This window comes from Triturus cristatus, chromosome 8, assembly GCF_964204655.1.
Source record: "Triturus cristatus chromosome 8, aTriCri1.1, whole genome shotgun sequence".
NCBI lineage: Eukaryota > Metazoa > Chordata > Amphibia > Caudata > Salamandridae > Triturus > Triturus cristatus.
The window spans coordinates 922,302,435-923,455,867 of NC_140591.1; the positions used below are offsets into that span (position 1 = coordinate 922,302,435).

The 1,153,433-nt window shown below is 46.1% G+C and overlaps 2 protein-coding genes across 7 annotated transcripts in view; one reads left to right on the forward strand and one right to left on the reverse strand.

The window, feature by feature from the left end:
- The first annotated feature begins 87,100 nt into the window (after nt 1-87,100).
- LOC146805265 (von Willebrand factor A domain-containing protein 5A-like) lies at nt 87,101-758,180 on the forward strand. 2 transcript variants are annotated; one of them, XM_085622439.1, is made up of 19 exons: nt 87,101-87,241; nt 107,412-107,477; nt 226,100-226,302; nt 343,471-343,693; nt 382,076-382,248; nt 409,231-409,345; nt 410,198-410,367; nt 438,950-439,038; nt 447,765-447,909; nt 458,063-458,142; nt 497,091-497,205; nt 526,909-527,067; nt 597,811-597,914; nt 598,030-598,238; nt 598,997-599,116; nt 633,706-633,774; nt 712,799-712,971; nt 720,890-721,016; nt 757,732-758,180. In XM_085622439.1, the coding sequence occupies exons 2-19, from the start codon at nt 107,429-107,431 to the stop codon at nt 757,809-757,811; spliced, it is 2,403 nt and encodes an 800-aa protein (XP_085478565.1). In that variant the 5' UTR covers nt 87,101-87,241; nt 107,412-107,428; the 3' UTR covers nt 757,812-758,180. The 2 variants fall into 2 exon arrangements, with proteins under 2 accessions (XP_085478565.1, XP_085478566.1); XM_085622440.1 differs by having other exon boundaries at nt 87,106-87,241; nt 633,709-633,774.
- Nucleotides 758,181-973,852: 215,672 nt separating this feature from the next.
- Nucleotides 973,853-1,153,433, reverse strand: part of RIOX2 (ribosomal oxygenase 2) — a 766,429-nt gene continuing 586,848 nt past the window's right edge. For all 5 annotated transcript variants that reach the window (XM_085622446.1, XM_085622442.1, XM_085622444.1 and 2 more), the window contains 5 exons: nt 1,146,787-1,146,889; nt 1,126,507-1,126,672; nt 1,051,950-1,052,038; nt 1,030,829-1,030,936; nt 973,853-974,087 (listed from right to left, as the gene is read on the reverse strand). In XM_085622446.1, the coding sequence (XP_085478572.1) occupies nt 973,929-974,087; nt 1,030,829-1,030,936; nt 1,051,950-1,052,038; nt 1,126,507-1,126,672; nt 1,146,787-1,146,889 (625 nt within the window). In that variant the 3' untranslated portion in view covers nt 973,853-973,928. The remainder of the gene's footprint in view (nt 974,088-1,030,828; nt 1,030,937-1,051,949; nt 1,052,039-1,126,506; nt 1,126,673-1,146,786; nt 1,146,890-1,153,433) is intronic.

A 1,153,433-nucleotide genomic window follows, 5' to 3' on the forward strand; every position in this document is an offset into this window, starting at 1 on the left:
GCGTGCAAAAATGTCGGGGCAATGGAGGAGTGAGTCCCTAAGTTTCCAGGAATATGACGGTCTGAGAGTGGAGGGAAACTGCAGCATCGCTGTGAGGGCAGCATGGTCTGTGAGTGCCTGAGGTGTGATCGTCGAGTTCTTGGTGATCGGGAGGAGGGAGCGAGTCACTAGGAAATAATCGAGTTGTGCGTAATTCCCCTTGGCATGAGAGTAAAAAGTATAATCGGAGGAGCAAGGGTGACGGTGCCGCCACAGGTCTACCAGCCCCAGATCCTGCAACCATTGGCGATGTGAGTCGGAGATTGCCCCTGTCTGACCCTGCCTTTGTGCACAGTGATCAAGCTGTCCATCGAACACTATTTTCAGGTCACCCCCTATAAGGACTTGGGCGATCGAATATAGAAGTCAAGTCTCCTATTGCCTTGTGCAAGAAAGTCTCCTGCCTTTCGTTGGGGGCGTATATGGTGGCCAGCGTTAGTGTGTGTCCTCTTATGGTCACTGAGTGCGCTAGAAGTCTCCCTTTAATCTCCGATAGTCTAGCCCCTAGTGTCCTGGGAATGTTCGCGCAACCAGGATGGTTACTCCGGCCTTCTTAGTAGGGAGGGAGGAGAAGTACTGGTGTGGGAAGGCTTTAGAACGCATCTTATGGGTATCACTGGCTAGCAGGTGAGTCTCTTGTAACAAACAAATATGAGCCCCAGAGTTTTCTAAGTAAAACAGGATGTCTCGGCGTTTAAGTGGGTTGTTGAGCCCTTTTACGTTGAGCGTGAGGAACTTGACATTCATCTGTGTGGTGAGTAAAAAAGGGGGAAAGCTACAAGTTGGGAGTGTGCAAGAGGTAACCTAGTTGCAGACGCCCTATTCGGGGTGCATTCAGAGTACGATGCCAATGCCATGTATAAGTTGCCGCCTCGTGTATGCATTTGGAGAAGCAGTACAAGGGGAAGGAGGTCCCAACAATGAAAAAAAGGTAACCCCATAGCACACATAACTAAGGAACAATACGTAAGTCAAAGTCAATGTCCAGAGCATCCTGCTCTTGGTAAAGGGAAAGAGTGGGATTTGTGGCTCAAAGCTCCCCGATCCCACATGTGAAGGCCCATGCGAGTCTCATCAGCATCCTCTTCTAGGGGCAAGGTCACATGGGCAGTGCACCAAAGTGTAGTGTAGTTGGCAGACGTCCTCTCTTACTCTGATGATACCCCAGTGAGAGATGACAGCACTGCCTGCCGTTCTTTGGCCATAGTGTTTGGGTTGGGTCGCGACACCGTGCTCGGGGGCTTGATGGTGGTCCAGCCAAGGCTGCTTCGGCGCCTGCGAGGGCGCGAGTTCTGGCTGAGTTTGTCCAGGGCGGGTTCAGCAATGCCGAGGAGTTTGTAAGCCACAGAAGTTGAACGGATTTGCTGTAATTCTCCTTTATAGACGAAAATCAGTCTAAACGGGTGGCTCCATGAATATTTTATACCAGCCCCCTGGAGATGGAGCGTAATTGGTCGGAAGGACTTGGGTTTGAGAAGCGTAGAGGCGGCCAAGTCCTGGAAAAGCATAGGTTTCTGTCCTTGAAATGTGAAGTCTGGGTTTTGTCGAGACTCACAGAGGATCCTCTCCTTTAATTGGTAGTCATGAACGCAGGTCAGAATGTCCGCCGGAGGCGCAGGTGCCGCTCGTCGCGGGCCCACCCTGTGAGTGCAGTCCAGCTTGATCTGAAACTCCGGGGTTTCTACCAAGAGAGGTAAAGGCCCCGCCAAGAGGGCTTCGATATCGCCATCGCCATCTTTGTGCGCCATGCCGCAGATGCAGATGTTGTTCCGACGGGACCTGTTTTCTAAGTCCTCTGTGTGGGTCTGCAGGTTCAGATTCTGCTCCTGTAGCCAGAGGACTTCTTGTTGAAGGTTCTCAATTTCTTCATTCCGTCCTGCCTCATGGTCTGCCAGGGTATGGACTGACTCCCCCAAGGAGTCTACATTGTGACGTACATCTTTTAGGTCTGCCTGGAGTTCGCGCTTCATTGTAGCCAGATAGTCCCGGAGAAAGGAAAAGAGAGACCCCAGGAATGAGCGGTTGACCGGGGCCCCTGGGCCTTCATTCTCCTCAGGGTTATCCACGCGTCCCGGGCCTGTCTGGCTTTCGGGCTGTTGGGTGGACTTGAGCAGTTAGTCCTTTCTGCCTTTAGGAGCCGCAATGGCGTGCGCGCATTCTGGACCCCCCCCGCGTGTGTAATGGCAGAGTGCACAGGAGTCTGTTGCAGAAGGGGACCACAGAGAGGTGCCAGAGGGCAACTTCAGGCTGCTGGGTCGCGGCTGTACGTCTTCTCACTCAGGCCCACATGGTCCTCCCGTCCTCAACAACGCCACATATGCGGGAAAGCAAGCAGGAGCTGACTCTTGGGGCCTAATCGTCGCTGCACTGACTTGGTTTCCCTATCTACTCAGCCACAGTACATAGGCAGCTCACCGATGTGGGCCCCCGTTACCCCCTACGGCCAGAGACATTCGCTTCTGCAAAGGACGACGTGGCTTGACCTGTCCGCTGGGCTGCCGGGTCCACTGGGGTGCTGCGATTGGGCCCTGCTAACTGGCGCTGGTTATCTCCCACCTAGGCCACCGGGCAAGACCTGAGTCTCTATCCGGGTAGGAGGAGCTCTGATCAGCGGTGTAGGTTCTGGACTGATCGGTGAGCAGGGGGACCCGACTTGACACCCCCACATTGCACGCTCACCTCTGTAGTCCTGCGAACGCAGAGGCTGGAACTCAGGGCCCTCCTATAGCGGGTGAGGCAACGTGCATCCTCTCTCCTCCCTCCACCGTCGCCAGTCAAAGCCGGGCTGATCTGGGTCTTCCAGCGGCTCCTCCAGCGGCCCCTAAACAAGGAGGCGCCGTCAACCGTGCACCAGTTGCTGGGTCTTGCGTGGTCCACAGGCACGGGAACTCCTCCTCCTCCCCCAACAAGGTTGCAAAGATGAGGCCTTCGCCCAGTGGCGCTGCTGGGACACCGCATGTCAGTGTCCCCCGTACCTCCCTCGCGCTGCCAGGCAGGATCTGCTGTTGCGCTGCTGTAAGGGACACTGCTTGATTTCACGCAGCAAACACAAGGAGATGATGGACGGAGTGCTGAAACTTTTCAGACACTCACCCCCAGTCACAGATCTGGGTTGAATCCATCATCGTTCTTTAGCTCACTTCGCCACTCCAGTTCAGACACAGCTATATGCAAATCAGTCTTGACCCTGTGCCTCATGGAAACAGTCCAGCGCAAACTGCCAAGCCATGTCATCCCTGGTCCGGAAACAAGCATCCTGGGACCGGTTTTGGGCTAACAGCCCTCATCAGCCAGGCTAGCTTGAATCCAGTAGCAAAGTGAGCAAGGGACCCACGTCTAGGCATACCCTGCCAACTTAGGGTGAACAAAGCAAACACAATGAGATGATGGACGGAGCGCTGAAACTTTTCAGACACTCACCCCCAGACACAGATCTGGGTTGAATACATCATCGTTCTTTAGCTCACTTCGCCACCCCAGTTTAGACACAGCTATATGCAAATCATTCTTGACCCTGTGCCTCATGGGAACAGTCCAGCCCCAAATGCCAAGCCATGTCTTCCCTGGACTGGAAACAAGCAACCCTTGACCGGTTTCGGGTTAACAGCCCTCCCCTCATCAGCCAGGCTAGCTTGAATCCAGTGGCAACGTGAGCAAGGGACCCACTTCTGGGCATACCCTGCCAACTTAGGGCGAACAAAGCAAACACAAGGATGTGATGGACAGAGCGCTGAAACTTTTCAGACACTCACCCCCAGTCACAGATCTGGGTTGAATCCATCATCGTTTCTTTAGCTCACTTCGCTACCCCAGTTCAGACACAGCTATATGCAAATCAGTCTTCACCCTGTGCCTCATGGAAACAGTCCAGCCCAAACTGCCAAGCCATGCCATCCCTGGACTGGAAACAAGCAACCCTTGACCAGTTACGGGCTAACAGCCCTCATCAGCCAGGCTAGCTTGAATCCAGTGGCAAAGTGAGCAAGGGACTCACATCTGGGCATACCCTGCCAACTTAGGGCGAACAAAGCAAGCACAAGGAGATGATGGACGGAGCGCTGAAACTTTTCAGACACTCACCCCCAGTCACAGATCTGGGTTGAATCCATCATCATTCTTTAGCTCACTTCGCTTCGATTTGCATAAGGCTGGGTCCAAACTGGAATAACATGGTGAGCAAAAAACAATGGATTTAGGCCCAGATCTCTGTACTGGGGTGAATGTACGACATTGTTCTGCGTTATGTTCATCAATTGTTCCTTTTGTTTGTGTCACCTCGAGTGGGGCGGGTATGCCCAGACGTGGGTCCCGTGCTCTCCATGCCACTGGAGTCAAGCTATCCTGGCTGATGAGGGCTGAAAGCCCGAAACCGGTCCTAGGATGCTTCTTTCCAGTCCAGGGAGGACCTGGCCTGGCAGTTCGGCCTGTACTGGTCCCATTGGGCGCAGGGTCAAGACTGATATGCACATGACTGGCTCCAAACAGGAATGGCATGGTGAACAAAAAAAACATGGATTTAGGCCCAGATCTCTGTACTGGGGTGAATGTATGACATTGTTCTGCATTCTGTCCATCAATTGTTCTTTTTGCATGATTTCACGCAGCGGCAGCCCCCAAAGACTCATGGCGCGGCAATCAATCCTCCCTCTCGGGAACGTTGAGGGCTCCTCTGTACGCCCGGCATCTCAGCGTGGCGCTCCCTCTGCGGCAGTGTGGTCGGCACTGGAGTGGACGAGCCACTGCTTCGCTTCTCTGTGGAGCGGCACAGCGCCGGGTTGGTTCTCCGCCAATACCAGCACTCTTGCCTCGCTAAAAGTGCTTTAGTGGGCCTGGTGGGAGCGGAGAGCTCCGGATATACGTCCTACCAAGATGCCATCTTGGCAGCCGAGTTGCACATTTTAAAAGAACGATTACTTTTAATAAATGTCTCTCAGTGATGTAATCTGATGCAATAAAGTGAAATATTAAAAAATACAAATTCTTGAATTTTAGAAAGGCTTTATCATATTTCGGCATGGTGTTTATTGCATGGTTTACATTTGTCTTTTACATTTTCTAGGCAATCAAGTGACACCATAAACTTGTCATGGCTCTAATTCTTAATTTATTGGCTGTCGCACTTCTAATTGTGAAACAAACAGAAGAGCAGCCTTTCAGTTCTCTCAGAAGACCTCCCCTCCTCTTCCCCTCTGCATGTTTGTCAATCGCACAGCTTGCTCCCATCACAGTGCAGGACATGTCTGGCCCCCTTCCCAGCTGGGTTCCTTTATCTTCCTTGGTGTGCCATTCAGCAACCGGCATACTGCCTTTCATACGTGCACCTTTTTAAAAGATGTGCAGTTACAATTTCAGATACTGATTGCTCTTTAATGTTTCTGGATCTGCCTGCACGCTCTGCGAAAAACTCTGGGTGCTTTAAAAAGCAGGGTGGCCATGCATGCCAACACCCTAGAGGGAAAATAGGCCAGGGACCGCCATCATAGCTGCAGCCTTAGATGTCAAATTAGTGATCGCCTCAGTTTGCTGGTGTGCCCTGCTGAAGGAGATCTGATTTCAAGAAAAGTTGCAAAGTTCAAACGTAGAAGGCTTCTTCAAGACTGACGGCGAGCCGAAGCGTATTGACATAGAGACCTACCAGGGCACAGAATTTGGACTGGCCCTGTTCTGGACTTTTCCACCATTGTCGAAGACTTCTCTGGGACCCTGCTCTTCAGCAACCCACCATTGATGAAGCCTGCTTTGGATTCAGCTTGTAGCTTACCCCGTCGACGACTCATCAACAACAACTTTTCCTAAAAAAGAAATGTCAAAGTCAGATGGTAAACTTTCCACCGGGATGAACATGGTGCCTGTATCTGACCTGTGCTCTATCGTCATAAATGTTTTGCTTTGACTGGGTCTAGCACAACCAGATGACCACAGTAGGCACTTTGTGCTTTTTTGGTGGCATTTTGAATTAAAACTTTAAAAATTCATATCTCTGGTTCTACGTATTGGATTTTTGTTGTTTTGATGTCTGTGAGAAAGATAAGCCCGGCCCCTTTCACTTACCTCAGGTTATGAGGGTGAGTCCGCTTTCCGGTGACCGTGACCTGGTTTCCATCTGTGGGAATAAGAGAGACAGGACACTCATTACCGCTCCAGCCGTAACTCCAGCATATCACGTGTTACAGCAGGAGGGAAGGGATCTGCGTGACAGACAGAACCCATTCATGAAGGAACCAGGAAGTAGGATACAAGCAGGAAGTTAAAGGACAGAGAGAGAGAGGAAGGACGAGATCAGAAGAAAGGAAAAACTCACCACCTGCATGGAGCAGCAGGAGGACGCCGCCAAAAACCCACAAACCGGTCAGATCAATTCCACCCCAGTGGAGAAGGCCCGGGAAGACGCAGAGATGGTGGAAGCCCCAGAGAGGTGAAGCAAAGAATGGTGGAGCCCACAAGAGGACGCTGAAGTGCGGCCGCAACTCTAGAGAGTTATGGCAGAGTTGGTAAGTCAGTACAGAATGGGTGGGCAGCCTATAGGGGTGGAAGGGAGGCAGGGCATGGTGGTGGACAGGAGCACGGATCAATTTTAGCGTCAGCGGCCATATTAGTTTTTAGGCCCAAAGGATAACTTAAGCAAAACAAACACAAAAGAGTAATTAATACATAGAAATAATGAATCTAATGTTAACCCCTTACTAATCCCTCTATGTGTATGTATTTATCTAGCATATAGTGACATTTAAAGCGTTCATATTCACCCATTTGTTGTCGCCTCGGGCAACATTACAGAGACATCTATTCTAAATGCACATTAACCCATTCAGGGTACTGATATAGAGAAAGAAGGAAGAAATGGTGTGTGTGGAAAGTAGGATTTTCTGTAAGGAATTGTCCTAATCTTCTTTAAGTGGCGGGAACATAGGAGACATACGAATTTTGGAAATTCGTAATCCCTACCCTTTATTGATTGGGGTTTTCTTTTGTACTGGTTTATTATTTTTTTGAAAAGGAAGACCCGTGTCAGGGTTTAACCGTGGCGCCTACCTAAAACTACATTTCCCATGAAGAATGGGGTTTGAACTACCGTTCCCAGTAGCCTTTGCGGCAGGACCGGATATAGGGAGGCAAGGCGGTGGAGAAAGCGTACATCAGATTCAAGCTGCGAAGCGTATTTCATCCACGCTTTATCGGCCCCTATCCTATCGTGAAACAAGTCAATCCGGTAGCGTACAAACTGGGGCTGCCTTGCTCACTACGGATCCATCCAGTGTTTCATGTGCACTTGTTGAAAAAGGCGTTCACGTCCCAGAGGAGCAGGCCCCCGCCGGTGGAATCCGACGGAACCCTCGAATACGAAGTACGATCCATACGTGACTCGAAGTTGCGTAGGGGGGTGCTTTGGTATTTGGTCTCATGGAAAGGTTATTCAGTGGAGGATGACTCCTGGGAGCCCTGGAGTAATGTGCACGCCCCAAGAGCCATAGCGTCCTTTCATCGGAGGTTTCCGTCCAAACCTGGCCCTAGGAGGCGCTTGGGAGGAGGACGTACTGTCAGGGTTTAACCATGGCGCCTACCTAAAACTACATTTCCCATGAAGAATGGGGTTTGAACTACCGTTCCCAGTAACCTTTGCGGCAGGACCGGATATAGGGAGGCAAGGCTGTGGAGAAAGCGTTCGTGATTTTGTGGACCTCAGCGGGAGCGGCTGCTCTCGGTACTGGTGTTCTGGTGTTACCACTACGGTCGAGGAGCGTGTGCAGGTTCCCAGCGGTGTACAGGTATCATTTGGTGATGAAAGACTCGTAGCGTTTTTCCGCATTTAAAGGAGCGCAGGGCTCCAGTAGGTGATTCAAAGCCTGGCGAGTGGCAGAGGAGCATAGCTAATGTACTGACCGTTTGTGTGGATACACAGGGGTACTGGCTGGGTTTCTAGTCCGTAAGAGTCATAGTTTGGTGAATGCAAGTGGCGGAGTGTTAGGGGGGAAGAAGGAGTCCTCTGCACTACCGTCACGAATTAAAGCCCCCCGTGGTGGATTACAAGTGCCAAAGCGGACGGCAGTAGGTTAAACTCTACGCCCTACCGTGTTTGGAGGACAGGTGATCTGGAGGGAGTTTGTGACGGCTACCGGTGTATATGACGTAATATACGCCGGGGGATTTCTTTTCATATCTATGTAGTGCCTTGGGTGAATCAAGGAACAGGATATTATCCAAGACTTGAACACTACGATTGATCACATTGGAAGGAATAGTTCCATGATAGGGAGGGTATGTGGAGCACTGTATTAATTCATATCTGTGAGTCAAAGTGCGTTATAAGCCTTGCCAACTAATGGGGTTTCTTATGTTATGTAGGGAGAGGAAATTACCAGGAGAGATCCTTCGTTGTGAAGCTACTAAGCCGAGTCTGCTCAGGTGACATATTACTTTTAGCGAGACCTTACCGAGAGTAGGGTGTAGTCAATGAACTAACCTGTGTGTTTTGTTTTTTCAGCTTCCTTTCCCTGCTGTACCTTCCTTTCCCCTCCTGCATTTTTTTCCCTTTGTTGGGTTTTTTCCCTCGCCGTATCATTCAAATACCCTGTATAACTATATACGTCAGGGTGGTTGGAAGGTCCGGAGGTGGAGCTTATTGCTGCGACTGGATCCTGCAGAGTGAAAACCTGACAGATTCACAAACCCAAGAATTGCATTCTGCCCGGTTCAGTCGCAGAGATAATGGCGTCCATGGAGGATGTGTTGCATGCGTTAGTCCTGGTCCAGCAGGAATTGGCGTCGGCTAGAGCCGAAACCACTGCTTTAAGAGACAAAGTAGAACAGTTGTCTAGGAATCCTTTTAATGCCTCTTCTTCTGCATCTTCCATTCAGGTGACGGTGCCTCCACCCATTCCTTTGGCCACCCCCGAAAGGTTCTCAGGTGACCCTCGTAAGACCCAAGTGTTTTTAACACAGATCTTGTTACACTTTTCGTGTAAACCGGCATCATTCCCTAATAATCATTCTAGAGTGGCTTTCGCCATATCCTATCTGGCAGGGGACGCAGCCAATTGGGCTGTGCCTTTAGTTAAGAACAACGATCCTATTTTGTCTGATTGGGCAGCCTTTAAGGCCGAATTTGAGAAAGTGTTTGACCGTAGAGCCACAACCTTTAGTGCTGACAAAGAACTTTTGGAATTAAGGCAGGGAAAAAGCGAATTGATCACGTATTTGACTACCTTTAACCGTTTGGTGGCCGAGGCTGAATGGGCGGAGGAAAAAAGAATGTCTCTTTTTTACCAGGGATTGAAAGAGGAGTTGAAAGATGTAGTGGCACAAGTGGACCCTCAACCTACCACGTGTGTGGATATGATCAATTTGGCACTAAGATTGGATAGTCGTATGACAGAGAGAGGGGGCAGTCGGAGACGATGGGACAGGGGGTCAGTTAGTTACGATCGGTCACCTCGTAAACCAGTGGGAGGGCTAGAAGGCAGTACTGAGCCTATGGAAATAGGAGCTCTGCGAGCCCCGTTATCAAAAGAAGAGAGAGAAGTCAGGAGAACACAGGGTCTCTGCATGTACTGTGGTCAGAAGGGGCACTACGTTAGAGAATGCCCCTCTAAACCCAAGACCTCTAGTGCCAACAGATTTAAGCGTGTCGTGGTCTCTTCCCTAGCGTTTAATAGGGCACAGTCTGAGAACCAAGGACCCGGGGCTGAGGGAGGACATGAATGGAAACTTACCTCGTTAGCCACCCTAGGGATAGGGGAAACTGAGTCGCATCTTGTCATAAGCATGACACTCGAATGTGAGCAGGAGACCCATCAGGTTTTGGTAATGGTAGACTCAGGTGCCACGGGCAATTTTATAGACGAAGGACTGGTGTCCCGTCTGGCCTTGCCCCGTATACCGAGAGAGAACCCTGAGGAAGTCTTAGCGGTAGACGGGCAGCCGTTGAAATCAGGTCAGATAACGGAAAGAACAAGTGAGGTAGGACTCTCTGTTGTGGCACAAGGGAAGATGCATTCTGAGATGTTGACCTTAAACATCATTGCAGCTCCTCAATATGAGGTTATTTTGGGCGTGCCATGGTTGTTTAAGCACAACCCTGTTGTAAATTGGAGGACTAGGACGCTCCGTTTTTTGGACGAGTTTTGTTAGGATCATATGTCACCTAGTCCCCCTGTTCACATAGTTGTGTTAGCTACTCCTTACTTGGCAGCTACGGCCGTGGAAACCAACGTTCAACTCCCTGTTGCATACAGTGGCTACAGTGATGTGTTCAGTGAAGTCAGGGCGGAAACGTTGCCTCCACACAGGGAGTACGACTGCCGTATTGATCTGGTGGAGGGTGCCACAATCCCAACTTGCAGGGTATATGCCTTGTCTGTACCGGAAACGGTTCATCTAAAGGAGTACATAGATCATTACCTTCGCTTGGGATTCATTAGGCCTTCCCGCTCCCCGGCAGCCTCTCCTATCTTCTTTATCGCGAAGGCCAATGGGGATTTAAGGGCTTGTGTGGATTATCGCGTCTTGAACAAAAACACCGTACGCAACCGTTATCCTCTCCCCCTCATCTCAGTGTTGCTCGACCAGGTGAGGGAGGCAAAAATCTATACCCGTTTGGATTTACGGGGGGCTTATCACCTGGTCAGAGTACGTGAGAGGGACGAGTGGAAGACGGCGTTCAAGACGCGATATGGCCTCTACGAGTATTTGGTGATGCCGTTTGGGCTTTGTAATGCCCCGACGGCCTTCCAATTTTTTATTAATGATGTGCTGAAGGACTATGTGGACCGTTTCGTGGTCATGTATATCGACGATATCCTGATATACTCCCAGGACGAATCTTGTCATACAGAGCATGTGAGCCGAGTATTGGAGAGACTGAGGGAACATTGCCTGTATGTGAAATTGAGTAAGTGTGAGTTTGGTGTACATGAGGTGGAGTTCTTGGGGGTGAACCTCAGTCCTAAGGGGTTGCAAATGTCGGATCAGAAGGTCCGGGCAGTTCAGGAATGGCCAGCCCCAAGAAACGTGCGTGAAGTGCAGAGTTTTTTGGGGTTCACCAATTATTATCGCCGGTTTATCGTGCAGTTTTCTCAAACAGCGGTCCCAATCACTCGGTTGTTGAGAAAAGGGGTATCGTTTGTATGGTCCAGAGAAGCCGACGAGGCATTCACAACCTTAAAGAAGGCGTTCACTACAGCTCCGGTGTTGGCTCACCCGGTAATAGAACATCCCTTTGTGGTGGAGGCCGACGCTTCGGAGGAAGCGATAGGGGCTGTCCTATCTCAGCGAGATGCGCACACTGGCTATCTCCATCCTGTGGCATGCCTGTCAAGAAAGTTGAGCCCTGCGGAGGTCAACTATACGATAGCTGAAAAGGAACTTTTGGCTATCAAGCGGGCTTTTCAGGAGTGGAGGCAATATCTGTGGGGGGCTCGCCTCGCGGTAACAGTATACACCGACCACAGAAACCTTCAGTACATGACCTCGGCTAGGCATTTAACACAAAGACAAATGCGTTGGATGCTTTTCTTTGCCGAGTTCAACTTTGTGGTAACCTATAGACCTGGCATTGACAACAGGAAAGCAGACGCGTTGTCTCAACAGGCTATTATTCCGGCCACACAGGTAGTGTGTGTGGTTCGTGCTGAGAATTTCCTGGAAAGGGTTAAGAGTTCCAGGTCTTTGGTGGCATGGGAACGATGGGCAGCTGAGAAACCCGGAAGGGTGGTGAGACAAGGGCTGCCTTTCCAGGGAGAGAGTCTGTACCTGCCCACGGTTGAGATACAGAAAAAGGCTTTTGGTTGGTGTCACGTAACGCCCATGGCAGGTCACCCAGGAGTTACCAAGACAGTGCGTCTGCTGCAAAGACACTTTTGGTGGGACTCGTTGGTGAAAGATGCCAAATTGTGGGTATTGGAATGTGAGGAGTGTGCCAGAGCTAAGGGGGAGAACACAAGAATGAAAGGCCAACTAATGCCCATGCCCATGCCTGCTCGCCCGTGGCAGAACTTAAGCCTGGATTTCATTACAGGAATGCCCTTGGACAAGGGATGTACGGCTATCCTGGTGGTAGTAGATAACCTAACTAAAATGGGTCATTTTCTCCCATGTAAGACTCTTCCCACGGCTAGCCAAACTGCTCAATTACTGGCTTCTCAAGTCACTCGGCTACACGGCCTTCCCCAGGTGACAGTGTCTGACAGGGGCCCGCAGTTTGTTGCTCGTTTTTGGAGAACTTGGTGTCAGGCATTGGGGATTGAAGCAGCACTGTCAACGAGCTTTCACCCGCAGACAGACGGGCAGACTGAAAGGCTTAATCAGACTCTGAAAAAATACCTGCGGTGCTATTCTAAAGAAGCACACGAATCATGGGTGGACTTGTTATGGTTGGCCGAATTGGCTTATAACAATGTGTGGCATAGCTCGACGGGCATGTCACCCTTCAAAGCCAACTACGGTTATGACGCAAACATCTCGCCTCTCACCATCCCTGTAGCAGTGGGAAACCAGCCGGCGGTGATGGCTCGCCTACGTATGTTGAGGAAGGTGCATAGGGCAGTACACGCACATTTGCTGAAGGCCAAAGAGGTGTATAAGCACTGGGAAGATAAGCACAGGAACCCCGGTCCTCAGTTCCAAGTGGGAGACAAGGTGTGGCTGTCCACCAGGTACATCAGATTCAAGCTGCGAAGCGTATTTCATCCACGCTTTATCGGTCCCTATCCTATCGTGAAACAAGTCAATCCGGTAGCGTACAAACTGCGGCTGCCTTGCTCGCTACGGATCCATCCAGTGTTTCATGTGCACTTGTTGAAAAAGGCGTTCACGTCCCAGAGGAGGAGGCCCCCGCCGGTGGAATCCGACGGAACTCTCGAATACGAAGTACGATCCATACGTGACTCGAAGTTGCGTAGGGGGGGGCTTTGGTATTTGGTCTCATGGAAAGGTTATTCAGTGGAGGATGACTCCTGGGAGCCCTGGAGTAATGTGCACGCCCCAAGAGCCATAGCGTCCTTTCATCTGAGGTTTCCGTCCAAACCTGGCCCTAGGAGGCGCTTGGGAGGAGGACGTACTGTCAGGGTTTAACCGTGGCGCCTACCTAAAACTACATTTCCCATGAAGAATGGGGTTTGAACTACCGTTCCCAGTAGCCTTTGCGGCAGGACCGGATATAGGGAGGCAAGGCTGTGGAGAAAGCGTTCATGATTTTGTGGACCTCAGCGGGAGCGGCTGCTCTCGGTACTGGCGTTCTGGTGTTACCACTACGGTCGAGGAGCGTGTGCAGGTTCCCAGCGGTGTACAGGTATCATTTGGTGATGAAAGACTCGTAGCGTTTTTCCGCATTTAAAGGAGCGCAGGGCTCCAGTAGGTGATTCAAAGCCTGGCGAGTGGCAGAGGAGCATAGCTAATGTACTGACCGTTTGTGTGGATACACAGGGGAACTGGCTGGGTTTCTAGTCCGTAAGAGTCATAGTTTGGTGAATGCAAGTGGCGGAGTGTTACGGGGGGAAGAAGGAGTCCTCTGCACTACCGTCACGAAGTAAAGCCCCCCGTGGTGGATTACAAGTGCCAAAGCGGACGGCAGTAGGTTAAACTCTACGCCCTACCGTGTTTGGAGGACAGGTGATCTGGAGGGAGTTTGTGACGGCTACCGGTGTATATGACGTAATATACGCCGGGGGATTTCTTTTCATATCTATGTAGTGCCTTGGGTGAATCAAGGAACAGGATATTATCCAAGACTTGAACACTACGATTGATCACATTGGAAGGAATAGTTCCATGATAGGGAGGGTATGTAGAGCACTGTATTAATTCATATCTGTGAGTCAAAGTGCGTTATAAGCCTTGCCAACTAATGGGGTTTCTTATGTTATGTAGGGAGAGGAAATTACCAGGAGAGATCCTTCGTTGTGAAGCTACTAAGCCGAGTCTGCTCAGGTGACATATTACTTTTAGCGAGACCTTACCGAGAGTAGGGTGTAGTCAATGAACTAACCTGTGTGTTTTGTTTTTTCAGCTTCCTTTCCCTGCTGTACCTTCCTTTCCCCTCTTGCGTTTTTTTTCCCTTTGTTGGGTTTTTTCCCTCGCCGTATCATTCAAATACCCTGTATAACTGTATACGTCAGGGTGGTTGGAAGGTCCGGAGGTGGAGCTTATTGCTGCGACTGCATCCTGCAGAGTGAAAACCTGACAACCCGAATATTATTTGAAGCACTCCTGCCCAGGTCTTTCAACCCTCCACGGCCATACTTTAGTTTCACAAACGGTGTGGTGACGGGTAGATCGAAAACCCCTAGACAGCGAGAGGATACACATATTTACCGCTCCTTTATCTCTCCTTCTCCGAGCCTCCGTGAGGTGCCATTTGAGAGAGGACAATCCTAGAAGAGGAAGAAGAAAGAGAAAAGGGGACATTGACATCCTGACGTTGCATTTCTGTTTTCCAAAATACCATTGAACCATGATCATCAAAAAGTACATTCTGGCTCTGCGCTTGTTTATCCGCCCAGCCCTCCCACAATGTCATTTTATTTATTAAAATGTACTCTATTTTTCTAAATTGTTTTGGGATTTTTTTCTGTGTTCTATTCTCACTTTATTACTGTTTGAATTCTGAATAAAGCCTGACAGCTTTGGGCCAAGCTACTAGAGGGTTAAGCACTGATTTATTTAGTGACTTTTCTCAAAAATGACTGAGATTATTATTCGAAGTGCGTTCTCACATCGCTCCACTAATACTCCAATTTCTTTCACCGCTCACCTAACATTTCATACCATCTGTCCCAGGCTTATGCTCCCTTACTTCCTCTACCCCTTAACACTAGTCCTCTTAGGGATGCCCTTCTCCTCTGCTTTATTGCTGCCCACTCTCCTAGCCTATGTCCTCTGTGCATATCTCGACGGGAGAATCAAGTATTTTTTTAATTTCCCTCAAGCAGTGCAAGTATAATGAGGCAAGGAGAGAATACCTATGCAACTGTAACCATTAGTGGATTGTAATGTGACAATCTTATTGCAGGACTCTCCATAACAAGGATTTAGGACATGTTTTGCCCATGGTAACCTCACTAGTGATGTGTAATGCTCTCCCACCAAAGGGCGAGTGGCCAGAAAACTCAAAGGGAGTTTTTTTTTGTGCTTCTCACTTACTCAGGCATACGAGCAGAGGTAACACAATGACCCCTTAAACCAATGTGTGGCATTACAAAGTAGTCATGCCCAAATTCTCCACAATGTGATCAAAAGACCTACATGCAGCCCTTCCAATACAAATGTTGTCTCAGGTAAACACACTGTAAGTTCTGTGATGGCGCGTGGAAACCTAGGTAACGGGGAAATAGACGAGACCCGTACCGTTATCCTCCCTTCGTCACAGACCAAATATCACACTAACGCTTTCACACATGCAGTCATTGGTGGGGCCCATAACACCAACATTCACACGTCACTTCACACTGGTCTGCACATACAGGAGAGATGAGCGGTTCCAGCGCTCAACATGAAAGGAAATACCTTATGACCTATAGAAAGAAAAGTAATTTACATATCTATACATTAACACCCTTTCTCCTGCAGATCTCAATCTTAAAAGATGAAGGCACTCCTCCCATGTGATCGATGGATCCAATTAGTTGGATTGGTTGACAATGATTTTAGAACCAGCTAAAACACATTTCAAGATTTGGACCTCACCTCCCTCAATAAATCACAAACGCATTACTTGTTAATCAATACATTGTTTATCTATTTTATCGTAAAAGTTAAATTTGCATTTAGAGAGTTTATATTAAATTTCACATACATCACAGAACACCATATTTACCTAATCTGGCTATCGGGCGTCCTCTAAGTCATTAATTTGTCAAGATCAAATTGGCTGTCATTCAGTCCATAGCAGCAAAGTTCTTCGTGCAGCACGCTACAGTCCCAAAAACTGGACAAGACCAAAGACGTGCAAGCACCAGTCAGTGCCCATAGATTTAAGAAAGTTCGTAGTTCATTGATTATTGGGCAGCATTCAGTCCGTCAAAGATTCAGGAACGCATCAGTCACCCTAGGGAGTAGCGTCACCGTCGTCTTCGTCTCGCAAAAAGCAAAAGGAAAAAAAAAAAAAAAGAGAGCAGTTTTCTCTATTCTACCATGTTATTTATAATGAAAAATGAGGTAAAGAAGATACAAATGATAAAATTTGGGCAGTCGTGATTGGTCGGTTTAGATCGTCCGGCAGAGTCTTTTCGGAACTTAGTACAGTTCAAAAATCACATCACAAAGTCAGTCCGTTCTAGTTTTTTGTTAAGAGTCCATTGTTATTCAGTTTGGCTGCGATCCCACAGTGGCACAGGTCATGACAAGGCCACAGGGATGTTTTGTCGCAGTTGCGCACTTCACTCCAAACCTCGTGGAGCAGTGACCATCATCTAGTGTCGCGTCAGCGGCCATATTGCTTTTTAGGCCCAAAGGATAACTTGAGCAAAACAAACACAAAAGAGTAATTAATACATAGAAATAATGAATCTAATATTAACCCCTTACTAATCCCTCTATGTGTATGTATTTATCTAGCATATAGCGACATTTAAAGCGTTCATATTCACCCATTTGTTGTCATCTCGGGCAACATTACAGAGACATCACAAAAGCAACATATATCATGCGTCATTCTATTTACTACATATACTACTGTTAATATGCGTACGGATTTTAGTCATAAAGGTTATTTGGCCATGCAAAATGCAAATCCCATGTATAATTTTGTAAATTAATAATGTTGATTAGAAAACATGAAAAACTCATTTAATAATATTATGTTTAATAGATTATTTAATTAGTATATTCATGCAGAATGGGGGGGTATACAAAATGTTGTACTACCCGCTCCATCAATCCCCCCTTTGGTGATTTTATCACCACACCATTAAAAGTTTGTATTCATTTTTCATGGAGTCGAAATTAATTCTTGCTTTAATTTACATCTCTGTTTCCCCAATTTCTTCTCTTCTGGCTGTCTTATACATATTTTCTTTCATCTCCTCTAATTCTACTTCTTCAAACTCTCTCTCTTGTCTCTTATTCTGTCTTCTTTTCAAATTTTCTCCTTTTAATTTTTCCTGGATTTTCTTTCTTTTATGACATAGACATCCTAATCTTAATATTAATACTATAAAAATCACACATGTTAATGGAAATAGGATTTTACCTAAAAAGGTACTACCTAAGTTTACTAAGAAATCTTTAATAGAAGATATTTTCTTCCCAATGTTTTCCCAAACACTTTCAACCTCCAGTGGTGCAATTTCCTCATGCAGATCAGTTATATTTTTAATGTAAATTTTCAAATCTTTACTTTCATCTGGAATGTAAGTACAACAATGTTGAACTTTCAGCATTCCACAGACTCCACCCTCTTTTGCCAATAATATATTAAGGGCAAGTTGATTTTGCATTACCATGGCACGCATGGCAACCATTTCAGCATTCACCAATAAAAATCCTCCAGCGGTGCTTGTTGACAAGCGATCCACTACTGTTGATAGCCTTCTAATTTTATTTGCATTCAGAGATATTCCCACTGCTGGTATCAATGCTCCAAAGATGTCACCTACAATTTCTGACCAGGATTCTCTCTTTCTACGTGCTAAATAACTACCCAACTTATGTACACCATCTTCTCCTCTTCCCATGTGGAATATCTTTGGAAAGACCAGCCCTACATAACATGTGCCATACCAATGGTCTGGCAAACGATAGTATGCCTTGTTCCCGCAGATAAAATATAACCCAGGAAAAACTGGATCATTTCCTCCTTTAAATCCCCATCCACCCATGATTCGGTGTGTATCATGGCACTCACTGTTACCTACAAAGTAATTATCATATGCAGTTTGATTCCTTCTAATACATCATTTTCCTTTCTGAGGCCAATCTAAAGCCATAGTTGGACTAGCTTCTCCCTTCAAGTGTTTTTCCATTTCAACATCCCAGACTGTCTTTTCCAATTTTTCCCTCAGATGCTTTCTTTTGCATTTTCAATCTCCTTTCTTCAACCATATCCAAGAACGTCTTTTCCTCTTTCTTTAAACTGCAAGTCAGAATATTTCTAAATATATATTCTAATGTTAGTTCTTTAGTCTCTAAGAAAAATTCACCTAATACCTTTGCAGGTTTTACCTTATTTAGCTTGTTAATTGAAGGTACTTGTGAAAATATGTTACCTACATCTGAAAAATAATATTCTAATTTCCCTGTTTTGTAAAACAGACTAGCTATTACACTACATGTTATTCCATAAGTTACTGGAAGGTGGTGGTATGTCACTCCCTCCGATACTGATGCAGGTAACTGCATACAAACGTAGCAGTCCCTTACGTCCATTGTCTTTACATATTCATACAGTAATTTCAAAAATACATTGTTAGAAAAATCACAGTTATAGACCTGTCTTTATGCAAATAATTCCTATCTATTTTAGTTGAAAATACCCTTCGATTCTGTTCTATATTAGTTTTGTTTTCACTATGTCGTTCTTTTGTGTCTATGGTAACCTTAAATGAGATCATCAGAGCTAGTACACTCCACAGAAGCATTAGTAATCGGGGGGGAGGGTGGGGGGGCGCTAGGTGGCGCCGCGCAAGATGGCCGCACGACTGTGAGGCTCCTGCCGCCCGGCGCTTTGATTCATCCTTTATCCTGCCCGCAGGAGATACAGAGGGCCGCCGCCGATTGTGCCCATGCCCTGGCACTGAGTGCACTGCCGGCGAGAGTATCGGGTGGCTGGAGGGCCCCGGCCGCCGCGGAGGAGCTGCTGACGCCGAGCCGCTACATTGGTGGGACCGCGGGCCGAGTGAGACGTGGCGTGCGGACCTGCGCGAGCCCGCGGCTGCACACGAGGTGACTGGGCCTCTGAGACAGGAGGCGAGAAGTCGGCAGCTTTGAATGGCCATGGAATAGTGACTGCCCCAGGTGAGAATCGGGGCTTTGGCTGGCGAAGCCTGAGGGTGCATAAGCTGTGGCTGAAAGCGAGAGTGGCCGGACCTGTAATTCCCCCGAGGGCCTGATTTCGGTCCTCCCAGCCTATATTAGGAGCGGAGACGGCTGGAGCGGCGGGACACGGCTCCCTGTCCGGGTGCTGAAGGCGGGGGCAGCGGATGAGAGGTCGTGGGGTAGCACTTCCCGGGCCCCCACCAACACCCTGAACATTTGGCGAGTGATCTTGCCCTCTGGGGGTGCGAAGCGGGATGTGGAGGATTACATCGGCGTTGAGGCGACCCAGGCTCCGGCTTGTGGGCTGGGTATACCGGGGACCCCCGAGAACTGGGGAGGAGAGCGGGCCACGCGGAGGGGGCCCCGGGAGGCATCCCCTTGCATCCCCAGGCTGAAAAAGGAATAGGGACGTGCACAAGTGACTGCCCTCCAGTGAGAGGAACCCACGGGTGTGGTCGGCCGGCGGGGCCAGTCAGAGGTTCTGACAGACCAACAGAGCGGAGGCGGACAGCTGCATCTAGCGCCGCCACATCCCGGGGGATTGAACTTACAGGGCATTGCACAGCCCCCCGGTGGGAGCCAGAGATGGGCAAGACTGACACCAAGCAATCGCGTCTCACGTTTGAGGCGAAAAAGACAACTCGCGCTCCGCCTGAGGAGCGAGCTGCCTCGGGGTAGACGGGCCCCGCTGCTGAGCCCACCTAAAACGCGGGGGACCTGGCGTCGCTCCTCCAAGAGGTCAGGCAAGGCTTTGCGACGATGGCTGAAAAAATGGATGGCATGTCCACGCGCATGGATGCCATTGTGCACAAATTGGACAATCACGAAGACCGCCTCCGCGAGGTGGAACGCCGTATCTCAGATACTGAGGATACCTCCACTCAGGTCTCCACACAGGTAGCGCAAATGGACAAACTTTTGAAACTTATTGCGGCCAAGAATGAGGATTTGGAAGCGAGGAGTCGGCGCAATAATATTTGCATTCTTGGTGTGCCGGAGACCACCAACACTGGCAGACTGGAGGAGTACGTGGAGAAATTATTGACCTCAGCTATCGGAAGGAAACATCTATCCTCTCAGTTCATCGTGGAGCGCGCCCATCGGTCCCTGGAGCCCCGCCCGCCACCGGGGGGCACGCCTCGCCCCATAATCGCTAGGCTCCTCAACTACAGGGACCGGGATACTGTACTTCGTGTGGCTAGAAGCAAGCAGCAACTCAACTACGAGGGAGTCACCTGTCCGGATTTTACAGCCGCAGTGCAGGAGGACAGGTGCAGGTTCATGGCTGTCAAAAATAAGCTGCGACAGGTACAGATAGACTACGCCTTGTTGTACCCGGCTCGCCTCAGGATTACCCATCAGGGCAAGCAGAGGTTTTTTACTAATCCGCAGCAGGTGGAGGACTTCCTAAAACATCTCAAGTGCGCTGGCGGCGGCCCCGGCTCGCCGTCCACTTCGCGGCGCTCCACCTCGCCAGACTGAAGTACACCACCATTGGTGAGGCCCTGACCGAGGGACAGTAAAGAGAAGCGAAGGTCAGGGGTGGCGAGATGCAGGTGGACTTTGCAGTGCTTATTCTGGGTGGCCTGATGTTGTATCGGGTTTGCATAGGGCACACCTGTGGGCCTGACATTCAAGGTTGCGCCGGGCACCTCCCCTAATCCCATACAGGGCTTGGCTGCCTCATCACCCTTGGGCTCTGGGGGAGAGGTGGTCCCGGATCGCCACCTAGGGTTTCCCCACAGCGGGAAACCCCCTTTGGTTTCTTTTAGCATGTTCAGAAATGCATTTACGAAGTTGTTGTTTGATGGGAGGGAGGAGGAGGGAATAGGAATTCTGGCAACTTGGGGCTGCTTCAGTGGGAGGGGGGAGGTCATCATGGAGTTTTTTTACAGGTTGGGGGGCACACGACACAGCACTACGTCTTGAAGGACAGAAACACAATTGACGTTGAGAGCATGTTCATAGCACAGACAGTTATCCAAGGGAGGATTGGTCGGGCCCTCTACCCCGCAGTTACGGAGGGGGCACTCATTTCTTGCTTTGCCCGTCACACATGGAGGACACAGAAGCTAGGTTGACCGCATCCCAACTAGGGGTTATCTCATGGAATGTTCGTGGCCTGGGGGACCCTAGGAAGAAGCGGCAGGTGCTGGCATATTTGGACCGTCACCAGATTAACATAGCCATGTTGCAGGAGACGCACATCAACCCCACAAACTCCAATACATTTGCCACTAAATGGGCGGACCATAGGCTGTTCTCTTCATATTCCTCCTATGCGCGTGGCATGGCGATCTTAATAAAGAAACAGACGCCATTTGTTTTGGTGGTGTCTGTAGCGGACTCGCAGGGGCGCTTTGTTATTGCATGGGATAGATTGGGAGCAGACTCCGTTACACTGGTTTGCTGCTATGGCCCCAACTCGGACACACCGGACTTTTTCACCACACTTTGGGGTAGGATCGTGGACATAGGTTCTACACATATCATATGGGGGTGACTTCAATGCCGTACTTGACCCCGCGCTGGACAGGTCCAACCCCAATTCCCACCATTACAGTCGCACTCAGGGGGTACTACAAGATATTTTGGAGGAGGGAGGGCTAGTGGACGCCTGGCGACATGTTCACCCTCAGGCCAAAGAAGGCACAAATTTCACGACACATGCAGCCACCTGGGTCAGATTAGCTTACATTCTCCTCACAAGAGGACTGGCGCCGACCGCAGCCTGCCAGAACACTCTCAGATCATTGCCCAGTGAGAATAACGCTTCATCCGCCGGGATATGACAAACCCAGGCCTAGTTGGCGATTGCAACCCACAGCACTGTTGGACTCAGTGTTCCAGCATGAGCTGGGGGAAGAGATACGAGACTTCTTTCAACGGAACAAGGGCTCGGTTGATAACATTGAAACGATTTGGGAGGCCTTTAAGGTAACAATACGGGGGTTTTGCATCTCTAAAAGCTTTTGGGTGCTCCGGGATATACTAGGGACGTTGCGGACTCTGGAAAAAAACCTTAAGGTATTGGAACACCGAATGGAGCGGGGTGAGGGGGGAAAGGTGCAGGCTGACTTTCGTGCATCTCTGTCGGAATACGAAGAAACTGCGCAACGTGAGTCGAGATTCCGGGGGCGGTACTGGGAGGCCCGCAGGTATGGTGAGGGAGAGAGACCGGGGCGGGCCTTGGCTGAGGTGATCGGACGACCCCGATTCTCCGGTTACGTTTTGGAGATCTTGGGTCCTGCGGGGACGAGACACAGGGACACTTCACGTATACTGGATACGTTTACCACGCACTATGCCGGCCTCAACACCTCGCAGCGCAGTGGCTCACTGGATCTTGATGATTTTTTGGGAGACGTTGCGCTGGGCTGGCTCTCCGACACACACCGCGGTTTTCTCTACCTACCGTTCGAACTCGACGAAATACGAGAGGCAATCATGACTACGCAATCAGGCAAGGCACCGGGCCTAGATGGCCTCCCTATTGAATTCTATAAAACATACATAGACATAATGGCTCCGGTGCTTAGGGAAGTATACGAGGAATCGATGGAGGGTGGGGAGCTGCCCCGATCAATGCGAGAGGCACTAATAGTTTCACTTCTGAAACCAGGCAAGCCTAGCGACTCTTGCGACTCGTACAGACCACTCTCCCTCATCAATTGCGATATGAACATTTTGGCAAAAGTCATTGCCATCAGGGTGTCGTTGCTACTGGATAGACTCGTTCTTCCCGCTCAGTCAGGGTTTGTGCCGGGATGCGACACCTCTCATAACCTGCGCATCCTCTTCTCCCTGTTACACACTGTTGATCCGGAGCTACAACTGGCTGCGGTGTTCCTAGACGCAACGAAAGCGTTCGACTCAGTGGAATGGGACTACCTGTTCGCGATACTGGGACGGATGGGGTTCCCCCCTCTCTTTGTATCTTGGATTCGGCTGCTGTATCGCAAACCCACTGCTACGGTGCTGATCAATGGGCATCTGTCTGAGGCCTTCCCCATAACCCGGCGTACACGCCAGGGGTGCCAGCTTTCCCCCCGCTGTTTGCAATAGCACTGGAGCCATTAGCATCCAGGCTGCGGCAGCACCATGGGGAAAAAGCGTTCCGATGTATCCAGCGTCAAATACAAGTGTCCCTATACGCAGACGACATTACACTATATGTGAGAGACCCTCAGCAGAATATCAATCCACTGCTCCGCGAGTTTATTACTTTTGGTAGAATATCCGGGGTCCATATCAACTGGGGGAAATCGCAAGTCTTCCCGCTGACGGCGGCAACCACCAGGTTTGCTTTAGACTACCCGCTGGCTTGGTGCGATTCTGATCTGCGGTACCTCGGGATACAGATTTCTAAGGATCGCGATGAGCTGCTTCGCCTCAACTATGGCACTGCGATGCAGCGTCTCTCTGATGCTGTCACCAGATGGATCTCGTTGCCCTTTTCGTTCGCTGGACGGGCGTCCTTGATAAAAATGGTGGTGCTCCCACGATTCCTATATTTATTTTTTAATATACCATATCACCCCGGGAGACACTTCTTTAAGACTCTTCGGTCGGAACTCATCAGGTTGCCTAGGGCGGCAAATAGCCCACACTTAAATGGTCTATACTAACCCAACCTTATGCTCAGGGAGGATTCGAAATTCCAGATTTTGAAATATATTATCTCAGCGCGCAAGCACATTATGCATATCACTGGATTCGTCCCTCTCCATATATGCCAAAGGTGGCTGCGGAGCACTGGCTGGCGGACCCTATACCACTGGACGGAATGATACAGGCCCCAAGGCGCACTCGAGACATCCCACCCAACACTATAACATGCACAGTAGATGCGTGGCATGACATAGTCAGAGTATGTGGGTCCCCGTGCCTATACTCCCCGTGCCTATACTCCCCGATGCTCCCGCTCTCCTACCATCCCGGTATGCCGCTGTTACAGGAATGGGTATTTCATCACATGCGCGCACGAGTGCAGATTGTCACATGGGGAGATCTCTTTCGGAATGGCAAGTTTTGCACGCTTGCGCAAATGTTTGGTGAGGCCTCTCCCTCGGCCCTAGATACATTTCTATACATCCGGCTACGGCAGGGCCTTCGCACTATCTTCCCGGAGTTTCCGCAGGAACCCAAAGTCTTTGCACCATTGCACCAGATGCTGGGGTTAACAGACGGCAGGCACCTAGTATCCCGACTTTACCATAACATACGCACACACTATACGGGGACCCATTGCACGACAAGGACCCAGTGGAGTGAGGAGTTGGGAAGTGAGGTGACTGAAGAGCAGTGGGAGTATTGCTGCCTCCAAAATGCAAGGGTGGCTGCTAGTGGCAGATTGCGAGTCATTCATTACAAGTTCTTACAGCGCCTTTACTATACGCCTGCTAAAAAGTTTCGATTCGTGCTGGCGGATAATGACAGGTGTGAAAGATGCCGCTGGCCAGGTGCGGGTTTTCTGCACTTGGCATGGGAATGCCCGAGTATACTGGATTTCTGGACACAAGTTTTCCAGGCTCTGGGGAGGATGGTGGATACATCTGTGGAGAGAGACCCCGTGATGGCGCTACTAGGTTACACTGCACACATCCCTCAGGCGCATCGCAAATTCACTGGGGTGGCTTTGCTGTTGGCCAGGCGCAGAGTGGCTTGCAGGTGGGGTAGGGGGAGGGCGCCTAAATTCAAAGATTGGATTGCTGACCTGATCTATTGCCAGGGACAGATGGCGACCTATGCCGAGACCCTTCCGTCGGTGTCTAGACCAAAAGATATTTGGGGACCCCTTCAGAATTACCTGTTATTGAGTTTAGGGTTATATCCTAATATAATAGGGTTATATCCTACTATACTAGGGTTATATCCTACTATTTTAGGGTTATATCCTACTATACAAATCATCCAACCGACGCCCCTACCTTAGATGGTTCCAGGGTTCCGCTTCTTATGTTTGCAGACGATACGTTCATTTTATCAAAAACTCAATCTGGTCTGCAGAGGGCCCTGGATCGATTCATGGTGTTTTGCAATGACCATGACTTGGTAATTATGTTGAAAAGACTAAGTACATGGTGATGCATCAACATAAAAAAATCAAGAGTCAAGTGTCACTGGATGGCACTCCTCTAGAACAGACCGATACATTCCCTTATTTGGGCATTACAATGAATAGAAAGCTATCTTGGAAGCCACAGATAGATTTATTTGTTCTGAAACACAACCAGCTTGCTGGAGCCATTCTGAAAGAATTCAGAGCTTCCTATACAAAATCAGTGGGACCTGCAATTGCTCTACATAAGGGTAAAGTTAGAGCATCAATCATATACGGGGCGCAGATTTGGGGCTTTGACAACCTATTGCCGCTAGTTAAAGCACAAAACAAGTTCTTGCGATCACTTACGTCCCTCCCACAATCCACCCCCATACTGCCCTTATTGTTAGATTTGGGGTGTAGGGCATTTAATGAGGAAGCTGAGTATAGACCTCTTTCCTATTGGAGAAGCTTGCGGACCACCCCCTAGTTGCTGTCGTATGCCAATGCAATTTGGTATATTAAGAATCTCGACACGCAAAAGAGAATTGCCTGGCTTCAAAATATTAAAAAGGGCTTGACTGAAATGGGGTTGAGCCATTTGTGGGTGGATCCTAGGGGTAATCAGTTCCCCAGCAAGCTTGAGTTCAAAACCTTCTATTGGGAATTTAGGATAAGAAAACTGTGGTCTGGTACAAACAGTAGCTCATTATCCGGTCTCTTCTTGGATCACAAACTTTTTGGTAGCTTTGAACCCTACTGGAACTTCATTTCCAAAGTAGGAGACCGTAAACTATACCATCAGTTTAGAGTGGGGTCTCTCCCGCTCAGTTCTTTCAGCTACAAGTGGAAGGGCGGAACAGATAGATTTTGCCCTATCTGCAAAATACAGGTTGAGTCTATCGCCCATGTCTTGTTTGCGTGCCCAGCCTTTGCTCTCCCCAGGAAGATATGGCTAAAGCCGATCTGTTCTAACTTAGGCACCAGATCACATAAAATGGCTATGCGTCTTCTGAGAACAAACACTCGAGAGGACATAGTTGTTGCTCTAGCCAAGTTCCTTAGTTGGTCTTGGGCCATACGTAGGGTCCAGGTTAACAGGAACGATCCCTTATTGCTTTCTGTTTTAGAATCCTAGATTCACCTAGTCCTGTTATACCTAGTTCTTTTTATTCTTTTTATTAGACAATGAAAGATCTCTACTTTTTACATGGTTTTAGTATGACCTCTTGGGCTGGTCCCATTTGGAGGGTTTTGTTGTATTTGTTTTATGTATATCTCTTTTTTATTATCATTGTATTGTATCTTTCATGATGTAACAATCGAATAAAGATTTGTTGACTGACTGACTGAGTGCCGCGGAGGTGGCAGACTCCCCCACTTTGGAGCAGGATACGGGGGTCTAGGGGGGAGGCTTGTTTCCCCTGGGCTATCACTGACACACAAGCTGCTCGTTGTGGGGGGAGCTGGGGGGTTGTTCCCTCGCAGTGCAGACTACTCTCAGTTGGGGTTCGGGGCACCCCCTGGTGCTTGGCACCGGTATACAGTGGGAGGGGGTCGGGCGGTCTCCCAGAGGAGCGAAGGTAGAGTGTATAGTCCACATGCTATATGTTTTTTTTTTGTACCGTACAACACTATCCGGATATTGCAAGGAAAAGATCCTATGAAACAGGGTGAGATGTGTATAGCCTATGAAAAAAAGAGACGGGCGTGAAGGCCCCCTGTGGGAATGTGTGGCCAGGTGGGGCTGTGATCGGTGTTCATTTGCTTGACGTCCTCGCCTTTTGATTTACTCATGCTGTGTCATGGAATGTTGTAATGTGCAAAAATGTTAAAAAATAAACTTTAAAAAAAAAAAAAGCATTAGTAATCCTGTACAACAACAACACATTTTACACCATCGCTTCAAGAATACACATCTATCTTTTCTACTATCTGTGTTTGCCATTTTTGTAAGAATGATCAGTGTCTTTTGACCTAGCCTCTTCTACTTCACAACTAGTTTGTCTAACCCAAGGCTCTAAGCACCTACTTGGTTCTACCAGTTTTGTCTTTTTCTGTATTTTATTGTCTTCTCATTAGCAGCATTCTTGTCTTATTCAGTTTGGCATTTGATCATCCTTCACCTTTCCTTCGCAATCTTGATACAGAACATCCTGAACATCCGTTTCTTCTCCAATATCGGACAAGATAACTCTAAGGATTTCCGATTCTTCGTCTTCCTCAACCACTTCTGGTACAGTCACCTCTGGGTTTCCTTGGATGTCCGCCTCTTCTTTTATTTCAGGCAGGGCCACATACGTCCATTCCGGCGACTTATACTTCTGGTTAGGTTTACTGGTTCTTTTGCTTTCCTCTATTACAATTATTTCTTCGTCTTTTGATTTTTCTTGACTAGATACTTCATTCACCTGTTCAGCTCTTGGTGAGTTTACTCGTGTCAGTCGATATCTCAGCCTTTTTATCTTTTTATCTTGTTCGGCCAAATTTCATATCTTGCCGGCCTTTTCAGTTTACTTCCTTTACCATTCTTTTCAGTTCTCCATGCTCTCTTTCTCAAAACTCGACCTTCTGGTACTTTGTCTTCACTTTCCTCCGTTTCTGTTTCAACTTGCTTTTTACTTTCAACAGCTTTTCTTTCCACCACTTATTTTGTTTTCCCTACTTCTGTCTCTCCTCGGGTATCTTGCGCACAATCTTCCTGCTGACTACTTGTCCCTTCCTCTAGCTGGATGTTGGAGTTCCCTACACCTCCTCGGGGGTCTTCCGCAAGAATCTTTCCCTCTCTCTCTCTGTATCTGGCACCTGTCCATCTACCTTTATTATTTCAGGTGGAATCTCTCTCAGTTTCTCATGTGGAACTTCCTTATCAACAATCTCCTTAATTGTCTTTTCACTGTCTTTATCTTTTCTTGAACGTAAAGTTACTTGGTCAGTCTCTGAGTCTGAGCTGGTATCAGAAATCTGTAACCTTCTCCTTAAAGAGATACTTCTAGGGGCAAAAGTCAGATCTGGCTCTGTTTCCACCCTTTCAGGATTTTCTCTTGTTCTTGTTTCTTCATCATTCGATTCAGAACTTGTTTCTGATTCATCAAAATATTCTCTCTCTTTGTTATCCACTGGATTTGGAATTCTCAATGTGTGACTAGCATGGATCCAGTTCTTTATTCCGGCACACTTCACAGCTGTTGTCGTGGTCAGAATCACCTGTCGTGGTTTTCCCCACCGTGGGACCAAACAGTTCCTCCTTCTGTTTTTTATTCTTACCCAGTCCCCTGTGCTCAGATCATGAGCTTGCTTCTTTTCAAGGGTAGTGGCATCCGCCTCAGCCTGATGAAACACAGAATGAACTGCGTCAGCCAGGCCCTTACAGTAATCCAACACCAAGTCATCAGTTATAGGCAACAGCTTGTTGACTAGTATGAATACATGACGCATTGCTCTTCCCATGATGATTTCATGGGGACTCAACCCTGTGGTTCTGTCTGGAATTGATCTAATAGTCATGAGTACTAGAGGCAAGACTTCAGGCCATTTCAAACCTATGGCTAAACACATTTTACCTATTCTGTTTTTGATGGTACCATTCACTTGTTCCACCACACCAGAAGCCTCTGGGTGATAGGCACAATGTAATTTTTGCTGTACATTTAATGATTCACAAATTAATTTTACGATCTCATTATGAAAATGTTTTCCTCTGTCTGACTCAATTGTTACTGGGAACCCGAATCTGGGAATGAATTCCCTCAAAAGCAATTTTGTCGCTTCTTCTTGTTGGGTATGCTTCTACCCATCTAGAAAACAAACAGACCATTACTAGAACATACCTCAACCTATTGCAGGGAGGCATTTCAATGAAATCAATCTGCATTCTGGTGAAAGGCCCTCCTTCTCGACCTATTGTTCCTAGACTTACCACTGTTTTTCTTCCAGGATTATACTGTTAACTTATAAGGCATCTTTGACAAAGACTCTCTGCTACAAGTCTGAACTTTGCATTGTACCAGGTTTGTTTAAATGACCTTATCATGGCGTCTCTCCCTATGTGTCCCTGTCCATGATACATCCGTGCCATGGCAGATACTATGCTATCAGGCATAACTGGTCTTCCATCCCGATAGACCCACACATGATCCTTCTCCCTTGGTGCACATCCTGCTTTTACCCACTGCTTCATTTCCTCATCTCCTGCTTCTTCCTGAAATTGCCTCACTTCCACCCAGGTACCCACAATGTTAGTAAACATTAGGGTGCAAGAATTCATATCTCTCTCCTTCGCCCGATTTATAGAATTCTGATTTCGTGCACAGTATTTCGGCCATATCGTTGGCATATTTGTTGCTGACTGCAGTGTAATCTTTTGATTGGCTATGTGAAGCACACTTTACAACAGCCAATTGCTTAGGCAGCTGTATCGCCTCAAGCAACTTCCCAACCACTTCAGCATTCTTTATGGGAGTTCCACTCGAAGTCAGAAATCCTCTCTGTAGCCATATTTGGCAAAAATCATGGACAACACCAAACCCATACTGACTATCAGTTATCACAGTCACTCTCACATTCCTTCCTATCTTGCATGCTCTAGTCAAAGCAACAAGCTCAGCTACCTGGGCTGATTTTACTCCCTTCAGTTAGGATGCTTCCATTACTGCTGCAACAGTGCATACTGCATATGCTGCACTCAGCATTCCATCATCTGTTCTCAAGCAAGAACCGTCCACAAACATCACAAAATCACTTTCTGGCAACGGTACATCTTTTATATCAGGACGTGGTTTGGTACAGAAATCGAGTACATCCAGACAATCATGATCCACTTTGTCTCTGACTTCAATATTCTCAGCATCCGGCAACAAAGTTGAAGGATTCACATTCAAGCATCTCACAAGGCTCACATTTGTTGCACCTAATATGACTTTCTCATATTTGGTTAGCCGACTATGGGTCATGAACTGAGTGCGACTCCTTGTTAAAAGGATTGCCACATCATGAGGTACAAACGCTTTCACAGGCTGTCTCATCACAATTCCTTCACTCTGTTCCAAACTCTTACAGGTAGCAGCCACTGCTTTCAGACACCCAGGTAAGGCTGCAGCTACTGGGTCTAGCATAGATGAAAAGTATGCAATTGGTCTTCTCAGTTTTCCATGTGTCTGTATTAATACAGAGAGTGCACATCCATTCCTCTCACTGCAGTACAATTCAAACTCCTTTTCATAATCAGGCATACCTAATGCTGGCGCTTCACACAAACCATCTCTCAATCTCTTAAAGGCTGCCAATTCTTCTTTATTCAACTCAATGGGATCTCTCACATCACTTCTCGTCAAGCGTACCAAAGGTTTTGCAATAAGGGGAAAACCACTTATCCACTGACGACAATACCCGACCATTCCAAGAAACATTCTCACCTCTCTTTGCGTCAAGGGGGCTCTCATTCCTTTTATGATCTTGATTTTGTCTATTGTTATTTTTCTTAGTTCTTTGTCAATGTTATGGCCTAAATAACGTACTTCCTTTTGTCAAAATTGTAGCTTTGATGGTGACACTTTAAGTCCTCCATCAGCCAAATGATTCAGCAAGGGTATGGTGTCCATCACCCAAGCTTCACGAGTTTTCGACGCCACAAGCAGGTCGTCGATATGTTGTACTAACACTGAATTCTCGGGCATTTCTAGGCTTTCTAAGGACTTTTTCAAAATCTGATTAAATATTGAGGGGCTTTCTGTATACCCTTGTGGGATTCGACACCAAGCCAAAATAAGTTTGCCAAAACGAAACGCAAATATTTGCTGGCTGTCATGGTGCAATGGAATGGAAAAGAAAGCATGGCATAAGTCAATCACTGTATACCATTCTGCATAATGGGGAATCATCTGATACAAAATCACAGATGGATTTGGTACAATGGGACAACATGATACAACAATTTTGTTTATCTTTCTCAAATCTTGTACTATCCTGAACTTTCCATTACGCTTTTTCAGTCCCATGATTGGTGAATTACATGGACTACTCATTATTTCTCTCAAAATGCCTTGTTTTGTCATTTTCTCGATTATACGAGTAATTCCTTCAATTATTTCAGGTGTCAGTTTATATTGAGGAACATTTGGATAGCTTATTCCTCTTTCACTGTTATTTTTACTGGGTCCACATTTCTCATTAGTCCTACATCTTCTCCTGTGAAATCCCAGACTTCTGCTTTTACAGTCTGTTTCAATTCTTTTGGTAATTCATCAGGGTTAAATACAGCATAGGCTTCAGTAATTTCAGTTTCCCTATTTGCCATAGTAATTTTATACAGTACGTCATCATCAGGGGTCTCAAATGCTATACCATCAGGGGTACAAAATATGGTGCAATTCATTTTGCGCCAAGTACGCACTCTTCTTCCTCCCCTCGGCACCGTCAATAACCTTCTTCTGGGGAGGAGCCAAGATGGCGACCGGGACGGCAGCGTAGGCTCCCGGCTCCGTGAACCTCAGCATCCCGCACAGATATCCTGCATGAGATCCTTAGCCTGCGCTATATGCCCGTGTTGGTGAATGAGAGCGGCAACCGATCGTGTGCCTCCGAAGTTTCTGGCGGCGGTATCGCCGGAGAAATGTCCATTTGAAGTTTGCGGCCTGTGCAACCCTGGAACCGGGACCTCGAGTGGACAACATGGCCGGGCGGCAGTTCAACAACAGCGGCCTTTGGTGACTGGGTGGAGTCGGACTACCGGAGCGGTGCGAATATCGGCCTACATTTCGCCGTGGTCGTTCCTATCACTAAGCGTAGCGGAACGAGTGCATGCCCGAGGTGGCTAATCCAAGACTTTCCGGTGATGCCTCAACCTTCGCCTGTGAGCTGCCCGGCCGCCGCCCGTAACTCACCCGGATTCTTGCGGGCTGCTTCCGGATTTTCGCGGGCGCAGGTCCGTGGTGGGGATGACTGTTGCCCGTGACCACACACCGGATATATTTTTTGCCTGCCCCCGAAACCCTGTTTCCAGTGACATGGAACTTGAGGCGCTTGTCCCTGAGTCCTGGTCCCAATCTGGGTTGGACCTACCCGGCGGCCATCTTGACAGGACGAAGTCTACCATCCTGTACACTGGGTCGCAGCAAGATTGGAAGTGTGCGACTATGAGGAGCGTAGTGGAGAGAGCGCCGGGAGCTGTGCTGGGGTATGGTGATCTTCTCGAGGCTCTCGGTGCCCTTCATTCCACCTTGGTCCACGGCGCCTGGGTATTGGGAAGTAAGCTTGATGGGGTGGCATCGGCGTCGGAGCAGTTGCGGCCTGCCTGTCCCCAGGTACACAGGGACTTCCTACACTGCACACGGGAGGACAGTGTCGTGGCCGCCCCTGTGAATAGTGACCAGCTGGAGACTCCGGACAGTATACTAACGTGTGATCGGCTGGCGGTGGGTCCGGTCTGTTCCGGAGGTCTTGGCCCTGAGTGGGGGGTGGTGGCCTTCTCCCGTGCGCGGCCTCCGGCGACCCACGCAATATTCAAGCAACGGTCGCCTGCTCTGGCTGATTCCACCTTCCTTGACCTTGTGTGCAGTGCAGATCCTGGGGCAGCACTGGGAAAGACGTCCCTCCATGCTGCTGACTGTGTTGGTATTCAGAGACTTCCACCCTACCTGTGTGTGTCGCTTCCTGGTCTTTTTTGGACGCTCCTCTTCTTTGTAACATTGGACATGGCACTGGGCCGACGGGTATGCATGGGTAGATTCGCAAAGAGTGGCCAAGGATAAGGCTGATCCTTCAGAGGTGGTCATCCAATAGGCGGGCGGGCTCAGGGGTTGCGTGCTCTCACGGCATAACTGTTAGTGTAATAGGTGCATAATGCTCCCCATTTTTCTTTGACATGGTCGATTTTGTGTTGCTTATTGTTTGCTTTGGGGGAAAACGTATTGTGCGGGAGGGAGAAGCCGGGGGCATGTTTTGAAGGCCCTCCTCCAGTTTATTAATATTCTCTCTACCCCCCCGTCTGGTGGGGTTTCTTTTCTTACTCCTCTTTCCCTGTTTCTTCTATATTTCGGGTCTGGTTCCGGGGCGACAGGCACACTGCTGGGGGGGGGGGGCGTACTCATCTGCAGAGGTGCAGGGTGGGGGGTTGGGGGAGGGGATCCTTTAGTCTTTAACCCTTCTTTTTCCATGGCCTCCTTTTTCTTCTCTTATTCTTCTTTCTCTTTCTTTTCTGGGATCAGCATGGTAGAACTCCTCCGTTGTTAATCACTGCTTTTTCATGTGTGCCACAATTTCCGTGGTGTTTTCTGGGTTTTAGGGCAGGGGACTGCAGGCGCAAATGGCCGTGATATTCCTCCACATCCTGAACTTTCTGTTTCAGCGCCATTGATTAGATAAATTGTTGTTTATTGTTGACGTTTATTATTCTGCCTGTCATTTTTCGCTGCTGGGAAACTGTTTGGCACCTGATCCTTCCATCCTCCCTTATTATAAAATGAAAACCTTTTGTATCCTGGTCTCCTACTTGGGCTGTTCAGTGGCCGAGAGAATACTAGCATGGAGATTCTGCTCCCCGTGGTGCTGGCTGTGATTAAACTGTGATTTCTGTTACTCTGACTGCTTAGCGGCCGGCCCCGGGGGTTGTAGGCCCATACTTGTTATTGGTTGAAATGTCAATAAAGGTTTTTCAAAAAAAAAAAAAAAAAAAAAAAATAACCTTCTTCTGACTCACTTGCATCGCGTTGTAGCCAATACTGCGAAACAGCGCTAGCGCGCGGCAGCTTAGTAACCTGTTCTTCGTTGTAGAATCCTGTCTGATTACTGTATTTCTGTGAGTTTACGCTCTGTGGAAAAGGCGGTTTTGGCACCTGATTCTGTTGCGTAACAACCTGCTGCTGTCGCTGTGGTTGACCACTCACCTCATTCTGCACCTGTGGATTCAATGATGCATTTTCATTATTAGTACTTGGGGGAAATTTACACTCGGATTTCCAATGCCCTATTCTTCCGCAATTATGACATGGCCATTTCTTTTTAGCTTCTTCTATATTAAAATGTCCCTTACCTTTCCCAGGAGTGAATTTTGGTCTGGGTCCTGTATTATTTACTTGTTCCATTGACTGAGCTTCTTGTCTTTCTGCTACCTTTACTTGTGCCCACATAGCTTTCTCTTTTAATTTACGCTGTTTGGCTTCAATTTCATCACTAAAATATTTTGCATGTCTTAATACTTCATCTATTTTCTTATTTTGCCAATCTACAGTGTGTTGCTTGATCATTTCACTAATTTCAGGGTGTAGTCCATATACAAATCTGTATAGAAAATGACTTAAATCCTTTTCGCTCAAATTTTCATCACCACTGAATTGCTTAAACACAAGAATTAACCTTTCATAATATGCGTATACTGACTCCTTACTTTCCTGATGAGTTCGGTCAATTTTTACCCAATCAGTCTCTTTGGGAGGTACTTTGTTTTTCAAAAAGGTAATTACTTGTTCATATTTCTTCATCACTTCTGGGTCAGGGGCACCCATCTTTGGATCTCTAGGGTATTCTTTTGTAGGCCAATCTATTACTATCTTACACTCTGTCCATAAATCTGCTGGTACTATTATGTCAAAGAGGCTGTTTAAATCAATCCACAAAACTTTTGATAATTTTACAAACATGTCCACTTGCCTATACCACTCGACTGGCTTTTCGCGTAGTCGAGGGAAATCATTCGTAAATGACAAAATATCTGGCCTGGTCCAAGGAACATGTACATATCCTCCTCCTGGAATTTCTCTCATAGGGCATTCTGTCACTACTTTTTCTTTCTCACTTACAGGAAAAGCTGTTAAAGTTTTATCTGAGGCATCATCTCGTTTTCTGTACCATCTGCTCCTCCATTTATCCACATCTCCCCATTTTCTTAACAAGATTATTATTTCCTTAATCTGACTTATTCGTCCTGTGGTATTCAAATTTTCAATATCTTTTTCAGTGAAATCTATTAAATATGTTTTTTTTTTTTTCCAAAACCTTTTTGAGCATGAAAAAAATAACACACAGCTCTACGCCTACATCCTGAATGAACAGGCCGGCAGCGACAACGTGCAGTGCAAGAATCAAGAAGCGCAGGTTGAAAAGCATCGACTGAAATACACAGCATGTCGCCTACAACCCAGACGGGCCGGCCGCGTAGTGTTGGAAGTTGAGCTGTTTAAGAATGCAGTAGTAAGTAAGCATATCCGCAAGTGGTATTCAAGCATGAGGTACATGAGGTTTCATTCAACTTTAGTAACAAACCAAAAACAAGTGCAATATGGACTGTTCCCTCCCAGAAGATACCCTCCATACACAGTATGAGGTATACAAAGGTAGTGCGGCGTGGTGCTGTGAGGGCAGTACCTCCTGCCATGGAATGCAGACGATAATCAGAGTAGCGACGCCCTGCGCCCCACAGACCCATCAGATGATCTGGGAGGATGTGGCTATGACCCAAGTAAGAAACGCGCCGTGATGCTACTGCCTGTAGTGCCGTGTATTTTACGCCATCGCGGGGTGGACTCCGCCACACCCCGATCCCAGGGGGACGGGAGGTCCGCCGCTCCACTCTCCCGTGTCAGCGGATGCTCCCACGGGACGTGTGTAGCCCTGCCATTCGTACCCAGAACGCAAGCCATTATTTTTTTTTTTTTTTTTTTTTAAACAAACTTTATTAGGTCACAGAACACAATGCAGTCAATCCCCGTCCCCCATAGTCCTCCCCCCAGCCAAATCAGGACATCTTGCAATAATCACCCCGGCACATAAGCTACCTCTGTACAGCATTCACCCCAATAATGTCCGTGCTACTAGGTAGTGCATCCACAGGAGTAATCCACCATGAGTGTGCGAGACAGCTAAAACACCCAACGCAAGCCATTATGTATGGGAAGCGAGAGGAGTGAGGAAGGGGAGGGGATCAGTCAATGTCAGGTGCCAGGCGCTGGAGCCAGCATGGAGGGCCGACCGCCCATCACTGTGTTACTATTCGCGTCAGTAGTGGATGCGCCTGGAACCTGCGCCCGAAGGAGATACGCAGCAAGGGGGCCCCAAAGGTCTCTGGGGCGCGACTTGTGTGGTAAAAGGTCTGAATAATTATGCAGTTGCTCCTGCCAAGTTGTCATCGTATCCAGCCAGGTTTTGAATTTAGGCGCTCGCCCTCGTCCCCACCGGCACGCGACGTAGCGCTTAGCCAGCAGAAGTCCCAGCGCGAAAAATTTCCGGTGTGTCTTAACAGCGGGGTTGGAGTGACCCAGCAGGGCAATCCTAGGGCAAGGCGCAATGCTTACCCCAATCATGTCAGAGAGAGCAGCAAACACCGCTACCCAATAGGCGGCCACGGCCTGGCACGCCCATGCTAAGTGCATGAAGTCTGCTCCTGGCCTTCTACACCGTAGGCAGCGATCATTGTCCCGGAGTCCGAATCGGTACAACTTGGCAGGGGTGTAGTAGAGGCGATGTAGAAATTTAAAGTGAACTAGCCTAAGGCGAGCATTACCTGTCACCGCATTGGTATGAGAGCAACTTTCTTCCCACTGAGCATCTGACAGTGGCTCCCCCAGATCTGCGTCCCAGCTGGCGCGTGCGCGGAGAGGGGGGGGAGACGGGGCCGCCTGCGCGTGTTTATATAACATGGAGACCACGTGTGTCGGCGTTCCCTTCTGCAACAGAGCATGGAGTGGCGCCACGGTATCCGGCTCATCCGGAAAGTCAGGCGTGACAGCCCTGATATTTTGCCGGAGCCGAACATAAAGGAAGGTATCCATAACCGAAGGAGTATTGTCCCCGAAGAAGTGCGTTGCCGCACGAAAACTCCCCTGGTGGTATAGATCCCCCCAAGTGTGAATCGCGAGTTTTGTGAGCAGCCTACGGCCAATCTCCTCACGGGTAACACTCAGTCTGGGATCGTGCGCCAGAGCCATGCGGGGGGAGTATAGGAATTTCACGTCCATATATCCCGCCAATCGTTTCCAGGCATTGACCGTGCAATCGACTGTGGTGGGGTCTCTATGTTCTATGAGTGCTGTCGTGTATAAATATCCGGAGGGTTGCTCTGGCCTCATATATCCATCTTCAACTGCCAGGTGCGCCATAAAGGGAGGGGGCTGGAACCAGTAGGCGGCAAAGTGGCCCTGTGCGCAGTCATAATATCGTTGAAAGTTGGGTACATCAAACCCCCCTTGGTGATAAGGCAACATAAGGGTCCGCAGGCCTAGTCTGGCCTGCTTCCCCCCCAGACAAGTCGCGACAGCTGGGAGTTGAGAGCGCGAAAGAAACATGCGCCAGGGCTGTATAGTATGTTGGTAAAGAGGTACAACAATTTGGGAAGAACCACCATCTTAATCAGCGAGATCCGACCCGCCATTGACAGCGGGAGGCGAATCCACCGCGTAACATTGTCCGTGAGTTTGTCTATGACAGTCCCGTAGTTGGCTCTGATCAGGGCCTCCCGATTTCTGGTCACCTGAATGCCCAAGTATTTTATCTCGTCCGATTCCCACACCAGGGGGTAATCGAGAGGGAACTGCGTGGTGTTGTCAGTCAAGGGGAACAGGGCTGACTTTGCCCAGTTGATTTGAATCCCTGAGATGGCTCCGAATTTGGTGACCTCGCGAAGCAGGGGATTCAGGTGTTCACGCGGCTTATGCACATATAGAGTCATGTCATCTGCATATAGGGCAATGAGGAGTTGGCGCTCTGGATAAATGAGAGCTCGGTGTTTGTGATGCTGCCGAAGTTTGGCCGCCAGGGGCTCTATGGCGATCGCGAACAGAACCGGGGAGAGAGGGCACCCCTGCCGGGTACCCCTGTGGATCGCGAAGGGGGGGGAGCGGGCACCGTTGAGCAGGACAGTTGCTCGAGGCTGGCGGTACAACAGCCGTATCCAATCAAGGAAATTGAATGGCATGCCCATCCGCTCCAACAAGGCCAGAAGGTAATCCCACTCCAGGGAATCAAACGCCTTGGTGGCGTCAAGAAAGACATCGGCAGCCTCACTCGTAGGGTCAATATCCTGCATCACCGCCTGTAGCGTGCGCAGGTTGTGGGAAGTCGCACGGTTGGGAACAAACCCAGCCTGGTCCGGGAGGACGAGGCGCTCCATCAGAAGGTTAAGGCGCGTGGCTAGGACCTTCGCCAATATCTTAACGTCCGTATTTAGTAGCGAAAGGGGCCTGTACGAGTCGCATTGTTCCGGTGGTTTACCAGGTTTCAACAGTGACGTTATGAGGGCCTCTCGCATCGTGGCCGGCAGGGCACCCTCCTCCAGTGCAGAGTAGTACACCTGCTTTAGAATGGGGGCCAGCACATGCTTGAAGGCCTTGTAAAAGTCAATCGGTAACCCGTCCGATCCCGGCGCCTTGCCCGACTTCATGGACATTATGGCGTCCGTTATTTCATCTAGTTCTAGTTCGTGATGAAGGAACTTCTGCTGGGATGGGCCCAGCCACGCAAGCGCAGTGTCGTCAAGGTACTCATGTAGTACGATCGGTGTAGTTCTGTGGGACGTGTAAAGTTTAGTGTAATGGTCTGTGAGGACTTTGAGTTGGGCAGCAAGATCCCGCTGCGGGGTGCCGTGTTCATCAAGCAGGGAGGTAACGTAGTTATGGTACCTGGGGGGGCGAACTGCGGAGGCCAACGCCCTGCCAGGCCTGTCACCCTCTCCATACACCCTAGAGACAAAGGGTCGCCCCAGAAACTTGGATTCTTTGGCTGCAGCTTCCGTGTATTCATTTAGTTTTTCTCGGAGCTGTGCCGCAGTGTCAGGCCCCCGTTGGTTCCGTTCCATTTCGCGCTCTAGCTTACGGAGGTCACTCTCCAGCCTGCGCAGATCTCCGCGCAGAAACTTAAGGACACCTCCCCCCTTAGCTATGCACCAACCTCTTACGGTGACTTTAAACGCCTCCCAAACAGTAGTGAGGCTAGATACGGAATCAATATTACGCTCAAAAAAGTCTTTTATGTCTTGCTCTAGTTCCGCCTGAAACACGGAGTCCGTGAGGTGCGCAGGATTTAAGCGCCAGCTCAGGTACGGGGATACCTCAAGGGGAATACGTAGGGACAGCAGGACTGGGGAATGGTCAGAGAATGTGCGAGCAAGATGAAACGCCTCGCCCAGCCAAGGAGAGAGGCCCGGCGACAGGAATATGTAATCAAGACGCGCCCAAGTTGAATGTACTGCGGAGTAGTGTGTGCCCTGCCGGAACGAGGGGTGGCAATGCCTCCAGGCGTCAACTAAGTGGTGCTCATCCACTATGTTTACCAACGCGCGCTGTGTGTTTGTGTAGTGCGATGCCTGCGGGCGTGACCTGTCCATTGCAGGTATGAGAGCAGTGTTGAAATCCCCCCCCAGTAGGATGTGGGGTATTCCTAGGGTCTGGATCTTGCCCCACATAGTGAGGAGCGCGGACGGGTCATCCGTATTAGGGCCATAGTAACACGCAAACAGTATTGTATGTGAGTGCAATGTCCCCCACACCATGCAGTACCTCCCGCCAGAGTCCACCTCGGCCCCCGCAAGTGTAAACCCCACCCCGCGTCTCACTAGAATGGTCACTCCCCTCGCGTAACTCGAGTAAGACGAGAACACCCTACTATTAGCCCACCTCGATGCAAATGAAGGGGTTCCTCCGGGTTTTAAGTGTGTCTCCTGGAGCATGGCTACGGACACTCCCTGCCTGGACAGGTAACTCAAGACCTGCCTCTTCTTTCTTGGGTCATTTAATCCTCGTACGTTCCAGGAGAGCAGCTGGAAGTTAGGCACAGGGCGTGTGTCAGCTAAGTCCCCCATTCACCCGGATAAAGGCATGTGTGGCATGTATTCATAACTTGTAATTGCACGTAGCACTCAGTATCACAGTCCAAACCTAGGTCCCGTTTAATTACCCCACCCACTCGACTTTTCATACCCTGTCCTGAGTCACCGAGAGGCCCAGGAGAAAGTCGGAACAGCCACCCACCCACACCGGCAACCCCAACTGGCCGGGTACACTTTGCCCACCCATCCCCATCCCCCCCATCAAACCCAACGTAACAAACAGAACAATGGCAGTAACCACCCCTGCCTTAATGAGGAAAGGGGTGTATTGGGGTGCGCCCATTGGGGAATCGAAATCTAGGGGCACCAGACCTGCCAACCACCTCCCTACTTACACCCACGGGAACCCAGAAATACTCCAGGTCCACAGTGTGGGACGGAGGTGGGCGACCGGGCACATAATATGACAGCGATCAATTCAATTGTCATGTTCTTGAAAAACAGAGAGGTACCTCACCAGGAGTGACGTTGGCCCATTCGGGCAAGTCCAGCCACGGCAGCAAAGTGAGCAAAGGGGAGCATCCCCCCGACTCATTCAGTCCCGCTGCTCCGTCGGCGAGAACGATCGAGAGCGCCGCGGCTCCGCGCCCTCTTTGGCTGAGTCCCTTTTATGCTGTTTGAGGAAGTCCTGCACCTGCTGCAGCTGTTGGAAAAACAGTTGTTTGCCATGATGCAAGATTTTCAGTTTCGCGGGGTACAGCATTGCGTACGGAATCTCCCGGGCCTGCAGTTTTTTCTTAACCCCAGTAAATTTCCGACGGGCTTCCTGCACAGATGCGGTGAAATCGGGGAAGAAGGACAGCGTAGTGTTGCAGTAACTCACTGTTCCCATCTCTCTCGAGCGCCTGAGCACCACATCCCGATCCCTATAATTAAGGAAACGCGCGATGATGGTCCGCGGCTGGGCGCCAGGAGGGGGGCGGGCAGCAAGGGACCTGTGTGCTCTCTCTACGATGAAGTGTGGGGAGAAAGACTCCCTTCCAAATAGTTCAGCCACTAGGTTCTCAATGAAGATCTCCATTTTCCCAGTATTGGTGGTCTCCGCAAGGCCGAGGATGAGAACGTTGTTGCGACGGGACCTCGCTTCTAGGTCCTCGTTCTTGTCGGCGATTATTTTGAGAAGCCGGTCCATTTGTGTTACATGTCGGTCTGTGGATGTGGCGCCGTCTTCCAGTGTGGAGATCCTGTCCTCAGTCTCTTTTATGCGGGCGTCATGCTGGTCCAGTTTGGCAACCACGCCATCCAACCTGGTAGTGATGGTGTCAATCTTGGAGTCTATGGTCGACAGGCTTTGTTTCAATCCCAGCAGGAGAGATTTCCAGTCTTCGTCCGGAAGGCCTGCGGCGGAGGGGCCAGGCTCGGGCGCCGTCGCGGGGGCTTTTTTGGTGTCGAACGGTAATTTGGACTGCTTAGCGTCATTGCGCCCCATGGCGCCAGGAATACGACCTGCCCCGTTCACCCCGTAGAAAGTGCGGGCGAGGATAGAGCACGCAACACCCGCGGGGGCCCCGCTCGGGACCAGCCAAACCACGTGGGCGAATAGGGCCGATGCAGCTCCCAGGCCCACCCCAAGGAACACGGCCACTAGGGGCGCGGCCCCGCCGGCCACCTCAGGGGTACCCCGCATGCGGCCGGTCAATCAATCAGGGAGGGTGGGGGGGGGGACCTCGCAGTCGGCAAGCCAATCTTGGCCGGACCGCACGAGGCAGTATCCCCAGGCCCGTAGCAGGCCGCAGCAAGCGTCAGTAAGGCAGCAGGGGGGGGACGTCCGAGGCGCGATTCGCCCGCCTCAAGCGGCCCCACAGCGTGGTCCACCGCTGTCGGCCCCGGCCCCCGGCGCGGTCCGTAGTCCGTAGGACGGGGTCTGGGGCGCACACACCTCGCAACCGGAGGATCGCAGCCCCCGCCTCTCACCTCCGCGGCGGGGGGGCAACAGCAGACGGTCCGGCCCCTTGGTCCACCTAGCCGGTCAAGCGGTGTATAATGCTCCGTGCAGGTCTGAGATCTCCGGCCTCTCCTAGTGTGGCCTCGCAGCCAGGTCCAGGCAAGCGACCACACGTTCAGGGGGGAGCCACAGCAGTCCGAGGCGTACCCAGCCTCACGGCAACACAAGCAGCTGGCAAGCCCGCGCCCAGGCGCAGGCTCCGGCAGATGAAGGGGCAGCGGGCGGGAAGGGCCCCCAGGGCACCCAGGTCTCAGAGGGGTCCCCGCCTACCTCACGCAGACTCCCACGTCAAGGCGGGGACAGCCGATGGTCGTCAGGCACAGCTTCCAGCTCCGAGGGCCGGGATCCGCCCGCGCCGCATAGGCCTCGCAGCACCGGGCTCCCGTGCAGAGCGTCCCCCGCCAGGTGCAGGCCGCGGATGAAAACTCCCCTCCACCCGGATGAGCAGTAGAGGATATCTGGGCACTCCGGCCGTCCCAGCGGTCGTGCCGGGCACCGGGACGTTGCGCAGGGCACAGCGGAACCAGCCGTGGGGGTGAGGTAGAGGATAGCGCTGTCAGGATGTTGAAGAGGATAGCAAAATCGTCCGGTCCGGCGGGAGCCTCACTCGCGTGCGGCCATCTTGGTTTGGCGCCCTCTAGCGCCCCCCCTTAAATATGGTTTTTGTAGAGCCTCTTCCTTTTCAATATCTATACCCATTTCATTTGCTACTTCTTCTAATCTTTCATGCAGATGTTTTGCTCTCCAAGTTATACTTTTGCACAGAAATAGTAACTCCACATCCTGATAAGTTTTTAACTTCTCTTTGGGGATGGTTCCTACTATTAATTCTTCCAGCGCCATTCGTAGCTTGGCCACATCTATCGATTGGGATTCTCTGTCTTTTCTCTGTAACCTCCTCAACCATTCGCTTAATTCTTCTGAAGTAGGACCCACTGGTTTCTCTTCATTACTTCGTTCTAAGTCCTTTGGAGTTTCTAATACTGATTCCATAGTCATTGTATGTTTTTCTGCTTTATTTGGACTTAATGTCAGGTTTCTTGGAACATTTGGATCGATTGTACTCATTGTTTGTCTCCATGGGTTTTCATCTGAACTTTGCTTTGGTCTCTCAGTCTGTTTATTACTGTTATAGGGGACTGTTAGACAATGTTCACTATCTTTCTGTTTGTCAAAAATAGGTATCACAGGGCCTATAGTCACGGGGAACAGTCACAGCTTCTAGTCAATTCCCTTATCTTTTCAGTTAATTCTAAAGTTGTTTTTGCTAATTCTGCCGAATATTCGCCACTCACTTTATCATCTGATCTTCTCTCTATCTCTCTAAAGGAATCATTTTCCCCTAGTTCTTGGGGTACTGGTTCTGTCTTAATGATTCACAAAGTTTCTCTCATTGGGGCACTTGGTGTCAATATTTCAGATTCTGGTTGATACGGGGGTGGATTTTTATAAAACATGTCGTCAAGAACATCATTCTCCGATTCATTCACTCCATATCCTCCTGATTCTATATTATGTCTCTTTTCCGTACATTTTCTACCTCGAACTTCTTCAGCATTTCTTACAGGAAACAAACCATCAGTCATACTCGCATTTCGCCACTTCCACATTCTGTCATCATGATTTTCATGCCCATATCTACCAAACATGTATCTATATCTTCCGCCACTCCTCTGTCTCTCTCTGTCATGCATCTCATCTTCCCATTCTGTCAGTGCTTCAAACTGTGTTGGTCTAGGTCTTGGTTCTAGATTCATCATTTTCTCTCTCAAATTTCTCAAAACCGATAAATTAAACGAACCATGCTCTGGAAATGCCAAAACTCCATCATTCTTCGTGTACTTTACCCAATTATCTAACCAAATACAAGTATGATATCTGTATTTCGTAACCATAAAGGATGTGGGTGTTTTTGGTGGGGGAAGCAACTGTCCCTCCCTAGTCACAATTGGTTTATCCTTTTTAAATAATTTCTTGATTTTCCCAAACCAGGACTTTTTCTCCTTTTCAGGTGGATCGTAATACATCATTTTTGTCTTCCGTGTATCGCTAGTCTTTCCTTACAACCGTTCTGTTGTTCTAACCAATCGTAGCGCGACTCACACTAACGCACCAATCCGGAGCGTCTATGTCACTTCTGCAATTCTCCAATCCCAGCGTGTCTCACACTTACGCACCAATCATCAGCGTCTACGTCACCTTGTAATTCTCCACTCCTAGCGCGGCATACACTAGCACATCATTCAGGGGCATCTACGTTTCTTACTGACTAGCCAATCCCAGCGCGGTTTTTCCCGACGTCAGCTTTTCTCGCTGTCGCAGCTCCTGCTGATCCCTCCTTTACAAAATGTTATCGGTAACTTTTCTTCCGTTCTTTTTATTTACAAATCTGTTAGTAACGACATAAAAATGCCACCATTGTCCGCTTTGCTTACCAAAGAATAGTTAATGACCTTTCTCACGAGAATTCCATCTTTCCCGAGAGCAACGTTTACCTCTGCCCTACTACGGTATCCTTACTTCCGTTGATAAAGTAGCACATCCCGCTACCTTACCCTTCTGGCAAGCATTAGCTAACGGTTCCTCCAGAATTAAGACACCTAGTTGGAGACCCAATGCTCCTGAGAAATAAAACCAGAGTTTCACAATTAACCTGAATGCTATTTCATTCACGCACTTTCATACGGACAAATGTAGTACATTCACACAGAATTCTGTCTTTCCCAAGAACAGCGAACAGTCTGTTCTACTACAGAATTATGACACACGTTAATAAAGTAGCACTTCCCTCTACTTTATCCTTATAACAAGCTTAGGGAACACCTATTACCTTTCCAGTGATAAGCGTAATCAGAGTGCCTTTTGGACTCCTGGTACCTAAGACCAAAATTTCACAGGTGACCTTCGCTACCATACACTTCTTTCATACAGGAGATGTTTCTAATAGCAACATACGACGATGTTACCGAATCGAACCCAGACAATTCGTCGTGCAACTTCAATCGTTAAACGTTTCCCCTGTGTACCTACAGGGCAACAACAACAATTCCATCTTTCCTGAGAGCAGCGCTTACCTCTGCTCTACTACAGAACCGTTACAAACTTCCGACTTCCTACATCCCAGAAGCCGTGCAGACAACATAAAACTTGACGCGACTCAACATTGAGTGTTAATACATAAACCAATACCAATCAATGATCAATAAATAATCTACAAGCAATAATCATCGAACCAAAACACTAAAAACCATAACTCTGCAACCAGAAAAACTGATGGCGCGTGGAAACCTAGGTAACGGGGAAATAGACGAGACCTGTACCTTTATCCTCCCTTTGTCACAGACCAAATATCACACTAACGCTTTCACACATGCAGTCATTGGTGGGGCCCATAACACCAACATTCACACGTCACTTCACACTGGTCTGCACATTCAGGAGAGATGAGCGGCTCCAGCGCTCGACATGAAAGGAAATACCTTATGACCTATAGAAAGAAAAGTAATTTACATATCTATACATTAACACCATTTCTCCTGCAGATCTGCACTCCTCCCATGTGATCGATGGATCAAATTAGTTGGATTGGTTGATGATGATTTTAGAACCAGCTAAAACACATTTCAAGATTTCGACCTCACCTCCCTCAATAAATCACAAACGCATTACTTGTTAATCAATACATTGTTTATCTATTTTATCGTAAAAGTTAAATTTGCATTTAGAAAGTTTATATTAAATTTCACATAAATCACAGAACACCATATTTACCTAATCTGGCTATCGGGCATCCTCCAAGTCATTAATTTGTCAAGATCAAATTGGCTGTCATTCAGTCAATAGTAGCAAAGTTCTTCGTGCATCACGCTACAGTCCCAAAAACTGAACAGGACCAAAGACGTGCAAGCACCAGTCAGTGCCCATAGATTTAAGAAAGTTCGTAGTTCATTGATTATTGGGCAGTATTCAGTCCGTCAAAGATTCAGGAACGCATCAGTCACCCTAGGCAGTAGCGTCACGTAGCGTCACCGTCGTCTCCAACTCGCAAAAAGGAACAGGAAAAAAAAAAAAGAGAGCAGTTTTCTCTATTCTACCATGTTATTTATAATGGAAAAATGAGGTAAAGAAGATTATAAAATTTGGACAGTCGTGATTGGTCGGTTTAGATCATCCGGCAGAATCTTTTCGGAACTTAGTACAGTTCAAAGATGACATCACAAAGTCAGTCCGTTTTTGTCAAGATTCCATTGTTATTCAGTTTGGCTGCGATCCCACCGTGGCCTTGCTTGGGAACACTAAGGCACAGGTCATGATGAGGCCACAGGGATGTTTTGTCGCAGTTGCGCACTTCACTCCAAACCTCGTGGAGCAGTGACCATCACCTCGTGTCGCGTCAGCGGCCATATTGGTTTTTAGGCCCAAAGGATAACTTAAGCATAACAAACACAAAAGAGTAATTAATACATAGAAATAATGAATCTAATGTTAACCCCTTACTAATTCCTCTATGTGTATGTATTTATCTAGCATACAGCGACATTTAAAGCGTTCATATTCACCCATTTGTTGTCGTCTCGGGCAACATTACAGAGACATCACAAAAGCAACATATATCATGCGGTATTCTATTTACTACATATACTTCTGTTAATATGCGCACGGATTTTAGTCATAAAGGTCATTTGGTCATGCAAAATGCAAATCCCATGTATAATTTTGTAAATTAATAATGTTGATTAGAAAACATGCAAAACTCATTGAATAATATTATGTTTAATAGATTAATTAGTATATTCATGCAGAATGTGGGGACATACAAAATTTTGTACTACCCGCTCCATCACCTGCTTGAGTCACTAATCCTAAAATTAGATCACTCGCTCAACACACACGAGAAAAAAAACAGTCAATCCTGGTACGCAATGAAAGACCTAATGGTTCCAACCTTGTGTAGGTGAGAGGCTTTTTAGAGAGACAAAATACGCCAAAAGTTGATTCAATGGATGAATAAATGGTATTGGTCATCGTTAATATTGTACAGCCTTTTTTTGGGAGGGCTATCTGATTTCAAATACATTGTGGATATGGCCCAATATTGTGATTTTAGGTGGAGGCTGATTTCCATCTATATCGGTACAGAGGAGAAAGAAGCATAGCTCCAAGGTGAGATGCAGTAGTGAAAGCAACTCACAAACATATGAATGCTTACTAAGTTTCATGATGAGAAAACAAATTGGAATCAACTTATGCAATACCATACGCATGTTTCAATAGATATCAACTTATTGCGGTGTGAATGGGAGAAAATGTACTCAGCCTCAAAACGGGCCTTTTTACTGGTTTGGATTGCTTTTGAAAAGAGTTAATGGTCACAACACTTGCTACCAACATTGTTGGCACATGTTCCAATCACTTGGAACTGGATTTTAAGTAATGAAACATCACTTCATTAAATGTTTCTTGGACACCTTTTGAGTTCCACAGTGTAAGATACTTTGGGGCTTATTATGATGTTGGAAAGGCCGACATGGAATGGCTGTTGGAAACTGACATCATAATCTCGATGGCGGAGCCGCATTCGTTAAGGGATTATGAAGGGTTTCCGACGTCCTGATAGGCTCAAAGCATCGGACGGTCCCTCTGCCCGCTTCCTCCGACCTCATGCATTGCAATGCATTGGTCAGACCGCAGCAGCAAATGGTGGTCAAACCACAACCGATGAACCGTTAGATGCGGGCCGACCGCCATCGTAATCAGCCCCTTTATGTCCTGCTCTTTTGCAAGTTGATGGATCAGAGAACTGCCTACAGTGACCAAACACATGGTACATAACCAGGAGAAAAGTGCATACACAACAGAGAGAAAACGTTGCACCAGATCCAGTTTGCATTTTGTACATCCAAAGTATTGGACAAACCCTCATGCATTACATTGCAACTAAAACCATTTGGGAACGTTGTTCCAGTCTGTATTTTTAAGTACTGTGGACAGTGCAGTCATAAACTAACTTCCCAATCGGGTTAAAAAATGTACTTACCCAGAGGGCCTGCGGCGGTGATCCGGTGAGTGTGGCGCAATCGGGGCCGAAGCAACACGGAGTAGCCCCCACCCCCTAGCCTAACTAACACCAGCTGCACTAGCTAGTCACAGAAGACAAGGCGGCTGGGAGCACAGCACAGACAGCTGCACACTCGCAAGGAGGGACCGATCCAGCCAGGGAGGGCCATACGTGGGTACGAGCGCCCGTTGACACTGCCCCAGAGACACCATAGCGCACTTAGTGGCGAGGCGACTCTAGGCCTCTGAGAGACTGGGGAGACCATCCGGGTGGGGCACTCCTGCAGTCAGCGCTTTGGGAGATTGAGGGGGCGAGCCTGCTGTGCCCCAGGAGAGGCTGAAGAGCCCCACGACACCTGCAAATAGCGGCGAGTGAATTCGCATGGAACCCCCATTGACAGACTGAGCTGAGCCTGCCTGAGACAAGGGAGGGCCCCAGAGTGCGTGATAGACCCCACTTGCGTGGATACCCATACAAGACGATCTGGGGGAGCGTGGCTCTGGGAGGTGCTGAAGCTAAACATCCTGTAAGGTGCCGGAGGGGTGCCCGCCGTTCAGGGACAAGGAGGGAGTGGAGATTGCCCAACCCCTTAACAGACCTAAGACGCCGCGAGTGCCAGAGGCGGTGGGTGACGCCGGCCTTCGCGGCAGCATTTGAGAGCAGCCAGATGGGGCGCACGAAGGGACTAGGAGAAGGTCAATTGAACCAAATCGACAAGTACACAGACGCCATGGGCCACGATGTAGGCGCCTCGGGAGGGCTCAGGGGCAGGGAGGTGAAGATCTCGCCCAAGACCCCTTGTTGAAGGACAAACTTCGGGCCATAACAGAATTCCGAGGAAACCTAGAGACGGAATTCGACACAGTGACGGAAGAGGTTAACCTCCTCAGAGCAGACTTTCGTAAAATGTCAGACAAAATGGCCTCGGCGGAAGCCGGCATCGATGGGCTACAAACAAAAGCCAAGCACCTGAAGGATCAGATCCTGTACTGACCAAGATGGACATCTTAGCTCGCTTAGAATATCAGGAAGGCAGGGCCAGGCGCAATAACATTCAGGTAGTGGGAGTGCCGGAGGGCGTGGAGGGTCCATCGGTTGACCTCTTTCTGAAAGACCTGATCATGAATATACTGAAGCCGAGACACCTCTCCAAGTTCTTCTCAATTGAAAGATCCCACCTCGCACTGGGGCCGAGGCTCAAACCAGGAGCTCCCCCGCATACGATAATAGCGAGCCACCTCAACTACCGAGATAGAGATGTAATCCTGCAAGCGGCACGCCAGAAGGGGGATTTGCAGTATGAAAAGGCCACAATCCTGTTTTTCCCCAACTTCACGCTCCAGGTGCAGCGGCGAACCTTTGACGCCGTAAAACTAGCCCTGCGTGACCGGAACATCAAATAAATGATGCTATTTCCAGCTAAATTGAAAATAATTGCGGAGGTTAAGACCTTTTTCTTCACTTCGGCAGAAGAGGAAAGCGACTGGCGGGAAGGTTGGAGAGTGGTTGGGAGAAGGGGAAATAAGACTCAGCGACACGCCCCTAATGAGCAGAATGAAGGGCAAAGATGAGACAACCAAGATGCCGACACCCCGATGCAGCGGCAGAGGCCAGATAAGTGACTATTGCTAGGGCACTAGAATTGCAGAATGGGCGGCGCTGTGGGGGGGGGGGGGTGGTATATCAAACCTGCTGCAGGAAGCGAGACTCTGGGAGTAGCCATAAAGACAATATGGCTGGGATAACGGACTGGTGCTGGACTAGAGACATAAGTATGGAGATGCACCCTCAAAGAAGAATGGGGCATTACCTATCTGGGGGTTAGATGTAGCATAGTGTGGCAGGAGGCTGCCGGGCACCCTGCTACAGGTTTTACCATTACTCAGTTTGGGCGACAGGCCTGCATGTTGGGGTGGTGGGAGGTTTTTTACTCACCGAATAGCGCATCTACATTCATGCACAGTGGGGCGGGAAGGGGATGGGAGGCAGAAGAGACGACCGAACGCAGGACACTACTGCTAGGGTGCGAGTGGGCCCCACACAGCTCAAGGTCTGGGCCTGGAAAGTGAATGGTTTGGGGAATAAAATCAAACGCCCTTCGGTAATGCAGCATATTAAAAGACATGCCCCAGATGTCATACTGCTCCAGGAAACACACATTAAGGGTAACAAATACAGGACGTTGGATCGCTTTGGTTACAAACTCATGGCCCACTCGGGGTATACCACCGACGCCAGGGGAGTGGGGATCCTGATGTGGGAGGCCTTCCCGTTCATAGTAGAGAGGGTCTGGTCCGATGAGGTGGGCTGCTGCGTGGCTGTAACAGGGAGGTGAGAGGGACGTTGCATCAATTTCTGTTTTATGTTCCCCTGAGGCTTCAGAGAATCGTTTTTCCAATGATTAGCACGATCCTGGTGGGACCACTGGTGGGCACACTCCTGGATGGGGGCGATGCGAACGCAGCTCTAGATCCAGAGCTGGATCGATCGAGTGCCACGACCAGTCAGAGAGATGAGGGGCTCCTGGCCAGATTCCTGTCGGCCCTGGGGCTGGTGGACACTTGGAGGGCGCACAACCCCCAACAGAAGCAGTATACATATTACTCAGCGCGTCACGGATCACTTTCTAGGATAGACTATCTTTTCACACAGAGTGACAGGGTGGGTGACTTTTTTGCACCTGTACACCTGGCTTGGGGCATCTCAGAGCATTCCCCAGTGGGGGTTACAGTTCAGGGGCCGCAAGTGAATAAAGGGGCGTTGCCGAAAATAGACCCTTGGAGATTGAGAGACCCAGTATTGAGGGATAAAATAAGAGAGGGAACAGAGTTTTATTTCCAGGAAAATGCTGGCATGGAGGAGTCTTCTCAGACAATCTGGGAGGGTTACAAAGCAGTGATTAGGGTCCAGGCACAATCACTCATAGGGGGGCAAAAAAACGAAGAGCAAAGACATATATGATCCCTAGAGAAGGAAGTACTCCAGATAGAGAAGGAGGTGACGGAATGGAGTGACTCAGACCTGCTTCACGCACTGGCCTTGCGCCAATACGAGCGGAGAGTGACAGCAGAGGGCGCGGCCCGGGGGCATGCCTTGGCAGTGCAGCATCGCATCTATGATGTGGGCAATAATGCATCTAGATTGCTCGCATGGCTTGAGAAACGTGATAGGGAGTGGACATGGGTTGTGTCGGTCCACGATAGGGAGGGCATGATGCACACTACTAGCGCGGAGACCGCAGAGGCATTTGCCGCATACTACGAGAAGGTTTACTTGCCAGTCAACACGAGGTCGGGCAGTGATTGCATTGAGTTTTTGAGAGATTTATTTGCTACCTGAGACAACAGCAGAGGACAGAGAGGCCTTAGAGGCTGACATTACGGATGATGAATTGTCAAAGGTGCTAGGATCCCTCAAGGTGGGCAAAGCGGTGGGTCCAAATGGACTACCTGTTGAGTTGTTTAAGGGTGTGGCCTCCAAAATAGTGCCACCATTGCGCAACATGCTGCAGGAAGGATGGGAGGAGGGCCAACTACCAGCAAACTAGCAGACGGCCACTATAGTGGTAATACTTAAACAGGGGAGACCACCTGAGCGCTGTAGCTCCTACAGGCCAATTTCCCTCCTTAATGTTTAGATCAAGGTCCTGGCCAAGGCTTTAGCAAATAGGCTGATTCCAGTTATTACTAAATTGATCCACTGGGACCAATCAGGCTTTATGCCGAATAGAAGTACTCGGCACAACCTTTGCCGGTTGTAAGGGGTGTTACACATGACAAGGGGCCCCGCGGGCCCGCAAACAGCGCTGATGGCGCTAGTTGTGTCGATGGCCTTCGATAGCATTGAATGGCCATAATTGTTTGCCGTGCTAATGAAGCTGGGATTTGGCCCCAACTTCTGCAGATGGGTGAAACCCCTCTATCAGGATCCAATGGCCCAGGTACGAGTCAATGGGGTGTTTTCCCGGCAGTTCCGCCTGCAAAGGGGCACGCGACAAGGGTGCCCCCTATCGCCCCTGCTGTTCACCTTGGCGCTGGAGCCACTGGCGAATTGGATCAGGAGAGACCCTATGATATGGGGCATTACAACACCAGGAAGCTGGGAAGATCGCATATCGTTATATGTAGACGATATCCTGCTGTATCTCACGCGGCTGTACCACTCTATTGCCAGGGTACTCCACATCTTCGAGCTATTCCGGCATTACTTGGGTTACACGATTAACTGGCCCAAATCTGTGGTGTTTCCACTGGCAGGAGGGCCCCCGCGACTGCCGTGGCGATGTACAGCGCCCATAGTTCTGGAGGGTTTTAAATACTTGGGGATCCAGGTGGTAAGAGACCAGCTCATGTTTTTTCCAAAAGAATCTTAACCCCCAGCTGGAGAGACTTCAAAACGATGTACAACATTGGCGATCCCTGCCACTGTCTTTAAAATGATGGCGCTGCAGCGCTTGCTGTACATCATGCAAAGTACCCCGTATCCTATATCGCCAATGGGCTTCCGAAAAGTCACCCAGGAGATTCGGGAACTACTATGGCAGGCGGGCACGCCCAGGATAGCCCTACATAAACTGCAAAGGGGAGTATACGATGGCGGACTAGCGATACCAGATGTAAGACTCTACTATTGGGCAACGCAATTGCAGGTGGTCAATGACTGGGTATACTCTGACAGGGATGAACCAGCATACAGGGTGGATTGAGGCCATGCCGGCAGGGAACTGTGAGGCGCTCCTGTATGCACGCCAGAGGGACCCTAGCTGGCCCCCGCACACAGCAACAGTAGTGACATGCTGGAAGGAGGCGAATCAGGCTCTGGGGTGGCAGAACCGATTAACCAGTAGAACACAGCTGTGGCAAAGTGCTGGGTTAAAGGAGGTGTCCTCGCTCCAAGGGTTTTCAAGCTGGGAAACCATAAGGGTAGAGAGACTGGGGGACGTATGGCGGGAGGGGGCCCCACTCTCGTTTGAGGATCTCCAGCGGGAGTTCGGACTGATAGAGGCCCAGAGGTACAACTATTTGAGACTCGGGCATGCACTGTTGGTGCAGCTGAGAGGCGATTCCTCCCTTCCTGACCATTCCCCGCTGGAAGACAGGCTTCTGATTGACCTTATCTCTGAGAAAGCAATTTCCACAATTTACCGTAAATTGATGAATAACCTGCCTGAGCACTTGACAGCCCTGAGGGTGGCTTGGACGGATGACCTGGGTAACATAGACAACGAGGAGTGGCAGGAGGCACTCCAGGGCCCTCGCAAGATCGTAATACGAATGCGCTTTCGCTTGATTCAGCTCTGGCTTTTGCATCGCTCCTACTACTCCTCAACACTGCTGCACAAGATTGGCAGGGCACCATCACCGCAGTGCATCCGAGGTTGCCAGCATGAGGGCACGTTCTTCCATGTTCTGTGGGAATGTCCTAGGATAGCGCAATTTTGGCGCAGAGTCACAGTGATAATGGCCAATGTAGTAGGTGCTGAAGTGCTGTTAGACGCAAAATGGCTTCTGCTTATAATTAACGGGGAAGTGGTCTGGCCCAAGTATGTCACCATATGGCTTGTACTGGCGGTGGGGATTGCGCAACGTAATATTGCTAAGGGGTGGGGGGCATCACACCCTCCTTCAGTCACAGCCTGGGAGAGGACATCGACTGGTGCCAGAGAGCAGAAGAAACTGTATATAAGAGCAGGGGTTGTATGAAGAAATGGGAAAAGGTGTGGGCCCCATGGCGTGCTTACAGAGGAGTGCTGGAATGCCAAATGGACATGAGAGTGGCTCCAGATGTCCAGAGAATAGTACCCTGTTAACGATGCTCCTTTTAAATTGGCAAACAAAGTTTTATCTCATCCCGACAAATGTCCGCCAAACCTATGTAAGGAAATCTCCAATGTGCATGTGTTGGAAAATGTTAATATGCTGTCTACTGAGCGTGTTCTATAAAAAGAATTTAAAAAATAAGATAAAAGCTTATTTTCAGGGAAGAATGCAAGCTAGTCTCAAGCTAGATGGCTTCCCTGTTCAAAATTATGGATAGCAGTAGTTTCCCTTTGCTCAACCTTGTATCCCATCCAGGGATTTTGAAATAATGACTAGATAAGCAGTGAATTATAATGGCACTATAACTGCCAGTGTTTTATCCTAATCAAAAGCAGGCAGCCTGTGTTGGAGCGTAATACTCCTGAGTTTTAATTGTATTTGAGAAAAATATTAAATACTATTTATAGACCAGAGTGAAGCATAAGTCGGCAACTAAGTCTGTCCACTTACTCATACCTTAACACACCGACTCACACATTGTTGGGTTTCGATTGTCTTAATAAAATCATATGAGGAAAATGGAACCCCGCGTACTACTGACTGAACTTTATTTGTAAGTGAAGTCTAGTTTATGGGTATCTATACCTAATACAAGGAGAGGCTATAGCTTACATAAGCATACTGAAGTATCCTCCATTTCAAATGAATCAGGTACTCAGGCAGGCAGTTAAAAGATGTTTATTCCTTGAAAGAAGATCCCATCCATCAGCCAGCAGATCATCAGATAACTGACCTTTACAGAACATTGCTATTTACAACAGTCTATGACATCATGAATTCCAACATGACATGGACATGGCTCACATAGCCTAGCAACATCACAGTGTGGAATGCCACACATCTCCCTTCCTTATAAGAGAACATACATGTAAATAACAAAGATTTAAGCACAATGAGAAATGATGAAACACAATGAAAAACTTAAGTTAAGTTAACTTAACATAACCTTAGTACCTAACATCTAACCAAGCTACCCTAAATACAAACTACCACACATCATCACCCTTCCTTAAAAACACCTTTACAGAGAAAAAAAAAAAAAAAAAAAATTAAATCAAACAAAATCAGCAAGGTAACTTGGTTTTTTAACCATCCTTGAGGATATTCTTTGTGAGTTGAACTTCTTATCCTCAACACCCTTATCCAGATGTAGATGTGAACCTCCATTATCAGAAACCAACCCCCTATTTTGATTCTGCATTCTATTACACACCATTACTCTATTTAAATTCCAAATACGATGGTCCTGCGTTTGAATGGCATTATTGAACGTTTTTATTACTTTAATAGGCTTCATGAATTTTGGAAAAGAACTTCCCAACAACCCAGGACATCTAATCCTGACCCAATCACCAATGTTTACTTTAGTTTTCTTTACTGCATGTTTCACATCAAAGTATGCCTTTCTTGATTCTGCCTTCTCTTCCTCCACTCTCCGCATACTTTCCCCACTACACCTTCTCTCCTTGCCTTTTGCTAGTTCATACTTGTTAACCCAAAAAGGTTCAACATTAGTATTGGGCACCCTACCACGAAACAACAAAAAAAGAGTCTTCCCAGTTGTTGCATGTGGGGCTAACCTGTACTCTTCAATTTTCCCAATAACCTCCTTTTTCCAATCCAAATCCACACCTTTAGCCAATGCAATGGTTTCTTTAATAACCTTATTGAATCTTTCCACCATCCCATTGGCTTCAGGATGATAAAGCGCAGACGTCTTGTGAACAATACCTCTAGCAGATAAAAATTGTTCCATTTCCCTAGAAACAAGTTGAACACCATTATCAGACAATATTGATGTTGGCAGGCCCTCTCTCGCAAATAAACTCTTCAAACATTCAATCACCTTAGAAGTATTAATTGTTGATAGAAAGAAAATTTCAGGCCACCTTGAGAACATGTCAATAACAACCAAAATGTAAACCTGCGATCCTTTCTCATGTATAGGACCAACAATATCCAAAGCAATTTCCTGCCATGGACCATTAGAGCGTTTCCTCAAGACCATAGGTTGCACATGAGTATACTTATTCTTATCACTAACTGCACAAGCAACACAGTCCCTTATGATTCGCTCTATCATTCTGTCCATTCCAGGCCACCAATAAGACATTCGAAGTCTTTCTTTACTTTTCGACAAACCTGAATGAGCCACATGCACTAAATCAATCAATTCTTTTCTAAGATTAGTAGGAGGAATCAATCTTGTCCCCCTAAACAGTAAGTTATTATCTACTGATAGTTCATTCCGTATTGCCCAAAATGATCTGGTACCATCTGACCCGTTTTTTCTAGAGATCCACCCTTTCTTTACCAATGATGCTACCTCACTCAATGTCACATCATCCTCCAATTCCTTCAACCATCTTTCTTCTGAAATAATCTCATGGTCCACCAAACAAACCATTTCATCATCCTCCTCCTCATCTGAACAGTCTTCATGCACGCCACTGTTAGGAACTAAGCGTGACAGAACATCCGCAACTCCATTTTCAATTCCAGGAATATATTTTATATCAAAACTATACTCCTGTAAACCAATAATCCATTTAGTTATCCTTCCAGAAATAAGGTCTAAACCCTTTTTACTAAATATTTCTATCAAAGGTTTGTGGTCTGTATGAACTTCAAAGTCCAAACCCCACAAGAATTTCTTCAACTTCTTCACAGCCCAAGATACCGCTAGAGCTTCCCTTTCCACAACTGAATATCTTGTTTCTGGATCTCTGAGACTCCTAGACAAAAACATGATTGTACGCATACCATCAACCCCACGTTGTTTCAAAACAGCTCCAAGGCCTTTTTCACTTGCATCAGTCACTAAGATAGATTTACTTGCAGGGTTGAAACTTTTTAATGAAGGAGCCTGACTAAGTTTCTTCTTAATAGTCACAAATTCCTTCTCACACAGATCTGACCATGCAAATTCCTCACCTTTTCGCAATAGCTGCCTCATGTTCACTGTTGCCACCGCAAAGCCCATCACAAATTTTGCATAATATTCTATCATGCCTAAAAATTTCATCAATTCAGATTTATCAGCAGGGGAACACATCCTCATGATGGTCTCAACTAAATCAGCTTTAGGTTTCACACCTTCCCCAGAAATACTATGTCCCAGATAATTGATGGTGTTCGATCTAAACTTACACTTCTCCACCTTAACTGTAAGATTATGTTTGCACAAACTGCTCAGAACAGATTTTAACCTAATGTCATGCTCCAAGTCATCTTTTGCAAACACCAAGATGTCATCCTGGTATACACATACCCCTGGGAGATCTTTTAACACCCTATCCATTACCCTTTGAAACACAGAAGATGCAGACACCAATCCAAACGGCATCCTTCTGAATCTAAACGTGCCAAAGGGCGTGATAAAAGATGTGTAGTCCCGTGATGATTCTTCTAGTTCTATTTGATGGTAGGCTGAGGTAAGATCTATTGTGCTAAAAACTCTAGCCCCATCAAGTAACGTCAACAATTCTGTAATGTTCGGCAATGGATACCTATCCACCACCACACATTTGTTAAGTTGCCTTAAGTCGATGCACAAGCGCAAATTCCCATTGGGTTTGCGTGCTGCCACCACCGGAGCCAACCATTCTGATCCCTCTATTTCCTCAATAATTCCGCAACTACTCAACTTCTGTATCTCTATTTTCATGTCTTCCCTAACAGATAATGGCACACTTCTCACTTTACAGCACACTGGAATTGCATCACCTTTTAATTGAATTTTATGTTGATACCCTTTTAGACAACCCAACGTTTCCTTAAATACATTTGGAAACTCCGTCTTTAAATTGTGCACATACTCCTCATTCACGTTCCTTCCCACAGATTGAACTTTGTCTCTTAGCTGTATAACAGGATTCGCATTGGGATCTAAAAATACCCCTAGATCACCCTGATGAATCCAGCTAATGATGCTATCTCCACGTTTTGACACATAAATTTTCCCAGATACCATCCTATCTTTATATTCAATCAATCCCACAAAGTAACCATGTAGTTTTATTGGATCACCACCATATGCCAAAGGAATGATGTCCGGTTTTATTAAGGTAATCTTTCCTTTAAGCTTTGAGTTGTAAAACTCATTGGAGATGATGGTGATCTTTGCTCCAGAATCGAACAGAACCCTAGTTAGTTCCCCTTCCACTACAATCTCATCATAGGGGCTCGATTTGTTGTTGCCTTTATTTTCAACTTGTATTACTATTTGACCACAAACATGATCCTCCAAATCAAATTGTCCTACCTCTCCTTGGTATATTTCAACTTCTTTTACCTTGGGTTTAGATCTTGTTTTGCATAAAGCCGTGAAATGCCCTTTTAACTTACATTTGGAACATGTTTGATTGAGAGCTGGACACCTTTTGTCATTTGCGAGATGTCCCGCCTTACCGCATCTGTAACACTTTCTTTCCGGCAACCCCTTCTCAGGATTACTTTTCGCTTCAACATTGCGATTATCTGTCTTAACTTTGACTACTTCAACATTAGACCCCTTTTCCGAGTCCTTCTTTATCACGGCAACACATTTTAACGAGTGTTCAATGCGCTTGGCAATCGTTAACACCTCCTCAAGGGTTGGTTCATCTTTTAACCACAATTCCTCCCTAATTTTCTCAATGGAGCAACCAAACATGAACTGATCCCTAATGCGTTCGTCAGCCAAATTGTCAAATTTACATGAGGAAGCCAGTTTTCTTAATTGCGTTATGTAATCCTCAATTGTTTCATCAGCGGATTGCATCCTTTTAGCAAATTGATATCTTTCTAAGATTGTGCTGACTTTAGGGAGATAATGCTTGTCGAGTTTCTTAATGCATACTTCGTAATCATTCAGTGTACCCGCCTCTGAAGCTGAAAGCTCAGGCAAATGATCAAATACCTCCTGACCTTCAGAACCTAAACAGTGCAGAAGCAGCGACGACTTTCTTTCTGCGCTCAAGGAGGGTCCACAGACTCTGGCATACCTCTCAAAGACCACCTTCCATTTTTTCCACTTGATGGGAGGTGACCCAGGACACGACAAGAAAAATGGAGCTGCAGTAACATTTTGCATGTCTACGAATTGTCACCCTAACTAATGCAAGCAACAGTGAAGTAAATAACAGAAATGTAAATATAGAAGATAACTCCTTTACATAAACTCTTTTGTACTTGGAGACATATGTGAGTTGCTAGTTTTTATAACAACTGTAAATCCTTACTTATTTAGTAATATATATATTTTATCTGATGACAACCGTCGAATCTAATTATAGTCAAAGCATCTTCTCTCTACTTATATTCTAGTAGAAGAAAACCCAATAAAATAAAATTATACTCTACAATTTTCAATGCCTCTCTCGTTTTGCACAGCCCGTCATTCTTCACTTGTGCTACTCACTTACAATCAATAATAACAACGACAGCGACAGTGTACACACTCGATGAATTCCGGTCGTTGTCAGCGTTAGAGAGCACTGTTTCTTGAGTTCCGGTCGTTGCTATGATACCGTAAACAAGATGGCCACCACGCACGCGTGATGCGTGATGACGATTTCCGTAGCACTCGAAACCAGCAACGATGACGCAGAGGAAGGCAGGGATTCAAGGTTCCAGAGTCGAAGCAAGCAACGATGACGCAGAGGAAGACAGAGATTCAAGATTCCAGAAGCTCAGATTCCACTCGAAGCAAGCAACGATGACGCAGAGTAAGGCAGGAACTCAAGGTTCCAGAGTAGAAGCAAGCAACGATGACGCAGAGGGAGGCAGAGATTCAAGATTCGAGGTTCCAGGTAAGAAGATGCCGCTTCACCTTGGCAACAAATGTTTATCTTTGAATGTATGCACGCTCAAGAGAACGATGTTAGCCTCCAATATCTCAAATAAACACACGATGGAGACACGATGACAACGTTGCAAGGCTCTTCAGGGCAACTTCGCACACAAGAGTTAAATCCGATTCCCCTCACGTGCTCTGCCAAGTGAACATGGAACCGTTTAAATGAGCAAACGAGCAAATGAGTCAAACGCAGACCGCAATAATGTTATGCCATGCAGATTGATGCAATAACGGAAATACCACATAAAGTCACAAGATGCACTCACACGTCTTGTAATTGGAGAGAGTCTCGTGGCACACAATGATGTATTGAATACACAGGCAGGCAGTTAAAAGATGTTTATTCCTTGAAAGAAGATCCCATCCATCAGCCAGCAGATCATCAGATAACTGACCTTTACAGAACATTGCTATTTACAACAGTCTATGACATCATGAATTCCAACATGACATGGACATGGCTCACATAGCCTAGCAACATCACAGTGTGGAATGCCACACATCTCCCTTCCTTATAAGAGAACATACATGTAAATAACAAAGATTTAAGCACAATGAGAAATGATGAAACACAATGAAAAACTTAAGTTAAGTTAACTTAACATAACCTTAGTACCTAACATCTAACCAAGCTACCCTAAATACAAACTACCACACATCATCACCCTTCCTTAAAAACACCTTTACAGAGAAAAAAAAAAAAAAAAAAATTAAATCAAACAAAATCAGCAAGGTAACTTGGTTTTTTAACCATCCTTGAGGATATTCTTTGTGAGTTGAACTTCTTATCCTCAACACCCTTATCCAGATGTAGATGTGAACCTCCATTATCAGAAACCAACCCCCTATTTTGATTCTGCATTCTATTACACACCATTACTCTATTTAAATTCCAAATACGATGGTCCTGCGTTTGAATGGCATTATTGAACGTTTTTATTACTTTAATAGGCTTCATGAATTTTGGAAAAGAACTTCCCAACAACCCAGGACATCTAATCCTGACCCAATCACCAATGTTTACTTTAGTTTTCTTTACTGCATGTTTCACATCAAAGTATGCCTTTCTTGATTCTGCCTTCTCTTCCTCCACTCTCCGCATACTTTCCCCACTACACCTTCTCTCCTTGCCTTTTGCTAGTTCATACTTGTTAACCCAAAAAGGTTCAACATTAGTATTGGGCACCCTACCACGAAACAACAAAAAAGGAGTCTTCCCAGTTGTTGCATGTGGGGCTAACCTGTACTCTTCAATTTTCCCAATAACCTCCTTTTTCCAATCCAAATCCACACCTTTAGCCAATGCAATGGTTTCTTTAATAACCTTATTGAATCTTTCCACCATCCCATTGGCTTCAGGATGATAAAGCGCAGACGTCTTGTGAACAATACCTCTAGCAGATAAAAATTGTTCCATTTCCCTAGAAACAAGTTGAACACCATTATCAGACAATATTGATGTTGGCAGGCCCTCTCTCGCAAATAAACTCTTCAAACATTCAATCACCTTAGAAGTATTAATTGTTGATAGAAAGAAAATTTCAGGCCACCTTGAGAACATGTCAATAACAACCAAAATGTAAACCTGCGATCCTTTCTCATGTATAGGACCAACAATATCCAAAGCAATTTCCTGCCATGGACCATTAGAGCGTTTCCTCAAGACCATAGGTTGCACATGAGTATACTTATTCTTATCACTAACTGCACAAGCAACACAGTCCCTTATGATTCGCTCTATCATTCTGTCCATTCCAGGCCACCAATAAGACATTCGAAGTCTTTCTTTACTTTTCGACAAACCTGAATGAGCCACATGCACTAAATCAATCAATTCTTTTCTAAGATTAGTAGGAGGAATCAATCTTGTCCCCCTAAACAGTAAGTTATTATCTACTGATAGTTCATTCCGTATTGCCCAAAATGATCTGGTACCATCTGACCCGTTTTTTCTAGAGATCCACCCTTTCTTTACCAATGATGCTACCTCACTCAATGTCACATCATCCTCCAATTCCTTCAACCATCTTTCTTCTGAAATAATCTCATGGTCCACCAAACAAACCATTTCATCATCCTCCTCCTCATCTGAACAGTCTTCATGCACGCCACTGTTAGGAACTAAGCGTGACAGAACATCCGCAACTCCATTTTCAATTCCAGGAATATATTTTATATCAAAACTATACTCCTGTAAACCAATAATCCATTTAGTTATCCTTCCAGAAATAAGGTCTAAACCCTTTTTACTAAATATTTCTATCAAAGGTTTGTGGTCTGTATGAACTTCAAAGTCCAAACCCCACAAGAATTTCTTCAACTTCTTCACAGCCCAAGATACCGCTAGAGCTTCCCTTTCCACAACTGAATATCTTGTTTCTGGATCTCTGAGACTCCTAGACAAAAACATGATTGTACGCATACCATCAACCCCACGTTGTTTCAAAACAGCTCCAAGGCCTTTTTCACTTGCATCAGTCACTAAGATAGATTTACTTGCAGGGTTGAAACTTTTTAATGAAGGAGCCTGACTAAGTTTCTTCTTAATAGTCACAAATTCCTTCTCACACAGATCTGACCATGCAAATTCCTCACCTTTTCGCAATAGCTGCCTCATGTTCACTGTTGCCACCGCAAAGCCCATCACAAATTTTGCATAATATTCTATCATGCCTAAAAATTTCATCAATTCAGATTTATCAGCAGGGGAACACATCCTCATGATGGTCTCAACTCAGCTTTAGGTTTCACACCTTCCCCAGAAATACTATGTCCCAGATAATTGATGGTGTTCGATCTAAACTTACACTTCTCCACCTTAACTGTAAGATTATGTTTGCACAAACTGCTCAGAACAGATTTTAACCTAATGTCATGCTCCAAGTCATCTTTTGCAAACACCAAGATGTCATCCTGGTATACACATACCCCTGGGAGATCTTTTAACACCCTATCCATTACCCTTTGAAACACAGAAGATGCAGACACCAATCCAAACGGCATCCTTCTGAATCTAAACGTGCCAAAGGGCGTGATAAAAGATGTGTAGTCCCGTGATGATTCTTCTAGTTCTATTTGATGGTAGGCTGAGGTAAGATCTATTGTGCTAAAAACTCTAGCCCCATCAAGTAACGTCAACAATTCTGTAATGTTCGGCAATGGATACCTATCCACCACCACACATTTGTTAAGTTGCCTTAAGTCGATGCACAAGCGCAAATTCCCATTGGGTTTGCGTGCTGCCACCACCGGAGCCAACCATTCTGATCCCTCTATTTCCTCAATAATTCCGCAACTACTCAACTTCTGTATCTCTATTTTCATGTCTTCCCTAACAGATAATGGCACACTTCTCACTTTACAGCACACTGGAATTGCATCACCTTTTAATTGAATTTTATGTTGATACCCTTTTAGACAACCCAACGTTTCCTTAAATACATTTGGAAACTCCGTCTTTAAATTGTGCACATACTCCTCATTCACGTTCCTTCCCACAGATTGAACTTTGTCTCTTAGCTGTATAACAGGATTCGCATTGGGATCTAAAAATACCCCTAGATCACCCTGATGAATCCAGCTAATGATGCTATCTCCACGTTTTGACACATAAATTTTCCCAGATACCATCCTATCTTTATATTCAATCAATCCCACAAAGTAACCATGTAGTTTTATTGGATCACCACCATATGCCAAAGGAATGATGTCCGGTTTTATTAAGGTAATCTTTCCTTTAAGCTTTGAGTTGTAAAACTCATTGGAGATGATGGTGATCTTTGCTCCAGAATCGAACAGAACCCTAGTTAGTTCCCCTTCCACTACAATCTCATCATAGGGGCTCGATTTGTTGTTGCCTTTATTTTCAACTTGTATTACTATTTGACCACAAACATGATCCTCCAAATCAAATTGTCCTACCTCTCCTTGGTATATTTCAACTTCTTTTACCTTGGGTTTAGATCTTGTTTTGCATAAAGCCGTGAAATGCCCTTTTAACTTACATTTGGAACATGTTTGATTGAGAGCTGGACACCTTTTGTCATTTGCGAGATGTCCCGCCTTACCGCATCTGTAACACTTTCTTTCCGGCAACCCCTTCTCAGGATTACTTTTCGCTTCAACATTGCGATTATCTGTCTTAACTTTGACTACTTCAACATTAGACCCCTTTTCCGAGTCCTTCTTTATCACGGCAACACATTTTAACGAGTGTTCAATGCGCTTGGCAATCGTTAACACCTCCTCAAGGGTTGGTTCATCTTTTAACCACAATTCCTCCCTAATTTTCTCAATGGAGCAACCAAACATGAACTGATCCCTAATGCGTTCGTCAGCCAAATTGTCAAATTTACATGAGGAAGCCAGTTTTCTTAATTGCGTTATGTAATCCTCAATTGTTTCATCAGCGGATTGCATCCTTTTAGCAAATTGATATCTTTCTAAGATTGTGCTGACTTTAGGGAGATAATGCTTGTCGAGTTTCTTAATGCATACTTCGTAATCATTCAGTGTACCCGCCTCTGAAGCTGAAAGCTCAGGCAAATGATCAAATACCTCCTGACCTTCAGAACCTAAACAGTGCAGAAGCAGCGACGACTTTCTTTCTGCGCTCAAGGAGGGTCCACAGACTCTGGCATACCTCTCAAAGACCACCTTCCATTTTTTCCACTTGATGGGAGGTGACCCAGGACACGACAAGAAAAATGGAGCTGCAGTAACATTTTGCATGTCTACGAATTGTCACCCTAACTAATGCAAGCAACAGTGAAGTAAATAACAGAAATGTAAATATAGAAGATAACTCCTTTACATAAACTCTTTTGTACTTGGAGACATATGTGAGTTGCTAGTTTTTATAACAACTGTAAATCCTTACTTATTTAGTAATATATATATTTTATCTGATGACAACCGTCGAATCTAATTATAGTCAAAGCATCTTCTCTCTACTTATATTCTAGTAGAAGAAAACCCAATAAAATAAAATTATACTCTACAATTTTCAATGCCTCTCTCGTTTTGCACAGCCCGTCATTCTTCACTTGTGCTACTCACTTACAATCAATAATAACAACGACAGCGACAGTGTACACACTCGATGAATTCCGGTCGTTGTCAGCGTTAGAGAGCACTGTTTCTTGAGTTCCGGTCGTTGCTATGATACCGTAAACAAGATGGCCACCACGCACGCGTGATGCGTGATGACGATTTCCGTAGCACTCGAAACCAGCAACGATGACGCAGAGGAAGGCAGGGATTCAAGGTTCCAGAGTCGAAGCAAGCAACGATGACGCAGAGGAAGACAGAGATTCAAGATTCCAGAAGCTCAGATTCCACTCGAAGCAAGCAACGATGACGCAGAGTAAGGCAGGAACTCAAGGTTCCAGAGTAGAAGCAAGCAACGATGACGCAGAGGGAGGCAGAGATTCAAGATTCGAGGTTCCAGGTAAGAAGATGCCGCTTCACCTTGGCAACAAATGTTTATCTTTGAATGTATGCACGCTCAAGAGAACGATGTTAGCCTCCAATATCTCAAATAAACACACGATGGAGACACGATGACAACGTTGCAAGGCTCTTCAGGGCAACTTCGCACACAAGAGTTAAATCCGATTCCCCTCACGTGCTCTGCCAAGTGAACATGGAACCGTTTAAATGAGCAAACGAGCAAATGAGTCAAACGCAGACCGCAATAATGTTATGCCATGCAGATTGATGCAATAACGGAAATACCACATAAAGTCACAAGATGCACTCACACGTCTTGTAATTGGAGAGAGTCTCGTGGCACACAATGATGTATTGAATACACAGGCAGGCAGTTAAAAGATGTTTATTCCTTGAAAGAAGATCCCATCCATCAGCCAGCAGATCATCAGATAACTGACCTTTACAGAACATTGCTATTTACAACAGTCTATGACATCATGAATTCCAACATGACATGGACATGGCTCACATAGCCTAGCAACATCACAGTGTGGAATGCCACACATCTCCCTTCCTTATAAGAGAACATACATGTAAATAACAAAGATTTAAGCACAATGAGAAATGATGAAACACAATGAAAAACTTAAGTTAAGTTAACTTAACATAACCTTAGTACCTAACATCTAACCAAGCTACCCTAAATACAAACTACCACACATCATCACCCTTCCTTAAAAACACCTTTACAGAGAAAAAAAAAAAAAAAAAAAAAAAAAATTAAATCAAACAAAATCAGCAAGGTAACTTGGTTTTTTAACCATCCTTGAGGATATTCTTTGTGAGTTGAACTTCTTATCCTCAACACCCTTATCCAGATGTAGATGTGAACCTCCATTATCAGAAACCAACCCCCTATTTTGATTCTGCATTCTATTACACACCATTACTCTATTTAAATTCCAAATACGATGGTCCTGCGTTTGAATGGCATTATTGAACGTTTTTATTACTTTAATAGGCTTCATGAATTTTGGAAAAGAACTTCCCAACAACCCAGGACATCTAATCCTGACCCAATCACCAATGTTTACTTTAGTTTTCTTTACTGCATGTTTCACATCAAAGTATGCCTTTCTTGATTCTGCCTTCTCTTCCTCCACTCTCCGCATACTTTCCCCACTACACCTTCTCTCCTTGCCTTTTGCTAGTTCATACTTGTTAACCCAAAAAGGTTCAACATTAGTATTGGGCACCCTACCACGAAACAACAAAAAAAGAGTCTTCCCAGTTGTTGCATGTGGGGCTAACCTGTACTCTTCAATTTTCCCAATAACCTCCTTTTTCCAATCCAAATCCACACCTTTAGCCAATGCAATGGTTTCTTTAATAACCTTATTGAATCTTTCCACCATCCCATTGGCTTCAGGATGATAAAGCGCAGACGTCTTGTGAACAATACCTCTAGCAGATAAAAATTGTTCCATTTCCCTAGAAACAAGTTGAACACCATTATCAGACAATATTGATGTTGGCAGGCCCTCTCTCGCAAATAAACTCTTCAAACATTCAATCACCTTAGAAGTATTAATTGTTGATAGAAAGAAAATTTCAGGCCACCTTGAGAACATGTCAATAACAACCAAAATGTAAACCTGCGATCCTTTCTCATGTATAGGACCAACAATATCCAAAGCAATTTCCTGCCATGGACCATTAGAGCGTTTCCTCAAGACCATAGGTTGCACATGAGTATACTTATTCTTATCACTAACTGCACAAGCAACACAGTCCCTTATGATTCGCTCTATCATTCTGTCCATTCCAGGCCACCAATAAGACATTCGAAGTCTTTCTTTACTTTTCGACAAACCTGAATGAGCCACATGCACTAAATCAATCAATTCTTTTCTAAGATTAGTAGGAGGAATCAATCTTGTCCCCCTAAACAGTAAGTTATTATCTACTGATAGTTCATTCCGTATTGCCCAAAATGATCTGGTACCATCTGACCCGTTTTTTCTAGAGATCCACCCTTTCTTTACCAATGATGCTACCTCACTCAATGTCACATCATCCTCCAATTCCTTCAACCATCTTTCTTCTGAAATAATCTCATGGTCCACCAAACAAACCATTTCATCATCCTCCTCCTCATCTGAACAGTCTTCATGCACGCCACTGTTAGGAACTAAGCGTGACAGAACATCCGCAACTCCATTTTCAATTCCAGGAATATATTTTATATCAAAACTATACTCCTGTAAACCAATAATCCATTTAGTTATCCTTCCAGAAATAAGGTCTAAACCCTTTTTACTAAATATTTCTATCAAAGGTTTGTGGTCTGTATGAACTTCAAAGTCCAAACCCCACAAGAATTTCTTCAACTTCTTCACAGCCCAAGATACCGCTAGAGCTTCCCTTTCCACAACTGAATATCTTGTTTCTGGATCTCTGAGACTCCTAGACAAAAACATGATTGTACGCATACCATCAACCCCACGTTGTTTCAAAACAGCTCCAAGGCCTTTTTCACTTGCATCAGTCACTAAGATAGATTTACTTGCAGGGTTGAAACTTTTTAATGAAGGAGCCTGACTAAGTTTCTTCTTAATAGTCACAAATTCCTTCTCACACAGATCTGACCATGCAAATTCCTCACCTTTTCGCAATAGCTGCCTCATGTTCACTGTTGCCACCGCAAAGCCCATCACAAATTTTGCATAATATTCTATCATGCCTAAAAATTTCATCAATTCAGATTTATCAGCAGGGGAACACATCCTCATGATGGTCTCAACTAAATCAGCTTTAGGTTTCACACCTTCCCCAGAAATACTATGTCCCAGATAATTGATGGTGTTCGATCTAAACTTACACTTCTCCACCTTAACTGTAAGATTATGTTTGCACAAACTGCTCAGAACAGATTTTAACCTAATGTCATGCTCCAAGTCATCTTTTGCAAACACCAAGATGTCATCCTGGTATACACATACCCCTGGGAGATCTTTTAACACCCTATCCATTACCCTTTGAAACACAGAAGATGCAGACACCAATCCAAACGGCATCCTTCTGAATCTAAACGTGCCAAAGGGCGTGATAAAAGATGTGTAGTCCCGTGATGATTCTTCTAGTTCTATTTGATGGTAGGCTGAGGTAAGATCTATTGTGCTAAAAACTCTAGCCCCATCAAGTAACGTCAACAATTCTGTAATGTTCGGCAATGGATACCTATCCACCACCACACATTTGTTAAGTTGCCTTAAGTCGATGCACAAGCGCAAATTCCCATTGGGTTTGCGTGCTGCCACCACCGGAGCCAACCATTCTGATCCCTCTATTTCCTCAATAATTCCGCAACTACTCAACTTCTGTATCTCTATTTTCATGTCTTCCCTAACAGATAATGGCACACTTCTCACTTTACAGCACACTGGAATTGCATCACCTTTTAATTGAATTTTATGTTGATACCCTTTTAGACAACCCAACGTTTCCTTAAATACATTTGGAAACTCCGTCTTTAAATTGTGCACATACTCCTCATTCACGTTCCTTCCCACAGATTGAACTTTGTCTCTTAGCTGTATAACAGGATTCGCATTGGGATCTAAAAATACCCCTAGATCACCCTGATGAATCCAGCTAATGATGCTATCTCCACGTTTTGACACATAAATTTTCCCAGATACCATCCTATCTTTATATTCAATCAATCCCACAAAGTAACCATGTAGTTTTATTGGATCACCACCATATGCCAAAGGAATGATGTCCGGTTTTATTAAGGTAATCTTTCCTTTAAGCTTTGAGTTGTAAAACTCATTGGAGATGATGGTGATCTTTGCTCCAGAATCGAACAGAACCCTAGTTAGTTCCCCTTCCACTACAATCTCATCATAGGGGCTCGATTTGTTGTTGCCTTTATTTTCAACTTGTATTACTATTTGACCACAAACATGATCCTCCAAATCAAATTGTCCTACCTCTCCTTGGTATATTTCAACTTCTTTTACCTTGGGTTTAGATCTTGTTTTGCATAAAGCCGTGAAATGCCCTTTTAACTTACATTTGGAACATGTTTGATTGAGAGCTGGACACCTTTTGTCATTTGCGAGATGTCCCGCCTTACCGCATCTGTAACACTTTCTTTCCGGCAACCCCTTCTCAGGATTACTTTTCGCTTCAACATTGCGATTATCTGTCTTAACTTTGACTACTTCAACATTAGACCCCTTTTCCGAGTCCTTCTTTATCACGGCAACACATTTTAACGAGTGTTCAATGCGCTTGGCAATCGTTAACACCTCCTCAAGGGTTGGTTCATCTTTTAACCACAATTCCTCCCTAATTTTCTCAATGGAGCAACCAAACATGAACTGATCCCTAATGCGTTCGTCAGCCAAATTGTCAAATTTACATGAGGAAGCCAGTTTTCTTAATTGCGTTATGTAATCCTCAATTGTTTCATCAGCGGATTGCATCCTTTTAGCAAATTGATATCTTTCTAAGATTGTGCTGACTTTAGGGAGATAATGCTTGTCGAGTTTCTTAATGCATACTTCGTAATCATTCAGTGTACCCGCCTCTGAAGCTGAAAGCTCAGGCAAATGATCAAATACCTCCTGACCTTCAGAACCTAAACAGTGCAGAAGCAGCGACGACTTTCTTTCTGCGCTCAAGGAGGGTCCACAGACTCTGGCATACCTCTCAAAGACCACCTTCCATTTTTTCCACTTGATGGGAGGTGACCCAGGACACGACAAGAAAAATGGAGCTGCAGTAACATTTTGCATGTCTACGAATTGTCACCCTAACTAATGCAAGCAACAGTGAAGTAAATAACAGAAATGTAAATATAGAAGATAACTCCTTTACATAAACTCTTTTGTACTTGGAGACATATGTGAGTTGCTAGTTTTTATAACAACTGTAAATCCTTACTTATTTAGTAATATATATATTTTATCTGATGACAACCGTCGAATCTAATTATAGTCAAAGCATCTTCTCTCTACTTATATTCTAGTAGAAGAAAACCCAATAAAATAAAATTATACTCTACAATTTTCAATGCCTCTCTCGTTTTGCACAGCCCGTCATTCTTCACTTGTGCTACTCACTTACAATCAATAATAACAACGACAGCGACAGTGTACACACTCGATGAATTCCGGTCGTTGTCAGCGTTAGAGAGCACTGTTTCTTGAGTTCCGGTCGTTGCTATGATACCGTAAACAAGATGGCCACCACGCACGCGTGATGCGTGATGACGATTTCCGTAGCACTCGAAACCAGCAACGATGACGCAGAGGAAGGCAGGGATTCAAGGTTCCAGAGTCGAAGCAAGCAACGATGACGCAGAGGAAGACAGAGATTCAAGATTCCAGAAGCTCAGATTCCACTCGAAGCAAGCAACGATGACGCAGAGTAAGGCAGGAACTCAAGGTTCCAGAGTAGAAGCAAGCAACGATGACGCAGAGGGAGGCAGAGATTCAAGATTCGAGGTTCCAGGTAAGAAGATGCCGCTTCACCTTGGCAACAAATGTTTATCTTTGAATGTATGCACGCTCAAGAGAACGATGTTAGCCTCCAATATCTCAAATAAACACACGATGGAGACACGATGACAACGTTGCAAGGCTCTTCAGGGCAACTTCGCACACAAGAGTTAAATCCGATTCCCCTCACGTGCTCTGCCAAGTGAACATGGAACCGTTTAAATGAGCAAACGAGCAAATGAGTCAAACGCAGACCGCAATAATGTTATGCCATGCAGATTGATGCAATAACGGAAATACCACATAAAGTCACAAGATGCACTCACACGTCTTGTAATTGGAGAGAGTCTCGTGGCACACAATGATGTATTGAATACACAGGCAGGCAGTTAAAAGATGTTTATTCCTTGAAAGAAGATCCCATCCATCAGCCAGCAGATCATCAGATAACTGACCTTTACAGAACATTGCTATTTACAACAGTCTATGACATCATGAATTCCAACATGACATGGACATGGCTCACATAGCCTAGCAACATCACAGTGTGGAATGCCACACATCTCCCTTCCTTATAAGAGAACATACATGTAAATAACAAAGATTTAAGCACAATGAGAAATGATGAAACACAATGAAAAACTTAAGTTAAGTTAACTTAACATAACCTTAGTACCTAACATCTAACCAAGCTACCCTAAATACAAACTACCACACATCATCACCCTTCCTTAAAAACACCTTTACAGAGAAAAAAAAAAAAAAAAAATTAAATCAAACAAAATCAGCAAGGTAACTTGGTTTTTTAACCATCCTTGAGGATATTCTTTGTGAGTTGAACTTCTTATCCTCAACACCCTTATCCAGATGTAGATGTGAACCTCCATTATCAGAAACCAACCCCCTATTTTGATTCTGCATTCTATTACACACCATTACTCTATTTAAATTCCAAATACGATGGTCCTGCGTTTGAATGGCATTATTGAACGTTTTTATTACTTTAATAGGCTTCATGAATTTTGGAAAAGAACTTCCCAACAACCCAGGACATCTAATCCTGACCCAATCACCAATGTTTACTTTAGTTTTCTTTACTGCATGTTTCACATCAAAGTATGCCTTTCTTGATTCTGCCTTCTCTTCCTCCACTCTCCGCATACTTTCCCCACTACACCTTCTCTCCTTGCCTTTTGCTAGTTCATACTTGTTAACCCAAAAAGGTTCAACATTAGTATTGGGCACCCTACCACGAAACAACAAAAAAGGAGTCTTCCCAGTTGTTGCATGTGGGGCTAACCTGTACTCTTCAATTTTCCCAATAACCTCCTTTTTCCAATCCAAATCCACACCTTTAGCCAATGCAATGGTTTCTTTAATAACCTTATTGAATCTTTCCACCATCCCATTGGCTTCAGGATGATAAAGCGCAGACGTCTTGTGAACAATACCTCTAGCAGATAAAAATTGTTCCATTTCCCTAGAAACAAGTTGAACACCATTATCAGACAATATTGATGTTGGCAGGCCCTCTCTCGCAAATAAACTCTTCAAACATTCAATCACCTTAGAAGTATTAATTGTTGATAGAAAGAAAATTTCAGGCCACCTTGAGAACATGTCAATAACAACCAAAATGTAAACCTGCGATCCTTTCTCATGTATAGGACCAACAATATCCAAAGCAATTTCCTGCCATGGACCATTAGAGCGTTTCCTCAAGACCATAGGTTGCACATGAGTATACTTATTCTTATCACTAACTGCACAAGCAACACAGTCCCTTATGATTCGCTCTATCATTCTGTCCATTCCAGGCCACCAATAAGACATTCGAAGTCTTTCTTTACTTTTCGACAAACCTGAATGAGCCACATGCACTAAATCAATCAATTCTTTTCTAAGATTAGTAGGAGGAATCAATCTTGTCCCCCTAAACAGTAAGTTATTATCTACTGATAGTTCATTCCGTATTGCCCAAAATGATCTGGTACCATCTGACCCGTTTTTTCTAGAGATCCACCCTTTCTTTACCAATGATGCTACCTCACTCAATGTCACATCATCCTCCAATTCCTTCAACCATCTTTCTTCTGAAATAATCTCATGGTCCACCAAACAAACCATTTCATCATCCTCCTCCTCATCTGAACAGTCTTCATGCACGCCACTGTTAGGAACTAAGCGTGACAGAACATCCGCAACTCCATTTTCAATTCCAGGAATATATTTTATATCAAAACTATACTCCTGTAAACCAATAATCCATTTAGTTATCCTTCCAGAAATAAGGTCTAAACCCTTTTTACTAAATATTTCTATCAAAGGTTTGTGGTCTGTATGAACTTCAAAGTCCAAACCCCACAAGAATTTCTTCAACTTCTTCACAGCCCAAGATACCGCTAGAGCTTCCCTTTCCACAACTGAATATCTTGTTTCTGGATCTCTGAGACTCCTAGACAAAAACATGATTGTACGCATACCATCAACCCCACGTTGTTTCAAAACAGCTCCAAGGCCTTTTTCACTTGCATCAGTCACTAAGATAGATTTACTTGCAGGGTTGAAACTTTTTAATGAAGGAGCCTGACTAAGTTTCTTCTTAATAGTCACAAATTCCTTCTCACACAGATCTGACCATGCAAATTCCTCACCTTTTCGCAATAGCTGCCTCATGTTCACTGTTGCCACCGCAAAGCCCATCACAAATTTTGCATAATATTCTATCATGCCTAAAAATTTCATCAATTCAGATTTATCAGCAGGGGAACACATCCTCATGATGGTCTCAACTAAATCAGCTTTAGGTTTCACACCTTCCCCAGAAATACTATGTCCCAGATAATTGATGGTGTTCGATCTAAACTTACACTTCTCCACCTTAACTGTAAGATTATGTTTGCACAAACTGCTCAGAACAGATTTTAACCTAATGTCATGCTCCAAGTCATCTTTTGCAAACACCAAGATGTCATCCTGGTATACACATACCCCTGGGAGATCTTTTAACACCCTATCCATTACCCTTTGAAACACAGAAGATGCAGACACCAATCCAAACGGCATCCTTCTGAATCTAAACGTGCCAAAGGGCGTGATAAAAGATGTGTAGTCCCGTGATGATTCTTCTAGTTCTATTTGATGGTAGGCTGAGGTAAGATCTATTGTGCTAAAAACTCTAGCCCCATCAAGTAACGTCAACAATTCTGTAATGTTCGGCAATGGATACCTATCCACCACCACACATTTGTTAAGTTGCCTTAAGTCGATGCACAAGCGCAAATTCCCATTGGGTTTGCGTGCTGCCACCACCGGAGCCAACCATTCTGATCCCTCTATTTCCTCAATAATTCCGCAACTACTCAACTTCTGTATCTCTATTTTCATGTCTTCCCTAACAGATAATGGCACACTTCTCACTTTACAGCACACTGGAATTGCATCACCTTTTAATTGAATTTTATGTTGATACCCTTTTAGACAACCCAACGTTTCCTTAAATACATTTGGAAACTCCGTCTTTAAATTGTGCACATACTCCTCATTCACGTTCCTTCCCACAGATTGAACTTTGTCTCTTAGCTGTATAACAGGATTCGCATTGGGATCTAAAAATACCCCTAGATCACCCTGATGAATCCAGCTAATGATGCTATCTCCACGTTTTGACACATAAATTTTCCCAGATACCATCCTATCTTTATATTCAATCAATCCCACAAAGTAACCATGTAGTTTTATTGGATCACCACCATATGCCAAAGGAATGATGTCCGGTTTTATTAAGGTAATCTTTCCTTTAAGCTTTGAGTTGTAAAACTCATTGGAGATGATGGTGATCTTTGCTCCAGAATCGAACAGAACCCTAGTTAGTTCCCCTTCCACTACAATCTCATCATAGGGGCTCGATTTGTTGTTGCCTTTATTTTCAACTTGTATTACTATTTGACCACAAACATGATCCTCCAAATCAAATTGTCCTACCTCTCCTTGGTATATTTCAACTTCTTTTACCTTGGGTTTAGATCTTGTTTTGCATAAAGCCGTGAAATGCCCTTTTAACTTACATTTGGAACATGTTTGATTGAGAGCTGGACACCTTTTGTCATTTGCGAGATGTCCCGCCTTACCGCATCTGTAACACTTTCTTTCCGGCAACCCCTTCTCAGGATTACTTTTCGCTTCAACATTGCGATTATCTGTCTTAACTTTGACTACTTCAACATTAGACCCCTTTTCCGAGTCCTTCTTTATCACGGCAACACATTTTAACGAGTGTTCAATGCGCTTGGCAATCGTTAACACCTCCTCAAGGGTTGGTTCATCTTTTAACCACAATTCCTCCCTAATTTTCTCAATGGAGCAACCAAACATGAACTGATCCCTAATGCGTTCGTCAGCCAAATTGTCAAATTTACATGAGGAAGCCAGTTTTCTTAATTGCGTTATGTAATCCTCAATTGTTTCATCAGCGGATTGCATCCTTTTAGCAAATTGATATCTTTCTAAGATTGTGCTGACTTTAGGGAGATAATGCTTGTCGAGTTTCTTAATGCATACTTCGTAATCATTCAGTGTACCCGCCTCTGAAGCTGAAAGCTCAGGCAAATGATCAAATACCTCCTGACCTTCAGAACCTAAACAGTGCAGAAGCAGCGACGACTTTCTTTCTGCGCTCAAGGAGGGTCCACAGACTCTGGCATACCTCTCAAAGACCACCTTCCATTTTTTCCACTTGATGGGAGGTGACCCAGGACACGACAAGAAAAATGGAGCTGCGACGAGGATTGGATCTCCGCGGTGGCCTCTCCGAAAGAGGTGGCCATCCCGGCTCGCCTTCGTTTCGTCCAGCTCAAGATCCTTCACCGGGTCTACGTGACGGGGCCAAGGCTTTTACGTATGGGTTTTGCCGGTGATGGAATGTGTAAGCGTGGCTGTGGTGCGTTGGCGACTTTCATGCATATACTGTGGGAGTGCCCGAAGGTGGAGCGATTCTGGCGTGGTGTGCATGAGGTTCTACGAATGGTTACGCGTGTCGCGCTGCTGCCTGAAGCGAGGAGATGCTTGCTGAATGTCTGGGAACCAAATGACTACTCGGTCCCGCAGGCGCGGTGGGTGACTCTGGGATACATGATAGCCAAGCGTGATATTGCCCAATTGTGGGGATCCCAGAGGCCCCCTGCGGTGTCGGCCTGGAAAGAGCATATGGATTGGTGTATGTTTCGTGAAAAGGTGGTGTATGTGGCGAGGGGTAAGCCTGGGGCGTGGATGAAACTCTGGGGCCCCTGGAACGCCTACCGCGGGGGTATTTGTGAGCCGCCGCTGCTACCGGCGGCCTCGCCGGCTCCGTCTCCCTAGATGGCGCCCCTCCCTTGGCCGCGGGCGCGCGGTCCCCCAGTCCCTGATCTACTCCCGTCCCCCTCTTCAGAATTTTGCTGCTGGTTTGGATCCCCCACTTATGGAGCACGTGTTGTCACTTTGGATCGAGGGTTGCCTTGCGGTTGTGGTTTGTTTCCGTTGTTTTGCTTTAAGAAAATGGAACCGTACTGTGGGCATGGAGCTGTGAGGCCTGCTCCATTGATCACTCCTGTCTTCCTACTGTGCACCGCTGAGAAAGTTTTTTGCTGTATATGCTTTTGATGCTCTAGCGGCCGGCCGGGTGGTTGTAGGCCCATACCTGTAACTTCTATAAACTGCAATAAACGGTTTCAAAAAAAAAAAAAAGAAAAATGGAGCTGCAGTAACATTTTGCATGTCTACGAATTGTCACCCTAACTAATGCAAGCAACAGTGAAGTAAATAACAGAAATGTAAATATAGAAGATAACTCCTTTACATAAACTCTTTTGTACTTGGAGACATATGTGAGTTGCTAGTTTTTATAACAACTGTAAATCCTTACTTATTTAGTAATATATATATTTTATCTGATGACAACCGTCGAATCTAATTATAGTCAAAGCATCTTCTCTCTACTTATATTCTAGTAGAAGAAAACCCAATAAAATAAAATTATACTCTACAATTTTCAATGCCTCTCTCGTTTTGCACAGCCCGTCATTCTTCACTTGTGCTACTCACTTACAATCAATAATAACAACGACAGCGACAGTGTACACACTCGATGAATTCCGGTCGTTGTCAGCGTTAGAGAGCACTGTTTCTTGAGTTCCGGTCGTTGCTATGATACCGTAAACAAGATGGCCACCACGCACGCGTGATGCGTGATGACGATTTCCGTAGCACTCGAAACCAGCAACGATGACGCAGAGGAAGGCAGGGATTCAAGGTTCCAGAGTCGAAGCAAGCAACGATGACGCAGAGGAAGACAGAGATTCAAGATTCCAGAAGCTCAGATTCCACTCGAAGCAAGCAACGATGACGCAGAGTAAGGCAGGAACTCAAGGTTCCAGAGTAGAAGCAAGCAACGATGACGCAGAGGGAGGCAGAGATTCAAGATTCGAGGTTCCAGGTAAGAAGATGCCGCTTCACCTTGGCAACAAATGTTTATCTTTGAATGTATGCACGCTCAAGAGAACGATGTTAGCCTCCAATATCTCAAATAAACACACGATGGAGACACGATGACAACGTTGCAAGGCTCTTCAGGGCAACTTCGCACACAAGAGTTAAATCCGATTCCCCTCACGTGCTCTGCCAAGTGAACATGGAACCGTTTAAATGAGCAAACGAGCAAATGAGTCAAACGCAGACCGCAATAATGTTATGCCATGCAGATTGATGCAATAACGGAAATACCACATAAAGTCACAAGATGCACTCACACGTCTTGTAATTGGAGAGAGTCTCGTGGCACACAATGATGTATTGAATACACGACGTTGAAATTACCTTCCTTCAGGTTCTTTAGGCTCTCCCTTGTGGTAAATCCAATTCAGAAATGCGCTTCTCCTTACACAAGACACATGTCCTTAAAAGATGATAAAGAGATGTTCCTTCTCTCTTTTTTTTTTTTTTTACGTGAAAAAAAATATAAAACACATAAGAAATCCAGCAAATTTTGTTGAGATCTTCTTTGGGAAACTCCTGAGCCGACTACGCCAGTGAAGTATCCTCCATTTCAAATGAATCAGGTACTCAGGCAGGCAGTTAAAAGATGTTTATTCCTTGAAAGAAGATCCCATCCATCAGCCAGCAGATCATCAGATAACTGACCTTTACAGAACATTGCTATTTACAACAGTCTATGACATCATGAATTCCAACATGACATGGACATGGCTCACATAGCCTAGCAACATCACAGTGTGGAATGCCACACATACATATCCCTAAAAGCAATTCCGTTGCCAATAGCCCACATCGGAAATGTCCACATGCTTGGTAAGGTTGTCATTGAGCGTCTCCTGATGTGAACAGCTTACCCTCCGGAAACAATGTCGAAACAGGATGTGACTTGTGTCCCCTTTACCAACAAGATTGCAACCTCCCTTGCTAGAATGCGGGTGGCCTGTAAACCTCTGTTTTTTTCTGTGAACAGTACAGAGGGTAATATCACTCCAGAGCCCTATCAGTCATTTTTGGGCCCACCAAGGAATTTAAGGAGACTGAGAAGAGTAGTGTCAGCATGTCGCACTCCTCTCAGAAGTGAGAGGTGTGCTGGGGCCATTATATTTGAGTTGCTGACCTCATCCCACCAACTTCAGGGAAGAGAGCCGGACATGTCATTGTCATTGAGAGGGACACTGGAAATAAATATAGCACAAAGAGGGAAAAAGAAAGATTGCATGCATGTGCTGTACGAGTCATCCATTCAATTCAATTCAATTCTTTATTAAGATTTGGAACTCAAAATGAAGTCCACTTAAAAAAAGAATGTCAAGGATAATGACAAGGGAAGACAGAATAAGCAAGTTTACATTATATATATAAAAATTTGAGGTTGGAGGCTCTTGTGTTTCTCTAACAAATCCCTATCCCACCCGCTCTTTGTAATGTGGTAGGGATTATTCTCTATTCTCTGGTGGCCGCATCCAGGGAATGCTCATTAGGAGGCCTAAACTCAAGACTCTTCATAAAATAGTCAAAAGTGTTTTGGCACTGCAGCACCCTCAGAAGTGACTCCTGTGGGGCCTGACAGGCCCGTATCTAGTCTTCCTGTCTCCATCAGCAAGAGGCTTGCAATGTCCCAGTGAATGCCCTGACTGTGAGAACTCACAGTGCTTCGTTCTAGTTCAGAGAGTCAGCTGCACGTGGATCTCTCCTGAGGATACACTGCCGCCTCCAGCAGTGATTGCCGGTGCTCCAGTGCTCCACCTACGCTATATGTATTGCGCTCCCCACGGGGGTGGGTGTTTGGGAATGGATTCCCACACTCTCTGCTAGCTGGTCCTTGTGATGCAGCAATGCACTCACAGCATTGTCCTCAATTTCACGGGGTCAACTCCGGCTCAATCATTGTTGCTTTGAGCTGACCTATGGTTAATCGCTGCTCACATTTATCGGGCAACCACTTAGATACAGGCAGCCCCATCTGGCATATGGGTTTGCCTTAGCATTTTTAGTCAAGCCGTCGTCACATACCACACGGTAGTATGTACCACGGCAGCCCCTCCTGGCATACAGGGTAGCCGCTAAGCCTTCCACAGGCTTTGGCCCTTCGTATCCAGTAGTACGTTTCTCAGCAGCCCCTCCTGGCATACATGATCGCTGCAATGAGCACCGCACAGTTTTCCCTCAGCTCGCACAGTAATCTGCTCACGGCTCTCTTCACAGCTGCTCCTTACCAACATCCGAGGGTCACCTTCTGGAATCTGCACATCGCAGTGACCCAAACGGTGCAGCAGCAGTCTCCTCAGACCTTACACTGGGAGTCCACTCGGATGAGCTCCCCACTGGACCTTGATCCTCCAATGCTCTCCTCTTCCCTACAGAGCACACAGGTCTTAGCAACCAGGCTAGTGTTCCAGAGCTTGTGGTCAAAGTTTCCCTGGGCGATGTCGCCCCACCCAGTAGGGAGACTAGCAGTCCTTGGCTCCCAAGTCCTGAACACCCATCTGGCTGCTTGGCTGCTTTGGGGTATCAACCTTACCTTCTTATAGTCAATGTCCAAATACCAAATGTGATTTAGGGTCTGGGTCTTTAATGTTTTATGTTGGTGTTCTGCTTCTTTCCAAGTGTACACTTTTCTCTCTCTTCTTCCTCTTAACAATCTGTCTGTCACAGCAGGAGAGACTCTGAAGCTGATAGTCCCACAACACGGGCATGGGAGTGACTAGAGATCACACCTGGATGTCAGCCATAGTAATATGTGCATCAAAAGGTTAATCCAGGCTACAGCCCAACGTTTCATGATTCCCTGATCAGCCCAGCTCCTTCCTGAGATCTGTCCAGGACCCTTCTTTGCAATCTATCTCTGAATCAAAGAGCACACTTTAAAATGTACAGGGGAAGTCTCTTGCACTTCCTTCCTCCAGTCTGTCCCACCCAGCTCACAGGAATGTGGCAAAACACAAATCTGTCTGGGGGATTCCGCTACCCCTCATTTCTTCATCAGACAGGCCTGGGTTTCCTAAAATGGAACCTAGGGTTCTCCATGTAATATATCATTCCAGGCATACTCGCACTCCGCGTATGGACATAGCACATACAGTAGACAGTGGATACCGACATGCATTGTGCCATCACAGACACACATAAATTCAGCCCATTCATTTCATTCTATGTGCATTGTTCGGGAATGCAGAATTTCTGTGTTGAGCCATGGTGTGTTACTTGCATCACACATTGCCAGTACACATATTCCCCATTTGCACACTTCACAACATTTTCACCCTTCTTGTATTGTACTTCCCACAAACACACATACACCCAGCACGTTTTCACTGCAAACACACCGCACAGCACCATATCGCTCATGCAATGTATTCTTCTCCGGTGTACATCAACCCAGTATACAACCTCACCATGCATGCACTGCACAGCATTGCTCTATGCTTGTACTGTACCCTTCCCAGGCACACATACATCCAGCGCAGAGACACCACTCCTGCACTGCACGGAACTCTACATCTAACTGATGTAGGCCAAGGGTGACTTAAGCACACAGAAGCGGAACTTTAAAAAGGTGAGTGTGCCTGTAGGACTCACTCCAGTGACACAAGTTAAAAAGAACCTGTTCACTACTACTGAACGAATAGGTGACGTTACAACACATGCGATACATCGCATACCATTACAACGCAAGTCGTTACAATGGGGCGCTGGATGTTGGAATAGTATAATTTACTATTCCAACTCCAGTCTGTGCAACAGTAGGGAAGGTGTTTGATTTTAAATCCAACACCTTCTGCCCTCTACAGCAAGTCGTTGTAACGGTTTGCGACATAACAACGCGGTCGTTGTAACAACCACATTGTAATGGCATGCGATGTAAGCAATGTTTCCCCTACACTACACTACACGGTATGCTGCCATCACAGTGCTTGTGCTGCTTAACTCTTGGTGAAGGTAATAGCGTTTCACCACTATGAGGGTATCGCTTTGGGCACCACTCCAAGTCGAACAAGACCGCAATCCATGAGACAGGTCTATATTATCGCGCACACGCATGATCTGTGTTTGCCAATGACAACAAAAATCTGCATTAGGTATCCAGACAACAATACAGTTGGACACTCCAGGCAGGGGTACATGTCCATAACCATGCAGAGGACTTTTCTGTCACAAAAACCATGAAGAGATCTCATCAATAGCAGAACGGGCAGCGCAGCAGGCACTCTTGTCACATCATCACGGAGTACAGGTACCAAACCACAACAAATCCTTGTCAACAGGACAGTCAGAAGCAGTATCTAGGGACATCCAAGCACGGCGAAGGTACTCAAAGCAAGCAGTTGACTTATCCTTCGAAGAGTCCGGTTCTGTAGAGGAGAAACTGAATTAAAGGAGCTGCGACATTCAGGAAGGTGGAGAAGAAGAGGTGAATACTTCTGATCACCAACCACAATCTTCAGAGAACAATATAGACATTTTGGGGCATACAACTGCACGAGAGTGTGAAAGAATAAGGGTGGGAAATCGGCGCAGAATAAGATCTGCAGTGGTGGTTGTGCATGATAGAAATGGGTGTGGTACTTTAAAATTTGGGACCGCGTAGGAGGCATGGCCCTACCCTGCCTATTCCGGTATCAGCGAACCGCGAATGGCCAATGCAGTATGTACAAGTGTTTTGCATAACGTTTCATCGATAAATTCACTTTGTATACGATATTACACATTGACTTCGTGGGTTCCATTTTGGAGTGGTAGCCATCTTATGGTTGCCCTCACATAGGCTGCGCATTAAGGACATGCACAGGCCTTCAGAACACATGTGCCTTCTATTTGACTTCTCTGTGACCTGTGCAATTTGGCTCCACCGCCCCAGGTCAGTCCGGTCTCACGAGCTCCCCGTCCTACGGCCACCTGTTATTAGCATCAGGGTTTGACACACCATAAAGCCTTTTCATCCCACACAAACCTCCGGCTAATCTCTTTCACACCTGACTCTTCCTGCTTTATGGCTTGTTTTACCAACAGGAGGTGCCCGTGTTTATTGGGGTCTGCTGATATCTGATGAGGGATCTGAGCCTCGCTGGGTAAATAATTGTGGGCTGGCTGAACTGGAATGTGGGATGGTCATCATGACTCTGCCTTTTCGTTTGTAATGTATACACATGAATGACCATATCGTAAAACGAGGAATGTGTGCCTGAAGCATGATATTTTGTATATAAGGAGACGACTGTTTTTGTAATGTTGAGCAGTCTCCTGAGAACATACCCGTGTGTACTTCTAGGATTGCTGTTACTGGCTGCAGTCAATAATAAAACGATCTTTGACGCCACCGCAAGACTCTGTGTTTCTGTGGTCCAAGACAGGAAGAACTCGAAGTCATAGGGTGCTACCCCTGGCACCGCTGGGTTCCTAAATAACCCAGTACTTCATGGGCATATTTAAAGAACATGGTGATGTGTGGGAATGGTCCACAGTAGAGGGAGAAGGGGAGGTCCAAGTGACAGGAGGACACAGACTCAATGATTAGCAAAGGCAGCATAGCTCAGAAGTCAAAGAAAAAGCATCATGGAAGCGCAAGGACAGGCAGCAAACAAGTAGCCAAAAATGGCTTAGAAAGGGAATTACGGACCAAAGAGCTTCACACCATTCCAAGGGGAAGATTGGTGAATAGGAAAAGTATGGTGATTGGGACAACAAAGAAGCGCAAAAGTAAGATAACGTGCAGAAGAGATAGAGTGGTCAGTATTTGAAAAAACATTGTTTGAGTCAAGGGAAAAATATATAAAAGACAAAGATCGAGCAGAGGTGGAAACAGTCAAATCAGCAGATAATGTTAACAAGGATGGGGAAAAAGACCAGGAAGGACAGAGAAAGGAGAATGCAAAGAATAAAGGCGGAGGGTTATAAGATGCAAGGGTAGGCATAGGTGGGATAGGGACTCCTAGTACACCAGTAGTCCATATAGAAGGATAAGGACAACAAAAACAAAGACAATGGGGGGATGTACACATGAAACTGCCCTACATGCGGGGATAAGATGCTTAAGGTACACATTTGCTGGTAAGTACCAAACAGAATATATGGGCTTGGGAGTACATTGAGATAAAAAACCTCTTAAACAGAGACATGAGATGCAAAGAGTGGTTAAAGGTGGAGGACAGGGAGTTGGCAAAAAGACTGCATACCTATACAGATACATAGACAACTACATTCACTATTTATGCAAGCACTAGATGCAAAAAACAGCCAGAAGGATGAGTTGGGCTGTGGAAATATTTCGAGATGATCAGGACAGCCAGTGTTAGCTTAGGCGTCCTAGCATGGCCCACATATGATGAAGAGTCAATTAATATTTGGATCTTGAAAAAATGATTGCAAGTATACCACAGAGGTGCAGGGTATTTGAAGCGCGGTTTCACTGAAGGTTTCAGAATCTTATAAGTGGGCCAAAAGTCAAAAGACGGGTGGACAATTTAAAATCTTATCGAGAGAAGGATAGGTTGATTCAAGAGAAGCCGAACAAAGAGATGACAGGGGAGCAGAACGGCGTGGGCATCTGAATCTCCATTGTTTGATAATCTGATTATATCACTGATTGGTTTGTTTCCTATAAAGGTGGAAGAAGAATATAGCCTGAATCATCATTTATCATAGCCAGAAAAGTGTCAGTAGTATATACTAGAAGGGCAGTATATATGATCAGAATTTGTGAGACAGGAGCAGAAATGGCAAAAGCTATTTTTAAGTCTGCTTCCTGACTTTTAGCAGTCCACCCACATTACATGCCTTTGTTAGGCATTCAATTTCAGGTCAAGTGCTATATTGATAGAGCAATGTCCATGAAGTGTGCAGTAGATTGTGCAGTTTAAAAAAAAAAGACATTCAGCGCATTTTTTAAATGGACAGTAAAGAAGGTGGAAAGGTCAGAGCATGTATTGCCCTTTCTTGGTTTCCTCGTGATAGGAGAGGGTAGCCTCTATGGTGAGTGTTTACGGCTCTTAAAATCATTTAAAGGGCTGACTGATCATTTGAGAATACCACTAGCTAAAGAAAAGCCAGAAGGCCCTACTAACTGTTCGACATTCTTTTTTTTTTTAAACAATTTTTATTAATAACAAAAAGAATTGGTTCAGACATTGTACAGAAATCAGTGGCAAGGCAAGATAAAATCAATACATTGCTTCGCAACTTATGCAGGGTCAAGGATACATAGAACTTCTCTCACCAGATACCATAGCAGTTATTACAGTGAATACATCTTTACCTGGTCTAAAAACATTCAAAAACAGATATGTGGTACAAGTACTGAGTCGCACTAGTGTTGGATGCCCGGTGAAGGGGTCCCCACAGTCCGATCCAGCGTATTCCTTAATGTTCGCCTCTCCCTCCTCAGTTCCACCGTGGAAGAAATGCAAATATCACCCCTATATTTATTCCACTTTCCTATTTGTGGTCCCACTTTTTTGGGGCAGCCTCGTCCCTTAAATACCATTTTTCAGGCAACCATGGCATAGTCCATGTCGGTTGCCCAGTCCCTTACCCGTGGCAGCGCATCAGTCCCCCACTTCTGGGCAATGTTGCGTTTGGCTATGGTCCACCCCATGGCCGCCCATGATTGTTCCGTCTGTGTAAGATCAGTTGCCTCCCAATGTTTGACATTCTTAGGCATAGAACTGGGCTCAGTAGCTATGGAGTCATGATTGTCTGCTGACAAGAGTAAAATATTACAGGTATTACTAGAATATGCATTATGAACAAATGTGAACTGCATCTAAATCAGTTGATATTAGATCATCTCAACTTTGTGTGCAGAGTGAAATGAAAGGAGCATCTAAATCTCATCATAGGGTGGGCATATCTGAGCGAGTGAGGGAGGATTTTATGGCTGTGGCAACACTGTTTGACAATTTATAGCGGGTGACGCATGGCAGCATAATGATGGGCTTGACTGGACACTGGAGATATTTTCTGATGCGCTGGAAAAGGGAGTTTGGAAAGAGAAACAGTGTTGTGAATACTGCACTGAAAACTCTAAGAAAGAGATTTACAGCATTGCTTTTGTGGAACTTTTTCCAGTATTGGAGGCTGGTAAATTATAGGGCAATGAGCTGTCAGGGAAAAAGGTTATGATTTACATAGACAATGAGTCAATAGTTCATGTCACAAATTGACAAACTACGAAGGATTGGCGTGTCCATCGCTTGCTATGGCAGTTTGTCCTATGTTGGTAATGGAATATTTTGTTTAGAGTAAAACATATTCTGGGGTTACTAAACCAAATAGCTGATGCTCTAGTTTCGTTCACAGTGGGAGAGGCTCTGTGGTTTGGCCCCAGGAATGGATATCAAGACAACAGCAGTCCCAGAAGAGCAATTGATTAAGAGCGAGAAGTCTGATGGAGGGCTAAGTTGCAAATTCAATCTGGAAGACATCCTGAACAGTGTGGCTTCAATTTGTGCAATCTTTAGCCCAAAGCTAGGGAGTAAATGGGTTTAAGATTAAGACAGGAATATACAGAGTGCTAAGTTGTAGCTCTGATTGACAGAGGATGCTCTCCAGTTACCATAGGGGGAAACTGGTCCGTATAGCCATTTATGGCAAACTGTTTTTGGGGTTTCGAGCCGGTGAAAGAAGAATTGGTATGGAGGATTTTGAAAGAAGAATTGGTATGGAGGATTTTGGAAGGTTCGGCGGGGAAGAGCAAAAGATAAAGCTGATAAGCAAAGGTATCTTTTGAGGTGGTAGTGGTTCACGAAACACACACATTGCACTCACTTGGGAATTCTTTCAGTTTCGTTTAGTTTTTACATCGATTATTTGGGGCTTTAAGGGTTTCGGAGATGGTTGGCTCACGACCTACATGAGGAATTCAGAAGTAGGATGTGCAGATACAAAGGAGTGAGTAATGTCTATTCTTAATGAGGAGTAAAACGGATCAAAGAGGGAAGTGCCCTTGGGCATCAATGGGTAAAGCTGGGGTTGAGAACATGACGTGGGGGAATTGAAAAAAATGTTGAAGAAAAGAGGATATGAAAAGGGACCACTATATGCACAGGGAGATGGAAGTAGGGTGACAGCATGGCAAGTTGTGTATGTTTTATGATGTTGTTTAAGGAGTGGAGCTTACGAACACACTCTTTTAAGATAGGTGTGGCAATGGTGGGATTTCAGAAAGGGATGGACGAGAAAGAGTTCAAACACTTGGGTAAGTGGTGGAGTGATATATGAGACCATAAAGACAATAGTTTATAATAAATGTTTAGCAATGGATGGGAGTTCGTAAGGAGACGCTCCATACAGTGCAAGCAACAAGTAATACTACTGGGATTGCTTGGGAATAAGGCTGTATTTAGAGGATTTGATAGAGGGGACGAGATGGGACCAGCTGATGTCACGACTAGGGGAAAACAAGCAGTTATGGGAAGAAGCAGACATATTCATATAGATATCCTGGGCAGGTTTTTTTCTTTCAATTCTGGGACCTGTAGACCTGCTTTATAATGAATAAACTAGCTACAAGTCCCAGAATTCAAAGAAAAAAGAACCTGGACTGGAGCAGCTTATCACACATGACCTGTACGTATTTTGGCTGCCTGTTTACGATTTTTATTTTATATTATTGCTTAACTTCCTCGGCTTTGTATGTGAAATTCACTTTTTGTCCTGAATTTGTATCTTGAATTTTTGCTATTTATACGGAAATATAATTGTCACTGTGCCTTGAATTTGCTTCCAAGTCAGGCGATCACCCTTTTATCTTGATTAAATGTATAGTCAGTTATGCGTCAGATGGCTGGGAAATCAGGGAAGGAAGGAAAAAATTGCGTGCAAGGAAACGGCTTCTTTCGTCGCGTTACAATGTTAACATGCACTGCTTTTTGGGGCTTTTAAAATCAAGACTCTTTACCTCCTAAATTGAGAGCGTTGTCATGTATTCTACGGCCGCTATGTTGATGTCAACTGAGAAAGCAGTGCACTTTCGCAGCTCTTGGCGTCTGCAAATTATGCGAATTTCTCTAGTAATCTAATGTATTTTACGCTGTCAGAGCGCGGTTTAGGTCGGTATTTTGCAGACACTCCCAGATTTCACGGAGTTGATATTTGGCAGAGAGTCCCTACTGCAGTGGGCGTGGTTTGCCAGTAATATAGTGTAACATAATAACCCGTAGAAGGAAGAAAGGTCCCCCGCCCAATCTGCAGAACTCTTCGGTCGAACAAGTGTGAAATCAGCGGGTGCGTGTTCGGAGAGCTTTACCAGGTGAGACTCGGATACACAGAGTAGGTTTAATCCGGCTGGAGGAGGAGGAAGAAGGCAGAGATGAGTCTGTATCTGCTCCAAAGTCGGCAGCTCTGGCAGTTAAGACAAGGAAACTTGAGCGGCCTCCCCCCACCTCATCCTCACCCCCTCCCCTCTCTACCCCCTACCCCTCCCTACCTCCTCTCCCTCCTCCCCCTTCTCCAAAGTACATGGAGGAGCGCTCATGTCAGGGTAATGTGCTGAGGGGGCCCCAGAAAGATCTCCAGTGAACACTAACTACAGGGTATCCATCCTCGGATTTACGTTTAAAAATCAGTGTTTTATGGCACTTGTAGTACTCGGAGCGAAATTAGACAAAAACTAAAACCAAAAACTGAACCATTCAAATTGAAGGTATAGGGAACCCGAAATGCGTGTGGGTCCCATGGTCCTGGGCAGGGCCGGACTGGGAACATAAAGCATCCCTGGGAAATGTTGGCCGAGCAGCCCCCGTACGGGGCACAGCGAGTGCAGCGAGCGAGCCTTACCACTACAAAGAAGGGTTTTCTGTGGTTCCAAACCCCCCAGGAAAATTTGGGGGAAATGGTGCATTCTCGAAAACATTTGTCATTATATATATATATATATTCGTCTTCGCTTTTAAAATATAGTAATTGATGACCTTACTATACAGGATACGACAATCTTTATTAGAGCTCTAAATGATTCCCTCTTTATCACAAACAGTGCCTCTTAACTCTCCATAGCCCCTCTCTCAGGTGTATTTCATTTGTTTTAAAGCACCCCTCATACAAGTGTAGGATGTCGGAGCACTACATCACACACTCAAACAGGGGCAATGAATCCTACGTGTGTAAACCGGTGTATAGAAAATGTTACATAAGGAAAAGGTGTAGGATTCCCATTTCATCCATACTGGTAGACTTTTTCTAAAAGTGCTTGGTCTGGAGAAGGACAAACTCACGATTTAAAACATAACACAATGGCTAGGGTTTACATTGATAATAAGAATTTATTTGTACCCAAACAAACCTTTTTTAGCAACATCAGGATAATGAGAGGCTGGGAAGAAAAGATAACTTTCCCACCTGTACCATGCGGTTTGCGCGTGTCTCTTTGATGGCAGTTCATAGCTCACCGTGCTAGATTATGATTGTAACTTCTGAACTGCAGAGTAACTAAAGAATCTCTGTGACAAAAGCTATGCACATAAAAGACTTCTCTTTGATATGCATGGTACACGCTGTTTGCAGCAGGCATATTAACCCTCTGCGCTACCTTAGATGAGTCAAAACTGTCACTAGACAAAACTCTCATCTCTTTCCACAGCCCAACTCATCCTTCTGGCTGTTTTTTTAACCTAGTGCTCGCATAATTAGTGAATGTAGCTGTCTATGTATCTATATAGGTACGCAGTTTTTTTGCGAACTCCCTGTCCTCAGCCTTTAACCACTCCTTGCAAATCATGTCTTTGTGTAAGAGGTTAAATATCTCAATGTACTCCCAAGCCCATATATTTGTTTGGTACTTACCAGAAAATGCTACCTTAAGCATCTTATCCCCGCATGTAGGGCAGTTTCATGTGTACATACCCCCCTCCCCCTGCCTTTGTTTTTGTTGTCCTTATCCTTCTATATGGACTACTGGTGTACTAGGAGTCCCTATCTCACCTATGCCTACCCTTGCATCTTGTAACTCTCCGCCTTTATTCTTTGCATTCTGCTTTCTCTGTCCTTCCTGGTCTTTTTTCCCATCCTTGTTAACATTATCTGCTGACTTGACTGTTTCCACCTCTGCTCGATCTTTGTCTTTAATATTTTTTTCTCATGACTCAAATTATGTTTTTTGAAATTCTCCAGCAGTTACTTTAATCACCAAAGTTTTCTTGACACTTATTGTTTCTGGAAAACTGCTGGATATACAAGGAACTTTGCAGTGCTTTTAGAACAGTACGGTCAGTCTGGCCTTGGTCCTGAGTGGCTTTGCCAGCGTGTGCTTTCCTTGGAGTTGATGGGTGCTCTCCGTAGACTTGTGGATACTTCGCAGGAACACTAACCACTTTGGATTATATGCAGCCCTATGTTGTGAGGGAAAAGTTAAACGGGTCCTATCGTGAATAATGCAGTGCTGGTTTAAAAAAGAGAAAGACTAGAGCAAGTAATTTTTTTAACTGGGATCTTGTGACTGTCATGTTGTAAGGTGTTATATGCTTTCTGTATGAATCCTGGTAGGGTTCCCAGGTTGCGCAGTGTGTTCCTTATTTAGTTGGTCTCTGTGGTGGAAGTTGCTACCTATGAGTGACTACGTGCATCAAGTGTGATGCCAGGCAGAGTTCTGAAGTTAAATGTACGAGTAACTTATCCAGTCCAGATTTTAGGTCTAGCTACAGACGGCTTTAGAGTACTGAAAAACCTTTGATGCCAATTATTTAAAATGAGTGTGCTTTGGATCTGCATCCTATTGGTTATTTGGTGTATCATTTCACCTCCTAGGGGTTGCTTGCAATGTAATTTATGAAATATTATTTTAAATCTAAAAAAGACACTTAATAATCAAACATTGATTTTTTTTTTCGTATACATACATGCATACACCCACACACCACAGTTACCGCCAAGATTATTAGTACCATGACGACTAGAAGTACTAGCATTACCACCACTTTTAACATGAATGATATTACCACCACTATTGTGTTTGCTTTCAATAACTAAACCAATATTGTCAAAGCAAGTTGCTGTGGCTTCACGTTGGGTGCTTTTTGACCGCCCCCCATTCATATTTTTCAGCCTTACATAGCTGCTTGCAGGTGTGCATGAGTTATAAGTTGCATAAGGTGTTCGGGGAAGGATTGAGGGATGTCCAAGATCGAAGTGGAAAAGGAGAATAAAATACTAGCACATGAGGAAGGGAAAGGATGAAAAACACCACCTCAATCAATTTTCCACAGTTGCCTTTTTGTAAATACTGTGTGATGCAGTACGCTTTTTGTCGTGATTAAGGCTTCCAGAATACTACTAACCATGAACTGTGCATTTGTCTTATAGAGACTTCCTGTGTCATACGCTAAGTGCTGCATTCCATAACACTGTAACCACACGTTGCTGGTCAGAACATGGAAACACTTCCCACTTAGTATAAGAACCAGGACAACTCCGTTCCAGGCACACACCCTACATAGTGTAATATGTGCCCATGTGGGCAAGCGCTTCAGAGTAGAAGAGGGCAGTAAGCACTACATTATATAACAGTACAAAATACTCCAGGAAAGAAGTTGGTGCTATAGGTAGCTGCCTTGGTGGTCCACAAATAACTGACATTGGCAAAGCCAATAGATCTCGCCTATGCGAGAGCTATTGACTTTTCCAGTATCTTTTAGCGATATTGCAGAGCACCGCGATTGCTGTGCTGCATGGGTAAAAGTAAAAAAATGTTTTTTAACACTGATGTAGCCAGCGCTGACTGCATTATAGCACTTTTTTTCTTATGGCAGATGGAGATGTGAGAGAATGAGCAAAAGTAGGAAGGGAATAAGCAACATGAACAACGGTTGTATTAAAAAAAAACAAAAAAAAAACAAGCGCTATGACTTGGTCAGTCCTGGAGGAATGAAGCAGCACAGACGATGGAAGGATGGTAAATTGGAAGTAAGACACAGCATGGACAAGGGGTTGTCCGGGAAGGAGGAACGCAGACATTGGGAGGGAAGAAACAACATGGACCACAAGGAAGAAGAGAAAGAAGCAGCAGCAACATGGTTAATGAGGAAGAAGAAAGGAAAATAGTACCCGAAACACAGCGCAAGCAGCGGAAGGACACCAATCAAAGTCAAGCAATCAGTACTTTGGTCTTGCTTTACACTAGGAAGAGTAAGTGAAACTGGCACATACTGGCCAGTTAATAAGCAGTAAATAAGAGGGACAGTAAAAACAATGAATGGTAAGCAATGGGTAGGCTTCAATCCCCTTGTAGTAAACAATATCTCTCCCAAGCGACAGAACATATGCGCTGTTCTAGGCGAGACCTAAAAATGAAACTGGAGATAGAAGAAAGGACTGGGGAATAAACAAAAATGAAAAAAGCCATGTGTAGAGAAGGTATAAAAGATTGGTTTCGGTTAGCTTAACTTTAAAGAAATTGGTCCAGTGCTGGGACTTGTCAGTTATTATGATGTAAGGAACGTACTTACTGTATTATTTTGTCTTGACAGTCTTAACTGATGTCAAGTTAGTCTCTTGACCTCAACCTTAAATTTGCTAACTGTGGATGCAAAAAGACCTGCGTTGCTTCAGCTCCATCTTTTCATGGATCACATTGTGATCCCGGGATATTAACTCTCTCGCCTCGTGGAGTTCATTACATAAAAAAATGTTGAGCCTTCACTACTGATTTTGAGGAACTCAGTCCACAATTTATCACGTTATAATCTTTAGGTCGAACCTAGCGCAGCATGCATGCGCTGCTCGACTTTTTGTAAGGGCTTTCAGAAATCTCCCCTCTCGGTCGCACACATGCTTTTTTTTTCTCCCGGGCTATTGGCCTTTGCGTGCGTCTTTTTAACAAAGACAGCACGCAACTGGCCCGCCTTTTTGTCCCCCATGTTCCCGTCCACGGCCTAATGCTTGCGGTTACGCGCAGCATATGTTTCCAATTATCGTGGCCAGACGCGGGCGCGATAATTGGAAACATATGCAGCTGCTCGTAACCGCGCACGCACACCAGCAGTCTCCACTCCGGAAAATAAACCCTGCTGGGCCCGCCCTGCTCCGCGCCGCAGAGGTGACGGGCACAAATCATCCTCACGGCATGTTAATGACATTCGCTGTTAACACATTTTTCTCGTTACTGAAATTGCAGGGTTCGACGTAATTGGGATACAATTTGAACGTTTTCTTGAGGTATGTAACTATAAATCTGCGGGATTGCGGGAATGCAATTCACATGGTGTGACGTACTTAGGAGAATGATTAGTGAGGATCTGGCACGCGCCGCAGCAAGGGAGCTTTTATTTGTGGCACACTTCAATAGGCTCTAATTTATACAGCTTTCTATGCATAAAATGCTTGTGGTTACTTTAAACAGCTTTAATGGGTTGTAAAATAATTGACATTCGCAGCGCATACCCCTTCACACAAGGTGGCCACCTAACTCTTAACAAGCATTTGCAATGCAATAGGTCTCGCATTTACGCGAGCTTAAGCTATCAGCATTGTAAATGGCAATGCCTTTTATTTATGTTTTAAAAACAAACACATAAATAAAAGGCATTGTCATTTACAATGCCAATAGCTCAAAACCGCGTAAATGCGAGACCTATTGCATTGCAAATGCTTGTTTTTTCTTTCTTCATTCGTACTGGAGAACAAACACTGAAAAGAGAGAAAAGCTTTACGCTAGCAGGGAAGCGGATGTCTGTACCCGAGACGAGAGCAGCGTGTTACGCTTTTCAGCTTCTTAATATAGTGAAAACAATTTAAAAGTTGTTACAGTTCCTCTAAGCATTTTAACGGGGATGGATGAAAGCCTAAATCAGCCCTGTCGTGTCAGGAATCATTGTGAATCGAAACTATCTCCCTGGCTGATTAAGGAGTATAGTGTATTTATTACTGGCTTCATGGTACATGCATACAACAAGAAATACACATCACCAGCCAAGAGGCCGCGTAAACGTCAAACACACTTTCCAAACATAGTCCAATAACATAAAACCCCAAATATCTCCAAGATCTTTCTTCGCGATCCATAGCCGCAGCGTGTCATTGACCAGCTGGACTCCGATGGGTGAACAGCCCAGAACGGTATGGAAAGGACGCCCGCTCTACAAGGACATACAAGTGGCAGAAATATGCTTATATAAATATGCCCGAAAACAAACAAATGTAATACATGCCTGAAAAACGCACCAATTCCTTATCTAGTACAACTCTTAATCCCTCCTATTGTTTAAACAACGCTGAAAATTCTAGAACATTTGCTATCAGGTTATTTTTATATTTTATTTATGGCAAATTACAAAATATCCATATTCTTGCGATGCATACAATAACATTGGCTATAGGCGTTACATTCAAAATAATGCGCAAATAAACGAAGCGTCGCACATTTTTCAAATTAAAGGGAAATGGCTGTGATTAGTCAAGCTTCTCGGAGGGGCTCAGTCTAAAGAAAAAAATATAGCTGTCTCCAATAAACTTCTAGTATTTTAATAACATGCTAGAACCATTTAGTCAAGTTTAGTTGAGCGATTTGTATGCGTATATATAAGGATAAAAAGAAATCAACCGTCCCACTCTTACTATATATGCACAAAGGGAAACAGTAAACCCAAGATGGGACTGGCCTCCCAGACGTGTCTTGCATTTGGCACTCAGCAGTAAAGCCTCCATCAGACCTCTGTAAAGTCGCCCTCATTTGGGGGGGTTGTCTCCTATGATTGGGTCACAGAAGCCTGATATGTGACAAGTACTGTGGTGTGAAAGGCAGTGGGTGTGGGAGGAGGGTGAAAGGGAGAAGAGGTGAGCCTGGACAGGAGTCTGAAAATTGAGCCTTGGTCTTCGAGGCACTGTATTGATTCAGTCACAACATATGTACAACATGCCTCATTAGGGGTAGTAAGCGCTACATAAATAAAATGTATTTTATATGTAAACACAGGGCTCGGGTTGCTGTATAGTACACAGTAACCAGCCCTAAAAGTGTTTTCTAATGTAAGCTACAAGCAGAATAGTGAATGTGAAAGTGTTTGTTACCCTGGTCAGAGTAAAGGTTTTACTTTACACAATACATTCTTGAATCCGATGCCAAGAGGTGGCTATTGAGGCTTCAACTTTACACGGATACAATAGCAAAATATAAATTGGTGATAGCTGAGTGAGCTGTCCAACCTGCATATTACTGATTGAAACCATGTAGGATAGCTGAGCGGGTTCACCATCTGTCCGAGTTCTGTGTGTAACCTGAAGGGCTGAGCGAACAGATCAGAAAGTTTGGAGAGTTAATGCCTCTGGCGGGTGTGCTGTAGGGCATGAGGTGCGTGTGCTGAATCTGTCCAGGATGTGCTCAGTCTGTTAATATTTCAAGGTAAAAAATGGTCGTGTTTGTTTGTTGCAATGTTTCTCTTCACACTGTACACAATGGCTGCTGTCTGCCCTGCAGTGTGCGCCTTAACCCTCTGAACCATCTTCCATACAGACAAAGTTGGTAAGAAGTGTGCCAGTTAAGGTAGGTATTCATGGTAACATTCCTACTGTTGAACTCCGAAGGCAAATGAAGGCCTTACATTCAAACCATATTGAGCGACACAACCATGCAAAATCGACAGGATATAGTGTAAAACAAGCTGCAATTTCAACAGCGAGAGCACCAGAGGCCTTTGCATCAGAGCGGGGCCTGGGAGTGCGGCATCCAGTGAGCAGGGCACCCCTGTTGCAGCAGCTCCGATCGGAGCACAACAGCTGGTCTTTTCCGGCTACAGCCAAGAAGGAAATGAAAGTGGGCACTGGAAATGGTTAAAGGAGAAGCGGAGATTGATGATTGTTAAAGGGGCAGCCACCGGCCATTCAGATGAGTAAAAGAATAAGGACGCCCTGACGTTCTAATTTGTTCAGACACGAATTGCTTGAAACACTGCTTATTCCACCTCTTAGAAACCCATGCCTCCAAAGCAACGAGGTCAGCCCGTGACCCCGCGCGTTCATGACTTGTTAAGGGAATTCCCTTCACACACACGGATAGGGGACACTCTTGGAAACAAAAGGGAGGAAGGGGTTAAGGGTGGGTGCACGGTGGGAGGGCGACTCAGTGAGGGAAGCAGAGATAAAACACAACAAGCGGCCGTGCGGCCGCGAAAGTGAAAGCAAACCAGTGCTTTCAGGCTGCCAAATGGTGCGTGCGCCCGGCGCACATGCACTGTATTTGGAGGCCTGAAAGCACTCGTTTGCACTTCCAAAACTCGCTTACTATAAGTCTCGCCAGAGCAGCGCTAAAGCGCTAGCTCAGACGAGACCTAAAAACTTGAGGGAGGGTCGGACGGGTAAATAATACACTATCCCTGCCAACCGGTGTGTTTGTTAACTGGTAATCTACATGGATTGACAGGACTATCCGTCACCGTACTATAAACTCGCTCCGCCCTCTGCACTACTGGCCAATACCCTCCCCTTCCGTCCCTGGACCCTACCACCTGCCTGTAAATCCCGGGTGGCCCACCCCCCAAAACCCTATTGTCATGCTAGCACACCCACAACTCTCCAGCAGTTCACGCAGCCATCAACCACCCTGCTGCTCTCCCTCCACACCATTGCACTTCACCGGTCACTCGCAGTCCCGTATCTCTCCCTCAGACCTCTCCAAAAGCTCTCGCAGTCACCTGTCATCAGAGTTCTTCCTCTGTTCTCTCACTTGTGATTATCTACCTCAGCTTAAAGTTACCTCTTCTGCCAGTATTTCACTCACTTCTCCTGTAAGAAAATGTCAGAGACTCAACCCCTCCGGTCAATAATATAATTTGACTCCTACCAAAGGCAATAGATATCACTTTCAAGACCTTATACATCTTTAAACATGCAACACTTTAGATTACTGCACGTAAGAATATCTACCAGATAACTAACCACCTACAAAATACCGAACGCGAGACCTATTGGCTATGCCAATGCTTGTTACATATTATTCTAGATAAATGGCATTCTTCGTTTTGCTCCGTATCCCCAGGCAACCGCTTTAAAAAGAAAACCCGCGGCAGGATCCGTGATATTCATTGTATATGGAGAAATCTGGACACCTTATCTCTGTAGTGTAACTGTTTCAAAGCAATACAGGGGCTTTCAATGTTACAAGTATTGCCAGGTTTCTGTTGGTTCTGAACTATTGCAGCTCTCTGCCTCCCTCTTTCCATAATTTCTGTATCACTGTCTCTTTCTCAATAAATATTCACCTTTTAAACTAACACTCCCTTCTTCCAACCATCTCATCTTTCTCTCACTCTCATTTGCAGTCCCTGCTTTCCTCCCTTTCTTCTTGCCCTCTTTCTCTTACATGCCCCGACCCCCATTGAAGGTTTTTACAGTACAAATCAACTCTGATGCATCTGCAGAAAGCAAACAATCTACTGCGCCTTTGAGCTATTACTTAATTCCTACCTCCCAGCTTGTGTGTCTAGCCACACCGGTACTCAGACTTAGCCGCTGTTGCACTTGTTACCTTGATGCACTATACATTTAAATTGTGTAAAAGGGCAGCGTTGAAAGGCCTTATGCTGTGCAGGCAGCTGTGGCATTCTTCCCCCTTTTTTCTGTTTTTCTTCTCCCATTTTCTTTCATAGCTTAGAGTTAACTAACTGGTGGTGTTCCATGTTGTATATTACTTCACCAGCAGAGCACCAGGCTTTGTTGGACTGCATAGTGGAGGGTATCTACAGAATCCTCGCCTGGCTACGGTGAGATTGGTAGATGAATGGTATATTATTCCCCAGACCTTTTTACCTGTGCTGTGTGTAGGGGGAAGTGTCTGCCAAAACTCTTTTTAAAATTTGTTAATTCCCTAATAACTAGATTTCCTCGTTTCCTCCAGTGTATGATAGTTTGCCATATTGTTGGTGTTATATACGGAGATCTTGTGTTTTATTTATAATAATTTGTATATACTGCTGCTATTCTATGAGATAAAAGTATACTTTACCAGTGCTCAATTTGCAAAAGATTGAGTGCCAGGTGGCAGAAGCTCTGCTCAGAAGCCCGTAGCCAGGGCAAGCAAACAGAATACCAAGGCTACATAGTCTTGAATCCACTTTATGCCTCCTAATCCACTACTAAACACTCCTTGCCCTTTTAGCTTACTCTTGCAGGTTCCTACTTTCTCCCTTTGCGATGGTTCTTCTGTCTTTCTCTTCGGACATTAGGTGTTCGAGGTTTTTGAGGGAGTGCAGATGAAAGTTGGCTGACTGGACAAGTGTGTTGATGTGTTGGATAAAGTGATTTTATGGTTGTTTAAGAATCCAGTCATATTATGATATTTTGTGTGATTGATGCAGAAAGATCAATTGATGGACAGAATGCAGAGCAATGTCAAACATTCACTGCAGTACACAGATCTGGGCCAAAATCCGTCATTTTATTTGCTCCCCATGTCATTCCAGTTTAAACCCAGCCATATGCAAATCAGCCTTGACCCTGTTCCCCATGGGAACAATCCAGCCTAGGTCCTCCTGGACCGGAAAAGAGCATCCTGGGAACGGTTTCAGGGCATCACCCAGGCCAGCTTGACTCTAGTGGCATGGAGAGTATGGCATCCACGTCTGAGCATACCTGTCCCTCTCGGGTAGACAAATGCAAAAAGATCAATTGATAGACGGAATGCAGATCAATATCAAACATTCCCCCCAGTAGAGAGATCTGGGCCTAAATCCATCATTTGATTTTTTTTTTTTTTCCTCCCCATGCCATTCCAGTTTAAACACAGCCATGTGCTGATCAGTCTTGACCGAAACCCGTCCCAGGATGCTTGTTTCCGGTCCTCTGAGGACCTGGCTCGACAGTTGGACTGGACTGTTCCCATGAGCAAAAGAACACAGGATTAACCCAGATCTCTTGGCTGGGGGTGAATGTATGATTTATTCAGCATTCCATCCATTTGTTTGCATTGCTCTTTTCGGCCTAAGTGAGATGGGCATGCCCAGACGTGGGTCCCTTACTCACTGTGCCACTGGATTCAAGCTAGCTTGCTGATGAGGGTTAATACCCTGAAACTGGTCCCAGGATGCTTGTTTCCAGTCCAGGGAAGACCTGGCTTGGCAGTTCAGGCTGGACTGTTCCAATGAAGACCAGGGTCCAGACTGATTTGCATATGGCTGGGTCTAAACGGGTGGCACGGTGAGCAAAAGAACGATGGACTAATTGAGATCTCTTGACTGGGGGTGAATGTATGATTTATTCAGCATTCTGTCCATCACTTGTTGCGTTGCACATTTTGGGTGATTGAGGCATCAGTCTTGCATTCCTTAATCATTGGAGGGTTGAATATTTTCTTTTTTTATAACTGAGAAGGAATTCCTTCATGAAGATTATCCTTTTTGAGTAGTTAACACATGGTGGATATTCCTTGCAAGTAATAATGTATCTCCACCTTCCATGCTGTTGGAGCAACCACAACCGACATATGCCTCAATGGCCCCCCAGTAGGTTTGATGGTGTTTTAATTCTTGGATGCAGTGGCATTCACTGTGGGCATGTGTAAATCAGATGCTTGTGTAGAGAAAAGGTCTGTTCTACCAGCAAGAGTTTCACCCCACTTGAAATAACTAGTCTAAGACCTTCCAAAAAGTATTACTTTAATCATTTGTTATCTCTCTTCCTTGCATAGCAAGCCGCAGAAGACCCAAAATACTTTTCTTTGTTTGGTTGTATAGTTAGGATTAAAAGATGGCAAACCATTTTACATGGATCTGATGGTAAGCCAGGGCCCACTTTCCCTTAAGTACTGTCCCTTTAGAACCAATACCCTGTTCTTGTTTGGACCTTTTGAAGGAAGTCCTAAAGCCTGCCCTCAGAAAGGCAGCGTTCCAGAAGTTGAACATACTGTTGCAACTACCATTGAGGAATGGCCTACACCTTGAGCTCTAATATAATAATCAACTGCTGTTTTACGTGAAAATTGTTCAGTAAGACTGTTCTGTTCCATGTGAAGAGGAGCTATCCTGACTCAGCTGAGCAAAGGTCCTGATGAATGAGATTTTCTTAAAGGGACTGATGCAAGGAGAGATCATGTCCATGAGCCATGATGACCTGTAGTCTGTCTACTCTGGATTTAACCTGACTCGTACATGCGCCACCTGCATCACAAGAGGTTTGAGATTTGATTGCAGATTCTGAAGGTCGATGTCTGCTTGTGCACCTGCACTGCCTTTTTGACCTGTTTCACCCCTATATATCCTATATACAGTTCCTTAGTCCATTATTCAGTGGTGTTATTGGGAGAGTGGGTGAATGAGATAACAACAAGCCTGTAGAATTAGTGATGATCTTGTATATCCTTCTTTCCAGCTCTTGGCTAATTGTAGTTACTACTTTTCATCGAGTTTCCTGGGTGACCGGTGCTGGCTACGTCCACTGGAAGCTCCCAGACCTGGGAGCGCTACCATGCACTGAAAATCTTGTCAATGGCAGACCATTGCAAAAGTACAGCACCCTAATATTATGTACACCTTTGTGCCATCTTATTTCCTGCAACCCCCACTCCTTTCCCCACCCTTGAAACAATGAATGGAGGAGAGATAAGTATGTAATTCCTCCTAGTCCTTTCTTCTCCAACCCCCTGATCCCCCCCCCCCCGCCCACCCCCTTCCCATTGCAACATAAGGATGCCGCTCTATCTCGGACACCACTTCGACTTGGGACTCTACCCATTATCTTGGCCCGGCTTGTACTCTTCCCTTAGTGGTTTTGGAATCCCCAGTTCTCTTCTGGGTGGTGAGATTTTGATTGTTGGTGCTGCAGTATTTCCTTGGGTTCAGTGAGCAACCTTACCTAAACCCCATCTTGGGAGGCAGTAGGGATAATGGCTATTGGATAATATCCCTTTTGATGCATTGTCAAACCTTGTCTGGCATCCAGCGTCTATTTACTTCAGCGTGGGAATCAACATATCAATTACAACTAAGTGGAACATTCTACAGGTGTATGACACTTTGATGTGCCTTACTTGAACTGTTGTACCGTTTCTCATGATACATAAATATCTATTATTTTGTCTGTGGCTTTTCTTGGTTACATTGACATTTATTGTGTGTCAGTAGTCTGTTGTGTTAGAGTTCCGACCCTACTGACATCTCAAAGAGTAGTTATCTCCACACAGAGGATCTTAATGGGATAAACAATACCAAAAACGTACAGATCCGTGGTATTTGCAAAAATCACAATTTGTACGTTTAGCTGCTTAATCAAACCAACAGGACAGCAGTCCTATATGCTCATGAATAGCTGTTTGTAGTGAAACCACCAAAAAAGATCCTTTTAGGACAAGAACCCTCACTCACCTGAGGGTGACATGCATCAACATTGGGTTCCCTCCTCACACCTGGACTACAAGGTCTATGATGTGAGCTACAACTCCCCAGAGGGGAGGAGCTGAGGTGTTTTACAAAGATGATTGGAAAGGGGTAAGTGAGGGGCAGATTGCAAGAGAAGGGTTAGGGTGACGAATAAAACTATCTCCAGGGGTCCATGTGAGCGTTATTTAGTGGCCTCGGGGATAGAGTTTAAAAGAGGACTGGGGATGGATCAAATATATCCCTCTCAAGGGTCAACATGTTTCTGCCCATAAATGGTCCCATACAGCATCCCGGGGCATTCATCAGGACCTCAACGTTATATATTCACTCTGAAAATACTTGTGATAGTGAAAAGATAGTTAAAAAAACAATATAAATATACTGGCCACCAAGTGATCAAATCGTCCAGATTAGCAATGACCCTTATTATTCTGTGAGGACAGTCTTTCTGAAAGTGAGAAGAAACAAAGGTCATAATTCAGTTGCCATCGTGGTATACAAGGATATCAGGCTGGAGGTGTACTACTCAAATTATCTCATATCTATTAGAGATCAGCATAGCTTCACTTAATTGTCCATGATTGGTCTTACCTAATGATAAGAGATGTGCAGACCACTCTCAAACCACCGGGTACGTCTTGTAGTGCTCACTAAAAGGTAAGGTGCATGACAATTGCAGCCAAAACATGCAGAAGTGTGTAAAGTCACAGACTATGGCACAGTTAGTCAGGATGTATCTTACTGTTTATCTAGAAAAATGCACTGTCATATCAACAGTGGTGGTATAGATATCAACACTTTGTAATCAAATATATATGTCTCATAATGGCATATTCTCCACATAAAAAAGGAGAAATGGATTCTCTTTAATAATTACGATATTACTTGTAATGCCTAAACATCGGAAAGAGTTAGGGAGTTAAATCAGGGTACAATTGCGCTAACTGCAAATCATGTTTGCTAGAAATACATGATCAAGCGGCACGTAGGAGCCCGAGATTAGCGTCGCTGTCCCTGGGGCTAAGCCTACATCGAAAAAACAGCTCAGTACAGATCTTACAAAGCGACTAGATTCCCGCTTACCTCAGTTGGCGATTTCGCAACCACACAAACATCCCAGTGAGAGTCAGATTCGACCGCCGTCTGCTTCCTGTTTGAGGATGCAGTGTGTGACGTGTTACATGCACTACGCCTATTGTGTGCGTTGCGCTCGCGTGACTCCCTTATTGGTAATCTTGGGACATGTAGTCCCAGTAATAGGTGGTGATTACAAATTGTTCTAAAATCATTTTACAATGATATTTGTCTTAGACTAGAATAATGTATGTTCCTGATTCTAAATGCACTCGTGGGAACTTGTTGACCCTTGAGAGGGATATATTTTAAACTCTATCCCTGAGGCAACTAAATAAAGCTCACATGGACCTCTGGAGATAGTTTTATTCATCACCCTAACACCTCTCTTGCACTCTGCCCCTCACTTACCCCTTTCCATTGCTCATCTTTGTAAAACACCCCAGCTCATCCCCTATGGGGAGTTGTAGCCCACCCCATGGACCTTGCAGTCCAGGTGTAAGGAGGGAAACCAATGATGAAGCATGTCACCCTCGGGTAAGTGAGGGTTCTTGTCCTAAAAGGATCTCTTTTCTGGTGGTTTAATTACAAACAGTTATTCGTGAGCATATAGGACTGTTGTCTTGTTTGTTTTATTAAGTAGCCAAACATACAAATCGTGATTTTTATCTCAGAGTAGGCCATGGCTGCTCAATCATGGACAGTTAGCTTTACAAAGTTTACTTGGTCAATCCATTTGGTGTATTCTCATACTCAAGGCTTGGGGTGCCAGTGAGAAATGACCTCTCATAATATTGCCCAAGATCACGAGAAAAGAAACCAAATGAGCCACCTGGGTTTGAGATGGCATTTAAGGAAGCAATGACACTTTTACATGGAATAGATCATGTGACGGGTAATTCTCATATGTCTGCATCAGCCTGTTCGTCTCCAAGATGTGGATGTGAGAGAAGGGCCTTAAGGATACTCTCGTCATAAAACATTTCCTTGCTTGTTGGGTGTGGCTCAATAGAGGTTCTGTTACATTTGGTCAGGGCTTGTCGTATCCATATGCCAGAGTGGAGCCCTTTGCCAGCATTTAACTGTTGTGGATGAGGATAATCAGTCTTTCATAGATGGAGCAAAAGGAAATTACTTGCAAGTTTCAGGTTGAAAGTGTGACATCCTATCCACAGTCACTGTCAATTGGCCTATGTCCATGGAATACTGGTACCCTTAGAATTCCAGTGCAGTCTCTGAGGGATCTGGGAGTGTAACAACAGTTGGGGCCCAGGCTGTGGCTGAGGTGTAAGCAGTAAACGTAAATTCACGCTTCCTCACGTGTGAAGCTTCATTATTGAGCTCGACTTGTATTTTCGCACTGGCAATAAGACAAGGTTTGCCACCCCATGCTACACCTCAGCATTCTGGGGAGAAGATAATCTAATAGAGAAACTGTTCAGTCTGAGAATTCCAGGGAAGGTGAACTTTGGCCACAACATAACCTGCATGAGTACCTGTCCCCTGGCTTCTCACTGGTGAGTGTTAACTGCTGAGTTTTAAGCAAACAACTGCGAGGAAGGTGGGTGGGAGTTGGTAACTCGTATGTCATTCTTGTGATTTGGTGTTTCTGAGGGGGAACAGAGTAGAAGCGTTGAAGTGCTTTAGCATGCAAAAACTGTGTGCTTGGCTCTTGCAGCCCCGCAAGCATCTTGTGATTCTTTTTTTTTATCAAATCTTTTTTGTTGAGTTTCATGAAAAGGAAAGAAACCAACAAGTAGCGTCATGTCTCCGCAGGCACATATCACAAAAACATACTTTAGTCCCAAAACACATGGCATATATGGCAGCATCTGTAAACAATAAATGTCAATGCTTTCCACCCTGGTCTATATTACATTCATCCTCATAGGTGTCTTGATCTCTATCACTGCCTCCCCCTCCCTGTGTCCTCCAAACAAACCTTACCGTGTTCCATTGCTTGGAGCATCCCCTGCTTTTCGGTATTGTCTTCTCAGTGGTCTTGTACCAGTCCATATAATTTCACCAATCCTGTGGCCTCAGCGGGTCTGCGGCCCCCACTTTTGAGCAATATTTTCCCAGCTCAAGTGGGAGCCATATTTGACTGTATCGAGGAGGTGGATCCCCCCCCCCAAACATTTAATATGTAACATTTGATTATGTCTGGCAATTGGTATCCTGTGGTCGTGTGCATCATATCCCTAATGGCGGACCAGTAAGGTCTTATTTGTGAGCAGTCCCAAATATGTGTGTGTTAGAAATGGGGGTTTCAAGTTGGCAGAGGTATGCACCTTGTCCAAGTAGGGATCCTTCCTTCTAGTCAGTGTAAGGGGAATGCTCTTATGAAATAACCCCTGCTCACCCCCTTGGTAGCTTGGCATGAGCAATTTGGCTCATCTCAGAGGCAATTTGTAAAGCATTTGCACACAACATACCGTAACACAGTGAAAACTGTACAAAATGACGTCATACCAGTTTTAGAAAAATAGTTAACATTTATCTGTGTAAAACAAGGCCAAAACGATGAAAATCCAACATACAATAATCAAAATATGAATATTGCAAAAATAGACTTAAAATAAAGTTCCTTGAAATCAATAGCTCTGTCTGGGGCTATGCATCATGAACTAACTAATCCAACAGTTTAGGGCATTGCGGGCCAGCTATGGTGTTGGAAGACCTACAAACAGTACCTTGGAAATGCAGGGTGTCGTGGACCCTGCGATGAGCTCTGAAGAGGCGGTGTCTGCAGGCGTCCGTCTCGGTGGTCAGTGCAGGAGTCGTTGGGCCCTTGAAGTCCCGCGTGTTGCAGATCGAACTTTGTGAGGTTGAAGTCGGGAGTGCCGCAAGGCATCGGGCTGCGGAGCGATGTGTAGCGGTGTGACGTGCGGTACCCTCAGGTCGCAGTGCAGGCTGTGGCTCGGTGACAGGATCCACTATTGCCGTTAGACCAGGGGCGCAGTGCGAAGTGGGCCGGTACTCGTCACGGTGCTGGTAGGTCATGGTCCAAGCAGCAGGGTTGTTGTTGCTGAAGCACTGTAGTCGGTCGACGATCTGGAGTCAATAGCATTGGTATGCCAAGGCTGTGATGTGAGGCGGTGCATCGAGTAACTTACGAGTGGTGCCCCCAGGCTCAGCTGGACTGGGAACCAAAACCGGCCCTGACAAAGTGCTCGGCTGGTCCCGCTGGGGGGTTGGGGGTGCGGCTGCCGGTTTTCGGCCGATTTTGTTACAGGGCCGATTTTGCAGCTATGCTGCAAAAACGGCCCTGTAACAAACGGTCCCCAGGGGCCCAAAACCGGCCCCCACCTCTGCGGCGCACCGGGGGATTGCCCGGTTCCTGCTACGGCCTGTCTGGCCCTTCCCCCAGGCTATGGTGCAGGCAGCGGTGTCAAGGTTGTCGTGGAGCATCATCTCTATAATAACAGGGCAGTGATGTGAAGCGGTGCGAAGTGCGGTACCCTCAGGTCATGGCGCGAGCAGCGGCTCAGTGGCGGCATCGGATAGTGTTGTTGGTGAGACCAGGGTTATTTTGGGAAGTGGGATGGTGCTGTCAGAGGTGCCAACAAGTCACGGAGCCAGCAGCGGCATCATTGATGCCGTCGGGTTGCTTTTTCTTCTGTTGCAGCACAAAATGCAGTTTCCAGTGCTGCTAGCAGATGATCTTGAAGTCTTTCCTGCATGCATCAACACCTTTTTACTAAATGATGCTTCAAAGAAATGGTACCTTAAATTTCACAGTTGTTTAGCAAATGTTCTTTCGTTAAAAAATTTTTTAAAGCAAATAATTATCAATCTTGCTTTCAGGTTTTTACATATATTTGCATCTAATCAGAGAGCATCCTGAAAGCATATATGTAGCCTCATATTGTTAAACTTTGCAAACGCATGAACACATACATTTTTATACTGGAGCCACTGTCAGTAGTGCAGTCGGAACTTGCAACAATTCCGTACAGAACTCACCCTAATAATAAAGGTTTTGTATTATTGAACAATAAATAAAAGTTCGAACAGCATTAATCTATGGACACAAATCTTACCTTGACTGCAGACAGTGCCCTTCCCTTATCTATAATGTGGTACTGTAATCTAGCAGCCAAAGGGTTTGTGCTGCAGGGGGTTGGGCCCGCTTGTCCCAAGGAGAAAAATAAGCATGAAAACTTGTCCTTGACCACCAAACAAAATGTCCTGGGCAATCGGTTATAGGAATTCCACATCCCTGAACTCCATGGGTGGAAAATATGTTTAGTCAGACAGCAACAAGTCCAAGCCATATGTCCGGATGAGTGGGCAAGTGACGGGCCCCCTATTTTATTTCAAAGATTATAAGATCAAGTGAGCTTCAGTCGTTTCTTTGAAGTGTGGTGATTTTGTTACTGAGACCTTTTAGAAGAAGGTTTACTTCTCTTCAGATTGTTTCCCCTTACAGGTATTCAAACCTCCCAGCTATTTATGCATGTAGTTGCTTCTCAAATGTTCATTGTGTTGAAACTTTTTCTTTTCCTTATTTTATTCAATGTACGTGTTGTCTTCACATGCAATGTTCTAATGTAAATTCTATTGCTCTTTCAGGTTCTTAATGTCATTGTTATTGGCTCTATGCTGGAATATATTTTTATGGGTGTATATATCTTTCTTAATGTATAAAGAGGGAGATGTGTGACATCCTGTCTACAATCACTGTGGCTTGGCGACAGATAAGTCGTTTCAGAGACAATGAAAGCACAGTGTGTTCCCCCTGGAGTATGAAGCTTTAGTCTGGGAATGGGTGAAGGACATGCCTGAGCTTGAGAGACATCTTCACCATGTAGTAGGAATGCTCACTGCTGGGTTTTTCCAAATACTAAGTGCTAAAATAGTTTTAGGCTGATTTGTATGTGTCTAGCCCACTCAATAATGTGGGACCATTGACTATTAACCCCTTCAGTGCCCGCCCCTTTCCCCGCCCTGTGCCGGCCGTTGCATTAGCGGGCGGGGTCTATGACGAGCTGGACTCGTCATGGGCACAGCGCTACCGCGGCCCATGACGAGTCCAGCTCGTCATGGGCACTGAAGAGGTTAACAAGGAAGTAATTGACAGCTTGTGCTTTGTCGGTCTGGATTGTAGCCCCTCCATCACTTGTTTACCAATTTGGTAGTTGTTGTTTGCTTCCAAATGCAAGTGTACATCTGGAGACCCCAAGACCAAAAGGGAGACTGTTGTGAGGTGGATCTACTGTGAGATTCCAAAACAGGTGTAAAGCAGAGACGGCACCTTGGGCTCCCAACCTAGAGGAACGGAGCTGAAAAACGAGAAGGGGCAGTCATTAGTTGAGAGATAGCATGCGAAGATGATTTCTATGTGTCCCGGTTACTCCTGAATCCATCACAAGAGCCCTGACAGCGGTGGAAACTAAGGCTGGAGCAAACAGTGGAAGGTGCAATATGAGAGATCAGCTTCATCAACCAGGGGTAGTTTCAGAAAAGCTGCATGCTCAGTGATGATTGGTTGCAGAACAAACAGAACTAGTACATGCGGGTGCCCTGAAACCGAGGAGTCCTCTGTGTAACTCCAGCTCCCTGGGCCCACCACAGAAAGTTGTGACACTGTGTACTTCTGTTAGGATACAATTTAGCCTTTGTATAGCAGCCTGTAACCTTTCATTTTGCGTTGTTAAATTGTAATTCTTCATGTGCTCAGAAAGCCCCTAGAATCCATGGATCTTTGTATGGAGGAAAAGGAATTATTTTTTTAGAACTGCATAATCTTTAGTAGCTGGTGTGTTATACAAAATTACCTGTGATAGTCATTTGAGTTCGAATGGAGAAGTCCTTGAGAAAATGAGAGGCTCGGAAGATCTGTTTTCTCGTCGTCACTTAATACCTAATGTTTTAAGCTCTGCAAGATCAGGTGCTACAGTTTCCAAGTTAGCCCGTTACTCCCTCCTCTGGTCTTTCTCACTCCCTTCCCTTGAGATGGCCCTGTGCCCTTGTCCCTCTCCCATGCTTGATGAGCGATAGCTGCCTGCCGACTCAGACAGATAATCTGCTTCTCCATTCGTTTCGTAGATCTATTGGTATCTACCATGGATTCAGCTTGTCAATGTGGACTCCTGACTGCCTCCAAGACTCCAGGTAAGACCATCGGCCCTGTTTTCTGACAGAGGGTGGGGGGGGGGGGTATTCTCTCCCTCTGTGTCTCCCACTCCCTTCCTCTCTCTCCCTCCTCCAAGGCTTCAATTACTGTTCTATGCATAATGTGTATATTTACTTGAATTGGCTCTCCCTGGTGCTGCTCGACAAGGTGTGTTGGAGTAAGAACAGGCTGAACTGCATTCTTGTCTCTTAACGCGCAGGGTGAATTAATATTGCCCCAGGGCTGTTAGATTACTTGTGCAGTGTTTGACGTTTGAGTGACGGGGAGGGGCTGGAAGCAGCAAGTAAAACGTATATCATTCTAGCAGGATCTCTTATGCTTACACACCCAGTCTCTGTACAGAAATCCCCGAAGTGTTTCTGTAAATCAGTCTTACAACTTCAACTTTCGTTGGTGCACATTCTCTTGCCAGACGGGGCTCTCCTCATCCCTCTTGATTGTGTGCACGTTCTATGTATAGGAAAGCTGTCCATAGTAAACCAATGGCGCACAAGGTCACGGTGGGCGGAGTGATTACATAAGGGGAGGGGTATACGGAGAATGGCGGAGTTAGACCAGTCTGTTAAGGTGTGATTCACGGTTGCGAAGGTAAGCTTGAAAGAGAATTTGAAGGCATGCACGTAGGCAAGGCATAGACCTATAGACGGAGTGCACAGGCATTCCAGTGATTCAGGCTGTGAAGGTGAAATGAGAAATGTTAACTTTGTGTGAGCAGGAGAGGTTGTGAACAAGGAGGAGCCGTTAACAATATCAAAGTCATTATTTCTAGCTAGTTTCATGTTTCATGCCGCAAACTATATCAGTTTGGATTACGGTTTCTTGCTTTCTGTAGTGCATTTTAAGAGGGCATTTACTCTGAACCCCATCCTCTGAACTCGCGGAAGTTCGAATATATCTATGACCATGCAGCAAAACACATTTATTTGATAGCATAATTGTGGTTCTTTTTATCTATGGCTATCACTGAGACCCATTAGCATGGATGCCATATTCTTACTGTGATAATTCACTCCTATGATATAGCGACTGTGTGTTATGAGGTTTGCAACGCACCGTTGCTATGTTATAAAGGAATTCCAGGATGCTCTGATTGGGCTCTGGGAAAGCCTGTCGGAGCAGCGCTGGCATTTAGTGACTTTATGGAGGAGAGGGAAGGCTCAGAGTGGTGGGGGCGGGTGACTGAGGTCAGTTTATTTATTCATTTTATTTTTTATATTTGGTACAGAAAGGCGAGGCCATGTTATGTGTGACTCCCCTATGCACCCTTTGCATAGCAATTGAAAGCAGGGGTAGAATATTTTGGGGGCGCACACCATACATAACTAAAAAATGATACATGTGTAAAAAGCAAAATACGGGGATGTTTTTCACCTCATGGGTTCTGAGTGACATTATAGACAACTCGAGCTTCATTCTCGTCTATTTCAGCTCTCTCCGAACCCCTCGTGAAACATCCTCAGAATTCACCGTTACCCATCAATAATTCTTTGTTCTGTATGGCTCTAGTTGAGAGCCACTAGCATAAAAAACGAATCAAATGCAGTAACTCACTGGTATGACGTAGCAGCAGTTTTTTCTCCCCAAGGAGTTTCATATAGCCCGAACTTGACCCGAAGGTATCCGGTATCAGAGCGCTTAACATGAGCACCAGTTGCGTTACATAAGGACACTTTCATTTTTTTTTTTTTGTTAGGCATGGGAAGATAAAGTGATTTGCCCAGAATCATGGAATGTTGAGGGCCATTGCCGAGACTCGAACCTGGTTCCCCAGATTTGAGGTTGGCCGCCCTAGCCGTTAGACCACATCTTTTGCTACATCATAAAGGATGATGAGATGCGGGATGTTTGTCAGAACAATGGATATAAAAAACATAGGTTAAAGGGATGTTATAATTAGGTGAAAATATCAGTTATACTTTAATGTTTCAAACTAACGAAACCTTGGAAATTCACCCTTTGTAATCTTGTCAAGTAACTGTAACTCGTGCCCTAAAGTAAGTATAACCCTTGCCATGCAAAAAGTGTTTTAAAGATTTATATTTTCATGGATCATTATCAATGTGCAATATGCATTTTCCAGCATAATTTTACAGCAACAGACTAATATAATGGAATTGCCTTTCACACACACTTTTTGTGATGTATAGAAGTGTGTTTAATTCTGTGAATATACCATCTTGAACAAGATGGAAGTCCTCTCTGTCCCTCATTTGTGAGCCCCCCGCCCCACTCTTGTAAACATCCTCTCCCCACAGGCTCCACAGCATACAGTCAAGCTGAGGTCATCTTAGTTTCTTTTCATTGCTGTATTGTTTAGCTTACAATGAACTATACACGGAGCTGATAAAATAGTTACTTGTAACTATATTTTCTGTTTCTACACGGGACCAGTTACCTTAAAGAAAGTCTTGTTGTCAACATGTCAAATTTTGTTCGAACATCTCTGGATGACATAAGCATAAAGGGTGCTGAATAATTATGTCATTATGGATGTTATTAATACAGTCATTTAACATGTCATGAGTTATGTCATATGCAAGGGTAGAAGCAGCGCATGGCGAATGCACGAATTATAGTTACTTTTGGGCGCGAGCTATAGTTACTTCAGATAGCATAGAGGGCACTGAATAATTATTATTAAAATGTGTTTGTTCTTAGGTGCTAAGGCAATATGCCATTTTTCTGTGTGCTCTGATTTGTTGAAGAAATTAGACATTTGCTCACACTGCAATGAAACTATGGAACTGTTGATTAAATATGCAAGAAATATAAAAGTGCCTTGATTTTGGGGGTGAGCCAAAGATTTCCTGAGCTTTCCTATGTTGCTAGGGAGGCTAACCAATTTTCTAATGATTTTGCTACCCTTGAGACTTTGTATATTTTCTGACTTTGGCATACTCTGTATAACTTTGCATCTGAGTGCTTTAATAGCATTGACGTTGTACTAGATATTTTTGAATTTTTGTAATTAAACCCTTTAATTTTTAATTGACCTAGAACTCAGTTATTGAGTGGGGATCCATTCAATTTGCTTACTGCATTATTTAATTGTTTTACTCTTTTGATTGGATGTTTGGCGATGTACCTTAACGCAGTCACACATTGCCTCATGAAATTGAGTTTTAACACCACCTCTGGTCCAATAAATGTGGGAGGTTTGATACAGGTACATTTTTTTGGGGGGGGGGGGCTGAATTTTGGGGTGCAATTTTGCTCTGACAATGCAGAGTTAACAATAATGTAATTTTAGATGTTATTATGGATCTTATCACTGCAGTCCGTGAACATGTTATGAGTTATGTAATATGCGAGGGTAGAAGCAGTGCATGGCAAGTGAAAGTTACTTTAGGGAACAAGTTATCTTACTACCCCCCCCCCCCAAAAAAAAAGCCTAGGGGGTCAGGGTACCCCTACCTGGCCCTCTTATATCTTATTCCGTTTTATATTTAGGACTCTGGGACCAAGTTCCCGATTCCAAAGATGGAGGCAGCAACTTTTCCTTTAGGTTTCAGCCAGGCCAGTACGTAATTTAAGCTGGTGGTTTCCAGAGCTCGGCACCAGCACTTAATCATCAAAACTGTTGCTTACAGCGCAAACTCGATCCAATTGTATTGAAGCACTTTTCTTGGGCACCAGTTAAGGACACATTCATTTTTTGTAGGCACTGGGAGATTAAGTGATTTTCCCAGAATCGTAGTATGTTGAGCCTATGCCGAGACTCAAACCTGGTTCCCCAGCTCCAAAGTCAGCAGCTCTGGCAGTTACACCACATCCTCTCCCCAAGGATAGGGTTTCATGGTTTGAAGTTAGTTCTGTTACAGACTCCGCTAATAGGACCAATGGGCTGGTGCAAGCTGCCTCCTGATGAAAGCCCCAGCACTTATTTTTTCACAAATTAACCACGGCAGCTAGCCAGTAGCAACACATGGTTGAGCTTGCGGCTCCTCCTTGGCGTGAAATATACATAATTTTGAGCCTTAATTTCTCAAAAGCCATTTGACAAATTTACATCAAATCACAAACAAAATTGTTTTCTGGATCAATATCTAGCTTTCTGCCAAATTTTGTGTAATTCCGGGCAGCCGTTTATGCTATAGCTGTGTCTAATATTCCTATGGAAAACTGCCTGTAGAAAATGAGATTTGAGAGCCCCCCGCTCCTTTTACTCGGTCCCCACTTGATAGATCACCGTGAAACTTTACAGGAAGAAGTTTAGGTGGATGAGACTTGTTGGGGAAAGTTTTGTGAACATTTGTCAAACAGGCACCAAAGGTATTAGCAAACCAAAAAATCTATTTTCTATGGAAACGTGAGCCTAACTATAACTAGCAAGGGTAATATACATTTGTATTTTTGACACTGACGAGAAGCTATGTTATGTATGGCTCCCCCATTAGTTCTCTGCTCCTGCATAGTAGCTGAAACAAGGGGAAGATTATTTTGGGCGTCATACTTCACATAAAATTATAGAGGGGTAAGATGTGAATTATGGTAATGTTTTGCACCTCTGGGTTCTGACTGAGATCGTAGACCACTCGAGCTTCACTCTTGTCTATTTGATGTCACTCAAAACCCTTTCCTGAAAAACATTCCTGTAATACACTCTTACCTATCTATACTTCTAAATGTTATGCATGGCTTCCACAGTAAGTCTCTGTCATCTACACCAGATTCTTAATCTGGTAACTCACTGCTGTGACGTATCAATGGCTGATGAGAGAGCTCATCACCCACTCTTGCTACATCATAAAGGCTTCACTCTTATTGTTTATTTAATGTCACTCAAAACCCCTTGGTGAATAAACATCCCCGTAATTCACTGTTACCCATCTCTATGTCTGTATGTTTTGAAGCTACATTACATTCAACGAACCTCCTTCACCAAACCTCACCAACCAGCTTGGCAGCATCAGTCTCTTCTGTGCATTAAAGAGGTTGGAAATGTTGTTTTTTTGTTTTTGTTTTTCTGGATGCCTAGGTTACCTTCTGCTACCATTTTCTCTCATTACATAAGTGCTCGTATGACCCACCACCAGCAGCTTCCTGTCCACTAGCTTAATTTCACAGTTCCTGGCTTGCTGCAGATTTCTAAGCTCAAGGGATGCTATAGCTAAAGTTGCATTTTTCTTCACGATACTATGGATTTGAAGGGCTTGAAGTCTTGATAATTTTTGCTTTTATGTTTCTTGTGTGATTTTCATTTGCGCATAGACCAATAAAATGTCTTTTAGGGCACACGATTTCTTGTTCTTTTTTCCAAGCTGCTATAGTAGGTCTATATCCAACAGTGATGTGGAAACTGCACGGAGAAAGACCAGTAAACTTGTTAATTTAAGCACTCCAAGGGTTGTGTTCTTCTTTGATGAGCTATCATTGGTGCAATTTGAGGGGACTCTTATCGACTACAGTACCAGGAGCTCTGACAAGGTACCTACCAATGGCAGGATTCTCCACTAATGTAACCACACTGCAAAACAAAAATAACAGCTCTTGTTCTGAGTTTCTCATGTCATCTACTCCCACCACTGCTCACTCTTGAGGTGCCATATTTACCTAAAGATACAGAATTCTCTTCTGTGATAAGACACTATTGCTGGAAATGCTTCTGAATTGTCAGTGTGATCTTATAGTACTATAACATTTTTTGGACTTTCAAGTGGGCCTAATAACAATGCTTCTTTCTTGTAATTCATTCACTTACTAGCATGTCTGGAGAGTAGTGTGGAAAAAGACAGAATAGGTCTATAGGTGAGCATGGAGGTAAGTGCACGGGTGGTGTCCAGTGCACTTGCAGTGCCAGTGTCGAAGTTGGTTAGAAAGGTGTAGGGGAGAGGAAGGTGTACAAGTCAGCAGACACACAAGTTAAAAACATAGATATTGGAAATGCAGATGGGTGTCTCATTATTAGTCCAACTTATTGATGACCTACTCCAAAAAGTTAATGGAAGAAGGCCCAATCATTTTCCATAGCACATAATGTCTGTTGCATCTTGTTCACCATTTGACACTTCAGTGCAACACATTGATCAGTCAGGCTCATTCTCTAGAGATCTCAAGCGGCACATCAGTAAATGCTAAGGACAAGATTGCATGCTAGGAGAAGATCACAGCAGCTGAAAAATTTGGCCGTGTTGGAAATGGGGGTCTCTTATTGGTAGTGGCTTGCAACATGTCTAAGTAGTGACTCTTATTCTAGTCAGGGTAAAGGAGTTGCACACCCCAGATAAGCCTGACTGCTCCCCAGGGGGTGAGCAGAGGTTATCTCAGAGGCAATGTGTAAAGCATTTGTACAGAAACACACAGTAACACTGTAGAAAATGCTACAAATGGATATCACAGCAGTTTAAAACTGTAACCAATCTTTATCTAAATAGAACAAGACTAAAATGACAAAATAACAACATACACAAGCAAAGGTGTCACTTTTCAAAGTTAAACAGTTCAGTTCATCAATCTATGGATGCGTCACTTTTATCACATAGTACCTGGGATGCGTCAAAATCAAAGACTAAAACACACACAGGGGCGGTGAGGTACCAGAAAAACAAATGTTGTGTTGGTTCCTCATTTCCAGGGGAGGTGATGGAGTAGGTTCCTTACTGCCAGGGGAGGTGATGTGTCTGTTCCTTACTGTAGCGCAGAGGAGGTGATGTGTTGGTTCCTTACTGTCAGGGGAGGTGATGAGATGGTTCCTTACTGTCAGGAGATGTGATGCTTTGAAATCTGGACACGAGTCCTTGGTTCCTTACTGCTGGGCAACGTCGATGCTCAAGTTGGTGCACTGGTGCGATGCCTAGAAAATCTGGACATGCTGGGGTCGATGAGGTGAAGAAACAGAATATCTATTTATCCTATTTGCAAGCAGGTGATGGGTCGATTTGTCTTCAGCCGCACATCAGGGCCTGCGTTGAAATAGAAGCGAATATCTCAGACGTCGGAGACACAATGCACAGAACTCTGGCTGTGGCGATCTTTTCAGCCACACAGCAGGCGCTGCTTTGATTCTTCGACCACAGCGATGCGTTGGATTTTCAGCCACATAGCAGTGCTGCGTCAGGAAAAACATCAGCTGAATGTCGATGCATGGATTTTCAGGTTTCTTTGCAGCAAAACCACCTCCTAGGGCCCAGAACTAGGCTTGGCACCACTTGGCAGGTCAGAGCTCCCAGTAGAGGAGTTCACTGGCTGCATTTGAAGTCTTTGATGGCCCGAGACTTCTTAACATGAGGCAAGCACACACAAGCCCTTGGAGAACTTTGGCAAGCAGGATACAGAAAGCAAAGTCCAGTCCTTTCACTCTCCAAGACAGAAGCAGTAACCCAGCCAAACACAGAAACAAGCAGAGTGGCAGCTCTCCTCCTACAACTTCTTCAGCTCTTCTTCTTGGCAGAATCTTCTCATAGTTCAGAAGTGTTGTGAAGTTAAGGTGTCACAGTACTTATGCTAGTTTCTGCCTCTGAAGCAGTGGTTAATTTGAAAAGAAATAAGTGCCGGGGCTCTCGTCAGGAGGCAGCTTGCACAAGCCTATTTCTCCTGTTAGCGCTGCCTAAAATAGCACCACTACAGAACCATGAAAGTGGGTAGAGGATGTGGTGTAATGGCCAGAGCTGGGGAATCCGGTTTCAGTCTCGGCGTCAGCTCAACATCCTTTGATTCTGGGCAAATCACTTAATCTCCCCATAAATGAATGTGTTGTTTACTTGTGCTGGGATGAGCACCGGAAACCACTGGCTCAAATTAAGCATGCTTTGAAGTAGGCAAACATCAAAGAAAAGTCTTTGTAGTGCACAAGACCCTGCTTTTCCCTGACCTGGCTCCAGGCACACTACAGGGGGTGGAGAGGGCTTTGTGTGAGGAAAGGCGCAGCCCTATTCAGGTGTCGGTGACCACTCCTCCCGCCACTCTATCTCAGGAAGACCCATTAGCCTGGTGATGGGCCATCAGGATATGCAGGGCACACCTCCGCCCCCTTTGTGTGGCTGTTTAGAGTGAATGCACAAACAGCCCAACTGTCAACCTCCCTCAGACTTCGATTTCACAGGCAGGCAGAGGCACAGAAAGGCAAAGCTAGAAAATTACCTCTTTCTAAAAGTTGCAATTTCAAACACACAATTTAAAGACAAACTTCACTAACAAATGTATTTTTAAATTGTGAGTTCAGGGACCCCAAACTCCAAATCTGTATCTCTTCCCGATTGGAAGTTACACTTGTAAGAGGTTACAAGGCGGCTCCAGTAATAACCTATGGGAGAGATAGTCCTTGCAATACTGAAAAACGAAATGAGCAGTATTTCGTGATCAGGACATGTAACACTCACCAGTACATGTCCTCCTTTTTAAATACACTGCACCCTGCCCATGGGGATACCCTGGGCCTACCTTAGGGGTGCCTTACATGTAATAAAAGAGAAGGTTTGGGCCTGGCAAGTGGTGGCACTTAAAAATGAAACCCAGCGTATGGATGAGACGGGATGAGAAGTGACTTAAAATTGGAGTACGTGAATTAAATATGGATTATTATGTAACAAATGGTATACTAATTTTCGAGCTGTGCAACGTGGTTTGGGGGTAATCACGCCCCAAAGTAATTTTTTGGTTTAAGAATATATGCCACCAGGGCAAGGCATTCACCCAGTTAGCACGCAAACCTGATCAACGTTTGAGGACGAACATGGACGAACTTTGAACTAATTGGTGTGCATCCCATTATCTGTTCAAGTGGTGGCACTTGCCAGGTCGATATGGCAGTTTACAATTTGAATTACAGGCCCTGGGTACACCTGGTGCACTTTACTAGGGACTTACTAGTAAATCAGATATGCCAATCCTGGATAACCAATCACAATTTACTCAGAGAACATATGCACTTTAGCACTGGTTAGTAGTGGTAAAGTGCCCAAAGTCATAAAGCCAACAAAAACAGGTCAGAAAAAATAGGAGAAAGAACGCAAAAAGGTTGGGGATAACCCTGCAAAAAGGGCCATGTCCTACATGCGGCTTACCCCTAGTCTGGGCGCTTTGTTTATCTATGATTTTCTCCACTGTATGATCCCTACTTGGATGAAACTGTTGAGAGAAATACACTGAAGTTCCATCTTTCCATGCCCATCCTAAATCATCTTCCTAAGCGCTTTAAATCCCAAGAGCTCTGAAATACTTTCTGACACATAGATGGTGACTTCCTGATTCTTTATGATGTTCAATACAATCTTTTTACCTGAGGTTCTCTGCTTAGACTGTCACATCAATGATGTATGCAGGCCCCTCACAAGTTATCTATATTTACTCTTTCATGGTTCCCTTATAGTGCCGGAGATTTATTTACCTTTTACAATAGGAAAGTGCCCACACCAACCACCTATTTCATGAGCTGGCTACTTTGAGTACGATGCAGTTGTCTACTTTTTATTGATACATGACCCAATAAAGGACTAATCGCAAGATCTGATTGACCAATAAAATCCCTGTATTTCTGTTGTCCACAGCCTGTTGGTCTTGTGGTCTCCTCCAAGACAACATCTCCAAAATGCACTACACTATTGACCTCCTCATTACCACTGGGCAAAGATACCACCCAGTTCACCCAAACTATGGGCGTCATATATTTTGTCTCCACCACCTTGCCCTCTGCCAATTCCATGACAGTATTCGGACACAGAAGAAGACCTAAATGCGAATGTGATTTAAGGGATAGGAACTCACAGAGCATGGCACCCTATAACCTATGTGATGGTGCATTTATATGGAAGAGCTTTAAGTTGGCGCAGTCCTTGTCAACATGAGCCCCCGTTTGTAGTTCTGTGGCAATCTTGATGTTATTTCCAGGAGCCGTCATAATGTTACCCTTTATTATTACCTTCAGATTCACAGGGTTAGTCTGAGGGCTGTGGTAAATGTGGAACACTGTACAAACTGTCTACACAGGGACAGCAAGTCAGGATGGATGGAGATGAGGCCTATTTTTACTGGTCTGTAATACTGAAATCCTACTTTTATCTTGTTTGCAAGCTGAAAACTTTGAAATCAGTTGCACAAACTGCTTGGGGAACGTTACTACTGTGCATCAAAGATATTTTCAGTGGGTATTGTTCACACCCTCAACGAAAGGTCCTGTCGGAATGAGGGACTTGCTGTTTTAGATGGAGTAACAATGACACTTTTTACCACCTTTTGATTCTGGTGAGATTCTAGCAGCCTTTTTCCCGCCAGAAACGATTATCCTTAATTCCCCCATGAATTATTGTTGTATCACTCAGTTACTTTGAATTTGTGGTAGTGCAAAACAATTACTGTAATATCTATACTGTGCTTTTTTGTTGATATCGTTGCTCTTTACATGAACCTGAAGAAAGAAGCCATGACACTCCATTTGTGTAGAATAATTGATAGTCTCTTGAAAGCGTTAAAAAAACGAGAAACAAAATATGGGTCTCGGGTATCAAAAGTTACAGAACTGCCTGGTCATGGTGTCGTGACTGGTACTGGAATTTAGTTACATCTGTTATTTTTTTGGCTTTTGAGGTAGCATTAGCTGTCTAACCAGTCTATTGTTTTTCCAAAAGAAACTAGTCTATGAGATATAAACATAGAGGGGTTGATGGGCTTCTTCTATTCTGGCTGTTCTGGGATTACTATCTTACTGAATTTCGAATACGCTTGCATGTTTCTTTGCTACTTGAAAAATTATGGCACGCTACTGAAATGATGTACATTTCTTTGTACTCTGATTTTTGAAAGTTTTTGTACCATGTATGCTCATGAACCATTTCTGTAATGCTATTTGGAATCTTGAATCACATGTTAATTAAACCATGTATGTGCTATGATTGAACCTCATTGGTACAGTACCGTTTATTTTGGAATCATTGGGGGGAAGTTGTAACTGTCAATAAGGCTGCGTTAGATTGTTCACTTTTCACTATACTGCGTGACACACTAATTTGTTATTTGGAGTGCCGGGATAGTACGCTGTTGAAAAGTATGTTCTAGCCACCAGCACCCTTTCTTGGGCCTAGTGGACTCTCGCATCCTAGGTAGTGGGATGCTCTTCTATCCGGATGGGCACCTTAAAACTGTTCTAGCTACTAGGGAATAGATGTGCGACCTAATTCCATCACTACCTTGTCTTGGATGATTGTAGGGCTTCATCTATTGGTCTGTTCATTTGCCATTCACATTTTAATTCCTACCCATCACAGCCCACTGCATGGTACAGTAGCTCAGCCTACTTTACAAATTGGCTTTCTCACCTTGAGTGAGTGGACAAAGCCTGTGCTCATTGTTCAAATCAGCCAAAAAATGGTTCTTTTCTCTTCACTGATAAATCGGGTTCAAAGTTTTTTTTATTTTTTTTTATATATATATATATATAATATATATTTTAACTTATAGCACAGACTAGCTGATTTTTTTTATTTGTTTGCTCATTCGATGCCCAGATAATAGTTATTTATTTTCTTTCGCCTTTTTTAAAGTTACTGTTATAAAGTATTGAAGTGACTTGAAGCAGTTTGAGCGCACAACTGAAAGGCTACAACACTAGTAAAATGGCCACATCAGATATATATTTTTTTATTGCACACATATGGTGGCCATGGTTTGGTCACTATATTTTTTTATTTTTTATTTTCTGGCCTATGCTTACAATATAAAAAGTAATAATATTTAAAAAAAACAGCAGTCGTTCTAGTTTGTGAGGGCCAAATCTATTGGCTTTGCCAATGTCTGTTGTAAAAAAGAAATTCTGTTTGTTTTTAATGTGAAGAAAGAACCTTTTTTTTAATACATCTCTCCACATATGTTATTGTTAACGTTTTTTTCTAAATATGCAATTTGGGTTGCAAACTATTTTTGACTACTAATGATTTTTATAATGAATATAGCTGTAGCAGATTAATTAATAATGTTGCTCATGAAACGATTTTATTCAAATTTTTAGAACAGTTTATTAATGTGCTTTAGTTATGCCACATTTTTACAGAATCCATTTTGAATGAATTCTGGTTTATTGTTTTGCTTATCTTGCTCTTGCACCTTACCCCTGCCAATCAATGAAACTGTGCGAGTCTTCTCTCCTCAGTTTACGCGGAGCAAAGGACACTATAACACAATTGGTTATTTTCCTTGGAGAATATGTAATGTGAATGAAACCTTTTTTTTTTTGTGTTCTTTTTTTTTGTTTGTTTTTGATAATCAAATTTATTGGCATTTGAAATAAACGAAATATACAAAGACAGCATGAGCGTGTACACATTATCAAAGTCCATTGACAGTAGGCAGCGGGGTGTCAGACCTGGAAACAAGACTCCCGAAAAGGCCACCTCGCGGATGTAGCACAACGGAAGAGAAACATGCACAGTAATCAAAACAAGAAATGTAGCCACTCGCCCCAAACCTTTTCAAACTTCTCGGGACATCCCCTGGCCTCAAAGAGGGGTTCTTTTTTTGGCCGCGCACCAATCCACCCCTCAATGCCATTTACGCACAGTAGGGGGATTGGCCTGGGACCAGGCAGACGCAATGTCTTGTTTAGCCACCGCCACCGCAATCGCAGTGCCTAAGAAGCGTTTGTCGGCTCTGGAGCCATCTAGGCCAACGAATACTCCTTGGAGAAGACGCAAGGGATCGTGGGGACCTAACCATCCCAACGTCTGCATGAGCTCAGATTCAACACCCGCCCAAAATGAGTCAAGTAGAGGACATTGCCAGACCATGTGAAAAATCAGCTGGGGCGTGGTTACACCATGTACAGGCTGGGGAGAAGCGTAGGTTTGCCCTGTACAGACACACGGGGGTGAGGTAGGCCGTGTGAAGATAGTAAAGTTGGACGAGATGCAGCTTGGAGGAGGTCGTCAGGGTTTTGGGAGCCATGAGCGCGTCTCGCCAATCTGCTTCTTCTAAGGGACCCAACCAACCTTCCCAGCGGGTGCGCAGCAAGTCTAGGGTCGCAGGGCCATTATTTACCAGGGAGAGGTAGATCCATGACACCCCCCCTCTACCCAAGTTCCCCATCATAACCTGGGCCTCTAGCAGGCTGAATTCAGGAAGGGAGGTGGCTGGTGGGATGTGTGCACTAAGGGCGTGTCGGAGCTGAAAATATTTATAGAATTGGGTGGTACAGAGGGTGTGACGTTGCTGCAGGTCGGAAAAGGTTCTGATGTGATTCCCCCACCCAAATGTCCCCAAGGAGTGTAATTCCGATCCCACTGCCGAAAACCCTGAAGGGCCGATGTCTCGTGGAGCCAGGTGCCATACCACAGGGGTGTGTTCTGAGTGAGTTTCTTGTCCCAGCGTGTGTAGCGCAGAGCAAAATGCCAGGCCGTTAGGACTGTTCTAGTGACAGGTGGGATGGTTTGTGGTATGGGAGCCCCGTATAAGTAGGCCAGAAGATGCGGAAAGTCCATAGCCTTGAGCTCTGTATGATAAACTGGGTCGGACCAGCCGCCAGCGAACCAGTCGTGAGCGACAATCAAGACCTTTATAAAGCACGCTACTCACCCGTGAGGGTCTCGAGGCGCTGGTGGGGTGGTGCTGCTGCTACTCCTCGAACAGCCAGGTCTTGAGTAGCCTCCTGAAGGTAAGTAGGTCTTCGGTTCACTGTAGGAGGATGGGGAGGGTGTTCCAGGACTTGGCGGCGAGGTGGGAGAATGATCTGCCGCCAGTGGTTGCTCTCTGGATGCGGGGGACGGTGGCGAGGTCGGCAGAGCGGAGTTGGCTGTTCGGGGTGTAGAAGGTGAGTCGTTTGCTGAAGTATGCTGGTCCGGTGTTGTGGAGTGCTTTGTGTGCGTGGGTGAGGAGTTTGAAGGTGATCCTCTTGTTGACGGGAAGCCAGTGCAGGTCTCTCAGGTGGGGTGTGATGTGGCGAGGGATGCCGAGGATCAGGCGTGCAGAGACGTTCTGTATGCATTGCAGTTGTTTCATCAGTTTGGCCGAGGCTCCTGCGTAGAGGGCGTTGCTGTAGTCCAGTCTGCTGCTGACGAGGGCCTGGGTGACTGTTCTTCTAGTGTCTGTGGGGACCCACCTGTAGATCTTTCGGAGCATGCGGAGGTTGTTGAAACAGGAGGATGAGATGGCGTGGACTTGCTTGGTCATGGAGAGTGTTGAATCGAGGATGAATCCCAGGTTGCGTGTGTGGTTGTTGGGTGTTGGTGCTGCTCCCAGGACGGTCGGCCACCAGGAGTCGTCCCAGGCAGAGAGGGTGGAGCCGAGGATGAGGACCTCCGTCTTGTCTGAGTTCAGCTTCAGGTGGCTGTTCTTCATCCATTCGGCGACGGCTTTCATTCCTTCGTGGAGGTTGGTTTTGGCGGTGAGAGGGTCCTTGGTGAGCGAGAGGATCAGTTGTGTGTCGTCAGCGTAAGAGATGATGTTGAGGTTGTGCAGTCTGGCGATGTGGCCGAGCGGGGCCATGTAGATGTTGAACAACGTCAGGCTGAGGGAGGATCCTTGGGGTACGCCGCAGATTATCTTGGTGGCTTCGGATCGGAAGGGGGGGAGGCGGACGCACTGCGTTCTGCCAGAGAGGAAGGAGGTGGTCCAGTCCAGTGCTTTTAAACAATAAGTTTAGTGGCCAGATAATAGGGATGGAGGTTGGTCACACCCATGCCACCGTCAAAGGGAGGGATCCGGCATCGAGCCAGGGCGTTAGGTGGCCTCCCACCTCCACACAAGAACCGGGTGAGTATGCCATCAAACTCGCGGATCCAATTACCCGGAAGATGATGGGTAATATTTTGGAGAATGTATAGAAAACGGGGGAGAATCATCATTTTAAAAGTGCACCTCATCCGAGGGGGTTAAGTGGGAGAGTTTGCCAGCGTTTGAGATGAGCCTTAGCCTTCCTGACTCGCGGTGTAATGTTGAGGGCCCATTCCAGCTCCCGGAGCAAGGTCACCCAGATCCCCAAGTATTTAAACGATTGTCATCGCAGGGGGATTGTCGACTGCCAGTCGAAACAGGCCCTCGACGGATGGAGGGGAACCAGAATGGACTTCGCCGGATTGAGCCGTAAACCCGAGATATCTTCAAAGGCACGGAGGACCTCCAAGCATCGCGGGCCAGAGTTCTCCGGGTCGGCTAGAAAAAGGAGGACATCATCCGCGTAGAGGGCGATTTTATCAATTTGATGGGGTTCCCAAGACCATCCTCGAATTTGGGGGTCATTGCGTATGAGGAAGGCCAGGGGCTCCATCGCCAGCGCGAATAAGAGCGGTGAGAGAGGGCACCCCTGACGGGTGCCTCGCCGGACAGAAAAAGCTCCGGAGAGGGCACCATTGGTCTCGGATAGAACGTCTAAAAAGGGGACCGAAACCCATTGTGGCAAGAACGTCCTCCAATAGCCCCAATCAACCGTATCGAAGGCCTTCTCAAAGTCGATGAGAAGCAGCGCCAGATACGGGGTGAGTAGGTGGCGGTGGGCAAGGGCGAGGTGGAGGCATCTTATGCAATGCCAGGGACCACGGGCAGGCATAAAGCCATATTGATCTGGGTGGATCAACTCGTGCAGTAGGGGACGAAGGCGTCGAGCCAAGACAGTGGCAAATATTTTCATCTCGGTGTTGATGAAAGAAATCGGGCGCTAATCCGTGCAGGAGAGGGAGGGCGGCTGGGCCTTTGGAATGACCACGACCGTAGCCACACCGGTCTCTCAGGGAAAGGAGCCAGTCTCGACCACATGTTGGAAGAGATCGACTAAGTGGGGGACCAGTACATCGCGGTATGTCGCGTAGTATTCCTGAGGAAAGCTGTCTGGCCCTGATGTCTTTCCAGAGTGTAACAGGGAGATAGCTCCATGTATCTCCTCAGGGGTAAAGGGAAGTTCAAGGTCTGTGGACTCATCCTGGGCAAGGCAGGGAAGCTGAACCTCTGCCCGTTCCAGCAGTGCCGTCAGAGAAGCCATAGGGGGCCGGGCTGAGTAGAGCTGGGCGTAATAGCCCGCGAGAGCTTGGGCGATAGCTTGCGAGGTACAGTGATGGGTAATGGCAGCATCACAGACTTCAGGGATAATGCGGTTAGACTTGGAATAGGAGATCAAGTTATGGAGCAACATTCAATTTTTGTCGCCCCATCTGTAAACGCGGGCCACAGAAGAGCACCACAGCATCTTAGCCGAGTCTAGGGAGACCTGATGGATCTCCTCCCGGAGCATCGTGAGCTGCCTAGCTGAATGAGTGTCATCTGTGTCACCTGGGTTCAATTCCAGCCATGCGGCCTGAGCCTCGAGCTGAGTCAGACGAGCAGTCTTTGCTGCCCGTTTTGTGTGAACCAGACCCCTGGCCACTCCACGTAGGGTAGCCTTGCCAGCCTCCCACAGTGTACCCGTTGAGGGGACTGAGCCCTTGTTGACCAGAAAGTATTGTTTCAGTTCCACTGCGAGGGTGTCCCTGATTTCCGCATCCTGCAAGAACCATGCATTCAACCTCCATACCGTACGCATCCCACCTGAGGCATGCCCCAAACGGAGGGAGATAGGGGAGTGATCCGAGATTCCTTGGGGGAGAATAGAGACACCAGAAACCAATTGACAATCGGTGGCTTGCAAAAGGATCAGATCAATGCGGGAGTGAGTGTGCTGTGCCGCGGAAGTGTGATTGTATTATTGCCGGTGAGGATTCCAAATCCTCCAGGCGTCACATAGGCCCAGGGCGGATGACCAATCTGAGAGTCGTTTAGCTGAGGTGAGGCGCGAGGAGGAGGGGGGTCACCCGTCGTATCAAGGGATGGCTGTATAATCGCGTTCAAGTCACCTCCGATTATTGTCTGACCCTGAGGGAAAGCGGAGATGACCTGTGTGAGGTGCTGAAGAGTAGAGGGCAATGTGGCTGGAGGGATGTATGTGGAAAGCATGTTGAGGATCTGTACTTCAAGCCTACCAGTCAAGGCCACATAGTGGCCTTGTGTGTCAGTCGTCACATGTACTGGGGTGAAGGGTAGACCTCTTTGAGTCAGTATGGCCACCCCTCAGGAGCCTCGTGTGAAACCAGAATGCCAGACCCTATCAAACCCGTAGCGGGCGTGAAACGAACATTGGGTTCCCAGGAGGTGTGTCTCTTTAAGGAAAAGGACGTCAGGCACCTGACGTTGGGCACTCCGAAGGACTGCAGTACGTTTTATACATTCTAACAAACCATTTACGTTCCACGACAAAACGTGGAGGGATTTACATTGGGTGGGTATCTGTGGTGTGGATGGTGCAGGAATAAATAGGTGTGAGGGGGCCTGGGTCCTGGGGGGGGCGACTCCTCGCAACTAAAGTAGGAGGATGTGGCCTGTGCGTAGTGGTAGGTCCCCTGTCGATGGTGGGGGTGCGTGCGCATGGTGAGCTGTCATAAAAAACAAAACCCAATGGCTCAAACGAAGCCAAAAAAAGAAAGGGTCCAGAGGACAACGGCCCTAACTCCCCAACACCCCCGACCTATACTTCCGGAATCGAAGCATCTGTCGCCCTGAGAAGAAAAAGATTAACAATAACAGTGAGCTCATCTAAAACGGTTAGCAGGGCAGTTTGTGGCAGTAATAATGGACCCCTCCATGTAGACGGATTTCTTTTTATCATCAGCTTTTGGGAAAACAAAAAACAAGCAAAACTTTCGGCCTCAAAACCATTTTCCTGAGCCCCCTTTATCAGGTTGCAGCGTCATCTCCAGACCCCGGGAGAGCAGGACTTCTAGAGAGGTCGGAGTCCAAGAGAACAGGGCGCAGTGTCTCAGACGGGCCGAAACCATGGCTCAAGTCAATCAGGGAGTTGGTTTGACTGGGGCCATTAGGTGCCGGAGAGACCCCAGAGGAAACCAGCAATTGAGTCCCTGTCGCAGGCGAACGGGATGGCCCCCTCCTGCGATCTCCCCTTCTGCGGGATCGATTAGGCCTTCACTGTGGTTTGGGAGGAGAGGAGTGCGACCTTGGAGATAACGATAGAGCAGTAGGGGAGGGGGGTCGGGTCCGCAGTGGACACTCTTCCGTGAGCCAAGTCCAGGCTGCCTGTGGAGTGTCAAAGAAGATTGTTTTGCATTGAAAAACGACTCAGATTGGCTGGAAAGAGGAGGCCGTACCGCAGACCCAGATTGCGGAGTTTTTGTTTGACTTCAGCGTATGTGCGACGTTGGGCTTGCACTTCCTTCGTATAGTCCGGGAAGACCATTATCGTATTGCTCTGGTATTTTAAGGGGTCATGAGTTCGTGCCTCCCGAAGGATTGCGTCCCTGTCCCAGAAGTTGAGAATCCGGATGATGAGGGGACGGGACGGCGCACCAGGAGGATGCCTGGGCGCCAGGGAGCGATGAGCGTGTTCGATTGCGAACCACACCGAGAGAACGTCTTTGGGTATCCATGACTTCACCCAGGTCTCCACGAAGGCGTCCGCCTGCCCCTCCTCGACCCCCCTTGGGGAATTCAATAAGGCGCAGGTTGTTACGCCGGGAGCGGTTTTCCCCATCTTCAGCCCTTCAATGTAGTTCCGAGGTTTGAGTCTGTAGGCGGGCCACCTGAGTCTTCAGCTGTCCCAACTCGTCTTCAGACACAGAGAGGCGCGACTCGGCCTCCAATATTCTCGCTGTGGCGTTGCCCAGGTCCTGGCGGATAAGGGCCATGTCGACCCATACCTCGCCAATCTTTCCCTCAACCGATGCCTGAGAGGTACTGATGGCCTGTAGGATTGTCGAGAGGTCGCCGCCGGCGAGGGTGGCCCCCAGTGGCACCCTCAGCCAGGCTCCGGTCAGCGGTAGTGTATTGGTCCATTTTTGTTTGGGTCTGTGGGGCGGGTGTCCTCGGGGTGCGATCTCAACCCATCTCGACTGCGACGTGCCCCAGGTCGTTAAACCTCAGTCAGAGGAGTCCGACACCCAGACCGTCAATGCTCAGGCCCGGGCGCCGAATCAACCCAGGGACCAGGCTCCAATACCAGGGGACCCGTCAAGACAGTGCGAGGAACAATGTCTTTCCGCCGCCCGAAACGGTGGCCGAAACAGGAGTGGAGGCGTCGCCGATCAGCAGTCAGGCCGAGCCTTGCAGGGGGCTTAAAGGCTGTGAAGGCACGGCAGAGTGAGGGGGGGCGGTGCCGGGAGCTCCTCGCCGCTCGGTATGCCCAGCCGATAGCACTGGGCCGATGCCAACCCACGGGGCACCCCAAGACTCAAGCCTCCAGCAGTCCGGTCAGCACTCCTGTATCTTCGCTGGGTGCCCCCAATTGCCGCCACTATGCCTGTTTAGGTAGTGCCAGAGCGAAATGTAGGGGTGGGGGGTGCAGGGCAGAGGACAAGCCCCCTCGAAACACAGAATGGAGCGGTGGGCCACAGACAGACCGGTGGCATGGGGAGCCCACCCCAGTCATCGGAAGAACGTGCACCCACCTCCTCACTTCTTCACAGAGTCTCGTTGGGGGCCAGGCCGTAGGGTACCAGCAGACGCTTCCAGCTCCTGTTCAGGCCAACATCAGCGGGGGAAAACTGCATCTGCAGGTGAGGGGTCCCCAGCAAAGACTTGGTAGGTCCTCGGATTGCCAGTGAAATGGGGGGCACCCCAGCAGCCCCGCAGCCGCAGCAGCCAGGCCCCAGGGCGAGGAAGAAGCCCAGAGGCCCCCAGGTGGGCGCCGCGTAATTCAACGGCGGAGTGAAACAGCCGCCAGCAACCACGAATGTCGGGCCCGTCGGGCAGAGAGAGGGGTGGTGCGGCCGCAGCAGCAGCTTGAGCAGGAGCGAGGGCCGGGTCCACCAGGGAAGCAGTCTCAGGGAGCCTGCGCTCAAACAGAGCCTCAGGGAGCAGGCACGGCAACACACGGGGCGACGGCTGTAGAAAGCAGGGGACCCATGCAGCTGGACTCCGCCTTCGGACCTGGTGGCTGGCACATTTCAGAGGCGGCCGCAGCCCCAAACGCGTCCTCCCGGCACCGCATGGAGGATCAGCAGCAGGCCCGGCCGGGCAAAGGAGGGGGCCGTCCCAACGGGTAAACCAGGGGCCGGTCAAAGTAGCAGTGGGATCCTCGTTGGAGGGGGCCCGTGCCAGTCATCAAGGCCCATGAGTCCCAGGAGGCCAGTCGTCAGTCTAAGCACCGGGGCACAGAAGGGCCTCAGGGTGGTCTGCCGCCATCTTGCGGGGAAAGCGCGTCCGCATCCGAGGTGGGAGAATTGGCCCCGCAAACAGGCAGAGTGGCGTCAAGCACCTCGTCGGGCAGCACAGGACAGGAAGGAGGTCTTGGGAGCCGGTGTGAGGGTATGTAGTGGGCTGATGGCAGTGGATTTTAGCACAGATGACGGAGGGGTCCGGAGCACTCTTAGAGTGCGACCGCCATCTTGACGCGCCACGCCCCCTTTCTTTGTGTTCTTAATGTAAACTTATTCTGCTGGAAGTTGCAATGCATGCTTGCTTGCACACTGATGTATGAGTCTTTGTTTGGAATTGTTTCATATTGTGTTTGACATCCCTGAACTGTGCTGTGGAAGCTAATGGAAGGTTTCCTCTACCTTAGAAATGGGTTAGTGTTATAATCATTTTTGTGACGATCTTCATTGTAATTTCCCAATATATGTTATTGCTAGCCATACCATGCTGAATTTGCAGTTTTGGCTTATCTTGTATTCTCAAAAATGTATATAAAAGCCCCTTGGCTTTAGTGGTGAGCTAGAGACTTTTCATTTTCTACCAAGGACTCTGTCCTGTTTATTTCAGGTGACTTTCTCTTTGCTTCTAGAGATGCTGTTAGTGTTCTAGTGAATTTGATAGAATATTAGAGACTTTCCTTTTCCACAATGGGACTCTGTCCATTTAGCCAAAGCCTCTGCTATTACCTGTCGGAATTTCTGTCCATTCGTCTTATGATTTTGTTTGCTGCTTATTGGGACTCTGAATCAATTTTTATTTCTGACTATGCACTCTGTATCTTCATGCCATTTACTGCATTTTTAGTACATCTTGTTGTGAGATTTTTGTAGGAAGACTCCCACTTTTTATCACCCTAGAGCTCAGTTATTGAGTGGTTCCAGTCAATAATGTGTTACTCTAAGTTGTTGTATGCGCCGGATGTCAAGAGAGGTGACTCTTATCGCTGAATCAAGGATGTTGGTGCCGAGCCGCCAGAGTTAAAATTTGGGGTAATTGGAATAATGGGGTACAGTAAATTTTGGGATTTGGACTCCCACATCATATTAATATCCAACGAAGACCATGTACATGAATACTGCACATTTTCGTTGGCCAATCCCATCAATTTTTAGCAACTCTAGTGCGTATACTAATATACTTTGAATTTTTCCCCAGAAGAATAGTGCCAAGGGATAATTAATGGGCGTGCCATTTTCTCAGGTAGTGAAAATATATTGGTCCACCTTAGCGGGGGTGGGGTGGGAATAGATCCCGCTGTGTTGGGCAGACTGAGGGGCCTAGTACTTACGGTTAATCTGTCTCCCACATGTTCCTGGCTGTGGGGTAAGAAGGAAGGTGTAATATCTGGTACTTAAATGTTGTTTCCAATTCAGTGTCACTTAATTTATTTATAGTTTCTTTTGTATACAAGTTTCTTTCTGTACAATGTATTAACATGTTGCTTGTGTTTGAATGTGCACCATGGTGATAGAACCTGGTGTGGTGATGCCTCTATTGCTATGTGTCAGTTGTACCTGACTTCTTCTCCTGGATGGATGGGATCACTTTTACTGGAATAAACATACTTCTATTTTCCTATATCTGGAGCCTCCTGAACCTCTTTTAAACTTGAATTTTACACTGGCGACGGGAACTAACCTGGTGCCTCTAAAAATGAGACCCTCGCACACAGCTAATTCATCTTTCACCATCCAATACTTTTCACACTCTCCTTTGACTTTCTTGTACCATCCATTCTTAAGTAGAGAGGTCAACTCAACAAACTCTTTATCCTTTGCACATTCATCTCGCCATCTGTTCTCTTTCAACCCACCGGCCTCAATGCTGCAGACCCATTCATTGATGTGATCTTCCTCCAGTTCACACTTATCATCATTTTGTGCCACTAAGGGTGTCAGCAACACAATTCCTAGTACCCGGCAAATATTCAACTTTAAAATTATAGCATTGGAGTGCTACCACCCATTTAGAAATCCTCCCAGATATTGCATCAATTCCCTTCTTGTTGAACACCTGGCACAAGGGTTTGTGATCTGCCTTAACTTCAAATTTAATACCCCACAACACATTTTTTAGTTTCTTAATTGCCCAGTGCACCGCTAGGGCCTCCTTTTCTATTGCGGAGTAACGTAATTCTGCACCCCTGAGACTTCGTGACAAGAATAAAACATAGTCAGATTCCCCATCATTTTGCTGTAAGACACCCCCCAAGCCTTTCTTGCTGGCATCAGTGATAAGCACCGTTCTTTTGCTGGGATCGAAACTTTTCAATTTTGGAGTTTTCTTTAGGATATTCTTAATTGTGACAAATTATTTTTCACATTCATTGGACCAAATGAAATTAACCCCCTTGCAAAGCAGTTTTCGCATGTTGACACACATTCCAGCAAAATCCTTAATTAACTTGCTATAATATTCAGACATTCCCAGGAATGTCATCAACTCTTCCTTATTGCACGGAGAAGCTAAATCTTGGATGGCACTTACAAGTTCAGCTTTGGGCTGTACGCCTTGGCCAGAAATCGTGTGACCAAGGTAATCTATTGAAGATTTTTTAAACTTACATTTGTCCATCCTCACAGTAAGATTGTATTCTTGGAATTTCTTAAAGACCATTCTGAGTATCTTATCATGTTCCTCCTCATTCTTTCCATACACCAGTACGTCATCCTGATAAATCTTCACCCCTGCAACACCTTTTAAAACCCTTTCTAAAGCTCTCTGGAATACAGACGCTGCGGACACAAGACCAAATGTTAGTCTGACAAATCTGTAAGTCCCAAAAGGCGTGATAAAGGCCGTAAGATCTTTTGACTCATCTTCTAGTCTTATTTGATGATAAGCAGATTTCAAATCTACTGTGGAAAAAACACTTGCATCCTGCAAAAGCATCAACATGTCAGAAATTTTAGGCAAAGAATATTTATCAATGATAACCTGCTTATTCAGTTCTCTTAAGTCTATGCATAAGCACAAATTTCCGTTCGATTTGCGTGCGGCCACGACTGTCGCCAACCATCTAGTGCCTTCAACTTCCTCAATTATACCATCTTTCTTCAATTTCTCCAGCTCACCTGTCATTTCCTCTCTTGCTGACAAAGGGACACTGCGAACTTTACAAGCTACAGGGACCGCTCCAGGAATCAGTCTTATATTGTGTAAATAACCTCTCAAACACCCTAATTCCTCTTTAAATACCTCTGGAAATTCTTTCTTTATTAAACCATTGATTAATTAATGCTTACATTGATTTGTAACATAGCCATGATAGGGATGTTAACAATAGTTCTTTTCTTGCAAGCGGTCGTCGTTTGATGCCCTTTGAACTTGTTGGCCCCGTCTTTATGTTGGCCCCGTTTTTATGTTGGCCCCGTCTTTGACAACAATTGTTTGCACTGGATTTAATAAGTGTTCTGTGACAGCGTGTCTTGGGATACTGTTGTGATCACACGGATTCCATTTCTGTTAATAGAAAAAGCATCAATAAACATGAGACTTGCACTGCAACTACACACTTGATACATTTATTGACACAGGCGTGATGTTTCTGAGCCCGAGCATTGCTGACCCCTCTTGAGAGAGCAGCATCAAAATGCGATGTTCATGCTTTGCTTTGGGGTTTAGCGGTTGCCGCTGAGGCTGGCCTCAGTCGGTAGCCCTAGGGCAGGTGCTGCTGTCACAAGCTGCACCGCTGTGTTTAGCTGGTAACTGGGAGCCACCCACGTTATAGACTCTATCTCACAGCCAGGTCCAATCTTACTGTTCATGCAACACAAAAACTTGAAGCACGCTTGCGCCCGTCGTTTTCAAACAACTTACTTGACTTGGTACGGTGGAGCCTGCCAGGACTGGCCTCGGGCGATGCACGTTTGTAGTGCAACTCATTGCACTGCTTAACTCTGTGCTCTGAGACGATGCATTTCTCTGTACTTGCAGGGCCCTTGTTTGGATCGGATCTTGAGGCTGGTCTAAACTGTACTGCTGCCCAGACCGGAGGGGGGCAGCATTGTACCAGGGACGTAACGGGTTGCTGGAAGGGTACTGACTGGTGGTAAGAACTGGCGTGGAGCTTGTATTTATATTTTTATGTGGAACTGGATCCACGTGGGGAGTCAGGGCTGGTCCTAGAGGCAACCGCTTCACTGTGTACATCTGAAAAGTAATTGCAAAGTAACCCAATCAGTCGGACCCAGTCCGTCACTCACCATTTCCTCGACCTGTGCCCGGCTCATATGGGTCACGATCACAAACTGCTTTGGGGTACTTTCTCTGCCATACCAAGAGTCATTGGAATTATGTGGCAGGGTTGACTAAAGTATGCAACATACATAATTGACTAACTAATGCGACAAGAAGAAGCACATTATCTGGTGTAATGCATCACATTTTTTTGTGATAGTATTGCTTCATTATTTTGACATTTTTTCACATGGTAACACTGTCTGGGCACAAATTCCACCTTATTAGTGCCAGTTTTACTACCAGATACGGCAATAAGCAATTGAAAGATGACCAGTCAACCTATGTGAAGGGCCCACTGCACGGGAAAAACCTTTTTAGTAACTTTTGATTCTTTAGAGCTTTTTGAACCTTTTTTTTGTTAAAATCCGCAAAATATGTAGCGGATGATGGATTATGTGGCAAATGCACCAAATCCATAATTATGTGGCAAATGCCACATCTGCAGAACCACATAATTCCAATGGCCCTGGCTATACACCACAGAGCTGCCTGCAGCACCATCTTTACCATGTAGAAGTTACTAAGTGCGTGATATTAGTTTTTTAATGCAGTGATGCCGACACGAGCACTACAAGTCTTGGTTTAACTGCTGATGTGCGGTAATTAGCAGGGCTGTGAATAGCGACAGTACTGTTGCTGCCGAGATAGGTCCCTAAGCCCATGATGAATATTTTGCTACCTTAAAAAAGAACCAACTATTTAGATAAAAAATACGTTAACTGTGACTGTCATCTGCTTTGCAGTGAGAGCTGCACAGCCTGAGGCAGCCAGAATCCCTCCAAAATGCATTGCCTAGTATCACAGCACAACTGTAAAATGAGTGCTGCCACCAGTTGAAATGAACCACTGAGCATGTTATCTTTTTATTGATGATGACTTTCATTGTTTTCTTTTTTGCAAAATAGTTTTATGGTGCTTGTTTGTTCTTGACACATTTCTTTTAAATGTATCTTATTTGTTGGTGTTCGATTTCCCTGTGCTAATGGTTTCTGTTTGCTGGCTGTTTTAAGGAAGCACTCGAGGATAATTGGTTGAAATGGTTGACGATTATTACCATACTTACCAACGCTACCAATTTAGGCAGTAGACTTCTGCTTTTGAGGCAGTTCTACCACCATCTGATTTGTAATGTACACCCTATGTCTTTTCATAAGTCCACAATAGCTTGCAGCCCTGCTGCCCTTGTAGAAACAATCATTGGAAGTGCAATTGGTGGTGTGTGGTGGAATTATGTGGGTTGGATTGGATTAGTTGTGTAATTGTGTGGTGTAGATTTCTGTAGTGGAATTATTTGGCCTGGTGTGCTGTGGAATTATGTGGATAGTAATTATGTGGTATTGAGTGTACCGGAATTATGTGGAGTGGGATTGTGTGTTATGGAGTTTAAATATCTGGAATTGTATTTTGTGTTGTTGAGTGGTATGTAGTGGAGTTTAATTATGTGGTGTGCTTTTTGCTGTTTTTGTGGCAGGGTGTGAATGTATGTGGTGTGTTGTGTAATTGTGAGTTGTATTATGTGATTTGGTGTCAAATTATGTGGTGTGGATTGGAAATGTGTGGATAGCTTTGCCTTTTTGATGATGAAAAAGGACAAATAGGTAGGAGCTAAGCTCCCGATCTGTATTTGGGTGTTAAAAAGAAAATGAAAGTTAGAGATATTGGCGTTGTAAATGTCTCTTACCCATACCTATTGGAAAATAAAGTATCCAAATGGCTCCTTGATGCCAGTAATAAACACACCCCATTTAAAAAAGTTAAATTAGTGCGCCGGGCGGAGGCAAATAGATGGTTCTCGGAAGATCTCAAGACCCAGAAATTGGTCTTGCGTCAATTGGAGAGACAATGGCGTTTGCAATACTCTCCGGAAAAAAGATCACAGTACATAGCTGCTCAGAAAGAGTACAAGAAAAGTATCCTGACTGCCAAAGCAGCCTTTTTCTCTGATCGCATCCTGAAATGCAATAAAAAGTCTAAAGTAATTTTCTCTATAATAGATGAACTCTCCAACCCTGAGCGTACTCTTTTGAAGGCTGCCCCCTCTCAAGGCCTATGTGATTCATTGAATGACTATTTTATTGACAAAATCTCCTTAATAAAAGCTAGTATCCCTACTCATCTTTCTCCTTTGGGCTCCCCCAGTTCACATTGTAATGACAGAATCCTAAGCTGCTTCCCCATCATTAGTGATATGGCCTTTCAAGAGCTATTGGTAGATACTAAATCTGGCGCTCCCTCTGACTGCTGCCCCCCTCACATCTTGAAAGAATGCCTTGCAATCCATCCTGGCCCGGCTCTGGCATTATTGAACAAATCCATTATATCGGGCACAGTCCCCTCGGCTTTTAAAAGAGCTATAGTGGTCCCTCTTTTGAAGAAACTGGGAGCTGACCCTGTGCTTCTTTCCAACTACCGCCCGATTTCCCTGTTACCCTTCTTGTCTAAGATCTTGGAGGGCTATGTAGCAAAATATCTCTCTAATTTTCTAGAGCTGTCCAAATATTTGGACCCTCACCAGGCCGGCTTCCGTCCCGCACACTCCACCGAAGCCGTGATTCTGTCGGCTGTGGATAGCCTACGGGATTATGCTGATAAAGGCTGCCCACGGGCCTTGGTCTTGTTGGATTTGTCTGCGGCCTTTGACACGGTCGACCATACTATTCTGGTAGACCGTGTGAGGAGGGCGGGAGTTCGAGGGACCGCGGCCCGTTGGCTCACCTCTTTTTTGGAGGGCCGCTCACAGGCTGTTCGTCTGGGTCAATTTTCTTCACATCCTCACATTACCACCTGTGGGGTACCCCAGGGCTCTGCTCTTTCTCCCCATCTATTTAATATCTACATGGCCCCCTTGATTAAGTCACTCAAAGACAGAAACGTGCTGGTCCTCAACTATGCTGTTGACCTTCAGCTCCTTCTTAGGGTTGACAGTTCTAATAACTCTATTACGGGATTCCAGGATACTATGTTATTTATTCAAACGTGGATGGATCTCAACCATCTCAAACTGAATCCTGGTAAAACAGAAATAGTCCTCACTGGTGATTGCCATAAGCACTTGGGCCCTCACTATTGGCCCCTAGAACTAGGCCCTCCACCCACCCCTTCCACTTCCGCTAAAACACTGGGAGTACTTCTGGATAGTGATTTGTCATTGAAAACCCAGATCGGAGCTGTGGTGTCCAAATGCTTTTTCCAAATGCGTAAAATTAGGAAAATCCATAGTTTCCTCACCCACGACGCTTTGATCCAAGCCATGATCTGTACGGTTTTATCTCACCTAGACTATTCTAACTCTGTCTATCTGGGAATGCCTCTTTACCTATTCAAGCGTCTTCAGTTGGTTCAGAACCAGTCAGCGCGGTTGATTTTTCATCAACCTAAATGGCACTCTGCCTCCCCACTGCTGTGGAAACTCCACTGGCTCCCTATTTCACAGCGCTGTGTCTTTAAGACCGGTTGCCTTATTTTTAAATCCTTGCATGGCACCAGCCCTAAGTTCATCAATAATTTGATACTCCGGTATTCTCCTTCACGCGACTTAAGATCCGCCCATTCATTTCTTCTTACCATCCCAGACTTCAAAAAGGTACGTATAGGAGGTCGCAGATTTGCCATTCTTGCCCCTAAACTGTGGAATTCTTTTCCGCTTGAAATTCGATCCTGCACTAACCTCCTCCAATTCAGGAAACTCTTGAAAACCTGGCTGTTCACACAGGGTAAGCCTCCGTCAACTTGAGTCCTAGCGCCATGAAGCCAATCGGCGTACGTGCGCTCTACAAATTCCCACTAACATTAACATATGTTATGGATTGGAGTGGATGTATGTGGTGTGTAGGAGCATAGAGCATTTAGGAGGGATGGGGAGGAGTTAGCTGAAGATTCAGTACGCAGATGGGAGGAGGGAAGGCATCAGATGCAGCAAGCAGAGTGAGGCAGCACGTGGGAGGTGACAGAAGGACTGATATTTCAATACCTACATGAATTGATATTCCATTTGCTCATAAGTGCCCCATTTCTACTTCTGCAGACCCTAGTGTTGAGGTGACTTCCACACCAACCAATGGTAACCTATTTGCAGGAATAGCTAAAAGAAAAGCTGCCAAGCTTCATGAAATTCTGATTTAATAGATCACTTGGCTAGCTATTCCAAGAATTAATACTTAAAGAAAGCGTGCGCAGCTCACCCAACCAAAAATACCACTGGTGTTTGTCACGGTTCTAGTAGAATGTGCCTAGGTGCACAGCTGAAAAGAAGGCAACTGCATTTCTTAACATCAGGGAGAAAGAAATAACCCACACACTATGCAAAGAGGTCTCGGAATCTTCTCTGGGATATTGTCACCATACGTGTCAAAAGACAGAATACTTTCACTCCCTAGTTTTATTCAGGTAAAATGTAAGTCATATTTAGATTGTGAAGGGCCCTGTTGGTGTGAGCCCTGAAAAAGAAATCTCTCGAGCTTGGAGAAAAGATGACATATACTGAGCCATTCATTTGGGAGGTAAAATGTTCATTCAGTTTAGAGTCATTCTCATGCCTGCGGAGCACCACCAACGTTGCAAATCTTAGGGCTGCAGTGCGAGGTTTTAATCCTGGCTCCAGCAAGTGTTCATAAAAGGTATGATCCTGGGCACATCTGCTCTGTAAGTAAATATGTGCAACATTGCTCAGTATAACCCAGCTGAATCTACAATATCGGTCTCAGTGGGAGCACACGGACCCCACTGGTAAGGAAAAACAACCAGTGTTCGAGGTGCACCCACTGCATGGATATAGTGCGCTCTACAAAGCGCCCAGAGCTTCATTCAGAACACCGTTTGTGGCACAGTTCTTATGGTTTAGACGTTTAATATCATCAATTTAGGAATGTATCCATAGCTGGCAGTGGTAAGGAAAAATTATAAAATTACGATCGTGCTTAAGTGTAGAGGAATATAAAATAAAAATCTTTCCAGATTTTAAAACGTGGCCTTAATATTTTAAGCACGAACTCCCATGTTTCATTATCTTGACTTAATACTGTGCATTATCCAGTTAACCTTGTTGCCCTCTTTCCTAGTTATCTGCAATAATTTACTATAAGCGCAGCACTCCTACACTTACAGCCATTGCATTGTAAAGCAATCCATTTGGAACCGGCAGCCAAGCTTTTAATATCTGGCGGACGGATCGCCACTGCTCGCTCGGCGGTGGCGATCCGCCCGCCATCGTAACCTGATTTACCCACCGCCAGATTACAATGGCGGTGGGTAACGTGGTGGACGGAAAGTCTGTCCGCCGCTTCTCCGCCATGCGGCAATCGCTCCGATTGCCAGCCGGGCCGACTTGGGCCACTAATAAGCCATATTAGGATGCTGGGATGTAAAGGCCTTGCCGCCATGGAAAGGCTGGCGGGGATTTGCTTTGGGGACCCGTTGCGGGCCCCCGGGTGGTTGGGGGTGCATTTGGGGGCTATCCATGGTACACCCCTCCATTTCCATGCACAAGGTGGCAGGCACCGCGCGGTGCCTGCCACGTTGTGCATGGAAATGCACAACATGGCAATTTGGCATTGGCGCCGCAATGTTAAACTGCATAATGCGACTGCTGGGGTGGCGGTTGCATCCTAATTCGCGGTGCGGGACCGCTGCATGTTTGGCGGCCGGTCCCAACACCGCAGGGATGCATCTTAATCACCCCCCTAGTCTTGTGTAAGAAAGGTGTTCACTCACAAAACGGTTTGTACCAAGTATGCAGCACAAATGGCTAAAACGGTTTATTCCGTGTAAATACTTACTTACATTGGACGAGACCCTCAAGAAACACCTACTTTACAGAACACATTGGGGAGTTTAATACTAAACCCAGGGCCAAAGGGTTAAAGCATCACACCTCTGTAAAGAGATCAACATCGCAAGCTACTTAGGGGAAGCTCTAAAGACCGCATCTAAAGAGGGAGGGGGCAATTAATACACAGTGGAAAGGCCTCTGGCTGGAGTTGAGCTCCATGGTCTGACTCCATTGCTCCCTGAAGAACCTACAGAGAACATTTCAGTGTAGCGGGAATAGCACAGCCGGGTGCCAAAGCTGAGCAGGCACCAACCGGAGCAGCGACCTCAGAGGGGTGGTGGGGGTGGGCGTGGGCAAACTCTGTTGTGGGAGGGGTGAGGTGGTGTTAGAGGCACCTCACCCTCCAGCCCCTGGAACTCTCTTTTCTGGCCCCCCTCTCTTGGCCCGGCACCATCCCCCTCCACCGTGGTCAAAACACTGGGTGTTAAAATGAATAATCAGCTCACTCTTCACTCACAAATCAGTTCCGTGGTTTCCTCCTGTTTCCTCACTCTCCGAACTATCCGCTCTGTCTCCCGCTTCTTCTCTCCCCAGGCACTTAAGATCATCATAGCCGCCCTGGTAATCTCACGATTGGACTACGCCAGGGGTCTCCAACCTTTTCCGTAGTGAGAGCTACTTCTGATCAGTGAAAATCATTGTGAGCTACTAAAGGCAGAGCAACTCGCGAATTGTTCCCAAAGTTCCCCCACGCCCAGCTTAATTGACTAAAGGGCCTCTACAGAGAAAGAGCTACCCATTTAGTGTATGTATGCAATGCACAACATGAAACCAGAAAATCTAGCAATAATCCAGGCTTTCCTCTTCAACAAACTGTGAGATCCTGGCCTCTACAGTCACCAGCTAAGTAGACTACAATCATAAGAAAGTATAGGATCCTGTGGAGCTGTGTAAAGCTACCAGAAAACTGAAAACAATAAATTGCATTTCTGTCTCTCATGCCTTGTCATCCAACACACGGTTCCATCTAAATGCACATCGGTGGTCATCACCCATAACACGAAACACTTCTCACAAAAGAATAACAACACCATTCCAACCACACACCCTACATGATGTAGCTTTCTGACCATGTAGGTACGTACTTCAGTGCCTCACAATTATTGCATCATGTCTTCTTTTTCTTTATTATTACACATGACGGCACCTTGAAATGCTTGAGTTCAGGGTGTGCACTGCACAAAAATCTCCCCTGACAGACTATAAAGGTGCTCCATGCAGTAATGAGCTACCCACATGTATGGTACCCATGACTTCCCTCTTAGTTCATTAATATAGCATTGTCATAAGGGACAGTAGGAGTCCATGACTGTTTCATGTTTAAAAACTATCACTCCTAAAAATGCCTCTCAATGCAGTGATATGATTTGATTGTCTGATGAAATGTTTCTCCTTGTTGGAGAAATACAAGTGGGTAATTTTTAAAAGGTACCTTTTCTGTATGACTTTTGTGTAATTATTTACAAAATGTTCAAATATGTGCAAGGAAGGGGTCATACGCCTAAGCTTGGCTCATGTTTCAACTTCCCCTGGTCATTGGCTGCAGAAAATATAGGCACTACAGGGGGTAGGTACTTTTTGCAAATGGGATGAATTTAAATTGATGTGTTAAGACTTAAGAGCCTTATGTTTATTTTGCCATCAAATTAAATCTTCATTTGAAATTTCTCCCATTATTTCATTAAATTAAAGCAGCGTTTTACATGATTTTTTGTTTATTAAGGTACGTCTTGCATGTTGTTCCTAAGCACAAAACGAAGCCAGGAAGTTATTTTGCATTTCTCTCATCATTTCACTAAAATGTAATGAAAAGAAATGTAAAATGATGTTTGTGGCCACAGCTGCCAAGTTTTCAGGTTGCTTACGTGTGACATTTCTATGTGTTTAGTATGTATATGTGTGACATTTCATTTCCAATGAGTGACTCTGTGAATAACACTATTATGGTTAAAACCAAGCAGTAATATCCATGCAAATAAATATTTATCACAAATTACCCAGTTCTGAGACATGAAATGTTCAGACAAAACCCTTAAACTGATATAAAACCCCTGAAATGGAAGGTCCTGAACCAGTGTCTGACCTTAGAACAGAGCAGGCCTCGAAAAATCGTACAAACATGACCTAACCTGCATGTCAAATAACTTCAATTATTTGCTCGCTCTTTAAAGAGAAAAGTATATTTTTTATTTAGCATCACAGTAAAGTAGTTTAGTGATAGTCGGACATAAACCAACCTCACAAAATGCATTGTCCTGTAAACATTAGTAGAAGGCAACACGGTCTATTTTCTTTAAAAAAATATAGGATAAGTGAAGGTGGAGAAACTTTCTTTAATCCGTTATCAAACAAAACTATTTTGCCCAAGACGTTTCAAGTGAAGGCTCAAATTGGACAAATATTCTCATTGCCACATTTGACAGATGGTTTGTTTTATCTGTGTGCTAGTTGTTCCTAAGTATACAATGTTTTATAGATAAATATGCCACTCTCTGCAACAGTAGACGATTCTATATTTGTCCGCAGGCCAAGCGTAAATCAGAAAGGATTACCCATATAGGCTGCACGTAAGGTTAAGGTATTTCAAACTACCTATCTTAAGACTTGTTATTACCTGAACTAAACATCTCACATCCCTATTTGGTTCCCCACAAAGTGCACCCAGATAATGGTTTGTAGGTTTACCTTAACTTTGTCTTACTCCTGGTGCTTGCTGTGCTGCTCTGCTGGCTCTCGCTTACGGCAGGGGCAGGGGCAGAGGCTCGCTCTCAGAAGGGGGCATGTGCAAGTCGAGTGAAATCATTCAAGGACACTGATAACTGCAGGCATCAGTCATCCCTCTGTGGCAGTAGTCAATTCTGGTACTTTGACGATGGCTTCACGCTAGGCAGAAGCTGCCGAGCCTTTTTTCTTGACTGGGCCTGGGGCTCGGGAGAGTGCCCAGATTGCATGCTGCCTGCAGTGCTGGTTTACGGTGGCTGCAGAGGAGTCTTTTTATGAGGGCTCAGGTCAGTGTTCCCTCCTATTTTCACCAAGCTGCAACCATTGTCTGCCAGGGTGACCCCAGGAGGACTAAATCATTTTATGATGCCTAATCTATGCGGCACCAAAGAGCACGGCTTACTCTGTCCCACATGGCTAAAAGGTGAAACTTAACCCTAGCAGCTGCTGGCACCCGGAATAACAAATTTAAGCTGCCGCCACCAGTGTCTGCACACCCTGTGTGGTCATGATAGGTAGGCAGGCCTTGCCAGAAATAAGAGGAAAGGCACCGCCCCTCTGAATCACACGTAGGCCCTGCCGGGTGATGGTCACTCAGGATTGGATCTTGTTTAGTTAGTGCCGTGATGCACGCTGTGTCAAGCCACGTGGTACCTCTGAGGCGGCAGCAGGGCAGAGAGTCTCAGCTTGATTGAATCACGCACTGCTCACGTCGGGCTGACGCCACCTAGTTTTCTAGAACGAATAAGAGGCCAAAAAGGCCTAAAAATAAACATAATGAGAATGATAGGGTACAAAAGCGGGCATCGGGATGCGAGCTACTGGCAGGTTGTTGACGAGCTACCGGTAGCTCGCGATCGACCGGTTGGAGACCCCTGGACTACGCCAACGCCCTCTATCATGGCATTCCAGCGTACAGCCTGCGTAGACTCCAAACCATCCAGAACCAGGCGGCCAGGCTGATATACAGCCTTCCACGCTACCACCACTCCACCCCCCTTCTAAAAAAGCTTCACTGGCTCCCCGTGAAACAACGCTCCCTTTTCAAGATCGGATGCATGGTTTTTCAGGCCCGCCAGGGCACTGCCCCCGCTTTCATCGCCTCACTAATTAAACCCTATGTCCCCGCTAGAAATCTCCGGTCTTCCTCCAAGTCCCTTCTCCAGACCCCCCGCTTCTCACGCAAAAAGTGGGGCGGTTCTAACTTTTCAACTCTGGCCCCTACTTTCTGGAACTCACTTCCAGACAATCTCCGTTCTGCAACTCAGTATCTCTCCTTCCGTAGAGACCTGAAAACTTTCCTTTTCAGCCAGGCTTTCCCCGCCTAATACTTACTCCACCCTTCCATGGTCCTTTTTCCTCAGTTACTGAACCTCCAGCGCCAAGAAACCGCAAGGTGTACGCCGCGCTCTACAAGTGTTTTAAATTAGAAATTAGAATTAGAGGCAGCACGGGAAGATTACATGTTATGTTTGATTTACTTTCAAGAGATCAGCAATGAGAGATACGTAGGGGAAGCTCTAAAGACAGCATCTAAAGGGGGAGGAGGAAATAAATACACAGCAGAGCTCCAGCTTGGTTATATACAGGGTCCGCAGAGACTTAACGATACATAGTGATTATTTTTTAGGGATAAGAAACATTCTTCCATCTGACATCAGGGTTCCGGAGTGCAACTTGGGTTACCTGTAGAAACAAAGCTCTGGTTGGAAATACACGTCCTCAACAAGGCCTCTGGCTGGAGTGGAGCTCAGCTGTATGCCTCCATTGCTGCCTGAGGGTCCTACAGACCACATTTCAGTTTATTAGTGACGGCCGGGGATGGTACAGTCGGGCGCCGAAGCTGAACACGCACCGACACGAGCAGCAACCTCTGATGGGTGATGGGGGCGGGCAAGCACTGTTGTGGAAGGGTTGAGATGGTGTGGGGGATGGCACAGGGAGATTAAGTGACTAGTGGAGCTGAAAAATGAAGCGGCCACAAACATTTCATGCAGGAAGTTAACCAAGCAAAGCATTTAATAATAAATACATTTTTTAAACACTTACTTTTCCAAATAAAGGAGAAAATTCACATTGCATTGCATATGGTTTCTTCACAACCAAAAACGAATTGTGCCTGACATTTTGTGATATAATAGTGGACAAAATATCAACCAACACTACGGCACCACACAGTGGACATCAGATCCCAAACCCTCCCCCCCCCCCCCCCACCCCCACCCCCATCCGCGGCACCCATTCCAAACTATAATGCTTAAGGCAGTCAATTTATTGCAAACACTCTGAGCAGTAGTCTCACATCGAGTTCCCGCCACTCCGTGCCATGCAACTGTGTGGTCATCACCTCCCCCTCAGCCCACACCCTCCGGCACTATGCCATTATCTGCCTGTGAGGTGAAAACTTGCTTAGCTGCATCCAGGTGTGCTCTCATTGGTCCCTATATGTCTTTGGGGCGGGATGTCGGTGGCATAAGAATGGCATATAACTCTGCGTTGGTGTTGCAGTACACTAGGCTACTCCGCCAGTCTTGTAGTTTGGGGGCCGTCTTCCTGCCCCAGTGGATGGCCACTTCCCTTTTCGCCAGCAATAGCCCCAGGGACACCAATCTCCTTACTTTCTTGGGAATCTGAACTGTATAACCCAAGAAGGCAATTTCAGGAAGGTGGACAAGTGGAATCCCGATTATTTTCCCTAGTGTCTCATGCACCCCCGCCCAGTAGATCTGTAAACGAGGAAAGGACCAAGCCAGATGCAGAAAGTCAGCATGTGGGGAGGTGCATTTTAAGCAGTTGTGTGATTTAGTAGCATCAATCTTGTGGGCCATGGCTGGTGTAAGATAAGCACGGCGGAGAAATTTAAAATGTAGTAACTTATGGCGGCTGTTAAGCGTGATGTCCCTAGTGACCATACAACACTTCTTCCATTGGTTGTCTGTGATCGCCCCATCCGTATCCACCTCCCAGTCCTGTCTAATCTTGGAGTCATCCACAGGGAGAAGCTGGGTGCAGGTCTTGTACATTCTGGAAATGAGGCGTGCGCCACCTGTGTTCTCCAGAACCATACTAAGCGGGGGGAACGAGTCCGGCTCGACCGGGTATGAGGGGAACTCAGTACGCAATGCGGATTTCATTCTGCTCATTAGGAAGCGGGCATAAAACTGCAATCAGAGATTCTGTCGTCTTCGTCTATGGTTAAAACATGACCCCCAGGGAACAGATCGCCCAACCAAACAAAGCATTTAACATGACCAGAGGCAGGCCAACAAAAAAAGAGTGCTTTGGAAGTTTTGTAAATAACCTGAAGGGTAACCGCACATGTAACAGGGACAGTCCTCATAGGAGGTTACAAAAGTAGCAAAGGAGGGACAACTGAGCATATTAACCAAAGAAAAGCAGCTATTTGCGAAGGAGAGTAAAAGGAGGCAATTAAAGCTCATATTCTAGATACAGCATGTCTTGAAGAGACCGTGTGTGCGCTGCCTGGGCATGATAAAAAAAAATGTAAACACCCCCTGCACATTTTAGCAGCATCGGCAGCCCTGCAAACACTTTAAAGAAAATGCTACGCAGTAAATGTAATTATTCTGTGATCACCACGTTAAAAAAATTAACTTTGAAATGCACAGAAGGCTTCGGGCAACTCAGGTGCCACTCTGTCTCCTTAACTGGAGAAAAACATCTGTTTAAAAAGAAAAAATGAAAAACACTTCAGCCTGCTCTGTTTGAAGGGAATACATTGTGCTTTTGTAGTTGTTGAGTGGAGGGTCCAGGGTTAGTAGCAGCGAGTTGAATGTGAGAGGGACAGAGATGGCAACAAAAGTAAGGAGAAGGAAAGGGAGAACTATTGTAACAGGGAGAAACCGCAACAGGGAAAGAGAAAGCAAAAAAACAGAGTAGGAGCAGAAAAACAAATGAAGAGTAGGAAGCAAAGTCAGGAAGGACTAGACAGATCAACAGAGGAGATGACAAAGTGAAAGACCAACAAAGTGTACAGAGCAAAAACAGAAAGTTGGCAAAGGAGAGACAGTTTAACAAAAAAAGCAAGGGAAACCGAAAACCACAGGAGCAAAATATAGACAAATATAGTAACATAAATAGGAGACAGAAGAGAGATGAATAAAAAGACAAATAACAATCAATAGAAGTGAGAGGAAGTGGAAGTGCATTGAAAAGAGAGTGAAATAGAAATAAAAAAGCACTGGGATCATTACAGCTAGAACTGTAGCATGGAAAGCTGGTGAAATGAGTTAATCTCCTCTGTATGCGATAAATGGAAATTGAAATGTTCCTAGTAATTGCTTAGGAAAGTTTCAATTCTATTAGGACTCGGAGGCAAGGATTATGCATAGCTTTCTTTGTTTATTTCTCCAGCAGCCTTAGATAGACTACCAATAACAACTACCTTTCCCATCGAGCAGAGGGGGAAAAACAAGAAACAGAGCAGCTATTCAGGATCCACATTCCCCGTGAAGAGGTAATGATCTGGAATGTTCTTCCTCTTTCTCCGCTGTGATATTGGATCTCATCACCTGTTTGTTTTATGGTCATTGCCTGAGGAATAAAAGATTTGTAATAAAATGCTACACGCACCCTGTGTACTGTCATTATAATTGCTATTGCAGTAAATCATTGACAATAATTTGTTTTGTTAAAATGAATTCCTACTTCTTAAGCAGTAGGTGCTCCATGTAATTTCACCTTCTTACCATCTAAAGGAAGATGCATAACCTGAGGTTTGTGGGTGGGATAATCCTCGCCTCAGAGTCCTTAATAGAATTGAAACGTTTCTTTATGATTGCTAGGAAATATTTCATTCTATGTCAGGACCGGAGGCTAGAATCATGCAAGTTTAAAGCTTAACCACCAAGGAGGCAATATCCACAATTGTTTGAAGTAAAACCTCTTAAATGTGGAATTGGAGGACCAGCCTGCCACATTCATGATGTCCTCGAGCCTCACTCCTGTTATAAAAGCCTAAAAGCCATGCCCTCTCTTGCATTGTAGGCACCCAAAAAGGTTGTCAATCTTAACCTCTTGTGTGAACCAGCTGGCCCATAGGACTATAGTCTGGGAAGTAACCACTTTAAAAGTTTTCCTTAGAGTAATGAACAGTTTTTTCTCCCATAGGTCTGAGCTCCTCAGTGGCATACTCTTAGCACTTCAAACAATTCACTACACATAACTTGGTGAAATCATGGAAGGGCGGGTAAGAGATCACTTTGGTGCGAGTCTTGGTAGACCTAGAGATGATAAAGGTGACCCCTTCAGAGGTCTACGTCCTGCCTAACATAGCAAAAGCTCTAACATAAGATACTCTCCTACCAGACGCCATGCACAACATCACCAGCTTACCTGAAAGTTATTTCCTACTCAAATACTTGTTCTGACCCTAGGATAAAATCGATTTGGAACAAGATTGACATCCCATAGGGCTCAATATTGTGGTTCTGGGGAGAGAGAGAGTTGAGTACCTCTAAACAGCTTACGCACTAAAGGGTGTCCGCACCTCCCCCCCATAAGTTGACCGTCTACTGGGAGGTACCCTACTGATATAGCCCCCCTAACGGTATCAACCAACCGGTAGGCCATGCCTTGGTGAGCCAGTTCCGAGAGAAAATTCAGAATGTGAACAATGCCTCATTCCACAGGATCCACGTGTCCTTGATGACTCCAGGCCAACCATCGTCCTAACGCCGATCTGTATCTTTTTGAAGTCGTTTTTGCCCATGTCTTGAAGATAAGTTTTTGAGCTTGATCTGAAAGGCCAGGGACTTTCTATCTCTGCCAATAATCCCCCTGGCCATTAGAGGTAGACAGTTGTCCTTACCATCTGGTGTGGAAGTCCTTTTGGATTCCGCAGAATGTCCAGATATGGAGGAGACTGACTGGAAAATCCCAGGAAAGTGACAGAAGAACTGGAAACCATGCTTGCGATCTCCAGACGGAGTGATCAGCACTAAGCCCGCCTCCTGACATCTGATGTGCGCTGAAACCCTCATTATCATTGCAAAGGGGGGAAAGGTGTAGCCCTGTTCCCTGCTCCAATCCTGCAGAAATGCATGTGTTGCTGCCACTTCCAGATCCAGCCTCCAACTAAAGTATCTTAGAAGGTAATGATATAATCTGGACGTAAACTGATCTACCGAAAATGGGGCCCAGATCCGGCACAGGATGTTGAACACTGGAGGGTCCAGCTCCCAGATACTCGAATCCCTGTAGTATCTGGAGTTCCAATTCGCCCTCTGATTGTCAAATGCCTGGAAGGTGTCCGCCACCGCCGAAATTTGGTTGAACAAGCAGTAATTCTAGAAGTCCTGAGCAGTTTCTGTGAGGATCTTTGACTTTGTGCCACCCAGGTAATTGATATAGCTGACGGCTGAGATATTGTCCATCCGGAGTAGCAAACATCACTAGGCTCTGTACTTAGTCCAACATCTGATCGCAAATAAGCCGGCCAGGAGCTCCAAGCAATTGATGTGCAGGTGCAGTTTGTGTTCTGACCAGCATCCTCCTGTAGAAGATTTTCTGCACCTGGCACCCCAACCCAGTTTGCTGGCATCCTACTCAATGGCCATGTCTGGTTTGGAACCATAGATTGCCCTTTCATTCAATGTCTCCATGTGACATAGCCATCAATGAATCGCCTCACTGGCCTCCGTTGAAAGAGGCACTAGTTCCGAATAAGTGAGTCCTCTGTGGAGGTGCGAGGCCTTTAGCCTCTGGAGTACTCTGTAGTGGAGCAGCCCAAGAAAGCTCGCTTGTATGGAGGATGAGAGAAGTCTTACTATGTTGAGAACCTGTCTATGGGAGTGTTTTGGACTGGCTAGAAGTCGGATTTATGATAATTTCTTAGTGGGAAGACTGAAGGCGGTCTCCACGGAGTCTATTACAAATCCCAGGATCTGAATTCGCTGTGAGGGAATTATCTCTGACTTGTCTTAATTGATCACAAACGCCAGGTCTTCCAGTAGGGCAATTGCAGATGCCAGATGCGACCTCAGCTGATCAGGGGATTTATTCATCAGGAGTATGTTGTCTAAGTAGACAAAGAGTTGAATACCCTGCATTCTGAGGAATACCATCCCGTGTCTGATCACCTTTGTAAAGCACCAAGGTGCTGAAGGGGAGTATGGAGAACTCGAACAACTGGTGACACCACATGAATTGAAGAAATCGGTGATGTGGCCTGTAGATGGTGTGAGAAGGTGGCTTGGTATATGCTGTCCACTAGTTAAAGTGGGCACCCTGTACCAATCCACATGACCCTTATGATGTATGAGGTCAAAGATAACCTTCATGAAAGTTAACCTAGTGGTAGCTATGGACAGCAGCCTTCAGGCTTAATCTTGAAGGAATGTAAAGCAGCTTGTTTTACCAGAATATCACCTCCTGAATGACTACATGAAGGGGAACCACACAGTAGTTATATAAAAGTATGTATTTATTAATATAACGCTCTCTACTACCCTCTACACGAGGTTAGAACACAATACTGGATCAATAGAACAGTTGTAAGTCGCACACAGCGGGCTCCAGGGGGAGACCGAACCATATACTAAAATAGTGGTATAACAATCGCGACGTGACTAGACACAGTGCCTAGAGCACGTAGAATCACTGGAACCCCAAGGAACCACCCAAGGTGATGACACAGGAGACCCACGGAGGACGGGTGCAGTGAGGAAACACGACCACGTGGTCTGTACAACTCTATGGGAAAGTCGCGGTTGCAAAGTTAAAGTTTAAGGCCCCTTCTAGGAGGACTTTGAGCAAACCCTTCGGAACTTAAGACTTTAAAGAGCCACCCCACCCGTGGATACCGTAGTATCCGAGTTACCTAATCCAGGGAAGCCGGATGCATAGCTCGGAAGTGGCATCAAACTCTCGTCGTTCTCTGTGGAAGGAAGTGAAGAAGTGCTGCTGCTGCCGTGAAGGTGAAAAGGGTCCGGTGCAATCCAAGCCTGGATTCTGGATGGAAGGAACCTGAAAGCAGAGGGGACAGAGTCTGGGTCACTTCAGAACGACCAGGGGCTCGGGAGACGAATGCCACCGATTTCAGGTGCGAAGAAGGGATGCTTGACTCTGCAGCCACGAGGTCCCGGAGGCGTCGAAGGTGACCAGGAGCCAGAGGTGAGCTGTCCCACGAAGGATGTCGAGTGCTGAGGGGTCGGCGTCCAGCGGGAGCACCAACAAGCCTTGGCAATAACAACCCACGCAGGAAGTACAAACAGGTCACGGTGAGGACCAGCAAGGTCCAGGGGACTCTCCAAGCAATGGAGAGTCAGGGCACGTCTGGAGCAACCAGAAAAGCCCACGAACAATCAAGTTGACCCTCAGGCTGAAGGACCATGAGTTGTGCGGGGACCTTGAGTCAGTTTGCAAAGTACGAGCCCACGGAGCACACAGTGTGAGGAGGCTGGAGTTCTTTGGTTAAAATACTGCTCAGGGTCAGGACCACACGGGGTCCAATGCACAAGCTCAGGAATCGCCAACAAGCATATGCACTTGCAAATGGACGCAGTGCACAGGGTTTCGGGTTACGCAGCCCCCACGAGGGATAGTGGCCTCAAACTCGGTGAGAGGGCAGATCGACCTCAGGGACCTTCAGGAACCCACCTCCTGTGTTGCTGAAATCTTCGGAGTCCGCAGGAGCTCAGGAGCAATACTGGTCAGTAGCGCTGTAGGTGCCTGCGAAGCAGGGAGTGACTCCAAGGGAGATTCTTCTTTTGTCTTAAGTGACCCGCAGGTCCTGCACGGAGCCTGTATGGAATCACGGCACAAACTAAGCTTTGGACGGAAAGGGGATGAAGTCGAGCCCAGTCGAGGTCCAGGTGTTCAGAGGGTCGAAGGTCAGTGGTTTCTTCTTTGTAGAATCTTGTCCACGTAAAATCCAATGTCCTGTAGCCAGGTAACCCATTTTATACCCACGGGAGAGGGTTGGACAGATTCAGGGGACCCTCCTAGGGGAGGGGCAGGACAGAGGGGTAGCTACACCCATGTCCTTTGTGTAGTTTCGCGCCAGAGCAGGAACCAATGGCTCCCAGAACTGGTTTGAGCTGGACTATGCACAGGGAAACCAAATGTGGCCCAAGTGCAGACTTTCAGGCACTCTCAGAGTGCACCCATCCAGCCCCAATACACTAAATCCTGTCTGGGAGGTGGTCACACCTCACTGTGACAGGATGCCTATTGTGCTGCCTTCCTCTGCTCGAGCTTGGCTCAGCAGCAGGAGGGCAGAAATGTGACTCTGGCTGGCAGTATCCATTTTGTGCTGTCCGGGTCGAGAAGGCCGGTACCGGGTAGACCGCGCACCTATTTGAATCCGAGCGCGCAGTGTCTTCTTTGAAGCGCGCACACACACCACGAGAGGCAATTATTCATGTTAATGGCAGCGCTGCCATTAACATGAATACTTGAAGAAAAGCAGACAATCTGACCCCCCCCCCCGCGCTCTATTAAGAAAAGTCATGCAGCAAGCCTAAAATCACGATGTGTGCTTTCACAATCATTAACTTATATTAGTGATTGTGCAAGCACGCATCGTGCTGTTGGGCTTGCTGCATGATTTTCTTAACACAGTGGCAGTTTGTGTGCCTTTTTGAAAGTTTTCATGTTAAATGCAGCCCTGAGTGTAAGCATGTTGGGCCCTGCAATTAACATGAAAACTTTCAAAAAGGCATGCAATCTGCTGCGGTCCATTAACAAAAGGCACGCAGCAAGCCTATCAGCACAACGTGTGCTTTCACAATCCCCAATATGTATTAGGGATTGTGAAAGCACACGTCATACTGATAGTCTTGCTGCGTGCCTTTTGATGATAGATAGGGTGACAAGAATTTTAAAGCCAAAAACTGGGAAATTTCACACGAACAGAAAATGGACTACACATAGCTGCCAAGGTTTCAGATTGCTATGTGTGACATTTTCAAAATTTCAGTTTAATTATGAGTGCACTTCAATGACAATGAGTGACACTTTCTTGAGAGCAATGTCTTGCTGCGTGCCTTTTGATGATAGATAGGGTGACCAGAATTTTAAAGCCAAAAACTGGGAAATTTCACACTAACAGAAAATGGACTACACATAGCTGCCAAGGTTTCAGATTGCTATGTGTGACATTTTCAAAATTTCAGTTTAATTATGAGTGCACTTCAATGACAATGAGTGACACTTTCTTGAGAGCAAAGTCTTGCTGCGTGCCTTTTGATGATAGATAGGGTGACCAGAATTTTAAAGCCAAAAACTGGGAAATTTCACACGAACAGAAAATGGACTACGCATAGCTGCCAAGGTTTCAGATTGCTATGTGTGACATTTTCAAAATTTCAGTTTAATTATGAGTGCACTTCAATGACAATGAGTGACACTTTCTTGAGAGCAAAACCAGCCTGGCTCTACCCGGTACACTAGAAGCCCATTCCCAATATGACCCAACCTGCCTCACCCAGTGTATTCAAACACCACACAGCCATTAGAACAAACTCCTTTCATATCCACCAAAACCAACCTACTCCTTCGCAGTCCATCTTAACCACGTTCACATCCACAGTGTTCAGCTCACCTGTGCCAAGCAAGACTCTGGCCAGGTTGAGATGGGCCTAGGGGTTCATTGGTGTTGCTTTGTTGATTATTGCAGGAGAGATGCCGGGCCTGGCCTGGCCTTTCAGGACTGGCCTCAGATTGTATGTTGCCTTGTTATGGGTATTACATGCAGCCTTTGGTCTCTGGCAGCAGAGAGGGGATGTTGCCTGTGTGTCCTAGGGGCTGCACTGAGTTTGAGTCCTAACGTAAACTGCACTGGGTAGCTCTAAGTCTCAGCTCGCTGTCACCCGGGCTGTGATGGTGACCCTGGTGCTAGTACACTGTAAGTGTGTCACGCGATTGAAACGGGGCATGTGGTGAATGGTTGTTCAGTCAACAACTGAACAACATTTGGCAAAATTAACCTGTCCGAGAGGCTGCAGGGGACTGAGGAAATGAGTAGGTATAATTTTAATTAAATTATTTCATATAGCCATCCTGGGCTGTGCCACACTTTCTCAGTTTCCAACACAGTCTACCAAGGGCCTGCAAGTGACTGGCATGGCAGGCTACAGGAAAAAGCATTCATACATGAGCTATGTTTATTTAAATACCACAGTGCTGGGATAGTTTTAGCACGGTCCTCGGTGTGCACAGTCTGTGTTACGGCCGACATCCTTAGGCTGCTTCAAAACATTGTCTGGTATGCGTATGGGTGGGCAGGGTTTACTATCAACATACCGGACTCGAGGTTAGTTGCACCCCGGGGGTCTCACCTGTGACTTTTGAAGGTGGCCGCGACGACTTCCCCTGTGCAGGCCAGGCTGCGGGCAGATGCCACGGTCCAGGACGCGACGACTTGTGCAGGCTGTCTGCTAAACATGAAGTAGCACCACTCCCGCGGCAGCCGCAGTCTGGGGCGGTTTGCGGGCGGCCATAGGCATAATATGGCCGCACGGGTTGGCACAACAATGCACGGTTCTCACTGCCAAATGCAAACTGACTGTCGTGCCACACGCTCGCACAGCAGGCGGCAGGGCGCCTATAGCTAGGTGCGTAATCGGTCTGTCTATCGGACATTGGGCGCAGGGTAAATCAAGCAGACACTGATTCGCTCGCATTGTCATGTGAGGTCAGTGAAGCTGAATGCTTTGCCAGCCCACTATGGGTGAAGTTGTTACACTGTAGCCCCTAAAGCCAGCCCAAAGCTAGCTGAGCCAACCACCAATTCTGAGCAAGCAGGGCTGACTGCGCGGTGCCAGCTTTCTGTAAGTGGTACTAAATACCAGCTGGTACTGGGATTGACATCGTAGGAGTATTTATAAATCAATGACTTTGCATTTCAGTGCGATGATGCGGAGCACCACACTAAAATGCATTAGTCTAAGCCTGATGCGTGGTACTTGGAGAGCTGCAAAAGGCATGCAAGAAATGCAGCATGAGATAAAACTCATAGAAGGAATGTTATGTGGTTGGCTAAGGATAGGACACAACAATGCATTTTCACAGATTGCATTGTGGTGCAATCTTGAATAACACAGACACCTCTCAGGGATTTAGCATTCCCATTTGACAAGTGATAGTAAGGGACACATTGTTGCATTAAAAGACTTTTAATGGAGAATATGCTTTTGAAACCTGTATCCTTTTTAGGTCTCGCCTGATCCAGCACATGTGCTGCTCTGCGAGACATTTAGTTAGTGGATTTTTAAAGTGCTACCAGAGGCTTTTCCTGGCCTCAAGCTTGCGTTCACAAGCGCGTGCACGCGCGCAGCCGCCATCTATCTTTCCTCCGTCTGGCCGTCATGGCTCATAAAGCCTTAAAGCGCTCTCCCAAGCTCCTTGCTCTTCCCCTCCCCCACCACAGAGCGCGTCCCTGCGATCACTTTCGCAGACGCGCGCCCGCTAATTTTTTTATTACCAACTTTGTTTTTATTGAAAAAAAAGAGGTAGCTCAATGTACACAGCTGTGTGCCTACAACCATCCTGGCTGGCAGCGAACAGAGTCGAATCCCATCAAACAAAGACATTATAGCATAGCATATCTCATGCATTTCCCCTCCAATTCCCTGCCTTCAACTCGTCACATCCAAAGTGCCCGCCACCCCACATCCTGTCTAGAGCCGTGTTCGCACCAGCAGGGGGGTCAGATAAGGCAGATGCAGTTGGTGATGTACGCTAATCTCCAACGGGGTTCCCGCAGTAGGAGGCCAACAGAACTCAAGGCCGGGGCTAGTGAGTGCCGTAACCCTGCCCAGGACAAGTAGGTGCTACACTCCGCGCCTGATCTATGCTAAGTTCGTATGCAATGCTCTGGGCAGCTCATGTAATGTAGTGCAGTGTCCCCAAGTAAACGTGTAGTGTTTGAAGGGATTGAATGGAGTAGCGTAGCGCCACCGTGCTGTGTCACCAAGGCACTATCACCTCGCTTAACCTCTATACATCCTGAAGACAGGACAAACTAAATAAACAAGGGGCGGGGGGGTGTGGCGGGGGAGGGCGGCGGAGGAGGAAAAGCAGAACGCCAAGCGCCGCAGCGGGGGGAAGAGGGAAATCCAATGGATGCAACTAGTCTCGCTTAAGCTGAGCCGGCGGCCCCCCAACGCCCCTAGTACCCCTGTGGGGATGTATGCCTGCACAGTGGGAAGATCCGACCCCGGCGCGCTCACCTGGAGCTAGGGACCCTCCAACGACGAGGGTGTCAGCTCCACAGGCCGCGTGAGAATCTCGGAGCGCGTCAGAATAATCTCGTCGTCGAACAGTTTTAAGGCCCGCAGTCTCGGCGGCTGCAATCGTGCATGCTCTATCCTGCCCAAGTGTTCCACCAAGGGAGACCAGAGGGTCTTGAACCTAGTGTCCCTGAACTGGAGGCGGGCTGTAAGCAGCTCCATCGCCAAGACCTGCCAGAGGCGGGCGAACCACACGTTGATGGACGGCGGCTCCGCCTTCTTCCAGTATACCGCCACTGTTTGTTTTGCTGCGCCTAGCATGTGAAGGCTCAGGTGCCAATCTCGACCTGTCATTGCCCGCCGCGACGTTGGCCGGAGGCCCAAAATAATCGTGAGGGGGTCCTCCGGCAGGGGGTAGCCTAGCACCCTTTTGATGTGGCTGAGGACTTCCTTCCAATAAGTAGTCAGACTCTGGCATGTCCACCAAATATGGATAAAGTCCCCTGGCGCCTGTGCACAGCGCCAGCACAGCGGGGACACCTTAGGGAACATCTTTTGCAGTCGGACAGGGGTGTAGTACCACTGGGTCATCACCTTGTAGGCCGATTCCTGTTGGGGGATGCTGCGGAAGGTTTTAGGGATATCGCCCCAAAGCCTTGCCCACTGCGCGGAGGTGATCCCGGAGCCCGAGAGGTTCTGCCACCGCACTTGGTACGGATGTAGTCCTGGACGCTGGGAGTGCTGGAGCACTTTATAGACGCGAGAGACGAGGCCCTTATATGTGCCAAACGTGCGCGCTAAGTGCTCAAACGGGGTGAGAGGCCTCGTGGCCGCCTGCACCAGCGAAGAGCCCTGCACCCAGTGCCGAAGCTGTACATATTGGAACTTGTCCCTGTCCGTCAGCCCAAAGTCCCTTTGGCATTGCTGGAAGGATTTGAAGGTCCCTCCCACAAAGAGATCTCGGATCGTCCGACAGCCACTTTCCGTCCAGTTCTCAAAGTATGGCGAGCGGCAGGCCGGCGGAAACTGGGGGTTGCGAGCTAGAGGGGTGTGTGGCGAGGGGAAGGCGGTGAGGCCCCTGCGGACCGCCACCCTATCCCAGATCTCCAAGACCGTCCTAGTGGGGACCGCCAAATACAGACTACGGTGATGCACCGCCCGGGGCAGCCAAGCGTGGTCCCAGATCGGGCGACAGGTAACTGCCCTGTCCATATGGAACCAAATTTTTTCGCTTTCCCACGCCCCCCACTCCAGAACATATCGGAGGTGCGACGCCCAGTAGTAGTCCATTAGATTGGGACAAGCCAGGCCGCCTCTATCCCGAGGGAGCTTTAATATTTTGTTAGAGAATCGCGGTTTCTTACCTCCCCAAATAAAGGAGATCAAGTCCCGTTGTAACCCTTGGATGTAATGGTCCGGGATGGGAGTCGGCAGAGTCTGAAACAGGTAGAGGATCTTTGGCAGCACGGACATCTTGATTGCAATGAGGCGACCAAGCCAGGAAAGCGGCAGTGCCTTCCAGGTGCGCAAGTCGTCTAGGACAGAGCGCCTGCACTCCGGCCAATTGGCCTGCGTCCAGGTAGCTAGATCCGGTGTCAAGTTAAGGCCGAGGTATCTCACGGAGTCGCTCGCCCATTGATATGGGGTGCTTGTCCGCAGCGCCGCCGCCTCCGGGATCGTGAGATTGAGCACCCAAGACTTGGTGTGGTTAATTTTTAGCCCGGAGGCCCGCTCATAGGTGCGGAGCAGCGATTGTGCGGCTGGAAGCGAGGTTGAGGGCGCAGACAGCGTGAGAAGGAGATCGTCGGCGAAGAGCGCAACCTTGTGGTCACGTCCCCGAAGGGAAATGCCCGTGACATCCGGCGACTGGCGAATGAGAATAGCCAGGGGCTCCGCTACCAGGGCGAAGAGCAGGGGCGATAGGGGGCAACCCTGCCGCGTGCCCCTGCAGATGGGGAATGGCTGCGTAAGTTGGCCGTTTACTCGCACCCGGGCTGCCGGGGCAGCGTATGGGGCCATGATGCGTGCTTCCATTTTGGGCCCAACCCCTATTTTCCGTAAAACCGCTCGAAGGAACGCCCAATCTACCCGGTCGACCGCTTTTTCAGCGTCTAGGGAGAACAGGCAAGCCGGGATACCCCAATGCCTGGCCTTACCCACAATGTGGGCGATGCGACGGACATTGTCCGCCCCCTGGCGTTGGTGGATGAACCCCACCTGATCCGGATCCACGAGGTGAGGGAGGTGTGTACTGAGCCGTTTGGCAAGGATTTTGGTATACAGTTTAAGATCTGTATTCAACAGGGCTATGGGTCGGTATGATGAGCAGAGGGTGTGGTCCTTCCCCGGCTTTGGGATGAGGGCAATCTCAGCCATCGCCATGTCCGGGGAGGGCCCTCCCGAATCCGCGAATGAGTTAAAGAGCCGAAGAAGGTAGGGTTGCAGCTGCGGCAGAAAGGCACGGAAGAACGCCACCGGTAGTCCATCCGGCCCAGGTGTCTTGCCTAGCGGGAGATCTCCCAGGGCTCCCACTATTTCTTCCAGTGTAATGGGCTCCTCTAAGAGCTCGGAGTGATGTTTTACTCAACGGCTCCCATTCACATTCACCCAGGGTCTCCGCGATCAGTGCAGGGTCCGGCGGGTCTCTCTTGTATAGGGAGGAATAGTAATCATGAAACGCCTGGAGCTTCGCAGCTTCAGTGGTCACCCAAGTGCCCCCCGCCCCCTGCAGCTTCGCGATATGGGCCCTGGCCGCCCTCGTACGCAACCGCCGTGCTAGTACTGCTCCCACCTTATCCCCTCCGATGTAAAAGCACTGCCGGAGCGCAAGGAGCGCCCGTTCCGCCTTATTCGTCCTATGTGCCCGTAGCTGTCCCCTAAGGACCGCCAGCCGCCGCTTATGGGCCGCCAACGGGCGGGCCTGATCCATCTTCTCCAGCGTCTTGAGTTCGCGGGTGAGTCTGGTTTCGTAAAGTTGGGCTTCCCGCGTCCGAGCAGCAGCTATAGCCGTGAGGGTGCCCCGTATCGTGGCCTTGAAGGCATCCCATAAGAGGGGGAGGGGAGTCTCCGGCAACTCGTTATGTTCGAAGTATTCCAATATAGCCGTCTTTATTTCCTCCCTGTCTACCGGGTCCCGTAGGGCGTGATCCGGGAACCGGCAGCGGCGTGGGCCGAAGGTACGAGTGGGGCGCTCATGGAATAACACCTCCACGTGGGCATGGTCGGAGACCGAAATGCTCGAGTGTGAAGCCGACATAGTGTCTGTGAGCAGGGAGTGGGAGACAAAGAGCATGTCGATGCGAGAGTAAGAGCGGTGTGCATGTGAGTAAAAGGTGAAGTCCTTCAGCCCCGGGGAGTGGTAACGCCACACATCTACCAAGGTCAAAGCAGTAAGGGATTTTTTCACAGTGGCCGACAGGGCCCCCACGCCATGGAAGCCTCCCCCACAACGATCTAGCTCCGCGTCCCAAACCAGATTGAAGTCCCCCCCCACTATAAGGTCCGAGCTCACCGGGTCAAGATACTCCCGGATTACCCCGCGCAGGAAGACATCCTGCCCCTGGTTGGGTGCGTAAAGATTACATAGCGTGAGCCTACGGTGTCCCCGCGTTAGCTCTACCCTCAGGACCCGGCCCGCAGTGTCTCTACGCACCTGTGTGTCCCCATGACAGAATCCCGCCCGACAGAAGATTGCAACCCCCGCTGTCTTAGTGGCCGCGGATGCCCAAAACCTATGGGGAAAGCGCGGATGGGCCATACGACCCACATCAGCCCGTAGAAGGTGCGTCTCCTGCAGAAATACTATGTCGGCACCCTGTTGGAGCAGATACCTCCAGATCTGATGTCGTTTGCTAGGTGAGTTGAGCCCCTTCACATTCAAAGAGACGACCTTCCAGGTGGGTACTGTAGTCATAGCCATGGGTCAACATGCGCAGTTGTCCCCCCCCGCCGCCCCCAGCCCATCCACAGAGCCCCCCCGCCAGAGGGTTAGGAAGTAGAGAGGGAGAAAAGCGAGAAAGTAGGAGCAAACGAAAGAACCAAAACCACAGAACGGCCAACATGGCCAACAAGGTCTATTCCAGTCTAGGGAGTGGCCAGGCACTTCGGCACAGGCTATCCCGGAGATGTCACTCTCCCAGGAATAGGAGTGGGGGTCCGTCGGCACTGCCGCCATTCACCAAGTCGGGAGGAGCCCCGGGCCACCGCCCGGCATCAGGAGCTGTAACAGCGATCTCAGTGAGTAGGCCGCATTCTCTCTCCCCACAAACGGCTGATAGTCCCAGAGAGGGCCATCTCGCATTCTCAAAAAGGGATGAGCCAGAGTTGCAAGCATGGAAGTTCACTGAGGAGCGGGCTCCTGTGATCCCGCCGGCGACGAACCGGCTTCCAGGGACCGAATGTGGCGTATGATGTCCTGCTTGTCCCTCGAGGATCGACTAGCAGCAGGGGAGGGAGATCGCCCCGCCCGGCGCACCCTGGACCAGCTAGGCTTAAGCGAGGCATGAGGCCCTGCGGCACCGCGCACCGGGCTGGCCGGAGGGGAGTCCGGGATCTGAAGCAGCTGCGCGGCCTCCCTGTAGGACCGCAGCACCCGTCGTCTGGACTCCCAGTGGAAGATGAGGGCGAAGGGATGCCCCCATTGATAGCGAATGTTGAGGTCTCGCAGCTTGTCCGTGACCGGCCGGAAGGCCCGCCTGCGCCGGAGGGTCGTGGGGGCCAGGTCCTGAAACAGCTGGATCGTAGCCCCATTGTATTTGATATCCGTCCTGTCCCTGGTCGCCTTGATAATAGCTACCTTTCGACAAAGAAGTGGACCCGCGTCAGGATGTCGGGAACCAGGCCTGGTCTCCCGGGCGGTCCAGAGACTCGGTGGGCCCTATCCAGAGTCGGCGGAGAGGCATCATCATCCCCCCGGAGTTCATGCAGAAGGTCCGCCACAAATGTCATGATATCCGCCCCCTCCGCTCCAATCGGGACGCCCCGAATGCGAATGTTGTTGCGGCGCCCCCTATTTTCCAGATCCTCCTGCCTGATCTGTAGCTCGACATTCTGCTCCTCCAGGGCCGCTATTCTCTGCCACAAGCGCTCCTGGTCCTCCGTGCGAGCGTCCAGGGTCTTCTCCATGTCGTCAACCCTGTCCCCGAGCTCTCCCACGTCTCTCCGGAGCTCCTTGACGCAGGCCTGAACCTCCGTGCGCAGCGAGCCGATTTCAGACTTGAGGTCCTGCATGAAGAGCGCCATAAAGGACTGCGTCACTGGATCCGCCGACCCACCAGCCCCTAGCGCCTGCGAGCCCGTCGGTGCCCCTCCAGGCTTATTCCAAAGGTCCTTCACTGTGGCATCTTTCGTGGGCGCCGATGAGTCTTTTCCCGGCTTGGTGCGCGTCATTATGCCGGCACACGCCGCCTCCACAGGGGGACCCCGGCCGCAGATCAGGCAGTCCACTCAGGGCCACCGGAGGGCCACCCAGCGTCGAAGGGCGCACAAGCCAGGCCGCGTCGCGTCCAACGTAGGGCTGTCCCACACTCCAGGCCGCAGGCCCAGTCACAGCGCCGCAGCGCAGGCGTTCCAGGTGCAGCAGTGGACCAAGGCCCCGCGGTCCACACCGATACGGTCCGCCCTCAGGGCACGGATGCCGCCAAGTCCCCGGGCCCACCAGGCTCCGACCCGGGGCCTTTCCCACTCTCGCAGGCAGCGAACAGCACAGCGTCAGTAGTACCGAGGGGCGCGCCGTCCCCGCAGCTCAACAACCACGCAGGGGGGCCCGACGGCCAAGCAGTCCCGCCGTCCCAAGTCCCGCTAGCGCCTCACCGCTCAGCCCCCCCCTTCTCTAGTGTCCAGCAGGGGAGGCGATCCAGCATCCGGGGACACCTCCAGCACCCCTTGCAACCCCCGGGACTCCTCTAACTCCGGGCGAAGGCGCACCCCGTCCATCAGGCCTTAAACACGGGCAGGGGTCAGCAGCCACCAGTCCGGCGCTCGGGCACACGGCCACCACCCGAGAAGATCGACCAGCCAGGCCGCCCCCGGTCCGGGGCTCCAGTTCAGGGCCGCAGTGAGATCCCCCGCTCCAGACCTCCAAGTGCTTCCACCGCAGTCGCCGCCACCACGAAGACGGCACTCCCAGAGGCACTCTAGCGTTCGGGCCCACCTCCGCCGGGGCTCCTCCCGCCACCTCAGGCTTTCCTCCCCCTCCGGTGTCCGGGCGAACCGCCACGCGGGCCGATGCCGCCCGCCGACCTCCTCACCTCAAGCGAAGTCGTCCAGCACTCGACTGCAGGGGCCGCAGCGTCGGAGGCACAGGGTCCCAAAATGGCGGACCCGCCTACCGGAGCAGTCTTCCCAGCGCCTCCTCCTCCAGCCGGTACCAGGGAGCCCCGGCCCCCGCTCCCAGACGCCTCCGATCACTCCCAGGATGGCCAGACAGCTCCTCCAGCAGGCTCAAGCTCCCGGGCAGTCCGCGGGAACTCGCACCGCTCCCCAGCGCGGATCGCCCAAGATGGCGGCCGTCTCCTCCGCACCCGGGATCTCTCCTGTGTCCAGCCTCCGGCGCCGCCAGCTGCACTCCTCGAGCCCGCCACGATATTCGGCGGCAGCCCACTCCGGTTCCGCCGACCTCTCGCACCCAGGAGAGGCCGTATACCGGCCGTCAAAGTGCCGTAGGATGCTCGTTTAGCCAGCGGCAGCCCGGAGCTCCAGCAGCCCACGTCTTACTCCATGCTCGGCTTGGCCACGCCCCCCCCGCTAATTTTTTATGTCCTTTTTGCGCGCGCGTTCGCACACAACTCTTGGTCGCTTCTGCACGTCTTGCTCGCGATCACTTTCGCGTGCACCATTTGCTTGTTTGTTTCTGCTATACTTCCTACTGACTTTGTTAAAAAAAAAATATACTTCGAAACATTTTCAGATGATTCTGGATTTAAGTAAATTGTAACAAAAAATGTACATTTGAATTGGTTTTATACAATCAATTTACTGTGCATTCGAGGAACTGCAGTCATCTACGCATAAAACAGCCCTGAAAGGTTATCACGAGAGCCGCCACTGCTTATTACATCATTTCTCTTTTTCAAAATCTCCATTGGCTGTCGGACACTGCCATCTAGCAAAGCCAGTAGGCATCGGGCTCTCAGTACTGAGTTATTGGCTTTGCTAGGGCTTTTCGCTGTTGTCTAACTGCGCAGGCATAAAGACATGCGCTCGCAGGGCAGCCAATCTTAGCAAGGGTTCTCTTCAATAGAACGATTGCCGCCGATGCTGATTAATGTGTTGTGACACTTGCAACTGCCCTGCTACGTGCATGATTTGAGACGCTGTAGATACTAAAAATCAAACTACACTGTTCGTAGGTTCACGGGGCGCATCTACGGGCAACAAAAAAAATCTAAAGCAGCTCCACCCACCCCATGTAGCTGACAGCTCGTTTACGCTCCGCCAATAATTGGAGCCGCTTTGCGAGAAAATTGTTTTTAATCTAACACTGATTTGCCAGAGTCCTACCACTCCAAACTCTTATGCATTCATTGCTCTTTCTACAAAATGTTAGTAGCACGGACTAGTCTAGTCCTACTACTTGGCCGTCCCGGTGTTGACTCGTCCTCTTTCAATGTCCATACCTCTCTCACAGAGCCTGGGTTTAACTCCACAGCTCCTATTCCTCGTCCACAGGACCTGGTTGCTGTTCCACCTGCAGGGATGGCTCATTCCCCTTCCCCCGAACCTCTGGCCCCTCCTGCTCGAGGGTCCTCAGCGTCTCTTCGTCAGAGGATTCCTCTACACCTGCACTTTCCATGCCTGCTCTAAACCTGACGGAACATTTACTTTTCAGTGCTCCGCGTACGTTACTTCCTGTACACTACATACCCTAATTACGCATAAGTGATGGGCTCCTATTGCCCTTAAATTTCTACCCGTGTCCATAACCTGTCCGGAAGTGTCAGTGTCGCACAGCTCTCTTTTGTGAATGGACTTGTACATAGTGCGACCGCTAAGGGTTGCGCAAAGCAACTCGAGAAGATTTCACGTGAATTATATGATTTTAAGACCAGGGATGCTGCTGAAAGTAATTAGTGTGCATCTGACTCATAGATAATACTCAGGGGTTTAAGTGGGATGGAAAAACAGAGTGGGCGGTCTGTCAAAGACAAAGGGGCGTGGTTGATGTACTTAAGGGCATTGCTCAAAAACATGTAAGCTAAAAACCTGCGTTTAGCATATATGGTTTGCTGCCTGACTAATATTTTGCTGCTTCTGTCATTGCATCCAGATATATAATACAACGCATAAAATTACAGCTAAACTCAGGGCCGCCATAGCATCACTCAGCACCGCCACAGCATCACTCAGCACCGCCACAGCATCACTCAGCACCGCCACAGCATCACTCAGCACCGCCACAGCATCACTCAGCACCGCCACAGCATCACTCAGCACCGCCACAGCATCACTCAGCACCGCCACAGCATCACTCGGCGCCGCCACAGCATCACTCGGCGCCGCCACAGCATCACTCGGCGCCAGCACAGCATCACTCGGCGCCAGCACAGCATCACTCGGGGCCAGCACAGCATCACTCGGGGCCAGCACAGCATCACTCGGGGCCAGCACAGCATCACTCGGGGCCAGCACAGCATCACTCGGGGCCAGCACAGCATCACTCGGGGCCAGCACAGCATCACTCGGGGCCAGCACAGCATCACTCGGGGCCAGCACAGCATCACTCGGGGCCAGCACAGCATCACTCGGGGCCAGCACAGCATCACTCGGGGCCAGCACAGCATCACTCGGGGCCAGCACAGCATCACTCGGGGCCAGCACAGCATCACTCTGGGCCAGCACAGCATCACTCTGGGCCAGCACAGCATCACTCTGGGCCAGCACAGCATCACTCTGGGCCAGCACAGCATCACTCTGGGCCAGCACAGCATCACTCTGGGCCAGCACAGCATCACTCTGGGCCAGCACAGCATCACTCTGGGCCAGCACAGCATCACTCTGGGCCAGCACAGCATCACTCTGGGCCAGCACAGCATCACTCTGGGCCAGCACAGCATCACTCTGGGCCAGCACAGCATCGCTCGGGGCCAGCACAGCATCGCTCGGGGCCAGCACAGCATCGCTCGGCGCCACCACCGCATCGCTCGGCGCCACCACCGCATCGCTCGGCGCCACCACCGCATCGCTCGGCGCCACCACAGCATCGCTCGGCGCCACCACAGCATCGCTCGGCGCCACCACAGCATCGCTCGGCGCCACCACCGCATCGCTCGGCGCCACCACCGCATCGCTCGGCGCCACCACCGCATCGCTCGGCGCCACCACCGCATCGCTCGGCGCCACCACCGCATCGCTCGGCGCCACCACCGCATCGCTCGGCGCCACCACCGCATCGCTCGGCGCCACCACCGCATCGCTCGGCGCCACCACTGCATCGCTCGGCGCCACCACTGCATCGCTCGGCGCCACCACTGCATCGCTTGGCGCCACCACAGCATCGCTCGGCGCCACCACAGCATCGCTCGGCGCCACCACAGCATCGCTCGGCGCCACCACAGCATCGCTCGGCAGCACCACATCAGTATCACTCAGCATCACCTTTGCACTAGTACACAACCACATCATCATCACTCCGCAAGACCTGAGTATCATTCAGCAGCACCTCAGCATCGTCTCCGCACCAGTCACCACCACCACCACCACTACCACCTCAGCATCACTCAGCACCACCTCAGCCTGCTCTCGGAATCTGGCATCTGTTGATTCTCCCCAAGCGTCTGGCCGCTTCTAGGGTTATAATACAGGTAATAGTTCCCAACCTTCACCCTCCGATTGTTTATGCCTCCTCAAAAAAATGCTTTAACAAAAAACCATTGGAATAGGCAGAAACAAGTTTCCAGCATTGCAATAATAAAAGAAAACTGAGGACATTTTATATTGTAAATGCTTTTTTTAATATGGTCGTTCAGTTGTACATAATGCCTTCTTGGTCATTTATAAGGTAACTAAAATGATTCTAACACTTTTTTATTAAAACTTTTCAGTATGCTGCACAGCAGCCACACTTCTCTACAGCACAGCCTAAAGACATTGGCAAAGTCAATAGCTCTGGCTAAACACTTATAAGGCCCCAAAGGCGAGACCTATTGGCTATGCCAATGCTTGTTATGTTTGTTGTATGTTGCAAACCTGCCTTAAGACCCTTCATGTGGTGCTGTATGTGTAGAGATGCACTGTATTTTCACTTTATTAAGCAAATGTCTGAGTGATATTTGCACTGATATTTGTCGCTGCACCCATATACGCGGTTGGGTTCTTGGCGCACATAGCCTTGGCTGCACTGCACAGAGACCTGATACTGCTGCACACAAAGAAAAAGAATTTGAGGGAACATTGCCGGTGACCCCACTAAGCTTGCTTCAGAAGGGTGGAATCATACCTCCCACACCAGTTACTGTTGTGAGAGGTATGATTCCAAGGTGTTTGATACCAAACACAATATGTTTCTATGCAGCTGTTTTTGAGATAGCATTTACCGCGAGATTATTATGCACCCCTACCTATATGTCCGCCTGTGTCACAGACAACCCAGGAGAATGGTCTCCGAAGGCTGCGGAGAGGCTCTGCTCATGCAGGGGCACCCTCTAACATAAAACCCAGCTCCCTGCCTTCAGGATTGTTAAGGCCTGCTATAGGGGTGACTTATACGTTTTAAGTGTAGTGACTATAGATATAGTGAAGCTATATCTAATGTAATTGGTGCAAGCACCATCTTACACAGGCTGCAGTAGCAGACCTCTAGTTCCATTTTGCATGGCCTCTCATGGGTGGCATAATACATGCTTCAGCCCATGGGAGGCCTCTGGGGTACCTATGCCCTGGGTACATGGTGTACCATATAATAGGGACTGATAAGGGTACCCCAGTATCCAATCTGGAGTGTACCAAAGTACATGTATGTCAATTTAAGGGAGAACGCAGATAGGCTGGGGTTCTGATTAGCAGGTTTCCCAGTTAGACTAGTCAAAAAACAGCAAAACACCAGGAAAAAAAGTGGGGGTAACCAGGCAGTCAAATGCTACCTTCATACAGATGGGAACAATCAGTTGGGTATCCTTAAGATAGAGGCGAACAAGCCAGTCTCTCAGTCACATGATGTCTCTCAGAAGGTAAATGCCTTCCATATTGAAGTGGTGGTATCACCTGCCAGAATTCCTTGTCCCTTATCCCCACAAGGAAGATGTTGCTGTTGAACCAGTTGGTTTTGAAGAGAGGATCTGACTATGGCTCTCTCGGCCAGAAGGTTGGCAACCTCCTAATCTATGGGTTGTGCTTGGGCCGCTAATAAAACGAGCCTGCGACGGGCGCCACCTTGTACTGGGGATCCGTAGAACTCTATGTAAAAACCCCTTACTGTTTGCGATACCCACGCATCTGAGGTGAGATTAAACCAGTTGTGAAAAAACTGCACAAGCCTGCCTCCTAACTCCACAGATTGTGGGGATGTCGCTCTTACCTGAGTAGGTATTGGCTGCAGCTCTACCCCTGCTGGTGCCTCAGTGGAAATTACCTCTTTTGGAGCCTCTGGAATTGAAGAAGGCCTTGAACCTAGATTGGTCTTGATAGACTCCTTTTCTGGAACACTATCTTCTTTGGGAGGTCTTGTATGAGCTGCCCGCAGAGCGCCTCCTACCCTGCTGTCCCTGAGCAAAACCATGTTGAGGAAAGCTTTTTCAATAACCTCCCCAGCTCCTTGGTAAAGGGGTCCCCGAACAGTCTCACCGGACTCTTCTCTGTGGTGGCGAGATTCACAAATCTATGGTCTACTTTAATTAGAAGGGAGTGGCGTATATCAGTAGAGCGTGCACAATTGGTAGTCCCCAAGAAGACTATGGCACTTTGCGCCCACCTGGAGAGGGTCTCTGGGGAAATGATGTTGCCTGATTGCTTGGTATCTTTCGCCATATCAAGTATCCTGGTCAAGGGGCCAGCTAGATCCAGACGTTTATGCTGACAAGACCATAAGGATTGGTAGATGCTCTTCTTGGAATCTTTGACATATTTGGCCAAGTTGGCCCAGGGGCATTCGACCCCTAACCTATTGCGCACCTTCTTGTCAAGGGGTTTGTGGAGCCGTGCCACCATGTAGGCTGTCACCTTGCCTGCTGGGACCCAGCCAGAGGACCTAGGGTGGTAGATCTCATCAGGGTCTAACATGTCACCCATTAGCTGGTCTACCAGCGTTTTCTGATCAGAGGATGAATTTGCTGGGTCTGACTTGGGTTGGCAAGGCCTCTCTGTGTCCTTAACACCATCAGAGATTGGGGGGGGGGGGCACAGAAGAATTGGGGTCATATTGGAGATGCTGGGTCTGCCATAAAGGGTTTCTGAGTACCAGAAGGGGACACTTCCCCATACTCCGAAATGTGGCTCACTCGCTAGGAAAGTCTTTTTAAGGACATCAAAGGCATTCTCGGAGGGAGGATCTCTGGGGTGTTAAGCTAGTTTGGGCTGTCCTGGAGGTTCTGTGGGCCTAGAAAGTCCCAGAATGTCTCCCCTCTGTGGAAGGGGCTCGGGCAGGTGTTAGCCAGCTCTATCAGTCTCTTCTCCAAGGGTGCCAGGGTTGTACTAATGGCCCTTTGTACAGAGGAATCCACAGTCTCAACAAGGTGCGATTACCAAGGGACATACTCTACCCCCCCCCCCCCCCCGATACACTCATTATTATTCCCTTGATACATACTGGGTCATTAGATCAAATAGGAAGGCCAAAGAATAAATATTAAGGTGCTGAAAGAGTGTTATGACTAGACCTTGAGGGGTGGAATTTGGCAGTTGGAGATCTGATGACTTTGAGAGGCTGAGCCTTTGTGGGGGATGAGAGTTGCCTTGTGTGGTGTTTAAGATGTAACTGGAGGAACTTGGGCCACCCCCTTACAGAAGGACAGACTGTGTGTGCAGTGCTGACTCCCACAGGGGCCTCACATCCCAGGCTCCCAGGGCCGCGCCTTCCGCACTCTGAGACCATGCTGATGCTCAACCACAGTGTCTGTTCCTGTCGCAGGACCGGAAAAGATATGCAAATCCCTTGCCGGCAGGAAGAGAACAGGCGTGATGAAGGAAGAGACCCTCTAGCGTTTGGAGGACCACAGCGACAAGTGCAGCCACCGCAGAGTTCTAATCTGGCTGCAATGTAATCGGAAGCTGATCCTGTGGGGACGGCTGCAAGGAAACTCTCACGGTTAAGATCAGAGGCAAAATGAAGTGTACATGCAAGGCAAAGCCTAAGTTAAACACAATTAAATAAAGGCGAAATAAGCAGTTCTGAGGAGAGAGAAAACAGAGCGCACTTATCTACTGCTGGAGCACTGAAGAAAGAGGAGGAGCATTCCAGATAATTACCTGTTCATAGGAAACATGGATCCTGGTCGGCTGTTCTGTTTCTTAGCTTTTTTTCCCCTTTGCTTGATCGGAAATGTAGTTATCATTGGTTGTCTCTCAGAAGCTGCTGGAGAAATAAAGAAAGTTGTGCATAATCCAATCCTCCGGTCCTGCCATGGAATCTAATCACCACTGCTTTTCTAAGTGGCACTGGATGCAGCAGCCAGCATTCACACAGGATGATTGGTGTCTGCAGTTCCACTGTCACTAGGATGATTCTATTATAACCTTGCTGTAAGTAGAAGAGCTCACTAGAAAGCTGTAACCAGAGAGTTTGCTGGCTGATCACTACCTCGAAGTGCTGTGTAGCTTGAGGGATAGCTCTCTTGTCGTGCCTGAGCAATTTATGTAACCTCTGACAGTCTGATAGCTTGGGTTATAAGAGCTTTGTAGCTAGAGGGGTTGTGATCTGACACCCAAGATCTGTGCAGCCTGAAGCATGGCACTGCTACTTGAGACTTCAACCTGTGAGAGATATGTAAGAGTACAGGTAGCTCTTAAGTTTCAAATCTGAGCTTGTACAATTGTTACCTAAGATAGTTGTGAGGGTTCAGCATTCTTATCAACTTTATTCGGTTTCATATTACATAAAACCATAAAAGCACAATATAAAAACCAGGATAACAATGGTGTGATATAGTAAGTACAATCTCGGGAACAAATCTGTACAAATTCATTATTCGTCATATATGTGCAGGTTGCATCTAAAGTGCCAGACAACAATTATATTAAGATAAAACTAGTAAAAACAGTGCATAAAAGTCGGTAGCTAAATCCACGTCCTATAAGCTATACAAGTAAATGAGGCCACAGATTGTAATAAGAAGCGAGCCAACTAATCACAACTCGCCCTAAGTTTGATAGCAGATTTGAAAAAACTTAAAACATAAAATACAGTTACCCGACAGCATCTGGAGAAACATAAATGCGGGGTGAACTTGTTTAAAGTTGGCCTGTTTCAGGATAGGAATTAAATAGGTTTTTCTCGGGGTGTCATAAAATGGACAGAACATGGCAAATGTATGTAGCATTTCCTGCAGAGATGTTCCGTCGCAGCTGCAGGGCGGGAAAGATTGCCCTCTGTTTGTGAACCTTGGATAAGTAAGAAGTAGATAAAACAGATCGAACCGAAACCTGGTCAGCAGGAATCTATCATAAGAGTTCACTAACCCAAGTAAGTACGGCTCTGCCATCTCTGTGGACCTTAATATAACAAAGTAGCGAACGCTTGGCTTCATGAGCTCCCTCTCCTCCCTTAATGTAGTCTGGTGCGTTCTAAACGCCGTCTTCAGGAGGGGTAAATCAACTTTTCGGATTCCCTCCGGGTTAGAAAAGAGATCTCCTCTTCCCAGATTCGTTAAGCTTCTTTTGATGTAATTCAGCCATGGTATCCTTAGTACTTGATCCAGGGCCAGGCAATCTTTAAGGATTTCCTTAATTAGCGAGTTCCCTACCATGACCCAAAGTGACAGCGGGCTAAAGGCTATCTGGTCTGTAATATAGGGCATTCATAGCTCTTCATGGGCGATAAAACAGGGGATACCCTGGGGAACTGACAGCAGGCGTCTCATTAATTTGTTTTCCGATAGTTGGACATCCTTTACTTCAGCATATCCCCAGATGTCGCTTCCATAGAGTACTTTAGACAAACACTTTGCCCTATAGAGCTCCAGAAGAGCCCCCGCCGGTCTTTTACCAAGTCTCCCAGCAAAATTAAAAATTGCAGCAGATTCCCTGTTAAGGTAGTTTCTCTTGCGGGTAAGTTGTGGGCCCCAGTTCAGTTTATCATCCAGGAGTACCCCCAGTTAGGAAAAAACTGGTGTTTTAGGGATCGGGGTAGGCCCTACCTAAAGATGTAAGAGCTACTAGGCTGCTTACCCAGTTGCATGATATATGATTTGGAATTGTTGACTTTTAAGTCCAAGTTCCCATAAACTGAGCAAACGTGGATAAGATGATTTGTAGACCCCTCTCTGTCCTAGACATCAGGACGGCGTTATCTGCGTATAGCAGAACCGGGAGACCTCGCCGTCCGATCTTGGGATAATCAGTCTCAGTCTCCAGGAGGATATTCTCTAGATTGTTAATGTAGAGATTAAAGAGAACTGGTGCCAATATACAGCCTTGATGGACACCACCCGGGCGGGGAATGGACGAGATACGCTCAGGCTCGACGACTATCGCACTACCGCCTTGGTGTCCCAGTGGAGATCGTGGAGGAAGGAGACCAACTCCCTGTCTACCCTTAAGGCTAACAGGATCTGCCATAATTTGCCCCTGTTTACGCAGTTCAATGCGTATCCATAAAAGCCAGGAAAATTGTACCCCTACGAGCAACTGTATATTTACTGGTTATAAGAAATTGGTTTAAAGATTGTTCAATTGTAGAACGGCCAGGGCGAATCCCATATTGAGCGTCCAACAGGATGTTGTTGTCAGTAGCCCAGGTCGATAACCTATCCAGTAATATCCTACCAACCACTTTTACCACAGAATCTAAAAGGGAGATGGGTGTATAACACACAGTGCTATCCCTATCCCCGTTTTTTAAAGCTGGCACGATGATGGAAGTTGCCCATGATGACTGGGTGCTGAGCCTAGCAGATGTGTTGATATCAGAAGTGAGTACTGGGGGCCCAAAGTGCCACATCCGACAAATATCAGGTGGGATTCCATCGGGGCCCGGGGCCTTATTGCGTGTCAGACCAGTGATACCATGCCTTACTTCTTCTTCCAATACTACTAGTCTTTTTTGAGTACCACCAAGATTAAGTAAGGACGACGGAGCCGTGTCTCCCTTGAACATGACCTCAAAATGACTAACCTATGCGTTTTCGGTGATCTGTGCTTCTAAGACATTAGTGGCCTCTTCTCCAAAGATGGGGCTATTTATGATACTCCAGAACTTGGCGCTGCACTTATAGGTAGTTGCTTCCATGAGGTTGCCCAAAGTTTCTTCCTTCAGGTCCGCCCTGTAATTACTAAGCGCTAGTTTGTACTGCTTTCTACGGATTTTATCCAACTTCCTAGGGGAGGCATGGAGAGCTAATTTCAGCCTCCTAGCAGCGAGCGAGCATTCTGGGTTAAACCATCTAGACCCCCTCTTCCTCTGGGCACCCGAGATGGAACAGTCAATATTAGTTCAAAGGCACGGATGATTGACTCATCTGTCTCTACCTTCGTGTTCTGACAGATCTGAAATTCCTTCTGGCACATCTCCATTAGGGTCCTGCATAGAAAGTCTGGAGAGATATGCCCCCATCTAAGACGTCTCCCTCCGTGCATTACCTGTAGAACCCCTCCTCCTGTGAGCTGTCATTTTAAGTTAAAAGAGGGCCAATTTCCTTTAATACACATGGGATTGTAATAGCTATAACTACTAGCTATTATTGAAAACTCTGAGAGTAGGTAATACAGGGGGATAGAGATTAAAATAAAGTCAATAATCGAGGATTCCCGGCCCGTCCCCTCAAAAGTTGGAATGAGGTAAGCCTAGACTGGGTCAATTTCCCTATTGTATATTGCAAGTCCTGCGCACAAACCAAAGCATTTAACTTCTCCCCCAGCCTGCCATGAACAAACTGCATACCGTCTACAAGAGGGCAAGAGGACTCCTTGTCATGACACTGATCAGGGAAGCTCGGTCGAGGCATAGTTCCCCCCGTTTAAACTATACCTCATGTAGGAGAAACTACAGAGGCCACGGAAACCGCCCGCACAAAAACTACAAGACCCAGAATGCCCTCTACTAGCCCGAAACGTGACAGGAGCAAGGTTGCCTCCCGATTGGGTGGCTATATAAACCCCGCCCCTTCCTTGAAACGGGGCTTGACAAACTTCCTCGTACTTCTAGGAGAAACGAGCACCAGGTGGATGGTGCTTCCCCACCGGAGGTCAGGCGTCTCGCAACTCTTTATGCATCCAGGCTTCCCGAGCCTTCCCGGAGCGGTTTTTGGCAATTACCGACAGAGCGCCAGGTGGATGGTGTTTTCCCCGCCGGAGGTCAGGCGCTTTCATCATGCGGTCTTCCCAGCTGTCTCCGACCCTGCGCAGGTAGTGTCCCGTGCCGAAGCGAAACCCTCCTAACTTTCATTTCAGATTTATGTTTGGCCTTCCTGCTACTAGGTAATTAGGATTAGAGTGCCTGCTTTTTCGCACCCGTTCTAGTTCGCTCTATGCCCTAAGAATTTCCTATATAGCGGGGGAGAGACAAGGTAGTGACTGAAGGCTACCCCACTCTCGTTGTGTCGTCAACGAGTGCGTAGGACAAGCTCAAACTTCACAACTGGTTGGAAGTCTCTCCGTCTCCAAGAGGTCCACGGAGAAAGACATTTGAGGCATAACCTGCTTTGCTTCCTCCCCTATGGCTCTTCCGGCTTATACTTAGTAGACTCTCACAGAAAATCCACAGTAAGTAGGGAAAACCAGGAAGGAGGGGTACTGGAAGCCAGTTAGGAAGTCCCGGGTATCCCTTTCTCACGTAATTCCTTGTTGCTTTCTCCTACTACAGTGCCACCTGCGGAGTGTGACATGACTTGGTGAACCTCCTTAGCCTTCCTTCCACCATCTTCCAGAAGGGTCACGCTGTAGAGCCATCCTCGTTTTCCCCTCTTCCTTTTGTCCCCGGGGCGCCTTAGTACGGAGTGGTTATATTTCCCTCTGGGAGAGGCACGCTTCCGGGAAGAAAGGAACATTCTACTGAACATCGTCCCTGCTGCCATTCATGACAGGTTAGTGGCCTTCTTAGTTGTACCACTAATGGTGCCCTGACACTCCTTGCTAGCCCCTGAGCCCCCCTGCCTTAAAGCTGCACATATGTGTGTGTTGAAGTCCCCTACCAGAACTATGTTACCAGGCTTGCGAGGCAAAGTCATACCATTCGTTACTAATGAGCATAAGCGAGTGACGTTACACGCCTCTGGGAAAAGAGAAGAGGCATTATAAAAATTCAAGTTAGACTGTGGGGCCCCTGAGGAAAAGGATAACGCCTGGAGACACGGATTATCGGTGTTCAATACCACAAAATCACCTTGTAAGCTAAGAGACGCATAGTCTGCAAGTCCCCCTTTTTTTTTTTTTATAATTTTTTTTTTATATTTTTTTAAAAAGAAAAAAAAAAGAAAAACGGGCACCACCCTGCTAGCTCTCTCCCTCCTATCCAACCAAGCGATCAGTTTTCCGGCCTTATCCCCCACATCATACAACCGCCCTTGCTGCTCTCTACTCATCTCTTTAGCCGCTTCCGTGACTAACGCTTTGTAATCTGACTGTTTGAGGCTGAGAACATGCAATTTCTCCTCAGTAACCCCACTCTCCAAGTCCTCCTCCATTACAGCTATTTCCGCTTCCAGGCGGACCACCTCCGCTCTCTCGCACTTCTTAGTATGGGAGATAAGGGACAAGGCCTGCCCCCTGACCACCACCTTATAAGCCTCCCATAGGGAGACGGCCGACGACACCGACCCCACGTTATCAGTAAAGTAGTGATCAGTGGACTTGACCAACTCCGCGCGGATCTTAGGGTTACGAAGATACCAGGTGTTAATGGGCGCCACTCTCCCCTCTGCCCCAGAGACTACCCTCAGCTGCAACCATAGAGGGGAATGGCCAGAGATACCTCGGGCTAAATGACGCACCTCCCCAATCATTCCAGCTTGGGTCGCCGGCATAAGTATATAGTCAAGTCTCGAGAGACTCCCATGGGCCCCCGAGTGAAAGGTGTATTGCGCCTGTCCCGGATGCATCAATCTCCAGCAATCTACAAGTCCCAAAGTGTCCAAAAAACCACCCAACCAGGCCTGAGCCCTAGGGAGATCCCTAGGAGGGTGGCGGTCCTCCAATCCGGAGACAACGGCATTAAAATCACCACCCAACACCAAAACCCCCCCAGGGAGTCCCAGGACCAAACGTCCCAAATCAGCAAACGTAGCAGTTTGTAACCCCGGAGGTACATATACAGCCACGAGCGACACAGTCCTGCCCTCCCATCTCCCCACCAGCGCCACATATCGCCCCCTATCATCATAAAGCACCTCGTCCACTTCCAATGGGAGAGAGGCCCTAACCAGAATGCCCACTCCCCTAGAGCCAGAAGTAAAACCAGAGTGAGCGGCAAGGCGATAGCCCCTCCTATTTAGGGCCTGGAAGGAGTTCCCAATCAAATGTGTCTCCTGCAGGAAAACAATGTCGGGCGAGGCTCGTTTCAAAAACTGCAACACTGCAAGTCCCCCTTTTGAACGTCCCGCCCTCGAGGGAGTTGCAGAGATGTTACAAAGTTTGAAGCCCTCCAAAAAGTAAGTATTGTCAATAGTCTATGTCTCTTGGAGACAGATAATGTTGTGTTTTTTGATCAAGGCGAGCCACCCGGATCCGCAAACTTGGTTGCCAAACTGGCTATGTTTCAAGAGATGTTGTTAAGAGTTGTTACCGCTCGGGTGGCTGCAGTGATTCTCCTGGGTTGGTTGATCCTTTATGTCCGTTTGTAGGAGCACAGTGGTTTTCCTTGGACCCTGTCCACTAAGTCAATCGCAGTAATCTGGTTGACCCAGGGGCTCAAATGAGTTGAATAGAGGGACAGGAGGTGATTGTTGAGACCGTCCCGATGGGGTCGGGGTCACTAATTTCCTTGAATGAAGTACCATAGGTGCAGGTAGGTAGAAATAACCCAGGGGCAGTGCTCTTCTGTAGGAAGGAGGGCCTGTTCTTTTACAGTGGTTAGTGGCATGAAGAATCCTTTCTGCCAGATGTGGTCTGTTAAAATTGATGATTATACAGTCACCATCACAACTCGTATTCGAACCTCCTATCCAGGCCACCCTTCTGAGGGTTCAGCATGTTATATATGTGTAATCTGAGTGAATATCTGTCTGTGAGCCTGAAAGAGCTGTGCAGCATATGAATGTCTTGGAGGTTCAGAGCCTCTAAGATCTGTTTGAATTGAGGGATACCTCAGTTGCATAGCACACCACTGTAACTTCTCTCTGATGTGAGTGAGGAAATGTTCTTTATATGAAGTTTCAGTTTATACCAACATTGGAACAACAGGATAGAACCAAGGCTAAAGCCTGTAGAATGTTGGTAGCCTGAGGTACTGTACTGGTATCCACTGTACCAACCTGTGAAATTCTGTGTAATATTCCTTGACAAATAGCTTTCGTCTCTTTTAAGACCAATTGGTTGCTCAGCTGTGTGCCGCTGGAGTATGATGTGGGTCCCATATCAGATGATGTAATTCTCTGTGATGTCATCATTAGGTTAAAACGCATCTAACATAATTTCATGTGACTCTGTCATTATGCTAATAGTGACTTTAAAACCTGACAAACAGATCTCCTTTTTATGCCAGATTGTTAATAGCTGTGTATTACTTTAACATGTCTAGGTTGGTGTTCTTTGTACTTGGGGGTCGCTCTTGTTTAGATCAGAGGTTTAATGGCTCAGTATGACTCGCCTGCCTGTTTGAAATACAGGAAATGGGTGGTTGCCAACCAGGAAGTGATCCAGGGAGGTGCTTATTTAGCTGTTTGTGGTGAAAACGACGACGGTTTTGCCTTGTGAGTGACGGAATATGTTTTTTTATGTTCTCTTTATTATGAGAAGCAAATAATGATCCATAGATTCTTCAGAATATGTACTGAAGATATCCGAGCTCCATCTGATATGAAAGTGGACAGCTGTTGTGATTGTCCGCACATCTAATTAATACACACATTGAGTAAAAAAAATATAGAAAGTTGCCCAAGGCACATACATGGGAAATCAATACGAGAGTTGAGAGGCAACATGAAAGTTCATTGGAAAATTGTGTCTTGTACATCCTGAAGAATAATTTCTAAATATTTTCCATGTGGCCTCTACACTCTTTTATTGATCTCTGAGATTCAATATTTTGGCTTTGTACAAAACATAAAAATGTGATGATTAAAAGTCTGTTGCCACTGACTTTCTGTTATTCCAACAGGTTCATCTTCCTATCGAAGTTATGGAAACCTCCATGTATACCAGTATTCTCGTAATTGGGAACTTTGTCTTGCGTTCAGTTTATATAGTAGTCATTCACACCTTTATCGAAAGTCTCTTCTATAGCTCTAAATAAGTTGCCATCTAATACTTCAAGGAGAATGATTGTGCAGAAACTGCATCCTGGTGATTGATGCCTCATGGATCAATCACTGCACATTGTAAAGTGCGACTGGGATACTCTCATGGAAACAATGGAAACTGCACGATTAGCTAAAATCATTGTACTTGATTGATCACTTACCTTGGTCTCCTACGGAGTACCATGCAGCCCACTTATAAAGCACTTCAGTGCCTCCTCAAGGGTAGTGCTATATAACTTACTAAACCAAACCACTGCCTTCCTGTAGTGCACTTAATTGTATAGTTGTTACTTTTCTTTCAAGCCCCTCTTCTTTCTTCTTTTGTAAAAAATTTTAAAGACAATTTATGTATTCCAAACTCCTCTTGAACGACCTATGAAGCAGCATTTTACAGAGAACGTTTTCATGACGGGTGCATATTGAACATGCATTACATGTTTGTGTTACAGAGGAGACCACAATACACCAAGGGTGTGGTCATGAGGGGTGGTAGGAATGTATTGCGACCTCCTGTGCCTCACAGAACGGACGCTCCCCGCCACTGCTCTGCCACTTACCTGCCTCCGCTGCCTGACGCCTGATCTCCGCATCTTCTTCCCGCCGCATCTTTTTCCCGCCACTTACCCGACGCCGCTGCCTGCCTCCGGATACCGCCTCCCGCCTCCCAGGTAACGCCTGCTGCCTCCTGGCCGCTCCTCACGCCGCTGCCTTCACTCCTCCTACCTGCTGACCTCTGCTGGGCACCGGGTGGCTTCCTGCCTGCTCCGCCGCTTCCCGCCGTTTTTCCCGCCGCCGCTGCCCCAGGCGCCTCCTCCCACTCCCGCCTCCACCTCCGGCCCGCCCCCCCTCCCTGCCCATTGGCCACCCCGCTCCCGCCTCCCGCTGACCCTCCCTCCCGGCTCCTTATTTATGTTTTCCCCTCCGCGACCGCGCAGCGGACGCGCCTTATGTGCGCCGAAGGTGCGCCAAAGGTAAGCCCGTCTGCGCCCGTCCGCGCCCAGTGCCAGACCCCCTGGTCCCCGCACCCGCCAGCCCCCCCGCAGGACCTACGACTTCGCCACGCTCATCGCACTCAACACCGCCCGAGCCCCCGGATGCTACCAAGCGACCCCACGACGCACCCATGGACCCTTCGTATGCCGTTCCTGCAACTTCTCCTGCCTGCGATCCTGCACCACACCCGCCAGGACTGGAAGCAGCAACCACCTGAAATGCATCCTGCTCAACACCCGATCCGTCCACAGACACGCCATCGAGCTCTGGAACCTCCTCGACACTGCATCCCCAGACGTCGCCTTCCTCACGGAAACCTGGATGAACGCCTCCTCAGCCCCCGACATCGCCATAGCCATCCCGGACGGCTTCAAGATCATCAGGAAGGACCGCACCAACCAGACCGGAGGAGGCATCGCCATCGTACACAAGAGCACCATTCGCATCTCGGCTGACTCCATCGGCACATTTGGAGCTGCCGAATACCTCCACTTCCAAGTCCACACCGACCCCAAGACGACCCTCAGAGGCACCCTCATCTACAGACCCCCGGGACCGCGGGCACAGTTCTGCGATGACATCACGGACTTCATCAGCCCACACGCCCTCGCCTCCACCGACTACATCCTCCTCGGGGACCTCAACTTTCACCTGGAAAACAACAACGACCGCAACTCCACCAACCTGCTGGACAACCTTGCCAACCTCGGACTCAAGCAACTGGTCAACACCCCCACCCACCACGCCGGCCACACGCTCAATCCCATCTTCTCTTCCAGCAAACACGTCTCCTTCAGTCACTCCACCGGACTCCACTGGACCGACCACAGCTGCGTCCATTTCAGCTTCACGAAGAACACGGTCTACCACCACCCGAAGCAGGTCCCACACAGAAACTGGAGCAAGATCACCACCGACCAGCTCACCACCTCCCTCAGCCAGAACCCGCCCGGCTGGGCAACGGACCCTAACACGGCAGCCTGCAACCTCACGCAGTGGCTGTCCACAAGCGCCGACAACCTCACCCCACTGAAGGACCCACTCACCAGGCCCAGAAGCAAGAAAGCCCCCTGGTTTACCGACGAACTCAAGAACTCCAAGAAGGCCTGCCGCACCCTGGAGAAGGTCTGGCTCCTCGACAAGACCGCCGACAACATGGCCGCCCTCAAACTCGCCACCCGCAAACATCACCAGCTCATCCGCACCACCAAGAAGAAATCTCTGAAGGACCGATTGGACAAGAACGCCCATGACAGCAAGGAGCTCTTCAACATCGTCAAGGAATTCTCCAACCCCAGCACCGGCCACAACGACATCGCCCCCTCACAGGACCTTTGCGACTCCCTCGCCTCGTACTTCCACCGCAAGGTCGCCGACATCCATAGCAGTTTCGGCGCTCACCCCCTGCACCCGTCGATCGAACTCACGCACCTGACAGCCACCCTCCGGACATGGACCGAGGTGACCCCTGAAGATACTACTCGCATCATGAATACCATCCACTCCGGATCCCCGACCGACCCGTACCCCCACCACGTCTTCAACAAAGCGGCCCACACCATCGCACCCCATCTCCGAGACATCAACGCCTCCTTCAACACAGCAACCTTCCCGGAGTGCTGGAAGCAGGCCGAACTCAGCGCCCTACTGAAGAAACCAACAGCGGACCCGACCGACCTCAAGAACTTCCGCCCCATCTCGCTCCTTCCCTTCCCGGCCAAAGTCATCGAAAAGATCGTCAACAAGCAACTGGCCGCCTTCCTCGAGACTCACGGATCCCTCGACCCATCACAGTCCGGATTCAGAACCAACCACAGCACCGAGACTGCCCTCATCGCAGCCACTGACGACATCCGAGCCCTGCTCGACAACGGTGAAACAGCAGCACTCATCCTCCTGGACCTCTCCGCGGCATTCGATACCGTCTGCCACCGCACCCTAGTACAATGCCTCCACAACACCGGCATCCAAGGGAAGGCCCTGGACTGGATCACCTCATACCTCTCCGGTAGAACACAGAGAGTACGCCTGCCTCCGTACCGCTCGGAGGCCACCACACTCATCTGCGGCGTCCCGCAAGGATCATCGCTCAGCCCCACGCTCTTCAACGTCTACATGACACCTCTAGCGGCCATCGCTCGCAAACACAACCTGAACATCATCTCATACGCCGACGACACCCAGCTGATCCTCTCCCTCACCAGAGACCCCGACACCGCCAAAGCAAACCTCCACGAAGGGATGAAAGACGTCGCCGAATGGATGAACGACAGCCGCCTAAAGATGAACACGGACAAGACAGAAGTCCTTATCCTGGGTCCATCACCCTCCGCGTGGGACGACTCCTGGTGGCCCCCGGCCCTAGGCACCGCACCCAAACCAACGGACCACGCACGCAACCTGGGCTTCATCCTGGACTCCACTCTTTCGATGACCAGACAAGTCAACGCCGTCTCCTCATCCTGTTTCCTCACACTCCGGATGCTCCGCAAGATCTTCCAATGGATTCCGACCGAGACGAGGAAGACTGTCACCCATGCCCTCGTCAGCAGCAGACTGGACTATGGAAACACCCTCTACGCCGGAACGACAGCCAAGCTTCAGAAGAGACTCCAGCGCATCCAGAACGCCTCTGCCCGACTCATCCTGGACATCCCTCGACGCAGCCACATCTCGAGCCACCTTAGAGACCTGCACTGGCTCCCGGTCAACAAAAGGATCACGTTCAGAATCCTCACCCACGCACACAAATCCCTCCACGACCTGGGCCCAAGGTACCTCAACAACCGCCTGACCTTCTACACGCCAACCCGCCAGCTACGATCCGCGGACCTCGCCTCTCGCCGTCGTCCCCCGCTTCCAGAGAGTCACCGCCGGAGGAAGATCCTTCTCCTACCAGGCGGCGAAAACATGGAACACCCTGCCGGTCCACCTGCGACGTACCCGGGATCATTTCGCCTTCAGGAAACAGCTCAAGACCTGGCTGTTCGAGCAGTAGCAGACCCCTCTCCCCAAGCGCCTTGAGACCCGTCCGGGTGAGTAGTGCGCGATATAAATGCCTGATTGATTGATTGATTGATTGATTGATTGCCACTACTCAAGCACACTGTACTTTTGTGTTTTTAAACCTATTCAACAACATAACCCACTCCTTCATTCACATTGACCTAAGTGGTCTCCTATGGTTTTGCTAGGCACATGTTTTTCATGGCTCTTGTAATTATGGACTGCTGTTGTATTTTGTCTTTATCCCATACGCGATTGGAAATCTCATAGGTTCGTGGATCCGTTCCGAGTTTAGCTAATTTTTAGTCTGCTCCATTTTCACGACAGCCCTCCGGTTTCTTTAAGAGTAAGTCTATTATTTGTTCCTATAATCCAGAGAAAAAAATATTTTCAGCAGACATGTCACACCTTTCCTTACCGCTTGCCATTTTGAACCCAAACATGTGAATACAGACCATTAGCAATGTATTATTTTTTTCATGTTTTTCTAGTTTTGTAAAAACACCTTCCTACCTTATTTTGTTATTCTGCATTCCCATACTTCGGACTTGAGAACAGTTTCTATTGGTCGTTCTTTATTTGCCCTCTGCCCCTTCTCTGTCTGGAGGGCTATCCAGGCTTCCAATACCCACAGTATACTCCTGCGCTGCCCATCACAGTTTTCCAACATATTTCTGCTCTTGTACTCTCCTGCCACAAGATGTGTTCTATTCACATTGGTTAAGTCTATTAGCGTTGATAGTGTTTAGACACTCTTTAAAGATTTATCTAAATTATCCCTACAGGCCATCCTGCATTTACAGAGGAACTTACATACGACAAACTGGATATTGATAAACAGGTAGCACCAAATAAGTATGGAAACCCCTTTTTGCATATATTAAATGCCAATTAATAGGAGATGAACCAATGTATGCTTATCCAAGAATAGAGCAGAAACCACTTTTTCCGAAATATGAGGATTAAATGCTTTTGTTGGCCGCAAGAAATAGGGAAATTGTAGTTATCTGTGGATACTCTCAAAACCAATGAATTTAAAATTAATGACTATGTAAAGAAATTGACTTCACTAACTACAGGACAAAACGTGTGATGTACAGTTTATTTTGCCCTTCACCAGAGGTTTGCTTTCTCTTTTTATTCTGATAGCAGATCCATGCTAAATTATCTGGTTTGTGAGTCGCTGTTAGGAAAGGGCGTGCCTAGGGCATCCTTTCCAAATAGTGAGCTGCATTGGTATGTTGGAATGTTTTGCGACTATGAATGTGGTCGCTAAACATCCACAGTTTGCCACCAATTTCAAATTTTTGGTGAATGATGTAATATCTGACGTCATCAGCAGTGCATTGCGGGGGCGCGAGTTACCTGACCGAACTATAACGCCGGAATTTCTATGGTTTTATACAAGTGAAATGTCCAACTAACTAGAACGTTCCTGAAACCTATGGTTTTTTCAGTGAATTTCTATGTTTTTTTAAATGCTAATTTCTAACTACAACGTGCCTGAAACCTATGGTTTTTTCAGTGAATATATATATACACACACATATATATATATATATATATATATATATATATATATATATATATATATAGATGCGCCCACCATGCACAGTTTTCTCATCAGTAATTTAATTGTGAATGTTGCAGGGATATTATGAATGATGTCATAGAAGATGTCTTGAGTGATGTAATGTGGGGTAATTGGCAGTGCATTTTGAGGACGTGAGTTATAGTTACCTTATATAATTATTTTTTCAAAAAATCTTTTAACTTCAGGACAGGGGATCAAGTCACCGAATTTTGTAATGGCTGCCAGCAACCGTTTTCTCATGTTGATGGCAGCCAATCGGAGTGCTCACTCCCTGGGTAGTGAATTGGCCCAAGGGGATAAAAAAAACTTCCTGGACCAATCAGAATGCTCTATTTTAAAAAAAATGGGTTTGAGGAAATCTCACGAGAATCCCTCGGACGCCACTGTCCAGATATACATAGAAATATATATATATATATATATATATATATATATATATATATATATATATATATATATATATATACACACACACACCAAATGCCATTTGTTGACTGCTGAACTCCATAAAACCGGTGCCTCCATACGTTTAAATGGCCCCATGTTGCTTACATCCAGACAAGGTTTCAAAGAGAAACGGGAGCACTCTGCGGGTTTCTTTATATTCGGCAGTCAAGAAATGGCATTTGGTTTATGTGTTTGATACTGCTAGAACTGCTGCAGCCACAGATCAAATGCCACAAAAATGGAACATTACCAAATAGAATGGTGAAAGCAACTATAACTGCCCCTTCGGACATTAGATACTAATTGGCAAGTGTGCCATGTTCTAACTAATGCCTTAAGCAAGATCACTCTCTGTTATACTTTTAATATGCATACGGCCAGGATTTTGCAAGCAGGGTACATTGTGTGTTGTAGAACCTTTTTGGAGGTAATAGCTACAAAAGTTGTTATAATCGCACTGGCATCCAAGATTTATGAACATTGTGAATTACATGCTGGCGCCAAGACACTACGGAGACAGAATAGTCCGCTGTCTGTGGCGATGAGGTACAATCCAATGAGAGTAATAGTGGACTTATTTAAGATCTTTCACATGACTTTTTGTGCACCACCAGTTTTGTGAAAGGCAGTAATTGCTGAAACACGTCCACCTGGTTGTGGAAATGTGTAATATTTTTCTTAGCATAAGCGACAGCCATTTTGGCTGTGGTGTTCATTTTGTTTCCTTCGTAATTCTTCCGTCCTCTATTGCTCGTCTTTTCATTCTGCTGGTTTGTTATCTATTTTAGTTGACTTCCTGACCCGGCTAAAGCAATGTACGTGCTGAGGGTTGGTAGCTACTAGTGCACATGGTCTTAGATGTTAACTGTCGACCATTTACTGCTGCAATAAGCGTTTCTGCTCCCCTCCCACTTTGCTGACCAAGTGGTTATTCATCTGCCCTTGTTTGCTGATAGTTATTTCTAAACTTATTCGTCCCATTTCTGTTCACATGCTTACATTGCAGAAAACCGGTATAAAAGGGACTTGGTTTGTGAATTCAGTGTACTACCTCCTGCAGCACTCGAGAGTGCTGTGTGGACGTGGTCCCACTCATGAGCGATTAATAAACTTGTTATTTATTCCAACTTTAGTGCTGATCTCTATTTTGTTGGTCTCTGGACCCGTGGACTAGAGGGTGACCCTGCACCAGTGTGCCCACTTTTAGGCACATATCCACAGTTGGCGTCCGACACGTGGGGCCCCATCGTAAACGCGGCCGTCCGAAGGAGTGGTCTCGACGGAGGATCGAAATATCACTGAGGAAGCGCACTGCATGAGGAGACCCTTGTCTTTGCAGGCTGACGTGACTTTTCTGGTTTTCCCGATTTGACCCTCCAGGTGGTGGCTGGTCTCGACTGGCGTAATTCTGTAGTGACCATTACGTCGACCAGAGATCGGTAGTGGGAGTTGGAGACTTCTGTTTGGTAAGGCCCCTGAATGCACTCTTGATTTGTTTGGCCTGTGCTTTTTATTTGGATTTGTTGTTCAATCTTTGCAAAGTTTGAAGGTAGGTAATGTGGAGATTGTTCTCCTTTTGGAATATTTGTTTGGTGTAGTAATATTTTACACAATATTTGTAAAACATGCCTCTTCTCAGCACACTCCGTAGGTGATGTTGCTGCTCTGATGGTATCAAAGTAAGCTTGGAACAAAGTGAGCCGGCTCCCCCAGAAGGGACACCTAATAGAGACATGTATGTCAAATTTGGTATTTCTTCCATAATGTACGGTCCACTATGGAACAAATACACAAAGAAAGAATCCGATCCGCAGTGGCCAGGGAATGGGTCATTTGATTCTAAAAAGGTTCAATATGTAGAGCAGTGTTTATTTAAAATAAAAAGTAGACAGAGTATGTTTGATTGTGTGCGTATGTGGGAGAAAGAAGTACGAGACAGAGCGAAGAGAGCAGAAGCTATAGCAGAAAAAGAACAATGAAAAACAATATATCTCAAAAAGTGCTAGAATTAAAAATAAAGAAAAGAAGGAAAAAATAGAAAAAGAAGATGGGGAACGTCGATTAGAGGTAAATGGCCAGTATCCTATTAGGCGCCCTCTCTATTCCCTACTTGATACGTCTAAGGAAAATTTCATCCTATTAGAACACCCCCCACCCCCGTATAAATTTCCCACTTCAAGTGCCCCTGATGAGGTTTCTGATGACGAGCATTTGTCTTCAGACGACAAAGAACAAGATAAACAAGATGGGCGACACTCGTTCTACTTTGACTAAAGCAGAAAAAGATAAATTAAAAACCGCTGCTAGGAAGGAGGCTCATTGGCCTCACGCTGCATCGCTCATTGTAACTAAGGTCCAACAGTGGAAAAAAACAGAGCAATTTTATTTTGTAGAAAAATTTGATTGGGAGGTAATATTTGAAATATTACGAAAGGAGCAAGAATTAGCTAGTTATCAGAAAGGTGTAGAAACAGTTCAATCCCCAGCACAGAAAGGAGATGCTCCTGTGGATGAGGTTGCACCTGTTAGTAGTACAGTTGCTGTAAAACCTATATGTGAAGCTGCACGCCTCTATGTTCCTCCTAAGGGTGCGGGAACAAATGATGACAAAACTTAGGATGATGCATAGGGGTATTTTATATAGAATTGGGTTTATACTCCTTGGAATAGAACAGATGTGAGGGCTCTTAAGGCTGCTTTGCCCGACCCCCGGAAAAATCCTGTCGCCTTCTATGAGGAGATGGACGGAGCCATTAGCTCTTGCACTATGACCTTGCCAGATATTGATATGTTCTTTGCACTTATTTTGTCCCCGGATATGTGGAGAACAATACGTAAAATAGATGATAATGTAGCATATGGTGATACTTGGGAACATTTAGAACAAATAGATGCGGGAAGGGAGCCTTCGCAGAAACCTCAGAAGGAGATATTAGATCTTCCTAAAGCTATTGTAACTAAGTTAAAGACTCGCATACCCCCTAAGAAAATACATTGGACTACGTTAGCGTCCTGTAAACAGAAAAAGGATGAGTTAGTTTCTGATTTCTTTTCAAGATTTGAAGAGACATTCCATGATTTTAGTGGTCAGTCATTAACCGATGATACGGGTAAGCATTTGTTTGTTGACAAATTTGTCACTAATATGTTACCAGAAATAGCTAGTTGCTTAAAAACCAGTGAGAGTTCTTGGACCACGTCTTCCCCAGTTTTCCTTTTGACTATGGCCCAATATTATGAATGACAGGAATGGGAAGCGACGGGCAGGGAGGATAAGAAGGTTAAAGAATTAAAGACAAAAGTTATGTTGGCTCAAGTATATGGTCCACCATTTAGGGGAGGTAGAAGAGGCGGACATGCAATGTATACACCTGGGGTGCCCCCTCTCCCTTGAGCACATTTTTCCCCTGATCAGTGTGTTTATTGTAAAGAGACTGGGCATTGGCGTTCTGAGTGCCCTCTTTTGCGAGGTCAGCAGTACCAACAGGGAAGGGGTAGTATGAGAGGATGACCAGGGAATTCAGGAAACCGGGGAGGTACAGGAGCTCGTCCCAGGTTTGAGGCAGTTGAACAAGGACCAAATTGTTCTAATACTTTTGATAAACGAAATCAATACCAAATGTCTGTTTATTCTGCTGATGCCCTTGCCGATTCCGATTATGCATAGGGATGCCTAGGATGGGGTAAGGAACCGGTTGAGGTGCCAGTAGATCAAATGGGTCCTTATATTGACACAAACGTCTTGGGATCTACTGATCGGTTTCTGATTGATACCGGGGCTACCCGTAGTGCTCGGTCTAAAAAATTGGTTCCTAGGGCTCACCTGTCCCGCACAATGATAACCTCGATAGGATTCGATGGGACACCTACACCTAGCCTGCTTTCACAGCCACTTGAATTCAGACTTGACAAATTCACTGCAGCATGTCCATTTTTGCTTTTGCTTTCCCCTAACACGCCGGACAACATTGTGGGTATCGATATGCTTAAATATTTCCGTGCTACAAAATGTTGTTCTCCGGAAGGTGTGCGTGTTATTTTAAATAACAATTATCCAATGGTTGAGAGATCCTGTCTTATCAATGAGGATGCCGCTCTGGCATCCTTACCTAGTGTGAAGAAGGAACACTGTTATTGTTATCATTTCTTGCCTCCCATCATCACAAAGTCTCGCGAAAGAAACTGCACATTATTAAACCTTTGTTGGCCCTTTTGACTAAAGACTCTCCGATGCCCCTCCCATGGACTGCTGAGTGCCAGAGCGCCTTCCAACAGTTACGCCAAGCCCTTTGTTCTGCACCAGGTACCCCAGACATGTTGATGAGTGACTATTTGTCCCAGTTAACTGACCGCTTGTCTTCTATTTATCGGCAGGTGCTGGAAGCTCTTCCTTCCTGAGCCCTGCTGTGCTGACAGATCATCGCGACATTTTGGTCACCGAGAAAGCTGTGTCACCTGAAAGACCTGAGTAAGTCTTCCCGGACCACACGATCCCTGGTACATCTAGATATCTGCTTCGATCCAGGATGAAAGACATTTCATCGCTGAAAGACTGTTTGAGCCACTGTCCTGGGTGGTTAAAGACTGCCTACAAAGGGGGTAGCCTTTTAGTTAATACTCGTCTCAACGTTCGTGAAGAAACCAACGCCTGCCCAGGACTTTAGGGCATCATCTATTTTGTTGTTTGCCGATGAAAATGAGCTCGCCCAAGAAGAAGGCGATCGCTGTGACAACGTGCAACGGCTGTACAATCTGCATCCTTGGTCTTACGTTGACTGCTGCTATCATCGCTACTGTAATGTGGGTAGTGGAGGAAGTAATGCCTAGAGCCTCCTTACCTAACATTACTGTTACATCACTTGATGCAAAAGAGCACCATCATTTTGATTTGCCGCAACATGAACAGGGATACCGGCAAAATCTGAGAAACAATTCATTTCTTCAAATGTTGCATCAGACACACCAGCTAAGCAGTGCTACTAACTGTTGGGTTCTTGGCAAGATTCCTCCTCATCAGAACATAAAAGGAATCCCGTGGTCACCGCTGCCATTCCCTCACAATGGCTCATGCCCAGCTTGGTTCAAACTTCTATATGCCTCTAATGAACTAAGTCTGTTACCCCAACGAAGATGGGGACCCACAAGCAACCTGTTTTAAAAAAAACTTTATTTGTGTCTTTTAACAAGATACAACAAAGCAGATTTATATCAGGCAGTGCAAGCTATGCATGAGTAATCAACCTCCATTTCTACATACAATGTCTAACTTCATATCCAGTTAAACAGAAAGTTACAGGTGGTGGTGGCACACCAGCAGTATTAATAATATCCCGATCTTATGTTTACATCAGTTCATAATATCGCATACCGATAATAGCTACTTCTCATTCTCGAGTCCAGTGCCACTTATGGGGAAGTTGTGTTCATGGAATCTTCGGCCAGGAGATAGCCTTGCAGTGGTCCCCAAATGTCTTTGGGTTTAGAGGCAGGAGGCAATAAGTCAGCATACGTTGTAGTCTGCTCTTGACAATACATCAAATCTGCAAGCCATTCCTTAAACTTTGGCGCACGACCCCTTCCCCATCTGCATGCCACCTTTCGCTTTGCCAACAAAAAGGATAAAGCTATGAATTTCCTATATTTGTTAGGCAACTGTTTTGTATATCCTAATAATGCAAGAAGCGGGTCTCTGACCATGCTAATATCGACCATCTTCTCCAGTGCTGTGAACACTTGGTCCCAGTATTCCTGTATTTTCACACATTCCCAGGCTAAGTGCATAAATCCAGCCCCCGGCTGCTTACACCTTTCACAACGGTCATTATCTGCCAACTGGAATCTAAGTTTTTTTCACTGGCTTGAAATACAATTTATGCAAGTATTTAGAGTGTAACACTCGCAACTTACAGCTGGCCGAGATCTGCGCTGTTTGGAGGCAGCAATAGCGCCACTGTTCGTCCGTAATGTCACGCCCCATGTCCTCCTCCCAATGCTGCCTAGCCGAACCAACCACTCGCCCTCCATGTGCATGTATCGTGTGATCTAGTCCAGATACAAGGTGCTTCCCATCTTTGGATCCCAGCATCTGATGTAATGGCCCCAGACATTCTGGTTCCTTCGGGAAGTCGGGGAGGAGCGACCGCATTCCTTGTCGCAGTCGCACATATAAAAACACATCTAGTGGCGTATAGTGCATCTCCTGCATGAACTAATCGAGTGTGCGCAATTGTTCTTCATGAAAGAGATCTCCCCACGTGCTAATGCGAGCCCTTTTACAGAGATCGCGGAATCCCTTCTCCTGCAACAGAGAGAGACTGGGATGATAAGTTAGGGGTAACCTAGGCGAATATAGGAGAGGTATGTTCAGGTGCTTTGCTATCTGGCACCACGCATCGACCGTGCTAGTTATTGTAGTAGCCTACTCCGCTCGAGCGCGCGTCGAGCCGTGTATGAGGCCATTGAGCGGTATTGGTTCTGCAAGCCAATCCTCCACCGCCACTTGTGGCATATAGCGGTGGGGATAGACCCAATAATAAGCATAGTGCACCTGGGCGCTCAAAAAGTACACCTCAAAATCAGGAATGTTAAGCCCTCCTTGATCATACGGCCTGGTCAATATGGACCATCTCAATCGCGGTTGTTTCCCTCCCCAGAGCAATCTAGTGAGCTCAGAGCGCAAGCGTTGAAAGAAGTATTTCCCAGGATGGTAGGGTATATTAAGAAATAGATGAAGAAATTGTGGGAGTATTATCATTTTTATGATAGACGCTCGCCCCGCCAACGAAAGGGGTAGGGAAATCCAGCACGTCACATTTGTTCTTAGGCGCTCCAGAGCTCTGCCATAGTTCGCTCTTATAGTCTTAGCCCTATCCCTGGTTATCTGTACCCCTAGGTACTTTAGCTCAGCTTGGCACCACTCCTGCGGAAAATCAAGTGGGAACTGAGTGGCCGCTTCTGTAAGTGAGAACACCTGAGATTTCCCCCAATTAATACCCACTCCAGACAGCCTGCTGAAGCGTATGAATTCTCGTAATAGAGGATTTATGTTGTCCTGGGGATCTCTTACATAGAGCGTGATGTCATCCGCATAGAGTGATATCAATAACTGTCTGAGGCAACAACGGAACGCCTTATCCTGATGGACCTGCCGTAGCCTATAGGCCAGTGGTTCCACCGCAATAGCAAATAAAAGCGGGGACAGCGGACACCCCTGACGAGTCCCCCTGGATATCAGAAGTCGCTGAGATAAGTGCCCGTTAATCAAAATTCTGACCGAGGGTTGGTGATATAATAACTGAAGCCATGATAAATACAAACGTGGAAAGCCCATCCTCCAATACCCCAAATAAATAATCCCATTCCACTGAGTCAAACACCTTGGTGGCATCCAGAAACACAGCGGCAAGCGGGAACTCCGGTGCCACCGTCTGAATCGGCGAGAACAGGGTCCGGAGATTATGAGATGTCGCTCTACCTGGCACAAACCCAGATTGATCTGGGAGTATTAATTTATCCATAAGAAGGGACAGACGGTTTGCCAACCGACCCCTGCCCTCACCACATCTTCAACAAGGCCGACGCACCCCACCTGCGGGACATCATCAACACCTCCCTCAACACCGCCACCTTCCCTGAGAGCTGGAAGCACGCCGAACTCAGCGCTCTACTAAAGAAACCAACGGCGGACCCCACCGAACTCAAGAACTACCGCCCCATCTCGCTCCTCCCGTTTCCAGCCAAAGTCATCGAGAAGACCATCAACAAGCAACTGGCAGCCTTCCTCGAGACGACTGGTTCCCTCGACCCTTCCCAGTCAGGCTTCCGGGCCAACCACAGCACCGAGACCGCCCTCATCGCTGCCACAGACGACATCCGAACCCTGTTGGACAACGGAGAAACAGCGGCCCTCATCCTCCTGGACCTCTCCGCGGCATTCGACACTGTCTGCCACCGCACCCTAGTGCAGCGCCTCAGCAACGTCGGGATCAAGGAGAAGGCACTGGAATGGATCATCTCCTTCCTCACCGGAAGGACACAGAGAGTCCGCCTGCCCCCGTTCAGATCAGAAGCCACGGAAGTCACCTGCGGCGTCCCTCAGGGCTCCTCGCTCAGCCCCACCCTCTTCAATGTCTACATGAGCCCCCTTGCGGCCATCGCACGCCAACACAACCTGAACATCATCTCCTACGCCGATGACACCCAGCTGATCCTCTCCCTGACCAACGACCCCGCCACCGCCAGAGCCAACCTACACGAAGGGATGAAAAACGTGGCCGAGTGGATGACGACCAGCCGCCTGAAACTGAACACAGACAAGACGGAAGTCCTCATCCTGGGCTCCTCACCCTCCGCCTGGGACGACTCCTGGTGGCCCCCTGCCCTGGGCAACGCACCCAAACCGACAGACCACGCACGCAACCTGGGCTTCATCCTGGACTCCTCCCTCTCCATGACCAGACAAGTCAACGCCGTCTCCTCGTCCTGTTTCAACATCCTGCGCATGCTACGTAAGATCTTCCGGTGGATCTCCACCGAGACCAGGAAAACAGTCACCCAGGCCCTCGTCACCAGTCGACTGGACTACGGCAACGCCCTCTACGCCGGTACCACCGCCAAGCTCCAGAAGAGACTCCAGCGGATCCAGAACGCCTCGGCGAGACTCATCCTCGACGTCCCCAGACGAACTCACATCTCCAGACACCTGAGAGACCTGCACTGGCTCCCGATCAACAAAAGAATCACCTTCCGGCTCCTCACCCACGCACACAAAGCCCTACACAACCAAGGCCCGACCTACCTCAACAGCCGCCTCAACTTCTACGCTCCCAAACGCCACCTCCGCTCGACCAGTCTCGCCCTCGCAGCCGTCCCCCGCATCCACAGAGCGACAACAGGAGGTAGATCCTTCTCCCACCTGGCCGCCAAGACCTGGAACGCCCTCCCCACCGAACTACGCCTGACCCAAGACCACCTCTCCTTCAGGAAGAAGCTCAAGACCTGGCTGTTCGAGCAGTAGCGGACCCCCCCCCCCCCCAGCGCCTTGAGACCCTCCGGGTGAGTAGTGCGCTTTATAAATGCCTTTGATTGATTGATTGACTTTAGCCAATATCTTGGTATCGCAATTCATCAACGACAGTGGTCTATGAGTCGCATAACTCTGGGGGTTTCCCTGGTTTCAACAAAGTGACTACTGCTTCCCTCATTGAAAGGGGCAATATCCCCACCTCCAAGGATTCTTCATAAACCTCTTTTAGCACTGGTGCCATAATATCTATGTAACTTTTATAAAATTCAGCAGGTAGCCCATCCGACTCCGGCGTTTTACCATTTTACTGCATTATTGCTTCTTTTATTTCATCCAGTTCGAACGGAAGGCATAGAAACTCCCGTTGTGTATCACTGAGCCACCCTAGTGCTACGTCCCCCAAAAAGTCATCTAACTCTAGCGTCCCCTGTCTCGGAGATGTATACAGGCCCTTATAATGGATACAAAATGTGTGTAAAATATCCATTGAGTCTAATTTTGGCCTTTCCCCTGGAACCTGGATTTCCAATATTTGCGAGGCAAAGCGGGGACGTCGGATTATCTCTGCCAATACCTTCCCTGGCCTTTCCCCTTCTCCATATCTGCGAGCTACCCAGTGGCGCCCTCTGTGTTTCACTTCTCGTTTCTGCTTCCTCATATTCCGTTAGCTTCTCACAAAAGGTTTTATGTACGTGCCCAGCCCCTCTTACCTCCTCTGTCGTTCTAGACCCTTCAATTCTTGTTCTAGCCTTTGTAGTGTTCGTTGCAAGTCCCGTAGTACACCAAAGCTTTTGGAGAGGCAGAAACCTCTTATGGTCACTTTGAACGCCTCCCATATTACTTCTACACTATCAACCGAGCCTTTGTTCCTTCTAAAGAAATCATGAATCTCCTCCCCCAGCTCGGCTTGAAAGACCACATTCAATAGGGCCGTGGGTTGCAACCGCCAGTTCGGCCTAGGATTGTCATAGCCCGGCATGAGTAGCCTCACCTTCACCGGGCAATGATCTGAGAAGGTTCTAGCTAAGTTAGTCACACTTTGTATACTCGATCCTAGCCCCCTCGACAGCAGACAGTAATCGATCCTTGCCCAGGTCCCCCTATATGAGGTAAAGTGGGTACCCTCCCTCCCCTGTGGGTATAAGTGCCGCCAGCCATCTATTAGACCGCCTTCCCCAATAATGCCTTGTAGTGCTTCCTGCACCTTGTTATAGTGGTGCGGCGCTGAGTGCGATCTATCCAGGTGGGGCTGAAGTACAGCATTGAAATCCCCTCCCCATATTATGTGAGTGGAACCAATGGTAAATATTTTACTCCACAGGCCAGTAAAAAACAGTGGGCTATCCGTATAGGGGCCATAGCAGTTTACAAATGTAATAGTCTTTCCCCAGCCTCCCCCATACAATAATATATCGGCCTTGCGAGTCCTCTGCCATTCCTATCTGTTCAAATCGAACCTGCCTCTTGAATAGTATCGCTACCCCGCGAGCATACGACGAGTAGGACGAAAATAAACGATGTCCTGCCCATTCATTCGCAAAATGACTACCTGCCTTTGGATCTATGTGGGTTACTTGCAGCATCGCCACATTTATTTGTTGCCTGTCGAGGTATGCTAGCACCTGCCTCTGTTTCCGTGCATCTCCCAGCCCTCTAACATTCCAGGTCAGTACTCTCAATGTGCCGTTATCTCCCTGCATCCCCGCCACCCATCAATCCCGACCGGATCGTTATTTGTGAATACTCTGTACCTAAGCAATGTTGTCTTTGATGACCTCCCTTTTCGTACGAACCTACCCACTGCCTTTCTACATAACCATCTTTAAACACCCGTCCCTCCTCCTCCTCCACCCACTGAAGCATCCCAAACATGCCAGAAGTATGCATCCCCTCCCCCCTCCCAACACCCGTTAGCCCTTCCTGTGGTGAACAAAACTCAGCCTCCCCCAGTATATCACCTCGAGAAACAAATACAGGAAGGGCCAAAAGGCAATAACCAAAAAGTGATCAACAGAGGGTATTCCCCGATGGGGTAACGCCTCCAGGTGACTCACAAATTCCTCGAAACCGTTTAGCTGCGCCCTCCTTTCTCTCGAGTGTCTGGACAGTGCTCGAGGGTGGCTGTCTGTGTCCATGTCCCATAGTCATCACTCAATAATTCTCTCTCTGCATGTAGTTCTTTCCACTTGTGTGAATTGCATGGTCCCCGCTGCTTGATCCCAAGATGAACATTAGTGAGGGTCCATAGCCCCACGCGGGACAGCAACCCTGCCGGTTTCCAATCTTTTCACTGCCATCAGTCCGTATTCGGAGAGGGAGATCGTCGCGGATCCTCCAGCTGTGTTGCCGGCTTCGGCTGCCTTCGCAGTTTCTTCAGGAACTCCTCCACCTGCTGCGGCTTGGTGTAAAACGCCTGCTTTCCCTGGTGCTTGACACGAAGACGGGCCGGATACAAGAGGGCATAGTCTATCCCCGCCTGGCTCAATTTTTGTTTCACCGTTAGGAATTTGCGACGTTCCTCCTGCACATGCAGCGTGAAATCTGAGAACATCGTGAAGGGCACTCCCTCATACGTCAAGTCCCTTCGCTCTCTGGCAACCTGTAACGCGACATCCCTATCTCTGTAGTTCAATAGGCGCACAATGATAGGTCTGGGTGTGCCTCCAGGAGGGGGTCTCGGCCCAAGGGAGCGATGAGCTCGTTCCACTATAAAGTGAGGACAGAGTAAGTCCGTGCCTACTACAGCCCTTAGAAGTTTTTCAATATACTCCTCCATCCTCCCCGTGTTCGTGCTCTCTGGTATTCCCAAAACGCGTATATTATTCCTGCGACTGAGTGCTTCGATGTCCTCATTTTTTGCAGCGATAATTTTGAGCAGTTTATCAAGCTGTGCTGTAGTCTATTGTACTTGCTCCGCAGTGTCTTCGACAGTGGATATACGTTGTTCAGCCTCTTTCAACCGCGTCTCGTGACCTTCCAGGGTGCGAGCTATTGCATCCATGCGCGTCACCATGGTGTCCATTTTGCCTCCGATGTCTGTGAACCCCCGCCACATCTCCAACAGAATTGCGTTCAGACCATCATCTGTCGCGGGTTCCAATGTTGCTGGCGCCGGCGCCGACTCCGTCCCTACATCAGACTCTGCTTGAGGCGGTCTAGCCCATTTTTTGGCATAGAATGTGAGCCGCGACTGGCGGGCGTCAGTCTTCCCCATCTGGTCGTTAATTATAGTAGCCGCCGTCTTCTACTAGGTAAAGAATTGCTCTCTCTAGTGTTAGCGTATAGTTAAAACACCAGCCTCCAGCCAGTCGATATGAAGGCACACATCAACCCAGCACCTCAACCTTGTGTAACCGCTTCACCATCCGTAGCACGGAGGTGCCGTCCCAAGCGCAACAAGCAAGCAGCCCCTGGCTCGTCTCGTGCCCAGTTCGCAGGAAATATGGAAGCAGTTCTAAGTAGGCACGCTGATCTCGCGAGCTACCAACAACGGGTCCCCCAGTACGCCATCTGCGCAGATCTTCTGGCTTCCATAGCTAGTTCCCGGTGTAGTTAATGATTAGGTCCAGATCGGTAGGTTCTTACTCTATTCTCCCTGGCACGCTCTCATACCTGAAGATCATCCGCCAATTGAGCCTAAGGCGATGAGCCCTCCACCACGCTCCCTCCGATCTTTGCGACACTGAATGGAGGCTCCCCCTACTCCCGCTGCACCCGTCAAGCGTGATATCACACCTGCCACAGGAGAAAGATGGGCACACACCGAGACACTGTCACCGCCACAGTTCCCCCGATAGCATGTCCCTCAGCAGCGTCTATTCGCAGGCAGTGCCGTGGTTCCCGCGTTGCTCTAGTAATCTTCTTGTCCACATTTAGTGGGGCCTCCTAGTCGTTACCACAGCCTCCGTCATACTTTGGGCCAGAATCATGCCACACGAACTCGCCGCCGCCCCGAACACTGGTAGCTGCAGCGATGCTGGGTATTCGGGGACTGCCACTTCTCAGCCGTTACCTGTGGCTGTCCCGGTCACTCCAGGCCGTCGCGCTCGTGTCCTCCCCTTCCAGTGTCTTTGCCGGGCCGCTTACCCCATACATTGAGGACCGATGTAGATTGCACACCAATCGACGTTGGTCTGGGGATCAATGCAGGCAATCGTTCCTCCTTGGCAACATCAATCGCGCCTTCCTGCCTTTCCAAGCTTCGAAGACCACGCCCCTCGCTTACTCCGCCACACCGCTCCACAGCACAGGAGCGGTCTCCTCGGTCTTCACCTTCAGCTCCCAATCGCCTGCGGAACGGATCAGCAGTCAGTCAGCTCTCAGCTCCGCTAACACCAGCAGCATAGCAGGATCTTTTCACACGTAGTTACGATCATTTTATATCGAATGTGATAGGATAAATATCGGAATGTCGAGAACGCCTGAGGGAGCCTCTGGTCTGGTACCAGTTACATAGCCTTCCCACTACCACCTGTGTTTTTAGCTCCCCCAACCTACCATCAAGATTTCCAATTGTTCGATCACCATGCTGGTAGTAGGGGAAAAGGTGCAATCGATGTCTCTGTAGTCGACCAGACAGTGACCACATGGGAACAATATAGACTTTAACAGAGGAGTCTTCTTCTTCTTTGCTGGCCCAGTACAGAACTGTAAGCTGGTCCGTCGCCTCACCCGTACAAAGGAAGCAGTGATCAGTCTGACAACTGCGGCCTTGGGGAACTTGACAGAAGAACAAGCATCGATCCGCATGGTTGCTTTGCAGAATAGACTTGTTCTAAATGTTATTCTGGCTGATCGAGGTGGAGCATTCTGTATCATCGGATCCAGCTGTTGTGTCTTCACACCGGACAATTCACCTTCTGTATATGCGGTCATCTCCAAACTACACAAAATAGCTACTGAAATGCATCAAGACTCAGGAACATGGACTTGGACTGGATGGTTCTGGAACATATTTTCTATATGGGGTCTAAAAATATTATCGGCCTTATTCATAATTATTGCAATTCTCTTCTCTTGTTTATGTATCCAATGCGGGCCAATGCTTTGTTCCCTCTGTATTTCCACTTGTACTACTTGTCTACCATCTAAAACAAATGTCCAAATTGTAAATGCCCGTTTAGCAATAGACCGAGCAATCAGCGATATGATGTTAATTGATATACATGATGTTTATTGTACCCCTTTTTTTAAGCATAAGAAAATGTCTTAGCCTATGCTGAAAGGGTCGTCTGTGGAAATGTGTAATATTTTACTTCGCATAAGCGACAGCCATTTTGGCTGAGGTGTTGATTTTGTTCCCTTCGTAATTCTTCCGTCCTCTGCTGCTCGTCTTTTCACTCAGCTTTTTTTATCTATTTTAGTTGACTTCCTGACTCAGCTAAAGCAATGTACGTGCTGGGGGTTTGTAGCTGCTAGTGCACCTGGTCTTAGATGTTAACTGTCGACCATTTACTGCTGCCATAAGCATTTCTGCCCCCCTCTCACTTTGCTGGACTAGGTGGTTATTCATCTGCCCTTGTTTGCTGATACTTATTTCTAAACTTGTTCGTCCCATTTCTGTTCACGTGCTTACATTGAAGAAAAACGGTATAAAAGGGACATGGTTTGTGAATTCAGTGTACTACCTCCTGCAGCACCCGAGAGTGCTGTGTGGACGTGGTCCCACTCATGAGTGATTAATAAACTTCTTTTTTATTCCAACTCCAGTGCCGATCTCTATTTTGTTGGTCTCTGGACCCGTGGACCAGAGGGAGACCCTGCACCAGTGTGCCCACTTTTAGGCACATTTCCACATGGTGATCAAAGGAATATAAAGCAACCCACAGAGTGCAACTGTTTCTCTTTGAAAACCTTGTCTGGAATAAATGTATATTTTTCCCCTCAATCCTCAGCTTGCGATTCCTTCCACAGGATTGATGCAGACACCAAATACTGCTCCCAATTTCCATTGCCAAATGTACGCCGTATCGCATTTCGGCCACCACAGACCGCCTTTATCACACAACCTATCCGCCTCCATCTTGTCAAATTTATGTAGTACATCAACATGGAAACTAAAAAAATGCAGAATATCTTCATGCGTAGTGTGGCACTTCGCTTAATTAAAATATGACCAATGTTATAATTCATCTTATGTACAAATTAAGCATTTCTAAATAACCATCTAAATAAGAGGAACCTGGAGCTTTTGATTAGGTCGAGTACATGTACTCCCTTTCTGTAATCGCTAAATACAAGGGTGTGCAGTTCCTGAAACAGGGGAAGGTGGTCAGGTCAGTGGAATAGCCTCCATTTGGAGTAAATGCCCTCACACACCCGAGAGGTGTCATGCTTCATCATCTGGGTGTGCTCCTCTTCGGGCCAGAGCTGCAATGCCCTACGGGCACCCCCGGAGGACACTATGGGGTTTAACCAACTGCTCCATAGGGCTGCACACTACCACAGAGTTGATCTCCATACAGACCCCGTGGAGGAGGACTTCCTCTTAGATACCTTTGACACTACACACAGGGCCACTTCCATTCTGCCCATGCTTAAGTGGGTCATCAAACACGTGCCAGTCAGGGCCAGGGTCATCAATCCTCGCATCGAGAAGAAGTATAAGGCCGCCCCTACAGACCCTACCTACATCAGAGGGCCCGCACCACTAGACTCCCTAGTAGTCTCCACTGCAAGGAAACGTGCAAACTCCCAGGCATCAGGTGAGGCACCACCACCTAATAAGGAGTCCAAACTCCTAGACGCCTCTGGCAAGCGAACTGCATCTCAGGCTGCCAACATATGGCGCATTGCAAACACCCAAGCGCTTTTGGCACAATATGACAGGGCACATTATGATGAACTAGAAGCCATAATGCAGCACCTCCCTGACAAATACAAGAATAGAGCCAACGAGCTAATCCAGGAGGGTAAAACCATCAACAACACCTCCATTCGCTGCGCCCTCGATGTCGCTGACACTGCCTCTAGGGCAATTAACACCAGCGTCCTCCTCCGTAGGCATGCCTGGCTATGAATTTCGGGTTTCAAACCCGAGGTGCAGGCTTCCATCCTCAACCACCCCTTTGACCAGGAACATCTGTTTGGCCCAAACGTTGACGTTACCCTTGAAAGAATGAAAAAGGACACAGATACGGCAAAGTCTATGGGAGCCTTACAGTCGCACCCTCCCAGGCGCTCCTTTCGCCACTTCTCCTTTCGAAGCACCTCCAGAGGCTACTCCTCAGACAGCGCCTCCACTTCCTATAAATCCCCTACACAATCCACCTTCACTAGGGGTTACCAGAGAGGCGGCTACAGGGGTAACAACAATAAAGGCAGAGGCAAAACTAACACCTCCCGCTCTGCCTCCACCCCTGCCCAATGACTTCCCTCCACTCCCCCCAGACCATCCCACTCCAGTCGGGAGCAGAATCCACAATTTCCTTCCTGTCTGAACTACTATCACCTCAGACAAATGGGTAACACAGATAATTCGGTCAGGCTACTGCCTCAAACTAACATCCACCCCCCCCAAACATTCCACCCAAACAACGCCCAATGTCACAGGAACATTTGTCACTTCTAAAGCAGGAGGTAATCTTCCCTCCTACAAAAGAGTGCGGTAGAACTAGTTCCTGCCCACCAACAAAATATGAGAGTTTACTCCCTATATTTTCTCATACCAAAAAGGGACGACACTCTAAGACCCCTTCTGGACCTCAGACCCCTAAGTCACTCTATACACTCGGACCATTTCCACATGGTCACACTCCAGCAGGTACTTCCCCTGCTCTCCCAAAACGACTTCCTTGCCACCCTAGACCTCAAGGATGCCTATTTCCACATTCCCGTTCACAAAGCTCACAGAAAGTTTCTCAGGTTTGTAGTGGACGGTCAACACTATCAATTCAAAGTGCTCCCATTCGGAGTCACCACAGCACCGCAAGTGTTTACCCAGTGCCTAGCGGTAGTTGCAGCACACCTGTGAAGACAACACATCCATGTCTTCCCATACCTAGACGACTGGCTAATAAAAGCCAGCTCATACAACCAGTGTGTACAACACACTCACGCCACTATCCAGCTACTTCACGAATTGGGCTTCACAATAAACCACACAAAGTCCCATCTGCAACGGTCCCACGTAAAACAATACCTCAGTGCCACCATAGACACCTCAAAAGCGCTAGCCTACCCCAGTCCTGCCAGAATAGCAAGCATTCAGGCTCTACGTGCCAAATTTCAACCGGAACACTCTCTTCCAGCTCGAGTGTTCATGCAACTAATAGGAATGATGGCCTCTTGCATCTTCATAATACCTCACACAAGACTCCAGATGCGTCCTCTCCAAGAGTGCTTAGCGCGCCAATGGAACCAGGCCCAGGGTCAATTGACAGATCTGGTGTTGGTAGACGGTCGTGCCCATCGCTCTCTGCAGTGGTGGACCACCAAAAACCTTTCCAAAGGGCAACCGTTCCTGGAACAGGTTCCTCAGATAGTATTGACAGCGGACGCATCGCTCTCCAGCTGGGGAGATCACCTACTACATCACATGCATGCAGGGCAGGTGGACACCTCAACAAAAGTTACTCCACATCAACCATCTGGAGTTACTAGCCATATTCTTAGCCCTAAAGGCCTTTCAAACACAGATATCAGGCAAGGCCGTCCTAGTCCGCACGGACAACATGACAGCCATTTACTATATACAAAAACAAGGGGGCACACATTCTCCACAGCTCTCTCAAGCTAGCACAGAGCATATGGAGATGGGCCATACCCCAAAAAATCTTTCTCCTAGCCCAACATATCCCAGAAGTCCAAAACACTATGGCTGATCTGCTGAGCAGACAAACGCAACAGATCCACGAGTGGGAACTCCATCCACAAGTTCTTCACCCGTACTTTCAAATGTGGGGGCATCCACAGATAGACCTCTTCGCCACCCACGAAAACGCCAAATGCCCAAGCTTCGCCGCCAGGTATCCACACCCATTGTCCAAAGGCAATGCGATATGGATGAACTGGTCAGGCAAATTTGCGTACACTTTTCCGCCTCTTCCACTCATTCTATAAGTGGTGCGCAAACAACACTCCCTCACTCTCATCCTAGTAGCTCCAACTTGGGCCAGACAACCGTGGTACACCACACTGCTGGAACTATCTGTAGTACCGCACCAAAAGTTACACCTCTCTCCATGCCTCTTAACCCAGAACCATGGAGAGATCAGGCACCCGGACCCAGCTCTTTAGAGTACCTGCCATAAAAGCCTTCATGGAAGGCCTCAAAAAAATAATTCCCCCCAGAGTGCCACCCTCACCTGTGTGGAACCTAAACATCGTTCTCACAAGACTAATGGGACCTCCCTTTGAACATCTGCACAAATGTGAACTTCAATTCCTAACATGGAAAACTGCTTTTCTTGTAGCCATCACTTCCCTCAGAAGGGTCAGTGAGATACAAGCACTCACCATTCAAGAACCCTTTCTGCAAATGCACCATATCAAGGTTGTTCTCCGCACTTATCCAAAATTCCTCCCTAAAGTCATTTCTCCCTTTCACCTAAACCAATCTGTGGAACTACCCGTATTCTTCTTGCAGCCACAGACCATTGCAGAAAGAGCTCTCCACACATGTCAAACGAGTCTTACTCTACTACATCAAGAGAACACAACCCTTTCGTAAGACCAAACAACTGTTCGTGTCTTTCTCACCACCACACAAAGGCAACCCCATCTCCAAATCTGGGATAGCTAGGTGGATTGCTAAATGCATACAGATTTCCTACCACAAAGCAAAACGAACGCTATCTGTTCCCCCTAAAGCCCACTCTACACATAAGATAGGGGCTTCAATGGCATTTTTAGGGCACATCCTATGCAAAGCAGCTACATGGTCTACACCGCACACTTTCACTAAACACTATTGTGTAGATGTGAAAACTAAGCAACAAGCTACCGTGGGCCAGGCTGTACTCAAAACATTGTTTCAAACCACTGCAACAGATACTTGTGGTCGCCGCTATGAGCGAGTACTGCTATATAATCTATGCACAGTGTGTAATCTGCAGCTCATATGCCTCGAACGGCAAATGCTACTTACCAGTATGCATCTGTTCTTGGCATGTAGAGCTGCAGATCTACATACGCCCACCCGCCTCCCCGGCTACCTTTTATCTTTTCCAGTTTATCTTATTTAGATACAGCACACATGGGCATCTTCGCTGCTTATTACTACGCTCCATCATTTCCCTGCTGGCGAAAAACAATCTGAGGATGGAGCCGAAGCCCATGCACAATACGATCCTAAGGAGGAGTCACATACCTCGTGACTTCCAAAGACTTTCCAAGAGGAAAAACAACTGCAAACATACGGGCCCAACACCAGATGGCGATCTATGCACAGTGTGTAGATCTGCAGCTCTACATGCCAAGAACAGATGCATACTGGTAAGTAGCATTTGCCTTTCCCTAACATTCTTGTTTGCAAATATAGAGGCGAACACTCACCCGATAGGTTGTAGGTCTAAAGCATACGGAAATGTTTTTCGGAGCAAGTCGCTCACTCACGACCTGGATATGAAGGAGCAAAGCTGGAGCATTTTAAAGGATCAAACAGTCTCTTGAGTCCCACCTGCAAATACAAAAAGAAGCCCTTTTTGGCAAGAGCAAAAAATAGATTTTTATGTTGTCTGCACATACTACAGGATCAAATGATGAGATCCCATGGGGTGAAGTGAATAGGTGACTGCACACAACAATGATTTGACGCCAACAACTCATTCTGACACCCAAGACTGCATGTCCTAATAAATGATGAAAAAAGGATGCTTGACAAACGCTACCTCCCAATGAACTCATTATGACATCTCAGACTGTACGTCCTAATAAATAATGAAAGAAGGAGGCTTGCCAAACGTTACCTCCCAATGAACACATTGACACACACTATATCTTTCTTAGTGCCCCGTCTTTTATCCCTTTGGATATCTTTTGGTGTGACACTGCCCTATGTTGTAATTACGACTTCTTGACCAGGGAGGGGGAGGGGGTGGGGGTTTGAAGGTTTGAAGCACTGCGACTTTTGGTACTGGGGGGGGTCAATATTTCAGCACAGCTGATTCCAAACAAAAAAAGAAAAAAAAAGACTTCTTGTCCGTTATAAAACATAGATAAGAAAGTATGGTTTTTCCGTACAACACCATACATAGGTAAAATGACATAATTCCTTATACTGCAAATAAACGTGCCTAAGGGTTCCTTTCTACTCCCCACAATTGCTGTCTAAACACAAACACTCTGAGACTGACTATCTCCTCCAGTTTGAGTCTTTTTTTGATTGCCTTTACAGTACAGGGCTTTTCCTGAACCTCCCAAAATGGCCGCCACAGTTCACGTTTTAGTCTTCCACAATGCCTACAGGGAATACAGGAACGTGTACATAACCCTCTCATATAGATGGCTACATATCGCAGAGGGCTCCTTATGATAGCCATGTGCCCATAACTAGACTGACATGAGGGTACTTGTGTGAGTAACACTTTTCTATGTGGTAATAAACAAAAATACGTTTTAGCAATTATTTTTTTACAAACAATACTTGTCTGTCCTATGTGACATGCTGTCACTTTTATTCCCCCACCTTTCCCTCTCTTTCAGGTCATTTAAAAAAACAATATAAATCAAAGCATTGTAAGACATAGCAGGGCTGGTTACTCGTTCTGCCTGTACTACTTGAAGAACCAGCCATGCAGTAGTGTAAGATACAGACAAGATTATCTCTCGGTCCATATGAATTGCCAATAGACTCTTTAGGGGCTGGATGAGGCAAGAAACATGTTGACCAAGCATTTTCACAGCATGTATGCTCTATAGGACCATTATATCCCGCTTGAGCTACACTGATTTTATCTAGGTTAGTGAGCCTCACCAATAAAGTTTAGTAAAACCGAGCATCACGAAACCTATTTTAACCACCTCTATCACTTCACTACACTACTTATCACAGTCCACATACCCTCACTCACTCAACTACATTACCAAAAAGAACTCTGCAAAAGAGCCCTTTCGCAGGTGCCCCTCGGGCATTGCAGCGCCGGCCCGACGAGGAGCATGCCCAGATGATGAGGCATGACACCTCTTGGGGTGTGTGAGGGCATTTACTCCAATTGGAGGCTATTCCACTGACCTGACCACCTTCCCCTGTTTCAGGAACTGCACACCCTTGTATTTAACTATTACAGAAAGGGAGTACGTGTACTCGACCTAATGAAAAGCTCCTCTTATTTAGATGGTTATTTAGAAATGCTTCATTTGTACATAAGATGAATTATAACATTGGTCATATTTTAATTAAGTGAAGTGCCACGCTAAGCATGAAGATATTCTGTGTTTTTTTTAGTTTCCATGATGACGTACTACATAAATTTGACAAGATGGAGGCGAATATGTTGTGTGATCAAGGCGGTGATGACACCACTCGGGGTTGTGAAAGAGCATTTACTTCAATTGGAGGTTATTCCACTGACCTGACCACCTTCCCCTGTTTCAGGAACTGCACACTCTTGTTTTTAAGCATTTCTAAATAAATCATGAATTTAAAACCATTGATTACATATTATTACAGTTATATTTTGCACTTGAGCCCAAGTGGGCAAATTCATTGTTACCCTATTCATTGACACTAAACACATTATGTCAAGCATACTCGACTAATGTATGCCACAACTAATGCCAGAATGGGCCATGTTTAACACATGTTACTATTAACACACTTTACTATATAAGAACATGCTTACAAGAGGATTTACAATATGACAATATGTCACAATCTAAGACAGATTCAGATCAAAAGGTGAGACTTACACATCTTTGACAAACATTGCTGATGTGAAAAACCACAAAATAAAGGAACAGAACGATCAAAAAAGCAGGCAAATGATCATAATGAGCTGATTGGGTGTATTATGCTCATATGAGGCTAACTGATATATTACAAATGGTTATAAAGCTCCTCATCACCATTAAGCCCATTTGGGAATTTTGAATCAAGATTAAGAATGTATTTGGTCTTGAGCTGCATTAGCGTTTTAACTCGATCCCCCCGTCTGTTGCTAGGGATAGCATCAATCACATAATATCGCATCTGCATCACATTGCGGTCATGGCATTCTGCACAGTGCCTTGCCACTGGTATTTGTCTGATCGGCATTGGTAATTGCCCGCATGTGCTGCAGTATGCACTTGTGAATCTGCAGCACTGTGTTGCCTACATACCACAGATTGCAGCTGCATGTCAATACATAAACTGTAAGATCAGTCTTGTAGTTAAAGGTGCTCGTGATTTTGCATGGTGTCATGAAAGAGGGTGTGGTATTTTGAACTGTTTATTCCCACAGTACATGCTCTTCGTTTCAAACATTTAAAAAATCCTTTCTTAGCAGCGAGCCAACTTTTTGGCTTACTCACTTCAGGGCTACTCTTCATCAGGGCATCTCTCAATGAATGAAGCCTACGACATGTGATCAGGGTACTTCTAGGAACTAGTGATCCTATGACTGGATCCGATTGAATAATATGCCAGTTCTTCCAAATCAATAATCTTAGTGCCTTATCCTGATTACTGTAAGGCATGATCAATCTGATTTCCCTTTTGCTCTGTTTGCTAACTTTTCTAGCAAAAAGAATTGTCCCATTCCTTTCTATTCACCACCTTTTGTGTTTGTTTTAGCAATGCCTTGCTGTATCCTCTTTGGCTAAATGTCGAATCATATCACTTTGACACGTATCCACATCCACGCTGATGGTACAATTGCGCTTAGCTCAAAGCATTTCGCCATAAGGGATACTTGCTTTGAGGTTCTGGGGGTGGAAACTTGAAGCATGCTATATTGTATTGCCTGTGTTCCTTTTCTATGCAGTTTGATCTCAATGTTGTTGCTTCAAATGAAAACCTCAAAATCTAGAAAATTCACGCTTGATTCACTGATTTGACTGGTGATTTAAATTATTTACATTTTATTTAATCTACAAATGTAATGGCACTTTCTACAGAACCCACCCACACTACAAATAAATAATTGATAAAACATGACCAAATAATCCCATGGCAGTGAATTGGGCCAATTAATTGTGTTTGAGGGACCCTCATGTGATTCCCTTGGGCCCAACTGTATGTGTGTGTATGTGTTGTGGATGTGGGTGTGTGTATAATGTGTGTGTATATGTATATATGTGTGTGTGTGTGTGTGTATATGTATATATGTGTGTGTATATATGTGTATATATGTATATTATATGTGTATATATATAATTTTCCAAACTAATGGTTCACTCAGGTCAGCTCCTGTTTTGAAAGTTTCGGGGTGATTCGTCAAGCGGGGTTGACAAGAAAGGGGGGTCCCAAAACATGTTTTTTCCATGTTAATTTTCATTGGAACTTTAGACAAAGCTACAGCCCGAACTGCTAAACGGAATTACACCAATGGCAGAAATGTAGGTCTTGGTCCAGAAAGCGTGCTTTTTTTAAATGGTGTAAATCCGTTCAGTAGTTGTTGAGAAATTAAAAAAATAGAAATAATATATCTGAGTACCGAGGAGAATTTGCGACTCCTCCCTAGCACGAGCTTCATTCTGATTGGCTGCCAACACTCCAAACCAGGAAATGTTGGCATCCATCTTGTGACTCGGTAACAGAGTCACAACAAAACTGTTGTAAAAAGCAAAAAAACAAGAAAAGGGGGCAGGGTAGAAACACCCTGACCCTCTAGGCCTACTCAGGGGGTCCCACAAGGACACCTAGGGCCCAAAAGAGCATTTTAAAAAATTGGCCGAATTTGTGCTGGAAGCGCGAATCCGGCCGAAATAATAATAAAGCGCAGACTCCCGCTGTTCATTTTCTATAAGCCCCCGGGTGGGCCAGGTCTCAGGGGCAATGTCTAATTATGTAGCGGGGGCCCACGGGAGCCCACGCAGCCCCGGGGACCGCCACCTCCCCAGGGCTTAGATAATTATAAGTGGGGGCTACTTTCTAAAATTGTGGGGGGGGCTCCAGCCCGATCACATGGCCCAGGGACTGTCACCTCCCTGGGGCATTGTTATTTTAGGGTGGGGAGGCCTAAAATCACGCCCCCAAGACCCGGGAAATCACGCCCCCCCCAAGCCCTGGGGACCGCCGCATCCCCAGGGCTAATTTCTAAAAATGGGGGGGGGGCTCGAGCCCAGGGCATACGTAAATGAAGTGCAGGGGTCCGTTGCAGACCCCCCACCCGGGTACCACCACCTCCCCAGGGCTTTGCAATGGAAGGGTGGGGGGCTGCGTGCCCCCCCTCCTGGAGCCCTCCATGCCCCTGGGGACCGCCAACACCCAGGGCTGGCTCCTGCAATGTCCGGGGTGCCCACCCCCGGGACATTTCTGTTTGCCATTGCAGGACGGTAGCACGGCTTTTGCCCTGCCAAAGCAAACACTGCTTTGCTTCTTAGAAGCGAGAGCAGGAAACCTGCTCTCGCTTCCAAAAAGTAAAGCAGAATTGTTTTTGGACAAGGGGAGCTGCATGTCAGGGGAGGGGGGCCACATGGCTCCCCTCCTGGGAAAATAAAAAAAAGAGGCCAGGCCCCAGGAGATGGGGTCCCTGAGGCCAGAAGTTGCCCAGGGGAGGGCGGCCATGCTGCCCCTCTCCCTGGAAAAATCTAAATAATATATATATAAAAACGAGGCCAGGCCTGGGGGATGGGAACCCCAGGGCTAATAGTTGCCCAGGGAAGTGGGAGTAACGAGGCCTCCTTGCAGTTTATTTTTTTATTTTTAAATATACTAAAAGATGGGAAGCCACATAGCCTGAAGCACGTTCTGGGCTTCAGTCTGATTTCATCCCTACTCAGGGGGACCTACTCGTCTGCACCCACAAACTGTTTCCATTTTGATTACCTTCTTTGATTCACACGAGTGCGCTTCCTCTGTTTCTTTTGTGAGCCACACAGCCTCCCTTCTAAAAATATTTTTTTTTTAAAGAAAAGCCGGAATCTCACCGGAGGCCCCGCCCCCTCCCTGCACCACTGTGCAAGTGCACCTCCTGGCACGTTCTGAATTGGTGGATGAAGTCCCCTTCAATCCTCAGGGCCCTTAGGGGCCAACTAGACCACCAGGTACCTCCAGTAATCCCCACACAGTGGGATTGCTGAGAGGTGGTCTGAGGTCACGCCGCTTTTTACACCACTCTGCAAATGCGCCTCTTGGTGCACTGCTGGTTGAGCGATGAGGTCCTCTTGTATCCTGAGGACCTCAGGAGACAAGTGGACTTCATCTCCCGAGCAGCAGTGCACCAGGAGGTACGTTTGCAGAGTGATGTAAAAAGGGGGCGTGGCCTCGTACCACTCAGCAATTCAGCTGTGTGGGGCTTACAGGAGGAACCTGGTGGGCTAGTTGGCCCCCAGGGACCCTCAGGGGGCAAGGGGACTTAATCCCCCAACCAAGAGCGCACCAGAAGGCGTGTTTGCAGAGTGGTGGACAAAGGGGGCATGGCCTGTGTCACCTATCAGCAATCCCACTATCTGGGGCATACTAGAGTTATCAGGTAGGCTAGTTGGCCCCTAAGGACCCCCAGCAGTGAAGTGGACTTTAATCCTGATCCAAGAGCGTGCCAGGGAGCACGTTTGCAGAGTGGGGGGGAATGGGGTGTGGCCAGCAATGAGAAATTAGCAATGCTGCTGTATGGGACTTACTGGAGGTAATAGAAATGGTAGTTGGCCCCCAAGGTTGGCCTTGGGGGGCAACTACCCCTCCTGTTACCTCCACTAAGTCACACACAGTGGGATTGATAAGAGGTCTTCAGAGCCCATACACCCCTTTCTCCACCACTCTGCAAATGCGCCTCCTGGCACAGTACTGGTTGGGGTATTAAGTCCACTTTACTCCTGAGGGACTTTGGGTACCTCCTGTAAGTCCTACGCAGCGGAATTCCTGCGGTCCAGCTCCCTTTCTCAACCACTCTGCGAACGTGACTACCAGTTAAAGAAGCATTTGTAATTTAATAGGTCTCTCATTTGCAAGAGTTATAGCTATTGGCGTTGTAAATGTAAAAGTTTTTTACTAATATTTGGAGTTGTGTGTTGTGGAATTATGTGGTATGTTGTGCAGTGAAATTACGTGGCTAGAAAGTATGTTGTATTTAGTTTATAGGAATTATGTGTTATGGAGAACAATTATGTGGTATGGTAGTTGTGGAATGGTAACCTCCGGTTTAGTCTTCCACAGAAGCTCAACTATGAACCCAGTGAGACAAAAAAAAGAAGGATTCACTGAGTAACACTTATGGACCTCGTCAGAGGTATGAGCAGGGCCACTGGAATTATGCGACTGTTTGGCTGCACCAACCTTCGCACAATTATACATTTTCCGCATTAACCACATAATCCATCATTTGCTGCCTAATCTGCAGATTTGAACAAAAAAGCCTTGTTTCTAGCTCAAACGGCTCAAATGTAACCAAAAATGCAGCAACAAGTGTTACAGCGTGGTGGAAGGTCCTTTGTAAACCTAGAATGGTCACCTATTACTTATTGCTAAATGTGGGTGTTAAATTGGTACTAATGGTGTGCAGCAAGCCAATTGCTTCTTTTTGCACCTCTCTTGGCTCTTTCTGCATTTCTATTGCTTGTTTCTGCACCTTTGTTTCTTTTTCTGCACTTTTTTTTGCCTCTTTCTGCACAGCTCTTCGACTTTCTGCACCTCTTTTTGCCTTTTTCTGCACCTCTTTTTGCCTTTTTCTGCACCTCTTTTGCCTCTTTCTGCACCTCTTTTGCCTCTTTCTGCACCTCACTTGGTTCTTAGAGCACCCCTCTTGCCTCTTTCTGCACCCCTCTTGCCTCTTTCTCATCCCTCTTCCCGCACCTCTCTTGCTTCTTTCTGCACCTCTCTTGTCTTTCTCTAGCCCTCTTCCCTCTTTCTTCACCTCTGTTCCTTCTTTCTGCACTTTTGTTACTTTCTGCACCTCTCTTGCCTCTTTCTGCACCCCTCTTGCCTCTTTCTGCACCCCTCTTGCCTCTTTCTGCACCTCTTGCTTCTTTCTGCACCTCTTGCTTCTTTCTGCACCTCTTGCTTCTTTCTGCACCTCTTCATTCTTTCTGCACCTCTTCATTCTTTCTATACCCCTCTTGCCTCTTTCTCATCCCTCTTCCCTCTTTCTGCACCTCTTCATTCTTTCTATACCCCTCTTGCCTCTTTCTCATCCCTCTTCCCTCTTTCTGCACCTCTCTTGCTTCTTTCTGCACCTCTTTATTCTTTCTGCACCTCTTCATTCTTTCTGCACCCCTCTTGCCTCTTTCTCATCCCTCTTCCCTCTTTCTGCATCTCTCTTGCTTCTTTCTGCACTTATTTTGCATCTTTCTGTACCTCTCTTGCTTCTTTCTGCAACCCTTGTGCCTCTTTCTGCAGCCCTCTTCTCTTTCTGCACTCCTCTTGCCTCTTTCCGCACCTCCCTTCTTTCTGCACTTCTTTTGTTGCTTTCTGTACCTCTCTTGCTCCTTTCTGCACCCCTCTTGCCTCTTTCTGCACCCTTCTTTCTTTTTGCACCCCTCTTGCCTCTTTCTGCACCTCTGTTGCATCTTTCTGCACTACTCTTGCCTCCTTCTGCACCTCTGTTGCATCTTTCAGCACTACTCTTGCTTCTTTCTGCACCCCTCTTCTGTCTTTAGGCACCCCTCTTGCCTCTTTCTGTACCTCTGTTTCTTCTTTCTGCACTTCTTTTGTTTCTTTCTGCACCTCTCTTGCTTCTTTCTGCACCCCTCTTCCATCATTTTGCACCCTCTTGCCCCTTTCTGCATCTCTGTTCCTTCTTTCTGCTCTATTTTTGTTTCTTTCTACAACTTTCTTCCCTCTTTCTGCACCCCTCTTCCCTCTTTCTGTACCCCTCTTCCCTCTTTCTGTACCTCTGCTGCTTCTTTCTGCAGTTCTCTTCTTTCTGCACCCTCATGCCTCTTTCTGCACCCCTTTTCCCTCTTTCTGCATCTTTCTTGCCTCTCTCTGCACCTTCTTTCTGCAGTTCTTTTGTTTCTATCTACAGCTCTTGCTTCTTTCTACACCCCCTTGCCTCTTTCTCTACCCCTCTTTCCTCTTTCTGCATCCCTGTTGCCTCTTTCTGCACCTTTGTTGCCTCTTTCTGCACCTCTGTTCTGTTTTTCTGCACTTCTTTTGTATTTTGCTGCACCCCTCATGCTTTTCTGCACCCCTCATGCCTTTCTGCAACCCTCTTCCCTCTTTTTGCAACTCTATTCCTTCTTTCTGCACTTCTTTTGTTTCTTGATATTTTCTGCACCTCTCTTGCCTCACTCTGTACCTCACTTGCCTCTTTCTGCACTTCTCTTGCTTCTTTTTTTACACCTCTGTTGCTTCTTTCAGCAATTCTCTTGCCTCTTTCTGCACTTCTCTTGCCTCTTTCTGCACTTCTCTTGCGTCTTTCTACACCTCTTGCCTCTTTCTGCACTTCTCTTGCTTCTTTCCTCAGCTCTGTTGCTTTTTTCTGCACCCCTGTTGCCACTTTCTGCAACCCTCTATCCTCTTCCCGCAACCCTCTACCCTCTTCCTGCACCTCTCTTGCCGTAGTTTGTCCACCTGTTCCCTGTTTCTACAACTCTCTTGCCTCTTTCTGCAGTTCTCTCGCCTCCTTCTGTACCTCACTTGCCCCCTTTATGTACCTCACTTGCCTCTTTCTGCAGGTCTCTTGCCTCTTTCTGTAGGTCTCGTGCCCCTTTCTGCACCTCTCTTGCCTCTTTCTTCACCTCACTTGCTTCTTTCTGCACCCCTTTTGCCTTTTTCGGCACCCCTCTCCCCTCATTGTGCAACTCTTGCCTCTTTCTATAACTCTCTTCCCTCTTTCTGCACCACTCTTGCCTCTTTCTTTACCTCTGTTTAATCGTTCTGCATGTCTCTTCCTGCACCCTTTGTGCCTCTTTCAGCACCTTTGTTGCCTCTTTCTGCAGTTCTCTTCCTTCTTTCTGCACCCCTCTTGCCTTTTTCTGTGGCCCTCTTGCCTCTTTGTGCACCTCTCCTAACCCTTTCTGCACCCCTCTTGTCTCTTTTGCACCTCTGTTGGTTCTATCTGCATCTCTTTTGCTTTGTTCTGCACTTCACTTGCCTCTTTCTGCACTGCTCTTGCTTCTTTCTGCACCTCTGTTCCAAATGTCTGCATCCCTCTTGCCTTTGTAGTGAGGACATGGGATTAACTGCAGGCATTGCTAAAGTTAGCGTGAGTTATTAGATGCTTAGAGAACTTTCTGCCTTTCACACATCTAGTCAGCTCCTCGTCTGCACAGCGTGTTCAAGGTCGAAAAGCAATGTAAGCTGTTGATTCGCTTTGGTCAGTTCCACGCCCATAGACATAACATAGAACACAGCTGCACTACTGAAACTCTGGTGCTTTTAATATGGCATTGTATGCGTGTAGCGGCACTTAGAGAGAATCATTCCAACGAAGAAGAGCTGTGTTTGTCCAGAGATGTAAATTCTTGCATCTAAACTTGGAGCGTAGAGGCCTTGTATAATTATAATAAACTAGCTCTTAGCACGGGGAGGGTGGTAAGGCGCTGTAGTCCTGTTTGACCAGTCATTGTAACATGATTTCCCCTTTTGTGCTTTATGGAATTGTAACAATGCTGATTATATTGTCCTTATGCATTTTGCTGCTAGTATTGGCTCGTGTACCTTATTATAGAGCACGTTAGTTAAAATAAACATTTTAAACTATATAGTGTCTCACATTGTGGACAAGTGTGAGTGTCTAAACGAAAAAGTGTTCTTGTTTCCGCGATTCCTGAGAAGGTCGATGTGACATGTTCTAGGATGTCTAATCATTGGTAGCTTCGCTGTAGTACGGAGAACGAATGAGACACTATATCTAGTCAGATTTGGGTTCTGGGCACCAAGGTGAGTTTTTTGGTACACCACTACACACAGAGGTCCTGGTTTCCTGCACATAGTTCTGTCTATGTGCAGAATCTCTGCAACATGGCGCACCTAACGTTTGGTCTGGTACTTGTATATGAGGCACTTTGGTAGTACTTGCACTTGTCCGTGATACCCTCGCTTCTGTTTCCTGGAAAACAGCTGCGAAGGCATAACCTACCTATATTGATGTTTTTATAGGTTTCTTCAAGCTTGATACAATTAAATGTTTTTTCATTCTTTTGAATTACTACCCTATTGCGCTGCCACGCATTAAGTTGTTATTCTTTTAGTCCTTATGGCTGATGTCGATATTGCGGCACATAGCCAGGCTACGCTCCGTCGTCATTTGAACGCATCTGGAGTGCCTAACTTTGGTATAGCACTTATTAGGTCTCGCTGAGTCAGCGCGCATGCGCTGCTCGGAGAGACTTTAGTAAGGGCTTTAAAAAATGCTACCACCGGCTACAGCTTGTAGTGCATGTGTGCGGGTGCGCGCTTCAGCAGAGGCACCATATGGCGTGATTACTGCTGCGCACGCACCACTCGCGCACATGCACTGCAAGCTGTGGCCGGCGGTAGCATTTTTAGCTTGCTAATCACGGCACCAGTGCTTTACTTTAAACATTAAAAATGAAGTGCCGGTGCCGCGATTATAGCAAAGGTAAAGAAATAGAAACAAACATCTATTTCTTTACTTTTGCTATAATCGAGGCACCCGCGCTTTACTTTTAATGTTAAAAGTAAAGCACCGGTGTCGCAATTAGAAAGAAAACAAGCATTGGCATAGCCAATAGGTCTCGCCTTTGGGACCTTATAAGTGTTTAGATATGCAACAGTTGCATAACTAAATACTTATATGGTCCCAAAAGCGAGACCTATTGGCTATGCCAATGCTTGTTTTTGTAGTTGGAGCTGATCCAGCTTTGCACTTTGAGGTGTTTTATTCTTGGGTAACCTTTCCTGCAGTGAATGGAGCTGATAACTTGTTCCATGTATACACTCCCACTGCAACACCTAATGTTTATTGGCCTTATAGGACTCTCGAAGTTCCAATTTCGGCATGGCAACACCGTATTTGGTTTAATGACGACCTACCCCATTCAGTGATTCCGGTCCGTTTATGGTTTAAATGTTTTTAGTGATTATCAAACAAAATTACGTGCACATAGCAGTTTAGCATACATTGCAGTGATATAACCATTAATCGGTTCATTGTCATGCTTCATATGATCAGTGTGTGCATAGCTGAATAACAACCTTGGCCAAAAAGAACTCTTGAGTGTAAAGGAAAATAAACACAAGCCCCAAAAAACTCCTCTTCCCCCCCCCCACCTCCATCCCTCTCCCCCCCCGTGCTCCGCGTCCTCCCCAAAGCCCCGCCAAACTTCGAACGCCCACCTCCCTCCGGAACCTCTGCGATACGCAACAGCCTGAGATATCGGGGGCACGTGACTTTCCTAAATTCAGAGGCCAAGAGCGACAAGAAGGGCTGCCACAACTCCCCATATCTGTCCCCCTCTCCTGCCATGGTTAGTGCTAATTTTTCCATACCCAGGACATACCACAAACGGTGCAACCAGCCTGTGAAGGTCGGTAATTGGGGTGTACGCCAGTGAATGAGTATGTTTTGTATAGCTGACCCTAGCGCGATGGCCATCTTCCTGCCCTTACGCGAGCGCAATGGATAAGTCAAAGGATTGGGCAGCCCTAAGATTACATAGGCTGGGAAGTGCGGTATCTCCGTCTCGAAGTGTTTGTCCACTTCATCCAACACCTGCGTCCAATTGGATTGCAGATGTGTGCATTCCCACAGCACATGAACTAGACTGCCCACCTGGATGCAACCCCTCCAGCACGTCACCTCCCGAGAGCAATCCATCGCATGTAAGCGCTCTGGGTTGTAGTACCAGTATGTCACAATCTTCGTAAAAGTCTCCGTAAGCCCCATGTGGTATGCAGAATGCCGAGCTCTGTAATAGATGTCCTCCCATTCTTTGTGACTCAGTGTTCTTCCCAGTTCCCGTTCCCACCGGCCCCGCTAGGGTTATATGAGTTATAATTTGCAGTTGTTTATAGAGATCGGAGATGAGGTGTTTGTCTGATGTGCGTGTGATGAGCCATCATTCATAGGGGGAGAAGCGTCTATCCCCCCCCGGATTGGACTTGTGGTTGGAGCGCCCAGTGCCTCACCTGCAGATACCGCAACCTCTCTGTCTCCGGCAGCCCAAAGTCTCTCTGCATCTGGGTGAACGAGTGCACCCCCCCCCCCCCCCCCCCATAGGCATGATACAGGAACCGACAACCTGCAGCTCCAGCCTGCGAAGGCGGCCTCCTCCAGTCCAGGAGTGAAGTCAGGATTGCCTATCAACGGGGTGAGCGGAGACGGGAAAGATGTGAGTGAGTGAGTGAGGTTAGTGGCATCCAAAACTTCAAGAGAGACCCGCATATTATAAGAGGCATACAGGTTAGGAGGCCTATGGGGTTTGTGTAAGAAAGGAATTTCCTGCAAAGGTCGCGCCGCCACCGCTTGGTCTTGAAACAACCAATGTTTCTCCGATTCCCATCTGCTCCATTCCACTAGATCTCTTAGTTGAGCTGCTTGAAAGAGTCCTAGATCTGGAACCCCAAGTCCCCCTGCCTCCGGTGCTAATACCACCAGCGCTCGACGCATTCGTGGCTTCCGCCCATTCCAGATAAACCCGGCCAGGTCAGACTGCACCGTTCGAATCCATCCATCAGGCGGACGGAGCGGTATAGTGCGAAAGAGGTAGAGAATCTGTGGGAGAATGGTCATCTTGACCGCCGCAACCCTACCTAACCAGGAGAGGGGATAGTGCCGCCACCTGTCGAGCTCCCGTCGGACTCTGTCGCGCAGCAGTGTATAGTTCGTGTGAACCACTTTAGAAAGAGATGGGGCCAATTGAATCCCTAGATACGGTATCGTGTCTGTCGTCCAACGGATGGGAAGCCGGGTTTGCAAATAGTCTCGGGTGGGACGTGATAACGATAAATCCAGGGCTAAGGATTTCCCTGCATTCACCTTGAACCTGGCAGCCCGAGCAAAAGTATCCAATTCCGCCCAGCACGCCGTAAGAGCGGACATCGGATCAGATAACGATAGTAACACGTCATCTGCGTATAGACTGATTGTGTGGACGAAGCCCCCGAACCGTATCCCTGTGATCTCCGGGTTTAGTCGCATCCTCTGAGCCAGGGGTTCCCCCCTGACCGCAGCTGTGGGGAACTTGTAGCAATTAAGGACGTGCGTGCGGAACCGGTCGCCTATTCTTGCCCACTCCAATACCTGTTCCAGAAAGGGCCAGTGTAAGCGGTCAAACGCCTTTTCGGCATCGATGGCCAGAATCCTAAATTCCCCCGGGACTCGAGTAGCCTTTTCAATAAGATGCAGAATCCGCTTCGTGTTATCTGCCGTCTGTCGTTCAGGGATGAAACGCGCTTGATCCGGGTCCGTGAGGCATGGCATATGGGGGCTAAGGCGGGCGGCCAGTATCCCTGTGTATAGTTTAAAATCTATGTTAAGGAGGGATATTGGGCGATAAGATCTGCATTGTGAACAATCTTTCCCGGGTTTGGGAATTACATCCACATTATCTAGCAGTCCCAGTAGATGACCTGCGTGTCTTGCACACGTCCTTAATCAAGGTGCATGGGGCTCTAGTACAATACGTACAATACGTCTCGCGCAATCTCCAGGTGGGAGCACCTGGGGTTGCTGCGCAACCAACTGGACCTTGCGGACTGACTATTAGTCCCGTCATGGTTAATCCGGTTATGGGCAAGCGTCCACAGAATAAGGATGATTTACCTTACTGGCTTGCTGAGAAATTTGACTATCTGGAAACCGTGTTTACAAATATCACTCCTGTGGAAAAACACAGGATTTTAACTATTAGTTTGCAGAAAGACTTAATACCCGAAGTAACCGATTGTGAAAATTGGGGTAAAGTGTTCCCGGCAGTGTATGCAAAGTGTTTTGGCACACCTTCTATGACTGTGCTGCCCTCCGTGATTAAGCGTGTTCAGGATGAGCATGGACTGGAGGCAGCTGTGGAGTTGGGGATGAGAATTGTAGAAGTATTCGACGTAGTTGATGATCTAATCCTTGCTAACGTCAAGGGAGATGCAGTTAACTTTCAAGTGTCTAATGCTTTGCGCCCTATCCCAGAGGACGATAAGCCCCACAAGTTACCAAAGATTATTGCAGATGCTTATAAAATCATTGGACGCAATAGTTTGGGTGTTAAGCCTTTTGCTAGAATACCAGCACAACAGCAAACTCAGACGGCGCAGTCTAATAAAGACGACTGTCCTATCTTTCCTAAAAAGAATTGGAAAAATAAAAAGCAGGGGAGGCAACATCAGAAACGAGGGTTGCATGCAGAGTCACCTGTACCCGAGACATCTGAGCGCACTTATGATATGCGCGACCGTGTGAGAATTAGGTCTCCTGACAGGTTTCAGGATCCTGATCAGCGCTCTCCTTGTTCTTCACAGGAAACATCGGGCTCACAGGCCAGTGGCGGGGAACGCCAGGAGCGCGGCAGAGGTCGAGGTGCCCCGCAAGGTCGTGAGCAACCTCGTTAGATTGACGTGAAAGGAAGAAAGACGATTTTCCTAGTCAGCGCCCACAGTTTCAGAAAAATAAAGTTGCAGCTTTAACAGTGAGATATGCCACAGACGGTGAGGACCCGGCTCCGGAACCTAACATGGGCAGTAAAGCTGCTAGACAGTGCAGCGGAGGTTACCATAGTGTGGCAAGCACTGCGTCCATTTCTGGAGGTGACAGCAACTGAAACGTTCATCACAGTTGAAACTGCTGACACCCGAGTGGCACCCCCTGACAGATTATATGATATTCTTCTGATTGAAGGTGACATACAGCGTGTGATTAAAGAGATTTTTTGGGAAAATCTGACTTCTTCCTTTGACATTTTGTTGGCAGAGACGGATTGGCCCCCGCCTTTGGTTCTGGCCGCTCCGAGGGGTGAGGAGGTTATACTCCCAAGTTTTTCACACAACGTCTCCAAGAAGCAAGCAAAGGCTTTTGTAGAAGAGTGGGCTTTGGTGCTTGCACCAGCTCTGTACCGTACTTAGGTGGGCTGGGATAAAGATTCTCCCCTGCATGAGATACCATTGCGGTCTATGCAACAGCCATAACCCCAGTATCCCCTCCGGCGGGAAGCGAAAGCCCCAGTTTCTGAGATTCTCGATCAATTAGAGTATCAAGGAGTGATTGAGACATGTGTGTCACCGATGAATAACACTCTTTTTACCGTAACCAAACCCGATGGGTTGTACCGCTTAGTTTTGGATTACCGGCATTTGAACTCTCATTGTCGCACCTTCGCAGTTCAGAACACCCAGAGTTCTGCTCTATTAGACGGTCTTGTACGTAAAAAATATAAAACTACGCTTGATATTTCCAATGGCTTTTTCAGTCACAATCTGTCCCCTGAAAGCAGTCAATGGACCGCTTTTACCGCCAGCGGAAAACAAAAACAATTCCAGGGTTTGGCCATGGGCTATGAAAACAGCCCGGGTGTATTTTCTGCCCATGTCGTCTTTGTTAGACAGCATAGACCCTGATGCGTACTCGGACGTTGATGATCTTTATCTCAAAGGACGACGAATTATGGCTGCATCTTTGTCGTGTGGACCGTATCATAGTTTTGTTTGCGGGCTACGGCTAGAAATTTAACTTTGCAAAATCACACATTGCAGAGTACACAGTGTTGTTCTTGGGCTACGAGCTCAATAATGAAGGTAGAGGCTTGGCACCTCACTTCTTAGAAATGCGCACTTTTGCGTCTTCCTACAACCCTGAAAAAACTACAGTCTTTTCTGAGGTTTTTAAATTTCGGTCGAACTTACATTCCCAAATATGCCCAGCGAATCAAGCCATTGTATGCTTTGATACAACCTAAATTTTCCAAAGCCTTTTGGCTTCCGGAACATTCAGCTATCCTGCAATCTGTGCGGTCTGATCTTCTTGAATCTAAATATTTGTTGACAAGTGATAACCACACAAACCTGGTGATACGTATCGTGCCAGGCGTGGTGGGTTTCACTTACTTGACATTTAATGAAGGTGACACAGTGCTTATTGCTTGCAAATCACATTTGTACACTTCGGCTGAACTGCTGTTTTCCACTGTTGAAAAAGTCTTGACAGCTGGCCAGATGGCGATCCTAAAGAAACGCGCTCTGGCGCAGGGGAAACTCATTTTGGTTGTAACACCATATCCTGCTCTTGAAGCGGTAACAAAAGCAAGTGTACCAAACTCAAAGGCTTTGCATCCGCGCTGGATACAATGGGCTACTTCGTTGACATCTCTGGATGTCAACTTTATCTTCGACTCCTCACTGCAAACACAGGATTTTTTACAGTATGAACTTGTTCATCCTGCTCCTCTGTCAATGCGTCCTTTGGAGGAGTACCATTGTATAATTTACACCGACGGTTCGGCGTAACCGGCAACCGGGTCGAAGCATTCTTATTCAGCAGCATGCGCTATTGTGGCTGGTGCCATAGTGAACGGAGAGTTCAAGTCCAGTGTTGTACAGACACAAGCACTAGGTGACTGTACCACCCAATTAGTAATGCTGCGCGCTATGGTGCTTGCAGTTGAGTTAGCGGATTCGAATGTGACTACATTAATTGTAAGTGATTCTTACTACTGTGTTCAGTCTTTCAATGACAACTTATTCTTTTGGTCTCCAAACGACTATTGTGATTCTAAAGGTAGCGCAATTAAGCATAAAATGCTTTGGATTCGAGTCGCAGATGTTAAAGAACGTCTGCCTCTCACACATGTGATTCATACTCTTGGCCACCAGCGCATAGGAGTACATGCGGTAGGCAGTAGTTTGGCTGATGAAGCAGCTAAATCGGTAGTAGCCACGTGTTCGGTTGCAGCAGTTACAAGATCCATGAATAAGATTGATAATGACATCTTGGCAGCAATAGCTGCTACAGAGAAGGGTCGCAGGGTTTCCCTTCAAAATAATCTTATCATTCAAGTCCCAATAAGGTTCCTTATGTGAGAATTCATGACGTTGGTGACTGGTTGATTCCCAACGCAGACTGCAGACTTTCTCTGATAACAGCCGCACACGAAGGCATGGCTTCGGCACGGCTTCGGCACATGCTGGCGTGTCAGCGACTGTTTATAACTTGCAGCAGCGTTACTGGTGGCGTGGTTTATATAAACAAACCAGTAATTATGTGCTTTCTTGTGACATTTGTCAGAAGATTAAACCATCTACAGTAGCCCGCCCATCACAAACGCAGCTGTGCATTTCTAATAAACTTTTGGATGTGTTTATCTGGATCACTGCGGTCCGTTTTCTTCAGATATTGCCTATAAATTCATCTTGGTTGCAATTCATTCGTGCACACGTTTTCTTTGGGTATGCCCGAACTGTCATCAGGGATTTGCGTGTCTTTGTGGGAATTTTTGCATGCGGCACCTTTCATTCAGACCAGGGTCCTGTGTTCGCCTCTAAGGCATATAAGGCTGCCATGAAGTCTTTGGGGTGCAGGTCAAATTTTCGTCTCCATACAGGCCTGAGGGCAACTCAGTTGTGGAGTGAATGAACCGTGATTTAAAGCAATCCTTGACAGCTAGAGTCATAGGTACTGGCAGGAACTGGTTCGCCCATTTATATAGCATACAATGTGCACTTAATAATCGCCCTAGAACATCTCTGGGTGGGGGGACCCCATACGAATTGCTCTTTGGCATGAAAATGTTTGTGCCCGACCTTGATGGTCTAGACATGGCGGTGGCTGCCGCATCCTTTGACATAGATAATCATTCTGCTATATTACAGAACCTACAAGAGACCCGAGACAGTCTTGCAAAGGAACATTTGCCCTCTGCCACTAATGCAGCCCTGCAGATTTCAGTAGTCGGCTGGCTACCCAAAGTCGGAGACTTGGTCTGAGAGAAGGTGGAGAACAAAAAAGAGTTTGGCCCCTCTTATCATGCACCTGTCCCAGTGCTTGGCGTGAAGGGAACTCGTACAGTCATTTTACCACCACATCCTGGTCACAAAGAAAACAGATACATCTCAGTGGACAATGTCAAGCTACAACGTCTGGCCGATTCTGAATAGTATAACACCAGCGACTTCTTGTCCAGCAATATCCAGAAATCCGGTGTTGGGCGCTTCTGACAACACACAGCGTGACACTGCCATAGAGATGGACTCTGTTACTAATGCCTTGCTAAACCCCCCTGCTTCCAGTCATAATGAAGAAACTGAATATGCTTATCCCACTACCGAGTCATTGCATGGTTTGCAACCGGATACCCTTAACCAGTCCGGTTTTTCTTTTGACTCGACTTCCACATCATCATTAGCCCCTACCAAATTCTCTATTTTTGTCACCTGGTTTAAACAGACTTATTTGCTTCCGCCTTGGACATGCATCTGGTTGATGCTAATCGCCATTTTTCTGTTCATGTCAATTGGATTTGTGACATTTTCTTTCCTTCTAATCAATGGTCACTACCTATCTGAACGCTCTGCTATAAAACTGGTTGATGGAACTTGGGCTCCACACTCTTCTTCTCACATCATGAAAAGAGACCAGACTTTTGTCAACATCTCCGCCTGGCCATACAGTCTGATGATTGGGACGTACAAGCCATACAATCTTTGTTTTCAGATTTGAAGTATTATGCTGCATTTGATGCTGAGGATTTGTATTTGAATACTGCAAATTATGCTGATTTGGTTTTGCTACCAGCATTATGGACATCACTACCTGCATAAAGCGAATACATTTAGAAATGTTTTTATTATACACAGTGGGAACATTGCCCGACTCCTTTGGAAGGCAGCTCGAAGACCCTTTTGAAATAATTTACATATTTTACAGATTTTGATAAGTCAAAACCAGAGTCATTCTATTTTAGATTAAATGCTTCGTCCAATTCTAAAGTGACTCTCACCCACACTAAATTATTGTATTCCAAATCCTTTATTAATAAATTGTCGGTGGGTGGCTATGATCTGTGTAAAGCCACAGTAGATCTTAAATCCGGGGTTCTAGATCCTGGCAGGTGAGGGGCACAGAAGCTTTACATTGCGCGTGCCTCATCCCAACTTTTAATGATTCAGTCTATCAGGCTACTTGTTTTGGATTGGCTACTTCAAAGCAAATGAATGCCCCTACGATTCCTGCTCTGGCTACATATCAGAACTGTAGCAGTCATACCGATTTATTCCATAGAAGACTTGCAATCCTGGTTTACAAACGATACCTTTTAATATTTCGAGTTTAGACCCCCTAGGTTGGTTGGTTTGGCAGACCAATTCTGATGCTTGCCAACTCCGTTTCCAAGACAAGGCCCCTGGCTACACACAGGATAGGCCTGATCCACGTTTTTCTAACACCCATTCGGTTACCACCTTTGCAGTGGGAAAGTTATGTCAAAATTGGTTACAACATTCAAGACTATCATCAGCAAAACAACATTTGTCGTTATCAGGTGACCTTGATTTGACAGATTTCATAAAAGGGCCTGCTGGTCCTAGATCAAAAAGATTTATTTACACAGCTTTCAATGAAATCTAGAAGCTGTCTCAAATTGAAGCTGCTTCACGTTTAAGGGCAATAGACCAGGCTAATCTAGAAAAGGTACTTGCAGTTGTTGATAATAGTATTAACACACTTTCTTCCCGCATTTACACATTGGATAATATTGTTTCATCTGTTGTTGATATTGTACAAGATGAGGTGTCTGTTTTATATCATGGTCAAAATCAATTCCGTTCAGTTATGCAGTTTGCATGGACTTTACAAACTCTGTAGATGGGGAAAGTTCCATGGGATTATTTGAACGCATCATCTTTCGTTTTGCCTTTTAACTTGACAGACAAACAGCAGTTCATGTCCATGAAAGATGCTACATATACTCTTTAACATATTGAAAAGTTAGATCCTTTACCATTCTCTGTGGCCGAAACGTACTCTGCTGTCTGGCTCATCCATGGGGTAATAACTCTGCCATTTTCTTTGTTTAAACTTGGGTCATGCATGAAGCATTATTCGCTAGGACGCTTCGAACCCTTAGGCAGTGCATTCCTTCATGAGGTGTGGTCGTTACCATTCACATACAGATGCCTCCAAAATGACAAAGAGGTTTACCTTACTGGGGAATCATGCGATTCGTCAATAGGTCATTCTCAAGTTTGCAAAAATATACAGTTGCATGGAGCTTGTAACCTTACCGCCCCAAATCTTGCATGTGTTTTAAAGGGTAATCCAGTGCCAGCTATTACACCTACTTTCACTCTGCTTGCAAACGGTAGTTATCTGCTTTTAAATAACGAGGAATGCTGCGGCATGCTTGCTGGCATCCCTTAGATTGTGACAGTCTCATAACGTGTGGTTTGCTGTAAAAATGTACTTTTTCCACCCCTACATGGGAGGCTCGATAACTCGATTTGGCCTTCTATTCCGACCTTGAAGGCAGACTTCAATAAGTTGAGCAGAATAAGAGCATTATTATCCCAAAAAGAAGTTTCGTTCACATCTGCCCGTGAGACATTCGTCCTTCATGTGGCTAACACCCGAACAGAGGTGCAAGCCCTTCTTTTAATACTGACCTCCCCCCACTGCATTTCGGTGCATTAATTCATACCATTTTCAATGCCTTTCATACTACAGGCTTGGCCCATTTTTTCAAAGTTGCGGGCTCTGGCCTTGTGACTTCTTTCCAAACTATATTTGGTGTGATATCGGCATTTATTCATTCTATTTTTTCCAGCTTTTTCGGTGGGTTGCCACTGTTACTTGCCTTAGCTGCTGGAGTCCTGCTGTTGATTTACCTGCTGCGAAATGGCTGCTCCTCCAGTGGCCCTACACTGCCCAGACCGGCTGCAGATGCTTCAAAACCATATGATTGAATGCTACAGTACTCTGCCCCTGGCCACACTCAGCATGGCTTATGAATTATCCTTTCGTTTCATTTACTACACTTGCGTGCAACCAGTCTTCACCTGCTTGGAATATTCATTTGAATGGGCATTGGATCTTTGCCTCTCCAATCTCCTGCACCGGATTTTGATTTGCTAATGAGTTCCTTAGTGTCCCATGAGCAAGAATGTTCCGGTGTTGGGATTAAGGCCTGCGCAGCTGCGCTTGGAGTTTTGGCACAATGGGATATCTGTGCAGCTGCACAGGACTTCCTTCAACGGAGTTATATCGAGTATCACTCAAGTTGTCCTGTGATGGTGCAGGAAGCACCCATAATTGAGGAACACATATGTTCATTCTGTTTACTTAATTGGATGGCGTCTCTTTTTTTCTGATAACAATAACTTCCTCTTGGAAGCTGTTGCAATTTACTGCTCATACACTCTGATGGATTAACTTGGCTGGCGCTCAACATCTGCCGGATATTTTGTTGTTGTTTTGTATGTGTTACCTTTTTACAAGATAATTCTTTTCCGGCTGTGCAAGATTTCAAATTAACTCTCTTTGCCTAAATTTGAGGTCACATCGATATAGATGCTCTTGGTTCTTGCTGCTCGCACTGTCTTGAATTCTGTGTTCTCCATAAACCTCTGTCCGATGGCCTGACCAGGGGAGGGTGTAGTGAGGACATGGGATTAACTGCAGGCATTGCTAAAGTTAGTGTGAGTTAGTAGATGCTTGGCTGCAACTTTGCCGCTTTTGCACGTGTTACTACATGGCTCTGTTCTCGTAAATACTCTGCTTGCGATTTTTCACATGAGAACTTTCTGCCTTTCACATCTAGCTGTACACTGTGCTCCTCGTCTGCACAGCGTGTTCAAGGTCGAAAAAAAAAATGTATGCTGTTGATTAACTTTGGTCAGTCCCGCACCCATAGACATAACATAGAACACAGCTGCACTACTGAAACTCTGGTGCTTTTAATATGGCATTGTATGTGTAGCGGCACTTAGAGAGAATCATTCCAACGAAGAAGAGCTGTGTTTGTCCAGAGATGTAAATCCTTGCATCCAAACTTGGAGGTATGGGGTCCCCCTGACAAAGCCTAGCGGTCTTCTATAATTATAATAAACTAGCTCTTAGCACGGGGAGGATGGTAAGGTGCTGTAGTCCTGTTTCCACTGTCATTATAACATGATTTCCCCTTTCGTGCTTTATGGAATTGTAACAATGCTGATTTATATTGTTCTTATGCATTTTGCTGCTAGTATTGGCTTGTGTACTGCATTATAGACCACGTTAGTTAAAATAAACATTTTAAACTATACAGTGTCTGTTTCCTTACATTGTGGACAAGTATGAGTGTTTAAACGAAAAAGTGTTCTTGTTCCCGTGATTCTTGAGAGGTTCGAAGTGACCTGTGAAAGGATGTCTAATCATTGGTAGCTTCGCTGTAGTATGGAGAACGAATGAGACACTATAGCTAGTTGGATTGGGGTTCTGGGCACCGAGGTGGGTTGTTTGGTACATCACTGCGCACCGAGGTCCTGGTTTCCTACGCATAGTTCTGTGTATGTGCAGAATCCCTGCAACACCTTTTTCTGCACCCCTATTCCCTCTTTCTACACCTCTCTTGCCTCAGCCTGCCCACCTGTTACCTCTTTTTGCACCCTTTTTACTTGTTTCTGCACCTCTGTTGCTTCTTTCTGTACTGCTCTTGCTTCTGTCTGCACCCCTCTTCACTCTTTCTGCACACACAGGGTTACTTTTAAACTGAGCTCAGGCTCAGCAGTGCATACATGCAAGTGCAGGAAAGGGCTGCTGGCCTCTACACTGCCATGCTCTATTATATGCTAGGGACTTGGAGGTAGTTTTAATCCCCCTGCCCTATTCTGTGCTAGGGCCGTACAGGTGAGGTCATGCCAATCACAGGGGTACCCCATCCCAGAGTGCACCCTAGTGTATGTAGGAGTTTTCACTGTATTCTATGTGTCTTTCAGCATTGCACTGGCTCTGGGCCTGGTAAGGCAGAGCCCAGGGTCAGTCAGAGTCAGTTACCACCAGTATCAGTCAGCAAAAAGTTGGGGGGTGTCCAGGGCACAGGATGACTTTGCAACAAGGCCTCTTTCTGCTCCTCTGTTGGTTCTTTCTGCATATCTCTTGCTTCTTTCTGCACCTTTCTTCCACTTTCTGCACATATCCTACCTCTGTAGGCATAGTTAAGAATTAGCCTTTAAAAAACCTTAGAAATTCACTGGAAAAAAAGCAGGTTTCAGAGACGTTATAGATAGAAATTTTCATTTAAAAAACCTTTGAAATTCACTGAAAAAGCCATAGGTTTCAAGGACGTTCTAGTTAGAAATTGCATTTAAAAAAACCTTTGAAATTCACTGAAAAAAAACATAGGTTTCAGGGAAGTTATAGTTAGAAATTAGCATTTAAAAAACCTTAGAAATTCTCTGAAAAAAACCACAGGTTTCAGGGACGTTCTAGTTAGTTGGACATTTCACTCGTACAAAACCAGAGAAATTCGTCCGTTATAGTTAGTTGAGCTAACTATAACTCGCGCCCCCGCAATGCACTTCTGATGATGTCAAATATTACATCATTCATGACATGGTCAGTGACAACATGTTTTTCAGTGAATTTCTATTTTTTTTTTTAAATGCTAGTTTCTAACTATAACGTCCCTGAAACCGATGTTTTTTTCAATGAGAATATATATATATATATATATATATATATATATCACCTCTGGGATTCAGAGCTGTGTGCATAATCTACAGTGCTTTGATTTGAACCCTGGCAGAGATTTATAAAACAAGTCCTATTAAATTGGGTTGTAATTAACTCTAATTATTAAAAGCTCTGGGACGAATCATTATGTGCTCTGTGCATGATCCGTAGAATGTCATAGCCCTAATGTTAAACACACAATTAACAATTTGATTTGGGAGAAATATGTGTCCAACCTAAAGAGACGATGAAACTTAAGTAAGACTGTAATATGATATTTTTATTGGTTTGTATTGATTCCAGAAGGATTCAATGATCTTTGTGAATAAGGGAAATAAGGGGAGGCTAAAGGCACCTACATGCTCCAGACGGGGCATTCAGTGGACTTTCTCTCTGGGATCTGGGACCATATTGCTTGCAGGGTGCAGTTTTCCTGCTGCGCAATGCTACACCTTTAAAAAGGTGTACCAGGGTCAAGCAAGGAAAGGGAGCCCTATTATGATGGGTGCGCTCAAGCTCCACTGGGGGCAGCTCATTCAAGTGAAATACAATCTACGCCGTGTTCCACTGTGCAGGCGGCAACCCGCCTGCAGTTTCAAGGGTGGGGAGAGATCCCTTTTCAGGCGGGTGCACCACCATACTAGGAGATGTCTGGGGGTTTCATGTGACACCTCACTGAGGACTGCCTTCTAGGGGTGCACTGACAATGTGTCAACGTTTTGTGACACACTCGTAGTGCGCCATCTGACAGCTTCTTTGCCTTTGCGCCTGCACCCATAATATGGCACGGGCGCAAGGGCAGAGAGATGCTCATTTGCATGGGGCCACGCTCCCATGCAATTAAAGGCATGCCCTCTCCGTGTAGCGCTGGTGCACATGTGCGCCAGCGCTATCAGTTTTGCAGAATGGGCTGCATAAATGTCTACGGTTCCTTCTGTAATACCAAAGTGCCGTGGGGTGCACAAAGCAGGTGCACTCACCTATTGCGGCCAAAGGGCACTTTGCATAATCCGGCCCCTAGTGTTAATACCTAGTCAAAAACCATTCCATATGCTTTGCTTAATGACTTTGGCGGAGTCCTAATTTAAATACATTCATTTTGCATTGTAGTGTTTAAAAGTCCTTATTTTCTTTTCCATTTCTTACATGGCCTCTGTCTTCCAGTGTCTGCCTTGCCCTGTCTCAGCTCTTCCTAGTATCGTTTCAGTGGATCCTAACCTCCCCATCTCTGTTTCGTTAAAGTTACAAGGTTTTGTAGCAGATATTCCTATTAAATTTGTTTTTGCTGATATGCATTTCTCTTTTTCTCCAGTCCCTCTTAAGAATATCTCAGTAGAAGTCCAGGTGAAAGGATTTGTGGCTGATGTTTCCGCTACATTGAAGTACAAGAATGAGGAGCAGAACCCATTGGAGGCTGTCTTCGTTTTCCCCATTGATGAAGATTCTGCTGTCTACAACTTCGAAGCTGTGGTGGATGGGAAGACGATCATAGCAGAGATTCAGGAGAAAAAGCAGGTAAAAGAGATTACTATCTTAATTGCACTCTTGGGTTTATTTTATTTTTAGATACAGAACATTGATCACTTAAACATAAGCACCATCCATTTTGGGCATTGGGATAGCAATGTAAATTTTGTAAACCTTTGTAACTTCTCCTTTTGTCAGCAGTGTACAGGTGTGACCGTTTAACTGTGCACCAACAGTACCCGAGTGCAATTCCCTACCCTGTGTGTTTTATCTCTTCCATTGCAAATGTCTTTGTTCCTCTCCTGTGTGTTTTATTTTTGTTTACATTTTTTATTTTCATTTTTCAGGAAATGAGTGCAAGTAGGGCTCAACAATTTCCCAGAGAATATAGGAACAACAAGAGGGCTTATGCATGTTAATGCTTTCTGCGAACTCAGCTTATTTCTGCTATACATACATTAAGGTTACAGTGCAGTTCCATAGTCTCTTTTTATTAAAGTCTTGATGCTACGAGATGGGACACATCCACAATCATATGTGTATTCAGCTCATGAGAGACACAAACTTTGATTGATCATGCAGCTTTGATTGTCAAGCAGTCGCTAAGTCAACCCTGGATTAAACAACAGTAGATTTGTCCCAGTTGGCCACCAAGCGCAATGCTTCCATATAAATATTTACTACATATACCAGTCTTTGGCACGTCCAACTGGGATAACTTAAACAAGCATTGGCAAAGCCAATAGGTCTTGCCTCTGCAACATCTTTGCCCATGTTTTTTAGCCACGTTACAAACGGTTAATCAACATGAAAGAAAGCAAGTAAGTAGTGTTTCCTTCACAGATAACTTTTGGGCCACCTCCATTTTTTAAGACATTCTGCAACAAACGTAAAATATGAAAAGTCTCTTCAAACATTTTAAAAATCTATTTTATTCACATACAAAACAATTTCATCTTAGAAGTAGTAGTACATCAGAATAAATCAGTGCAAGTTTTTTTTTTAAGGAATAGTTTTCAAACAGAAATTTTAAAACATTCATGCTTTCACCCATCCTGACAATGCCAATAGTGAACTAAAAGGCATATCAGTTATGTGCATACTTTGGATGGCCTGGGTTGCTATTCGACATGGACAACATTTTAGTAAAATTAAATTTTGGAAATGTTTCCATACAGCACACATCCTGAAGGTATGTATTTTAACATCATATTATATGTAACGATGAACAAGCATTGGCAAAGCCAGTACGTTTCGCCTATTCGAAATCTATTGTCTTTGTCAGTGTTTTTTGTGCATATTGCAGATGACTATAATAAAGATGTGAATAACGGAAAGAGCTGCCAACTTGGGGAACCGGGTTCAAGTCTCCGCATTGGCTGAACATCCTCAAATCTTGGCCAAATCATGTAATTTCCCCAGTACCATAAAAATGTGTCTTTGTGCAATATAAATGGTGCTCTTTTAAAGTGCTGGCTTTATACAACTTGTAAGTGCTTTTTATAAAAGCCACCCATGCTGTGGAAAAAGGTGATCCATTCACTTTTAAGGTCTGCTAGTGTCCTACATGAGGAGAAGATGAAGCCTGAGAGGAAGGAAGCCTGTGAGGAGATAGAGGAAGGGTTAGTAATGTGGCCACAGAAAGCACTAGGACGGCAAACGGTCGGTAGGGAGCGGGGAGATATCAGCCACAGCTGGTTCTGAGTTAAGAGCAGTAGTAAAATACAGCAATAATTGGTATTCAGTGGGTTTCCTAGACCTTTTGGCCCCTGTGCCTCTGCACCTGTGCACCATTCAAATATTGGCCCTAGTGCCTGCAAGTTAATTGCAGTTGTGACTGATTGTTTAGTAGTAAAATGTAGCAATAATCAGTATTCAGCAGGTTTCCTAGACCTTTTTGCTCCGGTGCCTCTGCACCTTTCAAATCATGACCCTAGTGCTTGCAAGGGAATTTCACAGGTGACTGCTTGTTTAATAGTAAAATATAGCAATAATCGGTGTTCAGTGGGTTTCCTGAAGCTTTTGGCCCCTGTGCAACTGCACCTGCTGCACCATTGAAATCACAACCCCAGTGCCTGCAAGGTAATTACACTTGCCTGCTTGTATAGTTGTAAAATATAGCAATAATCTGTGTTCATTAAGTTTCCTAGACCTCCTGGCCCCTCTGCCACTGCAGCTACTGCACCATTCAAATCATGACCCGAGTGCCTGCAAGGTAATTGCACCTGTGACTGCTTGTTTAGCAGTAAAATATAGCAATATTCTGTGTTCAGTGGGTTTCCTAGACCTTTTGACCCCTGTGTCACTGCACCTGCTGCACCATTCAAATCATGTCTCTAGTGCCTGCAAGGAAAAATTAGGAAATCCTCTATATTAAGAAATGTATGTGTTCCGAGAAAGACACAGTTGCAGATGGAATACATAATTATTGTGTAGCTAAACATAAGCACACAAGTTTTTGTAAAATGTGCCTTTAAACTTCTCCAACTCTCAAAACAAGTTGCCACGAATGTCATAAATAAAGCATATGCTTTACACATTGAAGTAAAAAACAAGCATTGTTACATTGTGTTACAATGGGGCCGACTTTTTCCTGTCAGAAGATCTTCTTGTTTGCTTGACAGTGAATGGGCCATTAAGAGTGTAAATTGCCCAAGATCACCATATGTTAGGCTGACGCAGAGATTGCAATACGGTTTTGTGCTTCGCTCTTAAAAAGGCAGTTTACCAAATTAAATAGACTCACCAAAGAAGAGGAATTTTGCAAAAAATATGTTCAATATGAAAAAGTCTCAGCAAAAATGTATATTATTCACATGCAGAACTGATTCATCTTAATAGTACTACGACATAAGACTAGAACAATCTGGTCCGCAAGCGCCCTCCTGATCTTTGCATGCGGCCCCCCTTTTACAACAGGCAAGCATTTATTTACAAGTTAATTGACGTCAAAGAAAGCAAGTAACTAGTACATCATACTAAGTCAGTTTTTTTTGGTAAGTAATAGTTTTCAAACATGATTTTAGAAACGTTCATAATTCCACCCAACCTGACTATGCCAATTGGGAAATCCATGCTCCACAAATTAAAGGCAAATGTTTTGTGCAGCTGAAGAACAAGATACCTTTTGAGATAGCGATGTCTAAAATATTTTTTTTTAAAAGGGCACAAGCAGGCTCCATGGAGAAAGCACGCTGCATTCCTCTTTCCTGGAAGCCCTCTCACTTTGAAGTCACCCAAAAGCAAAATAAACACCAAGCTCCCTCAAAGACACTGCTTGACATTTGACGTTGGTCTTTGAATGCCCAGCAAATGTGATGAGATAAGAACAAGATTTACAGGCCTGTTATTTACAGAAAATGAGTTTGTTGAAGACTACTGTAAACATGGCTTTGGCACGGGGAGGTACAAACTCGAGCTGTAAGGCCCAAGTAAAAAAAAGCCAGTAAATGGAAAGTCAGAAAACTTGATTTATAAACCACAAAGCCAATATCAAACAAATGGTGGAATGCCTTCCCAGGTCCACTTTCTGAAACTCCACAAGATGTCTTTTGCATCCCACACAGCTGCGCTGTCTGGTAGGCTGCAACCTAAAAAGAACAATTTTGTCCGCTTATAGACAATGCGCCTTCAGAGTCATTCTCCCATTCAGAGCCTCGTACATAGGCATCTCGCCTTATCCAGACTGCGAGAGGCTTAATATCCAATGCAAATAGCAATAGTGAATGCTGGCACCCGCTAATCATTTCCCGTTTGTAGACGAAAGGGGGTGGCCATAACACTGTCAACCGTAATCAGTTTGTGAGCACCTTGGCAAGTATTTTGATATCATTGTTAATTCAGCAATAATCCAGAGATTGTCCAGAATTCAGCTGAACCAAAATGGTGGCCATCTAGAGAACCTAGGACAAAAGTGCTTATGCATAGGCGATCTATCTCTTTATTATCGTTATCACTGAGTGTTGGAGTCTGCAACTTCCGATTCAGCGGCTGCTTCATGATTTGTCTGCTGACTAAGTGCATAGTGGAGTTACTGTTTTTATTCCCCTACAGTGTGTATAGTGACTTAATTTAACTTGTTATTTCTCCGCGTTAGATCATTATTTTAGACCGCATAGATCAGAAGCCTTGGCCCACCTGTTCACTGTTTCTAAGCTGTTCTGTCTGAAAATCAAGCTCTAACTCAAGAAATATCGAGTTAAAATAATCCACTTTACACACTGCATGCACATAAATACATGGGCTCAGCTCTGCGCCAGTGCAGCCTATCATAATCCGGAACCTTGTGAGCTTCATCGTCACTGCTTGTCATTGAGCGAGCAGCTTATAGGTACCTGTAGTAATGTGGCAGTCCAGCAGCTATTTTATGTAATCTTGGTACTGGCCAATCCATTGGAGCTCACAGTGACAGGACTACCTTGGTTGTCATGTGTCGGTTAGCAAGCCAGTTTAGTAGTTTGCCAACTTTGTCTCCTATTTCATAGACCTGTCTCTGCTATGCCATCACCGCTTGCGGAACCATGGCCAGCAGACCGAGGGCTAATCTAGTTGATTCAAGTTGTTGAAGTAACACCTGGCCCTAGGAGGTTTAATGCCAAAATATTTTAATTTTGCGACTTCCTGCAATTTTTGTCTAGGTTGGGAAAGGGCAAACCCCCTTTTGCAGTTTGTGCCATAAGCACTCTCATTCATGCTCATGGGTCGATACATAGCAATGTATCTAATTCCATGGGACCATGCCAGAATTTAGTATCAAGCTTGTATGCAGTTTATTGTAAATACATAATTGTGAGAAAGAAGCTGGTTTTATGATGTTGAGTCGGGACTGGACCAAAGCCGAAGTACATCAAGGCATCCCTCAATGCAGCAAATAAAGCTGGTAGGGAGATATGTAACCAGAAATGAGGCTTAGATCAAAGAATGGACCAAGTTGATCACAGCACTAAACGGTACCCCAACTATAGTTGACTCAACCAAATCCCTGGTATCACACTGAACAAAGATCTAAACATATCACACTGGACAAAGATCTAAACATGCAAGCACACATCAACACAATGGCAAAAAACGCTTGTTTTCATCTGAATTACCTCAGGAAACTGAAGCCACTCGGTGATCCCGGTGACCTGAAACTAGCAGTCCAAGCACTGGTCATATCAAGAATTGAATATGGATGCGCAACCCTATCAGGACTCCCTAAGATCTCAACAACACCCCTAAAAGCTTGCCTCAATGCAGCAACTAGACTTATAACGGGAACAAGAAAATACGACCACATCACTCATCTGAAAGCGCTCAGCTGGCTACCATGCGAAGCAAGAATAGAGATTTTCTACTGAAACCAGTAGGGGGGGGGGGGGGGGCAGGGATTGTGACAGTGCGGAGGTAGCAGACGCAAGGGAAAGGAGTCTCTGGGCTCAACTGAGCCCTGAGTGCTGGGGATGGACCCTGTGCACGGACCTCCTGGTGGCATTAGGGGCCATAGACTGCCACTGTGAACATTGCGCGCCCACACCTGCGCAGGATTGCGGTAGTAGCTCTGTGGACTGGACAGGCGGCTTGCACAGAGGCACAGGAGATTGATGGGGGCCCCCTCGACAGGCTCCGGTCACTGAGGACATAAGGCCACAGCTACGGAGGTCCCAGGGCTCAGGTGCACAGGGGAGCACACCTGGGCTGCAGTGGACGGAGCCCGATGACGTAACTCTGGGTGAGGACTGCAAGGACTGATTGCACACGTGGGCCGCATACTCCCGGCAGAGAACTACGCCAAGGGTCGGACATGTAGAGGGCATGAGGAGGAGGTTGCAAGAGAAACCACAGCTAATACCCTGGGCCCTGCAAGGTGCGTGGGATATCCGCTGGCCCACTGCACGACGGGACAGACGAAGGGCATTCCTCTGCAGAAAAGTGGCACGATCTGGATGTGTTTGTCATCTGGGGGGGCTTCCGAGGCGACTCGGCGACGGACTGGTGGGTTCAGGGGTGTGAGCAGCGGGAGCAGGGGTGAACCACTGGGCGCGCCACGTGTACGCACTATCCTTAGTACAGTGAATGCGAGCATAAACTGCGAGTTGGAGCGACCTGCCCTTCCCACGGACTGAACCTCACCCAACCCCTGCCAATCACGGGACTCCGGCATCAGGGAAGCAAATTGCCCAGCGACAGGATGGAGATGCGATGAACAAACTGACAATTGCTATTGCCACTGGCGGGTGACAGGTACCTCTGATGCAGCGGGCGGAGTGATGGGCGTATAAATGCGCTTTTAGAGCTGCCTCCGCTAGCCCGCATTGCTTCTGAGGCAGAATGTACTACACACACGCCGGAAGCCGTGGCAGTCCGACTCGCAGGAGGTCCTGGTGCGAGAGGAGAACCTCGACTGTCGGAGCTCGGATGTGCGAAGCACATAGCGAACAAGGAGTGAAGGAGACCGGGAACTTGCCAGTTGAGGCTGGGATAGGAGGCAACCAAGGGACAAGTACTACTGGGGCAAGCGCATCCGTGCCTGTCGGTTTCCTCGTTGGGGCCCCCGACACGCTCACATTGTTTACAGCAAAACTCACCAAGCGGCAGCTGCGAATGCCCTCGGCGCAACAACACGTGATGGGGCGCATGAGAGCCAAAATGCAGCAGGGACCGCTGCGAGCTGGCAACCTGGACTCTCAGCGTACGAGGGAGGAGAAAGAAGTGGAGCCAGCGTCCGCAGCACTGGCAGCCAAAATGGTTCCGTCTTCGTGGCTGTGGAGAGAAAAGGGACTACACTAGAACAAACCAGGACATCCTTGGAAACGCGGATCAATAAGGTCACATCTGACTTTACGCTTCTACATGCGGACCACCGCAAACTAACTGACAAGGTTGCTGCTCAGGGTCAAGTGCTTCAAGATCTTCAACCGGTTACTCGCAGTCCTGCAGCTGCATTACAAGATATGATGGAGCGGATACATGCCCTAGAAGACAGGGCGGAGGATGCGGAAGGACGCTCGCGGCGAAACAACTTTAGAGTGGTGGGATTGCCGGAAGGGTAAGAAGGCAGACACCCTGAACAGTACATAGAGACCTGGCTGCGAGACCTACTTCCGCAGGGAACGCTATCGAAGCAGTTTGCGGTGGAAAGGGCCCACCAGGTGCCAGCCAAGAGGCCTTAACCAGGAGCCAGACCGCGACCGTTCCTGTTCAAACTTCTTAACTACAGGGATAGAGACGCGGTACTGCGGGAGACACGGAAATTGGACAAACTGACAGTGGGCGGCAGCCGCATTATGCTTTTCCCTGATTACACCGCCCTGGTGCAGCACCGTAGGAGCAACTATACGACGGTGAAACGACAACTCCGGGAGCTAGAGCTCCCTGCCAGGCTGTGGGTAGTGGTGAAGGGTAAAACACACTTCTTTGACACACCTGCTGAGACGTGGGACTGGCTGGAAGAATCGGGTCTCTGGACGGGGAAGAGGCCTCAAGAACCGGAGGATGGAGACACTGTCGGCAGGAGAGGCAGACGCCGACCACGCCGCAGGGCGTACCGCGGAGCAGCGGCCAGAACGGTGGCCCCAAGTCCAGAGAGGATGAGAAAGGAGCGGCAAAATGTCCTGGAAGTGGCCACGATCCTTGGCGCACCGACCAGTCCAGCCTATCGGGACCCTTCTATGCAACAGACGGTGGTGTCAAGTGGAGCATCGACGCCATCGACCGAACTCTCCGAAGAGCTATGTATTCCGGTGGTCACCCCGCAAACTGCGGATGATATCATATGATGAGAAGTCTGATGCCACGAACATTGTAGATGGTCGCACACACAAGTACTGTATTGAGGGCTGTGCTGGTTTGTGTGTGCTGTGGAAGGGGTCGGGGAGGACTGGCGGGACACTGGGTGCTCCTCCTGGTGGGCTGCTACTAGGGCTCTGCCTCATTCATGTCAAACCACATGGTGGGTGCTTGAGGGGGTGGCCTTTACATACACGGTGCTACCTCGTGCCGCCGCTCGAGGGCTGCTGTCTAAGCGAGCTGGGATAATGGGTTTCCATATGGCGCGCCACATGCGTGGGACATGAGGGGGATGGTTATGGCAGGTTTCTTACCGCGCACACACACCCCATCGGGCCACACACTGACCTAGTTCTTTTTCCCCATGCATGGTCACATAGTTTGGACGGACAACATCGAGATGTCAGCCCCACACGTTATGTTCTTGCTAGTTTTTAAGTTGTTATGGTTATCGCAGCCCGATTCGCATGCATTTGGGCGTGCCCGAAGCTTACATAACTACATCCCGCCTCTTGTCCCCCAGAAGATAACACACCCTAGCAATGGCAAGAGTTAATATGATCACATGGAACATACGCGGAATGCACACCCCCTCGCGCAGATATTCCATATTTGTTGATCTTCACAGACACTCAGTCGGCATCACCCTATTACAGGAGACACACCTAACACAGCTGGAGCTCGAACGACTGCGTAGACTCTGGAGGGCCCAAGTGTACGGCACCGTGTATTCCGTGCATGCTAGGGGCACACTCGTTTGGGTCAGGGCAGGTGTCCCATTTGTTAGCACAGACAAGGTAGTAGACCCGGAAGGCAGATACACCCCGGTGCGTGGAATGCTTAATGGTCAGCAAATATTGCTGGCATCGATATATGCTCCGAATGCTCATCAAGAGCCATTTCTGACACGGCTGTCGCAGGTGCTCACACCATACCGTTACCGTTATTTGAGGCCTCGGAATATCTCGCCCGGACACACTCCGATCGTAACCCCTTGCAGATTCGCATCAGATGGGTGGCTGATTGAACCCCTATCCCAACATGGTGACTCCAACCTAGTGCGTTGGAAGACCCTGAGTTCCGCTAGTCATTGGGGACGGCTATTCTGACATACTTTGAACAGAATGAAGGCTCGGCCAGCAGCGCGCTGGTGGAGTGGGATGCTCTCAAAACAACAATTAGAGGTCACCGCTTAGGTGCCACCTGGAAATAAGGAAACCGCTGTCGACGGCTATCGCTCGTATTGAATCCCAATTACTGCAATACGAGTGTGGGGGGGAGGTAGACAGTCGAGCCACCTGGAGGACCTTCGGACGCAACTAGCGGAGCTCCTAGAACGGCTGCGGTGCTATAATTCTGCATCCCATACCGCCCGCACACATGCTACAGCGGACAGAGCGGGCCGCTTTCTCGCTTGGCTGTTGAAGCAAGATAATGCTCGTGCTCAGATTGCGGCGATACGCACAAGGGCGGGAGACCTGGTGTATACGCAAAGGGAGATCCACAAGGTCATGGTGGCCCACTATGCACAGCTGTACCGGTCACACATTCACTGTTCGGACCTCGAACTAAGGGCATTTCTGGAAAGGATCCAGTTGCCCACAGCCTCGGCCGAACATCAGGAGATGCTTAACTGCCCCTTAACCCTGGAAGAGATAGGAGAGGCTGTTGCATCCCTAGCATCCGGGAAAGCACCAGGGCCGGACGGCATACCGGCCGAATTTTATAAAGCCTATCGAGAGTCCTTGGTGCCGCAACTACACGTGCTCTATTCCAAGGCACTGGAGGAAGGCGCACTTCCCCCTTCGATGCGCGAGGCGTACTTGGTGTCCCTGCTGAAGCCTGACGTGACTCGACGGTCTTGGGATCTTCTAGACCGCTGGCGCTTCTGAATGCCGACTATAAAATACTCTCCAAAGTTCTGATGGAGCATTTTGCGCCAGTGGTCTCGGCCCTAATCCACAGCGACCAAAACAGGTTTGTGCCTAAGCGGAGTACGTCCCTGAACCTGCAGAGATTCTTCGGAGTTGCGGCTGAAAGCGTCAAAGAATGACCCAGAGTCGGTTGCCTAATGCTGGACTTAGTGAAGGCCTTTGATTGTTTGGAATGGAGGTATTTGTCGGCACTATTGCAGCACTATGATCTAGGAGCGGAATGTTTACAAATGGTAGGCCTCTTATATAGAAACCCCACAGTACGGGTAAGGTTAGGTCCGTACATATCTGAAGCAGTGCCGGTGTGCTGGGGCACTAGACAGGGGTGCCCACTGTCGCCACTCCTGTTTGCGTTGGCGATTGAACCTCTAGCGGCGGCCCTTCGTGTAATGGGGGGAGGGTATACCGCTGGGAGACGCAACGCATCAGGTGTCGCTATATGCAGATGACCTGCTGGTTTACGTGAGAGATATCGAGCATATCTCGGCTCAGCTGGCCCTCATTCTACGGGATTTTGCAGCTATCTTGGGACTGCAGGTAAACGCCAGCAAATCCTGTATATACGCGTTCGGAGGGGGTAGGCAGGATCCTGGGTACACGCTTAACGGAACGGGAGTGGCGTGGAAGGAGGACACCTTCCGATACTTGGGAATACAAATATACCGTCAACCGCTGGACCTATTTGATGGAAATGTGGGTAGAGCTGTTACAGCTATTAAGTTGCAGATGCGTGTCTGGGGCATGTTGCCGCTGACAGTCATGGGCAGGGTGGCATTGTCTAAAATGGTGATCCTTCCCAGACTATTGTACTACTTTGCCAACCTGCCATTATACATACCGGCGGCCTTTTTTGCCACGTTCTCTAAGCTGCTCCAGGATTTCATCTGGGGGAGTAGCTGACACAGGTTGTCACTAGCGAAATTATATCTACCCACAGATCAGGGGGGGCTGGTGGCGCCCTGCTTAGAGCACTACTACTTAGCAGCGCAGTTGCAATGGATCGCTCGCTGGTTTGCAGATAGGGGTCGAGAGGACACGGTGACGGTGCTACCCCCGTACTCTCTGGAACGGCTTCTTACGCTTTTCCATCCAGCTGTCACACGCGCGACGCAAGCACCGCTCCTCCTAAAGGTGGCGTATAAATGTTATCGCAGAAGCCTATTTCTTACCAGAAATCTGATCCCCTATGCGCCTGCGTTACCATTAGAGGGCTCTCCCAGCGGGATACAGGCACTCATCCCTCTAGCTCTGGCGCGTTGGAGGGAGGCTGATATACAGACTTTAGGGGACCTGTATCGAGACGGCTTGTGGGCAACGTACGATTCGTTAGTGGAGGAGGAGGGGCTTCCGCCAGGGCAATTCCTCATGCACCGCTCCCTAGTTGCAACTCTGACTGCTAAATGGGGGGACATGTCCACGGAGCCAAAACAGCACCTTACCATACAATACCTTCACGTTATGGGGCACTGTAGACACCTGGTCCGCTGGTTTGCAGCGTCTTTACGTGCACACGCAGCGATTACACTGGAGCCACTCCGACGCAAGTGGGAAGCCGATCTGGGTAGGCCATTAGAAGACAGGGAATGGGAGCGGGTGTTGAAGGGGCCAGTGTACATCCCCAGGAATATGAGGCTCCAACAGTCTCAGCTGTTCATAGTACATAGGGCATACCTCACGCCGGAGGCTATCAATAGGTATTTCCACCGGGTGGATGTGGTGTGCCCCAGGTGCATGGAGCCTGGGGTGGGTTTTGTCCACATGCTATGGAGCTGCCACAGGATACGCCCTTACTGGAGCGCGATCAGTGAACTGCTACGTATTCGTACTGGTCGTAATTTGCCCTTTGAATGGGAGGTGTATCTGCTGCACCAGTTTCGTAGAACCTCAGCCATGAAGGTGACATCTAGGTTTCTGGATCTGGGAATAGCGGTTGCCAAACGATTACTCACCAGACGATGGAAGGCCTGGGACCCGCCCCACGTGCAGGCATGGGGACACTCATTTTACGCTTGGGCTAGGGCAGAGGGGACCGCCATCAGGAGGGAGGAAACGTTGGGTTTAAGGAAGGAGCCAATAGTGGCTCAATGGGAAGGGCTACTCCAGGCACTCCAGAGGGGGGAAGAGGAACATATAAGGGGACAGCCTGAGGGGAAAGACATAAGTCCAGGGTAGACGCCAGAGTCAAAAAGTTGGGTGTGGACGCGTTGTTCCATGTTTCAGGTTTCATGCTCCGTACATGGGTCATTCGCAGCAACATCAGGGGAGAAGATAAGTGCCATTGTAGGGAGATAATAGCTTAGTTGTAATGCTGGGTAAGGCTGCTGGGGAAGACAGGATGGGGGGTGGAATGGAGAAATTGTCACTAGCGCCGGTCTGAGTTCGGATTGTTGGGTGTTAACTGTTTTTACACTGCTGTGTCTGTTAGCCAGTTCATGAGAAAATAACAGAAGGACTTCTACACGGGACTCTTGAAACTATGCAGAAATTGAGTAGGGATGCATCCCACGCAGAGCAAGAACTGAATGCTATTCCTGTATCCTACCTGGTACGACGGTTTTGCCAGCGATAGGTATGAGACTAAATATATGTGCGATGGGAACTGGTACCTATAGCGATCTGGTGACACCATGCATGGAGTGTAAATTGTTTATGATGCCTTACAAGTACCTGTAACCTTTAAAATTTCAATCAAACAGATTTAAAAAAAAAAAGTTTACATCTGTTGTCCAGATGTACAGAACCATATCACCAATGTGAACATTGATAGGAAACAACTTTTTTTCAGCCGATGAGTAAATTATTTTACAGAGCATATTAAGAATTCTACAGATAGAGCGAAAATGATGGGAGCATTCAGCAAATAACTCCTTCATGTAGTGGCAAGTCTTCCCTTCCTCTGATGCCAAGCATGACACTAGATCACAATACAGCAACAGTACTTTAGCTCCCAGAATCCAGCTGCATTTGACTGTATGCTTCCCTTTGACCCTGTACAGTGCTCCGCCTGCTTCTGACTAGGGTTGTGCTAATCATATATTGCATATATACATACAGGTCACAGAGTATTTCCATCCACAGTTGCATCGGCCTACAGGTTAGGCTGGTAAACATCCTGGCATCAGAGCAATCCTAAAGTGAGGTTTTCTTTTCGCTAAAGAGGACATTGATGAGCCAGAGGTTATGGTGCCTCCAAACAGTGACCAGGCCTCCTTAAATCCCCCTCCTCCCCCACCACACACTAAAAGCCCTGAGGCTGTCTCATCACAAGTACTTGAAACAAATGGGTGATGTTAACTATCCGTTATTGCATCGATTTTCTGCGAAAATCAATAAATCAAAAAGAAATCAGTAAACATAAGAAAATACCAGATGTAGTGACTCTTCTTGTTGCGCGAGTTAGAGGCTCTCCTGAGAAAAGAAAAAAAAGCTTGCCATCGCGGAGGTGTTTAGTGAGAGTAAACAATGAGTGTAATTTGCTACTGCCTCCTTCCTAGGGAAAGTGACATCCAAAGACTTATATTAGTGCCCCTGCCTCTTAAACGGCGCATTCAAGCTCAGGGTGAGTTATGCTTATTTCACATACCCGACATCACATGCACTGGAAATACTTTCATCTTTTGATTTTTGGGACAACATTTTCTATTATTTGTGCTGAAGTTCTGCATAAGGTATATACAATGATTTTGTTGGTACTGATATCACATGTAAGACGCACAATCCTATTCTGTTCATGCGCTTAAGTGAGTGACTTTGCTGAATATGAATGAATCACTCTTTATGTTGGTCTGCACTATCAACTTACAGAAGATCTGTCCATACCCTACGCAATGAAGAACGTTTCTGGTAGTCGACATTAACAATCTGAAGCATTGGCAAACCCAACGACTCGGATTTCTCATCTCAGAATGAGCTTCATCTTAACTGTGTCACAATGTCTGATGGTCAGAACGGTGACAAAACCTTTGGAAATCATTGCATCATTTGTTATCACAATGGAGGCTTCAAACCAGAGCAGTGTATGAAGGGTTTGATAGTCAGTGGTCAGGAAGTACAAGGCACTGGGAGGCTGGTGCGGTTGTAACATGAAATAGAAGAGGTGTATATGCTATTCATTGGACAGGTGTTCGCTTGTTGGTGGACCGACCATTCATAGATCCTGATTTGATCATAGATTTGGGATCATGTTTGGTAGATCTTTAGATCAAAGGCCAGTTGACCACAACCATAAGCTTCCTCCACATCAGTGCCCTGGAGTTAACAGCAAGCTTAGACTTGAAGACTTTCAGACTCTCATATACTCAGCAGGGTAGTGTGCGTTTTGATAAGCAACATCAGTACATTGTTTTACGGAACAAGCAGAGAGGGACCAAGCCAATTTTTCTGACCCATCATGGCTTTACAGCGTGACATTTGGTGACCCAGAAATAATGTTTATTCAGTCACTCAACATGTACCAGAAGAGCACAAGAAAGGATCATATGGACTCAACAGGGAGCTAGATGCCGTTCACAAGTGTTAGTGGTCATATCATGTTCATGGTATAGGACTTTAGACAAATAGTCTATTGACTGCAAGAGAAACCAACATAAATCTCTCAATAGCCCTGAAAGTACTACAGTTGGCAAGGCCTTGTGGATCATCCTGTGCTAGATGTTTGACTGCCCTTTCACCCAATACTACAACTTGTCAGTATGGGCACCACACTCACCAACTTCACATGCATTTGGAGAAAAAGAATGTGGGCCAGATAGTTTTAGTATTCCCACTTGGTGAACATGCATACAAGAAATTGTCAGTACATCCAAATCTTTGAAGCAATGAACCAAGGTTCCGTTCGTCATAGCAGCCCCAAGTGATTTAGCTCTTGAAATCCTATGGTTTAGGTACTTGAATATTTTGCAGAGACGCATATATAGTATGAAAGACATTAGGTAAGCAGCTAAGATTAGCTATTATGCAGCAGAGTGGACGCTGTTTGAAGCATGTTTTTACCAGATAGAAAGGGACCATTTACAGCTTCCACCTATGGCATATTTTCTCATTGTTTTCAAGGAGTACCAGTCTTGCACTTTAACACTACTTTTTAGAGGGATTCAGAGTATTCTCCCTGATGTCACTTTGCTGTAGGAAAGTAAGCACTGCGCTCCCTCCCCTGATATTACCGCACTTTGAGCCTTTGTATAACTGTTCGCTCAAGCACGTAACTTAGAAAGATCTCTCGTAACGCGAGTCAATTGTTTCTCCTTAAGGGGTTGACACTGTCTACCCGAGCCCTTTTCTAGGATGCAGATGGGAATTTGAAAATGACCTGACCAGTCGCAGGGTAAGATGTCTCCTATTTGTATGATGTTGTCTTTGGCAATGATAAGGTCGTGAGTGGCGCCCATACTGTGTGTAGGACCTTTACAAAGCTGTGAGAGGTTAAGGTCCATTATTTTTTTTGTAACATTTTTATTGACATTTATAGGTTATTGTGACAAATAACAGGAAAAAGGATACGATCCATAGAATTGCATATTAAAGCTCATGCCATCATATATCACTAATCATAGAAAGAGGGGTTGATCAAAAGGTAATTTGTGAACCCTATGGTCTCTTATTGTGTGCATATCATGTGAACTTGGGTATAACATAAAAAGAACTGGGGGATGGTCATGGAATTTTACGCCCGGGCCTCCCTGTCGGACGTCGGAATAGGTGTGTGGGAGTGTCGTGTCGATGCATTGCGGTCGGTCTAACTCAACTTCGATCGGCGAAAGTGTCGTTGTGTGCGATTGTACTGCCGGTGGTTTGATCATGCCACCGGGGAGGGTCTGGCATGGTCGGTTAGGGTCTGAACCTGTGATTGCGGGATCGTTGGTGTATGTATGTCGCCGCCTGAGTCCTCACCAGGAGTCAATTGCTTAAAGCGATGTAGTAATAGGGCCCATTCCATTGAAATAGGGTGCTTGCGTAACCCTCTCACCTCCTCCTCCCGCAGCGCTTCCTCCTCCGCTGCAGCCCATTTGTGTGTTGCTCCCACCCAAGCCGCGAGCGGGGGACCAGTGGGGGAACGCCAGTGCATGGCCACACTCCGCTTAGCTAGCAACACGGCTAGTGAAATAAATCGAGTATGCACCTTATATTGTTTTTGTTTTCGGAAGATACCTATTGCACTGGCCTCCCATGTATTCATGTATGTGAGTCCTGTGAGGTCCCTTAGGGAGGCGTGAATGTGTTGCCAAAATGATCGGATTGTGGGGCAACTCCAGAACATGTGGTAGAAATCTGCGTCCTGTGATTGGCATCTGGGGCAAAGAAACTGTGTGTCTGGATAGAATCGCTGAAGGCGTGCTGGTGTCAGATACGCTCTATGGAGTATGTAGAATTGTATATTTTTAAAGCGTGCATTTCTGGATACCTTCTTGTGGTATTCCAGGGCCTTCTCCCATTCCTTCTCATGGAGTAGGCGTCCGATTTCATCCTCCCAGGTGGTTCGTAAGGTCACTAATAGTTTATTAGTAAGTTCTCGTATGGCTTTATAGAGCCACATGGTTAGGTGACACCCCATTCCCATATGTAAAATCGTGTGGATGACTGGATGTGTGCGTGGTTCCCCTAGCGAGAGATCATAGTACGGTCGGTAGCTTTCAAGAAGTTGACGGTGGAGCAGGAACTGGCCTGGGGGAAGACCGTGGTCATCCATAAGGCTTTGGAGCGGTCTCAGCTGTCCGTCCTCAAAATGGGACTCCATCTCGGTGATGCCGCAGGTCGTCCATATGGTGAGCATATTGGTTGTGTAATAGTGTTCGCGCTTGGGCCACCCGATTAATGGGAATAGAGGGGAGTACAGGGGTGTCTCTGATGACATGCGGTGTATTCTTTGCATGCACTTGCGTGCCACTGCTACCTCTAGGGGATATGTACGTTTTGGTTTGGTGCCGGGTAGCAACAGGCGGCAGAGCTCCGAAATGGGCACCCGATCAGTTATTGTATGTGTTTCATCTGTGTACCTATCTGCCGTCCAGTAGGAGAGCCATTGCAGTTGTGCTGCTAAGAAATAGGACAGTATAGGGAAATGGTCCCAGAGTATGTATAATAAAGAACACAGTCAAAAAGGAAAATTAAGAATTAGAACAACAATACAGGAAGCAAGAGTGTTGTTTAATCACACTCCGCAAAAGTATCATCTCATTTTAGATACTAAACCACATTCAATTATGCAAAATAAGGTGCAAGATAGTGCCCAGGGGAAAGGGGGGAATCGTGTTGAAAGTGATAGTCAGGAGGGGGAGGCAAGTGACATAAAATTTGAACAGTCATTTAGACAACCATGTACATAGAAGAAGACACAGTGCAAAATACACTATTGAAGGTACTGGTGTGGATGATAAGTCGACGTTTCGACCCCTTAAACCCAGGTAGGTAGGTAAGTAGATTAGGTCCTTATTGCCGGGGTCTTCATCAGGACAGGGTGGCGGAGGGGGAAGGGGGGGAAGGCACCTGTATAATGAATCAATAATTAAAAAAGGGACGTAGGTCCTAAAGCGGCATTAAATAGGACTGACAGGGATAAATCGCCATAATTACCCTTAAAGGAAACCTCGAAAAATCCTGGCTGAATCTCAAAAAAAGCGGGGCTGGTAGGCTCCCAAGGTGGAGGACAACAGAGACACCTGAAAATAAAGTGTGAAGGTGAGAGGGGTAGGAAAATCATACAGCTGATTAATCAAGCTAAAATGTAGGCAACTCACTGAATGAAGATAATTCATGAAGGCATAGTTGGAACTAAATCGCAGCCGTGGAACTTAACCATCGGTGAGGAGCGTGAGATAAATCGCAAACAATTGTGACCTCTAGAAAGAAACATATCATAATAGTTTTAGAATAAAAACGCAACTGAGGAATAATAGGTGACAGGACAAGGGACCCAACTCTAAAAGTCGCAAGAGCTAACATTCAAAACAATGGGCTTAAAATCATGAATAAACGTTACACCACAATCGTGGTCAAAACTGTTGTGGAGAAAAACTAATGAGGCCGACACCCGTGTGAAAAGTAGTTGAATGCCTCCAAAGTAGTAAACATCACAGGGTAAATAGATGGCCCGACTGCCAGGAGTTATATTGAGAACCGAAGTGACCATGTATTAAAATAAAGGGGCTGAAGCCAGCTCCTGCACACTGGCCGCTAAAACCGGGGGATCCCCATAGATAAATAAGCGGAGGGAGAAAAAGAAGCTTACCGAAACACACAGAGGGAGCATGAATCAACCCGAAGTGGATGGAAAGTCGCCGCATCTGAGGGCTGATTTATAACGTGGGAAGGACGCCGGCCGCCACGGAGCGTCCCGGGACGGGCAGCCACTAGATGCTGGCAATAGAGGTGTAATGGAAGAAAGACATCCAAAGGGTGTCAGCAAACCATGATTTGGAAAAAACTTGGGACAGGAAATTGGAAAATATAGTTATATTAGGAAGCGTATGCTTAAGAGTAAGGGTGTAAGAGGTCGAAGCGTTAGAAAAGACAACAGAGTACTTTCGTTGATAAAACTGTGAAAAACACATATCCATATAACAAAATAACACGTGATTCAGATGCATAGACCATATCTTCCTGGACGCCCTGAAAAATAAACACGCACTATATTCACGATACAGAAATGTATATCAAATCAAACAATCACAAATAAGTCGGGCAGATAGAAACTGAATTAACATAGGGCATTTCATCAGCATTAATTTGCAGTCATGGCCATGATTTTTGAAAAATAAAGAGTTCAAATGAGTAGCATGAACATCATGGGTATACGAATGATTATTAGTGCAATAAAGCAATGGATTATTGAGAAAGGAAGAAAACCTCAGCAGGGCCATAGCACAGAATCTACCCTTAGAAGAACACTTGATGGAAATTATAGCTCTAAAAGCTGAAGTGGTGGAAGGGTTCGCTAGGCAAGCTGCAGATAACTTTCTAACAAAGAAGGAAGAAACGTATGAACTTAGTGAGAAGGTGGGGCGAGTGTTGGCAACTAGAACTAGGCAGAGAGTGGCTGCAGCTGCAATAAACGAAATTAGGGATGTATGCAGGAATATGGTTACGGATACTAACTTAATAAGGGAAGAATTCAGAAAGTTTTATACAGATCTGTATACCCCAGAGGAACCAGTGAGTTTGTTGGAGGTTGGTAATTATTTGTGTAATATCCCCCCTCCGATAATGTCCGAAGAAGATAAAGAGTTATTAGATGGACCGTTACAGATGGAAGAACTTAATGAGGCCCTCGGTAACTTACCAGGTGGCAAAGCAGCAGGGCCAGATCAAATCCCGGTTGAATTTTACCAAATATTCAAAAATGTACTCCTGTCAGACATGTTCCTAATAATGCAACAAGCGCAGCTAGGGGAATCCAGTCCGGAATCATGGGGAGGGGCTGACATAATTGTAATTTTGAAAAAGGGTAAGCCGCCAGAAATGCCAGGGTCATATAGACCAATCACATTAATGAATTCTGATGTTAAAATATACTCTAAAATCTTAGCAAAGAGGCTCGCGGGGATTATTGAGCAGTTAGTAACCCCCACACAGCATGGGTTCATTCCTGGTAAGGGGACAACACAGCACGTTAGGACTGTTATCACTATGTTTGACGCTGTAGGTATCCTAGGGGGTCCTGTCGCAGCACTTTTTTTAGACGCCGAGAAGGCTTTCGACAGGGTCTCCTGGGATTACCTTTGGCAGGTTCTGAGGTGGTGTGGGATGGGGGAACCGTTTATTAAAGCTATGCGGGTACTCTATAGCACCCCAACAGCAAGAATTAGAGTGAATGGTGGGCTGTCGGATACAGTAAAAATTGCTAGGGGGACTAGGCAGGGATGCCCCTCTTCCCCCCTCCTTTTTGCATTATATCTTGAACCGCTACTACGACGACTCGAAGCTAATCAAGAGATACCACCAATGAGGGTAAACAGCTGCAGTGTCAAGACTTTGGCTTACGCAGATGATATAGCTATTCTGACCCCGAACCCCACTCAAGCTATAACGGAGGTTGAGACAGAGGCCCAGGCATTTGGACAGATATCGGACTATAGCTTAAATAGATCAAAGACGCAGATTATTAAAAATAGCAATACATTATGTAATGATGATAGGGTGGCTAGCTCAGCAGTATATCTAGGGGTGTTATTAACGGCGGACTTAGATAAGATTGTAGAATTGAACCTGACCCCTCTGATCGATAAGGTAAAGAGGGAACTGGAGAGGATGAATAACCTACATCTCTCTCTTATGGGGTGTACCAATGTGATTAAAATGCTGATCCTGCCCAAATTTTTATACTTTTTTCGGGCTATCCCTTTGGTTTTTGAAGGTAAATGGTTTAATCTGTTAGAGAGAGTTTTGAATAGGTTTATCTGGGCGCATGGGAAAACCAGGCGGGCCTATAGATATATGACCCTTCCAAGAGAAAGAGGGGGATGGGGGACCCCTGATTTTAGGTTATATCAAATGGCGGCAGCACTACAATACATGCAGGGGTTGATAGGGGGTCGGGGATTCGACACAGGAGCTGTGACCCTGCCCATAGAGGTTTATTCTATAGTATTGGGGGCAGAGACAGAAAATAACTTTTTAAATAGAATCGAGTTTGGATATCACAAAAGGACTAGATTTAAGACTGTAGGGGCAGCAATTAGGATTTGGAATACTTTCCTTAAAAGAATGGGACTGGGAAGATATAATAGATATGTCAGGCTTTATAAGAATAAGTCCTTCCCTGCAGAAGTTTTTGCTGATTCGACAATGGCGAGGTGGACTCAAAAAGGGATAGTACAGATTGGGGATTTAATGGATAAGGAGGGGATAGTTCAGTTTGCAGACCTTACCCTTAAGTATGGTATTGAGAGCAAGGACTTCTTTAAATACCTACAGGTAAGGAGTTTTTTTTGTCGAAAGCAAGGTGGGAGTATGGGATTTAACACTAACGAAATATTGGAGAAAATAAAAATTGTAGAAGACTGCACAATTAGATCCTTCTACGTATGTCTAGTAAAAGGAAAGCTAGATGATATTGAAAAAGTTAGTAATAAGTGGGTTGGAAAATTGGGGGTGGAGCCCGGAAGTTTTCAAGAATCCTTGGACTTGGGTTGTAGTATTTTGTGTTCGGGCCCCCTGCAATCACAACACTATAAGACTTTGTTCTCATTGTATCACACTCCCACGAGAATATCTAAATGGGGAAGCTCCACTGGCACTACTTGCCCTCGTTGTAATGCAGGTGACGCAGATTTAATCCATATGTTTGCTACCTGCCCTCAGTTGTATACCTTGAATAAAAACGTAGAAGATTTTCTCGGTAATACATTGGGTATACGAATAAAATTGTCACCTACGATGATCTTGTTGGGGATAGACAATCAAGTTGGATCTGAACATAAGGAATTTGTGTTCATTGCTGCCGCAGTTTTGAGGTTGTCAATAGCAAGAGCATGGTTAGACAAGATACCCCCGGGAATGCAAGTATGGCTGGCAAATCTATTATTTTGTTATAACCTTGAGAAAACAATATATGCACGTAAGGGGAAAAGGGGAAGAAGGCTTGGTTTAAAAATTTGGGAACCGATAGCGAAATGGAAAGCGAGTATGGTATTATAGGTTAATGTAATATAATATGAAACACAGTTGTACTAAAGAAGGTACCTGCTGTCTAAAATGTGTTTTATGTTATTTTGTATTGTTTAAACTTCAAACCAGTCAATGTAGAATATTCGAAGATTTAAAACTGACTGGAAAATGTACTAATGTATGATATGTAATACAATGTGTATTTTGTGAGGAAAACAGGATAAAATTAAAATAAAATAAAAAAAAAAAAAAAAAAGGAAGCGTATGCTTAAGAGTAAGGGTGTAAGAGGTCGAAGCGTTAGAAAAGACAACAGAGTACTTTCTTTGATAAAACTGTGAAAAACACATATCCATATAACAAAATAACACGTGATTCAGATGCATAGACCATATCTTCCTGGACGCCCTGAAAAATAAACACGCACTATATTCACGATACAGAAATGTATATCAAATCAAACAGTCACAAATAAGTCGGGCAGATAGAAACTGAATTAACATAGGGCATTTCATCAGCATTAATTTGCAGTCATTGCCATGATATTTTGAAAAATAAAGAGTTCAAATGAGTAGCATGAACATCATGGGTATACGAATGATTATTAGTGCAATAAAGCAATGGACGGAAAACCTTTACAACCCTATCTGCTGGAGCAAACAAAATGAAAAAAGGCATCTAGGGATTGCTTACAAAAGGATGCTGTAATGAAATTATCTAAGAACAGAGAAATAGTTGCTTAGATCTCTTATGCGCCCTATCTATTAAGACAGGCCAATTGGGCATTACTGGGATCGAGTTCATTCAAGCCATTATTGATCGTGTCTAGACGGATCATGAGTTTCGATTCCCTCACAATGAGGAGTGAGGTTATGTCACCTCCTCGTGGGCCCAACTCAATTTTTTCAATGACAAGCCATTGCATTTGGTCAGGGCTGTGCCCCAATTGGTTATAGTGTTCGACCCGGGGGGCCCCTGCAACACGGCATCTGATCCTGCTCTGATGTTGAAGGACCCTTGCTTTTATTTTTTGCTGTGTTTGGCCGATGTACAGGAAGCCGCAGGGACAAGTGATCCCGTAGATCACATTAGTGGAATTACAGTTTGTGTGAACACGCAACGAAATAGGATTCAAAGGAGGGAGCGCCTAGTCCACCCTGTGTGGTGGGTAATTGTAGTTTCTTCAGTGCTATTCTATGTCTGGTAGAACCCCAGATTAACGTACTGAAAAGCGAGTCTAGGTCACGAAAGAAGGTTCTAGGTGGAATCACTGGTAAGTTGGTGAAGTGGTATAATAATAGTGGAACCATTATCATTTTGGCTAAAGCCACCCGGCCAATCGGGGCTAGTGGGAGGCTCTTCCAGAATCCGATTGCGGCTCCAACGCCCGCCAATGCCTTGCGATGATTACCCCCAAAAATGTCAGTTGGGGAATGATAACAACGGATCCCAAGGTACCGGGGTGCTTCCGCACTCCAAGCCACCTGCTGGCTGCACAGTCTAATGTCCTGGGGGGGTAGGCTTGGATGTAGTGGGTATACCGTAGATTTATCCCAATTCACCCTTAACCCGGAGGCTGCTGCGAATTCCGTTAGTGTCACCCAAATAGGAGTTAAATCCTCTGTGATGTCTCGCACGTATATTAAGAGGTCGTCGGCATACATGGAAACACTATGTATGGTGTCAGCTATGGGAATGCCCCAGTGTGTCCCTTCTTGTCGCAATCGTATAGCTAGGGGCTCGACTGCCAGGGCAAAGAGTAGGGGTGACAGCGGACAGCCCTGCCTCGTGCCCCTCCGGACCGCAAACTCTGCCGAGATGCATCGTCCCAGGCGGACGCGTGAAGTGAGCTTGGTGTATAGGAGTTGTGTATAAGCGAGGAGGGTGGGACCAATGTCCGTCCGCTGTAGGACTGAGAACAAATACTGCCAAGTGAGCGTATCAAAGGCCTTCTCGAGGTCTAGGATGAGACAAGCTGACCGGGGATATGTCCCTCTCGCCTGGTCCTGGACGTGGAATATTCGGCGTATGTTCTGGGATGTGCGTCTACCTGGGACGAATCCACATTGGTCCGGATGGACCAGAGGTCGTATAATTTGCGCGCATCTGTCCGCTAATATCTTCCCGAGAAGTTTACAGTCAGCGGAGAGGAGCGTGATAGGGCGGTAGGAGGCCATTTGTTGCGGGTCACGGTGTGGCTTTAAGAAGGTCACGATTACGCATTCCCTCAGGGATCTCGGCAGCTCTCCCTTTTCTAATGCGGTCGCGAACATCTCTACTAATCGAGGGACCAATTGTGGGGAGAAAGTTGTGTAATATTCTAGTGGGAGCCCATCTAATCCTGGCGCCTTGTTACGGGCTAGGGCGTGCAGGGCGCGGGTAACGTCCGTCGATGTTATCGTCGTATCTAGGGCCATCCTTTCCGTCCTCTTGGCTTTAGGTATTGTCAAGGGGTCGAGAAAGCGATCTATTATGGCCTGTGTAGTTGAGGCCGGGTCGTTGTAGACCTCCCCATAGTAGCAGTGGAACGCTAAAAGAATCTCGGCCTGGGAACGCACTAATTTGCCCTGGGAGTCCAGTATTTCTGTTATGGGCTTTACGTCGGTGTCTTGTTTGGCCAGCCAAGCCAATAATGTGCCTGTTTTATCCCTTACTTTGTGCATCCGGGCTGCGTATGATCTAAAGTTGTATCGGCGGAGATCTGCGCAGGCGGCTTGGTATTCTGTTTTTGCTTCGGCTAATCGCTGCGTCCCCTCCGTGGATGTGGTGTACCGTTGAGTGATTGCGGCGAGTTGTTGCTCAGCCTTGGTGAGTGCTTGTTCTAGCGTACGTTTGACCCCTGTAATTTGTTTAATGCATTCTCCTCGGGCCACTACTTTGAATGTGTCCCACTCCACTAATGTTGAGGAAGCTGTGCCTGCATTGTGTGCAAAATAGTCTTGGATGCTACACTCCTGTTCGTGTCTAAAGACTGGATCTGAGAGACAATCCCGTGGCAGATGCCAGGTGGGGACGGGGGCGTGTGGGGGTCTCCAGTTTAGTCGTAGGATATGGGCATCATGATCAGAAATGACCCTGCCCATGTAGTCTGTGTGAGTAATTTTGGGTAAAATCGCTGCTGAGCATAGGAATCTGTCTAGGCGGACACGCAGGTTATGTGAGATGGAATTAAATGAGTACATTTCTGTGGGTGGCGCATTCGCCACGCGTCAGTGAGCGCCCATTGTGTGATCCAGGCCCGGAATCTTTCGGTTTGTCTGCTGGTGGGGGGTGGGAGCGGTCTAGGGCCAGGTCTAGCGTGCAGTTATAGTCCCCTCCTAAATTCCAGGGGATGGAGGCAAAGGGGGCCAGAACCCCGGTGAGGTGATCACAGAATTTGTCTTGTTCTACATTTGGGGCATATATGCTACCCAGGAGTACTGCTTGCCCATCTAGGAGTCCCTCTAGCAGTGTGTATCTGCCGTCTTTATCCACCACCCTCTGGAGCTCTTGAAAAGGAGTTCCCGGCCGAACCCAGATTAGTGCCCTGCGTGCGTACGCGGAGTATGTCGTGGCGCATATGGTTCCACGCCATTTAGCCTGTAGTTTTACCACCTCTGTCGCGATGAGATGTGTCTCCTGTAAGAAAGCTATCCAAACATTCTGGCCTTTTGCATATGAGTACGCTGCATACCGTTTGCTCGGAGTGTGGAGTCCTCTGACGTTAAGGGTAAGGATGCTGATGTCAGTGTGTTGTGTAGTTATTGCCATGGTTCAGTATCAGTGTTTGACAAAAGGGAATCTGTGTCTGGTGGAGTATGATAGTCGAGACCTCCCTGATGGGTGAGGGCACGCGCAACCCAAGACGCCGGTCGTCTATGTATTTCGGATACCCAGGTGTATGCCGTTCCAGGAGTGGGGTTGGGACAATGCTGAACTGGGAAAACGAACTGTATAACTGAGGTCGGGAAACAGTCCCAATACCAGGGACCCATCGTCGGGAACGATACGTCCAAACCTACTCTCCCTAGTGAGGAGGGTGGAACAATATATGGTGGGGGCGGCAGTGTGGATGTGCGAGGCTGGTCGCGAGTCGGGCCTTTGTAGGATCAGTGGGCGTTGCTCATATCGTGCCGCATAATGGCTATGGTGCGTGTATCTAGCTAGTGAGTTTTGAATGTAACTGCCCTCATTGTACTCTCAGCAAGCACATCTTGTGTCAAGAGGGTCCGTGTTTGTCCATCTAGGATGAGGTCCGCTGTTTGAGGAGTGACCAGAGGGGGTGTAACAGAGTCCTCGCCCGACAATGTTCCATCGCTTGCAGTGTCCCCTTCTGATGAAAAAATGTGCGGAGGTCGATCTATGTCCTCCATATGGGGGGACGCCTGAAGATCAATCACTGCCTGTAGGGCCTCTCTTCGCTCTTTCACGATTTCTTCCAGAGTCTTGGGTGCGTATTCTGGTCATACTGTTGGCACTGCCACGTGGACGCTTCTGGGTGCGTCTCCTGGGCCGTGACATTTTAGGGGTAGGATCTCGTGCGGTTTCGGCTCTGGATTGCTTTGGGCATTGATGATCTGCCCAATCCTGTGCTTCCTCGGCGGTAGTGAAAAAGACAGTGGAGCCGTTATGGATGACCTTGAGGCGTGCTGGAAAGAGCAGGGACTACTGGATATTGTTCTCTCGGAGTCGACGTTTCACGTCCAAGAATGAAGACGGTCGTTGCTGCACTGCTCGTGCGTAATCTGGGAATACCATGATCTGCGTATTTTCCACCTGCAGGGGGCCTGCCACCCTTGCTGCTCGCAGCACCACGTCCCTGTGCCGAAAGTGTAGGAACTTCGCTAGCATCGGTCTCGGAGCCGCTCCTGGTGGCGGTTTGCGGGCCGGGACACTGTGGGCGCGTTCCATAGAGAAGAATGCCGACCGGTCCGTCTCCGGGGTGAAGGATTTCACCCATGCCTCCATGTAGTTCAGTGGGTTCGAGCCCTCAATTCCCTCTGGTAAACCCAGCACGCGGATGTTACAGCGTCTCGAACGTCCTTCCAAGTCATCTGTGCGTTACTCCATAATGGTTAGGCGGTGTAGGACCTCCTGTAGCGTCTTCTGGTGCGTCTTGGTTATGGGTTGTAGGTCGGCCACTGTCTTTTCCCCATCTTTCACTTTGTCCGCCAGTTTGCGGTGGTCGTCGCGGATGAGGCTGATATCTGTTGCTAGGGTCCCGAGCCTCTCCTCCATGTACATCTTGGAGAGCTCGATGGCCGCCAGGACTTGGTCTAGTTTGTCCGAGATCGTAGGATCGGTCAGTGGCGCCTCAGCGTTTACCCATGTCCGGGTCTTCGGCATGTTCTCCGGGGCTGTCTCGGGCATTGACGTGTGTTGGGTCACCCTCGATTTTCCCATGGTGGCGGCTAGGGCGATGGCGCACAATGAAAGCGCTGGCGTGCAGAGCGGGGTATGTGGTCCGCCGATAGAAGGCTCCCTGCCGGGACCAGCAGTCCATGGGCCCACGCCCACCGAAGGTCGGGGCGCCGCTGTCCAGTTAGAGAGGGACCCCCCCGCCGATGTCCCCGCCAGCGGCGGGCACCTCCAGAATGGCCTCAACACTCTCCACGCATTGTCCGATGATCCGGGGCGGTTGCGGGGCCGTTGTCACGTGCCTCCCTTTTGCAGTAATGAGCTGTCTATTGCGGTTCTGGAGACTATGCCGCCATGTTAAGGTCAGGCAGCTGTTGGTTCCAATGCACCCTGTTCGATGAGCCGGTCAGCTGTGGGGACTCTTGCTTGCGTGGGGATATGAGGGCGCTGCTCACCTCGTTGTAGCCGGCATGCACCTCACAGAGTCCCCGATTTGGAGCCCTGTCGGTCGCGTTGGATGCCGGGCGCCCTCTTGGGGTCAGGCGCACCATCTGATGAGGGGATCCATCCAGGGGCTCACTGCTGATTTTGAGGGCGAAAAGTTGACTCCCGGGTCCCAAGCCACCGGCGAGGGGGGGCGCCACCCCCGGCTGTCACACCGGTGCAGTGTCCGCTCGCACCACCCGCCACCTGAGAGGGTCCGCATCCGACCCAAGATGGCCATCCGTTCCCCTCGCATCGTCCTGGAGCTGGCTGTGGGCGCGCGACCGGGGATTATGGCGGCCCCTTTCTCCCCAAGACTGAGCTCCAATGCATTCGCCTCCTTCACGAGTGGTCCGCTGGTGCTCGTCCAGGCCGTCTAGACCTACCTCTCGGGACGGGCATCCGCCATCTTGCGGCCAGGAGCCCCGGTCCGGCACCCGCACCAACGCCGCCTGTCCCTTCTGTGGCCACAAGGTAAGGACACCAATGGAAGCAGGGCAGGTTCCGGCGTCCAAATCCGGTTTCGCCGCTGAGAGCAATGCCTGGAAACGGGCAATTTGCGGGCCCGATCGCGGAGCCTCAGCAAACCACGGCCGCCATCGTAGCCAGCTTGGCCACGCCCCAGGTTAAGGTCCATTATTTGATCTATGAAGACCAGATTTTCACCAGGAGGGTGATAGAGTGCAGCATACACATCTTCTTTCCTTTATTCCAGATTTCAGTGACTAGCTGTTCACAGGAGGATAACACAGCACATAGAGATTGTTTTAGTGTGAGGTTGGAGCGATGAATACAAGCAATGCCCCCACCTGTTTTACCCAGTCGGTCACTTCTAAGAATGGAGTAGTCAGGGGGGATTAAGATGTCAAGAACTGTGGAAGAGGTATCATTGAGCCAAGTTTCGGTGATGATCAGAAGGTCCTAGTTTTGCGCAATGATAAGTTCTGAAATATTAGCGGCATGTTTCACAGCTGATCTACAATTGAGTAGCATTAATTTGACGTGCAGATTGGAAGTGACTACTTCTTAAAGAGAGGTGGTTATGTGCAGTAGGTTTTCGATTAGGTAAAGGCCTAGAGCTCCAACTGGAACTAAGAGATGAGCAGAAAGCGGGATGGTCTGAATAGGACAGATTCTGGGATTTGTAAATATTATTACTCTGAGCAGTGGGTGAGATTCAGCGCTTCTCCATCTTCAAGGAAAACTGAAGTATGCTTTGCACCATCTCTTTGATAACCGCAAGATCATGCTTGAGGTCCACAATCTTCTCATCAAGACAGGGATTGTTCATGCACTGATTCGCAGAACTAGCAAGCAAAGGTATGACTGGTTCAGCAGTGAGAGTGGAAATAGTGAGTTGCAAAGGATCATTGGCACAGTTATAGAAGGAGATAAGATCATGCTTGAGTCAGGAATCAGAGAATGGAGTGGGAACAGGGAAAGGCAGAGTGGAGTTAGGAGAGGTAAAGGGTGAAGAATGTAATGAGAGTGGGGGTGATTGTCGGTTACTGGTCATCGGACAGGAGACAGCAACTAGATTCCGGTCCCTGCAGTTGGAAGGTCCCGGGCCTAAGGGAAGAATATCCAAGCCTATTGGGGTGTTAGAGTTGGGAGGGTGCCCATCACTCCCTTTGTTGGAGCGAGCAGTGGGTGACGCAGGGGACTGAGGATAAGAGGGAAGATAATGTAAAGGAGGAACATTGGTAGGGACCGCCGCAAGTTGGGTGGTACTCAGGGCAGTTAAACCCTCACCTACAAGAGGCAGCAAGTGGTTGTTCGGGTTCGTGGTGTGAGGAGTAAAAATATCCTCTGTTAAGTTGGGTAGATCTGTGGTGTGTGTTTTTACAGATTGGAGCGCGAGATAAGGGAAGGGGGGCCTCCTGACACCTCGGGAGCAGACAATGGGTGGCCTGGCATGACAGCGGGTGGAAGGGTTGGAGGTAGTTAGTGTGTTCTTAATCTTTAATAAGGCATAGTTAAATCGCTTGAGGTTTAGGTCCGAGATTTGAAGAAGGACATTCCCATTATTGTAAAGGGAGATAGTCAGCTCAGCCTTAAGGGCCGGGGATGGAAGCGTGGTTAAACGAAAGCCATGTGGAGTTTTGGTCAGCTGTTAAGTATGAAGCATAGAAGTGAGGGCCTTTCTCCACTGAGCTCTTCCGTTGGTGTAGAAGAGGAGATCTGTCATTCTAGTGCCCTTACTGGAGATATATGTGTCAGATATAAGTGTTTCAGGCCAAAGTTTGAATTGAGTTGAGTACCGTTGAGTACCTTCAATGGTACTTGCGCATGACGTGCAATTTTCACACCGTCGGTGGCCTTTGATGAGCGGTAAAGCTAACATAGTTTGTACTGATACTTGTGGACGTTTTGCTTTGGTGTTTGCATTTACCAGTTTATCTTTGATATTTGCATTCCTTTTTAGGGCGAATACTGGTGTTTCTTTGAACTCCTGTAGACCTCTTACTGTCTGCCAGTTCTTTTTGACAATTTTGTTGAATACATTGGTAAATCCTGAGAAGGTTGTGACGCAGACCAGTGGCATATCTTTTTTTGCTTCTTTTGGTATCAATAGGGTTTCCCTGGGGGTGTACCAAGCCCGCTTCATTGATCACTTCACCAATTTTCTTGGGTAGTTTCTTTCAACCAGTTTGGCATTGAAAAAATAGTCTTCCTTTAGTGCAATTTCGCCTAATTCTTAAGAACTGCCTGTATGGTAGATTTTGCCGTAAGTTTCTGACGGAAGCTCGAGAAATGCAGGAACGTGTTTCTGTCCGTTTGTTTTGTGTATAGAGTAGTATATATGGTTCCATCTTCATGTTTGATAAGGAGGTCTAGAAAGTTGATCTGCTCCTGTCTTGAATTAAGCGAGAACTGAATATCTGGGTTCCTATGGTTTAACCAGTTTTGGAATTCTTGCAACGTTTCTGATGTACCCCTCCATAGGAAAAACAGGTCATCTATGTAGCGACACCAGATCTTTATATGGCCATCTAATGGGTTGTTGTTATATACGCACCGTTCTTCATACAAGGCCATAAACATCACCACCATTTCTGGTGCAAAGGGGCAACCCATCGCGGTCCCCCTCTGTTTGTAGAAATTGTTCCTCGTTAAATTGAAAAAATATATATTTTAAACATACCTCAGTCATCTCGACTAGGAATTCAGTTGGTACATTGTGGTCTGGTCCTTTTCTCTAAGAAGTGGTGGAGAGCTTCCAACCCAGCTTCCTGTTGAATGTTGGTGTACTAGCTGACTATATCAAGTGTCACCAACATTTCTGCTTCTTGATCGAAGGGCTGTCCTTCCAGGATCATAATTGTTTCCATTGTATCTCGCAGAAAGCTCGTTGTTGCTTCAACCAGTAGTTTGAGAGAAGTGAAGATATATTTAGCTGGTCGCTCTAGAATGGAATTGACCCCCAAAATCATTGGACTCCGTGGTGGGTTAGTGGCGTCCCTATGAATCTTCGGAAGGACGTACATTCGAGGCATTCTGGGATTTTCGTTGAACAGATATTTTGCTTCTTTTTTAGATATCCAACCTTGTTCTTCTCCTGTCTGTATCAGCTTTGACAGTTTACTTTGTACTATTTTGGAGTGACATTGCAGATTGGGCAGTGAAGGGGACACATGAGTGAAGTGTCACATAAGTGCAAGGTGAGTAGTGTGCTTGTGTGAGTGCAGGGTGAGGTACAGGGTGAACAGCACAAGTGCATTGTGGTGATCACTGTGAGTGCAGGGTGAGCGGGTGAATGGTGTGAGTGCATTGTGATCTCTGTGAGTGCAGGGTGAGCGTGAAAGTGAAGGGCGAGAATGAGGAGAGAGTTGTCTGAATGCAGGTTGCATTCCCAGACACTTGAAATAACTCAGATACAAGTTAAACTAATGCTATAACGGCATTAATCAGGGATCAAGGATGGAGGAACTAAATAATGTGCTGATCCGGCAACAAACTTCCAGTCTTATGATTAGGGTTGCCAGCTCATATAAATAGAAGGCACTTTTAATTGTGTTCTAGGTCTGCTTGAAGGATCCATGACTGATAATTAAAGGGAAACCAAAGGGGATGATGGACAGAGTGTTGAACATTGCAAGCACTCACCCCAAGTCAACTGATCTGGGTTTATTATTATGAAATCTGTTTATTGGCATTTTAGTGCTAAACAGTTCACATGTTACAATGTAGGATCCAATTGGTTAATAATTACATTAAATCCAATGATACATCACTTGTCATGAGCGTAGCAATGAAAGGGATCTGGTTCTACGCCCATTGACCATAAGGGGATAATATTATAGACCCCTATGCCCAATACCATCCTCAAAATATCCCCTTTCGGTATCTTGTCATCAATTGCTACCCCCAAGGGGACTGCTAGCATTTCACCCAATTATCCCGGTCAGGCGCTTACTTCTATTTCGGTAACCATAAGGGAGCGGGGCAAGATAACAACAACAATTGCCCTAATAAAACAAAGACAACAGCAGCAAATTCTGGCCTTACTTCAGCATCTCCCACATGGGCCTCTGTTCCGACCCCCCCCCCCCCCCACCCCTCCCTCCCGCCGTCCCCGTACCCCTCCATTCAGGCCGCTCGCTCAACATCAGCTCTAGTACCCTAAACCTCCCCTAGTCCACCATATTTCGAGCCCAACCTCGCAAGCTAGTTACCTCCCCTCCCCTCTATAAGGGCATCCCCGTCATGGTCCACGCAACGCCCCAGGGTGTCCTCAGCCAGGCGCGTCAGAGCCTGTAAGATTGTGTCCCATTGGGCCGCTATTGGCGTTCGCCTGAGGCCTAGTGTTTCCTCCCTCAGGAGGGCCGTGCTCTCTGCCCTTGCCCACACCAGTAGTGAACTCCGCCACGCTCGCGCATGGGGGGGGATCCGCCGCCTTCCAGCGCTTAGTGAGTAATCGTTTTGCCACCACCAGTCCCAAGTCGAAGAACCTCGACGTGACCTTCATAGTTGGAGTTCTGTGGAAAAGGTGCAATAAGCAGACTGACCATTCGAATGGGACCTGATGACTCGTACATGCACTCAGCGCTCCGTGAACTGCCCGCCAGTATGAATTCAACGCAGGGCAGGTCCACAACATATGGACTAGCCCGGCATCCAGTTCTCCGCAACGGGGACAACCCACGTCCGTGCGACAGAAATACCGGTTGATAGAGGCGGGTGTGAGGTATGCCCTATGCAGAATAAAGTATTGGATTTGGCGGAATCGCATGTTCCTTGGGATCCTTGTTGGGCCTTGCAGCGCCCTGTCCCATTCCTTGTCAACCATAGGACGGGCCAAGTCCGCTTCCCACTTACGACGCAGCGGGGTCAAGTCGGCGGCCGCGTGTGTGCGCAAGGAGGCCGCAAACCATCTGATCAGATGTCGCCCCCACCCCATGACATGGAGGTATTGCATAGTGAGGTGTTGCTTAGGCTCCTCTCTGATGTCGCCCCACCGACTCATCAGTGTCGCTATCAGTGAGCGGTGGCAAAGAAATTGCCCGGGCGGCAGCCCTGTCTCCTCCGCCAATGCGTCTAATGAGAGACGAACACCGTCTCGGTAGAGGTCCCCCAGCATGTAGATGTCCGCCGCATGCCAGTCCCCAAGCTCAATTGAACGCAGCACTCCCCGCCCACTAGGAGAACCCTCTATCGGCATGGCCGGAGCGTATGGTGTACAGTTCCGGGTTAAATAAAGAGCGCGGCGATAACATTTGTAAGCCACCTTTACGAGAAGGGGCCCCGGGCTGAACGCCTTTGCAGTCGGGTGGAACCGCGCGATGAGATCGGCCAGGGAAATGGGGGCCTCCATGGTTGCCGTGTCGTCACGCTCTCTGTCCGCCAGCCATCTGGCCACCCACTGCAGCTGCGCCGCTAAATAATAATGTGCGAAGCATGGCATCGGAAGTCCCCCATGTCCCGAGGGGAGATACAGCTTGGGCAACGCGACTCTATGACGTGCGTTACCCCACACAAAGTCACGGAGCGATCGCTCCAAGTTTGCAAAGAACGCCGCCGGAATGTAGATGGGCAGATTAGCAAAATAATAGAGGAGCCTGGGCAGAATCACCATTTTGGTTAGGGCAATCCGCCCCGTGACCGAGAGGGGAAGGGTGCCCCAAAACCGCATCTGGGCTCTGATCGCCGCTACCGCTTTACCCAGATTGCCCTCCACCAAATCAGACGGTTGCCGGTATATTTGGATACCCAGATAGCGGAAGGTTTCAACTGATCTGGGTTTAATCCATCATCATTCTTTAGCTCACTCTGCCACCCCCGTTTTTGCATATGGCCATGTCTGAACTGGGGTGGTGGAATGAGCTAAAGAATGATGATGGATTAAACCCAGATCAGTTGACTGGGGGTGAGTGCTTGCAATGTTCAACACTCCGTCCATCATCCCCTTTGGTTTTGCTTTGTTCCCCCTAAGTTGGCAGGGTATGCCCAGATGTGGGTCACTTGCTCACTTTGACACTGGATTCAAGCTAGCCTGGCTGATTAGCCAAAAAAACTTGTTTCCGGTCCAGGGAAGACATGGCTTGGCAGTTCGGGCTGGACTGTTCCCATGAGGCACAGGGTCAGACTGATTTGCATATGGCCATGTCTGAACTGGGGTGGCGGAGTGAGCTAAAGAATGCTGATGGCTTAAACCCAGATCAGTTGATTGGGGGTGAGGGCTTGCAGTGTTCAACACTCTGTTCATCATCCCCTTTGGTTTTGCTTTGATAATTAAAGGGAACAAAGACCGAAAAGTCACATTACAAATGAATACATACGTTTTTATTTATAACCCTCTTTAGTGTCAAGACAGGGTCTTTGCAGGCTCTTTAAACAACACATGGCTGGCATTTTTCTTTTGGCAACCCTACTTTATATTCCTTTAAATGAAATGGATTCCCACACTACTGCAGTAAAGGTAAAATACAAATGTAAGGAATAGGCAGAGTGGGGGCCCAGGGGGTACTGGAACCAGAAAAAAAACCTAAGACTCAGTAACCAGTTTACAAAGGTATGTGAATATGCACATGGTCTTTAAAGACATGTGAAAACCTCAGGCGTGCTGGAGATAAGACTCCAGACACTGCCCAGCCGAGCCCACAGGAGCTCGAGCCGCAGCATCCCAGCTGAGACACGACGGGGGGGCTGAAGCCCTTTTATCCCTATGGGCGTTGCGCGCCTGCCTGTAACCATGATTCGATTTTGCCCTCTTTTTTTATTGTTTGCATCAGCAAATACGCACACGCTTTTCATTACACAGAGTAACGCATAGCAAACATCTGCTATGTCTTTCTTGAAACATTGATTTTTAGGCTTTAAGTTCTCTTGTTGGTTAAGGTTGGATAGAAGAGCCCTTGTTGCAACTTTTTAGTCTGCTTCTATACCCTTTTAAAACTTAAAGCCCTTATCTCCTGTGAAGTGACGCAGCAATGAATGCTTGGTTTTGGGTGCATGAAATAAATGTTCAGGCGCGCCATGAACAGCAGTCATCAGAGGCAACGTTATGTATGAGAGGCGAGTTCAGTGAGTTTATTGAGTGGCACACTAACTATCAACAATCGCACTGTGAGCCTTACACGTTCTAACAGCAGTGCTATCGGAGCATCATGTCTGTTTGAATCCTGGATGTTACCGCGCATTCCGTGGTGAATGCGTGCAGGAGGATAGCAGTCACGCAATGCCCATAGGGCTAAAAGGGCTTCCTGATGAAGAGCGGTCCTGTTCCATGAATCGCTTTGTGGGTGATGCAAAGCAACTTGAATGTGGATCTTCTGGCAACCTGAAACCAATGTATAGCCTTCAAGGCAGGGGAGATGTGGGCTTGTGGCTTTATATGTATGAGTAGTCTGGCAGCCGAGTTCTGAATCTGTTGTAGTCTTTTCATAGTTGTTAAAGATGATCCGTTGTAGAGGCTATTGGTGTAATTGAGTTTAGCCCGAACAAGAGCGATAGTAACCTGGACCTTGTGTGGAAATCCCAGGTGGGGGAAGATGTGTTGCTGAGTGTTTTATAGGAACGAGGCTTGATCTTGCTAGTTTGTCCACTTGGGTGTTTATTGGTAGTTTGGAGTCCATGGTAAACCAAGGTTTCTTACTCCCTTATATACTTCAGACGGTGTTCCCAGATCGTCAGGCCAGGTGGCGAGTGGGTCATGATTTTTCCAATCGCCACACATGAGTATTTCCATTTTGGAAGAATTCAATTTGAGATGGCTCCATGTCATCCAGTGATCCACAGCTCTGACACAACTGAAAATGTATGACTTTCCAATGTCCTTGAATCTTTCCAGTTAAAGGAGTTTTTGTGTATCATCTGCATAGTTATAGCATGTGAGGTTAAATTTATTGGTCAGTGCCGGTAATGATTTTTAGGTAAATGTTGAAAAGCATGAGATGATAGAGCCTTGAGGCACCCCTGCTTTTGTGAAGTACTATTTCGATGAGAAATGGGGGTATGGCTGACATTAGGTGTGTTTTGAAGGTAGGATGTAATCCAGTCGAGAGCGTCCCCTCCATGCCGGCTTCATGGAGTCTTTGTATTAGTGTGTCATGGTCAACTGTGTCATAGGCAGCTTAGAGGTCCAAGTGAAATAGTACAGCAACTCCATTCCGTTCAACTGTGTTCTTAAGGTCATCTCAGATGGCAACAAGCGCAGATTGCGTGCTTCTTCCTGGGAAGAATCTTGTTTGGAAGTCTGAAAATGTACGTAATTATCTTCAGTGAATTGTTACATATGGGCGATTGCAGCTCTTTCTATCACTTTGCCCAGGAAAGGTTCATTTGTAATTGGTCTGTAGTTGTCGGGGGTTAAGCCAGTTCAAATTTGTTTTCTTTAGTAATGGGGGGTATGAATGACTTTTTGAGATCTTCTGGAAATATTCCGGTAGTTAAGGAATGATTGACAATTCTTCTTACTGGTATGCCAGCAGAGGTAGTTAAAAGAATTTTCTTGCAGGTTTGTGGTGGACACTGGTCAGAAGGGCTGCGGCCTGGCCTGCTTGCTTTGACCAGGTCCATAAATTCATTTTGTGATATTTGTTTGAAGGAATGTAGAAGCTGGGTATGTGCACTCTAGAAGTGGGCTTTTTGGAAAAGGGTCGGTGCTTGGGGTTTTTCTTTGTTTTAAATAGGAGTCCAGCGTGCCTGCTTTGGTCGTGTAATGAATTGCTGTTTTCTGTGAAATCTTGAGTAATGTGATGAGCTCCTTCTGGGCAATTTGGTTTACAAAATTTGGGGAGGATTTTATAGAATTCTTTATTTGCACATTTAGCATTTTGAATTCTATCTGAATAGTAATGTTCTTAGCTTTTTTGATCAGTGACTTGTATAATCTGTCAAATTTCTGTAGGTGAAGTTTGTCTTGATTGGTGTTTGTTTTGAGGCAGGTATGTTGTAGCTGTTTTAGTTTGTTCTGTTGCGTTGTTCTTAGTGGTATTAGGATATTAAAAGCTTCCAGTAACCACCCATATAGTTTGTTATGGAATTTGTTTCTAGATCTGTACTGATGTTAGTTGTGTTTGCTCCACAGTCGATAGGTGGATGCATTTTAGTTGTGTTGCTTGTGTTGTTTTATGTTGGAAAGCAAGCAAATTGTGGTCTGACAATGTAGGTTTTAGATGATTGTGCTTATTTTTGTACTTGCTGGGACAACAAAATACCAGTGGTGCCAGTATAAATCGGATCAGCAGGCAACCCTTGTCAGGAGACTGAAAGTTTGTTTCAGGATTAGCACATTATTTATTTCCCCCACCCTCCATCCCTGTTAGATGCCATAATAGCAATAGTTTAACTTTTTTTTTTTTTTTTGCAAAAACAATTTTTATTGCATTACTCAATCACAATTGACATACACAATGTAAATCAGGTCAGTGGCCGCCATCGGCAAATAGTGCTATGTCCAAGTTCAATCCGGGCCACTACCAATGCACTGTCCCCAAACCTTCCCCAAAATGAACTCACCCCCCCCTCCCACATGTCAGTGTGCCGAGACGCCCGATACCAGGATAAACCTCTTTCAGAGGTAGCTGTGTTAGGAGCCACGAACCCCCCCCCCCCACCACCACAACCAGGCCCCCAGCAGAAAGGAAAAGGAAAGGGAAAGCCCCTGGCCCCCATGATCAAATCAGCTAGCCTCTCCTCACCCCTAGGTTCCTGCCGGGTGTTCCAGTGCCTCAGGGTCCCCCTCCTCCTCTAGTCCCCACCCCTGGAGGTCTACCACTAGCGCTTCCCATGCCCGGGCCAAGGCCAGAGCCTTGTCATCACTTCCCCGAAGCGCAAGCTGCAGCCGGAGCGTGCCCTCGCTACTCGCCCACTTGGTAAAGGTCGTTCTCCACCTTGTGAAGCTGGGACCCGTCTTTGACTTCCAGTGGAGGGTAATTTCTCTTTTGGCCACCACCAACCCCAGATCGCAAAACTTGCTCGTGGTTTTCGTGCGCGGCATGTGTGGGAACCATAGCAACAAACAAACTCCCATCTCCACCCGCAGGTCCCGCCCCGTCACTTGGGCCAGGCAGCTGACAACCCCCTCCCAGTAGCAGCTTAAAGCATCACAGGACCAAAACATGTGCTTAAAGTCAGCCCCCTCCTCCCCACAACGAGGGCATTGCGGTGTGGGCCCCCCAAAGTACTGAAACAATTTAGCTGGCGTCAGGTATGCCCTATGCAGGGTGAAATACTGCACCAGCTGAAACCGGGCATTACGCGTACTCTTCCATGCCCGTCTCTGCAACTTAGGCCAAGTCAGCTCCGGGATAGGTTTCCCGATATCGGTCTCCCACTTATCCCTCAATGCAGTCAAAGGAGCCAGATGTTCCGTGGCCATTCTCTGATAGAGGCAGGTAATGGCCTTGAGTGTGCCCGCCGCCATGACCACATACTGACAGCCAGCCGCCGTCCGCGGTTCCGAGAGCCCCGCGTTCCAGTGCTTCTGCAACGCCGCCACCAAGGCCGCGTGGAGGAGATAGTCGCCCCTCGGAATCCCAAAGGAGTCCTGCAGCCCCTGGAATGGCTGAAGCTCACCATTCAGATATAGGTCCCCCACCATCTGTAGTCCTAGGTCTTCCCAGTGGGCCAGCCCCGACCAGTCCCCGCCGTGGGGGAGGGCCGTGCACATACCCAAGGGGATCTCCGGGGCGTAGGGGCGAGCAATGCCAGCCCTCCGCAGGCTCCGGTTCCAATACAGCTGGAGCGTGCGCTCTTCGAGCGTTAGTTGTGACAGCTCGAGCCGCTGTTGGAAAACGATAAAGGAGAGCACGTGTCGCGGGATCATTCTGCCCTGCGGACCCTCGGGGCCTCTGAATTCCCGAGCCACTGCCTGTGTGAGCCACTGCAGCTGGGCAGCCAAATAGTACCACTCAAAATCGGGTACTGCGAGCCCTCCCTCAGCCCTGGGCCTTCGCAGCGTGGCTAGCGCCACCCGCCGCCTGCCAGCCCCCCAGATAAAACCCGTGATCATGGCCGTAAGTTTGCGGAATAGTGACGCCGGCACCCAAACCGGGAGCGTGCGGAAAAAATACAGCAGGCGTGGGAGCGCCACCATCTTCAGCAGCGCCACCCGCCCGGCTACCGAAAGTGGGAGAGTGCTCCAGAATCCGATACTGCCCGCCAGGCCCGCCATCGCTCTCCCCACATTCCCCTCCAACAGGTCATGCTGGGTGCGGTAAACGCGCACTCCCAAATACGGCAGACAGCTATCCTCGCAGCGTATCGTCCCCAGGAAGGTGGGGAACCGCTCCCACTGAGAAATGGGGTAGACACAAGTCTTGTCCCAGTTGACCCTTAGGCCCGAGAGGCGCCCAAAGTCCTCCAGAAGCACCCTAGCGCCCCGGAGGGCCCCCTCCGCGTCAGCCAGGAAAAGCAATAGATCGTCCGCGTAGAGGGAAATATAATGGGTCTCCCCCGCAATAGCAGCCCAGCATACGCGCGTCCCATCCGAGCATGGGCCGCCAGAGGCTCGATCGCCAGAGCAAACAACAGCGGCGATAACGAGCAGCCCTGCCTCGTTCCCCGACATACGGGATAGGGAGCCGAGATCGTAGTCCCCGTTCGCACCCTAGCCACCGAATTGGTATAGAGCAGCCTCGTCCAGCGCACGAATCCATCCCCCAAGCCAAACTCCTGCAAGACCCTAAACAGATACGGCCATTCCACACTATCGAAGGCCTTCTCCATGTCAACCGAAAGGGTCAAGGCGGTTGGGTGGTCCATGCAGTCCACTTCCATGATCCGCAACAATCTCCGGATACACGTCGACGTGTTCCGTCGCGGAATAAACCCAGCCTGGTCCGGGTGAATCAGGGTGGGCATGTGCGCCAAGAGGCGCGTAGCCAGAATTTTGCTCAGAATCTTATAGTCCACTGTCAGCATGGAGAGCGGACGGTAAGCCGTCAGGGCGCCCGGGTCCCCTCCTTTTTTCAGGAGCGGTATAATCAACGCTTCTCGTGCAGTGGCGATAGCAATAGTTTAACTTATAGCTGAAACCCTATGCCAGCCGTCAATAAAATGCTGAGTTACTCCAGGTGTCTGGGAATACATTCTGCATTCAGACAACTCCCTCCTCATTCTCACCCTTCACTTTCATGTTCATCCTGCACTCACAGCGAGGACACTGCACTCACACTTGCTCACCATGCACTTACACCATTCACCCTCCCCCTACACTCACACGAGCACACCCTGGATGCCCATGACACTCCCTTCATTTGCCACTTGCACCGCTCACCTTACACTCAAAGCAATCACACTGCACTCACACCATTCATCCTCCTCTTACCCTGTGCTCACACAAGCACACTACTCACCCTGCACTCAGTGACCACACTGCACTTATGCCCCTTGCAATAATCTCACACCGTTCTCCCTCCACTTACCATGCAGTCACATAAGCACATTACTCACCCTGCACTCACCGTGATCACACGGCACTCACCACTTTCCATGCACTCGCACCTTTCACCCTGCACTTACAAGAGCACACTACTGGCCCTTCCCTCATGTGACACTTCACTCACCTGTCATTCTCACTGCTCACTCTGCAATCTTACTCAAACAAGGACATCACTCACCATGCATTTATTCCTCCCACTCTGCACTTTCAACTATGCTCAAACCCATATGTCACATCACTCACCTGGCAAGTCACTCCTCTCACCCTACTCTCACACTGTCACATCGCTCGCTGTACACTCACATATGCACTCCTGACACTCACACAGTACACCCTTCACTCACATGGGCACTTACCCTGCACTGACACACAGCAAACCAGCACAGCACTCACCCTGGAGTCACACCACTCACCCTGCACTTTCTCCTCTCACCCTGCACTTACACGGACAAACCTCTCAACCTGCATTCATGCAGGCACTCTGTCCATCCTGCCTGCACACGGGGGACAATAGTCTGCCAGAACTCATAGGGGCACACCACTCACTCTGCAGTATCTCCTCTCACCATGCACTCATTAGTCACTCTCACAGATCACCCTTCACTCTCGCCGCTCACCCTGCACCACACACCTGCACACCACTGTGCATTTACACCGATCACACCACCATTCACTCACTCCGCACTATCTCCTCTCACATGGCATTCATGCAGCTCACCCGACACTCACATTGGCACATTTTTTCACCCTACACTTGCACCACTCACGTTGCCTTTGCACTCACTCGCACTATTCACCATCACCCAGCCAGCACTTACATGAGCACACCTCTTAGTCTGCACATATAAAAATTGCTAAACTCTCATGAATATACTCATATTTCTACAAAGGCATCCAAAGAATACCTTCTCTTTCTGTAGTTCTAGATCCCCACATAATTCCAATCTGCAATAACGGGGCTGGTGCTAGAGGGGAGAGAAGACTGAGAATTTGGCAGGACGTTAGTAGGGTGACAAGGGGTGAGGCTTTGGGGCAATGTGATCGATTGAGGATCTAGTGACACCTTCAATCATTCCTGGCTTTCAGTTCACCACAATGCTTCATTCTGGAATTTGTATTTTTTTTTTTACATTGTAAGTTGGGTCTCAAAAAAAACCAAAATACAAAGTGTTACTGGATAAAACCCATGGTTGTCGAAGAAGTCAAGCATTTCATAAGATGAGTTGGATGCTGTGATCTTGCATGTTAGAACCTGGATTAATTAATTTACACTTCTGTAACTGCTTGATCCACGCGTGAAACCAGATACAAGCCCCCAAACAGCTATTTTAAGGCAGTGTACTTTTCATTCACATCATACTTCTAACCAATACTGACAAGTCAATATATTATTATTTTTTAATAGCGTATAGAGAATGTTTTATTAAGCTTCACTAAAAGGCATGGCAGGTATGGCAGAAGCAGCAGGGCAAGCTTCCCACCATAAAAGCCGATGTGAGAGAGAGAGAGCGATATGCAAAGAACGTGTAACATGCAGATGGCAGAACCGAGTGTGAGTGGACTATGAGGAGCACTATAAAAAATGTAATATACGTCTGAGAGAGGCTGTGGGTAGACACAGTACACTGTTGGAGAGTGGTAGTAAGGGAATTCATGGAGAAGGAGGATATGGGGAGGAGAGCACCAAAAAAAGACTGCTGTAATGACTGCCACCATCGCTCGAGCTGCCCCCCCCCCCCCCCCCAAAGTTCTGGTCTAGTTGCGACCCTGTTAAGGAGCCTCTCCTGCAGAGCAGGATACAAGCCCGGGAAGCATAATGGATTCCAATTTACTGGCAGGGAGGGAAGCAGTTGTTTGGTAAGGTCAAAATAACATTTTAACTCCTTGGGTTGCTAGCGTGTTTCAGTGACTCCAAAAGTCTGCGTGTTTTGTTTTTTATTTCTGCTGCAGTTTCTGTGAAGTCACTTTTCCAGGTTTCAGTTCAAACTATGAATATCGGTTAATTGAAAAGCTGTGTAACAATGAAAGGGAAGTAAGTGGCTGCGGTGCATGAAGAGACCCGGTACTATCCTAATTGTAAAACGGGAAGTAAAACACATTTAACCGTTAGTCATCATTAAAGTAGATTGCACTGCTGTGCAGAAGGAAACCGGAGAAAATCGTTCACAAATGTAAGCAATGCTGTAAAGTTATAGCTCCAGAGAATCCAAAAATATTGCCTGTTTTTAGCATCGGGCTGTTTCTGCCCAGGTCCTGCATTATCCACTTCACCATAACATGTTCTTAAATAAAAATAAAAAAGCCTGTCAGGTTAGAGTAGTCGAAGGAAACGTGTTATGAATTGCCTGACTACTTCCTGCTTTGTTAAAATCCGACTTGTGGGAAAAGAATAGTTTATTGTTCCATGCTCCCTCCAATCAGATAGCAGAAAATTAGTGCACAGGCATGCAACAGCTAATGACTTAGTGTTTGTCACCCTCATCAAAAAAACTGATTCCAAGATCTCTGCAGTAAAGCAGTGTTAATTCAATATCAAGCTTGTGTGCAGTGTACTGTAAATACGTTATTATGAGAAAGAAGTTGGTTTTATGCTGTTGAGTCGAGACTGGACCAAAGCCGAGGTACATCAAGGCATGCCTCAATGCGTCGAATAAAGCTGGTAGGGAGATATGTAACCAGGAATGAGACATAGAAAGCAAACATCTTACTGTTTACATCTGTTCTTAAGATGTACTGAACCATATCACCAATGTGAACATTGATAGGAAACATAACTTTGTGTAAAATGAGTGCATAGGCATGCTGCAACTAATGACTCGTAGTGTTTGTCATGCTAATCAAAAAACTTGCATATCCTTGCCCATGATTCTAAGGTTTCTGCCGTAAAGCAGTGTTAATCATGCAGTCAAAACATCTTTCCCACTGGGGATTGAGGGGCACAGGGCAGCAAGATGGCCGCACTATAGTGAGGCTCTGCTGGCTTTGCTAAAATCAGCTCAGAATCGTATTGAATGAGTGCACTAAACTTTGAAAACTGATCTGCTGCTGGGGAGTTTGTGCAAACTGCCGCCACTGGAGACAACAAATCCCATTATCTCATATGGCCAGCCAGGGGCGTAGGAGGCACTAAATTTCTGGGGGAGGAGAAGGACAACCTTTGGACTTTCCATCGACCGGATACAATCAACCACTGTCTGAGAACCTTACACTCCGTTAAATGATTACAATCACATAGTTTTGTAGTGAAACATTGATAAAGGTAGGCATGTAGTCACAGTTTGCAAGTATGCTTTAATTGTTATTTACATTCACAAAGTAATTAGACCAAACGCGAAAAAAAACCATGTTTTTGAATTTGACATCCTCCTGCACCAAGCAAACAAAAGTTGGGATGAAAAAGGAAGAATAAACTGAATGCACTTTGCGACATTCCTAAACCTCACAATTCAATTGGACTAAAATTGGAGTGTTTTAGAGACAGGCTACAAGCACACAGAGCTGTAAGAGCAGAGAAATGTTCACTTTGTAAAAGTGGCATATCTAAAATAGTAATATAAAATCCAACCTTACCAGTAAAGAGGATTTATCATTGCCATTCCAAAGATGCAAAACATGGTACAGCTACTCCTTTCTAAACAGGAATTACAGCTCAAAGAAGTGTATTGCTGAATTCCTAATGTTAATCTAAGAGTCGTAGGCATCACAGAAGTGAAAAACAAATGCAGGTGTTTTTCACTACATGGACATTCAAAACTTAAAAGTACGTGTCCTACCTTTTAGTAACATGGCACCTTGCCCTATGGGCTACCTAGGGCCTACCTTAAGGGTGATGTCTGTGTAATAAAAGAGAAGTTTAAGGCTTGGCAAGGGGTTTTTAATACGAAGTCGACATGGCAGTAAAACTGCACACACAGGTTGTACAGTGGCAGGCCTGAGACCTGTTTAAAGGGCTACTTGTGTGGGTGGCACAATCAGTGCTGCACACCCACTAGTAGCATTTAATTTACAGGCCCTAGGTATATGGTATTCCACTGTAATAAGGTACTTATTGGTAAATTAAATATGCTAATTGTGTATACACCAATGTTATAATGTTTTGGGGGAGAAGCTCACACACTTTAGCACTGGTCAACTGTGGTTAAGGGCTCAGAGTCCTAAGGCCAACATAAAGAATCCGCAAAAAGAGGAGGTAAGCAGGTAAATGGTTTTGGGGGAGACCACCCTAAGGTTGGCAGGTCTAATCTATGGTATGGGATTCTGTGTGTCTGAGTATTGAAGTCAGTTGGAAACCTTTTGGAAACCCCTGGAAACGAGGAGAGCGAGAATAGTTTCTCAAACACTGGACGTTTATCGCCTGCTTCCTGCGACTGGAGGGTGGAGAAACCCTTAATGTATCGCAAACTATACAACACAATACAGAAACTTTTGTTGTGTAATCTATGAGAAGCGTTATTGCAGATGGATGCTACGAGTATAGAGTGCACTCAAACCGCATTATCTTGCACAAAAATATAGTAAGCCCTATAAGATAATTTTCAAGTTCAAGAAAACTTTATTTCGGAGTAACTCCATAAAAGTACATAAAATCAGTATAAAACATTTAACAACAATAGATAAAATCTTTAAAAATAATGCAACCACACAGCTAATACATACTAATTACATACATGAATCAGATTGGCATTTTTAAGTATTTTTTCCGTTTGTGCCAGAAAGCCCCCAAGAATTTTGCCACAATTTTCCAATAAGAATAAGCCTTGAGTAGAATGCTCACAAAAATGGGATGTTCAGTGTTTGTGTGGAAGAGAGATGCTTGCCAATGGAAAAAGGCCTGCTGTGTGAGACACGTATGAGATGCTCACAGAAGATAGGTATGGTGAGATATGCAGAATGAGGTGTGTGGCAAAGCTCAGAGGTGAGGTGTTAGTGATGAACACCAGAATCATCGTTTTTGTGTGTGAAGCTTACAAATGAATAGAATGGGTGGAAAGTCACAAATGAGTAGTGCATGAAATGCACTAAAGCACAAAAAACTGTTATTTAGGAGACTCATAAAAACTATAAAAACTATAAAATGCTCAAAACAAGCATATATGCCTTGTGCTAGGTTTAATCGAGCCACAATATTCAGCATTTAATTGAAACAATGATTGAAGGCATGGAGGCCTTGCTCAAGACTATGATGATTTATTTACAAGTGACATTTGGAGAGTTGCGTATCAACAGTGAAATAATCTTTGGGGAACAGTAATTGCTACCAAGAAAAAAGGTCAGATGGGCAGGATAACTGGGATATGGGTGGTGATGATGCTTCAGAAGATGAGCCAAGGGGGGCCAACACCAATGACTCTGCTTCTGAACATGCCCAGGAGGAGTCTGAAGACCCCAACTGGAGAACTCTAGTCCCCCAGGGAATAGCTCTGGAGGCCCTAGAGGTTGGTCTCCCTTTTATTCCTCCTGAGAGGGTACAATGTGTTCAGGGGAGGTCCAGGTCCTCCACAGTTAATTCAACTTCCTCTGCCACTTCAATCGAGACCTCCAGCTCTAGCAAGAGAGAGGATTCTTTAGAAAGGGAATACCACCTGCTGAAAGTTGAGAGAGCCAAGCTCCGAATCAAGAACAAACAGTTGGCCCTAGATAAGGAAACCCTAGAAGTCCAGAGGGCTAGGAAGAATTTGGGATTAGAATCCCATGAGGGCAGCACTAGTAAACCTAGAGTTAGGGAACCCTCATTTGACACTAGGAACTTGAGCAGGATAGTCCTCCTTACCAGCAGGGTAATGACATGCATAAGTGGATCACTGCTTTAGAGAGGGCCTGTATAGTTCAGAAGGTTCCTCAGGGCCAGTGGGCTGCTATCTCGTGGCTCTCATTTGCTAACAAAAATAGAGACAAACTATTGACTGTGGAGGAAGAAGATGCAGATAATTACAAAGTATTAAAGAGTGACCTCCTATATAGGTTTGGGTTAACCACTGAGCAATACAGGGTTAGGGACACACAGAAGGCAAACACTCAAGACTGGGTAGATTTTGTAGATAGTGCTATTAAGGCTCTGCAAGGGTGGATTCAGGGAAGTAATGTGCGCATGATTATGAGGGACTGTACATTTTACTTATGAGGAAGCAAATCCTTAATAACTCAAAATCAGCAACTGCACCAGTACATGGTGGACTCAGATCTGACCTCTCCCCAAGAGTTGGGAAAGAAGGCAGACTAGTCGATCCGCACCAGGATGAAACAAGCAAGATTCTTCTAAGGCCCAAGAGAAAGGTGGGGAGAAATCTAAAGAAAAGAAAGAGTCTTCTGAAAGTCCTCAAAAATCTTCCTCTGGGGGTAGGTCCCATTCCTCTTCCTCCTCTAACAAGAAGTCTTGGTGCTATTTGTGTATGGAAAAAGGCCATAGGGCAAAGGATGCCGATTACTCTAAGTCAAGCTCCAATACTGCTACTACTACTCCTAAACCTCTTAGTGCCCCTAGCAATAGCACTGGTAGTAGTAGTGCCCCCCGTTTAGCTGGATTAACCTTGGGTACTGAAGTGGGTTCTGGCCTAGTCAGGACACCCACTCAGGCTATTTTAGTCTGTGGATGGTGGCACTGAGCTTGCCACCCGTGTTGTAAGTCCCACTAACTTGGGCAAATACAGACAACAGACGCTCATCAATTGTCAGGAAGCTGTGGCATACATGGACACAGGGGCCAGTGTCACTATGGTGACAGAAACTTGTGTCTCCTGAGCAGATTCTACTTGGTAAGATTTATCAAGTGACCAATGCTAACAATACCAGGACAGATCATTCTGTGGCAGTTGTCAATCAGCTGGCGAGGGTAACTGGCTCAAAGAAAGTTGTGGCATCCCCCGACCTACCTGTGGACTGTCTACTGGGTAATCATTTGGCAACTTCAGCCTGGTCTGAAGTGGAATTCAGGACTCATGCAGAAATGATGGACATTTCAGCCATGTCTTTGCTGCCACTAGGGCTGAGGCCAAGAAGTTAGGCACTGAGGGAGCCCTGGATCCTGAAGAAATGGATCAGCCAGCTGCCACGAGGAGCAAGAAGGATAAAGATGTACCCTCCTCTCAGACTCCCAATGAGAATCCGCCTCCTTAGGGAGATGATCTCGGTACCTGTGAAGGAACTCTCCCAGAGGAGCTTGGGCCTGACAAGGCAGAGCTACTGGGGGCAGGGGCCCTTCAAGGGAAGACTTGAGTCTGGAGCAGAAGGCCTGCCCCTCTCTTGAACAACTCGGACATCAAGCTGCTGCTGAAGAAGCCGGGAATGTCAGTGGGTCCCACAGGACCTATTAGGAAGAAGTGCTCCTGTTTTCTAAAAGTAGAGACCCCAAGCCTGGTGCCACCAGGAGGTTGGTCATACCTCAGAAGTTCAGCGGTTTCTTATTGACCCTGGCACACAACATTCCCTCGCAGAAAATCTTGGGCAAAGCAAGACTTGGTGCAGGCTTGTCCCTCACTTTCACTGGTCCTACATGTTTGAAGATAACAAGAGTTTTGTCACTCCTTTGTCACTTGCCAAGCCAGAGGTAAGTCAGGTGGCTCTACAAAGGCCCTCTTAATCCCAGTACCAGTGGTTGGGGTACTCTTTGAGAGGATAGAGACAGACATTGTAGGTCCCTTAAACCCTCCAACAGCATCTGGACATAGTTTTATCTTAGTGGTGGTAGACCATGCCACTAGATACCCAGAGGCTATTTCCCTTAGGACCAGTGCAGCTCCTGTAGTGGTCAGGGCATTCCTGGGAATCTTTTCCAGCGTTGGGTTCCCTAAGGAGGTCTTGTCAGACAGATGTACTAACTTCATGTGTAGCTACATCACTGCTATGTGGAAAGAGTGTGGTGTTCACTATACGTTTAGCACACCCTCCCATCCACAGGGCAATGTGCATATTGAAAGGTTCAACAAGACCCTCCAAGGTGTGATCATGGGACTCCTAGAAAAGCTGAGGCGAAAATGGGATGTCTTACTACCTTGCCTTCTCTTTCCCTAGAGAGAGGTTCCTCAGAAGGGGTGGGCTACAGCCCATTTAATCTTCTGTTTGGACATCCAGTCAGGGGTCCTTTATGTCTAGTCAAAGAAGGATGGGAGCAACCTCTGAAGCCTCCTAAACAGGACATAGTAGACTATGTTCTGGGCCTGTGTTCGCTCCCCGATCTCAGGACCCTGTTGATGGATCAGTTGAAGGAGTAGCCTTGGCGAATAGCATCACTGATCAACAGCAAGCTGATTTTAGACAGGTTCTCAGTTTTCTGGTCTCTTTTCTCCGACACCCAGTCAAACCACCCGGTGTACCCATGAAGTGGACATAGATGACAGCCTGTGAATAGCAACATTTACAGACAGCCTGACTATGTCCGAGATTGCATCAGGACAGAGGTCTAAAATATGCCAGAGTTGGGATTCATTAAGCCTGCAGCTAGCCCTTGGGCTAGTCCTGTAGTTCTTGTACAAAAACCTCACACCCAGGATGGTAATAAAGAGGTTAGGTTTTGTGTTGACTATAGAGGCCTCAGTGCAGTCACTAGGACTGATGGCCATCCAATTCCAAGGGCAGATGACCTGATTGATACTTTGGCCTCTGCCAAATAGCTTCGTACATTTGACCTGACTGTTGGTTATTGGCAAATTAGACTCAATGAGGATGCCAAACCAAAAACAGCATTTTCAACCCCCAATGGGCATTATCAATTTATTGTGACGCCTTTTTTGATTTCCTTTGGTTTGGAAAATGCACCTGCCACATTTCAGAGGCTGGTGAATAAAATCTTAGCATTGGGCCATGATGCATCTAAGTACTGTGCGAGAGGGTGTGGGGACATAGGCTCCTTCTTTCATATTATTTGGTAATGTAGCTACATTCGCAGTTATTGGAAGGAAGTAACACAAATTATGTTGGAGGTCTCTGAGGTAGAGATCCCACTGGAACCGCAATGGCTACTACAGTGTGTGACAGGTGAGATAAGATGGTCTAAGTACACATTGATATGGCTTAAAGTAGCTGCAATAGTGGCAAAAAGAAATATAGCCAAAAAGTGGGGGGCATACAGGCCACCAGATCTCCGGGAATGGGAGGAAGACTTTGATTGGTGCTCAGGGGTGGAGAAAGTAACATACATAGCTTGAGTATGCCCACAAATCTGGGACTCAATTTGGGGGTGGTGGAACACATAGAGAGAATTTAAAAGAGTATGGAGCAATGAAGGAGAAAACAATGCTTGTGTAGAAGATTTATAGAAAATGAAGACTCCTGCTTTCCATGGGCGTAACAACATCAGACGACGAAAGGGTGGGAGACTACTAATAGAATTAAGAATTCATGGTATGAAAAAGTGTGTTTGAATTTATTGAAATATTTGTGTAAGGAAAGATGTACTGAGCGAAATATTAATAAAAAGAATTTAAAAAACAAAAAAAGTCTTAGCCGGTCTGAAAGCCTATAGTGCAGCATATCTAGTTGATATAGCTGTCTTTAGCTTTGCTCACCTGGTCCACATCAGAAATGTACTTGCGGCCCTGCTGAAGGCAGGCCTCACTATCAAGGCCATAAAGTGCCAGATAGGGCAGGGCAAGGTTGTTTACTTGGGCCACCTTGAAGGTGGAGGCCAAGTTCAACCACTGAAGAGCAGAATTCAGACCATCATGAACTAGATTGCTTTCACTACCCAGAATCTGGTCAGAGCTTTCTTGGGCCTGATTTGGTACTACAGAAGATTAGTTAAGGGTTATAGATCCATAGTGGCACCCCTTAGTGAGCTCATTTCCAAAAGAAAGAACCATTCATTGTCCCTACAGATGCTTCTGAGATAGGGATGTGTACAGTATTGGCACAGTTTAATGCAGAGGGCCAGGATCCACCAGTAGCTTTAATAAGCAGAAGTTGACCCCCAGGGAGAAGCGTTGGTCAGCTTCTGAGAGTGAGGTTTTTTCTGAGGCCTGGACCTTGAAGTTGAGGCCATACCTGTTTGGCATTCACTTCATTGTCCAAAGAGTCCATAAGTCCCTCTTATGGTATAAACGGATGAAGGGTGAAAACCTCAAACATCTGAGGTGGTCCATTTCCTTACAGGGGATGGACTTTGCACATAGACCTGGGAGTAACCATGCCAAAAAATATGGACTTTCCAGATATTTTCACTTGGAAAATGAAGACTCAAACAGGAGAGGTTGGCCTCATGTCCTTACCTTGGGGGGGAGGGAGGGGGTGTAGGAAAGTAGGATCTGCTTTCATGGTTACCAGCACTTTTTGAATGGTGAACTGCGCTGTCTCCCCTAAATTGACTCTGCTAAGTACATTGGTACATCCACAATTGGCTACTGGTGTACTCTTATAAGTCACTTGTATGGGTACTAGTGGTACCCAGGACATAGGTACATCAGAGGCTCCCATGGGCTGCAGCATGTATTTTGCCACCCATTGGAGTCCACTTAAACTTGACTACAGGCCTGCAATTGCAGCCTTTGTGAGATGGTGCTTGCACCTCTCACAACCGATATAAGTCTCCTTATATCTGAGGTCACTGCACATAAAAACTATAAGTCACCCCTATGGTAGGCTGGATGCTTGGTTACAAATGTGAGGGTACCCCTGCATTAGCATGGCACCCCTACAAACCCGGAGTCGATTCTCCTGGCTTTGTAAGAGCAGTCAGACATTTTAATATATATAGTGAACATCAGTTATTACGAGATGTCTAACTATATAATGGCTGCACTGGACCCGGTAATGTTTTTTATCAAACATGTTGGAATCCTACCCCAATTCCGGTGCTAGAAGAATGATCCCAAGTACTGGGGGGCTTCTTAGGGGACCCCTCTTTACTCCAAGTAACAGCCTTTCAGGGTCTGCCAGCAACCTGGTGCTGCTGCTGACCACAGACACGATTCCGCCCTCCTGCTGCTGAGCTGAGCTCGAATAGGGAAAGGTAGAACAATAGGGTTCCTGTCACAGGGAGGTGTGACCACCTCCCAGACAGGACTTAGTGTATTGGGCTGGGGTGGGGGCGATTGCCTGTGGCACCAGACTGCTTTGAAGGGCAAATTTGGTGCCTTACTTGAATACTCCTGTCTGAGACAGTTCAGGAACCCCTGGTTTCCACTCTGACGTGAAACGGACAAAGAACAGGGGAGTATTCTCCCCTCTGGCCAGCTCCTCCTCTGGGAGGGACCCCAGAGTCGTTAAGGGCTCCCCCGTGGGTAGGTCCTCAGATTCTTGTGGAACAAAACTCACCACTGAAACCAAGACACTATTCAACCGTTTGGACACTTGGACTTTGTCAGACTTTGACTGCACCTGAGACTGCATCAAGGAAGACTCCTACTGCTCCTGGTCTTGCTGTTCTTCAAGTGTTCTGCGTCGTCTGTGTCTGTGCATTATCCAGATTCTCCAAAAGGCCCGTGGGCATCAAGGACCTCCAAAGTAATCTCCCTTGGCATGAAGGAGTCACTCCCCTGTATCTGCAGGCACCGCAACAAAGCTGACTGGTCAGCTGCTCCTGTCATCCAACGGACTTACAGAGGACCAGCAACACAAGTGGTGGTTCTACAGTTCCCTAGAGACCTGACTTGAAATTTAGAGGACAGTTTCCCTTATCAAAGCTGCTGGGACCAAACCCATGTGCACTGCGGCGACTTGCCGTTGCCAAGGCTTGTTGGCTCTTTACTCCAGAGGTCTTTGGACTACAAAAAGCTTCAGCCTCTAGCACCTCATCACACAAAGATCAGCATCCTCTGCACCATGGGCCTCCATCTTTGGTGAGCTGCCTGAGGTTCTCTTGCGACTCCTGAGCCTTCAGCCTGTGGGTCCTCTCGAGGGTCTTCCTTTGCTACAGTGGGCTCCCCTGCTTGCTTCAGCTTGCTTTAACTCTCCTGCACTTGGTGAGTCGCTTGTATCTTACTGGTCCCAATGTTTGCTTCTTTTTGCTTTCCACGCCAGTTTTGGCTACCAAGGCTTGTTGGTCCTCCCGGTAGACACCGACCACCAACACACAATATGGGACAGCTCGTGCATGGCTCCTGGGCTTCCTAAGCATTGCCTGGTCCTCACAACTGCAGCAACAAGGTCACCGTCTTCACTCTTGAACCTCCCAACATCGGTGACATTACGCTTCCGTGCCTCCTGGTCACTTCCGAGTGGCATAGACTCTGTCCTCTGCTTGCAGGTTCTCTTCTTCAAGAATCCACTCTTGGATTCCACCGGACCCCTTCACATGCTTCTTCAGAGGCATCTTCTTCGAAGTCTTCCATTGTCGTCTACAACAGGTTCTGACGTCACTTCAACCCTATGCACCCTGCCTCCCTGGTGCAAGTAACCTGGTTCTTAGGGCATCCACGGGTGGGGTAACTCTCTAACCTCCCGTCTTCCAAAGGGTTTCTTCAGTGTCCTCTGGGAAGGGTTTTTATTCTGTAAAACTGCAACAGCAACTTCTCCATTGACTTCCATTGGGCACACGGCTGTGTTTCCATTCTGCACACAGTTTCCGTGGGGTTCCTGGGTACTTACCTTGGATAGTTCCTTGTGTCTCCATCTCCTATGAGTCTTCTGATCCTAGTACCGTTCTCCTTGAAGTTTGCATTCCATTTTCTTAGTATATGGTTTGGTCTTCTCCTGGACACCAGTGTATATTTGTGCTACTTAACAAATTATTTTGAAGTATTCTTGTGTGTATTGTTGATATCTCCAGGTAGGAGATCTACCAATGTGTTAGTGAATGTTTTGAATAATAAATAGCCTTATTTTTATAAACACTGTGTGGTTCTTTTTATCTAATCTACACTGTCGATTAAATGTGGTAAAACAAGCTGCTTTACACTCCAAGATAAGCCTGAAGGCTTCTCTCCACAGCTACTACTTTGAGAGTTTTCTATGGTTATCAAAGACCACTAAAATCACCATAAGGGTTGCCTGGATTAGTTCATGGTGCATCACTCCTGAGAGTGTCCACCATATACTAAGCCAGCCTCCTACAACCACCAACACCAGTTCTCCAATATACTTCTCCCACCAGGGCACTAGTCTTAAAAAAATTAAGTGGGGCACTAACCAAGTTAGGCAGTATGTAAGTGACATCACAGTGCATGACATCGCATGTGACATCACAACCCATTACCTCACAGGAAGTGATATCACAAAATTTTACATCAGATTCCTAGACCTCGCATATGTTAAGCAGGTCTATCATGAGTGCCTTTGAGCGCATTACAATATTTAACAAAATAGAGTTTGAGTTGCAGTTGTGTCAAAAAAGTGATGCAACCCTGGTGCAAGATCTAGGTATCCACTTATACATTTATTAATTAAAGCTCTGTCAGAATGAAATTGGCAACAAGGGGGAACGTGGCAGTATATCTGTTCTGCTTAGTTGGTTACAAAGTCTGCATTTTAAAATATCTTATGGGGTTAAGGCACCTGCTGCATAGATCTTTATGTACTCAGTAAATCTCAGGAAATAATAATAATGGTAAGATAACTCTGGAGGTTAATGCTCTTGCTGAAGAGACAGGTGTTTTTTCTAGTCCCAGTTTTGAATCAATGTAGCATAGTTAATATGTCTCACACAAAGCACATCATGTGATATACAGATGACGGATTTTTATTTTATGTAGATGGGTGAGTTATTGCTTTTAACACTGAGATACTTTAGTTACTTGCAGTTCATAAATTGTAATCTTTCTAATATAGCACAGTGAACTTTGAAGGAATGAACATGTGACTCATACACCTTGTAACCCTCACAATCTTAGGTAACACATCCTGTAAATTGATGTACACATATATGATTTGTTGTCAATGTATAATTTGTATGTGTGATTTAAAGCGCTCTGACACCCTGGATTGGGTTGAGTAGTGCTATAAAAGAAATGAGACAAAATAGTGGTATTTAAATTGTTATTTGTGTAAATAGGACAGACCAACACATCTGACACAATGTACCGCACAAGATGTGTACTTAGACTATGTCTAATGCTAATTGTTCTAATTTTCCAGGACAAGGTTCAACTGCTCAAAATAAACATTTCAACAAAACATTAGGCTTTGAGTGGCTGAATTGCGCAGTGTGTAACAGTCAAATAAGGTGGGATCCCAGCTGAGGAGGGGTAAGATGCACTCAACAATCAAGAAACTACCTCTCTTCCTTTGTCCTGTAAATTCAGGCTGCAGGCAGTGGTGAGGAGGAGGTGTGATAAGATTCCTGTAGCTTTTGCAGCACAACAAAAGGGAAGGTCACAAGTCCAGTGCCGAGCCATTAGCACGTCAAAGAACTCATGCTTTGATGTAGCAATGGCCCTGCCACAGACCGAAGGGAGAAGTGAAGTATTTTGTCCCCTCATCCCCTCCACCCTTGTCCCCCATGCTCCCCCACTACAAATTCTGGGGGTGATATATCCCCCGCATCCGCCACACTTCCTACACCCATGTGGTCAGGAATCTGCTAATTGTGCTATGAGAGCGCAGTGCAGCCCTGCTGCCCTGGCGGCACTGAACCTTGGAAAGTGATCTGCTACGGAGAGCCGTGTGCAGTGCCTCTGCTGCTGGAGGACTACAAATTCCACTATCCCATGTGACCAGCAATCTACTAATTGCGCTAGAAAAACTCGCTGCAGCCCCACTGCCCTGGAGCACCGAACTTTGGAAACTGATCTGCTGCCGGGAAGCTGCGTGCAACGCCGCCACTGGGGACTACATATCCCATTATCCCATCTGCCAACAATCTACTAATTGCGCTATAAAGCACCTGCAGCCCTTCTGCCCTGGAGGCACTGAACCTTGGAAACTGATCTGCCAGGGAGCCACGTGCAACACTGCCATCACTGGGAACTACAACATCCATTATCCCTTATGCCATTAATCTACTAATTATGCTATAAAAGTGCAGCACAGCCCTGCTGCCCTGTGGGGGAACAGTACCTTGGTAACTGATCTGTTGCCGGGGAGCCACATGCAACGTCTGCGCTGCTGGGGACTACATATATCCCATTTTCCCTTGTTGCCAGCAATCTACTTACCAACGTTTGCTACTTAGAGCAGAATGATTTACCTAGAGGGAGGGGATGTTGTGTTCTTGCCTAAGGTCTTATTCATGTAATATGGTGTTCGCGCTTGCTTCAATCTAGTGACTATCTTATATTACAACACAACTAAGGTCTTATTAATTTCCATCGCTGTTTCTTAACTCCCCACTGGGGCTGTGACCTATTAACTATTTTTAGGTCTAGCTAGACAGTGCATGCACGGTCTCTTCGAGATCTGCTGCAATCAGTCACTGGAGTTCAAGTCCATCCCATTTCTTGCCATTGCTTTTGATTTGTCTGTCAGTGTCCTTTAAAAATCCTTGCTTGCTAGTGGTCAGTCCTGACTCTTTGTCCCCCATTTCTCTCTTCTGTTCCTCCCACAGAGCAGAGACTTAATACTGTCTCATTCTGCTCTGACTATTTATTTGTTCTTGGGGGGACTATTTTTTTTCTTGGTTTCCTGCTCTGTTACTGTTTGTCTGTGTCTGCTTACATTCTCATAGAACATTCTTCTTCCCACATCCTCTTAATGCCACAGTTGTGTTACTGCTGCCTTCCCCACTGTGGCTCCTGCACGGTTGTTTGTATTTTTGAAATGAGGCTTTTTGCAGTTTTCAATCTCCACCGCCATTTGTGCTTTTTCTAGCAGGATGTTTGCTTGGTTGGGCTTTCTTTTAAGGGGGATTGGGCTTGTTTTTTGGGTATGTCTTGCAAAGGGTTTGCATCCCACCCCCTCTCTTTTCTGGCTTTTCATTGGTTCCTGTGCGGGCCACTTAATTTTCCTCCATTTCTATTGGCTGTTGCACATTTACTTGCATTGACCAATGCTTGTTAAAACTTGTCCCCTTTTGGTAATCTTCATTGTCCTTAGTTCAACATATGCAATATGCTGCTGGCCTGGTAGAATCATGGAGGAAAACTTAAACATAAGTTCTATCAAGCCAGATCTAAAAATCTGCTCTGGGTGGCGTTACTCAAACATAAAACATCATTTGAGCGCTCTTGAAACGTATATATCAGACATAAAGGTGCTGTGGTTTGAATTTTGCTTTTGTTTTGACAACTGAATAAAGGGCCAGACACATACATACAGTCGTACATATTGTCAGGTTACACAATTTGCTGCCCTAACGTAAGGCCAAATGCACAGCGTCATCGTGCTGAACACCCTGAATTCATTAACAATGTGTGACAAGCAGAGCCTGACCCCAACATTGATGCGCAGTGCCCAGATAAGCATTTACAAACGGTCCCTTTTCTGTTCCACCCACGTAATCACTGCCGTGCCAGTTGGTTATACTGGTAAGAGGAGTGGGAGATGGTGCTGTTAGGACTTCGGCAGAGTTGGTTTTAGACTACAGTTACTTGTGCCGAAGGGGTACCTCTGCAGGTCGTTGGATTGTGCAGCAGGGTGGGAGCTGCAGGTTAGTAATTGGGAAAGGGTCTGATTGTCCCCTCTGGACAGAGCTGTATCGGCATTCACTCTCCCTACGCTATTTGACCTTTCCTACGTATACCGCCCTGCCCTCTTTAATAAAACTGTTTTATACTTTGAGGATAGAGCATGTACAAGCCATAAGAAGCACTCTGCTATTAATTTCACGTAGAAAAAACCTTTGTGTCTGTGCAGTGCAGGAGCAATGGCCTAATGCAGTCTACATATTAATACAAATACCCCGTGTACTACACAACTATAGGAGTAAACTGCATGCGCTGCCGACTTCAGAACTAGGGAATCGTCTGTTCAATATCCTGTGATTCTCGGCAATCTACCCGTGCCTAAAAAAATGAATTTGTCCTTGTATAATGTAAAGCACTCGAGTATCCTCAGGTTGAGTTCGTACTATTTAAAAATGAGTTCTAAGTTACTAAGAAAATGATTGTCTTGCACATGCTGTTTCAAATTTATATTTCTAGGTGGCAAAATAAACTCATTGCGACAACGCTATTTTTCAGCTCACGGTTACTTATTTTATTGCTTTGGCTCCGTACATTGTAAAAGACAAATCTGCATAATAACTGGAAATTGAACCGTAAATAAATGGTGCACAGATGTTTGTTTCACGTTTCAATCCACTTCTGGTTCCGCTGCACTGCGCTTCAATTTCAAGGGCAGTGATCAGGAGGACTCTGGAACACCATGCATTTGAAAACCTTTAAGAAAGACTGTTCTATTACGTCCTTCTTCAATGTCTCTGCCCCCACCTCTTTCTTGTATCCTTCACAAGGGTGTCTGATCCTGTTTGTTTTTAGGTCGAGCCTGGCGACACCGCGCTTGCGCTACTCGCTCTGCGAGACATGCTGTATTAGGGTATGCTCTAGCAGCCCCGCCCACTCTCCGTCCATATCTGTGATTGGCTTTGTGTCATCGTCTTTCATAAAGGCTGGCTTCCGATTCATTATGAGGGTTGTTATTCCCTCCTTGGTACCGCCTTGTCTCCATTTGTTGCTGCCCATAACGACTGGACCTTTTACTTGGCTTGACACACGGTCAGCTTTATCTAGGGTGAGCACTATTTTCTTTATGGACACTTATGGGGCAATCGTGGGCTGCTATTTGTATTTGCATCCGGAGTATGGTGCTCTCAACCCAAGACCGATGTGGTAAAATACCTGACTATTGCAGGTGAGTTGTGCAGAACTAGGTAATTACCAAGTGCATGTTCCCACCAGTTCTGCTGTACAATTACGTATCACCTACATGATTGTCTGTTTCACTCTTTGAGAATGTGGTCCAACTATGCTTTACCTTGCCATATGATTTTAATGGCGCGGTTTGTTGTCTTTTGTTTCATCACAGGTTTTACCGGTGAATCTGATAAACTGCTGGATCACTGGTTTTGTATTACACGCCAATGTTTTCGTTCCATTTTTCCTTTTCACTTAGTCCATTCACGTTTAGCAGTAGCCAGTAAGAGATCCTGATGAAGGCCGAGACACTCATTCAGGTCAATAGGCCGAAACATGTCGATCACTTGCCAGTGCATCTGCCTCTAATGTTGGCAGTTACACTACACATTATCTGTTTTTAATCCTAGCACCAGGTAGCAATAATAGAACTTTGTTTGGCTAACCTTCTAGCTAGTTTTAGATCACCAGTTTTTTAGCACTGCACTCCCTACACCACACATCACGCTCTCAGTGGGTTTTATGAAAACCCTCTTCAGGACATCCCTGAGCTCCTTCCTCCCAGCAAATGGGTTGTAGCCTCTCATGACTAGGTATGTGAAGCGAGGAGGTATCCCTATGATGAAGCATGACACCTCTGGTGTGTGAGGGAAACCGTCCTTAAAAGGGAATTCCCCTCTTTTCCCCTCTCAGCATAGTTGTGTGTTCCTACTCACCCGCCTTACTCCGTACCCGAGGGCTCTTTTGTGTGTTTGGTTTATAAGAGTGGGGAGTTTGCCCACGCTGGTCCTTAAACCTCCTCCAGCCCCCTCCTGTGTGACTTCTAACAAAGAAAAAAGCCAATAGGTCAGAGACCTCATTGGAAGAGGGATGTTTGTCCGCGGCTCCTCTCTGTGCTGCCATTTTGAGGCTATTTGCATACTGCTGTTTGTAGAAGGAAAAGAATGGAGTTTTACTGTTGCTGGCTTCGTGCCACCGCAAATGTAAACAAATAGATTCTGGCTTTAAAGAATATTGATCGCGCTGTCAGATTACTGATCACCACTAGCATTCCAGTTGTACCGCCATCACCACATGAAACGTGTCCGAGGCTGGCCCAGCATACTCTTTAAACATTACTCTGTTAGTGCAGCTTAGGTGTTTTTGCATACCCTACACTGGACGTGCGCATGTGCCTATAGATAGATGAAAAGATTAGCTATTGGGCAAACAAGTGGAATGTATTTACTGGGTTTATACTTTCCTTTACAAGTCGTCTTCTATGCTACAGCAGGCTACTGCATCATGCAAAGCGAAGTAGCGTTTTAAAAACTTTATCGGAATTCACTGCATCTTAAACCATAATTGATTGCTGAATTATGTGCTTAGAGAGATGGTATTGTGTTAAGAAAAAATAGCAATCAACATTATAGTGATTTTTTACTGTGCATTTATGTGTAAGGGGCGCATATGTACACCTGACACAAACACTTTGTTTTTCTCAGTAACACTTGGTGGAAATGTTTCCAAACCAACAAAACGCACCCGGTATAAAGCGAAGTACTTTCTCCCTGGGAGACCTTTCACTAATTATTTATGTTACTTTTCCAAATATAAAGATTCTTTAGGGGAGATTGAATTGAAACAATACTTTTTGGATTTCTGTATTATACTGCCATGACCCCTTTGGTGGTGACCGGAGGATCTGATGCCAACCTTCTGTTGTAGGTCACGCGGTTCCAATCTAGTCTACCACCAGCATTTTGGAGGCCCATTGATATTCAAGGACTTTTTGGGGGGGGGTCGAGTCTGCGCAGTGCATGCGCTGTACTGCGAGCAAATCTTTTTATTGAGGAATGGAATAAAAGCTCCCTCCGGCCATTTCCTGCCCATCTTTTCAATTGGCTCCTGTTACAGTCCTTTCAAAATTGTTGCTTTTCACTCGTGAATAGGCTTACTAGTCCCTCCTTGGTACCACCTTGTCTATATTTGTAACCTCACATAACGAGTGTACTTTTTACTTGCGGTCATACACTGTCTGCTTTATCTATTTGGTGAGCACTATTTTCTGTCATGGTAATTAATGTAAAGAGCATACGCCACGTTTAGCAATGGCAGCTTTTTTTGGGGGGGGGGGGGATTATTTGCAGCGCCTTATGCACGCTTTCACTTTAATTTGCATTGGCTATAAATATCCCCCCACCCCCCAACCTCCTGCACAGAGACCGTGCGAAGCAGGTGCTGTTAATCTGCCCAAGCTGTTTTTTTGCTAATTCAGCGCTATAAATTTGAAATATGCTCCGTTCCTTGCCCCATCCCCCCGCTGCACAGATACCCGCGTGTTTTTTTTTTTCTTCACTATTTAAATTTTTGGTTGTTGTCAAGCGCCCCCTGCTGCACCTTCACATTAATAGAGACCACGCCCCTTTATTTAGACGAGCCATGTCTAAAGAAAGGTCCGTGGCCGCAATTAAAGTGAAACCGCAGCATGGGGCGCTTTTACCAAAAAAAACATTTGTCAACTTGAGAAACAAATGCTGTTTTTGGTAAAAGCGCCCCATACCACACTTTCACTTTACTAGCAGCCGCAGACCTTTCTTTAGACACGGCTCGTTTAAAGAAAGGGGCGTGGCTTCTATTAATGTGAAAGCGTGGCATGGGGCACTTGCAAACACAAGCATTTGCAATGCAATATGTCTCGCATTTGCGAGAGTTTAACCTCTTCAGTGCCCATGACGAGATAGTCTCGTCATGGAGCACGGTTTGCGCTGTGCCCGTGACGAGACTATCTCGTCATGAACCCCACCCACTAGTGCAACGCCCGGCACAGGAGGGGGAAAGGGCGTGGCACTGAAGGGGTTAAGCTATTGACATTGTAAATAGCAATGCCTTTTATTTATGTTTTTAAAATCAACATATAAATAAAAGGCGATGTCATTTACAATGAATAGCTCAAACTTGTGTAAATGCGAGACCTATTGCCTTGCAAATGCTTGCTCTTTGTGTTTGTGTAATATTTGAAAATGTTACTGCAGTTCTTCGGGATGTGATGTTGTCTTGTGGCCAGAACTGCCAGCCTCAAAGCTGGGAACGAACGTGGTTCGAGTCCCGACATTGGCTCAGCATTGTATGATTCTGGACGAATGGCCTAATTTCCGTCCCTAATCAAACATTGGCAAAGTTAATAGTTCTCACCTTTTGACTTTGCCATAGGCGACCTTCTGGCTGTGCATTATATTTTTTGAATGTTGCAATAAATAAATACAAATTTTGCCAATGCTGGGTATCTAAAGCCTGTACTCAAAGTCAGTCCAAGAGAACATAGCATCTTCAATAAACCTGAAGAAAACAACAAAAAAATAATGATTGACGCCATTGGAGATTTGCTATTCAGAACTTTAACCAATCTAACCATTGATTTTTGTAAATTACAGACGATTAGTCACAATGTCCATGTGTCATATTAAATATAATCAAATGCATGACATAGCTTTTATAAGGACGAGATGGTGCACATAATTCTTGTTTAGGTCGTATTAAATATATCCCAAAACAACGACCTTTTGTCTCTCGTGATAGTCCTGGCCACCGTAGCTACTGCATAGAACATTTTTTTTCTTTTTTTTAAGAACTTTATTTTTCATTTTACATATGAAAAGAACAAAAACAAATTGGCATTGGTACAGTGTATAAGGCAGACCTTCGGAACAACAGAGGTACATAGAACAGGCAGCAGCATCCGGGAAGAAATGCATAACGGGAAACAAATGCCCTTCTAGACGTAATTCAATAAATAAGGAGCCTGAGACATGTGCCTAACACACACAAGATATCCTAACGTTATTAGTCCTCACTCCTGCATAGAACATTTTAGCATGTTTATAATCTTGTCATATAACTAATTAGGCTTGCAGTGATAACTGTAAGCATGCACTGCATGGCACTCCAAATTCACTCCAAATTCACTCCATTGTGCTACTGGGGTATTATTGTAAGAACTCCTAATAGGCAGTCTCTAACTTGACTCTGTGGCGATATGAGGGGTACTCTAAAGCCCTTATATAATGCTTTTACTTAATGTAAAGAAAGAGTAACATGGCTCAATGCTGTTGTTCCCCACCAAAATATTCGTGGTCATAAATATTGTACCTGCACATTCTCGGACTGCATTACCATCCTTCGGGCAATGAATCACATCGCAGACCAATGGGGGTTAAAAGGTTGCTTTTATTTCAGCAACGACAATTCAATACAATAATACAATCAATGAATTTGCATGTAACCCCACATGAAATATCCCCACTGAAATGTCCCCATATTGATCCCCCATGAATTTTCCCCCGTATCGATCCCCCATGACTTTTTCCCCATCTTGATCCCCCATGACTTTTTCCCCATCTTGATCCCCCATGAATTTTTCCCCCATATTGATCCCCCATGAATTTTCCGCCACCTTAAACCTCGACCCCAACCCCTTAGTTTGTCCCCCTTCCTACCTCCTGCCTCATTCCCCTGTCCCCTGTTTCCCTCTGTCCTAAGCTATTCTGCCTGCCCTAACCCTTCCCGCCTGCCTCAATCCCGTCCGAATCTGCCACCAGGAAAAAACCCTACTGAAAATCAGTAACACAAATCCAGATACCATTTATCCTAATAAACTCAAAGCTAAAAACTTAAGTTAGATCTAAGACAACACAGATCAGTCATCATGATTGCCAACTTAAGACAGGAGTGTCCCACGATCCAGAAGCTTGTCATGTATGCCGGAGAAGAGATTTGACAACCTGGAAAGAAAAAAGAGGTTAGCAAGACCAAAAAACTATGTCTAAAACTCATTCAAATCTCTAACATATCTTAGCAGTTTGCTATCCAACGGCCTAACCTTACAGTTGCTGCAGAGGAAAACCCCCATCTGACCGCTTCCAGAGCTATTCCTACTCTAATAGAATGGGTACCAAATTCTAAAAGATGTAAGACCTAACAAAAGCAAAATTTTCTCGAGACCCCTAACAGCTGTGAACCTGTCAAAGCAGACCCAACCTAATGGCTGAAACAGAAAATTAGTATTTGGATAACTTTCAAATTGTAACCAAGCTGATCATGGGCATAGCGGACCGCTAAGCTTCCGCAATACCACCATAGCTCCTTGTCTTCTTTGGTCTGTTTTAGATGATTCTAAAAGAATATTTAACAACTTAGGTGTGGTTGATACATTGGAATATTTTAGCCCAGGAAAAAACTGATTTTCTTAAACAACTCTGATATCCTAAAAGCTCCAAAGAATAACTATAACATGCAGACTTGAAATAATGAAGCTTCCAATGTGGAACAACAAGGTCTAGGCAGTGTTGGTACAAATGCCTCCCAGTAACGAAAAAATATGTAGGTTTGCACAGCACAGTGCCACATCCCTGTATTTAAGGCCAACCTAGGAAAAATGTTAATTCCCAAATCATCTAGAGAGGGGTCATAACCCTAAAAGTACTTACCATAGAGAGAAATGCCTTAAAGCTTCCCCGCAATGGTGGTTAGGGATACATTCTTATCAATGTTGCTCAGAATAACACGCAGTATGTTGATGTTACGGAGTAAAGAGCCTACTTGATCATTGTTACAACAAGCCGTATATGACTGGAGAAAATTCGCACAAGCCTTTATGTAAGCTAAGCATACGCTGATAACAAAAGAGAGTCCCACCAACATCTTTATATTCATCCCGCTAGAAACCATACCGCCTGAGGAATCAAATCTTTCCTTGGTCTGCTTTGGGTGCCAAACACAAGGAATGCTATTACTGAGAACGAGATCACGCATCTCCTATAATATTGTCCAGACCAGATATATGCTGAACTGTAAACTTTATATTAAAAGCACGCAACACAGCATGACACAGCACACAGCATGAATCTCTGCAACAAGTCAACCAGACGTTTTGCTTTTGCCTTCCTACCAGTTACCAGATCCACTTACAATTTGCTGTGGATATGAAAGGCACTGATTTGCTGCCAAATACTTACTCAAAACTATCATCACTACGATCAAAGAAAGAATTCAAAGAATGAAATACTGCGATTCTCATTAATCCACGCACCCTTTCCGGCCTAAAAACCGAAAGCCAATACCTCCTAGCGCGTCATCATTTTTTTATATTTTTTTATTTTACTAACCATACAACACGTTCGCCCAGAGACCTGGTAGGAAAAAACGTCAAAAAACTTTAAGAAACATTATCTCAAACTCTGAATCAGATCTCATGGACAGAGACGTTCTAAGCCTCTGATGAGGAAAAGAAACGGCAGCCATAGCAACGCCCAACCTCTAAAAGAAAGATCTCCCGGCATTTAGTACCCTGCGAGCAAAATTGAGGTGACCTAGTAACCGCTGTATTCCAAAAAAGAGTACGTTTGGTGACATCCTAGCAGGTATCAGCAAGTGCGCAATTCCCTGCACTTTAGTAACTGGTCTCCTTACCTCCATTTTCACTGCAATAAATTACATACCGAAAAATGAGGCATGTAGAAGATACTTTGACTTCTCTTTAGCCTGAGGCCCGCCTAACTCTTGCATTAAAGATTAAAAGAAATGGAGTGCCTTGACCCACTGTTGTGATCCTTGTGATCGAACAAAAAGAAAATTATCCATATAATGGGACACTTGGGAATGAGATGATCGGAATGAGAAAATCCCTTGCAGAAAAAGAGCTTAAATCCCGGAACAGCTGACTAGAGACTGCACAACCCATGGGCAAAACTTTGTTGACAAAGAAATGTCCTTGAAAGTGTATGTCAAGGAATGCAAAGTCTTGTGGATGAACTGGAAGTAACGTAAAAGCAGATCTAATGTCACATTTTGGCTAACTCCGCTCTTGAGCCGGCCTTCTTACCAGACCAAAAGCTACCTCCACTAAAACAAACTGCACCACAGTATCTTCCTTGGTGATAAAATCGTTCACAGACAAAAACTTGTAGCCCGGAAAATGTTGTATAAAGTGAAAATCTCCCTAATTCTTTCTAGGAACCATTCCCAAAGGAGAATTGATAAGGTTGTGAAGAGGCCAAGAAAAGAAAGGGGGGGGGGGCAGCCAACCTACTCTCCGCAATTTCACAGTGGATTATGAGTTATGACCTGTGGGAATTGTTCGGCAGATTTTAAATTTAGAGAAAACCTGCTGTGTCTAGGACCTTAATAATTTGAGCTGAAAACCTTCTTTTTAAAAACTCCCCCACTCCAAATTCGAAGCTTTTCTAAAAAAAATTTTTTTTTAGTGAAGATAAAGAATTGAAGCTATTAACAAAGCACGGAGATATAAAATGTTGATGGACTGAACAGTACAAAATGCCCATGTTAATGTTAACTACAATTCAAAGGCGTCACTGACTATACTACAGCATAAAGACAATACCACTGCATTATATAGAAATATAACCCTACTGCCTGACCTACGATATAAAGCTAACACCACTGACTCACCAAAGCCATTGCTGCTGATTGACCTACAGTAAGTAAACATTACAAACGTAACTGCTTTTTGACGTAAGGCTGTAATGGGGCGCCCATCCCTCTACCTGGACTAGTAGGGAAACTGGATCTTTGTTCACTAAAAACATTGCAAAAAAGGGGTGTTGACCACATTTGGAACATTCATGGCTATATTTACATGGATCCTTCTGTCAGAAAACCTGTTAGAATTCCAGCAGGCTCCTGTAGCGAAATCTTGAGATTTTGTCGAAGTGCCCGCCCCTCTTAGGGTGGGGAGCAATAGCAAGCCCACTAGCAGTATGCATCGTAGGGAAAGGTCTCCGAGAGATACATCTTTGCACCCATTATTTGTTATCCACGTCGCCCCCAAGGCTTCTCTGTAACTAGGGCTAGACGGGCTCGTAAATCTTGTCATAATGTAGCCGGGCAAAAAAAAAACAAATCTTGACTGAGCCTTTCTAATCGTATCCAAGTATTTAAAATTGAGATTGAACGTTCTGGAAATCTTATACCGTGAAACACTTGCAAAAAACAGAAACTTTGTGGTCCAAAAATCCATATTAATGGGAACCCTGGGTCTTTAAGGAAGCTCCCCAGCCTCCTCCCTAGAGCCTTCTTTGGATTGAATCTTCCTGTACAGTAACATGAAACGCCACCACAAACTCTCCATCCCAAATCTTGTCTTTTGGTATGCTTGTCAAGACATGACCCCAAGAGCATCGACATGCCCGTATATGGAAAACTTTTAAGACCTATGACTCTTGTCCTTACCATCCTTCTCCTTAACAAATTTACAAACTTAGATTCTGTAACAGTGGAGGTGCCTCATTTTGGCAACAAACCTAGCCTCCGCGGCCTTACCAGCAACTCCAGTTGCTTTACGTTTCCTAGAAACTTTTTGAGTAATGAATATCAATCAGCGGCTCACCTGCTTTACTGGGCTTGATTGATGTTGAAAGCTTTTCTTGCTGGCGCACCAGATGCCTTGGAAAAACGCTCCAACTCCTCCAAATCCCTTCAGATTCTTGTATCTGCAAAATATTACTCATTAGTAAATCCCGCCCTCCCAACCCTCCCCTATTTTGAGAGAGAAAGAAGACTATTTAGACAAAATCATCATCACTAGCAATCTCACCCTCTCCCAAATCAGATAATTCATCATCACCAATAGCATGAAACCCCTTGACGAGCCCCACTGCAGGCTGGTTGAGCTCCATCGCCCACGCCACCATCAATTCGTCGGCAGATCCACGCTTTTTGAACTGCATTTTTGTGAGTGGACGAAGGCATCAGAAAAAACCCGCTCCGAGATTTTCACTTTTGCTGACGAGTAGATGAACAGGACGCTTGATACCTATTCAAAAGAGTATTTCTGCACCTGATGCCCTTTTGCAGACTTGTCTTATGGTTGGCCTGCAAGACACTAGAACTCGCAGACATGTAGAAGGAAAACATACAGGACGCTTGATACCTGAAACGAAACAGAACGCTTGATACCTGAAGTGAACAGGATGCTTGATACCTGTTCAAGGCACATCACTTCACCTGATGCCCCTTTACAGGCTTGTATTATGGTTGGCCTGCAAGACGCTAGAACTCGCAGACTCGGATGAAATAGCAATTTTCTTGTCCCTCACCGCTAACCCACATCCATTTTCTTTTTTTTTTTTCTTCATTTTTTTTTTCTTTACCCCTTATGCTCGCCATTAACCCTAACTAAAAAATTCACTTACGCTGCCAACTTCAAAGTTGTAAAAAATATGGGGGGGGGGGGAATAATAGGAATATCATAATTAGTAGTTGAACTTAAGAAAGCAGTGACCAGAACAACAACAAATTTGCTATAAGTCAAAACCCCCCACAGGTAGCGCCATTACCCCATTTTCTACCAAAAACACATCGTGTCAAAAACGGACCCAGCAAGCCTTAGAGCAATAAACCATTCTACTCTGCGTAACAAAGCAGCTGAAAACAAAACTCCCAACAACAGTAAAAACTCAGCCATGATCCCTACACCGCATATGTAAATTACAAAATAATTAATTAAATGGTATAAAGCCAATTGTATAATCACTATGTCGTAATACATTCACAAGCACTTAGAAAACCCCAAATTAACACAAGACATAACAATTTTACCTTCCCGCCAGAAAATTTGAAAGGCTCATCGAAACAAAACCCCAGAAATAAAGATTGGGTCATCTAAAGACATGTTAAAAGTATTTCATATTACTGCTAAAATACTTTCACCATTTTAGGACAAAAAAGCTTTTAACCACTAGATGGCACAGTTGCATTTCTCAACAGTTTACCACCAAATTGAAAACTAAATTAACCCCTTCGCCGCGGCACAAATTTTGCCACGGCGCTGGGGGGGTTCGGGGTGAGCGCGGCGCCGCCATGCTCGTGACGGACCCACTCCGTCATGAGCCACGGGCGCGCTGTGCTCATGACGGAGTGGTTCCGTCACGACTCCGCCCACTTGCATTATTCGCCCGCACAGGCGGGGAATCAGTGCCGCGTGGGCGGAGCGGCCGCAACGGCCGCAGCATGACGGAACCACTCCGTCATGAGCACACGGCGCCCGTGGCTCATGACGGAGTGGTTCCGTCATGAGCAGGCAAGGGGTTAAAACAAGCTCTGAAAACCATTTATAACATCACAATCCAATTAAATAAACAATCTCTGAGGCACAAAAACTGCCGCGCTGCCTCCTACCTTAACCTAGGACCCCCAACTGGCACTAATTAGAACGCGGCGTTTGAAACCGCCGCGTTCCAAAGCAGGCGCGTGCTCGGTCTGGGCACTACCATGCCCGAAGCTGCCCGACGGGGTGGACATTCTTCGAATGCCACCCCCAAGCCCCCAATACACAAGCCCTGGTGCAAGCAAGGAAGGTGGTCCCTTTCAGTGCGGTTGCAAAATTATTTATATGTGCCCCACAGGGCTGAAGACCCGGGCACCATTGGTCCTGCTGCACTAATGGGAGCTCTGCCCCTGCTTCCCCTACTAATGAAGCAATCGCAGCACCGTGCTTTAGCTCGGAATATTTAAAGTTAAAGCATGAGTGCCGCAATTGATTTGCAATGCAATAAGCCTCTGTTTCAACGTACATATCTAAGGGAAAGCTGCACTATCAGAAAAACACATAACCTACTTATATCTAGTAGCTGAAATTATTGTACATATTAAAGTTGGTTATACCGCGCATGGACCACAACACCACTTTGTACATCCTCCATAAACATTCACTGGAAGATGAACTTTCTTGTTATGTTGTCCCTTGAGCCTAGGAGCTGATATTTTTCATCAGACCAAGCATTACATTGGATATTGCTTTGTTCCAACGAGCATTAAGAACTGGCAGTTATTTTAACAGGGCAGACGTGTCCCATGTCTACAAGCCAACTGTGACCACAGCGTGAAATGTGTTTGTACAGTTTGGGATCACACCTCAGTGATTAAAAGGTGTTTATTGTTCCTGACTCAGTGATACTCATTTTATCTTCCTCAGGAGGATGAACGTTTGCCGGTTGCAGTCCTTTAACAAAATAAGTCTGGCCTGGCAGGGCACAGAGGCAATACAGTAAAGGGTGGGCAACTCTAAACTCTTATTTTAGCTGACTGTGCACTCGCTACGGTAAAAGTACGGCGTCTATTTATTAAGTTGATTAACAACCCCAAACTCTAACTTTTAACAATGCGAGACCTACTGCATTTCTGCAATGCAATCGGTCTCGCATCTGCGAGAGTTTGAGCTATTGGCATTATAGGTGACTATGCCTTTTATTTATGTGTTTTTAAAACTAGTAATTGGTGCGTAAACATGCACTTTGTACTTCTAGTACTTGCTTGTGAGAAGCAAGGCTGGCAGTAAAAGAGGCAGAATTACTGCCAGCCTTGCTTCTCGTAAGTCTTACCTTTCATTTCACATAAGTACAAAGTATGTGTTTACGCACTGCTTGCAGGTTTTCAAAACACATAAATATATGGCATAGTCCTTTACAATGCCAACAGCTCAAACACTCCCAAATGCGAGACCTAATGCATTGCAAATGCTTGTTTTTATTCCCCTCAAATAAGTCACACTTACCATTGGGAAGTTTAAAGCATCTGGTCCTGCGCAGGGTGTCGCAAAGCAAATTGACCTCTTAATAGAGGAGGTAAAACCATTATAGGTGCGGATTCTGCTCCCAAAGGCGACCTAGTGGGCAATCCAAAGAAATCTACCCACACCCTTCAACTATTTTAACAGGAAATTGGCCAAGAAAAAAACTTTTAAGACACCCACACTACATGTAATTCATAACACATGAGCAATCGCGCTTTTTCCAACCCTTCGCACACACTTCCCTCTGAAGACCTTTTACCTCATTGTAATCGTATAGATTTGCTAGAGTTGACAAAGGTGCAAGCAACCCCCTAAGTTTCTAGTAAGACTACACCCCCACTTACTGTTTGTCCCTCCCACCTACCCAGCAAATTGTACATTACACATTATAGCATGATGAATCAATTCCTAATTTCCAGGGGCAATAACACCACTAATGCCTGTGAAGCATCATGTAGTCAGAGGAAGCCGTACCTTTTGAGCAGCAACCTAGATCTACCTTGGGACTTTCCACCTCAAAGTTCCTCATTGACACTGGCCTGAGACAAGCTAAAGACCTCGGTTGGAGGCTTTTGAGGCCTGAGCCCTCACAAGACCCCGAGCCAATGAAATCTTTGTGCAACTCTCAACTACCAAAAACATCAAGTGTCCACTCACGAGCTGACTCCTCAGGCAGTATTTCCACTAACTGGGTATCACGTGGGAGCAGCTGTCTTCCTTCATCAAACTTTAATAGTAGACGTTTTCCCCTACTAACTGAATCGTAATGACCAATGTCCCTAAACTCCCCTCCTCCATTAGATATGAAGGAGAGGATTCTATAAAAAACAAGGTCATACTTTGGATAAGACATGTAAGCGGCTGTCATTCAGTCACTCGTGATGACATCATTAGTGCTAGTAGTAGTAGTAGTATTACTTTATTTGATTTGGTTTAAATCATAAAAAGAGCGGCTTAACCGCTAAAACACATAAAAATTGTAAGCAAAGTACAAATTAATAATTATCGTTTTAAAATTTATGATAAAAGCTTTTTTTTTTTTTAAACACAGTACAGTTGGTTCCTTCGGCCTTGTAATAGTGAGTTTAACTATAAGGTATATAGTTCTTATGCAGTCTTCGGGCTAATTGCTTTGCCAGTTCAAGTTCTCTGTCTCTCTTTTCTAGTTCGTTTGCAGCTAGACTCAAGAACTTTAATACTTTGCATGCCAATTGTACAGTCGACCCTCCTAAACATTTTATTACAGCAGATCTGAAGGTCCTTATCTGTTCTTTTTTTATTAATGGCCGCAAAAGTTCTTTCCGTTTGGATAGTAGTATCGGACAAATACAAAGTAAGTGGAGCAGTGATTCGTCTCCTTGTCCGCAAAGGCGGCAGTCTGTTGAGGGCCAGGTCCTTTTCCATTTTGGGATTAGATCTTTGGTTGAGTATACTCCCATTCTCAGTAAGATCAGTTGCTGCTTCATTCGATGTGAAAATGTTTCCGAGAGGTATGATTGTGGCTTTAACATTTTGTATGTTGGCAACACAATCCATGCATTGATTTTCATCGTCAATGAGGCTTTGTCCTGTTCATAAGATATTTGATTAGTTGTTTTGTTGACGATTTGGTTAAACTCCGGATAAGATGGTATTGTGTGCCAGGCTTCCTCTAACTTTAAGGCCTGAATCGATTGCTTTAAGAATGAATAAACTGAATTACTCAATCTGGATTGCCTTTCGACCTCCAGCCAGCAATAGTGTTCCAGAGACTCTTCCTCTGCTGCCCGCATTCTCCAATAATATTTAACCAGCGCTCCTTGTCTTGACATGATCTGTTTTTTTTAGCCCAAATTCTAATCTGATCCGGGCTTGAGAAATATGATGGGGAATTTGAAATAGATTTTTAAAGAGACTGGTTTGGGCGATGTTCAGAGTTATTGCATCCTTTGTATTTAGGAGTTCAGAACCGTAAGTAATTGAAGGTAAAAATGTTGCTGCCACGACCTTTAATAAATAGGTCATCGATCAGTCACTGAGTTTTTTTTGCAAGGTTTTAAATGCAAATAATAGCTGTTTGGCTTTTGTTTTCCGCTGTTCTTGGTATTGTTTGTTCATTAGTGCTAAAGGTCATGCCACAAGCAACCTGAATTTTGACATGATTGAGTTAACTTTTAGGGATGGCAATACGGCTGACAGCCTAGTGGCTATTGAGATCATGTCCTGCCCTCCAAATAATTCTAATATTCAGTTAAAATATTTCTGGACCGGGATTAGTCGGTCTACTGTCACATGTAACACCCCACTTCCTTCATCTGGTTCTTGTCTTCTGTGTGATGTTGACTAATGAGTTCTTCTAGAACTATCATGATTCCAACTTGCCCAACCACACTAAATTCTAACAGCAGTCTCTTGATTGAGGCCCCAAGCAACCATGTATTTCCAGCCAGCTTTACGACCACAGTCACTAAGACCGATTCCACCACATCCACCAGCTCTGCAATTAATATTTAACTCCTCGCCCCCTTAAGCCCATTAATTACTAATGCGATCTCACCTGCCGAAACCCTTTTGACTCCGACGCATGTACTGAACAAGGCCACTACATTACAAAAGCCCTTATTGGTAGCACTCTTCTCGTGGAACGTGGCTGGTCTCAAGTCAAAAATAGCCCAACCTGATTGGAATGAGTTTATTGACAAATACGACATCTGTCTGTTACAAGAAACATGGAGCATAGATTACATTTTCAAACCAGGTTACCTAAAATTTACCTCACAGAGAAAACAAGCCCATTTGGGAGATCTTCGGGCGGGATAACTATTTGGGTTAGAGCCTCATTAATGTGTACAATTTGGCTACTAGACATTTATTGTCCGAATATTATGGGCATCCAATTAATGAATGGGAAAAAAACTAGTGTTGCCAAATTTGACATCTATGCTAGAGAGATTAATGGTGGTCTGGTTTCAAAAACTCTACAATCCCTTGAGGATTATCTGGAAAAGCACCCATCTTCATCTCATCCTATTGGGGGACTTCATTACCACCTTCAAACCAATTGATAGTGATGATGTCAGGCTAACTTACAAAGAGGATGAGAAATGGGCTATTCTATTCCTCAGTTGGACATAGCTCCTATAAAAGGTGGTCTTAAGTTGCTTTGCAGCTAAAGGCTCTTTTCCTTGATGTTGGCTATAAAATCAAAGGACAGTGCCCAAGTTTATTTTATTAGAAAGTCCCATAAAATGAGCTTATCCAAAGCTAAGTGATTGGAATGAACAGAGGTGGCAGGACTTAAAGAAAGCATGCTCTGCTAATGACTTTACCAAATTTTGGTCTTTGGTTACCTTGGGTGGCAATGCTTCTGCACCTGATCCTACAAACTATGTTTCTCCGTCTGATTGGTCTGAGTACTTTAAGAATCTGTACTATGACTCTTAAGCTCCTACCGAGGTGTTGCCCTTAGATATAGGCCCTTTGAGTCATGCAACCCCAATGTTTTGAGTTAACTGATATCAAAGCTTCTCTTAATGCTTGGTCAAAATAAATACCATCGCAAAGGGAGCTCCCATCCCAGGCTCATGGACAGATGCCAAAGTGATACTAATCTATAACAAGCATTTGCAATGCAATAGGTCTCGCATTAGAGAAAGTTTGTGTTATTGGCGTTGCAAATGAAAAAGTACTAGTACAGCACATTAAATCACACACATATGACATGCCTGCAAATAAGCACTAACACTGCACATTAAATAAGACATGCCTGTAAAGAAGCACTAACACTGCACATTAAGGGGCTGCAGTGTTAAGTTGGACAATGGATGCATCCAGAATGGGAGGCATAATACATCTTGTTGACGAGTTTGTTGATTGCCGTCGCGCAGCTGGGTGCGCTTCGTGATCTATTGGGGGGAGTCTCTGCTTTGCCTGGAGTCATTGGAGAGCAATTTGACTGGTATACTGGACATTTTTTGTTTTTTGGTCCACTAGACAATAAAAATCCTGCAGACCACACTGTGTGATCCTGGGCACACTTTACAAATTCTACCTCCCATCCGGTGGCTGAAATGCATACTGTAAAACCCGATAACTGGGCACAATTACGGCGTCCCTGCAGGCACACCCTGTGTGATCTTGGGCATTTATCACATCTCTAAGTACTTTTAAATACTTGAGCTCCGGTTAAACCTTGGACAAAAACACTCATGCATTTGCCCTACCCAGGTGTTTGCTGCTACGTGCATAATAAAAAATTGCGCAACACACAATTGCAATTTCTGTGCCCCTTCCGCACAAACAGCACTGTCTCCAGAGCCAAGGCCGGGGTGTTTCTCTATTCTCATTGGATGGTGGTTGTCCATTTGTTGTTTGGGTTGTTTGGTGTGCTGTGCACACAGCTCCACGACATAATGGAGCATAAGGGAGGTAACCCCGCATCTGTTAAGTGCACGCCTGTCCACCCCACCCCCAGGTTTGGAGTGGGCAAAGGGAGTGGACTGCAGTTTTCAGACAAGAAACATGGCAGGATAAATCTGGTGATGTGTGTTCCCTCTGGCATGAGATCGTCTGTCCGTCTGCTGGCAGTCTGGAGTAACATGGAGGGTCAATATGAAGCATATTTTGTCCCACACTGCTTCACTATATGAAGTCAATTTGAACACTATTGTGGCTAAACAGCATACCACTGCAGAGTGCGACACGTGGCAGTGCTTTTAATGCATTCTAACTAATAAGTATTTTATTCAAATTTGTAAACAGTGCAGTAGGTGAGGGATTATGAGGCACATTTTTAATTGTGTGAATAGCCTCAGCATCGCATAAATACTGTAACCCTCATATGACTATCACAACGGCACACCAAGAAAAGGGCACCTCCCTGGTTGCTCCCCACAATGCCAAAACCTTTACCATACAGCAGCCACAGAAACAGAACACTGTCCCAGCCTCGTACTGCACTACGGTGTAACTTGCTCCTTACACAATGGCCCAAAACAAGATTCCACGCCCGGCATACGGAGATGTGCAAATCTAAATATACATGTATATTTACTAGACCCGACAGCTGCCAGAACATGTATACAAAGCCCTCTGACGACTAACTGATGTGGTGAGCACTATGCAAACCTGTTGTGGGAGGGCTTTGGAGGAGTTCAGCCCTGCGCCGGTGTCCATCTCTAGCTCCGAGCACGGGAGCATAGCTCCCGCCTGATGTACCTCTCTGGTTTGGTTTTTTAGGTCTTGCATGCGCTGCTCTTGCATGCAAGGGCCTTTTGTAATCGATACGATTCCAGATGTGTACTTGGAGCCCCACCCCTCTTTTCCATTGGCTCGCGTCATCGTTTATGGTAAACAATGGCACGTGCTTGGAAATCTGGCTTCTTGGTTACCTCCTTGTCCACTTTTAGGACGGCCCATGTGGACAGGCCGACGCCAGCTTTGTTCCCGTGACGTGGGAGCTGCATTCCTAACAGCGCGCGCCGCACATTAAAGCACAATGTCGCGATACAATATGTTCGCCAGTCCTGGCTCCATCGTACCTTTTGTCAAGACAGCAGAGCCCTATTGATTCCGTTATCATGACTCCATTTCCCCCTAGTCGTCTTTGCAATTCCTGCGCCCTCTTGGCATCACAGTGTTGTCATAACACCCTTGTCTCCCTAATTTCGTCAACCCTCCTGACATCGACAAACTGGCATATCGTGACAGCAGAAGAGATGTGCATCAAATCCTCTTGTTCACATTCCTGCGGCCCTTTCTCCTCTCAAACCCCTCCCGCCCGTGCCTCCTCCCACCGCCTAGAGCAGCGTCCAGGGGTTCTCTGTAGCGCGAGAGCGATCGCCGCTTCCTCTTTGCACAGAAAATTACGTTCAGGAACAGAGTTGTTCCCACTCCTCCGCTTGTCTTTTCTGACTGCGCCTCTTATGCAGATTCTGGACTCCCCCCGCCCCCTTCCGCTGTACGACACTGCCTTCTCCGAGTTAAAGTACATACATCAGGTATGTCTTCCCTTCTGGCCTAGATTGTGACTTGACTATGCCCTAGACTTGCCTGCCAACATAGCTGCTAGGCTACAGCATATACACCAGAGCTGTAGTACCCAAGGCGGATTTCGACTGAAGACTTACACAAGTGAGTGAAGTCTTGCACACATGAGCGAAGCGAGCCAACCTGACGTCCTGTGAGCTGGTTCGGAACATTTACAAACAAGCATAAAAAATGCAATAGGTCTTGGCTTTCAGTAAGTTAAAGCCATTTCCTTTGCTATACAATACCATTAGCAAAGCAATGGCTTTAACTTAATCAAAGGTGAGACCTATTGCATTTTCAATGCTTGTTTTCTTTAGGTTGTGGTACTTGTAGTCCTGTTTCCTAATGCAACTGCAGGAGGGGCTCAGGTTGGAGCGGGTCCTCGCGCATGGACCTGGGACGGACAGCCGCCTGGAGGGGTGTTTTTTGGAAGCGGCGAGGGAGATAGTTGGACATTGACAGGCAGGCATTGGTTGGACGCTTCGTGTTCCATTGGATTAGGGGTATTCTGCCTATTGTCTGGGGTGCTGTGCAGAATTTTCCACGGGGCAGTTGGGGTAGGGTATGTGGCGGTGCCTCTGATGTTGGGTGCGCACCCTCCACACTAGGTTATAGTGAGCAAAGGGAGCGACACGTGTGCTTACGGTGGTGCAACCGACCCCATAGGGGGTATTGTGTTTAAAAAAAAAAAAAGCACTAGACAATACAAGCATTTGCAATGCAATAGGGCTTGGGCTGCAGTGGGAGGAAGCCAGCGCCTCACCCATCTGTTTGCAATCGCGGGACAGGACGTGTTTAAAAAATATATATATTTACATGAAATCACAGTGGATGCGATTCTCCCACAACTTTTTGTGATGCTCGCCTCATCTGCCGACTTGTTTGTCCCTTTCCTGTGTTTCTGTGGTTGGTGCGGCTTCATTGTTTGTGAATAGACGCTGCCGCTATAGTTAAAGCGGACTTCGCTGTAATTAAAATACATACATACATAAAAGCGTGCGGCATGCTGCAATGGTGTGGAACATCATTAAAACGAGTGCTTCCAGCCTATATAACACGTACCATGTAGAAACAAAGTAAAAGGTCCACCCCGTCAGGGGGGTAACAAACGGACACAAGGTGGTTCTTAGGAGGGACTAACAAGCCTACTTACGAATCAGAAGCCAGCATTTATGAAGGGCAATGTCATAAGCCAATGGCAAATATGGGCGGAGAGTGTGAGACTCTTCAAGAACATACCCTAAAACAGCATGCCTTGCAGAGTGAGCAGCGCATGCGTGCTGCCCTTAGGCTCGACCTAAAAAGGGCTATAGAAATCTCCCAGCAAACTACAGATCTATCAGCCATATAGATTGTATCCAAAAGGTCATCAGTTGTCTTGTACTATCTAAAATCCAGGACTGGATTAAGGAAAGTTATATATTAAGCCCCTTCCAAAACGGGTTTCGAAAAAAACTGTTACCATTGAACAAATCTTTTGTTTCATATTAGTATACTGGAAGATGGTGCTGACCAGCATAGGCAACCTTTATGTTGCCTTTGTCGATCTAAAATCCACCTTTGACGTGGTTAAACACCCCGCACCCCCAAGTTATGGCAAGTTCTGCAAAATGTGGGCCTCCTAACATTCTGTCCTTAGTCATACGCTTGCACACCAACAACTATGCTGACATTTGTGGGGGACACAGATAGCTGACTGAGAGGATCCCTGTTTGTAATGACATGGTGCACTTCCTTTCTCAGAATCCTACTGATGCCCCTTCTGTAGCCAAAGTGAAAACCCCTTTTCTCCTATTTGCTATTGACACTATTGATGTGCAAAACCTGCAGCGGGCTACAAAAAACTCCTTAACTGTTTTGATGAGTTTTGTCATAATCCTAGGCTAGAGATCAGTGCAGTAAAACTACATTTATGTCATTTAATCAGCTCAATACATACAAAGGGAGACTAGCATTTGTGGGAACGTTACTTGAGAAGGTGGACTTGTTTGACTATCTGGGTATGAAACTTTCTCCTAATATGACATGGAAGTTACATGTCAATAAGGCGATTGTAAAACATAGTCAGATTCTAGGTGTCCTTCTCAAAGAGCATTGCGCATCATCCAGTAAACCTATAGCACCTGCTCTGCAGATCTATGAAGCCAAAGCTCTGGTCTCTGCCCTTTCCGAAGCAGAACTCTGGGGCTTCACCAACATTAATGAACTGACGAGATCTGAGAATCGTAGCCTACTTACCACCTAGTATCCCTCTATAACCTCCATCAGTAGATTTGGGTATGCAAGTGATTGAAAATAAAGTTAGGCAGCTCCCATTATTGTTCTGGAGGATAATTTGGCCGACTCCTAAGCTTGCTCACTATGCTGCAGCCTTGCAGGACATTATCAAGTTGGACAGATTTAATAAAAATCACTTAGCTCTCAAACATTAAAAAGCTGTTGATTTCTCTGGGCTTGACTAAGCTTTGGGAGTCTCTATCCAGTGACCATATCCCATCTAAAGAGTTCTTGAAAAAAAAATATTACTTCCAATTCAGAATTGGTTCCTTACCCCTGAAATATTTTTACTTGCAAATATGGGGCCCTGACATCCCAGGTATGCCCAGCTTGCAACTCTTTGAAGGAAACTCTTCCTTGTGTTCTTTTTGCTTGTCCAGCTTATGCTCGTCCATGACTCATCTGGCTATCGCCTCTCTGTAGACAATTGGGTACACACAGTTTTTGTTTCTGACTCTTTTTGTCAGGTAATATTGTACCTGCGAACAAATGTGTAGAATCAATGTGACAGTTTTACTGTTTTTTGCTATTTATTTATGTATTTTTAACTCATTATACTGTATACTTTTATGCCCACTTGATTACTGACCCGAGATGCGGGTGAGGATAGGATTTCACTGACAGGCCCTCGCTTCAGTCCACGACTCCTGTGCTTGCGATTGGCTGAGGAGACTACAATCCCCAGCATTCTCAGCCTGGTAAAGGGCCAAAACACATTCCAGAAGTGCTGGAGCACCATAAAACCAACAAGAGGTGTCCCGCAGTGCGGGACTCTCACTTTAGTCTACGACTCCTTTGCCTGCTTCTGGCTGGGGTGAGTACAACTCTCAGCATTTCTGAGGTATGTTTGGTCTTCTATTGAGATCTATACTGCAGTAAACCCGAGCTACCACTCCACTCTATCAGTGGCGCATTCAACTTAGTACAGTGGGGAAGAAGAAGGTTCGGAGCCCCATGCACTTAGCTATGCCTCCCCAAATTCAACATCAATTGACAGAATGCTCCAAAGGGCGGTCAGTGTCATTAGTAACTAGATTAACCTCACTTGGAGAAGACTCTCCCTTGATTCAGCAAATATGGCTGCACCCTTTGCTCAGTCCTCTGTCACAGCCCAGGATCCACCTGTTCCTGTAAGATTATTGGACTTGCCAGCCCAGACACCACCCCTGGCCATGAAAAAGCCTGTTTTCAGTCCCATTCCAGTGATTAAGTGCACAAAACAACTGGCCAAATATAGCCTGAGGGGAACAGCTACCCAGACGGATAAACATTTACGAAACCCATTTAATCAAGTTCCAGTCACAGCAAGGAACTCTTCAACCCCTCAGCTGCAACAAACATTACACTCTCACAGGAATTGTGCTACAACCTTGCAAACTTCTTCCACAACAAGATCGCCAACATGTACAGAAACTTCAAACCCCAACCCAAGGCCACCAACTTCTTAAAGCAATACAGCGACCCCTCTACCACCACAGTTAACTGACTAAGCAAATGGAGCCAGCTAGCCCCACAGGACACTGCCTCCATCATGAACTTGATCCACTTAAGGGCCCCAACCAACCCATGACTTCACCACATCTTCAACCTAGGTGAAGCCAGAATAAGCAACGTACTCATCACCTTGTTCAACACCTCAGTTGCCATGGCCACCTTCCTCGAGTACTGGGAACATGCAGAAGTTCACGCCCTACTAAAGAAACCATCGGCAGACCCCAGTGAACTCAACAACTGCTGACTGATCTCCCTGTTCTTGGCCAAAGTATTAGAAAAAGCCATCAGCCAAAAACTCTCTTCACATCTGGAATCAAACCTCCTTCTCCACTCCTACCAATCTGGATTCTGCAGCAACCACAGCACTGAGACAGCCCTCATCGCAGCGATAGACAACATCCTAGCCCTACTCGACTGAGGAGAGACTGCGGCTTTGATCCTCCTAGACCTTTAGTCTACCTTCGATACGGTCTCCCACCATACACACAACACAAGACTGCACATCATAGGCATCCAAGAAGTCGCCCTCAGATGGATCGCCTTTTTCCTTAATGGAAGAATGCAAAACGTCTGTCTACCCCTCCACCCCACCTTCTCCTACCCAAAGGAAATACTCTGTGGAGTACCCAAGGATCCTCGCTCAGCCCCACCCTCTTCAACACTTTATATGACACCCCTGGCAGGCATGGACAAAACTCAAGGACTCCACATCATATCCTATGCAGACACACAACTCATCCTCTCCCTCTCTGAAGACACCATCAACACCAAGACCAAATTCCACAATTACATGACAGACATCACCAACTGGATGAAGGACAACTGCGTTAAGCTCTGCACATTCAAGGCAGAGGCATTGATCTTTGGAAACAAAACTTTCCCATAGGTAGCATCCTGGTGGCCCTCAGAAATCGTACCTGCTCCTACACCCCCCCCCCCACCCCCCCTCCCGACCACACTATGAACCTAGGCATCAATCTGGACAACAAGCTAACTATGACGACTCAGGTCAACATCGTCTCCTCCTTCTGCTTCTTCATTCTCTGCATGCTTTGTAAGATATTCAAATGGCTACCCCATCACCTAGGCCATCTCCACCAGACAGGATTATGGCAACGCTCTCTACGTAGGGATTGCAACTCTCCTCCGATGACTTCAGACCATACAGAACCTTACAGCCAGACTTGTCCTGGCTCGCCCTAGATAAACCCACATCTTCCCTTACCTCAGAGAAGTTCACTGCCTCTTTGTACAGAAAATATGCCAGTTCAAGCTCCTTGCCTATGCATTTAAGGCCCTACACAGCTGCACACCTGCCTGAGCCTCCATCAGCCACCTGCGCTCCCCGTTCCTTTCCCTAACCCTTACCACCGGCATCCAGCTTGGTTCTTTGCCTGACCAGAAAAATTTGCAAGCTTGTGTACGAGGGCAATTGCATATCTTCCTACCATGATGTTACCAAATCACTCCAGGCGGCCAGATGCAACTTTCTCCCTGTCAAGAATCACCTTCAGAAAGCTGCCATACCATATGTGTTATTATATCCTTCCAGACTGCAGCCTTTGATTAATACCAAGCATGTGTTCACTAGCACCAAGCAAGTGGCCACCTACCTTTGCGGGGCCCGTCGAAATATCCTTGCTCCTGCTAGCAGTGTTGCTCACGATCATGCTAGCGGCACCAACAATGATTGAACTGTACGGGTTCACTGATCAGGTGCTGGAAGTGTGACTACTTAAAATATTTTGGAATAAAACTGAGAACTTTTGGACTACTCAATGCTCCGGGTGTACCATTCCACTTACAAATTGATTCGATTTCTGCTGGGCAATGGTACCCAATTTCTGCAGGTTCCAGCAAAGAAGTGCATGGGGCCAAAATTGATTGAAACTTTGTGCAAAGTGCGGCCTTTTGAGTCCACCGTTAATGTTCTTTTGTTGTTTACACTACTTAATGGCTCTTAAGGCCTATCTGATTGCCCAGTTCTAACTGAATAATAGGGCACTAATGTCAGCGCTTTGCAACTCTTTCCCTGTATGGTTTGTAGTCCATGATCTCAGACATGGCTGCCTGAGCGACTCTTACACACACACACATATATACACTCCACTTTCTGCATGTTGGCTGTAAATTGCACTCTTGAATCCTGCTATGCTAGACCCACCTGTTCATTAGGAACACTATTTCATTTGGCACATTCACCACTTGTAGAAGATCCCTGGACTACCTATATACCATTGCAATATGTTTCCTTTGTTACTATTCCTATGTTTTGGTGTTCTCATATGGGGTTAATTAGAGAGGGGGAGGTACTTATTGATGATTCCAACACAACAATTCTGTCAGTGTGGGTGGGGTGGAGGGTTTACAGTGAGCACAAACTAACCAAAGTAAATAATTTGAAAGCACACACATTATCGCCCTTCATGATTTATAGCCCACTCTTTGACACACTGCACAGTCCATGCTTGGTTGCAGCTGCCACTGATAGTACTGACTTGAATGCTATGATTACGCAACTGTGCACCAGCTGAAGTTGTTAGCTTGGAATGTACGCGGCCATGAATAACCCATGCAGAGCTCGCCAAGTCTTGGCATATTTGATTAGACACAACATTGACATTAGGCTTGTACTAGAAACACTAGTACACCACATCCTGACTCTGTGCTAGGTAAATAAATATGGTAGTAGAGGCTGCCTCCTCATTAGATGCAAGAGGTGTTGCTGTAGTCAGGTGAGGTGGCCCTTTGCAACTCTACACAACAATTAAGGATACCAAGGGTAGAAATGTTTTTTTTAACACAATTTTATTGATTTTGGTATAATTCTTATGTTGTTTCCATTACAGTAGTTTGGTAGCGGAAAAGTATATACTTTACGTCTCACATTTCGTTAACTTGAACATTCCATGTATGCATACATGAACATCAATTTACAATATCTTATATTTTGGTGGATGCATCTCAAGTGCGACAAGTAATAGCCGGTACCACATGTGATCGGCTGTATAAAACGTATTTCTATTCTATACAAAAAACAAATCTACTCAACTATAATCTAACAATTGCTACTTTAAAGAATCCCTCCTTCCACCCCTTTCCCGGCATTCCCACATAGGTAGCATCTCATTGAAGAATTGTGTGTTCTCGTTTATGTCTACAACATACTTGCAATGGTATATATCTATTTGATCTGTATTCTTAGATGTTTTACAGTGTATGGGATTATAAGGGCTCAGTAGCGTCAGCTAACATGGTTGGGGGTGGTGTCTTTACAGTTTGTGGAGCGAAAGATTCTAGTGGGTCTGTAGCCTTCAGTGTTTCTAACATCCGATACCACTGCATAGATATGGGTATTTTACGCAATCCACGGAGTTCTTCTTTCCTAATAATAGCACTCGCCGCACCTCCCCAGCAGGTCATTTCTGCATGCCATGTAGGTAGAGTAGAGAGGCTGATTTCCAGGTCAAGTTTTGCTATGAGAACAGCCATGTCTGCGAATCTGTACCTCACTTTCTGTCATTTCGTACAGAGGTGTAATCCCAGTAGGCAACTTTCCGCTGTTGTCCAAACAGCAGTACCAGTTATATCCTGTACTAGATAACCCACTGCATGCCAGAATCCCTGCAATCGCGGGCAAGGGTAAATATGTTAGTTTACATGGCACCCTCTTGGGTGAATCCATTCCGAATTACCCAATATCAATCGTCCCAATTTTTTCCATCAAATATGGCTGATATTCATACCCATTGGTCCAAATGCATTTTGGTGGGATAGGGAGGCTATCAGCCTAACCCTCTAGCCGCAGGTCAAATGCGTGAGATAGACCTCCCTTTTTTTTTTTTTTTTTGAACCAACTTTAATTGATTTTAACGGTCGTGCAAAAGTCCATACACAGCTTGTTCGCCTACAACCACAATGGCCGGCAGCAGGTGACTAATCATTGGCAGGAACAAAGGCATATGCATTAGCACAAGTAACATTATCTATAGCCCAGAAACCGGCCCCCACAGAGACATTTACTCTCAGAGGCTTTTTGCCTTAGTGGCGTTAAGCCCTCAGTAAACCTCCCGCCCAGCAACCCTGCAGAGACAGCTTATAAAGGCCAGAAGCCATGGCTAACAAAATGTCACAATTGTCCCGGGCCAGCCGGGCAGGTAGCGTTAGGGTAAGACTGCAAGGGCGCCCCAGTCGTGCAATGTAAGAGTCACAGCATGTTATAGCGAATATCGCCTAGAAGAGACGCTGTACAAGTCAAGTATCTTTCATCAATGATGTACAGGGCAGTATGCAAGTCGGCTTCCGGCATGTCTCCCACTGCATGCGTAACTAGGGGTTAAACCCTCCACCCCACTATCCAGCCGTCATGCCAGGGCGAGGATATCGCCCCAATCCCTGCATCAAAGATTGCCAATGCGGCGACCAAACAACCAGGGGGATAGAACAAGGGAAAAGGGAGGGGGTGTGGACCATCGCAAAGGGCAACAGTCATGGCGAGGGGGAAGAGATGTGCGCTCAATTATCACCATCAGATGGGGGCCTTCCAGGGTGTAGTCCGCTAACAGCAAGATCTCCTCCCCTCCTTCCGGGCCGGCTTTCGCTAGTGGATTATGCTATACACCCCCTGCGGTGTTCCAGAACCCCCCCGGGTCCGTGGGATCTAGCACGTCATCGAAGAGCTTCAGGGCTCGAAGTCGTGGCGGCTGCAAGCGAGCATGTTCTAGCCGCCCCAGGTAATCTTCCAAAGGCTTCCAGAGCTTCTTATATTTGGCGTCTCGGAGCTGCAGACGCGCCGTGAGAGACTCCATCGCCACCACATGCCACAGACGAGTAAACCACACGTTTACGGAGGGCGACTCTGGCTTCTTCCAGTAAAGGGCTACTGTTTGTTTTGCAGCGCCCAGCATGTGGAGGCTAAGGTGCCGATCACGACCCGTCATGGCTCTCAGGGTTGTTGGTCTAATTCCCAGAAGGACCACCAGCGGATCCTCCGGAAGGGGAAACCCGAGTACCTTTTTTACATGGCTGAGGACCTCTTTCCAAAAGATTTTCAGAAGTGGACATGTCCACCAAATATGTATGAAGTCTCCCTGCGCCTGAGTACAGCGCCAGCACAGGGGAGAGGAAGTGGGGAACATTTTGTGGAGCATGGCGGGGGTGTAGTACCATTGGGTCATTACTTTGTAAGCCGATTCTTGTTGGGGAATGCTACGCAGGATTTTAGGGATGTCGCCCCAAAGCCGGGCCCATTGGGCAGGGGTGACGCCCGAGCTAGCAGAGGAATGCCATCTCGTCTGATACGGGTGGGGGTCAAGCCGGTGCGAGCGCTGCAGCACCTTGTAGATGCGAGATATTAGCCCCTTGTAGTTGCCGAAGTCCCGCGCTAGCTGTTCGAACTGCGTGTAGGGTCGCGTGGCTGCCGGCATCAGGGACGAGCCCTGTATCCAGTGCCGCAGTTGTAGATATTGGTATTTGTCACCGTCCAGGAGCCCAAACTCCTGCTTGCACTGTGCAAAAGTTTTGAGAGAGTCACCGAGAAACAGGTCCCGTATCGTCCTGCAGCCCGACTCCGTCCAGTTCGCGAAGTGAGGTGTCCGACATGCCGGCGGGAATTGCGGATTTCGCGCAATCGGGGTGTGCGGGGATGGAAAGGTGGTCAAGCCCCTGCTCACCGCCACTTTATCCCAGAACTCCAGGACCGTTTTGGTAGGGACGGCCATGTAAGCGCTGCGATGTCGGGCCGCCCGGGGAAGCCAGTCATGGTCCCATAGCGGGCGACAGGTGACTGCCCTGTCCATGTGGAACCACACCTTCTCACTCTCCCACGCCCCCCACTCCAGGATACAGCGAAGATGCGACGCCCAATAATATTCGAGAAGGTTAGGGCAGGCCAGGCCACCCCTGTCCCGGGGGAGACTCAAGATTTTATTCGAGAACCGTGGCTTTTTCTCCCCCCACACAAACGCGTTGAGCTCGCGTTGGAGCCCCTGTATTTGATGTTCCGGAATCGGAGTTTGCAGTGTTTGAAATAGATAGAGGACCTTTGGCAATATCGACATCTTCACTGTGTTAAGGCGGCCCAACCAGGAGAGCGGCAAGGCCCTCCACGCCCGCAGGTCAGCTAGGACAGAGGTTTTGTACTCCTGCCAGTTGGCCTGCGTCCAAGTGGCCAGGTCTGGAGTCAAGTTAAGACCCAGGTATCGCACTGACGCGTCCGCCCACTGGTACGGGGCCGAAACTCGGATCGCTGGGAGCTCCTCGGCCGGGATCGAGATATTAAGGGCCCAGGACTTGGCATGGTTATTTTTGAGCCCAGAGGCGCGTTCGTAGGTGCGGAGTAGCGAGTGCACCGCCGGCAGTGAGCGTAGGGGCTCGGAGAGGGTGAGAAGGAGATCGTCCGCGAAGAGAGCAATCTTGTGCTGCACTCCGCGAAGGGGTATACCACAGATATCAGGGGACCGCCGAATCATAATGGCCAGGGGCTCCACCACCAGGGCGAACAACAGGGGTGATAGGGGACAGCCCTGTCGAGTGCCTCTGCAGAAGGGAAAGGGTTGCGTGAGCTGTCCGTTAACCCGCACCCTGGCAACCGGCGAAATATACGGGGCCATAATGCGCGCCACCATCTTAGGACCCAGGCCTATTTTCCGCAGCACTGCTCGGAGAAAAGTCCAGTCAACCCGGTCGAACGCTTTTTCCGCGTCGAGCGATAACAGGCAGGCCGGGATCCTCCAGTGTTTGGCCTTCCCAACGATATGCGCAATACACCGTACATTATCCGCGCCCTGGCGTTGATGAATAAACCCCACCTGGTCGGGCTCGATGAGATTAGGTAGGTGAGGGCTAAGTCGCTTAGCTAGGATTTTGGTGTAGAGTTTTAAATCGGTGTTCAGCAAGGCAATGGGCCGGTAGGAGGAGCACAGCGTATGGTCCTTCCCGGGTTTCGGGATGAGAGTTATATCGGCCATTGCCATATCTGCTGAGGGCCCTACCGACTCCTCAAAGGAATTAAAGAGGCGCAAAAGGTACGGCTGCAATTGCGGTAAAAAGACGCGGAAGAACGACACCGGGAGCCCGTCCGGGCCGGGCGCTTTGCCAAGCGGGAGGTCGCGTAGGGCGCCAACCAGCTCTGCCGGGGTGATAGAGTCCTCTAGAAGCCCGGATTGATGCTCACTCAACGGGTCCCAGTGGCAAGAGTCTAAGGCCTCCGCAACCAGCTCCGCCGCAGGGGAGTCGCCAGTATAGAGGGCTGCATAGTAGTCGTGAAACGTTTGGAGCTTCGCCGATTCCGCAACGGCCCAGGACCCGTCCGCCTTCTGTAGTTTCGCGACATGCGCCGTAGCTGCCCGCGTCCACAAACGTCGCGCCAGAACAGCGCCCACCTTGTCGCCCCCCGCATAGTAGCGTTGCTTGAGTGCAAGCAGAGCGCGCTCAGCCTTGTTGACCCTGTGTGCGCGGAGCTGCCCCCGAAGGACGGCCAAACGGCGCTTGTGCGTCGCCAGCGGGCGCTCTTTGTCCATTTGCTCGAGCACCTGTAACTCCCTCGTAAGTTTTGTCTCATAGAGCTGGGCCTCACGCGCTCGAGCGGCCGCCAAGGCTGTGAGAGTGCCCCGTATAGTGGCCTTGAAGGCGTCCCAAAGAAGGGGGAGAGGGGTCCCCGGCAGGTCGTTGTCCTCGAAATATGCCAGGATGGCTGTCTGGATCTCCTCTCTATCCACTGGGTCCCGGAGGACGTGGTCCGGGAATCGCCAGCGGCGCGGCCGCAGCGGGTGGGGATGACCCTCCCGTAGAAGCAGCTCAACATGGGCGTGGTCCGAGACCGAGATGGTGGAGTGGGACACCGAGACGGAGTCCTTGAGTAGTGAGTGCGATACGAGGAGGAGGTCAATGCGGGAGTAAGTGCGGTGGACATGGGAGTAGAAGGTGTAGTCGCGCAACCCCGGGGAGTGGTACCTCCAGACATCCACTAAGGTTAAGGCGGTTAGGGAGCGTTTCACCGCCGCAGACATGGCCCCCACTCCGTGAAAAGCGCCCCCACATCGGTCAAGCTCCGCGTCCCACACCCAGTTGAAGTCCCCCCCGACTATGAGGTCTGTGGTCACCGGCTCAAGGTGTTCCCTGATTATCCTACGTAAGAAGAGATCTTGACCCTGGTTGGGGACATACAAATTACACAGTGTCAGAGCGCGGGAGCCCCACCTGATCTCCACCCGCAGAAACCGCCCCTCCGCATCCCTATGTACCTTGGCATCACCCCGGGATATCCCCGCCCTGCACAGGATCGCCACCCCCGCCGTCTTCGAGGGAGCCGAGGTCCAGAACTGAAGGGGGAAGCGCGGGTGCGCCATCCGGCCCACGTCGGACTTGAGGAGGTGTGTCTCTTGGAGAAGGATGATGTTGGGGTTCTGCAGGAGCAGGTAGCGCCAGATTAGGCGTCGTTTGTTGGGAGAATTGAGCCCTTTCACATTGAGAGAGAGAATCTTCCAGGGAGAGGTGGTGGTCATTGTCATAGAATCCCCAGTAGGGCACCTCCCGCTTGAGCATCCCACCCATACACATGTCCCCCCCGCCAAGGGGAATGAATGAAAGAGGGTACTGAGGGAAGCAAATAAGAACAAATACAACCATGTAAACCTGTAGTCGGCCAACAGGGCCGGAAGAGCCTATTCCAGTCAAGAGAGTAGCCAGGCACCACGGCACAGGCTGTCTCGGAGATGTCACTCTCCCAGAAATAGGAGGGGGGGGTGCGCCATCGTTGAACCGCAAAGTTATGGTGTCGAGGGTCCAGCCCGGGCCGCCGCCCAAGCCTGGGAGACAGCGCCCCGTAGAGGAGACGGCGGTGCGCCTCCGAGTGAGGCGTCCAAGGCGTCGAGCAATGGGGGAGAGATGCAGCCCACAGCCGGCCGCACCTCCAGTCGTCTCAGCTGTCTCAGTTGTGTAATTGCAATCAGGTGAGATGATCCGCAGTGGCGTCGGTCATTTAAGGGCAGAGGCATGTGAGCCCAGCGGCGAGGAGGAGCCCTCCAGGGATTTGATATGTTCGATAATGTCCTGCTTGTCCCGGGAGGCCCTGCTGCCCTCCGGCGACGATGGGTGTCTAGGGCGTCGCACTGTGGACCACTGCGGCTTCACCGGGACTCTGAGTTTGGGGGGGGCGCCGCGCGGGGCTGGCTGGCGGTGAATCGGGAATCTGCAGGAGTTGGGCCGCATCCCGGTATGAGCGCAGCACCCGCCGCCTGGACTCCCACTGAAACATGAGGGCGAAGGGATGGGCCCATTGGTAGCGGATGTTGAGCTCCCTCAATTTGTCAGTGATGGGTTTGAAGTCCCGACGTCGCCGGAGAGTGGTGGAGGCCAAGTCCTGAAACAGTTGGATGGGCTTTCCTCCGCAGAGGATTTCGGATTTGCCTCTGGCCGCCTTTAGAATGGCTTCCTTTTCAACAAAGAAATGAACCCGTGTCAAGATGTCAGGGACAAGACCCGGCCTCCCCATCGGCCCTGAAACCCTATGGGCGCGGTCCAGGGTGGGCGGTGAAGTGTCGTCATCCCCTCGGATGTCATGGAGTAAGTCCGCCACGAAGGACATAATATCTGCCCCTTCTGCCCCAGGCGGCACCCCCCGGATGCGTATGTTGTTCCGGCGCCCCCTATTTTCCAAATCCTCCTGTTTGATCTGGAGCTCAACATGCTGTTCTTCCAAGGTCGCCAATCTTTGCCATAGATGTTCTTGGTCTTCCGTGCGTGCATCCAGGGTCTTTTCTAAGTCATCCACTCGGCCGCCCAGCTCTCCCACATCCTTCCGAAGGTCCTTCACGCATGCCTGGACTTCTGTGCGGAGGGACCCAATTTCCGACTTAAGTTCTTGCATGAACGCCGTCATGAAGGATTGCGTGACGGGGGCTGTCGAGACCCCTGCCCCCGATGGCTCCGCGCTCTGTGATGCTGTGGCAGGCTTATTCCACAAGTCCTTGACAGAGGCGTCTTTGGGGGTTGCCGGCGGCTCTTTCCCCTGCTTCGTACGGGTCATGGTGTGGCCGCGCTCAGGATCGGCCTCACAGTGAATGGGGGTAGCAGCCCCAGTAGCTCAAGGGCCCGCAGTCGTGTGGCGAATGTTCAGCCCTAACCTTCCAGGCTCAGAACCACAGGGGCGCAGGGGTGAGCGCAGACGACAGCGCCGTGGCGCAGGGCGCCGCAATGCAGAAGGTTCTCGAGCCCCAGCTCCACGAAGCGATGCGGCCACCAGGCTACTAGGCTGCCCCAGGTTCGAGCTCCCACGCTGTCCAAGGCCCCGGCGAGGGCCGCGATGCAACTCCAGAGAGGCCCTCCAGCGCTAGGAATGGCCGTCGCGCCTGTAGCGAGCGCCACCAGCAGGCTCCCAGGCCAAGGCGCGGTAGCGGACCTCACCCAGCCCAACGTTAGTCCACCGTCTCCAGGTTTGCGGGCGCAAGCAGTAGGACACAGTCATCAGGGCGCCGGGGCCAGTCGTCCCCCGGGCGCGTTTCCTTCTAGAGCGCCTCCCCGGTCCAGGTCCAGGCCCCGGTCCAGTCGCCGTGTGGGCCAGGCCTCTCCCGCGTGGTTAGTCAAGGTGGCGGCCGGCTTCTCACAGCCCCCGGCGCCCGCCAGGCCACAGCCACACGCACACCCCGCGTCGTTCGCCTTTACCTTCGGGCCCCCGCCTCCGATCTGATCCCTGCGGTCACCCAGGTCATCCGGGAGGTCCCGGCCTACCAGCTCTGGTCGTTGCAGGTGTCGTCCGCCGTTCCGCTCGTGGCTGCTCGGTGGCTCTTCGCTTCCTCGCTCCACAGATGGCCGGCGCCTCCAGGCTCAATGTCCTCGCAAGCCAGCAGGACGACGCTTCGGTCGAGGCCCGGCCGGGCCAGTCCAGGGGCCCCAGGCACCAGCAGCAGGGCCCGCAGCGCCGCCACGCGACAGCAGCTCCACGTGTGCAGTGGGGTGTAGGTTATGGCCAGGTGTCCCCAGAGCAGCCCCAGGAATCCGCTCCAAGTTCCAAGTTCAAGGCCGAGGCCTCAGCACGGCCCGCCTCCTCCGCGGCGCCACGAGGCGGGCAGCCGTAGCTACGGGCCAGGGCCAGCCGCAGACCACAAGATGGCGGCCACGACCGTCCCCGAGCCCGATCCTCCTCGAACCTCCTCGTCGTCGGCCCCAGCCGCCTCGATGCCGCCGCTGCTCTGCCACACGGCCGCGCTGCTCCTCCAGCGGTACTCCTCCCGGGTCAGCCAGGCACAGTCCCACCGCGGCGGGTCCGGGCATCCAAGATGGCGGTCGCGGTCTCTCCCGCCGGTGCCTCGCCTCGTATGTCGCCCCTACTCGCCACAGCCCAAGCCAGGAGTCTCCAAGGCGCCCGGCAGCTGCCCGCTCTCAATGTCCAGCCGGTCCCCCCCAGCTGAATCGTCTCCGCAGCCACTGCCCTGCTTTAAAGGCTGTTTTCCTCGGCGGCGGCCCGGAGCCTCAGCGATGTGCGACTCACATCGTCCGCGGCGAGACCACGCCCCCGAGATAGACCTCTTTTAATAAAGTATTTTTATTGATTTTCAAAGATATTTATCATATCAGTGAAAATAAATAAAACCAAGCATAAACGAGCATTGACAACTCTGTTCACAAAATGATAGAAGGATCCGCCTCAGAACCCCAAAAGCTCAAAATGGTCCCACCATATGTCACATTTTTTGGTGTTTTTTAGGGCAGCCATGGGCTTAATACACCGGTTTCTCAATTTCTAAACACCTGCCATGCATGTACGTCCGAAGCAGTCTTTGATATCCAGCTCTGGGCAATCTCACGTTTTCCCAACAAGGTCCCCAAACCCACAAAGTCTCTCTTAGATCGCCTGCCCCTCAGCCCCTCCATCAAGCCCAGAACTGCAGTCTGAGGGGAACAGTCTATCAGCCTCCCCAACACAGCTGATAAAACCCCTAGAAGTTGGGACCAATATCGTTGTATGACAGGGCGCAACCAGATCACATGTTAGTAATCAGCGGTATTAGCATCAAACCGATGACATGCGGGCGAGGGAAGTTTACCCACATTCCACAGCTGTTCTGGCATCAAATAGGTCATATTGAGAACATTAATTTAAATCAAACGAAGCTGGGAGGAGATGGACAATTTCTGAGCCACCACAAGAGCTTCCCTCCATTCCCCATCTTCCAGGGCCTCTAACAAAGTCTCCCACTGAAACGGAGAGACAGATATAAGTTCGGGGAGGTGGCAACAAGGGACCCATAAATCTGGGAAGACACCCTTGAGGCCCGGAGGGGGGTTGGGACATAAAGACCTTAAACTACATAGGGCTGCACTCTGGGACTGCTCTCAAAGTGAATCGGTGATAGGATAAGGCTTGAAGTATCTGTAAAAAACAGACAAACTGCATATGATGTAAATGAAGTCTGCCTGCAACTTGGAGAAGGGATACATAGCAGAGTCTGGCCATATATCGCCAAGCTGGGAGATGCCAACAAGGTCCTTCGTCCAAACCCCTCCAGGCCCGTCACATGATGGAGAAGAGTGCCCCTCCAAAGAGGGGCCTGTAGTGTGACCCCCCCCCCCAACCCATCCAATTTGTAGCCTCCCACCAGATCCTAAAAACTACCCTGTGAGATCTGGTAAAGCTCGGGGAATTGGAGACCCCTATAAACGATCAGTAATCGTCTCCAAGGACATAAGAGAATATTAAGCGCGATACGCCGGGTCCTCAATGCCCCCTATTGAGCTAGACATTCAGGACCACCAAGTGGGAGGCCCAGTAGTAAAGCCACACCCAGACCCCCATCAAAGGTGGATTGCACACATTTACAGAATGCTATACATGGAACCCTGTGGTTCCACAAAAAAGGACGTATAAGAGCCTGGACCAAGAAAAAACACGCAAGGGAATTCAGTAGGGTAACTACGGTAGAACATACAAGAACCAAGGCAAGACCACCATTTTAGAAAGCGCAAGTCTGCCCAATAGTTTTAGGGGTAGAGATGCACAACGTTGAAGATCTTTCCTCATGTGTCACGAAAGGTGTATATTCAGCGACCGTATCCGGGCGGGAACCATTGAAATATATGTGCCAAGGTAAAGAAAGCTCAGCCGACGAAGGGGTGTAGAGCTGCACCAGGTTTGATTCTGCAAGGGACCTATCAAGGGAATCAGCATGGACTTGGAATGGTTAACCAAGAGCCCAGACGTTTGGCTGTAGAAGTCGAGTATGTCTAAAGCCTGAGGACCGGACAAGGAATTGTGGAGGAAAAGCACCACCATCGGCATAGAGAGAGATGCAGTCCTCCGGCAAAGCATCTCCCCACCAGAATTCCTGTATCTGTGCGTCACAGCGGACCTGCGTAGGCAAGGGCTTGTTTCAAGAGTGAACAAGAGAGGGGATGGGGCAACCCTGTCTAGTGCCCTTTTAAATTGGGTATTCCTGAGAGAGAGTGCATTCAGCCGGATCCACGCCTATGTGCCAGTATATAAGGTTTGCACTGATCTGATGAACTGGGGACCGAAACCCACTTGAGCCATTATATTCCAGTCACCCAAGTCAGATGCCTTCTCGAAATAGAGTACAAGGAAGGCCTTGGAGCCGGTCATGAGATGGCGGTCTGCCACAGCCGCTTACACCCACCGGATACAGTCCCATGATGAGGCATGAAGCCTCATTGATCTTAATGGATCAATGTGGAGATCACACAAAGGTGGCGATTAGCTAGTATCTTGGCATAAAGTTTGAGTTCAGTGTTGATCAGGGAAATTTGGCGATAAGATGCACAGGACTGTGAAGGACAACAATCGTGGCCCCGTTCAGTTCCGCTGGAAACCAGGCATTAAAGAGGGCCTCATCATATCACACCAGCAAATGGGGAGTCAATGGGATCTGAAGCCTCCTGTAATATTCAGCAGGGAACCTGTCTGGGCCGGTGTCTTGCCTGAATACAGATCTGAGAGGGCAGACTCGGCTCCTAATCATTGACATTTGACACATCTGGCATCCAGAGTTGCTCAAAGGTGCATGTGTCTCCACAGTGCACAACTACTGCTTGAGGATCTACTATTGTTTGGTCACCAGGATGTAGCCACTTGTACTACACTAGTTCAACACAAGCTTGACCCCTGAATGACCGCACACCTGTTATCCTTACAATATCCGCTCCAGGAGCGTGGCCCAAGGTCTTTGCATCATCAACGCTGTCCCTTCATGCCGTGCAAGATTGCGTTTTTTAGAGTGAAATATGCTCAACCATACAAGACTATTTTGCTACTAATGAAAAATCAGTGAGCTCCGATGGTATGTTGTGGGATTCCTTTCAGGTGTTATTTAGTGGCATCCGCACCTCTAAGCAATCGGGGATATTGAAGGATGTCATAAGCACATTTGCAGACTGGAGGATGAGATACAAAATTTGGAAGGGGCCCACTGTAGTTCGTTGAGGGGAAGGTTAAGTTTCTCTGTAGTCACAATGGAGCCAGACTGTACATCAAGAGTGACAGACCAAACAAAATGTTCCCCTACCTCCTTCAAACCCCCAGGATGAGTGCAGATATTGTTCATATTAAACATGACAACTGCATTGTCGCATATGAGGCTGATGCTGTCTTGCAAGAATTAGTTAATTTCTATGATGACCTGTATTGCTCCAACATTACCTGTAACACAGCTGAAATCCTCTCTGTCTTTAACACAATAGAACTTGCAAGGTTATTTGATGATAATCGCCAGTACTTAGATGTCTCCTTTTCTACTAAGGAGATCATTCAAATAATCTGCAGTATGCCAAATGACCGCACCCCAGGTTGTGATGGACTACTAGTACCATTCTGGTGCCTTCACCTCATGAGGCCTGATTGTCACAATCCTTAAGCTGGACAAGCTGCCTGACTGGTGGAACTCATACCTCCCGTTGTTGATGATTAACATTGATGATAAAGTCCTGGCAAAACTGAATGCTAACAGAATCCTACCCTTACTTACTAGGTTTATTATACCAGAACGATCAGGATTCATACCTGGGAGATCTATACCCTATGACATTGGTACAGTTTTTGCCTTGATCCACCTTTTAGACTCCAAGATTAATGCAGTTGCTGCATTATCAGTGCCACCAAGGCGTTCGTTTTTTTAAAAACTGAGATCTATTTTCAATAATTGATTGTGTTGTCTTTGGGAGCCATTTGACAACTGGATTAGACTCCTATGGTATGTTGCGGGATTCCTTTCAGGTGGTAATTAATGGCATCCGCACCTCTAACCAATCAGGGATACTGAAAGATGTCATAGGCACATTTGCAGACTGGAGGATGAGATACAAAATTTGGAAGGGGCCCGCTGTAGTTCATGGGAAGATAAAATGCTTGCCAGTCCCAAGAATAGAGTTGAGGAGTACGGGTTTGTTGAGGGGAAGATTACTTTTTCGTCTATGATTTGGCCCTGTCCCATGCAATTGACAAATAAACTGACCTTGGCACCCTTGTGTATGTCTGGAGACCCCAGACTGCTCTCCCTCATCCTATTTGTGCTCGCTGCAGAACTCATGGCTGCCAGGTTTAGGCAATACCACACTGATAGAGACACCTCAGCTTCACCACTAGTCGCTGCATTGTGTCATTGCACACTGACGACATCACCCTATCCGTCAAAGACTGCGCTCTTAACATACCACCTATAATTTATCAGACTTCTATAGAAGGTATCTCTATAAACTGGCCCAAAATTATACATATTCTTCTCACTGTGTCGACACCTGAGTGCCCTCCTCGAATTCCCTTTGAAATTTTGCAACATGTCAGTCAATTACCTTGGGATCTGCGTAAGCAGAGACATTGACACTGTTGTAAGAGAAAACTATGGTAGATATGTTGCTAACCTATAGGCAAAATGGTTGTTCTCCTGAGGTTCTTGTTCTGGAATATACCCATTCCTACCACACAGCACTTCTTCACCCTATTGTGCTCTTGCATAATTAGACTCTCTTGGGCTGGGAAAGAACCACAGGTTAAGTGGGAAACATTTATCCTTCCCTTTGATTTAGGTGGACTATCCGTCCCGGATTACAAGCTGCAGTATTTGTGTGTTCAGGCTCACTATGTGCATTTCTGGTATCACCCTGTACCCTTTCAGCCAAATGTTACTACTAAAATTACACAGCCAGTCCAGTGAGATGAATACGGTCCAATGTATTATCTGGCCTTGGGACAGACTCCGGCGTAGAACTCACCCAACCAGCTGTATGCACCGGGAATTCCACTATCTGTAGAACCCAGATTTCCCCTCACCTGCAAACCCAAGACAATCAAGCAACTCGCATATGTAGGGCTGCGTACTGTTGGTGATCTTTATCCAACAGATAACTTTATCTCTGTGGCCTACATATGAGAATTATCCATGGCTATACTCCGCTCAAAACGTTCCTATGTTATAGACTCTGAGAAATTCCTATTTCCCTATCCTTCCCCTGCATTTGCACCTCTGGCAATGGTAATAGATACTCCGTCCCTCAGGCACTTGGGATCCCTACTATACTGCACTATTCAGAGAGAAGCTCCTGTGTATTTTCTCAACACTGGGGAGAAATGGTCTGCAGACCTAGAGGCACCACATAGCAATGATCAGTGGAGGTTTTGATGCTCCCAGGCTGGTGCCCTTTGACTCAATCACAAGCTTAGACTGACCCAGGTTGATTGTTTGCATAAAAGATACTATGCCTTTGCTTCATGCGTGTGTTTCGGATGCTCTGACCAGGATGCAGACTTCCTCCACCCTCTGTGGATATGCCCTGCTGTTGCAGGGTATCGGTCTGAGAACATGAAGACTCGGTCTCCCGGATCAGCTTGGACGAGGGGTAGGATTCTACGTGTACTGTATCGAGGAAACACAACACTGCACTACTCGGTGTTGTAGTCCGGCCCTGATTCTCTGGAGCCTCCAATGCACCACAAATGGGTGCCTTGGGTTCTTATCAACTAAGTAACCACTTATTAGGGTGCTGTACAAGTGGTAAGTGGTAAGTAGCTGCTACCACTACCAGTAAGTGTGTGAACTTTAAGTTTGTTCCTGATGAATTGCGGTTGACCGAACCGGTGCAAGAAACATGTTGACCATTGTAGCGCAGACCTGACAACTTTACTTCAGGGACGCGCACTTTTTTGTTTGAATCAAGAGTGGGGCCTTCTTTATTAAACTTTTGTTGTTTTGGACCCCTACTACTAGTTTTAAATCTCACTAGTACACACTTCACTTAGGGCCCTCACCCGCACTACACCAACCGGCATACAAGGAATAAAGATCTCTGCCAAAAGGCACCATCAAGGGCGCCGATCGGGGATTGCAGCGCCGCCCCGATTAGGAGCAGACCCGATGATGAAGCATGACATCTAGCTGGCTTTTTCCTAAAGGAGGAATTTCCTCCAGATTCCACTGATTAACATAATACTGTAGGCCTCTTTTCTCCTCTCACACTCTAGGAACAGCATACGTCTCTATACTTATACTTGTTGTTGGGCTTTGTGTGCTGGACCTGTTCAAAATAGCCCGTTCCTCCTATTTATGTAAACATGAAGACTCGGTCAGATATGATCAAAATTACTGTGCCAAGAAACCTCCACTCATAGCTGCTATGGGCAATGTCAAGGACATTCCATTGCATGTCAGGAAGTACACTACTTTGCTACTACTGCTGGCTAAAAGGAGAGTGACAATTAATTGAAGGCAAGGACTTTATCTCTAATGTGCAGACTAGTTGAAGGATGTATTTCTCTTTTGGGAATTCATTCCGTCCTAGGCTAGACCTAAGGACATATGGAGGCTCACAAGGCATACCTCGTTTGACATGCTGAGCATGATTTGAGAGTACTTTAACACTCCATTTGGACAGACTACAAGCTTTCTGCATGAATTTGTGAGGCCTGCCTTAAATACTGTCTGTAACAATGACTGTCATTGCTGCATCTTTCATAAATGCAGTACCTCTGGAGGTAAATGTGGGACTTATTAGAGTGTAAAGCATCTACAAAACACTGAAAGAGCTGCAGGCACAGTCGCTCATCAACCCACCTGCCCGCCCGCGGCGATGGGCCCTCAACTTCGTTCCACAGAGACTGTGGCTCTGAACTCAATCACTAAGGGTATGCAGTCTGCTGGCAGAGGTCCCAATCCTGCTAATACAGCTGCTGTGAATGTTCCGAATCAGTGCATTACAGAGGATCCCTTCCAAAAACCTAGTGCTAATTCTCCCTCATTATCTATTAACATATCTCCTCTGTACATGGGTGGAATCGATTTTTTTCATACCCTGCAGCTCCCTCCAGAGTGTACTCCGTATGTTGTTGTCCTGAATAAAATACTTCCTTTGTGCCTAGTTCAAATTAAATCCACCCCTCAGTTGAAGAACAAGGTGCCCCATTGGCTCAGCTCTGCCATCAGATGTGTTAGAGGCAACACATTTGTTAGTGAAATCATTGCCGTCCGAAGAGTGTATTGGGTGGGAAGAGCGTTAAGCTGCAATCAGGTGAGTGTGGTGTAATTAAATAATGTGCCCCAAAATTGGTGAGGCACATTTTGCATTGATTTGGTGGTCTGCAGGGGCTCCTTCAAAGGATATATCCGGTCCCCCTGGCTATTACTACAAACCAAGAGTAACAATTCTACTTTTTATGTCTCTCAGAACCTTGGGCATAGTAGTATCTTTTCTGTGCCCACCCACAACCGTTTTGCTGTACTTGAAGCAATTGATTGACTGGATGTTTCTGCTTCCTTAGCCATTAACACCCCCTCAGAGGAAAATGTTAGCATTCTAAAAACATTATCCATCATGGCTAACTGTGATACCTACACTCTCTGCCTTAGGGCCAGCAATAAGGTGCGGAGATGCGCTCTGCGTCATTTAGCGTTTGATGCCAGAACACAGGGTAAAGATACGGATAATCAGCTGACCCCCACTGATTCCGCGACAGGCACGCCTTCCAAGGACATTGCTACCCAGCTTACTGTTCTTCCAGCAGCCCCCCCAGCTGACATTGCCCATGTTTGTCCTATAAATGCTATGTGCATTGTCCCCAATAACTTTAAGCAATCTTTAGAACTTAGTCAAGCTTTAAATGATTGCACTGGAACGGACTCTCCAGCATATGATATGACCCTTCTCTTGGAATTTTGCGGGATTGAGTAACAAATTGAGTGACAACAATAGGTTGTCTTTAATATCAAAGCAGTAGATTGTTTGTCTACAGGAGACCTAGCTGGTATCTACTGTGCACATAAATGTTTTTAATTGGTTTTCTCACCTGCCACTGTGGCTTTATCAGGCCATCATAGTGGGTCCCTCTTATCCCTTACAAGTGTCACACTGGCAGCTAAGATAATACAGACCTATCTAGACTTCCCTTTCTTTTAAATTATTTGTCTGCCATTGAGTGGTGAACCACTACATTTTTATCATAATAACTTTGCTAGTAGTAATATACAAATTACTAGCTCCCTTGCCTCAGCTTTGAGGCAATAATAACAGACATAAATTTGATTTATGTTATATTGTGGAGAGGTGATTTTATTTTAAGACTATGTCCTATCGGAGACAATAGAGTATGTGGATTAGAGGACATTGATTCTGGTAATTCCTCGAACTTTGACCACATTCTGTGTGGTGATAATACGAACAGAATCCTAAAGATCCATGATCGTATAATAAGTCTTGATTTGTCCCCTGAGGAATCCTCAAATCAAATATCATTTACGGGGAGGGGAAAGGGGTCTTTGATTGACTTTATTGTACTATCCAAAGCATGTACTGGAATGACAATCAAGTTCCAGGTTGTAGAGTGTCATTTCAGCAATCATAACCCACTTGTCTTAGGACTTGCTCTGGGGTTTCCCCTGACTTCAATTAAGATGTCTTGCCCACTTGAGTACACAAAAAAATAAAAGGGTACGTCACAAGTGGAGGAATGTTGATCCCGAGGCCTTATTAGCCCAACTATTGGAGAATCAGATGGTGCAGGTTATTCAATGTCTTAGCGCCGAAACTGAATCGTGTTTGGTATTGGGGACTATTGATGAAATCTGTAAAAGTGCCTCGGTGCAATTACTGTCATACAAACACTACCAGGTCCAAAGACAAAATAAATGGTTTGATAAGACATGCCTCCGGGCATCCAGAACCCTTAAACCAGGCCCCAGTACCTCTCTTAGCGACCTGGTAGAAACAAGGAAACTTAGAAAGTTCTAAAAAAGATGCCGTTAACTCAAGGAAGGTAGAGGTGAGGAGAGAGACCTGGGAGCAGTTGGCGGCTGTTTTTGTAACCAAAAATGCATCGCAGTTCTGGAAGAGAGTTAACACCCTTTTTTTTTTTTTTTCTACTAGCGCCACTAAAAGTATAGATGTGGCTTTGGGTTGGGCACTTCTCCAAACTATGATTCTAATGAGCAGACACATCCCAGACATTATGCCATAGAGGCAGTCTCAAGCTCAGATGACGAGGGAGAATCAATAGTCTCATTTGGTGATGTAATTTCTGCCCTGAAAAGATGCCCCAGTAATAAAGCACTGCGACCGGATGGGGTCCCAGTTGACCTCTCTATAGATAATACGCCATTTTGGGCTCCAATATTGGTGAATACACTTCAAAGTGCAGTCTGTGCTGTCTCTCCCCCCCCCCCCCCCCCCCCCAAATCTCGGTCCAGGGATATTATAGTCCCAATTTTTAACAAGCATTTGCAATGCAATAGGTCTTGCATATACGCGAGTTTCAGCTATTGACACTGTAAATGACCATGCCTTTTATTTTTGTTTGAGTTTATGAAACATAAATAAAAGGCATTGTCATTTCCAATGCCAATAGCAAAAACTCTCGTATGCGAGACCTATTGCCTTGCAAATGCTTGTTCTTCTTTCTTTCTTAGGTATTCCACCTTTTCCAAAAAGTCAGTGACACAGAAGAGAGATTAAAACAGGACAAAAGCCTCTGCTAGTGTCACGAGGAACAGGAGATGGAAGAATCTCTTCAATTCTCATTACGGGAGGGGTGGGGGGTTGCTGGTGTTCCAACCCATCCAGGTGCGCAACGCCCATTGGGCTCAAAGGGCTTTCCTGGGTGTTTGTATACAATCCTAAAGTGGGGAACCGGATTCGAGTCTCGGCAATGACGCTGAACATCCTGTGATACTTAATCTCCCCGTGACTAACAAAAAAAAAAAAAAAAAATGAATGTGTCCTCATGTAACACAACTGGTGTTCTGTAAAGCGCTCTGATAACCGATACCTTCGGGTCAAGTTCGCGCTATATAAAACTTCATTAAAAAAATTAATAAAAATAAGGTACGTTTCGATGCAATGCCATATACTTGCTTTTGAACGAATGGTCTTTTTGTGAGAACGTACTACATGCATTCGATTGAGGTAAAAATAACAATGTTTTGAACATATCCAAGTGGAAACTGAGTTTTTGAGTCTTTCAATGAGGAACATTATAGCCCAAGGCCTCCACGTGCAATATGCTTTATTGTTGGGTGGCACCTCCATAGAGAACAAGAAAACAAAATCGATCAGCAGTGATGGTGTGCAACTGTGGAATGGACACCATAAGTTTGATTCTCGGCAGGACTGTCTCGGACTGTCATACTTCCGAAGCAGATAAGTGTATATGGTTAAGTAGAGTCAGCTATGTTTATGTGCGGACAATACAAACGTTTGGTGGTATTATTCTTCTTTCTGCTACATGCCTGAGATCCGCACCCCCTGAGGGATCTGAGTCGTAGGCCCCCCGGCGCAAGCTGTGAGGGACAGATGTGAATGGAGCACCCCAGTGGCTTCCTGGAATCTTCCAGACACTCCGAGCCCTGGCAGCTGCTCCGCATGAAAAGCCACTCTGTATTAATAACTTCCTGCAGAAGGAAGCAAAAGGCCGAGAGGGTATCGACTCCTAGCAGCCTGGGTGTGTTGGAGCCCGGCTGCGCGATGCTGAAGTGCTTAGCGTTCATGTGGGCCAGTGTACAGCTATACGTCCGGCCCCCCTTTTCGTAAGACCTTAATTCAATTTGCGCTCTGGACTGGCGTGGCAGCATCGCCCACCACCTCAGTGGGTCGGCTTTATCGCGGTGTACTGTAGAAGGCCTGGATGAATGGCGCGTGCTCACGTGCAGATGTGCACAGTCCAAGAGTAATCCTCAGCACACAGAGCCTAGCGTAAACACCTCAAGAGAACAACTTGTTCCCAGACCGCCAGAAATGACATCACAAACGAATGCCTACAGTTCGTACTAGGCCATCAGAAAAGCACACAGAAATAAACACACATTTTCAAACATAAAAACCAGACCTTACACACAAAAAACACATTCATACAATACTAAAAAAAGCCTACCATACGTATCCCTAGCTCCGTTGAGTTGCTATTAGACCGCATAAATAAGCATGCTTACAAATTAACAAACATATGCTTAGAAATTAGAAGATGGCTACATATTATACATAAGCAAATTTACGTGTTATTTTAACAAAGCTTACCGTTCCTTATGGGGACGGGCCGTTAAAAAATTAGATAGCAGAAAAAAACACAACAATACCAAGTTACAAAATAACATCATAGCTATTACAACTATTGAAGCTGCCGCTATGTTAAACAACTAGACACAAATGGTAACAAAAAAGTGCTCACCCAGGAATTAAGACACCGTCTAATGCCGCAAGTAAAAGATCCAGTCCGGGTGGACGGGGCCAAAAGTAGACAGAGCGGTAACAAGGAGGTACTAAGAAATCTCCTTTACAATAGAAAGACAGTGTTTAGCATGCACAATGACACAAACCAATTAAAGGAAGGGGCGGGGCTTAATCACCATTTCTGAAATCTCCTCGATTACAAGAGGCCTTGCAGAACGAGCAGTGCATGCACGCTGCAACGCTAGGCGGCACCTAAAAAGGGCACGATGCGATCGCCCAATATCTTTAATTGACCCTATAGAAAATTTAAAATAAGCCTTGGCACTGTTGAACAGTGCTTAAACCTGCATTTAATTCTTAACAAATATGTGGCCGTCAAAGAGGGATATATGTTCTTGCCATTTATGGACCTGACTGCAGCCTTCAACAACGTCATTATGGTGAAGCTTTGGATTGGAACATACAAACTGATAAAGGTGCCAACCCTAAAATTGTTCACCTTCTTTCTCAGCTGCACGCAGATGTAGAAGGAAGTATCCGGTACGGTCCTAATAGGGAATGTACCCATACATAAAAGTTAGGAAGGAGTCAGACAAGGTTGTGTACTGGTCCCTTTCCTTTTTAGTCTTTATATTAGTGATCTGGATAGTGTCCTGATAGATGCGGCAGCAGATCCTCCTAGGGTTGGGTCTCAGCAATTACCTGTACTCATGTACGCAGATGACTGCGTGCTTAGGTCAACAATGGGCCACCGTCTGCTGAAGCCTTTAAACACCTTTTTGTAGCTTTTATGACTGAATTAGGCCTCTCCACAAACAAAACTAAATCTTTTGTGGCCACCCTCGGAGCAGGATAACTATGTTTCACATCAGTGGTATGGCCCTCAAATGCGTATCCACATTTACCTATTTAGGGGGCCCATTTGACAGTTAGAGCACATAGAAACATCTGAGAGCCGTGAGAGTTTCCCAGTTTGAACAAGACACAGCTTTCAAACTTTCAGTTTAAGTTTTCCGCGAATTTCGGCTCTATGCCTTTAGACTCCATCACCACCATTTACAAAGCCACACCCATACCTTATAGTCACCTATGGTGTAGGGGTGTGGGGTTATACTGACCACTCACAACTCTAAATTAGAGAAAATAGATTCTTGCACACATTATCACTCCTGCATAGTGGTCCTACTCTGATAGCCCACGAGGAATGGGGCTGCGATATTTTGGAGATGTCGTAAGGATAGCACCACGACCAACTCTGTGTCGGAATGGTTTCCGACCGACTCTGATTCGGGAAGTCCGACCGACTGATTACGATGTCTCTGAACACCGTTCGTTGGGACTCCCATCGACTTCAAAGGGAGCCTGTGTTCCGACCGACAACACAGGCTCCCATTGCAAAACGGGGTGGTTGCGTAAAACCTTGCACCCTGTGGAGGGCAGCCCATGGTGCCTGCCACACCATGCATGATTGGAAAGAGGGGACCCATGGGTACCTCCAAGGGCCACAACCGGAGGACTGCGGGTGAAGGGGGTACTACGGGCCCCCAAAGTTGGTTTCTGACAGCTGATCCGTGTCGGGCAAACCGAGTCGGAAAGGCTGTCCGAATCTGACATTGTAATACGTTGGTTGGAAACACAGTCTGTAGATCTGTACGAGTTGGCTCCAACTGACTCCGTTTCTCCAAATGCCGGTCGGAACTGAGTCGGAAGGACCGAACGGTTACCTACTATCGTAATGGTCGATCAGAAACGTTTCCGACACAGATTCGGACAAACCGATTGCCGTTCTGAGCCTTTCCGACCTACATCGTAATAAGGCCCTAAGTTGTGGTTATCAGTCTGGTCCAGACCCTAAGCAGTGCTAACACAGTCATGACTGACTGTATAAATCTGTCAGAAGCACATAAATTTAATTGGCTATCATGTTAAAAATTAGCTACAAGTCACCAATAGAATCGATTTGTTTGATAACCAGTCTAGTACCACCCAAACGATAAGATTAGCAGTGAAAGACTAACTCCTAGGGTATATAGCAGTGAAGAGGAAAAAGGGCGAGCTCAAGAAGAGGTTGATGGCGTCTCATCTCCCATTATGCACAACACCTGACATTGAGCTATACTTGCTTAGGATGTCACGCCACCAAAGGTTTTATCTATTAAGATTCAGACTGGGTCTGGCTCATTTCTTGGTGTTTTACCCCTCCAATGTGTACGCCGATAAAGATATGATGATGTGCTCATGTAACTCAATTGTCCATCCATCACAAATACATATGGTGTTCTTTTGTGATTTGTATAAAGACCAAAGATCTTGGATATTAAGTCTATTACTTAAGTATTTAAGTATTAGGAAATGTCCTCTCATTTTAAAGATGTTCATGCACTTTTGCACTTTATTTGCTGATGTTAAATCTGTTTTGTTTGATTTTGTGTGTTTTATCGAAACTTTAAATGTTTACATTTCTATGATGCACTTTTATGTTTTGTTTATAAACAGATTAAAGCTCTTATTGACTGAGAATTTGAGTGTATTATTGCTCTGTGGCTACCAATTGCCTTTCTGTTGTAATTGAGACATTGAGCTTGACCCCCTTGCTTTCTGTATAGGGTAGGTCCCCTTTATTAACTTTGGAAACTTAAAGCACAAAACAAATTATTTCCAATCTGATAAAATATCATATTGGGTTCATTTTCTGACCTCTTGCCCTGCATTTTGCAAAAACTTCCACATGGACATTGTGAGTCACAAATACAACTGTAACTCTTAACCTATCGTTAGTACATTGTGATTGGGAGTTACAAAGCCTGTAACATCTAAGAAAAAAAAGTCAAAGTTGCAAATTCCCAAAATCTCCCCCACCAAAGAAAATCCCCACCTGCAAGAAAAGTCTTCTTTGCCTCTGGTGATGTCCTTAGTAAGCCATTGTCCAGGTGCTGTTGTTCAGTTGAGGAACACAGTCCAGCTGTTCCAGGGAACGATTAAGGGCCTACCCGGTCCCTGTCCCTGTGGCTACAGCATACCAGTTCCCGCTGTGTTTCTGTAGGGTGCCTTTACAGGGGTCTCAGCATGAACTGGATTTAGTAGAGATGTTGTGGTGGTGGGGTACAACATGGCACTAATAGCCAATCACCAGCAATGAAAACAAGCATTGGCAAAAGCGAATAAGTCTCACCCATGTGAGATCTATTGGCGTTGTCAGCGTGATTTTAAGTCCAGAATCAAAAAAAGCGCTACGAAGCAGCCAGTGTTGATCGTGTCATAGTGCTTTTTTATGCCATATTGCACAGAATATGTTACTAAAATAAAAGTGGGAGGGGAGAGGAAGCAACACAAGGTGGGGGTAGCAAGTTGCATAACGGACAGCAGGGAAGAGGGTTGTATGAGGAAAACAAAATGAGGGAGGGGTGTGGGAGGAGGGTGGTAATACCAGACTGGGGCATTGGAAGTGGGAGGGATGGGAAGAAGAAATAGTACCGCAATCACAGTGCGAGCAGCGAACGGACACTAATTAAGTTGAATCAGCCTGTGACTGGTCCATGCTTCACAGAAAGAAATGGAAGTGATCCTTGGCCTGTGCTGGCCAGTCAGGCGGCTGTAAAGAAGAGTGACACTGAAGCCAACAAATGGTAAGCAATGGATGGGCTCTTAGCCTTTTATTGTATTAATAGTGCCCTGCAAACAAGAGCTTGTGTGATGTTGCAGGCTTGACCTAAGAAAGGGGACACTGACTATCTGGCATTTGTTATGGAAGCATAGGGGCTAGAGTAATGATTCAAACTGTTCAGGGTTCAGGATGATCTCATCTAGCTATCAGAACAAGATACACATGGATGTGTGCAGATAGTGTCTGCCGGTCTCTTTGGAGATTGACAAAAGGTAGTAAAAGCGGTTTAAGGGGAATATGCAGATCAGTTCGATGTCAGTTGATAATCACTGAAACTTGGCTGACATTTTATGGAGAAAGGACTGGATCTCTTGTAAAATCGGGAAGAGGTCCTCACAATCAATCAATCAATCATAGCATTTGTAAAGTGCACTACTCACCCGTGAGGGTCTCAAGGCGCTGGGGGGTGGGGAATGCTGCTACTGCTCGAAAAGCCAGGTCTTGAGGAGTCTTCTGAAGGTCAGCAGGTCTTGGGTCTGTCGTAGGTGGATGGGGAGGGTGTTCCAGGTCTTGGCGGTGAGGTGGGAGAATGATCTGCCGCCTAAGGTCGTTCTTTGGATGCAGGGGACTTGGGTGAGGTCGGCGGATCGGACCTGGCGGGTGGGGGTGTAGAAGCTGAGTCGGCTGTTGAGGTACGCTGGTCCTGTGTTGTGGAGTGCCTTGTGTGCGTGGGTGAGGAGCTTGAAGGTTATCTTCTTGTTGACGGGGAGCCCAGTGCAGGTCTCTCAGGTGGGGTGTGATGTGGCTGCAGCGAGGGATGTCAAGGATCAGGCGTGCAGAGGCCTTCTGGATGTGTATAAGCCGTTTCAGGAGTTTGGCCGAGGCTTCTGTGTAGAGGGCGTTTCCGTATTCAAACCTGCTGCTGACGAGGGCCTGGGGATCCACTTGTAGATCATGCGGAGGGTGTTGAAGCAGGAGGAAGAGACAGCATTGACCTGCTTAGTCATGGAGAGGGTGGAGTCGAGGATGACCCCTAGGTTGCGTGCGTGGTCGGTGGGTGTTGGAGCGGTTCCCAGTGCGGTCGGCCACCAGGAGTCATTCCAGGCCGACGGGGTGGATCCGAGGATGAGGACTTCCGTCTTGTCAGAGTTCAGCTTCAGTCGGTTGTTCCTCATCCATTCGGCGATGGCCTTCATTCCTTCGTGGAGGTTGGTTTTGGCGGTGTGGTGGTCCTTGGTGAGGGAGAGGATCAGCTGGGTGTCATCGGCGTAGGAGATGATGTTGAGGTTGTGTAGTCAGGCGACGTGGGCGAGTGGTGCCATGTAGATGTTGAACAGCGTTGGGCTGAGGGATGAGCCCAGGGATACGCTGCAGATGATCTTGGTGGCTTTGGAGCGGAAGGGGGGGAGGCGGACGCTCTGAGTTCTGCTGGAGAGGAAGGAGGTGGTCCAGTCCAGGGCCTTCTATTGGATCACGGCGTCGTGGAGGCGTGTTCGTAGTGTGCAGTGGCAGATCGTGTCGAAGGCGGCTGACAGGTCCAGGAGGACGAGGGCCGCGGTTTCTCCGTTGTCTAGCAGGGTCCTGATGTCATCGGTGGTAGCGATGAGGGCAGTTTCGGTGCTGTGGTTGCTGTGGAACCCAGACTGGGATGGGTCCAGGATGCTGTTCTCCTTGAGGTAGCAGGTCAGTTGTTTGTTGATGGTCTTCTCGATGACCTTCACCAGGAACGGGAGCAGGGAGATGGGCCGGAAGTTCTTGAGGTCCTTGGGGTCTGCCTTGGCTTTCTTGAGTAAGGCGTTGATCTCGGCGTGCTTCCAGCTCTCCGGGAAGGTTGCTGTCTCGAAGGAGATGTTCATGACTTTCCGGAGATGGGGTGCAATGGCGGTGCTGGCTTTGTTGAAGATGTGGTGTGGGCAAGGGAGATCCGGAGTGGATGGTGTTCATGATCTTGATGGTGTCGTCGTCGTTAATGTTGGTCCAGGAGAGCAGGCGGTTGGTGCGGATGGTGGTTGTGGGGGCGGAGGTCGCAGTGGTTGTCGGGGCGGTCGAGGCGTTGAAGCTGTCGTAGATGTCTGCGATCTTGCGATGGAAGAAGGTGGCCAGTGAGTCACACAGGTGTTGCGAAGGTGGGATGTCGTTGGTGTTGCAGCTGGGGTTGGAGAGTTCCTTCATGATGTTGAAGAGCATTTTGCTGTTGTGTGCGTTGTTTAGGCGGTCTTTTAAGGAGGCCCTTTTGGCTGATCTGATGAGGTGATCGTGTCTGCGGGTGGCGTTCTTGTGGGCTGCGTAGCTGTCCAGTGTTTGTTCACGGAGCCAGTTCTTCTTCAGCTTTCAGCAGGTTTGCTTGGAGGCCTGGAGGGCTTCAGTGAACCAGCTGGCTTTCTTGCTGGTGTGACTGTTGGAGGGTTTCTTGAACGGGGCGAGGGTGTTGGCGCAGTCGTCGATCCACTGAGGTTGCGGGCGGCGGTGTGGGCATCGGTGGGGTCAGTGGGTGGGCTCTGGGCGAGGGTGATGGTTAGCGGGTCTTCGGTGACTTTCCTCCAGCATCGGCGAGGCATCTGTTTGGTGCAGTGGTGCGTGGTGGGTTTCCGGAAGGTGAAGTGGATGCAGCGATGGTCGGTCCAGTGGAGTTCGGTGGTGTGGTTGAAGGAGACGTGGGGGCTTGCGGAGAAGATGGGGTCAAGCGTTTGGCCGGCGGAGTGGGTGGGTGTTGTGACAAGTTGTTGGAGTCCGAGGTTAGCTAGGTTGTCGGTCAGGGTGGTGTAGTTGGTGTCATTGTGGTTCTCGAGGTGGAAGTTCATGTCCCCGAGGAGGATGTAGTCCGTGGAGGCGAGGGCATGTGTGCTGACTAAGTCGGTGATGGAGTCGCTGAACTGTGGTCGGGGTCCGGGGGGTCTGTAGATGAGGGTTCCTCTGAGGGTGGTGTTGGGGTCGGGGTGGATCTGGAAGTGCAGGTGTTCAGCTGTGCTGAGGGTGTCGTCACTGCTGGTCGAGACTCTGAGGGTGTTCCTGTGGACGATAGCTCTGTTTGTGGGCCGAGCAGGTGTTGGGAAGGATGCATATGAGGTAGTTTGGTTCTTTCCTGGTCGGTGGGTTGGTGGGTCGGATGCTGGTGAATTTGCAGTTCCAGCAGGAGAAGGGTCCTTGGGTGCGCTTCGGGGAGGCCAGGAAGCAGGTGTGCGATCGTCTGGCGTTGAGTGCGTGGAGGGTGCAGGAGTCGTAGTGAAGACGGGCGTCGTGGCTTTCGCGGGGGCCAGGGGTTCTGGCGCTGGGCACGATCCAGGCGCGGACGGGAGCAGACTGGCTTGCCTTAGGCGTGCCTTCGGCGCACCAGCGCCGCAGCCGCTGCGCAGCCTCCATATAAGGGAAGTAGGGAGGCGGGAGCAGGGCGGCGAATGGGTGAGCAGGGGGGCGGGGACGCAGCAGCGAGAAGAGCGGGGAAAAAAACGGGTGATGGACGGCGGGGGAACAGAAGGCAAAGCAGGGCACAGAACTAGCAGGAGGGAGAAAAGGAGAATAGGCAAGCTACAACGAGACGGGTACAATCAAGCAGTGCAGCAGTAATGAAAAACACCAGTACAACCGAAGCAGTACAGCAGCGTGGGGAGCGACCTGCCTGTGAGCAGGGTCAAAGGTCGCTCCTTTCACCGCTGCGCAGCCTCCATGTAAGGGGAGTAGGGAGGGAGGAGCAGCTGGGAGGCAGGAGCGTGGCGGCGAATGGGTGAGCAGGAGGGTGGGGCCGCAGGAACGCAGCAGCGGGAAGAGTGGGGAAAAAAACGGGTGACGGACGGCGGGGGGGGGGGGGAACAGAAGGCAAAGCAGGGCACAGAACTAGCAGGAGGGAGAAAAGGAAAATAGGCAAGCTACAACGAGACTGGTACAATCAAGCAGTGCAGCAGTAATGAAAAACACCAGTACAACCGAAGCAGTACAGCAGCCTGGGGAGCGACCAGCTTGCGAGCAGGGTCAAAGGCAAGAAGCATGCCTTTAATTCCGGAGTTGGTGGTTCTTAGGGGGACTTTTGGTGCAATAATTTGTTAACCCTAAAGTTGTTGCTACTAGAAGAAACCTTTGCAATTAGCCCCTTATGTGTGAGTTGCCATTGGCCAACACTGGTGAGGGTTAAAAAGGCCCCTCTGGATCTTTGCACCATAGGGTTTCCTTTTTAATCTCCAAGGCTCGGGCTGCTTGGGAAGAGGTTTCTGAACAGCCTGAGCCCTTTTTAGGTCTCGCCTACTCAGGGCGCATGCGCTGCATAGGAAAGAGACCTTTAGCTGTCGATTCCCTTTTTGAGGCAAAAACGTGCACGCGTTCCATTGCCTTCAATGGCAACGCGTGCACGTGTGGCGATTCCCTTGCGGGAGCGAGCGGCAGCGCCATATGGTAGCAATTATCGCGCCTTGCCGCTCGCTCTCGCAAGGGAATCGCGCAGGCCCCCTCCTCTCTCCCCTCCTGCCGTGCGAGGCGCGCGCGCTTGTTTCTCTTTCCTGCTCCTTATTCAATGGGTTTTCTCCCTATTTTTCAGTTTGTCCAACTTCTGGCCAAAAATTTCTTTACAACCTTTTGACTGAATGAATTAACTCCTTCCCCTTCTGACGTGAGAGGACTATTTCTATATTTTTCGTTTAGCACATCACTTTCCTTTCTTATTTCCCCTGTCTCTGCCCTTCTCTGTCTTTATTCACAACTTTACAACATGCAGCCACTCTATTCATATTATCTCTTCCTCCTTTGCCATATTATCTCCGACAATCGGGCTTCATTTTTTTCTTTTTCTTTTTTGTTTGCACATTTTTGAGAGTCTGGTAGCTGCACACTGCTGCTGAGAAGCTCATGTGTACTCATTTCCACAACTTCCCTATCATCCACCTTGGATCAACTTCCCCATCAGCCATCCTGGAGCACTAATCTATTGCAATGGGATAGCAAAAGAAATTCTGAGATGGCCACTGCACGAGAGCATGCATTTGCACACACACTGACAGCCTTTTAAAAATAATTGTTGTTATACTTTCACAATATAAATTTCAAGATCGCAGCTGCCTGCATGCATGAACGGACATCTTGTAATGTTTCGACCCATATGGTATGCCACTGCCTGTGTTTTAAATGCAACTTGAAAGTGTTCAGTTCTTGAGTGTGCTATAGACCATCACTGTCCGGTGACGCTGTAATGACTGTAATCTGTACTGTGCTGGATCACTGCAGAAAGCTCCACAGGATGTAAGGTGTCCATCATGAAGGGCCTGTAAATTAATATTCCCCCCATTCAGCCTTTAAAAATAAATCCATTGGCTCACAGTGGCAGTTAGAGGGAAATAAAACAAGCATTGGCATAGCCAATAGGTATCGCCTTTGGGAACTTATAAGTATTTAATTATGTAGCACAATATCATTGGTGCAACATAAACTGTTGGTTGAGTATTCTTTGAGCAAAGCAGAGCGCTTTCAAATAGACTCTGTGCTTGAGAGGGAGCCAGTTTAGTTGTGCAAGTCCTGAGCTTATAGAAGAGTGTTTAGGAAATTTTAATAACATACAAGCCGCAGCATTTTGCACCCTTTGAAACATCCCCAGCCTGCCTTTGGAAACCCCCCAGTAGAGTACATTACAATAATCTAGACAGGATACCAACAGGGCCTGGAGTACCGTCTTCTTGGTTGACTTCGGTAAGAGCCCCCAAATCTTTTGGAGCATCTTTAGTGCTCTAAACCAGGTGCAGACAGTGGCAGAAATCTGACTAACAAGGGATAGGGAAGAGTTAAATGTGAAACACAGATTTTTAACTTTAGGTTTGGGAATCGGAGGGAGCCCAGTTCACTAGGCCACCAGGCAGAGGACCATATCATGGGGCTGTTTCTCAGTCACCTAAACTTCTGTTTTGCCTGCATTTAGTCTCGGGCAGCTGGAGTCCATCCAAGCCGTGAGGTCCACCAGACGGTTCTTGAAATTAGCTGCGGCACTACCATCATCTTGCACCATTGTGATGATTAGCGGAGTATCCTCAGCATAGGACACGATCCTCAAACCATGGCGTTCGATCATGTCTGCTAAGGGACGCAGATCCAGGTTAAACAGGGTTGGACTCAAAGCCAAACCCTATGGCACTCCCTGCTCCAAGGAGATGATTTCCGAGGTGCAGGCGTCTGAATCACCTGAAAGGAGCAATTTTGCAGAAAATCGGCAAATTAGTCAAGGGCTCGTCCCCTAGTACCCTGTTTCCACAGCCATTTCAAAAGAAGGCCATGGGACACGGTGTCCAAAGCAGTGCTTAAGTCTAGCACCACTAGAGCAGCAGTCTTGTCTTTAGCCGCCAAAATGCGTAAAGTCTGAGGCTAGCAGGAGGGTGGATTCCATGGTGTAATGCAGTCTGACACCTGATTGGGTCTCATGAAGGAGTTCTTTCTCATCAATAAACTTCATTAGTTGTTGATTTACATGTTTTTCGATGACTTTAGTAAAGAATAGTAACATTGAAATTGGTCGAAGGTTCTCTGGCTTAGAGGGGTCCAGCGAGGGTTTTTTAAGGATGGGATCTACCATGGATTGTTTCCATGGCCTGGTAGTTGGCCTGATATAAAAGAGAGGTTGAGCAGTGTACATAATGTTAGGACTATAGTGGTAAGCCCTCATTCCAGCATTGCTGGTGAGGCTGGGTCTCGTGGGGATCCCGATTTAATTATAGCAGCGAGGGTGCAAGTTTCCCCTACGAAATGTTCTCTATACTAAAGCAGCATTCCAGTGTGGAAAAGGGTGATGTTCCAGGAGGAGGGAAACTATATTTCTTGACTTTTTCCGTAAAGGAGCTTAGAAGGAGGAGATTTTTCCAGACAAAAAATGAGCAATCTGATTATAGTTGTCGATGGCAGGGGTCTTAAACACTGACACGCGTTCTAAGAACGTAAGCGATTTGACTCTTCGGAAATCTCAAGAGCGGAGTTTTTCGCCCCTTCTATCTTTTGAGCTAAGATTCGAGTCCGAGATAGTCTGATCTGTCTATGGGCACTCTTTGAGCACATGTAAGGAAATGTCTGTATCTGGAATCTGGTAGCTCTTGCGCCATTTATGTTCTAGACTTGCATGCCTTTTTTCTCAGTAAGGGGTCCACCTCAAAACCATTCTGCAGAAGGTCTAGAGCGGGTGATGTTATGTGTTTTCAGGGGGGCTATGGAATCTAAGGCCTCATTAATCCATGCTGTAGTCTGCTGGTAGGCAGCCTGGGGACTGGTGTCTAGGCATAAGGGTCTGCAATTCAGAGCTAGTGTAAAGGTAGCTGGTGTGATCAATGAACGTTTGCGAGCTTTGATTGGGTGTGCTGGTGGCGGTCCAGTCATGGGGAGCGTGGCAAAGATCTGAAAAGGAATAGAAAAATGGTCTGACCACACGGTGCGAATCTGGGGGGGGCTACCTTGACATGGGATGGGTTGTCAAATATGGATCAAGAATATGACTCTGGATAGGAGTAGAGTCCCACACTAACTGTTGGAAGTGGAGCGACTCTAAATCCTCAATAAGGCTTGTGGCTGTGCAGCAGGCTGAGTCGTCAAAGTGTAGGTTAAGATCACCTAGGATTAGAAAGTTGGAATGACGCCGATCGTATGATGGAATGGTGTCTAACAAGGCAGTGGTAAATAAGGAGGCTGGCCCAGAAGGCCGAAATATCAAAAGACCTCAGTGGCTTATGAGAGATAATGAAAAAAAGGTTGCCTTAGAGCTATTTATCTGGACTTCTGTGAGACTGCAGCCAAGATGTTATTTATAGACCACAGCCAGCCCCCCTCCCCTGCAGACTGTGCGTTGAGCCAGGTTCCCAGAATGAAAAGCGTAGTGGATTGCAGCGAGAACAAAACGTCTACGATTTCGAGTTTGTGTTTGGGGAGAGAGCGGCAGTTTAGGAGTAAACATTGAGCAGCCTCGGGCTACTGTGATCACTCCCACCATCCCGCTTTGCTGAGGACCTCCTTGAAAACTAAAAGGGGGACATTACTGCATGTGGTCTGACCTGAGAGCACATTCACAGAGTGACAGCAATTCTCTTTGATTCCTACATCAAGACAGCAAAGTTCTGCTGCCAAATAGTGTATGGTGTCTGAGGTGAACCTGCCAAGAGGCCTAGCCCTTGGCGCAATCCAGGCGCGAATGGGCACAGACAGGCTTGCCTTAGGTGCACCTTCGGCGTGCCAGGGGCGTGCACGCTTCGCGTGTCCACACAGTTTCCATGTGTTTATAGCCTGCCTCCACAGAGGACATGGCTAAAATGCTGATGGAAACAGAGGGCAAAAGAACACCAACTGGAGCCCTGCCGCTCCGCTCCAACCTAGTAGGCTCCCCTCCGAGATGGATCTACCAGGAACTAAAATACAAATTAAAATTAAAATGTGAGAAAATAATAGTGAAAAAGAAATACATAAACTCAATTAAAAAGCCGTCAGGGCCCAACTAAGATAGCCGCTTGCTGGGACAGGAGCCATGCACCTCTCAGCACCTAGTGCGCGTACAAGGAAAGTAACAATGTATTAATCCCACCACTCCAAGAAGAAGCAGCAGGTAGGCGTCACAAGCGCACAGGCAGTAAAGCAGTCCTGGAATCTGCAGGGAGCAACACAATTCCTACCACTCAGCATTCCCCCAAGTCTTCCGATAAAAATAGTACCAACTTGTGTGGGTGGAGCAAGAGACCTTCACACAAAAAGCCCTCAAGTGGTAAGTTGAGATATCAAGCAAACTTCCTGAACCTGCAGGAATCCCCAAAATTCCTACTTTTCAGCATTGCCTCACTTGTGCCAATAAAAAGCTGCCCCACTTGTGCGGCTGGGCCTAATGCAATCAACAGGAACTGAGGAACCAAGGTCACCCCACTCAAAGGCTCCTATTGACCTTGGTTGATTCATTCCTGTCTCTGGCCCTAGACCCAGTCCCACAAGTGGGGCAGTGCTTTTATCAGCACAAATAAGGTAATGCTGGGTGGTAGGAATTTTGTGGATTCCTGCAGGTTCTGGAAGTTTTCATCACATAATTGTATGCAATCTGCATCTTATCCTCCGAAGTATCAGGTTTGCATGGGATTATGGGTAAAACAACCTGATGAGAGACATACTAGTCACTTCATCCTGGATTCCCCTCTGAGTATAGTTTTCAAAACTGTACAGGTTTGCTAGGTTTCCCAAGGTGCCGGCTGATCTAGGGCCTAAAATCCACAGCTACCTGCTTTGCAAAAAGGTCAGTTTTGAGTGGAAAAATGTGATGTATTTATTTTGCATTTTGGGCCCTTTCCTGTTGTGGGCACTAGGTCTACCCACACAAGTGAGGTACCATTTTCATCTGAAGACTTAGGGTAATGCTGAGTGGTAGGAAGTTTGTGGCTCCCTGCAGATTCCAGAACTTTCCATCTCAGGAAGATAAGGACATTTTTTTTTTTTTGTCAAAGTTTGAGGTTTGTAGGAGTTTCTGGGTAAAACAACCTGGTGAGAGCCACGCAAGTCAACCCATCCTGGATTTCCCGAGATGTCTAGTTTTAAAAAATGTACGTTTGCTAGGTTTCCGTAGGTGCCGGCTGAGGTTGGGTCCAAAATCCACAGCTACGTGCTTAGCAAGAAAATCGGGTTAGTCTTAAATGGAAAAATGTGAGGTATCCATGTTGCGTTTTGGGCCGTTTTCTGTTGCGAGCGCTAGATCTATCTGCACAAGTGAGGTATCATTTTAATGAGGGAGCATAGAATAGTAGGATATTTGTTAGTACCAATTGGAATTCACAGCATTTGTGCCTTCCAAATGTAAGGCAGTGTGTAAGAAAGAAGACATTTTGGAAAGTACCCTCTAAATCATATGGACAATGGGTACCCACAAATTCAAAGATGTACAAATAAACACTGCGCCTAAGTTCCATACCTTGTGCCCATTTCAGAAATATCTTGATACCTACTTTCCACTCTACATATTTCACCATATGAATTAGTCTATACTCTGTACACAATGAAAAACCATTGAACGGTGCAGGTAAGTGTTGTGGCTCTGGGTACCTCTGGTTCTTAGAGAACCTACAAGCCCTATATATCCCCACAACTGAAAGGGTCTAGCGACGTAATGGTACATTACATATGTAAATCGGTCATCGTGACAAAAAGTTACAGATGAAAACGTCACATGGCTGTTTTTTTCCTACTAGTTTTCAATCTTTTTTTATTTCAATACTTAGTTTGTTTGGTAAAACTTTGAGAAATCTACACTTGCTGAATTTGGAATGTTGTCCTATTTTCCTAAATATATAGCTTCCCTGAATCACCCTTGGGTTTTACACTGGTTTCCACCACAAATTGCAAGTAGGTTGAAAGCACAAACATTAGGAAAAATGGGCTATCTCTTTTGAAAAATGCCAAAACTGTGGTAAAAAAAGTTTGATTCAGCTCTGCATGTTCCTGAAAGCCCGGAAGAAGGTGACTTTAGCACAGCAAGGCATTCGTTGATGCCATTTTGTATGAAACAATCAGACCCTTTTATTTAGAGCACTATTCCCCTATTTTTTCCCCAAAACTCGAAATGTTGCTATATTTCTGCTGTTGTCTCGGTCTCCTCCATTTGAATCCGCAAACCTTGGTACTTTTAGAATCCCCAGATAATTGGAAAAAAGGGACACAAATTTGGATTGAATACCTAATGTGGATACAAAGTTATGGAGGTCTAAGCACCGACTACCCCAAATAGCCTAAAAAGAAAAGAGCTCAGCACTGGTTGGGGGTGCGGGGTGGAGGGGGGGGGGGTGTTGGAATGGTTAGGGAGGTCTTACAGTTAAGGGGTAATACATTTTTTGTAAATGAAATTATTGGCCAGGCAGCAGGTGACCAGGGAGGGCTTGGAATTAGCTAAGGCCTCAGTGAGAAGGTATGTTACCATAAGTCTGTCTACACAGCTACAGCCCTACCTGTCATTAGTTACCAATGTACAACATTGCTTTGTCCTAACAAGATTCTGATTGAATCAGGTGCCTTGGATTTTAGCTTTTCCCAAGGGATATTCAGTGCCAGGTACACTAAAGCCATGCCCTTGTGACAGTTTCTCGGAACAGGATACTTTGCATATTTTTTTGTGTGTAAATTCTATGCCCCCATTCATAAGAAATTTATACTGCCGCTATTGAGAGAGGCCAACTTTACCTAAGTTAGACCTGCATTAATTTTTCTGCAAATGTTACCCTCCCCCGTGGTGTGCTTCGGGGTCGCAGGCCTTCTGTTAGGGACCATGAGACGTAGGAAGAAGATGTCCTTGCAGTAGCTATGTAACATTTTTTAAATATGGTATTGGTATCATTTGCCTTTTTACATACTTAAGAGTGTTGTATTTTTATCAATGTATAGATATTTGTTGCTTGACTTTTTAAAATGTCTTCTGAATCATTCGCAGTATTTGTAATTATATGTTTAATAGACCTTTTGTAATGGACAAGTGTATTCCCCCTCAATGTGTGAAACGTATTTTAAAGTTTTAATGTGTCTTAATTGTTTACTTTTATTGCTTTTACTTGCCGAATAAATTATTTGTGAACTGAACATTATTTATAATCATGTGTTCATTTTATGTCTTTGTTGTTGAACAAATCGTCTTATTTGGTGTTTTGTAAGCGTTTTAGACAATGTATATGTGGAATGCACTAAAAGAAGTGTTTTCTCCATTGTCCTGATATTAATTTTGGACTCTGAAAGTATTAACGCAGAGATGGCTGCGGTTAATGATCTGCATATACCATTTACAATCCTATACACGAGAACTGATCTCTGATGTCAGTAAAAGCAAAAATCAAACAGAGCGCAACAGTGGACTCACAAAATTGCTGAGCTTACCAAAGATAAACACACATGGCAGTCCGGAACGTTCAAGGGTAGGGCAGCAGAACTTCAGAAAGCCATGCCAAAGGCTTTTGTCCCACCATTTAAGTAAATCCCTTTCCTGCTTTCCTCTCAGGCCCAGGAAACCTACGAGGATGCCATCAGTCAAGGTCAGGAGGCCTTCTTACTGGAACAAGACATCAGCTCTGGAGACATCTTCTCCTGCAGTGTAGGAAACCTTCCCCCTGGCCAGGAAGCATCTGTCACTCTTTCGTTTGTGCGGGAATTGGCATTGGAAGCTGATGGAGCTGTTCGCTTTGTGTTACCAGCTGTGCTAAATCCACGATACACACCACAAGGTGAGAAGTTTTGAAGAAGAAAGTAAAGTGAGAATAGTTTGGGGACAGTTGGGTACATAAAAGCTCCAGTGTGGTTCTTATTTTCAAATATGTTTAAATTAATACTGTCCTTTATTTTTAAGTGTATTTGTTTCATATACATATGTCACGATATTCATAAAGTAATAACTACATTTGTGATATATGCCAGGAGAAAAGTAAATATGTAAACTTTAACTTGACTAGAGCAAATCCTTTCTCAAAAAGTAAGGGCAAACTATAAAAAATGATAACCAGTGGAAAAAAAGCTGAAGTCTAGAGGGCTGTTATAAGACTCAGTGGACCTCAGTCCTGGTATAGTGCGTACCCCGTAGCACAATCTAAGAAATATATGAAAAAATACAGAGGACTCATCTTTTTTTGTAATGCCAAATCTCTAAATAAAAACAATAAATAGGTCTCTGATCGTTTAGGAATAGCTGTCCTTTTCAAATTAAATGAAAACTGGAAGCTGGAGAAAGCTATCTACAGTGCTAATACCAACAATTACCATAATCTGTATATAGACACGACCATACCAATTATACTATAACCTAATAATACCATATATTAGTGTTACTGTGTACCCTACCCCCTTTTTTACTTGATGTTGGTTAGTATTGCAACTTTTTTTGCCTCTTTATAGGCATCAGATATCCATGGTTTGAATACCAGGGAGCTATATCATTTCAGTATTTCCAATCCATTGCAATTAAGTGTTTTGTCATTAGTGATGCTAGGTCTACAAACTGACACTTATTTCTGTCTTTCTTAGGGTGGGTCATCAGACCTGATGGATATTCTTCCGGCTTAAATAAGTTAATCTTTCCTTGTTACCCTGCTTATCATTATTTCACTTAAACCCAATATTCTTTCTTTACTAGGCAGTCCTATATCATACGTAAAGAAAATCATCTTGCTTAACATCTAGGACTGTGTGTAAAGGCATTGATGTAGAATGCCCCAATACTTTTAGAAGTTAGTTACGTTCTATGCAGGTAATTATTTTGTAATCATTTTAGCCTTTTTTTGTGGAGATTTCACCTGATAACCTCATACCCTGCACCGTTCTGTGTCTTATAGTTCTCCTGCTCACTTTTTCATAAGTTTAATCAGATCACATTTGAACATGTCTAGAAGTGCACAGAACAGTAAGATTATAAATTTCCTACTATTCCTGAAAGAAGTTTTAAATGTAAGACCACATGTATTTCTGGTCCATTAGTCTTGCAACTCCCATTTCCTCCTATTCTCATGTCTTCCTTTCCTTGTGTCTGCAGATCTGTGTCCAGTAAAGGAAGTGTTGCATACTTCCTGTTCATAGGATCATGGCTTGCACCCTAAATGTTCTACCCAGTGTCTTGGCCACTTTCCCATTTTGGCATACATCACAGTCATACGTCTGGAACCTAAACCGCTGAAGTTCTCATTCTCCTTATTCTTCTAGCAAGGCCTGGCTGTACACACAGTACCAGGTCTTCTTGCCACTGTTCCCCCATCCTACTCCAATAGCAACTGATTAACACAAATACCACCCTCCCTTTCTGCCCATGTCAAAGATATTATCTCTTCCTTGTTGCCTTCTCCATCCACCCAGCTATCTACTGGAGTTGTGCCCGCCAGGTAATAATGTTTCAAAGTTTGGAGAACCCAAAATTACTTCTGTTGAGTAAGCCTTCATTTCCATAGGGACACACTCTTCTGCATTCATCACCCCAAATCAGGATTCCTAACTAGTGATTTCAGCTTCCTGAACAGTGTTGAGGGAAGTAACATTGGGAGTGTGGATGAGTAGTTATGCAGTCAGGGTAACCACACTCATCTTGAACAATGTAACACTTGCCATCAATACTGGGAAACACAACTCTTCCCATTATCTATGGGAGTAGCTTCTTCCAGACTATATCAGTTATCAGGGCTGTTGTAAATAACTGTGTATCAGGGTTAATTATATGTCGGTTAAAGTTTCACATCTAGGTTTCTGAAGGTAACCTAATTTGATGCGTTGCAAACTGGTGACCCTACATCTGCAGAAGTTATCTGCACTGCTGGAGACAAACTTGTCTTGTCCCAGTTAACATAAAGACTAGACATCTTACAAAAGTCTTGAAGTGCTTGCATCACTGGACGATCATCGATATGCTTATCTCTTAAATAAAGGAGTGCATTGTCCACATATGATATTGAGTGGCTACCACCTGCTATTTGTGTGTCCCTGTCTCCTGATTTCAATATCTCCCTTCCAGTAATCATGAGGGCCCTTGTATTACCATATAAAAGTTCAATCCAGGCCATTAGCTCTTCCTCATTCACAGATTTTCTGAGGACTGCATGTAAATTCAATCTTGCGTATCAAACTTCTTTTCCATCCATAGAAACAACCATGGGGAGACCAGCTGATTCTGCAATTTACTCAAGGAGGTCAAACAATCACCATATGTTGATCAACGTGTTCTGACATGGAACAAATCCACTGTGGTCACAATGGATCAAATCTGGCAGTAGGGGCATCAGCCCTGTCACTAATTTGTTATTTAGGATCTTATCAATCTTCAGGATTAACAACTGGCAATAAGTTCTGTTGTAGTTCAGGAAGGGGCTCTAGCACTGCCTTTCTATTTGTAAGAAGCAGTTGCCGAAACATCTTCGCCTCTCTATAAATCTTCTCTAGTGTCTGGGTGAAAATATTAACAAAAGAAGAATAGAATTTGGCCGGGAGCCTGTCCAAACTAGGGGTCTTTCCAGCAGCTAGGTCAGAAATGACTCCCCTAATTTCTAGTACAGCTCCATGGATTTCGAGTATCATTCCTCGTTCTGGGGAAATCCGTTTCAGGGAGACGTTGCCACTTAATCTGCTAATGCCAAGGTACCTACCTGACCATGACCAGCATACAGATCAGAATAGTGTTTGACCAAGATATGGTTCTTATCTTTTTGGTAATGTACTAGAGCAGTGCTTCCTAAACGTTTTGGAACCAGGACCTACTTTTTAGAACAGCAAACTTTTGAGCCCCATTTAGCTTTAATGGACATGATCCAGGAGTGATTTGTTTTTTAATGTACTAGTAGCCATACTTTCAAAATGCGGTGAAATCACCTAAATAACATACTCTTCACAATTTTTTTGCGTTCATCTCCAACAGCAGTTGTTTGTTAATGTCACGACCTTGACCATGTCCTTCGATATGTTTTAATCGGACTGTTGACAAGACATTGATCTCCCCATACACTTTTCAGAGTGAGATGCTGGTCTGTGGCATCTGTTCAATAAAAGCACAAGACTTCTGAAAAATCTTGGGAGTTGATACCAGTGATTCTAGCAAATTTATAAAACCCTTCTGCAGCAGAATATCAATTTGTGTGTTAAAACGAGACCCAGTGGTGCATTGGAGACTTTCATATATACATGTATATATGTTGGAGTGGTTTACTTGAGCACCAGATTGCACTTTATGAGGTCAGATTCATTTTGGTTTAATCAGGGGAGACTAAGTGATTTGCCCAGAGCCAACACCAGACTCAAACCTGGTTCCTCAAAACCATAAAGTCAGCAGTTCTGCCCATTAGGCCACATCCATATTTCTCAATTATTGTGTGAAATTCATACACAAGTAGGATGACTGTGTATGATCACGTATAGTGGGTGCATTCTCTGGTGAAATGGCTTTGTGAAATAAAAAAACAGCAGCAAAAAGTACTGGAAGGTTCACAAAGAAATGGGGAATACTTGCAGGAGTTTCTTTTAACCCCTTGTTTGCCTCGCACATAGTGGGTGTGTGCCGAGGACAACTCCAAGTTGTCCTCTCACCCTACTATGGGGGAAGTGCTGGTGCTGGGCCACCCTTTTAAAGCCCCCAACCAGGGATGGCAGTGGAAGCCCTTCTGCCTCCACCCCCCAACCCCCATTCCCTCAGCGATTGCGGCAATGTCATCAGAGCGGACCGGGGAAATGCTGGAAGCTATTTGCATCCACCTCGTCAAGAAAAAGGAACTCCACAAGATGAGTCTTTCTATCTGGAGTTTTTTAAAAAAAACAGACACAGGGGGAAAGGAAAGAGTTTTTCCTTTCCCTGTGTTCCTGGTTGGAGTGGATTCCTGCACCACGATCGCCGGTGGGGCCAGGCCCATGGATCAGGACACCCTCCTCCCTCTGCAGATCGCCCGTCTATAGGCTGATCTGCCCTCTGGGGTGGGAGGGGGGTGAGACCGGTGATAATTAGCTTTTGGAGAGTGGCCCCTTTGGCAAGGGTCACTCCCCTTTTAGTTGGGCACATATTTTGCCCATTTCTGCCTGCCTGCCTTGAAGCAGATCGGCCATATTTTTAGACCTGTCTGCCCCTAAGAGATTCACAAACCCACTAGATGCCAGGGATAATTGTTTGCGCAACTTCGGGAGCAGGCCCTTTGGCAAGGGTCACTCCCCTTTTATTTGGGCACATATTTTTAGTCCGATCTGCCACCAAGGGAGATCAGAAAGCCACTAGACACCAGAAAAACTTTATGGGCACGTCGGGAATCAGCCCCATGGGCAAGGGCTGCTCCCTTTATTGGGGCAATGTTTTTGGTGTTTTTTACTTTGAACCATCAGTGCATACTCTCTCTGTAGTGGACACCTTCTGGGCAACACATCTTTTTGGAAACTGGTCACTAAGGCAGTAATATGTGGTATGTTTTGTGTGGATCCCACTATCTTTACTTACCCAGAAGCCCTTGTAAATTTATATCATTGACGAAAACATATATTTTTCTCACATTTCTACGTGGGACAGTTGTGGGCACAAATTTCGTACCACCCAGCGTGTCCCTGAGTTGCCAGAGGAAAAACTGAGCTTCACATGTGTGGGTGGGCCAAGTACCCGTGACAGGAAAGGGCCCAAAACATATTATGGAGACATAACAATAATCTATCACAAAACGCTGTTTAGGTTAATCTTGGGAGACTTGTGGGAACACTGGATGGGAGGACTTCCTGCAGATTCCAGAACTTATCCTCACAGAAATGCAAGGAAAATGTGTTTTTTTTTTTCAGCTAAAGTTTGAGCTTTGCCGGGGAGTCTGGGTAAAAAAAAACACATGGTGAGAGCCATGCAAGTCACCCCACTCTTGACTCCCCCAAGTGTCTTGTTTTAAAAAATGTGATAGTTAGGTAGGTTTCCCTAGGTGCCGGCTGAGCTGGGGCCCAAAATCCATAGCTACCCACATTGCAAAAAGCACATTATTTTCAGTAGAAAATTGTGATGTTTCTACCTTTTATTTAGTGCCCTTTCATTTCACGGGCACTTGGCCTACCCTCAACAGTGATGCACTGTTTGTCTCGGGAGACTTTGGGGAATTCTGGATGGCAGGAAATTTGTGGCTGCCTGCAGATTCCAGGACTTTTCCTCACAGAAATGCAAGGAAAATGTGTTTTTTTAGACAAAGTTTGAGCTGTGCAGGAGATTCTTGGTAAGCAAACCTGGTGAGCGCCACTCAAGTGACCTCACTCTGGACTCCCCTGAGTGTCTAGTTTCAAAAAATGTGCTGTTTTGGTAGGTTTCCCTAAGTGCCTGCTGAGCTGGGGCACAAAATCCACAGCTAGCCACCTTGTAAAAAACGTGCATTCTGCTGGGTGAAATATGATGTCGCCTAGGTCTCGTTTTGGAGTGTTTTGTGTCGCAGGCGCAAGGCCCATCCACATAAGTAGGGTACCATTTTTATCGGGAGACACGTGGGAATACAGAATAGTAGAACATTTTGTTATTACCAATTGAATATCTCTACGTTTGTGTCTTTCAAATGTAAGCAAATGTGTAGCACAGAAGACCTCTTACAAAATACCTTCTGAAACACATGCCAGTATGGGTATCTATAAATTACGAGATGTACAAACTATTGCTCCTAAACTCAGTATCTGGTGTAAATTTCAGAAATACTGAGTTTTCTTTGATACCCTTTTTCCATTCTTTATGATTTACCATAGGAATTGCTGTATAGTCTGTACACAATAAAATAACATTGTAAAGGACAGCTCGGTTGTTGGCTCTGAGTAACTCTGGTTCTTGGAGAACCTACAAACCCTATATATCCCCACAACCAGAAAGGTCCAGCGAATATCACAATATATTGCTTTTTGAAAATCTGCTATAGTAAGAAGTTACAGATGAAAACGTAAACGCGATGGCTTTTTTTTCAACTCAATTTCAATATGTTTTAATTTCAACTGTAACTTTTTATAGGGAAATCTTGAAGGATCTACAAAAGTGACCCTTTAGTGAATTCAGATTGTTGGCTCCAATTCAGAAATGTATAGCTGTCAAGGATCCACCATGGCTTTCACACCTGTCTCCACCACAAACTGGAAGGGAGTTGAAAGCACAAAAAATAGTAAAAATGGGCTATTTCCCAGTAAAATGCCAAAACTGTTGAAAAATTTAGTTTTATGATTCAAGTCTGCCTGTTGCTGAAAGTTGAGAAGATAGTGATTTTAACATTGCAAACCCCGGAAAGGGGGGGTGGGGGTTGTGAGGTCTAGCATTGAAGGGGTTAAAACTGAACTTGGGGACATAGTTCAATGCCTTTGCATCATCGGTGCTGGGACAATTGTCAAAACGGGGGTGCTGATATCAATTTTACATCACTGAAGTCATAAGGATTGAAAAAATCCTACAAAGTGTAGCAATGTACTCAGCAGGTGAGTGGTAAGGGTTTAGTATGTAGCTGATGGTGCATTTAGGAGTACAGTGTCACCAATATATTTCTAAAGTATTGTATGGTAGTGCACTGTCATTTATTTACAGACAGCACATTTTTTATTGAAATAGCCACAGAATTTGCTCAGATATGCAGTTGTATTAATAAAACTATATAGCACACAAATGATAACGTGTGGAAATCAGGTTACAGTGAATATTTATCATTTGTGCATCACCAAGTAAAGTGTCTTGGTTTTTTTTGAGCCTATTAAATTATTTATTTCTATCAAGCTTCAGAATTACAAAAAACGGTGCTTTTTTAGGTCTCGCCTGAGCCAGCGCATGCCTTGCTCTGGCGAGACATTTAGGAGTGGAGTTTTAAAAGTCCGACCACAGCTTTGTGTGGCATACAGTGTCCGGTTACGCGCACAGACACGAGCAGAGGCGCCATCTGGCTTTCCTCTTGCTCGGCCAAGCGTGCGCACCTCGCTTCAATGCCCCTCCCCCACCACAGAGCACGTCTCGCAGTTTGTTTTTTATTACAAAATAACCACTGTTGCTGTTAGCAGCCTCACCAGAGTCCGCTACACACGCGAGCAATTATTACAAACACAACACAATTCCTAGTTAGACAATAACAAATGCAAACAAGCGCGTGCATGCAGAATGCCTTTGACGTGCCAAACATTCAATCCACAAATGCAAAAACCCCAACAGGCATGACCGCATAGGTCATTTGTCTCACATTGGTCTACGCCAAGCGAGAACACCTCCCACAAAACTTTTTGCTGGTACTTATAGTTTTCCGACCCATTTCATTATTGCAGAACCACAAAAAAAATGATTTAATGAATGCACATAGGCCTTTGCGACTAAAGTACCCGGAAGGCCACGTTATCGCTGTTTGCGGCCTCTGGGCTGAGATTGGTATCACAAAGGTCCTTCCATGGGGCAGGGGGCAGCGCGGTAACTTGCAGAGTTTAGATAAACAAGAGACAAGGCCGCACATCTTATCTGCTGCCTGCTCTCTCCTCCTCCTCCGCCTACTGACAGTTGCTATGGTTACCACAGTCGGATTAGCGAATGGCTGCAGGCAGCTGCACCAATCCAGCTGTGCGACAGCCCTGGTTGTCTCGGAAGCAGCCGCTCATTGGGCAGTAGGCATGTAGCGTCACCTACGGGGCGTGGCTAAGGATATTCACATCCTCCTGCTAGTCTCTGCTTGCACCCGCACAAAGAAGTCTCCACTGTGGCATGTCGTAAGGAGGCAGTGGCGCAACAGCTAGAGGTAAGGAGCACGAGGGCAGATGTTGTATTGTATGCCATCGGCGTTAATGTAACTGAGTGAGTTGATGCATCTGCTGTAGAGATCTGTGTTTAATCTGCAGGTCTCACGTTACAAACCAACGCATTTCATCCTTCCGAGGTTGATACTTGGTCAAGGAGGCAACATCGAAAAAAGCCGGCCTCCTCAATCATAACCAATGTTGAGGTTGCTCCTCGTCCTTCTGTATTTATTTTTATAGCGCTTAATACCCCTGACGAGGCGTTGAACCGCTTTTCGGCGAGTAGCACGCTACTCCGGATCCACGTGACATATTCCTTATTTTGTAGGACTGACCATCGTCACAAAAGTATTGGGGAGAGGTATGGACCAAACTGCCATAAATTTGGCTTTAGTTCTACTGAGAACAGCTTCATTGGCAGTTTTAAAATTCATTTAATTATCAGATCGTTTGCTGCAGCTTATATGCACTTAACGCCTCAGGAGCACGGCAGTCCTCCTCACCCCAGCTGAATGGCTGCAGGAGCACAGAATAGCAACGTGTGAATAAATAACCGGCATTGTCTCTGATAGATTGGCTATTTGTGTTGCTATTCGCCTCCTTTTCTTGAACATTCTTAAAAGAGAATGAGAGGTAGGAAGGCAGAGATCTCAGCTCACTAGAAATACTGGTGCAGATTCTGTTAGACGTTCTACGTCAGTGGCCTTGTAGCCAAAATACTGATTTTGGTGCATCAGGAATGACAACTCAATGCATGTTCGGTATTGTATTACAGTGTTGTGAGATCAGAATTCTGCGTGTGTTTAGGATTGCTGTAGTGACATTTGCTTCCTGATAACGTGTGCATTGCTGGGTCCCAGTCGGCCACACCTAGAGTACTGTTATAAAAACATGTTTTTGTATGTGTCGCAGCTCTTTAAAACGTTTTGGAAAGAGGTCTGTGCATGCAAGGAACACTTACCGTGTTCTTCAGAAGATCAGCAAGATTGAACAAACAAAAGCAAACCAAATAAGAAGCGGTTCTAATCCTAGAGGGCACAAAATCACACGGGTTTGCTGCTTTCTTTGCTCTCTTTCACAGTGAAATGTGGATTAGTACTGAATGATTGAGACGCTCGGTGCTTAGAGAAGAGCTGTGAAGGCCAATGAAGGCTCACAGCGTGCCTAATGTAAATAACCTTTACCCCATCGCTACAATGCTCCCACCCCCCCTCCCGTTGTCCGCATTCCCCTTGTTCCTGCCCCCCTACCCACTTGTGGCGACCCGTGAGGGAAACCCCCTCCCCCTCCCCCTCCTGTTGTCCATGTTCACCAGGCTCCCGCCCCCTCCCGCTGTACGCATACCCTTTGATTTGTTTCCGCACCCCTCCCCACTTGCGGCGGCCGATGAGGTGCTCCCCTGCCCACGCGGTACACCACTGTTTGTTAAAAGGCTGAACAGTCAGCAAAAAGCATTGGCAAAGCCAAAAGGCGGGACCTATTGGCTTTGCCAATGCTTGTCTGCCAAGCCGATACACAAGTGGCGCCAGTCGGGTGGGACACTAGTATAAGCAAACCCACCCCCGCCCCAAACCCTATTCTCCTGCATGGCGAAACACTTATTAGGTCCCGTCCGTGAGACCTTTTGGCTATGTCAATGCTTGTTTCCTTTCCTTACTGCTAATATATTCTCAAATAAGGGTGCAGTTGATTTACAGATTTTGTTGTGTGTTACAAAAAAAATTACATCTTACAACCTTTCCTTTCACATCAGAAGTATTGTTACGTACTTCACTTAAAAAACTCTTTTCAATTTGCAGTCATAGTAAGAAAAATAAATACCATTTCCTAGGTTAAAATGAGCAGGAATTTGTAGAAGGCATAGCCTGAGATTTGACCTGTTTCTAAAGCTCAGCAAATGTGATAAGAAATACAAAATATAAAAGCATCATTATTTAGATCTACTTCATGACCCACAAGAAATCGGCTGGTGACCCACCAGTGGGTCATGACCCACAATTTGGGAAACTCTGTACTAGAGTATGAAGGTTCCCTTTCAGCATGTTAATTGCTGTGCTTGTTGAAGGGGAGTTGGCACGTCATAGGTGCCCCCCTAGACTTGAGCTTCTTTTTGAGGTACATCAGTGTTTCATGGTGCAGGGCTTTGTACGTCATGCATGTTATCTTCAGCTGGATTCTTGCTTCGACTTGTAGACAGTTGAGACTTTAATAATGAGAACTAGACGCTTCAGCCAAATCACACCCGCTCTAATCTTGCCACAGCATTGATGGTCACCTTGAGTGCTGTGGTGCATGATTTTTGTAAACCCTAGGGATGCACACCCATATTCTAGTCTACGAATGACTAGGGAGCCCAAGCTCATCACCTCCGTCACCCCCATGCCAGCCTTCATCCCGCCGGGACCAGGGGGCCAGGACTTACAGCCCCAGGCTGCACCGGGCAACCAGCGTCACCAGCAGCGCCAGGAGGCGCAAGATAAGAGCCGTCGTGGGCTCCCACAGCGCGGGACGACCAAGCTCATCACCTCCACACCAGCCTTCCTCCTACTGGGACCAGGGGGCCAGGACTTGCAGCCCCAGGCTGCACCGCGCAACCAGTGTCGCCAGCAGAGCCAGGAGGTGCGAGATAGCCGTCGCGGGCTCCCGCAGCGCGGGACATGCGTGGGCGAAGCCCGGGCCAAGGGCGGGCCCGTCCTTGCCGGCTGAGGCTGGGCTGGGCCTCCCCCTAACATCTCCAGCTTAAGGACCTGGGTTGTGAACTTCAAAGGTACTGTTTGACATCTTGATCCCTATATATTAATCGCCCCATATTTGTGTTGCTTTCGAATCTGTATTACCCCTAAAGATCTGACCTGCTGATCTATACCCTCCTCTACTGCCTATCCGCTATGGGGAAAAGGAAGGAGTTTGAGGCCGGGCTGGGTAGTGCAACTAAAAAGAGATCTGAGAAACGGTCCCAGCCTCCAGGGCATGAAACTGGGGAAGGGGTGTTTGGGGAGAAAGTGTTAGACCCTTTTGACACCATTGTTGCTGATTGCAAGGGGTTGCTCACGTCACCTGCTCTAGCTATAGATACCCGTACCCCTGAAACCATCCCCAAGCCATTCCCCCAACACACATTCCCACCTTATTCAGGAAAGTAGCTAATAAAACATTGCCAACACTAATTCCAGCGCCAGCTCTAGAAATTTCAACAGATCATAACCTTTTGTGTCCCTCGAGTGAAGTGAGTTAGGTGTGTCCTTCCGTGATTGCTACATTGGCCGACCTCCTCCTGAGCAGTCGTTTTGCCCTTCTTGCAGATAATCCGGCCATAAGCAATTCACATATTGATAAGGATCTGGACGATACAAGCATATCCGATACAAGGCTAAATATGCATCCTTTTTTAGGGACCAAGGGAGGCTGCCAATGGATCCACATCTTCCTATTCTGATTTCCAAAGGGAAATAGCTGCATTAAAAAGTTCCATTGCGATCTTGACTACTCTAGTGTCACAAATCTTTCTCAAATTAGAAGAATGTACCAGACCTCAGCCCCCCAATTGTGCCAACCCCACTCAACCACGCCAAATTGAGGATGGGGTCTGTATTGTCTCTCCCTAGGCAAACTGGCCACAATGCCCGGATTTAAAACACTGCCCCCCAGTTTGGCCTATTCGATTGTAACGACAGGGCCCCTGACAATCCACCATTTGTCAATTGTAGGCCTCAGGAGGACCAGGGTGGGAACTTAGGGGTGCATCTAGGGACCTAGTTGGGCATGGGACGCTGATAAAGCAAGCGCCCCAGGGTTTGAATGGAAGCTGTAGTAAGGCGACTCTTCCCTCCTACTTTCCCCAACCACCTCACCCTATGCATACCACTCCCCCGCCTACACCTATTTACTTGACCAATATTCCTAAGGTGGCAAACAGCTCTAGTTACGAGAATGGAGATACCCTTAAAAACAAAGCTATACATTGGCTGAGGCATACCAGAGGCTTTAGATCCATAATAAGGGACAATATTGTCCAGTCCAAAAGATGTGTCCTTGATCACAGCTCAACCGACGCTATAAAGCTCATTTTAGTTAGGGTACATAATCTAGTGGCCTTGGAAGCTAGATCTCATCCACCACCTTTCACAAATATCCAGCTGAAGCTAAACATCCCATCCATAACCGAACGAGTCAAAACTGCTCCCTTGTTTCCTGGGGATTCACCTATTTCAACACTATCTAAGATTGATTTACTTCTTTTTCCACCTTCTGGCAGGGATTTCATGTACAACCCTAGCACAGACTCGGAGCGTATTTTCCCCCTAGCACACACTTATCATGAGGGCCCCTCTCAAGAGATCGTGAACACGTCCTCAAATTTACAGACAGTCCTAGATATTGTCACAGTGCCAGGTTCGAGCGACCATGTGCAGGCTAGTGGTCCAGTCACACCTAGCTATTCTCAAATTAAACCGACTCATCAAAATATCCCACTACCTCCTCAGGTTCATTATTCAATGTCGCTAATGGTAGGACACTGAAAATAGCAACATGGAATGTGGCAGGCATAAGGGGGAAATTTGATAGCCCCCACTGGCTCGACTTAATCAACCAACACGAGATCTGCCTTCTGCAGGAAACATGGAGCCAGACACCCACATACATTCCTGGGTTTATGACTTTTTATAGACAAGCCATTCCATCCAAACATGGCCGGGCATAAGGTGGGCTCCTAACCCTACTTAACATCACATTAAACTGGGATGTTAAGGAATTGGACACCAACAGCCCAGATATTCTAGGGATTAGGATCAATAGTCGCAAGGGCAAGTACATTAATATCTACAATGTGTATGCTAGATGCACTAGAGGAGGCAGCTCCCCAACTCTGCATGCCCTGGATAACCTTTAGGAAGCTAGGTACGACGGCCTTCCCCTAATAGTTGGCGGTGATTTCAATGTCACCTTTGAGCCACTTGATTGGGTTGAGTCTCATGATGTGAGCGAGGTGGATAATGCATGGAGGGTACCACCTCAGGAGCTCAGCCTCATTAAAAAATGGTCGCAAGCAGCCTTGCAGCTGAATACTATATCTCTGGACTATAGGCTAAGGGCTGCCAATGGGAGAACCAGCTCCGAAAAAAGAGGGGGAATGACCTTTGGTGGACCGAACGGGGCTAGTAGGATAGACTATTTACTAGTGGACCTGACCTTAAGGCCTCTGGTAAGGGATATGGTCATCATTCCCTCTTGTAAAAGCGACCATAACCCCGTTAGCGTGACCATCGAGCACCAATGGAGCGAAAGGGGGAGGGCCACTCTGATCCTACTGAGTACTAAGGAGGTAATCCCTACTAATGACGAACGCCAGCTCAAATGGCCTGCTATTATGGCAGATGAACCAAAGACTAAACTAATTAAAAATGATTTAGAAAAGCATCTGGAGATTCTGTCAGCAGCAACTGATGACACGACTACACAGATTAGCTGCAGTATCCAGCATAGTGACTTTTTCAACCATCTGGCTAGTTATTTTTATGTTCACGAGCACAAGACCAGGCCAAAACAGGGGAGACAATTGGGTTCAAACTTGTGGTTCAATAGGGAGTGCAGGGTGCTGAGAGGGAGACTCTCGGCAGCTATTAGAAATAGGTACACACTCAGAATACGAGAAGTAAGAAAGGAATATAAACAGGCTCAATCTAAAGCGAAGAGAGAATGGGATGAAAGGAGATGGGAAGAACTAGGGAAGGCCATCCTGCATCCTGATGGCAGGATGTTCTGGTCCCTTCTATCTAAGGGCAACTTTGAAAGATCGCCCCCTTTGGCTAATAACATCCCAGCTGTTGAGTGGCACAAGCACTTTAGTGACCTGTATTCCCTTATCAACACTCATGACAGACCCCAGTTGTTCTATGATATAGGTCACCCAGTAGGTAACCTTTCTATTACAAAGAGGAAATGTTGTCTTCTATAGACGCTATTATACCTGCGAAAGCCCCAGGTCCAGATGGTATCCCTGGCGACCTGTTCTGTGAGGATAGGGACAACTGGGCAATATACTCTATGATACTGGCCAATGACATTGCTGGCGCGGGGAGGATCCCAGATTCATGGAAAGGGGCTGAAGTAATACCTATCTTTAAGAAAGGGGATAGGTCAATGCCCTCCAACTAACGTCCAATCAGCTTGATCGATTGTGCCCAAAAGGTCTTCTACCCCTCCCTCCTGGCTAAGATCGAGGACTGGATGGATGAGAATGATTTTCTCTCTCCACTCCAGGCAGCATTTTGGCGGAAGACTGGCACAATCGATCAAGTATTTTGTCTTGTTACGTTATACTGGAATGTAGTTGTGTTGGACAAGGGTAGGCTGTAACTTGCCTTTATAGATTTAAAAACAGCCTTCGACCTTGTGCCCAGGGATTTACTTTGGCGGGTGCTTAGGGACATGGGAATGCCCTGGCAATCCTGGAAAACTTAATCAGGTTGCATGAAGAAAGTTTTGCCCGTGTGAGATGGGGGAACCAGGGACAGACCACTGAGCCTTTTATGATCCAGTGGGGGTCCATCAGGGATGTGTTTTAGCCCCAACCCTTTTCTCTCTGTACATCAACGAGGTAGCTGACCTCCTGTGCTCCACACCTGCTGATGCTCCATCCTTGGCGAACCACAAAATTCCCACTCTATTATTCGCCGACAATACCCTACTGATCTCAAACTCCCATGGGCCTCCAGAAATTACTAAACCAATTTAAGGCCTTTTGTGACGAGGGGCTTGGTCATTAACACCACTAAAACCAATCTAATGATGCTGAACCCTCACAAATCCTTCAAGGGTACCTTGTTGTTGGACAACGTTCAGCTTGAGAGCGTCAGTTCATTCAACTATTTGGGTATCAAGATGGCTGAGGGAATGTCTTGGAAGAATCATCTAGGAAAGGCTTTTTTGAAATTCTCACAGCTAACCGGGGCTCTGAGGCTCTGAGGCGGGAGCATTGCCTATCATATACCAAGCCAGTGACTCCTGCTCTCAAATTGTACAGCTGTAAGGCTGTGAGCAATGCTCTTTATGGGGCAGAGATGTGGGGCACAGTCACTGCAAACGACCTCGCAGTTGTGGAAAATAAGTTCCTTAGGAATTTGGTATCCCTTCCTCAAAGTACTCCTCTCAAGCTTGATCTGGGTATCAAGTCCATCAATGACCTTGCGAGGCTTCGCCCACTGTTGTTTTGCCACAGACTGGTCACCACACCTGATCTGGCACCTTATGCTGCAGCCCTTAGCGAGGTCTCAAACCTGGATACCACCATAAAAATTGGCGGGATTAAACATGTAGATGTTCTCTTGTCCAGCATTGGTTTGCCAAATCAGGCTATTGGCCACCCACCACCCTATTCCAGGGGCCATTTAAAACGTATGTATTGGGCGTGGTTTGACCAGAATAATCTTCAGAAAAGACAACACGGTAGCCTAACAGATGCATTTGTTACTTGGAGAGCTATCTTGACATCATCAAGGTGCCAGCTGACAGGAAACTGTATACACAGTTTAGGCACGATAGCTTACCAATTAACACCTTTACTAACTCTTGGCAGAATAACAAATCCCAACCTAAGGGCTGTCCTTCCTGCTCATGTCCACAGGATCCTATAGGCCATGTCTTTTTCACCTGCACAGCCTATGGAAAACCAAGGAGTAAATGGTTAACTTCAGTGTGCAGACAATTAGGGACCCGAAGTTCCAAAGACGCCTTACACATACTAAAGTCAGATGCTAGACCCCTGAGACTATATTTACCAGACAAGTGCGTCTTCATCCCCAATAAGATATTCTTTTATATTGTAAATATCAGATTTTACTTCTATATTTTATGTATTTTAAATTTTGTCTATTGTCGATTCTGAACAAGGGCACTATCTAGGTATAAGGGGTAACTAACCCTAGTTGTTCAATGTATGGGCTGTAATTCTGGTAATTGACTTGTACAATATTTGCTAATGCACCAGCACTTTAACTTTAGCTTTTGAACTACTGTGGCCTTATAGCCCTGGCTCGCTTTGTCAGAGTGTTCTTAACTACGTATTATACGGGAAATTAATTATTCTTGCCTTTCTACGCTGGTTTATCATGTCAATTTGTGTTCTTTTTTTATTTATTTGTGGCCCATTTGACCCCTGAATGCTCTTTTTAACCCAGTATGTACTAATTGTGTAAACACTTGAGACGTGGTATCTCCTGCTTGTGTGTGGGTGCTGGCGTATGCTGCTGCAATCGCGTTTCTTAGCATTATATGTGAACTGCTTTTAAAACTTGAAAACTGAAAAATTGAAATTGAAAAATCGAAATAGTCACTGTTTTTTAGCTGCTGTAATCGCTTTCTTCAACACTATATGTGAATTGATTTTTAAAAACTGAAATAGTTACTGTTTTTAACTGTTACCTGTATTTTTGTGTACGCCGTTCTATTTCCGCCCTGCCCCAGCGATGTCCGCCTGTTAGAGCTGGCCCCGCTGTACCGGGGTCAGCCTTCTAGTTGTTAGTACACGTGCCACTGCCTATAAATCACGCTGGAGAGACCACGCAGCGTGGCGCGCCAAAGGCAAGCCCATCTGCGCCCGTCCGCGCACCGGTCACGCACAGCGCCAGCCACCCTGCCGATTCTGGGAGAAATCTACCTGCTGATTCTACTTATAGGTACTCGAACGCTTTATTACAGGCAATTGGTGTGCAGGGTGGTGTCCATGGGGAGTTTAAATTGAGAGATACGGCAGGGGAAGTAGCTGACTTTATTAAAAGGGACTCTCTTAGATGTGGTTTACTTAATGTTCGGTCTCTATGCAAACACTATATGGAGACGCAGCTGCTGTTAGTCCCACGATTTAGATGTATTGGTGATGACTAAGACTTGGACTCACCCCGGATCTGATTTGGAGCTGGGCTTGGCGTCTCCTCATGGCTACAAAGCCTTTCATAAGCCACGCCCTAGCGGTAGAGGTGGAGGGGTTGAGATTATATTTAAGGAGGTATGGAATCTTTCTCCTATAGATATTGATGAGGTTGAAGGGGTCGAGTTATTGGGCTTTGCTCTAAAAAATCATGTGAACCAGGTGCTGACTGGTATTATTTGCTATAGGCTCCCAGGCACGGCCAGCCTCCTTCAACAGAAAAACTTGATTGTTGTCTTCAGTAATATGGCTCTTTCACACGCCAGTCTACTTATATTAGGAAATTTTAACCTGTGGGCCAATGGGAGCATTGACCCCGGGTATAATAATCTCCTACAATCCTGTATGGATTTGCATCTTCCACAATGGCTGGTAGAACCTACAAATACGGGGGGACATATTCAGGACCTAATTTTCGCTGGGAAAGACTCAATGAAAGTGGTGAATGTTTTGCCGGTTGGTTGGACCGATCATCATTTAATTCAATTTGATGTGTTTAACATTAGGCAGAACAGCCCTGCTATGAAGGAAACCAGATGTCTTCTTAGTAGGGATTGGAAAGGTCTCCTGAGGAAAGCTAGTGCTGCCCCAGTATTCCATCTTGAAGAATCCTTTGACCCTGGGAAACAGGTGGAGGATAATTATGCCACCTTTTGTCTACATATTAATGATCAACTTGACCAGCTTGTCCCACGAAAGCAGGTTTAAAAAGTAGGCAAACCCTCTGCTCCCTGGTATACGCTGAACTGCAAAAGTTAAAACTTGGCTGCAGACAAGCAGAACGGCGGTGGAGGAAGGGGTATTCTGATATAGACAAAGCCGATTGGAAGGAGAAAACCCTCTGCTATAAAAAAAAATATTGCTTCTGCTAAAGCGGAATGTTTTGCAGATGTAATTCTGAAGGCACCCAATAGCTCTAAGAGCGTTTTTAAAATAATGAATGATATCGCCACCCCAGCTGGCACTAAAAATAAGATTCACCCTACGCAGGAACTTTGTGATAGCCTGGCTGCCTTTTTTGAAGACAAGATCTGCAAAATCATTGTAGGGTTGGAAGGGGATAGCACAGTTGATGAGGCTCGTGGTCCCCCACAGGATAGGAAGGAGGACTGGAAGGGGCTGAGTAAAGCTTCGGATCAGAGGCCTCTCCTAGATCACTTTGATATTCCCTCGGTGGAGGATTTTAATCGGATAGCTCTAGGGATCTCCTCTGGTTCATCACTGGACCCTCTTCTCCATAGGATCTGGAAAGCGTTAGGCTCCAAGCTGTTCCCTTTGCTAAGACAGCTATGTAATCAATCTTTGGGTAGTGGGGTGGTCCCCACCTGCTGGAAGCAAGCAGTTGTAACCCCCTTATTTAAAAAACCGTCGCTTGACCCAACCTGTCTTAAAAATTACAGTCCTATCTCACTCCTTCCATACCCGGTGAAGATCACTGAGCGCCTTGTAAGTAGGGCACTCTCCCAGTTTCTGGAGGTAAATAACTAACTGGATGACGTGCAATTCGGCTTCCGCCCAAGACATGGGACGGAGACTGCCTTGTTGACTGTGTTGGACAATCTTTGCGTGCAGACAAGTGTCATTCTGCTATACTGATCCTGTTGGACCTGTCCTCCGCATTCGACACAATCACAAGGTTCTTCTGGAACGATTGGAAGGAGTGGGGTACTGGGCCTGGCTCAGAAGTGGCTTAATTCCTATCTGTCCGACAGGTGTCAGGCTGTGGCCCTCCCGCCTTTTCAGTCTAAGTTCACCAAGATACATCATGGTGTACCGCTTGGTTCTACGATCAGCCCCATTCTTTTCAATGCCTACATGCATCCCTTGGGGGGATGTCATTAAATCCCACGGCATAGGCCTAGTAAATTATGCGGATGATACCCAGCTTGTTCTCTCTTTGGAGGGAGAACAGTCATCCACTGTGGAGAATTTCCATGCCTGCAAGCTGAGCACGGTACACTGGCTGAGAAACAACTCCCTGCAATTTAACGTAGATAAAACAGAGCTCCTTTATATTGCAGGTGGGAGAGTGTCATATCCTCTCCCAGCCGACTTTTGGCCTATTTCTGCCGATCCCCATTGGCATCTTCCAAGTCGGTTTACAATTTGGGAATCTGTTTTAATGAGAAGTTGACTTTGGAGAATCAAGTCAATAAGACCATTGGGAACTGTTTTTCCCTTATCAGGGCCCTCAGGAAAATTCTCCCTATGCTCCCCATACACACTCGCGCACTGGTAGTAAGGAGTGTCATCATGAGCAGGTTGATTACTGCAATATCTAAACACACAAAGTACAGAGGGGTGAAAGGAAGAACCCTCTTCGACCTCCCGCTCACTAATCGAATATCACAAAAAGAAGAGGGATTAGAAAGTTACGTGGAGATGAATAAGTGTGTGGGAATGCACCAATTTTGTAAAACAGCCCTCACACACCGCAAGCTGTGTGTGATGTCATGCTTCATCATAGGGCTGCTACCACACCTCCGCGCCAGCCAAATGCTGGAGGTGGAGCAATGGGGGTGAAGACAATACAACACACAATGTAAAGTGGAACCAAAGGTGAGCTAATGGTGCAGAACAAGTGATCGTAAGTGATATAAAACTGATACCGGGAATTCCTTATTCCAATTTTAATATTGGGTGCCCAGTTCAGAATTTAAAAGACAAAAAACATGGGTGGCAGGTTGGAGAGCTTATAATGAGATTCCAAATCCCCTACTCTGCATAAATGTCGACATGTTTCAGCCAGCACTAAATAATAACCCGTCTTTCCTCAGGTCTTCTCACCACTATAGTTCCTAGGTGCAGAACCTTCCTCCTCCCAATTTAGAGGATAGAAGGAGAAATCACCTCAAGTGGAGTCTGTCGCCTTTCGAGAGGAACCTGTAGTGATTAAAAACAAATGTAAATTGATAGTGGATTATACTCAGAACCACTAGGTGTGCAAATGAGTGTCATAAATATTGTGAATCATGCCCAAACACACGTTAAAAAAATCTCCACTAAAGCATACTCAAACCTCCCCTCGAGCAAAGATGAAGGTGGTTGCTTTCAATCATAATGCCCTATAGCTATTATAGCTATCGGCCATGTATTCCCTGCAATAAGTTTACAAGTCAGGAGGTGTAGTTATATACAATAAACTACCAAATAATTGCTCAAAAGACACCACAAGTATACCCGGCACCGTTCACTTCGCCAAACTTACCGAGTTTATTGAATTTGTAAACTCGAAATGGCGGGGGAGTAAGAACAGCTGCCCACACGCGCACTCTGCACACCTAGTGGTTCTGAGTATATTCCACTATCAATTTATATTTGTTTTTAATCACTACAGGTTTCTCTTGAAAGGCGAGAGACTCCACTTGAGGTGATTTCTCGTTCTATCCTCTAAATTGGGAGGAGTAACGTTCTGCACCTAGGAACTATAGTGGTGAGAAGTCCTGAGGAAAGCCGGGTTATTATTTACTGCTGGCTGAAACATGTCGACATTTATGCAGAGTGGGGTTTGGAATCTCATTATAAGCTCTCCAACCTGCCACCCACGTTTTTTGTCTTTTAAATTCTGAACTGGGCACCTAATATTAAAATTGGAATAAGGAGTTCCCGGTATCAGTTTTATATCACTTACTATCACTTGTTCTGCACCATTAGCTCACCTTTGGTTCCACTTTACATTGTGTGTTGTATTGTCTCCCCCCCCCCCCCTATTGCTCCACCTCCAGCGTTTGGCTGGCGCGGAGGTGTGGTAGCAGCCCTATGATGAAGCATGACACAGCTTGCTGTGTGTGAGGGCAGTTTTACAAAATTGGTGCATTTCCACACACTTATTCATCTCCACGTAACTTTTTAATCCCTCTTCTTTTTGTGATATTAGATTACTGCAATGCCTTGCTTCTGGAGTCCCCAAAATATTTAATTGGGAGACTGCAGAGAATCCAGAATGCAGCTGGCCTTGATGAGACCTAGTCAGTCCTCCTCCTCCTCCCAGGCTCTTGTGGAGCTTCATTGTCTCCCAATTCTGCAGAGGATTCACTTCAAATCCCTCTGTGTTGTGTTCAAGGCACTGCACGGTCTAGGGCCAATACCATTGCAGAATAAATTCAGCTGCTATGCTCCCACTCGCTGCCTTTCGTCTTCCTCAGCTAACTGGGTGAAAGTACCTATGGTCAGAAGAACTAATCTGGGGGGGTAAATCTTTTAGTGTTGCTGTTGCAATGCTCTGGAATAACCTACCCACAGAGCTGTAGCAGATGAAAGGTCTTCTGCCGTTCAGAAAGAAAATAAAAACTTGGCTTTTTCCCAGAATATAATGCCATTTCTGCCCTTGCTACAGGTTTTTTTTTCCCCGTTTCTTAGCGCCAGGATACCCGGTGGGTTGCAGTGCACTCTACAAATAGTCTTTACATTACATTACATTACATTGCAATTGTGAACTGTGTGATTGTTTCTTTTATGGTTTTACCAGCCGAAATAAATAATTTGATGATGATGATGACTAGGGATTGCTCTATGGTCTTGAAATCTGATGTCAGGATGAAAGGTTTTACCATCTCCAGGAGGTTAATTTGGCGAAAAGAACTGTGTGTGGATGTACTGGTCTGGTGTGTGCTTGAATAGTCACGTAGTTACCCAGGGTTATCTCAAGGGATGTTGTCGCTTCTGTGCTTACGGGTGTGCAAGTAGCAATTCAGTTTTTGTGGCATTTAGATTCAGGTGGTTTTGTGACAGCCAGGTCTGGGTTTTCATAACAGTGTTAAGTCAAGTGAAATTGTCCATGGAAGAAATCTTCTACAGCTGATTGTCATCTGTATACACATGGTATGCTAGGTTTGATTGCTTTAGGATCTCTGACAGCAATTCCATATACAGGTTGGAAGTGTGGGAGAGTTTTGATGTATTCTTGACTAACTCCGCTACTGACAGAGTATGCTTTAGATAGGGATTCACCGAGTTTGATTCATTGTTGGCTGTCATGAAGAAAAGATGTGAACCATTTTAGTATGTTTCTAGAATGCTCCATTCTATGTTCAAGTAACTCTAAGAGGTAGTTGTGTTTGACTGTGTTGAACGTTGACGATAGGCTGAGTAAGATACAGAGGGACAAGTTATTCTGGTTCAGTATGTTAAGAGCCTCATCCATGATGTGTAGGATGGCTGATTCAGATTGGAACTTGTCTAATAGCTTCAACTGCTCAATGTGTTGATCTAATTGGTTATGTAAACATTTCTCCAACCGTTTCATTATCAAGGGCAGTTTCAACACTAGATGGCAATTATTTAGATCTGTCTTATCGGCTCCTGTTTTTTTCAGGAGAAGTGTCACTTGCCCTATCATCAAACAGTCTGATGTGGATCCATGCATTAATTATGAGTTTACTATTTATTCCAGAGTGGAGAGAACAATTGAATAAGGTATTTTATTATTGACTAGGGGATTGGATCATTCAAATGCGATGTTGGTTTCATAGATGCTTAAATCTACCTGATCTCATCTTCAGTAAGGGTTTGAACTCGCTCAATGTGGCCTCATTCTTGATCCCAGTGAAATGGAAGTGGCTTCGTCCGTTATTGTGGTTTCTCAATGATCATGGGGTATGTTGGTAGTCTGGTCTTGTACCCTTTCATTATCTGAAGTGATTGCTTTTTATATGTTCAGTAAATTCTCCTTGAAGAAGGTCGCAAAGAATTCGCAGTTTACTTGGCAGGTGATCTTGATCATTGTGGGAATGTAGGCCCCTGCTTGTTGCTTGACAATTTCAAAGAGTTTTCCTGGCCTACTTTAGGCTCTGTCTAGTTGGGATGTGATAGAAGATGTTTTTGAATTCCATATGGTCTTTTTATAGGTGTGTCTAAGCCCCTGTAGCTGTTTTAGATGCCCACGTGAGGGTTGGTGTCTCCATAATTTCTCTGCATTTTTTAGGCTCCTTGTCTCTTCATTTGCTTTGGTTAAACCAAGGGAGGGAGAATTTGTTTTTGTATCTTTTGAGGTGGAGTGGGGCTACCACTTCGCTTATATCTGCCATTTTTTGGTTGTAGTGCTCAGTAAGCTCATGTACGCTTCTTAGTTCACTTGGTGGTGGGATGTTTCTCTGGTATAGGGAAGTCAAGTAATCCCTGTTCATGTTTCTTCCACTATTTTGGTTTGAATGGTTGGCCTCTTACTTTCTCTGTGTGTGAGGTTATGTGGATTATGATTTGGTAATGTTCTGACCAGTCAGTTATGATGATGGAGTTGATGGTAATGACTCTTCCCTTTGTTATGATTAGATCAAGCGTAGCTCCTTTGGTGTGTGTTGCACTTGTGCATTCTTGTACAAGGTTATGATCGGTAGGGAAGTTTTTTAAAGTAGCGACCTGTATGTTTTCCTTGTCATTTCAGTGGAGGTTGAAGTCTCCTAGAAAGACTGGGTTAAGGTGTAATGGAGAGTGTACTGTAATTGTTTCCAATGTTATTTGAGGAACAATATGGTGTCCGCTGGTGGGTGATAGAGAAGATGTAGTTTTGCTGTGAATCTGTCCACTGCAGGCATTTCAATTCCCATGTATTTGCAGGAGGAGGATTTTTTTTTCAGGGTATGACTGTTGTGCAGGGAGTTACGGTTCATCACTGCGAAACCGTTCGCCCTGCCATTGTGGACGATCAAGTCATTTGATGATGAAATTAGGCGGTGCAAGAATATCCATCATGGGGGTGTATGACTGATTTAGCGAGGCATTGGGTCTCCGCCAATTGTCTTTGAGGCCTCTTGGTAGGATTGTAATAGGTCTAAAATGTCCACCTCAGATAAGATGTCTTAGTGCTCTCGTCTGGGTTTATTAGCTAGCGGTATGGCTGACCGTGGTACCATACGGGTGTGTGTGGGGTAGCAGTATGTGGGCTGCATACGCATTTATATCTCTTGTATGGCTTGTGAGGTCATATTTAGGTTAGTAATGATGCTAACCGTTGCCTCCTCACATAGATTTAACTGCTGTTGTGTATAGTGGTCTGCTCCTTGCGTGTAAGCTTTTGACCAGCGTTTCTCAAACAGTGGGTTGCAAGCTGATTTGTTGGGGGTCATGAAAGAACAATAAATTAAGTTGCCTTTATATTTTGGAGTTATCTCGTCACATTTGCCTGCTACAAAGACAGAGGTCAAATGTCATTTTATGTCTGCTAACAAATTGCTCCTCATTCTTTTAATGCAAGGATTGGTGTTTACTGTTCTTTCCCTGACTGCAAAGTGAGATGAGTTTTTAAAGCTAACTATGTGACAATATTGCTGGTTCCAGGGAGAGTGAAAGGAAAGCCTTTTTGGTGTCATTTTTTTTAACACACAACAAAATGTAATGTTTGTAAATGAACTGTTAGCGCAAACTAAGAAAAATTGGGACGATAGTTTATGGTCTGAATTGATCAGTGCAGCCAAAGCGAAGGACCACTCTAGCTTTTAGTGGTTGATATCCAAAGGAAATAGGGCAGGGATATGTAGTAAAGACCTTTTTTTTACATGCGAAAACATGGGTCAGTCATTTCTACTGCCTGTATTCAACATCTATGAGTGACACAGAATTTGAATTGCAAGATTATGTCACACTCCCAATCACAGCTCCTCTACATTTTAGTCTGGAAGACACTCTGTCAGCTATGGATGCGGTAAAACCGGGAAAAGCTCCAGGTCCAGATAAAATACCAGAAGATTTACTGAGGCACGATAAAGAGATCTGGGGCCCCTATGTTAACTTTTTATGTAATTCAGTCGCTGCAGGTGCAGCTATACAAGAATCTTGGAAAGGGGCTGAAATTACAACAATTTTTAAAAAAGGTAATCGCCAAGACCCTTCAAATTATCATCCAATTAGTTTAATAGATGTTTTACAAAAAATATATGCTGGCAAATTTTAAGAAAATTAAATGTTTAGATTGAGGAGAATAGTATTTTATCAATATATGAAGCTGGTTTTAGTTAAAACAAGCACAATTGACCAGGTTTTTAGATTTCTCTGCATGAGTTGGAAATACACAGTGTTTAAGAAGGGTCACCTGTACATCGCCTTTGTCGACTTGAAGGCTACCTTCGACTTGATCCCTAGAAATCTCCTCTGGAAATCCTTAAAAACCAAGGGGTACTGGGGGAAATACTCATGCAAATCATAAGATTGCATTAGGGTAACTTTGCAAGGGTCAGGTGGGGTCCGAGGGGTGAGCATATTGAGCAAATTAAAGTAAACAGAGGTGTATGGCAGGGATGTGTACTGGCACCCACCTTATTTTCATTGTATGTAAATGACATTCCGGAATATTTATTGGGCTGCGAACATGATTCTCCCAAGTTAGGTGGGGTGCCAGTGCCCGCCCTGCTATTTGCAGACAACACCATTCTAATATACCAAACTCCCAAAGGTTTACAGTGTTTAAAAGATACCTTTGATGCATATTGTGAGACAAAGGGCCTGGAAATAAATTCTAGTAAAACGAAATATATGGCAATTAATCTGCATAAGTCTTTTAAAAAGAACTTAATTGTTAAGGGACGGAAGATCGAATATGTGCACAATTTTAATTATGTAGGTATAACCTTGGATACCAAAATGTCTTGGAAAATGCAATTGGAGAAAAGCAAGAGCATTCTACTCCAAAAGTCCTTACCTATAGTAAAGAAACATGAGAGTAGCATGTCAAAGCGGTTTCCCCAGCCCTTAAGGTATATAAGTATAGGGCGCAGTCGGCTTCTCTGTATGGGGCAGAGCTATGGGGACCCTCAAGTAATAGTAATTTTATGGTGGGAGAAAATAAGTTCTTTGGGAACATTTTACACCTTCCAATGCGTACACCACTAATACTCATTGTATTGGATCTTAATGTACGCCGCATGGATCACCAGGCAATTTTAAGACCATTATTGTTCTGGGTGCGACTTCTGGTCTACAGCGGAGCTAGTGCACTATAAAGAAGGGCTGGAGGACATTTTAAGGCTCACCTACGGAGCAGGTCTCCCGTGGTTTAAGCATGTTTGCTCCTGGTTTACTAAACTAGGGTTAAAACATTTCTGGGATGAGCCTACACAATTGTCTATGGGTTCCAAGAAAATACTAAAATCAACCTTCTGGGCCTATATTCAAAACAGTGTGCTACATAATTCAACCATTGGCACATTAACAACACGGTTCCTTCTAATGAAACACATTTGGAGCTTCGAGTCCTTCCTGGGTGAGGTGCAACCCCAACTAGCAAAGTCATTATATTTGAAATTTCGATATGGAATTCTGCAAATAAACTCCAACATATCGAAATGGGCTTGCAAGCAAGGGAAGGAATACATTGAGTGTTGTGCCCTATACCAATCAGGTGCAAGAGAAAACGATTTCCATGTATTATTATTCTGCTCAGCTTATATAAAATCTAGACAGAAATGGATTAAACCGATTTGCCTGTTACTGGGTACGAGATCTTGCCATGAGGCAGCAAGAATACTGATACCTCCCAAAAAATCGTTTTTAGTATTAGTAGGTATTTGTTTGATGTAGGTTTAATAAGGGCAAAGGAAGGATTGACATTTTAGCATTCTGTACCAGAAATATTGTTATTTCAGCTTTTAATCTGTACCTTTTTCTACCATTTTAAGTATAATGTTACTTTACTTGATTGCACTTGCACTTTAAGATTTAACAAGATAATTGGTAGAATGATGTTCCAATTGCACATACTGCACTTAAAGCACTTGCAGTGTTTTTATTGATCGTTTTATTCAAGTAACCTATCTAAAAGAATGCATGCCATATGCAAACAGATCTTGGCTTCCTATAATGGTATTTGCTGCCTCTCCTAAGTATATTTTATCTATGTAATAAGATTTAACTTTATCTGTTTTTATTTAATGGCCTGGCAGTACCTTTTGAAATGTATTAATATTATGATGTTTAAATTGCTATTGTATATCTTTTATGGTTTTTTAAACCGAAATAAAGATGACTGACCCAAAAAAAAAAAAAAAATGAACTGTATGCGTATTTCAGAATATTTCATCAATTATGTAAGATTTGTTTTTCTATAGCTCTGATGTGTGATTTTATCAAAAATTGTAATAAGATCAAAATAAATCAAGATACTTTTAATTGGTGATGCGCAAATTACAAATATTCACTGAAACCAAATTTGCACACATTATTTTTATGCTGTATAGTTTCATTAGTAAATCTGTCTGTGCAAATTTATTGTCCATTTCAATGGAAAATATGATGTCTATAAATGACAGTGCGCTACTGTACAATGCTTTCGTAATATATTTGCAACAATGTGCTTCAAAATGTAACACCAGCTACATACTAGACCCTTACCACTGCCTTGCTGAATACATTAACTGTACTTAGTGTGAAGCTAGGATTTGTTTTACAATCCCCATTACTTCAGTGATGTAACATTGATGTCAGAAACCCCACTCTGAACATTGTTGTTGTTGTCATTGTTGTATAAGCTTTATTTGACAGAAAATGTCATAAAAGCTGTAAATAAAAAATACATTATTTTCTTGAAAATGGAAATAAAAACGTGCAACAATTTGTTTGCATAAGCAGACAGTACAGCAAAGTAGTCAATTAAGCCCTTGATGTAATAATACATATATCCTATTCAAATTGTTAAAAAGCAATACAACAGTAACAAATGCACAATTTAGTTAGTCAAATACGAATCTACGATAAAACAGGATAAAAACAGTCAATACTTCGTCATAATAATGGATCAATAATATACTGAAGGATTTTAAGTTTTCCCTGACATAGCAGTAAAGGTTTAGCAAGTAAAGTGCTTGTGCATAAAAGTTCAAACAAGTATAATGTTGTGGCGTGTGATTATCACTATCCTATTTGGATTAAAACTATGCCATTCTTGAAAGAGCTTTCCACCTTATGAGCCATACTTGTCAAAAAAACTTTGCTACACAGCATGCAAAAAGCAGCCTAGGGTCCGACCTGAGGATACGCAGTGCTGTGTGATGGTCCCGTGTGCCCAGTTGCTGGCAAATCAATTTTAGCCATTTAGTCCGTGATGAGTTATATGCCGGGCAAGCAAACATTACATGGGCAATGCTTTCTGTCGGGGCTTTACAGCAAGGGCAGTCTTTTCCATTGCTTGTGCACCATTTTGCTGTCGCCTCTCCAACAGGGAGAGTTCCAAACCTAAAATGCATGTACAACATTCTGTCCCTTGGTACCTGAATTATATCAAGGAAGGGCTCAAGATGTCTAATTTGTTTATAAGAGTAGAATTCAGTTGTTAGTTGCCCACGTTAGGTTTGCATTCTCCCATTGGTCCACCCATTCCCAGTATAAGCGTACAAGTTCTTCTCTCATTGGGGGTTCCTCGCAATCCCAGCATGCTCAGAGTCCAATGGCTATTAGCGTTTTTTAAATATTGGAAATCCAACCGATTTTGCAGCCAGCGTCTAGGCGTATAATCTCAGTAAGGGCTTCGGTGTAAGAAAGAAGCTCAGGAGTCCACCTAATGCGAGCCCAAAAGAGTACTGGGCGTAGCCTGACTACGTCGCCTATCGACCGCCTGCCCATGTCCAACAAAGGGATAAGGGGAACATATTTGGGTACCATAACCAGATCTCTTAAAAATTTGTGTTCAGATCTGAAGAGTTCATCAAGCTTATCAAAACCCCAAACTTCTGCTCCGTAGAGAGCAAAGCTAACTGCTTTGGCATCATATACTTGGACGGCGGGAGCTACCGGCCTAGTGTGTGAAAGGCGGTGTTCTGTCCCTATTACTCCAGCCACTCGCTTTTGTCCCATCAGCATCTTTGATAAGTGGGGTCTCCAGGACATTTTATCGGAGAGTCTTACGCCTAGGTAATCAAAAGTATCTACCTTTTCGAGGGGTACCCCACCCAGCAAAGGGCCATTCCTATATGACTTGTGGCAGTTAAAGGCCATAAATATGTTTTTTGAAATGTTTATGACCAGTCCGCGATTATCGCAGAAGAGTTGGAATCTATCAATGAGGCGTTGCAGCCCCACTGGGGTCTTAGATATCAGCAGGATATCATCTGCAAACAACAAGGTTGGTATCTTATTGCTCCCTCAGAGTGGGTGAGTCTGCGGGCACCTCCTGGAGAAAATCAACTACCCCATTTGCATATAGGGAGAACAAAGTTGGGGCCAGAATACAGCCCTGTCGGACTCCTCTGTTGACAGGGATGCACTCTGTTTATTGCCCCTGCTCCCCCCCACCTAACCTGGGCAAAGTTTCCCTCATGGAGCCTGATCAATAATTTAAGGATGAAAGGGGGGTATGCCCATCTGACCAAGCGTCATCCACAACTTGGAACTGGGGACCAGGTCAAAGGCAGTCTTCAAATCGATGAATGTGAGATAGAGACTGCCCTTGCCTAGCACCACTACCTTCCAATAGATGAGGAGGAGTCTAAACATTTGATCCATTGTCCCGGTCTTTGGCCTAAATCCGGCCTGATACTGGGAAAGGATGGCTTCATCCTCAGTCCATGATTGTATCCTGTGCAGAAGCACCCGACCGAAGACCTTCTGCATAGCATCAATCAGGCTGATTCATCTATAATTGGAAGGGTCATCCCTAGCACCCTTTTTGTAAATAGGGACTTCTTCGGCGGCCCTCCATGTCTCCGGAACCAGTGCTCCGCTGGCTATTGCATTTGCTAGTAATAGGATGTAGCGTGCCCAATGGAGGAAATCGGCCAAGAAAAGATCTCCTGGCAAGCCATCAGGACCCTCTGCTTTAGAGGGAACAATTTTGCCTATTGCAGCTTCTATCTCCAGTAAGTCAAAATGCTCCTCTTCTACCGTGGACCTGTTTGACCCATCCAATTCCTCTGCTGCAATCGCCTCTGGCGTTGAATAAAGCCCTTTTAAAGTGGTCATGCCAAGCCTAACCAGTGATGTGATTTGGGCATGAACATGCACCTGACTTACTTTCCCAGGTGACCAATTTCCAAAACAGATTGGTGTCTTTAGATGAGCATGCCTCCTTAAGTTGCTGCCAGCGGAATTCATCCCATTCTATCTTTGCCTCCCGCTGGGCTGCTTTATAGGAAATTCTAGCGTTTTTGATGAGCAGCTGGGTTTTCTCTTTAATGGCTGCAGCCAAGATTGATCTTTTTTGCCTGCAGTCTTTGCTGTATCATGAGTATGGGTCCTTGATAGTATTACTGTTTTCTTTGCTCGAGTTTGGAGCTTGAAAGTATGTGTTGATTATGGTGACATAATGCGTATGGGCCATGGAAACGTCCACTAATCTTGTTGCACTGAGGGCCGCAACTTGGAGCTCAAGCGTGCCTGCGATTAGCTCGTGTTTAATACCAGCAATCTTTGCGCCATTCAAAGCTACCTTTTTCCATTTCAGGAACTTTTAGCAGTTTGATAGAACTATATCCCTAGTGGCTATCAGGGGTAGGTTGTTCAACTGGTGATAAGGTGCCTCCCAAAAGGGCTTCAAAGTTAGGCATAAGGGATTGTGGTTGCTCTCTGTGGTCGAGCCCACTATCATGTCGACCAGATTCCCCACAGTTTCACATCAAGGAGGATGTAATCAATCCGGGATGGGCAGCTGGCTCTATTGTAGGTGTTTGCACCTTGCTTATCTGATGGCGACCTGCAACTGCCCTCAGCCCATACTCCATAGTAATAGCATTAAGTTGGAGTACCTGTTGTGTCCATCTTTTAATTAGTGGGAGGTCGAGCTGAGGGACTGCCCATCTATTGTCTTGTTCTTCTATTCCTGTTAGGTGTTCTAGGCCAAGCGTTCAAAGGTGCAGTTAAAGTCTCCTGTGACTTTCAGTCTTGCATGGGGTGAGCAATGAACTAGGCATTGGTCCAGTCTTGCATAGGGTGAGCAATGAACTAGACATTGGTCCAATGCGGAGATGGTGGGTGAGGGCCTGCCTCCTTTTGTCCCTCTTGCGTGACATTTAAAAGTTCGATTATGGGTCCACCCCTTGGCCCCCTGATGCTTAACCACAGGATATCTGGGCTTGGGCTTGTTTGGAGAGTGATTTGGCAGTCAAGGGCAATATTTATCCAGACAATCAAGCCCCCGGACGGGCGCCCTCTCCCTATGGAGGTTGCGGGTGAGTGAAAACAAGTGTAACCAGCTTTACATAATGGGACCAGACTCCGCGACTCCTGAAAAACACAAACATCAAAGCCTTCCACAAGTTGGTTCTAAGGAGGGAGTGGGATTTTACTATTTAAACCCGCCACATTCCATGACACAATCTTCGGATGTTGGAGTGTGGGACCAGAGGCGACACTTTGTGTGGGGATTGGTTGGTGAATAAGTTGATGTTTGCAAGGCTGAATATGTGAGGGTACCAGAGGCTAGCTCTTTTGCTGCAGGGATGGAGGGTCTGCTTAAGTTAGCCCAGCGCTGGTAACTACCCTTGATACGGTTGAAGATGTTAAGAGGAGTCGGGTGGCAAGGGGACTTGCTATGTGGTTAGGGCTGGGTGTTACGATAAGTAAGTCAAAGTGGTGAGGAGCCGGTATCCTGTAGTCAGTCATTAACCTCGAGTAAGGAGGTGCCTGCCAGATGTAGTAGTGGCTGTAAAACAGGTGTCCTGCCTTGCTCGTATGTTGGAGTGTGCCACAATTGAATGGAAGACCCATCAGGGGGCAAGTGCGAAATTCTAGAGCAATGAGGTTTTCCGGCATCTCAGTTTCCTTTAAAGTAATCTCGATGTTATCCTGCTGATGGGGTTGGAGAGGTACACCTCCGTGCTCTAAGAGTATCGTCTCTAATCACTGAGTCACTTTGTTGATCAAGGAGTCCTCGCTCTCGTATGAATTCTTGGTATTGATTTTCGGGACATTGGTCACATAGATTTTTTTGGTTTGCTACGAGTTTGTGATAGCTAGAGGAGGCAACTGATCTCGGCTTCCGTGGGTAAGGGGTTGGGCATGCCGTGGCTGTGAAGCCCTGTGGCTATTTAGGGGTTTTGTTGGGCTGCTATCCAATGTTCCCTCTAATTGTTTTCCTCTGTGTGCGGCAGTGTAAGGTCTCTGTGCGCTACTTCCAAGGCTATGTGCGCCAGGTACCCGACAGTGCGTGTGCAGTGCCAAATATGGCTTATAAAGGGTGGAGAGCACATGTGCAGTATAGAGAAGATACCTGATGTGGACAACAATGTACATTGTAGAGCTCTGATTTGGTGAGTGGAGATGGTGGATAAAAAGTTAGAAAGTGGAATTATATGGAGTATAGGCAAGGAAGTAGACAGAAAATTAAAATACCCCCACTTCGAACCAAAACTATTATGACACCAAGCCAGTGAAGCAATTCATCGGACCCTCCCCAAAAGGGCTTGCTATTCTCTTGCATCCAAGCATCTATCCATTCATCAAATCATTATTCCATCCACTCGCTGATAATCACCATTTCACCTTTACATTCCATCTTCCATTCAGTCTTTCATCCAATATTCAGTCCTTCACCATTCCGTCCATCCATCCACCCATCCACATGCAAATCTATTCATCCATCTTCAAACCTATATATCAAACATATCTTTCCTTTCACTAGGCCATCAATCCTTTCACTTGCCATCCCCCCTTTCATTCATCGATCCTTTCATTAATCCATCCATTCACACTTCCATCCACCCTTTTACTCATCTATCCATCTTTTCACTCCAGCCATGCTCCCTCTCACACATTCATTGATCCATCCTTTCACTCATCTATCCACCCTTTGACCCATCTATCATCTCATCCATCCATTTACCCTTTCACTCATCCATTCATCCTATCACTCTCTCAGTCACCCATCCATCCATCCATCCTTTCACTCATTTCATTTATACATCCTTTCAGTCATCCACCCATCTACCCTTTAATCCAGACACCTATCTACCCTCCCTATCACTCACTCATCCATCCATCCATTCTTTCACTTATCCATGCATAGATCCTTCTTTTCATTCATCCATCCGTCCACTCATCCATCCATCCACTTAGTCCTTCCATTTATTCTTTCACTCATCCATCCATTCTTTCACTTATCCATCCATACATCCATCTTTTCATTCATCCATCCACTCATCCATCCACTTATCCATCCATCCACTTATCCATCCATCCACTTATCCATCCATCCACTTATCCATCCATCCACTTATCCATCCATCCACTTATCCATCCACTTAGTCCTTCCATTTATTCTTTCACTCACTCATCCATCCATCATTCATCCAGCCATCTACCCTTTCACTCATCCATCCATCCACCCTTTTACTCATCCATCCATTTTTCCTTTACTCATCCATCCTTACCTCCATTCTTTCACTTTTTCATCCATGCATTTATCCATCCACTTCTTCACTCACATCCATCCATCATTCATTTACCGTTTCATTCATCCATCAATCCATCATCCCTTTCACTCATCCATCGATCCACCCTTTCGTTCAGCCATCCGTCCCTTGACTCATCCACTAACCCTTCGATCCACTCATCCATTTACACTTCTACTCATTCATTCTTTTGCTCACTCATTCATCCACCCTTTTCACTTATCCATCCGTCCACCCTTTCATCCAGTCATCCATATATTCTCCCTTTCACTTATCCATCCATTATTTCACTCATCCATCCTTACATCTATCCTTTCACTCATCCACACCTCCACCAATGCACTCTTTCACTCAGTCCATTGATACATGCACTCATTGATCCATCCATTTATCGTTTAACTCAGAGGCTCCTTTCACTCACTCATCCATCCTTTCTCTCATCATCCATCCAGCCATCCTCCCTTTCACTCATTCATCCTTCCTCCCTTTCACTCATTCATCCTTCCTCCCTTTCACTCATTCATCCTTCCTCCCTTTCACTCATCCATCCTTCCTCCATTTTACTCATCTATCCTTACATCCATCATTTCGCTCATTCATCCATGCATACATCTATTCACTCACTCATCCACCCTACCATCCATCTATCCTCCTGTTCACTCATCCATCCATTCTTTCAACCTAGCCATCCATCCATCCTTTCACATATTCACCAGTCTATTCATCCATCCTTCCTTTCACTACTCTATTCTTACATCCATCCTTTCACTCTTTCACCTATCCATGCTCCCCTTCACTCACTCACCCGTCCACCACTTCACTTATCAACTCACCTTCCCACCTTTCATCTGCCGAGTTGCAGACAAAAAAGAGCCCCATCAAAAACCCCATCTGAGCTACATCTGCTAAAGCAGGGGGTTCACAACGGCACTGAATAGGGCACACAATGTGGGTAGACAGTGTATGTGGTGAGTAGAGAGCGCATGCAGAGAATGGAGACCAAGTGTCTGGAGGATGTACAGTTTGTAGAGTGGACGCAGGGTCGAACTTGAACAGAAAATAGGCCCAGCCAGTAAAATTAAAGTGGCTCCGTTAATCACGGGCAGTTTTTAGCTTGTATAGCCATTTGTATAGGTATGGGACCAGCATTCGTTTGTGCTTGCTGCATGCAATATTTGTGGTACTAACTGGAAAAGCAACAGTAAAACGTGGCCCACCAGAACCAGAAAACCGGTCCACAAACAGTCCGAAAAATGCCTTACATATTGAAGTATCAGTACAGCCGTTGGTGCAAAACCAGGCCAGTCCGACCAAAAGCAAACTTGCTACAGAAGGCATACAAAGGACAACTATGTGGAAAATAGAGCAGGGGTTCAGTAGGAAGAATGCAAGCTGCACTGGGACGAGAGTGGAATGAAGTGTTGAACCCGAGTGGAGAGCTGTAGGAAAGGTTGAAAAACGTATTTATGGCTTGAGTGTGGTATGCAGAATGAAAAGAGAATGATTATTTATCCGAGAGAATGTTTACACGCAAAAAAAAAGCTCAAGACCGAGAGAGGCATCCTCGTCCGTATTTAAAGTGCAAACCTAGTCAATCTCTCACCTTGGGGGAGGGGCATTGCTGAATTTCTTTTGTTAAAAGGGAGCAGCTCCGGGGCAGATTGTGTGCCTTTGTGAAAGTAATCATGTTAATTTCAGCGCATGACGGGTGCTGAGATTAACATGAATACTTTTACAAAGTCATACAATCTGCTGCGCAGCAATGCCCTCTTAACAAAAGAAATACAGCAAGTTCAGGAGGCACTTGCTGCTGAATTTACCTGCCGCTGTGCGCGCTTCACACACCCCACTGCGCGCTCTAGGCGAGATAGGAGCACGGGCGAGCATGCACGCTCCTTACAGGGAACAGTGCTGCTATCCTCTTAAGCTTGTCTTGGATGGTGAGGTCGGAACTGTTTACTCTTCCAGCTAAAGAATCGATTGAAGCTTGTCCGCAGATGGGAGTGGCGAAAGTGGCCAGTTGATGTGGAGTGGGGTCGTAAGGAATACAGCCTTTACTAGGAAAGGCTGGCTCTTGTGGCACCAAATCTTTGTGGATAGAATGTGAATAATGACTACAGAGGTATCATACTGTGTGCAATATGGATCTGTCTTCAATAATGTTTTGATTAGGGTGGTGAGGCCTTCTAGCATAGTTTTCAAAACACCAATTTCTGCTCTACGTGCGTTTATGTTGAGGTAAGTGTCCAGAGGCTCTATTTTGTTTTCTATGCTGGTCATAGGCGTTGCAGGAAATTGCGGTAAGGACACATTGTCATTGTGTTCATCGTTAAGGTCCTGAAGAGGTAAGAACCTATTTGCGCAATGAATTACAGGTTTTAGCTGAGGAGTGCTAATGCCAGTGCTAACATTGATAGATAGTAGAGGGTTGGGGTGTATCCTGAGTGGTCAATGCTAACCTTTTTGGTTCTGTGGGTGCCCTCTTGGGGGGTTGTCTTTGGAACATTATTGGAACGACAGGGGGGCAGTTTTGGCTTGGGCTTTGGAATTGAGGGCACGGTCTGGTTGTCCACTGGAATGTCCTCGCACTTGTTGATCAAGGTGTCTATCCGGTCGAGAACACAGTTACTGCCTGAATGTTTAAGTATCTTCCTAGCCCTTTTCCCTTTTGCTACTCGATTTCCCCTGCCTCCTACAGTGCCTTCCATAGTTTTCCTCTTCCCCATGTTGCACGCTCAAGGGACTGCCAAGGATGATCAGTATACTAACAGTAAATAAGCCTATACCCTCTGAAAACAATCACGAACAGTCTAAACAGTCAAAATAAGTAAATAATCCCCAGCGGCCAGGAGAAAAGAGAACCAAGAAAGTCAATGGAGTAGTCCCAGGTGATGATTACATATTGGCAACAGGTGGGAAAAAAAATAAAGCAAGATGCACAGTACTTCGTAAAGCAGTCTTAACAGCCAGCACAATCCTGGAAGCAAATATTAAGGGGGTTGCCATGCCTCTTCCTGGCAATGACGGGCAAGGACAGGCCCGCTCTTGGCCCAGGGGCGGCCTGGAAAAGCCCGTGCGCGTCCTGTGCCACGGGAATCCTTGCCGGCTTAAGAGCGTCTCCTGGCGTGATTCTGGCTCAACGGCGGTGTGTGTGCCGCAAGGCTACCTGGGAGCTGCAGTTCCTGCTCCCAGGTGTTGGAGGAAAGCTGGCAGTTCCTGGTCCCGCGGTCGACGTGAGGGTGATGGCAGGTTCGAGAGTGCTACTGCTCTCCGCTGGCAGATAGCAAGAGTGGCTGCGTGCTGATACGGGCTCTGAAAATTGTCTAGCACCGAGTGCAAAGGTGCCAACTATGTCTCGAAGTCAAGTTTTAAAATAAACCCTTGCAAGGATTCCAAAGCAGGGCTCTGGGTGAACCTATCAGGAGTTTTTTCTGTTATTCTTTTTACTTCGCAAAGCCATTTCAGCAGATAATGTGTTCGCTATATGAAATCACACACAATTATCCCACTTGTGTATAACTTTGAACATAAATTGAAATATATGGGTGTGGCCTAACAGCCAGAGCTACAGACTTTGGATCAGGGCAACCAGGTTCGAGTTCACTTAATCTCCTGTCCTTAAAACCAAATGAATACAATTTTACGTAACATAATCTGGTGCTCATGTAAAGCATGCCAATGCCATTTGGCACTGTTCACACTATATAAACTGCAATATGTATAGGGAGTCCAAAATGCTCCACTGAGTCTCGTTTCAACACAAAAATTCATATGAGGCCTTGCCCTATACTGCAGAAGGGGTTTTTCAAATGTGATTAAATCACTGGTATCAACACCAAAATGTTCGAGAAGCCTTGTGATTTTAGTGAACAATTGAGGTTAGAAAGAAACGCAGAAAAATGTCAAGAGTATGTTATTTCGGTAATTACCTGCACTTCGAAAGCATGTCTACTACTACATTAAAATAATTGCTTCCGTCTCACGCCCGTTCAAGCTAGGTGGGTCGGTGAAAGTTAGTGCTTCCCAAGCCATGACCCAATTTTTAAAAAGACAACTTTAGACTTTCTGGCGCTAGCTGTTGGTCTTCTCTGTCGCATGAGTGTCAGTCTAGTTAGTGTCTGGTGGGCTGTGCAGCGAAAATTGTGTGAGTGGTCATTGGACCTCCATGTGCATGAGTCAGGTGTGTTCTAGGATGAGGGAGTCCATCTGCTGGGAGAGAGTGCGGATGACTTTGCTGTGGCAAGGTGCAGAGTGGGTGTCTGTTCCTTCATTAACCTTCGGGTAGATCTGAGTTTCTGGGGTAACCGGCTTCTGTGGTGGACGGGGGCTGGTGTACCTCTTCCCTGCTTCAGCTCGAAATGGGAGTGTATGTGGTTGAGTTGATAGTCTACCTCGTTGGCAAGAAGTAGTTCATGTTGATGAGTGTCTTTAAGACTTGTAAGGGTTTTTGGGTTAGGGTCTTTGTTAGTCTGTCTTCCAACTGACTGTGGCTTCATGGTGCTGAGGTTTTGAGGGTTCCTGTGTCTTGCAGGAGGTCACTGCTCTCACCTGTCTTGGTTGTATTTCTGTTGACCGGGATTGGTGTGATAGGGTTGGGTGATGGTTGTTGATGTGTGGGGCTGGTGCAGGGAAACATGGTTTTGGCAGAATTGTGGGATAGTCAGTAAATCACAGCGAGTGGTTGAGTCTTCAGATGCGGGGTAGGCTTTTAACTTGTAAAAGATCTGGTTGAACATGTCCAGATTCGGATCAGAGGCTAAACAAGAATATTACCATTTCTATAGATTGAAAAATGGGAATTGCAAGATGGTTATTTGAGACCTTGAGGTATTTTAGCTACCATCGATAATTGAAGGGGTGTATTCAGTGACCCTCTCCATGGGGCCGGTTGATATGTGAAAAAGATATGGTCAGATCTTAGGGCTGTTCATGCAGCAGTATGTGTCGGAGATGGATGTTGCGGCTAGCTCTTTCAGCAGTCTACTTGAAATTCTTTGCTGCATTCTTATAGCAGTTAGGTGAGTAATTTATTTTAAAGGAGTTGTGACCCATTTTTTATAGTGTTTTTTAGGGATGGTCCTGTTCATTCATTATTAATCAGCTGTATGCGCCATTACTTGTCCCACTGCGCCCCCCATCTAACTGGACCTATCACTCTGTTTCTTCCATTGTAGAAGCAGGGACAGAAAGCGTAACCACCGGTCTTCCTCGTGCACCCGTAGGAAAACTTCTTTACACTCTTGAAATGAATACCACAGTCCAGTCCTCCTATGGTGTCTCTCGAATCGAATCCAACTGTGGTTTGAGCCCCCTGCAGTACTTAGCTGAAGACAAGACTGCTGCCCAGGTAAGGAAACAGTACCATGTTCTACTTTTCAAGAACCATTATGGTAGATTAATTATTCATTGAATGCAAGCTGAGGTGCTGGATCCTGTTTCTAATTTATACTAATGTTCTGGTAATAGCATGAATGGGACTGATAGCCCACTAGGATATTGCTCCATTACATGGATGGTGCTGGTGTACTTTGACCCTAATCAGCAGATGGTCTTAGTTCCAGTCAGTATTGTTTTTTCTTAGTTATCTGCAAATACCTCAAAGCCTGAGAGTTGAGTAAGGACGTCACAGTTAACCACACCCTGCTATGGAACAAAGGTAACATTGCATATTTGATCCATGTATCTGGAGTGCTTTTGGGGATACCTAAAACTGATGGAATCAGATTTTTCTCCATTTTCATAAAAGGCTGTGCATCTGTGGGAAAATGGTCCATGGGCCAGAGGGTTATTTGGAATTTCTCCAGACACAGAGGCTTGTCTGATGTTCATGGCTCGAATGAGCTATTCACCTTGCTGGTTAATTCTCTGTGCCCACGAATCCAAACTCTAACCATGCCTATCAAATTTATAGGATTTTTCTTATTTGTTTGAATTTTTTTTATCATCTTATTGTTTCCTAAAACAGAAAGCTTAAATGAAAACAGTTAAAATGCATGAGTGATGATACATTATCTACGATTAACATTTCATCTACAAGGTCTACGAGCTATCCCCAGCAATACAGAACACAACATTTAGGGCACGATTCACAAAGGCAATCTGAGACAAAAGTCGAACTTCACGACTTCTGGTATTCACAAGGTCACTTATGAGTTCTGTCTTCACGTTCGCAGTTGGGTCGTACTCTTCAGCTCGGGCCGTACTCTGCACGTATGAAGTGTAATCAATGGGCCGGAACGCAATTTTTACAAAAATGATCATTGGGAATATGTGATAAATGATCGAGGAGGTCATGAAAATCAGTCTGGGCAGGGAGAAGGGTGTGGCTAGACACTGCTTCACAACCCAGAGAAGTTTGATCCTTTGCATTATGGCATTTATCTCATGTTCCTAATGTTCCTTTTTGTAAAAGTTGCCTTCCGGCCCATTGATTATACTTCATCCGAGCCGCAGATTCCGGCCCGGGTCCGGAGAGTATGGCCTGAGCCTGAGAGTACTGCCTGAGGCGGAGATTCCGGCCCCACTGTGAACATAAGGATACGACTCGTAAATGACCACTGTGAAAACCAAAAGTCGTAAAGGTAGACTTTTGTCTCTGATTGCCTTTGTGAATCGGGCCCTTAGTGTCTATCAGTTCTCGGCTTGCTATTTACTTGAAGTACGAGCTTCCTTCCAGTTGAGCGGGACCCCACACATCGTTCTCCATAAGTCCAAGTTCTGTGTATCAGTCCAGACTTTTCATACGTATTTTTTCCACAACTGTCCGTTCACTTATGTGCTTACATCATAGGTTGGGCTCAGGCTCCCTGCCTCCCTGTTGTGTAAACACTGAAATGCTGGTCTTCTTTTTGCTAAGAGCACTGCCAGTGCTTCCAGATTTAAATTAATGTTCCCTTTCTCAGGTTTAGGGTGAAACACCAGGATACGGTGTTTGGTGGTTAGAGCAATCAAATTTCCAGCCATTCTCCCAAGTTGGACAGGTCTTCATTATGAGAACTCTGCACCCACCATATATTTCCGCACCATAAGGAGCATGTCTGCATCTTTATCCATAAGGTTTTGTAATGCATTTTCTGGGGGTCTTGGCACAGTGATTAATTACTGTGCTATATCCTGTATGGGTGCTGTGGTTTACCACTGGTACCCCAGGCACTATTGTACTGGTGCACTCCAATTGGATAGTCAGTTTAATATATTGAGGTACTTGTCTACCTCGGGGTAGCAAGGGAAATTAGTCAAGGCTTATCATAAAGAGTGGAGGGGGATTAGAAACTCAGGCTCAGTATGACACATTAAGTAACACTTAGTAAAGCCATTTTCATTGCTTTATTTTATAGCTGAAAACCAGGAGGGTATAGATTAGTTAAAAAGTATGTTATAACCTTCTTAGACTTTTGCACTAGTTTTCTGTTAACATTGACCCTTTGGGTAAGACTATCCTATAGGACTCGGTCGGGCCGACTTCGGGCTCTTACGGAGCATTCATGTCTATAATTCTTAGCAGAACGTAAACTATCTCTAAAGGACTTGGGAGGTGGATAACGAATACAGATGTGTAAACTTTAGGCTCAAATGTGTACTCTCTTTACCACTGGAGTGCCAAGGGGTGAAAAAAAGGCCAAATATAGTCCCAAGAGCTCAGTAAAATGGATAGATAGGGTATTGAAGTCACGGTCCTTCATGGGAAGAGCACCAGTAGAGAGTTTTCCAGTCTTCCCACAGGACAACAGATAAAATGTGGCCCTGGACTAAAAGTGCTTCTACCATTCTCGATCGCCGTATATTCTTGTTTGGAAGCTGTAGCCATCCTCACTTTGAAACAGGGTAAACGTTGGGAGCCATTAAAACCAACTTACCATGGAACAACTCCATTGTTTTTTTGTTTTTTTTCTTCTAGCATGGACATATAAAGGACTAGCTGGATAAACTGAGGCAGGTGAAGCCCAGGTTCTTAAAATCATGCATGGGACCTCCGGGCAGTTAGCAACTAATCAACAACTTGTCCCTGCCATGGCTTTCCAATTGAGGAGATATAGTTGCCAAGTGCCGTTTCTTTCCTTCACTTGCACGGTTACTCTCCCATTGCACTTTGCCATTCCCACAGAAAGTGAGTGTTAGTAATCGTATCATTACCATTTATATTGGTTAACCCTGCAACGTTTTCCTGGTTTGCATCCCTCCAGTAAGAGCAAAAAGAGAATTGAGAAACTAGAAGAAGCAAGTCTCTCTTTGTTAGAAATTGGGTTACTGGTTGACTGGAGTGTGAGCCCTGGTCAAGCAGCAACCACATTCCTTGTCCGGGTAAGGCAGAAGCAATCTCCAAATTAATCTGTGCTCAATGTTCTGGTACCTTGGCACAGAACAGTCAGGCAACTTTTAAAGTATCTGTGCAACACTTCAAAAAGTAAAACAGTGCAAACACCACACTAGGTTAGAAAAATAGAGCAGAATCTAATAAAAAAAAACAAGACCAAACCAACAAGAGTACAAGCAGTAGAATTAATTTTTAAAGAATAAACTGCAGTATAGCGCCTTAAAGCCATAAAGTGCCAATCTGGTTGAGCTGGACCGGGTCATAAGTTCAGGCCGATAGCGATCGAGCGTGGGTCGGATATGGTCCCAGATTAGTCCGACTGACGTTTTACCTTCTCCAGTTTTGTGCCAAGAGTCCCGTTTGTGTCTGAGGGGTTCGCAAGGAGATTGTTGCGGGAGTCGATTGGCTTGGCACGAAGAGCAGTCCAGGTGTCATGGATGGGCGGGGTGATGCTTCATTTTTTATTTTATTTTTAAATATCTTTATTGAAGTTTCATTTTTTTACTTTTACAAACATACAATTTCGCATTTGCCATTCAATGTAAAAGCGTTGGCGGGGTGATGCACTGATGTTCTACCGCAAGTGGTCGATGCTGCTGTGCAAAGAGACGGGCTGGTGGCAGCTTGTGCTGATATGTAGTGTGAGTAGTGCGGTTCCAATGTGAACGGGCTTGTTTGTAGTTGCAAAGAGCCCACAAGCTTACACTTAAGAGCTCGAGAGCCACACCAAGTGTCCAGGATCTGAAAGACACCTCTTGGGTTCAGGATTTCACTGAAGACTGGCCCAAGAGCCTGTATGTAGCCTGTTATGTCCCTGAGGCACAGATCAGGAGGCAAGCAGACTAGCTCTTTGATTCACTCAGGGTTCAAGATGGGTTGCAGGTCCAGTTCATCTTCCCCAGGTAATAGGGCAGCAGGTCAGCACAGTTAGGCAGCAGCTCTTTCAGAGTAATGTCCAGCAGAGTAACAGTCCATTCAACAGCACAGCAGTTCTTCTTCCTGGTAGAGTATCCACAGGTCCGGAAGTCTACTGAAATGAAACATGATAGAAGCTTCTAGACACTGTCTTTGTAGTGCATGGAATTCCCTGCCTCCAAGCTGGCTCAAGTGACAATGCAGGGTTAAGCCCTTTGTGTGGAGACAGCACATTGCCTGTTCATGTGTAAGTGAGGTTGGCCCCAGCTCCTCCCTACCATCCAGCCAGTGATGGCCCATCCATTCACACCTAACCTCCCATTGTTTAGGGCTGTCTAGGGGAATACACAAAGCCCTAGTGTCCACTACACCCAGTCATGTGACCAGAGACAGGCTGCTGGCAAGAAACTCTCTAAAAGTGGCATTTTTAGAATTGTAATTAAAAATCAGACTTCACCATAAATTAGGATTTTAAATTAGGATTCCAGAGACACCAAACATGAACCAGTGATATCTTCCCACTTGAGAAGTACACTTATAAAAATGTAATAAGGCAACCCCAATGTTATTCTATGGGAGAGATAGGCCTTGCAGTAGTGAAAAATGGTTGTAAAAGTTTTTCACTATCAGTGCATGTAAAACTTAAATGTACATGTGCTACCTTTTATGTTTACATTTGTTATTATTTTTGGTACAAGAAGCATGTACAATATGTACGTCATGCCATATCAATACTGGAATACATCTACGTCGAGCCTCATTGGCAACTTTTCATTTAACAACTCCACATCTCCCAAAACCATCCCCTCCCACCCCAGGTGCTCATACAAACTCTTTATTTCTAACAAAAGTAGATAATTGTGGCCGATCCCAAAAGGGTCACTCCAGTGGCGCAGCAATCTCAGATACTTGGGACAGGTGAGCTCCGTGAACTCCTGTGAGAAGAGCTTAAGGAACTGCTGCCACATCTCTCTGTATGAGTCCCATTGTTGTGTCAATGTCAGTGAAAGCTTCTCCATCTCTAGAAGGTGCCAGTTCTGCTGAGCCAGCGCCCTATCTGTCCCCCAGAGAGCCAGTATGGATTTATGTGTTGCCCCCAATGCCAAAGCTGTGTTGCCCCCACCTGGATTTGAGCTGGAATGTAAGAGGATTGAAAAGACCCAGCACTATGTAAGTGGGAAACCTGGGTAACTGAATGTCAAAATGTGCATCGATTTCCAATAAAATTTCATCCCAGAGCTGCTTTAGTTTTAGGCATTCACATATTATGTGTACCAGCGTCACCCGGGAGTCACAACTTCTCCAGCACCTGTCGCTATGTTCAGAGTTCCCCCTATGGAAATGGACCGGAGTTAATTACCAATATGTGATGATTTTCGTCAGTCTCCATACTGGAGGCATTAGAGGATGTGTGTTGCGCCCGGTAATAGACATCCTGCCATTCGCCTGGGGACAGTTGTCTACCTATCTCCAGCTCCCACGGAGTTGTGCGGGGGTTTTCGGCTCAGGCTCCCCATCCCTAAGAAACCCATACATTTCTGTGATTAGACGCCTGTCTGTGTCCTTACTCAAAAGCCACCTCTGAAATCTTGTCAGGGGTCACTGTGCTGCCTCTCTCACTGCCGGCTGCATCAACCAGTGCCTTATCTGGGTGTTCTGGTATCTTATCTCCCTCCGGTGTTGAACATTCAGCACGCAGAGTCTCAAACAGGATGGGACCCTCCTCGTCAAAGACATGTCCCGCAGACCAACATCCCGGCTGTTGCCAGACCCCAACTAGTTATCGTCCAAGCCTGGGGTAAAGAGACCCCTTCCCCACCACTGGAGTGAGGGGGGGAGGGAAACGATATAAAACCCTTTCGAGTAGCAACTGTGTCTCAAGGTGGTCACGGTGACCAAAGAGATATAAAGGTTCACCGGTGGTGTGTGCGGGCCACTATGCTGCTCCTGCTAGTGTGGAAACTGAATAGATCTGTAGAACCCAAAATCATAACTCCGTCACAACCACCTGAGTAAATTAAGAGAATTCATTTAACGTGCACAGGAGCCTCAGATGGGTGTTGAGTGCTCGAATAGCAGAAGTAAAACATAAGCATTTATAGACACAGACCACAGCATTTCATTATAAGTTGTCTGCGTAACAGGTCATGTCTAGGCCCTCATGTCCCGGCAGGTGGTGAAGAAACATTTTGGGCTCGGAAACTTACAGTAGACTGTTACACAAGAATACGTTGGAAATCACCCTATGTGCACATGACAAGTCCCCTGTATCTAAAGCCAGGCAGTTAACTATTACATTTACGCCCAAATGCAATCACAAAGGTCTACATTATGTGATGTGGCTGAATACACTTTTGAGGCCTACAGGTCCTGTTGCTAATGCAAGCAGGCAGAAATGTAATAACATGGAAATGTACTCTTTGTGCAAGCCTTGCAATGTATCGCATTACAGGCTGCATACTAAAAGCAAAGTTCTAATTCTTATTTAAGGCTTTTACATGATATCAAGCAATTTATTATATTTGTTTATAATTCCCATCATCATTGAATTATCATAATGTCAAATTATACAAAATGGATACCACCATTGTTATCTAAACTTAGCTTCCACACTAGTGCCCTGTCCATTAATAATCTTTCCTTCTTGGATTCAGAGTGAGACCATTCGAACAAATATCTAAGCTGCAAAGCCTGAAAGTAGTGCAATAGGCATGGGACCCCAAGCCACCCTCCAGTGGTATCGCCAACTATGCTCACGGCTCATCTGGGGGCGTCTGCCTGCCCACACAAAGTTCTGCAGAGCATCCTGTAACGTCCGAAGCATCTCTGTAGGAGGTGTTTGAAATATATACAGAATCTTAGGTAGGATTGTCATTTTAAGAGCAGCGATCCACCCCACCCGTGAGAGCGGATACAGCTGCCAACTTGTTAAATCTGCCTTCACCCTCTCAAGCAGGTCACAATAGTTCAGAGAAATCACTTGGATGCCCAAGTAGTTGATGGACTTCGGAGCCCATTGGATCGAAAATGACTGGGACAGATATTTCCTGGTGTCGGGTGTGACTGTAAGATCTAAGGCCTGTGATTTGGCAATGTTTATATGAAATCCTGAGACTGCACCAAACAGCTGCACCTCCTCTAGGACGCTCGGGAGTGCCGTCCTCTGGTCGTCCAAAGAAACAAGGACAATGTCTGCGTATAACATGGTGAGGTGCTCCTCTTCCCCAAAGCGCACCCCTGTGACCTTCGGATTGTCCCTAACCCTCTAGGCAAACTGCTCCATGTAGAGCGCAAATAACAAAAGGGGACAGGGGGCATCCCTGCCGTGTGCCTTGACAGATAGGGAAACAATCTGAGTTTCTACCATTAACTTGAACGAAAGCCATTGGTGTTTCGTGGCCACTAAGCACCCAAGCTCGAAACCGCTCTCCCAGACCAAAGAGTGACAACGTCTCAGCCAAGGAAGGCCAATGGACGTGGTCAAACGCTTTCTCAGCATCGATTGAGAACAACATTATCTCGCGGTTTGAGCGGGTAGCTGTGCCTATCAAGTGCAAAATCTGTTTGGTGTTATCCGAACAATGTCTATTCAGGATAAACCCTGCCTGGTTGGGCTCCACTAGCCCAGGGATTAAGGGTGCGTGGTTGGCTGCAAGGATTCCTGTAAACAACATTGGGTCAACATTTAAGAGGGAGATAGGCCGGTAGGACCCACACTGTCTTTTGTCTTTACCAGTCTTTGGTATAACTGCTATGGAGGCCTCTGCCATCGAAGGGGTAAAAGTGGCCAAACTCATGATAGAGTTAAAAACCCTAATGAGGAGAGGGGCTATCGCCGTGCAAAATGTCTTATTAAAGGCCGCCGGAAGGCGGTGTGGGCGGGGTGACTTACATGGTTTTAGCTTTAGAGATTACCTCCTCAGTCCTTATCTGGACCTCTAGACTAGCAGTCTGATCCTCTGTTAGGCGAGTCACTTTAGCTCCCGCCAAGCAGGTTGGGATGCCGACGGGGAAAGATCCTGTGCCGAGTGCAGGGCACTATAAGAGGACCCGCATCTCTCTGCCACTTGTTCGTCTCACGTAACTAGAGTCCCCTCCTCCGTCTGCAGGGTATCAACTGCTGTGGCCTGCAGTTGGCCCTTGAGTTTGTTTGCTAGTAACCTCCCACATCTGTTCCCACCTACATAAAAGGAGTGTTTAAGGCGCTAGATTGCATATTCTGCATAATCTAGATCTAATCCTGCAAGCTGTTTTCTAGCGGTCTCCAGCTGTCTCCATACTCTAGGTACCCCCCTCCACGGTGGTGTATACATTCGAGCTCTCGCACCTGCTGCTTTAGTTTTGTACGCCTATCCTTCCTGACCTTATTATCCACTACCGAGATAGCAATAAATTCCCCCTTAACACCGCCTTCATAGCGCCCCAGACCGTTTAGATTGGCATATCTGGAGTATAATTGACCTTAAAATAGTTCTCTATCGCTTTTTCTATCTGACAAACCATTTTCAGCATACGGAGAAGAGTCTCATGTAGTCTCCAATTGCTGGCGAAAGTCACACCCTGTGGGAGAGAAAGGTCCAACAAGATTACCAATTGGTCGGACCGCGCACAGGGCTCCAACTCCACTGATGTGGTCACTGCTTGTACCACGCGGGAGCCTAGAAAATGATCGAGTCTGGCATAGGATTTATGTGTGTGAGAGTAGAAGGTATATTCCTGTGTAGTAGGGTGACTTTCTCTCCAAAGGTCCTGTAGACCCATCTCCTGCAACCAGAGGGTCCCTCCTGTGGTGAAAGCTCCCACCGCTCCCTGTCTCTGTGATGAGCGATCTAACCCATTGTGGAATACTAAATTGAGTTCTCCCCCAAAGACATAATGTCTGCTACTGCCCCTGCAGAAACTGTTCCTGACCCTCGTTGGGAGCATACAGGGAGCTTATGATCAGGGAGTGTGGTCCAAAATGAATTAGATACCCTAGCAGGCGGCCTTTAATTTCAGCTGTTTTTATACCCACATTCCCTCAGAAAGAGTGTGAGAAAAGCAATGCCACCCCAGCCACCTTACAGGGTAGAGAAGAGAAACTGCTGGGGAAATGCTCTAGATTTAAGTCTATGCCAATCACTAGCCTGATGATGTGTTTCCTGTAATAAGCTAATGTTGGCTTGAGAGTTTTCCAAATAAGAAAGTATTGTCCTTCTCTTAACTGGATTGTTAAGCTCTTTGACTTTGAGGGTCAAAACCCTCAGGCCTCTCTTTGTAGATGCCATAGGAAATAGCGCTAGCTCGGGCCACCAGGCCCCAACCCCTTCGACCCTCCTCTCCCTGTCCAGTCCAGTGATATCCTCTTTGACCCATACCTAGAAAGTTACGTACTATGCACTTTGTGATGAGCATCCGGAAACAAACCCCAGAACAAAAACCGTAAACAACCATTATCCCTGGATCGAGGAACGGGTAGAGCGATCTAGTCCCAGTCCACTGGAAAAAATGCAAGGATGGTCTGTGGCCATCACCCTCCACTCTTACTCGGCTTCCCCATCTTCCACCACCCGGCAACCCCAAAAATCAATCAGCCTGTCCTCACGTGGGGTCCTTAGCTACAGAGTCCTCTGAGAGCTTGTCAGGTAGAGCCCTCTTCTCTAACACAATGACTGCCGAGTCTGGCCTTGATCTCCCCGTCCAACAGGAACCTGCTTCCACCTCTGATGCCCATCTTCCCTGTGAGCCCTCCTCTCGTTCCTTTTTGCTCCAGCTCCTGAGAATCGATCTGCAGCAGTTCACACTCCTCCACCAAGGAGCGAAAGAAATAGAGTTGGTCCTGCCAGCAGAATATTATTCTGAAGGGGTGGCCCCATGAGTAGGGGATCTTCTTGTCTCGCAAAAAGGCTGTAACAGGGTGAAATTCTCTCCTCTTTTAAAGCGTGGAGGCCACAAGGTCCGTAAATACCTGCAGGGTGTGCCCCCGGAATACAATAGGCAGTGACGATCGGGCCACCCATAGGATCTGCTCTTTCAAAGGAAGCTATGGACGGAGGTCAGAATGTCCAGTCTGCGATGATCCAGCACCCCCATGGCCCACCCTATGGGTTATGTCCAAGTGGATCTCAGTTGCCGGCATGTCCCCTAATATCTGGGTGAACAGCGCTGCCACATAGGCTTCAACACCCCCTTCCTCTGCTTCCCGTGGGGCCCCCTGTATGCTGATGTTATTCCACCTGGAGCGGTTTTCAAGGTCCTCCGCTTGACTGCAGGTCTAATTGCTGATCCGTGAGACGTATAATCTCCTGCTATAGTTGCTCTATTTCCTCATCATGAGAGGTCTCATGGCCCTCAAGGACATACACTTGATCACCAATATCTGTCACCTCCTTCCTTATCACCTGCAGTTCACTTGTTAGGTCTCTCTTGACAACCTGCAGATCCTCTCTGAGACAAGAACAGAGTCTCCATGTAAGAGCGTTTGACCGGGGCCTCCAGCTCCTCACCAGACGGCGAGGCTGCTCTGCCAGCTACCCTCCGAGTCTCCCCTTCCTGGAGTCCTGCAGGTTTCGTAAACCTATCTTTTAGGGTGCCTCTTTTCTTTTCACATTCTGATGCCATCTAGCCGGCCCCGCCAAGCTCACTGCGGAGAGACAAAGACATTCGAGCTTCAGTAAAGCATACTTCACATCACCGGAGGGCGAGGGCCCCGGTCCTCTGTCTCCACTGTGTGCCTCGCGGTTCTTCCCTATGCAGGGGACTCACTCTGGAAGTTCTCCTGTGATCAACTGTTCAGTCAGCTGCCCCACTGGACGTTATTGTGTACCACCAGGCCCTCCACATGCTACAGTCTAGGCCCGCAGGCTCACTCCACTGTTATCCCTCAGCGCTATGCCAACTGCACTGCTCAAAGGGGGGTAGGTGGCAACTCTGGGCCCACTACAGCTCACCTCCTGCTACTGAGCTGCTGCATTGGTAGATGAAGCAAACTGGTTGCATAGATTTGTAATATGTCAGTCCCCTTCTCATTGATGAAATGCTCACGTGTATCAGCAAACGTTTCTGGACATTTTGAGATTGTATCGACTAAAGTTCTCTGCTTCCTCTCTTCAGATGTACTTTTTGCTGTTGCCTATGCACAATTTGTTTTGTGTTATAAGTTGCTATTTTTTTTAAAGAATGTGTTTATTTTTCAATTTCACAGTTGTTGAATACATGGAAAATGTTATACTGAACAACATTTACAAATGTGAAAAAAACTTTATAGCCATTCCACCCCCTCCCAGTGCAGTTTTTAGCGAGATATTACCATCTTCTAAAGGCCTCCAGTAATACAGGTTGTATGTTGCATGCAGTTAGTATAGCAGGCGCCTACATTTTTAGTCCCAGGACCTCTCTCAGACAAGGCACATTCCTTCTAGTCGGAGCCTGAGTCCACCGAATCCTGCCCCCCCCCACTGCTGCTTCAAACTCCTCAATGGTCTCTCTTCATGTGATCAAATCTTTTTCGGCATGCTCATCTATACTACACCCGTGTAGCCTCACCTTAGACAAGGCACATTCCTCCTAGTCTGAGCCTGAGTCCACCGAATCCTGCCCCCACACTGCTGCTTCAAACTCCTCAATGGTCTCTCTTCATGTGATCAAATCTTTTTCGGCATGCTCATCTATACTACACCCGTGTAGCCTCACCTCCTCTGCCACTGCCCATTCTTTCACATCTCTACCCCATCTTTGCAGATTGGGTCCCCCAGTGCCCATCCACGCCATAGCCACTCATCTTTTCGCCAGTAATAGTGCCAATTGTACAAATCTCCATTGCATTTTCCCTCCCTTGCGTTGTTTAAGTATCCCCAATATACAGGTAATGGGTTCTAGCCCCAGCATCACACCTCCCTCCCTCTGTAGTGTCTCAAGCACCTGGACCCGGTAAATGTGAACTGCAGGACATTGCCATCGGGGACATCGATTCTGTTTTGTGGCGTCTATATGGTGCCGCAGCACCCAGGCAGACATATGTGCGGTGCAAAAAATTAAAGTGGCCTACTTTAAACCACGTGTTATATGAGCCCCTTTTTACTAGTCTGCAGGCCTCCTTCCACACTGTATCTGTCATTGGTGCACCCAGATTCTCTTCCTAGGCTATTCTCGCTCTTGGTATTTGTCTAGGTTTTGGGAGACAAGGGTACCCCGATATGTGAACCTGGAGTGATGAGGAATATTTAAAGAACAGTGGTTCTTGTGAGGCATAAAACGTCCAAAAGCAAGAGGGGTGACCAGAGAGGGGCACTGTTTCTTATAAATGAAATAATTGTCCTGAAGATGAACCCCAATAATTGGGTTCGAAACACCGTTTTTTAAAAAGGCATCGCATTGACAACATTATAGTAGAACTCCATAAATGATTTAAACGTCGTTTCGAACCCAATTATTGGGGTTCATCTAAAGGACAATGGTGAGCAAGCTGAAATTAAGCTTGCTCACCATTGTCCTGAAGATGAACCCCAATAATTGGGTTTGAAACGCCGTCTACCACCCCACAACATGAATTCCTCATAACTTTTATAAATCATTTATGGAGTTCTACTATATTGTTGTCAATGCGATGCCTTTTTAAAAAATCCACTATCACTATTTCACACTACGCTTTCTTATTATGTGAGCACTCTAAAATTTAATTTGTTCAATTAAATATCTGTCATCTTTTGACCTACATGACCCTTTACAGGCTTTGTCTCTCGCTCTCTACTAAATTGATTTCATTTATAAAAAACCCGTGCCCCTCTCTGGGTCACCCCTCTTGCTTTTGGACATTTTAGGCCACACTTGAACCATTGTTCGTTAAATATTCCTTGGTATTTGTCTAGGCGTGTCCATAATCATAGCGTTGTACAAGTGGGTTATCAAGTGTCTTCTCCCTCCAAACTCTTGTAGCGTCCTGAACAGGCCAGAGGATTCTAGGGCTGCCGGGCACATAGGTCAAATGTCCCGGACTATATTAATGCTTGCGTAGAGAAGGAATTGACCCCGTCCTACCCCAAAACTTACTTGTGCTGCCTCGAAAGAAATCAGTGTGTCATTAGGGAAAAGGTCTGCTATCGTCAAGCATCCCCCTTCTTTCCAGCCAGTAACATCCACCTCCGAAGACAGGTGGAGGAACACTGGGAGGTCCCAGAACATAAACTCTCTGGCGAAGGGGGCGCGTCTCAGAACCATCCTCACCGCTCTCTCCCAGAGTGCCGCTGTGTTTAATCAAATAAGGGCCTAATCCTTGACCCCTCCCCCCTCCCCCTCCATACAATAGCTGGGGCAAGGTTTTTTTCCTCGCATCAACTGTCAGGAGTTGTTTCTCCCGATTGTTCTCGTCAGTCAGCCAGTGTGCTGCATGTTTGAGCTGGGACGCTATGTAATAGAGTTCCATATTAGGAAGCGCCAACCCTCCCTCCTCCTGTGGCAGCTGCAGTAGCTCTCTGCTCACCTTATTCCTGCCCTCTGCCCATAGCAGTTTTAATAGCAGGGAGTGAAGTTGTTTAAACACTGACCATGGGAGCCTGTCCAGTGAGTGCTGAAGGGCATAATGGCATCGGGGCAGGAACACCATTTTGGTTACCACTACCCGCCCCATGAGGGACAAGGGGAGTGCATTCCAGAAGGTGACCGACCGGGTCAATCCCTCTATCACTCGGTCTATTTTACATTTCTTCCGTTTCTAGGCGGTATGCGCGACTATGATGCCCAGATATCAGAACTGGTCCATCTCCCAACGTAAGGGCATCGGGGGAAGCACGGAGGGGGCCCAATGGTGCAGGGCGCCGCACGGAAAAATCAAGGATTTGGTCATATTTATACGCAGCCCGGAAATGGCGCCCAAGGGATTAAAGCTCTTGAACAAGCATGGCAGCTAAACTGCCGACGCCGTCAGATAAAACAATGTGTCGTCAACGTATAGGGAGATGCTCTCTTCCCCCAATCTGTATCCCGTAGCGACCCATTTCCCTCCTAATTCTGATAGCCAGTGGTGCCAGCGCAAACAGCAGGGCCGACAGTTGGCACCCCTGCCTGGTACCCCTATGGACCGCAAAGGGTGCAGAGGTTAATCTCCCCAGCCTGAACATGACAGAGGGGACGGTGTTTACTGAGTTGAATGCCTTAGCTATATTAATGGATACCTAGGCGAGATCCTGATCACTGTCCTCCACTTCATAAATGACATGCATGAGCCTCCTAATGTTCGTGGTATTTCAACCAGGTATGAACCCGCATTGGTCTGGGTTGACTAGTCTGCCCATCTCCAGCCCCAGCCTCTGGGCCAACGTCCTACACCAAATTTTCATGTCTAGGTTTATCATTGTGATTGGGCGATAGGAGGCCAGGTCCAAAGGTTCTGCACATTTGTTTGGAATTATTGCTGTAATGCCCTCTCAAAATGTGGGGGGGAGGGCCTTTTTTCCAGGGCCTCTGTATAAACCTCGTGGAGGCGAGAAGCCATAACCGCCAAGAATGTCTGATAAAATTCTGCATTGAACCAGTCACTACCCGGCGCCTTCCCAGATAGGAGCAAATTAATGGCCAACTGTATTTCGTCCACTAGTAGAGGTTTGTCAAGGGATCGCCTCTCCTCCTCCCCCAATTGTGGGACCAAGAGATTTCCTAAGTACTCAGCGAATTGCTCTGGGGTATGGTCTCTCTGGTTTGCGTATGCCTGTTCGAGATGTGCTTTGAATACCTCCACTATAGCATGCTGGGTGCATGCCTCCCCCCCCACCCCCACCCCCCTCTGGGATTCATGAGCTGGAGCACCTCCCTATGGGGCGTCTCTCGCTTGAGAATCCAGCCTAGGAGTTGTCCCAATTTGTCCCCCTGTCGATGTAGTAGCTGACAGTATGATGTTATTGTGTATTTTTCCAATCCGTTTTGTGCTTCCGTAACTTGTCTTAATAATTCTGTTTCAGTGTTCTGCTGCCCCTATTCCCCAATCTCCTCCTGCCAGGATTCTAAGTCATGCTCCTTCTCAATGAGTGTCTCCTGCAGAATGCACCACACTCCGAATGTTAGGCTCATGCATTTGGCCCTCAGGACAGTCTTAAGCGCTTCCCATTCTATCGCACGGCTTCCTGCCATAGTCCAGTTTAGTTCAGGGTAGTCTCCCAGAGCTTTGGCAATATCATCTTTCCCCACTTGGTCCTGCAATATTGCCGAGGGGGACCTCCATGAGTAGAGGGTTCTAGTCCCCTTCCCCCCACTGAAAACCTCATGTCACTGGCCCGTGGTCAGACAAGTATATTGGCTGGTACCTGACGTCTTACACTCTTAAAGCCGTCTGATGAGGTGCCAAGACCCTGTTAAGTTTGCTATAGGTTCCATATGTGGCCGAGTAGCAGGTGTACTCCTGCATCCCGGGGTGTGTCCCGCCAAATATCTCTAAGCCCCATTTGTGACATCACTTCTGTCAAGCTTGCTGTCACTCTCGGTTTAGTGAGCTGTTGGGGTGGGCGGCGATCCAGTCTCCCGTCCATCACACAATCGAAGTCCCCCACCCAAAAAGTATCTATTCCCACTGTGGGGGGCATTACATCTCTCAATGTAGCATAGAAAGCCACATCCTATATATGTATCAGTATTTATCTGCCCTCCACGTCCGCTTCCATATATTTCAGCACAAATAGAACCCCCAGGGCTACCCAGATCGAAACTCCCATAGAGAAGGATGAATAAGTGGCATGATATTTCTGTCCCTAGAAATTTCTTCACTAGATTTACTGCTTCAACATCTGTCAAATATATCTACTGTAGACAAGGTATACTAGTATTATGTTGTTTGAGGAACAACAAGACCCTGTACCTCTTTCTGGCTGTGCCAAGTCTCCGTACATTTCAAGTAGTTGGATTATATTTATTAGAGACCTCCATTATATTCTACAGTGTTGTTTTTCTTCACCGCACAATCCCAGGCAGAAAGCAGTGGGGATGGTGTACAGTACGTCATTGCTGATGAGCTGAACACAATCTTCTTAATCATTTCTGCAATTGTGCCTTTCCTTCTGCAACCTACAAATGTCCTGCATTTGTTCTCCTCAGATGCCACAGGTCCAAGAAAAGGTGAGGCACATTCCAGGGAGCTCTGTGATCCTGGTGATGCCAACTTGGTCCTGCCAGGTTTGGCTCTCAGAACCTTCATAGTCACTTTTTGAAAGAATCGCATGTGCTCACCCTGGGGGATGCCCCTTCCTGTCTACAGATGTATGAAATATGCTTCAACCTCCCTACCATAACATAATTTGAGCTTTTGCATCCGGGAGAATGATCATTTTCCTGTTTTGGTTTTTATGCAGTATTCTTGGATGCTGCCAGGAAGTCCTTAACAATAGCACAGTGCAAATGTATGTTGTCAGACTTCTGAGACCCATCTAGTGGTCTTGGGATTCTATTGAAACCAGCTTGGTGAGTCTTTCACCACTACTAATGTGATCATTAAAAATGTCTGACAGGCTGATACACCTGTTCCCTCACATGTATCATGAAACTTTTCTTGAACGTTTATTAGACTGTATCGACTAAAGTTTTCCGCTTCCAGTCTTCAACTGCAGTTTTTAGATCGTGCATGAGACAGCGTGAATGCCCTGTTGCTTTGACGATCTATTGCTTTAAAAGAAGAAAAAAACAGGGGCTTTTAGCCCGCTCATTGCTTACCATTGGTGCACTTTATTGCTGCTCTTATTTTCTTCCATTTCATTGCTGAGTTTGTGTCTATGCATCTCAACTTTATTTAGTCTCTGTTTTTGTTTTCATCCCTGGAGCATGGAGAAAGTACTGATTGTTCTTCTGCACTGCTTGAGCTTGGATTTGTATTTTTTGTGTGTTTGAATATGTATTGTTTGCATGTATTTTTTGCACTCACCTATGTTGCTTTATCTTGCTGTAGATGCTTTTATGTCTCTTTGTTTTTGCTTTTTCGCCGTGGGCGTGCTGCTCCACTCGCTCGTTTTTTGCTTTCTAGATTTTCCAAAATGTCACTTTCCAGTAAGCTGCTTTTCTCTGGCCAGTCTTTTCTGGTGGTTGTATGTCATTGCAACGCATACCTTTACCATAGATACCCCTACTCACCCCTAAAACCTAAAATGTATTTATCAATCAATACCCTTATCCACCCTTAAACCCTAAAAACACCCTTAGCACCCAATACCCTTACCCACCCCTAAAAGTGTGAGAGAGAGAGCGAGAGATGGAGTGTGTGTGTGTGAAAGACTGCGTTGTAAAGGATGTTTCCTTTTTCTGAGCGTCATAACAGCACAATTTACATGTCATAGCATTCCAGGTGCATTTCTCTATAGCTCGTCCTTGTTTTAGTCACATTCTGTGTAATGCTGCCGTCCTGCCCAAATTGGGAAAGCTAACATTTCCCAAGTAATATGTTTTTAAATTGTATCAACTGGAGATATCACGTTTGCCTAAATGCATGTGTATGCATTCTGTTAGCAGTTCATAGGTTGTACGTCTCAATAACACGCCATACCATACTCACATCAGAATATACCATACAATGACAGGCTATGACATTACTATACCATACTATACAATAACGGACCATAAGACACCTTGTTAAAAATGACAAGCCATACTATAACAGACTGTACAACAGGCCATAATGTACTATATAATACAATGAAAGTACATACCAAATCATACTTTATCATACCATAGTATACAATAACAGGCCATACTATAACAGCCCACACCATACCATTCAAGTTCAAAAATACTTTATTCGGTTTAAAGAACAAAAACCATGAAAGCTACAACATCAGAATACAGATTTATACAAGGATAATGTTAAAAATAGAAAAACGACGGTACATATTATAATTCATCCCAGCCCAATCGTTTTCCGAAGTTTAAAAACAATTTTAAAAAAGCTTAAAAGTACGGTGACAGATAGGACAGTTTCCATTCGTTGGAATTCTAAAAAAGCTGGACGACATTGATTTAAATTCATTTCTTTAAGAAATGGTATAATCAACTGCCTACGAGGTAAGGAATAAAATTTACAGAAGAATAAAATATGGATATCAGATTGGAGTGAGGATTCATCACACGGACACATGGGGAGATTACGCGACCATAAATTCGTTACTGGGAAAGTCAGGAGTCTAAACAGAATATTCAACCTAAAGCGAGTCAAAAGAAATTGATCATGATTAGACAACGGCAAGGTTAAATAAGGCTGTACTTTAAAATGGGTTGACACACAGAGGTGCAGCGTTACTGAATTTTTCTTCTCTTCCTCTTGTCTTCTTTTGTCCTCGAGGTATTCCATACATAACTTAGACAGTAGGTTTCTAGGTATATTGACCATTGAGAGTGGGTCTTCATAAAAATGCTGGCATCCAATATTAACGATAAAGTTTTTAACATAATTTAACCAGTCAGATCTGCCAACATTATCCAGGGTTAAAACATCCCGTAGGATGGCCCGGTTCATGACGCACTCCCTTATAGTCCATACCCTGTGCCACAAAAGTATGGGTTGAATTCTAATAATATCAGAAATATACGATAAACCCAATTCAATGTGGCATATGTATGTCGCAACACTTTGGGGGACAGTCAGAATATACCTCAAAAACCTATTCTCAACTTTTTGGATTAAGTCGATGTTGGAATACCCCCAAAGGGCCGACCCATACATGGCTACCGAAATACAAGTAGCTTTATATATTGTTAAAATATCCTTTGTTGGTTTCTTACCCAGTTTTTTAATAAAATTTTTCAAGGCCATTATAGTTTTTTGGAACAACAAGGTTCTGGCCTTGACCGCACTAGACCATACCCCAGTGTCATGGTCCAAGATATGAAAAAGTAGGGACAACTTCCAAGGGAACATTGTTCAAAAACATTCTCTTTTTCTGCTTTCGAGGACCATTTCCACAGTACATGGAGAAGGTTTTGTTACAGTTAACTTTCAGATCAAGACTAGACATAAAGGTCTCAAAAGAGTTAACCAGATTTTGCAGTGCCATAGGGGTGCGGGCCATCAGGACCGCATCGTCCGCATACAGGAGCGCAGGAACAGACCTCCTCCCAACCTTGGGCAAGTCCTCACACTCCTGCAATAAGTGGCGCCCCAGACCATTTATGTAAAGCAAAAATAGGAAGGGGGCCAGGACGCAGCCCTGGCGGACACCCCGACCCACCACAAATCTTCTGGTGCACTGACCCCCGTTACCATAACGGACCGAAGCCGTGGCCCCAGAATATAAGTCTTTAAGAAAGCAGATGATGGGATCTTCCACACCCATTTCTTTCAAAATTGCCCATAATTTGGCATGAGATACACAATCGAAAGCCGAAGAAAGGTCCACGAACGTAAAGTACAAACGTTCGCCTTTAATCCTTGTATATTTAGATTGGAGGATCATTAAATTTAGGCATTGTTCGATTGTGCCGATGCCCTTTTGGAATCCATACTGCAAATCACTCATTAAATCATTTTCCTCAGTCCAGCTTTGTAATCTTGCCAGGACGATTTTCCCCAGGATTTTTATGGATGAGTCCAGGAGGAAGATAGGTCTGTAACAAGCACAGCTGTGTCTATCTCCCTTCTTGAAAATGGGTACAATGATCGAGGTGAGCCAAGACGGATTTAGGCCCCCTGCTAGTGCAGCATTAAAGAGCTGCACCAGCAATGGACCCCAGACCTCAAGGTTTGCCTTAAACAGGCGGAAGCCTTCATTTTTACCCTCAACCTTGGCATCAGATTTACTTCCTGCCTCGCTGCAGTTTTTCCCAATATCGATTTTAGACACATTGAGAACTATTTGAGTTTGTGAGCAGCCCTCAATAGAAATCAAGGACCTATGCACGTTAATGTTGTCACTAAGAATATTAGCATGCCCCCCTAAGGCTAACGATGATCTGTCACAGGAGGCCTTCTCGTGTCCATACACACAATCAAGGTCCATAAAGGCCTCAAAACGATTATAAGTTGGTATATTGTGGAAAGTCGGAGCCGTGCCTCTAGTGGCCCGTAGGGAGTTATCACTGTAATTCGAACCTCTGATAAAGGGAAAATGGTGCCTAGGATAGGAATTGGGTAGATTAACTGATTGCCACGATGGGGTCCAGCTAGGGTCGTAACACGTATAAACAGGCCTACTCATCGGGTACCTTCTTGTCTCATAGTTCTTACAACTTTGGGCCAAAGGGTAAGGATAGAAATAATTTAGATAATAGGTGGAGATGGAATCACTACTACTTGAAACAAACCAGTCCCCAATATGCCTAACGGCTCTGTGATCTTTGAAATTTATAATGATCACGTCACCTAATTTATCTTTGGGGCGAGCCCCCACCCAGTTGCAGCGCCTAACATGTAAGATTTCCCCGTTAATGTGGGCGGGCAGAGGTCTATTATTACTCAGCCAAAAAATAACTTTGTTCCTTAGAGCTTGATGATCTTCCTTATTTTCAAGAGGAAGCTCCGGGACACCCACCATAACAATCACGTATGGGGCAGCTTCCGGGGGTAAATCTACAATGCTATGGGGATACCTGGTTTTATTACTAGTATTTCCTACCTCCCTATCCTTATTGGCTTTGATTGCCTTGTGTTGAGAGAGTTCAATTTTCTCTTCCTGGGTCGAGTTAACTATTTTTGAATCTCCTATTTTACTAAAAGATTCCGTCCTCTTGACAATCTTTGTAGTTGGCAAGGGGGCGGTTGGCGCCTCAAGTTGAGAAGGACAAGATAAGATTTGTCTACTCTGAGTAGGTTTAAGGGTAGCCGCAGGGCATGATGAAATAGATGATGACACTGTCCGCACTTTTACAGGGGCTTTGCTAAGGTTCATATTACCTAAATTACGTGCCAGACCGGAAAGTGAGGATGAATTTTTGTCTACTTTCTTCTCGATCAAATCCAAATGCGTATGTATTCTCGTAATTTTGTCAAAGAGGGGTTTCATAGAAAGTTTAATCAAAAACTCAATTTTTCCTAGAAGGTCCCCCTCATTGATGGCATTACGAGTGACCTCACAGGGTTTGTAAGATCTCTTGCGGTCCTCAAGGTTGAATATGAGGTCCTCGTAGGATTTTCTCTTTGTGGCTTTAACAATGATCCTCCCCCTCTTTGCTTACAATCAAGTTTGTGTAAGGATGTGTTCTTTAGGGAAGGGGAAGAAAAAGACGCAGGGGAAAAACCCGGACAATACGATGAGCCCCCTCCATCGCTGCTAATAGAAAAACTTGGCAACAACTCACCATCTATGTCAGGCGAACTGAAGGGATGATCCAAGCGAGGGCTGCCCAAAAGTCCCCCTGCATCCTCCACCTCCTCTACAACCCCAGAGTTAGGTAGGTCTAGATGATCTCCAGAGGGAGTAATAGGATTGGTCGATAAGGGTATCTCAGATCCTATGCCCCCCGTGGACAAAACTCTATTGTGTTTGGTGGCTAATACTTTGTTTTGAATTACATTCCCCCTATGTCTCCGAAGAGCTTTTTTGAATTTACGTGCCGACTTGACAGATGGCAAGTCCAAATCGGCGTCCGCCTTGGGGTTGGCTAGTTGAGGTACATGTATATTATCATGCACTTGTGCTATTGTCAGTACAGAATTACCTACATTGACAATAGGATCACTTGAGGTGTGTATATCTACAGGGGTGGAAGCCAACTCCTCAGATAAGATGATGTGAGCATCCTTTCCCAGGGAGGCTCTTCGAGCAGAGTTGATCAGATTAACCTTTTTGATTAGATAATTATCCAAGGTGCCTGCCCCTTGCAGTGTACTCGCGTTATTACCCTTTGCCATCAGGTGACGATACAGTTGGTCACTAATTACAAGCGGGGAGTTACCAATTGAACGCGCAGTACGACAACTAAGTACACAACGATCTTTAAACTGAAAGTGATGTTAACAATGATACTTGCACATGCAGAGTCTCTGGCCCAGTCCAGTCTCCTCAGGCCTCTGAGGGCCACAGAGGGCCCGCCCTTTGCCCGGGCTTAGCCCGGCGCCGCCCGCGCGCGTCCCACGACGCCGAGGGAGCCTCTCGAATTTAAGCGCCTCCGGGCGCGCTGGTAGGCGGGACCAGGAAGTGCCACCAAGGACTCTGGGGGCTGTAGTCCCCCCCCCCCCACAGCGGCCAGCGATAGCGATAGTGATGGCGGCGAAGGAGACCACAGCGTTACCGTCCCGAAAGGAATGCCAGGAGTCGTGCACAGCGTCGGGTAAGTTCAGCGATTGCCCCCGCTCCACCGAGGGAGCCTCTCGAATTTAAGCGCCTCCAGGCGCGCTGGTAGGCGGGACCAGGAAGTGCCACCAAGGACTCTGGGGGCTGTAGTCCCCCCCTCCCCCACAGCGGCCAGCGACAGTGATGGCGGTGGGGGAGACCACAGCGTTACCGTCCCAAAAGGAATGCCAGGAGTCGTGCACAGCGTCAGTTAAGTTCAGCGATTGCCCCCGCTCCACCGAGGGAGCCTCTCGAATTTAAGCGCCTCCGGGCGCGCTGGTAGGCGGGACCAGGAAGTGCCACCAAGGACTCTGGGGGCTGTAGTCCCCCCCACAGCGGCCAGCGATAGTGATGGCGGCGGGGGAGACCACAGCGTTACCGTCCCGAAAGGAATGCCAGGAGTCGTGCACAGCGTCAGGTAAGTTCAGCGATTGCCCCCGCTCCACCGAGGGAGCCTCTCGAATTTAAGCGCCTCCGGGCGCGCTGGTAGGCGGGACCAGGAAGTGCCACCAAGGACTCTGGGGGCTGCAGTCCCCCCCCACAGCGGCCAGCGATAGTGATGGCGGCGGGGGAGACCACAGCGTTACCGTCCCGAAAGGAATGCCAGGAGTCGTGCACAGCGTCAGGTAAGTTCAGCGATTGCCCCCGCTCCACCGAGGGAGCCTCTCGAATTTAAGCGCCTCTATTCTATAAAATGACAGGCAATACCATGCCATACTAAACTGTACAATGATTGGCTGTAGCATAACGTAGTTTACAGTCCAGTCACCCTCACCTCCTTTTACCTCTGCCCAACTCAGAACACTCAAGTCACCCTCACCTCCCTTTGCTTAACCCTACCCCTAAGTCCTCAAGTCACCCTCACCTTCCTTTTCCTCTACCCACTTTTATTTAAGAAATAAATCTTATATGCGTGATAAAGTACTGCACGGTAAAGGCTGTTTAAACTTCAGAAAGGACACAAATATTTTTGGGGCACTAGTCAAAACCACAGGGCTAGCGGAATCCCACTGAGACAGCACCGGATTTAAGAGTGACTCAATATAATAATAAGGTGAAAAAATTATTTATTCACCAGGAGTGTGCACTATTGGTTAGCACCCGCCAGCACAATGCCGTTCCAATACTTGGAATATACATATGACAAAACACAGCACCAAATGCACCACTCAATTCATATAATACAAATAAGTCCAAGTCTTCAAAGTTGTACGTATTCCAAAGGGTTCTTCTTTATTGTTCAATTTAAAATGTGAATTTTTTGACAACAGCAAAAGCAGCCGACGCGTTTCGTCCAACTTTGGACTTCTTCAGGGCTAAGGTCGTAGGTTGAAATATAAGCACATATGGTTCTGATTGGCTCAAATAGAGAGTCTAACACAATCCAGTCGGATACGGTATATCCTTGGTATAAGATCACAGTCCTGTATAGGAAAGGAAATGAATAATACTAATTAGAATTTGGGTGTTCAGAAACGATGTTCCTAAGCCATCAATGACGAGCCATAGTCGAATGGTGGGTATAAACGTAAATTCCTCCAATGATAAGAACGAATTTGTCTTATCGTGGGATACCCGATTCAGTATCCAAGAACGTAGTCAAAGGAAAGCGTCCGCCCCGTCCAGTAACAGCGACCGGGGGCACTGTTGGTTGTTTTATGCCCTTTACTATGTTTGGTAGACACCTTTGCCTCTATGAAACTTTACTCCTCTCTCGCCCCCTTATACTTTAGGTCTTGCCTCAAACAGCGCATGTGCTGTTGCTTGCGAGACATTTTGGTTACCTAGGGGGCATAGAACTCAACACTTCGTCACTCTCACTTCCTTGCTTCTCTTTGATTAGCAAATGCTGGCTTCACTTCCTCTTCATATATTTAACCCTACCCAGGAGCATGGCCCAAGTACTGCCCATGCCCAGTGACCTTCCACTGCTCGCAGTTTTTTTTCTCCTTTTACTGGCTCCACTACCTTCCTCCACCCACCCGCATTGTTGCTTGCCCTGGCCCCACCCTCCTACATCTTCCAATTTGACCCTCCCCTGTTTTTGCTTGCCCCATCTTCCCACCCTCTACACCTTCCCTCTTTGTTGCTTGCTCTTCTCTCTTCGTTGCTTGCCCCCTCTTTCCTGCCAGAAAAAAAGCAACCAAAAGTCGTACTAACCGGTTTCACAATGCTTCAAAGATGCAAACGCCACTACACTTCCTGCTCTGTATGGCCTTTTTGGCAGTGTCTTCATGCGGGGCCAAAATTGTGAAATCCAGCTCGGACGTTAGATACTTAAACTTTTATTTGTGAAGGCAGAGAATATTCCCTTACCAAGAAAACAGAACAGGGCCTCTTGTGGTCAGCGTTGGGGCATCATAGCACTTTTGTTTCTAACTTTCAGCCATGTGCTACTGTGCAACATAGCTAAAATAAATTGACAAAGCCAAAAGCTCTCCCATAGACCTGACCTATTGGTTTTGCCATTGCTTGTTTCTATTGTCTGTGCACAATTTTGGGGGAATTGTATGTAGCTATTCTTACACAGGTCTCCCTTTTTAGGTCGAGCCTGGGCAGCGCATGCGCTGCTATGATGCATCCAGTAGTGGAGTATGGCTTTCAAGCCCCGCCCACTCTCTGCCCATATTTTTAATCGGCTTGTGTCCTTGTCCTTCTAAACGCTGGCTTCCGAGTCATTATTAGTCTTGTTAGTTCCTCCTTGGTACCACCTTGTCTGCATTTTTTACCTCCCATAACGACTGGACCTTTTACTGGTATTGTTGCATGGTCTGCTTTATAAGTCGGCAAGCACTATTTTATTTAATGCTCTTCCTCTATTCCACCCACTACCTCGCAGTACGCAGCCCGCTTTTATTTTAATTTGTACTAATGACGCTCCGCTTTAACAATAGCGGTCGTGTTTTTTTATTTATTTTAGCAACGTGGTCCGCCTTTAGCGTTCGCGCTGATTTTATTTATTTTGGTAAGTAGTGTCCATGCGACGCTTTCACATTCATGGAGGCCGTGCCCCTTTCTTTACACAAATCGTGTCTCAAGAAAGGTATGTGGCCGACATTATAGTGAAAGCGCGGCATGGGTGCTTTTACTCCAAACAAAAACCCATCTGTTTGTCAACTTGACAAATGTTTTTTTTTGTCAACGCCTCCATGCCGCGGTTTCACTTTAATGTCGGACACACCCCTTTCTTTAGACTCGGCTTGTCTAAAGAAAGGGGCGCGGCCTTCTTGAATGTGAAAGTGCTGCATGGGTGCTAGTAAAGAAACAAATATTTGCAATGCAATAGGTCTCGCATTTGAGAGAGTTTAAGCTATTGAATTGCCAATAGCTTAAACTCTCGTTAATGGAAGACCTATTGCATTTCAATTGCAGATGCTTGTTCATATTCCCTTTGTCTTCAGCAGTTAATGCCATGCTTTCAAGCTTGGACTTTTCTTCAAATTTTGGGCCTGATTCCGATCTTGGCGGATGGGATACTCCGTCACAAACATGATGTATATTCCTTTCTTTGTATTCCAGGTTCCATAAGATATAATTGAACTTGTAATACAGCGGACGCCACTTTTGTGATGAAGTATCCCATCAGCCTAGATGTTTAATCAGACCCTTTGTTTGGGAACCATGCTCTTGAGCAAGTTTCCCAAAATTGTCAAATCCTTAAAGCGACGGGGGTGGTGTACAACTCGTACTTGCTCTTGACCTGAACACATTCTCTGAGGGCACGAAAGCATACCCAAGATTGCATGAGTGGCATTTTTAAGGAAGGGCTATCTGTACCATCCTAGATGCATTCCACTGTTACTATGCTCTAGAAACTGTTTTCTTCACCAACATAATGAGGCATTATATATCAATGCTTTGCATTTTTAATATGCAATCATCCAGATCTACCACTGCGTGTGGGTCATTTAGTGTTCTCCACTATAGGATAATTATAGGGATCAGGGTTGCCTACCATTATTCCTTCGGGACTGCTCCTTGCCATTTTCTAGGATATGCACTTAATGCATAAATTACTGGCATTCAGTTAATTATATGTCCATTTTCTGATATGAATATCCTGGAAGTTTGGGATGGACCAATCACCCCAAGGCCTGCACTTGAGAAGCCCATCTAAGGTCCACCTGCGCTATTTTATATTGCTTAGCTCCCACATCCATGTCTGCCTCTAGAGACTCTTCATTAGCACCGTCTAAAAGCCCGTGCTATTTTGCAGGAAGCACTGATAACTCATCTGCAATGTGGTGTTGCCATATGCGTTTTATGGTGATTTTCATAGTCTGTCCAATAAGTTAAAGACAACATCTCAATCCATTAAACATAATAGGGGAGTGCCTGTCCTTGCACTGTTACACAGTATAAGTACTTGAAGTGTTCCGTCAGCACTGTGAAAATGTTTGAATTGGATTAGTTAAATTTCTGTGGAGGCTGAATTTATTTAGCCCTCACTTTCTGTAGCTCACTCCATGTTTGAGATCGCTTTACTTTTCTCTGCATTCTTTCTTTTTTGTGGGATTCTTCCCTGTGATGCTTCTCTTTCTACACCCTCGTTTATAATGTTTTGTACCCCTTTAATATTTAATATGCCTGTTTTACGTTCAACTTTGAGTTCAGTTTAACTTTGTATCAACCCCTACTTAACGGCTATCTCTCCTCTCTATTTTTGTCTTCCTCCTATATGTGTCTGTCTCTCCTCCATCTCGGTTTCACATCCTATTTCCCTCATGTTTTTCTTCTCACCCTTATTTTTCCATACACCTTTGTCTGCGAGTCCTATTCCAAGTCTGCTCAGACTGTTTCTATACTTATTTTATTCCTCCCACACTTCATCCTTCTCTTCGCTCATTGACCATCTCACTTTCTGCATCACATGCTTTTTTTCCCTCTCCAGGTATCTTTGACCGAAGGACACCAGTTTGATCGGGATGTGGAGCTCCTGATTTATTATAATGAGGTGAACAAGCCCAGTGTCACTGTGGAGGCGGGCCTACCAAACGCCTCACCAGGTTAGCTTATTAAACACCATTCTGTGTTACCCATTGTTTTATCGTTTGGGACTCGACCTCTTCTTCTTTTGCCTTTCATTTCCACGGCCCCATTTATTCATCTGCACAATCCGGGAGGAGTGAACAAAGACATTGGCTCAAAAGAATGGCATAGCTAGCACTAATTGTTGTTGTTTTTTGTTGGTTTTCATTCCCAGATATGTGACAATTAGATTACTTTTAAAATGGTGTCCTTTTCCCTAATGTGTTTCTTATCATGTCTTGTACTTTCACCAACTACTTTATCTCCCACTTTCGAAGTGCATCTCTGTGCACTCATTCTCTCCTTCTGTCTAACCTGCTGGTAAGAGAGAATGCTGTCTTTTTTAGTTTCACAAATCTGTCCTTTGCTCTTTATTTACACTTCAATGTATGTAAGTTAAAATACTTAATACACTTTTATCTCCACCATATCCCCACTCTGTATTCTTTAAATATTAGCACAGAATAGTTTCAATCCCAACAGACTGGCATTTCTTTTTTTCTGTTTCGGTAAGGTTGTATTTTTGGGCGAGCATTCGATTTATTTGTCACTTATAATTCCTTTCATTTCCTCAGCTTTATTTTTGTTCGTACCTCATTCCTCTCTCCATTGTCATAGCATAAAACTAGCCACTCCTGGTGCCAGGTATTCCTTACCAAAACAAAGAGAGTTAAGTCTCATTCCCCCATCTCAGTTGCTGATTACTGTGAGTCGTCTGTCTAAGGAACGTTGACTAAATATGGAGGTAGCCTACATCGCCTTCATTCTGCGTGTACCATTTAAGCTGTTTTTTTTTTATTAGACTCAGTCTTTTTTTCTCTTTCTTAAAGGTTCCTTGATGGCAGAAGTTGCTGTGATGCTGAATTTTTACCCCAATATCCCAGAGAGTGGGGAACAGTCGAGTTGTGGTGAATTCATTTTCATCGTCGATCGTTCTGGAAGCATGGACTGTGGTATGAGCAATGAAGTGAACTCTCCTCAACGTATTGACAGTGCAAAGGTGAGATCCTTGATGACCTGCTCTTCAAATGAGTCTCACAGCCTAAATGATGTACGGTGCTTTTCTCGAGGCAAACTTGATGTCATTGGGGGGGTATTATGTTTTTGCTACCTCATTATTTTACCTCTGGAAGCATCCACCCCATGTGTCAAAAGAGGGTCTGATGTACAGAATTGTGAAGGAGTTTTGCTGGTCTTTTGTGATCTGTGTCCCCGCCACTGATCTGTGAGGAACCTGGTAGAGATGCTCGTCTGTTTTAATTAGTCACACTGTAATGTGTCCATTACTTAAGAATAATGGCATTACTCCTAGACCTACTCCCTCGCCTTCCTTCTTAACAAGTGAGGCCCTCCGCCTCCCCTCAGACCCACCCCCAGCCTATAGAAACACAGCCCGCCCCCACCACCTCCTGTACGTAAACAAACAGAGCCTACAACTCAGTTGGCCCGTACCGGGAAAGTGGGAGGGTCCTAGAAGGAAGGCGAGGGAGTAGGACTAGGAGTAATGCCATTATCCTTAAGTAATGGATGCATTACCTACCGTCCCTCCCTCACCTTCCTTCTTAACAAGTGAGGACATAGCAAGCAAAAACAGAGACTGACAACTGAGTGAAAAAGAGCACAAATTTAGTAAAGTGCCCAAATCACAACACAAAAATCCCATCCATCTTCAAAGAGGACAAGACACTGGGGCCCAGGACATTATCCAAAAGTTCTAGACCAGCAAATCCGATAGTGGTGGACAAAAGGGGAAGACCAGGTCGCAGACCTACAGATCTCCACTACTGGAGTACCCTGCAATTCAGCCACCGTAGCCGCCATACTGCGTGTAGAATGCCCCTGCATTCCCACAGGAGGATCCACACCTTTCACCCTGAAGCCAAAAGGACCATGGGCCGAATCCAACGACTCAAAGTAGCTGTGGATGGCTTCTCACCCGTCTTAGCCGGACCAAAGTTCACCAACAAAGCATCCCCCTTCTGGAAGGACTCCACCTCATGCAAATACCACAACAAAGTCTACCGCACATCCAAACAGTGCAAACGACAGTCTTCAGCCGAGGAAGGATCAGGACAAAACTCAGGCAAAATCACCTCCTGACTGAGATGAAAAGCCGAATTAATCTTAGGGACAAAGGACGGCACCAGCACCACCTGATTCGAAAACACCTTGCAGAAGGTATACTTACAGGACAAAGCCCCCAACTCACCCAACCGTCTAAGCGAAGTGATGGCAATCAGAAAACAAGCCTTAAAAGTCAAGAGTTTCAACTCGAGCCCCTCGAGGGCCTCAAAAGGAGGGCCCAAGAGGACATCCAAGGCAAGCTGTAAATTCCAACATGGAATGGAATGAACAGGCCGAGGAAAAAGGTTCAAAAGACCCTGAAAACCGAGGCATCAGGCCCCCGTTATCCTGCAAATTCTGCCAGGAGCCACTAAAAGTCTGAATGGCCACCCACTTCACCCGCAGTGAAGCCACCGATAAACCCAAATGGGCACCATACTGCAGGAACTGCATAGCCAAAAAGAGGTCAGCCACAGTAGGATCAACCTCCTTACCAGTACACCAGGCCGAAAAAGCCCTCTAGCATAAGAGAGAAGCGTAGAGGACCTACGAGAAGCCTGCAACATCCCAGCCAAATGGTCAGGGACCCCCAACCCCGCTAAGCCCCGCCGTTCACCTGCCAGGCCGTCAAGTGTAACTTCCTTAAGGTGCACGGGGAGAGCAGGAAAAACCAATGGAGGCTACCACAGGAAGGACCCATTCCAGGTTGCAACTCAACAGGCAGAGGAGAGGTAGCCAATTCGCACAAGGCCACTGGGGTGCAATCAACACAATCTGTGCCCGTTCCTTCCGCACACATACCAGAAAGGCCCGGGCCAGCTGAAATGGATGGAAGCATAAAGAAGACCCGGAGACCAAGGCCGCTGGGGTGCAATCAACACCATCTGTGCCCGTTCCTTCCGCACATGTACCAGAAAGGCCCAGACCAGCTGAAATGGAGGGAAAGCATAAAGAAGACCCAGAGGCCAAGGACAAGTCAAGCCATTGGTGCCCAATGCCCTGGCACACCGACCCAGATAACAAAATAGTTCCACTTTGTCATTCCCCAAGACCGCAAACAGGTCCACTACTGGGAGGTCCCAATGAACCACCAACTGGCTGAACAAGCTGGGAAGTAGGGAGAAATCCTTGGACGATGGAATGTCCCTGCTCAAACAATCGGCACGAACATTCTCCACCCCCCAAATGTAAAGAGCAGACAGTCCCAGAACCCAGACTTGAGCCCATAGAAAAATGTTGCAAGCCACCAAGTTCAAGGACGTGGACCTTGTCCCCCCCTGTCTGATGGCATAGGACTTCGCCTCCAGACTGTCTGTCTGAACCGCCACAATCTGACCCCGGAGAGAGTCCTAAAAATGCAGCAGAGCAAGTCAACTGGCCCGTAACTCCCTCTAGTTTGATGACATCCGAGAGTCCCTTGAGACCAGCACCCCTGAACCTGTTCCGACCCCAGCTCAGCACCCCAACTGGACAGGCTGGCATCCGAAGTTACAATCAGCGGAGCCGGGGATGACAACAAGACCCTGGTCAGAAGATGACTCCGGCAAAGCCACCAGGAGAGACGCTCCCGGATCTGGTCCGTCATCAGCAGAGGAGACCACAGACTCTGGGCCCCTGGACACCACACTGCCAGAATGCAGATGGCCAGGCGAAGGTGAAGCCGGGCACCAGAAACACCACAGAAGCCAAATGTCCCTGAACCCTCAACCACTCCACCGCCGGTGGAGCATCCAGGGACATCAAGTCCAGAACCTGCGTCTTTAAGGAGACCAGCCAACCGTCGGACAAAGTCACAAGCCCCTCCAGAGTCCAAAAACGAGCCCCGATGAAGAACATGTCCCAAGAGGGGGCCAAAGAAGATTTTCCCCAGTTCACCAAAAACCAGTGACCCTGAAGAACCTCCAAGACCCTCTCGACTTTAGCGAGAAACCGAGATTCCTCTGCTGCATGATGCAAAAGATTGTCCAAATAGTGATGAATGAACACCCTTTCCGCATGAAGGAGAGCCATGAGGGGCAACAGGAGAGGACTTGAGGCCGAAGGGGAGAACACAAAACAGAAAATGGGCGTCCCCTATCACAAATTTGAGGAAACGCTGGAAGAGGTGGTGACCGGGACGTGAACATAAGCGTCCTAGAGATCCAAGGAGGCAAAAAAAACCCTCTCCCGGCCGGACCAGCGGAATATTTGCTTGAATGGTCAACATGCGGAAGTGAACAGCTCAAACCCAGGAGTTGACACACTGCAGATCCAGCACAAGCCAAAAACCGTCCGTGACCTTCTGGAGCAAAAACAAAATAGAGTAGGCCCCTGTGCAGACTTCTGACACCAGCACCCTGCAAATGGTCTTCTTGGCAAGCAAATCCCTGACTCCTTCCAATAGTGCCAAACATTGCAGACCGGCGGTCGGAACAGGAGTCAGCCACACACCCGTATCTGGAGGAACCTGCAAAAATCGATCTTGTAACCATGTTCCAGAGTGTCCAGGACCCAGCGATCCGAAATTTCCGGATGTCAAACTGAAAGGAAATGTCTGAACCGACCTCCGACTGGTAGGGAACCCTCCTGACTGTGATTGTCAGGGCCCCTTCTTGGCAGAACCTTTAGGAGTAGAGGCAGCATGCTTGGGAGAAAAACGCGGCTGGAAGCGCCTCTTACGGAAAGGCTGACTGGACTCATGCTTCGGGGAAGACCTGGAGGACCTATTCCAAGGATTACCAGAAGACGAAGCACCCTTTTTATAAGGCAAGGCATGCTTCCGCTCCTTGAAAGCCATAGTAATCATGGCCGGCAACTGAGCCCCAAAAAACGTCTATCCCTCAAAGGGCAATTTCAGCAAAGCCGCCTTCTCCCAGGATCTGCCTTCCATTGTTGCAGCCACAAGGAACGCCGGGCTGCCACCAAGGCCCCAGTGGACATAGCTGAAGCCCTAATAATATCGGAAGAAATGTTGGCACAATAGCTTTGCCTGCTGTTCCATGGCGACCAGGAGCTCAGAACACTCTGAACCATCCTGCACAGCCATGTCCAACTTATCAAAATCCTGCACCAAGGACTGGGCAGAGTAAGCAAAAAAAAGGTTAGTCTTCAGAGCCAAGTTCTCAGCAGCAAAAGCCTTTTTTAAGGCCAGAGTCCACCTTCTTATCCGTAGCATCGGTCGGGGTACAATCCTCCAGCTGAACAGCAGTTTTACCGATCAGAGTAGCCAGAATCTAGTCCATCCGCACATGGTGGGGCAAGGGGTCATCCCCCTCCAACAAAAACAGTTTCTGGAGGAAATGAGGGACCTGAACCTTGACCACCTCACGCCATTCCTGCATCACCATCTCCTGAACCGGGCCCTGAAAAGGCATGCCCAGCTGGGAGTGTTTAATAATCCACATTTGTAAAGCGCGAACAATCAGCCGTAAGGGTCTCTAGGCGCTGGGGGCCGTCGGGAAGATTAAGCAAGCTATTGCCCAGAGTCACATGGTGTTGGGCTAATCTGCCGCTGGCGATCGAACCGTGATCCCCAGATTCCGGCGTCATTCTCCCAGGCCGCGGCACCACACCTCTTCCTAATACTGCGGAAAAAGGGACCCACCGTCTTCAACTAGCTGAAAAGGAGGAAACCCCAAATTGTCCCGCACATGAGCCAGAATGTCCCACATCTCATCCCTGGAGACATACTTTCTGCCAAAGGAGGTTGAAGGCCCCTAACCATCCGAAGGTGACAACTCCGCAACTAAATCAACCGTCCGAGGCCGGGATGGACCAACCGGCAAAGGACGAGCCTGCAGGGCTTTGGGGACAGCCGCCTCAATCATGCCCGGAACTTCCTCCCTGGACATGAGAGGAACGTCACTCCCATCACGGCCCTGCACCCTAGGCCTCTCAGGGGAACTGGAGACTCATCCGAGAAGGAAGAGGACACCACGTTGCTCCTCTTAAATGACTTCTTGCGACCCATGGCAGCAGCAAAATAACATTCCCCAACCAAGAAAACCCATATATAGTCCCAGAGAAATCCCGCCCTAAACCAATGAGGATACGGTAGAAATAAAACCTTCAACCAGAAATAAGGTAATCAGGCCCTAAACTACATAAACGGAAATCAACCCATCCTACCCGTTCTCCAGGACGCTCTTGCACCAGGTGAGCCGGCCGCACTGCGACCATGTCCCGGAACAACAGCCCCAGCCGCACCAGCAAGTGCCCCGCCCCTCGTAAACAAGGAGACTCCAGAGGATCCTGCGCCGCCTGCAGCGTTGCAGAGGCAGAGAGTCAGGAACCGAAGACTCCCCAGTACCGCCACAGAGAGGAAAGACCGAAGGTAAGTCTCACACTAGGGAGACAAAAAAAGAACAGAAGGTGGTGGGGGCGGGCTGTGTCTTTATAGGCTCGGGGTAGGTCTGGGGGCAGGCAGAGGGCCTCACTTGTTAAGAAGGAAGGAGAGGGAAAGACGGGAGGTAATGTCCCTTTCTCATATCTACAACGGGGAATCCAGGAAGTGGTCAAATTGGAACTGTGAGTTCTTTCGTGGTGTATGTTCCGCTGCTTACTCTGCTCTCACAGCATCACTTTTGGTGCGATGGAGAGTAAGTAGAAAAAACCTGCATGGCCTCTGCAGATTGGATTTCCTGTACTTTTCTGTGCGCTTTTTGAGCTCTGAATTACTTGAGAAAATCTACAGTACTTCACAAATCATTTTAAAATATTTCTGCTGCATGACAAGATGTGCACAGTTTTTTCAGCTATTATACTGGTAGTGAACTTTAGCTTATTAATTATAGGTAATTCCTCTGTCTCTGCAGTCTTCAGTAAAACAAGTAACCTTGTTCACAAAATGCAGACTCCTGTATGTCCAGCATTATTGATAATGAAAGAAATTAAAACGCAACATATGTTTTACTGAACCTGGTCACCTGAATTTGTAATTTAGATTTCTTTTTGATGAGATTTAAATATTTCCCCCAGAATTAAAACAAACAAGCTATTTATCTTTGGTTACATTTTTAGTGGCGGATACTCTGTATAACTCAAGATTCTCGCCTTTTAAAGATCGCAAGGTGCCAGACTGGATCAGCAGAATTTCGACAGCAGTGCTCCTCCACTCTTGCAGATGGTGTCATTCTGCTCCACCTTGGATCCATTCTGGCCAAAAGTAACAGAGTGAAGTCTCATATAAGCACCACCCCTACAAAATGAACTCAGTTTCTTCTCTTTCCTTTTTTGCACCCTTAGATGCAGAGCGTGGAACAATTATTGGCAGGATGCTAAAATCTAGCTTGGGACTTTTTAGGTCTCTCCTGACCCAGCGCATGCGCTGGTCTGGCGAGACTTATTGAGAGGGCTCCAAAAAGTGCTACCAGGCCAGCCTAGAGCTACAGTGCATGTGCGCGCGCGCTGTGCTTTGCCGCGATTACTTTGACTTTCGTGGCTGCACGGCCGCTTTGATGTTTGATCGCGATCACTTTCGCGGCCGCACGGCCGCTTGGCATAGCTAATAGGTCTCGCTTTTGGGACCTATTAGCTGTTGCATGGCTAAACACTTATAAGGTCCCAAAGGCGAGACCTATTGGCTATGCAAATGCTTGTTTTTAGATGTTAGAGAGCCCACTCCACAGAACGTGAGGTGGTAGCACAGTGGGAAATCTGCAGTTAGACAGGGTATCAAATGTGTTACAGAAGGTAAGTATTTTGTTCTTCTTATGCTTCTAACCACAGATTCCTCACCTTTTAGACTAGATCTCGAAGCAGTACCAAACATAAGTGGAGTGTTTGATTGTGGTCTCTGACCAAAAAGTTATTTAGTACCAAATGAGTGATGTGTCCACCTCATCAGGCCTTGTTGTCAAGGTATTAGTGCTTCATGAATGTTTTGAATGTTTGCACCAGTGCCCACATCTCAGGTTGCCAGCTATCACAAACATGCACCACTGCCATTGTAGCAGGCTAGGTCCTGGTGGAATAGACTCTCAGGTACTCCGGAGAGGGCTGTTTCTTGGTGAGTGCATAGCAGATCTAAATGCAGAGGCTGTCAACCTTGACACAGTCTTCTTTTTTTTAAATTTGTTTTTTAATTAAATCTTTTTTATTAAACAGCATCGTCAAAATTCACCATTGTAGTGGACAAGCAAGGGCATGACCAATTCCGAATTTTCGATCTGGAACACAGTAAATCAAATAGTATTTTACAGTACAAGACAAATCAAGGGGTCTCAAGAGTCTCAGAGTCATGAAAAGGAGTCGGAGGAGTACAGATATCACCTCTGTAGTGGTTCCATGGCCCCCACACTCTATTCCATTTCCCAGGGCACCCTCTTGCAACATAGACCGACTTCTCCCTAAACATACACCAATCTAGGTACTTCTCCCACTTTCCCAGTGTAGGTGGCTGATGGGCCCCCCCAGTGCTGTGCAATATTCCTTTTCACAATCATTAGTGCCAGAGTTGCCCATTGTGTGGTATAAGAGGTCAGATCCGTAGGTTCCCAAATGTTTAGAAGGCACCTGCGGGCCTCGGGCCGCAGGTCAATATTGAGTACCTCCCGTAAAGTGCGATGTATGGCTTGCCAATAAGACTGTATGTGCACACAGAACCATAAGATATGTATAAATGTGCCGGTCTCCCCGCACCCACGTCTGCACTCCCCATTTGCTGCTCTTCCCATACGTACCAAGCCCGGCCCTGTGATGTAAATCCTGTGCAGAATTTTGAGTTGTACCAATCGTAGCCTTGCCTGGACTGCTACTACTCTCTGGGAGGAGACACCCTCCTGCCAGTCTTCCTCATCCAGTTCTAAGCCGTCTATAACCCATTTCTCCTTCAATGATTGTAGTGGATCTCCCATATTATTAATCAATTTTTTGCAGATCAGGGAGATGGTTTTCTCGGGGGGCTGGCCATCTAGTAATCTGTCCTCCAAGGGGGAGGCCTCCGGCAGTGTGGACTTACTAGTAACGTGGGTGAGCAAGGCATGCCGTATTTTAAGATACCGATAATATTCAGTATCTGTCAGGCGGTACTACTGTTGGAGGGAAGCGAAGGGAAGAGACTGCCAGTGACTTCCCAGCCTCTCAGAGTTCCACAGTGGAGTCGCCATGGTAAGTCTACGATCTCATCCCAGCTGTTTGTAAGCTACATGCCAAACATGGACTGAGTGTGCAGTCGGTCCTTTGAGAGGATACCTGCAGGGCCTGGCGTAGAGAGTTATACCGTACTTAGGTCAGATATAGCAGAATGTCATCTGTGTATAGCGATATCTTATCTTCCCAACCCAGGGACCACCGCATCCCGCGAATCACTTGATCTCTACGGATCCATGCTGCCAGGGGCTCCAAAGCTAACGTGAAGAGGAGCGGAGATGGGGGGCACCCCTGGCGCGTGTCATGGCTCCGTTGGAAAGCTGGAGACTTGCGGTTGTTCACTACAACTTGAGCCATGGGGCAGGAGTATAGCAGGCAGACCCAGCTCTTAAAGTCTGGACCAAATCCCAATTTGTCCAGCACGGCAAAGAGATATGGCCATTCTACCATATCGAATGCCATGGTGGCGTCCAGGGACACCAATATGGCAGGTTCTAGGATAGTTGGTACTCTGCCCAGAACACCATCCAAGCGGCATAAATTGAGGGCGGTATTGCGATGTGGCATAAAGCCTGACTGGTCGGGGTGCACTAGTGTATCAATAACTTTAATCAAGCGCGTAGCTAAAAGTTTTGCAAGGATCTTATTATTATTATTATTATTATTATTATTACAGTTGCTTATAAAGCGCAGCTGACACCCTACGGGTAACCTGGCGCTATGTTAAGATGTTAACTGAATATAGAAAGATCTTAGGTTATGCATTCAGCAGCGATATTGGTCTATAGGACGCACAGCTGGTTTTGGGTTTCCCCTCCTTATGAATGACCACGATATTTGCAACCCATTGATCAAAGGGGAGCATCCCCTTTTCCCTGCTCTCAATGAACATCGAACGGAGGTACGGGGCTATCTTGTCCGGTCTCAATTTGTACAGTTCGATCGGAATGCCATTGGGACCTGACGCCTTTCCCGAAGTCACCCCCCCGTATTGCCTGTGCCACCTCATCGTCTGTGAGAGTAGACTCAAGATATTCGCTATTTTCATCTGAGAGGGTAGGAAGTCTGATATCACTAAGCAATTCGCTGTTTTCGTCATCTGTGTATTTACCAGTTGTGCGGGAACACCGTTTGATAGTGGTCTGCCATCTGATCAGCTATTTCCTGCGGGTCAGTTATGGGGACGGTGTCCTCACCTTGCAACTCGGGCACCAGACGGGCCGCCCATTCCCTCCTATCCAACCATGCAATGAGCTTCCCCGCCTTATCACCATGCTCATAGATTTAGCTCTGCGTGTCTCTGTCCTGTGCCTGTGCTCTGTTCTCAGCTATGCTTTTAAAGTCGTCTTGTTTCAGGTTAAGGAGATGTAGTTTTTCGGGTGCCACCGCCTGAGCTAATTCCTTTTCCACTCTCAGAATTTCTTCTTCTGCTAGTACTAAATCTACCTACTTTCCCTTTTTCTTTCCCACAATCAGGGACAGGATTTCCCTGCGAATAACTGCTTTGTAGGCTTCCCATAACGTCTGAGCTGAGTCAACCGTCCCCTCATTATCTTGAAGTAGTTGTCTGTAGCTCTGTCTATTTTCTTCTGAATTTCCGGGTCCCGCATGTACCAGGAATGAATGGGGGCTATTTTTCCGGCGCTCATGTGACCCAGGACTACCTTCATCCAGACCGGAGAGTGGTCTGAGATGCCTTTACCCAAGTGACGAACCTCCTGGATATTGAATGCCTGTGCTGCCGGGACTAGGATGTAATCAATTTGGGATAGACTATGGTGGGCTCGCGACAAGGACGTGTATTGGGTCCTGTCTGGGTTATGTATCCCCCAACCATCCACCAGTCCCATGGACTCTAGAAAGTCAGGTAGCCACTTCTGTGCGGGTCTGATTTCCCGCGGTGGATAACGGTCAAGTGTTCCAGACAGCACTGCATTAAAATCTCTTCCTATCACTAGGAGGCCTACGGGGAGCGATAAGAGTATAGTACCCAGGTCTTTGAATGCGTCGTTCTGAAGGCCGGGGGGGGGGGGGGGACATACACAGACAAATATGGCCGTCTTGCCCTCCCACGTCCCAGAGACCCCGATATATCTACCCCGTGCATCAGACCATGTGGCTTGCATGGTGAAAGGGAACGAGTTTTTGGTTAATATGCCTACCCTCCGAGACCCGGTAGTAAAGCCCGCATGTGCCACCAACCTATATCCTCCCTTGTTCAGAGCCTGGCACAAGTTCCCAATAAGGTGTGTTTCCTGTAGGAGGATGACATCTGGGGCCTGTTGCCTGATGTATTGGTTGACCATGCCACGTTTGATCTTGTCACCCAGTCCATTTACATTCCAGCTGAGAGCTCTAACCGCTATGTCCCACTATGTACCCATCTATATTGATGCTTAGAAGCCGCTTCTGCTCGGTAACCCTTGTTGGTGCTGTCGAAAGAAGAAACTCTACGTACATTTCACACTGCCCCCGTTCTGCGTTCCGTTATGTTAATGTCGACAAAACAAATACAAACCACAAACAAGAATTCTCAAAACAAATCGACCCTTCCCAACCGCCCCCCTCCCTGCACCCCAGCCCTCTGGGCTTCAAACTGCCCATGATCAAACTTGCAGAGTGCCTGTGGCCCATACACACCAACTGAAAGTAGTAAATTGGGGTACGTGGTGTCCCCCATCACCCCCTACTCATAGTAGTGCCACACTAACTGTCCCTAGATACGGATCAACCATTAGCCTGAATTACATTAGACTTACCTCTCTTGTAGAAGATGTGCAGTGTCTCTGATCGGATCCCCGGCTCCCACCCGCAGCAAGCATTTTCCGGATAAACCTTTAAGTCCACATCACCTGCTGGTCTCAGACCTCCCATCGCCCCCATACATTACCCCCAGTCCTTTGCCTCTCGATAATCAGCGGGCCTCCAACCAGTCTGCTGCCATCTCCGGCTGATCAAAGAACCAGGCTCTGCCGTCTGCTTCCACAGGGAGCCTGGCTGGGAACAGCATTGCAAATTTATAGCCCTTCTCCCATAGTGCCTTCTTGATCCCAAGGAAGGAGCTCCTCTGTCTCTGAACCATCTGGGTGAAGTCCGGAAAAAGGTGATTTCTGCGTTGTCATATCTGAGCAGAGGCCCCGCTCTGGCATGTTGGAGTATAACGTCCCAATCTCTGAAGTTCAGTACTGTGGCGAGGATTTGGCACGGAGGGGCCCCCGGCTCGGACGGCTTCCCCCGGCACTCTATGGGCCCTTTCAATGACAAAGAACTTTCCGAGTCCCTTTGGCTGCAAGTGTTTAAGGATGAGGTCTTCTACAAAGAGGTCAGTAGCCTGCCCCTCTGACTTTTCTGGAACTCCCAGGATACGCACGTTGTTACGCCGCAGCCTCCCTTCGTAGTCATCCATCTTCATTTCTACGTACTTTCGAAAGGTTTGCAGTTCTTTAATATCAGTTTGCACTTGAGACGTATCTTCCACGAGACTCACAGTTGTAAGTTCCAGTTGCTTGATTTTCTCACCGTGTTTGTTCTGTTCCACCCCAAGCAGGTTGACTTCCACTGTTATTGTGTACATCTTTAAGGGTAGGCTCCGGGTCCGATTCAGGATGTGCTCCACTGCTCATACCCGTGGGGGAAGGATCCGGCAGCGATGTCTTGGGGAGAGTGTAATGGTCGAGTCTATTTTGTTGCACCACTTTGCTTCCCCTTGACGATGCCATGGCGTCACTTGTGCCTGTCTCGCCCACACCAACAAGGCCGACCGGGCGGCCGTACAATCTGCCAGGGACCTCCCGGAAGCAAGAGTCTCCCGGCGTCACAGGCAATGTAACCAACTCACTAAGAGGAGGGGTACCCCAATTTAAATATAGGGAGAGCAGTAGGGGAAAAGAGTCAATAACACAAACAGTAATAAAGCTCTACCTTTTCATATATAGGTGGATCAAATAAATCTCACTGATACATTACCCATAGTTGGTTGTCAACAGCCACACCATTGGGAAGAGAACACACAAACAAAATGAATATGTGGTTAAAGATGGTGTTTTTCTCTTTATTATTTTTGTACAATAATTCTATTGATAAATCTACAAGAAACTCATGTGCTTGGGATAAGCAAAAAGATAGATTTTTTGGAAGGATATATACAAAAAATCAAAATGGGCCCCCATAGGGGGATTGGAAGAGTATATATACAGTTAAATAGCAGTCATTCTTATCAAACAACCCATACATCCATACACAGTCAACCAAAAAACATAAAACATACATTTGCTCTACATTAAAATATTTGTAGATATACAGAGGAACAATCTCCTCACAGTATTGAGGTGTCTAAAATGTTAGACACCACTAAATCATGTAGAGGGATACGCCAGATCGAACAAAAGGACACGCCGACGCGCGTTTCGGTGCAATCACCCAATCATTAGGGTGCCACCTTCTTCAGGGCGTTTTCTCTAATCACAGGGGGCCTGCAAATAGGTAAGATTAGAAAAATTGAATAGAAAAAATGAAAAATAAAACTAAAAGATCATATTTAGAGGTAACGCGATTAATAATCAATAATACACATTACATACAGCAATACTAGAATGAAACACATCAATAAATGATAAAGATTAGTTCACTGGTTACCTATAGACCGCAATGGTGTGGCATGCAGATGCTCAAGTTGGGTTTCAAACAACATGACTTGATACTAAACATCTAAACAAATTATTGGTAAACCTAAAAACAACTGCACACTGTGGGTTATCTCTCATAGGGTGGGTAGCCCATGAAGAAACCAAAGACAGAAATCTGAGAAACTGAACGCAAATAGTGCGGAAGAACATAAAGAGAACAGCAGCTCATAATAGAGAGAAACATGATAGTTTGATGTATTGAGTTAGTTGAAGGCCTCACCCAGTTTAAAATTCAGCAGAACCTCGTATAGGGTAAAGCATCTACCACAAGGGAGGTGGTCGGTAGGTCCACTTAGAATAAGTGTCCTAAATCAGGAAAAAACATAAATAAAAAGAAAAAGCATCCAATTAGGGGTTATTTAACCCAAATTGTGCTGGATATGTAACAAAATAACAAAAACAGAATAGATTCTGCTTGCCTTTCAAAATGCGCAGCGGAAGCTATAGTCAGGGTGGCTTCAGGACTGATGAGCTGCCCCAATTGCTGTAAGTGGAGACAGTTAACTCCGTTGATAGCTGGAAAGCTGGATGCAACACAGAATGACACAGATATAAATGAGGGCTAGGGATTAGAAACTTAGAACATCCATTTCGCAGCCGAATATGGTGCGAGTGAAGCTAAATGTTTGCATTTCAGAACTAAGAGAACTCGCTAATTGCTTGCGATTTTAAATGAATAGTCGGAAAATTCAGTCGTACCTTGTGATCGGAAGCACGGTGCTCGGGAGACAACTGAACACGAAGTCGTATCACAGAGAGTTCGATAGGCAATACATCCCGGGAGCAACCGCTCGAATGGAGGTATGGGTAATTGTCGGGGCGGTGAGGTTAAACTAAAGAATGGGAAAAGGGATATGGTCAGTAAACCTGGTTGCTGTACAAATAAATCGTGCGGGCGCACTAGGTTATTTACATGAAAATCATGTAATAGATTAAATTACACTGAACAGTGCCAAGGACAAAGGGGAAAAGGAAAAAATCTATGCGTCTGTTTCTTTACCTTTAGGATGGATTCCTGATATCTCAAGCCGACGTGGGGCAGAGGAAGCGAGGTTCCGAGTGAGTGGTTATCGTCACAGATAACCGCGCGAACAGCGAGTGAAACGCCAAATCTTTAAATACGCCCGTAAACCAGTGGGGAGACGACACGACTGTGACGTAAATGAACATGTGATAAAGTTGTAAGAATAACCACGTCGATTGGCGCTCTAGCTAGGTCGAGAAGGTGAAAGAAAATGACCAGTAAGTTCTCTGATTGGCTGGATACCAACATCAGTCCCGAGGGGAGAAAAACGACGTCTCGGCATGTTGCCGGTAGATCAGTTTCTAAGCAAACATTCCACAGAGTTAAGAGGATGGAATTGAATACGAGGAGAAACAATGTATAAATAAATAAACAGAGAGTCTAGCTCTGTACAAACAAATATAGAAAACGTAATTCAGAAACATAGATCAGAGGGAAAGATGATAGTTTCTGACCAGAAAGAATCAGTCACAAAAGTTTAACAGCCATTAAAGCGATGGCCATAATCGAATAAAATTCAATCAAAAGCTCTGACAGAAAATGTGAAGAGTGTGTCTTATATGTGAATCCCCGGACGAATCAACATAATGAGGGTCAATAAAGATGGTAAAGGCCAGGTCAGCAAGGTGTGAAATCGCCAAAAGAACAGTTAAACGGGATTATAAAATCGCGTTTTCCCATGGTAGTGATTCATTCAGGCCGTTTTTTTGAGAATCAAGAAGGAAAATCCAGAATACCTCACGTTTTTTACGGATGTTAGTGATGTTGGTGCCCTTGTGGCTTTGTATTTTTTCCAAGATGGTGTAGCGTAAATCACTTTCATTATGATTTGCCTCTTTCCAATGGGGAACAAGTGGAGCTATGAGATTGTTCCGTCTGATGTTGGATTTATGCTCTCCAATCCGTATCCTGCATTCCCTCGCAGTTTCCCCGACATAGGGTAATTCGCAAGGACACAAGATGACATAAATACAATTCGAAGTGCGGCAGTTGGTCATTTCACCTAATTCTACCGAACGGTGTCGAAAGTTGATTTTTTCACTGACGATGGCGTTTGCACATGCATGGCATGTTCCACATTTGTGGTGGCCACGAACGGGTTTGCTGCCAGTAATGGATTTCTGCACAAGTGGGGTCTTAAGGCTTGTATATTTGGCCTTAACTAACAGGTTCCTCAAGTTTTTGTTGCGTCTGAAGGCAAATAGAGGTTTTGGAATCCTGGGTGCATCAGCGTCAAGATTAAGTAAGTGCCACTGGGAATTAACAATGTGTCGGATTCTGTTGTTAAATGACGAGTGTTTGGTGATACATATCAGTTGTTCAGTTTGTTTTTTGTCCTTGGGGATAAACAGAGTGTCCCGATTGTAGTAGCGGGCTCTTTTGAAGGCATCGCGTACTACTTTTTTGGGATATCCCCTTTGGGTAAATTTGAGTTTCATCGCTTCTGAGTGGTAAAGGTAATCCTGAATAGAAGTGCAATTTCTGCGCAACCGTAGAAATTGACCAAATGGGATGCTGTTTTTCTGGCTGGACGGATGGAAACTATCAAAATGAAGGAGAGTGTTTCTAGATGTTGGTTTGGTAAATAGAGTAACTTTTAATTGGGCATTTTCGTGTTTAACTGCCACATCCAGGAATTCCAAACTAGTGTTACTAATCTGGGCAGTGAATCTCAGATTGGGGTCTGCCAAGTTGATCCATGATAAGAATTCATCTAGATTATCCCTTTCGCCCTGCCAAACGAAAAAGATGTCATCAATGAAGCGTGCCCAATATCGGATATTCTCATAATATGGGGCCACTTCATTGTAAATGTTCTTTTTTTCAAAGTGCCCCATGTATAGACAAGCCACACTTGGGGCACATGATGCCCCCATACTAACTCCTTTGATTTGATGATAGATGTCTCCGTCAAATTCAAAGTAGTTTTCCTCAAGGACAGTTTTAAGACATTCAAATGAGGAATTTGCTGTTATGTAGTGTCGTCTGGGTTTCCAGGATGTCTTTAATGACCGTGAGGGCATCTTCCTGTGGAATGTTCGAATATAAGGATTCAATATCCATTGACACTAAGAATTCTTTTTGATGGTTAAAGTGAAGGCCCTCAATTTTCGATATAAAATGTCCAGTGTCTTTGACATAAGATTCCAAATTGGTCACCATTGGTTGTAAAAATTTGTCAATGTATTTTGACAACGGTTCTGTCGCTGACCCGATTGTAGAGACAATGGGTCTCATAGGGGGATCAATTTGATTTTTATGTGTTTTAGGGACCCCATAAATAATGGGGAACCTAGTGAATGTAGGGGTAAGATATTCTGCCTCTTGATGGCAGATTTCGCCCCGTTCAATTGCAGTTTCTACAAGACGTAGAATTCTCATTTTGAGTTTGGGTTCAGGATTGTTCAGAATCTTGGTATAATGTTGGGGGGATTTCAATAGATTGTCCATCTTTAGTTTATAGTCATTGGTGTTGAAAATGACAATCCCCCCTCCTTTATCACATGGTTTTATAGTAACTTCAGGATTCTGTTTCAATTTAGTCAGTGCCAATTTTTCTTCTTTGGGTATATTGTCGGAAGTATATGGTGTAAATTTGAGGGCGTTTTGGATTTTATTAAGGACCGCCTTCTCAAAGCATTCCACTTCTTTGCCCACCTGTTCAATGTTGGGTGTAAAATTGGATGGTGGTTTCAGTCCCGATAGGTTATTATTGGGGACAGAGTCCATCGAATTTTGAAAGAAGACTTTTAGTCGTATTTTGCGGAAGAATACATGTAGGTCCTTCATGAGTTCGAATTTGTTGAGATTCATGGAGGGGACAAATGAAAGGCCCTTTGTAAGAAGAGTTTCAGTGAAGTTGTCCATTTGATGGGACGATAGATTGAAGACTGGAATTTTGGTTAAGTTCTCCAATATTGGTTGTGACGAGTACGGATATATCTCTGTGGTTGTGTTGGTTCCTGGAACCTCTGGGCTGTTTGAGGTTCCTGGAAGTTGCCTCTCAAATGAGAGTTTTGATATTTGCCTCGATAGTGGTTTGGATATTGGTTCTGATATCTGGGGCGAAAACCGCCCCTCCGATTCCCTAAAAAACGGTTCTGTCCCTGATAATTATCTGTGCCAGATCGTGGGTTATAATGAGGAGACCCCTCACTGTCTGAATCAGTGGTATCCGAGAACGTAACTACTCGTTTATTGTTACGTTGTGAATCAGAGGTATATTCACCTGATTGGGTATAGAAGTTTTCTGATAGATATGGATATGCTCGCTCTTGGGAGAATGATCTAAAATATTTCCTGAGTTTGTCGGTTTTTCTTTTGAGAAGATATTCGCTAAATGATTCCAGTTCAGATGTAATTTCCTCTAATTTCTTTTTGCCTTCTTCAAGGCCACTAGAAAGTTTGAGTTTCTCCTCAAGTTCTAGTATTTCGACGTTTAATAAACGGATAACTTCTCTTGCTGTTTCCACAATGAGAATCATCCAATCCCGTGCGCACCTGTTGGAAATCAGGGCCCACTTTTCTAGGAATTGCCTGATTTCCACAAAGAGACCAGGGATGTTTCTGACTCTAAGGCCAATGGGGATTGTTCCTGCTTTGAGGTATTCTAGAATGAAATTTGCATGTGCTTCAGTGCGTTTTGTTTTTTTCTTTAAGTTATACAGTTTCGTCCATTCCTCGTTGGGGCCTTTAGACAAAGAGAAAGGTCTATCTGAATCAGTGTTAGGACCTATAAGGCGTGCATAGTCCTCATCCGAAAAACCGAATGTTTTGATACTATCCATAAATGGTTTATTAAGATAGATGAAATGTAGGAGATAAATTTAACAGAGCAGACGGAAAAAAGGAGGAAAGGTGAATCCTCAGAGCTGAATGAGACCGAACATCAAATGGATAAGGGTGACACGTTTCTAAAGGTATAGTCTGAGGTCAGAATGGTAAGAGTAGATAAACCGGATGGAAAAAATGTGCAGTAACGAATAAGGAATGAAATAAATCAAACCGTAAAGCGTGACCCCCCAGCAAGCAAGGCTGGAAAGAAATATCCACTAAGAGGAGGGGTACCCCAATTTAAATATAGGGAGAGCAGTAGGGGAAAAGAGTCAATAACACAAACAGTAATAAAGCTCTACCTTTTCATATATAGGTGGATCAAATAAATCTCACTGATACATTACCCATAGTTGGTTGTCAACAGCCACACCATTGGGAAGAGAATGTAACCAACTCAAACTCGCCGGTCGGGCAAGGCTGTGCCAGGAGTTGTAATGCCTTCAGAGTGGAATTGTATGAGCTGCAGCGCGGGGTGTCAAGGTCAGCACCCCTTCAAAACTGTGGATCAGCTACTGTGGGCTACGACGTGTATAGGGGAGGGCCGCAATCCCCACTGCGCCCGATATCCGAACTCCGCAGAGACAAGCCACCCGGTGGAAGTCTGGACTCTCCCTCAACTCACCACGATGGTTCCTTGCACTCAGAAAAGCACTCCAGCTGGGACCGACCACCCCAGATTGCTTCTATCCGGCTGGGGTCCAAACCTCTGGTCTTCCCTTTACGGTCTGCTACTGATGATCCCCAGCAATGGGCGAAATATGGATGTCCCTCGTCCCCTCCGGAGCTTGAATCGCCCGTTGCACTAGGCGTCAATTCTCACTTGCGTGAAGCCTCACTCCGTCAGGCCGCCATGTCCACTGTGGGTACCTGCTGTAGTGTCCGTCCTGACCTGATACAGTGGTGCCTTCAAGACCTCCTCAATAACACTGGCTTCTGCCCCCTACTGCCTCAGCAAGTCCTCGCCCGCGGGGGCTCACAGGTATGCTATTTTCTGCTCACTCTGGCCTCCACCCCCGAGAGCCCACTGCCGCAGCCTCCGATTAAGTCCAGGCTCTATTAATCCTCAACACCAGCCCAATCGTCAACTGTATTTTAGTCCCCACCACCTGGGCCGGTGATCATTGCCACGGGTTCCAGGCAACTAAAGCACCTGAAGGCGTCTTCACCGCTGCCCCACCAGTTCATGGTCTTATAAGTCTCTGTGATTTGCGGGGCAATCAGGAGGGTTGCGGGGGAGTAACACGCTGCCAACCCTGACCAAGCCTGGCTGAAGACTGCTGAAATGCCAGAAACCGGTCCTAGGAAGCTTGTTTCCGGTCCAGGGAAGGCATGGCTTGGCAGTTCGGGCTGGACTGTTCCCATGAGGCACAGGGTCAGACTGATTTGCATATGGCCATGTCTGAACTGGGGTGGCAGAGTGGGCTAAAGAACGTGATGGATCAAACCCAGATCTGTTGACTGGGTGTGAGTGTTTGATTGGTTCTGATGCTCTGTCCATCACCACCCCCTTTTGTACCGCAACCCTGACCGGGGGCACAGGAACACTCATTCAGCCCTCCGGTCAAAAATTCCGGCCTCCGGATTCCCGCGGGTACCGCCAAGGGTCAAGGTGCTGGATCAATCGATCTAACCCACGGCCGCCACCAGTGCGCGAGTCCCCGGCGTCTCCTCGCTGCAGGGCCCAAGTCCCTTCCGGCTCTGTGCGCGGCCCCAAGTTTCCTAAGTTGCGCCCATTGCGACTCGCGGCTCAGCCCTGACAGTCTTGTTTTGTACTCCCTTCCGTTCTTTGCAACTAAGAAACCGACAAAGAGCTGACCGTATATCTAATGATCTTTGGTTCAATCGGTTTAGAAACTCACCACCTTCTTTGGATCAATGCGATAAGGCAGAGCGAAGAATGCAGGCAAGGTTATTGATTGGCCAATATGGAATGGTGTCACCAGGTAAGGGAGAAACGCTGCCTGGGTCCTCAGCACCAACCTGTCTGGAAAGAAGGTAGGTTAATACGGTTCTACTGACAAGAGCCTGCAGCTCACTCAAATGGGTAGGAAAGTGCCTTAAGGACTAGCTTTGCATAGGTTCGAAGGGACTGCAGATAAGCAATGCCCAAACTTGGTTAAAGTCCCACTGTGAGGGGGGCACAGATGGTTTAAGAGGAAACATGCATCAAACCTGTTTTAAAAAAAAATATTTTAACCATGTCTGTCATTTTTCAAAAACATTTGTACATCTGTATCAGTTGCATACATCTATTATAATTTCTTTTATCATTGTCTGTTTCATCAAATGCACATTAGTAATAAAAATCAAAACAAACATACATTGAAAATGGTCATGTACCTTGTATTGAACAAGGGCATAGTGTTACAGCATGACTAAGGGGTCTCGAACAAGTAGATTTGTTTGTTTTGTTGTTTGCGTGGGTAATGTATGCGTACAGGTGCTGCTATGTCTTGTGCTGCACAGTAGTGCAGCTATCTGGTCTTACCGAATTGACTGTATTTATCCTTCAAACTATTAATTAAACTCATCACAGCTGGGGATTAAAAGAAGGATGTTTGTTCTGGTACATACAGAAAGTCCAGAAGTTTTGATAGGTAACCTTTCACTATGTCTGTTTCTAGGCTTTGTTGCGCTAAGGAGAGACCAAACAAGAGAACATTGGATAGTTTGTCTTGCAAGGTTACAATGTCTTGGGGACCACACCAGACAATGAATATGTCCCAGTGTAGATGGACTTTGTAGAAGGACATCTGGCAGCAAGGATCACATCTACCACCTCGAAGTCCTCTCAGAGCAAAAGCCTGATTAACAGGCAAATGCCAGGATCAGAAGGTCTGGATACCACAGTCACCTGGCTCAGACTGGGGCAATCAAGATGACTTTGACCCAGTCTTTCGTGATCTTCTTCAGACCCCCAGAGAGAGATATCTGTGTGGGCACTCCATTCCAGCCTGAGCATGTCTCCTAATCAGTGGGTTGGAGGAAGCTCCAGTATGCAAAATGTTTGACCCTGCACATTTTTGATTGTGGTGAATAAATCTAGTCAGGGTTCTACCCATTGTTCATTGGCATCTACACCACCTCAGGATGAAGTCGTAACTTGAGATTTTCTAAACCATGTCTCTTCACAGCTTGTCTGCTGTGGTTTTCAGGTACGGTACCAGGTGGCTGGCAACCAAGGAGATGTTCTTTTGTTACAGCAACCTTCAGAGTCAGAGAGCCTCCTGGTACAGATCCCAGGACCTCATTTTGCCCTGCTTGTTACAGGTCCCATGGTTAGACAGGAACTCGTGAGGATCTTTGGGCCAGTGTTGAAGCCTGTACTGAACTTGTTACAGGCCTGGTATCAGATCTCTAGGTGACAGATTGCGTCAGGAAGAGTACCTTCCAGCAATAATCTTATTGGAGGCCCTTTGGCTTTCGGGGGCCCAAAAACGCTCCAGAAAAAGTCCTAAATTCACTAAAGATATGCAGCATGGCCTCCGTGAAGGCCGCTAATCTACTGTGTGGTCAACAGCGGCCCGGGCAACTCTGCTCGTGCCGGGACCATGTGAGGAATCAATTCTGAAACCGAGGACTTCAAAGGAATGCAATGTTGATCTTAATGTCATTGCCCCATCTCTTTAGAGCAAGAATGATGGGATGGGTTTAAGTGTTGCTTCGTCTTTTTGTGTTTTTGCTTGGACTTAGATTTACCTGAAGAATTAGAGTGGGATATGGAAAGTTCGCAGCAACGGCCCAATGGCCAGGACTGAGACTGGGCCTGCAACTTAGATCAAAACTTTGACAGCGAACATTTCTTGTGTTCGGTGATGTAGAGTTTCACCTTCCGGTACCTTGGAGCACACATGTAGCACAACTTATTCTTGATTGGAGACCATGCATCTAAGACTCGTCTCTTGCGGGTCCTTGACCAACACCAGAATCCTATGGTTCCAGCACAGTTTAAAGCCTGTAGTTTTTGGAGGAGACGTAAGACCCTTGCACATTGTCTAATCATTTTGGGAAATTGTTAGAAGAGCCACAAATGTTGGGAACAGAGATCCAGATCGTCTTCAGAAAGCACAAATAGAAAGGAAATTACATCTGGGCGCAGGGGTGACTCTTACAAGGGGCTCTGCTCTGTCACCCCTGGGCTTAACAGAGCCAACATGGAATCACATCCACCCACCTGATGCACACGGATGCACTGTTGTGAAAATTCTCCAGATCCGGCCTGGTGACTAGGAATATTCGAAACGTGAAGAATTTGCTGTTTGAAGCATAATATATAAAGGTTGTCCTGCTTTATTCATGGAGGGCAGGCACATTTAATACTGCCATACTGACTGGCTAAATTGCTGACAGGATATAAAAGTGATCCTGTTCCTCATGCTAAATGGTTTAAAATGCACTTTGAGGTCTTGCACCGTGCTGTTTTAATTGCAAAGAAGACACATTTATATGTGCAGTTAGCATGTCCACACTTTGTATTTTAAAATGTAAAAGTATTGCATCTTTTGGCCAAGCTTCCACGATTACCTTGAGGAAAACAAATTGGTCCCTCCTTAGATGAGAGGAGAGCCACTCCCTTTCCCCTTGTCCTTCTCTTGCTTCTCTGTATCTTTTTCTCCCTGTTTATTTATTTTATAACTCTTTCTGTTTCTCTCCCTGTCTCCCTTTATCTGATGGTACTGCACATATTGGTGAGCTGGGAAGTCTGCGTGGAGTTAGTTCCTAACTTGCTTCTGCATTATGTCTACTCTGAAAGTATGAGGGGGTCCATATTCCCTAGCCATTCAAAGTCTACGCTTTCATCTTAAAGGTCTCCAAAAAGCAAATGCTTATTTCTGTCATCATTTTATACTGTCTGATTTTGTGCATGAACTGTGATTAGCTGCTGGAAAAGAGGGAGAGTAGTAGCAAAGCTTTAGGGTAAATGGAAGATACACAAATATATTTTGACCGCAGTTCATACTTTAATGTGTCTGAAGCCCATGTAGACAAGAGCTGCTGAAAGACATGCTGGAATGAATTTCCACTTTTCAAGTCGTTACAATGTCCATGCAGACTAGCAGGCTGATCACATCTTTCTTTTTCGCAGTGTTTCACATTTTCCCTTGCTTGGCTGCAGTGTATTTGATCGAGTTATACTTTCTGGTTTTTCATGCTCTGAGATGGCTGAATATTTTTCCATTGAGCTTAGCTGTGAGCCCTGGAAAAGTCTTGTCTCAAAATACCAACTTGGCACTTCTGTAAACTATCCGTATTGGATCACCATCAGGTTGGAGGAATCTTTTCACTTGCAATTTTTTGTCACAATTTTCTCCTTACATAGGACTTTAATCACAATATTTACTACGAAATACACATTCACAAGAGTATGTAGTTCATACAGTTTCTGGTACTTTTTTGAGGTGGTGAAGTGCAATCTGATTCTAGTTTACACTCGGCTAACAGGGAGGTTGTGTTTCGCGATGACCAACTGGGCTTTCCTTGAAAATACCTAGGTCCTGAAGTTTGAGCTATTGAGAGTGATCACCTTTTCTCAGACCGAAACGATTTATGGACAGATACGCTGATATACTAGCTGAATTTCTGCCTTCTACCTAAAAAGTACCTTGTGACTGGATGTCATCTGTGTACATCTAATTGCATATGCACTGTTAATGAATGACCTGCTAATGTGGTTGCAGGGACTGGCTAAACAAAATGCATGAGTGCAGTCCCATGTGTTTAAGTGTCTGGTTGATCTGATTACAAGGGGAGGCCAAATAAAACCCTGTTGACAAGTGACGCAATATAAATTCTTCTGACTGATTTGTATCTGTGGAATCTGCAAAATTGTCTCCGTTATTTTTAAAGATGGTTTTATGATGCGATTTACCATCCTGCATTTTCCAAGTGGGCTGGAGCCTTTGGAGTCTAGTTTTGAAAGTCAAGGGTCTCTGCTGGTGCATCTTTCACTTTCCCCAGCTGCTTAGAATAATTGCATCAGGCACAGGGGTCTTCAAGAGAAAGAGAGGGACAGAAAAGCGGGAGTGATCAAAGCGAGATAAAGTGTTTGGATGGAAAGAGAGAGGCAGCAAGGAGAGTAAGGGAGTGGGGCTGGTTTGAGAATTTTTGCTAAGGCTCCTTTTGGTTCTCCAGACTAGGCCTGGTGGCTCTTTGAAGTGTTTGTGTGTCAGGAGACTGCACCAATCACTACACAGATACTGAGGGGTAACTGGTCTGCTCTATGAGCCTTTTTACAACTGGTCTTGAGGAATAGGTTGTTGTTTCCCCACCCCTGGGGGTTATTGAAAATTCTAGGTTATAACGAGATTGATCCTAGCCATCAACTAAGAAATTAAGAATTACTTGAGGGGGGGCGCTAGTGAAACCGGATGCAAGATGGCCACCACTCTGTGAGGCTTTGCAGGCCGGACCGACGATCCAGCATTAATCCGGCAGCTTGGGCAGACATCGTGCTCTAAAACGCCCATTGAGGCTTGGACTGATCCAGTCCGGGCACAGCGAGACCTGATAAATTGAGGAGAGGCGAACTGCGGCGTGGCCAGTGGCAAAATGGCAGCCTGGTGAGGTCACGTAAGCAGGACGCCAGGCTATGGCGAAACAGAGCAGCAAGTGCCTTAGGGTCCGCACAGAGCACGCCACTGCTTTCCCCTCAGGTGGACGATCCAGGACCGGGGGCCCACGGGCACAAGCTGAGCAGCAGATAGCAGCGGCTGCAGAGACTCGGAGGCAGAGGCAGGCCGATCGGCGAAGCAGCTTGGGGGACCTTCGAGTAAGCACGGAGAGCAGGGAGGACCCCTTGTGCTGGGCAGTACGAAGGAGGACAACTGTGCTGCCTGTGTGGGGCTGTGTGTGCGACACATAGAGGAGAGCGGTGAAGAGGCTGGGAGAGACAGGGCCCCGGCCGAGGAGGTGCGGGGAACCTGATGACTCATGTGTGGATCGGAGCAGCAGCAGGCTCTGGAACGGACTGTAAACACGAGCGGCACACAAAACAACCAGGTGAGAAGTGCGGCGGGGGGGACCCGGCAGGAGACGGCTCACGGCCCCCCTGCCGCAAAGTTAAGTAATGCGACAGTGAAGTGTGGAGCGGCGTGGCCGGAACTTTCGGCTCCCCTGATCGGATCCTGAGTGCATCGCGGGCAGCCTGCCCGCCTGTCTGAGTGGCAGCGCCACTTTTGAATGGTCGCTTAGCATCAAGCGAAGTGTGGAGAAGGCCATCTTACAGCTCAGAGGGAATCAGTGTGACTGTGCGAGCCCAGACGGGCAGAGACGAGTCAGTGACTTGAGAAGTGCCCCACATGCCACTCAGAGGTATCTCCAAGTGAGCCTGCAACCACCGAACGGGGACTGTGCATCTTGAGAGATATCACTTAGGTGGTAGGCCTAGTTGAGAAAGGCTCCCGGTGGGGTGTGCCAGATGAGAGAAGTTGATTGCCCCCCATTGAGAAAGGTGCTGGGTCCGGTCCACTCCCCTCCCCCGACAGATATCATTGTGGACAAGTGTTGAACGTAAGTGGTAACGCAGAGAGTGGGGGAGTTGCACCTGAAGTCCCTGGAACTTATTTAGGGAAAGCAGCGGAGGGAAACCATTGCTGGACAAGTGTGGCGCACCCCTTGGGGCACTCAGGGAAGAAGAGAGAACATGGGGAAGACGGACCCTCATGAGCCAAATCTGACCTTTGAGCAGCGCAGACCTCCCCGGAGTGGTACCCCCTTGGAAGTTAAACAGAGGCGCACTTGGGCGCCACGTCCACACAAGGGCTGAACATCTCTGAAATGTTTCAAGACCTCAAGCAATCACTAACGGCCATTGATCAAAAAATTGTCTCAATGCCCAGCAGACTAGACAAGCTAAAAGACAAGGTGTCCAGCCAAGATGAAGGCATCGAACAGGTCAAATAGCGCACGTCTGCGCTGGAGGACGAGAGGGCAGCAGCGCAGGAAAAATTGCTCAGGATGGAAAAAGCCCTGGATGTAATCAACAACAAGATTGAGGACTTAGAAGCAAGATCTAGACATAACAACCTGCGCATCGTGGGAATCCCAGAATTCACCTTCATGTCCTGTGTTGAGGATTATGTAGAAGAAATGTTACGCTCCTTTTTAGGTGATTCCCTGTCTGTGTTCTCCGTAGTAGAGAGTTCTCACAGAGCTCTCGGCTCGAGGCCCCCTGCGGGTGCCCCGGCTAGACCGATATTAGCCCGCCTATTAAATTACAGGGACCGGGACATGGTGCTGGGCAGGGCCAGAGACCAGCAAGAAATAGTATACCTTGGAAATGCTGTATCATGTTATCTGAACTTCACCCTCACTGTACAGGCTGCCCGATGAGCGATTGTGCCTGTGAAAAGGATGCTACAAAAACAGGACATTAAATACTCTCTGCTCTATCCAGCAAAACTACGTATCTTTTGCGCGGGCAAAACCTCGCACTTCACGGATCCCAAGCTAGCCACCAAACTTGCCTGGGACCTTCGCTCAGCCAAGCTGCCCTCCCAATTGGAGAGGAACACCGAGGAGGGAGACCCCCTCTGCAAAAACGACTAACTGCCTAAAATATGCTGCCCCAACGAACATTAATCTTAGAGTTGGAACAGTTAGGCATCTGCTCTTATCCTATTCTTATGTTTGACTCGCCCTTTCAGGATCTCCCTTATTGATTTGATTTGTCTGCCTTATAGGCAGCGGGGGTTCCCTCGCTGCGGCAACTTTGTCTGGCTACCCAGCTTCCGTCAGCTGGGAAATGCCAGACCCTAGTAGGTTCCCCTCAGGGATGTCTCCTATTTTTTCTCTGCTGGTTGGCCACTTGTGGCCGCATTTGGGGAGGGGGGTTGCTTTTCAGCTAATTTGGGTGGCTGTAGTTGGTGTTGGGAGGAGTCACTGGGGACAGGTTAGTTTACCAATATGCTGTTATTTTTCCCTTCCCCTCCCTCCCTTTCTTTCTTCCTCTTCACTGGCCTCCTCCCATCACAAGCTGTTAGACACTGAGCCTAGAGACATGCTACAGAGACTGCAACTGAGAACATGTGCTTGCCCACCGAAAACTTGACTACATTGAAAGCAGTGACGTGGAATGTCCACGGCCTGAATGTCAGCAGGAAAGTGAGGCTGGTCGCTGCCTCGGTGTCACTGCTGCAGCACCCAACTTTGCCATTCTCGGAAGACACAGGAGTATGTCAGGAACTTGGACATTTCCATCTACAAACAGTGGGGGATGTGTTCCCTGAGGGGTCACTCATACCGCCTCACAGAGCGCCTGCGGGGGAGAACACGGGCTTACTTGACAGAATGACATATTATCAGCTCCGCGCCGCATTGCGCGAAAATATTGCTTTGTTTCCGATAGTGCCTCCTGTGTTGCAGGTCCTGGAAGATTTCCTAGGCAACCCGTCACCAAACTCATTACCCGGATATAAACAGGCATGCAGCGCATGGTGCCAATTGGTGTCCCTGAGGCGCAGCGAGCATGGGAGGAGCTGTTTGGATTCCCCAATAGAGGAGGATAAATTAGTGTACTGCTGTGCGCAGGCTAGTGAGTTGTCCCCAAACTACAGACTGAGGCTGATCCACTTTAAGTACATACACAGACTATATAGGACCCCCGCATGGTTTCACAAAGCAGGCTTGATTGAGGATGCGAGCTGCGTGAGGTGCCGAGCCCAAGATGCGACGTTCTTGCTTTTGGCCTGGACCTGCCAGGACATTGCGAGATATTGGGGAAATATATTTGATGTGCTGGAGAAGATGTTGGACTACAAGATTGAGCGCTCCCCCCTGACAGCGCTGCTTGGATACGTGCATACAACGCCGGCAACAGTTAGGAAACTAACGGCTATGCTCTTATTGCTGGCTAAGTGGCGAATAGCAATGTGCTGTAGCCGTCGCAGAAGCCCACGCACCACTGACTAGCTCAAGGACGTGGCGTTCTGCCATGGCCAGCTGTCTGAATATTGGGCGTTCATGCCCGTACAGGCTCTCCCTAGGGACATTTGGGAACTGCTGCAGAGCTATCTTCACTCCCACCCCCAGGATCAGAATGGGCTCCCTCTGTCAACCTAATGGGTTGGTATACTGAGGGCGGGAACCACCTGCGCTCAGGTAATGCGAGAATGTGCAGCCTACAAACATGCTCTTTTTGGAGGCCAGGGACTACCTCTTGTATTCCCACCACCACCACCACCCCTGTACCCCTTCCGCTGATTCCCTTGATCTTCCCCCGGACTCTGTAGCGGGGAGCACAATTTTTAAATTGGACACTCAAACAAACCTCGTAGATAAACGATTGAAACCTAGCGCTATTGATAATTGGAAGTTTAGGTTACTTACATGTACTCTAATAACTGTCCCAATGTAAGCGTATTTGCAAGTGTTGCACTGTGTAATTGTTTGTACCTAATAAAAAAAAAAAAAATACTCGATGAATCTGGAATTTGTGGCCCAATTTGCCCCTTGTAATTCTTTGTTCAGCAGCCAAAATCTCCATGTGAAAGTAAACAGATCTTTGGTCTCATAACTCCAATGGTGCTGGAACTGCTATTACCGTCTCACTCTGAATGAAATGGCCCTATATAATTAGAGTCTTTGTGCATTTCATTCGCATCCTCCTACCAGAACACAGGTGCCTTGGGGGGAAAAAAAAAGGAATGCACATGCTGGACTAGTGCACACCTCATTTGTTACATTCTCTTTGTTTATAGACGGTTCGGAGTACTCTTCACCAATGCTAAGAGATAATTTATTTAACATTGTCACTCTGATCTTTGTCTATCTGGTCTTATCTTCCTGACTCCAGTGACATCTTTGATCCTGCTTCCTGGTCCTGAAACCCTAATACCAGCATGGTCTTTCTGAGCTCATCAGCGGTTCTTAAATCATGTAACTCTGTTTTCCTGCTTCTCTCTTAGGAAACACTGCTGCTTCTGCTCAAAAGTTTGCCTCTTGGTTGTTTCTTCAATATTTTCGGCTTCGGCTCACATTTTGAATCTTTCTTCCCGTGAGTATCCTGTTTGGGAATGTAGTGAATCTGCTGAATTATTGCATGCATGTAGGTAAAAGTAGTAGGGTTTTAGAGGAAAAACCATTCATGGAAACTTTTGTCTTCCTCGTTTGTTAGAAAAGGACAATACTATTAGCGATGAGTGTGATGATTCATTTCCATACAAGCGTTCTTGTGAGGGCACACACTACTAATAAATAACGAATTGCTAGCTTTTTCTGAGTGGAACTGGGATTATTATAAGGAAATATTGTTCACACCATGTGTGGGTTGGAGCAGTTGTCTAAAATAAAGTGAGATGAAGGCATATGAGGGGACCGTATTGCTGAGTAAGGAGTACAGAAAACCATACCCTCCCTCAAACCATGAGGCAGTGCGATCCAATGTGAGTTCTTGACTGCAGCTGAATCCTTCTCTCATGCATGCCCCCAGAGGCTCCTACTTCAGATGGTGGTTTCGTGAGGTGTGTGTCCAAGTGGCAGGCTGGCCAGGGACAAAGGCCCTTCGAGTGTTGTGGCTTTGCACCCCTTATACATGCCTGTGCTATGCGGTATGTCGGAAGACCTTTTCCAGCCGCATGGAGAAACACAAAGTAAGTTTTACTTGTGGAGAAAAGCACTTATGCCGTCTGTCAATGCGCTGTGTACAGATTTAGCAGAGAAGACAGCATCTACCTCTGGCACAGTGAAGGCAGTGAAAGGGAAGCTTGAAAGCCTGTTGAACAGAATCATGGGTGGGGAGGTGAAGTGGAAACAAATGCTGGGCAGTCTTTTGTATGTGTAATGGCTGTCAAAGAAAGCGAGTGAGGCTATGTCCGAGCTACTTTTGTTCAAGACAACTGCTTTTGAGGGCATCACAATGCCTGACGCAAACATTGAGCGCATTGCCAATCTGGGCACTTCGAGTTCCCTCACTGATCCAAATAGGATCTCTGATTAGTGGAGATGAACACATTCGTGAGAGACATGTTGGCGATATGAAGGAGGAAGCAGGAAGGCCTTTGAGGGTAATGGTGGCCTCCACAGAAGATGAGGCAGAGAGGTGGCACAGTAGTAGTCATCCTGATGTTAGCAGACTGCAGAGATAGACACTTGAAGGCTGCAGTCAAGAGGAAAATGGTGATGTTCCACTAGCTCCTGCTTTTCCCTTACTTGAGTCGCAAGAATTTCAGTTGGTAAACTGGCATAGTTGGAGGTAAAAAAATCTCTAGGTGGGGAAGGGCATTGCTGCAATTGTGAATTTCTCAGTGAGGCTAATGGTGAATTTCTAGGGTAAGTGCTACAGGTTCTTGCAAGCAGATTATGTCTGGTATGTTTTATGGATAACTCGCCATTGCCACTGGGTGGTTGAAATGTGGTCTCTTTTAGCTTAACTAGCCTCAGGTTGCCCTGGGTTCAAGTGACCTGGAATTATTAAATTAGTGGGCTGGCAGTCCTCCTCCAGAGCAGGAGCAGAGTTACAGAAATAATGGTTTGTTAGTGATTGTATTTTTCCTTTTTTTTCTGCTACACTTCCTTCTTCTTTAAGTCAAAGAGTCCTTTTGAGCCCTATTTTGTGAATTATGTTGTGTGAATACCTATTGTGGAGTTGTTTGTTTTCTTATAGGTTAAAGGTTCTTTTCAGTGAAAGGTGTGTACATATTAAGTCAATTTTATTTTGTAATGGGATGGTGAGAGTTGGGATTTGCACAGATTTTAAGATGGGACTATATTTTCACTTTCTTCTTGGTGAATAAAAACAATTAAACAGGAGACCCAGTGGTGGCGACGGGCTTGTGCTAGATACTTAGTGACACTCTTATGAGAGTGAGTGAGTGATCTGATGTACAAGAATGGCAAGATTTGACCAACCTTGAAGAAAATAGTCAGGTATGCAAATTTGTGAGGAGGAATAGTAATCCGAGCTGAAATGCTAGTAAGTGAATGCCTGCTATATGTTGGAAACAGTTGGTGTGTATTGATGAAATGTACATGAATGCCTCTGGAATCCTGTGACTCAGCAATTGTGCTAATGTGGGGGAAAACGTGTGGCAATGTACTTTGAGAGATACTGCCAGATTTCTATGATCAGGCTTGCCTGTATTTGGTGCAGTGTTTATGCAATGGGCAAGATCCTGTTACTGGACAGTGTTTGACTACTCATGGTTGAGTACACCAAGGTGTAAATTGTAAGGTGAAGGGAATACCCAATATGACTGAGCCCTGGGGTATGAAGGGATTCCAGAGTTATAAAGTGGGGGCGGGGGATCTAACCCTGTGTGAGTGAGGCATGCATGATCTATTACTCGTTCATAAAACAGGCTGTGTCGCTTAATAATCGGAACAGAACTCATAACTAGTGTGAAGAATGCACAGCAGTGATTTTACACTGCAGGTGTAGATACGGATGTATATGTATGTAACAAATACAGGTGCCTTTTCATTGGAATGTGTAAGGATTCTTTAGATCTGAATATCTGAAAGAGACACATTAGTGATAGATTCCTTACCTTAGAATATCCCCAAGTGTCAGACTGGATCCAGAAAGCTTTCGTCAGCAGTACCCCTGCGCGTCGATAGGCATCATCGTACGGCTCCGCGTGCGTTGCTGGCATCGTATTCGCCGAGATGTCGTCACTGGAGCTACTTGGGCGCGCCCACGCGCGCTGACGTCAGTTCTTTCTTTTTCTGTGCCAGCAAGTACAGATCCGGAGAGAGCATTCCCCCGTCACTTGTTGACTAAGTATTTGTTTGTTATAGATTGTAAGTAAACTTAGCCCTGGTGCATAGGGATACCTGGTTTCAAACTATGCAGAGCCTGTCCGCGCACGATGTTGCTGACGGACCCGCACCGTGAGTGTCTCTTCTGCCTGGGGCGTGACCACGACACAGAGTCGTGTCCCCACTGCCGTGCCATGGCCCCGAAAACTTTGCGGGAGCGGTCCCGAAAGTGGCTGGAGGCCCGGGAGTCAGCCCCACGTCGTTCCCGGTCCCATGGGAGGTCGAGGGCCCGGAGCTAGCACCATCATTCAAAGTCTTCGCACTCGGAGTCAGGTAAAGCGAAGCACAAGAAGTCGAAGACGCCGTCATCGACTTCTTTTGTGACGTCGACACGGTGCCGGAGGGATGTCTCCTGATGCCGATGGGGAACTTTTACCCTTTTATTCGCCCACGTCCTCATCCACCTGTGGAGGAAGGGGAGGACTGGGAGGGGTTTGAAGACCCTCTCGAGTCTGTCCCCGACTGGGATGAGGAGGCGGAGGCCGGTGGCCCGGATTACACTCCAGCGCCTGGTTCACCATCCCCTTCAGCTACTATGAAGGAGAGTGGTACCTTTTCCACGGTGCTACGTAGGGCAGCCGAGGCTCTTGGCCTTGAGCTACCTACTGTGGTTGTCAGGGCCAACCTACTGACTCAAGTGCTTCGGCCAGCCTCTTCTTCTACAGAACCGCTGTTGCCATTTAATGATGCACTTACTGATGTGCTTCTAGGCACCTGGTCCTGGCCCAACAAAGGGGCCCCTGTGGACAAGGTGTAGACCGGCTCCATCGCCCGGCCCCGGGCGACCCTGCCTTCCTCACCCAACACCCTACACCTTAGAGTTTGGTGATTCAAGCCTCGACGTCCCCGAGTGCATTTCCTTCTGCTCTACAGGACAAGGAATCCAAGAAGTTGGAGCAGTTTGGCAAGAAGATTTATTCTTCTGCAAGTTTTGGACTGCGGTCTGTGAACACTGCCTGTCTCTTGGGCCGCTAATCCCATTCTGTATGGGATGAGGTTGAAAAAGTGCTACCTCAGTGTCGGGAGGGGACCGGGCAGTTCGCTCCCACGCTCTTATGGAGGGGAGCGACGCTGCCGAATTCACTGTACATTGTGGTCTTGATACCGCAGATTTGCTGGGTAGGGCGATTTCCACAACGGTGGCGCTCCGTCGTCCTGCCTGGTTGAGGACGGCTGGTTTTTCGGCAGATGTCCAGAATACTTTGATGGAGATGCCCTTCGATGGCACTGCCCTTCGATGGCACTCGCCTCTTTGGTGATAAGGCGGATTCCACATTGGAGCGTTTCAAGGACTCTCGGGCCACAGCCAAGTCCTTAGGCCTTTTGGCTACACGTACTCCTTCCGCTTCTAACTTTCGTTCCTTTCGAAGCTCCGGAAGGGGCGTACAAACACGTTCATTTCAGAACAAGCCTGCGCAGCAACAGTCCCAGCACAGCTGCGGATGTGGGGCTCGGAGAGGCGGGTCACGGGGCCAGCGTGCGGGTCAGTCCACCAACACCCCTGCTGCCAGTGCCTCCACACCTTCCTAGTGCAGACGCCAGTGGGGGGCAGGATTCGTCATCACCTCCTCCACTGGCGCACCATTACATCAGACAGGTGGGTTTTGGAGATTGTTTGTCGGGGCTACCCACTCCCCTTCGAGTGTACCCCCCAGCCATGCCACCGCAGTTCCACCGCATGTCGGGGGATTATTTGGCACTTCTCCAGTAGGCAGTTACAGCCCTCTTTGCCAAGGGGGCCATCAAGCGCGTGCTGACACCAGAAGTAGGTCGTGGTTGTTAATCCCACTACTTCTTGGTTCCAAAGAAGGACAAGGGTCTACGTCCCATCTTAGACCTTCGGAGCGTAAATCGCTTCCTCCGGAAGGAGAAGTTCAAAATGCTCACTCTGGCTCAGGTCTGGTCTGCTCTCGACCCACAAGACTGGATGGTGGCACTGGACCTGCAGAACGCTTACTTTCATATTCCCGTCCTGCCGGCCCATCGGCGTTACCTGCGATTCACGGTGGGCCAGGAGCATATTCAGTTCACCGTGCTCCCTTTTGGCCTTACCAGCGCCCCTCGGGTGTTCACAAAAGTGATGGCGGTGGTGGCAGCTCATCTGCGCAGATCAGGAGTTTCAGTCTTCCTCTATCTCGATGACTGGTTGTTCAAGGCGAGCTCGCCCCACATAGTCATCTCCCACCTCCAGACTACGGCCGACCTCCTGCATTTTCTGGGGTTTTCCATCAATGTGCCAAAGTCGCACCTGATTCCCTCTCAGAAGCTCCCCTTTATCGGAGCTGTTCTGGACACGGCGCAATTTCGGGTTTATCCTCCCGAACAGCGACTCCAGGACATTCGGGCTATAATTCCGATCTTTCAGCCCTTGTCCTGGGTTTCGGTCAAGACGACCTTGAGGCTGCTGGGACTCATGGCCACCTGCATCCTGCTGAGCAACCATGCCAAGTGGCACATGCGGGCTCTGCAGTGGGACCTGAAGTTCCAGTTGGCGCAGCATCAGGGGAACCTGTCCGACTACGTCCAGATCTCGGAGGGCACTGCACAACAATTGCAGTGGTGGCTTATGAATCAGCATTGGGTCAGCGGCAGATCCCTCTCCCTTCCCCAACCGAAGCACACAGTGATGACGGATGCGTCCCTCCTGGGAAGGGGCTGCCACATGGGAGAGGCGGAGATCAGAGGCCTCTGGTCTCCTGCGGAGTCCCGGCTCCATATAAACTTTCTGGAGCTTCGGGCGATCCTTCTTGCACTGAAGGCATTCCTTCCCTCTGTCAGGGGGAAGGTAGTGCAGGTGTTCACGGACAACACCACCGCCATGTGGTATTGCAACAAACAGGGCGGGGTGGGGTCGTGGACCCTATGTCAGGAGGCTCTACACCTTTGGACATGGCTGGAACGTCACAGCATCTCCTTGACGGTTCAACACCTGGCGGGTTCTTTGAACGCCAGGGCGGACAAACTCAGCTGCCGGTGTCTGATGGATCACGAATGGTGTCTTCACTCGGAGGTGGCGCAAGGTCTCTTTCAACAGTGGGGAGAGCCTTGGTTAGATATATTCGCCACAGAAGAGAACGCGCAATGTCCGCAGTTCTGCGTGTTGGAATTTCCAAGGCGGCACTCGCTCGGTGATGCTTTTCGTCACGAGTGGAGCTGCGGTCTGTTGTACGCCTTTCCGCCTATACCTCTTCTACCCAGAGTGCTGAAGAAAATCAGGCACGACTGGGCCCAAGTCATCCTTGTGGCTCTGGACTTGGTTCAAAGAGTTTGGTATCCCGAGCTAATCAGTATGAACCTGGATCCCCAGATCCGACTGCCTCTGCGGGAGGATCTTCTGTCGCAGCAGCAGGGGACGGTTCTTCACATCATCCAGCCTCCACCTACATGCGTGGAGATTGAGCGGCGACAGCTTATTCCATTTGACTTGCCTCCCGAAGTCTGTGATGTCATTCTGGCAGCCAGGCGTCCCTCCACTAAATCGGCATGGTGCACAGCCAAGATTGTGGACCCCCTTTCTGTCCCTCTTTCTGAGGTCCTTTTGTTCCTTCTTTCTCTGGCCCGGCATGGCTCTGCTCTGGGCACTATCAAGAGCTACCTTTCGGCCATTTCAGCCTTTCTGAGGCTTCCAGATCAGCCTTCTCTTTTCAAGTCCCCTGTTGTACAGAGATTCTTAAAAGGCATTACGCATATGTTCCCTCTTATTCCTTTCATAATGCCTCAGTGGGACTTGAATCTTGTTTTGACTTATCTCATGTGTGCTCCCCTTGAGCCGCTTCACAATTGTCCCTTACGTCTTTTGACTTTGAAAACTGCCTTCCAGTGGCTATCACCTCTGCCAGGAGAGTGAGTGAGCTTCAGGCTCTTTCTTGTAAGCCTCCTTTTCTGTTGGTTCATCCGGGCAAGGTTGTGCTTTGTACTAGTCCTTCCTTCTTGCCAAAGGTTGTCACTGCCTTCCACATCGGGCAGACTATCACCTTGCCCACTTTCTTTCCGCCTCCGCACCCTTCCAGAGAGGAAGAGAGGCTCCACCGTATGGACCCAAAACGTGCGCTCTCCTTTTGCCTGAATCGCACACAAGCATTCTGGGTGGATGACCAGCTCTTGTTGGCTACGCAGGTGCCAAGAAAGGCTGGGCTGTTCACAAGAGGACCTTCTCCCATTCTATGGCTAAAAAGGAACCTGAGGTGGGGCTGCGTGCTCATTCTACCATGGCGACAGCAGCTACTACTGCATTGGGACGCGGTGTCCCCCTGCAGGACATCTGTCAGGCTGCCACGTGGCTTCGCTGCACATTTTACAAAGCATTATTGCCTTGACAGTCAGGTCCGGAGAGACTGTTTCTTCGGCCGTTCTGTTCTCCGTGACTTTCTGGTGTAATCTTGTTCGCAGCCCCACCACCGGGGTTGGTATTGCTGGGGTATCTATTCTAAGGTAAGGAATCTATCACTAACGTGTCTCTTTCAGATGCACAAGTTACTACTTGTGTAACAATATATCTGTAAGAGACATTAGTTAGTGATTGATTCCTTACCGCCCCAACCATCCTCCCCATTCTGCGAACTGTTTTCTAGGGTTAAGGTCATGCTTTCGGGCCCAAGATTCTATGCACCAGTGGTCAGTATCTTACATGGCTCTGCGTTCCTGTTGCGGAAAGTTGTGTACAGAACTGACGTCAGCGCGCGTGGGCGCGTCTAAGTACCTCCAGTGACGTAATCTCAGCGAATACGACACCAGCGACGCACGCAGAGCCGTATGACGATGCCTATCGACGCGCAGGGGTATTGCTGCCGAAACCTTTCCGGATCCATTCTGACGCCTGGGAATATTCTAAGGTAAGGAATCTATCACTAACTAATGTCTCTTACAGCTATATTGTTACACAAGTAGTAACTTGTGCGTTAGTCAGCTGAAGTAGAATGGTGGTAGCTGGAAGGACAAAAACAAGAGAATTAGAGATGGTGAAGCATACCATTTGTGGGTTAAGTAAAATACTTTTGTATTAAGCAGACAGCCTTAGTACTGGTAGATGCCAAATTTTCCATGTATGATATGTTACTTGTGATTATAATATTGGAAGAAGGGAGGGTGAGTACACTTAAAAATAGTACTACAGGACTGTAATACTAGGGTATACAGGCTGTCAACGTTTGGCTGAAAGCCTGGTAGTAATACCTAGGGAGCTGCTGAGACATCAAGGTGCAAGTGAGTCTCTTGGCTTGAAAAATACTTGGTTGTTGAGGATGCCATAGTTTGTGGGAGGCAGTGGACTAGTTTACTGCAGAATAGTGGAGTTTCCCCATTTGTGATACGGTTTAATCAACCATCAAATGTAATTTCTCATCCAGAAGTCAATACAAAGATTATTCTCAGTGTGGCACCTACACTTGCTTATGAAAAAGGATTCTTTGAACTCGACCTGCAGGTACGGACACTGCTTTCAAGAAAAGGTTCGACGTACTACTCTTTTTCACTTGGTGACATTTCTGGCACCACTGTGAGGCTTCACCATAACAATATAATACAAACACACACCTAATTCAACTAAATATAATCATAAATACGAACTGATTTAAACAACAGAAAACAGTTGGTAGTGCAAAGATGAATCCAGTATTAGCAATTGATACACAACATTTCCTGTGATATTTTGAGGGATGTTTTCCACACAATGCAATTCAAAATGTTCTGTCATTTTTTTTTTTTTTTTAGTATTTATTTTTTATTCAGCAATTTAATATTTGTTTTCATATTTCACAATTTCTTTTGGAACTTGTGACAGTGTTCTACCGTACCCTGCTTGGGAAACACACTATTAGTGATTGAGAGACACCAGAGCCAAGAGGTTAGAAGGTGATAGGATAGATCCTAGAAGTTACAAAATGGATATTGGTGGTTAAACCAGTTATGCCTTCCTCACTCCTTTGCACTGTATGTGGTCTCTTTTCTTTGTTTATTTTTTTACAGTGAGAGTGTGGAGTACACACAGGAATCCATGGACTCTGCAATGGAGAAAGTGAAATCTATGGCAGCTGATTTTGGGGGCACTGAGATTCTAGACCCTCTAAAGCATATTTACAACCAAGCTGGAAAACCTGGACACCCTCGTCAGGTAAAAGCACTGAAGTGAACGAAAGTATGCAAGCAGGCAGAGCTAAGACGCGGTGTAGTGAGTGTGTAGTTGAGTGATGCTGAGCTGCCCTTGGGCAAGAGAGACTCCAGGAAAAAACAAGGGATCTCAAGAGTGAAGTGGGAGCAAGGGGATGCAGAGCCTGGTGAGTCTACAACAGTGAATGTAGTGGCGAGTGGGAAATCACAGAAGATTGAAAGAAAGACTGAGTTAAGATAATTTTGCAGAAATTGAGAACTGGTAAAAAAATAGGGTCGAAGGAGTAAGAATAGAGTAAACACTGTTGCTGGGAGATAAATGCATGACTGTGAAAAAATGAGGAAAAACAGCCTTGTCAACAAGAACTTGATATGACGTATAAAGGAATAGGAAAGGCATGCATAAATGAATTAAGCTATAGGTAGGAGAGGGTGAGTGTATTGGTTGAAAATGTTCATAGGTTCCTAGAAAAAGGCAAGGAGAAGACAAAAAACTGTTGATTAGAATGAGCATAGCATAAAATCTGATAGAGACGTCTAACCGCAGATTCCTTAACTTAGAATATCCCCAGGCGTCAGACTGGATCCAGAAAACTTTTACTGCAGCAGCACCTATGTGCGCCGGGGGGGGCGGTGCTGTCCGGCTCCGCCCTGACGTTGTCCCCGGACATGACGTCAGTGGAGCTATATATGCCCCTCCCGGCGCGCTGACGTCAGTTTTCTTCTTTTCCGCGTTCGAACGCAGATCCTGGGAAACCAGCAGTTCCTTGCTCTGGTTTTTGGGCCCTCTTGACACCGTGCGTGTCGGGGGTGGAACAGTGTGCAATGCCTTCCGGCTTTAAGGTTTGTGAAGCCTGTGCGCGTCAGATGTCTGGCATTGACCGGCACCTCATATGTATGTGGTGCCTCGGTGTGCACCACGACTCCAAGGACTGTGACACATGCCAACGAATTAAGCCAAAGTCCTTGAGGGAGCGGCACATGAAATTGCTGGCTGCACGGCTGTCTGGTCCAGCGCCCTCTCGTCGCCGCTCTTCTTCTCGGGATCGGGCTCGTTCCCGAGGTCGCTCCCGTGTGACACCAGGTAAGCGTAAGCACAGGCGTCGCTTACGTAGATCTTCTACCCGTGTTGCTACCGGCCATTCCTCTCGTAGTGAGCCAGTTAAAGGCGTACGGCGTCCTCAGTATCCACCCTTCCCGGGTGCGTCTTCGGGCCCCACAGAGGTAGCAGGCACTGTGGCAGGATCATCATCTGCGGGCGTTTCCTCGGCACCGGCTGTGTGCGTCAACTCCGATTCTGACGTGACGCCGACAAGCCAGGGCCCAGAGCATTTCCCTCCCCGTTGATCAGCGCATAGCCCTGTACGGCTCCCTGCGCCGACGTCCGAGGCGGCGCCGGCAACGCCAACCATGGCGCCAGGTACTGCCACAGACTCGGCACCGATGCCTTGTACTCTCTCTATGGAGGTTGTCGGCGTCCTGGCGACTCCATTACAGTGTCAATTCCGGCGTAGAGCCGGCTTCCCTTGGTGGATGATTTCCCCGCCCCCTCCCCCCCCGACTCGGGTGGCTGTATGTCTCCCCCACACACCAGTGCTCCCATCTGCGCCTCCTCCTGTGGATCCTGGGGCTTCCCTGGACTCCCCTGATCAAGGGGCCAGGTTGCAAGTTCCTTGTGTAGCCTGGCCTTCTGGTCAGTCTCTGCCTTCGCCACTCCTCATGCCCAGTGGTAGACTTAGCCTTCAACTGTCTCCTACTGACCATTTGTTATCTCCTACTCGGATGGCAACTGAGTCTAGTGCTGCCTTCGTGTGAGCTATTCAGGGGGCGGCTGCTGTGCTTGGCCCACAACCCCCTATGGTGCCTATACTTTCTGATCCTTTGTTGGATCTGCTCCATTTGGAGCCTGTTGAGGTAGAACCTTTGCTGCCCTTCGGGGACTCACTATTTGACACCCTGCGTGGCACTTGGTCCAGATCCTCTTCGGGTGACTCGGTTGATCGGGCTATTGCCCGTAGGCACCGCCCGACACCAGGTGATCCTCTTTGTCTGTCTCTTCACCCGCCTGCTCAAGGCCTAGTTGTTCAGGCAGCTTTTGATTTGCACTCTTCACACTCTTTACCATTGTTACCTCCCATGAGAGAGTCTCGGTGGCTGGATTATTGTGGCCGCAGGCTTTTTGCCTCCGCTAGCGCAGGCCTCCGGGCTTTAAATACAGCCTGTATGTTTGCACGCGCATCTGCCGCTCTTTGGGACTCAGTTGCTCACCTTCTCCCCTCTATTCCAGAAGGGTCATGTCTCCGCCTTCTTCTGCATGGAAGCTGCATGGCGCAATTTTCCTTTCGGTCTTCCCTGGACGCAACTGACTCTATGGGACGGGTCCTGGCTCGCGCTGTGGCTTTACGTTGCCATGCTTGGCTGCGCGACAGTCGCTTCCCTGATCATATTCGGGATGCCCTCAGGGATCTTCCGTTCAATGGAGTGGATCTTTTTGACCGCCATGCATATTCGGTGGTCTCCCGTATTTTGTCCGGCCTGCGGTAACTCTGGTGGCCGTGGTCTCTGTGTTATTTTCCGTACCCGCTCTGATACTCAGGTTGGGTTTCGGGGCTGGTTACTGTTCACGGCTGGTTAGCCATTTCTCAGTTTGTCCGGTGCAGCCAGTTGGCTGCTTCCTTTTTGTTCAGTCCTCTGACTGTGTGCTTACCCAAGAGGCCACCAATACTGGTTTGCCTTGCCCTATCTGGGGTGTTTGATGACATTCGGTTCAACCGTTGTCTTGGTACGCTCCTATGGAGTCCCTGAGCAGAAGTCCTGCTCGAAGTCCCTTGCCTCTTCCTACAGGATTCCTCGTATAACTTGCCTTATTGCAAGTTGGGTTGGTCTGTCTGTATGGCATCGGGATCCGGTGTGGGTCCCGTGCCGAGTACTGTCTACCTCGCATTGTGCCACTTATGTCGCTTCTGTCTTACTGGTGCCGGTTTCCGCAGAGCAACTTTTCGCAGTTGTGCTCTTTAGGCTGGTATACGAGGTCTGTGTCTTACTGGCTGCAGTCTCTCACGGCTTAGCTGCCATCTGCATCTACAATACTCGCCATGTTTGGAATATGGTTTCTTCTCCATGTTGGCGCTTTCTGCTGTCCCACGTGCAGTTGCGGGTACAAGTTCCTCACTGTTCTTTCACACATTTCTGGGACAACCTGTACTTGTTTAGGCTTTTGTCGCCGCTTCAGATCCTGGCGATCTTTCCCACTCTGGGTGGGTTCATCTCCCTCTTTCGAGTCCTTAACTTTCACTTAGCCTCAACCCACTTTCCATAACTGGGTTCTTTCCTGCTGTTCGTGACCGCTTCTATTGCCTTTGTCTCCCACTGCTTCCACTCCCTTTAGCGCGTCATGCTCTAGTGGTTACCTGCGTTCAGTCATCCTTACGGTTTTAAGTCACCTTATGGACCCCTACATTCTTGCAAGTACTTCATGGAATTCAGTCGCAGACCCACCTCCTCTCTCGGTATGGCTTTGGTATCTATTCTAATTTAAGGAATCTGCGGCTAGACGTCTCTATCAGATAAACGAGTTTCTTACCCTCAGTAACGATGTTCCTGGTAGAGACATAGTCTAGCAGCAGATTCCTTAACGCCCGCCCGTCCATCCTGTTCTGCGAGGACTTTTTCAAGTAGAGGCTTTTCTATACTCACCTCCCTTGCGGTTGCTTGCCCCTTTGTAAGGTGATATACTCTCACTCCAACACAGAGTAATTCATTCTGTTCATAGATCATATGTTCCTTCCAGTCCTTGGCCTGGATTGTAGGGTGTGAAATCCATTCACGCTTTTTCCCACCATCCCGCTTTCCCCTTCTACATAGCCTTATGGTCATTGCCACCTCGACGGCCTTTCCTTCAAATCTATTGGCTATGTACATTGTGGATCTTTGATTGAGATTACAACGTCCCTTTCTAGTGACGTTTTGTGGTGAATTCTCTTTAATCTAAGGTTCCGGACCTGATCTCCTTCATGGTTCTACTTTCAGGATGTGGACTTTCTCTCCTCTGCCAGGCTGTTTTTCCACATCCTTGTCTTCTTTTAACGTTGTGTGAGCCTTCGCTCTTGCAGGGTGGCTCTTCAGAGCACTGCTCTGTCTCACTTGTCAATTTCTTCTATTTTTTCATCATTTTTGCACACTGTTCCCATATTTACACAGTTTTTTGGTGATGGCTCTGCGTTCTGACGTGGAAAAGTTTCTCCAACGCAAACTGACATCAGCGCGCCGGGAGGGGCATATATGACTCCACTGACGTCATGTCCGGGGACAACATCAGGGCGGAGCCGGATGGTGCCGCCCTCTGACGTGCAGAGGTGCTGCTGCAGGAAAAGTTTTCCGGATCCAGTCTGACGCCTGGGGATATTCTAAGTTAAGGAATCTGCGGCTAGACTATGTCTCTACCAGATACATCGTTACCGAAGGTAAGTAACTCTTTTGACAGGAAGAACGAAGGAAGGGAAGTTTAAGAAGGGCTCCTTCCTACAAAATGTAATATTTGATGCTTTTGAGCATCTACAATAAGCAAGATTGCATAAAGCAAATGCAGGAAAAATGTATGCATTGGGTCAGAGGGTGTAAAGAAGATATATTTGTAAGGGTAAGAAAAATGTACAAAGGAGGCATGCCATTTCTTAAGGATTATGTAAAAGTGTAAATAAGGTGCATACAAATGTGTGTGTGAGCATTCAGAATGCACAGAGAACACAGAAAATAGTAACTATGTAGGCTAGTCATTCCAGGTGATACTTTGAAAAAATAGAACATAGAGACAGAGAGGGATGCAGTGGTAGAGCCCCCGCTATGGTGAATGAGGGCCAGCATACAGTGTTGTGTGCACAGACCAAGGGTACAGAGTGTTCAAGAGAACCCATGCATATTGAGAAAATACTTGGGTGAGAGCGATTGTGAGACAATTGGGTCATAAACTGAGGGAGATACTGTTTGGGAGACCTTTGAGAGAGGACTCAGCAAGGTTAGATAGTAAGAGGTCTAATGTAAATGAGGAGAGATTGTACATGAGGTTATAGAGATGGCACAGGAAGTTAAGAGAGTTCATCATAGCATTAGGTGCTGCATTAGCGCAGGTCGCGCTGCCATTGCGCTGTGTTTTTAAACTACCAGTTTTGTATTTTCGTTATTTTGCTTGGATTCTCCCTTGCTTTTACTACTATTCTGCCTGGGTACTCGTCCCCTTACCTGCATTTAATTTTTGGAAAGTGCACCGCTGTTTGGCGGGTCCGGGTCCCGGGGTTGGACTCTTGTGGGCGCCATCTTGGCTTGGGTTAGTGGAAATTTAGGCGGGCGCCATCTTGGAGCGTCCCGACGATCGAGCTCTTCATTGCGACGCCTACTTAAGGCGGACTCACTTGTCTTTCACTCAGATTAGGTGCTGCATTAGCGCAGGTCGCGCTGCCATTGCGCTGTGTTTTTAAACTACCAGTTTTGTATTTTCGTTATTTTGCTTGGATTCTCCCTTGCTTTTACTACTATTCTGCCTGGGTACTCGTCCCCTTACCTGCATTTAATTTTTGGAAAGTGCACCGCTGTTTGGCGGGTCCGGGTCCCGGGGTTGGACTCTTGTGGGCGCCATCTTGGCTTGGGTTAGTGGAAATTTAGGCGGGCGCCATCTTGGAGCGTCCCGACGATCGAGCTCTTCATTGCGACGCCTACTTAAGGCGGACTCACTTGTCTTTCACTCAGATTAGGTGCTGCATTAGCGCAGGTCGCGCTGCCATTGCGCTGTGTTTTTAAACTACCAGTTTTGTATTTTCGTTATTTTGCTTGGATTCTCCCTTGCTTTTACTACTATTCTGCCTGGGTACTCGTCCCCTTACCTGCATTTAATTTTTGGAAAGTGCACCGCTGTTTGGCGGGTCCGGGTCCCGGGGTTGGACTCTTGTGGGCGCCATCTTGGCTTGGGTTAGTGGAAATTTAGGCGGGCGCCATCTTGGAGCGTCCCGACGATCGAGCTCTTCATTGCGACGCCTACTTAAAGTCGTCCTCTCCCGCGCAGCGGGACCGCGCAGTGGGACGCCGTCGCTTAGCCGGAGTCGTGCCAGAGTCCTGCCCGTCTGCGCTCGTCCGCGTCGAGGAAGCGTGAGCGGGGCCTGGACTCTGGCATTTAGTCATCTTACCATCATGCAGAATACCTTGACGCTCAGGTACAATCGCGCCGCTCTGCTTTCTATTAGAGAGAGGCTCACGGTGTGTGTTCATGATCCTGTGCACCCGTTGTCGGGTCCTTATGATTGTGCCTGTGGCAGTTTGTCACTCGATACCCCGTCTGGGGTGCGCTCTGTGGAAAGGAATGCCCCAAATACACGTACTAATATCTCTGAGCGTGTGCTTAGCATCTGGAGTCTGAACGTGAGATCGTTGGTCAAGCACCATCAGTCCTTACGTGACATGATCGGAAAGGACTCTCCTGACCTCATCTTCCTCACTGAGACTTGGCTTCAGGATGCGGACACTGCAATAATCAATCTGGCATTCCCTTCCAACTACACAGTGTTCACTCTTAACCGCACTTCTAGAGGGGGTGGCATAGCTATGGTGATAAAATCTTACTTCCCGGCTGAATGGAAAGCTCTTGACTTACCAGCGTGTGAGAGCGCTTCTTTTAAGGTAGCCTTCAGTCATCAGTTTACACTTAGCGGTATGCTTATCTACCGCCCGCCAGGGAACGACACTGTCTTCAAGGCCGCTCTTGTTGACGTGGTTAGCTCTTTAGCTCCGAGATGTGCCAATTTTAACATTGTAGGCGACCTCAATATCCATTTTGATCAGGGGTCATCAGCACCTATTAATACCTTGCTAGCGGACCTTGAAGCCATGCAAATGATCCAACTAGTTACCTCCCCTACCCACATAGGAGGTCATATCCTTGACCCCTTCTTTACCACACTGGAGCGGGCTAGGGTCTCTGACCCGATGGTGGTAGGCTGGACTGGCCATCTGCTGGTTAAAGTTTCATGTCCTATAGATGACACACAATTTAAACCTGTGGATAGACTGATCCTTAAAAGAAATTGGCATAAGCTCAAACTGGAGGAGTTTTATAAGATCTTGGAGGCGCAGCCCCTGGGCAATCTGCTGAATGTGGAACAAGGATATGAGCAGTTTCGTAACTGGGTCCTAGCCGCCCTTGACTCTCTTATACCGATGCGCTGGTCGAAATGCCATGCTAAAGTTCCCAGCCCATGGTATAATGACACTCTTGCCAAGCTTAAGAGAACGTGCCGGCAAGCTGAGAGGGCGTGGAGGAAATCCTTTGATCCCACCTTGAAATCTTTGTATTTTGCCCAGCTTAAGATCTATCACAGGGCAATCTGTCAAACCCGGGCCGCACACTATGCTTTCGAGTTTCAGAATAGCCCCAACCCGTCTAAATTAATCTTTAAGGTTCTTAAAGACCTTATGGGGAAACGGGCCACCTCGGTGGAAATCTGCACGGACTCTCACTGTGAAAGTCTGGCATCCTTTTTCGTGGAAAAAAAGTGCAGGCGATTTACCGAGGATTTACGTCATCTGTGCCTGGTGCTGAGCAAACTGGTGTGATGGCTACGGTTCATGAAACCCTGTCCTCCCTGCCAGTAATGTCTGACGAGGTCTTCGATACTCTGAGCCTCAAAATTAAATCCGGTTCTCCATTAGATCTGCTGAAGCCAGAGGTATTTAGACTTCTTCCTCCCTTATGTCGTGAGCCTATACTGGATCTGATCAATCTATCGCTCACATCGGGCGTGATCCCTTCTTCCTGGAAGCAGGCAGTGGTCAGCCCAATTTTAAAGAAGCCTAACCTTGACCCCCTATTACCAGAAAACTACCGTCCCATCTCCCTCCTGCCCTGGACCGCCAAGGTTACTGAGGCACATGTGAACTCCATCTTGTCCGCCCACCTTTCTCGAAATAACATTCTAGACCAGAGCCAGAATGGTTTTCGTGCACAACACAGCACCGAAACTGCACTGCTCTTTATGACCGAGCACTTGCGAATGGTGCTGGATGCTGGGCAGACAGTGGCGCTCCTTCTGTTAGATCTGAGCGCCGCGTTTGACACGGTGTCTCACGACATTCTGATCCGGCGCTTGGAGGGAGTGGGAATTGAGGGGATTGCTCTCCAATGGTTTCGCTCTTTCCTCTCGGACCGGTTTTTTAAAGTGGCTATTCCACCTTGTCAGTCCTCTTTCCATCCACTGGGGTTGGGGGTTCCGCAGGGCTCTGCGTTGAGCCCCACTTTGTTCAACCTATATGTGAAACCGCTGGCTGCACTCGTCAGACAATGTGGCTTAACCATGACATCGTATGCCGACGACACGCAGCTGGCGGTGACACTCAGCGGTGATCCCGAGGTGAACGCTCCCAGATTCCGTGCAGGACTCATAGCCGTGGCAAATTGGATGCGAACTAACTGTCTGCAGTTAAATGCCAAAAAAACCGAGGTCCTGATCTTAGGAAAGCAGGCGGAGCTCTGGGGAGACCAGTGGTGGCCTCCAGAATTGGGGGTGACTCCCATCCCAGCTGCCGAAGTTAAGAACTTGGGGGTCTGGCTGGATCCTACACTCTCCTTTACCAGCCACACGAAGAAGGTTGCAGCTACCTGTTATGGTATTCTGCGAGGGCTGAGACCGGTCCTCAAATTCTTCGACCCCCCTACTCGGCAACTGGTGGTCCAAGCCTCCATTCTTTCTCGGCTGGACTATGGGAGTGCGCTGCTGCTCGGAGTGAATCAGGCGGAGGCTACTAGATTGCAAAGGGTGCAGAATGCCGCGGCGCGAGCCATCGTTGGCCTTCCTAGACAGTGCTCTGTCTCTGCAGTTTTGACCTCTCTCCACTGGCTGCCGGTCAGACAGAGAATTAAATTTAAGGCTCTCTGCCTGACATTTAAAATCTTGAAGCTTTCCTCTCCTCCAGCCCTCGCTAAGCTTGTTTCCTCCTATGTTCCTACGCGGTCTCTTAGATCGGAATTTCTCCATCTGGCGGCCAATACATGGTTTAGACTGAGTAGGATGGGAGGTCGCTCCTTTCGAGTATTAGCGGCAGGATTATGGAATTCTCTCCCTGTCCATATTAGAGCCCTGAACAGCCTTACTTCTTTTAGGCGCGCCATAAAAACTTTTTTGTTCCCAACTGCTGACTGATTCCTTCCTCTCCTTCCCAGCATCGATTTGTTGTGTTGTGGTACCTGATCAGGCGCCGGGACGCCCCTTGGCTGGGGCAGCTGCGCGCCTTATAAAAATGACTAACATAACATAACATAAGATGAATGGATGGGAGTATGGTGATAAAAAATAAGCTTAGAACATCTTGGGGAGAGAAGCCACAGGTGGGTGGATCGATCTCCTGGTGGCGAAGAGGTGGTGTTCAGAAGTGGACACTGGTAAGTTGAGTGGAGGAGCTGGTGGTACTAGATCGAGGCAGCCATATGATCATGGGGTTAGACAGTTGACTGGGAGAAAGAAGCAGGATATGCGGAGTGGGCACGAAGGTGCTATGGAGGGGAAGATGAGGCAAGCAGGATAAAGTTTTGAGATGTATTCATATAGCATTTTTGAGGGAGCAGATGTAGCTGAACAATAGAAATGTGCATACCCACATACTCAAGTTTGTTCAGGGTGGAGATAAAATACTGGAAGGCAGCAGTAGTACTCAGGGTAGACTGAACAGTGGGCAGCTTAGTGTACTGGAAGAAGGGTTAGTCTTGGAAGCAAGTAAGTGGGCAGGAAAGAGAACACATAAGTTGTGAGCAAAAGTATATATGCTAGGAATGGGCCACAATGAGTTCACTCAAGGTGCCCATGTCTAGGTTAAGCAACTTAAAATAAATCCTATTTACAGAATGACTTGATTAACTGTCTTTAAGATTTTGTATTTGAAATACTGACCTTTGTAGTGGACATTATTATTTATGGACAATAATATTTAATTATGAGGAGATCCATAGATGTTTTATCATGCAGCAATATGGTTATGCATGCATTATCTGTTTTATATGTTATGAATATTGGAGGGAATTGTTATGGTATTAATTAACTTTAACAATAAAAATTGACTCATGCCAATAAGCACTATTTGTGCCTTGTCCTCGCTTGATAAGTTCTCCATTTCTTCTTCAGCTTTTTGTTTTCACGGATGGTGAAGTTGGAAATACAGCTGAGGTGATTAGTTTAGTTCAACGCAACAACAGCCAACATCGGTTAGTGTTTAAAAATCTTATTGTTTCTTTTTTATAACCACATTTTTCTGTACATTCCTTATTTACACATCTTATGTTCATTGTCGGAATACAATAACCAGGAAATATCACACTTTGTATTTGCTGTCTGTTCAAAGCTCCTGGAGCTATATTTATGTGTTATCAAGAGTCAGGTTCTAGTAGCTCATTAGTAAGACCAGCTGAATTTGGCATCCTATTCACAGATGGTGTTCATATGAAGGAAGTGAAAGTGTCCGAGTCAGCCTCTCTGTCTCGGGCTGCTGTAATTAAGTTGGCGAAAGTTTTCAGAGTGATTATAACTGCTAATGTCTCCTAAACCTGTTCAGGATATTAGAAGACCAACACAAAAATACAGTACTCATGTAAGAGTTTCTGTTACACAGCAGTCCTCTCCTTAGACAACACAAATTCCATACCAATACAATTGCATATACACATTCCCCTTGGCATTAACTAATTACAATAGATGTATTTGCAGGGTATTCACTGTCACCTTGTGTGATATAGATGCAAGCTGCAATCGTGGTTCATAATACCAGTCCGGTTTTCAATTTAAAAGAGGTTTGTTAAATATCTACTCTGTTATGCAGGCAACTAGGTAATATTCAGGGGCATTGGGTTCCATTTTATGATGTAGCATCTTGGCTATTTGGGTGAGGATATTTGTGGTGTTCCAACCTAAATCAAACATTCATAGGTCTAGTGAAGGGGCAGTTTCTACCCAAGGTTTGGTCATTGTACTCATTGCATGTCTGTTTATACCAGGTGCTTTATCAGCCCACAATATCGGTCAGTGGTAGTAGCAATATTGTCTTTCAGGCCCACCAGAATCCATTAAAATATTGTTTTTTTTCCTGTAGGACATACCTCACCAGTCATGGTAAACCCTCACCAATCTCTCACTAGGCTGAATCTGCCCTATTGAGAGGTCAAAATCCTCTCCGATTTCAAGTTATTTAGCCACAGTAAGAATTGCCTTACTTTGTTCTGATCTCAGAGACCACCCAGTATCTCTTAATTTAATCCTTCATGAGTGGGATGGAACCTGCAGCCTTGTTCATATGAACGCTACAAAAGGGAGACCAGGAACTCTCAGCCTCTTAAGGCTGTTGCACTCCTAGGACTGTTCACAGCTCATTGGCCAGTGGCTCAATTGCTAATGCAGAAAGAATGGATAAAAAAGGGAAAACAACTTTGTATATTAGTTTAATTTTCAGTTTGATGATGACATCCACTTATTCTAATTCTATATGAATGACCAGCATACACTGATTTACTTCAGTGTTAAGTGCTCCCAACTGGGACACCCAAATCCCTATGTGATGTGCTGTGATATGTGATCTTTTCAAATAATGGAGGTAATGTCACCTGGGAAGAATCCCAAGTTTTCTTGTGGCTCCTTGCTAAAAAGCATACGTTAGTCCTTGAGTTTGAATTGTGATTGGCCTATGAAGTTTTTCTGTAGTTAATGCCTCTCAAAATAATGACTTCTTGCCACTTAATAAGCCAACTTATATAATGTTAGTTTAGTGTATATAATCTGGAGTAATAATCGCTATCCAGGTCAATCAAGCTACCTTTTGAGCATGCCCTTGAAAGTCTATGGTCTGGGCTTTCTCAAGGATTGCCAGGCATTGACATATAAAGCCTCGGGAAGAAGCTGTTTTTTTATTTTATTCTTTTCATGAACACCCTAGTTTGTTCCTCAGTTCATCTTTAACTGAAGTCAGTATCCCTCACAAATGCTTTACTTTCCCTTTTCATGATATAATTTGATGAGCTCCCTCTCCCCCCCCCCCCCCCCGTCATAAAAAAGTATCTCCTTTTCTGCTCACAAATATCAGGGACATATTAAACCCTGGCAGCTTCATGCATCTACACATGGTTTTCTTTGGCTCCTTAAGATAAGTCCGATTTTAGTCTGCTTTCTGGATGTATGTACATCCTCTGACCCTCCTTTGTTCTTGTCACTGTCATCCATAGTGTTAACTAATGAAGCTTGCCAAGCTTAGTGCATCATGTGGCCCATAGGCATATTATCCGTCCCTAGAAACTCCAGGTTTCAGACATAGGGCCTTATGGGCCTTATTACGAGCACTGCCATACTCGCAGTGTTGTTCCAACCACCACCACCGGTCCACCCGCCATATTATGATGACAGTGGTGGGATCTCCACAGGAACGCCGCCTCTGCCGGGATCCCACAGCGATGGCAGTGCGTAAAGGGGCCTGATTATGCTGACGGTGCTGATGCTGGCACCTGCGAGCCTATTACGACCTGCATATCCACCGCCCTTTTCATGGTGAGACCCTGCCATGCAAAGGGTGGCGGACATGCAGGTTAGGTGGCCACACTGTGCAGGAACGTGCTGCAGACACTCTCATGGCAGTTGTATGCTGTTATGGCTCTCCTATGAGCCTACCACAGCCGTGGCCATGAGACCTCGGCCGCACCGCTCTCCCTGGATTAAATTCATAATCCGACGGGTGAGCTCACCACAGCTTTGGCGGTCTTCCTGGGACTGCCGCGGTGGCGGGCCCATTGGAAAACTGCCAAAGTCGTAATAAGGCCCATATTATTCTTCCTGTTTGCTGTGTGGCTTCTGCGCTGTCGCTGTAGCCTCTCCTCTTCAGTTGGTCAGTGGGATACACAAACAGCAGACTTCTCCACTTCATCACATCCAGTGCAACAATTTAGCCGGCAACCCTGTTTAGACCAGTCATACTGTGTAGGCCCTCAAGGTTCCCTACCTACTGAAACTGTCTGGACTATAGAGAGAGAAACTTTGTTAGGTTAGATGGCTGGTCACTTGTGTTGAGGTCGGACTTGCAAGTTGTTTTTCTCGAGGAAGTCTTTTACTGTCAACTTCGTGCATGATTTCTCCTCCTGCTCAAGGTAATGCACATGTTTAACGGCTCCTTTGTTAGTTAATTTATGCCCTTGCTGCCAACAGACGCCTACCAGCTCAAATTAATCCTAACTAAATAACGACAAAATATACACACAGCTCCCGTGACCGTTGGAACCATCTGAGATTCTATCGAAAGGACAGAATTCACCTGACTTCAAGACTATAGCCTTCCAAAAACCTATTGAGAATGTTCATCTCTGGGTTGTGGAGGGTAAGAAGGACAGGCTTTTTCGAAAATGCCCTCGTGCGGAGCAAAATAAACCTATTCCGACACCCACAAGCATAAAGAACAGGACTGTGCTGCGTGCAACCTATTAAATAATAAGAAGACCTTAAGAAGCAGACAGGACTGCAGATTGGCCCATACCATGGAGATGGCAGTGGAGGCGGAGTTCTACCCAGAAGAAGCCCACCAGCTCCGAACCATCGAGGGTGAGGTAGATGCCGAAATGGCAGGTGGAGAGGGCTACAACATTGCCAGGCCTCACTACGTCACCTCTGACTAATTCAGTGAGGGAGACGAATCAGATGTACAGGTCCAGGACACGACGCCCAAGGCTCCACTGCCAGGGTCGGGGCCCACGTTGAAGACAACACCGCAAGCCGTGAGTACAGTTGACACACGCACACTAAGAAGACATTACATAAACCTCCCCCACCACTCCAAGGTGCACCACAGCCCTCTGGAGCTGGCCGAGAGTGAGCCTGGGAGCTGATACAGGATGAAAACATTCTTGATCTCGATTAGCCATTAAAGGCATGAAGATAATCATGAAGCAGACACCAGGTTGATATCAATGCCAAAACCATTGATTCCGGCACATACATCGGCGTCAGCAAAACCTCCACACTACGCTTTGGCACGGGCAAACATTCTGAGCCACACATGTGACCGATGTTGAGCCATACGGAGCCAAAACACTCCTGGACTCCGACGTAGAGGAAAGAGCATGGCCACTCCTCAGTTCAGAAGAAGACGTCGCCTCCTAAGGTGCTGAAAACAAAGGTGATTTCCTCTGCAACAAAAACGGTGACTGAGACGCACGCAAAAACACCAGCAAACCTATACTTCCAGAAGAAGAAGGCAATGTCTTTGAAGGCTTTAAAGACTTCATGCTGAAACGCTGTCAGGCAGCAGCAGACAGCAGTCAAGAGAAAACCTCTAAACGACAAAGCCAAGACTTAGATATACTACAGCCGTTGCCAAAAAAGGGTGGCAACAGAGCATAGAGCCACAAGCTCCATGCCACAAAGCTACCCAATGTCACCATCCACTAGGTCACCCTCGCCCTTTCATGGAGCACAGGAAGTTATACAGCCCTGACCATGAGAGTTACAACTCAGAGTCACAGGGAGAAACCCGACAAAGCCCAGACCTATTGGATGACTATGATGTGGTCCTTCCAGACACGGACATAGATCCACCTATCCCAGCCAAAGCATCTCCGCTCAATGGCACCTCTACATGTTACAGTGTTATACACCGGGCATCAGAGTTATCGTAAATTACCACTGCACAGTACAGGAGAGGAATGTCCTGGTTGAGACGCTCTCCAGGACAGAGTGCACAGTACAATACTTACCAATGATAGGGTCAATGTGTAAAGTTTCAAAGGAAATTTTCAAAAAGCCAGTGAAATCAAGGGTACTCACACCCAGAATCGAGTGGAAATAGGGTCCTTCGTCTTTAGACCCTCTCTGCATCAGAGGTCACCCTACTGCCAACTCCCTTGTGGTAACTAGGGGGTGCAAAAGAGCAGCATCACAAAGAACTGGGCATGTTTCACCTCCTGACAAGGAAAGTAAGCTCATTGACACAACTGGCAAAGAGGATGCTACATATCATGCCATTCATTTGAGGATTTCAAACTCGGTGGGCCACCTGTTGTACAACAGAGCTACATCAGACAACATGGAACAACTCTTACAGCATCTTCCTGAGCAATATAAAAAGAAAGGGGAAGATTTAGTTGCAGAGGGCAGACAAATATCCAATGCAACAATCTGCTGTGCTCCAGACAGCGCAGACAATGCTGCAATAGGGATTAATTGATCAGTGCTTCACAGACATGCATGGCTTCGCATCTCAGGATTTAAAGCGGAAGTGCAACAACACATCTTAAACGTCCTATTCGAAGGAGAGCACCTCTTTGGTCCGGACGTAGACACACAAAACCAAGAAGGACACAGACCGAAAAATCAATGGAAGCCTTGCAGTCTTCAGTTCAGAAACACCAGCCTATTAGGAGGTATCAAGGAAGAGGGGCCTCAAAGACCAACACCACAGAGACCCCAAATTATCAACAGCAACTGTACCACCAACAATCGGAGAAAGGATACTACAGAAGTGGTTTCAAACCAAGTGGTAAAGATAAGGAAAAACTGCAAAAGGGAGTCTCTACCTACAAACAGTGATTTACCGACCATTTTCCCCCATCACACATCACCTATCTGGGGAAGGCTAAAGCAATTCCTTCAGTTGTGGCCAGAAGTAACATCAGATCAGTAGGTGCTAGACCTTATCAGTCAGGGGTATTGCCTACAACTGAAAAGTCAACCACCAACTATCACACCGCGCAAACATACCCTTAAGTGCTCCTCAAAACGGGGCCATGGAACCTGTCCCATTCACACACCAAGGAAAGGGAGTATGCTCCTTATACTTCCTAATACCCAAAAAGGATGGAATGTTCCATCCCATGAGACCTGTGCCTACTAAATTTACACTTTAAGGGAACAGTGGTTCTGCCACTGTTTAACTTAAACAGGAAACCTTCAATCAATTCTATCTCTCTTATAAGATGAGACCAATCAATTAATGAAAATTAATTTTTACTTCTGTCCAAACCAAAAACGAAAAAACTAATGTATTCTATTTCATGATATGATTTTATATCTTAAATAAATGTAGGTTGGTGTAAACAATTTGAACATATATATATATTCACTGAAAAAACCATAGGTTTCACACACGTTATAGTTAGGAATTAGCATTTAAAAAACCTTGCAAATTCACTTAAAAAACCATAGGTTTCACACATGTTATAGTTAGGTGGATATTTCACTCGTAAAAAAAACCAATGAAATTCCCCCGTTATAGTTACTTGAGATAACTATAACTCGCGCACCCGCAATCCTCTGCTCATGACGTCACATATTACATCACTCATGACATGGTCAGTGGCATCACTCATGACATCACTGATGACATCATCGATGACATCATCCTTGTGATAGAGTGGCGGTCGCGCGAGTTATATTTATCTCAAGTAACTATAACGGGGGAATTTCATTGGTTTTTTACGAGTGAAATATCCACCTAACTATAACATGTGTGAAACCTATGGTTTTTTAAGTGAATATATATATACACACACACACAGAACGACTCTCTACAATGACATTCAGGTTTGTGACGTGAAGTGAACAAAAAAAACAACAATATATATATTTACATATCACAACACATTATATACAGATTACATGAACATATACTCAAAAGACAAAATAGACAGTTTCTTGAACCCAGTCGGCAATTTATTACTTTTCAGTTATTCTGGGTGATCATTAACACTTGACTTTAAAGCGTCAACGTTTCGACCCCTGGGATAAGTTGCGATATTAAAATAGTCTATGTGGGGTCTTCTTCGGGACTAAATAATTGGTCTGTGTGTCGTCTGTTAAGAAAACCAAAAGTAGGTACTTTAGTGCGTTACATGGTTTGGACAGTAGTCAGAAGTGGAGAGACCACTAGTCTCTGCTCACCTTTAGAAGGGTTCCACCCTAGCATGTGTTACAGCACGGCAACTCGTACTCATGCGATGATTGATGACCTGACTCTGATGTATGTTCTCTGGTCACTCGATAATGTTTACTCTGTGGCAAGGCTTCCTATATTATACAATGGGATGGCTGTTATTAGTTGGATATTCCGATTATGTTAACTCAGATACAGCAATTAACAAATTATTTAAAGTTGAAGTAAACTCTAACCTCCGGCGTGTGGCGCACGGGGTTCCATTGATGTATCTCTTTACGATTCAAGAGATGGCTTCTAGGGGCCTTCCGCCTCCAAATATAACTTTGTAGTGGTGTCCAAGGCAGGTTAGTCACCTTTTGGATACTTCTAAAAATAAAAGGGGAAGAAAGGAAAAAGTTAGTGTAAAGACTTCAATAGGTTGGCCAGAGACTCATAACCCATCTTTTCCTCAACGTTCAGAGCTGTCTATTATAGCGTCTTACCTTGGGCTTTCAGTCCTGTCCAAACACTTCCACATGGTGACACTACAGGATGTAATACCACTACTTCAGGAAGGTGACTTCATGACTGTATTAGATCTTAAGGACGCATATGTTCATATACTGATCCACCCCACACATCGCCTGTACTGCTGGTTTGTGGTAAGTGGACGTCATTATCAGTTCAAGGTGCTGCCATTTGGGGTAAACAACTGCACCACATGCGTTCACTGTATAGCTGTAGTGGCTGCAAGTCTGAGAAGGGAAAACATTCATGTCTTCCCTTACCTGGACGATTGGCTGCTCAAGAGTTCCAGCCAACAGAAATGTCTACAGGACACACAGACCATTATTAACCTTTTACACAAATTGGGATTCAAAATAAATGCAACAAAATCTCACTTACTGCTGCTCCAAATACAGCCTTTTCTTGGAGCCATACTCAGTTCGGCCACAGTAAAGGCTTACCACAATCCGCCAATTGTTCTCAACCTCCAGATACAGCTGACTCTTTTTCAGCCACATCGTTGCTTGCAAGTCAAGATGGCGATGAGCCTCATAGGAATAATGGCATCTTGCAGAGGAATGGTTTCATTTGCAAGACTATATATGTGACCCCTTCAGGAGTCTCTATCATCTCAGTAATCACAGGCGGGGAACAACTTGGAGGATCTAGTGGGTGTTGGTTTCACCCAGGGTCCATCAGGCACTGAAGTGGTGGAATACATGGACCACACTAAAGGTAGAGCCTTCAGTGCCTCAGTCCCTCAAGTGACAGTCAGTACACATCAAAGTTATAGAGCTTCTAGCCATACAGCTGGTGCTCAAAGCTTTTCTACCCACCATAACTGTGATAAATGTCCTTCTATGCGCAGACGTTTTGACAACAATGCACTACATCCAAAAATCAAGGAAAAACTCATTACAGCTGTGTCAACTGGCACAACAACTATGGAGATGGGCCATCAGTCACAGAATCCACCTCCTGGTAGAACACCTACCAGGAGTGGACAACTCAGTAGCAGACATACTAAGCAGGACCCAACAAAAAGTCCACAAATGGGAAGTCCCCACTCAAGTCCTACATACATACTTTCAACAGTGGGGAACACCAACAACAGATCTCTTCTCCACAGCAGAAAAAGCAAAATGCAAAAACTTTGCATCCAGGCACCCACATCTACAGTCCAAGGGCAATGCTCTATGGATGGACTGGTCAGGGATATCTGCATATGGTTTTCCTCCTCTCCCACTCATTCCATAACTGGTCAGGAAACTCAGGCAAATGTCACTCAAAATGATCCTCTTAGCTTCAGCATGATCACGACAGACTTGGTAGACAACGCTGCTAGAGCTGTACCTAGTATATCACAAGAAGCTTCCCAACATTCCAGATCTTCACACTTAGAGCAAGGGCAGACCCAGGCACCCAAACACACAGCAACTCAACCTTGCAGTCTGTTTCCTGAGGTCGTAGAGTTTGGGTACTTGATCTTACCACCCAAGTGCATGAACATTCTAAAAGAAGCCTGACTGCCAACCACAAGAGCGTGTTATGTGGCAAAATGGAAACGCTCTGTACACTATTGTGTTGCACACAACATAGACCCTTGCGCTCCATCAGGACAACAACTAGTATGTTACTTGTTACATCTTCAAAAATCACATCTGGCTAGTATTTCCATAAGACTGCATCTAGCAGCACATGCAGAATATCCTCAAAACAGAGGATGTCCATCTCTTTTTCGGATACCAGTAATAAAAGCTTTTATGGAGGGATTAAAAAAGAAATTCCACCACGTACACCACCTGTACCATCATGGAACCGAATCATTGTGTTAACACGGCTAATTGCCACACCTTTTGAACCTATGCATACATGCACATTGCCATTTCTTTTATGGAAAGTGGCTTTCCTCGTTGCTATTACATTGCTAAGGAGAGTTGGTTAAATTCATGCACTAACTATAGATGAGGCTTACTTCCAGCTTCTCAACGGCAAAGCTCAACTACGCACAAATCCAAGGTTTCTGCCAAAAGTAATCTCACCTATTCACTTAAATCAGACACTAGATCTACTGTTTTTCTTCCCAAATCTAGAAACAGTGGCAGACATTTGTAAAGCTGCTGCCTTGGCAAACCCACACACGTTCACCAAACACTACTGTGTGAATGTGCACGCCAGACAACCATCTCTAGTTGGACAAATGGATCTACGCACATTATTTTAATCAAATACACCATCTAATGCCTAAAGCCACAGTGAAAGGAGTACTGATATACAGTCTATGCATAGCATGTGTATCTGCAGCCAACACATTCTATGAATGGCGTATGTTACTTACCCTGTAAGCATCTATTTGTAGCTTGTAGTGCTGCAGATTCACATGCAACCTCCCGCCTCCCTGGCAGATGTAAGATGGTGTCAACAATATACAAAATTGAAGCATGTTCAACTGAAAACACTAACCTAGCAGACTATATCCTTACTCCCTGCATGGGAGGGAAAAAAATACAATCTAAAAAAGGAGCTATTGAACATGCACATTACCTTGAGGGGAAGGAGACATGATGCACAACCTCGGCAGTAAAAGACTTCCTCAAGAAAAACAACTTGCAAAGCCTGGGCCCAACACTAGATGGCAGGAGTGTGCATAGCATGTGACTCTGCAACACTGCATGCTCCGAATAGATGCTTACAGGGTAAATAATGTACCCCTTTCTTTGCATAAACCAATCTTTCCTCTGGATGTTGGCTGCCCAGCACTCACGTGCAGTACAGGGTAGCCAGCATATGTGGGACAGCACTGCATCTGTCCCAGGCTGATGGGCAGTCAGTACTCAAGGGATTGTCTCTCCTCTCGATGACTGAGATTAGGCTATATGGTCTCAACTTCACCCCACTGGGCCTTTTTATTTCACGCATTTGGCTCCAGCAGCATCAAAGTTCAAAGACGAGTAATCACCACAGGAAGAAGACAAAGCCCAGGGAAGACCAAAAGGGAGCAGCTAATATATAGCTGAAGGACAAACTAGATATTGGGGGGTGGGCCGGATTAACCATATGCCCATTGTCTCTCTTCTTTTTCTCCAACTTCCTGTGCCTCAGTGCTAGGGTTGAGATAAAATGGATTGACTTTGGTAAGTCTCAGGACAGGTGGGTCTTTACTCCATGTTGTTCCACTTTAGTTCTGATTGGTTCATAATGACCTCATTGTTGGGTACATGCCATTCTTTTCCAACCACCTTTCTGAATCTGTGATTGTCAGTCTAAGTGTAGGCCATAAATCACAAAGATGAGTCTTTCATTCTCAGGCTCCAGACAATGGTGCCACAACAAATGTCATGTTGCAACATCTCATAGAAAGTTTAGAAGTATTTAGCTTGGTGCAGCATCCTCTTTCCATTCCATGGGAAAATAGGCATGTAAAAAAGTTAAACTGCAACTGTAGTCGCCAACATAAAACATAATGCTGGAAAATGTGTTACTTTTACCTTTAGGAAGTCTCTGGAGTGTCTGCTGAGTATCGAAGATATCTATCCAAAGCTGATGGCCATGTTTCGGACCAATTGCATTGCCTTATTAGAAACTCTAAACTTGAGAGATCCATTCAACTATAACCATAAGAAATTGCCCATTAATTGAATGGATCCCAACAAATGCACATTGAGTCCCTTATACTGTGAAGAAGAAATAGACTGATTCAAGTGATCCAATTAAAAGATAAATCTTAAAGTCAAACTTTTGCTGTTGGCGACATTCATCCTTGTTGATCCAAAATGTTTGCTAAGGCTCCCTAGCTCCTTCTGATCATTAAGCCACCTGCTTATCGTACTGTGACACAATGAAGTGTAAAATGACCTCCTAGATGGAGAAATTAATGGAGCTTTCTGAAATGCCATCCAAATCTGTTCTAAGCCTGTGGTCTCAGCTGCACAGAGTGTACCTCTCAAGTTCCCAGGCATAAGATGCAATTGATGGCAAGGGGGACAGAGGATGGTCATGGCATCTTTCTAGAAGTAAGGTTGACCGAGCTACAATAGTAGTTGCCCTCATCCATATCCGGGGAGGTGAGAGTTTGAATGATAAGAATTGTATCCTTATTAGTTCTTATTACATTTTACCATGATAACTCACAAAGCATTAATCTCGCACTAAATGTAATGCTCATGACCTTGATATTACATATGCAGTTACAAATGTAAACAATCTTAAAGATGTGATTACATATCACGGTATAGTAAACCCATTGTAAGAGACAACTATGAAAGTAACATTATGTTTGTGGGATGTGTAGTTGTAGATGCACATGATCTGCATACACCTGCCATCTACTTTGGGCTCAGATATGTGCAACTTGTTTATCTTTCGAAGAAGTTAAAATCACAAGGCATAGTGACTCCTTCTATGACTGGTAATGGGAATGGACGTTGGCTCCATTGTTAGATTGTTTTTTTTTGCTGTCTGGTTCAGACGTACAACATGGGAGCTCTGGGTTGATACCTCATGCTGTTCGTCGCTCTCAGTACATTCACCCGGCTTAACATAAGCAATCGTCCTTCTGCTTCATTTTCGATTGTAGTAACCTCTGTTGGCCTCTATGACCAAGATCTGCTGTTCCCCATCTCAGGGCACTTGTGCCCTCAGGGGGCCTTTTTGTCCTCGTCTTCCATTAAGAATAGAGCCCCTATGGTGGAAATGGCCCCTTTCCAGTACTGTCCACAGAGCCTTTAAAATACCTCTAGACAGATCCCCATCAGGTCTGTAATTTGTGTCTTTTACTGGGGCACAACAACCTCTCCTAAAGCCTGCCTTGTGTTAAAAACAAAAAAAAGTGCAGTACCAACTGGATTGGCGTCTTACTCAGCGTACAATGTCCCAACACCATGAAGAAGACACCCTGACCTCTTTGGAGACCAAGATGTCGAGTTGGAACCAGAGACCTTGGGCTGCCAGACCCTTTACTTCAACCCGGGACCGGACACGCACTCCAGATCTGAGACACCCATCCAACAGAAGATGTTGAGAGTGAGTATAACAACACATCCACCTCCACCATCACCGATAAGCCGAGCTCTGCCCTTGAGGGTCTCGGGCATTGAGCCACAAAGCCCAGACAGAAACTTCTGGACTGCCAATCATGTAAGGCCATGGTCGGTACAGAATGAAGGCCTTGGAGCCAAGTATGAGCCAACCACTGGCACTGAAGCAGCCACTCCAGACCTGCCACCAACACCAACAACACCTTTAAAGCAGACATCGAAACCCAGTTCAGCTCCCAAGGTTCCTTTGGTGCCTAAAAGCCATTCAGGGTTGGGGTTTACAATAAATGCCACCAAGGCGCACCTACAGTCCCAACATATTAAACCTTTCCTAGAGTTGATTCTCTTTGCCATTGCTGGCAGGGCCCACCCCAAGCAATACAGGGGGCAGGCATTTCAGCCTTTTTTTCAGCCAGGTTTTTTTCTTCCAGTGAAAAATGTTATGTACCTTTTAGGGATGAAGGCACCCTGCATTGTCATGGTTCCCCATTTTAGGCTTCACATGCAACTATTACATGCATACCTTTGTTCAAACTCTTTTTATTTTAGAAGAGAAGGAGTGGTATCATGAGTACAGCAATACGCCTACAACCCTGGAGTGGGCCGGCTGCATGATTGGGCTAGCGTTCAATATGCATAATGAAGGCATCACTTGACATTGCAGTTACGTTGGATTACACAGCAAGTCGCCTACAACCCACACTGGGGCCGGCCGCGTAACGTGACAGCTGTAACAAGTAAAGGCTATGATAGGACTTCGGCATGTACGCAGAGCAGAGATAATCAAACCAACTCTAACAGGAAGGTCAAAGGGAAAGAGAGAGGGCCCCCGAGGGGCAAGGTGTAGAAGAGGAGTAGAGGTACTGCAAGCGAGAAAAAAAGAGCGCTGAGCAAGTAACGCTGGGAGTTGGGAGATAAGACCCAAATTACAGTGCACTTTCGATATGTCTAATTTGGGTAGCCTTGAATGGACAGTTTGTTGTATGACTGTCTTTATCGCTTTTGAACGATGCCCATTGCACATCAGCTCGTTAGGTCGAGCAGTGGCCAATGATCGTGAAATGACATCTAGGAGTGCCCATTACATAAGGGCACCAATCCAGCTTCAAGGATGTGTCTGCTCCCGTTTGTGATATGCATGTGGCCGGGCTTAAAAACAAGGCCGGCCGGCCGGCCTCCTGTGTGCTCTATTGCGTGTTGCAGCTATGGTTGAGATATCACCAAACAGCCAATGCTCCGTGCTAGCCCCTACCACTGCAGGGGCAAGCCCACGAGACACAGCTGACTGGTTTGCTTACAGAAGAAACACAACCACAGCGGATAGCAGTGCGTCGAGTACAAGAAAGCAAAGGGGAGGAGAAAGAAGAGACATAGTGCAGAATAGAGAGTAGAGAAGAGTAGAGAAGGCAGGCGAGAGATAGGGTCGAAGGCATGGCGGAGGAGAAGGGGCAGTAGAGCACTGATGCTGCAAAAGCTGTGGAGATACGGCGCGCCAGCGCTACTGTGCAAGGGGCCGCCAGCAAACTCTAGGGAGTTGCGTGTCAGGCTCAGCATTGGATATGGCAATGGGAAAGTGGAGGCCCCATGAGTGGGGGGAGGGAAGAAAGACAGATGTTACCCGGAAACATGCATACCTTTAAGCCCAGTGGTCACAAGCGAAGGTTCATCTACAAGATCCAGTGTTGGTAAGTTTCCAGTCTCATCACTTCTGCAGTGTTTGAAAGGCAACAACCTATTGCAGGGCAGGCTCTTCAAGCACCCTATCTACACGACAGATCAGCCCAGCAGCAAGAGTACCACATCAACTACCTGGAACTCCATGCCGTTCAGCTAGCCCTAAAGACTTTCTTATAGAGCGGTCAGGGCAAGTTAGTACTCATAAAGATAGACAATATGACAGATATGCATTATCGACAGAAATAAGGCAGCATCCATTTGCAGCATTTGTTGACACTAGCACAGAAGATTTGGCTTTGAGCAATTCATCATCAGATACACCTCTTGGCGAAGTACCAACCCAGAGAGAACAAATACTTTGTGAACCTGCTCAGCAGGACGTATCAACAAGTCCACGAGTGAGAACCCCACTCACTAATCTAACTCCCCTGCTTCCAACGATGGGGGTTTCCGCAGATAGACTTATTCGCTACTCATGAAAACGCATAATGCCAAAGCTTCGCCTTCAGATTCCCACACCCATAGCCCATGGGCAATGCTCTATGGATGAACTGTTGTGAGATAGGGCCCTCTTTCTGCATGGTTGCCCCCACTTTTTGCTGAATTGCTGATGTGCTTTGACTGAGTGTGCCCTGGGCTCCTGCTAATCAGGTACCCAGGGCCTATGTTCTTTCCCTAAAACTGCATTGAAGCCTAAACCCAATTGGCATCTCTGGCCGCAGGTCAGCCCCTGGTAAATGGTACCACAGATACCCAGGGCACTGTGACCAGAGAAGGCCTCTAAGGGCTGCAGCACTTACTGTGCCACCCTTAGAGGTCCTGTACCCTTACACACACACACTGCCTTTGCAGGCGGAGTGTTTTTGTGCAGAACAAAGTGAAGAGTCGACATGGCACACATCCCTGTGTACCATGCCTACAACCCACTGCCCTGGCATAGATCAGTCACCCCTCAAGCCGGGTGCACTATACCAGAGGTGAGGGGACAGGTGCATGAGCCCTGCACCCCTACAGTGTGTAAGTCCATTCTTAGACATTGTAAGGGCAGTGCTGCCATTAAGAGTATTTGGTGCTGGGAGTTTGTCATTACGAACTCAACAGCACCATAATGGCTACACTGAAAAATGAGAAGTTTGGTATCAAACTCCTCAGCACATTAACCCCACACTGATGCCAGTGTGGGATTTAATGAAAAATGCACACAAAGGGCATCTTAGAGATGCCCCCTGAAAACTAACCTACCACTGGTATCCAGGCTGAGTGGCTGGTTTCAGCTGCCACCACCAGACATGTTTCTGGACCCCTGGGTCGAGAGCCTGCTGCTCTCTGGGGCCTGAAACTACGGACATCCTGGGACGAGGTGCCAAGCCTCCTCCCCCAGGATGGGCAGGGTTCATGAAGGGGAAGCTTCAAGAGGCTTGCTGTCTTTGTGAGCTTCCCCAGGCCACTTGCTGCTCTCAGCAACTGGTCGCCACTGTTTCTGACCCCCACTTTGGGCGGGAGAACCAGTGGGAGAAACAAGTGAGGAAGAGAGGTGTGCCCACCTCTACCAACTCCACCCCTCAGGTCGGGGAGGCGAGGTGAAGCACAGCTCTCAGTCCACGCCATCTTGAAGATGGGGGGACTCAGCCAACCAGGGACAGGCTCATGCCCGCCTCCCACTGGAGGGTGGCATAAAAGGGGGTGTACCCACCCCAGGGAAGGGACCCATTGGTCCCTGCCTTTTACCTAAATTCAGTATTTAGGGGCACCCCCGAACCTTGCTTTCTCAAACAAGAACCTGCAGCAAGAGAAGAACAAGAAGGACCGTCCAGCATGTCGAAGCTAACAAGAGGAAGACGCCCACTGACTTGGCCCCGGCTTTACCGGCCTGTCTCCACCTCGAATCTGCTCCTGCGAAATCCCGGTGTGTCCTGCAGCCAGCAACCTTGAAAACCCCGGAGGACCTGCCTTCCTTGAAACCACAAAGACTTTGTCTCCTGTGAACACCAGAATTGTTCATCTGCAACCTCTTGCTCGGGCCGGACACCGCAAATCCGCCCCACTCTGCACCCACCGTCCACAGAGCGAGCTCGAGTGGGCAAACACCACGAGAAGGTCACTCCAGTGATCCTGACCCGAGATCCGGAGACACCTGAAGCCTCCAGCCGACGCCTGCAGCATAAATCTAGAAGGCCCCCCTAACCGCGACCAGGAGCTGGTAAGAAGATCCAACCCCAAAAGGCACCCCTGCACCCGATGCCCCACGGCCTTGTGTGCCCAAACCGACGGTGCCTAACAACCCCTAACTTCCCAACTTACCTCTCGAAGTGTAGGTAGTTGTTGGAGGTTCGTACCCTTCTTAATCATGCAAGGATTTGTGTGGAAATAAAGTTCATACGATGTATTCATTGGACAATAAATAATCTCGTTATTGTCCTGTACAGGCAAGTTGCTGATGGAAAAAGAAAAACAATCGCACAATAACTCACGATCCACCACTTCTTTATTAGCAAAAAAGGCCACTTTATTAAGACAGGTGCCAAATTATAATTTTCTCTAAACACCATTTTTCCATTATCTGATAATCAAATCCCCAAATTTTCTCTGACATCTATAAAAACCTAACCCCCAAGGTAGACCCCAAGCAAAAACAACTCAATGACTCCTGTTGATAGATCCCCCTCATGCTCATTTCCCGTCCCCGTGACTGCGTCCCCCACTTCCCCCGCTGGAGGATGGGCAATCCCGCTCCAGTCTGCCCACCCCCCCAGCAAAATCCCGCCTACCAGAAAAACTAGCTAACCGAAAAACCTGTCTTATCGTGGCAAAAAGAAAAAACTCAGGCCTGGCCGTAGCCAAACCTGGAAGAAAAAACCCCATAGAGGGAAAGGGAAAACACAAAAAGAAACAAAAACAAAAAGGGGAAGGGTGGGTGGGGCAAATTCAAAACCCTTCCTCCCCACTCCCTTGATCACAATGAATTTCCCGCCCCACAGCACCTCTACTTATCACCTCGCCTCTTGCCTCGCGCCTCCCGTCTCGCTAATTAACCCTACCCCGCACCTGGGTGGCCGCTCCCTTGTGCGAAACCACCCAGGGGGAGACTGGCTCGCGCTCCGCTCCCCCTGGGTCCCCTCTTGCACAATAACTCACGATCCACCACTTCTTTATTAGCAAAAAAGGCCACTTTATTAAGACAGGTGCCAAATTATAATTTTCTCTAAACACCATTTTTCCATTATCTGATAATCAAATCCCCAAATTTTCTCTGACATCTATAAAAACCTAACCCCCAAGGTAGACCCCAAGCAAAAACAACTCAATGACTCCTGTTGATAGATCCCCCTCATTCTCATTTCCCGTCCCCGTGACTGCGTCCCCCACTTCCCCCGTTGGAGGATGGGCAATCTCGCTCCAGTCTGCCCACCCCCCCCAGCAAAAACCCACCAACCAGGAAAACCCAGAGAGTTTTCCTGCCCCACCCAACAGAAAATTGTTACCATCTTGCAGATGCGCCCCAAATGCTCTCTTTCCAAATTTGAGCAATCATGCCCCTCAACTCCAGCAAATAAAAAACTTGCCCCATGGTAGACAAATGTACCCCGTCATCCCTGAAAAGATGCCCTTCAGAGCCCCGTATATGGGAATAATAAAGAAACTGTATTCCCACCAACACAAAATAGTCTCATGGCTCTAATAAGCTTCTGGCGCGCTTTCTCTATAGCTGCATGGCTCCGTGCTCCTTTCCAGTGCATCCTCGTTATGAACTCAGTCCCAAACTACCTTGGTGCTTGTCCAATTAGACTCGATGTTTGCTAGAACTTGCTTCATCATTTTATGAGTGTCGGCCCAAGACAAGGCCGCGAGATCATTCTCACCCAAATGAATAATCAGCCAGTCTGGCGGGCCCTTGTTGGAACAACTCATGACCAAATAAGGAAAATTAACCCCCCCCAACGCATACCCCCGTTACCCTACCAACCACTTCATGTTTAAAACCGTGTAGTCCAAGCGATCTCCCACAAATCTGTTGCTCAGCAGAAACGTCGGCCCACTTTACGAAGGAGTGTCCTATTATCCATGATGACTGTTTCACATTTACCAGCCCCGAAGTCTTACCTAGGCAGAAAAACAAACGTTAACCAAATGGAAACACAGTAGAAATAAAAACTTATTTTCTAACATAGTTCTCGCACCCTGGGATTTCCATCTCCCCATCCGACGTATGTCAGTCCATGACCGTCCCAATCTAGCCGCCTCGGTTGCAGCCCTATACGAAAACGAATGTGTTCCAAACATTAAAGGGTTCTCCCCCACAAGAACCAGCACTTTCCCCATTACTGCCAACAATTGTGCAACTGAAATCTGACTCCCTGCTGCATGGCAAAAGATGTCCCCAGAAGAAAAGGAACTAGACGCCCTAAAACCCTCCCAGTCCCTCACTGGACCGCATTGGCCCACTCCACGCCTGTTTAGGAAAACCCAGTTACCCTTACCCAACTGAACCGTTTTTAGAGACCCTCAACCAAATCCCCCGCCTGTGTTCTTCCCGAAAAAACCTCCTCGCTGTTAATCCCCACCCTATGACACAAACCTAGCAGCTCGGATGCCCTAAATGCTCCAAAATTAACCATACAAAACATAGCCTAAACCGGCCGCATTCGTCCTCATTAGAACAGCAAAGTGGCAGCCGCCCAAGCATCCTTTGCAACAAATCAAATGTCACCGGTCAGCGTACTGCTTGTTCCCAGCCCAAAATCTACTTAAACCTTTGAGAACTCTCTGCACAATTACCTCCCCTTACCGGGTCCTTCCCCCACCTCAATTGTCTGTAAAACAAATTCCCAGCCAATTTACCGAAAAAACTGGTATTGTGGGAAAAACCTTGATCCATCAAGTGTAAAGCCAAAACCCAAAAATTACCTGTTCATCAGCCATCCTACCCCTCCTGACAGCACCCGTGTATCCATAACAGAGGAATTCGCTCCATGCTTGCTGATAGCTCCGTCTCGTAGTGTCCGCTACAAAGTGCTCTACCAATTCTACAATTCTTAGTCCCCCCCACACCCAGACACACCGTGGGACCTGAGTCTTGTGAAGTGCGGCCCAAGCAGCCAGCCGGCGAAATTTCTCCCACTGCCACCGAGACAGAGAGTCCGCTATAAAATTGGTGACACCTGAAATATGACGTGCCTTAAAAACAATGATAAGCTGTAAACATATTGAACATGCCAGCACTCAGCAAACGTAACAACTCTCAAACCCTTGGCCTTCTGGCGATTGATCAGCTCTACCACCGCTAGACTGTCGACATTAAACATCACTGAGCGATCCTGAAACTCCTCACCCCAGACATACAAAGTCACTAGTAAAGGAAAGAATTCTAAAATTGCGATACTGCGCCCTTGCCTTAATCAAAGCTCTGGCCAACTCGCGGCGCACCAAACGCCCTTCCCAAAATACGCCAAAACCTTTTGCTCCCACCGCAACCGAGTAAACCTGAACCTGCCAGACCATATCTTTGACCGCAAAAACAAAGACACTCCTTTGAAGCCCTTCAAGAAAATCAGCCACACTCTCAAATCCGCCCTATAGGCTGCAGACATCCGTACTCTGTGGTGCAGAAGAAAAACCCCAGACGTAGCCAACCCCAACCTCCTGCATAAAGTTCTCCCAGCCCGCACCACCCTACATGCAAAAATGAGGTATCCCAATAACTTCTGCACTTTCCTGAGCTCCGATTCGCGCTCCTCGATCACTGATGACAAAAATAAAGAAAATCTCCTGCACCTTCGCCTCCGGCAGCCGAGCTACCATGTACACTGAGTCAATTACCATACCCAAGAAAACCATGTAGTGCTGAGACCCTCCGTTTTGTCCCGGGCCAACGGTACCGATCTCCTGTGCCATACTCTGAAAAGCAGACAAAGCCGCAGGACACTGCCCCGAGCGCTGAGTACCAATTGAACAAAACATTATCCAAATAATGGCATACGAGGGGGTGACCAGAGATGTGAATAAAACGCCACTGTAAAAAAGTGCTAAATGTGTCAGATAATAAACACGAGATAGAAAAAACCCCTTTGGCAGCATCTTATCTATGTAAACGCCCCTGAAATGCATGCCTAACAGTTTCAAATCGCATGGATGGATAGGGAGTAAACGAAAAGCAGACTGTATATCACTTTTAGCCAATCGCGCGTTTCGCCCTGCAGAGCGTACCAAACCCAGTGCATCATCCCCTAAAGCGTAAGACACGCAAGAAACCGCTGTTGATATGAAATCGTTAATAGAGGCACCCTCAGGCCACGACAGATGAAGTATCAGGCGAAACTCCCCAACTTTCTTTTGGGCCCACCCCCAATGGAGAGACAATCAAAGTGCGCATGGGACATTGACCGAAAGGGCCAGCCACCCTACCCGTTGCAACCTTGTACTGCAACTTCTGTTGGACCACCTAGCAGATTTCAGGTTATCCGAACACGTACCCTGACTCGTGCCCTGGACCCTATACGGAAACCCTCTTTGAGAAACCCCACCATAGTCTGTTAGCAGCTGCGGAGTCCAGGTACCCCTTTAACCATTGTCCCAAACCTCCAATCTAATTGGGGTAAGAGCCTTTGGATACAAACTGGAAGGCCTGCCCTCAACCCCGCTGTCCCCTTCCGTGCTTCGCAACTGTTGGCCAGCAAAAACATTGTGTGAGGGGATGCCTGCCCCCCTCCAGAATTCCCCGTCATCTGACAGCCATGTATATTCCCCAAAATAACTCTGAGCTTACGTATAATGTCCAGATTACTTAAACAATGCCACCGCTCTGTCCTGTTATTTTGCCCATTATATACTTGCGTAAATCAAGAATGCCAATGTCCAGTTTTCAATTGTTTGGAGACCCTAGGGCGCCTTTCCAACTCAAATTCTTCCTCCTTATAACCCTCTTTGACCAGAATAACCTGATGCAGCACTTTAAAAACATCCACAAATTCATGTTTCCAAATTCTGTTTTTGGTCTTAATCGATCAATGTGATCCTAAAGTCATACCAATCCCCACATACGGCAATTGTTGTTGTGTTTATTCACGTCTTCCTCTACTAAATCCTGCACTTCCTAACCCTTCTCAGCGACCGTGCATTGCCAACAATAGCGACGCCCCCCACCCTTACAGCATCTAGCAAATTCCCAGGGCGCACAACCCCAGCATGAGCATTAACCCCCACCAACTCTTCCCCCACACCAATGTACCTTATTGCTTTGTGCGTTTAACCCCCCTGTTGCCAAACCGACCACCATCCTGCCGTACCTGTTGGCAACTGGGCCGCTCTGCGCTGTACATCCCGCTGTACCTCCTGTAGTTGAGTGACAGTGACCTGGTCCCGCAGCTTGCTTGGTCCGCTCAAGACGCCTGCAAAAAACTAAGCATACTTTGTTGCCCCAGCACATCCTTCTTACCCTTCATTGATGTCCCATACTGTTTCTCAAAAATCCCCCACCAGCTCCCTCACGCAATTCCCCTTCATCCAAATCATCACTGTCAGTGACCAATACCACGCCATCACGGCAACCCCCACAAATGCCCCACTTCCCCTTGGCATGTTCTGCCAATCCCCGTCCTCCAGTAACCAAATTCCCCTGAACATCCAGCTTGACAGATGAGGTGCCTGCATTAGAAAGGAAATCCGCTCCAGATCCCTTTCCGCCTATCTGCCCTCAGCCGAAGCCGCGGAAAGCCCCAGCTGTAATGGGCGCCTGCCAGCCGACGCTGTTGTGCACAAAAACTGGCAGTGTGTTGCTCAAGCCGCTCGGACTAAGCACTTCCTGAACTCCTGCTGCGTCCCCCGGGACCCCCAACGCACTGCCCCGCGCTTTGCCAGGTGTGCCACCACAGCTCACCCAGATCCACTGACCCACATTGGGTTCTTGCGCCACTGACCCCGCCGTATCACGCAAGCCTCCTCATAGATGCCCCAGACCTGTCCGTTGACAGCCATCCTGTCTCGCTACCGGCTGGCCCCCAACCCCGGGTAACACTATGTGTCCCCATCCCCTATAGCTTTGCAGACCCAGTTGCCCGCTGTGCCTCCCCCGAACCACCCAATACCCGGGCAGGCCGCAGAAGGTTGCCCACCCAGAGTGCTTAAACTGACAACAGGGGGCCCTGATACCAGCGACCCCCCCCCCGTGTGGCACCGGCCCAAATGACCCCCCCCTTGGTGGACTCCGCAGACAAAGGCGGGGGGGGGGCAAGGGCAATATACGGGCGTGTCAGGGCTAACATACTGTTGCCCATGCAATTCTAACAACTGAGCCCTCCCCTACAACAATAGACCAGCAGGCCGTGAGGTATCTGCAATTGCCTGCTCCTGAAAAGCTCCGTGTGAAGTCAGACCCTCTATGCTCCTTGCGCGCTTAACCTGCCTGCCACACAATACCCCGAGCAGCTGCCTCGCCTCTCCCCCGCCTCCCAGCTGAGCACAGTGACCGCCCCCTCTTTTCTCCCCCTGTAGCGCGCTGCCCGCTTATAAAGTCACTTGCGGCCGCACATACCTGGGGCTCTTCAATAGGCTCTCCGCCAGACACCGGTGCCTTCAAAACAGCAGCCCCGACCTCCATAGCCCCCTCCTGCCCTGCCGCCGAACACACGCCGCCTTCAACTGTTTGAGGCGACATACTCACTGCCACCGCCATCGCTACGCCTCCCGCAGCCTTCCTCGTCCAGCGCTCCCAGCCTAACCACGCCTGCTCCGTGACGCCCGGCTCCAGCAGATCAAATCCCTGCCGGCCTCTCATAATACCCGGACGGCGGCGCGCACTTCCTGATGTGACTCCGTCTATACTACACAGGTACGGAGTCGTACAAGGAGTAAAATGCAAATTCAAAACCCTTCCTCCCCACTCCCTTGATCACAATGAATTTCCCGCCCCACAGCGCCTCTACTTATCACCTCGCCTCTTGCCTCGCGCCTCCCGTCTCGCTAATTAACCCTACCCCGCACCTGGGTGGCCGCTCCCTTGTGCGAGACCACCCAGGGGGAGACTGGCTCGCGCTCCGCTCCCCCTGGGTCCCCTCACAGCCGACACGTGTTTCGCCCAGTGGCAGGACAACCGGGGGCTTTTTCAAGGCTGAGTACATAAATTGCAAATGTCCGAGAAGAGCATATGCATACCATAAGGTGCAACATATAATCAGAGTGATTGCAAATAGTGAAATATTAGGAGTAGTAGGTGGGTAGAGGTGTAGGGGTCAAGCAGGAGAAAAATGTGAAAGTGAGGTAAGTACAGAGAGGAGGGGCCGGAGAGGGAAAATCAGAGAAACGGGGATAAGGAAGATAGGATAGAGCAAAAAGAAGGAAGTTGAGAAAGTAGAAAGAGTAGAAGAGAAATTAGGGCAGCAAAATGGCACAGTTTGGAAAAGTACAGATAATACTAAGGTCTAATGACACATAACTTCAAACACATGGCAAAAACTTCATATAGGCACTATTTCTATACAATTTCTGTTGCAGGGGAGAGACACCACATAAGGTTATTAAGCAGGCACGATTCTGTACATCTCAGGCCTAATGACACATCGTTTCAAACACATGGCGGCAATATCATGTGGTCACTATTTCTATATATCGCTGTCGCAGGAGAAAGGGACACACAGAAATGGGGAGCAGGCACAATCCAGTAATGGCGCTCATTGGGTGACATTTGAAATAGTGTCTTGTCAAGCTAGAACATCACGGTACTGTAAAAGCCACAAGAGTGCGCTGACGTAATGACCCATGACTAGGAAGAAATATATGGTACTTGGAAAACCTATGGGAGATGGTCTGAGAAAACATCTAAAACGCACGTGTATATTTGTTTGTAAAAACAAAGTATTTTACCAAGCTCTGACAGCTAGCGTCAAAAAAAAATTGCAGAAAATTAAAGCGGGGGTATGTCAGCTCAACAATTAGAAGGGCACAGTACAAGACAAAACCCAGCATTGTTTATACAGTCTCACCAAGCAAGAAGAAGAGGTTAACGGTATTCCGGAAATAATCTCATTAGCGCTTTGTTTTAAGCTTAGAATTCTCGAAGAGCGAGGAGAGAAGCGCAAATCCCAGCATAGTTTACAAAACTCGCCAAGCAAGGAGAAAAGGTTAGCGTGGTATTCCGGAATTAATCTCATTTGCGCTTAGTTTTAAGTTTAGAATTCTCGAAGCGCGAGGGGAGAAGCGCGCCCCTCCTGTGCAGAAGTTCCAGGATGAGTGGTGTGAGCGCGAACAGGGAACGGACCTTTGTGATAATAACGCATCCCATATGAGCAGGGTTCAGTACTTACAATTCAAGGCCAAGGTTTGCTCTGTGTGATCTGCGCGGTCTCTGCGGTCCAAGAAGGGATTTACCGTGCAGTCATAAGGGGCCGTGTTAAACGGCCTCTCATTAAACGTGAAAAACGTGCACTGTCATCCAGCCGGGAGGGCTCAGAATGGCCATGAAATAAATATGCGCACCGCAAAGCAGGTCAAAGGGGAAACTAAAATACAAAATGCCATCTACTGTATATTTATTTTTTCTTTTTTTTCCCCGCATATTTATATAGCGCGAACTCGACCCGAAGGTATTGGAGCGCTTTACATAGCACCGTATTTACATTACACATTCAGGCACGGGGAGATTAAGTGATTTGCCCAGAATCACAGGATGTGGACGCGACCTCGAGGCTCGAACCCTGGTTTCCTGCACCAAAGTCGGCAGTTTAAGCCGACGGACCACATCCTCTCTATATGTAATAAGTACCCCTCTGCAGGTCTGGGGACATAAGACAAACGGGAAATATTAATACTGGTAGGGAGGAGAGAAAAATAAAGAAAGGATAATTTAATTACTGACGAATTCTGGACCGGAAACAAGCACCCAGGTTCGTCAGTAATAGAAATAGTGACTACATGATATTGTATATAAATACATATACATTTACATTTACATGTGTTTGAACCGATGTGTCATTAGGCCTGAGATATACAGAATCGTGCCTTCTTAATAACCTTTATGTGGTGTCTCAACCCTGCAACAGAAATGTATAGAAATAGTGCCTATATGACGTTTTTGCCATGTGTTTGAAGTTATTGTAGCGTAGCGCTCCAGTTGTTCCTGAGTGCTGCGGGGCATGCTGGGTAGAGGCGCGAGTTAGCGCCAGTGAGCGAGTGAGCCGCTAGCAGAGCGAGCGGGCGGATGCGTCCCGGCGCTCGGTAAAAGTGAAATAAAAGTGACCTCAAAAGTTAACTGTAAGTGTCCTCATTATTTCGAGCTGCACTCCTACAAAATGGCGACAAGGATGGGATAGAAGCAGCGAGGAGCACAAGCAGCCAGACCAGGACAATACCGAGCGTGGCAGAGGTGCATCCATACCGCAGGGGCCAGGGCGGAAAGTCCATGTGGCAGGAGCGACAAGAAAAGCGCCAAACGCACGGGCAGAGCAAGGGGCCACAGAAGAGCCACCAGGCGAGACCGGCCAGCCCGGGGTGAGCACAGTCCAGCAACCGCATGGAAAGGGGCACCGGCGAGGGGATACCGACCCAGCAGTGACCACACCTAGCCGGGCAGAAGCGGGAAGACTCACCACAGCGCCCTGAAGAACACGAGTAAGCAGAAAGTGCGACAAGTGGGGCCACGTGGCAGACCGCGCCAAGGAGGGCGACGCGCAGCCCACCAACCGAGGTAACGACTGAACTGGCGACCCCAGGGGCAGCGAGGGGACAGCAGGGCAGTCCCTCACCCACACACTCAGACGGAGAGGGGGGAAGGCGAGCCCCAGGGAGCCCACCGGACACAGGTGACAGGCGAAGCCCAGCGCAGCGCGGGGGAGACAGGATGTGTGCCCAAGCAACGTCCCTCACCAACCTGGTGCCCTTCCTGCCCAAAAGAGGAGACCCGGCGATGCCATGGGAGGACTGGAAGTGATACTTCCTGAACTACCTGGATGCCTTGGAAGAAGAAGGTGAAGGGGAGTTCTCGAGCGCAAGGAAGAAGAAAATACTTCTACACAACCTTGGCCCGGAGGGCATCAGAGTTTACGACAGCTTAGTGAAACCAACCAGACCAGTGGGCGACGCAGAAGTGTTCCAACACGCGCTAGACGACCTAGATGCCCACTACCGGCCGGTGGTGTGCACAGCCATAGATCGGTGCAATTTCTTCCAGCGGAAACAGCGCAAGGAGGCATCGGTTGATGAGTATGTATCAGCACAACAGAAGCTGGCGTTGACCTGCAAATTCGGCGCACTGCACGATGAACTAATCAGGGACCAGATCATCATGCACACCACCCACGCAGCCATACAAGAGAAGCTATGGGTCAACGGGGATGCACCGCTGAAGGAGGTGGTGGCACTGGTCAAGAAAGCGGAACTATCCAAACGCTGCGCGGAGGCAGCAAAGCGGGAGAGCGGCGACAAAACACCGGTCTGCAGAGTGACAGACAGGAACAAACCGGAAAACGCAACAAAGAGCACGACGGCCAACGCAAGGTTCCAGAGACGATACCCGCAAAGGTCCACGAGGAACCCTAGACCTCCGGGGGACAGCAAGACCTCATGCTACAGGTGTGGCAGCCAGGCACACCAGAGCAACGACAGAGCCTGCCCCGCGTTTCGAGCCAGGTGCGCATACTGCGGCATAATGGGGCACTACGAGAAGGTGTGCCGACGTAAGACCAACAGGAAGGAAGTGAAGTATGTGGCACAAGACCCGGGAGATGACGGAGAACCCCAGGACGAGGAAGAGGAAGACGAAGAAGTCCTGTGCATCGACGACCAGGTGCTGGGGGTGAACTGCACGCGCTCCAAGAAGCCGGCGCTACAAATGGAGATCGGCGGGGTAGAGGCGGACATCGTGGCAGACTCAGGCTCCCCGTACACGATCATCCAACGGACGGTGTGGGAGACGGACTTCACGCCCAAAGTAGGGGACGACCTCTTGCCAACCGACATCCACCCAGTCACGTTCACAGGCGAACCCATACCCATGGTGGGGTACCGTAGGTTGATGTTCGAATTCAAGGGGCGCAGAGCGGAAGGAAAGCTGTACGTAGCGGAGAAGGGGCCGTCGGTGTTAGGATGGATGGACCAAGGGAATTTGGGCATACAACTCAACCCGGGAGCATCCACGCAGGTGATGTCGATTGACGCCAACCAAGCACATAAAGGGTGCAGGTGGAAGACAGCATACCCAGAAGTGTTTAAAGGAACCATCGGGAGAATGACGAAATTCACCCACAAAATTCGCCTCAAAGAGGGAGCAAAGCCAGTCAGCCACAAAGCCCGCAATATCCCGTTCAGAAGCAGGGAGGCTGTCCAGGAAGAGTTGCGGCGGCTGGAGAAAGACGGAGTCATAGAGGCGATCGAGAGCGCGGAATGGCTCGCTCCGCTGGTGGTAGCGCAGAAACCGAGTGGGAAGGTACGCCTCTGTGTGGATTTGAGGGAGCTCAACAAGAACATCCTGGTCGATCAGTTCCCCTTGCCCCGGATCAACGAAATGCTGGCAAAAACGAAAGGGGTAACGTGGTTCTCAACCGTAGACCTCACCTCGGCGTACCACCAAATCGCGCTACACGCTTCCTGCAACCACCTCACGTCCTTCATCACCCCCTTCGGGTGCTACAAGTTCCTCAGGATGCCGTTCGGCCTGGCGTCAGCAGCAGCGGTGTTCTAAAAGCTAATGCACAGGTTATTCCAGAAGGTGGAAGGAGTGCAATACTTCCAGGACGACAGCCTCATCATGGGGAAGTCAAAGGAAGACCACGACAAGAAGCTGCACACGGTGTTGACGATTCTGGGCCAGAATGGGCTCACGGCGGAATGGCAGAAGTGCCGATTCGGAGTGGACTCGGTGACCTACCTGGGCCACGAAATCTGCGGGAGAGGAATCGAACCAAGGAGAGCCAACATGGCGGCCATCAAAGACGCGCCCACGCCGTCAAGGAAAGATGTCCGATCCTTCCTCGGGATGGCGGAGTTTTACAGCAAGTTCGTCCCGCACTTCGTGACGAAAACGCACCACTTGAGGCAACTCCTGAAGGAGAAGACCGTGTTCAGGTGGGCACGAGAGGAACAAACTGAATTCGAAAGCATCAAGCACGACATCTGTACAGCGATCCCTCTGGAAGGGTTTGATCAGGAGGCCTTAACAATCTTAACCACGGACGCCAGTGACAAAGGCCTAGGGGCGGTCTTGATGCAAAGAGCCAGAGGAGGAGAAGTCACCACAGTCAGCTTCGCCTCGCGATCCTTGGCGGCAAGCGAAGAAAAATTCAGTGTTATTGAAAAAGAAATGCTTGCAACAGTCTGGGCGATGGAACGGTTCAGGCAGTTCATATGGGGCTCGAAATTCCTGCTCCGTACCGACCACAAACCGTTGGTAAAGGTTTTGACATCAAGTGGACACGCGCATGCGACTCCTCGGATCGCGAGGATGAGCTTAAGGCTTTTAGACTACGTATACGACGTAGAGTACATCCCGGGATCCAAGAATAGAGTAGCGGACTTCCTGAGCAGAGCAGCAGCTATGAAACCCGCAGACAACGGTAAAGCCTCGGAATGGGAGGAGTACATGGTGGCAGTCACGCAAGATCACGAAGGAGCGGTCAGTGCCCAGGAGTGGGAGCAGGCATACACAGCAGATGAGACATTGAGCACAGTGAAAACCTACGTAACGCGAGGATGGCCGGAGAAAAGGCACCTAGACAGCGAGCTAAGGAAGTACTGGGAAGTACGAGAAGAACTGTCTGTTGGAGACAACCCCGTGTTCCTGTTGCGAGGGGACAAGGTGATCCCGCCGTCGATCTTAGTGGAGCGACTGCTCACTCTCCTACACGAGGGTCATCTGGGTATCACGAAAACCAAGGCAAGAGTGAAGCAGGCCAGCACTGGATGGGCAAGTGGAACGGCACGTCAGGATGTGCGAGCAGTGCAACAGGGCGGACAAGTCACAATCAGTGTTACGACCACCACTGGGAAAATTTCCAAGCCCGTCCAACCCGTGGGAGATGCTGTCGGTGGACATATTAGGTCCAGTTCTGAACGCGGAAGGTACACCCAAGTACGTAATAGCGGTGGTGGACAGATACTCCAAATGGCCGGAAGTGGTGGCAGAGGACACAGCCGACACGGAGACCGTGTTAGCGTGTCTAACAGCCACGTTCGTAAGGGAAGGAATACCTAAAGTGCTGACGTGTGACAATGGCCCACAATTTGTGTCAGAGAAATGGAACGCCTTCATGGCTAGGAACGGGATTGAAGTGAAACACACCCCAATCTATTACCCAGCGGGGAACGGAGAAGTAGAAAGGTTCAACCGGGTGATAATGGGATCCATACAAGCCGCGATAAGCGCGGGGTTAAACTGGGAGAAGGAACTCCAACGCATGCTGTGGGCGTACCACATCACCCCGACCAGCACGGGGTACAGCCCGTTCAAGATCCTACGAGGGAGAGAACCGTTCACAAAGGACAATGTGGCATGGAAACATCTACTGGTGCAAAGTAAATGGTCGCCGGCAGTGGTGAGGCGCAACTTGGACAAGGCACAAGCCGTGTACACAGAATATTACAACAAACGACACAACACCAAGGAGGTAAATCTAGAGAAGGGGGAATGGCTAAGAGTGAAACATGCTACCCTAAAGAAGAAAGGAGAGAGCAAATTCAGCCCCCCCCTACAAGTGGTAGAGTCATATGCCAGGTCGGCCCTGCTAAGCGATGGTAAGGTGTGGTCGCAGGACAGAATGGCGAAATGCAACAGAATCTTGAAATGGGAAGATCCTTTGGATGGAGGAACGCCTGGCGGGGACGACGGAGGCGAGATGGAAGGAGTGGAAGGCCCCGAGGTCGGGGTACAAGGGCCAGTCTCGCCTAGAAGGATGGGAGAGAGTCAGAAGGTTCCGATGGGGAACACTGAAGGGGAAATTAACAGACAGACTCAATCAACTGCCCAAGGCAAGGACGATGGTTGGGCAGGAGAGGCGGGAGCCAGAAGAGAGTCCCCTGCGGGAGGGACAAGAGAGGCTCCTGAGCAAGGACAATACCGCACGAGGTCTGGCAGAGTGATCAAGATGCCTAGAAGGTTTGAGGACTTTGACACGCAGAGCAAGTAAGACCGTGTAATGTTGATCCCTCATATAGTTTGTGTTGTTAAGGTTTAAAGGGAGAGCTATGTAGCGTAGCGCTCTAGTTGTTCCTGAGTGCTGCGGGGCATGCTGGGTAGAGGCGTGAGTTCGCACCAGTGAGCGAGTGAGTTGCTAGCAGAGCGAGCGGGCGGACGCGTCCCGGCGCTCGGTAAAAGTGAAATAAAAGTGACCTCAAAAGTTAACTGTAAGTGTCCTCATTATTTCGAGCTGCACTCCTACAGTTATGTTTCATTAGACCTTAGTATTATCTGTATTTTTCCAAACTGTGCCATTTTGCTGCCCTAATTTCTCCTCTACTCTTTCTATTTTCTCAACTGCCTTCTTTTTCCTCTATCCCATCTTCCTTATCCCCATTTCTCTGATTTTCCCTCTCCGGCCCCTCCTCTCTGTACTTACCTCACTTTCACATTTTTCTCCTGCTTGACCCCTACACCTCTACACACCTACTACTCCTAATATTTCACTATTTGCAATCACTCTGATTATATGTTGCATCTTATGGCATGCATCTGTTCTTCTCACACATTTGCATTTTATGTACTCAGCTTTGAAAAAGCCCCCGGCTGTCTAGCCACTGGGCGAAACACGTATCGGCTGTTTTTTTTTTTTTTGTTTTTTGCATCAGCAACTTACCTGCACATGACAATACAGCGATTATTTATTGTCTAACGAATACATCGTATGAATTTTATTTCCGCACAAATCCTTGCATTATTAAGAAGGGTACAAACCTCCACCAACTACCTACACTATCTCTCTTCCAATGGCTTTTGTGTGTAGCCATTCGTGAGGCACGTACCAACAACAAATTGGGTCTCAAGAAGTGCGTGAATCCCTCTTGCACACCCTGGTTTTACCTTGCACATACCTCTCGAAGTGGTCGTTGCACCCAGAAGACCTTTGTCCCCGAGCCTGCAGTGCCTTTGCAAACCGGAGGTTCCCCATTGAAACCAACAGGGTGCCTGACGTCGAAACAGCACCCTGCACCCGGCCGCCCTAGTGCCGCTGAGGATGCACCTTTGGTGCTACTTTGTTTCCCCATTTGCCCTGAGCTAAAGTCCAGGAGATTTGTTCCCGTAAACCAGTGGCCTGCTTGCCAGCAGCCACCAACCAGAAGCCCCCTATACCCCATTGGATAACATTGGGCCTCTGCACCCAGCCGCCTTTGTGCCGCTGAGGGTGTAACAAGAGTGCATCCTTGACCCTGGGGGAACCCTTGTTCTAACCCCAGAAGCTCAACTCCAAAGACCGATTACTTACCTGGTAACCATTAACTTCATTTCTCTCCATAGGAACCTATTAACTATTTTTCTCTGAAAAATGTTTGAAGTGTGGAGTTGATTTGTATGGAAACCTGAAAAATAACAATTGTGCACAACTGATTTTACTTACCTTTTCTCTAGGAAATGTCCCAATGTGATATCAAGGCATATCACACTGAGTAGAAAAAGTAATCTAAAAAGTCATCTCAAAAGTAAAATAAAAGTAACTTACCTGTAATTTTCATTGCAAAGTCGATACAAAGTATATGTACAGCATTTCACAGTATTGCATTACCAGTAATTCAAACTGTAACCATTTCAAAGTACATTTGCAATTGCATTTCAAACTGTATATTTACTGCAAAGTATTTATTAACTTACCTGTGCCAGGCTTGCATGGTTCTAGAAAATAAAATAACTAAAATAATATTTTATACAAAACAATTGGTCTGAAGTTCAGTCTTTGAGTGTGTGTATTCATTTGCTGACTGAGTGTGTACAACAAATGCTTAACACTGTCCTCTGATACTGCCTTACTGCTCGGCCACACTACCACAAATAGTGAGGTGCTATCTAACTTTACCTCTGCCTACCTTTGGGGATCTACTGGACTCTGTACACACTATACCTCACTTTGGTATAGTATATACAGAGCCAGCTTCCTACAACTGGTCACCGATATTTTCTTGCACTTTCCTCCTCTCCCACTCCTTCTATACAGGGGACAAACAACCATGGTTCTCAACCCTCCTAGAAATGTCTCTCAGTACTCACAAACGGCTACCCAATAGGCCAGACCTTCTCATGCAGGAATACTGTAGGATCAGATACGCAGACCCCAGAAAACTGAATATAGCAATTTGGCACTTGAGGGCTTAGAATTCAGTTACTTGGGCCTCCCACAGAAGGGTATTGACACTCTTAAGGAAGCCCACAGACCTACCACTAGAACTTGTAATGCAGCAAAGTAGATACTGTTTTTCCACTACTGCATTTATAAAACACTTGACCCCCTTACATCGGATCTTTTCAGGATAGTGTTATTTACTCCACCTACAAAAATCAGGAGGATTAGTGTACACTTCCATACGTCTACATCTGGGGGCTATTGCCGCAAGCATGGAAAATGAGTTACATTGATTTCTGCTCAGAATTCCAGTCATTAAGGCCTTCATGGAGAGCCTCAAAAGGGTTATTCCACCAAGTCCCACCTGTCCCTCCAGGTAACCTAAAAATAATACAAGATTCATTGGTCACCCCCATTTGAGCCATTCCAATCCTGTCCCATGCAATTACTTCACTAAGGCATACAAGTGAGTGACAAGCCCTCACTTTACAAAAACCTTTCATTCAATATCGTACAGATAGTGTTGTACTACGGACTGACCATAAATCCCTCCTTGAAAGTGATCACTCCCTTTCACTTTAATCAAACATTTAAACAACCAATTTTTTTCCCTCACCCAGACTCCGTAGCAGAAAGGTCACTTCACACACTGCGTGTCAAAATGGCTCTAATGTACTACATCAATAGAACTAAATCCAAAGTGGATGGGGCATGTTGTCCTTCATCCTGCTCAGCATCAGATGCACAGGAAATGGCCCCCTTTTTTTTCGAAATCTGCTATGGTTGCCCCATTTTCCAAAAATAACCTCAGTTGGCCAGGGTCAACATCTTGCCATGGGTGCCTCTATATGACACCGGTGCCCAATTATGCCAAACACTACATATAATATGCCAGTCACTGAATGTTACTGTTAATGTCATCCATGTACCCTTCTGTCAAAATTTACCTCTGGTATGATTGGGTCAGCATTTTATCATGTTTGTCCACCTATATGCCACACCTTGCCTCCAAGAATCACCTACAGCGTGCTAGCGCCAGGATTTTGGCATGGGTGTTCCATAACAAGAATTGCCTCCATTATGCCTGCACCAGCTTTTTGCTGTGGATGTCCCATATGTCCAGTATAATCTCTAATATGCCAGGTCCCAGTCTGCGAATATTTCCCTCTAACATGCTAACACCAGTATCTTGCCAGGACCAAAAGCAGACTTGTAAGCATAACACCACATTCTCACTCATGCTAATTTACATTCAATAACTCACACTCATTGTCAGCTACTCACTCGTACTCAATCATTTTCACTCACTTGCACTCATATTTACACTCGCACAGTGTCGCTCATTCTTACACTAATTCACTCACACCTAGTCAGTCATACTGACTTGCGCTCATTCTTACTTGCACTCACTCTTACTGTCACTCTATCATTCCCACTCACCATCACTCACTCATACTCATTTAGTGACATTAAATCTCTTTTTTTGCCGCTCCCATTTCTGGCTGTCACTTTCACTCATACGCAAATGCTCACATAAACACACGTTTACACATAAACACACCCTTTTTCGCACAATCTCAATCACAACCATGTACACAAAACACTTTTAAAAACATTTTCCTTACCTGATGTTTGTTTTTATTACACTGATAGTGAATAATATACAATTACTTGCTGTTAGTTTAATTAAAAATGAACTGAAAATATGGATTGTGAAGCTGCTCCTGTCTTCTGGGCCCTGATTTTGTCACCACTGAGGCCAGGTGTTGCAAAGGCAGTGCCAGAAGTTGCATGGAGCATGTGAGAAGTTGGCCTGGCATATGCTGTGCACTAGTTATAGTGGACACGTTGCACCAGTCCAAACAACCCTTATTGATGATAGGTTTAAAGACAACCTTTATTGAAAGCTATCCTAGTGGTAGCTATGGAGAGCAGCCTTCAGGCTAAGTCTTGAAGGAGTGTAAAGCAGCTTGGTTTACCAGATTATAACTTTTTGAATTACTAAATGAAAGGAGAACTTCACAAGGTATACATAAAAGTTACCTCACCCAGGGAAGCCGGGTGCATAGGTGTCAAATGGTGTCGGGAATCGTCGTTGATATCAATGGCGATCTGCTGCAAAGTGCTGCTGCCGGGAAGGAGAAAAGTGTCCGGTGTGATCCAAGCCTGGATCAAAGATCAGAGGAACCTTAAAGCAGAGGGGACAGAGTCTGGGTCACTTGCCAGTGGCCAGGGGCACGATAGACACATGCCCACCGATGTCAGGTGTTTCAGGTGTAAAGAGGTGAAGCTTGACTCTGCAGCCACGAGGATCAGGAGGCGTCGAGGACGACCAGGAGCTGGATTCGAGCTGTCCCACGAAGGATGTCGAGTGCTGCGGTGTCGTTGCCCGGATTGGACCCAACAAGCCTTGGCAACAGCAACCCACGCAGGAAGAGAAAAGATGCTTCGGTGCAGATCCAAGCAATGGAGAGTCAGGGCACATCTGGAGCAACCAGGTAAGCCTAATTAGATTTAAAGTTGACTTTACAGGGACCTACCAGTCGACGGACTAGGGATCGCAAAGGGACCTTGAGAGAAAACTCAAAGGTCCAGCTCACGGAACACTCGTGGAGTGTAAGCGGGCTATCTTCGGTGCAAATGCTGCTCGGGTCAGGGCTACAAGTAGCCCTAAGCTCAGCTGTAGGAGTCGTTGGAAAGCTGATGCTTCTGCAATGGGTTGTGGTGTCCAGGGGCTCAGGTTGCACGGTCTTCCACAAGGGATGCAGGCCTCAGAATTGCTGAGTGCACAGATCGACCTCGGAGACCACGGAAACCCACCTCCTGTGTTGCAAAATTCTTCGGAGTCTGGCAGGAGCTTCAGAGATGCAAACCGGACAGATGTGTCTTTGGTGCCTGCCTTGCAGGGGAGTAACTCCTTTACTCCAAGGGAGATTCTTCAGTCATCTAGTTCAATGTAGATCGTCGAAGTTCCAGGATTCAGTATCAGAGTTTCGTCCAGGTGTAATCTAAAGTCCTGTAGCCAGGGGTTAATTTCTTATACCCAAGGAAGGGGTTGGACAAACTCTAGGGACCCACCTATGGCAGGGTCAGGAAAGAGGGGTGGCTACACCCATTTCCTTTGTCCAGTTTCGCGCCAGATCAGGGTCTGGTAGCCCCTGCAACCGGTTTGAGCTGGACTATGCACAGTGCAGACATTAAAGCACTCTTGGAGTGCACCCACCCAGCCTCAATACACTAAAGCCTGTCTGGGAGGTGGTGACACCTCCCTGTGACAGGAAACTATTGTCCAGGCCTCCCCTGCCGGAGTTTTGTCCAGCAGCAGGAGGGCAGACTCGTGTCTTTGGCTGGCAGCATCCATTTTGTGATACCAGGGCTCTGTTAACTTGTACCTGGTATACCAGTGCTGTCATGTCTCTTCCTCTAGAAGGGTGGGATCATACTCCCACACCAGTTACTGGTGTGGGGGTATGATTCCAAGGTGTTTGACACCAAATACAACAAGTTTCCGTGCAGCCACCCCAAAGTTAGCATTTACCGTTTAGTTATAATGCACTGAAGAGTATATGGTTTGGCTGCGTCACAAACAACCCCGGAATAAAGGTTCCAAAGGCTGCAGAAGGGCTCTGCTCATGCATGGGCACCCTCTCACATAAAACCCAGCACACTGCCTTCAGGATTGATAATGCCTGCCATAGGGGTGACTGATTATATGTGCAGTGATAGGGAGAGATATAGTGAACCTATATCTCAGTAAGGGGTGCATGCACCACCTTACACAGGCTGCTGTAGCAGTCCTGTGGTGTCATTTTGGATGGCCTCCCAGGGGTGGCATAATACATGCTGCAGCCCGTGGTAGGCCTCTGGGGTTCCTATGCCCTGGGTACATAGTATACCATATACTAGGGACTTATAAGGGTACCCCAGAATACAATCTGGAGTGTAACTAAAGTACTTGTAATCAATTTAAGGGAGAAAGCAGCTAGGTTGGGGTCCTGAATAGCAGGACCCCAGCCAAACTAAGTTGAAAACCAGCAAAACACCAGAAAAAAAGTGGGGGCAACCATGAAGTCAGATTCCACCTTCCTACAGAGCAGGCCAGGGGTCGCAGCTGCAACCCTTAAATGACATCCACGTAAAGCTTTAATTCAAGCAATTAAATTAAGGGAGCCGATAATGATCAGGAGTTGTAGAGCCGCATATAAATCTGCTCAAAGGTCAGCAAAGTTAAACTGGGACGAATCTCGCTGGCGTGAGTTATTCGAGGCTTGTGTGGACAGAAACATGTGCCATTTTTGGCAACTCCTAAAATGGGGTAGAAACCCGCAGGCTATGACTCCGGCCAACCATGTTGCACCTGCCCAGTGGGTTAGTTATTTTGAAAACCAGTTTAAGTCCACAGAAACCACCCTTAATGCCTCGCTGCATCTCAGTGATGCAGGTGTATTAGAGTTTACCTGTAGTGAGGTGTCTCTAATTTTAAAATCTCTCCCCAATGGTAAGGCTCCAGGTCCTGACTGTATACTTGCTGATCTATTCCAACAGGATCTGGATTTATGGGTACCCTATTTAAAAAACCTAGCTAATGCCCTGGCTAGTGGTGCGTCGGTTCCGGAATCTTGGTTTGGGGCTGAAATTCTGCCAATTTATAAGAAGGGCGACCGTTCAGCCCCTGCCAACTATCGCCCAATTAGCTTAATAGATGCGGCCCAAAAAATTACTGCTCGGTTGTTGCTGGGTCGCATCACTAGTTGGATTTCCGATAATGACGTCTTGACGCCTTTTCAGGCCGGGTTCCGGACACACGTCGGAACCATAGACCAAGCCCTCAGGTTTACACTTTTATATTGGAAGGAAGTCTACTTAGGGGGGGGTATGCTCTTTGCAGCATTTGTGGACTTAAGGTCTGCATTTGATATGGTGCCTAGACCCAAACTGTGGGAGGTCCTTCGGGAGATGGGTATGCCGGCCGAATATCTGAGGCTTTTAGTTAAGCTGCACACCAACACATATGCACAGGTTAGATGGGGTAAGCCTGGGGAAGTGACCACGAGATTCAAAGTGTCCAAAGGGGTCAGGCAAGGGTGTGTTCTGGCCCCTACATGGTTCTCCTTGTTTATCAATGGAGTAACTAGTTACTTTTCTGACTGCCCGACTGATGCCCCCTCGTTGGCTGGAATGAAAGTCCCCTTGCTCATGTTCGCTGACGATACGCTCCTTATTTCAAAAACCCGACAGGGGCTTCAACTGGCCCTTTCTAGGTTTGAGTTATTCTGCCGCGAACATGAGCTTGAGGTCAACGTGGGGAAGACCAAATTTATGATCCTTCGAGGCCCACGCCCCGTTAAAGCTAGGGTTGTTATGGGTGGTGTAAGGCTGGAACAGACTCCTACATTTACATATTTGGGGGTCACCTTTAGTGACAACCTAAGTTGGGGGCCCCAGATAGAATTGCTTAGTTTAAAGCACTCACAACTAGGTGGTGCCCTATTAAAGGAACACAGGCAATCCTGCACAAAACCCATTGCACCTGTGATACAAATTTATGGGTCTAAAATCCTCCCTGCAGTTATGTATGGTGCCAAGTTATGGGGGTTTAGTAATCTAGACTCGCTGAGGGTGGCCCAAAACAATTTTTTGAGGTCATTGACAGGGCTACCCTCCTCTACCCCACGCATCCCCTTGCTATTCGATCTGGGATGTCAACCCATTGAGGATATGATCCGGTATAGGCCCTTGGCGTTTTGGCGACGCCTATGGACTACTCCGGAGTTATCCCTTTATGCTAAGGCGCTGCATGAGGTAAAGGATATGAGGGGTTCCCATAGAATCCGTTGGCTCTCAGAAATCAAACTTATACTGACAGAAATGGGCATGGGTGACTTGTGGTCCAGCCCTGCGTCGGCTGTCTTCCCCCCCAAAAAAAATCCTTTAGGGAAGCTTATTGGCTATGGGCTTCACACAAACGATACACTCTTTCTACTGGTAGTTCCCTGACCACAATCTATCTGTCTATTAAGGATCAATCATCTCTTGAAGCATATTGGGATGTAATAACCAAAAAGCTGGATCGGAAATTATACCACCAATTCAGAATTGGTACCCTCCCTTTATGCTCCCTCACTTCTAGTTGGACATTAAATGGCACCGACAAATGCCCAACCTGTATAAACTTGGTTGAAACAGAAGATCACTTCTTATTTGTTTGTCCAGCATATCCCCAACCTAGACGAGTCTGGCTGCGACCTGTGTGTCGTGAACTAGGTGTCAGATCAGCCCAGGCCGCTAGAAGGATCTTAAAGACTGATACATCCTCTCTTGTGGTCATCGGTTTAGCCAAATACATTAGTTGGGCGTGGCTTTTACGGAAAAGATGAAATATCACCACTGGTCATATATATTATAGCGTAGCATTACCCCCCTATTGTAGAATGAGTTTCAAGTCGATGTCAAATGTAATGTTTAATACCTTTTTATTATTGATTTTAACCTGTTATTTATTAAATGGTTTTTTACTCTCAATGTTATAAATTTTATATCAATTTGAATTGTATTGATGAATTTTAATATGTCTTTTAAGATGAAACATTCGAAATAAAGACTATTCTGACTGACTTGTTAAATGACATCCATGCATTCTACCTTCCAGATCACTACTTTGCCTCAGTGTCTGCCACTGCATGTAATTGTGCTTTTCTTACAAGTCTAATTGGATGCCTCTTCACTCACTCTACTGACTATCATTCATGGGTGACCTTAAATGTCTCTACTCTCACTTTGAACTCTTCCCCTGTCTTGTACCTCTGCAGGTGCTTTGCCTTTGGAATTGGAGAAGGGGCTTCCACAGCTCTTATTAAAGGCATCACCCGAGCTGCCAATGGCACTTGTGAGTTTATAACTGGAAAAGAAAGGATGCAGCCTAAGGTGAGAATCTGTCCACCTAGAGATAGTGATATCCATTTTTATCATTGCCTGTCATACTTACTTTAAAAATATATATATATTTTTATTAGTATTTTGTTTTCATTGCTTTAACAATAACACCTTTGTTCACATGTACAGTCACATTGTGTATACAGTGTTTCCAATTACAAATGCATTGTATCAATTACATTTTCATATGGGTCAATTATTCACCATAAAAAGCAATGTGTCTAAAAGACAAATTCACGTACGCCTGGAGTCTTTATTTAAAGTCCTGTGTGCTTGAGGGAGTTAATCATAATGATCAGCAAATATATACATTTAATTACATTAAACCTATCACATCTAATACCTACTATTAACCATTTTGGTGGTGTGTCTCCCGGTGTCATCCCACCATGTGTTCGTCAAATATATGTTTGTCAGGGGATATGGGCTGGTCCAATTTGAAAGTCATGTCAAATATGTGTTATTGGGGTATCGGTAGGGGTGCATGTAGTGCTCGTGTGGGGGGAGGCCAATCCAGCGCAAGAGGGTGTCCGCTCAGTTATGGTTCACTCCCTATTCTCACTTCAGTCCTGCTAGTCATTTGATCCTGTTTACCCAGTATTACTTTCTTGTTGGTCTAATACCTCATCTTCTTCTGCATCAAGTTCGTATCTTGTCTCCGTTTGCCTGTCATACTGAATTTTTCTCAGTCTGTCCCTTGCTACATACTCTTTTAACCAGCATAGGAGTGTATGAAATCCATGTGCTCCTACTCAAAGAAGATAATTGTTTCCCAATTCTTTGGTATTTTTTCATCCTCACAACACAGACACAACTTCATACACATGCCACTAACCACCCAACATGCTCAAACTACCACATGCACAATGGCACTAATGCTTGTAAATGCAGTTTCTGCAGTACTCCATGCTCCAGAAATCCCAGACCTAATCACCTGTCATAAACACTACACTCCTTACGGAAACATGGCTCTGTCCCATATCCTCCTACAGTTAGGCATCCTTGTTCCCCCAGGCTATAGCATCCAAAAGGCGGATCACACATATAACAATGGAGCATTTTTTCCATCACCCATGGTCCTGCATCTTAGGCAAGCAGGACGCATTCAACTCCATGGAGCTCCTTGTATGACAAGCTTCACTTTCCTCAGCTCAGTCAGCCACTTTCTGCATTATTTACGGGCCACTTGTTCAGAAAAAAGACTTGATTAACTAATTTTCAGATCTCACCACTTAATCTGGGATTCCCAAACTGCCCCAGTGGATGACTTCAACCTTCCAGACATAAGCATGAAAAAAAATGTAAGCATAATAGACATAAGCGTGAAAATAAACACAAGAGACCCCTTCTCAACTTCATCAATATTCTCTATGTGGCATAGCATGTCACTCAGCCAGTAAACTCAAAGCCACAGCCTCAGCCTTGTCTTCACAACATCACCAACCACTGAATCCAAATCTCACATACACCCAGACGGACAACCTTGCCTTTCCCATATTCCTGCTATGTACCCTGTCAACACACTGAGGGCATCCCAAAAGAGCATTACAAGCCTCTAGATCATTCAAAGACTTCTCCACTGACAGCCAAAAGCTAAAACGTCTCTTGCACTGCCAACTCCACTTCAGTATCAACACCCTTCTAAATGACTTAAATGGTTTTCTGAAAAACCATGTGAACACCCACCCTCCAATGAAAACATGCAGGAGCAAGCTAGACCTTCACACCCTAGTGCTCCAAGATCTTCACCGACAACAAATGCTCCATCTGCAGACAGGAATCAAAATGGAAGAAAAACAGAACCTCCAGTGACCTTACGGCACTGAATGCACTCCACTCAAAACACCGGGAACTCCTCACATCAATCAAAGCAGAGTACAATACTGACATCATCAGTGGAGCTGCCATGAGAAGTAGAACATTCTTCAAAACAATCACACACTGCATCACCCCCCACCTGCCTGACACTCCTACCTCTCATCCACAGACACATACACCACCATCAGCCTCTTCTGTGATAAAATACAGAAGATTTGATGTGCATAGCAACATCAAGTCTGCTTTTTTTAGACCCAGCCCTTCATTTAACAACATGCAATGGTCATCCTTCAAATCCTTGTCTCCGATCTTGCTCTCATATTCAACTACCTTCAAAGACACCTCATATGAAGTTGATAATGTACCCTCATTCTTCATCAAAGCCCTCCCTTGAGAAGCTCTCTCACTCTTAGTCGCCATTGCTAATGTCTACCTCACTCAAAGCACCTTCCCAGTAGCTTTCAAGGCCAGCAGGATTATACCACTCCTGAAGAAATCCAATCTATACACTGATGACCTTGCCAGTTACCGGCCCTTCACTCACCTACCCTTCACCGGCAAGTTAATTGAACAAGCAGTCTACACTCAACTCCCAAGATCACTAATGCCAACCACCTACTGCACAACTATCAACCTGGCTTCAGATTACGCTACAGCACAGGGACAACTATGTTACAGACTGCAGATGACTGTGACCTGAGAAAGATGAAGGAGACCATGGATTGTGATGTTTTTGGACTCTCAGCTGCTCTTGATACCATAAACTATCTTGCTCTCATTCACACCCTAACATCCTGAATGGAATTCACTGTCAACATCCTTGACTGGTTCTCTTTTTACCTATGCAACTGAGACCAGTTTATTCACATGGGCATCACCATGTCCCAGAAGATCTCCATCACCTACAGAATCCTCTTTGTTTGCAGCTTGTCCCCTGTCATCTTCAACCTCTTCTTAGAGCCCCTTGGAGCTGTACCCACCAACATCGCAAAAACCTACTTGAAAGTCTCCTATGCTTAGACATCCTATTTCTCAAACTCCCCCTATTCCTCATCCAGACCTACATGCCCACACCTACCTGAGGTTCAACCTCATCAAGACAGAATTCCTGTTGTATGCCAAGAACAACATGCAGCAACTAGTTGAAACCTGTTACAATGACATGGACCTGGACTAATTCAAACCCCAATGTTCCCATAATGCAAAGTCATTTAGATTCAGCCTGGATACGAACATAAACCTCAAGGAAAACCTAGTAAGAAAACATGGGTAGTATGGTACCAATTCTCTCTACCAAACAAAGTGAAAACACCCCTCTCAAAAGCGACTTCAGGACTACTGTTTGGACACTTGCGTCTGAATGGTAGCATGCTGTGCTCTCCCATATAGGCATCCAGCATGTCTCATCCAGTCCTGAAGAAATGTGATCACATCATCCCCATCCGGATGGAACTCAACTGGTATCACTTGCCGAACCTCTCCATGTTTAAAACAAGCTGCATGAAATACAAGGCCACCATCCTCCCCTACTGGCTGATAAGCTCACCTTTTCAAGTGATTCTCTGCTCCAAGTTAGGAAAGAACTAAAAACGCACCCCCTTAATGCCAATACGTACAACCTGAATTTTACACATAAAGCTCATCGAACCAGAATAGACTTCTTGGATGTAGTTCTATATGTAGAGGACAACAGGATTCTATCTAAACTATATAGGAAGGAAACATCCTGTAATTCAGTCCTACATGCGAGCAGTGCACACCCTAGCTCACAGATCAACGCAATCCCTCTGGGGGAAATGACTAGGATCTGAAGAAACTGCTCAGACCCTTCAGTCTTTGCCTCGGAACTAAACATCTTAGAGGAACGTTTCGTACAGAGAGGATACTCACAAACTGTTCTGAAGAAGGCCAAAACTAAAATACTCAAGACCTCGAGAGAATCGCTGTTACACAACACGCATAGGAAGAAAGGGAAAAGAAATGACAAGCTTGCACTTGTGACTAATTTCCATACACACAGCAATGTTGTTTACAAAATCTTATTAAAGCATTGGCATCTATTACATCTAGACAAATCTCTAACTAAACACATCACCAAGAAACCAATGGTTGCCCATAGGAGGGGCATTACTTTACGTAACATCTTATGTCCCAGCTATTTGCCCCCCAAAGGTCAAATTACGACTTGGCTTCCAAACAAACCGAAGGGTTTCTTTAAATGCTCACAATGCAATGTCTGTCCCTTCGCACTGAACAAACTAATGGACTTCAAATACAACACCCAAGTCAAGTATTCGGTGCGTGAATTTATAAATTGCAACACTTGCTTTGTGGTTTATTGCCTAGTATGTATCTGTGGTCTTATCTATGTGGGTAGTACACTGCGTCCCCTTAAAGAGCGAATACAGGAACATATCAGAGCAGTCAGGAACAACAACAGAGAGTATCCCTTTGCGGTCCTCTTTAATGACTCACATTTGTTAGAGAATATGAAAGATATCCGGTTTCATGGCATCACCCAAACTAAAGTACAACAAAGAGGGGGTGACCGGGTCTTAAGGCTTCGTAGAACGGAAACACAATGGATCATTAAATTGAGAGCGGTAGAACAGGGCCTAAATTTTGATAAGGAACTACATGTTTTCCTGTCGGAGTGATCACTTATATTGCTAGCTTGTGTCACAGAGGGACTCTCTGTCTAAGGAGGAATACTATAACCTGTCTCTATATTGTGGGATCTAAATTAAGAGAGTTACTGTGATGTGCAATGTGATCCTATGTTGTACACTCATGTTGTCATTTCTGTAGAATTGTGCTTAGAATGTTTTCGCTCATGTTGATACACCAACGGAGACCGAATGCAAATAATTCCATATGCAATGATGACATTGACGTTTTCTAGTCTAACTCGCCTGTTGTGGGTGGGTTTGCCCAATTAGCTGAGTGTCCCCCCCTTCATTCATGTGCTGTGTTGTACTGGACGGTTACCTTGAATAAGTCAATACTGTTACTATATGAACTGTGATGATTGCTCTGTTTTCCATCTACAGCATTCCCCAAACGGCCCTACCAGAAAATGTATAGGTGTTAATTGGTAGAATGGCCTATTGAACCTTAAATTAAGGTGGATGGGGGTCTATTTGTGCTCCCCTCTGAATTTGTTATGTGCTATGTTGTATTGGACGATTATCATGAATTAATCAATACCGTTACTAAATGGATTGTAACGTTTGCTCTGCTCTCTGTCTACAGCATTCTCTAAATGGCTTTGTCGGAAAATGTACAGGTGTAAATCGATAGAATGGTCTATTGAACTCTAAAATCTAGGCGGATGGGGGTCTATTTGCACTCCCCTCCTAATCTTTGTGCACTCCCCTCTCCTTCCGCTTTTTTATTTTTGAAACTTCATCTTGTTGTGATATTGGAAGTTTATGCGTTTATGCCATTTTTAATTTACTTTAAATCAATCTCATGCACCACATCTCTTTCACTTCTCTTTTTCACTATTTTTGGGATATCCCACTACTTAAAATATCAGGTCAGTGGTGACCTTATTATATGGCTCACCAATAACCAAACGCATCTCATTTCTCTCTAATTCCCCTACTCCAATATGGCGCCAGTACCGACGAACGATAGTCCGTCTTTTAATGTACGTGTTTGTTCGCTCACTCGGCACAATGCTTCCGTGACTTAATAGGTTTATAAACCAGACCTCGGGCGGGACTACCGGATGCAGGACGGCTACGGACGGGAGGATTCTTAGGACGACAACTTTCTAAGACCGAAGGTACATGTAGTGGTTAGTGTGGGGTGTGACGGGAGGTCCGTGTTGACGTACATTAGTTGCTACACTCGCTAGCAGAAATATTCTGCCTTAAATGTTTTAACTGGATAGCGTAACAACAAGGTTGGCAAATAGAGGAATCATCCATCTTTCTCTGTTTGAGAAATGGCTCAAACTTGTATTAACATTATTTTAAGATTGAAGGTAAATGTAGTGGACAGTGTGGTGTGTGACGGGAGGTCCGCGTTGACGATCAATGGTAGTTACACTCGCAAGCAGAGATTCTCTGCCTTAAATATTTTAACTAGATAGCGTAGTACCAAGGTTGGCCAGAGACAAGTTATTTTTACTATTTTAAAATTGGTATTGAATATGAGGAAACTCACATTTTAATTAAATTAGTTTCTCGTAGTATGCATTGAATGTGCACACTCTGTTTTTCATAGATGTATTTTTACTCGGTTAAAATGACAAGAGACATCTATCACTTCTGGATGTAAGAATCTGTGTTCTTAAACTCTAACGTGTACGTAAGTCACACTTATTTGATGTGTTTACGCATAACTAGGTCTGACAACCTTCAAAATGATTCTTTAGAAAATATTTTATAATTGTATTTTCTGTATGTCTCCCATGCAGTTTCTGCCAAACCGCATCATACCTCGTTTTGTTTACTGGATCTCAACACTCTCCAGGATTTTGGAGGTTTTACACGACCCCATTACAGCACAATACGCTCTACCCCATATTTGAAGCTAAACAAAGGTGAATGTCTAGCTGTCCGATTATAGGTACAGACAATAGAATGCACTGACCTGAGTTCTAGAATTATCAATGCGTTCTCGAATGGACTATCTAATCTTGCAAGGACTGTGCGCTCTCTCTCCTTTTCTAGCTTCGATTTTTGAAACCCCAAGAGATAGTGAATATCTGGAGTCATCGAGTTACTTTCTGGGGACCTCGGAGAAATCTAGGGGATCGGGCCTACTATAGCCATTGCTAACTTTTGTGCAACCATCATAACTGAAGGTGATGTAACAATACAAGAATTTGGACTATACAATGTTTCTATACTTATTTTTTGACTGTTCTCTTATGTTCAGTTACATTAGGGATAAATAGAGGGACCCTTTTAGATCTATTTTGATTCTCATTACAATATTCTCCTCTTCTTTCTCGGTTCCTTAACAATGGAGCTGTTTCTTCTTAACATACTCTGGGAGTGGACACGGACTCACAGATCCTCTTTCTCTCACCGGTTTCTAATTTTTCTTGCATAGCCACGAACACTTTTCCAGTCAGTTTGACTGTGGCACTATGTGGCATGACTATTTCTTCCAAATCTGGAGTTTCTGTTATGCTTTTCACATTACTCCTTTCTTTGCATGTCTTTTTCACTCACTTTTTGGTTCATATATTGAGGGTGACAGTATATATAGGAATCGTTTTTAAGCAGTCTTCTTGCCAATGACGTATAGTGCTCTTAATAATATTTGAATTTTAAAAAAATTCGTTTGGAAAGGGCCGATACAGCAGCTTGTGCATCAATTTCGGGACACTTCAATGTTTGTTTTACTATTATCTTACAGCCTTGAGGAAGTCACAGTGGTGACGAAACGCGCGTTGGCTGTTTCAGAGAGAATACTCTGCGTGTCAAACCTTAGCATTTACAAGAACTGCGAGATTTGGGACATGCATACTAACGAAGAAGAAAATCTTCTCTGTCTGATGTTTTGTCTGATATATGATGCAATATGCTAGATGAAGTGCTCTGTATTTAAAAACCATTAAACTGAACTCACAGCACATATTTGTTTGTTTCCTGATATTCCTCATGTCAATTGGTTTTTCTCTCTATTACTTGGATCGTGCAGCGTATGTGATTAATTTCTAACAAATGAGTATTGTTTGCAATTAGATGAAGAGTGCCGGGGTCTTTCTGTTTACCCCCTTAAAGAACACTGCCTCATTGTGCAGTAACAGTGTACTTCAGCTCCTAAACCCTGCTACCTGTCCAAAAACTTGTTGACTCTGTTTGGCAGTGTATAGCACTCGGCTGCCATTTGACTACATTTGTCTTGTTTAAATGCCATTTACATATTCATGTGTTATCACCTTTATTCCTTCAAGTGTCTTTCACAGAATCTCTTGCACTACACCCACCCTCTATCTCCGCACTTTTCAACATGAGCAGGTGATATAATAGGCTACTCACCCTCATGGACTGAAAGTTTGCTTCTTCCCCAAATCTTTATTTCTTCAGTTCCACTCCTCCCTGGTGTATATCACCCAGCCACATACAGCAGTCTTGTTTGTGTCTAACCAATCCAGTCACTAATGAGCCTGCACGATTGTTTAAGTACTTTTGCATCATGGTGAAGGTCATATGCTGTAGATGAGTTTCATTTTATTTCCCGCATCCTCATTTTGCAGCTCTTGGTTCTTCTGTGGTCTTCTATGCGTTTCCATCTATCACCCCCCTGTACTTTACCAAAGTGCGCTTGTTCAACAAAGTGACACCTAAAGCCATACCCCTGACTGTTCTACTGGCAACTGCCAAGTTTTATTAAAAAATAAAAAGTGTTTTTATTGATTTTATAATAAGAAAAGAGGTATACTTAACTGACTTAGCATGCTATCAGTTGGTTCTAGTTTCTCATATAGCTTTCCTCTACAAAAGACCCCCTTAAATAGGCTATCCCCACCCACCCCATGTGCCTGCTCACCAGAGGTACTAATGCTTCAGCTCCTTGTAGATCAAAGCTTTTCACAGAGGGACCAGTTTCACTTCATACAGTTGCTGTCCAAGCCTTCCACCCCTTCTCCACTTCTAATAATCATAGCCAATAATGTGAGTAGAATAAATCCAGTGACATAAGTGTTGGTGAAAAGTGCTACGCAAACAAATGATGGACGGAATGCTGAGTAAATCATACATTCACCCCCAGTAAAGAGATCTGGGTTAAATCCATTGTTCTTTTGCTCACGATGCCACCCCAGTTTAGACCCTGCCATATGCAAATCAGTCTTGACCCTGTGCCTCATGGGAACAGTCCAGACCGAACTGCCAAGCCAGGTCCTCCCTGGACCGGAAACAAGCGTCCAGGGACCGGTTTCTGGGTATTACCCTTCCTCAGCCAGGCTAGCTTGAATCCAGTGAGCAAGGGACCCACGTCTGGGCATACCCATCCCACTTAGTGTGAAAAGTGCTACTCAAACAAATGATGGATGGAATGCTGAATGAATCATACATTCACCCCCAGTCAAGAGATCTGGGTTAAATCCATTGCTCTTTTGCTCACCATGCCACCCCAGTTTAGACCCAGCCATATGCAAATCAGTCTTGACCCAGTGCCTCATGGGAACAGTCCAGACAGAACTGCCAAGCCAGGTCCTCCCTGGACCGGAAACAAGCATCCTGGAACCAGTTTCTGGGTATTACCCTTTGCTAGAATCCGGGTTCTATGGTTGGCACAGGTAGGTACTTGTGACAAGCAGGGAACCTTTCCTCTAGTCAGGATAAGGGGGTACACTCCTAAAATAACCCCTGCTCACCCTCTAGGTAGCTTGGCGCGAGCAGACAAGGCTTATCTCAGAGCATTATAGGTTAAGCATTTGTGAACACATACAGTAACCAAGTGACAACACTACAAATGGACACCACACAGGTTTTATATTAAAAATAAGGATTCTTTATATAGAGTTACCACAAGACCATTAAACGACAAAAATACACAATACTGTTACTTTAGATGGTAGAAGGTTGCTTAGTTCTCTTAAGTTCTTAAATGCGACACTTTAAGTCAATGTACCTTTTAGATGCGACACGCCGGGCAACAAAAGTGTTGCAACGATGTTGATGCGATGAAGTTTTTGGTGCAAAGAAATAAAGACGTGAAGATCTTCCAGATGCCTTACGCTTCTCTGATGTTGCGAGAAGGCTCGACTCGATGCGTCAGCTACAGCGGCGTCACCCTTTACGCGATGCGACGACAGCGGCCTTGGCAGCGGCACTCTTCTCCGATGTTTGCGAGACGCTTCCGTTTGATGCGATGTTGCAGCAGCGACACCCTTTTACGCGATGCGACGACAGCAGCTCCGACGGCGGCACGCTTCTCCGTGGATGCGAGGCGCTTTTCTTGATGCGGTGCAATGCAACAGCTACGATGGCTGCGATGGCGACACGCTTCTTCCTCGATGCAAGACTCTTCTCTTGATGCGGTGCGATGCGACAGCTACGATAGCTGCGATGGCGACACGCTTCTTCGGCGTTGCGAGACACTTCTTGGTTGATGCGAGACGCTTCCGCTCGATGCGATGCTGCAGCGGCGACACACTTTATGAGATGCGACGACAGCAGCTCTGACGGCGGCACGCTTCTCCTTCTTGAGTCGCGCTTCCAGCTCCTTGCGACACGCAGTCCCTCAGAAGGCCCAACAACAGCAGTAGGCACTTCCAAAGAACTTTGGGGAGCTGGGGGGTGAAGTCTGTTGTTCCTGAGACTTCAGCAGGAGGCAAGCTCTATTCCAAGCCCTTGGAGATCTTTTTAAGCACAAGTTGAAATAAAGTCTTTTGTAGTCTTTCTCCTCTCCTTCAGCAGCAAGGCAACCACTGCAGGCCAATCCCCCAGGTCAGGGACAGTACTCCTCCTTACAGCTTTCCCAGTTCCTTCTCCTCAGGCAGAGGTTCTTCTTGTCAAGCAGGATCTAATTTCTTGGGAGCAGGGTCCCAATACTTATACCCCTAATTCCTTTGTTCCTCTGGGGTAGGGGGCCTTTGCCCAGTCCAAACCAGTTCCTGAGCACTTTGTTGACATGACTCTGACTTTCTATTCAGGGTGCAGGGCAGAGACACCAGCCGCTCCACAGGAGGTGGAGCCAGCATTGTGGTGGCAGAGCACAGCCCTATTCAAAGTCCAGGTGCACTCCTCCCACCCATCTGGATGTCAATCTCTCTATTCACCACCAGGCTACCTAGCCCTGCCCCTCTGGTTTTCCCCAGCCCTGTCACTCACACAAACCAGACAGGCAGATACACATCATAGCAGAGGCGGGCTGAAATGGTAAGGCAAGCAAATACCAACTTTCTAAAAGTGGTATTTGCAAACACAGAATATTAAAATAAACTTTGCTAAAAGATGTATTTTATTATTCTGAGCTCAGGCATACTAAACTCAAATTTCTACCATGTTTCCTGGGTCTGTTAGGATCATAGGATGTAAAAATCCTGACAGCCCATTCTGGCCTATGGGAACAGGTAGCCTTGCAATAGTGAAAAACGAAAATGGCTGTAATTCACTATTAGGACATGCCACACACATCAGGGCTTTTCCTGCCTTATGCTTACAATGCACCCTGCCCTTGGGCCTACCATAGGGGTGACTAATATGCAGTTAAGGGAAGGTTTAGGGACTGGGAAGTGGGTGCACTTGCCCAGTCAGCATGACAGTACCAGACTGCACGCAGGTTCTGCAATGCCAGACCGTAGACACATTTTACTAGGCCGCTTCTGTGGGTGGCACAACCAGTGCTGCAAGCCCACCAGCAGCATTTGTATTTACAAACCCTGGGCACTCCTGGTGCACTTTACTGGGGTCTGACAGTAAAGCAAATAAGCCAATCATGGAATCCAGCCAACATATACATTTTAAATAGGGAGCACTTGCACTGTGGCACTGGTTGGCAGTGGCACAGTGCTCTGAGCAGCTAACGCCAGCAAAACACATGAGGCACAGCGACAAAAAGTGGAAGGGAGACTCACGCCAAGGCGCCAGGTCTAATACGTGTCCCCTCCAGCTGAAACGTGGGGAGAACTACCCTACCCCAGGGAGTTCCTCATCACTAAGGCGGAAAAATCTGGACAGACCGTCAGCATTGGCGTGATCTGTACCAGGGCGATGTTCCACCGTGAAATCCGTACCCTGTATGGACCACCTCAACAGCTTTGGATTCTCACCCCTCATATGCATCAACCATCCGAGGGGCCTGTGGTCTGTCTGAACCCGGAAGTGAGACCCAAACAGGTAGGGTCTTAGCTTCTTCAGCGCCCAGACCACAGCAAATTCCTCACGCTCAATAGCACTCCAGCTCTGTTCCCGGGGAAGTAACCTCCTGCCAAGGAAGGCTACAGGTTGATCTAGGCCCTCCTCATTAATCTGTGAAAGAACAGCCCCCACACCATGCTCTGAAGCGTCTGTCTGAACGATAAACTCTTTGGAGAAGTTGGGAGCCAAGAGCACGGGCGCCATGCACATAGCAGCTTTCAGGGCCTCAAAAGCTTTCTGACAGGTGTCAGTCCAAATCACTTTCCTGGGCTGCTTCCTAGAAGTCAGCGCTGTCAAGGGGGCAACAATGTTGCCATATCCCTTGACAAACCTCCTGTAGTACCCGGTGAGACCTAGGAAGGCTCTCACCTCTGTCTGGGTTTTGGGCGACTCCCAATTCAGGATGGTTTCTATCTTGGGTTGAAGGGGCGCCACCTGGCCGCTCCCAACCCGGTGCCCCAAGTACACCACGGAACCCTGCCCGATCTGGCACTTACTCGCCTTGATCGTGAGGCCTGCCCTCCTCAGCGCCATCAACACTTCCCAGAGGTGGCGCAGGTGTTCTTCCCAAGTGGAGCTGAACACTGCGATGTCATCCAGGTAGGCTGCACTGAACGAGTCCAGTCCAACCAACACCTGGTTGACCAACCTCTGGAAGGTGGCAGGACTGCTGGAGGACTCAATTACCCCGAGTGCAAACATCTTGGAGACCTCCTCCTTGATGCAGGCCCTCACCCTGTCAGTCACCCTGTAGGCCTTGTGCCTCACAGGTGTACTATCCCCAGTGTCCACATCATGGACGCACCAATCAGTGACACCGGGAACCAGGGAAAACAGATCAGAAAATTGTCCCAGCAGCTGGCGACAATCATTCTGTTGCTCAGGGGTCAGGGCGGAAGAGAGGATGACACCATCCACTGACCCATCTTGCTCCTGGGCTGACAGGAGGTCAGGAAGAGGCTCGGTCTCCTCTTCCATTCCAGCATCTGTTGGCAAGAGCATGCCCACTTGGGACCTCTCCAAGTGGGGCTTGAGGCGGTTGACATGAAGGACTCTTAAGGGGTTCCTTGGAGACCGCAAATCCACCAAATAGGTAACTGGACTCTTGCGCTCTACAACCTCAAAGGGACCGGTCCACTTATCCTGGAGCGCACAAGGCTCCACGGGGGCCAAGACCCACACCTTTTGTCCAGGCTGAAGCTCTACCAGAGTGGCATTCTGGTCGTACCACCGTTTCATCTCCTCCTGGCTGGCTTCCAGATTTGCCTCAGCAAGTTGCCTGAGTCGCCTAGTCTGATTTCTGAAGGCCAGCATGTAGCTATATACATTCTGGGGAGGTTTCCTGGGAGATTTCTCCCAGCCTTCCTTGACCAGACTTAGAGGTCCTCTCACTGGGTGGCCATACAGGAGCTCAAAGGGGCTGAACCCTAGAGACTTCTGTGGCACCTCACGGTACGCAAAGAGAAGGCATGGCAAGAGGACGTTCCACTTACGCCTCATGGGTTCTTCCAGACCCATTATCATGCCCTTGAGGGTACGGTTGAATCTCTCAACCAACCCGTTTCCTTGGGGGTGGTAAGGTGTGGTGAACTTGTAGGTTACACCACACTCTTGCCAAAGGGATTTCATATACTTGGATATGAAATTGGTACCCCGGTCAGACACCACCTCTAGAGGGAATCCCACTCTGGAGAAAATTCCCATCAGTGCACGTCCCCCCACGGGGGCCGTCACTGTCCTCAGAGGGATGGCTTCCGGGTGGCATGGTCCACCAGGACCAGGATAAACCTGTTGCCCATGGCTGTCCTGGGGTCCAGTGGCCCCACAATGTCAATCCCCACTCGCTGGAATGGGGTACCGACCACAGGGAATGGCTGGAGAGGAGCCTTCTGCTTCCTCCCACTCTTTCCACTTGCCTGGCAAGTCTGACCGATCCTGCAGTGAGTGTCTGAACTCCTGCGCATTTGGGGCCAATACAAGTGGGTGACCAGCCTTTCAAAGGTCTTGTCCTGCCCCTAATATCCTGCCAATGGCACATCGTGAGCCAGCCCCAGTAGGAAGGCTCTGAAGTCCTGGGGTACCACCAGCGCACGGGCTGACCCAGGCTCAGCAACCTTAGGCTCTGTATATAGGAGGTCGTTCTCCCAGTAAATGAAATGTGACCCAGACTGATCACCTGCGGCCTGGTCTGCAGCCTGCTGCCGCATACCCACGAGAGAAGGGCATTCTTTCTGTGCCTTACAAAAGTCATCCCTGGAGGGCCCTCCTTCCTGCTGCCAATGGGTCAGCTCAGGCAGGTCCCCCAGTTCAGCTATCTGTTCCCCGGTAGGCTCCAGGGCATCCCCCTCAAGGTCTGCTTCCTCCTGGGCCGTGGGAACTTCAGGGGCCAGTTTCCCGCCCCCCCCTGCCTCTTCTCTCTAAGGCTGGTCCCTAGGCCTCCCTCTCAGGCTCCAGGACCTCTTGAGCACCTCTACTTGCTGCCATGGACCGTGTGGTGACACACTCCCAATCCGGCATACCCAACATCTCCAGGTGAGCACTCCGCTCCACCTTAGCCCAAGGTGAGCTCTCCAAGTCGTTCCCTAACAGACAGTCTACAGCAGTGGTCCCCAAACATTTCACTCCTGTGGACCCCCATTGAGTCACTGCTGGAAGCCGGGGACCCCCAAGCAATTTGTATGATTTAAACGTGAAACATTAAAACTGTATTTCGAAAAAATAAACACGTGTGCACATCAAACAAAAACTAGACTTTAATTACTAAAGATTTTAGGATTTTTATATTAAAAATATTTGCAAAAATCGAAAAATCTTAATGAGAAGGTTGGTGCTGCATCTAGCGACTAACTTTTCATTGTTTGGGATTATTTCGCTGCCTGAGGTTCCTCCTTCTGCCAAGGCTGGACTGGAAACCTAAAGTTGCTCTGGCAAATGTTGTCAGACCAGTCCATGTACAGTGCACACCAAGTGCTACGAGTGAGCCTGACCACTACAAAAGGGGCTTTGGGGGGCTTTCCCCATAGAAAAGTTGGGGGGAAATGGTGCATTTTACAAGACATTTGACATTATGTATTGAATTGTATTAGCTTGTAAAGCATAGTAAATAATGACCTTACTATGCACCAGGATACAACAATCTTTTGTCAATCTTCAATGATTGACAATCTTCAATGATTCCCTCACTACTACCCTTCAACAGTGCCTTTCATCTCTCCATAGCACATGTATTTAATTTATTTTATAGCACCTCTCATACCACTGTAGATCGGTTAATAGAAAATGTTACATAAGGCAAAGGGGACTACAAGGTGTAGGATTCGCATGTCATCCATGCTGGTAGGCGTTTAAGAGTGCTTGCTCTGGAGAAGCACAAACTCAGGATTCAGAACATAACACAGGTGTTAGCATTGACTTTAATAATAAGGGTTTTTTTATACCCAAATAGACCTTTTAGCAGCATCGGGATAATGAAAGACTGGGAAACAGCTTAACTTACTAACTTGTACCATTCAGTTTGCATGCAGCTCTTTGACGGCAGTTTATAGCTCACTGTGCTAGATTATGATTGGAACTTGTGAACTGCACAATAACAACATAATATTTGTGGCAAAAGCAGGAACCCACTGAGCTATGCACAAAACAAAATACTTTTTGTTTTTAATGCATGGTAGACATTCTTTGCTGCAGGCATATTAACCATCTGCACTTCCTTAGATGAGTCAAAGCTGCCACTGAACAAAACCCCCATCTCTCTCCAGCATGTACATTAATCACCGGAGTTATCTTGACACTTTCATTGCTGCCCAAAAACTGCTCATTATACAAGGAACTTTTCAGTGCTTTTAAAACTGCTGTCTGCGGACCCCCTGGGAATGTGTCACGGACCCCTGGGGGTCCGCGGAACCCAGTTTGGGAACCACTGGTCTACAGGCATGGCGGGCCTCACAGCTACCTGAAGAGTACCAGAGACCCCCCCCCCACTCAAAGGGAACCTGAGCCACCTTGCAGTGACTCTGTGTTGTCAGCGGCAACAACCGGATAGAATGCTCCTAGGACAACCTGCTCTTGAGACACCAGGTGACACTTGACAGCTGTCACACTGGCTCCTGTATCTCTGAGAGCTTCCACCCTACGGCCATTGATGGTCACCCACTGCCTGTATTTCTTAGTGTTATCAGGCAGCTGGGTTTGGGGGACCATCTCACAGTCTCCTAATGAGACAAGGGACATCTCTGCGAGACCCCACCCACCTTGGACTGCCATCTCCTCCCCCAGGGCTACACTAGCCATCTGCCGGGGCGGAGCACCAGTGGGTGCTGGTTTACCATACAAAGGACACTTTAAATCAGAGCCAAAATGCCCCATGTTACCACACTTGTAACATTTTATGGGCCCCTTTTGAACAGGTGGACCTGTCTGGGCCCCGGTCGGTTTCTGGGGTGGGGGGAGGCTGAGAACCTTTCCCTTGGGGATTACTTTGGGGCCTTGTTGGGAACTCCCCCTGTTTACCCTTGTCCCCCCCCCCACTCTTCTGCTGGGGACCCTGCCCACCTTTAGCGGAGTCTCCCACTGAACCCTTGTGGACCCTGGTACTGACCCAGCGGTCTGCCTCCTCAGCAAGCTTCCTAGGGTTAGTCAGCCTACTATCAATCAGGTGCTGGCGTAGCTCAGGAAAACAATTACTGGACAAGTGCTTAACCTTGCTACCCTTCACCCAACCATCCAGTGCTCTGCAAAAAAAAGTCACATACTCAACATACGTACTGTTTGGAATCTTAGTGCAGCCCCTGAACCTTTGCCTATACAACTCAGGGGTCAACCCATACCTAGTCATCAAACCTGCCTTCATATGGGGATAAGAATTATAATCATCTGAAGGCAAGTCTAGCAGTGTGTCCCGCCCCTCACTAAGGAACCGTCCCCACAACCCCGCTCCCCAATCCTTCTCAGGGACCCGGTGGGAAGACATAGCTACTTCATAGGCTTTGAACCACTGTCCTATGTCATCATTTTTTAAAAATTCTTTTACTACATCTTTGGGTATGTAAACTCTAGATTCTGCAGGCATTGACGGTGTCCTGCCACCAGAGGGAGCAATTTCTAAACTCTGGGCCTTCAGCTCCAACTCCCTCAAAACCTTTTCATGTTCATACTGTAGCTTTTTTTCTTCTAGGGCTAATTTTCTACTTTTCATTTCAAATTCTAACTGTCCACTTAACTTGAGCTTGGTCAGCTCCAATTCATGCATCCTACACTCTTTTCTATCTGCCAGCTCCTCTGGAGATAGACTTTTACTAGAAACACTGCTACCGGCAGGGGAAGGGGTTCTCCTTCCTCTTGGACCCACTGGCCAATCCAGCTGCTCCTCCGCATTATCATTATCAGTGGCATTCCTTGCTTCTACCCAGGCCCTCAGCGCCTTGTAGAACTCTGCCTTGTTTTTACATCCAGTAGTAGAAACCTTGAATTTCCTGCAGAAGAACTTTAGCTATTTTACTGGGTAGCTGCCCAGTTTCTCTTCTTCCCATTCAAATTCAGTATCAACAGAGACTATGGATGCTGCTTTCTCCACCATGGTTAAGCTTGGCAGTACTCAAAAGTAGTGTTCACCAATCACTGTACATGAGTCACAAATGCAAGTCCAGAATCCTCACCGCTGACCACCAATGTTAGAATCCGGGTTGTCTGGTTGGCACAGGTAGGTACTTGTGACAAGCAGGGAACCTTTCCTCTAGTCAGGATAAGGGGGTACACTCCTAAAATAACCCCTGCTCACCCTCTAGGTAGCTTGGCGCGAGCAGACAAGGCTTATCTCAGAGCGTTATAGGTTAAGCATTTGTGAACACATACAGTTACCAATTGACAACACTACAAATGGACACCACACAGGTTTTATATTAAAAATAAGGATTCTTTATATAGAGTTACCACAAGACCATTAAACGACAAAAATACACAATACTATTACTTTAGATGGTAGAAGGTTGCTTAGTTCTCTTAAGTTCTTAAATGCGACACTTTAAGTCAATGTACCTTTTAGATGCGACACGCAGGGCAACGAAAGTGTTGCAATGATGTTGATGCGATGAAGTTTTTGGTGCAAAGAAATAAAGACGTGAAGATCTACCAGATGCGTTACGCTTCTCTGATGTTGCGAGAAGGCTCGACTCGATGCGTCAGCTACAGCGGCTTCACCCTTTACACGATGCGACGACACCGGCCTTGGCAGCGGCACTCTTCTCCGACGTTTGCGAGACGCTTCCGCTTGATGCGATGTTGCAGCGGCGACACCCCTTTTACGCGATGCGATGACAGCAGCTCCGACGGCGGCACGCTTCTCCGTGGATGAGAGGTGCTTTTCTTGATGCGGTGCAATGCGACAGCTACGATGGCTGCGATGGCGACACGCTTCTTCCTCGATGCGAGACTCTTCTCTTGATGCGACAGCTACGATGGCTGCGATGGCGACACGCTTCTTGGTTGATGCGAGACGCTTCCATGCGATGCTGCACGGCGACACACTTTACGAGATGCGATGACAGCGGCTCTGACGGCGGCACGCTTCTCCTTCTTGAGTCGCGCTTCCAGCTCCTTGCGACACGCAGTCCCTCAGAAGGCCCAACAACAGCAGTAGGCACTTCCAAAGAACTTTGGGGAGCTGGGGGGTGAAGTCTTTTGTTCCTGAGACTTCAGCAGGAGGCAAGCTCTATTCCAAGCCCTTGGAGATCTTTTTAAGCACAAGTTGAAATAAAATCTTTTGTAGTCTTTCTCCTCTCCTTCAGCAGAAAGGCAACCACTGCAGGCCAATCCCCCAGGTCAGGGACAGTACCCCTCCTTACAGCTTTCCGAGTTCCTTCTCCTCAGGCAGAGGTTCTTCTTGTCAAGCAGGATCTAATTTCTTGGGAGCAGGATCCCAATACCAATACCCCTAATTCCTTTGTTCCTCTAGGGTAGAGGGGCCTTTGCCCAGTCCAAACCAGTTCCTGAGCACTTTGTTGACATGACTCTGACTTTCTATTCAGGGTGCAGGGCAGAGACATCAGCCGCTCCACAGGAGGTGGAGCCAGCATTGTGGTGGCAGAGCACAGCCCTATTCAGAGTCCAGGTGCACTCCTCCCACCCATCTGGATGTCAATCTCTCTATTCACCACCAGGCTACCTAGCCCTGCCCCTCTGGGTTTCCCCAGCCCTGTCACTCACACAAACCAGACAGGCAGATACACATCATAGCAGAGGCGGGCTGAAATGGTTAGGCAAGCAAATACCAACTTTCTAAAAGTAGTATTTGCAAACACAGAATATTAAAATAAACTTTGCTAAAAGATGTATTTTATTATTCTGAGCTCAGGCATACTAAACTCAAATTTCTACCATGTTCCCTGGGTCTGTTAGGATCATAGGATGTAACAATCCTGACAGCCCATTCTGGCCTATGGGAACAGGTAGCCTTGCAATAGTGAAAAACGAAAATGGCTTGTCCTACCTTATGCTTACAATACACCCCGCCCTTGGGCCTACCATAGGGGTGACTAATATGCAGTTAAGGGAAGGTTTAGGGACTGGGAAGTGGGTGCACTTGCCCAGTCAGCATGACAGTACCAGACTGCACGCAGGGAGTTCCTCATCACTAAGTCGGAAAAATCTGAACAGACCGTCAGCATTGGCGTGATCTGTACCAGGGCGATGTTCCACCGTGAAATCCGTACCCTGTAGGGAAATGGACCACCTCAACAGCTTTGGATTCTCACCCCTCATATGCAACAACCATCCGAGGCACCAGGTCTAACACCCATCATCAGCGAGGCTAGCTTGAATCCAGTGGCACAGTGATCAAGGGACCAACGTCTGGGCATACCCATCCCACTTAGGGTGAAAAGTACTACGCAAACAAATGATGAACGGAATGCTAAATAAATCATACATTCACCCCCAGTTAAGAGATCTGGGTTAAGTCCATCGTTCTTTTGCTCACCATGCCACCCCAGTTTAGACCCAGCCATATGCAAATCAGTCCGGTCCTAGGGTGTTTGTTTCCAGTCCAGGGAGGACCTGGCCTGGCAGTTCGGGCTGGACTGTTCCCATTGGGCGCAGGGTCAAGACTGATTTGCATATGGCTGGGTTCAAACTGGAATGGCATGGTGAGCAAGAAAACTATGAATTTAGGCCCTGATCTCTGTACTGGGGTGAATGTATGACATTGTTCTGCATTCTGTCCATCATTTGTTCTTTTTGCATTTGTCACCCCGAGTGGGACGGGTATGCCCAGACGTGGGTCCCGTGCTCTCCATGCCACTGGAGTCATGCTATCGTGGCTGATGAGGGCTGAACGCCTGAAACCGATCCTAGGATGCTTGTTTCCAGTCCAGGGAGGACCTGGCCTGGCAGTTCGGGCTGGACTGTTCCCATTGGGCGCAGGGTCAAGACTGATTTGCATATGGCTGGGTTCAAACTGGAATGGCATGGTGAGCAAAAAAACGATGGATTTATGCCCAGATCTCTGTACTGGGGTGAATGTATGATATTGTTCTGCATTCTGTCCATCATTTGTTCTTTTTAGGTCTCGCCTATGCAGCGCGCATGCGCTGCATAATAAGACCTTTAGCAATCGATTCAGTTTCTGTCCCAAAAACGTGCACGCGTTGCATTGCTTTTAATGGCAACGTGTGCACGTTTGGCGATTCCCTTGCGGGAGTGAGCTTTAAAACCATCTGGTTTTAAGTAACATATAGATCCTGCTCGCTCCCGCAATGGAAACAGGCGCAGGCCCCCTCCTCTCTCCCCTCCCCCTGCTGCCTCCTCTTCTCCTCGTCAGCGCGAGGCGTGCGTGCTTGTTCTATTTAAAGCACTGTGTATAGGCGGAGATGTGGCATCACGGGTCTGGTTCGAGTCCCAGCGTCGGACAACCTCCAGTGATTCTGGGCACATTACCTCCCAGTCCTTAAAAATATACACAAAACGTGTCCGACCTTGTCTAACGCAACGTGTTCATTTAAAGTCAAAAGTGCGATGCCCTCGGGCCACGTTGGCGCTACATATAAATGATGTGTCCACAAACTCCGGCCAGCCCAGGAAAGAGAGGCGGCACCCCTGGTCGGAGGCGTTGTTAACCAGCAGGGTACCCGAGCCTCATGATGGACAGGCTTCACCCCACGGCTGTCAGCTCAGTGCAGGCACCCCAAACAAGACAAGAAGCTCCGAGCACCCCCTGAGGAGATGCAGGCGAGGGGGTAGGCACCCCAAACAAGACAAGAAGCACCGAGCACCCCCTGACGAGATGCAGTTTCTATGCGCTATTAAATGTCTTTGGGGGGCTCCGTTAGCCGAGGACGCTTTATTTGGCAACCGGGGTTTGCAGTCCTCTTCACCCCTTTATAAAGCTACAGTCTCCGAATGTGTGGGAGGGAGGATGCGCGTCATCTATAGGAGGGTCTTCCCTGCGCAGGCAGACACAGGGAGTGGCAACTGTGAAGTGTTTATCTCCTCGCGATGGCGGTCCTGGGTCCCCGCAGGGAGCGGGGGCCCCCTCCGTGCTGCTGCTGCTCACAGGTGAGCTGCTCTGGGGGCAGTGACAGGCTGTGACACCCCCGTGCCCTCGCTGAGGGCGCTCTAGCTTGCCACAGGAGCTGGGCAAGGCGCCTCCCTCACCGTGAGCAGGGCAGGAAGGAGCACTGCCCTAACACTGCAAGACCCCAGACACCCCAGGAGCCTACCGGTGCCTCCTGCCCCGGGCAGTGACAGGCTGTGCCATCCCGTGCCCCCACCCAGGGCGCTGTGGCCACCCACCGCAGTATGCAAGGCGCCTCCCCTGGGAGCAGGGCTCGGCTGCGGCAGGAGGTCTGCGCTGGGAGGGGGGTTCTGTTAGGGGGGGGTCTGTGCGGGAGGGAGGGGGACATGGGGTTCTGTGCAGGAACCTCCGATGGAGTCTTTCTCTGTCCAGGGTAGGACTGCAGGAGGAGCTCTGTGCAATATTGAGTCTGCAGTGAGGGCTTTAAGTGGGATGAAAAAGGAGTGTGTGTTGGGGAGAGGGGAAGACCAGGACTATGGAGGTAACTACGGATCCTTTCCTAGAGGCGTGGTCTGTGTAATAAGGGCTGGACTTACGGCATGTAAAGTAAACCCCAATCTCCCCAGAGTGTGCACCCGGCCAGTGCTCTGGTACCGCTCTGTGGTGATTGCATCCAGCAGAGCTCACAGTAACGCACATGCATCTAAAACCAGCCAGGCCCATTGGCTTTGCCAATGCTTTTTATGAGTATTAGATAGATGAGTAAACAAAATGATCTTGTTCTGAATAATTGCAATTGAAAATAATTCCATTCTGGAGATATGAGACGGTGAATTCAACACTACTGCAGTGCGAGGATGGGTTATGATCTTCAGAGTGTGTCACTTCTGTTCTTCTCTCACACCACTTCCTGTACTGTCTCCTCACCCTGTAAACCGTTTTCTCACCACAGCCTTCTGAAATCCTCCATCTTGTATCCCACACCTCCTCTCTTTCCTGTGCAGCTGCCTCAGTTCACCCTCTCCTGCATGTACTGCGTTTTTATCTCCTTCAGTTCACCACCCCCTACACACCACACACCCACTCACGTGTAAGCACAGATGCCTTGTATAGTAATGCAAAAATAACAGATGAAGGGCGGAATGCTGAAGAAATCAAACAGCCACTCCCAGTCCCAGATCGTGGCCTAATCCATCTTTTTTAGGTCGAGCCTAGTAAGTACTAGTACTTTTAGTAAGGGGCTTCAGCAAGCTCACCACACGCTTGTGCGTGTGTTTTTGTTTTTCTCACAGGCTATTGGTCTTTGCGTGTGTCTTTCTAAGATTAGAAGAAAGACAGCACGCAATTGAGCAAAGGCGGGTGCATGTCCCGCCTTTGCTCCGCCCACGGCCTATTGCTTGCGGTTACCTGCATGGGCCACATCTGTTTTCAATTATCTGCACAGATGCGTGCACGATAATGCAAAACAAATGTCTCACTGTGGCGCGCGCGCGCGCACCACTAGCGTGCTTGTTATTGAATGTTCTCGCGCTGCTGGTTTAGAGCTCTTGCCGTGTGTGCCTGACATCATTTGTAAACGAGCATGACCTACTGCATACATCTTACCACTTAAATGTTTCTCGTGACCTCCTTGCATACGTGTTCTTTGTATGTTGAAGATGGAAGGATTTTTTTATATATTTCTCAAATATACAGAGCACTTAAAATACTTGGCAAAGGTCTCAACTGTGCTGTATAAAAACAAAAAAAAAGATTTAAATACATTATATTTTCAGACGCTTCTGTTCACATTGCTGTATGTTTGCGTGGTCTCTAAAAGCTGTGACGGGCACCTGTGAGGTACATTTTACACTGCACAAAACGCCAAAACAATCTGCAACGCATTTTTGAAGTGACTCGGAGTTACGGGTGGAGGTTTGCTCCAATGGCAGCGAGGGTTAGCTCGTGGTCAGGCCGCGTGCCCTTGAAGCACGTGCAGGAGATGTGCTCCGAGCCTGGGGTGCGCGTGGTGAACATGGCCCAGTAGAATTTCACACTTTGGCTCCAGCACACCTACCAGACAGCTATGGAGGTGGGTAAAGTCTTTAAACGCCGACCTGCTTAGGAAACGTGATGCCTTCAGTGGTTCTGTCCGAACCCTGCAATCGCCATAAAAATGCAAACTCTCTCCTCTGTGACTGCTCATGCTTCCATTACGCGAGTGTGAGAAGTTGGCCTGGCATATGCTGTTCCTAGTTATAGGGACACCTTGCACCAGTCCAATTCGACTCTTATTGATGATAGGTTTAAGACAACCTTTAAAGAAAGCTATCCTAGTGGTAGCTGTGGAGAGCAGCCTTCAGGCTAAGTCTTGAAGGAGTGTTAAGCTTATTGTTTTACCATAATAACCTCTTAAATAACCAAATGAATGAGTAGCCCACACAGGTATATATATAAAATATATGTATTTATTCTAGACAGAATCCCACAGTCACTTTATGTGGCTAGTGGCAAAGTTACACTTCAAACAAGCATTTATAAACACAATAAATAGCACAGAAATCAATGGGCCCCAGGGGGGGACCAAACCATATACTAAAATAGTGGTATAAGAACCACGACAATTCTACAGACAATGCCTAGGGCATTCAGGATCGCTTGCCCCTTCAGAATCCACCCACTGTTAAGAGGAAGGGGACCCACGGGAGACGCGTGCAGCACAAGAAGTTGCTATCGGGATCACAATGTTAGTCTATGGAGAATGTCGCGGTTGAATATTTAAAGATTAAAGACACTTCTAGCAGGAGTACAAAGTTAAGGCTTGAGACTTAAGGCTTTGGAGAGCCCACCACCACGGGAGTACCAAAGTACCACTGTTACCTGCCCCAGGGAAGCCAGGTGCATAGGTCGATTCTGGTGTCGGGTCGCGGGCTGATTTTCAATGGAAAAGTAGTCCAAACTGCTGCTAGCCGAAAGCGTTGATGAAGTCGTGAAGATCTGAGATGTAGAAAATGTAGAGAAGAACCTGAAAGCAGAGGGGACAGAGTCTGGGTCACGGCACAGTGACCAGGGAGCTCACAGGAAGGAGCTCGTGGATGTCGGGTGCTTCAGGTAGAGATGGGTGCAGCTTGGCTCTGCAGTCACGGGCTCCGGGAGGCTTCAAGGAAGGCCAGCTTCTGGAGGGCGACTGTCCCACGTCGGATGAGGGTCGCTGCAGTGTTAGTGTCCCGATTGGATCCACTAAGCCTTGGCAACCGCAACCCACGCAAGATGAACAAAGCAGCTGCTGGTGCAGACCCACGAGGTCTGAGGGTGCTCTCCTTTGGAGAGAGCGTAGAGCAGGCCTGGAGCAACCAGGGGAACTCTTGTGTTCAAAGATAGACCTCCGCTAGGGCCCACAAGTCGAGAGACAAGGGACCGCGGGAGGCGGCAATTTGGAGTGCGTAAAAGGGCACCCACGGGCCACCGGAGGGGGCTAGGGTGCTGGTCTTTGGCACAATTGCTGCAAAGTGGTTGGCTCGTAAACGGGCCAAAGCACAACTTCCCCACTGGTCAGGGTTGTGTGCTATGCAAGTAGAGGCCGGGGTCTCGGGGTATTGGGGATCTCGGCACCCACGCGGTCCACGGTGCCCAAACTCGTTGAGCACACTCACTGGCCTCTGGGATGCGCTGGAAACCCACCTCAAGGGTTCTGGAAGACGTCGAAGTTCGTGAGAGCAGCGAAGTTCCAACCGGGTCACTTGCAGTGTTTCAGGTGCCTGCCAAGCAGGGGGATAACTCCTTTATCCCAAGGGAGATTTCTTCAGTCAGCTGGGCAGCAGCTCGTCGAAGGTCGGTTCTGTAAAGTTCCAAAGTAGTCTGAGGCTCTGGGGCCACGTTATTCACATATATCCCCAAGATTAGGGGAGTGTCCAGAGTAGTGTCCACCAATGGCTGGTGAGGCGGGAAAGGGTGGCTACACCCTCTCCCCTTTGTGTGTTTCCCGCCTGGGCGAGGGGCAGGATGCCCCTGAACCGGTTCCAAGCGGTGTATGCAGAATTAGGTCTCTGCAGCTGCCTACGTGCAACTCTGAAAGGACATTTGGTGCACCCACCCTGTTCCAATCCACATTATCCTGTCTGGGGAGATGCTAGCACCTCCCTGCCACAGGAGCCCTATTGTCCAGCTGGCGAGGCTGGGGTTTTCCCCAGCAAACAGCCAGCCAGGGTCATGTAGGTGGCGGGCAGTAGCCATTTTGTGTAACTTGTGCACTTTTAAATTGGTGTCTAATTTCTACCGCTTTTCCCATATCGCCCTTCTAGCAAGGGGGAATCGTATCCTCATGCCCATTGCTGGACTGGGCGTATGATTCCTACATGTTTGACACCAAACACGATATGGTTCTGTGTAGCCATTCTCAAGTTATTGCGATGACGCGATCAACCCAGTAACGATTTTACGAAGGTTGCAGAGAGGCCCTACTCAGGTAGGGGTCCCCCCTCACACATACCCCAGCACCCAGCCCTGTAGGATTACCAGGGCCTGCCATAGGGGTGACCTATGAGAGTATATGTGTTGTAATGGTGTGGGATATAGGGTACCTACATCCCTGTAAGGGGTGCTAGCACCACCTTACCCAGACTACAGTAGTGGTCTGGTGGTGTCAGTTTGTGTGGCTGTTCCAGGGTGGCACAATAAGTGCTGCAGCCCTGGTAGGCCTACTGGGGGACCCATGCCCTGGGTACCTAGGGTACCATCTACAAGGGACTGGTAGGGCATGCCCAGCATCCAATTAGGTTTGTACCTAGAGTACTCACATCAGTTTTAGGGAGAAAGCAGATAGGCTGGGGTCCTGGATAGCAGGATCCCAGCCAGACTAGTCAAAAACCACTCAAATACCAGGCAAAAAGTTGGGGGCAACCATTAGTCAGATTCCACTCTCCTACAGTTAGTATAAAACAAATCTTTATCCCTTAAACTTCCGAACTTCTTGGAGTGCTGGTCACATGCCCTGGCCTGCTATCCATTTGTCTGAATGTATCTTGTAACGTGAAGCCTGTCTGACAAAGTAATCTGGTGGCAGATTGAAGCTATGGGCTACTGGCCTGGTGCAGTCTCTGTACTTGTCTGGGAAGTCCCCTTGAATAATCTCCAAGCACTGACACAGTACAGTATTACTTTTTATGATGGCAGTTCTAGTTTTTACTGTAATTAGGAGTATTACTGTCCGCACCCTGTACAGTGAGTAGATATCCCCATGCCCATTAATATTTATGCTGGAGTAATTCTAGCTTTCTGGTGCTTTCGGGGAAGTGAAGACTGGATGCCTGTGCTCTCACCTGTTTGTCTGCATCTGTGTCTTTATTTGTGTTTGACTGTGTGTGCCTTTAGTGCCTCTCTGACTGTGCGTTTGCTTATGTCTTTGCCATAGATATGCCTTTTATGTATATCTATGTGGGCCCTGTACTTCAATATATTTAGGTATACGACTTTCTAGTAGAACATACGTGTGTGTGTGTGTGCGCGCGTGCGGGTGTGTTTGCGGTAATGTCTTTGTGAGCGGTTTGGTTGTTGTTGTGTCTGTTTCCGCTTTCTATACCAAGAAGTTAAATCAGTAGTGACGTCTGCGCTATTATTCTTTTTAGTAGGTGGACAGCGGGTGTACCTTTTTTAAATTTCCAACTAATGCAGCTCCTCCTAATGACGAATGTCCGCTCGAAGCACTTGCGGATAGTTTACCGCACTAGTTTCTGATGTCACTGGTAGAGCCTATTAATGGAGGTGTAACGGCTAGAGCGGAGCTGAGGAACCGGTTCTGGTTCCGGTCTCGGCAGGAGGCTCAACATCCTGTAAATCTGGACAAATCTCTCCGTGCCTAAAATGAGTGTGTCTGTCTGCAACGCAACTGGTGATCGCCTAGAGCGCCCCGATATCTTAGGGTCGAGTTCGCGCTATATAAAAAAAAACTGCAAAAAAAAAAACGACGACGTATTGTATTTATCAACCAGTATTGCAAGTAAAGTTTGAGAGTTCTGAGGAGGAAGGATGCTTTCCATGGTTGCAGAATATTTTCATGTTTTTTTTAACTGTGGTGTTCTGTAAGTTTCCCAGAAGGGTTCGAATTCCGGAAGGTTGGCGCAGTTACGCCAGGCTGCAAGTCACTGCGCACACAGGGTGCCCTGATAGCGCATACTGCCCACAGCACTGTCCATTTCTCCTTGAATTCATCAAAAAGCTCATCAACAAGCTCAAATGGTCTCCAAGTGCACTATCGCCCTATAACACCCCCCCCCCCCCCTAGCGCCCAACGAGGCATTTATTGAATGCAGTTTTATATAGCGAACTTTACCCAAAGGTTTCAGAGCGTTTTACAATAGAGCAGGTAAGTTACAAAAGGTACACATGATTTAATTTTCATCCAGTAAAGGGTTCCGACGCTTTGCAGACCGCTTCACAGACAACATTTACTGCAGCGGGAGCTTCTAAAAGAAGAGGCGCTATAAATGGAGTAGTACATAGTATGCATGTCAGTCCTTGGATGGATGTTCTGCTCAGAATCTCTGGCTGCGAAGTAAAAATAATTTTCTCCCATCACAGAAAATTTCTTCAGAAAACATCATGGCGCTGCAGAAGTAGTGCTCTGCAATAATGTGGGAAGATATATATTTTATTTTACTCCTCATGTCCCCAAAAAGAGCTGCCAGAAATGCTTAAACAATGTCCCCTTGTCTCAAAATACCCAATATACTCTGTCCAAGAAATAATGGTAAATTATAATGTGCCAGCCACTGGTTATCCCAAAGTATTGTTTCTCGTAGATGAGACACAGAGCGTTCTCTTTCGGAAGAATTAGTCCCCCAAAATATCTGTGCCTTAAATGTTGTAAAAATACAGCGGTTGGGGAATAAAGCCTGCAATACAACGTAGCTAAGTCCAAATAAAACAAGCATTGGCATAGCCAATAGGTCTCGCCTTTGGGACCTTATAAGTGTTTAGTTATGCAGCACAATATCCTTGGTGCAACAATATCAACTGTTGCATGGCTAGACACTTATAAGGTCCCAAAGGCGAGACCTATTGGCTATGCCAATGCTTGTTGCATAAGTGTTGGTAGGCAGGGTAGGGCAACGTAGTCCCCAGGGCATGCATCTAAGGGCGATTTTCACTCAACTTCGAAATTTAAAGGCCACTTTTTGTCATACTAATTAGCCTCTCAATATCTGGTATATCCTACGATTGCCAGTGCCACTGTGTCATGTAGGGAGATTCCCTTTTTCTTTCAGTTAATGAAACTGACATTTGTTATGAGTTTATGGCAACTTCTAATGCCACAGCTTGGTTTACAGTAGAAGGTTGTTGTTACCTCCTCGTGTCAGGTTTAAGGTTACTGTTTTGCCATAGCAATAAGTACCTTTGTGTTGATAATGATGAATGCTACTCCAAGGAGTGTCCTGGCACTCAGCACAGGCCAAAAGTGAAAATAGGTCCAGTCGTTTTAATCCTGCACAAAAAGTCAGGTTTTCTGCCATTTTTTAAACACTGCAGCATTGCTTACAGCTCGCGAGTTCAAGAGGGAGCTTATTCCAAGCTGTAGGTCCAAGATGGACCAGTAATCTACCTGCTGCTCTAGCACGCCAAATTCTAGGAGTCGCTGCTAGTAGTCTATTGTCAGACCTCAAGTTTCTTGATGGAAAACAGAAACTCAAACTCGTTCTGAGGTAGACCGCACCGGTCTGATACTGTGCTCCATGAGTGAGCACTAGTGCTTTTAACAGTATTCTTTTTCTGATAGAAAGCCAGTGAAGAACGCTCAAATGAGAGGACATATGCAGTCTAATTGGCAATTTCAAAAGAAAATGAGCTGTCGCATTTTGGACCACCTGACGCTTCCCCAGCAGGTACTGTGGCAAACCAAAATAGAGGCATTACCTTTAGTCCAACATCGAGGTTATCAAGCCTGGATAACCGTTTTTTTTGGTGTTTTTTTTTTGCAGTGAGGACAAGTAGTGTAAGAACTTTTTCAGGGAATACAGTACACTAAAGCAAGAGCCAACCACTGACTTACTTTGTTGCCTAAAAGACAGGTTGTAATCAAATTTGACCCCTAAGTTGCAACTTTAATACTTTCTGGTGCTGTATAAGAAGGTTATGCTGTCATCTCTCTATAGACACGCTGAAGCAGTCGGACCTGCTAGCAACTCTCCTGAGGTTTAATAGAAGCTATGGGTGCTTGACTCGTATAGTCTTAATCGAATTTGCTCTTGGAGATGAAGATTTGGCCCACGCTGTTGCTGTTTATGTGTCACTGAACAGCAGTTTCTTGACATTGCAATATGCTCTCTGCACTTCTGCATTTGCAGGGATTGCTTCTCAATCACTTGTTTAATGCTGTTCTGGCAGTAGATGGCGCCATGTTGTTAATTTCGGCACCATTTTTTCTTGCTTACTTTAAATATTTCCCTCTTGTCAGCTCATTCTCGTCGTAGTGCTCCTTTCTTACTTAACTTATGAAGCATGAGCCTTTTCCCTACAATCTCTGTCATTCCCTCTAATATCTAACCCTACTCTCTCTTTTTAAATCAGGTTCTGAGGACACTCAAGTGTTCCCTGCAGCCAGTGGTGAAAAATGTGTCTCTGAATTGGACCCTTCCCTCTGGACTGGAATCTACCTTATTAAGCCAGGTTCCTACTTCTATCTTTCGGGGTCAGAGGTCCATAGTCTATGCTCAGATAAAGGGAAAGGTGAGTTGGATTTTTGTTTTTTTTGGAGCTAAATGGACTGGCTCTCTCTAATCTCCTATTTATACTGTTAAAACTTGCTAAAACATGATTGAGTACAAGCTCTGAATAGCATACAAAGCTTGCTTTTCTCTGCCCACAAGTCTTGGAAAATCTAAATATATATTTATATATTCAAGAAAGAAGTGACTCAAACAGTTGGACTTGCCAAACAACAAAATATATATGTTCGAGGCATATGAGCTGTAGATCGTATACTTGTACATAGATCGCCATCTGGTGTTGGGCTTGTATGTTTGCACTTTGTTTTTGTCTTGGTAGAAGTCTTTGTAGTCACGAGGTAGGTGACTCCTCCTTAGGACGATAGTGCGCATGGGCATCGACTTCATCTCCAGATTGATTTTTTCGCCATCGAGTTCGGATGTGTATTGCGACGCTCCGGTTCGGGATCGTCTTCTAACCTTTTCGACGCACAATCCTTACCACTGGACGGTATTGTATCGCGTTTTCCCTTTCGACGCGCATCGTAAAATCCCAGTACTTCGATCGACGCTTTGACGTGGTCCGTGAACCCTACCCGCGCCGATCACGCAAGCAGTCCTTGGAACGGACTCCATTTAAAAAATGCCCCGGGTGTGGTGCTAAGTTCCCACACACAGACTTGCACGAGGTCTGTAACCTCTGCCTCTCCCTGGAGCATGAAGAAACCAGCTGCGAGGCCTGTTGATCATTTTGATCGCAGAAAACCATTTGCGACCGTTGGGCTCGACGGCCCGAAATGAGACACGGCACTAGTCCGGTGCCGGATGTCTTTGGAGAAGAATCAAAATTCCAACTCAGCGCCGAAGAAGAAGGGCACATTTCCTTGTCTGAAGCAAATGACTCCGACATGGAAGAGGACTCTAACATCACTCCGGCTCAACGAACCATGAGTAACGAGCCCCAACTGCCCACAAAAACATCAGAGACTCCAGTTAAACCTTCGCCCTCGGGCTTAGGTCGACACCGTGACACTGTTTCAGCCTTCGGGCCTGGCTATGAAACACAAGGACAAACCTTCTGGCTCGGGATTGAGCCAACCCCATCCAGGTGTCGAACTCACAACTTCGGCACCAAAACACTCCGCATTTCAGGCTTCAAACAAGACGTACAGTCAGCACTTCTTAATCAGCCATTTGATTAAGAACTCACCTCTACCCCCCCCCCCACAAACATTCCTCACAGACCACGTCAAATGTCCACAGAACACCTCTAAAACAAGAAGTTCTCTCTCTATTACAAAAACATGCAATAGAATCAGTCCCCCTACCTCACCAAGGCACAGGGGTTTACACCCTCTATTTTCTAATCCCAAAGACGGATGGCTCTCCCAGGCCATATTGGACCTCAGACCACTAAACCTCTACATTCAGTCAGACCACTTCCACATGGTCACTCTTCAACAGGTGCTTCCACTACTTCAACAGGGCGACTTTCTCTCCACTCTGGATTTAAAGGACGCCTACTTTCATATTCCCGTTCACCCTGCTCACAGGAAATATCTCAGGTTTGTGGTAGTTGGTCAACACTACCAGTTCAAGGTCCTCCCATTTGGGGTGACTACAGCCCCCAGAGTCTTCACCAAGTGTCTCGCAGTAGTTGCACGCCACTTAAGAAGACAGCACATTCATGTTTTCTCTCATCTAGATGACTGGCTTATAAAAGCCAACTCACACAGCTGCTGTGTATACCACACACACAAAACAATCCAACTGTTTCACCACTTGGGATTCACGGTAAACCTCACCAAATCCCACCTCCAACCCGCCAACATACAACAATATCTAGGGGCTACAATAGACACTTCAAAAGCTCTTGCATACCCCAATCCAGTCAGGATAAGTGCCATACAAGCACTAAGACAAACATTTCAACCTCAACACTCACTACCAGCGCGAGTGTTCTTGCAGTTAATTGGGATGATGGCCTCTTGCATTTTCATCGTCTCTTATGCAGGACTCCGGATGCTTCCCTTACAAGGGTGTTTGGCACGTCAGTGGAACCAGGCTCAAGGTCAACTAACAGATCTGGTGTTGGTAGACGACCGCACCCATCGCGGCCGTTTCTCGACCCGGTTCCACAGATAGTGCTAACAGACGCATCGCTCACCGGCTGGGGAGCTCATCTTCAAACCCATACCATTCAAGGCATACGGACCCCTCAACAAAAACAATTCCACATAAACTACCTGGAATTGCTGGCAATCTTCCTAGCATTAAAATCTTTTCAACTCCACCTCCTAAACAAAGCTGTCCTGATCCGTACAGACAACATAACAGCAATGTACTACATACAAAAACAATAAGGGACACACTCTCTCCAGCTTTCACACCTAGCTCAAAGCATATGGAGATGGGCCATTCCTCAAAAAATATATCTCCTTGCAGAACACTTCCCAGGAGTACACAATCAGGTTGCGGATCTACTCAGTCGCCAACAACAGCAGATCCACGAATGGGAACTTCACCGTCAAGTTCTGCTTCCATTCTTTCAAATGTGGGGCCACCCAGAAATAGACCTGTTCGCCACACACCAAAACGCAAAATGCCCAAGCTTCGCATCCAGGTATCCACACCCATTGTCCAAAGGCAATGTGCTATGGATGAAGTGGTCAGGCACATTTGCTTACACTTTTCCTCCTCTCCCACTCATTCCACTAGTGGTTTGGAAACTCAAACAGCATTTCCTCACAATGATCCTGTTTGCTCCAACATGGGCTCGACAACCATGGTTCACAACCCTCTTGGAGCTATCAGTAGTTTCTCATCAAAAGCTATGCCTCTCACACAAGCTTCTCACTCAGACCCATGGACAGATCCCAATCAACTCAACCTTGTGATCTGGCACCTGAAGTCCTAGAGTTTGACTACCTTAATTTACCGCCAGACTGCATGAACATCATTAAGTAGGCTAGACGTCCTACCACTAGAGCTTGCTATGCCACAAAGTGGAAAAGATTTGTAATTTACTATAGAAATAACAAAATCAACCCTCTAGATGCTTCCATTCAAGACATCATCTGTTACCTTTTGCATATACAACAATGTAACCTAGCGTATACATCCATTAAATTACATCTTGCAGCAATTTCAGCCTATCTCCAAAACAGACATTTGTCTTTGTTTAGGGTACCAGCTATCAAGGCATTTATGGAAGGACTTAAAAGGATAATTCCACCTAGAGTTCCACCCTCTCCAGTATAGAACCTAAACATGGTACTTACCAGACTTGTGCGTCCCCCATTTGAACCTATGCATAAATGCGAATTGCAATTTCTATCATGGAAAGTAGCTTTCCTAGTTGCGATCACCTCTCGCAGGAGAGTCTGTGAACTCCAGGCATTAACCATACAAGAACCTTTTCTCCACATCCATCATAACAAAGTGGTTCTTAGGACTAACCCAACATTTCTACCTAAAGTCGTATCTACTTTCCACCTTAACCAGTCTGTAGAACTTCCAGTGTTTTTCCCTCGACCAGGCTCAGTAGCAGAACGAGCTCTTCACATGCTAGACGTAAAAAGAGCTATACTTTACTACATTGAAAGAACAAAATCCTTTAGAAAGACTAAACAACTTTTTGTGGCTTTTTCTCCACCTCATAAAGGCAATCCTATCTCAAAAACAGGGATCGCGAGGTGGATTGTTAAATGCATCCAAATATGCTATGCTAAAGCCAAACGCACCTTAACCATTCCCCCTAGGGCTCACTCCACATGTAAACTAGGGGCATCTATGGCATTCCTAGGGAACATTACCCTAGATGACACCTGCAAAGTAGCACCTTGGTCTACACCACACACGTTCACAAAACACTATTGTGTAGACGTGCAAGCAAAACAACAAGCTAGTGTGGGCCAGGCTGTATTAAGAACACTTTTTCAAACCACTGCAACAGATACAGGTAGCCACTGCTAAAGAGGTAACTGCTGTATAGTCTATGCACAAGAATACAATCTACAGCTCATATGCCTCGAACGGAAAATGCTACTTACCAGTATGCATCTGTTCTTGGCATGTAGAGCTGTAGGTTCGTATACACCCATCTGCCTCCCCGGATACCTCTATCTGTTCCAATACTATCTTACTTAGATACATTACAAATGGACATCTCTTTCTATTTCTTACTAACTCCATCATAACCCTTCATGGCAAAAACTATCTGGAGATGGAGTCGAAGCCCATGCGCACTATCGTCCTAAGGAGGAGTCATTTACCTCGTGACTACAAAGACTTCTTCCAAGACAAAAACAAAGTGCAAACATCCCAGCCCAATACCAGATGGCGATCTATGCACAAGTATATGAATCTACAGCTCTACATGCCAAGAACAGATGCATACTGGTAAGTAGCATTTTCCATATCTTATATTTCTATTGCTTGTGTTGTCTGAAGAATGCCGAAATGTTAAGTTATTTTCACTTTAAATTGTCTATCTTATTGTTTTCTAAAAATGACATTTTTATGGTCTCATTCTTAGTGCCGCAGTAGCAGCAGAAACAAAAAACTCCTTATAAAATACCGTCACTATCTCTGGTTGTCGTTTGCACCCGATTTCTACTTTTGTTGTTTTAAATGTGGGATACATGTGAACATTCCTCGTGTTATAATTGATATAGAAGTGAACCAGTAAAAAACACGAGTATATGTGTCCCATTGCTGTCTCCATAGACACTTTGTGTAAGTCCTGGAAATCGCATAGACTAGTAAATAAAAATAAGGGCTAGGCCTTCATCTAGCAGACTTAAAGGTAAAGGAATCCAGAGTTAACTGTTTCTGTGAACATAGCGATGAGGATCCAAGTACTGCTGGCCTAATTCAAAGTGAAGCTGTGACGTCATTGACCTTTTTAATAATCCTATTTCTTGGATACTATAGCCGTTGTGATGAAAGTCCAAAATTGGGGATTATTCAAGTATCAGAAGGAAAGAATTGAGGAGTGGTATAGTGGGGTGGAGCAGGGTGGGCAGCACTTTAGGTACTTGTGGTGTGCTGTGACCAACTATTCGAAATTGCTTCGGTATGGTTTATAAAGGAAATAGAAAATGAGTAGTTCTCCGTAAGCAGAAGTTGGACCAGACCCTTGCCCTAAGAGAGGGAGAGAGGGCAAGAGTCCTGCCAGCGGTCTCTGATGTATGGCTTGCTTCCATTAGGCTAGGTTCAAGTCCACTAATATTGTCATGATAGGTCACTGCTTTGGCTGGGGACTGTCCTAAACATAGAATAGTGCACCTCTTGGGTAGGATAGTTTAAAGGGTGTGATTGTGGGTGGGAAGGAGGCCAGAGCTCCACCCAGCTCCTCTGGCTACTCTGGAAGGTAAATGCAGAGGAAAAAGATGCCTGCTCAAATACATTGTAGAGTAACATGTTTTGAAGAACATCAAACTGTGAATACGTGATATAAAACTAGCAATCAAGTTGAACAACTTTTAGTTCAACAATGTAGGTTTCTGAATAATATCTTCCTTCAGGGAATGTTCCCAAATGAAGTCGAAGATTGGAATATGGCCATTAAATCTGTAGATAAGACTTTTGTAGGAAGATGTCTCCATTGTTTCTTTCAGCCATCATTCATCTGTGGGGATGCATTTGGTTTCATTTTCGTAGGATGTACAGTTTGGCAAATGTTTGTGTCTTGACATGCCTCCTATTCCAGTCTGAGTTCAAGGGGAACCTCTCGGGGAACATGGACAGGTTGTAGAGGAGTGCCACATATATGGGGTGATGAGAAACGAGTTGCTACGGGATCTATTAAGGATGCTTTGAGATCAGAAATATGATAAGCAAGCAAATGTCCATGGAATGTGCAGTATAGCACTTTCCAGGAGTCTGCGTCTACAGCAAAGAGAATCTCAGAAAATATTAGGAATAAACTGCCTGTCCGAGGGCTAATGGCAATCTTTAAGGATAAAAAAAAACGTATCTCAGTCTTGCCTTTTTGAAACCATTATAATGATGCCTCAAAATGTTAGACCATATATAGCAGGTTAGGTCAATCCCAGCCTGTCATTCGATTTTAGACCTGAAAAAGTTTTTACGGAATCTACCAAAAAGGTTTTCTAGAATGCAACCATGTACGTCTGAGATCATACCACTAAAGGGCACTCACATCATGAGGTATGGATGATTTATGTTCTATTATGTGCATTTTTAAACCCTCTATCACCTGGGAGGAAATCATGGCTCTGAGCAGGTGAGATTCTAGCCTCACCTAGGTCGTCGGGAAACTATTTGAAGACCCATGTATTCAGCTTCTTGCAGAACTCAAGTAGGGAGGTAGTAGTTGGTCTTTTCATGCTTTAGGGTCTAATGTAAGAGAAGGCCTGACCTCCGGATCTGGTGCTGCGTATGCGTCAGAGGACTGAACTGAAAAGGTGGGCATAGAAATTAGCTACTCAAATTCTTTGGTGGTTTATAGCAGATGTGTCTGAAATCCATCGGTATTAGACTGGATGGCAGACCTGTTTTCTCTCTGATGTAGTTCCATCGCCTGTCAATGACCCACTTTCTCACCATGACAGTACTGGTATAGTTTGAGGTGTGACAAGATGTACTCTGCACTTGATAAGAATAAGGAATTACGTTCTTATTTGGCTTTTTTCAGTGCTACAAGGGTTCAGTTTATACAGGGCTGAGTGTTGACTGACTTTCCTTACCAAATCAGCCTGTGCGTCCTTAGCTTTTCACTGTCATGCAGCTAAGTTCCTTCTGATGTTTCCCCTGGCACTGGCGTTTGAGCTTGTCCATAGGATCTGGTGCAATGACTAAGAGCTTTCATTGTTCTTCAAATATGTGGTAATATAAGACTGCAGAAGATATTTTTTCTTCACTCAGACGTTTATATACAGTTGTGTTTATCCACCATCTTTTTGTCAATTGGGTGGTCTGGTCAAGATCTAGAGATAGTTGAACCAAGCATTGATCCGATAATCTACCGTCTAACATTGTGGAGTCTACATGAGAGAAGATAACATCCGATTTAAAAATAAAAAAAAGTTGATCCTCGTAGAGAAACCATGTACAAAGGAGACAAATGCACAAATGTATGATCTCATGCACTGGAATTAAGCAACTGACTAAAGTCAACCAAGAAATGCTGCATCAGGTCTCTCAGTAGACCTCTATCATTGTCTTTTTGCATTGGGTCTACCAAACCTGCCTTCCACTGGGTCAAAAGTAAAGTTCCAGTTTTATTATGATACTTATCTTCCTTAACACAATGATAATTCACAGTAGCCTGTGTAAAAAAAGAAAAAAAAGTATTTGTGCCATTAGTTGCATTCATTGAACTCAGTGGTGTATTGAGAAGAAAAGTTCACAAAAATAAATCTGCCTGTTTGATCTGAACAGGTTTTCAGTATCATGACTTGAAACGTCTTCCCGAATAGGAGGGCAATGCTTTCTTTTCTGGTTCCAGTAAACCCAGGTGTCATCGGGTATCAAGGTGTTGCAGCTGTGTATCTTATTCCCAGCCCAATCTCTCTTCATTTTGTCTGACCCAGCCAGTGACAAGTGGCAGAGGCGTAACGAAACTTGAGGGGGCCTCCCTGCAAGGCACGTGGAGGGTCCCCCTCTGGGCTCAATCTGAAGCTCTGCAGCCAGAGTGCTGTGCTGGGGGGCCCCCTGGAGCTTGGGGTCCCCCCGCACTGCGGGGGCCTGTGTTACGCCCCTGACAAGTGGGTCTCTTGTAAGAGAGCTATGTCCGTTATTTCGAGGCCAGATATTACAGATTTTTTTCATCTGGTAATGTTGGTCAGGCCATTTACATTCAGGGCGGGCAGGAGGATGTTTGACTAGTTGTGTATTCAGATTCTTGCAGAACTCAAGAAGAGAGGTAATGGTAGGTCGTTCCACTTTTCAGGGGCAATGTAAGAGAAGGCCCGATCTCCGGATCTGGTCCTGCGAATGCCTGAGATGTATGTAAGTATGAGTTCACAGAGCAGAGGTGTCTGGAAAGCTTGTGAAAATAAATATGACTATTTATGTTCAATATCATGACTTGAAATGTCTTCCTGAACAGGACGGCAGTGCTGCCTTTTCTGATTCTGCCCCACGTGTCATCAGGTATTAAGGTGTTGCAGCTGTGTATCTCATTCTCAGCCCTCTCTTCATTTTCTCTGACCCAGTCAGTGGCACATGGGTCTATTGTAAAAGAGCTCTGTCTGTTATTTCGAAGCCAGATGTGACAGATTTGTTTTCAGTTTGTTTATGTTGGCAAGGCCATTCACATTCAGGATGTGTATAGTCTGTTTCTAAATGTGGGGCGGTTTACATCACTCATAAGTTAAGTTCACACAAGGAAGAATAGAGAATGTGTTGAGCATGAATTCAGGCTGAAGTTAGTAAGCCATTTAGTCTGAGCAATGCAGTTGTGTGTCACTGACCACTTATTCTATTGAGTTTGGGAACGTGTCTGTTGGAGGTATGTGAGCTGTAGATACACATGCTTTGCATACTCCTGCCATCTACTGTTAGGTCCGGATATTTGCAAGTTGTTTTTTTCCGAAGAAGTCTTTCCAGTCACGGGGTTAGGTGATTCATCCTTTTGGTGATAGTGCGCATGGGCATCGACTCCATTGTTAGATAGTTTTTATCCGCCATTGGGTTTGGACTATATTGCTGCACTCTGGTTCGAAACTGTTCTTCTGGTTCCCCTCGGTGCACTGTATCCTTGATGGTATTATTTACATACATGTTTCCTTGTTCTCTGCCTATCAAATCAGTCAACAAATTCTCCATCTTCGATCGAAAACCTCGTGGGCAGCCATCTGGCCTAGCCGCGTCGGGGCAGCCTTTTGCTGATGGAACGTACTCCATTCCTATTCTGTCCTGGGTGCCACTCCAAGTACCCTTGTACCAACCTACATCAAGTTTGTAACTGGTGCCTATCTCCGGAGCACAAGGAGGACGACGGCAATGCTTGTAAATCGTTTTGTTCCAAAAAGACTCTACGCGATCGTTAGGCTCGACGAAGAGAAATGCAACGTCAAAGCATTCAACACACTCTGGATATCTTCGGAGAAGAATCCAAGCAAGAGGAGATCGAAGTGACTGCCGCAGAAGAAGAAGAGGCCTTCTCCATTTCAGAGTCCGATCCTGAGCTAGAGGTCGACCTGGAGTCTGAAGATGTGCCTTCGGGACAAGGTGCAGTGAGTACCGAAGACCCCTTGCCCCTTAAAACCTCTTCCAAAATGCATAAGGCTTCAGCACCACCTCTGCTTTCTGGCCAATGTCGGCACCGAGACAATGTTTCCGACGCCCCGCCTACCAGCTCAGCACCTAAACAAATCGTCAAACCTTCTGGCTGGGGACAGAGACGGACAAAATCATCTTCAGATCCGAAACCATCAGGCTCGAAGGACAAATCTAGTTCGGAGCTGAAACCTTCCGCTCCAATACAAAAACATGCTTCGGAACCAAAACCCTCCACTCAAAACCACGCTTCGGAGCCTAAACCTTCCACTCCCAAGGACAAATTGGTTTTGACGCTGAGCCTCCCTGAGCCTCCAGAATCAATTTAAGACATTCTTAAGGCCAAATTGTACCTTAAACAGAGAAAAATTTACATTAATCCTGATACATATTTCTGCTGAAACACCAGCAAAATGCAAACATCCTCCAGAGGACCCTGCCTATAAGATTCCTCTGAAAAAGAAGAAGGACATGGTACCACGGTAAACAGACATAATATCGAATTAAAAATATCGACAGGACAGAATATTGAGTTTTTAATATAGAATGGTCAGAATATCGAATTGCCAAAATATAGTGGTGAAGAATATCGAAAATCAGGTAAGAAATATCGATTTAAATAATATCGAAGTAAGTAATATCGACAGTAATAATATAGTTGTTAAAAATATCGATTTTTTTTATAGTGTTTTAAGTGTTAGTATATGTGTTAAAAGTATGTATTAATTTTGGAATGTATGTTTGAATATTTTTAAAGTAATGAATTTTATGTTATTTAATTTTAGTGTAATTTAATTCCGTAGCGGGTTGTGGGTTTATAGGGGAATAGGGTGGAAAGTAATTTAATTATAGTACATAAAATACTAATTTTTAGGAATTATTAATTATTTTTAATGTAATTTGGCGTTTTACTTCTGTAGCGGGTTGTGGGTTTATAGGGGAATAGGGGGGAAGTAATGTAATTATTATGAGGTAATTATTAATTGGTGAGAAAAAACCACAGGGCTAGCGGAATCCCACTAAGACAGCACCGGATTTAAAAGTGGCTCAATATAATAATAAGGTGAAAGAAATTGCGTGTGCTGTTGTCAAAAAATTCATATTTTAAATTGAACAATAAAGAAGAACCCTTTGGAATACGTACTACTTTTGAGATTTGGACTAATTTATATTACATGAATTGAGTGGTGCATTTGGTGCTGTGTTTTGTCATAATTATTAATTGGTATTGAAAATTAATTGGTTGTTTAATTATTAATTGTTAAATAATTTGTATTCATTGTTTAATTGATAATTATGTTAATTGTATTAATTTATTATTTGTAGCGGGTTGTGGGTTTATAGGGGAATATGGTGGGAAGTAATTTAATTGTAAATAATTAATTATAGACCTATTTTTTGTATATTGATAATTAATTTATTATTAATGAATTGGTATTAATTTTATTTATTAATTTTTGGTATTGAAAATTAATTGGTTGTTAATTATTAATAGGTAATTAATAAAAATAATTATTAAATATTGTGTAATTGGTAATTAATTGTAATACTTTTTTTGGGTATTAATAATTAATGTATTATTAATAAAATATGAAATTCTTATTTTCCCTACTATTGCACTCACTGGAGTGGGAATAGTAATTTTTACCCCTACGCTATCCAACGCTTTCCCTACTATTGCACTCACTGGAGTGGGAATAGTCATTTTTACCCCTACGCTATCCAACGCTTTCCCTACTGTTGCGCTCTTTGGAGTGGGAATAGTAATTTTTACCCCTATGCTATCCAATGCTTTCCCTACAGTTGCACTCACTGGAGTGGGAATAGTAAATTTTACCCTCCCGCTATCCAACGCTTTCCCTACTGTTGCACTCTCTGGAGTGGGAATAGTAATTTTAACCCCTACGCTATCCAAAGCGTTCCCTACTGTGGCACTCTTTGGAGTGGGAATAGTCATTTTTACCCCTACGCTATCCAACGCTTTCCCTACTGTTTCACTCACTGGAGTGGGAATAGTACATTTTACCCTCCCGCTATCCAACGCTTTCCCTACTGTTGCACTCTCTGGAGTGGGAATAGTAATTTTTACCCCTACGCTATCCAAAGCGTTCCCTACTGTTGCACTCTTTGGAGTGGGAATAGTCATTTTTACCCCTACGCTATCCAACGCTTTCCCTACTGTTTCACTCACTGGAGTGGGAAAATAGTAAATTTAACCCTCCCGCTATCCAATGCTTTCCCTACTGTTGCACACTCGGGAGTGGGAATAGTAATTTTTACCCTCCCGCTATCCACGCTTTCCCTATTGTTGCACTCTCTGGAGTGAGAATAGTAATTTTTACCCTCCCGCTATCCAACGCTTTCCCTACTATTGCACTTACTGGAGTGGTAATAGTAAATTAAACCCGCCCGCTATCCTACGCAAAAAATATTGAATATTTTTAATTAATATTACGTTAATATATGTATTAATTGTTTTTTTTACTTGCATTAATTATTTATTAATGTTAAAGTTATTTAAGTATTTTTAAGAATGTTTCAGTTAATTATATGTATTATTTCATTAATTTTACATTACTTTTAAGACATTTAAAAAATTCGATATTTTGACTAACTATATTTTTTACAACGATATTTTGGATTCGATATTTTTGTACTTACCTGTTTGGAGATAGGCATTCGATATTTTGGCATTCTATATTTTTCCTTCTATATTTTGGTAGTTCGATATTCTCCTTCTCGATATTTTGTCGGTGATCCGGTACGAGCCCCGCTCATCCTGCCCTATAACCCTTTCCACCTCCACCATCTTCTCCACAGTTAATAATTAAGTATCCCTTACACATAACACCTCACGGATCTCCACATACAGATCCAGGTGGGGATCCTATTGAGGAGGAAACATTTGCCTGCAGACCCATGGGGTGGCCGTACATAAAGAGTCCTTAGAAGTAGACATTTTATTTGAAACACTTGAGTCTAAACACAGGTCCAGTCAATCACTCCCCATGCTTAAAAGGCATGATGAGGCATGTTGAGGATCTCTTTAAAGACCTTCTACGGGCATGTATTTTAACTCCAAGAGTAGATAAAAAATACAAACTCTCACCATCAGATCCTGTTTTTATCAAGGGACAATTACCTCTCGACTCCGTAGTAGTGTCCAATGCTCACAACAGTTAATTCACAAACCTCTGGTGACCCACCTCCCCAGACAAAGAATCTAAGCTCATTGATGTATCAGGAAAACGAGTGACTGTTCAAGCCGCTAACCTTTGGCACATCGCAAACACACAGGGCCTACTAGCCAGGTACGAATGGGCACACTAGGATGAAATGGAGCAGCTGCTCCAATACCTTCCAGAAGAACACAAAGCTAAGACACAACAGTTGATTGAAGAGTGAAAACTCATCTTTAACTCCTCAGTCAGATTTGCTTTAGATGTAGCTAACACTGCAGCTAGGGAGTTCAATACCAGCATTCTCCTTAGAAGGCATGCATTGCTTAGGATTTCTGGGTTTAAGCCTGAGGTCCAATAGTCCATTTTAAACACCCCCTTTGACAAAGAACACCCGTTTGGTCCTGTAGTCGACCAATCCCTAGAAAAAATGAAAAAAGATACTGAAGTGGCAAAGTCCGTGGGAGCGCTCCAGTCCCCATCAAATAGGGCTTCTTTTGTCGCTCTTTTTACAGAACATCCTCTTATAAAAGAAATACCCAATTCTCTCCCTCTAGAGGTTTCTATAGAGGAGGGTATAGTGGAAACAGTTTCAATGGTAGGGGTAAAGGCGCCACACCGCGTAACACCCCTTCCACTAACAACCAGTGACATGCCCACACTTCCCCCGATCACTTAACACCTGTCAGGGGAAGACTTCAACAATTTCTCCCCATTTGGCAATCCATAACAACCGACAAAAGGGTGATCGACATTATCTGACATGGTTTCTGCCTGGAGCTTACTACCAATCCTCCAAACATCCCACCTCACATTCACAAACTGTCATCAGACCACTTACAGTTACTCAAACAAGAGGTGCTATCTCTCTTACAGAAAGGAGCCATAGAACCAGTTCCATTACAGTACCAAGGTTCAGGGGTTTACTCTCTTTATTTTCTAGTCCCTAAAAAAGACTGTTCTTTAAGACCAATTTTGGATCTCAGAGTGTTAAACCACTACATACTATCCGGACACTTCCATATGGTAACGCATCAACAGGTCCTTCCACTTCTACAGCAAGGCAATGTTATGTCTATGCTAGACTTAATTGATGCATATTTTCACATCCCCGTTCATTCTGCTCGTCGCAAATATCTCAGATTTGTGATAGCAGGCAAACACTACCAGTTCAAAATATTCCCATACAGAGTAACTACAGCTCCCAGGGTGGTTACCAAATATCTAGCAGTAGTGACAGCTCATCTCAGAAGACAACAAATTCATGTCTTCCTGTACCTTGACGACTGGCTCATCAAAGCCAGCACACACCAAACGTGTCTAGAACACACTTAGACTACACTACACCTACTCCACCAATTGGGGTTCATGGTCATCATGCACAAGTCTCACCTAGAGCCCTCACAGATACAATCCCATCCAGGAGCCACTCTCAACACTCACATGGCTCTAGCCTCTCCCAATGCAGCCAGAATTAGCAATATCCAGACTCTATTGCTGCAGTTCCAAATTGACCAATCCTTGCCTAGCTGGACTTTCTTGTGCCTACGAGGAATGATGGCATCATGCATTGCAATAGTGCCTCATGCAAGACTACACATGTCCACTACAAGAATGCTTAACACATCAGTGGAATCAGTTATGGGTCAATTAACAGATCTAGTGTTGGCTCTCTGCAGCGGTGGAACCCACAAAATGTATCAGAAGGGCTTCCTTTCATTGACCCTGTTCCACAAATTCTGCTAACAGCAAACTCATCCCTCACAGGTCGGGGTGCACATCTCTATCATTAGACAATTCAGGGTCACTGGAATGACAAACACAAGCGTCTCCACATCAACTATCTAAAGCTTCTAGCAGTATTTCTAGTGCTGATAGCTTTTCAGTCTCATCTCACAAGCAAAGTTGTCCTAGTCTGCACAGACAACATGACAGAGATGTACTATGTACAAAAACAGGGAGGGACACACTCTCTCCAACTCTCAGGCCTGTCTCAATTTGGAAATGGGCAATCCATCACAAAATTCACCTTCTGGCAGAACACCTTTCAGGAGTGAACAATCAAAATTCCTGACCTCCTCAGCGGATGGAGGCAGCAAATACTTCATCTCCAAGTTCTCCCTCCATACTTTCAACAGTGACGATACCCGCAAATAGATCTGTTCACCACAGTAGACAAAGCACAATGCACAAAGTTCACCTTCAGGTTCCCATACCCTCTATCCAAAGGCAATGCCCTATGTATGAATTGGTCAGGGCTTTTTGCCTACGCTTTTCCACCTCTCCCACTCCTTCCATTTCTGGTTCAGAAACTCAGGCAGACATCACTCACACTGATTTTGTGATTTTGGTAGCTCCCACATGGGCCCGTCAACCTTGGTACACCTCCCTGTTAGAACTGTCAGTAGTTCCACATCAAAAGCTACATCTCACCTCTTGTCTTCTAACTCAGAACTGTGGAGAAATCAAGCATCCAAAACCTGAGGAGCTCAATTTAGTGATTTGGCTCCTGAAGTCATAGAGTTTGGATATTTAAATTTGCCACCAGACTGTATGACTATTCTGAGAGAAGCAAGAAAACCTACCTCAAGAGCTTGCTATGCAGCAAAGTGGAAATGATTTGTTATCTACTGCAACAACAACAAAATATTCCCCTAGATGCTTCTGTTCAGAACATTATCAGTTACCTTCTACACTTACAGCAATGTGGGCTAGCTTACTCATCTATTTGTTTGCATCTTGCAGCAGTAGCAGAACAGACAGTATTTATCTTTATTTAAATTTCATGTCATTAAAGCCTTTATGGAGGGCTTAAAAAGAGTAATAAGACCAAGAATCCCTCAAGCACCAGTATGGAATCTTTTTTTTTTTCTTCTCAAAACTGTGTTTATTGGCGTATCAAAGAAGCATTTACACATTTAACATAGAATTGAACAGTCTGTCCCATTGAAACATTTCTAATACAGTGTACAGTTTGCTAAATATCGGCCTTTCAATGAGCACTCGTAGGTCTTTTTACATTCTCTTTGGACACAATTTTTTACTCGGCCCCCCCCACCCCCACAATCCTCCTCAACATAACTGTGGTACGTGGATATGCTCTTCGCTTGTTTCCTTTCTATGACCTGTGGAGGCTTCTAGGAGGACAATTAGATAGGGCGTTTTGGTGCTCATCTCCTTTTCCCTTTAGATCTTCCCTGAACTCGCATCATGCTCAAAATGAAATAAGGGTAAGGCTGTGGTGCGTGTGGGGCAGGCAAAGAATGGAAGGCCTATGGAAAGGTAGCCCACCAGAGGTTCCTATATATATTCGAAAATGTTGTACGAGCCTGAGGCGATGTCTGCCATTTGTTCCATCGTGACCGCGGGCCACAATCTGGCATGCCATTGCGTCAGCGAGGGAGCGGATGGGCGCTTCCAAGCAGCAGCCACCGCCATCTTCGCCGCTCCGATACAGAGCCACATCACTGCTCTGTTGCTGCTCGTCTTGTAACGAAAGTTATCGTTGCGTAACCCCAGTAAGATCATGCTGGGATCGTCTGGTATTGGGTATCCTAATACAGTTTTCATCTGAGCCAGATTCTCTGTCCAGAAGGGGCGGATGCTCGGGCAGTCACACCATTTGGGTTTAAAAACTCCCAACAGACCACAACCTCTCCAACACAGGTTTGATGAGTGGGGAAAACTTTTCTTGATCTTAGTGGGATATAGGTACCAGTCATACATGAGTTTGGAGTTCGCCTCCCACAGTCCGATGGAGTGGTTACATCGCAAAATTTCTCGCCACAACCGTGACCAGCCAGGGTCCAAACTGGGTTCTCCCAGTGTATGTTCCCAGTGCGTAACATACCGAGGCTTGACCAGTGTCTGTGCTGCAAGTAACTTTGTATATAGGAAGGAGACGCAGCCCTTGGCCCCACCACCTCTCTTGGCAAATTGCCACAGGGGAGTTAAATCCCTAGGGTGGCCTCCCTTATGGTCGGCAGCATGACCCAGTGCTTGAGTTGGGTGTACCTGAACAGTTATGTGTCTTTAAGTTTAAAGTTGCGTTTGCAGTGCTCAAACGTTTTAATATCCCTGAATTTGAACATGTCCGAAATTGTTAGACAGTCTCCTTGATGCCATGCCTCGTAAGGACCCAAATGTTGTGCTGGGGGAACGCTGGATTGAAGTGAATGGGTGTATGGGGGGAGGGAAACATTGTCCACCTCTTCTGCCTGTTAATGTCATTCCTGACTCATAACGTGGGCTGTGTTGGCGTGCTTAGGTATTTTCTGTGGTGCCAAAGTGAACCCTCTCTATCGCCTGTGTGGAACGTATTTTTGCGGTTAGGGGTTCTCTGCTCAATGCGAATAAAAGAGGTGACAAGCAGTATGGAATTCTAACGTTGTACTTACAAGACTTATGGGTCCACCCTTTGAACCATTACACAATTGTCTTTTGCAGTTTCTTTCATCGAAGTATCCCTTCCTCATTGCAATCACTCCATTAAGGAGAGTTGGTGAGCTGCAGGTATTAACCTTAGAAGAAGCCTTCTTTCAACTCCATAAAGATAGGGTAGTTCTTTGCACCAATCACAGATTCCTTCCCAAAGTAGTTTCTGCTTTCCATCTTAACCAATCAGTTGAGATACTTGTGTTGTTTCCTCAACCTGATTCAGTAGCAGAACGGGCTCTTCACACACTTGACGTCAAAAGAGCTTTATTGTATTATATAGAAAGGACAAAAGATTTTCGTAAAACAAAGCAACTGTTAGTTTCATTTGCACCACCTCACAAAGGCAATCCTATTTCTAAATCTACAATTTCAAGATGGATTATTAAGTGCATTCAAACTTGCTACGCAAAAGCTAAAATAACTTTATTTACACCCCCTAGAGCGCATTCCACTCGCAAAAAGTGGCAAAAAGTGTTTTAGGGAACATTGCTTTAGCTGGCAAAACACTATTGTGTGGATGCACTAGCACACCAACAAGCCAATGTAGGGCAAGCAGTGCTAAAGACACTTTTTTTTTTTTTTTTAAATTTTATAAAAATTTTATTGTGCAGAGAAAAAGGGTACAAGCACGGGCCTACAACCTCCTGGGCCGGCCGCTAGTATGCAGAAATGATCAAGCAGTTCAAAAACAATGACTGGCCCGCAGGGGCTCCGCTAAATGACAGGAGATCAAGCTGCACATAAAGGAAGTCAGAATACACCCTTTTTACATAACTATCAACCAAAGTAAAGAAAAACAAAAAGCAAGGCGAAAAACATTGAAAGGGCGTCTAACCATAGCAGAGGAACTCCACATAGGACCACCCTAGGGTGGTCAATAAAAGGGGGGTCTGAGAGGGAGGGGGGGGCCACGGGAAAACCAAATCTATACTCAGATGAACAGAGTAAGCAAGGAACCCTCAAGGATCAGGGGGACAAGGCAACCTCAGACGTATCCACCAGGGGGGGAGAACAGATAGTCCCTCGATACACATTCCACTGACCCCAGATTCTACCCCACGCCCCCGGTTTACCACGAGCCACATACACCGTCTTCTCCCTGAACATGCACCAGTCCATGTTCTCCTTCCATACGGACACGGTGGGAGGCCGTTGGGAACCCCAAAGCTGCGCAATATCTCTCTTTGCGATCATGTTCCCAAGGGCCGCCCACCGAGCCTGGGCCGCATTATAGTCATTGGGCTCCCACACATTCAGAACACATCGGCGCACCTCCGGCAGCAGAGCGACCCCAGTGACTCGTTTCATAACATCATGCACCTGGCGCCAATATTCCGCCACCTCGCGGCACTCCCAGAGGATGTGGAGAAAGGTGGCACTGAGCCCGCAGCCACGCTTACAGAGCCCGTCGTCAGAAAACCCCATCGAGACCAAACGGGGACCCGTCACATAGACACGATGGAGAATCTTAAGCTGGACCAGACGGAGACGGGCCGGGATGGCAACCTCCTTAGGGGATGACAGCGCAGACTGCCAGTCCTCGTCGTCCAACTCCACCCCATCTCCCGTCCATGCCTCCCGAAGACGCACCAAGAGATCAGCCCGATTATTTATTAGTTTTTTATAAATCAGGGAGATAGTACTGTCGGGGACGTGTCCGTCGAGTATACGGTCCTCGAGAGGCGAAGAAACAGGGACCGTGGTCCCCTCCCCAAAGACCGAGAGTAGGGCGTGCCGAACCTGGGCATAGCGGAAGAACTCCCTTTCACTAAGCTCGTACTCGCTCTGAAGCGCCGCGAAGGATTTAACCGCGCCTTTAACCCATAGGTCCCCCACTCTGCTAATGCCGATCGTATCCCAGTGCTCAAAGCCTTTCGTTGTCCAGAGGCTTCCCAAGCGCTCAGAGGCGAATAGAGGAGTAGCACGCGTCAACCGCTCACTCCAGCCCACAGCTACATTCGCCGCCTTCCACACACGTACCGCAATCCTAGTAGGGCCCGTGAGGGTCCTTCCGGCAGATCGAGAGTAAAGCGCTCTGTTATAGTTACCGCCGGGAAGCAGGAATTTATCCATCTCATATGCCGGGTTCGAGCCAGGAGCGTACGTAGCATGGTTAATGGCAGACAGCTGGGAGGCCCAATAGTACCTTCTAATGTCAGGAAGCGCGATGCCCCCGTCATACCAGGGAAGAGTCAGCTTTGCCAAAGCGATACGCGCACGACCGTCCCAAACCAGTTTCCTCTGCAAACTCTCCACTTCCCTAAAGTAGGCCGCCGGAATGATTTCGAAGGAGTTCTGGAGAGCGTAAAGAAATCTGGGAAGGGACATCATTTTAAACAGTGCTGCGCGACCAAGTGGAGACAAGGGCAACTTACACCACCGAGCCGTGTCCGCCCTCAAACGCCGGAGGGGAGACAGGAGATTCTGCTCATAGCGGACCGCTGGATCCAACGAAACGTATACCCCCAAGTATTTAAAGCCGGATTGAGATGTTTGGATCAGAAGCCGAGGCGGCAAGAGAGGAAGGCCACCGGAGATAGGATACACGCAAGATTTGGACCAGTTAATTACCAAACCCGAATTTCTCCCAAAGACACTTTTTTAGACAAGTGCAACATCTACTGGTTAACCACCACTTTGGGAAAATACTGCTATATAGTCTATGCAAAGCATGTGCATCTACAGCACACATGCCTCAAACGGAATATGTTACTTACCCAGCCAGTATGCATCTGTTCTTAGCATGTAGAGCTGTAGATTCACATGTGCCCTCCCACCTCCCCAGGCTTCTGTAGTTGTTGCAGTTCTCATTATTTACATTATCTACGCATGGACATCTCTTTACTACACTCACGTACTCCATTCTAACCCTCTTGCAGGAAAACAATCCAACAATGGAGTTAGTGCGCATGGGCATCATCACTAAAAGGAGGAGTTACCGTACCTCTTGACTGGAAAGACTTCTTCGAAGAAAAACAACTTGCCAACATTCAGGCCCAACACTAGATGGCAGGAGTATGCAAAGCATGGTAATTTACAGCTTTACATGCCAAGAACAGATGCTTACTGGGTCAGTAACATAATCCTTCTGATGTCTAACAACTGGTTTTGGTATATAGAGGCATGCAGTTTATAATACATATGAAAAAGTACTGTATAATGTGTATTTGATAATTTGTGGGTCTCCGTAGCTGGTGGTTCCACCCTAATAACTGATGAAAAGTTTTCCCTTTATTAAGTTTGCTTTCCCAATAGATTGTCTGAGAATCAATATAATCTCTTCTATATTAAACATATTACATACTGTAAGTATCCATAGAGGTATTATCTATATTAGTAGAAGTTACTCTTTTTCTCAGAAACAAATCTCTAATTTGGAAATACTTAATAACCGCAGCTCTGAAATGAAAATGTATCTTTCAGTTGTTTAAATGATAAACTCTCCGAAAGAGCTGGCCAGTTGTTAGAATTCCACTTTTTCCATATATGGCAGCTATTGATAAAGCTTGATGGAAGCACTGGATTCCAGCATAATAGTGTGTGTGTATTACAATTTGGAGTATTGAGATAACAGTACTATGCCTGCCATGTGTTTAAGGCTGAGCAAATAGCGTTAAAACAGACTTTATTAAAATAGTTAGCTCCTCTGAGGTGGAGTAATGACCTAGGTGCAACCTTTCCTAAGGTTAATTCGTAAATCGATGGTAAATAGATGCTTTCTTGAAAACCCATAGGAGTAGATATAAATAAGAAGTAGAGCCAACATTCTGGCAGTGCAAATCCTCCCCTATCAAAAGATAATTCTAAATATTGAATTTCACATTGTGGTCTACTATGGCTCCATATAAAACTATTAACAACAGAATCAAACTCAGTACACATAACCGAAGAGAATAACTTTCTATATGTATGAGTACCTGTTCTGCAATTGATGGTGAAAGACACCTGATGAGATCCCCACAAAGGTGCAGAGCCTTATTTGTTTGTTACAGTGAGCAGCATAAATGTGAGAATCTAGACCTTTGCTATATTTGGAGTCTAAAACACTAATTTGTACATAGTTCAAAGAAGGTATGTTGGGAATTCTGTTAATCTAGGGGAGATGGGTGGCTTATTGGGTTTTTGGATGGGATTGGTTGCCTTTTCTTTATTTTTAGATAGGTCTTTTTGCTCTTTCTATTTCTTACATAAAGCTCTACATTGTAGGTGACTGAACTAATTTGAGGCAACACCTTTCTATCTTAAATGTTGAAATGACTTAAATGCCTCTCCAAGTTTCTCAGTCTTGTAATACATGTAGAGCTTTCATTGAAGATACAACATCTTGTTAGGGATGCTAATTTTTATGATGTTGACTCAGCCTAAAATACCAATTGGCAAACAATGGCATTCTAAGGAATAATTCTTCTAACTGCAAATTCCTCACCTTGGGAATATTCCCTAGACATCAGACTGGATCTGGAAACTTTAAAGCAATAATCCTGCGTGCCAGTTGGGGGCATAGTGCGGTTTTGCACTGACCTCGATCGGAGCTGAGGTATCCCAAATTTTCCTGTCCGTTGACGACATTTCAGCAAATAGAGGCCTTCAGGGAGGCTGTGCTGTGTATTTTCAGCACCTTACCGGTTTCCTCTGACACTACTTCTGTTCCCAAGTATCTGCAGGTGCCTCCATTTGAGGTTCCACCGGCGGGTCTGACGCCAGTGTCCCTTGAACCTACATCAGGTTGAGCACTAGCTCTAGTGTCTACTTCAGTCCAGCTGCCACCCCTTCCCTTTGCCCAAGCTGGAGGAGAATTTTAAGCCTATTGTGTTAACTGGCTCTGAGCACAATCCACCTCGACCTAGGTACTGCCCAGCTCCTACTAGAGCTCTGTCAACAGGCAATTTTTCTGATTCTGACACTGTGCCCTTACAGCGGGTTGGGCCCAAACTCTACTTAATCTTTTTGCACTGACTCGAACAATGACACTTGTGATGAAAGGGATAATTATCTCCCCTAATATGATGAGGAAAACTGTTATGAAGAACTCCAAGATGCCAGTGGCCTGGATACATCCTCAGATACTGCCTTGAGTCTCCTCCTTTTCCTGCTACTGAGGAAAGCCCCTCCTTTACTGTCATTAGAGCAGCAGAAGTATTAGACCTACAACTTCTAACTATTGAGGTGAAGACTTGTGTTCCGACAGAGGTCCTCCGGGCTGGTCAAGCTCCCTACAGAACTTCTACTACTATTTAATGTGGCCCTTCAGACATCTTTTGGGCACTTGGGTGATACTATGTTTAAGACCACCAGTTATTAGGTCACTCAGCGTCATTGTGCAGCAGCATTTGAACCAGCAAAATTAGTGATCCACTCTAGCTTGGACAAGACAGATTGCCATGGTCAGGTGATAAGTACGAGTGTGGCATTTCGGCACCACACTTCAATGAGGTCTACTAGCTGCTCCGGGGATGTCCATGCATCCCTAATGTACATGTCATTCGGTGTTTCTCACCTCTTTGGCGACAAGCAGATTCGGCACTAAAACAGTTTTAAAAAAGCAGAGGCACAGCCAGGTTCCTTGTGTCTTTCTGCCCCAACAGACAGTTCTACCAGCAGTTTTACCCTCTCCATGGTTGTAGTCATGGTTTTCAGCTTCACCAACGTCAGACCCTGTCCACCAGATCTTTCAGCAATTTCATGTACAAGCTCACGGTTCACGAAGACAATGCCCAGGACAGCAGGGATAACATGCAGCTCAGACTCCTGGCCTACCTGCATTTTTAACTGAAACTAGTTGGCCAAAAGGGCTATAGGGAGCTGGGTGTTACTCCAGTTACTTCCTTGTGCTAAAGAACGACGGAGGTCTTCACCCTCTAAATTCAAGAGGCCCATGTTAGCCCAGGTTCTGTCTGCCCTAGAGCCTAGAGACTTATGGTGCTTTCGACCCGCAGGGCACATATCCTAGACACAGGTTCTACCTGGGGTTCATGGTGAGCCAGGAGCATTTTCAGTTCGCAGTGTTCTTTTTTGGCCGCACCAGTGCCCCTCGAGTGTTCACTCAAGTGATGGTGGTGATTGCAGCACATCTTCAGAGATCAGGGTAGCAGTCTCCTCCTACCTTGATGACTGGCTGCTAAAGGTGGGTAGTACAACATTGAAATATCTTAGAACATTTAGCCCAAACATATTTTCAAAAGTTAAGAACATTAGGGCAATAATATATTAAATGAAGTAGTGTCCATTAGTGGAAAGACATCACCAGCAGAGAGGTGAGGTGGAAGGATTGATTTTGTGGATAAACATGGGTGTAATGAATGACTGTTGTATAAGAAAAATGTGGATTGAGTGATACTGGAAGCTTTGGAGGTAGTAAAAATCTTATGCCATAGTTTATCCCATTGCTGAGTAGAGAGGGTCATTGAGAGGTCTTGCTCCTATGCTGTTTCAATTGAAGATTTTAGTCTATTGGAAATAGGAGCGGATAAAAGTTGATATATGAGAGGGGCTTTAGGATTAGAATCAGAAGATTTATTATATAGGGGAGGCAAGGCAGAAAACATAGTATCAGCAGGAAAGTTTCTGACTAATAAAAATGATTGAAGTTCTTGTGATAATTGCGTGTATTGGGTTAAGAAAGAAGAAGGTATATCATAGCGTTCTTGTGATGTAGTGAAGGGTATAACAGAATTTTGAGATACTAGTTGGTGAACATATAGGATATCCTTTTCTTTCCAATGCTTGAAGTAGAATGATTCATGGCAAAACTTAATGAATCTATTGTACAGAGGAAGCAAGAAAAGCTTGATAGAAGTTAGACCCGAACGTGAACAATGAATGCGGTAGATGTTGGGAATATTTTAAGATGGGGTGTTTGGATATAAAAGTACAATTGGACATAAAGCTAAAATCATAAAAAGAAAATTAATTTAATAGCGTCCAAAAGTAATCCATCTGGGTATGGGGGAGTCTTGATATTGTCTATAGCAAAAATGTGTCTGATTAAAAAAAGCAGTATGATATAGCTTAAAATTTGGAAAGCCTTCCCCCCTCTTCATTTTTTTGGTTTAATTAATTTGGATAGGGCAATACGGGCAGGTTTATTGTTCCAGAGAAATTTGGTACAGAAATAGTTAATTTGGTTAAAATAGTAGTTATTGATTTTAAAAGGTAACATAGAAAGCAAAAAAAAGAATGCGGTACAATCAAACAGTATCCAATCTACCCCACCAGGATGAATGGAGATGGACCAAGAGGAAAGCGAATTTTGAATCTTTAGTTTTAGTGCACTAAAATTATGGGCAAGAGTTTGAAGGATGGTAGGTGAAAACCAGACACCTAGGAATTTATTCTTAGATGGACACCACATAAAGTTAGTATCAGACAACAAAAATTGATAACAGAGGGAATGGCAGTTTTAGAGAAACTCAATTTATAGTCTTATTAATCCATCTCCTGAAAAAGGGTGGTAGGGAGGTTAAGGGATTCGAGAGATATACCAGAATATCGTCTGCATTTTTTTAAGGCATATTTTTATTGATTTTTACAGTAATACAAGTGGTATATCCGACAGTTTTCATCAGAAAAATTGCATCTTCGCATGAACAAAAGAAATCGAAAGGAACTCCCACCCACCCACAACCCCCCAAGGGCAGACTATCGTCTGCATAAGTAGATCATTTATTTTCATAGGAATTATTAAAGGGTTACGGAAAATGCGTTCAAGAAAAGATTTGTGACCGAGAAGAAATAAGAGGAGAGAGGGGACAACCTTCTCTAGTACCTCTGTACAAGTTAAAATAAGTGGATAGAAATCCATTGACCGAAACACAAGCACGTGGTTCAGAATACAATAGCTTGGTAAACTAATTGAATTAGCGGCCAAAACCAAACCAATGAAGTGTTTTGAACATAAATTGCCAATTTATACGGTCAAATGCTTTTTCAGCATCAAGAGATAGTGCAGCGAGAGGATCAGGATATCTTCTCCCTAATATAAGAATATTGGAGAACATCCTAGCATTAGTTGAGGTGAGCCTCCTTTTAATAAAAGCAGATTGCTCAGTTTTAATAAGAAGGGGTATAATGTCATCTAATCTAGAGGCAAGAACTTTTGCAAATATTTTACAGTCATTGTTAATGAAATAGGATGGTAGTTTTGACACAAAGTTTGATCTTTACCAGGTTTGGGAATGATTACAATGTGCGCATCTAAAAAAGAGCCTTCGGGCTTAGAACACAATAGGAAGGACATGAAGAGCTCAAGTAAATGTGGTGCAAAAATAGAAGAAAAAGAAGAAATAAGTTTAATGGAAACACCATCAGGTCCAGGGTCTTTAGGTCTCTTCAGAAATCTGATGGCATTCAAGATCTCCTGAATAGCTATGTATTTTTCATGGAGAGTCATAGCTTCTGATAAGGAGGGAGGAGAAGGAAGACCATAAAAATACCTGGGTATTATGTTCAGAGAGCTGGGTATCTTCTGTGTATTGTGAGTTATGATAGGATTGAAAAGCATTAACAATGTCTGAATCAGAATTTAATAAGTTATTAGTAAGGTCATTATGAATAGGTCCTTTAGTTTTCTTTTCCGATTGACTTTTAAATAGTTAGCCAACATTTTACCAGCTTTATTCTGACTCCCATGATACATGGATTTTATTTTAGGAAGTATGTTGCAAGCATCAATGGTAGCCAGCTTGTTCATAGTGGATTTGGCTTTGATAAGGTCAGGGACATGAGAAGGAGATTTAGAAGAGAAATAAGTGTGTTCCAGAGTCTTAATATGTTTTAGGGTGGAAAGATATTGGGAACTCAACAACTTCTTCCTTCTAGCAGTGTAAGCAATGGTGAAGGCTCTTAAAGAGACTTTGAAAGCATCTTAGTTGTTGTGTACAGAAGTAAAATGTGACTTTGCCTTTGGAAAGATCACTAGCTTTGCTAAATTGAAAGAAATCTCTTATAAAGGAGGTAGCTTCTAAAATAACATTTTGCTCAAAGTTTATTTCTAAGTATCAGTATATCCCTGGCAAATGCAGACAATGGTGTGAAGAATCTTCATTAAAAGCATGTTTGTTCACATACGAACCTAGAAAGCAGATCTCATTCAAAACCCTTGGAGACTACACTTTATCTGCACTTTAGGCATTACAGGCACCAGATGTCTGAGGTACTACCCTGTCGTTTCCTGTTTTCAAAAGGGCAATAAGTAAAATAATGAACCCTGTATCGCTTTTAAATTATCAACAATCTTTCCAAAGGCAAAGTCATGTTTGGCTGGTTATAAATAATTAAAAGCACTCGGCCCACAAAAATATTTGGCGGATACTTAACTCAGTAAATTACAAACTGAAATTCACGCAGCTTCAGTTTGGTGTCATTCCCAGTCTATATTTTCTTCTTAGTTGGTCACAATTGCCAAGCAATCATGGAATGCAGAATTTGTGAATACAAAATTGAATCACTAACTCGTATCTTCTGCACTTGTCAGCCCTAATGTCAGAACACAGAAAATGGATTTGCTCTTTTTTTAACCAGTATCAAATTCTATTTTGTTGCCACTCCTTGATTTTTAGCCTTAAAGGGGAGTATCCTCAGTTTGTGGCTAGATTCATAAGCAAAAGACAAATGTTAAAAGGTTCCTTTCAAAGCCAGACTTATATAGTGTTCTTTTTCTAAATTATGCTGGTTATATATTTCAGCCTTGTTCAAAACAGGTAGAGTGTTGCATAGTGATGTGTGTTAGACCTCACTATGTAGTACTCTCACAATACCCCAAAGATGGTCCTTGGATTCACAATAATAAATCCTTAGCACAGTCCTGTTAGTGTGGCAAGAGCAGTCAGGCTTCACTAAACGAACACGTGCTAAGCATTTCAGAGTAGCAACATGGATAATAAGTAATTGACACGACTCTAAAGAAATCCGACACCAATTTATAAAAATAAAACAGATTGTTCTATTAATTTAGACACCAAAATGAATGCAATCGGATATATATAAACAGATTTATGGATTTTAGAAGAAATTATAAATCAGTGCCAACTCAACTCAATTTTTTTTTATATGATTTTGAACTCGAGGGAGTTCCACATAAAACATACAAAGAAAGATCCAAAACAACAAATTATACAGTTCTTTATAGCAAAATAAAATATGTTCTGGAACCTACCAATTAGAGAACTAGAGATTTTACAGTTCAAAATTCATAGCAGCAATAATCAAGATGAAACATACTCCACGAATAGTAAGAGTCCATAACGTATAAAGTGCAAGTGTGCCAGAGAACATTTATGGAGACAGTTGCGCAAATCAGTTACAGTACAGTGCTAGGTCAGTGCAAGTGGCATTAAAGAATTTAAACACTATTAACAGCTTCAACAGTACAAATTATAATACCCTGAAATTCTACGTATAATGTGCAAATTATGTTCCCAAAAGGGCCATATTCAACATACCAGAGCTAAAAACAATATAGTAATCCTCTCTAAAAAATATTTAAAAATTGTTTTAAAAAAAACTAAAAAAAATTAAAACGTGCTGATTCAGAGGCTGGGGCCAAAAGACAATTCTGGGACTCCACCGCTGTAGTGATGTTATATTTTAGAAACACTGGTCTTAATACATGTCGTAATGGCTGTAGTGGGGGGACAGAGAAATAACATGATTTAAATCCTGCACCCAGTTTCCGCACAAGTCGCAAAGTCTATCCTCCCTGGCTAATCCCTCCCATGCTCCTTTTACAATTCACAAGGGTAGCAAATTCAGCCTTAGAAACAGGATAGTTCTACACACTCCATGGGGAAGATTCCATATGACATATGGCTGAGGTTGTTTACACATGCTACTCTCCACTATTATGGAATTCCTAGAATGCATTAAACAAGGTACAATATCTCCTTTGCGACTAACTTCATAAATAGTTTTTTTTATTAGAGTTTTCAAGACCTGCTTTGGAAGAGGGCATGCTCCACTTTGCCCAATTTTAAACAAGTCTAAGGCATTCTCGTAATTTCTAAAGACAATGCATTTTCCCTTCAGCCATGAAAAGATTTCCTGTTTTAGCGCAGCCCGTATAGAACTCTCATCACTATTCAGTAAGGCCTTACCCCACCTTAAGCTTGCTGTCATGCCAAACAGATAGGTCGAAAGGAACCCAAATTCGAGCCAAAGGGCTGCTGGAGCAGCTGCACAGTCCAGGTTACAAATTTGATGCCAAATACGCCAATCCACCTTCTCAAAAAAAAGTCTCAGTGTTGTTCATCCACTGATTCGCAAGCGTAACTCACTAAGGGTGGGATTTTAATTTTGTAAACCAATAGAACATGTGCAAAATGTCTCTGCCCACAGCATTTATATAGCCTGTCAATTGCGGAGGCCTGAGATATTGCCTTACTTCTGCACTGTCCAATGTGATTACTGCTAAAGCACTTGCTCGAAAAAATTATTCCTAAATACTGGTACAACTTCACTGCATCTTGTTTATCTTTCCCCAAAAACCAGTGCATATTTTTCCTAACCCTGCATTCCCAGGACCTAAAAACCATGATTTTACTTTTGGGAATATTTATTTTAAAAACATATTCATTGGCGTAATGGCCTAGCTCGTTAACTCGCCTTTGTAAACCTATTGGGTTAAATCTATCAGGATGGCATAATCCGCATAGAGTAGCCAGCCAAGTTTCATTGTTCCTAACTTCGGTGGGTCCCCTTTACAGTGCACCACCCTACTGGCAAGTCATTGATATAAAGAGAAAAAAGGAGAGGTGCTATTAAGCATCCTTGCTTCAACCCATTATGGCTTTTCACTTTACTCGACAGGCCCTGGTTCCCTCCCATCAGGATCTGAGTTGAGGAGTGCAATGCAAAACAAGCATAAGTAGGTGCGCGGTATTCCCCAATGCGGCCAACTTCCTGCATTATATCTCTCGGTCAACCCTGTCGAATGCCATGGAAAATCTATTAAGGCAGCATACAAGGTCATACCCTTGTCTATTGGATATTTTTCAATCAAAGTTTGCAGGGCTGAGATGCTATCTAAGTTACAAATATGCTTACGAAAACCCGCTTGCTCTGCAGGTACACGATCATTATCAAAGGCCCAGTCCTGAAGGTGAAGAAGTATAATATTAGCAAATAGTTTTCCGATCACATCCAATAATGCGATCTGCCTGAAACTGGCAGGAGAGGTTTAGGGACTATTTTCATATAATGGTACCACTATGCTTCCTTTCCAAGAGGACGGAATTATCCAGTCTGCATTGTAGTAATGAAACACCGCATAGAGAAAAATAGTCCATGCAGAGCTATTTTGTTCAATATTAGCTATAGGTAGATCGTCCGGGCCCATTGTCCCAGAATACCTTGCTTCTTTAATGAAGTACTCTATCTCCTCACAAGAAGGGGGCCATATGCATTCTCCAAGGGAGACTCACTGATTGACTCAAAATTTAACCCAGCTCTAGTATTTAATGCATTTAACTATGAGATATATTGGATCCATTCAGCATCAGATATTAAAATGGCTTCAGCCTTATTTCTACAGTCACAGTGTTCGGCTAATAGAGCCCAATGTTTACGTGAGTCACCGGAATGTGCAACCTCTCTGTTTAATCCATTTTAGATCCTCTACTCCTCTACGTTCAGATGCCTTCAGTCTCATTCTTACCCGCTTCAGTCTATTGATTTCCCTTTGTCTCATCAATGATGACTGTTAAATTAGTCCCTTACTAAGGAATTCAACTCCCAATGTAAAAATGTTACCACCCGGGAGGTGGCCACCAAGTGGTTAGTACAATTAGCTTGTTTATTACTTCCACATGATCTAAATAAAGTCAAATGGTTGTCAAACCAAACAATGGGATTTTCTTGTGTGGGACCAGAGCTCATATTTTTAACAAGCCCCCTCCCTCCCCCAATTTGGTAAAAAAATGTATTAGACCAAAGAGTACGCCCATTTTTTTATTATACACAATATTATCATTTCTGGTATTCCAGAGCTCAAGCATCTTGAGTTCCAAATTCATATCCACGGAGAGAATGCTGTGGTCACTCAAATTTGTCCTCAGTACCTTAAACTGTGTACATGCTCCAAATAATTGATTAGATACCATGATGTAATCAATTAGTGGCGGCCCTCAAAAGGAATGAAAAGTAAGGGAAGCTTGGAAGTCCTCTGGGAATCTCCCATTTAAAATAATAAGATCAATAGTTCTCACAATCCCCCAAAAGGTCCTCCCTCACCTATCTGATCTAATATGACGGGCAAAATTGTCTCGGATGGTCCATACATCTTCCAGCTCCCGCTTACAAGAAGCCAAAGAGGAGCAATTTGAGATTTTGGTGTTAAAATCTCCCACCATAATCATCAATATGCATTCTTCTGAAGGACTAATTTTATGCACTAAAAGAGAAAATTGAGTCGACAAATGCCCTCCCAGGGGGAATAAATAAGTTTGCCAGTAAAAAGGTTGAGTACTGACCTCCAATAATATTACCCAAAGCCAGTTTTATGCACATGCAGAAATTTGACTGATGGACAAAAACCATAGGATTCCAGTCTATACTGCCGCTAAGTAAAATAGCTAGACTTCCACTTGCATGACATTTTACTGAAGGTTTTTCTGTACAACAGAAAACAAAATAGTTCTCAAAATTAAAATCTGCACAACTTCATGTTTCCTGACAGCAAATTATGTTTGGCTCAAATATCATTAATGAACCTAGCTTGGAGCTAGGGTATCTAAACCTGCCATGTTCCAGGACAGAATTTTTCCCAGGGGTCTACCTCTGCAGCATAGGGAGTTTTATGTTTTCTTTGCAAGCTTTCAGTGAACCAACTACCCAACTCAAATGGGCCAAGTCGTCTTCCCCTCTAGATTCACTGAAACTTTGGTCATCATATCCCGCAATATTAATCACTCTTTTCCCTGTAATACTACCAACCGAGATTTTAATACATTTCGAATTTACATCCCCCTGCTATAAGATAACTCTACCTAAGCCCTGGCAGTCTTTCCTATGGGAATCTATCTGAGCTACAACTGGCTCCTCAAACGGGAGAACATCAATCCCATTTTTCCTAAAATGATCAACATTAGCCAGGATTAGCATTGCAATTATCCTAGAGTTAAAAGTTACTTTGGAATTCGGGAGTCCGCTTAGAGGGTCTAGGAATACTCCTTCAATAACTCTACTTGCTACTAATCTCAGATCCTCAATATCCGATAATATCTGTAGTAGAAAACTGTTAAATGGGCTCAATTCCCTATCAATTCCCTATCAAACAAGGAAACAAAGATCAGAGTGTTAGATACTTGTCCTAACCTAGGTCCTACAAATAACCTATTGCTCTGGCTTAGCTTAGCCCCTTCAGAGATTTGTACTGGTGGAGAAGTGAAAACAGCCCCCCCATCAAAAGACTGCCCTTGATTCAGGTGAATCCGTACAAGGAGAGAATCCATACAAGAGAGGGTTGGGGTAAATCTATCCATGGTCTGCCTTACCTCTTGAAGAACTTCATTTACTTTTACTGCTATACTCTTTGAATCAACCAAGTCTATCCTTGCTTTAACGTTCTCCAATCCAGTGCCCAATCTCCCCCACTTGATATAACCTGTTATCCCCATACCCCTGTGCCCTTTCTATTGTCCATGTCCACCTAGCGCTGGTACTTCTATCATAATAGGGGAAAGGTGACAATTAATTTCTTGGCGCCCCAGCTCCTGAACAATATGAGACCCAACGGTCTTCGACTCATTTCCATTTTGAGGCAGAGTGATTGTCAGGTTCCTCTGTGGCATTAAGAAACCTCAACATTTTTGGCTTATGTTTCTTCTTCTCCTTCTGTACTTTTAACCCATTACAGTCTGAATGAGAGGCACCCTCCCCAGGCAGAACATCATCTAATTTGGCCCTTGACTGATTAACAGTGGGAGGGTCATTTGATGGGCCTATATCCTGAGACATACAGGGGACCCTTTTTTTAAAAAAATTGTAAATTCAGCGGAGAATTCTTGAGTACAGATGCATTTACATTTTCCCCTTGAACAACAGGGTGATGATCCCCTGATTCTGGGAGGAGGAACAGAACATATTATCTAACACCGGGATAAGAGCTGGCGGCATCATATTGATATTGCTACACTTAAACATAGGCAATTGTCTGGTGCTATCTGTACAGAGCACAGAAAATCTTTAACCAAACCTGTTAAACCTGCTTTACAGGTCTATGAAGCAAAGGCTCTAGGCTCTGCGCTTTATGGTGCTGAGCTCTGGGGGTTTGAGAAGGTGGCTGCACTCCAATCCTCGGAGAATACATTTCTCAGGGCTATAACTGGTGTCCCCAAAAGCACCCCATTGTTGCCCCTAAAATATGATTTGGGTAGAAGAGCAGTTTCAGATTTGGTAAAGCTTCGCCCGATTATGTACTGGCGTAGGTTATGGACTACTCCTGTGCTTCATCACTACGCAGAGGGCTTTTTAGACATTATAAGATCTGATGTATACCACAAAATTGGATGGTTAAAATCACTAAAGATATCCCTGACCGAGCTTGGTATGTGCTCACTTTGGGAAGACCATGCGAGAGCACTCTTCCCATCTAAAAGCATTTTAAAGGGCACATACTGGGAGATAATAGCTTCCCGACACTGGAGCAGCTCCAGTGCTGGTTCTATGACTGCTGAATTTTTGGAGGCTAAAATGTATCCCTGTTTAGAACCCTATTGGGACATTATAACTAGGCCTGGAGAAAGGATGCTTCTCTTCCAACTTAGAGCAGGTGCACTTCCCCTCAAAACATTGACAGTCAAATGGGCAGGCGGATCGTGTGATAGCTGCCCTGCCTGTGGTATTACTAAAGAAACTATTGGTCGTTTTTTATTTTCTTCTAGCTCTTATGCGGTGCCTAGGCGTATCTGGTTGTCCCCAATGTGTAAAAACCTGGGGACATCCAGTAGCATTGTGGCTCTTCGTATTATATGCACCAGTACTTTGACATGGATTTCAGTAGCAACCGCAAAGTATTTAGGATGGGTGTGGTCGATTAGAAAGAGATTGCTAGTCATTGACTATTCTCTTGATTAAACAGAGATTAAACAGAGATTGCTAGCCATTTGACTATTCTCTGTTATGCCATCTTTTTCTGCATTTTTATTATGGATGTTATTTTTAAATTTTTCTTATTCATAAATTTTAATATTTCTTAAAACATGCCATTGTAAATAGAATAGTACGTATATACAGGCCCAGTAAACGAGTCAGAAAAACCTCAAGAAGTGTGCTTTGTATCTTGATGTCATCGACTGAAATTTAATTCTATTTTAAATCGTTGTATGTATTTGTTTTATATTGTTTTAGTTTTTCTGCTTTTATGAATGAACTTCGAATAAAGCATACTTTGACTGACTGAACACAGGGATATTTTCGGACAGCCCAGTTGAAAAAAAAACCCTGGCCATCATAAGTTCCCACATGAACTCCCATTTCTATCACCCCAGATAGTGCCACTGTGTTAGTCTGGGATGCCTTAGATTTCAATTCAATACCCGTTTCTGCCTTCCCTAAGCAAGAACCGGCAGAGGTAAGGTGCTGCACCCTCATTAAAATCGGGGACAGTGCATCCAACACATAATCAGAATTAGCAATTGATTTATCTAACAGGGTTAACATTGAGGAGAGAATTCTCTCTAAAGCATAAAGAATATCCGAATTTGCCCTCACTCCCCCATTCCCGTTAACACCCTCATTTGTTAGTTGCCATAAGGCTTGAGACCCTTTATTTGGGGACGCCTCTAATTTCGACAGTCCCAGTGAGCGTGAAAAAGATACACTTGAAGGAGTACTGCTTTACAAAGCTGGGATAAGAAGCGACTGACAGGACGGTCTGATGACTTGCTCAGAGCCATATCTCGGGCTAACTAAGATTTTAAATTAGCCTTCAAAACTTGTTTTTTTCCATATGTAAAGCAATGTCCAGCAATGAGAAATCCTCCAGGTCCCCAGGCTCATTCTGAAACACTCAAGAGAGCTCATTAGGAAAAGACATTCCTGGTACTGACTCTGGAACATTTAAGGGGCCATATGCAGCCACCAGACTCATAGACTCTAGCGTAAACACAGGCTCAGACATCAACTTAGCGCCAACGTGATTTGTTTCTGAATCAGCCTTAATGTCTTCCAAATCCGTTTCCATTTCTTCAACTGCTTCAGTTTAAGGACATTGGTCCATGAGCAGAGTTGGAAGAATAGGTTCCACTAGATTGTGTGTGTTGGAGTTAAGCTGATTTTTTTTTTTAATTATTTTTATTGCAGGAATTAGTAAATCGTTACATAATCGGCCATCATTACATCGCAAGCCGGAGCATTGAAACATAACCCTCCGTCCCCCTCCGGAAGTTGCTTACACAGCCATTCAGCCCACAACCCTGGGGTCGGGCGGCGAAAGTCCATGGGGGCTCAGGAGGTTGTCGAGGTCGGCCCGGAGGATTCGTTGTCCTTCATCTGCTTTTCTAAACAAGCCTATAATTCCAAAAACACCCCCCCACCCTCGAAACCCCCCAATCCCAGAAAACCCCTCCCCCCCCCCCCCCCGCCATCAGCGCGCGGCATCAACCGCAACCGGATCTTCTAGGGGACCCATGGGGAAAGCTATAAAGCTGAGAAGTGCAACCGTCTAACGGGACTCAGGGCGCGCCGCTTCCTCACGTTCGGCATCGCCGGGGGCGCGATACTCCCTAAGGGCCTGCACAAGCATCTCCCACTCCAGCGCTGTCTCCTCGGCCTTCTCGTTACGCTACCTCCAAGCTAGCTGGTATCTAAGCGTACTCTCCCCCGCCGCCCACTTCAAAAATTCGCTGTGCCACCGACTCCCTGTCGGGCCGGTCCGTGCCTTCCAATTCCTGGTCACCTCCCGTTTAGCAAGGAGCAGCCCCAAATCGATGAATTTACTAGATATTTTATTCTTGGGGGTATGAGGGAACCAATGCAGGAGACCCACCGCCGCATCCAACGAAAGGGATCTCCCCGTCGTTTCCTCCAGGGTCTGCCCCACTTCCTCCCAATAGGCCGACAATCCCGGGCAGGCCCACAGCATGTGGAGAAGGTCCGCCTCCTGGGCTGGGCACCTGGGGCACTCCGCCGAGGCCGCCGCAAAATATCGCCTGATTTTCACCGGGGTCAAATATGCTCTATGGAGCACATAATAGTGGACTAATTGAAAGCGGGCGTGGCGTGTGCCCTTCCAGGCTCGCCGCACCAGCTGAGCCCAGGTCGTCTCCGGGATCTCCTTGCCAATGTCCTCCTCCCATCGGTTTCTCAGGGTGGTGAGGGGAGCCAGCCCCTCATTGAGCAGTCTACCGTAAGTTGGAGTTAAGCTGATGCTGGACAATACCCTGAGAAAGGACCGTAACTATGCCCAGCTCGTCTTCTTCAACTGCACCTGAAGGCATCCCCAATTCCTTATTTCTTACCGCTCCACCCCTCTGTCCCTTAGAGAACATGGACAATACAGTGGGATAGGACTTCAAAAGGGACAGATGGGCTTGGGGCTTTTTCCGCCGGATAGCTTTTAGCAATTTGGGGAAACTGACGTAACTGATTATAGGTGCAGCTGACCCTGAAGGAAATCTAAAACTACTAGATCGCAAGTACCTAGAGGGCATCTTCAACCTTAAGAAACTAAGGGGTTCAGCCACAGACGTCCACCTTACTACTCAACCACAGATGCCACTGATGCCAAGAACGCCTTCCGCCCTTCACTCTGCAGCACTTTCCTTCTCCAACAATAAATACCACTTCAGTGGAGTGAAGCGAAGGCTCACAAAGGGCGTAAAAGGACATAGAACTTGCAATAAATATGAACTGGGAGCAACTCCCTCCCAAGAGGCGCAAGTCAGCCCCAACCTAATGCTAGCCACTTCCACACCACCAGAGGGAAGGGTTGCAGCCTAGGCCTAGCCCAGCTCACATGATGCAAGATATAAGTGTTGATACGTGTCAAAAACCAGCCTATCTTGTGACTGCTGAATTCTTGCTTAATACTTGCTGCCACTTGCTGCTTAATGTTTGCTACTTCTCAGTCAAAACTTTATGTACTTTAATCTATAGTCTATAATTATATTTCTGCTCCCACTGCACTGTCAATAACAGGATGACTCTACTCACTTTAGGAGAATGAAGCTATGACTAACAAGATGAATAACAGGATGATATATTTTCAGGCCAAGCCCAAGCCCTAATGATGTTGATTTTAAGCCCAAGCATAGAATGCTCCAACTTGCAATGCATTGAGGGCTAAATGGTTTTAGCCTGTAACCTAGTGGCAGCTAACGACAAGGCAGCTCAGGAGACCAAAATAGTGAAAAAAGCAGTCTCCCTCTTATTTAAAGGAGATAAAAGGGTGCTAAAAATTAGTGCAGCAGGTGGTAGAACGGTGAGGCAAGAAACAGTAGCGGGAGCACCAGCAGATAGGAAATGAAGGCAGGAGCGGGGCGAACCTCACTGATGCACAAACCGAACCGGCCTAACGCTGGCTGTGTCCATGCAGCCGGCAAGGAGCCACAGCACTAGCTTCACTGCTGCCGCCTGCCCGTTTACACACGCCTCCCGAGGAGCGGACCAGGGTAAGAGGGACGAGTGGTCCCTCCGCCTTCAAGCGTCTTCCAGCTCCTCTACAATTTGGCCTCATCCACATCCTGTCCTGCAGGCCACAGAGCGTGGAGCACAGAGCCACTCAACCAACGCGGCTGCTCTTTGCTCTCTCCCATTGCGTCAGGACCCGTTACTCCCGGCATCACTTCCTGAACATCACATCACTTCCACTTCATATGCGGCTCTAGGTGAGATCAGTGCAATTCACTACAGTAAAACATTACCATTGCAATCAATGGGAAAAAGCACTTGTGACAGTCGGTAACTTCTAGGTCAAGTTGCGTGGAACCCACAGGGGTTTAATGTGATGCGGGTCTCAGTACCAAGCCTCAACAGAGAGTTCGATTTTACTTGACCCAAGAAGCCCAGGCGCAGAGTTGTCCTGGCTGTACTTAGTGCTGAAGTGGGAGCTGCAGGAGAGCTGGGTTTATCGCTTAGATGGTGCTGGGGAGGAAATGGATGCAGAAGGTCGACAACAGGGCCACTGTTGTGGTCGGTTGAAGGTGCCCCATGGGTGCCTCTTGTTGCAGCATTGAGTAAAGATGGTGGTAACAGAATTGGTCACCAACAATCCTTGGTAGCGGTAAGGCTAGCAAGCTGATACTTTGACGTCTGGGGGAAAATGGTAGCCACCTGAAACTTGCTGTATGTCGGGACTACACTTCCCACAATGCACTGGACCATCTACTTTTGGGCAATCCCTCAGAGGGCTCTATGGACAGTGATTCTTTGGTTCCGGGAGTCTGTTTTTACCTGCGGGCTGCAGGGGACTACTTCCACTAGTCCAAGGGAGTCTGGAGTTGCCTTTGGTGCTCAAAGGGGTCCCTCTGTCTGGGGAAGAGGTCTTTGGTCCAAGATGAGTCTCAGTCCTGCAGTTGCAGGGTGGCTGCCACAGGTAGAGGTTATCACGCCTTTGCTTAGTGCTGGTCCCGAAGTCGCAGACTCCGGTCTTTGTCCTTTGTTGCAAGTCTTTACAGATCTGAGGTTCTGGTGCCAGGGGTGCCCCATGAATCCTAGATTTAGGGGCATTAGGGGTGTTGGTGCAAGTGGCCAATGGGCTACTAGCCCCAGCGGCTAATCTTCCCTTGAGGTGACCACATCTAGGGGTATGTGTAACCTTTTCTACCCAGAACCCTCAATTCTGCCTCTTATAAAAATGGCAGCAACCTTCCAGGGCCATCCTGTCATGGAGGGAGATATTATCTCATTCCCGGGCAGGCCGTGTTTCTGACTCCTCTGAGTGTTCAAACTGCCTGGCAGGAGGTCAGATTTCTGTCTTGGCTGTAGTAGCTGCAGGCATAGGAAAGGTTGGGGCAACATCTAAGGTAGCCACCTGGGTACATGCTACATCAAACCTGACATTGGAATCATGTCAGGGGTTATGAGGCACGTTGTTTGATGCCAAACATGACCATATTCGGCAGTACCATAAAAGAACTGGCAACCTCAGGGGTGCCTTGGTGCTACCCATGTTATCCTATGGACAGCTGATCACTTATAGTAGTCCTTAATGGAAAGGGCTACTATAGGGACATATAAGCTTGCACTTATGGATCCACACCCTTAATATAATGCACCTTGCCGCCTGGATTCAGGAAGCCTACTTTTTGGGGTGACAGACATATATTAGAGATAGTGCTTTGACTTTGCCTCTCATGGCGAGGGCATAGTTGATGTGGGGCAGTTTGTACTGTTCCTGCAGTCTGCAATGGCCTGACATCTGGTGACATCTGTTTATTTGGGTTACTCAGGGTGGCACAAATAGTGCTTCAGGTCCTAGTGACCCCTTTAACACCCATTCCCTGGGTACACTTTGTAACACTTTACTGGGGACTTATAAGGGGTTTGTAGTCCTTGCTGATTGGGGGTACATAGTTGCTTACATTGTGTTTAGGGAGAGAGCACAGGCACAGGGCCTGAGCAGCAGGCTCCAGTGCACTCTCAGATTCATAACTATCAGCATTGTGGCAAAATGTGTGAAAGTGGCACTTTCTTACAGTCAGCATGCACACTTCACCTTGTATGTTTCCCCATCAGTGTGTGTGTGGTTAGAGGATAGTTAGTTGGGGTTTGTAAAACAAGCTATTAACACCCTGGTGCTACATCCACAGGGGAGGTGGGTTGTGCATGTGATTCTAAAACTTGACAAGTTGCAAACAGGGGGTAACATGTAAGTAACGTTATCCCTTTGTTGCTTGCAATGCCTAATCCCCTTATGGTTAAGGTGAACGAAAAGCAGAAATAGTTATACTAAATAATATTGTTAAAGATGTTTGACCCAACCAGTTCTGTTTCTCTGCCCTAATGTCAACACAAGGTTTTGCAAAATACCACGTTGCTGCTACCTTGAAAATATTAGTGGGATGTTGCCATACATAATAAACCTGAATGCATTGTACAATCCGTTGATTTTTGCCTCTTATCCAATTCCAATATTTTTTTATTTCGGTTGTTCACCATAAAAGGGCAAACTCAAGCATATACAGACAATTTAAAATAATTACAATAGTTTAAAAGAGAGAAGATAAAAGAATTCATCTGACATAGTGCGTTTTAAGTTAAAAAACAATAAAAAGTCAACAACAATCAAGACCTTGGTTTTGCATATTAAGGAAATTTCTCCTAGCATACCACATGAAATTTAGGAAGCGTGAGACCGAAAAGACTATATGAGAATCTGTGTTGTATTTTAAGATTCTAAAGGCTTCAATGCAATGGGTAGTGCCTAAGTTTTTACATAGCTGGACTAGCCATCTCTGTCTTGCTGTGCGATATCCTGGACAAAAAAAGAACACATGAAGTTCAGACTCATCACACATATTACAGGTTGGACATCCACTTAAATTACCCCCTGTCCATTTACATGTGAACGCAAGCAGGTGGAGGCAACCGTGTCGAAACTGTACATATAATTTCCTGGCTAATGCCGGGCGGATGGCATCCAGGCATGCCTCCAGCCTACAAGTGTTTTTAACTTCCAAGAAGAGTGATGTGAGGGAGTCATGAGCGGATTCTGTTTGAAGTTTTGCGGATGAGCTGCACCAGTAGCTGGAGATTATTAGCTTGCGTGATGTACTCAGGCACCCTGTATCAGGGTTATTCCATAGTTATTTTAGGCCTATTTCATGGAGGCCCTCCTTGACCAATCTAAGCCATGGCAACTTCCCTGAGCCGGGGAGTGTCCGAATTTCCAATAACTCTAATCTGTGTTCTTGAAGCTCCGATGTAGCCCAGAGGCGCCGCCAAAATAATAATGGCCTGCAGCCAATTTCCTCAGAAATGGATCTCACCCCTAGGTCCATACGCAGTGGAACCAGGGGGGAGCTGATCGGTAGATTGAGTAGTTGTCTAAGGAATTTGTTCTCGGTGATAACCAGGGGCCTAAGGTTGGAGTGCCCCCAGAATTCAGCCCCGTATAGGGCTGCACTCCTGGCCTGGGTTTTGTATATCTCCATAACCGGGCTCACTGGTTTCTGGGATGTTTCCCTAAAGAACTTGGCCAGGCCACCTGTGGTTTGTGTCATTTTAAGGTTAGATTTGCTAATTTGAGCCCCCAAGTCATATTCTCTGCGAGAGTTAGTCCCAAATAGTCAAATACAAAGACCTGCTCCAATGAGCTACCATTCATGTGCGGGTTTGGACGTGTGGATTTACTGGGGTTAAAAACCATGAATTTGGTTTTGTTGATGTTAATCTCGAGACCCCGAGTCCTGCAAAATTCGCAGAATCCATCTAATTTTCTTTGGATACCCATTGGTGACTTAGAAAGGAGAACGGTATCGTCTGTGAACATCATGGCAGGGATTTGCTTAAGCGCAATTTTCAGAGCGCCAATGTCCTTGCAGGCTCTCAGCGCATCGATCAGTCCGTTTATGTATATGCAGAACAAGGTGGGGGCAATCACACATCCCTGTCTGACTCCCCTATTTACAGGGATGGGCTGCGTTAATTCTCCATTTTTCCCATATCTAATTTGGGCATAGTTTTCATCATGTAGCCTTCTCAATACATTTAGAAGGTAAGAAGGAAGTCCCAAATCGCTTAGTACCTTCCGTAGAGCATCTCTAGGTACCAAGTCAAACACACTCTTCAGGTCAACAAAGACCAGATACAGGCTGCCCCCGTCCAACTGGACTGTTTTCCAATAAAGAAGCTGGAGCCTGAAGATCTGATGGGGGTCAAGACCTTTTGTTCTTCCAGCCATGACTGCAAATGTTCTAAAAGAACCATAGAAAAGATTTTCTGTGAGACATCGATCAGACTTATCGGTCTATAGTTTGCTGGTGACAAAGGAGATCCCTTCTTGAATACAGAGATGATCTCGGCACCTAACCAAGTTGCGGGAAGAGCCATTCCCAATAAAATTGCATTAAAGATTGCCCGAAAATACGTGCCCCTGATCTTGGGTTCAGCCTGATAGAGGTCCCCTGGGATCTTGTCCAGACCAGCAGTCTTGCCAGGAACAATTTTATTTAAGGCTTTAAAGACTTCTGACAGGGAAATCTCAGGAGTGGCAGTCACCGGTCCCGAGTGGAACGGAGTTGCTGGGGTCTGACTACTCTCTATGCCATCTAGTGGAGCATAAAGGGCTGAAAAATGCTCTCTCCAGCATTCAGCCGCGATATTTGGCTCAAATACAGCTTGGGTGTTACTACTACCAGTGGTAACAATGTTCCAGAATACTTTCATATCTTTAGTTTCCAGGGCCAATTTCAGGCTGTCCCACTGATCTATTTCCCACTGGGATTTAGCAGCTGCAATGGTGGTTTTGTAATGTCTGGCTGCTTTTACTGCAGTGTTGCTCTTTGTTTTAATGACCTCTAATAATGCCCTTTTTGCTGCCTGGCAGTCCCCATTGAACCAAGATTGCCTAGGTGTCCTACCACAACCCCTGGTGCGCATTATCCAGAACGTCTCCTCCAGCCTTTTTGTTATGGATTAGTTGATCTTATCAACCTCATCAAGGGATGTGGCAAGGTCTCCAGATTTCACAATCTCCGATAAGGCCTCTATGTTGGGGGTGATGGAATTGAATAAGAGAGTCAATTTATCCAGCGATTTTTCCACCCAGGCCCACCTAACCTTCCGCCTATTGTTTGAGAGGGTCAATCTATGATCCAAAGCGGAAGATTTAACCGAATAATTCCCAATAGGGGGAAAATTAAGTGTAAGCTTTAAGGCATTGTGGTCGCTATCTTGCTGCGGGCAGACAAAATTTTTTGCCAGGGGCCTTAACTTAGTTTCAAGAAAGATGTAGTCTAAGATGGAAAATGACCAGCTCTGTTGAAAGTTTGGTTCCCAGGGAAGTCTGAGCCAAAGCGACCATTACAGGCTCGGAGAGAATACTTTAGAGTAAGCGCCTTGATTTGAAGTGCCAATGGTGTCCAAGCCCTAATGGGAGTAGTGTTGGTCTCGGCGATTGCCCACAACTCGTCTTCCTCAGTTACTGATGGGACCGATAGGTCTTTCAGTGGTTCAAATTGACAGTTTACATCACCACCCAGCACTACCAGTGCTTTATTCGGAAGACTAGCTAACAGCTTATCAAGATGTTCTAAAGTTGCTGTCTCCTGGCCAATCCTAACCGGCCTTGAGTATTCGTTGATTAGGGTGATTGTCAGTTCTGATTTGAACGTTAGTACAAGGCACAGTATGTCTGGGGAGATATGCGGCACTAAGGCAATCCTGCATCCAAGATGACTCCCAATCCACGTGCATAGCCCACCTGATGGCCTACCTCGTGCCTTAGTTACGGCTGGTATATGAAATGTGGCAAAACCCTTGCGAGTTGGGTTCTCCACTAACCAAGTTTCCTGGAACAGTCAGATATCGCACATTTCTATAAAACCCCCCTATCAGGGCAATCAAGCTTATTTTTAATACCAGCCACGTTCCAAGATACAATCTTGAGATTGTTTGCTGTACTAGTAGTGGCTATATTTTGCCTCTGTGTGTTGGTAATTGAGTGGTCTAAAGTTTCTGATGACCCTGGATGATCTATGGTTTTTACCTGAAGCTCATTCGGGGAGTCTGAAGTGAGTATGGTGTCTGACCCCCACGCTGCATTGGCGATTTCTTCCCTCTTTCCATGTGAATAAATTGGACCATGCTGGTGTATATCGGTGCCAGATTGTAAATCCTTAGTGATGATGGGAGCTTTGAATTTGCTGGTAATGGTAGTATTTATGGGAGGTTCAGGGTGAGCTATCACCCCAGTGTGGGTATTATCAATTTTATTTATTTATAGTTTTAAAGAGCGCGGACCAGACCCGTGAGGGTATCAGAGCACTTTACAGGATTGAGGGGGAGGAAAACAAAGTATAAGGATGGGAGGGATCAGATTGGGAGAGATAGGGATACATTATACAGGAGGAGCACGCAGTCTAAGGTCCAAGCTACATGTGGGAGAAAATTGAAGCAGCTCTTGGGGGGGAGGCCCAGGAGTCCAGAAAAATGTGTCATCCGTGGAGGCCGTGGATAATGCAGAGGTGGAGGGTGGAACAAGTCTATGAGTTGATTGTAAAGTATTCATTAGATGAGGTATTTTCCCATTAAGAAAGTTTTGGTCTACTTCTTAAAGTGTGCCAAGGATGGAAGTCTTCTGATGAAGGGTGGGAGAGAGTTCCAGATTCTTGGAGCGGCCCCAGAGACTGCTCGATTATAGGTTTTTTTTCTTCCGGAAGCGTGCTGGCTGCAGCAGCAGGTTTTTGGCGGATCGGGAGATTCTGGCCTGTCTGGATATCACAAGTTTTTGTGCAAGAAATGAAGGTGAATTTGTGTACAGAGCTTTGTGAGTTATGCAAGCCAGTTTAAATTGTATTCTGGCCTCCAGGGGAAGCCAGTTTGAGGTGGGGAGAGATGTGGTCAACTTTTTTTGGAACCCGTTATGAGTCTGGCGGTGGTTTTGAGGCAGGCTTTCAATGGGGCCAGAGAGTTCTTGGGGAGCCCTGCAAGAGTAGAGCATCCATATTCAAGTGTGGAAATGACTAGGGCCTGGGTTGCCATTTTAAGGTCGGACACATCGAGGAAGGGTTTTAGGCTTCGTAGGTAGCTCAAGTGGAATCTAGCCGTTTTGGCCATCGCGTTTATATGGCCATGCGTATTCAAGCTGCCGTCAAGGGTTATTCCCAGGGATTCCGCTGAGTCAACAATGGTAGGAGGGCAGGTTAGTACAGTGATGGTCTTGATCCATTCCTGGATGTCTGGATTTGGTTTGGATGGGGAGATCAGAAGGAATTCCGTTTTGTTTGCATTGAGTTGAAGCTGGTTGGCGGTGAGCCAGTGGACTGTCCGCTTCAGTACCTCGTTTAGGGAAAAAATGTCCTCAGGGGAAGAGATTTTTATGTAGATCTGTGTATCGTCGGCGTACATAAGGTAGGAGATGTTGGCAGCACGAAGCACCTCGGTGAGAGGTTCATGGTAAAGGTTGAAAAGGGTAGGGGAGAGGGTTGATCCTTGGGGGACTCCAACAAAAACCGGAGAGGGGGCGGATGGATCACCGTTGATGAGGACTCTCTGTGAGCGGTTTTGGAGGAAGGATCTAAACCATTCAAGGATGGTGCCATCCAACCCCATCCTGAGTTTGAGGCTTTCAAGGAGAATTTCGTGGTTAACCGTATCAAAGGCGGAGGAAAGGTCTAGAAGGATTAGGGGACAGGTCTTGCCTAGGTCTAAGGCTTGGAGAGCGTCATCAACAATGTGGAGGAGGGTGGTTTCCGTGCTGTTTCCAGGTCTGAAACCTGATTGAAAGTCATCTAGCAGGTGAAAGTTGTTGATGTGTAGGCTTAGCTGCTGTTGCACACATTTTTCCAGAACTTTGGCAAGGAGTGGGATGTTGGATATGGGTCTATAGTTCTCGGCGGAGGCAGGGTCCAGCGTGGGTTTTTTTTAGGATGGGGACAACTTGGCCCGCCTTGAGCGAATCAGGAATTGAGCCCTGTAGGAGGGAGGCGTTGATTATTGAGGTCCAGGAAGGGATGATGGCCTTGGAGGTGGCAGCTAGGCAGTTAGAGGGGAGAGGATCATTAAAGTGATTGTTCGGTTTTAAAGAGGCAAGAATTCTCGAGATAGTGAACGTCATAGATTTTAAATTTGGACCAGTGCGCTAGGTTTTTGGGTGAGGTTTGGGAGGACAACACAGAGAGAAGAGGTGAAGCTGGCTGATTTTGATTTTGGAGGTGGGTTGCGGATTTGAGTTCATTTCCTAGGGCAGAGATTTTGTCACAGAAGAAGGAAGAGAATTCCTTGCTTGAGATTAAGGGTTTAGGTGTTTCTTTGGCAGTTTTCACTAGTTTGTTGGATTGGTGTTTGAACAAGTCGAACAGTTTGCAAGGCCGATTTTTAGCATTCTCCAGTTCAGTTCTGAAGAATTCTTTTTTAGTGTTGAGGATTTTCTTATTGTAGGCATTTCTGGCCTGTCAAAGGAGTTTTAGATGTGCTGCAGATGGGTGTTTTTTCCAGATTCGTTCAGACTGTTGAAGGGATTTCCTCTCCTTGTTGAGGGATCCACTGAACCAGGGATTTCTGTCTTTGATCTGGGTTCTTTTTAGTTTTAGCGGTGCCAGGTCATCAAGAATGTCGGATATGGTGGAGGAGTAGTGGTCCGCTAGGTTTGTGACCGATGTGCACTGTGGAGGGGGGGGGGGGGGTGGTCAGACTCGCAACGAGCTGCCAGTTTCTCGTGGTCGAGGTTCTTGGTGTCCCTAACCCATCGTTTGGGAATCACGGGTTGGGGTGCCCATGATTTGTGGGTGCTGGGCAGGAGGAAAGTGATGGCTTGGTGATCAGATCAATCACAAGGATCAATGGAGATGAGTTTGACTGCTGATTCCTTAGCAATGATCCAGTCGAAGGTGGCACCTTTCAAGTGAGTAGGGAGGGAGCAGTCTTGGGTAAGGGCTTGATCGGCCAAGAGGTCTCTGATGGCATTGACCTGAGGGTCTTTGGGATCGTTCCAATGCAAGTTAAAGTCACCAAGAAAAATGTTGTTAGAGTTTGGGGACACCTTGGCTGTGATGATTTCCTCGAGGAGGTCTGTAAAGGTGTCCTTCTTGCCAGGGGGTTGGTAAAAGTTGTGCAGTTTGCACAGCTGTGAGGTGTTGTTGGAGATGGCGAGTGCGAGGTATTCACAAGAGTCTGTGGGGTCCACCGGCAATTCCGCAACAAGGAGGTTGGAGCGGTAGATACAGGCAATGCCACCCCCTTTTTTTTTTTGAGTGCCTGTCCATCCTTACGATGCTATTGTTGGGCGGGACTAAGAGGTCTTGGGAAGGTCAGTTTCACGGTGGCTAAATGACTTCTTAAGGTCCATGGTCCTTACCACTTGGTGCTCCCTTGTGCAAGGAGGCTGAAATGGCCGCCTGGCCTACCTCTTCCAGAGCCCCAAATCTATTCGCCAGAGGTAAGTTGAAAACGTGGGATTGCATTAGGAAAGGATCCTGACCTGTCAATGGCCTAGTCTGGTGCCAAGTGTTTGGACCGGCTCTAGGGTCAACCCTGTCAGCGTGAAAAAAGGACCTGGGATGCGGAGCACCTTGCCCGGTCAGTGGCCGAATCTGGCGCCATGTGTTGTGTCTAAATGTAAAATTATCCCTGCTGTTAATAGTGGGTTCTAGAGCATAAAAATGGGTGAGTGGGAAAAAACAAATAGCAGAACCAGTTAATGAAGAACAGTTACTATAAAACAATAATTTTGCACAATAGAGGGGTTTCTGAAATTCACTATAACACAGTCCCCCCTGACATCTTTGGGTCTATTACCCACCCAACCCACTCTGCGTGTCAATAGTATTTCACCTGCATTACCAAGGTTGAATTGACTCTGTTAAGCAAACAGGTGTAGGCATTTATTCTTTAGCTCAAGGTGGGTTTCCATCTGACCTACTTTGAGAGGTGGAACTCAGTAAGAACAATGACATAAGGTGTTGAGGCTGGTGGCAAATGTACTGTTGGGAGGTCCATCCCGTCCCTGCTTCTCAGTCGCTTCATCCCCCCCTCTGTCAGAAGATGCTTCAGAGGTGCCCTCATTGTCATGTACACTGCCCCTTACCAGACGACCCTTCTTGCACTGTTCACTTTGGGCTTCTAGAGTAGCAGTTGGGACCCCACTAGGAGTGGTAGACTTCTCTCTAATCTCTGTAATTCCGGGTTCGGTGGAGTCTTTAGTCGCTTTACTGGGCTCTCTTGGCATTATAGAGGGGTTATGCGCTTGTCCTGCAGTAAAAGTACAAGTGGTTAAAATTTGATCCAGTCGGGGGGATAACTTTGCAAGTTCTTCTCTCATGATATTCCCGGATTTGGCCTCTCAAGGATTCCAGCATGGTAGCTACCCGTGCTGGTGGTTGCACATCTGTGGGCTGGGGTTCCCCTTCCGGCACGATCGAGATTGCCATATCGCCTGTGCACACTGGTGAACCATCATTGGGTTTTTTCCGCTTAACCCCAGCCCTAGTCGTCTTGATGGGCTGCCTTGAGTTGATAGGCTTGGCAGAACCCTTAGTGGCTCCCTTCCTTCTGGTGGCCACTTTCGGGGTCGAACCTGTGTCCAACTCTGAGGTCAGGGTCGGATCAGAGGTTTGGTCAAGGACAGATTGTGTATTCGTAAAGTCCGTACTAGTGGTAAACTGTGGGAGGTCCGGGGTCAGTGATAGTCTGCGTTCGGTGATTTCAGTTTTGTTAGCCACAACGCCAGTAGCCCTTTGGAGCATTCAATCGATGGATGTCTGCAGTAAGGAGGGTGGTATAAGCCGCGGGGGTGCGTGACATATGGCAAGTGTTGTCTGCTTCCCCATACCGGCAATATTAGGTATGTGAGATGAGACGAGCACTGTAGTTATCACTTGATTAAGCAGATAGGTGCCCCATCACGCTAGTGTACCAAAGTACTAGGCAAGGGGAGTCAAACAGTCCGAGTTAATAACAGGTGTGGCTAAATAAACAAAGACAGGAGTCACTTACATTTTTGGTCCCAGGGTTCGTCTCGCTGTGGTCGTGGCTGCCCCCTTCCTGATTTTCCTTGGCTCGGATAGTACAGCCAAGACGTGATGCACCGTCCAAGCTTCTTGAAGGTAGAAATGGGAAGGGGCAAGGCCAAGAGAGGGGGCCCAGCCCAGACTTGATCGGCCGCGGACTGGTGCTGCGGGAAGTGGCCGAGCCTTTTATCGTGCCCCTGGGCGCGAGTGCAGCGTCGCTGGGGCTGCTGGAAGATGGTGTTCTGCCGTTTCCCCTCACGGCGCGATTATATGCGTGCTGGCTGTTTCCCTCACGGCGTATGCTGGTGATAGCAAGCCGTTCCCCTCACGGCAGGAAGGTAAGGCCGGTTTAGCCCTTGAGCATCCCCTTATAGAAATGAGATGCCCCAGGTTGGGGGGGGGGGGCGCAAACCAGAGGGGTTTAGTTTTTTGTAAAGACTTACTCTTTTGTACGTGATGAAAGGTTCTTTCACTGACAGGGCCTGGATGTCACTAACCCTGCACAAGGAAGTGAATGTATCAAAAAAGCAACTTTTCATGTATTGGCTGGTAGGGTACAGGAGTGCAGTGACTTATAAGGGGAATTTGAAAGACTTTTCAGGCAGTGTTTTAGATCCCGAGTAAGCACAGTGGGGTGCTCTTGGTGGAATGGTGTTTTTTTCAAATTCTTCCATGAGGTCTTAAATGACAGGTATTTTCCAAACAATTAAGACTCTGGTGAAACGGCTGTTAAAGTTGTCATTCAGGGAGCATTCATTCTCATTACAGTAAGCCATCTACACCCTTGTTGAATACCTAGTTTTTGCTAGGAACCAACCAAGACCTTTTTGTAATGAGATCAAATGAAAATGTTTAAGTTTTGCCTTTGGAAATTGGTCAGGAGTTTCTGCAATCAGGACACTGAAACCTGTTTCCATTTTTAATCGGTCTGGGTTTTGTCCAAGGTCCAGAAAAGAATAGGAAGTGATGCTTTGTTTTTTACTCTTTTCAATGGGTTTGTGAATATTGACTGTTGGATTTGGGACTTTTTGCAGGGTCATCCCTGAACTTTTTGCCTTCCTCCTAGTCTTTTTTTAGGTCTCGCCTGCGTTGCAGCGCATGCGCTGCATGCCTTGGCGAGATCTATTGTCGTTGGTTTTGTGTCGGGCTTCTTTGGAAGCGGGGTTGGTCTCCGCCCTGTCTCCCTTAGGCCCCGCCCACCCTGACTGGATATTTTGCTCACGTGCTCGCGCTTATGAGAAAACACTCTCGGCGTTCGTTGTGTGCATTTTTGGGACAAATAAACAGTGGTGCGATGTTTTAATTTTGCTCTTGTGCTCGCGCTTATGAGACAACACTCGGCGTTCGTTGTGTGCTTTTTTGGGACAAATAAACAGTGGTGCGATGTTTTATTAGCAATGTTTTATAATACTGCCCCTGATCACACCGCGATACAAGTGATGAACTCCTTCACACAGCTGCAGCAAAAAGACTGATTAGTCCACGATCACACCGTAAAACAACAGCGATGCTGTGATTAGCCCAGGATCACCACAGGAATACAGAGTAGGCGCGGGGTCAAGAAAGATTGGAGTCGGGGAGGCTACAAGTGTCCGACCAATGGTCATAGTTAAACTGGGATTAGGAAGGCTTTGATTATTCACGGATCCCACCAAGACCAGGAAGTCGGAGTGAATGTCTAAGTGTCAGATCGAAGCCCGCAGCACAGCGCTATGTAGGGGGCGCGCAGCCTCGCTGGGGAAGGAGGGGGATGATCAAACCAAGTTGGTGTTTGGTCAGCCCAGGATCAAACTAGGAGACCAGGAACAGTGCCACCACGAAGGCCCAATGATGTGGTCGCATTCTCCAGAACAATACTGGATATTTGTCATCGGAGTGCTAATGGTGATCCGGCCAAGGTCACAGGGAAATACAGGGAGATGCTGTGGTCAGCCGTGACTCACCCCCAAGACCGAGGGAGGAATTGTGACCGTCCTAGGGTATACGTTAAGTGGATAAAATACACCCAAAAATTCTGTTTTGACCTCATTTACAGTTCATCCACTAAAGCGTAAACCTGCTTCAACAGAGGGACTCGAAGATCTACGACAGGCACACCTAATAGGCGTTACTATCTACTGAGTGAACTCGCTTTGTCACTGATTGGCAAGCGTGCGAGTGGATGAATGGGAGAATGTGTCCAAACTTGGATGGGTGACTGGATGTATTTATGCATGACCGAGCGAGCGCATGGATGGATCGTTAAATGGGTGCGTAAGTTTGCAGATGGTTGAATAAGTGAGTCAATAGATGAACGGATGAGTGAGTGCCTCGAAGAATGCTCACTTGGGCGAGTGAGTGACTACATGGATCGTTTAATGGGTGAGTGAGTATGCAGATAGTTGAATAAGTGAGTCCATAGATGAATGGTTGAGTAAATGAGTGCCTCGAAGGATGCTCACTTGGATGGGTGAGTGCCTACATGCATGGATGCTGATAGGTTACACCAACCTTATCGGCCGAGGCTTTAGAAGAAATGCCAATGCCAATAAAACAGTACGAATCACTAATGCAAGGCCAGTGGGACTCTTTCAACGTGGCAGGGTACCGTTGTGTCAAACTGCCCACAATCTATACAGAATTACCTCCGCTGTTATGCCAGTTGGCGCGTTGTGCAAAAGTGGCCAGTCTCACGCCACCAGAGTCTACAGTATGCCAAGAATGGCTGCCAGTGTGCCCAAACAAGCACCGTGCTCAAGGTGAGCACAGACCTGTAATGGATGCCAAATGATGCCAAAAAATTCCACCACTGTGCCAAAAACTGCCATCATGATGCTAGGGCCTGCAGTCATTTATGGGGGAGTCACCCTAATGCACCAGACACCCATATTATATATACCTCCACATGCATGCAAACAATGATCCATAGAACACTATAAGCAAACACCAAGCGCAAACCACCACAACATTGAGTCTGCAGACCTTTGCAGAGGGGGTCGGTGCGGAGCAGTCTTTACCTGGGCAGTCTTGAGGAGTTTGGCGGTGTCTGGCCGGCGTGTTGGGGCAGACGTTTCCTCTTCCACGGCCGCTGCTGTTGGCGCTCGCAGCGCTTGATGCAGGGAGCGCAGGACTACGCCTCCCAGGATTCCCTCATCGTCACCGCCCCCACCCACCGGCACTTCCGCGCCTGGAGGCGCTAAATTCAAACGGCTCCCTCGGTGGAGCGGGAGACCTTTGCAGAGGGGGTCGGTGCGGAGCATTCTTTACCTGGGCAGTCTTGAGGAGTTTGGCGGTGTCTGGCCGGCGTGTTGGGGCGGACGTTTCCTCTTCCTCGGCCGCTGCTGTTGGCGCTCGCAGCGCTTGATGCAGGGAGCGCAGGACTACGCCTCCCAGGATTCCCTCATCGTCACCGCCCCCACCCATCTGCACTTCCACGCCTCCAGGCGCTAAATTCAAACGGCTCCCTCGGTGGAGCGGGAGACATTTGCAGAGGGGGTCGGTGCGGAGCAGTCTTTACCTGGGCAGTCTTGAGGAGTTTGGCAGTGTCTGGCCGGCGTGTTGGGGCGGACGTTTCCTCTTCCTCGGCCGCTGCTGTTGGCGCTCGCAGCGCTTGATGCAGGGAGCGCAGGACTACGCCTCCCAGGATTCCCTCATCGTCACCGCCCCCACCCATCTGCACTTCCGCGCCTGGAGGCGCTAAATTCAAACGGCTCCCTCGGTGGAGCAGGAGACCTTTGCAGAGGGGGTCGGTGCGGAGCAGTCTTTACCTGGGCAGTCTTGAGGAGTTTGGCGGTGTCTGGCTGGCGTGTTGGGGCGGACGTTTCCTCTTCCTCGGCCGCTGCTGTTGGCGCTCGCAGCGCTTGATGCAGGGAGCGCAGGACTACGCCTCCCAGGATTCCCTCATCGTCACCACCCCACCCATCGGCACTTCCGCGCCTGGAGGCGCTAAATTCAAACGGCTCCCTCCACGTCGCGGGACGCGCGTGGGCGGCGCCGGGCCAAGCCCGGGCAAAGGGCGGGCCCTCTGAGGCCCTCAGAGGCACAAGGAGGCCGGGCCGGGCCACGTTTCTAGGCGTCAGATATTCGCTCCTGTTTCCTGTTTCTTTGGACTTGGCGAGTTCATCGTCTCATAGAGTTTGAGTGACGATTTATAGGTCAAGGAGCTGAATTATCCCCTTTTTGATTCGTTTTGTTATCATCTGTTTGAGTAGGCGTTTTTATAGTTTGTAATTTTAATATTATATATTAAACATCTCGTGGTACCTTTGAAAATGTCAAAACCCACAACAGGCAAAACACCTTCCTCTGCTGCAACACTAGATAATTATCTGGTGAAAGTTGTTACTAAAATTAATAGTGAAAGACGTAAATCACTGGGCCAGGGTTCTACTTCTTCTTTACTGACCAGTCCGCCCATTACATTATCTCCTCCTACTCAGGGTGTTAGCTGCAGTATTGAACAACACGATCTGGTAAACTCGGCAGATCTAGCTCTCCTACCCTCTGAAACAGCGCAGATTCAGGATAACATGGCCGACCCTAAAGATATCAATGAGGCTCTACTAGAGGGTTCCTTAGCCCCGGCAACTCAGAGTGTTGAGACCTCGCAAGTATACACAAACTAAACGGGGGGTGGCCGAAATTTTAACAAAAAAACAGGCCCCCCACCCACTAATGGGGATAGTTTAAATGAGGTTCTGCCTAACAATGCTACAATCAAAATAGATCCAGAACAAATAGATTGTCTGATTGGCATTTTGGAGGCCAAAATCACCAAGATAGTTGTACCCTTAGTAGTCAAAATTGACATGTTATCTGCGGAAATTGAAAGATTACGAAACCTTCTGGGACCCCGTAGTGACATAACTGCAATTGTTAGCACTGCCGTAAGGGGCCCGAGGGAAAAAAACGAGCCATATAAGCCCCTTAAGGAAGGACCTAGTTTAGTAGAACCAGCAGATGCTGTGCCCCTGACAACTGTGAATAAAACTCCATCTTTAGAAACATGCCCAGGGAGTAAGAGGGGGTCGGCCGAAGTAAGGTCCAGTCGCACGGTTAGTGCACAACCAGACTTACTTCCTGAATGTGCCCCATTTGTGGCAGTATTGACTAATGTTCCACCTCTAATAGAGGGTGGTTTGCTAAACAAGCCAGAATCCCACGAATCTCTAAAGAATAAAACTGTCTCGTGGCTAAATAAAGAGTGTGGGTTCCCCGTTGAGTTATCACGTCAGATATTAACCACCAGGAGAGTCTCATGGATAGGGCGATCACATAAGAATATTAAGGGGGACTGTGTCATCATAAATTTTAGTAGCCCATTTCTAGTTAATAATGCCCTGTTAAGAGCGTCCTCGCTGCCACATACTGATCAGGGTATCACACTTCGCTCACTGGGATATTTCTATAGACATCTTACAAAGCAGCCCATTAATGACTTGCGCAGGGACAGAGAAATTGGTTCTGAAGGGTGTATTGCCCATGGGGTTGCCACATTCAATCGTTATAAACCCCTGAGTGACCTAGACTCAAACGATTGACTTGACTATGGCCGGGACCATCTTACACCTGCTATAGAAGCTCCCACATTGACTATGGAGGAGGAACACGGGTCAAATGAAAACTCAGTGTGCCCTAGGGAGGGTGGTACCCTAAATGTTACGAATACAGAGGGGGATGCCCATGGCGGCACCACTGATGCTTTGGTGGGAGTGTCGGCCCTACGTCTAGGTACGAGGGTCCTCAGTTGGAATATCGCTGGGCTGAGTAGTAAAGCAAATGATCCACAGTGGAGGAACTGTTTAACAGACTGTGAAATCATTGGGTTACAAGAGACCTGGGACACGGAGAACACCTTTTTGTTGGATGGGTATGCGACTTTCTGGTCGGCTGCAGTGGTCTCCTCCATGGGGAGGGCAAAGGGCGGACTTTTAACCCTTATTTCATTAAAACTTGAAGGGATCTATACTAAAGTGGAGACAGGTTCGCCATATTGCCTTGCAGTGGAAATTAAAACTAACTCAATTGGGAATTGGCTTATTGTAAACTTTTATAATTCTTTTGTTAAGAGTTAGCCTAACGAACATTTAGTCAGTCTACATGATTTTTTGGAAATGTATAATGTTAATAGTACGAATCATTATTCGGTTATTTTGCTTGGTGATTTTAATGTTCATTGTTGTATAGGTAATTGTTTTGTTTGGGACAGTTTAGGCCCACCAAACCAAGAAAATATTCATTTTGAACACACCCCGCAGGGAATGTATTTAGAAGATCTGATCGTAAGCAACGATTTGATCTACCCCACCAAATATACAGGAGATATCCCAACCTATAAAGGAAGAGGTCTGGGGTCCACTATTGATTATATCTTTGTGAGTGTAAACTTAGCAAGTAGGGTGAGTCAGTATAATGTTAGCTGGACCACTTATGGTGATCACAACCCTGTGCAGGTGACTTTGTCAGATGATTTAAGGAAAAAAGTAATTCCCATCCTGACTGCTGGAATCCTTGATATATGGCCCACCGATCAAATGCGTCGCCTGAAATGGTGCCGTGTGGTACCGAAGGACTTCAAGGAAAATCTGATGGGAAAGGTTGGGGATGATATGTCCACTTGCTTGAAAGATGGCATCATAGGGGATGAGGTCTTAGTAGCCTACGGCAGAATCTGCACCCAGGTCGATAGTGACCTTAAAAAAGTATGGAAGGGGCAACCCAGAAACGGGGAAAAATGGTTTGATCATAATTGCTCAATAGCCCAACGGAAGTTGATGGTAGCGCTGAAAGCCGTGCCGCCTGACAAAGCGGAAATTGCTGTCCTCAGGAATGTATACAAAAAGGCACAAAGTAAGCGAAAAATTGAAATTAGGGAGGAAGCCTGGAATGAGCTTTTATCAATAGATGTAATTAAGAATAGTGCTAAATTCTGGACTGTGGTTAAAAAGCCTTTTTTCCAGGATAAAAGTAACAGTGAGCTTGACTGTGGTATCCAGGAAAAAAAATGGCACAGTCATTTTAAACAGGTGTATGATGGAAATGGGATGTTGGAAGGCCCAATTTTAAATATGGAGAAATATTCTTTGACCTTCACAGAACTAGAAGTTACACATGCCATTATGCAAATGACAAGTAATAAGGCTCCGGGACCTGATGGAGTCCCGGCAGACCTTTTTAAATCAGACGTAAAAACCTGGTCTAAGATCTTATTCAATGTTTTTGTTAATGCCTGTCAGATGGGTCTGCCCTCTACTTGGGCACGATCGGTTATTATACCCATATATAAAAAGGGCAACAGAGGTGACCCGAGTTGCTACTGCCCGATATCCCTAATAGATTCTTCTGTGAAAGTATTGGGTAGGGTGGTCCTTGGCCAACTGATTGGCTGGCTTGAGGAATCTGGAACACTCTCTATGGCCCAGTACGGCTTCAGAAAAGGGATGGGTACTATAGATCAATGCCTGAACTTGCAACTACTAATAGGTAAATATACGGTGGCTAAGAATGGAGCATTATTGGTAGCTTTTATGGACCTGTCCTCGGCCTTTGACCGTGTAAACAGGTCAAAATTGTGGTCCTTGCTCCTAACCTATGGAGTAGACAAAAACATCGTCTATTTCTTAGCCGACCTGCATAGGGATTTATCTGCAACGGTTAGGTATGATCAACAGGGCAATTGTACGGAAGATATACCTATATCTAATGGAGTCAGACAGGGGTGCATTTTGGCACCCCTGCTTTTCACACTATACATTAATAACCTAGACAATGCCCTAATTGCTTCATGTAAAGATATTCCGCGTGCAGGGAAATGCCTGATTCCCGCACTTTTATATGCGGATGACGCCGCCCTACTTGCAAGAACGGCAGTGGGTCTCCAATTATTGTTACTCTTTTTCGGGTTTTATGAAGGCATTGGATCTAAGCGTACATTTTTCAAAATCGCATGTAATGGCCATTGGACAAAAATCTTTAAAGGCTAAAACCTTTAACTGTGAGGGGCATATACTAACTAGGGTGTCGTCATTCCCATACCTGGGCGTACTTTTTGACGACCAAGGATCCTGGGTAACCCAAATTACAGCGAAAAAAATTGTATTAACCAGAGCAACTCTGCCCGTATTGGGTTTTGCCAGAAAGCTAGGAGCTAGGCCAATGAAGGCCCTTATCCAAATATACAGAGCCAAATGTATCTCTCTAGCCATGTATGGGGCCGAGTTATGGGGCATAAAGAATGTAAAGAACATACAGATTGTTGAAGATAGGTTTTTAAAGAACCTCCTATCTGTCCCGAAAACAACTGCCAATTACAATACCTATCAGGAGCTTGGAATTGGCTTTGTGGAAGATTCTATTGCTGTGGCACCATTACTGAAATGGATAGGCATTTGGTTAAATCCTGACTTACTGCTTAACCGTATCATCATGAAAGATTGTATGTCACTTGACCATGGGTTGTGTATACCCTGGCTTAAATACATCCAGAGACTGGCAATAAAGTTGGGCCGCCCAGAATTATATCACTCACCAGAAGTTCTAGTGAAGGGCTGATATAAAATGGTGCAAGGAAATGTATTTGCGTATAGCCACCATGGATAGGGAAGAGAGTGAGTTGTTAAAGGTAACACTAAGGGCTCACCAGCTATGTAAAACAACACCATCCATGGAACCATATTTAGGATACGTCACAAATAATAACCATCGTTTTTTATTGACTAGATTTAGACTTAACCATTTGCATCTACTCTTCGGAGAACAGAAAGGATGGAAAAGGGTAGAGGATCTTGGCCCTTGTACTTGTGATAATTTCTCACAACAAGATATCATACATTTCCTTTTTTTCGGTGAACACCTCATTGATATCAGGAAACGTTTTATACTCCCTATCTTAAAAAACAAAGGCTTTGTGCAGGTGAGACCTGCCCTTCTCTACCTCCAAATGCTAACTGACGTTTGGGAAACTTTTAACATTGCTAATTTTTTATCAGCAGCTATTAGAATTTTGAGGAAATGAATTTAAAATTACATTATGTATATCCTCTTTTTATTGTGTTTAAAATGGAATCGTTTTTATTTTTCCTATTGAATGTTTTTATAGGTTTTTAGGAGCTATGATTGCGCAAAATGAATTACGTACCTTCAACTGTTTTTATATATTATGTTTCGTAGTATGCTTTTATGGTTTGCATTTAAACCGAATAAAGATTTTGACTGACTGAGTCTGCAGCAAACACATGCATACTCATTCCCACTGCCTTGCTAAACATTGCTATTGTTGTTATTGTGTTACTACTGTGACGTGTTGCTCTGTCCTTATTTCATTGTATTTTGTTATTTTCTGTTCTTATATTTGATGTTTTGTGATGTTATTGTGGTTGTATTGGGGGGATTGTGATATTGGTGTTATGTTTTGGACTGTGTGTTGTTGTGGTATTGTAATATAGAGATACTGTGATTTGTTTTTCTGCCATACCTCAACCACAATCTGCCTGTGGTGTGGTGTTGTAGTACAGCGTGGGGGACACAGAATACTGATAGAGGTGGTAGAGCAGCGGTAGGGGTCATTTGCTGCTATGACTTTGTCATTCAGGGGTAAAGGGGATAGCACCGTGAGGGATGATCATGTGCTGCTGTTAGATGATAGTGCCTTTGTGGTAATAGTGTAATGTAGTGGTGGGAGGTGGTAGCACAGTGGTGTGAGTGGGACCTTTGTTCTCTTAGTAGTGAGACCACACTGCTCGGTGTGGTGGATGAACTCATGACATTGTGAGGTGTGGTGGCGTTGGTGGGTTGATTGTGTGGTGTTGTGTGCGGGGGTGGTTCCTGGTGGTATTTTAGCTGGTATGTTATTGATTGATGTGTGTAGTACAGACATCACATTGCGGTGGTAGTTCAGTGTATGGGGTGGTAGTGCACAGGTGTGGAATAGAGTGGATGCAGATGGCAATTTATGTGCTAAGTGTGATGATGGTGAGATCATTTCAGGTGAGAATGGGAAGGGCAGTATAGCAGTGGTATGTGGCAGTGTGAGGGTGCTGCGTGGTAGAGTCCTACTGTGAGGTGTTTCTCTAGTAGTGGCAGCTAGCAGTGTAGTGATGGGATGGTGGTGTGCGGTTGAGAGGGGTGGAGAGAGGAGGCCATGTGCTGTAGTGTTGGGATGATAGTATGATGATGATGGTGGGCTGGTAGTGTGGCAGTTTGAGGTGAAAGTGTGGGGCACTGGGTTGTAGTGCTGTCTCATGCTGGAATGCCTCACTGAGGTTGGCAGTCCTGTGGAGTGCAGTATGAAATGGAATAAGCCTGAAAGATATTGTGATGATTGATATTAGCCTTGAGGTGTAAAATAGGTCTGATAATGCGACCGCAGCTACTGTGTCAATTTGAAGATCAGTGCATGCGTGATTGCATCATGCACGTTCATCATTACACATGCAAACCTACAGAATGACGCAGGCGTCATTTTTTAGGTCGAGCCTGAGCAGTGCATGCGCTGCTCTGCGAGGCATGCTGTATTAGAGTATGGATTTGAAGCTCCGCCCACTCCCTGCCCATATCTTTCATTGATTTTTGTCATTGTGCTTTGTAAATGCTGGCTTCTGATTTGTTAGTAGGCTTGTTAGTCCCCCCCTTATTACTACCTTGTCTTCATTTGTAACCTCCCATGAGGAATGGCCATTTTACTTGTTGTTGCACAGGATGCTTTATTTAGTCTGTTAGCACTATTTTCTTTAATGAGTTTGTCCTACTGCAGGCACGGCATGCTGTCCTGCAACATTCAGCGTGCAATGCGCTCTTTCACTTTCCAAACAGCTCGGGACAATGTCGGCTGCTTCTTTGCAATGCAATCAGTCTCGCATTAACGAGAGTTTGAGCTATTGGAATTTAAAATGACAATGCCTTTTATTTATGTGGTAATTTTCAAAACAGATCAAAGGCATTGCCATTTACAATGCCTAACTTAAACTCTCACAAATGCGAGACCTATTACATTGCAAATGCTTGTCTGACATGCTGTTGGTGGTTCTAGGACTTTAGCACTGCTGTCCAGTGTAAAGTGCGTGTACTCTCTGTGGTAACCATGGTAAGATTGGTCTACACCTGTTTGGCTTATTTAATTTACCTGTCAGTCCCTTTTTAAGTGGTCTCTCATATACCCGGGGCTGGTAAATTAAATGCTACTGGTGGGAAGCAGCGCTGATGGCGCCACCCACCAAAGTAGCCTTTCAAACCTGTCTCAGGCCTCTGCCATTGCAGGGCCTATGCGTGCAGTGTTACTGCCGCTGTAACGTGGCACCTAAAGTGTGTGCCCTGTCTGTGACCCCCCTTTTACTACATGTCAGGCACCCCTAAGGTAGGCCCTAGCTAGCCCTATGGGCAGGGTGAATTGTAGGTAAAAGGTAGGACATGCACCTTAAGTGTGTGACATGTCCTGGTAGTGACAAACAGCCATTTTGGGTTCTCACTGCTGTGAGCCTGCCCTCTCATAGGAATGCATTGGTGATTCCCTAATAAGTGTTTCAGTGGTAATTCCTGATATGAGAGGAGCAGCATGGTCAAGTTTGGTATGTTTGGAATACTGATAAATGCTACGCAATGGTGTACGCAGATTTATTATCGCTAATTTAGAAATTCCACTTCTAGAAGTTGGCATTTCTGTGTGCTATGTGTCTGCCTGCCTGATGTGGATTGCATGTCTGGCTTTGGAGTGACAGGGGCTGGTGACGTGTGTGTGTGGCTCCAGGGAGGGAAGGGTGAGTCAGCGCTAGGCTGAATGGGAGATCTGCATTTGGAGTAGTGGGAGGATTAGTCCCCTGACTCTGAATAGGTCTGTGCCTGTCTGGGTGAATGCTGGCTCTGCCCCCCTGTGGTGTGTCTGATCACCGAGCCCCCACCTGACAAAGGGGAAGAGGAGACTTGTCAACAAAGTGCTACAAAACCCCCAGAACCAGCTCAGGCTGGTTCCCCCAAGCCCTGTGCCAGGGCAGAAAAAGCAAATGGTGTATAAATATTGGGGCTGTGACCCCATGAAGGTTGTGGTTTCCCTGTGCTTAGGAGGGACGTGCTGCTGCTGGGCCCCAGGAGGAACTGCCACGAGGGACTGCCTCCCTGCTGGAGGGCCCTGTGAGGTGGCCTGCCTGGGCCCAGCCTGTGCCCTGAACATTTTGGGGGCATAGCGCCCTGTGAGCGCTATAGCTTTTATTCCAAGAAGGAATCCTGGTGCTCTGCCGAGCTGCATTCCGAGTGAACCCTGGCGTGGGGATTCCTCCACCTTGATGCATCAGAAGTGGGAGCTCACCCCACAATGGTGACGCTCGAGCGGGAGCCCACCCCACATGGATGCTTCATTAATAGCGGGAGCCGACCCCGCGTTTGTGCTTCTTTAAAGCGGGAGCCCACCCCGCATTTTTGTGCTCCTTTAAAGCGAGAGCCTACACCGCATTGATACCCTAGAAGCGGGAGCCCACACCGCATTGATGCCTTAGTGGAAGGAGCCGCCGTTGTGAGCCCAAGAGTGGGCACGTGTTATTCACAGCCGCGACCAGGAAGTCAGACGCCAGTGCCTGGTTGTGGGCAGAGTTGCAGCCGGAAGAGTGGTGTCGAAAGGAGGACGGGAGCCTACGGCAAGACGTCGACTATTGGTGGGCGGGAGTCTACCCCGCATTCCAGGGCGTTTCGGGCGCAAAGAAGTGAGGAGAGGCCCATGAGTAGGGGCTGCGGAGGCACACTATCGGTGCATAAACCCTGCTGAAGCCGATAGGAAGCCTGGTGAGGGGTGTGGCTGCACCCACGAGAGGAGAGGCATGACCGGAAGCTACCTAGGTGACCGGTACGGAAGAGTGAAGCCGTGCCGAGAGACCGGAGAAGGCTGAGAACAGCTCTAAAGAGCCCCGGAGAGTGGGGGCTGAGACGTGAGCTGTAGGCGGGTTGGTCGAGGCACATTGTCGGTGCCTGGAGCAGTGTTGGTGCTCCCGAGGCACGTGTAGTACCAGTGCCTTACTGATCTTCACAGCTGCGCCGTAGTTGCGGGCAGCTGCAACGTTTGGGCACGTTGATGATAGGAGTCCCGGGGTGGGACTCCAGAGGCACCATTGGTGCCAGTGCTCATTTTTTGCCACATCTGCACCGCGAGAGAGAGCGGGCAGTTGCAACGATGGGGGCATATTATTTTTAGTGCCAGGAAGGGGTGAGTTGCACCCCACGCCACCCAGTGCATTTGCGCATTGGCAGCTATGCCCTGTCTTTCTGGACATAGGGTATTGGAGCCCCAGTGAAAAGCCAGTTGGCCTGAGGTCATTTCAGTGTTTAGGCCAAATGTCATTCTGTGTTTTAGGCTAAGGTGATTTATGCCCAGGGTGTTCATGCTTCTGGTGTTTAGGATAATGTGTGTATGCTGGGGATTTATTGCCTAATGTGGTTTATTCCTAATATGTTTTATGCCTAAGGTGATGCAGACATAATGCATTTGTCGCCCATGCTAATGCTGAGTACAGTCTTCTGCCAGTACTTACTGGTTATGTTTTACATTTGCTACTAGTACTGTCTAAAGGTTCTGACAGTGGCCGATTGGCCCTGTCCTGTGTATATAGTCCCCTGTAAATATTGCCTAGGGCCAGTTGGCACAGTGTATATTGTTTGATTATGATTAGGGCTCCCGGTTTTCCGTTTAAACTGATTTTTACATATAAATACAGACGGAAAACTATTTTTCCGTTGTCTGTATTTATATTTAGAAACTGCAAAATACTAGTAAATTTTGCAGCGCTGCCGTGCTTCTGCCCAGAGTTGCCACACCCCTGTTCTTTTTCTTGCTGCCCCAGCCCTTGGGAGGGAGGGGTGGGGGGGAGCAGACCACAAACCAGAATCTGTAAAAGGCCGCTTTATTGAAACAGGTGCACATAACAATATAATACCTCGGCAACAGCCTACAAAACTAAACCTCACTAATCAACCATTTACCTAACCCTGGACCCCGCCCCTGCCCCTAAAATTTCCTTGAATCCGCCCCCACTTGTACATTACAACATTACTAACAATACAAAGCAATGCATCAATGTATTACCCTATAAATTCAACCCATCCATTAAACAACCTCCCCTGCCTGCCTCTTTACAACTGTCAATCACCCAACCTGTGCAACCGAACTAAAAATTAACCTGCCTACCCTTTCCCTGTCGATAACCCAACTTCAAAAATGATCAACAAACCTCTGCCAACCCTGGCAAACTTCCAATAACCCCCGCACAGCACCTGTTCCAAGCGACAGTACATATCCAAAACCCTGCTCACCTGTCCCAACAAAAGCCGCCAAAGAATAATTACCAAAGAGGGGGAAGAACAAACACGAAGAAAGAAAACGAGGGAGGGAGGGCAGAAACTACACTACGCTAAAGCTCCCAGCCACCAGGTCACCAAACCTAAAATGGTGGCCGGGAGCAGGAGCCCAAAGAATTTATGTTTGGGCTATAAATAAAAATAGCCCAAATCAAATTGGCGGCATGAAGCCCCCCCCCCCCCCCCCTCAAGCCCCCCTTGGGAGGGAGGGGTGGGGGGAGCAGACCACAAACCAGTATCTGTGTGTAAAAGTCCGCTTTATTGAAACAGTTGCACATAACAATATAATACCTCGGCAACAGCCTTACAAAACTAAACCTCATTAATCAACCATTTACCTAACCCCGGACCCCGCCCCGCCCTTAAAATGTCCTTGAACCCACCCCCACCCGTACATTACAAACAATACAAAGCAATGCATCAACGTATAACCCTATAATTTCAACCCATCCGTTAAACAACCTCCCCTGCCTGCCTCTTTACAACTGTCAATCACCCAACCTGTGCAACCGAACTAAAAATTAACATGCCTACCCTTTCCCTGTCGATAACCCAACTTCAAAAATGATCAACAAACCTCTGCCAACCCTGGCAAACTTCCAATAACCCCCGCCACCCAGAAAGAAAGAGGGGGGGGAGAAAAAACTACCCCCCCCCCCCCCACTTTCGTCCCCCAAGTAGGCCAGCTGTTCACAAACTTAAACGGAATGCATCAGGGCGTTCAAACATCTCAACAGCACCTCCCTGATCTCCAGTAAATAAAGGTCCATACCAAGCCTAGATAAATGCACTCCATCATGTCTAAAAAATTCCACTGCCTCAAAACGTATCTCCTTTTGTGTCACCCTTCCAAAACCTAAACTATGACAAAATCTGGAAATTTCAGTGTTCACCTTCCTCCGCGCCCTGTCAATGGCCCTTGGTTTCAAAGCACCCCTCCAAACTCTGCGCGGAACCAACTCAGTCCACAAAACGTGGCACCCAGACCATTGTTCCCTTAAAAGTGACAAGTCCCTCTTCATTGCCCTCAACAGGACCACACCCTTCACTCTGCAAAGACCGTTCTCGCCAAGGTGAATCAACAAAACATCCGGGCACTGGCCCCTCAACATCCATTTATTCAGACAGGGTATCAACTCCTTCCAAAGCATCCCTCCCTTACCCTTCCAGACAATTTTAAACAGACGCTCATTGAAACCCAACATCGCCCCAAAATAAGATCGGCACGCCTGGACCTGTGCCCATTTGATGAACGAATGCCCCACTATCCAAATAGTCAATTCCTTCGCTTGGGGCCCAGCCACCAAACCTGTAATGAGAAAAAATAGAATGAGACTCACAAAAAAGAGGATGGCGCATGCGCCTCCTCCGCATTCCTTCTCACATAGCGTTGAAAACAGTCTGACGACCAGTGCCCCAGCCGCATTATTCCCCCCTCCGAGACCAACCCCTGTTGTGTGCCTCTGTTGCTGCCCCTATCCAGAAAGAATGCGTCCCGTAATGCGCCTCATCCATCGCAATACTTTGCAAAGCCTCCCGCAACACCTTACGCAACTGGTAATCCGTCACCCTGGTCCGTCCCTTTGTAATGCTGAAAAACTAAGTCGTCCCCAGAACCTCCTGACAACGTCCCCCAATGGCGGGCCCAATGTAGCGGGCATGTAGACACTGGGACAGATGCTTCCAACCAGACCACTTCATCTAGACTTCTTTGATCCGTTTTAGAACTGGCCAGCCAAATATGTATCCCCCTCTCCTCGACAAACACATCTTGCCAACGAACGCCCCTTTTCACCTTGTTGCCTAGGAGCTCGGAGACTCTAAACGCCCTAAAAAACATCCACACCATTAGAGTTGAGAACAAATATGCCTCAAAACCGTCCCTGCAGACTGCAGATAACGCTTCCAGTAACCGGGCCAGCGTCTGCCAAGAAAGGAGGCTGCGGGACATACGCTCCCCTCCCTGCTCCCTAGCCCAACCCTCCAGCATCCTCCTCCCCACTTCCCCTGCGGAAGGGGTGTAACCCCAAAGGAGTTTCCCCATGAAAGCAATTCCCGCCAATTTCCCGGCGATGGTCACCCAAGAAAGGCCTCTCTCAATGAGGTCTAGAATAAACTGAATCACATCCTCGGACCGCCGCCAGACCTCCTCCCGCCTACAGGCTCCAGATGCTAAGAAATCCCTCCAAGCCAACTGATACGCTGCCCATGTAGCTAATGACAAAGAACCTACCACCAGTGGTAGCACCCTACGTTGCCTACATACCAAAGATGCTCCGGCATTGGGGTCGGTGTCCTGTTCCCCTCCTTGGCCAGCGCACAGAATCTCCCCCTCTGTGAACGAGACAAAGCATCGGCTATGTCATTGTCCACACCAGGTATGTGCAATGCCCTGAAAGCAATGTCATGTCTGAGGCAACCTAGCACAAAAACCCGCAGCAACTTCAGAATCTGCTCATCCCTTGCGGACTGCCTGTTGATGATCTCCACCACTGCCATGTTATCCACTCGAAACAAGACTCTCTTATTTGCCAACTCCTCACCCCACAGTGTCAGTGCTACCAGTAACGGGAAGAGCTCCATAAAGGCTATGCTCCTCCCCCATCCCTCCATTGTGGGGGCCATTTCTCAGCACACCACCTGCCCTGCCAGTATAGGCCAAAACCGTCCCTGCCTGCTGCATCAGAAAAAATGTGTACGTCCCACTGGGCATCTTCCTCCATGGCCAAAGCACTCCATTGAAAGCATGTAGAAAAACAGACCACATACGCAAATCCTCCTTCACCCCTGCCGACAGGCGGACATGGTGGTAAGGCAAATGATGTCCTGCCAGTGCCCGCCCCAACCACCTACAAAAAATCATCCCCCGCCCTGACCACCCTGCAGGCAAAGTTAAGATGACCTAGTAACACCTGAATGTCCTTTACTGTCACTTTCTGCTTCAACAACATTCTCTCCAGCAACTCCAACATTTTCACTTTTTTATCATCTGGCAAGCGAGCCTGCATTGCCACCGAATCAATTTCAATCCCCAGAAAAGACAGAGCCGTACAGGGTCCCATTTGCTTCTCAGGTGCCTGCGGCACCCCCAGTTCCTCCATGAGGTCATGGAAAGAGTCCAGAGCTGCATGGCACTCAGTGGAGCCCGGGGAACCGACAAAGAAGTCGTCCAAGTAGTACGTCACCAATGTGTGACCTGTGTGCTGTGTAAAATACCACTTCAAGAAAGTGCTGAAACATTCAAATACAGCACACGACATAGAGCTACCCATCGGTAATGCTTTGTCCACGTACCATTTACCTTCAAAATGGATACCCAGAAGATCCCAATCATCTGGACAGACTGAAAGCAACCGAAATGCCGACTTTATGTCGCATTTTGCCATCTCTGCAGTTGAAACTGAGGCCGCCTCCTCATCAATATAATCATTAACGGAAGACCCCTCTGGCCATGATAGATGTTGAATTAATCGGTATTGACCGTCCTCTTTTTTGGGCACAACCCCGATCGGCGAGAGAATTAGGTTTTCCGTTGGCCAATCATCAAAGGGGCCCGCCATTCTCCATTCACGCACCTCTTTGTGCAATTTATCCTGCACTACCAATCTGTGTTCTGCACCTGATTTCAGGTTATCCGCCCACCGTCTCTGCCGTGGCCCCTGGTAGCCCAAATGCAACCCCCACTGAAACCCCTCCATAAGCACCTGTTTTGCCCCCGGATCCCCATACCCCTGCAGGCCCTCCACCAGCTTGGCTAACCTAACTGGCGTAGGATCCTTTGGGCCCAGTACCCTGAGGTCCCTTACCCCCCCTATTGCTCTGGTATTGCTAAGAGGGGCCGGAGGTGCTGGCACCTGACTGCTGCCCTTACTGGCCTCCCTGTGGTTTGGCGCCCCAACAGTTAACAAGAGGATGGCACTTTCCACACTTTGAGCACTCATGCCGAAACTTGCAGTACTCCCTTGTGCATAGGCCTTTATTAAAGTCGCAGCACGCTCCAATCCCAGTTTGTGTCGTGGCCGCACCTCCCACCCCTCCCCGGGTGGGTCGCCCCTGAAAGGGCCGGTATACCAAAGGCAAACCGCTAGCTGAGAAAATGGTCTTACCCCCTATCGCTGCTCCCATCGTATGCTGTCATAAATCAGTGTCCAACTCTCCCTACTTTGCCTCGGGGTCCCAAGACATACGGGCCCGGAACTCCTTGTCATATTGAGCCTTTGCGTAACCACCTCCTGTGATCTGTGCCTTTCCAATTACATCCATGTACCTAAAGATGGCCACGCAGCGTTCGAGAAACTTTTCGCAGTAAACGCTGGCGTAAATCAAAAACGCAGCCGTCCAATTCTCTATAGTTAACGGCACTTTAGGCCGCTTGGCCAACTCATATTCCTCCTCCTTAGAGCCCTCCTTAGACCTTACTTCTCTGTGTAGAAGCTTCAGCATTTCAACGTATTCTCCATCCAAATACGCTCTTTTGTTGCCAGCATTAGATGAGCACCTAAAGGCTTTGTCACTCCCATATATGGCAATTTCTTGATTTTCAACTCCTTACTCTCCAAAGGCTCCTTACCCCCGTCTGTATTTGTCCCGCTCTCTACTTTGGTGCCCTGCGTTATTCCCCCGTCTCCCGTTCCTACCCGCGTATCCTTAACATATTTTCCTCTGTGTAGTCTCCCTTCAATCACTCCCCCACCCCCCTCCCCCCCGTCCCTACAGACACCCTTTTCGGTTTGGCCTGTGTACTACTAGTCTCACCTGGCTCTAAGGATGGTGCCCGGACGGACACCGACCGCTGTGCTACGGTCTCTGTGTGATCCACCGTTCGAGGAGCCCTCCCCGCGGGCCGTGCGCACTCCTAGAATCCGACACCGATGCCCTTCTGTGCGGCGCCGCCTCCTGCAAAATACTAGAAGACACATGAGAGGGCCCCCCTACTCCGCATCCAGCAATTCCCCTTCCTCTGGGCTATCCTCATCATAATCCAACACAATAGGCTCCTCCACCTGGAGCGCATCAGTAGCAAAATACACACCACGGGCCTTACCGGACCCAGCATGCCCTACACTGGCCCTAACGGCCCCGGTATGCACTCCTTGCGGGGGAGCCGACTGTACACGCCGATACTCCCCCATGCGTTGACCTGTCTGAAATTCCAACTTCGCTGGCATGGCAGACCACCTTGCTCTGCTTGACGTTGGGGCCAGTGAGGCCGCACTGGACATTCGTGCGCTGGCTGCGACGGGATCCCTCGCCGGTACGGAATGCGCCGTGCAAGGCTCCACCCACCCTTTACCTCGGTGTAATTGGGCTGCTCCCCGCCCTACCGATTCCGCAGCGCTGCGACGCTCCTTGCCCTGTAAAGAAAAAGTTTGGAATGATGTGCTGGGTCCCTCACTTCTGCACGCTGCGCCTGCCCTCTGCCAGCAAATGCCCCGGTCGACCCCCTCTTACCTAGAACGGACTGCTCTGACCTTCCCCCCCATACCAAGGGTGGAGAATCCCCCCCTTCCTCCTCCCCACTCCACTCCAGCATGGGCTGCACCACAGTGGAAGCGGGGCCCAAACCCCTGCACCCTCCCACTTTTGCTCCTCTGCTTCCTAGCTCCACCCGGGGACCCCCCATGTCACCATCCCCTGACTGTAACCCCACCGGCCTACACACCTCCAACCCTCCCTTAAAAGGGGGCTGAAGGTCCAGCTGTTCCCCGCTACCACGGCCCGCACCCCATCCAACCAAGAAGGAAAAATATCCAGACCCTCCCAAGCCGGGCTCCCTCTGCCAGCTCCAGATCGCACGGCACCTCAGAATCGAGACCCAAAAAATTGCCCCCGGCCCCATCCCCCCATGCCAGGTCCCACGTCCCCAGGTTGGAGGTGCCAGTCGCACTCCAGACAAAATGGGGGGGCCTGCCCTGTCAGCCACTGCTCCCTGACTGGAAAACACCCTTTGGAGATTCTCCCCCCTCCCACCTGAGCCCATTCACCATCCCCCCTAGAACTCCCCCCCTCACGGACCAAGACCCCCCCTCACCGAGCATGGAGGTGAAAAAAGGAGAGGACTACCTGCATTCCCCACAGTGCCTGACTCCAACTCCCCCACAAAAAAAGTACCCTCACATTGCCCCGTTCGTGGAGGGGGGGCCCCACTCCCTTTCCCTCCTCCGAGAAAGGAGCGAGTAGATTCGGGCTTGCCCTACCGCCCGCCTCCTCACCGCTCGTAAAGCCTGCGGGGAAACCCCTCGCCTCCCCGCCCACCTCCCAGCTGCTTCGCCCCTCCCTTACTGACGATCGCACAACACTCTGGCCCAAAGGCGAACCGCCGTCTCCCGCATCATAAGACACCCGCACGGCTGACAGGGAGGCAGCGCGCCTCTTGCCGCCCCGCCTCGCTTTCCCATCCCAGCGGGCGCAGAGCCGGCCCGTTCAACCGGCTCTGAAGCCCGTGATGCCTCCTGCAGCTTCTCAGCTGGCTCCACACGCTTCGCCACAGATTCCCCCTCCAACCGCGCCACACCGCTAGCTGGTCCGGCACCCTCCCCGCTCCCGGTCCGCCCAACAGAAGCCGGGGCCACCTTCCTACCACGTGGGCGGCCCCGTTCACTCACCGGGGAGATGCACCGTCGTTTGGGCGAGGTGCAGGCGGCCGCTGCAACGCCTGCAGAAGCTTGCCGCGCAGGGCGCGCTGCCCCTGGGCCCACGACGAGGTCCATCCTGCCAGCCTCGCTCAGCAGACGGACGGCCTCCAGCACCCGATAATCTTCCATGACACACGATAGGGTGCTCAAATAAGAATACAAATGCCCAAGACACTGCCTACCACCTGACTAACTAAGTACAGAACCACACAAAAATTGCAAAAACCACACTACGCTAAAGCTCCCAGCCACCAGGTCACCAAACCTAAAATGGTGGCTGGGAGCAGGAGCCCAAAGAATTTGTTTGGGCTATGTTTGGGCTATAAATAAAAATAGCCCAAATCAAAATGGTGGCATGAAGCCCATCCCCGCCCCTCCCAAACTGCCCGTGGGGGTGAGGGACTCCCTGCGGTCGTCTCCTCAGCCCCCCCCGCCCACCCCCAAGCCTCCCTTCTTTTGAATTCGTCGTCTCCAGGGCTCCGCCGCTCGCCCATCGCCATTTCACAAGGTAAGTGTATTTCTGTGGCCTCAGGGGACAGATTAATGGCGGCCTCACAGCGACCCAGGACACTAACCCTTGAATGCCGCTCCTGACACTGTCTGTGCTGCTGCAGCCTCAGACTCTGGCCCCCCACGCCGTATGTACCAGCAGCACCAGGGGAGTTCGTATCGTTTTTTTGTTTAGAACAGCAATTAACGTTCATTGATGTGACGGATTAGGATAACTGCAGCTCAGGGATTGTGCATTGTATTCTGTGAGCTGTGCTTTCAAATAGTCAAGATGATGCAACTAATAGTTGTGTTCATCTGGCCCTTAAAATAACGCTCAGTCCACATCCTGCCTGTTTTGTTCACCATTACTACCTGATTATTAACGCGCATGGCTATTAATGCTTCCTCAGACACTGGGCGTCCAGAGTTTGGGAAATGCACAGGGTCGCTTTGCCATGGAAATACCAGATAGCAGGATTAAGAAAAGACAATTCCATGACCTTTAATTCACCAGAGTGAACTAATGATCGGATGTTTCCGAGGGGAGGTGCTGGTTGATATTTTTAGAGCTTTTGTTCTGTTCGTTAAAAGTCCAAAGGCCTTGTTTGGTGGTATATTGGTTGTGTAACACACCTGTGATCCGACACTTCGTGTGGGATATCGTCCCACCAAAATGGGGCTTAAAAGCTCGAAATTACATCAGTAAATAGTAAACAACATTGAACGCTGGTTGCCACCGGCAGTACTTTTGTCTTTTTAAATGTCAGACAATTTGCCCACAGAAGAAGGGAATGCATGGGCACCACTGTACAAGGTTTTCGAAAGGCAAAGGGTAGCCATAGCCAGATGGTTGCAGTGCAAGCTTCAGTAACACAGACAAAACAAATGCAGCAGCGCTTTTACCCTCAAACCCCCCAAACTTCCCTCTTTCATTTAATCAAATGGCGAATTATATTCACTGTTTGAAGCCATGTCTGAAGTGTATAAATGATTGAATATTTGGATGGTCAGTTCATCCATTGTGAATACACAGTTGACAAACCCTCATCTCTTGTGTCCGTGTACAAGCAGTTGCACATGTGTTTTTTGGGAAAGAAATAAATGTGGAAAAATACGAGCTGTAGCATCGGTTTCTTGCTTGTGGCAAAAATAAATGCGGATAAATACAGAAAAAAAGCCCAAAAAATAAATATGGATAAATACAGACGGAAATGGTAAAAAAATAAATACCATAAAACCGGGAGCCCTAATTATGATCTAATGTGTTTTGGATAATACAAAGGCTATCTTTTGTGGTGTGCCTAGTGTGTTGCTGCTGTGTGAGTGTGTTGCGCAAACGCTTTACACATTGCCTAGTGGATAAGCCTGACTGCTCGTGCCAAGCTACCAAGGGGGTGAGCAGGGGTTATCTTCAGCGTGTAACTCCCTTGCCCTGACTAGAGTGCTGGTTTCTGCCTGGCTTAGGCGCATGCCCTAGCCAACCAGAAATCCCATTTCTAACATTGACCTTCTGAAGAAATAACTGGATCCATTATACAAGGCTCGTTTCAGTTTTCTGGATTGTTTGATAACGTTTCCTAAGATAACTTTAGGACTTATTTTGCCAATTAGGTTCTGCTGTGTTGTCATTTAGTGACCTGGTAAGAGCGTTTAAAACTTATTTAAAAAAAATAATAAAATGTATCCATTTCTCCTGTCGTTCTGCTGTCCCTCTCGCTTACTTCCTTGTTACTAAACCAGGTGAATCCGCTCTACCAAATATCTCCTGCCCACATCCTCTTTGATCTTTTCATCCCACTTCACCAATTGTTTTCCACCCCTTTCTCCATGTGTAGCTCAATTCTCTTTTCTTTCTGTGTAGAGTGATGATGTGACAGATGCTGAGGTGTCCCTTAATTACACATTTAAGGATGAGATCTTCAAGAACACGCTACAGTTCCCTCTTCAAACAAAGAACGATAGCAGGTGATCCCTCAGTCATCCAAATCATACCCACGTATTAGTGAATGCTGTGGCTTTCACTTCTGTGTGATGTTTTGCCTCTTTGGCCAATAAAGTAATTATGTATGTTTCACTCCAGACTCACAATTCACCGACTGGCAGCAAAGAATATACTAAGGGACATAGATCAACGAGATGAGAGTGCCTCTGAAGAAGTGAAGAAGAAAATCCTGGAGACCAGTCTTCAGTCTGGAGTTGTTTCGTCTCTTACTGCTTTTATTGCTGTCAATAAGGACCTAAAACAACCCATCCAGGGTCCCTTGACACAAAGAAACATCCCAGTGCCGTGTAAGGAGGAGTCTGGGGCATGCAGTTGGTTTTCAAGCAGGGTGGTTTTGTGGGTGGGAGCATGATTTTCATTATAAATGTGGATGGGTTTGCATGCCGTCAAGTGAGTACGGATGAGAGATAGCAGAGGAGGATGGCAAGTTTAGGGTGCTGTTGAAGCAGATGTCTGGGTGAGTGTAAGAGTATTGATGGGTTTTTGGTAGAGAAAGGCTTCCATGACATGAGGTACGTAGCTGCTGTTCAGTTGCAGACTGGTACATACATTAGGCAGCTGTTTAAGAGGAAAGCATACGTTTTGCACATATTTTCAGCCTTTCACCAGTCCCAGTACCTTCTTGAAATGCTCGTGGTCTCCTTTTCATCCCACATTAACCGTATCCAGTAGCCACCTGGATCATTTTACCCATTCTCTGCTAGGAATCGCAATCCTTTTTTTTTTTTTATCTATGTCTGACTTCAGCGGAGCATGTGTGCTAAGAGTTTTCAGGGGAAGCTATAGGTATAGGGACTTCAAAGGAGGATTATCTATTCTGCTAATTTCTCCCGAAGGTGACCCACCTCGAAAGCCATGCCTGTGAGATGAGATCAAAGCCAGATGGCTCATCTCTTCAACAGGAGGCCATAGGTGATCAGAAACTCTTTATTCACCCTACTCGTCAACCATACCCATAGTCCCCTAAAAGGCATGAAAAAGTAAAAAAGAAAATCGTGTTTTGTGCGAAGCTTTACTTAAGTGTCATTCTCTTTGCTGTTTTCAGATATCCAGTCAATGATGCCACGGTTTCAAATGTCAGGCTTTCCAGTAGCGATGTGCTGTTCTGCGATGCCGCCTATGCCAAAGATGGCATACGACACTGGTTTTATGGCATGTAATCTAGGTAATACGAAAGATTTTTTGTCTCTTGCTTCTGTAGAACTGCATATCGTCAGGGGTTTAACGCGTTTCTGTTACTTTTTCTCTTGATGCTTTGGCGGAGCAAAAATGACAACTAAAAGGCTGCAAGCATAAATGCAGTTGATTTGCGTGTGCTTTACATGTCCCCGGCCTCCCCCTCCCCACCCATCACTTAAAATCAACTTGAGGTGTAGGAGACAAGTGGCTTTCTGTCTTCATAGTAAACCGCAAGAGCTCTTCATTGTTGCATTACTACACATGCCTCTGGATTGTGCTATTACTACTACACGGTTTAAATAGGCAACCTTTGAAACCATTAATGGCTACACAGTCTGTATGCAGAACTATGGACTAGTGTCTTTTTAATACTATAATAAACTAACACTTGCCGACGCTTTTTTCTTACTAACACTCCAGTGCTTCTAATGTCTCTCTCTAATAGCACAGGAGAATGTCAAATTCTCAGTAAGTGCTTGGAAGTCTGGATGAAAGCCTCTGTTATACAGTCAGCTTATTTATCTCACAGGTTTTCTCACTGTAACATAAGCAGCATATTTAACATAGGAGTCCTCTTATATAATGTTACTGCAACTGACTCTGAAGCACTTTCATTAACACACAGGCAGTCTTAAGTCTCTTAGGCATTCTCTTCACTGCTATAGCAAGTGTATTTCACATTTAAGCATTGTCAGTCTCTAACATTGCCTCCAACACTCGGATAGTCTGACTTTTTTGCAACTATTCCTAGAGACCGCGAAGAGCATACCAAGAGCATACCAGAGTCTTCACACTGCAAAGAGCATACCAAGAGCATACCAGAGTCTTCACACCGCGAAGAGCATACCAAAGTCTTCACACCGCGAAGAGCATACCAAGAGCATACCAGAGTCTTCACACCGCGAAGAGCATACCAAGAGCATACCAGAGTCTTCACACTGCAAAGAGCATACCAAGAGCATACCAGAGTCTTCACACTGCAAAGAGCATACCAAGAGCATACCAGAGTCTTCACACTGCAAAGAGCATACCAGAGTCTTCACACTGCAAAGAGCATACCAAGAGCATACCAGAGTCTTCACACCGCGAAGAGCATACCAAGAGTATACCACAGTCTTCACACTGGGAAGAGCATACCAAGAGCATACCACAGTCTTCACACTGCCAAGAGCATACCAAGAGCATACCAGAGTCTTCACACTGCAAAGAGCATACCAAGAGCATACCAGAGTCTTCACACTGGGAAGAGCATACCAAGAGCATACCAGAGTCTTCACACTGGGAAGAGCATACCAAGAGCATACCAGAGTCTTCACACTGCAAAGAGCATACCAAGAGCATACCAGAGTCTTCACACTGCAAAGAGCATACCAGAGTCTTCACACTGCAAAGAGCATACCAAGAGCATACCAGAATCTTCACACTGGCAAGAGCATACCAAGAGCATACCAGAGTCTTCACACTGGGAAGAGCATACCAAGAGCATACCACAGTCTTCACACTGCAAAGAGCATACCAAGAGCATACCAGAGTCTTCACACTGCAAAGAGCATACCAAGAGCATACCAGAGTCTTCACGTGTTTGGAGGAGGGAGGAGTGTGCCACTTGCAGAATATAACAACTCATTGTTGGACATCGTGCTGAGCTCATGGCTTGGTGCCTCCCGCTTGGATTCTTCTGGCGTGTACACATGGTTGCAGTCACCACAAGAGGTGTACCAGGAACAATTTGGGGCCCAGAACATGAAGTGCGGTGGTGGGACTGCATAATTCAGGGTGGCGTAAAATGATGCCATACTTAAATGACTTACTCGTTTTTCAGTCTTTGACATGCTCTCAGACCATATGTCACGAAGGATTTGATTTGACAGACCTAGGCTTTCGGTACTCAAACTAATGCATTCAGGAAGCTGTAGGTCTGGTTCAGACCATTGGATCCAATTGAACTCCTACTCCTGAACAAATGATTTGTAAAGACAAGGACCAGAACAAGATAATTCCGTCCTTGGTGATGCTCCGGCCCATTTTAGTATCCGTCAATTATCTACTAGAACCCACTCTGGTCGGATGGAACTATTTACTTGCCCAATAGCGTGGAGGGACTGAACACAATTATCAAAGAATGCTGTCCGCAATTTGTCATAATCAAGGACTCGAGACTTAATCTCTTGGCTCTCTGGCTTTTATTATCAGCATAAAGATTTGAAGATACAGACTCCTCAATACGAGGCACAACAAGTACATAGGCACTAACACAAATGCTACTCTACGAAGAATCCGCATACGACTAAAAATAACTAAAAGCACAATTTCTAAAAGCATGAGGTAGAAAACTACCAAGCCAATGTCGATATTAGGGACACTGGACCATACCATCTCTGTCCCTACTCTGTACTAGATGTCATCCCTACTTAGCAATCCCTTGAGACCCTCAAATCGAGAGAAAAGGTGTCAGAGTGAAACTTCCTAAGAAGTCTTCACTTAGAGAGCTTGATCTAAAATTGCCCCCTCTAGCTCCTCGCCTAACTCTTCTCTGCTCTGGGCTGCTCTGCTCTGCTCTGCCTCCACCCTCGGGGCGCTTTCCCTAATACAGAACCCCAAATCCCAGAACACGCCCTTTTGCACCTCCTCTTCAGCCGGGTCGTCTTTCAGTAAATTTCCATAGAGCGCTGTCCAGTTCCATCGTCCATCAGGTTGGCCTTGAGTCCCAGACACCGTCCGCACTAGGAGTTACGATTGGCACATTCCAATGCACTCCCATGTCTGGCTTTAACTACATAAGTCAATTCGTGAACAAAGAACTTCTCTACTAACGAGCAACTGTCCTTGCACCTGGAATGAGATCATGGAATGCAGACATACTTCACATCTTTTAACTTTGCAATTTACTACAGCCTAAAACCTCTACTAGAATAAATCCTCTTGGCCTATTGCCCTCGGCTAACATAAGAAAATACCAGGCCTTTCTCCTCAACGATATATGTGAATTCTGGCCACTACTTCGGTTACACAAGCATGTCTAAATCACACTATTGACATTTACGTCTTTCTTTTCTTGTATGTTTAAGCTAAACAGTCTACAATCACGTATTCTAGGCTACACATTTTAACATCGCCTGGAGTTTATATACCAAGCTCTTATGCATTTCTCTAATACATTCACAATATGCTTGTACATAGCTAACACTTCTATTTAAATCGATATAGGTTATACAATTCTTAATACACTACACACAAAATACCTGAGTTCACATTTGATTATATGCGGGTGCCAACTAACCGTGAATATGACGCACCCCTACAATTTTCAACCTTTTAAGCGCTACATCAGTGACAAGGCGTCATCTGGTAACCTGGTACTCGTAGAATGAAAATGCTGAACTCTAGATACACCCTGCTCACAGAGTCCGTGTATAATATTCCGTTTATCACAGTTAATGAGTGCAGGGAGAGTCATGACTCGCAAGGGGTGAAGCTTTGAGGGGGTCATGATACCACTCCCCTTTCTCAAGAATAGTAATACACCGCTTATTAGAGACTATGCATCCCCATACGTAGTTTATGCCATGCTATTTTTCGTTCATGTGCACTGCATTTGTTTTTGTATAAAAGTGATGTAACCAGAACCAGGATACAAGGAATTTAATTTGTGCAGTATGTTAAAAGGGAGAGGTGTGGCGCAGCGGCCAGGCCGGCTGACTCCAGAGCACAGGGCTCACGGTTCGATCCCCGGCTCTGGCGGCAGCTCAGCCCAGCCGCATGTGACGCGGCAGCTCAGCCCAGCCGCATGTGACTTTGGGCCATAGCTCGCTTAATCTCCCCGCTGACTCCAGAGCACAGGGCTCTTGGTTCGATCCCCGACTCCTGCGGCAGCTCAGCCCAGCCGCATGTGACTTTGGGCCATAGCTCGCTTAATCTCCCCGCTGACTCCAGAGCACAAGGTTTACGGTTCGATCCCTGGCGGCAGCTCAGCCCAGCCGTGTGTGACTTTGGGCAATAACTCGCTTAATCTCCCCGCTGACTCCAGAGCACAGGGCTCACGGTTCGATCCCCGGCTCCGGCGGCAGCTCAGCCCAGCCCAGCCGCATGTGACTTTGGGCAGTAGCTCGCTTAATCTCCCCGAGGACCGCAGCACCTTTAGGGGTGACTAGTAAGCGCTTTACAAATACCAGGTTAATTAGTTTAGTTATTTAAAATCACACTGAACATGCCTTGTGACTGTTAGTAGAGTTGACCCTCCGAGTGAAACCTATGCAGCATGCAATCTTTAAGGCTGTAAACAATGTCCTTCCCATGTCATGTCTCGTGCACTACTATTGATCACATGCTATCTACACCCCGGTCATTTAGAGTTGTGCTTATACCATTACAAGTAGTGGTTTGTGAAAGCTAAATAATTTGTTTTCACAAAAGTACGCCAATACAAGGAAAATTGCATAGAACTATATGTAATTACGTGAAATGCAAACTCAGCTCTTAGTGATATATTTTAGCTAAAAATGCATTGTTGCATCCATTTTGGATGTGAGAATGGATTTTGCGCCAAAAAATAGAGCCACAAATACAAGTGGTGCAATAATAGTCACTCACGTTCTGGTCATTCGTGTTGTTCCCTCTCTAACTTTCCTACGAGCATGATGTAATTACACAGTGTGACGTAATGGCATTGTGGGTGCGCAAAAACCCTAGGAAATCTCATTTCGGTGGCACGCCCAGATGTTGGGAGGATCGGGATGGTGGTAACTGCAAATCATGAAACAATTTGTCCCAAGAGGCAAGTTCAAACAGCATTTCAAAATGCAGTCAATAAGAAAGGTACTGACCAAAAAAAATGAGTTCTACAGCAGAATTTAGAAAAATTATGACGTTTTGTTAAATAATTAAAGTACAATACAGTAATTAGAAAAATGCAAATGCATAAAGTACATAGAAATCATTTGCCATGAAGGCTCTCAGTAATGGAAAATACAAAATAATTGCCAAAATCAGAAATAGACTACGTTTTAAATGCGCAGAAAATAATGCGCAGAAAAACCATACAGCATCCCTCGATGCATAGGAAAGGTCTTCTGGCTCCCCTGCAAATTCAAGGATTTATATAGAGTTTTCTTACATAGAAAAGATAAAAACAGAAAAGTCAACATAGTATGAATATTGCTTCAACTAATAATAATTTCACATTCTGGATCATCACTCAGCCGTATTACCTTAACTCTAACCCACTTCATGAATATTCTGACCTAATGTCCGCAGAGGTGCCAGAACAAACTAGCTACTTAACAGAAAGATTTGTGAATACATTCAGTACAGTGTGCTAGCAGGAAGATCCATGGAGATAGTTGCAAAGGTTTTCTTCCAGACAGTTAGCCAGTTCTTTGAGAACAATATTGTCATACAAAATAAACAGTGCACTTTTGCTGCATATAGTGCCAGAAGGGGAATATAAACAGAGACTGAACATCATGATACAACATTGATCTTACATGATAAATGGCGTTGGGGCCTAACTGAGGCCTAGTTATTGTAATCCAGAAAGAACACGCTAAAATACATCATAAAGACTTTGTTTTGATTGCAACAACTCCATATCAATGCACATATATAAATTAAAATGCTATGCAGCCAGTATTAATGTGCAATTTTGCTCAAATATTCAATGCTCAGTCAGCATAGTGGTTTAATTTTGGGAATAGCGCATAACAAGCATTGCCTGACATTGCTAAAATTCTGTAAATTACACTAGCATAATTAACATTTTACCAAGGCCTAATTGCAAGCTGTTTTTGTTTGGAAACAACAAAGCCATACCTCCCCTGCATTCCGTAGTGCATCAGGACACCGACTTCACCCCAGATGCTACAAGTGGTTCAGTGTTAGCAGCATCTCAAGAAACCTTTCAGTGCTGGAGGAATCAGAAACTTTAACAGTGGCATTGAGCACACCTTTTCAACCCCGATCACTTTGAGATCATGCTTAATAGCCTTAAAGTTTAAGGGCAAAGTATCAAAAATATTCACTTTACATTTTGCCCCACTTGAAATAGCAAGTTTCAGTGGTCTGACGAGGACGAGGTCTGCAACTGCTGCCTACCGAGGGATCACGATGAAAGCACCTGTTCGTGTAGCGCTTTCTATTGCAAAAGACCACCAGGCACTACCCAGACCGAAGGAGAGTGCACAGTGCAGTCCTGACGTGCCAGGACTGTACTCAGTCTACATCTGACATGAAGGTGACCAGTTCAGATGAAATCGGTGCTTTCCCCATTCCAAACCAAAGGAGAGCTGACCCAGCACCACAACCATCCACACCATAGTCCATCCATTCAGATTAGGATGGTCCTTCGCCGCAGACACACTGTCTTCACATGGCAGAGCCAGAGGAACGACATCTGGCATGACTGCTGGGTGGATGCCAACGAGGATCCATCGCTAGAGCTGTGCCCTGTGAAGGGTCCTCCGCGCGCACAGGTCTAGTGAGGGGTGAAGCACAGCACACAACCCTACGGCATGTGAAGAGGAGGAGGAAGGCGTCATCAAAGAAAAGCTAAGACTAGGAGGAGCAACCAGTACTTAATCTGTGTAAAAATAATGCTGAGTTCTCGGCAGAGAGTGTTAAGCACTCAGTGACAGTCTGGGTAGTTACACAGTAGGTGGAGAGGAAAATGCAAACCCTCTCTCCAAGACCCCTTGTTCACTTGAGGACCCCCCTTCACTGTTGGTGCACGCCACAAGGGAAAAGGTGCTCATTTAGGCACTGGGGAGACCACATCCCCTGACAAGGAAGGTAAGAAAGTTGATACCGCAGGAAAGTGAATAGTGCTGGGGGTGGGAATGCAGTGGTGCAATGTCTGTTCCTGGGCACAGTTTACAAGCTGATAGGCACCACTAGAAAGAGCTGGAAGAACTATTGCAAAGTCTCCCTGATTTGCTTTGGAAGAGGGCAGAGGAGAATATAGAGGAGAGCAAAATAATTTCCAATGCTAAAAAATATAATAAAGGACACCTATACAGCCAAAACCATGGATGTCCTCCAACACCAAAAGTTTAGTCTAATTACCCAGTTGTGGGCCTGCAGCACAATTACTCTCTTCTATTAGCGATGTTGATTCACTTCCACAAAAAGCTACTGCTGCACCCATTCTTGTTCAGATAGCATCGAGGTCGGTTACTACACCCCAATTTTAGATCACTCAACCTGGTGATTTTTTTTTTTTGTATCTCCCTGAAGAATGAATCGAATTTCTGAAAGAAGCTAGAAAACCTAGTACATGTAAATGTATAGGTATTTATATAGCGCCGACGACCACTACGGGTATCTCAGCGCTGTACTCATACCGCTGAAGGAACCCTTCCTGGCTTTCCGTGTGGAGTGTCCACTCCTGGGCACCCCCATGGTGAGGCCAGGCATCCCAGCGCTGTTGGGGCCGTTGTGGAGATTAAGCAAGCTATTGCCCAGAGTTGCAGCGTGGGACCCAAGATTAGAATAGGCACTGAGGCGAGAATATCCGGTCCGCGGAATTTATAGCCCGAGACCCTGCCGCGACGGGAATCGAACCCTGGTCCCGGACCAGTGCTCTGCATCGAGGTCTGCCGCTCTAACCATTGAGCCACACTTCTCCTACATACTCATGTTGTGCAAATGAGGCACTTACTGACACTCTTGTGGACACTTGGGCAAAATCTTGTTTGTGCCTACCAGAGAATAGACAAGTAGAACATTCCACAAGCCAGTTGCTGGTGACCCTGCTTTCCTTGTACAGTACCCTTCTCTGGAGTGCCTGATGGTACAGCTCTCCACCAGCAAAGTCCATACCAGTTCTTTTCCCTATGACCCTGCCACATTGGGATTAGAAGAGGTTGGTGACATCAAAAAAGAGGATGTTCTCCTTGGCCAGCCTAGCACTTAGATCTTTCAGTGGCAGCTGCTTAATGGGATGCTACTCCCATGCATAATCGAACATTGTGCTTGAACTTTTGCTGGCAGTTCTAGAAGAGTTCATGGCCAGTTTGACTCTGGTCATTCAGATGACCAGGATGCAGAGAAGTATGACATATGCTCTGGGGGGTACCACTGACTGCTTGAGCAGAGTCCTTGCAAGTGTGGTGCTTCAGTGCCACTCATGGATGAGATGCACTGGCTTCTTGAGTGATGATTAGGTATCACTAATGGGCAATCCATTTGTTTGCTTCGTCTCTTCAGAGATGAAGCAGAATCTGCCCTGGAGCGCTTCAAGGGAAGCACTGCCCCCTCTACCTTTCTGCCCCAATGCAGTAGTATTCTCAATAGTTTAACTCCTGCTGAGGCTTTGGAAAAGGCTTAGCTCGCAGATGGCACTAAGGCCCACCTGCACAGGAAAAGACCCTCCTAGTCCATTTGAGTCTATGATCTGGAATACAACCAACAATATCCAGGCCCTCAAGGGCTGTGCACTGCTCAGTCCAGCACCCCTCTCCCTACCTCTACCAAACCGCTTTAGCTTGCCCCCGGCGAGACATGGCCATCCAGTTGGAGGCACAATAAAGTTTACCTCCGCAGGTGGCAGAGCATTATATCTGACAAATAGCTGTTCCAGATAGTCTAGCAAGGATATGTCATACCATTTCTCTCTGTCCTGCCTTATAGTTCACCTATATCTGAGCAACTACCTGAGGCCATTTTGTGCCTGAAGGTCCAGACTATTTTGGTCAAAAGATGGTCCTGGCATCGGAAATATGGACTGGGTGCTACTCCTTTTATTTCCTGGTGTCCAAGAGGGATGGGGAACTTTGCCCTCTTTTAGTCTTTTAGATCTTCATCCTTTCAATTTCTTTCTGAAAAAAGGACAAATACAAGATTTTCACATCTGCCCTGGATTCAGAAGGCTGGATGGTAGTGTTAGACCTCCAAGATGCCTATTTTCATGTTTCCTCCCAGCAATCCCACAGGCATTATCTGCAGTTGAAGGTGGGCCAGGAGCATTTTCAGTTTTTCGTACTCCCCTTCTGCCTTACCCGTGCTCCTTGGCTGTTCACTATGTTATGTTAATTGGACTTATAACAATGGTGATGGTTGCAGCGCATCTTCAGAGTTTGTGGATACCAATCTTTTCTAACCTCAACAATCCGCTATTAAAGCCAGGCTTGCCACAGTCCGTCGTAAACAAGTTCCGGACGACGGTGGGCCTCCTCATATTCTTGGTGTTCTTGACAACATGCCAAAGTCACACTGAACTCCTTCGAAAAGGCTTCTGTTCATCGAAGTTGTTCTGGATACAGTGATGTACAAGCCTTTTCTCCAATTTGGCGAGCCCAACACATTTGGGCCGTGATCCTGATGTATTAGCCTCGATTCTGGGTTTCTGTGAGAGTTGCTCTGAGACTTCTTGGATTCATGCTTCCTGCTTTTACACTATGCCAGATGGCACATGCGGCTCTGCAGTTGGATTTGAATTCTCAATGCCCTAGGGAACGTGTCGGGTTCCATCCAGGTTTTGGATGAGACTGCAAAATAGCTACAGTGGTGCCTGCTGAACTGCAATTGGACTGGCAGCAGACTCCTGTCACTAAACTACCCAGAGCTGATGGTACAGATGCATCACTGTTGGGTTGAGGAGGCCACCTGGGAGAGTTGGGGATCAAAGGAGGGCTCTGTTATACGGCAAAAGTCCACCTTGCATCAATTTGTTGGAGTTGTGGCCATTTGCTTTTCATTGAAAGTCTTCCTACAGTCCATCAAAGGGGGGCTGGTCCAGGCCCTCACAGACAACATTATGACCATATGTTACTGCAACACGCAGGCAAGAGTGGGGTCCTGGCTTCCTTGCCAAAGGCGCTGCACCTCTGGAACTGATGAAGCAGCATAGCATGTCCCTGGTTGTGAACCACCTGACGGGATCTCTATACGGCAAAGCAGATGACCTAAGCCAGCAATGCCTAATGGATCATGAATGACAGCTACACTCTGAGGGGGTGCAGGATGTCTTCCAGCAATGGGGAAAACCCTGGTTCGTTCTATTCACCATTGTTATGAACATGCAGTAGCAACACTTTTGCTCGCTGGAAAGCCGCTCACTAAGAGACTCATTCCACCTAGAGTGGAGCTTGGGACTTCTGTATGCCTTCGCTCCTCTGTCTCTCCTTCCCAGGGTTGTCAACAAGATTAGGGACGACCGGGCCCACGTCATCCTAGTGACTCTGGATTGAGCCAGGGGAGTGTGATCCCCAGAACTTCTGGGCATGAGCATCTGTCCTCTAATCAGGCTGCTGCTCTGGGAGCAGGAGAATCTTTTGATGCAGCAGCAAGGCAGGGTCCTGCACCTGGGCCTGTGCAATCTACAACTCCATGCATGGCGATTGACCAGCAATGAGCTTACAGATTTCGTGCAAATTGGGCCATGGTATCAATTAAAGGCAAGTAAAAAAATGCCTTTTCAATATTAAAGTGCCACTAAACTATAACTGTGCAGGGCCGACAGCAGGGCAACTGTGCACAAAAAAATAATATATATATATATATATATTCACTGAAAAAACCATAGGTTTCACACATGTTATAGTTAGCGGAAATTTTACTGATAAAAAACCAATGAAATTCCCCCGTTATAGTTAGTGCAGGCAACTATAGCTCACGCGACCGCAATCCTCTGCTGATGCTAATACTGTATTTAGACACTTATTTGCCCATGTCTTCTTCCATACATTTTTAGCTATACATATATTACAAATATTTTTTTTTCATAAAGACACATATGTCATCAGCAGAAGATTGCGGTCGCGTGAGTTATAGTTGCCTGCATTAACTATAACGGGGGAATTTCATTGGTTTTTTATCAGTAAAATTTCCGCTAACTATAACATGTGTGAAACCTATGGTTTTTTCAGTGAATTTGCAAGGTTTTTTAAATGCTAATTCCTAACTATAACGTGTGTGAAACCTATGGTTTTTTTCAGTGAATTTGTACGTTTTTTTAAATGCTAAGTTACTTTACGCCATTCGTGGCGTTTGCGCCCACTTAATGCAGTTCGTTCCGTGCGCGCACGGTGCGCTTCGCGCACCGTGCGCGCACATTAAGCACGCGGTGCGCTTCGCGCACCGCGCGCCCACTTTACGCAGTTAGTGCCGTGCACGCACGGTGGGCACGCGGTGCGCTACGCGCACCGCGTGCCCACGTTACGCTAGATGGGCCATGTACGCACGATGCGCTTCGCGCACCGTGCGCACATGGAGGACATATGATGCACTTCGTTTTGAAAGGTAACATTTTAATTTTTCGTAATTTTTATAAGCCATGCACAAATGGTGCCCTTCGGGCACCATTTGCACACGGGGTGGACAGAGTGTGGATAATTTATTTTTTATTTTTTATTTTTTTAAATATTATAGTTTATCTCACATGTTATAAGCCATGAACAATTGATGGCCTTCGGCCACCAATTGCACACGGGGTGGGGAGAGTGAGGATAATTTTTTTTTTTTTCTAATTTTTTACCGTACGCGTACGGTAAGCGTAATCTGCGAAATTAGCGAAAAAAAAAAAATCAGTTTTTGGCCTTGGGGGATCTTTGGGGACACCCTCAACATGGCTATGTGTGTGGGAGCTGTCTAAACAGCCCCTTTACATGTTTTTGTGCTTTGTATTTTCATCATCACTCTCAGTGCGAGAGAGAAAATGGCGGCCGCCGCTTCCTGGTTTCGGCCGATTCGAATGTTTACTAAGATCTAAGAGCCAATCAGAATCGCGCTCGCGCACGCCACCGTACGCGTACGGTAAGCGTACCGTAAGCGCACCGTAAGCTGGCTCAGATATATATATATTGATTTAAAGGCTATTTTCTCAGAATCTACTGAACTGATTTACACCAAACCTACAAAAGGCACTTCCTTGACCTGAGGACTACCTCTCTGCCAAATTTCAAGTCATTCTGTTCAGCCGTTCGGGCTGTAGCCCTGTCTAAAGGTCCTATGGAAAAATGCATGGGAAAAACGCGTTTTGGGACCCCCCTTTTATCTCAGCCCCCGCTTGACGAATCCCCCCGAGACTTTCAGGGTAGGAGCGGAGCGTAGCGCCCCACCTATTTTGAAAAATTCGCGAGGATTCGTCGACCGGCGCCAAAGTTATTCAAAATAGAATGTTGCGGATTTCCTATGGAAACGTGGTCCTAACTATAACTACCTACTGGCGACCGCCAGTAGGTAATATATATATATATATATATATATATATGTATATGTAAATATATTACCTACTGGCGGTCGCCAGTAGGTAGTTATAGTTAGGACCACGTTTCCATAGGAAATCCGCAACATTCTATTTTGAATAACTTTGGCGCCGGTTGACGAATCCTCGCAAATTTTTCAAAATAGGTGGGGCGCTACGCTCCGCTCCTACCCTGAAAGTCTCGGGGGGATTCGTCAAGCGGGGGCTGAGATAAAAGGGGGGTCCCAAAACGCGTTTTTCCCATGCATTTTTCCATAGGACCTTTAGACAGGGCTACAGCCCGAACGGCTGAACAGAATTACTAGAAATTTGGCAGAGAGGTAGTCCTCAGGTCAAGGAAGTGCCTTTTGTAGGTTTGGTGTAAATCAGTTCAGTAGATTCTGAGAAAATAGCCTTTAAATCAATATATATATCTGAGCCAGCTTACGGTGCGCTTACGGTACGCTTACCGTACGCGTACGGTGGCGTGCGCGAGCGCGATTATGATTGGCTCTTAGATCTTAGTAAACATTCGAATCGGCCGAAACCAGGAAGCGGCGGCCGCCATTTTCTCTCTCGCACTGAGAGAGATGATTAACAAACAAAGCACAAAAACATTTAAAGGGGCTGTTTTGACAGCTCCCACACACATAGCCATGTACAGGGAGTCCCCAAAGATCCCCCAAGGCCAAAAACTGAATTTTTATTTTTTCGCTAATTTCGCCGATTACGCTTACCGTACGCGTACGGTAAAAAAATATAAAAATAAATAAATATCCAGATTAACCCCACCCCGTGTGCAATTGGTGACCGACGGTCACCAATTGTGCATGGCTTATCACACTAGTAAAAAACGAAAAGATTAAAAAAAAAAATATTTAAAAAAAAAATTAACCACACTCTCTCCACCCCGTGTGCAAATGGTGCCCGAAGGGCACCATTTGTGCATGGCTTATAACTACTGCGAAAAATTAAAATATTACCTTTAAAAACGAAGTGCATCATATGTCCTCCATGTGCGCACGGTGCGCGAAGCGCATCGTGCGTACATGGCCCATCTAGCGTAACGTGGGCACGCGGTGCGCGTAGCGCACCGCGTGCCCACCGTGCGTGCACGGCACTAACTGCGTAAAGTGGGCGCGCGGTGCGCAAAGCGCACCGCGTGCTCACTGTGCGCGCACGGTGCGCGAAGCGCACCGTGCGCGCACGGAACAAACTGCGTTAAGTGGGCGCGCACGCCACGAATGGCGTAAAGTCACTTAGCATTTAAAAAACCGTACAAATTCACTGAAAAAACCATAGGTTTCACACACGTTATAGTTAGGAATTAGCATTTAAAAAACCTTGCAAATTCAATGAAAAAACCATAGGTTTCACACATGTTATAGTTAGCGGAAATTTTACTGATAAAAAACCAATGAAATTCCCCCGTTATAGTTAGTGCAGGCAACTATAACTCCCGCGACCGCAATCTTCTGCTGATGACATATGTGTCTTTATGAAAAGAAAATATTTGTAATATATGTATAGCTAAAAATGTATGGAAGAAGACATGGGTAAATAAGTGTCTAAATACAGTATTAGCATCAGCAGAGGATTGCGGTCGCGTGAGTTATAGTTGCCTGCACTAACTATAACGGGGGAATTTCATTGGTTTTTTATCAGTAAAATTTCCGCTAACTATAACATGTGTGAAACCTATGGTTTTTTCAGTGTATATATATATATATATATATATATATATATGTGTGGTTGTGTGTAAATATATCTGAAAGAGACACGTTAGTGATGGATTCCTTACCTTAGAATATCCCCAGGTGTCCGACTGTATCCGGAATGTTTTTCGTCAGCAGTACCCCTGCGCGTCATCGTACGGCTTCGCGTTCGTCCCTGGTGTCGTAGTTGCAGAAAGACTGGAGCTACTTAGACACGCCCACGTCCGCTGACGTCAGTTCTTTCTTTTTCCACACCAGCAAGTGCAGATCCGGAGAGAGCAGTACCCCCAGCCAATTTTTGACTTAGTTTTTGGGACTTTGTCTCTGTTTTCAAGTATATATCACTCTACAGGTGCATAGGGATGCCCGGTTTTAAGTCCTGTGCGGCCTGTCCCCGCACAATGTCTGTGACGGACCCGCACCGTGTCTCTATTGCCTGGGGCACGACCACAACTCCGAGTCGTGCCCCCACTGCCGGGACATGGCTCCGAAGACTCTGGTCGAGGGACCGGCCGCGGAGCCAGCTTCATCATTCGAAGTCTTCGCACTCGGAGTCAGGTAAGGCGTAGCACAAGAAGGTGAAGAAGCGTCATCGCTCTTCGCCTTCCCCAAGCTGGTCGCGCGACATGGCTAAGGGTGCAGGTGGCGCCACCCCTGTGGCTCCAGCGGAGCTTCCGCAGTTGCCGATGGCTTACCTGCCCTCTCTGGGTCCATTGGCAACTCCGGCCCAGCTGCAGGAGTTCTGTCAGCCATGGCCCGTGTCTTCGGACCGTCCGGCCCTGCCGGTGTGCCTTCGGGCCCTGTGGGCCCGGCTGGGGGTCCTCATTCTTTGATGTCGCCGGCCCCGATGTCAACGACGCCGAGGGACCCCCATGGATCCAAGCCTGGATCCCCGTCCATGCCAGTTGGCCCTGTACGACCTCCACCGGCATCGACAGCGACGGCGTGGAGCTAGTGCCGGAAGGGTGTCTACCGACGCCGATTCAGACGCCGTTTGGGAACAACTATCCCTATATCCGCCGATGTCCAAATGTTCCACCTGTTCAGCAGGCTGTGGAGGACGGGGAGGGGTCTGAGGACCCTCTCGCAGCTCAATGCGAGTTAGACCCGGACTGGGATGAGTGGCGCACTGTCTCCTTCTACCGTGCTGCTGCAGTGTCCGGTGGATGCTCGGGCAATACATTCCCAAGCTATTGATGAGGGGAGAGACGCAGCCAAGTTCACCATCCGGTGTGGTCTTGACACTGCTGACTCGCTGGGCAGAGCGATTTGAACGACAGTGGTGCTACGCCGTCATGCCTGGCCGAGGACGACTGGCTTTTCTAGGGATGTCCAGAACACACTGATGGACATGCCCTTTGATGGCGCTTGCCTGTTTGGCGATAAAGCAGATTGCGCGTTGGAACGTTTTAAGGACTCACGGGCTACGGCCAAGTCCTTAGGCCTTTCGGTTACACGCACTCCTTCCGCTTCTGCTTTTTGCTCCTTTCGTGGCCAAGGAAGGGGCGCGCAGGCACATTTGTTTCAGAGCCACAGGCCTGCGCAGCAACAGTCTCAGTGAAGCCACAGACGTGGGACCTGCAGAGGCGGGTCACGGGGCCACCGTGCAGGTCAGTCCACAACCCCCCCTGCATCCACTGCCTCCAAACCTTCCTAGTCCGGTGTTTCAGGCCCACAGATGCCAGTGGGTGGCAGGATTCGCCATCATCTCCACCACTGGCGCACCATCACATCGTACAGGTGGGTTCTGCAGCTTGTCCGAAGGGGCTACTCCCTCCCCTTCGAGACTACCCCTCCAGCCATGCCACCACAGTACCACCGCATGTCGGGGGATCACTTGACACTTCTCCAGCAGGAAGTTATGACCCTGTTAGCCAAGGGGGCCATAGAGTGCGTTCCGACGCCAAAAGTAGGTCGTGGTTGTTATTCCCACTACTTCCTGGTTCCAAAAAAGGACAAGGGCCTGCGTCCTATCTTAGACCTTCGGAACATAAATCGCTTCCTCCGGAAGGAGAAGTTCATGATGCTTACACTTGCTCAGGTCTTGTCTGCCCTAGACCCGCAAGACTGGATGGTAGCGTTGGACTTGCAGGACGCTTATTTTCATATCCCCGTCCTGCCGGCTCACCGGCGTTATCTGCGGTTCACAGTAGGCCACGAGCACTTTCAGTTCACCATGCTCCCTTTTGGCCTTACCAGCACTCCTCGGGTGTTCACGAAAGTGATGGCAGTGGTCGCAGCTCATCTGCGCAGATTAGGGGTTTCAGTCTTCCCCTATCTCCCACCTCCAGACTACGGCCGACCTCCTGCATTTGCTGGGGTTCTCCATCAACATGCAGAAGTCGCACCTGATTCCCTCTCAGAAGCTCCTCTTCATTGGAGCGGTTCTGGACACGGCGCAGTTTCTGGTCTAACCTCCCGAACAGCGAGTCTGGGACATTTGGGCTATGATTCCGATCTTTCAGCCCTTGTCCCCTGTTTTGGTTAGGACGACCTTGCAGTGGCGGTCCGTCCATTGGGGGCGTTGGGGCGTTGCCCCACTAAGCACAGTCACTCACAGTCATCATGGATGCTAACATTATTGAAATAAATATTTTGGAAATCGATCGATCGATCGCACGCACTGTGCCACTGACTCGCGCACTCCGGGATAAGCCCGACTCAATGTGGACGGCACTGGGGGCGGGACTGCTGCAGTGAGTGACTGACACAGCGCGAATAGTGCAGCAGGCAGCAGCAGCAGTGTGCGCATGTCAATTTTTGGGCTAGTCATGACTGGCCCGAACATGCGCACACGCACACAATACCAGACCTTCCCTCCTCCCCTAGCGACTCAGTCTCAGACAGTGTGTGGGTGTGGCGAGGCGAGGGACCCTTCATACCGCAGCCCCCGGGTCTCATTATGGGCAGGGAGTAACCCTGCTCTTGGCCCAATCCTGTTGCAGTGCGCTGCTAATGCAGCGCCATGATTGGCTAAGACACCGCGCAGCCTGCATGGTGCCGCGCGTGGGTGGTGGCCGCACTTGTATGGCCAATCACAGTGTGGCTGGCTTATGTGAAGCCAAGCCATGCAGTAGTGATTGGCCATTGATTTCCCGACGCGTACGCTGATACGCTCGCTGACTCGGCAGTCGGCACGTGTCGCTCGTCCCCTCGCCAGTGCTGCCACATGACTCGAGTCACTCACGGACACGGAGTCAGTCACGAGTCGCACTGTCGCAGTCGCCGTTATTCACCTGGCCTGGCAGAAAGGTAAGGCGGCACTGATGTTCTATGCAAATATGCATTGATTTATGATTTTTGAACCTGAATCACCATAGATGGCGGCGCGCCCGCAAGGTTTTGTATTTTGTTTGCTTTTGAAACATGCTCAATTGCCTCCATTGCCTCATGTAACGTAACGTTTGTTAGTGTTTTGAGTGTCTGCCAAACGGCCCAAACCTACGTAGTACGCGGCCGCGGCCTAGTTAATCTCTCCCTCACTCCCACGGTTTTCATCTCTCACAACCGGTTATTTCTTCCCCTTTGACCTTTCTCGACGCTCCCCACACCACCCACACGTCCCCCTCGCGCCTCAGTCCTTTGTGCCCCCCTCCCCCTCTCCATCACCTTAGTACGTTCACGGCCTGTCACAACAGTTTTCTGAGCGGTGTCAGCGCTCGAGGCCCTGCTCGCATTATAAAGTTTCAGGACAGCCGTCTTGCGAGGCCGAAGTGAGCTGGAAGGTGGTACCTTTTCAGTCTGTTTATTCCCCCCTCGGCCCTCGCATTATCGCATACCCTTTCCTCAAAAAAACCCTACAAAATGTGGTTTTGTGCTGCTGAGTCACGCGTTGTAGTGTCATAGATTTGTGTCCAGCGCCTAGAATTTATGCCATTTAGTGCAGTATACCTTCTACTTGTAATTTGTACTCTTTTGTAACATGCACACGTCACCTTTCCTTTTAACGTATCGTTTGCTACCTCTTGTATTTTGTTTGCTTTTGAAACATGCACAATTATTTGCCTCCATTGCCTCATGTAACGTAACGTTTGTTAGTGTTTTTGAGTGTCTGCCAAACTGCCCAAACCTACCCCTGCTCGCATTATAAAGTTTCAGGACAGCCGTCTTGCGAGGCCGAAGTGAGCTGGAAGGTGGTACCTTTTCAGTCTGTTTATTCCCCCCTCGGCCCTCGCATTATCGCATACCCTTTCCTCAAAAAAAACCTACAAAATGTGGTTTTGTGCTGCTGAGTCATGCGTTGTAGTGTCATAGATTTGTGTCCAGCGCCTAGAATTTATGCCATTTAGTGCAGTATACCTTCTACTTGTACTTTGTACTCTTTTGTAACATGCACACGTCACCTTTCCTTTTAACGTATCGTTTGCTACCTCTTGTATTTTGTTTGCTTTTGAAACATGCACAATTGCCTCCATTGCCTCATGTAACGTAACGTTTGTTTTAGTGTTTTGAGTGTCTGCCAATTATTGCAATATTTTACCTCTACTCTACTTGTACTTTGTATGCTTTTGTAACATGCACACATCACTTTTTCCTTTCGTAACGTATCGTTTGCTCCCTCTTGTATTTTGTTTCCTCTTGATACTTGCACAATTGTCACTATTGCCTTTGCAACATGCTCACTTGTACTTTTCTCCTCATGCATCATTACTGTTCCTATTGTGAAGCGCGCTGCTGACACCTTCAGGTAAAGTCCGCGCTATATAAAAACGCATTAAATAAAATACAATAAAGGGGGAGCTTCGGCACCTATCAAAGGACTGACACTAGGCTTTGTTTTTCGTAGGATTTTGGTTATTTTGGTGTCCATTGTAATTGTGAGTCTTCTCTGAGTAGACCCTTGAGCTTATTGTGCGACATTACACATGTACGCTTGTGTTATGTCGTAGAAAATGGTTAAAAGGATGCTACTACTGATAACGAGACTTATGACTTCCAAAGATGTGACAGACGGTCACTACAGGGCAATGACGTCACACAATCCCATGTCGACGAGTACCGATTACCTCTGCCAATATAACCCACAATACCTTTTCTCTTACACAAGGACCTATTTGGAGATGGGAATTGATAACAGTAAAAGAGTTAATCTAGTTTGGGGCTTCTCACACCTATGAGCCGTTAACAGGCGGAGACTAGAATGGAGAATTTCCATGGTTTTATAATCTGACAACAAGGCACAATGCCATAACACGTGTACTTCAAGCAGAACGCGCCGTGTTTGCTTTGGGAGCTGCTCTTGTTCTCAATCTCAACTGCGGTCCAAGCCAAGGTCCCCAAATGGCCAAAGTGTTCCGACCCTACTACTCGACTCTCTATAGTGCTGCAGCTGCTTGCTGCTAGTGGTAAGTGAGGGTGTGAGAGTCACGAGTCGCACTGTCGCAGTCGTCGTTATTCACCTGGCCTGGCAGAAAGGTAAGGCGGCACTGTGACTGATGTTCTATGCTTTCACAAAACATTTGGAGAGTGCCGCATTATTGGAAAGTCAAAACTTTGCAAAATATGGTGAATCCTTCCCTCAGCATGCTCTGCATGAGGCTGTGGAAGCTTATCCCATGCTCAACCAAGAGGACCTCAAAAGTGAGCTGACTGTACTGTACTCAATGCCTGTGTACCGAAATGCCAGAGATGCCAGGGCTTTGCTGACTTTAATTCATAAACTTAATATGGAAAAGACATTTACAGAGACAGTGACTTTACTTAAAATTGTCATAACCACTCCTATGACAACAGCAGAGGCAGAACGATCTTTTTCCGCCTTAAAGAGGATTAAGACATTCCTAAGAAACACCATGCTTCAGGAAAGACTGAATGCTTTGGCAATGCTTTCTATAGAGAGCAAGTTAGTTCAAAATATCTCTGATTTTAACGTTCAAGTAATTGAAAAGTTTGCTGCTCTTAAAGACAGACGTGCTGAGTTTAGATACAAAAAGTAAACATATGTATGTTCAATGCTGCTAGTTTCCGACCACCTGTTTAGTTGTTTGTTAAATAAAAAACACCTGTGAGGTACTCAGAAATGCATTATATCTCAAAGTCTGTTATGAAGCTCTGTGGTTATACTGAATAAGCAGCTACCTATGTTATATGACATGATCTCTTTATTACTGTAATAACTGCACTTTCTTCATTGCTTTATTAACCTTTCTGCTTTCTCAAATTTGCTTGCAAATGCACCATTTTTCCACTCTTTTTTCAAAATTTTCTCGGGGGGAGAACCCCCACCAAACCCCCCTTAGGTTGTTCGGGCTCGCTTGCTACGCTCGCTCGCTATGCTGAAGTATGCCAAACATTTTACGCCCCACCACTTTCAAATGTCACCGTCCGCCACTGCGACCTTGAGGCTGCTGGGCCTCATGGCCTCCTGCATCCTGCTCACCAACCATGCCAGATGGCATATGCGGGCTCTGCAGTGGGACCTGAAGTACCAGTGGCCACAGCATATGGGGAACCTGTCCATCTACATCCAATTCTCGGAGGGCACTGCACAACAATTGCAGTGATGGCTCACGAATCAGCATTGGGTCAGCGGCAGATCCCTCTCCCTTCCCCAACAGGAGCACACAGTGGTGACAGATGCGTCCCTCCTGGGATGGGGCTGCCACATGGGAGAGGCAGAAATCAGAGGCCTCTGGTCTCCGGCGGAGTCCTGGCTCCATATCAACCTTCTGGAGCTTCAGGCGATCCTTCTGGCACTTCTTCCCTCTGTCAAGGGGAAAGTGGTGCAGGTGTTCACAGACAACACCGCCGCCATGTCGTATTGCAACAAACAAGGCAGGGTGGGGTCGTGGACCCTATGTCAGGAGGCTCTGCGCCTCTGGACATGGCTGGAACGTCAAGGCATTTCCTTGATGGTTCAACACCTGGCAGGTTCCTTGAATGCCAGGGCGGACAAACTCAGCTGCCGGTGCATGATGGATCACGAATGGCGTCTTCACTCTGAGGTGGTGCAAGGTTTCTTTCATCAGTGGGGAGAGCCTTGGTTAGATCTATTTGTCACTGAAGAGAACGCGCAATGTCTATGGTTCTGCGTGTTGGAAATTCCAAGGCAGCACTCACTCGGCGACGCTTTTCATCGCGAGTGGAGCTGCGATCTATTGTACGCCTGTCCGCCTACACCACTTCTACCCAGAGTGCTGAAGAAGATCAGTCATTCTTGTGGCCCCGGACTGGGCTCGAAGGATTTGGTATCCCGAGCTGCTCAGTATGAGCATGGATCTCTCGATCTGACTGCCTCTTCGGGAGGATCTTCTGTCGCAGCAGCAGGGGACAGTCCTCCACCCGAACCTGTCCAGCCTCCAACTACATGCGTGGAGATTGAGCTGCGACAGTTGATTCCATTTGACTTGCCTCCTGAAGTCTGTGATGTCATTCTGTCAGCCAGGCGTCCCTCCACTAAATCTGTATACGCCTGCAGGTGGAACAAATTTGTGGCATGGTGCACAGCAAAGGCTGTGGACCCCCTTTCAGAGGTCCTCTTGTTCCTTCTTTCTCTAGCCCGGAAGGGCTCTGCTCTGGGCGCTATCAAGGGCTACCTTTCTGCAATCTCGGCCTTTCTCAGGCTCCCTGATCAGCACTCTCTTTTCAAGTCCCCTGTTAATAGATTTCTCAAAGGCATTACTCACCTTTTCCCTCCAATTCGTTTGTGATGCCGCAGTGGGACTTGAATCTGGTTCTTAATTATTTGATGTCGCTCCCTTTGAGCCGCTTCACAACTGTCCTCTTCATTTACTAACTTTGAAGACTGCTTTCCTGGTTTCCATCACCTCCGCTAGGTGCGTGAGTGAGCTCCAGGTGCTTTCCTGTAAGCCTCCTTTTCTGTCTGTCCATCCGGACAAGGTTGTGCTTCACACTCGCCCTTCCTTCTTGCCAAAAGTTGTCACTGCTTTTCACATTGGGCAAACTATCACCTTGCCCACTTTCTTTCCACCTCCACACCCTTCCAGAGAGGAAGAGAGGCACCACCGTCTGGACCCAAAACGTGCACTTTCATTTGACTTAAATCGCACACAACAGTTCCGGGTGGATGACCAGCTCTTTGTTGGCTACTTGGGCGCCAAGAAAGGCCAGGCATTCTACCAGGGCGACAGCAGCTACTACTGCATTGGGATGTGGTGTCCCCCTGCAAGACATCTGTCAGGCAGTCACCTGCACCACGCTGTACACTTTTACTAAGCATTATTGCCTTGACAGTCAAGTCCGGAGAAACGGCTTCTTTGACCGTTCTGTTCTCCGTGACTTTCTGGTGTGATCTTTGTTCGCAGACCCACCACCGGGGTTGGTATTGCTGGGGTATCTATTCTAAGGTAAGGAATCTATCACTAACATCTTTCAGATGCACAAGTTACTTACTTGTGTAACGATATATCTGTAAGAGACATCACACCACAGCATTTGATGATAGACCGATTAGAATCCAGGGTCATCTCACGTGTCGTACAGAGTTCGCATGTACATTTTGAATTGCACCTGCCAACTCAAGTACGTAGGGAGTACTAAACTCCAGGTGTTTAACCGCATCTTGCAACACCTACGGGCTGTGGTCAACTCTGATCCCAACTACCCAGTTGCCAGGCACTGAAAGCATGTTCATAATAACAACTTGAATGACCTTAAATACCCTTAAATACTATGTGATAGGATCTGTACCCAAGTCCTTACATGGTGGTAACAGGGAGAAAGAGTTGCGCCAGTTGGAATCACAATTCATTGTTTTATTAGACACTCGAATGCCAAACAGACTTAATACGGCGGAAGACCTTCACAACTTTTTGTGAATTAACAATGAATGTTTTAATAACTTGGTTCAAACTGCGTAGTCTCTCCTGAAGGTTCTAATATGTTATTACATTTTGATCCGTGATTTTTAATGCACTTTAACCTTCAACATTGTATATACATAGAACGTTGTTCTTGGTTTTTAACCCTGGTTTTAACTCTGATCAACCAATTATTCTGAGTTTTCACTGAGACATTGTTGCATGTGTTGGTTGATGCTGTCTTATATGTTGCCAACCAGGCACATTTTGTCATAGTATTGCCGTCTTGCATTCAACCGATGTGTTTATTGTGCACTCGCACTTTATTTTGTAGAGATTCAAACAATGGCTAATATATTTGCCATCCATGTTTAGAAATGTATATTTTGCACAGGTTTAGCCTATTTACACTATTTTGCACTTGCACTTTAAAACTTTGCACTTTATGGGAGAGCCCGGATCAATTTTAAGTTTATGAATTTGTCATGTAGTGACAGCCTATTCTATGCTTTAGGACTCAAGTAACTATTTAACATACAGGGGTTAACATGAACAACGATTATGGTTGTGATGAATCGGGCATTTTGCTTTTTATTCATATTACACCCTTCACAAACAGTTATTAATACCGAGTTTTGTACTCTTTTATCAGTCAATTATTTATTTGTGTTAATTCAATTTTAATTATCTTTATTTCGATTTAAAAAACCATAAAAGATTACATTCAATTCATATAAAAGAATCCTATAATTTTCAGAGGGTACCCCACCCGACAAATGCACAATTGTTGAGAATCAATGTCCCACTACTCGACCTTTCTTGGATATTTTAAAAACCAAATAAATATTAATAAAATCCCGTCAATAAATACATTTAGTAATAGGATGGCATTTTAACAGTAATTAAACTCATACATTCATACAACCAGTACATATTATGATCTAATCAATTAGTGGCTCTGTCCAGAAATATACAAGGTTCCATGGCATACACCTCAGATAGTACATGATAGGGCATTGTCCCTCCAGTGCAAAACCAGCAAGTATGAGGCTGAATATAAATTCAAATAAAACACACACAGGTTCCTACAAATGTCTAAAATGTCAGTCCTATTCTCTTCCTTGTTAAATCAACCCCAAAGAGGTATCTACTCGCACTAAAAACTACTGCTTGTGTCGTATCTGATCGCAGTATTCTTGCCGCTTCATAACAGGATCTAATGGCCAAAAGCTGACAAATCCATTTCTTCCTGGAATATATATATATAAGCTGGGCAGAAGAATAGCACATGCAATTCGTTCTCTTTTGCACCTGTGTGGCAAATAGCACAACAACCGTCGCTTACATCCCCATCGCTACGTGACCATTTTACTGTATTTGCATTTATCTGTAGAACACCGTAGCGAAATTTCAGATAAAGAGATTTAGCAAGCTGTGGTTGTATCTCGTCTAAAAAGGACTCAAATTTCCCATTTGGTTTTATGGAAAGAAACCTTGTGGATAAAATGCATATTTTTGAGCTGTGGGATGAAATATCTTGATTAAAAGCCCAAAAAGTCTGTTTCAACAGTTTTTTTGAGCCCATCGACAATCCCCGAGGGTCGACCCAGAAGTGCTTCAATCCCAGTTTATAAAACAAATCACGAATGTGGTTTAATCATGGCAGCCTTGTACCATTTTTAATTCTAAAAACTTCCTCCAGGCCTTCTCTATAATGAACAAGTTAATCTGTTGACCACAGGCGGACCCAAAACATTAGTGGCCGTAAAATTGCCTGAAAATCAGTGCGACAGATATTTAAATCCATCACTACTGGCATTAATGGTGTACGCATGGGTAAGTTTAACAGTTTCCTAAAGAATTTATTCTCGATCATCCTAAAAGTATTCTTTGTTACGTGGCCCCGCAGTTCAGCCCCATAAAGACATGCAGATTGCCCCCTATATTTATATAACTCGAGTGCAGGGGAGACGGCTTTAGACAAACTATTCTCATGCTTCCTTATTATTGGCACTGAGTTTTATATTAATATAGTTTTACTTTTTTCCAACTGTGATCTCCAATTCATTTTAGAATCCAATGTAATGCCTAAATAATTTAAATTTAGCACATATTCTATCTTCTCATTTTTGACAGTTAAATTTAAAAACAAAGATTTGTGTGGATTAACTGCCATATATTTCGTTTTGGTAGAAGTTATTTCCAAGCCCTTCGTTTCACAGTAAATTTCGAAAGTATTTAATAGGCTTTACAGACCATTGGGGGTTTGTGATATTAAAATTGTTTCATCTGCAAATGAAAGCGCAGGTACTGGCACCCCCCCTAACTTGGGAGAATCATGTTCGCAGCCCAAGAGATATTCAGAGATGTCATTAACATACAACGAAAATAAGGTAGGGGCCAACACGCATCCCTGCCTTACCCCCCTTTTTACTTGTATGCGGTCTGTGAGTTCACCATTTAGACCCCATCGAATCCTTGCAAAGTTATCCTCGTGTAGTCTTATAATCTGTACGAGGATTTCCCCTGGGACACCCTGATCTCTTAGTGATTTCCACAGGAGGTTTCTGGGGATGAGGTCAAAGGCTGCCTTAAGGTCCACAAAGACAATGTACAAATGGGCTTTCTTGACTGTAATGTACTTCCAAATTATACAGAGAAATCTAAAAACCTGGTCAATAGTGCTAGTTTTGACTCTAAAACCTCCCTGATATTTGGTTAAAATACTGTACTCCACAATCCAATTACTCAGTTTATTTAAAATTTGATGTGCATATATCTTTTGTAAAACATCAATTAAACTAATCGGTCGATAGTGCGACGGGTCATGGTGGTTACCCTTTTTAAAAATAGTTGCAATCTCTGCCCCCTTCCACGTTTCAGGAATCGGTGCACCTGCTGCAACTGAATTACATAAACAATTTATATAAGGAGCCCAAACTTCTTTTTCATGCCTCCATAAGACACCTGGTATCTTGTCTGGTCCAGGTGCCTTCCCTGCTTTTACTGCGTCTATTGCTACTATTGTTTCCTTCATACTGAAACATAGTAGAGCACTATTTGGACAGATTTCACAGTCTTCTTGATTATAATCGGTATCATCGTTAGAGTTATGAAAAATGAGTTACCCAGGTTTTTGCATCTAAGAAAAGGTCCTTATTACATTTCCCCTTTTTATTACCCTTAAATATCAAACGCCAAAAGGTTGATTGATCGTTTGTTTTGCCTGCAATAATCAGCTTGGTCCAAATGTTACCTTCCCAATTTTTTCTAGCCTGGGTTAATACCCTCTTGTAACAAATCCTTTTTTCCCTTAGGGTTACTATATCTTTTAACTTTGTTGCCTGAATCAAATCTTTTTTCGCAACACGGCATTCTTTATTATACCATGGGTTCTCTAGTGTAGCTACCTCAGAAATTCCTTTTTTAAATTCCTTTGGAGCCTTACCTAATATTGATCATAATTCTTCTATCAGTCTGTCATACATCTCCATGATTGGAATCTCTGTTATTGGTAGGTTTACTTATGGGGAAACTATTTCTACATAAATATCCTAGATCTTTTTCATAGCCATTTCATTTCCCATTACCAAGGGCCATCTAAGTGCTCTGCAATTGTTAATTAATAATGGCTCAATTGGACAAGAACTGGAATTGCTTTTCCTTAGAGGGCTTAACTGAAAGAGGGAGGCTGCGAGCGTCAGACATAACGGATAGTGATCACTCTCTGTTCTATCCTCAATTACTAGATCACATACCATGGGCCACAAGGGAATAGATACCAATATATAGTCTATACAGCTTTTAATGCTACCCCGTGTGAATGTCAGTAAATTTGGGCTGTCAGATGGCAATCGCCCATTACAGGCACGTAGACCGTGGCCTGAGACCAGCCTTAACAACTGCGCAACGGCACATGTGCACGATACTACTGGGCTACTGTCCAGTTGTGGAATGTTATTAGCTGAATCCTCATCCTCAAATATTTTCAAATCCAACCACAGGTTCAAATTTGCAGTTGAAGTCGCCCCCCCACAATTATCAAAGCACTCTGATTGACCGTGGTTAGAAGTTGATCAGGATGTTCAATGACTTCAGATTCCCTACGTGCTATGTTCGGTCTACTATACATGTTAAAAATGTAGACTTCCCTTTTATCAGGTGCTAAAAACTTTATTCCCAAAATATCTTGGCAAGCGGAATCGATTTGCTTAATATCAACACCTAGAGTAGTTTTTATCCAAATAGCAAGACCTCCCGAGGGCCTTCCTCTAACTGAGGGAATAGCAGCTATACTAAAGGTTTTAAAACCTACCTTGTGAGGGCTTTCCAAGGCCCAAGTTTCTTGGAATAGGACTATTTCACTGTGTCCGATATAATCCTGCCATATTGCATCCCTTTAGTTTCTCCTAATCCCTGCAATGTTCTATGAAATCAGTTTTATCTCTGTTTTACATTCTTCCATATTTTGATCACAGTTTATTTCCTCATCTTCATTTTCTAATCTTGGGCTTTCCTCGCAGTCATTAATAAGGTTACAAATAAGGTTACCATTTATGACATCCTCCTCGCTACACTGAACTGTTAGATCCGTCTCAACATACACACCATTTGTGTCTGCCATACATTTTAATATTCCTTCAGAGTTCCTACACAGTGCGTCATTCTGACTATTATTAAGGTGGCCTATCTGATCCTTTTGGCAGATATTCATACTTTGTTTTCCTGGCTCTCTTTTTAGAATACTAGTGAGAGTTCCTACGGCTACCTTGTCAGTAGTTATAGGTCCCAAGTCGTTAAGGGCAGTTACAATACTAGTGTGAATTCCTGCAGCTACCGTATCAGTAACTGTAGGCCCCAAATCTTTAGGGGCACTTAACAGTATCCTTCCCTGCTGGGCTTTATATAATTGTCAGTCTTGGAGATCCAGATCTGACAATGCTTGAAACCTATTAGATGTCATAATTGGTGGAAATCTAATAACTTTGTTCCCATCTTGCGGTTGGTAAAAATATCCTAGAGGGAGTATACTGATCCCAGTGTTAGGGGAAGAAGTTGCATCACGGTGATGTAAAAGGTAATGGACCATCTTTGGCCTACGGAAATTAACGACTATGCAGTCACCCCTTATACTCTTAGTAGATTGCCCTATCCACCCTACTCTACGAACCATTAGAATCTCATCGATGTCCGAAGGATGAAAGTTCTTGTGTTTCGTCAACCAGTCAACAGTTTTGTTCCTTAAATCATTCCAATTTTCTTTCTGCCCTGCCCTTAGTGCAGGGACCCAAGCCAAAATCAAAACATAAGGACACGAAGCTGGAGAAAGACGTAGTATCTCCATATTAGGAAACGAAGAGCCGTTAGATTACTCTTCTCTCGGGCACCGAATAGGGGCACTCACACCGACAAAAGATGTTACGTTTCCACTTTGAGAACCCTGCAAACCTTATGCGTTCAGTCCTTCAGATAATGCCCCCAAGCATTTTTTTTTTTCCCCATTGCTAGGAGTGGGGTTATTCACATGGTTATCAATTTTCTCATCATGCATAAGCGATGGGCAGCTACCCACCATTAACCTTGTATCGTCCCTTTCCAATCTAGTTAGTTGCAAATCCACATTATTGCAATTTAAGATTTTTATTGCAGACTCTAGAAGGCTAATTTTTTCCCACAATAAAGCAATTTTTTTTTCAACCAAATCGCGGACATAAGTTAGAGCTGCTCCCAGCCCTGGGTCATTTAATCCCGTACATAACTCGGTCATGACTCCATTGGTGTTAATAACGCTTGACGCTAATAAGGGCGGTATCATCTCGGTCTGTGTACCAACTGAAGTAGTTTTCGCAGGGGAAGGAGTGCCATTATGATTACAATTAACACAAGCATTCTTACCACCATTGCCACCATTACTACCCTTACCCTTCGTTTTCTTTAACCCAACCCCCCGCTTTCCTTTATCAGACAGAGCCTCAGTTTTTCCAGTCCCCACATTTTTTGAGGCTCTAGTCCTAATCCTAGTATCTCTGCTCGATAATACTGGAGAATTTAAGGCCATATCAGAGGGAGGTTGGGAAGGGGTAAGTGGGACACTTGTAACAGTTCTAGACACGCTCTCTTGGACAGTAACCCCAATGCAGGTGAAGGAATACCAGTTATTAAATGTCTCTGGAATGTAGATGGGTCCAAGGAAAGGCGTCGCTCAGTCAATTCGATTTCATGAGTTAGAAGTGACTCTGCCCTAACCAAGAAAGCGTCTAACGTGCCAGCAACCCCCTTACGTTTATCCATTCTAACACTACTTAATATATTTAACAAACCAGGTATTCTCTATATTTTTGCACAGTACCTTGGTTCTTCAATAGGTTACAGAGTTTTGCAGGTACGAAGAATAGGATCCAAACTTTTCAGGGAGGTGGCCCAGCCCAGCCTCCTTCCTGACTGATGGGCTCAGACGTGCCCGCCCTTGGCCCGGGCTTCGCCCGCGCGCGTTCCGTGCTGCGGGAGCCCTGGCCCCCTTTTAAGCACCTCCTGGCACGCTGGATGCAGGACGCGGCGTGAAGCGCCGCAAAGGGTGATGTGAAGTGTAGTTCTTCCGTCCGGTCGGCCCTTGTCCACAGCAGGCGTCCCCGGTACTCCCCAGGTCACAACGATGTCAGCAGTAGTGGTGGCTAAGAACAAGATACTGGGTTCCCATGCTGCGGGAGTCCTGGCCCCCTTTTAAGCACCTCCTGGCGCGCTGGATGCAGGACACGGCGTGAAGCGCTGCAAACGGTGATGGGAAGTGTAGTTCTTCCGTCTGGTCGGCCCCGGCCAACAGCAGGCGTCCCCGGTACACCCCAGGTCACAACGATGTCAGCAGTAGTGGTGGCTAAGAACAAGATTGTGTTAATTAATTTTTAACCTGTATTTTGTCGTTAGACATTAACTGGTTAAGATTGTGACACATGCATAGATATTACAAGGCAGGTTGATGGAATACACAGTCTTTCTTTTATTGTGATGGCTCCAGGGGAGGTGATTCTTAAAATGTGCACTCTATATAAATGTTTTGATTGGTCCAGCGTGTCATGTGATCAAGACCGCGGAAATGCGGTCGAAACGCGTCAGGCTGGACACTAATCTTCGTATTTTCATGATGCCGAATTAATTTACTTTCACCATGCAATAAAGCACTGCTTTTTCAGAACACGCTGTGGTCCGTACCTGTTTGTCCTGGTGGCATATCAGGAGTGGGGATATCGCACTCTGCAAATGTGCCTCCTGGCACACTAAGGGCTGGGGGGTGAAGTCCGCTTTACTCCTGAGGGACTTTGGGGGCCAAAAAGCTCTCCTGGTACCTCCTGTAAGTCCTATGCAGCAGAATTCCTGAGCTCTGGTTGGAGGCCCAGCCCCCTTTCTCGACCACTCTGCAAACGCGACTACCAGTTAAAGAAGCATTTGTAAATGTAATAGGTCTCGCATTTGCAAAGTTAGAGCTATTGACGTTGTAAATGTAAACGGTTTTTACTAATATTTTTGGGAGTGGATGTACGTTGTGTGTAGTGAAATTATGTGGTATGTTGTGCAGTGAAATTATGTAGATAGGGAGTATGTGGTATTTAGTGTATAAGAATTATGTAGAGTGGGATTATGTATTATGGAGAGTAATTATGTGGTATGGTAGTCTGTGTTGTGGAGTGGTAACCTCAGGTTTAGTCTTCCTCGTTTCCATAGAAGCTAAAGAATGAACTCAATGAGACAAAAAAAGGAGTCACTGAGGAGCACTTATGGACCTAGTCAGAGGTATGAGCAGGGCCACTGGAATTATGCGACTGTTTGGCTGCACTGACTTTCGCACAATTATACATTTGCCGCATTAGCCACATAATCCATCATCTGCTGCCTAATCTGCAGATTTGAACAAAAAAAGCCTTGTTTCTAGCTCAAATGGCTCAAACGTTACCAAGAATGCAGGGACTAGTGTTACTTATCCTTTGCAAACCTAGAATGGTCACCTGTTACTTATTATTAAATGTGGGTGTTAAATTGGTACTAATGGTGTGCGAGGTGCTTCTTTCTGCAACTTTCTTTCTTTTTCTGCACTTCTCTTGCCTCTTCCTGCAAATCTCTTCTACTTTCTGCACCTCTTTTGCCTCTTTCTGCACCTCAATTGCCTCTTTCTGCACCTCTCTTGCCTCTTTCTGCACCTCTCTTGCCTCTTTCTGCACCTCTCTTGCCTCTTTCTGCACTTCTTTTGCCTCTTTCTGCACATCTCCTGGTTCTTTCTGCATCCCTCGTGACTCTTTCTGCAGCCCTCTTCCCTCCTTTTGCACCTCACTCACTTGTTATTCCTGCACCCCTCTTGCCTCTTTCTGCACCCTTCTTCCCTTTTTTTTGCATCATTCTTGCCTCTTTCGGCAGTTCTCTTGTCATTTTCTGCACCTCTATTGCTTCTTTCTGTACCTCTGTTGCCTCTTTCTCCACCTCACTTGCTTCTTTCTGTACATCTGTTGACTCTTTCTGCACCCATCTTGCCTCTTTCTGTACCTCTGTTGCTTCTTCCTGCATTGATCTTCCTTCTTTCTGCACCCCTCCTGTCTCGTTCTGTACGCCTCTTGCCTCTTTGTGCACCTCTCTTCCATCTTTCTGTACCTCTTGCCTCTTTCTGCAACTCTTTTGCTTCTTTCTGCACTCTTCTTGCCTCTTTCTGTACCCCTCTTACCTCTTTCTGCACCTCTGTTGGTTCTTTCTACACTGCTCTTGCTTTTTTTTACACCTCTGTTGCAAATTTCTGCATCCCTCTTGCCTCTTTCTGTACCCCTCTTCCTGCACCCACTTTGCCTGTTTCTGCAACTCTCTTGCCGCAGTTTTCAATTGCTAGTTTGTGCACCCCTCTTGCTGCACCTCTTTTGCCTCTTTCTGCACCCCTCTTCCCTTTTTCAGAACCTCTCCTGCCTCTTTCTGCAAATCTCTTCTACTTTCTGCACCTCTTTTGCCTCTTTCTGCATCTTAATTGCTACTTTGTGCACCCCTCTGTGTCGAGCTCAGGACCCCTATATGCCATACCCCCACTACCTCTCCCGCCCTGAGTTCTGAAGATCAGGAATGGCTGGGCCAATGTTAATCTAGTGGCACCGGATTGGGTCAGGAGAGTGTGGTACCTGAAACTCCTGGGCATGAGCATCTGTCCTGTGATCAAGCTGCTGCTGCGGGTGCATCTTCTGTCACAGCAACAGGGCAGGGTACTGTTCTTGGCATGTACAATTTGCATCTCCATGCTTGGAGATTGAGCGGCAGCAGTTTACCCCCTTCGACCTTCCTCCTGAGGTCATGGATGTGATTGTGGCAGCAAGGCATCATTCCACAAACCCATTACATACTAAGTTGTAAGAAGTTTTTATTGTTTTGCTGTAGACCATCAAGAGCTTGCTTTGGGCACTTTTAAGGGCTGTTTAATGGCTCCTTTGGCTGTTTTGCAGATGCCAAATCAGTCTTCGGCATTCAGATCACCTGTTTTGATGAGATTTTTGAAAGGTTTACAACATTTGTTTAGACCAAAATCCCCTGTGATGCTTCAGTAGGACTTGATCTTAGACCTCACTTTCTTGTTGTGCACCTCTTTTGAACCACTGCACAGTTGTCCCTTGACTTGTGACCTTGAAGACAGACTTTCTCATTGCCATAATATTGGCTTGAAGTATGAGTGAGCTTTGGGTTCTTTCTGTCAATCCATTGTATACCAACTTCTTCTGGGATAAGTTGTTTTTTATTTCTCTAACTTAATTTCTACCAAAAGTGGTATCTCCTTTTCATATCTGGCTGACTGTTAACCTTCTGGCATTCTTTCCTCCACATCGTTCCTCTAAGAAAGAAGAGAGACTCTGCTGTTTGGACCATAAAAGAGCATTAAGCTTGTATATAGATCGTACCAAGGACCATCGAGTGGACGATCAGCTTTTTATGGGGTTATCCAGAGCAAAGAAGGGTAAAGCAGTGCAAAAACAGACTATCTCCTGATGGATTGTTCCTTGCATAATGCATACTAGCAAAGTAGGAGCCCCCAGAAGCCTTGCAGGCTCATACCACTTGGGCCAAACCCACAACCACTGCATTGGCATGCCTGTACACACACTTCCATGAAGCACTACTGCCTCGAAAGTCAGGTCTATCGGGGCATATTGCTCACTCGGTCCTGCTGGACTTCTTGGTCTGAGCCATTTCCTAGACCCACTACCTGGGGAGGTACTCCTGTGGTATTTGTGCACAAGATGAGTAGTCAGCTGTTACAAGTATCATTAGAACAAGTTACTACAGTAACAATCTTTCTGGTGGATACTCTACCCGCAGATTCCTCACTCATCCTACCGTCTCCCTGTTCTGAGGATTGGGCTTTTTTCCTTCATGAAAGGTCTCACATTTAGAGCTCTGCATACGGGTTACCCAAATTTACTCCGGGCGTAGACAACCTAGAAAGCAACTGACGTCCATTCGCATGGATGGCACTTATAAGTGTCTCTATTAGTCATGTCCAGAGCTGACTACGTCAGTGCCAGCGTGCAGGAGAACTGCTCTAAAGGTTTCAGAGACTAGTCTGATGCCTGGAGAATATTCAGAAGGTGAGATTAGATAGAGTTACCGGCAGAAAGAGCATTACTGAAAGTAAGCAGCTTGTTTGTTTTGAATGAAAGCAAAAATGAGCTTTGGTGTGGAATTCTTGCTCTCTGGCACCAAATGACATAGTATTTAATCAGTTGTATTGGATGTTTGATCAGTGGTGTAAATGATGAAATGCCCCAGTCTTCCAATAGTATCAGTCTTTTGTTGCAATAGTTGTTCTTGATGAGGAAATAAAGTTCCTTTCCATCATTTTCTGGTCTCATCCAGTTCTTGGTGCTCTCAGTTATTTAAGTTAAACTGCAGGACATCTGCCTGCTGTACCGATTTCCTTAACACATTTGCATCGAAAGCAGAAAAAAAGTCTCTCCAGCAAACTTTTCTTCAGGTGAACAGGTGAAGCACTGGTATAATACAACAGTCTTCTTGTGTCACTTGGTTTGATGGATATATATGTATGTATGTATGTATGTATACAAAGAACCATCCCTGTTTGTAGCATCTAAGAAAGAGAGTCTAGCTGTCATGCATGCAAAACACTAAGTTCTTGTTTCGTGTATTCACCCAGACCGATATTGCCACTCTAGATGACTCAAACGTCCACAAAAGCCACCTCAAGAGAAACAGATGTCCTGTTTAGGCAGATCTACTTTGTTCTGCCTTTTCTACCTTTTGTTTGCCTTCTTCCATTTTGCTCCATATTTCTTCTTTAAGTCGCTTATTTTCTTTAATTTGCTTTATGATTTTGAAGCAGCCAGCTCATTGACCCTGTTAGTCTTTAGCTGGGCAAAACTAACAGTTACTTAGTTATTTAAGTTTGCCAATCTAGAACAATTTTGATTAGGAACACTGGTCTCTCTCTCTTATATATAGATTATGCAAATTCTCTATATGCAAGAATCCCCGCCCTAAGCCAAAGAATTTTAATCCCGACTATTCATCACATTTGTAGACGGGAATAGTTTTTTTTCTGGCAAAACATGTCCGAACACTCTGCTAATTATTAACTCTGTTGACCCATTTATCTGTGGATTTGGCAGCAGCGACCTCTGGGTCTCAACCAGGCCATGTGATCCGCACACTCTAAAACGACTTTTTGGGGTAAAATTGCTGTGTCTAAAAACCCTTTAGTGATATAAACCAATGTCATACACCCTTGGTGTTAAGGGTGCTATATAAAACAAAAAACGATAAATGAAGTTTACATCCTCAATTGTGCAGATGGTGACTAGAGGGTACAATAGATTTCCTGCTATTTGTGAAGTTGAACCAATTTGTTGGTGAAATGTCTTTTTTAATAGCAATTTTCATTCTTTTTTTGTGGTTTCAGCAGAGAGTGCAACAATTGATGACGCAATGGATTATAGCATGCGAGTGGCCTACATGGACGACGAATCATGTAAGAAGGGTGTGTTTTTAGGGGGAACAAGAGATGAATGACGTCTGTGAAGAGTGACCAAGGAGTTTTCAAATTCCTTTCTAAATAAAAAGACGGTGCAGTAAGGAGATCAGACAGAAGAAATGCTAGGTCGCATATGCAAAGGTATCTTTGGTCAAACCAAACCCTTGTTCTGGAGCCCACTCTTCCAGGAGCATGTGGCAGCAATGGAAAAGTATTTAAAATTGTTAGAGGAGAGACAAAAAAGGCCTAAATATGTGTATTTGATAAGTAATGCAGGACGAACACGAGCAAAAATTATCTTTTACTTTGTGGATGAAAATGACGATATATTATGTTATATTGTACCATTGAGTTATTTTAATATAACAAATACTTCTAGTGATTTGAAACTACAAATTCATAGTAGCAGTTGCTATGTAAAACGTTCTAATTTACAATGTTGCTGTATTATGTCATTGAGGATAACTTCAGGTGTTGAGTCAAGCCCAGGAAAAGAATAAGCAATAGAAGTTGTGTGAGGACGGCAGAAGAGCTACCTAGATGATCATATGATTTGTTGTTCAAGCTGAAAAGGATTTTTAATTGCTAAATGGTAGCTAAGACTTAATTTAGCACTTTGTATGATGTGAGAATTGTGTGAGATGGTGGCTGAGGACATGCCATAACAAAGCACCTTTGACAAAGGATTGGCCCCCACACCCATATATGCATACTGCAGAGGTGTGACTTCACATCTGTAATAGAGTATTAGAAATTGGATTACTGTTTAGCTGAGCTATGCACCCAGGCCAGGCAGAAACAACCCCTCTAGTCAGGGTAACCTAGATACACACCAAAAGATAACCTGTGCTCACCCTCTGGTAGCTTGGCACAGAGCAGTCAGGCTTATTGAAAGAGGAAATATGTATAATATTTGTGCAATAAACACACAGCAGTAACACAATGAATACACCACAAAAAGACTCCACACAGATTTAGAAAAATAGAGATTATGTATCTTAGTGAAACAACCCCAAAACAACAAAAATCCAATCAGTATAAGTCGAGATATAATTTTTTAAAGATTAAATGCACAAACAGTGCTCAGAAGTCACCAGCGTTTAAAAGGTTACTTGTGGTCTCAAGGAACCACTACAAATCCAAAGTTCAGGCTGACCATGATGGAGGGCAGCCGGCTACAGGATCCACACAGCACCTGCTGAGAAAGTACCTTGGATGGACCTGTGTCGACGCTGAGGGCACGATGCATGGATGTTTTCAACGAGGTCGGGTTTCTGCGTCATTGAGCTTAGATGAAGTGAAGGCAATGCATTATCATCGAGCCATGCAGAGCATTGTCGTTTGGTCGTGCAGGCTGTAGAAACAACTTTTGTCGAACAGCCTTTCCCTCGAAGGTCGATGCGTCGCTTCGGATGGGCGCAAAGGTGACGATGTGTCCGTTTCATAGCAAAACAGCTGCAGAACCCACTTCTGAGGACCACAACTTGGAAAGGGCACCTCAGGAAAGCGTGGGCCTCACAGAAGGCAGGGTCCAGCAGCACCAGCAGAATTGCAGAAAGCCTTAGAAAATAGGATGTGTGCCAGTAAGCTCTTGGAGAACACTTGGAGGGAAGGCAGAGTCCAGCTCTCTTTCAGCAGAGTCAGGGAGCAGCAGGCTGCAGGGCAGCAAGGAGAAAAGCAGCCCTTCCAGAAGAGCAGTCCAGTAGAGTCCTTTAAGCAGCACAACAGTCCTTCTGACAGAGGTTCAGTTCAAGATCCAGAAGTGTCTAATTTGTGGGTGTCAGAGACCCAGTATTTATACCCAAAAGTTCCTTTGATGTTGGGATGACTCTCTGATGTGCAGAAATATCCCTCTCAACCGAGTCCAGTCTGCGAGGCTAACTGTGGGGGGTAAATCAGTGCTCTGTGTGTGGACATGACATTCCCTATTGAAGTGTAAATGTTAGCCCCTCCCATTCCTCCCTGCCCATGAAGACCCATCAGAATGCAGAGTGGTGCTCAGAATGCAGATGACCCTCACCTTCTTGTGTTTGTGGCTGTCTAGAGGGAATGCGCAAAATGTAGCTGTCCCCCACGCCAGACCTGTATTGTAGAAAGGCTGTCTGACGCATTGAACAGTAATTGGAGGGAAATGTCCACTTTCTAAAAGTGACATTCCTAAAACAGTAATGTAAAATCTAGCTTCCCCGGTAAGGAGGTTCTATCATTACCGTTCCAAAGAAATGAAACCTGAAAAAGTTACTCCTCTCTGATCAGGAATTACAGCTTAAAAGTGTGTTAAGGAATTTAGAGTGCTGGCCTATGAGACGGGTAGGCCTCACAGTAGTGAAAAATGAAATTGGCTGATTGTCACTACCAGGACATGTCAAACTTAAAAGTACATGTCCTTCCTTTTACCTACATGGCACCCTGCCCTTATGATTACTTAAGGCCTACCTTAGGGATGACTTACATGAAATAAAAGGGGAGTGTAAGGCCTGGCAAGTAGTTTTAAACACCACACCAAAGTTACAGTAAACTCAACACTCAGGCACTGAATTGGCAGGCCTGAGACAGGTTTGAAAGGCTACTTCTGTGGATGGCCCATTCATGACTGCAGGCAATAGTAAGATATGAAGTATAGGCTCTGGGTATATGGTATTATGGTGTACTACTTTACAAGGGACTTACCAGTACAACAAATAGGTCAATCAGGTATACACAAATGTCATCATGTTTAGGGGAGAAGCTCATGCACGTTACCACTGGTCAGCAGTGGTAAAGTGCTTAGAGTTCTAAGGCCAACAAAAATAATCAGCAAAAATGAGAGGTAAAAAGGCAAAACGTCTGGGGAAAGACCAGGATGACATATCTAATATAGAGGTTGACACAGTCTGTAGAGAGTCCCAGTTTGCGCCCTTAAAAACTATCCCACCTTGAAAAATTTGCACCACGCATGGGGGAAACTCTAATCAATGTTCACAACTTGAGTTTGCCAATTTTGTTCAGATTGGTCAAACAGTTCAAATGTTATGCGGAGGGGGCAATCTTGTTGCTTTCCTATTTAACATGAATTTTTAAATGTTTAATGTTTTGCAAGGATAACTTTAAAACCATGGAATGAAGGTTCACCTGATTTTAATGCCATGGTAGCCCTTTTGTCATTTTCCCTCTTATTGGTTTGGTGATTTTTCATCCATACGTTTTGAAAATGAGTGTCCAGTGTGCCTGTACTAGTGCTGTATATAATCTATATGTTAGCAGACAGTGATTCTAAGTACGGTTACTGACTGCAGCATGCATGCTCCAAATAATTACATGCGTGCACTCAAAAATAAGCTACACATTTGCAACCCTCACACAGACACACAAACTCTTGCACGTACTGTTGAGGTGATCATGGAATAAGCCCATCACTTGGCAGGCTCGCCTCTACCCGCTCACATTCTTTGCCAGTATTGAGGACTGTGAACATAAGCTAACTCTCACCTTTTACATACTCAAACTCCTAACAAACCATAGAGAAAAACACACACACAAAAGAGGTCAGCATGGGTGGAGAACATGCACTCTTGTGTCCAACTCTTGCTTCTCATGCACTCATTATAGCAACAGCTACTTAATGAAGATTGTAAACATTATCAAAAGAGACAGTCCCTGGAAAGGCGCATCTGACTCCCATCACTTAGACACACAAATACATATATATTGATAATTCTAAACATTGACAAAATATACTCTCACATTTAACAGATGAGCATGACTCTCACAACTCAGACACTCAAACACACTTAGGTGCTACAGCACCCACATGTTAATAATTTCAAACATTGGCAAAACACAAGTGTCAGCTTGGGCAAATGCTACATCTTGGTTGGCCAAACCCTCAATCCCCACAGAGTCAGACACAGCTAACAAGTTGTGATAGGTGTTGGATACTTAAGATAATGAACTATAAAAAACAATTCAAACATAAATGAATAGTATGATAGGCGCGAACAATCCCACACCCAGACGGCTCCCATCCCCCACCATATACCCTTACGGATTGTATAGCTACCAAATATAGACAATGGTGAACATAACAATCACACATGTATGTAGCTGAGTGGGGCAGGTGCCCTGGGAGGCCTGACTTTATTCACTCAAACACATAAACATTTGTCATAGGCACTTGAGCACCTTACAGTTCATGTTTACAAAACTCCACAACCAGAATAGTCATAAACATCTGTGTCTATGACAAAACATAGAGACCGTTAGCTGGTGGGGTGAGGGTTGGAAGGGGCTATAAGGAGGAAAGGCAGCTTGACAAAACTCTATGTCCCCGCTCAATGTGGCACAAGAGATATGTGGCTAAAACATTTTCCCACTCTCCATCATTTGCTGCACCTAGCAGAGGCTTGTTTGGCAGATATTGCAGACCATAGATCAAGAGGTATAATTGCCACCTACTCACAGGTTTGTCTGATTAGAAGAACAGCTGCTGGCCTGGTCAATTATCTGTGCGATTGCACCAGCAGGCGGCACAACAGAATGGTATGGTCTACAACCATTCTGCTCTGCAAGGGTATGGTGTGGTTGGTCTAAACCAACCTGTCTTTGTCCACAAAGACAGACATTTCAAAACCCACTCTGTGGACACACACTGCACAATATGCAATCTCAACGTTGTGAGTACATGTGCCTTAGCATACTGGTCATGCCCAAATCATGTGACTTTGTCAGTTTCACAAGCGTTAGCACATTCACTAAAAACACTGCAATATATCGACTCTGCTAGTCTATTCTCCAATGGCTGAAAATCATCCATAACCAGAGTTAAAGACATCAAGCAGCAATAGCCTGTGCTTTATCATTAGCACTGTGATGGAAACAGCAGGCCTTGCAACTTCAGCCAATGACCCCACAGCCATGGGAGTCCCTGCAAAATCATTCTCTCATTTCTCTAGCGACACAGGCAAGTTGTCCAGTGAGAAACTGCAGAACTAGCAGTATTGTCTCAACAGTTGAACTACCTTGCTGCTAAACAACAATGAGCTGGACTACACAGCTTCTTCTACTTTCTTCATGTAGCTCTTAACACGTTTACATTTTCATAGGGTCTGTAGCTAAAACTGAAGTTCTCTTACTAGAAAAAGACATAGAAATATTCTTATCAAAAAATGAATCGAAAGCTCAACAAAAACAAATTAATCTTCTTCTTTAAATTCATATGCATATCATGTACACAATTTTCCCAAGAAAAGGGCCGACGCAGGCCCAATCTGTGATGCTTGTGGTGAGGGGCAAAACTCGCAGTTTATATTAATCCACAGAAAACACCAAATATGAGAGCACTCATGTAGGTGTATGATTCCATCATTTATTGATACAAAAGTGTAGAGGTGGCACTCAAAGTGTTTTGGCTAGATGCTTTGATCACAGGTGGAGAAACCGACTAACAACAGAGAAATTAAAGTGACAAAGTTTAAGCATTGAAGACCGACAAATCAAGCGCACCCCATGTTGCTAACGGCACCATGTGGGAATGATCAAAATGTTAATATAAGTATACATCTAAACTGTATAATTGAATGTATACAGAGCGGTCAAATATCTTGTATAACAGAAAATACATTTCAAAGGCAAATTCAATTTCAAAAGCTAAAATAAATAATCTGGCTAAAGACTAAATGTTATAGGTTAACTGAAAATTAACTACATACAAAATCAACCAAACAGTTGAAATACATTCTAAACCCAAAAGTAAATGTTAATCAATAGAGCCCCATGGACACATAATTACATTCCAGAGACACAGTATGAATCCCACAAAAAAGAATTAGGCGGACTAAGAGTAAGGGACAAAAACTGGACCAGGGAAACTATTTATAACCACAAGTAAAACTGTCCCATCACATTAGTAGAAAAATCAAAAGAATGCTCTTATACTCATTAATATAGAGGTCACTTTCAGTATCCTTCTTGGAAAGTCCCATAGTATAAGGCCCAAGTGGACACCCTTCTAACTAAAATAAACACACATAACCACATAGAATTAGTGAATTATTGTAGACCGTAATGAAATCTGAACCTATCCAAGTGACATCGCCTCAACAGTCTGTAAAAAGGAAACACAAAACTCTCTCTCCTAGGAAAATAGTTCAATACAGCAGCTAAAACACAGAATGGTTATTACCTATAAACAACCAAGTTACTAGAAAAAGCTCAAGAGAAGAAAGCAACACACTTCGGTGCAGCTAGTGACAAAATAGTTAGAATGCTATTGATCTTAGAAAGGTTCCCACATATATACATCGGTGCCCTGGGGGAAAACTTCTTTATCATGGTTTAATACGAAAGGTGCCTTTGATTCTAACTTTATAATGTACCTTGGTTCAAGGCCTCAAAGGGACAGTGCTTTATCACCTTCTTTGGCTTTTAACTGAACTTATTGAAATTCTTTGTGATTGACAAAGTCAGGATTGCTATTGTGATGTAACTGAAAATGGCGAGCTACTGGATAGATCTCTTTATTGCTCTCTATAGCACGCATATGTAAAAGCACTTATTTTTATTTGCTGAGTGAAAAGTACTTCCTACATACCTCAGAGAGCAGGGGCAGGAGAGCATATCAGCAGAGAAATCAGAGTTGCTGCTCAGATGTTTCTTAATACCAATAGGTACAACCATATGTAAGGAAAAATAGTCCTTCGCATTATCACTGTATTTACAGACTTGTTACAGGTCAAAAATATCCTGTGATATTTGAACCCTCAGCCTTGGATTTAGATAGGATTTCTGTTTTCGTGAGCCTGTCTTTTAGGGTGTAATGTTCCGGTGCTCTCCCACCATTCATCCAATTTCTGCATTAGAACATACAATATGCCAATATTTTCTCCATATGTTGCCAATCTCGCTAGAATTGGTATTGTATGTCATGATGACCCTGAGCTTCTCTAAATAGTTTAGTTGTCCTTTGTCAGTTCCACAGGGTGAAAAGGATATTTTCTATCCTTCAACCTCACCTTCTATTTAGCATTCCCTAGTACACTGTTGGGGTACCCTCTACTTTTGAAATGATTCAACATATGGTCTTGTTCTTCAACAAAGGCATCATTCTCACTGCAATTTCTTTTAACCCATAAAAATTCCCGATAGTGAATATTCCAAATCCAGTTCAATGGGTATCCACTCTTAGCATGTAATAATCAATTGCCTGCCTCCTCCTTCCAAAAAATGCTAGTGGTAATCTTATTGTTGATAATTTTAATCCTAATAACCAAATAATCAATGCTGTCATGCCCAATTGTACTAGATAATTGTAGGTTATAAATATTATCATTAAGGTTCTTCACAAATTCATTAGCAGTAGAGGGATCCCCTTCCCAAATGACAAACAATCCAACAATGCATCTACACAAAGCTGTAATATGCTCATGAAAAGGAGTTGTGAAAACCCCAGACTACCTGCTCCTCCCACCAGCCAATCCCCAAATTGGCATAGCTGGGGGGTGAATCAGGTGCCGATAGCAGTGCCCTGTGTTTAAACATAGGTCTTCTCATTAAACAAATAAAAAATGTTGTTAAGGCAAAACTCTATCATGGCCAAAAGCATCTCAGTTTGTTGATAGAAAGAAATTGGTCTGGATCCTAAAAATATGTTTATAAGCAGTCAAACCAAAATCGTGATTAATGCTGGTATATAACAACTTGGGATCAAGTGTCATCAGGGCATATTTAGAGTTCCAATATATGTCATCAATACGCTTGAGAAAGTCATGACTGTCATTCAAGTACAAAGGTAAGGTAGACAAAAAACAATATACTTAGAGGTTTTCTTTAAAACACTACCTCTTGATAAAATAATGTGTCTGCCAGTAGGGTTCACTTCATCCTTTTGGACTTTAGATAGTAAGTACAAATTAGGTATAGTCTGAAAATTACATCTCAGGAAATCAAATTTCTCAAGTTCAGTCAAGCCTCTGTTTCCCCAATCTATCAGCCTGTTCAAGTATGTGATGCGTGCCTGAGTATAGTCAGATCTAGTAGTGATCATATACCATCTAGCGTCAGCGATCTGACCATAGGCTTCCTCAAGATACAGTTGTTTTGGTGAAATAACCACAGTCCCTCTCTTATCAGCAAGATGACGTATAGTAATAATTATATATATATATATATATATATATATATATATATATATATATATTATCTACTGGCGGTCGCCAGTAGATAGTTATAGTTAGGATCGTGTTTCCATAGGAAATCTCAAAATTCTATTTTGAATAACTTTGGTGCCGATTGGCGAATCCTCGCGAAATTTTCAAAACTAATGGGGCGCTCCGTTCAGCTCCTACCCTGAAAGTCTCGGGGTGATTCGTCAAGCGGGGACTGAGAAAAAGGGGGGGTCCCAAAACACGTTTTCCCCATGGATTTTTCCATAGGGACTTTAGTCGCAGCTACAGCCCGAACGGCTGAACAGAATTATGTGAAATTTGGCAGAGAGGTAGCCATAAGGTCCATGAAGTGCCTTATGCAGGTTTGGTGTAAATCTGTTCAGTATTTCCAGAGAAAATAGCATTTAAATCAATATATATATCTGTACGAGCGCAGGGTGCACGCACCGTGCGAGCACCGTGCGAGCACCCTAACGTGCGCGAGCGTAATTCTGATTGGTGGTTACATGTTAGTCAACGTTCGAATCGGTCGAAATCAGGAAGTGTCGGCCGCCATTTTGTTTGTTTTCAGTGCGAGAGTGAAAAAGGAAGGTGGCGAACGTGAAAAGGGGGCAGGGTAGAGAGTTCCTGACCCCCTAGCCTTGGTCAGGGGGTCCCTGAAGGACCCCGAAGGCCAAAAAAAAATTTGTTTTTTTTTAAATCGCGGGGGTGCGCACCCTGAAAAACTCAAACGTTATAGTTAGGAATTAGCATTTAAAAAACCTTGCAAATTCACTTAAAAAACCATAGGTTTCACACATGTTATAGTTAGGTGGATATTTCACTCGTAAAAAACCAATGAAATTCCCCCGTTATAGTTAGTTCAGATAACTATAACTCGCGTGACCGCCACTCTATCACAAGGATGATGTCATCAGTGATGTCATGAGTGATGCCACTGACCATGTCATGAGTGATGTAATATGTGACGTCATGAGCAGTGGATTGCGGGCGCGCGAGTTATAGTTATCTGAAGTAACTATAACGGGGGAATTTCATTGGTTTTTTACGAGTGAAATATCCACCTAACTATAACATGTGTGAAACCTATGGTTTTTTAAGTGAATATATATATTTTCACTGGAAACAACAGTTACTGGACGTTTTGTTAGGCTCAGGTTTCCCCCGTACAAAACCAGTGAAACTCAGCAGTTATGGTTACCTAAGCTAACTGTAACTCGCCCCCGCAATGCACTGCCTATGACCTCACATATTACATCACTTATGACTTGGTCAGTGACATCACTGATGACATCATCCAGGGACAGTTTAAAAAAAAATTGAGTGTTAAATATATATACCAAGGTGTATTGGTGAATTAGTGAGTGTATGAGTGCCAGCATGGATGATTCAGTGGGTGCGTGACTCACTGGTGCATGAGTGATTAGGTGTGTCAGTGAATGTATCTCTGAGTAGCTGGTTGTTTGAATCTCTCTATCAGTTTGTCAGTCTGTGTCTAAGTGGCTGTATGGGTGATTGAGTAGCTACGTGAGTGTCTGTTTGGGTGAGAGATTGGTTGTCTGAGTACCTGAATGGGTGCCTGAGTGTCTGTGTGGGTGGGTGACAGTGTGTGTAACTGCATGTATGGATGAGTGAGTGGGTGAGTCGGTGGCTGTATGGATTAGTGAGTGTGTATGTGAAGGGCTGTATGAGTGACTGAGTGTATATATGGCTGTGTGGGTGAGTGAGCAGATATGTCAGTGGTATATGGGTGAGTAGCTGGGTATGTGAAAGGCAGTATAGGTGAGTAATGCGGTATATAAGTGACTGTATGGATGAGTAAGGAGTGAATGCGAGTGCGCCTGTATTGGTGAGTGTGTGCTTGTGTCAGTGACTGCATAGGTCAGTGAGTATGTGTTAGTATCTGTATGAGTAAGTGAGTTTGTGTGTGTGGATCTGTATGGGCAAGTAAGTGGCTGTGTAATTAACTGTATGAGTTAGTGAGTGTGTGAGTAACTCTATGGGTGACTGACTTAGTGTGTGAGTGGCTGTATGGGTGTATAAGTGGTTATGTCGGTGGCTGTATGGGTGAGTGAGTGGATGTGTGTGTAGATCTATGAATCAGGGAGTAAGTATCACTATGGGTCTGTGAATGGTTGTGTGGGAGTGGATGTATGAAAGGTTCTATGGGGTTGTGAGTGGGTGCGTCCGTGATTGTGTGTAATGATGTCATCAGTGATGTTGCAGTGATGTCACTGACCATGTCATGAGTGATGTAATATGTTAAGTTATAAGCAGTGCATTGCGGGGGCATGATTTTTAGTTAGCTCAAGTGACTGTAACTGCTGAATTTTTCTCGTTTTGTATGAGGGAAACCAGAGCCTAACTAGAACATCCCTGTAAACTTTTGTTTTTTCATTGAATTTCTTCCGTTTTTGAAGTTTTATTTCCCAACTATAATGTTGTTGTAATCTTAGTTTTTTTAATTGAATTTCCAATGTTTTTCAAATTGTATTTCCTATTTATAACGGCTCTGTAACCTGTATGTTCATAACCATGTATTTCCTCCAGCTGATTAATAAGTGTAGGTTTTTGTTTTCTTAATAATGTTTTATAATCTTGACAACACCGCGATTTCCCCAGTGACGTCGCAAAGGGCGACTGTTTTTGAGGAACTCTGTAACATATTTATAGACCAATATTAGAAACCAGTTGTTTACTAATGTAGAGTTTATACTTGAGTTTCTGTAATGGTCGTTTGAAAAAAACACTTCAATGTGGTGTTTTGTGTGTTCAGGGTGACTGTACATCACAGCGAAGTCTGTAGTCGTGAAGTATGTGTGTTTTTTTAAAACTGGGGAACACATACTTACACACATTTTAATTAATATTTGACACAAGTCGTTTACTGATATACTCTCCAGATGTTAATTTTTGGAAGAATTTTTTAATAAATGCCTTTTACTTGGTGTTTGCGTGCTCACGGTGACGTCGTTAACCACGATGACGTCGCTAACCGCGATGGACTCGTGTTTTGGTGAAATTTGCAATACATATCTATGCATATTACATTGTATGATGCACATTAGAAGTTTAATATGAGTCGATTAAGGCTTATGTTTGAGTAGTTGTTTTCAAATAAAATGTTATTTTGTTCAATTTCTGGTCTTCACGATGACGCGGATCATCGCAAAGATTATGTAACCAGGAAAGAAAGGAATATGATTGGATGGTACACTTTACAATTATAAGATTGGGAAGATTACACCCATACACCTTTATGGTTCATTCTCTGGGAGCACTTTAATGTGAGGAGATGTAGACAATTTACTGGTGTAATTATCTCTACTTTCTCCTTCAAATGGCAATTCGGCCACTAGAACAACACCAGGTGGGAGACGAACAATGGCAGGATGACCAAGAAGTGTAGAAAGTACACTCTGAGGGAGTCTGAAGAAAAGAGGAGGCCTCAGAGAAAAGCTACATCGCATGAGAGTTCTTTACGATTCCTTCTGTAAAATCCAAAATTGCAGCAAAAAGTTTGCAATGCACAATTTGTGATAAAAAGTTGTTGAGCGGCACAGCAAAAAATATTCTTGTGTAACAACCTCAATGCCCTACCACCTCTCAACTTACCACAGCAACCGATTGAAAGCTGCAAAGAAACAACGAGAGCCTGAAGGACCATCTACCTCTTTAGCAAGTGCATCAACACCCGGAATAAGTTTGCCTTCAGAAGTGCAAAGACAGTCTGAAGATATGGTTTCAGAACTTAGCTGGATGGTGACATATCGTATTGACTGTGGAGTTGTGGTTAGTGCTGGTGAGCAAAGCATAACAGCTCTCCGCAACACTTGCAAGACTCACAAATGTTGATTTTGTCTTTGGGTCCTCGAGAGTTTTTTCATGATTTTAAGAGCTTCTTCAAGTTTTTAATCTGCCAGTTGCAGTTATTTTGTTGCATCAAATTAATTTTTTTAAATCACTAAAAAAATCTCAAAACCTTAAAAAAATTTTTTTTTACAGTTTTAAAAAATTGCATGAATGAATGAGTGTATAAGTATGTCTATAATCATTACAATAGTGAATGGCTGGTGTATCGATGGTTGCATAAGTACAGCAGTGGTGTTAGAAAGAATGCATAAGTAATGCTTGGATGATTTAATGAGTGGTGGATGGATGTAGAATGAGTTCATGAGTCTTGTAAGCATGTTAGAATTAGTGCATGAGAGGTGCATAGATATTAAAATTAGTGTATGTGGTGGATGGATGATTAAATGAGTGGTGCATGGGAGATTGCATGACTGCATGAGTGGTGAATAGATTGTATTGTAATTGCATTTATATAGTGCTTACTACCCCTGGAGCTCTTTTCCGGTGAGTGGCACGCTACTCCGGAACCCATAAAAGATTAGATGTGAATTAGTATAGTGAAATAACAAATACATTTGAGCAGTGGCTACATTAGTCTGGTATTTGGATTGAGACGGATAGTAGAACATTAGAGGAGGGAAAAGGTTTGCATTTATTTAGCGCTGGCTACCCTTGATGAGGTGTTGAAGCCGTTTTAGGCGAGTAGCATGCTACTCCGGAACAAAAAAAGGATTAGTGGTGAATTAGTCTGGGGAAATATGAAATTAATTTGAGCGGTGGACATGTTAGTTGGATTAAAAAAGATAGTGGAGGGATGGATGGTTTAATGACTGCATGAGTGGTGCATGGATTATTGCATGAGTGGTGAATGGATGTTAGAATGAGTGCATGAGTGATGCATGCATGTTAGAATGAGTGTATGAGACGTGCATGGATGTTAGAATGAGCGCATGAATGGTGCATGCATGATTGAATGAGTGATGCATTAGTCACTGAATGACTGAATTAGTGGTGCATGGATCTAATAATGACTGGATGAGTGGGATATGGATGAATGAATGAATGCATGAGTGGTGCATGGATTATTGAATGAGAGCATGACTGGGTTATGGATGATTGCATGAGTGGTGCATAGATTGTTGAATGAATGCATGAGTGGTGCATGAATGATTGCGTAAGTGGTGCATGGTTGTTAGAATGAGTGTATGAGTGGATGTATGGATAATTGAATGAGTGCATGAGTCATGTATTGATGGTTGAATGAGTGGTCTTCCTTTTTCAATGAGTGCATTAGTGGTGCATGGATGTAAGAATGAGTGGGTCAGAGTGCTGTATGGGTGATTGAATAAGTGCATGATTGGTGCATGGATGATTGCATGACTGCATGAGTGGTGCATAGATGGTTCAATGAGTGCATTACTGGTGCATGGATGATTGTGTCAGTGCATAAATGGAAAATGGATGTTAGAATTAGTGCATTAATGGTGCATGCATGTTAGAATGAGTGCATGAGAGGTGCATGGATATAAGATTGAGTGGATTGTGCATGAATGAATGAGGAGTGAATGAGGTGTGCATTGATGATTGAATAACTGCACGAGTGGTGCATGCACAATTGAATTAGTGCATGAGTGGTGAATGGCTAATTGAATTTGTGCTTCAGTGGTGTGTATATATATTAGCATAAATACAAGACACATAGATGGATAATTGATTGACTGCTTGACTGGTGTATCGATAATTGTATGAGTGCATGAAGGGTGCATGGATGTTTCAGTAACATGTATGAGGGCTTGTATGTGTGAGCGAATGGCTGTATTACTTTACTTATGACTAATGAATTTGTCTGATAGAGAAGTGATTTGAGACATACAATCTCGCTGAACTCCACCCACTGTAAAAATAAAGGCCACATTTTAGTATTTGATCTTGAAAATTACAAAATTATACCAACATACTTTTTTTTTATACTATAACATGTTAATACAAAATAGCATAAACATTATCATTATCTCCTTTTTACTGTTCTCAGCTTTCACACTTGTTTACTATAAACAGTGGTCTTTATGAAGCATCATCAACGAACATTGGGGAAAAAACAATCGATGGATTGTAAAAAAAAAAAAAAAGAAAACAATGTTTCATTGTACATTTTAAAAATAAATACTATGCATAACACTCACTACAATTCACAAATTATTGGCTTTTTCTAAAGTTAATGCAATAATCTCAAGAAATGTTGGTTTTAACTGTTTCTTATATTGTCATATCTGGTACAATATAACATATTATTGTGAAGCAGCCACTATTGAAAACATAGTTTCCTCTGGCCAAATAATATGGAAAATGGTGGTGCTCCATATGCACGAAATATGATCCAGTACTTTGTAGAAAGTCTTGTTGGAGAAACAAAAGGGTTATTTTAAATTTCAAGACCGCTTTAGGTGGTCAGTTAAGACTGCTGCTATTAAAGTATAGCCACACCGTATTTAACTGTATTAAGAGTATATAGTGTTTAAATGTTAAAGTGTTTTGGAGAGCGTAGAAGTACTGAAGCATTTCCAATATTTTAAAGAAATTACCTCCAATAAGCCGAATAATGTCTAATAAAGCATAAATGCTGTAATAAAAAATACTGTACACCAGGTTTATTTAGAAATAATCCTCAGAACTTTGGTTGAAGAAATAACTGATATGAGTTTGGTATTTTCTAAGGTAGGCTTGGTTTTAATTTTAGATTAGTGTCATTGCATTCAGTCCATCATCCAGAATGGAATCTTAAATACACAGTATATTGTCCAGTTCATTGTCATGAAAGATGATGGCATAAGTAGTAAAAGTTCTTCCTAAAATTGATATTTGTCCAGCTACAACGGTTATTTCAGTATTTAATTTTAAACCATCTGCTCATAATCATTGTAACATTATTATAATGTATTTTCCTGTTCTTTGCAGAAATAATGTAGATAGAAGTTCTGATTTGCAGTTTGAGCAGGTCATATTTTGGTTTATCGTTTTTGGTCAATTGCTAAAAAGGTACAGTTTTACAGTCTGGTAATGTCAAATACAGGGAGCATTCTGAATTGATTACAGTAGTAGAGGTGAATTGACAATCTTCACATTTATGGTCTCATTTGTAACTTAATCCAAATAAGTTATGAATATTTACTACTTCTTCCTCCAGTACTCCTAGTATCATCAAAGCATATTCTTGTGCATCTTGTTCAATATTGAGAGTAAATACTATTGATCCAGTTCACATATCTATAAGATGTCGTAATCCTGAAACAGAATGTATTTTAGTTCTGTCACTGTGTGAACGTTAGAGCAAACTGTAGAGTGCATGGCAAATTCTCTTATTTCTTCTATGTTCGATTTTAGTAACAACATCAGGCAAATGGAATAGTACATTTACATGTTGTTGAATCTGTAACCTAAAATGTGTTAATCATTTACTAGTTTCCTCTTCTTTGATTGTTGAAGACTTTCCTTCGGTACTTCCTTTTGTTCATCATCTATATTCTGTTTTGTAATCTTCTGCTTTGGACTGATGACTCATTTCTCATAAACTGGGTACTGGTCTAAATGAGGAGCGAATACGCTCTTCAACCGATTGTACTCCCTTAAGCAACTAGCGAAGGCACTAATTTTTTTCTCATCAATCAAAGGCAAACCGGAAAAAGTTCAAATTCATGATAATGCAACATATGTAATTCCTTCTTTAAATATAGTACTTCCAATGTTTTACAAAACCTGCATCCACGCTTAACCCTTGTGATTAATGGATTGTTACAGCATATGCTATTGACACCGGAAATTGTCTTAGCTGCTTATACAAGTCTTTTACTAGCCTGAAACGTACAATGAAATGAAATTAAATTAAATATTTATAAAGCGTGCGGATACTCACAAGGAGTGTCCCGGCGCTGAATGCATCAACCAATCTGCTTGATACTGTCAACCTCATCAAAATGTTTACCCAAGAATTCCACTTCATCTCTGTTTGCATAATTAACAAGGACTCATCTGTGGTAAATAAAATAAATATTACCGGACTGAATTTCATGCGGAATCTTAAATTAAAGTAAAATAGCTCAAAATAACGAGAGGCAGAATCCGTGGTATAAGAGGTTTCTAATGGGCTTTATTCCATTCAAAATGGCCGACTCGAGTCGCGGCCCTCAGGTTCCGTCACCACGAAGGTTCAGGAAGTGAAGTACAATAATTTATTAACAGACATGTATTTTTATAATAAGTACATTACAATGAAACGAATGTAGAAGGCGTAACATTTGATAAGAAAAATGACGTGACAGTGACATAATCGAAACTAGGCGTAATAAGGAATAAAAGAAACATGATTGGTTAGAATTATCAGACATAGGTGGATCTATAAGATAATACTTGGCATAGATGCGCGCGCGGCAGCATGACGTGTAATTGACGTGCAACTAGGGGGTGAAGGGGACTTGACATTTAGCTCTACATGTGGAGACGAGAAGTCTGGGGTCAAGTCATCCTAATCCCAAATCATATCTAACATCCTATGTTTAAAGAACTATGTTATCCACAAGGAAGAGACTCTCGGACAGAATCTATTCTATACTGACTGTGTGCGTGTACAAGCGTCTAAGTGTCTATATGAGATGCGAGGGGCAGAAAACTTTCCATGGCAACAGGGCTATGAATCACTTGCAGGAGGACGGAAAGGCTGAGTCCTTTGCTTGTGAGCTAAAGGAAATGTTTACCTAAATCACTGGACAGGAATGCATCGGCTGAAGAGTAAAATAGATAATTCGAAGGTGAAATACAACTTCTTGGCAGACAGGCGAAAACTGGCCGAGGCAGGCACCGTTAGCTGCACAGGGAGTAGGACAAAGTTCATGGATACAGATGCGAGCTCAAGCTGAAGCTGTCAGAGACAGAGAGCAGGGAAAGGCTTTGAGGACAGAATCGGGCCTACTTGCCTGAACTGTAAAAATGGAGTAACTTAGCCATATAAAGTCGGTGGCTTTTCATACTTAGGAATCGAATATCCAACCCTGTGATGGCGGATCTGACAGAGAACATGTCAACGGTAGACACACATATGTTTGCGTCTTAGAAACTGGAACTGGAGGGAACATACATGTACTTGTGACATGCATATAGAACCGTTGGGGTCCAAGATAGGGGACATAACTGATCAGGAAAATCCACATTTCCACATTCCCTCCTTGTCCCCTTCTTGCCCTTCACGAGACATCAATCTTCATCATTCCATTGATTTGCTCATGGAGCATCATTTCTTCTTCCTTCTTCTTCCGGTATTTTGAACGAAAACCTTGATGTGGAATACACGATGTGGCACACAGACCACAAATCGCTGGTCCACATTGCAGGCATAGACAACAACTGAAGAGCATAAGAAGGCCAATACCTAGGAAGGATAGAACTCTCCATCCCCAGGCTGATATCACACTCCTAAACCACCCGGACCACGTCCAAGTGCCTGGATTCTCGTGTATCTGGCTTACAATCTTATGAAGGCGTGTTATAGCTTTATATACAGATGGCGAATTTTCTGGTATGAATATGCAGCAGCTGGATCCGATGACCCTGCAAGCTCCGCCCCTATCGGCCAGGATGACGTCAAGGACAAGACGATTCTGGAGAACAACAATTCTCATCACTGATTGTTCCTCTGTCAGATTGCCTAGGGCGGCTATAGTCTCGTTTACTACAGCTTCAAGAGTCTTGGTGAGTCTGCGTATCAGCTTACTATTTGATATAGTACCTATATAGGGAAAGATACCTTTATTGAAATCTACATACTTGTCCCATGATGTCTCAGTATAATCGACAACTGGGAGATCTCTTTGCTCTCTATTGTGTACTAAATGAACATTTCGATAATAATCAGGGGGAGCTAGGAAAACAGGTGGCAAAAGGAATGCTATGTAACAGGTACCATCCCAATCTAGAGGCAGACGCATATATGCAGTCTGACCACATATGAAGTAGGAATGGCGAGAAACTCTAAATGAAGATTTACCTTGATCACTATATTCTACTGTAGTAACGCATTGGCTATGGCCCATGTGTTTGGAACCAACTTTTCTAACACATAATTCACCCTTAACTGGAAATACTGACATAGTGGGCAGAATTAGTTCAACTTCGGATTTGACATTCAAAATCATAAGATTAGGTGTAAAATTACCTAATTTATACACTTCATTTTCTAGATCAGTTCCTGTTCTACTGAGGTGACCCTCCTTATTAGGGTGACAGACTTTGAATAAAACTAGATTCAGATTTCCCCATATCCAATGTTGTTGATAAACTGCTGTGTCTGGGTCTATGGAATTTAATAAACTAAACCATGCTCCACAGGAGCCATTGTGTGTGAACGGATGTGGAAAGAAAGGCAGAACTCCTTTGTTATTCTGATAGGGAGGGAGTCGGCCACACACCCAACAATTGGTCGCATTACTAGTCTGATGGGAATGATGTAACATACTAATGAATGTGTTATTGCGCAGCGCAAGTCTATAGGATAATTCATGTGGCGGTAGGTCACTAAAAGAATGTTCATCAGTTATATTGAAAACACGTTTAGAAACAGGATAATACATATGCAACAATATACTTGCAGTAACTATTAAAAAACTCAATAAAAACAAAATTAATAATGTCACAATACAGTGGTTACGCAGTAATTTACAATAAGCATGTCGTTTCATTATGATTCTGGACTCTACATGATTCAGACCTAAGGGGTACATGTCGGGACAGATTCAACCGCTTCACCTTGGAGAGGACTTAAACAATCAAATCGTCCGACAGTTTAGATCTGGACCTGAGTTTCTGTTTATAGAGTTCGGTGCTACTGGCCTCAGCCAAAGGTAGCTTTGAGTCTATGGGGGAAGACACACGGGCAGTACTGTCTGTGTCAGGAGGAAGTCCATGAAATTTTTTTACGTGACTGGAATGAATCCACCCTTTTCGTCCCTCGATCTTCACGGCTGTTCTTGTGGTCAACAGGACCAACTTGGGTGCTTTCCACCGGGGCTCCAATTGACTCTTCCTGTCGAAATTTCTCACAAAGACAAGATTACCCGGAACAACGTCATGGGGTTTCGCCTCAGTGTTGTCGGGAAAGGCTGCAGCTACCTGTGAACGAGAAGATTGTAGTGCAGACATCAAGGAAGCCAGGTAATCTGTCAGCATATTACAGTCAACATCAGTTATTTTACGTGGTATAGGCGTCCCCCACATATTCGGCGGTCTACCAAAGATCACCTCATACGGGGATAGCCCTGTTCTAGAGTGTGCTACCATTCTCATGTAAAAGAGTGCAACTGGTAATGCTACTATCCAGTCGACACCTTTCTCTCTACATATTTTGGACAGTCTGATTTTCAGTGTCTGGTTATGTCTTTCTACGAGACCTGCTGCTTCGGGGTGTCGGACACAGTGGAATTTCCACTGATATCCCAACAGGAGTGAGACATGTTTCATTAATTCGGATGAAAAAGGCTGACCGTTATCTGAATATACAACACGTGGTAAACCGTACCGTGGGAAGAATTCTCGAACTAGCTGCTTGGCAGTAGTCGAGGCAGTGTAATCTGATACGGGATACGCCTCTGTCCAACGGGAGAGAGCGCAGACAACTACGAGGACATATTTGAATCCTCGACAACGTTCCATCTGAATATAATCCATCTGGAGGACTTCAAAAGGATGGTCAGGAGGCTGAAATCCACCCTGCTCTACGGGAACACTCTTTCCTGGATTAAACTGACAACATATCATACAGGTACGAACTTTTTGTTTAGCTGCTGCTCGTAAATGTTTGTTGAACCAAATGTGCTGAATGCTGTCTAGCATAGCCTTCTCTCCTAAATGTGCTGGACTGTGAACTGTAGCTATAATGGCTTGAACCATGGAATCGGGGAGAAACCATACAGATTTCTCCTTCGTCATCCATCCTTGATCTGTCTGGATCCCTCCTAGTTCAGTCCATTTCTTTATTTCTTCTGCTGTGGCATGTGTCTGTATGTCAATTACGTCAAGTGTGGGATCCTTAATTGTCATACACTGTGTTGGTGTCTGAACTATTGGCTTTGTCATGTCTAATGTGCGATTCTGAGCAGTCTGTTTAGCTGTTCTGTCAGCTAAATCATTGCCTTGAGAAATGGTATCAGTAACCTTCGTGTGTGCTTTACATTTCATAATCGATATAGCAGTGGGTAGATGTATTGCGTCTAACAAGGCATGAATGAGGGGTCCGTGCTGAATATGGGCACCATGGGACGTTAGATAACCTCTCTCTCGCCACAGCACACCGAAGTCGTGTACAACTCCGAATGCATAACGTGAGTCAGTGTATACATTAACTTTCTTATTTGTGGCTTGAATACAGGCTTGCGTTAGAGCAATAAGTTCTGCTGCTTGGGCTGACAGAATATCTATACAATGTGTCTCAATAACTTCAGTGTCTGTTGTGACTGCATACGCGGCCACTAAATCTCCTGTACTTGCTCTCATGCATGATCCGTCTACATACAACGTCAGGTCTGGATCTAACAATGGAACGTCTGTCAAGTCTTGTCTAGGTTTCGTCTTTATTTCAATGATTTCAACACAATCATGAGCTAGTGGGTCTGTTCCAATTACAGGTAATAGTGTAGCAGGATTCAATGTATTACACCGTCGGATCTCTATGTGTGGTTGAAACAATGTCAGTTCATAACCGGTAAGTCTTGCTATGGTCAAGTGTTGCGTTTGTGTTCGGTTCACAAGAACCTCTACTGCATGTGGTACTTGAACTGTCAATGGGTGTCCTAATACTATGGCATCGCTTTGTCTGATTGCTAAAGCTGTCGCTGCCACTGATTTCAGGCATGCAGGCAAAGCCTGAGCTACGGGATCTAATGTACTGGAAAAATAAGCACATGGCTTGCATGATCCTGCTTGATCCTGAGTGAGTACTGACAAGGCAGTACCTTCGCGTTCTGTAACAAAGAGTGTAAAAGGTTTGCTATAACATGGTGTTGCTAAAACAGGTGCTTGACATAAAGCTTCCTTTAGGCTTTCAAAAGCTTGTGTATGTTCCTGAGTCCAAGGGAGAACAGTCGATGTGGCTGCCTCCTGTGTGGTTAACTGAATGAGTGGTTTTGCTAGAAATGCGTACTGAGGGATCCACTGCCTACAATATGAAGTGAGGCCTATGAAAGCCCGCACCTCCTTCTGTGTCTGGGGTATTGACATGTTAGCAATTAACTGGATACGATCTGGTGTAAGCTGCCTTCCCTCCTTGGACAGCGAGTGACCAAGATAAATAACTCGCTGAACACAGAATTGCAGCTTAGAAGGGGACACCTTGTGCCCCTTGTCGGCTAGGAAATGTAAAACTGTCAGAGAAGCTTTTTCACATTCTGGCTCGCTTCTCGCGGTGATCAGCAGATCATCGACATATTGAAGCAGTGCAGTATTGACTGGCATGTGTATACTGTCAAGTTCTCGTTTCAGTGCTTGGCTGTAGATGCTGGGGCTTTCTGTAAATCCTTGGGGAGCGCGTGAGAATTTAAAGCTGCGCCCATTTAAACTGAATCCGAACAAGTATTGGCTTTCCGGATCTATTGGGACGCTGAAAAAGGCATTCTTGAGATCAATTACAGTAAAGAATGTTGCTTCGGAATCAATTGCTGTCAACAATGATGATATATCAGGGACCACAGGGAATTGTGGTACAATACACTTGTTTAGTTCACGCAAATCAATAACCAATCGGTATACTGGCGGAGCAGTAGGATCAGTTCGTTTAAGAATCGGAATTATCGGTGAATTACATACATTGGAGTCTGTTTCTACAACTACTCCCTGGGCAATTAGTTCATCAATGATTTTCAACAAAGCCACTACAGCATCATGCGGTAACTTGTATTGTCGCATTCGTGGTAGTACCACTCCTGCTTTCAATGTAACTCGATAGGGTGTAATGTTCATGCAGCCAACATCCGTAGGGCCTTGTGCCCATAGATGTGCTGGTAAAATCTGTAGTCGGGGATCCATGTCTCTAGACACATAGTGACCTTTAAAATCACGCAAAAACAACCTTACTCCTTCCGGAGAACAACATATTATGGCTCCTAGTGCTTTCAGAGTTTTAATTCCTAACAAATTTTCTGGGCATGATTTAGTAAGCAATAAATCTGTAATTCGTGTCAAAGGTCCTATCGTAAGTGGTAGAGGCTGTGATACTTCATTAACAATAGGTTTTCCTGAAAAACCAAGGGAAACATTTTGAGAGCCTGAGAGGGGTGCCCCTGGAACTTCACTACGTTTTATGGTTGTTCGACTTGCCCCTGTATCGAGTAAGAATTTTCTATCTTGACCTAATAATTCACTATGTACATAAGGTCCTTCTTGATCTACCGGAATCTCGATAAGCGGTAAGTCAACTTCCCTCTCTAGGCTGGTTCATGTGTAACGCTGATACTCAGGGTATTCATACTGTGCAGTCTGATACATTTGTTGTGTTGTGGTTTGTGTGGCAGTAGCAGGCAACGGTGGTGCAGCTGGCACAAACTGTATGGGTTGCTGTGAGGCTGGCATAGACTGTTGCTGAACTGGCACGGACTGTCCATGCTGCATAGCTCCTTTTTCATTCTGATCTTGTCTAACTAATCGTGGTCTCTCTTTTGCAATACCTGTAGCTATATTTCGTTTCAGGACTTGACAATCATGTACATAATGGCCTAGTTGTTTACAGTAATTGCAGGTTCCTTTTACAGGAACTGCAGAATCACCAGAATGTGTCACACCCTTTTTGTGACCATCTGCTGGTACTGTCTGAGAAACTAGCATTTTCATTTTTGTATCCTTCATGCGTCTATGCTCGTGTTCTTGTTCATCCCTAATTCTATTGTGATGATACTGTAACATTTGTAGCATTTGCGACGGAGTGTTACTTTGCCAGGTACTCTCGAATTTCAATATTCTATTCTTCACTGGAGGCAATGCATTTTCCACTAATTTTGTCACAAATAAATGTGGATATGAGTCACTACTTGCTTTTATACCACTATTTATACCAAAACATTTTTCAAATCGAGCATAATAATCGCTTGTGTCTTCATCTTGCTTTTGTTTACAGGCTGTGATTGCACCCCAATCTTCCTTTTTTGTAGTTAATAAACGTGGCAGTACCTGTACTAGTAAACCTGGTAATAGTTTAACTTTATCTCCGAGCCCTGAACCTGCGGCTCGGCCCCTTTCTTCCTCTGCTAATGCTGTCCAGTCTATCTTTTGGTCTCCCACTTCCCACTCTTTTTCTTTCAGTTTTTCATATATGCCAGCAGGCAAAAGCACTTTTAAAATCGTCATAATATCAGGAAAGGTGTACTCTCCCATCAGTAACATGTCTTTAATTTCTCGGTGGAAACCCGCTGGGTCTTTGTCATGACTAGGTACTACTTTCTTCATTTCTAATAATTCCATTTTTGATATGGGTGTGTAAACAAATACACGGTGAAACTCATTGTCTTCGCCTTTTATTGGGTGCACTTCCCGTAAAGGATTTTGTCTATCCATGTAGTACGGTGCTCTTTCTCTGGGGGGCAGGGAGAGAGAATCTGGATTTACAAAAAGGACGTACTGCTTACGTGACACTAATATCTCTTTAATTAGCTTGTTACTAGAACCTCTCCATCTGTACGTAAGTAGTTCCGTTAATATATCAGGTAAAGGACCAGGGTCAGCATGTTGGCTCTTATATAATATGAGGAGTTGCTGAATCATATAGATTCCAGCTAAACGTTGTTCATCTGTACTGAGGTTGAGAAACGTGTGTGCTACGGTCTCATCACCGTATTTTTCAGGACTAACAATCCAGTGAACGGCTGATCTGGCTAATTCTTGCTCATCCATGGAATCGAGGAGGTGATAACCCCTTCGTTCTCGTAGTATTTTATCTGCGGCTTGAAACGAATGTTCAGGAGATTTCAGATTTATTACAGGCGTCGGATACGTTCTGCTATTATTTGGACATACAGAGTGTATTGGATCAGAAAAACATCTAGTATTTTCACAAGATCTTCCTCTGCCTACATAGGCTATGGTCTCTGACTGTCTTGCAGAGTCCCCTGATTCGGACACTTCATCTTGCTCAAACTCGTCTGTTCCCAATCTCTCTTCATGAATACGCTCTATTTCTTTACGTATTTTTCGGCACATGGCTATTATACAATTTTGCTTATCGTGTCTCCCTTCTGATATATTCTGACTCCATCTTGTAAGAATAAGCATTGCATTCCGGTCTACCCCCGGACGATCTTGATTTCTGATCACACAGTTTATGAGGAAACGTAACAGTTCCCCTTGTATCTCTACCTTCTGGAATTCCATAGCTCTGTTAATACATCCTGGATCTCGTCCTGTTTGAACAAAATGATATATGTTATCTAGATGCGTAGCCATCCCTGGTAACCTTGCTAAATACTCTGCGGCTCGTCTGATACGTAATGATGCCAGGACCATTTCGTCCTCTTTACCAACCACCGGGTCATATCTACAATTTACAAGAAGTTCCTTAAGCGTACGTTCATTTACGAACTTAGGTGTACGTGAATGTGCTGACTCTTGAAAAACAAGTTTATTTATTCTAGGTGGTGTAAAAATACTGCTAGCACCTCCCGTGGCCCCATCTGGGGCGTCGGGTGTGAAAGGGTTCGTCGAACGTGATACAGCAACTATGGGCGTCGATACCCCTGTAGAGTCGACTGCGGAGACAGATGCGGAAACAGATGTGCTTGCCGAAGCTTGCGTCGGGACTTGCTGTTGCACGGGGACAGATACCTGATCCTGACGTTGAACCCCTCCGCCAGACGTTCTATGTGGTGTGGCGTTAGCATACTCGGGGGCTGCATCGTCTAGATATGAGGAAAGAAAAACATCTTCTGCGGTTCTGGGATGCCCCTTTGGATGTACCTTAATTGGAAATAATGGGGGTGGCAAGTCTTTTGGCACCTCCGTAACAGCCTTAGGTAGTCCTTCGGCTAGAAGGGGATACATACCATTCATAAGAGCATTTCTTTGTCTATTTACTTGTTCTGATTTCACTCGGATACCTTCCTCAATTAATAGATTTTCTTGAACTTTATTTGAACTTTCTTTACTCCTCTCTTCTTGTCTACGTGCTTTTTCTGTTCGTCTATGAGATTCTTTACGCCATAACTCAACAGCGTCTTTCTGTGACTGTCTGACCTTTCTTTTCCATAACTCTTCCTCCACTTTCATGATGCACTCTGCATCCCAGGTTCCCGCTATGGGCCACCTTTGACTTTCCGGTAATCCTTTGGTATAATCTACCCATAGATCAAGAAACAATATGGCATCTAAGCCATGTTTATGGTACATGAAATGTCCTGGAGTGTCTCTAGGAGGAATAGGAACTGCTTCTTCAAGCACCCCTTTTCTGGTAGTAATCTGTCTTAACTTCGAGAAGAGCGGCATATTGACAACTGACCTGATACTTACTCTTGAACTTGCTTAATACGAGAAACACAATAATGAACAGTGAACAATGAACAGTCATTCATACCACAATATGCAAGACATTTTCTGAATACTTTAAACATTAAACATTAAACATTATAACAATGATCGACAATGATGACAGTCTGCCTAACTAATCACCACGCTGAATTTTTGACAATAACTGAATACTTCGGAATACTTGATATACTGCTAAACAGTACATATACACTGCTAAACAGTGCAGACCGGATTTGTGTACCCAAATCCGTCTTGACCGGCACAACCTATGTGCGCGTCAACACGCCTCCCCGGCGATGGTACTCACCGAGTAGCTCCTTGAAACGGAAGGCCTCAGAGAATGGACAGGACTCGATAACTGCGGACATCGGACCCTCTGGACGTCGGAATTTCGGAAAACCTGGTGGGCCTCTGTATACCTCGGATCTTGCTCTCTCAGCTAGGCTCTGGTCGGGATACTTCGCACTTCTCACCGCCTCGTCTGGGTTGATCGCAGCCTCAGTCGCCCCCGCTTGACCGGAGGGAGCTTACAGGAAATCCTGCTGGTACGCGTTTATGGTCCGTCCAGCTGTGGCAGGAGACCGGGCCTGCAACGCACCGCCGGCGCGTGAGATGAGAAAGTGTCCCTGTTCGGGCGCCATTATGTGGTAAATAAAATAAATATTACCGGACTGAATTTCATGCGGAATCTTAAATTAAAGTAAAATAGCTCAAAATAACGAGAGGCAGAATCCGTGGTATAAGAGGTTTCTAATGGGCTTTATTCCATTCAAAATGGCCGACTCGAGTCGCGGCCCTCAGGTTCCGTCACCACGAAGGTTCAGGAAGTGAAGTACAATAATTTATTAACAGACATGTATTTTTATAATAAGTACATTACAATGAAACGAATGTAGAAGGCGTAACATTTGATAAGAAAAATGACGTGACAGTGACATAATCGAAACTAGGCGTAATAAGGAATAAAAGAAACATGATTGGTTAGAATTATCAGACATAGGTGGATCTATAAGATAATACTTGGCATAGATGCGCGCGCGGCAGCATGACGTGTAATTGACGTGCAACTAGGGGGTGAAGGGGACTTGACATTTAGCTCTACATGTGGAGACGAGAAGTCTGGGGTCAAGTCATCCTAATCCCAAATCATATCTAACATCCTATGTTTAAAGAACTATGTTATCCACAAGGAAGAGACTCTCGGACAGAATCTATTCTATACTGACTGTGTGCGTGTACAAGCGTCTAAGTGTCTATATGAGATGCGAGGGGCAGAAAACTTTCCATGGCAACAGGGCTATGAATCACTTGCAGGAGGACGGAAAGGCTGAGTCCTTTGCTTGTGAGCTAAAGGAAATGTTTACCTAAATCACTGGACAGGAATGCATCGGCTGAAGAGTAAAATAGATAATTCGAAGGTGAAATACAACTTCTTGGCAGACAGGCGAAAACTGGCCGAGGCAGGCACCGTTAGCTGCACAGGGAGTAGGACAAAGTTCATGGATACAGATGCGAGCTCAAGCTGAAGCTGTCAGAGACAGAGAGCAGGGAAAGGCTTTGAGGACAGAATCGGGCCTACTTGCCTGAACTGTAAAAATGGAGTAACTTAGCCATATAAAGTCGGTGGCTTTTCATACTTAGGAATCGAATATCCAACCCTGTGATGGCGGATCTGACAGAGAACATGTCAACGGTAGACACACATATGTTTGCGTCTTAGAAACTGGAACTGGAGGGAACATACATGTACTTGTGACATGCATATAGAACCGTTGGGGTCCAAGATAGGGGACATAACTGATCAGGAAAATCCACATTTCCACACATCAGCCAGGCTAGCTTGAATCTAGTGGCAAAAGGAGCAAGGGACCCGTGTCTGGGCATACCCTGCCAACTTAGGGCGAACAACGTAAACACAAGGAGATGATTTTTTAATTTATTTTTTCCTCATTTGTGCAATAAACAGGGTTTAGGGAGGTATGAAGGGTCTCACTTCTCTCTATGCTGACTTGAGTCAGTTTTGGGTTCTGAAGGGCCCTTCGCTCCGGCAGACACCTATCATCCTATCCCATGAGTTCCAAGGAGGAGACTACTTTCTGGGGCCACCAGTGCAGATATCTTATTTATGAATTGTTGCTGTATTGCATAGTCATTGGACATCATTCTTGTTCTTTGGCCCGTTAGTTCCCTAGTTATATTTCATCTCCCAGATGTCCCAAAAACTTGTCCTCTTACTTTGTGACCCCATTCTATCCATTTTATTAACTCTGGACCGAAGTTAACCACTCCCCTTGTCTGGGCGAAATATTGAGTACAAACTTGATGCAAATCTCTCGTCTAGCCAGTAATATGAATATAAAGAGTCGATTTCTATGTTACTGCTTAGTTTCGCTTTCTCTTCATTACAACTCAATACCCCAATTATTACTAAATCCATACTTACCTCTATATGTTGGCCCATCACCTTCGTATCTTACCCACTTCGAGGCTCACCTGCAGCAGAGACCCGGAAGTACTCGGAGTCAAAAAGCATTGTGGCTACATGTGAGACCAAGGTGGTTGGGGCGGGAGAGGCTCTGTTCTCTGTAGAAGATGTTCTACAGAGAAAACGTGAATTGGTAGTGGACATCTTGAGATGGTCTGAGGGGGTCTCATGTCCTTACGGAGCTCCTGTTAATCAGTGGGCTCGCTGAAATTTTTAATGTTATATAAGGACGATCTTTGTCAATTTACTACAATGGTCAGCGTATCTGCAATAGTAGCCATGATGCAATCATTATGGAGGGTCTTATGACAAGCTTGACATTCTGTGTATATTGAGATGCGTTCCATGTAATAGTGGTTTAACTATTCCCAGTAAGCTGGATTCCTGCGATGTCTAGACCGGGGTGGTCAAAACCTAGGTTCGCATACAGTCCGGCGTAGTATATGGTCAAACTAATAAAAGTGACTATGGTGCTTAGGCATATAGTGGAAGTAGTTGGGAGAATCTTAAATCAATCAGGGTATTTAGTTGATAGGGGAGGGTGCTCTATTGTAGTCTGTGGTAGGCATGTGAGGTCACCTTTTCAATATGATTGTTGTATTTTGATTGTCAAACTACCCCCAGTAAAGGAAGTGGCCATGGTATCTGAGCCTAGTTAGTCTATGGTAGTGATAGGGCCGGATTCTTGTCTACTTAATTATTCTCAAGAATGCTTTCAGGTCGCCAGGATCTTTTTATCTGCCAGATAGCGTAGAGGGGATAAGCACAATCACCAAAGTATATCTACCAGCATTTGACCTCATTTGGAAAGGACCACTGACTCCGAATCTAAAATTTGTAAGATTTTATTACAACCAAGAATAGTTGAACATACAAACACCTCAAGATCAGGTGCAAAAGGTAAATGGGCACTAATACAAAAGCAAGTCTACGCAATATTCTCATTCGGCTCAAAACAAAGAGAATTACCGATTCCAAGATCATCAAAAAGGCAATTGTCAACCCAATATCTAAATTTGGATACATCAGTCAAAGAAACCCGATTAATCTGTCCCTACTCTGCTTCTACGGTGACATCCCTACTTAACAATCCCATCCCAGGCACCAAATAGAGAAAAGGTGTCAGAAGTGAAGACTTCCTAAGAAGTACACTCACTTAGTCAGAGCTCGATCTAAGATGCTCCTTCTACCTTCCCATCTCAGCCTCCTCTGCCCTTCTGCCGCTCAACCCGCGGGGCACTGTCCCTAATACAAAATCCCAAAATTACAAAACACGCCCTCGGCACACCTCTTCAGCCAGGTCCTCCCTCTGTACTTTTCCATCAGAATTGTCTCCCATCCAACGACGGTTGACTTGAGCTTGGGTCCCAGCCGCTTCTCCACTTCATGTATCATCTTCGCATTCCGATGTACTCCCCTGTTGGCTTCTCACGGCATTCTACCTCCTAAAACAAAGACCTATTCTCGCTAACGAGCTAAATGTCCTTGCACCTGTAACAGAAACATGTGAACGAGAAACCCATTTCACAGATTTACGGTGATAGATTTTCCTGCAGGGAATCATTTTCGGCCTGCGACGTTGGCTAACATAAGAAATGGACAGGCCTTCTCTACCATTGTATATACGATCAGGCCTCTACAAGTTAAACACATTATTGAATTATACTCTAGGCATTAGTTCATAAAATCCATATGCACGAGTAAGCAGTTTGCACATATATATGTAACCTAGTACACGTTTAACCTATTACATTACATTGCACCAACCTAATCATTATGCGTTTTGCTGAATACAGTCACAATAGCTTGTAACATTGATCTCCACAACGTTATTACATTTCTAATCACATCTAGGTTAACTTTACAACAACATAATTCTGTGGCACCATCTAAAATACATAGATTAATATGCGGGTGCTAGCTAACTGTGAATATGATGCACCCCGACAAATTCGGAATCTCATGGCGCTCTATCAGTTCCCCCCTTTGATGACATCCGTCATCACACTTCTACAAACTCATTCCCTTGGAGAAAGAACCGACCTAAACAGTGCTTGTTGCCATTCTGCCCTGTCGGAACCTCTCCATTCTCTTAAGATTCTGGTATTGACTGTCCTGCAGTCTGATCATTCGCCTCTCATTTGCTCTGAGAGCCCTTTCAAATCGGTTTCCCCGATACCACTTACAAGCTCTGATGAAACCCCACAAGCAAACCACACAAACCACCACAATGATAAGGGGTTTCAACACAAATCCAAGAAATCCCCTTCCCAAGCTCGCAAACCAACTTCCAACACGTCCAAATCCCTTGCCAATCTTTTCCCACACACCCTCTTCAGTCAACTCTGCAATCTCTTGGTGAATCGTGGTGATGTTATGTATATATTTCTCCAGATTCTTGCTTTTATCAGGAATATACGTGCAGCATTCCTGAACTTTCAACAATTTACAGACTCCACCCTCTTTTGCCAACAATACGTCTAAAGCAAGACGATTTTGCAAAACCATCGTCCGTATCGACAACATCTCTCCATCCACCAACAAGGACTTCGCAGTATTCATTGACAACTCATCAACCACAGTCGCCAACTTTCTTATCTTCACGTCATTCAAAACCACACCCAAACTTGGTATCATTGCTCCAAAAATATCGCCAATCACTGCTCCTGCACCAGCAGCTCTCCGTACTTTAGAATGATATCCTGTCTCCAGAAGATTCAAATCTTCCGCATGGTAAATCTTTGGAAAGATGATGGCCAGGTAACATGTACCATACCAATTCGCAGGCAATCACACATAGGCATTTCTTCCGCACACAAAATATACTGTTGGAATCACCTGCGCCGAACCTTGCAAAAAGTTCTTAGCAGAATCTTCCATAGTAAAGGTATGGTCACACGTACTATGTCCCACTGGAACTTTGTCATAATAGGTCTGAGGACGTCCAACACACAAATTCCCCCTCTGTACTTGGTCTACTTGGTCTAATGCTATAGGTCCATAACTTCCCTTGGATCTGTGTAACCTCTCCTCCTCAGTCCATTCTACCTTACTCCCTCCTGCATTTCTGTTCTGGGTTAGTTTTCTATATCTATCCTCAACTTGACTAATAAACTTCTTTTCAGTCTCAGACAATAAGCATGTCAAGTTATGTCTATGAGCATAATCTGTATCTAAGCTCATAGTCGGTATAAAGTAAGTCCGAAGTCTATCTTCTGACTTATAATAATCATACTTGTTCAAATGCTTATATGCATAGGAAGCACTGTATCATAATTAGAAAATAAATATTCAAACTGTTTCTTTCATAGAAAATGCTAAGCAGTAAGCTACAAGAGATCCCATAGGTTAGGCGTAGGTGATGGTATTTAATACCCTCATCTACAGAAGAAGGTAGCTGCATACACACAACAATCTTTCGCATCCATTGCATCAACATACTCATACAACAGCCTTGCATAAGCATTAAGCTTAAAGTCCCCTTTAGACAGATCTACATGAAATCTATGACTTTCTTCAAGCAGCAAAGCTCTTCGAGCTCCTATAGTGACCTTTTTTTGGCTAGAGGTGGTAGGTGTAGGTGTCCCCTGTACCTCCCCCTCCTGCCCCGGTGAAGCAAAGTATGATGCTACAACTATCGCCACTATAGCAGCTATCACTATCCCTAAAAGTGTGCCTATCACTAGTTTAGCTCTACGATGGGTTTTTCCAGCATTTGCCATCTTTGCAAAGTTATCAAAATTGGGTTCTACAGCAACGTGTAAATGTCTCTTTCTCATCCGAGTATTGCTTGTCAAACTCAGTTCATACGAACCCTTGAAGCTGGAAGTCCCCTATCAGTTTCAGTTCCTTGTACACGCAGTCCACAGAAAAGACTTCCCCAACCCTTTTCAATGTCTCGATGTGAAGTCCCTAATTTTATTCTTCTTCCACTAGGGTCTAGGTTATCTTCTTCCCTTGAACTCTTATGTACAACAAAAGTTCTTTTCAGTCCAGAACAATGTTAGGCCCCAAAAGCTCTAGAACACCTTGCAAGATTTCAAGACGAAGTACCACCAATTCTTGAGGCGATGGTATAACAGCAAATGTTGGAAACGCCAACCTGTCCAGAATCAACTCACGAACTTTACTCAGAAGTGGTGGATTCGGAATATTGATGGTCAGTATTCCTTCGATTTCCAATCCCGGAACCTTCAGCAATACTTCTATTTTCAAGTTAGGAGAATTGCTGACCAATGTCAGGGATCTTAACCTCCCTGTGCTCGGTATTCCTGGCATCAGTCACAACGTACGTCCACTCTGGGGATGCGTACCTCTGACACGGCACTCTTGCCCTCCTTGATAGTCTCAGGCTACCTCAAGCTTGTTCTTCGTCACTTTGCTCAGATTCGGACGACTCTGAAACTGGAGCAAGTTCTCTTCCTGGTGCCAATCTCAAGTTTACCCGTCTCTGCTTCACGGGCCAAACCTTTTCTGCTTCTGTGATACCTCTGCTCTCCCTTCGAATACCCTGTGCACTACTTCCTTGTTCTGCCAAATTTGACTCTACTCCGCCCACAGCAACACTTTCTCTGCCTGAGTCAAATTCGGAGCTTCGGTTTGCGCAGCCTCTTTCAGCTCGATCTAGTGCACAACCAACTGCATTAGCGACCCTTACAGCTTGACTTGCCCTCTCAGATGGCTCTGCCACCTCAGCTGGATTTTCATTCACGAGAGGGGCTGTATCTTCCAAGGGTGCTGGAACTCTGTGGGTATGGGGGGCATGCACCCAGTTCGGCAAACCCCCACACTTCACTGCCGTGTTCGTTACCAGTATCACCTGGTATGGCCCACGCCAACGAGCGTCCAGTCAACTCTTCCTCACGTGTTTGCGCACAAGTACCCAATCCCCTGGGCACAGGTCGTGGCACAGGTCACTCGCGGCTGGAACAACTGCTGCTTGCACCTGCTGAGACACAGAACGGACTACGTCAGCCAGGCCTTTACAGTAGTCGAGAATCAAATCATCAGTAATGTTAAAGCAGTGGCAGGTATCCCTGGCAATCTCATCGCTCTTCCCATGAGTATCTCGTGTGGCGACAAACCAGTTCTCCTATCGGGACCACTACAAAGACTCATGAGAACTAAGGGTAGTGCATCAGGCCAATTCAAAGATGTCAAAGAACACACTTTTGCCATCCGTGCCTTCAGAGTCCCATTAACTTGTTCCACAATCCCAGAAGCCTCTGGTCGATAACTGCAATGCAACCTTTGATCCACATTCAAAGCGGCACAAAGCAATTTCATGATTTCACTATGGAAGTGTGTTCCTCTATCTGACTCCAAAGAGGTCGGAAAACCGAACCTCGGGATGAGCTCTCTCAATAACAGCTTAGCTACAGTGAGTGTGTCACACCTACGTGTTGGGTAAGCCTCAACCCATCTTGAAAACACACATACTACCACTAAAATGTACCTCAACCCATTGCATTTTGGCATCTCAATGAAATCCAACTGTATCCTGTTAAAAGGTCCTCCTGACCTCCCAACGTGGCTCAAAGTCACAACCGTCCTCTTTACTACGTTCATCTTTTGGATTGTACCAAGTCTGTCGAAATACTCGCATCATAGCATCTCTACCAAGATGTACTGCACCGTCAATCAACCTTGCCATTGGACTCAACAGACATTCTGGCAACACAGCTCGTCCATCACTCGAGACCCACACATCTACATCTCCCTTCTCACATCCTGCTCGTATCCAACTGTCTCGCTCCTGGTCAGTAACTTCATCCTGCACCCGTTTTAGTTCCTCCCATGTATCAACCATGGTCAACATCATGCTAAGATCGGTTCCTTCTTGGGTCCTGTCTACATGTTCTTCAGTAAATATGCATTCATATTCTGCACAAAATCGGGCAACTTCATCCGCGTAGCTATTACCTCGCGACACAAAGTCGTTTCCCTTACTGTGTGCAGAACATTTAACAACTGCAATTTCCTCTGGACATTGTAATGCTTCCAGCAACTGTCTCATATATTCTCCATTTCTAATGGGTGAACCCGAAGATGTCATGAAACCCCTCTGTGACCATAACTGTCCGAAATCATGAACAACACCAAACCCGTACTGGCTCTCGGCATAAATCATTATCCGTATCTGTTTAGCAGCCACACAGGCACGGGTTAAGGCGATGATTTCAGCCACCTGTGCGGAGTATACTCCCTCTAAACAAGCAGCTTCAACCACCCCTGTGAGAGTACATACAGCAAACACTGCTCTCAATCGACCAGCACTGTCTCTTAAGCATGAACCGTCCACAAAAAAGATCTCATCAGGGTCAAGGAGCGGCTCGTCCACAATGTCTGGTCTCGGTTTGGTGCACAGTTCAGTAACATCAAGACAGTCGTGATCCTCACAATCTTCATCATCGTCTACATTTGGAATAGGCAACAATGTGGAAGGATTTAAAACAGAGCACCTCCTCAATGTTACATTCTCGGCAGCAAGTATAACTTGTTCATAGCGAGTCAATCGATTGTTAGTCAGGTGCTGTGTCTTAGTCCTCGTCATTAACAGTTCGACAGAATGTGGTACATAAACTGTAAGCGGATGACCCATCACAATACTTTCACATCTTTCAATACTGACACCTGTTGCAGCAACGGATTTGAGACATCCGGGCAACGCAGAAGCTACTGGATCTAAAGTAGCTGAAAAGTAGGCAACTGATCTACAGACACTTCCATGACTCTGAGTCAAAACTGCCAATGCACAACCTTCTCTTTCGCAGCAGAACAATGCAAATGCCTTGTTGTAATCAGGCATTCCCAAAGCTGGGGCGCAACACAAGGCTTCTCTCAGCTTCAAAAATGATTTCAAACAATCTTCGTCCAATGGTACCGGATCACTCACATCCTTACGTGTCAGCCGTTGTAATGGCTTCGCTTCAAAGGAAGAATTGGGAATCCATTGGCGACAGTAGCCAACCATCCCCAAGAACATTCTGACCTCTCTCTGCGTGGTAGGCACGGGCATTTTCAGAATAGCCTCAATGCGATCCACTGACACCTTTCTCTTGCCTTTCTCAATCCTATGTCCCAAATACTGCACCTCACTCAGGCAGTACTGCAATTTATTCGGGGACACCTTGTGTCCGTTTTCTGCCAGATAATTCAGTAGGGCAACAGTATCGATCCTGCAGGCGTCTTCAGTTTCTGACGCAACTAGCAAATCGTCTATGTATTGCACCAGAACAGAGTTCTGCGGCAACGCAAGACCCTCAAGGTTCTTTTTCAAGATCTGATTGAAGATAGACGGGCTCTCTGTATACCCCTGTGGGATACGACACCATGTTAACACACGATTCTCCAGCCGAAAGGCAAAAAGAAATTGGCTTTCCTCATGTAGAGGAATCGAGAAAAAAGCTTGACACAAGACAATCACTGTGAACCATTCAGCTTCGCATGGGATCTGAAACAGGATCACAGATGGATTCGGTACTACCGGACAACATGGAACAACTATCTCATTGATTTTTCGCAGGTCTTGGACGATCCTGAACTTCCTACTCGGTTTCTGTAGTCCCATGATGGGTGAATTACATGGACTACCCATAATTTCCTTTAAAATTCCCTGCCTGATCATTGACTCAATTACAGGTTTAATCCCTGCAATCGTTTCAGGTGACAAATTATACTGTGGCGTCCTAGGGTATTCTACATTTGGCTTAATCTTGATTTTCACTGGGTCTATGCCTTTGACCAATCCTATCACTTCTCCACTGAGGTCCCAAACGTCAATTGACACGTAATCCCTCAGGTCAAATGGAAGTTCTTCCACTGTCAAAGCTGGATACATCTCTATGCACACACGCTGATTCGCAACCTTAAAGGTTGCATCATCGTCCTTGGTCTGTACTTCTACTCCCCTGGGTGTACAATAGATGGTACAGTTCAGTTTGCACAACAGATCCCTACCTAACAGACAAACTGGACTAGAATCACACACCACGAACTGGTGCCGATCTCTAAAATTTCCTATTCTCACCGGAATGGGCTCCGTCAACGGGCTGGTTATCCTCTTGTTGGCCACACCAACAACTTGAATGGTCTGTCCCGAAAGGGGTAGGTCAGGGACCACCGCAGATTGTACAGTAGACCGAGTAGCGCCCGTATCAACCAAAAAGGTTGTAGGGTGCCCATCGATGTCCGCTTCTACAAAGGGTCCCCTCTGATCTACCTCCAAGACTGCCCCTATCGCGCAGTCCTCTTCCCTATTCAAGCACAGTCGTGTCAGTGGGTCCGGACTACATTCCTCGCTCCCCTCAAGCATGGGCATCTGCAAATGAGTTTGGATTCCCTGTTGCATATTCTGTGTCCTAGGCGGTTGAGGAACCTGCACCTGCAGACCGCCATACCCCCCCTTCGACCATTTTTGGTCGAGTCACTGTAGGGACCAGGTCTGTCACGGGAACCTGATCTATCTCTTCTCCTCCCTGTTGTATCTGGTTATACTGATTCAACGGACACTCGCGTTTCCAGTGTCCAATCTGATTACAAAGATGACAAGCCGTGGTCTTTTTCAGTGTCACCACGTCCATCCCCGTCTTAGGATCAATCGACTTCAGTCTTCCCTGACTTTGGACATTCTGATTTCCTCCCTGGTTATTTCCCTGTCTTATTCCCAAAATCCCTCCATTTGGTTGTCCCTGGGCTGTTTGCATCTGCATCTGCACCAGTATCAACTTGTCCTTCAATCTCCTGTGCTTTGATTCTATCTCGTCACTACAGTACCTAGCATACCGTAAAATCTCATCCACTGGCTTATTCTGCCAACAAATCAAATGCTGCTGTATCATGAGACTAACTTCTGGCCTTAATTCCAACACGAATTTTGACACAAATTGTCCCATGTCCTTCGTGTCTAACACATCTAGTCCACTATACTGCTTAAAAGCCTGCAAAAGCCTTTCATAGAATTCATGCACTGTTTCTTTCGGCTCTTGTACTGTCCGATCTATCTTGACCCAATCAATATCCTGCGGCGAGATTTTCGACTTCAGCCATGTGATCACCTGATCATGCTTTTTCATGACTATAGGTGACGGACCATTCGAAACTGGGTCTCTGTCGGGCTCTGAAGTTGGCCACTCAATAGCAATTTTGCATGCCGTCCACAAGTCGCTCGGAACCACAATGTCAAACAATGTATTCACATCAACCCACAACACCTTCGAGATTTTGACAAATCTATCAACCTGCTTATACCACTCCACCGGTTTCTCCCTCAACCGGGGAAAGTCATTGGTGAATGCGGCCAAGTCACCCCTACTCCAAGGTACATGCACATAGCTTCCATTCTGCACCTCTCGTAAAGGGAAATTCCCTACCTCTGTCATCCCTCCACCCGGGGGTGGTGTCTCTTCTATCACTCTCCTAGAACTTTTCCTTTTGGTCCATTTTTCCTCCCACTTGTCAAGCATGATCCATGCACGCATTGCTATAATCAAATCCTTAATATGAGTTCTCAAACCCATGGCTCTTTTCTCTTCCAATTCCTGATCGCTATACTGCAGTCTATGACTTCCTTGCAATAATTTCGTCTTAGATATATCCACATCATACCTTCTCGCCAATTCTGACAATTTCTCATGTGCAGTTCGTGCCTTGCGAGTCACATCCTTTGCTACAAAGAGTAACTCATCTTGTTCGTACATGCATGTTCTCTCGAGAGGCAGATTTCCACTTATTATCTCATCTACTTCTGCTTTTAACCTTACAACATCTACCATGCTTCCTTTCAGAGCTCCCTTCAATATTCCCCGACAAGCCGTTCCATTTCGCTCGTCCTGGTCACTTTCCTGAGACCTGCTTTCGTCTGACATGCTCATAGGAACCGAACTATTCACTATCGTGCCTCGTCCGCTTTCTGCAGTTCTCTCACTCTGACTCTGGTTCCTTACTGGCGGTGTCCACATTCTCAAATCTGACCTCGATTCGGCTAAGGACCTCGGCCTTACTGGTCTCACCTCTGTCTGTCCCCCAGAGGAATCTGCTGTAGCCGCTAATGGCGTACTCCACTCTATGGGCTTTGGGGTTTGCTCCATTCCATTCTCTGATCTATTTCTCTCAACCCCACTCCTAACACCCACAACGGGCTGCACCAAACTTCCATCTTTCTCTTGATCGGGGTCATAAACGGAAACAATAGGCCCAATGGTAACCGGTACTTTTAAAGCATCCGGTAACCGCACACCTCTCCCAACCTCTGTGCTGACTACAGGCTGGTTTCTAGCACTCTCAGCTCCTGAAATCTTTCCTTCTATTCTCACCTCCGACTGTGTTGGTACCCCACTAGTCCCTTCTGACTGAGCCGATTTTTCCCAGCAAAATCAAGGTTGTATGGAGGTGGTCTTTCAGACAACAACCTCTCTAACAGGCTATTGTCTGTCTCACTGTCGTCATCCTCATCCGTGCTCTTCAATTTTGAACTTTCCGTTTTCACCAGTAAAGGATATAACCTGTCTTCTTCAATCGTTTGTACTCTTCACCTCTTCTCTTCTGCATCCCATGTAGCATTCTGAAATGCCTTAATTGATTTTCTCACCCTTTCCTGACTTCGATCTCTTTTCCTGTCATGGGCTGCCCTTATCCACGCATGCAATGCTTCAAACTGTGTCGGCCTCGGCAAAGGTCGTAATGCCGCCATCACAGATTTCAACTGATACAACACTTCCAACCTAAATTTGCCATATCGCGGGAAAGCTAACTCTCCTTCATTCTGGGTCATTTTATGCCAATTTTCTAGCCAAATTATAGTATGCAAACCCACTTTTCTTGCCATATAATGTGCTGGAGTATCCTCGGGAGGAGCCTTTTCCCCCCCCCCCGAGTAACCACATGTTTGTCACCTCTACACAATTCTCTGAAAACTTTGAAACACTTCATGATGGTCAAATTTCGATCGCACACAATATTTTCGTTTACTTCCTGATGTCCAACCCTCCAATCATAGCGCGACTCACACCAACTGACCTATCACAGCGCGGCACCTCCTGACGTCACCCTTCCTCCGCTCGCAGCAGTTCCCCTCCTTCACACTCGCGTCTCACCCTTGCATCTGTCCCATTCATACGCTGAAATAACCGTTTGTCCCAAACAAGTTACTTCTCTGGCTGTCCATCCACAGCCTCTGACTGTCCGTCCACAGTCTCTGACCGTCCGTCCACGGTCTCTCGAAGTTGTCGACCTCGGTTGGCAAATGTCCGTCCACGTCCGGCCAAACACTCACCTCTGATAGGTTACAAATACTCAAATTCCACGTACTGCAACCCACGTCCAGCTTCGGTTACTCACGCACTCACACATTCGCTCCCCCTATCTCGGTCCAGGTGATCGATGACGTCTCACGATACCCTTCAGTGGTCAACAAAATCTACCTCGGGTGTCTTCTACACCACAATCGCTTAAGCTACTCGTCGAGCCTAAGACTTTCCCGGGCTGCGCGCGCTCACAGCCTGATCTCACAATCACTCAACACTCACTCCAACTCCGCAAGACATCACACCATCAAAACAACACCGCAATCTACAAACATCTCACTCTATTCATACTCACTCCTCCTCGAACTTCTGCTTTCCGCCGCACTGCTGCTATTCTCCATCAATCTCCATCAGCCGCCGTCGTCGTCCGCTGCTCGTCATCCGATGAATCACCATCACTTTAACTTCTCTGGGCCTCAAGTATCACTTATCTCAATCTAGATCTCCTCTCACTATCGGAAATAACCATCCTACTCTGCTACCAACTGATAGGGCCGGATTCTTGTCTACTTAATTATTCTCAAGAATCCTTTCAGGTCATCAGGATCTTTTTATCTGCCAGATAGCGTAGAGGGGATAAGCACAATCACCAAAGTATATCTACCAGCATTTGACCTCATTTGGAAAGGACCACTGACTCCGAATCTAAAATTTGTAAGATTTTATTACAACCAAGAATAGTTGAACATACAAACACCTCAAGATTAGGTGCAAAAGGTAAATGGGCACTAATACAAAAGCAAGTCTACGTAATATTCTCATTCGGCTCAAAACAAAGAGAATTACTTATTCCAAGATCATCAAAAAGGCAATAGTCAACCCAATATCTCAATTTGGATACATCAGTCAAAGAAACCCGATTAATCTGTCCCTACTCTGCTTCTACGGTGACATCCCTACTTAACAATCCCATCCACGAAATAGAGAAAAGGTGTCAGAAGTGAAGACTTCCTAAGAAGTACACTCACTTAGTCAGAGTTCGATCTAAGATGCTCCTTCTACCTTCCCATCTCAGCCTCCTCTGCCCTTCTGCCGCTCAACCCGCGGGGCACTGTCCCTAATACAAAATCCCCAAATTACAAAACACGCCCTCGGCACACCTCTTCAGCAAGGTCTTCTCTCGGTACTTTTCCATCAGAATTGTCTCCCATCCAACGACGGTTGACTTGACTTTGGGTCCCAGCCGCTTCTCCACTTCATGTATCATCTTCGCATTCCGATGTACTCCCCTGTTGGCTTCTCACGGCATTCTACCTCCTAAAACAAAGACCTATTCTCGCTAACGAGCTAAATGTCCTTGCACCTGTAACAGAAGCATGTGAACGAGAAACCCATTTCACAGATTTACGGTGATACATTTTCCTGCAGCTCAAACCCTTCCCAAGGGAATCATTTTCGGCCTGCGACATTGGCTAACATAAGAAATAGACAGGCCTTCTCTACCATTGTATATACGATCAGGCCTCTACAAGTTAAACACATTATTGAATTATACTCTAGGCATTAGTTCATAAAAGCCATATTCACGAGTAAGCAGCTTGCACATATATATGTAACCTAGCACACGTTTAACCTATTACATTACATTGCACCATCCTAATCATTATGCGTTTTGCTGAATACAGTCACAATAGCTTGTAACATTGATCTCCACAACGTTATTACATTTCTAATCACATGTAGGTTAACTTTACAACAACATAATTCTGTGGCACCATCTAAAATACATCGATTAATATGCGGGTGCTAGCTAACTGTGAATATGATGCACCCCTACAAAATCAGAATCTCATGGCGCTCTATCAGTAGTCATGTGAGGGAAGCCCTCCAGTATTTTTTGGTATTGTGTACTTGGCAGGCTATCCTAAATCGGATAAATTGCTATGGTATCTGAACCTAGGTCGTCGGGACCTCCAATAGCTGCCATGTCATTTACTCATTACAAATGCTCATGATCACCCCAGGAGTTCGTGATGGTACAGATTTAATGTTCAAGAAATGAAGTGTGGAATGGGAGACTCTAGCCCTCTTACATCATGGTGCTCTTCCCACCTCGATATCTGGCTCTGAGTTCAAAGAGAAGTGTCCCATGTAGTTTTAAATGTTACAATCAAACCACGGGTTGTCATAATTTAGTCCATGTATATGGCTTTTCAGACTGAACACCCACCGTTGTTCTTTCGTGAATAGCAACCACTGGTCCCAGTGGTCATTTGCCTCTAGTATTGTTCATCTAATGTCATCTGGAGCATGGTTGATATCTGCAAAGTGTGTGGACATCTAAGTCATAATACACTTACACCGGATGTTGCTGCTGTTTTCCATGATTCTTGTTTTGATAGGTCTAGTGGTCATCCCTACATATTGAAGATCCCATGGGCAGGTAATGAGATAAATACAATTTATTGTATTGCAATTGGTATGTCCTCTCTGAACCCATGGACGATTTTCTCCAAGGTTGATGTCTTTGCTCATTTTAGTCAGTTTGCATACTGTGCAGTTTCCACATGGGTAGTATCCTTTTATTGGCGGTAGACTCCAGAGGGTCTGTTGGGTAGTTTTCTTCGTTTTCAGTGGGTGTGTGTGGACCAAAAGATCTCTTCGATTTTGCATCCGTTTGAATGCGAAGCTGGGGTCTGGAATCTCAAGGGTACCTCTTTTGAGAATTGATCACTGTTTTTTCATGATCTTCTGGAACTTGTTGGATGAAGGTGAAAAAGTCGTCACACAGGTAAGAGGATTATTCGTCGTCTTATTTTGTGTCTCCAGTAGGTCTTCACAATGATTATTTCTGGCCATTTTATATGCCCGTTTGACTATTCTCTTCGGATAATCCTGGGTGGTCAGATTAGTACAAAGTTCTTTAGCTTGGACATCATACTCCAGGAGGGTATCATAGTTGCGTCTTAAACAAAGAAACTGACCAAAATGGAGATTATCCCTAAGTGCTTTAGGATGATGGCTCCCGTAGAGTAGGAGACTGTTGTGATCTGTAGCTGTTTTATAAATTGTGGTTAACTATCCACCATCACTACGGGAAATGAGGAGGTCTAGAAATGGTACTGCTTTCTTTTATATGGTCCGGGTAAAGTGTAGATATGAATTGAGACTGTTGATCCAGGTGCAGATAGTTTCACATGTCCCTATCTCGCCATGCCACAGGATCAATATATCATCAATGAATCGTTTACGCATTCTGATGTCACGATATGGGTTGGTCTCTGTAGTGATGTGTTTGTTCTCGAAGTCAGCCATATAAAGGCAAGCTAGGCTAGGGGCAAAGGTGCTCCCCATAGACATGCCCTGTATCTGGTGCTGTAGTGTCTTTGAGGTACGTATTTGTCTCTGTGACCAGAGGTCTGAGGAAGTGGTCGCAACATTTGCTGAGTTGTTCCAGTATCGAGTTGATACCTTAGAGGAATGGACGTCCTGGTGGTGGTGTAGGACCTTTATGAAGCTTCAGTAGTATGTAGAAGTATGGTGTTCGGGGCATGGAATTTATGAGAAATTCTGACTCTTGTTTGATAATCCAGCTTTCTGTACTTGCTTCAGTCACCAATTCTGTGATTTTAGTGGTAAGTCTGATGGTCGGATCAGTGGTGAGAGGGCGATAGTATTGCTCATTTGTTTGTCATAAACATTCCTTGTCAGAAGCAGGTGTTGACATCAAGACTATTGCTCCTCCCTTATCCACTGGTTTTATAGTGATACTGGGATCTTTGTTGAGATTTTGGATGATGTTCCTCTCCCTGCTGGACAGGTTGCTGAATCCGGGAGGATGTTTGAGAGTCCCCACTTCCTTAAGTACAGCTTTCTCAAAAGTGATCACTTCACAAGTTACCATTGTTGCCGTTGGTGTGAACCTGGATGGTCTTAATAGACAGTCACCGTCACGGCTGATACAAGAAAAGATCTCCAACAAAGAGCCCTCTCGCAGGGCCCATAGGGCATTGCAGCGCTGGCCCCACGAGGAGCAAACGCCCGATGATGAAGCACGACACCCACAATGGTGTGCGAGAGCAACACTTCCCAATAAGGATGATCCCCTTGGAACCATATATTCCAACCACACCTTTTCTTTAACGTTTTCTATACCCTCTCCACAGAGGAAAAAGTACCTACACTGATTAGTAGTGTATTCGACCTCCAATATGGTCATTGTCAAATTGCGCATAGGTCCCGTTCTAACACGTACATTGACTATCCATGGCACTTTGTGCTTCTTGGTGATATTCTGCTTAAAACTTAAAAAATGCATATATCTGGTTCCCCTTATTGGATGTTTATCACTGTGGTATCATTTTGTTTATCTCTGTTTTTTTTAATTCATTTTTGGATTTTTAGTGTTTTGCATTTTGACTTTTATTGTTTTAGTCCTGCATAAATACTTTACATATTGCCTCTATGTTGTCAGTCTGCTCTGTGCCTAAGCTACCAGGGATTTGAGCTCAGATATATTTAGTGACTTTAGTGATTCACCCTGACAAGGATTTTGCTTATTAGTTGAGGTAGTTACTTATTTCCTATAACCAATTTCTTACACTTGTCCTTTGCAGTTTCTCGCCCAGATGATGCCTTTTCAGTAGCCATAATGTCCCTTAGGTGTATGAGTGGACTGCAGGCCTTCACATTACTAGAACCTTTCACAGGGTTGTCCTTAAAACCAACCCTTATTTCCTACCTAAGGTGATCACTCCTTTCCACCTTAACCAGACAATTGAGCTCCCATTTGTTTTCCTCCAGCCGGACTCTGAAGCAGAGACAGAACTTCATATATGTGATGTAAAGTGTGCTCTCATGTAGTACATAGACAGGACCAAATCCTTCTTTAAAACACTGCAGCCTTTTGTTGCCTTTGCACAGCCTTGTAATGGTCAGCCTATATCTAAGGCAGGTATAGCGTGGTGGATTGTCAAATGTATTCAGACATGTTACCTTAAAGCTAAAAGAGCCCTACCTGTCCTCCCCACGCCTCACTCGACCCGCAAAAAGGGCCACCACTATGGGTTTCTTGGGAACATATCCATAGATGACATCTGTAAAGTTGCCACGTGGTCCACTCCTCACACCTTCACAAATTATTACTATGCAGACATTCCGACAAGACAACAGGCTAGAGTAGGTCAGACTGTCATAAGTACCTTGTTTCAGACCTCTGCACCATCCACTGGCTAGCCATCGGTTAGGGGAGTACTGCTTTACAAGTTGTTTCAGAGCATGTTTATCTGCAGCCACATAGGCTATGAATGGATTATGTTACTTACCCTGTAAGCATTTGTTTATCACATGTAGTGCTGTAGATTCGTATGCGCCCAGCAGCCAGTGCTTTTTACAGACATCTTCAATCTACATAATTATTTACAAGCCACACATGGTCACTACACTATCCTAGTCACTACTCTATACCTATTCTCATTCACTATGCGGAATCCAATCTAACAGTAGACTTGGTGCTGATTCTTACCATCTTTGGCCTTTAATCAGGCTATACAATAAACTGGCGTAAATCCCACATATATAATCTACAGGACCGACTACCGAAATTGCCCCAAGACTGTGCAGCGGAAATAGTCACTGAAGGCTTCTTCTATCTTGGGCTTTGTGACCACTGACCCTGAATCATTCTGCATGGCATCTAACACTGGAGGTCTCCCCCACTTACGCATCTGGGCAGAGCTGCACTTTTTACAGTTATGTGCCTACCCCGTTTTCTTTGTCTTGCAAAACTCAACATACCCTGTCCATAAATCCTATTTTAAGAAAATCGAGAGCGAGATTGGGGCATTTCTATGCGGTGTAGGCTCTGAGTGGTTAGCACCAGACAAATTGACTAGGGGATGGTCTGACGGGAGAGTGGCACTATCTAACATGCAGAAATATTATTGGGCTGCACAGCTGACTACTATTAATGGCTGTGTCTTTGGGTTCACAGAGGAACCAGCCTTCCAGATGAAAAGGCTGGTTCATCAGCCTGGGAGGACATCTTAGGGCCCTCTATGATACCCCTCAACACCATACCCTTCAGCGCCCAACTGCAATGGTGGTAAGCCTTTGGTATACAGCCACACTGGCCTCGGGCTGGAAGGATAGGATCACACAGGCTACACCCCTATTAGACACGGCGGCTCTGGGTGCACTGAGACTATTGGTAGGCTATATTAAATGGGGCATGAGTGGGCGACTTGTGGAGCCATGGGGATGTTATCCCCCTCACAGACCTGCAGCATGACTGTTAACTGATGCCCGCCAAAACATAGTGCTACATACAGGTCCTCCATGCCCTGAGGGTGGCACTGCCAAAGGGAATGGTGCTATCTGAGTCTTTACAACCAGAAGACAGATTATTAGATGAATACATGCCAGGTAGGGCCAGGTCACTGGCGTACCAGACGTTGCTTAACAATACTTCAGATGCTCTTACACGATTGAAAGAGCGCTGGGTCACAGAACTGGGAAACCTAGAAGACGATGAATGGGTGCAGGAGCTGGCATCCCCTAGAGAAGTGGCTATACAGTCAGGTTTTTGCCGATTCCAATTTAAGTTACTCCACGGCTCCTATTACGCACAGACCACACTGGTTAAAATGGGTAGGGCAATGACTGATGCCTGTCGAAGAGGCTGTGGCCATACCGGTACCTTTTATCATAGGATTTGGGACTGTCCAGCATTACAGGGCTTCTGGATGTTGGTGATTGCCTGCCTGGGTGAGGTTTGTGTGGTTCCCCCTCACCGCCTCGGTGAAATGGTGTCTATTGAATGTCACAGCATTACTCCGTATGGAAAGAATATGGATCACCCTGGGGTTGGTGGAGAGGAAAAGGAATGTGGCTGCGTTGTGGGGTGCAGAGCAGCTACTGCAATTGGGAAACTGGAAATGTGATATGGACTGGTTCATGCTACCTGAGATAGTGGTGTATGAAGGCCAATGGTGCTCCCACAAATGTTATGTTAACCCAACTTGTATAGCGCAACAGCTGCCTCAGCGAAGAAGCGTCCCGGCGCTGACTGCAACAAGACATAAAGGCTAGAGCCTAAGCCAGGGGAGGAAAAGATAGGTTTTGATAGCCTTCCGAAACATCAGATAGTTGTCCAGACAGCGGATCTGGGGGGAAGGGAGTTCCAGAGTTTAGCTGCTAAGCTGCGAAACGACCGCCCCCTGGCACGTATACGTTTTACCCGAGGGACGATAACCAGGCATTGCCCCATGGAGCGCAGATGGCGCATGGGTGTGTAAGGCACTAACAGATTGGCCAGAATACCCGGGGAAGAGTACTTCAGAATTTTAAAGGCCAGGCAAACGACCTTGAATTCAGTACGCTTGGCCATAGGCAGCCAATGTAACCGTCGAATGGCACCAGTTGTCGGGCAGCTTCTAGGGAGCCCAAGCAGGAATCTGGCTGCCACATCATTTTGAACCCTTTGCAATGCATGACCTCTGCCTTATTTACCCCCAGGTAGTGCGAGCTGGCATAGTCCAGCCTTGACAGGATAGCCACTTGGACAATCATTTGTCGGGTGGACGGGTCAAAGTATACCAGCAAGGGTTTCAATCCCCGTAGTAAGCCAAAACACGTGCCTACCACTTTCTTGGTATGATCCTGAAAGCTGAGGGTCAAGTCCATCCACACCCCTAGATTTTTCACCACCGACTTAGGGGTGGGTGCACTCCCAAGGATATTCGGCCACCATTGCTCACTCCTTGACTCAATTTCTCTCCCCACCAGCAACACCTCAGATTTATTGGCGTTAAGCTTTAGAAAGGTGGCGGTCATCCACTCCACGACTGCTGCCAGACCGCTCCTGAATTTGGAAGCATCCCAAGTAGAGTCGTGGGAGAGAACCACCACCAACTGCGTGTCATCAGCGTAAGAGACAATGGTTACATATATGAGGGCTCTTCCCTCAACACCCTGGACGCTCAGTAGTCAGACAATTTAATTGAGCCATGCTGTGGGTTGTGTTGAAGGTTGGCTGGAAACAGAGTGGTTTGATGTGACCATTATAATGATGTTCAGAAATTGCACAGTTATGTTTTTACACGTTTTTTTATCGCTAATAAAAAGATCTGTAAAAAAACAACACAGTAGACTGTGCCCATATGTGGCCATTACTAGAGGAGAAATCACAGAGAACTTATTACTCAACAGACTTCCTCGACAAAAAACAAGTTGCAACAGTCTGACCCAATAACTAGATGGTAGGAGTATACAGAGCTTGTGAATCTACTTCTCCACCACATGCGACAAACAGATGCTTACAGGATAAAATAATCCTTTTTCTGACAATTCAAGAACCGAAGGAACCCATGCCTGAGTTGTACAAAACTCGAACTAAAACTGTTTTACATTTCTGCCTTCTCACATGTAACAACAATCTCGGTATCATTGTAAAGGAGGAAAAGCATAGCCTTTCAACCCTTTATAATGCATGCATCCACTCCCTGATCCCCTGGATCTAGACTCCGACTGATGTATCTTTCCAACTGAAATGTTAAACAGGAAGCAAACAAATCTAGCTCCAATCGCCCCCAGCCACCCCCATTTTCTGAAATATCTCCCTTTCTATCTTAAATCGCTGTAATCCATCAAACGACATGCATTCCAGTGTGCTGCACCATCCTCCTTCCCTGGCAAGTACTGCACTCACAAGCTGATCTTTTTTTCTGGGCAAAATTTCCAGTTACATTGTCCATCCTCAACACTGATCGACCTTGAAACTCCCTCTTGGAACTACAAAGTGCAAAGAATCCTGCTGTCATTTCTAAGAAATTGATATGCAACATGTTCTCTTCTAGTCTCAAGTTTCCACTTTTCTCCTGTTCTAACAATATTGCACCCCATCCTACACTGCTTGCATGTGATGTTAAAACGAAATCTGGAGCTGTAGCAAAAATCACACAGCCATTCCATGCCTTTAAGTTTTCCAACCATCAAATCAACTCTTTTCTTGCTTCTGAAAGAGTCAGCTTGTCTCCATATCAAAGATCCCTCGACAAACTTGTATTTTTCAGACACTTTAAGGGCCTTTAATGTGAGGGTTCCGGGGCAACCACTTGGATTGACAAGGATAACCGGCCAGTCACCCGAGCTAACTTCCTTAAACTCACATCTTCTTTTTTAATAAATTAATCACTTACTGCTTTGTCATTTTTACCTTTTTCTTACATAGCTGGAGCTGAATGTTCACTGTGTCTACCTTGAAACACAAAAACACCAAACACTTTCCTCATAGATGTCTGTGCTTTTTCTAAAGTGATAAAGGTTACTTAAAATTTTCCTTGGACTTTACTACTCCCTCACCAAACAAGAGTCCCTTTGCTTCCTCACTAGATTCTCTTTTGTTCACCTCTCCTAATTTTAGGCTCATCCTTAATAAAACTGCTTTATGCCCTTGATGAGACATGCATTTGAGTTACCCAAGAAGCACAAAGCTATTTGGCACCACCTCCTTAGTAAGTTCAAATCTATTTCCTCCCACTTGTGTAACCTACTCCACCGAATCAAAAATTCAGGCAAGAGGACCCAGCACGCCCACTAGCTTGTCCTCAAATTGTTTGAAGGGACATCCCAAGCCCTTTCTTCGGACCTGACAAGCTTAAGTATGTAATTGTCGACACTTCAGCTCCAAATTAATTAAGGAGGGTCGATAGGCAGCAATGAGAGAATGCAGAGATGTAATGCTAAGTCAACACCCTTAAGGAAACCTGCACAACAAGGATTTCCAGTTCTCAGTATTTGTATTCAGTTAATACTAATATTACAGAAAGCAGAAGTCATTAGATTCAAGAGAGTATCCAGAAAACCACAATATCAATAAACCTAATAATGCAGTGTGCCATTAAGAAATTAAACAAGCACAACACCTCTAGCATTCAAACTAATAGTAAATACGCATATATATATATAAAGCATCTAACCCTCTCTAAGCAACAAACAGAAGAAGATGAAATCTAAAGGCTCAAAGGAGTAATCAGGAAAGTCTATTAAGCGGCTATTCCCCAAAAAAGCACATTTTTTATAATGTTCTGCACAAAGAAAACACACATATACATAGCATGATTTTCTGTAAATGAACAGCATCAATAAAAATGTTACTTGCATAGCCCCGATCACATTAATAATTCCAAAATAACACATGCATGCACGTTATCCTCATTGGCTGTTAAATACATTATTTGTTGCACAGACGAAATTGTACGTTTTGTTAATTCAAAGAGACAAGAGAATACAAGATCTGCTTCCGCGCATTCACAACAACGAAGTTTAGCTCATAGCCTTGCAATACAAGTACATTACTTCCTAAGGAAGCAAGAGATACGTTACTTTTACACACAAGGACAAAGAGCAAAGCTTGCAGCTCAGTTTCAGTAATTTTACCAAAGAAAAATATAGACATGAAGCAGTGTAGCTCGTGCACAACAAATAACCGTGCACTTTTTTGCAATATGGGAAGCTCTCTTGCTAATGCTTCCTAGTTATGCTATCAATTCTGGATCCAAATGTTTACCAATAGCAGGGCTCAAATACTCTACGCTCATCACACCTCTCTTTTCTCTTTCCAAGGGCCTCATAATTAAGAAACATAGGTATTCTAACTCATGTTCCAAAGGCCACCAGTCTGAGGTTTGGGGCTGTCTTATATCTATTGGATCAAATAATTTATGATCTGAAGGGTCTTTCACTGTTCTCAGAGCTTAATATTTTAAATCATCACTTTCACCAGATTTACTCCCTGAAACCTCTTCTGTATTCAAGTCCAATGCATACTCCTAAACATCACTATTCAATAAATCATGCAGCATAGGCTGTTGAGATGTCCCTCTTGTGCAGGAATATCCAATTTTCTTTGTTTGCTGTTGTATTAGATACCTATTGCGTGAGAGTGGCTTTGGACCCCACATTCTCTCAAACCCGAATCCTCAGGAGTTCTCTTTCTTGAATTCCATCCTAGGGTGCCCCAAGCCTCATTTTTCAACTGGGTCGAAAAATTCCTCCCCTTCATGAACAATCCCCAGTCTTGTGTTCTCTAAAAGGTTCTTGATTGCATCATGTACCGGATCATTACCTTCTTTGTTGGTTAGCCTCTTTAAAATAGCATCTTGTGTATCAGTTGCTGTGTTATTACTTTATCTGTCAGGTATATTGTAAGAAAATTTCCAAACCTCAAAATAGGGTAAATATTCCTTTAAACAACACCAGTAAATCCTAGAGGCTTACATTTTTCCAAATATAATGCTGCAATTTTACTAAAATGATTTTAATGCTCAGGTTCATGATCTTTATTAAATCTCTTTTTAGAACAGATCATAAAAGCTCAATTCATCAAATAGACTCTGGCACAATATTATAAAAAGCATATAAAAACAATTAAAACAGTTAAGATCTATCTAAAATTGCCCTGCACAAGGAGAATAGTATTTAAAAGTCATAAGTGGGAGCGATCATAATCTTAGTACAATTTTTGCTTCTTAGGCCCCATCACTTAAATAAAACCAATTGTTCCCGTTAATACAGCAGATTATGTCAACAGATCCAGATTCTTCCTCTTTCTCACACATGCCCACAGAAAACTTGCTACAGAGAAGAAGACAAAGGGGTTGGAGTGTGCCTTTAAGAAATATAATGCCACCCTGCATTGTGTGAAATTGTAACGCCTTAAAATCGGAAGGATTAAAGCTTTCCTTTCAGTATGGTAAAACCTGCAGAATTATACTACATATTGATTTGTTTGGGGCAAGTAGTTGTCGCAAGGACAGTAAGGCAAATCTGAGTGTTTGAACTTCTCACTGGGAGAGCTAGAATGAGAGGGATGTAATTCAGGCGAAAACGCAATAGAATGAATCTGTGGTGTGCGAAGCTGATGGACGAAAGGTATGAAAATCCTTCCCCTACTCTTTGCGGAATGAAATCATATGCAAGTGTCACTTTTTATTGACGAATCTTTTCCCTCCGGAGAAAGATAGCCCTCTAGAGACACAACTCAGTAATTTGCCACTTTGATACCTTCCTACACAGTGAGGGGTCCCTGAATAGGTTTCCCTGCCCAACTGCAGTCAATTCGTCCTCTACATATCTAAGCCAGCCGATCCTGTTGCAGTGGTCCAACTTCATGCAGCTGCCAATAATGCGTTGCGTTAGATTGAGAGTGGACCGCCACCAAATCGAAAGCCACAACAGGATTGGAGCCAGTCTGATGGTATCAAGCAAGTAGGGTAACTTCAATTCGAGATGTAAAATATGGTTTGAAAGAGAGTGAGGTAATGATGCCCGATTTTAAAAAAAAGGTATCTTCTATCTTCTGGAGCTGATCCGAGTTTGCCATCCCCCAGACTCCCGCCCCATATGTTATCGCTCTCTTTTGTTTTAGCACAATAGACATTTTTAAACGCATCCAGAGGGCTGATTCCCAGCTTCTTTGCAAAGCCCTTTGTAGCCTGAAGGCTGCTTTCCATGCCTTTTGCTCTTACCGCCACCAGGAGTGGTTCTTATCAATAAGACCCCCCATTATGGAAAGGAGTCTACTACTTTAATTTTCTTTGAGGCCAACTGTAAATGGGGGGTGTTTGCTCCTCTTCTGGCTCCCGCTATGATGATAAATTTTTTTATTTCATTTACCCTAAGGCCTAATGAAGCCATAAATGAGGCGTGTGATGTTATAAGAGCCTATAAAGCAACCCCTGTCCTAGCAATTAGGACCACATCGTCAGAGTTCAGCAATATTGAAAGGGGGATGTTAGTAAATGTAGGCACGTCCAAAGTTGAGCCAGTCAAGGTGGCCTCCACCCCATTTGTATAGATGGAAAAAAGAAACGGGGCAAGGACACAACCCTGTCTGACCCCCTTCTCGATCTTAAATGAACGTGTACATTCCCCCTTTGCGCCATACCTGACGTAAGCATTAGCATTGGCGTATAGCTGGAAAATAAAGCGGAATATCAGGGGATCAACCCCCATCCCCTCCAGCATAGGCCACAACTTCTGATGGGAGACACAGTCAAAGGCCGCCAACAAGTCCCTAAATGCCATGTACATCCTCCCTCCTTTCACTTTGGTATATTTATCTATGCAGATTGACAGATTTAGGCATTGGTCCACTGTCCCCTTTCCCGTCTGGAATCCATATTGCGCCTGCTTCAGTATATTATTTTCTTCGGCCCTGTCCTCCAATCTGGATAGTAAGAGCTGGCCCATAAGCTTCGCAGTGGTATCCAGAAGGGAAATTGGACGATAGTTCTTAAGGGTGCCCCAATCCCCTTTCTTATAAATAGGGACAATTACACTCAGGTTCCAAGATAATGGAGGACCCTCTGTTGCGATACTATTAAAAACATCTGTTAATAAGGAGACCCACATATCATAGTTCAGCTGGAAAAGCTCTATCGGGACACCATCGGGGATTTAAATGCTCAATTGGTGCGTATTTTAAAAATGGTCAAAATATTTCCATAAAAGCTGTGTATTCCTTAAAATGTAGTAAATACTTAAAATATTAATAATTTTTTTGTGTTCTTTTTTTTGCAAACAGCACAACAGCAGTACATCAGGGGTACCATTATCTTACATATAATCCGACCAGTTTGTTTACAGTTGTCCATTTTTCCATCGGAGAGGATACACCACCAATAATAAGTGACCAACATGGTGTGTCTAATTCTCCCTTCACAGCCCTTGGTACATTTGCCAGTGCCCCCAAATCTTTTCCTCTTTCTTCGGGCAGCCTCTGATTTGGTAAATCATACATTCTGCCAGCCAACACCAAACTAGATCATTCTCTCAATCTCCTACCTCTGGTAAAGCTTTGGCTCACCAACACCTAGCTATATTGTGTTTTGCCTCCACCACTGCCGCCAATACCAGCCAAATTCTAATGTATCTGAGCCATGCTTCTTCCCCCAGAACCACCAACAGGAAACATTTTGGTTCCAAGGGGACCTCTACTCCCGTCACCTGTTCCATAATTGTTCCAACTTTGCCCCAATATGTCCGTGTCTATGGGAATTCCCATATAAGATGGTAAAATGTACCTCCTGCCCACACCCCCTGTGACACCTTGACAGATCCACCCTCCCCAGGCGATGCAGTAATCTCCTAGAGCAATATGTGCAGTGGAAAGCCTTTAACTGAATTAGGTGGAAAAGGGAGCTGATCGCCACCTCCCTCGGCCCCTGCAGGGTCTCGCCACCTCCCTCGGCCCCTGCAGGGTCTCTATCCATTCTTCGTCCTCTATCGTACCAATGTCTCCCTCCCACGCAATCCTCAATGGTCCCAGAGGATCTGGTGTATTATTTACCAACTATATATATATATATTACTGATACTGCCTTCCCCTCCAAAGGGTCTGTCAGGAGTCTATCCTCTAGTCTGGAGGCCTCTGGCAGGTCTTCCCCCTCGCAAACGTGGCCCCATAGGGCATGGTCCAGATGCAGGTATCACAGCCATTCCCCTGGACCCAGTTTATATACTCTTGTTACAGGGTCTCAAATTTCACAAATGCCTGCTTTCTCCAAACACCACCAAGTTTTTCGAGGCCTAGCAGTTCCCACTTACTAAAGCTGTTCAGCCTTCCCACTTTGTCTAGTTTGCCACTGGCCCACAGGGGGGGGGTCACTGCAGTAAATTTGCCTCTCCAACCCAGATATTTTGTTGCCACCTGCCAGGATTTAAATACTGTTTGTGTATGTGCCAGCAGCCCTCAACTCACCCTTCTATCGTTGATTAGGTGCAGGTTGCCCCTAGCTCCCATATGTGCTCTGTCCACCCCGCTGTGGCCCAATAATACAATCTCACATTAGGGACCGCTAGTCTCCTGTCATACATACCTCACTGTAATTTATGTAAGGCAATACGTGCTGCTCCTCCATTCCACAGAAGGGAGCACAATTCAGCCTCAATCGCTCGGAAGGATGTTGTAGGAATTGGATATGGAGCATTTTGCAGGACGCAGAGTAATTGAGGCAGTGTAATTTTGAATAGGGCAGTGCCGCCCGGAAGCGTTAAATGCAACGATCTCCAATGCGGGGCATCTCTCTTAAATCTATCCAGTTGGGGTGCTAGGTTTCTTTACTAAAACCTCTGATGGTCCCTTGTTCTATTTATCCCCAAGTATTTGAACCCACCCAATTCCAGTGGGACAGCTCACCTTGAGGTCAAATTAGTAGGTCCCCCGACAGTGGATACAACGGGGACTTCTCCCGGTTAATACGATACCCTGAGTAATCTCTGAAAATACAGAAGATGTGCAGAATTCTATCAATGGATTGCCTGGGGTGCTGGACATATAACAGAATGTCATCAGCATACAGGGAGATGCACTCCTTCCACTCTTCACCCACTGGAATGCCCCATATCAGTGGGTCCTGCCTGACCCACGCCTCAAGAGGCTGCAGTGCCAGAACAAACCAAATCGGAGATAGTGGCACCCTTGTCTTGTCCCCCTTCTGCAAGGTGAACTTGTGAGATACCATGGCGTTGACCCTTACTATCGCCAGCAGTTGCTCGTATAATAATTTTATCCAGCCAATAAACTTTGGTCCTATCCCCATATGCGTTATAGCAGCCAACAATTAGTGTTGTGTGCAGATTTAGATTCTGTATATAGTTTTCCCGATTTATGCCCTTATATAGGTACAATTCACATTGCCCTTATTTGGACATAGAAATCTGGCCCTTATTTAGACATTGTCCGTACAAACCAAATACAGGCATGGCCACCTACATCCGTCCATCCACGTCACAACGAATGCTTGGAAAACCAGACCCTTAAGCCATTAGGAATTTCCCTCAGCTTGAATATGGATTTCTCCAAGAACTCATTAAGTATGCATGAACATCTATTCCTTAGGGGTTCATTCATGACGTTCCTCTGCCCGACTTTTACATCAATACTGGCATTCCTAGACACCTTCAAGGTATAAATATACCAGCACTTGCCCTGGCAAATTGCGGTTCCCTGAGGATTCGATCCAACCCAGACTACGCGGTTCGCCACAGCAAGTTCAGAAGGAGATCGAGTTCCAGCCTGATGCACTGACCTGACGCTGCCATCCTCCTCGCATATAATCCAGCTCCAGTGCTCTCTGACTTCCCTTGCGGGAGGTTAGACTATCGAGTCCAGAAAAGAGATTCCAACCTCTCTCATTCTAAGGTATGGAGCTGACTAGAACTTAGAGAAACTTTTGGCAACTCTTGGCTAAACTAAAATATAGCTAGCTATACTTTAGAAATGGCACCTACTTCAAACCTCGTACTGCGCTTAGGTTAGGTACACTGGGGTAGAACAATTTAGAAGCATCAGATGTGTATCACATTTTAGATTATGTTATTTATGTATGTATTTTGATTAATATATGTCATAGCTACAAACCATGCTATTGCAGTATTATTTTATCTTACTGCTAACCTCGTACATATTGTACTTTGCAGTCTGTCTTACGATTGTAGCAATTCATATCTCTTGCATGAGAAATAAGACTGTTCAATAAACCCTATTATTGAAATGCTCATCTCTCTATTTCTCTGCAACTCTGTAGAAACGAAGCATGCACGATTGACTGAGTGAAACTGTTATCTATTGTTTCCACAATTCTGAGACTGTTCCAATTCTAAAAGGAAACAAAGTTGTCATGTTTATGCGGTTGTCAGAGACTAATCCCTTCTTGTATATTTGAGAAGTTTCTAGTAACCTCTGAGTTAGTTGGCACACACAAGTAATTAAGTTTAATATACTCGATAGAGACCTACTGACCTTAGTCCTATGTCAAATCTATAGTGTATGTTATTCCAATGCGCAGAGCCTATCAGGGATATAGGAACTACACTACATGGCGCCCAACGGTTTGGTAAGGCACTAATTTAACGCTAGATACTGAAGTAACCTAGTCATGCTTTTTTCAGAGACCCCTACTCATAAAACTCCATAAGACTTCTGGAGTGGGTAGGGATAATACCCGCCATAGCTGAGTAGGACGTTAGCTGTTTGGTTTTGTTCAACGTTGAAGGATACAGTGTTCCAAAATATTGTGCACCTTATCTTTGTTTCCTTGAAACTTGCTCTGCAACTTTCATTAAACAATGTCGGAGAACGACGATCCTATCGTCCACAACGGTCAAGCTGCGGCTGACCTTACAGGTCTTAATGAAGACGAGGTGGGTGTTATACACATCCCACCAAATTTAAGAAGTGCCATCACTCTAAAACTTATAAAACATGGTCTGACACCAAGAGGTGGTAGAGCAGTTTTCGTGATAGAGGCAAATGAATCTCACCAGACAGAGGTATTCTATTCATGGATAGTATTCCCAGAATCAAATCCAGTAACACGTGTTTCACTTCTACAAGGAAGATGAACCATCTGAGGAATATACTTCTTTCGAGGATACTGAAATTCCACTCGCATACCAGGAGCATGAGCTCTGGTTTAAAGGCACCCTAAAACATTACAATCACATTACCAGGCTCGGTCCACTAGGTAGACCAGGAGCAACATGGGCGATTTTAGCCGGCTATACACCTCATCCTGACATTGAAACTATGTCAGACGTAGATTTACTTGCGCAACTCAAGGAGTTAATCAAGATATATATACACGATTGGTTCAATATGTCATGCGTACTTTCACAGTCCAACAACCATTAACAATTCAAAATCCAGCCCCTCATCAGGGGAAAACGTTAAAAATTACTCCGCAGACTTTACACTCAGTCATGGATAAATTACCCACAAAACGCGAACAAATTCCATTCTGGTTAGCTCAAAAAATTACTCAAATCGAAGCAGTATTTCCTAATACTACCCCTTTTGAAAAACACAGAATTTTAACAATTTGTTTACCAATGGGGATCACACCACATCTGGAAGACTGCACCTCTTGGGGCACAGTCTTTGCTGCTATCTACACAAAAACACATGGTGTTCCGTCAATGGCGGTAATACCTGATGTCCTGAAACAGATTCAAAACGAATACGGGGCAGAGCCTGCTCGGAATATAGGTATGAAGCTACTTAAAAATTTCGACCAGGTTTCAACAATAATATTATCTAATATTAAAGGAGAAGCAGCATCAGTGGCGATCCGCCAGAAACTAAGGGAATTTGATGTAACAGAACAACCTCAAGAACTAGCCAGAATAATTGAAAAATCATATGAGGAATTAGGCAGAGACAGTCTGGGAGGGAAACCAGTAAAACCACAACTGTCTGAAAGTCCTGACCAGGTCTTTCCTAAAAACACTCCTACCTCTTCTAAAAAGAAGTGGGAAAATAACAAACGGAATTCCAAAGAGAAGCGTTCTCATTCCCGAGGCAGGTCTCCTCCACAGAAGGAGCCCTCTGAAAGGAGGTACAACCTCAGGAATAGGGATAATTTTTGAGAACCTGACAGATATCAAGATAATGATACACGTCCCTCTCGTACCTTTCAGATATCGTCACAGACATCCGAAAGAAGACGACGGTCAGAAAACAAGGAAGAACGTGTGAAGTCCAAAGACGATCAACACATTCAGAAAAATAAAGCAAAACGTCAATTCTCCAAGAAGAGGGTAGCAGGTCTGAAGATCAGACATGCCGATAATACTGAGAACCCAACTCAAGAACGGAGAATGGGCCCAGACCATGCTGGACAGTGCAGCAGAAGTTACAATAGCTCGCCAGAACCGAAGGGACTTCTGGAGACCGTGGACTTGAATGAAGACATACAAGTTGAGACTGTAGACAACAGGGTTAGTTCTCCACATAGGTTATATGAAATAACACTCTGGATGGAGGGAGACATACCAAGAAAAGTGAAAGCACTCTTTTTGGAGCATCTTTCAAAGGGTTATGATCTACTTCTAGCAGAACAGGACTGGCCATCAGAATTTGTCAGGGAGTGCCCACATGGCGAGGACATCATTATGCCTTCTCCAACCATGTTCCAGTTCATTTAAAATATACATTAGCCAGGAAATGAGCAGTAGCCCAAGCCCGCGCACTGTATAAAAATCATGTAGGATGGGATGAGGACTCACCTCACCATAAAATCCAGTTAAAAAATCAACCGACTGCACAAAGGCAGTACCCAGTTAAGCAAGAATCTAAAAAAACAGGTCAGGGAGATTTTAGATCAACTTGAATATCAGGGGGTTATTGAAACATGCACCTCATCAATTCATTTGGAACGGTCGTAAGCCGTGGATGAAACAGGCTTTGACGGTGCTTCCACCTGAAGAGGGAGGCCTCGGTGTCCCTGATATCCAGCTGTATTTTCAGGTGACGCACTGTGTCATTTAGTGGAGTGGAGCCGGTTAGAATCAGAAAAACACTGGCTGTTCCAAGATCAGGCAGTAGCTGCCCGGCCCCTACAGGGGATTCCCTTCCTCTGGAAGGTGCATAGGCCTCCCAATTTATAAGTGTCCTCTATCACTCGGACCACCCTTGAAACATGGGACCGTACTAACACCAAGCATAATCTGACCACCTTCCCCTTGCCGCTTACTCCTCTCTTTGACAACCCAGACTTTCAGCCGGGACTCGGCGGAGCCGCCTTCACACATTGGAGGCCCACAGGGTGTTGTTCCCTTGGCCACTTGTTTGATCTTGCTGGGATTATCCCATTTCATCAACTCAAGTCGGACTACGAGTTACCTGAGACCGAAAGGCTACAGTACCTTCAACCTAGGCATTGGGCCTTACACAACCAGGTTCGGCCTTCTGCCAGCAGACTCCTCTCACCCTTTGAGAAATGGCTATTCACCCCTACTTCGGACAAAAAACTAATCTCAGATCAATTTAAGATGTTACTACATAGGAACACACACGTATACAATGCGAGTCTTGAACGATGGGAAAGGGACCTAGGTAGAACACTAACACACAAAGAATGGTCGGGGGTGTACTACAGAGCCCGCCATTCAGCATATCACATGGGCCTGACTGAGACCTTCACTAAACTGACTACATACTGGTACTACGCCCCTGACCGTCTATACTCTATGGATCCCTCCCGAGAGGTGGACTGCGTGCGCGGCTGTGGGGGGTGGGGCACTCTTGTACACTTGTTGTGGGAATGCAACCACCTCCAATCTTACTGGGGTCAAATCCTTGCGGGAGTGGATAAACATTTTGACACATAAATCCCACGCTTCCCTGCCTACGTCCTCCTGGGGCTTCTAAATCCACTCACCTACCCACTAAAATCTCGCAGAGGCCGGCGGATTGCCATAGCGCTGGGATCAGCCGTTCAGAACATTCTGACACACTGGCGTACCCCCCAGATTCCTACCTTTACAGGCTGGTTATATCGCCTATGGCACTTGTTGGGTATGGAGAAGCTCACTTTGGCCATGATGGGGAAGGGATCCACATTCAACGAATTATGGCAGCCATACCTGTCCCTCGTTTTCTCTGAATTCCGGGAAGTCACCTGTCCCAGGTATCTCCGCCTTTTGCGACTCTCTGACCAACGGCAAACAGACCCATGATATCTGGTGTTGCAGGATTACACATAGGTTATGTCTCTTTCCTCCTGTTTTCCCCTTTTCTTTCTCAGTTGACAAGGGACTGGGAGGGGGGGGGGGGGGGTTTGAGTAAGACTCCTTTATAAGTATTAGCACACTTCCTTAATTGCAATGGGCGCCTAACCTTTGCAGCTATTTTTAACATAGCATGCTTTGACTGTGTGCCAACGGCTACAGTGCTGCCCTCGAATTGCTGATTGTGTTTTGACAAAGCTCTCAATAAAAAGATTTAAACCATAAAAAGTCAAGAATTACCCACCTCAACATCCTGTTCCTATGATATGAACTATCAAGTGAAGGCAAAAGCCTGGCAGCCAACTTTTTAGAAAAGTGTGCGCTGCTCCAACCGCCAAAAACACTGAAAAATTTACAGTCGATTCTAGGTTTCCTGAACTTTGGAAGAACTTTCATTTTAAATTACGCAGAAAGGGTTAAACCTCTCCATGAATTAATCAAACCTGATTTTAAAATCACACATTGGACACAAACACACAGAAATTTTGCGTCCACTCCAAACAGACATGTTGGCAACAAAATACTTGCAAACACACGTAAACGTACGCAACTTAGTGATCCGAACAATTCCGGGTCAGTGCGGATTCACCTGCTTAACTTTTAACGAAGGTGAAAAAGTACCAATTGCATACAAATCCCACTTGTATACACAAGCAGAAATGAAATTCACTTCTACAGAAAAAATTCTGACAGCAGTTCAAAACGCTGTAGCAAAAGAAAGAGCCCTAGCACAGGGGAAACGCATTATGGTTGTGACTCCTGTACCAGCCCTAGAGGCAGTTACAAAGGCTAGCATTCCAAATGCAAAAGCGTTACATCCGAGATGGATACAATGGGTTAATTCTCTTGCTGCAACTGATGTTGAATACGGTTTTGATCCATATTTAAAAACACAAGCATTCCTACAATATGAACACGAATGTCCTCTGCCTACTGAAATTCTTCCTCTTGACCAGTACGAATTTATAATTTATACTGACGGATCTGCACAACCCCCTACGGGGAGTAAACAAGCTTACAGTGCAGCATGTGCTATCGTTCAAGGTCGCCTGCAAGATGGCAAATTCAGACCAATGGTCACAAAAACCCAATCTCTAGGAGATTGTACAGCTCAGCGAGCTGAATTACAAGCATTTAAGATGGCACTTAAAAATACAGATCGCGAATTCCCCACACTGATAGTGTGCGATTCTTTTTACTGTGTTCAATCTTACAATGAATATTTACAGAATTAGATTCAAAATGGTTTCAAAGATGCATAAGTTGGCACAATCAAGCACAAATTGCTTTTGGAATAAGTAGTTCAGTTGTGAAACGGACTACAGAACACTCACATGATACACACGCTAAGTCACCAACGTGATGGCGTTCACGTTGAAGGGAATTCATTGGCTGATGAAGCCGCGAAAGGGGCTGTGCAAACAGCTTCCGTAGCTGCAATCACTCGTTCAAAAACAAAAATAGACAGCGAAATAATGCTGGCTGTCAATGCATCAACAAAGGCAGCGGTGCGGCATTACCTAAAAAGTTTCCACTCAAATACTCATATATAATTGATGCGAATGGCGTTCCGTTTGCTCGAATCCCTGGAGTGGGGGATAGAGTAATTCCAAACATGGAACTTAGATTAGGGCTAATCCTAGCAGCACATGAAGGGCTCGCCTCTGCCCATGCAGGTGTTTCAGCCACAGTAGCATTATTAAAACAAAGGTACTGGTGGCCCGGCATTAGGAAACAGACTAGAATTTATGTTTTGGACTGTGAGATATGCCAAAAGATGAAAGTCTCTACTGTGAAACGTCCTGCGCAGACGCCCCTGTTAATTTCATATAAACCATTAGCTTGTGTTTACCTGGACCACTGCGGTCCCTTACAAAGGGATGGAAACTATAAATACATCATGTTCGCAGTGGATTCGTGCTTTAGGTTCCTATGGATGTGGCCTCGGCGCAGGGCTGACGCTCGAACTGTTATAAAAGATTTGCAAGTCTTTATCGGCACATACGCAATAGGCACACTACATTTTGACCAGGGTCCTGCGTTTAGCTCTAGGGCTTACAAAGAAGCCATGGCCAGTCTGGGCGTAGCATTGCGGTATTTTTCTCCATTCCATCCTGAGGGAAATTCTGTTGTGGAAAGAAAAAACCAGGACATAAAGCAGTCTATAACAGCTAGGGTATTCGGTTCGGGTGATGGGTGGGTCAAACATTTATATGGGGTCCAGTGCGCAATAAACAACTTGCCAAGAAGTTCTCTAGGGTGTGTCACTCCATATGAGGTCCTGTTTGGGACTAGAATGTTGGTTCCGGACTTAGATATGAGAGGCACAGTGGTGGAAAACTAACAGTTTGATATCAAAGATCGTTTGACTGTTTTACAGGACTTAAATGAGCTAAGAATGCCAACAAAGTAATGTGGTCCTGAAGCTAACCACCACTGAGAAAGATCCGGCCGTCCCAGCAAGCCCTGTCTGGATCCCAAAGCTTGGGGATCTAGTCAGAGAAAAGATCGCGGATAAGAAGGAATTTGCGCCTTCTTACAGACAACCAGTACCTGTCCCAGCAATCCACAGATCAAGAACAGTACTTTTGCCACCCCTTGCTGGTAAAATGTTGAAAAGATTTGTGTCCATCGACCGGATCAAACCACACTATGTGGCCGATACTGAACAGTAGGCCAAGTGAACTCCGCCAATGTAGCAGACGCACTCCTCTAGCTACAATCCAAGAGGTTCAAACTGAGAGACTCATCACCTTTGAAGATTCGACAGTAAGAAATAGAGGACTAAGCAACAATGCTGTGGACCTTGTACCTCTTGAGACCCAAATAACAGTTCGTCCAGATACACCTGTTTACAACGAAGTAACAAGTGATCAACTGGTTCCAGCAATTTCATCAAATACGGATGCAATTCCAACCATTGACAGAACAGCTTCTGGCTATTTCATGAACTTCGATACGTTTTCTGAGGATCCCAGCGAGCCTGAAATGACGCCAGTACAAAGAACTTTTAAAGAACAAGCAAAAACATTTTTTCATCTGCTGGAAAAAACATATCTGGTTTCACCATGGATTGAAGTATGGATTGTTTTGGGAATATTCTTCTTTCTACTTTGGTTAGCTCTGGTAATAACTCTGGGTATGCTGATTAATGGAAGATATATTCAAATGGACACAGCAAGTAAAAGAGTGAACTTACTTCTTCAGCCACACAAATCATCCAATCGTGAAGCAAGAGACTTGTCAGCAGTGAACATCACAGTGAATCCTATACCTGATGGTATATTTTGGGACAAAACCGAATATGACATTTTTGGCCCGTCTGAGCTTTTGAAGATTCCACATTTATTTAAAATTTCATTAAGTGACTTTATTACCTCCAGTACCTTTTCTGATGATTGGGACTTCAAGACTGTTAATAATATGATGTCTGATCTAGAGATGTCAACTGCATTCACTAATAATGAATATTTACAAGGTTCATCAGACTATGAACAACTGTATTGTTATAACCACTATGGTCATAATTTCTTGCATAAATCTGTAACACCTAGAAATGTGTTTATGTATAACCAATGGGAACATTGTCCTACGCCACCAAAGGGTAGCTCAAAAATATTTGCAATGAATTTTCCATATTTTTCAGGGTTTAATATCTCGAATGCCGAGACACGTTACTTTAAGAATGTCAACAAGACCGGAATGAAAAATATGTTGACGAATACCAAACAGATTTATTCTACAGCCTTTATTGCCCAACTGTCTAGACAGGGTTACGACTTTTGGAAAGACAACATTGAGACGAAAACTGTCTGGGGTACTAAAGATTGGCAAGTACAGTGAATATAAGCTTTGTTTATAGCCTGTATCATCCCTGAGCAAATTATGTTTTTGAACGACACTGTCCAACAAACATCATGCCTTGGAATAGCCAAGATAAAAGACATGAACACTCTGTCTATACCTGCACCTACAAGTGAAAGCACTACGCAGGGGGAGGTCGACGTACATACTATTTTGAATAATAACAGATCAAATCCTGAATGGAAAAAATGGTTGCTCTGGCCCTTAGACACAAACAACTGTCAAGATAGATTCCTGAACAAAACACAAGGTTTTACCTTTCATAGGCCAGACCCACGTTATGCCCAAAGACCGCATCCGGGGGTAGTAACAATTTACAGTGTAGGGAAACTTTGCCTTCATTGGCTACAGAAAGCTACACTAGAGGATGTAAAACAACACTTAACTTTACTTCAAGAAGGTGCAGACCTTAGGGAATTCTTGCTAGGACCAAGAAAACCGCGTCAAAAATAGTTTCATATATGCCGGTATCTACGCTGCTTATAATGAAGCATGGAAGGTCACCCAAGCAGAGACTGCAGAACAAATACGAGAAATTGATCGTATTAATTTAGAGAAGTCTCTCTCTGTAGTAGACAATGGGTTAACGACTCAGTCGTCCAGGATATGTTCTTTGGACAGCATTGTATCCTCTGTCATAGACATCATGGAACAAGACTTGGTCATGTTGCAATATGGTCAGTCACAGCTACGTTCTATCATGCTATTAGGCTGGATGCTTCAAAACCTGCGTTCTGGCTATGTGCCTTGGCGTTTAACCAATACTACGTCACTGTTTGCAGAATTCAATCTCAATGATAGACGGATCAAACTTTCACAAAGGGGAGCAGACTATACGGTGCTGAGCATTGAAAAACTGGAGAAATTACCATTCAAAGTGGCAGAAAAACCGGCTACTGAGTGGATCATACATGGTAAGATTATTCTGCCTGTTATGACTTTCCATTTTCAGTATTGCCTGAAAAATATACCAGCAGGCAAATATGAAAGTTTGGGTAAAGAATACATCAAGACATCCTGGTATTTACCTTACACACACAGATGTTGGAGTAGGGGACATGAAGTGTTTCTTAGCGGTGAAAACTGTGAACACGCACTAAGCGGTTCTCTCCTTTGTCAGGGTATTAACTTACACGGGGCCTGTGACGGTTCCACTACAAACTTATCCTGCCACCTGCACGGTTCACCGGCAGCAGTGATCAATCCAACCTTTGGTCAACTTTCAAATAGGAGTTACATTATGTTGAATGATCACAGCTGCTTTGGCATGCTGCCAGGTATCCCATATCTAGTAACGGTTACATCCAGGGTCACTTGCTGTATGCAAGTCTTGTTTCCTCAAATAGACCTAGTCAGGGAGTCGCCTTTATGGCCTTCACTGAATATCTCTTCTATACAAGTTGATACTCTAAGCAGAATGAAAACCATTCTTTTAAAAAAACTGTGCCTTTGACCTCTGCCAAAGAAACCTATGATCTCCAAGTCGCAAGGACTTCTGCAGAGATACATACCCTTTTGTATACAAACTGCCCTGTGCATTTCTCAGAAATGTTAGGTCGTATCTTAAACATGTCTGATACGAGCGGTATTGTACATGAATTTAGGAACGTGTGTGCAGGACTGTTAGCACCTTTTCAAGCAGTCCTCGTAATTTTTCCAAACTTCGAGCACTCTGTGTTTGGCAGACTGCCGCTCCTTTTAGCACTCGTTGCAGGGATACTATTTTTGCTCCTATTGCTACGATATGGCAAGCCAAATCACCAGCGACACCCAGTTCACCATGGAAAGAACTCTATTGGAGATGGAAGTGTCGTGAGCGCATCGTCCAAATTCTGGGTTTACCTCATCTACGAGAATTAAACACCACTTGGTTTCTGTCATTCAGACCAATCTGGCAAGATTGCATCTTACCTGTTCTACGCTGCCTGCTATGCAGTGAAGAGTGCGTGCTGGACATTTGTCTGACACTCCCATCATTCATGACAATGGATATCGACACTCTGCTGGACCCGATAACGGCCCATGCTACGTGTTGTCCCCAGCGGCTACCAATCCTGATGGCGGCATTCATTGAGATCTCACAGACTCAAAATGCTACTGCTGAGGTACGAGAGGAAACACCAGGTGCGCAGGTAACATCCAATCCGGACATTGCTGATGCTTCCCATGCTGAAGGTGATAGTTCGCATCTATGTGCTGTTGATCTTCTACACGAGGTATTCCAACTCTCACCCACAACTGTAGACGACTTGTTGTCTACAGGATTAGAAAATGTTATGTTTTCTCCATCCCCACACACTGACTTTTGATTCAAGCACACAGTGTTCCGGAGAGACTCTGAGTTTGGCCTTCATTCTTTTTCAAACGTGATACTGACTTTGGAACCTTTTCTGTGATTATATATATTTTTTTCTCTCCCCGTCCCAAAATTGTATTTTTCATTTTTTGGCACAGTGATCTGCTTATAGTAGAACTATTCATAGAGAACAGAATTCTTTGATAACACTTCCAGGGACAGTATGCCACCTTGTCATGAATAACAATTTGACTTGTGTAACCTGATATGAAATGGTTTTGACCCCTTTTTCTTCTGTATTTACGAGCCATTTCATCACATATATATTTTTTGGTTCATTCATTTAGCATTCCAATGTGATCCTATGCTTAGAATGGAACATTGCCTTTAATATGTACAACACTTTATGCATAGCAATGGTTTTGTAATGTATTTTTAGGACATATGTTTTAGATATGTTTTTAGCTTTTTTTAGCAAACCCATGCGATACTCTGTTTTAAGATATGTTTAGAAAGTTTAGGATTTAGTAACGTCGTTCATACGAAATTGGAGTGGGTGTTGTGTGCAGATTTAGATTCCGTATATAGGTTTCCCGATTTATGCCCTTATATGGGTACAATTCACATTGCCCTTATTTGGCCATAGAAATCCGGCCCCTATTTAGACATTGTCCGTACAATCCAAATACAGGCATGGCCACCTACATCCGTCCATCCACGTCACAACGAATTCTTGGAGAACCAGACCCATAAGCCTTTAGGAATTTCCCTCAGCTTAAATATTGATTTCTCCAAGAACTCATTAAGTATGCATGAACATCTATTCCTTAGGGGTTCATTCATGATGTTCCTCTGCCCGACTTTTACATCAATACTGGCATTCCTAGACACCTTCAAGGTATAAATATACCAGCACTTGCCCTGGCAAATTGCGGTTCCCGGAGGATTCGATCCAACCCAGCCTACGCGGTTCGCCACGGCAAGTTCGGAAGGAGATCGAGTTCCAGCCTGATGCACTGACCTAACGCTGCCATCCTCCTCGCATAGAATCCAGCTCCAGTGCTCTCTGACTTCCCTTGCGGGGGGTTAGACTATCGAGTCCAGAAAAGAGATTCCAACCTCTCTCATTCTAAGGTATGGAGCTGACTAGAACTTAGAGAAACTTGTGGCAACTCTTGGCTAAACTAAAATATAGCTAGCTATACTTTAGAAATGGCACCTACTTCAAATCTCTTACTGCACTTAGGTTAGGTACACTGGGGTAGAACAATTTAGAAGCATCAGATGAGTAACACATTTTAGCTTATGTAATTTATGTATGTATTTTGATTAATATATGTCATAGCTAAAAACCATGCTATTGCAGCATCATTTTATCTTACTGCTAACCTGGTACATATTGTACTTCGCAGTCTGTCTTACGATTGTAGCAATTCATATCTCTTGCATGAGAAATAAGACAATAAACCCTTTTATTGAAACACCCGTCTCTCTATTTCTGTACAACTCTGTAGAAACGAAGCATGCACGATTGACTGAGTGAAACTGTTATCTATTATTTCCACGATTCTGAGACTGGTCCGATTCTAAAAGGAAACAAAGTCGTCATGTTTATGCTGTTGTCAGAGACTAATCCCTTCTTGTATATTCGAGAAGTTTCTAGTGACCTCTGAGTTAGTTGGCACACACAAGTAATTAAGTTTAATATACTCGATAGAGACATACGGACCTTAGTCCTATGTCAAATCTATAGTGTATGTTATTCCAATGCGCAGAGCCTATCAGGGATATAGGAACTACACTACAGTAGTTCCATTCGACACTGTCAAAAGCCATCCTGGCATCGAGGGACAGGAGAGCTGAGGACAGTGCGCGGTCCAGCTCAGTAACATGAAGGACCCCAATTGATCTGGGTGTACTACGGAGTGGATCATTGTTCTCAGGCGCAAGGTGAGCACCTTCACCCAGACCATAACCTCGAAATTCAGGAGTGATATTGATCTATATGACCCACAGCTTGTCAGGGTTTTTCCCTCTTTAGGTATCACTGTGATCCGCACCATGTGCTGATCCGTCTGTAAAACCCTGGCTTGGCTCACTTCTTGGAACATTGTAACAACATTGTAAGAAGGTGTGGACCGTTGATCCAACAAGCCTTTAAACCGCTCCAGTGGAAGACAGTTTGGTCCCACAGCCTTCCTGGACTGCAGAGCTCTGGCTGCCATGCTAATCCCCTCCATCGTCATGTCTCTTTCTAACCCATCCCTTTCCTCAGTGGTCTAAACCGAAAGTTTAAAATCCCTCAGGAATTAGACACAACGTACCCGGAGGTGGTTGTATACAGTCTTTCATAATAGGAGACAAATGCCTCTACAATCTCATGCCCCGTCACATTTCTCATCCCTTGGTCATCTAGTATCTCCAGGTCCCATCGTCCTGAAGTCTCCTGTTTGTCCCGCCATGCTAGAAGTTTACTGGCCTTATACCCTATCTCATAGATTTTGTGCTGGGACGTCCTGGCTAATGCTCTGGCCTCATCCTCCAGAAGCTCTCTGAGCTCCTTTTGTTGTAGGCGAAGGCAACAAGTTACCTCCCCTGTTTTTTCCCTCCTCCCTACCTGCCGGGGCTTTCAGATCCAGAATCTCCTACCCCATAGCTGTGCATTTCAATGTCTTTTGGAGGCCCAAAACAAACCTTGGATGTGGCCTCCAAGTATTGTCTTAAAAGCCTCCCTCAGTATCACCCCTGAGTCCACCGACCCCATGTTCTCCATAAAGAAGTGATTGGTTCAATCCCTAACACTAGACCTAAATTGTAAGTCTCAGAGGTACCATGGGTCCACCCTTGGTGGCAGGACGTGCTCTCGCAAGAGGCCCCTGTAGAGTGGCTTCCACCGGGTAGTGAACGGATATCCCCTGGGCAATGTGTTTTGGCTCTTTGAACTGGCCTACAAATGGAGTCTACATGACCAGATAATCAAGCCTTGTGAGGCCCTCATGTGCTGCGGACAAATGAGTATATTGTCTAAGATTGGGGTTATGGGAACGCCAAATATCGCTAAGTTCCAGGGAAGGGAGGAAATCACTTAGGGCCCGGCTCTCCCCCCGCCAAGGACATCCAGCTCCACCGAAAGTACATTGTACATGTCTCCTCCCATAATCTATCTTCCTTGCGGGAGTTCAGGAAGTAGCGGGCCCAGTGCGTTCAACGTAGGGGCCTGCAATCTGGAACAGGCGTATACTGAACAAAGGTTAATGGTCATTCCATCCCACAGTCCACAAAAGGCCACAAATCTCCCTAACTGATATGACCATGATTTCCCTGGCATAAAGGGAAAGCCTTTATGCTTAATATCCCCACCCCTCTGGTGCCCGTGGTATACCCTGCATGGGCCAGCAGGGTGTATCCATATCTATTACTATACATCAATACTGTGGGTCTGATGTTCTGTATAGAAAAACACTGACAGGACAGACAAGTGGAGGCAACAAAAACCAAAAAAGATATGTCAAAAAGGTATAGTTCCCATCACCCACCAAAGGTGGCTATCATCATCTGGGAACTAAGGACAGTACCAAGAGAACCAACCACTCTGATGGTAATGGTGGTTGTCCAATTGTCCCAGGCGTAAATGTAAACGGTAGGGTGATGGTTGCAGTGCAAAAAGGTGATATAAACAACAAAAAGAAAAGTGCTATTAAAAATGGCTACCAAGATGCTATAAGTTTTATTCTGGCGCTATCTTGATGTCACTTTAAAAACAGTGCGAAGACAGCTTAGCAAATAACTGTCAGATTGACGGTCTACATGTTTCGGCTTCTGGAACTTAGAGTCCAAGCTCTCATCAGGACCATATTGACGCTACTGCAAAGAAGTGTATGAAAAATCAGAAAAGCAAAAGGTTATTATCCAAGTTGGTATATAATACAACCTGATTGGTTCTGTGTGTCCCTATGGAACAGTTACAGGTCAGAGGAACCTAGATAAAAAGAAAGCTCAACTTAATCATGTACAATGTCAGTGTAATTACAGAACATATCCTGAAAAAATGATAAATTTTATAATACTCATAGATGTATTACATGGCCGAAATAAAATCGATACTCGGTATGTGCACTTACCCGGAAAATTGTGGGTGCGCACATCGCCTCGCCTGGCATCTGCTCAGGGTTTTTGAGGCACCGCTCTACAAAAGGAAATTTCAAGGTAGGTTTTAGATAATATTCCCCAATGGGCAGGACCAGTTTAGTTCACGGAGAATAAAAGAAATAACCAAATGGAGTGCTTAGCTGAGCAAGTGTAAAAACATGGCAGGGTCGTGGTCTATTAACCAAAACGGGGGGAACCAGAAGGAATTCCCTCTTGTATTGTATTCTAAATGTATTCAAATATATCACGTGCTTCTATAGGACAGGTAAATGTTAATATCCTACAAGCACTGAAAACAACATGTTAGCCTTTACAGAAAGAGTGACGTGTCCTTAGTGCATACAGATATGAGATGAAACCCCTAGAAGTCTATAGAAAATAAAAACGCCTCATCACCCTTTAGAGGAGAAGGCGACATTGGAAAATCTCCATCCTGCTTCACACAGGTCACAGTGAGACGCACCAGAGCTGCCACTGGTAACTTGGGAGCACGCGAAAAGGGCGCGTGAATCAGAAGAGTGAAAAACGCACTACTTCAGTAATAGTATGCCAAGGACAACACGCAAACACCCACCTGTCCGTCGGTACCCCGCTCTGTCATCCGAGCTGGAAGGGGAGGTGCCGAACGGGCAGGAGAAGCATCGTTATATCGCGTACGTGTGCGAAAACAACTTCCGTGTCAATGGCTACGGAACGTTCAAAGATCCAAAATACGTGTGTTCAAGGTTAGTTGGGAAATGTAGTTTTGAATGCAGGGGAGTATCTACACACTGTCCTCGATAACCAGAAATTGAGAGGGACTGATTGCGAGATCAAAGCCCAATCGATTTTTTGGAATCGATTCTATTAGGAAAACCGAATTTAATTAAAAACGATTTTTCAAGAAAACTATTTTTTGAGGGTACAGTAAGGGTATGGAAAAATATGAAGGAGCCGGCTGTCAAGATAATGATCTTATAAACAGTCAGGATGTACTGCATCCTTCATCTAACTGCTCTCGTATAAATCACGTGATCAAGTCAAAATATAAATATATAAATATACACGAGCTTCAGCATATGGTCAAAGAGATATTGATGAAAGAATCAGGATAGGATACAGATAGGCTGCGGGTTAAGTGATCTATGAGTTTAAAGTGACGACCACGGAATGTCGTCATTCAGACCCAACGTGTCACTTTTAAGTTTGAAAACCCATTTCTGTTCTATATTGAACAGAAATTTTGTAATATCCGTAACATGTTTAGGAATCTGGGGTTGTTCCAAAACCAGCCATCTCAAATCTTCCGGTTTATGTCTGAGTGACAAGAAATGGTTGGTGAGTTTAGTAGCCTGTTTATTCCGTCTGATTGTGCTCTTGTGCTCATTGATGCGTGTCTTAATTTTGCGTGTGGTCATGCCTACGTAACGCAAAGAACAGGGACAGGTAATGAGGTAGATAACATTTTCGGTGTTACAGTTGGTATGTTTTTTCAAAACCCAAGGTATGCCTGTGCCTATAGCGATGGTTTTAGTAATCTGAGTCTGTGGACACGCCGAGCACTGACCACATGGGAAATGACCTTGGACAGGTGGTAAATTCCATAAGGTGTTACTGATGGTGGAGATGTTACCTTTGGCTCTTGTGTACAAGGCTGTCTCTAAGATTGGTGCCCCTTTTAAAGGAAAAAAGAGGATAAGGCAAATTCTCATTGCCTATATTCAAAACTCGCCAGTGTTTTCGCACCGTTTTCTGTACCTGGTTGGACCAAGTGCTGAAAGTGTTGACAAATGTCATTCTGGACAGAGGAGGCTTTGGCACAGAGGGTTCTAAAAGAGCTCCTCGGTTGTTGTTCGAGGCTCTTTTCCAAGCCTGTCTCACCAAACGCTTGGGATATTGTCTGTCTCTCAGTTGATTAGATAGGTCCTCTGCATGCTGATCGAAGGTGCTAACGTCGGAACAGTTTCTGCGTATGCGCAGGAACTGTCCAACGTGGAGGTTTCCCCCGAAGGGACCTAGGATGATGACTGCTGAAACTCAAAAGTGAGTTCTTGGATAGGGGTTTCCTATAAAGTTCACTGCCAAGAGTTCCCTGATTAGGACAAATCACTATATCTAGGAAAGGCAGTCGTGTTTTGTCAGCAACAACAGTGAAACGCAAAAAGTCATTCCTGGAGTTGAGCCAAGCATGGAAATCTAGCAAAGATGCAAGGGAACCTTGCCAGATAAGCAAAATATCGTCAATGTACCTCTTCCAGATTTTTATCTGGTCTCTAAATGGATTGGACTGAGTGAGGACATTGTGTAGATACTCCCCTGCATTCAAAACTACATTTCCCAACTAACCTTGAACACACGTATTTTGGATCTTTGAACGTTCCGTAGCCATTGACACGGAAGTTGTTTTCGCACACGTACGCGATATAACGATGCTTCTCCTGCCCGTTCGGCACCTCCCCTTCCAGCTCGGATGACAGAGCGGGGTACCGACGGACAGGTGGGTGTTTGCGTGTTGTCCTTGGCATACTATTACTGAAGTAGTGGCAGCTCTGGTGCGTCTCACTGTGACCTGTGTGAAGCAGGATGGAGATTTTCCAATGTCGCCTTCTCCTCTAAAGGGTGATGAGGCGTTTCTATTTTCTATAGACTTCTAGGGGTTTCATCTCATATCTGTATGCACTAAGGACACGTCACTCTTTCTGTAAAGGCTAACATGTTGTTTTCAGTGCTTGTAGGATATTAACATTTACCTGTCCTATGGAAGCACGTGATATATTTGAATACATTTAGAATACAATACAAGAGGGAATTCCTTCTGGTTCCCCCCGTTTTGGTTAATAGACCACGACCCTGCCATGTTTTTACACTTGCTCAGCTAAGCACTCCATTTGGTTATTTCTTTTATTCTCCGTGAACTAAACTGGTCCTGTCCATTGGGGAATATTATCTAAAACCTACCTTGAAATTTCCTTTTGTAGAGCGGTGCCTCAAAAACCCTGAGCAGATGCCAGGCGAGGCGATGTGCGCACCCACAATTTTCCGGGTAAGTGCACATACCGAGTATCGATTTTATTTCGGCCATGTAATACATCTATGAGTATTATAAAATTTATCATTTTTTCAGGATATGTTCTGTAATTACACTGACATTGTACAAGATTAAGTTGAGCTTTCTTTTTATCTAGGTTCCTCTGACCTGTAACTGTTCCATAGGGACACACAGAACCAATCAGGTTGTATTATATACCAACTTGGATAATAACCTTTTGCTTTTCTGATTTTTCATACACTTCTTTGCAGTAGCGTCAATATGGTCCTGATGAGAGCTTGGACTCTAAGGTCCAGAAGCCGAAACATGTAGACCGTCAATCTGACAGTTATTTGCTAAGCTGTCTTCGCACTGTTTTTAAAGTGACATCAAGATAGCGCCAGAATAAAACTTATAGCATCTTGGTAGCCATTTTTAATAGCACTTTTCTTTTTGTTGTTTATATCACTTTTTTGCACTGCAACCATCACCCTACCGTTTACATTTACGCCTGGGACAATTGGACAACCACCATTACCATCAGAGTGGTTGGTTCTCTTGGTACTGTCCTTAGTTCCCAGATGATGATAGCCACCTTTGGTGGGTGATGGGAACTATACCTTTTTGACATATCTTTTTTGGTTTTTGTTGCCTCCACTTGTCTGTCCTGTCAGTGTTTTTCTATACAGAACATCAGACCCACAGTATTGATGTATAGTATATGTTGATTTGGGGATTTATACTGTAGCTGGTCTTTAAACATATCCCTTGGACCCTCCCCCACCCCTTTCCTTTTTGTGAGGAATTTTTTATTGTGTATCCATATCTATCCAGGGCCCTACACTGATACCCACGGAAGTGGGTTTCTTGTAGTAGGATAATGTCTGGTGCATATTTCTTGATAAATTCCATGACTACAGTACGTTTCATCTTACAGTGTACGTTTAAAGACCAGGCCCTCATTGAACGTGTTCATTGATTAGACATTGGTGGTATGTTCTAACGTCCCCCCCCAGATGGATCTTGAGGGCTGTTACATGGTGTTCACTCCCACCCTGGTCCCATCCCACTATGTTGTGGACCCTTTGTCCGCCCACTGCAGTATCATCAATATGAGTGCGTTCAACTTGAGAAAAACAACCCCTTTGTCCCCAACTACTTCCCACCACCCCCTTCCCTGCTACCCCATGAATCTGGTTGTGCAAATCCCAACCGCCCAACCTGCAGAGCACCTGTCGCCCATTAAGGAACATGTCGACTTTTAACTAGGCCAGAATCGACCTTCTCGATCAAAATAAGAGTTCTCTCGCACCTCATCACCTCCCTGACGAGCCCATTCTCGGAAAATGATCCACTTATGGCACTGTGTGTCCCCCCCTTCCCCTTTACAGTATTGTCCAGTGTTTGGAGTAGTCTATTCAGTGTGTTCTGGTCCCAGGAAACCCTTATTACTCCCACTTTTCGGTGCTTCAAGCAGCCCTCACCTCCATAACAGCCATTCAGTTCATGCCTCCTCACCCCCCTCATCTGTCCGTGGGCTTGCCTCTGGTGTCCTTGTAGATTGCTGACCAGTTAAGCCACTCCCCTCCGTCTCGCCCCTGGATACTCATTGGTCGTGTTTGGAGATCCTACCTTTCTTCAGGTTGACTGTACGCCAGCTCTCCAGCCACTCCCACGCCTCCTCTGGTGTTGCGAAGTGCCAGGTTTTACCGTCCGCTATGAGGCGTAGTTTTGCCAGGAAGATCATCATATATTTAATGTTTCTCTCTCTCTGAGCTCCCTTTACACTGACTCAAAACTTCTCCTTTGGTGCTGTACTTGCTGTGTAAAGTCTGGAAAGAAACAGATTAGAGGTTTCTCAAAGCACAGTTCCCCTATTGATCTTGCTGCTTAATGCACTGCATCCCTTTCTCAGTGACTAAATATTTTTGGCAATAATCTTGCGGGATGGGGCCCCTGGCCCAGGTGGGGGGGGACCAGAGCTCTATTTGCTCTCTCAACAGAGAAGAATTTTGAAACTTTTTTTGGTTGGAGCTTGTTCACAATAAAATCCTCCAAGAAGAGATCAACATCAACACTGGGGCCCATTGCCCCATCTGGGAGCCCCACAACTCGAATGGTATTTCTCCTCGCTCTCCTTCTTGGTCTTCTAGTCTTGCTGCCATATGTGGGGCCTTCTGTATCAGTGTGAGTACATGAGACTCAAGACGTTTATTGTGGCCTGAAGCTGAGCGATGTTGTTTTTGGCTATGGAGACTTCATCACTTGGTTTGGAAAGGTCCGCTCTGATTAGTGTAACGTCCACTGATACGGAATCTATTTTTGGTTCCAGCGCTCCCTTCACATCCCTTATCGCTGCCATTATGGTCGTTAGGGAGGACTCTTCCGCCACCTTCGTGTCTGGGACATTGTTGAACCTAGCACCTGCGTAATTGTCCATCGTGTTCGCTTGTGGGGGGCCTGCTCCCTTTGGTTTCACTATTTCCCCCTTATCCTTGCCTCTAGTACTGAACAGATCACTTCGGACTCCACGCAAGCAGAGGGAGACAACCAACAGACCTTTGTTCCTTGACCACAGCAAGTCCCGACTCGGCTGGGCGGATCAACCTCCTTTCACCACAATTGATTGTCACCAGCCACTCTGACCTTCATGGTATCACCCACATTGTGGAAAAACGTTCTGGAATTTGTCCCACACCCCCGGCCCCAGGGTCTGTGGAGGGGGACGAAAATGCTGCCACCCCTGAGAGAGGGGAGGCGTGACAATCACCATCAAGTACAGCGCAAGGCCCCCCATCTTGGCCTCTGCATGAGCGCAGATGGCCTTGCCCCAGGCTTCCTCCCCACTCTTGGTTGTGTCCCGATTTTTCGTCCTGTGGCCTTATCTGCCCAGTGGAAGCTCACTGCTCACGCTTCACCCCCTCCAGGACCGGCACCGCTCACCTTCTGTCTGCGGCCTTTTCGGGGGTGGGGGGGGGGGGTCGGGGGGGGGGGTGACAGCGTCTCAAGACCTCGCTCCCGGCGAGTCTCTGGAATAATCTCGCACCCTTGGTTACATCAGCCCTGGCCGGTCTCCATCCACCTGACCGGCCAGCAGCCTGCACCTCCTTAGTGAGTCGACTGGTGAAGGAGAGCACAGCAAACCCCTGTTCTCCAGTGCCAGGCCCCTGCCTCAGGCCCAGTTCACCGGCCACCTTGAGTCTCGATCTGGTTACCACATCGGGCAAGGCCCTTCGGCCGCTCCGGTCTTGAGCCACCCCTCGGCTCCTCAAATTGGTCAGGCACGATCCCTCTGCAGACGTGTTGTCTAATCTTCACCGAGGGTGGCTCTGCAAGGCCCTCACTCCTGTGGTGCGCGTCCTCCAATATTCCGGACTCGTAGGACCTCTGTCCCACTTGGCACCCCACGTGGTCCCTCACAGCAAACGGGGCCCGGGGGAGGGGGAGGCCACACCTACACCCCAGCACAACTTCTGCAGGTTAGCAGCATCCTTCAGGGACTCGGATGTGTACTGGATTACAGATCGGGAGCTCCATTAAGACGTTGCTATCCTAGTCCGCAGTCAAGCGACGCCCCAATACTTAAAATATTAAGTCCTGATAATATTTCTTATGGTCTCCCTCTTATGGGCACAGCTGTCGTGAGAATTACTGTTACCTGAAAATTTTGCGAGCGCAGTCACTTGTGCACCACTGACTATAAAAACATAATTATTCCATGCAAAGTGCTTCCCACAGAAGCTTCCCCTTCCCACAGAAGCTTACTCTTCCCATCCAGGGTCCTCCTCAAGGCGCGAGCACTCGCAGCAGCCTTCCAAACAGCTACAAAACGGTGAATCTGAGATAATCTTAATAAACAGCCTTAAATTTTATAGTTTCTTCTCTGCTAAACGTATTTCTTTTTTAAATGTAGTTATCAGGATTTAGTGTTATCCCATCAAAAGTAAATTTAAAAATCTGTACCCTGACACTCTTAACACTTGTACCAAAAGGATTCAGTGTTGTTAAAAAAACACTATTTTCAACTACTTAAAACTCGCACAAATTGACCGATTTACTCAAACTAAACAACACAGAAAACATATTTTCTGGGAAAAAAACAGTCTAAACGAAAGTCACACATATCTGTTCAGGACAGCACACAAAAGTGGAAGAAAATGTAGGACAGAGGGCTTATATAGTGCTACAGATGTATATTTACTTTACGTGTTCATTCAAGAGTCTGAATTCTATTCTTTAAGTGCGGCTCAGCGTAGTAATTCAAAGTGATAATGTATAATGCTAGCCTCCTGTCTTAACCAATAAATCGTAAATCCTCTGATGCCGCACCTCACCTATCCTTTGTTGGACAATCCAGCACACCTCTAAAGTCCTGTAGCAGAATTGCACCTCAATCAATCTCCTCTGCTCCATTTTTTTGCTCACAGACTTGTGCAGCTTAAGTCTGTGAGAGGTTTATGAGCTGTCTTTCTACCTGAGGAGGTAAGATCTGTCTTGCAATGAGATCTAAGAGATCTGTGTAAAAAAAGTAATCTCTCACCCTAAACCTTTGAAAGAAAATCACAGCGCCTTCTTGGAATAGGCAAGGAGTAAATATTAGAAGTGTACTATAGAAGTAATGACCGATGCTATACTACTTTAAAAAAATGATAGGCGATGTGAAATCACGCACACAGGTGTTTGAACTGCTTCTGATACCTTTGGCTTTTTACTCAATTTAAGGGCAATTGTACCGAAACATGCAAAGTTTTTTTATTTTGCTAAAGATAGAAGTAAGGTAACAAAAGCTTATAGTGACTATTACCTCGCCAGATCTCAGACGATGCCCTGGCCATGAAGGTTTACATTTTTTGTCACGTTTCTTGTTTTTTTATTTTATTTTGTATTATTTTGCTTTAATAGCATTATTGTGGACAATTTCTGTGTTTTATGTCTTTATTTTAAATCAGCTGTTTTAGTGCCGCGGTGCTGGGCTAGTGAATAGTTATGGTCTGTCTACTTTATATTGTAATGGTTTATTATCGAGATAGTAAAAAAACTTTAATTTTGAATTGGCTGAACCATAGGAGATCATTGTAATACTTTGTACATATGTTTTGGATTTGCATAGCACCACCCTGGGTATAGGGTGTAACAGTAAAGAGGAGACTAGGAGAATCTGTGCATTAAGTAGGAAATGAAAAGATAGTGAATTGAAAGAAAGAAGGGCACTGTAATGGTGGAGGGGTGGTAAGGGTACCTGAGTGCATGCGTAGATTCCCTGATATTTTCTACTTTGGCATCTGTTAGTTTAGAGGTTACACTGCGAAGTGTGGCTACCTCAGTAGTATGGTCTTAAGCTCTTCTCTGATGCAAAGATGGATGGGGTGGTGCTAGAGAAATTCATGAGGATAGAAGTTCCATATCCTTGAAGCATAGCATGATTTGGTCTGGTGTCCGGTCTTCTCTATCTTGCTTTTCCAGTATTGTATTTTGATGCGTCTGTCACCGTGGTTCTTGCGTACAACCCTGAAACTGTTGAGCCTATTTGCAGGATATAGAGGTTGAGGTCTTCTTACTTGTGAACATCATTATCATGTAATTTAGTAATTAATGGTTAATTGCTTTTTGAGGAGATTGGACGAAGTGTGTAATAGCTATATTCTACAATCCAGTTCAAAGAAGAGTACATACCTAATGGTTCTGTTAGTGATGTTAATAAATTGATCTGCGCCAAGAGATTGTAAACCCGAAGAATAAGAGAAGTTGCTCATTTAAACTTCATTGAATGTTTTCCGAATAATGCAGAGGGGCATTAACCACAGATAAACAGCATCTCTCCTTATTTCTTCCTTAGTATCTCACATTCCTTATCTGTCTTTGATGCAGCCCCTGAGGTGATTCCTACTCCAGAGCCTGAAATAATTCCTCCCCCCAAGGAAGATCCCCTCCTGAGACTCATCTCTCTTCAGAAGGCAGATGGGTCCTGGCAACTTGATGCTGCATTGGCCTCAGCTCTTGGGACAACTCAGGAGGACATGGCTGCAAAGAACCCTGGCAAGGTAAGCTTAAATGGAGGAACTCCCGATAGTGGTGATGACTGGACATATGTGTCTGACATGTAGTTTGCTCTATATAAATGAACTGTAGAAATGAGAGGAGCTGGAAATATCTTCAGTAGTATTTATAAGAACAGATGTAAGAAGTAGGGTTTTATGATTGAAGTGTTATAGAATGATTTTATATGCGTAAGCACTTAAGTGGGTCAGTTGGGTTTACTCCATTGGTGATTCAGTCCTTAATTTGAGGCGGTGGTTTCAGGTGGGGCCCACTAACACTCAGTTTTGGGGCTGGCATTAATTACCCTTTGCAGGCTTTGATTCAAAGCAAGAGGAAGAAAAACACAGAAGAAGGAAATAAGGAGAAACAAAGGCACTTATTCATTAACAAATTAAGCACCATGGTGATGACAGTATGGTTAGGAATAAAGAGAAGAGATTGTGTTTAATATAAAACAATACATGTTTGTTGTACAGTTTGTTGTACAGTTGAATATGCTACACATAATCTTTTGAATATGCTTGGGCTCGCACTAGAATCCACATTACAGGTGGTGTCTGACAACCATGTACATGCAGCTGTTGCACACATTACACAGAGATATGGGAGGTAGGCATTTTTGAACCGCGGCCTCAGGACACAAGCTTTCTTAAGATTACAATTGCAGTGGCATTAAGGGTGGTCCCCACAAACTGGAAAGCCTTGTGAGCGTATTGTTAATAAAACTTGTTTAATATCCACTTTCCCAAAATCTTGTGAAAAGATGGTATCCAAGAGAAGGTAAGGTTCGTACAGATGGGTTATTTATTGCATATTTTCTCTAGTAGAAGCCAATTAGATCCAATTATGAATAATTTTACTTATCTGTTCGTTTCAGTTGCAATTTAATAAAATTGACTTTCCAACAATTATAACAATGGCTGCTTAAAATCGTACATAGTAAACTGCAAAACGTTATCCACAATTAAATATACATATTTGTTGCATTGTGTTTCTAAAAACTGCCAGTTTATTCTACATAACATCGTAATCTCCAGTGCAAAGCTTCCATTCAAACCAAATAAAAGCTGAGACCATTTCAAAATGTAATAACATGTCCGATTTGGCCTTGATGTCAATTTTTGCTTTAAGTTCAGTGAGTTATGCATACATTCCCAGCGTTGGTGCTAATCAATATTCCTCATGACCAACACATTCCACAGCTTCTTCTGTGTTGTCATAAGGTGCAAAAGTGCCAAGTGGGCTTGATGTCAAACTATGTTTTTACACCAACACCTTCTTACATTCAGTTCAAAAGCCCTTATTTTGAGTGGTCCAGGGCAGTATCCTCATTCCTCAGATGGGATACTGCTACAAACAAATACCGTACCAGGAGCACTGTGTGGTGTCGTGACAGCTGCTGCCCTGGCCACCACCCGCTTACGCTTACTACGGCATGGGGAGAGCAGCAAATGCTCAATCCAAGCGCAACTTAACCTACTTTGCCCTCATGTTGTTCCTTCTCCTCTACGGACCTAGAAAGAGTATCTGCAGACATTTAACACCTGCTCTGAGCAAGTGGCAAATGTGTGTGGATTCGTGTCCATTATTTCCCGCGGAGGAGGGGGACACATGCTGAATATTGGGCCCAGTATTCCAAGATCCATGTGTTATTTCCCAGTCCAGAAGAAATAACTTTTAATCCCAAATTTGGCTCTGTGTTATCCACAAACCTAAATCTGGGGAACTCGTACTGAGGACCAAATTAGGACACTGGATTGTAATTTGTAAACTGCCTAAAAAGAGCTGTTTGATCAAATTTTTCAGATGCGGAGGCTTTGTTCTAAATTGTGCATTCAGAATAAGTTACACTCCTCTGCATCAATCTCCACAGGCAATCTACTGAGAGACAATATTTAATCTATTTTCTATGAGTTTGTCAGCATTTCATCTATTTTAAACAGTTCTTCCGCCATCCCTTTTTTCTTTTTAAGTCAGGCACACAAACAGGTGTAGCAATTCACCAGGACTAACCTCCTCTACCAAATATAACACATAAAAAAGTACATGATAATAATTAGAGCAAACTTTGGTCAGCCCTTTTCAACCATTGCTTCCTTAAAGTATCATTCACATTTTACTCCGCACGTAGCAGAGACATTCCTGTTTGGAGTGTTGGGCATTATGAGTGATGCAGCTTTGACCTATGCATTCCATATCTGGATGTGATAAATGGGAGAAGCTGGCTTAGTATATTGTGCGTAATTATGTAAGTGTAGCACACTGCACTAATTTAGACAGCCCTTATGGTGATTTTAGTGGTCTTAGACAACCTTAGAAAGCTCTCTAGGTGATAGCTGTGGAGAGCAGCCTTCAGACTTAGTCCAGAAGGAATGTCAAGCAGCTTGTTTTACCTGAACGTAATCTAATTTGTTTAGATTAAGTGAAAAAGAACCACACAGTGTATTTATAAAAATATGTATTTATTATAAGGCACTCACTAACACATACAAATATCTCCTACCTGGAGATGTATGAAAGGCACACAATACTTTTCAAAGAAAACGGGTAAGAAGCACTTATTACACCGTGGTCACCGGGGGGAACCAAACCATATACTAAAATAGAGGGATGCGAACCACGACTCAAGTGAAGACTGTTCCCAAAGGTCGTAGAAATGCTGGGGCCCCACAGAACCACCCGAGGTAAGTAACCAGGAGCCTCACGGAGACCGTAGGCAGAGTGGGAACACGACCGCAGGCTCCAATCAAGTCAATGAGTAAGTCGCGGTTGCAGTTTTAAAGAAAAAGGACTCTTCCCAGTGGACCTCTAAGAAATCCAGTTAAAGACAGAAGGTTGGGGAGCCACCTCACCTGTGGATACCCTAGAAACCAGGATACCTACACCAGGGAAGCCGGGTGCATAGGTGTGAAGTAGCGTCGGAAACCACTGTCAAATTCAGTGGAGGACTTCAGAAAGATGCAGCTGGTGAAGAAGTGGAATCCGAAGATGGATTCAGGATGAGAGTACCTGCAAGCAGAGGGAACAGAGTCTATGCCACTTGGGAGTGACCAGGGGGCACGAAACTCAAATGCCCACCGATGTCGTGTGTTGCAGGAGAGTTGACAGTGACCTTGGAGCTGCAGCTGTGCGGACCAGGCGATGCTGTGGAAGACCAGGAGCTGCTCATGAGCTGTCCCACGTCGGATGTCGAGAGTTCAGTGGTCTGTCAGGAGCATCAACAAGCCTTGACAACTGCAGACAATGTGGAAAGCGAAAAAGGTGCAGTTTTGGGACCAGCAAGGTCCAGGTGATTTGCCAGAAGCAGGGGAGTTGGAGCAGGTCTGATCAATCAGCAGAGCGACGCTGAAATCAAACACCCTCAAATGATCCCACAGGCCGGAGGCACTGGAGTTGCAAGAGGACCTCAAGCAGCTCACCAAAGATGCAGGCCCACGGTGCAAGGATGTGGTGAGGATGAAGATTTTGGTCACAGGAGATGCCTGAGATGGAGGCTACTTGGAGCCTGAAGATCTCTGAGAAAGAGAACCAACAAGCCTTTGCAGCGGCAAGTCGGCGCGGTGCACAGGGGTGATCCAGCGCCAATAAGGGATCGATAAATCAATAATAACACAAACATAGGCCCATAATCATACACCCAACTCAACAAATCCCTGTTGCGCTTTTTTCAAGTTTGGTAAAATCAGTTGTTCATAATACAGACCCGTATCTAACACACTAAATACATAGCTGAAAATGTACATCAACTCCTTTCCTCTGGTCAATGGACCTAAAGTTGAGAAGTTGATCGCAATAATTAGTACTATCTATCTATCTGCAACTGCTTAAATAATCACAAACTCAGTAGAAGGTTAACAGTGTTTATCACAAAATAATGTGAAGGTAAATGCTCATCATGTACCAGACGTCCCGCATCTCCGCATGGAAACTATTTTTGCTGATCCGCTCCCACTGCCGGCCATGATATTCGAAGCCATAGATCGTAGAACAGGGATACTAGATTCCATTAATGCGACCGACACTCTTGGCATCACTTACTTCAATTACAAGCAGGAGCTCACCTGTACTCCCCGGCCATGCCAATTGAATGGACTCATTGGCTGCCCCCATGCAGAGACAGAGGTGTGCTACGCGAGTTGAATCAAAGCTAAGTCCCCCCCGGCAAGATTGTCTCTAATATATACAAGCTGTCAATGTCCCATTGGGCAAACCATCATACCAAAGCCAGGCTGGCCTGGCAGCGGGATTTACAACAAGCTATAGACGATCCTATGTGGACCTACTGTTGTGCTAGCACTCGACGTATTTCTGTAAACGGCAGACATAGGCTGATCCATTTCAAGTATTTAAACAGAGTGTACTATACCCCAGAGAGGTTACATAGGTATGGGCTGAGGGACAGCCCGGCTTGTGAAAGGTGCAATGTACAGACTGCAGACTTCTTACATCTAGCCTGGTCTTGCCCGGGGGTGCACACATTTTGGGAATCGGTCTTCAGCGAATTGGGGAAAATAACTGACTCGACATTAACGCCGGACCCCGCACTGGCCCTTTTGGGATATTCCAAGCAGACGCCCAAGGCTATACGGAGACTGGTAGATATGGGACTCCTCATGGCAAAGCGCAGGTTTGCGATTAGCTGGTCTAGAGGCCCTACACCTACTATGGCACAATGGTCGCATGACATGCTGTACTGCAGTACGCAAACTGAAAACTTCAGTGAACTGCTTCCTCCCCGGAACCGACCAAATAACTTCTGGGGGCTCTACATGACATATCTGTCCACTAAAGAAACTGACACGACTGGTAATGGTGACACCCCGCTAGATAGCAATGACCCTCCCCGGTTAAATAATTTGTTTTTTTTTGTTATCTATCTTTAGCTGTTGAACCTTGTGCTTCATGTGGCCCTAGACCCTCTGTTCCCACTACAACACACTAGTGCAGATGGGAGGGACTATGTATCTAGAATCGGTTCACTACACGGGTAATCCACCATAGGGAGATATTTATTCGCAGATGATATGTATGTATTTTGTGTTTCTGAAATCTACTGATCAGTATAAGCGATATATGTTATGTTATAATGTTACACCGTGCACCAGGATAGTTCTGTATCAAAACCCAATAAATATCATTTAAAAAAAATAAAACAATGCTCATGTACAGGTTTACAAGGCAAACAAAGAATCAATCACAGAGAGAAAACATTATTAATGCAAAACAGTGTAAAACTCATATCGAATTAACAAAATACAAATGAAGGAGTGGATAGGCGAAGAGACAAAAGTTTCAGAGACAAAATACATTTGCAAATGATTATGCAAAGTTCGGATCATTTAGCTATACTAACCTAAAGAAAACTACCCTTCTGGCCAAAGGGATAGCGGGGGTCCCCTGAGTAAAGATTAAGGGAACAAAGAATAGATCAGGATACAGCATTCAGGTCAGGAGACAGGTAGGCCTGTATCAGCAAACTGACGGACAGCGACGATGTCCTTCTAGTTCTGAGAAACGCCAACCCACTTAAGCTACCGCCACAGCATCGCATCGCACTCGCCTCCCAACACCCCCAGGACACCTCAATTATACCTTAAAACTTACATGTCCAACCCACATTTGTTGAAGCATTTTCAGAAACTCAGACTCTCATTGGCTAATTTAGGGGGTGTTCTATCACACCACCATAGTCATGTTCATAATTTTCACTGCGTTCTTTGTTTTACACATTTTGCATTGCGTTAGCCACGTCTCATGAATATACATTCCTCCAACAAGAAATATGTTGCAAGTCTCTACACTTCCATTGTTCGCCTCTGTAGTTTTCCGCGGAAGAAGTTTGTACATTTGTACTTGATCCCACGGCCATCCTTCCGTTACTTGGCAGACACACAATAATCCTTGAAGGTTATCAGCCTTTGCCTTCTCCATTCCCTATCCGAGCTCGATTTTTCAGCTTATGTATTCGTATTTATATTTCTTTAATCCCCAACTGACATGGATAGATGTAGGCCCATGCTTACTTCACTACAATGAATGAAACACAAACATTATTAATTTCATGAAATATATTTCTCACTGTCTACCACCCACCATTGCACTATCTCATGTTACATTTATAGCAAGAGCATTAATGTGCAAAAGTGGCATTATTTTATTTTATTCCAAAAGCAGAACACAAATGCGGCTTAGTCTTTCATGCATTAGTCCACGCATTAGTGCATGCATGCGCAAAAGCATTTCCCCCTGTTTTTGCATGTTATTTTCACAGCAAACTGTTTGTAAATGTTACTGAGGAGTTAATCCGAGCAGGTTTTATTTTCTCAAAACCCTGCTCCATCAGGTGTTCGGTTCCTACGGCTCCGACAAGGGATACTGGCCTCAAACTCGGTGAGAGGACAGGGCAGGCTTCGAGGGATGTGAAGAACCACAACCTGTGTTGCTGAGCCTTTCGGAGTCCGTGGGAGCCCAGGATTAGCAGACCGGTCAGCTTCATTGCGGTGCCTGCAGATGCTGGGAAGTGACTCCTTCACTCCAAGGGAGATTCCTTCAGGTGTCTTAGATGCTCACAGGTCTTGGAAGGTTCCTGTATGGAGCACAGGCACAGATGTTGCTGCAGACGAGCAGGGCAATGAGACCAGGAGCAGCAGGAGTCTTTGCAGTTGCAGTCTTGATACCCAGAGCGAAGTCCAGAGTGCCCAGACAGTCGAAGATGAAGTGGTGTCTTGGTATGAATCTTGTCCCACGACGAATCTAGGGACCCACCCACATGTAAGCCCTTAAGTACCCTAAGGAAAGGGTTGGGACAATTCAGGGTTTCCTCCCAGGGGAGGGGTTTGGACAGTGGGGAGGATACTTCCATATTCTTTGTCCAGTTTCACGCCAGAGCAGGAGCCAACAGCTCCCTGAGCTGGTTTATGCAAGCAGGGCACCAAATGTGCCCCTCAAGCAGACATAGTGGTGCTGGCAAGCGCCCCCACCCTGCCCCAGTACACTAAGCCCTGTCTGGGAGGTGGTCACACCTCCCTGTAACAGGATACCTTTTCTCCTTCCTTCCCCTGCTCGAGCTTAGCTCAGTAGCAGCAGGGTAGAATCGTGTCTCTGGTCGGCAGCAGCCATGTTGTGCTGTCCGGGTCTAGAAGACTGGTACCCGGAACACTGAGGGCCTCCCGGAGGAGCTTTACAGTGCATTGAATCATACCTCCCACACCGTTTACGTTGTGTGGATGTGATTCCAACCTGTTTGATACCAAACACATCAGGGTTTGTTCCAGCCAGTTTAGAGATGGTCATCGCATAATGATGCATGGCCACTGTATATATTGTAATGGCTGATGCACTTAGAACCTATGAGAGCATGTTGGGGCAAGTCTTCAGTTTTATGGTAAGTTTTTTGAAGACCGATAACAAAGCCCATGAGACTGCTTGGGTACCATTAAACAGTCTGCCTGAGTATTTAGGGCGAGAATCTGGAAGAAAAAAAGGTATGGTCTTCAAAAACTATGAAATTATCAATGGTTCAGAAGCAGAAGTGTTCCTTGCTACCAGAAGGCGGTTACTTAGGTGCACGACTAGATGGTTTTATTATTGGATATGTATATAGATGCAAAAACAGGTATCACAATCTATATGTTTTCTTTTATAGGATACCACGCATGGAAAATATGTGATTTTTTTTATTCTATTTTTATGCTTGCCTATTCTCTATTTATTGTAATCAAATGATAAATGCAATAAAGTATTTAACTACTACTACTTAGGTGCACATTGCTGAAGATTAGAGTGTTAATCGAGGCCAAAGCTGAAGACAATGTGTGGTAGAAATTGATGTAGTTTTAGATGTGATATGTCATTTGCATTCAGCAAGCCCTTTTCTCGCTTCTACCAGCATTTTCTCACGTGTGCGTTGTTTTACCCTAGAACGTAGACCCTGCACTGTGGGCAACAGTACTGGCTGTGATTTGGCTCCACAGCACCAGCGCAGACCAACAGGAAGAGTGGGAGCTGCTAGAGGCCAAAGCACTGAGCTGGGTGAAGGCCAAAGCAGGTAAGATGAAGAAATGCATGTGTGGGTTTTTGTTTCCTGTGCTTGTCCTTTTCTCCCATGGATCTTGTACTCTCCTGTCATTATTGTCATATCGCTGTCCATCATTTGATGGTCTCATCTTTTTGATGTTTTTCTTTTAAACATTCCACATCAACACTAACAGATATGTTCTAAAGAGGGCGCTATTCATGCCTTGATATTTACAGACTTGCATTAGAATTTTGCAATAGCAAATATACAGTTTTTTGTGTGTGCTGCGCAGGAATGCTATGGCTTCTATAACCTTCAAGGCATGTTTTCGATTTGCCTTAACCATTGTGGAAACAGTTCTGCATTTAACTGTAAAAAATTGAAAAATTGCAGAACTGTTTCAATAGAGAAGTTATCATACTTGCAAACGGATTCCAAGAGGGGGATCATTATTAATCCAACCTGCACCTAGTTACAAGCGGAAGGATCCCTAGTCTAAACCTAGGGAAAGATCTCCTCAGACAAGCACTGATCATTTTGGGGAACTACCTCAAGCAGTAGCAAGGCTGTTCTATTTTCAGTAGGCAGTTTTCGAACTTTAAAGAACTCTACTAGCAACCAATTGTGGAGACCACCAACGTAGCATACAACTGTGTGTAGGTAACCACAGATTATGTAACTAAGGCAAATCAGATTCTCGTTTAAGGGTACAGCCAAAAATGTTACAGATGAATACCGGAGGGTTCAACTAAAGCCCAAAATAAGAGGGAACTGTAGGTCAGCCACAATATAGACCTATTCCAGAGTTAATGGGTGGTCTGAATTTATGGGCCTAGATTATGTAAAGCCCTTTAGGAACCTGTTCTTTTATCTGATTATTTGGGAGTAATCTAATGGTCCCACAATTCTCGCCAGTAGAATGCATTTGCAACCAGTTTAGTATGATAAACAGTAACAAATTTGAGACAGATGAATAACTCCCAAAGCGGCAGTCACATTTTAGAACTCAGCACGGTAACAGATTAGGGCTAATTCCCTTTTTACGATCTGAGAATTCTGAGAGCCATAATCAGAAAACATAATGCCAGAATAGTCAAAGAAAACATAACGTCCAGCTTTTTAATACCTATCTAGAAAGAGCTTTACCATATATATTTAGGGATAATGTGACAAGACTCTGGCGTATACAATAGCGGCAACATGGTTTTTGCATGTCGTTCAGCATCGACCATCTTCTTACTTATCAACTCTTTATATCTGTTAGCGATTATGTTTGTAAAATTAAATAATATTAGAAGATTAATGAAATACAAATACATAAAAAGCAAACTTTTAAGGTTTAAAATGCTCTGCAAATGTGAAGGAATTTGAACTTTAGGAGCTAAAAATTAGATTGATGTCCTTTATCTTAATTTGTGTAACAAGCGCAAGTACAGCAAATGGAATCTAGTATGGATGATTGACAGCTTAATTGAAGCAACATTGGCATGCAACAACACAAAAAGAGCATGCATTTATAGAAAAAAAGACAGTGATATGCTAGAGTCAAGCATATTGCTTTGTCTTTTAGAAATAAAACTACATTTTGAAAAACTCCAACTTTCCCATTAAAATTGAAATTTCGATTTTTGTGTTTGTGGATTAAATGTAATATTCCATATTGTGTGCAATTGTTTTCAGTATACTTGTTTCTGGTTTTTTTGTGTATTGTTTTGAGGTTTAATTCATGGAAATTGTTTAGGCGGGGTCCCTAGGTTCCAGTAGTGATTTAGTAGGGGGGTCAACAGAGGTCAAAAGGTTAAGAACAGCTGAACTAGATAGTTTACGGTGTTAGTTTTTCTCTGGCAGCAGCACAGATGGGTGAAGAACAGTCATGTGGACTGGATTCATTCCCAGCACCCTCCCCTCTAACTTTAACTTAGACTTCAGAGTGCAGTTTTGTGTTTGACCACAGATTGGAATGCCCAGAGCTATACTAATCTACATGGATGTTTAGGTCTGGCTTGACAGGACATCTGTTGGATACCCTGTGTGATCAACAAAAAATAACTTTCATAGTACTACTGAGAGAGGGGCTTAGGCTGCACCAACATATTGGTTTTCCAGAGTACAGGTTTTGATTGTGTAGAATTTGTGTGCTTTCACTAAAAAGACTTCTTCTGTTGCAAATCATGGCTTGTAGAAAAGCTTTTACTTAATACTCATTTGTTATTACTCTGTATTAAAGCCTAGAGGTGGTTATTGTGTTACATGAAATCGCACAGATGACTGTAGCAGGCAAAGGTTTTGACATTTGTTATCCCATGTGATACACAGTGGATATAAAGTCTGCTCTGTGAAATCCTTGTTAGGCCGTGTCAGGATAGATTTGTTCAGTGTACTATAATTTAGTATAACTTTCTAGGAGGTGTGGCCAGAGCTGTAACTTGGCCTACACATATTGAGAGTGCTCCCAGCGGGTGCTGGTAATCAGTCGATTAGCTTGCTCTCATCCAGCGCCTTAAAACTATCTGAGGCACCCCTTGAATAGCTGGCCGGCTGTCAGGGCCATGATTCAGAGAGCAGGAGACCCACCATTGCAGGCAAAGCTGATTCGACCCTGCAGACTGTGATGCCTTCGCCCAGGCAGCACTACGTGGCCTCCGAGGTGACTGGTACTGCACCCAACCCCGGGTGAAACTAGTGCACTGTGACAAGGTCGAGGACCTCCCCAAGGATGGCAAGGTACGAGGGCCGACCGATGACAACTGCCTCTCCTGCCACCAGTGACATTGGCTGGCATTGCTAGGCCAGTAACAACCAGTCGGGACCGGGCCTTGCCTGCAGCGCTGCCAGTGCAGGTTTTCCCGAGGCTCTGCTGCGGCCTGGGCGCCCCCTCTTTTTCCCTCCTTTCACCTCTGGCTGTTGGCCCCGGATAATTCGCTTGCCCCAACCGCATAGGGGTCGTGAGGGCATGCAGGTTTGAGAGACCGTCAGGCCCCTAGGGAAATAGCAGAGATAGAATCCAGAGACCTCTGGCGATCTGCAGAGGATGGTGTCGCCATTACATTTTCTTCATGATTGGTATCCAGTTCCCTAATGTCTAGAGGTTGGCTTGGAGTGGTCCGAGGGGCCAGTGGGAGACAGACCACACCTTGAAATTTTAATTCGCTGTGGAGGGCTGGGGCCCTGACTGCAGCCACTGCTTTGGGTGTAGGTTTGGGTTACAGTGGCAGGGTCCAGCTCCTAGTTAGGGGCTGGTGAGACCAGTCTGGCACCACCTCTGGAGATGGCAAAAGACAAAACTGCCCCCAGGCAGGGGGCGTGGCTAGCCGACACCCAAGATGGCCGCAATGGTGTGAAGCGGCTTCTAGAACTTAACTTTCCCCCATCTCCATTAAAATAGCCGATCAGCTCATCGAACTTCATGACCTGGGGACCCACTGAGCCAAGGAGTCACCCGGTCTAAAGATTGCTGCGATCCGCCAGCTCTGCCGTACACAATTGGACTTGCGACTCCTTACTGCGAGGACGTGCTGGCCATGGGGACGTCCGGAGCCACTTCACTAGACCTCCGCTGCTGCGGGGCGGCGCTCTGCTTTTGGCGCAGCTGGCATGCGGCGGAGGAGGGTGGACCGGAGTTCTGGTGGTGTCCCCCGTCTGCTGTTTGCCGGCGGAGCTGCTTGGTGGACGCGGCACTGTGCCGCTTGGGCTCCGGTACGTGCATAATTGGCGGTGAGCCGTAGGGGCTGGAGTCCGGTTTTCCAAAAGCCGCTACGGGGGTCGGGGGCATCGTTATAAGCCTCTCCCCCCCCCCTCCCCCACCCCCATCGCATCATTGACTTCAGTGCCACAAGTGAAACTGGGGCTATAAAGAACTGATCAGCGTTGGGGCCGCCATTGTTTTGCAGCACGGTGCCCCTCCCCCATCTGCATCGAGTGCTTCAATATACATCAATTTTGGGGGCACTTGAGCTTATGTGGTGGCGGCTTGGAGGCTACATGGATTCTGGCTCTTGAGTTTTGCTGGAGCCATGTTGTGGCTTGGATTGGGCGTGTATTGACCTGTCTGTACACCAGTTTGTTTTAAGTGCACAGGGGCTTTGTGCAGCAGCCATTTTGGGTGTATGTTTGTTTCCCACTTCATCCACGGCACAGAGCAGTTTCACTGGAGCTTTGTTGAGAGTGCAGGGCAAGTTGAACTCTTACATTTTATTGCAGGCAAGAGGCCCCCCAGTATTCGAGTCCCACTACCCGCTTCACTTGGAGTCTGCATTTGGGGCTGGTTCCAAAGCAATGGCTGCTAATAAAGGCGCCAGGCAGTCCAGCTTGGTGAAACTATCCAAATTTGTCCACTCTAAAGTTGACGCCGTGGAGGAGAAACAAGCAGAGAGTGAAATGAAATAGCCAGCTGCCACAGAGGGTCCGTCTCTCGTCAACGTCATGGAGGCTATTCAAGGGATTTGCAAAGCGTTGGAGGAAAAGATTGACACGGTAACGACGGAAGTGACCCTCATGCTCACTGATCTTCACAAAATGGGCGATAGAGTCAAGGAAACCGAAGACTCAGTCAAAACACTTCAAACCTCAACAAAGTCCCTTGAATCAGCGGTTAAGTGACTACAGGCCCAAGCCTTAGACTTTGAGGCAAAATTGGAAGATTATGAAGGACGCGCACGAAAAAACAACATTCGTATTTTGGGGGTTCCTGAAAAGTCAGTAGGGCAGGCCGCAGATTTGTTAGTCGACGAGCTAATACTGAAACATCTACAGCTCCGGCCCCTCTCCAAATATTTTTCAGTGGAACGAGCACATCGAGTGCCAGGGGGCACCCCAAGGCCGGGCGCCCCTCCGCGGCCCATACTCGCGAGAATATTCAATTTTTGTGATAGGGACATCATCCTTCAAGCAGCCAGGGCTGTCCCGCCACTTAAATTCGAGAATTCTACAATTACCTTTTTTCCAGATTTTACCTATAAGGTACAACAGAGACGCAGATCCTTCCTCGAAGTAAAGCGGGCACTTCGTGGCCACAACCTTAAATATGCAATGCTCTTTCCGGCCAAACTGAGTAATCGCGGAGGGGAAATTGTGTTTTTTTTCAAACTCCTGAGGAGACCTGGGACTGGCTTGAAGGTGGCGTTCCTCCAACGCTCGCCGGCGATCATCTCCGAGTCAAGAGCAGAGACTGGACAGTCAGCAAGAAAGAACCGACAGAAGTGGGAGTGAATGACTGTTGTACCCGTGATCATTTAGAGCAGACCCACGTGGCCTGACAGATAAGGAAAGGTCTCTGGCCCCGCTGCAGTTACGATGAGTATTGACTGATCCTATGTGGGGGGGGTGGGGGTCCATTTGTATGGCGAGATATGGTATTGGGGGTGATGATGCCTTTTATTAAGAGAGACGTCATGGACTAACAGACTGGTTGGTGGTGGGATTGGCGCACTGCGTCATACTATAGTTGGGGGGCAGGGTGGCGGATGGAGCGTAAAGTTAAAGTACGGTTCGGGTTGGCTCCTGATTCCGGCTGTGCTATGTTTAAGAGCTTATATATTCGTTTTTTGGGGGATTGGTAATGAAACCTTTGGGGTAGTCCGGAGGTGTAACGTTTCCCTCCATAGATTAGACTTGTTTGGGGGATTACAGGCGCTCCGCAAAATTGGGAGGTGGGCAGTTTTGAGTCCACGTTGCAAGGAGGCAGGGTGGGGGTGGGTTCCAGGTTTGTTAATGGGTGTTGTTGCAGTCTTTGTATGTGTGCTCAGTACAATTTTATATGCAAGGGTTTCTTCATGGCAAACTGGGTCGTTCCAAATGATGTCTCCAGGGTGCACAAATCAAGTATATACTATTCCTTGTGCTGCTGCGGATGGGAGGGGGGGTATCAGCACTACCCCTCAGTTATCCTACACACATCAGGGCATTTACTGGTTGTTTAAATGAGTACTGAGCAAGGTTCAACCCCGACAAGAGGCTTGAGCTACTCTCTTGGAACGTAAACGGCCTGGGGGATCATATTAAACGGGGAATTGTTCTACAATATTTGAAACGGCAGACCCCTGATCTGGTTCTGCTCCAGGAAACCCATATTCATGTTACCTCCTACTGCGCTCTTAATAGATGGGGATATAAGTTAGTGGCTCATGCGGGTTATGCAAGAGGATCCAGAGGGGTGGGCATTTTGATACGAAGGTCCCTCCCTTTTCAAATACAGAAAATTACCTCAGATCCACTGGACAGGTGGGGAGCCCCCATAATGTAACTTCTCTATGTGCCCCCCAAGCTCCATTCCATCACACTTGCTGACTTAGGACCTCATATGTTGGACCTGCCGGACGGTGATGTATTAGTGGGGGGGGATTGTAACGCTGCTCTCAACAGGGAACTGGACCGTCTGCCATCCAGGAGGAGAGAGCCATCTGGTAAATTATTGGCAGAATTTCTTGACGCGCTGGGCTTGATAGACGTATGGAGGACTTGTAATCCTACCTCCTCGCAATATACATTTCATCCTGGGGTACATGGGAGCCTGTCCCGTATCGATTATCTTTTCTGTAAGGCCTCTCAGCTCCCCGTGTTTGATGGGACCTCTTTCCTTCCCAGAGGTATTTCTGATCATTCCCAGATTGTGGCGTATTATGGAGGTGTTCCTCCCCCTACCCGAATCAAAATGGTTCTTATTCCTTGGTATCTTAAAGTGCTGGAGATCAGAGAACAGTTGATGAAAGCTACCCAAAGTTATTTCGCTGAAAATGATGGTCCGGTGTCATCATACGTAACGTTATGGGAGGCCTACAAGGTGGTAATCCGAGGTAGTGGAGTGGCGGCGATTGCGGGTCATAGAAAAGAGAAGCGTAAACATTTGGACGATCTGGAAAAAGAGGTGACCACATTGGAGGGTGAGTTAGTGGCCTCTCATACGTCTGCTACCGCACATAAATTATCCATAAAACAAAAGTAATATAGGGATATTGCGGAAGAGGCGGCTAAGACCCAGTACCGGGCCACCCAACACGTATTTATGATATAGGTGATAAGGCTAGCAAGTTATTAGCGTGGTTAGATAAAAGAGAGTTGGCCAATAGATGGGTGGCTCAGATCTTGGGACCGAGGGGAGATGCAATACAGGACAGGGTTAGGATTGCCGGGGAGTTTGCCAGTTATTTTGAGCGGGTATATACTTTCACACAGTCGTCTACCCAGGCGGAAGCGACAGAACTGCTGGCTACTTTGCCGCTACCTGTTTTAGATGCCCAAGATGACGAGGATTTAGATGCAGCTTTGACAGCGGAAGAGGTGTCTAAGGCAATCAGCTCAGTGCAGTCTGGTAAAGCCATGGGCCGAGTGGCCTTCCAATTGAATTGTATAAGTCAAATCTTGTGACTATTGCCCCATTCCTAGTGCAAATGTATGAGGAGAGTGTGAGTCAGGGTACTTTGCCCGCAGCGCAAAGATTAGCAAATATAGTGGTAATTCATAAAGCAGGTAAAACCCCTCCGAGCAATGCAGCTCCTATCGCCCTATTTCCTTACTTGAACCGGAGGTTAAAATCCTAGCTAAGATTCTAGCACAACGTCTCTCCCTGTGTCTCCTCAAATTAGTGCAGCCTGACCAATCAGGATTCATGCCTACCAGGAATACAGCATTGAATCTCCGCCGTCTATACGGTGTCCAGGGCAGGGACACTACTATACAGGAGGATTCCATTATAATGTTTTTTGATGCCAAAATGGCATTGGACATGATTGAATGGTCATTTCTTTTTGCAGTGCTTGAAAGATATGGTGGTCAGTTCTTGTCCTGGGTGCGTCTTCTTTAATCTGACCCCCTTGCTAGGATGTCAGTAAATGGTGCTCGTTCTGCACCCTTTGCATTGGATAGGGGTACGAGACAGGGTTGCCCGCTCTCGCCCCTGCTCTTTGCCTTGGCCCTTGAGCCGCTGGCGATCTGGATAAGGGGAGACCCCCTTGTCAGGGGCCTTAATTGGTTACTGGATTGGACGGACAAGATTTCCCTCTATGCCGATGATGTCTTGCTGTACCTGGCTCGTCCTCCCTTTTCGATCCAACGAGTACTGCATATCTTTGAGCTATTCCAAAAATATTCCGGATACACTATTAATTGGGATAAATTCTTGATTTATGTTTGGAGCGGGGACCCTCTGGTTTTGCCGGCGGGCTGTGAGGCTCAAATAGTAAGAGGGCTTTAGATACTTAGTAATATATATATCACATCGGATTCCTCTGTGTTTTATGAGCATGATTTAATGCCCCCCTTACTCCTCCTTCGAGCCGACATAAACCATTGGAAATCACTACCCCTCATGCTTTTAGGTTGAGCAGCACTTTACAAGATGATGGCACTCCCGTGCTTTTTGTATGCCCTGCAAAATACGCCATATTTAGTTTCACAGCGGTATTTTCAATTAATCGACTCGGAGGTCCGTGCACTCCTTTGGAACTAAGGTTCTCCCCGGATTGCTCTCACAAAATTAACAAAAAGTTGGTACGATGGTGTCATTGCTCTGCCTGATATTAGATCTTATTATTGGGCCTCACAGTTGGTTGTTTTAAAGAATTGGGCTCATCGACCTGTATCGGACCCCGCCGATAGAATGGACAGACATAACATGTCTTCTAGCACTTATCTAAGGGCGCTTTACGGGGGGCACAGTACGCGCCCAGATTCACTCCGTCTTCTACGGTAGACATATGGCACAAAGCAACAGGTGGTCTGGGGTTGAAAGACAAGATCACGCAAGTTACCCCATTACTGGAAACGGACCGCCTAGGTATGTTGTCGAAGCAGCCAGGATTTGATAAATGGGACTTGATCGGTCTCTCGAAAGTTGGAGACATGTGGGCCAAGGGGAGAGTAATTCCATTTAGCGATTTGCAAAGAGACTACCAGTTGCATGAAAGAGAAACTTTTCGCTACCTCCAGGCCAGAAACGCTTTGTACAAAGCTATTCCAAAGGACTAGGACTTGCCGGTTTCCTCGCCTTTGGAGGATAGATTGTTGGATGAATATATTCCGGAGAGGGCCATCTCATTGACCTACCGTAAGATCCTCAATCACATTTCAGACGCTTAGGAGAAAGTACGTGCAAAATGGGCGGACGACATAGGGGACTTGGACGATGACGATTGGCGAGAGGCATTGGCCTCTCCTCACGAGGTAGCGATCAGATGAAGATTGAAACTTATACAACTCAAATTGTTGCATCAGACTTATTACACCAGCACGGTTCTGGTCAAAATGAGGGTATTGGATTCCCCTGATTGTCCCCGCGGGTGTGGAGATGTTGGTACCTATATACATCAATGGTGGCATGCCCGGTCCTCCAGGGGTATTGGGAAAGGGTTCTCACAGGTATGTCCCGCATCTGTAATTAATCTATAGAAGTTTCCCCCCCGGCTCTGTCTGTTAAACATCTGGGAGGCCACGGATCTGTAACGTACTGAGCAGAGGTGGGTTGCATTTTGCTGTATGGTGGCGAAGCGCAATATAGCTAGAACTTGGAGAGGAGGAGTCCAGTTAAAATACACGGACTGGGAGTCTGATATGGATTGGTGCGTGCAAGCGGAGAGGGTTGTTTATGAAAGTAGGGGTTGTCCACATAAATGGACAAAAATCTGGGGCCCATGGAATGAGAGTAGGGGTTTGCTTTGCTCTCCACTTTGCCTCCCCCCTTCCCTTGTGGTGGACGAGGAAGACATTTAAGGGATTTAACTGTGGAACAATGCTGTGTGCCTTTTGTATGATAACCCGTTGCCTGAACTTGGATCTGTACTGTATGTCGTTATTAATGGAAGTCTAAATTGATGCAATGTACTGCACCGTTTTTTGTTGTATTGTGTGTTTTATGTTATTCTTGAATAAAAAAGATTTATAAAACTGCCTGCAGGCAAAGCGAACTTGACAAGTACTCCAAGCTGCTGTTGCAAAGTGTGGGGACCCGCAGAGCCCCACTGGGATGGCTATGGAGGCAACAGCACCAGGAACCGCCATCAACATCAAAGCCCTCCTGTTGGCCATTCAGAAAACCAGACTCGCCCAAGTCCAAAATAAGTGAAGTGGGAATGGACATTTCACTCTTCCGGCAAGACCAGTGAATACTATAGGCCGGTTGGCGAAAGTCGCATCTCAGCCCTTGAATACACTGTAATGAAGCTGCAGTAGGCGGTCCGCAAGCTGCAGATGGGCTGGACCAATATTTAGGCCATCTTGCCCATCTTATTATGCAGGTCTTGCTGGCAGTGAAATGTCCATTCCCACTTCGCCAATTTTGGCCTCTGGGCGAGTCTGGTTTTCTGAGAACCATGGGTGATAACACCTTATGAGTTCTCAAAGGTTCTCATATTTCCAGACTACTTTAGTGTAGTCCAGGCCCAACGGAATTCCTTTGAGGAGGTGAAACTGAAATTCCGGGCCATGGACGGAGAATATATGCTTCTTTTCCCAGCCAAACTTAAGGTGCTCGTTCAGGGCAGGGCCATATTCTTTGAGGGTCTAGGAATGGGCCGAGGTCACCCCCCAGGGCTTGGATTCCCTGGCCCACACCCAAACGGGGGAGGCCAGGAGGGAGGTGTAGTGGCACCACAGGGCTGGTGCTCCAGAGGAAAGATCCCGACAAAAACTCGTCATGAGATTGGGGGCCCATGATGCCTTGAGGAAACAGTCTTGGACGGACACTGGTGGGAGCCCAGTGTCCACGCTGTCTCGGTAGACCCTGGACATAGACAATAGCCCTAACCACACACAAGGCTCGCGGTTTGATTCCCGGCACTGGCGGCAGTCCAGCCCAACCCAGCACCATGTGACTCTGGGCAATAGCTCGCTTAATCTCCCAGACGGCCCCCAGCACCTTGAGACCCTTAGGGGTGATTAGTTTGCTCTTTACAAATACAGGGTTATGTTATTTTTATTATCACCGTACCTAACCCAGCAAACTGCCTGAACTTTTCTCCTCCTACAGACCAATCTCTCAATTAAGTGTAGAAAGCAATCTGCTGGCGAAAATGATCTCGACAAGAATAACATGCATTGTTACATTGTTGGTGCACAAAGGCTTTATGCCAGGTAGAGGTATATGCGCCACTGCCTATGTTGTCTCCAGGTCGCACCGTTCCAGGTTGACCAACTACAGGGCTTATCAGCTCTGCTTTTAGTAGACTATGAAAAAGGATTTGACACATTTCATTGGCCTTTCCTTTTCCACGTCTTACACCAAATGAACTTAGGCCCGAGCAGTGCCGGCCTGGCCGCCAGGGTGGGGTCCGGTTTTGGGCCCCTTGGGGGCTGTTTTTGTTACTGGGGGCTGGCAATATCTGCCCCCTGTAACAAAATCGCCTGAAACTGGCCCATAGCAAACAGCTCAGCCGCATACATTCAGTTGACTGGATCAGACCCCTCACCGCTGCCGAAGGCCAGACTACAAGTCACCCAAGGCCCATTTTGATACTTAGGCATTACTATTGCGCATGACCCACAAATGGCCTGGAAACTGATTATAGCACCCATTCTGAGGTAAGTACACCAACCCTTAGACTCCTGGACACACTTCCCCTCAATCTCCTAGGTCGAGTGGCACTCTGCAAGATGCTAGTGCTCCTCCTCTTTATCTTAAAAAATAATCCCTATGTGCTCCCACCAACGTTTGCAGTCAGTGGTGATGAGGTTCTACTGGTTTGGGAAAACCGCCACAGTGGCATATGCTAAGTGCACGGCAGAAGTATACAAAGGCGGTCTCAGTGCCCTGGAACTCCGCCTGTTACATTTGGCAGCACAGATGATTTCAGAGGGGGACTGGCTCTTCGGGTAATGCCAGCGTTCTGCATGGCACCTGGAGAAGTCCTATCTCGATTACTGGGGCATACGCGCTTGCTCTATGAAATCCGTCTTCCTGCCTCCCTTCCTCAAGTCTCATTGATCCAATTCATATGCTGGAAGGAGGCCCTTTCTAATAAAATGGATGGGGAACTCGACAGCCTAAACCCCGTTGTGAACTAGGTCCTGGTTGAGACACGTGTCTTGATAGACGGGCTTCCGTGGCTTGGACTCAATCAGGATATCAACACTGGGGAATCTGCAGACCATGACCACTTGGTATCCTTCTACCTTCTTATGGTGGATTTCAGACTTCATAAATCCCAGTTCTTAAAGTATTTGCAGGTCCGCCGTGCCCTAGGTACCACAGGGACACCTTGAGAGAGGTCCCAGAATAGAATCCCCTAAAAGCCAAGCTCGAAATGGGTCCAGTAGGTCGAAAGGGCATCTCTCGCCTGTACAGATCACTGCATCTCACAACCCTGGATCCCCTGCACAAACTCCAGGAGATGTGGGAGGTAGGCCAAAATCGCCTTGTGGCTCCTGACCATACAGGCTACCCTCTGACTCATACAGTTCAATAACTTCCACCTCACCTACTACAGCTCAGATTGGCTGTGGAAAATGTGGTGGGCTGAATCAGAGGTGCTGGCAATGTGGGGACACCAATGGGTCCCTCGTACATTTGGTATGGACCTGTTCAGCCATAACAATGTACTGGAATGCAATTCATACACGTATAACACGTGTCATACAGACTACGGAGAAACTGGCCCCACGGGTGGCCCTGCTGGGGATAATGAAGTGCTGGGCTGATGGATTTCAAAGACTGCTAGCTGGAATTGGGTATCTGACTGCTAAATGAGACATAGCTAGATGCTGGAGATCCCTGAAGACCCCCCCCCCCTCCTCCTCTCCCCCAGATATCCGCTTGGACTTGAGGAATTGACCACCATTGTAAAGCGGAAATTAAAACTTACAAATGGAAGGACTGTGCCCATAAACACTTCAAGATCTGGGGCCAGCGGCTCACAGACTCCACGTTGATGGTGAATACACTTTTCTTCCCAACCCTTTTCAATGGTTTCAAGGGGGTGGGCATGAGTGATGGAAAATGTAAATCTTATCTAATGTCGTTCCAATCGAAGCCTTTTAGTTATGGTTGGTTTCGCCAACAAAAAAGCATTAAAAAGATGTATCACAAAAAGTCTACCTTCTAATTTTATAACTGTGTGCCTGATGGTTGGCTTGTGGAAATGCTTACGCTCATAACTGTAGGCCTGAGTTAATTATGGTGACGAGCTATGACTCTGGTTTGTTGACTGGGAAATGTTATGTCCGATGCCATAGGTCTTGCCTGCTTATGAAATATCATGACAAAGGCAGTTGCTGAAGCTTATTTATTGTGAAAAAGATTTGTTAAAGCCAGTAAGCTTTTAACAGTTGATTGTTACAGCTTGTACCAGCTATAGACAGATAGTTTGTTGTATGTAATCTCACAGTTTACTGTAGTAGGCAAGGGTTTTGGCGCTGGCCAGAAACTTTGAAAAACCTGGGGGTTTTCAGTGTGAAGATTCTTTTAAGGCATTTTGAGAGGGGTTGTATTTTGTTTGGCAAGCTGTGTTTTTCTACCGATTTATAATTTTAGAACTTTATGCATGTTGGTTGTCAGATTATGTACATTTGAATAGGCGGTGGTGGGTAAAATTTAAGTCCAAAAGCAAAGCGTATAAGCTTCATCGGTTCATTGGGAAAAGTCCTGCCTTATTTCATAGGTTTGATCTGCTCATTACACAACGTTATGACAAAGCCAGTAGGTCTGGCCTACTTATTGTGAAAAGCACATATTAAGGAAATAGGCTTTTAATTGTGTTTACACTATACATACACCTGAAGGCAGGTAGTTTGTTACGTGGAATCGCACAGATTACCATAGTAGACAAGGGATTTGATTTTGATGATTCACTGGAACACACCATGGGGCTAGAAGATATGCACTACAATAATCTTTTTTAAGCTCTCTTAGAAGAGGGAATATTTTCCTTTTCCAGCTATAACCTTGTATACACATGTAATTTAATTAAATTATGACTGTTTGCCTGGTGTTTGCCTTGTGGAAAGCTTACATTCAGTGCAGTAGGTTTGAGTTGATTACGGTGGCAAACCAGTGACAAAGTCTATAGGCCTTATTGTTTATTATGAAAAGGTTTGAGCAAGACAGTCAGCCTTACTTGTTGATTGAGAAAAGCATATGTTAAAGTCACTAGACATTTAAGGGTGGATTAATATTACTCTGAATTAAAGCCTACCGTTAGGGTTTTGTTGCATTGAATCTCAAAGATTACATTAATAGAAACGGGTTTTGGTGCTGGTTACACTCTCTGACAAACCATGGGTTTAAAAGATTTGCACTATGAAAATATATATATATTTTTTAAATATTTTTATTTTCATTTTTTGTCAAACAAAAACGAAAAGAAGCGTGTCACATTTGGCTACATTTGTGCAGAGATGTACATGTAGAATCCACATCACATAGATTCCCATATCCTCCCCTTTGCGGGCTGTATGAATCTGTAAGTCCCACTCAATCATTGATTCTTGCAGCAACGTTCCCCAGATTGTCCTTTTCCAAAGCGTCTGAAGACAGACCAGCCGGCCATCTTGACCAAAGTGCAGTACGGCTCCCTTCATTAGCCAACTAATCATCACCCAATCCTCCATCTAGCCCATAGTATATCCTCCATTTGCCCCACACCCTACGGAATTTTCGCGGGCAGCCTCTTGCTTTGTATGTAACCCTCTCCACCGCCATGTACATATCCAACCCCATCTTCCATTCTCGAAGCTGGGGCGGTAATGCCGCCCCCCCCCCCCCCCCATGTTCGAGCTACGTCCCTTTTCGCTACTACTAAAGCCAACATGGCAAAAATAAGCTGTGTACGGCCCAGATCTACATCCCCGGGAATGCCCAGCAGTATGAATTTGGGATCTAGGGGCAATACCTCTTATAAAACCCTGCTCAGTTCCCCCAATAACATTTCCCAATATGACTGTATGACGGGGCAGCCCCAAATGATGTGGTAGAAGTCCCCCTGTGCCTGGCCGCATCTTAAACAATTTGGGTCGCTGACTCGGCCCATACGATGGAGTCGGGCCCTGTCATAATATACTCTGTGTAGTATCTTGTATTGAATAAGATGGAGGCGGGATTTAATGGCCACCTCTCGGTGATGCATCAGGGCCGCCTCCCAGTCAACATTTTCTAGGCTACCTAAGTTCAGTTCCCACGATTCCCTCAATTTCCCTAGCCTGTCCAGTGTGTTATTATTCAGGGTCCGGTATGTTAGTGATACTGCCTTGGTGAGTACGTGTTCCTGCAGTAGGCGTCCCTCCAGTGGTGCATATTCTGGCGATGAGGCGGATAATGAGCTCTCCGCTAGCCAGGCATACTTAAAAAACTGAGAGGTGTGCAGCCCAAAATCTGTCTGCAGCGCTCGAAAGCTTTTGAGTTTCCTCTTGGCCACGATATCCCCTATGGTGGAAATGCCTATGACGTCTCACCCCTCAAAGCCCCTGAGTTTGTGGAGTTCCTTTAACCAGGAACAGTGGCAGAGGGGCGTCTGGTTTGTTGGTTTGTGTGCCCAGACCAGTGCCTTTGACGCTCTGTCCCATACCTCTAGTGTGACTCATGTGGCCGGGAGTAGGCGTCCCTTGCCCTGCCCTCCATAGAGAAAATACATACATGTGCGGGTCGTCATAGTATCTCTTTCTATCCTGTAGGAGCGGTGGTCTGCTGTGGCATGTATCCATTCATTCACGGGGGTCAGATGCTCCGCCCAGTAGTAAGCCTCGATATCTGGTAGGAAGATCCCCCCATTATATTGGTTACGATGTAATGTGGTCAGTGCAATCCTCGGCTGTTTCCCGAGCCATAGGAGGGAGCGTAGTTCCGCATCCATCACCCGAAAGGTCTGCCTGGAGAGGGGGGGGGAGGAAGTACTCATTCTGGAGGGCATAAAGGAAATGGGGCAAAGTGATCATTTTAAACATAGCCGCCCGGCCAAGAATCGTGAGGGGGAGAGCTTTCCACCTCAGTGCATCAGCAGCGAAGTTAGCAATGACCCATTGGATATTGTTCTGGTACGATAGCCTCCTATCTGTGGTGAGATAAATCCCCAAGTACGTGAACCCAGTCTGTGCTATCTGCGGGACCCCGGGGAGAGTGAGCCAGGCCTCTAAGGCTCGTGGGCTATATATGACCGATTTGTGCCAGTTTATGGCATATCCTGAGAACGTCCCTTAGCGGCCCATAAGAGCTAACAAGGCAGGGATCGTGAAGGCCGGGTGGGTAACATACAACAAGATGTCATCCGCATAGAGCAAGATCTTTTCTTCCCTCACATCTGTCGGCGTTATTCGGAACCCTCGAATCTCCGCCCGTTGCCAAATCTCACAGGCCACTATCTCTATAGTGAGAGCAAAGAGTAACTGGGACAACGGGCAACCTTGACGGGCCCCCTTCTAATAAGGAAATCTCCAGATAGCTGGCCATCAACCTTAACTCTTGCACGAGGGTCCGTGTATAAGAGGCTCATTCAGTGCCTAAACTTGGGGCCAACACCAAACTTAACCAGGGTGGCCTCTAGAAAGGGCCAATGCACCATGCTTTTTCTGCGTCTAGGGACAAAAGCAAATGCGGCTCTTCTCGATCCTGTACCTCCATGAGCCAATTTTGGGTCCTACGTAAATTCAGTCTGGTCGCCCGTCTAGGTAGGAAGCCCGTCTGGTCCTGGTGCACCAGGGTAGTGATGACTTGGCGAAGGCGCAGAGCCAGAATCGTTGCCAACATTTTTACCTCTATATTAAGGAGGGAAATTGGGCGATAGGAAGGCCAGTCATCGGAGGGTTTCCCTGGTTTGTGAATGGGGATAATCATAGCCATTCGGAGATCCGAGGGCAGGATTCCCTCCTGAGATGCATCTCTAAATATTGCCAGGAGGTGTACTGCTGAGAGATCTGCACATCTTTTATAGAATTCTGCAGGGAGGCCATTCGGGCCCGGGGTCTTCCCAGTACGCAACCTGGTAATGGCTTCCTTGATGTCATCTGCTGTTATATCCGATTCTAGTCCTTCCCACTCAGCGTCATCTAAGGACGGGTTTGAATGGTCTTTTAATAAGCTAGTATTTCCGAAGAGGCTCCCAGATCTCAGGCTTCATAGAAATTCTGATAGTAGGATGCGAACGTCTGGACTATCTGTGCATCTCTTGTCTGTGTCATTCCCTGAGGATCTTACTCTCGCTACCCAGCGGGATTCCATTTTTTTACGGCTGAGCCATGCCAATAGTTTTCCTGATTTGTCTCCCACATCATACAGTCTGTGTAGGGTCGCCTGCGCCTTGGCCTCCTCTGTTGCTAGTGCCCTGTAATGAAGCTGCGCGTCTGTCAACTGCCTTAGGACCTGTGGATCTCTGCGTGTAAGGTACCGCTTTTCCAAGGCAAGGGATTGGGCCTCCAATGTGGCCAGTTCTTCCTGAGCCTTCCTCTTCTCCCATGCTATCCGGTTTTGAGCCCTGTCCCGAAGTACCATTTTATATGCTTCCCATAACACGACGCCCGACCGTACCGATCCCTGATTGTCTGCGAAATAAACTTTGGTGTCAGCCCGGAGATCCTGGAGCACCTCTTTATTCTGCAGGTCCCATACCAATAGTCTACAACTCCCGCGCCCAGCGCAGGACCTCTCCCCCACTTTAACAAACAAAGACGAATGGTCAGACAGGCCCGGGCCATATATTCTGCCTCATAAATGTTCTCAATGACACCCCGAGGGAGCAATACATAGTCCAAACGAGAGTGGACCCTGTGAGCCCAAAAGTAGTATGAATATTGTCGTTCTCCTGGATGCAGGTGTCTTCACACGTCCACCAAGCCCAAGGTGTCAGTCAAGCGAGCTAAGTGTGTAGTCAAAGGATGGTGAACATGATCCCCTGAGCAGTCCATGGGGACAGACATTACATCGTTAAAGTCACCCCCAATATTGTGTATTGTGCCCGGTGTGCCCAGCAGAATGTCGGTCACCCCGTGTAAGGTCCTAGTCTGTAGCTTCGGTGGAGCATAAACTGATAGAATGGTAACATTCCTTCTACCCAATGACCCTGTCACTCCCACATATGTTCCTTGTGGATCTATCCATGTACGTTGCACCTTGTAAGGTGGGGATTTTTTAAATCAGGATAGCTACCCCACTAGATCCAGAGGTGTATCCTGCATGTGCCAGGACAGGATATGCTCCCCTCGCAAGGAACCCGCATTTCGTGCCTTTAAGATGGGTCTCCTGCAGTAGCACAACATCCGGGCGGGCACGCTTTATGAATGATGATACCAATCCTCTTTTTATCTTATCCCCCAGGCCATTAACATTCCAAGTGAGCACTGTAAAGGGGCTAGCCTCCAGATCCATCATGACCGGCCGGTGTGCAGTGGCGGGACACGTATGTATGGATAGTTAAGCAATGCCCTATGCTGGGAATGTGGGTGATTGCGCACGCTTTCCTGAATCTGTGACTGTACCTCAGCAAAAACATAATGAACCAAAACAAATAACATCAATGAAACTGTTTGTAACCCCTCACTCCAATCCCCCCACCCCACCTCCCTCCTCCCCATTGTCGCACCCCCTGCCAAGTGCTCGAGGATGTGCATTAGGGTGGCAGAGGTCTGTCGCCCACCCCAATCCCAACTTGCGCTACAAGTTCAAACTCCTGCAGCGACCCCAATAGTTCTTAGAAGTAAGTTCCCCCACAGACAGAGGAAGCCCAAGTGAAGGAGAAAAGGCCAACGTGTTAGAAAAGAAAAGGAAAGAATGAGCGGAGAGATAGAAAGCTGGAGAGAGAGAAAAGGAGAAAAGGGGGCTATGTGAAGCCCATGTCCATGGCTACTCCGAGCCTCTCGCCTGCTGTTTAATGGGGGTCTTCGGCCTCTCTGCAGGTCTAGTAGGTGGAGCAGCAAGGGGAGGAAGTGTCCAGTCAGCATACTCCGACATCACAGTCTAGTTCCACGGCCGGTCTCACCAGTCCATATTCACGAGTGCGAGTCAGGTGCTTCCCCCTGAGAAGCCAAGGTGTCTGTTGCTGCGTCCTGCTCCATCGCCACTATTTCAGCCACCAAGGGGTGGAGAGAGGGTCTGTCCTCGCCCTCCTCTCCGGATGAACTGTCTCTAGTCTTGGTCTCTGTACCTGGATCAGGTTGGTCGGGGAGACGTAGGGCGCGCGGTTCTGCCAAGAGGCGAGAGTTCAGCGAGCGACCGCTGCGCCTTCGGGTTCTTCCAGTACCCCGCGATGCATATGGGGTTGCCTCCTGGAGTCGATCTTTGTGGGCACCCCGGGGTCTCAGCTGTCTTTGATGGCCAGGGGTTCATGGGGCGTTCCCCGTTGATGTCTGGGTTCGGCGCAGTGGAATTTCGGCCCGCTCCAGGGCGGGACTCTCCTCAAGCCAATGCCATGCTTCCTCCTGTGTCTGGAAGAAGTGAGTCCTCCCCAGGAATATCACTTTCAGTTTTGCGGGGAACAGGAGCATGTATTGATTCTTGTGATCTGAAAGAAACACGTTAGTTAGATTCCTCACCTTAGAATATCCCCAGGCGTCAGGCTGGATCCGGAAAGATTTTTGTAGCAATACCCCTTGCGCGTCGATAGGCGTCGTCTGCGGCTCCGTGTCCGTTGTCGGCGTTGTGCGCCGGAATGACGTCGTCGGAGTACTTAGACGCCGCCCTCGCGCGTTCTTCTTTTTTCCGCGCCAGTAAGCGCCGATCCAGGAAGAGCTTACCCCTAGTCATTTTTTGACTAACTTTTTTGACTCTTTCGGTCTATCGACTCGACTCTGGTGCCGGTAGGATGCCTGGTTTCAAGGCCTGTGGCGCCTGTCATCGCCTGATGTCGGTGACAGATCACCATCGCTGGTGCCTGTATTGCCTGGGGCCCGACCATGACGCGGAGTCGTGCCTCGATTGCCAGGCTGTGACGTCGAATGCTAGGCGGGAGCGGTCCCGTAAGCTTCTCGAGCTTCGGCACTCGGCTCCGCGTCGCTCTCGGTCCCGGTCCAGGAGGAGATCCAAGGACCGATCGCGGAGCCGCAGCCATCGTCATCGCTCGTCGGGGTCTTCGGGTAAGTCGAAGCACTCCAAGAAGTCCAAGAGACGACATCGCTCTTCGGACTCCCCTCGCCGGTCGCGCGACTCTGCTGAGGGTCAGGGTGGTCCCACCCCCGCGGCTCCATCGGAGCCGCAGGAGCCGCGTCCGTCCCCATACCCGCCTGTCCCTGGGACTGACGCGACTCCGGCGGAGGTCAGTGCCTTCCTCTCGGCCATGAGGGGCCTGGCTCCGCCGTCGACGCCTGTCGGTGCGCCTTCGGGCCCCGCAGGTTCGACTGGGCGACCTCGCGTGCCGGCGGCTCCGGCCCCGTCGACGGCACCGGCCCCGACGCCGCAGGTCCCCGAGGGATCCAGGCCTGGATCTCGGTCGGCGCCGGTCGACCTCACGACGCCTCCTCCGCCGGCGCCGACACCGGTTCCACCTCCGTCTCCGGATGACGCCGTTCCCTGGTTCAGCCCCGGTCCGGACCCGACGCCGGTACGGCGACGTCCGGCGCCGCACCCGACATCGATGGATGACCATTTCATCTACCGTCCGGCTCCGATCGTTCCTCCTGTTTATCAGGAATCGGATGACGGGGGCGACTGGGAGGGGTCTGAGGACCCTATGGCCCTCCAGGGTCAACTTGCACAGGACTGGGCAGACAAACTGGGGGATGCCAGTGGTCTGGACACTTCGCCGGACGCTGGCTTCATCTCTCCTCCGACTGTGGCCTCGGAGGAGGGTGCAGCTTTTTCAGTGGTGCTGCGCAAGGCGGCCGAAGCCCTAGGGCTGGAGTTGCCTGCTGTGGCCGTGAGGACTAACGTCCTCACAGAGGTCCTTCAACCGACAGCAAGCTCCACTGAGCCTCTGCTGCAGTTTAATGAGGCCCTCATAGACGTTCTGCAGCGCACTTGGTCCAAGCCCTCCACAGTTCCTCCTGTGGACCGGAACGTTGCCCGGCGCCACCGCCCTGCTCCGGGCGACCCCAGTTTCCTCTCCCAACACCCCACCCCCGAGAGTCTGGTTATCCAGGCCTCAACCTCCCAATCCTCCTTCCCGTCCGCTCCTCCGCATCGGGAATCCAAGAGGTTGGAACAGTTTGGCAAGAAACTGTTCTCGTCTCTGAGTTTGGGGCTGCGGTCTTTAAATACCGCTTGCCTTTTGGACCGTTATTCCCACTCTCTGTGGGATACGGTGGAGGACGTGCTGCCCTTGTGCCCGGTGGAGGCCCGGACACGACTCGCTCAAGCACTTGCTGACGGTCGAGATGCAGCACGGCACGCCATACGGTGTGGACTTGACATCACGGACTCGCTGGGTCGGGCGATTTCCACCACGGTGGCGCTTCGGCGTCACGCCTGGCTGAGGTCCACGTCATTTTCAGGGGATGTCCAGAGTTCCCTCATGGACATGCCCTTTGATGGCACTCTCCTTTTTGGTGAGAAGGCAGACAGTGCGCTGGTTCGGTTCAAGGACTCCCGGCCACGGCCAAGTCCTTGGGTCTTTCGGCCCCGCGGCTGCAAACTTCCGCCTTTCGTCCCTTTCGTGGCCAAGGAAGGGGCGCCTCCTCACGTCCGCCCAGCCACCGGCCGCAGAACCAACCTGCACGCGGACGTGGATTCCGCCAAATCGATACTGGAGGTCAACGTGCCGGTCAGTCCACATCCACCCCAGCAGCATCCGCCTCAAAGCCCTCCTAGTCCGAGCTTTCAGGCCCATTCAACGCCAGTGGGCGGCAGAGTTCGCCATCACCTGCTCCACTGGCGCTCCATCACGTCGGACAGGTGGGTGCTGCAAATCATCCGAAGGGGCTACTCCCTCCCCTTCGAGACGACCCCTCCAGCCATGCCACCGCTGAACCACCGTATGTAGGGGGATCATTTGCATCTTCTACGAGAGAAAGTTTTGGCCCTCTTGGCCATAGAGGCCGTCGAGCGCGTTCCTGGTCCAAAAGTAGGTCGTGGTTGTTATTCCCACTAATTTCTGGTTTCCAAGAAGGGCAAAGGGGGCCTACGCCCGATCTTGGACCTCAGGAGCGTGAACTCCTTCCTCCGGAAGGACCGTTTCAAGATGCTCACTTTAGCTCAGGTTCTGGCTGCCCTAGACCCTGGAGACTGGATGGTAGCGTTGGACTTGCAGGACGCTTATTTCCACATCCCCGTCCTGCCGGCCCACCGGCATTACCTGCGGTTCACGGTCGGTCAGGAGCACTTTCAGTTCACCGTGCTCCCCTTCGGCCTCGCCAGTGCCCCTCGGGTGTTCACGAAAGTGATGGCGGTGGTCGCAGCTCATCTGCGCCGATCAGGGGTTCCAGTCTTCCCCTATCTCGACGACTGGCTGTTGAAGGCGGGCTCGCCCCAGCAAGTCGTCTCCCACCTCCAGACTACGGCCGACCTCCTGCACTCGCTGGGGTTCTCCATCAATGTACCGAAGTCGCACCTGAGTCCCTCCCAAAAGCTCCTTTTCATTGGGGCGGTTCTCGATTCGGTGCAGATCCGGGTCTATCCGCCAGAATAGCGGGTCCGGGACATTCAGGCCCTGATTTCCATCTTCCGGCCTCCGTCCTGGGTTTCGGTCAGGTTGGTGCTGCGGCTTCTGGGGCTGATGGCCTCCTGCATCCTGTTGGTACCTCACGCCAGGTGGCGGATGCGGGCTCTGCAGTGGGGCCTGAAGTTTCAGTGGGCCCAGCATCGAGGCAACCTGTCCGACCATGTCTTGATCTCGGAGGGCACTGCGAACCAGCTGCAGTGGTGGCTCACAAATCGCGATTGGGTCAGCGGCAGATCCCTCTCCCTACCCCAACCGGAGCATGTCGTAGTGACGGATGCGTCCCTCCTGGGATGGGGGGGCCATATGGGAGAGGCAGAGATCAGAGGACTCTGGTCTCCGGCGGAGACTCGGCTCCATATCAACCTCTTGGAGCTGAGGGCGATCCGACTTGCACTAAAAGCCTTCCTTCCCTCTGTCCGGGGAAGTGTCGTGCAGGTGTTCACGGACAACACCACCGCCATGTGGTATTGCAACAAATAGGGCGGGGTGGGGTCGTGGACCCTTTGTCAGGAGGCTCTGCGCCTCTGGACATGGCTGGAACATCAGGGCATCAACATGGTTCAACATCTGGCGGGCTCTCTGAACGCCAGAGCAGACGAACTCAGCCGCCGGTGCATGATGGATCACGAATGGCGTCTGAACTCGGACGTGGCGCAAGGTCTCGTTCTGCAGTGGGGAGAGCCTTGGTTAGATCTATTCGCCACCGAAGAGAACGCGCAATGTCAGCAGTTCTGAGCGTTGGAATTTCCAAGGCGCCACTCGCTCGGAGACGCTCTTCGTCGCGAGTGGAGTTGCGGTCTGTTGTACGCCTTTCCACCTATACCACTTCTGCCCAGAGTGCTGAAGAAGATCAGGCGCGACCGGGCCCAAGTCATCTTGGTGGCTCCGGATTGGGCACGAAAGTATTGGTATCCCGAGCTACTCAGTATGTCCATCGATCCCCCGATACGACTGCCTCTTCAGGAGGACCTTCTGTCGCAGCAGCAGGGGACGGTCCTCCACCCGAACCTGTCCAGCCTCCACCTCCATGCGTGGAGATTGAGCAGCGACAGTTGATGCCATTTCACTTGCCTCCAGAAGTCTGTGATGTCATTCTGGCAGCCAGGCGTCCCTCCACAAAGACGGTATACGCCTGCCGGTGGAACAAATTTGTGGCATGGTGCACAGCAAAGGCTGTGGATCCCCTTTCCGCCCCTCTTTCTGAGGTTCTCCTCTTTCTTCTTTCTTTGGCCCAGCAGGGCTCTGCTCTGGGCACCTTGAAGGGTTATCTTGCTGCAATCTCTGCTTTCTTAAGGCTTCCTGATCAGCCTTCTCTTTTCAAGTCCCCTGTTGTCTCCCATTTTCTTAGGGGCATTACTCATATGTTCCCTCCTGTTCCATTTGTAATGCCTCAGTGGGACTTGAACCTTGTTCTTACTTTTCTGATGTGCGCTCCCTTTGAGCTCCTTCACAACTGTCCACTTCGTCTACTGACTCTGAAAACTGCCTTCCTGGTGGCTATCACCTCCGCTAGGCGGGTGAGTGAGCTCCAGGCTCTGTCAGCTAAGCCTCCCTTCCTTTCGGTTCATCCGGATAAGGTTGTCCTCCGGACCCGTCCTTCTTTCCTTCCTAAAGTCGTGACTCCCTTTCACATCGGGCAATCTGTCACGCTGCCCACCTTCTTTCCGCCTCCGCATCCTTCAAAAGATGAAGAGAGGCTCCACCGTCTGGACCCAAAACGTGCGCTGTCCTTTTATTTGGACCGCACAAAACAGTTCCGGGTGGACGACCAACTTTTTGTTGGATATGTAGGTGCTAAGAAGGGTAAAGCTGTGCACAAGCGGACCATCTCGCGATGGGTCGTGTTGTGTATTAAACTCTGCTATTCCTTGGCAAAAAAGGTCCCTCCTGTTGGGCTGAGAGCCCATTCAACCCGGGCCACAGCGGCGACAACTGCCCTGGGGAGGGGAGTCCCCTTGCAGGACATCTGTCAGGCGGCGACGTGGGCTTCACTGCACACGTTTGCCAAGCACTATTGCCTGGACAGCCAAGTCCGGAGAGATGGCCACTTTGGCCGTTCTGTTCTCCAGGTCTTTCTGGTGTGATCTTGGTTCGCAGGCCCACCTCCGGGGTTGGTATTGCTGGGGTATCTATTCTAAGTTGAGGAATCTAACTAACGTGTTTCTTTCAGATGAACAAGTTACTTACCTTCGGTAACGATGTATCTGTAAGAAACATTAGTTAGATTCCTCACCAACCCACCCAGCCTCCCCGTTCTGCAAACCGACATCTAGGGTTAAGGTTCTCCCTTTCAGGGCCCTAGATTTTTTGGCACCAGTGTCGGTCTCTTGCATGGCTCAGCGTCCCTGGCACGGAAAGCTATGTATAAGAACTGACGTCAGCGCGCGAGGGCGGCGTCTAAGTACTCCGACGTCATTCCGGCGCACGATGCTGACGACGGACGCGAAGCCGCAGACGACGCCTACCGACGCGCAAGGGGTATTGCTACAAAAATCTTTCCGGATCCAGCCTGACGCCTGGGGATATTCTAAGGTGAGGAATCTAACTAACTAATGTTTCTTACAGATACATCGTTACCGAAAGTAAGTAACTTGTTCTTCCTGCAGTTTTGCGTTCACCGAATCAAAAGTACACTTCTGCTTCTTTACCTCCCTGCTGTAATCCAGGAAGATCATTATACATGCATGTTTGTGCCGGATATCTCAGAGTTTCCTGGCTTCTCGAAGGATCATGTCTCTGTCAAGAAAGTTTAAAAAGCGGGCTATAACGGGACGCGGTTGCGCCCCCGAAGGTGGTCGGGCCATCAATGCCCTATGCGCTTTTTCTATGATGAAGCAGGCGGAGAATATATCCTTCGGGAATATGCGCAGGAGCCAAGTGTGAAGAAAGTCTGACATATTTGTCCCTTCAAGTCCCTCTCTAAAGCCCACAAAGTGGAGGTTATTGCGCCATGCCATGTTTTCCGCATCACCGACGTGCCACTGAGGGTCTTTATTCTAGGACTGTAGGTCTGAAATCCCTTTACGGAGCTCTTGCAGGATATCCTCGGCTTCCCACAGTCTAGCCTCCGATTCTGTTACTCTGGCCGCCAGGTTCCGCAAGTCCTGCCTCAGGAGCGTCACCTCCGTGCCCACCGCACCTGTCTTCCCCTCGAGCGCCATCCTGGAGGATTGGATCACCTGAAGGAGAGTATCCATGTCAGTGCGGGCGGTCGGTTGTTCCTCCGGAGGCGGGGGGTGATTACCTTGGTGTAGCGGTCCATTTTCCCTTGGCGCGGTGGCTTCGGGTCCTTGTCTTTGCCCATGGTCGACGTTAGTATGAAGGAGCGTGTAGGGGAACCGTGCAGTACCGGGGGAGTGCACCGCAACAGCGGAGGGGAGGGGGATCGGGACCGTACCTCTCCATCTCAAATGACCCTTCAGCGCTATTCCAGTCGTCAATGTGCTACGGCTGGGTTCTTAGGCACAGGTAGGTCCTTAAAAAGTACTTCTGAGGCCCTCTTCGAGCCCGCTGTTGACCAGATTCACCAGCTGATGAGGCGAATCAGGGGCAGTCCTGGACAGATTCCTCCAGGTCAAGAGCGGCCTGGAATAACAGGGTTCCACTGGAGCCTCAACTTGCTGGCGTAGCACAATCGGGGGGGGTCCCCTTGCCGGTCCCCCAGGATGCGCCTCCAACACTGCAGGGAGAAAGTAAACAGGGGCAGCCCTCCTCCTACCCACGCAGGCCAGCCACTCGTCATACAAGCATGAGGGACCAGTGCCACTGTCAGGTCAGGGCCCGCAACAGGTCAGAGGCACCTCCACAGAACACCAAGGGACTTCCCAGCGAAGGCCGGCGCGCCAGGCGGGCCGGAGCATCGATCCTCCGCTTGCACAGAGCGCAACCCCCAGGCCTCGCCACCAGTTGGGACAGCACCCCCCAATCACCTGGCTCACCTGGGGTCGTTTCTCCGGTCGCCGCTCTGCGATACCCTCTACAACTCAGAAGGGCTCCGTGTGCCCGGCAGTCTCCTCCGGTCGTCCCCAGGGGCCGGAGTCTCCGCGTCGGCTGCGGTGACGCAGGTCGAGAGGGCCGCAACAATGCCGGACAATATTCCCCTTTTTCTGCGGCCAGGCTCTCAGCAGAATCTGGAGGGGACTGAGGCCGATAGTCCTCCCGAACTGCGTCCCCGGGTGTCTGTGGTCCCGCAACTCAATGCCTGAACCCTGAGTTCGCCAGGCCGCCTCAGCTCCGTGTCGGCGCCATTTTGAGCGTGCGAGTGCAGTCACTGCTCAAGTTACAATACAGCCACAGAGGAGGTCACAGGGCTCCCAAAGTCCCTCGTGGGCTTCGCTGGGATAGTTATGAATGCCTGGAAGGCAAATGCAGGTGTTCCCTGGCCATGCGGACCCCGGATTCCGTGTCAGATGGTGCTTTCTGCCGGAGCTCGGCGAAAGCGCGTCTTACTCGGCCATGCTGTTGGCCACGCCCCCCTGCACTATGAAAATATTTAAGCACTTTTAGGGAACATACTATTTTTCTTTGTGAACTGTAATTGTGCATGTTTTCAATTTTATGACTATGCCCGATGGTTGCTTTCTGGGAACGCTTATGCTCAATACAGTAGGCCCGAGCTTGTTATGGTGCCAAGCCAGTAATAACAGCTATAGGCTTGATTTGTGAGGAGGAAAATGTTATTCCATACACCATAGGTCTGGTTGGTTTACTGTGAAAAGTGATGACAAAGATAGTAGGCCTGGCTTATTCATTGAGAAAACATATGTGAAATCCATTAGGCCTCTAACAGTGGATTATCATATTATGTTACAGGCTGTAGAAAGGTATATGTTATATGTAATATCACAGATTACAATAGTAGGCAAAGTTTGTGGTCTTTGTACCCTTTCTGACAAATGATGGGTTTAGATTTTCACTGTGATGATTCTTGAAATGCCCTATGGAGAGGGGCTGTATACTGTTTTGCGGCTTTCATTGTGTACATATTTGTAATGTTATAAATATATGCTTGATGGGTGCCTATGTGTGTTGTATATAGTATCAAGCCATTAAAGGCTAGAGGCCTTATTGGTTCACTGCAAAATATTACGTCAGATTCCTTACATGTGATCTGTTTATAATGAATAGTTAAGACAAAGCGAGTAGGTTTATTGTGAAAAGCATGCATTAAGGGCAATGGGATTTAAAGGGTGGATTATTCTTACCATGTGCTTAAGCCTTTAGGCAGGTATTTCCTGACATGGAACCTTCTTGATTGCCGCAGTAGGCAAGGGTTTTGGTGTGAACAACCCATCCAATCAAACCCTGTGGATAGACCATTTTTACTATGGCAATCCTTATGATGCTCCATTATTAGGAATTTTATATTCTTTTGATAACAGTATTTTATACATATTTGTAATTATATTTGTGTATGCCTGATGGTTACCTTGTGGGAAGGCTTATGATCAACACAGTAAGTCGTAGCCAATGATAAATAGGTTACAGGCCTGATTCTTTGTAATAAAAAGGAACAATAAAGGCATTAGGCCCACCATAGTGATTGTGAAAAGCATATGTTAAAGTCAACAGGCATGAAAGAGTACATGGTAATTACTCTGTATTAAATTCTATAGAGAGATATTTTGTTACATGACATCTCACTGATTACTATAGTAGGCAAAGATTTTTGTGCTGGTTAGCCCCTCTGGCAAACCTATTTGCACTGCCAGAATCCTTGCTGGGCTCTCTTAAGAGTGTATATTTACATACTATGTAATTTTAGGAGTGTGTGCTGATTGTTTCCTTGTGGGAACGTGTAAGCTCCGTACAGGAGGCCTTAGTTGGTTATGGTGACAAGCCAATGATAATAGCTAGAGTCCTGATTGGTTCAGTAGGAAAAAAATATGTTCGAGGTATATGAGCTGCAGATCACACACTGAGCGAGCATAGATCGCCATCTGGTGTTGCCGGATATGTGCACTTGTTTTTGTCTTGGAAAAGTCTTTGGAAGTCACGGAATAGGTGACTCCTCCTTTGGATCATAGGGCGCATGGGCATCGGCTCCATCCTCGGATTGTTTTTTTCCGCCATCGGACTCGGATGTGTTTATCACGCTCCAGCTCGGTACCGTTACCGATCCCACTTTCGACGCGCAATCCTTCACCTTTTTCTACGGTATTGTTTTCGATCCCGATCCTCGCGCATCTCACCAACTTTTAAGTCCTTGATTCCGGTCGTCGACGAAGAACTTCGGGCCTACCTGGGCCTCTACATCTGGCTCATGGAAAGGACTCCATTCAAGAAGTGTCCACAATGTGGGTCGAAATTCCCACACACAGATCTGCATGAGGTGTGTAACCTCTGCCTTTCACCAGAGCACGAGGCCAGAGACTGTCCAGCTTGTGCCTCTTTCCGCTCCTAAAAGACCCTCCGGGATCCTCCAGCTCGAAGAAGAATGGCTCACTCGTCGACTTACATTCCCGACGACATCTTCCAAGAGGGCGTCGATGTACCAGAACAGGAGCGGGTCGAAGAAGGCCTCGTCAGCGCCTCCGAAGCAGACTCCGACATCAAAGACATCACTCCTGGGCAACGGGTCGGGTCGTAAGTACTGCCGTCGACCCCGACCCCCTCCCCCCACCATCGAAAAAGGCTTCGTCACACCTTCACCTTCGGGCCCAGGTGCACACCGAGAAAGTACTTCTCACGCCCCGCCTCCGGGCCCGGCCAAGAAGTCAACAACAAAGCCTTCTGGCCACTCGGGATCGAGTCAGCCTGCCGTCGGTACCGAAACTCAGACCCTGGCACCGAAAAAGAAGACACCACACTCCTCCTCGGTGCCCACTACTGCCTCCGCATCGACGCACTCGGCACCCAAACCTACCAGCACCAATCCCTTGACTCTGAAAAAAACATCGGAACCGACCAAAAAGCCACTACCGAAGACTACAGACTCTCAAACTTCGGAGCCCAAAAAGCATTTGGAACCGAAAAAACAACAGGTTCTGCAGGCCCCTACAGACACCTCAAAACCTCGCGGTTCCAAGCCCAAAGAGCACAAAACTGCTCTACAGTCAGTGCCGCGTATTCAGAACCGAAAAAATCGGCACTGAAGGACATGTCTCCCACAGAAGAGCTTTTTAAACCAGATCCCACCCAAAAGACTCTTCTTAAAGATCCAAAGACTGGTCAACTGATTCTGAGTTCTAAAAAGAGACCACTGGACTCGCCTACACCGTCTCCAGCACCTAAAAAGAGGGATATTGCGACATCTCCTCTCAGGATCCCTTCTCCACCTCCTCCTCCACCACACCACTCTCCTACACAATCTCCTCCACCAGTGGGCGATGATGACACTTCTGATGACACAGGGGAGGGTGCACATGATGAGCCACTAGGGGATCCTAGTCCACCTCATTCCCCAGACCCATGGGACTATTACAATACACCAGATGTCCCTAACATGCCACAGGATGACATCTATCCCTCTAAACCTTCCCCTCCAGAGGATACCATGGGCTTCAACCAGCTCGTTCACAGAGCTGCGCAGTACCACAGGGTTGACTTACACACAGACCCCGTGGATGAGGATTTTTGAATGGATACTTTTGACATTTCACAAAAGACCACCTTCATTGTACCCATGTTGAAAGGGGTAATTAAACATGTGCCTGAAGTGTATAAATACCCCGTTAGGGCTAGGGTTATCAACCCAAGGATAGAAAAGAAATATAAAGCCGCCCCAGCAGACCCAGCATACATTAAAGGCCACATTCCATTGGATTCATTAGTAGTCTCCAATGCCAGGAAAAGGACTAACTCTCAAACGTCAGGGGATGCTCCACCTCCCGACAAAGAGTCCAAACTCTTGGACGCTTCCGGTAAACGCACAGCGTCTCAAGCAGCTAACATATGGCTTATCGCCAACACTCAAGCCTTGTTAGCTAGGTATGATAGGGCGCACTACGACCAGCTAGAGACCCTATTGCAACACCTGCCTGACAAATATAAAAACAGGGCTAACGACCTCATACAAGAGGGTAAGCTCATCACTAACTCCTCCATTCGCTGCGCTCTAGACGTGGCAGACACCGCCTCCCGAGCCATAAACACAAGTGTCCTCCTGCATAGACACGCTTGGCTACGCATTTCTGGTTTTAAACCTGAAGTACAAACTTCCATTCTCAATCAGCCATTTGACCAGGAACACTTGTTCGGACCTGCCGTGGATTCATCTCTCGAGAAGATGAAAAAAGACACTGACATGTCTAAATCAATGGGAGCCTTGCAATCGCAAGCTCCCGGACGCTCCTTTTGTCGCTCCTCTTAAAGAGGCAACTCCAGAGGCTATTCCTCAGACAACCCCTCCACGTCTTACAAGACTCCCACCCAAACCACATTCACCAAGGGTTATCAGAGAGTAGGCTACAGAGGCAATAATAACAAAGGTAGAGGCAAAACTAACAACACCCGCTCTGCCTCCACCCTTACCCAATGACTTCCCTCCGCTTCCCCCGGACCATCCCACACCTGTCAGGGGAAGATTACTACAGTTCCTTCCTGTCTGTAACACCATCACCACAGACAGGTGGGTGATGTAAATCGTTCAAACAGGTTACTGTCTGGAACTCACCTCTACTCCCCCAACCATACCACCCAGACAGCACCCATTAGAACATTTATCATTGCTAAAACAGGAGGTAATCTCCCTCCTACAAAAACATGCAATAGAACCAGTTAGCAAAACACAGGAGTCTACTCCCTGTATTTCCTCATCCCAAAGAAGGACGGATCTCTGAGACCTATCCTAGACTTCAGACCCCTAAATCTCTACATACACTCAGACCACTTTCACATGGTCACGATTCAACAAGTCCTTCCTCTCCTCTCCCAAGGCGACTTCCTTGCCACTCGAGATCTCAAGGACGCCTACTTTCATATTCCCATTCACACCTCTCACAGAAAATATCTCAGGTTTGTAGTGGAAGGCCAGCACTACCAATTCAAGGTACTCCCTTTCGGAGTCACCACAGCACCCAGAGTATTCACCAAGTGTCTGGCGGTAGTTGCAGCTCACCTCAGAAGACAACACATTCACGTCTTCCCATATTTGGACGATTGGCTCATAAAAGCCAACTCATACAATCAGTGTGTATGTCACACTCACGCAACAATCCAGCTACTCCACGACTTAGGGTTCACAATAAACCACACAAAGTCTCATCTACAACCGTCCCACATACAACAGTACCTCGGTGCCGCAATAGACACCTCAAAAGCACTTGCATACCCCAGTCCAGCCAGGATAGCAAGCATGCAGAAACTCCTAACAAAATTTCAGCCGCAACACTCTCTTCCAGCTCGAGTGTTCATGCAGCTCATAGGGATGATGGTCTCTTGCATATTCATAGTACCTCACGCAAAACTCCAAATGCGTCCTCTGTAGGAGTGCTTAGCACGTCAGTGGAACCAAGGTCAGCTAACGGATCTGGTGTTGGTGGACGGACGCACTTATCGCTCTCTTCAGTGGTGGAACACCAAAAACCTTTCAATAGGGTGACCGTTCCTCGAGCCGATTCCACAGATTGTGTTAACAGCGGACGCATCACTCTCCGGCTGGGGAGCTCATCTATTACATCACACCATGCAGGGCACGTGGACACCACAACAAAAGTTACTCCACTTCAATCACCTGGAGTTACTAGCGATTTTTCTGGCCCTAAAGGCATTCCAAAAGCAAATATCAGGCAAAGCTGTCCTAGTCCGCACCGACAACATGACAGCCATGTACTACATACAGAAACAGGACGGGATACATTCCCTACAGTTCTCCAAACTAGCGCAAAGCATTTGGAGATGCGTTAGTCCTAAAAAAGAATTCTCTTAGCCCAACATGTCCCAGGAGTCCAGAACAGCATCGCTGATCTGTTAAGTCGTCAAACGCATCAGATTCACGAATGGGAACTACATCCACAAGTTCTTCAACCCTTTTTCCAGTTGTGGGGGCAACCAGAGATAGACCTCTTCGCCACACACGAAAACTCCAAATGCCCAAACTTCGCTGCCAGATATCCACACCCATTGTCCAAAGGCAATGCGATATGGATGAATTGGTCAGGCAGATTTGCGTACGCTTTTCCGCCTCTCCCACTAATCACAATGGTAGTGCACAAACTGCAGCAACATTCACTGACCCTCATCCTAGTTGCTCCAACATGGGCCAGACAACAGTGGCACACCACATTACTGGAACTGTCTCTAGTCCCGCACCAAAAACTACACCTCTCCCCACGCCTCTTAACCCAGAATCATGGAGAGATCAGACACCCGGACCCAGCACAGCTCAACCTAGCGATCTGGCTCCTGAGGTCTTAGAGTTTGGTTGCCTTAACCTTTCCCCTGACTGTATGAACGTTATCAGAGAAGCTAGACGCCCCACCACTAGAGCCTGCTATGCAGCCAAGTGGAAAAGATTTGTGATATATTGCCACAACAACACCATCAATCCTTTAGATTTGTCAATTCAACACATCATAGGTTACCTACTGCATCTCCAAAGGTGTAACTTAGCCTATACATCTATTAGATTACACCTCGCTGCCATAGCAGCCTATTTACAAAATAGACGACACTTATCACTCTTCGTGATACCTGCCATCAAAGCATTTGTGGAAGGCCTCAAAAGAAAAATTCCCCCCAAGGTATCCCCCTCCCCTGTGTGGAACTTAAACACTGTCCTCACAAGACTAATGGGTCCTCCTTTTGAACCTCTGCATAAATGCGAACTACAGTTTCTAACACAGAAAGTTGCTTTCCTAGTAGCCATTACTTCCCTTAGAAGAGTCAGTGAGCTACAAGCACTAACTATTCAAGAACCGTTTTTTACAACTCCATCATAATAAAGTTGTGCTCAGAACCAATTCAAAATTCGTCCCTGAAGTTATTTCTCCCTTCCACCTCAACCAGTCTGTGGAGTTGCCCGTATTCTTCTCGCAACCACAGACAGTTGCAGAAAGAGCTCTTTACACTAGATGTTAAAAGAGCACTGCTTTATTACAGTAAAAGAACAAAACCTTTTTGTAAAATCAAACAACTTTTCGTGTCCTTCTCACCACCACATAAAGGCAACCCCATATTGAAATCTGTCATAGCAAGGTGGATTGTCAAATGCATACAGATTTGCTATCACAAAGCTAAACGCACCTTATCTGTTCCTCCTAAAGCCCACTCTACCCGAAAGATAGGGGCTTCATTCCCCTAGATGACATCTACAAAGCAGTCACATGGCCTACACCGCACACATTCACAAAACTCTATGGTGTAGATGTGCAAACAAAACACAAGCTAGTGTGGGCCAGGCTGTACTCAGAACACTATTTCAAACTACTGCAACAGTTACTGGTGGTCGCTGCTAGAGGCTGGCACTGCTATCCAATCTATGCTCAGTGTCTGATCTGCAGCTCCCCAGTTACCTTTATCTGTTCCAGTATTATCTTATTTAGATACAGCATACATGGGCATCTTTTCTCTTTCTTACAAAACTCCATCATTTCCCTGTTGGCAAAAAACAATCTGAGGATGGAGCTGATGCCCATGCGCACTATGATCCAAAGGAGGAGTCACCTATCCCGTGACTTCCAAAGACTTTTCCAAGACAAAAACAAGTGCACATATCCGGGCCCAACACCAGGTGGCGATCTATGCTCAGTGTGTGGATCTGCAGCTCTACATACCAAGAACAGATGCATACTGGTAAGTAGCATTTTCCTTCCAATGCAATGGGTCTGATCTGTTTATATTTAAAAGCTATGATAAATGCAGTAGCCCTAACATATTGATTGTGAAAAGCTTATGTTAAAGTCAATAGGTTTTTCAGGCTGGGTTGTTATTTCTGTGTTAAGGCCTTCAGTTACATATTTTGTTACATGAAATTCCACAGATTATGTTCGCAGGAAAGGATTTGGTGTTAATTAATGCCTCTGACTAACCCTAGTGGTAGAAGATTTGCACTGTAATAATTCTTGCTAGAGTCTTCTTAGCCGAGATGTATCTGACTGTGTGTGTATATCCATATAGATACATAACGGGTTTTTTGGTCTTCTCTGTTCTGCTATTGATCTGTCTCAGTGTTATTTACAATCTGCTTCAATTGATATTGTACTGCATGGGCTAATGATTCATTCCATATCAGTCATTGGCCCTCCTGACTTTGTACATTCACCTGAAAATGAGTGTGCTTCAGTCTCCGGACTGGTTGGCCAGTGGTTTTGTGTTCATTTTTTTACCTTTTATAGTTCACCTTTCATTTATTTGCTTTTTTTTTTTTTTTTATGTGCCTTAAGAGGATACTATAATTCTAACTCGTCACTTGCTTGATGCTCATTTCATCTGCACTGAGTTGCAGTCCACGCGGCCAATTCCTCTAAACCAGGAGACCATTATGGAGTGCTGTTGTCCATAGTGGATTATTGTTTCTCCATTCAAAGATGGCCAACACATCCGTACATGCCAACATTTTAAAAGAAGAAAGAGAGATTTAAAAAAAAAAATAGTTGGGAGAACTTATTTCCCCGTTGACTTCTATTGAAGCAGAGACAATTTCAAGCAAGAGACCGCCAAAATAAAGCTGTTTTTGGATTCTAAAATCGGCAGCCTCCCACTTAAATCAGGTCTATTGGCATATATGCACATTGTTTCTAGATGAGGCATTCAGGCTGGAACTTTAAAACATCAATAGACTATTCACAATACCCCTGCACTGACATACACCTGCTGCTATGATTTAGTATCACGTTTGCTAGCATATGCCTGCCATGATTAGACAGCAGCATGTTTTCTTTTTTCTACTTGTTTTCTTTTAAATTATTGTGCATATATTGTTTTTTATGTTCCAATATCTTTATTATTTTTAAGAAAAGGAGTGCAAATAGTTAAAATACTATATAAAGCAATACAACTTCGTATTGTGAACCATAAATAGATGGGCGATTCATAAATACAAATATATTGAATGCAATAAATAAGGTATATGTAACAAGCTAATATCTGAATAGGCAGAAAAACATTTTCAAGAAACTAGCCGTAGTGCTTAAATAAATAAAACATCAAAATAGAGGAAAGGGAGGGAAAAAAAGACAGAAGAGAATATTAAGGAGGAAGAAGAGGGAAAAGAATGAAGAAAGGGGAGAATAAACAAGCGATGGGGAAAGCTGCTTCGTTGAGAGAGATAGGTTAAGAGGAAGACACAAAAGGATACTGAGCCACCAAACCCTGCGAAGCCAAGTCCATATATTTATCCAGAGACCTCCAAACAACACTAGAAATGGAAGGCGTATAGTGCTGAGTTATAAATGTTTTATAGCAGTTGTGTCTGAGGGTGAAAGCAAACATGAGTCAGTGGATAGATAAACAGATGAGTGAGTGACAAAGAGCATTCATGTTAACGTATTGACTTCCAGAACCCATCAATGTCACAAAAGGCAGTTTTATTCTTAAGCTAAACCTACTGGCATTGCCAAAGCTTGTTCTTTAGTAGTTCCACTTCGCAGAAGCCTTGGTATACTCCGTAGTGACCTTTAGTTTGTGTGTACCCCTTCCAGGATGGACTACGACTTATAGCAAAAACAATCCTGCCTTTATCTGCCCTTGTGCTTTATTGATCTCCATTTCTTAAGACAACAGTCTGTCTTTTCCTTTTTATTCTAATGCCAGTCTTTCTATTACTCGCCGTACCATTGCTTTGTGTTTGTAATTCTTCCGTGTATATTTACTATTGTATTTCCTGTGTCTTTTCTGTCACTCACATATCGTTCTACGTCTACTCTTAACCTGGAGACTGTGTCCCTCCTTGCCATGCGAGTACGCATTTCATGGATCATCAAAACAGTTTCTGATTGCCAAATCTCTTTGTAACCGCCATAATCTGAAAATATATCAATTTCAGCTTACCTTTTTCATTCAGGGAAATAACATGTCAAAGCAAGTTCAACAGTCTGAAATGTTATTCATGGTACTTCAAACTCGACATTTATATTGAAATGCAACATGCTTTGCACTGATAGTTAAAACAATGATGTTTGTTGTTAAACACAGGCTGAGTTGAGTTCTGTACACTATACTTCTTTCCCTATCCACCCAACTCCCCATCTCTCCCTATTTTGCTTGTTATATCGCACTGGAATGGTTGTGTGTTAGCAAAGGAAATGTAATAAAGCCATACATTTCACAAAAGAAGTATAAATCTAACTGATAAATGTATTTTCTTTCAGGATCTTCTCTGGCTGACCTTGTGAAGGCTGGAAACTCCCTGTTACAAGCTGTTGTGAATCCCAAAGTATTTGGTCTATGAGAGAACAGGATGACGTTATTAACCAAAGTTCCTATACAACCACGTCCCCTTTCTTCTTTGCTTTCTCGGGGGGATATTCAATGAGTGTGCATGTTTCCATATCAGAAGAAATAAGAGTAGCTTTCAGCAGAAGTCATATGCCATAAAAGGTACCAGGCTAAGGGTTCACTAGCTGGAAGGTACCACTGTTAAACTATATTTAGGCTACGTTTTTCAAGGAAAACTAATTCTAAAGCATTCGGAAAAAGAAAGAAAAATCACTAACAACTAAAAGTTATTCTGGAGCAGATATCTTTATAGAGCAATAAAAATCAAATTCTCTCTCATTGTTTAAAATACCTGTGTACATTAAATAGTCAATTTATTTCATTCAGTGTCTGTGCCTCACCTGAATCTCAAAGTTCTAGTCTTTCCTCTACTGCTGTACATAATTTACTGGGATCTCACCTTCATGTATGGACACAGGTAAGTTCACCAAAGGTAGCTAATGCTTTGTTCTCAAGCAGTTTATCCAGTAAAATGCAAAGACTTGGTTTTGGGGTTCTACTTTTCTGCAGTGAACTTCCACGTTCTGTCAGGGAGTCTCAAGATGGTAATACTTTCTGGTAACGTCTTCCTCTGTCTTCAAGCATTCATGAAGAGAGAAAACAAGATAACAGTGGGTCGAATCTTGTGCTATTTATTCCCCACCTGTGACAGAGCATGTAAGTAGTGTTGGTGTCAACCCTGCCACACCCTGTTGAATTAATTGGTCCCCCAGTTCTTCACTTCATTAGGAAACAAGAAGCCTCACATCATTTCGGTGTTTACCATTTAACAAGGCTTTGTTTGGGTGGGTAATAGCCAATGGTGCTATTTATACCAACTTTGAACGTGGTATTTCCGCTCTGTTAGTTTCCCTAAAAGTAGGGGTCAAGTCGGTAAAATGTTCCAGTCAACAGTAAATTAGAGGTTACTGCCAAAGTCTGAAAAATCCCAGAGAGATGGGCCATCTCTCTGGGATTTTTCAGACTTGATGGGGCTGTATTTGCTGCAAGAGAGTGTAGGAGGACCGGAATTCCGGACTGCAGGGCCCTTAGGTGTCCTTGTTGTTGGTTTTGAGTGAGGGGTGTCCAGATAAGAGGTGCAAGAGTGTCTGCTGCAGTAGAGGGAAACTTGAGGGAGCAATGTGTCCCTGGCCACGAGGGAGTTGTGTGACCATGGCACGTACGTACCAATGAAGAAGCATACAGGAGTTGTGGAAGAGCAAAGTGTCGGTTTCTGAGCCTTGGTGTAGGAGCATTAATGCAACAAGATTCATAGTGCTTGTGAAAGAAGACAAGTGAACGCTGAGGGAAGAGGGTTACTTCCAGGAGAACAGTGTGCTGCTCAAATGGAAGAAATGTTCCTTCCCAACAAAGAAATAGTTATTTTCCTTCTTTACTGTGGTTTACTGGGATCATAAATCGTGGGATCATGTTCTTTTTCCCCGGATATCAGTACGTATTTCATCCTAGGTTCACTGGTAAGGAAGTATCTGAATGTGTCTTTGTTGGTGTTCGTGCCAAATTCGTTTTTGATATTGTTTACTATAGAAGGCCACTATAAATATTTGGATTGTCAAACTGAAAATTCGCGCCCGTCTTCCAGCAACAAACTGTCAGTAAGAAGCAAAGAGAACAATTTCTTTCACTTCTCCCCTCTTTCTCTGCAGAAGCACATCAGCATTATACAGTGGTATGGCGTCCCCTGCAAGGACCCTTGCCCTCAGGGACATGTTTCTCCTTCGCTCCTCCCAAGCATTTTCCACCTCCTACTGCCTCCCCCCTTGAATATTGCCATATTTTTTGCCTTCTGACTAGTTGCCATCTCCTGTAGGCTCTGGGGAATTCAAACAGCACAGCAAACCACTACAGCTTCATGCTAAAGTTGCTCACATCACCAAGTGTGGCTCATTCACACCAGCCACATCCAGTACCATTCACCACAGTCACTCAAATAGCCCTAATTACTCCTCAGCCTCCCTTCTCGGCCTCCAAAATAACAACCCGTCGCAACCACAATTTAATTAAAAATATTTGAAAGGGGAAAAACCCTGCAGCAACACATAGATACAGCAACTGCCTTCTTCCAAAAGCAACTGGCGTCAGCGTGCATCCTTCTCAAGAGAAAGTTAGCTGCATTCATGGAAAGATTTATGATTTTATCACTGTCCAAGCTATCGGTTGGGGGCACCATGTTTGCTAATCCTAAAGTTCTCATTTATTCTCTGTTCCCCATTTTGTACTATTCTCAGAGTGTGATCTGGTAGAGAACAGCTCCTATGCTGTCTGCATTACCGTCAGAAACAAGCTTTACCTTCACCACATCAGAAAACCAACTGCTGTGTATGCATCTCAGTTCAATGCAAAATCTATAAATGTATCAGTGTCGAAGGCACAGATTGTGCGAGGAACATTTTTTGCAAACCCAAACGTTTCAGTTATTCTGTCTTCTCTGTTTTGTACTATTCCCGTATAATGATATGAAAAGAAAAAAACCAGAAAGGTTTCTTAGACCCAAGACTTACATTCCCTACATCGGTAATGTAATGTAGGTGATGCCCTTTTGACAGTTAAGGGGTTCAGCCCATTGATTTGACCTGGGTGCTGCTAGACTGGCAGGCACTCCATACACATTATAAATAAATGTTAGTCTTAAACATAGAGGAAGCTGTATAAATATTTACTTCAGAGGCATACCAGGGTCCAAATATCCACACCACTGTTAATTTTCTTGATTTCCCCAAACAAAGAAAATTACAGCAAGAAACCAAAAAAGAAGGTCCAGGCAGGCAGAGAAATACTTGTCTGATCAGTCAGGCCATATTCGATCTTGTTGGATTCTTTACAACCCCACCCAAACAAACCTGCTTTTAATGTTTGGACAGGTTCCTTGTACAGTAACACTAACCTTAGTGCCACTTCTATAGAAGTCTGTGTTACACCTGAATATCGTACCTTTTTCAAAATGATTTGAATTTAAATGCCTGATGCTGTTATATGGATGACATGGTTCGACAAGGGAATCCATAACATTTGGGTGTAGGGGGGGGGAGGGGGGATGTGAAAATCATCATCATACAAGATATTGTGTCCTGTCCCCTTTTTCTATACCACTTATTGTGACACAAGTTACTAGTTTTGTTTAAAAGTAGAAGTTTTGTAGAATGAGTCCCATGGGACATGTGTTTGACTTATTACACTTAGTCTGGTTCATGTGGGCAATTAGTGTGGTCGTTGTGTGGTATACATAATTTCCCTGAAAAGCACTTCAAAAACTATTTAAGACTTTACGCGGCTTTTGTTCTGTCCACCAATATGTGCAGTGTGGGGACCATAATGCACTTGTCAATCGGTGAACAGAACACCTACCACGTTCTGATGTCAGATAAAATTGTCAATCCAGCAGGCCCAAAGAAAGTCAATGATTTTCTCAAGTAAATGAAAAAATAATTTTACGGCTGCTTTGCTAGTGACGCCTGGAAGGTAGGTATTCATGCAGCGCCATTGAGAGATGTCCCTTACAGCAGCTCCACCTCAGTCAAATTCCCAATAATTCGCTTTAGTATGGTACAACATAGAGTAAGTTGGAAAACAGAGGGCTGGCTGAGATGGGCACTGGGGACAGTAAAAACAACTCTTCTCCCTCTTTCCTTGCTTAGAGCAGAATCTACAACAGTGACATGGTTGAGTTGTTTTAGCTGTTTCAGGAATGCATTAACAAACTGCTGATCCTGCAGCCTTGTCACGTCCTCCAGAGCAAATGGAGTTTCGGATGCTGCTTCTGTAGCAGTAAGGCTATCAAATAAAATAAAATAAATAAATGAATGTTCACTGTAGCAGCTTTCAGGAGCAGAGCAGTATTTTACTGGCGCCTACAGGACCCGCAGTGGGAACTCGGATTCCAGGCATCCCTTTGGCCAACAGCAACGCCTTATAGGCGCGACGCAGAGCCGCAGCGAGTGTAGCCGCTTTCGGGGGCAGAGCAGCATTTTACCGGCGCCTCTCGGACCTGCAGTGGGAACTCGGATTCCCGGCATCCCTTTGGCCAACAGCAACGCCTTATAGGTGTGACGCAGAGCCGCGGCGCGGGATGCGCCTGGGCAAAGCCTGGGCCAAGAGCAAGCCTGTCCATGCTGAGGAGCCCGGAGGAGGCTGGGCTGGCTCCCCCTTCTGACACTTGGCCCTGCACAATCATCGTCTATCTAGTCGGCCGGACACCAGCAATGGGTAAGGGAAAGGCTACAGCTGATAAATCTGGAGGGGGTATTATAAACACTCGGGATGCGTTTCTATCAAGGGCAGCAAATGTACTGTCCCGTGAGATAGAGTTGACTGAACGCAGTCTCTCTTTTGAGGAGGGGAGACATACCACAACTCATACTTTAGCCCCCACCAACCCGAGCGGGGTATCACCCAATAGACTTGAGCAAAGAGATGCTCCAACTGCCACTCTAGGTAGTCCTTTTGTGAACATACCAGAATCAGTACCATCCTCCACTTCTATTTTAGTTACCCAGCCAGCACCTAAAAGTAAGAGAACTGGTAGAAATGTGAAGGGTCACCCTATGACAACCATAAAACCGGCGAGGCTGCCTACGCCCACAAATTTGGTGGACACTATCCGCGTGCAACTATTAGAAGATGAAGCAGTGTGGCAAAAACTGAAGGTTAAGGTCTCTAGCCTACTCCAGCCAATTGGGTCTAGCTTGAATAAAATAGAAGAACGACTAAATGGTAAAAATGGTCTACACTTCTTTGGTTCATGGCAGAAACCAGGGGTGTTGCAACCTCAAACTGGGAAAACGGAAGAGGAACTACATGAACGTCACAACCATTTAACAGTACCTAAGGCTCAGTATCCATCTAATCTGGATAAACTGAACAAAGGGGGATTAACATCTGGGATTACCCTGATTCCAAGAGCGCATCCCGCTGATGGTTCTGATGGGGACCTACCACAATGTATGGAGAGACCTAGGTGGGGGCCTAGGGTGGAGAGGTGCTTGCCAGTAGATTTAACAGTTCACCCACATCTGAAATAGGCCCAATTGCTCGAACAGATCTGCCTGCAAACCCATTTTTAGATTTTTCTCCAGCATCCGCACCACTTGTACTCGTCCTGGTAAATATCCCTAGATTACGAGAAGATCAAAAGGAATCTACCCAACAATTTATGGACAAATCGTTACATTGGTTAACTATTCATAGCGGTAGCTATGATAGAATTTTGCATCACCATATTATTATGGCTGGGAAAGGGGGGTGGGTGGGCCCTTCACAAAAAGCATATTCTGGCGAGTGAGTGGACCCTTCACAGAAAGCATATTATGGCAATTGTGTAGTAGTAAATTTCAATGATGAGGCAGTAGCCATGTCTCTCTTTCCGTGCATCTAGCCATCATAGGTCTCAGATTTTTATTTAATCATTCGAGTACTTCTATCCTCATTCTCTCCCTCCTAAGTAAACTCTCTGAAGCATTGTCCCCAATAGGAGCACTGCACGTAATCAGGTAAATAATTCTGCTAATAGGCCCAACTTAGATCTAACTGTAGGAAACAGGTTTGCCCCGCTTACAGATTTGGAGGCGTGCGATTGACTGCCTAGTGTAGATCCAAAAGGAGAAACTAAGGTGGTGGTGAAATCATGGGGTTTTATGGCATCTAAAGAACATTGCCCTAACACACTAAAATATAGACCAGGGGAGTTTGGTTCGTATGTGAAATTAGCCTCCTGGATATTAGCAGGCATAGCCACCAAATTGGAAAACTCCCTTTGGCTAGCACTTTGGCAGAATCAGGATATTTTATGCTTTCTGGATACATGGTCTAGGGAAGATATCTATGTAGACGGTTACTGCTCGTACCAAACAAATGTCATCCCATCTGTAGCAGGAAGAGCTAAAGGCGGTCTTTTAACTGTAATCTCCAATACGCTCTCAATTAAGGTAAAAAAGAATTAATACCCCGAGCCCACAATTCCATTATTTATTGCTTATGGAAGAAATATATCGGGACTGGCTTTTGATAAATTTTAACAATAATAACTTTAGTGATCCACAATCAGTGATAGGTGCGATAGACTCAGAGTTAAATAAACTCACTCAAATCCAGAGGAATAAAGTTGTCAACTTAGCGTGGGTAGGATATTTTAACACACAGCTATGTAAACATAGGCTGAAAAACATTTGTAGTATTGATGATAAGCAGGGGGAGCCAATTTACCATTTGAACATCATGATCATGGGAATAGTCTAAATAGGATCCTCAGTATGAGGAATTTGGAAATCTGTAATCGGATGGATGCTTCCACAGGGGATCATGACAAGACCTTTATTCGTAATGACTATGTGTCGGCCATTTTGTAGTAATATCAAGTTCTATTAGGGAAAGGATTGATCACATTGATACTCAATGCTCCCCTTACAGTGATCATGCAATTATCCTCACCTCAATGATACTAGGAGTAGCAAATAAAAACCCAACACTAAGAATGGAGAAATCAATATTAGGGAGGGAAAATGGCTTCCAATTGAAATGGTCCCAAGTAAACAAGACAAAAGTGGTCTCACAACTTGTGATGGAAAATTTGGGGTGGGTTTTAAAATTTCTGGATTTAGATGGTAATCAGAAACAACGGTTCCTGTGAAAAAATATTAACAAAGGATGCAGTACTAATATGCACAATCGCAATGTCTATGGGTTGCAACGGTGTCCAAAGGAGAAAAGACCATACACAGCTCAATGTACAATAACAATTATTTGTATAAGCCTAAATGCACTTTTACAGGTTATTAAAAAAGAACAGTGATTAAGTGTACCCAGTGAACATGGAACCACAGAACAGTGATAAAACATTGATGATATATACAATTGATTTCCAACATATGTAAAGTCGACCATTTCTGGAAAATCTAAATTTACAGCAGCATCCTTAATGAATATTAGGAGCTGGCGAAAATTGTTATTGTACATTGATCTGGAAATGGTCTTTTCTCCTTTGGACACCGTTGCAACCCATAGACATTGCGATTGCGCATATTAGTACTACATCCTTTGTTAATATTTTTTCACAGGAACCGTTGTTTCTGATTATAAATAACTTAGCCTGGTTCCAAGTGAGTAGGGTTCCCCTGTTTTTAGGTCTCGCCTGACCCAGCGCATGCGCTGGTCTGGCGAGACTTTTTGAGAGGGCTCCAAAAAGTGCTACCAGGCCAGCCTAGAGCTACAGTGCATGTGCGCAGGCGCGCGCGCTGCGCTTGACCGCGATTACTTTCACTTTCGCGCCGCTTTGATGTTTGATCGCGATCACTTTCGCGGCCGCTTCGCATAGCCAATAGGTCTCGCTTTTGGGACCTTATAAGTATTTAGTTATGCAACTGTTGCATGGCTAAACACTTATAAGGTCCCAAAGGCGAGACCTATTGGCTATGCCAATGCTTGTTTGTTTTGGATTTAGATGGTAACTGTGAATCAGTACCTACCAATTTTGAGAACTTCTTAGAGAAGATTAAAATGGCCTTAACTTGCACTGAAACACGATCAAATCGAGCAGCAAACCGCTGGTTTGACCATGAATGTTTCAAAGCATCCAAAAACCTTCATAAAGCCCGTAAGGAACAACCTAGGGATAGGGACCAGATTAAGTTCCTTCAGAAGGCATACCCAGTGGCTAGGAAACCAAGAGAAGAGGCTTTAACAGAAGAAGTTTGGTAGAATCTTGACAGGGCAGTAATCTCGAATTACAGTAAAGATTTTTGGGGGGTGATTAATGCACCCTTCTTTAAAAACAAAACCGACCCTTCTTTAGACTCGCATGTTAATGAAGACACATGGGTGGCTTATATTGAGCGGATCTTTGCTATACCGTGATACATCTGTCTCTGATTTTAGGTCCATTGACCTGCCGCAGTCTAATCAACTGATATTCTCTGTTGAGGAGACCAAATTGGGTCTGAGTAAGTGTAGTAGGGACAAGGCACCGGGACCGGATGGGGTACTTATTGACCTTTTTCTAGACCACCAAGACCTATGGGCCCCCTTGCAAGCAAACACTTTTAATGCTATAGCAAAAACCACCCCACTAGACTCCTGGAAAACTAGTGTCATTGTTCCCATTCATAAAAAGGTCCCTAAGGTTAACCCCCAGAATTCCAGGCTGATCTCATTACTAGACACCACAGCAAAACTTATTGGACGTTTATTATTAATTAGGTTGGAAGAGTGGGCAGGTGAAAACAATATTCTAATGCAATCACAGTATGGCTTCCAGAGTTGTAGGGGCACTATAGATCAGTGCCTCAATTTACCACTAATTACTGGGAAATATGCTAGAGCAAAGCCTGGTCAGATTTTTATTGCATTTATGGATTTAAGCCAAGCGTTTGATTGTGTAATCCACTCAAAACTCTGGGAAATAATGGAGAAGTTGGGGGTGGATTTGGCAATAATCGGTTTTATCCGACAAATGTGTTCCAACGCCTCTGCTCGTGTTAGATTTGGTAAAGAGGGAGAGTTAACACGCCCATTTAAGATTGAAAAAGGTGTTAGGCAGGGGTGCGCCCTTGCCCCCTTTTTATCCTCTGTATATACAAATGGAGTTGAGGCAGCCCTTCTATGAGTAGCCCCTGATGTCCCTAAATTTGGCTCCACTGCTAAACCCATTTTAGCATATGTCAATGATGCAGTTTTAATTGCAAGAACAGGGGTGGCCCTTCAACGTTTAATAACAGCCTATGTTGCATTCATGTATTCAATGGGACTGAAATTGAACAAATCAAAGTATTTTGTCCTTATTACAGGGACACCATCTTCAAGAAGATCCCAGTACTTTACAATAGGCTCATGAAGAGTGGAGGTTGTAGACTCCTTCCCATATTTAGGGGTCCACTTCGACAAAAAACATTCATGGGCACCTATGGTGAATAATAGGGTGATAGTATTTGTATTTGTATGCAGTATTTATAGAGCGCAGCTATCACCCAACGGGTATCTTGGCGCTATAGTACGTGAATCATCAGTCAGAGATGACAACAGGTGTGGGGTATGTTATGTTATGTTATTTTAATTTATTAAGCGCGCAGATACTCGGAAGTGTCCCGGCGCTAACAACAGAAAAGGCGGCCAAACCACAGATAACCATCAAAACAGCAATGTCTTCAGGGACTTTCTAAACAGATGCGGATCACCGATAGCTCTCAGAGACAGGGGAAGAGAGTTCCAAGCAAGGCAGGCTCTACGGGCGAACGAGTTGCCCCCCAAACGTTCACGCTTAAATTTGGGGGTCTGCATAAGCAGCAGTGAGGATGACCTCAACTGTCTCTTGGGAATATAAAAGGAGAATCTATCCTGCAAATACTTGGGGCCGAGTCCATAGAGGGCCTGTTGTACAATAGACAACATTTTGAATTTAAAGCGTGATTCCACGGGAAGCCAGTGAAGTGACCGAAGTTGAGCCCGAGCACTCTGCCAGGGGGACAAGCCGCCCAGAAGTCTGGCTGCCGAATTTTGGACCACCTGCAATTTCTTTACAAGGTAGCCTGGGCATCCAACCAGGAGGGCATTGGCATAATCAAGGCGGGAGAGAAGCAGAGCACGCACCACCGTCTCTCTGTCCCTGTCTGGCAGCAAGGGGAGAAACTTCTTGAGACTCCTCAGTAGCCCAAAGCAAGTGCCAGCAAGTTTTTTTTATATGGGAAGCAAAGTTCAGGTTTTCATCGAACCAAACTCCGAGATTTTTAACGGCTCCATTGATCGCTGGGGGACATGGAAAGCCCGAGGGCCAGAGTCTTGTTCTAAACTCCAAGGAAAAAGAGCCGAACAACAGGACTTCCGACTTTGCCTCATTGCATTTCAGCTGTGCGTTGGCCAGCCACTGAAAGACAGAGGACAAACACTGATGGGGTCTAACCACCGAGTCATCTTCTTTATTCAAAGTGAACAGCAGTTGGGTATCATCCGCGTAGGCCATCGCTTTCGCCCCCAGAGACTCCGCCAGGAAAATCAGCGGAGTCACATAGATGTTAAAAAGCAGAGGGCTAAGTGACGACCCCTGCGGTACCCCTGTAGTAACCCTCAAGGGGACCGAGGCACAAGGAGGAAGCCAAACCTGCTGCATCCTTCCCTCCAAAAAGGAGCTGATCCAAAGCAGGGCTTTCCCAGAGACTCCAATGTCCGAGAGGCGGTCAAGGAGCATGGCGTGAGGCACCGTGTCGAACGCCGCCGAAAGATCCAGCAGTATAAGTGCTGCTCTCCTGCCGGCGTCCAGACACTCCCGAATCGACTCCGAAACCTCCAATAGGGCGGATTCGGTACTGTGGGAGGAACGGAATCCAGACTGCGCCGGATGGAGAACGCCAGCACCCTCAACAAAATTAGTGAGTTGGAACGTGACCGCCTTCTCGCAAACCTTGGCCAGACTAGGCAAAAGCGAGATAGGTCGATAATTTTCTGGGAGCAGAGGATCAAGAGATGGCTTTTTGAGAAGTGGCAAAATTAAAGCATGTTTCCAAGCCATGGGCACATGAGCTTCCCTTAGTGAATGATTAACCAAGTAATTGACCTCAGTATTGATGGTATCTGCCACATCCGAGAGTAATCTGGCAGCGCACGGATCGTTAGGCAAGCCAGACTTGAGGGCTTTAAGAATTCTGAGGGAGCCGGACAAGTCAATCGGATAGAATTCAGAAAGACTGGAGATCGGAAAGGCCCTAGGCAGGGGGGGAACCTGCTCAGGACTGGCCGACTTCTTCGAAGGCCGAAATGTCTCCTGGATGCTAATAATTTTATCCTTAAAAAAAGATGCCAAAGTGTTACACCAGGTGTCCGAGACAGGGGCCACAGCTACCTGAGCATTAGGAGCTAGGAAACTCTGCACTATGGCAAAGATCTCTTTGGCGTTGTTATTTGCCCGTTCAATACGGGCAGCATAGTACAGGCCCTTGGCCTCCCTAATCGCTCTATAATAGAGTTTTTGTTTGGATCTAAGAAGCACTTTGTCATGGTGCTGATAACCACCGGAACGCCAGGACCTCTCTGCGGCTTTGCAGAAGTGCTTAAGACTCCGCAGCGAAGGAGTAAACCATGGCTTAGAGGGGGCCTCTCTTCTCAGCCTGGGCAGCTCGGCAACCGACACCGAAGCCACTGCACCTGTGATCCACTCATCAAATAGGGTGACATTGACCTCCAGGTCTGTGCCAAGGGTGGGCCGAGAGACATCAAGCGCGAGGCTAAGCTGAGTGGGAACCACCTTGGAGAGGGGCGGGCGTTTACTGTTGGACGGTCTCCAAGAGTCTTGTAACGACCAGGAAAAAAAGATAGGAAAATGATCAGACCATGCCAGTGGGTGCGGTTTCATGACTGAGGTAGGAAAATTAGTACAAATCATATCAAGAGTATGACCACCCTGATGAGTTGGGGACAAGACCATTTGGGATAGGTTTACAAGATGTAAAGAGTCTAGAAAGGCAACGGAATCTGCCTCCTCGCTGCAATCAAGGTGGATGTTAACATCCCCAAGGAGAATAAACTTCGAAAACCTTAAAGCTCGCTCAGCTAAAGCCTCGCCACAAGATGCTAAGAAGTTCACAGCTGAGCCAGGGGGGCGATAAATCAGAGAGCCGCCAAGAGTGAATTGGGCCGACAGTTGCAGACTAAAATGCAAGGCCTCGCAGTCACCCCAAAGAGTAGAAATTTCACTCTGAAAGGTCCAATTGTCCCTGTACCAGATGGCCAAGCCACCACCTCTGCCAGAGCAGCGATCCACCCGGTGAATGGGTGTAGCCATGGTCACTAAAGGATTAGAAGAAGCATCAAGCCAGGTCTCGGTTACAAACAAGATGTCCAGATTATTATCTATGATCAAGTCAAATACATCCACAAAGTGTTTTTTCACGGATCTCGCATTAATGAGGCAGGCGCTGATGGTGACAGAGCTTAGAGAGACATCAGCTGAGCCAAGTGGTGTAAGCTCTGGCGAGAAGCGAAACACACAGCTACCACAAACAAAGTCTGAGGAGGGGAGGTTAGGGCAGACTTTGTCAATTGGGTACCGAGGTGGCTGCAACGATTTGAGCCGCTCAGCCGACAGGCTCAGTGGGGCGACAAACTCAGAGGTAGGACGGGCAGAATGACATGCCCTGTGCCCTGACAGTGCGCTGACGGGCGCAGACGGGCTTGCCTTAGGCGCGCCTTCGGCGCGCTGTCTGCGCGCACGCTGCGCTCGTCCGCTGCGCTTCCTGTCAGGGATCCTACTTGAAAGACGTGGCAGGGCCCGGGGAGCAGCGTGCAACATCTAGAGTGCTGCCCGCGCAAAACACGCGTCGCCCTCAAGATGGCCGCTGGAATGCAAAACGTCCCCCAGACGAAGCCCAATATACGAGGCTCGTTTCAAAAAAATTCACACAAAAGCAAATTCACACAATAAAATACAGCCCCCCACAGTTTCCCTCAATTTAACAAACGATCAGACAAACAGCTATTTTAAAATGGATAACCGGCTGAACGCAGCCTTACTGAAGCACCGCGCCGCCGGACTGACCAGCTTAAAAGGATTTGCCTGGGCCCGGGGAGCAGCGTGCAACATCTAGAGTGCTGCCCGCGCAAAACGCGCGTCGCCCTCAAGATGGCCGCTGGAATGCAAAACGTCCCCCAGACGAAGCCCAATATACGAGGCTCGTTTCAAAAAAATTCACACAAAAGCAAATTCACACAATAAAATACAGCCCCCCACAGTTTCCCTCAATTTAACAAACGATCAGACAAAAAGCTATTTTAAAATGGATAACCGGCTGAACGCAGCCTTACTGAAGCACCGCGCCGCCGGACTGACCAGCTTAAAAGGATTTGCCTGGGCCCGGGGAGCAGCGTGCAACATCTAGAGTGCTGCCCGCGCAAAACGCGCGTCGCCCTCAAGATGGCCGCTGGAATGCAAAACGTCCCCCAGACGAAGCCCAATATACGAGGCTCGTTTCAAAAAAATTCACACAAAAGCAAATTCACACAATAAAATACAGCCCCCCACAGTTTCCCTCAATTTAACAAACGATCAGACAAAAAGCAATTTTAAAATGGATAACCGGCTGAACGCAGCCTTACTGAAGCACCGCGCCGCCGGACTGACCAGCTTAAAAGGATTTGCCTGGGCCCGGGGAGCAGCGTGCAACATCTAGAGTGCTGCCCGCGCAAAACGCGCGTCGCCCTCAAGATGGCCGCTGGAATGCAAAACGCCATGGAGAGTCCTCGATGTTAGATTCTAGGGAACAGCCATGTTTTGCCCTTTTTCCTAAATTGCAGAAGGTTATGGGACTGCCTGATTTCCAGAGGAAGTTTGTTCCAATGCTGTGCAGCGGCCGAGCTAAACGCCCTACCTCCTGCCTTGGTTCTTCGAATTTTAGAAGTTCTCACCAAGTAGGCAGTGGAGGAACGAAGACACCTCGACAGGATGTACCACGCAAATGTCTCCCGTATAGGTTTGGGTCCGAAACCATGAAGGGCTTTGAATACCAAGTAAAGAGACTTAAACTGGATTATTTGCATGATTGGTAGGCAATGAAGCTCTGCAAGGGCCGAGGAACCTGGCGAGCGGCGAGGTTTCATCAATACCAATTTGGCCGCCAAAGTTTGAACTCTTTGAAGGCGATCAATTAGGAATTTTGGGGACTCCAATAATAGGGCGTTACAATAGTCCAGCCTGCTGAGGATGATACTTCCAACGACCAAAGCTCTGGCCATATTAGGCAACAGCAGGAGGATCTTCCTCAGGGCTCTGATCAGGGAAAAACAGCTCCCCACCAGCTTATTTACATGTACTTCCAGATTTAAGTTGGCATCTAGCATGACTCCCAGGTTACGTACTGATGTAGCCGGGATCAGAGTAGAGGCAGTTGAAGAAGGCCAAAAATTATCTGGAAAAGGAGAGGGGACTTTCCCCACAGCACAGTGCAAGACCTCGGTCTTGTCAGAGTTAAATTGAAGAGAGTTGGCTCTTAGCCAACAGGCAGTGTCCTGCATGCAGGCATGAAATGTCGCAAGAGGTATCGACTGATTCCCCTCTAAGGAGAAAAAGAGCTGAGTATCATCAGCATAGTTTACCAATTTCACACCATGCGCCTTTATAATATTGATCAAGGGTCTCGTATAGATGTTAATAAGGATGGGACTGATCGTTGATCCCTGAGAAACGCCATGATGGACATTGGAAAACTCAGATTGATACGGAGGGAGAGACACGGCCTGACACCTGCCAGATAAATAGGAGCGAAACCATTCTAAAGCCGTGCCTGACACCCCTATCTCATCCAGCCTGGTCAGCAAAATGTCATGGTTGACCGTGTCGAAAGCGACAGACAGGTCAAGCAAAATAAGAATGCCAGATTGTCCCCTGTCTGCCCTCAATCGAAGATCGTCTAACACGGTCACCAGAGCAGTCTCAGTTCCATGGCCAGGTTGAAAACCAAACTGTACATTATCTAGCTTAGAATTAGATTCCAGGAACTGAACCAAATTTTTGCTGACCAGTCGTTCAATGATTTTAACCGGATACGGTAAGAGTGAGATTGGTCTGTAGTTACTAGCACAGGTAGGGTCGAGTGTCGCTTTTTTTTAAAAAGTGGAGTGACCACCGCCCGTTTCCAACATGCTGGTACTGATCCAGAAGTCAGGGAGCTATTGCAGATCTGTCGAAGAGTTGAAACAAGCTCGGAGCCCAATTCCTTCCACATTTTATGTGGAAGAGGGTCTAAAGGGGAACCAGATGACACACTCATGGCAATTCTATTAAAGTTCTCCTCCGTGGGTGGCTCAAAATGGTTCAGGAAAGTCGATCGGCCTGGCTCCACCCCGTTCTTCATGTCTGGATCTCGAGGCCAACTAATTTTAGTGATAGGACCTTCATTTCCATAGTGTTTATTCACCTTCAATCCATCAATAATTTTACTGATTTTCTCCAAAAAAGGTGGTCGCTAAATTGTCACACAGAGCTTGAGTTGGCAAGATTTTACATTGTGTACATTATGGGGCAGCAATATCCTTTACTATTTTAAAAAATGTTCTGGAATTATTTTTTGAGTTCAAAATAATATATGCAAAATATTCAGATTTTGCTGCAACAATTCCCTTCCTATATTCCACTATTGCGGCCTTCCACCTAGATTTATCTTCATTGTGGTATAACTTCCTCCACTTCCTCTCCGCCTGCCGGCAGGTCAATTTTAAAGATTTAAGGTGATCGTTATTCCAGCATGCTGATGGCCTGCCAGTCTTCTTACAATTTTTCAGAGGAACGACCTGGTCAAGCCTAAGTTTAATCTGATCACAAAAATCTACATAATTATCTTCCACTGACCTCCCATTATTGAAATCCTCTTCAAAAGAAAAGACCGAGGATGAAGTAGTCTTTCTTTTTAGAGTCCCTTCCAGTCTCTGGTCCTGAATGTCCTTATCTCGCTGGTAGCTGACCGTACCTTCCTTGGATTGAATATCTGAAACTTGACCAAATAATGGTCAGACCAGCCAACTGGTAAGATTTCTACTGCCCCCAAGGCCTGTTCCTTAGAGAATATCAGGTCCATTGTCCAGTGGGTGGCTTCATTGATCCTTTGGCACAGGCTCAGACTCTCACAGGACTGAATTAGATTACTGTATCCTGAATCCAGGTTCCCATTAAACCATAGAATAAAATCACCCAAGACAAGCAGATTAGAGTGGGTAAGGGCCATATTACAAATAATATCTACCAGCCTCTGCAAAAGAGGTGGGTTAATTGCACCAGGGGGTATGTAGCAGATTACACCCACCAGTAAATAGCCTTTTGGGTCTTTGAGTGAGAAGCCCAAGAGCTCAAATCCTTCTACTTCGTCTATATCTAATTGAACGAAGTCCAGACTATCCTTAAAGATAATCCCTACGCCACCTCCTCGTCCTCTAGCTCGTGGTATATGTAGGATTTTGTAGCCTGGAGGACATGCCATTCCTAGTTCTACCTCACATCCCAAATGTGTCCAAGTTTCCGTCATAAAAAATACATCGAAGCAGTGAGAGTCCAGTAACAACTGGATCGCCACATGATGTTTGGGTAAAGATCTGACATTAAGCAGCCTTCCCGCCAGAGTATCTTTCCTAACAAAGTCAGCCACTATGCCAGCCGTTTCCTCAAATCGTAACATATCAGTCCTGTTGTCCATTGACTTACCAATCTGTCGTAGTACTTTGCTAGAGTAACAGATATTCCTGTAAGCAGTATCCCCTTCATCCAAACGGGCAGCATGGCTGGCGCTGCACGCTGCCAGAGCGCGGACGGGCGCAGACGGGTTTGCCTTAGGCCCGCCTTTGGCTTGCCCGCTGCGAGCGTCCACTGCACGGCCACACCAGCGTGCTGCTTAAGTAGGTTTGGGCTAAAAAGACTAGAGTGCTGACCGACAAAAATGGCGGGTCCGCTCTAACAGGCGGGCACCGCAGGTCAGTCTGGAGGCTAAGCGTCAGTAATGGAGCAGGTATGGAAGCAATTCGGTCCTTTGCAAAAAGACTAGGGTCTAAACAACTATCAACAATAAACAAGCATTGGCATAGCCAATAGGTCTCACCTTTGGGACCTTATAAGTGTTTAGCCATGCAACAGTTGCATAACTAAATACTTATAAGGTCCCAAAAGCGAGACCTATTGGCTATGCAAAGCGGCCGTGCGGCTGCTAAAGTGAAAGTAATTGCGGTAAAGCGTGGCGCGCGCGCCCGCGCACATGCACTGTAGCTCCAGGCTGGCCTGGTAGCACTTTTTGAAGCCCTCTCAATAAGTCTCGCCAGACCAGCGCATGCGCTGGGTCAGGCGAGACCTAAAAAGGTATACCAAGGCTAAGATAGTAACAGCAGCAACATATGGGTCAGGGGTATGGGGGAGGGCCCTGGCAATCCAACTCCAAACGTTGAAGGATAGATTTTACAAGAAACTGTTAGCCGTACCTATTTCATATTCAAATTACAACTACCATTTCAAATTGGAAATCCCGTATTTGATTGATAACATCAAGATTGCCCCAGTACTCCTGTGGCATTCGATCTGGTGCACGGACACAGTGAACCTGACCCAGGTCATAAAAAAAAAACATAGAGATCTGGATAATACTCGTAAAATCCCCTGGCTCGGGTATGTGAGATCCTCACTGATGGCACTTGGACTGGAAGAATTTTTTATCAACCCGAGTCTTTGTAAAACAATATCAAAGGGAAAACTCAGGTCTATATTTCTTGCGAAATTGATATATAAACGCCAAAATGTAAATTATTCTAAGGCTACAGTGATGTTGTATCTTACCTCCCTGGGGATACCATCTGGGGCATATTTATATTTAGAGCATATAAGGAACTCACAGCATAGATTTATTTTGATTAGAATCCGGCTGAATCTAATCCCCCTCGTGTTAGATTTCCCCATGAGGAGGTTTAGACATGCTGACTTGGTACCTTGTCCCTGTGACTGTGGATCGGAGCAGTCTGATCTCCACATACTCTTCTTCTGTGGGTTTTATAAAAAAGAACGTATTAGATTTCAACGCCCAATTAAAAAAAAATTTTAATCAATCTTGTCCTGCATTATATTTCTTAAAGAAACTCTCAGATCCATTTGTATGTTTTTCAATAGCTACCTTTTTATCGGTATTTCTAAGGAGAAGGAAATCTCTAGAGATCAGTTTTTGAATCGGGGTGAGGAGGCGTATCGTACAAGGTAATGATTGTCTATCTAAAGAATGATGTAATGACAGCTTGAAACCGTTATGAGATAGTCTGTGCATTGTATACGCCCCGGCACTAGAGACAAACCTACTATTCCATCAGTAGTATTCTAATTTTTTAATATGTATAACAGTTTTAGTGTTTCCCCAGTCTCTCTGCACATGCCATGTGAATATTGTTGAACTGATTTTTAGCTTTACTAACCCAAATGTAATGTGGATATTTTATAATTAGTATTCACGAAATGAATTTTTAATGTTTTTTACCATGCTTGATGTCAAAATCAAAACAGGAATTGTGCAAATTGACTGAGTTAAAAATGTTTTTTTACTCTTTCTGTACTTTTATGATCAGTGTTTTAATATGAATCGAATAAAGTTTCTTTGATTGATTGTCAACGGAAAATCAAAGCAAGGCATGGTGGTCTGATAATAAACAACATATGCTTTGTATGCTGCCATCTGGTTCAGGTGGGTAAACAGCATCTTATCCAAGTGCGAGTTTTATGACTTGCATATTATAGCAAAAGAATGGTCATTCTTATCCACCCTGCTCATGTACTTGTTGCAATCAAGTATACAGGTGGGCTTGTGAACTTCAGCCATCTGACTCCAAACCGTGACTGGAGAAGTGCTGTCATCATAAATTGTAGTGAGCATGTACACATCACACCTATCAGTGAATCTGATTGGGAGCAGTTCGATGGAACGCAATGCAGTGCAGTGCTCTGGGATTTCTGGCACTTCTTACAAACATGCTACTGTGGGACTCCTTTGTGGTGACAATGAACTGTACCGCATGCCACAGTTCCAGCTTTGTACAGCTCACTGAGCAGCTCTACTCCTGTATAGAAAATGTCCACATAAAATATATAGCGTTTAGGAAAGAGTGACTGGATAAGCTTCCTTACAAGCTTTCCCATGACTCCTAGCGTGGGAGAGCAACCTACAGGGTTTAGAGCAGAGTTGTTCCGTGTTTACACTGTACATATAGCTCTTAGAGCTCTCAGACAGCACGTACAACTTGATGCCATAGTGGGCTCTTCTGCTCGCAGTGTACTGCCTGAACAGGTTCCTCCCTTTGTACAGGATCAATGGCTCATCAATCGCTATATTCTCTTGAACTCTGAAGTGTTCTGTGACAGGCCAGATTTTGAACAAACTGTCATGGTCTGGATGGTTCTGGGCAATGCAGCAGAATTGTCATTAATATGCAGCATACACTGCAATAGCAATAACCGATCACTGTTCCTGTACGGTGCGAAGATGGGTGTTACCCAAACCATGCAAGTAGACCAGTAGGACTGCAAGCTTGGTTTGTGCAATAACTCCATTTTGAGTGTAAGGCCCAAAAATATCTTGAACTCCTTAAGTAAAGTGGGAGTCCACTGGTATGCCTTAGAATGAGGCCCTAATGTACCCGCAGGCTCCATCAGAAATTGTTTGGCACGCCAATAGGTTTGCTGCACAACTCTCTCAAGGAAGACCGCATCCAAAAATAGATGGACATAGTCAATTGGCAGAAAATTGAACGTATCAACTTTGCATCCAACTTTGTCAGTGAACGGTGGAATTTGGGCCTGAACTAAATTGGGGGGCTGCCAATAGAGAACACCATCTGTGCTTGCCTTTGCACATTCTTGCTGTCTGGGTTGGTCTACCCAGCTATGGTTGCTCTTCTTAGTGTGCGCCTGCGAAGGGACAGCACAACTGCCATCATCATGTCCCTCAGAATCGTTGTAAGACTAGTCGTCGAATGGCACTCCACAGACTGAAAAATCACTTCCAGATTCTGCTCCATTTTCCTTTAACTCAGATGCTGTCTCCGCATCAGTGCTGTCCTTCATTACCTGAGTTTTAGCCGGGGCAGCAGTCCTACACATAGACACCATCCCTGATGGCTGGCTAAAACCATCCTTCTAAAACACTGTCCTTCGTAGAAGGCAGAAGTTATTGTTCTAAATTAGTCAGTGGGTGTGTGAATGTGAGATGTGTAGAACCTTAAATAAGCACAAAAATTCTTACTTGGTACCCTGAATCTGAAGGGTTCTCCAAAGACACTAAAAATAATACTAAAAAAATAAACGGTATTACGTTACCTTGCCACATACCCAAAACCACAGGATATGTTTGTCATGGCTTCTGCGAAACTTTATTGTTGATGGAGCTGCTGGGCCTTTGCAAGTACAAAACGAGTATCCTAAAACCAAACATCTACCTTTGAACTCAAAAAGCACACATTCACTTAGTAACCCCTGCAACGTTGTGTGCAGGTGTGCTCTTTGGGAAAACACATGGTGCTATCACCACAGTCACTGGGATTATGCAGCGGGAGAGCACCCAATTATGAGATGAGGTTGACTACATTAGGCGGCAAGACAAGGCAAAATATGCAATAGAATGCAGCACTTTCTGATAGTATTACTTAATTATTTTGTGATTTCAAACCATTATAATAGTGCCCAGTCAAAAATGTCACCTCATTCTATTACTGGTATAACAACTAGATAAAGAAATAACCAACTGAAAGATGACCTGTCAACTTTGTGCAGTGCCTTCCACAGCATTCCAATAAATTGTTGCCACATGTGTAGCGTGGATTTAAAAAAAATATCCAAATATGTGTGTTCCCATGGGGGTGGGGACGCAGTCGCTAATGGGTCAACCCATGCCTTCAGGGCTTACCCCCTACTACATCTCTGTTATATATTTTTGGAGAAATGTGTGTTTTTTTTCTTGGGGAGGTTGTAGTCAACCCCCAGAGAAAACACATTTGTAAAGAAAAAGGAGACTGACCCCCGACAATTTCACCTTTTAAAAAGAAAAAAAAGTGTTACTTTCTAAGGCGGCATGATTGCGCCCGAGGGGAAAAAAACACTTCCTTTTCTTTTTTTCAAATGCCCCCAAGGGGTGCCAACCCCTCTAAGCAATTTCACATTTTAAAAAATATTCTAAATATTACCTTAGCTCTCCAGGGGGGATATCACTTCTTTTATGTTTTTATATGCCCCCAAGGGGGTTGACCCATTAACCACAAGGGCCGACACCCCTAATCAATTTCCCTGGTGGACTGTTGGGTTTCCTAGCTGTGGATGGCGGCACAACCAAGATTCACATTCAGGAACCTGTTTCAGGGAGGCCGCTGATGTGAAAGCGATTCTATGTCTCTCCTGCCCTTTGTAAAATGTCCCAGAGCCAACCCAACTCCCTATGGGCATTTTCAAGATTGTGTAGAATTTCGGCCACACTTAACTTTGGCTCTGAGGGCTGGAGTTGTGAAAAGAGAGTACTATGTTAACCCTAGGGTCCTCCCACTTCTAGCACTGAAGCCCAGTTTGAGGCAGATGCTTTACCCACAACAAACCCACAGAGAGAAGTCCTTCAGCAACCAGACAGTGGATCCACAAGAATAGTTTGGGCATCCTGTTCTCTCCCCTAGGGTTATATGTAAACCCAGAGATAAAAGTCTGAAAGGACCAAAGCTGAGCTCTACAGCGACCAGACAGTGAATCTGCAAGAATTGTCTTCGCTTTCTGTTCTCTTCCCTTTCTAGTGTGCCCCAAGGGTTATATGTGAACCTAGCAGACCTGCCCTGCAGGATTTGAGAGTAGAGCAGGATTTGACACTGTTGTCCTAGAGTTTCGAGAAGTCCTCTCTACCTATTCAAGTCAGGCTATTGTTTGCCTCTGGGAGGTATTTGACACATATTAAAGGCTAATTACTGGTTGCTAGAAGCTAGAGAGCCAATGCAAGTTAGCCTCCTGGAACTTTATGGCAGGGAAAAGGTAATTTTCTAAAAGTTAATTATCTATTAAACACCTGAATATTACAATGTATCTAGCTGTTCCCATTCTTGAGCTACAGTATTAGTAATTTAATCTGAACTATGGTTTTCTACATAGTACAGCTAGGCTTGCCACGGGGAAAATAGCTTTTAGGTGCTAGTCACTCTAAAGGACTTGTTAACATTACATTTCTACATGTGCTAGTTTTAAATGCTTGCCTTGAGGGATAAAAGCCCTATAGACGGAGGACTCAAATGTATTGACAAGTCAAAAGGGTTTATTTTGACAGGACGAATTGCAGTTTTTACACTGATACAATGGTTGACCTGACATCATGTTTGCAATGCAACTGTAGTGGATGGCACAATTGGTGCTGTAGTCCACCAGAGGCATTTAACCACTGACTCAAATTCCATCCACTTGCAAGACATCTGCGCTCCTCCTCTCTAGCCCTTGTGCACCCCTTGCATCAATCTCAACCGCAGTGGGGGCTGCTTCTTCTTCTACATCGCTGCCAATACCTTGAAGGACCTGCCCCTCCACCTCCAGACAGCTCCCTCCCTGGCAAACTTCAGAAGGAAGCTCATGACCTGGCTTTTCGACATAGAACCCAGGCGCCCGGATACCCAGAGGGGTGACAGTGCTGGGCTCTACAAATGCTAATTGATTGACCAGGCTCAGTCTTGGGGTGGTCTCTCCGAGTGGGTAACTTCAGGCCTTCTGGTCCTCTTGCTCTGGATAGCCTCCACCTACAACCACTTACTTGTCATCTGGGCCTCCCTATTTTCTGTTTAGGGATGGTACCCCCAGACATCTATGCTTTCGGGCAGCTGGACCTCTCAGCCCTTTTCTCACCAGTGGGAGCTCATTTCCAGAGATGCAGCCGATAGGCATCTGGGGGACTGACAATGACCCTCCTCTGGGCAAGTACCACCTCCTATTTTAAGGGTACCATGGCCGTAGGGGACATACTCCTACTCATGTGCCTGTGCTACCCTACAGAACTGACTGGCAGATACTGTTCTGGGAAAACCAGCCTTGCTACCATTTTGGTCTCAGCACGGGTATCCCGCATATTAGTAACGTGTACCCTGTAAGAAAGCGGGTTGAAAACCTTCTCATACAGGAACCCCAATCCTTGTCGGGGTGAAGGCACTAGCAAACCCTAAATTAACTTGTGATCAATCCTCTGGTAATTTGGCATAGAGCAGTCAGGATTAACTTGGAGGCAATGTGTAAAATATTTATGCAGCACTTCAAGAGTAATAAAGTGAAAACAATTCAAGAAAAATCCCACACTACATTAGAAAAATAGAGTAATTAAAAAGAAAATCAAGACAACAAATGACAAAAATTCAATTGGTAGAACTGGAGATAGGCAATTTTAAAGATTTAAGTAAAAATAGTGCCAAAAAAGGCCAACTGTGTATATCTGGGGCCCTAATATGTAAAGGACGCACTTTCCCTTTTTGCACCAGGTGCACCTTAAAACACCAGACGCAAATACGGAAAGTGCACCCTATTACATGGAATGTGCTACCCCAGGACAGCCGCAAACTTGCGCTGCCCTAGAGGCGGCAAAACCAAGCAGGTGCTTTGAAGCCGCTCTGTGCAGGCGGCAACCCGGGATTAGAGAGCCCCTTGCAGGAGGGTGCAGTCAGTGACTGCACCCGCCTGCAAGGGGATGAATGGACCCCCCTTTCCCCACTCCAGAGGGCTGCCATCAGGGGGTGCATTGATAGTGCGCCACCTCTTAGATGGCGCACAGTCAGTGTGCCTCGCGAGAGCTTCTTTGCGCCTGTGATTGTAATACGGCGCAGGCACAGAGGCAAAGGGATTCCCTCATTTGCATAGGGCACGCCCCCATGCAAATGAGGGAACACCCTCTGATGATAGTGCTGGCGCTTTATGTGCACCAGCGCTATTGGTGTTTTACAGAAGGAGCATCACAAGCCTCTACGACCCCTTCTGTAATAACAAAGTCCCTCGGGGCGCAAAGCAGGCGCAAATGCCAGTTGCGCCCTCGGGGCACTTATATAATACGGCACCTGGTCAAATAAACAGGGACAAAATCACAAGTTCAGGCTTGCTGCAATAGAGCACGGGCCAGCTATAGGGTCCCAGTTAGGCCCACTGAACAAGAGTACCTTAAATCCTGGTTACGGAGAGTTCTGGCGACCTGCGTCAAGGATGCGCTGCACAGTCCAGGCAATTTGAGTGTGTGGTTGGAGAAGCATCGTGCAGCATCGGTTCAGAGGAGCTGCGAGCCATGGAGGTGACATCCTGCGTCGCTGGGCTGGTTCTGAAGAAGAAGAGGGGCTTGCGATGTGGACTCCTGCATTGTTCTGGTGGCTGGCGTCAATGAGTGGCTTGAGATGTGGGTGCCTATGTTCGGGATGTATTTCGCATTGGGCTGGGAGGGCAATGCGAAATCCTTGGACCGGAAGAGTCCACACAACAGAGGCGATGTGTCGGTTCTGCTCAGGGTAGCACCATGTAGCAGAGGAGATGTTGGTTCTGCTGAGTCCACAGATGGACTGGTAGAGTGCCCTCAGGCCCACTACAAGGGTACAGGACTGGGGTGGCACCACTTGGCAAGGTAGGACTCACAGATGGCAGAGTCCAAGTGCTTGGTTCAAAGTTGTTGGAAACCGTTTATGTCCCTGAAGCTTCTACAGGTCCAGTTCTTCTCACTGAGGCAAAAGGGCAGCAGTTCAGCACAGCAGCAGTCCTTTCAGCAACACAACACTCCTTCTTCCTGGCTGAGTCCACAGGTCCAGAAGTGCACCGAAGAGTTGGGTCTGAGGGTCTTATATTTATAAGTGGTGCCCACTGTGAAGTGTAGGAAGCTTCTAGCGGCTTCCACTCCTTGTCAGGCATCACCTTCCTCCCTGTCAGGCCCCTGCTTCTCTGGGGTCACAAAAGACCAGTGATAAACTCTTTGTGGGAGTGCTCAGGCAGAGCGGTGTGCACCCCCTTGTTAACTCAGATTGGCCCATTCTACCAACACCTATCTTTCCTTTGTCTCAGTGTCTGAGAGCAAAATACAAAGATCAACTGCCAGCTATGCCTAGTCGTGTGACCCAGGATCAGGCTGCAGGCACCAAATGGTTAGGACAAGAAAATGCCAACTTTCTAAAAGTGGCATTTTTAGAATTGTGATTGAAAATCTGACGTTACCATTAGAGAGTCTCTTTTACTTACAGTTCTTTAGACATCAAACTTGACCTGTCTACCTGCTCTCAATTGGAAGTTACAGTGCATTAAATACGATAAGGTAACTCTAATATTATCCTAAGGGAGAGGTAGGCCTTACAGTAGTGAAAAACAAGTTTAGGAGTTTTTCCCTACCAGGACATATAAAGCTTAAAAGTACATGTCCTATTTTTAAATACACTGCATGCTGCCTTCTAGGCTGTACATATAAGTCACCCTTATATGAATTAAAAAGGTAGGTTTGTGCCTGGCAAAAGGTTTTTTTTACCAGTTCAACATGTCAGTTTAAAACTGCACACACAAATGATCCTCATGTAAATCTGATGTGGGGCAAAAAGTTACCATTGAAATTGCCACTGGATAGTTCATATGCAGGCAGTCATTGACCGTCCCAGTTGGACGTATGGGGAAGCAGTGCAGGTCCTGGCACATGCAGTGGGTGGGCGTAGATAGGCTGACTATTGAGTCATGTATGCCTGTAGGCAGGGAGGGCGGATTGCTGTTTTTGTTTCAGTTGAATAATTAAAAATGTTGTTAAGTGGCAGTCTAAGATTCTACTTGAATACATGGGATGGGGAGCAATACTAAAACTGATCCCTTCACGTAATGGGAGGTAGCTATAGGTTCCTGACATGGAAAGTCTGGAGAATGGGGTCCTATGAGAAATGATATAGAGTACTCTCATTCCTAAAATGCCATAAAATCAGCATAGCATGCCTCCAGGAAACACACTTGGATGACGCAGGGGCAGATCCACTGGCAAAGTGGCGGGGCCAGTTATATTATTCCTTGTATTCTACTTATGCCAGGGAAACACTGATATTGGTGGCACCAGGGTTGCCCTTCTCCATGACTCACCTGGAGGTGGATGTGGCTGGGCGGTATGTGTTCCCACAGGGCTCCTTTGATGGTCACCCAATCACACTCCTCAATATGCATGCTCCAAATATTGACCACCCAACCTTCTTGTCAATGCAGGACTTGGCAGTGCAACAGCTGGAGGCCTTGCTGCTATGGCTGGAAGATTTTAATTGTGTCCTGGATGGGGACATAGATAGACACCACCTAGAGCGAATACAGAGACCCTTATGACAGCAGCGCTTGAAGAAGTCAAGCATAACCTGGGATTAATTGGTGTATGGAGGACCAGAAACCCAACACAAATAGCCTCAAACATATGCCACTCAACACAACACCCTCAGTAGATTGGATAGAATTCTGAGTGTGGGTCATCAACAACAGGAAAATATGAACGTAACACATATGGAACGCTTTCTCTCTGACTACTCCCCAGTCTGCTGTGAGCTGTGGTGGGGCCCTTTGCCCCCTGGGGTCCGGTATTGGAGGATGACAACTGAAGTGCTAACAGACCTAGTAGGGAGGGAGACTTTGTCACAATCCATAACTGACTACCTGACAAATAATTAGAGGTCCACAGCACACAGGGCCACAGAGTGGGAGACCCGCAAATCAGTACTGCGGGGTGCATGCAATGAACTGATGTGGTGTACCTCGACAATTGCAGTCAGACTTACAAAGGGAGGAAACCGCATTGGCCACCACACAAACAAGAGATTTGACACTCTCACACGATCAGATAGAAGAGTAAAGAGTGTGCAGGTGTATAGAAGACATCTGGGACCAATTGGATAAATATACGATTAAGCAGTACAGACAACATGTACGCAGGGAGAGAAATAAGTTAGGACGATTGCTGGCCTGGATACTTCGCAGGGAACATCCCCCTCGATCTATTCCGCACCTAATTTCACCTGAGGATTGATCGAGGTTCGCCAGAATGGGTATAGTAGAAACATTTCAATCTCATTTACAGGAGGCTTATACAGCTGACCCCAATATTACCTCAGCCGGGCACTCCCTGTTCCTGGAGAATCTGACAATGCCAAAACTCCCAGAGAGTGCCAACGAGGAATTGGAAGCCCTGCTGGCGCTTGAGGAAATTAGAACAGCCTTGAACATACTTTCCCACCTAAAGACCTCCCGGAGGTAATGGCTTCCTGTATGAATTTTATTAGGCCCACTCGGCAGAGACCACACAATGCTTACTAGAAGCCTTCCTTGAGTCACAGGACACAGTGATATTTCCACAAACCATACGGGAAGGGGAAATCTGTATGTTCCTGAAACAAGGGGGAGGTGAGACGAACCCTGCGGCTTATAAACCCATCATAATGATCAATTTGGGCATAAAAGTTTTGTGTAAATTGCTGGTGAATTGGTTAGCTCCACGTATGACAGCTCTGGTCCATGAGGACCAGTGCAGTTTTATCTAAGGCAGACACACCGGTATGAACCTGAGACAACTTACACATGTACTCCAAGAGACACAGGCCTATGATGATGAGATGTTGGTAGTCTCAGTTGACTTAGCAAAAGCATTTGACACCGTAGACTGGGGCTACCTATTGTAGCCAATGTGCTTGTGGGACAGACCCGATCGGAGACGTGGACACTGGGCCATGGTACCCGGCAGGGTTGCTTGCTCTTCCCACTCCTTTTCGCCTTGGCGATTACAACCCGAAAACATCAGTATCATAGCCCGGATATCCATGACTCGTTGCTCAGGAGGATAGGCTGTGAACTGAACTGTGTCCAGAATCAATCAGGTGAAATGGAGCATCTGAGAGGGAGTCAGGCGAACTTTGGCAATTTGATAGTGAACCACAGCAAGTTCAAGAGGTCCGCTGTAGTCTGGAGATTGGATTCGACAGCCACGAGCAAGCCCGCCTTCAACAGCCAGTCGTCAAGATAGGAGAAGACTGGAACACCTGATCTGCTCAGATGAGCTGCGACCACCACCATCACCTTTGTGAACACCCGAGGGGCACTGGTAAGGCCAAAGGGGAGCACGGTAAACAAAGTGCTTGTGGCCAACCGTGAACCATAAATAACATCTGTGAGCAGGCAGGACTGGGATATGGAAATAAGAATCTTGCAAGTCCAACGCTAACATCCAGTCTCCTGGGTCGAGGGCAGAAAGCACCTGGGCCAAAGTGAGCATCTTTAGCTTCTACTTCCGGAGAAAGAAGTTGAGGGCCCGGAAGTCTAGGATAGGATGCTGGCCTTTTTCCTTTTTGGGAACCAGAAAGTAGCTGGATTAACAACCACAACCTACTTCTGGCAGAGGGACCCTCTCTATGGCTACCTTGGCCACGAGAGCTCCAACTTCCTTGCAGAGAAGTGCCAAATGATCCTCCGATGTGACGTCGTAAGAAGGTGGAATGCAGGGAGGGGTAGTCTCAAAGGGGAGAGAGTAGGCCCTTCGGACTATTTGCAGAACCCACCTGTCCGATGTGATGGACTGCCACCGGAGGAGTTGATGGTGAATCCTGCCTGCAACTGGCTGATGATGGGCCTGAAACATCAGACCAGGAAGGTATGGAGGCAGTGGCAGGAGGAAAGGGTGTACTGGCCTGCCCCCTGACCCGTGAGGATGCTGGGTCCCACGTCTGTGGCCATGCAGAGGCTAGACAGCTTGTGTGTATCGGTGACTGGGCTCGACAGGAGGTGGCTTGGTGCCCCTTCCGTACCCATGAAAGGGACAAAAAGCAGACTGAGATGGACGGGTGGCTGTTGTAAGGCCCAAGAATCTAGCCGTAGCCCGCAAATCGTTAAAGCGCTAAAGCGCTGAGTCGGATTTGTCACCAAAAAGAGAAGTGCCATCAAAGGGCATATCCATCAGAGTTGATTGGACATCCCCCGAGAAGCCAGATCTCCTCAACCAGGTGTAGCGTCTGAGTGCTACCAACGTGGCAATCGTTCTGTCCAGTGAGTAGATGGTATCCAGTCCATAGCGTATGGTCACTTTGGCTGCATCTCCTTTATGAGACTGGACCTCCAAGCTCCCTTGCGACGGCTACAAAGAGATACAAAATACTGGCAATCACTCCTGCTAACACTTTTTAAGATGATGGCATTTCCGAGGTTTCTGTACGCCCTGCAAAACACCCCTTTCTTGGTCCCCCAGTCCTACTTCCAAGTAATAGAATCAGAAGTCACAAAACTCCTCTGGAATAACAAACCAGCACGCATAGCAAAGTTGTTCCGGACGTGGTACGATGGTGGTATCGCACTTCCAAGTATACAAGTATACTATTGGGCGTCCCAAATAACTGTCATCAATCACTGGCTCCATGGCCTATGGCCTCGACAGATTAGAACTGGGCGAGGAGGGATTGTATCGGGTGCTCTATAACAAGACACGGGCCCTGACAGACCCAACGAACCACATACTCCAAGTATGGAACATGGTGCGCAGAAAGTTGGGGTGGCATAATAAGATCACACAAGCAACACCCCTCTGGGTCAGTGATAAACTAGGTAGGCTGGGCAAAAGGAACGGATTCAAACACTGGGACAACATAGGGATATCTAAGGTTGGGGATCTCTGGGTGCGGGGAAAGATGGTCCCCTTTGAGCAACTCCAGAAGCAATATGAGATGGCACTGACGGAACAGTTCCGTTATCGTCAGATCAAGCACGCACTAGAGGCAGCGATTCCCCCTGGCACTACTCCACCCGAGGCCTCTCCACTAGAGGATAGACTACTAACAGATCTTATGACCACAAGAGCAATTTCCATGACTTACCGTAAGATTATCAACAACATGTCTGACCCCATGTAAAGGCTCAGAGACAAATGGGGGGAGGAAGTGGGAGAACTAGATGACACTGATTGGCAGGAAGCACTTAGGTCACCCAGAGAGGTAGCGATCACATCCAAGCTGCGATTAGTACAGCTCAAAATACTCCACAGAATATTTTAGACTAGAACCACGCTATATAAAATAGGAAGAGCTCCTACCCAGCTCTGACTACAACAATGTGGGGCGATTGGAATCCTCATTTCACACACTCTGGGAGTGCCCCGCAATACAGTCCTACTGGAAATCTGTCATGAACACCATTACACGAGTTAGCGGGAAACCAGTTCCTCCTGAACTCAAACGCTGCATTCTAAATATTTGGGAAGCAACAGATCTTAACTCCATAGCGCAAACATGGGCGACACTGGGAATGATGCTGGCTAAGAGAAACATTGCCCAGCATTGGGGGGGGGGGGCTAGGGGGGGGGACTGCACCCACACACACGGAATGGTGTAAAGATATGTACAGGTGGCAGAAAAGACTGTATATGTGCGGAGAGGTTGTCCAAAAAGTGGATTAAATTGTGGGTGGATGGAATACCTACAGAGGGGGACTATGTAAACTACCAACACTGCCTCCTGAACCGGAGCTGTCTTAATGTAAAGGACACTAAAGTATGTGCTGACGTGCACACAAATGCAACGAGTGTGTGATGGTATGATGATCCTGACAAATGATCTGTACTGTATATGACAATATGTACTTACCCATTGTGATGAACCTGAATGACGTAATTGTGCCACGTATGTTCAATAAAAAGACGCCGGGAGCATTTTCGTCAGGATCAATGTCGGGGAAGGTTGAGTGAGGTCAATAAGGATCTGCTACTGGATCCACCGGGGTCCTCCAGAGTGTGTGCCAAAGCCGCTGGCATCTAAGGCCTACGGCCCGCAACCACCTCTGTGGGGCCAAAAGGCACACTACCGGAGCTGGACTGCCCAAAAATGAGGTACAGGCCTGTGAGAAGTTGGCCTGGTATATGCTGCCCACTAGTTATAGTAGGCACCCTGCACTAGTCCAAACAACCCCTTATTGATGATAGGTTAAAGACAACCTTTATTGAAAGCTATCCTAGTGGTAGCTATGGGGAGCAGCCTTCAGGCTAAGTCTTGAAGGAATGTAAAGCAGCTTGTTTTACCAGTCTATAATCTCTTGAATGGCTAAATGAAAGGCAACCACACCAGGTATATATTTAAAATATATGTATTTATTACTAAACACACCCTGCTAGTCTCTTTATGAGGCTAGAGGTCAAAACACATAAGTTACACTTCAAATATTACAGTATAATAGTACAAATACATGTTCGGCCCTAGGAGCGAGCCAAACCATATACTAAAATAGTGGCATAAGAACCACGACTTAACTAGACACAAGGCCTAGAGCCTGTAGAATCACTGGGACCCCAAGGAACCACACAAGGTAGTGACACAGGGGACCCATGGGGGCCATGTGCAGTGTGAGAACACAGCCGCGAGCTCCCGTTAGCTTCTATGGACGAAGTCGCAGTTAGATTTTTAAAGATTAGGGAAACTTAGAGATGAGCTAGGACCAAACCCTTTTGGACTTAAGAAGTTCTAGGGTCAACACCCACGGGGGCACTGGAGTACTCGAGTTACCTCACCCAGGGAAGCCGGGTGCATAGGTGTCAAATGGTGTCGGGTCGCCTCGTCGTTTTCTATGGAAGCTGGTGAAGAAGTGCTGCTGCCGGGAAGATGTGAAGTGTCCGAAGAGATCCAAGCCTGGATCGAAGATGAGAAGAACCTGAAAGCAGAGGGGACAGAGTCTGGGTCACTAGCCAGTGACCAGGGGCACGATAGACGAATGCCCACCGATGTCAGGTGATTTCAGGTGAAGAAGGTGAAGCTTGACTCTTCAGCCACGGGGACCAGGAGGAGTCGAGGACGACCAGGAGCTGGATTCGAGCTGTCCACGAAGGATGTCGAGTGCTGCAGCTTCGGTGCCCGGATTGGACACAACAAGCCTTGGCAACAGCAACCCACACAGAAAGGAGAAAGATGCTTCGGTGCAGACCAGCAAGGTCTGAGAGACTCTCCACGTGGTGGAGAGTCAGGGCACGTCTGGAGCAACCAGGGAAGCCCAAAGAAAATCAGAGTTGCCTTCACAGGGACCCACCAGTCGACGGACCAGGGATCGCGAAGGAGCCTCGAGTGGAAATGCAAGAAGCGGGCTCACGGAAGACTCGTGGAGTGTAGGCCCACAATCTTTGGTGCAAAAGGTGCTCGGGGCTTGGGCTACACGTAACCCAAAGCACGACTTCAAAAGACATCGAGAAGTCAATCCACTTGCAAATGTGCACGGTGACCAGGAGTTCCGGTCCCACGTTACTCATGAGGGCTGCAGGTCTCAGCTTTGCTGGGGACTCGGGTTGGCGTCTGAGAAGTCTAGAAATCCTCTTCCTGGGCTGCAGGTACTTCGGATTTTATCAAGAGCTTAGGAGATGCAGACCGGCAAATGCTTCATTGGTGCCTGCCAAGCAGGGGAGTCACTCCTTGACCCCAAGGGAGATTTCTTCAGTGCTCTAGTCTTGAGTAGAGCGTCAAAGTTCCAGGATTCAGTTGCAGAGTTTTGTCCAAGGATATCTAAAGACCTGTTGCCAAGGGTTCCTTACTTATTCCTAAGAAAGGGGTTGGACTAACTCAGGGGACCCACCTATGGGAGGGTTTGGAAAGAGGGGTGGCTACACCCATTTCCTTTGTCCAGTTTCACGCCAGAGCAGGGGCTGGTAGCCCCTGAACCGGTTTGAGCTGGACTATGCACAGGGACACCAAATGTGCCCACAGTGCAGGACTTCAAAGCACTCTTAGAGTGCTCCCACCCAGCCCCAATACACATCAGCCTGTCTGGGAGGTGGTTAAACATCCCTGTGACAGGAAACCTATTGTTCAGGCCTCTCCTGCCGGAGTTTCGGTCAGCAGCAGGAGGCCAGACTCGTGTCTGTGGTTGCAGCATCCATTTTGTGATGCCAGGGCTCAGTTAAGTTGGTACCGGGTATACAAGTGCTGTCATGTCTCTCCCTCTAGAAGGGTGGGATCATGCTCCCACACCAGTTACTGGTGTGGGGGTATGATTCCAAGGTGTTTGGACTGGCTGCACGGAAACATGTCGTGTTTGGTGTCAAAGTTAGCATTTACCATTTGGTTATAATGCGCTTAAGAGTATATGGTCAGGCTGCACTACTGACAACCCCGGAGGAGGGATTCCGAAAGCTGCAGAGGGGCTCAGCTCATGCCTGGGCACCCTCTCACATATAACCAAGCACCCTGCCTTCAGGATTGATAAGGCCTGCCATAGGGTTGACTGATAGGTTTCTATGTGCAGTGATAGGTGAGATATAGTGAACATATATCTCTGTAAGGGGTGCATGCACCACCTTACTCAGGCTGCAGTAGCAGACTTGTGGTGTCATTTTGGAGGGCTTCCCAGGGGTGGCATAATACATGCTTCAGCCCCTGGTAGGCCTCTGGGTTACCTATGACTTGGGTACATAGTATACCATATACTAGTGACTGATAAGGGCACCCCAGAATCCAATCTGTGGTGTACCTAAAGTACATGGAATCAATTTAGAGAGGAAGCAGCTAGGCTGGGGTCCTGAATAGCAGGGCTCCAGCCAGACTAAAGTCGAAAAACAGTGTTACAGCAGCAAAAAGAGGCCGATCCTACTCTCCTACAAGGCCCTCATAACATTTCTGGATTTGGGCAGGAGATGCTCCGGCTCCCGGTAAGGTGGGGAGGTGTGGAGTTGTCTCAGGAGGCTGCTCCGGGCACAGAGCTTTTGAGCGAAGATGCTTGTAATCCCGCTTAGCGCCAACCGACAGATGGGGAGAAGTTAAGTAACACCTGTGCTTCTTCGACTTCTTCTTGTGTTTATCTGACTTACTCTACAATCTCCCCGACGACTTTGAGTGCGACGGGGAGTGTGGGCTCTGAGACCATCCTCGAGACCTTCTCCTTGAATGAGAATGGGAACGACGCATAGCTGTGCGCTGGGCCTCCAATAGTATTCAGGACCTCTCCCACAAAGACTTCGGGTTCATGGCCCAGCACTCGGAGCATGATTTTGGGTTGTGGTTAGGGGTGGGCAGAATTTGCGAAATTGACTATCGCAAATTATCGCGAAATTGCTCAAAATCTCCGTGAGCACGCGGAACTTTCTCGAAGATGCGGTGATTGCTTTTCCTGCCCGTTTGCGATGTGTTTTTGCGTGCTTGCAGTGAAATATATCTCCAACTTGCCCATGCGGTCGCTAATGGGCACGGCCATCTTGCTCGTGATGCTTATTTCCTGTTCCGGGTCGAATGACGTGTTCGCGATCGCAAACTCTTGCGGGATAGCGCGTCCGGCTACCAACAATCTAACATCTCGTGGCGCACGTGAACGGATAGGAAAACTCATCTGCGAACGCAGGGAGCCGGTAAGTCATGACCGCACGCGCAAGAACGCATTTTTTAATTACAAACAAGAAAAATACTTACGTTTCGTGGCAGATTGAGAAAGTTTTGACATATTCGCGCTCTCCGCGGAACGCGAAAATGTCAAAATATCGCAAATTCCGCGAGCGGAACGAAATTTACAGCCCAGGCCTAGTTGTGGTCGCGCTCCAGACACCAGAGGCACACAAGGTGCAGATCAGTCATGGACATCGCCTGGTGACAGGAGCCGCAGGGCTTGAAGCCAGTCCGACGTTGGGACATCCTCGACTCACCAGGAATCAAAGACTCAGGAAAAATGTCAACAAAAAGTCAAAAAAGACTAGCAAAGAAATGGCTAAGGGTTGCTTTCTCTGGATCTGCACTCAGGCTGGCGCGGAAAAAGAAAGAATTGATGTCGGCATGTATGGGCAGCGTCTTTATAGGTTCTGCAACATCATCTCGGCACCAACAACGCCAACGACGGACGCGGAGCCGACCAACGCCACCTAACAACGCACAGGGGTATTGCTGACTAAAAATCCCCGGATCCAGACTGACGCCTGGGGGAAATTCTTAGGTAAGGAATATACAACTAATGGTCTCTATCAGATCTATTGGATGCAGATGACGTGGTTTTAATTGCACATACAGCAAACAGTCTACAATTACTTCTAAATGCTTTTAATAACTTTATGCATGCATTCAAACTTAAAGTGAATCACAAAAAATCTTACATCATGACCTGTTGCCCAAAATATTTCCCATGCGAAAAATGTTTTTAATGGGGGAAACTCCAATTTTAAAGACAAAAGATTTGAACTACCTAGGACTCGTGTTGAATGAAAACATGCATTGGGAGAGATTAATAACCCAGATTTCACAGGGGATGGAGGCCTCATGCGAAGCAATCTTTAGATTTGCCAGCAAATTAGGACACAAACTCTTAACAGAAATGATTATGCTTTATAAAAGCAAAACCTTTAGTGTGGGTACATATGGGGTGGGTATTTGGGGGCACACAACAGCAGAGGCCCTACAGGAGGCACATAATAAACAGGTTGCTAGGGACTCCTAAATCTACCCCAAGTTTCATAACTCATAATGAACTTGGGGGTAGGTTTTTTGGAAGATATTGTACGCCTGGCTTCTAGTCAGCTTAGGATCAAAATGTGGTCCTCTCCTGAACAAAGAGGAAGTTAGGTTTGTGAAAGTATTTGACCTGTAATGGTCCAATCATATGTGCCACTGTCAACTACCAATGGCATGGAGCCCTATTTAACATGGGTAAATGTGCAGAAGCTTAGATTTAATCTCATACGGCAAAGAGGGAATAAGATGCATTTTCTAGTGGCCTTTCCTGCTACAAGCACTTGGTTTCCCCCATTACTGGGTTGCCCATGTGATGGGAAGTCACACCAGTACCAGTCATCCAAGCATTTTATCCTCTTCTGCACTCTGTATACCTCTTTTAGAATACGTTTTTTACGACCAATTCTCAGTGGAAGATCTTTCACTAATAAACAGGAAGGTTTGCTTTTTCTCCAGCGCCTTGAGATTCCCTTGATATGCAGCTCAGTTCTGAATTTTATTACCCAAGCACTGAAATGGAGAATGAAATATGCATTGTGATCTAAGGAGTGGTAGTGTCTTCAAACATGAATATCTGTTTTTGATGGCCTAACATTTTTAAATTGCATTATATTAACTGGGGCATGACAAATATAGCCTATAGCTATATAAAGCATCAATTTTTAGACACGATTTTAAACATGTCATTGGGGGTATAGCTCTCGTAGCCTGATTGCGACACGATTCCAGTGTAAAGTGATATTTTTAGATGAGATTGTATTATGAATATGCCCTCTTGACTGTTTGATATTTTATAATTATGGGTTTTCTCTTTTGACTGTTTGAGATTTGATAATTGTATTATGCCAATGGCATATTGATTGCAACTCGATTGTGACAAGGTTTTATGGTCATGTGATATTTGGCAAAATTTTTATTGTGCTTTTAAGGTCTAATGACCATATAAAGTTGATGACTGAGTGACTGACACCCAAGTATGGTATGCCACTGTAGTGTCAAAAAGTATACCCACAGCGCCTACCCTGCATATTGAGTGGAGATTAGAGGAGTAATCTCTGCTCCTCGAGTTCAGCCTATAGTTTGATCCTGGTCGGCATTTCACAGCCATTCACCCCCTATTGAAAGCTAATTACTGACAGGTAGCACTAGACACCCAATACAAATTTGCCTCCAGGAGCTCCAGGCAGGGAAAAGGTACATTTCCAAAAGTTGCTTTTCCTTAATATTTAATAAAAAGTGGGATTAACCATTAAAATAATTTTAATAACTATTACAAATAGTTGTTTAGTTGTTTTTATAGCTGGTCCCATTCCTGAGGTACAGTATTTTGTATTCTAATCTATATCTATTTTTTTAAACAGGGCAGCTGGGCCTGCCACAGTGAAAATAGCTTTTCTGTAAGGACAAAAACATAGTCACTGTAAGGACATATTAACTTTGAGGGACAGATTCATCATTGTTTTACATCGCCCTTGTGCCATGCATTGTGACAAGGGCGACGCAAAACATAGAATCAGATTTATCAAGCTATGCAAGGCACCCTGCATGGCCTTGTATGGCTTGGTACATCTGGTGTAACACAACTGCGTGGTGGAGACATTACACGGGGGAAGAATGGGTGTTCGTATTCATCCACCCATACATTCTGATGCATTCCCAGATTTACCAATACTGATATACCTGGGAATGCATCAGATTTGTTTGCTTTTTCACCAGAGGGGCAACAACAAGAAATATATTTTTCTCCTTGTTGTTTCCCCTTTCTAAGTGTACAGCATTCTGCAGCACACTTAGAAAGAGAAAATTGCTTCTAAGGATTGTTTTCGGGCAGGAAAGTGTCAATTCCTACACAAAAACAGGCCACCCTACAACACAAGTACCCCTGCAACATTAGACACAAGAGTGCCTGTTGGTGCTAGGCTGTATTGAGTGAGCAAGCGCAAGGAAAGGACAGGAATGCCCCATATAATGGTAAATATGGTACATTCGTGCCCTCTCCCTTTCACACATCACAGCGAGTTGTCGTGCTGTGTTGCGTGAAAAAATTATAAATATGGGGCTAAAGTTCTACAAGTCCTACTTTTAACAACCATGCTCCCTGCCTTGTGGTGAATTACATTTTAAACATAAGGTTTTGGCCTGTCAGAAGTGTTTATTTTCACAATGCAGTTTTTACACTGCTACCATCAGTGTCTAACATAGTCTGACACTATATCTGCAATGGAAGGCACAATAGGTGCTGCAGTCCACTAATGTTTACCTTCCAGACCCTGGGTACACTGTGGAGCATATTTACAAGCCCCTGTTGCCACAAGAACATCACTTTTAGTGACATTCCTGTGATGATTACAAGTCCGCGTTAAGCCACTTAACGGAGCTTAATTAATAGTACATTTATAAGGCGCAAACAGCTACCTCTAACAGAGGTTTCCTGGCGCTATCGCAGACAAGCAGGAAAGGTAGAAACTCGAGAGTCTAACTCTGGTTGAATAGCCAGGTCTTTAGCGATTTCCTGAACTCAGGTTCCGATTGAATTAGGCGTAGTTTTACTGGAAGAGGGATCTACCCACGATGCGTGCTTTCGCATATTGAGGCACGCAGAGCAAGTTCTGGGAGTTCGATCTTAGTGAGCGTTTTTGAATATAGGGGCAGATATGTTTCCTAATGTAGTTGGGACAGTTACCTCTTAGAGTCCTAAAAGCTACCGTCAATGAATTAAATTCAATCCGTTTGGCTACTGGTAGCCATTGAAGCTGTTTGATCAGCAGAGATTTGATGTCTAAAAGGTACTCTTCTGATCAATCTCGCAGCCGCATTTTGCACCATCTATAGTCTCTTGATCAGATGTGCAGGCAGCCCCAAGTAGAGACTATTTGCATAGTCCAGCCTTGATGCCACTAATGAGTGAACAACGGATCTATGGCAACTCATCGGCAACAAGTGAAAGAATTTTCTCAGGCTTCTCAGTATGCCGAAACAAGAGGATGTCATGTGACATATTTGTGTTGAGAACGTCCGGTCAGATTTCCATTTAACACCCAGGTTTTTTGCCGTGGTTGAGGGGCAGGGGGAAGTCCCATTTCCTCCGGCCACCATAGATCGGCTGACGGGGGGGGGGGAGAACTTATCAAAAAACAGGAACTCGTTTTTTTCTGCATTAAGCTTTAATTTGTTGTTCATTCAGCTGGAGATGTCCTTCAGGCAACCCTTACATCTAGCAAAGGGGTTAGCTGAGTGGTCCAAGAAAGATAATAAAGGGTGTCGTCCACGTAGGAATGAACTTTTATTTCCCATTTGGCAATAAGCGAGAAGAGGAGGGCCAGGTAAATGTTAAAAAGTAAGGGGCTCAGTGCCGAGCCCTGTGGGACCCCATACTGTAAAGATTTGGGTTCTGACTTAAAAGGGTGAAGAGTGACCCTTTGCGTGCGGTCACTAAGATAGGACTTTAGCCAAGCCAGAGCTGTCAATCAATCAATCAATCATCGCATTTATATAGCGCGCTACTCACCCAGAGGGTCTCAAGGCGCTGGGGGAGGGGGGTCCGCTACTGCTCGAACAGCCAGGTCTTGAGTTGCTTCCTGAAGGCGAGGTGGTCCTGGGTCAGGCGGAGGTGGGTGGGGAGGGAGTTCCATGTCTTGGCGGCGAGGTAGGAGAAGGACCGTCCCCCTGTGGTGGCTCTTCGGATGCGGGGGACGGCGGCGAGGGCGTGGCTGGTCGATCGAAGCTGGCGTTTGGGAGCATAGAAGTTGAGGCGGCTGTTGAGGTATCCTGGGCCTTGGTTGTGTAGGGCTTTGTGTGCGTGGGTGAGGAGACGGAAGGTGATTCTCTTGTTGACCGGGAGCCAGTGCAGGTCTCTCAGGTGTCCGGAGATGTGGCTGCGACGGGGGATGTCCAGGATGAGTCGTGCTGAGGCGTTCTGGATCCGCTGGAGTCTCTTCTGGAGTTTGGCGGTGGTTCCGGCGTAGAGGGAGTTGCCGTAGTCCAGACGGCTGGTGACGAGGGCCTGGGTGACCGTCTTCCTGGTCTCGGTGGGGATCCACCGGAAGATCTTACGTAGCATGCGCAGGATGTTGAAGCACGACGAGGAGACGGCGTTGACTTGTCTGGTCATGGAGAGGGAGGAGTCCAGGATGAAGCCCAGGTTGCGTGCGTGGTCTGTTGGTTTGGGTGCGCTGCCTAGGGCGGGGGGCCACCAGGAGTCGTCCCAAGCTGCGGGTGAGGATCCCAGGATGAGGACTTCCGTCTTGTCCGAGATCAGTTTCAGGCGGCTGTTCTTCATCCATTCGGCTACCTCTTTCATCCCTTCGTGAAGGTTGGCTCTGGCGGTGGTGGGGTCGTTGGTGAGGGAGAGGATCAGCTGGGTGTCGTCGGCGTATGAGATGATGTTGAGGTTGTGCTGGCGTGCGATGTCTGCGAGGGGGCTCATGTAGACGTTGAAGAGGGTTGGACTGAGCGAGGAGCCTTGAGGGACGCCACAGATGACTTCAGTGGCTTCAGATCTGAACGGAGGGAGACGGACTCTCTGTGTCCTTCCGGCGAGGAAGGAGATGATCCACTCCAGTGCCTTCTCCTGGACTCCGACGTTGCTGAGGCGTTGTACTAGGGTACGGTGGCAGACAGTGTCGAAGGCCGCGGAGAGGTCGAGGAGGATGAGGGCCGCTGTTTCTCCGTTGTCGAGCAGCGCTCGGATGTCATCGGTGGCTGCGATCAGGGCGGTCTCGGTGCTGTGGTTGGCCCGGAAGCCAGACTGCGAGGGGTTGAGGGATCCGTTCGTCTCGAGGAAGGCGGCCAGCTGCTTGTTGACGGTCTTCTCGATGACTTTTGCAGGAAACGGGAGCAGCGAGATGGGGCGGTAGTTCTTGACGTCGGTCGGGTCGGCCGATGGCTTCTTGAGTAGGGCGCTGAGTTCGGCGTGCTTCCAGCTCTCCGGGAAGGTGGCGGTGTCGAAGGAGGTGTTGATGATGTCCCGCAGGTGGGGTGCGATGACAGCGTCGGCTTTGTTGAAGACGTGGTGAGGGCAGGGGTCGGTCGGAGATCCGGAGTGGATGGAGTTCATCGTGCGGACGGTGTCTTCGGTGCTGATCGTAGTCCAGGCGCGGAGGGTGGTGGTGGGGGGCGTTGGTTCGGTCGTGGCGTTCGTCGGTTGAGTGCTGAAGCTGTTGTGTATGTCCGCGATCTTGTTGTGGAAGTAGGAGGCGAGGGAGTTGCAGAGGTCTTGCGAAGGGGTGATGTCGTTGTTTCCGGCGTTGGGGTTGGAGAGCTCTTTAACGATGTTGAAGAGTTCCTTGCTGTTGTGTGCGTTGTTGTCCAGTCGTTCCTTGAATGCAGTTTTCTTGGTGGCGTGGATCAGTTGGTGGTGTTTTCGGGTGGCGAGCTTGAGGGCAGTCATGTTGTCCGGTGTTGGGTCTCTGCGTCAGGTTCTCTCGAGGGCTCGGCAGTTCTTCTTGGAGCTCTTGAGTTCGTCGGTGAACCATGGGGCTTTCTTGCTGCCGGGTCTGCTAGGCGGGGTCCTCAGGGGGGCGAGCTCGTCTGCGCAGTCGCTGATCCACTTCGTGAGGTTGGTGGCCGCCTGGCTAGGGTTCGTTGTGCTGGTGGGAGGGTTCCTGTTCAGGGAGGTCGTGAGCTGGTCGGCTGTGATCTTGTTCCAGCTCCTGCGTGCAACCTGTTGCTGGTGGTGGTGGGTCGTGGTCCTTCCGAAGCTGAAGTGGACGCAGCTGTGGTCCGTCCAGTGGAGTCCGGTGGCGTGGCTGAAGGCGATGTCCTTGCTGGATGAGAAGACGGGGTCGAGTGTGTGTCCGGCGTAGTGGGTGGGGGTGGTCACCAGCTGCTTGAGTCCCAGGTTGGCGAGGTTGTCCAGCAGGGTGGTGGTGTTGCGGTCGTTGTTGTTCTCCAGGTGGAAGTTGAGGTCCCCTAGGAGGATGTAGTCAGCGGAGCAGAGGGCGTGCGGGCTGATGAAGTCGGCGATGTCTTCGCTGAATTGTGTGCGTTGTCCCGGGGGTCTGTAGATGAGGGTGCCTCTGAGGGTGGTCTTGGGGTTGATGTGGACCTGAAAGTGCAGGGGCTCGGCGGTTGCGAGGGTGTCGTCGGTGTTGGTCGTGATGCGGATGGTGTTCCTGTGGACGATGGCGATGCCTCCTCCGGTGTGGTTGATGCGGTCCTTTCGGATGACCTTTTAGCCGTCTTGGATGGCGATGGCGATGGCGATGGCGATGTCGGGCGCTGAAGAGGCGTTCATCCAGGTTTCCGTGAGGAAGGCGACGTCTGGTGAAGTAGTGTCGAGCAGGTTCCAGAGCTCGACGGCGTGTCTGTGGACGGAGCGGGTGTTGAGCAGGATGCACTTTAGGTGGCTGCTGCTGTTGCTCGTCGAGGTCTTGAGCACTGCTGGGGTGGTGCAGGTCCGTATGCAGGTGAACTTGCAGGCGTTGCAGCAGAAGGGTCCGTGGGTGCGTCTCGGGGTGGCTCGGTAGCACCCCGGGATTCTTCCGGCGTTGAGTGCGTAGAGGGGTCCTGGCACTGGGCGCGGTCCAGGCGCGGACAGGCGCAGACGGGCTTACCTTTGGCGCACCTTCGGCGCTCAATCGGTGCTCCCGCTGCGCGCGTCCGCTGCGCGGTCGCTGAGGGGGCGACATAAGAAGGGATCCGGGAGGGCGGGTCAGCTGGGAGGCGGGGTTGCGTCCACCAATCGTCTGGCGAGGGGGCGGGGCCGCAGGCAGGAAGCGGCGGGAAACGTGAACAGGCTGAGCGGGCGGCCCTGCGGCGGCTGGGGCGCTGCTATCGGCGGCGGTGAAGAACACACTCAGCAAGGAGCTCTGGAGCAGGAGCGTAGAGGAGCGAGGGGGCAACCAGGCCAGAGGTGCAGTGGTCGCTCCCCAGGTGCGTGCAGGGTCCCCTTAAGAAGGGATCCGGGAGGGCGGGTCAGCTGGGAGGCGGGGTCGCGTCCACCAATCGTCTGGCGAGGGGGCGGGGCCGCAGGCAGGAAGCGGCGGGAAACGTGAACAGGCTGAGCGGGCGGCCCTGCGGCGGCTTGGGCGCTGCTATCGGCGGCAGTGAAGAACACACGCAGCAAGGAGCTCTGGAGCAGGAGCGTAGAGGAGCGAGGGGGCAACCAGGCCAGAGGCGCAGTGGTCGCTCCCCAGGTGCGTGCAGGGTCCCCTTAAGAAGGGATCCGGGAGGGCGGGTCAGCTGGGAGGCGGGGTCGCGTCCACCGATCGTCTGGCGAGGGGGCGCTGCTATCGGCGGCGGTGAAGAACACACTCAGCAAGGAGCTCTGGAGCTGTCACTTCTATTCCCGCACTTTTAAGCCTGGCCAGTAGGATTAGGTGATCTACCGTAACGAAGGCGACCGACAGGTCCAGCAGCACTAACATAGCTGAGGCTCCTCTGTCCACCGACATTCTTACAGACTTTGTCACCTCCAGCAGAGCTGCCTAAGTGCTGAAACCTGCTCGAAAACCAGACTGTGTAAAAAAAGCCATGTCTGTCAATGAAATTAGTCAGTTGACGTTGGACTTTTCCAGCATCTTCGCAGGCACTGGCAGAAGTGAGATCGGTGGTAGTTGTTTCCAAGACTGCGGAAAGATGCCAGTGGTGAGTGAGCTATTCCATAATCTGTTTAGGGTGCGATTAATAGTGTGGGCCAGTGCGCTCCACAGTTTAGAGGGGCATGGATCTTCAGGGGACCCTGATTTGCAACTTATAATCTCTGCCAAGGTTTCCTGTTGAGAGATAGAGGGAAATTCTAGGAGGGGAAGCTCCCATGCGTGGGTGTCCAGGGATTCAGATTCGGTAGTTTCCATTGTAGTTGTGAAAGCATCATAGACCTTCAAGATTTTTTCCTCAAAGAAATCTGACAGTTTAGCACACAGCAGCGGTGACGGTAGTGTCTTACTTTTAAGTGCTCTTGGATTAGTGAAAGAGCTAACTATCCTAAAAATGTCTTTGCAGGAGTTTTCTGCGATGTTAATTGGATTTACGAAGAAGTCTCTTCTAGCTGCCCTCATCAATTTATGAAGTTCTTTTAGAGCTTCCTTATAGATCAATTTAGCATGAGGACAATATTCTTTCCTCCAGAGACATTCTTTATTTTTACAATTACTTTTTTTTCCTCTGAGTTCCTCGGAGAACCAGGGGGCCGACGGAGAGTTTCTGGAGGAACCGCCTAGCCTACCTGGGGCTAAGTTGTCCAAGGCGGCAGAGATGCACCGGGTCAGGACATCTGAATCAGTGTTAGGATCATTGACAAGTTGAGGTTGACTTTCTGCCAGAACTGGGCCTAAGGATTCCTGTGTCAGATTTTTCCAGTTCCTTGTAGGCATATTATGTGTTTTACCACCATGTTGTGGAATTTCTTTAATGCATGAGAAAGGGACCAAGAAGTGATCTGTCCATACCATTTGTTGCGGGGGCTCAACGGCCAGGGACGGGATATTAGAGAAAACCAGATCCAATATGTTGCCCGCGCTGTGGGAGCTTACATGGTGAGTAAGGTTAGCCCCCTCAAGTGACATCATCAGATGAGATGCATGAGTACAGTCGGGGTCCAAAATATGTAGATTAAAGTCTCCTAGGACCATGTAGTTTGCTTAGTGTAGGGACTTCTGTGCAATAAAATTGCAGAGGTCTAAAGGTAGGCTGAGGGTGCAACTAGGGGTCTGTCGATCAGAAGCCCTGCAAGAGAAGATGTAGGATCAGTCTTTAAACAGAAATTTAGTCCTTCAATTGAGTCTATATTTTGTAGTTCTGAAGAGATCTCCCATGTGTCTCTCACAATGATGGCTACCCCCCCACCTCTTTTATCTCCAGATCTATTAGCACAACATAACGCTGCCTTGTATATAAGGCCCCCTTTCACATTACTTAGCGTGAAAGGGGAGGGCAGTGGGTGTTGTTGTGTGTGCTCCACAGCCACACCCATTGATTTTGATGCTACCTCATATTTAAACGGGCTGCGTAAATATGAAGCAGCGCCAAAATTAATACCAGGGAAAACCTCATCTTACACAGGCGCAATGAGGAGAAATGTTTCATTTCTCCTGTGCAGCACACATAGAAACAGCAAAAGGCTATTGATTGTTTATGTGCATGAAGGTGACCCTTCCTGCACATAAACTATCAATTAGGCAGCACACACAGATGTTTCAAAATACCATTTCAGAATTTCCTGCACATAAACAATCTTCCCCTACAACGCAGGCACCCTTGCACTATGATGCAAGGTTGTCTGCGTTGGTGCTAGGCAGCTAAAATTAGCACCAGCGTGGGAGAAACACAAGGCTGCACCCTGTCCTTGCAAATATGGTGCAGCCCTGCATTTTGGAATTGGCGGAGCGCAATGTTAAACCAAGGTCGCTAACACCACGCTCCGCCACTTCCTAGTAAATATGCCCCTTTGTACCATATTCTAGGGACTTAAAGGCTAGTTGGATATACCAATTAGGAGTTAGCATGTTCAACCATGTTTAAAGGGATAGCACAGGCACTTTACTACTGGTTAGCAGGGGTAAAGTGCACATAGTTCTTAAGCCAGCAAAATATAGGATCCAGCATAAGGTGAAAAATCCGGGGTGACCATGCAGAAAAGGGGGATTTCCTGCAATAATTCTTTCCCACTTTGCAACATTGATTTCTTGCAGCACCTAGAGCAATTACAAGGTATCCTAATTTACTCACATGAATCCCTTTCTCCAGATAAAAACAGTTATATTAATATGGCCCTTTATTATTAGCTATGGTTTATTTTTCCTTGAGTTGCAGCCACCTCAGAATACGGACATGGCTGACTTCACTCCATCTTTTTATCAAACAACAGAAATCCTAGGGTCTATAAAATTACCGGAAGTGCCAGTAAATAAAAAAGGAAAAAGTTTTTAGAAAGCAAATGGTTCAGCCCAAGAAGACCCAAACTGAATCAGGCTTTCATCAGGACCTTTCAAACAAGCTACTGCCAAAGTAGTGAAGCAGCAAGCTCTCTGTGGCCAGCAGTGCCGACGGATAGAGCGGTGCTGCCTTCCTGAGCGGTTGCCAGGTAGAGGTGAGGTCCTGTACCCAGCATTGGCGGGTATCAGCAGATGTTATGAGAGGCCATTGACAGTGCTCTGGCCCCATATCCTTTTTTGTGTGTTTCACTACTTTGGCAGTAGCTTGTTTGAAAGGTCCTGATGAAAGCCTGATTCAGTTTGGGTCTTCTTGGGCTGAAACATGTTGACCATCTTTTTATACACCATAGCGGTTTAAATCCATACCGTAGGTGTACTCACTGCTTTTTAATCCTGACAGTGGACATCTCCTGATTAAAGCATAGTTTTGATGTCTCCTAGCCAGTTTTAATCACATTTGATTTCACATCTCACCATTACATTTTTTTGCGCTGCACCCCCACTCATACATTCTAGCTCATCATATGTGGATTTAGTTGATCCTCTGAATAAAACATCCCTGAGCTCCTCCCTCTCAGTGAGGGGGTTGTAGCCCTCAAAGGAACTAGGATTTTCCTTTGGGAGGAGAGTCCCTATGATGAAGCATGTCACCATTGGTGAGTGAGGGATTACGTCCTAAAAGGGATTTGCCCTTAGACACACTGTGTTTGCCAACTTTTTCCAATTAGGTTGATCATCATCGCACAAGTCTAGTTTAGAACTTGGAGGTGGCGTGCGCTTTCCATTTGCTTTCTAAAAACTTTTTCCTTTTTCATTTACTGGCACTTCCGGTAATTTTATAGACCCTAGGATTTCTGTTGTTTGATAAATACTAGTTGTTTGGGGATATAATCCTTAGTGGTCTCTAAACTCATTCCCTTGGACTCTCTCTTTGAGCTGTGTGGTTTATTAGCATATTGACTTCACTCCATCTACAACAAGCATTTGCAATGCAATAGGTCTCGCAGTAGCATAAGTTTGAGTTTTTGGTGTAGCCTATAATAATGCAATAGTAATGTTAATTTTTTATTAAAGGCATATGTAATAGTTGACTTGGCAATTATACAAAACATAGGAATATGTTGCTATTTTAGAAAAGACTCAATAAAGTTGCACATTGTACACATAGCAAACATGTAGAGCCTGTTTGCAAATGTTTGTGGTATATTAAAGCTGCTTAATAATTTATGGGAGGTGAAGGAGTACAAGTGGAGCAAATGATCAACAAAGCGAAACACAAGTATAGCAAGTAATGGGCAACATTAGCAGCATCATAACATTAAATGCACAGCAAACAAAATGTTACATAATTGTGTATGCTTTATATAAACATTGCACACTGTATTATTAGCAAACATGTAGAGAGTGTTAGCAAATGTTTGAGTTATATTCAAGTTGCTTAATTATTTCTGTTATACAACCGTTTGAGAATAAGACATTTAGAGTTATCGGCAAGTGTGACATCAATGCGTCGCCAAAGTCTTCAATGTCAGTACTTATATCCAGGAAATCCATTAAAGTGATATTGTGTATTTCCATTGACTGAAAATGTTCAGTTGTTTGCACTTGTACTGTTACAGTGCTTATTTCCTGATTTGTTTTCTCCAAGCCGTATAAGGTTATAGTAATATTCTCTTCTGGTGGTTGTACCTATTGAGGAAAATTATTATTAATGGTATATTTTGCAAGTTTTGTTGTGTTTCTTTAGAAGTACAAATTTAAATGTAAACTTACTTGTAGTTGGGTATTTACGAGTTGTGTTTAAAATCTTTTCTACATTGTATTCATGGACTGTCAAATGGGTGATTTTGACATATTTTCCGATTTCAATAGGAAATTCTGTCGCTTCTCTCCACAACGTTATTTTTACGCAGTCTGTTGTATCATTTAGCGATATGGATTTTAGCTTAGTATCTTGTCCTCCAAAAAATATTGTTTTTGTTGTTTCTTCCTGTAATAAATAATATGTTTTGGTTAGAAGTATTTTCACACAATATGTAGCATTCGTTTGACATAATGGTGTACAATTTTTAATAATAAATTTTTTTTTAAATTGACAAAATATCTTTAATATGCAGACTGCAGTGATTATATGATTGTTATTCTAAACAAGGTTTTTGTTAAATATGTGCATGGGAAGCATTTTTAAATATGATGTAACAGAGTATTGTAAACAATACATGAGAAATGTGCAATATGCTTTGATTTTAATGCATGCTTGTAAGTTATGTTGACTTATCTTATGTTCTAAGAAAAGGTTGCAAATGTTTTTATGGTATATGTTTTACTTACCTCTTATATTGCTTTCATGGTTGAGTCACTAGTAGCTGTAATATTATATATATATATATATTCCTTTCTCCCATCGGGTTTGTTTCAGATCCGAGCCCGTTGTCAGTTGGTGCAAAAATGCCGGAAAACCAGAAAAACCGGCATATCAATGTCAATCCAATAGTAAGTAAACAAAGCACACTCAGAGTCACGGGTGTTTCCAAAGTGGCAGTAGTTTAATCTTCGCTACGCGTTTCGACACACAGAGTGTCTTGATCACACGAATCTACGAACATTTCGAAGTGATTTAAATAAAGTTCATTGAAGTGAATTCACACAAAGCATGGTAAAACACATCCAGAACTAACTGATTCAGATACAGATGTATCAATACACACAACAAGTTCTCTGTCGGATGTAGATGTCATAACACACCAGGCTACTTTTTTAGACGAGTTCCGGGTAATGAAGAGGAGTCGACAATCTGGGAAGACAATGACAACGCCTGTTCCACCACAGAGAGGACGGGGGAGAGGCAGAGGAAGAGGAAGAGGCAGAGGCAGGGGCGCAGCAAGCAAAGACGCCTCAAGCGGAAACGTGGAAAGAAGAATGGAGCCCATGGGAACAAGAAAGAGAGGCTCAAAATCAACGCTGTAATGGATGCCCAAATGGTAAACAAAACCATAGTAAACCTCTCTGCACGCACTCTGTCCTATTTTGAAAAATCTACTTTATGTCTCGGCCTAACCTTTTGCCCCACAGAACTTTTTAATTATACTAATACGCGCATTGACATTTTTAAATTCATCAGAAAAGTCAAACTAAAAAAGTGGCATATTTTGAACAATAGCGAAGGACAACAGAATATGGCCCCTTTATTTGACATTTCTACACATCCAGGATTGACGGTGGGAGATGCTGACACATTGAATGCAATAATAGATCTAGGAGCACCCTACTCTGCTGATGCAGAGGATGTAATAACAAACAAATCAGCTTGTACCCAATTCAAACCCCGTTCAGTATTCTACCCCAATCTACCCCACGATGCTATCGATACATTTCATGATGTTGTGACTAAAGAACTCAAGAAACAAAAACACAAAAACTACAATCCCAGAGGCACACAAAACTTGTCTAACAAACAGTGCGAATTTATTCTGTCTTTATCGAAAGACAAGAGTTTGGTCGTACGACCATCAGATAAAGGTGGAAACATTGTCCTCTGGGGTAAAGATCTGTATATTAATGAAGCGAAAGAACAACTCAGCAACAATGAATATTATTGTACATGTGATACTACAGCATACAATGCTAGTATTGTTAAAACATGGCAAAGGTTGTCGGAATGGCAAGAATTGGGTATTATTTCTTGGCAGGAATACTGTTTTCTGAAACGTGATTTTCCAAAATTGCCCATCTTGTATCTTCTCCCTAAACTCCATAAACACCCCACTATTCCACCAGGGAGACCAATTGTGTCCTCCATGGGTAGTGTCAATGAAAACTGATCCACATATTTGGATACGTTTTTAAAGGATTATGTCTCAAAGCTACCGTCATTTGTCAAAGACACGAAAGATTTTCTGAACAAATTAGACGGTCTTATATGGAACGAAGATTACCATCTGATTACCCTGGACGTGAACTCATTATATACTATAATAGACCACGTCCAGGGAGTAGAAGCCTGTATGCACTTTTTAGGCACTAGAGACATCATCTATCTCGAGCATACACGCATGTTGGCCGACATGATGATGATATGCTTGAAGAACAACATCTTCATGTTTGATGGGATACTCTACAGGCAGGTGCGAGGCACGGCTATGGGAACGTGCTTCGCACCTGGATTTGCAAATCTTTTCCTAGGAAAATGGGAAGAAGAAATTCGCTCAAATGCATCCCTTATGAAATACTTCAAATCAGTGGTAGTATGGCTAAGGTATATCGATGATTTGTTTATTGTATGGAGTGGTGACCAACAAGGAGCTGTGGAGTTCATAAATGAACTCAACACAAATCCATACAATATTCGATTAACATCTAACATTAGCAAAAGGGAGGTGGAGTTCCTAGACACCCATATTGAGGTCATCGATGGGAAACTTGTTACGAGTTTATACAGAAAAGACACAGCTGGGAATAGCCTGCTCCATGCCCTGAGTGGCCACCCAGAACCCCTGAAGTGGAGTATTCCATACGGGGAACTACTCAGGGCAAGGAGAAATTGCAGCACAGACCACAAATTTTCAGAAGAAAAGAACAACATGCTTGAAAGATTTCGACAGAGAGGTTACCCTGAATGGGCTCTCAAGAACGCAGTACATAAAATTGAAAATGTAAGTAGAACTAAGGCACTGGAACAAAAAACTAATGACCCCGAAAACACAGAAAATAACATCAGACTTGTGACTACATATAACAATAGATCAGGAACTGTGTGCAAATTGCTTACCGAGAATTGGAAAATTCTCCAGACCGATGCCATTATAGGGAAAGATATAGGAAAAAGACCACTGATCACCTATAAGAGGGGTAAAAGTCTGAAAGATATATTGGTAAGAGGCGATATTACTGAACACAAAAGCCATCATTTCCATGACCTCAAAGGATTCTTCCCTTGCGGGCATTGCAGAGCCTGCAAATTCAGTCACTCTGTGAAAGAATTCGACATCCCGGGGAGAAACAAAAAGTGGAAAATCAACCAGTTTTTAACATGCAGCAGCAATTGTATTGTCTATGTACTTGAATGTCCCTGTAAACGCAGGTATGTAGGTAGTACAATCTGCATGGTTAAAAAACGTGTGATGGAACATCTCCGTGCAATTACTAATGTTAATGTCCAATATCCAATTGCTAGGCACTTTTTGGAGTTCCATCAATCCAATAACTCCTTGTTACGGTACTTTGCCATCGAACAAATAGTCTCTAATCCACGTGGTGGCAATAGAGACCTTAGACTGAGACAACAGGAGTCTAAATGGATACTTGAGTTGGAAACTAGATTCCCCGGAGGGCACAATCTAGATGAGGAACTAGCCTCTCACCTTCATATAGATTAAAACAACCATCCAGTATCAAAACTGTATTGTGAAAAGTCTTATGAGCATGTTGTTTTCGTTTCTTTGTTTCTTCTCTTATTTGGATACTTGTGTCCCCTTGTTTCTCTTCGAGAATGTAACTGGCTATATATCTCTTATTTGTGTTTCTTACAGGAGGAAAGGAAGGGGCCCACCACGTATCTGACTTTTCACGGGTTCCCTAACCTTTTCTTCCCCGGGCTCGGGACTGCACTGCACACAGATAAGAGAATTTTATGAATTTCTATCTACTTTGGAAATAGAATTGGTTAATATGTTGTGCTTTGGTTTTGGTTTTAATTTTAATTTTCACTTTTTACGGTGTCATGGACTAAGTCGGGACAGTAACCTGCAAATATAATCTTAGTTCGTATGATGTTGCAATTAATATCTGATGATTGCCAAATCAATTTTACGTTTTAACATATAGTCTGCTTTTGGCACTAGACCGCCTGAATATATGAACAATAGACCCTTTGTTTATCAAAGCCACTAGAGCGACTGAATACTCATGCATGTAAATGATATACTGGGGCAAAACGAAAACATGTACCACTTGGTAGCGGTTACATACTGTTACGTAGAAGGATTACCAATCAAAAAGGGCTATTTAGCCCTGTAATAGGATATAAACGCCAATGATATAAATGTACAGCAATGCGTTCATTCGCAAATGTAAATACTGTATATATGTAAATACATGCATATCTTATGTATATCTTTACTATACAAGCAACCAACCTTTTGGTGTCTATTGAGCGATTCGCTTTTTTTGGAAAAAAAACTTAGGTATGACTTTAATTTGCAAAAATGTTGATTTTGGACGTTCCAATATGTCTGCCGCACTGTGACATCACAATTGACTAAGTAAGGGAGAGTCCCACTTCTATTACCATGCTTTGTGTGAATTCACTTCAATGAACTTTATTTAAATCACTTCGAAATGTTCGTAGATTCGTGTGATCAAGACACTCTGTGTGTCGAAACGCGTAGCGAAGATTAAACTACTGCCACTTTGGAAACACCCGTGACTCTGAGTGTGCTTTGTTTACTTACTATTGGATTGACATATATATATATATATATATATATATATATATATATATATATATACATGCATTGGCAAAGTATTTAAAAATGTACATTTGTGACAAAAATGTAAGTACTTGCATTTGTTTTTTGTTTAGATTGATATACATTTTGTTATACATACATGTATAGAGGTATAGTTGTATATTAACGTATGTGTTTTAAAAAATAATTTGTACTTACCTGTTATGTTTAGGAAGGTTTTATTGCGACACTCTTTGCAATTTACAGTTGTAATAGTAATAGGTATTAATAGTTTAGTATCTAAGAGCATTTTACTTACCAGTTATATTGTGTTTTATGTTATTGTAATTTGATATATATATAAAATATACTTTTTTTATATACAACTTTCTAAATAATATATTTGTATTCCGAATGCAAACATTATTATATATATTTACTTACCTGTTATATTGTTTCTTTAGGTATAGTATTTTAATTTAACATATATGTATATATATGCGTATTTATATATATATTTTCTCTGGTATCACGTGCAGAGTATCTTCTTCTCTTTTTTACTATTTAAGGAAGTGTTTAGAAGTTTCACGTTGTCATGTGAACAAGGCTCTAGCGGAGCCGAAACGTTATGGCGACTAGCACGCGAATAAGCTAAATACATTTTTGCACCAAGAATACGGTCCGTGTCTGTACTGTTTGGGGCAGGTGCCACGAGGAGGCAGCCTTGACGGGGAAACGGAATCGGAGGATTTATATATATATATGCATATATGATTAGCTTTTTTGATACAGCTTTTTTTGATGCCTAATATATATATATATTTACATATATATATGTTGCTATATATATATATATATATATATATATATATGTATAATTTTTTGTGTATTTGGTGCTTAATATATCTATGCATGTATATAGAGTTGTAGATATAAAATATTATGGTGCAATGTTAAGATATACATGTATTTGTGTAATTGGTATAAATTTACTTACCTGTTAATGGTTGTTAAGTACTTTTGGGGTACCTTCAATAATTTGAATTTAATTTGAATGTGAATTTAAAAGCATTTATTAAGCGCACTTATACCATGCGGTTTCATGGCGCTTTAAGTGATGCAGTAGCAGTCGGCGGTAGAAGGCTAGACATTGTAGGCTTGCTCGAATAACAAGGTTTAAAGATCCTTCCGAAATAGTATGTAGGAAGGAGAAGTACGGAGAGCGGCAGGAAGAGAGTTCCAAAAAAGCGGGGCGAGAACAGCGAACTTCGCTCCGCCAGATTTCTGTTTCTTGAAACGAGGAATGGTCAGGAGAGCCATGTGGGCAGAGCGGAGTTCGCGGCCTGGAAGATACGATTTTATGGCAGAGCGTATAAACTTGGGGGCTGTTCCCGATCTCGCCTGGAAGGTGAGGCACCCGAGTTTAAAAAGGGCACGCTCTCTCACCGGGAGCCATTGCAGAGCTTTAAGCAGGGGGGTGGCTCGGTGGTATTTGGGTAAGCCATGGATCAAACGAGCCGCTTGGTTCTGTATCAGCTGCAAGCGATGGGTCGCATAGGCAGGGGCTCCATTGTAGATGATATTGCCATAATCAATTCGTGATAGTACCATGGCCAACACAATGATTTTTAACGCAGAAAGGGAAAAAAAACTAGATACTTTCCTAATTAGTCTTAATGAAAAGAAACAAGCAGAGACCACTGAACCAACTTGTGAGTGGATAGAAAGTTGTGAGTTTAGAAAAATCCCGAGAGTTTTGACCTTAGGGACAGGAAGGGGGGGAACACCAAGTGACAGGGGCCAGTGAGAAGGGGCCCATGGACTGCAACCACCTCCGGTCAGGACTAGCTCAGTCTTGTCCGGATTGAGTTTGAGGTGGTTGCAGTTCATCCAGTCCTGGATAAATGTCATTACTGTCCGAACATTAGAAGCGGATGAAGAGGAATTAGAAAGATTAAAGATTAGCTGGAGGTCATCGGCGTAATTAAACACCGTGACCTCCATCTGCTGTAATGAAAAAATGAGGGGGTAAATGTAAAGATTAAATAAGAGGGGGGAAAGTGATGAGCCCTGAGGAACCCCGCACTCCACCTTACGGGAGACAGCGGTAAAGTTGGCCAGATGGACTGCTTGGGCCCTCCCTGTAAGGAAGGACTCAATCCACGAGAAGGCTAGGCCTTCTATGCCCGCCGCCCTGACACGATTAAGGAGGATGGAGTGATCCACCGTATCGAAGGCGGCGGACAGGTCTAATAAGATCAAGGCTTGCGGGAGGTTGGTGTCAATGCCTTCGCGTAGCACATCCATTACCGAAATCACCACTTTCTCGGTGGAGTGCAAGGGGCGAAAGCCGGCTTGACGAGAGGAAAGACAATGATTGATTTCTACATGGGTGCTTAAGGTGGTTGTGACGTGAGTTTCCAGGATTTTTGCTAAATAAGGCAGAAGGGATATGGGACGATAATTGGAGGGGGAGGAAGGATCAGCGTCAGCTTTTTTAATGATAGGTATTACGACCGCTGATTTGTGTAGGCTAGGAACATTTCCTTTCCTTATCGAATCATTAAGTAGGGTCAGGGGAGGAGTGGGGGAGGTTAAGTAAATTTCCCTAAGAATATGGGCTGGGGCAAAATCTAAGGGAGAACCAGATTTGACTCTGTGAAGTAGTGGGAAAAATGTATCCTCGGTTAGTAGTGGAATAAAATTGAGTTTGGGGGCAGTGAGCGGGGGGGAAGGATTGACAAATGTGAGGGAGGGTGGGGGAATGTTAAGTTTAATTTTGGCTACTTTGTCAATAAAAAACTCGTTGAGCGAGTTACAGAGGGACTGAGAAGGGGGAATGATAGCCGTGGTTCTACTGGATAGTGCTAGTTCATGGACCGTGGTGAAAATTTCCTTTGAGCGAGACTCAGCTGCCATGATCCTGCTGGTATAGAATTCAGTTTTAGCCGCAAGAATGCCCTTTTTATAAGTTTTTAAAACAGACAAATAGATTGTCTTTAGCTCTGGACTGTAGGTTTTCCTCCAGGCTCGCTCGGCTCTCCTTGCAGCTAATTTCTGTTCTTTTAGGTCTGAGGTAAACCATCGATTGGCTGCATGGACCCGCTTAACGGTGAGTCGCCTCAAAGGGGCGAATTCGTCACCCGCCAGGGTCAGCCAGTTATCAATGGCGACCAGTTGAGAGGTAGCAGCGAGGTCTGCAAGATCGGGAGAAGTTTTGGCCAGGGTTGAACAGAGAGAGGACATATCCGTTTTTCCCCATTTCCTGACCCAGGTGTTTTTGGGAAGTGGAGGTTTGACCAACGCGGTCAGTGCAAGGGAAAAGGAAATAGTAAAATGGTCGGACCAAGAACACGGAGAGATTGTGGGAGGTGTAGATGGAATGTTTAATGCCCAGATTTGGTCCAGCATGTGGCCATGTATATGCGTAGAGCCATGAGTAAGCAATGAAAAATTTAGAGAGGTCATAAAGTCCGTGAATTCTTTGGATTGGGGACTCTCAGCAGGTTCATTGGGCCAAAAATGTAGGTCCCCTAGAACTAGTACCGATGAGTTATTAACCACCAGGGTGGCTAAGAGAGCCTGAATGCTTGGGAGAAAAAATGGGGTAGGCTGGGGAGGACGGTAAATTAAAACAAAAGTGAGTGGTACCTGATGGAAGGTCGAACGAGCTACAAGGTAGTCTACCTCAGGAATGGGTGGGGAAGGGAGAGTCTGGAAACTGAAATCGGTCCGGGCTATTAAGGCCACTCCACCACCCCGTTTGCCCTCGGGCCGGTCTGCTCGAATGGCAGAGTATGAAGGGGGCAACGCAGCTAACACGTTGGGTAGGGAGTCAGCCTTGAACCAGGTCTCAGTTAGAAATAGGAGGTCTGGGTTATGAGTATCGATGTAATCAAATAACTCGTACTGATGACTAACCGCAGACCTAGTGTTTAGGAGCATTGCTGAGGTGTTGCAAGATGGAGCGGAGGAAGCTGATGGGAGCAAGGGAATAATGGATGGTGTTATGGGTGAGGGGACTAGGTGTGAAACGATAATGGGAGGACAGTGGGGAGGGGAGGAGTATAGGCCAAGCTGTCTCAGGTAGATACTGACAAAAGGGTCAACAGCTCCAGGGACCCAATAAGAGAGTAATAGTGCAGGCGGATACGTAATTGGACGGGCAGCATCTCGTGCCCCTAGCCCCGGTCGGCCGCGGACGGGCGCAGACGGGCTTAACTCAGGCGCAACTCCGGCGCGCCTTCGTCGCGCCCGCTGCGCTGACACATACTGCACGATTAAGTAGGGGCGGAGCGGTGGAGGAGGGGCAGGGCTGGGATGGAAGGCAGCCCGATCAAAGATGGCGCACGCTGCCACTGGGAGCCCGCAGACACGCCAACCCGCCCTGGCAACCCAACTCTGAAACCCCAATAAGGTGAGAACCTGCACAAACTTTAAAAACAAGTTAGTAACAGTAAAAATACAATGCTAGCACACATCGCCTGCGCTAGTAATCAGCGGGGGCGAAGTGCAGGGAAATAGCGACAAGTTTTCCAAGCGTTTTACCAGCCAGCCCACTGCCACCGGGCTACTAGCAAACACAGAAGGAGAACAGATCTTAGCTCTTAAGTAGGGGCGGAGCGGTGGAGGAGGGGCAGGGCTGGGATGGAAGGCAGCCCGATCAAAGATGGCGCACGCTGCCACTGGGAGCCCGCAGACACGCCAACCCGCCCTGGCAACCCAACTCTGAAACCCCAATAAGGTGAGAACCTGCACAAACTTTAAAAACAAGTTAGTAACAGTAAAAATACAATGCTAGCACACATCGCCTGCGCTAGTAATCAGCGGGGGCGAAGTGCAGGGAAATAGCGACAAGTTTTCCAAGCGTTTTACCAGCCAGCCCACTGCCACCGGGCTACTAGCAAACACAGAAGGAGAACAGATCTTAGCTCTTAAGTAGGGGCGGAGCGGTGGAGGAGGGGCAGGGCTGGGATGGAAGGCAGCCCGATCAAAGATGGCGCACGCTGCCACTGGGAGCCCGCAGACACGCCTACCCGCCCTGGCAACCCAACTCTGAAACCCCAATAAGGTGAGAACCTGCACAAACTTTAAAAACAAGTTAGTAACAGTAAAAATACAATGCTATAATATATATCGTAACAAATGTATATATTGTTTAACATGCACAAAAGAGTAACATATATTTATTAATCTTAATATGGTTCTATCTCTTAACTTTTTTTAGGTATTACCGGCAAAAGTAACATTAGGCAAAAAAACTGCATAGTATATGATGTGTATATATATATATACAAATGTAGTATTAGGTGTTGTATTGCTTTTATGCATATATATATTTTGCTATTATTAAATATATATATATATATATATATATATATATGCATATATATCTATGTATAGGGTTTGTTATAGGTAGTGTTAAATGGTGGTTTTGCACTAGCAATAAGGGTTATACATGAGTGTGCAGACAATTGGATGTTGGCAATGAATAGAGAAGCTTTTGTTGGAAAAGCGTCTGGTTATCATTTATAAACATTACTTTGAAAAAGAAGGGAAATACATGTTATAAAAATATTAACATTAATTCCTGGTAATAAAAGATATGTTTTTATTAAGTACCGTTTTATTTAAGGAAAGCAGTATAGGTAAATGTTAGTATGTATTTGAACTGCAAACATTGTTATATAAGTTTACTTGTTATATTTTCTCCTTGGGTATTGTATTTTGATTTCAATATATATGTATATATATAGTGTTTTTATATATATATATATATATATATATATATATATATTCACTTAAAAAACCATAGGTTTCACACATGTTATAGTTAGCTGGACATTTCACTCGTAAAAAACCAATGAAATTCCCCCGTTATAGTTAGTGCAGGCAACTATAACTCACGTGACCGCAATCCTCTGCTGATGACGTCAGATATTACATCACTGTATTTAGACACTTATTTACCCATGTCTTCTTCCATTAATCTTTAGCTATACATATATTACAAATATTTATTTTTCAGAAAGACACATATGTCATCAGTGATGTAATATCTGACGTCATCAGCAGAGGATTGCGGTCGCGTGAGTTATAGTTGCCTGCACTAACTATAACGGGGGAATTTCATTGGTTTTTTACGAGTGAAATGTCCAGCTAACTATAACATGTGTGAAACCTATGGCTTTTTAAGTGAATTTGCAAGGTTTTTTAAATGCTAATTCGTAACTATAACGTGTGTGAAACCTATGTTTTTTTCAGTGAATTTGTACGGCTTTTTAAATGCTAAGTTATGTATTTATTATTTTTTTTTTTTCTGGTTTTTCACCGTGCGAGCACCGTGCGCTTCGCGCACCGTGCGCGTGCTGTGGGCGCTCGGTGCGCTTCGCGCTCCGAGCACCCACGGTGCGCAGTGCGAACCGTGCGCGCACGGTGCGCCCACCCCGCGATTTTTTTACAAAAAAACTTTGTTTTTTTCTCCCTTGGGGGTCCTTCTGTGACCCCCTGACCGAGGCTAGGGGGTCAGGAACTGTCCACCCTGCCCACTTTTCACGTTCTCCACCTGTGTTTTTCACCCCCTCAGACTGCGAGAGACAAAATGGCGGCCGCCACTTCCTGGTTTCGAACGATTCGAATGTTTACCGACATCTAACAACCACAGTGCTCGCACGGTGCGCGCATATAGATATGGATATGGTTTTAAATGCTATTTTCTCAGGAAATACTGAACAGTTTTACACGAGACCTTCAAAAGGCACTTCCTTGACCTTATGGCTACCTCTTTGCCAAATTTCACGTAATCCTGTTCAGCCGTTCGGGCTGTACCTTCGACTAAAGGTCCTATGGAAAAATGCACGGGGAAACCGTGTTTTGGGACCCCCCCTTTTTCTCGGCCCCCGCTTGACGAATCACCCCGAGACTTTCAGGGTAGGAGCTGAACGGAGCGCCCCATTTGTTTTGAAAATTTCGCGACGATTCGTCAACCGGCGCCAAATTTATACAAAATAGAATTTTGAGATTTCCTATGGAAACTAGGTTGTAACTATAACTATCTACTGGCGACCGCCAGTAGATAATAAATATAAATATAAATATATATATATATATATATATATATATATATATATATATGCCCTATATTGTTAGTTTGTTGGGAAAGCGTCATAGTTAGCATTTATAAACATTAATTTTGAAAGAAGTGAGATACAAGTTATACAAATATGAATATTAATTCATGGTAATAGAAGATATGGTTATAGTATGTACTGTTTTATTCAGAAAGCAATATAAGTAAATTGTAGTTTGTATTTCATATGCAAACATTGTTATATAGGTTTACTTAACTGTTATATTGTTTCCATAGGTATAGTATCTGATACTATATATGTATATTATCTACTGGCGGTCGCCAGTAGATAGTTATAGTTAGGACCGTGTTTCCATAGGAAATCCGCAATATTCTATTTGGAATAACTTTGGCGCCGGTTGACGAATCCTCGCGAAATTTTCAAAATAGGTGGGGCGCTCCGCTCCGGTCCTACCCTGAAAGTCTCGGGGGGGATTCGTCAAGCGGGGGCTGAAAAAAAGGGGGTCCCAAAACGCGTTTTCCCCATGCAATTTTCCATAGGGACCTTTAGTCCAAGGTACAGCCCGAACGGCTGAACAGAATTACTTGAAATTTGGCAAAGAGGTAGGCCTCAGCTCAGGGATGTGCCTTTTGCATATATGGAGTCAATCTGTTCAGTAGTTCCTGAGAAAATCAAAAGTAAAATCATATATATATCTGGGCGGAGCCTAACCACACATCTCATCCTGAGATCTGATTGGCTGTCAGCACTTCATCCAAGAAGTGTTGGCAGCCATCTTGGGACCAATATACATGATAAAACCTTCTATTAACTGCAATGCTTTTTAATGAGGTGCTAAGACTTTAGTTACATTATAAATCATTTGTTGATGGCACCATACTCATTTAAGGAATTGTGGTGTGTTCTAAGGTGATTTTACCATGTGAAAAAGCCTTCTGCTGTGATATCATGAACCATGTTTTAGAGAAAACTATTTTCTCATGCTTTTCCCACAGAGGTTTGGAAGGTGATCTATAAGCTAAACTGAGAGCATATTTTCTGTAAATTCACATTATCTTTCTCAGTCATGTGAGAATGAAGTCTGACATTCTCAGTAAAACATGTACATCCAACAAGGGCAGAGACTGTCAGTTGATTCCTTTGTGTTCTACTGCAGCTTCCCAGAGTGTTCAAGAGAACAACTAGAGCGCTAACAGTCTTACTTATGACAAAAGTATGGCACACCTGAAGCCATCTTGATTGGAATAAAGTGGTAACACTTAAAACATTTAATTTACAAAGGAACAAAATGAGGGGGTTCATTTTGCCATATAAATTATGGTTAGTGCTGCAGAAAGAAAAAAACATTTTGACTTCTGAAATCGTCTTTTATTTCATAAAAAAATTCTGAAATGCAGACTGAAACATGCACTTTTAATACCAGCAGCAGATTTGCCTGGTGAGCAGTAGCTTTACTACAGTGATCTAATGAGCAACTAGAGTGCTAACATTCAGAATTTATGGCAAATGTGTGACATATATGAATACCTTCTTGATGGAATCAAAGTAAAAAACTGAAAGCATTTCCTACTGAGGAGACTGCAGTACATGAGGAAATTTGGAAACTTCATAACAAATAAATCTACTAAAATGGCCACCAGAGACAAAAGAGCCCAAATGTAGCCCAAATGTAGCCCAACTATCACCCAAATGTAGCCCAAATGTAGCCCAATGACAGAAGTGTGCAAAACACTTATTTTGTGTGTATTTGCAGTTTTATATAGTGCAGACTTGTCAGGTATTGGAGTGCTTTACATGAGCATTGGTTACATCACACAAGATCAAATTCATTTTGGTTGTAGACATGGGGAGATTAAGTTATTTGACCAGAATCACAGAATGTTCAGCTGAAGCAGAAACTCCAACCTGGTTCCCCAGTTGCAAAGTCTGCAGCTCTGGAAGTAACACCACACCCTCTCCCCTTGGATGCAACATTTAATCAAGTGGTCAACTGGATAAAAAAACTAAGATTACAAATAATTTAAAAGTTCTTTGTCGCTATTTGAAAACTCAGAAAATACGTCCTCATTTTAGTTTTTTAGAGCACTAACCATAATTTTGATGCAAATAAGACCATCTCATATATGTAATTTCTAAAGGAAATGCTCTAGGCATTACAGTTTTGATTCAAGATGACGTCAGGCGTTCCACACTTTTGTAATAAATATAGAATGTTAGCAATCTAGTTGTTCATTGGGATACTGTTGAGAGGCAGAGGCCAGGGGCACGGACTCTGAAAATTGAAGGCAGGGGGCGTGGCCAGGCGCCGTAAGAAATGGCCGCCTGATTCCGGAGCTCCGCCGGGACCGTTGGTGTCCTTCTAAATCCGTCACACATCCGCGCTGAGGGGATCGCCCGTGAGAGCCCCCCAGCTCCCCCAGGCCCAGTGCCCTGCAAGAACGGCTTCGCGGACTCCGGGGACCTGCGGACGGCTCAACACAGCGGCCGCGACGGGCGGCGGCGGCTCGGCGCCTCGCCCCTGGAACTCCGCAGCCGCTCCCTGCACTACTCGAGGCCCCGGCTTTTGGCCTGCGGCGCGACGCGCCCGGAGGGGCGCCAGCGGAGGAGGGCGCTGCCTCACCTGCAGCGCCAAGGCACCGCTGGACTCCGGCTCCCTAGCGACACTGGCGGCAGGACCCTGACGCCCGGAGGGCAGGCGGGCTACCACAAGAACTGAGGCCAGGTGATGACCCTAACCGGGAGAGGGGCGGCCATTTCTTGATCTGCTGCTGCCGGAGCGAGGGGAGAGGACCGGCTGGGGCTGCCGCTGCGGGGTGCCCTGCATCGCCTGCCAGGTGGGGGGCCCGCGTTTGGAGCTGCGGGGCGGACTGGACATCGGAGAGCCGGCGGCGTGGGGTGGCGGAGGTCGCTGACCCCGGATCGAGACTGCCTGGGCACACTCGTGGGCCCCCTGCTCTGAGCCGATACCTGGAGAGTGCCGGTGGGGCAACGGCTACGCCCAGACTACACGGGGAGGATTGGAGCTGGCGCGGATCCGCTGGCGCTCAAGCGCAAAGGTGGGCGGAGGAACACTTGGCCCCAGAGGCGCCGGAGCAACCATGCGGCCTAAAGGAGGCACCACGACCCAGACCAATAAGCTGGATCACTACACGATAGCCAAAATGACACCGCAGCCGGGAGGGACTACGAAGGAGGCCGCAGGTCAGGCGGAACCCTCCCTGACGTCCATAATGGCCGCAATCCAAACCCTTGGCACCAGCCTGGAGACAAAAATGGACAAGATCACGATAGAGGTGAACCTGCTCCGTGCTGACTTGGGGAAAACCACGGACCGGTCCAAAACCAATGAAGTTGACATAAAAGCCCTGCAGGAATCAGAGAAGCGGCTCGAGGGCAGGGTGAATGAGCTTGTGCACCAACACCGGCTGATGGCCCTACGGCTCGAAGACCAGGAAGGTAGGGCCAGGAGAAGCAACATACGTGTGGTAGGTGTGGCGGAAGGACTTGAAGGGGACTGTATGGAGCTCTTTCTTGAGGACTTGATCCTCCGCCACCTGAAACCCAATAGACTATGTAAGCTCTTCACGGTCGAGCGGGCTCACAGGGCCCCGATCCCAAATCCCAAACCAGGGGCCCTACCACGAACAATTATTGCTAAAATACTGAACTAACGTGACCGCGATGCAATTCTCCAGGCTGCTAGACAACACGGTGATCTACATTACGAGGGGGCCACGGTTCGCTTCTTCCCTGACTTCACGCTCCAGGTCCAACAGGAAAGGCGCTCCTTTCAGGGGGTCAAGGCGACATTACGAGATCGTGGGATCAGGTACATGATGTTCTTTCCCGCCAAACTGAAGATCATAACTGGCGGTAAATCCCTCTTCTTCACCTCGCCGGCGGCGGTGCAGGAGTGGCTGGACGCGGCCGAAACGGCAGAGGCCCCCGGCGGGACGGCGCACAATGGCGAGGCACGGGACACCCCTTCCCGGGGTCAGCGGCAGGACGAGCGGAAGGTGGTGAGCAGAGCCAGCGGTCCTGGCGTTCAAGATCGAACAGTCCCCGCTGGGACTCACCCAGAGACGACGCAGCGAGATGAGGCCACCAGAGCGCGACTGAGAAGCCGTCGGACAGTAAAGTATAAAAGTTTTTGACTGTAGGACTTGCCTGCCCCACGAGGCAGTGTGACTGCCTGCCCAATTTTCCTGAGCAAGGCTCCCTGTTTAGATGATGCACCGCCGGCCTGAGGGGCTGAAAGAACTGGGGCACCACGGACGGGTGGCCAGGAAGGGGCTGGCCCACGAACTTCCCACGTAGAGTTCCTCGGTGGGCTCCCACCGGGGCAGGGTTGGGCGACAGGCGCTCTGCTAATTGGGGTGGTGGGTAGTTCAGAACCCACGGAGCAGGGGGCAGGGAGGGGGGGTTTGTTTTGGCAAGGGGGGGCAGGGATGTTGGGGACAGACCCGGGGGGGAGTGGGTGGCATGAATGGTTTGCCAGTTCTTTTATCGTTGCATTAAATGCACTTGCGGGGGGAAACCAGGGAGGGGTGGGGAGTTGGGGATCCTCTACGGTCACACAAACTATGTTGTCATGTAGGCAGCCGGAATACCGGGGTGGTGGGACGAAGCACCCTAAGAAGCAACAGCTATGGCTAGGAGATGGGAAAAAAGTTTGAAGGTCCTCAGCTGGAATGTTAACGGATTAGGGGACAGACTCAAGCGCACTATAGTCCTACAATTCCTCAAGCGGCACCAGCCGGACGTAGTGCTAATGCAAGAAACGCATTTGATGGGGAATGTCTGTCAGGCCCTCAATAGATGTGGCTACACTCTAGCAGCTCACTCTGGCTTCACCTCCGGCTCGAGGGGGGTGGGGATACTCTTGCGTCGCTCGCTGCCCCTCCATATAGACCTAATCAAAACTGACCCACAGGGCCGCTTCACGGCTGTGTCTGGACGTTGGGAGGGCCGCACGCTTAACTTACTTTCTGTCTACGTCCCGCCGGGCCTCCAAACCCGGGCCTTCGCAGACCTGGGCGCGTTTCTCCTTTCCCTTCCCGAGGGTCAGTTGGTGCTGGGAGGGGACTTTAACGCAGTGGTGTCAGGAACCCGGGATAGGCAGCCCCCCAGAGACCTGCCCCAGGGGCAGGGGTGGCTGGCAGACTTTCTTGAGGCCTTCGGGCTTATGGACGTCTGGCGCCTGCTCCACCCTACAGACAGCCAATTTACCTTCTTTTCCGGGGCGCATCATTCCTTCTCACGATTAGACTACATCCTTACCCTGCTGCAACAAGACATGACAGTACTGGAGGCAGTGCTTCTGCCTAGAGGCATTTCTGACCACTCACCGGTCCGTACGCACATCACATTTGGAATTAGCCGTGAAGGCTGCATAGCACCAATAAACGCCTGGCACCTAAAACATGAGGACACCAGAAAGCACATATCCAACTCAATCTCACAGTACTTCGAAGAGAATGTTGGGTCGGTAAAATCCCCCGTCACCTTGTGGGAGGCATTTAAACCTGTGATTAGGGGGGAGGCGCTTTCGACCATATCGGCTAGACAGCGGGAGCGATGCAGGCAGGTCACTACACTGGAGGCGGAGTTGGAGGTCCTGGAGAGGGAGGCGCCGGAAGGTGGGGACAGGGATGTCAGGCACACACTGCAGTTAAAGGCGGCGGAGTATAAAGCACTGGTGACCCAAGAGGCTCAGACCGTGGCTCATCACAAGCTTGGTAGAATATACGATCAGGGCGATAAAGCCGGGAAACTTATAGCCTGGCTCGAGAAAAAACAACAGGCCAGTAAGGTGGTGCCAGAAATACGCACCGAGTCCGGGACTGTAGTTACAGAGCCCCGGGGAATAGTGGAACAGTTTGCGAGACACTACCAGCAGGTCTACAGGCGTGAGTCGGACCGCCCGGAGGAGGACTCCATGGACCTCCTAACCGACATTCACATGCCCTCCCTATCGGATGAAGATCGGGTGGCTATGGACAGCCCAATCACTGAGACTGAACTGCAGCGTGCAATAGGCGAACTCCGCCCTGGTAAGGCGCTCGGTCCCAACGGCCTCCCAATGGAGATTTACAAGCTCCAGCCTGATGCCACTAGTAAGCATTTGAAACTCATGTTCGAACATAGCAGGGAAATGGGGGTGCTGCCCCGTGATCAGCGTATAGCGACCATAGTGGCAATACCGAAAGAAGGGAAACCCAAAGACTCATGTGCGTCATACAGACCAATTTCGTTCCTAAACGTGGAGCCCAAAATACTGGCGAAGACGCTGGCCAATAGGCTCAAATCGGTGCTTCCTTCGTTGGTCCACCCTGACCAGTCGGGGTTCATGCCCCACCGCAACACGGCCCTCAACATTAGAAGGTTAAACGGCGTACTGGGGCAGTGCCACAGACTACAGGAGGACGCAGTGGTGGTCTCCCTGGACGCCACCATGGCCTTCGACACCTTAGAGTGGCCATATATGTTCGCAGTCCTGCGCAAACTGGGCTTTGGACCTCACTTCATAGCTTGGGTGCGTATGTTATATGCCGAACCCCTGGCGCAGGTGCTGGTGAACAATAAGCTGTCCGAGGTTTTCACGCTTGAAAGAGGGACTAGGCAGGGCTGCCCCCTCTCTCCCCTTCTTTTCGCCCTCTCCCTAGAACCGCTCGCGGCCTGGATAAGGCAGGATGTCGACTTAAAAGGTATAGCATGGGCGAAGGGGTGGGAGGATAGAATATCCCTCTATGCCGACGACATACTCCTGTACCTTTGTAGGCCCCGCAGGTCGATAATTGTGGCACTCGACATACTAGCAAGTTTCGGTCGTAACTCTGGCTTCCGGGTCAACTGGGCCAAATCACATCTATACGTCCTACGTGGGGACCCTCCGAGGCTCCCGGACACCTGCCCTATCGCGGTGGCAGAGGACGGGTTTAAGTACCTGGGAGTGTACATCACCACTAACAAGGCCCTGTCCTATGAGCACAACCTCAAGCCACCGCTAGTCCGGCTCCAAAGGGAGGCCAAATCCTGGCAGCACCTACCACTGTCTCTGCTGGGCCGGGCAGCCTTATTTAAGATGCTAGCGCTACCACGATTTCTCTATGCGCTACAAAACTATCCAGACTTAGTCCCCAACGCCTACTTTGTAGCGATCGAGGCCGCACTGCGCGACCTCCTCTGGGCAGGGTCACCCCGAATCTCATTGACCAAACTCACACTGGGGTGGTACGACGGCGGTATAGCCCTCCCTGACATTCGTAAATATTATCGGGCAGCCCATTTATCCACGATCAACCAGGGGACGTATGGAGACGGGAATGATCCCGCCTATGGTATGGACAGATGGCTGCTTCCCGGGGGGAACTATGAGATAGCACTCTACTCTAAACAGGGTATACGTCCACTCACCGGACCTACACTCCACTCGGTACAGATATGGCACATTGCTCAGAGGAAGCTCGGATGGTCAGGAGTCCTTACGATGGCCACGCCACTTTGGGCCTCCGAAAAATTAGGCAATCTAGGACGCACCAAGGGGTTCCGCAACTGGGACTTGATCGGCATCTCCCAAATCAAGGATATCTGGGGCCCTACAGGGATCCGCACATTCGCCCAAATGCGAGACACATATGAGCTGGCGCACACCGAATACTTTAGATACTTACAGGTGCGACACTCCCTACAGGCTAATATCCCACCGGAGACCAAACTACCACAAGCCTCCCCGCTTGAAGATAGGTTGCTGGATGGACACCTCACAGAACACGCCATATCACTCACGTAGAAAAACTAATCAATAACCCCCCTGATATGCTCATTTCCCTTAGAGAAAAATGGGTCGCCGATGGGATGGAGATAGACGACGAAGAATGGCTATATGCTTTGGCTTCCCCACGGGAGGTCGCGATATCAGCCCGACTGCGACTTATATACTCTATGTAAGATCTTTAGATGGATAACTCCTGCATTAGGCTACACATGATGGGGAGGGCGGACACAGTACACTGTAGGAGGGGATGTGGTGGCACGGGTACCTTCTTCCATGTGTTGTGGGATTGCCCGAAGATTCAACGGTACTGGCGAAGGCTGCTGCAATGTATGGAGGAGGTATGGGAGGTGGAAATTCGCCCGGAGGCCAAGAGGTGCCTCCTCAATATATGGGAGCCAACGGACCTGCCACCGAAAGGGAGGCTCTGGGTGACGCTCGGACAAATGGTAGCGAAAAGGAACATAGCCAGGCTCTGGGGAAGCCCTATTCCACCCAAACTGTCGGATTGGCACAGCAATATGGACTGGTGTATGCTGCAGGAAAAGACTGTGTATGTAGCGAGAGGGTGCCCCCGGAAGTGGGTTGAAGTGTGGTCCAACTGGAATGATTTCAGGGGGGGCATTTGTGAGCCTCCTTCCGTCGCACGGGAAGGCTCAGGAGATATGTAAAATCCCAACGCTCTTGTTGCTCCGGGTGCTATAGAATGGGATGTGGAGGTTGCATCACCGGTACGTAGGTGATTTACGGTGCTTAACGTGATGACCGTGTTTAGTTAGCTGGGGGGGGGGGGCAGTTCGATTGTTAGGCGCCTTTACGCCAGTTTGGCAATATGCCTATGTTTAATGGTTGTACCAAAGAGAAAAATGAGTCCTGCACTATCCTTCTCGGATCTGTGAGACACTCGCACCTTATAACGCCGCCGTACCCCCGGGTTGACGGCACAGGGCTGTGTGCTTTCCGACGCAATGCATGTGTACATCCTCCGCGGCCGGCCCGAGGGGTTGTAGGCTGTAAGCTGTGTAAGGTGGAACTCTGAAATAAAGGTCTTTGAAAAAAAAAAAAAAAAAGGCTGAATGGAAAAAAAATAAATAAATAAATAAAATTGAAGGCAGGTAGGAGAGTGCAGAGGCAACAATTTGACCACACTAGGCAGGCAGGAAGGGCAGTGGCAGCACAACAGACTATGGAGGGCAGTGGAAAGGGGGGCAGGGGCTACAAACCAACAATACAGGACTGGCAAGAGAGGCTGTGGTGATGTAATAGACCATTGTGGGCAGAAGGAAGAGGCAGTGGTCATACAACCATACATGCCAACAAACCCGTTTCAGCCAGTAAACGTCCAATGTTTTTAAGCTTAAATGGGCTTTACTTGATCTGGTTCCTGTCTACAATCTTCTCTTTTTCAATGTAACTCAAAGGGGTAAATCAATACCCCAGTTTTATTTCAAAATCTCCCTCTTACCAAGTTCAAAATGTTCGCAAGTATGGTACATTGGATCATGGTAGGCAGGAGGAATTGGGGTAGGGACATGGACTCGGATAACAGAGGACAGGAGGGACATTGAGAGGTGCACCAAACTGACCCTACAGGGAAGGCATCAGGGTTTGCAGCAGCACAATACACCACACAGGGCATGCGGGACGGGAGTGCAGCACAACAATCCATAGAAAGCAATAGGGAGGGGACAGGACCATGCACATGGACAACAGACAACAGAGGGGAAAGAGGCAATGGTAGCTAGCTGACCATAATGGACAGACAGGAGAGAAAGCTGCAGCATAACAGACCATAAAGGGCAGGAGGGACGGATCAGGGGCATTACAATGGAACCGACAAGCCAGGAAGGAGGGAATAGGGGACTGCACATGGAAACAGAGGGCTGGGGGCAAGGGGGCAGGGCAGGAGCAGCAAGATGACCATGGAGGTCAGGCAGGATGGGCACTAGAAACAAGACACACCATGGAGAGCAACAGTGAGACTGATGGCATACACACAGACCATGGAGGGAAGGTGGGAGGGGGTCAGGAGCAGCTAGCTGACCACACAGGGAAGGTGGGTGGGGCCATGGCAGCACAGAAGACCATGCATGGCAAGCGGGAGGGTTAGTGGCAGCACAATGGCTATGATGGGCAAGAAGAAGGGTGCAGGGGCATGCACAAAGGACCATGGAAGATAGAAGGGAGGGTCAGGACCTGGGCACAGACAAGAGAGTTCAGGGGAAGGGGCCTCACAACAGACCGCGCGGGGCAAACAGGAGGAGCAGTTGCAGCACAACAGATCAGGGAGGGCAGAAGGGTGTGGCAGTAAAATGGACCATGAAGGACAGGAGGAAGGGGATAGGGGCATGGCATGGGGACAGGCAGGGTGGAGGTGGCAGGGACAGGTTACAGTCATCTGACAATGCTAGGCAGGTGGGAGGGGAGGGGCAGCTCAACAGAACACTCAGAGTAGATAGGAGTGGCAGGTCCATGGAACATGGTGGTCAAAAAGGATGGAGCAGGGGCATGCACAAAGACATCGGAGTGCAGGGGGAAGGAGAATAGGGGCAGCAAGCTGAGCACCGAGGCTAAGCAGGAGGTCAATGATTGCCCATAGAATTGGGCAATGGAGGGCAGGAGGAGTGGACTGGTACATCATGCTAAATGGAGGGCAGTGGCAGCACATCAGACCATGCATGGCAGGAGGGAGGAGGCTAGTCCATGGATTCAGACAACAGAGGATAGGGAGGAGGTGGATGGGGCAGCAAGCTAACTGTTCATAGAAGGTGGGTATTAGGAACTTTATTGTTTTTAAAATGTGTGTCTGTGCGAACTACTTAAAATATGAACAAGTATGCAGCATAATCTCACTTTTATTCAGGAAGAGGACGTTTGGGACTGTGACTCCGGGCTCACTTGGCAGAAACACCCCCTGACCTTCCACCCCCCATCGCAAAATGTAATGCCCGTGAAAAGGGTAAGTGGACGCAGTGTTATATAGAACATAGTCCTGAGAGCACGATTGAAAATGAAAACTAGATATAGTATATGGTATAAACTATGCACCAAAAAGTGTGATATAAGATGAACCGGGGCGTGAAATATAATATGCAATACATTGTGTGCAATGACAGATTCATTGGAGAGCACGAGATAGCACAGGCACTAGCGCTTGCTATGTGATATGCGCCTTGGAGTGTAATATGCACAGGGCAGTGTTGTGTAACCTAAGTAGTCTCTAAAGTTGTAATATAAAATATGTGCTGGGTAGTGTAACATTGCATATGCACTGTGACAAAGATATGGATCCCAGATTGTAATAAGTATGGCATAGCGCTGTGCTTTATAACATAGGTATCGAGGAAGGCACGTTAGATGGGGCAATATAACCCGTGCGAAGGCAAGTGTGGCATGACATATTCACGGGGTGGTGTTACAGTGCACATGGGCTAGAGAGTGTCATAGCATAAGCACTAGATGGTGGAATACAACACAGAGGTGTGTGGCACTCGGCAGGCAATGGTGGGTGTAACACAGCATTGGGTTCAGCCAGGAGCCCGCTGTGACTCTCAAGTGAGGTTTGTCTCCTTTCTAGAGAGTAAAATAAAAAGTATTACACATCCGGCGGTGGATGTGTGTTTTATTAACCGTGAGGGGGTTTCTTGCATAGTTTGGTCGAATTTTTGTCGAATCCCCTTTGAATGGCTTGGTGTGCATGTGTATTAAATGTGCCCGTCGATAGCTACCCATGTTTGTATAAATAAACAACAAGGGTGTCTACTTGGAGAGTACCCACCAGCGGGGGCGCCGGGATTAGGCACGGTAGGGTGTCAGACATGTCAGAGCTTCACTAGCGGTGTGAATACATTCTACGTGGATTCATTGTATGCATAGTCGCCTTTTAATGAATATCACGCAAATCGTCATGGTGATAGGTACATACGGTTTGTCCAGCAACACAGCCCCCCTCCTAAAGAATAAAAAAAAAAAAAGGCCATAACCCGGGGGTTGGGGTCCCCGGGGCCGATTAAGGCCTTGGGAGGGCCAAATTAATTTTTTTCAACAAAAACAATTAGGGTGCAGGCCCTGGGGGCTGGGGTCCCCAGGGCTAATAAATTAGAAAAAGAAAGGGGGCCACACAGCCCTCCTTCTTAACAATAAATAAATAAAAGACCGGCATCGCACCGGAGGCCATGCCCCCTCCTTGCAGCACTCTGCAAACGCGCCCCCTGGCCAGTTGTAAGTTGAGGAATTAATTCCCCTTCAATACTGAGGGTCCCTGAGGGCCAACTAGCCCAACAGGTATCTCCAGTATGCGCCAGGGAGCTGCGTTGCAGACAGGTGTTCTGAGGCCACGCCACTTTTTACACTTCCATGCAACGCAGCTCTGTGGTGCTTACTGGAGGTACCTAGTGGGCTAGTTTAACCCTAGGGACCCTTAGGATTCAAGGGGACTTAATCTCTCAACTCAGAACGGCCACAGGGCGCGTTTACACAGTGGTGAAGGGAGGGGACGGGGCCTGAGGTGACGTGTGCAAACACGCCCTGTGGCGCGTTTTTAAGTTAGGAAAATAATTCCCTTTCAATCCTGAGGGACCCTGAGGTCCAACTAGCCCACCAGGTGCTTCCAGTAAGCACCACTGCTCTGCGTTGCAGAGAGGTGGTGCAGGCCGTGCCACTTTTTACACCTCTCTGCAACGCAGCTCTGTGGCGCTTACTGGAGGTACCTAGTGGTCTAGTTGGACCCTAGGGACCCTCAGGATTCAAGGGTACTTAATCTCCCAACTTAAAATGGCTACAGGGTGTGTTTACACAGTGGGGAAGGGAGGGGACGGGGCATGAGGTGACGTGTTCAAACACGCCCTGTGGTGCGGTTTAAGAGGTAGTTTTAATCCCCTGCCCTATTATATACTAGGGGCTTACAGAGGAGGTCATGCTAATCACAGGGGGACCCCAACGCATAGTGTGCCCTAGTGTATGTAGGTGTTTTCACTGTATTCTGAGTGTCTTTTAACATAGCACTGGCTCTAGGACTGCTTAGGCAGACTCAGTTACCACCAGTATCCGTCTGAAAAAGTTGAGGGTACAGGATGATTTTGCAACAAGGCTTCTTTCTGCTCTTCTGTTTGTTCTTTCTGCACGTTATATTTCTTCCTGCACTTTTCTTCGTCTTTGAGGACTTCTGTTGCTTCTTTCTGCATTTCTTTTTTTTCTTTCTGTGCGTTTTTCCTTCTTTCTTCACATGTCCTATCTCTGTAGGCATAGTTAGAAATTAGCATTTAAAAAACCTTTGAAATTCACTGAAAAAACCATAGGTTTCAGGCACGTTATAGCTAGGAATTAGCATTTAAAAAACCTTAGAAATTCATTGAAAAAACCATAGGTTTCAGGGGCGATATAGTTAGCTGGACTTTTCACTCGTACAAAACCATAGAAATTCCCCCGTTATAGTTAGTTCAGCTAACTATAACTCGCGCGCCCGCAATGCACTGCTGATGACGTCACATATTACATCACTCATGACATGGTCAGTGACATCACTCATGACATCACTCATGACATCATCCTTGTGATAGAGTGGCAGACCTCCTCTCCCCCTAATATAACCTTTCATACACACATTCAAAAATAGAAATTAAAATTTTCAAAACAATGGACATACCAATACCAGTTACAACAACCTATTCAGTAATTGTAAGATCCACATACACATCCACTCATTCACCAACAGTCCTATACAGTCACTCATACATGCACTCACTCATCATATGTATTCATACATCTATACATTCTGTTACACAACGCCACTCATCCATAAAGTTACTCACACACGTAGTCACTCATGCTAATAAAGAATCAAACATCCGTTTACCTGCATATTCAGTTATACACACACCACCACACTTACTTCTACAGAAACTTACACATACTTAGTCTTTTAAACAATCACTTATAGAAACACATACTTATTCATACAGGAACTCTTTCAATCTCTCACTCTCACATATACTCTCTTATATACACCAATAGTCACATATACTAGTTTAAAACATATGTAGTTACTCATAGAGACACTATTGAGACAGTCATTCACTCACTAACACACCCATGCACACACTCATCCACCCATACAGTCCTGCACACATGCTGTCTTCAACACATACAAACAGTGAGTCACTCATTCATGCACCTATGCACTACGTAATACCCCCTACCGAACCATACAGACATCAGACACTCATACTGATACTCAAAAAATCAACTAATAACCTATATAGACACTCATGTAGCTACTCACCAACCCATGCAGCCACTTATACACAAAGTGAGAGACTGATACAGATATTTACATATTTAAACATTACTCACTAAGCCATGTATTCACTAAGATACACTTAATCAGTCAGTTATACAATCAATTTTTCAAAAACAAATCATCCATTTAGACACTTATATACCCATTTATTCTTCCATCGACCTTGAGATATACATATATAAAACATATGTAATTTTCAGAAAAACACACATTCACTGGATGATGTCATCAGTGATGTCATTTGAGATGTCATCAGTGATGTCATGAGTGATGTCACTGACCATGTCATGAGTGATGTAATATGTGACGTCATCAGCAGTGCATTGCGGGCGCGCGAGTTATAGTTAGCTGAACTAACTATAACGGGGGAATTTCTATTGTTTTGTACGAGTGAAAAGTCCAGCTAACAATATCGCCCCTGAAACCTATGTTTTTTTCAATGAATTTCTAAGGTTTTTTAAATGCTAATTCCTAGCTATAACGTGCCTGAAACCTATGGTTTTTTCAGTGAATATATATATGTGTTTATATATATATGCATATATGATTTGCATTTTTGAAATAGCTATATTCTTAATGCATTATATTGATACACATATATGTTGTCTCTATATATTTATATATTCCAAACAAAAGGCTTGCGGCAATCTTGCGGCATATATCAGCGCTCTATGGGGTGTGATCTTTGGAAGCGGTGAAGCCCAGATGCAAATAAATACCACAATATCCTTTAAGAGAAAGAATGCACTCACACTCATGGGCAATTTTTTGCACGGTCTTGGATGTTAATTAGGCGGCAACATTTTTTTAACCTGCTACTAAATTGAACTTGTTTTAGTCTGACATCGTACCTTGCTCATGGGTGCAAGGTCTGATGTCAGACTGAAACGGGTTTAGTTTTGTAGCTGGTTGAAAAAATGTCTATGCCTAATTTAAATGGAAGAGCATTTTAAAAATTGCCTGTTAGTGCGAGCGGAGTCTTAAGATTAAAAGTATATTGCGTTATATATTTATATATATCTGCATTTTTTTATGTACTTGGTGCTTAATATATTTATGCATATATATAGACATATATATATAAATATTTAGTATGCAATGGATTATACATATATATTTGTGTCTTTTGACGAATTTACTTACCTGTTATTAGTTGGTAAGTACTTATATGGTACATTTACTCTTAATAGATTGCAACAAATATATACTATTAACTTTTTAAAAAGAGCAACATATATGTATTAATCTTATAAGCATGGTTCTATTTAACCCTGGGCGGACAACTACGCTCCGCTCGTGAAGTTTGCGTAGTTTGTGCTACATCGCGCTACGCGAATTGCACGTAGCACAGTGCAAAATCGCGTAGCGGGCATTTTTTCCTCGCTCGCGGTCCTCAACATCAAGTTGGCGACCGCGAGCGAGCAAAATGACATGGCGGCTAGACTTTTTCCTCGTTCGCGATCAGTAACATCAAGTTGGCGATTGCGAACGTGGTAAATAAACCTCCCGGCGAGATTCTCAATGCGGGGAGGTCAGGTTTCTCATTGTGAGTGGTCGTGTATGCTCGCGACGAGAAACTACCAGTCCGCATTGAGAAAGCTGCCGCTCAAGTAAAAATCTACTTGAGCGGCAAAAAACAAATAGCTTGCACTTTGCAAAATGTCGTTTTCTATGATTGCATAGTGCGGACAAGCATCCGACACTGTGCAATCATCGTGAACAGCGCACTACGCAGTTCGCATAGTGCTACGCGTATCTCGTGTAGTGCGAAGTGCACTTCGCGTAGGTACGCGTAGCGCTACTACACGAACTACACCCAGGGTTAGTTCTATTGCATATCTTTGTTTAGGAATTTCTGGCAAAAATAACATTAGGGAAAAAAATGCATAGTATATGTTGTGTATATATATACAAATGTAGTGATAGGTGTACTATTGCTTTTATGCATATATATATATTGCTATTATTATATACATATGCATATATATCTATGTATATAATTTGTTATTGGTAGTGTCAAATGGTAATTTGGTACTAGCAATAAGGGCTAAGACCTTATAGTGTGCAGTATGGTGGTACAAAGATATTTTTCATTTGGCAATTGGATGTTGGCAATCAACAGAGAAGCTTTTGTTGGAAAAGCGACATGTTAGCATTTATAAACATTACTTTAAAGAGAAGTAAATACAAGTTATACATACTATGAACATTAATTTCTAGAAGTAGAAGAAATTTTTATATTAAGTACTGTTGTATTTAAAGGAAGCAATATGTGTATAACTTAGAACTGTTTTTTAAATTAACATTATTATATAGGTTTACTTACCTTTTAAATTGTTTCCTTAGGTATAGTATTCTTATTTTAGTATATATGTATATATAAAACATTATATATATATATATATATATATATATATATATATATATATTATCTACTGGCGGTCGCCAGTAGACAGTTATAGTTAGGACCGTGTTTCCATAGGAAATCCGCAACATTCTATTTGGAATAACTTTGGCGCCGGTTGACGAATCCTCGCGCAATTTTCAAAATAGGTGGGGCGCTCTGCTCCGCTCCTACCCTGAAAGTCTCGGGGGGGATTCGTCCAGCGGGGGCTGAGAAAAAAGGGGGGTCCCAAAACGCGTTTTCCCCATGCAATTTTCTATAGGGACCTTTAGTCCAAGGTACAGCCCGAACGGCTGAACAGAATTACTTGAAATTTGGCAGAGAGGTAGTCCTCAGCTCAGGGAAGTGCCCTTTGCAGGTCTGGTGTCAATCTGTTCAGTAGTTCCTGAGAAAATCAAAAGTAAAATCCGAAGTAAAAGCCGAAGGCGCGCCAAAGGCAAGCCCGTCTGCGCCCGTCCGCGCCGGGACCGGGCCTAGGGCCATAATCCCTGCCCAGAATCCCCGACATGGACTACTCACTTATTCGAAATCCGCCTTACTGGAACTGCGCATAACGGCTACCTCTCAATGTGTCCAACATAGCCTATGTAAAGTCCGGGAAACCACAGAACTTACATGCCCTCACTGCAACATTAGGCTACATATAGCTAACGATAAGGTTAAGACCAATACCAAGATAGCCGTTAACTCCATTGACTTCTCAGTAGCACTTATAAACGCTCGTTCCTTGGTAAAGCATCGGCAGGAAGTATCCGACCTTATCCTGGATAATAATCTGGATTGTCTCTTTGTAACAGAGACATGGACGGATGAGGCGTCCGACCCAGATATGGCAGTTGTGGCCCCCCCTGCCTATAAAGCCTACCGTTAAGACAGAGTCGGGAAGCGTGGAGGGGGGCTAGCTATCATAGCCCGTGATCACTTAAGTGTGAGAATGTCACACATCCCTTCCATCTTTTTTGAAGCCCTCCAATTTGACCTTGAGCTTACCCCGTCGTTTCACTTTAAAGGTATGCTCTTATACCGACCCCCAGGTGCCCGCACTGGCTTACTCGCCAATCTTGGCTCGATACTAGAAGCATTGGCGATGGATGATGCCTTTACAGTTATGGGTGATATGAACTTCCATCTTGAGAAGTCTTCTGACAATGACACCTGCACCCTGACATCCGATATGGCTTCCTTGAGTCTTCGGCAATTGGTCACCTTCCCCACTCACAAGGCTGGCCATACTTTGGATGGCATCTTCTCCAACCTGAAAGGCCTAAAAATAATAGATTCCTTGCCCATGCCTTGGACTGATCACTATGCCATCATAATGAGAATCTCAGTTATAGCGAACAGGACTAAAAAAGACCCTGCACCGAGACCAGAACCTTTTAAGGTCTGGAAAGATATTGACCAGTTGGAGCTTACTGTTCTTCTGGATAGAACCCGGCCTTGTCTCGCCACTGATCCCAACACTGCCACATGTCAATTTCAGGAGTGGCTGGGTACTGTCACAGACACCTTAGCCCCTACTAAACAGCCTTCGAGAAATAGAACAGTGCCTTTGGCACCGTGGTTCACAGAGGAACTGCGCAAACAGAAACAACTTTGCAGAAACAAGGAAAGGCACTGGCGCAGATCCTACAGCTCTGAAGATAAAGTCAGCTACAGGAAATCACTAGGGCTATATAAAGCCCTCATTGTCGATACTAAGAAAAAGTTCTTTACAAAACAGATCGACAATGCCAAAAACTCCAGTAAAAAACTGTACGAGATCACTAAGATCTTAGCAGGAAACTCGCCGGACCTAGTCCCGCGTCCATCCCAATCTCTCTGTGATTCTTTGGCCAACTTCTTTTTTACCAAGGTGAATGACATTTATCAAGCATTCACCGTTAAAACGGTAATTCACTCGCCCATGCCTGACAGCTTGACGCCGGATTCTGAACTGTCGCAGTTCAAAGACCTCGCAGAGACACAAATTAAGGATATTATCGCAACTATCAAATCCGGATCTGCACTAGATCCCTGTCCTCTTAAGGTCATTCGTCCGGTGATGGATTGTTTGGCTCCTGAGATTACATCAGTCTGTAACACAATGTTCAGAACTGGGATATACCCGGATTCACTGAAGAACACCTTGGTTAAGCCCCTTCTAAAAAAAGCCAATCTGGATAAGGAGCAATTAAAAAACTACCGCCCCATAGCTAGCCTACCTTTTTTAGCCAAGGTAGTGGAGAAAGCTATGAATACACAACTTTCGGAGTTTGTAGAGAAGCACCAATCGCTTGATAACACCCAATTCGGCTTTCGTAAGTACCACGGCACGGAGACGGCTCTCATTAAAGCTACTGAGGATATACGAGTGATTCGTGACCAGGGAGGAACAGCGGTACTGGTACTACTCGATTTATCCGCAGCCTTCGACACGGTCGACCATAAGATCTTGGTGGACCGTGTCGGAAAGATGGGCATTCGTCACTTGGCAAAGAACTTGCTTTCCTCCTTTTTGGCAGGGAGAACACAGGTGGTCACATTAGGGCATTTTCAATCAGACAAGTTGTCATTGCCGTGTGGGGTACCACAAGGCTCATCCCTAAGTCCGACACTATTTAACATCTATGTGTCGGACCTGGCATCTGTCATCAAGGCCCATGGGATGAGCCTTACCTCCTACGCAGATGACACGCAACTTGTGTTGGCCATTAATGGAGATGGAGAGAGGGTAGCAGAAAACTTTCAGGGGGGCATGCGGGCAATTGGAGAGTGGATGGCCTCCAACTGCTTAAAACTTAATTCCGAAAAAACGGAGGTGGTCATTTTTGGACATCTTTCACCTTGCTGGTCTACTACCTGGTGGCCGCCCACGTATGGGACCCCCCCGAAACCGGTCCCTGCGGTCAGAAATCTGGGAGTGATTTTTGACGAGAACCTGAATTTTATGGCCCACGCAAACAAAACAGCAGCCATTGCCCACCACAAATTAAGGCTGATTAAGAAAATTATGCCGTTTTTGCCAACTGCTGTTGGAAAGACTCTGATAAGTGCTCTGGTGCTCTCTTCCCTCGACTACTGTAATGGCTTGTTTATCAATGCTCAGGCCAGAGTGACTAATAAACTACAGACAGTCCAGAATGCTGCAGCCCGTCTCCTGTCGGGAATCCCGAAATTCATGCCAATCTCGGAGACTATAAAAGATCTTCACTGGCTCAAGATCAGGAACAGGATCAAATTTAAAACCCTTTGTATAACATACAAAGCACTGCATAATCATGGCCCGCATTTCCTGAAAGCCCATCTCAGGCCCCACTCACCCACTAGATCTCTTCGATCCAACAATCTCAATCTTTTGTCGGTACCGCGAACCAAAACAGTCACGTGGGCGCTTCCTTGTGGCTGCTCCCAGATTGTGGAATTCTCTGCCAGTAGCCATCAGAGAAAGCTCGTCCTTGATGCAATTTCGCAGAAAAGTAAAGACCTGGCTTTTCGGTCAATAATAGCTGCCGACCAGCCCCTGTGGGTACCTCATGCATTGTTTCCAGCGCCGAGACGCCTACGGGCATTTGTTCGCGCTTTATAAATTGTAAAAATAAATAAATATATATATATATGTGGGCGGAGCCTAACCACACATCTCATCCTGAGATCTGATTGGCTGTCAGCACTTCATCCAAGAAGTGTTGGCAGCCATCTTGGGACCAATATACATGATAGCACCTCATTAAAAAGCATTGCAGTTAATAGAAGGTTTTAAGACTTTAGTTACATTATAAATCATTTGTTGATGGTACCATACTCATTTTAGGAATTGTGGTATGTTCTAAGGTGATTTCACCATGTGAAAAAGCCTTCTGCTGGGATATCATGATTGAGAGAAAAATATTTTCTCATGCTTTTCCCACAGAGGTTTGGAAGGTAAGCTAAACTGAGAGCTTATTTTCTGTAAATTCACATTATCTTTCTCAGTCATGTGAGAATGAAGTCTGACATTCTCAGTAAAACATGTACATCCAACAGGGGCAGAGACTGTCAGTTGATTCCTTTGTGTTCTACTGCAGCTTCCCAGAGTGTTCCAAAGAACAACTAGAGCGCTAACAGTCCTACTTATGATAAACGTATGGCACACCTGAAGCCATCTTGCTTGGATTAAAGTGGTAACTCTTAAAACATTTAATTTAAAAAGGAACAAAATGAGGGGGTTCATTTTTCCATAACAAGTATGATTAGTGCTGCAGAAAGAAAAACTAGGGCACATTTTGACTTCTGAAATCCTTTTATTTCATTAAAAAATTCTGACATGCAGACTGAAACATGCACTTTCAATACCAGCAGCAGTTTTCCCTGGTGAGCAGTAGCTTTACTACAGTAATCTAATGAGCAAAAAGAGTGCTAACATTCTGAATTTATGGCAAATGTGTGACACATCTGAATGCCTTCTTGATGGAATCAAAGTAAAAAACTGAAAGTATTTCTTACTGAGGAGACTGCAGTACATGAGGAAATTAGGAAACTTCATAACAAATAAATCTCCCAAGATGGCCACCGGAGACAAAAGAGCCCAAATGTAGCCCAAAATCACCCAGATGTAGCCCAAATATAGCCCAATGACAGAAGTGTACAAAACACTTATTATTTTGTGTTTTTGCAGTGTTATATAGTGCAGATTTGTCAGGTATTGGAGTGCTTTACATGAGCATTGGTTACATCACACAAGAACAAATTCATTTTGGTTGTAGACATGGGGAGACTAAGTGATTTGACCAGAATCACAGAATGTCGAGCTGAAGCAGAAACTCCAACCTGGTTCCCCAGTTGCAAAGTCTGCAGTTCTGGAAGTAACACCACATCCTCTCCCCTAAGTGCAACATTTAATCAAGTGGTCAACTGGATAAAAAAACATAAAGATAACAAATAATTTAAAAGTGCTTTGTCGCTATTTGAAAACTCAGAAAATATGTCCTTATTTTAGTCTTTTAGAGCACTAACCATAATTTTGATGCCAATAAGACACTCTCATATATGTAATTTCTAAAGGAAATGCTCTAGGTATTACAGTTTTGATTACATCAAGATGACGTCAGGCGTTCCACACTTTTGTAATAAATATAGAATGTTAGCAATCTAGTTGTTCATTAGGATACTGTTGAAAGGCAGAGGCCAGGGGCACGGACTCTGAAAATTGAAGGCAGGTAGGAGGGTGCAAAGGCAACAATTTAACCACACTGAGCAGGCAGGAAGGGCCGTGGCAGCACAACAGACTATGGAGGGCAGTGGAAAGGGGGGCAGGGGCAACAAACCAACAATACAGGACTTGCAAGAGAGGCTGTGGCAATGTAATAGACCATTGTGGGCAGAAGGAAGAGGCAATGGTAGTACAACCATACATGCCAACAGACCCGATTCAGCCAGGAAACGTCCAAAATTTTAAGCTCAAATGGGCTTTATTTGATCTGTCACCCGTCTACAATCTCCTCTTTTTCAATGTAACTCAAAGGGGAAAATCAATACCCCAGTTTTTTTTCAAAATCTCCCTCTTACCAAGTTCAAAATGTTCGCAAGTATGGTACATTGGATCATGGAAGGAAATGGGGTAGGGACATGGACTTGGATAACAGAGGACAGGAGGGACATGGAGAGGTGCACCAAACTGACCCTGCAGGGCAGGCATCAGGGTTTGCAGCAGCACAATACACCACACAGGGCATGCGGGACGGGAGTGCAGCACAACAATCCATAGAAAGCAAGAGGGAGGGGACAGGACCATGCACATGGACAACAGAGAACAGAGGGGCAAGAGGCAATGGTAGCTAGCTGACCATAATGGACAGACAGGAGAGAAAGCTGCAGCATAACAGACCATAAAGGGCAGGAGGGACGGATCAGGGGCATTACAATGGAACAGACAAGCCAGGAGGGAGGGAGTAGGGATCTGCACATGTAAACAGAGGGCTGGGGGCAAGGGGGCAGGGCAGGAGCAGCAAGATAGCCATGGAGGTCAGGCAGGATGGGCGGGGGCAGCTAACTGACCACACAGGGAAGGTGGGAGGGGCCATGGCAGCACAGAAGACCATGCATGGCAAGTGGGAGGGTTAGTGGCAGCACAATGGCTATGATGGGCAAGAAGGAGGGTGCAGGGGCATGCACAAAGGACGATGCAGGATAGAAGGGAGGGTCAGGACCTGTGCACAGACAAGAAAGTTCAGGGGAAGGGGCCTCACAACAGACCGCACGGGGCAGGCAGGAGGAGCAGTTGCAGCACAACAGACCAGGGAGGGCAGAAGGGTGTGGCAGTACAATGGACCATGTAGGACAGGAGGAAGAGGATAGGGGCATGGCATGTGGACAGGCAGGGTGGAGGTGGCAGGGACAGGTTACAGTCATCTGACAATGCTAGGCAGGTGGGAGGGGAGTGGCAGCTCAACAGAACACTCAGAGTAGATAGGAGTGGCAGGTCCATGGAACATGGTGGGCAAAAAGGATGGAGCAGGGGCATGCACAAAGACATCGGAGGGCAGGGGGTAGGAGAATAGGGGCAGCAAGCTAAGCACAGAGTTTAAGCAGGAGGTCAATGATGGGGCATAGAATTGGGCAATGGAGGGCAGGAGGAGTGGACTGGTACATCATACTAAATTGAGGGCAGTGGCAGCACATCAGACCATGCATGGCAGGAGGGAGGAGGCTAGTCCATGGATTTACACAACAGAGGATAGGGAGGAGGGGGATGGGGCAGCAAGCTAACTGTTCAGAGAAGGCGGGTATTAGGAACTTTATTGTTTTTAAAACGTGTGTCTGTGCAAACTACTTAAAATATGAACAAGTATGCAGCATAATCTCACTTTTATTCAGGAAGAAGAGGACGTTGTGACTGTGACTCCGGGCTCACTTGGCAGAAACACCCCCTGACCCACCACCCCCTATCGTAAAATGTAATGCCCGTGAAAAGGATAGGTGAACACAGTGTTATATAGAACATAGTCCTGAGAGCACGATTGAAAATGAAAACTAGATATAGTGTATGGTGTAAACTATGCACCAAAAAGTGTGATATAAGATGAACCGGGTGTGAAATATAATATGCAATACATTGTGCGCAATGACAGATTCATTGGAGAGCGCGAGATAGCACAGGCACTAGCGCGTGCTATGCGATGTGCGCCTTGGAGTGTAATATGCACAGGGCAGTGTTGTGTAACCTAACTAGTCTCTAAAGTTGTAATATAAAATATGCTCTGGGGAGTGTAACGTTGCAAATGCACTGTGACAAAGATATGGATCCCAGATTGTAATATGTATGGCATAGCACTGTGCGTTATAACATAGGCATCGAGGAAGTCACGTTAGATGGAGCAACATAACCCGTGCGAAGACAAGTGTGGCATGACATATTCACGGGGTGGTGTTACAGTGCACATGGGCTAGAGAGTGTCATAGCATATGCACTAGCTGGTGGAATACAACACAGAGGTGTGTGGCACTCGGCAGGCAATGGTGGGTGTAACACAGCATTGGGCTCTGCCAGGAGCGCACTGTGACTCTCAAGTGATGTTTGTCCCCTTTCCAGAGAGTAAAATAAAAAGTATTACACATCCGGCAGTGGATGTGTGTTTTATTAACCGTGAGGGGGGTTTCTTACATAGTTTTGGTCGCATTTTTGTCGAATCCCCTTTGAATGGCTTGGTGTGCATGTGTATTAAATGTGCCCGTCAATAGCTACCCATGTTTGTATAAATAAACGACAAGGGTGTCTACCGGGATTAGGCACGGTAGGGCATCAGACATGTCAGAGCTTTACTAGTGGTGTAAATACATTCCACGTGGATTCATTGTATGCATAGTCGCCTTTTAATGAATATCACTCAAATCGTCATGGTGATAGGTACGTACGGTTTGTCCAGCATGTCCTAGGTGTGTCTATAAATATATATTTTTTTAAAATAATAAAAAACAGTGGCCGGCCCTGGGGATTGGGGTCAAAAAAATATAATTAGGAGACAGGCCCTGGGGGATGGGGTCATCAGGGCCAATACATTAGAATAAGAAGGGGAACCACACAGCCCCCCTTCTTAAAAAATTAAAATAAATAAAAGACTGGCATCGTGCCGGAGGCCACGCCCCCTCCTTGCAGCACTCTGCAAACGCGCCCCCTGTCGAGTTGTAAGTTGGGGAATTAATTCCTCTTCAATACTGAGGGTCCCTGAGGGCCAACTAGCCCAACAGGCATCTCCAGTATGCGCCAGGGTGCTGCGCTGCAGACAGGTGTTCTGAGGCCAAGCCCCACCTCTCTGCAACGCAGCTCTGTGGCGCTTACTGGAGGTACCTAGTGGTCTAGTTTGACCCTAGGGACCCTTAGGATTCAAGGGGACTTAATCTCTCAACTTAGAACAGCCACAGGGCGCGTTTACACAGTGGTGAAGGGAGGGGACGGGGCCTGAGGTGATGTGTGCAAACACGCACTATGGCACGTTTTAAATTGGGGATATAATTTCCCTTCAATACTGAGGGCCCCTGGGGGCTAACTAGCCCACCAAGTGCTTCCAGTAGGCGCCACTGAGCTGCATTGCAGAGAGGTGGTCCAGGCTGTGCCACTTTTTACACCTCTTTGCAACGCAGCTCTGTGGCACTTACTGGAGGTACCTAGTGGGCTAGTTGGACCCTAGGGACCCTCAGGATTCAAATGAACTTAATCTCCCAACTAAAAACGGACACAGGGCGTGTTTACACAGTGGTGAAGGGAGGGGACGGGGCCTGAGTTAACGTGTGCAAAAACGCCCTGTGGCCTGTTTTAAGAGGTAGTTTTAATCCCCCTGCCCTATTATATACTAGGGGCTTACAGAGGAGGTCATGCTAATCACAGGGGGACACCAACGCATAATGTTCCCTAGTGTATGTAGGTGTTTTCACTGTATTCTAAGTGTCTTTTAACATAGCACTGGCTCTAGGACTGGTTAGTCAGACTCAGTTACCACCAGTATCTGTCTGAAAAAGTTGAGGGTACAGGATGATTTTGCAACAAGGATTCTTTCTGCTCTTCTTTTTGTTCTTTCTGCACCTTATCCTTCTTCCTGCACTTTTCTTCGTCTTTGAAGACTTCTGTTGCTTCTTTCTGCACTTCTTTTTTTTCTTTCTGTGCATTTTTTCTTCTTTCTTCACATGTCCTATCTCTGTAGGCATAGTTAGAAATTAGCATTTAAAAAACCTTTGAAATTCACAGAAAAAACCATAGGTTTCAGGGGAGTTATAGTTAGCTGGATTTTTCACTTGTACAAAACCATTGAATAGGTGTATGAGTACATATGATGAGTGAGTACATGTATGAGTGACTGTATAGGACTGTTGGTGAATGAGTGGATGTGTATGTGGATCTTAGAATTACTGAAGAGGTTGTTGTAACTGGTATTGGTATGTCCATTGTTTTGAAAATTTTAGTCTCTATTTTTGAATGTGTGTATCAAAGGTTATATTAGGGTGAGAGGAGGTCTGCCACTCTATCACAAGGATGATGTCATCAGTGATGTCATTTGAGATGTCATCAGTGATGTCATGAGTGATGTCACTGACCATGTCATGAGTGATGTAATATGTGACGTCATCAGCAGTGCATTGCGGGCGCGCGAGTTATAGTTAGCTGAACTAACTATAACGGGGGAATTTCAATGGTTTTGTACAAGTGAAAAGTCCAACTAACTATAACACCCCTGAAACCTATGGTTTTTTCAGTGAATATATATATGATTAGCATTTTTATATTGCTATAGCCTTGCTGCTATATATATTTACACATATAATTGGTAACTGATATATATATATATATATATATATATTTCATCCCAAAGGTTGCCCAAAAGCGGAGACGCACACAATGAAAGGCAGACCCCAGTTTTCACAGCGGAGTCTTTATTCAGCAATCAGCAGACATATCCGGATATTTCCTCGCCTCACCCAACATGTTTCGGAGCTCCTGCTCCTTGATCACTGGTCGTGGCTTGCTCTTTGTGCAGATGCGTAGGGAGGCAGTATCTTAATTAGCAATTTATCGCCCTCCAATGGGCCTCTTCCTCGCTTTCCTTTCTGGGGCTTGCAGTCCCTGCGCTAAGATATTACCCTGGATGGGTTCTGCATTAAGAACAATGTTTTCAAACTCTTGATAGAGCCTCCAGTGTGCCTGTTGACGAAAATATTGCTCCCTTATCATCCTGTCATGGAGACTCCCGTGTATCAGGAATCGACAGTCCGTAGTGTACATGGTGGTGCTGTCTCCCCGACCGAGGCTGGCCGGTAATATTTCATCCCAAAGGTTGCCCAAAAGCGGAGACGCACACAATGAAAGGCAGACCCCAGTTTTCACAGCGGAGTCTTTATTCAGCAATCAGCAGACATATCCGGATATTTCCTCGCCTCACCCAACATGTTTCGGAGCTCCTGCTCCTTGATCACGGGTCGTGGCTTGCTCTTTGTGCAGATGCGTAGGGAGGCAGTCTCTTAATTAGCAATTTATCGCCCTCCAATGGGCCTCTTCCACACTTTGCTTTCTGGGGCTTGCAGTCCCTGCGCTAAGATATTACCCTGGATGGGTTCTGCATTAAGAACAATGTTTTCAAACTCTTGATAGAGCCTCCAGTGTGCCTGCTGACGAAAATATTGCTCCCTTATCATCCTGTCATGGAGACTCCCGTGTATCAGGAATCGACAGTCCGTAGTGTACACGGTGGTGCTGTCTCCCCGACCGAGGCTGGCCGGTAATATTTCATCCCAAAGGTTGCCCAAAAGCGGAGACGCACACAATGAAAGGCAGACCCCAGTTTTCACAGCGGAGTCTTTATTCAGCAATTAGCAGACATTTCCGGATATTTCCTCGCCTCACCCAACATGTTTCGGAGCTCCTGCTCCTTGATCACGGGTCGTGGCTTGCTCTTTGTGCAGATGCGTAGGGAGGCAGTCTCTTAATTAGCAATTTATCGCCCTTCAATGGGCCTCTTCCTCGCTTTGCTTTCTGGGGCTTGCAGTCCCTGCGCTAAGATATTACCCTGGATGGGTTCTGCATTAAGAACAATGTTTTCAAACTCTTGATAGAGCCTCCAGTGTGCCTGCTGATGAAAATATTGCTCCCTTATCATCCTGTCATGGAGACTCCGATGAGAAACTACCAGTCCGCGTTGAGAAAGCTGCCGCTCAAGTAAAAATCTACTTGAGCGGCAGAAAACAAATAGCTTGCACTTTGCAAAATGTCGTTTTCTATGATTGCATAGTGCGGACAAGCATCCGACACGGTGCAATCATCGTGAACAGCGCACTACGCAGTTCGCATAGTGCTACGCGTATCTCGCGTAGTGCGAAGTGCACTTCGCGTAGGTACGCGTAGCGGTACTACACGAACTACACCCAGGGTTAGTTCTATTGCATATCTTTGTTTAGGAATTTCTGGCAAAAATAACATTAGGGAAAAAAATGCATAGTATATGTTGTATATATATACAAATGTAGTTATTCTTTTTCACTTGGACACTTTTCTCAGATAACTGAGGTTTTAACAGCATCATAACGGACTGATAATTGAACGCCATTATGGTGCAATAATGAGAAACTACAAAATGATCTTGACAAACAAATGAATGACTAATTGGTATGATCTATTAGCGTTGTGTATGATATAATAACAAGAAGGCATTGTATTATGTCCACTATTAGGATATATATGTGTTTATCACTATGAAATTGACTGTTTTTGACTTTACAAGCCGTTGCGCCAAATACAAAGTCATGGTTGTAGCCACTATATAGGCTGATCTAGAGAAATGGTTTTACGCAACTTATGAATGGTCGCCATTATGGATGTACTGAATACAGTCCATTTTTCACCATGTACATTGTATTGAGGTTTTTGTATCAGCATAATGAATTTTAAAAAATGCCACTATGGTATGACCTCCTCTAGTAAATAACTGGCTTGTTTCATCAAACGCTAAGATTGTTCAAATAACATGAAAATTCTGTGCATATTTATGTTTAACATTATGTTTTTGATTTTTGATCATGTATCATTTTGGTTATATTATGCGGCATTCAAATCATGTATTTCAGGTTCAAGCCACTAGAATGGCTTATATACATCAGGGTTTTGTGCCATTAAGAAATGGCCGCCGTTGTTATATTATCAAGTGTAGTCCGTTTTCGATGTTATTTCCTATGTAAGACCTCGTTACTCTAACATGCTCTGTGTGAACAAGACAGCGAGTCTGTCGAAACGCGTAACAATTGCTGAATAAATCTATTGGGTTTAATTTCGAGAGTGCGTCTTCCTTGAGGATCGATAAGTGTGGATAACAATTTCCGGGAGGCCTGCCCGGCGTGATGCACCACCTGTCTACGGGACATGACTTCGGTAAACAAGGTCGTTTTTTGTGTGGATATATATATATATATATATATAATGTATTTTCTCTGTGTGCAACAAAAATTATTATGTAATTTTTATATATGCAATGTAGTTTTGTATTTGCAATGAATTTACTTACTTGTTATTGGTTGACAAGGACTTTTGTGATACATTTACTTTACCATATATTGCTATAAATATATATGTTGTATAACATTAAAAAAAAGTAACATATTCATTAGTCTTATAAGCATGGTCCTATTGCAGTACTTTGTTTAGGTATTATTGGCAAAAGTAACATTAGGAAAAATATGCAATTAACGAGTAAGATAATTTAACTTACCTCTGTTATTGTTCCTGAAACACTTAGGTGCCGATACCAATCTGGGTCGGAAAGCACTCCGACCGGGTCGGATCCGGAGTGTTTTTAAACCGAGCCGGATCCCTACAGTCCGACCGAGCGAGTACGATGCGCACGTATGCTGTCGGAGTTGATTCGGTCGGACTCCCATAGAAGTCAATGGGAGCCAGTTGTACGACGCGTACATGAGCTCCCATTAACTGAATGGATATGTCTCGAACAAGTGCGCCCCTACAGTGGGTACGCGTCGGTGCCTTCCGTGCCGTACATGCCTGTGTGGGGGAGACCCATGGGTCTCCCCCTGTGTGCGAGTCGTACGGCTGCGGGTGTCGGGGGGGGGGGGTCCAACGTGGACCCCTGAAGTCCGACTCCGGGAGCTTTTGCGAACCGGATGCGCCGACTCGGTCGAGCTGTCTGATTCGAGCATCGTACTCGTTTGGTCGAGAATCGTCAACATTGCGCGCGTCGGTTTGTGTGCAACCGAGTCGGACGGATCGGGTCGGAGCCGGGAACGAGTCGGTCGGAGAATTCACGCATCTTCGCATCGTACTTCGTCGTCCGGACCCGTGTACGGATCGGTCGGAAAAGAAGCATCGGAATCGGATCGGCTACGGCGAACCCGATTCGGTGCCCATCCGACCGAGATCGGAATCGGCCCCTAAATAGTGTCTTAATGTTCGCTTCTCTGACTGTCTTTATCAGAGACAACGGCGGAGCTGCTGGCTGTAAAATATATTCAGCTTCCTGAATTATGGATTGTGGTATAGTAATTGGTGGCATTCTTGATATTTTTGTTTGCTTTGCCATAATCAGAACATTGTTTTTGACGATATAATTGCGAATTAGCATTCCATTTTGTTCCTTTGTTTGGGTATAATAGTCATCATTATAACACGTTGCTTTTATGGAGCCACTTTCATCTGCTAAAGCCATATGATACAAAATCTTGTTTTCTTGCTTTGCATTCCGATAATGGGTTTTGGTTGAGCACTTTATGATATTGACACGGATAGCCTTTTGGTATGGCTTTGTTTCTTCATGTTTCAATTCGTATAGTTCTTGAATAGAAATCATCTGAAAAGAGAAATGCATTGGTTAAATATACATATTATTTAAATAGCTATCCATATTGGTTTGTGATCACTGTAATACGATTCTAATGTTCCATAAAGTGAGACATCTTCATTTGTATATATATGATCTAGCAAAGAATTGTAGTCTGTTGTAAATGAGTCTATTTTTTGTGTGCAGTTATAGTGTGTTTTCATGTATTGTAATAATACAGAAGTAGCTTGTGTTGTTGTATATAAGTCTAAGTTGAAATCTTCCATTATTACATACTTATAGTCAGGACATTCATTTATTATTGTTGCTAATGTTTGTAATAATGTTTGTATTGGTACATTTGGTGGTTTGTATATAATTATTATTAAGTAGTTTGTGTTTTTGATATGCTTTGTAAATTGTAAAATGTCGATTTGCTGGTGCGCTGTAAGACGTATTTTTTGTTGTAATATATTGCAATGCCATGGTTTGTATGTTCATTGTGGAATTTGTCAAATAGTATTAAATGATAATGATCAATCACAAAGCTTTTGGTCTGTGTTTTCCGTGTTGTATTTATTTCTGTTAGGCATAAGATATCAGCATTGTATATTAGTGTCAGATTGTAAAGATCTAACATTATGCGCTATAATTGTAAAATCTTTTTTATATTGTGCAATTTGTGGTATTGTTATTTCTAATAAAATATATGTTTGTAAGTGTAGCATTTCTTCATGCACTTTTGGGTGTACTAATATTTTTGTTTCATCAATGTTTTGTAAGGATTTTGCTCTACTTAATGCTACATAATGTAAATGATGTATTTTGCTATTGTTGAAAAGTTTATATAGGGGCTCTATTGTTTCGCCTTGTGTCCTATGTATAGTGCGTGCAGATGATTGCCGGAATGGGAAATGCTTTCGTATTATTGTGATACATTTTTTGGTGAATTGAAAATGTCTTGATATAGGTAGTATTGGTGTCCAATCCTTTGAAATGCTTATGTGATACAAGTGGTTGTTCTGTTGTCTAGTATATTTACCTACATTGCAATTATCAAATTTCGTCCATACTATAATAGGTGTGTTGTTTGTAGGCTCAACATATTCTACTATTCCTGTAGCACCATTAGTTAATCCATCATTTACATTGATATTAGATGTTAAATCATAGCGCAGTTTTATTGCAATATGTATGATAGGCCCATTGTTTTTGTGGGCTCTGTTGGTAATTGTTTTAGGATTGTTTGTTTCACTTCTTCACTTAAATCTGAAGCAACTGTATCATTTGCTATTGTTGTAAAAACAGCATTCTGTTGTATATGATGCATTAAAACTTTATTATTTACTGTATTAACTTTTTTGTTTGTAGACATTATATATGGTATAGTTTTGCTAATACTGGGGTGTGGTTCTATTTCACGTAATTTAATGTTTGCTATATCAGCATTTGTATTTTCACCTATTCTTAATCTATTTAGCATTTGTGCAAAAGGTAGGTCATTTAGCTGTCTCATTATTTTTGTGAGTTCGTATAATTTAAAATGTGTTTGCCATAAGTTTGTACTTAATGGTCCATAAAAATGTTTGGAATTGTCAAATATATACATGTCGAAAACTGGTTTTAATTGATAGAAATTGCCAATTGCTAAAACAGATATTCCTCCAAAGGGCTGGTTTGAAGCTTTTATTTATTGCAATCTGTTATGTATGAAATTGAACATATTAGTACCTACCATTGATATTTCATCTATTATTAGTACTTTTAGATGCATTAGTTGTGTTTGAAGTGTACCTCTGTTTTCATGAGTTAGCTGTTTATATGTTAAGGTTTGTGAGAATGGAATTTTAAATGTACTATGAAGTGTTTTTCCATTTATATTATGTGCTGCTTTTCCTGTTGGTACTGTAAGTAATATATAAATGTTGTCTGGATTTTCTCCTGCTTTAGTATTATAATATCGCAATAGTGTTTGATAAAGTGCAATTATAAGGAAGCTTTTTCCCACTCCTACACCACCAGTACAAAAAGTATAGCATGGTGTTTCTTTTGCTTTTATCCAATTTAAGTGGTGATATATAAAGTTAAGCTGTTCGGGTGTTAAATTGTGCATGATATTATTGTATTTGTCTTGTGGTAGGATATAGTTATTTAATACTTCTTCAGGAGTACTTCTAATACCTAAATCTAATGATAAGTCCTAGTGTAGTTGCTGTTCATGTAATTGTAAATCATTGTCTATATTTTCAATTGAGACTGCTGCTAATGGTGATACTGGAGGTGTAAGCAGTGGGTCATAGTTTGTAGATATATTAGGATGTGCAAGTATTTCAGTTTGTTTATTATATGTATTATGGTTTGTATCAACTATGTTTTTAACGTGCAGGTATCTTTTATAGTATGTGTCCTCAGTATCAATTATATTAGTTTCTGTTCTCCATGGATAATAAAGCATTAGTAATTCTCTGTAATAATTCTCAGAGTCATTAGTTTTGTTAAACCTACAATAGCGTATAATTTTTGTTTGCTTTCGCTTTTTAGGTCTTGCCTGAGCCAGCACATGCGCTGCTCGGAGAGACATTTAGTAGGGGCTTTAAAAAGTGCTACCACAAGCTGCTTTGGCTAGCCTAGCGCTTGCGTTCACGCGCGCCACTGCCGGCTTTATCTGGTTTTCCTCTCACTTTCGCGTGTGGCCAATGCTTGTTTCGTTTGTTCCTGCGCGCACCCTGCTGTGCTTTAAGGTCGCACTGGTCCGCTGACTGACTTTTCCTATGACTGCTGCCACATGCTCTCTCCGCTCTCCTCTCTCACCGCTACCGCGGTGACAGAGACCGGTGCCGCTCCCTGAGTGTAGTGTGCTTCATGCGCTCTCCCCGTGCGTCGCTACTCATGCCCCGCTGGGCCTGCTACGAACTATTCCTGCTTCTGCAGTGGCCGCTCGTGCACTCGCCAAGCCACCCCTCTCTGCCAAGCCTCTTCAGTGCGTCGCCTGCCTATTGGACTGCCAAATGCTCCTCGTTGCCGCTCCTCACCTCACGTATGGTCCCGTGGACGATGTTTCGCCACCGGACGCCGCCCCTGCTCAATCGGTAAGCTCGGCCCGCTGTCACGCTGCTGGTTCTTCCGCCTTGTTTTAATTCCTTTTACAGAGTGCGCGCGCGCGCATTTATATAGCGCAAACTCGACCCGAAGGCATTGGAGCGCTTTACACGCGCACCAGTTTATATGCAGCTCGACTTGTTCACTTGCAAGATTCTTGTATGTTATAGTGGGCTGACTTGGAACCTGGCGTTTGTTTGCAGCATTGTCACTCTTTTTTTATGCCTTCTAGTTGGGCAGTAGCTTGCCATGCGTCACTTAATTTTTTGTCAGCGGCACATGCACCAAGCACAGATTAATTAAACTTAATTAACTTGCCTCCGCTGCTCGCATTGTGATTCAGGTACTGTATCTTTGTTTAAAAAAAAAAAAACGTTATGACTAGATCAATGCTGGCTGCGTCATTGTGTTTTATTTTTTTACATTCCTCCACCAGTTTCTTCTCTCCCTATGCGCACTCATCTTGTTTCTCCCTCCTGAGCCTTCTGTTACTCACCCCCACCCGACTGCCAAAGACAATAGCTCGCCCTAAGGCACAACCTATTGACTTTGCCAATGCTTTTTTGCATCTTTTCATCTGCTTCCAGAGCTGGGTGCCCCATAGTTCCTCCCCCCACTACCCTCCAAGGATGAGGTTAGAGAATGTTTAAATAGGAAGCTGCATGACATAGTGCCTGAAAACCAGCACCGATCTGGCAGGATATCTCAGGCAGCATTTGCAAACTGTAATTTGAGCAGCACGTGTCACTTACACAGGATTCCTCACTGCTGCCGCTTATCTCTCTGGTGAAAAGGCCCGCAGAAACTGCCCCATTTTATGGCCACTGCTTGTTGCTATTCACAAATATGATCATGGCCCATTCCTAATCTAGAAACGGTTGGAAAACATTTTTCCTGTGGGAAAGCAAGTGTTGGGACAAGCGCACTTGTGTTAAACATTTACACATAATTAAGCTTTTGAATATTTGTGAAAAGCTGCAACTTTTATGAAGAGCCCCAGTGGAAATGTTAGTAAATTACAACAAACAAGCATTGACATAGCCAATAGGTCTCACCTTTGGGACCTTATAAGTGTTTAGCCATGCAACAGTTGGTGTTGTTGCACTAAGGATATTGTGCTGCATAACTAAATACTTATAAGGTCCCAAAAGCGAGACCTATTGGCCATGCCAATGCTTGTTATATATGGTGGTAGTTTTGTCAATAGGTAATGTTTTTATTTGAATTTACTCTTCATCTGAACTATAAAAGTCGGTTTCTAAAAGTAAATTGTCATAGGTGTTTTGTATTTTTGTATGTTTTTTTATTGGTCATATTGTAATTAGAAGCATAGTCAGCTAAAGTACATTGTTCTAAAGCTTTTTGAAGGCAGTATTTAACAATTATATTGTCAAATTGTATATTACTTGATGTATCTGGCAATGAATTTATTGTATTCATATCTTTAAGTATGTTCGCTTATCTGGTGTGTTTGTATTAATGAATACAAATGATCTTGAACTTTTGCGCAATGGAAATTGCAAAATGAGGTAAGCTGCTTCTTGTGCGCTTATTTCAGTACAGTTTAAGAATTTGTTGCCTATATGCTTCAATTGGTCTTTTATATTTGGATTATGGTATACTTCTTTTGTAGCTTGTGCGATTATTTTACTTAATCCACGTTGTGATTTGCTAATATATGAAACAATATATACAGCACAAGCATAAGCATCTAATATATACTGTAAGTCTATGTTTGCTTACCATGCTTGTAAAATTATTGGATTATAGTTAGTGATATAACATTGAGCGGATGTTCTTTTTAAAACTATTGTTGTTTTTTGTATAACATATTGTATGTATTGTATATATTGGTCTTCAGTTAATTGCATATATTGTAAAAATTGATCAAAAGTATAGCTATTAAAATGGTGTGTATTCATAGTTGTATGTGTTAATTCTATATGATGCTTTAACATTTTATCTGTTTTGTCTAGCTGTAATGGTTCTAGTATAATAGTATGTCGCATAGGGTACTTAGGATATTGATATTTACATGTCCTCTTATGTTTTATGCAACAATTTTTAGTATGCCTATGTCTTTGTAATGGCAGTAAAGGCTCTATGTGTGTGTCTTGTGTTTTTGTACATGTTATGTGTGTGTCTATGAATTGTATAACTTCATTATCTTCTGATTTGTTATACTGTGGAGCATTTTTTACCCATAATAAAGCATGTATATATGGTGATCCTCGTTGCTGAAATTCTACTCTGTAAAAGTAATCTATTATGTTGCCTATGGGGTTACTTTTGTGTAACCAAATACAATTGAATAATTTTCTTACTTGATAGTCAAAATGACGTGTGCATGTAATAGGGTTTTGTCGTATGAGTGTGCATTTAGTTTCCCAGGACATATTTAGAAATTCTTCTCTAGTACATTGATTTTTATTGTCAATATGCAATAGTATATATTTATTAAATGATATCGTTTCTGCAGCTGATAAAGTGAGGAAGAATGTTGGTATTTCTAATTGTCTTATCATTGCAAATATATCTTTTTTGCAATGTTCCCAGTATGGTGGAGACCTACGTATGGTTTTGACTATTTTGTAGCCTCCATTGTATTGTAAAATACCTTGCAGATTGTTCTTTATATCTTTCAATCTTATAATCTTGCCACTATTAAAATGTTTTTTAATTGAAATGTATATATTCTCTTGTATTTCTTTAATATGTAATTTTTTTTAGCTTAATAAAGATATTAGTTATACATTTAGCTACTCTTCTGTCACAGCTTCCTAATTCCCATTGACATATTGTACTGTAATGTACTGGTATATGTCTATCTTTATTTGTAGGTCTACGTTTTCCACCAAATAGTGTTGAGAATGCTAAATATTCAGAGTCTTTATCTTCATATAAACCGCGTGGTGTGTTATGTTTTGCAGGGGCTAAGCTTAAAATATTAATGTTTTCTGTTATTGTCTCATTTGGTAATAAAGTATCTAAATTACCTGCCGGTATGTTTTCTGTTGAACTAGATGTATTGTTTGTTTCTGAAGTGGTTATATGACAGTTTGGTTCTTCTAATGTATATTCCTAATCTGTGTTTACAGTTATTCCATATTCTTTGTATAAATTGCTATTGTTTGCTAAATATAGTGCTGCTTTTTTTACTATGTTTGGTCTTACATTTTCAAAATGTGTGTATGATCTATAGCTTAATTTACGTTTTAACTTAATTGGTATTGTCATGTTATCATTTATTTGCCTTAGTAATATTGTAACAGTTGTCATAAAATCTGCAGGTACATTAATGACAGCACCTGATTATGATTTTTGAAAACCACGTGGTAGTGTTCTGATTTGTAAAAAAGGTATTCTTGGCGATACTAATCTCTCTTCTAAATTATGTAAACAAAGTTCAGGTGGTATGTCAGGAAATTGCATCCTATGATAAACAGAAGCGGGTGGTATTTTCCCTTGATCAATATATTTATAGCATGTGGTGCATGTATAGTCTGTTTTCTGTTTGCTAATGTTACACTCTACAAATTGTGGATGTTTGTGGATAATATGTGTTCCTTGTACTGTTTGCTTATGCCACATCTGATTACAATTAGTACAAATGTATTCTGGATAATATTGTATATGCGCATGAAAGTTACTACTGATACTGTTTTCAGCTGTTATGTTTGTATGTGTTGTATTTGTATTCTGTATTCTTTTTTTTGTTTTGTAATAAGCTTTTCTTAACCTCTTCAGTGCCCCGCCCTTTCCACGCCCTGTGCCGGGCGTTGCATTAGCGGGCGGGGTTCATGACGAGATAGTCTCGTCATGGGCACAGCGCAACCGCGCTCCATGACGAGACTATCTCGTCATGGGCACTGAAGGGGTTAATAGAGCTATTATATTGCAAAGTAAGTATTGGTGTATATGGGCTGGTGGTATCTATTGTTTCGTAGCTGTTATGATCTTCTTTATCGATGACATTTGCTTTCACACTAGTTTGTATAATACTTGGAGGTGTAATTGCATATGCTTTTGCAGTATGAATATATTTTTTTAGGGGTGTTTATTGTGTCTTTTTGAATGCTTCTTTTTTGTGATTTTTTTAAGGGAAGTGTTTTTAATACTGTTTACATTAACAGGTATAATTTGTAGTAATACAGAAGTTGCATCAGGGGGCATTATGTTTATAGCTAGTTTTGTCATATGTGTTATAAGTTTTTTAAGGGTACTGAATGTAACTGCTATACATTTCCCATTAGTATGTGACATCCCTTTTGTGTTTCTACTATGTGAATCAAATACAAAATAGAAATTAGCACTTTTAACAAGAGAAATTATATCTGTGTGAATGCATATTAATATAGCATATTGTGTAGTTAATGCATAAGATAATGTTGATGTTATTTGTTCTTGTAATGTATTATGTACTGATGTGGTATGTAAATATGGTTTGACAAGCTTTATAGAATATAGTATTATTGTGTTGTATGTAAGTAGGTGTATCCTGTGCTTGCATAACATTTTTGTTATGTATACATTGCATTTCTATATATAAGGCATTGCCTACATCCATGATATAATGTAGATCTTGTGCAGTCCATGTAGAGGCACATTTATGGAAGTTATATATAATAGCAAATATACTATTGGTAATGCATGGATTGCCTTCCGTATTCTGTTGAAACTTTGTATCTTTTAAATGATAATCTGCTTGTATCACTATGTCAGTAGAATGTTTAGTGGTAGAGGTACTCTGTTTTTGAATACTAGGTGATTGTTGTGTTCGATGTTGCACTTGTGGAAATATTAGGTTTTTATTGCCTGCTGGTGATACATTTTGTAGAGTATTACTTTTGGGTAGTATTTTGTGAGTGTGTGTAGTAGTTATTATTTTTTTATGTGCTGTATGTGAAATTGTATTACTAGAATGTGTATTATGTATTGTTGTACTTAAATCATATTTGCTTCCAAAGTTGCTAGTAGTAGTTAATGGTACATTGTGTACTTGTCTAGGTAATGCTAGCATATTTTGAATGATATTTGTATCTGTTGCATTACTTTGTGTATTACATAACTTATCTAGTGTTTTTGTATGTTTGCTTTTTTTGGGTGTGCTAACATTTGCTGTGTTTGTATTTTGTCGTTTGCTAACTGTGTTTTTATGCATGATTGTTTTATGTCTGGTGTTTAATGGGGAACTTGTTAGTTGTATACATTTTGCAGTATTGGTATCTGGTTTTTGTAGCTGTGTTGGGGAAGTTTGTTCAATACAGCGATTAGTAGCTGTAATAACATTAGTATAGGCTTTAGTATTATGTACATAAAGTTTGTTTCTTGTTGTAGACGTTGTTTTTTGTTTGTTCCTATGTTGTGCTTTTTATAGTGAGTCTTTCCTAATAGTATTGATAGTAATTGCAGTTAGTTCAAATGGGATATCATCTGCATGATGTAATTTTATGTGTTTCGCTAAATCGAAAATGTAATTTATTAGGTCATCAAAAGTATTTTTTGTAAGAGCTATACATGTTCCATTTGGGTGAGGCATTCCATTACTGTCGCGACTATGCGAATAAAAAAAAAAACATATTTATTGTTATTGTTCATAATGGAAATTACATGGGTGCCTATACAAAGTAAAGCTCCAGATTGAAGAAGTTAAAGACATAGTTAATGCTGCTCGTATATTTGGATATAATGTATCGAAGGGCTTTAATATGTTTCCATAGAATGGTTTGGAAAGCTTGATAGAATATACATTGTCAATGTGTTCAATGTAAGTAGGCAAATCATCAGGATGCATAAAATCTTCTTTATTAAGAGAATGCATTTCTGTATACAAAGCATCTCCAAGGTTCATTATATAATGTAAATCTTCAATAGTCCATATATTTGCTGGTTGGTAGTCGTGTATTATTGCAAATGTGCTATTTGGCAAACATTGTTTGCCCCTTGAGGTAGCAGAAAGTTGTTCATGCCCTTGATGATAATTGGCTTGTATGATTGTTTTCATTTTGATATACTAGCCTGAGTAGTTACTTTTTTTTTTAGTATTGCTACTTAGTTTGTTTGTTGTTTAATTATAGTTTTTTAGATTGCTGTAGCTATATATGTTTGTTTATATATTAATGTATATTTATATGTAGATATAAAAATACAGATTTGTATACAGCTTATGTATTTTATTTAAATATATATGTGTGTGTTTGCGTAGCAAAGTGTTTGAAAGTATGGACAAGTTCGTAGAATAAGTGTTGTATAAAGATATCTTCTAAAGAAATTCTGCTTAAAATGTGCATCCAAAATGTTATGAAGACATTCTTACCTTTTTTATGTTTTCTTTGTTGAGGTAGTATCTGAAATATCTGCAAATAATAGGAAAGAAAGTTATAAAGCTGTATATTTTATGTATGCTTTATTGAATACAGTTTAATTATGATACAGCATGACCTATGTTTATGTAGTGTATGTACCATGAGTATAATCAGTGTAGTTAGTAAAAAAAAAAGTGGTTGTTAAAATTATGCATGTGTTTTTGATATTTTTGCTATATATTGTATATATACAGCAAAACTTAGCAGCAATGCAATGATGAGCAAGAAAAAATGACTAGTGAGGTACATTTTATGTATATTGTTCATATGTTAGTAGAGAGTGATGACATAACTTTATACATAAAATACTTACAAAAATAAACTGTATCAGCATGAGCAATGTGTTTACTAAATATGCGTTATGGGTATGTAGTGTACAGTTTTTATATATAATATATTTATGTTTAGCTTGTTGCTTTTGTGATGGTGTTTGTGTAGGCAAGTGGTGTTTTGCTTAATAGTGTAATAATGGCTATGTTTGGTTTGTATAGGCAAGTATTAGTGGTGAATTAGTATAGTGAACATGCAAGTATATTTCAAGTGGTAAATAAGTTGGGTAGTTATTTGGATTTGTTTGATAGCAGTAGGCTAAAGGTGTAAGAAATGTTGATATGTATATACCGCTTGTTATGTCTGATGCAGTGTTTAAGTACACTATTGAAGAAGCCCATAAAGGAATAGTGGTGAATTAATATGCTAAAAAATGAAAGTAATTTAGTGGTGGAGTTTAGTGAGCTATTTGGAATAAGAAGGATAGCAAAGGGATAATAGGAGAAGAAAGGTTTGTATTTATATAGCACTTGTTACCCTTGATGGATGTTGAAGCACTTTTGTTAAGAGTAGCATGCCACTCCAGAACTTATTGACTTTATAACGTGTTTTACTCATTTTGTACAGTACTGTGGCCGCTGTTTGGCATGTGTAAAAGTGATTTGAGTAGAGTAAAAGGGAGTGGAACTCAGTGAAAGGGGAGTATTGCAGGGTGGAACAGAGTGGCACAGAGTAAATTATAATGAGCAATAGTGGAGTAGAGAGAACAAGAGTAGAGTGAGTAAAAGTAGAGTGTTGTAGAATTAAGTAAAGTTGCATAGAGTGCATAAAGTATGCATAGGAGTGTAGAGGTGTAGAGTGCATAAAGTAGCATTGAGCGGTGCAGAGTGCATAGAGTGGCATCAAGAGAGTTAGAGCGCATACGGTGCACCAAGGAGGTACAGTGCATAGAGTAGCATCAAGGGGGCAGAGTGCATAGAGTGGCATTAAGGGGGGCAGAGGGTATAGAATGGTACTGAGGGGGAGCATATGGTGGCACAGTGGGGGCAGAGCACATAGAGTGGCACCAAGAAAAGCACAACACATAGAGTGGCACTTACGGGGCAGAGCGCATTGAGTTATCAGCATGAGCAATGTGTTTACTAAATATGCGTTATGGGTATGTAGTGTACAGCTATATTTAATATATATTTATGTATAGCTTATTGCTTTTGTGATGGTGTTTGTGTAGGCAAGTGGTGTTTTGCTTAATAGTGTAATAATGGCTATTTTTGGTTTGTATAGGCAAGTATTAGTGGTGAATTAGTATAGTGAACATGCAAGTATATTTTAAGTGGTAAATAAGTTAGCCAGTTATTTGGATTTGGAATAATACCAGTAGGATAAAGGTGTAAGAAATGTTGTTATGTATATACCGCATGTTATGTCTGATGGGGTGTTTAAGTACACTATTGAAGAAGCCCATAAAGGAATAGTGGTGAATTAATATGATAAAAAATGAAGTAATTTAGTGGTGGACTTTAGTGAGCTATTTGGAATAGGAAGGATAGCAAAGGGATAATAGGAGAAGTAAGGTTTGTATTTATATAGCACTTGTTACCCTTGATGGATGTTGAAGCACTTTTGTGAAGAGTGGCATGCCACTCCAGAACTTATTGACTTTATTAATGTGTTTTACTCATTTTGTACAGTACTGTGGCTGCTGTTTGGCATGTGTAAAAGTCATCTGAGTAGAGTAAAATGGAGTGGAACTCAGTGAAATGGGAGCGTTGCAGGGTGGAACAGAGTGGTGCAGAGTAAATTATAGTGAGCAATAGTGGAGTAGAGAGAACAAGAGTAGAGTGAGTAAAAGTAGAGTGTTGTAGAATTAAGTAAAGTTGCATAGAGTGCACAAAGTATGCATCGGAGTGTAGAGTGCATAAAGTAGCATTGAGAGGTGCAGAGTGCATAGAGTGGCACCAAGAGAGTTGGAGCACACTGTGCACCAAGGAGGTAGAATGCATAGAGTAGCATCAAGGGGGCAGAGTGCATAGAGTGGCATTAAAGGGGGCAGAGCGTATAGAGTGGTACCTAGGGGAGCATATGGTGGCACAGTGGGGGCAGAGCACATAGAGTGGCACCAAGAAAAGCACAACACATAGAGTGTCACTTACAGGGCGGAGCGCATAGAGTTGCACAGTGCATAAAGTGTTACTTAGGTGTGCAAAGCACATAGAATGGCACCTAGGAGTGCATAGTGCATAGAGAGGTAATGAGGGGTGCAGAGTGCATAGAGTAGCACCTACAAGTGCAAAGCACATAGAGTGGTATCAAGCAGAGTGGTGGGACACAGAGGGAGTAGTGGGGCATGAAGTATGCAAAGAGTGCCAGTGCACTGCTATTACTGACACACTTTAATAAAAAAAACATTATATTTGCACAGTACACAGGTTTACTGATAAAAACTATACAGCACACAAACAATACTTTGAAATTGCAACAAATTGGGGAGGACTTCAAAATATTAACCTAAGCACTAAATAAAGGAAAATAAATATATTGACCATGGAATTAAGTCTGCAGACTATAAGGGCAAAAAAAACATATCTCTTTAAACAGCAAAACTTAAGGAAATGACATGAAGTTAGACCATGTAAAATACAAATACATACTTTGTCTGCATGCACACAAAGCACTCAGAGATACATTGTTTACTATGCGTTCATCAAACAAAACATCATGAACTCTATTCACACAAAGCACTCTATGTCCTTTACACACTATATTAGGCAACACATTGTGTAGAGAGAGCATACCTATTAAATTATGGTAATAAAAAGGAGAGGTGTTCATCGAAGTTTTTTGCCAAAAGGCCGTTTTCATGTATGCATTTAGAATCTGGTACAATTTAAATTCATTAGTACCAGTGCTGCTTTATTTTCGAAAATAAATAAAGTTGCACATTTAAAACTACACTACATCACAATACATGACATTAATAACTCAGCTACTTCTATTAATTGCTGTTAGTAAAAAATAATAAAATAACATAGCATTACATGCGAGGGCGTGGTATTTGGAGCATGTGTACATGTTTTTGAAAGGAAGTATCGCAAAACATGCGGTGTATTTGTTAGTGTAAAGGCTACTTTAATGGTGATGTACGCATGTCACGCAAAAAACAATGTAGGCCTGTTAAAGTGCTTGCAGCTGCACGCGTTTGCATGTTTTTTTAATTTTTGCTGCTTGTTAATGATGCAATATGCGTGCATTACGCTGTGTTTGAATGCTTAATTACATTATGCTCACGTTGCGGGGAGTTGAGCAGCTTGGAGGACTAGCATGAGGAGTATTATACCGTAAGTGTTTAGCACAATAATTAGCGTGTGGCTTGTAGGAAGCTAAAGGTTCATGTTTGTACTTCTAGTATGTAGATATTTGTTTGTGATAAAAGTATTGCAATGTGCGCGTATTGTTTCGTGTTATGTAAGTTGTATTAACGATGGTGTGTGCGTGCTCCGGAAATAGAAACAGGCATGTTATTACGTGGCCAGACGTTCGCGTGCACATTTCCTGTTGTCGGAGTCTTCCTGATGACGCTGTGCACATGCATAACGGCGTGTTTGTGCGCATGAAGATATTCTGTGCGTGGTGGAGGTAGTGAGCAGTTTTGGGTGACACATATCTTAAAGTACAATAAACAGTAAGTTTTTGCGAACTATAATAATTAAATATATGTCTTTTAGCATGAAAAAGGTTCGCACTCGTGTTAATCGCAATGTTGTATTTTGTTAGTGATTGCTAATGCGGTAAAACTGCATTATAGTATTTGGTGGTGGTTTTAGCAATGTATTTATTGTGGGAAGTATGTTAAAGATTGTATACCGGGAAGGGATGTATTTTATGTCCTGCGGGTAAGTGTGTTGATTTTTGGGCTTGATAGTTAATAAGTAGAAGGAAGCATGCGTAGTGCGGTTTTGAACGTACTTGTTTCTTGTATTATAAGGTGTTGGTACTATGAGTGTTGCGGGGTGAGGAAGTGGGAGGGAGAATGGCAGGGTGGGTGGGTGGTAGTAAAAACATATTAGGCATGCCTTAACGTAAGTTAACATGATACGAAATGCAACGATTTGGGGCACATATACTGTATCGATAAATGTAATGCAGTGCGCGCAACCTAAATTGGTATATTTATTGAATGTTAACTTGCTTGTTAACTGCTTTTATATATAGTTTAGTACCTCTCGCTCCTGTTTGTACTTCTGTACGTAAGTGCCTGGTAGCATTGTGATGACTGACAACTTTTGTAGTACATGTTTAATGAGTGTGTTAAAAGTAAAAGAGGTAAAATTGTGTCTGATGGCATGTAGCAAAGTGTTGTTAGAGGTGGTTCGGGAACTGTTAGCTGAAAATAGCAAAAACGTATGTAGCAGTTTATATATATATGTACTTAATGAAAAGTGCGTCTTTAAAAGATGTAAATAATATATTTGTAAATAGAAAGAAAAACGTAAAGTAGGGTTAAAAGGAGGAAGAGTTTGTTAATGAATTAGTAGTGGCAAAGCAGTGTATGTGTAATTGTTAAAATAAACGGAGGAGTATGTGGTTGGTTTTGGTCAAAAATTGTGAGTGCATGTGCAAAAATATTTTTTGTGCTATGCAAAAGCCGTTGGTTGTAGGAGTAGTGCTGGGCAGAAACGTTGGAGGGAGATGGTAAAATGCTGGGTAGTAAATTATGAATTAGGGACGCTTTTGAAAAGTAAATATGTAAATAAGTAAAGCGAATATAGTTGCGCATACTGCATGGTATTTGTTAATGCAGTATGCGCAATGAAATTCGTGTGATGTATTTAAATACTTATTTACTTGTAAGTGTCTGAAATATATATTTTATTACGTGCTACTCTGCCTCTTTTCCTACCCATGTGACTGTCTGGCAGCACTCCAATGATCGCCCCCTTTTGGCTGTAAATGGTAATACGTCGAAAACTTTATTGAAAAGTATTGTGTACACAAAGGAGCATTGTGCGTGTTAATAACAAATAGGGAGGGAAACAGGAGGAACATGCAAGATTATAACCCGAATATAGGGTAGGAAAACAGTTTGTATAATTGTGTGTGTTGTGCATGGCATTTGGTAATGCAGTATGTGCAATACTAATTGGTTATGTTGTTAATATATATTTACTTGTATGGGTTAGAGGTATATATTTTACTACGTGCTACCCTGCCTGATTTCCTACCCATGTGACCGGCCAGCAGCACTTCAATGGGCAACCTCTTTTTGTTTGTAAAAAGTAGTACGTACAAAACTTTTCTGAAAAGTATTGCATGCGAAAGGAGCATTGTGCGTGTTGATAACAAATAGGGAGAAGAACAATATGCAGATGCAGAAGTGTAATGAAAATATGGGTCAGGGAAAAAGATTGTATAATTGGCGAGTGGTATTAGCAAACAGGAAAGTAAGATAGTTTTTTTTGTGAAGAGTAAAGGTGTTTTTGGACTTTACTGACGTATTGTATGTGTGAAAAACAGTGTTTCTGTGCATGCATTTATAAAGTGCGTTCTGCAACAGACGATAAAGCTTTTGAAGAACAGCATTGAAGGAGTGTGATAAATAATATGTTATGTGAATAATAACTAGTACGTTTATGTGGTGTAGTATGGTTTGTTGCGTGGTTTTTTGTTTGCTGTGTAGCAAACGGTAAAGAAATGTGAAATTATAGTAATCCCGGAGGTTTATGTAGTTGGTTATGGACAAAGATTTAGGGGGCATGTGCAAATATAATTGTGCTATGTATGAGTGGTAAGTTGCTAGTGTGCCATTGGGTAGCAACGTGGAGAGGGAAAGGGGCAAGCTGGCGGGGGGAGGGGAGTAATAAATAATAGGGCAGGGTTGCTTTTATGGAGTAAACATCATATAAATAAAACACATTTTATTGTGCCTAGCGCATTGTATTTGAAAAAGCAGTATGCGCTATAAAATGGCCTTAAGTGCTACTAGTTGGCGACGTGGAGAGAGAAGAGGCAAATGGGGAAGAGGAGGGGGTAGTAAATAATGGGTAGGGATTGGACGACGTGGAGAGAGAAGAGGCTCGGAAGGATAGGAGGGGGGTAGTAAATAATAGGTAGAGATCGCTTTTGTGAAGGAAACATGACATAGATAAAACGCATTTTGTTGTTGCCTTAAGTGCTGCTGAGCGTCGATGTAAAGAAAGAGGCAAGTGGGGGTAGAGGTGGGGGGTAGTAAATAATAGGTATAAACATCATATAAATAAAACGCATTTTATTGTGCCTAGCGCATTGCATTTGGGAATGCAGTATGCGCTATAAAATTGCCTTAAGTGCTGCTAGTTGGCGACGTGGAGAGAGAAGAGGCAAGTGAGGGGAATGAGGGGGGTAGCAAATAATGGGTATGGATCGGGCGACGTGGAGAGAGAAGAGGCAAGTGGGGGTAAGGAGGAGGGTAGTACATAATGGGTAGGGATCACTTTTGTGAAGGAAACTTAACATAAATAAAACGTATTTTGTTCTTACCTTAAGTGCTGCTGGGTGGTGATGTGGAGAGAGAAAGAGGCAAGTGGGGGGAGAGGAGGGGGGTAGTAAATAATAGGTATGGATCGCTTTTGTGAAGGAAACATACCATAAATAAAATGCATTTTGTTGTTGTTAGTGCATTGTATGTGCGAATGTAGTATATGCTATAACTTTGCTGTAAGTGCTGCCAGGCGTAGACATGGAGAGCGAAAGTAGCAAGTATTGAGGGGGGGTAGCAAATTATGGTTAAGGGCGCTTATTTTTAGCAAACATTTAACATACAGAATATGTTGTTTAAAATAAAAACTTGTAAAGCAGCATTTAAATGATCGTCCTCTTTTTTTGCCGCTAATAGTAATACGTGCAAAACTTTATTGGAAAGTATTGCATGCACAATAGAAGTATTTTGCGTAAACTAACAAATAGGAAGGAAAACAGAAGGCATATGCAGGATTATAATTGGAATACGGGGGAAGGGAAAAATTTTGTATAATTTTGCGAGTTGTGTATGGAATTTGATAATGCAGTATGTGCAATAAATTCATTGGTACGTATGTAAATATTTCTTTACCTGTATGCGTCTTAAATATATATTGTACTATGTGTTACACTGCCTGTTTTTCCTACCCATGTGACCGTCCGGCAGCACTTTAATGAATGAACCCTTTTTGTCTGTAAAAAGTAGTACGCACAAAACTTTATTGAAAAGAATTGCGAGCGCAAAGGAGCATTGTGTGTGTTAATTACTGATAGGGCGGAAAACAGAATGCACATGCAGAAGTGTAATTCAGATATGAGATAGGCAAAAAGTTTGTATAATTGGTGAGTGGTATTAGTGAACTGGTTAAGTAAGAACAGTTTGTTTATCTAAAGTAAAGGTGGTTTTGGAGTTCACTGACGTATTGTACGCGTTGTACGCGTGAAAACAATGCGTTTCCGTGCATGCATTTATAAACTGCGTTTTGCAACAGACGAAAAACCTTGTGAGATCAGTATTGAAGGAGTTTTATAGATAATAAGTTATGTGTATAATAAGTAGTATGTTTATGTGGTGTCGTATGCAAAGGCTTTGGCTTTGTAATAATTTGTAGCGTGGTTTTTCGTTTGCTGTGAAGCAATCAGTAAAGGGGTACAAAATGATTGTAATGCTGGAGGCGTATGTATTTAATTATAGACAAAAATTGAGGAGTTATGTGTAAATATAAGTGTTTTATACATGAGCGGTAAATTGCGAGAGTGCTGCCTGTTGGGTACGTGCAGAGGGAAAGGGGGAAGTGGGGAGGGGAAGGGGGAAGAGAGGTAGTAAATAATACGGTAGGGTCACTGATATGGAGTAAACATTTTATAAACAAAACATATTCTGTTGTGTTTAGCGCATTGTACTTGGGAATGCAGTATGCGCTATAACATTTGCCTTAAGTGCTGGTGGGCGGCGACGTGGAGAAGAAAAGAAGAAAATGGGGAGGGAGGGAGGTAGTAAATAGCACGTTAGAATCACTTATGTGAAGAACACATTACATAAATAAAACGTACTGTATTGTGTTTAGTGCATTGTATTTGCAATTGCTGTATGCACTTAAATGTGCCGTAAGTGCTGCTGGGCGGCGACATGGAGAGCGAAAGGAGCACGTTTAGGGGGAGGAAGGGGTAGCAAATTATGGTTAAGGGTGCTTATAAAAGCAAATATTTAACATACAAAATATGTAGATTACAATGAGAACTAGTAGGTACCAAAAAGCTTGCAGGAAAGCGTAAAACTGGTATATTATAATGAGAGCTGCAGTTTATACTGAAGAGTAACCAAAAGCAGTTTTGAATTTAGCATGTAATATATATATTATAGCTGTATATTAAGAAGGCATTGTTTTGGCATTACAATAAAAAGTAAAGTGTTTGTAGTAAAAATGTTAGAGTACTTACCGTTGTTTTTAACAAGTTGTAGTTTCGAAGGGCGGCCCTTGGAAGATTTCTTACAATAGTTGTTTCCGATGGAAAGATTGCAAGTGTTTTTTGACTGTGCAGATAAAGGAGGCGAAAAAGCGCATTATTGCTTTGAAAAATGACACTTAATAAATGCACTAGCCGAGTTAGCATATGGTGCGTAGTAAGTATAGTACACAAAGTGACGTACTAATAAAGAGATATGAAACGTAATGCGAGATAAGAGGCAGGAAAAGCTTATAAAATAAGCGGTATAGTATGCTATGTAAAATAGGGAGCAAACATAGGCAATATATGTTGTATAAAGCGGCACCGCAACGTAAGTTAAGCATTAGCAAATTGTAATTGTTAAAACTTACTGTTTTCAAGAAGTACTCGATAGGGAGATGTACGGCTCCAACGATGTATAGGTCAGTTGCGTTGAAGAAGTTTGTAAATGTTTACTGTATTGGTCTTAAGTACAGGACTAAGGGCAAAGATAGCTATCTTTAGGAGAAATAAAATGGTAAAACACATGGGGCACGGGAAATGCATGGCGATGGTGTGAAGATGGCTAGGTGTTAGTAAACAGCGTGGGAAAGTCTAATGTAAATAAAGGTCCTTAGACAGACGTTAATAGGTTAGGTGAATTAGTATGAAGTACTGGGAATTTTAAGCCCAGCGGTGCAGGGGAACACACCCTATGACTTCGGGTTCTTCCTGTTTCAGATCTACAGAAACAGAGTCTTCTAGGTGAAGTCAAAGATCAGTTTATTGGCTGCAGACCAATTACAGGTATCCGAGAAGTACAACAGCATGTATGTTCTCAGGAGACTGCTTAAACTTACAGAAACGGGCTTCTCCTTAAATACAAAATATCCTGCTTCAGGCATACATTCCTTGTTTTATGATATGGCCATATAAATGTATACATTACAAACGAAAAGGCAGAGTCATGATGACCATCCCACATTCCAGTTAAGCCAGCCCACAATTATTTACCCAGCGAGGCTCAGATCCCACATCAGATATCAACAGGCCCCAATAAACACGAGCATCTCCTGTTTGGAAAACAAGCCATAAAGCAGGAACAGTCAGGTGTGAAAGAGATTAGCTGGAGGCTCGTGTGGGATGAAAAGGCTTTATGGTGTGTCAAGCCCTGATGCTAATCACAGGTGGCCGTAGGACGGGGAGCTCGTGGGACTGGACTGACCTGGGGCAGCGGAGCCAAGCTGCCCAGGTCACAGAGAAGTCAAAGGAAGGCACATGTGCTCTAAAGGCCCGTATTTGCTTCATAATATGTAGCCTATGTGAGGGCAGCCATAAGATGGCCACCGCTCTAAGATGAAACCCACGGAGTCAATGTATAATAACGTATACATAGTGCATTTATCAATGAAATGTTATATAAAGCACTTGTACATACCGCATCGACCATTCGCGGTTCGCTAATACCGGAATAGACAGGGGTAGGGCCCTGCCTCCTACGCGGTCCCAAATTTCAAAGTACGACAGACCCTCCTTTTGCCCTTACATAGGCAATAACTATATTCACATCAATCCGAGTCTAGGTCAATATTCACGAAGTCATGGAGATGTTGCTGTAGCATCATCCTATTACTTAGCCCGTCCCTCGATACAGGTTTCCTTACACATAATGTAGCACAGAGGCTACATATCGCAGGAGCACACTGTATGCACAGACAGAACAGGAAAAGGATGGCTAAGATCATTCCAATGACCATCAGAACTTTCCAACCCCAGGCAGATATCAGTTCCCAGAACCACCCCACCAGTGACCAATCTCCTTTATCCACGTGTATGGATTCAGATATTTTATGCAGTTTGGAGATGGCTTGATAAACTGTTGGAGCGTTATCTGGTATGAAAATGCAACAACTGGATTGGATGACCTTACATACCCCACCGCGGTCTGCAAGTATGACGTCTAGAACCATGCGGTTCTGCAAAGTCATGAGGCGATCCGCTTGGAGCTCAGCTGTCAAATTACCAAGGGCACCAGCCGTAACATTAACAGTGGATTCAACCACACGAGTCAGTTGTCTCAGGTTCCTACTGTTAACCATAGGTCCCCAAAATGGCAGGAAACCCAAAAAGAAGTCTCCCGCTTCCTGACCGGCAGTATCCTCCTTACTAATCACACCTCTCACAACTCTGGTCTTGTGATAGTCAGAGGCAGCAGTAAATGTTGGCGGTAGCAGATTTGCAATATAGCATGTGCCCGAGAAATCAGGGGGCAACCATGTATATGCTCGGTCACTGCAGACAAAATATGTACCCTTGGCAGCCAAAAATGCAGGGGAAAACTGTTACGGAAAAGTGTACGTTTCAGTACAGTCACTTCTCCCCAGTTGAGCTCTAGGATTCTGACCATTACCTTGTAAACAGAACCGACCTATGTGGGGTACGACCCAAATTGGGGATGAGATTTTTCGCTGTCTTTCACCCAGACTAATACTATACCCCGTCGCGTTCCACCCTACATAAGCTCTCAACTCTTCTTTGGGAATAGATGAGTAAGCATCGATATCTCTGCTCATATCGGCAACTCCTTTCATTAAAGCTTTATTATTGGTGCTGGGTCTGATGGAACGCGGTTGTCGCGGGGAGTAGGCGTCTAATGCAAAGAGAAACATGGTCTGGAATGCCCATGACGATCCATTGTAACTAAACGGCAGCACTAGATAAGGAATACCCTTATTAATGGTATGTGGCAATAAACCACACACCCAGCAATTGGTTGTATTCATGACTAGTTGGTGCTGGTGCAGGAGCTGAATAAACGAGTTGTTCACAAACTCTGATCGTCTAGCTTGTTCATGTTCAGGCAGAGGGTGAAAAGAGTGTGAGGAGACAGTAGGAGGAGGTATAGGCTGTATAGTGGGTGCAATGGGCTCTTGAGAGGAGAAGATTACAAATCCTACGGTAAACACTATCATACTACATAATATAAACAGACATAATAATACAAAACGTTTGCTCTTCATTATTTTACACATTCTCATTTTCAAGTTCATTTCCTTAGCGAGTCTCTCCATCTTGAAAAACTCCATCCTCTAATCGTGCCGCTCGCGGCGGGTGAGTATCTTCTGCTAAGGAGTACGCCTGTCGGTCCAGGGAACGCCCTAGACCAACCAGAACCGTTGACCTAACGTCTTCGGCCTGTACCCCAAAGTCTTGGCACCGCGACCCTGCGGCTGAACCCGGATGGTGGTTCGAAAAACAAAAATCAAGAAAGTCCTTCAGATGGGAGAGCTATGGTATCAAAAACAGAAAGGTAAGGAAAAGAATATTTATTTGTCCATAGGCCTTGGTCTTAAGTTATAGCGGAAACGGCCAGGTACTGTCTGATCTTGAAACAAGAGTTCAGGCTCTGTGGTGTCCAATCGAATTGACGGTGGCACAGCTTCTTGCAAAATATCGTCACTCTGTTGTGCTGAAGTTGTGCCTCTTACGCGTGCATCACTGAATGGCACAAAACGAGGTACAGTGTCTGTTTCAGAGTCAGCGATACCCTCCTGGACCCACTGGTCATACGGTAGAGGCAAAGGGATCCTCTTGATGTGGGCGCCGTGGATCCAGTTCTTTTTCCCCTTTACTCGAACAGCTGATCTTGTAGACAGAAGTACGAGGTGAGGGCCAATCCAACGGGGCTCATCGTTGCTTTTGCGCTGGAAATTCTTGATGAGCACCCATGTGCCAGGGTCGATAGGGTGTCCTGGAGCTTCAGAGGCCTGGGGAAGAGTATCGTGCACCTGTTGGTGTAAAACACGCAATTTAGCCGTCAATTCGTACAAGTAATCAAGCAGTACTGGATGTTCGATTTCGCTGAATTTCGTCGGTCTTGGTACACCCCATACATTGGCCCGGCGGCCAAAAATAATCTTGTATGGGCTAAGTCCCACTCGTGAGTGTACGGTCATTCTGGTGGACAGGAGTGCTAGAGGCAGAGCGTCAGGCCATTTAAGACCGGAGCTCGCCTGGATTTTGGCCAGCTATAGTTTTAGAGCGCCATTGTAGCGCTCTACTAATCCAGCTGATTGGGGGTGATTTGCAGCGTGGAACTTCTGCTTGATCCCCAACCCCTCACACACATTCTTCATCACTTGACCCACAAACTCACTCCCATTATCTCTCCACACCATTCTTGGCATTCCAAACCTAGGGAAAAATTCCTTCACAAGGGCTTTGGCTGTGGATAGAGCAGTGTTGTCTTTCAGGGGATATGCCTCTATCCATTTTGAAAAAGCGCAGACAACCACCAACACATATTTCAGGTTGTTGCACCTTTCCATGTGGATAAAATCTAGCTGCAAAACTTCAAATGGATATGATGGAGGCGCAAAATGACCAGCTGGAGTTGGGGTTCCCCTACCAGGGTTGTATTTCAAGCATACCATACAATTCTTGACCACATTCTCTGCACACTTGGGAATTCCAGCATTCTGCCATACTGGAGCCAACAACTTACAAATTCCTTTCATACTGATATGTGCCATTCCATGTGCCATAGTAACCACTGGAAGCACATATGCATCAGGTAACAACCATCGCCTATGTTCTGACAGATCAATCCAACAACCATTCTCATCCAATTTACCCGTACTTTCTCTCCACTTGCTCAACTCTTTCTCTGTGGCTTCAGCTTGAAGGGACTTCACACTCTCTATCGTGCTTTCACACATTCCAACATCACCAACCCATCTTGCAGGGCCTGTAACATACATTCGAGTCTTCACATCTTTTGCTGTTTCTTTCGCGATTTCATCAGCAAACGCATTACCACGACCAACATCATCAGTGATTTTCTTGTGCGCACTGCATTTCATGATCGCAACTTGTAACAGTAGGGTCAGTGACTCAAGGAGATCATTCACCAACTTGCCATTCTGAATCTTAGCTCCATGCGAAGTCAGGAACCCACGTTCTTTCCACAATCGCCCAAAACTATGAGCCACGCCAAAGGCTTACTGGCTATCAGTATATATGTTCACTTTCATTCCCTCAGACAACACACATGCTCTCGTAAGGGCAATCAATTCTGCTGCTTGAGCCGAATTTTGTGGCACACGTGCAGCTTCAACAATCGTGTGCAAAGTCGTGATAGCATATGCAGCAGTCGTATCACCATTTGGAAGCTTGAAACACGAACCATCCACCCATAAGGTACCATCACACTCAGTCAGGGGAGTATCTTTAAGATCTACTCTCCCTTTCGTCTCTTCTTCTGTTCTGAACAGACAATCATGTTGCTCAATCTCATCTAGGTCTGCTGGAATCGGCAATAATGTAGCTGGATTCAACGTGTTGCATCTCTTTATGTGTATATGATTTTCTAACAGTGTCAGTTCATATCCAGACAAACGCGCACTAGTTAAGTGTTGTGTCTTGGTCCTGTTTAACAATGTGTCCACAGCATGTGGAACCATAACAATCAATGTATTATCCATTACTAGTCCAGCAGACTGTCGTATAGACATAGCTGCGGTGGCTGTAGCTCTCAGACAACTTGGCAATGCCTTCGCTACCGGGTCCAAGGTTGATGAAAAATATGCGCATGGACGCGGTCTGTCGCCAAAAGGCTGTGTTAACACTGATAATGCGCAACCATCTTTTTCATGAACATACAATGTAAAAGGCTTGCTGTAGTCAGGGGTACCCAACACAGGAGCTGAACATAATGCATTACGCAATTCCCAAAAACTTTTCTGACACTCATCAGACCATGGGATAGGATTTGGTGTGTCTTTACATGTTAATGCTAACAAAGGTTTTGCCAGCAAGGAAAAATTGGGAATCCAATGCCTACAGTATGAAGTAATGCCCAAGAAAGCACGCACTTCTCTCTGTGTTCTAGGCACACTTAATTGTGCAATGGCCTGAATTCTTTCTGGGGTCAGTTTCCTTCCCTCCTTCGATAAGAGATGACCTAAGTAGGTCACTTCTTGTCGACAATATTGCAGCTTTGAGAGAGACACTTTGTGATGGAAGGCAGACAAATGACACAACAATGACAATGTACCTTCTTTGCAAATCTTTTCAGTATCCGCGGCGATTAGAAAATCGTCAACGTACTGAATAAGGATAGCGCCACTGGGTAAAACCAGTGCATCAAGCTGCGCTTTTAAAGCTTGACTGTATATTGATGGACTTTCACAGTAGCCCTGGGGAGCACGTTTAAAGCGGAAGCTGCGACCTCCTAAACTGAAGCCAAAAATGTCTCTACTCTCCTCTGCAATTGGGATGCTAAAGAAAGCATTCTTTAAATCGATCACTGAGAACCATGCAGCGGAGGCTGGAATCATGGTTAACAAGGCAGTTATATCAGGGACAACTGGAAACTGTGGCACAACAATCTTATTAACCTCTCTAAGATCAATCACAAATCTGTAAACAGGTGGCTGTGAAGGGTCAGTTCGTTTTAAGACAGGTAAAACAGGACTATTGCAAACGTTGCCTCTTGTCTCTTCAATTACACCCTTTTTAATCAAATCGCTGACAATTGCTAACAACGCTTTCTGACCCTCATTGGAGAACTTGTACTGGGGAATGCGTGGCAATCTAACATTGGCTTTTAAAGTGACCACGTATGGCGGTATTTCCAGAAGACTCACATCATTGGGACCAGTAGCCCAAAGGACATCCGGAAGGGATGATAATTCAGGTGGCATTGCATTTTTAGACAAATACATTGGGGAAATCACTTTCTTACCTAATGTAAGTTGTACTCCTGAGGGAGAACAATATAATGTTGCATGCAATCTTTTTAGCAAATCTAATCCTAGCAAATTCTCACCACAACCTGTCGTTAGGATGAGGGGTGCTTTTAGCTCACAAGGTCCAACAGAAAGTGACATAGGACTAGAAATCGGGTTCCTAACTGGGGCGCCAGAAAAACCTACTGAAACATTTATTTCGCCAGACAAAGGCGCGCCAGGGAGTTTTGAATGCATGATTGAACTCTTTGCAGCACCAGTATCCAGCAGAAAGGGCTCCGTTACATTTGCTGTAGTTACTTTAACATAAGGTCCGCTCTGATCCACTGGCACTGAAACAACTCCCTCTCTCTGTCTACGGCTGTCCTAGTAATCATTATCTTCTATATTGTCGTCTTCTGCATAATAATCATTATTGTAGTACTGAGCTGTATTACCAGTCGCGTTGGCTTGCTGATCAAAGCTATTTATGGTATTTTGAGGCGGAAGAGGACGCGCGTTCTGGGGAACATTTCCACGCCCTCTGCCTCTAGGAGCTTGCTGACCACCTCTACCTCTTGCGCCATACGCATTACTGTTACGCTGCATTCATTTAGGGCAACTATATTTAAAATGACCTTCCTCTTTGCAATATGAACATTGGTTGGGACCTACAGGCATTCGTGGTTGATAATGCCCATTCATTTGCTGATTATTCTGAAATTGTTGGGGTTGCTGATAGATACCTTGTGTTTGCCTATAATTATTCTGCCCTCCACGTGGTGGATAAGCCTGCTGCAAGAGGACCTTTGTTTTCAGTTCTTTCGTTTTCTTATCTGTTCTATCCTTCTCATCTTTATCTCTATTTTCATAATACTGTGCAGTAGCCAGTATTTGTGCTGAAGAGGAAACAGCCCAAGAACTTTCTGAATCTTTTAATTTTTTACACAACTCGGGAAGTAGATTCTGCACAAATTTATCCACAAATAACCGTTGGCCACCTTCAGTACTCATGTCCTGACCACTGTGGTCGATGAACGTTTCTTCAAACCTGGTAAAGAAATCGGACACTGTCTCATCTTTCTTCTGCTTGCATGCGGATAGTTTATCCCAATTTACGCGCATCGCGGGCATTATGGTTTTCATGTAGGTAGTAATTCTACCAGGGAGGTCTGCTACTAAAGGGTCAGGTTTCGCACCACCAACTTGTCCAGCATCTGCAGCAATAATATTAGCCCATGTGTTACCCAATTCTGCAGCGTGATCTACATTACGAATGGATCCCCATAAAGGCTGTGGAACCACATTCCCAAACAACATATCTATGTCAGCCAGATTCATTACACACGATTCTGCAGTTTGTGATAACTCCTTATAATATCCTGTAGGGTTTTTACGGGGGTCAGGCAATGTCTGTTTAAGCGCTAACACTTCAGATCGTTTCCAAGGGACATGCACCCAAACACGCTGAAAATATGGCTGAACAGGTGGGTTAGCAGCCAAATCACCAGGTCTCCAAACTGGAGGAACCTCACGCATCGGATATTGGCGCGCTTTTACCTTTTTCCCCACAGGGAGTTCCTGTTCGAACAATGATTGCTGACAATCGCCATTTCTGAAGGACAGTAAAGTCGCAACTGCTTTATCTACATTGGGACCCACAATTGTACCTTTTTCAAAATCAAATCGCACTTGACACAATTCCTGGGGGTTTGGGTTTGAACCATTATCTTCCAAATCCTCACAGAGGAATTCACACATTTTGTCAAAGACATACCTCTGTGTTGGGGCATCCCATTGGTGAAAAACGTTAACAACTGATTCCACATCATAGAGTGAAGGGAAACCAATCCACCTACGTGCCAGATGATCTAACACCTCTTTATCGTCGGGACCAGGCAGCTGACTACGCAATTGCTTACGTTGTAAACCAGGAGTCGCACTAGATGACCCAAAGAGAGGCGACATTAAACTAGTAACTACATTAGCTAGTCGTTGTCGTGCTGAAGGAGAAGTTGAGGCGAAAATGGGGGGATAGACAGAGGGAAGAAAAACGGATTCAGATACAGGTACCGGGGTAGTGCAAGAAGGAGCGCCAGGGGAGGCAGCTAATGTGCTAGGCAAAGTCGCAGGAAGCGCGGGGGCAACAGGTAACAAAACTGGCGGCCCTTGAGAGGGCTGCACTGCAGGGATAGGAGCCAGCTGAAGAGGAGCTGGTGGCTGCGGGAAGGCTTGCGGCATATTTACTGGAGGCTGCGCATTTACAAGCTGTGGAGGTGCTGTGGCATTTTGCGCATACGGGGGTGGCGAACTTAGTAAATGGGACATTAGGGAATCTTTTTCTTTCTCTTTTGCTTCAGGTTGCACAAGGGGTGACAAAACAGGGTAACATTTATCGATCCCTAGTTTGCGCTGTCTATGTAACTGTTCATTCGTTTGTTCCTCCTCATTATCTTTAAATTGCACAGCTGCTTGCATCACTGACATACCTCTTTCTCTCTTATTCCTTTTCGCTAGCTTAATTTCCTTCTGTTTGGCTTCCTTTCGCCATAGGCAGAAAGAATCAAACATCGCCGGCCGGGCTCTCTTTTTAAACAATTTAACTTCCAAATTATCTAAGATATCTGTATCGAAACTACCATTTTGGGGCCATTTTAAAACACCGTCCTTTCTGGTGTATCGGATCCATACTTCATTATATGCAATGGGGCCCACGCCATGTTTTACATAAAGCTCATAAGTTGGAGTTCCAATTGGAGGAACCGGACATGAATCCTCTAACTGGAAATCCCTTCTACAACTCAAACAAAACCAATTACCAAATACACTAGAACCAGGCATCTCCGATCACTAGTCTAGTTCCAAACTTCAAAGGATTATCGATTACGATAGTCTCGTGAATACACGAGTCCTCTGGCTTTGGCGTTTGCAAACTCCAAATCAAAATGATCCCGAAGGATACCAAATTCAAACTGGGAGACGCTCCACTTATACTTAACTGAATATCGATGATCGATGGCGTCACCAGAAGACTCTCTCGATTGTTTCGCTCTACCAAAATCGTCAAGGGTCCAAAACAGGGCGATTAATCAGGGCAGCAGTCCTTCGTAGCCGTCGGGACGCGGAGAACCTCGCAGAAAAGACTTTCGGACCACGTCGACATGCAGGGGTCGATGAAGTGGCGGCCTTACTCCGGAATTTCCACACGAAGCTCCTCACGAACCTCTGGCTTGGACTGGTACCGCTGAAATCGCCCCACGTTGGGCGCCAACTGAAGTACTGGGAATTTTAAGCCCAGCCGTGCAGGGGAACACACCCTATGACTTCGGGTTCTTCCTGTTTCAGACCTACAGAAACACAGAGTCTTCTAGGTGAAGTCAAAGATCAGTTTATTGGCTGCAGACCAATTACAGGTATCCGAGAAGTACAACAGCATGTATGTTCTCAGGAGACTGCTTAAACTTACAGAAACGGGCTTCTCCTTAAATACAAAATATCCTGCTTCAGGCATACATTCCTTGTTTTATGATATGGCCATATAAATGTATACATTACAAACGAAAAGGCAGAGTCATGATGACCATCCCACATTCCAGTTAAGCCAGCCCACAATTATTTACCCAGCGAGGCTCAGATCCCACATCAGATATCAACAGGCCCCAATAAACACGAGCATCTCCTGTTTGGAAAACAAGCCATAAAGCAGGAACAGTCAGGTGTGAAAGAGATTAGCTGGAGGCTCGTGTGGGATGAAAAGGCTTTATGGTGTGTCAAGACCTGATGCTAATCACAGGTGGCCGTAGGACGGGGAGCTCGTGGGACTGGACTGACCTGGGGCAGTGGAGCCAAGCTGCCCAGGTCACAGAGAAGTCAAAGGAAGGCACATGTGCTCTAAAGGCCCGTATTTGCTTCATAATATGTAGCCTATGTGAGGGCAACCATAAGATGGCCACCGCTCTAAGATGAAACCCACGGAGTCAATGTATAATAACGTATACATAGTGCATTTATCAATGAAACGTTATATAAAGCACTTGTACATACCGCATCGACCATTCGCGGTTCGCTAATACCGGAATAGATAGGGGTAGGGTTCTGCCTCCTACGCGGTCCCAAATTTCAAAGTACGACAGAACATGTAGAACGTATGAAAAGGAAAATTTTGGGAAGGTTAACATATAATGCGCATAGGATGAAAGAGTGTTTTGCAGCAAAACTTATTTTTTTGTATTGGTGCGAGACACAATGCAAAGAAAAATATTAGGTGCAGCTTGAGTAAAAAGAAAAAACGCGGAAATTGTTACTGTAGGGTAAGGCTCTCTATTGGATGTGGACACTATAAAAAATGAAGCTATCACATGGTACGTGTAATATTAAAAATGTAGGGGGTAAATGTTTGTAATAGAGCTATTGAAAAGATGCAAAAATGTATGATAAAAAAGGAATCTAATACCGCAGCTTTTGCAGTACTAATAGGCTATTTGTAATTAATGTTGTATAAAAAATAGCTACCTGTGTCACATTTAAGCAGTGTAACTGTAAGCCACTTTACATTGTAGAATAACTTAGAGTCAAGCATTTGTTTGGTAGACAGTTAACACAGCTTAAGATACAATGCGCTGTAAAGCAGTGTGCTATATTGTTAGGGGTGTTTATATGTAGTACTTACAAATATGTATACACTATATGTGTTGCTATGAATGCGCATATAAAAGTTAAGCAAAGTGAAGAAGAAAATGTCAAGTGGCAATATTTGCATGGTACTTATTGTGTATAGCTGTGTAGCACTTTAAAGTAGAGGCATTGGTAATGTATAGTTGGAAATATTGCTAAATCTAAAGGGAGAGCGAGTGATGGTGATGGGAAATGTAAAATAGTGTGAATGTAAGGTAATAAGAGTTTTAGTGAGAAAGTGTTTGTTGATAGCAATGTATTGCAAATAGGAGGAAACTACAAATTTTGCGGGCCACGAAAAACGCCTTGTATGTTCACTTGTATGTGTGCAAGTTGTAAAAAAGCTTTTAGGGGATTAAGGAAAGTGCAGCATGTGATATACAAATAAAACAGGCTGCTTTTAGCAGCTAAGGGAAGGTGGCTTTAGAGCATTTGGTAGATTTATTTAAAAGTTGGGTGTAGGAGAAAATAATAGGATTTAGACACAAGTGGAAGCTAAAGAGCCATTTTAATGTCACTGCCTATATGTTTAGAAGTTGCCTACAAGCTTTTAGGATGAGTAGAATAACGCAGCATGTGTTAAATGAATTTAAGACGCTGTTTTTAGCAGGTAATTGAAAATGCATCTAAGTATGCAAAAACTGTTGTTTAGGTATTTGCATAAGAGGCACAAAAGACTGCAATAAACTATAAATGCAGTGTAAAGGAGTTGTTTTTAAGGCAAAAAGGTATATTAGTTGATGCATAACAATAGAAAGGAAAGGGAAGGCGCATTTAGATATTCGCAAAGAAAATATATAGCGGTATGTGAATGTAATAGACCAGTAGATGTAGTCTAGCTAAAATAATGTATATGGAATTTGTGATGCATCTTGTTAGTTTAATACGTGAAACTTTTATAATAATAATATATTGGAGATGCTTGTATATGCTTGTATTTTATTAAAAACATTTGTAGAAACAAAAGGGGCTCCTATAGGTGGGGGGAAAAAAGAAAGTACATTAAGAACCAAAGGATAAAAAAGGCCTGTTTATACAGTGCAATGTGTACGTAAATATATTGCATGCTTTTGCAAGTCCTGGCAACAGCGCTATACGCGGCTAATGCTATGTTTTAATTAACAATACGCAAAAGCAGAAGTATGCGGAAAATTAGAAAAAATAGTATAGAATATTTTAATAATAAGGTAAAGGAAAAGAAGGAGTACATTAGTATGTACACGAATTGCATATGTAAAACATTTATTATCTAACATGTAATACAACCTTTACACTACAACTAGTTTTAAAAGGTTGCAGTACAAAACATTAAGTATAAAAAGCAAATGTATTGAAGGCGCCTTGCAGTCTGACTTTTTCTTGTGCTGCTTGTAATTGTCATGGGAGCTTTGAAACAGACGGGAAAAGCGCAGCATGTGGTAAAGGGGTCATAGTGTCGAATTGAAGAAGAAAAGATGGTGTTGTAGATTAGCATTAGGAATTTCTTGTACACAGTAAACAAGTTTCTTGGGCACAAGTGTGTTTTGCAAAAGTATGTTAGCAGGCAGAGATATATTAGGTGGCGCATGAAATAGTAAAGCTACGCAACATATTACTGTAAAAAAGCATAGAAAGTAATAACTGCTATAGCAAAAAGTAAAAGCTAACAATAATGCATGAGGCAAGGAACTAAAGATGTCTAATTGTGAATGCAAGGCAAATTTGAGGTGAAAGGAATGAAATAGGTATGTTGTTATAGGGCACTAAAAACCAGCGCGTACAGGCCTTAAATGTCGAAACAGCGTTAGTTTTGTAAAACGAAAAACAATGTATAAACAAAAGCACAGTAGTATGTAGAACAGCAAAAAAGTACATAAGGGCAAGTGATAGAAACAGATATTAAGTGGGAAGAAACTAAAAAAAAGCAATAAAAATAGTTTGAAGGACATGCGTTTAAGTAAAAAGGAATACTAAAGGGGTAACAATTACACAAAGAGTAGGAGGAAGCCGGTAAATTAAAGATGACAACGTGCTATAACGTAGAGAGCTGTAGTTATGAAAATATACTTTATCTAAAAAGTGTGTGCCATAACTTGTATGCCTGCCCATTTGCTGGTGCTGTAGGTTTGGTAAAGACGCCGTACGCGCGCACAGCTGCTATGTTGTGCAATTTTCTCCTTGTGCAAATTGTACGTAAGCGCATGCAAAAAAGGAAAGTTAAGCCTGCTAATTTGCTAGAACTTGTACGCATGCATATGTCCTATTGTTTACAGGCCTAGTGGAGACGCCATAGGCGCAGACAACTGGTTTGGTTATTAATAATAATGTGCAAGAAAAAGCAACTGTCGCGTGTATATATTAACCTTTTTTGGTGTTTAATATGAAAAGTAAGAAATGTGGTAACATGGCGCCATTGAGACGCGTCCTCATTTTGCGTTTTTGAGGTGAGGTGCTGAGCAAAGAAAAAGAGGTGTGATGACATGGCGCCAGCAAGACGCGTACTCCTCTCCTGGCTATAAGATGCTAAGCAACGAAGCATGAGCAAGGAAGAAGAGGTGTGATCACATGGCGCCAGCAAGACACATTCTCATCTCCTGTGTGTGAGGTGCTAAGATGAAGCAAACAAAGTGCTAATGTGTCGCTATTTGTACGCGTGCACATCATCTGCCCTGGTAGGAAAAAGTATAACGAAAGTATTTACATAACCTTTAAGTACTAGTACCAATGGTGTACGCTTTAAAAACTGCTATGTTTTCGGAAAATTGCACATTAAATTACAAACAGCTAGCAGCAAAGAATAAATTAATTAAGCCGGAAAAGAATATTTGAAAGCTCAGACAAAAAAAAAACATCGTGTTAATGCATGCGCCACAACCGGTACACGCGCATAAATGCTATAGATTGAAAGATTACAACTATGGCATGCATATATTCTGCACTTGTTTAACGACAAAGAACATGCGATAGTAAAACCTATAAGCTTGCGCGTGCATATATGAATATTTGGTGTTTAGAAGAACACCAAAAGGCATGCCAATATGGCGCACATATCCTATCCTGTGAGCCACTGTACCGCGTGGCCAATTTGTGTCTGTTGAGCAAGGAAGTAAGAGACGTAAGCACATAGGGCCAGCCGTAAAACTGCTATATATGTGAAAATTGCATAAAAAATACCAAACAGACAACGCTAACAAAAAAAGCATAAATATTATTGGGAAGTCGCACCAAAAAAGCAAAAAAAGCTGTGTTAATGCGCCACAATCTGTACGTGTGCACTAGAGCTATTATTTAGACTGTCGCATGCATAGCTCCTGCGTTTGTTTATCGAGAAAGCACACGCGGTAATAAAACAAATAAGCTAGCGCATACATACATGAATGTTTGGTGTTTAAGCACAATGCAAAAGGCATGCTAAACAAATAAGCTAGCGCGTGCATATATTAATGTTTGGTGTTTAAGTACAATGCAAAAGGCGTGCTAACATGGCGCCAGCCAAACACGTGCACATTTCTTATCCTGTGAGGCACTGAGCAAGGAAGCGAAAAGCGTGTTCACGTGATGCCACAAATACGCGTGCACATCTCCTGTTCTGCCACTTCAGGTAACGCCGCCGTACGCGTTCACAGCTGCTGTCTTTTTTTTTTTTTTTGGAAAACTTTATTGTGCAGAGTCAAAATTACAGACATGGGCCTACAACCACCAGGGCCGGTCGCTAGTTTGTGCCAGTCAATTACATAGCGTCACAGAGCAGCAACTGATCTCCAAAGGCACAGCAGTACAAAATTATTCTCGGCAACTCAGAAGTTAGACAGGATACAGACATTTTAGAATTTTGAAAAGAAATAAAAAGACAAACAAAAAACAAAACTCAAGGCGAGAAACTGTCTAAATGGTGCCGAGTGCCGACGGGGGGACCCCACCATACCAGATAAAGAATCAGGAGGTCAATAAAGTTAACCCGGGGGGGGGAGGCAGCGGGGAAGTCAGAACCATCCGCATAACGAGTACAGTATTCCGGGAACCCCAGGATCAGTGGGACAGAGGAATGTCAGAAGTATCTTCAAAAGGGGGCGTACAAATGTTACCTCGGTAGGCGTTCCATTGACCCCAAATTTTACCCCACGCCCCAGGCTTGCCCCGAACCAGATATACCGTCTTCTCTCTGAACATACACCAGTCCATGTTCTCCTTCCACACTGACACGGTGGGAGGCCGTCGGGAACCCCAATGCTGCGCGATATCCCTCTTTGCGATCATGTTCCCAAGTGCCGCCCACCGGGCCTGGGCAACGTTATAATCAGTAGGCTCCCATACATTCAGCAAACATCGACGAGCCTCAGGCAACAGAGCGACCCCAGTGACATCCTCCATTACCGCATGCACACGGCGCCAATAAGCCGCGACCTCGCGACACTCCCAAAGGATATGAAGGAAGGTGGCACTCAATCCACAGCCGCGCTTACACAGCCCATCCGAAGAAAAACCCATCACAACCAAACGAGGACCCGTCACATAAACACGGTGAAGAATTTTTAGCTGGACAAGACGGAGACGGGCCGGAATGGCGACCTCTTTCGGGGAGGACAGTGCAGACTGCCAGTCCTCGTTGTCCAACTCCAACCCGTCTCCGGTCCAGGCCTCCCGAAGATGCACAAGGAGGTCTGCCCGATTATTAATTAACTTCTTATAAATTAAGGAAATCGTACTATTGGGCAGATGACCATCAAGTATACGGTCCTCAAGTGGGGAAGCTGCGGGGATCGTGGTACCCGCCCCAAAGGCCGACAGCAGAGCGTGGCGAACCTGTACGTACCTGAAGAACAAGTTACTTACCTTCGGTAACGATGTATCTGTAAGAAACATTAGTTAGTTAGATTCCTCACCTTAGAATATCCCCAGGCGTCAGACTGGATCCGGAAGATTTTTCGTCAGCAATACCCCTTGCGCGTCGCTAGGCGTCGTCTGCGGCTCCGCGTCCGTCGTCGGCGTCGTGCGCCGGAATGACGTCGTCGGAGTACTTAGACGCCGCCCTCGCGCGCTGACGTCAGTTCTTGTACATAGCTTTCCGCGCCAGGAACGCAGAGCCATGCAAAGACCGACACTGGTGCCAAAAATAAAATCTAGGGGCCTGAAAAGGATAACCTTAACCCTAGATGTCAGTTCGCAGAACGGGGAGGATGGGTGGGTCGGTGAGGAATCTAACTAACTAATGTTTCTTACAGATACATCGTTACCGAAGGTAAGTAACTTGTTCATCTGAAAGAAACACGTTAGTTAGATTCCTCACCTTAGAATAGATACCCAAGCAATACCGTCCCCGGTGGTGGGTCTGCGAACCAAGATCACACCAGAAAGTCCTGGAGGACAGAACGGCCGAAGAAGCCATCCCTCCGGGCTTGGCTGTCAAGGCAATAATGTCTAGCAAACGTGTGAAGCGAAGCCCACGTTGCCGCCTGACAGATGTCCTGCAAAGGGACTCCTCGTCCCAAAGCAGTAGTAGCCGCCGTGGCCCGAGTAGAATGGGCGCGAAGCCCAACAGGAGGGTCCTTTTTCGCCAATGAATAGCAAATTTTGATGCACAAAACGACCCACCGAGAGATGGTTCGTTTGTGCACAGCTTTCCCGTTCTTGGCACCCACGTATCCAACAAAAAGCTGGTCATCCACACGGAACTGCTTCGTGCGGTCCAAATAAAAGGAGAGCGCACGTTTTGGGTCCAGACGGTGGAGCCTCTCTTCCTCTTTGGAAGGATGCGGAGGCGGAAAGAAGGTGGGCAAGGTGACAGACTGCCCAAGATGAAATGGAGTCACCACTTTCGGAAGAAAGGAGGGACGAGGCCGAAGGACAACCTTGTCCGGATGAACAGAGAGAAAAGGAGGCTTTGAAGATAAAGCCTGGAGCTCACTCACCCGTCTAGCCGAGGTGATGGCTACCAGAAAAGCAGTCTTAAGCGTCAGCAGACGAAGAGGACAATTATGAAGAGGCTCAAAGGGAGCGCACATTAGAAATGTAAGAACCAGATTCAAGTCCCACTGAGGCATTACGAAAGGGACAGGAGGGAACGTGTGAGTAATGCCTTTCAGAAATCGTGTAACAACAGGGGACTTGAAAAGAGAAGGCTGATCAGGAAGCCTCAAGAAAGCAGAGATAGCAGAAAGGTAGCCTTTCAGAGTGCCCAGGGCAGAGCCCTGCCGGGCCAAAGAAAGAAGAAACAGGAGCACCTCAGAAAGAGGGGCGGAAAGGGGATCCACAGCCTTTGCTGTGCACCATGCCACAAATTTGTTCCACCGGCAGGCGTATACCGTCTTTGTGGAGGGACGCCTGGCTGCCAGAATGATATCACAGACTTCAGGAGGCAAGTCAAATGGCATCAACTGCCGCCGCTCAATCTCCACGCATGGAGGTGGAGGCTGGACAGGTTCGGGTGGAGGACCGTCCCCTGCTGCTGCGACAGAAGATCCTCCCGAAGGGGCAGACGTATCGGAGGATCGGTCAGCATACTGAGTAGCTCGGGATACCAGTACCTTCGTGCCCAATCCGGAGCCACCAAGATGACTCGGGCCCGGTCGTGCCTGATCTTCTTCAGCACTCTGGGCAGAAGTGGTATAGGCGGAAAGGCGTACAACAGACCGCAACTCCACTCGCGACGAAAAGCGTCGCCGAGCGAGTGCCGCCTTGGAAATTCCAACGCGCAGAACTGCTGACATTGCGCGTTCTCTTCGGTGGCGAATAGATCTAACCAAGGCTCTCCCCACTGCTGAAAGAGACCTTGCGCCACTTCGGAGTTCAGACGCCATTCGTGATCCATCATGCACCGGCGGCTGAGTTCGTCCGCTCTGGCGTTCAGAGAGCCCGCCAGATGTTGAACCACTAGGGTGACGCCCTGGTGTTCCAGCCATGTCCAGAGGCGCAGAGCCTCCTGACAAAGGGTCCACGACCCCACCCCGCCCTGTTTGTTGCAATACCACATGGCGGTGGTGTTGTCCGTGAACACCTGCACCACACTTCCCCTGACAGAGGGAAGGAATGCTTTCAGTGCAAGTCGGATCGCTCTCAACTCCAACAGGTTGATGTGGAGACGAGACTCCGCCGGAGACCAGAGGCCTCTGATCTCCGCCTCTCCCATATGGCCACCCCACCCCAGGAGGGACGCATCCGTCACTACGACATGCTCCGGTTGGGGAAGGGAGAGGCTTTTGCCCATGACCCAATCGCGGTCCGTGAGCCACCACTGCAACTGTCGTGCAGTGCCCTCCGAGATCAAGACGTGGTCGGACAGGTTGCCGTGATGCTGAGCCCACTGAAACTTCAGGTCCCACTGCAGAGCCCGCATGCGCCGCCTGGCGTGATGCACTAGTAGGATGCAGGAGGCCATCAGCCCCAGAAGCCGCAACACTAGCCTGACCGAAACCCGGGATAGAGGCCGAAAGATGGGAATCAGGGCCTGTATATCCCGGACCCGCTGTTCCGGCGGATAGACCCGGAACTGCGCCGAATCGAGAACTGCTCCGATGAAGAGGAGCGTCTGAGAGGGACTCAAGTGTGACTTCGGCACGTTGATGGAAAATCCCAGCAAATGCAGGAGATCCACCGTAGTCTGGAGGTGGGAGACGACTGTCTGGGGCGAGCCCGCCTTCAACAACCAGTCGTCGAGATAGGGGAAGACTGGAACCCCTGATCTGCGCAGATGAGCTGCGACCACCGCCATCACTTTCGTGAACACCCGAGGGGCACTGGTGAGGCCGAAGGGGAGCACGGTGAACTGAAAATGCTCCTGGCCCACCATGAACCGCAGGTAACGCCGGTGGGCCGGCAGGACGGGGATGTGGAAATATGCGTCCTGCAAGTCCAACGCTACCATCCAGTCTCCAGGGTCTAGGGCAGCCAGAACCTGAGCCAACGTTAACATCTTGAACCTCTCCTTCCGGAGGAAGGCATTGACGTTCCGAAGGTCCAAGATAGGGCGTAGGCCCCCTTTACCCTTCTTGGGAACCAGAAAGTAGTGGGAATAGCAACCACGACCTACTTCTGGGCTCGGAACGCGCTCGACGGCCTCCTTGGCCAAGAGGGCCGAAACTTCCTCGTGGAGAAGATTCAAATGATCCCCCGAGATACGGTGGTGCTGCGGTGGCATGGCTGGAGGGGTCGTCTCGAAGGGGAGGGAGTAGCCCCTTCGGACGATTTGCAGCACCCACCTGTCCGATGTGATGGACCGCCAGTGGAGCAGGTGATGGCGAACTCTGCCGCCCACTGGCGTGGAATGGGCCTGAAAGCTCGGACTAGGAAGGTTTTGAGGCGGATGCTGCCGGGGTGGATGTGGGCTGACCGCGTCGACCTCCGGAACCGCCTCGGCGGAAACCACGTCCGCGACCGCGCGCAGGTTGGTTCTGCGGCTGGTGGCTAGGCGGACGTGAGGAGGCACCCCTTCCTTGGCCACGAAAGGGGCGAAAAGCGGAGGTGTGCGCCCGCGGAGCCGAGAGGCCCAAGGACTTGGCCGTAGCCCGGGAGTCCTTAAAGCGGTTGAGCGCACTGTCCGCCTTCTCACCAAACAGGCGAGTGCCATCGAAGGGCATGTCCATGAGGGTGTTCTGGACATCCCCGGAAAATGACGTGGACCGCATCCAGGCGTGACGTCGAAGCGCCACCGTGGTGGAAATCGCCCTACCTAGCGAGTCCGTCGTGTCAAGCCCACATCGTATGGCGTGTCGTGCTGCATCCCTCCCATCGGCCAAAGCCTGGGTAAGACGTGTCTGGACCTCCTCCGGACACAGGGGCAGCACGTCCTCCACCGCATCCCACAGGGAGTGGGAATAACGGTCCAAGAGACATGCGGTGTTCAAAGACCGCAGGCCCAAACTAAGGGACGAGAACAGTTTCTTGCCAAACTGCTCGAGCCTCTTGGAATCCCGGTCCGGCGGGGCGGTCGGGAAGGAGGATTGGGAGGTAGAGGCCTGGATAACCAGACTCTCGGGGTGGGGTGTTGGGACAGGAAACTGGGGTCGCCCGGAGCAGGGCGGTGGCGCCTGGCAACGTTCCTATCCACAGGAGGGACTGTGGAGGGCTTGGACCAGGTGCCCTGGAGAACGTCAGTGAGGGCCTCATTGAACGGCAACAGAGGCTCAGTGGAGCCTGCGGCCGTTTGAAGCACCTCAGTGAGGATGTTAGTCCTCACAGCCACGGCAGGCAGCTCAAGCCCAAGGGCCGCAGCCGCCTTGCGCAGCACCACAGAAAATGCTGCACCCTCCTCCGAAGCCACCGTCGGAGGAGAGGTGAATCCAGTGTCCGGCGAGGTGTCCAGCCCACTGGCCTCCCCCAGTTCCTCTGCCCAGTCCTGCGAAAGCTGCGACTGAACAGTCATAGGGTCATCATACCCCTCCCAATCGCCCCCGTCATCCGATTCCTGATATGCAGGAGGAAGGATCGGAGCCGGACAGTAGAGCCGCAGAGGCTCAGTCGGCGCCGGACGCGGCGTCGGTCGACGCCGCAACGGCGTCGGGTCCGGAACAGGGCTAAACTGGGGTCCGACGCCCTCCGGCGTCGGCGGCGTCGGCACCGGCGTCGGGGGCACCGGTGGCGTCGGCGTCGGTGGTTCAGGCGTCGGCGCCGGTGGAGGAGTGACTAGGTCAACCGGCATCGGCGGGGGCCCAGGCATGGGCCCCGCGGGGACCTGCGGCGTCGGGACCGGAGTCTTCGGCGCCGGGGCCGGAGCCGCCGGCACGCAAGGTCGCCCAGTCGAGTCCGCGGGGCCCGAAGGCGCGCCAGCGGGCGTCGACGGCGGAGCCAGATTCCTCATGGCCGAGAGGAAGGCACTGACCTCCGCTGGCGTCGCGTCAGTCCCAGGGACCGGAGGGTATGGGGACTTGCGCGGCGCCTGCGGCTCCGACGGAGCCGCGGGGGTGGAACCACCCGGGCCCTCGGCCGAGTCGCGCGACCGGCGAGGGGAGTCCGAAGAGCGATGTCGTCTCTTGGACTTCTTAGAGTGTTTGGACTTACCCGACGACTTGGAGCCCGACAAACGATGGTGGCGTCGGCTGCGGCTCCGCGAGCGATCCTTGGACCTCCTCCTGGACCGGGATCGCGCACGACGCGGAGCCGAGTGGCGAAGCTCGAGAAGCTTGCGGGACCGCTCCCGCCTAGCCTTCGAAGTCAGGGCCTGGCAGTCGGAGCACGACTCCGCGTCGTGGTCAGGGCCTAAACAGTAGAGGCACCGGCGGTGGTGATCGGTCACCGACATCAGTCGATGGCAATCATCGCAAGCCTTGTACCCAGGCATCCTACCGGCACCAGACGTCGATTGACAGGATCAAAAAGGATCAAAAAGGATTTAGTCAAAAAAGACTAAAGGGGTAGCTCTCCCGGATCTGCGCTTACTGGCGCGGAAAAAAGAAGAACTGACGTCAGCGCGCGAGGGCGGCGTCTAAGTACTCCGACGACGTCATTCCGGCGCACGACGCTGACGACGGACGCGGAGCCGCAGACGACGCCTAGCGACGCGCAAGGGGTATTGCTGACGAAAAATCTTCCGGATCCAGTCTGACGCCTGGGGATATTCTAAGGTGAGGAATCTAACTAACGTGTTTCTTTCAGATGAACTCCCTCTCACTCAACTCATACTCACTCTGAAGCACCGCAAAGGATTTGACCGTGCCTTTCACCCAGAGGTCACCCACTCTGCTGATGCCAATCATATCCCAGTTCTCAAAGCCTTTCGTTGTCCAGAGGCATCCCAATCCGTCCGACGCAAACAAGGGGGTCGCTCGTGTCAGGCGCTCATTCCAACCCATGGCTACATTAGCATCCCTCCACACACGTACTGCAATCTTAGTGGGTCCCGTTAGGTTCCTCCCAGCCGCCCGAGAATAGAGTGCTCTGTTGAAGTCGCCACCAGGCAACTGATATTTATCCATCTCGAAAGCCGGATTTGGACCCGGTGCGTAAGTAGCGTGGTTGATAGCGGACAGCTGGGAGGCCCAATAATACCTCCTGATATCCGGGAGCGCGATGCCCCCGTCGTACCAGGGGAGCGTCAGTTTTGCGAGAGCTATACGAGCGCGACCATCCCAAATAAGTCTCCTCTGCAAACCCTCTACCTCCCGGAAATAAGCCGCCGGAATAATGTCAAAGGAGTTCTGGAGTGCGTAGAGAAATCGGGGCAGAGACATCATTTTAAAAAGTGCCGCTCGACCGAGTGGCGACAACGGCAACCTACGCCAGCGAGCCACATCCAACTTCAATCGCCGAAGAGGGGGATGGAGATTATGCTCATGGCGGACCGCCGGGTCCAACGATACATAGACCCCCAAGTACTTGAAACCGGATTGCGAAATTTGAATGGGAAACCTATTCGGCAGGGGGGGAAGGCCACCGGAAATGACATACACACAAGATTTGGACCAATTAATAGTCAACCCGGAGTTTTTCCCGAAAGAAGTGAGGACGTCAAAAAGGACATTAAGGGATTCACGCGGGGAGGTGAGGTACAAGAGAATATCGTCGGCGTACAACGAGACTCGGTCCTCGAAGTCAGGGGCCCACTGAATGCCCCTTATCGACGGTTCCCATCGGAGCCAGGCTGCGAGCGGTTCTAAAGCAAGAGCAAAGAGCAGGGGGGACAACGGACACCCCTGCCTAGTGCCCCTCCCGAGAGCGAAGGGCTGGGACACCCTCCCATTGACAACAACCTGAGCTAGCGGATCCGTATATAAAAGTCTCACCCAACTGATAAATCCCGCCCCGAAACCGAACTTCGCCAGTGCGGCCCAGAGGTATGGCCATTCGATCGTGTCAAAGGCCATCGTGGCGTCCAAGGAAGCCAAGATGGCCGGCTCGGAAAGAAACTCCGCCCTGGCGAGAACGCCATGCAAACGCCGCAGGTTGAGAGCAGTGTTCCGGTGCGGAATGAAACCGGACTGATCCGGATGAATCAAGTCACAGATAACAGCGAGTAAGCGATTAGCGAGGACCTTGGCGAGAATCTTCGGTTCAGCGTTTAATAGGGAAATGGGCCTGTATGAGGCACAACGATCACGAGGCTTGCCCTCCTTGGGAATCACAACTATGGTGGCCAGACGTTGGTCACTAGGGAGGGAACCGAGCTCACGCGACTCCAAAAACATATCACGGAGAAACGGCGCAACTTTATCCGGGCACAATTTATACAATTCAATGGGCAAGCCATTGGGGCCCATAGCCTTACCAGTACGAAGGGAACGAATCGCGGCAGCAATCTCGTCGGCTGACAACGACGCATCCATGCACTCTCGGTCCTCTTCAGACAGGCAAGGCAGCGCAATATCCCTCAACAAGGAACAAGAGTCAGCCTCATCTCTGTCGGACACCGGGGAGTAGGTCACACGAAAATAGTCAGCAAAACACTCCACAATCTCGCCAGGGTCAGTCACACGCACCCCATCGGGGTTCTGAAGCACAGGGACCACGCGGTTCACTCTCTCCTTCTTATCAAGCCAAGCAATCAGTTTACCCGCCTTATCCCCAACATCATACAGTCTACCTTGCTGTTCCCTGTACAGTGTCTTGGCGGCGTCAGTGACAAGGGATTTGTATTCAAACTGTTTCAAGCTAAGGGCATGAAGCCCCTCCTGAGTGACACCCGAGTCTAGTTCAGCCTCCAACCCCAGTATTTCAGCCTCTAGCCCCACGACCTCCCCATTCCTAGCTTTCTTGGTCTCAGCTATTAAAGAGAGGGCCTGGCCCCGTATGACCGTTTTGAAGGCTTCCCACAAGGACACTGAGGACAAGACAGACCCCTTGTTCTCCAAGAAGTAGTGGTCGAGCGACTTAAGGAGGCTATCGCGAGTCTTAGGGTTACAGAGATGCCAAGGGTTAATGGGGGCGATCCGCCCCGCGGCTTGTGTCCCCGTATCGAAAAGCAGCCACACAGGGGAGTGATCTGAAATGCCCCGGGCCAAGTGTCGAACCTCCCCAATGTGGGTGGCCTGGGCCGCGGGCATGAGGAAGTAATCAAGCCTGGAGAGACTCCCATGCGCCCCGGAGTGGAAGGTGTACTGACACTGCGTCGGGTGCATCAACCTCCAACAATCCACCAACCCAAAAGTGTCCAAGAACCCACCAAGCCATGATTGGGAAACGGGAAGGGCCCTGGGGGGATGACGATCCAGGTCGCCGGATAGCACAGAATTAAAGTCACCAACCATGAAGAGAAGACTATCAGGGAGTTCCAGCAACATCCGACCAACATCAGAGAAAGTGGAGGTCTGGAGGCCTGGGGGAACATATATCGTGACTAAGGAAAGGGTCTTACCCTCCCACCTTCCAGTTAGGGCGGCATAACGCCCTCTGTCGTCAAGGATGACGCTATCAATCTCTAGTGGGAGGGAAGACCGAACAAGAATACCGACCCCCCTGGAACCGGTGGTGAACCCGGAGTGTGCAACCAATCGGTATCCCCACCTATTCATAGCATGACACACATTGCCAACCAAATGCGTTTCCTGCAGGAGTACAACATCAGGCGCCAAACGACGCAAATATTGCAGTACAACACCCCGTTTGATACGATCCCCCAATCCATTGACGTTCCAAGTTAGCAACCTCAACCCACTACCCCCCATCCCCACAAAAGTAGCAGGAGTCTCCCCACAGAGAGCAGGACACTGGAAACAAAGAAAGAACAAATATGCCGCCTTGAGAGAAAAGAAAACACCCCCGAACACAAACACCCCCACCAAAACCCGTTACAATTCCCCCCTCCCTGCACCCCTGCAAACTGTAAAACCACCCCAAAATGCAGTGTGCCTGTCGCCCTAACAATCCCATTCTACAAAAAGACCCCAGAGGAGGAGGAAGGCCAGCCGCCACCCGCCACCCGCCACCCAGACGAGAGCTACTATAGGACAAAATATACAAGAGAGGTAGAACCCAACTGAGCAATGTACGATTATCAAGGTTAGGGACCAAAAAGTCAATTCTGTGGAGGCTCGCCACCCTCGGCACCACCAGGGTGCCCCGCTCGATCGCCCCGACCAGGCAGGGAATCCAACCAGTCACTCACATTGTCCGGTCGTTCGAAAAAGAAGGTCCGCTCCTCATGTTCCACTTGAAGCCTGGCAGGGAAAAGCATCGCATACTTCAAGCCCAGGTCCCGAAGACGTCGCTTAAGCCCCTGAAAGCCCATCCTCTGTCTCTGAACGAGTTGAGTGAAGTCCGGGAAAAAATTGACAGAGGAGTTTTCGAATTTCACCGGGCCGTGCACCCTCGAGGCCTGCAAAATCGCATCTCGGTCCCTGAAATGGAAAAGCTTGGCGATGATAGGCCTCGGGGGAGCGCCAGGCTTAGGCTTACCGCCCGGGACACGATGTGCACGCTCCACAGCGAAAAACTTGCTAAGTCCAGAAGGGGCAAGATGGGTGAGGATTAGATCTTCGATCAGGAGGTCAACAGAACGAGTCTCGGGATTCTCCGGAACACCTATGACGCGGATGTTGTTGCGTCTTGCCGTGTTCTCAAAATCATCCAACCGATGGGACATCAAGTCGTTTGCCGATTTCAAGGCGCCAAGGTCTGTTCGAAGTTCCAACACATCGGCCGTGAGGCTGGAGGTCTTCAAATCCAATGACTTCACCTTCTCGTTTTGTTTTGGACAGGTCAGCCCTGATTAAAGTGATGGCGACCGTGTCAAGTTTACGAGCCAGGGCCTCATACTGCTGGCCGATGGTCTCCTTCATACCGGTAATGGCGCCCATAATGTCCTGCAGGGACAAGTCGACAGGGGCAGATGGGCCTTCTCTAGCATCCTCCGGGGTATTGCTGGAGGGCCCTGGGGATCCCTTGGCTTGAGTGTAGCGGTCCATAACATTTGTCTGGAACTGTCCCCCGCGAAGAGACGTCTTGGTCTTCCGCTTCTCGGGTTCACCCCTGCCCGTCATGGTGGAAGATGCACCCCGGAGGGGCCCGCAGGACCGAGTGAAAATGGCCGCCGGCCGGCCGGGCACCAACCGGCCGAGAAGCTGGGCCGTGGGGTCCGGAGAAAGTCACGACTTGACTCAGTACGCCGTAGGGAGAAAGCAGCGATGACACCAGACGAAGGCTGGACTGGTCCCCGGCAGAGCGGAACAGACCCTCAATCAGACCGTGCCAGAAACCAAAAGCGAAACTGAAAGTGGGGATACGGCCACTGGTGAGGTCCCAATGCCATTGTTATTCAACTATGTCCCGGATCCACAGATCACCAAGTCCCCGGCACGGCCCCGAGATGGGCCTCGAAAGTTCAAAGTGCTGTAATTTCGGTCCCCCAAGTCCGATTCAAATTCTGGAAGGAGTTATGGACTCAGTCTAGGTTCACCTTCAAAAGCCCGTCCAAGAAATCAGGATATCATCAGGATAAATTCCGAGGAGTGGCGAGGGTCCGGGGAGCCCTGTGCTCACGCGACCATCTTGGATGCGCGCTAAGCTCCTCCTCCCTGTCTTTTAAACGCGGCAATACCAAAGGGGATGATGGACGGAACGATTGAGCGAATCAAACACTCACCCCCAGTCAACTGATCTGGGTTTAATCCATCATCATTCTTTAGCTCACTCTGCCAACCCAGTTCAGACATGGCCATATGCAAATCAGTCTGACCCTGTGCCTCATGGGAACAGTCCAGCCCGAACTGCCAAGCCATGTCTTCCCTGGACCGGAAACAAGCATCCTGGGACCGGTTTCTGGCTAATCAGCCATCATCAGCCAGGCTAGCTTGAATCCAGTGGCAAAGTGAGCAAGGGACCCACGTCTGTGCATACCCTGCCAACTAGGGCGAACAAAGCAATACCAAAGGGGATGATGGACGGAACGATTGAGCGAATCAAAAACTCACCCCCAGTCAACTGATCTGGGTTTAATCCATCATCATTCTTTAGCTCACTCTGCCAACCCAGTTCAGACATGGCCATATGCAAATCAGTCTGACCCTGTGCCTCATGGGAACAGTCCAGCCCGAACTGCCAAGCCATGTCTTCTCGGGACCAGAAACAAGCATCCTGGGACCGGTTTCGGGTTCATAACCCTCATCAGCCAGGCTATCTTGAATCCAATGGCAAAGTGAGCAAGGGACCCACGTCTGGGCATACCCTGTTCTGCATTCTGTCCATCAACTGTTTTTTTTGCATTTGTCACCCCGAGTGGGACGGGTATGCTTAGACGTGAGTCCAGTGCTTTCAATGCCACTGGAATCAAGCTATCCTGGATGAAGAGGGGTGAAACCCCGAAACTGGTCCTCGGATGCTTGGTACCAGTCCAGGGTGGACCTGGCTTGGCAGTTCGGGCTGGACTGTTCCCATGAGGCACATGCTCAAGACTGCTTTGCATATGGCTGGGTTCAATCTGGAATGGCATGGTGAGCAAAAAAACGATGCATTTAGGCCCAGATGTCTGTACTGGGGTGAATGTATGACATTGTTCTGCATTCTGTCCTTCAACGGTTGTTTTTGCATTTGTCTTTTAAACGCGTACACATATTACAGCAAGGAAGCAGGAGGCGTGTTAACGCGGCGCCACTAATACAGGTGCACATCTCCTGTCCTGCCACTTCAGCTAACGCCGCCGTACGCGTTCACAGCTGATGTCTTTTAAGCGCGTGCACCTATCCTGTCCCCCTTTGCAAAGCAAGTCGGCAACAATAGATCTCACCTAGGCGAGCAGCGGAGAGCAACGCATAGCGCTGCATCGCTAGGTGAGACCTCAAAATATGTAAAGGTGTTAAAATAAAAAAGAATGCCCCAAGTAAAATATGTTTTCTGATAAGATCATTACTTTTCGGTATAGACGGGCATATTTGATTTATTTGAAATACATAATTTTTTATGAGTGTTAATTGCTTTATACTTAGCTGATGGTGGTTAGCATTGCCTGTACCTTCTGTGTAGTAGTGTGTTCTTACGAGTTGGGAGTTTTGGTGAGTTCCTGACATTTATATCACGCTCCCCTATGCCCTTCTCACAGTGCTCCTTCTCCCTGGCACCAGAAGGCATACATTACAGCAGTAATTGAATTCCTTTATGATTATCTGTCCTCACTGTAGACAAGGTTATTATATCACTTGGTTTTGGTGTTCAGGTCGTCACTAGGCTCCATAAATAGGACTACACCCCGACTCTTCCTATTCATGACAAGCACACACCACGAAGTGAAAGATTGTGTGGTGTTTCTTCAAGTAAATGAATAAGCAATCCAAATACTGCGATAGCCTATCTCCTATAGAAACACTGATCTCTTCAGCCTTTGGTTTGATCAATAGTTATGGACTATACATTAATATACAAAGAATGCCTTTGCTTTAGCTTGAGGGACCTTTACAAATGGTAACATATTTAGTACCGCACACAAAATGGTTATGTAGGCAGAGTTAGAAGTTAAAGATTCCACTATCTAACAATGTAGCATATTTGTTATCTTTCCAACACTGAACATTTAATAGGTTCATTAATTCATGTTTGACCTCAGGCCACATACAATTTAGACCAATTATAGCTGTATAACTCATCTGAGCTTCAATATGTAGTGATGTCATGGTACTACCATGGTTTTCTCCTTTCCTTTTGGTGTCATCTGAACCAATCCAGAGTACTCCAGACAGACGTTTGACTGGACGATCTTGTTAGAGAAAACCCCTTTCATTTATTATTGCTCATGTTTTTACTAATCTTCCATTGAGGAACAAAGGGCATCCTAGTAAAAAGGAGAGCTATATGCAATCTTTGTGAATGCACCTGGAAAAGAAAGTGGCACCACTCCTGACAAATACTGACTTGATGCAGTTTTGTGTATATAAACCAGATTTACATTTGTGAGAGAGAGGAGAGGTGGATTTGTGAGTTGCAGAGTGTCCCTGTCCTGAAATACCTGTCCACAGCAGTTTCCAAGCCCAGTGAGAGTATACATCCTTCCGGAAGGAAACCAAACAATAGAAATTGTACAACTATGAAAACAGAATCCTTTGCTATGCAAATAGACTCAAAAAAGCCCTTTAAAGATTGACACGTGTAATTAACATCAAAATGTCATGGAGAAAAGGGCATTTCTCCAACATTGGATCTTTTATATATTCACATGCTTGAATCATTCCTTGTTGTTGGGTTGGGAATCCCCAGTAATCTTAAATAGCAGTAAACAGTGTTAAAATGGCCATAGGTCTCTGCACCAGTATGTGTTTAGTAGCACATCACCTCATTTGCAGAAACCCAAACTTCTTCCTATGAGGTGGAAGTGCCAGCTCTCCTACTCCCCACTAGAGGCCACCATAGCTCAGATTTCTACTGGACATCATATGTCATTTAGTGAGACGGGATGCAAAGCACTGCGTCAGGCCTTTTCGGCTACGTTTTATGTAGGATCTTTTCTTCTTATTCAAAGATCCAGAATTAACAGGTTCATCTATTCTGAATGTTATCTTGACCTATTTTCTAGAAGATCAACTGTGGTTTCTTTTCCTACAAACTACACTCTTGGGAGGTCACTATCCTCTCATAAATAGTCTTGAAAAAGTTCATATATTGGACGCAACCGTGTCAGCTGAATCATCTGTTAGATGTCATTGCTGAACTGTATCATCTGCTATATCATTACTGCAACAACTGTATTGATTTTGTGACTTTATAAGCCAGAAGTAAAAATCTTCTATATCGTGATATAATTGAAAATTACATTGTGTGTTGTTGTATAAGGTGTCTGTTGTGTTATTTTATTTTTTTATACATTGAGTGCTCCACTTTTATTCTCTTGATATGAATCCTGTTGAACTTGTGGTCAAAAGAAGGTCTATACTGATGACCAACATGATAAATGTATTTATTTCCTCTATTCAGCTCACAAGCCTTCGTGCTGGAACATTTGTAGTACTTTTCCATCTAAAACACTAAAGGACAGAGAGAGGAGGTTGTCCTTTAATTTATTGGAGAAGAAAAAATACTCTCCTTATAAGGGGGATACCCCCTCTTCTGGGGATGAACAATTTTAAAGTGCTCCTCCAATCACTTCCACTAAGGTGGCGTCAAAAAGGAAGCATACACATTTTCCTGGGCTGGATGTTCGGCTTAAGCTCCTACATCCACCCTTTCACATAAGAAGTATGGAGTCTCCGCAAAAAAACTGCAACTAACATGATGATCACCCTGTGCAAAAAACTGCATGACAAACCTAGCTTACTGAACCCTCCCACTGATTTTCAGCCTCTACAGATGTTTTAATCATCATTGGAAAATTCATCATCGTCTACAATTTTAGTGTCGCCATTATCAATGAAAGCATCAAGAATGTTCTTGCTCCCGATGTGGACTTCATCAACGACGACCCTATCAACATTGACACAGACGTCGAAACAGTCAACCACAATCTAGCCAATGTCACATTTTTTCACACCAGTCACTTTCTCAACTTCTAAATTACTGCAAACCTGCCAAAGCAAATACTAGACAAAGAATTACAGGACGAATGCAGAGACCAGGATGCTTCACATCCTGCTTATAACCGTAATCAGTTGGATATCTGCCATTTGCCAGAATTTGAAGGATACACAATGGATGAGAAAGCATACTTCTCAAGACTATGGCGATTTAATCACACAATTATTATGAGTATCATTGTTATCAACACTATCAGCATTGTCATGGCTGTACACAACCTATGTTCCAGATACCTGTTGTTAAAAAAATTAATAAATAACACAACAGATTTTATTGAATTTTCAACGTACCAGAAGGGCGGGGCCCAGCAAGCAAAGTTCAATTGAAATGCGGAATGGAAAGTCCCTGGGTAATGAATAACACCCACCCCAAAAGTCTGCAGAACATACCGATATTGTCGCATCTACGAAACCCCACCAGTGACGAGACAGGTCGAAGATATGTTCCCTGCCTAGAGGGGAGTGGCGCCGGTCAACGCACCCTACCAACCCGTGGACCTAACCACCAGTCTCCATGTCTGAATAACTATTCGGCAGGCTTGGGGTAGGGCCTCCAGGGAAGAGCTACTCTATAGGAAATGGAGCAGCGGGGTACCCGCCATGGCCGTCCGCTCCACGGTGTAAGCCGAATCTGTCTAAGAACCATACCACCAGGAGATGTGAAGCCCAGTAGTACGCGCGGACGTCAATACCACCACAGTACATGGACTGTATGCACGTTGCGAGCGTCACGTGAATTGGGCCCCCTTGCCAGAGGAATCTATTCAGGAGTGTGTTGATTTGGAGAAACCACGACAGGGGGATAGGGTACCGGTAGTTCTGGAGCCTGTAGAGTAAGCGCGGTAGAGACACCATTTAAAAAATTGGGGACCTGGTGTATAACGATAGAGGCAGTTGAGACCAAATCGTCATTTCATCCCCGACAGTGGGGAGCAGCGGAGCTATGTTGTGCCCCCAAGCATCGCTGGGACACCGCATTATGAAGACCGCTAGGTATTTAAGGCCCGCGTCTGCAATGATCAGTTGCGAAGCCCAAGCCTGACTTCTCTGCTCGCCATGAATAGGGAACAGTGTAGATTTGGACGAATTGGCACAGAGTCCAGAGATCTCCCCGAAGACTCGAAGAATTTGGAGGACACGAGGCCCGGAGGCCCAAGGGTCTGACATGAAGAACAGGACGTCATCGGCGTAAAGCGCGATCCTGTCTGAGTACTCCGGCATCCAGTCCAGTCCCCTGAGGACAGAGTCCAGGCGCACCCACACAGCTAAGGGCTCGATCGCTAAGGCAAATAGGAGAGGGGATAGGGGGCACCCCTGCCTCGTGCCCCTGTGGATCGGGAAGGGTGTCGAGCAGCATCGGACCGCAAGAACCGAGGCGGTGAGATCCGTATACAGTAGTTTTACATATGGCAGGAACCTGGGTCCCAGGTTAATGGCTTCTAGGAGTTTAAAAAGGTAGGTCCAACTCCGAGAGTAAAATGCCTTGTCGATGTCTGCCAACAAGATCGCCGCAGGACGACCTAGGCGAGGGGCCTCCGCGACAGCGTTGTGGACCCGCCTAATATTGTGTCTGGTGGAGCGCTGTGGCATGAAGCCTGACTGATCCGGATGCACCAGATCTTGAATGCAGGTGCAGAGGCGGTCGGCCAGGAACTTGCTCAAAAGTTTAGGCTTAAAATTCAACAAATAGATGGGGTGATACGAGCCCGGTTCTTCCAGGGGGCGACCGGGTTTAAGAAAAACCACGATATAGGCGTGCAGCCAGTCCGGAGGCAGTATATGCTGCTCCAAGACTTCGTGTAGCGCCCCAAGCATTTGAGACCCCAGGGTCACCACATGTGGGCGCAAAAAGTTACAGGGGAACCCGTTTCGGGCCCGGAGCACGGCCCGGGTGTATATTGGACAGCGCCGCCTGCAATTTGTCTAGAGTGATTGGTTTATCCAGTTCATCGTGTACATCGTCGGACAGACGGCGAGGGGGGCTGTTGGACGTGTAAGAGATTCTGGCGGGTACTGGAATCGGAACCCTCTACCAGTTGGGACTGCAGGTGGACCTGACGGTCCTCCAGTTCCCTCACCTGCGCCAAACATCGCGGTTTTTCCCCGGAGCGATAATGTCCGCCCCCCTAATCGTGGGCTTAAGGCCTCCCAGAAGGTGACTTGGGACGGGGAAGTACCCACATTGAAACTGAGGTAGTCTGCGATCGCGAGATGTATAATCTCTTGATAGCGTCACGGAGAAGCCATGGGGACATGCGCCACCGATAAGGGGCTCGATGAGTCTGCAGGCGTAGCTTGAGTTGGATCGGTGAATGATCGGAGAGGCCTCTGGGCATGATGGACGTGTGTGCCACTCTGTGTATGTAGCTATGTGGGAGGAACATATAATCTAAGCGTGAGAGGATGGGGTGAACCGAAGATGCGTAAGTGAACGCTGCCTCAGAAGGGTGAAATGCCAGGCTAGCTTGCATATGTCGCTCTAAGTGGGAAGGGTATGCCAAGACATGGGTCCCGTGCTCACTACACCACTGGATTCCAGCTAGCCTAGCTGATGAGAGGTGATACCCTGAAACCAGTCCTAGGATGCTTGTTTCTGGTCCAGGGAGGACCTGGCTTGGCAGTTTGGGCTGGACTGTTCTCACAAGGAACAGGGTCAAGACTGATTTGCATATGGTTGGGTCCAAACTGGGGTGGTGTGGGGAGCAAAAGAATGATGGATTTAACCCAGATCCTTGTGACTGGGGGTGAATGCTTGCATTGTCCAGCATTCCGTCCATCAATTGTTTCTTTTGCATATGTCTCCCTAAGTGGGAAGGGCATGCCCATACGTGGGTTCCGTGCTCACTACATCGCTGGATTCAAGCTAGCCTGGCTGATGAAGGATGATGCCCTGAAACCGGTCCCAGGATGCTTGGCCCGGGTGTATATTGGACAGCGCCGCCTGCAATTTGTCTAGAGTGATTGGTTTATCCAGTTCATCGTGTACATCGTCGGACAGACGGCGAGGGGGGCTGTTGGACGTGTAAGAGATTCTGGCGGGTACTGGAATCGGAACCCTCTACCAGTTGGGACTGCAGGTGGACCTGACGGTCCTCCAGTTCCCTCACCTGCGCCAAACATCGCGGTTTTTCCCCGGAGCGATAATGTCCGCCCCCCTAATCGTGGGCTTAAGGCCTCCCAGAAGGTGACTTGGGACGGGGAAGTACCCACATTGAAACTGAGGTAGTCTGCGATCGCGAGATGTATAATCTCTTGATAGCGTCACGGAGAAGCCATGGGGACATGCGCCACCGATAAGGGGCTCGATGAGTCTGCAGGCGTAGCTTGAGTTGGATCGGTGAATGATCGGAGAGGCCTCTGGGCATGATGGACGTGTGTGCCACTCTGTGTATGTAGCTATGTGGGAGGAACATATAATCTAAGCGTGAGAGGATGGGGTGAACCGAAGATGCGTAAGTGAACGCTGCCTCAGAAGGGTGAAATGCCAGGCTAGCTTGCATATGTCGCTCTAAGTGGGAAGGGTATGCCAAGACATGGGTCCCGTGCTCACTACACCACTGGATTCCAGCTAGCCTAGCTGATGAGAGGTGATACCCTGAAACCAGTCCTAGGATGCTTGTTTCTGGTCCAGGGAGGACCTGGCTTGGCAGTTCGGGGTGGACTGTTCCCATAAGGAACAGGCTCAAGACTGATTTGCATATGGCCGAGTCCAAACTGGGGTGGTGTGGTGAGCAAAAGAATGATGGATTTAACCCATATCCTTGTGACTGGGGGTGAATGTTTGCCTTGTCCAGCATTCCATCCATCAATTGTTTATTTTGCACCAGTACCTACATAGGCACCACTCAGGCACGCTGACGTCAGTTTCTTATCACGACTTTCTGTGCCAGAAATGCAGAGCCAAGAAAGACACTGACCAGTGGTGTGCAAAAGTGGGGGCCCTGAAAGGTGTCATTCCCTGTCCCTAGAAACCTTTTTGAAGAGTGGGGAGGATGCGTGGGTTGGTAAGGAATCTGTAGCTAGATAAAGTCTCTACCAGGTAAGACGTTTCTGAAGGTAAGTAGCTTGTTCATCTTATAAAGACTTCTAGTCCCAGATTCTTAACCTTTGAATAGATACCCAAGTAATACCATCCCTGGTGGTGGGTCTATGGGCCAATTTCAACAAGGAAGTCCTGCAGGACTGTATGGGTAAAGTGCCCATCTCTATAGACCTGATTGTCCAGACAGTAATGTTTGGTGAACGTGTGCAAAGAAACCCACGTTGCTGCAGATGTCCAGGACTGGAACTTCGCATGCTAACGCAGTAACCATAGCTGTAGCTCTGGTTTAATGAGCTTCCCTCAATTAAGGAGTTTGCTTCTTGGCCAGTGTACAGCAGATTTTTATGCAGATTGTGATGCAATGAGAGAGGGTTCACTTCAGCACCACCCAACCTTTCTTCGCACCCACATTCCCCACAAAGAGTTGGTCATCCACCCAGAACTCGTGTGAAGTCAACATAGAACAACAAAGCTCTTTTTTTAGTCCAGTCAGCAGAGTTGATCCTCATCTTTAGAGGGATGGGAGGATGCTTAAAACGTAGGTTGGGTGATTGGCCTACATGAAAAGATGTGACCACTTTTGGTAGAAAAGAGGCCCTTGTGCGAAGCACCAGTCTGTCCAGATGTACTTAGAGGTAAGGTGGCTTAGATGATAAGGTCTACCGCTCACTCACTCTACAGGCAGATGCAATTGCCACATGGAAGGTCTGTTTTAGTGTGCGAAGCCTTGGGGGACAATTATGTAGAGGCTCGAAAGGAGCGCATATCAAAAAAGTTAAGGTCTCACTGAGGCATAATAAATGGTGAAGGAGGGAAGAGATGGGTAAGACCTTTGAGAAATCTATGTACAGTAGTGGACTTAAACAACAAAAGTTGTTCAGGCAGCTGCAAGAAGGCAGAAAGAAGAGAGAAATAGCCCTTAAGAGTGCCTACAGCAGAGCCCTGCTTGGCCAGGGAAAGAATAAAGAGTAAGACTTTAGAAAAAGGCGCAAAAAGGGATTAAAACTTTTTTCTGAACACCATGCCAGAATTTCATTTCCAACGGCAGGCATATACCATCTTGGTGGAGGGACACTTAACTGCCAAGATGACGTTACAGACTTCAGGAGGAAGGTCAAAAGCTGTCAACTGTTGCCTCTCAATCTCTACGCAAGAAGGCAGAGAGTCGACCGGTTCGAGTGAAGAACCCTCCACTTCTGCTGTGAAAGAAGATCCTCCAGAAGGAATGTATGATCGTACATCGCACACGTTTTCAACGCGTGCTTTTACGACGCGTCTTTCACTTCGCAAAGACTGTCACACCGGCAGTTTTCACGACGCACGGCGTTTCAACGCCAATGCCGTGTAACCTATTGCGAAGTCTATTAACTCGCACACTGTAAAAGCGCACGCCATTACTACGCTCCATGTATTCTTTATCTACTAGTTAACCCGTTTTTTGTGTGTTTTTCCAGTCCTACCGCAGTTTCAGCTGTTGTTGTACAAAAAGCATGATCCCGCAACTAACCCCCGGCCCCCACTGCCCCCCCCTTTACACAACCCTAATTCTTTTCTATTTTTACTTCCCTTTTTTCTTTTTTTTTTTGGGCACCAATAAATCGTCCAATTTAAATTGGTACATTACTTAAATGTTTTCCTTAAATATTGCGAAAAACTTTAGGGGGGGGGGTATAAAAGTTGTCACCCACCGTGTCTCCAGCCATTTGTGCTTCGATTGTCCAGCTGACCAGACGTGACTCCAACGTTGCCTTGCCCAGACATCCGCCCTAATCAGTAAGTTTAATAAAGTAATGACTGAGCGTTTAAGCCGCTCTTTGCAATCGCTGATTGTAGGCGATTGTACTTAAACTAATTTCTTTTTCTCTTGCCTAGGGCTTGCCTTTTTCACTGGCATACTTCCGAAAATCAGCAAACTTCCTCGATTATAAAGTACGCCGTACGCGTTCCCCCGACGTTGTTGTCGTAATCGGTAAGTGTTTCCAATGCAACTGAACACAAAACTCCTTGCACTGCGTTCTGTGGTCGGCAGAATTATGACCTAACACCAAGCATTACATTTGAATTTGCTGCAGTCAGCTTTAAATAATCCATATTATTTTTGAATACTGAGTGAACACAACTGGGTGAGGCAGGAAGAAAGAGGCGATGAAAGCAAAAGAAAATGGATAAAGGAAGAAGGAAAAATAGTATAATGACGTCAGAACGAATGTGATTTTGTCCTTGTCATTATTTTATTATTTAACGTTAGGAACGAAATTCAATTTAACCGTAAAGTCACTTTACACTAAATATAACCAGCATTTACCACATGATTGTACCGGTTCTCTTCTGCAATGAATAGCAATTTAGCTCAGCAAAACTTTGATTGAATGCCATAGTTAATCACTACTGATATACCATGGGGGCCAAAAAGGTTTTGCTGCAGTAGTTAAAAAAAGACGAAAACATGCGATAAAAAATTCTACTCTGCTTCATATGGCAAAATTCAAGCCAGAGGATGAACTGTAGATCAATGAACACCAGTTTTGCCTCCGAAAGATAAAACAAACTGTATTGTAATGATAAAACAGAAAATCTTTGTACAGGTGAGGTTCGTGACATATTCTTTTCTACAGTTATGTCTTATTCAGAAAGGGTGCTATTATTCGGCAAATGGCACAGGTCAAATTTTGTTGACCTTACCTATCCCTTCATATATCTAAAAGGTCGGGGGATGAATGATGGGAGTATGAATGGATGGATGAAAGGGTGGATGGATGAAGGGTGGATGTATGGATGGATAAAAGGTAGCATCAGGGACATCTTAAGGATTCTGGGGGCCCTGGGCCCAACATATTTTGGGGGCCCCTGTTCAGAACAGCTTTGAATTTATGATCCAATTTGAGCCCCTGTTTCCCACGCAGTTTCCGCTTCCTCAGCTGCGTTAGCGATCTAGTTTGCATCATAGGCATTAACCTATATATTCCCGATGTAAACGGACGCGTGCAGCTGACAGCAGTAGGATTTAGTGTTTTCTGCCCTGCTATTAGGTTTTTAATACTTTTAAAATTGTATATGTGTGGCTGAATTACTCTGTGCTTTTCAACAATTTCTCCTACCTACGCGCACTTGCACTTTATTTGATTCTGCTTGCCTACACTTCCTTAGCTACTCCGATTCGCATCTCGCTTTTCCTCCAGTCCAGGTCCGCCGTGGCTGATACGCCGATTGTGCGGAGGGCTGGGGTTACTATACTCCTCACTTCCACCCACGCAGTTTCTGCTTCCTCAGGTGCGTTAGCGATCCAGTTTGCATCATAGGCATTAGCCTATATATTCCCGATACAAACTGATACGTGCAGCGGGCACGCCGCTGGCGCACCAAAGGCAGGCCCGTCTGTGCCCGTCAGCATCCCGGAGGTGTCTGGCACCGGCCATGCTACCCAGTTCTCCTCCGGTGAGTTTCTTCCACTATATTACAATAGGGAAAAACTGCTTAGCCTTAGGCAGCTACCATTACGTCAGTGTACAGCGGCTGATCCGAGCCTGGAGGTAGACTTTCGATGCAATAAGTGCAACTGGTCTCTCCTCCAGCCCAGGAAACTCGCACCCAAGATCTTTCCACGCAACAATAAGTGTAAACACAATAAGAAAACAGAGGACTTAAAGGCCACCCTTTTGAATTGTCGCTCTATGCAAAAGCATGAACCACACATGTGTCACCTACTTTTAGACGAACAGCCTGATCTTTTACTTCTCACTGAGACCTGGCTGTCTGAAGCCTCCAACCCTACTATCACCTCGGCCATCCCTACGGGTTATAAAATCCTTAGGAGGGACCGACCGAGTGGTAAGGTGGGCGGTGTCGCCATAATTTACAATAAAAAACTAGACTGCTCTCCCATTCCGATGTAAAACATTGAGTGGGCAGAGTCCTTAGGCTTCTGCTGTACCTTAGTCCCCATCATAGCATAGCTGTTTTCTGATTTACAGACCTCCAGGTGCAACTGGAAAATGTATTACTACGCTTAATACAGCCACCACCTCCCTGGCCTTAAAATACAACAACTGCCTTTTCTGGGAGATTTCAATATACATATGGACAATAGAAAAGACCCTCAAACAATTTCCTTGTTGGAGACGCTGCAGGCCTGCAACATGTTTCCATCTATTTCTTCAGCCTCACGGCAGGTGTAAGACTGATGCATTCACTTTCACGTGGGGTTTGCCTCATTTGAAAGGACACATTGCTGGAGTTGCGTCTATTTTCAGACACACCCCAGCAATGCATCACTTTTGCACCTACAGATACGTCAGAAATACTAACGTATCTGTAACTCCTTGCGACATGATGCGTCATACAGTAAATATGACGCATGCATCATGTCGCAAGGAGTGCGCACTAAGAAGTGACGCATCCCTGTTTTCACACAGCGATGCATCACTTCTCATAAATAAGGCCCTAAATGTGTTTACATCTAATATTCAGAGATAGGTATGTGTGTTTTCAATATTGTAACACAGCAGCAGCTCACCAATATTACTGCAAATAATCTCTGTGATGCCCTCCCATTACTTATATGTTAGGCCTTGTTTTGGTCTAAAAGAATTTTTTTTTATGGATATTGCATGAAACATAAACACAACATTTCTCTGCAAAATAGCTGTACTAGACTCACACATCAGGTACATAAAAAATAAATGAAAGGAAAACAGTATTTAAAATAATCTGTTTAAGAAATATTCACGGCCATTAGGGCAAAACTCTGGAGAACGCAGCTGACTCTGTCAGAGGGCCCCCTGAGAGGATGGGGCCCTGGGCCAGAGCCCACTTTGCCCATGCATTAAAACGTCTCTGGGTAGCATGGATGAATGATGGATGGATGGTGGATGGATAAAATGTTGCATGGATGAATGATGGATGGATGTATGGGTGGATAACATGTTGCATGGATGAATGATGGATGGCAGGATGAAAGGGTGGATGGGTGATGGATGTATGGATGGAAGGATGAAAGGGTGGATGGATGAAGGATGGATGGATGGATGGATTAAATGGTGGATGGGTGAAGGATGGATGTATGGATGGATAGATGAAAGGGTGGATGGATGAAGTATGGATGTATGGATGGATAAAAGGTTGCATGGGTGAATGATGGATGGATGAATGGTGGATGGGTGAAGGATGGATGTATGGATGGCAGGATGAAAGGGTGGTTGGGTGAAGGATGGATGTATGGATGGATGAAAGGGTGGATGGATGAAGGACGGATGTATGGATGGATAAAAGGTTGCATGGATGAATGATGGATGGATGAAATGGTGGATGGGTGAAGGATGGATGTATGGATGGCAGGATGAAAGGGTGGAGGATGGATGTATGGATGGATAAAATGTTGCATGGATGATTGATGGATGGATGAAATGGTGGATGGGTGAAGGATGGATGTCAGGATGAAAGGGTGGATGGGTGGATGGGTGAAGGGTGGATGTATGGATGGATAAAAGGTTGCATGAATGAATGATGGATGGATGAAGGATGAAAGGGTGGATGGATGGATGTATGGATGGATAAAATGTTGCATGAATGATGGATGGATGGATGAAATGGTGGATGGATGTATGGATGGCAGGATGAAAAGGTGGAGGATGGATGTATGGATGGATAAAATGTTGCATGGATGACTGATGGATGGATGAAATGGTGGATGGGTGAAGGATGGATGTATGGATGGCAGGATGAAAGGGTGGATGGGTGAAGGGTGGATGTATGGATGGATAAAAGGTTGCATGGATGAATGATGGATGGATGGAAGGATGAAAGGGTGGATGGATGGATGAAGGATGGATGTATGGATGGATAAAATGTTGCATGAATGATGGATGGATGAAATGGTGGATGGGTGAAGGATGGATGTATGGATGGCAGGATGAAAGGGTGGATGGGTGATGGATGGATGTATGGAAGGATGAAAGGGTGAATGGGTGAAGGATGGAAGGATGAAAGGCTGGACGGGTGAAGGATGGATGTATGGATGGAAGGTTGAAAGGGTGGATGGATGAAGGATGGATGTATGGATGGATAAAAGGTTGCATGGATGGATGGATGAATGATGGATGGATGGATGTGTGAAAAGGTGGGTGAATGATGGTTGGATGAATGGAAGGATGAAAGGGTGGATGAATGATGCATGGATGGATGAAATGGTGGATGAGTGAAGGATGGATGTATGGATGGCATGATGAAAGGGTGGATGGGTGAAGTATGGATGGATATAATGTTGCATGGATGAATGATGGATGGATGTATGGATGGATAAAATGTTGCATGGATGAATGATGGATGGGTGTATGGATGGATAAAATGTTGCATGGATGAATGATGGATGGATGAAATGGTGCTTGGGTGAAGGATGGAGTATGGATGGCAGGATAAAAGGGTGGATGGGTGAAGGATGTATAAAATGTTGCATGGATGAATGATGGATGGGTGTGTGGATGGATGGATGGATGGCTGGATGGATGAACAGCTCCAATTGAGCGCACAGTCCGGCATTTGTGAACAAATAACAAATTGCATGCTAAAGTCTGTGCCGGAAATTGTTGTAGGTGTAATGTATGGTGAAACTGTGTATTTTAATTGTTTTAGGGATATACCCTACGACTGAATAATACCAATTTTGTCTCTTAAAATAGGCCATCATCATTGACAAGCTTTTCCGGGATATTTAAAGGTCGAAACACTAACAACCAACGAATTCCAACTTGGCAACAACTATACAGGTACATGAATGGTATTTCGTATGGGCTATTACGCCAGACAATTATCTCTGAAAGTAATGTGTTGCATAGTCCCATGGCATTTAATTTCTGTGCTGTATTTTGTAGTACACGTGTAGTTTAAACACCCAACTAATAATCCCACCGCAAACCCAATATTTATGTTGCTGTTACAGAGTATCAAAGGTAAGGGATCCCAAAGGTAACGGAGAAGCAAGGTAAGCCAATTTTTTGTGAGTCATCGCTAAGTGCCAAAGAACAGTAGCACTACATCTAAAACAGCTTACATATAGTTTGTGAGTGGACCATTTTTGTTTGTAGGCAAATTTGGTAGGTGCTGATTCAAGTAATATTTCCCCCATTTGTATTGTTCCTGAAAATATGTATGGTTATTGGTGCCACAAAATTCCTTCATTTTTCCTTCTATTGGAGTAAAGTACCTATAACCGTCTACACCTTTTACGACTTCCAACAGCAAAAAATGTACATGTTGGCGTCTTGAAAATGATTTTCCTTTATTTATGTATTTTAGTAGAGCAAATGTCTAATCCGAAGATGGCCAAATACATCACCTCCATCCCTGAGCATGTTGCTAGTAGTATGCCCACTATTCCAAACTTGCGTAGAATTATCCAACGTAAGAAATAGGCAAATAACCCTAAACGCGTTACACCACCAACCTTTTCTGATATAACAATTCCCCGTGAACTCTCTGTTACTGTTTCAAACAAACCGTTCACATTGTATGACAATGCAAATGCTCACAAGCGTATTTTAATATTTAGTACTCCCCGTAATCTAAATAGGTTGGAGAACAGTGATGTTTGGATGATACCTTTAAAAGTACGTCCACCCCTTTCACCCAAATATACACTATTCACGGCTACGTTAACAACACAGTAGTTCCTTTAGTGTACAGTTTACTACCAGACAAACAATCCCCAACGTATACTGAATTTTTGTCACTACTAAAATCTAAAATTCCAAACAAAAGTCCGAGGAAAGTAATCATGGACTTTGAATTACCAATGATGAATACTATAACCAAATTGTACCTGGATACCCAAATCCAAGGATGCTTTTTCCACTTTTCTCAGGAGTTTTGGCGTAAAATTAAAACAACATCCCTAATTGAGGATTATGCATCTGACAGCAAACTACAGTTTGAGCTTAAAAGACTAACTGCACTTTGCTTTGTTCCTCCTAACAGTGTAAACGAGTACTACACATCTATTACCGAGTCCGAGTAATTTATGGTAAATGAAGACAAATTGGCACCAATTTTAAATTATTTTGAAGACACATGGATTGGCCATCTAAGCAGGTCTGGTTGCCGGAGGAAACCACGTTTTCTTGTGGACTGGTGGAACTGCTACTCGACCTGCTTAGAGGGAGGAGCAAAGACAAACAATGCCGTAGAGGGATGGCACAACTTTTTAAACATCAATATTGGCAAACCGCACCCAAATTTCTACAATTTTTTTTAGAGATTTTGCAAAAGGAGCAAAGTTACCAGGAAATGCGCATGTCACAATCGTTAGCAGGTACTCTAAATCCACGTATTACCCACCGCACAAAGGAAATGTCGGCTAGGCTATTGGCAGCACTAAAACATTTTACCTTGTCTGTGGCTTATGACTACCTAGCTTACATTGCGCATATACTGAATTCCTTTGCCTAACAATGTTTGTACTTTACTATTTATCACAACAAATGTAAGACCAAATATTCACTTAGTGTACCTAAATGTGTCCATAAATTGTTGAATGTATTAAACTGCAGACACAGCGGCAGACTCTTATTAGGGTAAACCACACATTCTGTGCACCGCATCCATAACACGCAGAACCTTAGCAAATTTGGTATCTTATTAATCCACCAAATAGCATCCAACCAAGAATCAGAATAAAATCAAAAATGAAACATATGCAATATCTTGTAGACTAAACAGTAATGTAAAACATTTAAGCATTGTGTCATGGCTTTAAGTGTAAAAAAAATGTAAAAAATGTCTGTTATAAAATACATTCGAAGTATCTTTTTATGTGATATCAATCCAATTTACTGAGAATAAAAATGCGAAAATTTGCCTATTGTGTTTTTTATCCTTTACATTACATATCCCCTTGTGTTAATATTTGTTACATCCAAACTCAAACAATGAGTGAAATGAAAGTATGGTATGTAATTAGCGCATAACGTTTTCTCTCTTCAACAATTGTCCTTGTTTTATGTCCATGTGCTCTCCAAGAGTCCTTTTACCATTGTAAGCAACACCCTTAATGTACCATTTACCTCCCTGTGCTCTGTGTTCTTTCCCCTGTGTATTTTAATTTTGGTTAATCACCCTCCATTTCTAACCCTAGAGAACACAACCATTTGCAAAACATTCAGAAAACACTGGTATTTGTTATGGGACATCACTACATTGTGTCCGTTTAGAGAAGCATAAATCTTCACTCACAGGCCTAATAGTTTCTACCTTAACGCTTTTTGGCATCTGGGCAAGATATATTTGATGTTCCATTTCTGACCAAGTTTGAATTTTTTAACCTAATTTGTAGTATTTCATGGTGGTCTTCAGCCAAATAAACGGAAATGTTGCAAAACTTTCACACAAAAACACAGCTGCAATATGTCTCCATGCATCCCGGGACTATGCTATGACGACATCTGTCACGCATAATGTCATAATCTGTCATCTTCCATCTCCCATGTAATAGTGCCAGGCTTTGCTAATATGTCATCCATCTACTGTGGCTATGCTAATTGCATCTTCATCTCCCGTGGCTATGACGTCATCTGCCACCCATCCCATGCCATCGCATAATGTCATAATCCGTTATCTCCCATCTCCTAAGTCAGCTGTCCACTCGGATACATTTGTACTATCCTGCGTTTACAGTATGTGGAGCTGCACATGGGGCAAATGACGTGTGGGAATAGAGGCATGTCACTCCTATCCTCTCGCCGGCCATTGTAACATAAACATTGTCAACGCTAAAAAGATTTTCTTTTGTGGTAATGGAAGTGCATTATTGACTGGCTGTCATGAGTGGTTGTTTGAGTGGGACAATAGATTACTGTGAGAATCAGTTAATATATGAGTAACTGATTGGCTGCATGAGAGCACATCTGGTTAGTAGACGATTGAGTTTTAGTCTGCATTGATGAATGAAGGAATTAGTGGATAAACCGCACTATCCATTCTGTCCAGTAACAGAGCCCACACATATGGAAGGCACTTTCCTTTAAGCGAGCACTCTCCACACTGCAGCGGGCGCACTACATATAAATAGATTGTGTCCGCTTTATCTGTAGGAGGTTCAGCATTGCAGAGTGCACCACGCTGAATGCCATAAATGTAGCTCATAGAACAAATAGACTATGCACGTTTGTGCATGGCTGTATTCATCTGTTAATTCCAGAACTATTGCATTTTCCAGGTCTTGCCTGAGGTGTGTGTGTGGGTGCCAGGAATGTAACAGCCATGGATGCAATAGTCTTGGAAAACTCTCCTTTGGCAGAGCTGAATGTGCATCAAAGTACTAAAAAAGCAACACCTGTTCCAGAATTCGATTCGGTTGAAACTTATGTGACGGCTCCAATACAGCAATAGCAGTAGAATAGGCTGGAAAAAATGCCAGTGAATCCAGAATCCAAATCACAGAATGATACTAATCAGAGACGAAGCATCGATACAAATGTGACATCATCTGTGACGCATAAGCCGGCATCTCCCATGTCATTGACATATAAGCCGTCATCTCCCATGTCATCGCATAATCCGTCATCTTCCATCTCCCATGTCATCGCCTAATGTCATAACCCGTCATCTCAAATGTGACGTCATCTGTCACCCATCCATCCACCCACATCATGTCGCATTATGCGCTATAGTGCCAGCCTTTTTATCCATCCATCCACCACACTTTTATCCATACCCAGCCATCCATCATGCCCCCATCCCCACTTTTATCCATCCATCCAGCCATCCACCCACATCATGTTGCATCATGCGCTATAGTGCCAGCCTTTTTATCCATCCATCCACCACACTTTTACCCATCCATCCAGCCACAGTTTTACACTTTTATCCATCCATCGATCCATCCACCCACCCATCCATCCATCATGCATCCATCCACACTTTTACCCATCCATCCATCCATCCACCCATCCATCCGCCCATCATGCATCCATCCACACTTTTATCCACCCATGCATTTACCCATCCATCCATCCACCCAGCCATCCATCATGCCCCCATCCCCACTTTTATCCATCTATCCAACCACCCAGCCATCCACCCACATCATGTCGCATCATGCGCTATAGTGCCAGCCTTTTTATCCATCCATCCACCACACTTTTATCCATCCATCCATCATGCATTCAGCCACACTTTTAGCCATCCACCCATCCATCCATCCATCCATCCATCCATCCATCATGCATCCACCCACCCTTTTATCCATCCATCCAACATGCCACACACACACTACACCTAAAATCAACCCTATTTCATCAATGAAGAATCCAAATCATACGACTGAGAGGGCGCACTGCATATATTTGTGCACGCTTTATCTCTAGGAGGTTCAGCTTTGCAGAGTGCACGCTGAATGCCGTAATTCGAGAGAGTGTGACGTCATCCGTCAAGAATCCAAATCAACCCGTCATATATACCAATGCCATAATTCGAGAGAGTGTGACGTCATCCGTCAAGGTCAAGAATCCAAATCAACCCGTCATAAATACCATACGAATGAGGGGCCGCACTACATATATTTGTGCCCGCTTTATCTGTAGGAGGTTCAGCATTGCAGAGTGCACGCTGAATGCCATAATTCGAGAGAGTGTGACGTCATCCAACAAAAATGCAAATCAACCCACGTTTATGTGAGGTTCAGCATTGCAGAGTGCACGCTGAATGCCATAATGAGAGAGAGTGTGACGCTTTATCTGCAGGAGGTTCAGCATTGCAGAGTGCACGCTGAATGCCATAATGAGAGAGAGTGTGACGTCAAGAATCCAAATCAACCCGTCATAAGTATCATACGAATGAGGGGGCGCATTACATATATTTGCCCGCTTTATCTGTAGGAGGTTCAGCATTGTCAAATCAACATAAGGGGGCGCACTACATATATTTTCCCGCTTTATCTGTTGGAGGTTCAGCATTGACAAGAATCCAAATCAACCCGCGTTAATGCGTTGTCCTATATTTGTGCCCGCTTTATCTGTTGGAGGTTCAGCATTGTGCAAGAATCCAAATTTGTCAAGCCAGCAATCCATCATGCCCCCATCCCCACTTTTATCCATCCATCCACCACACTTTTATCCATCCATCCATCCATGCATCATGCATCCAGCCATAGTTTTACACTTTTATCCATCGATCCATCCACCCACCCATCCATCCATCCACACTTTTACCCACCCACCTGTGGTACTGAAAATTCTGGACCCGTATTATAAACATCGTCGTATCATGACGATTTTGGTATCAGCGAACCGCAAATGATGAGTGCGGTAACAGTGGGCCTCATCAGAAGTGGCTATCTGGAGGAGTGATCTTGTCAGAGGACAGAAAACTACTGGGGAGAGCAGGACAGAAATCCACTAAGCAGGAACTGTGTGCACAGAGGTTCTGGGGGATTCTTCGTCTCTGCAGCCCAGTATATCTCTGATCTTTCTGACTTTGACTCTCCAAAAGATGTCACTCCTGACTGAGAACCTTTTTGGCGTATGTTTTTGGCGCAAGTATTTAAAAAAAAAAAAAAGACTGTTAGGTCATTTAGAACTTGGGAGTTAGAACTTGGCAATTAGAATTTGGACAACTATTTGTTTGGTATAGCTTTGATAAGTTTGTATAGGTTTGTATACGCAAATTGCAATTTGTGTAGGCAGGTAATGAAGAGACTTTTTCTCCATCTGCTTTAGTTGAAGTATAAGTGGGTCGCTCCCAGTCCTTAGTTCTTTGGTCCTTTGGTTCTTAGTTTTTGGTTCTTGGTTCTGCATTGGTTCTTAGTTTGGTTCTTTGGTCCTTAGTATTGGTTCTTAGTATTGGTCCTTAGTTTTATTTGAAGATTGCAATTTTCAAAAACCGAGGGTCTCGTACATTTGCGAGTGTATCGATAGAGATAGCCCCTTGAAGGTTGAAGCTCGGTTAGTGAGCGAAGATGCCTAATCGTAGCAAATTTGGTACTTGGTTTGGTTTTTGTTGCAACAGCGATTCCCGATTGGAGGATTCATGTCTGATACCTCCGATTGGAACTCCAACTTATGAGCTCTAATTTAAAACACGGCGTGGGCCCCATCACGTTTAATGAAGTTTGGGTCCGCTATTCTTGGAAATAAAGGTCTGTGAGGCTGTTTTTGCAGTTTTTTGGAACACTATTGAGAAAAGTTTTCTTTTTTCTTGTAAATATGACTTACAACTAGTATCTGCAAACGGTTCTGTAAGTAAATTGCGACAGCGCGATTTATGAAAAATGGCTAAAGCGCGCTGTATTGTGTGTCCTGAGTGTTTTTTGTTTATGTCTGAAATGAGCTCAATGTGTGTTTGTGGGTCTTCTTGATGTTTTCAGTCTGTTAAGTAAAATGTTGGTTAATTAATATTAAGTAGAAACTTAGGAAAAAATCCAGAAATGAACCATGTGATGTGCTAAAATAGCTATATGTTGCTCTTTAATTTATAGAATGAGCAATTGTGCACATATACAAAACTGCCGTTAAATGCTTAAAGGATAAAATTAGAAAACACATTCAATAGATATAAATAAGGCCCCAAAAACGAAATTATCTATTTTTGCAAAAGTAAATAAATTTACAGCATTTTCCTTAGATGCATTGTATTAGATGTTCACAGGCAAACTTTTCAGCTGCAGTATATTTGATAGGAATGTTCATTCAGCCAGCACTTTCCCAGTTAAATACAGGTGGAATTTTGCATAACCGTCCTTTTAAATGAAAGGGGCGCAAAAATGTGACGCGTTTCAAGTTGGGCTTATGCGCTTAGGCTTGTGAGTTAATGTGTCCAAAATGATAGGCAAGGAATGCAGCTTGCTTTTTTATATGTGGAATTATCACAAAAACGAATAATTGTTTTTTTTTAAAGAACATTATTTTTGTTTTTAAAGAAAATTAATAATGCTGGAATTTTTTTTTTTTTTAAATAAGTGCTTTTCAAAATCGTTTTTTAATATTTATAAAGCTTAATACTCATACTCTGACCTCCTAGCATTAAAATTTGATTTAAGTTGTGTTGCATCACTAAAATGACAAGCATTCGTGTGTACAATTTTCCCTTGGCGCAGGCGCAAACAAGCTCATTTTTATAAAGTATAAGTTATTATTTCCAATGCCTGACTCATGGGTTATGTAATAGACATTCTGGTAATGCATATTATGCAAGAAAATTGTAGGATATTCATTTTTTAATGCCTAAAATATCAAAGTCGAATTTGGGTAAAAGCACTGTTTAAACTGCATTTTCTTTCATTCAGAGTACTTTTTAAAGTGTCTCAGGCTTCAGTAAATGCATACATTTAGGTTTGATATATATTTACAGGTTGTGCCTTCTTATGATTCAATGAGTCAATGTGCCAGTACAAAGGCTTGTTTTAATATCAGGGTTGAAGGTTCTAACTTCAGCTGGGCCTACTGAGACGTTCATTCATTTAAGGTTGATGAAATGTGTACCATTGCATAGGATTGCAACAAGTATTTATTCTAAAAACTGGTATGTGTGTTATTAAGTTTTGTGAATTATTCACAGTAAATGTAGTTTAATAATCTGGGAATAGAGCTAATTTTTTTAGCGCCTAAAAAGGAGAAATTATTTTTCAAAATAGAGTAAATTATTGCGAGTTAGGAGGAATTAGGAAGGCCTTCTGGCTTTGACAAATTCAGAGTGGCAGAAGCTGGGGGCTAGGAGAGCTGCAGAGGCTGGCTCAAGTCACGCTGCTGAGATGCTATCTTTAGTTTTCCCGTAAACAATGGAGGAGGCTGTCATGTTGACACTTGTGACCTTTTAAATTAGGGCCTTGTCTCTGTGAAATGCAGAATGACCTTACGGGCCTCTAAAAGTGGGGTTTCTGGTTATTCCATAAGTACATCAATATAACTAAAGAACTTAATTCCAAAGGGAAAATATAGAAAAAGGGTTTCTTTGGAAGTCCAAACATTATGTTAAATGCTCTGCAGAACTTATACATTTGTGTCTCCGCTCTAAAAAATAATAATGCCTGCTAGTTGCTTTTATTTGACAGAAAACGAAGTATTGCATTAAGTCTTAGACAGAAAATAAGATGCAGCCCTTTTCTAAAATTTTGAAGGCTACATGCCTAAGTGAGAACGATTTGCCAATTAAGACTTATTTTTCACAGTGGAAATTGTAGGTGCCAAATTAATATGAAGTGTCAGTGTAACAATTTTTACTTTTAGAAAGGTAAAACTAAGGTGGCTTGATGTTGCGAGGTAACTGACAAGAGGGTAACAGTTAAGTAATGGAAATTTATTTTTGTGTATTTGGTCCTATCATGAATTGTTCTTGCTGGTCCTGTATGTTAGAAGAGAAACAGTAAAGTTATATTTGACAGCAGATTTCCATTGCCTGGTGATCTACTGTCAAAAGGAGGGTAAGGATTTTAAACCTGACAAATTAAACAGGCCCAAATATTGGGTTTTGGGCTGCAGGTTTACAGTGCATAAAGTACATGATATGGTGTTGTGTGTCACCGCTTATTCACATATGCTATTGTTTTGTCTATCCTTTTTGTGCTTGATATACAGCAAGTATATCTGATGGCTTGACGTTTTGTGCGTTTTTATTATTTTTTATTTTTATGCATGTTTTTTTGTTGTGTTTTTTTGTTGTTGCTGCTTTTGATACTATTACAAGTTTACCTGTGTTGTGAGGGGATGGTCATGACGATGCCCATCGCTATGCAACAGTTGGTTGAACTTGTTCTGGTTACTAAATTCCACAGATAATCATATTTCATGCTGTGAACATGAGAGACAACACTTCACCAGTGCATGTCTATTTGGCTATAATGGTATTGAAGGAAAATAAAAAGAGATGTACAGGATCAAAGTGTGTCACCTGCAGTTAGTCACGTTACTGCCCCTTCCCTTAAAGGAACAGGCAGCCCTACATTTATGTATCCTTGATTGGACCTAAGGATGAAATTATAGATCTGTGACTCAAGGTGGCCTAATTTCTATATTACATTAGTTAATGATGTTTTGCTTCCTAAGTAGCATATGGCTTTTGTTCCTTAAAAGAAAAACCAGGTTTTCATTTTTCCCTGAAGAAGGAACTAGAACATTACCTAGGATTACCGTATATGGTGTAGTCGCCAACGGTAGAGTTAAAATTTGTGTAACTTTGGCCTTTTGTGTATCACCCGTACTCTTGGTATTGTGTCACATGCCTGACTATCACCCAAGTAAAATTCTTGTTCTTCCTATAGATTTTTTTTCTTTTGTTGCTTCTTCCCTGACCGATGTCGCATCATGCTTAGTTATTGGGGATTTTTGTTGTATCCTAGTTCCAATTCCCTTTTCCGTATTCCTTTCACCAGTCAGCCCATTTATTATTGTAGGTGTATTGTTCAGGTACACACTTCCAGACTGCAGTGATGTACCAGGGACCCCCATGTTATGTATAATTCCCTTTTGTATGACCAGACTGGTTTTCAAGAATTGTCCTTAGGCCTGCTTCAATGTTTTCCAGCCTGACTGTCAGGGTAGCGATAGACTGATTAACTGACTCAATATTATAAAGACAAGTTTTCCATCACAATAGGAGATATCTTACGTTTACCTTTTTGAACATAACGAATTTTCAATGCCTATTTTTAATGTGTTTTTTTTTTTACCCTTTTGTTCCTGCTGCTTTAATTTTTGGTGGGATCAGATGTGTTCTAATCATGCGAATACAAGGACTCTCTAGTTCTTGTCTTTTGTTTCCACATTTGATCATTAGCCTGTGTACCACAAGTGCACCTGATGCACAGTTTTAAAGGGAGGTTTCTACATGCCCATGATAATCTGTACCATGTGATGTTCTAGACAAGGAATTTAGGAACACCTAGATGTAATCATTGAGAAAAAAATGTGTTTGCCCCATTAGACAATGCCATCATATGTGAAGACATCCATTTAGATAGAATTCTCGTGTAGTTATCTACCCTTAGATGATGGAGGCTCTCACACGGAAACCCAATTGAAAAGCCTAGAGGCACTGTTTTACCTACTGCCTTTATATTTGTATTGCTTTTTGAGAATGACAGTGTATTCTAGACCAAAATTGTCCCATGGCGTGTGGCCACTCCTTTGAAGATCGCAGGCCACCTGTTTGCAGTCCGCTTGTTATACAATGAACTGTTTAAAGCATCGCACTTGCTTCATCAGAAGGCGTTCAACATCAGAAAAGAAGGAGGAGCTGGTTTTGCCACAGAACCAGAATTTCAGTGCAAAAGAGCGCCTGTCATGTGCTGGTAACCTCTGACAGTGTGCAGTCCCTTGAGCCCCTTGGCCTGAGTTTTTGGCCACACCCCCCCCTTTTTCCTTTGCTCCAATGGAAGTGCAGTGCACCGGCGGATCCAAGATTGACAAAAGGCACTACATTCTGGTGCCCATGAAAGAGCAGCCTGAGCGTCCTCTGACACTGAATGATGAGTGTTGGAGCCTGAGAATGGTTCCGGGTCTGCACAAGATGATCTGTGCCCATGACCAATGAAGAGCATATTATTTGTAGTGTCTGCCGCAGAGGAGAGACACTGGTGCACTGCCTTGAGACATTGAGACTTTCGAGTGAGCTGTGGGTGTTTGCCAGGAGGGCACTCCAACTAAGCAGTACTTTTCTCATGAAAGGCTTGAATGAAGAGGCCCATGCGAAAGAAAACAACAAAAGAAGATTTGATGGACAATAGAAGCCTGCCAGAGAGGCTTTTTGAACGGACTCTGGGCATAGTTGGTTTCACAAGAGGTTTCCGTGTGATTGTATAGACTAGGTGTTAGGAGACTGATTGTTTTGCTGGCATTGTTTTAAAGTACTATTCTGTTTAGTAAAAGCAGAATAAAGTCCATTTTCTGTGGAAAGAGTACCCCCCTTTTTACCTCAGAGCATTGATGAGGGTCACCACTGTTTCACCTGAACATACAAAAATTACTGAAATGCATAGGAGCCCTAAAAATGTTACTAGATAATTTTAGGATTTGCTTTTTGCTTAGGGTTGTGAAAAATTATTATTCATTTGTAACAGTGGTCACTACTTTCTCCCGTTGTCTATATGTTCTTAATAACGTGTTTTCTAGTGTTTTTTTAAACATGACGTTGTCATTTATGGGTGGAATTGTTTTTCTCTACTCAATTGACTTCTGCACCCGCTTCCCAACCTATGTCTTTTCCTACTACTGTTTCTTTGCACTCTTTTCACCCTATTCCTGAACATGAGCAGGTTAGAAGATCAGAATTCGTAAGCAATTCTTTTGTACAGCTTCTACATCAACACCAGTTAGTAGTGAACATCACTAATTGTTGGGTGTGTGATCTTATGCCACCTACTACAGATAGAGGTATTCTTTATTTTGTCCTGCCACATATGGCCTTTGTGCTTCTTCATGTTCGAGGAGACGTGTCCAGAGAGAGAGTTACCAAGTACTAGGATTTTGCTCCAGCAACATCTTGATGATCTGATGAATATAGACCTGGATTCAGATTGACATGAGTTTAGGTTATTGCCTATGTAAGGGCAAAAGGAGGGTCTGTGGTACTGAAAATTCTGGACCCGTATTATAAACATCGTCGTATCATGACGATTTTGGTATCAGCGAACCGCAAATGATGAGTGCGGTATGCATGAGTGTTTTCGTCATGTTACACCGATGGATTCACTGTGTATTTGGAGATTTCGTTCTGAACCATGGGTTCCATTTTGTGCATAGCAGCCATTTTGTGGTTGCCCTCACATAGGCTGATGACTTTAGCTGACTTTTGAATGACCTGAGTGAACTGACCCTGTTGCCTGAAGCTTACCACGTTGAGCCAGTTCCTTGTTAGGCAGCTGGTCAGGTAGAGATCAAAGAACAGGAGATTGTAAAGTTTGGTAAGCACATACACACCCCTTATCCTGCCTCTCATCTGTTTCTGTTCCTGCTTTTATGGTCTATTTACGATGGGGAGGTGACCATTTTTATTATGGGTTTATACAGCTTGTCTAAAGAAGAATGTTGGTTTTGTCCGGCTTTTTACCTTTGTCAACTGTAACCTTTATGAAACCCTGTAATTATAATGTTGCCTCACTAGCTTTTTCATTTGTTTAGGAATGTGACTGGTACAACTCCCTTGTATGCCTAGGGCATAATAAATGGTATAAAAGGTCTGAGCTAAGACCATTCTGGAGGCTGCCTCATTCAGTTGCTTTAGGTGCTCCTGGGCGACGTAGCCTCACTCATTTGAGTTTAATAAAGATGTCTTTTCATATTTCAGCTTCTTTGCCAAGTTCTTTGTTATATTACCCTGAGAATGAAATTTTTGAATACCACAGTACTGTGGTATTCAAAAATTTCATTCTCAGGGTAATATAACAAAGAACTTGGCAAAGAAGCTGAAATATGAAAAGACATCTTTATTAAACTCAAATGAGTGAGGCTACGTCGCCCAGGATCACCTAAAGCAACTGAATGAGGCAGCCTCACTCATTTGAGTTTAACAAAGATGTCTTTTCATATTTCAGCTGCTTTGCCAAGTTCTTTGTTATATTACCCTGAGAATGACAATTTTGAATACCACACACCCACCCATCCATCTGCCCATCATGCATCCATCCACACTTTTACCCACCCATGCATTTACCCATCCATCCACCCATGCATTTACCCATCCATCCATCCATCCACCCACCCATTCATCATGCATCCATCCACACTTTTACCCACCCATGCATTTACCCATCCATCCACCCAGCCATCCATCATGCCCCCATCTCCACTTTTATCCATCCATCGATCCATCCACCCACCCATCCATCCATCATGCATCCATCCACACTTTGACCCACCCACCCATCCACCCACCCATCCGCCCATCATGCATCCAGCCACACTTTTACCCACCCATGCATTTACCCATCCATCCATCCATCTACCCAGCCATCCATCATGCCCCATCCCCACTTTTATCCATCCACCCATCCACCCACATCATGTCGCATCATGTGCTATAGTGCCAGCCTTTTTATCCATCCATCCACCACACTTTTATCCATCCAGCCACACTTTTAGCCATCCACCCATTCACCCATCCATCCATCCATCATGCATCCACCCACCCTTTTATCCATCCATCATTCCACACACTACACTACATCTAAAATCAACCCCATGTCATCAATGAAGAATCCAAATCATACGACTGAGAGGGCGTACTACATATATTTGTGCCCGCTTTATCTAAAGGAGGTTCAGCATTGCAGAGTGCACGCTGAATGCCATAATTCGAGAGAGTGTGACATCATCCGTCAAGAATCCAAATCAACCCGTCATAAATACCAATGCCATAATTCGAGAGAGTGTGACGTCATCCGTCAAGGGCAAGAATCCAAATCAACCCGTCACAAATGCCATACGAATGAGGGGCCGCACTACATATATTTGTGCCCGCTTTATCTGTAGGAGGTTCAGCATTGCAGAGTGCACGCTGAATGCCATAATTCGAGAGAGTGTGATGTCACCCAACAAGAATGCAAATCAACCCGTGTTTATGCGAGGTTCAGCATTGCACAGTGCACGCTGAATGCCATAATGAGAGCGAGTGTGACGTCATCCGTCAAGAATCCAAATCAACCCGTCATAAGTATCATACGCATGAGGGGGCGCACTACATATATTTGCCCGCTTTATCTGTAGGAGGTTCAGCATTGTCAAATCAACATAAGGGGGCGCACTACATATATTTTCCCGCTTTATCTGTAGGAGGTTCAGCATTGAAAAGAATCCAAATAAACCCACGTTTATGTGTTGTCCTATATTGTTGCCCGCTTTATCTGTCGGAGGTTCAGCATTGTGCAAGAATCCAAATTTGTCAAGAATCCAAAACAACCCGCGATGTAAATGTCTATGCGCATTACTAGCATGCGTTCTAAAAGCGTTTATGCGCTGTCCGATGTAAAAGAGAGTCGTTGTAATGGGTGTTTCCCCTCCAGAAGGGGCAGCCAGATCGGAGGCTCGATGGCCAAGCTCAGTAGCCCGGGACACCAGACTCTCCATGCCCAGTCCACAGCCACAAGAATGACCTGGCCCAGTTGTTCCTGATCTTCTTAAGAACTGTGGGCAGGAGTGATATGAGCGGAAAGGCGTACAGAAGGCCTGAGTTACTCTTGGACCAAAATGTACCTCAGAGCGAGAGCCGCCTTGGAAACTCCAGTGCGCAAAACTGCTGACATTGTGCATTCTCTGCAGAGTCGAACAGATCTAACCAAGGTTCTCTTCGCTGCTGAAAGAGACCTTGTGCCACTTCTGGGTGGAGAAGACACTTGCGATCCGCTAGGCAACTTTGGTTGAGTTTGTCTGACCTGGCATTCTAGATATTCCTCCAGGTGCTGATCCACCAGGGATATGCCCTGCTGTTCCAGCCATGTCCAGAGGCACAGGGCCTCTAGAGAAAGGGTCCACGACCCCACACCGCCCTGCTTGTTGCAGTACCACATGACGGTGGTGTTGTCTGTGAACACCTGCACTAGACTTTTCTTCATATAGGGTAGAAAGGCTTTCAATGCCAGTCGGATCACACAGAGCTACAGCATGTTGATGTGGAGTCCAGATCCCGCTGGAGACCAGAGGCCTCTGATCTCAACCTCTCCCAGATGGCCGCTTTATCCCAGGAGTGATGCTTCTGTCACTATTGTCAGATCTGGTTAGGGAAGGGAAGGGAGAGGGGTCTGCCTCTGACCCAATTGTGGTCCGTGAACCACCACGGCAGATCTCTTGCAATTCTCTCTGAGAGCTGGACTACATCTGAGAGACTCCCTTGATGCTGCGCCCAGAGGAATCTCTCGTCCCACTGCAGAGCCCACATATGTCATCTGACATGCGTCATCATCAGCATGCCGGAGGCCATGAGGCCTAGCAGCCTCAGAGTCAGTCTCACCAAAACCCAGGATAGAGGTTGAAACATCGGTATCATAACCTGAATATCCTGTACTTGCCACTCAGTGCAGTTGCTGGCTTATTCTCCTGTGTCCATAACAGCTTAGATGAAAGGGATGGTCATGTAATTCCCAAGGAAGGTGATATACCTCCAGCCCAACAAGATTTGCTTGCAGACGATATAGGCCATTTTCATCTACTGATAGAAAGAGCTGCTATGAAGTTCAACATTCCAATGACTTCAGAAGAGCAACTTTGCTTCTTGTATGACTTCAAGAAACAGCCACGTAAAGCCACTACATTAATCCTGGTCAAAGGGCCTAAAATTAATAAAAGCACCAGCTACAGTGTCTTCAGTGAAGCCATGTTTACAAAAGAATTTCCGGGCTCCAGACATTGACTAAGCCTGCCTTACTGGCCAACCTAAACCTTATTCTATGACAGGATCTACAGCTCAGAGCGGTTAAAAACAATCTGATAATGCCCTTCTCTACACCTCTTGACAGACGGCAGACGCACAGATAATTTGGTTCGGAGAGTTGGATCCATGATAGCCACATTCCTCAAACTAGGATTCACATCTTATAGAGACTTCTAGCCGCAGATTCCCTACCTTTAAATTTACCCACGCTTCAGACTGGATCTGGAATATTTTTCATCAGCAGTACCCCTGCGCGCCAGTAGGTGACATCTATAGAGTCTGCATAGCAGCGTTGTCTGCACCAGAAGTGACGTCGCAGTATCTATATAGGTGCCACCCAGGCATGCTTACATCAGTTCTTTTCTTTCCGAGCCTTCGGGCCCGTGTGGTCAGAGGGAGCCCTGTCTGGTTCAATGCCAGCAGGTCCAGCCCCAGCGCAGCCCCAAAAATTATTTCCTGGTGCCAGTCCTGAATCTCTATGCCGATGCACCCGGCGACACTGGCACCCACCGGCAGCGCCATCCCCATCGTCATTCCCGACTTCAACATGGATCTGGGTCGCCTGACTCTGACGTTGACAGGAGGCTTGCCTCCTAGACCGGGACCTGAGCCCTAATCTTTTGAACTAAGCCTTGGGGAAGACTGGGAGGGGTTGCTGGACCCTTCAGAAAATCAGTCCTATAAAGAAGACCCAAATATCGAGTGGTGTGAGGAACTGGTTGAAACCAGTGGACTGGTTTGCTTTGTCCCCCTGCTCTGGCTACGGAGGAGGGAGCCTCATATGCAATGGCGGTGCAGAGCGCGGCTGAGTTTCTTGACTTCAGTTACCCTGGGTGGAAATCAAGACTAACATCTTGACAGAGGTGTTGCAACTGGGGGTCTCCATGTCCGAACCCCTAATCTTGTTCAATGATGCTCTCACAGATGTTCTTTTGAGGACCCAACCCATCCTATTCACAGGAGCCCAACACAGGGGCTCCTGTGAATAGGACGATCACCTGCTGCCACTGCCCCGCCCCAGGAGATCTAAATTTCCTCACCCAACGCCCTACCCCTGAGAGCTTTGTGATCCAAGCCTCCACATCCCAGGGCACATTCCCTAACCCTCTCCTGGATAGGGAGTCTAAGAGGCTGGATTATTTGTGGAAGAAGATGTTTTCTACTGCCAGCCTGGCATTGCGGTCGGTGAACACTGCATGTTTTTTGGGCCATTATTCCCACACTCTGTGGGAAACAGTTGACCAAGTGCTGCCACAGGTCCCGGGGAGGCCCGCGCTGTCCTCTCCCAAGCTGTTATTGCTGGGAAAGAAGCAGCAAAGTTCACAATCAGATGCAGACTTGACACAGCCGAATCACTGGTTAGAGTGGTTTCGATAGTGGCCCTGATGCTCCACGTCTGGTTGAAGAGGAGTGGCTTTTCATGGGATGTCCAAGCTTCCCTTATGGACATGCCCTTCAATGGCACCGGTCTCTTCAAAGACCAGGCGGATTCGGCACTTTATTTCTTCAAGAAGTCTTGGGCTACAGCTAGGTCCTTGGGCTCCTCTGTGACGCCACGTCAACCCCAATCAGCCTTACATGGCAAAAGAAGGGGCTTCCAGTCACGCCAAATCCCTCCCAGCCACCTTGCAGCAATCCCCTGCCTCTGTGTGGGCGAGGGTGCGGTACCAACAGACCACGTGGTTCAGGTAGCCATCAGTCTGGTCCACCCACAAGCCCCCCAGCAGCTGCAGCCTCCAAACCCTTGTAATATGCTGCCTTACCACCATGGGCACCCAGTTGATGGCAGGATTCTCTATCACTTGCCCCACTGGCAGTCCATAACATTGGACAGGTGAGTTTTGTAAATTGTCTGAATGGGCTGCTCCCTTACTTACGAGATTACCCCTCTACCCATGCCACCATCTCATGGGAGATGACGGAGGATCACCTGTTCTTCCTCAGCAAGGAGACCATCGCCCTCTTGGCCAAGCAAGTAATTGAGAGGGTTCCGGTGCCAGAAGTAGGCTGTTTTTGCTATTATTGCTACTGTCTGGTTCCCAAAAAGGACAAAGGCCTTAGTCCTATTCTAGATCTGTGAGTCCTCCATCTCTTCTTTAAAAAGGAGAAATTCAAAACGCTTACTTGGCTCAGGTCTTGTCTTCCCTGCACCCAGGAAACTGAATGGTAGCGTTGGAATTGCTGGACACCTATTTTCACATTCCCGTCCTGCCTGCCCACAACACCACCGCCATGTGGTATTGAAACAAAAAGGGCAGTGGGGATTGTGGACCCTATGTCAAGAGGCCCTGCATCTCTGGGCATAGCTGGAACAGCAGGGCATATCCCTGGTGGATCAGCACCCATCGGGATCTCTGAAAGACAGGGCAGACAAACTCAGACAAAGATGCCTAGCGGATCAAGAGTGGTGGTGCAAGGTCTTTTTTAGCAGTGGGGAGACCCTTGGTTTAATCGGTTTGCCTCCTCTGGGAACTCACAATGTCAGCAGTTTTGCACGCTGGAGTTTCCAAGGAGTCTCTCACTTGGGATGCTTTTCATATCGAGTGGAACTCAGGTCTCCTGTATGCCTTTCTGCCCATACCACTCTTTGCCAGAGTTCTCATGAAAATCAAGAACAACCTAGCCCAAGTCATTTTTGTGGGTCCAGACTGGGCACGGAGAGTCTGGTATCCCGAGCTACTGAGCATGGCCATCGATCATCCGAACAGGCTGTTCCTTCGGGAGGATCTTCTGTCACTGCAGCAGGGGAGGGTTCTTCACCTTCCTGCATAGAAATTGAGTGCGAGGAACGTCAAAAGCTGTCAACTGTCGCAAAAGTCTGTAACATCGTCTTGACAGCTAGGCGTCCCTCAGCAAAAAATGTGTGGCATGGTGTGCAGAAAAAAGTGTTGATCCCCTTTCTGAAGTCTTACTCTTCATTCTTTCTCTTGCCCAGCAGGGTTATCTCTCTGCCTTTTCTGCCTTCTTGTGGTTGTCTGACCAACCTTTCATTGTTTAAGTCCCCTATTGTAAATAAGTTCCTTAAACTTCTTACCCATGTCTGCCCTCCTCCATTTATTATGCCTCAATGGGACCTTAATTTGGTCTTAACTCTTTTGATATTATGTTAGATATTCTTGTGAAGTGCAACACTCACCCAGCGGCATCTAGGCGCTGCTGAGATACGGAGAGAAAAATTAGCCCAACTAGTTTTTAAAGAGACTGGTTTAAAGAGCCCTTCTAAAAGTCAATAGATCTGATAAGAGCTTGATGTACAGAGGAAGAGAGTTTCAAAGTTTGGAGGCACCCACCACAAAACTTCTTCCACCGCAAGAGGAAAGTTTAAACTTGAGGACAATCCCATTTCTTGCAGAGCTGGAGCGGAGAGACCTCTGGCTGGTACCATGCAAACCCGTCTTGGAGATATTTCAGACCAGAATCAGGAAGGACATTGAAAGTGATGCATAAGGCTTTGAACGTCACTCTATGTTTAACTGGAAGCCAATTAAGTTTCTGTAGGGCAGATTTTGCCGATTGAAATTTGGGGGATCCTAGTAACAGCATGGCTGCTGCGTTCTGGAGGACCTGAAGCTTGTTAGCATACTGCCCTTGTATGTTTAGATAAAGGTCATTGCATTAGTCTAGACATAACTAAAGTAGTGACCACAGTTGTTTGAAGAGTTGGGGGAAGGAAAGGCAAAATCATCTTAATTATTTTCAGAATGTAAAAGGAAGCAGATATAGTAGCATTCATGTGATCTCCCAGAACAAGCTTATTATCCATTAGGCCACCTAGACTGTTTACCTTCATAGCTGGAGAAAGTAGGAGTTCTAATTCCAGCGGCCAACATCCAGGCATCCAAAAAGAGGTATCCTTCCCAAAGAGATTGACCTCGGTTTTGCTGGAGTTCAGTTTAAAACAATTTTTGTCCATCCAGTCATTGATAGCTAGCATGCAATTGTGGAACTTATGGCAGGTCCTTTTTAATGAATCAGAAAAGGAAACCACAATTTGTGTATCATCGGCGTAAGATGTTAACAAAAAGCTGTATGATTCTATCAGCGCTGAGGGGGGGGGGTCACATAAATGTTAACTTCACAGGGTAGGATAAATTGTTCAGACTCTACGTTCTTCAGAGATACTGTCTGTTCCCTTCCGCTAAGGAATGATGTTAAGAGGGACAGTGCAGATCCATTAATCCCAATACTATCATGACGGCCAACCAACAATCTGTGGTTGACCGTATTGAAGGCCACTGATATGTCTAAGAAGATAAGTGCAGCACCCCAACCATTATCTACGATCTTCTCCATGGCCGTAATTAGTGCAGTTTCTGTACTGTGACAGCTCCTGAAACCAACTGTGTATGGTCCAGGAGCTCCTGCATATGAATAAGTGTTGATTTAAGCCTTTTTTTTAAACGATTTTAGCAGGAAAAGGAAGCCTGAAAATGGGCTGGTAGTTATCTGGATCGTAAGGTTCTAAGCTAGATTTCTTCAGCAAGGGAGGAATGGATGCTTTTTTTCATGGAGTGGGAATTTGCCCCCATTTCATCATTTTATTAAAAATTACCATAAGAAACTTGGCAGTGACCTCTAAGGCCAGATGTATAATAGCCATAGGGCATGGGTCATATATGGAACTGGACTTTGTGGCTTTAATCAAGTCAATTACTTGTTTTTCACTCAGTGGGGTGAACTCCAAAAAGGTGGAGTTTGGCATATTAGGAAGGCATAAACCATTTTCCTCAACTGAAGGAATGACAGATGAGAACAACTTTCTGAAGATTTGCTCAACTTAGTTTTGGAAATGGTAGGCCAAAGTGTTACAAAAGGAAGAGCTAGCTTCCACAGTATTTTTAGCGGGAACATTGGAAAGCTTTTTCACTGTCCAGAAAAGTGCAGTCATTGAAATATTTGCCAACTTTATTTCCTGAATGAAATACTGAGCCTTTTCCTCCTTTATCCTGATTTTATAGGCTGCGACTTCCTGCTTGTATTTCGCTTTCTCTGCTTGACTATAACTCCAGAGCCTTTCTTGTTTTCTACAAAACTCTTTTTGGTGTTCCAGTCTATTGGAATACCAAGGGGCTGATGCTTACCGTGACAATGCTTGACTATTTTGGTAGGTGTTAAAATATGGGCTGACGAGCGAGCCAATTAGAAAAATCAATGGTGAGGTTCTGAAGATTTCCTGATATTTCAGGCTGAGACTCTATTAGGAGCTTATTCAGCAGGCCGGATTCAATTTTAGACCACTGGGCGGTATGTCTGAGGTGAGGAGGATTGCACAGAGGGCTGCATATCTTGGTCTGATCACCACTCTATTCAATTTAATATAGTAATGATCCAACACAGTGATAGAATGTCCACAATCATCAAAGAAGAGTTATTGGTAAAGCTAATGTCCGGCCTATGACCTACACAATGAGTGGAATCCTCCACCAATTGTTCAAGGCCTATAGAAGACCAGGTGTCCAGTAGAGTTGCTGTATCTTTATCTAAGCTTGTTTCAAAATGAAAATTAAAATCTCCTAAGAGTGTAAAATTGGCTGACAGCAATCCAGACTCTAATAAGGAAAAAATCTCCTGATTGAAGATATTTCTCAGTCCAGGTGGGCAGTATATTATCATGGCGTTCCATGATTGGGTTTTCAACACTTACAAATTAAATGAAAGTGCTGCGCACACCTTTGATGGTATTACTTGAAATTTAACTGAAAGGTATTATCGAAATGCTATCGCTAGGCCTCTGCCTCTCTTAAGAGCCCTATCCGTTCTAAAGATCAAATAACCCTGTGGAACTGCCGACACCAGGTTGGACCTGAGGTCGAGTCTCCCCAGCTTTCAGTGATAAACACAATATCCAACTTGTGGTGTTCGACATAGAGGGAAAGGTCGGTTTTATGTTTAATAAGCAACCTGCCACTTAGGAGGGCGCACAGACACACACACCCCATGATCGGAAGGTTCATTTACCTGAAGTTGAGCTTTTGGTTTCGATGGCTTAGAGACTACTCCATGAGCGCGCCTTTCAAGCCTCTACATAATTAACCTTTCAGGCTTCTCACACTGAAAACAGCCTTCCTTGTGGCAATTACATTTGCCTGTAGAGTGAGCTGCAGGGCTTACCATCTAAGCCGCCTTACATCTCAGAGTATCCGCACAAACTGGTGCTTCACACAAGATCCTCATTTCTAACAAAAAGTAATCACACTTTTTCATTTAGGCCAATCAATCACCCTGTCTACTTTTTACGCACCCCCATGTCCCTCTAAGAAGAGGAGAAGCTCCACTGCCAGGAACCAAAAAGAGCGTTGATGGTCTACCTTGACTGCACACAAGAGTTCTGGGTGGACGACCAACTCTTCGTGGGGGTATGTGGGTGAGAAGAAAGGTCAGGTGGTGCAGAAGCGAACCATCTCTTTTTGGGTCATACTCTGCATCGTAATCTGCTACGCGCTGGCCAGAAAGCAACCTCTTGAAGGGTTGTGAGCTGTTTCCACCAGAGCTAAAGCTGTGACCACTGCATTAGCACGCAGCGTTCTGGTCCTGGACATTTCCCAGACAGCAAAGTGGACTTCCTTGCACACGTTTACCAAACATTACTGGACAGGCAGGTCCGTAGGGATGGGCACTTTGCCCTTTCGGTCCTGCAGGACATACTTGTTTGAAAGTGGTCAGCAGACCCACCACCGGGGATGGTATTGCTTGGGTATCTATTTAAAGGTAAGGAATCTGCAGCTAGAAGTCTCTATCAGATGAACAAGTTACTTACCTTCAGTAACCCCTTATCCAGTAGAGACTATATCTAGCTGCAGATTCCTGACCCACCCACCCATCCTCTACGCTCTGCAGAAGGATTTCTAGGGACAGGGATGATGCCTTTCAGGGCACTAGTTTTTGCACACCATTAGTCAGTGTCTTTCATGTGAAGTACTGGGTATTTCAGACCCAGCGGTGCAGGGGCACACACCCTATGACTTCTGGGTTCACCCTGTTCCAGACCTACAGAAACACAGAGTCTTCTTGGTGAAGTCAAAGAATCGTTTATTGGCTGCAGACCAATTACAGGTATCCTAGAAGTACAACAGCGTGTATGTTCTCAGGAGACTGCTGGAAATCATAGGAACGGACTTTGCTTTAAATACACTTTTTCTGGCCTCAAGCATACATTCCTAGGTTTTATGATACGGCCATATATGAGTGTACATTACAAAGAAAAGGCAGAGTCATGATGACCATCCCACATTCCAGTTCGGCCAGCCCACAATGATTTACACAGTAAGGTTCAGATCCCACATTAGATATAAACAGATCCCCCAATAAAACAAGTCATAAAGCAGGAACAGCCAGGTGCGAAAGAGATTAGCCAGGGGCTTGTGCAGGATGAAAGGGTTTTATGACGGGTCAAGCCCTGATGCTAATCACAGGTGGACGGAGGAAGGGGAGCTCGTGAGACCAGTTTGACCTGGGGCAGCAGAGCCAGCTGCCCAGGTCACAGAGAAGTCAGAGGAGAAGCCCATGTACTGTGAGGCCCGTATTTGCTCCATTATAGCCTATGTGAGGGCAATGACAAGATGGCTACTGCTTCCAAAATGGAACCCGCGTAGTTAAGCAGAATAACGTGTACACAGTGCATTCATAGCTAGAACGATATATAAAGCACTCGTACATGCCGCATTTACCATTTGCGGTTCGCTAATACCAAGATAGACAGGGGTAGGGCCCTGTTCCCTACGCGGTCCCGAATATTAAAGTACGACAGACCCTCCTTTTGCCCTTACATAGGAAATCACTATACTCATCTTAATCCGAGTCTAGGTCGATGTTCTCGAAGTCATGGAGATGTTGCTGTAGCATCATCCTATTACTTAGCTCGTCCCTCGATACAGGTTTCCTTATACATAAGGTAGCACAGAGGCCACATATCGCAGGAGCACACTGTATACACAGACAGAACAGGAAAAGAATGGCTAAGATCATTCCAATGACCATTAGAACTTTCCAACCCCAGGCAGATATCAATTCCCAGAACCACCCCACCAGTGACCAATCTCCTTTATCCACGTGTATGGATTCAGATATTTTATGGAGTTTGGAGATGGCCTGATACACTGTTGGAGCATTATCTGGTATGAAAATGCAGCAACTGGATTGGATAACCTTGCATACCCCACCGCGGTCTGCAAGAATAACGTCTAGAACCATGCGGTTCTGCAAAGTCATAAGGCGATCCGCTTGGAGCTCAGCTGTCAGATTACCAAGGGCACCAGCCGTTACATTGACAGTGGATTCAACCACACGAGTCAGCTGTCTCAGGTTCCTACTATTGACCATAGGTCCCCAAAACGGCAGGAAACCCAAGAAGAAGTCTCCTGCTTCCTGACCGGCAGTATCATCCTTACTGATCACGCCTCTCACAACTCTGGTCTTGTGATAATCAGAGGCAGCAGTAAATGTAGGCGGTAGCAGATTTGCAATATAACATGTGCCCGAGAAATCAGGGGGCAGCCATGTATATGCTCGATCATTACAGATGAAATATGTGCCCTTGGCAGCCAAAAACGCAGGGGAAAACTGTGACGGGAAAGTGTACGTTTCAGTACAGTCACTTCCTCCCAGTTGAGCTCTAGGATTCTGACCATTACCCTGTAAGCAGAACCGACCCATGTGGGGTACGACCCAGATTGGAGATGAGATTTTTCGCTGTCTTTCACCCAGACTAATACTATACCCCGTCGCGTTCCATCCTACATAAGGTCTCAGCTCTTCTTTGGGGATGGATGAGTATGCATCAATATCCCTACTCATATCGGCAATTCCTTTCATCAAAGCCTTATTATTGGTGATAGGTCTGATGGAACGCGGTTGGCGAGGGGAGTATGTATCTAGAGCATAGAGAAACATGGTCTGGAATGCCCATGACGATCCATTGTAACTATACGGCAGCACCAAATAAGGAATACCCTTGTTAATGGTATGTGGCATTAACCCACACACCCAGCAATTAGTCGTATTCATTACTAGTTGGTGCTGGTGCAAGAGCTGGATAAACGAGTTATTTACGAACTCAGATCGTCTGGTCTGTTCGTGTTCAGGCAAAGGGTGAAAAGAGTGAGAGGAGGCAGTAGAAAGAGGTATAGGCTGTTCAGTGGGTGCAATGGGCTTTTGAGTGGAGAAAAACACAAATCCTACAATAAACATCATTATACTACACAGTGTAAAAAGGCACAAAAAGACAAAACATTTACTTTTCACAATTCTACACATCCTGGCTTTAAAGTTCATTTCCTCAATCGGTCTCTCCATCTTAAAAAACTCCATCCTCTACTCGGGCCGCTCGCGGCGGATGAGTTTCTTCTGCTAAGGAGTACACCTGTCAGTCCAGGGAAACGCCCTAGACCAACCAGAACCGTTGACCTAACGTCTTCGGCCTGTACCCCAAAGTCTTGGCACCGCGACCCTGCGGCAGAACCCGGATGGTGGTTCGAAAAACAAAAATCAAGAAAGTCCTTCAGATGGGAGAGCAAAAAGTGTCCAAAAAGAAAATAGTAAGGAAATCTTTATTTGTCCATGGGCCTTGGTCTCAGATTATAGCGGAGACGGCCAGGTGCCGTTTGGTCTTGGAACAAAAGTTCAGGCTCAGTGGTGTCCAGTCGATTTGATGGTGGCACAGCTTCCTGCAGAATATTGTCACTCTCTTGGTTTGAAACTGTGTCTTTTAGGCGTGCGTCACTGAATGGTACAAAACGAGGTACAGTGTCTGTCTCAGAGTCGGCGATACCCTCCTTGACCCACTGGTCATATGGCAGAGGCAAGGGGACTATTTTGCAGTGGGCACCATGGATCCAGTGCTTCCTTCCTTTCACTCGCACTGCTGATCTCGTCGACAGAAGAACAAGATGAGGGCCGATCCAGCGAGGCTCGTCGTTGCCCTTACGCTGGAAATTCCGGACCAGGACCCACGAGCCAGGGTTGATAGGGTGCCCAGGAGGTTCAGAAGCTGGGGGAAGAGTATCATGTACCTGTTGGTGCAAAACACGCAGTTTAACAGTCAAATCATACAGGTAATCGAGTAGTACTGGATGCTCAATCTCACTGAATTTCGCCGGTCTTGGCACGCCCCATACATTAGCCGGGCGGCCAAAGACGGCCTCATAGGGACTAAGTCCCACTCGTGAGTGTATGGTCATTCTGGTGGACAGGAGTGCTAAAGGCAGAGCGTCAGGCCATTTAAGACCGGTGCTCGCCTGGATTTTGGCCAGCTTGAGTTTTAAGGCTCCATTGTAGCGTTCTACTAGTCCAGCTGATTGGGGGTGATTTGCAGCGTGGAATTTCTGCCGGATACCTAAACCTTCACATACATTCTTCATCACTTTACCCACAAACTCACTTCCATTATCACACCACACCATTCTTGGCATTCCAAACCTAGGGAAAAATTCCTTCACAAGGGCTTTGGCTGTGGATAGGGCAGTGTTATCTTTCAGAGGATAAGCCTCTATCCATTTTGAGAAAGCACAAACAACCACCAGTACATATTTCAGGTTGTTGCATCTTTCCATGTGAATAAAGTCCAGCTGCAAAACTTCGAATGGACATGATGGGGGTGCAAAGTGACCGGCTGGAGTTGGGGTTCCCCTACCAGGGTTGTACTTCAAGCATACCATGCAATTCTTGACCACATTCTCTGCACACTTGGGAATCCCAGCATTCTGCCATACTGGAGCCAACAACTTACAAATTCCTTTCGTGCTGATATGTGCCATTCCATGTGCCATAGTAACCACTGGAAGCACATATGCATCAGGCAACAACCATCGCTTATGTTCTGTCAGATCAATCCAACAACCATTCTCATCCAACTTACCCATACTTTCTCTCCACTTGCTTAACTCTTTCTCTGTGGCTTCAGCTTGAAGCGACTTCACACTCTCTATTGTGTTCTCACACATTCCAACATCATTAACCCATCTTGCGGGGCCTGCAACATACATTCTAGTCTTCACATTCTGTGCTGTTTCTTTCGCGGTTTCATCAGCAAACGCATTCCCACGTCCAACATCATCTGTAACTTTCCTGTGCGCACTGCATTTCATGATCGCAACTTGCAACGGTAGGGTCAGTGACTCAAGGAGATCATTCACCAACTTGCCATTCTGAATTTTAGCTCCATGTGACGTCAGGAACCCACGCTCCTTCCACAGTCGCCCGAAATTATGAGCCACGCCAAAGGCGTACTGGCTATCTGTGTATATATTCACTCTCATTCCTTCAGACAACACACATGCTCTCGTGAGGGCGATTAATTCTGCTGCTTGGGCCGAATTATGTGGCACTCGTGCAGTTTCCACAACTGTGTGTAAAGTCGTGATAGCATATGCAGCAGTCGTGTCACCATTAGGGAGTTTGAAGCATGAACCATCCACCCATAAAGTACCATCACATTCAGTCAGGGGAGTATCTTTAAGATCTACTCTCCCTTTCGTCTCTTCTTCTGTTCTGAACAGACAATCATGTTGCTCAATCTCATCTGAGTCTCCTGGAATCGGCAATAACGTGGCTGGATTCAGCGTATTGCATCTTTTTATGTGTATGTGACTCGCTAACAGTGTGAGTTCATATCCTGATAATCGTGCACTAGTCAAGTGTTGTGTCTTGGTCCTATTTAATAGTGTGTCTACAGCATGTGGCACCATAACGATCAATGTGTTGTCCATTACCAAACCAGCAGATTGTCGGATAGACATTGCTGCAGCCGCTGTCGCTCTCAGACAGCTTGGCAATGCCCTCGCTACAGGGTCTAAGGTTGATGAAAAATATGCGCATGGGCGCGGTCTGTCGCCAAAAGGCTGTGTTAACACTGACAACGCACATCCATCTTTCTCGTGAACATACAATGTAAAAGGCTTGCTATAGTCAGGAGTGCCCAACACAGGTGCTGAACACAATGCATTGCGCAATTCCACAAAACTTTTCTGGCACTCTTCAGACCATGGAATAGGATTCGGTGTGTCTTTGCATGTTAATGCTAACAAAGGTTTTGCCAACAAAGAAAAACTTGGGATCCAATGCCTACAGTATGAAGTAATGCCCAAGAAAGCACGCACTTCTCTCTGTGTTTTTGGCACACTCAACTGTGCAATGGCTTGAATTCTTTCTGGGGTCAGTCTTCTTCCCTCCTTCGATAAGAGATGACCTAAGTAGGTCACTTCTTGTCAACAATATTGCAGCTTAGAGAGAGACACCTTGTGATGAAAAGCGGATAAATGGCGCAACAATGACAATGTGGCTGCTGTACAGATCTTCTCAGTATCCGCGGCGATTAGTAAATCGTCCACGTACTGAATCAGGATAGCGCCACTAGGTAAGACAAGTGCATCAAGCTGCGCTTTCAAAGCTTGACTGTATATGGAGGGACTCTCACAGTAGCCCTGGGGAGCGCGTTTGAAGCGGAAGCTTCGGCCTCCCAGACTAAAACCAAAAATATCTCTGCTCTCCTCTGCAATTGGGATGCTAAAGAAAGCATTCTTTAAATCGATCACTGAAAACCATGCAGCAGAGGCTGGAATCATTGTTAACAAGGCAGTTATATCAGGGACAACTGGAAACTGTGGCACAACAATCTTATTAACCTCTCTAAGATCAATCACAAATCTGTAAACAGGTGGCTGTGAAGGGTCCGTTCGTTTTAAGACAGGTAAAATCGGACTATTGCAAACGTTGCCTCTTGTCTCTTCAATCACACCCTTATTAATCAAGTCGCTGACAATGTCTAACAATGCTTTCTGGCCTTCATTAGAGATTTTGTACTGGGGAATACGTGGCAGTCTGACATTAGCCTTCAAAGTCACCACGTATGGCGGTATCTCCAAGAGGCCCACATCATTGGGACCAGTAGCCCAAAGGGCATCCGGAAGGGATGACAATTCAGGTGGCATTGTATTTTTGGACAAGTACATTGGGGAAATCACTTTCTTGCCTAATGTAAGTTGTACTCCTGAAGGAGAACAATACAGTGTAGCATGCAATCTTTTCAACAAATCTAATCCCAGCAAATTCTCACCACAACCTGTTGTCAGGATCAGGGGTGCTTTCAGCTCGCAAGGTCCAACAGAAAGTGACATGGGACTAGAAATCGGGTTCCTAACCGGGGCGCCAGAAAAACCTACTGAAACATTTATATCGCCAGACAAAGGTGCGCCAGGGAGTTTTGAATGCATTATTGAACTCTTTGCAGCACCAGTGTCTAGCAGAAAAGGCTCCGTTACATTTGCTGTAGTCACCTCAACATACGGTCCACTCTGATCCACTGGCACTGAAACAACTCCCTCTCTCTGTCTATGGCTGTCCTAGTAATCATTACTTTCTGCATCACCGTCCTCTGCATAATAATCATTATTATAATACTGAGCCGTATTACTAGTCGCGTTAGCTTGCTGATCAAAGCTATTGATGGTATTTTGAGGCGGCAGAGGACGCACGTTCTGGGGAGCATTTCCACGCCCTCTGCCTCTAGGAGCTTGCTGACCACCTCTACCTCTTGCGCCATACGCATTACCGTTCCGCTGCATTAATCTAGGGCAACTATATTTATAATGACCTTCCTCTTTGCAGTATGAACATTGGTTGGGACCTACAGGGACACGTGGTTGATAATACCCGTTCATTTGCTGATTGTTCTGAAACTGTTGGGGTTGGTGATAGACACCTTGGGGTTGCCTATAATTATTCTGACCTCCACGTGGTGGATAGGCCTGCTGTAAAAGGACCTTTGTCTTTAATTCCTTCGTTTTCTTTTCTGTTCTATCTTTCTCGTCTTTATCTCTGTTTTCATAATACTGTGCAGTAGCCAGTATTTGCGCTGAAGAAGAAACAGCCCAAGAACTCTCTGAATCTTTCAACTTTTTACACAGGTCAGGAAGTAAATTCTGCACAAATTTATCCACAAATAACCGTTGGCCACCCTCAGTACTCATATCCTGCCCACTGTGGTCAATAAACGTCTCTTCAAACCTAGTAAAGAAGTCTGACACTGTCTCATCCTTTTTCTGCTTACATGCAGATAACTTGTCCCAATTCACGCGCATTGCAGGCATTAGTGTCTTCATATACGTGATGATTCTACCAGGGAGTTCAGCTACTAAAGGTTCTGGTTTCGCGCCACCAGTTTGTCTTGCGTCAGCAGCAATGATGTTAGCCCATGTATCCCCTAGTTCTGCATCGTGATCTGCATTACGAATTGATCCCCATAGAGGCTGTGGAACAACATTACCAAACAACATGTCTATGTCGGCCAGATTCATAACGCATGATCCTGCCGTCTGTGACAACTCTTTATAATAACCTGCTGGGTTTTTACGGGGATCAGGTAAGGACTGCTTAAGCGCTAACACCTCAGAGCGCTTCCATGGAACATGTACCCAAACACGCTGGAAATGCGCTGGCACAGCGGGGTTATTACCGACAGCTGCAACTGCTTCCTTCCATACCGGGGGAACTTCTCTCATGGGGTATTGTCGCGCTTTTACCTTTTTCCCCACAAGGACATCTTGTTCAAACAATGACTGTTGACAATCTTCATTCCTGAAGGACAATACGACCGCAACTGCTTTATCTACCTCGCGGTCCACAATTATACCAGTTCCAAAATCAAACCTCACTCTACACAACTCCTGTGGGCTCGGATTTCTACCACTATCTTCCAATTCTTCACAGAGAATTTCGCACATTTTCTCAAACACATATCTCTGTTTTGGGGCATCCCACTGATGGAAGACATTAACCACTGATTCCACATCATACAGTGAAGGGAAAACAATCCATCTACGCGCCATGCTATCTATTACCTTTTTCTCATCAGGGTTAGGCAACTGACTACGCAATTGCTTACGCTGTAAACCAGGAGTCGCACCAGACAACTCAAAGAGAGGCGACATTAATGAAGTAACCACGTTAGCTAAACGCTGTCGCGCTGAAGGAGAAGCTGAGGCGGAAAAGGGGGAAAAACAGAGGGAAGGAAAGAGGATGTAGAAACGGGTACTGGAGTGGTGCAAGGAAGAGTGTTAGGGGAGGCAGCTGCTGAATTAGGCAAAGTCGCAGGAAGTGCGGGGGCAGTTGGAAGCACAACTGGCAGTCCTTGAGAGGGTTGCGCTACATGGATAGGAGCCGGCTGCGCAGCAGCTGGCGGTAACGGCAAGGCTTGTATTATATTAACTGGAGGTGGCATATTCACAAGCTGGGGAGGTGCTGTGGCATTTTGAGCATACGGGGGTGGCGAACTCAACAAATGTGACATCAGGGGATCTTTCTCCTTTTCTTCGGACTCATTCTGCTTAGAATGTGGTAAAGCTGGGTAACATTTGTCAATCCCTAACTTGCGCTGCCTGTGCATTTGCTCGCTCATCTGCTCCTCCTCATTGTCTTTAAATTGTACAGCTGCTTGCATTACTGACATACCTCTCTCTCTTTTATTCTTCTTCGCTAGGTTAATTTCTGTTTGGCTTCCTTTCGCCATAAGCGGAAAGAGTCAAACATCGCCGGCCGGGCTTTCTTTTTAAACAATTTAATTTCCAGATTATCTAAAATATCGGTATCGAAACTACCATTTTGGGGCCATTTTAAAACACCGTCTTTCCTGGTGTAGTGGATCCATACTTCGTTATATGCAATGGGGCCTACGCCATGTTTTACATAGAGCTCATAAGTTGGAGTTCCAACCGGAGGAACCGGGCATGATTCCTCTAGCTGGAAATCTTTTCCACAACCCAAACAGAATAATCTACCAAATATTCCAGAACCAGGCATCTTCGCTCACTAGTCTAGATCCAAACGTCAAAGGATTATCGATTACGATATTCTCGTGAATACACGAGTCCTCTGGCTTTGGGGTTTGCAAACACCAAATCACAAATTACCAAATCAAACCAAATGATCCCGAGGGATACCAAAACAAATGGGAGACGCTCCACTTATACTTAACTAAATATTGTTGATCGATGGCGTCACCAGAAGACTCTCTCGATTGTTTCGCTCTCTCAAACTCGTCAAGGGTCCAAAACAGGTCGATTAATCAGGGCAGCAGTCCTTCGTAGCCGTCGGGACGCGGAGAACCTCGCAGAAAAGACTTTCGGACCACGTCGACATGCAGGGGTCGATGAAGTGGCGGCCTTCCTCCGGAATTTCCACACGAAGCTCCTCACGAACCTCTGGCTTGGACTGGTACCGCTGAAATCGTCCCGAGTTGGGCGCCAAACTGAAGTACTGGGTATTTCAGACCCAGCGGTGCAGGGGCACACACCCTATGACTTCTGGGTTCACCCTGTTCCAGACCTACAGAAACACAGAGTCTTCTTGGTGAAGTCAAAGAATCGTTTATTGGCTGCAGACCAAATACAGGTATCCTAGAAGTACAACAGCGTGTATGTTCTCAGGAGACTGCTGGAAATCATAGGAACGGACTTTGCTTTAAATACACTTTTTCTGGCCTCAAGCATACATTCCTAGGTTTTATGATACGGCCATATATGAGTGTACATTACAAAGAAAAGGCAGAGTCATGATGACCATCCCACATTCCAGTTCGGCCAGCCCACAATGATTTACACAGTAAGGTTCAGATCCCACATTAGATATAAACAGATCCCCCAATAAAACAAGTCATAAAGCAGGAACAGCCAGGTGCGAAAGAGATTAGCCAGGGGCTTGTGCAGGATGAAAGGGTTTTATGACGGGTCAAGCCCTGATGCTAATCACAGGTGGACGGAGGAAGGGGAGCTCGTGAGACCAGTTTGACCTGGGGCAGCAGAGCCAGCTGCCCAGGTCACAGAGAAGTCAGAGGAGAAGCCCATGTACTGTGAGGCCCGTATTTGCTCCATTATAGCCTATGTGAGGGCAATGACAAGATGGCCACTGCTTCCAAAATGGAACCCGCGTAGTTAAGCAGAATAACGTGTACACAGTGCATTCATAGCTAGAACGATATATAAAGCACTCGTACATGCCGCATTTACCATTTGCGGTTCGCTAATACCAAGATAGACAGGGGTAGGGCCCTGTTCCCTACGCGGTCCCGAATATTAAAGTACGACACATGGCTCTGTGCTTCTGGCATAAAAAGTCAGCGTGCCTGGGTGGCACCCATATAGGTACCGTGATGTCACTTCTGGCATGGACATCGCCGCATGGAGCCTATTGACGCCACCTACAAATGCTGGGGTACTGCTTACACAAAATCTTCTGGATCCAGTCCGACGCCTGGGGAAATTCAAAGGTAAGGAATCTGTTGCTAGATATAGTCTCTACCAGATAAGGCATTACCAAAGGGAATTAACTTGTACTTTAATAATTATGGGCCTACATGACCTCCAAATGTGGTATGACTTATCTCAACTGATTGACTTAACACCAGAGACAAGAGACATCGCTAAAACATCAGTGGGGCAGCAACCTCAGTGGGCATTATTGATGTAGCAATCGATGCCTCTAACCTCAATTTCCAACTCGCCGGAGCAGATGTATTAAGAAGGCATTAGTGGCTCCGATCCACTTCGTTCCATCCTGAAGTCCAATGCAAAATGTTGCGCATGCCCTTTGATGGAATCACTTTGTTTGGCAAACATGCTACAGCATATTAAAACAGATGCAACAAAATTCCAGGGAGCCCTGCAAAATAGTCAAGGTGGCCAATACTATCATCTGAGACAAACCTGTTACAACCAGTGTTACACACCCAATAGAAACAACAGACAAGGATATGGGAGATCATATGCACGAAAAAGGAGTGCCTCCTACTTGCGCTCCGAGGAAAATAAAAAATACGCTTGACTTCTAGCAGTTGTACCCCTTGCATTTACGCTTCAGCAGATGGAAGGGAGAATTTCCCTTTTTGACCCCGCAGGGGAGTCGATAACAATAAATCGATAGGTGAGGCAGATTGTTTGTTTGGGTCATACCTTGGAATGTAGTTCAAAACTACCTGTCTGCCAACCCAGTAAAGAACATCCTCTTTATTTGAGGGAGCTGCAAAAGGAGATTCTACTTCTCCTTCTCAAAGAAGCGATCAAGTCGGTCCTGAAGGCTCAAAGGAATCTAATAAAAAAGAAGAAGATGGGTCAATGTAGACCTATCATGGACCTCAGGAAGCTCAACAAGTTCCTCAAAAGACAGACCTGCGGCATGAGAACGCTCCAAGAAGTCTTACTGATGCTTCAGCAAAACGACTACCTGACGTCCCTGGATCTTCAGAATACATGTTTTCACATCCCAATACACTGAAATACCGGGAAAAAAATCATTTTTGCAGTAGTGGGGTAGCACTACCAATTCAAGGTGTTGCCATTCTGCCTCAACTCAGCACTTTGGATATTTACAAAGTGCCTAGCTCCAGTTTCTGCTTACCGCAGGCATTACGGTCACCACGAATACCTGTACTTGGACGACTGGCTCGTCAAAGCTCTTCCACAAACTAGGGCTTAAACTGAACAAAGACAAGTCACCCACAACACTTCGCACAAAACTGCAGTTCTTGGGAGCGATATTGGATACACAGGTGGGAAAAGCTTTCCACTTCACAGAAAGACTATGAAAACTTCAACTCATTGCTAAGAAATTCTCTGGCAAACAGACAGTCACAGTCAGACATTACACATGCCTGCTGTCCCTGATTTCTTCATTTATAGGTTTTATACCCTATTGCAGGCTCAGGATGCGATCTGTCCAGCAGTAGACATCCAATGGAAAAAAACCTCCCAGCACGTGGTACAACACTGTCCAAGTTACAAGAGGGTTAAATCAAGCACTATTATGGTGATGGATTCCTACAAATCTCAATGCAGGACCTCCATTCCATCCTTCATCGGGCAGAATGGTACTCACAACAGATGCCGCCATGAAGGCTGGGGTGCACGTGCAGAAACTTGGAACTAAAAGGTCTTTGGTCTTCTATGGAAAAGTAACTCCACATAAATATCCTGGAGATCCGATCCGCAAGATTGGGTCTGCATGCTGTCCTTCCAAGGCTGGCAGGTTAAGCAGTCCGTATAGAAACACATAAGGCAACATAAAGGTTTTACATCACTGAACAATGAGGAACAAGGTACCAGCCTCTGACAGAAGAGGTATACTCACTGTGGGAGTGGGCCATCTTCCATCAAATGGATATTGCTGTTGAGCTTCTTCCTGGATGGCAAAACTATCAGGCCGATGCACTCAATTGAATGTTAACGGACTGTCATGAATTGGAACTCCACCAAGGATAAGTTATTCCACAAGTGGGTTTAATGAATGCTGGATTTGTGTGCCACCTGAAACACCAAGAAATGTCAGTAATATGCCTGCAGGTTTTGGCAATCAGAGTCCAAGGGCAATGCCTTTTCGATCAAATGGTCCAGTGTTTTTGCATATGCATTTTCACCCTTTTCCTGATCCCCAGGGTCCTGAGAAAAGCAAAGACAGACCATTTTACCCTGAATCTCATTCCTCAGCCTGGTGTTTCCAGTACTGGTTAATGCAGGTCCTGACACTTTCTCTGTACAACCTTTAATACCACTGGAGATGCATCCCAAACCACTCATCAAGCACAACAGAGGCATTTTACACCACAACCTTTGATCATTGAACCTGACAGCAAGGATACCTGACGACCTACATTATGGAAATCGAGATCACATATCATAATGTAGAGATATCCTGGAGTAAGCCAGAGTCCCACCTACCACTAACTATACCGCAAAATAGGAACGTTTCTGTGTTTGGTGCACTCATAGCTGTCCATTTAGTAACAATAACACCTCAAAAAATACTTCCGGGGTGCCGAGGAAGATGGCCGCGGGGCTTAGGAGCTCCGTGTGAGGTTATGCGGTGAAAGAGAAGATGTCTAACTTAATTTTTTCGTTACGCGTGGCCCGCGACTGAATCGCGGCCGCCATTTTGTTTTCTTTTGCTGCACTCCGCTCGAGGTTTTAACACAGTGCGCTGTCCTGTCATGGTATAGTGCAGATAAATCAGCACTTTCTTCAATTTACTACTTCAACTAATTTCTGGCGTGGGCATTGCTTCTTGGTGGAACCATTTTTAAATTTTTAAAATTTTTTGGCTCTTCAGTTTGCCTCACAAGTTTTATTTCTTGAGCGCCATTTTGCTTCATTTACTGCAGCTCATTCGATGTCCTACCACAGTGTGATTTTCTGTCAGGATACAGTGCAGATATTTCAACAATTTCTCCAAATTTGCTAATTAAAAGAAATTCATGAACTGGGACTTGCTTCTTGGCTGAAATATTTTTGACCCCTCAGTTTGCCTTATTCTCTGACTGCCATTTTAAGATCCATTGTTTTCCTCATTAACACTTTTTTTTTTTCTTTCTTTTCTCCAATGGCTACAACACGTACTAATCGTAGTAACGCCCAGCACCTTGGCAATACTTGTGCATCTATGGAAGATAACAACCCTTTCAGCGTCCTACAAGATAATTTGGACGAAGCTGTTAATGACCCTGTAGGAACAAAAACTCCTTCTTCTAGTTCTTTAGATCAGGTTCAAAAGCTAACTCCAAAATACCTTCAGTTTCTACAAATGCATCAGGCAAACGAGTTAAGCCGCACCCTCCTTCTCCACCTAGTTCCTCCTCTTCAATTTCTATGGAACTTTTGCTTGATGAAATCCGCTCACTTAAACCGTATATGGCAGAAACAAATGTTCGACTTCAGAATCTTGAGGATAAATGGTCTCACATTGAACTGAGAGTTGGAAATTTTGAACGACAAGTTGCTTCAGTTCAAATTGTGACTGACCAAGTCCTGGGATTGCACAGAGAAATACATCATCTTAAACAGCAGGTTGAACATTTGGAAAATCGCAATAGGCGTGATAATTTATGCATTTATGGCCTTGCGGAAGGTCTTGAAGGTCCCTACCCTATTTCCAATCCTTTTTGCCTACTCTTCTTGGTCTTCCGGATTCCCCTACATTGAATATCCAGAGGGCTCATCGATTAGGCCAGATCTCTCGCTCTTCAAGTGCTTCGTCTTCTTCCACGAAACCTAGAGGTGTTATACTGTACTTCCTAGAATACACGGATCTACTTAAAGTTATTCAAGCTGCCAAGCAGAAAGGGAAAATCGTTTGGAATGGCTCTAACCTCTTCTTTGCCCAGGACTATGCTAAAGTTACTGCTGATCGTTGGAAACGATTTCTGGACATGAGACCTGCTCTGCGTGCCCTGAATGCTCGTTATGGCTTATTTCACCCGTGCCTCTTCAAGGTGACCTACAATAATAAAACAACAACGTATGAAGATCCTGCGCTCCTTCAATGCTTCTTGGATACCTGCAGAAATGAATCCATGGACGTTTCTCGATCATAATTCTCTTGATTACCTTAATGTGCCTGCTGTTATTTCTATATATCATTTTTTCCTTTTGCTCTTTGTTATATTGTGAGTCTTTCAGTTAATATTCTCTTTTTCCCAGGTGCGGTTCTGTGGTCCCTTAAACTATGTTCCCTTTTTTTTCTTCCTGGAAGTTGCTCCCCGTTCCGCTCTCTCCTGGAGTATCCTGCCCAATGTGCTACCTCCCTTATGTGGCTCCACCATCCTCATTTTCATTGTCTTTTTGTGGTATGTCTTTTTGGTTTCCTTATCTACTGTCGAACACTTGATTTGTATTGTATGCATGTTCCTTGTTCTGTTTCTTTCTTCTTCCCTCTTTTTCTTCTTTTCTCCTTTCTTCTCCTTCCTTCTTATTCTCTCTTTTTTATCCTTATACTTAATGATAGCTTTTTCACTTCTTTCCCTTTCCTTTTTTGCATTCTCAAAATACACCTTACTTTCCATGTATCTATCTTTTTTCAATTTTTTCAAAAGAATTTAGAATTTTTCACTGTTTGCAAAATAATTGTTCATATTAAAGTTTATTGGTAACATTCGGGGTTATTACATAGAACGTTAAAGGAGTAAATAATCCTATAAAAAGACAACGGGTATTAACACACCTAGCTAGATTAAATACTGATATTGCATTGATTCAAGAAACCCACTTATCTGATGCTGAGTCGTCTAAATTGAAACGCTGTTGGGTGGGTAATGTTTTTTCTTCTCCAGCTCTAGGTAAGAAGAATGGTGTTTCAATTCTTTGTCACAAGAAATATCAGATTTCAGTTGTTCATCAAGAATCAGACTCGGAGGGACGCTGGGTAATTGTTAAACTCCTCATTAATCAGATAACTTTAGTTCTTTTTAATGTTTATGCACCAGTTCAGATTGATAATGTGTTTTGGACCCATATATCTGATAAGCTTCTTTTGTTTGATGATGAATATATTGTTTTTGGCGGTGATTGTAATCAAGTTTTTGACCCCATATTGGACAGACATTCGTCTGTTTAAATTCTCAAATACCAGGATGCACTCACAATTTACATCCACTATACGCCTTAAAGCTTTAGTTGATATTTGGAGACTTTGTAACCCAGATACTCGAGAATATAGTTTTTATTCCCCTCCACACCACTCTCAAATCTTAAATTGATTACCTCTTTTTTAGTAAATCCCTTTCTCAACAGGTCTTCCACTCTGAAATTGGCTCTATTTTGATATCAGATCATGCCCCAGTATTTGTTGATTTTGAATTATTACCTTATACTCCTTATGCGGGTAGATGGTGTTTTAACAATACCTTATTATCTGATCCTAATGTTTCAAGCCAATTCACTTCCTTTGCTACTGAATTCTTTTCTCTCAATACTACTCCAAACTCTTCTCCTGTAATGATATGGGATTCATTCAAAGCTGCTGCCAGAGGTTTTATTATAAATTTTGTCTCTCAAAAGAAGAAATCTCTTGCCGCTCAAAATGCACAACTACTTACCAAAATTAAGCAACTCAAATATGTTTACTATCATTCAAATTCTGAATCTTCGTTAAAAAATATTATTGACGCAAAATTTACCTTTAATAAAATATCTACTGAAACTGCTTCTTCTTATCTTTTAAAAAGTAGTTACCGTTATTATGGGGGCCAAAATAGAATGGGAAAATGACTGGCCAATTATCTGAAAATAAGACGTGAACGGACTAGAATAGAATCTTTACGAAGTACTACCGGCACTTCTCTTTTTAAAGACAAAGATATTTTGGATGAATTTGTTTCCTTTTACAAGAATTTATACACCCCTGAACAACACCCATTCTTAAATACTATATCTTCTTATTTGCAGTCTGTTGAACCCTTCCTTTCCCATACTACTGATGATTTTGCCTCTTTGGAAACCGATATTTCTCTATCTGAAATTACGCATGCAGGTTCCGTATTAAAAAGAGGAAAAGCCCCAGGCCCGGATGGTTTTACTATCGAATTTTATTCTCATTTTGCTAACCTACTCCTTCCCAATCTTTTATTACTCTTTAAATCCTTTATCACAGATGGCTTTTCTTCTGGGACTTTTCAAGAAGCTATGATTTGTTTAATTCCCAAAGAAAATAAAGATCCCTCTCTCTGCAAAAATTATCGCCCAATCTCCTTAGTTAACCTAGACTCTAAAATATTTGCGAAAATTCTTGCTCTTCGTATTGATCCTATTTTACCTAATCTTATTGGTCCTGAACAGTCCGGTTTTGTAAAAGGTAGACTGTCTTCTGATAACTCCAGAGTCTTCTTTAACATTCTTAGTAAAGCTTGTTCTCTTGATTATCTCATTGCAGCTATAGCATTAGACGCTGAAAAAGCATTTGACAGGATTGGTTGGGACTTTATGTTTCAGGCTCTAAAATGGATAGGATTCCCTCCAAAATTAATATCTCTCATTTCTTTATTGTATTCAGGTCCTAGAGTTTCTATCTTTGTTAATGGCAAAATCTCTGACTACTTTCCTCTTTATAGGGGAGTACGTCAAGGCTGTCCCTTGTCTCCTCTTCTATTTATAGTAGCATTAGAACCTTTTTTAACAAAAATTAGGCAAGATACTCAATTTACTGGTTTTCAGCTTGGCACTTCTCATGTCAAAATGTCTGTGTATGCAGACGACATTCTTCTATACTGTTCCAATCCCACTTCATCTATTCCTTCTTTTCTTTCCCAAGTTGATAGTTTCTCTCAAATAGCTGGCTATCGCCTTAACTCGGACAAATGTGAAATTCCTCCTCTTAATGTACTCTGCCTCAAACACGACTTTCGTGCTACTGGTTTTTCTTGGCAACCCTCTAAGATAAAATATTTGGGGTTTGGTTTTCCTCAAACATCCCAGATACACTAAAGCTAAATTTTGACTCTATTCCTAAAATTCTAACTGACTCCATTGATCGCTGGCATCCTCTTTTTCTTTCTTGGTGGGGACGTTTAGACTCCATCCAGATGATGCTTTCTCCTTTAGTTTTGTACATTCTTTCCATGATACCTGTTCATATTCCCAGATTTTATTTTAAGAAAATTGATTCTCTTCTAACAAGATTCCTCTGGAAAAACAAATCTCCCCGAATAGCTCTATCTACTTTGAAAGCAGACAAAACCTCGGGTGGGCTTAAGTTCCCTGATTTCAAGTCATATCATTATGCGTTTTCTATAAAACAATCTTCTCGTTGGCTTTACCCCGATCATTGTATTCATCCTCCTATTTGGATATCTCTAGAGAGGAACTTTGTCTCTCCTTTCAACTTTCAAGAAGCACTTGCTTTTACTAAAAATATCTCCTCCTTTCGACATCCGGTTATTTCCCACACACGTAAAACTCTCTCCCCTCTTTTACCCTCTTCATATCCTTCCTTTTCCTCATTAGATCAACAACCCATTTGGCATAATAATTTATTACGAATTAAGAATCACCCATTTTATTGGAGATCTTGGAGACTCAAGGGATTACTTTGGATTTCGAAACTTTTACTTGATAATATCCCTTTATCTTTTACTGCTCTCCAAATAAAATTTTCCTTACCTTCTTCTTGTAAAGCTCAATATGACCTATTACTCCCCGCTCTTTCCCAATATCTTCTCGCTTTACCGTCGACTTTCTCTCCTCCTTCCAGATGTTCTACTATCTTTCCTTTATTATCCATTTCTCCTTCTGCCTCCTGTTTATATAAGTATCTATTTTTTACCTCTGACAGAAAGAAAACGAAAGCTGAATTGGGTTGGGAAAAAGACTTAATAGATTGTTGGCCAATACTGCTCTGGGATAGGTTATGGCTTAAAATTCACAAAACCTCTAGAGCTGCTAATACTTCTCAAACCCTTTATTTTGTTTATCAACGTCTTTTATTTACCCCCGCAAAATTAGCATCTTTTTCTACAGATTCTCCCCCCACCTGCTGGTCTTGTTCTTGTACACACGCCGATTTAAAACACATGCTCTTTGAATGTCTTCCCATTTCTCACTTTTGGAAATTAGTATGGTCCCAAATTAATAAAATATTTCGCACTAATATATCATTCTCCCTCGCTAACCTTTTCTTAGGCTCCGTGTCACCTTTTTGGCCCCAGACTCCTTCTAACTTTAACCCCTTCGGTGCTCATGACGGAACGGTTCCGTCATGAGCGTCGGTTGAGCTGTGCTCATGACGGAACCGTTCCGTCATGACCACGCCCGCGCAAGCAACGGTCAGCACCGCGGGGGAATCCGCGCCGCATGGAAGGGGTTAAACTAATAGATTTATTATTAGCAATTGTCTTTCATTTAATAACTTCCAATTGGAAACATGCTGAGAAAGTTACTTTTAGAGCATGGTGGAATGCTGTCTGTTTTCATCACAGACTTGACACTAATCATGTCTCTCCTGTTTCTTTATCCATTAAAAGGGATCTTTTATGGCTCCCTCTTTCTACATATTTAACATGCATTGCCTCGACTGCTACTCCTCCAGTTAATACATCCGACGAAGTTCGGAAGCCGCCATAATTCCATTGTTGTAAAATATGATCCTGTTTTATGCTCCTTTTTGTTACATTTCTTGTCCTGGTATGATTTTATTCTTATCTTTGAATTGTTCTCTATTGCTTACAGTGATTATTTTTTCTTGTATTATCTTCTATTTTTACAGATATAATATTTTAATGCAATCTCCTTTTCCTGTTCTCCTCCCCTCACTACATCCCCCCTCCCTTTCCCCTCATTATACATATAACATATTATTTGTTATGATTGTATTCTAGATGTATTGTTTTTCTCTTTTTGTTCTATAGCTAATTTTTTTTTGTTATTGCGTAATAAACTTAAACTTAAATAAAAAAAAAAAATAAAAAAATACTTCCAGGTTTACTGAGCTGGACTTAGGTTGGTCTAGGATACTCATCAGTAGGGGTCCATCTGGCAGCAATTTCACAGTTCTAGCAATGGCGTAGCAAGGGAAGGCGGCATGAGTTTTGGGGGGTGGCGGCCTCCACCCTCTTACCTGCAGCCGTGCGGGGGCAGCAAATGCAGGATTCGTTCAATAGCACCCCCACCCACTCTTATGGGCACCACAGGGCGGCAAGGCTGAGACCGCCAAGGGCGGCAAAAGGCCACTGAGTTCCAGAGATCAAAGGACAACTCAATTACGCATTTTTCACAAAAATTCAGAAAGCAATTTATGAAGGTACTTTTCAGAGCGTTCCCTACAGTCCTGCAACCACCAGTACCAAGGGAACTTGATACTGTACTCAGCCAGCTTCAAACCCATGCATAGAGTGCATTTAAAATTACTTTTCCCGGAAAATGGTGAGTCTTTTGGCACTAGCATCAGCACGGAGTAGGTGAAATGCATGCAATCATAATAAAAGAACCCTCATCTCCGTTTCACTATGGGCAAACGCATCCTACCAACTAATCGAAAGTTTATGGCCAAAGTCCCACTGATTTCCAATTGAATGAACCAATCATTCAGAATTTTTTCATCTAAGATCCCAGAACAGCTAAAAAGTAATTGAATTCACTTGATGTGCGCAGCTTTATTACGTTTTACATAGACAAAGCAAAAGACATTTGCTCTTCTGACCAACTATTTGTTTACTTGTCCAGCCTAAACTAAACCGACCCCTCTCCAAACCAGAAATAGCACGGAGGCTATCAGCTTGCATCACCTTATGCCACAACAAGGCCAAGCGTTCACTTGAGAGACAAGTGAGGGTGCATTGTACTAGAAGCATGGCTGCTACTGCAGCACTTTACACTGGTGTACCTCTACGAGACATCTGCTGTGCAGTCACGTGGGAGAGCAGGCACACATTCATGAAGTACTGCTGGCTTGATATGAACACACAAGAGGATTCAACAGTGGTATAGACTGTCCTCCGTAAATTGTTTCAGTAAAGGTACGCCTGCTTCCTGCTTTTATTTATTTATTATGATAGCTATGTACTACTTACTATTCTGAGTCAAGCATGTGAATATCTGAAATATCTAATGTAGGGAAATAAATAAGTTACTTAGCTGTAACTTCAGTTCTCCAATGTTGGCATCTTTCATATATTTACATGCAACCATCTCTTGCACCCTCTTTTTAATCATAGCGCTATGTGTTTTTAAGTTAGGCTTAGGATGAAAGTAAGACCCTTTACAAAAGAGAGACAGTAAAGGCCTCCAAAAACATTCGAAATTAGAGGGCTGGAAGGAGTTATGGGAGTCCCTCAGAGTATAAAAGGTCACCAGCAGGGCCTCACTGAATACCCCTCACTGAATACCCCCTACCTTCTCCATCCCCAATACAGTTATTCAACGTGGAATGTCAAATATTTCCCTCGTCTCCAGCCCTGTGACGCCTCTCCCCCTCTGTTATTCTATATTAACCCAGCTATTATTGTTCTTTAATGTTCATACATACAAATATATTCTCGCTACTAGCCTTGATTTAATTGAACTCCGCATTTCCCATGTCTTGGATTATAACCGCTCATGAAGCGTTCCAAAAAGAATGCAAGTTATTTTTTATGACAAATTTTGCTCGTTATGTATCAGATGTATAACTTGTGAAATACTTGTTTAAACCAACAAACCTAATAAAAAACGAGCTGAAAAAAAAGTATTGCACTTTTGTTACCCTACATCCTTCATATTCCAATAACCTGTCCTTTAACTCAATACAGTCACTTCATGTTTTAATATAAGTTGGTTATGGTCACTTCACTGAGGTCACAAATGTCACTTGTTTTCTATTCTTCAATTATTGCATATGCATTATAAATATACTTTGTTGTGTGTGAATATGTGTTTTGATAAAGATTTTTGTATTTACAAATAAATATATTACTCATTTTTGGCTGAAGTGAGTATTAACCAAGAAACGTCTTCGACTACTTCCTCAAAATGTATTAGGTGAATACTACAAATGTTGAATTAATGTAGACATTAGATTATATTATTCTCCCTTTTTCAGGCTCATGAGAGAGTCCTTACAAAAAAAATACTTGCAACAATGATAAACATTTTTTTTAAATGAGTTCCTTGTGAACAATTGTTTCCAGCTAAATATGAAATCTCACGACAGCTCGACCTGATCTTGGCGTGTAGGTACGCTGTGGTCAAAAAAGGAGCAGGCACCTCTACAGACATCAACAGTGCTGCCATGGATGTTTCCAATACACGTGTGTGGCATGTGGCAGAACTTTGGGGCTTAGGCAACAAGTCTGGCTTAATTATACCTCCTTCCTTCCTGAGACGCAGGTATGATCCTTGATTTACGCTTTGCAGGCCAAATACTATTCAGAAAGCCTGTGCATAATGCTTTGCAGAATATCAGGGCAGACACGGAGAACGTTCTCCCGAGGCCCCACGCAGTACACAAGAACCCCTTTGACTTCTTTTTATGATTCAAGGCCGTCATAGGTATACCAAGGTGCCTACAATTAATATGGAGGCGAAGGCTATTGGTACCAACCATACAGACAATCAGGGCATGACCACGGTTATTCCCTCAGCAAGAACCAAGACTGACAAAATTAACACATATCAGCACCGTAGTGCGAGGAGATCCCTGATGATGAAGCATGCCACCCTTGGGTGGGTAGGGGAATCGTCCTACGAAAGGGATACTTCTACCCCCCCATCAATACACCCTTAGACCCAGTGGGCCATATTGTGTTTTCAGTTGATTCAAAGGGGAATCGGCCTCTGCTGGTCTTTAAAATTTCCTCTGGTCCTATTTTTGTGCTTACTAAAGGAATTAACACTCACCATGCAGAATGATTATGAATGCATAATCCGCCTTTCAAGGTATTCATTAGGACAGGAATATGTCTGGTGTATATCAGGAATGTATATGATCATAGGTTTCAATACCTAGAGACAGGAGGCCTTAATTAACTAACCTGTCCGATCCAGACAATATTAAACTCTCAGTGACAGCAGGGATTCTAAAACTGACAGTGTTAAAAGGAATTTACATTTGTAAACAAGATTGCCTCAGTATGAGAACCGATCCAATGCTATGCGTGCATCAATGCCAGTTGCCCTTCAATAACAAGACCTAAAGTATGGAGTACTCAATCACTCACTGCGGTTCCGGTGAAACAAGGCTCATGAATAATGGATCTAGGGAGCATAATATCGTAATTAATACATGGAATAGAGGGGAGATGTCAATGCTGGACAGGGAGTCTGTACTTACTTTTTTTATTTTTTTTATTTTCAAAACCTTTATTGAACCATCAGAGTGTACACTGCTGTTTAGCCAACAACCCGGAGGCAGGCAGCTACTTTACGTGGCGTGACGCCACCAGTACGGATCAAAGACATACACTGTTAGAGGTATGGGAATGAAACAATATGCAATGCAAAGCAACAGAAACAAAAAAACCAAACTTGCCACATAGCAACATGATCGTGCGACATACAACTCCCTAGCCCGTGCCAGCCAGAAAATGATAATAGTGCGATCGTCCTCTTAACTATATCTAGCTGGGGACCCCATCCGAATCAGCCCAGTCCAGAGGCCCCTAAGACCCACATTCTTTGCGGCGGCACCTCGTCAGGACCTGCCCAGAGGGAGACACGGTCCGACATCGAGGCCAATCGAGCGTTACATGCGTCCCTCACGCGCTCAGCTAGGAGCTCCACATCGCGCCCACTCACAACCACGTCCCCTGACCCATCAGTCACTCACGCCACTCCCCTCCGATTCCGTGTGCTGAGGCTCCCGAGCCCAACTCACAAACGGCTCCCAGATGTCCCTGGGCCTGTAGGCAGCAGGCATCAACTCCCAGAACGTGGCCAGTTGCGTGCAACCATATGTGACATCTGCCAACCACCCCTTTACTGTGGGCACCCCCCTCCGCCCCCAGTGGATAGCCACCCGCCTCTTGGCAAACAATAAAAGCAGTGCCTGCAGTTTACGCGACTGTGGCGGGGTGTCTCTAACATAACCCAACAGTCCAATCAGTGGGGAGGGAACCTCCGCACGACCCACAATCTGGTTTATCAATAGGAAAACCCGGGACCAATAGCCCTCCAATTTGGGGCAGGACCACGCGATATGCAGAAAGGAAGCAGCGGCGGAGCCGCACCTCCAACAGTCATCCGTCTCCCTAAGGCCCATCCTTTTCAGGCTTATGGGTGTCCTGTAGAATCTATGGAGAAATTTAAAGTGTATGAGGCGCAAATTGTAATTCGGCGATAGCTCAGTGAGCTGCCCACAGCAGAACTCCCACTGTTCCTCCGACACCTCAGGCTGAAGCTCCCCATTCCACCGCAGCAGAGCATTCGGTACCACAGCCGGATCCGCGTCCTGCATATGGCGATATATGCGGGTGACCAGTTTGCGGGGAGACGGGGAGCCCACCACCGCCTCCAATGCCTTGAAGATTGGCGGCTCGGCCGGAAACTCCCCCGACAGCGCCCGACACGCCGCACGGAGTTTATGGTACAGGAATGACTCGGAGAAGGGCACCGCCCCCCCGTCCTCCGGCGACGGGGGAGGCATGAACCTACCATCAGGGAAAAGGTCCGCTAGTGTACGAAGACTCAACCTCTCCGCAAGGCGACCGGCTATCCCATCCGCAGCACAGGGCAACAGCGGGTTGTGCAGCAGAGGGAGCGAGGGGGCGTAGAGCAGCGGAACCTGTGCCCTCCGACGCAGCTCCTCCCACACCCATCTTAATAGCTCCGCCGTGTCCACGTCCACCCCCGGGCGATGAGCCCTGGCGCAGACCGCGACCCCCAGCGGAAGGGGTGCCACCACATCCCGCTCCACCGCCACGTGGGGCTGAAAGGGAGTGGGGTGGGCCCAGAAATGTAGGAACTGTGCCTGGGCACAAAGAGCATATAGCTTCAGATCGAGGGCCCCCAACCCTCCCCGTCGAAGGGGCAACGTCAACGTTTCCCACGCCACCCTAGCCTGCCCACCAGCCCACACCAGCTCCACCAGGGAGGAGCGTAAAGTAGCAAAAAAGTGGGCTGTAAGCGGCACGGGCACGTTGACGAACAGATAAAGGAACTTGGGCAGCACAATCATTTTTGTTAGCGCAATGCGCCCTGTCAACGACAGTGGCAAAGAAGCCCACATCTTCACCTTGTCTCTGAGCCACATCACCGCTCTGCCAAAGTTTAGATTCCAGATCTCCTGGGTGTTCCTGCTGATCCAAATCCCCAGATATTTGACCTCCTCCGCTTCCCAACGCAGCGGGTATTCAGAGCTGACCACCTCAGTGCCGTCCGTGAGGGGAAAGATCACCGACTTAGCCCAGTTGATGGAAATGCCAGCGAGGCCCTCAAAGCGGACGAATTCCCGCAGGAGGGGATCAAGGTTGTCCGCGGGATTAATAAGATAAAGGGTCACATCGTCCGCATAGAGCGAGATCAAGAGGCTTCTAGAGCTAAGCCCTATGCCCCTCGCCGTGTGGTGCTGACGGATCCTAGCCGCCAGCGGTTCCATAGCTATGGCAAATAGCAGCAGGGAGAGAGGGCAGCCCTGCCTAGTTCCCCTTGATATACCGAATGGGCCAGACACCAGGCCATTCACCCGCACCCTGGCGGTGGGCAAGGTGTACAGCTGGCGAATTTTCCGAAGTAATAGCGCACTGAACCCCATCCTCTCCAGTATGCGGAAGAGGTAGGGCCATTCAAGCGTGTCGAAGGCCTTTGTGGCGTCCAAAAACACCACCGCGGCCTTGACCGCAGGATGGAGGTAGTGTAATGTAGCAAATATCGTACGTAAGTTGTGGGAGGTCGCCCTTCCCGGTATAAACCCCGACTGATCCGGCAGGGCAATCATAGGCAGCATTGGCTGCACCCGGTTCGCCAGTAGCTTAGCCAAGATCTTAACGTCTACATTAATCAGAGATAGAGGCCGGTACGAGTGCAGGTCGTCAGCGGGCTTATCCGGCTTCAGCAGTGTGATAATTAGCGCCTCGCGCATGGTATCTGGCAAAACCCCCGTGCCCAAGGCCTCCTCATAGACCGGAAGCAGCCGAGGCGCCAGCTCGTCAACATACGCCTTGTAAAAGGCCATCGTAAGGCCATCTGGCCCAGGCGCCTTATCCGGCGGCAGGCTCCTGATGACCTGCGCCACATCATTAGCGTCTATTGGAAGATCCATATACTCCCTATGCTTATCGTTGAACCACGCCAGTGCGATGGAATCGAGGAAGGACTCGAGCCCTGCCGGACTAGCAGCCTGGGTGGTAGTATATAATGCGGAATAGGACTCAGAGAACGCCCCTACAATCTCCCCTTTAGTATGTAATAGGTCACCCTCAGCCGTGCGCAGCTCATGAACATAAGATGCAGGTCGCGTCGGCCTGGTCATCCTAGCCAGTAGCTTCCCTGGTCTCCCTCCCTCGCCATATCTGCGAGCCTCCGCGTATTTCCCGAGAAACTTAACCTCCCGCATAGCCTCCTCGTTGTACTCCAACAATTTAGTTTTCAGCAGCCCCGCTACCTCCGGGTCCCCCCCTGCAAGCACTGCACTCTCGAGCCGTTTTATGTCAGTTTCCAACGTGGCCAGGGCGCCCCTTATTGCCTTCAGTACCCCCGCCTGGCGAGCTATACACTGGCCTCGAATGACAACCTTGAAGGCTTCCCATAAAGTCGCCATCGTGCTCACCGACCCCACATTCCGCTCAAAATAGTCAGTAACATCCGTACGTATCTCTTCCTTGAAAGCCTCATCTAGCAACGCGTGCGGTGGGAGTCGCCATGAAAACGCCGGGGGGGACTCACCCGGCAGCACCAGCTTTAACAGGCAAGGCGCGTGGTCCGAGAGCGATCGGGACATGTGTTCTACTTGTGACGTCCACAGCGCAACATCCCGCGACACCAGCCAAAAGTCTAATCGGGACCATGCACCACCATGTGCCGATATACAAGTGCCCTCCTGTAACCCCATATGCCGACCACGCCACACATCCACCAGTGCACCATCAACCACAATCTCACGTAACGCCGAGCTCGCCTGCGGATTCAGCGCTCGCGCCATCCCCCGTCTATCGTCTCTGTCATTCATCACGGCATTAAAATCACCGCCCCAGATGACTGTGTCGCAACCAGTGTTCCTCACCTGCCCCCACAGCTTGTGGAAGAAATCAGGAGAGTCCACATTTGGGCCATACACTGCTACCAACGCCACCGGAACACCACACATGACACCCTGAACCAGAACGTATCTCCCCTCCGGGTCACACACAACAGAACCCTCCCGCCAGTCCAACCCCCGACGGATCAAAATTGCCACCCCTCTGGCATAGTTGGAGTAAATAGCAGAGTAAACATGGCCCCATCTGGCATGTCGCAGCCGTGGGGCGGGAACGGTATTCAGGTGGGTTTCTTGCAGCATACACACATCCACGCCATGCCGTACCATATATGCATGAACCAACCGTGCCTTTCTATGGTCATTGAGCCCCCGGACATTCCAGGTAATGCAGTTCAAAGTCGTTCCAATTCTGGACATTGCCATCCCGTATCAACCGGATAGTACATATACATGTGGACGAAAGCAAATTGCACAGACCTGACACCATATCTAGAGCAAAAAATCAAGCGTGGCATTGAACATTGAAACAGAGAACCTCGCCACCCACCCCCCACCCACTCCAACCCCCCCAACCGGGTTGTGTAATAACCCCCCCCTACCCATCCACATAAAACCTGTAAAAGTGCTCGGGAACATTCCCAGTGGGGTGTGGCTACCCCGGCTACTCCCCTGTGGTAAACAGGGTGGCCGGAAGAACTGCAGGGGATGCGAACCGCCCAATCCCTGAATACAGCTGATCCATGACCGTGGCAGCGAGCAAACATCAAAGTGCGGGTCACCCCTCCGATACACCCCAGTAAACCGTCAATCCTAACCCCGAGTGTCAGTATGTCCTTACACTAGGATACCTGTATTGGAGCCCACATTTACTCAATATCACTCAGACCCTCAGGTACAGTCACCTCAGCGCCCTTGGGTCGCCGATCCGCTTTCCGACCCACATGTTTTGCGAACTTCAGAGCTTCCTTGGCCTCGACGAAGATGTGGGTGGACCCATCGAAGGACACCTTTAACTTGGCCGGATACAGTAGCGAGTAGGGAACCTGCGCCTGCAATAGGAGCCGTTTGGCCGGCAGGAACTCCCGGCGGGCCGCCTGTACGGCCGGGGTAAAGTCCGGGTAGAAGGATAGTGTGTTGCCCTTGTGCGTGATGGTTCCTTTCTCCCGGGCCAGTTTGAGGATCACGTCTCGGTCTTGGTAGTTCAGGAGACGAGCGATTATGGGCCGGGGCGGTGCACCCACCGGGGGCCTCTGACCCAGTGACCTGTGCGCCCTCTCCACCGCAAACACTGTCGAGAGGCCGGGGTCAAACAGTTCGTGAAGGAGGTCGGTTATAAATGCTTCCATTTTTGATATGGCAGTGGTCTCCGGCACCCCCGTAATGCGCAGATTATTGCGCCTCGAGCGCACCTCTAAGTCCTCGTTCTTTGCGCGAATTACGGTCAGCAGTTTGTCCATGTGTAGGAGTTGGCCCTTCGTCTCCACTTGAAAATCATGGAACTCCGTTTGTCTAGCCTCCAGCGTGTCCAGCCGCGTCTCATGCGACGACACCTGCGTTTTCACGGAGTCTAGCTGGCTCGTGAGATTGTCCAATTTCGAATCGATATTCCGGAGGCTGGAGCGCATTTCGAGCATCAATGTGCGTAGATCTTCTCCTTGATCTACAGGGGTGGAGTCCTGCCTCACATCATCCTGGGGGGCCTGCTCCATCTCAGCCTGCCTGGCTGATCGTTTGTGGTCAAACGTTAATTTCGACTGCCTCGAGTCGTGCTTTCCCATGGCGGAGGGGAAGCGCCCAGCGCACACCACCAACTATCTGTCGCCCCCAGCTGCCGGGTCTCCTCCACGTCGACCACCACCAGATCCTCGTTACCGCCAGAAGCAGGGCAACAGGAGACGACCACCCCTTCTCGCTTCCCGCCGTCTGAACACCTGCGCCGGCCCCCACACACCACGTTAGGCCTCCACGGTATCCCTCCTCCAGGTTATCCCAGGGCCTCCGCCCAGGCCGAGCCAGTCCACAGCGCCGGAATGGGCAGCCGACCTCCACGTCAGGGCAGTGCAGCTCTCCCCCCAATGACTTCCAACCAGCAGGCCAGTCCGCTGTGCCCGTCGCTCCCCTCAATCCGCCACCGGGTCTCCTCACGCCGTCCCACTGCCAGGCGGCCCAGCGCCAACCGCCCACTTGTGCGCGTTTCACAACTTGAGGTTCTCCCCACTCCCAGGAAGGCCCGACACTCACCGCCGTCCTCAGGGTCACAGCGACGTCAGCCCGGCACCTCGCGGCCACATCAGGGCCCAGCAGCAGCTCCCCGCAGTCCAATACGCCGCCCCACCAGGCAGCCAGGGTCCGGGCAGCAACTGTAGGCGCAGCAAACACCTCGCGGGGCACACCAGGGCGCCGCAGTCACCACACTCAGGCCACCGGGGACAGGATCCGCGGCAAACACCTCACACTGCACCGGGCGGTGCGCCGAACACAGGCCTCCGCCTAAGCCCCTGGAGCGTCGCTGCCCCCGATGATTCCAGCTTCGGGTGCGCCACAGTGTCTCTGCCCCCACAGTACACAGCCGTCGGTGCCGGCCGGGCAAGATTCACGCTCCGATCCCTCGCCTCCACACTCGCGGCCGGCTCCGCCTCGGCCGCCCCGGTCTCCAGTAGTAGCTCGCCCCGGGTACGTCACCAGGATGGGCCTCCCACCGGGTCGCTCGCCAGCCTCGCGGTCCGCGATCTCCGTCGAGGATGATGCTCACAGGCCCCGCTCGCCACCACCGGTGCACCACACCTTCCGGCGCAGTATCAGCGAGCCTGGGCAGCCCACTCTCACCCCGACGTGTAGGATCAAGGAAGGATTGTTTTCCGGCCGGCGGAGCTCGCTCACAGAGCGGCTATTTCGCTGCACGGCAAGCCACGCCCCCCCGGGAGTCTGTATTTACTTAAGTGAAGAAGCTGTCGAAAATTTACGATCAGCCAAGTCTTGCGGAGAATCAGTGCTATGACCCGTTCTATACACTCCATTCCGTGATTAAGGAAATAGAGGTAGGATGGCATTCCTACGGGACGCATGCATGTGGGGGACAAAGCCCAATTCATGATGGCGGCCATCTTAAGAAGATAAAAAGGGGCCAGAATTCTCTATGTGTTACTAAGAAGACCAATAGTCTGGTTCTAATAAATTCTAGCAGGGCATTGACCTGTGACAACAGCATATTCTCAGGTACTTCAATGGATAGATCTAAAATGCTGGATCACAATTTGCTGACATCTGATCGTATCAATCTAAGAAGTGTGTGCTGTCTTGTAGTGTACAGCTATATAGCATGAGAATATAATGCACAATTATACTGTGTTCTCTGAGTTTACATTAACCACTTGAGACCATATCATGACTGTTTGTTGTGAATTGGCAAGAGACTACATATGGGTGAACTGAGACTCAAATGAATATCTACATACTGGGATGGGTTGATGGCTTATGAAAGGCCTACAACAGATGGTATTAGTATGGCAGGCTTTTACTGTCTGGTAGTGTACAGAATTATTCGTAAATTAGACTGAGAATATCGAGCGCAATTATCCTGTGTTTTCAGACTTGGTAAATGAAACCTTTTCAAGACTTATTAATGTGAATAAACACTGGTCTGCATATGGTTTAACAGTAACTAGAATGGATTCACAAGGATTCAACTGCCTGTTCACATACAGGACAATTAAAAATTGAAGATGAGACCATTCAACTGATTGTCTATTTTGTGTAGGCAGATGTATAATACATTCAGACTGATAAACTTGCGCAATTTTTCCAGGCTATTTAGCCCTTGTCGAATTGAGTTACACTTATCAATCGATTTATATTCTGGAGTCTGAAAATCACTGAAATATCTCCACCTCTATGGGGGATTTTGGCTTTCTCAATGATTTGCCAACGCAATTTGTCTGCAGTGTGGAGTCGTTCTTTGTAATGTTGTACCAATCGGGCATTTTCTACAAGACATCATATTCTATTCCTGTGCTGGCCTATACGTGCCTTAACTGGTTGCATTGACACCAAATGAACATGTTACTTACCTTCAGTAACGATGTATCTGTAAGAGACATATGTTAGTTATAGACTCCTTACCTTAGAATTACCCCAGGCGTCAGACTGGATCTGGAGATTTTTCTTTAGCAGTACCCCTGTGCATCGGTAGGTGGCGTCGGTCTACTCCATGTCCGTACTTGGCATCGTGGTCACCAGAAAGATGTTGCAGTGTCTACTTAGATGCCGCCCCTGGGCGCTGACAGCAGTCCTGACACGACTTTCCACGCGAGAAGAGCAGAGCCATGCAAGACACTGACCACTGGTGCACATAACTAGGGCCCTGGAAGGAAGTCCCTATCCCTTCGCAGACCTGGGAGGATGGGTGGGGCGGTAAGGAATTTATAACTAACGTATGTCTCTAACAGATACATAGCTACCGAAGGAAAGTAACTTGTTCATCTGAAAGAGACTGTTAGTTATAGATTCCTGTCCACGGCAATGCCAACCCCGTAGATGGGTCTGCGAACTAAGTTGACACAAGAAAATCCTAGAGAACGGAACGGCCAAAATAGCTGTCTCTCCGGACTTGGCTGTCTAGGCAATAATGTTTGGTGAACATGTGCAGTGATGCCCACGCGGACGCTTGACAGATGTCAAGGAGTGGGACTCCACGCCTCAAGGCAGTAGTAGCTGCCGTAGCCCTGGTGGAGTAGGCACGCAGTCCCACTGGAGCTTCCTTTTTTGCTAAGGAGTACCAGATTTTAATGCATAAGACAACCCATAGAGAGATGGTGCGTTTTTGCACAGCCAGACCTTTCTTGGCGCCCACATAGCCAACAAAGAGTTGATCGTCCACCCGGAAATCTTTCGTGTTTCGATAGAAAGACAGCACACATTTTGGGTCCAGACGGTGGAGTCTCTCCTCCTACTTGGAAGGGTGCGGAGGCGGGAAGAAGGTGGGCAAAGTGATGGTCTGACCTATGTGGAAAGAGGTAACCACTTTGGGAAGAAAAGAGGGCCTTGTGCAAAGGACTACTTAGTCTCGATGATCCGCAAGAAAAGGAGGTCTTGAGGACAGAGCTTGAAGCTCACTCACTCTGCTAGCAGAGGTGATGGCGACAAGAAAGGCAGTCTTCAAAGTAAGAAGTCTAATAGGGCAGTTATGTAGAGGCTCAAAGAGAGCACACATAAGGAACATCAAGACAAGATTCAAGTCCCACTGGAGCATTATGAAAGGAGAAGGAGGAAAGAGATGAGTAATGCCCTTAGAAATCTATTTACAATAGGGGACTTAAAAAGAGAAGGCTGATCAGGAAGGCGAAGAAAGGCAGATATGGCAGAACGGTAGCCTTAAAGAGTACCCAGGGCAGAGCCCTGCTGGGCTAAAGAGAGGATGAACAAGAGTACCTCTGAAAGGGGGCAGAAAGGGGATCCACAGTCTTTGCTGTGCACCATGACACAAACGTTTTCCATCTACAGGCTTATACAGACTTGGTTGAGCGACTCCTGGCTGCCAAGATGACATTACAGCTTCCGGGTGCAAGGTCAAAAGCTGTCAACTGCCGCAGCTCAATCTCTACGCAAGGAGGTGGAGACTGGACAGGTTCGGGTGGAGGACCGTGCTCTGCTACTACGACAGAAGATCCTCCCTAAGAGGCAGTCTGATCGGAAGAACGATGGCCATGCTCAAGACCTTGGGGTACCAGACTCTGCGTGCCTAGTCCTGAGTCACAAGAATGACTTGAGCTCGGTTGCGCTTGATCATCTTCAGCACTTGGGCTAGAAGTGGTACCGGCGTAAAGGCATACAGGAGGCCACAAGTCCTCTTGTGACGAAAAGCATCGCAGAGTGAGTGCCCCCTTGGAAATTCCAATGCGCTGACTGCTGACATTGCGCGTTCTCTTCGGTGGCGAACAGATCTAACCAAGGCTCTCCCCATTGCTGAAAGAGACCTTGCACCATCTCCGAGAGAATAGGTCATTCTTGATCCATCATGCACAGACGGCTGAGCTCATCCACCCTGGTGTTCAGAGAATATGCCAGGTGGTGATCCTCCAAGGACATGCCCTGATGTTCATGTCCAAAGGGGAAAAGCCTCTTGACATAGGGTCCACGACCCCACCCCTCCCTGCTAGATGCAGTACCACATGGGGGTGGTGTTGTCTGTGAACACCTGCACCATTCTTCCTTTGATAGAGGGAAGGAATGCCTTCAGTGCCAGATGAATCGCCCAGAGCTCCAAAAGGTTGATGTGGAGGCCTGACTCCGCCGTAGACAAGAGTCCTCTGATCTTTGCCTCTCCCAGGTGGACGCCCCATCCCAGGAGTGACGCATCAGTCGCCACCATCAGCTCTGGTTAGGGAAGGGAGAGGGATCTGCTGCTGACCCAATCTTAGTTCGTTATCCACCACTGCAATTGAGGTGCAGTCCCCTCTGAGATCTGGATGAGTGCGGAAAGATTGCCTGATGCTGCACCCACTGGAACTTCAGGTCCCACTGCAGAGCCAGCATATGCCACCTAGCATGATCCACCAGCAGGTGTGACTTCGGCACTTTGATAGGGAACCCCAGTGAATGTAGGAGATCCGCCATCGCCTGGAGGTGGGAGACGACAGCCTGGGGCGAGCTCGCCTTCAGCAGCCAGTCTTCGAGATAGGGGAAGACTGGAACCCCTGATCTGCGCAGATGAGCTGCGACCACCACCACCACTTTCGTGAACACCGAGGGGTGCTGGCAAGGCCAAAAGGGAGCACGGTACCAAAAAGGAATAAACATTAGAGATCATCTAGTACACTCTGACACTAGTATTTACAAACATGATGGCTCCATTGAGAATATGTGGGCATTACCATCCATCAAAGGTCACTTCAAATGTGGTAGATGTACAGACTGCCAATACTCTGCCAACACCAAGGAATTTGTACACGGAGAGATAAAAATGACTCTACAGGACCATTCAAACTGTTCTACCTCACACTTAATTTACTGTATTTGGTGTCCGTGCAACCTAATATACATAGGCCTGACATCACAACCAGTTAAGGCACGTATAGGCCAGCACAGAAGTAAAATAGGATGTTTTGTAGAATGCCCCATTCGTACATTACTACGAACAACTCCACACTGCGGACGGATTGCGTTGGCAAATCATTGAGAAAGCCAAAATCCCCCATAGAGGTGGAGATATTTCAATGATTTTGCAGACTCTACAATGTAAATGGATTGATAAGTGTAACTCAATTCGACAAGGGATAAATAGCCTGGAAGAATGGCACAGGTTTATCAGTCTGAATTGATTATACATCTGCCTACACGAGATAGACATTCAGTTGAATGGTCTCATCTTCAATTTTTAATTGCCCTGTTTGTGAACAGGCAGATGAATCATTGTGAATCCATTCTAGGTACTGTTAAACCATATGCAGACCTATGTTTATTCACATTAATCAGTTTTGAAAAGGTTTCATGTGTGTATTACCAAGTCTGAGAACACAGGATAATTGCGCTTGATATTCTCAGACTAATTTACGTATAATTCTGTACACTACAAGACAGCAAAAGCCTGCCATACTTATACCATCTGATGCAGGCCTTTCATGAGCCATCAACCCATCCGAGTATGTTGACATTTATTTGAGTCTCAGTTCACCCATATGTAGTCTCTTGCCAATTCACAACAAACAGTCATGATATGGTCTCAAGTGGTTAATGTAAACTCAGAGAACACAGTATAATTGCGCATGATATTCTCACGCTATATAGCTATACACTACAAGACAGCACACACTTCTTAGATTGATACGATCAGATGTCAGCAAATTGTGATCTAGCATTTTAGATCTATCCATTGAAGTACCTGAGAATATGCTGTTGTCACAGGTCGATGCCCTGCTAGAATTTATTAGAACCACACTATTGGTCTTCTTAGTAGCACATAGAGAATTCTGGCCCCTTTTTATCTTCTTAAGATGGCCGCCATCATGAATTGGGCTTTGTCCCCCACGTGCATGCGTCCCGTAGGAATGCCATCCTACCTCTATTTCCTTAATCACGGAATGGAGTGTATAGAACGGGTCATAGCACTGATTCTCCGCAAGACTTGGCTGATCGTAAATTTTCAACAGCTTCTTGGTCACTTCACTGTGGTCACAAATGTCACTTGTTTTCAATCCTTCCCTTATTGCATATTCATTATAAACATACTTTGTGGTGTGTGAATATGTGTTTCTAGAAAGATTTTTGTATTTACAAATAAATAGTGAGTATTAATCGAGAAACTTCTTGGGCTACTTCCTCAAAATGTATTAGGTGAATACTACAAATGTTGAATAAATGTAGGCATTAGATTACTCTCCTTTTTTCAGGCTCATGAGAGTCCCTGGCCAAAAATCAAGATACTTGGAACAATGATAAACATTTTCTTAAAATGAGCTCCTTGTGAACAAATGATTCCAGCTAAATAGCTATTACCCAGTTCACATGGGCATCTGGGTTGCTCTTGTATTTTTTAAATATAAATAGTGGTGAGTTTTCATGCCACATTTGACAGTTGTAGTGCCTGATGGCTAGGTCATTTGCCACCTTTGAGGGTACTGTCAGTGAGCCGACGATTTGACCCAGATTGTTAATTAATTTTCCATCCCTAGCCAATTTCTTCAAGTTTCAAGGCCTATTAGTCTATCGCCCACCTGGGCCCAAGTCTTCCTTTTCACAAGCGTTAATGAATCACCTAGAATCTCGGATGGACCCCCATCCTTTTTTTCTTCTTGGTGATTTCAATTACTATTTGGAACTTGCGAATCATCTAGAATCAGCCAAGCTGCTTGAGAACCTGGCAGCTCTAGGCTTTAACCAAGTAGTTAACGGTTCCACCCATCGAATGGGCCATACCTTAGATGGCATTTTTGTCAACAATATAGAGTTGGAGCTGGTCAATATCATTGCTCTTCCCTGGTCTGATCACAACGCAATTCATTTTAATATCAAATCAGGACTACCAATACCTCCACTTTGTCCAAAGAAGGAAAAGGTAAAGATTAGACAATGGTCTAAGGTCTGTGCTGATAGGCTAATTACTGCACTTGGTCACTCACATCCTACTTTTAGTAAGGATAATTCGGAGGCAGTTCAGCTCTTCAACGAATGGTTGGCGACAGCAGTTGACGAAGTAGCACCTGAAAAGCTGCTATTCGTTAGGAGATCTAAGCCGTCTGCCCCCTGGTATAGTAGGGAACTTAAGGCCCTAAAGATTGCCTGCAGAAGGGCTGAGCGCATTTGGAGGGTGGACTATAGTGCCGAGAATAAAACTAGGTATAACTGTGCCTTATCACTATATAGAAATGCAATAATTGTAGCAAAGAGTTCATTCTATGCAACAAGGATTAGTGAAGCAGGGAATTCGACTAAAGAGCTCTTTAAAACAATGACTGCACTCTCAAAACAAACCACCTCAGGATAATACATTTCTGCCTGACCAAGCAATGTGCGAAAAACGTGCCTCCTTTTTTCAGGAAAAGGTTCAGCTAATCTACAAAGATTTTATAAATTCGCACCCGGACCTAGAGAAGCATGGGCAATCACTACGAGTCATCCTGGTCTAAGGAAATTTCCATCAATAACGAGAGTAGAAACTCGTAGACTGATTGCCCTAACTAAATCTGGTTCCCCTAAAGACACCTGCCCCCCTTCAATCCTGCACCTCGCTGCTGATGTAATTGCAGGTGAACTAGCACCTTTAATCAATCAAGTACTGGAGTCCGGTAGCTACCCTTCAAGCTGGAAGATAGCTACGATTAGACCACTGCTAAAGAAACCCACATTGGATCCCCACGTACCAAAGAATTCCCGCCCTATTGCTGCACTACCTATTGCAGCCAAAATTCTGGAGAGAGCGGTTAACAGATCTTTGATGGACTATTTAGACTCTCATAATCTGTTGGACTCTACTCAGCATGGCTTTCGGGCACAACATTCAACTGAGTCACTACTTATGGCAGCAGAGGAGATTCGCAGCATAGTTGATAAGGGAGGCAGGGCGATCCTTGTTCTGTTAGATCTGTCGGCTGCCTTCGACACCGTTAACCATACGGTGTTGATACAAAGGCTACAGGAGATTGGCATTGAGGGTTCAGCGCTGTCCCTTCTCTCATCTTTCTTGGAAGGAAGGGAGCAAAGCCTACACTGGGATGGCCTACAGTCTGACAGCTTTCATCTTCCATGTGGGGTTCCGCAGGGCTCAGCGTTGTCACCTACGCTGTTTAATATCTATGTGACTCCTCTGGCCAGACTCATCAGGAAGCATGGCTTTGCCTTAGTCTCATATGCGGACGATTCCCAGCTCATAATTTCCACTGTTAAGCAATCTAACGACACGGCTCTTAAATTTCACAGCTGCCTGTCAGAAATTATGACCTGGATGCATGAGAGCTTCTTGAAGATTAACAGTGAAAATACAGAGATCATCGAGTTTGACATGGGGAATCCCCTGTGGAACAACTCCTGGTGGCCTTCGAGGGCCGGGGAGTGTCCCTGTCCTGTGCCCAAGGTGAGAAACCTGGGCGTGCTGTTTGACTGTCAGTTAAACTTCTCAGCCCATGTCAACAGCCTTGTATCATCCTGCTTTTTTCTAATAAGGACCTTGCGCAAGATATTTCCCTTTATTACGCCAGAGTTGCGCAAGACCGTCGTGGTGGCGCTTGTGTTATCCAAGTTGGATTACTGTAACGCCTTACTGTTAGGGATAAACAAGGCGCAGCTAAAAAGGTTGCGGGCTCTGCAAAATGCCGCGGCGAGATTACTTCTGGACATTCCCAGAGATCAATCGGTCTCTGCGGGAATTAAAACCCTACATTGGCTCCCCGTCCAACAACGGATAGATTTTAAGGCCATATGCTTGGTCCATAAGGCTGTTTTTGGAGGTGGAGCCAAGGATATCCAGAAAATATTGATCCCTTACACTCCTAGTCGTCTGCTAAGATCCAGCTCTCGGAGCCTCATCCAGATCCGCAGGATTAGGAAAGCTAGATGGGGAGGCAGAGCCTGTGCTGCTGGACTTTGGAACAGGCTTCCTTGCTCGCTAAAATTAGAAGATAACCATCAACGCTTCAGGAAAGTTTTAAAAACTTGGCTTTTCCAGGAAGATCACATTTGAAGACTGTGTTCCCTCTTTGTACTTACCAGCGCCAAGACGCTTCGGCATTCGAGCGCTATACAAGAACTATATCCTATCCTATCCAGAGGTGCAGAAGTAGATATAATTGGGTTTCTGGACTGCTTAAGGTTGGTTGCAGCTATGACAGAGTTTGGCTTGGAATGACCAGTCAAGGATGCTGATGCAGATTAATGTGGCCCATACTTCTCCAGATGCAACACAACCCCCTAAACTGATGTCAGCATTGTCATCAGTTCTAGTTCCTCTTTCCATACACAGTCAAGATAAGAATTGAGTTAAGTCATCCTTGGCTCTTCCATAACACCAGTAAAGAAACGCTGTTCCACTTTGGCCCTCAACAGTGCACATTGTTTTGGCCACACTCTCCATTAAGGCATGCAACTGGGAGATCATGTGGAGAATCTGGGTGCAGTGGTATGAGATTCCCTCTTTGGGTGTTCCAAAAATCTTCCAGTCGTCATCCTCTTATGGTTCGTCAACCTGAACATTGCTAAACTTCTCCTCTGAATCAAAATCATAAGCATGCTGATGGACATCCTCTAGCATGGTGCCTGCAGCAGTGCAGGTAGATCCTGAGGATGTGGTCGCAGAAGTCTTTTGCTTCTACTGAGGTTGTTGCAGGGATGCTCCTGCAGAATGAGATGATGCTGAAGCTGCCAAGCTAATCCATTTTCCAGAAGATAGATTAGCCTCCTTTTTCTGTCCTTTAAGGTCTTGGGAGGTAATATTTTATGAATGTCAGTGTGATGCCTCATGCTTTGGATAAAGGCAATAAATGCACTGTGAGTGTGGGTCATCAGAAAAGACTCTTCTCAGACTACAGGCTCAACAGTTTTTGAAGAGAGATCCTTTCTCTTTATCTACTATGATAGTAGTTGAGGGTGCCTCCCCTGGGCCAGAAAATATATAAAGCCTAGAGAAGGTTAAGGCAATGTTAAGAATAAAGTGAAACGTTTTTGGCAGCAAAGAGCAGAGCTCCTTCTGAAGACTCTTCACACAAGACAGGCACAAGAAATCTGAGCTATTGAGGCCTCTATGAGAAGATGCAAGCTCACCACTTCCAAATCATTGACTACAATTTGGGTTGTTTTAAATAAAATAGATGTGCTACTAAGCAACCACGGTTGGGTGTTTGGCCATTTTAACACAGTTTATTGCTGTTTTAAAGGTATCCGTGGATTCCCAGAATGAGGTCAGGGAATGATTCAAGCATGTGAATCTTTTAAAGATCCTTTACTGGAGAAAAAGTCCTAATTCCATTTGTCTCAATTTTAATTCTCAGTTTCCACCCCTTGGACTGTTTTTCTGTTGACAGATGCAAACCATCAACATGGCCTTGGGTGGCATAATAAGGGAAGGTGGAGGTGATCACTGTGAAAAAGACCAACAAGGGGGCAGGAGTTACAAATGATGAAACTAGTAGATGGGAGGATAAAAAAAGAACTGCGTGGGCTGGGATACTGTAAAGGCCTATCCCGGTAAGGGTCAGTGAAAGCAACAGTATGGGGTACACAACAGAAGTCTACTCTACAAAGGTGGGGGAGGTTGAGAGGAGGAAGACGGAAATCAAAAGCTATGCACCCAAAGTCATAACAATTGCTTACAAATTAAGGACCACAAGATTATTGTTCAAACTACCTAGAACATCACTACGCGGGGCAGCCAGAAGCATGAGTGACAGTGGTCTTTACTCATTCCCCTCTGTTTTGCAAATATCAAAATAATGTCTGAGTTGCAGTCTAAATATGGAGTGATAAAGAAATGCGGGATCAGACCCACACACTCTCACAATGGACAAGAGTGCAATTGGGCACCAATCCCACTGGCAGCGAACCATTCAACCATAGTGGGCTGCGGGAAAAACCACATATGATCATGGAAAGGAGACAGGAGGTGAGTTTTGGCCTCTAATAATTCCCAAAATTTGAACTTCGGTCCTGGCAAGCAGCGGCGGCCAACTCAGGTAAGGGCGGTGAAGCGGGGCAGGGCCCAGCAGGAGGGAAGCCGACAGCTGACGAAATAGGTATTTTTAATTTTTTTAATTATACCCATTACAAAAAAATACCTATTCCATCAGCTTTCCCCCTGCCGGGCCCTGCCCCGCCCCGCCCCACCCCACCGCCCTTACCTGAGCCAGCCGCTGCTACTGGCAACACCCTGAATACATGCCACTTCCCAACACAGCCTCACTGTGCCTAATCAAAAGGAGTAGGAAATCAAGAAAGTAGCTTAAGGGTAAACAAGCGACAAGAGTAGCACCATGGCTCTCCAACTCACAATTCTATAGACGACAAGGTCCATGGCTTCATCATTACAAAATACTATTAGTAATGGATAGCTCCTATACAAAGTAAAGAGGCAGTTAACTGAAATCAGTAAAGCAAATTAAAGCCTGAAGATTTTGCAAGGCCTGTTACTACAGTGCTGTTGTTGTACCACCACTTTTAATCTGGTTCAAGGTGCATCAGTCTATTGTTTATATCATCTGGAATTTTGAGCTCAATCTGCTCTTTGGCAAGCTGGATTCTGTGAACAATAATCCCACTAGATATGTGCATATGGGGGCAGAGAGCCGGCTGTGCAACCATCATACGGCAACAGAACATATTTGCTGCAGCCCAAGTGGATAAGGTGCCCACATGCAACTTCGTCTCCATGACCCTGATGAAGATGAAAACACACCTGCACACCAACGGATTATCTGTGAGACTGCAGTCAGTTTGTCTGCTGTGGATGAGCAGATGGAGGTGAATAATATTTTCAAGGTCGAGGGTGGCAAGCTAAATATGTTATTATAGTCAGTGCAAAGCAAATTTATCTTAGCAGGATGAAAAAGGTTCAAAGCAAAGTCAAATCTCCCAGACACATAATTATGTTATATTTATGTTAGAACCAGACTAGGCCCCAGATTCATAAAGGTAACTTACACTTTTGAGCATATTTACACTTTTGAGTAAGCTTACTACCTTTCGATATTCACAAATTGCACTTTTGTGGCAAATTAGACTTTTGTAGTAATTTACACTTGTAGTAGGTCCTGCACTACACATGCCAACCACTTTAAACTGCAACACTCTCATATAGAAAATAATGGAGGCAGTGACTTACTGCAAAAGTGCAAGTGTTAGAAATTGTGTTAACGGTTGGCAGAGGTATGCATCCTGTCAAGCAGGAACCACAATCCTAGTCAGAGTAAGTCGGATACACACCCGAAATTAACTATGCTCACCCTCTGGTGCTTGGCACAGAGCAGTCAGGCTTAACTTAAGAGGCAATGAGTAAAGTATTTGTGTAACACTTCAAACAGTAAACATACCACACAAAAAGATACCACACCTGGTTAGAAAAATAGAGCCTCATTTAATTAACAAAACAAGACCAAAACGACAAAAATCCAATAAGTGTAACTGGAGTTATAAAATGTAAATAATAAACTCAAATGCAGGGTTTAAAAGTATAAAGCGCCAATCGGGGATATCTGCTTGCGCTTGACCGGGTCAAATCCAAACGTTCAGGCTGACTGCGATGAAGCACGGGTCGATTACAGGGACTTGCCTTGGCCCGCTTCAAAGTACCTTTGTTGCGTTGTCGATGGAGCCCAGGTGCGGGAAGCAAAGAGGCAATGCAGTGTAGTCAAGCCACAGGATAAAAGCGATGCGTTGGTGCCGAGTCATGCAAAGTTGAAGATGCGTTAGAACTGGAGGTTATGTGCTGCACAACGGCATGGATTTTTAGTGGAGCAGCACGTTATGCGCGCTTCCAAAAGGTCCAAGACTGGATTGGAACCACTTGGCAGGGTAAGACTCTCAGATGGCAGCGTCCAGGTGCTGTAGCAGGTGAGTGGGAAGTCTTTGATGCCTCTATGACATCAAAGCAGGAGGCCAGCCAGCAAACCCTTGGAGTCACTTTGGTTCCGGGTTGGAGAGATACAGGTTCAGTGCTTATCACTCACAGGCGAGGAGGGGTGCAGGCAGTAGGTCAGCACAGCAGAGCAGGAATCCAGCACGGTGGCAGTCCTTTCAGCAGCAAAGCAATCCTTCTTCCTGGCAGAGTATCCACAGGCACACTGAAGAGGTGGTGTCTGAGGTCCAGTACTAAGTTGTGACTTTGAAGTTGGGGAGACTTCAAAGAGAGGCCTTTGAAGTGCAGAGTCCCTGTTCTTCCTCCAGACTCACTACAAGGGGATATCCACCCCTTCGTGTGGGGATAGGACACAGCCTATTTAGGTGTGTTTGTTCCTCTCTTACATCCTGCCCAGGATGGCCAATCAGGATGTGGAAGGCCCATCATGTCACACGTAAGCTCCCTTTGTGTGTGGTTGTCTAGGTGGAATACACAAATCCCAGCTGTCACCCACTTCAGAGGTGTATTCAGAGACAGGCAGAAGGCACCAAATAGCTAAAGTAAGAAAATGGTAGCTTTCTCAAGGGGGCATTTTCAGATTTACAATTTAAAATCCAAATTTTCATAAATTGTGATTTTAAATTGTGATTCCAGAGACACTAAACTTGGGGGTCCCTTCTCTTCCCAATTGGAAATTACACTTATAAATGTAATAAGGTAATCCCAATTTATCCTATGGGAGAGATAGATCCTGCTGTAGTAAAAAAAATGAACGTAAGAGTATTTCACTGTTAGGACATACAACTTAAAAGTATGCAGCCTACTTTTTAAGTACACTGCACCATGCCCTTGGGCAGACCTGGGCCTACATTAAGGGTGTCTTAAAAGTATTAAAATTGAAGTTTTGGGCCTGGCAACAGGGTTAACTTGCTAGGTCAACATGGCAGTTTGAAACAGCACTCACAGGCTCTGCATTGGCAGGCCTGAGACATTTTTGAAGGGCTACTTAAGTTGGTGGCACATTCACTGCTGCAGGCCCGCTAGTAGCATTTAATTTACAGGCCCTTGCACAGGTGGTGCACTTTACAAGGGACTTAAGTAACTTAAATATGCCAATTGTGGATAAGCCAATGTTACTATGTTTAAAGCAGAGAGCACATGCACTGGTTAGCAGTTGACAGAGTCTGGTTAGCAGAGTCCTAAATGGTAGGAGGAAGACAAAGTTTAGGAGTGGCCCTGCAGAAAGGGCCATTTCCAACAGTAAGTTGCTCCAAAATTGTAAGTTCCTACGAAAGTGTAAGTTACTACAAAAGTGCAGTTTGTGAGTACCGAAAAGTAGTAGACTTACTCAAAAGTGTAAGTTACTACAAAAGTGCAGTTTGAGAATAGCACATTGCAGTATGTTTTGTAGTACTACTGTAGTACTACAAAGTGCAGTTTGTGAATCAGGCCCAAAGTAAGCATCTGGACACCTAGCCTACCATTTACCTGTGCCTGCCAGTTGCTGCTTGTCCCTGACTGATCCAGTGACACCCCTGTTGTCTGGGTTTTCCCGCCTTGGTTTTCCCACTCACTGTTCTTCCTGCCTACAGAAGTCCTGCCCACCCCAGGACCTACTTAATGCAGGCACGCCAAAGGCAATCCTGTCTGCACCTGTCCACGCCTGGACCATGCTGAGCACCACGACCCCTGGTCGTCCCGCACCCTGAAAATACACCATCACCGCGCTCTACACCCCGGATGCCGTAACAAACACTGTCACCGCACCGACCAAAGCTACACGGTAGGACCTTTCAGCTGCACCCACTGGCACTTCACCTGCCACAGCACACACACCAGCCCAGCGACCAGCCCCACCCCGAACACACCACAGACAACACCTGAACAAAAACACCAACTTGCATGCGCCCTTCTCAACACACGCTCACTATGCAAGCATTTCACTGAATTATAGGACCTCATCGTCGCCTACGCACCTGACATCGTCTTCCTCACCGAGACCTGGCTCAACCCCACATCCGCTCTAGACAGTGCCACAGTTATCCCTGAACAAATATAAAATGAATCACCAGGACTGCACCAACAAATCGGGAGAAGAAACAGCCATCACCACAAGGAGACTATACAGTGCACCACCAACAACACCACCTACCCCATGGAGCACTTCAAGCTCCACATGGATGACAAGGCAACCATCAGAGGCACCCTTGCATACTGACCCCAAGCATGAGCACCTGCTTCTGCAACACCATCACAGACTTCATTACACCCCTAGCCTTGGATTCCAAGGACTACATCTTCCTCTGCGACCTAAACTTCCACATCGATGACCCCAACAACAATACTGCACACACCCTCAATAGTATGAGGAGCTTGCAGCCCACCCACTGCTTACTATTTGTTCACTTAATTGTCGCTCAACTGTGTTGCCTCTTAATTGGCCAGTGTGTCTCGACTTCTCTTCCTGCTTCTTCTCGACTTCACTTCCTGCTTCATCATTCCTTTTCCTGGGCGCAATGCACAGCCTCCCTGGCACATAGGGTTGTTTCTCCGACGTGTTGTAATCATAAACTTACATCCCTTGGTAGCTTTTTATTAAGCGTGCCATTGATTTAATATCTCTGTGTTTCAGTATAGGTGAGAGGACGTTGAAGTTATTATGACGGTGACAGGAAGCTGAATTAATTTGTTTATCAGACATTTCTTTTATAGCTATGGCTCTATTACAATGGGCACCAAAAATGTACTCACAGCAGCCATGATGGCGCAGGTAGGAGTGCTTTGATTAAGAATGCAGCACTTCACTGGATCAAATCCCAACACTGCCACATTTTTTCCTGTTTAATATTGTTAATATATGTTTTCTTTTAGTCACATGGGTCAGCAAACACACTTCGTGACATTTTATATGACGCCTGTACCATGAATTCCTAAATGTATTAATTCTGTATGTGCATTTCTGCACGTTCTCTAGACATAACAGAACGAGCACTGCTTTTAAATTTGTTGCTAGTTTCAGGTTTCCATAAGAAGCTATATGGCTTCCTGGTTTAAAATTTACATTTTACATTGGTATTTTCGCAATTTATATGCTTAAATTTTATTTCAAACTTGAGTGCTCTGTTCGAGGCATTTCTGGCATTCAGCTATTTTGTTCACACATAATGTTTCCTTATTGTTCCTTCAACATGTTTGTTATATAATTTTCCGTTAATTTTATTTACTATTTCAGCTGAATGTTCTCATTAAAAGTAAATCGCTTTAGCACCACACCAATAAAAAAAGAATGGTGTTTACCGATTCATGCTGGATTGGCAAAAAAAATGTGCCAATGTCATGTAATAAGAGTGTGCATACATCTTTGCATATCTCCTCACAATAGTGTGTGCTTATGAAAATATGTTTTGGCCATGCCATGAACCGTTTTATTTTTTGTTTTCTTTTGGCCAATGCTGCACAACATTGGCAACAAATGATTTTTACCGATTCTGTGCAACATTGAGAAAAAGCATTGGCAAAACAATTAGTCCTCAAAGGCGAGACCCATTGGCTTTGTCAATGCTTGTTTTTTTAGTAGCAGTGGTTGTGGTTAAAGCCTTGTGCTCCCAATGTAGGTGAGAGAAATACGCATTTGGTGTATACTTATAAATAATGCAAAGGACGATGAATTAGTTTGATAAACAGTTTATTTAGAATATGTTATTCGTTAAGATTTAAACATACATGGAAATCAGTCCAAAAATGTTAGATCACTCTAATTAGACACTCTGTCCACAGGGATAACACTAGGTTTTCTTTATCAGAGTCTGCATTAAGTTTCAGGTCCTTAACCAACACAACTTCATTGCTCAAAATTTGTTTCAATGCATCCATGTAAGAAACTGGAAATCTGAGTCCATTTATCTGGAAAAATATAGAAAGAACAAACTTATTTAGGTTAAAAGATGGGAAAATAATTGTAAGAGTATCTGTAATTTCCATTAAGTAACACTAATAAATATAAACATTTGAAAGCAGAATTAAAAAATCAGCAATTAATATAGATTTGACTAAAACACCTCAGTAGCTGACATCTAAAAATCCTCATTAAAAAATATAGTTAAAATACACACAACAATAACATCAACACTGGGCCAACCGCCTAAGACGGAGGACGCATAAGCAGAGAGATCCCCGGCCAAGACATTTTATCCTGAGTCATTCGCAAGTAGTGGCTATCATCTGCCAGTACAAGAGGGTGTCAGATCTGCTATCCGTCTCTGGGAGTGTTGGGTCGGAATTACAGCTGAGTGGCCTGCGGGATGTGCCTGTGACTGCATGCCCCGGCGACCTGCACGTGTGAGATGTGGGCCATCGGAGCCGGTGCCTCGGTAAAGTAGGCATCAGCTTTGGGGTGAAGGGAACCCTGTCGAATTGACACACTCTATGTAGAGTGGCGCCTACACCATACTTGAGAAAAAAGGTGAGGTCACCTACTTGGTTGACCTGGGTACTCCAAGAAGTCCCAAAAGGGTACTTCAAGTGAACTGCCTGAAACCTTTTGTTGACAGGGCTGAGATGAACTTGCTCATGGCTACTGATGAGGGAAAGGAGGATGAGAGGGACCCTCTCCCTGAACTCCTCTCACACAACCTTGTTGATGGATCAGTTGAAGGAGTAGTCTTGGCAGACAGACTCACTAATACACAGCAAGCTGATTGCAGTCAGTTTCCTGGTCTCTTTTCTTTGACACCCAGTCAGACTACCTGGTGTAACCATGAAGTGGACAAAGGAAACAACCTGCCTGCAAAAAGTAACATTGACAGACAGCCTGACCATGTCAGAGATTGCATCAGGGCAAACACAAGGAGATGATGGACGAAGCGCTGAAACCTTTCAAACACTCACCCCCAGTCACAGATCTGGGTTGAATCCATCAGCGTTCTTTAGCTCACTTCGCCACCCCAGTGCAAATATTCAAATCAGTCTTGATCCTGTGCCTCATGGGAACAGTCCAGCCCGAACTGCCAAGCCATGTCTTCCCTGGATCGGGAACAAGCATCCTGGGACCAATTTTGGGCTAACAGCCCTCAACAGCCAGGCCAGCTTGAATCCAGTGGCATGGTGAGCTAAAAAACAATGGATGTAGGCCCAGATTTCGGTACTGGGGTGAATGTATGACATTGTTCTGCATTCTGCCCATCAATTGTTCTTTTTGCAGAGATTGCATCAGGACAGAGTTCCAAAAGATGCTGGAGTTTTGTGGGGGCATTTGAGCCTTCAGATAGACCTTGGGCTCGTCCCATAGTCCATGTGCCAAAACCGCACACCCAGGATGGTAAGAGAGAGATGAGGCTTTGTGTTAACTACCAAGGCCACAATTCAGTCACTAGGAAAGCTTCCAGGATCAGTATTCGACCTTTGATCGGGCCATGAAGAGTTTGGCATTCCGCTCCTTGATGGCCTTGGGATGCATGCTGAGGCATGAGGGGCAGGTCTTCGAGTCTTGATCAGACCCCAAGCACCAAAGATAGATGGCTTGGGGGATCGTAATGGACATCTGTCGCCTCACAGTCCCTACAGGGTTTAAACCAAGACTTTTTGAGAGAAGACAGGGTACTGTCCAATCTTCAAAGAATAAAGCTCCAGATCTGCGAGGAAGATGCAGAAAAAAAGGCAACTGATGTCGATGCGCCTGGATGGGTGCTTTATGGCCTCAACGGCGTCGCTTTTTGTTGCTTCCAGCGCCGATTGAGTCTGGTGCCCTCTACTGGTGACCTTGATGTTTTGAAGTTCGCTAGACCCAGTACGACTCCTGGAGTTGTTCTACAGGTGAAGAATCTGCAGGTAGAAGTATCCAAAGACAACAAATCCTGAGCAATGCAGACCCGCGCATGTCAGAGGTCTGGGCTATGTCCCAGTAAAGAAAATTTACCATAGAAAAGATGTTGAAATTACTAAAAACTAATAAAACTCTCAAATACGACGAGTAGCGGGGCGGCCATACTCTGTCATTTCAAAAGATAAACATGGGAGATATAATAAAAGTACTATACATATTAAGATATAAAGAAATGCCGGAGGTAAAATATACTTGAGATTCCATTTCTAAGGCGTAGGTTCACAAATACCATATGGTTCTCCAAGATGCAGCACAATCAATCAGTGTCATGAGCAATAGACCATCCTATAGCATTACAAAAATGAGGCTATACAATACATACTTTAGTAAGTGCATGATAAAAATGTGCATACTATATAAGGTGAAATTTGTTGTTGCCTTGATCGAGCGCTTTGATGGTTTTCTTGTTAACAACTCTGATACACGCCCACAGATTTCTAGGTATGCCTCAACAACTCTTGTTGAGGGGGTATCACAAAATAGGCACGTGTGAATTTCACTCTCACAGCTTCCCAACAACTGTCGTAGGAACTCCCCTGAGTCTACCTCAACCACCTGTGCATAAGTCCCTGATTTTTAAAATAGTCGGCACTAGGTACAAGCTGTGTAGTAGCACAAGATGTTAGTCCCAGTTTTAGATACATAACGTGTGGGTTGTGATCGCTCATTTTAGTGGGTAAGATGACAATCTGTAATGCTGTCTTTAATCGCTAGTGAGACAGCAATAAAATCAATTAAGCTCCCAGAACATCTCCCGTGAAAGAAACCTGTCTGTCACTTAGGCCACTCAACAAACCAACAGTTAGCCATAGACTATGTGTTAACAAAAGAATGTTTAATGCAGAGCCGCATGGACTCTGATTGAAATTACTGACATCCGAAGAGTCAGTCTCCCAAAGACAACAAACAAGGTTACTACTATATTGGCACAGCCTCATATTTAAAATCTCCCCCCACAATATATAAAAATCCCCTGAAATATTTTCAGTGACTTTGTTACGCGCAAATCCCAAAGAATCTATATTTGTACAATTGTTTGCGTCAAAGTTGTTGTGATAGAAAAAGATCAGAATTATCAGGGACATCGTCCCCAACTTAATACATATAATTTGAAAAAAAGGTGAATCAATAACCGTGTCCATTATTTTGCAGGGAAGAGTCGTACTTATTAAAGTTAATAAACCTCCACTATTGTGGCCATGTGACGCTGGAACGGCAGAGGTTGAAATTGTCTGAAACCCATTCAAAAATATGTGCTCGCAAGCCTAGGTCTCTTGTAAATAGATCATTTGGTGACCACCAATCAAGTATAGCCATTCAGAGTCTTGAAGCTTATCTGCAATCCCTGCTATATATTATAAGATAGGACCTTTGAGTGCCATCCTTTATTTACTGTTTCCGTTGTTAAGTTGACTATATGCTCGGACGTTTGTGCTCTGTAAGTATACAGAACAGCTGTTGTTGACGAGGGTTCTTGGGCAATAGGCGAGACATCAATATTAGGCAAGTCATCGGTGTTAACCCTGCTTTCAAGATTCATGTCACAAATAGCGGGCCCAGTCAATCAACATCAGCCAATGATGAGAAACGGTTGCGACCCCTTAACCCCGTTGCCAGGGCAGTCGCTCCCCACGCCACGCAGCTCCACCTGACTGTGCCCGTGTTTGTTCCCAGCTGATTGCTGCTGCTGGGAAGGTTCGTTCCTGCTCACTGGTCACTGTTGCACCTGTTAATGTTTGCCTGTCACCTGCTTGTGTACTGTTTTGTACTGTACTGCCTTTCTGCCCTGTTTGTTGGTATTTTGCTTCTATACCCTTGTGCCTTGTTCCCCTCGCCGCCCCTGCCATCTGCTCTCCCGCCGCTGCGTCCCCTGCGGCCCCGCCCCCTTGCCTTGAGTCTCCTTCGCCGTTTCCCGCCGCTGCGTCCCCTGCGGCCCCGCCCCCCTCGCTCCCATTCGCCGTTTCACCCCCCTCCCAGCTTCTCCTCCCTCCCACCTCCCCTTCTTATGGCGGCCGCTGCGCGGCAGTGAGAGCGACCCCTTGACCCCATTGCCAGGGCAGTCGCTCCCCACGCCGCGCAGCTCCACCTGACTGTGCCCGTGTTTGTTCCCAGCTGATTGCTGCTGCTGGGAAGGTTCGTTCCTGCTCACTGGTCACTGTTGCACCTGTTACTGTTTGCCTGTCACCTGCTTGTGTACTGTTTTGTACTGTACTGCCTTTCTGCCCTGTTTGTTTGTATTTTGCTTCTAAACCCTTGTGCCTTGTTCCCCTCGCCGCCCCTGCCATCCGCTCTCCCGCCGCTGCATCCCCTGCGGCCCCGCTCCCTTGCCTTGAGTCTCCTTCGCCGTTTCCCGCCGCTGCGTTCCCTGCGGCCCCGCCCCCCTCGCTCCCATGCACAGTTTCTCCCCCCTCCCAGCTGCTCCTCCCTCCCACCTTCCCTTCTTATGGCGGCCGCGCGCAGCGGGCGCGCCGGCACGCCAAAGGAAAGCCCGTCTGCGCCTGGAACGCGCCCAGCGCCAGAACCCCTGGACCCCGCGACCGCCACGACGCCAGACTCCGATACGACGCCAACACCCTCCACGCACTCAACGCCGGGCGAGACCACACCTGCTGCCAGGCTGCCCCGAATCGCACCCACGGACCTTTCTCCTGCCGCATCTGCAGCTTCACCTGTGACAGAACCGCCAAACCACCAAGGACCGGACCCAACCACCTCCGCTGCATACTCCTAAACACACTCTCCACACGCAAACACGCCGTAGAGCTCTGGGACCTGCTCGACACCTCCGCCCCAGACGTTGCCTTCCTGACCGAGACCTGGTGGAACGACTCCTCGGCACCCAACATCGCCATAGCCATCCCGGACGGCTACAAGATCTCCCGCAGAGACCGTACCACCGGAATTGGAGGAGGAATAGCCATCGTACACAAGTCCACCCTCAAGGTCTCCACCCACGCAGACGACACCATCAGCACCGCCGAAAACCTGCACTTCCGGATCCACACCGACCCCAACACCACCCTCAGAGGAACCCTCGTCTACAGACCCCCCGGACCCCGGCCACAGTTCAGCGACTCCATCGCCGACCTCGTCAGCACCCACGCACTCGCCTCCACAGACTACATCCTCCTCGGGGACCTGAACTTACACCTCGAGAACAACAACGACGCCAACTCCGCCACCCTGATCGACAACCTCGGCCTCAGTCAACTCGTCACCGCTCCCACCCACGCCGCCGGCCACACGCTTGACCCCATCTTCTCCACAAGCCCCCACGTCTCCTTCGACCACACCACCAAACTCCACTGGACCGATCACCGATGCATCCATTTCACCTACAAGAAGCCCACCACGCACTACCGCACCCAACAGCTGCCCCGCCACTGCTGGAGCAAAGTCACCGAAGAACAGCTGACCACCACCCTCGCACAGATCCCACCCACCGACCCAGACACCGCCGCACGCAACTTCAGACAATGGATCAACGACTACGCCAACACCCTCGCCCCGCTCAAGAAGCCCTCCAACAGCCGCACCAACAGGAAAGCCACCTGGTTCACCGAAGAGCTCCAGACCTCCAAACGAGCATGCTGGAAACTGGAGAAGAAATGGCTCCACGAACGAACATCAGACAGCTACGCAGCCCACAAAGACGCCACCCGCAGACATCACCACCTCATCAAATTAGCCAAGAGATCTTCTTTCAAAGCCCGCCTGGACAACAACGCACACAACAGCAAAGAGCTCTTCAGCATCGTGAAGGAACTCTCCAACCCCAGCGCCAACACCAATGACATCCCGCCCTCACAAGAACTGTGCGACTCGCTGGCCAGCTTCTTCCACAGCAAGATCGCTGACATCCACGACAGCTTCAACACCACGACCGCCCCGACTACGCCAGACTCCACCCCCCCTGCGAACACCACCCGCTTCAACCGCCTGACCTCCTGGACCAACGTCAAAGAAAAACGCAAGATCATGAACTCCATCCACTCAGGATCACCGTCAGACCCCTGCCCACACCACATATTCAACAAAGCAGACGCAGCCATTGCACCCCAACTACGGAAGGTAATCAACATCTCCCTCAAAACAGCCTTGGAAATTTCAACGCACAGAACTGCTGACATTGTGCGTTCTCTTCGGTGGCAAATAGATCTAACCAAGGCTCCCCCCACTGCTGAAAGAGACCTTGCACCACCTCTGAGTGAAGACGCCATTCGTGATCCATCATGCACCTGCGGCTGAGTTCGTCCACCCTGGTGTTCAGAGAACCAGCCAGGTGTTGAACCACCAGAGATATGCCCTGATGTTCCAGCCATGTCCAAAGGCAGAGAGCCTCTTGACATAGGGTCCATGACCCCACCCCGCCCTGTTTTTTGCAGACATGGTGGTGGTGTTGTCCGTGAACACCTGCACCACTCTTCCCCGGACAGAGGGAAGGAATGCTTTTAGTGCAAGACGAATCGCCCGAATCTCCAGCAGGTTGATATGGAGCCCGGACTCCGCCGGAGACCAGAGGCCTCTGAGCTCCGCCTCTCCCATGTGGCCTTCCCACCCCAGCGGTGATGCATCTGTCACCACTGTGAACTCTGGTTGGGCAAGGAAGAGGGATCTGCCGTTGACCCAATCCCGGTTCTTTAGCCACCACTGCAATTGGTGTGCAGTGCCCTCCGAGATCTGGACGCAATCATAAAGATTCCCCTGATGCTGTGCCCCCTGGAACTTCAGGTCCCACTGCAGAGCCCGCACATGCCACCTGGCATTGTCCACCAGCAGGATTCAGGAGGCCATGAGGCCCAGTAGCCTCAGGGTCATTCTGACCGAAACCCGGGATAGAGGCTGAAAGATCAGAATCATAGCCCAGACTCGCTGCTCGGGAGGATAAGCCCGAAACTGCGCTGTGTCCAGAACTGCTCCGATGAAAAGGAGCTTCGGAGAGGAGATCAGGTGTGACTTCGGCACATTCATGGTGAACCCCAGCGAATGCAGGAAGTCCACCGTAGTCTGGAGGTGGGAGACGAAAGCCTGGGGAGAGCCTGCCTTCAACAGCATGTCGTCGAGATAGGGGAAGACTGGAACCCCTGATCTGCGCAGATGAGCTGCGACCACCGCCATCATTTTCATGAACACCTGAGGGGCGCTGGTAAGGCCGAAGGGGAGCACGGTAAACTGAAAGTGCTCATGGCATACCGTCAACCGTAGGTAACACCGATGGGCCGGCAGGACGGGGATGTGAAAATAAGCGTCCCGTAAGTCCAACGCTACCATCCAGTCTCCGGGATCGAGAGCAGACAGGACCTGAGCCAGTGTCAACATTTTGAACTTCTCCTTCCGGAGAAAGAGGTTGATGTTCCTGAGATCCAAGATAGGACGCAGGCCCTTGTCCTTTTTGGGCACCAGAAAGGATTAGGAATAACAACCACAACCTACTTCTGAGGCAGGAACTCGCTCAATGGCTCCCTTGGCCAAGAGAGCCGTAACTTCCTGTTGGAGAAGGGCTAAGTGATCCTCCAACATGCAATGGGTCTGAGGTGGCATTGATGGAGGGGTAGTCTCGAAGGGGAGGGAGTAGCCTCTTCAGACTATCTGCAAAACCCACCTGTCCAACGTGATGTTGAGCCAGAGGGGGAGGTGATGGTGAATCCTGACGCCCACTGGCAAAAGGTGGCCCTGAAAGGTCGGACTAGGAGGGCTTGGAGGCTGCTGCAGAGGGGGTACAGGTGGACTGGCCCGCCTGCTGGCCCCCAGACCCATGACGTAGCCATGAAAGGGCAAAAGGCAGACTGCGCTGGGCGGGAGGTGGATGCAAAGCAAAAGGACCTGGCTGTAGCCCTGGAGTCCTTAAAGAGCTCAAGGTCGTTGTCCGCCTTGTCACCAAACAAGCAAAAGAGTAGCTTGGACATCACCCGAAACGCCAGTAGACCTCAACCAGGCATAGCGTCTAAGCGCTACCGATGTGGAAATCGTCCTGCCTAGTGAGCCGGGGGTGTCCAGCCCACATTGGATGGTGAACTTCGCTGCGTCACGCCCTTCGGCAACTGCACGGGAGAGCACAGCACGGGCCTCCTCCGGGCACTGTGGCAGCACCTGCGCAACCGTGTCCCACACCGAGTGGGAGTAACGGCCCAACAGACATGCGGTGTTCACCAACCTGCAGTCCCAAGCTGGAGGAAGAAAACATCTTCTTCCCAAGGTGGTCCAGCTTTTTGGATTTCCTATCAGGTGGTGCATTAGGGAATGTGTCTTGGACATTGAGGCTTAGACTACCAAGCTCTCAGGGGTGGGATGGCAAGAGAAGAAAATGGGGACGCCCGGGGCCGGGCAGTGGCGTCGGGCAATCATCCTGTTCACAGGAGCCCCTGTGTTGAGCTTGGACCAAGTGCCCAAAAGGATGTCCGTAAGGGCCTCATTGAACGGCAGCAAGGGCTCCGAAAAGGCTGCTGCCGGCTGAAGCACCTTCGTTAGGAGGTTAGTCCTGACTGCCACCGTAGGAAGCTCAATGTTTAAGGCCTCGGTTGCCCTACACAACACCATTGCGTACGATGCACCCTCCTCCATAACCACGGTAAGGGGAGAAAACATGCCGAGGTCTGGGGAGGTGTCAAGACCACTGGCGTTACCCAACTCCACTCTCCAGTCCGTTTCCTCTAACTGGTCTGCAAGAGGGTCCACAGACCCCTCCCAGTCCTCCGCATCCTCTCCTGGTAGCCACTCAGGGCAGTAGGAAACATCATGGGAGAACAGGGGTACAAAAGTACTGGACGGAGTCGGTCCCGACGTCGGGCGACGTTGGTCCGGCTCCGTGTCCTCATCGAGGGGGGAGGCCGAGGCCGACTCCGGCGCCGGCTGGGGACACAACGGCGTTGGAGGCAGAGGGGGTGTCGGTACTGGATTCGGCGCCGGAGGAAGTGCCAATCCGGATTTAGGCCTGGATCCTGGGAGCCCTGCGGCGCCAGAGCCGAAGCTGCCGACATCGAAGGCCTAGAGTCCACAACCGAGTCCGCGGAACCTGAGGGCGCGCCGGTGGAATCAGGCTGCCTGAAGATGGAATGCAAGGCTCCGTAAAAGTTGCGAAGCTGGGCAGGGGTCGCTCCAGCTCCCGGAAAAGTAGGGAGGACTGGAGTCGAACCAACAGGCTCCGCAGGCGGAACCGGACTACTACCTTCCGCTTCCAGCATTGCGTCGGCCAACGGGAGAATGCAAAGAGCGACAATGCTTCTTCTTGTGCTTCTACTTACCTGAAGAAGAAGCCTTTGATGATGAGTGGTGGTGATGGCTCCACGACCGGTCCCACGACCTCCCTCTCGACCGGGACCTCGAACGGTGCGAAGCGGACTGCTGGGCCTCGAGAAGCTTTCGGGACTACTCCCGCAAAGACTTCGGGTTCATGGCCCGGCAGCTGAAGCACGACTGCGGGTCGTGGTCACGCTCCAGGCACCAAAGGCACATGAGGTGCAGGTCCGTGACAGACATCAATTTGCCACAGGAGTCGCAAGCCTTGAAGCCGGTCCGAAGTGACATCCCTTCGTGCACCAGGAGTCGAACGACTCAAAAAAGATGTTGACAAAAGTTGCACAAACGAGGTAAAAAAGTGACTCGAGGTACCGCTCTCTCCGGATCTGCGTAGGCTGGTGTGGAAAAAGAAAAACCTGACGTCAGTGCGCGAGTGTGGCGTCTAAGTAGATACTGCAACATCATTCCGGCGACCACGAAGCCGACTACGAATGCGAAGTCGATCGACGTCACCTATCGACGCGCAGAGGTACAGCTGAGGGAAAAAATTCTCCGCCTCCAGTCTGACGCCTGGGGGTAATTCTAAGGTGAGGAATCCATAACTGATTGTCTCTTTCAGATATTATATGCAAAAAAAACCTGCCAACAAGCTTTGGTAAAGTGTAATACCACTACATCCGTTAAGGTCTTTTGTCTTTAACCCCGTAGCTGCTGGGCCATTCCCCCCCACCCACCCAAGTGCTGAGCCTGTTTTGGCTATTTGGGGTATTTGTGCTCTTAGGTATTGATAACTTTTTGTCCATATAATGTATTCATGCTTAATTTGTGTCCTTTTTTTCCCAACATCCTGGGGATTCTAAAGGTACCCAGGGTGTGTGGATTCCCATGGAGGTGCTCGCAAAAATAGCCAGAATATAGTTACATTTTGAGTTTTGGGGAGAAAATAGGAAAAACGTCCTCTGGATAAAGGATTTTTTCCATAAACATGGGATCAACAAACGGTTTGCTGTGCTAAAGTAACCATCATCCCGGCTTTCAGGAGCATGCAGGGCTGAATCACCAAAACAATTTTTTTTTATTACCACAGTTTTTGCATTTATCAAAGAGATAGCCAATTTTTCCCATTTTTTGTGCTTTCAACCTAGTCCTAGTTTGTTGTGGAAATCAGTGTAAAACCCATAAGTGATCCAGGACAGCTAATCTAGGAAAATTGGGTTTTAGAAAACATTTTATTATTTGCACATAACCAAGTAGTGTTCTGATTTGTTTTTATCGTATTCAAGTATTTTTTCATGACACAGAATTACAAACAAATGGGCTTTTCATAACTAAATACATTTTGAAATGTTTGTACAGTTCACTTATTAGCTATTTGAATTTTTTGTGTAAGAAAAAAACTTGAAACTCTAAAACCTTTCATTGCACACTCTTTGTACAGCACGTCAGACAGTTCATTTTACAAAATACTGGAACTCTGCAGTCAGAGAAAGAAAAGTAATTGTAAGAAGACAAACTGACATCTGACCTCTATCTCTGAACAGAGCAAATGTGCCAAGATGAAAACAAGATTTAAAGGCATCTTTATTGCTCTTTCTGAGTGAACAGAACACCTGTTCTTTATCAGCTCGCCAGAACGGGTAAGTAGGCCCTAAATATAGCTCGCCCTGATAAAATCTGACTCGCCATAGTGAGTAGATTTCTTGAGGGCTGGTGTTGTATGCCGGGAGTAATGAGCCAGTGCGAGGAAGGCAGTACAGAGGTATCAGGAAGGTTTGTGGAATTTCAGGCAGTGGTTGATGTATGTGGGTCTGGAGTCGTGCAGGGCCTTGAACTCGTGGGTGAGGAGCTTGAACTGGCGTCTCTTTTGAAGCAGGAGCCAGTGGAGTTTTTGGAGGTGGGGTGATGTGGGTGCGACGAGGAGGATCCAGTAGTGTTGTGGCGTTCTGGATGGTCTGCAGTCTTTTGAATGAGATGGGCCTATATTCCCACACAGACGGTGCGTTCGAAGTCCAGTCAACTGGTGACGAGGACTTGGGTGATGGGCATCTTGCGTTTTGGAGAAGCCAATTGAAAATCTTACGTAACATGCGCAGGATGAATAAGCAGGAGGATGGCACTGTGTTTACTTGGGACCTTATGGTGAGTTTGCTGTCCAGGATAATACCGATTTCCTGGCGTGCTTAACTGGGGTTGGAATTGGTCCCAGTTCTGTGGGCCACCAAGAGGCGTCCTAGCGGGAGTTGTTGCTGCCTAAGATCAAGACTTCCATCTCGTCTGTGTTGAACCTGAAGCAGTTATTCCTCTTCAAATCGGCGACGCTGGTCATGCATTGTGGAAGTTGGCTCTGGTGGCAGCAGAATTTTCGCAGAGGGAGAGGATGAGTTGTCTGTCATTGACGTAGGATATAATGTTGAGTTTGAGGGATCTGACTATGTTGGCAAGGGGTGACATGTAGATATTGAAGAGAGTGGGGCTGAGAGATAAGCCTTGAGGGACTTTGCAGATGATTGGTTTGGGTTCGGAGGTGAAGGGTGAAAGGTAGACTCATGTTCTGTCTATGAGGAAGTAGGCAATCCATCTGAGAGCTGCTCCTTGGATGCCTATGTCAAAAAGTGTGGCGATGAGCGTGTGGTGAGAAACGGTGTTGAAGGCTGCTGAGAGATCGAGAAGGATAAGTGCGGCTGTCTCACCTTTGTCGAGGAGGACCCGGATGTCGTCTGTTGCAGCAATCAGAGCTGTCTCAGTGCTGTGGTTGCTGAAGAATCTGGATTGGGAGTCGTCAAGGAGATGATTGTGTTCCAGGTAGATGGTGAGTTGTTGGTTGATGGTTTTTCCGATAAATTTGGCGGGGAATGGGAGAAGGGTCTATAGTTGCTGAGTTTGTTTTGGTCCGCTTAAGGTTTCTTCCGCAGGGGTATGAATTCTGGGAAGGTGGCAGGACCCAGTGGGGTGTTGAGTACGGTGGAAAGTGTGAGGCCGATCCTGGATGCTCCTAGGTTAAAGATGTGGTCAGATGGGGCCCCTGTGTGGGTGGACTTCATGATGGTGATGGAGTCCTGAGTGGTGAGGTGGTTCCATGTGGTTAGCCTAGGGAAGGTCATGTGTGTGGAGGTATGGCCTTTAAAAAAGTCTTTAGGGCTTGAGTTGAGGGTGGAAGTTTCTTTCGATTTTGTTGTGAAAGAAATCTGTTATATAGGTCTTGAGAGGAAGCGATGTTGCTTGTCGCATATGTCCTGTGATGTGTGTGGGGTCATGTTTGATGTGGATGAGGCCGATGTTCAGGCTGTTGAGGACTTTAATGGAGTTAGGGTCGGTTATATTGAAGTGAAAGTTAAGGGAGCCCAGGAACATGTAGTCCTTCGAGACAATGGTGAGGGGTCGATGAAATTGGTGATGAGTTTGCAGAAGGTGGTTCGAGGTCCTGGTGGATGGTATGCAAAGATTGCCCTAATGGTGGATTTCTTGCACGTTTGGAAAGTGAAGTTGAGGTGCGCCATTGCTGGAATGGTGTTGTCCTTGGTGGAGGTATATTTGATGGAGTCTCTGTGGATGATGGGTGTTCCTCCACCTAGCTTCTTGATGCGGTAGGTGATTCTGTATCTTGCTGGCATGGCGGCGGAGAAATGGGGGGCTGAGCCAGGTCTCAGTTAGGAAAACACTGTTGGGCGCAAGAGTGTCGATAAGGTTCCAGACCTCAGTGGCGTGTTTGTTGAGTGAGCGACTGTTGAGGAGGGTGCATGCGAGCTGGTGGTGGATAGCTGGTGTTGCACATCGAGTGGGATGGGTGCTGCTGAGAGGGGTGGGGCGTGCATGTTGCGGCAAGTGAAGTGTTAGAGAGTGCAGGTGAAAGGTCCTACCGTGGAGTGTGGTGCGGCGCGGTGGCAGCATCCAGAGTCGAATGCGTGGAGGGCAGTAGAAGTGTAGCTGTGGGTAGCAGTTGGACCAGGGTTCCTGGCGCTGAGCATGATCCAGTCGCATATGGTCACAACGGGCTTGCCTTTGGCACGCCAGTGGTACTGCTGTGCTCTGGCTGCCCTTCAGTAGGTGGGAGGGGCATAGGAGGCAGTGGACAGGGTTGGGAAAAAGGGGGGAAGGCAGGAAAGAGAGAGGGAGATGGGAGTGTGAGAAAGGAGTGGGAAAAGGGCAAAAAGGGTGTAGAAAGGTAGGATCCTTCTAAGCATGGTTACCCCCACTTTGTGCCTGGTGTCAGTGTGTTTTGGACTAGTCTGACTGGGATCCTGCTAATCAGGACCCCAGTCACTGTGCTTTCTCCTTAAAGTGGACTGAGGTAAGTCTTTCCAACTGGCTACTGGTGTACCCTTCTAAGTCTCTAGTATATGGTAATAAGATACCCAGGGCATAGGTACACCACGGGTCTCCCATGGGCTGCAGCATGTATTGTGCCACCCCTGAGAGACCACTCAAACTGTGACTACAGGCCTGCCATTGCAGCCTGTGTAAGTTGGTGTTAGCACCACTTACAGATATAGGCTTTTTTATATCTGAGGTCACTGCACTTAAAACCTATAAGTCACCCCTAAGGTAGGCCGTTCAATCCTAAAGGCAGGGTGCTTTAATAAGTGTGAAGGTGCCCTGAGCGAGCAGGATACCCACTACGAACCCAGGAATCGATTCTTCAGGCTTTATAAGTGCAGTCCGCCATTTTGATACATATAGTAGCCATGCGTTATTACGTGATGGCTAACTATATATTGGTATCAAACATGTTGGAATCATACCCCAACAGTTACTGGTGTTGGAGGTATGATTGCATGCACCAGGGGGCTCCTCAGGGAAGCCCCCAGTGCTCCCACAGCCAGCCTTCCAGGGACTGCCAGCAAGCTAGTGCTGCTGTCGACATCACACAAGATTCTACCCTCCTGCTGCTGAGCTGAGCTAGAGCTGGGGTAGATAGAACAATAGGTTCCTGTCACAGGGAGGTGTGACCACCTCCCAGACAGGACTGAATGCACTGGGCTGGGGTGGGGGTGCTTGCCAGTGCCAGACTGCTTTGTAGGGCACATTTGGTGCCCTCCCTGCATACTCCGATATGCTACTCCTGACGTCCTATGCAATACAATAGGTACAGAAACACAGGTGGTGGTTCTGCAACTCCCTTGAGGCCTGACCTGTCCTCCCTGCAAGTTTGAGGGCAGTATCTCTTGTCAGAACTGCTGGAACAGAATTCCTGGGCACCGCATCAACTTGCCAGTGCCAAGGCTTGTTGACCCTGCATTCCAGAGACCTTTGGGCTACAAGAAGCTCCAGCATCTCTTCCAACCAAGATCTTTGTCCTCACCGCATCCTCTGCACAGTGGGCCTGCATCTTTGGTGAGCTGCTCAAGGTCCTCTTGCGACTCCTGTGCCATCAGCTTGTGGGTCTTCTTGAGCGTCTTCTTTGGATTCAGTGGGCTCCCCAACTTGCTCGGGGCCTGCTCTGACTCTCCTGTAATTGGCGAGTTCCTTGGACCTTGCTGGTCCCAACGTTGCACCTTCTTCGTTTACCACGTCTGTTGCTGCTACCAAGGCTTGTTGGTGCTTACACCAGACACCGACCCCCTGGTTCTTGACTTCCAATGTGGGACAGCCCATGAACGGCTCCTGATCTTCCACAGAGTAGCCTGGTCCTCACAGCTGCAGCGACAAGGTCACCTTCATCACTACTGCATCTTCTGTCATCGGTGGTCATTGGTCTTCCATGCCTCCTGGTCACCTCTGCTTACAGGTACTCCTCTTCAAAAATCCATCCTTGGATTCCACCAGACTCTTTTACCTTCTTCACCAGCGGCATCATTCCTGAGGTCCTCCATTGTGGTCTACAGCTGTTTCCGACATCACTTTGCACCTATACACCTGGCGTAGGTATCCTAGCTCCTGGGGTATCTACGGGTGGGGCGACTCTCCAACCTCTTGTCTATCACAGGGTTTCTTCAGGGTTCACTGGGAAGGGTCCTTCTTTTTGAAAACTGCAACCGCGACATTTCCCATTGACTTGCATTGAGTACGGGGCTGAGTTTCCACTCTGCACATAGGGGTCCCTGGGTACTTACAATGGGTGATTCCTTGTGTCCCCCGCTCTTCTGAGTCTTCTGGTCCAAGTCCCAACTTAGGTTGCAGTTCACTTTCCACTTCTTTAGTATAGGGTTTGGTCTCCCCCTGGAGACCACTATGTATTTGTGATTACTTACTAGTTTTCATTTGAAATATTGTGTGTATAGTGTTGATATCTCCGGGTAGAAAATATACCAATGTGTAAGTGAGTGTGTATAATAAATATACACATTTTTATAGCTACACTGTGTGGTTATTTTTCATTTAACCTACACTATATGATTAGTTCTGGTAAAACAAGCTGCTTAACACTCCTTCTGAACTGAGCCTGGAGGCTAGTCTCCACAGCTACCACTTAAAGAGCTTTCTATGGTTGTCTAAGACCACTAAAATCACCATAAGGGTTGTCTGGATTAGTGCAGTTTACTTCACTTAAAAAAGTGTGCACCATATATTAATTAAGCCAGCCCCCTACAAAGGGGTAGCAGCAAAAGCAGACTAAAAGGGCCCAAAGAGAGCAGAAAAAAGCACAAAAAAGCAAAAACGAATGAAGGAATAAGGTGATAACGAAGAAATAGGGAAAAGACTGAAGTGGAGAGTAAGAAAAAAAGGCGGGAGCAGCAGCAAAAAGGGCAGGGAAGAGAGCAGGAGCAGCAAAAAGGGCGGGAAGGGGAGCAGAAGGAGGCTCAAGAATAGAGTGGAGCAGAAACAGGAAGAAGAATGCAGCAGAGGAGAGGGGGCCTGGAAAAACGCAGAACCTGGAGCTAGCTGAGGGCCAACAGAGGTAGGTGGAGAGCCCGGCCTGGGCACCTGCTCATAGCTATGCTTAGACAATTGAGGAACCACAAATTCTTTAGATGCTAACTTAATTGGCATACTTTGGCTACTATATAAATCAACTTGAAATTACTCTGTTACATGTTCAAAATGTACGATATTCTTCTTTCATACAACACACGTCACACAATGTCTTGTCTGAAAAACATTTGAACTCATCCCATGGTGAACAAGAGTGAGGCAATTCAGTAATAAAATGGTAAGGGATTTAAGCTCAATAATAATTTGACTACTTCCCTTATACTCTTACTTTTTTCAAAAACGAATCTGAACAAAACACATATTCAAAATGTCTACATAACCTGTCATTTTTAAGTCTCGCGTAGGCAGCGCGCATGCGCTGTCTCTCCGAGACATCTAGTAATCGAGGGTAATCCCGCCTGCTGCTTGCAATTGGCTTATTTACGATGTCCAGCCTCCCTATTGGTTGCTCTTCCGATACATCACTTCCGTTTTTATCGGAAGCAGCACCGACCAACTACAGTTTCATTGTGCTACAGCTGTTGGTATGTCATGTTTAGGGACTCCTTGTTTAAACAATGGTTTGAAATACATACCACATCAAAAGTGTGCACGTTTAAAATACACACTGCAACGTAGTAGAGCAACTGCGTTTTTCATTTTGATGCTCTGCTTCGTTGCAGTATGTATTTTAAATGTGCCCACTCTTTATGCGGCCGCAGCTTTCACTTTTGCGTGCACAGGGACGAGTCCTCTTCACATCCACCCCCTACAAGTGGTGCCTCCTGCTCACGTGCTGGGTAGCTCTTGTTTACCCCACACTACCCAATCCCACCATCTTCGGCACCCTGCACAGTCTCGCCCGTCAGATTTGCATTTTGTATACCACCCGCGCCTTCAGTTCTCTTTGGCTGCCATGTGTTGAGTTCAGGGGTGCACTCATGGTTAAAGCATTGGCAGTGCCAGGCTTGCCTCGGTGCCCTGTGATCTTGCCAGTGCGCTTGGCTGACGCCCAGCAGAGGTTCAGGGTGGCAGGGGAGGCGCGCTCGGGGTGCTCTAGACTGACGGGCTGGGTTGCATGTAGAGTGTGTGTGTGTGTGTGTGTGTGTGTGAGTGAGTGAGTGAGTGAGAGAGAAGTGCCATTGTTTGAACCATGCAAAAACAACAATTGATGGACAGAATGCAGAACAATGTCATACATTCACCCCAGTACAGAGATCTGGGCCTAAATCCATCGTTTTTTTGCTCACCATGCCATTCCAGTTTGAACCCAGCCATATCCAAATCAGTCTTGACCCTGTGCCTCATGGGAACAGTCCATCCCGAACTGCTAAGCCAGGTCCTCCCTGGACTGGAAACAAGCATCCTAGGACCGGTTTCGGGGTTTCACCCCTCTTCAGCCAGGATAGCTTGATTCCAATGGCATTGAGAGCACGGGACTCACGTCTGAGCATACCCGTCCCACTCGGGGTGACAAATACAAAAACAACAATAGATGGACAGAATGCAGAACAATGTCATACATTCACCCCAGTACAGAGATCTGGGCCTAAATCCATCGTTTTTTTGCTCACCATGCCATTCCAGTTTGAACCCAGCCATATGCAAATCAGTCTTGACCCTGTGCCTCATGGGAACAGTCCAGCCCGAACTGCTAAGCCAGGTCCTCCCTGGACTGGAAACAAGCATCCTAGGACCGGTTTCGGGGTTTCACCCCTCTTCAGCCAGGATAGCTTGATTCCAATGGCATTAAGAGCACGGGACTCACGTCTGAGCATACCCGTCCCACTCGGGGTGACAAATGCAAAAACAACAATTGATGGACAGAATGCAGAACAATGTCATACATTCACCTCAGTACAGAGATCTGGGCCTAAATCCATCGTTTTTGTGCTCACCATGCCATTCCAGTTTGAACCCAGCCATATGCAAATCAGTCTTGACCCTGTGCCTCATGGGAACAGTCCAGCCCGCACTGCTAAGCCAGGTCCTCCCTGGACTGGAAACAAGCATCCTAGGACCGGTTTCGGGGTTTCACCCCTCTTCAGCCAGGATAGCTTGATTCCAATGGCATGGAGAGCACGGGACTCGCGTCTGAGCAAAGCGGTACAAACGGGGGTGGTGATGGACAGAGCATCAGGTGATGGATCAAACCCAGATCTGTTGACTGGGTGTGAGTGTTTGATTGGTTCTGATGCTCCGTCCATCACCACCCCCTTTTGTACCTCTTTGTTCGTCATAAGTTGGCAGGGTATGCTCAGACGTGAGTCCCTTGCTCACTTTGCCACTGGATTCAAGCAAGCCTGGCTGAAGACGGCTGAAATGCCAGAAACCTGTCCTAGGAAGCTTCTTTCCGGTCCAGGGAAGGCATGGCTTGGCAGTGCGGGCTGGACTGTTCCCATGAGGCACAGGGTCAGACTGATGTGCATATGGCCATGTCTGAACTGGGGTGGCAGAGTGGGCTAAAGAACGGTGATGGATCAAACCCAGATCCGTTGACTGGGTGTGAGTGTTTGATTGGTTCTGATGCTCCGTCCATCACCACCCCCTTTTGTACCTCTTTGTTCGCCATAAGTTGGCAGGGTATGCTCAGACGTGAGTCCCTTGCTCACTTTGCCACTGGATTCAAGCAAGCCTGGCTGAAGACGGCTGAAATGCCAGAAACCGGTCCTAGGAAGCTTCTTTCCGGTCCAGGGAAGGCATGGCTTGGCAGTTCGGGCTGGACTGTTCCCTTGAGGCACAGGGTCAGACTGATTTGCATAAGGCCATGTCTGAACTGGGGTGGCAGAGTGGGCTAAAGAACGGTGATGGATCAAACCCAGATCTGTTGACTGGGTGTGAGTGTTTGATTGGTTCTGATGCTCCGTCCATCACCACCCCCTTTTGTACCTCTTTGTTTGCCATAAGTTGGCAGGGTATGCTCAGACGTGAGTCCCTTGCTCACTTTGCCACTGGATTCAAGCAAGCCTGGCTGAAGACGGCTGAAATGCCAGAAACCGGTCCTAGGAAGCTTCTTTCTGGTCCAGGGAAGGCATGGCTTGGCAGTTCGGGCTGGACTGTTCCCATGAGGCACAGGGTCAGACTGATTTGCATATGGCCATGTCTGAACTGGGGTGGCAGAGTGGGCTAAAGAACGGTGATGGATCAAACCCAGATCTGTTGACTGGGTGTGAGTGTTTGATTGGTTCTGATGCTCCGTCCATCACCACCCCCTTTTGTACCTCATTGTTTGAACCATGGCATACCTTCTCAATCACGTATCGCACGCAATATCACCACAAAAACTTCTCTGCAGTGCTGCAGCCCCGAAGCCTGGCTTCTGGGCTCTATTTAATAACAGGGACCCCAGTATTCACGTTTTGCAATCTGGGGGCATGAGTGTGACCCCCTTCTCTCTCCGTCTTCTGCTGGCCATTCCATTGCATCACCGGCGGTTACACCGCCCTTACTCACTGACAGAAAATCAATCTTTAACTGATTTAATTAAAGTAATCAGACAGATTACTTAATATTAGTCGGTCTGTAACGCTTTGGATTAACTCCGAATATCAGAAAAAGTGCAGCAGCTCCATCCTAGCAGACGATCCACCCTTTGTCACAAATATGTATCGATCATAATGTAGATGAAACTTGCAATCAAAATAAACCGATGATGAGATTTTTTCATGCTGTCCAGGGACAGTGCTATGAAATATAAGAGGCGGGCCTTCCAAAACATAGTTATTTTTTGTGTTTTAGGTTTTGAATATTTCAGGAACGCCGGCATAAAAAATGCATTCATAAGACAAGGCAATATATAGCTGCTATACATACGAATAAGGCACTCTAGACCATACAGATGTTTTATACACTGGAATCGGCACAACCCTAGGCTCACAAACGCCAGCTAGTGCATTCTTGTGCGATGGGTGTATCCGGTGGGGCCTCGCGGAAGCCTGAAGCCTGAAGTCCCTTGCTCACTTTGCCACTGGATTCAAGCAAGCCTGGCTGAAGACGGCTGAAATGCCAGAAACCGGTCCTAGGAAGCTTCTTTCCGGTCCAGGGAAGGCATGGCTTGGCAGTTCGGGCTGGACTGTTCCCTTGAGGCACAGGGTCAGACTGATTTGCATAAGGCCATGTCTGAACTGGGGTGGCAGAGTGGGCTAAAGAACGGTGATGGATCAAACCCAGATCTGTTGACTGGGTGTGAGTGTTTGATTGGTTCTGATGCTCCGTCCATCACCACCCCCTTTTGTACCTCTTTGTTCGCCATAAGTTGGCAGGGTATGCTCAGACGTGAGTCCCTTGCTCACTTTGCCACTGGATTCAAGCAAGCCTGGCTGAAGACGGCTGAAATGCCAGAAACCGGTCCTAGGAAGCTTCTTTCTGGTCCAGGGAAGGCATGGCTTGGCAGTTCGGGCTGGACTGTTCCCATGAGGCACAGGGTCAGACTGATTTGCATATGGCCATGTCTGAACTGGGGTGGCAGAGTGGGCTAAAGAACGGTGATGGATCAAACCCAGATCTGTTGACTGGGTGTGAGTGTTTGATTGGTTCTGATGCTCCGTCCATCACCACCCCCTTTTGTACCTCTTTGTTCGCCATAAGTTGGCAGGGTATGCTCAGACGTGAGTCCCTTGCTCACTTTGCCACTGGATTCAAGCAAGCCTGGCTGAAGACGGCTGAAATGCCAGAAACCGGTCCTAGGAAGCTTCTTTCTGGTCCAGGGAAGGCATGGCTTGGCAGTTCGGGCTGGACTGTTCCCATGAGGCACAGGGTCAGACTGATTTGCATATGGCCATGTCTGAACTGGGGTGGCAGAGTGGGCTAAAGAACGGTGATGGATCAAACCCAGATCTGTTGACTGGGTGTGAGTGTTTGATTGGTTCTGATGCTCCGTCCATCACCACCCCCTTTTGTACCTCATTGTTTGAACCATGGCATACCTTCTCAATCACGTATCGCACGCAATATCACCACAAAAACTTCTCTGCAGTGCTGCAGCCCCGAAGCCTGGCTTCTGGGCTCTATTTAATAACAGGGACCCCAGTATTCACGTTTTGCAATCTGGGGGCATGAGTGTGACCCCCTTCTCTCTCCGTCTTCTGCTGGCCATTCCATTGCATCACCGGCGGTTACACCGCCCTTACTCACTGACAGAAAATCAATCTTTAACTGATTTAATTAAAGTAATCAGACAGATTACTTAATATTAGTCGGTCTGTAACGCTTTGGATTAACTCCGAATATCAGAAAAAGTGCAGCAGCTCCATCCTAGCAGACGATCCACCCTTTGTCACAAATATGTATCGATCATAATGTAAATGAAACTTGCAATCAAAATAAACCGATGATGAGATTTTTTCATGCTGTCCAGGGACAGTGCTATGAAATATAAGAGGCGGGCCTTCCAAAACATAGTTATTTTTTGTGTTTTAGGTTTTGAATATTTCAGGAACGCCGGCATAAAAAATGCATTCAGAAGACAAGGCAATATATAGCTGCTATACATACGAATAAGGCACTCTAGACCATACAGATGTTTTATACACTGGAATCGGCACAACCCTAGGCTCACAAACGCCAGCTAGTGCATTCTTGTGCGATGGGTGTATCCGGTGGGGCCTCGCGGAAGCCTGGAGCCACCTTTTAAAAGATAAATAATGCATCTGTGATAATAGGAAATTGAGTCACGTCTGCATCACAGAGACTTCTTGGTTGAAAAAAAACGTCGAGCACATGCGCCAAGCCCAGATCTTGTGTTACGACTCTTGCACGAGGCGTTTCGGTGATTAATTAGTGGCAATGTGGTAATAGCGGGACACCCCCCCCCCCCCCACCTTTTTTAAGAGATTTGCTTGTACCTGCTGGGTTTACAGTCAGGCAGCCACTCTCTGAAAAGGCACATTTAAAAGGAGGGCTACTCACAATGCAAAAAAAAAAGGAAGGAAAAATACAAGCAATTTATTTTATATTGTCGGAATTGCCAAAGCGATGACAGTTTGACTTGTGTGCCTCGTCGGATCAGAGTGGATTGGCAAAAACAGGCTCACCCCTGCAGTAAGGACAGGCACGCTGGGGTGTTAATTACATGCACGCGGTTCCATCAGATATGCGACAGGTGCGGCAGGGAGAGAGTGAGAGAGTGCCTCCCCCCGTGCCACAATTACAGACATCGAGAGGGGGGATGGGCCAATCAGATATCGTGCAGGCTGGAGGCTCGGCATTTCAAGCCATCTTCTGTAGTGGGCAGAGCCCCTGGCACGGGTATTTGTACTGGCAGGCGCGAGGGTGCTTGTGTACAGTTTACACCTTTGAATGCGTCCGCAATAACGTGTGCCCAGCAGATGCGCGTGACAGCAGACCTGCCTGCCTGCAGCAGGGCATGCCCCCTGCATTCCAAGGGCATGTGTGTTTCTATAGATGTAGTAGGCAGTGCGAATGAGCTCTCCCCCTCCACCCCCTACCCCAGTGTGCTTTTCACCAGGAGTTTGGTTGGGCGGTGTTCTCAGCCAAAAAGCACTTGCAGCAGATAGAAGTTAGAATGTGTAGGCAATAGAATTGCTGGGAAGGCAGTTCTCTCAGTGTGTTAACATTTTAGTACGGCAGCCAGCCGTGGGACATCCCTTTCGCTTTTCCCCCTTCCTACCCCCCTCCCTTCCCTTCCACAAGATTTACTCTTTCACATCCATAATGGATGATCCCGGTCTCTGCTTCGACGACGAAACAGTGGCAGAAATCCTAAGGGCACCCTCTTTATTATCAGAGGACGGTAACCTCCCATCAGGCAGTAGAGACGATGATTGGAAATCACTACAAGCCTTGAGAAGATTACAAATCAAAACCGCTCTACACAGTACAGTTATGACAGAATACCTCAGAGCCAATATTGCCCCGAATGGCCTCCTTGTCACCCTGGCACCCAGAATATTCCTTGAAGATCTAACCTTCCGGCGGGAATGGTCACGCATCTCCTGGAAATGTACCAGAGACTGGCTGGTACTAATTATCAACACAGCCAAACGGCTGTCAGACGAACTCTTAATTCAAATCACTCTTTCCGAAAACAGATTGAAGACAGGTATTGCCATCACGACATTCAAATCTCGTCTCTCTGAGATCAACCTAGAGATGAACGAACACAAGGAATACCTTACAAAACAGAAGATACATCAACTCCAGAAGGATGTCAAACGGTTTGACAAGGAGAAGATCTATCCCTACACCAAGGAAGATTACGTTTTCCAAACCGCTGAAACATCAGACGATACTAACAGCAATCATTCATCTGGATCCAACTCTACCAATAGCAATTCGAGCTATGAGAACAGACAACCAAGGTACCGTGGAGGGTACAGACATCCGTCCCAACCTCCCCCTCTGTTTCAAGGCTTTCCGGGCCTTCCGTATCAACCACCTCTGTACCAAGGACCATGGATGGGCCCACAACCCATGTGGAACCCTCCGTTAGGACCTAACCCACCTATGCCTCAATACCACCAATTCCAGAACCCCCCTTTTTTGAACAGAGGGAGGGGCAGAGGAAGAGGCAGAAGAAGAACAGGACCCAAAACTGTTCAGTGGCAAGATCAAGAACAGATGATTCTCAGGAGCAAATCCTCCAGACCCTTGTAGTGAACCTGTCCACCAGAGTGTTGACAGTGGACGAAGAGAGACTCCTGGAAAAAGGCCTCGGTTTCGTCCCCACCCCTAAGGAAGACGATTTCAGACTCCATCAAGAACTCCATCAATTCTTCAGGAAGGTGCGCCTTAAGGCATTTTTTGAAGGCAAACCCGAAACATCAACAGTAGGGACTGGCCTGAAGAACAAATCCAATTTCACCCCCACCTCGGCCATGACACCCAACGAAGTTCTCACATTTGAGCAGGCGGTCTTGAAAGATGTCTCCGATGCAACCACTCACCACCATTTTGACAACCTTTCCAAAGAAGAACGGCTCATCCTTACCAAGTTTACAGACGACCAGACCATCATTCTTAAACCCGCTGATAAGGGTGGAGCCATCGTTATCCTTGACAGAGGGATCTACGAAGCAGAATGTGAACGTCAACTCTCCGATACCAGATATTACCAACCTATCAACGTGGACCCTACGAAACGTCTTATAACCAAAATACACAGCTTGACCACTGAAGCTGAAGCAGAAGATTGGATTTCACATGACGAAGCCTTGTTCCTGAACCAAACAAATCCTCGGACACCGTATTTCTACTGTCTTCCGAAAATCCATAAAGGCATCAATCCTCCCCCAGGCCGCCCTATCGTCTCAGGGATCAACTCCCTATTGGAACCATTGAGCAAATTTTGCGACTTTTTCCTACGACCCCTCGTTACCAAGACTCCGACCTACTTGAGAGACACCATGGAGGTACTCAATCTTATACAACAGTTTGAATCCCCCGAAACTATCGATCTTCTTGTCACCCTTGATGTAGAAGCATTGTATACCAACATACCCCAGGACGCCACTCTCATCGTCCTTGAAGATGCTCTACACAGTCTGGATCCCTGGCCATTTGTCACCCCGATACCCTTCATTTGTGAATGTGCCCAACTTGCACTAAAAGAGAATTTCTTTGAGTTTAACAACAAACTCTACCACCAAACACAAGGCACATGTATGGGGAGTACATTCGCGCCGAGCCTGGCATGTCTCTATATGGCTATGTTGGAGGAAGAAAAAATCCAAAATCCATCTAACCCCTTCCAAGGGAACATCCTTCTGTGGCGCCGATATATCGACGACATCCTTGTTTTTTGGAGAGGTAGCGCAGATGAATGTGCAGCCTTCTTTACTTGGATGAACACTATCAACCCCTTCCTCAAATTCACGGGTACCCAATCTCCAGAGTCGATCCCCTTCCTGGACCTTGCCATATCCCTCAAAAATGGCAGTTTACTGACAACGAACTACAAAAAACCCACTGACAGGAATAGTCTCCTACTCTATCAGAGCCACCATCCTAAATCACTGAGGGACAACCTCCCTGTGGGACAGTTCCTGCGACTGAGAAGGAACTGCAATACTCTCACGGAGTTCGAAGTCCAAGCGGCCATCCTTAAAAAGAACTTAATTGCCAGAAAGTACCCTACCAGCATTATCAAAACAGCGCACAAGAGAGCGAGGAACAACCATCGTGATGCCCTGCTGGAAACCAAAGTGAGACCAGAGAATACTGCCCTTACGTGCGTCACTTCCTTCACCCCCCTCTCTAACAACATCCAGAGGATAGTGAGAAGACATTGGAAAATACTGAAAACGGGCTCTTTTGACCCTGGTCCTCTTCCCGTGTTTGCGTTCAAACGTACCCAGAATTTGAGAGACATCCTAGTACATACCCGTCCTAAGAATATTGCCAAACCACCAGAGACCCTTTGGTCCCTACCGCCAGTTGTAGGTCATTTCCCATGCGGCTCTTGTACCTCCTGTCCCCAAACCAAACCCATGAAAGAGCTGGATCTGGGACTTCCTAGACCATGGCAGTTGAAACGTCATACGAACTGCAATTCCAAAAACTGCATCTACCTACTCACCTGCCCATGCGGACTCCGATACATAGGCATGACTACCAGACCTGTCAAAACCCGCATCAGGGAACATAAGAGTACGATACGGTGCAAAAGAACTCAGACCAGGTTGCAGAATCACTTCCTGGAACTCAACCACCCGGTCCATGGTCCAGTCTTAGCTGGACCATGATTGACCACAACCCCTTATGGACACCGGCAACCCTGTTCAAAACTGAACAACGCTGGGTCTTTAGACTCAGATCCAATATCATTGGCCTGAACGACGATATCCCATGGAGTTCCCTTCTTCCTTGACACCCAGCAGAGTATCCCATTACCTGCCTTCCGTTCGTTGTATCACTCTGACCCCCACCTTCTTTTAGTTACCTGCCTGCTCTTGGTGTTAGTAACTCAGTTGGGTTATCACACAGCATTACCTCATTGCACATTGAGACTAGCCCCACCAGTCTCCGTCATCTATAGTCCCCTGGATGGCTTCCTAGACTAGGACATGAGTGAATGTTACCATACTTATACACTATCAGTTTTACAATGGACCTGTTCCATCATGGCTGCCCCCTGACACATGATAGCCTGATGCTGGGATAAGGACGTGACTCTACGTCCGTTTTTTGTAAACTTTCAGTTGGGCTCGCAATACAATCTCATCTTGTGCCACACCAAGATTAGCTTCTCTAATCTCTTTGCTGTTATTCATACCAAGAAACGAGTGTTTTGGAACTAGAACCGACACATCCATACAATATGTTGCGAATCTGTTCCAACATGGCCGCCACTCTCAGATACACGATGGTCCCTTGTCAGTCTCCACTATAGACCAATTTGACCCATTTCCGGGACTGCAAACGTCCAATTATCTCCCCGCATATAATGAGCCTCAACACTACACTGGCCACCGGCGACCCTGGAGGCACCCCAGGTTTACGGACCAGTATTCCCCGGGGCTCATGTAAGTACTGGCAGAACCCAGCTGCCACCCTTTAGCTCTTTTAACTACTTTAGCCTCCTGCGTTCATATCCAACCGGAGGACGAAAGCTTCATCACTCTGTATTTAAGTGTTTGTTTTCCCCGGTTTATTATGACAGAGTCACAACCTTAGTTTCGGCTAAACATACGTTTTTTTCTAGCTGTTGCCCCCGCCCCAGATGTTCTATTCCCGGTACAGCCTGGACCTACTAATTGCGGGTAGGATTTCTGTTTCTCCATCCACCTCCACGTATTTTGAACGTTGGCTTGTTACACGCACACGACCACCCAGAATCGGCACACGTGGCTCGGACACCGAATATCTCTCACAACCTCCAGCTATAGAGATAATAACGCCATCACCTTGTATCTTGAGCATGAGTTGGTTTTCACTTACACGGCCATTCAGAATCGGCACACTTGGCTCTGACACTGTAAATCTCTGCAACCTTCCGCCATAGAGATATTGGCGATCGCATTTTTTGGAACTGTCACACTCCTAGCCAATTTGCTGACAGTATTTCCATAGCGGCACACTTACAACTGCATTGGCCTCCTTTCAGTTGTGATTTTACCTTGTTCCATGGCGCCTGCACGACGGAATGGCCACCGCTCTATATTATCACGCACTATTGTAGTACTGTAATGTCTCGCATCCCCCGTCACCTATGCGACACGTCCTCCATCCCAGCAGACGTGCATGATCCTGACACCTGCACAGTTCACGGAGCTAGAGTTCTTCTTGTTTATGCCCTAACGAGGGCTTGGTTGTACTCACCCGGACACCCCTGTTTCCCTGGCATTAGATACAACCACCTCCCCAGCATGACTCTGAGCTGGTCCGCTCTCTACATTGGTGATCTGTACCATGGCCCTGGATATAGCGTTGACCTCCTCATTGTGCCTCTTTTGTCTTTTTCTTCCTTTTAGGTTCGACGTGTGGGACACGAATAATACGTGTTTCCCTCTTTTTGAGATGGGATTATAGGTTTTTTTCCTGTTCCTGAATCCCGATTATTATTTTTCCTTTACTTCACCAAGGTCCTGACAAAGCGCTAAGGATCCTCTAGGGACCACGGGCAGCGCGAAACATGTTGACCACCCTCTCCACATCCTCACTCTCACTCTAAGCCCCACACACGGGTTGAGAGCAGTGGGATTGCCTAATTTTTTTCCCCTACTCTTTTAAAGTGCTCACCAGGCACTATTCCCCGTTAGATTTTACCCAGACCCGAAGAACTCACTAATAAATTATTTTGGGGTACCTAAGAGTCTTTTTAGCCTCACCTCATCACTAACCATCCCCACACACCCGCATGCACAACTACGGCTACTCCAATAAAAGATCTCCGACAGAGAGCCCTCTTGTAGGGCCCGTGAGGGACTGCAGCGCCACCCCCACGAGGAGCTTCGCCCTATGATGATGCTTTGCACCCGCAAGGGTGTGTGAGGGCACTTTGAACACCGTCCAGGAGTATCTGGCCTACACCACATTCACACTTACGAACCTTCACCTCTGATTCCCAGTTACTCTCTCCCTTACCTCTCAGGCAGTAGACCATAACCGGCACTGTCTCTCTTAGGAACTGTTACCCCAGTGTTTGTGTATTTACAGAAGTAAACTAACCCCCTAGCCAAAGAATTAAACAAATCCATACGTATTTCTCTCTCTCTCTCTTTCTCTCTCACACACACGATGTCTCTCCTTTTTCTTCTCTCTCACATACACACTCTCTCTCTTGCACGCTCACACACCCCTTGTGTATGCGTGTTTCTGCTTCCCACTCAAACATATGAACAAAAACAATATGGCTTTTGCACACATGTAAATACATACATACTTTGTCTCGGTGACACACACACACAAACACAGATTTGCACCTCTGTCTCGCTCTCACACACTAACAAAGACACATTACTTCCCTCTCTCTCATTCCCCACCCCTTCTACACAGTGAAACACCTATATGTTTGAGCCTGGCCTGCCATTATTACACCCACCGTATGGTAATGTTCGTGATATCTGCACGGATCAAACCAGACCCAGTGTCGCAAGGACAGTATCTGGTCGCACAAGCATCTTTCTTCCCTACTGGCTGAACTACTGAGGCAAATCACGTTTATTTGGCTTCTGAGTTTAATTGTTGAACATTAAAGAATGTATAAATTTCGACCATAACACACAGCAGCCATGTCTGCATTTTTAATACAACCATTCGGATTTTGAGAGGAGTAAACATCTAAACATGTTTTGCCTGTGGAACCTTAATGGCATTTACCCCATCTGCTGAGAGCTAAAGGCGTTTACAGAAGCAGGAAGAGTTTCTCTCATAAACGGGAGACACACACAGAGAAGTGGCATCTGAAAAACAAGCATTTGCAATGCAATCGGTCTCGCATTTGCTAGAGTTTAAGCTATTGGCATTATAAATGACAATGCCTTTTATTTATCTGTTTTGAAAACCAAAACATAAATAAAAGGAATTCTCATTTACAATGCCAGTAGCTCAAACTCTCGCAAATACAAGATCTATTGCATTGCAAATGCTTGTTCTTCCTACTGTGTGTGCTTACTCCGTTGTGCACTTGTTACCAACCAGTGGTACTTTCTCACTCCAAGTGCTATAAAACTCTAACAAAATGTCGCACTACGGAAATGCAATATATACATAATAAAAAATGCCTCTTTACTTAGCTGTATTGCCTCGTGCATCTTGCACAAATTAACACGTTTTTTTGGGCCGGCCTCCTCGAGTTTGCAATGATGGGTCGCTTCTCCTGTTCTGCGCAGTGGACTATCATTTGCGTGTGCGTGAATTTTACAGTTTTGGAACTGCCTCTCAAATTGTAAATCTTTTTGATCAATTAATGATTACATCCTTTTTTTGTGAGAGACGATGTTAGGTTAAAATGTGAAAGGATAAACAATTCTCCTTCGGCTGCTGATTGGTATTATGAACTGGAACAATTGCAAAACTGGAAGGATGCTATTATGCCAGAATAGGTTTAATTGAAAAGTGAATGAACTATGAGGAGAGGGGGTATGTTTAAATAGAATTCCACCTTGGTGAAGAAAGTTACTTTTAATTATCTGTTCATGCTTTAATGGTATACTGCATATTGCACTTTGTTCAAACACAGCTGAGCTGTTGGAATGAACTGTTACTATATTATTATGGCATTTGTTATACAATGTATTGCATTTGTTGGTCTATTATGAAATACGTAAGTATATTTGCATCTGATAGAGATTTCTAACTGCAGATTCCTTACCTTTGAATTTACCATGACTCAGACTGGATCAGGAAGATTTTTCATTAGCAGTACCCCTGCGTGCCACTAGGTGGTGATGTTTGGCTACAAATGTGTCGTCTGTGTTGTCTGAGCTGGAATTAATGTTCGCGAACGTATAGTGGTGCCACACAGGCGCACTGATGTCAGTTATTTATTTTTCTGCGCAAGTTCACGCTAATCTGCAGAACAGCTACCCCTCAGTCACTGTTTGACTGGATTTTTTCCCCGACGTTTTGTCGAGCACTTTTGACGTTTGTCCTCCTGGTGTGTACGATGTCATCTAAGAAAGCAGAATTCAAGCTCTGTGAAGCCTGTCATCAGCCAATGTAGGTGACCGAGCCACAACTTGTCTGTCTGTAGTGTCTGGAGCGCGACCATGACCCAAATTCGTACTCCGATTGTTGCGCCATAAATCGGAAGGCCTTGCAGGAGCGGTCCCTCAAGATCATGGCGGCTCAGTGTGCGACTCCCCGTCATTCGAGGTCCCGGTACAGAGAATGGTCCCGGAAGAGGTTGCGGAATCAGAGGTTGTTGTCCCACTCCAAGTCCTCGGGAAACTCTGGTAAGTCGCGGCACAAGAAGTCGAAGGGGTCTTCAAATTCTCATCCTTCAGCCAGTGAGATGAGAAATCATTGACATTCAAGGCCGGTCTCCATGGTAGAGCCTGTGCCGTCTCAACGACTCCCCGATTGTCAAGGAGCCGGAGTGACCCCTGCCCAACTAACGAAATTTTACGAGGCCATGCACCTCATCTTTGAGTGGCTGAACTGCTGAACCCTGCGGGTTAGAGTAAGGACCCCTCTGGTTCTGTGCCTGTGGCGCCGGACCCGACTCCAGTTGAACCCCATTCATCCATTCCTGGATCCTGCCCGGCACCAGTTGTACCAACTTGACTTTGCCGGTCCCGGTGCCGATGTTCCCGTCACCTGCAGCGCCCACCGACAGCCCCTTTCTGATCCCCGACTCTAATACGCAGCCAGATGGGCATCGCCTGACGCCGCAGTCGGATGGGCGTTACTCGACGCCGAAGCCAGTGCAGACAGGAGCCTTGCCTCCTAGATCGGAGCCTGAACCCCCTTACCCTTGGGTTAGGACTCAGGGAGGAATGGGAGAGGTCACTGGAAACTGGAGAATACCAGTGCCATGAGGAAGACTGTTGTGCGGAACTGGGTGAAGCCAGTGGACTGGATACCTCTCTATATACTGGTCTGATTTCTACCTCTACCGTGGCTACGAGGTAGGGAGCCTTGTATACAATGGGGGTGCTGAGAGCGGCAGAGGTCATTGACCGTCAGTTGTCGTTAATGGCAGACAAGAGGTGCTGCAACAGGGAGTCTCCACATCTGATCTGATTCTCCCGTTCAACGACGCTCTCACCGACGTGTTCAAATGCAACATAGGGCCTTCAGTGAATAGGATGATTGCCCGCTGCCATTGCTTTACTTAAAGGGACCCGAACTTCCTCACCCAACACCCTACGCCGGAGAGCTTGGTGGTCGAAGCCTCAACATCCCATTGTGCAATTCCTACCACTCCCCTTTGGGGAAGAAGATGTTTTCTTTGGCCAGCCTAGTGTTGTGGTCTGTCAGCACTGCATTGCTTTTGGACTGCTATTACCACACACTGTGGGACATGGTTACGCAAGTGCTGAAACAGGTCTTGGAGGAGGCCCGGGCCGTACTCTCTCAAGGCTGTTGATGTGAGAGACGCAACAAGTTCACTATCCACTGTGGACTTGACACGACTAACTCACAGGGTAGAGCGGTTACACTGATGGTGGCTCTTGAGGCGACATGTCTGGTTGAGGACAACTGTCTTTTTGGGGGATGTCTAGGCATCCGTTATGGGCATGCCCTTTGATGCCACCCATTTCTTCAGAGACAAGGCAGATTCAGCACTGGAGTGCTTCAAGGACAATTGGGCTACGGCCAAGTCCCTGGGCCTTTCTATGGTCTCACGTCACCCCCAATCCACTTTTGTGGCTACGGAAGGTGCTTCCAACTGCACCAATTTACTCCCAGCCACCAAACTGTGAATGCTCCCAGCTGCTGCATGGTCGAGGGCGCAGTACCCACAGACCTTCTGGGTCGGGTAGCCAGCAGACTGGTAGGTCCACCCCTCTCCCACAGCTGAAGCCTCCAAACCTTCCTAATCTGCCCCTTTACCTCCATGGGCATCCAGCTAATGGCAGGATTTACCATCACCTGCCTCACTGGCAGTCCATTACATTGAGATCAGAAAATAAGGGGGGAGGTAGAGGTATACGCTAGGTCCACCCTCCTAATGTAATAGTAAACATGAAAAACCTGAAATGTCGGGTAAAGAACCTAGCAGAAAGGGAGGGATTTTCGTTCAATCTGAGCCAGAAAATGAGCAGGAAAGAAAACTTTGTTTCTTGAGACCCTCACTCACCAGGGTTTCCCCTTGGTGACATGCTTCATCATAGGGGCCATCTCAGTCCGCTTCGAACTGAGGCGTGCTGCGACTTGCGGAATTACATAGGGCTGGACCCTGTGTAGTCCTGACGAAGAGCTCTGGGGAATGCTCGAAACATGTTGACGTATACTAGGGATTCCTAACCCATTACAGCTAGGTCTTTCCAGTATCTTACCCCGTTTTTTAGACATACCAACTAGGAGCAAGAATAAAATTATTTCGCCCACTAGCTAGGTATTTTTAACTCACCTCTATCCACTCCACTATACCACTGCACCACACATAGTCTTCACAACAGTGCTCCTACGTAATTCCGCAAGTCGCTGCACGCCTCAGTTCGCAGCTGACTGAGATGGCTCCTATGAGGAAGCATGTCACCAAGGGGAAACCCTGGTGAGTGAGGGGACTCAAGAAAGAAAGTTTTCTTTCCTGCTGATTTTCTGGCTCAGATTGAGCGAAAATCCCTCCCTTTCCGATAGGTTCTTTACCCGACATTTCGGGTTTTTCAGGTTTACTAGTCCATTACATTGGACAGGTGGGTTTTGCAAATTGTCCAATGGGGCTACACCCTCCCCTTCATGACACCCCCTCCCCCTATGCCACCATCTCACGACCAGATGACTAAGAATCATCTGTCCCTTCTCTGGGAGGAAGTCATTGCTCTCTTGGCCAAGGGAGCCGTAGAGAGGGTTCAATTGTCAGAAGTAGGCTGTGATTGCTATTTCCGCTACTTTCTGGTTCCCAAAAAGGACAAAGGCCTTCATCCTATTCTAGATCTGCAAGATCCTAAAAGTCTTCCTTAGGAAGGAGAAATTAAAAAAAGCTAACATTGGCTCAGGTGAGATATCGATGTTTCAACCCCTATATGGGGTTTCGGTGAGACTGACTCTGAGACTGCTAGGCCTCATGGCCTACGGCATCCTACTTGTGACACGTGCCCATTGGCACATGCGGGCTCTGCAGTGGGACCTGAAGTTCAAGTGGGCATAGGATCAGGGAAATCTCTACCGTCATGGTCCAGATCTCGGAGGGAACTGTGAAAGATCTGAAGTGGTGGCTAACAAACCGGTCAGTGGCAGATCCCTCTCCCTTTCCTAAGCAGATCTCACAGTAGTGACAAATCAGAGGACTGCGGTTTCAGGCAAATCCGACTCCAAATCAACATGCTGGAACTCCGTGCAATCAGACTGCCATTGAAGGCCTTTCTACCCTCCATCAAAGGAAGGCTGGTGCAATTGTTCAAGGACAACACCACCACCATGTGGTACTGCAACAAACAGGGTGGGGTCCTGGACCCATTGTCAAAAAGGCCTGTACCTCTGGCTATGGCTGGAACAGCAGGGCATATCCCTACTGGTTCACCTCCTAGTGAGCTCTCTGACCTCCAGAGCAGACAAACTCAGCCATTGATGCCTAGCGGATTACGAATGGCATCTTCACCCGGAGGTGGATCAAAGTGTCTTTCAGCAGTGGGGAGAGCCTTGGTTGGATCAGTTTGCCTCTTTCGAGAACATGCAATGTAAGCAGTTTGCGTGCTAGAGTTTCCAAGTCGGCTCTCGCTCAGAAACTATTTTCTCCTCGATTGGAGCTCAAGCCTCCTGCACGTCTTTCTGCCCATACCACTCCCGTCGAGGGTTCTCAAGAAGATCAGGAACAACCGGGCCCAAGTCATCCTTGTGGCTCTGGACTGGGCACAGAGAGTCTGGTATCTTAAGCTACTGAGCATGGCCATTGATCCTCTGATCAGGATGCCTCTTTGGGAGGATCTTCTGACGCAGCAGCAGGGGAGGCTTCTCTAACATAACCCGTTCACTCTTCGCCTTCTTGCGTGAAGATTGAGTGACGGCAGATGACAGACTTCGACCTTTCTCCCGAAGCCTGTACTGTCATCTTGGCAGCTAAGCATCCCTCCACCAAGACGGTATACGCCTGCCGCTGGAAAAAGTTTGTGACATGGTGTGCAGGAAAAGACGTTGATCCACTTTCTGCAGTATTACTCTTCATTCTTTCCCTTGCCCAGCAGGGCTTTGCTCTGGGCACTTTTAAGGGTTATTCATCTGCTCTTTCTGAATTTTTGCGACTGCCTTACCAACTCTCATTGTTCAAGTTCCCTATTGCACATAGGTTCTTAAAAGATCTTGTCCATCTCTTAACTTCTTCACCATTTATTATGGGACCTTAATCTGGTTTTGACTTTTTTTAATGTATGCTCCTTTTGAGCCTCTCCATAATTGTCCCCTCAGGCTTGTGACATTCAAAACAGCCTTTCTTGTAGCGATAACATCTACCTGTAGAGTGAGTGAGCGAGCTTCAGGTCTTGTCATCTATGCCACCTTACCTGTCAGTCTATACTGTCAAACTGGTGCTTCGCATGAGAGCCTCCTTTCTACCAAAAGTGGTCACCCCACTTCATGTAGGCCAATCAATCACCCTGCCTACCTTTTATGCTCCTCCACACCCCTCTAAAGCTCAGCGACTCCACCGTCTGGACCCGAAAAGATTGTTATTGTTCTACCTTGCCCGCACACACCAGATTCCGGGTGAAGCGCAACTCTTCGTGGGGTATGTTGGTGTGAAGAAGGGTAGGGGCGTGCAGAAGCAGACCATCTCTAGATGGGTCATACTCTGCATCAAACTCTGCCGAGCACCGGCCAAGAAGCAACCTCCTGAAGGTTTGCGAGCTTATTTCACTAGAGCTAAAGCTGCGACCACTGCCTTAGTACATAGAGTTCTGGTCCTGGACATCTGCCAGGCAGAAACGTGGGATTCCTTGCACACATTCACTAAACGTTACTTTCTGGACAGTCAGGTCCGTAGAGATGGACACTTCACTAGGTAGGTCCTGTAGGATATCCTTGTGTGAAACTGGTCTGCAGACCCATCTACGGGGAGGTATTGCTAGACTATCTGTTCAAAGGTAAGGATTCTGTGGCTAGAAGTCTCTATCAGATGAACAAGTTACTTACAAGAGCACAAATGTACCTACAGTACCTTGACTTTCAATGGATTTTTCCTCTACTCTCGGTTTGTTTACTGGTTGATAATTTGCCACTTTGGAAAGCTGAGCTGTGGAGGATCAGCTAGTTTCCACCAGTCACAGAATGGTGGCTGAAGTGGCTGTCATTTGATTACAGGATTTAGGACCTGCCATCAACTAAAGTGAAAATCAGGAAGCCCAGGAACTCAGGATGAGGGTGTGTAGGCAGCATCTGGTACCACTGGTGGTTCTTTGCAGCTGACAAGAATTTGGATTGAGAGAGAGGAAATGTGAGTACTTTTGAGTTAAACTGTGGACCAGGAAGTTACTGCCTAGGGAACGCCAATTGAGAAAAAGAAAAAATACTAAAGAGTAGCAAAAGTACAAGTATTAAAAATAATAAAACAATTGCCATAAGCCCAAATTATCCTGGAAGAGAATGTCTATTGTGGCAGTATCTGAGGAAGATACCAGACCTTAGAATGGCCAAGCTGGAAAAATTGGCTAATCTCTTGAGTTATAGCCAACTCTTATAAAGGTCTCGTTAACCTTTCATTGCAAGGTGAGTAGTGAAAAATTTCATTAGGTAACAACTTAATTTAAAAAGTGAAATGAAGCAGTAGAATCTTCCAAAGATGGTGTATATGCCTAGAATAAGTTTTGATGGAACTGGTGATCCAAAGTCTGACCATTTTTTGTCTTCAAATAGTACTCTACGATTTAGACATAGCTTCTTAAGCGCTCTACCCTCTCTTCAAATTTGGAAATTAATTAACCTACAAAAGAACAAGCAATGTATACTGAACGATAAAGTAAAATTAAAGCAAAAGCATTCTTATGCAGCTTATCTCTGCAACCACAGGTGCTTTAATTAAACAGACATATATTCCAACATATATCACATGAACTAAGACAAGTAATTATTCTGTCAATGCTTTGTAATGGTAATGTATGCCCTGAATGCTAAATAACGATCACTGATGTTGTAAGGTGTATACCCTATATGAAACGTGCAAAATCCAATAAAAAGGTTTTATATTAAAAAAATCTCTGCAACCACAGGGGTGCTTCCTCTCCGAATTGCAATATTATGATGCATTGCCATACCATATCGTAAAAATCTGCTTCGAAATACTGGTTGCCAGGGCATCTAAAATTAGCTCCCTTATGCATGCGAGCTATGCCTTTGGTGCCCTGGGCTGCGCTGTCTGGGATGCTGTTTCTTGAGTTTCATGTTGTGAGGGGCTTGTGGGTACAGGTTCCAGGGGGATGGCTGGGGCGGCCCTTCGAGGCTACGCTGGTTGGAGAATGGATCTCTGGTACACCTGCTTTCCTTCTGTGCATGCTGCGCCCCCTCTGCAGGTTCTAGGGCTGTTTGCCTTGGACCTTTCCGATTTGGTGTAGGGTACCACCAGGTCTGTGGCTTTTGCCATGGTACATACGTTTGGGCAGCTGGCCATTGTCAGACCGCTTTTGGGATGGGAAGTTTCTTTGTTGGGGTTGTTGATGTATGCCAGGGATTCCGGGGCATCTCCGAGTTTGGTGCTGGGACGGGGGGGATGGGGGGGAATCACGTTCTGACCTCTCATGGCGGGACCTGATGGTCGCCTTGGAGAGTATAAATTTATGACGTGGAATATCAGGGGGATGGGATCGCCTTCTAAGTGATACAACATATTGAATTATATTAAACACCGAGGGGCACATGTGGTTCTGCTGCAAGAAACACACCTTACTGTGGCGGAGGTTGCTCGCTTGAGGCGCAGATGGAGGGGTCAGTTATATGCAACCGAATACTCGGCCTTCTCTCGGGGGGCTTGGTGTGGGTCAGACCAGGGGTACCCTTCCAGCTCACCCGGAAGGTGATTGACAGGGAGGGGATGTATGTACTCATTAATGGGGTTTTGAAGGTCAGGGAGGTCACCATAGGTAGTATTTATGGCCCGAATAGGGACCAGTTATCCTTTTTGAATCAGCTCTCCATTGTCCTGGAGAGCTTTCTCCATGGGAATTTGATTTTAGGAGGCGACTTCAATTGTGTGTATGATGTGCAGCGGGATAGGTCTACACCTCCGCTACAAGGTGCCGCAGCTGCCTCCATAGCTAGGGGACTCCGTGGCTGGGCCTCTGGTTGGGATATCCATGATGTCTGGCGCCTCCAACATGCTGCCGGAAGGGAGTATTCTTATTATTCTCCTCTATACGACCTGCACCCACGTCTTGACATGTTCTTTTGCTCCCCCACTTTGTCCCCCTTGTTGTCTGGAGCTGAATATCTTGGCAGGGCCCTTTCTGACCACAGCCCTCTACTCCTGACTTTTACTCCACTTCCCGAGAGACCCCGGATACCGCGGAGGAGACTGAACACTTCTTTGTTGGAGGATGATGGGTTCCGTCAGGTGCTTTCTGGGGCTGTCGGTGACTACTAGCAATGAACTAGCAGTGCCCCGATTAGTCAGAAAATAGAGTGGGAGGCGTTTAAGGTGGTGACTAGAGGACTCTGTATGGGTCAGACTGTGGGCACACGTTGTTTGGTGAACCAAGAGCTGGAGGAGTTGGAATCCCGAATTCTGGCCCTGGACAGGGAGCTTGCTGGAGGGGTTGGGGTCCACAGGCAGCTAGCTGAAGTCAAGAGCCTGTATAGTGCCACCTGGGATAGGTTATGGTTAGTGGATCGTAACAAATATAGGGCCACTCAGCACGTAGAGCGAGGCAGGGCTGGGTGGCTCTTGGCTTGGTTAATTAAATCCGATAGTAGAGGTGTGCCAATCCTGAACGTTTCGGATTTTGGTGGGCACACGCTCTCCTCCCCGAGGGCGATCAACAACGCATTTAGAGAGTATTATGAACGGCTCTATGACTCCCCGGGGCCTCCCCAGGAGGAAACCTTGCGTTTGTATCTGACTGCCCAATCCGTGGCGCGACTGGACAAGGCCGCTAGTGACCCGCTGGGCCTCCCAATTTGTGCGGGCGAGATTCAAGCAGCGGTCCGGAACACCTGGGCCTGATGGCTTACCGGCCGAATTTTATAGCACTTATATTGACATACTGGCCCCGCAGCTTGAACGCGTTTATGCCTCTGCTTTCCAGGCTAAGCAGTTACAACCCATGCTACGTCAGGCGCTCGTTATCCCTTTGCCCAAGACAAAGACTGAGCACGCTCCCCTGACTGAGTTCCGTCCTCTCTCCATGTTTAACATGGATTTTAAAATATTGAGCAAGGTATTGGCCCTGAGACTCCTCCCCTATATGCGTCACCTGGTCCATGTTGACCAAAATGGTTTTATTCCCTCCTGCTCAACGTCCAATAACCTCAGATGGTTGTACCACGTCATGTTTCACTAGGACCTACGCGACTATCCGGATGCAGTGGTGGTGGCAATTGACTTCGAAAAAGCATTCGACACCCTCCGTTGGGACTTTTTGTGGGCGGTTCCGGGCAAGATGCAGTTGGGAGAGGAATAGCTGCAGTGGGTCCGCCTCCTCTATGGGGAGCCATCTGCCAGAGTGCGCACAGGGACGACTGTTTCGACTTCCTACCCTATTTATAGGGGGACCAGGCAGGGATGCCCCCTGTCGCCATTGCTCTTTGCCCTGGCAATGGAACTCCTGGCGGCGCGGATCCGGAGGGAGGAAGCGGCTTTGGGGATATCCTTGGGCAGGGCCCGCCACATTATCTGGCTATATGCAGATGATGTCTTGATTTATCTTCGTGATGGTGCACAGGGGTCCCGCCCTATTTTGACCATCCTGGAGGAATTTGCCATTTATTCAGGCCTGCGCATCAATGGGAAGAAAACCTTTGTGTTACCGCTGCACCCCTCCGTGGACAGACCCCTGTCCGTACCGACCCCCGTGGAATGGGCGCCGATATCGTTTAAATATTTGGGGATACGGGTCTATCATGCACTGGCCAATTTATTTGAAGGGAATCTCGGGGGCGTCCTGAGGGCACTTCGGGGGCATGTGGCCTTTTGGCGCACTCTTAAGTTGCCAATTATGGCACGGGTGGCGTTATCTAAAATGGTGGTCCTGCCCCGCCTATTATATTACTTTGTTAACCTCCCAGTGCTGATACCGCGATCCTGGTTTAAACTATTAGATGGGCTCTTGAGAGACCTGGTGTGGGATGGGGGCTGCAATAGGGTGTCCTTGCAGACACTGAGGCTCCCGTGGGTGGATGGTGGTCTGGGGGCCCCGGACTTTGAAGCCTATTATCTCGCGGGGCAATTGCAGTGGCTAGCCAGATGGCTTGATGGCGGAGACTTGGCCACACTGCCGCTTCCTGCAGGTGCTGTACAGACTGAGCTCCTTCCCAGGCTTCTCTGTAGACGCCGGAAACTTCTCCACACGGGCATGTTGCTTTCCGTGGCAGTGCGATGCTGGGATCAGTGCACGTCGCGTTCCGGAACTAGATTGTTATACACCCCTAGTCTTCCGCTGGTGTGTCTTCCTCAGACTGGGATGGGTCCCCCGTTTTCACAGCGCCAATTGGAAGGTTGGGAGGAAGCCGGCGTGTTGACAGTTGGAGACTGTTACAGGGACGGGGAGCTGCTCCCTCTGGATGACTTTTTAGACTATCACGAACTCCCGGCAGGGCAATTTTTAAACTGCCATAAAATACGAGGGGCGATGCGAGCACTGTGGGGAGACGGCATGGTGGAACCCGAGACCCACCCGGCCCTCCATGCTGTGGTGACGTTGGGTTCAGCAGGGCACCTGGTGCGCTGGCTCTACCTTGCAATATTGGAGTTGAGTTCGGGTTTTTTATCAAGCCTTAGAGAGCGATGGGAGGGGACCCTGCATAGGAGTCTGTTAGACAGGGAGTGGCAGAAAACCCTGAGGGGCCACAAGAATGTCTCGAGGAATACGGCCTTTAAAGTCCTTCAATTTAATATACTCCATCGAACATATCTTACCCCGCGCAGGCTGAATGTGGTTTATAGTAGAGTGGATATGTCCTGCGCCGGGTGTCTGTTGGAAGATGCAGACTTTGACCACATGATTTGGTCCTGCACGCGGCTCTCTGCTTATTGGGTTGGAATATTGGACATAGTTAATAGGGTGCTGTCCCGTACTTTGGTGTGTGCTCCTGAGGTTTGCCTGTTGGGCCTTTTCCCGAGACCTAAAGCCCGTAAGGTAGGACACAGGTTTGTTGATCTGGCCTTCCTTTTAGCTAAACAACGGATAGTGCTTGGTTGGAGATCTGCGCATCCCCCTCTGGTGACCTTATGGGAGGCAGATGTCTCATATTGGGCTAGAGCAGAGGAGTGGGCCTGATTGCGGAAGACAGGATTACCAAACGGCGTCGACCGTATGCGGAGCCATGGGTAGATATCCTTAGAGCCTGGGAGGCCTGACATGTATCTGACCGTTCTGAGGGAAACGACTCGCCGGAGTCTACAGTCTAGGGTGTTCTAGGCGCTTGTCACTGGGGGGATCCCACTTCCCCCCCTCTCGCTTAGGGTGGGGCATTGTGCCCCCCCTCTCCCCTCCCACCTCCGCTTGGCTCCATCCCTCCACTCCTCGCTTTCTCCCGCCCGTCTCAACCTGGAGAATCGTTACATATTTTATCTCTCATATAGGAGCACGTGGACCCCTGGCAGTTGTTAGGTGTTTTGTTTAGTTCTTGTACGTTTCATTTTTTTTTTTTTTTTTACAGTTTTATAGACATGGGTCAATCTTTATCACACTGTTTGCACTACTTTGCTTCTCCCACTCTCAGGTCCCACAACCTCTTTTGCTTCTGGGGCTGCGAATTGCCAAATAACGTGGGGGTATTCCTATTTCAAAAGCATGTTAAACTGTCTATTATGTGATGGATTTTCTTTATTTCTGCTTGTGCATAAAAAGTCAATAAAACAGATTTTCAAAAGCTATGTGTTAGGGAGTTAGATACGTCTGATGTAAGTTGTTGAATTAGGCTCACTTCAATCTAGCATTATGTGACACTCTGTGCATGAACTGTAGTACGATTGTCCAATTTTTATCTGTTATGCCTTTCCCCAAGTCCTTGACCCACCTGTCTTTTTAGAGTGAATGTTGATTTGCGTGCTGTGCCAGTACTGAAGCACAGAGTTTAGGGACAGCCTGTCTCAATTGTCCTTGTGTGATCAGCAACTGCTTCCATACCTTTCCCAGTGTGTGCACTAGGGCATTATAAGTAATGACCTGGCTCGGTCCCAACATATATGTGTCTTAGAGGACTTGCATTGTGTGTAGTGTCCAAGCATAAAAAAAGTAGTAATTCTGACTTCCACCCAGGGTATTTTTTGTGTATTGCATCGAATGACTTCAAGGGAGGAGTGGACCATAAAAGAAAGCAGGGGGGTAAAGGGACACACACAGCCTTTTGGGTAGAGATAAAGTTACCAACAATGTTGGGCTACCTCTCCTAATTTGTGTGTCCTTCTCCCTCCTGCCACTGACACATCAGCCAATATAGGATCTCTGCCCCCTGCAAATTTTCGAATTCCCTCTCCGGGTCATGGCCACTCTTTAGCCAGCTCAAAACCAACTGCAACTGGGACTCTCTCGGCACAGTACAGTTCATAACTGAAGGCACCTGACCCTACTTGTCAAATGGGTTCAGCAACTTACACAGCTGTACTCTCTCCCTTTCAGATCCCCAAAGGCAGTCTGAGAGGATCCTGTCAAGTTCTGCAAAGAGCCTCCTGTGTAATTTGACAGGTAACAGGGAAAAGAAATATAGTCTGGCCAGAACGAACATCATGAAGATTGCTACACTACCCATAGAGGGAGAGCGGTAGCGTCACCCAGAATTTCAGACTGCTGCGTTGCTGTACGCTCCACCTTAAATAGGGATCGGAGTAGGAACACGCAAGATTGATCATCATTCATGAATTGTCCCCAAAGTCATTTAAGACGTCCATCATTTCCGCAAAGGGTGCAAGCCCTTCTTGAACAAATGTACAAGTTACTTACCTTCAGTAATAATGTATCTGGTGGAGACGATTCTAGCCGCAGATTCCTTAACGTAGAATTATCCCCAGGCGTGAGACTGGATCCGGAAAATCTTTTGCCACAGCATCTCTGCGCGCTGGGGCGGTACCACGCGACCCTGCCCTGACGTGGTCCGCGGACGTGACGTCAGCAAGGTCACACAAGTCCCACCCCGGCGCGCTGATGTCAGTTTTCTTCTGAGAACTTTTCTGCGCCACAACGCGGAGCCGTCACAAACAAAACTGTGAGAGTATGGGAACAGTGTGCGAAAAAATCTGTGAAACAGAAAGGGAAGAAGCGAATGGTGAGGAACAGCACCATTAGGGACAGTGCCAAGCACTGCGTTACTGAAAATGATAAGGAAAGAGCAGAACACCGCTCTGAGAAGCAACCCTGCAAAGCGAAGGCGATATCCTCCCTCGAGGTAGAAAAAACATGTGAAAAATGTCGTGGCAGACAACAGAAAGTCTACAACCACAATCTATAACAGTGAAGGGCAACAAGTCTGGAACAGATGAGTAACGACAAATCACCCCAAAACAACACCATCAAGGAGTGTTGTATCCCCTGTAAAAAGCGAACGGCGGAGGCACAGCCAAGAGACCCCAACTAACCTACCATCCAATTACCAGAAAAGAAGGAGTGGAACAAATAAACAGAAAGAAGCATCCCGCAAAGGAGGAAGTGAAAGAGGGCACACTCAGAAGACAAATGCCACCCGGAGGGAGGCGAGTGCAGAAGACCAAGCTGAAGGGTCCTCGTAGAACGGGGAGGAAGGGCGGGCCGTGAAGGAATCTGCGGCTAGAATCGTCTCTACCAGATACATCGTTACCGAAGGTAATTAACTCGTACACCTGATAGAGACTACTAGCCGCAGATTCCTTAACGTAGAATAGATACCCTAGCCATACCCAGATGGGAGGAGGATCAGCGAGAGAACCTCACCAGCTTGGAAGAACACAGGGCCCCAACAGGGGATGTGTCATGGGGACAGGAAGGAAGGCCCAGCCCCCTCCAAGCAGGAACAAGGAGAAGGGAAGGCCAGGATACCACAAGCCTACCCAAGGAGCAAAGGGCGTCCGCCAGAAAACCCGAAGGGGCAGAAGGCACCCCGGGAGTACCAGAGGAAGAAAAGAACCACCCTCAAAGCCAAGGAAAAGAGGAGGAGCGGAGGCAGAGCCCCCCCCAGGAGAAAACACACACAGCAAAGGGGACAGCTGAAAGGGTGTCTATCCCGAAGCAGGGAACAATGCCAGAACGGCTCCACAGTCGAGAAGCGCAGACGTGAGAAAAAAGACACAGACGCGCAAAGCTCCAACAAGACGAAGACAGAGGCAAGGGACCCCAGAACAAGCCCTAGAGAAGGACCACCCCAGGAGCACCACTGGCCCACGAATAGAAGCGGGACCGTCCAGAAGAGAAAGAGATGCATGTAGTACCGACCGAAAGCCGGCCACCAGAACACAGGGGAGCACCGGGAGAACCAGCCCCCTCGGAACACACGGCAGACAGGCCCTGGCTGAAACGGCGGAGAACTAGGTGGAAACACCAAGACACGACTCTGTAATCAGCATGACAAAGGTCGGCCCAGTGATCCAGAGATGAAGAGGGAAGAAACCCTATAGAAGAAGGATAGAAACACCCTCGGATACTGAGCGGGACAAAACCTGGAGCAGCGCAAAGGCAGAAGAAAAAGAGAGAGAGACCGCACCAAGCGGTATAGTGTGACGCGAGGAACCTGAGAAGGTGTCCACGTCCGCCTAGCTTAAGACAGGGCTATACAATAGCCAACAAATACCCCACCTAGGGCATGAATCATCCCTAAACAAAAACAGGGAAACACCTCTTAGGGAAACCCGCAGCAGAGGTCAAGAACATAAAAGACCTGTGGGAAACACCACAGACGGCTTACCAATCAGCCAAACACCTCTTAGGGAAACCCGCAGCAGAGGTCAAGAACCGAAAAGACCTGTGGAAAACACCACAGACGGCTTACCAATCAGCCAAAAAAGACACAAAGGGTCCAACCTGAGGACCTATACAGCTGCACTTAACAACAAAAACACTCACCACAAGCTGAAGGGCTGAACCAGCAGCCAAAAGAATAGAGGGGCCAACTGATCCCAAAGGCATTACAAGCCGCACACAGCACACAACGGGCCAACCGAAACATAAGGCCCCAAAGAGAAAGGTGGGATAAACGCCTCCCAGAAGACACCGGAGGACCTACCAACCGAAGCTTACAGAGGGGGCGGGGGATGGAGCTCCGCAAGGAGTCTCTGAATAGCGGAGTCCGTGTGGGTGTGAAACAACAGAGTCCCATCGAAAGGTAAATCCACAAGACGCTCCCGAACATTCTCCGGAAAGACACCATCCCGCAACCAAGCATGGTGGTGGAGGGCCACAGAACTCGCCATAGCACGGCAGAGGGAAACAGAGACGTCCAAGGCCAAACGGAGAATGAATGTAGCTAACAACCGACCATCCCGCACATGGTGCCACTGATCAGCGCGGTCACCCTCTTGGGAGGCGCGAGACAGAAGGAACTCGGCGGAATCCCACAGGTCGGAAGTAGCCCTGGCCAACACACAAAGTGTGTTGAGTGCGCGCAGAGCAGCGCTAGTGGAGGCGAAAATGTTAATCCCCCAGGAGTCCAGCCACCGGGCCTCCCGTGACGGCAGGAGCAGCACCGAAGGCAGGGAAAGAAAAGCAGCCCGCAGGACAGGGCCCTGGGCAGATGGGTGGGAAAAAAGGCAGACTGGATCGTGCGGAGCAGGACGGTGGCAGTGAAGGAGCGGTTGAGGCACCGGATCCCCCGTGGCAGGGCGACCCCAGAAGAGAGTTGTGGAGCGACGCTTCAAATGGGAGAAGCGGCTCCCCTCCACCAGGGCCCTCCGATGGTGGTCACTTGGGAGTGGAGCAACCGGATTGCCCATCTGCAAAATGCCAGTGGCCATGGAAATGGCCCGGACAAAGGCCACACTCGCCTCTGTAGGGCGTCGTGGGGGGGAAAGTAACTCTTCCGTGGGCGAAGGCTGCAAACTAAGACGCCCGTCCCCGTGCCCTGCTGGAGGGAGAAAAGACCAGCCCCTGTAGGATGGAAGACCCACGGACAAGTGGGGAACCTGAGGGGTCTCTGGAGAGGGCAGAGAAGCCTGCGGGGCAGACAACTGCAGGGAGCAGAAGAGTGGGTATGGGGGCTGTGGATGTGGAGACGGCGTAGAACCCGCCCTGGAATCCGCCAGAGAAAAGGCCATGATGCGGCGCCCAGTCTCCGGTGAAGAGGAGACAAGGAGACGACAGCCCTCCGGAGAGGAAGGGACATCCGGAGAAGTGTCGACGATCCGACGTCGGGACGGCGCTGGGGAGTCCACCACAGGCACCGGTAAGTCCTCGACCGGTGCCGGGTCAACATCCACCACCACATGCCTCATCGGAGAGGGGGGGGCGGGGTCGGAGCCGAAGCTGAAGCAGCCAATGAACGGCACCGAAAAGGCGCCGGCTTGACCCCAGACGAGGCAGCCGCCTGCGCCGAGGACCGAGAGGGCCCGGGGAAGCGCCCCGGGTCCCGGCTTCCACCTGCGGCGCCGCCAGCGCCGGGGAGGAAAGCCGTTGACGCCGGAGAGGCGTCGGCTCGGCCTCCGGGAAGACAGCCGCCTGCCCAGAGGACCAAGGGGGACTTGGGGACGAGCCCAGAGTCCCGGCGACCTCCAGCGACACCGCAGGGAACCCGGGACGCCATGGGCCGAAGAGGGGAACCCCCAAGGGCCGCACCTCAACGGCACCACACCTCCAAAACCTGAAGCCGAACTCGTCGGCGCCGGGGGCAAAGCCACCGGCAAGTCCGCAGAAGGCTTCGCGCACGGCGAGGGATCCACGAACGTCGCAGGAAGAGGGCCCAAGGAAGCCTGCAGAGCCGTAGCATAGGTTTTCATCTGGGCCCTTGTCACCCCAACGCCGGGAAACGGCGGATAGGATGGCGACGGGCGAGGACGCACGTCCCAGGAGGAACCGGCGCCCTCTGCCGAAGGAGGACAGGGCCTCGGTGGCAAGCTGCAAGACTTACCGGCAGGCGAACGATGCCCATGGGGCCTCGGCGAAGGACGATGCCGCAGCCGGAAACAGCGGCCCCTGGACCTCTCCGAGGTAGGAGACGGACACTGTGACGAGAACGATCTGGACAAGCGGGCCGACAGCAATTTCATCCGGCGCTCCCGTCGGGACTTCGGCTTGAGATGCTGACAAGCCTCGCAGTCTGCAGAGTCATGGTGCTCGCCCAAACACCACATACAAATAGTGTGAGGGTCAATCGCCGACATCTGACGCGCACAAGAAGTACACGTCTTGAAGCCCGAAGGCATTGCACACTGTTGCCAACTCATGGTGCTAAAGAGGCCTGAAAACAGGCCAAGAAGCACAATCAGGATCCGCGTTGCACACAGAAAAGAAGGAAACTGACGTCAGCGTGCCGGGGTGGGACTTATGTGACCTCGCTGACGTCACGTCCGCGGACGACTTCAGGGCGGGTCACGTGGTACCTCCCCCGGCGCGCAGAGATGCTGTGGCAAAAGATTTTCCGGATCCAGTCTCATGCCTGGGGATAATTCTACGTTAAGGAATCTGCGGCTAGTAGTCTCTATCAGGTATGACTGTGTAATGGTCATGAGCAGGATGATCTGCTATCAATCACCCAGGCGCACATCCAATTCTGACTCGGCATCGCAGAAGATATGCTAGCGGCTCAATGGCAAAGATGCGGCGTGGCAAAGGGCATCTCTGCCTTCTGATATCACCTGTCCTATGTACACCATGCTACTGGTTGATTGTACAATAACTGGAGCCATTTTGAAAATGAAGTCCCAACCATAGGGTTTCTAGCACCAGCATATGTAAGGCTGCCTGAGGAAATCAAAGGTCATTTCTACATCTAAGGAGAGCACCACATGTTTGGAATCCTCGTTGTATAGCATGTGATAGAATTTTGATAGTTCTCTGCAAAAAACAAGTTTATTTTGGCCTATGAATTGACTACTATATTACAGGAATATTTAATGGCTCCAATTGGTTTCCTATTTGAGTTTGCTTTTAGTAACTAGGCCAGTAAACGCCCGGCCATATCTCCGTCTGCCTGTTGGCGTGCCCTGTATTCCTGATAGTCAACTATTCCCAGCCGGTCGATGTTTCTATTTCAAGTCCATGAGAACCTAATTTATTGACAAGTCCTCAAATGAATCTAACTTCCTTGCTACGTGTCTCCCCTTCTGTGGCTGTGATGACTTTTGCCAGCTCTGTTCTGATCCCATAAAGAGTCTTTTTTTACAGATTCCCTCTATCACCACTTAAAGGCATCCCACTCTTTTTATTCCATTGCCAGCCCTCCTCTTATTTTCTGCAAAGTAATTAACAATGGTCTTACACAGCATGCCTCTGAACTCGGGACCTACTAATGCATTGGCATTTAGGTTCCAGGTGGTATCTGTGGTTGTGTTCTGCCCCACCCTACCACCAACTTAAGTGGACTTAGATCCAACCCTGTACGGCCTAGGTATTCAGTGTCCAGTGCCTTGTTGCCCAACTGTTCATTACACAAAAATAGTTCTAACCGTGTAAGTAATTTGTGTACTGTTGAATAATAGGAATACTCCCTATCGTGAGGGTACTAGTTACTCCATGCATCTTAAGGGCCTCAGCTACACACTCAATTGTGAAAATGGGCAGCCACCCATGCACTTCGAGTTCCCTGGAATGGGTATATACCCCCTCCCTACGCACAAGATGTCTGTAGGTTACTGATCAGGGATGGAGTGAGGAGTCCAAGAATGAATTTTGATTGCTGTTTGGGGCATAAATCGTACCAGAGCCAACGATTCTCAACCTAGCAGATCCTCCATCACCACACACCAACCATCTGAATCCCCACTTTTAAACTGTGCTATGTGTGGTATTGAGGGGGAAATCCACACTAGTATCCTCCTGGCAAACACTGAATACATTGTACGAATCAGTTGTCCCCTACACCTTGTTGAGAGTCTTTGCAGTACATTCATTTGTATTTTTTGAATGTACGCTATATGAATACGGCTGCATTTCAAATAAGTGCACATTTTGTTTCTTTTCGAGTGGCCATACACTGTCTGTTCCATGGCACTATATTTTAGGATGTTGGCGTACTTCCTTGCAAGCACCCATAGCACTTAGTTGCACAAGCTGTCCACAAGTGATTGAGGATCAGCAGGCGCTTACTCTCAAGCCAGGACCACCAGGCTTGTGGGGGTATAAGTCAGGCATCAACAGTGATAATCCTCAAAAGAAAAAGAGGAAACTACAATATTTCCAACTCCCAGACTTCAAGCTAAGCAGCAACCAGCTCCTTGCCATTTCAAACTGAAAATGGTGGACCACTGCGTTCGCACTCAGGTCTCAAGATCATTTTCTTCGGAACAGAAGGGGGTTCTCAATTTCAACACAGTTCCTTTTTCACCACACTCCATGTGGTGGTCATTCATGAAGTTGCTACTCCCCTGGTAGAGAGCAGCATTTCTGACAGGCCTCTTGTGGGAATATTAAGAATATGGACTCACCTTCTGAGATGCCTCTTAGTTTGGCAGGATACATGGTGGTGTGCTGTAACCCCACTTGTTGCAGTTCTTCACTGCCACATATGAACTTCTTAATCACTGTACTTCCATTGTGTAGTCTGGGAAGATGTGCCAGTACAATTTTGCTCTTGTGAGCTCGAGTATGTGGTCTATGTCGCTATACTTGAAGAGAATGGCTACAAGTGTCCTCGGCGTGGCACCTGGGAGGAGCAGACATCCCAGTAGCCAGTGTGCCTACTAAATGGAGAAGAAAAACAGGTTACTTATCTTGGGTAATGCCTTATCTGGTAGAGTGATGAGAAAACAGTATCTTTGGACAAGATTATATTATCTGATCATCATCCGTTCTGTACATTTCATTCAAACCTGATTTCTCACCTCCAATTCCACCTAGTCCATACTCAAGAAGATTAAACCATATATCGCCAAAAGACAATCAGAACACATAAAATTATGCAAAAATACAAATCGATTTATTGATTAACAATTCATTAAAAAACAGTTTTTTAAAAAAAGAGAAGAGATGGTTGACATAATCCATAACATTACTAATCAACGATATTCCCTTGCCCAGTACACTATTGCAAGATACTAACTATAAGGCTATAAACAAGTTAAACAAGAGAGTACATAACATAGACAAACACAATATGTCATTTACGTGGTACACATCCATGATACAACAATGTCATGGGCGTGGAGCCTGGTACTTTTTGATTTATAAAATACTCGTTGACCACAGCCCTTTTCACAGATTGCGTGATTTACTCGGCGTCAACGCATTTCAATGAATATCTTATACCACCATCTTTATCAAGACAAAGGTTTTGACTCTCTGACATAAAACTTGAGTTATGATGAGTTAAAAACACCTATTATCGGCGAGGAAAATCGCTCCAGATATATTGGGCAAATAAATTCCAAAATTGTTGTGAAGTTATCTCCTCTGTTTTATCCAGATTGTACTTGGATATAGCTTTAGGTCCCCTAGTTATGCCCCTAAAAATGTACTCGTGCTATATGGAATAGCCTGTGGGCATGTAACGTCCCAGACCACATGATAAGGGAAATCTTGTTATAAAGGACCGCAGTATATATTTTAACTTTATGCTCCTTCAATATGGGGCCTTAATAGCAAATTCCCCATACAATAGCTCAAAGATATCGTCCTCCGAAATTCCCTCTTATAATTAGGGTTTAAATGGATGCACGCTCCTGCGTGGTCTCGTCTCAACGTTTTATTTCTGCAAAACGTTAAGACGAGACTATCCTGGCTGAAGAGGGGTGAAACCCCGAAGCCGGTCCTAGGATGCTTGTTTCCGGTCCAGGGAGGACCTGGCTTGGCAGTTCGGGCTGGACTGTTCCCATGAGGCACAGGGTCAAGACTGATTTGCATATGGCCAGGTCTAAACTGGGGTGGCATGGTGAGCAAAAGAATGATGGATTTAACCCAGATCTCTTGACTGGAGGGGAATGTTTTAATTTGTTCTGCATTCCGTCCATCAATTGTGTGTCTTTTGCCTTCAATATGGAGCCTTAATAGCAAATTCCCCATACATTGGCTCAAAGATATCGTCCTCCGAAATTCCCTTTTATAATTAGGGTTTAAATGGATGCACGCTCCTGCGTGGTCTCGTCTCAACGTTTTGCAGAAATAAAACGTTGAGACGAGACCACGCAGGAGCGTGCATCCATTTAAACCCCAATTATAAAAGGGAATTTCGGAGGGCGATATCTTTGAGCTATTGTATGGGGAATTTGCTATTAAGGCCCCATATTGAAGGAGCATAAAGTTTAAATATATACTGCAGTCCTTTATAACAAGATTTCCCTTATCATCTGGTCTGGGACGTTACATGCCCACCGGCTATACTGTATAGCACGAGTACATTTTTCGGGGAATAACTAGGGGACATAAAGATATATCCAAGTGCAATCTGCATAAAACGGAGGAGATAACGTCCCAAAAATTTTGGAATTTATTTGCCCAATATATCTAGAACGATTTTCCTCGCCAATAATAGGTGTTTTTAACTCATCATAACTCAAGTTTTATGTCAAAGAGAGTCGAAACCTTTGACTTGATAAAGATGGTGGTATAAGATATTCATCGAAACATGTAAACACCGAGTAAATCATACAATCTGTGAAAAGGGCTGTGGTCAACGAGTATTTTATAAATCAAAAAGTACCAGGCTCCACGCCCATGACATTGTTGTATCACGGATGTGTACCACGTAAATGACATAGTGTTTGTCTATGTTATGTACTCTCTTGTTTAACTTGTTTATAGCCATATAGTTAGTATCTTGTGATAGTGTACTGGGCAAGGGAATGTCGTTGATTAGTAATGTTATGGATTATGTCAACCGCCTCTTCTCAATTTGAAAAAAAATACTGTGTTTTTTATGAATTTTTAATCAATAAATCGTAAAATTGTATTTTTGCATAATTTTATGTGTTCCGATTGTCTTTTAGCGATATATGGTTTAATCTTCTTGAGTATGGACTAGGTGGAATTGGAGGTGAGAAATCAGGTTTGAATGAAATGTACAGAACGGATGACGATCAGATAATATAATCTTGTCCAAAGGATACTGTTTTCTCATCACTGTATAGTTCCCTATTCCTTTGGTCTAAAGGGGCTCCTCTTTGTTTTGAGAAGATTATCTGGTAGAGACCATCTAGTCGCAGATTTCTTAGGTAAGAATTTTTCCTAGGCCTCAGACTGGATAAGGGACTTTTTCGTGAGCAGTACCCCTGCTCGCCCGTAGATGGTGGTATTCGGCTACGAGTGGCATCATCTGCGCCAGAAGTGTTGTGTGCCGACCCAGTGCGCGAATGTCAGTTTCTTTTTGTGACTTTTCATGCCAGAAACAGGGAGCTACAAGGAACACTGCACTGGTGTGTGGAACTAGGGCAGTGGAAAGGGAATAGCCCTCTAACTAGAAATCCGTAAGTGGGGAAGTTGGGTGGGTTGGTAAGGAATCTGCAGCTAGATAGTCTCTCCACAGATAAGGCCTTACCGAAGGTAAGTAACTTGTTCATCTGATAGAGACTTCTAGCTGCAGACTCGTTATCTTAGAATACCAAAGCAATACCTCCCCGGAGGTGGGTCTGCAAACAATTTAGACCAGAAAGTCCTGCAGGACTGAAAGGGCAAAATGCCAATCCCGACGGACCAGACTGTCCAGGCAATAGTGCTTGGTGAATGTGTTTGGGCACGCCCACGTTGCAGCCTGGCAGATGTCCAGGACTCGAACTCCGTGGTCGCAGCCTTCACTCTGGTGGAATGAGCACACAAACTGTCTGGGCGTTGCTTCGATCCATCACGAGGTGGCTCGCTTCTGCACAGCCTTCTCTTTCTTGGCTCCGACGTACCCCACGAAGAGTTGATCGTCTACCCAGAATGATTTTGTGGTCAAAGTAAAATGATAACGCTCTCTTTGGGTCCAGCCGGTGGAGTCTCAATTCTTCCTTAGAGGGATGCGGAAGAGTGTAAAAGATAGGCAAGGTGATGGACTGGTCTACATGGAACCGACTGACCACCTTTGGCAAGAGGTTTGCTTGAGTCTGGAGGACAAGCTTGTATGGGAAGAAAGATATGTATGGAGGCTGAGATGATGGCGCCTGGAGTTCACGTACCCTATGGGCAGATGGAATTGCCACTATAAAGGCCATCTTGATGGTGAAAAGTCTAAGAGGGCAAGTGTGAAAAGGATTAAAAAAAAGAGCACATAATAGAAAAATAAGAGCCAAATTAGGGTTCCATTGCAGCATAAGGAAGGGAGCAGGAGGAAATGTGCTGCAAACCTTTGGGAAACCTATTTAAAATAGGCGACTTGAAAAGAAAAGGCTGATCAGGTAGCCGTAGGAAAGCAGAGATACGCAACCCTTTAACGTGCTCAATGCAGAGCCCTGCTGGGCGAGTGTAAGGATGAACAAGAGGACTTTGGAAAGAAGAGCAGATAAAGGGTCCTCCAGGGGACAGGTGATGGCGTATTCTGGCTCCCACTGGATGCCCCATGAAGGCCAGCGGGCAAACTAAAGAGGCTTGGAGGCTGCGGCTGCCAGGGGGTGTTGGAGTGGCTGGGCCTCTGGCTACCTGACCCACGGGGTCTGTGGGTACTATGTCCTCGGCCACACAGGGGCTGGAATGTTTGCGTGCTGTGGTGGCTGGGTGGGCAGAGACGTGACTGGAAGTCCCTTCTGTGGCGACGAGAAGCTAAGGGCAGACTGGGGTTGGTGAGGGACCACAGAAAGGCCCAAGGACATGGCCGTAACTCCGCTATCCTTAAGTCCGCCTTCTCTCCAAAGAGATGGGTGACATCGAAGGGCATGTCCATAAGCAGGCTTGGATAGCCCCGAAAAGTCCGTGGTTTTCAACCAGGAGTGGTGCATACGGGCCACCGATAATGAAACTGCTCTGCTTAGCAAGTCGGTCATATTCAGTCCACTTGTATGGTGAACTTAACTGCAACTCTCTCATAAGCCATAGCCAAGCCACCCCTGGAACCATAGGCAGCACCTGTGCAACCAAGTCCCAGATTGAATGGGAGCATCAGCACAAAAGGCACTGACCGCAGTGCCAGGCTGATGGAAAAAAAGATCTTCTTCCCCAAGGTATCCAGCCACTTGGATTCCATTTCTGGTGGTGTGGTAGGGAATGTGCTAGGATTTACTTTGAAATGGAGGCTTGAACCACCAAGCTCTCCAAAGGAGGGTGCTTGGAGAGGATACTGGGGTCCACTGGGGCAGGGCGATCGTGGCGGGCAATTGCCCTATTCACAGGAGCCCCTGTACAGGGCTTGGACCAGGCCCCAAGTAGGACATCCAGGAGGTCTCCACTAAATGGGAGAAGTGGTTTGGATGGGGTCACTCTCTGCTGATGCACCTCCATCAAGATATTTGTCTTGACAGCCACAGAGGACAGCTGAAGGTCCAAGTCCTCAGCCACCCATCTCACCACCATAGCGAATGAGGCTCCCTCCCCCACAGCCACGGTAGGATGAGTGACCAAGCCACTGTCCGGAGAGGTGTCCAGTCCACTGTCGACCACCAGATCCTCACTCAAGTGTGCTTGTTGACATCTAGGGGTTGGTATTCATCAGGGTCATCTGGCCTCTCTCATTCATCCCCAAGTCCTAGCCCATCGAAATAGGGAACAGCTCCAGCCTGGAAGGAATGCCTCACGTTAGCAAGGGACTCCTTGTTGGACGACGTCCATTCAGCTTTATGTCGGAGTTGGGGATGGGAATGGTGCTGTGGGTGGGCACTGGGGGCAATGGGACCGGTGCTGGGAATGGTCGAGGTGGCTCGACAGGTGCCGGTCTGGATCCATCCATGGAACCTAGGAGCTCCACTGGTGCCGAGGGCGAACCAGCCAGTGGAAGACCAGTAGGGGCCACTCCCGAACCTGTGGGGCCTGAGGGTGCACTAGCAGGGATAGGTCATTCAAATATGAGGAGCATGGACTCATAAAACGACGGAGTTGGGTGGGGGTCGCTCCAGCTCCAGGAAACTTAGAGAGGTGCAGAGACTGCCTTGGTGCAGGCTCAACCGTGGTGCCCAGCTAAGAATGCCAACATTCCCTTGTCTTGTTGGATAACTTTGACAGAGGGGGCAAAGTTGAAGACCTCCTCGACTTCTTGGTCTTTTTGTGCTCGTGGGACTTACCAGAATGTCCGGATTACTTCAAGTGAGACGATGAGCGTTTGGAGTTGCTCCACAAGAGCTTCTCTTCTCTTGACTGGAAATGAGACCATTGCGGTGTCGCACGTCGAGTGGCGAAGAGCTTGCAAGACTACTCCCTCAAAGCCTTGGGGTGCATGGCGCAGCAATCGAGGCACATTTTAGTGTCTGGGTCACGATCGAGTCACCAGAGGCAGACGAGGAGTGGGTCAGTCAACAACATTTGCCGATGACATGGGCCACAGGGCTTGACACTAGCCTTCCTCACGAACATCCCTGCCACTTCAGGAGACAATGTCAAAAAAATCTTTGACAAAAGATTGAAATAAGGTCAGTCGAAAAATTACTGGGGGTAACTCTTCTGCGGATCTATATTGACTGGCACAGAAAGAAAAGTACTGACATCAATGTGCTAGGGAGGCACCTATATTGGTACCATACACAACACTTCTGGAGCGAATGATGCCATAGAAAGCCGAACAACGCCACCTACCAGTGGGCATGGGTACTGCTTATGAAAAATTCTGCATCCATTCTGACGCCTGGGGATAATTCAAAGGTAAGGCATCTAGGGCTAGAAGTCTCTATCAGATATGCAGGGTTATCCCAGCCAGTACTGTGTCTAGTAGCTATTTTTTCGAACCAATTCCACGTTACGACCTAATGCCAGTTACCAAGGAGTCTAACATTGTTTCATGTGGAATGCTTTTCCATGTCCTCAGTTCTCATCTTCAAGGTCCAGACCTCATTCTTTAATACAGCCAGCTGAGTTCAGAGCTCTTTGACACTTGGATGTAGAGCTGTGAGTGGACTCAATATTCGCCAATCTGGCCACTAGTTTCCTACGATCAGCTTGTAGAAGGCCGACATCCAGCTCCACCGCATCAATTGTTGACTTAACAGTATTTTTAGAGGCCAGGATCTCCTGGAGGATCTGTTAGAATTTTCCAGAATGCTCTTCCTGGGTTGAGCCCCTTGTACCATGGGGTACGCCATGCCAGAAGGATAGGCTGTGGAGTCAAACTGTCCCTTCGTTACCAAGGGCTTGGCGTTTTTACTACTATACAACTGTAAATCTCTTGAATTACTCCATTATATTTCGTATCCCACTTAGTGGCATTCAACACGTAGAAGTCCCATCCTTCTGAATAGCTTCTCCCCTGTTATCTCTGGTACTATCATGCCAGTGGGGTTGCCTGCTTTCCTTTTCATTCTACCAGCTGGTCTGTTCTTTCATTACTGCTTTTATTTTTCCAAATGCATAACAAATCTTGCTGGTTTTATACATCTATTTCCTTCTCCGCCTTCTCCAATTCCATACATAACTGTTGCTCTTATATTTCTAATAACCATTTGCTTTACAAGAGCCTCACCCTTCAAACAGATATTCTGCTTCTTCTTACCATTCAGCTGTTTGTTTGTCTCCACCAGAGGCTAGCCTCTTTATTCTATCTGCCAACACCCCATCCCTTCCTGCATGCAAAACTGGCAACATTTTGAACACATCTTTATTTCTTTACTGAGTTTCATCCATATCACCCACCACAAATTCCGCATTAAGGACATCTCCAAAATGTATCCTTTCCCAAATGTTCATAGCATTGAAGTCTGTTTCATCATAATTCTCTCACCTCGACATTTGCTTCTTTTCTCTCACTTAAAGGCATGCAGCTCCTATCAACTAGGACTGGTTTTTAATACCTCTTTTAGTTCCCTTCTTATGCTTACCTGCATACCATCCATGTGATTACCATATACCTTCAAATTACACTGCATATTTACTATGTCATTTATGTATACACGTTTGCATAGTTTGAAACATATTCATGGCCTGATCTCACTCCAGAGATGGCCTTCTATATGCTCATCTATGCACTATACTTCACATCCTAGGCATCACCCGTGGTCAATATCTTGGTGTTCCCTCCCTGTTACTCGCTCTCTTCAAGAAATGTATTTTCTCAAACTCTATTGCTTTTTCAGTTTACTGTACGTCCACTTACAAACTGAAAACTCATTGTTGGTCCTTTGTTTTCTCTGGCCACTCACTTTATTGACCAGAGCTAGTATTCCATGATATTGTAAATGCATCATCATTGCTTAATAGCTACATCATGTTCTTAAAATCTATTAAAGATGCTTTGGTTAAAATACAAAGCATGGTAAAATATATATGTGTATGTATATATATATATATATAACAATTTAAAAAACAATTACCTTTGACCTTGCTATTTCACCACCGTCATCATCATCTCCCATCATGTGCATTTCTCTGCTGTTCTTCAAAGAGTGACAGACCAAAACCTTCATGCCTTGATGTTCATCCTGAAAAGATGACAAATTTACTGATACATATCGAATTATTTTTGTTACATAAAGAACATTAGCATAACAATAATATGTAATTCAATAATTCCTCACACGGTATCAAATATTAGCTTGCCATTGTCATCAAATACTATAATGTACTAATGTCCACCAATGCTGGCTCGCATGTACATGTATCATAATTTCATCAAAGGAATGCTCAACAACGCTACAGACCAGATGTCAAGGAAGGCCATCAAATGACAAGTGTGGTTGTTGTAATCCATTGGATGCCAACATTATGCCAAGAACAAATCTATTAACATCATTATGAGCTACCATCATGACTGGGATGACAACTACTATGCTCAGGATGCCCATAAAAACCCAAGTATGATCACAGTATGCAAATAAGCCAGGAATTCCCACCAGGATACCTGGGATGCCCATCATCATGCCAGAGATAGCCAGCATAATGATACAGATCTTCATAATATGCCAAAAATGCCCACAATACGATAATCCGTATTTCTCTCTGTGATACACACCATTGTGCCAAGGATAACAGATGCTTTTGCTGGATGGACATCAGTTATGCCAAAGATTGCCACAATATGGTAGGGTCAGCACTACTGTGTATGAGGAGGTTTCTATAATGGCAGCAGGGGTTACAGTGTAGCAATGCCACTATTAGGTCAGCACTACGGCTGGAATTGGACATCTGTGGCCAACAGATGCAAGGTTTATACCACCCTACAACAATACAGGCAGACACTATCCTCTCAGACACTCACCGAAGGACAAGCAAACACTAACAGAAAGGCTAAAGTCAAATGAAAGCCCAGGGGAAATTATATTTACCCTGGTTAAATTGACGGTTGTGACAGTGTGTTTCTTTCTCAAGTCAAGCCCGCCTCACATACACGTCGTTTAGGAGGGTAAACTATAGGCCCCTTTCACTTGCATGCATGATATGTGTGCAATATTCTGTTGCACGTGTCCTCTACCTCTGGGAGGATTTCACATCAAAAGCCTTCAAGGATAAGCTGGGTCCGGTGGCTGTATTACACTGTTAATGAATTAGATATTGAGCGATGGGGTACACATCTTGCATTTTAAGGGGAATGTTGTGTTCACTTCATGTAAAATGAGTACTAGTGTTCAATTTACTCAATATACAGGTGCATGAAATTCCACAATTTGGGGTGCGCTACAGATAAGGGTCTTCCTCAACAATACCACCAACCTTTAATTTCTGAATGAATGATTCAGGCAAAAGGCGTTAGAACATGAAGTGCTGTTACTGCTAACCTCTAGAAAACGTGGAGAGTTCAGCAATAATGTGGCATTTTGAAGCCTTTTTCTCTAGTAACAATTGGTGTGTGCTCAAAGACAGCTAATAACAGGTGCAAATAAGTAAATTCCACGAAAAAATGTTTTGCAATCTACTGTTAATCTTTTATTATGAAAATCTATGGTTGCATTTGTCTAGATGTAACTTGACCGTGATGACACTCTTGCTTGAAGAGAGCAAAATGAAGAGCTGATATAAAGATTCTGTAAACAGTGATGTAGTTGGTAATACCAACAGCTTCAGTTACTGAGTGTAGGCGCTCATTATCTCATGTTACATGTTACTCATCCTTACAATCTTGCATTCACCAACTTATTCTTGCATTCACCATTCACCCAGCCACAATAAAACATGCACACAAACTCAAAAAGTGTATGCAAGATAAATTAAAAGAATAAAAGTACAAAAAAAGAAAAATGCTGCCATTTAAATGAGGCAGGTTTACACTAATAAAAAATATACGTGGTCACCTTCAAACTTGACGGCTGATGCTGCTTGTTTTTCAACATTGAAAGTGCACTTGGACCGCCAAACAGGCCTCAGTGCCAGTGCTCTGACCCTTAAAAACTGTATGTGTAATTGGTTTAGACACAATTGACATAAGTCAACTGACTTATAAGTCCCTAGTATATGGTATTGGGGTACCTATGGCCTGTCGGTTAAGTGTACCTTGTGGACTGATGCACTTATTGTGCTGCCATGAGTGTGATAAACCAAAGCACGACTCCCAGCCTCGTTCGTGACTGTGGGGTGCCTCCTTCCTCGACGCAGTTCTCGTGCCGCATCAGAGGCCACAACGCAACAGCGGTGAGAGTAGCTCGGAGCCCAAGGGGAAAAAAATTAAGATCTTGCAGCCCTAAAAACCCTGGACTGGGTCACAAAGGCTCACTGCTGGCCCCACCCGATTATTTGATCACTCAATTGCCGTAGTACTGGTAAAACTACATCGTTTGTGGTACCACCGCACGTCTTAGCAGCTGCCTTGGTACCATCACTGCGCCTGGCCCACTCGTGAAGGAGGGGAGGCACAGATGTACATCAGGACGGTCACACCGGTGGCAGTAGAGATTATAGGCGGCTATAGGAGTAATGGGGAGGGGCTTTGTCTGGCTGTTATCCTGCGAATGCTATATTGACAGATTGGTGGCACAATTCTGGTTTTCTTGGCTCTCTCTTTCTGTCCCCTTGTTTCTATTGATAGGGTTTGGTGACCATTGAAGATCCCACGGTCCCGGTTCTTTTAGCTGAGCAACTCTCTTCAAGTTGTGGAGGCAGGACTTCAGCCCATTATTGCTTCTCACAAGAAGCTTAACAAGCAGCTGAGTTGGGTGCCACTAGCCTGAATTTCTCGTTTTGAGATCGCTATTGTCTCTCTGCAACAGCCCTTTGACTCGTATGGGTGAAGGTGGTGGCTACAGCAAGACCAGGGGGAGGAGGCAAGTGGTCGCCGTCATTGTTTGCCTGTCCTGTTACTGTTACTGTTGCTACCATTGCTCTGTGGACTTCTTTCTTCTTTTCCCAGTCTGGATGAGATTTACTGACATTTATTGACATTTAACATATGCCATGAAGGCGAAGAAAAGTCTTCTAGGTCAAAAAGAGGGGAATAAAATATGTTATGGCAAATAGTTTATATAAATGACAATTAATTCTGAGTGTTAAAATATTGCCCAATGCCTTTATGATATCTACTTTAAAAAAGCGGTCATGGCATCTAAAGGCTGTCTCCGCCCCATCCTCCAACCCTAGACTTTGCTTCCTGAAGTCGCACCAGCTCCGATAGGAGCATTACAGCTGGTCTTTTCCGGCTTGGGAGGAAGTGAGAGGGACAAACACACTATTCAGGTACAGCACAGCCTATAGCAACCCAATGGAAGAAACTTCCAGTGATAGTGGGTTACATGCACAAAATGGGATTAACCAGACAAAAAGCGAGAATCAAACAGCAGCCAGTTAAACTGACGGCTGTGGCAGCTTGAGTGGGAGCTCAGCCCTCCCATGAGCCAGGCAGAGCCTCTCCAGGCAAGAGGACAAGAGCTGGGCGGGATGCAAAACCGGGGAGGCGGTGACACAGGGCTGCTGAGATTAAGCTGCCAGCCTGATATGCCTCTAGGGCAGAGGTCTTCATACTTTTGTAGGTTGAGCCCCCCCCATCTGAATTTTTCTAAATTTAAAAAATGTGTTTTTACCCATTTTATATATTCTTTTTTAATCCCTGCTGGAGCAGTATAGATTTCAGGACGCCCTAACTTATAAAACTTGCACTTTACATAAGACAGCCACGGGATGCTACTGGCTTTATCCAGGGCAACACAGTCCCGTAAAATCTGGTGGTTCAAAGTCAGCACAGGGTTGAGCCATGTTTTAATCCAACAAACTAAGGGAGCCAATCTTAGCGAGTCAGTCACATACCGCAGCCCCAATTCCTGATGGATAGAAAAAGTTGGGGTTGATTGGGGCACAGACAAAAGGGTGCGTAAAAAATTATTTTCAGCCAACTGCACCCCTATCAATTGTTTGTAGCCCCAAATAGCAGAACCACATGTAGCAATAGCCAAACATTTAGATCGATAAATAGCGAGAATTGCTTCAAAAGGCCTAGCTCCCAGCCGCTTTGAAAACCCCAATAAGGCTGATGTCGATCTGACTACTGCATTTTTATTTGCTTTAAATTGGGGGAACCAAGAGCATCTGTCGTCAAGCAGGACCCCCAAATATGTAAAAGAGGACACTTTGGACACCTCAGCACCATTGCAAAAGAAAGTTCTAGCTGTTCTGTGTCTTTGGCCCATTATCGTAACATGTGATTTAGACATATTCACCACCAGCTCCAAGGATTTCATATGGGCCCCAAATGCATCCAGAAGTCTCTGAAGCCCTATAGCAGTTCTTGATAGCAACACGGCATCGTCCGCGTATAAAAGGACTGGGACAGTCTTGTTCCCCACACAAAGGATATCCAAGCTGGCCTTGTCCAGGGTTTTATCTAGTGCATTAATGTAGAGAGTAAAAAGTAGGGGCGCCATAATGCACCCCTGGCGGACTCCTCTGCCCTAAAAGGAGTCACTGAGCAAACAGCTGATAATGTTCACAAACATGTCCGCGAGTGCGCTGCGTGTGCACAACATGGGGCAGTGAGCAGCTGTTGTAAAACAATGAATGATTATGCAAAGGACAAACAATTCGCCTACCTCCACTGGCCTGCCCTTTGCTTGTTGTTTTCCGTGAGTCGTGCCCTGCCGATTGCACAATTGTTTTTGACAAATGATAAAGGTTTCCAGAATTATTCAAAACCTGTGCAACGTGGCGCTCTATTATTTGGAAAGTTGCTTTGTGTAAGTGATTAATAACTCAGTATTAAAATACATTAAAAAAATAGTCAGGAGCCTCACATCTAGATGCAAATGAAGCGGAGGGGAAACAAAGGTTAGCACTTCACACATACTTAAGAAAGGCAGCTTTTCACTTTGTTCAGTCCCTGTTTAGGAGATATGCATGCACTGTAAGAATGTCAGGTCTTTCCCAGTATTTACACACAGCAAGTTACATTTATATAGAGCTTACTACACCTGAGGAGGCATTGAAATAATTTAAGTACCACTATTTTTTCCTGTATCGCCCTACTCATACCAATGCAGGATGTCAGAATGCTTTACATCAACATGCGCATATTACATGTACAATACATTATATAAGTTTGTAAATGAATGTACAGGATGTGTTACATAAAACTGGGAGATTGCACGGTGTAGAAGGCACATATCTTCCATAGCTAACGGTGCTATTATCCTCGCAATGCGCTCAAACGTACACATGATAGACCTGCTAAACATATATGTGAGGGCTTTAGATCTGATGTCACTTCTTGTGATGCCACTTCCTGTAAAGTCGTGGCTTGTGATGCCACTTTCTAAGATGCCAATTCCTGTGATGCCATGCGCCGTGATGTCACTTGCATACTGCCTAACTGGGTTAGGCACTTCTTTTTTAGGACTTATGCCCTGAGCAGGTGCATTCAATATGTTACTTGGATACGAATGCACTCCTGTTTTGCTCGGATTCCACAAGTTTCCATTTTCCTCCATACTTGAGGTTTCCAACACTGATAGGTCACTGATCCTCTTCTAACAGAATAAGCGTGTCATCTGGGTGTTGTGGGGGGTTGTCACACCTTGGTGGCTGAACATGCATTACATCAGTTTGCAAGCTCACTGTATGACACTTTTTAATCTCAGACCAGAACATGCTTAGATCATGAATCCAGAGGTGCAAAGAATGCAGAGTCCAGTATTCTCACTGTCACAGACCTCACTCTGTATTTTCTGAGGCTTGCAACTCTTCCACTAAAATTCAAACTCTGCGAGACATAAGTTCTTGTTGCCCGCAGGCCGTAGCTTTTGAGCCTTCCATGTCTCTGGGTAAGTCATTTGAAACACTTTCAAATTTCCACCATGCCATTTTCAACACTTTCAAAGTCTTCACAGTCACTGGTGCAGGTGGGAGTTGTGTTGCTTCGCATGTGAGAAGTTCTTGCTATTGCAAACAACAATGGCGCTTTTTGCACCAGCGTTATTCACACTGCTGCAGTGGTGTCCTTTTTTAAACAATAGTTTTGCTGTTTCTGTAATTTAATTGACAGAACATCGGTAAAATTCAAATAGCCTAAGTCGCAAATAATATCTGCCTCATTCCTAGAATGCACAATTATTAAAACTCTGCCTGCATAGGAGCATGATAAAGGTATGAGTCGGTCATTATTCAGGAAAACACTAGATTGCAGCATTCTGCAGTTTAATGTTATCTGAACTTGCACCACTTTTCATAGAAAGGAGACAAAAATGATCATTAAATTATAAAAGTATGCACGTCGTGCCCCATCGGTTTCCCCTCCCTCCCACTCCACTCCACTTCACCCCCCCCCGGACTTCGAGAACAGGGTTTCACTGAATATGTGCTCGAAGGCTGTAAATAACAGGGCAATATACTAGTAAAAAAGCCCTTTTCACATACCTGTTGACGATGTAAAATGTTCCGAGGAGAAATCCTTCCCAGTGAGGCTGTAAAACACAGGATAACCTCGACAGCAACCAAAGAAGAATAGGTAGCAAGCACAAGGCAAATGACAGGAGTGAAAAATCGCCACACTACCAAAAGGTAGTAGTATTCAGGAGCTTTATGCCGACAAATTTCGCAGCACTTCCTGCCCTGGACAATGCTGTCCCCCCTCATTGGTGGAGCGTCAGTGGTGACATACCTATGTGCTCATTGGATGCTGTGCTCCAATGGAAAAGCCCCATTTGAAAATAAAGTAGAAATGCAGGACGCAAACATACCTGTGACGTAGGAGTGGACAACAATGAAGGTGAGATTTTAGGGTGGAGTGCGTGCCCCCCCCCCCCCCCCCCGAGATGGTGTTGCGCCCCACAGATTGAAGAACTCTGCTCTAGGGGATGCTGCTTACAGGGGAACGAAAATATCCGGCAGCGCTTAATCCGTGAAAGCACATTCTTTAGAGACAGCACAGCCTAAATGATTAGCAGAACACCCCCGTTTCAGCAGCTCTGATCGGAGCACAATGGCTGGTCTTTTTTGGCTTGGGAGGAGGTGGGAGAGACGAATGCCGCAATAAAATGCAAGCAGCTACGGGCCTCAAGCACACACAGTGTAACACAGACAGGGCAGAAAAAAAGGTAATAAAATAGTCACCCCACGAACAGATAAACACAGCCAAGCGTAATGCTACTGTAATTAGTCCCTGCTGCCTGGGAGGAACAAAGAGAAAAGTAAGGACCAAAAGGTTGGACTGACCACTAGCAAGCAAGGATTTTTAAAGGAAACTAAAACAAACAAATGAAAAGCCGGGGGATGGCTTTAAGCCTACAGAGAAGTATACTAAAGTATACAAGAGGTAGTACGCTTACGCTCGACCTAAGGAGGAAAGAAACTACGATCCACACCTCTGTCCGGAGCGGGCTAATTACATGTGGAAGGCCAGCTGCTTCTGTGCAAACAGTTTAAAAAAAAGAATTTCATGTTTTCTTTATACGGGGTCTCCATAATGTTTGTACACTGGCGGTTTGTTAATTTTTTAATTCCTCAATGCCTGCCACTTGCAGCCAAGCTCACCACTACCTGCTAAGAGGCCTCTGCCTTGCCGCCACTGATTGGTATTCACAGGCTACCTTATTAGCGCTGACCCCAGCAGGCCCCGTCAGATGATGCCTACATTTCTATCAGTGATCCGGCCTGCTAATGCACATATTAACACCTCGTGCTCAGCTATTAGGCATTCTAGAATGAACACAGTGCTGCTTTAAACGTCAAGTACTCGCACCTCTTACAGTATCCCCACCCCCTTAACATGCAACAACAACTACTACCACCTGCTGCCTTGTGCTTCTACCTTAGTAGTTCTCCTAAACAGGCCATAGTGGTGTAGATTAGTAAGAGGGGCGTGTCGAAGTAACCCAGGGAAGGAGTGAGCCTGTGGCGCACAGTTTGTCAGTATTTTCCTGTTCATAATTTCTAAATACAGACAAAGGAAAAATAGTTTTCCGTCTGTATTATTATGTAAAAATCTATTTAAATGGAAAACTGGGAGCCTTATGTATATTCCTAGCAAATTTCATTTAAATCCGTTCAGCTGTTTTCGGGCTGTGTCAAATACTGTAGTCTACGGAAAATGCATTGATGGAAAAATGAGTTTTGGCACCCCCCCGCCCCCTTTTTTCTTTGCACCCCTTAACGATTCACCCCAAAAAATTACATCATCACAAAATGTAGAAAATGCTATAGGTCTGGAAAGTTTTGTGGTGATTCATCATACAGGTGGCAAATTATTAGGCAAAATCTGAGGAATTCCTATCCCTGGGAATACTAACTATAACTACAGTGGCAATCAGATTTAATGGGATTTTTCTTTTTATCTATGGTCTTTGTTATGTATTTGATTCTTGCATAATCACGTGACCATAAATGTGTCTTTTAGTTATTCATGTAGAAATTCTGAAACTTTACATATACAATCTAGTTTACTTTCTGGGCTTCCTTGCTATGTTTAGTAGTATTGTGCAACATATGTAGCATAAAGTGAACAAAAGCCATCATTCATTTTATAAACATTTAAATTAATATTTTTCCTAGTGGAAAATGATCATGTCCTCCATATAGCAGTTTGTATAGATCACCGCTTCTTCAGTTTTCCATTTTGTTACACAGGAGTGCATAAGGAATATGGTTTGGCTTGTTGGGCACAGTTTTCTTTTGTGAGCCAAATAGAATGCAGAGAAAGCTTATGTTGATTAAGATGTATTTTATTTGTTATGCATTTGCTTATTGCTTTTCATTAGCATGTGGCCATAAATGTGTCTTTCCGTTGTTCATGTAGTAAATCTGAAACTTTCCATATTGTCAGACTCTAATTACGGTACTCAAACTTACACAGGAACAGAGATGCTAGTTCCCAAATCCACCCGACAGCAATCCAGAGCTTAGTGTGACAAGTCTCTAGAGTGGCTATCTAGGGGGAAGGGGGAAAGTGCATAAAATAACAAAATAGAGAAGAGACTGCTGGACGGACTCCTGAAGGAAGCCGCAGAACAGTCTTCTTTTGCTGAAGAGATAACCTGTAGACAAGAGTTATTGTTATCATAAACTTTTAGTCCTTAACCTCTCTTATCTCTTAAACCCCTATTGCCTTATTTCCTTACCATGCCGATTTCAGAACTCTGCTTCTCTTCTATTTCTTTTCTGTGTGTGCTTTTATTTCCTTAACTATATTCTTCGTCTGCAATTAAAAAAGAAAAAGCTATAACCCAAGGTTTATCTGCCTCATATAAATCTTTCTCTCTGAGCTTCACACTTACTTTCCTATTTTTCTTTTTACTCTCTTATGTCTTATCTTCCTTGGTATCTGCCTTAATTCACAGCTTCTTTTTCTTTTTGCACACCTGTAATATAGTTACATTTATCTGTTAAGAGCTTCTGCTTTCTTTTAAACTAGATGTTATCTATTTTAATTTGGTATACTACTTACTGAGTTTGAGGTCTTTTCCTATTGGTAATTATTCATCTGTGTGTATAATGCTTTCTTCTCTTTTCGTGGTGGTATTTCACTCTCTGTACTTAGCTATTGTTCGACGACTTATTTCTGTGGTAAGTATGGTTTTATCTTATTCTATTATTTGTAGTTGCTCAAGAGTTCTAATCTATATTGCAAATCTCTCTTCGATTTTTTTTAGGACTTGTCGTTACTACTCGTTACCTCTGTGAAGAATTACAGTAAGCCACTTCCCTCACAGTAAGTTCTATGACTCTATAGCTTTCGGTAATTTACTTCAGTTCTCTGACGTGACAAATATACACTCGTTAACTTAGCTTCATTTTTCTTGTTCTTCCTTCAGATGCTCCTGTTGACGCTGCTTCCTCTCCCTGACAACTCGGTGCGAAATCTTCACAAACTAAGATTAGCTGTTCTCCTCAAAAGTCACTTTACTTCATGGAACTCGGATTTCGAACTTGTATCTACTGACTTCCGAAAGCCCTTCAGGGTAGGTTCTGAAAAGCCTTCGAGCGAGAACTGAAACACTTTTAGTCAGCGCGCACTGGAATGCGCACCTGACTCTCTAGAATTCTTGGTGAAGTGCGCAGTTCCTAGGCAGCGCGACCCTCACCTAGGATTCCAGCGCGTTCTCTGCCAAACGCTAGAACGCTAACAGCTACTCGGTTCTGGTGGCCTTTTCTGGCGCCATTTCCGAGTCAGCTCCACCCATGTACCTTCCATTGCTCGGGGTGTACAAACTTTGAGTCTTCGATGCGCAATTAAACCTATCTGTAATCTTGGGTTCCTGACACATATGCAGACTAGTTTATTTTTTTGGGCTTCCTTGCTACAATTAGTAGCATTTTGCTACATATGAAACAACAGATATCACTCAGTTTATTTGCCTTATAATGTACCAACCCACTTACCCAATTTGGTTGCCCCATGAAAAAAGATCATCTGCATACTATTTTCTTTATTCCTGTCAATGTTTGTGTAAATCAAGACTGCCGTTTTTGTGCTATGTTCCGCAGCAACACGTCTATGTAAAATGCATGAAGGTCAAAATATGTTTTGGAACCCCCTTTTTAACTTTGGAACCTCCTTAACAAATCTCTGCAAAACTTTCCATCAATCACCAATGTACAGCACAGAATTGTTTAGGAAAGTTTCATGGAGATTTGTCTAACGGCTGCAAAGCAATTAAGGGCCAAAAATCAAAAGAATACCTATCTCTGACAACCCAAATTATAACTACAAAGTGACTAGCGCCATTCTGTAAGTTAGATATATCCTATCATATATATACACATACATTTTAAGCAAATATATATATGTACACACACACATATATATTTGTGTGTAGGTGGCCCCACCAGCTCCATTTGTGGTTCAATGAGTGCCCCTTTAAAATTCACTTCTTGTGAAGCCAATGTAAAGAACTAGGATTAGCAATAGAATGACTAACTAAAACTACATGCCACTAAGATTCCCTCTCATTGTGCCTTTCATAAATACATGGCTTGTTAACAGAGTGTGAGAAGTTGGCCTGGCATATGCTGGTCACTAGTTATAGGGGACACCGTGCACCAGTCCAATTCGACTCTTAAGGTGATAGGTTAAAAGACAACCTTTAAAGAAAGCTATCCTAGTGGTAGCTGTGCAGAGCAGCCTTCAGGCTAAGTCTTGAAGGAGTGTTAAGCTATTGTGTTACCATAGATAACCTCTTGAATAACCAAATGAAAGAGTAGTCCACACAGGTATATATATAAAATATATGTATTTATTCTAGGAATAACCCCACTAGTCTCTTTATGAGGCTAGACGTGAAGATACAATTCAAACAAGCATTTATAAACACAATAAATAGCACAGGAATCACAGGGCCCCAGGGGGGGGACCAAACCATATATCAAAAAAGTGGTACAAGAACCACGACAATTCTACAGACAATGCCTAGGGCATTTAGGGTTGCTGGCCCCTTGTGAAACCACCCAAGGTAGTGAGGAAGGGGACCCACGGGAGACGCGTACAGTGGCTAAAGCTACTGTCGGGATCTCTATTAAAGCCTATGGAGAATGTCGCGGTTGAAATTTACAAGTTTAAAAACACTTCTAGCAGGAGTTCAAGTTCAATACTTTAGAGTTAAGCTTTTGAAGGGCCCACACCCACGAAAGTACCGAGGTACCACTGTTACCTGCCCCAGGGAAGCCGGGTGCATAGGTCGTTTTCGATGTCGGGTCGCGGGCTGATTTTCAATGGCAAAACGTGAAGAACTGCTGCTAGCCAAAAGCGTTGTCGTGAAGAATGAAAATGTAGATCTTGTAGAGAAGAGCCTGAAAGCAGAGGGGACAGAGTCTGGGTCACGGCACAGTGACCAGGGGGCTCAAGAGAAGGAGCCCTTCAATGTCGGGTGCTTCCAGGTGAAAGAGATGTAGCTTGGATCGTCAGCCACGGGGTCCAGGAGGCGTCAAGGAAGGCCATCTTCTGGAGGGCGACTGTCCCACGAAGAATGATGGTCGCTGCGGTGTTAGTGTCCAGATTGGATCCACTAAGCCTTGGTAACCGCAACCCACGCAAGAAACACAAAGCAGCTACTGGTGCAGACCCACGAGGTCTGAGCGAGGTCTCCAGTGAGGAGACTGAAGAGCAGGCCTGGAGCAACCAGGGAAACTCTTGGAATCGAATATTGACCTCCGCTAGGGCCCACAAGTCGAGAGACAAGGGACCGCAGGAGGCAGCAATTTGGCGTGCGTAAAGATGCGCCCACGGGTCGCCGGAGCGGGCTAGGGCGTCGATCTTTGGCACAGATGATGCTGAGAGGTTGGCTCAATAATGGGCCAAAGCACAACTTCCCCACTGGTCAGGGACGAGTGCTATGCAAGAGGTGGCCGGTGTCCTGGGGTATTGGGGATCTCGGCACCCACGGGGTCCACGGTGCTGAGCTTTGCTGTGCACACTCACTGGCCTCTGGGATGCTTGGAAACCCACCTCAAAGTAGGAAAGAGTCGTCAATGTCCGTAGGAGCAGCGAGGTTCCAACCGGGTCACTTGCAGTGTTTCAGGTGCCTGCCAAGCAGGGGGGTAACTCCTTTACCCCAAGGGAGATTTCTTCCTTTAGCTGTGCGGCAGCAAGTCGAAGGTCAAGACTGTGAAGTTCAAGAATAATCTGAGGCTCTGGGGACCCAGTATTCACCTTTATCCAAAGATTAGGGGAGGGTCCAGATCAGAGTCCACCAATGACAGGTCAGGCGGGAAAAGGGTGGCTACACCCTCTCCCCTTTGTATGTTTCCCACCTGGGCAGGGGACAGGATGCCCCTGAACCGGTTCCAGGTGGTGTATGCAGAATGTAGGCACTGTGGAAGCCTACGTGCAACTCTGAAAGGCATCCTATGGTGCACCCACCCAGTTCCAATCCACATAGTCTGTCTGGGGAGGTGGGAACACCTCCCTGCAACAGGATCCCTATTGTCCAGCTGCCGTGGCTGGAGTTCTGCCCAGCAACAGGCAGCCAGAGACGTGTGGGTGGCGGGTAGCATCCATTTTGTACTACGCATGCACTTTTAAATTGGTGTCTAAATTCTGCCGCTTTTCCCATATCTAGCAGGGGGGAATCATGCCCTCAGTCCCATGGCTGGATTGGGGGTATGATTCCTACATGTTTACACAGAACCCTATCGTGTTTGGTGTCAGCCATTCTCAAGTTATCACGCTATCGTGATATACTTATAATGCGGTTAAGAGTATATGGTATGGCTACACTACAAACAACCCAGCAATGATTTTACGAAGGTTGCAGAGGGGCCCTACTCAGGTAGGGGTCCCCCCTCACACATATCTCAGCACCCTGCCCTGTAGGATTAGCAAGGCCTGCTTTAGGGGTGACCTATGAGGATATATGTGTTGTATTAAGTGGGATAAAGGATACCTATATCCCTGTAAGGAGTGCAAACACCACCTTACCCAGACTACAGTAGTGGTCTGGTGGTGTCATTTGGTATGGCTGTCCTAGGGGTGGCACAATAAGTGCTGCAGCCCCTGGTAGGCCTCTGAGGGACCCATGCCCTGGGTACCATCTACAAGGGGCTGATAGGGTGTCCTCAGTATCCAATTGGAAGGTACCTAGGGTACTCACATCAGTTTAGAGAAGAAGCAGATAGGCTGGGGTCCTGGATAGCAGGATCCCAGCCAGACTAGTCAAAAACCATCCAAATACCAGGCAAAAAGTTGGGGGCAACCATATAGTCAGATTCCACCTTCCTACACAGAGTGCTCCGGTGTTTATACAAATACAATTGTTTCTCTTGAGAAATAAGTTCTGCTTTGGATTTTATAATGTTATTATTCAGAAATCTACTAGTATCTTCGAAAATGGCTTTCATACTGTGTGCTGTAAGACACGTCCTTACGTTGGACATCTGGGTGTTTTTTTATAGTCTCTTCATCTACATAGTCAAAAGCCTAGGCCCAGACTGTTGGTAGCGGAAACAATTTTTTAATTTACTCATGGATTTTTTTTATGCATCTTCAATAATTAACACTTTAGGGAACACCAACATGATAGGTAGTGGATATAGCAGTAAGGGCCTGGTTCTGAAGAAAGCCATAAACCTTCGGGGGTTTCATTTTGATTGAAACATGTCGACTTAAGGACACAATGGAAAATTACTATGTTTTTACCTTTACTCAGGGAAACCTAAAAAAACATTATTTCATATTAGTTTGTGTTACCTCAAATGTTCCTCAATCCTCTTAACATTTAACAGACCTAGGACAGCGTATTTTGATATAAGCTGCTGTTTGGTCACAAGTCACCCACGGGGTCACCAAATAAGTACTCCCATTTGGGTGGCTACCCTGACTAAGGATAATCTTGGCCAGGTTTGGGCGACGGTCCAACGCCCTTAAAAAAAGGAAGATACCTGCCAGTACGACCATAGGTTTCCCACATAAAATACACAAAAGGCGTGAAGGGTAAAATTAACTAGTGTTTCTCCAACAAGGGGCTATTATACTTGCCATTTCAGTATATTCCGTAAGGAGGCAGTATTCCTCCTGCTCCTATTTTTTGTAAGCAATGAATATTTATTTTTTTTTGTTAAAATTTTTTATTAGAAACCGTTGGTACACAGTAAAATACAGACAAGGGCCTACAACCACCAGGGACGGCCGCTATAGAGCCCGAGGGCCCGCAGTGCAACGCCACACATTCAAATGAACCAGAGGCAAAGCTCCCGGCAGTTCGTGGGCACATGTAACAGGCCGTGGCCATAGGCCAGTAGCAATCGGAATAAACAGTTTCATTTTTTATTAAATATAAAACACACTCAAGGCAATGAGAGTCCGAAATAGCAGCGTGCTCTTCCCAGGACGGGGAACAACGTACAGTGTCCAAAGCAGTTCTTGTCTGGAAGCGGTAGAGGGGGGCAACGGGAGAACAAAGCATGGAACACACCTCACACCATCCCGCAGAATGCGTGGCTAGGGGGACAAAGCAATATCGACCTCTAATGGCAGAGGCGGGGTGCAGATACGTCCTCGATATAAATTCCATGGACCCCATACCTTATTCCATTTCCCTGGCTTGCCTCTCGCCACATACACCATCTTTTCCCTAAACATACACCAGTCCATATTCTCCTTCCATACCTCGATCGTGGGCGGCCTCGGGGAGCCCCACAGCTGTGCAATGTTACGCTTAGCCACCATGTACCCCAAGGTCTCCCACTGCGTCTGTGCCGCATTACAATCATTCGGTTCCCAGACATTCAACAAACACCTCCTAGCCTCTGGCAACAGAACAACGTGCGTGACCTCCTCCATTACGGTGTGGATACCGTTCCAAAATCGCACAACCTCCGAACATTCCCATAAGATATGGAGAAAGGAACCCGACAGGCCACATCCACGCTTACACAGTCCATCCATCGAGTAACCCATACGCAGCAAACCGGGCCCCGTGACATACACTCTATGAAGGATCTTCAGCTGTATTAATCGTAAGCGGGCCGGGATCGCCACCTCTTTCGGGGAGGCCACCGCCGATACCCAGTCCTCATCGTCCAGTTCCAAGCCATCGCCCGTCCATGCCTCCCGCAGACGGAGCAGCAAGTCCGCGCGATCATTAATGAGTTTCTTATAAATCAGAGAAATAGTGCTGTCGGGCACGTAGCCATCCAACACTCTATCCTCCAGTGGGGAATACTCGGGGATAGCAGCAACGTCTGGAAAAACCGAACACAGCGCATGGTAGAGTACTTCCGGTATGCTCAAGTCTATCGTTTAATTTATATTCAGTTTTAAGCATTTCAAACGTTTTGAAAGACCCCTTCGCCCAAAGATCACCCACCTTACATATACCAATCATATCCCATTTCTCAAAGCCTTTCGATCTCCACAAACAGCCCAACCGCCCAGAGGCATACAACGGCGTCACCCGAGTCAAGCGATCCCTCCACCTCATCGCAGCATTCGCCGCGTGCCACACACGTACCGCAACCTGCGTGGGTCCTGTCAACCGCGTGTCCGGGGTCACCGAGTACAGCGCCCTATTATAGTCCCCACCCGGGAGCAGAAATGTATCCATCTCGAAGGCCGGATTCAAGGCAGGACCGTATATCCCGTGGTTCACCGCCGCCAACTGAGACGCCCAATAGTATCGTTTAATATCGGGGAGGGCGACCCCCCCATCGTACCAAGGGAGCGTCAACTTGGCGAGAGCAATCCGCGGCCGCCCGTCCCAAAACAGTTGGCGCTGAAGACCCTCCACCTCCCGGAAATAACGGGCCGGCACGACATCTAGAGTATTTTGCAAAGCGTACAAGAAGCGAGGTAGCGACATCATTTTAAACAATGCCGCCCGTCCGAGTGGCAAGAGCGGAAGTCGTCGCCACCTCGCGACGTCGGCCTTCAATCGCTGGAGGGGAGGGAGAAGGTTTCGCTCATAGCGGACCGCGGGATCCAGTGAGATAAAGATTCCCAAATATTTGAACCCCAGGGTAGCAATCTGGATAGGGCAATCCCGTGGCAGGAGGCGGGCCTCACCCGAGAGGACGTAAACACACGATTTGGCCCAGTTGATGACCAGGCCGGAGTTGCGACCAAAGGAATTCAGGACGTCCACCAATACAATTAGCGACTGTCGGGGAGAGGTGAGATACAGAAGGATGTCATCCGCGTAAAGGGAGACACGGTCTTCAAACTCCGGCGTCCATCTAATGCCTCGCAACGACGGCTCCCAACGCAACCAGGCGGCGAGAGGCTCCAGAGAAAGTGCAAAGAGAAGGGGTGATAACGGACATCCCTGCCGCGTACCTCTCCCCAGTGCGAAGGGAGCCGATACCCTACCATTCACCACCACCTGAGCCAGAGGGTCAGCATATAGTAATTTTACCCAACCAATAAACTCAGGGCCGAACCCAAATTTCGCCAACACGGCCCAAATATATGGCCACTCCAAAGTGTCGAACGCCATAGTAGCATCTAAAGATGCCAAGATGGCCGGCTCACGTATAAATTCCGCTCTAGCAAGCACGCCGTGCAACCGCCTCAAATTTAGAGCGGTATTCCGATGAGGTATGAAACCGGACTGATCCTGATGAATCAAGTCGCCCACGACCCGAACCAGTCGATTAGCCAATACCTTGGCCAGAATTTTGGGTTCTGCGTTCAACAGCGAAATGGGCCTATAGGAGGCGCAGCGATCTCGCGGCTTCCCCTCTTTGTGTATCACAACTATGTTGGCGAGGCGTTGGTCAGGGGGGAGGAAGCCCGCCGCACGTGCCGCGAAAAACATGTCCCGAAGATGTGGCGCTATCTTATCGGGACGCAACTTATATAGTCCGATGGGAAGACCATTAGGACCCACAGCTTTACCCAATGCGATCGAGCGAGTGGCCAGAGCGATCTCATCTGACGACAACTTCGCCTCCATCAATACTGCATCAGCCTCCGATAGGGTTGGCAATGCAATGTCTCTAAGCAACAGATGAGAATCCTCCTCCGAACGCACAGAAACCGGAGAGTAGACCCCGCGGAAATGAGCCGCGAAGCAGTCAACGATCTCCACCGGGTCAGTCACACGCACTCCATCCATTCTCTCCACAACGGGCACAACCCTGCTCGCTCTCTCCTTCTTATCCAACCAAGCAATCAACTTTCCGGCCTTATCCCCCACATCATACAGTCGTCCTTGCTGCTCTCTACTCATCCCTTTAGCGGCTTCCGTGACTAGAGCTCTATAATCTGATTGTTTGAGGCTGAGAACATGCACTTTCTCATCAGTAACTCCCCGCTCCAAGTCCTCCTCCATTTCAGCTATTTCAGTTTCCAGGCGAACCACCTCTGCTCTCTCGCACCTCTTAGCATGGGAGATAAGGGACAAGGCCTGCCCCCTGATCACCACCTTATAAGCCTCCCATAGGGAGACGGCCGACGGCACCGACCCCACATTATCATTAAAGTAGTGATCAGTGGACTTGACCAGTTTCGCGCGGATCTTAGGGTTACGTAGATACCAGGGGCTAATGGGTGCCACTCTCCCCTCTGCCCCAGGGACAACCTTCAGTTGCAACCATATAGGGGAATGATCAGAAATACCTCGGGCTAAATGACGCACCTCCCCAATCATCCCAGCTTGGATCGCCGGCATAAGCATGTAATCAAGTCTCGAGAGACTCCCATGGGCCCCCGAGTGAAAGGTATATTGCGCCTGACCCGGGTGCATCAATCTCCAGCAATCTACAAGTCCCAAGGTGTCCAAAAAGCCACCCAACCAGGCCTGAGCCCTAGGGAGATCCCTGGGGGGGTGACGGTCCTCCAACCCGGAGACAACGGCATTAAAGTCACCCCCCAACACCAGAACCCCCCCAGGGAGTCCCAGGACCAAACGCCCCAAATCAGCAAATGTAGCCGTCTGTAACCCCGGAGGCACATACACAGCGACGAGCGAGATAGTCCTACCCTCCCATCTCCCCACCAGTGCCACATAGCGCCCCCTATCATCGTGAAGCACCTCATCAACTTCCAATGGAGAGAGGTCCTAACCAAAATGCCCACTCCCCTAGAGCCAGAAGTGAAACCAGAGTGAGCGGCAAGGCGATAGCCCCTCCTATTTAGGGCATGGAAGGAGTTCCCAATCACGTGTGTCTCCTGCAGGAAAACAATGTCGGGCGAAATCCGCTTAAAAAACTGCAGCACCACCCCGCGCTTGATCCTGTCCCCAAGTCCATTCACATTCCACGAAAGGATTCTCAATCCCCTACCCCCCATCCCACTCCTGTGCATGACACCCACATCCCGGAAAGCACAACCCGGATAAGTCAGCAGAGAACTTCACATTGCCTTGCGAAACAAACAAACAATCCCCAACAACCCCCCTCCCCCACAATCCCCAAACCACTACTCCCCCCTCCCTGCACCCCTGCTTGAGCCCGAACAGCCCCCCCCAACTCGCAGTGTGCCTGTCGCCCTAAGATATACCACAAAAAGAACCCCAGAAGGACGAAAGGACCCCAATAAGCTCCCCACAACCCCCGGGCATTTGAAGGGCATATTGTGCCAATCTAGGGTCCAGTTGAGCCAAGGTACAAAACGTCACCAGTTCAGTCCATCACCAGGAACCAAGTTCTAGTCCTGCTTCACCAAATCCCGTCCGCTCTCCGCCATCCGACTGTTTCGATCTTGTCCCCGAGGCAGGGCATCCAGCCAGTCTCCAGCCGCCTCCGGCCGGTCGAAAAGGTGGGAACGACCCTGGAACTCAACCCGCAGCCTCGCCGGGAATAACATTGCATATTTCAGCTCCATGTCCCTCAAGCGCCGTTTGACACCCAAAAATCCCAGCCGTTGTTTCTGGACCGCTTGCGTGAAGTCCGGGTAAAAGCTGACATTGGAGTTCTCAAACTTCAGCGGTCCGGCAACCCTCGACGCCTGAAGGATAGCATCCCTATCCCGAAAGTTAAAGAGTCGGGCGATTATAGGCCGCGGGGGAGCACCCACCTTGGGCGCACCACCCGGAATCCTGTGGGCCCGCTCCACCGCAAAGAACTTGCTCAGTCCCTTGGGCGCGAGATTATTGGTCACCAGATCCTCAACAAAAAGATCCGCAGCAGATTCCTCCGATCTTTCCGGCACTCCAATGATACGGACATTGTTCCGTCTAGCCCTGCTTTCAGAGTCCTCAAGTCGACGGTCCGTCAGATCACTGGCTAGCCGCAACCTACGGACCTCCGTCTGCAGGGCGGCCACGTCCACAGTTAGACTCGACGCCGCTTGACTCAAGGAGTCGACCCGCTCGTTAGTTTTGGACAGGTCTGCCCTGACCAAATTCACATCGATCAGGACCGCATCCAGTTTATGAGCCAGGGTATCAAACTGCTGACCCACAGCGGTCTTCATCTCCTCAATGGCGCCCATGACGTCCAGCAGGGTCAATTCTGACGATGGGCCGGAGACCTCCTTAGACCTCTCAGGCGATTTATGCGAGCCACCAGGGGATCCCTTTGCCTGCGCATATCGATCCATGTTATTGACCTGGGTATAGGCACCCCTCCGGGTTGACTTGGGTTTCGACTTGTCTCCGTCTAGTCTCGCCGCCATCATCCGGAGGCCACCAAGGCCGGCACCCGTCTGCACCAGAAGGGACCAAGTAGCTAATTCAATTGGGCACAGCCGTCGCCGACAGTCAGCCCATGTATAATCCGAGAGTCAGGCCAGACACTTCGCCGTACGCGCCCCTCTGAAACACCAGAGTCTCTCGGCCGATAGCAGAGAGCAAGCTTGAAAACGAAAGTGAAAGTGCGGGGTCCGTGGCAGGTCAAGCCCAGCCAGCCGCTGTTGTTCACTTCGTACCCGGGCACTTCACCAGCTCGAGATCGGGACCAAGGCAAGAGCAGGCCGCAAACTTCGGAGTGCAACCATTCCGGGTCCCGGCGTCCGATCTGAAATTGGAAAACGGGTGGCACCTCAGCGCAAGTTCATCTGCAAAAGCCCGTCAAGTAAACCAGGATTAAGTCAGGATAGACGTGGGAGGTTGCGGAGGCCCTCGAGAGCCGTAAGCCTACGCGGCCATCTTGGTTGCCCGCTAGGCTCCTCCCCTAATGAATATTTATTAATGCTATCTAGAGCTTATGGCAACAGACCTTGCCTAATCAATGAAGTAAAATGTATTGTTTTGGCACGCACGTTTAGATCGAGGCTATACTGATACAAGATTACATGATAATGAAAAGGTCGCATGAGTGAGTTGTTCCAATCAAGTGGCATATCAGATAACAGGCAAGAAAGCAATATTTCAATTAAAATGTCTAGCTAGATGTCTCCACTGATGCGTGCGGTTGATCAAATAAATCGTGAATTATTCCAATTTCTATATTGTTTTGTGAAAAAAAGGTTTACATTTGACCACGAAATAGTGATATCAGCAAACAAATCATACAACTAAAAAAAATAACGAATTGAATAATAATCAATATTCACAGTAGTGCAAAGCTTTGATGACCGTTCTTTCACGGAGTTCCCAGGCAGAAAAAAAGTGTTCAGAAAACAAAGTAAGAACAGACTTACGAATCAGGAAGCATTACAAAATAGAACTGAATTAATTCATAAAGAAATATTTCTCCAAACATTTCTGTACTTACGTCGTTGTTTTCATCTGGTTCCAATGTGATAATAACATGATCTTTAAACGCTAATTGGATTTGACTGTTCAATTTGGGTAGCTTTCCACCTTTAGAGAAAAACAAGTCACAAACATTTCAGAGAGAGCACACAGTAACATTCTCAAACAATGGAAGTAAACCTTGGATTAAACGATGCTTTGATTAGGGTCACATGGCTAAACATGTATTTGCCAATTGTTTCCCTGGAACTAAAATACAACAACAGGCAAAAGGAAAGTCAATTGGTCTGGAACCGTTTTCAAGACAAATGCTTTCTTATTGGTTGGTCTGTAAGTGAGTTGATGGGTGGGCCAATGCAAGACAGAGTCAATGTGTGGGTGATTAGATGAGTGAGTGCATGGATCGATGGGTGGGTGCTGGAGAGAGTGCACGACCCCTATGTATAGGGAGTGGATGGCCAAATGAGTGGAGTGATTGACTGCAGGCATTGTTGGATGGATGAAGGTGGTTGTCAAAGCCGTGATGGAGTTCACTGATAGAAGATCAAGTTGACCAGTGAGTTAAAAGATGGATTAAGTGCATAGATAGATAGAGTAAGGGGAAGATTAGAGGGTCCTCTGATGAAAAGATGGACGATTGAGTGGATTGCAAGTGTAAAGATGGGTGTCCATGGATAGATGAGTACATTGATGATGAATAGAGTAAGAACATGAATGGATGATTGTGTGGATTAGTAAGTGAATGCTTCTGAAGGAGATGAGGAGATGACTAAAGGAGTAGGGCTAGAAGATTAAATGCCTATGCACTAACTTTGAAGCAGCATTGCTAAAGTAGCAATGGGACAAGGGTATAGTGATGCAGGTTTTTGGAAAATGTGCCCTTCCTGAAGCGTCACCCAGTATTTTTTCCTTTTTACTGAACCCTATCTTTATTGGCTGTAGAACCCTGTGCACTTTACCCCAGCTAACAGGGGTAAAGTGTTTATGCTCTCCCTTTTGAAAAAAATCAAAATGTATACGCCTCTAATTGGCACAGGTAATGTAATTGTAAGTCCCTAGTATATAGTACAACCTATGCCCAGGTCCTGCAAAGTGGAACTGAAAAACATGCCTCTAAGCAGGCCTCTTTAGCCTGGGTATGCAGTTTTAAACTGTCAAATCGACCTTGCAAAAATAAACCTTTTGCTAGGTCTAAACCATCCTTTTTAACACTTAGATGTCACCCCTAAGGTAGGCCTTAAAAACCCACGGTATATGAAGCACTGTATTTAAAATTAGGACATGTATATTTAATGTTTTCCCTGCCATACCAGTAAAAAACCTCCAAAGTCATTTTCACTGTAGCAAGACTGGCTCTCCCATAGGTTAACACTAGTTTAGACTATTACATTTAATAAGTGCTAAATTCAGTTTGAGAATAGCTAGAAACATATTTCAAAGACTCATTTTGATAGTAATTTAAAATTCAACTAACGTAATGGTCAAGTCGTATTTTATATTGCTATTGTGGAAGTGACACTTTTTACAAAGTTGCCATTTCCTACCTTAAACCAAAAGGCTATCCTGCCAGTATCCAGCTGTCACCGGAACCCAATGGCTGCACCTGTGGTGAGATGTGTATTCCTTCCAGGCCGTGGACAAAGGGCTATGGGTGTGGTGGATGGGTTACCTCCCTTGATAGGATGAGCTGGGAGCTGTGCTGAGCTCCTTACTGAGTTCCAAAGGATGCCTACCATGCCACTGCCATATAAAGCTTGCACCTACACCTCTCTCCCTTTTTCTCAATAGTCAGGCTGGCTCCAAATCCTGAGGGTGGGGAGGAACTGACCAGAACTGGTGTGTGTGGGAGGGAGGGGCGCACAGTCTGGCACTGGGCATAAATGTAGACCCCACAGAACTCTCCTGGACCTGGAACATTTCAGAAAAAGGACTGCCCTACTGTCTGAAGAACCTGAAGGACAACTGGACCTGCTTGCCTTGAACCCAGACTGCCAGAAGTGACTCCAAGGGTCAGTTGGCTGACCACCTGTTTGAGCTACAGGGACACAGCAAGCATACAGAGGCCTCTTTCCCTGCAACTGCACAGCTGACCAGTTCAAACTGGGCCTGCTCTGGACCCTGATGCTACCCTCTGTTGTAGCGAGTCCTTACCACCAAGTTGTGCCTCCCCCAGATCATGACCCTGGTATAAGAGTGTACTCCTTCTGTCCCCACACTACAAGAAGTGGGACTTAGAAACTTTTTTGCCAACTTTCTGCCTTAAGAACCAATAAAGACCGGGGTCGCACGAATCGTCAGTCGGTATCAACTTGCCGGTTTTCCCTGCTAAAGGAGATACGGCCTTCCAGAAAAGTTTCTAAGTCTGAAATTAGAATGTTTCATCAGGACTGATGCCGAGCAGCATCTGGTCGAGGTCTTACAGAGCATGAATTTCAGATTTTTCCCACTCAGAGATTCATCACTTTTGTCGATGACCACCCCAAGACCCTGCTCTTCAACAGCCCACCGTCATCTAGCCCCACTATTTCTCCATAATGGTTTCAGAGTATAAAAGTAAACTTTCCATCGGGACAATCCTGGTCCCTGTATTCAATGGGGTCAGCCTTAACTTTTGACTTTGACCCGCTCTAGCGTGATTAGATAATTGTGGTTGGCGCTTTATGCTTTAACGCTATTTTTAATTCAAAATCTTTAAATTCATATCTATGGTTCTACTTATTGGATTTTAGTTTTTTGGGTGCTATTTTAGTCAATACAATATTCTATAATTTTCAGAATTGGTTTGGGGTTTTACTTGTGTGGTGTGTTCACTTTATTGCTGTTTGAGTGCTGCATAAATATTTTACACATTAACTCGAAGTTTTTCACTCTTTTGTGCCAAGCTACCAGAGGGTTAAGTGCAGGCTTATTTAGGGATGTCAGTGGTTCACCATGACAAGAATTGCGATTATTATGTGAAGTAGGTCCTTACCCCCTTCAAATATATGGCCAATATCTTACAGCGGTTATGTTAGAGACGTGCTACAGAGAAATTGCTGGACCAGGTCAGATATGAAGGCTGAGACATAGTACCATAAATACCACTGTGTGCTTCCACACAAACAAGTTAATTACCTTCGGTATATTTGTTAGTGATTCTGTTTAGCTGCAGATTACTTACCTTTTGACTATTACCTAGGTCTCAGACTGGATCCGGAAACTTTTTCTTAGTACCCCTGCGCAGCAGAAGGTGGCGTTGTGCAGCTCCGTACTTACACAATTCTGCTCCGGAATTGAATGCAGTGCCTATACAGAGGACACTCCCATTTGCTGATGTCAGTTGATTTTCCAGAATGTCCACACCCCCAGACGCGGAGCCCAGAAAGCAAATTGGTAGACCAGTGTGCAGATTCATAGACTTGAGATCTTATTAATGGATGGAGTCCAATCACAGAACGGGGAGGATGGGAGATGGGAGGGTCAGAGAGGAATCTGCGGCTAAAGTCTCTACCAGAAAGAGCGTTACCAAAGATAAGCAATTTGTTCCTCTGACAGAGACTTCTACCTGCAGAGTCCTCACCTTTTGAAAAGATATCAAAGCAATACCTGAATGAAGATGGGTCTGTGATTGAACTCAAATCAGAAAATCTTGCAGGACTGAGTGGGCAAAATACCCCTCTAGGCAGACCTGGCTGTACTAACAATAATACTTCACAAACAAAAGGTGGGTGCCCACGTAATTGTCAGGCTAAACCAGTAGTAGAAGCTTTGGCCTGGTAGAGTGAGCCCGCAGTCCTTCCGGAGACTGCTTGCTCGCCAACGTGTATCAGAGCTTAATGCAGAACAAGATCTAGTATGAGCTGGTGTGCTTCTGTACAGCCTTGTCTTTTATCGCTCCAGTGAACCCCACAAAGAGCTGATCGACTAGCCTGTATTTCCTGGTACATTCTATGTAGAAGCTCAATGCTCTCTTGGGGATCCAAGTGGAATAGTCTTCTCGTCTCCTCAGAGAGGTGAGGTAGAGCATAGAACACCATCAGGGTGATAGTTTTACCAATGATGAACAGCGTCACAACATTCGGCAGTCCGCAGAACCAGTTTGTCTGGGAAGAAGGTGGTGTATGGTGGATTAACACAGAGAGCCTGAAGTTCAGTCACATGCTATGCCAAAGTAATGTTGACAAGGTACACAGTATTGATATTAAGGAGTCATAATGGACTGCTGTGAAGTGGTTTGATGGACTACATATCAATAAGTGAGGACCAGATGGAGGTCCCACAGGGGCATCACAAAAGGAGAAGGGGAAAACACATGTTGCAGTCCTTTGATGGGTTGCATTACAACAAGTGACTTAAAAAATTGAGGGCTGGTCAGGCAACCGTATGAAGTCAGAAAGAGCCGAAAGATAAACTTAAATAGTGCACAAATCAAGGCCTTGACGGGCAAGAGATAAAGCAAATAACAGGACATCAGACAGTTTGGTCTAGATGGGATCAATTTGGAGTGTGCCACACCAAACCACAAACTTGTCCCAACAACAGGCATATGCAGCCTTTGTCGACAGATGTCTGGCTGCCACGGTGACATCAACCACCTCTGGAGGAAAGTCGAAGCGTTCAGCTGTCGCAACTCAATCTCCATGCATGAAGGTGGAGAGTGCAAAGGCCTGGGTGGACGCGACCCTGTTGCTGCAACAGCAGATTCTCCCGGAGGGGCATCCTGATCAGAGGGCAGGTGCTCAAGCCCAGGAGTTCTGCATACCATACGCTACTTGCCCAATCCAGAGCCACTAAAATGACTTGGGTCCAGTCTTCTTGAGAATTTGGGGCAGGAGTGGTATCGGCAGAAAGGCATAAAGGTGTCCCTGGTTCCACTCAAGATGGAACATGTCTCGGAGCATGAGAAGCCTAGGAAACTTCAATGCGCAGAACTGCTGACATTGCATGTTGTTGGTGGTTGCAAACAGTTCGAGCCAAGGTTCTCCCCATTTGTGGAAGAGACCTTGCGCCACCTCGGGGTGTAACTTCCACACGTGATCTGCTAGGTGCCACCAGCTCAGTTTCTTCGCCCTGATTCCTTAGTGGTCCAGCCATTTCCAAAGGTGCAAGGCCTCATGGTACAGGGTCTGTGACCCCCCCACGCCTTCCAGTTTTATTGCAGTACCACATGGTAGCAGTGTTGTCCATGAGCACCTGTACCAGCCCCTCCTTGATGGATGGCAGGAAGGCTTTCAGGGTCATGCAGCTGGCCCTCAGCTCCAGAAGGTTCACCTCTCTGACGTGGCCGCCTCAGCCTAGAAATGATGCATCAGTAACCACTGTCAGCTTTGGTTAGGACAGGGGGTCTGTCATTGACCCAATTGCACCATTAAATATATTTTGCAGTCTCCTCCAAAATCTGAACCAAGTCAGAGACGTCCCCTGGATGTGGGGCACACTGGGACTTCAAATCCAACTGCAGAGCCCACACCTGGCGTGCTCGACAAGCAGGATCAAGGGGGCCATCAGTCCCAGCATCCTCAGGGGCACATCACTGAACTCCACGACCAAGGCTGAAAAATCAAGATCCTAGCCTGAATGTATTGGACTCTCTTTCCCGGGGAAAGGCACAAAACTAACGAAGGGGAGTGTCTAGGAAGGAGTCAGGTATGACTTTGACACGTTGATAGTGAACCTCAAAGATGAGAGGAGGTTTGCCGTAGTCTGGAGGTGGTTGACAACTGCTTGGGCCAAGCTCACCTTCCACAACCAGCTGTGAAAGTAGAACAAGAGACGCACAGCTGACCGCAGTGAAAGCAAATGGCTTCTACTACTGCCACCACTTTCGTGAACACCCATGGGGTGCTGGTGAGAGTAAATGGGAGCACAGTGAACTGGAAATGCCCCTCTCCCACCAAGAATCACAAGGAGTGCCGATGAGCCAGCAGGATGGGTATATGGAAATAGGCGTCCTGCAGGTTCAACACCACCATCCAGTCTACACGGTCAAGTGCAGACAAGATCTGGGCCCAGGTGAGCAGTTTGAATTTTTCCTTCCAGAGGAAGGCACTGAGAGGGCGCAGATCTAGAATAGGCCTAAGTCCTCCGTCCTTCTTGGGCACCAGATAGTAGGGGGAATAACAACCATTTCCTATGTCTGGCGATGACACCCTCTCGACGGCCCCTTTGGGCAAAAGGGATTGCACTTCCTGATGCAAGATAGAGATTTGGTCCTCTATCAGTTGTTAGGTGGAAGGTGTGGCAGGGAGAAGGAAGGGTAAGGCGTAAACTTTGAGAAAAATTTGTAGGACCCACCTGTGCGACGCAATCCATAGAGAAATGGTGGATTATGCCTTCTACTGGGCGGCTGTGACCCTGTAAGGGCACCCTAAAGAGGTTTGGCAGTTGTGGCTGCGGTCAGGGCAGTGGACTGAGTGGTAAGCTGACCTTGGCTGCGGGGGCAGTGGGCACCTCGACCTATCCAGAGACATTAAGGGATGCGTCGGACAAGGCCACAAAAGGAGTGGTGGATTTGTTGCAGCTGGCAAGCCTTGTTGGGAATGCCTAGAGAGCAAGCAGTAGCCCTACCTACTCTCCATAAAAGTTTTGAGGGCAAAATCAGCTTTGTACCCGAACCAGAGAGTCCCATAAATGGGAAAGTCCTAGTCATAATGAAAGGTGAACTTGGCTGCATCATGATCATCTTGAATTCCCTGAAAGAGCACAGTGCGAAGGTCTTCAGGCACCCAGGGAGGACTTGTGCCACCGAATCACAAAGGGTGTGAGTGTAGCATCACAACAAACAGATGGAGTTAACAAATCAGAGTGCCAATCTTGTACATAAAAAGAGGCCTTTACAAAATGTTTTCACTCACTAAGATTCTTCTTTATAGGGGGAGTAGTAAGCAACATGCTGAGATTAGAGCAGCTGGTAGAAGCCTGTACCACAAGACTCCCCCCCCTAACATGTCTCTCCTGGATCTATAGAATATTGAAAAATTTATGATGCAAGGATTTGTTCCCCCAAACATTTCAGGCTAACTGTGAAATTCAATTGGATATTTGGAAGTGCCAAGAGACCCCAGGACTTGGTATAAGTGGGCCCCTCTCACATATGCAGTGTTCATCTTTTTACCTGAAGATGCTGGGCACACCTGTGAAGAGGGATGAGAGTAAAAAATAAAGAATCTATTTCTGTCTTCCTTTTAAAGGGAAGTATTAAATCTCCAAGAGTACAGAGAAGATCTATCTGGTAGAGTCCTGCTAAGAGAGGGCTACAATGCCCTGCAAGCTTAGAATATGGCTTGCACCGCCAGAGCCTGAGCTCCTGTGTGCCTCTAAATCCATAAGGTACTTAGCTGCTAAGTCAGACTGATTCCGGGCGCCATGCTCTACAGTCCAATCCGACACCAAGTTGACCAACCCGAGCAGCCTGCTCGATGAAACACTGCAGCAATGAGGCTGAAGTATGACCCTTCTAGATGCACCACATAAGTCAGCCCATCACAGCTGTGAACCACTGCATTCCTAAAACTCAAGGCTGATGTGACCCTGCATGAGGAGGCCGAACGAAAGTCACCTTGTGTGATGGGCCATTACATTGTGAAAAACCCTGCTGTCGTACTAGAGCTGCACTTGAGATCTGGCACCCTAAAGTCACAGCCACATTCACTGAAGATACTTTCTCTCCTGCACACTTGTGAGCACCATATAAGCCATCAAAATTATATTGTCTGCTGCATGCTCCAGCTGCGATCTACTGGTGCTGCTGCTTCACAGAGCATGCATCGATTGCACTGCTTAAGACTAACCAGATAACACTCAGCCTGCACGCAGTGCTGTGGGACATCACAACACTTAGGCCATCAGCCAGAACCCCAAATTAAGCCATTGGTACTATTCGGGGAATGGGTTCTAACATGACTTTGCAAGGTATGGATGGCTAGAGATAGGAAATATGTGATAGCAAGTCATCACTCTTTGCCTTTTGTCTGATATTATTGGATTAGCAACCATAGCCGAAAGAACATGATGGTATTCATATTTTTGATAAATAGCATACAAATGCATCATAATATGTGGAACAATAAATCTAATTTCACCAGGTTGGGTAAATTCAATATTCTTTAAAAATATATATATATTTTTTTTCTTCAGAGTTTTGTATAGCACAAACTTGACCCGAAGGTATTCGGTATCAGAGTGCTTCACATGAGCACTAGTTGCATTACATAAGGACACATTCATTTTTGTTTTGGCACGGGGAGATTAGGTGATTTGCCCAGAATCACAGAATGTTGAGCGTCGGTGCAGGGATTCCACCCCGTTGCCCAGATTTGAGGTCGACCGCCCCAGCCGTTAGGCTACATATTAATTGTAATAATAACAATATAGTCCTTAAAATAATAACAATAAAACTTCACTATATTCCTCATATATTGATATAGATTATACAGATACTTTCCACTTCAAATTTCAAATAATAATAGTTACATCTCACATAGGCAATGTATGCCATGAGTGAACATAAAAACAATTTTATCATTCACATTCGTTGTCAACACCTTCCTCTGATGGGAAGTCTGCATGTGTCAGTAAAACTGAGGTCATTTACACAGCAGACACATGTTGACATTTTGCAGTTCCTAATGCAGAATGCATACAACATCCAAAATGCAGAGAGATCTACATTGTCATGACGAAGATGTTCTAGGAATACATCCCAAAGCTGTTTTACTTAGGCATGGGCAGAATTCTGCAAGAGGTGGTCTAATCTCTGTTGGCATTGCAAAGTCATTAACATTCTTAATTAAGGAGTAGAGTACTTTAACGTTCTCTTCATAATTCTTCTCCATCCAGGGAATAAACTCCAACCAAGCCAGTCTCAACAAAGCTTCATACACGCACTTGTGTACTCCAACTGCACTAGTGTACATACGACCTTCTAGTACTGATGATATTGATCCTTCTGCTCTCATGTCTGCTTCAATGCAAATGTTGCGAAGGCCAGCGTCTTGAAAGCATTTTCCAAGAATGAACATGACATTGCAAATGGTGTCAAAGGTGTCCATTTGAAGAATGATTCTATTGTACGCTGCTTTATGCTTCCACAAAACCTCAGTTGGATTTGCATAGAGAGCTTGATTCATAACCACTACAAATTTGGCCAAAGGCAGTGATTATTCCCTTATCAGCTCGGACTGTTTTGAAATTTCAGAAACAGTTGTCAACTCAGTTGCAGGGGAATTATTGGTGAGCAAGTAGCCTCTGGAATCATCCTGTGATACACTAACTAGGTCTCTAGTACAGATGTCGAATCCTGTCCAACTTGGTATTATCTGTGCAAGGCTCGCTTCTTTCTTGTCTTATAACAGCCCAGATTATATTCTTATTTTTTGCAAGCTTCAATTGGGCAACACATTCCGGCATGACTTCTTTACTTGTAATAATTGACTGAGGCTCAACTCGCTCACCAGAAACATAAATGAACAATTCTTCTGTATTTGTGGTGGTCAATGTTCTTTGCTTTTGCTTCTCAATGCTTGGGAGAGGAGCTTTAAAAGGTTATGGTCCAAACAACTTGGGCAGCATAGCTCTTCTGTTGACTCGATGAGTTTTCTCCTTACCAGTAAGAGTGTCTTCCAGCCTATCAATGTTATCCTGTGCTAAGTTAGTGAAGACATGAGTCTAAATGTTGGATAGAAGAACAATTTGCTCATTTAAGGTAGCAGCAAGTTTCTGAAGGCGCAAGGTGATATAATTTTCTTCCAGTTTAGAGTATGAAATCTCATGACCACGTCTGTTTAGAGTGCAAATGATTTCAACAATGCCTGTCAGTGATTTTACAATGTATGGGAGCAACAATTATTTGGAGGATTTCTGCATGTCATTTGTTACTGCATATATAATGTCCTGACTGTATGATTGCATTAGTAAGGCTGTTCTTTTAGACGGCTTTGTGTTTTCTGGATCTCCAGTCAGAAGTCCTGATAGGAACTGTAAATTAATCTTTATCAATGTCTGATGGATTATATGGCCATGGTGTTGATGTCAAGTTTATTTTAAGCATTATTTTTATTATGTGCAATGATGTTTGATCAATGATCTTGTTCATGTCTGTTACCTTAACCTTTAAAACTGATAATTCTCTTTTCAAACTCTGGTTTTCTCTAACAAAGTCCTGTAGCAAGACACCCTCAGATTGGGCCAATAATTTTCCTAGGTTGTCTGGGAATATGCAAGCCTGGCTGAAAACGGCTGAAATGCCAGAAACCGGTCCTAGGAAGCTTGTTTCCGGTCCAGGGAAGACATGGCTTGGCAGTTCGGGCTGGACTGTTCCCATGAGGCACAGGGTCAGACTGATTTGCATATGGCCATGTCTGAACTGGGGTGGCAGAGTGGGCTAAAGAACAGTGATGGATTAAACCCAGATCAGTTGACTGGGGGTGAGTGCTTGCAATGTTCAACACTCCGTCCATCATTTCCTTTGGTTTTTGCTTTGTTCGCCATAAATTGGCAGGGTATGCTCAGACGTGAGTCCCTTGCTCACTTTGCCACTGGATTCAAGCAAGCCTGGCTGAAAACGGCTGAAATGCCAGAAACCGGTCCTAGGAAGCTTGTTTCCGGTCCAGGGAAGACATGGCTTGGCAGTTCGGGCTGGACTGTTCCCATGAGGCACAGGGTCAGACTGATTTGCATATGGCCATGTCTGAACTGGGGTGGCAGAGTGGGCTAAAGAACAGTGATGGATTAAACCCAGATCAGTTGACTGGGGGTGAGTGCTTGCAATGTTCAACACTCCGTCCATCATTTCCTTTGGTTTTTGCTTTGTTCGCCATAAATTGGCAGGGTATGCTCAGACGTGAGTCCCTTGCTCACTTTGCCACTGGATTCAAGCAAGCCTGGCTGAAAACGGCTGAAATGCCAGAAACCGGTCCTAGGAAGCTTGTTTCCGGTCCAGGGAAGACATGGCTTGGCAGTTCGGGCTGGACTGTTCCCATGAGGCACAGGGTCAGACTGATTTGCATATGGCCATGTCTGAACTGGGGTGGCAGAGTGGGCTAAAGAACAGTGATGGATTAAACCCAGATCAGTTGACTGGGGGTGAGTGCTTGCAATGTTCAACACTCCGTCCATCATTTCCTTTGGTTTTTGCTTTGTTCGCCATAAATTGGCAGGGTATGCTCAGACGTGAGTCCCTTGCTCACTTTGCCACTGGATTCAAGCAAGCCTGGCTGAAAACGGCTGAAATGCCAGAAACCGGTCCTAGGAAGCTTGTTTCCGGTCCAGGGAAGACATGGCTTGGCAGTTCGGGCTGGACTGTTCCCATGAGGCACAGGGTCAGACTGATTTGCATATGGCCATGTCTGAACTGGGGTGGCAGAGTGGGCTAAAGAACAGTGATGGATTAAACCCAGATCAGTTGACTGGGGGTGAGTGCTTGCAATGTTCAACACTCCGTCCATCATTTCCTTTGGTTTTTGCTTTGTTCGCCATAAATTGGCAGGGTATGCTCAGACGTGAGTCCCTTGCTCACTTTGCCACTGGATTCAAGCAAGCCTGGCTGAAAACGGCTGAAATGCCAGAAACCGGTCCTAGGAAGCTTGTTTCCGGTCCAGGGAAGACATGGCTTGGCAGTTCGGGCTGGACTGTTCCCATGAGGCACAGGGTCAGACTGATTTGCATATGGCCATGTCTGAACTGGGGTGGCAGAGTGGGCTAAAGAACAGTGATGGATTAAACCCAGATCAGTTGACTGGGGGTGAGTGCTTGCAATGTTCAACACTCCGTCCATCATTTCCTTTGGATTTTGCTTTGTTCGCCATAAATTGGCAGGGTATGCTCAGACGTGAGTCCCTTGCTCACTTTGCCACTGGATTCAAGCAAGCCTGGCTGAAAACGGCTGAAATGCCAGAAACCGGTCCTAGGAAGCTTGTTTCCGGTCCAGGGAAGACATGGCTTGGCAGTTCGGGCTGGACTGTTCCCATGAGGCACAGGGTCAGACTGATTTGCATATGGCCATGTCTGAACTGGGGTGGCAGAGTGGGCTAAAGAACAGTGATGGATTAAACCCAGATCAGTTGACTGGGGGTGAGTGCTTGCAATGTTCAACACTCCGTCCATCATTTCCTTTGGTTTTTGCTTTGTTCGCCATAAATTGGCAGGGTATGCTCAGACGTGAGTCCCTTGCTCACTTTGCCACTGGATTCAAGCAAGCCTGGCTGAAAACGGCTGAAATGCCAGAAACCGGTCCTAGGAAGCTTGTTTCCGGTCCAGGGAAGACATGGCTTGGCAGTTCGGGCTGGACTGTTCCCATGAGGCACAGGGTCAGACTGATTTGCATATGGCCATGTCTGAACTGGGGTGGCAGAGTGGGCTAAAGAACAGTGATGGATTAAACCCAGATCAGTTGACTGGGGGTGAGTGCTTGCAATGTTCAACACTCCGTCCATCATTTCCTTTGGTTTTTGCTTTGTTCGCCATAAATTGGCAGGGTATGCTCAGACGTGAGTCCCTTGCTCACTTTGCCACTGGATTCAAGCAAGCCTGGCTGAAAACGGCTGAAATGCCAGAAACCGGTCCTAGGAAGCTTGTTTCCGGTCCAGGGAAGACATGGCTTGGCAGTTCGGGCTGGACTGTTCCCATGAGGCACAGGGTCAGACTGATTTGCATATGGCCATGTCTGAACTGGGGTGGCAGAGTGGGCTAAAGAACAGTGATGGATTAAACCCAGATCAGTTGACTGGGGGTGAGTGCTTGCAATGTTCAACACTCCGTCCATCATTTCCTTTGGTTTTTGCTTTGTTCGCCATAAATTGGCAGGGTATGCTCAGACGTGAGTCCCTTGCTCACTTTGCCACTGGATTCAAGCAAGCCTGGCTGAAAACGGCTGAAATGCCAGAAACCGGTCCTAGGAAGCTTGTTTCCGGTCCAGGGAAGACATGGCTTGGCAGTTCGGGCTGGACTGTTCCCATGAGGCACAGGGTCAGACTGATTTGCATATGGCCATGTCTGAACTGGGGTGGCAGAGTGGGCTAAAGAACAGTGATGGATTAAACCCAGATCAGTTGACTGGGGGTGTGTGCATGCAATGTTCAACACTCCGTCCATCATTTCCTTTGGTTTTTGCTTTGTTCGCCATAAATTGGCAGGGTATGCTCAGACGTGAGTCCCTTGCTCACTTTGCCACTGGATTCAAGCAAGCCTGGCTGAAAACGGCTGAAATGCCAGAAACCGGTCCTAGGAAGCTTGTTTCCGGTCCAGGGAAGACATGGCTTGGCAGTTCGGGCTGGACTGTTCCCATGAGGCACAGGGTCAGACTGATTTGCATATGGCCATGTCTGAACTGGGGTGGCAGAGTGGGCTAAAGAACAGTGATGGATTAAACCCAGATCAGTTGACTGGGGGTGAGTGCTTGCAATGTTCAACACTCCGTCCATCATTTCCTTTGGTTTTTAATATGTGGAGGCTGTCACCGAACTCGGAGTCCAATTTTCTTCCAATATGCTTCTTGTTTGATTCGTCTATTCCCTTTATTCCTCTACGTGTCATGAGGGTTTCAAGCCTTTCAGTGAGAGTCATCACACGTATTACCTCTTTGTTGGTAATAATCACAGTTCTAAGTCAGGACACAGAGGCAAGAATTTGGCATCATCTTTCTTCTTTATTATCAAACAGCAGCCATGTCAATTGATATAAACAACCCTGAAGGACTTAGTTTCCCAAGATGCCAGGGAAACCATGAAGTACAAACAAAGAACAGAACTGTCCAAGCAGGAGCCGCCAGCCCCCGTAACCGCCATCTTCCATCCTTGAGCCACCTCTTTCTTCTGCTGCTGCAGCTGTGTCAAGATGAGTACGGGAAGCGGGTCCCTTTAAGTTTCCTTATTGCAGAGTTTACTTAGTGTGCGTGTATATGCCTTGTCTTTGGTTTTGTCCTTGTGGCTGCGGGAACACTTCTTTGCTCCTTCGCGGCCGCACTTGGTTGCCTGTCATCTCCCTTCGCCCGGGTCCCGAGTGCGTGGCGGTCCACTGACCGTTAGAGGGCGCACCTCTCACGTCATTAGTCAGGCACTAAGGTTCACTACGCAGTACAGAGTGCGCATCAGTTTCAGCTAGAGCTTAGCGCCTCCGCCTGCGTCGCTACCTCTGTCTGTGTCGGGCCCCGGCCAGCCTGGTGTGAACACCCTTCGGGGTAGGATTGTACCCTGCACTTGGCAGGCGTACCCAGGCTGTATTCACTGCCACAGGACATTGCTGTTTTCGCCCATGTAAACTGAGGGCCTTGTGTCTGCCTTGGCCCCAGGCCCAATTTGAGGACTTATAACGCCTGTGCAGGCTTTGGAAGAGGGACCCTCTACCCTGGGTCTTTGCCACATCAATAACCCTTCCAGTACAGGGACAAATACATTACATACCTGAACATAAATATATACCTTAAGGTCTCTTGTTGGCTTCTTGGTACTCCCAGTGTCGATGATCCCTCTTACCTGGTGGGTATCCACCCTGTCCCATTTCTACCTCCTACAGCTGAAAAGCTCGGATATACTTACCTATGGATACATTTGGTGGCTATTATAAGGAGGAGAACATGCAGTTCTTCCCTGTCACAAGCTATTTTTGTGACGCGGTGGATGCCTCCATTGTTAGGGTGGTGTCGGATGCCATGGCTCCTCTGGAGTAGAGGTTAATGGACCTGGCACAACGATGCCTGCAACCCCTCGCACTGAGGGAAGAACTCCCTGAGCCCTCGGCCCCTAAAGCTCCAGAGCAGGCCAACGACCCCAACCCGGAGAAACCGCATAAATGTCCCCATCCCGAGGGGGTGGATCTTGATGCCTTTTATAGGCTCAAGAAAGCATTTATGGGGGCTCAGGCACCCCCCCAACCAGCTGAGACCACACCTGCAGATGACCAAGCTCAGGTAGCTTCTATCCCACCTTTGGTTGATTCTCAGGCAGAGTTAGATGGCGAGTCAGATCATGACCGTTCCTGGCGCCCTTCCCATTCTTCACTTCCTGATTCCCGCCTGGTGGAGCACCCATGGAAGGTGCGATCGACTGGAGGAGCTCCTCAGAGTGGGTCCCTTGTGAAATGGTGGCTAAGTATGTGGCTGGTAGGCCATGCAGCCTCTAGACTAGGAGGTGAGATCCAGACTCAGAGCGGAATGCCCCCGGCCCTCTTTGGAGGCCAAGGTGGTGGTCATGCCTAAGATTGATGCCCATATGGCAACCTTTTTAACTGAATACATAAAAGATCCTGAGAAAGCATTGACCGCTCTTGGCGTTCATGCCAAGATAAGCTGTTAGACATCACATGCCAAGATAAGCTGTTAGACATCACAGGTACATTGGTAAAGATTTTCGACATGGCGGAGGACGCTAAGGCATCCAGGGCCCTCATTCCATCTGATGTTCTTTCCAAATGGGAGCAACATGAGATCATATTTCTTGGCAATGCCAACTGTGCCATTTCTACTGAGAGACGCAGATCCCTGCTTATCAAGCTGGAACCCAAATTAGGCGAGTTAGCCACATATGAGACTGGTCAAGTGGCTCTGGGCGGTCTCTTCAGAGGTCCATTTATAAAGGAACTCAGTAAATTCATATCCACCTTCAATTCCCTGGACAAAGCACAGTTGACAGTAAAGCGCATCTTTAATGCAGGTGTTTTTGCAGGTGCTGGCCGTGGTAGGGGGCGCTAGGCTGGCCGTTCCTCTCAGGCCAGTCTTCTCAGAGAGGACAGTGGCAAGACTCTTCACGTTTTGGAGGATTCTACCCTACCAGGGGTCGACCACACCACAGAGGGCAGCGCGGCGGCTACCACAGCAGTAGAATTGCCTCCTCCCACGGTGTGTTCTTTAATCATCTCATGCTCTTTCTTTGGGGGTCCACTGGCGCAGTTTCTTAGACAACTGACGGGCCCTTACACCCGATGCCTGGGTGCTACAGACGGTGCAGGGGTTTAAGGTAGAGTTCTATGAGTCTCCCATTCAACGGTCGACTCCTCACCAACTCTTCTTCTCAGGTCAGGAAGCCACCCTCATACAAGAGGTGCAAGAGCTATTGGCCAAAAGGGTTATCTGTCTATCTACCCCTCATCCCACAGGGTTCTTGAGCAACCTGTTCCTGGTGCAGAAACAGGACGGAGGTAAGAGTTCGGTGATAAACCTCCAGGAGTTCAACAAGTGGCTAGTGTACCGCCACTTCAAAATAGAGGAAATTCATCAGCTCTGCAACCTTCTTTGTCCCAACAATTGGATGGTTCGGCTGGACCTCAAGGACGCCTATCTTACAGTCATAATTTTCCCTTCCCATCGCTGAATTTTGCCATTCCAATGGTGAAACCAAACTTTTGAGTTCACCTCGATCCCTTCTGGCCTGTCATTGGCAACTTGGTGCTTCACCAAGGTCCTACGCCCGGTATTAGAGCGCTTGCAAGCAGAGGGCATGAGGATGATTGTCTATCTGGATGACATGCGCTTCATGAACCAGTGCCCACTGCCCCTCTCTCACCAACTGTATACAGCGGTAGAGCTCCTGCAGTCTCTGGGGTTAGTCATCAACCTGGCGAAGTCCAGCCAGGTGCCCTCTCGTTCTATTATCTTTCTGGGTTTCGTGATCGAATGTGTGGAGGCCACCATGAGCTTACCTTCCAGGAAAATGGTTAAGATCTGTCACAAGGTGCCAAGACTGTTAGCAAAACTGCAAATCTTATTGCGCAATGTCGTCAGGGTGGTAGATGTCTGATCTTCCTCGGTCCAGGCCATTTTCGGGACCGCCCCACTTTCGAGCACTGCAGTGTCAAGGCATCCCACCAGCGTCGTGGATTGTCTTACGCCCAACGGGTGCCCTTGTCCGACAAAGCCAGAGAGGAGCGAAACTGGTGGCCTTCCCATATGGAGGCATGGAACGGTCGGGCCATTTTTGGCTCGCAACCGGCTACCGTGATCGAGTCGGATGTCAGCGGATCAGGCTGGGGAGCCCGTTGTGGAGAGTACACCATCAGCGGAGGATGGTCCGCCACAGAGCAGTCGCTCCAAATCAATTGCTTGGAACTGATGGTGGTTTCTTTTGCGGTCTGTTGTTGGACCTAAGACCGGGCGCAGTCCTGTGTCCTGCTAAAGATGGACAATGTAGCGGCGGTCCACTACATCAACCACCTGGGGGGCATGCATTCCAAAGCCCTGGCAGACAGATCTGGCCAAGAGTTTTTGGGAGTACTGCCTGGAACATCAAGTCTTAGTGACGGCAGACCACCTGCCTGGTTCATCCAACCAAGTGGAGGATTGGTAGTTCTGGCATCTTTAAGTCGTCTGTGGAAGTTGTATACCCCGATGTTCCAAGCCCTACAGTGGATTTGGGGACCTTTCTCCATTGACCTGTTTGTGTCACGCCTGGATCACCAGCTTCCCTGGCACTTCAGTTAGAGACCGGATCCGGGGGCAGTGGCGACTGATGCCTTCCTCCAGGAGTGGGTGACTGAGCGGGGTTACGCCTTTCTCTCGTTCAAGAAAATCGTGAGGTTGATGACTCAAGGGCACTGACAGAGGGCAGATCTGGTGGTGATCATCCCGGTTTGAAAGTTTCAAGTGTGGTTTCCAGTTCTGATGGAACTATCCTGGGCTTCTCCAATCCGTCTACACCCATTGCATCATCTCCGGAGGGATCCATTCAGCAATCCTCATCCTCTGGTAATGAAAGGCGGCCTTCCGCTTATGGCGTGGAGTATTACAGGTCTCGATGGCAAGTCCCGGGCTTTTCGAGAAGTGCAGCAGACATTCTCACCCACGCCTGGGCAGATGGTACAGTTAAGAGATACTAAGAGGTACAGACGCTGTTCACCTGCTCAACTTCCTAGCCTCCCTCACCTCTGAGGGGATGGCTTATCGCTCAGTCAACACCTTTTGCTCGACTATCTCCGCAGACCATGCAACAGCGGCGGGCCTTCCAGTCGGGGAGCACACACTGGTCTGGAAATTGCTTTGTGGGATCTGACTGTTCCTCCCGTCAGAGCCTGGGTACTCCGTACTTTGAGACATGAATAAGGTTCTAAATTTATTGAACAGATGGGCACGCAACAAGTATATTTCGTGCTGTGGTGTCTCATCTCGTGTAGGAGGATGTCGGACGTCAGGGCCCTGGACGTGACGGGCGGTCCTACACTTCCAAAGGGGTTACCTTCTTTGTCACTCGGTGTACAAAGAGTCAATCTGGTGATTTCCTACCCGGCATTTCCGTATGTTTCCAAGCTATGCATTGTACGATGCATCAAGGTTTATAAGGCCATGACAGCGGATCTACGTCCTCATGGGGAGAAACAGCTGCTAATGGCTTTGAGGAAGCCCTTTAAGGCGAGCTCTTCCCTGTCCATAGCAATATGGGTTTGGTGGATTATGTTGGAGGCAAGCATTGATACCAAGGTTTTTGGTGTGCATTCGGTATGGGGTTTAATGGCCTCGAAAACGTTTGTGCTAGGAGCCCGCTTGGCGGATATCCTAAACGCAGCAAACTGGTAGTCAGATTCAACCTTTAAGAGGTTCTATTTCACACCAGTCTCCTCCATTGTGGCTCTGGAAGGAGATACACTTTGAACTAGCCTTAATCCACGCCTCCGTGTCCTGACATAGAATGAAAAATATCCTAGCTTTCATAACGGAGGCGAGGATTAGCCCTCCTGCTGATGAATCAGGACCTGCCCGGGTTCTTGGATCAACGTCTGGGAGTAAGCAAGAAGTTTTCTGTTTCTCTGTAATATCTGTTGGATAATTTCTGTGCTTAGTGATGTGATACTTGGTCCATTTAGTTGCGTTCATTGAGATTCTCTACCTTATAGGATGCGGTATTCAAACAATAATACAGTAAAAATACACACAAGAAAAATCCCACACCAATTCAAAAAAATAGATTAAAATGTAATAAATAAATGATATCAGAATGTCAAAAAATCCAATCTGTAGAACTGGAGATATGCAATTTCAAAGTGTTACATAAAAGTAGCGCCAAACAGTGAAAAGCACCAATAGTGGATATCTGGTTATGAAAGGAACGGGACAAAGTCAAAGGTTCCAGCCAACTGCTATAGAATGGTACAGTAAAAATACACACAAGAAAAATCCCACACCAATTTAAAAAAATAGAGTAAAATGTAATAAATAAATGATATCAGAATGTCAAAAAATCCAATCTGTAGAACTGGAGATATGCAATTTCAAAGTGTTACATAAAAGTAGCGCCAAACAGTGAAAAGCACCAACAGTGGCTATCTGGTTGTGAAAGGAACGGGACAAAGTCAAAGGTTCCAGCCAACTGCGATAGAATGGGGGCTGGGTACAGGACAGAGTTTGGCCCACTGGGCCATGTAGCTGGTTGTCCTTGGACGGAGGTGCAATGTGCTGCGTCTTGCTGCTTTTAGTCGCATTGGTTCTGATGGGGCTGCCAATCAGGCGCTGCAAGGTGCAGTGTAAAAATGTATTAAGCTGCGTAGGTTCTGATAAGGCCGCTGATCAGGAGCTGCTGTGATGCGAGTTCCCGCATCAAGATGTGTTGTGCCACCAACATGCGTTTTCCTTGCGATAGCGCTCGTTCTGTAAGAATCGCCATCTGCACTGCACTCAAAACTTTTTCGACTGTGGAAAAGCGCAGCTCAGCTGAAGTGTACAAGTGTGATTTGTATGCAATGGGGACGGTGTCGCCCTCATTGAACGTTAAGTACGTGAAACCCACTGCGCCTGGCACAATTCTTATTACCAGGTTAGTGTGGTTATCACGTGTCAGTAAGTATTTCGAAGCAAGAAGATCAGCCTGCAAAGATTGCAAGATAGCTGAATGCTCTGGCAGCCAGCTTGATTTGGAAAAAGTAGGTTGTACCAAGGCATATAGCGGCTTGATACGCTGGGCATAATCGGGAATGTAAGTACGACCGAAATTCAGAAAGCCCAGCAAAGACTAATTTTTTCAGTGTTGTAGGAGCACGCAAGCATGCGCACTTCTCCAGAAAGTGAGGAGCTAACCCTCGACCCTCATTGTTGAGCTCGTAGCCCAAAAACAACACCGTATATTCTGCAATGTGAGACTTCGCAAAGTTGAATTTGTAACCGAAGTCTGCAAACATAACAATAATGCGATCAACGCGACATAGACGCGGCCATAACTCGTCGTCTGTGAGATAGATATCACCAACATACGAGTACGCATCAGGGTCAATGCTCTCTAACAGAGAGACTACACGTGCGGCAAAGACGCCAGGGCTGTTTTTATAGCCCATGGCCAATCTCTTAAACTGTTTTTGTTTGTCGCCAGAAGTAAACGCTTTGCACTGACTACTAATAGAGGACAGGTTATGGCTGTAAAAGCCATTGGATATGTCAAGTGTGGTCTTAATCCTTTTACGCACAAGACTATCAACAAGGGCAGAACTGTGGGTATTCTGTACAGCACACGTCCGACAATGAGAGTTCAAATGCCGGTAATCTAAAACTAGGCGGTACGACCCATCAGGCTTCGTTACAGTGAATAAAGGATTTTTCATTGGTGACACACATGTTACAATAACACCCTGATATTCCAATTGCTCAAGGATTTCCGCGACGTGAGATCTAGCTTTGCGGCGCATGGGATATTGGGGCTGCGGCTGGGGCATGGACCGTAAAGGAATATCATGGCTTGGAGACAATTTATCCCACCCAACCTGAGTACGGTACAATGCCGGAGCAAGCACCTGAGCCCACTCTTCGGCAAACCTTTCAGCGTTTTCCTTTGGCACTGTGTGCGCAAAGGACGGGAGGATTACCTCCTCTCCTCTAGGAGCATCCAAAATGAAAGCCAGGGGCCAGTCTGCCTCTGCTAACAGAATATCATAGGAAGAGGTCAGATTATCCCAAAAAATCCCTTGTATTGTACGTTGTATGTCACCTTCAATTAAATGGACTATGTCATATAGCCTATCAGGGGGAGCCACTCTAGTGTCAGCAGTTTCTACAGTAATGAACATGTCAGTTGCTGTCGCCTCCAGATATGGACGCAGTGCTTGCTGCACTACTGTAACCTCCTCTGCGCTGTCGAGCAGCGTTAGTGCCCATGTCAGGTTCCGAAGCTGCGTTCTCACTATCTGTGGCATACCTTGCTGTTAGTGCAGCAACTTTCTTCTTCTGAAACGGGGGACGTTGACGTGCAAACTCATCCTGCTTGCCTTTACCGTCAGACTGACGGGGTTGCTCACGTCCTTGTTGGGCACCCCGACCTTTGCCACGTTCACCGCCACCGGACTGTGAGACCGATGTTTCCTGTGAAGAACGAGGAGAACGTTGTTCAGTAACATGAAATCTATCAGGTGACCTAATATTAGTGTGATCGCGCAAATCGTATGTGCGTTCACCCGTCGCCTGTACTGGAGACGCAGGACGAGACCCATGTTTCTGCTGCTGCTTCCCCTGTTTCCCTGTTTCATTGTTCGCCAATTTTGTTTAGGAAAAGTTGGACGATCGTCTTTGACAGACGAACTCACCTTAGTTTGCTTCATTAAGTCTGGAATGACAATAGTTGGCTTAATCCCTAAACTACTGCGGCCAATAGTTCTTTAAGCTTCCGCAATAATTTTAGGCAACTCTCGGGGGCTTATCGAGCTCATCGACGCAGGCTAAGCCATTAGCCACTTGAAATTGTACCGCATCTCCCTTGAGATTACCAAGGACGAGAGTGGCAACTACGTCGAACACACCAACAAGCCGCATTCCCAACTCGACTGCCGCCTCCGGACCGTGTTGATCTTGAACACGTTTGTTTAATATCGGAGGGAAGCACAGCCATAGATGGGGTGCCAAAGCACTTCGAGTAGACGGCTGCAAAAACCTTACCCCAGTTGTCACAATTGGACAACTCTGGGACTAAGTCTTTCTGCAAACTAATGGTGAGGATCCTGTGTTTCTCCACAGGAATAGAGGGCGGAAATACTGCTTCCAGCTGGCCAAATTTCTCAGCAAGCCAATAAGGCAAATCGTCCTTATTCTGGGGGCGCTTGCCCATTACCGAATTAACCATGACGGGACTAATAACAATCCCGATCTGGCCAGCTGTCTGTCCCGCAACAGCAGGTGCCCCCACCTGCACGTTGCGTGAAACGTATAGCACTAAAGCCCTATATACAGTAATCAGGGCTGTATGGAGGACACGTAACTCATCCACCGCAACACTCAAATAACGGGGATGAGGTGTAAATCCGGCCAGTACCGGCCAAGTGGCCCCCGGAATTGACAAAGGGCCCATTCTAACCGGTGTAACCGCATGGGGAAGGGCGCCATTAAACCAAATGCGATGCGGCCAAACTGAAATAGGAATTTCTAGCGTTCTATATGGCGTGTAGTTTGCTGGGAGCTGTGTGGGAGTATAGGAGTGAAACGTATCATCATCTGCATTTACCGCCGGCATAGTCACCCAAGAGTAAAACCACTCGTAGGGATATGATGCATCGGCACTCACCACAAAAATAACAGCCATCCCATCGTCCGGCACCCCAAACTGTGTCAATGACGCCGCAGAGGTGTTCGGCTATGCGCTGCAATATCGACCGCCATAAGGACACAGAGAAGAACAACAATGGATATTACAGTAGCACAAGGGTTCAGAAATAAAAAAACCTTTTTAATTAACAAGTTGAAGGAACCTATCGTACAAACAGGTAGGTTAAAACCGTCACTCCCGCTATCCAGAAACAAGAGTGAGGGTGTCGTGGACTAATCTAAGCACTACTAAGGCGTTTCCAATCGGAAGACCAAACATTAGGTGCGCCATGTTGCAGGGATTCTGCTCATGCACAGAACTATGCGCAGGAAACCAGGACCTCAGTGAATTGCAGTGTACCAAAAACTCACCTCAGTACCCAGAACCCCAATCCGACTAGCATCAGTGTCCCATTCGTTATCAGTCTCCTCTCGGAGCTCCCAATGTATAGACAACCCAGAACAAGCGACTTAGAGTACTCTCAGGAATGGTGGGAATCAGAAATACCTGTTCGTTATTATTCTCATATCAGTCCACAACAAGAGGAATCAGAGACACGGTAACGTTTAAAATGTTTATTTTATAAACTACGTGTCCTAAGATGCAGTACTTTGGCTAATATAAGCAGGCAAATGATTAAAATTAAAACCATTAGCATTGTTACAATACCATAGAAAATGAAGGGAGAAATCATATTACAAATGACAGTGAAATACAACCACCCTCCCTTCGCTAGTAAGCTAGTATTATTATACTAATAGAAGGTCTCTAGGTGTGAATGGGGAACCCCATACCGTAAAGATCAGCTTAGGTGAATCACATCACAGGATCAGCTTTGCTCTGCGCCTGGAAAAGTCCTTCTCCAGAATGTGTGTCTAATGCATGCAAACTGCAATATTAAAGGCTCTCGACTTTCAAATATTTGCAGCTGTGTGCGTGTTATGGCTAGAGCGTGGGCCGATCAACCTGAACTCAAAAACATACATTGTTTGGTGGCTCAGACTGTTTCTGCACACAATGTTCAGACCAAGGTCGCAGTGCTCGTCTAGGGATGTGAACAACAGACAGTTCTCATGTGAAGAAAAGGCAAGCAAGCAGTTTTCAAATAATAACATGTACCTGCAGTGTCGTGTGCAAAAAGCAGCAAACGCGGCAAGATGGTGCTTCTAACATTGAAGGGGATTATGCTAACATAGCAATGTATCTATCTAAAACGCGGCCTCCACTACACTGGGTACTGCTTTTGTGCAGTCGGTTGATTTTTTAACTGGATTTTATGGTGAGGTGAGCCCTCATCCCATCCTACATGATTTTTATACAGTGCTGGGGCTTGGGCTACTGCCCATTTCCTGGCTAATGTATATTTTAAATTAACTGGAACATGGTTGGAGAAGGCAGGCATAATGATGTCCTCGCCATGTGAGCACTCCCTTACAAATTCTGGTGGACAGTCCTGTTCTGCTAGAAGTATATCATAACCCTTTGAAAGATGCTCCCAAAAGAGTGTTTTCACTTTTCTTGGTATGTCTTCCTCCTTCCGGAGTGTTATTTCATATAACCTATGTGGAGAACTAATCCTGGTGTCTACAGTCTCAACTTGTATGTCTTCATTCAAGTCCACTGTCTCCAGAAGTCCCTTCAGGTTCTGGCGAGCTATTGTAACTTCTGCTGCACTGTCCAACATGGTCTGGGCCCATTCTCCGTTCTTGAGTTGGGTTCTCAGTATTCTCGGCCTGTCTGATCTTCAGACCTGCTACCTTTTTCTTGGAGAACTGAGGTTTTGCTTTATTTTTCTGAACGTGTTGATCGTCTTTGGACTTCACGCGTTCTTCCTTGTTTTCTGACCGTCCTCTGCTTTCGGATGTCTGTGACGATATCTGAAAGGTACGAGAGGGAGGTGTATCATTATCTTGATATCTGTCAGGCTTTCTCAAATTATCACTATTCCTGAGGTTGTACCTCCTTTTAGAGGGCTCCTTCTGTGGAGGAGACCTGCCTCGGAAATGAGAACGCTTCTCTTTTGAATGTTGTTTGTTATTTTCCCACTTCTTTTTAGAAGAGGTAGGAGTGTTTTTAGGAAAGACCTTATCAGGACTTTCAGACAGTTGTGGTTTAACTGTATATTTCTATTAACTTTTGTATGTTATTAAGTAATTCATTGTCCGACATTGATTCAATGTCAGGGTCAGGTGTATAGCCGGCTAAAATCAGCCATGTTGCTCCTGGTCTACCTAGTGGACCGAGCCTGGTAATGTGATTGTAATGTTTTAGGGCGCCTTTAAACCAGAGCTCATGCTCCTGGTATATGAGTGGAATTTAAATATCATCGAAAGGAATATATTCCTCAGGTGGTTCATCTTCTTTGTAGAAGTGAAACACATGTGTTACTGGATTTGATTCTGGGAATACAATCCATGAATAGAATACCCCTGTCTGGTGAGATTCATGTGCCTCTATCACAAAAACTGCTCTACCACCTCTTGGTGTCAGACCATGTTTTATAAGTTTTAGAGTGACGGCTCTTCTTAAATTTGGTGGGATGTGTATAACACCCAACTCGTCTTCATTAAGACCTGTAAGGTCAGCCGCAGCTTGACCGTTGTTGATGTTAGGATCGTCGTTCTCCGACATTGTTTAATGAAAGTTGCAGAGCAAGTTTCAAGGAAACAAGATAAGGTGCACAATATTTTGGAACACTGTATCCTTCAACGTTGAACAAAACCAAACAGCTAATACATAGGACTTTCGTCCTACTCAGCTATGGCGGATATTATCCCTACCCACTCCAGACGTCTTATGGAGTTTTATGAGCAGAGGGTCTCTGAGAAAAGCACAACTGAGTTACTTCAGTATCTAGGTATAAATTAGTGCCTTACCAAACCGTTGGGCGCCATGTAGTGTAGTTCCTATATCCCTGATAGGCTCTGCGCATTGAAATAACATACACTATAGATTTGACATAGGACTAAGGTCAGTATGTCTCTATCGAGTATATTAAACTTAATTACTTGTGTGTGCCAGCTAACTCAGAGGTCACTAGAAACTTCTCGAATATACAAGAAGGGATTAGTGTCTGACAACCGCATAAACATGCCAACTTTGTTTCCAATTTAGAATAGGAACAGTCTCAGAATCGTGGCAACAATAGATAACAGTTTCACTCAGTCAATCGTGCATGCTTCGTTTCTACAGAGTTGCACAGAAATAGAGAGACGGGCGTTTCAATAAAATAGTTTATTGAACAGTCTTATTTCTCATGCAAGAGATATGAATTGCTACCATCGTAAGACAGACTGCAAAGTACAATATGTACGAAGTTAGCAGTAAGATAAAATCATACTGCAATAGCATGGTTTGTAGCTATGACATATATTAATCAAAATACATACATAATTAACATAAGCTAAAATGTGATACTCATCTGATGCTTCTAAATTGTTCTACCCCAGTGTACCTAACCTAAGTGCAGTACGAGGTTTGAAGTAGGTGCCATTTCTAAAGTATAGCTAGCTATATTTTAGTTTAGCCAAGAGTTGCCAAAAGTTTCTCTAAGTTTTAGTCAGCTCCATACCTTAGAATGAGAAAGGTTGGAATCTCTTTTCTGGACTCGATAGTCTAACCCCCTGCAAGGGAAGTCAGAGAGCACTGGAGCTGGATTCTCTGCGAGGAGGATGGCAGCGTCAGGTCAGTGTATCAGGCTGGAACTCGATCTCCTTCCGAACTTGCCGTGGCGAACCGCGTAGTCTGGGTTGGATTGAATCCTCCGGGAACCGCAATTTGCCAGGGCAAGTGCTGGTATATTTATACCTTGAAGGTGTCTAGGAATGCCAGTATTGACGTAAAAGTCGGGCAGAGGAACGTCATGAATGAACCCCTAAGGAACAGATGTTCATACATACTTAATGAGTTCTTGGAGAAATCAATATTCAAGCTAAGGGAAATTCCTAAAGGTTTAAGGGTCTGATTTTCCAAGAATTCGTTGTGACGTGGATGGACGGATGTAGGTGGCCATGCCTGTATTTGGTTTGTACGGACAATGTCTAAATAAGGGCCGGATTTCTATGTCCAAAGAAGGGCAATGTGAATTGTACCTATATAAGGGCATAAATCGGGAAACCTGTATACGGAATCTAAATCTGCACACAACACCCACTCCAGTTTCGTATGAACGACGTTACTAAATCCTAAACGTTCTAAACATATCTTAAAACAGAGTATCGCATGGGTTTGCTAAAATAAGGTAAAAACATATCTAAAACAAATGTCCTAAAAATACATTACAAAACCATTGCTATGCATAAAATGTTGTACATATTAAAGGTAATGTTCCATTCTAAGCATAGGATCATATTGGAATGCTAATTGAATGAAACAAAATATATACATGTGATGAAATGGCTCGTAAATACAGAAGAGAGAAAAAAAAAAGGTCGAAACCATTTCATATCAGGTTACACAAGTCAATTTGTTATTCATGACAAAGTGGCATACTGTCCCTGGAAGTGTTATCAAAGAATTCTGTTCTCCTATGAATAGTTCTACTATAAGCAGATTACTGTGCCAAAAAATGAAAATTACAATTCTGGGACGGGATGGAAAAAAATATATAATCATAGAATAAGTTCCAAAGTCAGTATTACGTTTGAAAAAGAAATGAAGGCCAAATTCAGAGTCTCTCCGGAACACTGTGTGCTTGAATCAAAAGTCAGTGTGTGGGGATGGAGAAAACATAAATTTTTCTAATACTGTAGACAACAAGTCGTCTACCGTTGTGGGTGAGAGTTGGAATACCACGTGTAGAAGATCAACAGCACATAGATGCGAATTATCGCCTTCAGCATGGGAAGCATCAGCAATGTCCGGATTGGATGTTACCTGTGCGCCTGGTGTTTCCTCTCATACCTCAGCAGTAGCATGTTGCGTCTGTGAGATCTCAGTGAATGCCGCCATCAGGATTGGTAGCCGCTGGGGACAACACATAGCATGGGCCGTTATCGGGACCAGCAGAGTATCGATATCTGTAGGCATGACTGATGGGAGTGTCAGACAAATGTCCAGCACGCATTCTTCACCACATAGCAGGAAGCGTAGAACAGGTAAGATGCAATCTTGCCAGATTGGTGAGAATGACAGAAACCAAGTGGTCAGCCGCCGTGCATGCGTGCCCCCGTGCAGCGGCCATGGTTGTAGTTCGCAAAACCTCCCGGGATCGGTAAGCGCAACTGCGACAAATAATGGGTGATAACAATGGGCTGCCACTGCAGTGAAAAGACTCATCATGGTCCATGCATTGTGATGAACACACCTAATGCACTAGTACAATGGACACAAGCTGGTGAAGAATTAATACTTCTCTGTGTTAATCTAAAATGTGAACTATACTTTCACCAAACAATGACTGAAGAGATAACCCACAGCAAGCAACCACTCAAAAAGCTGGGATCTATTCACAAAATGCATTTTGTATAATTTGATTTGGTACTACAAAATGGTATTGACATCTCCACCTCCCTACACCTATAGGTGTGGAGATCTCCACCCAGAATGCGGAGCCCCCACACAGATAGGTATAGATTTTAGTAGTAAATGTGGGAGTGACACTGGAGTCGCTGGAAAGAACATGTTACTTGCTTTCTGTAACACTTTTTCTGGTGGATATAGCATCTACTAGCAGATTCCCCACCTTTTGAATATCTCAGGTGCCAGTTTGGATCCTGGAACTTTTTCCAATAGCTGGTAGGGGGCACCAGCTCTATTCGGCTCTGCACACAGCACTGTGTGACATTACTGGGTGCCAGAAATTACTCCCGTCAGTATGCCGACGTCAGTTACCGCCCATTTTCTACTGCACCTTCTAGGCTAACAGATTATACTAACACAAATAAGAGAGGTGCAGCTCTCAAAAATCCCTGCATGGTTATATTATTACCTATCAATGTACAAATATGCAGTCAAAACACACCGATATCAAAGGGACTCTTAGTACGGAAAACAATGCAATGGGGAGGAGGCTGGGTCAGAGAGGAATATGCAGGTAGATATTGTATCCACTTTGCAAATTTGTGAAGCGAGGACCAAGTTTCTGCCTTGAAGATTTCTGCTAGAGGGACCCCTGTTGCCAAGGCAGAAGTAGAGGATTTGGTTATGTTAGAACAAGCTTGAATACCTTCAGACGGGTCCTTGTATACAATAGAGTAGCAAATCTTGATGCCCAAGAGGATCCATCGTGACAATGTCCTTTTGTGAACAGCCTTTCCTTTAATTTTCCCAACATACCCCACAAAGAGTTGGTCATCGAGTCTGAACTTGCGAGTTCTGTCTACGTAGAAGGTGTCCCCTCTTTTCCTCCTTAATAGGGCGAGAAGGATAGAAGGTGGGAAGAGTGGTGGACTGACCCAAGTGACAGGGAGTAACAACCTTAGGCGCGAAGCCAGTCCAGGTTTGTGGCACCAGTTTGTAATGGAAGAAAGTTGTAAAGGATGGCTTTACACTCCAAGCCTGTAGTTTGCGGATATGTCGAGCCAACGTGATAGCAACGAGGTAAATTGTCTTTAAAGACAATAACCGCAAAGGTCAACCAAGTACATGTTCTAATGGAGAATACATCAATTATGTGTGAATTAAATTGAGGTAATAAAGGGAGCAAGAGTGTATCTGTTTGTAAGACCCTTTAGGAATCGCAAGACAATGGGGAATTTAAAAAGAAAAGGTTGATCAGGAAAACATAGAAAAGCAATCAAGGCCGATAAATAACCTTTAACTGATGCAATTGAACAGCCCTGCTGGCTTAAATGGAGGGCAAAACCAAGGATATCAGACAAGAGAGCTTTGATGGGACCCAAGGACTTGTCTGCACTCCAGTTGATGAATCTGGCCCATCTCCCAGAAATAAACAGTCTTGGTGGAGGGACGTCCAGAGGATAAAAGTATGTCCACCACTTTAGCTGGTAGAGAAAATGAACTCCGGTTGGCCAGCTCAATGTCCAGGAATGTAGGTTGGGGGCTCTAAAGGTTGGGGTCTAGAACCTGCCCCTGTGAGTGAAACAGGGTGTCTACCCTGTGAGGGAGATGGAGTGGAGTGCAAAGGGAGAGGTAAAGAAGGTCCGCAAACCACACCCTTCGCCACTTGGTCCCGGTCTAGTTAAATCTTTCTCAACAGTAGTGGAATTAAGGGCCTACTGTAGTGGAGATTTCTAACTGAGGTGAAATGCGCCCCTCAGTGCACCCTGCATTGGATTCTTGTGAGGGGCAAACAGATATACGAGAGGAATCCCCCACAAGTGCAAGAAGTCTGTCCTGGACTACCTCAGGGTGAAGGTGCCACTCGTGGTCGGCAAGATGACACCTGCTTGCATGTGGAGTACTCCACCAGGTGATTTGCTACTACGCAAATCTGATGGTCCTCCGCCAGAGCCATAAAGTTTCTCTGCAGAGAAGCGATGCCCCCTCTTTCTGGTGCTTGTTCATATACCACATCGCAGTTGTGTTGCATGTCAAGATCTGGCCAGACTGACCGTAAAGGAAAAGGAGACAGGCCTTGAGAGCTAGATGTATCACCCATAATTCAGATTGATGTGAAACACCTGTTCTTCTGGTAACCAGAGGCCTGTCATCTTCAGTCCCTCTGGATGAGCTTCTTACCCTACGGTAGAGGCATCCGGGATTACTGTGGCCATCAGAGGAAGAGGGTGAAACAGCTTCCCTTAAAAAAGGTTGTTGCTTATACTCCACCACTGCAGTGTCCCTTGACATGATGAGGAAGGCTAGTAGACCTCCATTGTGTTGGAATCACTGTCTGTGGAGGCACCACTGGAGGTCGCTCATATATCCGCATGTATGTATGAACAACAGAATGCAGGAGACTATCAGACCTAACGGGCTGAAGTCCATCAAAACTGGAATGATTGCTCCATTCTGAAAACATCAGAATCATACCCTGAATATCTTGCACCCACTGAGGTGGAGGAAAGGCTCAATTCAATGTGGTATCCAATACCGCCCCCATGAAAAGGATGGGCACCAAGTGAGATTTGAGCTAGTTGATCGAAAAGCCCAAGTCGTACAACAACTGAGTTGTCTCCTGCAACTGATAAGACACTATCTCTGGAGACCTGGCCTTGAGCAGTCAATCATCCAGGAATTGAATACAGGAATTTTCTTCCTTCTGAGATGGGCTGCTACCACTGCCATCACCTTTGTGATGACTCGCTGAGCGGAAGTGAGGCCAAGCGCAAGGACCACAAACTAATAGTGTTCAAACCAGACCATGAAGGGAAGATACGTCCTGTGTGGCCACAGGATAGGGATATGGAAATAGGAATCCTGCAGGTCAACATACACCATCCAGTCTTCTGTGTTCAGCGCAAGCAGAACCTGACCTGGAAACAGCATTTTTAAGTGTTCCTTATCAAGGAATCAGTTAAAAATCGGACGTAGACTGTAGTAATTTTTGGGGATCAGGAAATACCTGGCATAGCATTCCTGTCAACTTTTCTCAACTGGAACCAATTCTACTATATGCTTGAGTGGGAGGGATTGGACATCTTATTGAAGATTTGCAAATGGTTTTCGAGGAAGAGATTCTGGGCGGGGTCGTAAAGGAGGAGGTGGTTTTTGGCATAACCTATGTCAGCTTCGAGGAGCATGAGGTCTTAACCACCAAACTTTTAGGAGCTGGGTGGATTTAAAGGAAGGTAGGATCTTCTGGCGCAGGTTTATACCTTCTAGCAATAGATCTAGAAACCACTGTATAGATGGTTGGTTTCTCCAAAATTGCCAAAATAGGCTCAGTGAGGGTCTTGTTAAATTGGAAAAGGGACTAAGATGCATGGGTACATGGCTGCACAGCTTGAATGCAGGGCCTCCATCGGAATTTTAGACTTAACCTATGTAGATGGTAGTTGTAAGTTCAGCATATCTGCAGCATTTCTGATCACTGTATGACTGGAGGTTACTTCCGTAAGAAGGGATGCCTGTAGGAGATAGGAGATCCCACTCTGGAGAAATGTCCAGGCCACTTGTATCTTTCAGACCATCAAATTGTTGATCTAGACTTTGCTGGTCATTATCACTATCTTTGTCATCATCATCTTGATTGTCCTGAGGAACAGTCTTGCCATGGAAAAACGTTTCTTCTTCCAGTATTCTCTGACCCTCTCTCCTTGACCTATGAGGAATCATATGGAAGCCCTCTGACTGAGGCTTTAATGGAGACAGAGAGAAAGGCTGAGGTGGAGGGGACAAAGGTTGTGTGTCTGCCGGCGTCATCGGTTGTGGAGCCGGGGGAAGTGCCTTGTGGTGACGACGGCATCAATTGCAGCGTTGAAGATGTGATGGACTCCAGTGCTAGGAGCGGAGAGGGGAAGCAAAGTCATCCTGGGCGCAAATCCTACAGATTCTAATGTCGGGATTGGATTTGCCCAAGAAACATAGGGCATTGGGTAATATGGAGTGAATGGCATTGGCTGAAACAAGTCAGCATTCCATCATGAGTGAAAGTAAGAGGACCCAATGGGCTCAGAGACGCACTAGTGGGTACCATTGCCTGATTAAACATACTGAACATGGCGTCAGGCTAGTGTTGGGCCTGATGGAGCCGCAGGCGCTGGTTAGTCGGAGCCGGCACTGCCCAATCTTCTTAAGGCAGATGCTCGACATCAGATTCTGGACTGGGTGATGTGCAGGTGACTTACTTCTTGAGGCCTATCACCAGGATCCATGTCACCTCTTTTTCCTGTGTTTCCTCTCGGAGGACTTGGAAGATGGAGGAGATGGTGATCTTGGGCGCAATGTCCCCAACATTCATCTTACACTTTGGCCTAAAACATCTTGGCCTTCCTTTCCTTGAGAGTCTTGGGATGCATTCTCTGGCAAAAACTGCATCTTCGTTGAAGTCGTGGTCCTAACCTAGGCACCAGAGACAGATTTCATGAGGATCCATGATGGACATACGACCCTCACAATGTCTGCACAGCTTGAGAACACTTCAGAACAGACATCACAACAAGAACTTCACCTATACCAAAACAAGGAGAAATCACTGAATAACTATCTCCCTTTTTCTGAAGAGAGTTAGCTCCGGAAAGCATCTATGGTGCAGAAAAGAGGAAACTGATGTCAGTACGTTGATACGGGAGGTTTATGGCTTCAATGACATTATGCGGAGCTAACATGGAGCAGGCGCCCCCTAGTGGTGGGGGAGAGCTATCGGAAAAATTCCCTGATCCAGACTGGCGCCTGGGATATTAAAAACGTGAGGAATCTGCAGGTAGATGTAACCATCAAAAAAGGGGAATACATACAAATAGAGGAGAGGAGTTAAAGAAGGAGTAAGGAGGGGCTTAGGGACAGTGAGGGAGGAGTTTAGAGTGGGGCGTCATCCTACTCACAAAAGACTAAACAAATAGCTATTCACAAATTGCACTTTTATAGTTACTACAGCCAGAAAAGAACCTAAAAACAGAAGTAAAGTACCCCGGCTCAGAGCTGGAGTAAGTCTAATATCACAAATGGCCAATCACTGGTATTGCAACCACCTCCCATAGAAAATAATGAAGTTATGGACTTAAAATAAAATTGCATAGGAAATAATATTAAAATTAAGTATTTATTTAAAAGAGTTAAATATATAAATAAATATAATTTATCAAAATAGTACATTTCTTTTTTTTTTTTCTTTTTTTTTTGTAACTTTTTTATTGAGCAGAGCAGAAGGATGCCAAGATACACATTTACAAACACAACATATGGGCCACCACGATTGGACAAACCATTAATACTTGGTATATTAACACAAACTGGGGCTAAAAAACAACATAACAAAACAAAACAAAAAAAAACAAAAAAACATCTGCTTACTAAGCAACATTCAGGGTACTGTGTGTACTGTGTGATATAAGATCCATCTTGAGTCATTTAAAACGAAAATTAATTCCTACATTTAAAGTGCAAATGCAATAGCAGCCAATAATTACCTTAATAAAAAACAGTACTATTAACATCACGTGCAAATATTATCACCACATAAAGTGGAAGTATAATAGCAGCAAAAATTCACTTACAAGAAAAACACAGTATTTGAGTTATAAAATGCAAAATATAAGATTAACAAGATAAAGTGCAAATGGAAATAGCAGCCAATAAATAGCGTAATAAAATCACATTCAATAAACAAGATTTTTCTTCAGCGGACCCCTGAAATTGTGCATTATAAATCCTATATAACTTGAAAAAGTACAAAATCATTGCGCCAGTCCCCTTGGAGATCAATAGTGGTTTTATGATTGTACCTGTCAGATTAAACACCAATAAAAAGTATATAATACTCTTCCAGAATTAAAAAACCCGCGACAACTCTACGTCCTATCCTTAAGTAGAAGCAGTTCTTCAAATTTTTTCCAATTTTTCTCATATTTCCTTATACCCCCTACTCTCTTGGCATAAGCCTCTTCAAATTTCCAAATCCTTTTCATTTTATTAAACCAGTTTAAATGACTTGGGATCTCCTTAGATTTCCAATTTTGAAGTATCAAGGAACGAGCCACCATACAAGATATAGCTATAAAAACCTTATCAGAGCTGGATAGGTTGGCCTCGTCCCTTGAAAACCCGAATAATGCAATTTCAGCCTGGGGAAGAACACTCATACCTGTAACTACTCCCATATCATTAAAAATTTTCCCCCAGAACTGCTCAAGTTGCCGGCAGGAAAAAAAAATATGCAGCCATCCACCTTCCTCCTCCTGGTGGCAGCGAAAACACCTATTAAGATGGTCGGGGTATCTTTTCTGAATCTTAGCCGGGGTCCAATAAGCGAGCCACCTTGATAGAAAAGACATTCTTTTAAAATTAGCAGCACGTAGGGACCTATGCCCTAAAAGGCACATTTTGCCCCATTCCTTAAGACTGAATCTACATCCAGTGTCCCTAGCTATTTTTTCAATGTGGGACACTATACCCTTTGCCTGTTCGTCCTTCCGCAATACAGAATACCATTTCCCAAGTCCCGAACGCTTGAAATCATAAAGTTCTACCATGGTATTATGTGGAGTATTCAAAATGCCCTCGGTATTGGAAATAAAATGGACTATCCGCAAATATTCGAGAAATGTGGGCTTTCTACAGCCTTCTGCCCTGGCCATAGTTTCTTGCCAAGATACTATTTTGTAATGGGCAATGAAATGTTTAAGTTGAGAGAACCCACACTCTCCCCAAATTTCAATGTGTCTTAATTGCAGATGTAGGCCAATGCCATTACACTCACCCAAACCCAAATATTGAAAGCCGGAGGAGCTATTTTTTTTAAAAACTGCTTGAAGCCTAAATTGGACTTCTCGTAGAGACTTGTAGCGGGTTTTCTTTGGTAATTTAGCAGTTTTTAGAAAGACGGGCGTTTGCGTTCCCCCTTCTACTATCATTTTATCAAAAGAAAAACTGTCATAGATGCACTTATGATGTATTAGGTCCGCCACTAAATTCAATAGGGCTGCCTCATAATATGTCCGTACCTGCGGAAATGCTAGACCCCCTTGATTTATGGGCAGCTGAACTGTAGCTAATTTTACTCTGGGGACCTTTTTTGCCCAAATAAATTCCCTAAACAATGTATCTAGCTCATTAAAATAAGATTGATTGAGACGGATAGGGACGTTTAAGAATAAAAAAATCAATAGGGGAAGAATGGACATTTTAACCAGAGAAACTCTCCCTATAATAGTGAGGGGAAGTGCAGACCATTGTTCGAGAGAGTTTTTTATATTCTGCTTAGTTCTAAGATAATTTAATTCAAATAATTTCTGATACTGCTTGGTAACATAGATACCCAAATATCTTATCGGGTCGTTTTTCATGGCTTGGGCCCTCAAATTGTTAGGAAAAACGTTGGGATCAATATTGAGAGCCAGTATCTCGGTCTTTTTTTCATTTATTTTGTATCCACCGATTTGTTGAAAAAGAAAAAACTCTTTAAATGCTAACTCTAAGTTCTCTTTCGTCGGGGCTAAATATAGTATGATGTCATCAGCGAATAACTTAACTTTTGACATCCCTGGTATAGGAGAAAGAATAGCAGCATTATTACGAATTTTTAAAACCAGGGGTTCAATAAAAAAGGTAAAAAGTAGCGGGGAAAGCGGGCAGCCCTGCCTGGTTCCCCGTTTTATTATAACTTCCCCTATTTGTTCTTGATTAATAACCACCTTAGCACTAGCACTCTGATAAATATTCCATAACATATTAATAATCTGTTGTGAGAGACCAATACGACCTAAAGTTAGAAACAATGCTTGCCAATTCACAAGATCAAAGGCTTTTTCAGCATCGACCATAATAATTGCAGCAGGGATTTCGTTGATATTAAAAAAGTCTAAGGCATGAATTAAAAATTGAGTATTTGTAGCCAGAGAACGACCTGCTATAAAACCTGTCTGATCTTTATGTATTATTTCTTGCGCAGCAGGAAGGAAGCGCTGAGCTCATACTTTCATCAGGATCTTGTAATCAGAATTAAGTAGACTGATTGGCCTAAAAGAGTTCACATCTAATGGGTTCTTATCTTTTTTCACAAAAGATATTATTATAGATTCCTTGAACTCACTCGATACAGTTCCGCCCTTTCTGATGTCATTAAAAAGTCTCTTTAAGGGAAATACCAACTCTTTAATTAAAACCTTATAAAATTCAATGGGAAATCCATCCTGGCCACATGCCTTACCCCCTGCCATGGAGTTGATTGCGCTTATAATTTCTTCCTCCATTATTTCATCGTCTGATTCTCTGATTCTGTCCTCTGAAAGCCTGGGAATATCTACATCCATCAAATACTCCTGAATTTGTTCGTTATTAACCGGATCCTCTGTTGAATAGAGCTGCCCGTAGTGATGGAGAAAAATCTGTGAAACATTATCCCCATCTGATACAACTAGTCCTGTAACCGGGTCCCTGATGGAGGTAATTAGGGAGGATTCCATTTTTTTCTGGTGGAATTGGCTAACAGCTTCCCCATCAACTGACTCTCTTCATAGATTTTTTGCTGAAAGATTTTAGAGTTGGATATTTCCTCCAGGATAAAAAAATCTCTTAGTTCCCTACTAGCTTTATTAAAGCAGTTGGGGTAATGCTGTAGCATTAAAGCATATTCTTGATCCGCCTTATTCTGAAGGTTCTCAATTTGCAACCTCCGAGTTTTGGACTGACCGGCCATTACAGCTATTATTTGGGCCCGGGCCGCGGCCTTAAAACCTCCCCAGACAGCAAAGGGGATGGCGGTATTATTGTTGATCTCAAAATATTGTAGGATCCACTCCCTAAATCCAGTAATCCACTCTACGTTTTGAAGGAGGAGGCGATTCATCTGCCACCTTGATTGTTCCTTATCTCTCCCCCCCAAAACCAAGGAAACCCCTACAAGCGCATGGTCAGAAAAAGAATTACTGCTGATCCATGCATTTGTCACCTGTATAGACCTTGAAGTTAATAAATAATCTAATCGAGAGGCTGAAGAGAAACGATGGGAGTAGAAGGTAAAAGATTCCATTTCTTGATGGAGATGCCGCCATGAATCTACGAGCCCAAACTGCTCCATAATTATCCCCATTATTTTTTTGGTGTTGGGCTTCAACTGTCTTTTGTTTTTATTAGTGGTATCCTTCCTAATATCCATAATATAGTTAAAATCCCCCCCTAGAACAATTTGTCCAGGAGAGCTAATCAACCTTGCATGAATCTGGGTCAAGGGTAAGGCATTATCGGATATTGGGCCATAATAGTTGATGAAGTTTATTATCCGACCCCTAATTTTAGTTATTACCCAGATCCATCTTCCCAAAATATCTCTGTGAACTTGAAGAAATTCCCAATCCATTCTGCTAGAGAAATAAATTGCAACCCCCCTCATTGCTGCCCCAGAAGAGGCAAAAAAGGCCTTTGAGAATTTTTTTAGGGATAAACAAATTAGGGGAATTAGACTTAAGATGGGTTTCCTGGAGGAAGAGAACGTGGGGGTCCAAAAAGGAAGCCCATCTTATAAGTGCACCATATTTCTTTTTATTTAATAACCCATTGGTGTTCAACGACAGAATCTTGCAACTACCATTTGCCATATTTTTTTGCTCTATAAATCAATCCCGGCCTTCTTACTACTACTGCTCTTTTTCCTGCTAGTACCCAACCCCCCACCACCCTGGCAAAATCCCCTTCCCTGGAGATGTGGAAACCCCCCCCCCCTACACCACGCAGGCCACATCTCCCACCTCCCACAATTGTTCCTGGGTGTCATGTTGTTACACCCCATGGGGCGACCGTGGTCACGCCCCCCCTCACTCCTCCTGTCCCCCGATCAAAACAAACCGAACCCTACGGAGCAGAGAGAAGAAGAAAAAAAAATAGAAAAGAGAATAGGAGAAGAAAAAAGAGAAAAAGAGAAAAATAAAAGTACATTACTAGTCAAGAGCGGCCAACCCAAACTTAAATAGAACTAGGGGTCACGCTTCACATGAGGGACCAGATATCTCCTTCAAATAAAGCTGGGCCTCCTCAATATCCGAGAACATAAAAAATCTCCCCTTCGCCAACACCCTTAATTTCGATTGCTGTACGATGGAGGCCTGAGCCCCATGAGCTTTAAAGAGATGTAGCATCTTAACAAACTCTTTTCTTCTTCGGGCTGCGACAGCTGTCATATTGGAAAAGATTCTACATTTCTGTGTCTCGTTAATGGGGAATTGTCGTTGTTGAATAGCTTTTGCCAGAACTTTCTCTTTTATTCTAAAGTCAGCAAAGTTGAGAAGAATTGTTCTCGGGTAAGGGGAGTTTGGAAAGGGCTGAGCTGGAATACGATGTGCCCTAGTGATGGACAAATCTCCTTCATAATCCGGCAACACTTGCTGCTTGATAAATGTGTTTACCCAGAGGAGGGTCTGGGAGCCCTCAATCCCTTCGGGCACCCCCACTAGGCGTAGATTAGATCTCCTAGAGTGACTTTCCAGTTCCTGAACCTTATTCTCAAGATATCTTTTCTTCTTAGCCGCATCCTTTGACTCAGCCATCACCGTCACCAGTTGATCTTCAATGGTGGAAATTCTGGCCTCTACTTCAGAAAATCTGGAGGGGAGGCCCGCAATGGCCTCTTCGATTTTATCTAGTCTCAGATTAAGGGTATTAATCTCTATTTTCTGAAGCTTTTTCATCTCCCTTATCTCTCCTAAAATTAAATTCAGCATATCTCTGATATCAATTTGAAAATTTTCAGGATTCTCCATACCAGGTTTCAGTAACGGTAAGGTTTCAGCACTGCATGATGATAAAGTTAAGAGGGATTCTCGCGATTTCGGAGACTGATCTAGTGGTAGCGGCACAGAAGCCTGTGGATTGTCCAAAGTTCGTCTTAATTCTGGCAAGTCTGGCAAGTCGTGGATTTTGGTATCAAAATCCAAAAGTCTTGAACCTCGTCCCATAGGGGAAATTGGGACTGGTGGACAGGCGGATATTCCAGTGCCGGTCCACGACTTGCCAGACTTGCCAGAATTACCACTAGATCAGTCCCCGAAATTGCGAGAATCACTCTTAACTTTATCATCATGCAGTGCTGAAACCTTACTATTATTGAAACCTGGTATGAAGAATCCTGAAAATTTTCAAATTGATATCAGAGATATGCTGAATTTAATTTTAGGAGAGATAAGGGAAAAAAATAGTACATTTCTTATTATAATTTTTTTTAACAACCTTACATCTAAAAATTAATGTAACAAATATTAAAATATAATTAAGCTACTTTTAACCAATTTTATACATCATTTTTAATAATTAACAATGAAAATATTTATTTTATTTTAGGTGGGAACTCTCCCTATTCTCAGGCGAAAGATTTCTGCTCAGTAAAGTAAAGGGAAAATTAAAAAAGTTTATTAAACTTGGACAAAAAATATAAAATATACTTTTATTCTAAATATAAATTACTTCTCTACATGTATTTTAAATATATAACTAAATATAAAAGTGCTACAGCATCATCATCTCAATGATTAATTAAATATTAAATTAATGTAAATAGAATAAATATAATTTAAATTGTTGTTCTGAAGTTTGAATTAAAAAAAAATATTCTCACCTGTTTTCTTTTTGTAGTAATTTACACTTGCAAGTTCGGCTCCATCCCCTTCTTCAGAGGCTGAGGACATGTAAGTCTGCACTTTTTAGTAACTTTACACTAGAATATTGTGAAAAGTAGTAACGTTACTTAAAAGTGTAAGATTAAATTTACATGTGTGAATTCCTCACAAGTTTAACCTACCTTTGTCAACAGCCCCAGCTGAGTCTAGCCCTCTATAACTATATATTGTTTTGTTCATCACAAGCTTTGACAGTCTATTTAAAGCTATCTCTAGCCATTCCTAAAATATGGCTGAGCTAACATGTATCAAACTGATAACTGAAATATTTTCAATATTTATACTCAATTGCATCATAAATGCTCAATTAACAACTCTTTAGGACTATGGGCAGTTTGGTGTTCTACATTTGTTTGCAGGATGATCATCCATTAAAGTCACAAGATGCCCCTAAACTGCATGTGTGAAAGGATTGGGAGACTATAAAAGCTAAAAGCTTACACAACAAATGTGCAGCTGGCTAAGTTCTACTCTGAAGACCATAGGTCTTTAATGTAGACATGGCGAGTTTGGCACAATACTAGAGGAGGAGAAGAATTTGCAATACAAAGGCTGTGAAACAGTCTATCAGTTACATAAAATCTGACCAGAGCTACAGAAAGGAAGATAGACTATAGATGTCAGTTCATTAAAATGCATGGGGTAGCAGAAGTTTAATTGGGCACCATTTGACTCCTAATTACATCTCACAATGTAGCCATTGTTGAGCAGAATCTACAGAAAATAAAAAGATTATTTTTTAACCACATTGTTTATTGTTTGTAAGGTAATGTAACAGCATGACAAAACAAGATCTGGCATCACTGTATTGCATGAAGAGACAAGGTAAGAAAGAGCTGCACAATAATACACATAAATGGAAAGTAGCCACCACCTAGACCCCTGCTGGAGAAAAGTAAATCAGTCCTATGCCCCCTTATTTTCTTGTGTTTCGGGGGGGGGGGGGGGTGGAGAGCTCCTTGATTTATAACACATATTATTCTACCCTGGCAAATCCATTTTGTGTGTCCATTCTTGTAGTGGGGGAGCTCTAATTGATAGCCAGTGACGAGCTATATCACGTTTGGTAAGTAATAGTCCTAGTGCCACCAAGGTTCTTGTGGTCCGCAGGCCCTCCATTCATTCATCAGTCCCAAGAATGCCATTTTGAGGTCAGGTGTAACTGTTCAGCCCAACACCTATATGAGGAGTGAGAGTGTGTGTGTAGGCCCAATACCTTAGTATGGTGGGACACGTCCACACTGTATGTTAGTCGGTGCCCAGTTCGACAGAGTCAATTCATTTTGATAAGCCTAGAAGGGCTGAAGTAGACCCGATGAAGGTATTTTAGCTGAATGAGGCATAGTCTTGTAGCAATCGCTAATATTTTCAGAGTAATATTTGCCTCTGTCCAGTCAGCGTCTCCATAGTGATGACATCCGACACCTACTGTTCATGTAGTGTCATGAAGCGATCAGGGGAATTTGCGACCGGCATGCTTGCTATAAAAGCTCGCGTTGCTTGTGCCTCTAATGGGTTGTGGGCAGGGAGTGCCCTCATGTGCAGCCAGTACATGCCGCAGTTCAGATATCATTAAAATTGTGAGTGATACATGGTGTAAGTCTCTACTAGAAACAATAAGGGCCAGATAGGACTCCCTACCCAGATGTCTCCGAATCTGAAGATGCCTATGAGGTCGAACAAAGCAAACACAAGGAGATGATGGACGGAGCACTGGAACTTTTCAGACCCTCACGCCCAGTCACAGATCTGGGTTGAATCCATCATCGCTCTTTAGCTCACTTCGCCACCGCAGTTCAGACACAGCTATATGCAAATCCGTCTTGACCCTGTGCCTCATGGGAACAGTCCAGCCATGTCTTCCTTGGAACGGATACAAGCATCCTGGGACCGGTTTTGGGCTAACAGCCGTCATCAGCTAGACTAGCTTGAATCCAGTGGCAAAGTGAGCAAGGGACCCACGTTTGGGCATACCCTGCCAACTTAGGGCGAACAAAGCAAACACAAGGAGATGATGGACGGAGCGCTGAAACTTTTCAGACTTGCTCACTTTGCCACTGGAATGATTTGCATAGCTGTGTCTGAACCGACCAAGATCTCCTTGTGTTTGCTTTGTTCGCCCTACGTTGGCAGCATAGTTCCCCAAACAAAGGCCAGTTTACAGGAATCTATACGACGAAGTGTGGCCAGAGGTACTACAATTGGAAGCATTCCTAGTGCACATGTAAAGCGAGGTATAGTGACCATTCTTACCAACTGTATTCTTCCCCCATGTTAGAGCCCAAGAGTGACCATTTAGCAAAATCCATTTCCATTTGCACTATAAGAGGCAAGAGGTTATCCGAAACCATCCCCACTAGACCGCGATTAATAAGAATTCCTAAATATTTTAATTGGGATGATTTTCAGTAAAAGGGAAATCCATCAACAGAAGCTCTTGTGGTACCTAGAGAGAGAGGGAGAGCTTCACTTATGTCCCAATTTACCTTGTACCCAGAAACGGCTGAGAACTCATTAATAATTTCAAGTAGGGTGGGTAAAGAATGAGAGATATCTTTAAGAGTAAGACGAATATCATCAGTGTATAAGTATAGTTTTGACATTCCTCCCATTATAGGTATACCCTGAATCTGCGATGATTGACGATAGGATCCACCATTAAAAAGAATAAAAGGGGAGATAGGGGGCAGCCTTGGCGAGTACCTCTCTGAATTAGAAAGGGATCAGAAAGAAAACCTCCACAATTGACCTGGGCTATGGGATTGTCATATAATAAGCGGACCTTGGAAATAAACTGGTCACCAAGGCCAAAGCGTTTCATGGCGGCGAAAATATAGACCCAGTCAATACGGTCAAAAGCCTTCTCTGCATCCAAAGAGAGAGTGACTGCGTCTTCCGTCAGTCCCTTAGCAGACCATAAAGTATGGGCTAGTGTTCGGAGAGGATTTCTAGAGGAACGACCTGGGACAAAGCCAACCTATAAATTGTGTATAAGGGAAGGGATAACTTTACGGAGTCGTGATGCTAGAATACTTGCCAGATTGTAATATAGCTGTTTATTAAGGAAATAGGGTGATAGTTACCACAAGCAAGTGGATCTCTGCCCGGCTTAGGGATAACTGCAATTAATGTTCTATTTGAAATGGGTCCAAGAGAGGATGTCTGGACAGCTTAATTAAAAGCAGAATGAAGAGTGTCAATAATTTCTTCTCCAGACCATTTGTAATATTCTGCAGGGAGTCCATCCTCACCTGGGGATTTATGATAGGGTAATTTGGAGATGGCTGCAATAACTTCTTCCATGATAATATCACCATCCAGTAAATGTCTACCCTCCTTTGTAAGATATGGGAGATCCATTATTTCAGGAGTGTAGAGTTCTTTATAACAGGATGCGAAAATATTTACTATAACTTGCGGTTTAGTAAGAATTTCACCTGATTCTGTTCGTATTGCGGATATAGCCATGGAGGCCTCACGTTGCTTCAGCTGTGCCGCAAGTAAGCGTCCCGTTTTCTCTCCTTGTTCATAATGTCTATCTTTTAGACGTTGAAGAACATATTCCGCTTTGGTAGTGTATAAACATTAATTGCCATTTTAGCTCATTCCAGGGTTTTGTGGTTCGTCACAGTAGGAGAAGAAGTATATAAACGAGCAAGAGAATTAATTTAAGTCTCAAGTTCAGTACTACGCAAAGATGCGGCCTAATTAGCTGAGGCTGCATCCCTCATTAATTGTCTGCGGATAGTTGCTTTCGCAGCTGCCCAGACAGTTCTACAAAAAGTGACTGATGATTTGTTATTAGTTAAGTATTCAGAGAGATGGTAACATAATTGGGTTTTACCCTGAGGTGACCGGTATCTTTGAGTGTTCATATCCCATGGTTTTCTACCTGGAGAGGTTAAACCTACTACCAGAACGAGTAGAACCGGAGAATTATCAGAAATGGCGGCCTCTAAAATACTGGATTCATTAGTAATTGCAACTACTGAATGGGAAATAAGGAAGTAATCTATCCTAGATTGTGTATCATGATCAGAGGAAAGAAGGGTATATTCTTGGTCTGATGGATGACAAAGGCGCCAATGATCTACCAGGCCATGATCCGATGTTATATCACCCAGTAGTGCTCTGTCACGAATATTGCATTTGTCTGAGGGGCCATTTCTATCTAGAATCGCGTCCTGTGCTAGGTTCCAGTCACCACCAATGACGTAATTGGAGGCTTCAATCTCCACAAGAAGGCGGTTTAGATTGAGAAAGTAGAAGCGTTTGGCACCTGTTGGGGTATATATTGAACCAAGGCATAAGATCTTTTTATCGATTTTTAACTTCGCAAAGACATATCTACCCTCTGGATCAATCCAGGTTTTGATAGTTGTGATGGGTAGAAATTTGTGTAAAAGGATGGCCACACCACACTTCCATGGCTGGTTCTTCTCAGACAAGGGTTGCAATGTCAAACCACAATGGATAACTTTTCCCACCCAGTCTTGTAATTTAGATGACTCCAGAGCATCTAGATGAGTCTCCTCTAGTAGAGCAATATCAGTTTCTTTTCTTTTTTTAAGTGAGAGAGTCCTTTTTTGTGTTTTATAAAGTTTGTAAGACCATTAACATTCTATGAAATTATGCGTAACGGATGAGAGGAAGAGAATGTGTTAATAGCCATTTATGCATTGGGAATGTTAAGAGATAAGGGAGAAGGGGTGATAAGTTGTGAAGATGGTGTTAATAAAGAAGAAAATAAAGTATAGAAAATATAGGAATAGGGACTAAAAAAGTATTGGAAGAGTATCACAGGAAAGAGGAAGAAATAAGGGATATGAGAGTAGGTTGTGTAAAGGGAAGGAGATGGAGAAAGGAAAAGGATAAATAGTCTATTAGAAAAGTCAAAGAAATTAGAGGGTTATGAAGGGATCACTTATATGCTATATAAAGAACTAAGTAGGAAGGAAGAGTAGCGAAGTTCAGGAAAAACAAATGAATATAGAAGGGAAAGAGTGGTAGATGTGCTGTGCGAAGGATACACAGCCCCTGGGGAGGAACTGCTTACTGAGAGTCTAAACTTTCAGGCTATTCGCGCCCACGGAGCCCCATCTGACAACAGAATCAATAGTGAAGGGTGCATCTCCACAATAATATTAACAGTTTCCAAACGATAGAGTAGAATTTGGAGTTATAGTTGAAGGAATAAAGGAATAGAGGACAGAGATTTATATCTTGGGGGTATAGTGCAAGAGGGGATGAGGGAGTCAAAAGAGAGACGGGGAGGAGGGGGGGAAAAGTAAATAAGAAGAGAAAGGACAATGTAATATGAAATTGTCAAATAAATGGTACAATCAAATAAGCTATTGTTAGCATAATAATAACAGTAATTAAATATTAAATAATAGTATATATAATTATTGTCACATTTAAATATGATTTAATCTGGATAATAACATCATGTAAAGAAACAATAATATCATAATTAAATATTAAGGCAGTTAAATATTAAATATTATCATATATAAATAAAATCATATATAGTGGTTAGACAGAGGGGGGTGAGATGGAACATATGTAGGAGGAATTGAGAAAGGAGGAGCATAGTAATGCTAATAGTTCATAATGAATTCATGTCTAATTCATAACAAGAGGCGGTCACTCATGTATATGGTCAATAACCCTAATATATATTATAAAGTTTAAACAATATCTAATGAGAGGGAAGAGTATTAGCAACCAGGCTATTAATATATCATATGTAAGTTATAGTAAAACAGACTTTACACAGAAGAGCAAAAATAGTTAATAATATTAAATGTTTCCTAATGAGCTATTATAGCAATCAGATGCTATCATTCCTAAGAACCAACATAGTATAAATATATATCACCATAGTTAAATATCAAAACAATTATATATTACAACAGTTAATTTATCATCATATGTATAGGATAGCTAAGAAAGGAAAAGAGAAAGATGTATGAAAATGGATTTAAAAAGGAGTATATTAGTACTTATAATTTATGACAAACTAATAACAAGTTCATAACAGATAAGCGAAAATGTATGTATATAATAAATTATCTTGGGTCTTTATCATATGAGGTTTAACAATACATAATGAAAAATTCAAAGGACAAGGAAATGTTAACATGTGTATAAATTGAGGAATTGTAGGAGGAGGAATAGGGTAAAAGAAGGGAATAATAATTAGGTATTATCATTGGTTCGCGTTTAGAGAAGGAGTAGAGGGGAGAATAAGGGTGAACAAATCAAATATTTACAAATAATATATGACAAATATGTATAACAAATAAACAGATGCTCAAGTACTCATCCGATAATCTTTTCCAACGATCAACAACGGGATGAACTCCCAAGTGGCGGTTAATGTAGAAAGTCAATCAATCAGTCAGAGTTCAAGATACTCCTTCCTCAAATGAAGGGGATTTAAGAGGACAGCGTGATTTATCCCTCCTGGATGTATGACGTTACAACGCATACATTTACATCGCGGTACATTACATCGCGGTTTTGACAACGCAAGTCGTTACAACGACTTGCGTTGGAGGGCGCTGAACTTAGGAGTAGTATAATTTACTATTCCAACTCCAGTCTACGTACATTAGGGAAGGTGTTGGATAGTAAATTATACTATTCCTTGTCCTAGAGCGCCATCTAGCGCAAGTCGTTGTAATGACTTGCGTTGTAAAAACCGTGATGTAATGGCATCGCGATGTAATCCCCGCGTTGTAAACGATGTTTCCCATCCCTCTCTCTTTCCTGCGTAAGGATAGCTACTGCCTGAAGGGCCTGTTCTCGAGTTCCCAAGGAACGTATGGGTCGATCTAAGTCTTAGCCTTTACTCTGGGACTGGCTTGAATTATGTCAAGTTTTACCAGGAGATATCATAGATTTCAATGATAGAAGGTGGGGTTGGACTTCTGGTAAAGATCCTGCATATTCCATGTTTTGGGGGGAGAGATTATACAGAAAATGACTACGGTCGTCTGGATCAAAGAAGTCTTTGGAAATCCCATCCTTGGTGATTCGTAAGCGTGCAGGCTTGAAAAGACCATATTTGACATCAAGTTGACGAAGACTGGGTCGAAGAGAGAGAAAAGCTTTGCAACGTTCCTTAGTTTCTTTTGAAAAATCTGCAGCCATTCTGATTTCATGACCTTGGAATATATAAGGACCTTGAGTACGAGCGGCTATGATGAGTTGACAAGCTTGTTCATGACACAACAAGCAGACGATGAGCGTGCGGGGTCGAATGTTTTTGCCTGTATTGGGCAATACAAGACGAGGGCCTCTCTGTATCTCTAATGGTGGTTCAAAAGTAAGATCTGTAAGTCTTGGTAGGGTATCTCTGAGAAAGGATTTGTCACCCAACCCTTCTATTACATTATCACAACGGTTTCTGTCTTCCAAGTCAACTATTTAATCCTGAGAAAGAGAAGTTCTTGGTCACGGTCTGGTATAGCATCAAGTCGCATCTCCACTGTTTTCATTCGTGCAGATAAACCATCCATCCAATTTTGGAATCCAGCAATATCCATGCAAATAGATCTGGTTTCAGTTGTAAGAGTAAATATGGAAGCTTCCATACCCTCTAATCGTCGGCTTACAGCAGAAATTTCTTTGAGAATAAGTTTCATAGTGGAGTCTGAAGATGATAATGTCGTAGGAGTAGTATGGTTTAATGTCAAGGTAGCAGTACTCTTTACATCCGACGTCGAACGACCTTGGCTTAGAGCTTCTGAGAAAACTGTTTCTCAGACTGTTTTACAGTATTCCCATTTGTCTTACCAGAAAGCATCTTCAACTTCTTAGCGTCCGTCCTTTGATATAGAACTGTGAGGAATGTTTTTCTTTTCAAATATACTTCACTCAGATTAAAGGAGTAGTTCGTATGCCAAGGAGGATTATTGAAGAACAGCAGACAGTAATTTATTTTGTGGTTTAGAAAATAAGCTCAAGTTTATACTTCTATATCAACTTTATATTTTAGGGATTTCTTGTGAGATCGCCTCATTCATCTGATATGCTTGTCACATAGGGTCAATCCAAACCTGAAAGAAGTAGTTGGGCGGGAGGCACGCAAGATAGAAAGTAGTATGTTAACTGCTAGTATATGAATCAGACTGTCCCAGTCAAGAACGCAGCGGAATTCTCTCATCAGAAATCCTAGTAGGTAACAAGCTGCTATGTAGAGGATAATTAGTAGGTATTAATCTAGTTAAGTATCTTGAACCAGGATCAGCGTAATGTAAATCCAATATTTATCTGCAGTAGAAATAGGGCTAATCTCTGAGGGTTCGGCAGTTCTCCTTCAATGTTTGCGTCTAATAATGTAAAGTCACTACTGCATATGTCTTGTATTGTTACACAGTAGGTAAATAAAATATCCAAAAAAAATAAATACATAGTTTCTATCTTAGGTAGGTCTTCTCCTGTTCCCCAGCATAGCAAAACAATAGCTGTAGTATAGTATTAATTTTCAGTAATATAATATCATAATGTGGGTCCAGCACATTTTTGCAAGGTAAAATTCAGAACTCAGCACACTATTGCGTTGATAAAGTAGCAACAGTAGCAAAAGGTCAGGCAGAGGCACCGCTCCGGTGTAGTCTGCACTATTTGCAACAGTTTAGACGCTAATGCGCTTAATCTCCTCAGCGTTAACAGGAATAAAAGTCAAGCCAGACCTGTCTGGAGTGAAGATTGCAAGTCATGACAGCACAACGTCTCGCAGTGGGAAGAGGAAGGAATTTGCCTCAGAGTTGCTAAAAATACCCAGACTGACCGGAGCCACTCTAACTTGTGAAGTACTTCAGGAACGCTGTTCCCACGCTTTACGGGCGGCTCTCTTTCTGTCAGACAAGTTCCTTCAGTATGTAGAGAGAACACATGACAGGGGTCGTTCTTTATAGGAAACGTCGCATCTCGACCACCGGGCTCTCCGCAATGCTAACAGATGGTTTTCTGATGTTATAGAGCCTGTGAAAAGCACTCACTGCCATCGGGGCTCCTCACGACATGGAGCTCCGGGCTCAAGCTGCCATCTTGTTGCGCGGCCCTCTGCAGCTCTTTGTGATTACTAGTATTTTATCGTTCGCTTTACCTGGTGGCACCAACGTTGCTGTTAAGACTGAATACAGTATCTTCACTGCTAAGTTAATGACAAAATCAAACATCAGATTAACGGCTTGTAATTTTATTGTTGAGGTAGTGAGGGGTTGACTTGTCATGCACATTTTCAAGTATCACTGTAGGTTCGATGCAACCTGATCAAGAAACATCAAAGGTCTTCTGGGACCCTTTGCTCAAGTTTTCATATATATGAAACAAACTAGTTTAGGAGTGTGCCTTTTACTAGGCTTCTTCAGCGTGGTGGTGTTGACTTCCAATTTGAAGTTATTTTAGGTGCAGCCATTAAAACCAGTTACCCCGTAGCTGCCTTCTCTGAGAAATGAGGGAGAGGCATCTCTTTTGACTAGGATGTGGAGAAGACTGTTGAGAGTTTATTGTGTAGTTAATTAATATTTGCACACTGTAGAAATGTAATTTTCTTACGTTAGCCACTCTAAGCCATAACTAGGTTTCATCTCCATTTTGTCTTTAGAAGTGTCCATATTAAATGTGTGTTTATATTTCTCATTGACTCTAGACACATTCAAAATGTACACATATGTTTTGTAATGACATGCTGTTCTTGAAGAACTCCAGGGGATGCCTTTTGATACTTTCAAAGGATCCTATTGTTTAGTTATGAGGTTTGCCTTATATATGTAACAGCTTTGTTGTGACATTTCTAATGATGGAAATGTATAACAATGCTGTATTGTGATTTGTTGTACTGCTATATGGTGACAAATATTATACAAGGATTTCGATTTTGGGGGTGAAAGTGTTTATGATCTTGTAGATCTTTACTAGGGATGCTGCTGATTTTTTTTTAGCAATTTGCTGCACATTCTGGGCTGTTTTTTAGACTTACTTTCTGCAGCATTTTTCTGAATGCTAAGAGACTTCATGGGCAATTGATTTCTGAGCCTTCTGATTGATTTATTGAAACTTAATGTTTGCCTTCTTTATTGCACTTTAATATTTTATTAAACCTTCATGGTGTTCTAATTTTCTGCTGACTCTCTGAAGTTCTTATTTCTTGAGTCCTAATTCAATAATGTTTGATTTATTTGTGGTGTTTGATTTTGGAGTGGGCCCTGTTATATTTCATATAGGTACCCCAATATAGGTACATGTAACATCATAACCCTTCACCTACATTTTCTCCTATATTACATACATAACAGATTTGAGAGACTGCCTTTCACCTAGTTATAATACTACACACACTACGTAGGGTTATTCCCTGAACACTGGTCTCATAAATTATGCATGAGGATTCTTAGTTTCTTGGAATCACAGCAGGACAATCAATTCCTGCATAATAACGGTCTATATTCCCCAACGTCATCCTAAGTCCGACACTGGCACAGCAAGGTCGAACCCATTGGTATACCTTAGGGTATATAAACATCACATCTTGCTGAGATAGTCAGAGGAGATCACGACTTCCATGCTGACACACTGATGTGAGACGCTGAGTTTCCCGCATGCAGACACTCCAGCTTGCAGTGGTCTGAACATCCCTTGTGGGGTGTCCAACTCGAGACCAGAACGGGGTCCCACAGTATCACATCAGGTAATGGGGTTGGTTTTTCCTAGTGGGATTCTTGGTTTTATACCTACTTACATGTTAGGTACACTTAAGTACATCTAGTAAGAGTTGCATCGTAGGAGTACGCATTTTTACTTCTAGGTATTTTATATACTTGCCTTTTGTTATGATTTTATCAAAGTGGTAAAATCTCTTAATGCTGCTACTCATTTATCCATGCTACTGTCTACTGGTGATTTCAGTACACTTATTTTACACTTGAATAACGACTGTTCAATAAATGCTTATTGAAAACGTCCCAACCGTTTATTCTGTGCATCTCTCTGAGAAAAAGTGAGCATGGGTGACTGAGCGAAAAGTGAGTTACTGTTTCCACGGTCCTGAGGGATCAGAGTTGTCATGTTTGATAGTTGCCAAGAACTATTCTCTCCTTAGTAAGAGGAGGTGATAGTGGCATCGCGAGCCAGCTGGTACACAGGCCAACATACCCGGTGAGGGTGTCTGGAATCAGTCTGGAAACAAGTCCCGCTGTGTATGTTGTCCAAACGTGCAGATCCTATATAGGTCTTATAGGAACTACACAACATGGCGCCCAACGTTGTACTGGCACTTATTTAACAGTCAAAACTGAGTAGTTCAGTCATGCTATTTTCAGAGACCCCTACTCACATTACCCCAGAGACGTCTGGAGTGGGAGGGAACAAAATCTGCCGCAGCTGAGTAGGAACAGTCCTATGTATTGGTTGTTGGTTTAATCAAGCTTGAAGGACACAGTGTTCCTATTGTGCATAAACACCTTATCTCAGTTCCCTTGAAAAACGCTTCTTAATAAAAACAATATCGCTACAAGTAGACGCAGTAGTTTAACTAAATTTCTCAGCCGACGAAGAAGACGCAGATGCAATACAAATTGCAGAAAATGTTAGAAATGCCCTCCCCCTAAAACTAGTTGCATATGGTGTTGCAATTAGGGGTGGGCAAGTCACCTTCGTGATTGAGGCACACGAATCATATAGAACAGAGGTATTCTATTCATGGATTAGATTTCCGCAGGCAAATGCACAAACTAAAACATTTCACTACAATGTAGAAGATGTAATACCAAATATAGTCCATATGAGCTCAATGAAATTCCACTCACGACAAACATTTTTACTGGTTCAAAGGCGCACTCCACCACACAAGAAATAGAGTAAGACTCAGTCCTCTCGGAAGAGCCGGAGCAACATGGCCAGTTCTAGCGGCATACACACCACATCCTGACATTGACACAATGCCAGGAGGAGACTTACTCATACAGCATAAAGAATTAATAGGACTTTACAGAAACATGACACAGTGTGTAATGAGAACACTCACACTTCAGCCAACACCGTCTACACAACCAGGACCAGCCCAAACTCCTACAACAAAAATTACACCACAGACACTGCACACAGTGATGGGTAAAATGCCCACTAAACGTGAACAAATGCCTTTCTGGATAGCACTAAAAATAACACAGCTGGAGGCGGTGTTTCCACATACTGGTCCTAAGGAAAAGCATAGAATACTTATTATTTGCTTGCCAATGGGGATAGCTCCCTCGATAGAGGATTATACTTCTTGGGGTACAGTTTTCGCTGCAATATATCCCATCTTTAGCGGTAATACTGAATGTATTAAGACAGATACAGAACGAGTATAGAGTGGAGCCTGCTCTAATCTTAGGGATGAAGTTGTTAAACAACTTTTCCCAGGTATCTGCGATAATATTAGCAAATATTAAAGGGGAAGCAGCATCAGTGGCAATACACCAGAGTCTGAGATTGTTCAGTCCATTACAACAGGAGACAGAACTACCTAAAATAATTGAAACTGCTTATGCAGAATTAGGAAGAGACAGTCTGGGAGCTAGACCTGTAAAACCTCAACTAGTGGGGGGTACAGATAAAGAACAGGCAAAGCAAGCACCGGTTTCTTTGAAGAAGAAATGGGACAATAATAAACAACAAAAGAATAGATCTCACTCCAGGGGAAGATCTCCTCAGCAGGAGCCCCCAGAAAGGAGATAGAATCTTAGAAATAGAGAATATTAAGAAACCTGACAGGTATCAGGACACTGATACACGTCCCTCTTGTTCCTTTCAGGGTTCATCAAAAAACTCTGAGGGAAGGACGGTCAGAACAAAAACAAGAAGTGCATACATAGTCCAGAGACAAGCAACGCACTTCAGACTACGCATCAAAGAAAGAAGAAAAACCCAAAGCAAAACCTCAATTTAAAAAGATGAAGGTAGCAGGTCTCAAAGTTAGACATGCCCAGAATTCTGAGGACTCAACTACTGAATGGGTTCTGACGATGCTAGACAGCGCAGCAGAAGTAACAATAGCTAGCCAGAACCTGATGGAATTTCTGGTGACAGCGGAGTTGAGTGAGTATATCACGGTGGAAACACCTGATACAAGGGTGTGTCCCACACAAGTTACATGAAATAACACTCCAGATGGAGGGGGACAAGCCCAGACAAGTGAAAGGTCTCTTTTGGGAGAACCTGACTTCTGGCTACGACATCCTACTAGCAGAAAGAGATTGGCCGCCTACTATTGTTATGGACTGCCCAAACTGAGAAATTGTGATTTTACCAGCTTTTTCCGACCTAGTCCCCACACACCTAAGACATACATATGCTCCAGCATTATACCACAACCACTTTGGGCGGGATGAAGAGTCACCCCACCATGTAATTCCAATAAAAACAAACCTACCTCCTCAAAGACAGTTTCCTATAAAACAGGAAGCTAAAAACAGATCAGGAAGATCTTAGATCAGCTTGAATACCAAGGTGTAATTGAACCATGCACCTCATTGATGAATAATCCTTTGTTTCCCATAACGAAGCCTGACAATTCATATTGTCTAGTTTTTGGTTATAGACACTTAAAATCATGCACAAAAACATTTGCAGCTCAGAACGCACACAGTGCTGCACTAATGAATAACATTGTGCGGACAAAATACAAAACAACACTGGATATCTCAAATGGATTTTTCTGCCAAAACATAGCGCCTGAAAGCAGATATTTGACAGCCTTCTCAGCGCTAGGGTCCCAGCATCAATTTTGTTGACTCCCCCAAGGGTATAAGAATAGCCTGGGGTTATTCTCAAGAAGGGTAACAGAGTTACTACAGAATTTGGATGAAGAAGCATTATCCTATGTAGATTATATTTATCTAACCGATGATGACTTAGATGAACACTTGACCAGGGTGAGCACCATAATTTTGGGTTTCGCCTCGGAGGGCTACAAATGTAACTTTAAAAAAATCAAAGATTGCCTACCTCAATGTCCTATTTCTGGGATATGAGATTTCCTTTTTTTTTTTTTTTTTTTAAATTTTATTGATTCAGCGAGTAAGCATTACATATTAAAACAAAAATAGATAAGATTCTCCAACACACAGCACAAAAGAAGCCCACTAATAAATACATCGGGGTATACAGAAAAAGAAACATCATTCTTGTATCCAGTTTCTCATCGGCTCCCATATCCGAGCCCCTAGTTTTTTCTTTGACAAACCTTTTAGTTTATACAATGCCGATTCCGTGTTATATATTGAAATTATCTTAGCCCTCCAGATAAAAAAGGAGGGGGGGTCCGAGTCAAGCCACTGTGACGTTATACATAACCTCAGAACCGACATACAAATAAACTTAAAGCCTCTGTGGGGATCCACTCGTCCCATCAAATCTGTAACAGATTCAGATTCTATTCCAAACAGAGCTAAAATTGCTGTAATAGTTATCGGTATTCCCAAAGATTGCATCATAAAACCTTCAATTTCTGATAACAATGGCTGAAGAACAGGGCAAGAAAAAAACATATGAATTGAATCTGCTGCATAGAAGCCACATCTTGCACATTTATCACCCCTCCCTCCCTTCCATTTTGCTATCTTTGCCGGCGTATAGTACAAATTAAAGAGAGCCATATATGACTGGCTCTTAAGACTACCAGACAGCAAAATAGAGCCAGCAATTTGCGTTACTAATTTGATATGAGATTTCAAGTGAAGGCAAGAGTCTGGCAGCCACTTTTTAGAAAAGTGCGCATTGCTCAACCCTCCAAAATCATTAAAAGATTTACAGTCCGTACTGAAAACACTTACAGACACGCATAAACGTATGCAACCTGGTGAACCGCGTAGTCGCAGGCCAATCAGGGTAAACTTACTTAACCTTCAATGAGGCGAAACAGTACCAATTGCATATAAAACGCATTTGTACACTAACGCTGAAATGCGTTTTGCACCCACAGAAACAATTCTGACAGCAGTAAAGACTGCTGTAGTGCGAGAAAGAGCACTGGCTCAAGGGCAACACATAATTGTCGTAACCCCAGTACTGGCCTTAGAGGCTGCCACAAAGGCAAGTGTCCGAAATGCGAAAGCAATTACATTCAAGATGGATACAATGGGCTAATTCTCTCACTGCAACAGACGTAGAATACAGATATGACCCTAGTCTATAAACACAAGCATTTCTGCAATACGAACAAGAATATCCTCTACCAAATGAAATAATGCCTCTAGATCGGTATGAATACATTATTTACACCGACTGATCTGCTCAACCGGCCATAGGGAGTAAGCAACAATACAGTGCAGCATGCGCTATTGTAAAAGGTAGGATGAAGGACGGCAAGTTCCATCCAATCTGTACAAAAATGCAGTCTCTCGGAGACTGCATGGTTCAGTTGGCAGAGTTAAAAGCACTGTTACTGGCACTGATCCAGAATTCCCCACACTAATAGTGTGTGATCCCTTTTACTGTGTCCAGTCATACAAAAGAAAACTCCACTATTGGGAACAAAATGGGTTCAGAGGTTCAAAAGGTGGCACAATTAAACATAGAAAACTATGGGAACAGGTAGCAGAGTTGAAGAACAAACTACGAAGAGCTCACGTGATAAACACGCTGAGTCATCAACATGATGGCGTTCACGTTGAAGGGTATTAATTGGCTGATGAAGCCGCAAAGGGGGCAGTACGCACTGCGTCCGTAGCTGCAAACACCCGTTCAAAAACGAGGGAAGACGGTAACACAATGGTAGCTGTGATTGCTTCACGCAACAGCAGCAAAGCACTCCCTATAGGTTTTCCACTCAAGTACTCCTACAAGTTAGATGCAAACAAATTTCTGGAGAGGGGGATAGAGTAATACAAAACATGGCTGGGAGGTTAGGTTTAATCTTGGCTGCACACGAGGGTCTGGGTTCTGCGCACGCAGGAGTTACGGCGACAGTTTCTTTACTGAAACAACGCTATTGGTGGCCAGGGTTAACAAAGCAGACCAAAGACTTTGTCTTAAAGTGCGAAATCTGTCAACAGATAAAAGGGTCCACCATAGCACATCCAGCGCAGATACCATTATTAATATAAGACAGACCACTCGCGTGCATTTACCTAGACTACTGATGCCCCTTACAATCTGATGGGGCTTACAAGTATATCATGGTTGCAGTGGATTCCTATTCAAGATTCTTATGGGTATGGCCTCGGCGCTCGGCTGACGCTCAAACTGTTATAAAAGATTTGCGAGTCTTCATAGGGACATACGCAGTTGGCACATTACATTCTGACTGTGGCCCCCCGTTCAGCTCTAGGGCATACAAGGAAGCCATGGGAAGTCTGGGTGTAGCATTGCGGTACTCCTCTCTGTACCATTCCAAGGGAAATTCGGTTGTGGAGAGGAAAAACTAGGACTTAAAGCAATCTTTAACAGCTAGGGTATTAGGCTCGGTGGTAGTTGGGTCAATCACCTATATGGGGTCTAGTGGGCCCTTAATAACCAGCTAAGAAGCTCTCTAGGAGATGGCACTCCATACGAGGTCCTCTTTGGGACAAGAATGTGCGTACCTGATCTCGATTGTGAAGGCACAGTGGCGGATCAAAAACCATTTGACATCAATAAACGTTTGGCTGTTTTACAGGATCTAAATGAATCCAGAGCCTCCTTAAGTAACGTCGAGACAAAGAAAACCGCCACTGGGGAAGTCAAATCGGCCACGGCAAGACCTGCCCGGATCCCTAAAGTTGGGGATCTGGTCAGAGAAAAGATTGTGGTCAAGAAATAATTCGGCCATACTATCGAAAGCCTGTACCCGTCCTGGCCATTGAAGGATCAAGAACTGTACTTCTACCACCTCTTGCCGGAAAAGAAAAGAGATTTGTCTCAATCGATCTGATAAAACGGCACTATGTGGCCGATACTGAATAGTAAGCCTCGTGGGCTTCTGAGTAGCCAACATCCTCCTCTCACTACAATACAGGAAGTTCAAACAGAAAGACTAATAACATTTGAAGAGTCACCTTTACAAAGCAACGGAATCAATAACAATGCAATGGAACTAGTTCCCCTTGACACAAACTTTCCAAATCTGAATGAAAGACAAATTTCAATTCAAGCTAACAAGGATGTCTATGTCAACATGTCTCACCAAGAGCAATCAACAAGTTCAACAAAATATCTAGGCATTAACATTACCCCATACAGCGCTCAGTTCTATGAACGCAACCTTGTACCCCCGCTTAAGAGACTTAAAAGCGATGTGAAACATTGGCACTCCCTTCCTCTAACCCTGCTGGGCCGTGCGGCCCTTTTCAAAATGATGGCCCTTCAATGGTTTTTGTACGTCCCCCAAAACACACCAACCTCAGTCCCTGATTCCTACTTTAAAGCCATCGAAGCAGCAGTAAGCGACCTCCTATGGGACAGGAAACCCCCCCGCATTGCAATGAACAAACTAACCAGGAGCTGGTATGACGGTGGAATCGCACTGCCCAATGTGTGGCTGTACTACTGGGCCTCCCAACTTATAGTAGTGAACCAGTGGCTCCACGCCCCCCACACGAGGAACCAGCACTGTGTATGGACAGACACATCCTAGGCACAGATAGACTCTTGGGACCACTATACAACAAGGCCCAAACACACACATTGACAGGCCCCACTGCTCACACAACGCACACATGGTTTAAAGCACAGAAAGCGCTGGGCTGGGAAGGAAGGATTACCCAACATACACCACTCTGGGACTCCCCTAAATTGGGTATGCTCCGTAATAGTAAGGGTTTCGCCCGTTGGGACCTTATAGGGATCTCCAGAGTAGGAGAACCGTGGAAAAAGGGGGAAGTAGTGACATTTGCTCATCTACGCACAACATACCAGATGGCTGATTCGGAACAATTCCGATACCTACAAATCAAACACGCACTCACCAAACCCATTTCCCAAGGTGACGATCTCCCCGAATCATCACCACTAGAAGATCGCCTCCTAACGGACCACCTTACCAAAAAGGCGATCTCCCTCACGTACCGTAAACTGGTGAATAACCAGAAAGATCCTACACACGCCCTGAGAGAGAAGTGGAGAATGGACGTGGGAGAAATGGACGATCAGGACTGGCAGCATGCCCTAGCATCCCCCCGTGAGGTAGCGATCCCATCCAGACTGCAACTTGTGCAAATGAAAATACTATATAGAACATACTATACTAGGACAATGATTCACAAGATCGGACGGGCCGAAACACCTTTATGCTTAAGGGGTTGTGGGCAACTGGGTTAGTTTTTTCACACGCTAAGGGACTGTCCCCTCATTACAAGATACTGGGGACAAGTCATGGCTACTATCGCCAAGGTCGGCAGAGTAGAAGTTCCCCCAGAACCCGGGCGATGCCTCCTCAATATATGGGAACCTACCGATCTTAACCACGCAGCAAGAACATGGGCAACCCTGGGGATTACTCTGGCGAAACAAAATATTGCACAACACTGGGGGGCATCCACTGCCCCTCTACACCATCATTGGTGTCAAGACTTAGATAGGGCAATGGTAGCGGAGAAAATGGTATTCATCCACAGGTGTTGCCCCCGTAAATGGACACGTGTATGGGGCAGATGGAACATATTCTGAGGCAACATATGCTCCCCTCCAGCGGAGGCCTCTGACCCTGACCTAAGTGACTAATCTCTCCAACATGCTATGGGTGCACAGGGAGGCATGGACTTGATATGTGCTACTTTGATGCCACAAAGATAGGTGCACATTGCAACCTTGTATTCAATATTCAGTGTAATATTGCCTTGTCAATTGTACAATGTGAGATTGTTACTAATGTCTGATGTCAGCGAATCTGTTTTGTTCATCAATAAAACTTTTTCACAAAAAAACAAGTTCAAAAAAACCTTCTGAGCTACCAAAAATTGAGCGATTTGCGTCTGGCTATTTCATCGACTTCGATACCTTTTCCCTGGATCCAAGTGAACCTGAAACGACGCCAGCCCAAATAACTCGCAAACAATGGATCAAAGACCTTTTTAACCTTCTTAGAAAGACTTATTTAGTTTCACCTTGGCTAGAGCTTTGGATAATCACCGGTATACTATTCTTATCTGGATTGGATTAGTAATTGTTTTCCATTTAATCATCAATGGAACTTATCTTCAACAGAGCTCTGCAACGTCAAAAGTAAACTTAATTTTAAAACCTCATGTTTCATCGCATCATTAACAAAGAGACTTGTCCTTTGTGAACATTTCAGCAGTTCCTATACCGGATAGTATAGTGTGGGACAAAGTAAATTATGATATATTTGGACCGACCGAGCTTTTAAAGATTCCACATTTGTTTAAAATTTCATCGAATTATATCATTACCTCCAGTACATTTTCTGATTGGGATATTGAAACTGTTAATAATTTATTGTCTGATTTAGAACAATCTGCCGTATTTTCTAGCACTGAAATTTTAGAAGACATCAGATTTTGACAAAATGTATTGTTACCAACATTATGGTCATTTCTTGCATAAATCTTGCAAACCTAGAAATGTTTTCACATATCAGTGGGAACATTGCTCTACACCACCGAAAAGTAGTTAAAAAATGTTTGCTCAGAAGTTCTCATATTTCTCAGGGTTTAACACTTCTGACCCAACCTCATATTATTAAAGGGTTGCACCTATATCTGCACAGAAAGATAAGTCAACAAACAGGATTATTCTGCTTCATTTATTACACAACTGTCTGAACAGGGTTTCGACTTATGGATGGGCACTGTAGATTTAAAATCAATCTTGGGTTCTAGAGACTGGCAAGTCCACGGAACAGACGAGCTTTTTCGAGCATGCCTCATTCCACAGCAGATGATCTTTTTTAATGACACTGTGCAACAGACTTCCTGTCTTGGACTAGCCAAGAATAAGGACATGAACACGCCCCAAATTCCAACACCTATAAACACCGAGGGGAATTTTATGTCAGAAAGAGGGGCTAAGATGGATGAAATATTGCAATACAATAGATCAGACCCCAATTGGCAGGGATGGTTGGTTTGGCCCACAACAGACACAAACAGATGTCAGGAAAGATTCAGGGGTACAACCAAAGGGTTTAGCATCCATAGGCCAGACCCACGATATGTACAACGAGAACATCAGGGGGTAGTGACATCATATGGTGTTGGGATATTATGCCTCGAATGGCTAAAGACCTCAACACTACCCAAGGTGAAACAACACTTGTCCTTACTCACAGAGGATGGGGCCCTTCGGGATTTTTTATTAGGTCCCAGAACACCAAGACAAAAGCGTTTTTTGTATGCTGTCTATACCGAAATTTGGAAATTCTCCCAACAAGAAGCTGCAGAGAGATTAAGAGAAATAGAGTTAATTTAGAAAAGGTGTTAGCCATAGTTGACAATGGCATGACTACATTAACATCCAGGATATATTCTCTGGGCAACATTGTATCTTCTGTTATCGATGTAATAGAACAGGATTTGTCCATATTGCAAAACGGACAGTCACAGTTCTGTTCTATTATTTTTTTCAGCTGAACGCTGCAGTTATTGCGCGCCGGATATGTGCCTTTGCGTTTTATCAACAGTACGGTGGCAGAATCGCCGTCCACAGAATGGCTAATCCAAGGCCACATAACATAACCGGTCGCAACTTTCCAGTTTCAGTATTGGCTATAACAGCAACAGGGGGGCAGATATGAAAAAATGGGTAAGGAATTCATCAGGGAATCCTGGGATTTACCATACAGATTTTGATACAGGAGTGGGGATCTGGAAGTGCTTCTAAGCGGTACTAACTGCAAAAACGCTTTAAGCGGATCTCTCATATGTCAGGATATTATGCTACACAGGGCTTGTAATGGGTCTGTGGCAAACCTGTCCTGTCACCTGGCAGCCGTGATTAATCAAGTATTCAGGCTTCTCTCGAATGGGAGTTACTTGATGCTGAACGATCAAGGTTGTAGTGGGATGCTTTCGGGCATCGCATATCTAGTCACTGTGAGCTCCAGGGTTACTTGCTGTATGCAAGTATTGTTTCCATCAACATATACAGTCAGGGGGGCGCCGTTATGGCCTTCGCTAAATGGTTCTTTTATACGGTTTGATACTCTGAGCAGAATGAAAGCCATGCTTTTACAGCGAACCGTGCCCAAAACCTCCGCCCGGGAGAGTTTTGATCTCCAGACCGTAAGTCCTCGGCAGAGAAACAGTCACTTATACGTGCAAACTGCCCTTTCCATTTCACAGAAATGGTAAATCGTATCTTTAACATGTCCGATACGACGGGTATTGAACACCTATTTAAGACCGTAGGTTCAGAAATGTTAAGCACCTTTCAGAAGGTCTTCGGAGTTATACCAAACTTATATACTCTGTCTTTGGAAGCATTTTTTGAAGGCTTACGCTGATCCTGTTTCTAAGAGCAGGAATCCTGATTGTTACCTTTCTGCTATGCAATGGACCCCCAAGCCACCAAAGAAACAGCAACACCACTCCTGGAGCGCAAATACCGTGAACGCATGGTACAACATCTGGGCGCACCTCGCCTATGGGAACTGAGCGCCTCTTGGTTCGTGTCATTTAGACCAGTCTGGTTGGACTGTGTCCTACCTGTTCTCCGATGCCTGTTGTGCGGAGAAGTATGCATGTTGGACCTCTGTTTGAAACTTCCATTAGTTGCGCCACCGGACGTTGATGCTTTACTGGACCTGATAACGGCCAAGTTCTGCAGTCTCATCAGCGTATTCCTATGCTGTTGGCAGCGTTCTTAGAGCCACTACAGGTAGTTTCTGCTCCTGTTGGTATGGATACCTGCCCCTCCGCCAATACCCAGGCCTCGGATATGGCACAAGCTGCCCCGAGATCTGCTGCAGGCAGTACGGAAGATCATCTGTGCTCAATTGACCTTCTTTGTGAGGTGTTACAGAGATCGTCAAGTGCATATGCAAGCAGCAGCAATGTTGCGTTTACAAGCAAAGACACAAACATTTGGCACGTCGCACACTGCGAAGATTTGGCCTATTAACAAAATTCCAAATTGAAATCTTTTGACCTGCATGGCTTTCAGATGAATGTAGTTGTTCGGACTATATAAACAGACACTTTAGAGCCAAAGCTTGAATGCGTTTTTTTAAGGAATTCTTTTAAAGGGTTTTTTAACGCTTTTTAACTTCTCTTAAGATGTTTTTATTATTAATTGTATACAAATCTCTAGACGCCTTGGTAGTACGCTAGAATTTAGTAATGTCGTCCAGTCGGATGAGGAGTGGGTGTTGTATTTCTTAAAGGTACCCCAATATTGGTCCGGGTAACATCATAACCCTTCACCTACATTCTCTCCTATATTACATACATAACGGATTTGAGGGACGGACCTTTCACCTAGTTATAATACTACACACAGAACGTAGGGTTTTTCCCTGAACACTGGTCTCATAAATTATGCATGAGGATTTTTAGTTTCTTGGAATCACAGCAGAACCATCAACTCCTGCATAATAACTGTGTATAAAGTTCATTCCCGATGTCATCCTTAGTCCGACACTGGCACAGCAAGGTAGAACCCCTGGGGATACCTTAGGGTACATAAACATCACATATTGCTGAGATAGTCAGAGGAGATCTTCCATGCCGAAACACTGATGCAAGACGCTTAGGTTCCAGCCTGCAGACACTCCAGATCGCAGGGGTCTGAACATCCCTTGTGGGTTTGTCCAACTCGAGACCAGAAAGGGGTCCCGCAGTCTCACATCAGGTAATGGGGTTGGTTTTATCCTAGAGGGATTCTTGGCTTTACACCTACTCACATGCTAGGTACACTAGTGTACATCTAGTTAAGGTTACATCATAGGAGTACGCATTTTTACTGCTAGGTATTTTATATACTTGCCTGTGGTTATTTTAGCAAAATGGTAGAAACCTACCATCGGTTTACTCTCTTAGTGCTGCTACTCATTTATCAATGCTACTGTCTACTGGTGATTTCAGTACACTTATTTTACACTAGAATAACGACTGTTCAATAAAAGCTTATTGAAAACGTCCCAACCGTTTACTCTGTGTATCTCTCTGAGAAAAAGTGAGCACTAGTGACTGAGCGAAAAGTGAGTTACAGTTGCCACGGTCCTGAGGGATCAGGGTTGTCATGTTCGATAGTTGCCAAGAACCATTCCCTCCTTGGTAAGAGGAGGTTATAGTGGCATCGCGAGCTAGCTGGTATGCAGGTCAACATACCCGGTGGGGGTGTCTAGAATCAGTCTGGACACCAGTCCCGCAGTGTGTGTTGTCTAAACGTGCAGATCCTATATAGGTCTTATAGGAACTACATGACAGCCCCATGCCTCACGTTCTGTTGATGTTTAACACTGGCTCTAATCTTGCGTCAATGTTTTATTAAATAGAGTTTTAGATATCAACTATAGTGTTTATGACTGTGATGACTAGTTGTAAGAAACTGGCTCTATATATACTGCACCAAAGTGAGGTACAGTGTGTATAGAGTCCAAGAGTCCCCAAAGGTAGGCAGAGGTTAAAGTTAGATAGAACCTTACTCTCTAAAGTGGTAGCTTGGTCGAGCAGTAAGGCAATATCAGAGGACAGTGTTAAGCATTTGATGTACACACTCAGTCAGCAAATGAATTTACACACTCAAGAACTGAACTCTAGGCCAATAGTTGTTGTATAAAAATATATACTGTTGTTTTATTTCTCTAGAACCAAGCAAGCCTGGCACAGGTAAGCATATAAATACTTTGCAGTAATATGATGCTTTGTTTATAATACAGTTAAAAAATGCAGTAGAAATTATACTGGTTTTGGTTTACAGATAATGTAGCAGATTGCAACACTTAGCAGGTATAGTACATTGGAATGAATGGACTTTTTCAATAAATTGCAGGCAAGTTACTTTTTCGTTACTTTTTCTAACTCAGTGATGGATGCCTAGATTCAGCACTGGGACATTTCCTGGAAACAGTTGAGAAAATGCATTTTTTTTAAAATGTGGGATTTTTAAAGAATATTTTCAGATTTCAAAACTCCACACTTTTTGGAGCAGTACATTGAAATGAATAGGCTTCGACAGAAAATTGCAGGTAAGTAACTTTTACGATTCTTTTTCTAACTCAGTGCTGGACACCTAGATTCAGCACTGGGACATTTCCTGTAAACAGTTGAGAAAATGCGTTTTGGTTATTATTTAGATTTTTTTTTTTTTTTGAAAAACCTTTATTTTAGATCAGTGACACAGCTATTCAGCCGACATCCCGGAGGTACGGCAGCTTTAGAGATTCAACACATGCTTGCGTCCACATATCACTGACAGGAGAGCCAACGGTTCTATTTTGCATAAACATAAATACAACCCTAAACACAAGCAAGGCGAGAGGTACTGTAAACACCAAGAGAGGTTCCCATCAGGGGGGACGAGCCCCATAACGTCCAACAGGCACAGATCTATAGTAAGGGAAAGGAGGGAAAGGCAGAGACTCTAGAAACAATCACATATCAGCGGGAAAGTCAAAGCCGGAAAAAGACTAAGGGGAAAGTTGCTCCTCAGGCGGATCCGGGTCGGGGGGCAGGCATATGTCCCCTCTGTACTGGTTCCATGGCCCCCACACAGCGTGCCATTTCCGAGGGCGCCCCCGAGCACAATACACTGTCTTCTCCCTAAACATGCTCCAGTCCATGTTTTCCATCCACGCTGTCAATGTGGGCGGCCTATTGGAGCCCCACAGCCGAGCGATATCGCGCTTGGCTACCATGTTCCCCAGGGTCACCCACTGAGTCTGTGCCGCGTTGTGGTCAGTAGGACTCCAGACATTCAGGAGACAACATCGCGCCTCAGGCTGCATAACAATTCCTGTCACCTCCCCCATCACCTCGTGGACTTGCCTCCAGAACTCCATAATCGCACCGCATTCCCAAATAATATGGAGGAAGGTACCCACCATACCACAGCCTCTCTTACATAAGCCCTCCTCAGAGAAACCCATGTGGACCAACCTGGGCCCCGTCACGTAGACCCTATGGAGTATTTTAAGCTGCACCAGCCGCAGGCGCGCGGGGATAGCGACCTCCTTGGGAGAAGAAACTGCGTACTGCCAATCCTCATCATCTAGTTCAAGGCCGTCCCTTGTCCATTGAGCGCGCAACCCTAGGAGAAGATCCGCCCGAACATTGATAAGCTTCTTATAAATGAGCGAAATCGTGCTCTCTGGCATGTGACCATCCAGGATCCGATCCTCCAACGGAGAGGACTCGGGCACCTTCTCCCCCTCCACAAGGACTGACCGCAAGGCGTGGCGCACTTGTGCATAACGGAAGAACTCCGTGCTCCCCAGCTCGTATTCCTTCTGCAGCTCCTCGAACGACTTTATCTTACCCTTAACCAAAAGGTCTCCAACCCTGGATATGCCGATCAAATCCCATTTCTCGAACCCTTTTGTGCGCCAAAGCTTCCCCAGAATCTCGGAGTCAAACAGAGGGGTGGCAAGGGTAAGCTTACCCCTCCAGCCCAGCGAGTCCGTCGCCACCTTCCACACATGGACGGCCACTCTGGTGGGCCCCGTGAGGGTGAAGTCCGACGATTTCGAATACAACGCTCTGTGGTAATTACCCCCACGGAGCAACCAGCGGTCCATGGCGAAGCCAGGGCTCAGCGCCGGACCATAGACACCATGGTTAATCGCGCTCAACTGGGTGGCCCAGTAGTAACGTCGAATGTCTGGAAGCGCGATACCACCGTCGTACCACGGAAGCGTCAACTTAGCGACTGCGATACGCGGACGCCCGTCCCATAAGAGCGCGTGCTGGTGGCTTTCGATCTCACGGAAATAGCTGGCCGGGACCAGGTCAAGAGTATTCTGCAGGGCATAGAGGAAACGGGGAAGGGACATCATTTTAAACAGTGCAGCGCGGCCAAGGAGGGAGAGCGGCAATCGCCGCCAGCCCGCCACATCCCGCCACAGGCGCGCCAAGGGAGGGAGCAAGTTCTTCTCGTAGCGCAAGATGGGGTCGGTGGAAATATAGATCCCCAAATACAAAAAGCCCTGCTGGGCTATCTGGATCGAACAGTTACGCGGAACAGGCGGGACATCCCCACACAGGACATACAAGTGTGACTTCCCCCAATTAATGACTAGGCCCGAGTTTCTACCGAAAGATGTCAAGACGTCACAAACCACTATCAGAGATTTCTTAGGCGAGGCAAGATACAACAGAATGTCGTCAGCGTAGAGTGAAATACGGTCTTCGTGGTCAGGCGACCAACGAAGCCCACGTATATCCGGGTGCCACCGTATCCACGCCGCCAACGGCTCAAGAGCAAGGGCAAACAGCAACGGCGACAGGGGGCAACCCTGCCGGGTGCCTCTCCCGAGCCCGAAAGGTGCAGACGCCCGCCCGTTCACCACGACGCTTGCAAGAGGCCCCTCATAGAGCAGCCTCACCCACCCCACGAATCCAGGCCCGAAGCCGAATTTGGCCAGCACCGCCCACAAGTATGCCCACTCTACCGTGTCAAAGGCCATCGTGGCGTCGAGGGACGCCACAATAGCCGGCTCTCGTATCGTACCCGTCCTGGCAAGCACTCCATGGAGGCGTCTAAGGTTTAGTGCAGTGTTACGGTGCGGGATAAAGCCCGACTGATCCGGGTGGATCAAGTCGCCAAGTACCCGGACCAGGCGGTTCGCGAGAATCTTGGCAAGGATTTTCGGCTCGGCGTTGAGGAGCGAGATCGGCCGATAGGAACCACACCTATCCCGGGGCTTTCCGTCTTTATGTATTACCACAATCGTCGCCAGCCGTTGATCGAGCGGAAGAAACCCGTTCCTCCGCGCCTCCACGAACATGGCGGTCAAGTGAGGAGCAAACTTATCCGGACAAAGCTTGTACAGCTCTATCGGCAGACCATTTGGGCCCGAAGCCTTGCCGGAGCGCAACGCACGGATAGCACCTGCCACTTCGTCTACAGTGATATCACCATCGAGGTCCTCCCTGTCAATGGCGGAAAGGCAGGGCAGAGCGATGTCACGCAGAAGATCACACGAGTCCTCAGTCGGACTGTCCGAGACCGAGGCGTATACCGTACGAAAATAGTCTGAGAAACACCGGACTATACCGTCGGGATCAGTGACAACCTCTCCCCCATCCGTCAACAACTCCGGCACCACACGATTAACACGCTCCTTTTTGTCCAGCCATGCAAGCAATTTCCCGGCCTTATCACCAACATCATACAACCGCCCCTGCTGCTCCCTGTGGAGGGTCTTGGCGGCATTTGTAACCAGATCCCTATACTCCAATTGCTTCAGGCTCAAATTGTGCAGCGTGGACGTCTCAACATCACCCTCCAAGGCCAACTCTAAAGCCGCTATCTCGTCCTCCACTTGTATCACCTCGGCGTCTCTCCGCCGCTTGGCGGCCACTACCAGGGACAAGGCTTCTCCTCTCAGTACAGCCTTAGAAGCCTCCCACAAGGACACCGCGGAGTCAACTGAGCCCTGATTTTCTCGAAAATAGTGGTCAACTGTCTTCAGCAACGCGCTGCGCAGCTTGGGGTCCCGAAAGTACCAGGGGTTAATGGGAGCCACCCTGCCCCCCGCCACCCGGCCTCTGTCTAGACGTGCCCACACCGGTGATCTGATATGCCCCGTGCCATGTGCCTAACCTCAGTTACCAAAGAGGCGTGTGCCGCCAGAGTGAGCAGATAATCAATCCGGGAGAGACTCCCGTGGGCCCCGGAATGGAAGGTGTATTGTCGCTGAGTGGGGTGCCGCAGCCTCCAACAATCTACCAGGCCAAAAGTATCAAGAAAGTCGGGAAGCCACTTCTGAGCCCCTCCAGTGTCTCTGGGCGGGTACCTATCTAGCATTCCAGAACCGACCGCATTGAAGTCCCCTCCCACCACTAGCATCCCTTCGGGGAGTTCCAACAAGGCCTTGCCCAGATCAGCAAACGTGGAGGCCTGCAAGGCAGGAGGGACATAAACAGAAACCAAAACCAACGTTCTGCCCTCCCACCTCCCCGACATGGCCACAAAGCGCCCCCTATCATCAGCAATGGTGGAGTCAACCTCAAATGGTAGGGAAGCTCTGACAAGTATGCCCGCACCCCTGGATCCCGAGGAAAACCCCGAGTGGGCAATGAATTTGTAGCCCTTTCTGTTAAGTGCATAACACATGTTCCCTATAAGGTGGGTCTCCTGCAAGAGGACCACATCTGGCAAGGTCCGCTTCAAAAATTGCAGGACTATCCCCCGCTTTATACGGTCCCCTAAGCCATTAACATTCCAGCTGAGTACATTTAAGCCCCTATCCCCCATCCCTGAACACAAAGAGACCTCCCCCCCCCCAGAGAACCACAATCGGACAATTCTGACAGTCATTGCTACGCCTTGCAAGAAAAACAAACAACCCCAAACAACAACCCCAACATCCTGAAACCCCCCCCCACCCTGCACCCCTGCGTCAGCTTACAAAGCCCCCCCAACTTGCAGTGTGCCTGTCGCCCTACCAGAAACAAATCTACAATAAGCACCCCAAGGGAGGAAAGAGCCCCTATCTTCCCCCCGCCGCCCTCCCATTACTGCAATAAGGTGCGAGTCACTGTCCAGGGCTGAATCGAAGCAGGCCAGCACCGAAGGTATCACTTCTGTCCATCCCGGTCGCCTTCCACCCCATCCACACTGTCCCGGTCGGGCTGTCGCCGAGGGAGTGCATCCAACCAGGCCCCTGCCATGTCCGGCGATTCGAAGAAGAAAGTCCGATCCTCATATACCACACGCAGCTTAGCGGGGAAAAGCATGGCATACTTCAGGTCCATGTCCCTAAGCCGCCGCTTCACCCCCAGGAAACTTTGCCTCTGTTTCTGCACCATCTGGGTGAAATCAGGGTAAAAGCTCACAGAGGCATTTTGAAAAGGCACCGGGCCTGTCACCCTCGATGCTTTCAGGATAGCGTCCCGATCTCGGAAGTGGAAGATCCGGGTGACAATCGGCCGCGGGGGGGCTCCCACCTTAGGCCGTCCGCCAGGCACTCTGTGAGCCCGCTCCACCGCGAAAAACCTGCCGAGGCCCTTTGGCGCAAGATGATTCACCACCAGATCCTCGACGAGGAGGTCCATGGAGAGCTCCTCCGAAGTCTCCGGGACCCCAATAATGCGCATATTATTGCGCCGGGCCCGACCTTCAAAGTCCTCGAGCCGGCGAGCTGAGAGGTCATTCGCGGTTCATAGCTTGCGGACCTCAGCCTGGAGTTCCGAGACATCGTCAGCGAGGCCAGTAGTCTTGAGGTCCAGGGACTTGACCCGCTCATTGGTTTTTCCTAGGTCCGCGCGAATCAAGTTGACGTCGACCAAAATCATGTCCACCTTGTGCGCCAGGGTCTCGAACTGTCGCCCAATCGAAGATTGCATCCCATCTATCGCCCCCTTGATATCCTGCAATGATAACTCCGAGGCTGGGGATGAATCGGCCTTCTGTGCTTCCAGCGACTGTCCCGATCCACCAGGCGACCCCTTCTGCTGAGCATAACGATCCATATTGTTGGATTGGATATAGCCTCCCCGCCTGGTAGTCTTAGACTTCGACCTGTCCGCCTCCGATTTGGTCGACATCTCGGACGGCAGGACGGTCAGTCGCAAGAGGAGGTCCCCCACTCAGGTAGAGGAGACAGGGACGACTAGGTCTTCAACAGCCAGTCAGGACCGGGTGAAGGTCTTCCAGACAACAGAGGATCTGTATGACGCACTCCCAACCCGGAGCAAACAAAGGGCGAGAAAGCGAAAGTGAAAGTGCCGCGGCATCCGTCCGTCAGTTCACACCTCCCAAGGCCGCTGTTGTTCAATTAGTGGCCGGGCATCCTGCCAACGCAAGCCCCTGGCATCCTTCGGAGGTAGGCCGCAATCTTCCGCCGTGCACAACTTCGGTCCCCGGTGGGCGATCTTGGCCCGGACACCGTCAATCGCCCCAGCTGTGACTCATCTGCAGGATTCCGTGCATGAAAATCAGGATTTAGGACAGGATGATTGCCGGAGGGCGCGAGGGTAGCGGGAGCTCAAGGCTCACGCGGCCATCTTGGTCAAGCGCTAGGCTCCTCCCCCATTATTTAGATTTTTAAGGAATATTCCAAGTTTCTCAAAACTCCACACTTCGTCGTTTTTTCGAAGAAAAATTGTCAATGTTATTCTATGGAAGAAAAACAGGTTATCGGTTTGCAGGTAAGTAAACTACTGTGGGTGTTAAGGTTCTGGGGTTAGACTCAGGGGTCCCCCAGGGTCAGTGATGCACTGTGATTGCACCCTCAGAGGCACTAGGGCGACCGGGTGCAGAGTGTTGAGGCCAAATGTTATCCTATGGAGGATAGGGGGCTTCCGGTTGGTGGCTGCTGGCTAGCAGGCCACACGGCTGTGGAAGCAAAGCTCCAACGTTTTAGCTCAGGGCAAGTTGGGGACCAAAGTAGTACCAAAGGTACACCCTTAGCGGCACTAGGGCGGCCGGGTGTAGGGAGCTGTTTTGAGGTCGGGTGCCCTGTTATTTCCAATGGAGAACCTCCGGGACAAAGAAACACTGCAGGCTCGGGGACGAGGATCTTCTGGGTGTGACCACCCCTTCGAGGGGTAAGATTGGATGTCGTGGGTTGGTTAGACAGTTGGTTTGGGCACACAAGGCCGTGGGGCGTCGGGTGCAGGGGTGCCTTGGGACGTCGGATTTTCATACCCGCTCTGGTCGCGGTAGGGGGGTCCTCTGGATTGAGGCTGCAGGCGTCGTCAGGAGGCTTGAGGCAGGTCAGGGGTCGCCAGATCTTGGGTCAGGATCGCCAGGGGGATCTCCTCGTGGTGTTGGTTCACTCGAGCTCGTGCCGGGGTCGGCGAGTGCAGAGTGTGCTGGATTCGCGGTCTCTGGCTGGCACCAGAAGCTGCAGTTTAACCACGTCCGGTGTTCTCGGGAGATAGAGTCCTGGAAGTGAAGGCAGGCAAGTCCTCTGGGGTTTGTGAGGTTGCTGGCTGCAGGACACGCCGGGATTTCGCAAAAGCAGGTTCGAGGGGAGACAGGCCTGTAGGGCTGGGGCCAAGTCAGTGGGCGTCATCCTCTTGCTCGCTCTGCACGGCTCTTCGGTCCTTCTTCTTATCTTCTTTTCTTGTGGTTTCGGATCTGAGGAGGCAAGGTTTAGGGTGCCCCCTAAATACTAAATTTAGGGGCGTTACAGGTAGGTAAAGGGCAGGGACCAATGGGTCCCTTCCCTGGGGTGGGTACACCCCCTATTCTGCCACTCTCCTGTGGGAGGGGGCAGGAGCCTGTCCCTGGTTGGCTGGGTCCCCCCATCATCAAGATGGGACCTGAGGGGTGGAGTTGGCAGAGGTGGGCACACCTCCCTTCGTCACTTGTTTTTTCCGCCGGTTCTCCCGCCCAAAGTGGGGGGTAGAACCAGTGGGGACCAGTTGCTGAAAGCCGCACATGGTCTGGAGAGTCTCACAAAGGAATGCCTTTGAAGCTTCTCCTTCGTGACCCCTGCCCGTCTCGGGGGAGGAGTGTTGGCACATCGTCCCAGGATGTGCATTGTTTCAGGCCCCCGAGAGCAGCAGGCTCTCGACCCAGGGATCCAGAAATATGTTTGGTGTTGGCAGCCTACGCATCCACTTAGTCATGTCACTGGAAGTTGGTCGAATTTCAGGGGGGCATCTTTAAGATGCCCTCCTTCGTGCATTTTACATTAAATCCCACACTGGCATCAGTGTGGTTTTAATGTGCTGAGAAGTTTGATACCAAACTTCCCAGTCTTCAGTGTTGCCATCATGGTGCTGTGGAGTTCGTAATGACAAACTCCCAGCACCATATACTCTTAATGGCAACACTGCACTTACAGGGCCCAGGAATGGACTTGGGCACTGTAGGGGTACAGGGCTCATGCACCTGTGCCCTCACCACTGGCATAGGGCACCCAGCTAGAGGGGTGACTGATGTATGCAAGGGCAGTGGTTTGTGGGCATGGCACACAGGGATGTGTGCAATGTCGACTCTTTGTTTTGTTCTGCACCAAGACACGCAGCCTGCAAAGGCAGTGTGCGAGTGTCAGGGTACGGGACCTCTATGGGCTGCACAATAAGTGCTGCAGCCCTTAGAGGCCTTCTTTGGTCACAGTGCCCTGGGTACCTGTGGTACCTTTTACCAGGGGCTGACATGTGGCCAGAGATGCCAATTGGGTTTAGGCTTCAATGCAGGTTTAGGGCACACTCAGTCAAAGTACATCAGCAATTCAGCAAAAAGTGGGGGCATACCATGCAAGAAAGAGGGCACTTTCTCACACTAGTTTGAAGCCAAACCTTTTAACTGCTCACTTCTCCAGGTCTAAGATATGAATATCAAGGTCCTTCTTGACAGAGAACGTCCTAACAATGGTACTTGTTGATGTCTTGACATTGAGAAAGAGGAGGTCATTTTCTTTCACAATGAGTGCTGAGTCATCAATCGTGATGGTGAACACACATGAGTTTTAGTTTCTTCTGTCATACATCTTGAATTTGAACAAAGATGGCAGAAGTGTGGACATAGGTGGTCCCTTTCTTTTTCTTTGATCCCTCTATGGGAGGATCAAACTTTGTCTCAGAATGCTTTCAGGGGTAGACAGAACCTTCACTAGGCTTGTATGCAGATTGTGAACCAGAAATAGCGGACACTACAAAGGCTCTGTAAGGTTCAGTACTTGCAACGTGAATTACGTATCCGTCATTCAATGTTATCCTGGACCATTTCTGGTACACTGGGCACTACACAACAGTGTGGCTATCAGAACAAAATGTGCTACACAAAGCACATGCATTTTTTCTGATTCGCTGTTACAAGAGGGGCACGTCACAACTAGCAAAGGCATAGGCTTCATGTTCCAGAATCTTAAGTGCATAGACAGGATGAAAATCAAGACATGCTCTTGTTCTCTTTGTATGGCCTATCTACCAAATTTCATTCGCTCAGAAAGCATTGAGGCTCCTATCTCTATATTGTCAGTTTTAAGATTTATGATTTAAGAGAAAGCATACATTTAAACAGACAGGTTTTGTTTTCTTTTACTTTTTTTAAAACGGTCGGATAGGTGAGACTATCCAGTGAAGTACCCTGTGAGAGGAGGATCCTAAGACTTGGGACTAAACTTTGTCATGGTTTACCCATTTTCTTCACAATGTATACCGACTTAACTCTTAAGAACAACAAAATGTGTATTTCTAACATTCACACAACAGTTAGATATGTTTTTCAGGTGCTCTCCTGAGGTGCCTAGAGATCAAAATAATTAACAATCAAATAAATAGGAAGAAAAATATCCTTGGTTTCCTGACCCCCCTTGTTAAGTATTCATGTAAAAAGCTTGATTACCCAGAAGGCATCTTGGCGTTAGCTGAGATAGCAAATGAAAAACGATCCCAAGAAAAGAGACTAACCTACAGAGAAAAGCCATGTTTCAGCACTTTCCTGAAAGCTAAGAGATTAGACATGGCTTTGATGTGTAAAGGAAGAGCATTCCAGGTTTTGGATGCTTCAAGCACAAAATGTCTACCTCCTCAATTCGCATATCTGAATCTGGGTATTGCCAGTAGTTTGGCCGAGGCTGAGCGTAAAGGTCTTCCGGGTGTATACCAGGTAAAGCTCCTCCTCAAGAAGTTAGGTGCTATCCTGTGCAGTGCTTTAAAGACAGTACACAAAGCTTTGAAAATGACCCTTTGTCTAACAGAGAGCCAATGGAGTTTTTCGATCTATTTCAAGAGCGACTGAAATGTAGGAATTCTACACAGCACCGAGGGTGCAGCATTCTGCAAAGTTTACAACCTATTAAGAACCTGCTGATGAGCATTTAGATACAACCTGTTGCAATAGTCAATCTTCGATAAAACAAGGGAAGTGACTACTGTTTTCTGAAGATGGCCAGATATAAAAGGGAGCATTTTCTTAATCATCTTATGGATGAAGAAAGCGGCCAAAGTTACAGCATTAACTTGGTCCACATAACAAAGTTTGTTATTGAGAAGAACTCCCAGATTCTTAACAGACCTAAAAGGTGAAGGACATGAGCCAAGTTCAGATGGCCACCATTCCAGTGACCAAAAAGAAGACTGAGCCCTGAACACCAACACCCCCGTCTTTGCAGAATTCTGTTTGAGGCAGTTAAAATCCATCCACTGCTCTCCTACAGTCATGGAATCTTTGCCACCAGTCCCCTGTCCTCTATTGCCAACGACACCACATTTTGCATGTAGTTGGCAAAGATGTCAATGTGAAGCCAAAAAATCGTATCAGTTCGGCCAGGGGGGTGACATAGAGGTTAAATAGTAATGGATTGATCGAAAAACCCTGTGGCTCCACACAACGGAGAGAGTAGGAAGGCAAGATGAAGTCTACCAGTCGGCCCTATTGCTCACTACCACAGAAAGGAGTTAAGCAGCTCCCAAGCTATTCCAGTCACATCGATCCTACGCAAACACTCAACCAGCAGCCCATGATTGACCGTATCTAAGGCTGCAGATAGATCATTCAGGATCAGTGCGGCTCTTCGGCCCTGATCGAGAGACAGCCTAACCTCATTAGTGGTCTTTATGAGAGCATTCTCTGGGCTGTGCCCAGCACGGAAATCGAATTATGTGACATCCAGGTGGTTATTGGAGTGAATATATTACCCCAGCTGTGTATTCAACACTTTTTCAGAAATGTTGGCAGGCAGGAAATGGGCTGAGAGATGCATTATCTTGTGATTGTGTCCTTATATTAAATTATTATTTTCCAAAACAAATTGATGGTTTTGATGGTAGTAGCATTTTCAAGTGCCTCATTACAATGAAATATACTATACATTTTCCTAGTCTTTTTAAATATCAGATAACAATATTACATACTATTCCTACTACTAACAATATCAAATAATCATGGTTTAAAATATTCTAACCAGGTTCCAAAGGAGCAGAGTGTTTGTCAAAAAACGGAGGTAATCTATTCGATATAAAATCCTTCTTCATTTCGGACGATCTCAGTTGTTGACCACTTTCAAGTCTGGCTGCAATATTTCTTAAGAGACTACTTAATCTGCCGGCAGAGTCTTCGGAATTTACTTGCTGTAAAGAAGGAAACAATGTCACTTAATACCAAAATGTAATACGGGTAGAACCCAATAAATATGCATTTTGTTGAATTTGTAGATACAATAGGAAAGATACAAAGTCTTTGCCTCCATTTTCGACCTGAGAGCTGCCCTGTTAGGGATACAATGAAGGTTTAAGGCCTCAGCAAATCTAGCTTAACAAGACTAAAACCAATCTGGGGTTGCTTGTTTCATTCTGGAGGTGGCCTAATCTTAGGTTCCCTATCGGAGGAGGACTTACCTGGTATTTTGGGATGGACAGTTCCCATGAGGAGCAGGGTCAGTGCTGATCTGCATAAGGTTGGCCTCTGTCTAGAGTTGCACAGTATACAAAATAACCTAAAAAAACAATGGGTTGGAATGCTAACCAAGGTGCAGCCCTTACCATCCTCAGGTATTTTCTATCGGACAGAGAGCAAGTGGTGACTTTTGGGGAGTTTTTTTCAGCTCGGTTCTTTCTTCTGAGCCAGGTGACTCAGGCTCCTTTTTAAGTCCCACGCTTTTCAACATATATGTAGCTCCTCTAGCCAAACTCATCCAATAATCAAAAAGTGAGATGGAGAGGTAGGAGTTTTTCCGTACTCTGCATGCAAGCTTTGGAATTCCTTGCCCTTTCATTTAAACTCTCAATCTAATCTCACAACTTTCAGGAAAACATTAAAAACGTGTTTGTCACCTCCTTCAATAAATGAGTCTTGTGTTGGTTTTTCTATGGCTTTTCTGCTTTATAAGCTCTTGCTTACTATGAAGAGCAGTGTCGGTGAGGATTTGCATAAGGAGGAACAATGTCGAGAGAGGCACAGTGGGTGAAAAAGGCTACCATTAGTGATTGCCAGTGGTTTAGACTATTTGCAAACATTCCCCTCATCCCCTTTTGTGTCTCTGGACAAAACTAACCCACGGTCCAGCCTGGCTCCCTGCCTGGGGTGACTAGATATCTGGAGATGTCAAATCTTTGGCAGGTCTGAGTGCTAAAGGCACTTAAAGATTGTGTGTTACATGCTCTGTGCATCTGAGGGACGGTGCTATGATTTAATTGAAATGTAATGCATCAGTTGGTGATAAAAACATTTACTAAAAGAAAGTTGCCATTTATCATTGTTGGTTGGATTCACAATGGCATTTGTCTACCTAGACAAATGTAGGTGCACAAATAGCTTCACTTAGCTGAAACTCACATTATTCATAAAACATTAATTCACACACAAACAGACTTGCTCCCAATGAAATTACACCACTGTGGTATACTATTAAGTGAGAACAAATCTAATTACAGAGGTGCGTTCTAGGTGTTCCAAGACACAAATGCATATCTATGTAGGTGAATTCCCAGCAAACGTACATTTTAAATTAGTCACAAGTTTTGGTGGTATTGTAAGATGGGTTTCTACACAGGAAAAAGAATTCTGATGAAGAAACACAGATTACAAGGGATAACAATTGCAAATGTAAAGATTGTTATATTTACTCACGCGCAAATGTACACATTACAGCTTGAACAGTTTAGCAGGAATAATCGTGGGATTCGTAGGTAATTCCAGAAACAATCAATCTGACATCTTCCTTCTACTTAAATGTGAGCAGCCTGATCTTCTCCTGCTCACTGAAACCTGGCTGTCCCAAGAGTCATCTCCTGATATCCTGGCGGCACTGCCCTCGGATTATTATATCACCCAGGCTAACCGCCCCCAGGGGAAAGTTGGGGGAGGAGTAGCCATTATTTCTCGCCACAACTTTAGATACAAGACTCTCTCCCCACTTGACCTGCTCCTGGTTGACAACCTGGTAATAAAACTTGAGCTCGAACCGGGGGCTCCTTCATTTGTGTGTGTCCTGCTTTACAGGCCCCCTCAAGGCATGCCCCATTTTCCCTACTCTCTGGCTGAACAAATAGCCCACTTGGCGACTAACCATGGCAGGGTCTTACTTATTGGTGACCTCAATTATTGGGCCAATGATATTCGCGGCGGCCCCAAATCGGCTGAGCTAACCGAGCTACTCACCGAGCTCAACTTCACCCAACACATATCCACGCCCACTCATCTTAAAGGACACATTCTCGACCAGATCTGGACCATGAATATTCCTTTGCCCACTGTTTCCGTAGCACCATGCCCCTGGTCCGATCATCATTTCATTCTTTTCTCTATCACTATTGAGGCCATGATCAAAATTCCTGGCTTAGCTACTCACGCCCGAAGAAATTGGAACAAACTGGAGAAATCATCCTTCTTCGACTTTCTTACGAATACCGCCCCTTTGGACAACCCCATCCTTGATTCAGCCAACGTGCAGCTCACCAGCTGGCTCCTGACGACCACTGACAAGTTTGCTCCCCCTAGGAAGTCCCCTGCCCTCCGTCCTCATGACGCCCAAAAATGGTTCTCCAATGAACTTAAACTCCTTAAACTAACCCTCAGGCAATTAGAAAGGAAATGGCGCTGCGACTATAAACCTGAAGACAAACTGTCATACCTCAATTTTCGGAACTCCTACAAAAAATCCATCGCAGCGGCCAAATCTACCTACTTTTCTACAAAAATCCTGTCTGCAACCAACTGTTCTAAGGAGATCTTTCGCATTGTTAACGAGCTCTCTAATCCTGAAAGAACTCTATGCAGTTCCCCACCCTCTCAAACCTTTTGCAATTCTCTAAACACCTTTTTTATTGATAAAATTAAGAAAATTAAGTCCAACATTCCTGCTATCCTAAACTCGTCTCCTTCTCCTCCAAACAGCACTAACTCCAGCTCCTTATTGCACTTTCCCTTATTAACGGACCACACTCTCGCTAAACTCCTCTCTAAAGTCAAATCTGGCTCGCCCACTGACTGCTGCCCCCCCAGCATTTTGAAAGAAATTTTCACTATACTCCCAAATCCTGCTCTCAATCTTTTAAATAAATCTCTTCTTCAAGGTACCGTCCCCGCCTCCTTCAAAGAGGCCATTGTTATACCTCTTTTGAAAAAGACTGGCTCAGACCCCGCTATCCTCACCAACTATCGTCCCATCTCTCTTCTCCCTTTTCTGGCCAAGTTATTGGAAGCCCATGCTACCAGCTGCCTCGCCGATTTCCTGGAAAAATCTGAATTCTTTGACCTCCACCAAGCTGGCTTCGGTCCGGCACATTCCACCGAGGCAGTCATCCTTACTGTTCTGGACATTCTCCGCGGTGAGGTTGACAAGGGCTCCCCACAGGCTCTGGTCCTTCTTGATCTATCGGCTGCTTTTGACACGGTCGACCACCACCTTTTGGTCGACCGTGTCAGGGAAGCAGGAATCTCTGGCCCAGCCCTAAGCTGGATCACTTCCTTTTTGGAAAATCGCTCTCAGGCAGTCCGAACAGCTCAATTCACTGCTCCCAGCGTCCATACCTCTTGTGGTGTCCCTTAGGGCTCCTCTCTTTCCCCTCTGCTATTTAATCTCTACCTCCGTCCTCTTGTTCGTTCCCTGCAGGAGCAAAAAGTTTGCACCTTCAATTACGCTGTTTATTTCCAACTTATCTTTTCAATTAAGAACACCCCTGAATCGGTCCACGCATTTCAATCCACCATGCTGTTTATCAGCACTTGGATGAACAGGAATCACTTGAAACTTAATCCGGATAAAACGGAAATCATCTTAACCGGTGGTTTTGCTAAAAACCCCTGGGGACCCCACTTCTGGCCCGTAGAACTGGGTCAGCCTCCCATCCCCTCCCCCACAGCTAAAAGCCTGGTGGTGTTCATCAGTCAAGACCTAACTTTGAAGCCCCAGATTAGCTCTGAGGTATCCACCTGTTTTTTCCAACTCCGGAAAATAAAGAAAATTTGCAAATATCTTACCTATGATGCTCGCATCCAAGTTATCATTGCCATGGTCCTGTCACATATCGACTACGCTAACTCATTGTACTTCGGCATTCCCCTCCGTTTATCTAAAAGGCTACAGCTTATACAAAACCAGGCAGCGCGTCTAATCACTCACCAACCTAGGCATCTCCATATTACTCCCATCTTGAAGCATCTTCACTGGTTGCCTGTCGCTCAGCGTAGTGCTTTTAAAATCGGCTGTCTCATTTTCAAATCACTTAATGAATCCAGCCCGAAATTTGTTAATAACATGATCACAAAATATGCCCCTGCGCGCCATCTGCGTTCTGCTCGCAAAAACTTTCTTTTGACTCCCACTTTCAAACTCAAACGTACCGGCGGAGCCAGGTTTTCTACCCTGGCCCCCCCGTTTTGGAATTCTCTCCTTTCTGAAATTCGTCTCTCCTCCACTCTTCCCATCTTCAGACGCCTTCTAAAGACCTGGCTTTTCCGACAGGCATTCTAACTCTTCTTTTAGGATCAGATTTCGGCTTAACCAGCGCAATGAAACCTTCCCGGTGAACGTGCGCTTTATAAATTCTTATTGACATGAAGAAACATACTTTAAATGTGGGTTTCAGAGTAAGGAAGGGGATAGCTTTGTTCATGACAAACCGATTTAGCTTTGCTTTATAGAAAAATCCTAACAAAACGGCTGCAACATTTTCATTCCAAGAAGGCAACAGTGCATGTGCTTGCATGCACGGTTTACACCTTGGAAACCTTTCTCTTTTGGATTAAGAATAATCCGTCCAAAATGGCCACTGCCATGCATACATGGGCATCCATTGCTGATTCAGTAATAGATTGGCGTCCGCCAATGCAGCTAGAGTGGCTTTTGGAGATAAGAGGGTAAGTACAGCTGGCGGTACTGCAATGCTTTTAAGTTAATGAAGTGGGGAGGAAGGGGGATGAGCTAAATAGAGATACTGAGGGAGAGAAAATAGACCCTCATGAATAGCAGTACAAGGTCTGACATCAGCAGTGAAAGGATACAGGTCGACCAATAAAAACGTGGTAAGATCGAAAAGGTTCTTGGGCAGGATAAACAGTAGGATAGGGAGGAAAGCCATTTAATGAAAAACAGGCAAGTGAGCTAGACGATACAGCCAAAGAATAAGGAGCAAGAGATGGACACAAAGCCCATCCGAAATCTAAATTGAACAGGTTTATATGCCAACAGACAGCTGAAGCTGTCTGCAAGTGAGACCTATTGTCCAGATTGTTCCTAATGCTGAATGCTTTTAATATTAGAAGTTCTTATCACTTAAGAATTACCGAATAACAATTGTTTTTCGTTTACATTAACTTTTCATAGTGTACCATTGCCTTGTGCCACTTTTTGTTGACTATAAAAGATTGCCATTCAGAATGATGCTCCATGAAGTGAAAGCTTGGCAGTGAAAATAACTGCCCATATACTTGGCCGGGCTTCAGTCACCAAGAATTGAAAAAGCTATTCCGACTAGACAGACCGATGCTACTCGGCCCTCAGTGCCAGCAGGGCTACACATTGGACCTGTTAAGTGTCAGGTTTCAGCCATATGCATCCTCAGAACTACATGAGGTAGCAGAAGTGACACAGAAGTGCTGATGGCTCAGATACACCTTGAACAAGCTCCGACTACTCTGGCCCCAGGGAACAGCCATGTTTAAAAGGACTGTGATTGATTTGAGAAGAGAGGGCCATCTTTGAAGGTAATAGAATTTACTCAAATGAGACAGTCAAATAGGGTTGTGCTCCACTAAGACATAATTACAAATGACTGGTGGGAAATAGTGGCTAAGCACAGTGACTTGATATCATACTGATAATTCTAGTTTTTTTGTCCTCTTTTTGTGAGTGCATAGGAGGAGGTTTACCCGTTAAAAAACAAACATTTCAGACTTATGCGCCCGAAAATTGCCTTATGCCCCACAATGTGCAGAGGCTTGAGTGTGCGACAGCTAACACTGAAGGGGGCAGCTGCTGGGGAGTAGCAGCGCTGATAGACCCTCCAAGAGACTTTTTGAGACCGGTATTCCGTACTGCGACACAGAAGCAGTGGGCGGAACACGCCAGAGGGCGCTGTGCTGCAGCCCATGATTACCGGCCTGAGGAGTGTAGCGGAGACGCCTGGGGAGACAGCGGCACAGTAGAGAACGCGGAAACACCCCACAGGAGGTGAGCAGCGACGACATCGGTTGTGGGCTGGATGCCAGCTGCTGGTGCACCGAGGCTGCACGGCAGGGGCTGATATTCTGTCTGAGCCCTCTGGGGGCCAGTGAATGCTGCAGGCGGGTCTGGGGCCACAGAAGACCCACTGGAACGACCCCAGACTGAGCATGGGCACCGAGTGGGGGGTGACGTGATCCGCCTCGCAGAGTGTTGCTGTGGGCCCAGACAGAAGTGGAGACGACCGGACCTAATTGAAGCTCCGTGCCATGCCTTGACTCCACACGCTGGTGCTGGGCGACTCCGGAGCTGGCCATGCCGGCGGGCACTGTGTTGCGGGGTATGCCCTCTGACCGAGGGGTACCGGCAGTAAAAATCGAGGAGCTACTAACAGGCTGAGAGGCACTGCATCGACCGGTGAACAAGGTGCGTCGCCCGAACTGGAGGCTGAGGACAGTGGTCCTGCCTGGCATGTCGGGGTCCGACTGAGAGACGGTGAGGAGCAGTGGCGGGGGGCCTCAGACGGCGGAAGTGGATGCAGACTAGGTTGGGGTCAAGACGGGCAGGAAGGGTGAATCTGAGTCCGAATGAGACCCCTGGCCAGAAATATAAAATACGGCCTGGGCACGGAAGAGCCAAGATGCACTGTGGAGCGGCACAGGATCCTCCTGGCTCGCTAATGTGAGGACCCTCTGCGTGGGCGACAAGGTCTGAACCCAGGCACTGCACGTGCGAGACTTTGGGGAAGTGTACAGTTAGATGGACCTGGTGGTTTCTTGAGCTGCTGCGGAGCGCGGCTGTTTAAAAGGCAGCAGCTGAAGGGACAATCAAGCCGCAGCATACGGCGCTTCAACCTACCGCTGGAGTGTTGTGGGGCCGACCCTGGCGACAGCTCCCCGGCTGCCTAGAGAAGGACGTATCAGATTCTTGGCAGGAGATTGCACCCTCCTGGCGATTGGAAAGCCTAGAGGGAAGCAAGCGGGGCCTTCCCCGGAGCAGGAGGACAGTGCGCCTGACCCGGTGCAAAAGGAGTCGGGAGCTGAACCCTTGGAAGTACCTGTCCATCAGCAGTTGGCTAAGATATTAGAAACTATTGCCGACACCAAGGCGACACTACACCAGGATATCAGCACTGTCGTAGTGGGCCTGGGCTTGCTGAGGACAGAGCAAGCTAAGTTAGTGGACAGGGTGAAACAGACTGAATCTTCCGGGGCCGTTCTCACCCCGGCACAGCAAGCTCTGATTGGGCAGGTCGGGGAGCTGTCCAGCAGGGTTAACGTTATGGAACGGCGAGCAGAAGATGCGGAGGGGCGAAATCAGAGGAACAATGTGAGGGTCTTGGGTTCGCCGGAAGGAGTGGAGGGCCATGACATGGTCAAATATTTGGAGGGTTTTCTCCATGAGGTGGTGGTGCCAGAAGGCCTATTTCAGTTCTATACTTTGGAGAGAGCTCACTGCGTGCCCGCCAGGCCACCGGCCCCGGGGAGGCCTCCGCGTCCTGTGGTGGCCAGATTGCTCCACTTCAAAGACAGGGATGTGTTACTGCAGAAGGCGCGCTCGGCGGGCCATTATGAGGTCGAGAACAGTATGGTGTCACTGTTTCCAGACTACACATTAGAGGTTCAGAGGCGCTGCACCTCTTTCCTCGAGGTCAAAAGAGCCTTGCGGGAGGAGGGGATTCAGTATTCATTGATGTTCCCGGCTCGGCTCCGGATAATGTTGGACGGGAAGATTCACATTTGCGAGGATTCTAAGTCCACCTGGCAGTGGATTGAGGCTTACAAAACCGAAGGTCCGTCCTTGATGCAGAAAGGAGAAGCCCCGACTAGAGACAGTGAACCTGGGAAGAGACTACGTCGGCGTCAAAAGCTGGGGACTGCAAAAAAAACTAGACCGCCGCAGACCGAAAAGGAGAGAGCGGAGGCGCTACAGGCAGTAGCAGTCATGATGCAGGGCCAGAGCTCGTAGTCGGAGAGGGGCCCGGGATCAAAGGGAGGGACTGACTGTTTGGATTTGGACACATCCCGTAGTGGCAGTGTACGGCTGCCTGCTGTGACTCCTCAAACGGCCGATGGGGTAGTGTGATTTGTGGACTGTTACTCATTTTCCCTTTTACCCTCTCCCTCCCTTGTTTTCCTGAGCTGTGCTCCCCTCTTCCTGTTCTCCCCCATCGGGCCTTCCTTTTCTCAGTGAGGGTCCCGGGGAAGGTGGCTGGGTACATGCCTGGGCGCAGGCTGGAGCGGCCAGTCAGGGCTGAGACTCCAAGAAAGATTATTTGTACCTTGCTGGGAATCTGCTGAGGTTGCCGTGCTCCCCCTTAGGTCCTTGCGCTAGTAGCTTTGGGCCTTAACTTGTTGATGCAGTTTAGTTTGCGGTTTGGGCGGATGGTCGTTGCTAGAACTCTCTGGGGTTAGGGAGTTGTCCAAAAGGCTGTTAGTTATTGATTTTGGTCTTTGGGTGCGCTTGGATTACATCCCATTCAATGCATAATACATTCAAGTTCATTACATGGAATGTGAGGGGGATGAGGTCCATGGACAAAAGATATAAGATCTATGCATATTTAAAGAGGAGAGACGTGCAGGTGGCCCTGTTACAAGAGACCCACCTGACTAGTGGCCCCATTTGAACACACCTGCACTAAAGTGGACAGCGAGGAAAGGTATGTCCTGGTGACAGGGAGATTGGCTGGATGGGAGGTGATGTTTGGGAGTGTACGTACCTAATGTGGATCAGGTGATATTCCTCACCGCTCTCTCAGCACAGGTGGTTGATTATATGGGGGGACAGGCTGTCATTGGGGGCGATTTCTATCGTGTGGCGGACATTGCGGCGGATGGGTCGCACCCCCCCTCCCAGGTTCACCGACACATAGGGTGGCAGAAGTTCCAAAACTGGATGAGTCGCTGGGGCCTGGAAGATATCTGGAGGGTGCAACACACGACGTATTGGGAATACTCCTACTTCTCCCAAATGCACCAGGTACACACCAGACTAGACGCCTTTTTGTGCACTTTAGCGCATCCGTTACGCAAACGGAGTATTTGGGTAGGACCTTTTTGGGTCACAGTCCATTGCTGTTGACCCTTCAACCGATTGGGAGATGACCCCCGATTCCGCTGTTGCATCTGAACCCACTTGCATTGGAAGATGGGCCTTTCCAGGATTCTCTGAGAGCTCTTATTGAGAGTTATTACCCAATTAATGCCGAGTCTGCGTCCTCTGTGTTGGATGAATGGGAGGCATTCAAGGTGGTAGTGAGAGGCCAATGCTTGGGGCCATCCATAGGTGTGCAGCTGGAAAGTCCGCAGGAACTACTGGATATGGAATCCCAGCTAAGGCAGCTGGACAATGTTCAGGGTCAGGGAACTGAGACTGCTGAGCTTTACAAAAGGCTCACACTAGCTGCAGCGACGTGCTAGAGAGGATGCGGGGCCACAGTTATAGGGAATACCTAGACAGAGTGCAGAAAGAAGAGAGGAGGGCCGTCCGGCTATTAGCTTGGTTGATCAAATCTGAAGGTAGAGGGGCACCGATTATGCAGGTCCAATCAGACTCCGGGGGGTCGGTCCATGACCCTAAGGCCATCAATGACCTGTTCTGTACCTTTTATGAGAGGTTATATACCAGCCCTGGGCCGGTCTCTCATACGGAAATCCAAGACTTCCTGGAAATTTTGACATTAAAGGTGCTGGATGAGCAGGTGCAGGATGAACTGGGAGGCCCTGTGACCCTGCATGAGGTTAGAGCTGCTATTTCAGCCATGGCGAAAGGGAAGACGCCGGGGCCTGACGGCCTCCCAGCGGAATTCTTCGTCACTTATAAGGACTTATTGGTGCCAAGACTAGTTACTCTATATGCTGAATCCCTACACCGTGGGGTCCTCTCCGAGTCGACCCAGAGCGAGTTGGTGATACCCCTCCTTAAGTCTAAAAAAGCGACTGCCCCAGTAACAAACTACAGACCACTCTCTATGCTCAACTTTGATTTTAAAATCCTCAGTAAAATATTGGCACTGCGACTACTCCCGCATATGCAAGATGTCATCCATGTGGACTAGAACCGGTTCATCCCCTCCCGCAACACCTCCTATAACCTGGGGATAGGACTTGGATTAGACCGGCGGATGCATATGATCTCCTTGTATGCAGACGACCTCCTGATCTACTTAGGAGCGGCGGTACCTGGCACCTTAATGGCACTTGCATTGCTGGAGCGATTTGAGGCACTGTCGGGCTTACGGGTGAACAAGAAAAAGACCTACCTACTTCCCCGGTTGGGACCGGAACCTCGGCCCGGGGATACTGCTTATCGACATTAACTGGGCTTCTCACTTGATCAAATATTTGGGAATCCATGTGTTCCATTCTTTGGAAGACTTACGGGAAGGGAATCTGGATAGGGCGCTGCAGTCGCTCCGGGCCTGTGTGCACTTCTGGCGCTCACTGCAATTGCCGATCATGGCGCAAATCTCCCTCCTTAAGATGGTCATGCTGCCGAGACTACTGTATTTTTTTGTTAATTTACCTACGCTGATGCCACGAGGGTGGTTCAGATCCTTGAATGCTCTGGTGAGGGATCTGATACGGGGGGATGACAGACACAGGGTCTCCCTTCCGACGTCACAGCTCCCAATGGCGGACAGAGGCTTGGGTGTGCCGGACTTTGAATTGGATATATTGGCTGCCCAGCTGCAGTGGCTGGAACAATGGGTGGAGGGAGTGAATGAAGTGGGTATATGGCTGATGGAACCTAATGGCAAACCAGACGCATTGTTGGCTAAATTACTGAGACCGGCAGTTACTGTCCCATATAAGTCGGTTTTGCAGCGTACAGCCATACATACCTGGCAACGCTGTGCTCGCAAGTTGGGAGGGACTCCGTGGTTCTTCCTCGCACTGCCGTTGGTTGGGCTCCCACATGGAGATCCAGTGACAGTGTTTACGGCGGAACAGATGGGGTCATGGACAGAGGTGAGCTTAGATATGGTGGTTGCTACCAAGACAGCTCCATGGTCCCGTTTGCAGACTTGATGGAGAATTATAGCCTTTCTCCTGGTCAGTTCCCGCAGTACGAAGCTTTGGTTCGAACCTTTTGACAGCTATGGGGTGGAAGTAGGGATGAACGACTCACCCAGTGCTGTATGCGCTGACCACTTTGGACACTGCGGGACCCAAGTGAAGTGGCATCATGAGGCCCTGGTCGCCACGTCCGTTAGCCCTATGGGGGCTCTCCGAAGCAAATGGGAAAGGGCGATAGGTAGGGAGCTCACTGATGGAGAATCGGGGAAAGTAATGAGGTCCCATAAGAAAATATTGAGGAACACCAGGCTTAAATATACGCAGTTCAACTACCTCCATATGGTTTATATGACGCCTCACAGAATCAATGTTACATATGGTGTCGAGCTGAGGAAATGCCCGAGGTGTGCTTCTGTGGATGCTGGGTTTATACACATGACCTGGAGCTGTGGAGTAGTGCAGGGCTATTGGGCGATAATCCTGGTTAAGATAAAGAAAGCACTGCGGAGGGAACTGGTGCTGGCTATAGAAGTCTGTTTGTTAGGGCTCTTCCCGCGCCCTCCCAAACTGAAGGTGGGGAATCGATTTATTGACCTAGCCCTAGGCCTAGCTAAGAGACGGATAGCACTGTTGTGGGAAGCTCCCGCTGGGCCAAAAGTGACCGGTTGGAACAGAGTGGTTATTGGTTGGGCAGGAGCGGAGGGCATAGCCCTGACTTGGGAGGAAGCAAGGGGTATCCGGAGACGACCGATAGCAGACCTATGGAAAGAAGTGCCGGCAAACTGGGAAACCTCAGAGTGGGAACAGACAACAGGGGGGAAGACTGGGAGAGACAGTGAGTGATTTACATGCTCCCACACAGACGACATTGGACCCACAAAGCGGGGGCGGGCACGGTATATCTGCTACGAGAAGGTGAACCAGTGGTCCTGGAGAGGGGAAAGACAGACGGTACATGAAAGAGTAGGGTCGATGGATGGGGAGACGCCAAACTCCCCGACTCCCCACCCCCCCAGGAGAACCCGCACACTACGCAGAATATATCATGTAATTGACAGGATTAACGAAAGCATTATTAGACTCAGCTGGTACTCGGGCCCCCTATGCATGCCGAATTTTATTAAGTTTCCTTTTATCTTCATTTGTTTTTCCTTTTCTTTCTTTTTCACTGGTTGAATTGTTATTGGTTATGGGTATAAGAGTGAGATTGATGTGGACATTGATGTGGACATTCTCTTAATCCTGGGTAGCGGCTCGAACCGCCATCCGAGACAAGGCAGGGAAGAGCACTAGAAGAGCAGTAGTCGGGGTCGCGAAAATCATTAATGTAATGAGACTGGGGTCAGTGGGCACGCAAAGAGTGGTGAACAATAAGCGATTGTGCAAGATAAGTGACACCATGCAATACCCCAGGAAAGAAATGTATGTATCCCTGTCTAAATGATAAAAGAGAATAATACTGAAAAGTGTTGCAAATATTGCTTCTGTAATTGTACCAAACATACAAAATGTAAATTAAAATATGTTTAAAAAAAACAGGTAATTCCAATCCAGGTTATCAAATGCTTTTTACAGACCAAGGACCAGACAAGCTTAGTGGGGCCAAGTTCTAGGTGCTTGGTCCATGATCCTAAAAAGCCAACAAATATTAAGGGAAGCGGTTTTCCCAGGAGCAAAACCATATTGGTCTGGATGAATTAAGTCATGAAGCACATACAGTATTATTCTCTGTGAGGATTTTACTAAGAATTTATAATTGATGTTAAGGTATTTCAGTAGTCTGTAACAGGAAAGACTGGAGGCATCCTGAAACTGGCTTGGGTATTGAGCCAATTAAAGTTTCTTTGAGGGAGAGGGGCAACCTGCTCTCCGTAGCTGTTGTCTCATACAGTTCTCCCAGTTTTAAAGCTAGTAACTCAGAGAAGGACTGGCAGAATTACAACGAGAATCCATCAGAGCCAGATGTTTTAATCATCACCAGGTCACATACTGCCTCGCTTATTTAAGTTGGTCCTTCAAAAGAGATAAAGTGATCGCGCTAGTCACCGTCACAAGAGGCAAAATCTTGGACCGTCAAGCTGCCCTTCACACGGACGCCTGAATCCCTATCGGCGCCGTCCCTCATTCTTGCTTTCGAGTGAAGCTGACATAACTCTTCAAATTTTGAAACCCTTACGTACGCCTTAAATTCCTTGGCGCCGTACTTCCAACCGTGTTCCAATCCGGAGTTGGTTGAATCCCTTACCGTGTGGAACCCCCTCATTGGTTGCCTGTCTGATCCACTTGGCATCCCGTGGTTCAGTCCCTCGCCCTGCGAGGTAATGCGCTCTCAGGCTTGTCATTCATTTTAGTCCTGATGATGATCTATGTATTTTTGTAATAGATCGAAACGTCGTCGACATGTTGTACAGCATGCATGTTAAACACGTGTTAAGAATTGTGCATGACTGTTAACTTTCTTCAAAGCTTGCCCTTTCATTTTTTATCGGCGATAAGCTTGTTCAGTTAGCCTGAAAAAATGCTTTTCTTCTGAATAACTGTGTTTGTTCTTTATTGTTTTGTTCGTTGAAGGTTCACAGGACTGTGGCCCATTCTAATTTGTCGGTTGCAATTTCACTAATTATGTTTATCATTAAACCTACATGTCCGGCTGGACATTTGTATTAATATAGAGCCGATTCTGGTCTATATTTATTGTTCACTTTATCTCTTTTGAAGGACCAATTGTTTTTCTAAATAGTAACTACCCTAGGTCCTTCTCTACCTATGGGTTTCCCCTTGTTTTTTAACAATATCGCTTATTTAAGTGGCATGCATTTACTGGCGATTTTCAGGTGGGGGACGAGGGTCAGTGGTATGTCAGATAAAAACATTTCCACTGGAGAGTCGGTCCTATGGTTTTTGGCGCGATAGTGCTCCACCATACATGTGAAACTTCACGTAAACTTCAAATTAGGTATATACAGTAGTTTGTGGGGTAACTCAAATACAATAAATCAGGGCGTGTTTAAGTTCCTGCTTAATGAGTAACACCAATAGTCTTCTAGCCCCATGCGTGTGTGTTTTGGCTATGTACGCAATGCGGTTGATGCTGTGAAGTAACTCAAGCAGGGCAGAGTGCTTTGAGTAAGTCGTTTTCTGGCCATACCTATGCGCACGATTGGACATCATCTTGCTTGAGGAGGCAACGTCACCCGTAAGTCCTTGTCAATAGTTTTATAGGCAATTGAGTGACCAGAGACACTAGAATAAACTGAGGGGTGACCACCTGAGGAGAATTCAGGAAGAAATCAAACACATCACAACGGAGGCCATCAACGAGGGTGCCATCACTGAGAAAGAATTGTCTTCCCTGAACTAACCTCATCCTAGGACACCAGTTATCTACACTTTACCCAAAATCCACAAAGATATATCCAAACCTCCTGGTCGTCCCAAAGTATCCGATTGCGACTCTGTATTGGAACCTTTATGTAAATGTGTTGACCACTACATTAAGGATGAAGTCTCCAAAATACAGTCATGTGTACGGGACAGCATGCAATTTATCAACATGGTGGATGAATTGGACTTCACACTGGGCGGAGACATATAGGTGGCAATTGACGTTGAATTCTTGTTCACCAACATCCCTAAAAAATGAGGCGATTGAAGTGATTAAGAAATGTGTAAGACTCACTGACTTGGAAGAGGGTCTTTACAAACTCATTGTAAGTTTAGCAAGGGTCACCCTAAAAAAAATATATATATATTTTTATAGTTGCCACCAGGAATCGCCTTGTAGGTTACGCAGCTTCAATGCGCAAAGACGAACACGGACCCAAGATAAGTGCTGAAAATTTCTTTAATCGGACAAAAACTTTACACAGCCGCCATGACGCGTTTCGGCCTACAGGAGGCCTTGATCACAATATATTTTTATAGTTGTTTACATACAGAAGAAAGGAGTAGCAATGGGAGCTTGTTTTGCTTATAAAGTGGCAAAGTTTGAGGACATTATCGTATATAATTCCAACCTCTTCCACACACACATCAGTAACGGGAGACGTTACATTTATGATGTGTTCTTCATCTGGCTTGGGGATGTAATAGAACTCAATTCTTTTGTGCCATGGCTTAACAACCAAAGCCAGGAGCTACACTTTACCATGCAACATAGCACAGAGGAGATCAGTTACCTAGACTTGATAGTCAGACACAGCAATGGCAAACTGTACACCACATTGTACAGACAACAGGCAGACAACAAATTCATTTTGCGCTACAATAGTCACCACCTCAGGGCATTGAGGGACAAACTTATCTATGGGCAATTCTTACACATATGTAGGGATAGTACCTGAAAAGAGGACTATTTCAAAGAGGCGGAGATATTCAAACACAAACTCTTGGATAGGGGTTACCCCGATAAATATTTCTCAATGACCATTAAGAGGGCACGGTTCAGCCCTAGAGAAGGTTTACTTATCCCTAGACAGAAAAGCGAATAAACAAAACTACATTGTAATGGTCAGTACATTCGCCCCAGTGAGCAATGAGATCAGTACTATTATCAACAGACACCAGCCCCTTTTGAGTGATAGGCCCTTCTATTTGGCTGTAAAACGAATAGAAACATCTGAGATTTTGTGGTAAGAATATATAGAGAACACACCAATAAAAGCGACATTAGACCACTATGAAATCTCCCTGATCAAGAAGGTCACTACAGATGTGGTAACTGCTCAGTGTGTAATTTTACAGGGGATACCAAATGCCAGACTATGAACGACAGGGTTTTCCATCTACGATGGTTCTTCAGTTGCAATACACGGAATGTAAGTTATGCAACTCAATGCCCTTGCTTGCAATGGTATGTAGGTCAAGCCACACAAATGGTGAAACAATGCACCTCTCAGTACAAATGTAGGATAAGATGCCAAACAGAAGGTGCTCCAATTGTATGCCACTTCATTGAACATGGTGACACAGCTGATGAAATCTAGTGGCAAGTGGTGGAGGTGATCAAGAAACCAAGCAGGGGAGAAGATATCAGGAATCTGCTCAACATCAGGGAATGCAAATGGATAGACTTCTTGAATAACACCAACAAGGGTCTTAATGACTTCAACGACACACTAAGACTATCCCTGGTTCAATTTTAATAATCACTGTGATAGAAGACGGTTGCTAAATACCATTTCTTTTGAGTGCACACAGTCCTTGATCCTTGCATGCTGTGCTGTTAGGATCACCCTTTGGTGTTTTGTTTTTAAGATGTTTTTAGTAATTTAGGGTAGATGTTTGACTTCCATTTGACACAGACAGGCGGGTTGTTTTAATCTACTCAGGTGATACTGAACACAGGTGTGACATGGACAGATTTCTCCTAGACATGTTTACCGTAGTGTGGGTTCTCAATGTACACTTTGCACACGCCCAAATTAGCAGGCGTCTGTTTAGCGGTTGTCTGGACAAGAATGAAGATAAGAAAGGAGCGTCTGGCACGTCTTCCTCAAACTATGGCAGACGTACACGAATTGTTGAGGCGAGGAGCACTGAGAGCTCCCAGTTTGTAGGTAATGTAATGTACAGTGACGGATTAGTCTGATCTATCCAATTGATTGTTAGAACCATACTTATTCCATAGTTGATTTCTTTGTATCACTTTGTTCAGAATAACGGGGCAAATTTGCAGTGCCAGCGAGGCACCAGCCAAGTCTTGTGTGTGTTGCTCAGGGTATTCTCATTGTTAGGTAACACAGTGACTTTACGCACTGATTTTAAAAGGTTAATTTAAGCATTTTTCTGTAGCACTTTGGATAGCCTGCATGCCACGTGCTAGGGTTGATTACTAATTGCATGTTGAGCTCTCTATTACGATTTGGTATAACACTTTTGGTTGCCATAGAGTCAGGATACAGGATCGTTTGACTGTATTCTATTCGTATAATATGTCCTGTGGGACTGACACCTTGTTTGGACTTAGCAGTATCAGGTACACATACGTGTTTTTCAGCCACATGATAAAGGCCTTAACCACATTGCAAAGAGCACATTTGTGGCATAATTGCACCAACTTCGGTGCCCACTTAAGGTTGATTAAGATTTTTGATTATATGGCATTGGGTTTGGTTAATGGTTGGCCCGCCTTTATTTTATTTTGTCTTAGCATAATTAAGGAAATGATTTCACACATCAACAGGGTCAGACTGGCGGTAGCGGGCACCCAGCATTTCCCCGATGGACTGGAACAATAGAGGACAGTTTTCAAGCAGTGGGGGACAGTTTTCCGACCCCTGTAACAAAAGCGGCAGCAGTAGTGCTAAGGCAGTAGCACTGCCCAACCGTGCAGGGTCCAGATGCATTGCCAGGGCTGGTTTGCGTTCCCAGTCCGGCCCTGCGCATCAAGATCATCATTGGTGAATGGACATATCATAGTTGCCACTGCTCTGGTCGTACATATGAAGCAATTGTGCTATGACCAGACTCAGTTAATCTGTTTCTATACACATAGGTGTGGTAGTCTGATGAAGACGTCCTGAGGAGACCCCTCAAAATTTGATGGGGTCAAAACATCTGCAACAGTTCCAATTGTTTGATACCTGGAATTGAACCATAAGGATGGCTAAACTCATTGAGCCTCCTTTCATCTTTGCAAACTGGAATATACATGCAACCAGTGGGATTATATAGTGTCTTTGTATAATGATTGTTGTCTGTTAAACCACTTTATGTACACTAAATCGTCTGCACTATTGATTCATGTTGTCGCACCATTCAATATATGTATGAAAACAATAAATCTATAACAGAAAATTCCCTTGTGTAGAACTTTCATTATTGGTTCATCTATGAGTCTTGATGACTGTTCTTCCAACAGTTTATCCTCAGAGCGGTTGACTATTAATTTAAACATCCAATATTATTAATTGGCGTATAGATCCCTCTAATCTTTGTATGAGGCTTCTTGACTCAAATGAGTCCCACGTAATGTTTTGTACTATATATATATATATATATATATATATATATATATATTGGGTTGTCCTTGAGATTAATATAGAAAACAGCTGAACTTAGACATTAGAAAAAAAGCTGGTTGCCACCATTCAATTATGACACTATAACACCACCAAGGAAACCATGGACTAAGCTACCAAATCAGACCATCAGCCTTCATTATCTGCCTGGATGCCTCCTTGCCACCCTACAGTAGTGCCTTCATGAGACGTTGGCAGTGGTGTGGAAGGGGAAAGAACAGCAAACCCAGCCATCTCATACAGACTATAGGCCTTATTTAGATCTTGGCCGAGGGGAATACTCCGTCACAAACGTGACAGATATCCCGTCTGCTGTATTACAATCCCATTATATCCTCTGGAGATCATAATACGACGGACGGGATATCGGTCAAGTTTGTAACAGAGAATTCCATCCACCGAGATTGAGATAAGGCCCTATGTGTTTAACTTGGAAGAATGAAGGCCCAAATGTCCGAGGCAAAACATTTTTTTGCATAGTGAATCCAACATTTTGGAAAATATGTCTGGAGTGTGCACTCACTGCTAGTGTGTTCTGGTCCAGTCAACTTGGAATAACCTGGAACGTCGTGCTATCGGAAGACAGATGTGCAGAGAGATATGGAAGGTGTGAGGACACAGGGGTCTACTACTTTGAAGACGACCTAACCACCAGTCCATCAGTCCCTCATTAAATTGAATATATCCTCAGCTGACTACATCCCTGTCAGGATTTCCAAAAGCGTGTAAGACTTACGCTTTTACTTATGAAGGTCCATATTCAAAGTTTCTGCTGTAGTTGCTGTAACAACAACAGTGGTTCCTACGGATTAATTTCAGCAAACTTAAAACAATAGGAACACTAGCCTACACTGCTAACTGTTGTCAATTGAGTCTTACAGTCAGCACTCATTACTTTATTCAAACACAATTAGTCAGTACCCGATAATTAAAAAAGTTATTGCATCAATTGTTTAATGATAATATATACAACAAATGCACATAAAATCTTGGTGCTAAAATGAAGCAGTGGCACAGACAAAGTGGCACCCATGAAGGAAAGTGGTACAGAATGAGCATGGAGCAAAACAATGCAGATCCAAATGTCCAGTATGTTTGCAGTTAGAATGAGCAAGAACAGATCAACTGGTCCAAAATCCCAAAAATCTTATACAAGAGGAACTGAAGCGAGTGCACCAAGAATAATTCAAAGTCTTCACTCATGCAAATTTAGGGAAGGTAGACTGTATTTTTTTCCCTTTGGAGATTAGATGGGAAGGGATAAGGGGGTGGAGCAATTTCTGGATGTAACTTTTTAAAATGTTCAATAATTATTTGTGCTGCAATTAGATGTTAGTAGCCTTACTGTGCTCCCTTCAAATACAAGTATTTAAATACTTTAGGAAAATATGAAAATATAATTTAACTTGATGAACTGTGTCAATATTAGCTGAAATTACACTTGGGGTTAAAATTAATAACTTCTCGCCGATTTATTAAGTGAGTCAATCTAGTATGGATAACATACTCCAAGGTGATCCGCACCTCAGTGCATTAGAAAACTGAACATTCCCAAATAACAGCTCCGTACGAAAGGCAGAAAAGCTTTCCTTCCCTACTAAATTAGGAAGGCAGCTTGGCCTGTCTCCTTGGCACAATGGAATGAGAGAAATAAGCAAAGTGAGACGCAAGTCACAAGAGTCCTTTGTCAGGAAAGGAAAGATGCCCTATTACATACAATAAGATCTAAAAAACTGCTGCAAAGCACAGGGTCAATGCAAAAAAATAAAAATCCAAATTTCGAAAGATTGTGGGGTTCACATTTAAATACGAACGTCATGATTTATTGTAACACACATTATGATAAGGTTAACTTTCATGCGCGGACTCCTTAAAGCACACATTTATGTAAAACGCATGGGCATCTAAGTATGTAATTGTTTTTATGTTTGTGTTCTCTTGGAGCATCATTTTAACAAGAATTACAATATAATTTGCTTCTATTTAGAATAAGGTTAACATACAACGTTTATAAGGTTAAAAACAGATCTAGCTCTTACCATAAACTGTTGCTTTGGCACACCTCTACGGAATTCCACATCTGCACTTGATGCATCAAACACAAGTCCAGGGATGGAGTCTAACAGCAAATCACCCCAAGAACTGCACATAATAAAAATATATCTGTTGGAATTCAACATAATTTCTAAAATAGTTTTAAGCAGCTAATGTCTAGGTGAAGAAAAATAACAATTAGAGAGATTTGCACAAGACTATAGTTTCTCAGTTTCAGACAGCTTGCTTCTACACCAATGATGAGAAAAATTAACCGGAATTTTTTTAATCATCGTACCCAGTCAGAAATGTATGTTTGTTAGGTTTTCCTATATTTGACTTACAGCTAATAAGTTGGGCAGGCCTTCAATTTCTTCAGATCCTTGGGATTTAAACACAACTGATACTGAGTGGATAAAAGCAAACTATATAGCCCTAAGGAGGGAAGCTGTGGAACTAATAAAAGTTCCAATTTTGTGCACCTTTTGATTTGCACAACTAAGGGCGTGGAATCATATCTGGACATGGTGATTAACACCTAGGATCGTTTCCTAACCAAGTTCAGAGTTGGAATCATTTAAAGTTATTTATGCATCCCCTTAGGCAGTTTGACAGGTCATCTATTATGATCTGCCCATCCAATGGGCAATCTACCCAATCCGTACTGTAATTTACCTTTTTTTGAAAATTTTATGTTGCATTCACAAAAAGATTTTTAATCCCAATACTAAGAAGATCTGTTTTTGTTACCTGTGAAGCAGCGGAAGCAGGGGAAACAATTATTCCTCCTTTAACCCCTTCCATGCTTATGACGAGCTGAGCTCGTCATGAGTCACAGTGGAGTTGTGCTCATGACGAGTTGAGCTCGTCATAACGGCCGCGGCCTGCCCACGCGCAGTCAATTCCCCACCTGTGCGGGAGAATTAATCAGTGGGCGGGGTCGTGACGAGCTCAGCTTGTCATGAGCACAGCTCCACTGTGAGTCATGATGAGCTGAGTTCGTCATGAGCACAGCGGCGCCGCGGCCCCCCCCGCACCGTGGGGGAATTACCCCCGCAGGTAAGGGATTAAGATAGCACTGATTTTATATCACTAGGCCCATGAGAACTTCAATAACCACTCACAACAACAGGTCCTCCGATGGATTTTTATGTAGAGCTAATAGGGACTTGGCAATGGGAAAAAGGATAAATTCCCCTCACGAGGACCTTAAATGAAGTTAATATCGGATTTAATAACAACTGTCATAATATTACAAATCTGTCAAAACCTCATAATGACAAACTCTGAAATACTTATCAAGTCACTTTTATCTTAAGTTTTCAGAATATGAATGGTCAGTACATGAATACACTAGCAAGTATCATAAGTTTCTTCATAAACAAATGTTACAGGTAAATCACTAATATAAGGAACAATTTATATTACATTCAGCACAATATCAATAACGGGCATTTGAGTGGAGAGAGTGCGAGAGAGAGTGAGAGAGATAAAAGCGAAAACATTTCATTGCTAATATCAATATGCAATTTGATTTCATACGAACCTAGAGAATTATTGCACAGCATGCAATGAGAAAGGAAGCTAACCTCTTGGCCAAAAAGGTATAGTTAAGAGCAACATCACCAGCCGATGAAGTGCAAAGAATTCAGGACAGTCTCAGTCAGGTTTAGCAAAGACAGAAGCCAGACAGAGTAGCATAAAGGGAAATAGCAGCGAAGCTCTCCTCTCATAGAAACAGATAATCTACTAATTCTCTTTTTACACAAATATTTATACCCTAAATATTAATGTCCAATTTCCTAAAAGATTCATTCATAGGTTCTTCTCGTTTTCATTGGTTTTCAAAATAAGGTGATCATCTGACCATACTAGTTCGACAAAGTTTATTGAAGAAAGTCATTGTTAGTTCTAATGAAGTAATCCTTCCGCGGAAGCAGGAAAACATCTTGTAACATTTATTCACATCTTCGCTCACTTTTCACAGTTTGTAACTTTTGTCCGACGAGTTCATTCACAGAAAATAATCAAGAGAAAATTCCTTAAAATTAATTTGTGCACAGCTAAACAAACTACAGCAATTTAGAACTTGTGAAGGACAAAATACAATTTCTTCCGAGGCTACATTTTAAGAAAAGAAAATATAATTCAAGGAAGGTTTTGAGGTCTTCATAGGATTTTGTAATGCATCTCTCTCTAAGAAAATAATTCAGTTACAATGATAATTTCATAAAAGATCATTATGACAAAAGAATCATATTTTTTTTTATTATATCCACAAATATTATTCTAATTAGTCCCATTATTAATTAATATGTCTCTTTTACATTATAAGTAAAGAAAAATAAGCTTTTAAGCATAACATTTTTCTAAGCATTTTGTATTTATAATTTCCATTTCTTTCTCTCTCTCGTAAATGTCTTAGTTAACATAAAGAAAGTTTATTTATTCATGCTTTCCGCACATTTAATGCTACTTTCATTTTCTACACGTGCTTCATTTTGCACTTTTTCACTAATACTTCTAACGTATGCTTTGTTTTGCACTTATTCCCTAAAATTTGTTACACATGTTAATATTTTTGTATACCGTAAGCCATTGTTTTATGGGTAAGACAAACATGAGTAGATTTAATCAAGCAGGATTTTTATTTCACAAAGTCATGCTTTATCAATCCCCCATTTGATGGCGACTCAGGCCATCATATAATCTATAGAATCAGATTACGATCTGAATCCTTTTTCAAAAAGTAATTTTCATCTGTTTCAACCAAACACCCTCTACATCTCTCATTACTTCATAATAAGCTTCTTTCCTTTCTTCCATCTCTATTTCTTCTCTTTTCCTTTTTCTTGCTCTACGTTTAATCAGTTTGCTTATTTTTACATTTGTAAATTAAAATTACCATTAGTATGCCAATAGCTATAGCAATTATAGGTGTTTGTATTCTCCCTAACAAGCTGTTACTTAGTGATGAAAACCAATTACTTACTGAGGAAAAACCCTTACCAAGTTTTTCCCATGCACCATCAACCTTCAGTTCAGTTAAATCATTATTTAAATGTGTAATGTTGCTGATGTATCCCTCCAAATCCTTACTTTTGTCAGGAATATATGTGCAACATTGTTGAATTTTCAACATACTAGACTACGCCCTCTTTTGCCAATAGTACATCAAGAGCAAGTCGATTTCGCAAAACCATGGATCTCATAGCCACCATTTTCATATTAATCATTAAAAACCCACAGCAGTATCTGTTGATAAACGATCAACTACTGTAGACAATTTTCTGATTTTATGCGAGTTCAAAATTACTCCAACTGGAGGTTTCAACGCACCAAAAATATCTCCCACTATTTCTGCAGCAGTTTTCCCCTTTTACTCCGTGTTAGTTTCTTTTCATTGGGTATAGGATTTTCATTCACATGATAGATCTTTGGGAAAACTATTACCAAATAACACCTATATCAATGGTGTGGCAATCTGTAATAAGCATTTCTACCACACACTTAATAAACTCCAGGATAAACAGGGTCAGTACCACCTCTCGGTCCCCAACCCCCTGTGATTAGGAAAGTATGTTTGCATTCACTAGAACCAGTGAAATAATTGTTATAATCAGTCTTTTGACTCAGTAAGCAAAGCTTTCCCTTGTGGTGCCAGTCTAGCGTCATGGAAGCATATATTTCACCTTTCTTGTAATCCCCCCTCCTTGTGAGCCCAGGGAGGAATATTAGTCTTTTGTTCTTCAGCCTTTTTCTTACAATCTTGTCACCTATTTTCTACAGTATTTAAGAATTCTATTTCTACACTATGTTATCTACAGGTCAGATTATTTCGATGTGCATATACAGTGTTTATTATTTTAGTAGTATGGAAAAATTCTCCTATATACTCAGCATTTCTTGCACTACTCACTATATTCATATTCTTTTTAATAGGAACTTCTGAAAATACTAAATCATAATTGGAGTAGAAATACTGAAACTGATCCTTCCCATTGAATAAACTTGTTAGTACACTACATGAAATACAATATGATAATGGAAGGTGGTGATAAGTCACTCCTTCCGAGACAGACAATGGTAATTGCATACACACATAACAATCTCTTGCATCCATAGAAGCAACGTACTCATACAACAATTTAGTAAAAACATTTAACGAAAAATCATTAATAGAATTATCTTGGGGTAGGTCACTTACTTTTAGTTCTATAATGTTAGTCAACGGATCTTCTTTAAGATCTTTCTTTATTTTAACTTTTGTGGAAACACCATTATTAGTAATATTAACTTTAGTAGGATACATAAAGTTAGGTATTATTAAAATGAATATCAACCAAACAAACAGCATTAAAAGAACACATATAAAACAAGCAATAAAACATTTTCGCTTAATTAAACCCTGATTTTGATTACTAGTTTCATTTCTAGCCATTTTTTAAGTAAATCTATATTCAGTCAAATAACTTTATTCAGTTTAAATAAACCATAAAAGACATTTATACACAATATATGCAAATATTTCATCTCAAGTTAATACAATAAAATGTCATTTGACTCAAATAAACCACAAATTCTCATGAAATTATTAGAATACAGAACTCTAAAATTCTACAAATATAAACAGAAGACGTCAGTTTTGTTTATGATTCATACCGTTTCCTTATTATGAAAGCGTTCCTGATAAAATGTATAACTACAGTGCAATTTGCTTCATTCGATAAGGATAATAAAAGATTAAAACCCTCCTGGTAGTTGCAAGGACGAGCTTTTTTTAAAAAAGGAATAAGGAACCTGGCCCTTGGTTCCCTATAAAGTGCGCAGAATAGAATAAGGTGCAAAGTGCTTTGTTTTGTTAAATTGTCGCACGGACAGGGAGAGAGGTTATTGCACCAACCGGCCTGTTTGGAAAAGGCCATTAAAAAGTGCAAAGTGGAAATCTAGTCAAGAAAAATCTAAAATGTGTGTTAATGGTAAAAGACAGATAAAATTGGGGATGCAAAAAGTGCTGGTTAATGTAGGGTTACAGCCCTACTATCCTCCTGGGTTTATCATGCTCATTGTGAAATGCATTTTTATTGGTTTGTTTCGCGTTTGAGTCTATGCTGTCCGGATTGTCATAATAATGCCCAAGGTCTATTTCTTTGAACTTTCCCTTTACATAACTAAGCCATTGAATGGCCTCGGCATTGTCCAACATCATGCATTCCCTGACAATCTCTTTTGTTAGCGTTAAGTCTTCCGACAGTCAAACTTTCGCCCAGAGGATTAAAGGGGCAATATTAATCTGATCCGCAATAAAATCAACACCTAGCTCAGTGTGGCAAAATGCCGAAGGGGCGCTGTGGGGAATCATCAGTAGTCTCTTTAGGAACTTATTCTCTAATATCTGAAGTTTTGTGCTTTTATAATAACCCCATACTCCCGCCCCATAAGTGGCAATAGACAAACATTTTGACCTATATAAAGTTATCAGTTCCACTACCGGCTTATGGCCCAATTTACTCGCAAAGCGGAAGAGACCCTCCACTGCACGGCTAGTGTTCTGGACCCTGGATGTGATAAGCTGTTCCCAATTCAATTTATCATTAAAAACATTCCCCAAATAGTTAAAATTTGACACCTTGTCAATTTTCTTTTCGTTTACCATAAACTTTCTTGATTTGGTCTGACTAGGACCACAGACCATAATATAAGATTTATTAAAAATTTACCTTTGGGTTCAAAGCTGACATAAATTTATTAAAAACATTCAATGATTTCTGTAGGCTGTTAGTGGTTAACGCCATTAAAACCGTGTCATCCGCATACGACAACAACGGAATTGGCTTCCCCCCATTCTTGGCAGATCTAACTCCTGGCTTTTCAGGGCAGATTCAAGGCCGTAAGAGGAAGAGGAAGGGGGCCAGTATGCACCCCTGACGTACTCCCTCTGTAGAGACAATTGGCCCTGTTCTTTCACCCCCTGGACCATATCGTATAGACACCGTGGTGGATGCAATACAGTGACTAGGGGTTCCTCAAAGCCCATGACCCCCATCATGGCCCACAGTTTACCCCTATTGACCGTGTCAAAGGCACTGGACAAGTCCATGAAGGCACGGTGTAAGGACCCCTTCCTTGCCTTCATGTACTTGCCCATAATCAGTGCTAGGTTTAGGGACTGTTGATTTGTCCCCATGCCTCTTCGGAAGCCATATTGGGTTTGGGATATCATACCTTCAGAATCTGCCTACGTCTCAAGGCGCGCTAAGATCACCCTCCCTAACACCTTGACCGTGGCGTCAATTAAAGAAATGGGCCTATAACAAGAAGGATCTTCCTTCTTTCCCCTTTTTATACACGGAGACCACTATGGCCTCTTTCTATGATACTAGGATTGGGCCAGTTATTACAGCTCTGAAGACATTTGTCAAGAGGGGTGCCCAAAGTTGATGGTTACTCTTAAATAAATCAAGGGGCACCCCATCCCGGCCAGGAGCTTTTAAGGGTATATCTTTTTTGAGAGCCTCCTCCACCTCGCTTACAAGGAGCGAGGAGCTCAGAAGTTCAGCAGATAATATGTTAAGTGGGACCTCCTGACTTATTTCCAAATCAGTAATATCGTTCGGATTAAATATTTTTATGTAATGGGATTCCCAAATAT

Coding starts and splice junctions, on each gene's coding strand:
- LOC146805265 (XM_085622439.1), top strand. CDS start 107,429: ATGGATTCAGCTTGTCAATGTGGACTCCTGACTGCCTCCAAGACTCCA. Junction 226,303..343,470: donor AGATTCAGGAGAAAAAGCAG/GTAAAAGAGATT, acceptor CTTTCCTCTCAG/GCCCAGGAAACCTACGAGGA. Junction 598,239..598,996: donor AAGAAACATCCCAGTGCCGT/GTAAGGAGGAGT, acceptor TGCTGTTTTCAG/ATATCCAGTCAATGATGCCA.